Raw genomic sequence first — 1,017,256 nt, forward strand, 5'->3', positions numbered from 1 at the left:
TCTGCATCAGAACCACAATATGAGGGAGATAGATCTCCCACTAGAGTAAAGTGTAAGGGACTGGGTTGACCATGGTCTTGTCCCATGTTTCTTTCCCATTTCCTAACATCGAAATAGCCAAACTCCCCTCTATATTGAGAAGTCAGATGGTTTAAATACCAGTGTCTTATGGTAGAGCCCTAGTATGGGTTCCCAAGACCCCAAGTCCAGCTGAGCAAAATAATAGTGTCTCTTGGCACACAGCAACATGCTGCACACTCAGAGTGACCTGTATGGCACATGTGCAGCAAACCCAGTGCCACAGCAGGGAGGAAAGAAGTCTTTGGAGCTGGGAGGCCTACTTTACAGGCCCCACTGCCCCATGCTTTAAGACTGCCCTGGTTATTGCTAAGTACAGGTGCAAGTGAAAGAACATGTTCCTTGTTATTAGCTATTCACCATGTGTGCTCCAACATTCATTAGTCTCCTGTTCAACTAGAGTTATTCAAGTAAGGAGCAGAGACAATGCCATATGACTTACGTGAACACACACACCGTGAATAATGAATAGTGAATAACCAAAGTGAACCTCTCACTGGACTGAAAATGCTTTGTCCAAGCTGTTTAGCGAATACTTAAGAATAATATTTCCATTGATGGAAATTGGATCTTGTTGAGGAATAACTGATGCACACACAGAAGAAAAGGAAAAAAAAAAAACAACACCTTGCATTCCCATAATTTACTGAATTTACTCACAGTGAATAATCTCAGAGGACTCTACTTACTTGCAACTATGGGAATCCTCCCTTGGATCCACAAGAGGAGGAAATACAGCTTTATATATCTACACACAGTACATTTTTTTATTTTTTTTTTTTTATGTTATGGCTTTTTGTAGTTTTCTAGGCAGTAGCAGTCCTGAAATAATTTCCTCTGACAGCAGACTGTTAAGTGGAGGCGCAGCAGAAAAACAGGACTATGTTGCAGCCACACAGGGGCTCATTCACCTTTTTGTGTTTTGAGGGGGAGGATGTTTCTTCCAATAGCAAGTTGCTATTGGATGCAGGGGCCACACAAAATGAAAGGAGATGCACAGGCACAGACTTGGTCCATCATTCGGGTATGTCAGGGGATGACATTTGCTCTGTCTTTCTCATGTTGGGTTGTCATGTTGTGTTGACTTCAGTACTCAACCCAGAAATGAGAGGTGGCAGGATCAGAGTGGTAAGACAGGTAACAACCAAGATCACTTGAGCTGGAAATTCTCTTTTACAAAGAGAAAAATAAAACTAAATCTGGCTGCATCTCCTGGTTATTATAAAAATAACAGATAGGCTGGGCAGATATGCACAGGCTATGCATGAACACATTGGATAGCAGCTTGAAAACTGCTCCAATTGGCTGAAGGGAGCTGCTGAGGAGACAATAATGTGCAAGACTTTCAAAGCAATCAAAAGCCTAACAGAGTCTGAAATACATCTTTGCGTTGTGTTCTGCCACAAAGTGCCGTGAGCCTTGACTTAAATCACAGAGGCGCAGCCTGAAAGCGAGGAGCTGTAGCCACAGCTTGATCCTAATGTAAAGCTTACTTCACCTCGCCAGAAGAATCCAGGATAGTGTTATAAGCCAAATTTTCACATCATCTGCACTCTGGCATAACACATATCATCATCCTCGGAAAATATATATGACCTACCATAAATAGAAATATATAGACCCAAGATGCTGAAAAAAAATTGCCATTTGCAATTGGGATCAACTTTTGTTCTTAAACACATCTCTTTGGTCCATTTAATTTCATATCGCTCTGTTTTGGTTTTTTGCACAGGAGCCATGGGCAGTGCTGCAGATAGAGGGGAAAATCCCAGGGCTGTGTTAAAAGAATTCCAGATGTAAAGCAAAATGGATTAATACACTTTTCTACAAAGTGGTAAAATGAAAACACTCTGATGGACTTCCACACAGTTTGCCTCAGGCAAAGAGCATTCCATTAAAATAAAAATACATTGGGTTATAGCAAATTAAATGTTCCCAAGGAGGAATAGCTTGGGGTCAAAGGTCAAGTCACTTTACTTGCACACATGTTTTCAATCTGTTTGACCTCTGTGATCAGCAAAGCTCAGATGTGCAAAGGGGAAGAAGCTTGAAAGAGATTGGGAAGAATGAAAAATACAAAGAAATGCATAAATGAAGTGCATAACATAGCTATAAACTCCCTATACTGAGAAAGGAAAAGTTGTGAGGAGTTTTTCTGTGATCCTTCTCTGGGTAATAAAGAACTTCGAAGATCTTGACCATGTTGCAGAATAATGTTGTTTTCTCATCATCTGGGACAGAAAGAATCACTTTTAAGCTGCTGTGGCTGGGATTTGTGCGGCTCATGGTGAGTGCTCTTTAAAAGATTCAAGGGAAGTGGATCATAAAGAAAAAATGTGCAAGTGAAAGACTTTCTGCTGAGCCAGTGTCCTGTTTCATGTAAACTCCCTGCTGAATGTGCTCTGGAGGCTCTCTTGCAGGCAGGCTTTTGGGGCAGGTTACTGCCCAAGAAACCAGGGGGTTGGAGCAATCAGGCAGAGGACAGCACCTTGCCGGCATGCCAGGTGATGGCTTCCAATGCAACCTTCACTGTGGCTAAATCCACAAGTGATGAGCAGTGAGTGCCCTAACTCCTTTATGAGACTAACCTCACCCAAGGTTTTATTCCTGCACTCTGGAGAGTTCTGGTAGGCCGGGGAAAAAGGGTGAGCTAGGGCAGGCAAAAGGGAGTTGTGTGTTTTGCTTCTCAGCTAACTCCCTTCCTCTCCTCTCTAAATGATATTAAGAGTCAGGATCTTCATCAGCACATTAATGGTTGAAACACAATATGTCCAAAGAAAAGCAAAAATACCAAACAAACCTCAGGTGAAGGCTCTCCCTAAGCTTGCTAACTTCAGCATACATATAGCCCAGAGTGCTACAAACTACAGACCCTTTTATTGCCAGCAACAGGTTTATGATGCCTGCTAATGCTGCGCATTCATTGCCCTGGCAGACAGCGTTAGACTGGCTTTCCCCTGCGGCTGGTGCTTGAGAGAGGAGCCTCTCAGCAGTGGCTGTTCCTTGCAGCCGAGCCTTAATCAGGTCAACAAGAATGGATTTTGCTTCACACTCCCAATGAAAGGCTGTTGCATGAGCAGACTGGAAGTCCACAGATCCTTTGGTCAAACCAGACTTACCCAGGAGCCACATTTGGTCAGACTGCTGTTTTGAAGGCAGTCAGCCTAGCTGCTTGGTATTTCACAACTCATCTGTTTGCTATGGGTTAGCAAAGCCATTGGCCCCTCTCCATCTATGACAGCTGTGTTATTGCCTGTATCACTGCACAAAAAAAGAAAGGTGCTTTACATCTTTCCCAGGTTATTACTGTGGGTTGATCCATGCAAAGTGCTGCAGCTGCAGGTTGCCTCCCTGGGGGCTCACTACCCACCCATACACTACCAGGCACCAGTGTGACCAGTGCATCTGCTATGCAGAGCCCTGGCCTCAGCTGAGGGCTTAGGGCTCATCTGTGCACCCACCAGGGATCAGAAGGTTCAAGTGGCATTTCCACCAGGCCTCTCAGAGCTCTTTCATCTTCTCAGCTGCTCTAAAGCAGCAGATAACCACAAATGCATTTTTCAAAAGGGGAGTGTGGCTGCATCTCTAATAGTTCCTGATCAAGAAAAGCATCTCTGTTTGCCATGAATCCATGTTCTCAGTGGTCCTGAACTCCCAAAGCCAGGACCTCAGCCAGCATGAATGAGAGGACCTGAATCAATTTCAGCAATATGATATGAGTTAAAATCCACCGAAAATCTGGAAGGCAGTGTTCAGTAAGTACACAACAATCTAACATGTGCTTCAGCTGCAAAACAACCACAAACTTCTGACCAAAATTCACCCTGCGTTGAGTCAGTCCCAAAACTCACACCCCAGAGCTTTAAGGAAGAGGGGATCCTGAAGTCAGGCTTGAATAATTTGCAAGATCAATGCTATTTACACCTTACCCGATGGCAGCAACACATCCAGAAGGGGTTTTCTACACCTCTCTTGGAGTAGCTGGGATCTGTAAGGTCAGCTTTTTTATTAACAGGTAAGTCTGTGCCATGTGAGGAACAGCAGAATTTACACTTGCCATCTGCAAAATGAATTACATGTTCCAGACATCTGCAGCTTCATAAATTATAACACAGTGTCAACAGTGCACCTGTGAGGAGATTTTAGACAACAGGAGCAAAGAAACTGCCAGTGCGCCAAGGGGATGCACAGGCATAAATGCTGGAAAGGCATTTGGCTGCTACCTGCTTTGGCTTGTTGAGTTTTTCCCTCCTGCATGCCCATCCACAAGCAGATTTGCACCACCAACACCCAGAGTGCACCCTTTCATCAACTTTTTAAGGTTTAACTCTGCAATTAGGTGCGGTGATGAAGCTCTACTTGGCATTACTCTGCAGTCCCCCTTGATCATTGCTGGTGTGGGGCCACTAGGGAGAGGGGGCAGACAGTGAGGCCTGGGGTTTTGCATATGAGATTAAGGACTGAAGATCCTTCTCATTTCCCTTTTATCTGTCTGTGTGTTGTAGCACTGAAGTCTCTGCTTTTCCTGTGTTATATTCAGTGTGCAGAGTGACTCATCTGCAAGCGCGTTATTACCTTGCTAAAGTATTCTTAGGAGAAATAATTAGCCACCAGCACCTCCTCTCCAGCCTCCTGTATGTGCCTCCAGGGACTGGGGCGCTTGACATAAATCATTTAGTCCCGAGCCCTAGCACACACGTTTCCCAAAGGACTCCATAATTGGCAAAGTAGTTGCCAGCCGGGTTTAAAGTGATTTGAAATTGTTTTCCATACAGCCTTGCTGATAGCAAAAGGTTTCCCACTTTCCTCAAGCATGAGTTACAGTAACATGATTGGATGTAACCCGTTATTCAGTTCAAGCTGTGATTCTGATACGGTATAGACAATATAAATTCCCCAGAGCTCTGCGAGGCCACCTCAATGGTCCATTTAAGTCCAATTCAATTAGGCTCACTATAGTTCTTAGGATTTCTTAGGTATGTTTGCAGCAGCCTTGGGGTTTGAATGTGAGAACAGTATTCATCTAGGAGTTTTAAATTAGGTCTCAGGTGTCATCATTCTAAATGAATTATTACAGTGGTGTGTTCATGCCATTACAGGTAAGGTTATGTTAGTATCTGCACTCAGCCATATTAATGCACCGAGGGCTGGAGCCGGATATGTAAGGTCCTTGCCTTACAGCGACTTTTTTAACCCCCTTTTCGAAATAATCAGGATGCCAAGCACCAAGCTGTATTTAAAATGCATGTAAATATGTTGTTTACTTTCAGCTTCTGACTGACTGTCAGCACTGTGGTTTAGGATATGCTGTTGTGCCCATAGCACTGCCAGCGTGCTCTCCTTCACAGTGAGATGGGGAGAAAAGTGTCCCTGTCCTGCCTGTCTCACCATTGCTTTGCCTACAGCACATAGGTGGGCAGTAGGGAAGTGGAAAGTAATGGGGAAAGGAGTGGGAGCTGCTGTCCCAGTCACGTCTTCCTTTCAGACATTGGATTTCGGTGTCCTTCTGGTTTTGCTTTATTTCCCTAGCCACAGCTGGTGAGGAGGGAAACATAAAGATGTGCTTTATTTTGCTTTCCACAGCTTTTCTCCACTTGTGTCTGACTCTGATCTCTCTCTGGTATTTAACACTCCTCTCAGTGCTTTCAGAAATGACTATGGTGAGGGGAGGGAAGCACTTTAGCAGCCCAAATGGCCTCTCTGTATTTTGTATCTACAGATGGACACCATTTGGGTCTTCTAACAAGGCAAAGCAAATGCCAGGTATGCAGATGAAGCTTACTTCAAAGAGGGAAGAAAGAAGTGGAGAAGATGTTAAATTTGAAACAGGTAATTCCAGAAGCCTAACTGGCATTTGGATTGAATCCCAAGGCCAGTACTTAAAAGGGCAAAGGTAACACATCTTTACTGGCCTACATAGCAAAATTGTCTTCATTATTTTACTCTGGTCCCATCTAGTGGCTCCAGCATAAAGTGAGACCCCCTTGGTCCATCACTGTATTAACAGGGAAAAGCACAGTCCTGCTAGGGCTAAAAAGAGAAGGGGCAGAGCATATTTCACAGGTGAAGAGCTGAGGAATACAGCTAACAGGTGGCTTACATAGTTTTACAGAGACTGTCAGGTCTCCTGGACCCAAGCCTCCTGAGACCCATGTAGTACTTTCTAGAAGAGCATCCTATCCCTCACAGCCATAACCTTTTCCTATTGCTTTTGTCCTAGAAATTTCACCTAGTTTCTCTCCATTTAGATTTGGTATGTCCTGCCCCTATTCTCCTGGGAGAAACATGCCAATATTTTGCCTGTGTTATGTGGGGGTATAATCGGCAGAAAAGACTCAAAATCTCTTTCCTCTGCTGTCTGTCATATCTTTGCTAGGGCAGGCTGTAGCCCTAAGGTGCTTCCAAGATCAAATAAATGCCTCCAGGAAAAAAAGATCAAAGAAGAATAAAGCTTAAGAAGTCAGTAGTCTGGGTATTTCCTTCTCTTAGAGTGGCCCATCATGATTCAAGCAGTCTCTTGTGTTACAAAAATTAAGGGGTAAAGCATGCTTCTCCAGAGACGCAGGCCTCCAGGTGAGGAAAAGCATCCTTAGGGCACATCCAAACAGGCAGGACTCACTTCCCTTCTCCCAGCCATCTAGAAAAGGGTCAGACCTTACCCACAGACCAAGTAGCAACATTGGTACTGATTGTTTCCAAGATTCACAGCAAGGCTTGTGAGAAGCACGGCTCTAGCACGGGCTTGGAGAACCACATGCTTCTGGTCACCTTGCTGCCTCTTCTGCTTGGCACAGCCAAGGTCCCATTCTGGCTGAGCACAGAAACATGGGGCCTGGGTAGGCCATGGTTCCTTCAGAGGCATTCAGAGGACACGCTGAGGAATGGCCCAGTTGTTTCTAGACTTGAGCTGGGATATCCTGACTGTCTCATTATGCCATGTGAGTTTTTCCATGGGATTAACACTAAATGGGGATCTGTGCACTGCGCACAGATTAACAGTTTACCAAACATGTAAGGTGCTAGACATTTTCCAGCCTTTCTCTGGTATCTCTTTCTAGTAATGGAATTTCAGCATTTTATTTTCTTTTGGCCAGCTTCATTCTTTCAATCTTAACTTTTGTTTCCTCACTCTTTCATGGCCTCCTACTCTCTCCTTTTAATACTCTGCTATTAAAGTACAATCAAGGTTACTGAGGGGTGTCATTCATGGGACTGTTCCTTGTTTGCAGAAACCTAAGGAAATTAGATACAAATGACTTAAAGTTAGTCACATATGTAGATATCTAATTTGGGCAAGACTCCAAAGAAAGGAAAAATGTTAAAAAAAAAAATAAGTGTCTCCTAAGGATTAACATTGCTTTGCAATGTTTTACGTTGTTCATCAGAAGGGTTTTTTCTTCAGGTACAGCAAAAACCTGTGCCTTCCTGAAGATTTATGTAAGCAATTAATTTGTACAAATGTTTTTTCTTACCATTTAAGGCCTTGCTTGCCCCAGGAAGTGAGCACAGGCTAGGGCTGATGTACGCTTCCCAGCCCATTTCCTGGCACCCTGCAGCTAGCCCCCCACACTCGCTGGTCCGTGAGATGCAGCCTGAGCAGCCTGGCTGGAGTCCTGCTGCCCCTAGACCTCTGTGCGCAGGGAGAAGTGCATAAATGAGTGGCCACAGGAGATGGCAGAGGCATCCTAAGGCTGCTGCTGGGGGATCCTCCTGGCTCTCTTGCCTAGACTGTTATTGGAGAGGGACATTTTATAAGGGCATGTAGGGATAAGAAAAGGGGGAATGGATTTAAGCTGAAAGATGGGAGATTTAGATTAGATATTATTAAGAAGTTCTTTACTGTGACAGTGGTGAGACAGTGGCACAGGTTGTCCAGAGAAGCTGGGGCTGCCCTATCCCTAGCAGTGTTCAAGGCCAGGCTGGACAGGGCTTGGAGCAACCTGGTCTAGTGGAAGGTGTCCCTGCCCATGGCAGGGGAGTTGGAACTGGGTGACCTTTAAGGTCATTTCAACACAAACCGTTCTGTGATTCTAGATTCTAGGACTGGCTGGAAAGAAATTTGGACCAGAGATTTGTTCTTCCTTATTTCTTCACTCTTTGTGTCTATTGCATTTTTGCAGGCTGTGTGCCAGGCATTGAACAATCCTCTGAACTGGTCCTTGACCCAAACATGATGCTCCAGGAATATTCTTTCTGTCCTGTAACTCAGCTAATTTCATCATGTCTTAGTTTCTTTTTTCCCAGCACCAATGAGAAACAGACTATGTCGCAAAAAAACGGCACTGGCAGGGCACAGCCTGGGAGCTCTCAAAATGTGGTACCCAGATCATCCATACCCCATATCTACAGAACCCACACGGACCCTTTGCGTGAGACAAGACTGCTCGAAAACACCTAGAGCAGTAGTAGATAGCGCAGAGGGTGCCAAAAACTGTTCTGCCACCCAGCTTCCATCGTGTCCCCGCTGTGTCTGCCGTGGGGATTCGGCAGAACAACAGTGACATCCAGTGGCCACCCGGCACAGCCGTGTAATTCCTACTGGAGGCTTTACTCGGGAGCATGCAGGTGCTCTGCCTTCGTTACTTGAAAAAAAAATGATGTGCAGAAGTGCTGCCAGGCTATAAGGCAGCAGCCTTACGGGAAACGAGTGTCTCGCTTTCCAGCAGCAAACCTGCGCGCTACTAAAGGCAACTGAAAAGGAAGAGTCGTCCGTGGCTTCAGATCAGAAACTACACAAAGAATGCAAACTAAAACACTTCAGTGAGCAGGGAGAAGGTATTTCTGGAAGGGGAAGGTGACCTCCGTGCCTCTGGCCACACAAAAGCAGAGAAGTGATGGAATGTAGTCCCACATTAGTGAAATTGGCTTGGTGTTATTTTTTCTGTCTCCTCCTCTTTTCAAAAGTCATGACTGGCTATAAATCTTCTGGCTGCAGTCAAGGGACTTATAAAAACCCACAAATGCTGTGATTCTCCTGATATCTGCCCATCGCTGGAACCTTGGCTCCAAAATAGTGAGTACCGGGAAACAGGCAAAATCAAAGGGTCAGCGATGCTGCAACCTCTCTGACTTCTTTTCCCCAATAGTCCAGCTTTAGTATAAACGATGACAAGAGCTACCCTTACAAAACTGACCGGAGGCTAAGCCTGCACTGAAACCTCTATCTGTGGAACCACATTGGTTTAAACAGTGACATTTTTATTCCTGTTTTTTATTCCTGGTAAATCCCTAGAGCAGGATTAGCAGTACTAGCAAAAGCTCCTGTGAAGGAGTGATGGGAGGCAAGTTAACAGGCAGTAGTCTCCGTTCACTAGTGGTGCCTGGGGCAGCCCTAGCTCAGCCTCCATGTCCTTTCCTCCTCACCCTCCTCCTTCTGAACCACAGCCCATTGCCCATGAGCTGTGCCTGTGCTGGAGGGCTCTGCAGCTGCACCAGATCAGCTACAAAGCAGCCCTTCATTGTCACCCTTGCCTATAATGGTGTATAAGATCACTTATACAGCAACATCCCAGTATTTGCAAAAATATGAATTTACTGGCAATAGTACTGATTACAAGTGCTTCAAGGCAATTTACCAATTTACCACCTACACCAATCTTTCCCCTCATAAGATCTATAATAGTAAAAATATTCGTCAGGTGGAAAAATGCCATCATAAAGGAAGGAGAAGGGCTCCGTGCATCTGAGTCATTGCTTGTGCATTAAAGATCAAAGAGTGGAGTAACTACATGAGAATACACTTCCCAGTGTCATCATCCTTGGCTGCACTGTAGATACGATAGCTCTAACATTTAAATAAGTTACATGGATACTGAGAGAAGAATCCATGACCCATGAATGTTGAGAAGTAAATTCTTGGTTCCTGAGAGGAAAGAAAACCAGATAATTAATTAAGGCACCTAGTAGCTTTGTTTCTGTCTTTTCCAGCAGCTCCAGGGACATTCGGGGGTGTCAGTGAATTGGAAAAAAAAATCAATGATTAATTGAGAAGTAAACATTTGCTGTTACAAGTCATCCCCTGCAACCTCAAGCAACAGAAGAGGAACCCTGTTCTCAAGATCTCCCTCCCTGGGGCTGGTTGAAGACATTGGTAGGACATTGGTATGGCCATCTCCCCCTGCCACGTGGTAGATCTGAAGGACAAGTCCCCTTGGGGCCTCCTGCTAGAGCAGGAAGTTTCACTTCCACTCCGTGTCATTGCCTGCTTCTCCCATTTGTGTGCTGCTCACAACAGTGCCTGGGACATCCCCTTCCCCCCAGCCTTGCTCCAGCCCTGCTCCCACTGCCTAAGAATCGCTTTCTTTCTGGAAACCCTGGAGGGAGTTTCGTCACTAGCAGTGAACATTTTGGGGATGCACCTGAGCAGACCCGGACCTACCCTGGATGAGATGGCACCAGCAGGTGACTGATGGCACAGGAGAGCCTGCACAGGTGCCACTTACAGAGGCATGCCTGTGGGTGCACACCCAGGACGTGGAAAATTCCCTTTCCCAGGATACACCACACTTATCCTATGATGATAAAATGAGGTTTTAGCAATGTTGCTTTCGTAGCTGCCTTTGCTGGCTGCCCTGGCAGCAGGCAGGCAGAAGGATATGCGCCTTGTCCTCATCAGGGAGCTATTCACATTGCAGGGCACCCATGACTGCTGCATGTGTGGAGGGCGAAGAGAAGGAGAAGGATGGACTCTGCTTTTTCACTCCTCACTTAGCAGCTGCAGTGAAAGATGGACTCACCCAGCCTGTAAGAAAAACCTAAGTGTCACCCAAGTCTCTTGTTTAACAGTGTTGGAGACTGCTGCTGTCTTCCCCTCCCAGCCCATGGGAAATCAGCTGCTGCTAGGTGCACAGCAGCTCCAGCGAGGGTCCTGGGTCAGCAACAGCCGTAGGAACGTGCCAGGCCTCCTGGAGCCAGGGTACAGCTGTCAGCACAGGAGGCGGGTGCCAGAATTACACCAGCACCTCATTAACCTGGAGAAGCAGATCTGCACAGCGGACGAGGCAGGGATGGCCAAGGAGGGGGAGGCCAAGCTGCTGCTCCAGCTTCAAAGCACAGGCCATAATTGACAGCTCCATGCTGGCAGCAGCGAAGGAGAAATCTGTAGACTTGTCCTCCCAATGTGAGGAGAGAGGCTTGTGGCTCTCTAACAACCTCGCTTCAGCATCACCTTCCTTTTCATGTGCGTAATAGCTACCAGCAGCAGCATCTCCTGTCAATTGCTGACAAAGGATCCCACCTGGCACCATGCAGATGCTGCCTCACGAACAACAGGCCACCAAGAGAGAGGTGCTGAGTGTTGGAAGATTTATAGGAATCAAACTCTTCTTTGTAAGAGAGAAAGAATGTGGGTGGCAAGAACAAAAAGGATGGGAATAGAAAAAAGTCAGGGAGGAAAACCTGCTGTGAGGATGTATAAGGAAATAAACTACAGGAAAGAAAACAGTGGGCCAGCCAGGCTGGTGCAGTGAGTTGTAGGGCTGCGCTGTTTTTGGTCCCCGTCCTGGTGGTCCCACACTGATGCTGCATATTATCCCTGGGGACCAGAAGTGGGGCTGTGACGGGATTCTACTGCAATGGCAGTGAAGTTCATTGCTTGTTGCCTTTGCCATCATGATCCTACTGACTCCTGGTATATTTAACCCATCAGTCCTTCACAAATTCATGATACCCCGCTGAGGTTTGTGTGGGGAACTTGAACTATTTTGCTTATGTATGCTATAACTTGTGATTCTTAAATAAGTCCATATGCAAGTTGGTCTGACACCGAGATGATGTTACAGCAGTTCTGTCCACTCCCGAAGTCTCTGCAGCCAGCAAATCTACAAATCTGCTGACTTCTACCTTGTTTTGTCTTTTGCTTTTAAACAGTGTCAGGATCTTCAGCCACAGACACTGCCTTCTAGATGGAGGTCTGAGTTTCCACAGGTAGCTCCTACAACTCTAACACAAGTTCCTAGTAGTTGTCATACCCCTTCCTCCAGGAGGGGCCAGTAGGTGAGAGGAAGGACCCATGCCATGGCATTTTACCCAGATACTTCTCCACCTTTCTTCTCATCAATTTAAGTTTTGAAAAGTGCAGAGGGCTTTTCCTCCCCTCTGACTGTCAGGAAGTGTTGATGCCAAGTAGCACTGCATCTATGACCACAGACACAGCTCTGCAATATGTCTTCATTTTTCACCTTTTTGTTTTGCAGAGGCACAGCCCCTGTTGCTCACCTGGCAAACTGAGTCATCTGACATTACATTTGCACTTTCCTAGAGGCCAGCAGGCTTCAGCTACTAAGCCATCATCATCTAGCCTCCCCCTATGGGCATAATATGCTAATTTATACCCACAATCAAGCATCTGTGATACCATTTGTGCTGCAGATACTGTGGAGGGAATTGATGGTTATTCAGATCCTGTGTTAACTGAGGAAAAACTGATTTATTTCCCCGCTGAGTGGAGCAGTTACTAAAACCAGTGTGGATGAACTCTCCTTTTTCAATGTGCCTTGGCTGCATGCTAATAGTTTGGAGTCTAGGTGACTCATTCATTGGAGAAACTTTGCTCTCTGAATTATTCACTTATTCAGCCTACTAAGCCAGATAATAGGAGACGGCAGAAACTTTCCTCATCTCTCAGAGGGTATATTAATATCTTTTAAACATTCATATTCTGCCCAAATATATATATTTCAAGACTTATTTGTGCCTGTGTTCTTTTTCTTTAGTTGGTTTGATACTCTTTTGTTCTAACTTTGCTTGTATCACAAAGGTTTGGCTGGGAATAGAGTCACGCTTCCACACAAAGAAAGAAGACAGGTTTCCTTTTTTACACAGACACAGAATCATAGAATCATATTATCTGTGACAATACTCAACACTTATTCCCTAAGATGGAGAAAATCCTAACACAACTGCTCTCTTTCCTGTCCTCTAGACATTGTTTGCATCTAAAGATAACAGTCACTTCAAATCTAAAACACAAATATCTCTATATGATTGAATCCTTCATCCTCATTTACACAGATTACAGCAGCTTTTCTCTGAGATAAAATCCAGGATACACATTATTTCTTGTGTCTATTCAAAATAGATTCCATGACACCTTTGTAGCTCTCTTTTTCTTTACGCTGATCCCCATTTCAGCTCCTGCCTCACAGTCCTTTGCTGCACCAGCAGCAAGCCTCCCAAAGTGCAGATCTCTTCTCCCTGCCCTCCTTTTCCCAAGAGCCCTGCTTTTCTGTCTGCTTTGCTTCCCATTCGAGCTACAAGGAGCAAATGAACCTGCTTCTCTCTCCTTTTCATGCTACCTTCTGCAAAATCCCCCCTCCTGGAGCGGGCTCTCTCTAACACAATGCTGGTCACTCGCTGCTGGTCACAAAGTGTTCCCAGCTCCTCCAACAAAGATGAATCACCAAACCCCTGTATTAGGGACATGAGCTTTAAGCAACCTGATTTAAAGGAAGGTGACCCTGCCCATGGCAGGGGAGGTTGGAACTAGATGATCTTTGAGGTACCTTCCAACCCAAATCATTCTACGATTCTATGAAGACCCTGCACAATGGCAGGGATTTTAGCATCGCTGTTGCTTTTATATATGTATCACTGCACATTCATTTAGTACCGTATATTCTGTTAATGAGGAATAATACTGAATTCAATGACAGACAAGATAAGTCTGACCCACCACCTTATGTCCCTCTTCAGGACTCAATTCTCTCAGGATCTCTGAAGGCTGAGAAGGAGTCACAGGTGGCTGACATGCCCTTCATGTACTAATTTTACTTTATTCTATCGTTTATCAAGGCTGGTAGCACTTCTTCAGGCAAGGACCAGATCATTCTGTGATTATAAAGCACCTAGCTCAGGAAAATCTTGCTCTAGCTTATCTGTCAACCTCCAGTTACATGAATCATCATAATATCTGATTGCATTCCGCTGTCCCTCCGTTGGAGCATCCCAGGTGAGAAAGTCAATCAGGGACCAAATCACTTTGTTGCACTGTCTATTGCAACAGACTCTTGTCCCAAGTTCCTCTACAAAACAAATAGAACATAAAAATATATAGGAAGTCTTCACTCATAATGATTTTTTACCATTTACTCTAATTATAGTGCAATTGGAAAAGGTCGCATGTAATGACAGTAATAATGTGATTAGGCATAATTTCTAACATATACGAGGACAGTTTCTGATCACCATAAGGTGAAATGTATCTTTTTTTTTCCTGCTGAGGCTTATTTGTTCTGAGCCATTATTTACCTCTGGCTCTTCATAACCCTGCTGTGCTAATACTATTTCAACAGAGATTTTTAACATTTAATGAAGGCACTGTGTCAGATTTTAACCAACTGACTTTTATATTTTGCATTGCTCAACTTAATTTTTCCCCTTCGCTTTTTTCGGGCAAAGCATTACATTTCATTTCAACCAAGTCAGTTTCTGAATAAGCCAGTTTAAAATATGTGCAAATTTTCTTGTGCCTTCTCCACTTCAGGATAATAAAGGAGCACATGAAATGAGTGTTTCTGAAGTTTGGATCTGAATGACACATTGAGAAATAAATAACATGGACAGTAACAGCTGAGAGAAAGAAACAACATGGTGAGTGCTGTTTTAAGAATTTATACCTTCAGAGAGGAGACAAAGGGAGACTGTGGCTGGCCCATGAATATGACCATGAGAGAGTCCCAAAGGAATTCCTTCTTGCAAGCCATAGCAATACCCTTTGCATGTGGTTGATCTCGTAGGGTCAAGAAGGAGTGAAAAGCCAACATGTATATAGAGACACTGGCAGAAACAAAACCTAAGATCTTCCTCAGAGGTATCCAGAGTCCTATGGGTCCATGCTGCTGTACTATCTAACTCAGAGCAATATGCCATCCTTTTACAGCAGGTGAGTAAAGGAGAGACAGTGTTAAATTTTCTGGCATCTAGTTTAACACATCTTCCATTCTGGGACCTTAATTATATCCAGGTGGTGTCCAGGTGCAGTTGTCTGGACTATCTCCATTGGGCACATTTGCTTATAGAATAGTCTGGATGGTGGGTTTGGGGCTTTGTTGTTTTAGAAAAATGTATTCTCCTGGCCATTCATTACTGGCTTCCACTTTTCCCAAATTTTCCCTATGTCCCCAAACTGAGTAACAGCTAATCAAAGCCATAAATAAAAGAAGCCTGCTTTGACAACTGAGAACACTTCTAACATAGTTTATATGACATGCTTGGCCTCACTGATTTTTCTGAAATCCACAGCAAGGACACAATTTAAAGCATGCAATATTATTCCTGAGATGAATATAGCTGGATTTTGTTGTTGTTGTCATTGAGACCACTGAATTTCACCATGAAATTTAAAAAATAACCTGGACTTTCTAAGCAGTTTCATGAGAAAGAAGCCACAATAAGAAAGAAGGATGACACCAATATACAAGAGCTTGAGCACAGAAGAAAAAATCCTTGTTTGGGGACAAAGGCATTTTCCAATGATCAGCCACTGAATTCCACCAGCACATTTGGCTATCCCCAGCAATCTCACTATGGTCATTTAAGAGCTGTCTGAAATATTGTTATGGCAAACTATGACAGCCTAGATACAGGTTAGCAAACAAACGTTTCTAATGGTAGTATGGTCTGACAATACCATTAGCTGGGATGGCCAAGTATCTTCATCCCTAGCAACTTTCATTCAACAAACATAGCCTAGACTTGGTTTGGTTCCTATTAAAGGCACTATACAAGATAGATGATTATAGAAAGTATCTTTCACAAAGTTATTACAAACTGGTTCAGCTTAAATTAAATGGGAAATACAGCAAAAATGTTTTGTAAGTTAGATCATAGATTTGAAAGAACAAAAGCACAGATAAGTCAGTCGAACTGAATACTGAATACAAAGAAAATATACAGCTTCCCTACGACAAAGAACACCAGCAGGTTCAAATAAGAAGAATGAGAAAATATCTTGCCTTAAGTTAGGAAAGCTCAGCCACACGATTTTTCAAGTCTCCTAGCAAATCTCTTTGATAAACTGTTGCAGACAGTGCCACAGGACTCAGGAATGGTAAGGGTATGACCTGCAATTAAGAAGGTGAAAAAATTGACCCATATTTACAGGTCTATTAGAGCCACTTGAATAGCTTGCTAGGCTTTAAAATAGTGTTCAGTGGGGAGTCTAATTAATGATGCAGAGGTAAAAGCAATATGGGATAAAATGCAACATGGGTTTACTAAAGGTAGACCTGGCCAGACTCACTCAATTTCTTTTTTTGAAAAGGTAACTATGAGGGCAGCAGGGGAGGTATTTCCAGTAAAAATAGGGAAGCATTCATGTCTTTGTATGAGGCCCAGGTGATACCATATGGAAAACTGCATACAATTCTGGTCACCCACATTTCAGGGAGATACCTTCCAGCTGGAAGAGGCACATAGAGGTCAGTATGAAGGTTAGGAAAATGGATGTGAGACTTCTGGCTGTTCAGCCTAATGAGGGGGGATGCGTCTGCGAGAAGCAGCCTGGGAAAAAGAGACCTCTCTAAAACAAAAGACAGCACTGGCACAGAACCTATGCATACAAAGTGGTCGAGGGTAAATGCAGGTTGGAAAGAAAACAAGCTGCAAAAGCTTTGCAGCTCAGGCAAAGGTTTCCAAGAAGAGTTGTGAGACAGAAAGCTAATTACATCTCAGGGTGAGCAGTGGGTATGTGAAAATGATGGCTGCACAAAGTGACCTGAGAGTAAGGAACCGTCAGATGCTCAGGGATTGTCTTTGTTTCCTCAGTTCCTACTTTGTGCTTTTCAAAGACCATTGCTATGTTTTTATGTAAAACACATGCTCTGACCCAACTTTTGAAGCAAATTATTCAAATTAGATCATCTTAAGAGATACAGCATGAAACTAGCATTGCGGTTACTTCTGCAAAATGGGGATTAAATGCAAGGTTACTTGAGAACCAATATAAGTGGGCCATTATAGCACTTCACATAATTTGTATTTAAAAATTCCTGTACTTTAATGTCAGTGAATATTACCATAAAATAATTTGTCACATCTGTAAGTTAATAAAATCAGGAATAGAAATGAAGCCCGGCATCAATACACTTGGTATAAGTATAGGCTGGATGTTATTAGCCTTTAATACAGACTTCCTATGTGAGTAAGAGAAGATGCAAAGATTCTGTTTCCAGTTAAATCAGTTGGACAAGAGTCAAGCACTCCCCCATTCTTTGATTTCTGACCAGGTTGTGACAGAAATATGCTGGCTTACAGTGCTCTGCAGGTGCACAAAGTCTAGGAGACCCTGACATAGAAAAGGAGGCAAAGCCCTGGGAAAAAGCAAAGAAACAAGTTGGTTTCATCTTATGTCCACTACCACTTTCAGTATTTGCCACCCTTAATGTCCAGTTTTCACTAGACATGGACCACATTATCACATAACCAGTCAGCAAAACAGGACCTGTCAGAAGCAGCAGACAGGAGGTGGAGTAGTAGGAGGCACTGGTGGCTGCTGACAGTGCCCTGGACCTGTGAAAGCCTGTGTCTCGCTCTTGTAGGGCAAGGTGTGGTGAATGCCATGCATAACAATTCCCATTTCACTGCCTCAGAAACATTCCCTGCCATTTAAAATCTGTCTTTCTTTAGAACTCTGTTAAGAAGGAAAACAATTGAGAATTGTAGTGCTGTAGTTTCTGTGCTCTCACTCCCTCAGAGAATCAGAAGAGCTAATACAGAGAAAGAAATGGGGAAAAAGGTAAAACTTGTTTACACATTTGAAGTGTTCTCTCTTGAACTAAATGACCTTCACGGATCCCTTCCAACCAAAATTATCCTACAATTATATGAAGTGGTACTACTAGCCCCGTCAGCCTCTTCTCCCAGCCAACCATTCTTAAGGAAGCTGGAAATGATGTGGAGCAGGAAGGCTCCATTCAGTGTCAGGTACAGTCTACCTGTAAGGGTGACATGGCAAGATAAAACCATAAGAAAACTGCTTACAGCATCCCTAAACTTATGAATGCTTGAAGGAAAAAAATTGAACCTTGGGTAACAGTCATTTCAGTGGCACAGGTCACTTTGAGGGGAACATAACTGCGTCAGTTTTAAAACATGCTGGAGTTGGCACAAACTCTGCTGCATGAGAAAACATTAATTGTTTTTAAATATCTAAAGGATGGCCTGCAAAGCTGTAGCTAAGCTGTGTTCAAGATTTAAAGACAATTCATTATTTTCTACTGATCTAAATCCTTAAATCACCTTTAAATCTTAGCTCACCTAAGACCTTAAAATAAAAGAACTTAAACTCCCTGTGTCACTGTACCAAGTATTAAACTGATCAGTATTTACTAAACTTAAGTATGTAAATAAAAGTATAAACTTCATATTATTGAAAAGTTGTGAGGTTTTAGAAATGTCGTGACTGAATGTGGCTCTCAGCTACCTTCACAAAGTCAGTCTGCACTCACGTGGATGTTCAAACTTCAGAGATAGCTTACTCTGTATTGCAGACATCCTTTAAGTTTGGGGATCCCTCTGTCACTTATGAGGCTGGAGACCACTATGAAAAGGAATAATAAAATGATAACATAGAATTTTTCTTTTATGACTAAGGCTTGTATGAGTAGCTGCACTCATCATTTTCACAGAATCATAGAATCACAGAATGGTTTGAGTTGGAAGAGACCTTAACGATCATCCAGTCCCAACCACCCTCCCGTGGTCAGGGACACCTTCCACTAGACCAGGTTGCTCCAAGCCCCGTCCACCCTGGCCTTGAGCACTGCCAGGGATGGGGGAGCCACATCTTCTCTGGGCAACCTGTACCAGTGCCTCACCACCCTCACAGTGAAGAACTTCTTCATAATGTCTAATCTAAATCTTCCCTCTTTCAGCATGAAGCCATTCCCCATTGCCCTATGGCTACATGTCCTTGTGAATAGTCCCTCTCCAGCTTTCCTGTAGGCTGTTTCCTTTCAGTGGTGTTTTAGTCACACACTGTACAACAGTCATCAATGCTGTGAAACATAAATAGGCTTGCAGTTAGTCTTCTGCTTTCTTTTTCAAATTTTCCTTCATTTTCCAGAGAAACTTTACTTTCCCCACTCTGTGTGGAGTAGCCTTGTACTTCCTCCTATCACATCTTCTGTTGTAAGCAAGGAAGCTCTGCTTCCTCTTTCTGTTCCCTTAATAAAACCACACACATGGAGGGAGAATTTTGCTTTCCCTGATACTGAAAAGATGTTCAGAGCAGTTAAGGATAAGAGAAGGAAAAGAAGGAAAGAAAAGAGGCTTTAAAGGACCCTGAATGCTCCAGTTCAGGGGGGATTCATGTCTCAGCAGGGAAAAAGGACTTCAGCACCTTCATACACCACAACAGTGCAGGACACAACCCAAGTGTGTGCTCAACCGAAGGTCTTCCATACCGGCCCTCATCTCTCATCTCTTTGCTTCACCTTTCAAACAAACCCTCAACCACACTCCCTCCTGACTACTACATAACCAGATCATAGCCTAAGAAAGCATCTATAGCTTAATTTGAGGTATCAAAGAGGAGTAAGTAAACTTTGGAGCAGGAATTAAACTACAGTTTGGAGGTCAAGGGAAAGAATTTTTAAAGCCTGAAATTCATTGAAAACCAAAACAATCAGCCCAGCTTTGAATTCACAAGCCCAGGGAAAATCATAAATCAGGCAAACCTGCCCTTGATGTTCGTTGTTACACACCAAAATCATTTAAAGTTGGAGTCCCTGCAGGTTGGGCCATCCAGGTCCTTTTGCACATGGTATCCAGCTCTTGAAAGTTGCCTTCTGGGCATGGTGCCGTGTTGCCCACCTCACATCTCTGCCCTCCTCCCTTTGGGGCAGGGCATGGCTTTCGAATTCACCTCATAGCATAGAAGCCCTTTCTCCCTATCAGAAAAGCTAAATTGAATGCCAAGTGCCTTGACTGTCAGCAAAACACAGCTGATGGCAAGAGCCACCAGGACAGTCTGAAGCACAACATTTCTCTTTGTGGGCTGCTGCCCCACTGCAGGCTCAACCAGCAGCCCTTCAGGTGCCATGGTGGCAGCTTTCCTTTCAATTAAGAAATCTAAACCGGGAAGAGCCACAGAGAGGCAGGAATTATGCAGGGCAGCTAAAGAGGACGAGGCAAAGACTAATGGCCTGAAGCGAGAAAGAAAGACAATCCAAGATGCAAAGATCCTAACACTAAGTTCCACCAAAAAGCACCCATGGGAGCTCTTACACTGACGATTTTTGCTCTGGGAGGATCAGGGGGAGGAAGGAGAGGAGGTGATGGCCTATATGAACACTTCGTGCCTTCCAGTGCAAAAAATAAACAGACTAGCTCCAGGACTACAGATCACTACAGAGAGACTTTGAGTTGCTCCACTGAGGGCGACATAGTCCTCTCTACCTGACATGACCATAAAGTTGTGACACTGTGTCAGCAGTACAAAAGTCCAATTCGCACTGTTCCCTCTCTGGATATTTCTTAACACAGCCAATATGTCAAAAATGAGAAAAAAAAACATTTTTTTAATCCCAGCAATCTAATAATCTGCACCCATGTTATTAACGTAATTTTTAAAAGGCACTTAGCAAAAATATAGTAAATTTGGAAGACAGGAAAGGAAAAAAAGATGGACTTTATTTAACCTCCCAAATATTTTCCAGCCCAGAACTGGATGTAGGATAGAACTGTTGCTTTGCTGGCTCCCTTTCTTGTTAAAAATACATCCAAAGAATTCTGCTAGATCTCTGTGGTAATTGATTTAACTGATCTTCAGACAGTCTTTTCTAACATCTATGAAGCTATGTAAGAAGAGACATTCAGATATGGCTCAAGGTCTTTATCAAAACCTGAGGTTTTTTGCTACTTTGCAGTTTTAGAATCATGGAATAGTTAGGGTTGGAAAGGACCTTAAGATCATCAAGTTCCAACCCTCCTGCCATGGGCAGGGGCCCCTCACACTAAACCATGTCACCCAAGACTACGTCCAACCTGGCCTTGAACACCACCAAGGATGGAGCATTCACGGCTTCCCTGGACAACCCATTCCAGTGCCTCACCACCCTAACAGGAAAGAACTTCTTCCTTATATCTAATCTAAACTTCCCCTGTTTAAGTTTTAACCCATTACCCCTCGTCCTATCACTACAGTCCCTAATGAACAGTCCCTCCCCAGCATCCCTATAAGCCCCCTTCAGATACTGGAAGGCTGCTAGGAGGTCTCCATGCAGCCTTCTCTTCTCCAGGCTGAACAGCCCCAACTTTCTCAGCCTGTCTTCATATGGGAGGTGCTCCAGTCCCCTGATCATCCTCATGGCCCTCCTCTGAACTTGTTCCAACAGCTCCATGTCCTTTTTATGTTGAGGACACCAGAACTGCACACAGTACTCCAAGTGAGGTCTCACAAGAGCAACTTAGAAGTCAACTAGCAACTGCCCCTCACATTCCCTATTTGGTTCAGACTTTTCTTTTCTACCATTCATGATCTTTGTGATCCAAACAGAAGTATGGCAATTCAACACATTAAATTTGAATATGCCAGCAGTCTATGTATGGGTGCGTATGTAGTCTATGTGTCCTTTAGTCATCCATAAAAAAGACTCTGTATTTTTACCTATTGGAGCACCAATACGTGAAATGCAGTTTGTTGCTCAATATTCCAGCTGAAAAGTTTAAAAAGGTAGACAATATTTTTGCCAGATTAGAAGTAGCAAAACTCCCCTGAGCTGATGACTAGTACTGGCTCAGCACTCCAGTGCAACAGGAACAAAATGCACAATCACTCCTCAAACAGAGCTACAGTTTTAGTGTCATCCTCCTCTCACTTCCCAGTGTCACTGGAAGCCTGAATCCCTATCAGTATGAGTGACAGTAAACCTACTGATTTCAGCCTGTGATCCAAATCAAATTAGATTTTTTCCCTAATAAGACCTGCCCCTCAAAAATAATACAAATAATGCAAACAGTTAATTTTCAGAGGTGATACCTATTAACTTCCATGGCAATATTCCAGAAATTAATTTGGCTCAGGTCCTGTAACATAGGCATTTGCACTGACATACTGTCTTTGTACGTACTCGAGGACTGATTCTACTTGCAGTCAGTTGTCAAAAGCGGCAGAATCAGTTCAATGTAAATGTCTCAGCAGGTAACTCCACTAATTTTAACAGTTACAGACAGTTTCCCCCATACAAAGAGCTAAAGACAGAGCTAAAGTTGCTAAGACCCTTAGCATGCCAGGGAAAGCAACAGAAGTGAGATCTGTCCTGCTGGGGAAGTCATCCAATCCCAAAAGCCCAGCTGAGAGATCTCTTGAAGTTGTTCACTGTACAGATCAAGGCAAGATCCTACTCCACTCTAGCTTGGCACAACTTTGCTAAAGTTACTGCAGGTTTACCAAGACAGCCAAGCTAAAGCTCTGATCTCTAGAAAATGATAGAGAAACATATCCAAGTACTCACATACAAAGCTTAGCTGCAGCTTCAACATTGTAAGCTGACCCAAAAGTAAGCTGCTTACAAAGAGAGGTCTCAGCAATTCTGTTACACCAGGTGCTAGCAATTCCATGCTTGTGTGATAAGCTAGATAAGGTACTCACCCTAAACTAACCAACCAAACAGAAAACTAGTTACTTTTCATCTAGATCAGTTCCTAGACTGAATATCCTGCATAGATGCACAAGCCCTCACCTAGAATGGCAGTGGGGCAGGACCATGGGGCCAGGAGCAGCAGCAAGAAGGTAGGAGAGACAAATAGATATTTTAGCACCATTCCACTATTAAATAGCTTAAAGCAATCATGAGACAAAAGCCTTTTATATCAGAGGAGAGGGCACATTGTTGAGGTCCTGCTCTCAGCTCAGTATTACTTGCTCTCCTTTTCCACGAGTGATATAAGGCTCTGCTTTAAATGCAGAGCACAGGACACTTTCTATGCACGACAACTTAGGATGAAGTCCTGCACTAATTTATGATTATCTGCATTACTAAAATCTTCCTTTCTTTGCCAAGGCAATAATCCCCTCCCCTAATCTTTTCTGCAGCAGAGTAAACACTAGATGTAATATAACAGATTTGGTGGCATTTTAGCAGAAAGTGCTGGTGTCACATCATGCAGGATTGTGCGTATAAATGGCACCTTTTGAAAGGATTTGCGAGGTTTAAACATGCCATGTAGCACTAGTGACATCTTCAGGAACATGCAGGTTGAAACAGTGAGAGGAAAAAATCCCAAGAATGAGGCTTCTGTGAGAAGCTATCATAAGGAAAACTAGCAGATGCACTCACAGTGCCTGCATTCACAAGCTTACCTGTGGATGAGCATGCCCTCTCAACTGCTGTCTTAAGGGGTGAAGTCAGGGGTTTAGCACATCTAAATAATGCTCTGGGGAAGCTTCTCACTTTGTTGGTAATGCAGGTACGTGGGGAAAGCAGACCTGTTTTAGAAGGCACCTACACAGCAGTGTGACTCTCCTCCTTCCTAGGAGTAAGAAAAGCATTGTCTTTAGGGGGAGGTTGTGTTTCTTCCTTGGTCAGACATAGATAGGTGTTCAAGATATACCAGTGTGAAGAGGACAAACATAAATCATTATACATTATCCTATAGGCTGATTTTAAAAGCTCCACAGCTCAAGAGAGAACACATCAATGAAGAGTCACTATTGGTTATATTGAGTCTTCTTGCAACTGAGAACTTTAACAAATACTCTTCTTTAATGATAGAGTGATAAGGGAGAGTTAATCAGGGAGCACGTATGCACATGAGAGAAGATCAGAGCACTGTACAAACAACAGCAAGAAAGTCAGATCCAGCTTGAAGGATAGTAACCAGATCTTGAAGAAGGGGCTAGAGGGAAAAATTCTTGAGATGGCAATCCCTAGATTTGGTGATGTAAGGAAAGAGACAGTCTGCCTTTTTCATTCTCTTCTGTTCAAGAAAGCAATCCCTTCTGCACGGAAAGAAACTGGACTTCACCTTCATCTTCTCTCCTTATATGATGTTGTTCCAGATTTGCCGTACAAAAATCCAGCCACTCTACTTTATAACACTTTACCCTATTTACACTAGAAAAGCTATTTCTAACTCACTTCATTAACACTGCTGATAAAACATTGTTTTTAAACTAAATGCATGCAGTTAAAATCAAGACCAAAGAGGAACTGGATTTTTTTTTTTTTTTTGGTCTGACTACATCTGTTAAGTTTCTTTGCTTAAAATGTCTGACATTAATTTCTGATATTTTTAAAAACATTGCCTTAAATAATTTTTTTTCATTTTACATCATGTTTAGTTCAAGTTCTTAAAACCCTTCCAAAATATTGTGTGAGAACCTCCATACCAGCAAAGGGAGTCAGCTAGGGTTGTTTACATTTATTAGGAATGCAGGTCATTAGGGTTTGGCATTTGTGAGATGAGGCAGCACTGTCATTTTAGAAATACCAGGGATGAGACCTGCTTGACATGATGATATGCAAGAACCTTGGGTTCTACCCCAAAATTGCACTAGCCTAGCAGCAGGTAGGCTATGAATGGTAGAGTTTGTATAAGGTAAGGGAATGTATTTGTGGCTTTGTTAGGCTGCTAACACATTACAATAGGTTTTACTTAGAGAATATTAGATTTCTGTGTAGATCTCTTAAAAAAGAAAGACCTTTTCATAGTGCAAGAAATGAGAAGGAAAACAGTAATGTAATTGAGAGTATGTTTAGTAAAAAAGCTGTCCCAATATGCCTGGGGAACCGTTGAGCAAGGCACACAGAAATATGTGCCATAGCAAATCTATCGGCAGTATGACAGTATGGAGGAGCTACCTGATGCAAAATGGGAAACCAAGCACTATGGGTATACAAGAAATACGGTGAGGCTTCAAGGAAAAAAGAAAAAGCCAGCACTGAAGGATGCAATTGAAAGGAAATTGATATGACAATAAAGCATTAGGATAGCACTGATAAAAAAATAAAAGGAAAGGGTGGGGTCTAGAATCGTTTTGGGAGAAGAAGGACAGGAGACTCTTGGCAGGCAGAGCTGAGAACATACTAGGGAGCCCCTGATCAGACTGGATTTGCTCCACTTGCATGATTTCTTCCCCAGAAGTATTCAAAAACTGTGTAGTTGAGGCTGTCAGTGACATGGTTTAGTGGTGGTCTTGGCAGTCATGGGGTAATGGCTGGACCTGATGATCTTAAAGTCTTTTCAAACCTATTGGTTCTATGATTCTGTAACATCACAGATTATGCCACTGTGGACAACTGCAGTTCCCCTGGTATGGCTTGGGAAGAACATGACACAAACATAGGGTGACAAGCTGGAACAAGGCCAATCTCATAAGTCCAGTTAAAACCTCAACAAAATCCTAGGACAGAACGGAGACCAACCTGCAAGCACTCATGTACCCCAGGTCATGACAACCCCAGTGTAACGGTGCTACAGGGCCCAAGGTTTATGTCAGAGGTGGGGGCCCAAGTGAGGTTGGTCATGGCAGTTAAGGCCTTTTGGGTACCTACAAGGCCCTCACACAAATAGCAATAAAACCAAATTTTCCTTACCAAGATTTGCTCAGCAAGAGGTCCTTCATCAGTTCTTTCGCTTAAAGCCCAAGGATGCTTTATGCAGGACTATGCTGTTGTTCAGCAATTAAACTAAAGTGCCATGTCTCCAGTATCCAGATATTCCTCCTAGAAAGTGTAGCACTGTCTTTTATTCAGTTCTAGTTTTTGCGCTTAGATACACACATGAATTTTGTTTATAAAAGCTTTTTCTTCACACATTTTCATAGCAATTTTCAAGTTCTGTACTTCAAAGTAGAGTTTTACTGTGGTATTTTTAAATAGGTTCAGGTTATTTTGTTGTTATGGTTTTTTTCACGTGTAAGAAAGACAGGGAGTTGCCTGGTCAATCTCACTTACCAAACCATACATGTGTGAAAAGTCCCATACAGTTCTGCCTACCCAAAAGAGAAGAGAAATTTGCATCTGACGGTAGTATCACTTTTTCCTTTAACCAGGACCTTTTTTGATGCCTTTCATCAGCATGAACCCCATGCCGTATCTTGCAGGACCTGCACTAACCATGAGTTCAGAGCATGTGTAGGGAGAATTTCATGTCATCAGCACTTAGGTCAGTAATGCTGCTGACTTGCGCAACTTCCACAGGGACTCATGGTCCACAAGAACCTTCTTGGATTGAACCCTCCCTCTGATAGCTCCCAATATTTCTGCTGCCTTGCTCAAGGATAAGTGGTACAACGCACTCCTGTGCCTTTCTCTGCTGGAAATAACTTCTACATCAGAAGAATAAAAAGACCAATCAGGACCCTCACATAACCACGTAATTTTTCTTGCCTATCAGCTTCTGTCTGACTCTTCTATCTTACTAACAATAGCTCAAAGTAAGGGAGGGAGACAAGAGCAACTGGATTCCTAACTTATTTCCCAATACAGTACTGTGGAAAACAGTGACATGTTCTGTTCCTCAGGGGTCAGTATTTGGACTGGTGCTGTTCAACATCTCTGTCAGCAACATGGACAGTGGGATAGATTGTTTGTCAGCAAGCTTGCTGACTCCAAGCTCTGTGGTGTGGTCAACACACTGGAGAGAAGGAATGCCATCCAGAGGGACCTTGACACACTTGTGAGGTGGGCTGATGCTGACCTCACGAAGTTCAACCAAGCCAAGTACAAGGTCCTACACTTGGGTTGGGGCAATCACAAACAAAGCCTGGGCAGAGAATGGGTTGAGAGCAGCACTGAGGAGAAGGACTTGTGGGTGTTGGTCGATGAGAAAATGAACATGAGCTGGCTTCAGTGTGCGCTCACAGCCCAGAAATCCAACCGTATCCTGGGCTGCATCAAAAGGAGTGTGACCAGCAGGTCAAAAGAGGTGAGACCTCACCCTCTACTCTGCTCTCGTGAGATCCCACCTGCAGTACTACATCCAGCTCTGGGGCCCCCACATAAGGACATGGGTCTGTGGGTGTGAGTCCAGAGAAGGCCATGGAGATGTTCAGGTGGCTGGAGCACCTCTCCTATAGAGAGAGGCTGAGAGAGCTGGGCTTGTTCAGCCTGGAGAAGAGAAGGCTTCAGGGAGAGCTTGGAGCAGCTTCTGGTACCTAAAAAGGGGCTACAGAAAAGCTGGAGAGTGAGTTTTTACAAGGCCAGGTAGTAACAGGACAAGGCTTTAAACTGACAGAGGGGAGTTTTAGATTAGATATGAGAAAGAAGCTTTTTACTGTGCGGGTGGTGAGGCACTGGCACAGGTTGCCCAGAGAAGCTGTGGCTGCCCCATCCCTGGCAGTGTTCAAGGCCAGGTTGGATGGGGCTTTGAGCAACCTTGTCTAGTGGAAGGTGTCCCTGCCTGTGGCAGGGGGTTGGAATGAGATGATCTTTAAGGTCCTTTCCAATGCACACCACTCTATGATGTAAGGAGCTACACCTGTTTATTTCATAAGAAATCTAGTACCTGGTAATTCCAGCGTTGTGTAACTGAATCACATTCCTCATTCAGCTTCTCTTGAACCTTTCTTTTTTGTTTTCAATCTAAAAGTAACCTGATCTCAATGTTGCAAACTTTTTGGGACATAGTATTTTCATGAAAGCCATTCGAAATTTAATATGACAGAGAGGGTAGAGAAACGGATTCAGAGAGGAATTGAGCCACAAAAGCCAAAAGGTTATTTCATACAGGGACTTATGGATGCACTCTCTTTGGCAGGCCCCACGAATGATCATTAGTAAAGTGTATGGGGCCCAGCAAATGGCAAACACACACACAATTATAGCAAGCGACTTTGCTATTCTCTTGTCCTGCTGCAGTTTTGAGCCAGACCTTGAGCAAAAAGAAACAAAAAATAATTTTTTAGAGCTGTGGAGCTGTTTTGTGTTGGAGATGAACAGGTAGACTCCACTGCTGGTCTCTGTGGCCTTGTTAATGAAGAAATACTGTCCTCTGCTTCCAGTGGGGGAGAAGATGCTCCTGGACTTGGCACAAGGCAGGATCTCCAGGACAGGCTACTGGTCCTTGAGCGCTCGCAGCCCTGGGTGCTGCCGCCCCGCTGGCGCCTCTGGATGTTGTGGAAGATGTGCACGTTGAAGTAGGTCACCAAGAGCAGCGGCACAAAGAACTCCAGGGTGGACGCACACAGGAGGAAGAGCCAGTTGCTGAAGAACTCGGCATAGCACTGGTCCACTGGTACCACGCTGTGTCCAGCCACGTGCTCCCAGAAGAGGATTGCTGGGCAGTAGAGGAGAAACGCAGAGACCCAGATGGCCACCATCTTGATGACAGGGTTGGATGTTATTCCCTGCTGGGCTCTGTAAGATACCTGTGAATGCACCAAGAGGACTTTTTGCCTCATGTTCACAGGCAGTCGCTGCAGTTGGCCCCCATTCTCCATCCTGCTTGTTCTTGCTCCTAATCTTCTCCAGGATTATTTGGGACCATATCCCAGGTCTAGACATTCTCACCAGTGCTCTTCACTTCACTGTGCTAGCTCCACTGCCTTTTCCTCCCATGCCTGATTTTAGGTCCAAACCCACATCCAGTTTACTTTGAATTTCCTTTTTTATTTTCCCCTTTTTATCCCGCCTTACCCTTTTCATCCCTCAGCCTGCTCTCCCTCAAGTAGCAACACAACAGCAACCTGCAGCAAAAATTATGAGAAAAGTTCTGTTCTGGGCTGGAGCATGCTCAATGCAGAACTTTTACCCCATCAAGCTGCAAATACCCAATAATCTCCACATGCCAATGTATTTTTGAGGGCTATTATCTCAACTACATTTGAGCTTGTGCTAGCCAACATGGCAAAGTCTGGTAAATAAAATCCTCCAGTGGTCTTTTGACAAAATTGGAGAAGCTATAAACAAGGTACTTACAGCTTTAGTAACTGACAGAAAACGATCATAGCTGATAAGAACAATGCTAAATACTGAAGCTGTGCACAGAAGATAGTCCATAACTAGCCAGAGCTTGCAGATGCCTCTTCCCAAGTGCCATTTCCCTGTCAGGCTGTAAGGGATGTAGAGAGGCATGCAGAACACACCTATGGGAAGCAACCACAGAGACACCATTTGGTTGATACGTATTGCAAACAGTAGTCTTGGAAGCACAGAGAGACAATATCCTGGTATATGGTTAAATAAATAAATAAAGTCTATTACGGTGAATATGTCATTTATATACAGAAATTCTTATATTCCCATGAAATCTGACAGTGTCTTTCTATGTATTAGATCTTACTGCATTTATGTACGCCAATTGTTGGGAATAAGTTCAAGACAAATCAGCAAAGAAGGATCTGCTGAATAAGAAAACTGCAGTCTAACTAACTTAGAGTCTCTAAAGATACATAATCGGTGCTGCAGCATGTATGCACTGTGTTTGTGCTCTGACATGTAATCTCATTGCTTCTAGTCTTTTATCTGTGTTAGAGTTTTCCCCCAAACACATCTACAGGTGTTGCTGATGTTGGTTATTATTGTGAGATTGGTAAGCATTTGTAATCTAGAGAGCATATATGGGGCAGTCTGCACGGTGTCAGGAAACTTCTTCTAGAAGACATAGAGTAGACAAAGCAGTGGTATGAAACCTTCTCCCATTTTTAATGGGTGGTTTAATCTCATACGGGTTCTCCAGCTGAGATTAACTCCAGAAATCATTTTTTGTTTGTAACATTTGTTTTTTGTCCAAAAGGCCTTCTACTGAAGTGTTTTTATAAAAAGGTCATGTCTTAGTTTTACTTTTAAGCCAGCAACTTCTTCATTTTACCACTAATATTTTTTTTCAAAAGTATGGTGCGATATCTGATGCTACATTCCTGAAAATGCTGATCTACCAGAGACAAACAGGAAACTATATGCAGCTTCAAGATCATTTCAAGCTCCTCAGAGTCTTCTTTTCTTAATACGTACAGCAAGAGCTTAGAAGTTACTGAACATATCCAGGCTGATGTGGCCCACTGACAGCTGATAGACTGTCAGCAACAGGGAAATGCACACAGAGGTTTCACTACTGATGACTTGTTTTAACACACACCTTAAACACAAGCAGCATCCCTTTTGTACAAAATACTCATTTTTCATACTTGCTGATGACAGCTGCTGCTCTCATCAACTTCAATGGGATTGATGTTTGGCACCACGTCAAAAAGTAACAACTACTTTTAGTTATAGATATGAATACAGATGCAAGAACCAGGCTTTAAGCATTTATATTTGAAACTATTCTCACTTTTACTAATCGGTAGATGCAAAACATGTGAGTCACATGCCTAGAAAGATTTCAGACTTCTAAGGAATTAAGAAAATATCACAGCAGCTTCAGAAAGTAAAGCATTTTCTGACTGATCCCAGAGACAAAGTCTTACGTTTAAATGGTCTATAGGCCAACATAACACTGATACAGATAATTTCCTCTTGGTTAAGACTCCATTAGGTACCAACCACAAACAAGAGCCAATGTAGAAGTATTTAAACCGCTAATGATGTAGAGGTATTTAAATCTCTTGATTAAACTGTAAGACAGGAGGAGAAACAGACTTTTGCAGAAGACCTGCTCAATGAAATAGCAGTTCGAGCAAATTGTCTGGCTGAAGCAGGAAGCAAAAGCTCCAGCACACACATTATTTGGTTTCTGCTGCATGGGTTGAGCCCCAGAATTAGTCACCACCGATGATAAATGGCATAAATTACAGAATTTCTTAAAGGCTAAACTCATACTTCACTACAGAGCACCAACAAACTGCAGTTACAGGGGATGGTATTGCCAGAAGTGGAGTAGGCCGATGAGTGCCAGTTCCCTCCTCTTAATTTGGTGAATACTGGCCTCTGTGACTGTCTTAAGCACTTCAGCAAGAAACACCTCCTTGCTAGCCTCAAGTCCAGGTGTTTGATGGAACATCTGCCCCATGACCATGGTTTTGTCAGGCTTTTTCTGTCATATGGGCTGTCTCCCTGGCTTGAACGCTGAAGCCATTCATGCCCCCCCACCTCTTTGCCTACCATCATGCACCACAACTGGATCCATGGTACCTCCAGGGGCCAACTTTCTTGACTTTTGCAATGATGCTACGTAAAGAGTGGACTACTAAAAAAAACAGATGGGAGGTGCCAGCAGGCTATTGCTGCCATCAATCCATTTGATCTATAAATTGCATTTCACTGAGTTAAAGCCAGTATAAAACCATAGTCAAAGTGTTTTCTTGTAGTGTAACACACTCAAAAGCCATTAGTACTATGTAGAGAAGTAATTAATTTACGTGGATGTACCACCGGTAGCTGCATAAGAAAACAGTCACACTGTCAAAAATAATCATGTCCTGAAGTGTGTGATGAACAATCTTACAGGAGGAACAAAGTTAAATCTTAAACTGTAGCAAACAACCCCTTTCCTTCAAGTGGTATTCACATACAATAGTTGCTCTTTTTTGATGAAGCACCATTAAAAATATTTATATGAAAAAGGATGCATTTCTCATTCTAACATATTGTGACACATAATATGCTGTTAAAACACCTCATGCAGCTTCCACCATTCCTTACTCTCCCCCCAGACACACACCGGGGAAACAGATCTCTTAGAAGAAACCACCCACCCAGAAAATAAACCCCACCGCTTCTCCTAAGATTCCCAGGACAAAAGCAGTACGTGCCTCCGCTGCCGGGACTTACCTACTGCAAAGTCAGAAAGAGCAAGATTGAGAAAGTAATAGTTACTGCGATGCCTGAGGTTTCTGTCCATGATGAAAGCCAGGATCACCAGGGCATTTCCAAGGATGGTCACCAAAGCCAGCAACACCATGAGGAAAGCCAGCAGCACCAACACGCCCAGGGAAAACTCAGAGCCCGGTGACTGCGTGGACCGAGTCTCATTCCACGTTTCAGCCATCAGCGGAGTTTCAGCAGTGCTGTTGTGCATGCTGCCTGTCCAGCTCAGTTCAGTCCGGGAAGAAAGTCGCATCTGGCAGAGTTATCCAAAGGGCTGAGGCAAGTCTCTTAACAGGCTGGGATTAATACTGACACATCCAAAGAAAAAGATCAGAATATAAAGGTAACGGAACACAAGTCTTCAAGGCCTGGAGTCTCTAACGTTCCTTGATCTGCATGCACCAATCAGCCTGAAAACAAAATCTATTAAAAAAAACACCTTATAAGCAGCAGCAAGTTCACACTTTAAAATACACTATCTATCTCTTTCTCTCCTGAAGGTCGATCCTTATCTACTGAGGTCAGAAGAGTTAGTCTGAAAACAACTCTTTTCACAGTCAAGCAGCTGCGTATTAACATTGTGTAAGCATTTTTACACAGAATTCTGCTGAAGCTAAAAATAGATTTAATTTTCACTTCCCCAGTGGCCCAAGTTAAAGAAAGATTTGAATTATTACAGTTCTATTTCTCTTACATTAAAATGTAGGCACTGTTGCTGCTATGCCACTTGCTAAATTTTACATTTAAGAAAAAATGTGTATTTCTTAATGCTGCTGGTTAAAATCCAGTTATACTCAGCAAAAGTATCACCTTTTCAGCTCATCCTAATCAGATGCAAGTTTAGCTCTGGGCACAGCAAACCAAATACATGGACTTCGGAAGACTTTATCAGCATGGCCCATCTAATCCTCTGCCTCCTACTCCACACAGTGCCAAACCCTTAGTCTCTTTCAGGTGTGAGAAGGCATATTCCTTCCTCATCACGATTTTCACATATGAGTCTATGATTATCCCTTTAAAAAAAAAAAACAACAGTGTGTTATCCAAGCCATTACCTAATACATGCAGAAAAGAGAAGCCATCCATTTTTAAATAGACATTTAGAACCATGGAAGAAATAAAGCCTACAGGAAACATTGAAGTATTGTAACAATAAACTAATTCCATTTATTTTGCTTAAAGTACACAGAAGTTGGCAGTCTGCATGGATGTGACTCATGCCTGCAGCTCACCATCTCCATAACACCATGGCACATCCTGCGACCAGCTTTTTGGGTTGCAGGCATAAGGCTGTATGCTTGAGAAGATATACGGCAAGAAACAAGGGAAGAGGGGGTGGACAAAACGTGGAGAGGAGAGGTGAGGGACTCTAGTCTTGTCTTAGGGGGACAAAGGGAAATCACAGAATCATAGAATGGTTTGGGTTGGAAAGGACCTTAAGATCACTTAATTCCAACACCAATATATCATAAAAAGTAATTAAAGCAAAAGATGTAGGGTAACAGGAACAGGAGAGACCTCGGGAATAATAAAATGTGGCAGACAGACACCTGCCTCAGGTGCATGCACAAAGGCAGCCTGGGGAACACACAGGAGAGCCTAGAGCTCCCTGTGCAGTTATAAATCCAGTCAACAATATTCCTAGAGGGTGTCAGGAGAACTCTCTGATACAAGTACTGAAAAGGCCAACAGCAGTGACACACAGTTAGATCAGCTCTTCGCTGGTAAAGAGGAGCTGCTTAGGGATGTGAAATCAGTGGCAGCCTTGGCTGCAGTGACTCTGAGGCAGAGGAGTTCAAGATGCTAAAGGGGGTGAGGGAGGAGAGTAGCAGCACAGACAATGAATGGACCAAAGGAGCAGACTTTGGTTCATTCAGGAAAGTGGTAGGTGGGATCCAACTGGAGGCAGCTCTGAAGTGCAAAGGAGCTCAGGGAACATGCAGGCCTCTAAGAACAGCAGCCTCCATGCACAAGAAAAGCCCATCCCTATTTTCAGGAAAACAAGTAGATATATCAGGACACTGGCTAACCAGAGAAGCTACAATGCGAAAAAGCAGAATGCAAGTTTGAAGCAGGAACAGACTGCTAAGGGGGAATTTAGAAACGTTACCTGGCCATTTAAGCATGATGCTAGGAAAACCAAAGCTCACCTAGAGCTGATGCTTGTAGAAGGGCATCAAGGACAACACAAAGAACTTCAGCCACCGCATTAACAGTAAAATACTGAATAAGAAAAATGTAGATGCTTTTTTGAATGGGGCCAGAGATGCAGTGAAAGTGGATGCAGATAAAGCTGAGGTACTCAATGCTTTCTTTACTTCATTCTTCACTAACTAGGTCTCCCTCTCCTCCATGCTTAGTGAATGAGTTCAGGGAGGAGACCTGTCAGGAACAGGTGAAAATAAGGGAGGGATTACTTGACAGGACTTGACCCATAAGAAGAGCCCATGGGACTCAATGGGCTGCACCCCAGGCTGCTGAGAGAACCAGCTACCATCCTTGTAAGGCCACTTTCTAAGGTCATGGAGATGAAGGGAGGTTCCCAACAATTGAAGAAAGGCAAATGGTGCAACCATGTTTTAATGATGCCACAAGGGTAAAAGTTCAGCCTCTCTTTGATCCCTGGGAAAATAATGGAGTAAGTCCTCTTTAAAGGCATTTCTGAGAACTTGAAGGAGCAAAAGGTGATTGGGAACAGCCAGCATGGGTTTACCAAGGATACATCATGCCTGAGAAACTCAGTTGTCTTCTTTGATAAAATGTCTAGATTAGTGGAGAAGGGGGGAAGAATCATTTGCTTTTAAAAATTAGGGAATAAATCAATGCTGAAGTTTGAATCATAGCGACTGAGGAGGAAATTTATGTGGTCTATCCATCCTTCCTGTGGAGGAAAACCTTAGCCTGACATAAAGAAGAGAGTCAATTATGAAAATTGTTAGGGTTAAATGCTCATCCAAGAAATAAACAAACAAACAAATGATACCACAAGTTTTTCAACATGTATGCTTTATTTGCTGCTTTTTTTAAGACCTGAGAGAGTCAAGTTAGAAAAACACTGTTGTGGTTTGAGTTGAACCTCAGAGTCATATGCCTACTGTCACCATGTATTTACAAGACCTATTGGACAGCTGCAAAGACAGAAGAAAACTCAAAGGCATGAAATGGTGAAATGGATGAATGAGTGGATAGAGAGACTTGGCTTAGAAAGACTTGGCAAGTGAAGTCATTTGTGTCAGTGCATAAAAGGTATGCCCAAGAACAAAGGCTGAATAAGTATCCTACCATAACCCTGTAAAATGTCTGATAGGGAGAATTAAGATGCTGCCTTGACGAAGGCAGCTTTAATCCTGTGAGCACAGCAACTAAGTACTTGATTTACCCTAGGAGCACTAAGCAAAACTTTCAACAACTAGAAAAATACCACAAATTCTTGAAATACACAGGAGTGGAGTGACAAAACAGTCTGAACACTGCCTGTGTAATACATGACATCGAAAACATTGATTTCTAGTAGCTTCACTACTCTAGTAGCACAATGTGTGGTTTCAGATTTGCTTCACTTTGCGCTCCTTGACAAAGTCATTTTTCATTAGTGCAAAATGTGGATACATTTTGCTTGTCAATAATTTTGTAGGCCATTTTTCCAAAGTAAACAACACAAAACGCAAACTGAATTTTTACGCCAAAAAGCACAGGAACTGAAAAGCAGACAGTTCAAATACTTTCCCATTTTGGACCTGCCTTCAGTTTCTCTGTTTAACAGATGCTGACTTAGTACACCAGTTATTCTATAAATGTTATAAGTGTGTTGCCTCACAGAAAAACAAACACCACAAAATCTATGCCAGCACCTTATCTCATGACAGTGAAAACAGGTGTGCTGAATCAATGACTTCCTCCTGACATTGTATCTCTCTTAGCAATCAGGCTCACAACCCATAACACTATCCATGTGAGGTAAGGAAGTTTAATGAAAATGAGTGGTGAAAGATGATCCTCCACCAGTGTGAAAACTGTTAAGAGAAGTCTTCAGTTCCAGACCTCTGAACAGAATGTTATTTTAGCTCCTCAAAGCCATCACTATGATTAAGCTGCTTACATGTGTTTGAATTGTGCTTGCAAAAAAGTACTCTGCTTTTGTAACACTTCTGCAGCCAATTTCAAATTAGATAAAAAATACTGTTTAAATTGACTATTGCTCTTCATTTTTCTGTGCATCAGATTCCTCTTTCCATATTTTTTAGATTTTTATACATGTACAAAGAGGAAAGAAAATTACATAAAAGAGAGAAAAAAAGTTAATCAGTGACTTTCACTTACCCATCCATTAAAGCCTTCTGGGTGAGCTGCAACACCCAACACAAGGTAAAAAACTTTGCCACATGAAATGGCTTATAATCAAGCTCCATTGGCTTCTCCAACACATCTGTGCACTCCTTCCAGCACTGCATATTCAACTGTTTTCTTTATTAACAGCTGCTTAAGACACCTCTGTATCAGCTTTCAGACCTCTGTGAATCCCATTCTCAAGCAGCGATAGAAACCATCTATCAGTGATAGAAAAAATCCAGTTTTATACTGGTCCATCAGCAGAGAAAATCCATATAATGTTACAGTAACAGGACAGAAAGAACTGATCTAGTACAAAAATCACCCTTCCAGTTCAAATTTGTTCCAGATATTTTGATAGAGTATCTTTGCACTTGCAAATCTTTACACCTGAAAGGGTATCATCTATTTTCTCACAGCCAGCCAAAATCATCAATCCAGTAAGAACTTTCCATTGCTTGCTCTGTCAATCCAGCAGGGATGTGATCATGTGTCCAAACCAGGTCAATCTTTTAGGTAACCAAACAGTGCACAAATATGGTACTAAATATCATTTAAGCATGACCAAAGAGGCAGCCACTGTCAGGAAAAGAGACAATACTGCTGAAAAGAGTAACAACCATTTATGCCTGTGATGATTTTAGAATCACATGCTTTTAGAATCCTAAAATCAACTAGATTGGAAAAGACCTTTGAGATTATAACCAAGCTCAAAATCCCATTACCATGGAAACTTTCATTCTCTGAAAATCATCCAGAATTACTAACTTAGGTGTCCTGTGCCCTACAAGACCAGGTATGGACTATATTAGAATTAGAAAAGGACAGGTATGCCAGATTAGGCAGTTTACTCACTTGCATGTTGTTTGAATTGTAATGTTTGAATTACACTGTTTGAATTATAATGACTACAGGGCACAATCTTGTCTTTGTAATAGTTTTTAAACCAAAATTATACTGCTCCTGTGAGTATTTATACAACCTTCCAAAACTGTAGCAGAACTGTTTCTTCACTGAGAGCTTTGGGTTCACAAAAAGGACATAAATTTTAACTCAACACACAAACAGGTATCTCCTTCCAATGAACCTCTATGGAGTTATCAATAGATGATTCTTTCATAGTACCAGCTTTAGATTAAAAAAACTGAAAGCAACAAAAAGTAAAAACAAAAAGTACCTCAAACCCACAAACCACAAAGGATATCCAGCAAAAATTGTTATTCTTTTCAATGCACTGGATGGTGTTTAACCTGGCTTAATACCATCAAAAACAAAAATGATAACCTGAAAACTAGCAGAATCGGGGCAAATGCATACCTCTGCCTCAGTCTTCACCAATGCCATTAGTAAACAAAAGTTTATTCTCTACTTCTGTTTAAGATACATATGAGAAAATAGTACTATATAAGAGAGGAACCTTATCTGTAAGACATTTATTTTAACTTTCTAAAACGAAGATGTCTTAGGTGATCTCAATGTTGCAGAGTTTTGGGGACATAGTATTTTCATGAAAGCCATTCGAAATTTAATATGACAGAGAGGGTAGAGAAATGGATTCAGAGAGGAATTGAGCCACAAAAGCCAAAAGGTTATTTCATACAGGGACTTATGGATGCACTCTCTTTGGCAGGCCCCACGAATGATCATTAGTAAAGTGTATGGGGCCCAGCAAATGGCAAACACACACACAATTATAGCAAGCGACTTTGCTATTCTCTTGTCCTTCTGCAGTTTTGAGCCAGACCTTGAGCAAAAAGAAACAGAAACATCCTTTTTTAGAGCTGCGGAGCTGTTTTGTGTTGGAGATGAACAGGTAGACTCCACTGCTGATCTCTGTGGCCTTGTTAATGAAGAAATACTGTCCTCTGCTTCCAGTGGGGGAGAAGATGCTCCTGGACTTGGCACAAGGCAGGATCTCCAGGACAGGCTACTGGTCCTTGAACGCTCGCAGCCCTGGGTGCTGCCGCCCCGCTGGCGCCTCTGGATGTTGTGGAAGATGTGCACGTTGAAGTAGGTCACCAAGAGCAGCGGCACAAAGAACTCCAGGGTGGACGCACACAGGAGGAAGAGCCAGTTGCTGAAGAACTCGGCATAGCACTGGTCCACTGGTACCACGCTGTGTCCAGCTACGTGCTCCCAGAAGAGGATTGCTGGGCAGTAGAGGAGAAACGCAAAGACCCAGATGGCCACCATCTTGACGACAGGGTTGGATGTTATTCCCTGCTGGGCTCTGTAAGATACCTGTGAAGGAAATGGACATGCTCTATTTAGACAGCATTTTGGAACAACTATCTTAAAAAAACATAAGCAGTTAAGTCAAATACAATATTTGTTCTGTAGTTCTCCAGACACTTAAAACATCTTCACTTACATAAGGTCCTGAAACATTCTATTAGTCTTGTTCATCAAATACTGTAGCTCTGTGATTAATACTTAGGTTTGGAGGGGAGCAGAAATTATGATGGCTAAACTACCATTTGGCTTCCAGGTGTGAAAGGATATGCCTTGTTTTCATCATTACTACAGTAAGGTAGCAATAATGAATCAGTTTATGATTCATGAACTGCCCAGGCTCAGAGGAAAAGCAGCTGTGGGACTTCTTTCCTCCCTCAACAGACAAAAGTAGAAGCCAGGCTGCCAGAAGTAAACAGGATGCCATGTAAGGCTGCAAACACTAGACAGTGTAATTTTTGATAGTTTCCTCTTGCCATAGCAGAAAAATCTTCATGTAAGCTTTAACATCCCTTACTTTATTGAAACATTACCTTGTAAACAGCTCATGGAAATCTCAATGTTTTTGTGTCTACCCAGGCTGCATTAATTTATTTCACTCTCTTGGAGTAAATATCTATCTTTGAAAAAAATACTAAGAGATAAAAGCATCCATTGTTAGGAAACATGAGAGTTAAAACTGTCCTTGTAATAGCCCAGCGAGTATGTACAATACATACTTGTAGCTCTTGGTCTCCTGCATCTTTCAGAGCACAAGATTATGAAAATGAGAAGCTGGACAATTTTATTTTGTCCACACTGTTCAACATTTGTCATCCCAGGCTTTACTCCAACCCAGAAGCACTACCTTCCTCATCAACTTCCACTGCTGTTCATTAGGGAAGCACCTACATGCTATACAAGTATTAATGAATGGTGTCTTCACAGCCACATGTGGCATGAGGGGCATTGTCCCTATTTTACCAGTGAGTAACAGAGCACTACTGCAGTGTTTTACGCATTATTTTAGAGTCTCTCTTTTGAACACCTGTAGCCTGAAGTTTCAGGCTTCTCTACATCTTAAAGCATTATATCGGCTCAGAGCCCAGCTCCAGTTCTGCAACAACTAATTTGCATCCCTTTGCAAGAGCACAAGCATTTCAGTTTAGTAGGCACAAAACAGGAACCTCAGCACAGCTTCACGAACAGTTAAGTCTGAAATGACTGGCCCCTGGCCACAAGCTAGGTCTGTAGCAGAGGCAGAGGTGGATCCCAAGTCTGTGAGGAAGCATGATAACTTTTCTTTGGATAACAGCTCTATGTTACACTGTCCTGGACTCACTCCATCCTAATTACATAAACAGGAAAAGCGAAATATGATCATGTAAATAAAGACTAGCAACAGTGTGTAAGAACATGGAGCTCAGTTGTGTTGCATAGGTCTTTTCAATTTACATTTCTCACATTTTGAGTCCTGCAATGTGATGAACATTTTTCAATGTTACTGTTTCTTAAATACAGGGATTTTCATCCTTTATTGTTCAACTTAAAAAAAAAAAACAAAATCAACCCTAAAACCACAACAGTGGGGAAGAAGAGATTAGGCATTGCAACAGCATTTGCTAAACAAGAACCTCCCAGACTAACACAGCCCATGTCACTTGAGAAAGCAGACTCATCAAAAGCAAAGGATGTTGATCATCTTCCACCTGGACCAAACATCAGGTAGATCTTAGTAATGGTTAATGATAATATTTACCACTGGATTCCTCACATATATTCTTAAGCAGAAGAATGGAAATACTCAAGAAGCACCTCTTACTTCTCCAGATATTTTGGTTCATTCTTTTTGCTTAAAGGGATTAGTTTCCACCCAGCTGCTTGTTAGCAGCACATACCAATCACCCCCTGCAGTAATGAAGATCCTCATCTGATCTCCAGTCAGTCCATCCCACATCTCTCTCCATATTCTCTTCTTTTAAAATTTATCCCAAGGCTAAGCACATCCTTGACTCAACCTAGTTTTCATTACCACTATTCTAATGACCAAAGCCCAAGTTCTCTACACTGCTGCTGCCCCTTTCCTACCTTGACCTTCCCATCTCCTCTGTAGTGTAATTAAATCATTTCTAATCCAGGCAGCACGAGGAAAACATTGAAATCATAGGCAAGGCATTTTCTTATCTCAAAATCCCAATGCAACATTGAAACATCAACATTTCTCTAGAAAAAAATGGTACAATCATGAAGGAGTATTTAGCTTCTAGTGTTAATTGGGAACTCTCAGAGCTTAACAGAAATTGCAACATATAAAAATCAATAATTAGAAAAGCTCTTCTTACAGCTTTTGTAACTGACAGGAAACGGTCGTAGCTGATAAGAACGATGTTAAACACTGAAGCTGAGCACAGGAGATAGTCCATAACTAGCCAGGTCTTGCACAGGCCTCTTCCCAAGTGCCACGTCCCTGTCAGGGCATAAGGGATATACAAAGGAATACAGAACACACCTGTGTAAATAAAACAAACACACACGTCAGTAAACACTGCAGCAGTGCTCATAAAAACAGAGACATTTCTGCAGTATCCAATAAGAGCATGGTACTGACTGGAACTGCCATGTGGAAAGCTTTATATTCTCATGCAACCAATGAACAGTGTACTACAAACTAGGCACCAGCAACATAATTAATACCTTTCTGAAAGGCATATCGTGTTTATTGTGTATCATTATTACTTCCTCTGGTTATATCACCTGCTAAAGGAAAGAGCAGCTGACTTTTTAACCTGCTGAAGTAAACACTATTCTGTATTCACTACTGAAAGTAAAACAAACAAAAACATCTTTCTCCCCAATGTAATTTAATAACTGCTTTCCACAATAAATTATCCAATTTTCATTATTCTGTCCTCTTAGAAGCATGATACAGAGTCTGAAAATGCTCCAGAATAAACTTTTCTAGAAATACAATATGAATTTCAGACTAATCTTTAAAACTATAAGATCAAAAGGCTGACAAAACCAGAACAGTTAATTAAGTACACCCAGCCTAACATTTCTTCTCATCATAATTCTAGATCATAACCACTTTTCGGTGGTGGGCTGATAGGATATTATCTATGGGAACAAAACAAGCGGTGGGAAACATACATGAGTGACCCGCACCCATGGATATCTCAATATAGGCTGTTAAACCCAACTGTTGTGAAAGTGCCAATATGACCTTATTTTAATGAATTTCTAGCTCATCACACTACACACACAGTCCCAACGCAGACTTGTGAGGCTGAAGAGTTAACGGTATTGTTTGCAATGAAATAGAATCACTGCATCTACGGAGAAACTAACACTGGCTCTTTCAAGCAGAAGGTTATATTATAGATTTTAGCATTCAGGAGGACTATTCTTAGAAATTGTTGTTTTTGTTTACCTATACAAATACATATTTCTACAGTATGACTCTAGATAGAGCATGTACAGCAAACTGGTTAAAACTACTATTCATTGCTATTTCATTACAAACTTCAGGTAATTATTTTATGAGAGTAGAAATCTTGAAATAGAAGGTATCAACCATGTGTGCAAGATCTGACAGATAATGTATACTGTATTCAGTTTGACTCTCCAGACTTTAGACAAGACCCTTTACAAACAACTCCCACTCTTTAGTATTCTAAACGTATTCACAAACAGTAGTATTTTTTCCTGAAGTGATAACATTAAACATTACCTATGTACCTGACAAAGGACGCATTTCTTTCTGAAAAAATAATATGCTGTTAAAACACCTCATGCAGCTTCCGCCATTCCTTACTCTCCCCCCAGACACACACCGGGGAAACAGATCTCTTAGAAGAAACCACCCACCCAGAAAATAAACCCCACCGCTTCTCCTAAGATTCCCAGGACAAAAGCAGTACGTGCCTCCGCTGCCGGGACTTACCTACTGCAAAGTCAGAAAGAGCAAGATTGAGAAAGTAATAGTTACTCCGATGCCTGAGGTTTCTGTCCATGATGAAAGCCAGGATCACCAGGGCATTTCCAAGGGTGGTCACCAAAGCCAGCAACACCATGAGGAAAGCCAGCAGCACCAACACGCCCAGGGAAAACTCAGAGCCCGGTGACTGCGTGGACCGAGTCTCATTCCACGTTTCAGCCATCAGCGGAGTTTCAGCAGTGCTGTTGTGCATGCTGCCTGTCCAGCTCAGTTCAGTCCGGGAAGAAAGTCGCATCTGGCAGAGTTATCCAAAGGGCTGAGGCAAGTCTCTTAACAGGCTGGGATTAATACTGACACATCCAAAGAAAAAGATCAGAATATAAAGGTAATGGAACACAAGTCTTCAAGGCCTGGAGTCTCTAACGTTCCTTGATCTGCATGCACCAATCGGCCTGAAAACAAAATCTATTAAAAAAAACACCTTATAAGCAGCAGCAAGTTCACACTTTAAAATACACTATCTATCTCTTTCTCTCCTGAAGGTCGATCCTTATCTACTGAGGTCAGAAGAGTTAGTCTGAAAAGGTTCTGATGCTAGATAAATCCAGATTTCTTAAGATCTTTTTTAAGCATGCATATCTCTAGAAGAGCAACTAGTAAGAAATATGCAGTTTTCCCAAGCTCATACTTTAAAATGCAAGTTCTTCTTTACACAACCTGATCCTTATCTGTGGAGATCAAGAAGGCTGATTTGAGATCGTCTCTTGCTTTCCTCCCTTCCTCTCTTGTTCCCTCCCTCTCAGAAGTGTTTTGCTTGCTAGCCCTATGGACAACAACTTTTTCTGAGATATTTCTCCTTAATCTTGGGCACATATCCTTATGAGAATTTAAACTACTTTCCATTTCATTCTTGTTTATCTAGTCTCCTTGTATTTCAGCACGTTTGTGGTCCCTCTCTATTGTGTTATAATTGTTTGTTGACAAAAAAGCAGGGTCAACTTGGTTGTTGCTGTGTTGTTCCTCTTTCTGTGGACCCTAGGGCTGAAAACAGATATGCTGTGCATAAGCATATATACAGTTACTTACCAGAGCATTTAATTAGCAATGGCCCAATCCTCAGAGGTGAGTTACAAAACTCCCACTGAAATCAGTTTCAAAACTCCTAGCGGCAGCCCCAGTGACACAGCACTTCCCAGAACAAAGGAACTAAATTCCGACCCCCTGAACATGAATGAGAGCTTGGCAATAAGCTTTCATAGGACAAGGCTTTTCTTTCCACACTGGTGGGAGAAAACGGATGTCTTTCACAAGTGCTTATATTTTGTATGAGTAATGAAGCCACTTGCAGAGAGCTGAGTATTCCACAGTTGTAAAAATTCAACCATTTTTATTATGGGTTCTAAAAACACTTTGGTGTCTAATTTTAGATACTTAAATTTGAGAACTATTGGCTGTCATGTCTGTGCTTCTGTTGTGGGAACGAATTCATTAGCATTTGCCAAATGCTTTTACTAAATGTTTGAGCGGCAGCAGTACAATAAATGCAAAACTTTATTATCCATACAAATATCCTCACAGCATGTACGTCTATTACTGCTTTAAGCTTTATTTTGTTTCCAGGTAATGCTGGAAATGTAGAAAACACACTGTGGCAACAAGTAATACCACTAGCCTTTCTTCTGTTAGCAATATTGAAGCTGATCTACATATAATTTTGGAGTTCCAAGCAATTCTGTGGTTGAAAATAAAGTGGTGAACAAATATAAGGTCAAATTAAGGGTTTGTACAATCCTGTATTCCATCTGTCTTAACTGCCTGTAGTCTAAGGAATTATGTAAGAATATGGCAAAATACACGGTTGGTGTGCTCCCCATGCCTCCAGCAATTTGTGGGTCAAGGTGCTAATATGGCACTAGAAGTGACAGTCGATCATTTTATTTTCACTTAATCTTCTAAACAGTCACCTTCTTGCCCCAAGAATTTCTGCTTCTGCATTTTATTGATCATAAAAGACATCACAGGCCTCCTATAGGCCTCCAAGGATGGTAACAGTCCTTCTGCCATTGCTTCCCTGCATTCAAATCCAGAGAATGGCATGAAAATTTCCACGGATACTGCCAAATCATGGATCTTTATAAACAGTTACCATGTCCCAATTATACTTTTTCTTTCCTCATAGCTAACACAACTAATCCTTTGTGACAGGTCTCACCTTATCACAGAAGCAAGAGCTCACTCCTGTGCATTCAAAGTGGCAATCCCTTGGTAAGAAGCACTGAATCTAGGGCAGCTTGTGTACACACACAGAGGCAGACACAACATACCTGCTGCAAATCTTTGTCAGCGAGTGCTCAGAAACAGTGCTGAGTCACGTATCCGAAAGGAAAGTATGTAAAAGCTTTTCTTCTTTTAGACATAGGGCTGTTTGCCTTCAGTCAGGAAGGGGCCCTGGAACAGGTTTCCCTGCAGAAAAGGGGCGAAGACCCAAGTTCTTCAGTATCCTTTTCTACTGGAAACCTTTGGATATTGCTTTGATTTCTAACTTTGGCCAGAAATACCAGCTTGAGCTTGCGGGCCTTCTACAGACTGGCACCTATGATGAATCAATGCACAACCACCAGTCTCAGAAGAAGAGAATTTGTTACAATCTTCTGAAAGCCCCCTGAGGATCAAAAGACTGCAAATATCTTATAAAGTCAGAAAAATCATAGAACAAAACTGCGTTCCAAAAGAACGCCATTTTGTAAACAAACTCATGCTAATAGACAAGCCATGAGGCTGAAAGACATTTTTATAGCAATCACAGTTAAAACTGGATCCTCTTAATAGCAAAGCCCTTACTCAAATTCTGTGCACTTTTTTCTTGTGAGAATCCATGCTAAAATTATTAAAGCTACAGTGTCAGTTAAGATACTGATGTGATTTGCAACCACTACCTTAGAATGGTGCAATTACAGCTTTTTGCAAAAGAGAATATACTGCTTTTGACCCTTTTCTTCTTTCTCAAGCTGCTTTACAAAGTACAGATAGAACTGTTCTCATCCAATCTTAACACAAAATCTTCAGTGCAGAGGAGCTGAATTAGAACAGTATTATAATATTAAACAAATAATCTATAACTATGATTAAACCAGTCTAGAACACATGCCTAGCTAGAAAAATATCTGAAGTAGATAATAAACTACTGATTTTCTACTGGTGCAGTGTATGAGCTGTTCAATAATAACCCTATAAAAAGGTATGGAATTTTTATTCTAATAAATGTGCTAGACAATAAATGCATAGCACAGATTAATACACACACAAAAAAAATGGAAGCTTGTAAGAATGACAGGAGTTCTTTTCCATTGCTCAACTGTGTTGAATTCATTAAGGCTCTTCCATCTGAAGTCTCTGTTTTACAAACACCCAGCAGTGCTTCAGAAGGTACTTTGCTAACAAAATACTCCAGAGACCAGGTATAAACTCTGGCTCTTGGTCCAACCACTTCAATTTGAGCAACAAAGAAGAAATCATTCTGATACTAACTTGTAGGAGATTTCAGTCCTGTAATGGCCGATCTGGTTTCAGCCATACTTGTGATTTGTTTCTAGAAGAGCAAAGAAAAACGGTAGAAGAAAGACATAAGACAACTCTTCCACAAGTAGGGGACGTGTATACAGCTTATATTGTCTTAAATAAATTTACATTTGATCACAAAACCTGTTAAAACTGCTGCTCCACTTTAACATTATATATTCTACTAGGACATTCTTTTTATAGTTAGAGTTGTTGCAAATCATTTTTGTAATCTCTTTCCCTTGCTGGATCCCACTCGCTAGTTCACGTACACAGAATTTGTTTAATGCAATATGATTTCTTACCAGGTTGCACGATCAGGTTCTGGACTGAAGAACATTGATGCTTTATTCTGACTAAGTTGACTTTCAATACATTTCTCCGATTCTTATCTACAAAACTTCAACTTGCAGGAAAATATTAAACCATCATAGCTTACATTCATAAGTAACATTATTACATTGTTTATCAGTGTGAGTTTAGAATATCAGTATTTATAATAATGCATTTCACAGTAGTATAGAGATTTTGTCCCCAGTTTAAGCAAAAGCAAAGGCTGATCCCACCTTTGTTAACCTGGTAGGGGAGGAATCTAAATACAAAGATCTCTTGTCAACACACTTCAGGTAACAGAGTGCAAAAATTCCTTCCTTTCCTGCTATCAGGGGTCCTTTTGCTGATTCTGCTTAACTTCATTTTACCACGGAAACCTGCAAATATGGTGAGACATACCTAACAGGAAAAGGCAAATCTTTCTCTTTTCTTCATAGAAACATACCAAAGGCTACAATGTCTCTTAATATCAGTAAACTTTACACAAAAATAAAAAAGGATGACTTATGTCAGCAACAAACTAAATGGTTGTTAGTTATGAAAATAACAGGGTTATTGTGATTACAAGTAGTTGTCTCTCTTGTTGTCGTCACATTTTTCAATTAACAAAGGAATACTAAACTGAAATTACTATAGTTCAGAGACAAAAGATATCAGTACTTCCAGTCTGTTCAAGAGCAATACACTGTCTTCAGAATAACATACTTCACGAGGACATACTTCAGCACACCCAAACCTCCTCAGATAACAGTCTATCCAAGGTTAGACTACAGGAACCTGCAACTTCTACAAATATTATAAAGCGTAATTTTACTTTTTTTAAGTAACTATTGTAACTTACGGCCTCAGAGAAGTGACTTAGGAAGCACGCCAGCTGCTTTTAAGAGTACGCTGACTGGTTTTCTTTCTCAGATTCTTTTCTCCACTGAGAACCAAAATGTTTTATAGCTGAGTTTCTAAGAATTTAGGTCCGTGATTTCCTTGTTAACAAGCCAAATGCATTATAGGCAATGATGAAAATCTGAGGATCAAAATATATATTGTGCACCTGCTGCTGCTGTGCTCTACATGGGGAATAGGTTATTTGTGTCCTTTGGTTACCAGTCTCAAGGACTTCAACTGCTAAAGTTTTTGATCCTGACAGGTAATGACCACTGCCGCTCTAACATTTCTGAATTACAAACTAGAAATAATTGTTCCACTTAAGTGATGGGATACAGCCTCCTTGAAGCAGAGCTAATAATCAAAGAGCAAGAATCACAGGTTCTTTAAAGCATAGGTATGCCAAGACATCACACCCAAAGGACAAAATCCTGTTGCAAAACTGCTGTAAAGCCACATGAAAGCTTGTTTTTAGAAAAAAAAAAAGGAAGTTTAAACTTACAAAATGCTTACAAACAAAAATAGGAAGAGAACGCAATTTCTCTAACCAAAAGTGTTCACAAAACATCTAGCCAGCACTTCACTTTATCTCTGAAAGAAACAGCATGAAAATACAAACACGTATCCACTTTGACGGTCTGTTTCCAGCTGTTTTATGGGATAGGGGATTCATTTTGCTCACTGATTGAATGACCTATATGGTCTATTTCATTTATGCAGCAAGTGGGTATCAACATTCCATTTTGGGGGTTTAGATTTTGCTAACACACAACACTGAAACACAAGATTCTTAGGGACAAGGATGAGTACTTTTTGGAAAAAAGGTAATTAGAACAAAAATAACAATCAGACACCTAGCTTTCACGTACCCACAAGTTCAGACGTTTAGAATTACTTGTTGATTCTGAGTGGTCAAAGCTTCAAGTATAATGCTCTTCATAAAAAGAACATGCATCACTATGAATGGAATTGGGCAGCTGCAGCAGAACTTCTCACAATTCACCTGTTTCTCTAAGTACTTGCTACAAATTCAAACTCCCATAAAAATAAAAGAAAATTTGGTGAAAGTTTCACTTTAAAATAAAACAGACAAACCATAAGCAAGAAATACTTGTATGACACAAAATATGCCAGACTGCTACACAATGTAATATATGGATCTCCTTTCCTGGGAGGAAGAACATTTTATTATCACAAGTACAGATGCTAAGGCTGAATCCATAAGAGTTTTACTATGCAGACAAAGTAATGTAACTGCGTAAAATTGCTTCAGTAAATCAATGCCAGGAAACCAGTGTTAATTTTTAATTGTTTTGTTTTTTTTTTTATCACATATTTTAGTGGTACTTTTGGAGTTACTGATATCATTAAGGACTGTCTCTGTTGCCGTATCAAACTCTGGAGTAGCTACTTTGATTAGATAAAGTTTGCTTTGGGAAAAGTTTTCTGGTGTACTCATGCTGGAGAACTACAATGAGCAGTTCAGTGTAAGACCGTGTTGGAAAAATATTTATCATGAACTGGTGGTCAAATAAGCTAGTCTTAGAAATACACCTTTAAACTATGTAAGTGCCACTAGAGAAACGTCATTAGGAATAGTTACAACCCTAACATTACTATATAAGCAAAAGTACATAAGATGTACCTGACCTAAGAAACCCCCTCTGACTCAGCTAGTGATGGATCACAATGTTTAGACATTAACTTGAAGAAAAAAAACCCTACATATCATTAAAGTCCATCCTCCCCAAGTGGAAGATAACAAGGGAATGTTAAAAAAATATCTAAATGTCATCTAAAGAGCAGTATGACAATTAACTGACCAAAAGCCCTTTTAATTCTTTTTGTTCTGCATTAAAGTCTGGAATCTATTAATAAGAGTGGAAAACTGAAACACTTGTCTTTTTCCCACTCTACACCAATGGAAGTCACTTCAGAAAGTTTGCTTATGTTTACTACTAGCTGTATCAGTTTGATTTCAAAATCCTCATGTTCTTTGTTGAAATTATTGCTTCCTTTAATTATGCAACACTTAATCCTTAGCTTTTCAACAGGCTTCTAGATCCTGACAGTTACAGAATGATCCTCAAAAAAATTCTGAAGTGATTTCTTCACATTTTAGTCCATTGCCCATGCTTAGTCTTTCTTTTGTCACCAAGCAGGTTGTATCTAGCATGATCAAGAGCTGCACATGCAAGACCATGCTCTCCAAGGCTATATAGCACTGGGCCACATACTCCCTTTTAGGTAAAGTCTAAAACTTCCTGTGCCCTGGTCTAAGAATGAGTCCAGTCCCACCCTCAATACAACAAACTAGGGCATTTAATTACTAATACAAGACGTGTTTGAGTTTGAACCCAGGAATGGAGAAGATAAATAATACACATTTTAAATTAGTCAGCCATTGTTCAGGGGGAGGGGTTGGGAGGCAGTAATGGTTCTAGATGTTGCAACGCTCTCATAACAAAGAGCTGAAAATAATACACATTTTAAACTTCAGAACAGCAGAAGCCATTGTTCATTTTTCCCCTTCTTGGTAGCTGGTGAGTGGGTTGGGATGCGATGTTTTGGTTTGGCCAAGGACTTTGTGAGCCTCATGTCTGCAGGGAGGAGGGGAACGCTCTCATAACAAAGAGCTGAACTGAGTTAGAAGGGCTGGGGGACGGCGGGGTTGGAGAGGTAAACTTGTGCCTGGTGGTGAGATGATGTATTCTCTTCCCTTGTTATTTCCTTTATCATTATTATCACTGGTGGTAGCAGTAGTGATTTGTGTTAACAGCTAAACTGAAGAAATCACAGAAGAAGATGAAAATATATCTATAGCTTTATTATCTTCCGAATACAAAATGTCTGTTGTATTGTATAAGGCAGTAACTCCATAGTTTCTTTGTATAAATATGTGCAAAATAATCTTTTATAGTTTTAAAAAATAAATTAGTGTTCTGTTCTCTTCTTGTTGTCTTTCCTTGTCTTTTTGCTCTTTCCTGTTTGTTTAGATGACTCTTCCTGAAATGAAAAACAAGCATTTCAAAATTTACACAACATTCTTATATACAGTGAGTATTCTCTCAGGGTCACCCATGAGAACTATTTTTAATATGAACAGTGTTCACAGTTCACTGGGATTTATGAAAGTTTTGAGTTGTATAATACTAATCCACTCAGTTTTATTAATTTGTTTGCTTGTGTTGTTATTTAGAAAATTCAGCCTTCAGCAATGATAAAATATAGACACGGCTATGCCAACAGAAGCATATAATGTAAAAATAATCTAAGCCATTTCCACTCAAAGAAGAGGTTACCAATAAAGGAATACTTCTCCACACTATACTGCAGAACTTCTACTGTGGATATGGCCTTATCAAGAGATAAAACTGTACACCAGTGCATTAAAACTGCTTCCCTAAGTAAAACAAACCTATTGTGGGAGAAACAATAGTCGTGCTGGATCAACACTGTGATATACAGCATAGTCTTGACTGCCAGCTCTGAAAAACAAGACTTTTCTTCAGTAGGCATGCATTGCAAGCACTCCACAAAAGGGTAAAAGAATCGGCCACTACATCTGACAGAACGTGAGGTATTTTCATCGACTTCTTTTTACCTTTTGCACATGGGAGGGAAATGGACCCTACCTAATGGGATATTTGAACTCTACTGTTCTGAAGAGAGTTAGCTGAAAAAATACTCTTTTCAAGAGTCACATCTATGGTACTAGAATATTAATTACCACAAGTTCCATCTGCTATTTTTGTGATGGACATTGCTAACAAAACATGTTAATACACAATGAAGAAATACAGTCTGGTTTGTTAAAATGGGGGGGGGGGGGGGGGGAAGAGAAGTAATTTTTGGTACTAAACCTTCTCATGAGGGTAAATGCTTAAAAATCTGGTTAGTTTCCTTTTATTTTGTAAGCAATGCTTTCAAGTAAGAGAAGACTGATAAACTGCTGAGAAGGTAAATCAGTAAGTACATACAAGCACCTCTAAAATGCAAAAAGTACATACCTAAAAAGTGCAGGGAGGGGAATGGGGAAGAATGCTCAGCTTTCAGCCACAGCAATCTTAGATGCTTTTGTATGTAAAGGAAAACTGACAGTTGCATACTTTTTCAAGTATTCATCAGTAATTATTCCCTACTGTCTTAAACTTTATTGTTAGCAATTACCTATGATAGACATACCTAATATGCCGTTCTGAGGATGAAGAAATGTTGGAAAAAGCAAGAATATTAGATAATTAAATGACCTAAGTCCCTTAAGAAGCAAAATGCCATTTAAGGACATTTGGAACTTTGTCCCCTCCTTATTTAAGCTCCCTTGGATCATTTTCCCATAATCTTTTTTCTAACAGTTAATGTTACTTTGAATTCTTCTAGTTTAGATTTTTTTTAATGGTGTCTATCATCTACAATTCTGAAAACTTCTTTGGGTCCAACAAAGCTTTCGATTTTCAAAATGCCTACTAGTTAGAGGAATCCCCAAGCTCAGTCTGCCTACACACTAGAACTGGTGGCACAGCTAAGCATGAAGAGCAGCAGCTTCCAGTTTTCTGAATACAAAGAAAGAAGCACTTCTCTTTCCCATCCTCTTGCAACCCTCAAATTTGTCTTCTGGATCAATGTCCTCAAATGCTGCTACCCCTCTATTGCACATCTCACACTTATAAACCAGGTCGCTAACTTCTTGGAAGTTCTTTGTGAGTGTTTGCACTGATCCTATCAGTGCATCAAAACAATCAGGGGATGACGCAAGCAGAATTACTTTACTTCTTGCTTCGTCAAACAGTGACAATTTACTCAAGTTCATATACAAATGCCTTCATAAGTAGCAGAAACTTACCACTGAAGGTACATAGTTGTATTCTACAAGTACATTCCTTGCACAATTGTTTATATGTTTAAAACGATCTGGTCCCAAGAGAATACCTCCATACCAGCGGGACACCACAACTAACACATTGTGGACATTCAAAATCTGTTTGAAAATAGAAGAAAAAAGGAAGAAAAGATGTTGTTATTTTTTTTAATTGAATTAGTTTTACTGTTGACACCATGTGGAACATGGAAGTCTACTATCTTACATTTTTAACAACTTACTGTCAGGTCTGTGTCACACATGTTATCAGAAGGTAACAAATAAAGGCAAGTCAGCAGTTGTGTTAAGTTTCCCTCTAAAGCTCACACCCAAAGATAAATTCAAAGTAAAAAGAGTCAATATATCCCTCAGAAAGGGTGCAAAGCTATCTCCTGTGCACTAGTTGCTCATCCATGCGTTAAAAGCTTCAGGCATTACGTCAACGGAAAACTACTGTGGTACATTTATTATTCTCTGATAACGATGAACTATTATTTCCAGAGAACCTCTGTCACTAAGCAGACTGTCTATCCACATTTTTGGAATCGGTGGTGGATGAGGCCAATAACAGCAGGGGGAGAAGCGTTATGCATATGGATACCTAAAATGCCATAAGCTAGTACTGTTGCCATGTGCCATGTGCAGGACTTAGCAACTTAACAACCTAGCATGTGGATAATACATATAAAACTCTGCATTTTCCAGGTTTGATGCCTAATCACTTACAACCAAGCAGTTGCTTTCTGAATTCAAAAAGGCATATATAAAGTTCACACAAGTTAAAATAATTGTATTAGCAGTTAGGACTGAAAGGAACTCAATGACCTTTATATAGCTTTTTTAAGACTGTGAGTAACAAAATCAAGTAGAGTTAAGCAGGAGTGAAAATTCCTTTTACTGCAATTAAGGGCAAGAAAAATGGAAGGCCTTCAACAGCTTTATTTTTCACAACATCTAAATGTGATTTGACTAGACTTGAAAACCACCGTGCATTCCACCTTGCAGCAATTCCTTCTTCAAGATCTCCCCATCATCAGCAAGCACTAGTAACACTGGGAATGCCAACTGACTAGGTTTCTGAGAGAAACACACATCTTTGAGCAACCTGGTCTAGTGGTAGTTGTCCCCTACCGTGGCAGGGGGCTTGGAACTAGATAATCTTTAAGGTCCTTGTTCATAGTGAAAACAGGATGCCAAACATGGTTGCTAAAATTTCTAACTCTAAGTTTGAAAGAATTAATCTAAAATACAGTTTCTTGCAAACAGAAAGTGCTATCTTGACTGAAGTGTTAGGTTTATCTGGAGCAAGATAAGATTTCTATTGCAAGAGAATAATTCTAACTACAGCAACAATAACTGTATTAAACCAACTAATTTTCATGCCCATATTGTATGTCATAAGTGCTTATAACAGAAAAACTACAAGACCTATGACCATATGTAAATCAGTCATAAACTACTTTAACCTTTTCCACAGATGAAAACTTCTCTGATCCCTGTAGCAATACTCTTCCAAAACAAAATCATTCCCAGTAACTAGGACTACAGATTGAGAGAGATGATCCCTATGACCTAGACACATTCACATTTGATAGGGGAAACTTGATGTCACTTTCTAAACTGTATTTTTATGGAATGTTAAGTGCCTGGACACTTTAAGCCTGACAGCTCTCAAAAGTGTACATTAATATGCTCAGAACAAGCTGATAAGCTCAGAACAAAATGAAGTACAGTAACTGCAAAATTGTTTCTCCACATTATTTTCATTACAATAATGTTTTCACTTACCACATATACCTGCATATATTATATAACATAAGTTTTCCTTCCCAAGTTAGGTTTGAATTACTTAGGAAGTTTCAAAAAGTTGTAAATGAAAAATCTCAGAGTATTTCCATCAATTACTTTTTTTTTTTCAAATTTTTCCAGAAAAAAAACCTTTGAAATAAAAAAAAAAATTGTAATTTAAAAACACTTTAATACAGTCTCCAGGAATAAGAATACAACACATGAAGCAACAGAAAATGTAAGCAAGCAAAGGACAGGAAAAGAAAACTCCTGTTTGTGACAGCGACATCAATTTAAAAATCAAAATTAATAACAATACTTAGTGTGCTTCTATAACTGACCTGAGGCACTGCATAAGATGTATCCAGCTGTCCCCTGTAATTATATTTAATTTATGTTTTCACTACGGCTCACATCATGCCAGTGAATCAAAATTTATCAATCTCAATTCGCATTTAGCAGCAACTTTCTCAAATAAATATTATTTCAACATTAGAAAACTAAAGTATACGTAAGTATGAAGGCTAAGATCCAGAACCTGAACAAAGAAATAGACAAAATTGTTAAAACAACTTAAACCCTTCAATCCCACTACCTTTTGCATTTTAAGCTCCACTCTGCAAGTTCAAATATAAGTGTCTTTTTATTACAAATATTTGAGGAAACTAAATGAAAGGCTGTGCATAGCTCAACTCTCACATTCTGTCAGCTTCCTCCAGTCTTCATTTTCAATATACCTTACACCACACAGTAAGCACAGGAATCAAAACTTATTTATCTTTTAAAACATCCAAACTATTACTACCACCACCTGTTTCTGATCCAAGACTTGGAAAGGCTGTAGGCTGGGGTTTTTTTTCACTTTTAAGAAAGAAATCATCTATTTGTCTACAAGCACATCAGTAATTAAAATAATCATGTACAAGTTTATTCACATTATGGTGGTTTTAAAATCTGTTCAGGACTTCCAGAAGTGAAAGATTAATTTCTGTAACCTGCATAAGATGAAGAAGGCGTCCACCTGCTGCTGTCTCCCCATCATCTTCACAATCCTGTAAGAATGTCTGCTTATCTTCACAGTATATCCTTAAAAAAATAAAAGAAATAAAAAAAAAACATGAAATAGATTTTAAAAAAGTCAATCAACTAAATAATATTTTGGCATGATTAATGATGTATCAGAAATGATGAGGGTGGTGAGGCACTGGAACAGGTTGCCCAGAGAAGTTGTGGATACCCCATCCTTGACAGCGTTCAAGGTCAGGCTGGATGGGGCTTTGAGCAACCTGGTCTAGTGGAAGGTGTCCCTGACCATGGCAGGGGGGTTGGAACTGGATGATCTTTAAGGTCCCTTCCAACTCAAACCATTCTATGATTTATGAACTTTCATACACACGTGTATCAATTCTATTTCTCTGCTACGGACACTTACATGAAAACAGGATGAGGCTCAGGGTAAACCACAAATACTTATCTGTACAGCAGAACAAGTTTTGAGAAGTCTTTATTTAGACTTCAGCTACTTCACATTTACAATGGTAATGACTCTGGAGTTAAGTCAGAAAAATCCTCAGGTTTTTAGCCTAATAATTACACCTAGCTGAAACCAACTATGTCAGACACAGGTTCAAATTATGGTACACACAAACAAGTTGTAACAACTTGGACAAAAGCATTACAAGTAATTAGTTAGGTCTACATTTCAGCAGTAGTGTGAAACTAGTAGTGAAGTTCACCTTCAGATTCTCCATGCCATCTCCTTCATCAGGGGTCACTCCAGGAAATTTGGGGCGAGCAGGACAGCTGCTCAGCTCTAATTTTCCAGAAGTAATGCTCTGAGGTCAACTGTTTGTTACCAGTTGATTTCATAACTTTCAAACTTAGTTAATAAACACATGATACAATGACAAAGAAGCTTTCAATGAGGAAGATGTACTAAATGACAAATACGAAGCAAAGTTTCTGTTGCTTTTTTAAAGTTTATTTAGATAGTATGAGTGAAAGAAGCCAGATAATAATCAGCAACAACAGAAATCCCTTCTCTTCAAAAACATTCTGCTTAGGTAGATTTTTTGGTAAACTTTCACTTGCTCTCATTTGACGATTCATTAGGATCACACCAGGATGTGTATGAATGGATCAGTCTATAAATGCTTTTTTAAATGTCTAGTTCTCCAGCAATGAAAGGGGCTCCTTTTACTGTAATTTATATTCCTCAGAAAACTCACATCACTATCTGGACTGAGACCAATTCATTTCACATAAGCTGTGCTTGCAAAAGTTGCCAGAGACAGACCACTACCAAACTAATATTTACCTGTTTCTCATTTTCCCTGAAGTTTCTGGTATTTCAGCTGAATTTCGTATGCCAGATGTCTGCATCAGGCTTTATGTTTCAACTCTTATTTCAACTAAAAATTTTAAGCTATTTCTAAATATAAGGTTGGGGGGAAAAGAAGTTACTTCACCCACGGAAAAACACATTTAGTTAAAGATGTTCTAGCATTTCCATATTCACACATACTATGCAAAATATAAAAACACATGTTCAAACCCACTTTGTTTTTTTCACTAATGTTGCTTTACTATCTTAACATATTTCCTTCTATATGTTTAACTTTCTTGACTTCAAATTCAAAATAAAGCCTAAAACTTTTACCATACAAATAAGAAACTCACTCCCGTAAAGACTTAACAGCAAGGAATTATTTGATGAATTCATCTTTCCTCATGTTCTTTACTCCTTTATCAAAGAATGCTAAAAAAAAACAAAAAAAACAAACAACAAAAAAACACAGCCCCCGAAAAACCAAACCACTCTTCATCTCTCACCTGTATGCATGTATGTTGTGGGTTGCACTTGCAATTTTCTTATTCTCATATAATTTTTCAAGAACTCTCTTTACCTTTAAAAAAACAGAGATAAGATTCCTTTTAGAATGGGAATTTCATACACACCATCTCATCTCTACGATGCTATTAGTTATCTCTGCTAAACAAGTATCTCAATACCAAAAAGAAACAAATACCAAAAAGAAACATTTTATTTTTTTTTTTTACACTTCAGTGTAAAATTAATATTCAGTGTTGTAACTCAAGAAGTGGCTTCTCAGTACTCTATTGCTAGTTTCAAATCACTTTTTCTGTGATACTGAGAACAGCTGTTCCTTGAAGGAATGTACCTTCAAAGGTCACCTAGTCCAAGCCCTCTACAATGAGCAGGGACACCTTCAACTAGATCAGGTTGCCCAGAACCACATCCAGCCTGGCCTTGAATGTCTCCAGGGGTGGCGCATCCACCACCTCTCTGGGAAACCTGTGCCAGTGTTCCACCACCCTCAATACAAAGATTTTTTTCCTCATATACAGCCTGAATCTCCCCTCTTTTAGTTTAAAACTATTAGCCCTCATCCTATCACAAGAGGCCCTGCTAAAAAGTCTCTCCCCATTTTTCTTACAGGCCTCTTTTCCTGAAGATGCAGAAGTGTCAAATTGCTTTACTACACAAGAGACGGTAAGATCTAGAAAACTTTTTTAATCAGTATGAAGTATCAATTACACCTGATGACTTTTTCTCAACTATAACACTAAGCTGTAAGCTGGAATATAACACAACTGCTTTCACCTATTTCAGGAAAACGTGTGATGTTTCGAAAGCTCTATTACATTTTGAATTTCTCCCTCTCCTCAAATATAATTTTTTCCCCAGAGTTTCCATTTCACAGAAAGAATAATGATTACAAAAAAGTTCCATTATGGGTCTGAAAGAGTCAGTATTTCCCAGAATAGATATTTCCACCATGTTCATCCCTCTGATCTTAAGAAGTACCAAATTCAAAACATTTATCAGTATTAGTTCATCTTCTCTTTTTAATTAAACAAGCTAGCAATTGTTCAACCCTTTCCAATTTCGTCTAGCAAAAAAGAAAGCTTTGATCAAGACACTGTTCTAGCTCATAATAGAAAAATCAATATTACTTTGAACAAAACATTACTGAAGTTGAGAAAGCTTGGGAAAACATGCTTGGTGAACAAATTGCCTTCCGTTCCAGGGAAAAACGTCTCTGAGAAGCAATCAATATACATATTTAATTTCTGTCTTAGCTATACTGTGCTATTTGCAATTCTTCTGGCAAAAATCCACAAATTTGCAACTACAAAAATCACCTCAGATATGAGACCTCTATGAAAAAACTCCTATTAGTAACAGAGAATGTTGCTTCAGACACCTGTTTTTTCCTTTTCCTGCACTCCCTATTCCCCAAGGGGAATATGGACTTAGGGTACTACACATATTAAATGATCATCACCTTTGACATTACTTATTTGTCACCTACCAGGCTCCTAAAAATATACCTTAATGATTCGTTACGTGTATTAGCAATGAGCCTCCAAGACAGGCATCTTATAGCTAAGCAACAGTTTATCCTTTTTCCCATTGTAGCTCCTGAGCCTTTTTTTTTTTTTTCTTCTGTTCCAATCTCTATTATTCCTGCTTTAGGAAATTAAGGGATGCAATTCTTTACATGTCAGTGAGGCACCTGCTCATAAAAGATGTAAGATGCTTAAACAGACCAGCTCTTCTCACTTACTAAATCAATGTCAAATCCAAGAACCACATAACTGTCAAATTTCAGAATAAGCCAAACTGAGACAAGGAAAAGCAGTGGCACCAAATTATAGCCTACTACCTGAAATATGCCTATCACTTTCTGTTGAATGCTAGCTATCTAACATACCAGCTAGAACTCTTCTGCAACAGACAGTCACTGATGCAATGCCACCAGCTCAGAAGCTCTCCATGAAGGATGCAGGGAACTAAAGACCAACAAGTCTTATGTCCATACTAGGCAAGATAACAAAGGGGAAGCAAAACCAAAAAAAAACCCCACAGCTCAAAATATTACAGCTTTTGTATACAGAAATATACCTCAAAGCCCTGTCAATCTGTTAATACTCTTTCAGGGACACTGAACATGTAGTAGATCACCTGGAATTTTAAAATGCATTTGACAAAATCCTTTACCAAAAATTCTTAAAATAAAAGCTAGAATTGTATAAAAGGAAAGAGAAAGATTTTCTCAAGGTTTAACTCTCAGTTAATGACAAGAAAACATGAGTAGTTCAGTACCTTCTCCACTAAATAGGGATCATCAAATGAGACTGATGTTAATGAATGCAAAGTGATGTACAAAGTGACTTCACACTAGTTATTAGCTTTTGCAAAAAGAGATCCTGGAGTTATAAAAGATGTTTCTATGAAAGCACCAGCTCAGTGCTCAGTAGAGGTCAAAAAAGTAAACTAAAAGGTAATACTAGAAAAAGAACATGGAAAACAGAAAAACTCTTCAGGCCACTATAAATCCTTGGAGTGACTGCATCTTTAGTGCATAGTTCTGTTCTGCATCTCAAAGTTACAGCATGCATTATATGTACCAAAAGATACTGGGAGTCTTCAGCCCATAAAACCAGAAAACTAAGGTGTATTAAAACTGATAGATGTCTATGAAGTCCAACTGCACAATAGAGAGGGGCAATAAAGTTTTGAGTGACTGGATCACAGCAAACATGGGAAGTCATATTTTCATACAATGCTGTGGATTCTGAAAGTTAATTCTGGTGCTAGAAGCAATGGAACAAATTCCACCTAACAGTAAAGAACAGCAGGATGCACAGCAGAGCAGATATGTAGAGCTATTTATTTGGCAGTGACGGCGAGAAACTATGGCCACTCAGACAATATTAGCACAGGAAGACGCGAATACAGACAGACTGACATATCTGGCTAATCCCAAGTATCTCAGTAATATTTTGTCAAGCTCAAAATACAGACAGAAAGAGTAGTATTGATCTTACTAACTTGTCTGGGTGTCACCACAGGAGCCAGATGTGCCTGGAAAGTACTCCTTCGATCTGTAATTGGGTTTCCGTGATGTATGGGTGGCAGTTCTTCATCTACTGATCACAAATAAGGAAGTGTTTGTTTTCTTTTAAGAGTACTGAAAATATGTATATGGCTACATAAGTAAAGAATGTCTCAACTTTATAAAAGGGATTTGTTGAAGTAAAGTACACAAGATGATATACAGAACCACCAAAAATTATGTTGGTTTATTTTCTTCTTACAATTGTTTTTAATCCTTAATATAATTTTAATGTTACTAATTTTACTTGAAAGCTGCATAGACAACCAGAATCTTAAGGGCTCTCTCTTCTGAACTATTAATCAGAATTAACAAGGGCATATTTTTTTACCTTCTTGACTTTCAGATGTAATGTAATTTAACATTTTAATTGGATCTTCATGAATGGGCTGACAATCTAGGTCAAAATCATCTCCACCATCTTCATCAACTTCTTCACTGGTTTTCTTAATATTTGGTTCTGTTAAAATAGAAGTAGCAGAATTTATTACACATTTTTTTGTGAGACAAGTAAGACAAAATTTCAAATTCTTTTTCCCAAAACCTCTGGCTTTTCAGTTCAAAGTCTGTCATTAAAAAATTATGAAACACAGAATAGTAACTTGATTACAACAAATTCCAGAAATTCTGAATTTGGAGTCCAAAATAATCTGGTGTTTCACAAGAACTCCAGTCATGTACTGAACACCTGGAGAAAAATGTGCAGCTGTCTTTCAATAGCACTTCATGAGGTTATAAAATCATTATGTTTGAAATATCTCTTTCACACTGACAACTGCATTTATAGGGAATCTACCATACACACATGTTAATTTAGAGTGCCTATGATGTGGTGTTGATGCAGTTTTTGTAACAGAGGTATTTTCCATAAAAAAGCAGACAGGTGATATAGCATGTTCAAAAAGCCTAGAAAAATCATTAGATGTATTAAGTAAAAGCCACAAGGCTGCTGGCAAAATAAGCAACAAATTTCCAATATTGTCAGTAAAATTTTCACTTCTCAGTATCCACTCCTTCAAGTTATGTCAATGAAAAATGACTTTTTAAATATCTGTGATGTAGCAACAAAATGCACAGCTTATTGAAAACGAGACCTTATCATGAAGCAGCACTGATTTTTTCCACCCCCTGTTCAGTCTCTTATTCCTCACAGGACTGAGGTAACACCCATGACACAGAAAAGTACTTCTTTTGCCACAAGTGCATGGCACTCATGCATTTCACAGCAATTTAGCATTTTAACACACAAACCCCCAAACAAAAATAAACCCCACCACTTTCTGAAAGTAAAACTGTGAATTTACACAAATTCTACCACAATAAGAGTAACAGCAGAAGAGTCACTGCAACTCTAATGATGATATACTTCTCATCCCAACATAGTAAAATTCAATTAAGATGGAATACTTGGTCATTTGTCTGTATATTTCACTGAAGTTTATCTTCACTTGAGGCTAATCCAAATCCTCCAAGAGTACACTCAACAACAGAAATTAATTACTGTTATGAATAATTCCTTTACAGAACAGAGGACAATGCGTTATACCTGTATGCAGCACTCTGCTTTCATGCAAGTAATTTCATTTCCAAGAGAACTAAGGACCTTGCTCTAGTTCACAGAGGCCACCCCCTTTTGTCTCTGCTGCTTTTTAAAAAGGGAAGCTACCACTGTAAAACAAGAAGCCATATGACACTGGAGACTGTTGTTCTATGTTATTTAGCTCCAATACAAAACTGGGCATAAAGCTTTAACTTGTAATGAAATCTTACTTCGCAGTTTAACAAAAAGTAAATTGAGAAAAAACGTGTTTTCTGAAGTACCTGGATCTGATGACTGTGCCTTTTCAATCAGAACTTCTCGTATCTTCTCCACCCATAAATAAAGTATACTTTCACCAAGGTTCTGTCTGGAAGTTAAAACTCACAGTGAATGATAATTTTTGCAGATTTCACTTGGAAAGAACACCAAATAACATACATGTTTCAGACACGTAGAAATGTAACATTAAAATCTAGTGAGATATAGAGCTTAGGCTTGTGGAAAGTCCTGTCTCAGTAGTTCACTAAGCGAAACACACGATACCTGCATCACTATATACTCTTTGTGGCTTGCTTTATTTTTATTTTTCTTTAACATTAAAAGCACCAATGCTGAAGGAAAACAGGCAACTGACAGAAGCTTTATGGCCATTAAGGAAAGGAAAAGCAACTGTGTAATTAAAAAATGGATGGTCCTCAGTATTTTGAAAATAATACTAAGCTAGGATGCCCTAGATCTTGCTCTGGATCAATTTTCTCTACAAAAACTATCATATCCCAGTGGTGAGCTCCTTCAGCTGCTCTGTGGCTATATGGGACTTTTCCCCCTCATCTCTGGAGAGGGCTCTTCTTTGGAAGAGCCTCCTCACAAACATCTCTTCCCTTCTTCTCTTCTCTTCCCCCTCAAGCAGTAAGTGCACATGTAGCAGAGGTTGTTCTGTTAAGGCTGGACTGTGACAGCAAGTCAGTTGCAGTAGACACAGTGGAGCATTGGACTGATATGCTAGAGTATGGGTAACTAGCAGTCCTATAGGACAGAGAAGTAAAGAGTTATGTCTAGGAGTTTTTAGTCAGGGGGCAGAGGTATGTATTAAGGTCCTGGTGAAAGACAGGATGCACATATTTTTTATGTGCACATTCAAAGTTAAGAAATGCTGCCTTAGGGTGCAGCAGGACCCAAACATCTCAAAATACATTTAAAATGGTATCCTGAAAAGTTGTCTTCATATTTTAATATGTTTATGCATGATGCATGTTTGTCTCAAAAACAAAACTAAAGATTTAGGACTGTAGGTAACTCCTGGTTTCTCATTTTATTCCTACTGCCACCATCTGGGGTACCACGCAACTACATACTGGTGACAAAATTACCATAGAGCTTTTCACTTAAAATCCTCATGCATTTTTAACACTTTAAATTCAATTTTACTTGCTTATCCGTTGCTTAGTTAGAAAAGAAACCCAGTTAATCAATGTAACTGAGTAATTACATTAAAAAAAACAACAAAAAACACGCAAGGTAAGTGCTCTCTTTTTAATGTCATTAAAAAACATTTCTTATGTTCAGATTTCAGTATTTTGGGCAGTCATGAGAGTCATGTGCTTCCTTACGACATATTTTCATTTCATGTAGTTTATATTATCTTTGGGATCTGAAAGAATTAAATAAACCACATAAAATACCTAAATTTACTGTTCCAATTTCACTGCAATTCAAAACTATGTAATTTGAGTACTTCTAAATGTTCCATTTATTCTCATGCATTCATTATGCATTGTTGTTGGCTACACACTGTGACAATAAACAGTCCGTTATGTTACAGATCTAATTAATAGATTCTACATGAGTTTAATTTGCCTTAAAATCTACTTATCCCTTGGCTATCTTTAAAGAAAGACTCTTTTGCCACTTACACTCTAAGACAAAAATGTCCTACAGTTTAACTTCCAATTAAATAAATGCAGGAATCTCATACTTCACAGCACCAATTCATAAGCAATCTCACAGATTCTAAAGGGAATCTATTCTATTAGGAGTCAAAATGAAGACTTCTGTCCTTACAGAACACCAGGTCTAAAGAATATAAATTTGTCTGAGTTTAACACAATTTGTCCTTGCAAAATGCTTAGTAAGTACACAACATCTTTAAATGTTAGATTTATAAAATAAACTTGCTGGTTTATGGCTATTGCAGCAATCACTTCACAAATACTAGTTCAGACAGATACTTCAAAAGCATACATTGAGTAGGGCATAAAACTGAAAACACATTGTCTCCTGTCACTATATTCCAGAGTCTCTAACTTACATATATATTTCTTCCAAGCTATTTGCTAGTTCCATATAATCTTGTCCTCGAAGCCAAGGAGCACTAGAATGAAAACAAATACAATGAAAATTGTGCCTATACAGCGATTCCAACATCTCAACAAACATTCATTTTAAAGTAAACGTGATAAACACCTTGAAAAAAAACACTGTCAATCACTGACGCTTCCCAAGATTCCAGTTGCAAATGTCTTGGTAAAAGCATGATCACGCAGTTCTCCTTCAAGACTCCTTGACTGGGCTGCTTTTTCTTTCTTCAGATGAAAAAGCTAGACTCATTTTTCATGGTAGGCCATTGTGACTCCAGAGTCAGTTTACATATTATTTGCTTACATTTTCCAACTCCTTCAGCACCATTGAATCTATTACATTTAGAACGTCCATTCAGTTCTGTATCTGTATCTTCCTGGTCTCATGTTAAACTATAAACTTTGCCTCAAGTTTACCAGCAGTATTTTGTATTGCCCTGTCAATACTGATAACCAAAACTCAGCAGATATGCTGTGTGCCATGTCCTACAGGCCTATCTGTCATCCACATCAGGGACTTGACTTACACGTCTCCCATCCCATCTCATGTACATGGTCACGAGACACGGAGAGAGCAGGGAAGGTAAACAGGAAGATAGTACATGCCATGGCTGCATCCCAACAAGAGTCTGCACTCAGGTGAAAAGCACGTATTTCAATCTGAAACAAGTACCCAAACAAGAGGGGTATACACAAGGAAGAGACAAGACATCACTCCAACACAGCAGGCAGCAGCCACCATACCTCCATAGTCCAATTGCTACCTTGCCACAAAATAATGCTGCAAGAATTAGAGATGAGGGATGAGAGCAACCTGTCACAGGGAGCTCCATAATATGGCTAGCACAGGAGAAAGGATAGAATATTCTTGCTGGAAACATCCCTCATCCCCACTATACTTTAATTCAAGGAGTCATCTTAACTAAACTTCAATTTATACTGCAAGCAAGTAAAAGGGGTAATTCAGAAAACAAATACAAATGTTTGAAAGAAAACTTCACTTACTTTAGTTGGTAAATAGGTGGCTCTGCAGTTGGATATCCTGGCGGCAAAATCACCTGAAAAACATTCAAGATAAGTATTCACTTGACTACTCTTAGTTAGCTGAGCTCTACTGATGGACTCAGAGGTCGAGCAGTAGGACTACAACTAGTGTTACAAATCAAGAAAATAGTTGGCTATGTTGTTGCAGAATGACAAGAAAACCTGGATATCTGTATTTGGGATTCCAGTGACGGTAATGCATACAGACATTATATTTCATGGTGCAATTTTCGTGGAACAAGTGCCATGAAAAATAAAGTGCAGAACAAATTTTAAAGGAGCTGCACATGTGGTTACTGGACGTAAGTGACAATACACTTTGGCATTTCTTCCACTATGTAAAATTACTGGTTTCAGTTCTGTGATCATAAAGTAGCAAGTTACTCAATTAAGTTGATCCTTTTTTTTTTTTTTTGCCTCCAGGTTTTCCATAAAGTAAATCTAGAAGCAACTGCAGCACATTCACTCAGATGTCTGACACAAAGTCAATATAAAAAATATTCTAGAAATTAGTCTTGGGAAAAAAATACTGAAATTCATTTCTGTCAGGTGTGGAATTAGGATATATAACTACTAAAAAATATCACAAGCATATTAACGTGTTACAGGAACAACCACTGAAGTCTATCACAGATTCCAACCAAAAGCTCCTTAATACATCTGAATAGATAATGAATCCTATTTAAAGGGGTTTCCTGCATGCACAAGACTTTGCCTGCATTAGTCAAATTCTGCACCAGACTTAACACTGCTTTACCTGAAGACAGAGGGTCCATTTTGGTTGATCCAGGCAATCATTAATCTTAATGCAATAGATTTTTTCATCTTCATCAACAACACACCAATCTTCACCATATATGGATGAAAGGGCTTCAATTTCATCAATCTAGAAAAAAAGCATTATGCAAAAAATAAATAACCTCTCCCAGGGCCCACAGCCTTGTGTGCCAGTCTCAGTTTTAAGTCTCACTCTTCCACAGCTTATTTATAGACCTGACAAGATTTACTGTACCAGAAGGCCATAAATACTGTGGATCCAGTCCTGACTCACAGCACAAGTTACCTTTGCTCAGTTTTCTCATACACACAACAGCTTTTGTATTTCTATAGGTAATCCCGTAATTCTCAGCAATGACAAGGTGAGCAAAGCCAGGTGGATCAGCTACAACCCATCCCTGCGCCTCCCAGCCAGTGCTGCTCCTGGCTGGGCCATCCATCCCCCTGAAGAAAAACACCCCAAGGCCTTCGTACGAGCTCTTGCTAAGGAACAGTGATTAAAGTTATCCAGCAAATTCCCACAGAAACCGGAGAGCCACCTTCCACCTGGAAATTAAACACCTGGAATGGGTCTTCAGTGCGAAGGTGCGGTCACCCACCGGCGCTGAGTAAAGACAGTCCTGCTGCCGCTCGGAGAGCACCGCAGGCCCTGGGCAGGGAGCTCCTCCCCACACGGCCGGGGCTCACCAGAAGCCACCGGAATCCAGCGCTTTCAAGGCTGCGCTCACGCTGCCCGCCCGAGGATGCCGCAGCAGGTCAGGACCCGCGCTGCTCCCCGCAGCCCTGTCACCCTACCGCCGCTCACTTGCTGCTGAGCCACCTCCGCGTCCCCCGCCGCCATCGGTACCCGACGGGAGCCGGGAAAGGGCATGCGCCGTAGGAGGAGGTTGCGCAGTGGTGGCGGTGAAGCTGCCAGCCCTTCCTGCTGCCAGCCCTTCCTACCGCCAGCGCACCCCTCTCACCTCTCTGCGCCGGCTTCTGCCATGAGGCGCACCCAGAGGTCCCCCAGCCCTGCGCCTTGGCTTCGCTTCTCTCGGAACTGGCTGTGCTTATCCCGTTTGTCCCAGCGCCCCTACCTTCCCTGCCAGCGGCCCGTGTTCCTAATGCATCTCAGGGCAGGACTGTGCTATGATCTAAACCGTCTCCTTTGAACACCAAAGCATACCTACCTACATGCGAGCTTGACTCCCAAATAACTATTGAAGTATCATCTCCTATGCGGTCCACAGCGTACTGCCATGCGGTTCCCTAAACCATTCTTGAGTGTTGCTGAAAGAAGAGTGAACTTGAGTGATCTGTTTCCAGGTTAGGTTTAACTGCTGTCTCGGGTAAAGGAAACTTAATACATTTCCTGAAGTACAAAAATACCCCAGTCAAGATGTAGCATTAATAAACTGTTAACAAAATCTACTTCTGTTATGCATAGTCATAGAATCAATATTACACTTGTATTTTTTGCCTTATTCATTTCATTATTTTTAAAGGATATAAGCAGTTATATTTCAGTGACAATTTTACAGTCATTTTAATCTTGCATTCATGTCAGCCAAAACGAGCGATTTGCATTCTTATAATTGCATCATTTCTTTTAAAAAACGACTGACCAAAGTTACAGAAATGCAGTTAATTTATTTAACATTGACAAGCTTTATGTATCTTATCTCTTTTAGACAGCACTGATCAGGAGAGATCTCTTTTTGCTTGAGTGTAAAGTATGGATGTCATCTTTTTTGCAGTTTGTAGTTCACATGTTTTCTTCCAGTGTTTTTATAGGTGTGAGGAATACAAGGTAAAGTTTGTTTTCCCTTTTCTCAAAAGATGGAATATACTGTGCCTGCTCTGGAGAGCAGGATTAGAGTTCAGAATGATTGTGACAAATAAGTCACACCTTCTAAAACCAAGAAACAGCAATACAAAAAAAACCCAAACCCTAGGATGCAACAGAATAGAGACAAAATCAGCACTGTGTTGTCTACTGCATATATGCAGGATAGAGAAATACTGGTTTTACAGCAGTTCCACAGAAACTATTTGGGAGTTGCTTCCAAGCTAAACATTTACCAACAGTGCTGTGCTTTAGCTTAAAGGAGAACCATCATGGCCAGGATGTCCAAACACATCTAAGGCAATGTGAGATGTGAGGTAATCCTGCTTTGTATGGAACCACTAAAGCCTCAGCTGGAATTCTGTGTCCAGTTTTAGGACTGCACTTCAAGAATGATGTGCACTAACTGAAGTCCGGATTAAAGCAATGAAATCAGGCAAGCCTGAATTCTGACAGGACTGGAGAGGAGTTTGTTAGTTTAAAGAGAAGGTTGAGAAACACAGACATCCTTAATATGCTACTGATTGCAGCAGAGAAGAGATTACATTTTTCCTCCCTCTCAAATGCAGGAAAGATGTGATATACGAAGGTTTAATTTTGAAGGTTGTTGAGAGATTCAAATCACGCTATGGAGAATTTGCCAACAATGAAGTCAGTCATCCTGAGAGAAGAGGGGGGGTGGTGTGATAATCATCCTTATTTACACAGAAGCTGTTGCAAAGATGGGCACAATACTGTGTGCTGGTGAAGCAACATGTTACATTACAGGAAGGAAGATTTAGATAATTAAGAGGAAAAGCTAAGCACTGAGGGCTTATATTAAGCCATCATCTGTGCAAGGTCTAAAAGAGGTTAGGCCTGAAGAAACTTGATCTTGTCTTGGGGCAAGAACATGGGATAGTTTGCTGTGAATGCAGCAATTCCTAGAACATTAATGTGAATGTATTCTTGTGCTTATAGTTCTATTGGAAATTAGATTACTGTTATTAACTATGACCTTAACTTGAGAGCTAATTTGCCTTAAAGAGAGAACTATGATGCTACAAGATACTTCTAGCTTTCTGATAGCAACTTCTATATAGTGCTTGTGCTTTTATAAGTTGCTAGTTTTGACTTAGCTGAACAAGCAAGTTTACATGACTACATGCATTATTTGTTATTAAATAACTTAAAGTTGTTACTGACATTTCTTATGATTATTGTTGTCGATAATCCATATGAAAGCATTGATATGAAGTATTTCAGCAACCTCCCAGGAAAAAAAGTGTACTGGATAAAAAGACACAGAAAATAAATCACTAAAACTGTATGGACTGTAGGCATCTCTGACAGGTTTCTGAAGATTTATAATTTCCTTTCATTATCAGTCATATTTGTGATAAGTCTTACTAAATTGAAATGGAGATAAACGTAGTTAATGAATCTCCAACATGTTTATATATACTAAATTAATAACACAGTAGCTGAATTGATGTGATGCACAGGAGCATTTAACAGCTAATTAATTTGTCTGTATAAAATGAATATTCCCTTAAAGCCAGATATGAATTATCCAAGAGCTTTCAAACTAAGGATAACAGCATAAGAGTGTAATAAAATATTTGGAGTCTTCTTTCAATACAAAACTGAAACTTACTATTCTTTATGGTAAGGCATCACCCAAACCAATACTCTTCATAGCAATCCATGAACTTTGATATTTAAAATGGTTACCAAATCTAACCTTTGGTCCTTCAGTTCTGTCTTTGTGAACTACAGATAGCAAACGAAAACACTTAAAGCTCAAATCATTTAAGCAAAAGAAGACCCTGAAGGTCAGGAAGTGACCCAAATTAATACCAGGAATTCAGATTCTTTGTTCTGTCTTGCCAGGGCAAGATAATACACTGGGAAATTACTGATGCCTTTCTGGAACCAGAATCTAAGCCTAGAGCACAAAAAGCTTAAACCAGATAGAAATAATATTCACATTGTTAAGGAAGCAATATTTTCACAGATGACATAAATAAGGACGTTATTTAAATGCAATGCATGTAAAAGCTCTCAAGAATTTTAAAAGAAAAATTCCAAAATCAGAAATGCTTTTTGATTTAATGAAATACTGCTCACATTCTACTACCAAATTTGTCCAGAGGGGGGAGGTAAATAGCCATATTGTAATGTTACCATGTTACAATTCTACTTTATGTATAATATAAATCTCAGTCTGGATTATGCAATAAGGAGAATATATCCATTTAAACATAAACTAGTTCAGTTGATTTCATTTTCATAAGGATGTGTTTTGCTACAGTGTGGTCTACACTGACATAAATTAGCTATAAACTTCATAGTTACTAGCTCTCCACATGCAGTTGATTTATTGCTTTGGAGCTAAAGCCAACCCAAACTAATTCAACCACTAGAACAAAAAAGTGCATTCAACAAGCCTAAATCTTGGTGTAAGACTACATGTCTGGTAAGACTAAGGGGAAGTGTAAGTGACTTACACCTTGGTTAAGAATGTTTCTACTCTTTCAGCCACAACCCAGTTGTATTGCTGGCTGTAAAAGTATACAGTTGTATTCTTTAGAACTAGAGAAATCCAAAAAAATTTCCATAAAGTAGTAAATGTGTGCAGGTTTTAAGAGCCTCCTGGCAGAATACAATCAGTCTCACATTTTCTCCCGCCATACCAGTATTCAGATAAAAGGGGCATGTTAAAATGAAGTCTTCTCTATTGCAAAGGTTTTTACTTGTTTTTCTGCTAGAGGATACCTCCAGTAACTGCCTGAATTTACTCCTGCACTGCTTTGAGCAGCAAAAAGCAAGCATTCCTAATCTCAGCAGTTAATCTGGCTCATGCCATCTACAAATTAACCACATTACATGGTTATTTCCTGCAAAGTATGAAATAAATATCAGCAACAGACTCACATATGTAAAAATTCCTACAGAGTAGTTCAGAACAACAGGAAAATTCACTTTCATTGCTCACTGGAAGTTGCTCTTGGTAATCCAAGAAGATCCACAGGAATCATGTCTAAGAATGAGAAAGGAGAAGGAAAAAGAAGAAAGAGGAATAAAATCCAAGAAAGACAAGTTATACCTAATAACATTGCTCACCACCTGCCGACTGATGGCAGCCTGTCCCCGAGTACTGCCAGTTGGTACTCGGACAATTCCCCCTTGTTTATATACTGGGCATGACATGCTGTGCTATGGCCCCTTTGGCTAGTTTGGGTCAAGTGTCCTGTCTTTGCTTCATACTTGCTTTTTGCGCCTCTCCTCACTGGCAGAGCCCAGGAGACTGAAAAGTCCTTGATCAGGGTAAGCACTACTTAGCAACAAGTAAAACATCAGTGTGCTATCAGCATTATTCTCATACTAAATCAAATACACAGCACTGTACCAAGTACTAAGAGGAAAACTAACTCTATTCCAGCCAGAACCAGGACACCAGTATGCTCTAATCTGAAGAGGAAGAAAACAGTGTCAGTGCAATAAAGAGTTGTTATATCATAAATAAAATTGTGACATTTCATCAAGGGTAGGAACACAAATGCCAAGTAATTCTTAAATGTTTTCCAGAAGTTCTTCCTTAGTTCATCCCTGGATAAACCTCTAGCAATGCAGGTCAACTCTCTTAGTAGAAATGGGGGTAGGGAGGTGCTGCTTGTCTTCTCTCAGCTGCAAATGGTACGTTGCAAAATGAGACATGATCAGCATCTTGTTTTGTATAGTTGCTAATGATGACACCAACCACAATAGTGTGGTTGTTTTTTTTTTTTCATTTAATGACAAAGAAGAGTGGTATTATTTCAAAATTTTCAGCTGAAATACTCCTAGTCATAGGGCTTGGTTGCCTGTAGCAATGAATTCAACTAGTTGATTGCACATTACGCCCAGCAGAAGCTCCCTCCCTAGATAAGTTTCTCCTCAGGAAGTGCCATGGCCTTACAGCTTCAGATTCTGCAGTCAGGCTGCCCCATCACCCCATGCCCCATCACCTCATTTCTGAATAGAAAGGGGATGTAAAATATACTATACCATGAAAATCATTGACAGAGCAGTTCAGTGAGTTCTGTGCAAGGCCATTGCCTGTGCATTCAGCCCTGATGTGGGAAGCATTTCATGCTTTCTGCATCACTAACTTCAGCATGTTATCTGAAAGAGGAAAGACATGAAAGAAAAAAAAAGATAAACAAAATGATAAGCTCAAAAGGGAAAGAAGCCTTGTTATCAGCAACACTGTTTTTTCTCATTTCCACTTCAAAGTCCAAACCACACTGGGTTATTACTCTGGGAAGTGCAAGGACGCAAAACATCGGTGAAAAAAAAGATGCTCCTTGAAGATGCTGGAAGCAGTGGAAGTATAGTGATCCTGACCAGGCCAGCACTGTACATCCAGGGGTCATTGATCTGCAGCACAAGCAACCTGAGCAGACCCAGGTTTATGTTGGCCTGCCTTCAACCTGTGTGGTGGGGCTGAATTCTTTAGCTGCAGGATAAACTCCACTAGCTCCTTATCCCAGAAGAGCCTGCAGGCAACTCCAGCTCGGTGCAGGCAATTACACCACAGCCTGGCCTTGCCTTTAGCGCTGCAGCAAGAAGTCCTCATGTGAACACCTTTTATAAAGAGCTGGTTTTGTGCAAGAAAATTAAAAGAGCTCAAATGACCAAGGAGGAGCTTCCCTCCATGGATGGAATCTGTGCGGCATGCTGTGGGAGAAGTCCATCCAGGGCCAGGCCAATGCTGCAGCAACATGGGGTCCACAGCACCTGAGGGGACATTAAGATTTACTCGCAATGTGCATTACTCTTCTCTATTTTGTCTTTTTTAAACAGTAATTTTATTAAGCTATTTGTTGTCAGGCCTTTTTTACTGAGATTCAGAGAAAAACCCTTCATTGGCTGGCTGAAGGATAAAGCTCTGCACTGTAAACTGTGCTGTGTCGCAATGTTAGTGGAGTAGGGGGATGCCGATGCTTTCATTTTATTACAAAATTATAATAAATATGAGGAATATTATAGATATTTTAATATTTGTGTATGTAAAATATGATACAAAATAAGAAAAGGAAGCTTGGTTTTATTGTGAAGTTTTATTGTGAGCAGTTACGGCATTATGAAAGATGGCTCAAAGCCAGATACAAGAGGAAGAAATAAAGGGAAAATAACTCAGACAGACTGATAACAATGGCCGAGAGCATAAGAGAAGATATGAGCATGGGGATGAAACATCTAGTGCTCTGAAAGTAAGGACAGCAACTTGAAGACCTGCTCCTAAGGAATGTGTGGTCCTTCACTGAAACCTCTCAGATGTCTTATTGCTGAAGCATCCCTGGAAGCAGATCTCTTTAAGATAATTAAGTGCCTAAACACAGTAAATTTGTGTTCTCTCTGCAAGTGTGGAGGTGTTCCTTTTCTTCTTTTGGTACTTTAGTATTAAAACAGCTATAAACAACACAGAAACACATAGCGTGCCTCGTTATTTGTGTCTTAAGAGTTTCCCAAGAATTGCTCAGGTTTCAACTTGCCCACTTTTGGAGCAGGAGTTTCATCCTAATCTTTTGAGATAGTTTCTCATGGTACTTGTGGCTCCTGCCCTGCCTTTTCAAGCTCTCCTTCGGCATATGACACAGACTCAGTCATGCCCCAACACCACAAAGCTTCCTTAATAAATTCCTGCAGGATTTCAAAGGCACAGTGGGAGTTTGCAAAATGCAAACCCTTTCTCAGGTGCTAAAGGCAGAAAAACAAGGTGCGGGCTATTGACTTCAGGTGAAAGGTGCAATAGAGAATAAATAAGGGCAGCACAGGAAGGAGGGATGGATCAAAGGGTCTTGAACGAAAGGAGTGCTTTACTTTTTCTGCCCAGCAGTACAGAGTCTCTCACTCTTCCAGGTTGCTTTTGGCCATGCTGCTCTTAGGAGCAGTGTGTGCATTCACAATCTATTTTTACTTGCACCACTTTCGTATAGGAGACTGAAGCGATTCCCACACGACCCTTTTCCCCCCTGGTGATACATCTTTCTTGAACTCTCACAGTTCTCTTCCGAGACGTTTTGCCCAACCCCCCGCATCTCTCTGAACGCCCATCCGTGCCTTCGCTTTCCCCGGGCTGGCGGCTCCCCTCAGCAGGGCTGGGGCTCTCTCAGGGAGTCCAGAGGGGAGCCCAGGCCATGGGGCCCTACTTCATCCTTCCCAGCTCTTCGGCCAGACCGATTCCGCCTAGGACCAGCCTCCCGGCCCCGCGGGGAGCGGGAGGGAGGGGGCCGGGGAGGAGAGGGGAGGGGAGGGGCTGCGCTGAGGGGGCCGGGGAGGAGAGGGGAGGGGAGGGGCTGCGCTGAGGGGGCCGGGGAGGAGAGGGGAGGGGAGGGGCTGCGCTGAGGGGGCCGGGGGGGAGAGGGGAGGGGAGGGGCTGCGCTGAGGGGGCCGGGCGTCCGCCCCGCACTGCCCGCCCTTCGCGGCGGGTTGTCGGGGGAGCGGGCGGCGCCGCTGGGACACCGCCGGCGGTCACGTGCTGGGCCGGTGCGTATAACAACGAGGAGGGGCGGCGATGGCGGGAGCGGCATGGAGCGGTGGTGGGGGCGAGGTCGGCGGTGGGTCAGCACACCCGCCGCGGGGGATGCGGGGGCCGCGCCTTCTCGGTGCGGTGTTTGCGTTGTCGCTGCTGTTACTGCGCTTCTCGCTTTTCCTCTCTCTCGTGCTCGCGGGGAGGGGGATGCCAACTTCAGCCGGGGCCACCGGGCCGGGGGAGCTGAGGAGGAGAGGAAAAGGGTAGGGGGAGAAGTACGTCCCCCCCGCCCTGGAGGACTCCAGTTCGATGTCCTGCTCCCTTCTGCAGTCGCTGGGATCGTGTTTGGAGCTGGGGGTGTCGTTGCTTCCCCGCTCGTACCCTCCCGCAGCGGGACACGGCAGGCCGCCCGCCGTGCGGCCCGGAGTAAGGCTCGGCTGGAGGCAGAGGAGCCGAAGCAGAGGCAGCCGGGGGGAGGTTGTGGCCTTCGGGAAGCGGTGTGAGCGCTTTTTGTGGGGAGCGGGTGGCCTTTCCTCCTCCTGCTCTCCTCAGCCTTGGAGCCTGGGTGTGAACGCACCTTTCCCCCAGGCGAGAGCCTGCCGTGACGCGTGACCCTGCCGCCTTAGAAAAGCGTTTAATTACCGGTACTGGAGCGAACTGCTCGGTTCCAGCCGGTTGTAGGGAACTTGAAGGCTCTGCTGAAGTTGTTGCGTTCTCGGAACTGCCGTGCTTGCCTGCTGCTCCGGTGAGGGCTCGCACTAGCTGTGGTAAGCTTGTTGAGAGATTCTGGGCTGGAAAAAAGTCTTTGATGCTACAGGTCTAAGCAGCGCGTACAAAGCAGCCAGGAGGTTCCGAAGAACAGGGATTAGCTGAACTAGCTATTGCCTTGGCAGTGGTATCGAACAGATACTGTGTTACTGCATCTGTGTTCACTGTTACTTACTGCATTAATTGCTGTGGAGCAGACGGTAACTTTAGATAGGTGATGGTTTCACATGAGGCTCTGTCATAGAAGCATATAACTTCTAGATCTCTTTAGCTGAAGATTTAAAGAATTGCTATTAGATAACATCACTTGTGCTTCTAGTACAGCAGCTCTTTCCTCTTGGAGTAGCTCCTGTCAATGCAATGTGTTGTGTGGGTTTGTAGACAGGTTCTGTCTGTTTGTGCAGTTTGGTGCGTTTTGTCCTCCTCCTTTACTAGCGTTGCATTGTAACGTGTGCATGCTGGAACATGCCAGAAGACTTCCTGAGCAAGGATCATCTTTTCCTATAAGAATCTAATTTTAATTGCTAGAGGGAGATCTCCTGAAATACTGGCCAGGGCTGTGTTTTTTACCAACCTTACTGTTTGTCACAAATAGCTTCCTATGCAACCAGTGGCAGCTGACTTGGAGCATTAATGTTGAATTGGGCAGTACCAGTACTGCTTCTGTGCTTGACTCTGCTTGTCAAGCTGCAGCAGAGTGAAAACCAGCCGTGTTTTGCTTAGTATGTTGTTGCTGTTCCAGGCTGTGTACATGGCAGGAGGCCTCAGCAGAAGTAATTAAAGCAAAAGCATGTGAGTCTTATCAGTAGTGTTGCCCCGTGGTTAGGGGTGGTGCTTTAGGTCTTTGTAGACTACTTTGTGAGAAAAGCAACTGGCTTTGCTTGGGCTTTTCACTAGCAGTTGGATGAAGTTGGTATTTATATGCCAGCACTTAGGTAGACTTTTGTAGTTTAGTATTCTGCAGACCTCCCTTAAGCAGGCATACAGGCAGAATGGTAACCTGGGCTCTCTACTCTGTGTTGGAAGATGATCTCTGTGTGGAGATGGGTGCTGTAATAACATGAGAAGATCACTCTGGCATAGGTCTTGTAGAAGATAAAAGCAGAGCATCTCAATGCTATTTTTTTATACCTTCTTAAAGGATAAAAGTCAATTAGCAGTCAAGTACTGCTCCAATAGTCTTAATGAGTTCAGCGGAAGTGCTCTGCAATCACATCTCAGCTGTATAGGAGACATTAAATACTGTCCTTGTTTTTTGTCATGGCATACCAGTGACTGTAGAGGCTAGCATACAAGGCATAAAGCTGAGCTGTGAAAGGCAGTTTGTTTATCAGCTGCTTAATGGAATAAAGTAATGGTGGCAACACCACTGACTGAACAGATGCCTGCTCTCTAAGTGGCTAATAGCTTTGCATAATTTGTATAGGCTAACCTGCTAGTAGTATCATATGGCTAATAAATACAAACTAAACTTCTTCAGTGCTGATGGTCTGGTTTGGTACCTCAAAACTGATGGGTGGGGATTTTGGGGCTCTCTTGGTAGTCGGTTGTATGACCAGATAAACTCCTGTCTCCGTGGAAGTGCAGCTTATGAAGTAGTTGCATGTGCGTAGTGTTTGAGTGCCTGTGTATGGATTTCTTTCCATACTCTTAAACTTGTGTCTTGGACTTCCATTGGTGGTTGCTCATCTCCATTATGGAGTAAATTCTGTTGCTTAAAACACTAATTTCAGGATTATGCAAACTCTATTAAGAGCCCCTTTGCTGCCAGCTTTATTTAGGCACTTCATTTAGCTTGTTAGCTAAAACTTTGTTCTGTATTGCTTGTCTGATGAGTATCTGCATGCAGATTTGCTTTCCAGTCCAAATTGTAGAAACGTTTTCATGTGAATGATCCTTCTGACTATGATTAATAGTCATTCTGCATTGCTGCATGCTTCAAGCTTCCAAAGTCTGTTTGGAATCGGAGGGTTGGGCCAAACAGCAAAGTCTTTGGTGACTAAACCAGTGAAGCAGAGAGGTCTTTCTTAGCCATGCTGCAATGCATGCCACTCTGCTGCTAATATTTGCTTTAAAAGTAAAAATAAATCAGTGATTTTAACCTTATGGCTATTTGTGGGGGGAAATATCCTGCAAGTAATTTTGCAGTGATTCAGCTTTCCATATCTTGAGCTATTTAAGATTCTGCTCACACACATAACTGGCCTTGCCGCACACAAGAGTTGCGCATTTGTATCAGCTTCTTGGTTCCCTTCCCAAGCAACCTTTTCTTACTTCTCATCAATATTGGATGGAAACTGCAGCTTTTTAATGTGTTGAAGGTGCATTGCAAATCATACCTGCTGTGTATGTGGTATGTTGACAAATGATATGGGGTGATGATAGGAGGAGTTTGTTTCATCTGAGACATTTGAAAGGTCGCTAAAGAAATACTGTCTGGGAGGGGGTAAAAATGAAGGATTGAGCTTTGCTCCCCCCCCCCCATCCCTGATGGATAGGTCAGCAAAATGAGCTCTAACTATCCTTTTAGCTTTTGTCTGTTTTCTTAGTCCTGCGTTCTGTGCTCCTGAAACACTATCACTTAGTTTCAGAGAACATATTGCATACTGATATTAATACATGAACACATTTGAGTTTGATCTTTTAGACTCTGGTAGAACCGATTCGTGGAGGATAAATATACCTACCTCAGTAACAACAAACTGTGCTGTGTTACCTTGGACAAGTGGATAGACTCCTGTTTTAAAGAGTAGCTTCAGGGCTTGAAGGACTGCTACAAGAATTAGTACTGTTTTGCTCTTCTAGTAGTACTGAAAAGCAGGTGCAAACAAGAATATTGTCTGTCTACTGCTGGATAAGGCATTTGTATCCTGTATCTGTGGTAAATTGCAGCTGGTTCATCCAGTCTGTTCTGAAACATGCTAGAAAAGGGCTTGCTTGGTGTCTGTCAAATTCTTTGAAAACAGATTCCCTCTCTTTCCTGATTGAGCAAAAGGTAGGGGAAAACTCTTCTCTGTGTTGTTAGTGCTTTGGTAGTCTATCCTAGAAGTTCTAGGCTTCTCAGTCTTGAGTATTGCAAAATGTCACTTCTACAGGAGTTTTGTTGCTTAGTCAGTGATCTTGCTGGCTCATCTCTTGCTGAATGGCTTCTCATTTTACGTGGTTGAAGAACTCCCTGCTTCTGTTGTAGCTATGAGTGTGTGTGGTGCAGTCAAGCTGCCTGTTCAATGCAGCAGAGCATAAACAGTTTGTGGGAACAATCTAAACCTCTCCTACTATAGGGAAGCTATCTATGCAAGGCCAGTAATGTTCTCTGTAATCATTAACTGACTATAGAAATCCAGATTCTGCAGGATCTGGTAAACCCAGTGTTGGGCGAATATGGCAATCTGCAAACACTAAAGATGGACAACCTCTGCTTTTACTGTTTTTTTTAGCAGCAATAAACTGTGTGTTGCAGTACAGCCTTTCTGAAGCTGCTTTTAAAATTGCTTTTGTGCACCTCTTAAAAGCAGTGTATTTAAGTAGGACATTAAAATTGGTTTTTTGCCTGTGCTGAGCTGCATCTGGGTCCTAGTTGTTGTAATAACACTTTAGGGAGAAAAAAAAAGGGGGGGGGCAACACGAAGTCAGATTGTGGTTCTGTCAGTGTGGAAGAGGATTGGTGAGGACATCACATAGTAACTGTATTCTGCAGGAGTCCTGGTAAATAGCAGTGTCGCTTGCCCAGTTGTCTAAGGCTCACTATCTAGTAGGGTTATAAAAATAGCTGTGATAACAGGTTTTGTTTTCTCCCTTCTTTGAAAGATGTAAATACTTTTTTTTTTTGTAGTTCAAGAGTAATAGCGAGACGAGAATTGGCTAGTGATGTGTTACAGTTAACATGTAACTTCTTTATACTGTACTGCTGTTTCTTAAAGATAAGGTCAAATCTACAAAGTTGGTTTGAGTATCTGACTCCTCTTGAAGTCAAAGTTGGATGGGGTCCAGTACCTGAGTGCGAGATCTGATAGTACCAGTGACTGATAGTACCAGTGACTGATGGGTATCTGGGTCCTCCATGTGAACAGATTCTGTTCTGCAGGGGTGGAAGCCAAAATAAGCCTCAGATATTTCTGAAGAAATAGTTGGGCTAATAGATGTATTATTATCCTTTTTCTTTTTCCTCATTGCCTCTGGAAATCTTAAGAGGGAAAGGTGAAAATTTTACAAAGAAAAAGTAAATGCTTACTGGTTATGCTTGTAGCAAAGCTTGCCTTGTTTGTGGCATGCAGTTCCAACTCCCAAGCCACACTTAGAACCAAGAAAACATGTGTGTTTTGTTACAAATTCCTTTGTATGAGGAATTTTAATGCCTCTTAGTGGCATGACTGAGTCTGGACTGTTGAAAACAGCTTGCACATGGATTTGTGTTCCAGGGAGGAAATAATCATCTTTTTCATAACAGTGTTAGTATTAAATAAGGGAGAAAAGTGACCTAATAGTAAGCCATAACTTACAGCAGCATAAAAAAAATTGCAAAATCGGTTCTTTCATGTCTTTATTAGAGATGAGTACTGAAGCAGAACAGCAGCTTCTCCATGATGCTAGAAATGGAAATGCTGAAGAAGTTAAACAGCTGTTGGATACCATGGACAAAGGAGAAATAAGTTTTGATATCAACTGTAAAGGTTAGTAGCCTTCCTCAAATGTCTGTAATCTTACTGTTGAAGCCACATGTAGTGAAACTGTTACTGACAGCATTATCTTACTTTCTTTGGAGTGCTCAATAGAGTAATAAAACCCATTTAAGCAACTGCTTTTACCCCATGACTTAAGGCCATACTTGCATAGGGGAGAGATCATAAAAGCAGAGCACACACAATTGTAATGCACAGAAAACCTCAGAGTAATCTGCAGAAGTGTCAACACACCAAAGAATCAGTATCTCTTTTTGCCTGTGTTCATGCTTATGCCAACTTTGGAGCTTTATAATGCTGAACAGAACAGACTGTGGTGCCAGGGGATAGTTCAGGGAGGTAAAGAACCTCTAACAGGGCTACAGAGATAAGGTCATTTGTTTGTGCTCTACTAAGTATGGTTTTGTTTGTTGGTCTTTTTTTTATTTTCCTTAAAGACCTGTGTTTCATTATATAGTATCAGCAGCTACATCTTTTGCTACTTGCAGGAATGGTTGGGACAAATCGTAGACTCATAGAATGGTTTGGGTCGGAAGGGACCTTAAAGATCATCTAATTCCAGCTCCCCTGTCATGTGCAGGGATACCTTCCACTAGACAGGTTGCTTACAGCTGTGTCCAGCCTGGCCCTGAACACTTGCAGAGATGGGGCATTCAGTGTGTGCTTTTTGCTGTCAGCAGGTACACTAGGTTACTTGGAAAAGAAAGTAAAACTGCCACTTGTGTCTGGGTCTTTGGCCAACACTGCAGTTTTGGATGTGCATAGCTAATGTAGCTATGGCTTAAGCAACTTTCTTGCTTAAAACTTCAAACTGGGACTAGATTTGCAGGCTTGCTATCAGTTGCAGACTGCCTTATTTTTATATTCATTTAGTAGCATTGTATTTCTTTTTACTTACATGAATGTGTTTCTGGTTGCTTCACAAAAGTGGATGTGTATCCCACTCTTTCTGCCCAAACTGGTGTCTCTTGGTCATTCACAGAATCACAGAATCCTAAGGGTTGGAAGGGACCTCAAAAGCTCATCTAGTCCAACCCTCCTGCAAGAGCAAAGGTAACCTAGAGTACATCACACAGGAACTTGTCCAGGCGGGCCTTGAACATCTCCAACGTAGGAGACTCCACAACCCCCCCTGGGCAACCTGTTCCAGTGATCTGTCACTCTCACAGTAAAGAAATTTTTCCTGGTGTTCGCATGGAACCTCCTATGCTCCGGTTTACACCTATTGCCCTTTGTCCTATCACTGGACATCACTGAAAAAAACCTAGCTCCATCATCCTGGCACTCACCCTTTACATATTTGTAAACATTGATGAGGTCACCCCTCAGACTGTTACGCCCTACTGAGAAAAGGGTGCTGCAAAGGGAAAGGGGAGAGAGTAGCTATGCTTCCTCTCAGCCATGACAGAGGGAACACCTTGTCCTAAGGAGCAGGGAAGCCTGCTACCTGAACAATCTCTATCCCTTTCCCAAGTCTTCAATAGAGTAATAAATCAATTTACCCATCTTTTTGCTTGACTATTCAGCCATGTTTGTATTTTCCCAATAGTTAATGTGATCACCTCAGAAAAACAAGTTGTAAAATGCAAACCCTTGCTACTTCCATCTTCAGGGAACTAGTTCATAATTTAAAGGGGAACGAGACAGACGTTGATAGATCTGAAGTTCTCCACCCTTACAAGTATGTCCTTTGCAAATATTCAAGACACTGTGTGTAGTGCCTAAACAGTTGGAATAAAAGTACTTTAAGATTCATGCAACAGTACCCATAAAAAGTTTACTGAAGTCTCTTGTTAGAAGAGATTTCAGAGCTTCTCAGATGTGTTCCTATATGCAATCTGAAGTCAAGAAAGCATAATGAAATGGCATAACCTGCAGACCTGTATTATATCAAGTAAGCTGGTCTCTGATCACCATTCCTGCTCAAAGTCAAATGTTAGTCTTGTGCAAGTGTGCAGACTCACCTAATGAAGGAAAAAATAGAGTTCAGCTGTCATCCTTCTAGTTCAGCTCTACATGGCCAGCCAGTTAATAAGTGTTTGTCAATAGGAGGTCTAGGAAGCTAGAGCAAATGTGCTGGTGATAGTTCATGTTAAACAAAATAATTCTGGATGTGGAATCTCGACACAGTCAAATACCTGCTTTCTAAATTCTGATTTATTTTACTTCCCTATCCTTGCACCTTCCCCAGGGTAGTGCTGTCCTGTTTTAAAATAGTAATAATTAAAAAAAAAAGCAAACACTTGTGGTCACTTTAAGAGAGGTAACAAACTCCTCAAGAGCTTAAGAAGTAGCTGCTCAGCTAATATCAGAAATGCAAACATTTAGAGCGGATGCAGAACAAGGGCCTCTGGCGTTTTATTCAGAGAACTACAGATCTGGACAGGTTCCTGTTGTTTTTTTTTGGGTTTTTTTTTTTTGTCATGACTGAAATCCCTGACAGCAGCACTGCCTTGTCACTCCTATAACTCATGACTTCCTTGGGCTAATTGTATGTATTCAGTGCAACTTGGACCTTTTCTGTATTCTTTCAAAGAACCTTCTTCCCTACTAGACTGAGGGATGAATGCTGTCCATTTAATATGTTATCCAGAATAAAAAGCCTCAGAGTTAGTGATCCACACAGTATTTATCTTCTGTGGTACTTTATTTCCTCAGTCATCGTAGGGCAGGAACCCTGTTATAGGCCAGACTGGGATGAGGGAAGATACTAAATCTGGGGTTGAAACAAGAGAAAGAGTTAAGAAGAAAGAGAATCAAATAACAAAAGAAATAGCCAATAAAGGGCAGAAATGTTTAGCTGGAAACAGTTACAAGAAATGGGAAGATACTTCATCTGTGAACCACATTCTAGTGTTAATTTGTAATACAACAGAAAGAATTATGAACTTGCAAGACCAGCAGTTCTCTTTTTTTCTTTGTGCTAATGGCTTGTCTCCTCAGGGTAAACTTACATAGTGTTCCAAGCCTTAGTGCTTGAGGATACACAAAAGGGAAAAACTTAATGGTGGCAGTAATTCAAAATAATTTCTGATGCCTCACTTTCACTTTGCTTCCAAATACAAAACGACAGCTTTTAGGTGGCACTTGGAATGCTGTGAGTCTGTTGCTTAGTAAAAACAAAGCACAAATCGGCTTTGCTTATTACAGTTATGATTGGAAACTAACATCAGTTGTTAAAGTAGTAATCTCTAATGCTTTACTATCTTGCTTTTAAAGAAGTGATTGTAGGATAGTTTGTGAATTTCATTTATACAGCTGGTCCTCCACAGCATGCTTTAAATGCTCTTTAAAGCACAAAGGATAGTTTCCTTTGCATGGTCACTCCTGTGCCTACTTCCTGCCTGCACTTAAATCATTCCTGCAGAGGCTTAGAGCTGTAGGTGGTACATGAGTCCTACACTGCAGAGCTTTCAATTCATAATACTTAGTAAGGCTATCCTTATTAAAAATGAGTACAAGCACAAGGTAACAAAACCCTCCTAACACTAGGTCATCCCTCCTGTTTTCTTTTGAATCCTCTTTTTGGAAGAGGGGTTGTCCTACTTCTTATTTGTGTGCAGGAAATAAAATCAGGTAAACTTTTATAGATACACAAGATAAATGTGTACTTGCATGTGCTGTTTTCATAGTGAATGAAAGTAACTGAAGCTGCTGTTGAAGAACAAGATATTACATGGAAGAAATGCTTTATTCTCCATTATCCTACATGACTTTCTCCTTTCAGAAAGATTTTGTAGGTTTCAGTCTCATACTGTCAGACTGCATTACAGTTTACTAATTCAGATGATGAGAATAGATGCTTCCAGCCTCCTTGTTCGTCTGTTACTATGGAGAATGACCATCCATGCCAACCTCCAAGCACAAGACAAGATCTTTCTTGTATCGTGACCGAAACGTAATTTACCTGTTTTGTCTTTTAGGCAGAAGTAAATCCAATATGGGCTGGACACCACTTCACCTTGCTTGCTACTTTGGGCATGCTGTTGTAGTAGAGGATTTGCTGAAGGTATATTTCTACTTGCTTCTGTGTGAAGGCAGAAAATTCTTTGTTCTTGAAGTAGTTAATTTTTATACAGGTTTTTGTGATAGAAGAAATGCAGCTTTGTAGAGAGGCAGAGTCACTCCTACAGTTTATCTGCATGTAATGTAGAGATAAATGATTGTTAAAACTAAGGAATGAAATAATCGTAGTATGGGTCAGCACAGTTTACAAGGACCCAAAATAGTGACAGTGAAAGTCTATACAGTGGTATACAATTACACCAAACAGTTTTTATATTAATACTTAGTTAACTTTCTCATGAGTATGTGTGTTTGTATAACCATCTGATTGTAGGAATTAAAGATCTATAGTATGTAAGTATGCAGTCATGAAAGCTTCAGCCTTTTTCAAGCTTAGTGAATATCTGCATATAATAAGCCAGCACCTGACACTTGTAATGCAAATGTTTCAAAGGCCTGTTTAGCTTACTGTGATACATAAATTATATAGCTTAGGCAGTTACAGTCACTGAGTTGTGGGAAAGGCTAAAGTAAAAATAATAATCTGTTATCTAATTGTATGTTGTGCATTGAAGCGTGTCCAGAATTCTGTGCCAAGTAACCTGTTTCTTCCCAGTGCAGGCTCACATAGTATCATTGTTTTCTAACATCATTGAAATAATGAACACATGGTGAACTTGAAATGACGAACCTCTGTTATCAAAGCTGACTTATTTGTATCTTGGGAGCTATATCTGCACTGCATTTGCAATTGTTTCTGACTGAATTTATTTTTTTTACCCTCAGCTGTCAGGGTAGTTTCAACTAATCCTAATTGTATTTATATCCTATTCATGTTGGGAAAACTTTGCTGTCGATGGCAAGAACGTGCTAAGCAGCCTCAAATATTTGAAATTCACTCCAAATAAAGGCTATCAGCCATACTTATGACTCTAAAGGAGGAAACAAAATTGGGATTTCTTTGAAAAGTTCTTCTCTGGCCTGCACAATTACTTAGATAATGCTGTTCTCAATCCAAGTGGGCTACTTTCTTCTTTGCCCATAGGGCTCTTGAAAGAGTATTATTTAAAGAATAAGTTAGTTAAAGAAATAGTAAAGAAGGCTGTGCATCTCTGGAAGCTAGCATATATAGGTGTCTGTGTACTTGTGTCTAGATTTTGTGCTTAAAGAGCAAGTGAATGAGGAATTACCAGAAAAAGAACTCTGGAACTAGTCAGGTTCATCAGTGAACTTCAGGCGGGCAGCAGTGACCTGGGTAAATTGCATGACTTTAAACATATGTGACAAAGTAAAGTTAGTTCTGCCCTCATTCTGACCTTTTGAGGTTAGGTAAAGCAGTGTAGAAGAAATGCTTAAAGAAAGGATAGCATTTCTTGCTTTCCTGGAACAGTGCCTGTGCAGTGTGACAAGCAGTCTTCCTTTCAGATAAAAGGTATGAGATGGAGAAATTGTGTGATAAGAGGAAGGGACATTCAAGCCAAAGATTGTAGATGAGAAAAGTGAGAAAGTTTCACTTCAAGTGAAAAAACAGTAATAGGTTTCTGAAGGGAACGCCACTTGTTAAATCAGGAACATCAGGAGGCTGGTACTACTCTGTGCATCTGTAATAGTACATATATGTGTGTTATACAGTAGCACTGCAGTTCTTAAGTTGTTCGGGGTTTTTTCCAACACCTACACCCCCAGCCCTATAAATTCCCCCAAAACAAACCAACAGTGCCCCCATTCCCTGCGTTAAACTTACTTTCCATATACCTTCTTCAAAGTGAGATGCCTGAGAAACACACAGGAGGAATTTCCTTTTGAAGCAGTTTATAGAATGCTGGTTATAAATTTTATGTATGTAGTTTATCTTTGCTTTCTGGGATGGCTGTATTACAGTTCTCATCTAATTTGCCATGAGGCCTACATTAGTGTCCTGTCCTCCCCTTCCCCCCAAGTCAGAGGGGATAGCTATGTAGTTCTTGCTGGAAGGGCGTTCAGTTGTCTTTGGGTTCTGCTGTTTAGGCTGGTGCAGATGTGAATGTGCTGAATGACATGGGGGACACTCCACTGCATCGTGCAGCTTTCACTGGACGTAAGGTAAAGTATGTTGGCTTTTTTTAAGCTTCAGTTGTAGAACTGGGGAAATACTAGAAATGAGATCACTTTGTAAAGATGTTTTTACAGTGTCGAAGAATGACTTACCTGTTTTGGTACAGTGCATTCAAAAGGATTAGGCATATTGCCTAGATGCTGTAACTCTGTCCAAAACAAAATCATGGCACAAAAACCATTTTTTTTGAAAATGGGAGAACATTGGTCCATGGCTTCCCTTGGTATACTTTATGTCCTTTTTTAGCTTTGTGCTGTAAAGATTTTGCTGGCAGACAGAAAAAGAAATCATAGATGCCTTCACCTGTAGCACTGTGCATTAGTTGAGTTGTGCAACTAATTTACATTGCTTCTGTTCTCCTTATTCTGTGTGTCAGACAATGCTGAAGCATAGCACTGCTTCTAGTGGCAGGTTCTAATTCCTGTGTAGAAACCAGTATAAAGATCTCTCATCTACTATTGAAGTACAACAGGTTAATTCATGTTTGTCTGGTGTGTTTGATGCAGTAAAAGGATTAGGGATTGCTCCTCCCAGCTAATTGCGTACTTGCACAGAGAGTAACCACATTGTTTTAATCTTAGTGGCTTTTTGAGTGGAAAAAATAAAAATTAGGACACATTTGTCCATTTGGTGTCTGGAAGTGCTGTTTCTTCATAGAAAACTAGAACTAAAGAGTTTTTTTTATAGGCCTGTAATGTCAGACTAGTTTGATTGCTTCCCACAAGCTGCTATCATTCCCAAAGTAGTACTGCCCCTACGGATAACCTCTTGGCCCTTCAGAAGGAGTGACTATATAGTTGCTCATCAGAAGAGCTATTCTTTCTATTTTTATCTGTCAAATTCAACATTTACTTCAGGTACACCAGCTTTTAAATCTGAGCAGGTCTGTTCACCTAAAACAGATCTGTTAGTTCTTTCAGCCTGACTCATGTGAGAGGGGAGGTTGCAGTTAGTCCTACTCTCCAATCTCTCTAAAACATCCCTTCCTCTTTTTGTAAGTCAGCAGTGGTGAGAAGCCGTTACACAGCGCATCTCACAGGATGTTAGTAGCTGCAAAGCCCGATTGTGGCCTTGCCATAGCAGAGAGAGATAAGCAGTGTTTTTCAAATTGTTTTCCAGGAGGTGGTGATGTTACTCTTGCAGCATAATGCTGATACCTCTATCGTTAATGGGAGTGGAGAGACTGCAAAAGAAGTTACTCAAGATAAAGACATAAGAAATATGTTGGAAGGTAACTTTAATAGGCCAGAAGCCTGTTGTTTTTTCCCAACACTTGTACGTTCTAAAAGCTGACTCTTCTCCTGCAAGTTACACAAGCTCAATTGATTTTTTTTTTTTTTTTTTCTTCCTAATGACCAAATTTAAAGGGAAGTCACAGTTAATGTCTGCAGTCAACTTGGAGAATTAAGTGTTGTCAATGCCAACAGCATTATTAAAGTAACTATTTCAGCCCTGCTGGGGTCATCCTTGCTACAGCTCTGAATGTTACATGGCAGTCAAAGCCTTAATGGTGTCCAAATACTTATATAGGCTCACTGCTTACAGTTCCGGAGAGTTCAAGAGCTGTGTTGCTTCCTGGGGTTATGTGATATGTTGCTGAAGGTCTGTGTCTGGTACATGTATGTGTGAAAAGTTATCTCTCTTCTGACTCTGTATGTAAGTGCTGCTTATCTGCTGGATTGTTAAAAGACTGTAATTTCTGTATGATGATAGGAAGAGTAGAAGAGAAACTGAAAAGAACACAGGAAAGATCTTATAGGAGTGTCACATAGTTCCACTGTTTCCCTTTTACTAGGGAATGGGGTTGGGTTGTGTTTAAGAAAAAAACAAACACATGTACATATATATATTTTGTTACACTCATGCATCTTTTCAAATATGACATGGTTTTGTTCTGACACAGACTTCTGTGAATAAATGCTCCATTTCTACCTGTTCCAAATAAATAATACTGGAAACTTGTGCTTTTCTAGGCTTGTTTTGATATAGTTTCTTGAGCACTCTGTGTGTACTTGCTACTTTATTGAGACTGACCTTAAACTTGGGTGGCTTTCTGTTTTTTTAATAGCAGTGGAAAGAACACAAGAAAGGAAACTGGAAGAAGAACTCTTAGGAGCAGCAAGAGAGGGGGAAACAGGGAAACTGACTGCCTTGGTAAGAATTCAAGTTGCTGTAATAATTTTATGTTACATTATAGCTTGAACCACTTGACAACATATGACATTAGGCCTTGCATTTCTAAGTGCTGTGACTTCAGGTTATGAGTGCTGTGCACCTCATTACCTTGGTGAGGTGTTGAACCCTCAAGGGTTTTCCAGCCTCCTTGTTGTTAGCTGCAAAATAATGCTTTTTCAGCTTCTTTCATGTTTCTCAATACTGTTGTAACTAGCAGTGTAATGGTTCTAGATTTACTGGCTTAAGGGAATGTTTTGCGGATGCCTTAATTTAGTCATGGATGCCTAGGTTTTCACCACAACATGGTGTATTTTAAATCTTGAAAGTAAGGTTTTGTTATCATCTGTTGCAGCTGAAGTCTATTTTTTAATGGACAGTCATCTGCATAGCACAATTTTTGCTGGGTAGGAATTGAAAACTGTGTGTGTGCATGCAGTCATAGTAACTCAAGCTGAGCAATACCATGGCATGGTGAGTCTACTGGAGAAGCAAAACACAGAAGAATTGAGACTGGAAGGTGTCTCTTGAGACTATCTAGTCCAGCTCTTATTCCCAGAGCAGAATAAAATAGAGCAGGTTACCCAGGACCATACCCAGTTGGGTTTTATTTTTTACGTATCCAGAGTCTCAGTGCTTGAACTAAAGCTTTTGAGAGTCCTGAAGAGTTTACTGGAAGTAAGACATACAGTATTTAACACTTTCTACCTGGTTAGCACCTCTACTAATGACTTCTAAGTCATCAGAGCAGTCCGAATAAATCTATGTACTTCTAATGGAAAATTCACAAGCCCAAGACTTGTATATTGAGAAATTTGACATTCTCATCTGCCTATAAGCCACAGTGAATGCCCATTCAAAATCTGTTTCCATTCTCTAAATTCTTTCTTCTGGTCTGAAGAGGCCTTGTCCTAACTCCTCACATGAAAACTGTTTTAAAATCTTTGGTCATCCTTGTAATTTTTATTTGTACTTTTTGTACTATCCTCTTTGAAGTGGAGAGGGAACCAGAGCTGTACACAGTACTCAAAATGTGGAAATGGTACATTAGTACACTGTCATGATTGTATTATTTGTAATTAAAACACTGGCATAACTGATCTGTTCTTGATTCTGGTAATTTTTTTTTATACTTGCAGCATTTGATGCTGCATGCTTACTGACTAAGCTTTAAACTGATGTAGAAAAATATGGCTCCTCATAGAAATCAGTCATTTAATGAACTACCTTCTCTTATGTGCCATATAACCATGTAACTCTTGCATGCACATGTAACTCTTCCTGTAAACATTTTAATTTCTAAATGATTTTTCAAACTATTTGGTATCATTGAGCTCTGTATATGTGAGAACAACTATATGTTGACCTCTAAAACTCTTCAAAGTATTTACCATGCATTTGACCCCCATGCAGTTTTTTTAGGTCAAGTCATAACTGATGTTTCTTGGAATTGTTTGGTGAGTGCTTGGACCTCTGCCCATTGACTTACAATTTTAAAACTCATGATGACTCTTGAGGAAGTCCAAAGAACTTTCTCTACTTATAGTTCTATGGTGTAAACCTCCTTGACTTTCCTACCCTTAGGTTAGTACGTCTGTGGAGGATTTGTGTAGCTCTTCTGAACTGCTCTGTATCTTGAGAATTCCTCATACTTTGCCTACTGATTTTTCAGGCCTTTCTGCTCCTATTATGTTATTTAATCTTTTTTCTTAGCTATTATGCTCATGAATAGCTGCTTACATCTACTTTTACTGTGAGACCTAACACACCAGAACTTATTCTCTACTGCCCTGCTTTTACATCAGAGTGCACTTCCATGAAAGATGGTATTTTATTACTAGCTTTCATGTTTCTTGATTATTTTTACCAGAAAAGACCATACTGTGTCTTGTAACACAAATTTCTGGAAGAGGTAGTTTAATGGGGCAGTTTATCTAAACCTTCTAATTGGACTTCACTTATTTTTCTGCCTTTCCTGTACACGCTTCATAACCTCTCCTTCTGTAGAAGTCAAATGGTAGTGGTGGCTTTGTGCTGCTCTTTGTCCAGATTCTCACTACATCACAGTATGTTTTGCTACTAAAAGCTAGACCTTCAGTAGCTGAATCTTAACCCAGGCTTTTTAGTCTACTTGAGGAAAAACCAGTATGTTTTTCCTGTGAGTTCTCAAAATGTACCATACACTTACTGAAATTACTGGAGAGCTTTTTATTTCAATTAGTTGACTATTAATTAATTGCTGCTCTGGAATCCTGTTATTATGGAGCAATTTCTCTAAGACAGCATTTGGCCAGTGCAGAAGGCTTAAACTGAGTTTCTCTAAAACTGTTGCCAAGCATTTGTGACTCTACTCTCCTAAGACTGCTTAAACTATAATGGCTGATCATTGTGTAGAATGGTTTTGGTAGGAAAAGACCTTTAAAGATCATCTAGCCCAGCCCTGATGTTTGCATCCAATACTGATGTATTTCAAGAAATGCAGTGGTATTTTAGGATGGTTAGTATTGTTATGCTTAATGACCATTCTCTTAGATTGCATCAATTTCTTAAAATATGTTGTGTCCAAGGAAAACTCGGTGTTTTTCTTTTTTTTTTCCCCCTCTGTAACATTAGAGCAGCTATATAAAGTTCACACAGTAGTTAACACTTCAGAACACAGCTAAACTGTAATTGTGTAACAGACTGCCTATACTGAGAGGCTCTAAATGGCCTAGGATAGCTCAGTCACTGAGAGTGTCATGCCTGCCACCCTTCTATACAAAGTTTTTACTCTCTGAAACAGGGTGGCTGCGCAAACTTGTTCTGAGTTTAGCACTAGCCTGTGCTAATTTTGAGACTGCCTGGGAGTCTTCTACAGGGAACAGTAGATTTTGATAGTAGAATCTAACAGGGCTGTTCTAGCAATGTAAGTGGCTGAACTGCAGTGCTGTGCAACTATCTGGAGCTGTGCAATTGTGCAGGATAAATGTTTCCATGTTGGGCAGTAGAGGTGAAAGGGGTACAGCAAGCAAAAACCCTGAAGTTTGTTACTCTAGCTGAACATCTTGATTGTTGTAGCTTTTGCCCTTCTCACAACACTTGCTACATGCCCTCTTTGTTGACAGATCTACACTGAAGCATCCTAGTTAGGAGCAGCTGACTTTGAAAAGAATACACATGGCATTTGGCAAGGGATCAAAACTGATAACTAAGTACAACTTCGTTTTTTCCAGTTGAACAGGCCCAAACCACCTTACATCAACTGTACAGATCAGATGGGGAACACACCATTGCATTGTGCAGCGTACCGTGCCCATAAGCACTGTGCATTGAAACTTCTAAAAAATGGAGCAGATCCTAAAATAAGAAACAAAAATGGTGAGTAGCAAATGCAAGTACACAAGGTATTTAGAGGGCACAAAAATTCAACAGCTTCTATAAAGTTATGTTACTTACTGCTCAGTGTTCAGGGAAAATCTTGTGGTGCTTTACAAGCTTTGTATCACTAATAAAGGAAGCCCAGCACTGACTAAATTGCAGGAGACTGAAGAACTGTAGCAAAATACTTACGTATGCTTTTATTTTTCAAACTTACTCATTTCTGAAAAGTTTACTTGCTGTCTGTCTTAATTATGAAATGTGCCTGACTTTTGTTTTCTTGATATGCTAAATGGTGAATACAGGTAACAAAAAAGGCGTGGTAAGATTGGAGATGTAGCCCAGACAAAGTGACTCTTAAGAAGCCAGCTTCTAATAAAAGCAAATCCAGGAAAACTATGCAGATGTTGTGTGAACTGTGTACTTGTTACCTGATTAAAGATACCTCTATTTTGATCTGTTTTTATAGCTAAAGAGCTAAAACCAAGTAAGAGCAAAGGCCTCTCTGTGGCGAGTAGAACTCTGACGGATGGTTCAGTGCACTCAAGCTTAGAGCCTTTTTAGCCTTCTGCCCCTGAGGAGCTTATGTTCCCCAATTCCAAGTAAACAGAAGCTTGTGGGACTAAACTTTGATTGATAAACAGAGTGTCAGAATATTTTTAAGTACATCTAGGTTCGTTTGCATCAAATTCTCATGCTTCGTCTTGGTTACTAAACAGATCAGACGCCCCTTGATCTAGCCCAAGGTGCAGAAATGAAACTGATACTGGGAGGTAAAACTGGAAAGGTAGGAACTTTTGTATCCATTTAAAATGCTAAGGCTGTCTAGTTGAAACTATTCCTACATGAGCTTTAATTTCTATGCAGGTCATCAACAAACCCTTGAGACGATATGAAGGTCTCCTATGGAAGGTATATCTTGCTTGCTTTTCTAAAATAGCTTACAAGACCACAAAGTATGTCCTTTTCTGTACTTAGTGAGAATTACTGTATGAGGGAGCTTTTCAATAATACATTTGTTAAATTATTTTAGTATAGTGGATAAATTTTATAGATGGGTTGGCTGAGTGGAGCAGTTACTAGATTTGTCACACTTTAATCTTAACCTTAGTTCTTAAAAACTGTCTTTTTTTTTTTTTTCTTTCTTTCCTGAATGGATGGCTTTGACAATGTATGACTGATATTGCTACAAGTTCAACAATCTTCAAGAAACTGGATGTCAGTCAAATGGTTGTTTAAAGCTTGTTTTGCTCTGATACTTAAGTGAATATTTTTTCCCTTGTTAAAAAAAGTCTCGGTATTAGATGATTGCTTAGGTTTTATATTCCTTAATGAAATCTTTGAAGTTTGCTTCAGTGTAAATTTTGCTATTCACTCACAATTGTAATAAAAGGAACTGATTTAAAACCAGAACTATGTACTGAAGATTGTGAAAGCTAAAATATTGTAGTGGGTATCTCAGAGTGTTTTATAGAGTAGAATTGCCTGGTGATTGTCAATCCCTATATTAAAAAATGCAGTATTTTAATACTTCAGTTTGTACTGAATAGCAGCCTCAACAAAACTTTTGTCTTTAGGTGTTTCCAAAAAAGAAAGTATGTTCTCGGTGCTGTGATCACCAAGATGTGTGAAACACAAAATGTCTTCCTAATGACTGCCAGTTTTGTGTAATAGCCTTCAAGCTATCAAACTTAACTAGGAATAAAAACCCTTCCTCTGTTAGCCTTACCTTGTCTTTTTTTGTTATGTGAGGGTTTTTTTTGTTTATTTTCTTAATTATTTTTTTTAGAGCTCACGATTTTTTGGTTGGAAACTCTATTGGATTGTTCTAGAACATGGAGTCCTTTCCTGGTATCGGAGACAGTAAGTTCTGTGTTTCAATTTCTGAAAAGCAACTTAAGTAATTCCCATCTTCACTTTACTAATCTCTTTTTCTTTCAAAGAGCTGATGCAGTGAATAATGATCATCGCCAGGGATGCAAGCATCTAACACAAGCTGTCTGCACGGTAGGAAGTGAAATTACTTGTAACTACTGTTGGAGGGGAGGTGTTTATGTGATGGTGATCCAGACACATAGTGAAACTTGAGGCAGGTTGGTAAGCATGCTTTTTCAAGAAGCAGTGGTTCTTGTGAGGCAAATTATTCGTACGTGGAAATTGTCCATAAATCTTAAATATCCTATGTGTCTTTCCAAAGTCTTGAAGATTCAAACAGACATAAGGCTTCCTAACAGGGTGCTTCTTCAGTTGTGCAAAACAACTGTTTAGAGCATGTGATGAAGAATAGCAAAGCTTTAGTTCCTCCTGTAGCTGTCAATGATGACTTGTGACCAATTGTGTAACTTCAGCTGATCTCAGTTGGAGAACTGATCAGTTCTGAAGGTGACTTTTGGAAAACTTCCTTAAATTCTGTTATGCCTGTGTGAATCCCTTTTGGAAGGGGTGAACAGAGGGAAAACAGATCATGTGTCAGAAAGATGAAATGCTTAAGGAAAATGCATTTAAGATAATTTCAGTGCTTTTTCTTCTGTAACTAACTTGTTCTATCTCTACAGATTGGCACCACAGGTTCTGCTAAACTATAGTTATGCTCTTACTATATGGAAAGTGACTCCTGCTTTTCTGTATTTACAGATTCCTTAATATTGGTGATCTTATGTCATTGCTGAGATTTTTGTCTGCATCAAGTGATGTGAATATATACTATTTTGACATAAACCCCCTCTGTATTATCATTCATAATGGGAAGTACAAGACAGTGTATTTTGTAAAACTATTCTGTCCAAGGTTTTTTGTTATCTATAGTTGTTTTGCATCAAAACTGAGGCAAAACTAGTTCTGAGTCAAGAGGATTTTTCTACCTTGCTTAGTTTTAAGTTTTTTCTTTTCTTACTGATACATTATACTAATTTTGTTTTCTTCTCATTGCTTTAGGTAAAATCTACAGATAGTTACTTCTTTTCTGTTAGATGTTTTGATGACACTGTTCATCGTTTCAAGATTCCTAAAAATAGCCTTCCATCTCAAACCAGAGAGGTAAGAATGACTCTTTATCAAAGGCTAAAAATGTAATAACTTCTGTAATTAATAATTTGCATACTACTCACTGTAGATGGATTAGTAGCAGGTTCAGTTATCTTGATCATCAGGACTTGGTAACATAAGTGCAGATAACTGAATCTTGTAGCCTGACTATAGACTAAATAGCAAAAATGGACAGACTGTCATTCTCTTTAAAATTAGTGTCACCTTGTTGTCCAGCTCTGTGCCTGTATTATGCTCGTAGTCTAACTTCCTCTTTTTAACTTCTCCATGTGGTAAATTCCTATTGCAGCTTCTGTTGAACTTTCATGGTTCATTATCCCAAACGAAAGAATGCTTAATGGTACATTCTACTATTAGCCATTCTCCCAGATGGCCTAGTAACTTGTATTTTCCTCAAAGGTGGGTCTGAAACAAGAGAGTAACTTTTTCTTTTTTTTTAAGGGCTACTTGTACTGTAGTTACTTAATGTACTTCTGTAGGTGTATTAACTGGAGATGAAGTAAGGGTGCAGGCAGCTGGAGTATTGTGTCCACTTCTGGGCTCCCCACTGAGACAGACATGAACATACTGAAGAGAGCCCAACAAAAGGTTGCTAAGGTGATTAAAGGAGCCAGAGGATCTCCTATACTGAGAAAGGCTGAGAGAGATGGGACTGCCTAGAGAACAGAAGGGTTAGGGAATCTTGTCAATGTATGTAAATACTTGAAGGGAAGGTGCAAAGAGGGGTGGAGCCAGGCTGTCTTCAGTGTGTGCCCATTGCCCATGCAGAGGCAATGGGCACACACAAATACAGAAGGTTCCCTCTGAACGTAAGAAGAAACATAAGGGTGATTGAGCACTGGCAGAGGTTGATCAGAAAGCTTGTGGAACCTCAATCCTTGGAGAAATTCAGAAGCCACTGGGATATGGTCCTGCTTGAGCTGGGGCGTTAGACCAGATGACCTCCAGAGGTCCCTGCCAACCTTGGCCATTCTGTGATCTGATGAACAGGAAAAGAATCTACCTCACTTTTTATAGTGCTTGAGGCTTTCTGCACAGAGTTTTGTCATGCATAAGGCAGCAGACTTTGTCACAGGGACCTTGCTGTCTGAACAGAAACCCAAAGATGCAAAATACATTCCCTAAAGGCTTAATTGGTGTGACTTTTTTGTGACCGTGGATAGACTGAGGGGTGGATTACATTTGTGTTTGAACTTTAATCAAGTAAGTCTGTAGCACTCTTAACATACTAAAGATAGTCTGTAGTGAATTTTAAACAATCTATTTTCTGCTTATTAAGGTGTCTCAATTTACTAATGAATGTCACATCAACAGACAACTTTCATTTGTTCTTTTGTACCTATGCATGTATGGGCATTTGTATGAATTCTATGGTTTGTTTTTTTGTTTTTCTACTCAGAGTTGGCTGGAAGCAATAGAAGACCACTCTGCATATAGCACACACTACTGCACACAGGAACAGTTGAGTAGTGATGATGAAGATGATGCAGTACCTGTTACATACCTACAGGATACTCTGAAAGTATGTACTGAATTTGGCTCATGCATCTAGGTGGCTGCAGATTAGTCCTGTTTTGAAATTCTTTAGTGTACTTTTTATTCCCATGGATGCATAAATGTCACTTGTATTTGCACTGCTTACTTCAGACTGTATGTGGAAAATTACATGCTTATCATAGCTACAGGGATGTGATTTTCAGTTTTACAAGCCCTACTGCAAGGTAGAAAGTTGCTTGACTCTTCAGCCAGGAGAGGGAGCCTTGTGTACTGGGTGACACAGAGACTGGAGGATAACAAAGCTAACCTTTAATGAGCTCTACCTCTGTAAAACTGACAGTGAAATGGCTTAGAAATGACTCTTTTAACATCTCAGGTCACATTAGATGTGTTGTAACACTGACTGTTCAGACCTGCAATGAAAGTGAGTCTTCCTTGATAATTCTAGTATTCAGTCTGTGATTAGTGCTTTTTGCCATACATAAACTTCTGAAACCTTTAAGGGAAAGTTGACACTAATGCAAAAATCTTCATGTGGCTGAACTCCACATGGTTTGTGCCATACCTTGTGGTACAAGAACTCAAAGTAGCCTTTGGCAGAATACAGAAGATAACTGGTGGTAGCAGTTCTCAGCAGCCTACAGAAGAAGACAGTATTATCTTATAGATAACCATCTCCCAGTTCAAACACTGGCTTGGAATATGATCTTGGGCTGGATGCTTGCAAGTTGCTGTACTTACCATACATCAGTCAATCTATGCATTTGCTTATTTCGGCTTCAGGTTTGTCAAAGAATAAGCAAAGGCTCTTCCTGGGTTTTCAGACCTCTTAAGAAAGAGGTGGAAATGCAAAAGAGGTACATACAACATAGCTTTGGGGTTTGGTTTGCTATGCTAGTTTAAAGAGAAACCAGTCAGCAATATAATGTGCAGCAAACTTCTGTTTTGTACTTGAAGGTACTTAAAGTAATTTCTTTCAGCTTTAGTATAGCTGTCACTGGCAGTCTTTGTTAAGATCTAATGCTCTCCAAAGTTAAAAATTTCAGTATAGTTAAGAGTTCTTAGAACAAGGCACTTCTGAACTAGCTCTCCTTGCTGTCTTTCAGAAAGCACAAGCTTGCCAGCAAAGACTCAGTAAAGAGATTTCAGACTTTCTTGCAATGGTTAAATCTTTGGATGCTACAAAAGGTAAAACTTACTCTTGTAAAATTCATTTTGTTACCAGGCAACTAATTTTCTCTTTTTAAGCAGCACATGCTTTAATGTCACTGAAATTAAATTTTTGTGAGCTTGAAAATATACACTGTTTTCCTCATTAAAAAAGATTCTAATAAAGTAACATTATAGTAATTGCTAAGAACTAAGATTTCAGAGAAGCAGCTAAGAAGTAGTTTGAAAGAAATTTTATTAGTGGCTGTAAATGTAGTGAAAGTGCCTTTAGATACAGTGCTTACTGAGTAGTATCATAGGAATATAACACAGGGGTTCACTTCCAAGGTTTTAAAACATCTGTGGTTGGTAGCTTACTGCAGAGCAGAAGTCTCCTGGGAGAGATACAACTTGCTAGCTGTCTTAGTCTAGCTTTCCCCTCAAAAATCAACTTGTCTTGTAGCGAGTAGAAACACGATGGAATCTGAGATATGGTAAAGGGATGATACAGAGCAGCATGTTTCAGGGAACTGCAGGCATTGTGTGATGGGGTATATTCCACAGACTTCTGCCATGAGTTTCATGCCAGATTTGAACTTGTTTGGCTTCATTTTAAGTAACTCTTAAATTAACATGTACCTGGATTTCCGCACCAAAAATAAAAGTACAGGAATCAAACTCCTGAGATTAGAATATTTCATTTAATGCCTTAAACGTGTACAGAAGTTGCTTGCATACTAAACACACAAAGGTGTTCTGTAAGAACATCTAACAGCTGTTCCTTTCAGCCCGAGTCTTAGTTACATATTGTGACTTAAATTTATGAAGCTTAAACTACAGAATAAGTGTTTATTTGTACAAATAATCTGTAGTCTGTACTAGAATAACAGTTTTGGGAGGAGAAAGGTTCTTCCTTCTGCATCCCTGTGCTTTCTCAAAAGGAGTCTAAAATAGAGCTTTTTTTCTTTTCCCCATACGTTACTGGGATAAGTTACTGTGTGACATTGACCCATCTTGCACTAACTGAATCTTTATTTCACAAAGAAAAGATTTCGTAATAGATATTTTATTGGGAAGCCTTAATAATACAGTAAAACTGAGTTCTTCACAAAAAATCAGTTTGAAAATTAGCATGAGGGGGTAAGTTTCCTTTGGTAGATGTGAGGGCAGTTTCTCCAAGCCAGTACTGCTGACCTGAAGAACCAGTAAGGGCATTTGATCTTTTTTCTTTACTAGTAAAGAACTTGAATAACCAAAAACTATAGCAAAGCAAACACAGGTAATCTCTCTTTCCTAGAAACTGCTAGTCTTGGCTGATAGCAGTAGTAAGTTCCTATTTTCCTCCCAGTGAATGTTTGAGACAGTGAACTGTTTCCAGGCTCATGTGTAACCTCGAAGTCTCAACAGGAAAAACTGTTACAGTTCTCCCAGTTCTCCCACTGAGCTGACGTGGTATCTTTGAAGTATTCGAGTCCTCTGGCTCCAGAAGAATGCAAATTTGAGTTAAAAGTCTTTCTATGTGGAACTTCTAAAAGCTTTTGAGTAATATAAAAATAGTTATCATGGCATGTGATGCTTAAACTTCTCTCCCTAAATGTCTCAATGTGCTATTTTAATGTATCTTTGAGATACGTGCATCTTATATATTACAAATAAAGCTTTAGCCTGCTTCTGCACTCAGCGTGCCATCCCTTGCTAGATGTTTTTGATAGCTGCTCTAAATAGAGACTCCTAATTCCAGTGTAGTAGTGAACTTTAGTATCAAAGACAACAATTAATCTGTTGATATGTACTGTATCTTTTCATGCACAAGCAGTACAAGTTACAAAATTCAAGAACTATCACTGTCAGACCTCTTTTAATCTTTCTTGTTGTGACATGAGCTTGAAGCAGCTGAGTTACTAAATGGTGTCAACTGATCCTGGAGTCTGTAGCCACTAAATGAACACCAATTTTAATTGCAATAAGTATGCTTTCTGAGAGAATGGCTTGCTTGACTTCTGAGGAATTGGTGCACATCACAGAACTTCAAAGATGAACTCAAATTTTTACTAGCTGTTTGGGTTATCATGATTTCCTACTGGTTCTAGACATGTAGCCCCTTCTATTAAATGGTCATGGAAGTTGGGATGTAAGGTAGCATTGCCCTGTATTACTTATCCGGAAGATGAGTCCATGGAAAAAAAAAGATCACCTTCTCCTTCATTTATTGATCAGTGTCTTTGTAAATCCCCATCTATTTTTTTCAAACCTAAATCTCCATCTGCACTGTGGTAAGCTTTTTCTGTACATTTCTCACTTTAACTTATCTAAAACCAGTGCCATATCCTTCATATTTCAATTTTCACCTGGCAACTCAGCCTTTAAAATCTAGAAAGTGGTTAAAAGATTGCTGCTAGTCACTTTTTCGGTATCTTGCTGACATAGCTTACTCCCTGTGCTTTCTAAGTCATGCTGAAAGAGAAACTCAATCCATTGATATGCCATTTATGCCACTACTGGAGGAAGGATGCAAAAGAAAGAACATACGTTCCCTCAGTGCTACTTACAGTTGCCCTTTCCTCACACAGATCTTGCAGTGCACCAGCCTTCCTGTAGAATATGAATGCTATGTCTGTATTACTTAAAAAATAATTCAGAGTCCTGGTGTTTACAATGCCCCCCTAACACTACTGATCTTTGGTGTTTCAGGAATATCTTCTCCCATCCTGCAAAAAGTTGATGTAGTCTCTGAAGTATCCCAGAGAACATGTGAGGCCCTGGCTGACTGTCTCAACCTATTTACAAAGCAAGAAGGGGTATGTAGTGTGCTGTGTGGGTTTATAAAGGGTTGAATAACTTAGTGTATTTGCTAGTGCCCTACTTACCTCTTACAAAAATAAATTCACAGACCCGTAGAACTTCATATTGTTGGTAAGCTGTCCTTTCACGTACTAAATGTGATGAAAACTCATGCTTTTAGAGTAGCAAAGTTCCTCTAAAAAAGTATATCTTGGTATAGGTGTTTGGAAGAGGCACAGACTTTTCCTACAAACTACTTCTTGCAATGTTCAAACTGAATGCTTGAATTCAATAAAGTGGGTGCTTATCTGAAGGTTAAAATATTGAGAAAATCATCTTTTTTTTTTTTCCTTAACTGGGTAACTGAAGTGTTGAACAATATTCTGAATTTATTTTTCAGACCATGTGCTTAGTGGGTGTGCGAATGCTATGTATTGAACTTCTGGCTTTCCCAGTGACAAGTATCTTTCATGGTGTTAAACATAATGCAGATGCTTCAATTGGGGAATATATGTCAAACTCATTAATTCCTGGAGTAGGAGGTCTGGTATTTTTCTTCCTTCTCGAAGATACCATAGTACCATGGAACAAACTTCCCTTCCTGTGTTATGGTAACAGTAATCCCTCAGTTAGCTTCTTGCTGTCATCAGTAGGCTGTGTTTCAAAATGAGGTTTGTGTTGGTGCCCATTAGTCTTCCAGTTATTTAAGTGAGCTGCAAACACTGGCTTCATTGTCTAGGTTTGCTTTAAGATCCCCCCCCCCCCCCCATTCCTTTCCAAGCCTTTTTGTCTCCAGTCCCGAGTCTCCTAGACTCACTTGAGTCAAGCTCTAGGAGGGTGGAACAAGCACTGCTTTTTTACATTGAGTTTTTACTTTAAGAAAATCTAATATTAAAGTTTCCAGTGCCATTTGTGGATGTGGGGGAAATTGTTACACCAGTGGGTGTATAGTGCTAGTTAGTATTCCTTAATTGTGTTGGCATCTTGCTTCAAGCCAGACTAAAATAGCTTTCCAGAGTGGAGTATTACAAAACATATGGTGAAATTGTATTTCACCTTGCTTGAACTCGGATAATCTCAGTAGGTGTTACAGAGGCCTTATTTTAATGTGGAAGCACATAGATTTGGGCAGAGGGATAGGCTGATGTGTGAACTTGAATTTCCACCATAGCTACTGAAATCAGTTGGTTATGCCAGGAAGATGTGATCCTGGAGAGTTTTGTGCCTTGGTATTTTTAAACCTCCAACTGCTGCAATTCCAGAATATAATGCAGGCTTTTAAAGATGCCATAAGCTTATAAGGAAATTCGGCAATCTCTTCCTGAGACTCGAACCTTTACAAAAAGTTATGTTCCTTGAGTGTTGATGTCTTTAAACCCACCACACTTGGTTTACTTTTCTTCTGTAAGATGTTGCCCTCTTCTTTGCCATTCAGTGTTCATTTCTAGACTGTAATTTTGTTGGTGTTACAGAAGCATCATATTGAGTTCTGCATTAGCATGTGACAGGATCCTGATTAAATGCTTTAATATTCCTTCCAAGTATATTTAATGGTAAAGCATAACTCTAATATGTCAAGCTCTAACATAAAATACTTGTCTAAAATACTCTAAGAAAAAGGTCTTTTTTTTTCTTCAGTGTTTCTGTCCTGATCATGGTGGCAATAATGTAGGCTTATGTGATGTACATGTTTGGGAACAATTGCCATGAATGCCCAGCCCAGGGAAAAACTGGCTGCTGTGAACTTAAAACTGCATAACCACATTCATAGAATCATGGTATACCAGGTTGGAAGGGACCTCAGGACTCATCTGGTCTGAATTTTCTTAGCAAACCATGACCTAGACTAAATTGCCTAGCACCATGTCCAGCCAAATCTTGAGTGTGGCCACCACTGGAGAATCTACCTTCAGGCAGGATAACACGACAACCGCTGTTAAAAGCTGCTTTCCTGCATGTCTTCTTGTCCCTGAGCTTCTCTTGTTGTCAGCTGGACTGTTTGACTGCGGCTTGTTGTCAGCTGGACTGTTTGACTGCGGCTTGTCTTGTGGGGAGTCCCAGAGAGGCCTTCTGCTGCCTAGAAAGGAATTAATTGCTCCACAATACCTTTGAACTGTATTGTTGAAAATCAGTTTCTCTCTAGAACTGCATTCTCAAGCTTGGTACTTGTATACCTTGCCTCTTTAAGGAGATTTCTTATCTCAAACGGTCAGCATACCAGCAGCTACTGCTTGACTAATGTGGAAAGGCTGCAAACTTAAATAAGGAGAACTACAGCACATGCACTCTTTACCTTTTAGAGAAAAGTTCGGTTTTGGTATTACTCATCTCTGCGCTGTGTAAGCCGTACCGTAACTGTGCAGCAATCAGCACATGCAACCGCTAATCTAGCACTGAGGAAAAACAAACGATATAAAGGTTCAGCTGTCCTCCACTCGCGTTACAAATGTGCATGAGCGGCTCTCCGCCGCTTCTTTTCCCCGGTGTCGCCGTGCGGGGCGGGCCGTGCCCTGCGTCGGTGGTGGCGGAGCAGGGCCGGTTCCTCGCTGTCTCCGGCGGGGCCGGCTCGGCCCGCTGCGGTGCCGGCTCCGGGAGAAGGCGTGCCCTCACTGCTCCGCACGGCGTGAGCTGCCGTGCCGCCATAGAGGGGAGCGGGGGAGCGTCCAAAAATAACTTATTGCGGCTGTGGCGGGGCCCCGTGCGGGGCGGCCCCGGCGGGCTCAGGGACCGCGTACCGGCGGGGGGTGAGCACAGGGCGGGAGCCCCTGCCCCGGCGGCTGGGGCGGGGCGGGACGCGACGCGGCCTGTGAGGCCGTGTTTACCGGGGCTGGGAGCGGACTCGGTTCGCCGCCGGTTGCGGTTGTTCTTCCCGCCGCCCCTGACGGTGCGCGCCGCCGGGACGCGGGGCGCGCACGACTCCTCCGCCCTGCGCCGCGCCGCACCGGGGCGTCCGCCCGAGTCCGCGGCGTGGTGCAAGGTGAAGGGGCCGACCCGGCAGGTGCTGCTGCTGCTGCCGCCGGTGCTGCAACCCACGGCCGGGTCTGGGAGCGGCTGCTTGGCCGCCTGGCATCGGCGCCGCGGTACGTACTGTGCGCGGCGCGCTGGGGTTGGGTTTTTTTCTTTCCTGACATTGGGATGAACCCGTCGGTGTCCAGGGTTCTTGTCGGTACGGAAAATTCGTGTGGAACGATTGAAACATGCGAGGGGAAAACGAAGGTAATTTGATTGCTCTAATCCGAGTGCGTATTGAGGCGTTCGTGTTGGAAGTAGTGCAACTTGAACCGTTTTCTGCAGTGACTTTGATACAAGGTTAGTAAGTATTGTTTCGAAGCAGGACTTCTCTCGTACGGTTTCAGGCAGATACCAGGACCTGCATTCTGAAAACAGTTTGATTCTAGTGGTTTTGTATCTGAAGGTATTTTTATATAGTTGTAGAAGTTTAACTTACACTGGTGTGCAAAGAATCTTATCTGCTGCATTTTCTGGGTGAGTTTAAAATTTATCTCCAGTACTTGAGCTGCATGCACTGAAGCTGTGTGGAACTGGTAGGAAAGGTACTCTTCAGAGAGATTAGCTGTATTGTCAAGTTTGCATCTTCATTAGCCAGTGCTAGGTAAAGTGGGCTGATGGGTGCCTTGGCTCTCCTAAGTCTTGATTTTACCCTCAAAGGTTATATTGAACAGTAAATTAAGAGCTTGTATGAGTTGAAAACAAATAGTAGCTATAAGCTGACTTCATTTATAGGCTGTGGCTTTGATGTTTTTCCTTTGGTTGTAGGTGTTGTCATTCTTTCTAGGTTTCTAGGTGGGTGGGTGTTTTTTTTTTTTTGTGTTTTGTTTTGTTTTGTTTGTTTTGTTTGTTTTTCTTGGATTTTCTTTTTTCTTTTTGAAAGTGGATTTGTTTACAAGCTGATGAAAACCTTTACCTGATGAGATAAGGGAGTTAGAAATGTTTCTTCATGGCTTGGTTTAAAAAGTTGTATACTCAGCTAGGTCAAATTCATCATAACAAATTAAGCTTGCCATTTTTACAGAGACTTTCAGGTCAGAATGCTGGGGTCATTGTCCTTGAAGTCAGTTAGCTTTACCACGACATAACACACTCTCTTGTATTTGTATCTGATGTCCTGTAAATAAAAAAAATGCGCACATGGTTCAGCTAGCAATCTCTACAAGTTCAGTGTACTGCCTTAGTTTATCTCATATTTCTTGGAAACATAATGGAATGTCCGAGGGCTGGATGTGTCTGTGTGTGTTCTTGGCATGCATGCCTTTTGGGATCCACAAAGTTGTCTTTAATGCATGTCTGGTTTGTGGTCTGGAAGATATGTACGAGCATGGCTGTTACCACTTAAACCTACTACCCTACTGGATTGTGGATGGAGAAGGTCCCTATAAGATGTGTTCAGGTAGCTCCTTAATGTTTTTTTTTTTAATTATCTGTCTCCTTGTGGGGCTGGAGGTGAGGGGAGCAGTAATAGTCTGCAGTCAAGGAAGAGAACTACTGGTATGGGCATTCTGAGCAAATCTGTCTAGGAAAGTCCTGGAGTCCATCAGCAGTCTTCTTCTGCCACCTGGTAATATAGACAGCTGCATTGACCTTTATAAGGTCTTGGGAGCTGTTGGTGTGGGGAGGGAGAGGTGAAGAAGGAGTGAGTCAAAACCAGGGAAGGTAAGAAAGAGGTTAATTTTATGCTTTTTGAGTTAGGTTTTTGGGGAGGGGATTGTGCATTGGCTGGTTGTTGACTAGGTTGTTCCACCTAGAGCTGTGGAATCCTTAATCCCTTAAGTCATGAAACCAGTGCCTGTGTTTCTTTCCTCTTTCCTCCTTGGGTTTATGAAACAGGTGACAACCCTGTTTTTTGCTTCTTCCTTTCAAGCACTGGAGCAGAGCATTTCTGTTGTCCATTCTGTCCTGGGGTTCTCACTGAAACTCATGGAAATCAAGGCAAGACCTCAGTGTGTCAAGGCCTATAGTCAGTGCCCCCAAATAATTGAAATGCTGTTCAGCTTGTAAATCTTGGGAAGAAAGTAAAGTAGTTTTCAGACAGATGAGAGGCTTGAGGTGTGTCTGCATCAGGAAAACCTTATTGGCTATATTGAGTCTCTAACTGACTTGACCCTATTTCTATCTCTCTCCTCCAAATAAATAAGTAGAAATGTACTAGAAATGCTTAGTGCAGCTTGAATCCTGACTGCAAGAAGTTCATTGGAAGGTTCTCTGTGCTCAGGCAGGTGCCCAGGGTAAAGGCTGATGTGTTTTCCCTTACGCAGAAGAGCATGGGATATAATTGTCATGGAGTTACGTATAGGTATGGCATACAGGAGAACAAAGCTACTGACAGGAAAGTCTTTTGGCAAGTTGTTCCTCCTGTTAGAACATTGGCAGTTGTAATCATGCCTTGATGATTCTTGCTGTACTAATTTTTGGGTGCTGTGTATGCGTATGTCTTTCATCTGTGCCAAAGCTCTAAGGAGATCTTCAAATTGGAGGAACTTGGTAAGTCGAATATTTGCAGATAGCATAGTGTTCTACCTCTGGAAGCATTTTTTTTTCTGCCATTGTGCTGCAGCCTAGCAGATAGAAGGCTAACTACAGTACTGTGAAGACAGCATCCTTATCAGTACTATGTAAAGGAAGTAGTTTAGTGAGTCCAACTTATGTAGGAGATAGGGGAGTTAAAGAACATAACTTATTTTCAGAGACTTTCCTAGAGCAGCCAAGGTTGAATAGGTCACCACAGTGAGTAGAGAAGCTAAGCAGCAGCCCAGATGGAAGCCTGTTAAAATAACAAATACTGGGACTCTGTTCAGGGAAAAAATAAGTATTACTGCTTTTCTTCTTATAAAAGGGTACTATGTATGTTGACAGAATGTGTACATTTTCAAGTAGCTGATAAGATCCTTGGTCAAGTGCCGTTTGGGAAAGGCTTCTGGGTGGCAGACAGTCCTGGCTGACAGAAGGATGCCTGCCTATTCCCGTAGGGCTAAATGATGAATGTGACTGGTCTTTGTAGTACAGCACAGTCCCAACTTTTTGCTTGTTTTAGTTGTTTATTGCCTTTTTTTTTCTTAAGAGCATGCACTTCAAAAGTTAACCTTTTTCTTCATAGTTTGTGATATTTTTGAATAAAATATGGCAGTGACATACTAATTTCTGGTGACAGAGAAACTGTTCCTGACTTGTAGCTGTACGGGCCTATGTGAAAGCTGCTCACACAACTTGTCTGAGAGCATTCTCTTCTTGGTACTGTACCACCCAACTCAAAGCACGTTGCTAACATGTTCTTGCACTTTCCAGAGTGGATTAATGCTTTTACAAAGCTTGGCTTGTAGATTTTTTTTTTTTTCTTGGCAGTTTTTAAGCAGCCTTGTGTAAACATAACTTGAAATCCATTCATAGGCCTCTGGGGAAACACAGTGTAAAAATGTGTTAGTTTGAAATGAAACTTCTCCTCATGTTTCTGCAGCTCCCATTCTGAGGTTTACTTCTGAGATCTTGTCTATGACTTGTTTGGGGATTTTTTAATGCAAAAGCATGGAGAAAAGGGGCTTTGCTGAAGCTGCAGTGGGGAATGATCAAGCAGCAAGTTTAAAGGGATGGTATTTGATAGAGCAAACTTCTCAAAAATGAATTGGCAGTTCAGTTTTCTGTGAATGTATTTGAAAATGATGCTCTTGCCTCTAAGCTGATAGAGAAGAAAAAAGATATATTTAACATGAAAATTTTCTTTCTGTGTTTTTGCTGCTTACTGCTATGATATTGCTTGTTTTCCTCTCCATCGTGCTTGGAAAACAAGCTGGAGTGAGAAGTCCTGTTCTGTTGTCACTGATTTCATAATGGGGTATAAAGCTGATCAGGTTGTTATCAGAGTTCTGGCTTAAGGTGTATCCAATGTGTTTTGGAAGAATGGATGAACAGCATTGTTCTAAAACTTCCTTGCTCCTAATGTGTTGTCAGCTAAGGACTGGTAACATTTCAGGAAAAAAATGAAACCGCAAAAACCAGGATTTAAGGCTGAATAGCACCTTATGTGTTAACTTTGCTGGAATTTTGCGTGTGAGCGTGTGAGATACTTGACTGCAGCGGCAGTCTGGCTAGGCGGTCTGGTTTTATTTCTCAGCTGCTTAAAACATCAGAATGCTGAACTGGATAACTGCAGTCACACACGTTTGCTAATTCTCTGGAGGTGTATTTTCTCTCTTGACCTTTCTTTCTTTAAACATAGGGTTTTTATAATTTCTTTTTTTTTCCCTCTAAAGCTGGTAAAAGCTAGTTCCTTAGAAATAATAATTAAAAGATATTTCTACACATACAAATTTAAAACAAATTTTAATTTTAAACAAATTTAATGTAGCCTGTCCAGTACTGGATATTAACATGTTCTTTGAGGGAGATATGATATTTAACTTTGTATTACACATATGTTGTTCTAAAGGTATTGTCTCTCAGTAGCATAAGTAACTTAAGGCTTCATGTCATTAACTGTTGTCAAATCATCTTAAATTTGCCGTGTGGTGGCATTTTTTGCATGCTTAAATTGGCTTCCTTAAATGTCAGTGATTTCAAATGTCTTGCCTTACGGCCTGGTAGGCTGTCCATGCACAGTTGTGAGGTTGAGTGTAAAATTACTTTCCTGGTGTTCTTTGCAGTGTTTTTAGTTGGTTTATTTTAGTCACTTCTAGTTCCATGTGGGGTTCTTCTTTGTTTGATTGCTTTGTTGTTGTCTTTTTTAAACTTAAACTTTACCTGGCCACAGTCTTACCTTTCAACCCAAAGTGCATTTTTTTCCACTTTTTTATTCAATGATGCCTTAGAGCTGATAACCATTTTTCTAACAGGTAAGGCATAGTGGAATTTCACCTCTTGTCTGATTTTTTTTGAATCTCATGAACCAAACGTGTACTTGTTGGCCTCCGTCTTCACCCCCCCAGACAGCCAGTGACTTTAAAAGCTTTTTTGGTTTTATTATTAATATTCCGAAATGTATTACCTACGCTTGTTATGCTGTCCAGTGAAGGAATGTGTCAGTATAATGCTGACTGCTGAGTTACTGAGGTTTATCACTCGAATTAGTAAAAGGGCTGTGTTTAAAAAGTGTTTATGTATTGAAAATAAATCACTGTTCTTACGGTTTTCCTTGAAGGTACATGCCAATCCTGGTCATCAAGGAATGTCAGTAAGCTTCTTCTCCAGTTTTTGTATTGTTCTTGACATCACCCGCTTTTAAATGCATCAATAATATCCTTTAAAAATAAATGTGTTATGTACAAATGGGAAATGCAGGCCTATGCTATCCTATAAGGGTAGTTGATAGGCACACACAAAGGAAATGATGATTCATTTATAATAAAGAGCTGAGCTGAATGTTGCTGTGGAGTGGTAAGTTAGAGAGCTTCTTACGTATTTGTTGTTATGAATATCCTGAAGAGTCCAGTATATGAGAATGCCCAGCTTTGATGTCATCATAGCCCTCATCTGAATATCTCATCGTTGTAGAACGCAGTTAGGAGCGACACCCATGCTGCGCTTACTTTGCATACTTTTATGTTAAGCTACTAGCAAGGTAACTGTGGACTCAGTCAGTGATTTTGATTAGGGATGTTTTCCCTGTCTCATACTTGTCGCTGCTACATTATTAATGTTAAAACTTGGACATCAGTGCCGTAACTCTGGGATCCATAGGTACGCTAGGAGACTTTACAAAATAGCTTTAAAACATGCCAATTTGAAGGAAGCGTGCAGCATACATCATAACATGGGGGTATTCTTTAGCTTAGAACAGCTTAGTTACAGGAGCAAGCTATGAACTACATCTTCATTGGAGAATTTTGTGCTGCCAGATCTACACTGCTTCCACAATGTGAGCTTGTTCAGGTACGTTGTTTGACCCTTGAACAGAAATACAGCTTCCTGCTAATCTTGTTACTATTGCAGGTCCCTTTTTCGAGTTGAGAACTATGGTGAGAGAAAGGGTAGGGAGAACAAAACAATTCTTGCCTTGTCTGGAAGCATTTAGTTTAGATGGTCAGAGCATCAGCCTCTAAGCCTTGTACAGGTCTATTGTAACAGAAAAGCGTCTGCTGGAGATAGGAGAGTGAACTGAGAGGCGTGAACTGATGGGGCATAGTCATACATGCGAATTTTATCATCATGGTAGGGAATAATCTCAAATTGTCAAGATAATGGTATAGCTCCTCTAGATAATGTGATAATCCATGTATGTTAGTATCTTATACCTTTCTGGAAATGCCAAGAAGGTCATTAATTGTAAAAACATTCCATGCTATGAACGCAAATTGGATTGTCTACTGTTCCAGTGAAACATTTTGCTGCAAGGTCAGACAAATGAAATTGAGGTGAAAATGAGCTGGCTGAGCCTTTTAGACAGCTTGAAACCTTAGACAGTTGCATTTGTGCTTTATGGATAGCAGAAATCTAGTTTTGTCTGACCTGCATCTCTTCCAGCTCTAAAGCCACGTTTCAGGCTAAGGGCTAAACTCTAACCTCACACAAGGTTCCCAGTATGGAGCTTGTGGCATAGACGACTGGCTTCAGAAGTGTTAATATTTTAATGGGAAGCTGGTTTCGCTCTGAGTCAACAACGCATCCAGTTGTGTAGCAGCACTAGTAAGCCAGTAAGAGCCAACAAAAACATAGCGAAACCATGGCAGTTGCTTCAAAAGAGAAAAGATTAGTACATGTATTCACTGTGATCCAACTGAGTAGTTTGGGGAGGGGATACAAAGAGGTTGATCAAAGTAATCAGTGGTGTATACCGAAAAATACTTAAGGGAAGTAGTTAGATCAAAACTGCCTTAAGATCTATTTTCAAAACAGTCCTTAAGAATAAAAAGGAAATGTTTCCTGTGTGTGTTCTTAAGAACCCTTACATCTTTAAGTCTGGTCTCTCTGTTTGTGAGACTAAGCAAACTTCAAAGATGTCCAGAGTCTCTCAAAGGGAAAAGACGTCAGAAAAAAAGACCCTACCAGATCTGAAAACATGCAGTGCTCTACTGGTCTAGTCCTGTTAGCATCAGTGTAATGTGTCAGCTTAAATAAGACCCTTAGTTCATGTAAGGTTACTTGTGGCACACGCCTGTGAGGTAACAGAAGCTTAATCTCACTAGAGCAGCAAAACATCTTTGGGATATGGTGGTGGGTTGTTTTTGTTTTGTTTTGGTTTTTTTTGGTCTTTTCCTGGTAATCTTGTAGCTCTGCAACTTGAAATGAGCTTCTCCAACGTGTACAGCACTGCTGATGTCATTCAGTCCTGGCTTGTTTTGGCATAAGTGATTGGCAGACGTGAATAGCAGCCATATTTCATTTCAGCTTTACTCGGAATAGAAACAATACTTAACAGAAAAATGACAAAATCAGAAGGCTTTTGTTTGAACTCTTGAGACTTGACTAGTTGTTGTTATAATACTGGAACACAAGTAGGGACTGAATGCACTCTGAAAGCTGGGAACTTCTGCAGCTCTCAAACATAAGTAGATTTCATGAGATTCATTATTTTACAGGCAAGTCGTCTAATTAAAATGTAAGATACTTTTGAGAGGAAGACTTGGAATTGCCATTATTTCACTTTACAAGCAAACCAGAAAAAGCTCTGTTAATTCTTGACTAGTGCAGGATCACTTTGAAAAAGCAGTCTTTTCTGATTAAAAAGCTTAAACCCAATTAAGCTAAAACTATCTTTCTAATCTGCCATCAGAAATTAAGTATTTGCAGTTTGCTCTTGAAGTCCTAGGTGGGTTTTTTGGCTCAGAACTTCAACGTTCTCAGCTGGTTAAAACTGCTGTGCTTCATCAGTCTCCAAATAAACAAACTCTGACATAGCCAAATGTGGAAACAGGAGAGGGAAAGGAAGGCAGCAAGGTCCATGTTGAGGAGGACATGTCTGCCTTAGGGGGAAAGGTGGTAAGCAGTCTTTGTCCCTAACATGTGGACAGTTGAGAAACCATTAATCCAGGTGGTCTTGAATTATGAATTTCTATGACAGGCTTGTATGTTGGACAGAGGGTGATGACTGCTCTTGGCATCTCCAGCTCTTCTCTTGAATAACAGTTCTCTTACTGCCTTGATGTCTGTATGTGTTGGTTGACATGATCCTGCCAAAGTCTTGAGTTTCTTCTGTGTGGATAATAGCTTGGCTCCTGCTTCTGGCAGTGGTTCCATTGTCTTTTTCTAAGTTTTGTGATTATATCTAGTCCTTTCGTTCATTAGCAGAATTTTATTATTTTAATAAACATAGGGAAATAAAACTCTATACTCAGGAAAAATGAGGTGTAGTCTTTCCAAATCAGCCCTGCTAAAATCCTTCTCTTGAATTTTTGAGGTGACTGTTTGTAGTTGACTGACAATGATTCCTTGTGTTCATCTGGGGAAGAATTGAGGCAGAGTCTTATAACTTAATTTACAAAGTCTTTGTTTTCTTCTATAGGCTTTGAGTTGGGGTGTAAGTAGAGAGATTACCAGTCAAGTGGGTATGTATGGGGTTTGCTTGTGTGTATGGGGTCTTTCAGCCTTTGTACAAAAAGGAACTTTATTGGCAGTTCCCTACATATAGGCCTGAAAGAAAGCAAAATATTATGTTAGCCTTCTGGGTGTTTTTATCTTTTGAATTTAATGATCTTTGTCAGATATGGTACTCTGATGCTATAGCTGTAGAGTCAGTTGGCCAGGCTTCTGAGATGAAGACTGATGCTGTCTTGTGATACAGTAAGTAACCCTTTACCTATCATCAGTGAGCTCAGCTTACCTCCTTGATTAACTGATCACATCTTGTTTTGCATTTCAGTAGTGGCAGTAGCAGTAGTTCAGGTCACTGGCAAATGCTATCTAACTATTCTATTTTTAACTGGAGATCTGATAGATCTCTGGGTAAATGGTAAGCTTAGAGCACAGAGAGAGAAAACCTGAGCAAGAAACGATGGTTGAAGTAAAGCATGACTTTTTTGGGTCAGTCCTCCATACCCTGGGGTGAGACAAAGGCTGTAAGGAAGTTTACAAGAGCTAGTTTACTCCAGCAAATTAAGTTATGATACAAGGCCTTAACATATGTTAAGGTAGCAGATGTTTGTTGCAAGTTTCTTGTAGTTGATGGTGATAGTTGGTGGTGAATCGTAGGGGGACTGTGTGGAAAGGCCTATGTGTAAACAGATAAGAACTCTAAAAGTTTTATATAAAATATTTACACGTTTTAGGGCTTTAGGAGTTTAGCGATGTGTTCATGAAGCTGACTGCATCTGTTTGGGAACACTTTGTTTTTGCTTTAGCGTGAGCTGTCACACTTGCAGTTTTAGGATGTGTCATAGGAATATTCATAAAGCATTTGTTCCTTTCTCTAATAACTCAGATACCTGAGGTGTGCTTGCAAAGAAACATACTGAAACTGTTCCTGTTTTGGGGGGGGGGTGGAGGGAGGGTTGGGAGAAAAGCAGGATTATACATACTCATATTGTACACTAATGCCTGCTTAGTGGGAGTTAAGTCCCATGAGTAGAAGTAAAAATTAAGCCTGTTTTAAAATTTATTGTCTTTCTGGAAAACTTCCTCTGTTGAAGCACAAATGTGGTTAAGGCTAGGAGAACTGCGTGAGAGAAACTGGTTTCAGTTCTCACTTTGTTAGCAGCTTAAGCAGTAGCTTTTCCCTGCTCTAGGTAGCAAAAAAATCTAAAAGGTCTTTTTCATAGAAGCATATCCTGTAGAATTAGTGCTGCGGTAGCATGCTTCAGAGTTTGCTAGCAAAATATGTAGAAGTTCTCAATTTCTAAACAGATAGGCCTTTGGGAAGATACTCGGAATCTTTCACATTTCTTCCATGATGAAAAGGCAGATTTTCTTCAGGATGTGGAGGCAGACCTGACTCTTCTTGAAACTACATAGTTCTCATTCTACGTTAAATGTAAAAGAATAAAAGATTTACTCAGCACTAGTTTAAACTGGTCACTACAAAGAGCTGGCTTGTGCAGAGAGGCACTAGAAATAGGGACTGTATTGTACTAACAGTAAAATTGCAACTATGTGAGCTTGTCCATTAGAATAGGCAAACAGTGTACATATCAAACTGTGCATTGTGGTTGTGATTTGCACTGTTAGCCTCAGTTTTGTGGCAGGGGTTTTTGTAGGTATGAAGATCACAGAATAAGGGAAGTGATCTTTGCACTGGATTCCAGTGCTTGCTGTATCTCCCCTTAGTGTGATGTGTTACAACGCAGAGCATGTAGGTTCTTTCAGGGTCGTGTGTCCTGTTGAAGTAGCTGACCTGGGAAACTAGCAGTTTCATATAAGCAGATGCAGTGTGAAAGAAATGACAGTTTTATTGGCATTTACTTCATTACAGAAAGCAGGTTTACATTTCCTGATGTCAGGAGAAGTCCCCAGAAAACTGTCAGTTCTACTATAGCAGCATTTTTCTAATTCCCTTGGTTACATGTTAATTTTCAGCCAGGTGTGAGACTAGCCCTTAGCTTGCTACTGAAATTTGCACCTTGAGTCTGTGCTTGGTGGCAAATGTCCCATAAGCAGTGACGTTTCTGGGAGGATGGAATTTCTATGGCAGTTGGACAAAGCCATTCATTTTTGAAAACCAAAACCCCACTTCCGGGTAGTCGGCAGCACTGGTGAGGCAGTGTCACACGCTGCACTCTGCACTCAGTTTACTGCAGAGCAGAACTGGTACGTGGTGTACTGGCAATGCACCAGAATCTGGCTTCAGATCCCCTGGTGGTTGCTGTATGAAAGAGGTGGTTCTTCCTTCCTACGCAACTTGAAAGTCTGCATATTTGGGCATTCTTATTCCTAACACTGAAGTTGAGTGGAAAGTAAAATGCAAGTAAATCACACTGCAGTGTTGTGAAGTCTGTCTTCTCTTTCTCAGTTCAGGAGAGCCTAGAACTAAGGTATGTTGTCTTTTAATTTACTATTCTAATGTTAAAGGCAGGTAGCTGTACATATTGTTGAGGTGTCTCTATTTGTTGTATGCCTTGCTTGCTATGTGTTGTTTCTAGGATTTACTTGCAGTTGCAGTAGCATGTAGCTGAGATGATCATTTAGCTGGGCATGCAGTGGTGTGACCCTTTCCTACCCCACAAAAGTGCCTCTGTTGTTGAGCATTACATTAAAAACATCCAGCACCAAACAAAGCAAGTATTTTGTGTATTGTGCTGAGATGTCTTCAGGATGGACAGAGAAGCCTTGGTTACAGCCTGTGCCAGTAGAGTTCAAGACTTCAGGCTTTAAAAAAACAGGATGGGGGTGAGGGAAATAGTGGTCTGGTGCAATTACTGGTCTCTCACCTACCTTGTGGATGTTCAGGGTACAGAAAGGAATGGGTCTGGTGTTTGTTATACACAGATAAGCTTTTTGATATTTTGGAATAGGCATGTGAACTTTCTGCTAGTAATACACAGTGAAGGAGTTAACTTTTAAAACTTCCTCTTGTGCTTAGCAGAATTTCTAATGGCATGGAAAGACAATAAAAGTGCTGCAAATAACTTGTTGCTTTCCTTTAAAAAAACAGAGGTCTGGCTGCTAAAATAATTATACTACTTAAGCTCCCACTTCAGTGGTTACAGCCTGAGGGACTCAATTTATGGGTAGCTGTTGGAAAGAGATTCCCATTCAGTTAAACCAGAAGCGAAACCAGAACTTGGATGTCAAACCCCTTCAGCTGGAGAGTGGGTTTTTTATAAATTGTTGTGCTGACCTAGATCCTGAAGTCTTGGTGGTTTTGTGTCAGTGTATCAGGCTATAGCTGAGTCTGTAGCTGTAAGGTTAATGATTGAATGATTGTTTACTTCTGTGGGACAAAGTTAGATAGTTTCCATCAATAATTATGAATCTGAAGTTTCACTATAGTAATAACCTCTTTAGAGGTTAAGAAGACTGATCTTAACTGTTGTCTAACAATGCAAGCACAAGCCCAACTTTATTGATAACTGTAATTGTACTTGTGCAGAATAGCTCCTGACAAGGATAAGGTAGGAAGCCTGACCGGTTGAACATTGGGAACTTGGCTGAGCTCATGCCAGGCTTGCTAGGGTGCTGTGCACTGCTGTCCCTGTGAAGCTCAGTGGGAATTTTGTGATGCTGATGCTGGTACTGGCATTGTGGGGACCAATGACAGGGATCAAAAAGAAAAAAGCAATTCCATAGCTGGAGGATGAGGACTGAACCCAATATGATGTCAACTGCCATCTGTCTCAGCTCAGGCCCCACTGCTAAAGGTACAGAAACCGTGACTGTATCGCAAGCTGTGCCTCATTCAGGTTGCAGTAAAATGTCTCTTCTGATATTTTCCTGTATATGCTCAGGTTGGATTTCCAGAGCTGTGTATTCGGATACCTGCATCATTTTGGTGTGGTATTTACTACCTTGTTATAAATATTTGTGTTACTGTGTGCAGTAGTGTCATATTCAAGTAATGCAACTTCATGAAATCGTCCAGTATTCCACTGAAAAATGTTGGTCTGTGTCCAGTTCAATAGACCGTAGTGTGAAAGCAGGTGTTTTCTTCATTGTTTTGTGTTCATCTTTCTTCTTTATATATAGATCCTAAGGATTCTGTGTTAATAAACATCTTCAAAACTAGTTTTGAAGTTCCTTCTGTAATCTTGCTGTTGTTTTTCTATTGGAGCGCTGAAGAAAGATGGGATGGACAAAAAAAAACTTGAAGAAAAGGGGTAAAGCTGAAGTGTCATATCCAGAAATGGTGGTGAAGTAGCCAGGAAGATGGAATAGTTCATCTCAGAACTTAATCATAGACCATGTCTTGTGAATGCAAAATAAAGTATGGCAAAATTATGCATAATGGCAATCTACATGCATTTTGGAAAAACCTATCACTCAACTGTTCAAGCCTGTTGTTCAATAAACCTGTGCTTTGAAAATAGTAACACTCTGCCTGTATATTCTGTGCTAAGCTTTTATTGTTATTTATTTATTTATAGTTCTCACATTGACACTGTGGAACTGTTATGATGCTTAAGGACACAGTGTAGGTACACAAAGTATTTCCAGACCACTACCTTCAAAGAGCTGCTACTGTAAAACTCTTACCCTTCAGCAGGTACTGGGCTATAGAAGTTTGCAGAGCCCACCCCTTGGCTCTCTGAATGTGTGTGTCTGTCCCGCAAGCTCAGTAGTGTTGACAGAAGTTTTATATTGGACTTCAACCTCCAGCCCCCAAGTACTGAATTAAGGTTACTTTAAAACCAGTTCGTTCAGATAGGAATTAGTATCCCAGAGGTTACAAGCAACAAAGTTAAACACATTTCCTTTTTTAATTTAGCCTCTAGCCTCTGGCTAGCATCCTGCTCCTTATGTAACAGATGAAAAAGCTTTGTTTTGTTACCAACTAGTAGTGTGTAATTGCTGTACTAGTCAGTGTTTGGCAGCTAGGAAGCCTGGAAGTACACAGGAAGTCAACCGGACTGTAAAAGCTAGTTAGCTATTTTCCAAAAATTGACTTTATTTCTAGTATACCTGCAATTCTGCATAGCTCTACATTATAATAGGGCAGAGGAACCTTCAAGTCAGTAAAAGATTTTTGGGGGGGGAGGCGTGGTATCTTAAGCCTGTGTCTGTTGTTGCTACTTTAGTCACACTGCTGTGCTTTTAGAGGATGCAAGCAAAAGATCATCTGGGTTTTGTTAGATAGATTTTGATTTTTTTATTATTATTTTTTTTCAGTTAGCTGTTAAATAACATTGAAAATAGTTTTAGGTGGGGCTTTAAGTAACTTAATTTATGAAAACGAAATATTAGAGCATAAAGGCATCAAGTTCAGTGCTGCAAATAAATTTGCAAATCCCGTTTTCATAATTCACTTTGCTGTTTAATGAGCGAAAAGTATCATTTTATTTTGTCTTCCACTCTCCATCTTGGAAGAGTGAAATACTGGTGTTCTTTCTCTAAATGGGCAGTTTCTTGACTGTTTGTTAGCATACAAAAGGTAAGCCCTGCAGAAGGGCTTAGTAACAAATTCTTGCATGTCTGATTTGTATGAAACATTGCAGTAATTGACTTGGTTGGCACTGTCAGAGTGAACTTTAAATGAAAGTGACAGTAACTAGTCCAGACCATTTCTTTCATTTTGTTCCGGGTAAAACTATTAGGCAATAAGTGACTTACTGGTTTTATTGTTTTCAATGAGCAATCCAATTTTATACTCTTTTAATTAGAATTTAATTGCATTGCCCCTTATACTCAGAGCCTGGCAGCCAAACCAGCTGCTTTAGCATTTGACACAACTAAGGAGGTGAAAATTTCTTCCATAAATCTTTCTCCAGAGGGCATGTTGCTGCCAGCATAGAAACTCTTCTCTGTGGCAAATCTGAAGTGGCAAATCTGCTTTAATACCTCTTTTCAAGCCTCTGAATTTGTGCCCGACTGTGCATCTGCTATTTGAGTGGTTGTTATAACTGAGGGGGCTGAAGCCTCCAAAGTAAAGCTTTAATATAAAATGTAACCAGATAGGACATAAGAACAGATCTCAAATTAGATTCAAAAAAGTGATGTTGGTGTGTATGTAAGTTGTCCCTGTAACTGTTCCAAGAGATTAATTATCATGCCTTTGCATGCTTTTAGTGGAGGGGGATTTAGCATTGTAAACTGACCTTTGAGAGTAAACCAGAGGACAAGGCAGGGGTCGGGGATGCTTTTTAAAAAGTGACTGAAGGGGATGATGAAAGAGAAAGGAAAAGAGTCAGTGCTTTAGGGACTGAAATAGTAGCACATTGAAGTGTTGCTTGGCTGGGAGAAGAGGCCCTTCAGTTACAGCCCTCTTCCCTTCCCTGACAGAAAGAGGAGGCGGGGAAGCACCACAAAAAAAAATCCCAACAAAACAACAAAAACCCAAGGAGGAAATAGGAAGGACATGGTGCTCTCCCGTTACTAGTCCTGGACTCAAAATGTGGATAACATCATCCTTCCTGTAGCCAATTGCATGTGTGGGCTTAAAAAAAGTCATCCACCATCTGGTGGCTGGGCTGCTTTTTTTTGTCAGCTTCTGGCTCCTCTGTAAACTGTTTTGGGAGTGAGGAGAGAGGGCTGTTCATACTGATGTTAAATCAGTAGGGGAAACTCTTTTTTAACCTCCTGTAATCCTCAGGGTTAAATGTTTTCAGATCATTGTTCAGTTGCAGTTATTTGTAGCTGGCGTTCACATTTGCTCTGTAATTCAATTTAGATGATGCTGCTTGGCCCAAATTAGAGCAGACTAGTACAAGGAGCTTGGTGCGTGTGGAAAACGATTACTAACTCTGTAGTTAAGGTCATCCAAGTAGAGCAGGAAATATTTCTCCTCGGTTTTAAGGTATGGTTTTCTGGTTTGAATTCATTTGTGGAATTGTGATTTATACTGTCAGCTGAGAAATCAGACATAAGATCTACTGAAAATGCTGAGCAGTAACCTTATTGTCATCACAAAAATACTGTAACATTCTCGTTAATCTGTGTAGTTTCAGTTCCAGCTGTTTGCCGGTTATTTGTCTATTTTCTGAATAGCTTCCAGCTGCACATTCTTCAGAGAGATGAGATTTTATTCATACATGTATCTACTTATAGGTGAGGAATTTGAAACTGGAGCATGAGCAGGAGAAAAACAAGATCTTGTCAGAAGCATTAGAGACACTAGCTACTGAACACCATGAACTAGAGCAGTCGCTGGTTAAGGGATCTCCGCCTCTCAGCATCATCAGTGAGGAGCAGTTCTATGATGCTGTTTCAGGTAAGCAGGGATGTCCAGAATGCGAGTGCATAGCCAGAACATGTGTGGTGAATGCGTTGCGGGGAGGTGAGGGGTGGGAAGAGTCCCACTTTCAGTGAAGTCTCTGCCTTTCTAATGTGGAGCTAATTTTAGGAGAATGCTTCATGTGCTGCTTTTAGCAGCCCACTAAAAATTTGCTTGCGTTCACCTGTAGAATTGTGTTGTTTCACCTTAGCATGACCAAAAAAAATCCTATGAAAACCACAGGGCAGTCATGAAAGGTCTGATTGCTTGTGTGTCTACGCCCTTTTTTAAAATAGCAAAACTCAAGGCTCCTATTTTAGATGTAACTGTATCTGGTAGTCTTCTGACTTGCTTTCTCCATGATGGTGGGTGTTTTTTCTTTTGTTTTTTTAAGATCAGTCCATAAAAATCCCTGCTTTTGAGGGATAATGAGGTTAATAAAGGCTTGTACTATTTTTATTTTGTGTACCATAGCACAGATGGACTAAAAGGATGAATCAAAGTCCTTTGTTCATTTCTTAAATAGCTTTTCCTCCCCTATCTGCTCCTCAGTTCAGTATCTTTCATATTTGCTTGTGCAGACCAAGGAAATAGTGATTTTAGAAAACTCTGAACTGCGCAAGATAATTACAACACGCATTTGTATAGAGAGGCTGTACAGTGCAGGTCAGTAATAGCTGTACTGTTTACATCTCTGTAAGTGGGTGATCCTAGGGCATGCAGCTGTCTGCAACTATGAAGGACCTGGAAGATCTTGGGAGTGAACGTAATCTAACTGTAGTAGATAATTAGGCTGTGATGGCATGTATCACAAGCAAGTATGGAGTTACTTTTTGTGCTGAAAGGCCTCAGGCTCTTTTGCTTGTCTCAACAAAGCAGAGAATAGTTGTTTCTCTGGTGCTGCTAGAATGTAGTCTCTCCAGCCAGGCTTGCTTTGTGTATGTGAAAGAATATTCAGTTTTAAAGAGCTATTAGTCTGTGTATCTCATAACTGACCCAGTCTCTAAAGCTTTCTTAAATGAAGGTGTCCAAAACTGCCTCTCTAGCTGAGAGGTGGTATTTTTTTGACTTGAAGCTGCAAACAAATCACATTGAGTGGATTTGTATAACTGTGAAACTTGTTAAGCATATACATACACATAAAAAAATCCTCTCTCCTTTGGGAGAAATCACTTGACATAATTCATCTCGATTGCAAGTTAAATAATTTTTCAGGACAGGCTCACTTTCTTGACTGCCTGTCGACTTTATCAGGCTTCTGTTAGATTCTCTTCTCTAGGTTGTTCACATTCAGTGCTTTGCAGTGATTAAGGTCCTCTGTCTCTGAAGGCACATGTCTGGGGGAAGGGCACTCTGTTTTCTATATTTTTTGGGAGGTGGACATGGATGGGGGACTAGAGAAAGGGAAAAGTGACATCTTTTCCTGGCTTCTTGATACATGTTATGACTTCCACCATAAACACAAAAAGAATTAGTTTTTTGTGGGTGTGGTTTGGAGTGGATTTTTTTACTCATTACTGGAATAATGCTAATACTTTCTAACTTGCTTTTCTGCCATATCTGTGGAGTCTCAACTAGAAGGCTTCTTGTCTCTGTGTGACAAGAATACAGTGAGAGCAGAGGATATTTGGCACTGGCTCAGAGTTTGGGCATGTGGGTCTTTTTTCTTGGGCTAATGAGAGAAGGGATATGATGGTAAATATGGTCATAACAGAGAGCAGAGACTAGGCCTAATTGCCAGAAGATAAAAATTTCTATCTCCAAGAATTCTAACATATTAAGACTTTGTTTTTATATCTTTTGCTAAACCTTATTTTCTGTCTGATAGGATTTTAAGTTAAATGATTTTGAATAAATAGACATATTCATGACTTAGCTTTAGTAGGCTGTATAGGAGATTGAGCAAACACGGATGTATTTTAACAGGGATGTGGCAAGTCATAATGTCTATCAGTGGAAAAATGCCACTACTTTGAGAGTATTTTTTCTATTAGAATCTTTTTGCAATTCTAAATCTCCACCACAGAAGTGATTTTAGAAGTGAGAGTATTGCATAACTCTTTGGCTTGCATTTTGAGCTGAAGAGTTGTTAGCTTTGACTTGACAGGTTGAAAGAAAAAGCCACTGCTGCTTTTTGTTTTGTTTTTTAAAAGAATGTTATCCACATATTAGACACTTTTGCTTGTTTACTCTCAACAAAGTAGAACTACCTGTGACAATTCAGAGCAATGGAAGACTTTTAATCAGGTTTTTGAACAAGAAGTGTATTAGAAAGGCTATGTTCACAACAGCAGCTACTTGTCCCCATTTACCATGCTCTGATTCACATTGTAGAGGAATCTGATTGCACGAACCTGACTCCTGAACGAAGCTGAATTGGAAGACACAGGCTGGTTGCTATTGGACACTCAGTGCATGGAAGGAGAGTAGAGCTAATCTGAAGAGAACACCACCAGAAATGTTTTTAGTTCAAGTGTCAAGTCCTCAGCACCATCTGTTTGGCTTGCAAATCTGCTCCAACTGAGCCATGCTACCTGCTGATGTTGGCATACACCGCATTGGTCACTGATAAGTCTGTGTTGCGTAGTTTTGTTTGTGGAAATTGTGGGCACAATTGCAGAAACATCCTTCTTTTCCAAAACAGGGGTGAGGAAAACGTTTGAAATGTGGTAGGATTGCTTACTGAGGCAGTAGTTTATTTGCTGAAGTCTCTCTTCTTTTTAAGTGATACGCTGTTACCAGTGCTTCCTGGCTGTTGAGGTAAATCCTAAATCTCTGCAATTGGAGAACAGTAGACACTGAACATGAAAGGAAGAACCTACAGGAAGTGGGAGTTACTTGTGTAACTGCAGTATGGTGTCCAGTGTTAAGAACAGCCAAGTTAAGGATGTTATTAATCTGAACTCTGATGGCAATAGGTCAGTTAGCAGTGTTTCTTGGTGTGCTGATGGTGTGCTGATCTTCTCACCATGGGAGTGGCGGAAAGGTGTAATTAAACTTGATAGCACATGGAGTGCTGGAGCTCTCAGTTTCAGGATTGAATGCTATGTTTAAAGCACAGTGGGGTGGAGAGGAGGGAGTTTGGGGAAGGGAAGCAGCACTAAACAAATAGCAGAATTTAATAAGACAAGTGGCACCTCCTAGAGAGCTGGAGAAGTTATTAGCCTTGATTAAGTATATAGACCTCAGGAAGCTTGTGAAAACAATACAAATGCAGAGTCTATCCACAGTGCTGAAAAATGGCTAAGCAGGCCAAGAATTAAAAAGTACTTGGTTTTTGCCTTGCAGATACGATTCCCTGATTATATGCAAATTGCACACTTGATTTGGGAAAAGCTTAGAACTGTCCTGATTTTTTCTTTAACAGATTTTATCTGAGAAGTGGGGGTTTTCTGCAAACACAGCTTTGTGTGTGTTGAGTTGGGTATTGATGTTTTTACATAGATGGGATCTTACTATAGAAGCAGTTATTTAGCTGCAGGAATATTTAGATTATACTAAAGCTAGCCCTTAATAGTACAGCTTCAGCTGTTATGTACCACTAATGGGTGCTGTGTTTATGAATAATGCTTCTAAATGGTACAAGAAGTAGTAGGCCAGTTGTGTTGCTTCTGCTCGCTTCCTAGTTTGTCACCAGTTACCAGCTTACTTAAAAACCGTACAAAAAGCACAGAAACTTTTCTGCTCTTCCTTCCATTTTTAGGCTAGTTTGTCAAGTGGCTTTTTTGGATAGTATACCAAAAACACTGCCCAACCTCTGTGAGAACACTGCTGCCTGTGTTTTAACTATATTCTTGCCTTGAATATAATTAAAAGAATGAATTCAGGTGTTTCAGGGAGTGATGGGAAACACCTGATCAGTATTCAAACCCAACTTTGCCAGTGGTTAAACACTACCTTTCTTAGGTGTATTTATTAACCAAATACATTGGCCAATATTTTTTATCTGGAACTGAAGAGGTACCAGTTGTTGCAATAGATTAACTTGCCTTAAGTTTCTTCTGTCATTGCTTCTGCTGTTTCCCCTTGCTCACCCACTCTTGCAAAATGTAGCTGGTGTTTTTACTGTTACCTTGACACTTCAGGTTTCATGAGCTGGAGAGCTTCCTGCTCTTGTCTCAAAGATCCCTTAAAAACCTTGGCTTCTGAACAGGCCTTATTCCTTCTCCCCCCCACTTCAGCCCACACCCCCTTAAGTTCAATAGGAAAAAAAATTCATTTTTCTCCTAGTCATCTGTTTGACAGCTGCTCTATAGCAACTTGTGAATATAGATCTTTTTTTTGCAGTGACGGGGGAGTATGCAAATCTTAATTCAGAAAAGAGTTAGCTGCAAGTACACAGGGAAAAGCTCAGTCTGAGTTAGTTGCCTATTGATCTGTGCTCACGATACAATATTAGGCTTGCTCATTCCGATGCCTAAACAAACACTCAAGGCTTGTGAAGGTAATTGGTTCAAAAAAGGTTGCTGAAGTTAAGGGGTTGAAGATTGAGATCTTTGGCAGGAGCTGTTGTAGTCATACTTTCTCAATGAGAGCCATTTCCCAGGAAAATGGGAGAGATGTCTCTGGAGAGCAATTTCTCTTAATGGTGTCTGGTTTCTTTCTTCTGCTGTTCTTTATTGTATAGCATGCTCTTGCATTAAGCAAGGCACATGCCCTGGAGAGGGGTGGCTGGTCATTGTCTACAGCTCTGGAGAGGTTTGCAGGTGCTGAGCTCAGTCCTGCATAATTGTGTCTCTGCACAACATTAGGAGAACTGATCACGTGCAGTGTTAAAAAATATGAGAAGCATATCAGAGAATAGTCAGTGGTTCTGGTGAAGGTAACCTGTTCTTCCCTTTCCACCTCTGGAGTCCTAGGTCTGTTTCAGAAGCTCAAATTGAGGGCATTTGTCTTGTGACTCTTCCACCATCCAGGACTGGTTGTTTGCAGACAGAAGAAAGGAGCTGTACAGAGGGCAGGCTCTGCTTTATGTTATGGGTTTGCTTCATGGTTTGCTTGTGACAATAACAGTTGGCACAATTGAGCAGCTGTTTCAATAGAGGTAGAATGCTTACTTTGAAGGGGTTTGTAGCTTGTCATACAGTCAGGATACTGAAGCTCAAGTTGTGTTACACTGCTAGAGTGTCTCTTCCTCTTGATATTTGGATATGCAGAGTGTTTTTCTGGCTACCTGAGCTTATGATCTCTGGAAAAACCTGTATTTTATGTAACAGACTTGTCCACAAGTAAAAATGCTTCTCCTTATCCTACTTGTTATATATAGTACCCACCAAACTAATGCTTTGATATGTTATACCATAATTTGGAACAGAACCAGACAGACAAATTTGGGGAAACTTGTGAGAAGATTCTCTGGAGTGCCAGTCCACTTTTTTAGCATATCCTTAGCACCAGCTGGCAGTTCTTTTCATTCCCTAGCAACTGGCTTAATTTCAGTACTGTGTTGATGAGGAATAGGGATAGATGCTTTTAAGGAAATGGAAGATCTCCTTTATGCTTCTAGATCTCGCTCTGTGTAGAGAGGGTCGAGACACTGTGGTACAGCCCATCCATTCAGCAGGATTTTGTCATCTTCTTGACCCTTCTGTAATCTGGATGTAGTAGAAAGTGTTCTTGTCACTGGCCACCAAAGCAACTTGTAATTTACACATTCAGGAGAAGCTGCTGGCATAGTTTTCTTAAGAGAAAACAAGAAAGCACCTGGCAGTGGACATCTGTGACTGAGATGTTCTTTTGAATGGACTACTACTTCATCAGGTTTTCATTACTAGTTTTGAATTAGAATCAGTGTGTGAGAGATGACTAATCTTGCAATTATTTCTCTGGGTATTTGCAGCCAAGAGCAGTAGCATATGCTGAAAGAAGTACATGGCAGGAATGGTGTCTACTACAGTTTGGGTGTGCTTTTTTTCAGAAGCAGTGAGGCTTGATTTAAGCTCTGCCATTCAGTATTGTACCTGGTTTCTGCTAAAGGATTTCCCAAATGGGATAGAAATTAGTGTTATCATTACTTGTCTTGAGCTGTTCCCTTGCTTCCTGGAACTTGCAATTGGATAATCCTTTGACAGTGTTGTCAGGTTTGAAGGAAAAACATGGAACAAATATACAGCTTTTTACCAGGAAATTTTTATTTTCTGATTTGGGGCAAGCCTGTCCCTTCTCCAGAGGTAGTCAAAGCTCTGCTTAATCAAAACACTGGTTGGAAATAATGTGGTGTGTTGATATTTTTAATTTTAGATGTGATATGGATTGTACTATTAACCTACCTTCCAGAGTACAACATTTATCTTATTGATTGCTGAGCTTATCATTTAGACTTTACTGGGACTTACGTGGCTGATACAATCCACTGCATACAATATCTCCTTCTGTTCCTTGGTTCTTGTTCAGTAAGTTGGGAAGTGAAGGTTGTGGGCAGCCCAGACTGTCCAGGAATTCAGACCAAGCTTAAATCTTATCCAGAAGAAGGAGTCGATGCTTGAATGTTGAGGTAACATAGGTAAGGTGCTGGCATTTGTGTGACACTGGCACTTTTCCTGAGCAAGTTGTAGTAGCTTCAGTTTAATAACAGGGTCAAATTTTGTCTCTGACAGAGGATTTTTAATGTTCTTGCTTATCATGCAGTCTCTTTGTATCTGGATACTGATCTGACTGCTGCAGCAGTCAGTGGCAGTACTAGTTACTTACCAAATGGATGCTCTCATTAGGACACAGTAGCCTACTTAGGTTTCAGTTTTGTACAACGAGGGAAGATCTGCTAGTGACTGAAGTCTAGCACAGGTGGTAGATTCATTAACATGCACCTGCTCTTTTGCAGATTCAGAATCTGAAAAATCATTAAGTGTGTTTGAAACAACAGCCTACTCCCTGGAGGACATGGATTCAAAAGATACAATAACTTCAGACATGCCTGAAGAAAAGGTTTGTGGCAGTGGAGAGTCACTGTCCAACGGGATCAAGAAACACAGGTAAGATGTTGTCTTTTCTTAATGGTGAGTAAAAGACCATAGGAATCTCTGGAAAGCTAACTGTGAAAACATTTTAAACTTTGTTATGGATGATTGACAAATGGTTGGTAGTGCTATGGTTTTATAAAGAACATTTTTCTAAGGATAGTGTGCTCCTTTGCATTTGTTTTTTTTGATGATCGAATCTGAATAAGTAAAAATAAAATAGAATGTGCTATGTAAAAATGGACACACTTGGTTTTTAATAGATCTTAGTGAAATCTATGTGGATTTTAATTCCTTCATGTATCTTTAATGATCTATGCCTCCTATTGCCTCTTTACTTTCCAGACACTTGATCCTCCTGTTGGTATGGGGAATGACTGAAAAATATTGTTAGCCTGGCATCAGAAACTCAAATGTGAACAAAGGGAATCTTATTCCAAAAGCCTCATCCATGTTTTATGTGCTTATTTTGTGTTGTCAAATGATCCATTTTTGTTTGTTTCCCTGCCGATAACACAGGACAATAGGTCTGGAGTTAATGAGATGTAATAGACACCACTATGCTCGAGTTTCAGTGAAAGGGCAATATAATGTTTATGCTAGAAATCAAGCCAGACTTAAGCATGTTTTCAGAAAGAATACTTTGGAAATATTTTGGATGTGCAGAATGATCATGGGGATTCCAGATTTGTGTAAAACCAGGAAATTATTATTTAATTTTACGGAAGCAAGCAAAACTGCTTTAATTACTTGGTATCCCAAATAGTTAAATTGCACTGACTGTTGAAGTATGTGGTAATGTCAGAGACCTGATGTTTCAAGGTTCAACCTCTGCATGTGTATCCCTCCCACGCTAGGCAAAGACTAAGGCAAATAAGGGCTTGGGTGGAATAATGGGGTGGTTTGGGAAGGTAACATAAAGCAGATGACTAAGTGTGTTGCTCTGTGCTCTTGTGCTATTACCAAGGTGGTATTTATGGCCTTGGCTAAGTGCCTTTGCTAATTAGAGCAGGAAGTTCAGGGTTGGGGGGAAAGCGCTAGGTAAAGGTGGACATCTGAATTGCATTTATTGCCTTGGAAACTGAGGAGAAAGGAGGCAATTCACAATCGACATGAAAATGTTGACATGCATTGTCTTGAAGAGTTCTACCAGGAATCAGTCTCTTACTATATATCATTTACTATACAAAAGAAATAATTTGGCCAAGTTTCCATAACACTGTGTTATGCTGTAGAACTGTAGGGAGCAGATGACTGAAGAAGCATTTAAGATCTGGTGGTCTTATAAAGGGGAAAGAAAAGCAATAAGAACTCTGGAGAGGGACTTTTTACAAGGGCGTGTAGTGATAGGACAAAGGGTAATGGCTTTGAACTGAAACGGGAGATTTAGGTTAGGAACTAGGAAAAGGATTCTTCATTATGAGGATGGTGAGGCACTGGAACAGGTTGCCCAGAGAAGTTTTGGCTGCCCCATCCCTGGGGGGCCCGGTTGGATGGGCTTTGAGCAACCTTGTCTAGTGGAAGGTGTCCCTGAGCATGGCAGGGGGGTTAAACTAGATGGCCTTTAAGGTCCCTTCCAACCCAAACCATTCTGTGATCTCTGCTTATGTTGTTTCTGAGTTGTGTATCTTTTAGCAGCAAAGAGAGTAGAGGATGTTGGAGTAAAATGAGTCTCTGGCTAATAATTAATTGCTAAACAGAAGTGAAAACTATGATAAAAGTAGAAATTTTTGCATGTAGGTAAGAATGTATGGTCATATTTTAGCTTTTTTACCTGACATCTTGGTGACACGTGGGGACTTGTCCACAGAAATACTGATAAAAACTGTTTCTCCCCAGAGCTCAGCCAATTTAAACTTAACCTTTGAGATAACTGTTTCTGTGGGTGGGAGTTGTGTGGAATTTCTGGCCTTGTTTCTAAGGCTCTTGGTGGCAGTGGTGGTTGGCCTGGTACAGGATCTGTTTGACAGGACTTCAGGAACGTTTTCTACCTGGAGCTGCTGGCTTCAGTTTGTGCCTCTTGGTTTTGGGGCTAGTTAGAGGGCATGTGGTCTAATATGCATTGTCTGTGATGTTACTGGTGTCCTTTTTGGAGCAGAAACCTCAACTTCTTGATGCTGTGCAAAGTGAGAGGTCCAAATGTTTTGACAGCTGTTAATACCACCTTTACACCCTTGGGTTTGCTGTAACTTGTTTGCTTAACTTCCGCTTCTGGTAATCACATGGAAACAAGTCACTTGGAGAATAGACCTGATTAAGTTATTTTGCTTAAAATCTTGTTAACTTCCTGTAGTACCTCAGATGAACTGCAGCTGCGTTTGGGTTGGGTATGACAGTACCTACACTGTTTAGCAGTCATAGAATCATAGAATAGTTAGGGTTGGAAAGGACCTTAAGATCATCAAGTTCCAGCCCCCCTGCCATGGGCAGGGACACCTCATACCTAAACCATGTCACCCAAGACTCTGTCCAACCTGGCCTTGAACACCACCAGGGATGGAGCATTCACAACTTCCCTGGGCAACCCATTCCAGTGCCTCAACAACCTTACAGTAAAGAACTTCCTCCTTATATCCAATCTAAACTTCGCTGTTTAAGTTTGAACCCGTTACCCCTTGTCCTGTCACTACAGTCTCTAATGAAGAGTCCCTCCCCAGCATCCCTATAGGCCTCCTTTCAGATACTTTAAGGCTGCTATGAGGTCTCCACGCAGCCTTCTCCAGGCTGAACAGCCCCAACTTCCTCAGCCTGTCTTCATACAGGAGGTGCTCCAGTCCCCTGATCATCCTCGTGGCCCTTCTCTGGACTTGTTCCAACAGCTCCATGTCCTTTTTATGTTGAGGACACCAGAACTGCACACAATACTCCAGGTGAGGTCTCACAAGAGCAGAGTAGAGGGGCAGGATCACCTCCTTCGACCTGCTGGTCACGCTCCTTTTGATGCAGCCCAGGATACGGTTGGCTTTCTGGGCTGCGAGCGCACACTGAAGCCGGCTCATGTTCATTTTCTCAGCGACCAACACCCCCAAGTCCTTCTCCGCAGGGCTGCTCTGAATCTCTTCTCTGCCCAACCTGTAGCTGTGCCTGGGATTGCCTCAACCCAGGTGTAGGACCTTGCACTTGCCATGGTTAAACATGGCATCAGCCCACCTCACAAGCATGTCAGGGTCCCTCTGGATGGCATTCCTTCCCTCCAGCGTATCAACCAAACCACACAGCTTGGTGTCATCGGCAAACTTGCTGAGGGCGCACTCAATCCCACTGTCCACGTCAGCAACAAAGGTGTTAAACAAGACCGGTCCCAACACCAATCCCTGAGGAACACCACTCATTACTGGTCTCCAGCCGGACATTGAGCCATTGACCACAGCTGTTTGTGTGCGGCCATCCAGCCAGTTCTTTATCCACCGAGTGGTCTGTCCATCAAATTGATGTCTCTCCAATTTAGAGACAAGGATGTCGTGTGGGACAGTGTCAAATGCTTTACACAAGTCCAGGTAGATGACATCAACTTCTCTACTCCTGTCCATCAGTTCTGTAGCCCCATCATAGAAGGCCACCAAGTTGGTCAGGCAGGATTTGCCCTTAGCGAAGCCATGCTGGCTGTCACCAAGCACCTTGTTGATTTTCATGTGCCTTAGCATGCCTTCCAGGAGAATCTGCTCCAAGATTTTGCCAGGCACAGAGGTGAGACTGACTGGTCTGTAATTCCCTGGGTCATGCATTTTCCCCTTCTTGAAAATGGGAGTTATATTTCCCTTTTTCCAGTTGTCGGGAACTTTACCTGACTGCCATGATTTTTTCAAATATGAAATCAGCATAAGTATTTCCTACCTTCATCTAGAAAGCCTGAGTTCTAATCTGCCTCTCCCACTTGAGTGGTGAGGCTTTTGCATAGGGTGGTAGAGATCAGGTTTTGACTGCGGGGAGCATGGGTTTTAGTTTTAGAGATGTAGGAATAAATCTGTTGGCTCTGAGAAATTCAGTGTTGGGATGTACGTACAAATACAGGTGAAGACATCTTTGATTATAGTGCCACTTCTAATCTGATGTCTTATTCTGTTTTTTTAATGTAGTTTCTGTCCTACTGATTGCTCATAGTGTTTTGATAGAGGACTTAATTCTAAAAAATTTTTGGCAGATGGTTTGAGAGATAGGAGAATAATACATGAAATAATCTGCAAGTATTCGAATCACTTCTGTTTAAGAGGGAAACCTTTAATCTGAGCCAGACTTTAAAAACCAAAATCAAAGAAAAACCCTCCCCCAAAACCCCACAACAAACCCCCAATAATAAACATCCTTTTCCAAGCCCAACCAACCAAAACCTAAAAAAACCCTTGTGCAAAAATGAGGCATCAGTCTTGATAAAGGTGTTGCAGTAGCAGATAAGTATTGGAGGTAACACAGGAAGTAGAACTACTGAAACTAACATCTTAGCCTGAATAGACTACATTTAACATCCACTTGTCACTGCTGTTTCCCTGTTACTGCTGAGGTTTTGTTGTCAGGTTCCCTTTGGTCCCCTCACTGGGACCTTTCAGAATGCAGATGTGTTTGTGTGTAGCTTTGGGGAGCCAGGACTTTGCTCAGGTTTACATGAAGAGCAAGCTAAACATGCCTTTCTTCACAGCATGTGTCTCCTTCCCCACAAGATTCCTGTAGTAGCTGGTCTGCTGTAGGTGATGCTTTGGACAAATGTTTTTGTTTAAATGAATGATCTTAAATACATCTGATCTGTTCTACTGCACAGAGATTCCAGCAGATGTTTTTGTCACTTAAAGCTAAAGGTAACTTCCTGAGTTCGTTCTAAAATTGACCTCTGGAAGGAAATTTTTGCTTTCATAAACCTTTCCCTTAATCACAGGGAGTGTGTCAAGGTTAGTGGGCCTCAAGTCTTGGCTGCCTGTCATTTTTCCACATGTCCTTACTTGTCCCTGGGATCTTTCTTGGTGACTTAAAACTGGTTTGTGTTTTCTGACTCCCATATCAGGTTTGGCTGATGTAGGTAGGAAGTATGGGTAAATGGCTGAAATGGAATGCTGACTTTCAAGTAATTAAACAAATTGGACAGGATAACTTTAATGAAAACTTGAGTTTTTTATATGCAGGGGAAAAAAGCAGTCCCTGTATATAGTTTAGCAAACTAGAGGCATGTGAAGGGCTTACTCAAAACACAAATACTGGGTCAGCTAACTGCCTTCATTGAAGAATATGCAAAAAAAAAAATAAGTTATCACTACAAATGAAGGTAAGACTGACTACTTGGTGGACACTGTCCTCTCCTGGACATATGTATCAAAGCATCTACAGAAGCGTCTTATACCTGATATTATTTAAGGTAATCTGTTGCACAAAATATTTTTGTATTGGTGGAAAGTTAGAATATGGAATGAGTGATATCATGTTGGTCAATTAAAATAAATCCTCCTACCCACTCATCCCCTGCATGGGAGCCGAGTGGAACAAGTCAGTGTTAGGCTGTTAGCTACTTGTTAACAAAATGTAGTTTGCTACTGTGAGGAGTTCAGGCATATGACTTGGGGTTTTTATTAGATAGGGCTGCTTGTATTTTAAGGAGCGTTTGTTTTAGTTTTGTTCTTTCTGAAAACTGAAGCATCAGCCCTGGTAAAGGAGGTGTTTCAGTAGCAGGTAAGTATGGGAGGTAACACAGCAAATACGGCTACTGAAACTAACATCTTGGCCTGAATAGAATTTGTTTTAATTCTAATTTCTTCTTTTGGCACTCTGTTTACCAGAGAAGAGGCGTGGAGGAGGCAGCTACAGCCTGTTCACACTCTAAAAATGATACTGGCTTAGCTAATTTGAGGGGAAACAAAACCTTCTTGGTTAGAAGGGCAACACAATCATTTAAATAGAGTTAGCTAAACGTTGAAATTCAAATAGGTCATGCATTTTGAGTGTACAGGAGGCAATAAATACCTTTTGAGAATTTTTCTCATTGGTAGTAGCTTCATGATCCAAACACAAATTTTAGTAGTGATGTGGACAAAGAGCTTCAACCTACATTTATGCTTTCCTGTAGGTAGATTGGATTAATAATTGATCTGGTGAGTAGCAGTATGAAAACTGAACAAAATCTGCTCCTGATTTCTTGCAAAGCTGAGAAATACAGGCTGTGTTATACAGACTTAATGTTGGTTTTGAAAGTATGCTTAAGATTCACTTCAGGATATGTCAGCCCCCCGTAGAACAGGCTGCTGTGTGTTCTGTTCTTTAATGATGCTGATTCTTGTGTTGTACCTGAAGGCTGATCTTAATATAGGCAATAAATGTCATGGCCTTTCATTGTCAGTGTTCAGGTGACTAGCAAAAAAACAACTTCACTCCTTAACTCTCAAATCTGTTCAGACAGTGAACATACTCAGAAAGAACTTGCACTGTTGTAATAACTGATGTAGAAATTCTCTTCCACTACTCTTATGCACAATGAAAGGAATGGAATTGTTCTGGTTTTGGAGAAATTCAGGTTTCTGTGCAGGTAAAACAGTTTAAGTGCTCCAAAAACCCCTTGGGTTTTTTAATTTAAAAATTAGAAAACTGTTACTTTCAAAGAAGAGTATTTGGGTTTCTTAGTCATGGTTAGTAATGGAACACTTTTCTTACTTCTGCTTTCTTCCCTGTTCCTTTCTGCAGAACAAGCTTGCCATCTCCAATGTTTTCCAGAAATGACTTCAGTATCTGGAGTATCTTAAGAAAATGCATTGGAATGGTAGGTAATCAGAAAGCTGTGATAAAAGATGGGAAGTGATTGTTTCACTTGGGGCCCAAAAGGGACCTTATTAATTTGCTGCTTATGCTTTATTTGCTTTTGCAACTCTAAGACCTTGTCAGAGCAATATTACTTCAACAAAAGCATTTTCTCTTGATTTTTAAGATTTTTAACTACTTTAATTTTGCTCTTCTCCTTTTCTTTTATTATCTCAGTCTTTCCCCTGCCCCCCATGGTGTTTACTAGCCAGGCGGTTGCCAGATCAGAGGTTACCTGGTTGGCACCTAATCTGCTTCCAGCTAAGGGTGGATTGAGAAGAGTTCTTTCCATTAGATCCCTGCAGTAGGCTGAAAGTACTTACTGCTGATAAACCTCTGCCAGCCGGTAATGTGCGTTTAGTCACTGGTTTTCTCCTCGCCCCTTGGCTGTAGCTATAAACAGCACCAAGCAATGAGGTGTAGAAGTGCTGGGGAATACCTGTGTCAGTAGCTCCAAGTCTCCTGAGTGGTTGCGAAGCGTCTGAGCATTCTCACAGTGGAAAAGTGTTATAACTGTAAAATACAAAGAGCAGATTGAAAGCCTGTCTTGCATAAGGTGTGTGCAGAAAAAAAACACCACCACCACCATAAAGATCTTAATTCTGCTTTGCAGAAATGCTGCACAGAAGTTGGTGGAGGGAGTGGAACTTAGCGTGGATTGTATCAAAGCATCTGACAAAGCTGTTAGTGCCATATGCTGCTATTATGGTTAAGAACAGTGCTGTTTGCCATGCACAGTGCCAGTGGTCGTACTACATGCTTTTTTGCAGGCAGCTTAAAACACTGCTATGTTACGCCTTTAGGGGGCATGCTTTTTAAAAATGGGAAGGAGAATAAACTGCATCAGAACTGTAAGACCTCTGTTAATATTTTTATTCCTTTTACAAAAATTCCCCTTTTCTTCTGAATACAGAATCCTGGTTTTCACTCCTGTGCCACCATGTTTCTCTGTCCTTTCTCATCGTTCTTCTCCCCCTGCCTGCCTACCTGACTCTAAAGAAGATAATACGTTTAAGTAATTAGATGGCCTATAGCTATTTTTAAAGTAATAAATAATTCAGTCTTTAGAAAGGTCCTTAATACACCATTCTGTTGTTTCATCTCACCTTCTTACCTTCTTAATGCATTTTTTGATATTAAGTTTATTTGATTGATGTTTTGGTTTTTGTTTTAAAAGTAGCCTTAATGTCAACACAGGCTTATCAGGCTCATAAGGGATGTACAGGGTTTTTTCCTTTTGGCATTAGCAGAGCCAGGTCAAGCACATGGCATTAGCACTTAAGAGCATCATTTGTTTTTGTTTTATAAGCCAGTTACACTTCGGTCACTGCAGGTCAGTGTATTTAGTCATTTGGTTTTTAACACAAGTTTCATTTGTGCATCAGGAGCTGTCGAAGATCACAATGCCGGTTATCTTCAATGAGCCGCTGAGCTTTCTACAGCGACTTACAGAGTACATGGAGCATACATACCTCATCCACAAAGCCAGCTCAGTTTCCAGCACGACCGAGCGAATGCAGGTACTTTGGGTGTGGGAACTTCTGCAATTTAGCTCTTGATGAATGGGTTGGGATTTCTTTTCTTTGTAGATAGTCTCCTCATAGGAGGAAGTCCCATAATTTGCTGCGTGTTGGATTCTCTTATTCATTAACCAGTTTTGCTGATTGTCCTGGTTTCAGCTGGGATAGTGAATTTTCTTCCTAGCAGCTGGTATAGTGCTGTGTTTGGGACGAGATGTTGATAATACATTGATGTTTTCGTTGTTGCTAAGAAGTGCTTACACTAAATCAAGAACTTTTGAGCTTCTTTTACCACCCCACCAGCAAGTAGGCTATGGGGGGCACAAGAAACTGGGAGGAGGCACAGCTAGGACAGTGATCATCTCCAACAGTTTTTAATTTCACCCCTAAACAAATGCAGAATTTGGAAAAACTGGTAGAATACTTAGGAAAGTGTGCTATCACCCTGGAATTGCAGAGATACACAAATCACTGCAGCATGGGGCTGGGCCATGTCTTCTGAGCCTTCAACATTATTCAGTACCCTCGAGGGGAAGAGAAGGTGTCTGGATCTGAAGACAAAACGGGCAGCTGCTCTAAGCCCTGCAACTGGCACAGCAGCTGAACAAAAGAAACAACCCATGCAAATATCAGTTGCCTCTATACACAGTAAGAAATAGGGGAAGCTGAAGTCAGCTGGTTTATTAAAGGAATAAGGAGGTTCTTCTAAAAGGCGGAAGGCAAAAGTAGTGGACAAGGCAGACTGCTTTGAAGCAGGGCCATCATGAGAATGGGAGGAGGGAGAGAGGTGGCCACTGACCTGGGTGGAGGAAGAGGAAGAATTCACAAATGATCATTCATAAACGATCTCTATCCATGAGTGAGCCATGAGATACATGAAGAGATTTCAGCTTCATCCTGGTCAGTACATTATCGCCTGGCTGCTCAGATGCTGGGATACCAGGGCCAGTAGCCTGGAATTGGAGGCTAAGGAAGTCAGACAGCTGGAATCCGTTTCTGGAGAAGAGGGCAGCGATAAAGTGTTTTGAAAAGTGGCACAAATCCTCAGCCTCTGGAGGTGACTCCTGTCAGGCATGAAGGAAATGCGTCCCTTCAAGGACGATGTTTTATGTGTCACCCAGGCAAGCGGGCCACCATGCAGAAAGGTATCCAGTACCTGAAGGAATTAGCTGTGCTGGAGGTCATTTATGATGACCTGGTCAACAAGCAGGTTACCCAAAAGTCTAGGTGAAGTCAGGTGCATTCAAACCATGTGGCCAGGACTGTCATGGTTTAACCTGGCAGACAATTAAGGTAGCTAAACACCACACCTGCTTGCTTACTCCCACAAGATGGGAAGAGAATTGGGAAAAATAAGTAAAATTTGTGGGCTCAGATAAAGACAGTTTAATAGAAAAGGAAGTGAAAATGATGATAATAAAATAATTAGAATATACAAGTTATAATGCAGTTGCTCACCACCTGCCAACCAATGCCCAGCCACTTCCTGAGCAGCCAGGTTCCCAGCCAGCTTTCCCTGCAGTTTGTATACTGAGCATGACACCATATGGTCTGGAATATCCCTGTGGTCAGTGGGGATCAGCTGTCCTGGCTATGTCCCCTCCCAACTTCTTGTGCACCCCCGGCCTGCTTGCTGGTGGGATGGGGTGAGGAGCAGAAAAGGACAGCCTTGGGTGACATGGTTTAGTGGGAGGTGTCCCTGCCCATGGCAGGGGGTTTGGAACTAGATGATTTTAAGGTCCTTTCCAACCCTAACTATTCTACGATTCTATTCTGTGATTCTATGACTTGACTCAGTTCTAAGTGCTGCTCAGCAGTAACTGAACTTCGGTGTTACCAACTTTATTCTCATCCTAAATCCAAAACACAGCACTGTACCAGCTACTAGGACGAAAATTATTCTAGCCCAGCCAAAACCAGGATACTTATCTAGGAAAATGTTTTGCTTTTCCTAAAAATTGGGGTTTTTTAGCCTTTTGATGAATACCGTTTACTCCCCTGCCTTGCAAACAGAACTTTGCTAAGCTATTGTGGAAGATTCATTCTGTAATACCATGACTGTGGTAGGTAAAGACTAAGATACAGGAGATTAACTGTGTGCTCTCTTTTGAATAGTGTGTTGCTGCATTTGCTGTGTCTGCTGTGGCCTCGCAGTGGGAACGTACAGGGAAGCCGTTCAACCCATTGCTTGGAGAGACGTATGAATTGATCAGGTAAAAAAAAAGAAGATGCACTGAAGAGTCATATTATTCGGTGTACCTGATGTCTTATTAGACTTGTCAGGTGGCTTGCAGAATGCTCTTTAGCTTGCAGGATTCCCTCCATTCTCCTAGTAGCTGCTGGAGTTGCTTGCATTACATGTTGGTGGTCAGCAATACACCTTCCAATGGAGGGAGAACACTTAACTTTTCAACTCATATCTGGCAAGGGAAATTTGTCAGGCTTAAAAACAAGCTTTATTTACTAAGATGCCTTTTTTTCTCTGAAACCATCCGGGCAAAAAGATGCATGGTACCTAAGGAAGGTGTTACAATTGTAATATTCATTATATGAGTGCCCAGAATACAAATAGGCAATTTTAGTCTATTAATGTGCAGCCGCACTTAAGGTAAAGTTTTTCTCTCAGGTAAGGTTTTAGCCTATGTTTGTGTGAAAGTTTAAGAGGTCACTATCAAAAGTAAACATGGTGGCTGATAGGATTTGGTAATCCTTATTACCTTTTTACATTAGCTTAGAACCACAGAGTGGTTTGGGTTGGAAGGGACCTCAAGGATCATCCAGTTTCAGTACTCCTGCCATGAGCAGGGACACCTTCCTCTAGACCATGTTGCTCAAAGCCTCATCCAGTCTGTCTTCAGTTATTTAGAATGAGGGTGTTGTGTGTATTAGTTGATCTTTTTGTTTTATCCTAGGGTTGCAACTAACTCTTGCACTGAGTACAACAACTATGCATGGGCCCAACCATCTGTTTCACCCTGGGGAAAATAGCTGCAACTTCACTACACTGATTACATAGATCTGTGCTTTTGGTTATCTTTATTTTGCAGAGATGATCTTGGATTTAGACTTCTCTCAGAGCAAGTTAGCCATCATCCACCCATCAGTGCTTTCTATGCTGAAGGTTTAAATAATGATTTTGTGTTTCATGGATCAATTTATCCTAAACTCAAATTCTGGGGCAAGAGCGTGGAAGCAGAACCAAAAGGCACAATGACTTTGGAGCTTCTTGAGTAAGTTGATAAGTAATAATTGCAGAGGCACAGTGGCCACATTCATGATGATTAGTGTGCATTAGAGTCTCATGAACTTGTTTAACACCCACATACTGATGTTTGATGGCATATCACTTTGTGGGGAGGAGTGCATGAGAAGATGAAAAGAACTGCCATCGTGTCTCCTAACTGCGTAGTGATAGTATTAGTAGTTGGAGCTTGTGTCTGTATGTTCTGCAGATTCCTGGACATCAGTACTACTAAGACTAGCGTGCTTGGTCGTGTTTGTCATTCAGTGCTAACAGTGACTGCACTGAAGTGGCTGTGTTAAGGAATTGATAAAATCTGTAGCAATAGGATAATAAATTTCTTGGGTTTCCTGACTTACTACCACATCCATTTCAAGACTTGGTGCAAATTAGAGATGGTGGCTGGTTGCAAGAGCGACATCCCGTACAACGATGCAGTATTTCAGTTTTTATTTCCCTCCTTTAGACACAATGAAGCCTACACGTGGACAAATCCTACGTGCTGTGTGCATAACATTATTGTGGGCAAACTTTGGATTGAGCAGTATGGAAACGTAGAAATAACAAACCATAAGTAAGTTAAGAGCATGAGTGCTTTCACTTGCTATAAGTTGAAAAAGAAAAGTATTTGGAAGTAATCAATGCCTTCTTGTTCTGCCTTCAGAACTGGTGAAAAATGTATACTGAGCTTTAAGCCCTGCGGCCTCTTTGGGAAGGAGTTGCACAAAGTTGAAGGCTACATTCAGGACAAAAGGTAACAGCTTCATTTCTAATAGGGAACAAATGGCTGTCCTGTGTTTCTGATGGGAACTTTAGAACTGAATGCCTTTTAACGTAGCCTGTCAAAGGCATGAACCTGCAGTAGCAAGGGTATGAATTGTGCAATATCAATAATGGAGTTTTAAGAGTTGCTCTCAAAAGTTCTCCTTTCAGGTGTTTTTGCCTGAAACGATGAAATAAATCTCTTTAAGCTCTTTTGTAAACTTAGTATTTTTTTTTTTTTTTAACAGTAAAAAGAAGCTTTGTGCGCTGTATGGGAAGTGGACTGAGTGTTTGTACAGTGTTGACCCAGCTACATTTGATGCATACAAAAAACTTGACAAGAAAAATACAGAAGAGAAGAAAAGCAGTAAACAGGTATTAATCACATAAAGCATCTCAAAAGCATAAGGCAGCTAAAATAATTTTTAGTAGCATTTTAGAGCATTAAGATCTATTTCACTTACTCTTTCCTAGTAGGATACAAAATGTATTGGATGAGTACTATCATTAAGGGATGAAATACTTTCTTTTTCAAGGATTTGTATTCAAACTATCCAAACCTTGGAGTGATCTAAATAGTGGCTGGTTCATTACCAGCATCTTTCTCTCAAGTCGCATGGAGGAAATAGCATATCCATTAGTTGGACCATGGTTCTGATCATATGTGGTAGCACTGATATTCTAATAGGAGGATTTTGACCTCTAGAGGCAGAATAGTCTAGTTTCTCATCTTGATAGAAGATCATATTGTACAGCTTTCAGAATGAATGCAGAAAATCCTTGTAAAAGAAAAACCCAAACCTTCATTCTTAATTTCTCCAGATTTCTGGTCATCAGTATGCTTTTTGTTTAAGGTGAATGGTGATGTGATAACATACAGCTTGATGAAGAATCACACTCACATAATACCTTTAAGCAGGGATTGCTACCCTTTGACTGGAGACAGATTTTTTTGTTGGTTTGGGTTGTTGGTAGGTTCTTTTCTTAAGAAAAAAGAGAGAACTCTGAAAGCAGTTGTTTCTGTGCAGGTTCAGATTGTTGCTGTACCTGAGATTGCACCAGTGCTTGTCATCAGGAGAGCACTAAAGCACTGGGGATTACTGCTTCTCTTCGAGTCTGACCCTGTGAGCTCTAGGGAGAAGGAACAGAGAAAAACACACCCTGTGTCTTTGTTCAGCTACTGCTTTGCATTTCCCAACAATGCTTAAGACTATTACTTCAAAATGAAGCTCAGGCTGCAGTGTTGCTCTGACACCAGAAAAGCAGGCTTTTCCTACTCATTTAACAGAACTATTTCTGCGTAGAAAACTGAAAGCTTTGTAATGCACGCTACAAGTCCGGCAGTCTGCTGAATGTGTATTCCCACTGCCCCCTTGTGTTTGAGGAGTTGATACTGTTTATGGGTTTTGAGCACCTTTGAGCCAAGTTTTATGTATCATGTCTGGATGTGGTTTGTCCCTTCATAGTAGTGAAAGATTCATTCAAGCATGAACGTACCTGGTCTTTGAAACTTCTCTTAGAATTTTCAGATTTATTTAGTTATATTCCAACTATTGTTCCATGCTGCATTGCTACAAATGAGGAATTGCTCGTTTCCCTTTAGGGGACCTACTTCAATGTGAGTCCTTCTGCAATTGCACTGGATTTTCCCCCAAATCTCTCTGATTATTTTTTTTTTTTTAATAGGGATAAAATTTAAGGAAAAGTAATTTTGCAAGAAGCAAGGCAAAACCTCATGCACGTGGAGGTGACATTTTACCAAGATCAGAAGAGTTATAGAGCTGTGGTTAGACCAGGGTGATTCTGTTCTTAATGAACTAGAGCCTATTTTAAATCAAGATAAAGCACTTTGTGCAGAATTTCCAATGGAAGTATATGGAAGAGCATCATGTAAAGCAACAGCACCTCCTCTTGTTTACAGACACCAGAAGTCTTGCTTTGGCACAGTCTATCACTACCCTCCTAACAATATACCGAGAGCACATGAAAATCCACTTTTTAACAAATTCTTTGTAATTCTTACAACATTATGTATCCACCAGGGCACAAGTGGCAGTGTGCATTGTAGGCTTTCTATGGAAGTTGGTTTGGAGTTGGACAGTCTGGTATAGAAGTGTCTTTGTTTTGATATAAGGATACCTTACTCATCTGTTCTGCTTCAAATTCCTGACTTCTGCAAGATTGATTGGTGTCCTTCCAAGGACAGAATGTCAGATTGCAAGCACAGTTGAGATACAGTTGGCTAAACCCCTTGTTTATCTTCCTAATAGCTGAGGCACTGAACCTGGTCTGCATATTGTTCTGATTACTTTGCAAACTGTTCATTATTAAAAACACTGTATCCAAGTGCTCCACAATGAAACAGAATCCCTAATTTTCTCAGAGGCATGACACACGAATCATCTCAGAGGACAGTTGAATCTAGTTTGGGTACTGGATTTGTTTTGCACTAAAACACTGGTCTGTATTATCTGATGCAACCATCAGAAAGCAAAGCTTGTTAGCAGCAGGATTAAAGCTGTTGGCATGTAGCCAATGTATTTAAAGTATTAGTTGCCTTTAAATTCAGCTTTAATCTCCAGTGCTGGTTTTAATCCAGTTATGTTTTAATCTCTTAAAACATGCTGCTGGTTTTAGCTGTGATAGTGACACCAAGTTTTCTTGGTAGAGCCACGTTGAATGTCAAGCTGGCTTTAGTTCAGGATTGTCATGTAGCTTGTGTGGCAGAATTGGTGTCAGCAGCATTGGACCCCACCTGCTTTAAAGCTGTGCATAAAATGGGCGATGCTTTAGAACTTGTTCAGGTCACATCTACAGCAGTTGTTCTCTACTGTCCTAGTAACCCTAGGTGAAGTTTTTCCCTTTCTGGGAAAAGTATTTCACAGTGCTGTGGCTGCTGCTGCCTCAGGCTGTAGTGTCAGCCTTCATAGCATACCCTTCCCAGAAGAAGTAGCTCATCTAGGATACTCATTTAATGTTTGCAGTTTGCCACTGTAGTAGTGTAGTGGTGAATGGAAAGAAAGGTTCCTCTGAGCAAAGAGCACTAGTGTAGGGCTTTATTGTGTGCAAGCTGAAGGCAGCTTTTGCATCATGTGCTGGTGTTTCTTTGATGTGGAAGGATGAGGAATGTGACTTCTGTTCTTAAATGTTAATGAAATGATAGTGGAGCTAAGTGCCAGGCATGGGAATGCTTGTGTTTGAGGAAACGGGGCATCTCTGTGGTAGAAAAAATGACATTTCTTAACGCTTGGAACATCCAGGTTATATATAAGAGATGTTGATGCAAGAAACTGTTGATAGTCTTCCACTGGGAGGGAACTGGGAGTATGTATACTATGTTAATGCTGCTATCCTTCTTGACAAGCATTTAGAAAAGTCTTTTGTGGCTGAAATTACTTACTTTTGGTCAAGGATATAATTTTATGTAAGTTCCAGTGTTGGAATGAATGGGTCTAAATGGTTTATGATTCATATAACTCCTCCTCTTCTATCTGCTGCTTTCAGGTGGGCAATACTGAGGAATCAGATGAGATGCCTTTGCCAGATTCGGAGAGTGTGTATGTTATTCCTGGAAGTATTTTGCTGTGGAAGATAACTCCAAGACCTCCAAATTCAGCCCAGGTCAGCTATGCTTCTGCTCACTGAAAGTGTGTGCTGTCCTGTTATTCTCTGTCTTCAACACAAAGCAAACCCCTTTGTTATCTTTTCATGAACAAGTCTGGATTTGCCTGTTTATTGCAACAAACTTTCCCACTACAACTGTAACTCTGTAATGTGGGGTTGGATGGACAGACATTTCCTAGGAGATGCTTGCAAAGCCTGCATAGCTTGAGTTGGTGTGTGCAGGGCTGTGGAGCTGGAGAGCCAGTGAGCAGAATGGAAGGAAGGGTATGTGTGCAATTGGAGAGACCAAGAATTGGAACACAGAAAGGTGCCTTCAGTGAGTTTATCAAGGAGGAAATCTCTCTACAGAGATAGGGAAAATACCAGTAGGACTGGAAAAAGAAGATAAGAGAGAAATAGTGCACTGAGTAACTGGATGCCTGCCTGCTTAAACAGAACCACTGCAGATCACCTACACTCTGCCTGACAGTGCATTTTTGCTGGTATCTTGAGCGATTCAACAATAAAAAAAGCACTTAGGTGCTGTCCAAAAACATCATAAAAACTTAAACATAGTAAAATCTTTCTTGTGTATTAAGACTAGCTGCCAGAGACATTGTAAACTCACTTTTTATCTTTGTCTCTGAATTTTAGATGTATAATTTTACTAGCTTTGCTATGGCTTTGAATGAGCTGGACAAAGAAATGGAGAGTGTCATCCCCAAAACTGACTGCCGGCTACGACCAGATATCAGAGCCATGGAAAATGGAGAAATAGGTAACTTCAGTTATTGGCAAAGGTGGTTGGTTTTTTTTGTTAAAACTGAGTGATGATAAAAAAGTAAATTCCACATTAAAGTTTTTAGATAAATTGTGAATAAGTAGCTACCCATAAAGATATATTCCTCCATGCTGCAGACAGTAGCTGTTTAATACAATACAGCCTTCTGCAGGCTGTGGTATGCTTCTAGTGAAAGATGTGTCACCCACTTCTACTGGGGGTGCTTGGGATAATTTCCTTCATAGCAGCCCATATATGATGCTGTGTTTTAGACTGGTGACCAAAGTAGCGTTGATAACACATCAGTGTTTTGGTTATTGCTGAACAACATGTGCACAGTGTTAAGGCCACCTCTGTTTCTGGAGTTGGCAAGAGGCTGGCAGGGGACACAAGTCAGGACAGCTGACCCAAACATGACCATATTCCATGCCATGTAACATCATGCTCAGCAATAAATTGTGTATGTCAGGGGAAGTAGCTGTGGCTTGGATACTGGCTGCATATACAGTTCTGCTGGGGGAAGGTAGTAAGTGGTTGCCTTTGCATCACTTCCATCCTTTTTTTTTGTTTCCCTTCACTTATTAAAATGTTTGTGTCGACCTGTGAGGTTTTTTGGGTTTTTCTGCTTTTGCTCCTTGATTCTCTCCCTTAACCCATTGGGGTGGATGGGAGTAAATAAGTGGCTTATGGGCACTTAGTTGCAGGCCAGGAACCCAGCACATCATCTGCTTGTTTATGTTCTTCCATATAAGCAAGAATCTTAAACTTCATGATGCTACGCTTTTTATTTAGCTTTAGGCCCTCTGTTTCCAAACACTGTGTGTCTGTGCTCCATAGTAAGCCCTGTAATTAGAAACTAGTCTGAGGAGACTGAGCATCAAAAAACAGCATTTGTGAACTTTTCAGTTTTCTGTTTCCATAAGCCTGATGCAAAAGGAGTATTTTGATGTACCAGTTCTGAGAAATGCACTCAAACTGTTTTAAATGAATCTGTAAAACCAAAAAATACACTTGATGCAAAATTATTCTTCACTGAGAGTTGAACATTTCTATTGTTTTAGAACAGTGAATTTGAAATACATTATGAAGCTTTCAGTGAGTAGAAATAGTGTGCTTTTTAGAAATGTCATGGAGACTGTTACTGTAGATACCATAGAATGAAAAGTGTCTTTTAGTCTTCTGGCATTTGGTTCCTCTGGCCCTCTTTTTGCTTCTTTTTCTTTGGCATTTTGCATATTAAAGCAGGGTGCTCAGCTTTGTAGACTAAAAGCATTGGGGCTCTTGCTTTCTCTGGATTGCCAAGTGGTTGGGCGAAGTCACGAAACCTCTGATCCAGTTTCAGCTGTGTAGTAGGGCAATGACTGTGACAGTCTGAGATCTGGCTATGAAAAAAAACAGTGACACAGGGGTAATGCAGTACAGCTGAACTGTGCAGTTTTTTTCTCAGAAGCTGAAAACCACCTCTTTGAGGCTTTTAAAAGGCAGATCAGTGATTTCCCACAACCAGTCTCTCCTGCCTGTATGATTCTTTTGTGGCCATCACGATGGATGTACTTCGTTCAGACATCCCCAGTAATTTGTCTAAACTTGAAGTGCAGAAACTATGCAGTTGTCAACAGACCATATTCCTTAACTATACTAACAGCTTAAAGTTTGTCTAGCAGATAGGCTGGTAATATGTAGTATGTTAAGAGCTGGCACGGTAACTGGGAATGCCTTCCAAAAATGAACTTCCAAAAAGACTACTTATTTCTAAAATGTCAATGAAATGCTTTCTGAGGATTCAGAAAGGTAGGAAAGAGATCAGCCTTCACCTGATCTCCTTCTTAGTGTGACTCAAACTTTCTCACCACCCTTTCTGCCAAACAGAAGCAACTGTTCCGCTTGTTTAGGACCATAAGCTGTGCTACCTTAGTGTGTTAAAAACTGAAGGATGCTTCAGAGTGACAATTCTTTGTGGCTTGGAAATGAATATTCCAACTCCCTGTTGATCAGGAACTAGGCACTAGTAACAACTTATCCCAAACCTTAAAAGAAGCAGGCAGCCAGGCTTCTGAAATAAATCCAGCGTATCTTAGTTTCCCTACTGAAATAAATTGTAGGTATGCCACCTCACCTAGCTCACATTTGGTGTCACATAAACACGTTTTCAGGGCCCTCAGGTGATGGACAAACATGTATTTAGCAGTCTTAAAGACTGGAATTTCATTGACTGATGTTGTGCTGCAGCTGGCCTGGCTTTGCTCTTAGACAACCAGAAGCATTTCTGTGGTTTAAATGGACGATGTTTACTGCTTTCCTTATTTGCTGGGTCGGACGGTAATGTCCATCTTATATTATGCTTTAATGTCTTCTGTATTTTTACTTGTGTGTTCTTATTATTTCAAGACCTAGCTAGTGAAGAAAAGAAGAGGCTAGAAGAAAAACAAAGGACTGCCCGCAAAAATCGTTCAAAGTCAGAGGAAGACTGGAAAACGAGGTTAGTGTGTGCTTGCCTCTGTGTGTGTGTAAAGTTATGTAGAGGCTCTGAACATTCAGGTTAACTGCCAGTCCATGCTGGTGATGTGCAGTGCTGTGTCAGCATGAAGAGCTGACATCATCAGGTTTGGTAGTGCCACTGTTCTATTTGCAGACTTGGTCCCTGCAGGCTGTAGTGCTTCCAGAGAGAAGTGCCAGGTTTGGTCTCACTCCTTTCCCTCTCGCTGCTTGCACACACCCATACTCAAATTCAAATTGTGCTGTCTTTTCTGAGCACCTCTTTGTTCTGACACCAGGAAGAGGTGTTGCCACCGATAGCTGCTTGTAAGGACTGTTGTTGCTGATTAATTTATAATCGCCTCAAATTTGCATGCTTGGCCAAAGGGAGGAGGAAATGTTTCCTCCAGTGAACTTGATAGCTTTTTGCCCATGACTTCTCAGATCGGTTGCTTTGTGCTGGCAATACTGTATTCCCACTGCATATAGTTATTCTCAAAACTAGTGAAATGACTGTATCACCCAGCTATCAAAATTGTGGTCCTCTTTCTGAAAGGGTTACTAACTGCTAAAGTTAGAAGAGCTAAGGGAAATGTTAGCTTACAAGGATGTTTGTTTGCTTTTTAACTACAAGATGAGAGGGGTCATTTGTGAGCCCTTGCACACATGCTAAGTAGAAACTGCAAACGTGACCGAATTGAGTCTAGTTTGACCAGAAAAGGTTTATTTAAAAGAATAGTTATAAATTGGTGGTCTCTCCACAGGAAAAAGTGGTAGGGCTAAAGTCTCTGAAAGTAAGCAAGCTTCGTCTTTTCTCTATTAACTAGCTATTAATACGCCCAGACACTGTGGATTAAATCTTTAAAATGCCTGTTTATAACTATAAATCACTTTTTTCTTTTTTTCAAATGAAGTCACCCATCATCCCAGAGTCCCAGGTTTGGACATGTCTGCCTTGTCTTTTTCCTGTGCCTGCTCTCCTGAAGTGTTTGGGTTTGTTTGCCCTGAGACTGGTGGAAAATAACATCTTTGTAATGCTTCCAAGTAAACGTGTTAAGTGCTGGACAGTCTTGCACCTCCTGCTTCCTTTCCTGAATTCAGAGTGCTTGTAGCTCTTTCCAAGTGTTTTCCAAGCGAGGGAGAGTCATATTTTGTTCTTCCAGGTGCCTGACTTAGCTTAAGGTATAGCCCAAAGCACCTGAGGTTGGTATGGGAAATTGGGGAATTCCCAGGGGGCAACACAGAGCAGTGGTTTTCAAGGTATATAATTAGTGCAGAAACCATTCACAAGGTTCTTCAGTTGCTGTTGTGGAGGTACCATAGACCTGCTCAGCACTGGTCTTGTAATATTTTTTTCCAGGATCTTTCTTTCTAAAGCTTCAGCAGAAAATTCCTAGTCTCTGATCTCTTTAGTTGGAATGCCAGGTGTGACTCCTCCAAAGGATGAACATAAATCCTGTAAATGAAGCGTTGTGCTTAGGGGGTGGGAAAATGCATACTGTGAAGGAGAATTGTGTTCCCAGATCAACTGTAGGTCTTACCTGCAATGTAATACAAACTCTGGTGTGAACTAGTGCAGTTTCGTTGCCTCAGAAAAGCCAGCTTCTTAACTCTGGCTAGTAGAGTTCCTTCCTTGTAGGACAGTTCTTCAAAGCGCCGAGTGATTTTCAAGTTATTTCGAATCCACTTAGAAGGGTGGGTCTTGGTGTTTCTGAAGAAGTGATTCATATTGAACACTGAATGCTTTAGAGGCTGACCAGTAGTCTCAAGTCTTGAGTTGAAGACCTGTTCTGAAACTAGATTATCTGATTGGTCTGGGTCTCCTATGTCTCTCAGACTCAGTTCTTCCTATTGCTCTTCCCCATTCTATTGGAGTAGGTGATTGCTGGAGGAGGGGCACATTGACCTGACCTGTACAAGTGTTGAAGACACACTAGTGAGGTACTGGGTGGTAGAATGAATTCTTTAATCTGAGAGATGAGGTAATTTATATTCTTGCCTCCCAGCAAATGCTTGGGTTTGTGCTCCAGTGTGAGCTGCTACTACCTGTGAACTAGACATATGCACGCACTTTGGAATAGCTGACTCATCTTGTGTGGAGATGATGCAGCAGTTAACCATGGACAGTACTGGGGTGAATGACTTCTTTTGACTTCAGTTCACTTAACCAGGACAGCAGCAGAACTGCTCAAGTGTGCTGCAACTGTTCAGTTCACCACTGCGAAGATGGTACAAGGCATTTCTTGTGATACACATCTTGAGTCTTTTGAGCCAAGCAAGACTTGCCCGTTAGCTGCCCTGCTTTGTAACACAACCGCAGTATTGGTGGCCTTTATGATGTTGCAAAGAGATCAAGGCATATTTTGTCCAAATGTGCTTTAATTTCTGTTCTGAAACCTTATGGTACCCTGGAAGGGATGAGTTAAAATGGGCTGCCTTGCACATATATGATTTGAGTGTGTTTGCTGCAGTGAGGGGGATATGAAGGAAGTACTGGCTTTTGTGGCCAGAGAGGAGGTGAAAGGAAGCTGTGGAGCCTGTTAACCACAGAAGCAGCTTCTAGCAAGCTGACTTGTGCCATAAACGCAGCTTAACAAAATGTAGCAAGAAGTTAAAATGTTGGAGGTCTGGTACTGTGCAGTGTGTGCTGTTGAGGCAGAAGCTTGAGTAACTGGGCCCCAACAGAAAGTGGTGTTCAGTAACAGCTGCAGGAGTGCCAGAAACAGGATAGGAGAGAAGGAAGAAGAACAAACTTCTGGGCCAGGGTGATTTGACAGGGTCGTTACTTCCTACTGGGGGATACTTGCCCGTAGTGTGGCCTTGTAAGTGAACCTTATTTTACAGATAGTCCTCCACAGCAAAAGGCTTTACACACATGGAGGTGTAATCTGTGCACCTCCGTAAGAGGAGAGAGGGGAGGAAAAAAAGAACGAAGGTGCTAAACTTCAGCATTTCTACCCACAACCATCTTAGCAAGTGCTTGCAAGTAACTTCCTACAAATGGAATCAGCTTTCTGGGCATTCAGATCAGGCTCCCAGCAGTAATGGTGTAATGCAACGCAGTGATGTTACAATAAGCTGTTCCTGCAGCCTGTGGGTGATACTTCACCTACGCTAAGGATAACAGGCACACTTGTTCCGAGTGAGGTGCATTGCAAAACAAGGCTGTAAAAAACAAGGGGTGGTCTAGATCCCTGGGAAATAATGTTTTCCTGTTTTCAGGACTGCAGTGCTTGTGGTGTTTACATGTCTTGCAAAAACTGTTGATGCTTATGCATGCCAAAATGATTGTTCACAACTGCTTTGAAGTAAAACTGTACCTGCCTTTTATATGCAATAGTCTGGGCTGCTTGAAGTGACAAAATACTGGTGTCAGTAATTCTGTCTGGGAGGCATTTTAAGCTGTGTGGTGGTGAATGGGGGGATCCACCCACTGAAGATGACTTTAAATTCACTTACAAATTGCAATGCAAGAGAGCTCCTTCAATCACAACAATTACTTTGAACAATAAACTGCTGAAGAAGCAGCAAAGCAGTTCTGAACTTTTATAAAAGTGGGTGTTAATAACTTCACTTACATGCTCTGTGTTTCCTTGCAGGTGGTTCCACCAAGGTCCTAATCCCTACACTGGTGCACAGGACTGGCTCTATTCTGGCAACTACTGGGATAGAAACTACTTTAACTTGCCTGATATTTATTAAAATGCAATAAGGAGCCTGTGACTGATACAAATAAGTCTTAATCTGTTTTAATGTTTTCCCTTGTTTTACTTATCTCCTGAAAAAACCTGACAAGTTATCAAGAAGATTATTAAGCATCTCTCCACAATAAATCTGCTGGTACGTGATCTGCAGTCCCATAGGTAGGGGAATAATTTTTCTGGCTGATGGTGGGTCCTGTGTGGACAGAGTCACCACAGTTTCAAGATGCCCTGTTTGCTGAATACACCTATATTAGGTTGTGGTGTATGAGGAGTAGAACACCTTCGGCTGTTCTGTGAATACTTTCTTTTGTAGAGAACATTGGCACAAGTAAAACTGGTTTTATTTATTGTGACATGGGAATGCTTAAAAGAACGCAGAGGAACTGCAATATTCTGTTCTTAGGTGAAGAAGGAAGTGTCACTTTTGTAAAGATGTAATTTTTCATAAAATTGACTTTTCTTTTACTAAAGTAACTCCCTTAATCCTGAGCTCTGGTCAGAGATTCCAGAAGCATTCTGATCTCTGGAGCATTAATGCAGTTGTTTAAGCTGGTAGCATTACTCAGAGGTATTTATTCAATGTTTTGTGCAGTGTGTTCTGAATTTTGCTCTCCTGTTTTGCTACCAACCTTAAGGTTTAAGGAATTAAGAGCCATTCAAGTATCTACAGATTTGATTTGAACTGCACACTAGTGACAGGTTTGAAATGAATCTGTTTCATGCACTAAAAGTTCTGGTGCCCAGCACCGCTGTATAAAGACAAGAACCTCATCAGTCCAGACGGTGGAACATGGTGGGGAGGGACAGGACCTGTGTCTGTACTGTGCAAACTCCCTGCAAGGAAGTCTTGTGCATTTCAGAGGTAGTACAGCACCTCAGTGAGGCCTCCTGTGCACAGCTGCTTTACCCCTTTTCAGTGGGGTGCATTCAATCTTAGCATGTAAGTTTATATTGAACTGTGTACAGAGCTTCTAGAGGGCAAGCTGCTCTTTGTACAATATTTTAACTGCTGCCTGGAGGTTAGTGTTAATTGAATAATTTAATCGCTGGTAAATAAAGGCTTCAGAATTTCTTGCATCCAGTCTGAAGTGAGTGGTGTTTGACAGTGCTGCTGCTTTCTGAGCAAGCCTGCTCCAAAAGCTGCTGCGATGAAGTTGCAGAGTGTGAGTCCCTGCAGTTAGGTGGGGTGGGGATGGTTGGGGAACCAAGATTATCCTCCTTGAACATGCAGGCTGCAGCTCTTGCTTTGATGGTGTGCTGCTGAAACTGTTAATGAGGCAGAGAGCTGCTTCCTATTTTTAGGCTGTGCACTACTAGGATTACCCAGGTAGTGATGCTGAGACATATTTGCATAGATAAGGGAAAGCCTTTTCTTCGGCAGCCTTTCATGTGAGGGCCCAGTTCTCACAGTGACCCATATCTCTGAGGCTTATACATACAGTGAAGAGGCTGGGCCACTGCTGTGAAATTCACACAAAGTTAACATTCAGGATGTGCCATGCTAGGAAAGTATAAAATGAATGAGAATGCTATGCCAGTTGCTGGCTTTATTGGAGCATGTGCATGATGCATTACAGCGTAGACTCCATTCTTCCTGAAGTCCGAACAGCCTGTTTAAAAAAGTAACATGGATTTAGTGCCCACAGGAGGGCAGGAGACCTAGCCAGAACACTTGGAACAGATGTCAGCGAGATCTAACACATGCACTGGAGCCAAGCAAATCGTATTGGTACAGTAGCTTCTTAGAAGTCATCTCTGCCCTGCATTGTACTGACTTTGGTGCTTTCCATTTACTGACCACTGATGAAGCTGTAGAGCTGGAAGCTGAAACAGGAAGATGACACAAAGAGCCACACTTTCTTACCTGACAAGGCATAAGCTTGCTCAGATGATTCCACTTGTGCTGTAGATTCCATTCTCTTAGGATGGCACAATAAATCACCTGCCGATGGGCCTACGGTTGTAGCAATTGAGCCCTGCATATAATTGCTGCTCAGTCTTTAACAGAACACTCTACAAAGGGAATGGTTATTTTCTACGGAAACTGCTCTACATAAGGTGGAACCTCTGCATCCAGCATCAGCTCAACATCCCAACACAGTGATACAACCTCAGTGGCTGAGATAACCTCAGTTTTGCTGCAGGAAGGCACAGCCTAGAGTGGATTGTTAGGAGCAAGTGACCATGGTGGTTCTTCTCACATTAATTTACATCATTTGCTGCATCAGCAGCACCTTCTACTAGTGTTAATGCATTCTCTGAGGTCTGAGAGCTTTCACAAACAATCTGCAGACTGGTTGCCACATGCCTCACATAATAAAAAGAATCACTGCTATCTAGGACATGGGCAGCAAGCTGCATAGGCTCAGCAGGGACGTACACCAAAAGTTCAGGTTCCTCGGGGGATGAAGCCCCATCAGATCCAGGGTGGCATTTGCTTTCTGCAATGGAACTATCAATTGATGGGTGTCGAATTCGTTGGAGCTGTATTAAATACCATGTTCTTCAAGGAGCTGGTCTGCCTCTATGTCAGTCTATGTCAGTGCACTTGACCTTTTGCTTGGGCTCTGCAGAAAGCAAAATATCTATGTACTCTGATGTCTTCTCTTTCAGTTCCCTCTGCAGTGGGAGTGACAGCAAACTAGGGAACCACAACGTGAATTCAAACCCATGCCCTGAATTCACTTTTTTAAAGATAAATCCCACCAAAGCACCCTGTGGTACGTGTAATGTGCTCAGTCTTGGATTACTTGACGCGACCCAACACTGTAGTGTGCGGAAAGCAGAACGGCTGAGTGACTGACATAGCAGACTGAAAAATACACCTGAGAAGTGATGTTCCATGGTGACCTCTGCCAGAAGCTCAGAGCAAACAGCTAGGGACTGTAACCTCTTCAGCCACAGCAGTATGTGAAAAGAGCAACAAGATTATTCCTTAACTGTTCATACTGCAGAACTTTATGGTTGCAAGGGCAAAACCTGAAACAAACCTCAACAGCCCCAGGGACAACATTTGCTTTCCAGTTCACGTTTTCAGTGGATACACGCAAGATCATTTTCTGTTCCAATAAAGCAACACCCCAAAAAAGTAACTGTGTAGTGCTGTACCTTTCAAGGCTACCGGGCATTTATGACAATCACGAAGGCACGAAGATTGTAGGGGCAAGCTGTGATCACAGGAGTCTGCTGCAGGATAAAAGCTTATTCACCAACAGTGCTACAGTCTTCATCGAAGTTGTAAAACCATCATCTACCTACCTGATGTTGCACTGCTGCATGTCTGCGCCTCTAAAAATCCCCAGGTGAATTCCAGCAGCACCGAGGATTTAAGATTCAACTGTCTTGCTGCTGAAGTATTCAGACTATCTACAGGAACTTTCTTTAATAAGTAATATATCCACAAGAGGTCATTCAAAATTAGCAGAGTATTTATATCACTTTCAATCTGGTTCACTGGAAAGTATGTTAATGGTAAACTTACCACAAAATACTTCTTCCATAGAAGAATCCTTAGAAAGCAATTTCTCATTAAGAAAACTTCCCACATGACAGCTCATCAGTCCTGGGGAGTGACAAAATGCAGATCATAATAAAAAGTTAGATATGAATATGCTGTGGACTTACTAAATTAGTAAGAATAGCTTTCCTACCAAAAGAATAATATATACTTCAAGAATATATATGAGGACTAGAAAATATATCACTTCTGGAGTTGTGACAGTAATCTGAAGTATAGATTTCTGTATGGAAAATATATGGAAGCAACAGGACTTCATAAAGCCATTCAACATACCTGGGTACAGAGGCAGTTACTTTGAGACCATCCTCAATGAACACAGATGTAGAAGGTAACTTGTAAATTTGCTTCTGCTGAAGGCTTTCAGAATTCCAGGTCTGCAAAGCTTTGTATAGCAAAAGCCTCAAAGATGTTTAAGTATAGATGTCATAAACCACAGAAAAAAAAATGTTACTAGCACAGGTAACAGAAGTATGAACCTACTTAAATATTTAAACAGTCTTCAGCCACAAAACTGTGTCTGTCAAACTTAAGAGCTATCAGGAAAAACACATCTGGTCCCAAACTGAAGAGCCAGTCAGCCTAAGTACAGTTTGCCCAACTGCAGGCCTTGTCCTGCCATGCTTTGCCCCACCTGCAGAAGTAATGGCTCCCAGGCAGCATTAGAGTCTTAGAAACTTTGGACAGAAGTTCAGCAAATCAAAGTCCCAAATAAGCTGTATTTTTTTTGCCAAAACCAGGCTCAGATCATTCATTAACTCTTCGTTAGATAGTTCACAACAGGTTAATGAACCACACTGCTTAGTGACACATGGGGCATGCTCAGTTTTCAGTTTTTAACTTGGAATCTCTTTCAAAGCTTCAGATAAATAGGCAGGAGAAGAGGACTTGCACTGTTCACAAGCACCGCCTTTGTTTCTAGCTGCCAGAGACTGCAGTAGAATTCTAAATGGGAGTTTGTATTCATACACCAAAAAATCTCCATGAAAAACTTCCTGCTTTTCATATCAAAGGTACAAAATAATGTTTTTATTTAAAGTGTCTTTATGTGTTTCTCTCTTTGTCAGTACAAAGTCGAGGCCTTTGCTACAAGTGGGGAAGAGTGTATGTCCCAGTAGTACAATTACCTTTTCAATACAATAAACATAATTCTTTTAGTGAAAGACTGGGAGGCATTTGTTATGTAAATGGTTTTGCTCTGTGAAGCCTGACAATCTCTCTCTCCCTCTTCCCCTCTTACACATTCAACTCAAACAAAACGCTTTTTTCTCTTAGCCTCTTCACCTGGGAGCCCTTCTGGGCATCTCCTATAAGTAAGCACAACTTGCCAAAAAAATGACTGAAAACCGCCAAAGACCAGTCAGTCCTGCTGACCTTAACAGATTACCTGATGGGGAAAAGTCACACTAAAGATAAACAGCGTTCTGGAAAAAGCAGCAATGAAAAAGTTAGGGGTAACAGTAAGACAACAGTACATGAACTCTCTGTGGCTGAAACACACTGGTGGGTAGAACACAGAAGCCAAATAGGTCATGAAAATCTCTGGTGACTGAGCAAAGATTCTGAGCAGAAGCAAGGAAGCAAGATTCAGCTCCAATATGCACCTACCCTGGCACCCCACCCTGGGTCCAGTTTGGGGACCCAAACATACATTAAAAAAGTGGTCAAAACTGGAAATAATTCAGTGTTTAATGCTGGAAAGCCTGTCAAAAGCTGAATTTCCTACTGGCTCAAAAGAAACAGCAGTTTCAGTTGCTTTAATACTACTTGTTTGGGATTGCACAATTTTCCATGAAAGAGATTGCTGCCACTGTTACTATTTTGTAGTGAAGACCGGGAAGGGAATTCTGAGAGTTGTTTATGGGCTCCGCTGCTTTGATTCCACTGGGAGGTTCAACTGGACCTTCATAACACCATGGATAGCCCTGCACCAGCCTAACACTTGCTCCCATTCAAACAGTTACACAGCAATTTTTAAAACACTAGTAGGATCAGTTGTTGGAAAGACAGTCACATTACTGTAAACTGAAAAGCAAATCAATACAACATTTGGGGTGTTTTATTTAAGAACAAAGCGTAAGTATATTATGAAACAAGCATTCAAAGTCAGAAGAAATTAAAGTGCTTGCTTTAGAGTAAATCAGAAACATTTTTCAAAGGTGTAGGAATACAACAAATACAATTGTGTGTGGTTCTTTAATGAAGAACAAGTAAATTTGATGTCTTAAAAACACATCCTAAATCTTGTTCACTCTATGGCTGATCTCAACATGACACATGTAACTCACTTTCTAAACCAGGAGACTATACTGGAAGAACAAATGCTGAGGTAATTGCTGACTAGAAAACTTTGTTACAGAGTCACTTGACATCACAGTTTTCCCAATGCTTGCTATCATTTTGTTCAGGAGGCCACCGATTAAGAGACAAATTTGAGGAGCGAGGGAACAAAACTCATGTCCATGTTTCTTTTTGTTTTACCCAGAAATATAAAAGTGCAACTTCTGTAAATTAACAACATTTACAGTACATCACATTAAATATGCCACCTTGTGACATCTAAAAACGCTAGTTATTTGAAATGAGTCACTGAGATGAAAACTGCATCGACATCAACAAAAATACCTGACCCAGTAAAGATATTAGCTAGCAAGATGCATATTCCATTATTGCTATTAGACCATGCCTCCGAGTTCCAAAGTATAAAAACTTAGCAGTTTACACAAAATACTGTTGAAATTTCTCTCATCACAGGCACAATCTAACATATAAAATAAATTTTGACATTTACGACATAGGAGATTCTCCTACAAGGGGAGGGAAAAAAATAAGAAATACAGAACCAGTTCTATTTCAGTGATGATTCGCTAAACCCACAGAAAAGCTGCAATTTGCACAGAGTTAAACTGTTGTATGACTATACAGTGTCTTTACATACCCACTTCTGGCCTGGTGAGAACAGAAGGCCTTTCAGTACATCTACTACAATTTGCTAGCTACCTCTGAGTATGCAGACCTTAGATACCCCAACACAAATCACATGCAGGTGCTTTGTGTCCTGAACAGCCTAAACTCACATTATACTTAAGCAGTGCATTTAAAAGGAATTTTGTCTGTAGCTATATCCTTTCTAACTGTGTCTCTGCGAAACATTAAAAGTCAGATAGGACAAAATAAGATTTCAAGTACATTAAAGCCCATTTTTAAAATCGTTACTGAATTCTAAGTAGTCACTATATATACACAATATATTGTTTTCTAGTCAGTACTTATCTGGATTGACCAAATAAGGTTGAACACTCATTTATGACTCAGTATTACTGTCAAAGTTGAATAAAAAAACCCCAGTGCACCATCTGTAGCACATCTAGATAATAGAAAAATAAAACTGCTTTTGTAAGAGTTAAGAGACTCTCCTCTCCTTCCAGAACTGTAACAGAAGCATTTAACTGCTCTAGGAATGCCTTTCATAGCAGGAACTGTGTATTTCTAGAGAAAAATAGAAGTGTCTCAACCATTTCATCCGGCCCACCAAATAGGATATTACTTTTCTCCTCCATATCAGTCTTGCTTTAGATGCAACCTCAAAAGCAAATCAATGAAGGTTAGGTGTGGGCAAGGTCTAAAACTTTGGCAACATATTTTACAAAAAGGGAAAAAGAAAAAAGTTTAAGCTAAGGAATTGTTTAAGGCAACCTGACCAAAGTAAATATAAGGCTTTTGGATAACTACTTCCAAGAATATCCATATCTTTGCAAAAGAACATAATTCTACTCACTTTCTGGTCAAATTTCCATTCATAAGCTTCTTTAAAAAAATATCTACCTTCCTAGAACAGGATATTAACTGAATATAAAACATAAGGAGATACTATGTATTACAAAGGTAAAAAGAAAAAAGCTACAAATGAGCACACAGATGGCCAAGCATTAAGAATTAAATGGTCATGATAAAAGATCCAAGCTCTCTGAGGTATTTCAGTATCTTAACACCACAGGTTTGGAATACCACAGGTCTACCACATAGAGACCTCGTATTTTCTCATGAGACCCCAACTTGGAGTACTGTGTGCAGTTCTGGTGCCCTCAACATAAAAAGGACATGGAGCTGTTGGAGCAAGTCCAGAGGAGGCCACGAGGATGATCAGGGGACTGGAGCACCTCCCATATGTAGACAGGCTGAGAAAGATGGGTCTGTTCAGACTGGAGAAGAGAAAGCTGTGTGGAGACCTCATAGCAGCCGTCCAGTATCTGAAGGGGGCCTGTAAGGATGTTGGGAAGCGACTTTTCATCAGGGACTGTAGTGATAGGACAAGGGGGAATGGGTTTAAACTTAAACAGGGGAAGTTCAGGTTAGATATAAGGAAGAAGTTCTTTACTGTAAGGGTGGTGAGGCACTGGAATGGGTTGCTCAGGAAGCAGTAGATGCTCCACCCCTGGCGGTGTTTAAGGCCAGGTTAGACAGAGTCTTGGGTGACATGGTTTAGTGTGAGGTGTCCCTGCCATGGCAGGGGGGGCTGGACCTAGATGATCTTAAGGTCCTTTCCAATCCTAACTATTCTATGATTCTATGATATTGTAGTATTGGTGTAACTATCAAAGTAGATTTTGGGGTTTGTGTTTTGTTTGGGGGTTTTTGTACCTTTAAGAAGTCACTGCTATAAAGATTCAGTAGCTTGAATGAAAAACATGTAAAACTACTGTATCTGTCCCATATATTTTAATGCAATATTCAGAATATTAAAAGCAGAAATAAGAACTGCCCATACCATAACTGCATGTCAAACAAAGTAAGTATTTGGCTGGAATGTACCAGAAGCAGAGATCCTAAATATTGGCATCATTTATATCACAATTATGAGCTGGACTGGGAGGAAGGAATGAAGAATGGAAGGGGTTGTGAAGTTTAAAATTCACAGATTAGTCCCCATTAGTCCCCATGGGGCATTAGTGCCCCATGAATGGCATTTAGTGGCATAAGCCACTAAAATTTAGTAAGATCTGCTTTTTGTGGCTGAACAGTTTTTGTCCTTTTTTGTACTGACTAACACTTGAGGAAAAAAATAAAGTGTTCTGACCATTTCCAACTTCAACATTTATACCACTTATTTTTATTGCATTAATCTAATGAAATCAGAAGTGCTCCCCTTTCATTTTTGATCTAGATCTATTTTAAAAGGTAAAAATCACACCTGCCAATATTGTTGAAATAAATCATGTGTGCTTATTTAGGCTAACCCACAATGTCACAAGCAATTGCGTTCAGCTTGGTTTAAACAAAATAAAACCTGAAGAGTTAAAAACACAAGGTCACTTAACCTTCTTCCTGGTTGATTTACTTTTAGTTAAAATTGTCATGTTTTACCAAGCCATACCAACCCTGACCGTACTAGGAAGTGTCTCTGGCACAAGTGGTTTTCAGAAGAAAAGCTGGTCTTCCCAACAGCTTTTTCTTCTGCTTCATCTTAAAGTGCAGAAACTGTGGGAAAGGATAACAAGATTTCCTGTCCGTCACTGCGGAACTACTTCCCTTAGAGAGGCTAAAGCTGCGTGTATGCGGACGTGCAATCTGTTCTCAAAGTCATAGCCAGTAAATTCCTCCTGGGGGATGAAAAAAAAGCAAAGCATGTAACTATTCATCTCCTTCACTGTCAGACATGAAGATAATTTTACTACTAATGCTTAAGAAGTCATGTTATAAGAGACTGAAGAAAAGAAGTGAACTGGAGATGGCATGTTGCCATTACCAAAAGCAACAGAATTATTACAGAAATTCCAAGTTGGTGAAGAGACCAGAAAGCTTCCATTTCCAACATGCTGTTTGGATCCCATGTACTTGAACAGCACCTGAAAAGTTCTGCAAATCCAAAAGCTCTACAAAATCCCAAGATGCCCAAGGCAGGAATCAGTTGGAAGAGACAAGGAGTGGAGAGTTGTCATTTTCAAACTTTTTGCAGCCAAATCTGAGTTGAAATACTTGGCAAGGTTCTAACACGCCAGGAGAGGTCACTAATGAGGGCTCTCCTGGAGCACCCTCATGTGCTATGACTGACCTAGACATACGTACCTACACAACATACATAAATGTATATTTCATACATTAACGTATATCTACATGATAGTGTTGTGCTGTAGATGATAGGTAATGGACACCAACACTCAACATCCACACACCCTGCCCCAAACTCCCCAAAACACAATCTCCCAAATACACTCATCTCGGAAAGATACATTTGAAAGTGTCTTAGTTTTTACCTTGGCTTGGAGAAGTAAGGTTTTGCCTCTTGGCACAGTCTACAAAAAGACAAACATTCCATTAGAAATGCATTGCAAATGTTACAGAATAGCTTAAGCATAAGGCCTGGTCAGTCTGGAATATTATCTCTATCTTGAAAACAAGGTATTAAGCAAACAAAACCCTCTCAATCCTCTAATTCAGAAACTAGAAATACTAATGAAGCACCCAAGAAATGCAGTATTACATGGTTTTAGTCTTCTACAGAAAATAAGAAGATCAAAGCTTCAAATGCAAGTTACTACTGGCGATGGTGAGCCAGTAGTACAGATAAATGACTAACTACAGATAAATGACTAACTGATCAATAAGTAGTTTTTTTTTTTTGTTTCTTAACCAAATTTAAAGCCATTTCTTTAAAAAAGAAGGATTGTGAGCATTAAAGTGCTTTAGAAAACTCAACTTCAAGCTCTCATGGAAAAACAAATGTATTTTCAGATTAATATTTACTGCTGAAAAGCTCATGTTTTATTTCTTCTCATATAATAACTTTTTATTCTAAGCCTTACAAATAAATAATCAGCTGCCTAATATGGGTCAAAAAAATAGCTTCTTATTCAAATATATCCAAGTATAAACATTTATTTAGACACTGAATTTAACCAATATAACACATTTACAAGAAAAAAAAATAAAATCTGTAAACTCCTTGACATAACCATATTAAAATCTTAAAGAACTTGATTAGAATTAAGTTTAAAATAACAGAGATGTTTCATTTACCACATTATCTGAATCCTGTAACTACAGTAATTTTAACACGAAGTAAATTTAACAGAATACTTTTTATACTAAAATGCATGTTCGTATCAATACATGTTGTTCAGGTGTTTAATCTGCTCAGCCTCTCAGGTAAATGTGATTTATAAAATCCTATTCCCTTCTGTTTCTTAGCCATTGCAGACCTCTCACATTACACCTCAGCTAGTAAATGGAATTTTCTATAAACAGCATCCACTCACCACTGATTCCAGCTCTTCCTTTTCCCCACCCCATCCCACTTTATTCGTCAGGCATCATTTACTTCCTCATTAGCGCCACAAGAGGGAGTTTCCTGCATGCACTTCACACACTAAGCTCTACCATAGCTCCTAGGCACAGCTAAAGCAGAAGCTTCCTCAGTCCTCGACATCCAACATGAACCACATTACCACGTTCGCTTACTGTGTGCAGTACTGCATGTAAAGCAGGGTGGAAGGAAAGGTGGCTCCTACATTCTCAAAGTCTTCAGATAACCCACCACACAGTTTTGAGACACTTAATGAAATTTAAATATGAACATTGGAAAAGCAGGCAGCAGGAACATTACTGGACTGAGAGCTTCCCCACCCAGGCTTCAAGGCCCAGTTCTAAGTTGTAGGGCAGCAGGGTTTTCAAAAAGGAAAAATATTTTTAAAAGCGTTTTCTAGCTTTGTCCTCTGTCATGATAATGATTTCTGTTGAAAGACTTTCCTTTTCTTCAGCTCAGATGATTAAATCTCGCAAGATTAATAACAACTGAAACCACAATCTTAACACGAGACACTATGAGCTCAGCTACTTCATACACTACATAAAGTGATGGGTGGGTTCAGGTCATTACCCTGTAACTGCTTCCCCTAACTTAAAACCCGATTCAGTTTCTTTACGGTAGCTATAAAACAAATTCATAAAACTTAATATACATTATCATCTATAAACTCTAATAGTTTGTATAGTGGTATGTTGATTCCCCAACTTCATTTTAAGAGTTTAAAAATAGGTTATTACCTCTGGATTGTCTAACAGAAGACAACCAAGTTCATAGCAAGCATATGGCTGGACATATAAGTTGTTTTGACGGCACAGTTCATCTTTAGCAGCTCGCTGAAAGAACTATAAAAATTAAGGAAAAAAAAAACCAAAAGATTGCAGTAATACATTAAAATTGACTGTTCGATACTTAAAAAAAACCCAAAACATACAGAAGTACCATTCATTCAACTTTAAGTACTAGATATCAGCCCAAGGTTAAAATGAGAACACATTAAAAATTTCCAATGACAGAGATTCTTTAAGCAAGCACCCAGAGATTTTTACCAATGCTACTGTATCAAGGCAGTAAAATCCAAACAAACAATTCTAAGTAATATATTGACTGTTTCAAGACTATTTCAGCTTCATACTGAAAAATACTGGCTCTAACAAGGATCCTTAACAAGTACCTGGATTACTTGAAATAGACTTGAAAGAAGCAGGAAAAAAATGGGAGGGAGGTGGGGGAAGATATTTTGAGCCAGCATCAGCTCCCTTGTTGCTTCTGTGAATTGCATTTTATTATGGGGAGAGGAAAAAAAAAGTCTGAATTTTCTTTATTGAATAAACTAAATTCAGCAGAGCAAGGCTTTTTCCTTCTTTCCAGCTTCCCCTTAACTCTTGCTCCTAACAAGCCACTTTAGCTGCCAGGTTCAGTTGGAATTCACAAAACAGAATGATCAATAGCACTGCAAACTAATGGCTTGCCTAACACACTTACTCAATGATATTCAACAGAATAGCTCATAAAATAGGATTAATGGTGGAAATCAGCATTTAACAACTTACCTGAACAGCATCTTCAGAATTTCCTAAGCATTTATGTATGGCACCAAGAAGCAAATTCCTCAAACCAACAGCCGATGTATCATCAACATCCTGGCAAGCTTAATGAAAATATTCCAGTAAACAAACAAGATGGACTGAAATCCTTCCTTAGACAAGAATTGTGGTCTACAGTGACTTTTAGTCTGATGATTAAAATTAACCAGAAAAAGGAGATGCCAGTAAACTTAATATAAATCAAAGTCATTTGGTTCATTTTAAATAAAACCAATTTTCTATGAACCACATCAAGCAATCTGTCACTCGTGAGTATAATTCTTAAGTGGAATGAATGGGCTGATGTCAAATGCAGTTGGTGTTCTTCTCACAAGAAGAGAATCCATTTCTCTACCGGCCTTTGAAATACACACTAAAAGGAAAAGATAAAATACAACTACCTCTTTCTAGGGTTATGGGAAACAGGTTTGTCTCAGATATTGGAGGGAAAACACACAGTCCAAGTTACAAGGAGCACAGGGCAAGAAGTTCAGACAAAGCTGATTTGTTCTGAACTGAAGCCAAGTGACAGATGCATAAAAACCTGTACTGGACTTAAAACCCCAGACTAGGATAGTTTGGCATCACAATTCTCAATGCTGATGAAAGCATAAGGCTTATCCGTCACAATTTAGCTAGTCCACAATCTAGGGACAGATTGTGCCTCAGCTCAGGAGTAGTGCTCCATTTCCAGAAGAACAGAATCATGATGTACGTAACGGTCTCTAGATGAATTTGGCTCCATCTTGATCAAGCTTATTAGCACCAGCTTTGTTAAACCAAGGCTAGTCCCATGAGGAGGCATTTGCACTTATCTGCACTGTCACCTCCCAGAAAGTACTGGGACACCTGCAGGGCTCTTCATCCATCAGAAGTGGCTGAACTGCTGCGCCTGGAGCAGTGGAACTCCTTTAACTTCACATTTAGCTTTATCTCAAACCCTGCCAGATCTTAACTACCTGTGCATTCACAACACAGTTAATCCACAACCCAAATAAACTAGCTATAAACAACTAAGAGTTGGCTGCATGAGGTATTTGGACATGACACAATACATAACACTGTCAACTCTTGGCTTGTCTTGCAAGTCTCAAGTTACTTAGCATTTTATTTACAAAGATATATGTGGATACAAATTAATTCCTTTAAGTCAACTTTTAGCTCTGAGGAAAAGCCTGGAAACTACCCCCTGCACGTTACACTCCCATTGTTCAGGAGAAGAGGAAGCAAAATAAAATCCCCTATCATCTCATCATTCTTAAGATACACATGTGGCACAGCAATAATGCTCTCATTGCGCAGAAAATCTTCAGCCGAGGATCACTGATGCAGACACATTTGTCAGTGCCATACAAGAAGGGTATCTCTGAATTGTAGTCTGTACTGCTATTTCACATTGAAAGGTGAACCAGTAGCTAGAAGCTTATACAAGGAGGACCTGCACTGCTTCTGAGTGTGTGGGAGAGTACATCCTCTTTACAACGTCTAAAGCTGATTGTTCTGAAGGCAAATGACACACAGAAAAAATTAAATTCATTTTTACCTTACTAAATCTAATTTTAAAGCCTTCACCATTATCTTTGGGATTTTAAAACTAGGGATCTGAGCAGAACCCTTTCCCATCCAATTTAAATGGAGAAATTATCTTAAATTAAAACTGGACCAAAACCTCACTACTAGGCCTGACTCTCAACTTAAAGACTGGTAGTTTTGTAGCTTAACATGAAATCCCCAAAATTTCATTACAGAAAAAAAAAACACAAACCAACAAAGAAGAACCTTGGTGGGAGAGGTTTTTGTTTTATTTTCCCGGTGAGCAGATAACAACCTGAAACTCAGGTTTCGGAATGTTTACAGAATGTAAACATGAAATATAAATCAGACTGACTGCAGGATGGAGGGTAGAGTATGGAAAACTTCACGATCCATACAGCTATCATAAGCTTCATGTGACAGACATCCAAAGACATCTGGAGACTAAGAAAAAGCCAACCACAAAATGCTCCTTTCAGCACTAAGATGGTCCCAGCAGCCAAGATAAACAGAACCCTTATGTCACAGACGACCTCACAAGATACGTATTTCCTCTTAGAAGAAAACTGACATGCAGAAATGAATTGGCAGGAATTTTATTTTTCAGCTAGGTTTAAATAAGTTAAATTTTGCTTAATGACTTTGAACAATAACTATGATGCTACTGTTTCATTTTAAACAATGGGCAAATGCAACTGATTAAAAAACAACTACATGCAGCAGGCAGTAAAACTTCTCCCAAAACTTATAAAAATGGTAAAAATGAAGTATTAGCTCAATCTTAAAATGAGTTGTTATCTTTTGTTACTCAAACTGTTTTGCTATGACATATGCAGAGAAGTTCCAGTTTTCATGCTACAACAATCAGCTATTCCACACAACAGAAGAAAATGATACATCTCATCAAAAAATGTAAATAGAGAAATCAAGAATCCGTATTATACCTTGGCTCATGTGCTGTAGGTTCGAGAGGGAACAGTTTGGAAGGGCTTTCCACAAGTACAATACTTCAATAGATGCCAGGACACATAGTTCTTTGGTTGGCATTTGCTTTCTAAATCTATCTGCCTGTAAAGTAGGGAGAAAGAGGGAAGAGAGATCTGTCATCTGTCCTTTTATAGGGAACATAATACTCACAAACAATATACCATAAACAGTAATTCTGTTCCATCAAAGCATCCAACAATTTTATGAAAATAAAGTCAGCAGCAACTTAAAGACTTTAGGACTGAAAAGCAAAATCTTTCAATTAATTTAAGGGCTTACATACTGATCAAAATTAAAGCCTCCTTGTACGCAGCCTGATTTGTTTTACTGTATTTTACAGTCCCAAGTACACACACTGACTGGATGCTGGAAGAGTAAGATCTGCAAGATCATCAGTTGGGAGGTATTTGCTAGACAATTCCTAGCTTTCAAAAAGAACTGAGGCTTTCACAAGCAAGACAAGATAAAAATGACTAAGAAAGGAAAAGACAGAAGGAAATTTCCAAAGCAACTACAGCATTATGTATTTTTCTCTTTAATAATTACTTTAGTTCAAAGCAAATTGCTAATTCCCATTTCCTTTGCTAGGTCCTTAAAATACATGATAGTATTATTTTTGCACAGATGCAACAGAGCAAAAAAACAAATACATCCTTCAAAAATAAATACTGGTAAAGAATCCAATAAAATTATGAAGTGTAATTACTGTACTGAAATAAGTCAGCCTACGCTAAAAACCAAACCTTTTTCACTGAAAATTGTTCAATCTGGTTGTTTTTCCTTTTGAAGAGCTTCTGAACTTCCTTGAACACATTCTGAGCACCACTGACATCACCAGTAGCTCCTTGACATACTAAAGAACACAAACAAAAAAGGCGTTAACACTACTGGGATATGCAACAGGAAATAAAGATTAGATATTACACAGCCACAGGAAAACAGACACTCACTTCCAAAAAGGATCCAGACCTGAGATTTGACAAACATGCTAATCCAACTATCCCAAGTACCCCCTGTGATCGTTAACAAGTCAGCACTTTTTTGTATCCATTAAAAGAACTAACACTCCCCAATCTCTAAGGATTTATTTATTAAATCTTTGTAATACAGTTATATGACCTGTAACTACACTGACAATCATAGCTGCTATCAACACTGGGGGGAAATGTATGCACATGCATGTACATGCAAGTGTACATTTCTAAAACCCCAAAATTAAGTAAGTCTGGCATAAAGGTTCATAAGCAGCAGGCAGTGCAGAAGACACTATGTGCACTAGTAAATACCCCAAAACAAAAGTGCCAAAACCTTATCACATCACTGATTTATCATTTATCCAACACATTGATCATACTTACCTGCTGTTAAATAAGCATAGTAGCACTGGGACCACCTGGATTCATTTTTAAGCCTTTCAAAGGATTCAAATGCATCTTTGAAATTCATCTCTATCATGCTGCACCAACCTAAAAGCAAAATTAATTTAACTTCAGAGAAAACACAGTAATTGGAATTTGGTGTCAGTGTTACTGCAACATACCGCCTGCTCCAAGAGCTGGAGCTATTTCAACATTTATAACAGTAACCAGAAAAGTTAAACCCAAAACAAATCAATGAAACACTCAAAGCCTGGTTTAAATTTACTGGGAAATGCTGAATTATAAGACTGCATATAAAGCAATGAATCCACTTCAGAGCAACAACAAATCTATACAGACACCAAAAGCGTCTTTTTTTAAAAAATACCACATTTTGTACAATGCTGAAACTTACAAAGCTACCACCGCTTCCTTGCTCTTCCCCACTGTGACATGATCCCTTAACAAAACACATTTAAAGCTTGAAGCAACATTATCTTCATCACTTTAAAGACTTGTATGCAAATTGAGAACATATTGCTATTGATGAAGAAAGGTCCTGCAAGCTGTGAAGCTTCACTAGCCCGATTTGGTTTTGGCACAGATATTGTGATTCTACAGACAAATCAGGTTAATTAATTTCTCCTTCTAAATAATATTCTGGAGGTGAACAGTTTGCCCTTGATTCTACTTGTTGAATTCTACTTACCTAAACAAGACGGAATCATTACCACAGTCCATCCAAGACAAAAGACAGTATTGTAAAACCTTTTTTAAAATCCTAATAAAGTTAATCCAATTTTTTTATTGAAGTTGCTAGCCTAGACTTGAAAGTGAGTGTAAACATATCCAACCTACCTATTTCATATAAGCAGACATGTTGAATCTCCCTTTGGTCTGTTGCAAGTTCCAAAGCAGTATGAAATGAGGTCAAGGCACTATTGATTTGACACTGAAAGTGAAATAAATAAATTATTTAAAAAAAAAAAATCAGATGTCTGAAATTTGTTGGATACTTTGATGTTGATAAAACATACAGGTTACTATTTAAAATAACTATAGTTTAAAATACCAATATTGAAGTGTCTCAGACTACAGACTGATTTGATTAGGGAGTCACAACATCCCATTGAAAGGAAAACCTCCAAATTCATTTCAGACTCCTCATTATTTTAAATTAGCTAAAATCCACCACCGAGCTAACAGTTTGGAAAATAGCCAGTATTAATTCAATATACAAGCTCCACACTGCAATTCCTTTGGCAAAATTCCCTTCTCCCAGCTCTCTCGACCTGATCACTGCTGAATGGACATCTGGGCAAATTATGACAAAGTCTTTATTTACAATAATAAATGAGCATCTTAAAGCAGTCCCATAATGAACAGATTTTTCCATGTGTTTTGTATTCATGATAGGAAATATAATACAAAAGCCAACTTATAAGAGGCAAGTGAAGTAAGAATTACGAATACAAAGCAACTCAGTTTCATATTTAAATGAAACTTTAGATAAGAAAGCAATGGTTCTAAATGAGTTCCACCACGTACAGCAGCAAAAATTTAAGACATACAGTATGGTACCTGCACTCTGAAAGTCATATGAGAAGTACAGAACACTACAGAGTGTAAAAAGGCTGGGAGAGGGATAGTAGAAAAGTTTAATACTGTAATAATGATCACCAATAATTTACAGATCAAATTTACGATTTCAAGATCATCTCTCAACCTTAAAAATCAGAAATCAGTGGCTGTATTCCTTCTGTTTGCTATTATGTTTTAAATTGGTTTTGTGCAGTAAACTTTTGAGTAATTTCATTTCTACACTTATGAGTCATTCCACCTTCAAAAGTCGTATTTTTAGCATTTATTATTTTTCCCAGTCTAGGATGGGACTTCGCTATAATAATCATCATAAAGGGAGTTTTATTACTTTCATACACAGACACACTATTTATCCTACTTTAACAGTGTTCCCATACTTATTCTCACATACAATTATCATAATTTATGTAACAGAAAAATCCTTAAGCCACACTCTGCTGGCTAAGCATGTAAGTGAAAGAAACCCTGGAAAAAGTGAACCTGTCATCATATACAAGCATAACTGAATTCAATAATTCCTGCAAAAATCTGCAGCACCGTTCTCTTAAGACCACACACACACACAGAGCTCTAGAGTGATTTTATTAGATTTTGTTATTTGTTTCATCAGGGAAAACTGTTTTAGTTGCTAAGAAACAATTTAACCATAAATCATACAGATTGCATCAAGAGAGCAGAACTGCCAGCAAAGGGATCCACAGCTGCACCAATATAAACATTGTGAAAATGTGTGAATAGTGATTAGACTAAGATACTTGTTGGCATGACGGAAGAACAGACTATACAAAAAGGCAAGTTGTATTTGCCCCCAGAGTAAAGAAGGAGCCTGAGAAATGTACACCTTGTTTACTTTTGTATCAGCAAATTCTCTCCACTACATATTACCCCACTGATGCTACTACGCGCAACATGACTACCTTGAACCTGTTACAACCCCCGTCTTACAGATACAATAAAACAGTTCAGTAAACCTGATTTGAATGCTTCTGAGGGGGAAAAGAAAAAAACAAAAATCTAAATATTTAGTCCTCTGTGAAGATATTTTGCCTTCTAAAAAACTTAACAATTTGAAAATGTATTTCACTTATTTGTGGGCATGTTATTCCACACAATGACTAATGGCAATTACATCACTGCCTGCAATGCCATACACCAGCCTGGGGCAGCAGATGAAATACTGACCATCTAATATTATGCAAGTCTGGTTAGCAGAATGTCCAATCTTCTATAACTTATTTCTCTGACTAAATCTCTCAAGTGTTTTGACATCTGCTTAAGTTTTCCTTAAGCATCAAGCTCAGTAATTGTGTTGCTCAGTAAGTACATTTCAGAGATATTCCTTAATAATTAAAGTTTCAATCATCTCCAGGGACTGTGACAAGGTGGAGTATGAATTTCCACTGCTAGTGTTTACTCTTAAAATAGATTACCACCAGTTTACTGTTTCAGAGAATAAGCAGAATTATAAAGTCCCAAGAGTCCACATGTATAACATCATGGCTGACACTTGAAATTTATGTTCTTGAGATTTAAACACACACACAAACACACACGTGTAATTCCTTCAACAGGCATCACCTGTGCCTCTCTTGGACATAATACAAAGACAAAACCACAGTTAATCCATAAAACGTACAATATACAGAACTACATAACCATAAAGAGGATTATTAAAGCTAGTGTCGGAACTTTAATCTTACATTTCATGACTTTGAATTAAACTAAGCATCTACAGAGTTTACTGAGCCAATGTGGCTTCCTGAGCCAACACACATTTCCCCATGGAGTTCTGAAATCTCAGGGCAATTTCCCTCTCCTGGATCCTCTCTATTGTTTATCAGCACTAAGAACTCATAAGGCTTTTAAGAAGTCATGCTCAGTTTTGAGGGGAAACCAGCAAACTATACCTAAAATGGGACAATGTGTGTTGGGGGATACCACGGGAATTTCAGTCTGTATTTTCTATTCCCTAACACACATATGCCCCAGACACCCCCTCACCCTTTTTTCCTTAGACATACCAGGAAATCAAAATAGAGTAAAACTAGGATTCTGTTCTTTATAGCTGAGAACAAACAACTAGAGAGGCCCACACAACTGCTGAAAATAAACTCTGACATTCATTACACAAGCTCTGAAAATTTCTTAACACATCACTTGAGACTTTACAGCAGAAAACGCATCTTAGACTTACTCTTCAATGCTTATTATTACTCTTGCTCTCAGACTACTTTTCTGTGCCACATCTCCCACTCCTAAATAAGAATGATACCACTGATGCTGAGATGCCTACAAAAGGCAACTGAAATACAGGAGTACTTGTCAGCATTACATTTAAGCCTGCAACACCACTGCACATTTTCACCAGCCTGCAAATCAGCGTACGCCCAAATGTACCACTGGTGTTTTGCCCGTCAGCTGGAGTACTTGGTACTTTTCCCTCCAGACTCTTAGCATACACTTACACCAACTGACCTCTATAGACCAAGCCTCAGAACTCAGGGTTTTTGTCCCAGCCCTAAGAGATTTGTTGTTGTTTACACATACACATCTGGAGTCTGTTCCCAATCAAAGAAAAGTAATCTTGCCCAGTTCATGATTTTGCCAAACGCTATTTTTGCTTTATACCCTTATCACTCTCCACATGAAGCTATCAATCTATTTAACTATTTCTGAGCAGAGCAATTTGTATAGTTTAAAAAATTAGATAAAGATTTTTTTTTAATTATGCTGATTGGGGGGGGGGGGGGGGGGGTGAGAAGAAAGCAAAACTGCAAGCGGAAAAGCAGAAATGGGTAAGAATTCAGAACACCACCTTTTACTCCTGTCACCATATGCCCATCTTTCACTACTGGTCACAATACCACACTTGAATAGTCTAAGTCACAAGTAAATTGGTATTTATTAATATAATATTAGACAATGCAAATTTAGCAAATGGATGGCAATATTTTTATTTTCAGAGTAATACGAAAGGCCCAAGGGTACAGCCAGAAACTCTGAATTTCAGAACAGTGGGTTTCAGCAGCTATTATACTAATTACTTTTTAAGTACCCTTTAGGCACAAGTACAAAATATTATTCTCACTTGGTTTTAATAGCTTAAGCTTACATGAAACATCATTACTAGCTTCAGCGGAAAATATTTCAAAAACAGAAATACTTGAGGCTGGAATACATAGTATACTATCATGTCAAGCACATAAGTATGCCCATAAAAACAGCCCAAGTGTAAAAGTAATGAAAAATACTACTTATAATATGCAGTCTCTTAACTTACTCTTTGAATAAGAGAGAATTGTGATCAGCCTACCAGTGTAACCTTTAACTTTCCGGTGCACTTTCATTTCAGCTTTCCCACATCATCCTCCTCTCCTTACCCTTAACTCATTCATTTCAACAGTCTCCAAACACTTTCAGACTGCATTTCTCAAAAACATGAAGCTGGGAAAAAAGCTGAAAGATAACTTGGTCCAAGTTTATAGTACCTGTAAGGTTACTTCTTAGAAAACCAAAATCTGCTGAGGCTTTTATTGACTAATAATTACACATGCTTTTTGGTGGACAAAGCATTAGAGTCACATGTTTGTCATTTGTCTTTCACAGTACTGTCACTGCAAAATCTTCCTTTCTTCTCAACTTCCTCCCTTGGCGATTTTCTCCATTGTGAGATTTGTGTCTCACTGTCCAGTCTTGCATTACTGCTTTGGCTTTTTCACCATTTTCCCTGTCTAGAGGTGTCCATGACGGCATTAGGTTCCTTACTGGCTTTTTTTCCTCCACAGAAAGGGAAAAAATGCACACGTACAGATCTATGGGTGTATGCAGACTTGCTAGTGGAAGCTGAATATACATACCATCAGCTGAAATGCAGGATCGAAGGCTGTAAAACAAGACCAAATGGACTGAATGCTAACAGGCTGTAACAGAAAGCCTGTAATGACCGCTACTGATCTGCACTTACAGAACACACAAGCTTTTTCGTGTAACAACATTTAAGTGCCTTTCATCTGTGCACAATTAAATTTTATCACAGAGCTGTTAAAAGATGACAGATGTGATGTTGAAGACCATAAAACAAGCTTCATCTCAAGGTATACTTTTAAGTGCATGCAGGTTAAAGCACAGACTTCTCAATTTCACTAAGCCACCTGAAAACAGCATTTCTGTGCCAGCTGGCAAGTGTTTGAACCCACCTGTGTATAAACAGTTTCAAGGAAGGCCATAAAAGCACTTCCCAGGCTTTGCACAAGCTCTCCTCACCTGTCTTGGAAATTATGTGGACATTGCAACTCAGTGTTTCAGTTTGTAATCTAAGAATTTATGTGCACTTCTGGTTCCAAACGTATAAATGTGAGACAGATGTAACCACGAGTCCGTCATGCAGGAATCCAGTGCAGCTCCCTGTGCCATTCCCATCAGACACAAATCTACCTTCACTATTATGTCAACAACATTTGCGCAAATTAAGCTTGTAAATTCCTAGAGTCTACAGAAAAGCCAGAGACATTTAAGAAAACCATTTAGACACAGCAAAACCTGAGTGATACAGGATCACTTAGAACAAAGATATGTGGGGCGGGAAGAAGGGCAAGGGGAAAGAGGCTGCTGAATGGGAAAGTTCTCATGCAAACACACACATGAATAGCAAAGGGACATTTTCATTCCTGTTAGCAACCACTAAGCTTTCTGCTGACTAAGGGCATGGCTACATAGCACAATGCACAGCATTCTGCCTGCCTAAGCTAACTGATCTCATTAACATGGCCAGGCTGTCTCTGGCATAAACTATTTCACTTTGAGATAAACTTTGGTATCTACATCCTGCAACATTTAATTGCACAAACACTATAAGGTAACATGTAAAAAAAACCCTCTCATCTGAAACATAACTATGCTCCAGAAAGGGACTGACTATACAAAACTGACAATCATCCCAAACCTATCCTATTTAAACACAAAAACATATACACAGCTTGCTTACAACTTTATGTTTAAATGTTTGCCCTGCTTGCCCTGAAAGTCAGAAGAATCACCTGTATTTTATTCATTACACTAAACATGAAATTGAAGGGAGGGTGAGGAGTTGTAAATACCAAGTCATACTCTGATAATCAACATATTTATATTTGTAACTTCCCTTGCATTCATTGTGTAGCCAGTCCTAACATATTTGACTTTTACCTCTAGAACGTAATAATCATGTAATTGAACAAAGACCACTAATGTCTTTCCACTCAGAAAACAGCCATACTTCTAAAGACTGACAGCTTGCCCACAACAGTGTAATTCCCCCCCCACCCAAAATCAACATCCAAATCCCATGCAAGAATGAAGCCTGCCCCTCTGTTCTGTTATTACCTCTCTCAAAATAATAAGCTGTATTTGAGAGTTAACTGCAAACCCTAGCAAAGAATCATAGAATAGTTAGGGTTGGAAAGGACCTTAAGATCATCAAGTTCCAACCCCCTTGCCACGGGCAGGGACACCTCACGCTAAACCATGTCCAACCTGGCCTTGAACACCGCCAGGGACAGAGCATTCACAACCTCCTTGGGCAACACACTCCAGTGCCTCACCACCCTTACAGTAAAGAACTTCCTCCTTATATACAATCTAAACTTCCCCTGTTTAAGTTTTAACCCGTTGACCACTGACATTAAGAACTGGATTAGCTCTTGTAATTACGGCATTGAGATGAAGGGTCTGAATATTCTGGGTTTGTGCTCTTGTACTGGGCTTTTCTTGTTAGTCTGACTGCACTAGAAATACCCTAGTTTGATAAAAGCAGCAGCTGAGAGTTGCCTGCTTTAAAGTACTCACCACCATCTTCTATTATCACGGATTCTTAAAGAATAACTCAGCCAAAACCCATGATTGCAACTGCAGTGTTTGAATAACACTCTGCAACAGCATTCACAAACACATTTTCCTGCTTGGCTCAGAGCTAAACCTTCGCAACAGAAAACATCCTGGGTTGACCTCTTAAAAGCAAAACCAGTTATCTGAGGGCAATTACTGCAGAGAATTATCTGTATATGAACAACGCATAAGAATGAAAAGGGGAAGAGAAATGCTGTGTACTCAGCAGATACACACTCAGATTTTAGCTTGACAAGCAAAACTGAAAGAGCTATTTATACCACAAGAAACTCATGAGTGACCAAAAGCACTTCCTTTTACCCTCCTTTATGCTTTCCAAATGTATCAAGCCACTGAAAAAGAATGTGAAAGTGCCATTAATTCAGACAAAAGTAGAGGAAGAGCAGGTTTGGCATGTGAAATTGAAACTGGGAAAGAGTTACTCCTTTCTTCTTATCTTTCCATGCTGTTTCTTCGGTCACAATTTGCTGAAGCTTGCACAGGTCATTTACATAAGAAAAACACAAAATAATGAAGGGTGGGGAACAGAAATTGGTCAAAAGGAAGACAACATGCAATACCTCTAATCGCTGTATCCTTCCTTTGAAGAACATGAACAGAGAAGAATTTGGATAAGCAGATTCTTTTTTTGCAAGAATTTCTTTTGCCTCTTTCAATCCTGCCTTGTTATCGCTGCCATCAAGGGCAAAAAAGGGACGAACAACTGTATGGTACCACAACAGAGCTAATCTAAAAGAAACATAAGGGTAAAAAGGATTACAGTTCTTAAACAGAAATCTAAAGGTAACATTCTACACAGTAGAACATTATACAACTTAAATTTTCACATGATCCTGAAAGAAAGATAGATATGAATCTTTTCCTATACAACCTGGCTTTAGAACAAACACAATACTATTGCCATGTATCAATGTTCTTCTAAACTGCACCTGAACATACAAAGCAGTGCACATTATTCAGAGGTAAAGTAACAAGCTCATACCATCAAAGCAGTTGAGCCTTTAGAACTCTAGATTCCAAAAAAGAAAACCCCACAGGAAAACTTCAAAGATGAGTTGTTAATTACAGGGGAAAAAAAAAACAACCAAAACAACAAAACCCAAACTAGACAAAACCAACAAAGCTAAACATACACCAGCAGACACACTTGAAATCAACGTCAAAAAGAAATACATCCATTGTTCAGAAGAGCAGACATCTACATGACCTACATTGCTCCTGGAAACAAGGGCAGAGCACAAAGAATTCCAAGACCATCGGAAGGAGGAAACACCCTGAAAAATACGATTTTCCTTTCCCAAAAAGGAGAAAGAACAAATCAACAGGAGCATTTAATTCTAAGCTTTCTTAATCAGAAATCCAACCCTTCTCAAAGAGACACGAGTTCTGCTGTCAATGTTTCAAAAGTGACACCTGATGGTACCTGCAGTAGGTCCCGTAATAAAAGCGTTAATTTAGAGATAATGGAATAATAAACCTATTTATGAGGGTAGTTTAAATTAGGTCTGGCTAACCCTTCACGTTGGAAAAAGCTGAATGCAGTATGAATGCATAGGAAAAAGGAGAGTACACAAAAGAATACTCCTCTAAAAATACTGTAAGGGAACATCCCATTTTACCCAGATGCTAAAATTAAAAATAAACTGGAAAATATCTTTGGCTAATAGTAAGGATAAACAGCTAAGTGAGCTCACTGACTCATACAAAATAGTATACTCTCCACAGCGGAGAATATAACTTGGGTAAATTTACTCAGCCTTCAGGAAGTGCTTTCATTTACTCTGCTGGCATGTAAATTACTAGACATTAGGTCTGAAGGTACTGAAGAACACAGCAAAACACTGACAAACCCCAAATATACGTAAATAACTAACAGCAGAGAGCTCTTATACACTAGGAAGTGACAAATTTATTAAACCATGGCATGTTAAACAACAAACAAGTTTATTTTACCTGCTGTTGTTTCCTTTAAAGCAACATGACTTTTTGCTTTTGACTTTTTTTCCAGTTACTTACTTCTAGTACTAAGTTATCTACCAAAGCATTTCAATATAGCTACTCACGTAGCTAAAGGGGCCTTCATGTCCTTACTTTCACTTGCATACATCAGTGAAGAAAGCCCCTGTAGGCGGTCTCCAGGAAAACCCAGCAGGTTGATGATTTTGAGCAGGTTTGGGGGCACCATGGATATGCAAAGATGAAAAAGTCCATATCCAAAGCTAACAGCACCTTTCAGTCTGTTTAGCGAATCCTCCGTTACACCTTCTGCAGCAATATGATTATCATTTGCAGCATCAGAAGTCAAGGATTCCCGAGTTGTTTTCTTCTGATATATTTCCTGAAGTGTATTAATGTCCGTATAGCACTTATTGTAAATTTTCCAGGCTTTTCGGAGTATCCACCCACCTTTTATGTATGCTGAAAAAAAAAAATTAAAAAAAAATTAAATCAAGGAAAAACTACTTTAAGGACGTATTTAAAAAGTAGAACATGGTAGATAGCAAATGCTATTTCACAAATCCTAAGATGTTCTATTTGCATTGACTTATTGTGTAACAGATTCTACCACAGCCACCGGCCTCTCGAAGAGCTCTTTCATAGTGGGCACTACAAACTCAAGTGCTTTTCAACCAGAGACTTAAAACCAGCCTGCAATACAAACAGACTTCCCCTCAGCTATGAAGCAATACAACTGTCAGAAAGAAATAGAGAAATCAAAGAATTTCATGCTTGATTCTGCTTCACTATAGTGGTGATGAAATGGCTGCTTGGCAAACAGAGAAGCAAAACTCAGGGAAGAGATTACACCTCTTAAATCCAAAAGATGTTAACAAGACAGTTGATGGGAAAATACCAAGAAACCCCCTTCCTTCAGACTACATAGTAAGATTTTCAACACCGCTTTCGTACTCCTCATATGAACACAGTGCCTTGTAATTAAAAAAAAAAAATAATAGAAAAAAAATGCATAAATTTTACGGTTTAAAAAAATTTTTCAGTTACCTAATTTTCTCAGTTTCAAATGCAAGCTGGGTACCTAAATTTCAAAAGAATCTGGTCTTGAGCATTCCTCAGTTGAGAATGAGAAAATTTTCAGTCTCATTACCCTCTATACAGGAGGGTAAAGAAAGGCATGACACCAAAAGATGAAGATGTCCAGTTTGCCTATTTACACAGCATTCATCCTGGTTATAGCACATCCTTGGATAACGACAAGTGCTAAAGAGATAGCAAACAGAGAATATACTTGTACACATTAACTGTTTTTAAAAGCAAACACCAGCATTTTGTCTGTGATAGAGCACTGAGAGTTTGCAATTGTAGTGATAAAGGAGTTAACTAAAAATCAGAGAAAATGAAAGCATGGGTATAGCAGCAGCATTCTAAACAGATTACCAAATTTACAGGGATCAGTGTTATAAGTGATGCCAGAATTAGATCATAACAGGTGGGGTGTTTCAATGAAAAGGAGAACTCTATTAACACCAAACCACTCTTTTTAAGCCTTTGACAAAATCCTTCCAATTAAAAACCAAAACCATTTCTAGAGAAAGCACCATCACAGACCAGACTACCTAGTTTTTGATTCTTCTTATATGAAGAGGGAGTGAAGCTAGTTTGACATTCTTAGGAAACTGCACTGAGAAAAACTGCAAAATTTGCTTCTAAGTTGTGACAGGAGGGTTCTGTCAACATGAACCTAAAGTATTAAAAAAAAAAAAAAAAAATCCTCTGTCTTGAGTTCCATATTAAAGTGTTATAATAAAAAATGCAAACCCCTGTCACGAGTCAGCTGCATCAGAAGACTAACGTTACTTCAGTTTTAAGGAATTAGGTCACTTTCTGGCTGCACAGAATACTTTGAAAGTGATGTGGTTTACCACAAAATGAATGTTCATACAACTATGCGTAGCAATGCAGCAGACAAATGAGGGAAAACCCCACATTCTATTTATCCTACAGATAGTGTTTCTGCTAATAGCTAATTACTGTGCTTAGATGCATGCATCAAATGTAAAGGGTACGATGTGAAAAAAAAAAAAAAGTAGTTTTAAGCTTTGCTTCTGTAATTGTGCTGCCATTAGCAGTTCACTAACACAGCATAACCCCAATAGATTTGATATACTAAAATAAAACAATCTAACAAATTAAAGTAATGTATTTCTGACTTTTTAAATGTAAAAATTAAAACAAGCCCAACCAGTGAGCTGATTTCCCACCATGATGGGAACATGGAAAGGCCCATCACAGCAGTGGTAAGTATCAAGAAAAGGTAGTTCAATATTGCTGTGGGAAGCTAATGCAAGTTGCTGTGTTACTAATTTTATGATGAAAGTATCTGTAATACATCCATGAGAGTGGAAATGAAAATCTAAAATGTGTTAGGCACATGAGAAAGCAGCCTGCATGTCATCATATGCTTCTTGTCAAACTGTTCCAGGAAGAAAAACAAAAAACATTTCATCCATCCACTGATCGGAAATATTTGTCTGTCTCTGTATTTTGATTTTTTTGGGTTTTGGGGGTTTGTTTTTTTGGTTGGGGGGGGTGGGTTTTTTTGGTGGGTTTTTTGTTTAGTTAGTTTTTTTTTTGAAAACCACACTCATTTCACTAATATGGTTGCTATTTTGATATAGAAACATGACAAAAAATGATGTTTTATACATAATCAGAAAGATACTATAGTCAAAAAACTGAAATAATGGATTCAACAATTCAGTAATAGCAGTAACCAGCAGTTGCTGAGGTGGTGTTTAACTACAGATTTCAGGTATACTTTTTACTGAGCAGAATAACTCAAATATATCACAGGTCCTGCAGTACTCTGCTACCCATTTCAGTTCTCTGAGCAGCACAGGAGAAAGGGAACAGACACCACCCTCAGTTACAGCATCCAACCAGTTATGCAGCTGCAGAACACATACTGAAATAAGAAAACAACTTCAAGGGAGAGGACACCCCCCACCAAAAAAAAACAAACAAACAAACCAAAACCAAACCCCAACCAAAAGAACCAAACAAACCACCAACAAAAAAAAAAAACAAACAAAACACCAAAACCAAACCAAAACCCAAACACAAATAAAACCCCAGAACTGTATCAGAACAGTAAGAAAACCTTCCTGCAGCACTACACACAGCAGACGGATAAACACACTGAATTTCTGCTGGCTAGAACCAACCACTTTCTTGACAGCTTGGAGGAAACCAAGTCTGCACATCACAGAAAGTATTATGCCTTTAACTGAAGATCTTAGTGTTATTTTAAATAATCGGAATGTTATTTCCCTGATTCCTTTCAGCAGGGTTTTCACTGTCAATCTGGTCTGATTGATATAATTTATTTGTTAAGAATCTGGGAATGTGCTCACTTTGTATATGACACTGACCTCATTTTCTATAAACTAATGAATGAAGGCATGTTTTAAGATTGTGCAAGAAATCCAGGAATGCAAGAGAACATTAGAAACAGATTTGCAGCAGAGACAAGGAGGTTTGTATTCAACATGACAGGATTAGCCTCTTGGGCACGCAAGGACACACTCTGGTGACCAGAGAATAAGAATCAATTCAGCAGTTCCATGCTCCCCACACTCCATTTAAGATTGCTTTCACTGGCAGTTTGTCACCTCCCTGACTTGTCGCAAACAGAGTGCATATGGAACATTAGGATTTTCCCAGTGGCCTGGACTTACAGCCTCTTTTATCTTATAGGCCACACGAAGCATGCAGATGCTACCCATCTTCGTAGCAACTCCTCAAATGCTTCTATGGGAACATGCAAGGGACTCCAGCCTATCTAAGGAGAATAGGTTGTACATGATTACTGGTGTGAAAAAAAGCAGAAATCTGTGATCTGTAGTAATACAACTCACTTTATGATACTACTACTTACACTTAGGTAGGTAGTACATCTGCAAGTGTACCAATCTTGGAATGTTTCAGATGGAACTATGCTCTTTCTTACAAAAAAATCACCTTTACTGACAGTCATATTGCCACTTTATGATCAAACTTTATTAAAAAGACATCATATAAAAATAAGTATCTAAACTTAAAGCCCCAGCACACCTGATAACTCTTGTTTTACAAATGAGAGCACAGCCAAGTAGACTTGACAGTCTGCTACAATTATTTGTCTTTGTAGACGATCTATCATGGATAGAGTGGATTTTCGTCCATCAACCTGTTTGGAATATACAAACACAGAGCACAGAAAAATGTTAACAAAGATAATACGGAATACTAATCAATCTAAAAAATCAACAAAATCCAAAATTAACTTCAAGTGGTAATACTGCTACTAATTTAACTCAGCATTTTCAAGTGCAAAAGTTTCTTTGACAGGTCATCAAGCAAGATCCTACTTAACAAACAGGGAAATCTTACATATATACTACCAAATATTTTTCTTAAGATTCTACAAATACTCAGAACAGATCTAAATTTCATGTCATTATTATTAGCGACATCAGACATGCAACTAAAAGATGTCAGCAAGAGCACAGAAAGGGGTATATGATAAGTGACAGAGAAAATGCAGTGCCTCTAAAGAGCAGAGAATTAAGTATGTTGCATTCAGTACTTTTTACTAAGTAAACTAAATATTGAAGAGAAATGGCTGCTGCATCTGCTGTAGCTCTGCTATGTCACAGTAGGCAGGCCACTCCCTGGATATTTCTGTACGACTGCTTCAACTAGTTCTCAATCTGCATGCTTTATTCTTATTTAGAACGAAAAGTCTAAAGAAAAAGAAAGAAAATTCCCTAGGAATATGCCTGGCACACAGCACTATGCAGCCTCAACATCACAACTTTTGACTGTTACTACAGCATGTATGAATTAAAGTTAGCCTCAATTAGACGGGCTACAAGCTTCCTGAAATAATTCCAGCAGGACACCAATTTGATGTGTTAAAAAAAATTACTAACATCAACACAACCTGCTGCTTAGAAGACACATTACTGACTCTAAGTATTTTATGATAATTAGGAAATCCAAACAGAATATTTTACTGAGTTTCTGAATTTAAATTGATCTCAACTACTCTTCACATATCAAAAATCATCAATTCAAAATACAAAGAGAACAGAAAGGAAATTCCAGAAATTTTTATCCAATACACAGTTCCACGTCTTACAAATAATATTCTTACATTTTTTTTAATTTTATTCTTGATTGTTTCTATAACTCCGGCTTCTTCGCTTTCACAAAGTTTCTCTGTCGCCTTTAAGTCATCACAGGCCAGCTGCATTTTTTCTTCTTCAAATGTCATCATGGCATTCTACCAAAACACAAACACATTTGAATGATAAAAGTCATAAATATTTTCATTTATATAAAAGCTATAGGATAGTAAAAGTTTGTATGAAAACTTGACATTAAAACTTACTAGTAAGAAAAAAGTATTAATACACACAGATCAGTACACATACTTCTACACAGAAAAAACGAACTAGACATTTGAGAGTACTTCACCAAAATTTCAAGACGTCAGAACATATTAAGTCCTAACCCCTTCTCTTAAAGCTTCATATGCAGTCAAACTGAATGTGCTGTCATATTACATTTATCAGAAGAAAAATTCATATAAATTATTTTTTAATTCTGGTATCCTGAGGCATGATTTGCAGCATCTGTGCAGGTATTGCTTCTATACAATTCATCCATGTAACAGGCCTTCAAAGCCAGTAACAAGTAACAGCTATTTCAAAATAACAACCACAGTTCCTATACATGTATGAAGGAAAAACCCACATCCTATTCCAGCTACTGCTGAACCAATTTCAAAAGGATTTCAGGACAACTAACTTCTTTTCCTGATGCCTTATTAAATGAAATCTCTGAATGAAACCAGCACAAGTGCTGCTGCTATGTTTAGAACAGTAGCTAAGCAAGGTATTTCCAAGATCCACTGATGCTGCACTGTGATGTTACACTGGTTCAGCACATCAATTCAGATAAGCAAGCCTGAGATTCTCCCTCTTTCCTTTCTCTCTCCATGGACTTAGAAGCATATGCTTATGCCCCAGGTTTCCTAACCAATAAATTTTTTCCATATTGCATAGTCTACAAACATTAGAGAAAATTCAAATTAATTTCATTTACAACTTCCCTATTTGTGGCATATAATAATAAATGCTGTTCTTAAAAAAAGGTAATATTACCATAGATGATTTCTGGTGTTATTTAAAATTAAGCACCAAAGTCATAGTAAGGACAGTCTAAAAACAAAGCTGTAAACATTTTCTAACACCTGCTCATTTTTTACATAACATGTTCTCAGTACATTAAAAAAGAAAAGCATTTAACACACTCATTATGACTCTTTCTTCATGGCTTGGAAGAAACCAAGTCTGCACATCACAAAAGCATTAACAGGCCCATTATGACTTTTTAGTCAGTCAATATTCTCAGTTCTACTCTATTCTATGAAGCAATGCGAATGGACTGAACTAACAACTTTCACTAGGCAATATGGATGGAGAAAATTTCAATAGCAAAAGCTATGAAGAAAATGGCATTTATGAGTATTATTTTAATACAAACTCTAGTGCTCACTTGAGAGGGCTTTATTATGGCATTTTTAATGGAACACAAATATTTCATATATTTGAGAAGCTGAATCACAGAACCTTTATATTTAAAACACATGAATAAACAAGTTTTATAATAATGATTTGTTTTGTAGCTACATTTAATCTAAAAACTTGAAAACAGCCTCATAAAAATAAACAAAGTATCAACCATTATGAACACATGCATACACATAAACATTAACCAAAAAAGAAGAGATTTATACTGTCTGCTCTCAGCTACTCACCAAAAAACTGACAAAACTGGCTCCAAAACTCATTAATGGGCTATGGTTTCTGTAAAGAAAACAAAACGTAGTTACTATATTTGCACGTTTCCTATCATAAAGAAAGATACAGCATTTCTTGATTTTAACTTATAGATCTGTAAATAAATCTTGGGGGTTTGTATCAAGTTACAAACAAATATACCCTGCAAGATAAAATGGAAAGCCAAAAGCATCATCATTTTTATTAAACTGAATTTGTGTTAAAAAAAAATTAAAAATCAAGCATTAAGATGTGGATATTAAAAGAAACCACCACCATCAAAATACATGCAGTGCAGGTAAAAAAGGAGCTGCAGAAAATTTAAAATCTGCAAATTCTACTCTCCTTTTGTGACCCATCACTACAGTTTTGACCTAGCAGACATACATTATCTGGTTCCATTAAGTGATTCCCACTTCTCCCCGTTCCAATGAATTTAAGTTAATCTACGCAGAATAAAAAAAAAAAACAACAAATAAAAAAAATAGCATACGCCACCTAACATAAAGATGTTGGAAATGCAAAGTTCTCACAAGGTTTATGAGTTTATAGCTGTACTGCTTCAAGTCCAGAATACGTATCTTGCGTATCCACAAAAACTAAGTGGAATAGTTTTTAAGATGCTTCACCTATTCTGTCTGTGGGAGTATTCCAAAATGGTGCAATCAACTGCTAGATCAAAAAACGCAGGCAAGCAAAATCTTGGTAATATATGGGATAGGTTGTAAACTACAGGACTACCGTAGTCACACAGACCACAAGGCTCCAGTAATGTCACACAGAAGGCACTTAAAACAATAATTTCAGGATCTCAGCAGTACTACTGACCCATATTGTTCAGCAGTGGGCTGCCAGGTTATACAAAACACTGACATCCAAGATTTAAGAACAGGTAACATTTATGCTACAGGTACATATATTGCTATAGTACAGGATTTAACACTGCTTCCAACTTAATTCTGCCTTTCAAAACAGGACAGGCACTTGAAAAACATGGAGAAAGTTGCATATAATTTATTACAACACAGAATTACAGTAATAAACCCATATTACAATACAAGAGTTTGTTAAAAAAAGAAAAACAAAAAAAAACCATATTACTACAAAGTAATTACAATTATTATAACTCAATAATAAAGTCAATAATTCACCCCCCCACCTTTTCTCACTTTTTGATTTAGCATAAATACCTAAAAGCAAGTACATGAACCAAAGAAAAAGAAAGATAAACAGCGAACGCAAGCAATGCAAGTCAGAACAGAAAACCTTTCCTTTTTCATATGTACACCCAGAATTGAGCAATGTGTATAGATATAAGATCAACATAACTTGCCACACTTTTTCGTGATTTTTTCAAAAGAAAAACAAGTTTGGTATTTTCCCATGTTGGCAGGCTATCAAAGAACGACTACTACCAAATGCTTCAGCCATTAAGTACCTGGACTGTTCTCTACCAACATCTGTGTTATACAGAGCAGGAGAAATCAGCTATTCAAGATAGATTTCTGCAACTGGCATTTTGAGCATGAGCTCTTGCTGCAGAAGGCACATGGCTATCTTTTCATAGTTTTCAACTCATGAGGCATATGGGACCCATTCAACAGCCAGTCTTATCACCAAACTCCACAGCACATAACCATACCTACAAGGTCATACCTACTGCACTATCAACACCAATGAATCTAAAAATGCAGAACAGATCAGTACAAGCAATTTTATGCCCTGATGTAAAAACCTGCACTTACATAATACTTTCAAGGAAGCTCAAAATTAAACCAAATGTTTCATTAAATGTTTCAGTAGGCATCTCTAGGTACGACTTAAGAAATAGTTATTTAGGTTTGCATTTCCCAGTAAGATCCTTAGAACACACATCTTGAATATTAAGTGTGCATCCACACTGACAATGTTACTTCACTACCACACATGGATTCAAAGAAACTAAGTTAATGAAGTAACTAAACTTTCAGCATCTGAACACCTACAGAAAAATTTACTTGTAAATTTTGTGTTACACTTAAGACTTTGCACAACAGTACCAAGATTTTGACATACTTTTCTCCCCCTCTCTGAAACATGCATAAGCAAATCAAACAAGCTTAGTAACATATGCATTTGGCTCTCAAAAGTAGCATCCAGGCATCCCTTAGAACTTGGCAAGAAAGATGCGAGTTTTATTAACAAACTATAAATATTGTGGAATTACAGAATAAATAGTAAAAGTGCTGCATATGAAAACATCTTAAGTTCCAGACCACTTTTCATTTTCTATTAATTTCTAGAAAAAGATCCTCCTGTTGTTGAAACAGTTACTGAAGCTTAAAAAAATAAAAATAATAATTAAAAAAATAATCAGCTTTAGAGGCAAACTAATTCCCTGTCTATGTAACCAGTATTTTCATATAGGGCAACTTGAACAATGGCCATGTTTGAAAGTGAAACTACTAAAATGGAATAAACAGGAATACAGTTGAAAAGTCAAACAGCATACACATACTGCTGTTTCAACAGCTCAACATACACGCTAATTCAAGCATACTATTCAGACATTTTTTTAAAAGTAGATTTTCCTTTCAGGACTGCAAGAGCCTGTTTCTCACTGTGCCCAAAAAATTGGTAAATGCGCCATCTCTGGCAGTATTCAAGGCCAGGCTGCACAGAGCCTTGAGTGACATGATCTAGTGCAAAGCATCCCTGGCCCATTGCAGGGGGGTTGAAAACTCCGTATGATCTTAAGATCCTTTCCAAACCTAACCAACCCTAACCATTCTATAATTCTATGTGTGTGAAGGTATCAGCATTTAAATAAGCATTTTGAAAGGTTTTATATTTCTTTTGGGTAAATTTTAATATGATGTTAAGACAGGCAGCTAGTTACAGTTGAGAGCCAACTGCTCTTCCAAAATTACAAAAGATACTGAAGTACTTTACTGCGAGCAACGAGTATTTGTCCAAGTGAAGCAAAATTTCTTCACCAAATAAATACTTATCTTTTCAACTGATCTTTCAAAACTGCTTCACTTGCTTGCATTCTAACACTCAGGCTCACTTTGCTAACAGCTCATCCCCTACAACCAAAGATGACAAAAAACTGGGGAGCTACATTATTCTGATGTTATCATCAGCTGCAATACATGAGGTAAAACATTGCACATTACTTCTTTTTAATTTTCAGCCACTCTGTCTATAAAAAGCATTGTCATTACAACACGTATGGGCTGTAGCACATAAGGATCCTGAAGCAAGAAAACATGATGCATAATATTATACTTTGTCTGGGAGATGCTTTTGCTGAGACCATGGAGTCTGGCAAACAAAACACGAGAACTTTACCACAGGAGCTCCTCAGAAAGTTTTTGTGCCATCACTAAAGAAGAGACACTTCCAACATATTCCTGCATAGTCACTGGGTAGAGACTATAGCTGCAGCTTTACAGAAGTTCATTTTTTAAGGTAACTTCAGCATTTAAGATCTGCTTCAAACAACTACTGTGTTTGGTGCTCAATCTTCGCCAATATTCTGTTGGCTGACAAATTCTTCAACAGTTTAGGGTTATCTTTTCCTCGAGAGCTAGGAAAAAACACTTTGCAATAGCACAGAACTGTCCCAGTAAACAAGGCATGACTAATGATGACAGTAAGCTTCTGAGAAAAGCACAATTCCATGAAAACAACTCTCAGCTCAAACTCCTTCTAAGTGACCTTCAGCAGACATGATTTTACATCTTTTGACAGATTCCAAAAAGTTAAAATACAAAAAAAATGAGGGCGCACTTGAGAAAATACCAACAGCAACCCAAAGGCCATATTGATGTTGACAGGAGTTACAGAACCGAATACAAATGAACACTGGGGCACTGCACTACTCAGGTTGTCCACACTACTTTGAAGCAGTAACGTCCACTAAAAAAAAAAACTCAAGGCTTTTCATTAGCTCAAAGATGAAGAAAAACTGTCTCCAGACATATTTGTAAAATACTGTTTGCCCCTCATCTACGAAACAAGGACTCAGAAGATATTTTTATTAAAAGAAACTGCTATTAACACCATTTCCACAAGATATCACAGTAGAAGGTTGTATGTATCAATAAATTTGGCATGTACAACTATGCTTAAGTCAGAAGTCGTAAGCTTAAAGAGCACTGAAGCAGACCTTTCTCTCAGGTATATGAACTGGTGTGTTATACTGGTCCTCCCAATAAACCCTAATTCACCTCATTTCATAGCATATCTCCAAGACAGTAATTCACTGTCAGAAGAAAGGTTTTTGCTATGCCCCATTTTCATACTCACAGAATCACAGAATCAGCTAGGCTGGAAAAGACCACAATGGTAACATTCAGAAGTTTTAAGCCCTGGTATAGGGCTGAGATCATACAGCCCAATTTTACCATTACAAAAATCAGAACTGAAGCACACCAAAAGAAAAAAAATAATCAGTTACTCCTCAGTATTTTCTCTTTTCTACAGCCATTTCCACTATAGTATTCCACTTACAAATATACCACTTCTAAAGCTACTACAGCCTAGCTCAGGTTTAAATTTATGTAACGTAATTAACCTGCTAACATTTCCTCCTTGCTCTTCTAGGCACTGCTATATTAAACACAGTCCACTAAGAATTCCAATCATCATACTCATGGTAATACTAAATTTGAAACAAAACAAGTTATTTTCCTCCAAAGCATGAGAGTAAAGCATAATGAAAAAAGAATTCATGTAAGTTCACAGATGAATATAGAAGCAGCTACTGAATATTTCAGAACAAGCAGAAATACATATAACCTATATACCAAGGTTAAGGAATTTACTGCAACAACATACAAATATTTTGGTCCTTATTCCATCACAGATTATTCTAGAATATAGTCTAAAAAAATATTTGTGAGACTACAAACATAAGACAGTTGTTTACACAAATACACAACCAATACTGGTATATGAAATTAATAAGGCAATATATATATCATGAAAGCATTACAGTATTAAGTAAGATACATTGAGAACTGCAAATGTCAGATCTAGAGGTAGTTTCTATTTCATAATCAGACCACATTTGTTTTAACTGTTAGATGAGCCCTTAGCATACACTTCTATTTTCACTAGAAACACATAATCAAAAGAGAAATTCAGTAATATAAAGAGAATAACTGTGGTGCTATCCCATCCAGTTCTTACAGGATTTGTCTTCTCTTTCTGTAAATTAACAAGGAATTACTTGCTTTAACTTCAGGCTGTTAATTAGATGCACAAGAATATGAAAACACTGGGAATTATGAAAATGATTTTAAATTGTACCTTTACTTTGAAATGTAGTTACAAAGCTGACACACAATCTAGTTATATCAACTGACTTGTACTAATTGTCCAATTACACACTCTTTAATCCATAAGAATTATGTACTTCTCCAAAATATTTTTCCACTGTAGGTTCAACTGACCTGACTGAAATTACCTTCCAGGACAAACTACAGTAACTTAATTGACATCGTGTAACTTCTTAATATCTTCAAGCTCCTGAAGTGTATTAGAACAAAAACATACCCATCCCATCACGGTAACCTGAAATAACTTATTATGAGATCAAAGAATGGGTGACTAGGAAGTGTGAAGAGTCTTTACCATATCTGTATCATTCACAGAGTTAAAATAAGATCTGCTTGATATCACACCTCTTCTACCATCTCCACCAAATCTGACTTCTGAGTTACAAACTCAGATTTTGGGTTAGCTTTCTGTCATCTTCCCTTGGACTTCTAGCCACCAGATTTTGCTCTAAATGGGGATCCAAATGGATCTCTCAATCTCCCTTTACCCTTTGTATCACTTCTTTTGGCAACAACACCCATGTCTGCCATTAGAGCCACAAAACTAAGCTTCACATACAATGCAATCATCTCTACGTACCCTATGTCTGGAAGATTTAACCTGTAGAACACTTAAAATTTTTCTAATTTATCCACATAACTGGAAAACTGGCACTGGTTTTATGTGCCTCACTATTACTATAATGGGCTCTGTATAGCCTTGAGCAATGAAATCTTACCTCACTTAGGGTACCTATTTATTACACATTAAGAATATTGCTGCTAAAAATCACTACCCTCATATATAACTCTCCTTTCTATACATCCGTCTAGCAACTGCTCATCTGCCTATCACCGCAATAAAAAAAGCAGCACACAGGGATGCTACGAGGGCACACATGACTCAGTTCTCACACTGCTGATCAAGACACCATCATCCTTCTCTCAACTGACTTACGTCAGTTCCCACCCTGCAGTCCTTATCTTTTCATAAGCTACCAAACATCTACTAAACTACTACATTTTGTTCTTATGGCTCCTTTGCTAAACTACATAAATAAGAATTTCAACAGCAGTTAGACTGCCTGAACACTGGCCATAATCTACCTCCTTATCAATGCTGGCCTAATGTCACCTTGTCTCAACTTGCGTTTGGGGCAAAAGTATTTTGGCCACAGACATCATTTTAAATTGCTAGTATTAGGTTCAATCACCCCCAGTGGAATTTCTAATGTTTGTATGTCTGTTAATATGTATACCGTAACAGAGAATCATAGAATAGTTAGAGTTGGAAAGGACCTTAAGATCACCTAGTTCCAACTCCCCTGTCATAACTTTAAAAATGTCAGGTTTTTGAAGTAACCATACTAAGCTTTTTTTCCATTCCTTTCCCATTTCCTCCAATTTTCCATTCTTCTCTATGTCCTGCTTTACCTTAGCAGCTTGCACAGTGTTTTCCTACACTGACCTCATTCTTCAAATCTTCACACATTTTGTCTTAAAGTCTTATCTCCTCTACATCATCCTAATTTTCTTCTTTGAGGATGACCTTATTATATACATTATACTTCTCCACCTTGTACCATTTCTCTTTTCATTCAGATTCAAGCTGAAGACTTTGTCAAGCCTTCTCAGAAGTAAAAGTCATTCATGCAAAGAATCAAATGTTTCCCTGGTAAGAGACAGAATATTGTTGGACTTCTTGTAAGATGATATCCCTGATCTTATGCTTTATGTTGTGATTCAACATTCAGCTACAAAGCTCCTGTTTTATTTGACACTGTTTTCTCTCCTCTTAGCTGGAGGAAGTTTTTAAATCATTTCTGAATTGCAAATGCTCTTAAAAATACATTCTTTTGACAGTTTCTTCCTTTCTTAAGTGTTTAGGAATCCACTAAGCTAGAAGGGAAAAAACAACACTCCAATTCCAGCTTTCTTGCTAGTGCCAGGGTTGCTCACCAAAATTATATCCTCCCATAGGCTGACAGTGGGCTTCATCTCTAGTGGCGGCGGCCTTAGTTAACCTTCACACCTCTTACAGCTTTCACAGGTACCCAAAGTTTAAACTGATGAGAACTGGAATGGTGTCAGCATTGCTCAAGCTGAATAGAAAGATCGATACTCGACAGTTCCAGATACGAGTTAGCAGTGTGGGCACTCAAGACAGCTTCAAGCATTAAAGACAGTGGTGCTCTCACTGATTCAGGAAACCATTACACTCACTGGTATTTGGTTCACATTCAGAACATTGCCACCACTTGCAGGTGGAGGATCCAGACTTCTTAAAAAAAATACACCTAAAATAAAGCATGTTGATGCTACTTGCAGATAATTTTTCAAACCTGTGATGGCACATCTTCACTCACAGTATAATTTAAAACAAGTCACAGACTACACCTGGCAAATCATTAACTGCTTTACAGAGGTACAACACTTCATTGCAACTGCACAGAGTATCTGGCACATAACAGACACATTCATCTGACTTCTTCAGGTTCTAAATAAATATACATGAGCTCTAAATACCAACAGACAAAACACTGTTCTCCCATGACCAACACAGAAACAATGGCTCTTTAGCCAGCAACTTCAAAGTACCACCACTGTTCAAAGTACCACAACTCTTCATAGGCAACACTTTACTGGTGGTATTATACACATGAAACACAGCTGCAATTCCTACTCTGGTTTTCTCAAGGAGTGCATTATTACCAGCTTTCAAATATAACTGATTTTGGGCTCATCAGCCAGCCTTCTAGAAGAGGCAAAAATGCAGAGTAAGAAAGCAAGCATTCCTTTGAAATGGCAGCCGTCCTTCGGAATGGCAGCCGTCCTTTGGCTCATCAAGGCTGCCTACTGGCCCACAGAGATAGCAGCATCGATATTAATTAATTTTTCACAAAATCCTTCAGGTGGCATATGGAGAAAAAAAGAAAACAAAAAGCAGAAGCAAAACAAGTAGTTTCTAAGGAACAGTTTTAACTAGTTTAAATAATGTGGGTAATGAAACTGAAGTTCTGATGAATACTTGAGTTTCCAGAGACTTGTAGGTTCTTGAACAGTTCCCATAAGAAAAAATAAATACCATTCCTCCCTCTCCTGCTAGGATTCATCTGACAGCTGTTTAGGGTCTGAAACAGAGCTAAACTACCTGCTTAGACAGAAGCCTAGAATTAACACTTTCTATACGAAAGGTCATTCAAAATACAGCACTCACTCACACTGAGTTCAAAAAGCTGTATTTCATCAGACATCTCCGAGTTCTAGTGCTGCAAATTCCTAACATCCACATTAAACTACGGAGAGCTCCCAAAAGCTGCTCATTCGGCTTACCAGACCCACTTTGGATGGGTTCTGTTTCATATTGTCAAGCATGTATCAACAAAAATATACTAATTTAAGATTGTATGCAAAGAAACATTAACAACTTTACTCAAGTCCTTGAAGAAAGAACACATCCAAGGACATATAAGCATGGAACCAAAAACCATTAGGAAAAAGTTGACCTCACCGCGTATCTCCAAAAATTCTGATTTATAGGAGGTTGAGCATACTTGACAATATGTATCTTCTCTCATGTCTAAAGCAAAGTTTCAACATACAGCTAATCTGCCATTCAGTAAAAGTCTACTGGTTCACAGAAAGAACAACCTTGTTATGAATTTTAGGATAAGGTAGATGGGGTCAGAGATTTCCACAGTCATTTAAAAACTAAGACAGCAATTATCAATTTACGAATCATAAAAACTACTTAATCTAATGAAGGAACTCCTATTTACTCCTGGTAGGTAGCATCAAATCAAGACTCAAAGGCACTTCTTGATAAAAACTGAAGAAAGAAAAGCCCACACCTGCGAAAAAAAATAATAAAAAAAATAAAATACAAGTGTCTGCATTTAAAAAATCATCAGTAATAAATCTTCTAGATAACCAAGATCTTGCAGAAAGATCATTATTCACTCTTTCAAGGGAGGACTGCATTTTGAAAATAGGAATCTTAATAACTTTACTCCCTACCACTATTATACAATGTAAGAAGCATCACGTATTTAGAATTCCTAAACTACTTCCATATTCACACTACTGAGAGAAAGCAAAGGCACAACACAACCAGAAACTGGAGAAGAGTAAACCTCATCAAGTGCTCCTTAACTAGCACCTTAAAAAAATACACAAAAGCAAACAACCAAAACCAACAGGCTCCTTAGATACCTAGAACAATTGAGGATCCTAACAGACTCAAGAAATAAGTAAGGGTGCAACTCCATACGAACATGAGCTGCACGTTATGCATGTGAGGAATGCAGAACAGGGACCCAACTTGTCACCTGCAATGTTGCAGTGCGTATGTAACACAGCAATATATACTAAAAACAGAATGGCATGCTTAATATTAGATAGTGGCAGGTACACAGTGAAGTTATGATTCTATTATTTTTAAGGGGGGATTTGTTAATTTGGCTCACTGCCCTCACTCTACATCCAGACATCCTTTCCATAAGTAAGACTTAAGTACACAAGTACACCATCGCTATGATGTGCTATTTTAAGTCCAAGTCCTTTTTAATCACACAGACAACAACAGCATAGTGCATATTAATTATTCACAACGTATGCGCAATTACAGCAGCTCGAGCTTGGGTGGAACACGTTAGTCCTCAGACAAAACGCAAGGGCAGGTATGGGCAATCTCTTCTTTAAAACCGACTTACACAGTTGCGTTAACACCATTCCTACAGGGTAACTACTTAATGCACAAACCTTGACACGACGTACGTAGGGATCATGAACATAATCTTATAGCCTGAAGAGAATCACAGTAGCGTTTACGGATCAGATCACACATAAGCACCGGAGCGAAACTCCCTTCCCCCCCACCCCCACACCCCCCCCCCCCCCGGAGCCGTCTCCAGGCACACGTGTGTGTTTACTCACGGTCGCTAGCGAAACGCGGGCGCTGTCACTGAGGGACCCGTCGACCGACCCCTACCCGGCCCTTTCTTCCCCCGCCCTTCCACAGGGCGACACCGCAAACCCCGCAGCGCGGAGATGCAGCCTCTCACCCACCGTCACGACGGCGAATCACGCGTGCCCCTTCCCCACAGGGAACGCCGGCTGAGGCGGCAACCATGCATAACAACCCTCCCCGCTCCGAGGAGCCACTCAGGAGCAAGGCTGCCCCCACCAAGACCCCTGACCAGGGTAAAGGGAGGTGGGGGGAGCACCTGCGCGCCTCATGGCCCCGCCGAGGAGCGGAGGCCGTCTGAGGGTAGAGAGCAGGGCTGGCGCGGTCGCGCAGGTGGGTGGCTGGGACAGGTGCGCCGAGGCCGGGCCACCTGCGGCGGCGGGAGCGCCCGAGGCCGTGCTGGTGGACTGCTCCCGGGGAAGAGAGGAAGGGAGCGATCGGTCGGCGGAGGGGCGGTCGGGGTTACCTGTATTTCTTGAAGAGCTGGTCTGACTCGCGGAAGCCGTTGTTCAGCAGCATGTTGATGCCGGCCAGCGCCAGCTCCGCGTCCTCGATGGGTAGCGGCGCTTCCCCATCCTCCCGCCGCGGCGGCGGCTGCTCCGAGCCGGCCATAACGATGAGGACGCAGCGGGACCCAGCCGGCTCTCTACCTACCTACTACCTACCAACCTATCTATCTATCTATCTGCCCACCTGCCTCTTCCCGGTGCCGCCTCACCGTGCCTGAAGGGAGGAACTGGGGGCGCCCAACACCCGCCGCCGCCGGGCCGCCCTCCCTCACCCGACCGTGCTGCAGCGACCTGCCAGCCGCCTCGCGCCCGCAAGCCCTCCAAAAGCAGCAGCGCCCGCCTCGCTTCCCAGCACGCAGGCGCCGAGGAGCCGCGCAAGCGCAGGAGGGCGGCGCGGAACGCTGCGAGATGAGGAGACGGCGGTGGTGGCGGTTTGCGGTCTGGCGGAGGGCTCAGCTGCTCTTGGGCGAGCGCTGCCTGGGGGCGCCGTCCCTGAGGCACTGACCCGAGCCGGGCGCTGGTCGTGCGGCTTGGGGAGGGCTTGGTGTGGAGCTTTCTTGTTTTGTCCCGTCCCCTGTTTGGGTTTTTCCCGTCCAAACGCACGCCTCTCCTCACCGGCGCAGCACGGGCGAGTGGGTGGCTACCGGCTTTCCGCTCCCCTGAGGCTTCTTGCAAAACCAGCTAGGGTTTTTCACGGGTGGGAAGCGGGGGCTGGGGCTGCAGCAGGGCCTTGGGTGTGAATGGGCGGAGAATGGGTTAAGAGCAGCGCTAAGGAGAAGGACTTGGGGGTGCTGGTCGATGAGAAATTGAACGTGAGTCGGCGGTGTGTGGTCGCAGCCCAGAAACCACCTGTGTGCTGAGCTGCATCAAAAGGAGCATGGCCAGCAAGTCCAGGGTGGTGCTGAGGTGGTTCTCCCCCTCTGCTCTCGTGAGACCCCACCTGCAGTACTGCATCCTGCTCTGGGGCCACCAACACAAGAGGGATGGATGTGTTGGAGCAAGTCCAGAGGAGGTCATGCACCTCTCCTATGAAGACAGGCTGAGAGAATTGGTCTTGTTCAGAGAAGAGAAAGCTCTGGGGAGACCTTAGAGCAGCTTCCAGTGCCTAAAGGGGCTACAAGAAAGATAGAGGACTTTTTACAAGGGTGTATAGTGATAGGACAAGGGGGGGTGGCTTTAAACTGAAAGAGTAGACTTAGATTATATATTAGGAAGTTCTTCCCTGTGAAAGTGATGAGACACTGGCAGAGGTTGTCCAAAGAAGCTGTGGCTGCTCCATCCCTGGCAGTGTTCAAGGGCAGGTTGGATGGAGGTTGGAGCAACCTGCTCTAGTGGAAGGTGTCCCTGCCCATGACAGGGGGTTGGAACTGGATGACCTTTAAGGTCCCTTCAAAACCAAACTGTTCATCTTTCTATGAAGCAATGAAGGCCTCCTCCAATAATGGCAACTTTCCCCTTCCCAAGGCATATTTTTTTTTTTTTTGTTAAAGTGATTTCAGTCAGTGAAACTGACTTTCTAGCAGAGACTGGAGTTCCTCATTTGTATAACAGTGACTTTGTGACTTCTTAAATGCAAGCATGGGAAACAGGAGTTTGTAGGAATTTACTCCCTGGTTCTTGACACCTACCTCCATTAGTAGCAATGTAAGCTTGCCTGTGATGCTGACGGCAAAAATCAGGGTTTCCTAAGTTTAGGTCGCACACAGGTTAGTCTGGTACGTGTTTGTAAACACAGGATGGGTGAGGAAATGCGTAAATGTATTCATTCCAACCCAAAATGGCCAAGTACCTAGACACTGAAAATACACCCACATTGTTTTCACCCTCCTTTGCAGGAAGAGAGTTTGCTGTGCTTAAATTTCATTGAAGACAAAGGCTATTACCTACAACTTGGTCTTGCTTCCTGTGAGGACAGTGCTACAGCTGCTTTTGTGAGAATTTAAGGATCAGACTTCCCTTCCCTTAGTAGTATATGAAAGAATGGGACCACACTCTACTTTTTAGTAGCTACCCCTCTTCCCTGTCAAGAAAAAACATCTGTCTTCCTCTAAATCAAGTAGCATTATTTCTGTGCATGTCTTACAGGAACTGCTACCACTGCCTTGGGGAATACTCTACCAAAAAGCTCTTGAGACGATGCTTTCTGAAAGGTGAGGATTGTGTAATGCTGGGAAGGTTCTGAAATCTGTCAGGTGTGAATCAGGGCCTTTGGCTGATTCCCAGCCCTGCTGCCTTACTAAGCAGAGCTGGATACTCAGAGGGGTTTTGAAGAGAACATGCCTTCTGTTACTGTGCCTGTCTTCAAAACAGCATGATTTATGTAGCCTAGAAAACCTCAAGGGCTTCTAGGAAGTCAGCACAGTGTGAACAGTGAATGATGCGTTCTTCCATGTGTTTACAGGTTACTTGTGAAATTTGGACTCCAGAAAAGCAAACGCCCTCTGCTAAAAGGAAGTTGCAGGTTGCAGTTTCACCACCTTTGGTGTGTTTCAGGTGTGTGCAAGACACTGCATTCCAAATAAAAAAAAAAAATTGCTTCTGTAAGGTTATCTCCCACACAGGATTCAGTGGGCAGGGATTCATGGTGGAGCAGTTTATAATATCCATTCCCTTAGTCATGTGTAATAGATTTGATCAAGAAGCAATGAATCTTCATGTGGATTCCCCAAGACTATCAGAGAGAAGGCTAACTCCTACCTCCAAATACCATTTCTGAGAAGCAGAAATGAAACACCTACTCCTTTGTGAAACACCAACTCCATTTCTCCAAAGCCAGCCTCCTATTTCCTAGCCCCTGTGTTTGAGTAATAGTGTAGCTTGCTGCAGGTTTTTACCCCATGCCCAAGGAGCTAGAATTCTTTTGAGATCTTTCTAGCACCCAGTTGCCCCAGATGTAGCTCAGAGCGGGCACTGATAATCCATTTCCGGTAACAAATGCTTATTTAACTATCCAGTAGCTAGCTATTAAATTTGAAACTCAAGACATTAATAGCTAAATCAACTCTGCAGAAATATGGCTGTAAGTCTACAGAAAAAAAATGGCAGCATGAAGCTGCATCTCAGCTGCTCAAGCAGAGAAATAACGCATTTGAACACCAGTAATGAAGCAGTATGACATCTGCAGGTTGACTTCAACAGCTGAGTAGCAGCAGTTTTTTAGTGCCCATGTTGTGAACTGCACCAGAACCACGTTGTCCTGCAGAACTGGATTTAAAATCAGCACGGTTGTAAATCTCCCTGTCTGCCATGTAACGGTAGATGAGGTCTTGGGATGGGTTACAGTTAGTTTGATTCACAAGGAGGATGTGATACTGCTGATTCAGCCAGCTAAAAATGGCTAGGGGAATGAGGAAACCACAGTGAACAGAGGTACATGGGTGACTTGTACTTGCTGATCAAATCTCATCTTTACTTCCCAATCTACCAACGCTCTAAATGTCTTTTGTTGTTTTTAAACTGTTGGTAGCATACTGCCATCAGCCAGCAATTCCAGCAGAGGCGCTAGTCAGTGGCCAGCTTTCCTCTCGCCTTACAGGTCACTGCAGTGCCGTGTTGAATAACCTATGCTACTGTGGCCCATGTTACTTCGCATGAAAACAGGTTGTGGTGACTGGTTTGTAATTACTCAAGGACAATAAAGTTACTGATGGTGAGCTAGAATTGTTCTTTTAATAAATTAACTGGCCTAAAAATTCCAAGACCTTTACTTTGGTTTCTCAGAAGTTGTTAGGTTGGTAAAAGACAAAGTGGCTACAATATTCACATCCTGTAAGAGATAGATACAGAATTGGGGTGGTTTTATAGTCATTGATGGTTTTCCTCTGTAATTCTAATTGGAATTTAGACCCACTATAAGCTTCATGAGCTAGACAATGACAAAAATTGAAATAGCAGGGAATAAATTATTACAGAAACATATATTAGAATCATAGAATAGTTAGGGTTGGAAAGTACGTTAAGATCATCAAGTTCCAGCCCCCCTGCCATGGGCAGGGAAACCTCACACTAAACCATGTCACCTAAGGCTCTGTCCAACCTGGCCTTGAACACTGTCAGGGATGGAGCATTCACAACTTCCCTGGGCAACCCATTCCAGTGCCTCACCACCCTCACAGTAAAGAACTTCCTCCTTATATCCAACCTAAGCTTCCCCTGTTTAAGTTTAAACCCATTCCCCCTTGTCCTATCACTACAGTCCCTAATGAAGAGTCCCTCCCCAGGATCCTTATAAGCCCCCTTCAGATACTGGAAGGCTGCTCCGAGTTCTCCATGCAGCCTTCTCTTCTCCAGGTTGAACAGCCCCAACTTTCTCAGCCTGTCTTCATACGGGAGGTGCCTCAGCCCCCTGATCATCCTCATGGCCCTCCTCTGAACTTATTCCGACAGTTCCGTGTCCTTTTTATGTTGAGGACACCAGAACTGCACACAATACTCCAAGTGAGGTCTCACGGGAGCAAAGTAGAGGGGCAGGATCACCTCCTTTGACCAGCTGGTCACACTCCTTTTGATGCATATTGATTTATCTAAAGCATTAGAGAGAAAAGATTCAAAAAAAGAACAGGCCAATATTCATATTTTCTTTAATATCATTTTCATACTCTAAATTAGGTCCCACTTGTCCCAGGGCCCTTCTCCACTGTGTCTGGATGAAGCAATCTAACCCCTTGTTTCTGTCTCACAGTGTTCTAAATCTGATTTTACTGGGTTTCTTTTTACCTATCTTGTTCCAAAACTCTTCCTCTGTCCTGGAACACCTCAATTAGCCTGGTACAATTTAAACTTTAAGATGGAGATGAAATTTCAGCAGTGGATTTAGAATATTTGATCATCAGCAGTTAAGTTAGAATCACTGATCATGTAAGTAGAGAGAAGTAAAATCCTTCAAAATGGAATTACAGTTTTTCGTTTGTTGCAGAAAGTGTAACCAAATGTGTATATAAAGTGTTGAAAATGCTAGTTAGAATCATAAAGACATCTCCCACACTTTCTTAGTCTCAGACACAAACCTGCAAAATCCGCTCCTGTAATTTTGAATTTCTTTTGAGGATTCCCTATTCAAGTTAAATATCAGGTGCAGTCCCATTGTTGGTTATGAAGAGGTGTTAGAATCTGGGGTGTGGCTGTTTTTTCCACACTGTCTGTAAGAGGGGTCTTATCTGTGTCCCTGACTGCCAATAATAGCTAGTGAATACAGGAATGGGAGTTTTGGTAAGAAAAACATACCAAGTTCACAAGTACATTTGTAAGGAAATGCACTTTTTCAAGTAGCTAAAGCCACTTGTCCTTGGGGTTTGTGCCTTGCCCTGTGCCTCTGAGTTCTGCAACAGTGAAGGTGCCTGTCTGTTGTGTCTTGTCACCTGAATATTTATGAGTGGTGAGCTCTACATCAGTTATCATCATGTATTTTCCATACAGCACATCAACTGAGCAATACTACAAAGCCAAGCTGATCTTCAGGGATGGCTAAACCCTGCCTGACGACACACACATGAAATGAATATCGAAATGACTTGTCTGTTTTGTCAATAGATAAGGAGTATGCATACATATCCTGGTAAAACAAAACGGGCTCAATGACCCTCTTCATCCAGGATATCCCAAGGATACTGAAATTGAGTCTCTTGATCCTTTCCTCTGATGTAAGAGTGTTACAGTAATAACAATATAAGAATAACCACCATTTGTTGCAGTGGACTCCAGAATCAACTACCCCTTCGTCTCTCAAGCTGTTTTCCATGCCTGTTTTTCATGGGAGGCCTTTTATTTATGAAGAGCTATCAGGTGGAAGGGGACTGGTCTCTTGATCCTGGTCTCTTGAGCACTTTCATAAAAAGGGCTGCACTGTGGCATTTCTGCACAGAGAAATCACAGAGACAGCTGGGTAAGAGCATATAAAGTTTGTGGAAATCCAAAAAGGAAAGTGAAAGATGAAACAGAGGATCTAAGGGCAATTTTATATGTTTGTTTTTTCCTGTATAGATTGTGTTTGATAATGTTTATTTTTATCCACACTTATGGTTGCTCTGGACCCACTATATAATCAGGACAAATTCATGTGCAGTCACACAGAGTTATTTTTACTGAAGCATACAAAGGTGTGTAATTTTTGCTATATAAAGGATGCTAAATGACAGGGCTTTTTAGTGTTGGGGTGTTTTTTTCCCAGAATGTGCTAATGACCAAACATATGCACAATGTTCCGGAGAAAACAAAGGAATACACAAGTATTAAATACTAGCAGCTGCTCTGTTCAGGCAGCAGCCACATGCTGTCCTGTTTTATTAAAATTAATTGGAAAAACTTCCACACGAAATAATCATCCTACTTGAATTTTTAAGAGCCAATTTAAAATGTTTTACTTTCAGAGGAATGACTTCCTGCAGAGTTCAGATCTACATTGTTGTAGAAATACCTGCACTATATTGCCAGAGAGAATGAAATGTAAAGCTCAAAGTGATTGCCAGAAATCCATCAGTTCTAACCTAGTCCTTTCTGGAGAGTCAAAACAAATTAATCTAGATCATAAAGAATAAATCTTTGTCTAAATATCCCTAAAATTTGTTCAGTATGGAGAGCCTGGAAATTGATTTTCCTTTTTGCTCTTGCTCCAGTGTTCAAAGAAAAATATTGTATCTTTGTTACTGAAGCAGGGGGGTAATTGTAGACTAGAACAGATGAGCTGAATGGATTTGTGTAACGGAGAGTGAGGTAGGCTATCTTGCCCAAACTGGAAAATATAAACAGTATTTGTCCCATGCAATACCCTTGTTTCTACATTATGGGATCTTGATTATGTCCCTATTAGTCTTTCACCTTTTAGAACAAATAATAACCCATTCACATTGACCCTTCATAAGCAGACTGTAAATTTTAAACCACTAATCACTTTTGCTCATCTGCTTTAGAGGGTACCTTCAGTTTTCCTGCATTTTTCATTTGTGTATGAAGCCTTTTCCTAGATCAGATGCATTTGTGAAAGATTTTTTTTCTCTTGTGAAGGATTTTTCTCTGTATGTTTCTCTATATGCATGCACATATATCTAACCATATGTGTAACATTCACCAATAAATCATTTGCCCAGTGGCTGAGGATGTGCCTTTGTATTTTTAAGATTAAGATGAAAATGAGTAGTCAGCAAGGACATAGATTAACTGTGGCAAACATTATCAGCTTCAATAAGGACGCTTTGTGTTAGTGCTTCCCCAGCCCCAGTCCTTGTAATTCAAAATAATCAAAAATCCTTTTGGGATGCATTTTGAGATCTTTGGAACATAATAATACGTTGCTAAGGCTTATTTTTCTTTTACTAGTTTAGCAGTAAATATTTTCTCACAGGTGTCAAGCAGCTTGATGCATAATGTGATTTGAAATGAGATTATTTAAAGATTACTTGTCAGCAACATTTGTACTTTTCTACTTCCATTTGAGACTTTTGGCATTATATGTGTTTTATATTTAGCATCTTAACATTTTTCACTAGCTCATTCTTCAGTCCTTCACTACAAAAATGGAATGGCCTCTATTGAGCTAGAGGTTTTATTTTGGCCATGTTAGACGTCATGTTTACTTTTCAGTTTTGAAATCTGCACTTCTTACTCCCCTTCTTTTTCCTAGCCTGAAAGCAGGGAGTATTTTGTTTAGAATTCTAGTGGCAAAAAAAGTCAGCGAACCCCACTGACAACATTTTTTTTGTGACACAAAACACAAGTTTAATGTTGACAGATTGGCCAGGTAATCATGTAAAGAAGACTAGGTAAAGCTGTGTGACTTAGCTTTACACTCTTTGCTTTGAATAATAATCACAGCTGCAATGACCCATAGTTGAGGTTAACAGAAAGGAGCACATGAAAGAAAGACCTGGTGGGCTGACATTTGGGTACTGAAGGCAGCTGAGATCTCAGCTTGAGGGGCAAAGGGAAGCTATGGAGCAGCCATGGCAGAGCTGTGAATCTCTCTTCTGGCATTAGTAAAAGCTGCAGACAACGGATTCTTGTGCAGATATCCCTTTTGTGCTGTTCTCACATTTTCTTGTTGCTGTAGTCTTATAAATGGGAGTACCACTTCAAGGTCTAAGAAACCATTGCCATAGTCATGTCACTCACATATGAGGAGACCTTGCCTCATCTTTGCCTTTTCAGCAAGCCACTTAAATTGACCGTGTGTTAGTTCTCATATCTACTGATGGGATTGTAATATAGAGGAATTTTGTGTGTTAACTTTGGTGGCTGTGCAACATCAAGGCCTTCAGTAGTCTACAACTGCCTCAAACTGAAGAATCTTGACTTTCTGTAACTGGAATAGACCACACAAAGCATGTTTATTTGATCAGCTCTTTTGGAAGTATATATGCCTACAAAGTTGGTGAGATTCTTCCCTTGCATATACACTGTCTTAGCTATTGATATCTGTCCCTGATTATTTCAGTTCCTTATGTTTTGGGCATTTAATCATGTCTTCTGGAACATAGTGCTCTGTTCTTTACAAAACTCTTCTCTGAGGCTTGCATACATAGAAGTAGCAACTGGCTTTTAAAAGAAGCATTATGATTTGCCGCATATGTCATAAGGCAGAAAAAAACCCTAAAAAACATATTGAGAGACAGATGCTACCCCAGATATCAAAGTTTTTATTTCTGGATACTAGCTTTTTAATCTGTGAAACTTGTGCTTTGGTCTGAACACTTGCTGCTCACTCAAGAAAATAACTGTTTGTACCATTTAATTTAGGTAGCCATTCAATTTGGGAAAAAAGTCATTGTGTCTGTTCATACAAACTGAAAGTGAAAGGACTGTCTTCTGTTAAGGGTTTATTCAGGCAGTATGTATTTTTAGATACATCAGGTTACAGCATTATCTTACTTAACAGCTAAATAGAGCCATGTGCTTAAATAATCTTCGTTCTAGTTTTCTTTGTCTTAATTTATTGTTCTGTAGTCATGAACATTAGTTTATGTGAATGGACTGTCAGTATGTATGAATAGAAGATTCTTCACATTTTGATGTGTTGAACTAGAAAGCAGATGTTAGAAATATATGTTTGCCATTTGGGGAGAGTATTTTCTGTATCCAACATTTAATTCAAAGGAGAACTTACAGGACTGGAGACTGATACTTGACCAACCAGATTTTGAGTTGACAGTTTCATAATGGAATTAAGGAAACTCAGAAATGCATGTGTTATCTCCTGGTACTTAATGAAATAAGCAGCATGCAGCTGGCCGAGGTTTCTATTCTAAAATAAGAAGTGATTTCTCTTTTTGCGTACCATTAGGATTTCCCATTCTTCGACTTACTTCTGGAGACTTGGACCATTTCTTTGGAATACATACCCTGTCCAAATTGGTTTATAAAATACTCCTACCTGGTCACTTGTAAATCAGGGTGTGTGAACTGGGGAACACTGTTGAGAATTAAAGATTCCTCCAAGCAGTGACTACCAGCATCAGTTCCCACTATGGGAAGTGGCAGTTTTGCAAGTGAAAGGCTGCATTGCAGATAAAGGGAGATGGCAGAGTCAAGATTCTGTGTGTGTGAATGCTGACCACAGGAGTGACTTACAAATCTTTATACGCAACAAGATTTTTATTAAAGTAACAACAGAATAACACATTTAATAACCCTTCTCTTTTTAAAAGTGTATTTGGATTCTGAAAGCACTCCTGCCCTTAAACAGCACACTGCCTTTTAAACCCACATATTGAGTGACTTTGTACTGACTCACTATTTATTGTTCTACCAAGAGCGTTTTCTGAGGCTGAGAGCTACGTACCAGGCAAGCATCTTAAATTGAGTTGCATAATTTTAGCTATTATGGGTTACGCACAGCAATAACCAGGGCGATAAATACAGTGAGAAAAGCTATGCTTTTACTGCAGGCCATTTTATTCAGAGTTCTTTTTCCAGACATAGTGCAAGGAGAAATAATCTGTTATTTTCTCAGCACACTTTCCCATTTTTCATTCCATTAGCATTTTTCTCAACTGTTTTTTTTCTTCCACAATTCATCCAGCAAGCATTCCTCTCTCTTTCCTTCTATTCCTTTCATTTTAATCTCTCTTGCACTTACCTGTTTTTAGGGGGTTATAAGTACAGAAGCATATGTAAATACACATTCTAGCACACCTCTTTTTATTTTGTATGCCTTTCAGTGGGGGTTCAGCCTACATTTTCTTCTTAGGTTCTCAAGCTTCAAATCATGCAAAGCACAGAAAAAAATTGTTGATATGTGTTAGGTAGGAACTAGGAAGAAATATATGAGCCCATCATGTGTGCATCACATAAGCAGTGAGTTCAGTAGAGATTTATTCCAGTGGTAGTACCAAGACACTAAAAAATTAGAAGGTGAAGAAATGCTGGCAAAGTTAGTGTCGTAAATACAAGTACTGTCTTATCATCATGATGAATCACAGCATCGAAATATGGAGATGCCAGGAGCTAACCACACTATGTTTGCATAACTCTATACTGGAAAGGATGAGTGACAAAAGCATTTATAATGGCAATTTTCTCCTGTAATTGTAAGCAAGAGATAATTCCCTGTGGTTTGTTCCCTTCTTTACTGAGCCCTGCTGACAGCACTGCACAATGGCATTTCTCTGTCTAGGTTGTAACATGGTCTAATTATTCCTGAGGACTAAAGTGTAATCAAGTGCTGCATCAATCCTCAGGGAATTAGTTCAGAAGGTTTCTTGCTCAGAGCCCAGAGCTGTGTCAGTTGCTGCCACGTCCTGTTACTGCATATGTTTAAGATGGTGTGTGGGTGTATTTTTGCTTGTGGATAACTAACATCCCTCCATTGATTACAAAAGGAGAGCCTACAATAGATAACCGACTTTTATACCACTGAAGTATGTGAGATGAGTAACCATACTACTCCACAAATGCTATGGGTCTTAACTGAAGTCAGGTAGGTGTTATATAGCAAGTACCAGTGCTACTCTCCAGTTTCAGACAGAAGTATGTCTAGCAATTCTGTTTGCTTAAAAAATCAAGTAGGTCAAAGTATTTTTAACTTTCTGTGGGTCCCAAATGAAAAATAATGAGTTCACCTACCCTAATAGTAAAAGTGTTAACATTTTTATCTGGATTTGGTGGTGGAATGTGCTCCCATAAGCACAGTTATGCCTGAAATGCAGATGCATGTGACAGTGTTAAAATGCTTGTTGGTGCCAGCCAGGGTTGTTTTGTGCATGGCTATTACAGCACATTCATAAAAAAACCCTACACTGGCATTCCCCACTGAAACACAGTTTCAGGTTTTTGTTTTCAAATAGGTCTCTGTTCCTTAATAAATTTCTGAAATCTGCAGTTATATTTTCAAATGACTACTTGATACAAATGCTTTCCTTAGTTTGTGTGAATTTATTGTAACTGGGAATGTCTACATACTATTAACACAAACATGTAAATCCAGTGGAAACATTGCAATTTATACCCAAGAATGTTATTTCAGACATGCACAGGAATTCTTCAGCAGAGACCATGTAGGTATGAGACTCTTACCTCAACAAAAGACCCAGTCAGGCAGCTCGGTTATACAATGAGCAAATGCAATGGGCCACGTGGAATAATCACTGTTGTCCAGATTGTGAAGCCATTTCACTGAATTTAATCCCTGCTTGAGGCACGGCATTCCCTTTGATCATACTCCAGCCCTTTTTTCTCCAACTCTCACCTTCTCCAGCTGAAGCCCACTCTATTACTACACTCCATTTTAGCATACAGATAGATTAAAAGATAGGATGCCAGAGGCTGAAATTTAGGAATATGCCAGGCAGGCTTTGGTTTTCACCAAACTAGGAATTTGCTGTGCTTTGTAAATGACTCTAAACTGTACCTCTTGGTTGCAGCCCTGAGCAACTTCTGTTTTACCCATCCAGAAAATTTGACTCTATTACAGGCAAAATGAGGACTCCTATCCTAGATGACAAAATGCCACCTGTGCTCATTGCCAGGGAACTCTCTACAACTGAAAAGACAGGCATAGGATATATGTATTCACTTGACATGATAAGATTTTATAACATGCCCTTCACAGGCCTGGGGTGGAAACTGTAAGAATATTGTAAACTTCTTTATAGCTGCTGCAGAGAGTAGAGAAGACAGCATTTGCCTTGGGCAACTGCAGAGAGGCAAGGGTCAGCCACGTAAAATATCAGCAATCAGAAATGACTTTCCAGACCTCAGTTTCCTCAGATCCGAGAGGAGGAACTAGGAACAAAACCTACTTATAGCCCCAGCTAAGCTGCGATGCAGGCACAAGTGTTTGGCTTTGGGTCCCTTTGCATCATGTCTCATGCAGAAAGCAGTTTCCACTAGAAACTGGTGCATCAGAGGAAGTTCATCCTAGTCAAAGGTATATTGGAGGGTTTAAGCTCCTCAGCTGTACCACTGTCTTCACAAATAAAAAGGAGGCCAGGGCTCAGTGCCTGTCAGAGATGTACGCTTGAGAGTGCCCTCTGAGGGGAAGAGAAGAATGAGCAGGAAGGGGAGTGGAAAGCTATCTTATGACTAATTGCTGTTTGCAGCTGCACATAGGCACGTGCTTAATTATCTGCTATATGCATGCAAATTCGGCTTGCTGTCACCAGGGTCCAGATGTTCCCTTCCATTATACTAAGTACAACAAACAAAAGAGAAAGGGTCAGAGGGCAAAATAAAAGGGGCTGGGAGTGGCAGCTTCATGCTATTTTCCTTCCTGTTATACTCTCAGCCTGGACTACCATTTTTCTGAACCCCTAGTCACAGACAGAGATTTGTGAGTTCAGAGCATCTGGTCAGAGAGGAAGTGAAGCTTCAGAAGAGTTGTTCCTCCCAGCTTCCCTCCTGGGGCAACACTGGGGAAAGGGTGCAGGAGGGACACAGCCCCATAGCAGGCAGAGCCAGTCATGGAGGGGCTGGGGGACTCAGGATGCCATGCAGGCACACAGGAGCTGCCCAGGAGTGTGTTGGGTCTTGCGCTGGAAGGGAGCAGCGGCTGGGCTCCTTGCCACAACCACACTCCCCAAAATTGTCCAGTCAAGCTAACAGTTACCACAATTTCTGACTAGCTTTTCTGTTGTAGACATTTCCCTTGGCAGGGGTAAGTCCTCTCTGAGCAGTCTTAAGGCTTACTTTTTCTTAGGTACCTTTCCTTCTTCAATTGTAAAGTCTTTTTTCTTTCTATCCATCCTTTATGGTCAGGTCTGGTTTTTAGGCATTCTTTTGTACTGTTAAAAAAAAATGCAGTATTTTTTTTCACAGAAAGTGATGAAACATTCTTCATTTTAGCTCGTTGTAGCAAAGTCCTTTTTCATAAGATTATACAGCGTGTTCCTAACATTTAAGAATAATAAGCTACAAAACCACAACTAGATCCTTTTCTCCTATCAGTCCAAATCTATGAACAATAGAGCTATGTTGATTTATGCCAGTCATGCACCTGGCCTTTATTCTGTTTGATGGCATTCAGTGTCTCTTTGGAAGATTTAACCTATTCGTTCCATTTTAATTAAATAACAATGATCATTAGTGGGTTTGTGGTGTCTGTTTTGAATTAAATTTGTTCTGAGTATGTACGTCATGTTGATTCATTTTATCTTTTGTGATATATACAATACACATAGATCAGTGATCACATGTCCTCTTAAGTGGCTCAGCAGAGGGAACATTTCCTTCCTTTAACATGGCAATATCAAGCTACAAGAATCTGACTAAATACAATTTATCAGTTCTAAACTTGGTCCTACTCTTCTGCATGCAGGGATAATGAGATTCCCAAAAGGGTTTTCTTTTCCTTGAGCCTGCTAAAGGCGTAGTGGGGTGACTGTGTAGTTTCCTTGCTTCCACCCCTGTTGTTGATACAAATGCCCTCCCTGTTTGTGTAAAGCTTCCATGTATGTATATTTGCATTAAAAGGGTTATCTTAGGTTTTCTGGAGACTTGTGAGCTGCCCTTCATTACATAACAAACAGGTTTTATCTGCAATAACAATCTCTATAAACCTAGAAACTGTATGAGACTTGCTGCATGTTTTAATATGGCGTGTGAGGCAAAGTCCTCTGAAGTGGTTAGATTTTTACACTGAGCCACTGAACTTTGGATAACACCTATGTGTTTTCTTGGAGAACTGCCCAGAGTGCATTTAGGTTCATTACTACTTAGGTTACTGTCTCCGGGGGTATGTCACTGCCTTTGATTTCACTGCAAAGGTGAAGTTAGAACTTTATTATTGATTTGACTCGTTGTTCTGAGGTAAATTTTATCAGTTGCAACCTTTGCCTTAGGCAGAGGAATGGGTATTCAGGTGTATTACTGGCTCTCTAGGTTTGTAGCATAGACAGTATTCTGATCAGAAAGCAGTCAGAAGGAGCTAGAATTAAGATTTGTGGCAGGTGCTGTTAGCTAATAACAGAAATCCTCTATTAAGTAATATCTCAAGCTGAGGCTTTTGCTCATTATGTTATTAACACACTGTTAGTTAAAACTGTGCCTGCAAGGGCAGGACACAGCACCGTTTATTTCTGCATCTTTAAAAATTATTTTCTTCATTATGTCTTCAGGCTTCAGCAATCAGATCTGAGCAGTTCTTTTCGGATTGAAATTCTAACAATCTTCTTCCAGATCATTTATAAATTACTGACATACCTATGAATGTAATTATTCATTCTTACCAGTGCACAGTCATCCTGTGACAGGAATCTTAGACATAGGCTCCTGCACAATATAGAAATCTGTTGCTGTTCCCAGTTTAAATATAACTGAACAGAGACAGATCATGATGCTAACTATCTGTCTCTTTATTCCATATAATAATGCAGCAGTGCTTAATCTTTACCAATCAGCTGGTGATAACAAAGAAACTGCGTCTCATGAAACACATATGCTTCACATTCCGAACAACCCGTAGGAATCAGAGTAATTGGCTGAGGTGTAAAGTAATGACAGGAGTGTGTCTAAAAAAATCTTATATATTTTGAATGCTGTCAGCTGCAAACCAGGAGACACAGTATAATATGAACAACAGGTCATAGCTACAGTGGATCCCTGAAACTGACAAAGAGAACATAAAGATTCATTGGTTGTTTAGCTTGCAATTCTTTATACTCAGAGGATGCTTCATTCCAGCTCTGACAATGACCAGCCTCTTGCAGATTTGAGATGTCTGGGCCAGCTGCACAAAGGAGGTTTATACTTATCCCTTGCAGTCTTAATGCCTTCAGTGATGCTGTAACATTGTACTATGGCACTATCCCCTTTAATGCAAAGTAGTTATTTTTGCCTATGTATTTTTAGAAAATACAGGCAGATTTACAGATGACTGGACCATTGTGCCCTAAATTTTCTTACATCATTAAAAAAAGATGCAGGAGGTTTTTTTAAACAGGGAAACCACAAGGAGAATGTAAGGGGCAAAAAGCATGGCAAGACTTCATTACAAAGCCATAATGCACTTGAATCATTTTCAGTAAGACCACGTTTTCCATGCTATTTTATGAGGGGCAGAAAGGAAACAGAAGGGAGAAAAAAAAACAAATAATTCACAGAGGACTTTGGAAGAAGCAAAACTACTAGCAGGAGGGAGAGCTAGAATGAAATGGCTCACAAGTGACTCCAAAGAAGTGGTTACAAAACTGGAGGAAGTTAACTCACCCAAATCATTTTGCTGCTGACAGAGTGAAAGGTCAATGGCTCCATGTTTTACATGAAAGCTCCACAGTTATAAAAGCACAGACCTTCAAACTCAGATATGGGATGACTTTTAAGAAATTTTAATTGGAAGATTTTGTTATTAGAAACTAAAGTTGCAATATTATTTATAAGCAGTGAAAAGGAACAAAATGTATGCTTTTCTCTACAATGAATGTATTTCCTTCCACAGTGCCCTGTGATCTATTTCATTTATTTGCCTGTAGTTCTCAGTGTTAAGCTTCCAAACTGTCTTTCAGCTCCCATTAATCTGACTGTGTTTTGTAGTTATAATAAATGGAAACTCACAGACCTTGGTGTCATCCACCTCAGATAACATGATCCTATTAAATCTAATCCACATTACATTTAATCCACATTAACTAGAGGAGAACCTTTTGCCCTTAATACTTATATGGACAAGAGATTTGGCAGCAGCAATACCAATGTGGTTTAGTCTAGAGAGGAAATCTACTGTACTTACGTAATTGATTTGGGACTCAGATGAACCATTATGGCAATCTAAACACACTGTTCAAGAGTGTGGGCTTTTTAGCCATGAGTTTCTGTGTATTGAACACAGTATTTGATCCTTTTTCATTAAACTTTTCAAAACTTTCCTTAGGAGCCTGCATTTCAAGAGGTACAAACCTTATAGTAAAATCTTGCCAGCAGAGATTAACATATTCATTTCTGTGGTTATTACTTCTAATTTTAAGGTGAATGAAGCAAAATGCAAGCTGTAAAACTTTTGTACCCTTGAACACAAGCAATAATAACAATGCAAGCTCAGAAAGGATGACTGGGATTGAGAGGATTTTACCATTGAAAATATTAATATTGCTTGAAGACTTGAATAGCAAATAGTAATGATAACCAGACAATACAAAATTACAGGGAAAGTCTCTCTGTGGGAGGTACTTCAGTTCTAACATGGGAACTGATAGATTTGGGAGTCCACCTGAATTTCAAAGGAGGTTAATAATCCATGGAAGTTACTGTCAAATGGCAACACCCAGATGATGAAAGCCTTGGGACTGCTACTTATAACAAGTAAAAAAAACCCACAACCAAACATGACATGGGGTTTACCCAAAGCTAACATTACTATTTATTCTCATAACATTTTATCTTACTACAAGATTTAGTCACTTCCTGTCCGATATAAAATGTACTGGGGAAATTGTTTACTTTGATTTTAATGAAGATCTTTCCTGGTGAACCTGAAGAAAATAAAACTTTACAGTTGAAATTATGTCTGCTATTCATGGCTTGAAATACTTGAAAATTCAGGCTCTTGTTTTCCAGAAGTTGTTTCCCATGTGAGAAAATTCAGAATATTTTAAGCACAGAATGGACCATGTGTGAAATACAGTTCAGTGTCCACACTAATTTTTTCAGTAATAATTCTTCAATCAGACTAATCTAAACAGGACAACTTCTTTCCTTATGTAAAGATTATCCACTGGATCTTCAGGATCAAAAAGTTTTTTACTAGGTGCTTATCAGCATGGCATAGATTTATCTATGTTGAAGTACAAAACCAATTCTTGTTGGCTTTTTATTGATTGTCCCAACGTGTGACAGCCTGACCTTATTGAAGCAATACAACTGAAGAAATTGGGGGAGGGGAGGGAAACAACCTTAAAATCAGAGTGACTTTTCTACTTTTTTTTTTTATTTTGTTATGCATTAGGATTGCACTGGAATTATTATTTCCTAACCTTTATAACATACAGTTACTCAAATTTTTCATTTCTGCTTGTCAGCATTAAAACTACATCTGATAAAATAAAATCAGATGGAAGAGAACTGAAATCCAGGACTGGCTCCAAGTTGTGACACAGAAATCGTTGCCATGTTTGCTTTTTCTGAAGGGGGAAGGGAAGAAGCAAAAGGCTTTATTATGGTTAGGGAAAATCTGCTTCACAGAGCAGTCTGATGGGCATGAGATAAAAAATGTTGCTAGAGAACTGAATGATAAAGTTCAACTGCTCTTCCTTTCTCCTTGTGGAAATTTTCAGTGCCAACTAAGGGCAGTAAATCAATTGAGTATTTCCACAGTTTTCGTCACCTGAATATTTAACAATGTACTTCAAAGGCAGGTGGCCTTATGTATAGAAAGGATTCAGTTGTTGCCATCCAAAAAGATGATTTCTGAACCCCATGACCTCCAGGCCGATGGGTGTTTCTGTCCCATGGGACAGACTGTCATACAGAGGAAGCTGTTTCTCCAGAGCATCTCCAGAGATGGCTCTGCCATTACATGCCAGTCCTTTGCTCCCTCAGAGGCCTCAACCCTGGCATGCTTTCACTACATTCCATTTCCTTCAAAACTTGCTCTACAGCTGAGAAGCCTCTGCATGGACATAGATTTGCCTGTAATGGAGTTACCACGAAAGATAAAGGAACACAAGATTTCGTGTGATCGGCTTTCTGGCACTTTTGTCACCCTGCAAAGCTGCAAAGGATCTGCAAAGCTGCAAAAATTTGATAGAGATCAATGACCAAAGCCATAAGGACTATTGATCTGGCATCTTCTTCTACTGATCCAGCTAGCACCTTACTCCAAACACACTGAGGATATGCTGCTGCACTTTAAGCAAGAAGGCAGTTGAAAGTGGGAACAAGCCATGTCAAGTGTATTCAGTCCAGCCCTGTATTCAGAATAAGCAAACTGGACCCCTCTGTCCTCCACCATGTGTCAGTATCAGGTACAAAGTGAAGATTTGAATGTCAAAGGAAAGAGTTTTGTTGGTGTAGTCCTGTAATTCATGCTGCAAAACTGTAGCAGGTACAACTGCTGTTCCTAATGTAACTTGTCTTCATTTAATCAAGAAAAAAAGCTTATGGAGGAGACTTTCTGGCTCTGAAGATTACAAGAAAAATTATTCTCTGAGTTTCTTGTATAACCACATTCTAACAAGCAGAAATGATGGACTCTTGCTTACTCAGGCAGTTCAGCTTCTTAAAGCTACAGAAGTGCTTGCATAAAGCAAGCAGGATTTAGCAGCCTGTGAAAAACACATAAAAGAAATAGCAGGTTAAAATAACCAAACAAGAAAATGTATGGTTTTGAGAACATACAGCATTTATTTGGCCCCAGAATTCCTAGCATTGTAACAAACTCCCAGAGTTTCACTCCTTAAAGTGCTTCAAACTCCATTTATATTATTATTATTTGAACATTAATGTACATTTCTGTATAAACATCAATCCAAAGACATTTATATTTTTATAAAATTCTTTATATTAGTGGATCAAATTTGCTCTCAAGATGACCAGCATTAAGGCAAATTACCAAAATTAATACACTGGAGTTATTCAAGTTGATGCTGTTGTGGGTGAGAGCAGAATTTGGCCCAGTAGGGTATATACAATTATATTTTCTGCATATATTGCAAAAGGCATAATGGAAATTGATAACATTGAAAAGGGAGTTTATCGAAGCAAATTCTTTTAATTTGCTTTAGCACAGTCCACATCCAGAGGATGCATTTGCTAACCAACTGTTCTGAATAACTAGCCTGGTGGCAGTGACATGGTGATCAACAAAAGGGGAACCCATGGTGCATGAATTCTTGCAGTACTTCAGCAGACCTAGCCTGAGGTGTGTACAACTATTATAACAGCAAATTACTTTACTGGGCAGCCATGCAAACTCACTGCACCATGAACCTCTGAAATTCTCCTGATGGAGACATGTTTGTCATTGATGTTAATATTCCGAAGACAGCCAAAAAATGGGTCTTTAACTGGAAGCCACGGTGCGTCCAAATATGCTACAAAAAACAAGGTAGAAAGAGCAGTTTAATAAAATGAGAATGATTTTAAAGAACATAGATTATTGCAAGTCTTTCAAAAGAGGGGGAATGATATAGGACTACACACATGAACAGGAGCCTTGTTTTGGAAATGAAAAAAAAAACAGTAGATATATAAAAAATAAGAAGCAATAATATTACCTGGAATTTTGCCAAAGTAGAGTGGCTGATGCACACGTCTAGGAGGAGAGGGTGGAAGTCCAGTAGTATAGTTACTTTGTGTGCCCACCTCTAGCTGCACTGTGTTCTCCTCCTGAGAGACTGCAAAGAAGCAGGTAAATGAGTGCTCTTTCTCAACCCTAGTGAAGGATCAACTACATATGGCACTATTTTTAAATAACATCTGTGTTGAAATTTAACTCGCAGGGAAAATGTATTTTATTTTAATTCAAAGTCAGATTGACACATCTAGCTAGACTTGGGCTAAATATAGCCCAAAACCCCCGCCTTATGTAAAGCGTTGAATTAACACGAGACACTTACGTTGTTCTAAAGAGTATTCTCAGAATACACAGAAGTGAAATGATTAATAAAAATCTAGTGCTCTGTGCCCACTGTCCTTCCAAAGTTTCAGGTATGTACAATGTACCTGCAATAGTATGCCACTGTCCATCAAACAGATGTTGCTTAGGTGCGACTGATGTCTGGAATTCACCAGCACCATTATTTCCAGCAGCAATGACCTGTAAAAAAGTTATCGTTTAAGTTACTGTGGCAAAGAGCAACAGAAAAATACAGTACTTTAAGTAATTTACTGGACTTGTGATGGCTGAGTTTCACCTAGTTTTAAGTGTCACAGACATTGTATATATATTTCAGAAATTTTCCTCTCCAAGAGGGAAGTGAATTTACCTAATAGAATCCCAGGAGAGGATATTTGACTAATTTTACAAGCACAGATACATACCTTTGCCTCTCCCTCTCAATCTTAGAAAATTATGCTAATTCTTTTGACATAAACTCTCTGAGACAAGGTCTTTCCTACTAGGCCTTCCTTTCCTTTCCCAAAGCAGTGATCTACATGCTTGGCATCTCCTAAGAGAATCTCTGCAATGCATTTCTCTGGCCTTTCATACACTTTTGGACTACTTTTAATTTACTGTGGAGACAGTGTTCTCACGGGAGAATGGATAATTGGTACATAAACTCCGAATAATCCTGAAAGGCACAGCAAGGCCGTGAGAGGCCCAAGGAAGCTTAAGCAAGCAAGATAAGAAGAAGATGGAATTCACTGAGGTAATGAGAACTGTGGACTGTTGGCAAGCTTTCGAGGTCAAGTTCCCACACCTGTGCTTAACCAATTATGTGCTAGTTGCAAAGGGTCTTCAAGACATGTATCCAATCATAATACGCCAAATCACTGTAAGTGCATGTAAGAAATAGTACTTAAGGGGTTAAGGCTTTGTAATAAACGGCTTTTGTCTGATCATATTGATCTCTGACTGAGTCCATATATTTTCTGCGGCAATTTACTTATGAATTTTGCAGCCTGTTTATGACATTTTGAACAAGCACCTGCTTGTGCTTTCTCGCTTCTTGCTTCTCAGTCTGTGTGAGTGCATTATGTTCTTTCAACATCTTCCATTCAAACTCTCTTTTGGTGTGATGGTTCCAACAAGCTTGGTCAGGTAACTGATACACTTGAGTCCACTTTTTATCAGGCTGATTGATGATGTCCCTCTGTCCTTTTATTCCTTCCTGTGGCATCCTGTCCACACTGACAGCCATCATTAATCTAAGTTACTGCTGAGAAAAAGTGGTCAATCTTGCCTCTAGGGAGTCCCTAGCTGTCAATGCCCCTGCTCCTATGTGCTGGTTGTATCTTGAAACAGATCTGGGGAAACTGATAACAAAATGATAAATAATAAAACCAGATTCCCTAATCTGGGAAGAGAAGAGCAAAACTGAGCTTTCTGAAGTTAGGTAGACTCATGCTAGCTTAACCTGTGTCATGAGACAGCAGGTTCTGTGGAGCACTGACATCTATTTGGTGTCTCTCCAGCAGCAACCAGAATAGTGTTGTGGTCCAAGATTCATATTCTGAATCTGTTACATTATGAAAAAGTAGCAGTGACAATAATCACAACCATGACAAACCCATAAACTGAAGAAGATGCTAACACAAAGCAAGACGGCTCAAGTTCTATAACAGACATGGTTATGGAGCTACATCAGTACAGCCACATGATGACTGATGTAGGAGTGGGAATAAGCCACAGACTTCTGGGCAAAACCCCAAGGGGTTTTTATAAAGGTCCAGAAGCCTGAGAAAATTAAGACTGTGTCCTACTGCTGACCACTTGAAGAAAGCATGTGCAAACTGATGTGCACACAATGGAATCTGCTAACAGAGGCGCAGAGACAGGCTCAATTTCCCATGTGATAGTTTTAAATAACTAAGGAAGTTATTTAACATTATACCTATAGACAAATGTTGTAATACATAAGGCTAGAGTTCAAGGTCAGAATTTCCTCTGCTAAATAAGGACTCTGCAGCTGAAATGGAAATACAGCTTATATTTACCTTTCCTTCTTCCATGTAAATAGTCAAGTAGTTGTCTTGCTTGCTTCCAGCGTGGAAAAGTATACCTGTTGATCTCCTTGGTCGAATGGTAAATACAATCCTAAAATCCAAGCCCATCAACAAATTACCTGTGGATAATTAAACAGTGGGTAGAGGAATGATATTAGGAGAAGTTAATTGGAACTAGATGACCTTAAGGTCCTTTCCAACCCTAACGATTCTATGACTCTATGATTCTATGAAATCCTTACACATACACACGTAAGACATAATCTACACATCTTACCAGTGGTGATATATCCTCCTTCATTAGAGAAATTAATCCCTGTGTCCATGGGAACATCCAGACATGGAAGTACACCATTTTTTTGCTGAGGTGCATTCATGACTTCTCCATTCATCTTAAAATTCTTCAAGCAACCCTTGAAACTGTTCATTGGTATATTCTGAAAACATATTTCCAAACTAAAATAAATACTAAAGCATGATGGCAATTTTGTAGTAAGAATACCCCTAAGTTCTTTTGTACTGTTGGACTGTATAAAGCCGACTGGCACTAAAGGCATCTAAACCTCACCTCTGATGCAATGAAAAAGTATCCAAAATTTTTTTAAAAAAGCTTAAAAATGAAAGCAACAGTTGTTTCTCAGTTAACATAACTTCTGTTTGCAGAAATGATGCTTCCCAATGATATGTCAAAAAGACAAAGCAACAAGAGCTGTGAAATCTTAGACACACCCTTCCCTTTCTAATAGGCTGTTTATTTAAATCTGATTTTATAAAAGCCCTGCATCATTAATTGTCCAGTTTTTAAAGTGATATTTCAAATTAAAATCCAGTTCTCCATTCACAATTCTTTAATGCTTCCTTTAATTCTTTAATGCTTCTTAATGATTACTCTTCCACAGGTTATTGCCTAGTCCACTGAGGTGGATATTCTGCTGGAAGAGGGTATTCCTGGAATTACGAATGTGTCTTTGATCTTTTCTATTTTTTAAAGAAATGTAAACAGTACATGGCTGTTATCAGTGTCTCAGCAATAACCACTGACAACATGGATCCAGCTGAGAGCTGGGTAGACAGGCGAGGAAGATGATCTGTAGTGAGCGGCTGGAAACACCAGTCACAGATGGTGCTCACTGAATGCTTGGAAATATCTCACAAACTTTTACAACATGGAAATCCTGCACATTAACATTTTCACATTTAATTAGTGCAGAATGGAGTGTGTGTGGAGGTGGATGTGTCAATTACCTGTGTTTTTAGTGATGGCAGTCCTCCCATGTAGATTGGTGGCTTAATGCTGATGGCAGAATTTGCTGCTAATCTTCTGTGCTGGGCCCTTAGACCATCAACAACAAGGCGGATGCTCTCTGCATCTGTGCTGAAGGCAACCTTTGCAGGGTACAAGCATAGCACAGTGAGAAACCCTAAGGCAAATGAAAGCCACTGAAGATTTTTTTTTCTTTAACTTAAACACCCTATTGTTGAAATACTTAAACTGAAAATAACATGCTGGGACCATCAGTCTCTATAAGCTCTCTCATAACAGAGACCTGACAACACATGAACTTTCAGGCATAGGACTTACCTTCAGATGACTAGAATCCAATTTCTGATACCTTAAAAATTCAATAGGCTGTGCCTGCTGAATAGTTGTGGTTTCATCATGGTTCCTGTGCCATACTTACAGTGTGCCATTGCCCATCATTGTATTTAATACTGGTTTTGAGTTTGATTTGTGTTCCTCCAGAGCCAAGTGAAAAGACAAAACGTCCTTTTGAAATGTGGAGAGCCATATAAGAGTCCTCAGACCTTTCCTCTATGAAAACTATTAATCCTCTTGATGATCGAGTCCGTACATCTACAGAAAAATGTAACCTGTAGTGGAAAGTAAGCAGAGGTCTGTTTTGATAGTGGTATTCTTTCTGTGCTCCAGAAAAATGCCAGTGAAACTCCATTTGTGAAACACAAAAAAGCTTTTGAGTGGGATCATGGTGTTCTGCATTGCCTGCATTTCTGAATGCAAATGAAAGTTGACATATTCAGGCTTAGGAGTTGGCATCAATATGCACTGTAATTGTCTACCACATCCAAGTCAATCTACCTAGTCTGGGTAAATGTTAACATACTAAAAAAAAAAAAAATGCCTGAACCATTCTTTTGTTATGCCCCAAGACATACTCAAGAAGAAAATCCTAACTCCTAGCACCCAAATATTCAAGCAGCTTTGACAATTCAAGTATTAAGGGGAGAACAGAGAACATTTGTATTACCTGTCTGTAGATGACAGTGGAGAAAACATGTAGGATATAAAACTGTTGGGGATGTTTCCAAAGAGATATGCTTCACTGCTGACATTTAACTGATTTGGTAAAGTGTGGGTTTGCACATTAGCAGCTTTCAAATACCCAAGGTATTTCTCATTCTGTACCTGTTAAGACAGAATTGAAACCTTTACTATGCATACACATGAAGAAAACCCATCATTTCAAGCTACACATTTAAAAGTTTCCACCTGAGGCAATCAACAGCCTGCTCTAAATGGCAGAGAAGTTGTTGTCATTCTGAACAGGGATGGGTTTAGCATGGAACTTCCACAACAAACAACTTGCTTCAGATGTGAGATGAAAGTAAATAACAACTGAATCTCAGCTCTGCAAAACATGGCTGTGCAGACAAAGCCTTGGCTTCAATATAGAGCAAAGATTACAGTAAAAATAAGCATACCTTGAGCATCTTAAACTTAAGAGGATTTTTAAATTCCTTCAGCAGCATTGGTTCAAGGTTCTCATATTTGCGGCAAGCTCCAAGGGACACACCAGTCTTTGCAGTATAATTAACGAGATTCTGAACCTCAGGGAGCTGACCTGCCCTAGAGTGATGAAAGCAGTAAGTGCCATGACACATCATTCCTTTGCTTTAGTGTAATTAACGACATATTGTAAAACTGTGCTCTGTACAAAATAAATTTCCCAGTGGTCTGATGTTAGACTACCAGTTTTCATTTTCCAATGAAAAATGTAAGTTCAATGCTGTAAAAAGTATTCCTATTTTCCTGGGTTTGCCTGTTTCTTTTTGTCTATGGAAAAACTGATGTTTTGCTTTGATCTCTTCTAAACAAATTGATTTTTGCTAAAAACTATACGTTTATAACAAACATTGCCATTGAAAAAAGAGGGGAAAATGGCAGCAGCCTTGTTTGAATAAGGTATCTGGATCAGACTACAAAACTTTGCTGGTTAATTATGCATAACCAGCGGCAGATCAAGAGAAAATGGCAACAACAGATCCTGCTAACTCAATGATTCACTCTCTCCTTAAGACATTCTAATGAGATTTGTCAAGGGGCAAAGCCCATCCCAGCTTAATATATAGCTTTAATATTATAGCCAAATTATCAGAAAGGCTGTCAAAACCAAGTTCCTGTGTGTAAAAAAATAGTAACACTATCCACTATCATTTTGTAAGTTGGACAGAGTTTCTCTAATCAGTAAACTACAAAACACCTTACAACTAGGAAGAGCAACAAAGTTCCTTGCCCCTGGGTTTTTGTTAGAAGAGTGGTAGAATTGGGAGCAGAGTCTGAACTTCTTTGATTCTCATCCAGTTCACCATTCACTTGATCAGACTAGCTACAATATTAACTCTTAATCTATTTTTGTACTACAAGCAGTTTTCCAAATTTGTTTTCTGATGGGTAGGTTAATACACAGGTTACTTCATTGCCTTGCAGTGCTCTAAATGAAGATATAATTTAAGCAACCTGGTCTAGTAGAAGGTGTCTCTGCCCATGGCAGGGGGGCTGGACTAGATGATCATTAAAGGTCACTTCCAACAAACCATTCTGTGGTTCTATAATAATAAAATCAAAATACAATGTCATTTTGTAAAGTCTATACGTGTATAAATATTCATCAAAACTTAGCTAAAATAAAAAGTCCCACTGGGACACCACTTGTGACTCAAGGAATTCTTTTCTTTAAAGAACATATTTATGCATATTTTTCATCCTAAATTTTTCCTGTAAGATGCCCTAATAATCAGAGCAAAGTGAAAAAGAGACAACATAAATCACACACATGATTTCTATACACAAGCTCTCATCTTTTTGTGTAACTCTTCTGGTTCCATCAGTAAGCTTTGCTCATTTCATTACTTGGCTTCCAGTGTAGCTAAAATGATGCAGTCTAGCAGACCTTTTTATGTGCCTTGTTGGGACACTTGCAATTCACTAATTTGAGGTCAGTCTTTTATTAAAACACTACTAAACAAGTATGATTCAGACTAAGATTCATTACATCTGAACAGCAGAATTAATTACAACTTGATACCATGTATTATATACCTGAATGAAAGAATATTTGGGGGCAGTAAAGTTACACATCCATGAAGGCTTCATGTATTTAGAAAAAAAAGTTACTTTAACAAAAAGTTATTGTAATCTGATTAAAGAAGGAAAGCAGGCCAAAATGTAAGAAACATTTGAACATTAGAACAGGCTGCCCAGGAAAGTGGTGGAACCACTGTCCCTGGAAGTGTTCAAAAACTGTATAGAGGAGCCCCTCAGTGATATGGCCTAGTGGTGGTCTTGGCAGTCCTGGGATAATGGTTGGACTTGATGATCTTAAAGGTATTTTACAACCTAGTTGACTCTATGATTCTATGACTCCAAACAAAATTCTTTCTATGTCAAATACCTTTTTATAAAGATGTTTGAGATGCAACCTTCAAAATCATCTCCACCAAACTTTATAGGTTCAATTAATGCCCGTGCTCTGGGAGAGTCAACTGATGCCAATTCCGACTTATCATCAACCAATAGATGTACTCTGAAACCAAGTGAATAAAAATAAGCATGAATTCTAAAGAGATAGTTATGAACCTAAATGAAATATATGTATTAAAAAAGAACCATTTGACAAATGTATTTGCTTGTTACATTATAATTATGCTAGAGCTTCATTAGCTTCTTTCTGTGACTTTTTCAGTACATGCTCATTGACTGCTATGAATTTGCTCTGCTTTTTGGTAGTAGACACTGAGCAAGAGTTGAAACTAGTACTTTAGTCCTACAGTGAAATCCTGGTCCCATTAAAATTCATGAAAAACCTCTCCTTGACAGCTATGGGACAGGATTTCATCCTTTCTGTCAAAATGGTGCACTTTACATGTTATTAGCATCTAGTACTGATAATATTAAGCTATAATTACCTGAAGTTATAGCCATTTTCCACTTCAGCTAACAGTTATGTCCTTTTATGTGTTCTACAGAAATCACTATTATTTAGGAGCTTTTCAGTAAATTGTCTTTCCTTATATGTATCTGCATTAAAGATAATTATTGAAAAAACAGACACAATATTAGCTTCTTCCCTGGGCCTCTAACCACTTACGTTACAGTGATGTATGTAAAGGCTATGGGAACGGGAAGAGCTCCAAGGCTCCAGCTTGACAAGCATTCAAAACTCACACCATCTATAAAACACATGCATAGCAGTGTACAGCTGAAACATCATAGCTATCAGCATGCACATTCATAGATCAAAAATCTCCTTTTGCTTCATTATTTCAGCATCCTTTGCTAGCAGAGGCCCCTTTTAGCTGTGTACAAAAAGAACAATTCACACAAAATTTTAATCTTCTTTCTTTAACCACAACATAAAAGAATTAGGTAAAGAACTTAACTCACATGTTGTTTGTTTTTGTGACTGTCACGTAATGCATTGACCCATCTTTGTATTTCTTTTCCAGTTTGATTTCTTTCTCTCCCATTTTTGCAATTACAAAGCCAGGTGTCAGAAAGACGGTAAGAATATTAGGCTATAAAAAAATCCAATAAAATGATCAGGTAAATGCAAGAGCCTTTAGTTCTCCTTGATATTGCCATTTATACAGTTCTCAGTGGTCTCTTGTGGAAAAGAAATTTTCTTACACTAAATCTGCATTTCTCAGTCATTTAGTCCTAGACGCTACAGCAAATTCTGCATGATTAGCATAGTTCCTGCTTTAAAATACCTCTGCACTCTGAATACCAGTTATTTAAAATGTGTTTTTTTAAAGTATTTTTACAAAAGCAGAGGATTCAGTTCTCCACCTCTCAAATGCCTGGTGTGCACTCACTTCTTAATTCCTTCAGCCAGCAAGGATGGGATTCTGCTTGAACCTCCTTGCTTTCTGAGGGAACAGAGCAAAATCAACTGGATTCCGCTGCACATTTGATAATGGTAACATTCTGTAGGCAGAATGCCATTTTTTTTCAGCAAACTATCAGGCAACAGTTATCTTAGTGGGATGGTGGTGATACATTGTGTATGAGCTACCCTGCAGAAGGATCAGGGTCAAAGCCCAGTTACTCACCAAACTACTTGTTGGGTGTGTGAAAAAATTGCCAGGATGTGTTTTCCTGGCCTGATATGCAAGATGCCATGCTCAAAAAAGGCTTATAATAGCCATTTATCGCCTTAAAATACAGGAATCTACATGAGATTTATGACACAAACTGATGCCAAACTGGCAGAGTCACAGAGACGTGACTGATCCAGAAATAAAACCAATCACGTATTCTAAGTTGAACATGTTTCATACCCATAGATTGTAATTTAAGAGTGTTCCAGTTGATGCCATGGTCTGAAATCCAAAGCCAACTTGAAAATCCTTGGGAAATGGGAAACCTGCTGCACTGAGGCTCAGTGTTCCCTTCTTAGAGAAAGCTGCAGATCTGACGAGCTGAAAGAGAGACAATGCTTTCAGCTATTTGCCTTTTAATCAGAAGAAATGGCAACATGGGACAACAACTGCCCTACTCAACATAATTGTGACTGACTCCAGTCAAAACCAAGCACAAGACAAACTGCAAGTACCATTATTTCAGCACAGAAGAGACTGACTGAATTGGTTTCACCAGCATTAACTGTGATCTGAGAAACTCTACAGGGAGATGAGGCTTGCTGCGTATAATGAGCTTTTCATCTCTAGCTACTCTTTGCATTGACGTGATGGCTTTAAAAGTTTTCACATTTGGGGATGCAAAAGTAAGCATCTGAAGGAATAGCTCGTAAGTACAGAGCTTTGCAGATGAGCTACATAACTGAAATTGTGTGAGTCATAAGACAGAATATTCCTGGGACTTTTTGAACAAAACATGTTTTAATACATGAGAAGTTATACAGATACAGACAGAGAATGAAAGTCAGATCCTTTGCATAGGAAAACAGCCTGCAAAGAAGTTGCTCTGTGAAAGGTTTATATGCCACAAAGGGAAATCAAATGAGAAGAAACATTAAGGGCAATGCCATATTAAAAAGGGCAAACAGGATCATGCACAGTGTAAGCATCAGTAGGTAGAAGCAGAAGGGTAGTTTTCAACTCTCCATGCAGCACTGGTTAAGCCAACACTGAAATGTCACATTTTCCCATTTTAAAAAGAACATGGCAAAACTCAAGTGTGGACAGAAAATAATGATAAAACAAACAGATGGGTAGAGCAATATCCTTACAATGAGAGACCTTGGTGGAAATAGAGTCTGCTTAGCTCTTTCAAGAAAAAAGGTTGAGAGACCATTTAATTAATGCTAGTTGATTATATGATTCTAATTAGGAAGCATAAGCACCTTGGTGAGAGAAAAGATCCTGAGTAGTATTAAGTAACTAAGTATTCTGGCCTAATCAATAACAGGAACTGGAAGCCAAGTTTAAACCCTGTGCTAGCGTTTAAACCACGACAGGTAAATATAAATTCTTAATTGTACACAGTATTAAGTAAAAGGGTCAGCTACTCCCTGGAGCAAGGTACCACAGTAGGGTGGAGACTCCTTGCTTTCATATCTTCTACCAACCCCAGGTTCTTTTAATATTGCCACATGTTAACCAAGTAAAATTTTTGACCAGAGTAAAACTTAATGATCTGGGGTTTATAGACAAACCAGAATCTGTAAACTCCAACGGGAAGTTTTTAAGGAACTTTGTCAGTTACCTTCCAATCATCTGAACATTTCTTGCTGACACCAACAGTCTCATCAAATATAACAGATGCAGTGTTGGGGTTTTTCACGTTCTTCATGCAGCCCCGGAATGGAGGTGTGGATATATTAAAGCTGGTTTCAGGGAGAGAAAGGAAAAAGAATTCAGTAGCCTGGTATTTCAAAGCACACAGCAGTATAGTAACCTGTAAATGTTGACAATATAAGAAACAGAAAAACAGAATAAGAGCAATCTTTCTTGCGCACACATATTTCACGCTGATCAAACACAATCTTCAGGATACACTGCAACAAAGATCCCACCACTAGCCAAAAATTACAGATTATGATCATCTATTATTTTCATATTATATGAGATACCCAATACAGAGTGTGAAAGAAATAGCCTAAGGAAAGAATTTAGATGGATTTTCCATACAAAGCCTATGTATTATACTCTTTTTATAATTACTTACCGCTCCCGTAGAGAAGATGGAATTCCACCTAGGTAGTACTTAGTGAAAAGGAAGACATTTATGTTGGCTTTAATATCAGGGCTGACATGAACAGTATTCCTGCTTCGGGCAAGCACCAAATGAATCTGAAATAGGTGAATAAGGAGAATTACTTAGCAGAACAAAAATTATTTAGCAGATTAAAAGTATTCCCACAGAGAAGGACACAATGTGAGCTTTCCCCCCCCCCCTTCTCTTATTTACTAGCGACTTAAATCCAGAATAACTGCAGTAGTTTAAAGGTACTTTGCAAAATTTGGTCATTTAGCCAAAGAAAATGCCTATGACAAATGCTCTGCTATCTAAATCGAAGGTGAGGTTTTATCTTCTTTAGGAAGATTGCCCTAAAATACACCTGGCTTAAGATTCAGATACTGCCTTCTGTTTGCAGTTGAAGATCCAGGAGCTGCTGCCTGACACAAAGACTAGCTCAGTCAGCTGGCTGGAGGTAACTTGGCTGGATTTGGCACAAAGGTTCCTTCCAGCAGACCCTGTGACCTATACTGTTTTGTTGGAGAGGTAGTAAGGGGAAAGGGATAATGCATCAACACAGCAATCAAAGGTTTTAACAATGTCTTTACAATTTTACTCTGGCAGCACCAAAGCTAAGCAGACAAGCAACAACAAGAAGACCACAAAAGAGTAATCCTTGTAAAGATCAGCCTGGCCTGAAGAAATAAACACTTAGGTGGTAAAAACACTAATCTAGTTATTAAACTGATGTTAATAATAGCAGTGTACACAGGTCTATTTAAATAAAGCATTTCTCTGTCAAAATTTTCTTCTTTGGTGCTTTTCCTGTTAAAACTGAACTTATTCACCAGAAAACACAACGGTAGAAAGATTAATGAAAATTTTTACATGTCCAAAGTAATCCCCAGAAGCTTGATATCCTCAAGACAAAAGGAAAACATCACAATTAGACTTCACAACAGGATGTTTAGTTTCAGTTAAATGAGTAATTTTGCAAATAACGATCACTTGATTGTTTAAAATGACATACTTGCTTATTTGTTCCATCATTTACAGTTGCGTTGGTTTCTATTTCTTTTGGAGGCTCAGAGCCAACTTTGTATTTAAAAACTGTGTGACCATCTTTAATAAGTACACTGATGAACTGATCCTGCAATAAAAAAACAACAAAACACCAAAAAAACTCCACAATTAAACTGCCAACATATTTCTTATACTTCACTGTCATGTGAATAATTTTAATGAAGCTATCTAGTTGCTTCAATAATGTTTTTGGTGGAAAAGGTAACACAAAGCAGATTAAAACTTACAATAACCAACCATAATTACTTTAAACTGTTATAAACAGATCTGGTATCAGCTCCAGATGTATTCTTCAAGTCTCTAGAGGACTTTTTGTCATTTCAAGATGTCTACTGACTTTTTACAGCATTGAGAAATTATCCAGAAGATGTCACAGCGATTGCAAACACGTCTATAATATTATTAGATGAATAACATCAATACTGTTTTGAGCACCTTTACAGGTAGAAGTCAGCATGCCACACTCTAGATTTTCCTTCCTCTGTTACCATCCATATCTAGATTTGGGAAGAATGTACTTCCACTTTTGGAGGATTTCAGCATTTCAAAATTGGCTTGATTCAAATTACATCCTCCCTGCCTGCCCCCAGTTCTGAATTCTCTGAATGGCCTAATGGAGGAGCTACTTGGAGTGTTGTTTTTTTTTTTTTTTTCTCAGCCTTCACAAAGTGAGTATTCAGCAGCCATTGTAGAATCATAGAATATCTCAAGTTGGAAGGGACCCGTAAGGATCACTGAGTCCATCTCCCTGCTCCTTGCAGTACTACCTAAAACTAAACTGTGTGACACTAAACGTACAGCAGAATCTACTAATCTGCCACTTAGACAAAAATAACACTTTTAAGAAATTTCCTTACAGTAGTTACTAAATCTAACATGTTCTCAAGTGAAGTTTTTAAAAATGTTCTTGGACCTCAAAACAGACAGAAGCATTCCACAAATTTACCCCATCTGCTGCGAAAAAGACAATGCCTTCGTCTGCAGTAGTCTCAATTGTCTGCTCATAGCGTACTCGGCTGTGGGTATTTAGTTCTTTCAATGTGACACTTGCATAACCAGTGCCTTCAAAATAGCTTTGGTCAGTCTCTTCTTTATACCTGTGATAATTTGATAACACAGATGTGAGAGAACAAGCTATTACCACATGGACTTACTGCCATTATAATTTTAAAAAAGCTTAAGTTAAGGCATTTGGTTCAGGGCCACAAATAGAGCCAAATTCTGATCTAACCCAAGTAAAAAGAAAACCTTCCACTGGCTTCTATTGGATCCGCATATGGTCTTCAGAGAGGAAGTCATAGTGACCGACTTTTTTGTGCTTAATGTGATATTTACTTTAAAAGGAGGTGAATGCATTAGCCCATGAGTTCTGTCTGGGCATTGTAACATTTAAATTGTTGGCCAATGGACTGAGATTGCCATACATGTGAGCATGCCAACACTGAGGATTTTTTCTAAGAAATGCAGTAATGACAAAAAGTTAGAAAAAAGTCACCAGTTTAGCCACAGTAGTTACTCTTCTGGATGGGAAAAGACAAGAATTCATAATGATAAAATCACAGAACTGTGAAACACGTCTGTGTTTATACCGTACCTTCTGCAGGGTTGCACTTCAGTGGTATTGAGATTAAATGTCCTCTTGAAGTTGTAAAGGCTGATAATATGCTCATTTAGGTTGTCTAATTCGATGCAGCCTTCATAATGAGGATAGTCCAGCTTGCGTGGCGGCTGCAAAATAGTGCCACCAAAAACATTCCATCAACATCTAGCTGGCAATATTTTACATTGACATGTAACTGTTAAGACTATTAGTAATATTATGCAAATACTAGTAAGACACAGAAGATGACATTCTAAATATCATAAAATTATTATTTCTTTGTATATAATATGCAAATCATCTGATACCACCCCAGGAGTACTGCAGCACAATTTAAAGTGGAGTCATATGGATGTATTGGGAATTGTACTTAGCAGGGCTGGACAGTTTTCATGCTTTCCTCAGCAAATGAAATACCATCATGCTCCCCCTTCTTTGAATTTTAGCATACGACACATCAGTCACCTTCTGTAGCAACTAGCGTCTCCTTACATCCTGTCTATTCCTATTTATATAGATAGACTTTTACAGAGCCTTTGAGTGGCTGCTAGTTCCAATCTTTACTTGTAAGAACAACAGAATGATTAACATGGACATCTCTTTAAAAAATTAAGCAACAATTTGTACCCTAAAATCTGGTGGGTATCCTCCAACATAAAAGACAACAGTGCTGGGATCAAGATTTAGAAGCACGTCATCGCCTCCACTGCTTGCAGTCAAAGGGCTTTCATACTCTGGAGAAGCTGAAGTTGCTGCTTTGATGTAATTCAGCTTTACATACTGGTAAATCCTAAAACCAAAAGAGACAGGCAAAATACCACATCACACTATTAAAAGATGTTCTTAGCAGTTTTTGGAATCGATTGTTGTGCAATTGTGAGTTTTATACCTTTCAAACTTTACTTGATCCATAACAGCTTCCTCAGTTTCACTTTGAGTCACAAATGGCTGCACACCTACTTCTACATCACCATCTCCCAGGTTATAGACACAAGTAAGGTGACCATCTTTCAGAGCCATACCAATATAGTCCTTGGAAGCCTAAGAACAGCAAAGCAAATAATAATAATTAATGAATGATTAATGTTAATGAATGTAAAATACAGCAGCACTTCCTCAGAAACATCATCATACTGTGCATGAGTCATAAGACATCCACCTAGCTAATAATGAGAATTGTTATTAAGTTTAGCAGTTCTGTGAAGAAAAAATTGTAATCTTATATGTTGGAGTGATTCAGTGAGTAATGTGTTGCATCGGTTCAGCAAATACAGCTATAAATGAACTGAAAAGTAATCTGTGGCTTTTTATTTTTATAACAATAGGAGCTAAATAATTTTCACATTTGTAACATCTCCCAGCTAACGCCATGAAAACATGACACCTTTCCTAAAAATTAGGCTCAACGTCTGTGAAATAAAAAAGACATTTACAGTGAGACTCAGTCAGGACAATGGTTCCTACAGAGTTAACTGAAAGCAGTCATTTCCCCAAACAATTCACATTTTATTTCTTCAACATACCATATTTTACAAGTAACAATTAAAATGTGTCAACAGATATCCTGGGATAAAATGGCAGATATTAAGGGGATAAAAAGATGAAATCCAATGTAGAACAACTACCTTTAAGCTGCTTTCTGTGTATGCACAAGACTCACTATGGATATGGCTGCTATCAGATAACAAGACTTAAAATACATATTTAGGAATCACATGCAGGAAAGTTTTGAAGTGTTTGATGGTTCTTGAGGAAACCCGAATGCACAAGCAGGTCTGGTTTATTCTGCATATTCAGAAGAGAAAGAATTTTAAAACTGAAATGATCACTTTCTATTTACCAACAGAGAAACTCACAGAGGCTTATACTGTGAAAAGAGTCAAAACGTTGAGGCAGGATTTAGGCTGAGTTTGTGCTGACTGCTGCAGAAACTGTCAGTTCTGACAAGACAGTGCGATGGTATCCATGACAGAGAAGTAAATCCTAAAGCAGCAAAACAGCAAAGCATCAAAGGGCAAAGCAGTCAGTCATCCAACAAGTTACGTTGTCAGTGGAGGAATGAACAAAACACTGCTGCCCCCACATAATGGCAATCGCGAAGAAATGGGCCAACTGTAGCTATGAACTTCAGTCAAAATAAATAATCTCCCATCTGTTTCTCAAGTATGTTGTCTGTTCTAAAGACCAGATCGAGTATCAAAATATACCTACATTTTTATTACCCAGGTACAGTACAAACTTATTTGATGCCCTCTGGGGATTTTCTAATCTTGTCTGAGGTCTTTGGAGGAAGAAAGAAAGTGAAGTATAGCCTTTCAGATCTTCAAGGTTGCTTGGAGGTCGAACTTCCACACCAGAGCTGCCATTGAACCTCATAGGAATAGCAACCTGGTAAGAAAGAAAATACTCAGTATAATTATCTGTTGCTACTATAACAACTATAACTATCTGTTACTACTCGTACTTAGTTCAGTGTTACATTTAATTGCAAAGTAACCTATTACATATCCTAGTCATTTTACAGCCATCAATTACTACAGATTTGGACTCTAATCCTACCAAACAACATAATTGAAACAGGCTGGATAATACGGCATTCTGTATTGTCAATCCTTATAACTTAACACAGTAGTTTTTTACTACGGACATCAGTTAATCAACCCTTACCATGCCTCTGTCAAGTAATTGTTACCTTAAATACACGGATAGGGAAGAATGTGCCCTGCAGCTCTATAGAGTAAGCCTATGAATTATTTAGATGTCTACATACAGATCCTGATGCTTCACTTAGCTGGACTGGACTAGCTGTTGGAAATTATAATGCACTTCTGATGTTAACAAAGACACATCCTATTACAGCTATTTACACCACAGTCATAGATTTCTCTTATTCACTGTGACTGTAGGTTATTTGTGATGACTTTAGGGATGCTTCTCAGGGACCTGAGGCCATGCTATCCCTTCAGCAACTACAGCAGCTGCTTAAACGCTAATAGCCAACTCCTGACATCTTGAGGCAGCTGAAGACATGAGAGCACTGGGCTATACAACTTCTTTGGCAGTGTCAGCGTTCAGCTGGCCATGCACTGTGGACAGCCCTGCCATTAAGCTACAGAGCCGACTCTATCTCTGCTGCCAAAGCCACCACAACACCTTGGAAGACAAGAGACTATTGTACAAATAAGTATCAGAGGTGCCCTGGAAAAAACCCTAGGGGAGGAGGATGAAACAGAATGCTACTGATCCACTCATTTTTATGTACAAATTACTATGCTTCCCATCATCACAGTTACTTTAAGTGCCGGGTGGTGCTGTTGAATTAAATTTATGTCTGGTCTTTCACATACATTAAAAAAAAATGTTTTAGAAAGATAAAGAGGATCAAAGCACTGTGATGTGTCCAAACCACTGAGGTCAAGCACAATTGCAGTGTTCAGGACAGACCTTGTTTGCAGCGTCTCTTGCCTGCTGAATTAGCTCTCTTATGTGATTTACATTCTCAGAGATATTGCTTGTTGGCATTAGCTGTTGGTTGATACTCTCGATCTTGCTGAACAGATCTGGAAGTTTGTTTGTCAATTTTTTTACTGCAATGAAAGAAAAAAACATCATTGGTGATGGAAAGGAAAACAGATGCAAAAATATGATAGTACTACACAACTATCAGGAAAGCAGTGAGCACGGTGATGACAGAACTGCTTTCATTAATTCTACAATATTAAGAAGCCCTTACTGAAACTAGGAGTTTAAACAGAGGTTATGGTACTCTGGAAATTTGTGGCCAAAGGTATTTGCAGATGCAGACAGAATCAGCACTTCCAAAAACATATTAGATAAATTCGGGTTCAGAAAAAAATATTAAATAGAACAGACAGGATATTCTCTCTAACATTATTATCAAGTGACTGGGGATGCTAAGGCAGGATGAGGATAACGGACAACAGACAGGGGTCAGGCTTATGTGCATTCCCTGAGTAACATCATCTGCAGCTGTTGGAGAGTGAATACTGGGGTAGGCAGACTGTTGGCCTGAGTAGGGCACACCTTATATTCTTGTATCAGGGTTGCTAGTCATCACAATTCAGTAGTGAGCCTTACGACATCAGGGCAGGTTTATTTCAGGAGAAAAGGAGCTAATATGAAAACTTAAACTTTCATTAAAATGGGAAACAATTTTTCATCTCCTGTGATTGAGGAAAAAAAAAAAGAAAGCCTGTAAGTATTAGCAGACTGCAACCCTGTGACGCAGAAGGCAAATAAAAAGAAATCAAGACCTGTTATTTCTCTAAATACGACTCCTAAGCTGGTCTTGCACCTGCAGGGATGACTTATGACTGCAATAACATGCAGGCCTAGCTCTTGTATTTATCTTATTTAAAATGTTTACTCTCACTTGACTTTATCAGACAAAGTTGCTGAAAAGATGAAAAAAAGATGCTGTTTGTGATTGTCCCTTATTTTGTATTCCACACAGGCTGATGCAGTCCATTTCACTTAATTTCAGCCAACAGACATCCAGCCTAAGCTAGATCTACCTAGATCCCTTCTCTAGTCAGTGTAGTAGAAAAATCACAGAATCACAGAGCTGCTGAGGTTGGAAGGGACCCCTGCAGATTATCTTGTCCAACCCCTATGCTCAAGCAGGGCCAGTTGCCCAAAATCTTACCCAGATGGCTTTTGAATATTGCCAAGGATGGAGACTCTACAACCTCCCTAGACAACCTGTGCCAGCGCTAGGTCACCCTTACAGTAAAAGAGTATTTCCTGATGTTGAGAGGGAACTTCATGTGTTTCAGTCTTTTCAGCAAGGGCACATTGCTGGCTTATGTTCAACTTGGTGCCCACCAGCAGCCACAAGCCATTTTCTGCAAAACTGCTTTCCAGCTTAGCCACCCCCTAGCATATACTGGTGCACTGGGGGTTTTCTCCTCCAGCACAGGACTTCTCCTTGTTGAAGTCCATGAGGTTCCTGTCAGCCTATTTCTGCAAAGTGTCTGGATGGCAGCATGGCCCTCTAGTGTATCATTCATTCCTCACAGTTTTGTGTCACCAGCAAACTTGCTGAGAGCATACTCTGCCCCATCATCCAGATCATTAAGATGTTAAAAAGGATTCGATCTAATACTAAAATCTGGGACACCCTGCTAATCACTGGCTTCCAAATCTTTAGAGACCAGCCATCTTTTAACATGTTCCACAGGATGGCCTTAATCACTTTGTGCTCTACCTGTCCCTTTCTGCTGACAATAAAGCAAGCTCAGAATACTAGCTTATGCTAGGTGCTTAACTTTTGGATCACTAAAATTTCTGCTGCAAAACTGATCATCTTCACCTAACAGTGACTTGGCAGGTCTCAGGTAGCACCTGCAGTACCTGAATTGTTTGCCTCCATCAATGCTTTACTGAAGCCAGCGCTCTGTGTGCTTCCATAGGTACTCTTCATTTTTTCCACATCTTCTTGAATTGGGAGCAGTTCATCCAATACATTGGTTGTGACATCCTCAGCACTTTTTACCATGTTCTTTGCACCGGTGATGATGCTGTCGATGTCATCTGAAACGCACACACAAATGCATATGCAGATTCTTATAGTAATAGATGAAAGAGGCAAACAGAAGTGATCAGTAAATAACTAACCTCTATTTATCCCATTGAGATTATTTTGAAGAGTAACAAGATCAACTTGCAGTGTACTCTTCTTTCCATCAGTGACATCAAGTCTTTGCTTTATATCTTCAAGGGTTGGACCAATGGCTGAAAAACAGTGTATGTCCTGCATGAATTTTAAACCAAAATACCACCTTTCTGTTGGACAGGTGGTGCCACAGCACCAGCCTTCACTCTTCCATAGCTCGTGTTGCCATGGCGTATTGAATGCACTGCTAAACAAACATAAGGCGAAAGATTTGCTGGACAGGAGTACTGCAAAGGTGTGTAGCATAAGCAGATGTAGGAAATCTACTTTCTTGCCTCTTTACCATTGGAAATAACCACAATAAGATGTCTCATTATAACCAGACTCTTCTGGGTCAATATGTGCTGCAGAGCTTTTCTGAACTGTGAAAATTTTTAGTTCAGTGACAGCTTCTCATGTTGTGCCAATATTTTTACTGTCACCTTCTTTCCTGGTACCTTTCAATGTCTTTTCAGTCTCCTGTGCTTGATTCAAGAGTGTAGTGCTCTCAGTTTTTAACCTTGCAGCTTTTCCTGATAGGTCTTCTCTCTTCACAGTCTAATGATAAAGAGAAGCATGGTACTGTAAGATTGCTTAACTAAATATACTAACATTTAAAGAGTAAAAGAGATAGCCCAATCCATCTTAAAAAAGCAACTACGCAAGGGTAGAGTTTTCACATGAAGAACACCACCTTTAATGACAATTGTTAGGATTAATTTAAGCATAATACAACTTTGGTCTTTAGCAAACTTCTGATTTTGGAGTATTAGGAAGAAATTAATAGCACACGGCTGTTAAGAAGTGCTATACCCATGGCTGAAGAGCTTGTGGGTATTACTAGTGCAAAGTAAAAGTGAATACCTGAAATCACCTTCAGTGATTACAGGGCTTGCCTTATGCAGATCTCTATTTTGCACTGAAAGGAACAATTAGTATTTATATGGACAGCCTCGTCAGAAAGGCATTAACTAATGCTTTAGCATCTTTAGTGCTGAATCAAGAGAAAAAGAGTAATATCTAGTTGTAACAGGCTCACCAGCATTTGGCCACTTATGGATACTTACTGATAAAGCTGAGTCAGCTGCATTCCCAGCTTTTTTGGCTGCTTCCTCTGCCGCTTTGATGGCATTAATAATATTGTCATAGGCAGTAGAAGCTTCCACAGCGCAGCCTACCAACTCGTCTTTCCTGGCACTGTTCTTTATTCTATGGGAAACAGATTGAAAAATTCAGTCTTCTGCAAAGACTCTGGGCTTAAAAAAGTATTCCAAATAGATCTGAACTCGGTATTTTCAAAGTAATGCCAATACAGAAAATAATATACAGAAGCACTGCATACAAATCAGTTAGATCAGTAATTTCATTCTGAAAAAATATCAGTCCTGGAGGCAGACCAATACAATTCTTCAACATTCTTCAGGATAAGAAAAAGAGTATAAGCTCATGCATTTGGAAAAGCACTACTGTGGGCCTCCAAAGCACCCTTTAAATGATAGGGGGAATTCACCAAGGCACAAGGTCAATAAACCCCCTTGATCACAGCCATCCAAATACAATTCAGTTTAGAGAACTGCAGCTTCCAGATCATCTCTGGCAGTTCCAGCATCCTACAGGAGTGGCAGATGGAGCACAAGATGGAGCAACTGCAAGACCTCTTATGTTTTCCCCAAGAACCAATATGACGGCTCAGGAATTAGAAACAGCAGACAAAATCTCTTCTACCCACTCCCCATGAGCTACGCTATTGCGCTGTATTAGCTGCCTTGTATTTGTGAGAATAGCATCTTCTTAAGTGAAAAAAAATCACACTGGAAACTAATTTTTTTAAAGCAAGAATTTTCCAGCTGAGTTAGGTATCTTTGAGTTTTACTTTTTGAGAGTTTCTACTTGGATTAATGACAAAATGCAAACAACTTGCACAGGAAAATAATATAAAACGGGATACCACTTTTTCCATTTTGTTCTGCTGACCATAAAAGGTCTCCAAAACCTCAGTCCTAATTCCAAGGTAAAGTACAAATAATGGCAAGTAATGGAGAGGGAAATACTTGATTCACATTAAGTTAATAACTTTTTTGCCTTCCTAGAAGATTCCTTGAAGGATGGGAAAACCATAAGAAATCTTTTCCTCACTAAAGCTGAACAGGCATGTCTGAAGACTGACAAGATAGCATTTCTTCCAAATATTTGCCCCAATTCACTGATATAATAAAAGTATCCCTGAGTACAGGTACAGGAAATAACACTACAAAAAAAGATATTCTAAACATCTTCCCACTCTATACATGAGGATTTTCTCTTTAGTAAGAAGTTAATGAAGTGTTAGTGCAGTAATACAAAACTGTGCAATGGGAACCCCCCACTTCAGGGAAAAGGAAAACGTCATGAAAAATACAGAAAGACCTGATTTGTGGAGAAAAAAGGAAAGAAATCATCTGTACCTCATGAAGAAGCAGAAAAAGAAACCAAATTTCTAACTTTGCAAATAGTCATTAAAGCAAGTGAAGTTACAGACAGAGCATTGCAACCACGGATGTTATGTACAAAAATTACTCATTTACAGAAATGGCAACATACTCTTCCAGTTGTTTTGCCAAGTCTTGCAAAGATTTGGCATGTTCCTCAGCCCTCACCACCAAAGGTTCTTTGCTTGCTGATAAGGAGCTATTTGTCAGCTTTTCATTCATATCCTTCCTTGCCCCATCCAGCTGAGCAGCCAGGCTTTCATATTCCTACGGGTTTATATAGACAAAATTTTATTTTTATTTATACACGTTTGATTTTGTCTTTTGTCTCCTTCAGTGTTACACATACCTTGCACCTGACAAGACCAAGGGGAAAAACATTTCCTTATAAACTATTCTGCAGATTACTGGAAACAACTGCTAGTCATTACATTATGCTTCCAGGCCCATTAGGAAAAAATTGAGTCAGACCCTTCTAGCCCAGTACCCTGTGTTTGACAGTGGCTAAAAGCTATTGCCCAGAAAGAAATACAAGAATAACACAATTGCATAATGGCATTTCTCACAGATATTCTCCCACATTCCAATATCTGCAGCTCAGACACATCAACAAGCTTCTCTTACACTAGCTTCTCTAGCTGCTGAACTATGCTACCCATTATAGTGACAGCAAGACATTGGGGGGCGGTCTAACCATAAGAAGGTTAATTATACCTCTTTGCTCTTTTGCAGTAATCCAAGTACGCTGTTAGCTTGTGTCAGGGAAGATCGGGCAGAGCTTAGAATATCCAAGATACCATTCTGTTGTACGTTTGTCTCCTCAATCCGTTTCTGAGGAAAAATGTGACTGGGTTAAAAATGAGACACAGGGAAAACCATATCTACCTAATCTAGTTTGCAGTAGGATTTACCAAAGGTACTACCGCTCTGTTAATCAGGTGCCTATACTGTTTAAAGACTAATGATAACCTACTGATTAGAAGTGTGAGAAAACTCAGGAGTCTGCAGGAACATAGAATAGCACTGGGCACCAGGCTACAATAGTTCAGTTATGAGCAATCAAAGTAAAAGTACTAAGGGTCAGCTGAGATGAACTGTCAGGACAGGCCATCTAAATGTCTGACCTCTTAAACCTGGAAACTTCAAAACCAGCTCCCTGGTGACTATCCTAATCTTTTCCATTCTCTCAAAGTCAGAAATAAAATGATTGCAGTAACCCTTCATCTGGGGATCTTACCAGAAAGGGGTGAGAAACCTTCCCACCTTATCCTCTTGAAAGCTGTGAGAGGAATGAAGATCTTTGTTCTTGAGCAGCCCTGTGACAATCCACGGTGTAGCTCTATGCAATGGCATACCACAAATCCAGACAGACAAGTGGTGTTGCAGGTAAGGATGTGTTACCTTTCCTTGGCTGGGTTTCTTTCATTGCAACGTGTTCAATCTCTGCCAGGTAAGTGTATCAGTAGCAGATGCACTTGTACAGATGCATCCATCATTGAACGCAACTGTGCATACTTATTTGCCAATTGTATTGTACAGTCAATGCACATGGAGGTACAACTAAATGTCAAAAGGGACTGTTGAAATTCTTTTGTTCAAGCAGTGTTAGCAAACTGGATGGGCACATGTGTGCTAAACCAGTGACATATTCTAGCAAAACCACATTTAGTTTAAGAGAATGAGTCCTGCAGCATATCCTTTTTTCTTGTACTATTTCACCAGCTCTAAAAATCAAGCACTCTCAGGAGTGCAGCTGTTTCTTGTCACATTTCTGGTGAGACCTCAGAAAAAGTTCTGTAGAATACTAATCCCAAATAATTTAACAGTATTGAACACATTATTGGTCCCATCTTTCATGACTGGTAAGGCCAAATAATTTAAGCAACTTCCTATAAAAAAATACATCAGGATTTTGATCCAGAATAGAAAAAAAAAAAAGGCTAGTGGCAGCTGAAGAGAAGTGCTAGGCAGAGACTCTCCCAGGTATCACAGGTAGTCTTGGTCACACTGTCCCAGTCACATAAAGAGACCACAAGTGGAAGAAGACTATATTTATAGCTGTCGATACATACACCAAAAGATGGAAAAAGACCTTGAAGGAAGTCTAAAGAACTAGTGCTACTTGGCTTTGTAAGGTTAAAAGCACTTCTTATCTCCTGAGGTTTAACTTTCTTCTCCCAATCCCTGACATTACCTTAATGTCTTCCAGCAGAACTCCATTATCTCTGTTTAAGTTTTCAGCCTGCTTGATTTGTCCCGTCGCCTCATTCAGAGCTTCACGAAGGTCAGTGATTTTTGATTCATATTCATTCAATGATTCCCTCACAATTTTAATAAGCCCATGATTTTCTTGGTGGTACTTTTGTAGTTCATTCTTAATACGTGCCAGTACTGCAGTATCAGGACCAGAAAGAAAAGTTTTGTTCAGAGAGTGAACCAAAACAAACTTCCTCCAAAAGGGCTTGAGATTTAGGATTAGAAAGTTGTGGTTGTGTGAAATACTAAGCACTCTTCGCAGTGCTAATTTCAGTGTTACTGTAGCAGAGATGCTATTCAGCATCTCACTGGGTCAAACATGTTCGCTAGTGTGCTGTTGCAGACACAGAGCAGAAATAATTGCATTTATTTGGCAATTTCTAAATTAAGGATGAAAATCTGCAAAAACTGACTTTTTTTTTTTTAAATTTATTTATGTGCAATTAACAATTTCACCAACAATTTCACCTACAATGTAGATAGCTACATCCATGCCAGTCACCAAAGCTTCCTTTGTAACCACTGGAGAGATAAGGGTATGTTCAATCTCAAAGAAGTTAGAAACATAAAAGAGGTCAAATGAATCACACTCTTAAGAGTGCCTATTTCACTGCCGACAAGACAGGGTACAGAAGAGTTTCTCTGAGGTAGGTATCAAACTCCAAAGTTAGGGGAAATGACTACCACTTGTAAGGTCTTTCACATTCCTCAGCTATGCCCCTGCTTATGAGATAAGCCTGTGACTTTGATGTACTTGCTGTCTCTAATGTCTGGAATGAGGTTTCTGAATGTCCCAGTTAAATACATGCAGAGAACTTATAAGGGCGTACAACAAGTGCAGCCAGAACTTCTGAGCTTCCTTATCTTTGTATGATCTGGCCCTTGGACCACTCGAGCAGATTCTGAAACTCTGTTGTTAAATTACACCTGTAGTTCCTCTAAAATAGCTGCAGGTACCGTAGTCTATATATTGTAATACACAGAAGCACTCCATAAGTATATTATGATCAGCTATGTCTTAATTTTACTGAGATAAACCTAGTTATGAAGGAAGGATCTACTGGGTCTCTTCCCCAGCTCAATTCAGTTTCTTCCATAACAAACTAAAAATGCCTCCAGAATTACCACTTTCCTGTTGACTGATGATTGCTACTGATCCCAGGGATACACTGCAAAATGCACTTCCCTGCACTACCTCCCAAACAATCAGTAATGCTTCAGATTTCAGATAGATCTTTCTAGAGAGTAAGAAGTTAAGAGAACAAGCCCTTACACAGCTGAGCTGCTGTTCGCTCCTTCTCTGCCTCTGCTTGAAGTTGGCCAAAGTTGCGATTTCGCATCTCCATAATCATGCGTTGAGCTTCGGCCAGTTCTTTGGCAGCATCTCCCAAGGGTAGGTTGTTACCTTCTGCATTTGTACCAGCTACTTGTTCCAAGAGCACTGAAAAAAAATATTGTCAAAGAGGGAATGCACTTAAGACTATGCAAAATACAAAAATGACAAACTTCTGTGAAAAAGACATGCGTATTCTATAATTCCTTAATGAAGCAGATCCATTTTGCATTAACTGTATTAAGCTGAAAAGTATGCCATGTTACACAATGGGAGCTAGTAAAATGGCATTGGGATTGAAATTTGTCCTAACTCACCAACTTCACAGCAACAATTTTAAGGTCCTAACTTTAAAGAGCCTGTGAGAGTCCTGGCTAAAGTCAGAGATTGTGAGTGTCCTGATTAAAGTCAGACTAAAGTCAGGATAGTCATTTATAGCTCTAAATGTGTCCCTATTCACTACACAGAGAAGGTAGGCTCCTAAATTAACATTATATATTTCTAATAGGAAGAGCAAATTTCACAGCCATGTTTAAGTTCTGCTTTATGAAGCTGTTTTCAAAGAAAACATCTATGCTTAATTAAGAATATTGTAAGTAAACTTGAAAAGATTTCATTAAAAAAAATATGTTATGGAATTAAAAATTGGTTTTACCTTGTATATTATTGACAACTATTTGTATTTGTGAAACCAAATCCTTTCCTTTCTGATGAGTTTGGCCAAAATTATTAAATAATATCTCAGCTGCTTTGTAGTTCGCTTCAGCCTAGCAAGGGCAAAACATTAGTAGATTAAAAATATCTGGATACAGCATGCTAATATGTAGTAAAGAAATGTGTATTTTTAAATTGATTTGGTAAGTCACCTTTTCCTGCAGAGCATTTACATCATGATTTAGGTTAAAGAATTCTGTCTCCAATTCATCTACCTTTGAACCCTGATTGTGTACAACAGAACGGTAGTTGTTCAATAAGCCCTGAAAAGAAAGAAAAAAAAAAAAATCCATTGAATTACTCATACACAGGAGACACAAAAGCAAAAAGTCACTGGGTTAGATCTTTATCCAAGGTAAATAAAAGCAGCATTACTGACATGAAGGCTGACCAGTTGCTGCCTAAACCCCGGGCTTTCTTATCTGTGAGTATAGCAACTGCTATTCCAACCAAAGAAATTCTTTTTAGGATGAATTTTGGTATTGGCAATTGGAATGTTAAGGATTTTTGGTCATGCAGAGGTATAAGTGCTGGAAAAGGACAGAGCCATAGGGAAATCTTGGAGATACAGCTTTCAAGGTGAACAGGCCTCAGAAAAAGCAGAGATACTGATTATCTTTCAGGGAATGACATGGAAACAACAACTGTCCTCTAACAGGTGAAGCCCAGTGCTGTCAGCATCTGGTATTTGGAATCAAGTGTTAACGTATGTTTCCTTGCAAGGTGACAAAAAGACGAAGTTCCTAGGTTCAGCTCTTATCAGCTTAATGTGAAATCTGCTTTTCTGTATATGTGTACCTACCTTTAAGTCCTTGATGCGTGTTTCCAAACGTCTCATCTGCTCCAGTGTGTGGCTACTTGCATGGACATTTTGCAGCTGAGACTTAATCAGCTGAAGCTCATCACCTATTGTGCTCAAATCCTTCAGCAGTGTCATTACACAGGTATCGCAAGCTGGAGCAAATGAAAGCAATACTTGTTATTAGTATTTGGTGCAGAGAATATTTCACTACTTATATTAATAAATGAGATGCAATGGAAACACTTTGGTGCTTGTCATCTAGTACTGCCTGAACAGCAAATGCAACAACAAAGCCCAGAGTATTAAGGAGAGTGATCAGAGGCAGAAATAAGTAGGAGGCCCCGTTTACATCTGGCTAATTGACCACCTCTTTTATATTTTATTTCAAGTGTTTCATTGAATATTTGTTTTCAAAAGATTCATTAAGGACACCTCCAGTCCTTTTTAAACTGTGCCCCCCTTAACGAGTCATTGATATGTACCCAAAGCCAGCAGAAGGCAATCCAAGTCCAGTTCTACTTTATATACTTACGGTCACAATCTTCATTGGGATCCACATCTTTTGGTTCATTATTGAAACATTCTGAAATCACAAGAGTCTCATTAGTAATCAAAGTTTTCTTATAGAAATATTACTATTGCATCTTTGCCCTCACTTTTCATGGTTGGCAGCCATGCAAAACACAGTGCTGCCCTTTCATAAATCCACACCCACTGTGAACAAGGTGAAATTCCCAGAAGGCGTGAGCATGATGAAACATTCAGCTCCCACCTATGCCTTGCTGAGATCAACACCTTTTTCATCTCTCAAAGAAAACTGACTGTAACCCCAACCAATATACACTACTTAGGTAGCAGCAAGAGGCTCTCTCACATCAAGTGGGCAGAATGTACTGCTAGAATTTGCCTAGAATAACACCACCAGGACTGGAGCCAAGACTATATTACAATCATTAAGGCATTTTACCCAGGACATAGGTTCAAATAAATCCCTTCGCTTTAGCATCCATGTTCACACCACATATTCTGATTCCTCAAAGGATGCCTTACCCACAGGGAACTGGGAAATATTTATGGACTACCTGTCACAGTTTGTGAGATAAAGGGATTAATCAAGCTTGAGAGAAATACACAGTTATGCGTGGAAGGAGGCCCTGTATGTAACCCAAGGCATGGAGCTTGGACCAGAGATACAAGCGGTATGTAACAAACATTGCCATCAGACTTTCCAAGAAGCTAGCACAAGTGGCTGCCTGTCCAGTGTGCTTATTCAGTTAGTTTATTTGCTTTACAAGCTTTGTTATAAGAAACTTAAGACTCTCTAGGTGCATGTGGGATTGTGATATCCTGGGATCCCAGTTTCTTGGAGTCAGGATGGAAAGTGGCTCCTAAAAATGCCATCATATAGGACAGGAATCTTCCCCAACTTGATGCCCAAGTCCCTTTCACAGGCTTAGTCCTACTGCCAAACTCTCATCTCCTTTTGAAAATGAAATGTGCATATCTTTGACAGAAAAGGGTGCACTCAGGGTATAGGCTGCTGTTGTCAAGAGTCAACAACAGCTTGAGACTGTGAGAGGTTACAGTGATAAAATCAGACCAGAACTTTAGCAGCAGCAAGAAACAGCATGGAACCAACTGCATAGCTGTGCCATTTCCTCTGGCACTTGCACATTAAGTCATCAGGAAGCTAAATGGGATTGGAAGTGAGTGCTGCCGCCAAAAGGAGACAAGTCACAAAGAATGTATTTGTAAGAGAATGAAGGAAATTGTTCTGAAATCCAAATACCTGTCCAGTTTGGCTGTTGTGCAATTCAACTAACACCAGACACATTTCAGCTGTCACAGTGAAGTACCAATTAAAGAAAACTATTACTACAGCTTCTGCACAAACCACATCAGCCAAGAAACGGTGAAATGAGAAAGACTGGCCAAGTGCCGAACATCATGCACAAGAAACCTGCTAGAACATGCAGTGCTGATGATCACAGAGGGTTTTATTCCTCATGCAGAGAAAGAGAGGGCTAATCAGAATGTATAGTTGGAGACAAACTGAAAACAGACTTGTTGAATTTTGCCCTGCAGATTAGTTAGTCATAGCTAACTCATGCTTCAAGAAGAAAGGAATGAGAAAAGATCAAACACTGCTTGGATCTGTTCCACACAGCTATAAATACAATAAAGATGCATTACGTCAATGATGAAATATGAAATGAGAACTAGCTATTGAAAAATTGCACCAGCTACCAACAGCGGTTCACATATACTTGCTGGTTTTCTAATTTCTGTGACCAAGGAAAGGTAAGGTAATCCTTACAGTTACTTGAATGCAGTATGAACAGCAGTGCAGAGAAATTAAGAGCATGGAAATAGTAGGAGTTATTAGTTTGACATTTCACTGACATCTGAGGAGGAAAAGCCGTCTACAGGGAAAGAAAATCGTAATTTTATTGGGGAATGGAAATATGGGAGAATAAGGTCCTTTTCAGGAGCAGTGACTTATGTGCTTCTGAACAGAAATGTGTATCCCAAGGAACTGAGATGAATTGAGGTGAAGACAGTCTGAAGAATGTAGGATCAGCCCCTTTAGAATTGTAACAGATAAAGCAAACATATGCCGGTGGCATAATAATCTTATAAGAGCTTACTAGTGGGGAGCACATGTGTGACTGATTCTGGGAAAAACATGGATGTCTTAGACTGCAGCACGGTGCATAGCAGAATTTATAAAACAGCCTCCTAAGTCAGACCCTAACTTCCACTGTAAACACAGTTAACTTGGATATCTAAGAAGGCAGAGACTGATGCAGACTCTGAAGATGTCACTAATCTGTCCCAAATACATTTTAAAAAGGCATGTTGATACTGCTCAGTTTCCTAAGTCCATAATGCAGACCGGCAAGATATGACTTAACCATGTCAGCAGAAAAACCACAATGCATTTAAAAACATATCCATGAAACAGAAAAACAAAATAAAATTGGTAATATTAATGAAGGGAAATAGACAATAATATAGTTTACAAAGCTGAATTCAATGACTCAGAACAAGCCACAATGTTATGTTTTAGAAAATCTTGAATTTTGTTAAAATTGATCTACATTTCTTACAAGCCTAGATCTTTCCTTCAGTACAACTCGGATAAGTACCTTCCTTCTTTGCTTCCCAGAGAGAAAACAACACTCAATTCCATTTTCACAAGCTCTCACGTACCTCCAGTCAGGTGGTCACAGTTAGCCAGCTGCCCATTATTATTACAATTACATTTCTGACAGTAGCCTCCATATTTCTGTGGATTTCCAAAATATCCTGGAGCACAGCTACATAAAGAGATACAAGTAATTTTTACTAAGTAGTTGAGCTACTTTTGTGAAATATACTTTCCCTTGACACCCCCTCCCCCCCCCAGTTATTCTCCTGAAGAAACTTTCAAGAACTTTTGATTTCATGTCTTAGACAAAAAGGGTTTATTTTTGCTTTACAGTATCCCCTGCACTATGCTAAAAATATCTTTCCAAGTACTGCAGATTTTTTTTCTATAAATAGAAGAACTCCCACAATGCTCATATAGGAATAATCCACTTAGTCTGAAAAAAAACCACAATGCACACATATACATACATACACACAGAGAGAATTTGACAAGGCTTAACCCAGAAAATCACACCATTGTGGTCTGTGATCCCACCAGAAAACACATACTAAGGAGGATCATCCTGCAAGCACATGTTGAGATTTCAAACAGCAATGGCACTGAATGACATTATCACCCTTGTGATGAGTGATACCTCCTCTGCCACCTGCTAGCAAAGCAGCCTGTCTGACTGTGAGAAAATATTTTATAGGTAAAATATACTGCTCAGATAGCTAGATCATAATCTTAAAAGTCACTCTGTTGTAAGATTGATGGGGTGGCAATGTGGGATCAAAGGGCCATGATGAGCAGCTGAGGTACATCATGAAGCTAGATCCAGAAGAGAAGACTTGTCTATAACCTGAAGCTTAGATATCAAAGGTAACAGTCTTGAAGCATAAGACAATGTGCTACTGGAGGTACTATCTTCAGGAGAGACATCATGATGTTATTGGCCTCAAATTTCCAAACCAGACAACACTACTCTATTACAATTAAATACCCCTGGATTTGAAATTCAGTGATATTGCTTCATTTGCCTGCCTGAGACTGCCATGCTGTGTCACTTGTATTTTGTCAAACTGATGCAATATTCCAGCAAAATAGATAGTTCCAGCGTTGTGTTTGTACACTCCACATGTGGATCACATCAGAATCAGTTGGGATGAAGGGTGTCATAGAATCACAGAATCATGGGTTGGAAAGGACCTTAAAGATCATCTAGTTCCAACTCTTCTGACTTGGGCAGAGACACCTTCCACTAGAGCAGATTGCTCAAAGCCCCATCCAATCTGGGTTAGAACACTTTCAAGGTATGACATTGAATGTTATCTGGTTGCTGTTGGAATGTTGTATGTTTCTTTGGGGAAAGTTGGGTTTACATCTAGAATTACACTATAGCACTACACTACAGCAGCTGTTCATATAAACAGATAATCCTTAAGTATGTGCATCCTATGCACGTGTACGTCTATATATTACCCAATGCAAACATACCTGCTTTTATGGTGTTTCTCAGAAACCTCGGTCTTGAGAAAAAAGTTACTTACCGTTCACAACGAACTCCAGTATAGCCTTCTTTGCACAGACACTGGATTTCTTCACCGTTTGCCACACAGCCAGTTGCAAATCTTTGAGAAGAAGCAGGAATATTATTGTGAGCAAGTCATCAAATAGACTTTACTCTCTAGAGGCTAAATTCAGTTAAATGATTTTCAGATTAAAAAGTTTTTGTATCACTGAATTATTTCTCAGCTAATTTAATTGCCTCTAGATAGACTGTTGTGATTAATTCTTTGATGTTTCGTATTTTTCATTGAAATTCTTTCCTTAGACTAAAAAAAATAATTGTTTCCTGACCCTCTAGACTGAGCATAATAGCTCACTGCCCAAAGGAATGCCTAAAGGAAACCTTAATAGTGATGTTGTAAAATAAAACAAGTCTGGGTAGCTATTTTATCTTACTAGGGCAAGAATCAATAGCCTGTACGAGACAACATTTCCTCCTGTTTGGATAACTTCTTCTTTTTTTAAATTTATTTTTCATAGATGGAAACATTAGGGGGTATCTTATGTAGCTCATATTGCTTGGGGTTTCGTTTTGGTTGTTTCTTTTAACCAAGGCAAAATATAGCTGTGCATCATTCTGGGGAACTCTAGCATATATCTGACTAACACAATGAATATTTTTGTCTGCTCTTTCCAGCAGACTCATCTAGCTTTAAATTCCTCTGGGAGAAAAATTAGTTTTATGGCCACTGTTTGGGAAAGAGAGGCAGGAGGTGAAGCAGGGATGGCCATGTTTGCTGTTTCCGTTTGTTAATCTAGGAAAGTTGGATAAAGCAAGTCTGTGTATCAAAGACAGAGGTCTGCACAAATAATTACATCTAATTTGACTAGGTGGAAAATTGTTAACCCCAGTAATGGCAGGTGGGGTGCATTTCCTGTGTCAGGAATGGTATTTACCACCCTAGCGCGCAACTATGAAACTGCACAGGTTTACTGTCTCTGTAGGTATTTCAGCACTCTTAAAAGAAAAGATGACTAAAACTGTTCAGTCAGCCTCAGGCAAGCACCTGCAGAAGAGGCCAATGCTGTCAAAATCAGATCTATTAGAGTTCTCTGATAAATGAATAACCTGTCTATTGTCTGGTAGTGTAAATCTCTTAAGGCTACTTGGTGTTTGCTAATGCACCTGGCAAATATTATGTGATGCCTTTAGCAATTTATACGCTACTTTGTTGGTTTGGGTTTTTTTTAAATATATGTTTTTATTTAACACAGTTCACATTTCAGTAAGATTTAGCAATTTATTGCCCAATTTTAAATGCCTGGCAACCTTATCAGGTCCAAGGAAACTTTTTTATCTCAGTACATTTGCACTTCAAATGGAGCTTCCACCTGAAGAGCAACCATACTCTTTCAGGAATTAGATATGTGCCTAAGAGCTTTAATGTTTTTATACTATTTTTGCATCTTACTAAATTTTCCGAATTCATATAAAAGGCTCATTTTATTATTGTCATTTACCTCCTAGCCAGAGTAATGGTGTTAAACCTGAGACTAAAGATAACTTACACCTTGCATTTCAGCCAACAAGAAAAGTTCTGGATATGCCCAGTAAGCATCCTATATTTTTCACTATGAATGAATTACTAATGGTTTTGTACATAAGCCATTGTAACTGCCTGGGGCTCCCCCCAGGTGATGAGCAGCATGTCTTTATGGCTCAGGAACTGAATCGGAATACTTACCTTGTTAAAAAAGATAATGCCATGAGACAGACCACCAAGTTACTGCTGGTCTGATGTGCCTCAAACGGGTCTGATGCCCCACTAAGTTGGACAATACGAAAGTACAGAAAAGGGTCATTATCTTCGTGTGGTAGCAGCATTTGGGGCTTGGGTTGTTATTTGTTTATTTGTTTTTCTTTTTTTCCCTCCCCTGCATGATTTCTTATGACGTTCTACTGTACCTGTTTGTATAGGGGCAAGGACACACCCGGCAGGAACCTTGAGTGGCATCGCCAAAATAACCATCTTTGCAGCGCTCACATTTCTCCCCAGCAGTATTATATTGACAGTTCTTCAAAACAAGCCAGACAGTTAATAGTGCTTTATCACTCAATATGGCTTTACTATTATTAAAAAATATATAGCTTATCTATTCAGAGGATATGATCTTTCCCTTCCACATAATCAAGCATTTATTGCCAAATTGCCTTCCCAGCGAGAATAGATTGGTTCCAGTCATTCTCTAATTGTAGAAATCACAATTCACTCACTATTGTGGAAAAGCAATAGATAAATAAGCAGCATTAAACATATTTTAAAAGAAATTCAATCAGATGCATAGTTTGTTAAGGAACATTTCATTAATGCACTGTCTCTGTCTTGATATTTCAGTTAAAAATCACTATGTTTAAATGGAACTTTAAATTTTGCATATAAATTAGAAGGCAGATATCATTTAAAAGCGTGCAGTTAATTGAGCCCAAGTACATCCTTAAAACAATCCCATGAAATTAATATAAAAAGTATTTCTTTTAGTAGATTAAGATCAGAGGTTAATTTCATGAGCTTTCTCTAGTGTATGTTATTTGTATCTCCCTGGAGTAACTGGAATAAAGAATGAAAAATAAAGGCTGGGAAAACAATTGAAACTGATACAACTGAACCACTTTTTCCATGATAAAATTGTTGGGAATTATATCTTATTTTACAAACATTCCTGGTGCTGTCGAATTGTCATACACATTTATGCATTACAGGGAGAGAATAAGCAAGTTGCTTTTGCATTACCTAAAGTGATGCTAATTTAAAAGAAGTTCAAAAACATTTTCGGGCAACCATAAAAATTCTGCATTATCCACACTCAAGAGAAATTCACACTCCCAAGTTCTACAGCTGTTTTTTTCAGCAGACTGATCCAATGTCCCACAGAGCTGAGGGTGTACCAATAAAGTAGAAGGTGGAAAGAGAAGGTGGGAAATTGCCTAGAAGCAGTCACTAAGCAAATTATACTTCCATTTCAGGGACCTTGACGGCTTAGGGCTATGGTAAGACCCTAGTACCGTGACTTGCAGCAGAGGGGCATTTTTCCCTACACATGAGAAACAGCTCTATTTCTTCCATCTCTTCTTATACTCCATTCTCCTCCGCATTACTTCACACTCACATTCCCTCAACCACATCAACAGTGCTTCCCTCAGCCTCTTGCTCATCATAACCCTAATTTGTTTTTATTTTGGTTAAAGAACTAAATTTGTGGCTCACTTGGGAAAGAACAAGAAATGCTCCAGTTCCCATATAGGACATTTAACTAGGGAAGCTAAAGTTACATGAAGACACTATACTATGTAAAAGGAAACATTTTAAAATGCAGCCTCTCCAAAAGCTGGTGCATATTTTCCTGCAAAAATCTCATGGAAAATTCAGTCTTGTTTTGTATAATTACTGACAATATTTATAATCCTGAAGAAAAAATTAAACTGCAAAAACAGTAAAAGAGAAGTACTTAAAAATATTTGTGTTGGTTTCATCTTGGAGCAACCTCCCATCCCTAAGTCTATCTGCTGGTTTTTGTTTTGACCACTTTACCTAAAGAAACTGATCTAATTCCATAGCTGCAAAGAAAGTTTCAGATATTTGACATATAAGCCACTCTATATGTGCCATGCTGTTCTTCTAGCTACATGGCATATAAGGACTGGAACTCTCAAGGCACAGTGGAATTAAACCAGAGCAGCAGCTCTTGGGTCTTCCTTCAAGTTTCACAGGGCCAGAGACACCTCTGAAGTCATGGCATCTCCAAACCGTGAAGTACTGCCGACTCTGAAGGTAAAACTCTCAGCTGATTTCATATGCACACATATGGCACAAGAAAGCCAGAGTGTGTTAGGGCCTCAACAGAAACACCTATGAACACGGGGTTATGTGACATGAAACAACATGTCATGGGATAGACAAGCCTCAGCGCTGTTCTGCTGCTGAGGGAACCTGCATTTCAGGAGGAAGGTCAGGGAGCACAAGGACACAAAGCCTGATTATGGCAAAGGATCCGCTTTTCCCTACACATGAGAACCAGTTTTGTCTTCTCCACCTGCTCCTCCACTCTCAGCAGCGCAGTACTGCATTCCGTCAGCATACAACGGGATAGGTATTGCCAGAAATGGGGAGCATTGCACTGCTGCCACAAGGAAAGGGCCTCACAAGGAAAGCCTTCTCTGGAGGCTGCCCCTGGAGAGAAGCTGACATATGAAGGTGCTGTGCTGCTGGCAAGGAGCAGGAAGAAGGACGCCAGGTGAGGTGAGCAGGCGTTGCACTTTGGGTGTGAAACTCACAACTCCACCTTGGGAAGCAAGCCTCCTTGTTTTCTCTGCACCACTATAGGTCTTTGTCCTATGGCTCTTCTACAGAGAGACAAACTTCCTCATTATGAAGTGGAGGCTCATGTTGGAAATACAGGCCCTCTGGGCTGTCACTTTTTACCACATTATTCTGGATGACTTTGCTTGACCTAAATTTTGTCTGAGGGTCAAGTGTTGATATAGCTGTATCTATCTCAAAGTTAATCCAGCTGTGAGAAGGAGGGGATAAAGAGAAAGCTAAATCACGTACTTCATGAGGTAAAAGTGAAATTTGTATTTTTATTTTCTTTTCCCTTACAATTTTCCATCTGAAGTAAAACTTCCTCATCTTTAGAGCTCTGCTGCAGCACTTTCCTGTCATGGCCTGCCCTGCCTTTCCAAAGCAGCGGCCTGTAAGTCATCCCCCAGAATGTGCTGAATCGGGTTATAGTTTTTATTGGAGCAAGAGGGTTGGTTGAGACAAAGTCGGGGGAATGACATAACGCACAGGAATGCACCGCAGGCAGAACGGATGCAGCGTGAACAAGGAAGAAATAACAGAGAAGACAGACCATGAAAGATGTTGGCAAGGTTCTTGTTTACACAGTAAGTGAAATATTAGTGAAAAGTTTTTAAGTGGGATTTTTCAGAACAAGCTGTTCAAAGCAGCAGCATGGATATAAGCTGGAGAAGAGCAGTCGGCCAAGTGTCACACTTGCATTGCTACAAGGGATGATCTACTCCAATGAGGTTGCTTTGGGCTTAACGTGGTGTGCCAGGGAGCAAAAACTGTGCCACTGTATCTTCTACACCCACTGAAATTGTTCTAATTAATCTAACTTTTACCCCCTTCAGCTCATCTTATTTATTGCCGTATTTTTTAACCTAGCTCTAGATTAAGATTAGTGGAGATTTACTGATGCTGATTAAATGAGATTTTTTAAACGCTATGCTATGCATGAATGTGGTAGTTGTCAGCACTGGCAAACCCTGGTATATATGTATAAAACTAAAGATGGCGTATACCGGGATAAGGCACGTATTTACTATAAATAACTGAAAACACTTACATATGCACTAATTTGGTGACTTTTTATACCATGAGCTAACAAAAATGGCAGGGGAAAGAAGAAAACAAAAACAAGGATGTGAATTATTCTAATCACCCACAGTTGAATTAATGTACATGTAAATGTATGCAACTTATGCTCATTAACAGTACAAGATACAGAGACTTGTACTAGAGCTATATCTAGATATAGACATGCAAGGACTATTTATCCTTATTTGATTAGAATTTACCAATACTGTATAGTCCATACTGCAGTAAGTTTCCTTCTTTTCTTTTCTCAGTTAATTTCTTGAATGCTAGCAGTTACTTACAATGCATTTTCCAGTACCATCTTGACATCTGTTTGAATTCCCATTGCAGTTACAGGGGACACAGCGTCCAGTAAAATATCCTTTATTCTCACGATAAAATCCAAGGCTGCATTCCTAGACAGTAAGCAGAGAAAGAAAACAACAGTGAGTGTTGGCGGAAAGCATGTTTTACAGGTTATGGAAAGTGAATTTTGAAATTGTTTGTGATTTCTAAGGAGAAGTGGGGGTGTACATTTCCTTGAAAGCTCTTCTAAGCCCATATTGTTGTTTAAGTGCTTTAATGCAGTGAATAGAAATGAGTGGAGCTGAAGAAATTTCAACTGAACCCTGTGCTCTACACTTTGTGGTAGTGGGGATTTAATCATTTTGAATCTAACCTCTGAGAAGAACATATTTCCCGTGGCTGTGTACAAAGGTGTAGAATATAACTTTTAAACCACAGAAAAAGATCTGAATATAGATTCACACTATAGTGTTCTCAAAGAAGAACATATGGAAATCTCACATAGTAGCTAGTGCTTATATCAAATCTTAACTTAACTACAGTATGATCCTTGGAAATACTTCTATCTTTTACATGAATTCATCATGACTTCCACAACAAGTCTACCTAGAACTATACAAAGCCATGGTAAAACAGAGCTAGATGATATAACAAAACATACAGCGATCTCATTTCTGAGTACAGGCTTGCCCTGGAGACCCAGGAAGCATGAGAAGAATGTTCAGCTATTGAGGTCACAGGAGTGGGGGCACAGCCTGTCAGATCAAAGTTGGATTTAAATTGGGAGCTGAAACAGAGGAACATTATAAATGAATCAAGAGACTTGAAGTTTGTTAGCCTATACCAGGGAGGTAGTAATAATCTGTGAAAACCAGCTTCTTGCTTGGTATGGACAAGGAAAGCACAAGGGTAAGGAAAGTACAAGGAATTCCTCCCAGGCAGAAAGCCTTCCCATATACAGAACAATTAAAAAATTTGTGTCCACTCCTCTGCTCAGCATCCTGGCACACCAACCACAGCGAAAATAGATGGACATAGATTTATCCCTTCTATTCCTTAGCTCCTTTTCACTAGTCACTAAGCTGGTATGGTGCTGGTGCAAGGGAGATTACAGGCTGTGCAGAAGCAGGGAAGAAACTGTGCTCCCCACGAAGCCAACACCTCCCAGGTTCTTGCCTCTGGCAATGTATTTCTGCACTGTACTTATACCTCGCCTCTACCTCACAGTTAAGGGCTGGCTTCAATGATATTCAGAAAACAAGTGACACTTGAACTTTAAAGCCATAAATCTCTTCTCCTAGCAGTTGCACCACCGAGACTGATGGGACTAATATGAAGAGCAAAGGGTTTGTGGGATGATGTCTCAAATCATGTTCCAGTGGTTTGAGGTGTAAGTAGTGAATTTATCAATCATGTAACTACCGGGGGGGGGGAGGAAATTACCTATCCCAAAGCAGATCGCCAAAGGAAAATTGATTTATTGCTGTTTAAATAACAGTTGCTAGTGGCATATTTGCCTTCTTTACATGTGGGATGAAAATGAAAAGAAAAAAAGCATGCAGGATACTAATATCATGAGTCAGTTTAATACTGACTTCAGTGACAGCAAGGACTGAATTTAGAATAGGCACTTGAGATATTTTAACTGCATTTTTAAACGGATGCTTATATTCCCTGAACAGCAGGGAGACAGTATACACAGCTTCTGAAGAAACAGTGCCTGAAATACACTAAACACCATGACTAAGTAAAATATAGGTTCTAATGCATATAAATTCTATGTAGTGAAATTGGTTTTTTGGAGAGCAGAATGAATCACTCATTTTAAAAATACATCCAAATGCATTCAGAAAAAAATCTATGCATCTTTTTGTTTTTCTATTTATGCTGTCTTTAAAACAACATCTTTACAGTAGGTGGGCACTTAGCTTTTGAAACAGTGTTCGTGATACTGAGAAATTGATTCCACACAAAGATGTGCTTTTAAGTGCTCAGGAGTTCAGGCTGATTATTCTCAAGTAAACAGCAATTTATAAGAAACTTCTCTTTACACACTGTTGTTAGCAAAGTACTTTGAGACACAAGATTAGACTTCTTATTACTTTTATATTAAGTAATGTAGAATTTGTTATCAAATTAGCTCATTTAAAAGAGAAAGAAGGAAGCAAGCAAGGAAAGGAAAATGAACAAATTACCTGTCTCAGGTAGAAGTCCCTTTGAACTTGTTGCTGACTCCCCTGCTGAAGGTGAGGATAAAATAGCCTCTGCTGCATACCTTGTGCTAAGCAATGCCCCAGGACTACTAACGTGACAACCACCCATGGTACATTCCTTGGTCTCTGTGCTTGGGCCATCATCTTTCTTTAGCTCCAGTTTGAACAGATGCTTTATGAGCTTGCCCGTTCTCTTATACTCTCCCTTCTTCTCCAGCTTCTGACTCAGATTAATGAGGCTCTGTGCTGCAATGGGCCCCACCTCTAAACTTTATACGTGAGTCAAGTTGTACAGCACGTATTACTGTTCCTGAGGTTAACAAGTAACCTCGCAGTTCCTGTAGCTCAATATATACCTAAGTTAGGGTGTGGCAGGCATCACCTCCTCCCCACCTAAGGCAGCCAGACAGAGTGAAGTGATTAGAGCAGTAAATCACTGCCTGAGTAATACTGCATAAACATACGGGTCTTACGAACTACCCAACCGAGTGTCTTGATCACTTCCTTTGGCTATGTATTTCCACCAGGTTATATAAAAAGCCCCCAGCAGCTTAGTTTTTCAAGGCAGTCTGCCGAAAGCAATGGGATGGCAGTAAGAATTTCAATCAATGCTCACTGATTTGCATGTGACACAGAGCATAAAAAGTGTGAAAAAATCAGTTTCTAGAAATATTTGCAACATGGTTATTTAACAGATGATGAATAAATGCCCTGAGAAGTGGATGCACACATGAAACATAAGCCAGCCATAAATGTTTTCTTCAATCTCTCTGCTCTGGTCTAGATATTATTCTTTCATGCTCATTTCAAAAATGTTTGCAAGGTTATTACAGCAATTGTAACCCTTAATCATTTTCTGAGAGAATAATTCCTCCCATTTTGTGCACTTTGTACACCGCTTATCTCTCTAGTACTTTATTCTGCTGCACATATGAGCAGTCAATCTCTAAGCTAAGCAAAGTGACATCCAAAAGAATTGCAGCTACAGGAGCAGCATATACAACTGCAACTAGGATCTCACTATTTTTCAGGAAACAGTATTATTTTGCAATGTTTACATTATCTTTCATGAAAATATCTCCAATTTTTTTTTTTTTTTTGCAAATATGTAAACTTCAGCTTTCAAACATTTTGCTATAAAAATAGGGAAGTATCTAGAATTATCTAGATTCAGGCTACTTCCCTTGAGCCCTACGAAAGTAAGGAACACCAAGGATCTTCTCCACTCTGCAAGGCCTCACAGACTTTGATCAAATTGATTTTGACCTTCCCTCCATTAAAGCAGATGATTCAGCTTTTCATAGGCATCACAGAGGAACCCCTCCTTGTAGTGCCTCACACATGTAAAATGACATCCACAATACCACAAAAGCAATATGAGTTGAATAACCCTACAGTGCTTCTTAGACGGTGAAAGTATTTGAGCCATTGTACGAGCTCATGCTTACAAGAAGCACATGTAATTACTTTAATAACCAGCCCGTTACCTTTAAGTAAACCAGTATGCATAACTGTAGGCAAGACAGGAGATAGTGGTTACACGATGGTGGCAAACGCTTCCTACCTGACATGAGTCACCAGTGTACTCTGGAGGGCAGGAGCATGTCTCTACGCTGTATGCGATGCTGCCGCTTCCTGTGCTGGTGGCTTCTTCCAGCCCAACCTCACCAAGAGTTAATCGCTGGGTCTCCGTGAAGTAAAGGCCTCTGATGTGTAAACCATCTAGTCTAGACAGGATTATCATCAGCTCTTCTCTGGATACAAGGTTATTGCTGCTGGCATGCCTGAAGTTTCCCTGCACATGAAGGGTACAAAATGAGTACGACCTTGCAGTTCCTTAAAAAGAGTATCTGCAAAGAAGAAAGGATGACAGAAAAAGGGAGAAGACCACCATGGAACAGACCCCTATAGTGCCAGTTGATGTGGGGTGAAATAGAGGCCAGGAAAAGAAATACAAGGAATGTAAACACAGCATAGGTAGAAAATAGTATAATGAGCATCAAAAGGAATGTACCCTTTACTTTGTAAGGTACATATATATGGCTCTGAGGTACTGAAAAGTGAAGCATGTAGGTTCTTTAGTCATCCAGATTTCTTTGAGGTATCACCCACCAAATCATAAAAGGGTGGAGGAAACTGCTTTTATTTTTAAGAATAGGCAAAGTCCTAGAAATCCAGTCTTTGAGGGCTGCCTTCGCATAATTTCTTGCTGATACTAGATACAACATTACTGAAAATGAAATCTGGCTTGAAGAAACATTTTTTTTTTGCCTGGATATGAGATAGAAATAAATAGCCCAGTTTGACATTCCAAGCACAGGTTTAAGGTAGGAATAGTCCCTGCTAAGTTTGCCTGCCTGAGTGTTGGACAACCATTCTTAACTAAGAAGCTAGACATCAAAGGAAAACAGATAACAGTTCATTCCATCATTAAGTATGATCTGGAACTGCAGTGAATCATCTTCCATTGATGATTAGTTCAGTATTACTCCATTGGCCCTGGAGGGAGTGCTAACGGCTAAATAGGAAAAGGTGCCTAATTCAGAAGTGCTAAAATTAGACGTCATAAACCAGAACCTAGGTTCAATGTGTCAGTAAAGAGAAAGAAATAATGTCTATAATGAGAGTCTACAGTATTTCAGCTTATATTCATTAATATTATAAAGTATTTGGTATTTCTGCACATTTTAGCTGAGTATTTTTTATGTGCCATTGGGAAGAAAGGAAAGGCCATTCCATTCGCATTTCTTACCTCAATGAGCTGCACACGGCCATAATATTGACGGTCAGGCAGTGGATCATTGGGATCCATATAAACAACTTTCATTTGCTGGCCCTGTGTGAGAATGAGAATGTAACATTGCTGTTTCCCTACTTTTTATAGTAAAGTGTTCAGATGCAGCAAAGTTTCATGAAGCACATTAATCCTGTTCTTCAGGGGGTAAATACTAAGTAATACTAGGAAAACTGTAAGTCATTTTGTTGGCAAAGTGGTATAGCAAGCACTGTACTCTAGTGTCAGCAGGTTTTTCACTGCAATTGACTATTAAAAACCTTGCTTTCAAATAAAAGACCCAGAGTATTAAATTAATGCTGACCAATTTCCAAAGGAGCTAGTTATTAATTTTGAGTAAAAATGTTTTTGCATTATCATATACTCTCCTTTGTGTTCTGGTACACAAATGACTTTGGATACTACTGTAGTACTTTACGAGGCATGTTTCCCAATAAGAATCCTAGAATAATGAATTCGTATTTCTGACAGTCTGAAGAAACAAAACCACCCTCTTGGGAATGTGCAGTTCTGGTGTCCTCAACATAAAAAGGACATGGAACTGTTGGAACAAGTCCAGAGAAGGGCCATGAAGATGATCAGGGGACTGGAGCACCTCCCATATGAAGACAGGCTGAGAAAGTTGGGGCTGTTCAGCCTGGAGAAGAGAAGGCTGCATGGAGACCTCATAGCAGCCTTCCAGTATCTGAAGGGGGCCTATAGGGATGTTGGGGAGGAGCTCTTCATTAGGGACTGTAGTGATAGCACAAGGGGTAAGGGGTTAAAACTTAAACAGGGGAAGTTTAGATTGGATATAAGGAAGAAGTTCTTTACTGTAAGTGTGGTGAGGCACTGGAATGGGTTGCCCAGGGAAGCTGTGAATGCTCCATCCTTGGTGGCATTCAAGGCCAGGTTAGGCGGAGTCTTGGGTGGCATGGTTTAGTGTGAGGTGTCCCTGCCTATGGCAGGGGGGTTGGAACTCGATGATCTTAAGGTCCTTTCCAACCCTAACTATTCTATGAATTTCAACAAACAGTAGAAGATTTCAATTCTGGCCCAACAGTGGTTAAATTAAAAAACTGTTAACATAAAATGCATTTTTTACTTCAGTTCCCTGAAGCCTTAGAACTATGTTTAATTTTATGCTAAAGAAAACTCATACAGAAAATGAGATTAATTACACATGGAACCCAGGGCATATTTTGCAGAGTTGAGGCCATACTTGTTGACAAGTGTACAAGGCTTTAATTATTTTTATTCCACAGGTGTATTTTACAGAGAAAATCCTGTTTTACCTTTTTATTTGCTCTCAAGTCAGTTATGCTTAATAATATATTACTTTGGTGACAGAGATACCTGTGTTGATGGCTTTAAGCAAAATGCAATAAAAACACTTTTATAGAAATATAACAAGTTACTATAAAAGTAAAGCATGCTATGGGAGCAAAATTTGATATAGTTATCAGGTAACATAAAAATCATGGCACTGGTGTTGCTTGAAAGAAAACATAATATTTCAAAACTTACTGTTAGTTGTATATCAGGTCTCCTACCCAGAAGAACCATGCCCTCACTAGGTAAGCCAAAAGATTTCACTTGGTAACTTAGGAAGCCACCGTATGAAGAAAGCTGTAAGAAAATACACAAGACCAGAGATACTTTACTGCACAATTGCTTGATATTAGTATAACTTTATAGCCAAGTTTACCCCATCTTCTAGCGCTATACATGATAGTTTTACTCTTTATTCCTTAGGCAAAATATGTGTTGCTTGGAAGAAATTATTTTGTTTTGTTTACTTTTGTGTATCTGACATCACTTTTTGAGCAGCACTGTTCTCTGGAAGGTTACCAGCATCATTTTGGGTTTTTTTTCATGCCTGGGACCACACCACTTGTGTCATGGAGAAATCACATGTTCACACAAAAGTTGTTCTTTCCCTGACCCTACAAAAATTTGGCTCATCAAAGGAAGATGTCACACTGACAACAGGAGTGGTAGTGAAAGCCTTGAAAAGCCATGGATAAAAAAGGAGACGTCAGACTAACCATTTTAGACATGGCCACATTTTCTAGACTTACTACAAACATAAATCTAACGAGGAAACCTTTTCTTCACCTTCTGTGGAATGGGACTTCTATTCATATCAGCTGGTACCAGCTCTGTTGTTGTAAACAGACGTTACTGTAGGTTGAACTGAAACCACACTTCTGGCTCAACTACAGGTGACTACAGGCAGCCTCAAACCCAACCAAATATGTACACTGCTGCCCAGAACAAAGACTGAGTTAAGTATGTTTGAATCATCTGACAAACAGCTTCCCTGGGTTGTGTATGAGTGACTCAGTTTAAAACATATTGAAAGGAAAGGAAGCTCCAGGCACAGCTTAGAAGCCTAGAAAGAAGGTTTGTGGGCACTAGGGGAAATCAGGAGTTTTGCCACAGATTCACTACTTTGTTTTGCAACCCTTGCTGATTGCCCTTTATAGATTATGCTTGGTTTTGACATGGGAGGAAGAACTGCTTTGTCAGGTTTTGGTGTTCTACAGGTAAGCACCAGCCTTCAGCCTACCCCTTTCCATTTATATACTTCGATGAATTACAAACACAACACATGCATCTCAGTACTAAACTTGTTCTTTGGATCACAGGGCCATAATTAATCCTATTATCTTCAGCCAATTGCATTTTCAAAAGCATCATTTAGAATGTTGACTATATTTTGCCAACACAACTGTGAAAACAACTGTATATACATTTTTATTTTTTATGTTTTTTTCCAAAAATATAAGAAAACTCAGAGCTTTAATGTCCTGCTTAACGCACACTTTAGGACTGCACCATATGAAAGGCTGTTATGTTCCTGCTTTTTCATTTATTTTTTTTTAATGGGAAAATGTTTGCATTATAAATGACTTTCTATATGCACAGTATTTATTTGCTAACATTAAGAGTTCTCTATTAAATACGATGTTAAAATAGAAAAGAGCAGAACATGGGGATAATGTGATCTGAATTTCTCAGTGACTGTTAGATTCTGCACTGCTATAGATTATAAATTTGAACCCTCTTTAACCTGGTAAACAAAAGATAGAAAGAGGAAAGAAATTATACTCTGCTAAATATTAATGCTCAGTGGAACTAATTAAAAGGTTTAAGATAATGGAGAGCAGTATTTATACCCTCATCATAGGATGTGGACTGATCTTGTTCACATTTTCTGAAAGAGGTGCTATCACTAGAAGTAGACCAAAACCTGACATTTCAGAATACAATAATAGTGTGACTAATTGGTAAATTTATGAGCTTTTAAAACTAGCAGCAAGATAGCATTTAGGGTGAGGGGGGACACTTTCACTACTGCAGTGTTGCCTGTGCTATAATATGCACTTACACACAGTGTACAGTAAAAGCAGGAACAAAAACAGAACAATTTTATTTACAGTGTTGTCACTGTACATAAAAGCAGGTCATAGCATGCCTGCTTAGATACTGTGACATACAACATAAACCTCACAGCAATGTTCTTAATAGCTCTGTTAAAAAAGGGTTATTGCCTGCTTTGTACTGTATTATGGGAACGACAAAATCCTTTTGGTTTAACACTATAGTAGATAACATATGCTTTAACGTGAGATTTCTTTGAAAAGTGACTTGTAGACATTGAAATGAGAACACCTATTACATTAACAAAAAGCGCCCTAACTAAACATGCTGTGCACCTGAGAGATATGTACTTCTGAGTGCAGGAGAGCAGGATGAAAAATACTGCTCTAGTCTTTAAAATGATGACTAAGGGGAACTACAAAAATTGTACCATATTTAATGCTCTGGTGTCTATTCCCTTTGTGTTCAGCTGTGTGACAGTAGGGTTGCATCTGAAAAGCCTGTGTCCTACAACTGGCTAGCTACTATTGACACTGTCAGAGTTTCAAACAGGGAGAACCTGGGGCTCTGGGCCTGCAAGCCCCCACTAGCAAAGTCCCTCTGTCAGTGTGATCCCCAGGCTGAAATGCCAATAGGTATTAACTGTGAGCAAAAGACTGCTCCGATGCATGAGTAGAAAGAGAAGCAAGCAGTTCCAAGAACAAAAAGGTTAGAAAACCAGGTGTTGTTCTTCCCAAGTGACATGTCAAAAGCAAAAGGTTGTTTTTTTTGCATACACTGAGCACATAATCACGTTTTATTCTTTTAGAAATCTGCCCAGGAGGTACTTCAGGGAGTGTAAAGGATACTTGGGCACAGTGGGAAGCTCTACATGTTTGGGTTTCAGAAAAGCAGCTGTGAAGGTACCAGCTCTCTGAACCATAGCTCCTGAACATGCTGTTCACACAAAGACTTCCCTGGCACCAAGCAAGATGAGTAATTCTGTATTACTGGTTATAATTTTAACTTTGTATTCAGAAGTAAAACGTTGTGATTCCTGGCATGACAGGTAAGAGAGGTAAGAATCTCATGAGGGAAGAGTGAGAAACGTATCTAAGAAAAACAGTGAGACTCTATCAATGATGCTAGAAAAAAATGAATACGTGTTATAAAACCAGATAAGTTAGGTGCCATTTACCTTCTCTCCCAGGTAAGATGGTGGTGCTTTCCAGTACAAACTACGCACTGAAGCAGGTAGTTCTTGAACATCAGCCACTACGCTATTACTGACTGGATTGAAAGTGACTGGAATGTCAATATTTTCATCCACTGCCTCCAAGCTCCAGTTCCTCATGTCCACAAACTAACAAAAATACATAAAGGAAATAAAAGCTTGTTTCATCCTTTATTAAACTTTACCAGCATCACGTAACGAGATAAAATTTTTCAGTCTCTATATTTCCCTTAGCATGAAATTCAACCCCTTCAGAGCCAGCCTAAAGTCTTTGAGCAACAGATGTTGCAAAGAACTCAAAAGACAACAGAAGTGAGACAAATATCCCAAAGCTACTTGGGATGTTACCTCTAGAATCTACCAAACATTTCTTAGGTTTCAAAATGCATCTAAGATATAGACATTTAAATGAAATGTGCTTATCAAAGCATCCCTGAAGGAGACCATTGACTTCAATGAAGAATTAGTGCCTCAATATAAAGCAATAGAAGTTCAGCTCAGCTTCAGTTCAGCTAATGAACTGTAAGCAAAGAGGTGGAAAGGGCCATTTCTGCTGAAAGGCACTTTCAGACTACATTACGTCTTAACAAGGCTGCACTAAATCTGCGCTATTGATTGCAGAATATTTCTCATCCTTAGAAACTAATAAGACATATTTTCAATTTTGGAAGAAACCTGGCATTTCATTAATAGAATAAATGTAGGTTCATGGTAGCAAAGAAAAAAAACTATTGGATACACCTTGGTTCTACGATGATTTGTGCTGCGACAGTTGCTGGTTGCTCCAAAACAAAAGCAAGAGGTGCATCCCCTGGGATTAGAAGGGTCCAGATAAAAGGATCCTGGCCGGCAAGCATCACATTCTGCACCTTCAACATTCTCCTGTTAAGGCATAATTGGAAAAACACTCAGGACTTTCCTTTTGGTTTTGGTGAGGCCCCCAAAACCTTCTGCACACAAACCAAATCTTCTGAAAGAATACTTATTTAAATATAAAGAAACATGAATGAAAGTGTGCCGTTGTCTTAGATGCACCATGCTCCAACTGCAAATAAAACTGACTTCTTGAAGACTATCTTAGGAGCTTTCCAGTTTATAAAGTGAACCACTGGGTAATAAATATTAGTCAGAGACAGCTGGTAACTTCCCTGCCAAAAACCTCCTGCTGGCTTTTTGAAGCCTACAATATAAAAGGTCACTTGTGAAAGTTCACATTTATCACATTTAATTATGCAGATCAGAACAAAAGAGGATTTCCCGGACATAATGATGTGGTAAAATGTCAACTGACATACTATGGCTAAAAAAAGCATGGGACCTGGTTAACATCCAAAAGCCAAGATGCAGATGCATAAAGCAGATCTGTTCAGAGTACTGATTGCTTCAGTGAAGCAGTGGACATCTACTCTGCAGTTCTGTAACATCCCGCAAAGCCTAAGACCACCCATTCAACTGGCAGATACTAAACTCATTAAAAATGGCATTTAACTGCTACCATGATAATCTGCACATACTGCAAGGTGTGGTAATTTTGTACAGCTGCATTTAATTTTTACTGAAAACTTCATGATAAATTCACTTCATTCACCCCATTAAATATGAAATAGTCACTGATGTGCAAATGATGCTTGAGAATGCAGAAGTAATATGATTTATCTGACCTTGCAGAGACAAATTCCTGTCTGGGGATCACAAACATCTGGGTCTGTTCCATCCCTGTTACAGTTACATGGCATGCAGTTTGGGAAAGCATAAGTTCCAGGAGCACACTGATCACACTGCCGTCCTTTTATTCCTGGTTTACACCTTTATCAACAAACAAACACAGAGGAGGGAGTAAACAGGGGAAGCAGGAACAGAGCAAGGGTGGGAAGATTAAAACGAAAGGCTGGTGGATCTTTGAAGCGATTGCATGGCTATGACGCAACTTTATAATTTCCACAGAGAAACAGCAGCAGGTTAGTACTGTTCTCAGATTTTAATAGTGAGACAATTTATAACAACGTGGAACTGATTAGGAATGGATTTGATTTTGAAGGCTATAAATGCTCACAATAAAATTAGACTTCTGCAGCTATTCAATGCAGAACTACTCTCTGTACATCAAAGCGTGAAACATGAATGTTCAACATGGATAAGCAGAACTGGAAGATTTATAGGGAGGATGTGACTGAGCATTACTCAAGGGACTCACCTGCTAAGAAAAAGGTGAAAAATCCCAGGTATATGAATAATTATGTGGGCTTCAACCTGCCAAAAGGCTCAGTTTACTTTACAACAGTTCACAAAGGATAAAATCCACTTTGCTCACAATGATGGCCGAAGGCCTTGAATTTGTTAAGGTGAAGTACAGCAGATGCAAAAACCAATGCTAAACTATGAACAGGGCTTGAGATAAGAGAGGACATCTTTCTGTGGCAGCAGCTACTTCATCCTACTTTTACAACAAACTTGTACAGTCTGATAAAGCTAGTGAAAGGTAGATCTGATGATCCCTCTTCCTCCCGTTTATGCTGGTAAACTGTGTGTACCAGCCCCAAGAAACCAGGTTTCAAGAGAGTAAGGATCCATTATTAATGTATGCCATCACTACCCTCCACATCTTCACATTTTACTTGTGATTAAGATGAATTTTAGAAGTGTCAGCAAGTTGAAGGAGTCTCCTTTGACTCTCAGTATCAAATTTGTATGTGCACTAACACTGATTTTAATGGAAATAAACAGTTAAAAGTATGAGGCCAAGGTAGACTACACTTGAGTAATTGCTTCTATATATTACATGAATTCACAAAACAATGGATGAGGTTTCTCAAAGTCTCTCTGAATACATTACCCCTATACACAGATAACTGGTGCTGGATGGGGATTTCAAACTTCATGTAATCCACAGAAGTATTAATCAGAATGTAGTAGTTAGACATATCTTTCAGCAATCAGTCTTAAAGTACTTGCTAAATGTCAAATTTTGCTGTCATTTCTTCGATATTTCCAATTAGGCTGCATGTGAAAAGTATTACCATTACAATGAGCCGATATAGCTTTTCACTGAAATGGAAAAATGTGCCGATTTCTGCAAAAATTATCCTCAATTTTACTCAAGTAGAAATGTGCTGAGACCTTTCAATAAAGTTATTTGATTGAATGATTTATTTGATTTATTTTTGCATAGTATTTATTTTGATTTTTATTTTGTATTCTATGGGGAAAATCAAAGCAGAAACTAATCAGATTGAGAGTTTACCAGGAGACACAGAATATGCTACATTTTAATACTGAACCCTAATTTCTAAATATGAAAAGAGAATCCTGTTTTGTTCTTGGATATGACCATTATTCACTTCATATGAAAAGGACAGACTTAGGAAAAAAATTAAATTTGGGAAGGATTATGATCATTCTCTGAAAATTAATGTTCTCTATCTATATGTCTCTATAGAATACATTTTCTATGATATTACAGGCTTAATGGCAGAGTACGAAGGACAAGTTTCTCTTCATTAGGAGTGTAACATAGCAGAACCAATCCAACTGAAGCACTCCTGGCCTTACACAACCTACTTGCTATCAAGTATTTGTACTTCCTATTCAAGGGCTCAATCCCTCCAAGGAAATAAATGTTCAACTATACTAATATGGCAGCATTTGAACTTAAGGTCATTCCTTATAGTTGTGGCTGTATGCTATACCAATTTTAGAAGATGTAAATAAGAGAATAAAGAATTTATCCTCATCTCAGCATGCTGAGTTACAGAAAAACAATCATATGTCATACAGAAAGTGCAATTTTAAGGGGAATTACCACCTATGACTCCAGCTGAACCATATATTTCATACAAACTGCACCTATCATCAAAGTTTCTCAAAATTTGTTACAAATATTCAAGCTTTACAGTACTTAAAAGCATCATTGTACTTAAACCCAGGCCTCAGACTGTGGAAGGTCTACTGTGAAGTTTTAAGAAACTGGGAACTAATATATACCATTACAAATTACATGCACATCCAGAAGTTATGAGCTGTGACCTGAAGTCTGCTACTGACATTGGATAAGTTATATGAGCTGGACAGAGATTTGGTGACTTCCTGGGAGTGACATGGCACGTCACTGGCGAAAAGAATGCAAGCCCAGGAACCCCAAATCCCACCATTGGACACCTGCAAAACCAAGTTTCCACTAAAACATTGCAGGTCCTTGAAACAGGACTCCTCATTATTGCTAAGCACTGCTTAAGTCCCTACTGACCATCATCAAGGTTTCCCACATCCCCTCAAAATACCTGGAAAGGACAGTAAAACAAACCACTCAAGCACTGTTTATGACACACGTATCCTAAACTTACGTGCACTGCCCATTGTTCTTTTCACATTCTGGGCTTGACACATTAACAATTCCTCTTTCTGAACAGTTGCAGCTCTCGCAGCCAGCAAGAGGGTGGTAGCTGAAGTAATTCTTCTTGCACACTTCACATTTTGGTTTCACAGTTCGCGGAGGGCAAATGCATTTACCAGTCATGTCATCACAAAGATGTTGCCCGCAGTTGCATACTAGGTCAGAGAAAATGTTCTATGAATCAATCACATTTCAACGTACAACAATCAACTTTTACTGAACTTGGATATGAAACAAACACACACAACATTCATGTTTCTCTCTTTCACTAGTTTTACGCTCAGGGTCATGGAAATCAACTATGTGACTGCAACAGTAGTTTTAAAGCTTAACTTTAGTGCCTGGCTCTTTTCCACAGACTGTTTGCTTAACTTTGCTGCAGACATTATTAATGACTTCCCCAAACTGCCAAGGATTAAATGACAAACAGTTTCGGTGTTAAGGGCACAGCTTTTACAAGACAACATTTATAAACATCAAGTGTAATATCTGGGAAGGCAGTTGAGGACTGATCTATAAATCTGGTAATGTTTATAAAAATTACATCAGAATATGAGGAATTAGGAATGCTCTGTCACTGACTATCTATGGAAGACAGGTATGGTGTAAACTGGGATACAACGGGAATAACTTGGAAATGATTTAGCAGTCAGTGCAGAATAATCCATGTGACTGAGTGGCGATACGGATTTTAACCAGTTTACCTGTAGCCCTGTACATCTGACCAAACAATACATGTGAAGGCACAGTCCATCATGAACTAGGAGTGCTTTAAGGGTTACTTCTGCCTCAAACTGAAGATTATGCTATGCTAAATCTAAGATTGGCTCAACCAGCCTCTCTCAGAATCAAGTCCTATAAGGAAAAGTGACATACAATGCAATAAAATCAGAGAATTGAATAAACCAGAGAATTGGGTCAGGTGTTGAATAAGTCTAAGCTTGTACTTACACTTGCAGAATGGGAATCCATAGTAGCCAGTCTGGCACCGGCTGCACTGACGACCAATGACATTAGGTCTGCAAATACACTCTCCTCCCATGGGGCTGCAAGTAGGGCTCACAGCACCTGCGCTATGGCAATTGCATGGCAGAGCTCCATTGTTGTAGAAAGCCACTAGCGATCTCACAGAGTCCTTACAGAAGGCCGATGATCCTTCTGGGCTATTTAAAATTGAAACATAAATCATGTAAGGACTGCACTTGGGAATTGTTATGCGGGTGCTTTGCAGTGGTTCAGTAAATTAGGGTTCTGTCTTCAAAAAGTTCTTTAATGTAAGGATGGCATCAGTACACATGCAAGAATATACTTATTAAATTAGTGGTGAATGGCTTTGAATATGCAGGTAAGAGGTGTTTTTTCAAAGAAAGTGCATATTAGTCATATAATTAGTTCAGACACGCCAAGCAAAATACTGAATACCAAAGATGGAAATACCAAAGAGAGAAAGATGACATACATCTACATCTTTTGTACCGTGAGCAATAAAGCCCTACCTTTACATTTCATTTACAATAGAAAGTCATGGAAAAATGACTCATGGAAATTTAGTGAGCCAGCATAAGCCATGAAAAGCATTTTAATGTAGTGCAGTGATTGGGATTTTATACATGTCTTTAATACAGAGTAAAAGTAACATTAATTCCTAGCTGGTGTCAATGTTCAGGTTTTTAGAAAGCAGTGCTTACTCAATATAAAAACTGTTTCTTCCACATTGGTTGATAAAATCATATGACTTGTCCACTGTCTTTTTGTCAAGAAGTTTGTAACTGTAGGTGTCTGCTGGAACAACTAAGACTTTCTCCTTAAAACAACAAGAAAGCTAAGTTGTACATTTCTGAGAAAAGCAAAAGACAGAATCTAAGGTATTTATATATTTAAATGTTGCTTCATTATGCATTCTGGATTTTCTCAAAACCCATAACATTTTAACTTAAAAAAAAAATAGGAATATATGCTTATCTTCCCCCAGAGCTGTGATGCTATAAGCAGTGTAAAATAAAAACAATGTATAGTATCTTAAAGTTTTAAAGTAAAACAGAAACAGTGCACAAAATCCTAAAGATCTCGAACACAACATTAAAAAAAAAATCTTTCTTTTTGGCTTTCATCTTTGCATCTATCTCTAAATGAATGGTGAAACTGAGAACAACATCCCCAAGCACATTCATGTAATAAACATACCAGAACCAGCATTCTTCCGTCAGGTATCATCACTGTAACAGAGATCTCAGGTTCAGAAATGTCAAGCTCAATCTGGTTTTCTGCAATCACCTGATCCCGACAGCCAGAGGTGTGAGGGCAGAATGAAGCATTGAAGGAACCTAGAAATAAAAACATACTGGATTTGTCTAGCAAGGTTTCTGCAGTGGTGGGGCTACAGGGGTGGCTTCTGTGAGAAGCAGCTAGAAGCTTCCTCTATGTCTAATGGAGGATGGTGGTAACATCTTTCTGATAAAGTATTTAAGAAGGGGGAAAATGTTGCCTGTGCAATGGCAACTGCAGCTGAAGAGAGGAGTAAGAATCTGTGGGAGAAACAGTCCTGTAGACACCCAGGTCAGTGAGGAAGAAGGGCAGGAGGTGTTTCAGGCACTGAAGCAGAGATTCCTCTGCAGCCCGTGCTGCAGGTGGTGTCAAGTCTGTTTCACCCATGACAGTAACTGGTGAGTGGTCTCCTCCTGTCCTTATGTCCCACAGCCTTTTGCTGTATTTTCTCTCCCCTGTCCCACTGAAGAGGAAAGTGACAGAGCAGTTTTGGGCACCTGACATCCAACCAGGGTCAGCCCACCACAGCTCCATGTGCCAAAACACTGAGGAAGGAAAGGTGTTAGATCAAATTCAGATGCTTACCTAACCACACATGTCCCACATCCACACGCACTTGCACAGAGAACACTGGGTGTGCTGGCTGATAAAAATGTACCACAAATACATATCTGCCCATGCGGGGCACTCTGCCATTCAAGGTAATCTGGTTCTGCAGAAACAAGAACAGCTCTGATAGTGTATTTGTTTCATTAAATATTCCCAGGTTTAAGAGCTGTGCTCTGTGCCACCTACCTGCAATGAAAGAGGGGAGGCTTAGCATCTCTAAGCAAGTTAAACATCTTCAAAGAGTATGGCATTGCAGCTGCATGCTGCTATCTGTTTGCATGCCAAGCACACCTAACAGTTTAGAAAGAAGCTGGCGTTTTTGTTTCCCTTTCTGTGTATTGTCTTTGTGGCTTACTCAGTCTGCTACATTTTGATCATATCACATAATTCAGTTTTGATTCTCTTAAGTTGTTTCATCTGCTTAGCCTTGTGAAGAGCATACTTTGTGACTTAGGAAATGAAGTTTTCAAAATGAGATACCTGTAACGGTGTCAAGGTGACTCCATTAACTGAGCCAGAAGGTAAAGGGGCACTCAGTGGATTGTAGAGTATATATCTCTGCACTTCAGAAAAGTTCCCATCCTTCAGTGCATTCAAAACCAAAGCTTCTGGTGGAGTTTCATACACTGAGGGTATGCATGTTGCACTAAACACAGAATTATAGTCATTACTTTAGGACCCAGGAAAATTTCTTAAGCATCATAAAAGGAAAAGCAGTCGACATATTAGGCTGTATTACGATTAATAATGCAATTAGCAGCCCCTGTTACTCTTTAGATTCTATGTAAATGATCAGAGGGTAGATGAAGACAAGATGTATGGATTTAACTTTCAAAAATAAAAATATATATTAACTGATTTTATTCACTCAAAATTTTCATAAACTGAAGAATTTCAATGGAAAGAGTTTGCTAAGGAAGATGAAAACTGAGAGAACCAAGAGTGTTAAAAAAAAACAAAATAGATTTCTGTTAATCCAGTCAGTTACGTTCACCAGAATCTGTACTAATGCTGAATTCTCAGTTCTACAAGTATTTACACAGGTGTATCTTTTAGACATGCAAGTTTCCCCACTGAAGTCAATGGGACTACTTAAGTACTTAGAAGTTAAGTATACCCTCAAATATTTGTACAATTGGAGCCAAAATAAATAACAGTGATCCTTGAAAGCATCCTCATTCATTCACTACTGTGTTTGGCTATTTCTTCCTTGGTATATTTGATTCTGAAGAACTTGACTGAGAGAAGTATTTTCCAAGGCTGCAGGAGAAAACATTTTTTTCTGGGGGGAGACGGGGTGGTTTCCTGCTAGTATTTGTTCACTTCTCATAAGTACTCAACGGACAATGATTAGTCTTTGCTCAAGACAGGCCCAGAACTGGAATGGCAAGTATGTTTCAGGGCCAGGACTGAGATCTAGTTGCCAGGCCTGTGTGGGAAATCACACGCGGCATCTGCTTATAACACTGTTCAACTGAGCCAAGATTCTGCATCTTTCAACTTGGTGAATAAAAAACACTTTCAGGAAAGCAAAAATGTGACAACCAGCACAATGGTCCTAATAACAGAACATAAAAGACACAGTAAACTATGCAAGTATAATGAGATTACAAACACAACCCACATCACAAAACAAAAGTAAAATGTAAAAATTTCTACATTTGCTTTATTTTAAATGTCGGGTTTTGCCCAGCCCCATTCAACTCAGAATATAAATGCCCAGGAATGCAAAATACCTTTGGTGCAAGGACAAGTATCCAGTCTTATAAAGCTGCTCTCAGTTGTAACTCTTCAAGCAGGAGAATTAAAGCTGCAATTCAATGCTATGCATGCTTGGAAGCCAAGTACAGTCACATGCTTTTACCTAATTTACTACCCAATTTTTTCTGCTTTCTGTTGCAATTCAACCATTATAATAGAAGCTACTGCCTGGAAAACTATTAGACCTAGTCACCAACTCTTTCTGCCTCTGAAGTCCTGCAAATGACATTTACTTCCCACTGCCAGATCAGTAGGAAGAAATCTTTAGGAGCAGTATCACGAGGGACATCCTGTGGAGTGCAACAGGAAATTAAATGTGGGTCTCCCTAATTTGGAAGCTGCAGTGATAATTCCTTTCTGGCCCAAAGAACAAAACATGTGGGAAGGGGAAGAGCTTCAACAGGGCAAACCAAGTGCTCTGCAGAACCCAAACCTGAGTATTTGGGAAGTGAAAATTCAGGTTCAGATCCTGGCAGCAAGAGAAGATCCATCAGGTTGTGTCAACCAAGCTGTAGATGAACATTCTAATTATGGGTCCTATACAAGTATAATGGAGGAGAAGGATCACTTGGCACTGCTGTATGCGGTGAGCACTGAGGGGACACCTACCATATGGGTTTCACAATGAGATGGATACAGAAATGGCTTGTTTCTGAAGCAGGGTTTACATGTTGATTAGCTTGATGATGCCAAGTTGAGCTGGTGGATTGCTGCCTGAAAGGGCAGTCACAGCCCTTACCTAATGACAAATTAAAGCCATTTCAGAACAGCTGGAGCAGTAATGTGCAGAATTAAACTCCAGAAGGAGCAGTAAGCATTTCAGGCCACCAAAGTAGCAATATTTCTTCAGCTTGGACACCTATCAAAATGCACAGCGTATGAAAGTGTATGTGTCAGTATTTTCTAATGCGTCAGCACTCAGTAGTTCAGATGGGCCAGGGAGAAGCTATTCTTAACAAAATCCTGTGCAAAGCAGATTAATAGTAATGCTTCAGCATTTTTACAAATGCTGCATTGAAAAAGTGGCCTACATATAACTTGTGAGTCACTCAGCAAAGGATAATTCAAAAGAATTAAAATTCCATTCGGTCTGCCTTTCAAAGTCATCTTCAGAAAATACAGAGGATAAAACCAAGCACGTTACCTTGCATCATGGGTACTCCTGTAAGCAGCTATGCACTGTACTTTAGGAGCCACATATTCTGGAGAAAATTCTTCAGCTGATACAATACAAACCTTATGCTGAAAAATAAGGACAAGACACAATTAAATAATAATATAATAAATAAATAACAGGGCCAAGACTGAATGGGAATGATGAATTCTAATTTTAGCATGAGGAAACCTGAGCCCAAAGCCATGCTCTGTCATGGACTTACTTTAAGTAAATTAAAACCTAAGTATATATGTTTGGCAATGGGAATGACAGAAGACCAGCTTGCAGTGGAAGAAGCTAGGCAAGACGAAGAGATGTAGAAGAGAAAAGCCTTCATGTTGATGTGAGAGACTTTTGGACCCTGGTGCAATTCCTAGACCTTCTGAAATGCAGACATGAACACTTGCTCACGCAAAGTCCATAGAAGTGAGTTTCAGTGACACTAGGATTTAGAACTCATAAAATCATACAATAGTTAGGGCTGGAAAGGACCTTAAGATCATCTAGTTCCAACCCCCCTGCCTTAGGCAGGGACACCTCACACTAAACCATCTCACCCAAGACTCTGTCCAACCTGGCCTTGAACACTGCCAGGGATGGAGCATTCACAACTTCTTTGGGCAACCCATTCCAGTGCCTCACCACTCTCACAGTAAAGAACTTCCTCCTTATAGCCAATCTAAACTTCCCCTGGTTAAGTTTGAAGCTGTTACCCCTTGTCCTATCACTACAGTCCCTAATGAAGAAGAGTCCCTCCCCAGCACCCTTATAGGCCCCCTTCAGATACTGGAAGGCTGCTATGAGGTCTCCACGCAGCCTTCTCTTCTCCAGGCTCAACAGCCCCAACTTTCTCAGCCTGTCTTCATACTGGAGGTGCTCCAGTCCCCTGATCATCCTCGTGGCCCTTCTCTGGACTTGTTCCAACAGTTCCATGTCCTTTTTATGTTGAGGACACCAGAACTGCACACAATACTCCAGGTGAGGTCTCACAAGAGCAGAGTAGAGGGGCAGGATCACCTCCTTTGACCTGCTGGTCACGCTCCTTTTGATGCAGCCCAGGATACGGTTGGCTTTCTGGGCTGTGAGCAGACACTGAAGCCCCCTCATGTTCAGTTTCTCATCGACCAACACCCCCAAGTCCTTCTCTTCAGGGCTGCTCTGAATCTCTTCTCTGCCCAACCTGTAGCTGTGCCTGTCATTGCTCTGACCAAGGTGTAGGACCTTGCTATATACCTGAAGCTCTTCTTTTCCCCAGAAGACTTCCCACTAGAAACTTCCACATGTGGAGATACAAACTAATAATATTATCTTTTGGATATGGACCTTGTTAGCACAGCAATAGCAGCAGGCAGCTCATATACAATCTAAATGGTATTTGTTCACACTGAACACTGCCTCATGAAATGAAGAAAGCATGTATCAGTTCTTAATCCTAATAGTTCCATGAAACTACCCCATGTTTGCAGCTGTTTTGAAACTAATATTTTAACCAACTGTAACTCATCTTTTTAAAATGGAAACCAGAAACAACATAGAAGAAAATTCTGCGTCCAGAAAAACACATTCCTGGTGTGGCCAAAAGAGGTCAGTGAAGGCTTTTTATTCAAAGTATTTAAAAGTTATATGACTAATGAATGAATCTATTACCTGAAATGAATCCATTTATTACCTGAATTTTGTAAGAGACCCAGGAAACTCCTACATGGGTTTTGAGGATTTAAAAAAAGTGAAGGAAAAAAATTATGAAGTATAAAACTACCAGAAGATTTTTCATTTAAAGTGTACATGTAGAAGAGAGAGGGGAACTGAAATAAAGCACGAGAGAGCTGGAAAAACCCTTGCCAAGAAAGGCAAATTTCTGTTTATCCTTGGAACTGAGCAAGTTTACCTCAACACAAAGAAACATCTTCAAGCATCTAATATACATCATTTCACACATTACTGCACAGGATGTGAACATAGGAAAAGAAGCATCTCTCTCTGCCCTCAGGGAATACTTTACACTCAGGGAACAAGTACTACAAAAGGGATAAGAAAATAGAAACTTACCAGAAGAAAATTAATTGATGATGCCTTGAGATGTATCTTTGTATCTGCTAGTAGGTCATAGACTGCAATGCGATTGCTGTCGTCAACTACAACGCTGCGACAAAGGAAACTGAGACAGAAAGCAGGATTAAAAATTAGCCTGTGGTATTGCCATGTTGTTTAGGCTATTGCCTAGCTCAGCTGCTTAGTTTTTGGCTAGCCTCACCACTGGTGCCTAGCCGTTCTGCTGCATCACGAGTAACAGCTATCTGGCCAGTGGTAAACCTGCAGTATCCTCACTAGTGCGATGAAGGACGTACCACATACAAGATACTGCTTGTCCATTGTGGATTGACCTATTCAGAGCCAAAACATCCAGACCTCAGCTCAGATATCTATTTGAGCTACTGCTTTAAGTAGGATATGGACAGACACACATGCATGCTATCTGTGTAACATGGTGCGTAACTAATACTCTGTGACTGGGCCGTGCTCCTTGAGGTGCCAGCACACACCAGCTGCTGTTTTCCACTAAAGCCACGTGCCACTTATGATGTGGATCAGCAGCTCTCACCCACACAATGGCAACTGTCCAAGTCTTGATTTTAGGAAGCTATTCTGGACACTGGGATACTCACCAATACAAGTGGAAAAAAAGTAGGTTTCCCTTTTACTGACTACCTTCAACTGGCTGCACTTCTTTGTTAAAGACAAATACATACTAAGAGGAAGAGTCTTGCTAAAGCCTTTGAGCTCTGTCTTGTTCAGGGAGAATGACCCCTGCAACTTGCCAAAAGTAGCAATAGTTCCCTTTTGCTAAAGAGAAGGAACTAATTTCTTCCTTCTGCACTTCTGCTCAGCTAGTCCACAGGTGAGAAGCTGCAACCACAGTACAACCACTTCTCTATTTCTTCTCTATTAAGCAGAGAATGTGGAAATTTCACTCTCATTTGAAGCACAGCTCAAAAATATGGTCAGCTCAGGGATAGGGACATTGAAGGACAGAGAAATATAGGTCCCTTATTTGTGATTTGCTGGAAGCTTGCAGTGTTTTATTGTCTTTTGATGTTTTATTTGGATTACCCAGTAGAGCTGTCAGAAGGCCTTGAACAATATATTCCTAATTCTACAAATTAATTTTATCTGCATGTACCTCACTATGTCATTTCTTGATTTATTTTTGAACAGAAGGTACTTGTAGCTTCCTGCTCTAGAAAAGATGACACAACAACTCACTTGCAGTGTGACCATTAACTTCAAGCACAATGGCTGCAGAAAGGACTTACTGCATTGCTGCATTGAAGTAGCAAGGGCTTTACTTGTATTTTCATCAGCAAGTTGTTAGCATACCATATGAACCAACAAGAATGCTCAAAATTAGCCCATAAAATGTACTGGGGGGTGGGAGGGAAATACCAATAAAATGGAAGATTTACAGCACATCGTTTGTGGCTCAAAGTGTTACATAACAGGCTAAAAATAAGAGCCTTCCCCAGCAATAACCTCACAAGGTCATCGCTCCTCATAGTTCTGCTCTGCACCATAAACATGCTGATGAAAATGATTTTTCTTACTGGGGAATTTCACCCTGAATGCAAACCTAAGCTCAAGCCTTCAGTCTGTCAAACTCTTGTCTCATGGGAAAAACGGATGCATGACTGTAGTCTGCCAGCACTGGGTAGCGTCTCCCAAGGGCACAAACATCTGCAGGATCACAATCCTAAAGTGAGTCATACACTGAAATGCTCAGGTGTTAAAGACAATCTCGCTCATGACAGACAGAATCTCTTGTGCAGAAGCATCTGCAGTAACCTCAGTAGTCAAGAAGGATAAAGAAGCATTCAGCTGAAGACCTTGCCTACAGCCTAACAGCCAGATGACGGCTACACTTAGAATTTCAGAGACCTCTTGTAAAACTGGCTGCTACATTTTTTACAGCCAAAGGCCTTGGACACACTTTTAACTAAATAAAAGCAGTGCAGGCTTCTGCAGCTAACACTGATGCTTTTCTGCTGGACTCAGAGAATAATAGTTTATAAGGGTTTATGAATGTGCATTAAAAAAAAACCCTTTTTATAGGAAAACATTTCATTGAAGCAGTAGCAATATTTAATGACCTGATTAGACAGAGAGATTTATACCCACGGAATCAGGGACTTGCTTTTAAATCAACCTATAATATTCAAACAGTCTACATAGTAAAATAGATTATGATATATAGAAAGTATAATTATATCCCAAATGCTTATTTAATCATGTACTGATTACTTCAGAAATTCTTACCTGTATTTACAACTATATATTCTCACTCTGCCTTCAGTGACAGGTCCAGGACTATGTATTGTTACCTCGGCAGTGTATAACTGATCATCTTCATTGGCATATTCAAAAACCAGAACATAGCGACCAACTTGAGGAACATTTATGGTCATCTGTAAATTGACCTAGGTCATGATCATTGAAAAAGAAAAAAGCTGTTAGATTTTTCACTCCCTTTCTTGCAGGAAGCTCCCTTTTCCTGCCTTGTAAGCAAACCCGTCAGCATCAGTCCAGGGCCAACCCCGTAATGTCTCAGCAAAAGACAACCAACAGAATGGAAGCAATGCTTATGAATATCAGTTTGTCCACTAGTAAGAGTCAACCAAGTTCAAGATACAGCTGCCACTATAACAGTTCTAGGAAGGCTGTAAAATAAGCCCAGGAAATGATCATATTATTATTTCTCTTCTCCCCAGGAGAAAGTATCAGTGAGGAAACTTTAACAATCCTAAATAATTGTCACCATCATCTCTAAACTATCTTTAGTAACATAAAAATTGAGTCTACTTCTCCACTGAAAACAAAATTCCCAGGAACACAATTCCTACTGCATATTCCTTACAAAGAGTGAAAGCATTTTCTCCAGGCAACAGCCAATACCACTTTCTGAAGCATCAAGTTTTTCTTTCAGTTTACCTGCACAAATGGGTCAACACAATATTTGATTCAAAATAGTTCGAAGTAGCTGCATGGAAAGTGCTGTGGTTGCAGAAGTTTTTGCTACATTTGGCTATGTAACTATCTTCAAATTTAAACTCTTTTTTCTCAATATTTCCTTAAGCTACAAACACTTAAATGTGTAATTAATTCTGTCAACAGCCCTCTTGACTTCACTGCAATCATTCATACCAGTACAGCTTTGCACATGCGTCAGTCATGAAGCACCAGGCCCTGTGGCATATAAATATTCTTGTTGTACTTGGTATTTTTAAAGCATAGTAGTAGAGGGCATAATCACTGTACATGTAACTATCATGTAATTGATAAAACACTGTATTTTTACCAGACACACTTCCAGTATATCTTTTCATTTCACAAAACATGTTTCTCTTTCAGTAGAGCTACGATAGAGGCATAATTGCTTCTGCTTTTTGGTTTATTAAAGCAAATATTTTACATAAATATAGCTAATTAAGGGGGAAAATAAGATTCATTTATAGTGATGTATGCACGCCACTTCTGCTGACAAACCATTATCCCGCTTACGTTGCAATTAAACAGTATTCTGAACAAGCCAGTATGCCTAAAGCAGAAGGATCTTTATTTAACAAATTACTTGTGTCAGAGTGAAATGTCTACTCTGCTCACAGTTATAAATCTGTCTAGACTGATCCATTTACACAATTCAGTATAAAATGCAGAACCTGGCACAACATTTGCTTTAGGGATGTGTTACATATCTGCAAATCCTAAACTGTAACCTGCAAGTGTTTTAGTGCAGTAAGTTTATAGCCAACAGTGCAGATGGGACTGCAATTAGCAGCAGGAATCTGACCTCTCTTCCACTGATATGGGTCATCACTGGTTGATCAGGAGTTGGCTGCCGCACAGGTATTCTTCTGTATTCTCCCCCATGTCTGAAATACACTGCCTTTGAACCAAGGACACAGGAAAATCTGGCCAATGGCAAATGCTGATAGAGCAAGCAGCTTACATAAAAACAAACAAACACAGGATTGTTATTGTTTTCAAGTGCAGCAAGATAATAATAAATAATCCAAAGCACTGGTTTACTCTGAAGCACATATACTGACTGCTCTGTTGAAGCATGTCCTGAATAGGTGCAAGGCTCTGTAACTTGTATCTGCAAGATGGATGCTTCGTAGTAATCACTGGGTAACAGCACCATATAGTCCTAAGAACAAAGAACACAACAAATGCAAGACCACGCAGAAAATTAAAGGAACAAAAAGGAACATCTCTAGACTTTCTCAATGTAGTAATGAAAGAAACCAACCACATAAATAATTTTTATGGAGTGTATCTGCAAGACATGAAAGTTTTTTTGCTGTTACATGGGCCGGTAACATCAGAATGTGTCTCCCTAACTCTATGTCTGCCTTCATAGAGATGGGAAGATGGCAGCTGCCCTGTGAGCAAGGAAATTCTGAGGCCACTCCCATCACGTGTTGTACAAGATATTGCTCATGAAGCAGCTTCTCTACAGCAGGGTAATACACAACTGATGGCATGCAGTTTTCAGACATGAGTGAGATCAACACGCAAGAACTCCGACTCCACAAGGGAGATTCACGTAGCCCAGGTGACTTCATTAAAGTACTCCATGTAATCTATTAAGCTGGCTTCAGAAGTTGGTATATTTTTGTTCTGTTCTGACTACTTAAATTAACATATTAGAGTTTTTATAAAAACTGTTAAAGTGAGAACATGCTGGGCTAAAGCCATTAATAAATTCCTTTTCAAAGGTATTAGTTAAAAAAAAAACAGACACAATAAGTACTGTCACTTTCAGCAAGAAATATGTTTGCAAGCTCTTTTAGTAACATTTTACCTGGTACTCCATAAATTTAACAGAGCCCCAGGCTTAATGACTAAAGACACAGACTACTTGTTAACCCTATACATTATACATATGAATTCAATATGCTGCCTTTGTGATCATGCATGTTTAAGGTTTTTCTTAGATTATGACCTCAAACAATTTCTGTTTTTATAGCAATTTCTCAGAACTGATGTCAGAAAGTATTTTCAGTTTTTCAGTGAGAGAAAGAAGAGTCATGATGGAAGGACAAAAAACATTTAAAAAATAACCTACTAATCATGCAGCCCATTTTATTTTCGTCTTCTTAGGAATCTTTGTCAAGAAACTAAGGCCTTGGTCATCTGTGGTAAGCTTTAGATATGATATCTGATAGGTAAGAACTATTAATTTCTGTGAGCATTTCTTCTCAACCAATTGTGCTGTGTGTTAATATTACTCTAGCCTTTGAAGGTAAAAATTCCAGATAAAGTATGTAAGCACAAGAAAAATTAGAGCTGGTGAAAGTCAGGGAAGAAGAAAAAAATGAAATAAGCAGTGGGACTGTAAATTTTCATAATGATATTCTGCTGCTGTGCTCTTTTCACTAGTGCTGAATTTCAATTGCTTACAGGGTTCTTCCCGGTAAATAACTCCGGAGCAATACTATCATGACAGCCTTCAAGCACTTGTTTTCCTCAATTGTTTTCTTACCAAGAGGACTTCCTCTGCCATTATACTGACAGTCCACGTGCCTGGAACCAGTGAGAAAGGCTCTGCGGAGCTTTTTCCTGGGATTGTGACAAAAGTTGGCTCCTTGCTGGGTGGGAAGACAAACTCTTTGCTCTGAGCAGCCCCTGCCAGCAAAATAAAACCAAGTAAAAATATAAGGGATTGTGAAAAATGTCTCTGTTTGCTTTGTGTGCTGAACTAATGATTCAATCAATTTAAATGGGTCTAACAGGAGCTGATCAATGCTTTTCTTAAGGCATTTCATTAATTAATGTGCATTTGTCCACACAATGAGCTACAGAGCTACATAGTCATTGTTGTCTTTGTTTTTGTTAGTCTTGAGCAAATTGGTTCAGAAAAGCAGAGCTCTGCCCCTATGATGGCCGGTTTCACAATATTCTGAAGTGCTCACTACTTCACTTTTCCATTATTTTCTGTTCAGCCTGTATTTGCATTGACCCACAATATGTTCAGCTGACACAAGACCGGTTATCATGTGACTCTCAGCCAAATATTTCAGATACTGGAAGTTCTCAGCAGCATCTAAAATCTTTAGTTACAGATAGTAACTGAAGGTCTGGGCAGAGATGATGTACAACGTGCAGAGATGATGTACAACACAAATGTAGCTGTGGCGTGCTTCATCAAAAAGTTGTGAGGTGCAATTGTCATGAATATTACAGATTTCTTCTCTGAAGCCCAGACAAAACCTGGTTCCCTGTCTCCCATCTAATAAAAGCCAGAAATAAGTATGAACTGCTGCCACTCTGCTGAATGATATCTGTGAAGTCCTCAGTTTTGTCTCCTTAGAACTACTAAAAGGTCTATGACTAAACTCCATTAGCTGCCATAAGTATGCTGAAGTTAGGCATTACAAGATATAATTCTGCATATAGGCTTGGTATCCTCCTATTCAAAGGATATGGAGTACTTATCTTCTATCAGGGCCCAAAAGGCATCACATGCTGTTGAGGTCTGTAATCAGAGCTAACTTGGTAGGTTGGATTCACCATTAAATAAATGTTATTCATGGAATGAAGGCAGAAGCCACTTTTAAACTGAAATATTAAAGGCAACTAAAAGCTTCATTAAACACAGTTCAGAGCTTCCAAGTGCAGAACTGAAAGTACTGAGTTTGGCAAACATTTGAAAAAACAAATGCTGCTTACTACTGTAAGTAAGGATTTCATGCAAACACAGCCACATCAATTACACAGCAAAATACACTAGGAAAAGCACAAAAGTACTGCCACTGTTAAAAGTGATGCATTTTAAGCAACATTACAAATCTCACTTAGGTGCACCTTGAAAAGACTCCTCCAATCTAATAGTCTGATCTGTTGCACCACTGAGTTGCACCTACCTGTTGCAGGCTGAGATTGACAGGCAGATAAGTGACCAGACAGTGTTTCACCTCCAGGGTTAATGTACCTCAGGATAATGCGAAATAAGTTTGATTTTTCCACATTCAAAGTTATCTTCACTTCATTCTGAAAAATGGAAGTTAATAAACAAAACCAGCCATAAAGTGCTGAATAGAGGAAGTTAGAAGCCATGCAAGCACCATACTAAAGTCCTACAAGAAAAGTGCACATGCAGAGAAGTACATACTGGAATGGCAATGCTACTGTATGACAGAGGAAGACAGGCAAGCCTAGTGAGAAAATTAATTCACTTACAAGTGTAATTAGTGCCAAAATGTTTTCCCTCAGCAACTGAGATCTTCCCTTTAGAGCTTTTTGAGCCCAGGCTGACATAGCGGAGGACTAGATGGAAGAGCTTAGGGGAAGCCACAGTGATAGGCACAACCACCTCTGGCTGCGAAAAATAAAAAGAAAAGGAAAAAGGAGGAAAGGAAAGTATATTATTTGTTACTAGCACCCAGAGAAAGAAAAACCATTTGGCCAAGACAAACTCTGTAACAGAAAAGAAAGGCTCGGACAGCTTACAAAAGAACATAGAACAAAACTTCCTGTGAAATAAAACTCTTGTTAAATGCTAGCTTATCCAGAAAGACACAGAAGGGCTGAACTGACATGTGTGTTAATATTGCAGCTTGATATATGGGCAGTATTTTACAGTTATTCTCCCCTTCCGTGCCCTAAAGGAGGCTTATGGCATCAAGGGTTGTCCATACTACTAGCTTCTCAAAGAACAGGCCAGAATTAACAGTCCTACTCTGAGATCACACAACACACTCCACAGCATGCAGACATCTCAGATTGTCACTGAAACTTCTGCTTCTCCACCAGATCCTGTGGTTTCTTAGAGATGCGATACCATGCATAACTCTTTGCTCTGGGACTAAACTGACTCTTCTGGAGCCATGCAGTTCTCGAGCCCACAGGAGGTTGCTCTCTCACAGCCCCCCTTATTTAATTTGCAGAGCAACAGAATCAGCAGAGACATGTTCAAATGGTGGTGGTGGATTAGGAAAAGATAGGATTGGTACAACCTCAAGTGTTGGCTTCCTTCTTTCCATCCTAAAACTCCCCTTGTAATCCAGCTCCCAACAGTTCACCCATCACAATCCACTTGCTGTGCCTTTCCAAGACTCTTGTTGTATGGTGACCTCCCCACCGCTCTAGTTCATTCTGCTTCTGCAAATGTACGTAAATTTTCTCTGTTCCATACATTTGAGAACAGAGCACAAGGCCTCGTTTTCTCTTATTCCTAAAAGTTACAATGAATGCAAAATTGCCAGCTCTCATATGCTGTTCTGAATGTACATTCCTCAATTCTGTCATCACCAAACACTTTCACCTTCTTAATAGAAATTCGAGGCAGAAAGCAAAGATAGACATACCACAGATGGCAGGGCCAAGAGGTCTAGAGACTTGATAGATAAAATCTAGGTGATTGCAGAAGGGCAATGGGGAAAGGTTTTACAAGAGTTGTTTTAAGTGGAGAAGGATGACTTCTGAAAGATAATACATGGGTAAGACAGGCACTAAAGGAATACCTGAAAAACAGGTACGAACAAAAAAGAAAAGGCAAAGGAAATAAAAAAGCATGCTTCAGGAGATTTATCAAAACGGTTTCTGAGCTTTTATGGAAAATCTAGAAGACACAGTGAAGGAAGAGAAAGAAGACATGTGACGAATGAGGGAGGAAGAGATGCCAGTCCCTGGCCTCAAGCAAAGGCAGGGAGTGGGGAGAAATTATTCTTTGAGCTCTGTCACAAACTTAGGCAAATCTGGCCAGTGCTTTAAAATCTAAGCTCGACTGTCAGCTGCTCAGTCTATAATGAAACACCCATGTTGGCAGCTTGACAATAGTCTCCACTGATGTCACACACAGCTTATTTATTTCACCTCAAGAATTTTTCATTGTACTGAAATAGTTTCTTTTCACACAAAGCTGTTACAATTGCCTTTTGTGTGGCAACATTTGTCTTCTACAAAATAAATGTCAGGAGGATTATTTCAGGGTCCTGCAAGACACAGAAACACTACATTGAAATCAGGAAAGTTCCTTGAAATGAAGACCATAATTTCCTCCAGTTAAAACCTTGCATAACTGAGAATGCAGCTCAGTTATGCAAGTATCTAAATAAGAAGGGCCTGGAGCTGGCGATTACTTGCATGACTGAAAAGGTTTATCCAGGTAAGCAAAATAATGCACACTTGTAGCAAAATTAGAGACTAAGGCTTTTCTCTGCCTCTTCACAAAATGCCACTGGATATGAAATGCAAAAAGCAGCTGAGTTAGAAAGCAGAATTTAAGAAATCACAGCTACTGGACAGTTGCCTTCCTTTATGAAAGTGGCGTAATTCTGAAGATCCAACGAATATGAGCTCCGGGATAAAACAAACAAACAACAAAAAGAACAAAGGGGAAAGAGTGAAAAATGAAGAACAGAAAGGAAATCACTATGCTTGTGCAATGATTATGTACTTGCACCTCAATCTACAGTGATCCATTAATCCTTGGACACAACCACACCAGAGTACTACCTTTAAGAAGAGTGAGCAAATCCTATTTATTGCTCAAATCTACTGTTTTAGTCCTGGTTCACTTGGTCAGTAGTTCAGTCCAAAGTCAGGCAAGTCCCTTCTTGCACTTACTGGTGACTTTCTTTCTGTGATTTACTTATAAACTGCTGTTGCTTAGTTTATTTGTGGACTGTCATGAGACTAAAATGAATGTTGCCAATATGCTCCTCCTCACAGCTTCCTTTACTGCATCACACCTTTTCCTGTTTGCTGTAATGAGAAGTTATCATTGCTAACAAAAGTTGGCACCTTTCTCTTTTTCACCCAATATAATTTGCAGGTGTAAAAGACTTCAGCGACAGCCCTGTGATGGTACCTGAAAACCTTGTGGATACAGACTGCCATGGAATTGTGTAATTCAAATTACTTCGCCAAGCATCAACCTTCTGCCATTTCCACTGTCCTTGACATGACAAGAGCTTCTGCACTTAGTATTATAGACTTTAAAGCTGTTAGTTCTTTTTACTTTTTTACACCCATTTCAAAATGAGTATCTCTCACAAACAAACAAACAAACACCCCCCCCCCAAAACAACCTCAAAGAGCATTTCTGAAGAACAAATACTGGCAAAAGCAATGACCATACTAATAGTACCAACACTCACTAATCTAAACAGGGATACAGTGCCAAGGGTTCAGCTTAGTGATATCCTGTCCTTTTTTTCTAGTTTCTCTATGACCCTGCATACACATAACGGTACTATAGAAACATACATACCATGCACCTATGTTTTCACCTCAAAGCCTTGCGCAAAGCTTACTTGTATAGATGACATCTGAGCATATCCTCTCCAACTGAAGCCAGGGAATTCCTGAGGATCATAGCCAAAACGAATTTCCCTTCCTTTGACAGTAGTACCATCTTCAATCTCAAACTTCATGTGGTGCAGATCAGGGAAAAAATAGTTTTTTTCAGGCCTTTCAAGGAAAAAATTAAAACCCAAACAACAAAGTGTCACCAATTGTTGTATGGTCTATATCTAAGAGCACAAAGCAGTGGATCAGAAGTGACCTACTGATGACTGAGGAATCCTGATAGCAGCTAGTAAATTCAAGACAGCTGATAAAGTTGGGTGTAATGAGAGTTCTCCTCTCAGAAGTTTTTACAGCTTACATATGTTTTACTATATAACTCTTGATATGTGTATAGATGCATATGCAATACTACTGCACAACTGGCATTGGTTATTTAAGGAAACAAGTTTAAAACATCTTAATAAAACAACATAAGAAAACTGCCCAGCAAAATTAATATCAACAGCTAATACAAAAGCAAGTGACTTGCAGATCGTTTCAAAAGAACTATGCTTAAGCAGGAGCTCATAGGAGTTACAGCCAGACTCACTCCTGACAGGCTGTCCCCACGACATGGGCCCTGCACTGGCAGCCACCCGTGGACTCGGCACATGCTGGGCTGAGGGATCCTCCAACATCACACTGGCAGCCTGTTGGGGAAAGAGAAGAAACCAAATACCCCATCAGAAAAGAAGTGACAGAAGTTATCAGAAAACACACCTCGCTTCCGCTAATTAAACACTATTAATGATTCGTTTCCTCCTTCCAGAGACCTTCAGACTCCCCTCAGACTCTTTCAAACGTGTTAACACACATGCATGAGCTGCAACTATTTCTGGCTTCTGAAGTTTGTGGTTGTTTGCTTTATTTTCACCTTGGAATTTGACAAAAGCCACTTAAAAAAACCCAAATCACAAGCAACAAGCCATGCCACGTTACTAAGTGCACAACTACAGCTCTGCAGAGTAGTCATTCAAATGTTTTGCTAGTAAGTCAGAATTTCTACAACAACATGATGAGTAATTATTTAACCCCCCCAACATAAACAAACAACATCCCCCACACCAAAACAAACCCAAACCTCTAACTTAAAAAAATTGTAAGATGTTAATTTTTCAGAGCCTTTATCTTACAAAAATTGGACATGACAAGAACATATGTGTTCATATAATAGCGTATGCCTATTTTTAACCAATACTGGACGACAATACTGAATGATTTTCTACAGGAGACAGGAATTGTGGAACAAACTAAATTACACCTCTAGTAAGGAGGTATAATATATTGTACTAAGGAACAGCTATGTCTAGGCTAAAAATTTCAAGCTGAATTGAAAGGTTGAAAGTTCCTAAACATGTACTTATGTCATAGTGTAAAAGCCTCCTGTTCCTAAGACATCATAAGTACTTGTAATCCTTTGTGAAACTAGATCCCATTCATTATCGCCTTGGTTAGATATTAGGTATAAAAGCTTTGTTGGGTACAGTACCTGTTATTTTTAACTTTGCACATATTAAGAGATTGTTAAATGACGTCAATGCATTAAAAATACATCTTTTGCATTAACCCCAAATAGATGTAAAACACACTGAAGTCAGTAAAAGTGCTTTCAATAATTTTAACAAACCTACGTCTACAGGAGGGGGACAAGGAGGGAAGGGAACTGGTGCAGTAGCTCTACATCACTCAAAACTCATGGCAAAGCATGTATCCCTCAGAAGAAGAACCACTTTCTCCGCATCACAGCTACATCTGGCTCTGCTTCAAAACACATTGAGGCCTGGACTAAAGAAATCCATGAATATACCTGCAAAAACACCCATCAAGCTACTATCATCTGTTGTAACATTTTAAGTTCTTACTGTAGCAACAGACCTTAGAAAACTGCTAAGCAAAACAGACAGCTACTGCTCTTCCAAGTAACTCTTGGAGGAAAATCAACCATCCCTGGCTCCACAACTTGGGAGAAGGAACAAGAGGAGGAATGAATGTCAATTATCTTGCTTGATAAGATAACAGCTTCAGCTGTGCACAAGTGATTCAACAAATACATTCACACTTTAAAAATAAAACCTAGGGAATTGTAAAGACTTTTCTGCTGAGTGCAAATCTGCTACTTGAAATGTCCTTTATTCATTTTACCTCTGCAGCCAAAATAATTCTTGTTTTCAAGAGCGTAATAACCAGCTTCACAAGTGTCACAGGAATCTCCACAAACATTAGATTTGCAGTAACAATGCCCATTTTCCTGGGGGGTAAAAAAAAAAAAAAGCAAAACAAACAATTTAATTAAAAATGTTTCTGCACCTTTTTGGGAACTTTAACATTCAATATTCCAAATTCCCTCTAATTCTAAAAAGAAAAAACGTTTTCATCTCCACACAAAATACAATCTGGACATAACCTCTCTCACATATCATCTTCAAAGAACAGACTAGAAAACATATAAACTCAAGATGCTGAGAATTGTTCAGACCTTTCATACAGGCCTAGGATGTATAAAACTTCTGCATAAAACTGCTTCTCCATTGTATAAAACTGCTTCTCCATTATATAAAAAGCAATAATTGCTACCAAGACTTCTACCTTACCAAATGTCATAACAATTTATCTTTACAAAAATCAATTTCATTAATGTCTTTCTTTCAATTTCACTTTACCTGCTGACATTCTCCGACTCCACTTAGTGTTCCACTCACATCACACTGGCATGCTGCACAGATGAAAAAAAGGCAATCTGCATTTCATCTTTCCAAGATACTTTGCAGGAAAAAAAAAAACCCACCACCCTTAATCTGCCATTTTAATTCATAGTGCCACAAGGTGGATTTTGCTCTAGAAGGTTCAGAACAGCAGACAGATACTGGCACAAGGTGAGAGGAAAAAAAAAAGGGGAAAGAAAGAGGCCTTCAGTGTATGTGTGATTTACTGGGGTGTTTAAAATGTTTTAACTTGTATTTAACAAAAAACAGGCTTGAGTTTGGATTTAAAATTGTTTTCTTCTTTTTAGAAACATTCAGGCAATTGATGCAAATCCGTGTCCAGGCTGACTTGCACGTTTTATTTTGCGGTGCTACTTTGAGATCAGTTCAACTCTCCATATGAATGAATAACAATGACTTCCAAAAGAATTCAATACATTCCATAAGCCCAAAGAAATATGTCATGAAATTATACCTGTGCATCCCTCAGGGTTTTCTTTGGCCAGGTTCCAGTATAATGGTTTGCATTTACTACAGCTAGGACCTTCAACATGCTGAAGACATTGACAATAGCCCTAATGACAGAAAGGAGTTAATATGGCTTCATCTGTTTCATGTAAACATACTGGTCTTTAGTGCTAAGAAAATCCTAGTATTATTAACAGTTTACTGACTTCTACAGATGCATGGAATTGAGGCTGATTCAGACTTAGATTTTTCAGTCTCATGCGATCAGTACAGGACTTCCACACAGAGCATTTTTTCCATATCTAATTTATTCTAAATGATTCAATAGATGTACTTCCCAATTCTTTTATAGCCTTATTAGGACTGCTCTAAAGTATTAACTGTTTTGCAAAGAGTTTAAAAATCAAATTCACTTAAAAATAATAATTCATTTTCAAATTTAATTCTTCCTTTATTGGTGGAAAACACACTTAGCTGTGTTCATGAACCTACATAGATATCTCTTCCGTCAGTCAGACTTACCTTCTAGGTCTTCATTGCTACACATTTACCAATGACTGTGATTTCTGCTAAATATGCTATTATTAATAACCATCACTGTATTAATAACAATAGTAGTGGAATAGTAACAGTTACAAAGAGATAATAATTTTTCTCAAGAATAATTTGATGCTGAAATGGCCTGTTGCAACCCAAATCTACAAGGTCTGTGGGACATGCATAGGCTTAGATGCATGCAATGTATATATTAGAGTTTTAGCACACCAAGAAGACATAAACAGTATGCATATTCTATATATAAAAGATGAAAAAAATACCCTCATCAGCTGATTGCACTAGCATGACCAAAGAACAAAACATAAAGTTTATTTCACTCCTCAGGACGTGAGCAATGAAGTGAATGTGTTCAGCAAAGGCACATGAATTATTAACACATGCTATTAGCTGTGATGGGAGAATACTTACGGAATGAGAACCAATGCTACCCAAAGGATCACATTCACTGTTGGCACCTTTATGAAATTAAAAAACAAACATTGAAAGACCTTTTGAAAACAGAGCTGTGGAATGTAGCACTGCAGAAGCACAATGTAGCAGGCGTGAGGTTGAAAGGGTTTTTTAATCTGGTTACCTTGGAGGGACTGAAATGCTTTAAGCTTCAAAACCAACAGAAACCTTTAATAATGATTTTTCAGATGTGTATTTATCCTGGTTTAGACTATTTGGTTTGATATGCAAAGTAGTGGCTTGGAAAAATAGTGCACTAACCTATCGACCTGAGAAATGTTTTCTTAAAGTTCCTGTGCCATCATCTGAAAACACTTAAATCTTACAGTGTTTACTTTATGAAATAACATGCAGAATGACAGATAAGCTCATCTAATATGTGCTCCCTGTGCATCCTTCCCTCCGTCCCCATGCTTCAGGGAGTTTCTGTAAACTTTTCATGCAACAGACTGCCCTGGAGAACCCTGCAGTAAAGGTTCTCCCTCAGAAATGTTACCTTCGCAGTAGGGGAAACTGTCAGCTGCAGAAAGGCATCTGTCACACCGTTGCCCCGTGATGCCCATTTGACACTCACACTGCCCAGATGTGGGCTCACACGTGCCGTGCTGGGAACCGTCAGGAGAGCATTGACAAGCTACAGAACAACAAACATAGCCAGTGGTGGGAAAGTTCACCCTGTAGGCACCAAGTACCAACCTTCCAAAACTTTAGTACTGCAGACGTTTTGAATTCTATTTATGTATTTGTTCTTTTTTCTTTCCAATAAATAGCTCACAAGATTCTCCTTACAGGGTCCTCATTCTTGCTTGGAAGCTATGAGTTTGAGGTGACATGTAACACACTGACATTAACTCTTCCTCTGTTCTTGGCTGAAACAGGTAAGATTATCTGGAACGATAATAAAACTCTCCTCCTTAAATTCTTTGTCCCATCCTAAGAGCATGTTTAGTTTTGGATTTCTGCTTTCTTGATCTTCTTACAGTTATAGAAAGCACAGAGCAAATTCTGAAATTAGACCTGCTCTTAAAAATATGAATCTAGAATATAAAATTGTATGCCCTCACACCTTAGATCTGAGAGCAGAAGAGGCCAAAAAAAGCTTTGAAATACACCATGCAACAGTCTTATAATTTCAGGTCCCAATGTAAGGTCTCACCTATGCAATGATTTACACACATGGGTAAATAAGAATAATGCCACAAAAAAGAGCAATGCTGCTAAAGCCCAGGGGACTCACCTTTGGGCAGACAGCGTCTAGAGGAGAACTAGTTAATGACAATTATTTTAGCAAAGTAGTAACCAGTCTCCTAAAGAGAGAGAACAAATCTGCCAGATTATTTTTTGCTGTGGTTGTGGTGATTAGTTATATCAGAATTCTGGCTACATCCCTTCTTCAGCACTACCAATCTTTTGATTTCTAGGAAAGTGCACCCCTGCTCATTATGATCAAGTAGCTTGCTGATTTTAATGACAGAGCCTGCAGGTTCCCCTCTTCTTGATGTGAAAAACCTATAAACACAGTCTGTACCTGATCAACTGATCCACGTGGGCAGGATAAATTGTTGATATCATGGAAGTTAAGCCCTTCTAGACTAGGATTTACTGTGAAATGTTGGCACATGTCAAGAGCACATGTTAACACGCTTACTTAGTTTGCAGCACAGTGTATCTAATGTTAGAAGCCCAAACCAGGTGAAACACAGCTTATGTTCTGTAAGCCAAGTGATACAGGTAAATGCCCATTGCCCAGGCTAAACTTTAGATATAATATTTCAGGAGAGATCCAACTGCACCAAAGGCAAACACTGCCAGGCTCACATTAATCCAACTAGCACAGGAACAGCAATCATGTGCTAGAGAGGACTACCTACTCCTGCTTGGAGTATGTACCTGCCAGGAAGCCTGGCCACTGCCTGGATCTCCAGTGTTATTGCTGCCAGCTTTGGATGGAATAAAACTATCATGGTTACATACATAGTTTTAGATGGAAAAATACTTGAGAAAATTTGTTTTCTTCTCTCTTGCAGAATTAAGAAAGGAAAACACAGTAAAAGGAGAAAAGGCTTTTACTCACGCAAGCAGCTGGGATAGCTGTAATAACCCAGAGCGCACTGGTCACATCTAAGTCCAGCATAGTTACTGTGGCACAGACACTGACCTCTAGGACTACATGTATTCTCCACTGAGCCAACAGCATCACAGTTACATTCTACACAAAGAAAAGGAATAATTATTATCCTTACAGACACATGTCTATGTAGTTACTTAAACCAGAATTTGCCATAAAGTTACCTTTGAATGTAAAGCGATCATGAGGAAACAAAATGAACTGTAATTTTACCACCAAAAATAAATACCCTGAAATAGATGCTTGTACTGTAATTGCCTTCTCAATCATTGAGAATCAGGTTCTTACTGCAATTTTATATTGTACAGTTTAGAGATTTAGTTTGGTGCCTTGCAAAACATGTGACAGAAATCCATTTTACAGTGGAAAGAACAGCACAGGAGAGAAGTACTTAAAAAATAACCTCTCTAAAAAATAACTTCTGAAAATGACATCCACAAAGCTAGGCTATCTCATGGCTAACAAAAAGCTTGTTAGTAATGAGGCACAAGCACAAGTTCATGATGCGCAAATAAATGATGCACAAGGTAAAAAATGCTGACGTTTTAATTCTATAAGCTGGCAAGCACTGCATTGCAGGAATCTGCTTATAATACACATTGTCAGACTACAATAAAAGCTGTTCTCAGGCTATAATAAGAAATTTCTGTTGGAGTTACCACTATTTTAGGCTAACAGGTCTATCACAGATAAGCGCTGACATTTTCTGGAATGATACTGGGCTTTACACAGGGTTATCACAGAGTTTATGAGTGCATGAATGGGAGCCCAGCTGGGAATCCCAGCTGCCCCAGGTACAAGCAGTTAATCACTTGGATTTTATGACTGACAGAAATGGCTGACTGGCACAAATATACAACAAATGCTTTCTGTTCCATGTTCATGCTCCTGGTTCCCCCTTTCGGTTCCTCTTTTCTTCTGCAGTCAAGGACATCTGACTTTGTTGTGTTTACATGAAGGATGCCTGGAAAGTCAGGGCTTGCTAGGAAGCCAGAAAGTTATAGATCTTCCCCCCTTCTGAAAATGATAACTCCAAACAGGAGTAGCAGGCTGGGCTGCTCACTTTCTACCACAGTTTGCAGCATGCTGCATAGTTTAAATTTAAACCCATGGCAGCTTATTTTACAGAGCAAGCTGTGAATGGCAGCAGTTTTGAGTAATCCCACTGACTGTTTTCAACTATTTTTAGCAGTCTTTTACAATTTGCTTTTGAATGCTCTTTTAAGCTTTTATGTCTCTTTCAGCGTGTGGTGCGTATTCAATACAGGTTTGGTTTGCTTTATGATTGCTACCTGATCCAGTTCCAAGAAAAAAAAAATAAAGGATAGAATATTTTAAACCCACTGAACAGTGTGTACCAATACAGAATCCTGGTTTTATGTTTTTCATTAAAAACTGTTAATCTACTCCAGACCATAAAGACACAGTCATGTGGCTTCTCTTTATTCCGCCCACTGTGTTTGGTAACACGAAATAATATATCTATCTTTGCAAGGGCATAAAGAATTCTGCTGTCTATTCATAGGAGACAAGCAAGTATGCAAGCCCAAAAGGAAAAAGTTTGCTATGGTCAACAACCAAAAATAGTGAGACAGAAGAAAGTAAATCATAATGCTCTACATGAATCCTGTTAAGCTGTACAGAAAAGTACATACCAGAACTCAGCAATATCCTATATTCTTTCTCAGTGTAAAATTCACTAAGGATTAAGGGCCTCTCTTAATCACTGGAAAAGCAGACAAAATCTAGGGGCCAGATAGGACTTAATGGATTCCTCATACACACGCAAGACCATTATGATATTCAAGGCTATACTTCATTGATTTCCCTCTCTTGTAAAAAGCAGACTGCTCCTTGGTGGCAGGTACACAGGCCAAACCCCATAGAGATCTTTCATGTTTCATGGTTACATGGGCAGAAATTGGCTCAGTGTCTCTCAGATGATCTTAAAATGATCATCATGAGAAATCATGCTGAAGGGCAAAATGGGAGATTCTAATTTTCAGATTCACAGAACGCATATTTTACCAAACAAGACCCTCTGCAAAAGTAGATGTGTGCTTCACAGCTCTGCTATGCCAGTTCCTTAGCAGTCACTTGTGCTCTGTTGCTGTAGGCCTCCATGTGAGAACACCATCCAAATTCTTTGGTTACTAGTAAGACAGCTGTGCTGACTGAGGCTCTATCAAACAATCTGACCATGCAAAAGGAAAAAAAGCCTATGAGAAAACAGACTATATAAAACAGACTACATATAAACTCTCTAAATGGAGAATTAGAATATATGAGGGTTCTACTGTAGAGCACAAGACTGCCTTGCCCATTTACAACTGAACTTCAGCCACTGCAAAACAGTACCTGAAAAGCAGCGCTGTCTGCCTTTTGTGGGGCTTGTTTGATGCTGCACATGCAATCGGGAGCCTCACCTTGACAGGCAGGGAAGGAGTGGAGGCCAGGCTGGCAGCCATCACACTGAAGTCCAGCTACCCCTGAGCGACAAAGACACCTCCCAAGGAAATCACAGACTTCAGGCTGGGTTCCTGCTGGGTTACATTCGCATGCTGCAAATGAAAAAAGACATTTCAGAGGCAGCCTCTGCACAAGCTCTCTTCTTCTATCTTTCTTGAAATAAAAACTAAAAAGCAACTCCCTGATCCTCAACCAGGCCAAAATCTTCCCATCAGATTTATTGTGATTCATAACGGCTTTTATTGATTGCATCAATAATAATTCAGCATCAAGGGAGACATTAATGAAATAACAAAATAATCAAGTCTGTCTCACAATAACTGCTAAGTTCAGTATCAGCATTGGAGCACTACACTTGACATGTCCCCACTCAGTCTGATTTATTGATCCTATTATGCCAACTATTGAAACTAGTCCCATCCTTTTTAAAAATGAAATTAAAAGAATAAGGCTTGGATTCACAAGCTCAGGTGGGAGGAATTAATAAAATGCCTAGGTAGGCACAGAGATGGCTAATAAAGTTTAAAACCAATCAGTTTTCTAGTATCGGTTAGAAAGAGCAGCTTAGTGCATCAAAGTGAGGTTGCAAACTCAAACACAATATTCTTTTTTAAAAAAAGAAAAGATATGTAAAAGAAAAGTTCCCAAAGGTATTTTAAATTTCATCAATGTAACTAAACCCAACTCCAAATTGGAGTCTGACAGCTGCATCACACAATAGCCAGCAGTCAAGGAAATAGGGGCAATTTTAGATGGAATTCTCCCCTCATAACATTTTATTTCTTTGACTCCTGCGAATTTTGGGAGAGCCCCTTAAGAACACATCTCTGTAGCAAAAGAACTTCACCCCTCAGTATAAAACTTGCGTCTGTATTTTGGATATACACTTGACAAAAGGGAACGTTTGGCTTTCCCCAGCAGAAAGGTAATGAAAATACTCAGCTGCACAGGTGCCACAGGAAAAAAACAAGTCCAGTTTGATATCTGCAGTGTTGGGTATTACCATCACAGTCACCACCCAGCACTTCCGTGCCATGGCACTGGCACGATGAAGAGCACATTTGTAAAGAAAACATCTGCGTCTTTATGATCTTAAAGCTCCTATTTCACTTAGAAGCCAAAGGCTGGCATTTACACTAGAGCACGGGTTCCAAGCATCAAAGAAACTATGGCACTTACGCAGACACTGGGAGCCAAAATACCCTGGTTTGCAGCCACCTTCTAGTTACAACAGGAAAGGGAAAGGAAGAAAGGAACATAGTTAGTGCATAAAATCACGCAACTCTTCGTATTTTTGCAGAGAAAAACAAACCAGTGCTAGTAATTATTACTTTTGAACTGGCAAAACTATTTGCACAAACCTTACACGTAATAATCTGTAACCACATTTAGTCTGCCAGCACAAATTTACAACTTCCACAGTAACAGAAGCTTCCCCTTAGAGGCAGCTGCCTCTCTTATGCCTTCAGACCCAGATACTACTCACTGAAAATGTAAATAGATCAAGACCTGTTTTCTCCTCTTTATTCTTTTTTCCTTGAGAGTTTTCCTTCCTCCTGTCAGAAATACGTGACAGAAGGGGATATGTGACAGAGCACACCCAGAGGCTTACCATAGCAATTATTCTGGAGGCTGTATGAAGGAGATAAGTAGTGCAGGAGACTGAAGCTTTGTGGGCTTTTACAGCAACTGCAGATGCTTTCAACAGTCGGGATTTGTGAATATGTACATGGATTTGTACTGCCTGCTTATGTCAAAGTGTTTGCTACATTCACAGAAGAAAACACTTTCTCATTTGCCAGCATAAACTCCAGTTCTATTAAAGCTAACAGAAATAAAGGGGAAGAATGCTGATTTTAGCATAAGAAAAAGTTGCAAGGTTTTTAAAACTTATTAACCATGAAGTGCATTACCAGTGTGTATGTGATTAAACACTAGCTGGGATGATGTCTCTGGTCTGCAGTATTATAGCATGTATAAAAAAATATAATCCCACTGAGGGAATCATCATATGGATTTCAGACAGCTTTGCAGAGGGCTAAAATAAAATGCATAGCTCTCTTAAAAATCAAAGTCTTCACTGCCAAAGGCAATGTACAATTTTCCAGGTGTGAGAGGACAGACAGTCCAGAAGCAGAGGCTGGTTAGCCTAAACAGAGAGATTTACACTGCAAAGCAGCAGTTGTTGTGTCAGAAAGCCTTGATGGATCTATTCAGAAGAGTACCAACAAGATGGTCAGCCTCTTCTGCAGACGTTTGCCTGAGGCTGGTCAAATTTGTTTTGATCCGTAACTCTTCTTGGAGTTAGCCCACTAAACTGTTTAATTTGAAGATGACAACAGGATGGACTTCTGGAAAGAACAAAGGGTCTCTGACAAATAAATATCAACAGTGGCAAAATAACTACATAAATCTCCATGAAAGCAGGCACCACTGAAACAGTGAAAATAGCAACATCGGGGAAAACAGTGAAATGGGGGTGGAGAAAAACACCAAGAACTTGCCTATTATGTCACCAGCCATAGCATCTCTTGGATTTGGAGAAGTAAAAGGATATACAGGCGTATCTTTAAAACAAAAGAAACAATGACATGTATTTGAAACCAACACACTAATTTCATTAAGAATCATGACAAACAATGAAGTCATCTCCTGCCACTACGGAGAGCATGATACTCACATGATTCTAGTAAACAGCTTAGTTTTCTTTCGGTTAGGAACAGAATAAGAAACATTTTGCTTCTGATTTTCAATTCAAGTATAAACATTCCTTCTTGAAATAACAGTATGAAAGGATAGATACCATTTGGAAAGCTGCTAGCTTGCTTTCCTTCTTCCTTATGCTAGACACTGTTATGAGAGCTATCTAGAGAGATCCCTATTCATTTCACATTTTCTACTTGCAGCTGGAGGCCAATCTCCTGTTTATGTCGCACTATCACTCACTACCTGAACTGACAGAATTCATGACATGTATGGTACATGAATTTTTAGAATTTGTTCATGGAGCCACAAGATTTTATGCAGCAAGCACAATCCTGATGTTACATTTTCTTCTTAGTTACTGCATGTATCATTTGTTTATAGGGAAAGCATTTAATTTTCTGAATTCCCAACACTTTAATTTACTATACGCTACCTATTGTAAAGTAAAAATCTAATTTTCAATGCATTAGATAGCATTCAATACCATTTTCAGTAAATGGAAGCACTCAGCAGTTCTGTGTCAAATCTGTTTTCCTAATATATTTCTTTTCTTTGGATTTACAAACACCTTTCCTTCAACCACTTTTTATGAAATCTGAAACAAACTGGAACCCTTCATTCAACCGTATAACTGCAGATAACTGTAGTCCAGCAAAAACAAGAGGCCATGGTTGAGAGCCTTATGCTTTGCCAGGAGAGCCTTTCCAATATTACACAGCTGCCATTTTAGAATTATTTTCAGGTATTTTAAGTCCTCCAAAAACCCACATGCCTTTTTTATCAAGTATGTGAGTTTCAAAACCTAGGAGGTGTCAAGGAGAGCACAGAACCATTTTCTCCCCTCTCTCTCTCTACAGTCATGTTTCACATCCCAGTCCAAGTGGTCTTTATACTTGAAGACCCAAAGACATGTTTAAACAGTTTGTCCAGGGCTTTAGGACTGGAGTTCATGACTTATTGAGGGACAGGTTGTACCCTTGATAACAATGCCTTAAATGAACTCAGAATTGTGAGAATGCAGCACAATCTATTTGACTGTCAAGAAACCATCATTTTGTAAAATAAAACGGACGCTCTTCAGTATTATGACAGCTGATTTATCAGAACAGGTAAACATGCAAAGCTAAAGTGCCAGATGTTTTAACAAAGTCGAGTGGAATGAAAACTGTTAATTCTTTAATGCAGGTGTAAAATACAGAAAAAGAGGCATTTTTATTTGTACACTTACAGACACAAAATGGATAACCATAGAATCCATCAGCACAGCGTTCACAGTTTTCTCCCTGGAAGTTCTGCTTACAGAAGCAGCGGCCAGACCCTTCCTCACAGCCTTCTGCATGCTCTGAGTTACAACTGCAAGCTAAGTAAGTATCAGCAATTAGGCACTCTTTACAAAATAATCAATTTGCCTTCTACAGCAGTGCACAATGGTATTATAACAGTAAATTTGAAGTGATGAATGCTTCACTATTTAAAGAATTAACGTTTGCATGCCATTACATATTTTCCAAGTACTTTATACCACCCATCAATCTTTGTGATACACCTTAGAAGTTATTCTCTTAGAGTGATTAGGTTTTTTTAATTCAGAAAGCTGCATGTTATTACTCCACAGAACTGCAGCAACTATCTCTTCTGTGGGGTCTGCTTATCTCTCTCCATGGTCTAGGCAAAGCACTGTGCTCCATCTGCTTTCCCTTACACACCACGTGCAACATCATGGCAGCACACCACATCTCTGTTGACTTCCCATTCATTTCAGCACCCAAACACAATGAACAATAGCTTCCTCCTACCTGTCACAAGGCTCCTTCAGCCTGCTTGTAATTCAGCCCTCATCTCTTAACTATACTCAGTTCTTCTTTTTGAAATGTACTAGTAATTATCCTGTTGCATCATATATTAGTCATTAGGTTCAGCATTGCATAAAATAGGAGAAGTGATCCTTGTGACCTTTTGAGATATAGAATAAACTTCTCAAGTGACCAAGAGCCAAAGCATTCCTCACATGTACATCAGAGAGCTAAGAGAAGCAAGGTGGTGAGGGCAAGGGATGAGAGTGGCTTCCTAGTGGTTATGCCTTCTTGCTGTGGTGTATATAGCAGTACCTCAGCCTTACATGATCCTATCTCCTCAGAAGCCCTTTGTGGCTTACTTCCTTCTACTGTCCTGCTGCTGGTCTGAAATTTTAGGTTCATATGGCACGTAAGTTGTGAAGAATATCATTAAAAGGGTCTAAAGCAACACAGAAAGTCATTTGCAGTTGTTCTCCAACATCTTTTGGCCACTTTTTCATTTTTCCTCTCAAATGTATCCCATGCCTTGATTATAGCCAAAAAAACCCCAAGCCATAACCATGAGAAGATACTGAATAAAGAAGGACTCACGTATGCAGCCATCAGTAGCTGTCACTGGAACACCATAAGGACGATAGTAACCTTTTGCACACTTTTCACAGTTAATACCAGCTGTGTTATGCTATGTGAAATAAAACAAAAGGAGAGTATGAGATAAAAAAGGGAACTTGGAAGAATTAAGAAACAATAACATCCTTTTCACTTTTTCTATATACAGCAAAGAAAGCATCAGCACAGGAAAAATGAAAATTGAATACGGCTGCAAGAAAGAGAGCATTCATCATTTGGTGTTATTTAACCACCTGTTCTTTATAGATTTATGAAGCATGGTGTTCTTACACAAAACAGCTGAATTTTATCTTTGAAGCATTATAAAAAAGAGCTATTTAAAAAATATCTAGGGGAAAAAAAATCTCTTTTCCCTATCATGATACCACTTTTATGCTACTCTCTTATCATAACATATTTATCATTCAGGCAACTGTGGCATGACTTTTTCCTCATACTATATATTACTTTTTTTTAATATCTTATGTCTAAATAAGGAAAAAAAGTAAGCAATTTGAACTACAGCAAAAATACGTAACTCCGCAGTAGACATAGTACTGAGTGTATTTCAACTTGTGAAGCAAAGCTATCCCCTGCAGTGGGGCAGCAGGAGTGTGCAGCTGCAATGGCATGCACCAGTCGAGTAAATCACTGTCACAAGGCATCCTGGCAAGCCCTCATGAGCAGAGAACTGGAGGAAGAAGTTTTGCCCTGAGCAAACCAAAGTGGCTTCCCCCAGCTCCCACTTGCTGTTTAGCTCCTCCTTAAGGAGTGTTGCAATTGAGGGCTGAGCAGGGACCCAGCATTTGACGGAGGGACTGGTGGGCAGTTCATGAGCACCCAGGATGCTGCTGGGGCTGCCATTCATGGCTGGTGCTCTCAGTTCATGCAGCAGTTTTGGGTTCTGCTTCCAGTTTTGCTGGGAGCCTCCTCCAGCAGCTTCAGATCTGAGCTACTGCTGGGAAAGGCTGACACTAGATCAGTGCAATCTGATACAACTTTGCCTCAAGCCTTGGTTTGAGTGGACCACTAGTTCAGACGATTTCCAGAGGTCCCTTCCATGATTCTGGGCTTTTTCGATACCCATAAGCTTCCTTCTTTGTATAGCCTATGCCTTCCTTTAGTTCTGCTAATCAGGGATACCCTTCTGTTTTGCTGCAGTAAGGAACCATACGGCCTGAACTAGGATTTTATTTGTTAAGTTTTACTTCCTTGTGTTGCTCAGGGAAATGGCAGAGTTTGTAATCACAGTAAAGGGAATTTTTATAGTTGATTTAATTATTGCATTGTGTGACTTTGTTTCAGTCACACAGGACTGAGCATAAATGCAATTTATATGTCTTTTATACATCAACAAGCAATGTTGTATAATGTAAATTATTTTCAAACACTTTTTCCGTTTTGAATACAAGTAACACCACCAGAGAAATGGAGTTACCCAGACTGGGAGACTCCAAACAATTGGTGTGGACACAGTCCTTCTTCAGTAGCCCTTATTTAAATGCCATCTATTTAAAGTGACCAAAATGACCTTATTACCTGGCAGTTAATGCAGACTCCTCCTCCTTCATAATGCCCATGGATGTTTAAGCTTTCTCGATGCTGATCAACACTAGCATCGTAGTAACAATCAGTGGCATGTCCATGGCAATTGCACGCTGAAAAAGTATTATTCCGAGTCAGCTTTCTTTATAATGCTGGAATTCAGTTATGCAGCAGAGGTTAAAAAGCTTAGATTTTTTTTATGTATACATACACTCGGCTATGTTGGAGTATGTTCAAATGCACATATTTACCTATCAACAACTGGACTTTCATGCCAGAAACATGGTTAGATCATGAAGACGCAAAGAGAACATATGCTGCTAGGCTTATCAGAGGAGGCAACAGTTGTACCATCTCAGAACTATGTTTATGGATAAATGTGAACCAGGAAGCTCCAGAAGAATGATCTCAGCAGTTTTTAAAAATTATCAAAACCATATTCAAATGCTTATTCTACTTTTACATGCCTAAAAACTACTCCTGGCTGAAGCTGTGTACACTAAGTCATGATTTAAATAAACAATTATAGATAAGCTATAAACATTTGAATAATACAACACTAAAGAACTCTTACAAACAGATACACCAGCAACCTTGGCTATACATTAGCCCAACTGTTGTCTTCTGAATGAAGAAGTTTTAAGTACGTTTTACTTCCTGAGAATTGTGGATTCAAAAAGATGCATGGTTTAAAGAAGTATGGTATGAAAAACAATTATACCACCACCAATAATAATATATTATTATAATCTAGAAAAGGATAAAATTAGGTGACTGAGATAACTCATTTCCCCTGTGTACGGTTGTTCATAATCTCAGCTGTGGTAATTTTTACTTTGGGTGGTTTGTGGTTAGCTCTTTTCTTTTACTTTCCCCTTCCATTAAGCCAAATAAAGGTAACAGCTGAATTCACAGTGGCTCTGAATCCATCTCTACATCATACACATTCTGCTCTACTTACAACTCTTTCTAACAGAGGTTAATATTGCAGTGCTCAGAAGAGATTAAGAGATAACTGTGAGGCTTTGCTTGCAGACACATCAGTCTCACATATGCCTCAGCCTAGTAACTTCATCCATGGAAAATAACTGAAATAAATACTGTTATATCCACCAGTGGCCTCATACTCTGTTTTAGCTTTGGCAAACTGACATAGCAACATAAATGCCAGAGCCAGCCCAATGTTCATGCCTTGCTCACAGAAGAGAATTAACCTGAAATATAGCTCCACACTTCAACTGGTTCCTACAAATACAGTTATAGTAAAGGGTGACGGATTTACCCAGAAAAGAACTTATGTAATTTTCTATAGATCAGTTATGTGTATCTCACCTTATTTAAAACTAATCTCTTTCCATTGGTCATGTAAAAATCTGCCTGTCTTCACTGAAATCTGCCAGAGCTATAATATAATTCTGAGTAGGAATCAACCATAAGAGCAAGCAAACAGAATAAATCAAAGGGCAGGGCCATGGTTTTGCCACAAACTCATCCTACATCTTTTTTCTTTTTTTCAAATGATCTGATCTTATTTCCTTGCTGGAAAAGAACAAGAGGAATTTTTACTGCTTTTTTTGAAAGAATGCAGGAAGCAAGAAAGGCTTCCCCGGGCATCTGGGTGCTAAGTGAGCTTTCAGTTGTTCCATTGCTCCAGGGCAACCTTCTCAGGAAATTACTGAAGTTTTGACTTCATAAAGCTATATCTTCATGTTTAAGGAAATCCTCTCTTCATCTGGACCTGGGGAGAAGATACTCTGGAAGGTAATGAGCTCCTGAAAGCACCTCAAAAAAGAAGGGCCCTGGCCCTACTTTCTTCACAGCAGGGAAGTGTATGGGAGGTAATCCTTCCAAGTACCTGGCACAACGGGAGCATGACAACTGATTCTCCATGCCTTGCTACGTGATCAAACAGGCAAGAGAAGTGAAACTGGATCATTCTCTGTTACTCCTCTACATCTTTATACCTGAACAGCTTTGCACAAGGAAACCTTTTCCTAGAAACTACCAACAACACAGCTGAGGTGGTAGCCTGCCATCAGGTTCCCTTATCATCTGCTGAGAGGAGCAACACTGGTTGAGAGTGGGTTCCCTGGCCGGGTTGTGATAGCCCATGAAGAAGATCTTTGGGGTTTTTATTCATATATTTCTTCAAGAAAACAAAACATTGCACAAATAGATGAGAACATTAAAAAATATATTTATACTTACAACGTAAATAAAAAAAAAAAAAACTCCTTGTCTCTAGGGCCAAACCATGTGTGAGCTCACAAATATGTCTTCTAACAGTGACAGGAAATTATTTGCTCTGATTACAGTACTACCATTTACTTTCACAGGGGAATAAAAACTCCTCCTACCTCATCAAGCATCTTCTCATCGCTTTGGGCCACTTGCTGATCCATTCTGTACTGGGTAACTCATAGCAAAAGGTTGAGCTTATCCCTACAGGCTCCCACCAACCTTTTTCAATCAGTTTCTCTCAAGGGACCTCAGGCTTCTGGGAAGCTTAACAAGGTTGCTTTAATTCCTTCACTACTGGCTGCCAGGAAAAGAGATCTGCACCTGGCCAATGCTCTCAACAAATCACCTCAAACTGCTAGGAGCAATCCATACTAAAAAAGGTATTTTTTTCAGAGGTAGTTAGAAGCGAAGTCATTTTGGCTCAGAATCTTGTCAATGATCTTCTATAAACTCATTCTTTTAAAAACATGACATTATTTATGCTCTTTGTCTATCTCTTTCTTGGCAGAAATGTTTTCATTTCAAAGAGGAGAATTTAAATGAGGTTTCAAATCTTGTCCAAAAGATGTGTCCCAACGCGCCTATCTCCTATTGAACATTTTAATCACCGCCCCTGCCCCCGCCAACACCCAGTGTTTTAGTACTGCAGTTTTATTAAACAAGCCATCTCTTTACTCCTGAAACTAATTATATAGGTGCATCTCTTTGGCTTTCAGATAAGGTTCCTCTCTTAACGGTTTGTACCCACTGGCTACGCTACTCTCAGGAAAGGCAGACAAGGAAAATAAATTAGGCCAGACACAAAGGAAAGTGCAGGCTGCCAACATATTTGTTAAGAATAAGATGTGCACAGAGATGGCAACACTATCTATATCACACTCACTGGTTTCTGGCCAGAAGAATGCAAAACACCCACGTGTAACAGTAGGTACCCCTCCACCAAAAGAGGGTCCATGCACTATTTTCTTTAACAGAAGTATGAAACATGGGGGAAGTGGGAGAAGCATCAATAGGCTTCACCAGCTTGACTACTCAGTCTGTGGGTCTAAAACACTCCAAACTCCCAACTACAAGCATGGGAAACAGTGCAAGTGTGGAATTGCCAGAATTCCCCAGCAGGAACGCTTTGTGCCCCTTGGTCACCAAGGGGGAACCACCAGCAGGAGAAAGCAGGGCAGTTCAAGCGCCTGTATGCAGTGGCATCTTTGAGCATCTCTGTGATCTGAACACCAAGAGGCTGGGTGACGGGGAGGCAAATTTTGAAGCTGTGTAAGATGCCTATGGTCTCTGCTCTGCTGGGGGGATCCACAAAATCTGTCAGCAGACAGCTATGACTGGGGAGAGATGCTGACTCTATGTACTGCAGGAAGGATTCAAATTTTGTCATGCAATATTCTCACAGAAATTACTATTTTCACCATTTAATAAGATAGAAGAACGTAAGTAATATTCACTGCATCATCTATTCCTTATTGCTATATGGAAAGAATTTTCTCAGTAAAGAAAAAGGGTGTTAAAACAAGCAATGTGTTAATTATGTTCCATGAACACATGTGCTACAGCTAATTCATACCTTGTTGTCAATGTCCCTTTTAACCCAGCATCTTTTAGGCTACTCACATTCACATATGTTTGTGCTCCCAGCTGTTGCAGGTTGCCACTGTTTCTGGTTATATCCAGGGCAGCAGTGATCACAGGTTTCCCCACAAGTGTTATGCTGACATTCACACTGAAACCTACAGAAAGGAAAGGCTCTTATTCTACTGAAGCTGTATTTTTCCTTTTTTTCTTAATTTTATCACTGTCCAAGACTTACACAGGGTGTGAAAAGGACAGGGCATAAGCTCACATATAAAGAGGTCAAACAGTGATACCATTTTGGAATTTTCCTAAAATTCTTCATGATTTATTACTTTAACGGTGTGATTATGAGTTTATCAGCACAGATTACTTATGAAGAACATTTATAGAACATTCAATAGGCTGGATTATGAAACTTCATTCTAGCATATTAAATCAAGGTGATATATAGCAGTTTGGGACTGCTATATATCCTTTTTAAAATTCATTCTGAGGACCAAGCTTTGATCTAGAGTAAATCAAAATATTTATCACCTTTATATGCATGTTTTCATCATTTTTCATTATGCTTTCTTTACAATAATTTTATTAGTGCTTTTAATAAACCAAGATCATAACTTCACATTGTTGTTTTTAAAACAGAGCACACTAATCATCAACAAAATGTAGGAGTTTGTTTTGTTGGTTTTTTTTTTTTAATTTAGCTGAATAACCTACTTAAAGGGCAGGCTCTCATTATAGTCTAGGTCTTACTATCATGTATAGTGTTGGGGGTCGAGCATGGACAGTCGGACAGGTCTACAGCAAGCTGTGAGAATATGAACTTATAACCCCGAGTTAGGAATGCAGCAACAGGATAACAGTAACCGCAAAGCAAGATATAATGCCAAGCTAACACAAACACCTAGGCCCAATCATAAAAAGAATAGCGGCGCGTGGACACCTCATGGACGAAGCGGGGCAGCCAATCAAGTAGTGCGTGATCGCGTGTAAGGGAGCTCAAAGCAGTATATTAATAGCAGCCTTGTAAGCAATAAACGGAGTTTTTTGCAAATGTACATCGCATCGGTGTCTGCTCCCCTTCACCTGGCCGCTGCATTCTGGTGACCCCGACGTGATACCAGCAGAGGAGAAGCGGACGAGAGAAGGTGAAGATCCCGGCTGCTCGAGAGAAGCAGGCAAATAAGTTGAGTTACGTGGCCACGGCTGACCGGTGAGTCAGGCAGACTGCGGTCTGGTTCGGGATGGGTTCCGCTGTATCAGCGATAAAAAAGGCTACGATAGAGGGACTGTTAAGCGTAGCAAAGAAGACAGGGTATTCGATACCCCGGCAGGAGCTTGTGGACTTTCTTTTTTGGTGCAGGCGAAGGGGGTTGCTAGAGTCTACAGGACAGTTATTTTCGAAGGATCAATGGCGCAAAATAGGGGAAGAATTATGGGAGAGCGTTCAGACGGGGCACAAGGGGGCAAAGAAGCTAGCACGCACTTATTGCTCCGTTAAGCTCATGATTGACCAGGCGCATGCAGATGCAGAAATTGCGGCTGCACTGCAGGATGCGTTGAGTGGGAGCATGAAAAACTCAGACTTAAAGGGCTCGGATTTAATCGAGTGGGGTTCTTCAGGGCCCCGGTCGACGGGGACCCGGAACGGCGAGTGAGCGGCGCCGGCGGCAGCGGCCGGGAAGCGCGGGCAATGCTGCTGCGGTGGCGTGACGGACCCGGGTGCTTGGATTAACCGAAAAAGAAAAAATCCGCCGCTGGGGTGAACCAGACACTGCTGCGTCGGGAGGCCGATCCGGAGACCGAGGTTACAGGACGACCCAGAAGAAGACGATCCGGAAAAGGCTGGCCATGAAAATGGACCGAGAGGTAGCCCTGGACTTATTACAGTGCTTTTTATAAAAGCGGGGAACTGAGCCCTGAACTTTTTACAGTGCTTTTTGTAAAAGCGGGGAATTGAGCCTGAGACTCTAAAGCAGCTAGCAGGTCTACTGCCTGTAGGGAAGGCTAAGAGATTTTTTTTGCAGATCCTAATACAATATTTGAGAAGAGTGAGTGGTGAAAGTTTGGTGATGAACTATTTGACTCAGTGCTTAATGATTATAAAAAGGTAAAGAAACTCGGTAAACCACGGAGGGAAGTAATGAACTGTATAAAAAGATACAAGGCAGAAAAGAAAACTGCCGCGGTAGCAACGGAGAAACTAGGAACAGACGTCCCCGGTCGGTTGAAACCGGGGGAAGATTACAACCCGTTCCCCCCCCCACCAACTCGCGGGAGCACAGGGTTCCCCCCCCCCCTTCCTTTTCTCCCCCTCCATCAGAAGGTGCCGCGGAGGAGGTGTAACCCCCTGCTCCCCCACCACCCCAGTTCCGAAAGTAGGGACTTTGAAAAGGACAGAGAAAGTATATTAGAAGGTATACGCATGATAAATGTCGAGAAATCCGAAAGAAAGCGGGCGGTGCCTCGGCGCCGGATCGATTGCGGCGCCACTGTGAAGCACGCAGTAAAAAATAGGGATCATGCGCGAGCGGGAGATTTAAAGGAGCCGCGAGCCTCTCCAACCCACTACGCCCTAGAGTGAAAAAACTTTTAAGTCAGTCACGGAGGAGCCAGGTCTGCAGATGGCCACATACCGAACGAGATACATCTGATAAGAAAGACACAGCTGCGAGCAACGGAGACCCCGAGTTCGGCGCAGGATCAGCCCCCGAATCCCCTGAATCCGAGCCAGATTTATATCCTCTGCTTCCAGACCCTGACTTCGTCTCCCGGGTCGGTCTGCTCAGACTTACTGGCCCTGGAGACGCTCAGTTGTAACAATGGGTAACCAAAGATGTGATCATTACTGGGGAATTTTCTGCAATGGGCATTCCTGCATATCCTGTGTTTACTACACAGCAGGGGGCTAAAGAGTGGGAAGCTCTTGATCTCAAAATAGTTAAGGAGGCCTGGCAAACAGTGACCACGTATGTGTTAAAATCCTCTTATACTCAAGCTGTATATGTTATGATTTTTTCTTGCAATTGACAGGGGGAGCCCATACAGTTTCTCTGTGATACTCATGTACTAGAAGTTGGTAAATATAAGTATGTCCAGGTTTCTGTCAACCCTTGGAGACCTCTGTAGATACTGCTGGCCACTTCTTCCAGCACAGGCTGGCCACCTGTGTTGGAATGAGTGTGCATTTTGGTCAGTTTAAAAGCCCAAGCCTCATACAATGTGGGGGAGGCAGAGCCTCTGCGGGGACGCCTGCTAAGGTTGAGCCTGCCACCTCGCACTGCAATGATGCTTCTCGGAGCTGGTTTGCTGTTAGTCTCCACAGGGTCCTTGTGCTTTGTTCTGTACGTGGGACTGTAGTGGGAGTAATGATGGCTTTTGCAGGGACCCAAAAAAAAAAAAAAAAAAAAAAAAAAAAAAAAGAGGGGGGAGAGAGAGAGTAATGATGTTGCATTTAACTTTAACCTGTCTACTTGTGAAGAACTGATAACCTGGGGGAGGGGGTATATTTGTGCCCTCCTGCCTACAGGTCCGTGGCGACTGTCTGCAAAGTTTGTGAAGCCCTGCCATGAGCTGGACAGACGAATGGATAAACCTGATGCCTCAGCTACAGGAGCTGACTGTGATTACCCCAAGCAGAATGAGATAGAGGAAGAGAAAGAACAAATAACTGCAAAACATCACTTGGGGACAACTGAAAAGTAACATCCTGAATATGTGTGCTTGTAAAGTAGCTATTATTAGAGGTTGTGATTTTGTGTATAAAACCACCTGTATTTACTAGCTAGTTGCTAATAAGAAACTGCACCTTGTATTGTATAGATTTGTCACTTGTAAAAGAGATGTTAGAGTATGGAAATTTGCAGTAGCTGCTAGAAAATGCTAAGGCAAAAGCTAGAAAAATTTTAATACAATGGTAGTGTTATAAAGCAGGTGATGGAACAAATTAAGAGGGGGGAGAATTCCACTGGTAAGAAATTTCTTTGGCTAGTCCTTCACTGCCATCAGCATCTTCAACATGCTGCTGCACCCTGTAATAGTTACTCTGCTAATGTAAATTTGTGTGTGCCTTGCTGTAGTAGCGACTTGTTACTGGATAAAACAAAAGGGGGAAGATGTGGAGACAGTGTTCTCACAAGAGAATGCATAATTGGTACATAAACTTTGAACAGTCCTGAAAGATACAGCAAGGCCATGAGAGGCCTGAAGAAGCTTAAGCAAGCAAGATAAGAGGCTGGAATTCACCAAGTTAATGAGAACTGTGGACTGTTGGCAAGCTTTCAAGGTTGAGTTCTCACACCTGTGTGTAACCAATTATATGTTAGTCACTAAGGGTCTTCAAAACATGTATCCAATCATAATATGCCAAATCACTGTAAGTGCTTCAGCCTGGGCCTTGGCTCAACTAAGCAGACTGGGTTGCTGAGTTGCTAAGCAGACAATTCTACATCGAAGGCAATTCCTGATTTGTTTTAATGTTGACTCTGTAAGACATGCAACACTGCAGAACCTTTTGTTGTTGGAACAGGGACATGGATGTGAAGATTTTGATGGAATGTGTTGTATGAATCTGTCTAATCACTCAGAATCAATTCATAAAGGGATAAAAAGGTTAGATGACTTAACTATGAAATTAGCTGTTAATGATTGGGGTTTGGATACATGGCTGAGTGGCAGGGGAATTACGGGATGGATCAAAGATATTATCAAGGGTGTTTTAATGATATTTGTATTTACATTTTTATGCTTAATGATTATTCCCTGTATCTTGCAATGTATCATGCAGCGTGTACAACAAATAACTAATGTCTTATTTGAAAAAAGAGGGGGAGATGTTGGGGGTCGAGCATGGACAGTCGGACAGGTCTACAGCAAGCTGTGAGAATATGAACTTATAACCCCGAGTTAGGAATGCAGCAACAGGATAACAGTAACCGCAAAGCAAGATATAATGCCAAGCTAACACAAACACCTAGGCCCAATCATAAAAAGAATAGCGGCGCGTGGACACCTCATGGACGAAGCGGGGCAGCCAATCAAGTAGTGCGTGATCGCGTGTAAGGGAGCTCAAAGCAGTATATTAATAGCAGCCTTGTAAGCAATAAACGGAGTTTTTTGCAAATGTACATCGCATCGGTGTCTGCTCCCCTTCACCTGGCCGCTGCAGTATAGTAACTGAATCCCAGGAGGAACGAAGAAATTGAGACTGGAGAGGCTTTTTCCAGCATTCCTCTCTTATCTGTGTAGTCTAATGACCGTGGTGCAATAATATTTTTGGCTGTAAACATCCTATTCCCTTAGATTTCACACTTTTTGTACTTTATTTTCTCTAGCACAGACATCTAGAAAAGAGGCACCAATCTGCCCACTTACTCTTCATTAAAACACAACTGAAAATATGGCATTGCCCTGATAAAAGCTTGTTTCAATGCCCTCATGGATATTTAAAATATGTTTTAGACAGCCTGATTATTCATAGTCACTTCCCTGTAGAAGTTGAGACAAGAAGACTGATCTAACTCCTTGTGACAACAATATGGACATCATAAACTTCACAGAGAAAGGGAATAGTTCATTCAATTTGGTTTTATTTTTTGTACTAATGATCAAGAGCCATTCGATCTTGGCTGAGCTCAGTATTTCAATCATGCTGAGTATCTCAAGGAAGCTCACTAACTTCGTGCTTGAATTGAGCTTCTAATTCCTACTGCTGGAAGGTGCTACCAAGCCATGTTTTCCAAAAAGAATGAAAGGTTTCTAAGAAATTATTCAATCTGCCAAACTCTTATTTCAATTTAAAACACAAAAACTAAGACTTTTTATTATTATATTTCATATACAGTTGCTCTTGATGTATTTTCTTGTCAATCAATACCAGAGTCTAGATTTTTTTAAAATATAGTGAAAAATCCCTGTAAGACTATATAATTCTATGATAGAAAAGGTCATGTGAAAACATTCATGTATTGTTTTTCTCAAATTAATACTTTGCTCACTTTACTTACTGGTATTGGTTTTCAGCGCTCTTTGCATTGCACACTTCAGCATGGCCATGGCAAACACATCGCCCACCAATACTGATGTCCTTTATACTGTAGTAATACTATGGAACAAGCACAAGAAGTATATATAAGTCTTTTTGTTTACTCACATTATGTCAGAAATATCAACATCAGATTGTTAAATCTTGCTTATCAGAATTTTAAAGGCATGGGAAGATTCACTGGGGAACTTCTCAATGTGTATATAATGTGTGTATAATGAAAACACATTATTTTGATATATTTACAGTATGAAAATGATATGCGCAGTAAAAAGTAAAAGCTTTCAGTGTTTTCACCACAGGTAGAGATGATCACTGCGACTCTTGACAACCTATTTGACAGTGGATTTTTGTATAACAGTCTTCACAACTCAGTAACTCAGTTTATAGTTTCATACAGCTTTGCAGAGCTACACTTTACTACTAAAAGTAATTGTACTGTCACTGGTCAGTAGTAAGTCAAATTTGCAATAGGCCAAAGAGATTAATAATCCAAATTGCCACAGTGTAGACATAAAACATAATCCATGTAATTCAGTGTGTCATCAACTCAAGCCTGTAACAGAGGAAGACAGGCTTCCCCTTGGAAGCAGGGGATAGCAGAACAGAACTGGTTTTCACAAGTTTCTACAGTAAATTTAACACAAAGATTCTCCTTAAGAATATTTACTATTTCCTAGACTTGAAAGGTCTCTATAATGAAACCTTGCACCTTCTTTTAACAATTCAATAAAACACTTGACATTTTGTTCAGCTATCCTACATCTCATGACTATGATAACATCAGAAGTTCCTCACACTAAAGCTATGCTGCTTGCCAAGTAAACTAAATACTGCATTTACATCTGCCTGTGAGCAACATCTTAAAATTTACTTAAGGCAATAAAGGTACTTAATGGGAGTGCTAACAAGTAACTGGAATAGCTTTATGGTTTTTGATGCAGAAACCCTCACACACATTTGTGCAGTGCCTCACCCCAGGGTTTCCTCCAATTGTGACTGAATCTTCATTTTAAATGAAAAGATTAAAAATAACAATGCAATATAAAGTCTGCAATCTCTCCAAGTATATGAATTTCTATGCAGCATTCCCTTGAGAGAGCTGAGTTTCCTTGAATTTCTCCAGTGAATGGGAGTGGGACTTTGGCTTTTAAGCTCTTGGACAGCCCTAAATCCACTGAAAACACCTAGGCATCTTGGAAGATTTGTGGAAAGACAGCAACTTTTTAGCACACCCTTTGATTCCTGCTCCTTTGGAAACTCAGGTACTGCTTCTTGAAAGTTTTTCTTTGAATAAACAAAGGAAAATAGTGCCAAATAATGCTCAAGAGATTTAGTTTCTCAATTCTGTATGAGATAGTTTAAAAGATTTCCACTTTGGCTCCTTATAGCTCCCATACTGCACCCAACTTCCTTTCATATCCAAAAAGAGTAAAATTACAATATCACTAACCATTACTTCCCCCTCACAAATCTGTGCTGACCCACTTACCTTTGTGTCTCAAACAAACCTGGAGAATATATGGGGATTTAAAGGTGGGTCACTGTGAATTTCAATTGTTAGGGTGTTGCACATTTAAAACATTCAGGTCATTTTTTCATCTCTAATCTGTTGAATATGATTGTTGAGTGTATTTCAGCAAAAACGATACTTACTCTACGGGTTACAGTGGGGTCTCGTTGAGCTTTCGATATCAAGTGTCCAAGAAGCGTATTTGTTCTGAGGAAATGAAGGCGGATGTTTGTTGCTTTTGTGAATTCTCGAAGACTAGGGGAATAAGTGAAGTTTTTTGCTCCAGGGCGGCCATTTACCAAAGATACTACAATCTAACACAGAAGTAAGCAGATTTTTGTTAAAATGTATTGACTTCAAGTGTCAGCAGCAGCACAGAGCAAAATCAATAAAAGAATCCAAAAACTTACTACTGTTTCTAAACATATTTGCAGTAACAACTACACGTTTCATACTGAGCCCAGGACATTGGGAAAAATAGGGATGTTAGTCTTGGACCCTCCTGAGTTCTCATCACCCATATGGCACATCAGAAAAAAAACAAGTGCCTTTATCTGTTTTGAAAACAGGTATAATACACAAAAAGTACATGCTTTAATAGGAAAAAAAAAAACAATAGGAATAGTCACAAGCAGTTATATTAACAGTGGATAGTGTCAATGGGAGTTTTGCCTGAGTGAAAACATCAGGTTTTGGCTCTTTCCCAAAGCACATTTATTTTTGGGTTAAGGCACAAACGTTCCTGGAAAATATTATTGTTACCAGGTCCAGTGCCTGGGAGCGTATTAATGGTCTTTTGGAAGAAAGTACACAGTGTTGCTTTAGAAAATCCCCTCACATGGAAGGAGGTTTATCTGACTCTCAAAACAAGGGCAACAGTACTTTTTTATTTTTTAAAGAAACAGATGCAGGCAACCTAGCAATCATGAACCTCTAAGTAATTAACAATCCAGTACGCATGTACAGGACTGAGTTAGAGACTTTAATTGGCAACAGCAGTGTCCTTCTAAGGAAATTATTCTTTACAATATTTTATTAGGAAGATTTTACAGATATTTTAATTAAAAAATTCTATTTTAAAAGGCAACTACAGTCCCAGTCCTATATGCTCAAAACTCTGGATAACTCCTGAGGAGCTCAGATCTAGATTCTAACTACGTCAGCATAAAAGGAGAATGTCAGCAGGAGCCATAGCCAGGAGTTTAAAAGTCATTCAAATAATACAAGCCACAGTTCTGCATAGCAAGAAACAATGGCTAAAATCAGAACATTTTCCAAATATCCATTATATTATAAACATGTAGGATTTTATAATTATTTTTCTTAAATAGCTACTTATTCTCGAATGGGAATTATCTGTTTCTACAGTCTTTATTTCCATGAGCAATTGTGATGCAGTAAGTTCTGCTATGTACATGGGAAACATTCAGAAAATGCAGTCAGCGCCTTCAAACGCATATGGCTAAAGTGAGGTGTGTAAATCATGATAAAAATCAATACAGGTGACTCTGAGCAGCACCTACCGCCACAGGGAATGGTGTAAGTTAGAAAGAGCCAGCTCACCCTCCAAGTATCTCACCAGCTACTTCAGTGCTTGGTTATGGACTCATTACTGTAGATTCAAGCTGTCGTAGCTGAAATATTCTTTCTAGTTCAGGTTTTTATTAGAAAAGCAAACTGCTAAAGCTGGTGCTGTTTGCTTCCAGCATTGCACATTGCTTTCCTAAGAGCACTTACCTCTCCGTTTTCGAGAGGCAGAATGCGAGAGTACTCTGTGGTACAAAGGACGTCGCTGTCCCTCCTCACCGGAAGATTGGCTTCCTTTCCAAAGTGCTGCAAGCAATCTGCTTTGGAGTCTAGTCAAGTGAGAACAAAATTATTTTTACATGTGAAAATAAACACTATTGTTTGAATTTAAAATAATGAAGTATCCCCTGTGTATTGAGGCAAATTCTCCCCCATAACTGAATAATAACAGTGATTGTGTCGCTCAGCACAGAAAAATGGAAATTCCTAAAAAAAAAAGAATTTCTCATCCTAAGCAATTCAGTGGTGCCTGACAAGATATGGCACAATATTTCTCATATCATCACAAAAAAGAAGCTATAGCATGTATTCCAAGATTTTGCATTTGTAATTCACTTTCATTTTGGCAAGGAACTTGAGGGTCCCATGGGATGAAGGTACTGAGGTTCTGACATAGCCAAAATCCAAGACAAACAAAACAAAAGAATTCCTAACAGACTGAGTTACTTTCAAAATCTCATATTCAATTTTAGTTACACTCTTGTCACTAATACATTGTGAATAACTAAGACAACAGAAATGTATTTGACATTAATGTCTTCACTGCAGCTGAAAACTTTAGCAAACCCAAGGTTCGATTTTGCTGCTTCTGGGTAAATGATTAAATAAACCTGTCCACAAAAGAGCAGTGACACAAGGATTGATACTCACGAGCAAAATATTGCCAAGGAGTGAAAGTTCTTCCAAAGTCCACTGATCTTTCTAAGATCCAGAGATCTGGACGAGGAGAATTTGCAAACTTGATAAGGATATAGGCAACATGGAAGAGCTGGTGACAGAATATACACAGATCTTATCAGCAGCTTTTTGAACTCTATAGAAGTACCAGAATACTAAAACTAAGGCAAATAATTTTCTTTAGTGTACAGTGAGAAGGTTATCCTCTGCAGTTTCATTCCCATTAAAATAATAGCCCAGATTCTCAGCTGGCTACCTCATCTGCCAACATGTTCCAATACATTAGGAAAGCTGCAATAACACTGTGTTAAATGCCATCTCTTTCATTTCAGAACAGCTCTGGTTTGCACATGATCAATTGTTTGGGTGTGTTAAGGGTACCGTAGCTGGAATTTACCCTGCCAACTCAACACAGCCTGACAAGCACTGAGTTCACTTCTTGTGATACTAAATTAGCTACCCAAATGGCCAGACAGTATCTGCACATGGAAAAATAACTTACCACACAACAGTATCATGCAAAGTAAGTGGCAGACATCCTGTTGACAGAAGCCGGTCAGAGCCCAGAGCTATGCACAATGACTGCACAGGTGGAGTAATGCACTTGAATTACCAAAGGAAAGTCTACGCTGATTGTCAGAAATAAATGAATACTTTGAGGGCTGTGGCAAGATTTGTTTTTACTGACTTTCTGATACTTTTTGTCTAAGTAACTTTCTCGACTTGACTGGCAAGTTTCAGAGTAGGGATATTGGCCATAGAGACATTACATGTCATCCAGTGTGGCCATTCAGTGTGAAGACTGGTATCCTCCCAGGAAAGCATAGTAGTTCTGAAATCCTAAAGACAGTGCTTTATGTTCTTGCTCTTGGCCAACTGAATCTTTCAAGGAGTATTGCCCAGTTCAATCCTTGCACTGGGCAGGCAACTATCCATTAATAGTCTTGCTTCCCCTATGTTTTAAGGTCTTTGGGAATCCCATCCTTACGTATATGTTAACAAGTATGGATAACACTCTGTGTGTTGGCTGATATAGATTTAATCAAGACAAATGGTTTAGAAATACCAAAAGGAAACAAAGGAAGAATATAGAAGAGGCTTTTCCTTCTTCAGGGCCCCACTGTCTATAGTGATGTTGTGGAATCACTACAACAATGACCTTCTACCCACTCTCCAAAAAAGCAGATGACATCTGCTTCAGCTTGTCATGCAGTTATTGTATTCTTTTACACAGATGCTACTCAAAGTGCTGACACAGCCAGTTTTGTCCAGTCTCTCATAACAGGTGATACCTTCTCATAAGCATGAGCAAAATAGTAGCAGTGAATTCTATTTCCACAGTGCTTCCACACTGCTGAAGGAATATGAGACAAGCTTACTGACATCAGTGTTAGCATGAACTATATGCTTTAGATAAGAATCTAATGAAAAAAAGTGGCCAAAATGAAGACATAGAATCATGGGAGAGGAAGACCTTTAAGATCATCAAGTCCAACCATTACCTCAGGACTACCAAGACCACCAATAAAATATGTCACTAAGGGCCTCATCTACATGATTTTTGAACACTTACAGGAATGGTGATTCCACCACTTTCCTATGAAGCCTGCTCAATACCTCATTACTCTCTCTTTAAAGAAATACAGAATCATAGAATCATACAATAGTTAGGGTTGGAAAGGACGTTAAGATCATCAAGTTCCAACCCCCCTGCCATGGGCAGGGACACCTCACACTAAACCATGTCACCCAAGGCTCTGTCCAGCCTGGCCTTGAACACTGCCAGGGATGGAGCATTCACAACAAATACAGTTATGTTATATTTATGGTTGAGTTTCCCTCCTCCCCTCTCCAATAAAAGTACTCATTTGGACATTACATTCCATTGTAACCCTTTAATTTACAACAGTGACTATTAATACCACCACGTAAAAGCTATTCAACATATTAGTGCACAAGGCTTCACTGAGCCTGAATCTTTCAGCACTATATTATTGCCATAAAAGCACAATAAAAAAAACACAAACCAACACTTTTTGAAGTGTAACAGTTAGACATTTCTTTTTCATCATAGACCATCACGCTACCCTGAAACTTCATCTCCTTCTGAAGACAGAATTTGGAAAAATACCTGGGGGAGTATTACTGTAAAACCTGCAGAGCGTTAAGCAAGCCAAAGATGTGGGAATACCTGCTAAAATTAGGCAATGCAAAGAGTCAGGGGAAGGGCAATAAGCTTCAGTCAGACATTCTGCATTCAGAAGTTTAAAATATGTTAAAAAACTACATTGGGAAAATCAGGACCAATTAAAGGAATAAACGAGACTTCATTTGATACAAATATTTTAAACAAGTTGGGAATAGCCACCATATAAGCAGGTCTGTTAACAGGATAGGCACCGCCTCAGGGATCAACATTATAATTATTCAGGACTGTGATTGATTAGAAATGTAAATATAGTACAGAAAGTCACACAGGGAAGCAGAGCAGGCCTTTTGCTTTATGGGTTTTGCTTTTTCTCATATTAAAAAGTACAGCAAAATAAGCATTTTCTAGAAGAAATTTGACATCCCAAAGGGATTTTGACTTTCAAATTTACCCCTAGCTCTTGTGTAAGAGAAGCAGCAGCAGGTGGGTGCTCTGTTCCAACGCCATGGTAGTGAGCACTCAAACTTCCCTCATAGTGCAACTATTCTATTAAATATTGTCATCAGACTACGGCAAAGGCTCCACTGGGACTCTGCTCTTAGTCTTGAAGATGTAATGGTAGGAATGCAGCAAATTAAAAGGTATTGACACTGCACTAAGCTCTGCTTCCTCTAATTGTGAATATTTGATGATAAACTTACAATTCATTGTTTCCCTGCACACGTATATACCATACTTTTTGTCATGTTTTGCACATGCAAAATAATTCCATATTTTGTTTGCAGAAAGAAGGTGCATTATGTCAAAATAAAGAACAAGATGACTGCTCAAAGAGGAAAACTACATCCCTACTATATTTTCAGTATAACAGCCTGTGGCTCTGCAAGGCATACTTCTAACTCTAAGAACAGTTCTTCCTTAAAAGCCAAAACCTCCATTTCAGCTCACTTGAGGGGGAATTGCATTCTGAAAATGTCTGCCTCTGTCAACTACTGACAAAGTCTGCATGACTAACATACACTAAGCTCTTCATTTTTATGACCCTGAAATAAGGTAAGGTGAATTGAGGTCTCAGCGCTTATCACTTTCCTTGAATAGACTTACTCTGCCACAGCCCTTAACTTTCTTCTTCATTGTTATTTTTGTGCACTACTGTATGAATTTGGGCTATGAAAACACTAGGCAAAATGTCAAAAGTAAATCTCAAGTTCAAGCAAATCCTAAAATCAAGCTTTAACTGGCTGAACAGAAATACAAGATAATGTCTGTGAGGTGGAAAAAACTACCCAAACCAACAACATAGGAATCCTACCAAACCCTCATCCATCCACCAACTAAAATGATCCCTTCCTGATATCAGGACCTGAAGTAATTTTGTCCTTTTTCTTGGGTTTACCTCGTTTCCAAGTCAGGGAGGTCAGAGTCGCCTTTTCAAGTGGTACCAAAGTAAAGAGAAACACACAGCCTCATGCTAAGAAATCCTTTAATAACTACAAGAATTCTAGCACATAGCGGTTGGTCTCCAATGAGCCCCAGGAAAAGAGGGCCCCCAGTTCATATCCTTCCTCTGAAGGAAGGAGATCTTTCAGAAGTTTACTCAACATATAAAAGATAAGGTGTCTGTCAGTAGGTTCTCCAAAGTAGCTAACAAGTACACAGCGGGAATAGAAGTTTTGGATGGAGCAATGTGCTACACAAGTGGATGATGATGCACAAGTGTTGGTCACAAATATGCTGAACTACACTGCAAGATAAATTACAGCCTGCAACATAACCTGCATCTTGCAGAGACCATGACTGATGCAAGCAACTCAGAAAGTAAGGTCTGCTTTTCTGGGAGGTGTTTGACTTCCCATGTCTATTCATAACACCCTGTTCTGCATTCAGTCCCTACTCTGTATGTCCAGCCTGAAAAGCACACTTCCCTACAGTTTCCTGGGAAAGAATGACTGAGAAATTCACTTCACAGCAACACAAAGCACAAAGGGATGCAACACTACTCAACTGTACAGCATAACAGAAAGAGCAGCAGAACTCAGAGAAAGGTCCAAGAACTGTGTGCTAAGCTAATGTGGACACTGTGGCCTAAAAATTCCACAATTTCTACACAGCTCCCCCTTCTTTTGTGATACAGTGGAGAAAAGGAATCAAGAAAATAGGCATGTTATTAATTTAATTAATAGAAATGCAAAATCAAAAATCACAACAATTTAGTTTAACTACTGATACTGTCCATCTCAAGTTGTCTGGTCGTTCTGCTCTGCTCCTTTACTGGATCCAAAACCTCTGAATTAAGGTATCCTCAAACTGAGAATCATCCCAGTCATGTGAGGGACAGGAGCATTAAGATCCCATGAGATAGAAGAAGTAAAATAATTTGCACCTGTATTCCCAAAAATAATGTCAGCTGAATCTCACAAAGAAACATTTTCTTTAGTAATTCTTCCCCCTGCAGTCAACTCAATTGAATGCCTATTCAAAAAACCCTGTCCTACATAATCAGTCAACAGTTACTGCTGTCTAAAACATATATGCATATGTACACATGTATTTTTCAGCCCCCAGCATGTATTTATAGTCGTATGTTTTCAGCTGGTGTGAACTGAAGAGCGTAACTAATTTCACTGGATGAGAGCCCAATTATGACAGCTGAGAATCTGTCCCTATGACTTAAAATACAGATGCAGAGGCTTTACTGTTAGCTACTTGCCTATTGCCTGCACAGGAAATACGTGTGTTCGCCTTACTGTCACATTATTAATCCATGATACACTGGTTTTGCTGTCCCTTTCCTTCTAGACCATGTTATCAGTATTTTTCTGTGTATCTGGAAGATCTTACTGGATGATAGTAAAACCAGAAGGACCCCTAAGGCAAAAGCAGACTCCAAACATTATTCTCAAAATGTGTGCATGGTAAGAGATCCTGAAAGCTTTTTCTGTGCCCATGGAAGAGGAGAATATGAAATGGAATCTAGAGCCCCAGTATCATTTGAGCAGTCTTCTGTAACCTCAGGTTAAAGAGTTACAGTGCCTGTGCAAGAACACACACAGTCACTAAATCTGTGTGATACCAGTGGCAAGATCCCACATCATCAAAATTCCTGAAAGAAAGCTATCATTTTCTTAAAGTTAAATTAAAGAAGAAAAAAAATACAGAACATAAACCAGACAAAGAAGTTGTGGTGCTGGAATTTAAAATCGTGAGTTCAAACATCTCCCAATTGCATATAAATGCAAGATTTTATCAAACCTTACCCACCAGCTCATGCACTTACCTGTCCCAGATCTAAAGTGACATTGACTTCGTTGTACTTCAAGCCCATAGAAAGAGGAGGACTTTGCCACCAGCGCTCTGTGCCATCAATTGCATTGGTTACAGGGTGAGCTTTATTGGGATCAGCAGCATTGCAATAATCACAAAACTGTCCCTGTAAAACAATAAGTTAAAAAGATGGTCTCAGAGGAAAACTTATGCACTGCATGTGCATGCTGTTTTTAATTGAGATTCTGAACTAGAACATTGACTAAAAATTGAGCTATTTCAATTTTCTTATTCTATAGAGGAATTTTCAATATATAAACAATTCCCTTGATGATTAAATTACACACTTGTACCCTGAAACACACTGGTTTTTATGTTAAAAACTAGAATTTCAGAATTCTCTGCAAGTAAACTATACTAAATCTTTATTAATGAATTTATTGATATTTTGGTGAAATTACCTATATTACATCTGCAGGGGCGCCTGCAGGAAATTAATGAAACAAAGCTCCTTAAAACTGGATTAAGACCATCAAACAGATTTTCTTCATTTCTTCATTCTCCTAAAAGACTGTGAAACATCCACATATGTATGTAGGCTGGTATTAATAAAACCATCCAAAATACTCTGCTACTTGTCTATAAGTTTGGTGCTACAATTTTACAATGCTGCTTTCATTTTTTTCATGCCATTATAACACATTCTGAATCAGAGACTTCTGAGCAATATGTACTTATGGAAAATGCAATGGACCCTATAGACTGTTCGCTTAAAGTTTCCCTTCAAAGTACCCCACTGTATCTTCATTTGCAGAAGTTACCACCCAATTTCCAGTCCACAAACAAAGCCGTACTTTGGAGATGCCCTGACAGTCTCTCTTTGGTAGTCTGTAAAGCTTTTTGTACTCTTCTGTACAGTTATGATGACTAAACCTCAGGAAACTTAATTGTCTTTTAATTTGGTATCCTGGCTTGCCCCGCAATCAGTATTTTTATCTTCAAGAAACTGCATTTTACAATCTACCAACGTAAGTGCTGAAGCATTATGACTACTTATTAAGGGATCTTTCTAGTATCCCATTCACTTCTTAATCCAGTTACTGGGTGGAAATGATCAATAAAAATGCTAAATTGTGCCAGGCACAGATCTTCGTAGAACCTCAATAGGAAAAAAAGGCATTTTAGTTGAATGGCAGTACGGCTTTAATGATTACTGCAGCTGCTCTGTTCCTTAATCCATTCAGCCTGTGAGGTGCTGACACTGCGCTGGACTCCTGTTTTAAATAAGGCAACATTTGCACCATTCCCTTTATGAGCTAAGCATATTTTCATCAAAGAGATGTGACAAATCTTCTGTTGTTTCCACAACCCATGTGGCATGAAGTGTATTCCTACATTTCAGGTATTAATAGAATTCCATATAACTGCCATTATTTTGTTTGTCACTGCTGTCAGACTAACCAGTGTAAAGTAACTGGAGCAATCATGCTTGTCCACCTGTAATAGGGGAGTAACATTAGGGCTCTCACATTCTTGCTGGATATAGTCTTGCAAGCTTGGTGAATTTAAGAAGTTTATCTCTAGCAGAATTTGTTTAACATATGCCATAACTACTAATAGTTTGGAAACTACTTTGTCCTTCTCATGCGATACAAATACACCATCTTGTGTCTTCCAAATACAAAACGTAGATGTTCACCAAATATTTCTGCATCAGTAGTAATAATTTCAGCATCTGCATCAAGCAGTGATCCATCCTCATCCTGCTCTTTTGGAAAGAGGGGAATATGATGTGTCCAAGAAGACATGGCTACCCTTAGCTATACTGATTCAGCACTGCAGGTGTCAACCTGGCTGAGGGTTAACTCTTGAGAATTCAAACAGCTATATAGAGACTTACTAAATCCTCAAGTACATAGGTTGGTTAACTATGTCTGGGGTCATGTTACAATGCCATTCTCCTCCATCTCTGTTAGAGAACGTGGTTTGGCTGACTTTCATACAAACTACAATATGCCAGGACACGGCTGGATTCAGATACAGTTTGCTGCATCAGACACCACATCAGTCCATGCTAGCTACAGGCAGTGTTGCCAATTTTTGCAGTGATGATAAAGAACATTATGTCACTATCTACAAAATCCATACACTGAGAAATCAATCTGTGCACCAGTAACTGCAGTTACCACCACATCAAAGCATCTTTCCTGACAAATGTGTACTTGGAGTTCTGACATACATATGTTACAACAGTTCAAGCTTCCCCAGATAGCTTCATAATGTGCATGAAACATGGTCTTTATATTTACATTCACGTCCACAACGATCAGGATGGAAATACACAGGAAACAGTTGCTGCTACAGCAGTTTCAGCTCTGATCTGGAAGCAGCCTCAAAGAAAGGCTAAATAAGCAGCAAACAATGGTGAGTATTAAATACAAGGGTTACATCGACATGCACCTATGTGATTTCAGCACACCAGAGCACTTGATCTGAACTCAAGATACCATCTTTTTCTTTTGAGGCATGTAATTCAAAGAATTCCATTGCAACAGCTGGAGTTTCGGTTATTTAAAGTACATTCCAGCAGTGCTGCCAACAAGGCAGCAAAATGAAAAATGAAAGAAAAGAGATTACTGGACAGAGCAGCCTTCCCTGCTTCCCACTGGCAGTATCTCAGGCACAACACGTTCAGCGCATCTGCTACAGGACACGTCTCCATTCCAGGAGACTGGGCCTCTAGATTTTGTTTGATTTTGGCTGCAGTTCATCAGCAGGCAGGTGTGCATTTGCTGGTGACCTTGTTACCCTCCTTTCCCCTGGTTCTCCTGAGTGAAGGAGAAAACTGGAACTGCATGAAGGAGTTTGCTCAAATACGCCAGTGTAGACCAGAGACATCCAGGGATGAAAATATTTCACCTGTAAGTTATAGAATATGACAACAATGAAGGATTTGTTCACTATTTAATACCTAGTAGTTCTGTGCCCACTGGCAGGGCAGGACAGGAATGCAGTTAAACTTTAATTCACACCCGGACACTGCTGCACACAGATTGGCAGACAAAGCCAGGCATGCCATTTATCTATCTGCTGCTGAAATATTCTACAGTGCCATGCATCTCTTCACTCAACACTGTTCTTATTAAGTTATTGTCCCACCTGCCAATGTGTTAAACAAGGGAAACACACTGCTCCCCACAGCATATGTCCAGCACTGCCCCAAGAGCCTCATGGGTTGAGCTGCCCATGATGGAACTATCCACCCCATTGGTGGACCTTGCAGAAGAGCTTTAAATGAGCTCTAAGCTCTCTTTCTGGATTTGCTGAGTACTACAGGCTTCATGAAAAGATACATCACCAAATGACAACCTAGATGAGACAAGCCAATGGCAGAACAGTAGAAATAAAGCTGGGGCTTCTCTTCCTGTCTTTGCCTCATTTTCAGTGTTTGGGATAGCACTGCCAACAGGACTGTCTGTTCCCTTTATCAGAATGAGATCCCCCTTCACGCCTTCTTTCCAGTTTCCTTATTCATAGAGCAACAGCCACAGTCCAGCCTTGTAGAGACCTCAGAGATGAGTGACCCAGGTTTATGGCATTGTTTTTTAACTTGAACTGGCCTGACATAGTGGATATTACACCTATCACTTCATGTAAATGTCTGACCTTCCCTCAGGCTCGTAAGAAGCAACACGTGAATACTTACACTGATTTTAAATCCTTCTATGTAAGCTCAGCTTCTGTGCTTAATGCACTTCTCTCCCATTTCCCACGAAAGAAGAGATTATCTACTGTGTCTCTGGACTTGTGAGGTGGTGTAGCTTGAGAATACCTACATTGTGCTGTTATCATATGTTCTGTAGCTGGATTTCCCTGACCTTTCGAAAGCCTTTCCAATCATTCTTGAACCACAACTATTGGTAAACCACAGGAGTATTCATGTTATGTATCTCAATGGGGCTTTGTTAAAACTGGAAAGAGACGCTGCTGTATCCACGCTTACACAAATTCTGTAAGAGGCACAGCATGCTTCCTTGTGCCAAGGCTAAGCTATCAGTAGTCCTGGGAACTTGAATCAGGCATGAACCATAACTGCCTTCTAACCGAGGACCTAAGGCAAATATTTAACAAGAGGAACACACACACATCCCTATTACCCCCTTTCTACATATAATACGCCCTCATTTCCAGTGTTAGTATATAAAGGAAACAATTACAAAAACCATTGATGCAACGTGCATCACACAAGAGGCTTCTTTCTGCTTGCCTGACATATTATTTGGTGTTTGCTTTGGCTGATTTTTGTTATACTGTGATTTCTGATATTCCAAGGCATGTTTGTATGAGATTTCACTGCAGTAGTGGTCTATAGCATGTTGGTGAGAGATCATTAGGCTTGCTTGAATAAGCTGATGACATGGTTGTTTCAGGCAACTTTAAAAATTGGGATCGATGCCTAAACTTCAGAGATGTGTTAGAAACAGAGAAACAAGCAGTTTTCTGATTATCACAACCTTTGTTTGTAACTTTAGTTTAAGCCTGTAATACCTGTGACCCAGTCTTCCTATTAGTAAAACAGTGCATTACTCAGACTGTAAGCACCTCCAAAGCACTTCAAGCATTTTATGACTGAGGGCACTACACAGAAGTACAGTAAACTGAGATCCCATGGTGAGGCAGGAAGGCATGGCAGAGAGGAGTTCAGGGCAAAGCACACTGCTGACTGTGGCTAACAAACTGCAAAGCCAGGCTGTGCAGTAGCCATGCTCCCTTCTGGCACATGACAAGGAGTATGTATGTATGCTGCACCTTCTTAGTCCTCTCCCCCTCTCTTGAGCATCTCTCCCCATTAAAAAAGAGAAGAAAAACTTTGTTAGCCATAGCAACCTCTTCTTAAATCAGACATTAGGGGTTATTTCACTACTAAAACGTACAGACACTTCATCAGATTTCAAAAGATTAATCCTTCTTGCAAGATGCTAAAAATTTACTTGTATTCTTTCTGTACTGCCTTGAGTCATAAACTGGACCTTCAAGCTTTTGAATTCTCTTTCAGTCTGCAGTTTCATTCTGGCTCTCTTCTCCTCCCACCAAGACAGAATACAAATAAAATCATTTTGGAAGGTCTGAGGATTTAGGAAAGTCCCCCCTTTAGCAAAGTTCTGATCAAACTGATACTGAACATCCATCAAGTACATCACAGAGTATGGTGCATTTGTTGCTCCTTCCTTACCCTCTCACAGACATGTTCATACAAGTTTCTACCAAAGGAAAACGTATTTTCATTAACCCTTTGCCAGGAGTTTTACCGTTTATCGTTGTCTCTTGTGACCGGTACAAATCACGTGTAATGATCTTATGCCATGAGAGAACGTTGACATCCTCGCTGCCCTGTGCGCTTGCATACCCTGTCAAGCTTCCAAGGAATCTGTCTTCCTCCCACAAGCAGCGCAAGGCACAGGCAATGGGCCTCACACACAGTGCTTGTAAAATACCCCCAAGCCACCTGGCTAAAACTGCAGCTCTTCTCCCGCCGCTTCCCGGAAAGATGCCCGCTCTCCAGGGAGAGGCTGCCACTGCAGGACGTCCCCATCCATATCCCCGTAGGCTCGCTACTTTACTCCCAGGGGCATCACGCTGCTCACTGCGGTCAAGCGCTGGGGCCATAAACACCACTCGGCTTTAGCCTCTCCAGGCGGGACTAGCGGCTCACGCAGCCCAGGGAGCGGCCGGAGCAGCGGAGCCAGAGCAGGAGTAGCAGGGTTAGAGGGAGCAGGGAGAACAGGAGATGTAAGGGGCATAAGAGGGTGCCGGGACACCTGAGGGCAGATGCGCGGGCAGAAGGGTCGCTGCCAGACGCCATTCCTGCCCAGCGCTCCCCCGCGCGGGATCCCACTGGGCCATGCCCTCCTCCTCTCCCTTATGAGAAAACGAGACCACGCACCCCACGGTAACACCAGCACCCCTGGAGGACCCCCAGAAGGGGACACAGACCCGGACACACACACGTGCACCCTCCGCCACTCCGCAGCGCTGGGACGAGGAGCGGGGTGCGAGGGAACGGGTGTCCCGGCGCCGCGACCGCTGTCCATCCCGCCCGGTTACCTGGATGGCTTGCCCGAGGGGGGCGGCGGCCGGCCCCCCCACCAGCTTGCAGTACAGCTCCGAGCGGCCGCCTCCCGCCGCCTCCCCGCAGGTGGCCGTTGCCCAGATGCTGGCTGCGGCGGCCAGGTTGAAGTACGGCGGGTGGAGGCTGCGCCCCGTCCCGCGGGACCCGGGGGGCTCCGGCTGCGCGGGGCAGAGGGCGAGGAGCTGCGGGAGGAGCGCCCAGAGAAGCGGGGAGCCCGGCGGCGCGGCCATCCTGCGCCGGGCGCTGCCCCAGCGCCACGGGGCGGCCCGACAGCGGCGGTGGACGGGCGGGACGGGACGGGACGGGACGGGACGGGACGGGACGGGAGGCGGCAGGAGGAGGCAGGAGGAGGCAGGGGCTGACCGTGCTCTGCCAGCGCCTCCCCGCCGGCTGCTTTACTGCGGGGCGCGGGATGGGGCGGAGCGAGAGGCAGCCCCTGCGCCGCTCCCCCGGAGAGTGGGGGAAAGGAAGGGTCTCCGGGCCGGCGGTGTTGCCCCAGGGATGTGCCCTGACTCCCAGGTCCCCGGACATGCCTAGAGGTAACACCCCTCCCCGGTCACGGCACGGCTTAGCAGGAGCTTTCTGATCCTCCCCTTCCTCGGTAAGTGTGGGGGTTCATATTGATGACAGACCGTGAAGAAACCTCAGAGCACCCAACGCTCGTAAGCCTGTCATGTCATATACGAGCAGTGAACTTAAGGTTTCCCATCTTTCTCCTCATGCAGGGATATCTCTACACAAGGTACATATACCCTGCTTCTATCAGCAAGCCCTTGAAAAGGCACCCCGCGTAGCTGTGCTGCAGGAATCGCAACTCCTCTTACCTTGTTCAGCGCTGTGAGGCTGCTGGAAACTGTGCAGTCCAAGCCACCCCGCTGCAATGCTCAGCCACTGCCCTCAGCTCCTTGTGAAATGGGTGTTCCTGCTCATACAGGGTAGACAATGAACCTCCTGTCTTTGTGAAGGTATTTGGCATAGGCTTTGAATAACACAGAGGCTGGGGGGGGAACGCTGGGGAGGGAGAAGGAAGCCTAAAAACCATGTCATCCTTATCAGGAGTTGCACTGCTTAATGGTATTGCTGTCCGAAGTTTCATACTCATTCACGTTTCCAACCCACCACATGCTCACACGTCAGGTGTTCAGTTCTCTCAAATATGATTTGCAGGATTCAGGCACACAGGTACGGTTAGATAGCTATAATATTTTAGTAGTGATTCATGTGAGTAGCAAAGTATTTCATAACTTTATGAGGGCTTTGCTACCTGGCACACAGCACTAGCAAGGGAGATCCCTGGTGCACTGTTTCAGGAAGCACCAGCCGCAAACTATTGATTTTTGTCTGCAAGAACATATCACCACCCTTGGTTTTGTGCCACTATGGCTTTAGCACACCACAGAGACGTATCTGCAGGAGACAGTTTTTGTGTCCTCCATACTTGGCTTTCATAAATGTAGCATGCTGCCAATTCAAATATATCAGATTTGGCTTTTCTAACCATAAGTGCTTTCAATTTCTAGAGCAACTGAAAAATATTCTCCAATTGTGGAAAATAAATCAACTTACTGCCCGTGTCCGTGATATTGCTTCCTGCAGTACTTTGTACTTCATTTAACTATGAGAAGTCTGAATACAAAGAAGCAATGCCATCTTCAGATGTTCCATTAAACAAAATGCCACGCTATCAGGATGGCATTCACTGGTCTTTTCAACCTATTGCATGAAAATCAGAAGTATATCCTGGAGTATATATTTTTTTATATATGGAGATCTCAAAGTACCTGATGTAAGTAGCTTTTAAGTCCAGAGCAAGGAAGTTCTTAGAAAGGCCTGCCATCGGTTCACTTGCTGAGTGTAAAATCATAGAATCAAAGCATCAGAGAATGGTTTCTTTGTCCTCTTTTTTGTTAGAGGAATTAAATCAAATTGAATAAAAGCTGAGCAAAGCATGTTTCTGGTAGAAAAGAACTGCTTGGGTACTTTAAGGGAAATCCATTATAAAGTACAATATTAAGAGAAACTGATAAAGATTACAATTATGAAGATTAGAAAATCATCTCAATCTCTTTAAGAGTAATCAGATTATCTCCAAACTGGACATTCAGTCAGCAACCTCCTCCTGCTCCTGTTTATTTCCAACAAGCCATTAAAGATTTTCTCAACAAGAAACCTACTGTCTTGCACAGTATTTGGGGAAATTAATTTACTCCAGTTATCCTGTACATTCCTAGAAACTTGGCTCATTGTTGATTTTAATGACAAGGCATCTTGTGTTATGAATACTTCAAATGCAAAAGAAATAGCTTTAGTGTTTTGGGACACACTTCTTGCACAGAGCCTTGCCTCTGCGTATGTGGGGATTGTGAGCAGCACTACTGTGTTTTGAGACTTGAACTCTTCGGCACCTCTCTCCCTGGTTTCCACAATAGGAAGGGTTTTCTGAGATGCGTAAGCCTAGAATAAGGATAAGCAGAACATAAACCAGGTGATCCAAATACATCTAATGAAGCTTTAAAAAAAAAAACAACAAACCCAACAAAATTCACAGAATATATTATGAACGTGTAGAAAATAAGGCTCAGTAAACTAAGAATTTGAGACCTTGAATCTACTAGAATCTTAGAAATTTTCTTTGACTCTGCTTGTGCGAAGTAACACCTGACAAATTTTTTCTGGAGTAGTTCTGAAGGTAGTTCAAGTACGGAATCCAGCTTCATGAGATCCTTTGCAATCTCACTATAGAGAGAAGAGAGCTGTTTGGTAGGTTGCACAGCACACAAGGCAGCCCTTGCTCACAAGAGATAACCTTTCTCAAACAGGGACTGTCAGTGAATTTATTGGGATGTATCACATGAGAAAACACAGCTTATGTGAGCAAGAACCTAATACTTTAGTAAAATAATGACATGTTCTTGGATTTGGTTTCCTAAAAGTTAAAAATTTCACACATATTCAGAAAATCAGCCCATCAGATAGAAAAAAAAAAAAAGGAAAGAAATCTTCCTGTTCCCTCCTTCATGAAATTATGTACATTTTGCTTAATGTGTATCTAGATTGAAAAAGGTTTTGTTGACCTCCTGTGTGATTTTATTTTTTTGTCCTTTTATTAAACATTTATGCCAAAACAAGCTTTTTTTTTGTTCAGTGTGTTTTCTAGAAATGGAGGCTAAAATGCCACCTTAGAGATTTGGCTGAAAAATCCCTAGATACACCTGAAGATGTAGGCAGATTTTAGGGAAAATTTTTATGACAACTTTTGCCTTTCACTCAAAAATGTTGGAAAAAAATGTTTATAGTGGCATTCCCAACATGGGTACTCAGCACCTTGATTCGCATCAAAAATCTAAGTAACCAAGAATTTTATGTAGGGACCCTGGAGCTACGTAAGGCCAGAGTGGATTATGTATGTGAGGAAGCAGACAGGAGCAGGTGTGTAAGTGGGGATGATAGCAACAGCATGGCCTGTCACTAGCAGATGTAAAACTGAATGTTTTCAATGCTATACTGGTCTGACAGCACTGTGGAGGCTGTGGTGTGACCACACACAGGCATTAGTCTAGCCTGGCTTCTGCACGGTTTTAGGACCACAGGAAGGAAGAGCAGAGTGAGGAGAATGGAGGAGTGAGATTTTTTTCCTTGAATGCAACTCTCCACGTTTCTAAACTCCTTATCTCTTTGGTTTTCAATCTATTTTAAGACAAAGCCAAAGCCAGCAGAACACACAGCAAAGCACTTATGACTTCATTGAACTTTTGCCCACCCTATCTAATGTAGAACTTCATTCTGTAAAAAGTGTCAGTATCAATAATTCATGGAATGATACTTCATCTTCCCTTCATGTCATCTTGTGTTGTAACTACAGCTTCCAGAAACACAGATAAGATTTTAGTAGCTGGCAGCTCTCCGCAATCAGCATTTTTAAGACAGTGGCTCTCTGTGGAAAACACTCTTCTTCAGATACCTTCTCTTTTGTCCTCCCAGCAAATCCTCTCATTTTTCCTTCAGCCTTCATAAGGTGTGCTTTCCTTGCCTCTTCCTGTCTGCAAGGAGCAGACATTGTTGTTTGATGGATGCCAAGCAATTTATGAATAAATGTGGGCAATTGAAAATGTTTCTGAATCTGTATTTTGATGCAAGCTGATCACAATTACATTAGTAAGCATTTACACTGCTGTGATTACAGATCATTTTTTGTGTTTGTGCTTTCTATTTTAAAAGATGTTCATTTAACGATGGATTTAAAATTTCAAGTCAAGAATGCTTGCACAAGTAGTAACAAACTATAGTAGAGCCTTCTCCAAGTGCGTGACAGGTTAAGTGCAATTTTTTGTACTTTTTGGTCTCTCTTGAAATGTTCCAGCTACAAAAATCTTACTTGTGAGTGCCCCCGACTTGACAGGATTGCGGAAAAAACCTTAAAAATGTCTGCTTTGGCACTTCAGACCCTCTCGTTGCAAAGAAGTACTAAGCCAGAAAGTGGAGGGAAGGTGAATGCTTGGTGCTTTACAACATTTTCAGGAGAAGGCAAATTGCCATTTCAAGGCAAAAAAATGAGTCCTCATCAGTAGCCGGTGTGTAGAGGTCATACCAGTTTCTTCCAATCTTGATCTTTGTGTGTTTACCCACTGAGTATCCTAGGGACTAGGGCAATGTTGGAAGTGAGACAACTTCTTTGCCATCCAGTTCCAGTGAATAAATCAAGAGGAGCACTCAGGAATGCAGCTAAAGGTACCTTAAGACTCTCTAAGCAAATTACACTTGGCAGTGTAGTCATCCCCAGCTAGTAGGAATTCAGGTGTCAAGCCTCCCAGGGCACCCAGGTGACACTGCCATGGGCACCAGCAGATTACTTTCCCAGTGAAAACCTTTTTTAGGCTTCATGTAAAGTTTGGGGCATATCGAAGCCTGAGGCATCCTAGTCATTCTTGTTTCTGGGTCATCAGGTGCTGTTTACGTGCTATCAGTCCTGGACAAGTTAGTGGATAAATGACAGATATTACTTTGTCCCTTTAGTAAATCATTGCCAGACATGGATCAGCATTTTGAGATGTTAGGGGCGTGGTTTAGTGGTGGAGTTGGCAGTATTTGGTTTACAGTTGGACTTGATGACCTTAAAGATTTTTTTTCAACCTAAATGATTGATTCTATGATTCTCCACTATGTTGACTACTTGAAGAAACTTCCTAACGGACAATATTAAAATCCATCCACCTTATTCTTTTGAGTCTTAATGGTTTTCCTGTTTGTTCTTGGCTTTCTGTACTTTTTTATGGAGTTGCTTATGGACTTAAAGTTCAAAAAGAAGAAAACAAGTCTTGGTCGTATAATGGCTGATTCTTTGTGAAGAGCTCCCTTTGGTCAGTCCTGATGACTTGTCAGTCAAACATCAATTTCTGGTATCTGTGTCCAGCAAAGGTTTTGTATTTTTAGGTAATGTTACTGTTGCAAATTTAGAAACCACCTCAGGTTTACTTCAACATCAGCTCTAGCCTGCCTATAGTCTCATCAAGTTCTTAAGTTTTAAATAGAACCTTATGTTTAAACGTGTTAAGGAGCAAGACCTTCAGCAGTATAAATTGAGGAGACTCTGGTGTTAAATCTGTTTATTCCAGCTGAGGATCACGTGTCGAATGTAACTAAGAATTCAAACATACTAAGTTCAGGAAGATTAAGATTTACTTACTTTTAGTTTTGGAACTTGGAAAAGATAGTAAATTTAGAACAATTTCCTTGTGAAAGTGCAGAAAATTCAATGCAGAATACCTTTGCTGTTTTTTTTTTTAAAGTATAATTGTAGATTTCCATAACACAGATATAATACATTATCACAATTCTCTATGGAAGTGTTATTTATAATTGTAAGAGTTAAAACTCATAAATGTTGGGGGGGAAGGGTTGTTGTTTTATTTCTTAATAACAGTTTTAGCTATGTTGATTATCAGACACTTCATTAGGAGATGTGATAGTGCTAGCTTTTTAGCTCTGCTGTAATATTATTTTGTCATTTGGGTATTTTATCATACAGTCATAGCCCTATGTTCTTTAGCCAAGTTCTTTCTTTCCAATTAGAGGACTGATTTTCTGCCAGCAGGGCATAAGACAGAGAACTTGAACAGACTGCGCTCTAGCCAGTAACTCAAATTTTGCACCTGGCAAGGTAAGTAGTCTCCATCTCACACGTATAGAGACGACACCTATACAACTTGCTTATGCCCTGTCACCCTTACCCTCAGCCAAAGGTCCAAAGTCCCTTCCTTTGAGGACCTCGACTCTCTCCCAGTGAGGATGAAGTCAATCTCCCAGACCAGTTTTAATAAGTAGGGCAAGTTCCTAGGGAACCATCTGGACCCTGAAAGTTACGCTGTGCAATGGCTTCTGTTTTCCTTGAACAAGGCTTTTGGGACAAAGAAGAAATCATCCATGCAGTTCTGCTGACCAGAATGTCTCATGTGAATGCGACATCAAGAATCTTATGCTTCTGTGCTTAACACAGAGCAGTTTTGTGGTTCTTGTGCAGCTTTGTTCCCCTTCAACAAATCTGTTTACTTAGGCTTAAAGGATAGCTAAAATTTGCCCCAATTTCTTATACTTCTTTTTTCTATCATCTTTGTTAATGAACATATGCAAATCTTCTACTTACAAGAATAGGAGTCAATTATATTCTGTGGGCTAAAAATAGCAAACTTGGGTTAATCTGTTGGTTTTCCTACCCATGGTAGCATATGGGATACATCACGCATTGTTCCCACAGTCCTACGATATGTATGTTCTCAGACCCACATCACCTCCCACAGTAGAATTACATGCAATAATATATAAGCAGTGACCAGGAAAAAGAATGGACACAATATGATTTTGTTTGAATATGCCTTTATATCTCAAGAACTTCACTGCCTATCAAGTTCAGATTCTTCATGGACTCAGATGGTCATTTTCATTATCTGCATTAGTATCAGCCAGGAGTTAAGTGGAATTAGAAAGCCTGCAAACCCAAAGTACCTGAAGGCAGGCTCACCGGCTTCTCTCTGGCTGAGCAGATGGAAAATAGATAAACAATTAACTTCAGACTGAGTCATAAAATCAACATAATACAGAGGATAAGCAGGGAAAGGAAATGACAGATGAAGAAAATATACAGTTACAATCTGTACATGCTGTCTTAAAGCAATAAAACTTCAGGAGACCAAAATTCCAAGACTGGGAGGAGAAGGATAACAAATTTTAAAGCATGATGTACAGATACTGACATAGAGATGTTTAAGTTCAGGTTTTGAAGGCTGAAAGGTGTTTGGACTATAGTGACAATGGCATGCTGGTGCTTATATTGGACTGGAAATTGGTCTTAGATGGTAGTTGTAGTCCTTTCATTGACTTTCTTGACCTATCATTCTCTGTGGCTAAAAGAATTAATTTTCTGGGAAAAATGGAAAAGAGGAAATAAAAAAGCAAATTCATTGAAACACATAATGATTTGTGGGATTATTCTGCACTACTGATTGCAGTGCAATGCTAATTTCTCTCTGATGCCCAGGCATCAGTTTGAAGATCCACATGAAGGAAGTTAATAAATCTCGCATGGTCACTAACAGTTAGGTACCTTACATTGTCTTATACCACCATGTTTGATATGAAATTTGGTATCATTGGAGGGCTCAGCAAGAGAACCATAGAGTGAAAAGAAAGACTCGAGGTAGCAGCTCCCTAGAAGAATGAATGCATACAGTTAGGATCAAGTTGGGTAAGCTCTTCCTATTATTGGATAAAATTTTTCAGGTCCAGTTTTGTAAATTCTCCATTCTATTTTTAAAAGGTTTATGTAATACATAAATATTTGGTTCAGTCTTCCTCAGAAGTTCATAGGATTTGTTTCTAAACTAATTTTTGCTATTTTTCTTACTATCACTATTCATTTCTAAGAGCATCTTCCAAAATAAAGAGTAGCTCAAAGTACATTCTTTATACACTTGTTTCAGTAAAACAGGCCTGTATTTTATTAAATATAATAGAAGGAAGAAACAGCCCATATGGTTATGCTACAGTTTGGCAAGGGAAAGATTAATGCAAATGTTTTATAGGATGCTTTATCAAAGTTAATGCTGATGATTTAAATGCATTTACTCGAACAAGAAAAAATGAAATTAACAGTGCATAATCATAAGAATTCCTTTGCAGAATATTTATGATTTATATCTTTTTGGGGGGGAAATGAGAGGAACAGATTAGTTATGATCTTATGAGATAAGAAGCTAAACTTTAGTTACATTGTTTTAAAATTCTAATTTTTCACAAATCTCACCAGAACAATGATTATGCAAACTTCAGGACTTCTCAGTCTAGTAAATGTGGCAACTTTAGGTAATGCAAAAGATAGACTATATTTTAGAAAACTAATAATATGCTGGAACCATCCCAGTATTTCAGCATCAATTGGAAGAGTACTTGCTACAGCCTTCCTATTGTTTTCACCATTTAAGATCAGGCATATCTTAAATGACTGCTCTGCTTCTTTTATAATGAAATGAATGCATAAAGGTAAACATTGAAGATATACTGACTTGCTGTAACTCTGGAAAAGACAGACTGACCATTCATTTCATCCACTATTTAGAGCATATTTCTCTGCACAGGCACTCAACAGAGTCTGAACATATGGCTTTAAACGGCAAGAGAGTAGATTTAGATTAGCTATTAGCAAGAAATTCTTCACTATGAGGGTGGTGAGGCACTGGCGCAGGTTGCCCAGAGAAGCTGTGGCTGCCCCATCCCTGGCAGTGTTCAAGGCCAGGCTGAATGGGGCTTTGTGCAACCTGGTGTAGTGGAAAAAGTCCCTGCTCATGGCAGGAACTAGAAGACCCAAAGATCAAGGAAAGAGAAGTTTTAGAGTTACTGTCTTACTATTTGCTGATATTGAATCTTGCTGACAAAAAACAATGTACAAAAACGTTAGGCTGATGCTTTCAAAAGAGGACTTTGTCCTGTGTGTTTGCATTTTGAGTTACAAGGCAGGAAAATGGCTGTATGTCCATAGTGTTGATGCATTTGCTTCCAATATCACCTCTAGAAAGTGCTGACATTTCTAAATGTGTATCTGCTTGTCCATTGCTATTTTTAAAAGCAAATAGAAATGAATGTAGTATTTGCATAAGTACTTGTAGATGTTTGGATTGAGATCATAGAATCACAGAATGGTTTTGGTTGGAAGAGACCTGAAAGATCATCTATTTCCAGCCCCCTGCCATAGGCAGGGACACTTTTCACTATAGCAGGTTGCTCAAAGCCTTGAACACTGCCAGGGATGAGGCATCTCCAAATGAATGTTCTGGATAACTCAAAATTTGTGCCACTTCTTTTAATTCTCCATGTATAGCTGTGCCTGAACTGTTCTGGCTTAGGGGAGCTTTGTCTGTAACTTAAAGGCTTTTGTCTGTGGCTTTTAAAGGCAGTGGTTTCCTTTGTTCTAGTGATTCATTTTAGGTAACCTTCAGATTTGTGCAAAACAATGTGACTCAGGACATTCGAAATAATCACTGTGATGAAATATTAGGCGATAGGAATGCAGCCTGCTGCCCTGCAGATGAATTCTGCCAAAGAGGTAACAAATCCCAACCAGTTCAAGTATCTTGCAATCTTAAATATCCTGCCAAGAATCAAGAATAGGGGAGATGTGGGTAGTGTGACCACATAGCCCTAAAAAGCAGTACTGCTACTGTGCTGAGTTTGCAAGGCTTGTCAGAACTGAGGCTTGGCAAGCTTGCCCTCTTTAAACCTTTCTTGATCTCCCCTCAACTTTGTTTTACATGGTTTAGCTGTAACACCAGTTTTACTAAGTGACCGAGTGTCTACAAGTAACTGGTTTTGCTCGTCTTCCTTTGTGCAGTATCACCATGGCTTTATGCCACTAACATGATGGTGCAATTTTAGCTGTACTATTTTAATGTCGATTGGTTTTCTGCATAGCCTTATCTTTTTCTTTTTCTGCAATAATTATATGTGCTTTAGTAGTGATTCTTGGATTACTGCTAAGATTCAGTTATACTAATTATAAATTCTTGGATTTTTATATATATGAGATGTGTTTCCCCTTTGCCCATATCAAGATTTTGAGGGTAACAATAGACAGAGATATACACCATAAAAGGTAGTTTCTAAATGCTTTCTGGGGTAACTCTTCAAAGGGTCACCAAAAAGGAACATACCTTACATATGTGGCTTTTTATTCATAGAATCATAGAATAGTTAAGGTTGGAAAGAACCTTAAGATCATTTCATTGCAACCCCTCCCATGGGCAGGGACGCCTCACACTAGACCATGCTGCTCAAGGCTCTATCCAACCTGGCCTTTCTGTCAAATTATTGTAGGTGGATATGAAAGCAGCAAAATCACAACAGACCATGTACAATTGAAAATAGGTGCAGTTTCGGAGTTTGTGGGAAATTAAGAAAGGCATTTCAAAATTTATTTCTTGATATTTAAAATAAATACAGACCAACCCCACCCCCCCCTGTACTGCACTAGTCTGATTTTTGTTGTTCATCCAGAGGATTCATTACTTTTCTTTGTCAGAAAATTGAACATTCTGAGTGATGAATGTGAAAAGCTTGGCATGCTGTTCACAATAGATTGAATAAATACAGGGATTTTCCAGGGGTGAGGCAGGGAGTGTGTACAGATTAGCAATACTTTCCTCTATCAGCAGGCAAGCACCACTGTGTGACTAGGAGCAAAGATGACTCTAAACAATGCAATATCTGCTGAGTTTATTCTGTATTTTTAAGTTTAAGAAAAAATCAGAATGATCACTCATGTTTGTATGATCTTAGCAATTAAGGTGAGGTTCACACCAGGCCATACATTCTGAGATAAGCTTATGCTATTAGCAGCTCTCATCTGCTTGCCTGCAGTTTGCGTTACTGTATGCACAGATGAATATTGCCTCAGGAAAAAGAAGAAAATCCTCCACTTGCAGATTAGTGAAATAAACTAATTGGATCTCAGTGCAAATATATTCTCTCAATGCACATACATAATTTTCTCATCAGTGGCATTTGTGTGTGCACATCAAAAGAAGAAAATCCCTAAGGGCTCAGTTAAAACCAACCATAGCAAAGAAATTCAGGAATCTCCCACCAGAGCATGCCCCGCTTTGCCTACTTTATATCACGCAGACTTTGAATGAAAACTGCAGCAGTCAGGCAGAACAGGACATGCATTGGCTTTATGGCTGTTCATTTCTGAAGCCTTAAAATTAAGCTCTTAAGAACTTACTGTCTTCCTCATGAGAGCACATGGCCCATGGGAGGTAGTGTCACAAACATACATGCAAGGTGAAAGAACTCTCCTCCCTACATGCTTGTGCAGTTGGGTATACTCACAGTGATCCCTTTTAACAGGTTTTTCCTAGATATGAAGGGAAAAGGCTGTGAAATAACAAAAGAGGTGCCATGGAGGTGACATTAGGTCAGTGATGAGACTCAGGCTGGGGGTGCCTGGGTTTGGACCCAGTGCTATTTCTGGGTGATGGGTGCCTGACCTATAGGTCTGAACCAGAAGCGGCTGAGCAGTGTGTGCTCCCACTGGGGGCCCTACTGCTTGCTGTGGGATGCTGCTGCTGCAGCAGGGATACAGGAGAGTGGTGATGACAATAATAATAACAACAATAAGAATAACAATAACAATAATAATAACATCAACAATCATAGACTAATAATACAATAACAGCACAATAATAATAATAGCAATACAAATAATAATTATATAATCCCACACTCCCGAAGAAAACCTTTAAAGAAGAAACCCAACCAGAAACCCATAGGCATAAAGTGATGCGGGAGGGAGGCGCTGGCCCCGCGCCCCGCCCCGGCCCCGCGCAGCCCCGGGCCGCGGAGAGGCGCGGATGGGCGCGGAGGCGGAGCGCTGAGATGCGATGCGCAGGATGTCGTTCAAGGTGAGCCGGGAGCCGGGGAGAGGGGCGGGGGGATGCGTGTTTGCCTTCCCGCTTTGTGCCGGCAGCCCGTGAGATGCTCCGTCATGTTCTTGGATGTGGGGATTGATTTATCATGTTTTTCTTTAGGAAGTAAGGAGGTTGTTTGGCGCGCAAGGAAAGAAACCAGCAGCGTCCTTCCCGGGCTGTGGGGTGCTGCGGTGGCAGCTGAGGGAGCGGTGCTTTCCACCGCAGACATCCCCTCAGGAGAATGCCTGGTTAGCGTTACATAAACTGCGAGCCTCCATGGAGCTTCACGCCGGCTTTAGGGCGGCCAGGCTCAGCGCGGCGGGGTTTGGTGCAGTCGGGAGCCTCCTCTGCACTTTTCTGGTCATCTTTGCTAGTGCTGGTTGCGTAAGAGTTAGGAGGCAGCCTTTATTCGTTCTATTTGTTTTGAGTTACAGTGGCCACTGAAGCTGGGCTGGTTTGTTCCCTTTTCTGTCTGTGACTCCTGTCACTTTTTGTACTTTTTCCATCCAAAACGATGCAAGAGCAGTCATTTTAAAAGATCACCTGAAATAGATTTGGCTTTTTTTTAATCTGAGGACAGGATTAGTGAAATCAATTGGCCTTACATGAGATGTACATCTTCTCCTCGGTTATGCACTTTCTGGATGCTGTGCTTGCCCTCTCTTATTGATCACCAGCTGTGTGCCAGACCCTTGCCATATTGCCTGTGTTGCATCGCTTTATTTGTTGGATTATTCCCTGTGCCTGCCTCTCACTCCTGTCGAGGTGTCTCCCTGCTGGGATTACTGCTGCTGCAGTGACACCCTGTCAGTTCCATGGTAGTGCAGCAGGTGGTTTCCACCTGCACTTAAAGCCCTAATGGGGCAGGAAGCAGCTCAGCCTTAGCTTCACCCTGGATGGTGAGATCTCTGTGGTCACTCCCTTTTTGGTCCCACACTGGTCTCACACCTGCTTGCTTTTCTTAGTCTCTTCTGTTGCTCCAATCTGTGTCTGAGTTTTTTCCCACCTTTGTTCCCCACAGGAATCCACCCTAAAGGATGCTAGTCCCATGCTGTTGGTGGTGCTATCCACTTCTTTTTGCCTTGTTTTTCTAGCCTCCTTTTTTAGCTTTGTCCTTCAGGTTTTCTTTTCTGTTCTGTTCCCATCAGCTGTTTTTGTGTGCTGTATTTCTCACTTTCTATTCCCTCAAGTACTCCTGTTCAAGGCAACTCACTCACTGGCAGCTCTCTCTCCCTCTGGAGAACTTCAGCCCCCACCTCCCTCTGCTTTTTCTCTCTTTTATGTCTCTTTTTTTTGTTGGCATTTTCACTTTCTCTCAGAAGACCCTGTACTTGGATTCCTGACATCTCTGTTTGCCACTGTTTATTCATGTTTTCCATTTGATTATCCTACTTACTCATGAGGTATCATTTATCTTGCTTTCTCACTGTCTACACACATGAATATCCCCTCTTCTTCTACTAGCTTTTGCCTGTCTAAACTTACGTTTATATCTTGAACTACTTTTCTTTTTTATCAGTATCCTTCATATAAGTTATATGGTTATCTAATAAATTCCTCTCTCTTTCCTCCTCAGGTCCACTAACATTTTCCTCTCTATCATGCTTGATCCTGATTTCCAGTTCTTCTTCTTCAAACTTTTTACTCAGTTTCTCCTGTCCATTAGGAATTGTTTAGAAACTGAGAAAGAAAAGGGAATTTTCTTGTATTTTGACAGAACAAGGAACAGCCACCAGGCCAGTGTTCTCCTCATCTCCTTTCTCTTTGCCTATGCCTCTTTTCTTTCATCTTTAAGATCACTGTTTAAAAATGGTACTGTTCTTAACCAGTTGTTACCCCACTATAACCTGCCTCTTCTCTGCAAACAGCAAGTCAAAGGTAGGGCAGGGAGCAGGAGCTGCTGATCACAGCACTTAAATGATACTTTTCCCCTCAATATTCTTAAGATGACATATGCAGACACATTAGTGCATTTTATTTTTTCTGTATTGCTGCATAGAAATGGTCTTGTCAGATTTATAATGTATATTTTCCTCTAGGCCATTTTTGAATGGTCCAGAGGAGTCCACAAGTCCTGAGGAGGGCCAGAAGCTCTCCTATGAAGGCAATCTGAGAAAGCTGGCCTTGTTCTGCCTGGAGAAGAAAAGGCTTCAGGGAAACCATACAGCAGTCTTCCAGTAACTAAAGGGGGCATACAAGAAAGATGGAGAGGGACTTTTTATCAGGGCACATAGGAACAGGACAAAGGGGAATGGCTTTAAACTGAAAGAGGGGAGATTGAGATTATGTATTAGGAAGAAATTCTTCACTATGAGGGTGCTGAGGCACTGGCACAGGTTGCCCAGAGAAGTTGTGGATTCCCCATTCCTGGCAGTGTTCAAGGCCAGGCTGGACAGGGCTTTGAGCAACCTGGTCTAGTCGAAAGTGTCCTGACTGTGGCAGGTGATTGGAATCAAATGATCTTTAAGGTCCCTTCCAACCCAAGGCAATATGATTCTATGAGTTTATGGTTCTATGATTCTATGAATAAGTATTTTTGCTTGATGTAAGTACAGCATGAATATAATGCCAGTTTTTCATCTTTGGGCCCTCATGAAAGTATATAAAAAATAGAAATGAGTAGTACAGCCAGAGTCTGAAATAATGCTCTGGAGATCTTGATGAGGTAGAGGAAATTGTATCCTGAAAGTTGCTGATGCTGAAACAAATGACATTATGAAACATGTCATTTTCACCAAAGCCATTAGCTAATCGCTTTTTCAAACATTTATTACATTCTGTTCCCAGACTGTCAATGCTGAGAATCAATAATTTACTTTAAGGCGGCTTTAGGAGCAGACTAGCTTTGTAATAGAAATTGCATGGAAATTGTATACATTTAAGATCTTGAAATTCAACAGTACCTCTGCCTAAGTATCTGATGAGACAGGATCGAGTCCATAACTGAAAAACAGCAGTCAAGATTTATGTCACATACTGCTATTTAAAACCCATTTATTGCTCAAAAATTATTCAATTAATCAGATTAGTAATCCCGAAGTAGGGCCTTACATTTGGCCTACCAGTGATGTCAGCATTGCTGATATCACCTGAAAATGAAGAGCACCGAGGTATAAATCCTTGGTTTGAAAGCAGAAAAGAAATTGCCACATGGTACTCCCTGAGGCTGTCGTTGTAGTGTATGCAGATCACCTGAATGGTTTTGCAAATTCCATTCATCTTAGCAGACAAAATAGCTCAGATTTGTGTTTGCTTTTTTTATCTAATCACAGTATGGTTGATGGTCTGAGCATGTTGTTTACTCTATTTTTATACAAGGAAGTGGGAGCACAAGGGGAAATATGAGTACTGATAGCAGTTGTTCCAAATTGGGTCAAAAGCACCACTGGGAAAAACCTGATTTCATATCCTTGATGCGCTGGAGAATTCTTCCATTCCTTGGGTCTGATCCAAAGCATGAGGACAACTTTGCTGGAGAGCTACTTTAGTAATTACAAGGGGGAAAAAAATGAAGTAGGAATTTATGATTTTGGACTTCTACTTCCAGACTAAGGTAGCACTGGCAACTTAGTTCTCTCCTCATGTAAACTGATGAAAGCAGGTGAAGAGTTCCTGAATATTGATTCTGGCTCCTGCCTATCTGATAAATAAAGGTGATATTGTATGGTGGGCATAATAAAATGCAGTCACATTGCTACTGTGTCCTCTTCTAGAAAACCTGTCTGGATGAAATAAATCTTTCCTTGTATGGATATATTGCCATATCCTAAAGTTTTCACAATGTTTAAAGGATAGAGTGAGGTATAAAAAGAATAGATAGATAGAGTTAGATATAGATGTATTTGTAGATATAGATGTATAGATATAGATATAAATAGAGATAGAGATATATGAAGAAATTTGGTTTCCCATTCAGAAAGGTCTATATAGAATTCTTTGCAATAGCTTTCCACTTAATATCATAATAAAGTAAGACAATATTTCTAACTACCAGCTCTACAATTAAGTAGCTGCCTAATAGATCAGAGCAAAAAGGGCAACATGGGCCACTGTGTGTTTAGGGCAACTGTTTGTTTTTATGTAAAATTTTAGTGGTTAAAAATGTGAAGACAGGAAAACACTACTGCGTTGCCAGCAAGGGTATAAACTGCTAGCTTTACTTTGATTGACATTATCTACAGATTCACCTGGGAAAATGTATTAGCTGTATAAGGAAGATCAGAATTTGATCTTGCTATATATCGTTCTCACTGTATTTTTCAGACTCCTGACCCTGTGTGTGCTGGCACAAGAAATATTGCTATCAATTTATAGGAAGTGTCATATAATTTATTGAGTGGTTGAAACTTCTCTCATCTCAAACAACTGCCAGTTTTCTAATCTATGAATATTAAAAATGCAACTCATGGGAAGTGATCAGTGTGACAGATCTGTGATAGATTCATACAGGATTTGTCTTCTGTCTGCTGGTTTCTGTGAGGTTTATTACCCTTGCATCAGTGAAGGAAGCAATTCAAACTCTCCTCTATGTGTGCATTTTAAGCATCAAGCATAAAACCATTCAATCCTGATTCTCTACCTCATTACACATGTCTACTGACATTTAGACATGGAGAAGCGTGTATTACATTTTCTGAAGCTGAATGATTGACTTTTCTATCCACTGTGCACTCTGTTTGGATTATCCTGAAGGTAGGATTCACTGGAGAACCAAACCCCCGGCTATGTTTGACACTGTTTTTGTCTAAGATGACTGTCAGTGAAAAGGTGCTTTACTGAACTGTTGGTGGTTTTAGGCCTTATGAAAAAACAGCAGCATGAGCCTGCTTTAGGATACATACTATTGCCATCACAGTGATGTTTTGCCTCCATAATTCACCCGTCACAGTGCTTGCCTGTCAGGGCAGCATTTTGGCAGCTGCTTGCTTGGATATAACAAAGAGGCCAGGTGCAAAGTCTGTGTCTTTTTCTGCTGTCCTCCTCCTATGCTGGGGCAGTGATAATTTGCTTCTATCCAGAAGAAGTCACACTGTGGCATTGTTTCTAAGACTAAGAAAGCCTCAAAAGAGGATTATATTATTACCAATTTGTTTAACAGTGGACTGTGTTATCTAGAGTTTCCTAATTTTAACTTACATATTGCCCTGCATAACTAGTAAATGAATCTGTAAGTGTATAGACAGAAAGATTTTATCCCTTTTTTCCCTGGCATCACTCAGGAGATATTTCATGTGCCCACAGTTACAGGGTGTTAACTCCAGGGAGGAGGCAGACCAAACAGTATGAGAAATGCATGAGCAATACTTTTTGCTTTAGTGGGACTTGAAAAGACAAAAAAGAAGGAGACAGCAGAGAGCCAGCCTAAAACCTGGGAGCATGTCCTGCAGCAGGACATGTCAGCAGGATGATTCAGCCTTTCTAACTGCTCAGCCCCACCACAGAAGCAGACAGTACAGGTGCTAGTTAGCACATTGTTTTCTGTGATGTTTCCCTGTGTATCTGGACTAGCATCATCGACTCTCATTACAAGCTAAGTGACATAGGCTGCCATGGACACAGGGAAAACCTGAAACTACATGAGGTAGTATGGAGAGGCTGATCTCTTTAACTGCACAAAGAAATTAAATTAGTTTCTCTTTCATGCTCTGGTTTTGAAAGAGCAGCACACTGAGCTGAAACGTGCCTGGCTTGAATGCAGAATTCACATGTGTATGTTTGTCCAATGTATCTTCCAAAGTGGTTCCTTTCTTTCTTTTCTTTCTTTTTTTCATCAGAAAGAAACACCACTCGCCAATGCTGCATTTTGGGCTGCAAGAAAAGGAAACCTGGCTCTCCTCCAGCTGCTGATGAACAGTGGGCGAGTAGATGTGGACTGCAAAGACAGCGTATGCACATAATGCACCTACACCCTGGGCACTGATTTTGCATCACTTTCCATAGCCCGCTGTGCAGAGTGTGTGGCAGGGATCTAACAATAGGCATATAAGAGTCTTATGGCACTTAGGGATGATTTAAAACCTTATCTTGTCAGGAAGCAAGTTTGAAGCTGAAGATAAAATAGCATGATGATTTACATCAATGGCAAGGGGTTAGGAATTTGCCAGCACTCAAAAATGTGTCTTACACAGTTATTTGTGGTGCTGACATTAAAAGCACGTATCCTAACACCTCAGGCTTCTCTTTGCAAGGAAATGTCATTATAGTCATAGATCACAGTGAAGAGTCAACCCAGCTAAGCCCAGGTAGCAATGATTCTGTCAGCTTGCAAAGCTCCTCATAATTAGAAGAATTCCTGGCCCCCTAACTGCTGATCCTCCCCCACCCCAGTATCTCCTGGACTTGGCACCAAGGCCAAGCAAAGAGTAACCCAGTCACCTGGGAGATAGATTTCATGGGGATTTCCTTACTGTAATTGGCATGGGTTGAAATCAGTTTTGAGATTAGGGTGAAATGGGGTGAAAACACAGACATGTCTTGCTATTCTGCCTACAGTATATGGAGAGGTACTTGATTGTACCAAGCTGTGGCAAAGAGCAGGGGAAAGCTGAGGTTGAGAAATTCCCAGGTTTCTGTTGTTTGGAGCTGGGCCTGGCTTACTGGGAGTTGTGTCTGTGTTGCACAGGATTGTTGTTCACGTTTCCAGCCTGAAACATGAACCTGTCACAACCTCTCTTACTTTGAATAGCTTAAAAGTGCAAAAGATGTTCTAAGCCCATTGACTTCAACCTATCTTTTAATTTTAGTTTTACTTTTGCCCTGTAGGCAAGTATTTGTCCTGCACTACTTCTGGAGCTGATGCTGTAACTGTCTTTCTGACAGGGAGGGGAGGATGTTCAGATGGGTAATGAAGTAAGCAGGACAGATCAATGTAAAGAAATAAGGTCCATTACTCCTTGATCTTTCTCAAAAGAAGGCTAACTTTAGTAAAGAATTCTTACAATGCACTGTAAAATATCCTGCCTTATCCATTCTAACAGGTATGCACGTTTTCTAGACTATAATATTCTGGTATGATTAAGGCTGCATGCTTCTTTTTTGAAACATCATACATTCCTTCTTTAAATTGAACTGGTATGTGTGAATGGTTTAGAGGATAAGTTCCATCCCTAGGCATGTGGTTTCTGTGAGTTGTCTGCACACCACATACACATAACCTAAATCTTACCTGGTTCACTGAAGTAGTGACCTTATGGTGTACTGTGGGAACTTCAACACATAGTTCTGGTATGGAAAGTTGTCTCATATAAAGTGAAAAGATTACTCTCATAATTTGGATAGGGAATTAGTATTCAAATCACCCAGACCTTGTTCCTGACTGTGACTCAGAATTAAGTGACTCAGCTAAGTCACTCAGCTCCTGTGTCTAAGTTTATTCTCCTGGAAATGTTGCAAAGATCTTTGGGATTCTCTGATAAAAATGCTGTGCATAAACCAAAAACATTCTTGTTACCCTTGTTTCACTTATTTTGGGACAATAAGGCAAAGTCATTGCATACATATTTGTTGAATGGTCAGGCCTTAGCACTGCAGACAAGTCTGTAATGTTTTTGCTTTAACACCCCCTAATTGCTCATTTTCAAAGTATTCGTGATAGCAAGCTTTAAATGATAGCAAGTTTTTCAATTATCATAAGCTTCTTTCAGCTTTTCAGAAGAGGTGCTGCTGTCTCTTCCATTCAGCCTGATTCATTGCTGAAGGTGTCTGTAGAAGGTACTGACTTGTTTTTCCTTATTCCCAGCTTGGCACAACAGCTCTGATGGTAGCATCTTACTATGGCCACATAGACTGTGTACGGGAATTGGTGTTGCAAGGAGCAGATATCAATCTGCAGAGAGAGGTAGGAGAAGTTCTGCAGTCAAACAGGGATTAAGTGACCATTGGCTTATTACAAATAGTAAGAGTGTTGTAGTGTTGTCTGCTGCTTTTTTTGCTAATTGCTTCTGTGTTACTTGCATGTATGAACAGGGTCTGTTCTGAGGACATCAAGGAATCAGATGTCTGGATTTTATAATAGGAAATGAGATGCCAGAGGAGCATTTATAAATAATTCATCAAACATTTCCAGCACATTTGGTTGGTGAGGGGCAGTTACATCTGAGATGCAACTCCAGGGTTACACCATTAATGCATCTGCAGTTTTACTTATCAGCACAGTAACTTACAGCTCTCCAGATGAGACATCCTTTACCATTCGATTTGCAGAGTCCAGTCATTCAAATGGAATGGATGTCATTGCTAGCCTGAGGATTATTTTGGCTCACTACGTTTTGGAGTTTCTGCCTTTTGGTCTGAGCCAACTCATCTGTAACAATCCCACAGCTTAATCACCTGTACCCTTCCTTGCGACTTTGCTTTGCCTTCAAGGCATCTCTTGCACCATGCTTGCTTGTGGCTGGCTTCAGGAAGCTGCCTTCCCCTCGTACTCCACACAGATGTTTGTAAGGAGTACCTGCAGCTGCTCTGGTCTGTGTGCTGTATCTACAGAGAGCAGAATTGCTCTGAGACAGCAACAGTTGTACTGGTCCTAAGAGCAGAGCAGTTTAAGGAGGGCATGCAGTAACACAGGAAGGTGGCTGGCAATGCAGGACAGCAGTATGTTTGTTGCTTTAACAATACAAGCCAATGTTTCTCACTTTCCTTGGAAACCTGGAACCAGAGAATTAATCTCATGCTGACACCTGCAAGTTACTGAGTCAGTGAATGCCATGTTCAATGATAAAAGTTTCTTTGCACTTACTGGCCTAAACTTGCTCTAACCGTGAATGTGTCTTTCTGGGGGGTCCTGTTCCAGCAAATCTTGTATTTAAACATGTTCCTTCCCTTAGGGTAAACACTGCTTGAAAAGCAGGGACAAAAGGAAAAGTTGAGAACAGCTTTATGGGGCTGCTCTTGAGTATTGCTCAGGATGCAGTGATTCAGCAAGCCAACAAAAAGAAACCCTGAAATCCTCCAAAATTACTCTGTTGCAGAGAAGAAGCAACACAGATGAAGTTTAAGCCCTAAAGAAAAATGGCACTGTTTTGCAACTAAATTCAACCAGTAGCTTAACCAGTGCTCTTGTACTCTGAAGGTGTTGTGAAGCTTAGGGAAGTGAAAGCCCCATAAATGTATCTGGAAGAGGAGGCTCTGAAATGGTGTCAAGAGACCTATTGTAAAGGCATTAGACACTGGAGTGAATTTCATGTGGAATAGGTGTTGATTTCAAATTAGCTGTTCTTTTCTCACTCTGGGCTTTTTTTCCCTATCTGGTGACTGGGTAGAAGTTAGTAAATTCTAAGAGGTCTATTTGAGTAACTGTGCAGAAGCCCCTTATGAAACTTGCATTTTATTCAAACATACGATGCTGGACAGATTTCTCAGTGCAATAGGAATAAAACTGACCTAAGATACCTGGTGTCCTCAGAAGTCCTCAAAATCATCCTGTCTTTTCAGCTGATATAGAACAGATTGTGAATACTTTTAGATTTGAAAGTGTCTTATGTGTTTGAGTTTTTTTTAATCCATTTTATTCCTTACAGTCAGGTGCAACTCCTCTGTTCTTTGCTGCACAGCAAGGCCACAACGATGTAGTGAAGTTTCTCTTTGAATTTGGAGCCTCTACTGAATTTAGGAATAAAGTAAGATGATGGGTCTGGTTTTGCATGCTGATACATTCCAACAATCAAAGCTTTTTTTCCTGTTCACATCAAATATGACATGGCAGCAGGAGGATGACAAAAGGATTTCCTCACTTGAACATTTTCTGCTTAATATGTGTAAAACAACATATTGTGAAACTATTAACTTGGGACTAGCTTCTGTTACCTAGAATTAATGGCTTAAGTCAATCAAAGGTCAGTCCCTTGATAGTGATAGTTGATAGTCTTTATTCTCAAGCCATCCTACAGTACAAGGGGAAAGGGTCTTTTTATACATGTTAGGTAGGATCCCATTTTAGGTGTATATGTACTTCATTTGCACAGAATGGAATTTCATCTATTTTGGGATGTCTCTGAGTGCTACCATAGGATACGTAAAAGCACAATGGCTTCAGTCCTTCCTAAATTCCTATTTACCCATCTGTGCCAGGATGAAATGCACCTCAGAGCTTCTATTTATTTGCTCATCTCAATCCTTTTACAAAATCTTCTCAGAATAGCCAGAAGCACAGACAGTAGAGCCTGGGTTGGTTCATCCCCTGTCGTGGGGTGAACAGCTTCAATTCATCGCTGACATCAGTGTATCAATTCAGTTTCTTTGTCCAAAGCAGTACTAGAACCTCTGCTTTCAGCAAACAGAACCAAACCCAGCATATTTTCATTACATATGCTTGTCCTTGATATGCTGGCCAAATTTTGGAGAATCCCAATAATTTGCAAAGACGTTTGCCACTCACTTACCCTGGGATCCATAGCAATGTGTTTAAAGAAGGAATAGCTGTTTACCCCACAGCAACCAATCCTTAAAGCTGTTATAGTCTGTGATTTGAATGACTCCTTTGAAATTGTTTGATCTTTCATGACAATTTATGATCCTTATGAAGCATGCAAAATATACATGACATGAGTCAGTAGGGCAGATAAAAGGATAAAAGGGAGTAAAGATCTAAATTAAAACAAATATATTCCTGCATTCTAAACTTAAACAAGGGAAGTTTAGATTGGATATAAGGAGGAAATTCTTTCCTGTTAGGGTGGTGAGGCACTGGAATGGGTTGCCCAGGGAGGTTGTGAATGCTCCATCCTTGGCGGTGTTCAAGGCCAGGTTGGACAGAGCCTTAAGTGACATGGTTTAGTGTGAGGTGTCCCTGCCCACAGCAGGGCGGTTGGAACTTGATGATCTTAAGGTCCTTTCCAACCCTAACTATTCTATGATTCTACAAAACATGGGGGTCTCCAGACAGAGCTTGCTGGAGGAAAGTGTAAGGTAAAGTAAGATGGAAGTTTGATATGGGGGAGAAGGGGCTGAATTTTCCTCCTAAGAAACCATGGGCTTTCGCACCGTTTGACAGTTTTTTGATTTATCTGAGTGTTGTCTTACGACATGGCAAGTGGAAAAGATTCCTGGCTTTGACTTCCCTTTCTTGCAGAAAGACCTATCTCTGCTTATCATAGTGGTACCCTCACCCAGAGCGTGCAAATAAAATCACAGTCTTTTCTGTTGAAAGTATTCAACTTCATAGGAGACATGCAGTAGAACAGGTCTTAGATACCAAGGAGCTGTTCCTTAGTTCTTTCTGACCCAGTATATATATTTGATTCAGGGTGGACAGCTGGAACTGGGGGCCATGCAAAGCTTTTTTCTGATCTCCAAACTCTAAGCAGGGTGATGGAGAAAACTTGGTTGTTCTAGTCTGAAAGTTCTAAATGGTATATTTTGGAAATGTGTCATTCTTTAAAAAAATGTATCTATCTAAAACTGTTCAATGGATTTAACCAAACACTTGGTTAGGATTGCCATTTTGAGATGCCAAGTATATCCTGTGAGAAGTGTCTTCTTTCTTAAACTTCAGGCTGTATAATTTCTCAAAGTGAGATCACACAATTGGACTTCCAAGTGTTGGCCTTCAGCTCTGCTGTGCTAACTGTGGTTAGCTTTGCAGGCCTGCCTTTTGTTTGGGACCTGATATTTGGTTCCTTCCAGAACTTACATTAATAACCAAACAATCTTCTTAAAATAACAGGAGTTTGTTGAGAACACACTAATTTTTAGAAAGCAAAAACTAAACCATAAAGCAATTAACAAACTATTCCCACGTGCAGCTGAGTGTGTCTACCCTCCATACAGGGAACCTCAATATTTTTAAGCTTCCTAAAAAGCATCCTTTCCTGCTTCTCAGCAGAGGACCTCCAATCTAGATAGCACAGTTTCTCAACTCACTGACCTTTCTCTCTCCATTTCATTCAGGGAAAGTGTCCTTGAAAATGTCTCTTTATTTTGTTTGCAGCCCTTTGATCTGGTAATTCACCACTCAAGCAAAGTGTCTTTCAGCTGGTTGGAGACAGCAAATAGGTTTCACAAAGCTGTTAGTTTTTGCCATTGTCTTTAAGTGTGTATAAGGCATTTCTTTAATTCAGAATCCTCTGTGATTGCTTGTGTGTTTTGTTTCAGCAGTTCTTGTTAAATTAGGGTAGTTCAATTTGACAGGAAGGTCTAATGACACCTTGTAGCTACAGAGTAACTTAACTCCATCAACCTGATTACACATTATATTTACTCAAACAATTTAGAATTAATATGCAATTCTTAGATTGTTGTATAACAGCTTCATATCCGTGACTTTGTTGACATTCAAGCCTCGTTTGCTTTTCAGCGTCACAGGGAAGGAAGATGAATTTGAGAGCAGTTATATACAGTCCCTATGGGTTAGCTCAATCATGTCTCGAGCTTGAGTTTTCATGAGGTTATTGTAGGCATGAAATAGCACCACAGATTAATAAATTTGATTGGCACTTCCCATTATAAAAGATCCATTTGGCTGTTCAAGCTGTAACTTCTCTTGTGGATATCTGTCTGTGTGGAAAATTTCAGACAAAACTTTGGAGCTGTTTCAGAGAACAAAGCTGAGAGAAAACACAGTCTTCTGCCTACATTAATGACAGCTCTAGAAACCATTTATCTGAAATACTTCAGATAGCTTATCTTGTGGAGGAGGGGCTTGAGACTGGGAGAAGGCAGGGAAGGAGAGAGACCTCTGGTGAGGATGAATAGGGGTGTGCCTCATCTTTGCACGATGGTATGGTGTCATCCCAGGCAGAAGATAAGAACTTCCTCTCCATATTAGTGTCAGAAATACTGGTAATTTTTGAGTGGGGAACAGTGCACTTAAGATGGCAAGACCCATTGTTGTTTCAGCTGGCTTGGATTCAACTGCCAGGACACTGAGGTGTTTCCCTTCTCAGATGGCTCCCAAGGGAGCGTGTCTACAAGCAGGATTCAATGCATGTGCCTAGGTCTCCCTTTAGTGGTGATGTGCAGCAACAAAACTGCCTGGGATTGAGCCTACCTGCAGGGATCTCACTTCTTCAGCAGAAGTAATGTGGCTTTCACTGGTGGTCATGTGTTTGGTCTGACTTTGGTCTAGTCAGCTAGCATGCTTCAAAATGCACCCTCCCTACTCTTCCTTAGGCCAACAATCAATATGTTAGAGGCGGGAAATGACAGGGAGTGAAGTTCTGGCTAAAGAAGAGTAAATGACTGGTAGGCTTGGAGCAGGGGAAAGGTGTGCTGTCCTTTAGTAGGTGGAAGAGCTTGGCAGGAGGGCGGGATTTGGCTGTAAAGGGAAGAGACATGGAGGAGTTGTGAAGGAAACAAAACAAAAGTTTCTAGTGGGAAAGCAGAAGAGGAGGAACAAAAAGCAGAACAAAAAGCGCTATAAAAAACTCAGGAGAAAACAGTTTATAGTGACAGAGCCAAGTTTAAAGATTTGCATGGCAAGACTTGGTACTAGACTTATGAAACATTCAGCAGCTAGTTGCTACAGAACTGCTGAGAGCCAAATTCTGAAAAGCCATAAAATCTGCTTTTCTTTTTGTATGGCGATGTTTAGTCCAGTGCCTGACTCTTACCTGACTGTACCCATTCTTTGCTTTTTCACAGGATGGAGGTACTGCACTTCTAGCTGCTTGTCAGTACGGGCATGCAAAAGTAGTGGAAACGCTGTTGAAGCATGGTGCCAACATTCATGATCAACTTTATGTGAGTTATTTGACACAGCTAATATTGACAACACTGGTGATGGAACAAATGCGCTGTTGGTTGAACAACAGCAGATGGTCTGACTCCAGCACAGAGAAGCATTTGCCAGATGTGGTTTTATAGTACTGTTCTAAGATGTGAATTCTGTTAACTGTCTGCTTTTCATGACCCTGGGAGAAGTAGCATGAAATCAGAAAAGACGTTTTGGATGTCTTTTGATTTGCTATCTCTATGAAGGATCAAATCTGGATCAGATCTGCTTAATTCATTAGTCTTGAACAAAAGACCATGTCATGCCCTACCAATGATTTTCAGGGCAGACAAAAGAGTGAAGAGCAATACAGCCCCTGAGGTACTAGAGAATCAGATCATCAGTTTTCTGCCAGAAAGAGTAGTAAAAGTTAAAATATTTAAATCTTTAAATATCTGTAAATTATTTTTTAAAATATTAGTTAAAATTATATTATTTGGTATTGGTGTATTTCTAGCTTGACAGTGTTTGCCTCCAGGGCAAAGGATGGTTAAAATGGCTGATGTTGTTTAGTTGACTTTTCAGAAAGCTGGATTGAACAAATGAAGCACTGGATTTAATTTACTGCAACTGAGATACAAAAACATTGAGCTTTTCAGCATTCAACAGAAACAAATGGTAGATTTTCTTTCCACTTTCCACTGCTCATTCATACCCTGGGGCACTCAAAACTGACAAAGAAGAAGTTGTTCCACAGGGATATAAGTTTTTTCAGCTTTTTCCAGGGGCTTTGGATCTGCAGGATGCTGTTGAAGTCTTAGCTCCCACAAGTGTGCATGGGAGCTAAGGGCTGGTGACTGCAGAGGCTGTGTACTAGACGCATAGGGGATCTCCACCTCTGTGCTGCCACCACCCTGTATTTATGAAGAAAGGTGTTCCACCTTCACTGCTGTGCAAATAGCAGTTGCCTTTCTAATCTGAGGGCAGTGATTCATACCTCTGCATGGTAATCCTGGGGTTTACCACTTAGTTTAAAAATAGCCATGCTGCCACACCTGCAGACACTTACCTAGAAGTAAAGGCAGTAAATTAACTTCCTTGTTGTCTCTCTTGGAAATGAGCAATATGTGCAATTGCATTTAGGGATGTATTTTTATTGCTTACAGCCATTGGGCAAAACCAGACAGAAACGTCTGCTTAATAAAATAAGAACACAATCTCTTGAAAATGAGTGTTAGCTTGGCTGCTTTTGTGGGATGTTGCCAAGCTGCATTTGAGAAGCAGTAACTGGCTGGCAGGTTCACTGGCAGACAACAAAATGGGAGGGATTTTGAGCATGCATTTGGGTAGTCCTCCTAAAACCATCTAGATATTTTAATCTTAAGTTTACCCATGTGAGGGAGGGATAGAGGAGAAAATGAGAGAATACCATAACTCAATAGTATGTCTTGCAGAAATATGTTATAGCCTTTAAAACAGCTTTCTCATTACACCATCAATTCAAATCATGTAGGTGATAAGGAACCCAAGGTTCTCCATCTTTACTGATGCTACAATAAAAAGCTCTTCTAATATTACACGATCTTGTTTACTTTCTAAATGGAAGAGTTATTATTGCACTTGTCTCTGGTGGAAGCCTGCAAAGGACCTAATACCATCCTGTTATTTCATATACTCTCATAGCAACCAGAGAAAACAGCCCCTCAGAGAGCCCAGGGGTGTGTGTTTGTAGTGCCAGCAGACACCTCGTTTGTTTGCCAGGACATTTGTCTTGAAATCAAAGCCAATCATTCTAAATTCAGTCCCTGGGGCGCTATATTCAGCTCATGCTTCACCAAGTCTGTGCTGAGTTTTGCAGAAAGAAGAGTAGCTATGCAGTATCTCTTAGCAGACAATAGCGTTTGGTCCCAACATAGTGATATGCCAACAAGGGCAACAACAGACTTGTACTAAAATGCCCTGTAGTTTGCATATGCATGAGATGACATGAACTCTGTATTTGCATATCTGAGATGCCGTGAAGGGATGTCCCTAATTAAAGAGTCTCACCTTCTGAGAAAACTTGCCCTAGCATGCTCTGTGCTGAGTGCTGTGGTTATGGGATGTGTAAATACCTGTCCCACCCTCATTGCAGATTTCCACTTCTAGTTGGTTGGAAGGATGATAATGCCATTTGAAATATTTTCAGAAAAAAAACTTAATGAAATATGACGTCTAAATTCTTTTCCTAAGGAAGAAATTCCTGTGAAGTCAAATTCTGAGAATATCTGCACATGAAAGACACATTGAGGAAAAATTAAAACCCCATATTTGTTTACAATCTTTGTTCTTCAAAAGCTTTGTTCTTCCACAAGCTTTTGCACGAAAATGCTGGTTTCTTACAGGGCTATGACACAGTCTGTCTTACATGTTCTACTTTTACATCATTATATTAGAGGTGAAGTCTCCTTTACAAGGTGTGCCAGAGCAGCGGCATGGTAGTTGTTAGGGTGGCCCAGTAGTACGGCAGAGTACTTACTCATTTAGCATCAGGGGCAGGCTTCAGTGCTGGAGCCTCCAGTCTTGCAAAGTACTTGACCATGTTTTCACCATGCGTCTATGTAACAGAACACTTCTACAAGAACATATAAAAGCTAAATGAAACTACATTGCTATACAGGATGAATTTCTTGTTATGTAGAACAACGCTTCTATGAACTAGACTTTAGGATTCCAGAACCAGGATTTAATGTTTGGTTTGATACGTGATGGGAGCCAGCACTTGTGCATACAGAATGAAAATGTTACCGTGGTTTGTTATGAGCTAGACTGGATTTTGGCAATTATTTCCTGAGCATGGCTGTATACCTGCTGTTACATGGCATAATGGCTTAAGAACCAGAACTTGATTCAGTTTGGCTTGGTTTTGTGAGGAAAAGTGGCATCACTTCAACACAGCATAAGATGGATGTATTTGTTCTTAGGATGGAGCTTCTGCAATTTTCCTGGCAGCACAAGGAGGCTATCTGGATGTTATCCGATTGCTACTTTCTTCAGGAGCAAAGGTTAACCAGCCACGGCAGGTAAACTCAATACTTGAGGGCAGAACTGGGATCTGATTTTTTACAGTTATGAAAAATTAACACTGGAATTTTCTCCAGGCATCAGATTCCCATGGAAGTATTTCACTGGAAGGCAGATTGTGGGGTCTCAGAAGAATGGAGTAAAGGGGGAGAATCACCTCCTCTCGACCTGTTGATCACACTTCTTTTGATGCAGCCCTAATCCTGCAAAAACGTACAACCAGTGGTAACAATAAGCATGAAATCAGCTCCTCTGCAGGCAGTGGGGCTGCTGTTTGATCATTAAATTATCAAACATTGATCATTTGAGTTAGATTTGTGGCTGGTTCAGAGGTCCCTGCTAGGGAGCTAAAGGTTAGATCCACCCTCCATCACCGTATGTTGGTGTTAGGTGAGGGTGCAAGAGACTTCCTAGGTGTCAAACTATTTATGGGATACACAGAATATGTGGTGTACAGATAAAAATAAAAGCTCTCTTGGTTGCAAAAAAAGGGTTCCTTAATTGTTCAGCTGCTTCTTGATTCTAAAATTGGTGCTTAAGTGGCACATTTAATACGCTGCTTTGAGTCGCCAGATGTGGGAATTGCACAGCTAGCTTTACTCCCAACACGTAGAAATGTCTGGTTAGAGACAGGGCTTCCCAGGAATCTTTGCTTGCTTTAATAAAGTCTCCTGTGTGGTCTGCTGAAACCCTGCAGGCAAGGTTGCTGTCCTGGGTCTTCACTGCACATTTTAAATTGATGGGATAAGGTCTTGTCCTTGCAATCAGTCACATATGTCTGCCAGGTGGCTGTGATCACTAACTTGCAGCAACTAAAAAATCATCAGGCGAGAGCAAACAAATGTGAAAACTCTAATAACAGTGGACAGCATGGCATGTGACAAGCTTTGTCAGGCATTTTCAGCATTTCCTTTCACCTACACCAAAAGCCTAACAAATCATAGCCTGGCAGCAGAGACTGATCTATATGACTTATACTGAACCTGTAGGTCTGTGTAGACTACTTGCTGCTCTGTAGTGTAAGGAAACTAGATTAGCATTTTATGTGTTCAAACTAAAGTAATATTCCTGCTCCCCCCTCCTGCACCTCTCCAGCACTGGAACTGTGCTGGCAGCTACTCCCTGGACTGATGCTTTAGCTGCTCCTAGGCTTTCTCCACACTGTCTTCCAAGATCAAGATTAAAAAATGTTAAAACCTGTTAATTCACACAGTCTAAAAGATCAACGGAGTAGGATGGACCAAGTTGGCATTAATGCCTTTTGAGTTGGTCAAAATAAAGTTGGGGCACCTTAGATTTAGCTGAACCATGTTGCCATAAAATCTGCATCCTGCTAACCATAATTATAACGCACCAGCTAATTCTTCTGACAGTATTTTTTTAGTTCTCTAATCCAATTTCTACAACAGAATGTTTCATGAGGCATTTTTAAATCTTAGTTGAGGCAAAGACTTGACTCTGTGTGAATGTTCCTCCTGTCTGTTTCATCTCTGGCAGGATGGGCTTACTTTGCTCCAGGGTACCTCTGATCCCTGCTAAGATTATGCCTGGATAAGTCTGTGGCATTTGTATTTGGGCCCACTGTAATCTGAAACATTTCCTTAACAAATGGAACATTTTTACTGTTTAATTAGTAAAGTAATGGTTGGATGGACTTCGGTCTCTCACCAACAAACAAATTTGTACTTTGTTCGAAGGTGGCATGCTGGTCATGAGGAATGTAGCTCTAGATGGAGCAGTTTTGATGCCAGATGACTCTTGCTGTCAGTTACAAGCTACATTGCCCTCACTGCTGTAAGAAACTTTTCTAAGCAACATAACATTGAATACAGGGCTGCAGAGTGCCAGGTGTGAGTTTGTGCTTCCTCCTCATGGTGTCCAAGTTTTCCTCTCTACCTTCTGAATTTGGGGTCTTAATTCATGTGCCTGAATGCTTGCATCTGCCCTGTAAGTCTCCTCCTGCTGCTGTAGCGGGTACCAGTTCCTCTTCAGGCTCATGTCCCATCTGCTAGTCCCACAGGGGCATTCATGACACTATAGAGCACCTCGGATGGCACTGGCTATCTGTGTGCAGGCCCTTCAGCTCAGCTCTCACAAGACTTAGTAGTGAAGATTCCTGGCGAGTTTCTTTCCTGACAATGTATTTTCTCTTGGATTTTAGCTGCCTTCTGATCTTCCTAACATTGCAGAGCCGGGTAGGAATTCTTTTGTCATCTTTTTGTCTAGACAGAGCTTGGGGCAGTGTCTGAAGCCTGGTGCAAGAGGTGTTTCTTTACTTCTTCAACTCAAAGCGAGAAGATTATCTGCCAATGATTTTTACACTGTTTTGGCAGCCTGTGTCCCAGCAGCCTCTAGTCTGACTGGGTAAGCAGGCTCCAAATACTCTGAAAATCAGTGATTTTTTTTCTTAACAAATGATATGCAATTACACTTATATGTAAGCCAGTAAATGTATAGAGAGTATAGACCTCAGGCAAACAAGCAATTTGCTATTAGCAAGAATTGAAATGGTGTAGTGGTGTGAGTACACTGATGGGCAGAACAGTGGACAAGATGATGCTGAGTAGCCTGAGAGTAGGGGCTCTCTGTACCTGAAAGTCCTTACTGGGAATTTGAGGGCTATTTTACTTCCCACCCTAATCTGGCCCTTTCTAAAACTCCAAGCCACAAGCAAACATTGAAATTCAAAGCTGCAAGGCAAAAAGTCATTAGCTAATGGATAAGATAAAGAGCATGGGAAATTTTGGTTAGAGTATGTTTGGAACCGCTGGCTGCTGCATATAATGAGAGGTAGTCTGTATATTCTAGCTTGTAGTCAAATACAGAAATAAGCACAGCTTAAAAACATATGGGGTGTTTAACATTGTTCTAGGAATGTAGTGGTTTGCAGTCTGCTGGGTGGGCAGAGGGACAAGGAAAGGAAAACAGTTTTTGAACTGTGTCTTTCCCTATTCTCACTTTCTTTCTGACCTGTCTCTAAGCCCTAATGTCTGTTTACACAGGAATTCTCATGTGACCTTTTAGTACAATGTAATATCTGTTTTGCACCATATAGCAACATGAAAATGGACAGAAAATTCATTTACACCATATAAATTTTATATGCATTTGCGTAAATCTGTATATTAGATGCTATTTGCTTAAGAGCAAAAAGCTGACAATGGTCAGTATGAGCACACCATCAACATCATCATCATTCTTCTCTCCAGGCTAAATTCTCCAAAACAGTCACCCTTTCTCACAATGTCTTTTTGCCTATAGCTGAGATAGTGAGGTTGATGTTACCCAACACTTCTGCTCCTTTTCATTTATACCTGGAAATATGAGCTGTTCTTACAAACTTCACTGTGAGAAAAAGAAAGCTGCTATGTTCTGCATGCTGCGCTTGTGCTTGCATTTCTTGTATAAACAGAAGTGTGGATTTGCACAGCATCGGTTCTTTATGCAGATTCAATTGTGTAAGCAAATTCAACTGCTCTCTTTTCCAAGTTTTATAGGCTTTCTCAGTGCCCCTATTGCTATTTACTAGAGCCCTCTGGTGGGGGGAGATTAGAAAAATATGAAGTATGGCAGGGAAAAAGCTATAAACTGGAGAGGGACAGTTTTTGCCATCACACTATCACATACACTGTATATAAGAGAGCCTTTGTTATTTTTGAATCAGAAAGAACACTCATTGTATTAACAGGATACATACTAGAATGAGGTCAGTCGCTAATTTAAATTCATTAATCTATAGAGAAATGATACAAGAGTGGGCAAAGATCCTGTTCCTTACTATTTGTTAAGACTGAAGATCTCAGAATGTGCGTTTGCTCTTTCTCAGAATCAGAAATAGGGAAACTCAGAATATCATATCAAAGAAAGAAATAACTTTTCTGTTTCTTTGAAAAGATGAAGTCACTAGCCCACAGAAAGCAGAGAATTTGTGCAACAGTGGTTTTTTGGACTGCATGGGCAAGTCATATGAATCTTCAGCTGGCACTAAGGAGAGAGATTTCTTCTTTAATTAAGGTAGAAATACCTTATTTAAAGTAAAAAGTTGTTTTCTCCTGAAAATTCTCATTAAGGCTTTTTTGGAAGCCCCAGTATAATTTGTCTTCCTTTTTCCTGCCAAGTCTTCAGGCTGCTGTGGGTGGTGAGCAGAACTGGCAACTGCTGAAGGCAGAAGCAGGCACCCTGCTACACGAGGCTTCACTTTTATGTTAAAATCCGTACAGGAAAAGCCTTTTGTTAAGGGCCCACAAGAATCAGTTTGGCACCACATAGCTGCTGGAGTCCTGTAGTCTGAAGAATCAGGCCATTTAGAAGCAAAAGGAGGAAAAGACACAAAACTAAATTCTAATTGAAGTGAGAAACACTTCTAGAGCTTCAATTCACCTTTGCCTTTGGGATGAAAATCAATCACAAAGTCTAGCTTATTCTGAATGTGCATTTTATTTTCTGAAGTTTTCTGCTCAAGTAATGATTGCACAGGACAATTTTTCCAAAACAGATTATTTGAGGTTGGATTCCTTGATAATTTTCTTGTTTTCTAGTGGAGCTGTTGAACATAAAATCTGTGAAACACTCACCACCAGTGTAAGGCAGGGTGTTTTTAACATTCCCTGAGGATGGGTAACGTAACTTAATGTTGGAAGCTGGTGATCATCTTGCATTGCTCCTTAACTTCTATAAACAGCCTCTACTCCACATGTACAGAGACCCAGCTGCAGAATCTCCCCATGCATGCTGATATTTGCCTGTATCTTCTGTCACATCTACCCACCTAGAGTTCAAAGTACGCTTTGGCATTTACATTTCAGACTTCCACATTTATTTGAGGTACAGCTGTTAAGACAAAGTGGCTTTTAACTGTTCAGACAGTAATGCATGTTTCAGGCCAACTGTGTAAGAGAAAGCAGCTAAGGATGGCTCTACTCCACAAATAGAGCATTTTTGTTTTGATTTTTTATGCCAATCTCCCTTGTGCTTCTGGAAGCAAATCTGCGTATGTCTTTCTGTGATGAGGGATTTATTTGGGGTTGAAGTACATCCGGTCCAGCAGTCAGACTTGGGTGGTAAAATACCAGGGAGCACAGGATCTCAAAGTGAAACCATTAGCAGTCTTACTCTGTTTGCAGGATGGGACAGCTCCCTTGTGGATTGCATCGCAGATGGGTCACAGTGAAGTGGTACGAGTAATGCTGCTTCGTGGAGCTGAGCGAGATGCCGCCCGGGATGTGAGTAGACTTCTTCCTGTGCTCTGTCTGCAGCTTAACACCTCCTAGCTTTTTCTGAGGCTGCAAGTCTGCCTGGTGTCCCCAGAGTATGTCCTGTTTGCCATGATGTAAAGTCCCAACATGGGCTCCCTTTCTCCCATTGTGTCTAGGACATCTTCCTGGAGGGACCTTCTGGAATAAAGGAATGGAAATGTCTGTATAAAGATGTCTATGGTGTCACTGGTTCATTTTACCCCGAAGTTTTCACCTGCCAAAGCAACAATCCTCCTGATGCTCTAAAACCGCAGCATATGCTGTGGAGTTGTCTCCTCAAAAATTTTGAGCAGAGAAGACCCTCTTCTCAGAGGTGTGGGGGAAAGCTGGTGTTTCCCTCCAGCCAAGGGGAATGCAGATAAAGCATTGCTAACAACTGGACTGACCTTCCTGTCTCCTTCAAAGGATGGTACGACTGCTTTACTGAAGGCTGCCATCAAGGGGTACAACAATGTGATAGAAGAGTTGCTGAAATTCTCTCCCACTCTTGGCCTGCTGAAGGTTAGTAGTGAAACACATGGATTTTTAGACAGGAGCTCAAGAATGAGTTTCTGATGAAAGATCTGATGTTTATGACTATGACAGAGGAAGATTACAAGGAGCTTGAGCCCCCCAAAAGAAAAATCAAGAGAAAAATTATCTTATTTAGCCTTTAATGCCACACACAAATTAATCTTTTCAAACAAAACTGTGAGTTTGATTTGTAGAATAAGGAAGCTTAGAAGTCATAGAAGAATTTTCCTGCTTTTCATTCATTTTTATTCTTACTGTAAATGGATTGCTCTTAACAGTGTAGTTCTTAGCACTTCTATTGTTCTAGTTCTATTGCATTTTGTCAGTAAAATAGTATCCTAAGAGATCTGTTGTGAGCAGATTCTCTACTTGTTTTTGTTTTCATCTGAAGTCAGAAAGTGACTTGAAAAATAACATATTTGGAAGCTACTTTTTAATAGCTTATCTAATTATACGTATCTATAAATCACATACTTTGATAGCCTCTGTGCATGCAACATTGGCAATTTTGATGTGCTTGAAAATCCAGGTGGCATTAACTTAGTTGTTAATTACAAGTATGAAATATCTTCCACACTTATTTGAACTGTCAATTTGCAGCCACAGACAAAAGGCCAGCCATAAAAATAATCCCTATTCAGCTGTCTGACACTGAGACCATTAATCATCAGAGAAAGAAGATAAAATGCACAGATGGTTTCCATTACTGCTTGCACTTCTGTTTCACTTGCTAATGGCTGGTTTTGCCAGGCAGAAGCAAGTGCTGTGTCCATTTCACCTCTAATCAATTGACAAGGGTAATTTTTAAAAGGAAATACTGCTGTGGTGAAGTGAATTTGACTCTCTTTTTTATTAAAGCATTTAAAATCACCTCCTTCATAGCCCGCTAGCCTACCAGCACCCTGTCTGAATCAGACACTGTACTTTTAATGACCTAATTTCTTCCGTGTTACTTCTTTCTTGTTCATAGGTTTGTTCTTTGCAAACATTTGTGTTTCACTGCCTTTGGTTTTCTTCCCATGCACAGTACAAACATTTCCATTGGTATTTTCTAGAACGGGACCTCTGCTCTCCATGCGGCTGTCCTGAGTGGCAACGTGAGGACAGTGGCACTGCTCCTTGAAGCAGGAGCAGATCCGTGCCTGAGGAACAAGGTACATTCTGGCACACTCTCCTGGGCAAGGAGCAGGTGGGAAGCACTGAGCAGTGGAGCCATGTGTGCCATGGAGGCAGTGGCAGCCCATGTTTCTGTGTTAGTCCACAGTTCCCTCCTGTTCCTCTCCTGAAGCATCACCGTTTAGTCCATTCATTGCTGTATACAGGCATCTATAAGGGTGCTGGGCAGTGCCACTGGTGATGCTGGTTCTTGTGAAGTAACATCAATCTAAGAATATGCAAACCATGCACTCACTCACTCAAGCACCACGAATTGTTAATTACTCATGGGCTAGCTAGGTTGCATTTCAGGAAAAAAAAAAACCACCATAAGTTATGTTCTTGTAAGTCGTAAGTTACACCATACCTCCCTATGGTCGTGTAAGAATGATATTTCTGCAGCAAAAGAAATGTGTATCTGGGTACCTCTGATAAGAAAACTTGGTTAGAATTCAGGACATTGCTAATACAAAGAAATCCTGCATTACATGTATCTTTACCATATCTTACTGTAAATTTGCTAGTTTAGTGAAATAGTTTCATAATCTTTTTATAACAACAACTTTTCTGCAGAAAAAAATGGTCTTTGTTTTTTCCTGTTAAGTATTTTAACATTACATGTTTGCTAATTTCCATGAAAATGTCTTCCTCTGACTTGTGTTTATTAACTATTTGTCTCTAGCATTTGAGATCTAGCTGGGTTTGCTAAGCTGTGCATGGGTGGTCTGGTATTTACTTCTTGTTTATGACCGGGTGAATGACAGTTTGTAATACAAGAAACCCAGCACATACCTTCTGACTGTTTTGGTCATTTAATATAAAATCTGTGCCTGTTATTTCTGTATCATTCCACTTGATGGCAGCAAAGTTAACGACTCTCATACAGTAGTTCCTATTAACAGGCATTTTGATTTGCCGCTATCACCCGAACAACACACAAGATTTTTCTGCTACTGATGGTGATTTGCAGCAGAAGGGTGTGCAGTATGAGAAAGTCTGGCTGTAATCTCTCCTACTGATTTTTTTTTTTTAGTGACATGCGATTAGGCACAACAGAGTACATTTGCAGGACAGAATTCCTGATTTTCAGAAGTAGCTTCATTACAAAGACAGTTTGTTACCAAATTTGTATTCAATACACACTGAAGACCGAACTCTGATGTTCTATTACCAATCCTATAGAATAGCATGAATTATTTCATAGCAATTAAAGTATTCTCTCGGATCTTTATGGACTTTTTTTGGACTTTGGTACTTAAAGACCTGCCTCATCTCCCCAAAAAATCAGTACTTCTGTGGCAGAAGCATAGGGAGCCCAAGGGATGCCATTTAACCTGGACAGTCAGCACAAAATAAGATGACCATTTTGAACCCACACTGGGACTATTTTTAAGACTTAAGTGGGAATTGCATGCTGAAAGGTGATTTCTTAAGATATCTCCAACAGTGGTGGGACAACATTGGAATAAACCCATCATTATAATGCCCAGTAGCATCTTCTCTAAAGTTGAATGTTTTTAAACCATGTTTTAGAAATACTTGTTCATTTCTGCTAACCCAAGGTTTTGTTTCATTCCAGGCAAATGAACTTCCAGAAGAACTAACGAAAAATGAACGAATCCTTCGACTCCTCCGCATGAAGGAAAAGCAAGGGAAAAGCTAATGCAGCCGTGCAGCAAATATGGTTTGACAGAGATGCACCCTGACCACAGTAGCATGACTGTAAACCTAGGTTGCCTAAGAAGGGCTTGTTGGAACAGTTTGCAGAACTGATTAGCCTCTCCAGTACACGCTTCCTGAATGCATAAGGCCCTTGCCATGGTGTCACCATGGGCTAGGACCTCTTCCTGGCATTACTGAACACAGGACTGCAATGAGAGCAGGGGTTGGCCTGGGAGCTGCCTTTGCACTGCAGCCCCATGGTGCTGCTGCCCTCCCTTTGCTGACAGTGCTAGCTCAGACCATTCCTCTCTACTTCCAAGTGCCACATGGGGCTAGAGGTGAGATCCCACCTGTGACATCCCAACAGAAAAAGTCCTCCTGCCAGCCCAGTTCTTTGATAACATTTTGGCTACTACATGAAGCTCCGTGAAAGATGATTCAGAGAGTTACAAATGATGCCAAAAGCTACCAAGCAAACAATAAGCAAGGAGATGTCCTCCTCAGGTGTAGCATCTTGATCTGTCAATCTGTCCAGCAACAGGAACACAGCAGAGCAGCTGATAGCATTTTGCAATGTGTACACAGTGCTATGGGGATCCATCCCTAACCCTGCTGTCTACATACATGGATAGGGGAGGACCAGTTACTGGGCAAACCAGCCAGGACATATCATTCACTGGTGCAAGTCCATCAGAAATTCAACTGTTGGGCACAACAACACAGATGTTGTACAAGTGGTAGGTATATACGTATGTTCTGCACGTGCATATATGTGACACTATGGTTCACTACCCACAGCTACTATGCAATGCACTTGTTCCCCAGGTCTGTGAAAGGAGTTAAGGGAGAAGCGCACAGTGTACAGATCTTTCAGCAGTTAATAAGAGGGCTACACATAGCCGCATGCAAACAGGATCACTAATTGACGCAGGCATGGAAAATGAACTCTCAACAGCAATTTTAGCTTTTGTTGTGATTGGGACACTTAGACACGCTACCACTGCCTGTATGGGGAAGGCAGTGCAAATTGCAGATGGTTTGTGAAGAGCTATGTTTGAAACATGCTGATGAAAGATACCCCATTAAACCACAGTCATTTTTGTAGTATAAATAGTATATACTACATCTTGTTAGCCAAAAAAAAAAATTAAAAAAAAAATTAGAGTTTATTTTACAGTGAGTTGAGATATAAAGTTAGCTCAGTACATAAATCCAGGCACTTCAGCGGCCTTCAAAACTTGACAAACTACTGCAAAATCGCTTTAAAAGCTAAAGACAGGGAAGATTGTAAAGAAACCAAATATTCCCTGCTTAAGAGACATCTGCCTAGGATTCAGCTGAACTGTTGCACTTTTGCTTCAGTGAGCTAAAAAAAAAAATCCACATTATTTTAGTGAGCCAGCACAAATTAATGTAATGTACTCAGTGCAAATTAGCCATATGTCTTACCAATCCTAAAGTTATTCTTTTTGTAAGTTAGGTAAGAAGTCATGGTTCTGTTGAAGAGAACGGAAGTGGGCGTACCTTTGCTTGCAAGCTGAAATTGCTGTTCAATTTCTATTCAGCATTAGAAAGGAAAGCTTTAATTTTTCCAATAATATAAGAAGACACCAGAGAAATCTATTTGTTTAGGTAATTCATGCTGCTGTATTTTTAAATTAAAATAATGTTGTGCCTAACAGAAACTTGCAGACTAACTGGTACAGAACCAAAGAATTATGCAAGATGCTTTGAGCATGACTGTATCCAGGGGTAAGTTCTGCAAAAGACTAAAAAATACTGTATATGCAGCAATCTCGAGAGCCTTATTGGGAACTTAAATTCCACAAGCATTACATGGGACTGGACTCCAACTTCTTTAATAAGCAACACTGGAGAGGACAGTTTTATTCAGAGCCCCCACTGGGCTGAAGATGAACATACTGTTTTGGGGAATGCTAGAGGGACTCTAGGCAGCCCAGCCTCAATATTGACCTTTCTCCTTAAACTTTCCTCAGATCAACACCTGGGGACAACCACACTCTTACGGTGAAAAGCCCTTTCACAGTTGTAAAGGAGGAGGGTGATCATCAGGTGGTCTTCAGTAGTCATATTGGGTGAGCAATAAATACTCTAAATATCAGGCAGGCTGTAATGATCATGCAGTCTTGCTAAACAATGTGGAAGCATCTACTGTTGGTGAGGGCCTCCTACTTTTTCCTGATAGCAGAGCATAGAAGTGAGGACAGGGCAAGCCAACAGTGGTCCTGTGACAGCTGGAGTAAGCAAGCTGAGACAACAACATACAGGTGTTCAGTATATGCAGGTAGCCTCTCCTTTCTGCCAGATGTATTTCCTTGTGAGAGTGGTCTCACCCCAAAGGGGGCAGCTACTCAGCAAAGAGCTTCTTCTGGAATTATGCCTGTCCATGGAAAGACGCATGCCTGCTCCCCACCATTTAGAGTAGGACTTTCGAAGTTGTGTGTCCAGCTGCCTCTGTGAATGGCCACCACAGCCGGGGCTGTCATGCAACATGAGAAGAATGGGGTGCTATGCCCAGCACAGAGCATCTTCTGACCACCTTCTGAGAGGGTGCAGTTACCAGGTCCTCTTCTTGTAAGCAATATTGGGCTATAACTGACTTTTCTTATTTCTCAACAAAATTTGACATGTGGGGCTAGCACAGGTTGAAGGGATAGGCTTGTAGCTCCCTCCTTGCTCTCACTAATGTTGGCTGATACGCACACGAGCTCTGTGTAGTGAGCTCCACGGTGGAGAAATGGCAGCAAAGTCTTTCTCTGCCCCGTCCAGGCTGAAGTTGAATCTAACTTCAGCAAAGATACTATTCAGCCAACATGAGACTTTTAGGCATGGAAACCTTCCCACTGGGAGCATGTTTCATCTCTGACCTTTCAGATAGTAGGCTGCTAAAAGTTTTGGGTTCCCTGTAACAAAAAGGTGCTTATTCTGCCTGTAGATGGGCCTGAGAGATGCAGTACTGTTTCTCACCATGCAATTGACCTTTTCACAAAGAAACCTTAATAATTCTTAGTGTTCATGTAGCTGCTGTTATCTTTAAAGTGCTCAGTAAATATTGCTGTGGTTTGTTTGCTGTTCTAAAACTGAAACCTGCTTTCCCTTTGTGGATGAAGTGATTCACAAATATTGACAGTAGCTCTTTGCATAGTTGTTCTGCCTTTTGTGCAAGGCTTTCAAAGTGCTCTGCAGACACTATTAAAGTTCCAAAATGCACTGCCAGGGGAGGCAGCAAAACAGATTATTTCATTCACACACCAGTGAAATGCAGCAGCTGTTTATCAGTTCATGTCAATAGACAAGAGTAAATTTAGACTAGAAATTAAGGAGCATTAAACCCATTTCACAGATGGCAGGATGAAGCTTGGTACCACATAATGATATAAAATAGAAGTGGGACCAGCCCAAATTGTTTTTTTGGGGTTGGGTTTTGGGGTTTCGTTCCCCCCAAAAGTGCTGTATATATGTATATCCATCTTACACCCCCCAAAAAGTCAGCTCCACTAGCATACTGCTTTTAGGATTGCCTCTCTGCACATCAGGGTCCACAAGCCCAGTGTGCTGGGATTTATGCAGGTGCTACAGCCTGGTGACTTCCCATCAGCTGCAAGTGAGCACAAAGGATGTGCAATCAAGAACAGGCTACACAAATGAATCAAGGAAAGGTATAGGGCATCTTTCTTTAATTTCACTAGTATTAAACCATTGTAGAATGGGGATGAGCACAAGGAAAGTCTCATGTTGTATACAGAGAAGTAGCATCCCAACAGTGACACGGTCACGGCATAGACTCAGACATCCTAAATACAGGGACCTCTTCATTTAAGATGATCACTGCAGTGCACTGTGCAGAGACATCTATTTAGTAACGATACAAAAGGAGCGTTGTACCTCCTGACTTGCACATGCTGTTTTCTTGGAGCAAAACCATGTCACTATTGATCCACCCACCTTTGTTTAGTTTAGAAGAGCTAAGAGGATTAGAGCACCAGATCAAACATCTGCAGGTTATATTTAATGCGCTTGTAACAAGGAGGGTTATTTGCCTCGGAGTCAGAGCCTAATTGCAAGAATAATCCATGCTTCTTTATTCAGATAGTCATGGTGACTAGTGGGAAATCTGCAAGTAAACCAAATCTCATGTTGTCTCAGAAATTTCAGAATTGGTGTACAGAAAATGAGGTAGCACAAACCCCAGCCTATTTGTGCTTCACTTAAACTGAACACTGAACAGACAAAATTCTACCTTTGTCTGGACCCCTTGAGTCAGCAGTGTTAAAATGTTTATGCTTACTACGAGTCCAACCAAAGATTATACACAAGGCTCTGTTTTTCAGAACCAGAATATTGTGGTGCACACACAGGACTAAATGGAGTTGTGCCTTCTTACAGTGGCTCTGCACTTGGTCCTGGGAATATAACAGTAGTTTCACAGTTTTCTGAATTCCACAGTTTTGACATGCTATTTTATGCATTTGATGAAACGTATATAAATTTGTGTAACTCCATGTAAGACTAACAACAGAGATGTTGTTGCTTTGCTAAAACACTTTTTTCCATACCATCATTTCAATAAAACTTACTATACTACTCAGATTATCCTGCCTGCATACTTCAATATTTCTTTCCTTTCTTCTGTATTCTACTCTTTCTCTTTGTAGAATACCAGAATTAATTTCCTGTTTAAGTAAAGACCACTTTGTTCCATCCCACTTGATTGATTAGACTTCTATTATTTTCCAGGTCTTTACAGATGAGATAGCATTCACAGAACAAACAAAGCCAACGTCCTGGCTTGAGAAACAGGAAAACTTAATTTAGCATGATATAATGAGGTTTGTTTCAAAGATCCAGACATCACTGACGGACTCCCCTTGACATTAACATCCATTAGGTCAGATCTGAAGGGAAGATTATAAAAAGCAACTTAGGAACCAAGACTATATTTCCATTTATTTTGTCAAACATGTCTTGGTGGTTCTGTTACTATTCCTAAATCTAAAACTGGCCTTACACTGATCTGACCTATTTCAGTTAAAAAAAAGTCAATAGCCTCCTCATATCCTTATTATGGTATGCTGTGGATTATGTGTGCTATAAAAGGGGAAAAGAGTCTACACCAAAAGCCACATTTTTGATCTTATGTTTGACATCCCAGGCTTTTTCCCTTACTCCTACAATTTTATATTGTGATGAGCTACATTTTGAATCATTGTCAAAAATTCTTACAGTCATAACTCAGTAAAGCACCTCCATCTATTCAGAGAATGTAAAGAGAAAGTGCTGTAACTTGTTCATGGCCTAAATCACTATGAAGGATGATTTCTGGTAGCAGAAAACTCCTTAAATTTGCACATGAAAGCACAACAAAACAGTGTCAAGAAGCTGAAACTAGACAAATTCATGCTTCAAGTTCTGGATTTTCAGGAATGAGGATAATTATGTATGGGAACAAATTGCTGAGGTGACGTCTTCATCATTTGAAGGTTGTTTTTCTTAAATAATTACTTTTCATTCTGAAAGAGTCATTTCACCTGAAACATTTTGTGGTTGATGCAGGAACTAACATCATGCAATCATTATAATCTCCTTGTTCTGAAAATATATGAATCAATGCATTTTTTTCCTTAATCTCCTCAGTGATTTAAAGAGATGCTAACTCTCGTGAGATCAATAACAAGACCGTATGCCTACCAACTGTAGCTGAATGACATGGCAAAATGAAATCAGAGACACATACCTAAGTTGTCTCTAAATCCATCCATTTCGCTCTCACAATGTTAACAATGCATTTTAACTGGGCTAATGTTTTAATGTCCTGTTTTTAATGTTGAGTAAGTTCTCTCAGAGCTGGCACGAGGGCAACGTAGCACTGCACCTTGCCAGAAAGCAGGGATGAGCAGAGCAATCTGGGATGTGACAGTGGGGAACACAGCTAAACCCGGAAGGGAAAAGGGATGGAACTTTTTGCTACAGCAAATGTTTCACTGGCTTGGATGCACAGGTGGAGCACAACTTTAACCTACAACACAGACTTGAAGCAGACTGCAATTTCGAATGTACCGCACAGATGTGTTCTTACGTGGCATTTATGTTACATGCATGCATACATACTTTGTATCCAGCATATGGGTATAATTCCCTTGGAAAAGTGATACCAGAACCTTGTGGTCTGCCTATCCAGACTACATCACATAAAGAGGCAGAACTATTTCACTTTCTGAACACTCCCAGAACAGTCCCTGCAGGCACTCCCTTGGCTATAAAACTGCATCAGACCCTACTAACTGGGACAAACTGTTATAAAACTGACAAAAGGTCTTCAAGTCCAGCCATAAACAGGGTGTTCCTCAGGTCAGCTGTGGCTCATAAACCTGTCTCATCTCTCCTGGCAAGTCAGATTTTGGTAGTGCCCTCAGGGACTTCCCTGTGACAGTTCTGCCCGTATTCTCTACTTCAACAGCAATCCTGACTTACTCACCATGTGAAAAGTATGGTGCTCACAGGGGCTTAGTAAACTGACATTAATGAAACCCAGGAGCATTCATTATACACAGTCATTAATAGGTCAAACCTTGAATTTGTTATCATATCAGTGCTTATGCACAGTACCTGGCTCAAGTACACCCTGCACCTCTTTGCTCACAGTAACAAGTGCAGCATGTCTCCAGACTCTACTGCAATAATAAACTGCATTTCTAAAGTGTTTTCCTTCAACAGCTCACTGGCTGACACCTGGGTTTGGAGCTCTTGGGCTACATGTTGCCATGCAATTGGCATCACTTTACAAAAGAGAAAATTGCACTGGAGAGGCTGGGACTTGCTCAGATTGTCCAACAAACCTGTAGCAAAATTGGAACAAACGTTGAACAATTTGAATTCAAGTCCCAAGGTTTTGCTACTAGGCAATAAATAACTTTGCCTAATTGTAATAAAAATGAACAAGCTTCAATGACTTCAATGATAAATACAGAAAGGATGTGATCTTAAAGAGTAATTATATGATTTTCTAAGGTTAGGTAGGGACACACTGGCACAATTTGGTAGAGGAGCCATCAAAATACATTAGGGCAGATACAAAGATGAAAAGATAAAAAGACTTGATTCAGCATCATTTGACATACCACATGTATATTTAAATAAGTACTGGCAGCACCAAGCAGATTGCTGTCAGTCCCCTCAGCCTGGTTTGATCCCACATGGGAAGTCTGAAGCCAAGAGCATCTGACCGAAGTAATAGGTATTGTGGCGTATATAATTAAAAGGCAAGCAGGTCTCCACAGGTGAGGAAGGCTGACAAATGAGAGCTCCTTACAACACCAAATAGGAAATACCAGCTTTGCTTAGTACAAGTATTATTCTGGCTTAGCTGGAAAAATAGGCTTGGAACAAGCTAGAGTGGTTTGGACTGGCTCTACAAAAAAAATGGAGGTGTGAGAAGCTGGGCGAAACTTCTCACTCACCTGTTGCAGCTTGTCTTCACACACATTGCAAGACATGCAAGGAGAATATCCCACTTTCCCATGTGCTCGTACACGGTGTTGCTTAACATAGCTCCCACTTCTTGGAAGTGTCTCTGGGTGCTATCTCAACATAAATAATAAAGGCTAGCAATAAATTATGGAGAATAAACAGCGATGGACAGTTTAATTGATTTTGCAGCAAAGCAATTACATACTGCACTTCCATTTGCGTGCAGCAGTAATTCTTCAGATAGACTGCCATCTAGACATTGCAAGGTCATTACTACTAAGTGCTTGAGTTTCTAGTAGAAGCAGCAACACCGGTTTCATTTCTGCAATGGGTAAAACGATGGATGTACAGTAAGGCCTACACACCCCTAAAGCAATGCTGAGGGCTTTCCATCAAAGGTGTAGAACAGAACAAAGTAGGCTGCTATTTTACACAAGCTTCCTGGCAGGCACCTTTACACCATTCACAGTATCCAGTGAGGAAAAGAGCTGATTTAATCGTAACAGACAATTAAAGGGCTTGTTTGGTGTCATGGAGTCATCAAGCTACACCCTGAGTGATGAATGAATGATGAAAATATTGGTCTTTTCTTCAAGGCAGCAAAATTTAGTTTTGTATATGCTGCTGAGAACTAGAGTAAATATTTTCCATTAGTCTTCCACGTGGACAGTCCCTAACAGCTATGCATAATCCTGGGTTTAATCCCAGGGTTAAATCCTTTAACTAGAGCAGCTATGAATGGGGATGGTCTCTTTTGGGCCATGTTTACGACAGAAAAGGCAATGAGCTGCTGGCAGCATTGATCTGGGTTAACTATTCAGGGCTACTTTTTCCCTGCCCGGAAGGAAAGAGATATCTTTAAGATGACACAATCAACGATGCCAACTTCATCATTGATAACACTCATGTGACTACACTTACATGCCTGGGAGCTGCTAGACATAGCTCTGCATCCTCACTTGCTCTTACTGTTCCCTGCAGCTACCAAATAGGACGATGTGGAGGAAGGGAGCTACACTCCTCTCAGGCAAAGAGGCACAGATTAAAGACAGAACATGGAAACAGGTCTTTAGATACAAGAAAAAAATAAAAAACCCAACCAAACCAAAAATATTTTACTCTAACTGTGGTCAAAGAGTGGAATAGTATGTCCAAAGAGGTTGTGAAATCTCCGTCTCTGAAGCTATTCATAACACAACCAGACAATTCCCTGAGCCACCTGGTCTAACTGCATTCTGCTTTCAGCAGAATGTTGGACTACATGACCTTCCACAGGTCCCTGCCCAACAGATTTGCCTGTGAGATTATGACACCAAGACTAGTCTGCATTTTTGTCACCAGATGGCAATATCAGCTAAATTACATATTTTATTCCAGCAGTGCATTGTGCACTACCCTGCCATGAAAGCAATAAAGCGGCTGGGAAATCAGAGAGGCTGCATAGGAATGTGTACCATCCCACTTTTAGTGTGCCTCCTCCCAGCCAGATCCCAAACAAACTGATCCCAAACAAACAGATCCCAAGCACAGTAACAGCATGCCATCAGCACTCCCAAAACTGATTGCAACACTAGTCAGGCCACCCGACATCAGCCCACAGCTCTGCCAGCAGCCAAAACCCCAGCAAAGCGTTCCTCTACCAGGTAGCCTGATCTGCCTTGCATGGGAGTATTTATTTATATCATTTATATTTAATAGAATAACAGAGTCACAGAATGTTTTGGGTTGGAAGGGGCCTTAAAGATCATCTGATTCCAAATCCCCTGCCATGGGCAGAGACACCTTCCAGCGGACCAGGTTACTCAAAACCTGGTTCAACCTGGCCTTGAACACTGCCAGGGATGGGGCCGCCACAGCTTCTCTGGGCAACCTGTGCCAGTGCCTCACCACCCTCTCAGGGAAGAATTTCTTCCCATTACCTAATTTAAATCTCCCCTCTTTCAGCTTACAGCCACTCCCCACCATTTTACCACTACCTTCCCTTGTAAAATGCCCCTCTCTAGACTTCCTCTAGCCCCCTTTTGGTACTGGAAGCTACTCTAAGGTCTCCCTGGAGCCTTCTCTTCTCCAGGCTGAACAAGCCCAGCTCTCCCATCCTGTCTCCATAGCAGAGGTGCTCCAGTCCTCTGATCATCTCTGTGGCCTCCTCTGGACTCACTAGAGCAGGTCCACATCCCTGCTGTGTTGGTGGCTCTAGAGTTGGACGCACTACTGCAGGTGGGATCTCATGAGATCGGAGTAAAGGGGAGGAACCACCTCCCTTGACCGGCAGGTGGTACTTATTTATATGATTTATTGCAGCTGTACAGTAATGCTACGCGGGACTGCGAGACTAATGCTTGGAAATCGTGGATTAGTAACTTTGAAGAAAATTAAGTCGCTTTTGTTAAAACCAGGACTTCTACAGCGCCTTTGATATTTATCCCTGCCGCGCCCGCACGAAGCCGCTGACCGGCTGCCCATGGCGCCCGGGCGGAGAGGCTCAGCTCCTCCCGGCACCGGCCCGCGCTTCCCCCCGCCGCCGCTAAGGCACGGAGAGGCGCCACTCATGAGGCGGTGGCGTGAGCCGCGGCTCCGCCCCGCCGCCGGGGGAGGTGGTGCCCGGGGGTGGGGCGGCGGCGGCGGTTGGCTGCGGTGCCCCCGCCGCTCCTCGAAGGGGCTGGCGGCGGGGCTGATAGCACCGCCCGGCCTGGCGAGAGCGGCCTTTCCGGACCTGCGCGGCTCTCTAACCTTTTCCTCCTCCTCCTTCGCCTCCTGTCTCCACCTCACCGTCTCTCGGTGCTGCGGCGGCTGAGACCCCTGCCGGCTCCCCGCACCCCTGCCGCGTAGCCATGGGGAGCCCGCAAGGCAGCCCCGGGCGGGGCGGCCTCGGCCTGCTCGTTCTCTTCCTCCTCTTGCTTCTGTCGCCTCCGCGGGTGAGTCCTCCCCGGGGGGGACGCCGTGGAGCGGCCGTGCCTGCTGGGGTGGGGGGTCGAAGGCTGGGCCTCCTGGCACCGTAAGAAGGAGAAGGAGGAGGGGCGGTGCCCCCCCCCCGCCGCCGGCACCGCGGGTATTGCCTCAGGGCCGTGAGGGGCCGCCGTGGTTCCTAGCGCAGCCTGAAGCCGAGGGTCTCCCGGGCGGGGGGCAGGCTGTCCCGCATGGTGTGGGGTTAGGCCGCTGTACTCGGGCAGTGCGAAGTTGCAGTGTGGTACCGGACTGTCCCCTCCTTATCCCCGGCGAGGCTCTCCCTCCCCTTTTCTTCACTTCGGCTCGCTGCCGGCGGGATGGAGGCGAGGGAGAGCGGGACAGCCCGGTGACAACACGGCAGGGCCGCCTGGGATCACCGGCGGCGAGACAGCGGGCGTGCTTGGGCTTAGCCGAATTCAACCTGCGCCCGGTCCCCTGGTATTGCATCCAGCAGCAGAGCCCGGGGTGCCGCGGTCTTGTGGTGTGTCCTGGTTATGCAATGCCCCGTGCATGTGAGTAGCCACGCAGTCACATGCTCGTGTAGGGGCTTGCATATGTCCTCGGTGTCTGCTTTGGTTTTCCTAGAGTGTTTCTTATGCTACGGAACAGCTTCCTAGAAGTAATAGTCTGTGTGTAGTAAGATCTTGCTGTTTACCGATGTGTCAGTATCAAGACAGCATGTTTCCTTAAAGCTAAGGACTAGAAGAAGTTGGGCTTTATGATGCTTTAGGAAAAAATACTGTACCACCTTCACTTGTCTCTTCTGTTATGTTTTGTTTATGCTGTAGTCCAAGATAGGAGTAAGGTGCCCTGACTTACTCTGGGGAAACAAGGAGTGTTTTGCTTGTGTTTTTTTTTCTCTCTAACCAACTTGGGATCATACTTTCTATGTCGAGTTTTATGCTTAACTGTTTCCAAACTCACAAATTTGTCATGGTGTGTGTGGCCTGAGGTTCCCGTGTTCTCATATCGTCTTCAAAGAACCTCTGAAGCACTTGAACAGAAAACTAGGAATTCCTTCTTCTGTTACCACTGGAGAAGCTGATTGTTTAGTACTGAGTCATGATATCCAGGTGGGTAGGTAATGGACCTCATGCCTTACCAACACTTCTTTATGTAAGTTTTTGGGGAGGGAGATGCCAACTTGTAGCAGTGAGGTGTATTTTAACTTGGTAGGTTGCATTATGCTGTCATTTAGGTGACAGAAAAACACTGCTTGAAACAAGTTCCCTAAGATTTAAGGGATCCTTGTAGAGGATGTGGCTTTGTGGTCCATAAGAAGTAAGCATTGCAAAATTATTTTAACCATGCAGGTTTCGGTTTCCTAATGAATTTGAATCTTTTTACTATGAACTTATTTATAGCCCAACACTCAAGTCTTGAAGCTATGCTTGCTCTTTTCTGAACACCCTAATGTGTTGGATGGCATCTTGTGTGCTTTAAGTAACCTGTTTCAGTTGATCCTTGTATAATTATACTAAAACAGAAGTTGTCCGTTTGGTAGGTGGGGCAAGGTGGGACACAGGTTTCATATCAGCCACTGCAATCCCAAGCTGTAGGATATATTCTGTGTTTCTGAAATCCTGTGGGAAGATGTTAACGACAGGTGCTGCTCTGTCTCAAGCCTGCCAGGTGGCTTGCAGTGTGGTGTTACCTGACCTCTGAAATGTCTGTGTGGAGCAGCCTGCTTGGCAGGGATGGGGATGTAGCTTCAGGATTGAGACAGTAACCTCTTAAGTTAGTTCCTGGAAAATCAGGAGTGACTTATTCACAGTCTTTCTGGATGAAAAGTGAAGAAGTCCTCCTAAAAGAGAAGTGACTGAAGGGAGTGACTGGTAGAACTGCGTAGTACTTTGCTGGGCAGTAGACAAAACAACCTGGGTTGTGTAGTGTTATTACTATTCCCCTGTAGGGTATGGGAGGTATTTTGGTACAGGTGGCCTTAGTTGCAGGCAGCTGCTAGTTAGGGGCCCTGTACTTTCTGATCATGCATGTATTGTGTATTTTCTTAACAAATCATTGTTGGCCAGCATGAGCTTGCTCCCACAGCTACTGAACTACTCCCAGTATTAGAACTTTCTTTTCCTGCTTGACTTTGACTTTCTTGTGACGTCTGAAGTGTGCTTGGATAATTCCAGAACTGTGCCTTGCTTTGCCTACCAGAAGTAGCTAATGATTTTTTTCTGTTTGAAAGGGAACAGTTCCTTACTATGAGCAAAAGGACAAGAGGAGCTTGGCAGACAAAGCTTGTCCCTGAATTGGCTGCCTCTGAACAAGTTACTGAAAGAGACAAAATACAACTAAGAATTAAATATGTAGTTTCCCTTAGTCCATAGACCTCTCCTCCCTCTCATAGGGAGGGCTGTGAGGTAATGTGCAAATCCTGGGGCAGATATGCAAGCCTGACCTGGTCACCTGCTTCCATAAACCAGCCTTGCCATTTGTTAAAGGTACTATGATATTGTGTTTCCCTAGAACTCAATTTCACAAACTAGTGGGCAGTATCAGGTATTAATTGTGATGTGGACTAGATATTATGGAAGGGGAGGGGATGACACAGGGAGTGAGTATGCCTTTTCTTGGAATCTTTCTTTTTACCCTGCAAGATCGTAGATCTGTAATTACAGATGAAGGAAGGGGAAACAACTCTTATCTGAAACTGTTGCGTTTTCCATACATTAGTAATCTGGAGAGCCAAACAATGTTTACTTGTGATCTGGTATTTGCAAGGCTACAAATAGTTGCTGTTTCTGTATAAAACCTATCATTGTTCTTTGCTCAACAGCTACATATTCATTGTTGGTGATGGCTAATGTTGCTGGAAGCATTTAAGATTTTTTTTTTTTTCAACATGCAGTTGAAGAAACTTAGACTGAAGTAAGTGTTTTTATGGTCTGTTGGAACACCAGTGTTATTGCAGATGATAATGCCTGCAAACCAAAAAGCTGTAGCAGAACCTTTGTAGAATGTTAGTCATGAAATGCCCATACTTGCTTGTGTGCAAGTTCTTTATTAGGGCTCCTGGAACTCTGACCTGAGGTGAAACTTGTCTTCAAACAAGTTAAGTTGACCGGAAGTAGGGATACACTTTTCTGAACTCTGAGGATGTAGTGAAGTATAGTGTTAGTGTACTGCCAGATGGTTTCTAAAATGATCTGGGGGCAGCAGAGAACAGCCTTAATCGGAGGTTGTGTTATTGCTTTATAAAGTACTTACTCCCATTTTAAAATACGGAGCTCTCATTAGTGTGATTAAGAAACAACATCATAAGAACCCCCAACCAAACAAAAAAATCTGTTGGTGTTAGTCCTGTGGACCATTTTGTCTTATTTAGAAGGCAGTTGGCTTCAACACTGCATTTCTCTGTTACTCTGGGGGCTAGGAGGGCTTTCACCTGTTTAAGATGATTGTTCACCCAAATCTTAAATGACCTGAAAGTCTCATGCAAGCAGTAGCTTTGTTAAACTGTGGTTTGTTGACAACCACACTTGCTCATCTCCATCTCTTCCAAGTGGTGTAGGAGTGGTCTGAAAGAGTAGAAAGAGCAAAGTACTTGTATTCCATAACTTAATCTAGCTTTTACTGGAGAGTTTCTTGGGGGAAGAGCTTCCAGCTGTATCTTATCGGTGGTAACAGAGTAGTTACTTAGTGACTTGCAGTATCCCTGAATACTGTCTGAACCCTAGGAGACCAGCCCTCTCCCATATTTTGTGACTGACTCTGTGATGAGCATGCTCTTGAGTTGTTAATGTCTGAGAGCTGTACTGGTGACTTGCTGCTGATTTTGATTTAGTGGGTTTTAGGCTTTAGTTCAACCCCTGTAAACCAAGGATCACCAAAGCTTAGCTGTTCAGGGAATAAATTCGCATTTTGATTAGTGAGATCTTGCTAGGTCATGGCATAAATATCTAATCTCGGATTGTTTCTGAAATTGCATTCTTGGTGTTAATACAGCCATAGAGTATGAAAGGTCTATGTCTAAGTGCTCTAGTAGTTAAAAGTAACTGATCTGGTCAGCTTTTCAAAACAAGCTGAAATTGAGTGGTAGACTTCTTTTTTCTCATTGTAGGTGTTATCAGTATGGAACTTCATGAATGTGGTTCCGAATTCTTTATTCGAATTACAAGTGTAAACTAACACTTCATCTTGCTTTATTTTTTTGTGTTTAGCTGAATGCTTTTTGGTGTATGACCAAGCCGTCATGTGCGAGTAAACTCCTTTGTCTTGAAAATGATAGCAAAATGCCTGGTGGGTAAATTTAGACATAACACAGCTTGTATTTTATTTTGTATTTGTATATTTATAATCAAGGAAGTGTTACCTTGAAATGCAGATAACATTTTTAAAACCATAGAGTTACCAGTCAGCCTGATGTGGTAACTGAAGTTTACTTTACAACACAAGTTTTCCTGTGTAGGAAGTGCCCTGATAAGTTTTTTCTTGTAGCTGGTAACTGCATTACCGCTTTTCCCACACCTTCCACTCTGGAAGAAGCTAGTCTTTCTGAAAAGAGTAAGTTGATAATTTTGTAGGTTTTAAAATTAGAAAGTGTTACATGATGAGACCTAATGAAACATAGAAAGATTCATAAAAGTATGATTACAAACCATTCTAGGCTAAACATGGAAGCCAGACTGATACTGAAGAAATACTTAATTCTGTTTTCACAAGCAGTAGTAAGCAGTTAAAAATTATTCACCCTTTTACAAAAATAGCATTGAATCTGTACTGCTTCTTGAAGAGATTGTCACTTTGGACACTGGTACATACAGACACTAAACCATCTTTCCTCATTAGCAGATTGTTTGCTATTAAAACTGGAGTATACAAGTGTGAGGAAGCAGAGGTGAAGACAGTGACTTCTAATTTTGCATCAAAGAAACACTGACATCTTAATTTGATGTATGAACACATTTACAATATAGTTTCTGTAAATAAACTCCAATTTATGGAAATTTTTGGCTCATGCTGTTGTTAATATTTAGTGTTTACAAATGCAATCTCAATGGGCGGCTTCCGACTTGTGTATAAGAATATGGTGATACTTAGCAGCTGGTGACAGGTTTAGCTAAAAGAAATGCTGCAGTAGACAAACGAAATGGCAATCTGGATGGGTGGCACTTGAACTGATTCTTGGACCTGGCTTCTAGTGAGTAATTTGAATTGGGCCATGTTGCCTAGGTGAAGGTAAAAAAAAACAATTCTAACAGGGTTAGGTAAATTGGTGATAGCTATTGATTTAAAACCTAATAATTACATACTTTTTTGAGGAATTGTCAATGGTGTTGGCACAAAAATGGGTGTTTTAGAGGCATTGTAATTCTGGGTAGCTCTTGGGTATTATGAATACAGCCTTTCAGGGGCCTCTCTAGTCAGTAAACAATATTATTCATGGTCAAGCACAGAGCACAGCAGTCTGTCCTTGCAGTGTAAGCATATGCTGTTTCTGCAAATGCTAGTTCAAGGTTGTTCAGGAGATAAAAGTAGGTCAGTTATGTCTCAGACTGTGCCATTCAAACTTCTGATCAGAGCTGGCAGAAGTGCAGTGTTTGTGCAGACTTTTTTGTTTGCAGCCCAGGTGCATAAGGCAATCTTAGAGCTGTCTTCAAGAATTTTCTGTAAATAACTTGTTATTGCATTAAATATTTTTCAGAACATTTTGGTTTAGCATTTCTGATGTCTCTGTGTCAGTACCACTGAACAAAACATACAAGGTTTCCAGGGTGACATTATCCTTTTTCCATTTCCCTTATGCGCATAAAAAGGGACCAGTTTATCAGTTTTGCTAGTCCTTTAACTGGAAACATCTCTAAAAGGAAACGTGAAGTTTTCTACTTATCACTTAGATGTTGCATGCTTAGGCTTGAAAGTGGTGATGAGGAGCATACTTTGAGATTGTGACAATATATAGCATTCCATGGTGAGTGCAGAGCCATTAAGTTCTGTTTTGGAGTCTTCTTTATGCTTCTACTTCCTCAGTCACTGTAAGTGACTTGAGTTTGCAAGAAGGATTAAAAGGTGTCAGGAGGAACTGAAATACTGCATGTAAGCAGTATGCTTCTCTCCACGTACACTGACTCATGTGCTTTAAAGTGGTAGTTTAATCCACTTGCATGAACAAATTGTTTTCTACATGACCTTATATTTGGAGATGCTTTTGAAGTGTTGTAGGTTTTTCTGAGTTCTTGTACTTGGTCCTAACTATAGGCTGGAAGTCTACAGCACTTCCTGTTACTAGACTGGGTGAGGACAGGTGAGGAGCTGAGGTGGAGGTGGTGTGCACATGTCAAAAACACATGCTATTGTTAATGGGTGTTTTATTTGGTACAAGCTGATGTTTAAATTAGTAGAAAGTTAATCTGGATTATAAATGAGTTGGCACATAAACTCTACAATAAATGAGGAATTTGGCACTATTCCTTGCAGTTAATCAGTTATGTTGTATTGATTAGGTACTTCCACAGTCTTGTGTCTGGTACGGAGAATGTGGAGTTGCTTCTGGGGACAAGAGATACAACTGTGCTTATGATGGACCACCAATAGCACTACCAGAAGATGGCTATGACTTAATGCAGGTGAGATTCTTGTGGAGATCCGCTGCTAAAAAAATGATTCTCCTACACTTTGGAATTCTGTATTGCATTCTGTTGGACCTGCACTGTGGTGCTTTTTAACCTAACCTGGTAAGAAAATGAGCAGATTATTTGTAATTTCTCAGGAATAGCTCATAGCCCAAAGAGTTCCTGTTCAGAGATAGAAGTCTCAAAAACATGTAATTACAGGCTTTCACAAATATAACAGTAAATATGGGACTGCTTTGCTTGCCTGTGTATTTTCCTTAGTGGCATAAGCACTGTGTTTTTAGGACTCTTCCAAACTACACTACTCTGCAGTTACACCCTTCCAGTCTCTAAAGGACAAGACTAAACTATGTTTTCCATCAGATGATTGTTCCTGAACTTTTCTTTAAATAAGAATGCAGTAGCTGACACCCATTCAAATGAAGCAAACTTGGACAAAGTTCACTTTAGCTGAACTTAGCTGTACTAGTGTGAGACCATATTTCCTTATCTGGGCTTTACCTGTCAAAGTGAACAAAATCACAGTCAAAATAGAGCTTGTGTGTTTGAAACAGTGTAGGATGATATTGCCAGACTTGCCTTCTGACTGATGATAGTTCAAAGCTTTAAAGTGTGAAATAGCTCAGCTGCATATTTAAGTCACTCCTGCCATCAGCCAAACCACTGTTTATAGCTAACTTCTGTTTTGTGTTGTTTCTGAAGACCTAATGTACAGGTCTTGTATGTTATTGTAAGTTATACTTGTATTAAATGCATGTATCTCTTCTATAAACTGAACATGAAAACTCTGCCAGTTAATGAATGATTTTTACGGTTAGTGGCTTGCCTTCTGAGATTCTAGAATCTGATACTATCCAGAAGTTATCCTAGATGATAAGCTGCAGGAATACTTTGAACTCGGATAAACGTACTTTGTTGTATTACTAATAGATTTTCAAATACCATTATCATTCTATATATAGATCCTGGTGACTAAATATCATCTGAAGGAGCTTTCTAAAAGGAAGTGATGAATGAAACTGAATAAAAGAAGTGATTCTTCTCCCTATTTTCTAAAATTTCTTACTGGCTAGACTGATTTTTATTTTTTTTTTCCCCTATACATTTCCCACAGCAGCAGCTACTGTCTTCTAAAATATGCTGAAGTAGAACCCATAATTCTCATGAGTTCTGAAGTCTTCAGCATGCTTTTGCTTCTTTCCTCTGATCTCAATACTGTTTTTATTTAAGGAACTCTGTCCAGGTTTATTCTTCGGCAATGTAAGCACTTGCTGTGATGTTCATCAACTTCAGACTTTGAAAAACAACTTGCAGCTGCCTCTGCAGTTTCTCTCCAGGTATGCTAACAAATGGCAAAGCAACTAGAGCTTTTTAATATGAACAAATACTTAATGTGCTTTCTTAAGTAGAGTGTAGAAAAGGTGGTAACTTCATTCTGAGGCTTATTGGAGCAAGCTCTTGGAGTGACTTCTTAATCTGTATCAGGAGGTTTTAATTTCATTAAACTACTTGCAGTCTGGATAGAGTTAGTTGGTAGAATAAACATTACTTTAGTTTGCCTCAAGCTACTGTATTTATAATGAAACCTTCAGAAGAGGGTGACAAAGTACTTTTCAGTCTTCTTCTAACAGAAGCCATCCTGCTAGCAGCAGTTAAGTTTTTCCTTCAAATTCTGCTTGTATCTACTATTTGAGGTGGGAAACTGTTAGTGAATGGTGTTGATGGTACTGATAAGTATTGCGCAATTGTAAGCACCAGCTAATGTTGTATTGCTGATTAAGAACTTGCAGAATTTAAACATTTTATTCTGTCATTGGTAGCAGAATGTTTATGCTTGCTCTGTAGGTTAAATTGGATGTGTTGCATCTTTACCTTTTAATCTGATCGCTGTTCATTGACTTTCCTACCCAGATGTCCATCCTGTTTTTACAACTTGATAAACCTCTTCTGTGAACTGACTTGCAGTCCAAATCAGTCTGACTTTTTGAATGTTACAAGCACCATACCCTATTATGATCCAGTTTTAAAAGAGAACAAAAGTAGTGTTACAGAGCTGCAGTACTTTATTGGAGACAGCTTCGCAAATGGTGAGTAAACAGCATGTTAATTTGTCTTGGCTTTTGTTAAGGTAAAAAGACCAGTGCTTTTTTGAGAAGAACTGGGAGGGGCAAACCATCTCTTTGACTATCTTTTGAAGTTTGAGGTGTCAAATTGGTACTGGTAGTCCCTCTTAAAACACCTGGGATGCTAACTTCTGCCTGGGTAGGAGACATTGCAGTGACACTGTTAATACCACTGTTTATAAGACTCGGCTGAGACTGGACATCTATACAAATGGTTAAAAGTTGATAACTGACTTTAACTTCAGAAAAACAAAGTTGTTGACAAATATTGAATGTCCAAAGCCTGCCTGATAGTGAAACTATCTGGCAGGTATAATGGTCAGGTTGGTACACAGTGCACTGGAATGTTTCTGTAAGAGGTGCTCATTCCTCTTGAAATGGACTGTTCTAGTCCTTTAAGTCTTAAAATTTTTTTCTAACAACAAATTCAAAATACAACCCAAATTTATAGCAAGCTTGAAGCATTAATTCAGTCTTTGTACCCTTTGTGCAGTGACCTTTAATCAAGTTGAGATGCTTGAAAGTCATATGTGGCCTAGAGGTCAAAACTACCTTAAATGTTTATCATAACTTTCCCTGAAAGGAACTTAATATTAAGCCCTGTTGCATCTCAAGCAGTAAAGTAGGTTCTAGCATAAAGCAGATTCAGATGGCCTATTTGGAGGAAGATAGCTGTAACAAAGCACCACAACCTTGAATACTGTAAATAAAACTGAAAGCATTATATAACAGTCTTAATGTTTCTTCTTGGAATCAAGTCTGTACTTATGGGAAGTACTCACTCAAACAATAACATTGGTCTAATAAATCTTCTGTCTTCATGCATTCTTCCTAGCAATGTATAATGCCTGCAAAGATGTGGAGGCTCCATCAAGTAATGTTAAAGCACTGGGGCTGCTATGTGGGAAGGATGTCAAGGACTGCAATGCAACCAACTGGATTGAGTACATGTTTAGTAAAGACAATGGACAAACTCCTTTCAGCATTATTCCTATCTTTTCAGGTGAGAAACTGATTGGTCCTTGCCTTTGAAGCTTCTGTCAAAGGCTGAAAAATCAGTATACTATAGCTAGTCTATTGATTTCTTAAACAGCTGCCCAGCAATGTGTATCTGCAGCTGAAGGCTTTCAAAGCAGTGTAAGAAACTGATTATCTTTTCTGATACCTGCTTGGAAGTCACACTTTGCACTTGCTTTGTATGCAGCTTCTTGCTGTATAGATCTCAAACCCATTAAGCAATGGACTAAGCATAGACAACTGGATAGCTTGCATTCTTTGGGGAAATTAGGGTGGTACCCTAATCCTTCAGGATTTCTTTGCAAAGAAATTGTTATCCATTTTTCAGTCTGAACAGATGAAGGGGGAGACATTGCTGGGATGATAGCAGTATGTCCTTACTAGTTTTACAGAATTAAATGTTCTGAAGCATGACTAGACATTTAGTTAGCAGACAACTGTAAATAATTGGTACCTGCTGTGGAAACAGTGGCTTATTCAGCTGTAAGACCAAGAAAAGCTACCCTGCATAGAGGGTAGGGCCTTTTGTATAAAGGTTTAACTAATTTAACTGAGAAGCTTTTGTTATGAAGGTCTGAATTTTTGCATGGTGGTGAATTGTCTCTGCAACCTGTGATTTGGCAGATGTTCCTGTCCATGGAATGAATCCTATGAACAATGCAACCAAAGGCTGTAATGAGTCTGTGGATGATTTGACAGCACCATGCAGCTGTCAGGACTGTTCCATTGTTTGTGGTCCAAAACCTCAACCCCCTCCATTGCCTGCTCCTTGGCTTTTATTTGGTTTGGATGCTGTATATGTTATCATGTGGATCTCCTACATGGGATTTCTACTCATATTTTTTGCACTAGTTTTTGGAGTCTGGTGTTACAGGTAAGGCATTCAGAATGTTCGGCTCTGACAGTCACTTGCCTTTTCCCTGAAAGCTTCCTTTGCCCAGGACAGAATACTTATGCCTCTATTTCTTTACCCAACCAAAAGTCCTGTTCTGTGCCAGATACTTATGCTTACAGGTAGTGTTCTAACACCTAAAATTCACATGGTAGAAAGTGAGTTTGGAAGTTGGTTTAGTTGATGCACAACTCTCATAGAATCCCTAGCAATGGGATCAAATACACAGATCTGCAACTTTTATATGCAAGAGTGTGCAGAAGTCTAGGAAAATGCATATATCTGCTTCATTTAACTGACATTAAGCCTCTGTAGTAAACAGTAAAGTTTCAGTTGAACTTTGTTCTTGGATAATACGTATTAAGATACCAAAGCACTGCCTTCCAGGAGCAGTGAGCTGTCTTTGTACTCAATGTCAAACTTCAGAAGCTGTGGGGTTTTACAATGCTTAAGACAATGTCAGTACATGAATAATATCTTGGAGAACCGATATGACTAAAAATGCTGTCCTGTTCTCTTCCTCCACTCACTTGTTCCTTTAAGTTGGAACATTCCTGTAATTGAAATGAGCTGAAAAATTCCAGTGATGGAAAAACCTGTTTGCCACATGCAGTGTTTCTTTAAAACCTCCATTACTTTTGGTTGTTGTTACATGTGCAAGAAAGTGTTTAACCTGGTCATGAGATGTGGTTAAGGGGGAAAGAATCACTAGAAGTTTGATTTAAAGGTAATGAATGACATTATTGTAACTCAGTTCAGGATCATTGGCAGCCAAATGAAGTTGTAACATTGTTTTTTTGCAGACTAATACTTGTAACAAAACAATGGATGCCCTGCTGCAGATCAAGTCTTGAATACTTCTTAGTCTCCTGAAACAACTAGACAAAAGCTGACCTTCCAGTAATTATAGCATTTTGTAAAGTAAGGGGCAGCAAGCCAGCTTCTGTGCTATGTGATACTTGCTAGCAAAGGGCACAAGTAGTTGTAGCTATAAATGCTTTGTGGGTGTGCTAGCAATCCAGACCAGTGGAAACTTTTATTAATAATTCCTAACAGAATTTTCCAGAGGCTTCTACTATCTAATACCTTGGAGTATGGTGGTAATTTTCAGTTTAGCTTTAATATTGGTCAGCTATGACCAGGAACCTGAAATTGCTGTATAATACAAATTAAATCTGTGTGGAAAAGGATAGTGGGTAGAACAAGCTTATGACGTGCTCAGCAGCCTTACTTTAGTAGGCAACATGCAGAGTAAACTACATGAAATAAGGGTGATATGTCTGGTTTATAGACCAAAACATTCTGCCATAACTGGAGGTTTTATTAGCTTACTATGAGGAGGCTATTGAACTTGGCTTCTGGTCTGGGTGTTGGGAATGAGTATAAGCAATAGAGGTCTATTGTAAGTGTCCAGTGCTACAACTTGCCTATCTTCAGGACAGGAAGAAAGTGGTTTCCTTTCCTTTTTCCTTCCCCATTTCTTCAAGCTAAGTAGGTGTAAGTTAAGCAGTTTGACTAATAAAGTAATATATTTCTAACAGAGAGCTCTTGCAAATGTTCTCACTCTAAATTATAAAAAATTTAAAGATATTCTGTGTTGTTAATGCTGCTGGCCTTCTAAATATGCGTAAGGAATGTGTGCTTGATCCAAGCTGGAAAAGTTTAAGATGGCTGATGTGACTCTAGGTTGTTCTAAAGGAACATGAAGCTGGAGGTTGATGTTCTTGAATGGATGGGTGTAGAGGGAACATGAGTTGCCTGTAAATTCTGGAGGAGTCAAATATCAAATTTATTACTAGCACTAGACTATTTTTACTGTACAAACCCCAAAAGATACCTTTTTGGGGGAGTAGGGTAACATAGGCTTTTGTCTTGCAGGAGACGGCACTTTGTCTCGGAGTACACACCAATTGACAGCAACATAGCCTTTCCTGTGAACTCTCATCATGACAGTGGTATGTCCTGGATAAAAATAATAGATATATTAAAACTCACTGTAAATGCATCCCCTTCCTGTGGATGGATTCTGGAATTTTAGCTTTGTTAGGCCATATAATCCATTCTTACAGGGCTTTATTTTGGGTTTTCTGGACAGTATTTTCTTTTTAGGGTGGAACTTAACCCTGTTTTGCTGGATGCTGAAAGCCCGGGGTGCACAGTTTATGAATTTAGCTATGCTAATAGGAAGTTCTGGAGTGTTTTGTAGCTGGGGTTGGGGTGTGAGCAACATGATGCTAATACAGTTTGATCATGTTCTGATCCATCTGTGCATCCATTCAAAGCATATCATGAGAGAACTGTAGTTTGTGTAGCAGCTGAGGTAGCTCATTTTAATGCTTATGTATCTTTTAACTGCTTCCTACCATTACTTGCTGTGCCTTCTTCTGCCAAAGACAATCTTACATTAGAAGGGGCAGTGTTAGGTACAACCTGATTTCTGCCCCCCTTGACCTCAGTCAAGGATTGGTCCCTGGGTCTGGCCATCAATGTAGATGTGGCTTCTGGTGTCTACTACAAACAGCGCTAGAACAAAATTTCATCTATCCTAATGGACTTTAAGAAAATGCTGCTTAACTGACTTCTCAAACATTTACTCTTTAATTCTTGCTCTTACAGGGAAAATTACTTGTGGTGAAAGGCTTGGTGAAAGGTTTGAGAATGGCCTAAGGATGACATTCACATCATGGGGGGCATTTTGTGTCAGAAATCCACGTCCTGTTATCCTGTTCTCTGTGGTCTTCATTGCAATGTGCTGCTCGGGCTTTGTATATATTAAAGCAACTACAAACCCTGTGGATCTCTGGTCAGCCCCAAGCAGCCAAGCTCGCAGGGAGAAGGAGTACTTTGACACACACTTTGGGCCTTTCTTTCGTACTGAACAAATTATTATTCAAGCACCAAACAGCCATCCACACACGTATTCACCTTACCCATCGGGAGCAGATGTATCTTTTGGGCCTCCTCTTACCAAAGAGATTCTTCATCAGGTAACTAGAACTTTCCAAGAGGAAAGACCTAAATATACCTAATGGGTATAATCATATGGAGTTGACTTCCATCTGTAGTGCTATGTATCCATCAAAACAATTGGTAGATATTCATATTGAAAGTCCTAGTCTTGCTATAAACTTTTTGCTGAAAAACTTTTGTTAGAAGTAGGCTTGCAAGCTAAGTCCAACTAAGTATTCTTAGTGTGATCACGGGAATAAGAGGTTAAGTAATGTGCTGCTATCTCTGGAAACTTACAGGAATGCAGCATGCACTTCAGTCCTGTCTTGCAAGGGAAATGCTTTTTTGTGCTGCTGTTAAACTATGGTTTGGTTTTTTTCAAGGTACTGGATTTGCAGGATGCTATTGTCAACATAACTGCTTCTTTTGACAATGAGACTGTAATGCTGAAAGACATTTGCCTGGCTCCTCTTGCTCCCTACAACAACAACTGCACTATCCTAAGTGTACTCAACTACTTTCAGAACAGTCACTCTGTTCTAGATCACACTGTTGGGGATGAGTTCTTTGTGTATGCTGACTACCACACTCACTTCTTATACTGTGTTCGGTAAGCAGTACAGTTACATGGCTTTTTCAAACTGTAGGCCAGCTAGGTCTTAGTCTTGCTGGCAAACAAAACTAGCTAGTTTTCACTGCCCTCTTGAACCTTTTCTTACCCCTTTATAAACTCAATACTATGTGGAACTGCGGATTAGTATAGGTTGCTTGTGTTTCTGTATCTTAGTACTTAAGCAGGAGCTACATTTTAATCGGATTTCTAGTTAAGCTTGGTTTGTTTTACCAAGCGAAGGTGCTGGCTTTGGTTTACCTTAAACGTAATTCAATTACTTTGGAGAAATGAGGTTCTATAGAAACTGTCTTCAGCTTTCACTTCGGTTCAGTTGGGTAGAAGCTACTCCTCATCTTAACTACAAGGAAGACACCTTTAAAATTGTATTTAAATTCAAAGTAAATGTAGCACAAGGGCAGTGTATCACTAGCAGTCTTATTTCATTTCTCTCCTGATATCAGTTATAACACAACGGCTCTCAGCTCTCTGCCTTTTTTTATCCTGTGGTGCTGTGCCTCAGTTGTCAAGCAGAAGCTAACACTTGCTGCTGGTGATTTCTTTAGGGCTCCAGCATCACTGAATGACACAAGCTTACTGCACGATCCCTGCTTAGGAACATTTGGTGGACCTGTATTTCCATGGCTGGTGTTGGGAGGATATGATGGTAGGTTGGCAAAACAGTATTGCAGTTTAACTCTTGGCAGTACATATTTGTGTGCTGTCTTTAGCACTTAAGGTGCATTCTCATTTAACACAGATGTTTAAGAATACTCCAGAGAAACTGAAGTTTTGTTAAACTTTCAGTAAGTAAGGGTATTTAGTTTTCCAGTAGATCCATTCTGAGATTGTAGGCAGACTACTGTGGAAATACAAAATGTAAACAGGCTGTTGCTGGAACATACTTGTCTTGTTGACAAGTATACAAATATTCAGCCTGCTTTGGACCTGCTAAAGGATCTCTGGTTTCTGGAGACTAGATAAAGACATGAACTATCTCAGGTTGACATAGTGGGACGTGCATGTATTTTGTCTTTTAAGTTAAACTTTTGTCACTGCTCTGACAAAGCAATTAAGAATAAATTGAGGTGTTTGCAAAAGGAATCCTCCCATAATTATTCTGAAGCTAGAATTTTGTTCAAGCAGTTTATCCAATTAAACATAACTTGATAGATAAGCCAAACAAATATACTAAAACAGCCTCTGAAGGCATGCACTTCTTGATGAAACTGTAGGGGTTTTGTACTTGCTTTGAATAATATCTAAGTATACAAGAGGCACAGTATTTAGGAAACCACATCCTGTTTCCTAGATGGAAAGTCATAAACACTAGTTATATAGTAGCCCCTTGTCTAATCATGCAACAATTTAATGTTGGGGTGCCATGAATATTGTCAATAATGTATAGTTACTTTCAAATACAACCTGGAATGCTTCTCTGCTTCTGTTGTCATTTCAGTAGTGTGTTTGAGAACTTGGTGTTGTTTGTTTTAAATGGGAGTTGTAGGGATGGGATTGCTTTGAACAACAGTAATTTTAAACTTAACTGTACAGGATTGCTTTGAACAATACTAATTTTAAACTTAACTGTACCAGCCTATTCTGAAATGTGAGCTCCACTTTATAGTGCCTTTTTTTTTCCCTACTCTAGATGATAACTATAATAATGCTACCGCTCTTGTTATTACTTTTCCTGTCAATAACTACTACAATGACTCAAGAAAGCTAATGAAAGCCTTGGCATGGGAAAAAGAGTAAGTAGACACTCCTATATTCTGGAATGCAGACATTACTTAGAGCAGCTCCAACTGTAGAAATGTGAAAAACACCTGTACTGTACTGCTTCTCTGTGTAACTACACAAATGTTTTGAGAGGCAACAGAACCAGTTAAGGACAAACTGTGCTGGTTATAAAACTTTCATTTCATGTGACATACTTCACTTGGTTTGAGGAGGTAGGATCTGATCTTGTTAGCGGCCATCTAGTACAGTAGTACTCGTGGGTAAGTACCTTCAGAGAGGGTTTGATGTACTTTGGCTGGAGTCACACAGGTATTCTCTTCGGTCGGCTGGAGTGTTAACTGCCAGTGGAGAGGTCTGGATTATCCTGTAATTCTTGAACTCCAGTTTTTAAAAGAAACGTCTTCCAGATGAGTCTTTCCTCCCCTTCACTATCTTGAAGAGCTGATGTTAGCTTGCACAGGCCAACTGCTCTGTTAAACTACTGTACTAGGAAAACTAGATAAACTACTGTACTAGGAAGTCTAAGTACATGCTAGTACAACCAGCATCTACCTGTGTCACAAGCACCCCTCCCTTCGGTTAGGGGAACTGAAATAAAACTATTAGCCCTTAAGTACTGTAAGCAATCTGTGTATTTCCAGGTCTAACTCTGAGGAAGGTTGCACTTATACTTTGAAATAGCTTATGCAAGATGTGTGATTGTCCTCAAACTCTGGAGAGAGCATAGAAAATATTTCAACATAGTGTATTTCTGGTGCTTGGAGTAGAGTTCTAGAGATGCGTAGCCAGCACCCCTCTTAAAAATGAGGAAGGTCTCTCAAAGTACTCTCTGGCCACAGTGCAGTTTTGTACCACACAGATGATTTAAATTTGCCTTCAACCAACTTGTATTTCTAGTATAAGTGTTTTAGTCTTTGAAGTATGACTAACTTTTTTTCTTTAGGTTTATTAACTTTCTGAAGAACTATGATAACCCAAATTTAACCATATCATTTTCTGCTGAACGGAGTATTGAAGATGAAATCGATCGTGAAAGCAACAGTGATATTGGCATTGTGTTGATAAGCTATACTGTAATGTTTGTGTACATCTCTATGGCTTTGGGACGTATCCAGAGCTGCAGAAGACTGCTGGTATGTATGTAGTTCTCACTGCTGTAAACACTGAAGCTACACCTTGCTGACTAGCTTTACTTGGCTTTAAGTGACTTAAATATTTTTGCAGAATGCCCATACTCAAGATTGTCTTAAAGCAGAGACTGCCTTAGGCAGGAACTGGGGGTAGCATTACCCTTATCATACTTGATGATACTTGTATGCTTCTTAGCCTTAAGTATTTTCATTTGATGTGCAGTTAACTTCAGCTTCATGGCTTTTACCTTCAAGGTTCTTTGTGTTTTATTTTGGCTTTTGTTTTGTTTTTTTTAAATTTCTGGGTCTTCACAAGAACCAGAAAAGCAGCTTTCTAGTACGTACACTTAAAGTAAGAACATGGCATTTACAGTTGCTAGAATCTGTCCTGTGTAATGATGCTGATTTAGCTGATGGTCATTACAACTTTTTTAGGTGGATTCAAAGATATCCCTGGGCATTGCAGGCATCCTGATTGTACTGAGCTCAGTGGCATGTTCTATAGGCATTTTCAGCTACTTTGGAATCCCACTGACACTGATTGTGATAGAAGTAATTCCCTTCTTGGTGCTGGCTATTGGGGTGGACAACATTTTCATCATGGTACAGACACTTCAGGTATTTATTCTCATACACACTCTTATAAACATGCCTGTCTTCTTTTGAAGGCTGTTAACTTGGAGCAGTGTCTTATGCATTCCAGTGCTCAGTCCAGTCTGAACAGCTCTGTCTCCCAGGAGTGGTGTTGGAGAGCCATATGTATGTTTTGCCTCAGCAAACACACTTTCCCACCATAATCTCTGCTTTTTCTTACTGCTGGCTGATAACAAGTTTTACTCAACTTCTGGTCCACATATTAGTGATGTACAAAAGAATAATATCCTTAACATCCTTCTCTGGTAGATGTAGAACTTGACTTCTGTTTTGATCACTTGTAACTTTATGTGTATTGTGAGCAGTAATCGTGGACTAAACTACACACTTCAGACCAGAGACTTCTGACACCAAGTAATCGGCTTTCTAATTTGACAGGCTCAGTAACCTACTGCAACTGGCACTGCCTCTGGCAAGTGTGTTGTTTTGGCTGAATTACTGAACTTAAAATACAGTACTAAGTTAAGTTTTAAGCAAGGCAACAGAGGATGTTCATGCTGCTTTTATATTGGAGAATCTCTGCTTTTTTATTTTAACTTGTGTTAATGCAGCAGAAACAATAAAAGAACTTGGTGTGTTTGAAGGTTTTTTTTAAAGCCATATGAAATCACTTTCTAAATTGCATGATTCCTAATTATAATAAATTGTCTTGAAACAGAGAGATGAGCGCCTTCAGGGTGAAACCCTGGATAAACAGATTGGCAGAGTCTTGGGAGATGTGGCACCCAGTATGTTTCTCTCGTCTTTTTCGGAGACTGTGGCATTCTTTCTTGGTAAGACTTCTTTAAGCCTTGAAGATAAGGGCCTTATACCTGCATGTTGCAAAAATCAATAAAAAACTAAAATATGAAAACAAAGCAAGAATTTGTAGAGGAAGCTAAGCTTAGTTGTTCATTGCTATAATCAAGTTTGAGCTCTGCTGGGGATAAGCATTGTAGTACTTCAAGAGACTGGCACGGTTAAAAAGATCTAATTCTGAATGTTGAGCTCTTTGGGCTGTAGCTTTTTACTAATTTGTAGTGATTGACAAGTCTAAATTTGACCTTAGTACACCCTGACATCTGATATATTACTAATTCCTATATTGCATTCAGTCATCTTGCTGCTGCTTGGAAGAATTGCCCCTACAAGAGATCGCATTTGAGGTTCACTCTTGCAATATTTTTTAGAGGCATACTTACATTGTTACTCTCCAAGTATAAATTTGCCTTTTTCATAATGTATTTGTTTACCTGGAGTGTAATTTGCCATTGGCTCATCTTGCATTGAGTGGCTTAATATTGAAGTAAGACTTTGCATAACAGTGCTCTTTAACAACCCTCTTATGCAGTCTGCACAAGACTAATAACTTTGAAATTGAGAAATGTCTTGAAGCCACTCACTTCTTTGCACAGCCTTAAAGGTGTCAAACAGGTCAAAGACAGCAGTTGTAGCTAGGTTCACCTCAGCTGTTCCCCTTACTTAACAGAAAGGGTCTTTGTCCTGCTACGATGCTAGCTGTTAACTTAGATATCTGTCTAGAAAATGCTCATACATCCCTAAGAGAAGGGAACTTGCTTTAACAAACTGGGTCACTTTCAGGGACACTGTCTACGATGCCAGCAGTTCGCACATTCTCCCTGTTTGCTGGAATGGCTGTGCTCATAGACTTCATTCTTCAAGTTACTTGCTTTGTAAGTCTCCTGGGCTTGGATATTAGACGTCAAGAGGTGAGTATAAATGCACCTGTAACTGCAGTGTAATAGGGATGGCATCTTCTGCAGCACTGTACTAAATCTGGCATTTAATCCCTTTTTAGAGGAATAGACTGGATATTCTGTGCTGCATCAAGAGCAGTGAAGAAACGGGTGGAGTCCAGCATTCTGATAGCATCTTATTTCTCTTCTTCAAAAATCTGTATTCTCCATATCTGCTTAAGGATTGGATGAGACCAATAGTAGTATGTACATTCTGTTTAAAGTAAGCAGTCATCTAAACTTGAACAAAAGTGTAGTGAGCCTTAAGGTATAAATACTGAAGAAAAATCTTCACCATGACAAAACAAATGAACTTTTTAGTGTTTTTGCTTTCAGCATTAGTAATGGAATAAGCTTTTATAACTACAAGAGTATTTCTAGTAATTAGAGGCCTGACCAAAGCCCAGATTTAAGAGCTGTGTTACTGACAATGAAATCACTTTGGGTGTATGTTAAAAGTCAGCACATGGTTGGCTCCTGCACTGCATTAATCTCGAGTGTCATTGAATCTGTGCTTCAGATTGAGATAACTGTGCATGTTTATGAAGTGTTTGGCATACCTTTCACTGCTGCCTTCTAAATATAAATTTTCTTTTATGGCTCCAAAGGGAGCTCTGGGTGGCAGTAAAATGTAGCTACTGTTGTACTAAGCCTGGATAGCATACTTAAACTAAAGCCTCTTCCTATTAACTTGATAAATGACTTCTACTGCTTATTGTTTCTGTATAGTTCTTGCTTCCATGAATTTGCTTTTTTGCAGATAGCAGTGTTTGTGGGTGTTCTGTCATTCAGTACAGCAGTTATGCACAATGTAGAGATTGGACTGGATCAGTCTCTCTCAATGCCAGATGTAAGTTTTAAGATTATGTTGCTCTTCAGCAGTTTGTGACTCGTTTGAAGCTTTTTATCTTATGCTACCTCAATATCATGTAATAGTAACTCAAGCATTTCCCTTTTAGGACTCCTATGTAATAGATTACTTCAGCCACATTAGCAAGTACTTGCATGCAGGTCCTCCTGTCTACTTTGTCCTAGAAGAAGGGCACAACTACACCTCTTTGGAAGGGCAGAACATGGTGTGTGGTGGAATGGGATGTAATAATGATTCACTTGTCCAGCAAGTCTTCAATGCTGCAGAAATTGGTAGCTAGTAAGTCTCTTGCTTTTCTCTGCATAGTCACATTGAAGAGATGTAGTTGATCAGTGTGTTCTTTAATTTTGTTCAGGCCAGCTTGTACAGCTGTCACTGTTGTACTTGCTTTATACTGTGGTTTGGGAGGGAGGAAGGGAAGAAGCTGTGGTGATCTCCTAGCATGAGGATAAAACCTGTCTCAGTTGGTGGGATATACTGATGTGCTTGGGTTTAAAAAAAGAACCTGATCCTTTAAGGAATCTGGGAATAGTAGGAAGAACTCATGAAAACCTCTTGGTGTGGCTAAGCTCTCCTGGAAAATTACTTGCATGATTGGCTTCTAAACTTGGATGAACTGGTCTAGCCAAGCAAGGCTAAGCAGGAATTGTATCTGGAATTCAGTAGCTAATAAATGAAGGAAGTCTCTTCCTGATTGCTTCCAGTGCAGCTCAGTGGTTTCACTTCAGCCTAACTGAAGGAGGAGCGTCGCTTGAAAACTGAGGCAACAATATCTGGAATAGGATGGGGCACCGAGTGGGTAGGGGAATGGAAAGCTGGGCATTCAAGTGGAAATTGAATGTGGGGAAGAAGCTGCTCTTGCTTGTTAGCTGTGGTCTTATGAGCAAGACTGACTCTTGAATAGGGAACTGGAACAGGGCACTACATGAAGGGTTAAGTAGCTTAGACCAGAGTAAGATGATGTGGTGTAAGTCAGTGTTGGAAGAGGTCAAGGGATGTGTTCTGGAATGAAACACAGAATTACTGATGATGGATATGTTGCATTATTTTATTAGCACAAGGATAGGTTATGCCCCATCATCCTGGATTGATGACTACTTTGACTGGGTGAAGCCACAGTCATCCTGTTGCAGAGTCTACAATACCACTGGACAGTTTTGCAATGCTTCAGGTATTGGCATCCATCTTGTTGCTAGGGGATTAGTTTGATTTATAAATTTCACAGCCAAAACATTATGAGTCAGGTGAATAGCTTTTCTTGCTGTGAGCAGGCACTTCTTGAGCTGTCCTTTCATTGAACTGCTGTTTGAATGAATGTAAACTTTCTACTGGAATGCTGCAGGCTGAAGACAGCCTACCTGCACAGCCATTGTAATGACTGTTCAAAAAATAACTTGATCCTTCTGCTGGTTTCACTAGAGCACACAAGCCTAGTGCTCTGGTTTTGTTCAGATCCTTCAGTTTGGTAGAGTTCTCATTGGGTCCAATGTAGGTAGTGCAAAGTAACTGAGTTCCCTGGTAAGCCTTGCCTTAGTAGTAATAAATAAAAATAAAGGACTAGAAACTTTGTACAGAATTTCAGGGCTGATGAGTTATTTCATTAGTGAAAGTGCTTTTTAAGGAACTGTATCCTGGAGTATTGCAAGTCAGAAGTTACTAGTGTTAGGATCAATAATTGATCCTGTAGTTGAGCACCTTGTATTCTTTCAGTCACTGATCCATCCTGCACTCGCTGTCGACCACTGACTCAAGAAGGCAAGCAGAGACCAGAGGGCAAAGACTTCATGACATTTTTGCCAATGTTCTTATCAGACAACCCTAACCCTAAGTGTGGCAAAGGGTAAGAGCCATGTTTGATGTATCTTACTTAGCCCAGTGTGTTGAAGTTACTTGCTGTGGAAGTGTAACTTCAAGTGTAACTACTTGCTGTGGAAGTGTATGTCTGCAAGGCTGGGTATTTAATGACCTTCTGAAAGGCAGACAGACATTGACATCTTGGCATTGAAACAAAACTGGGAAAACAAATGCATCATCAATTAAAAGGAGAGCTACTTTTCCCTATACAAAGAAACTGTATAGTCAGTCTGTCCTAGTATATCCTGTGCAATCTTCAAATGTGTTGTGCTCTGAAGCTTGTCAGTTTTGGGAAACGTTAAAAACAGGATTTTAAATTATAAAAGCTAGTAAATTTGAATGGTGGTCACTGATACTGACATCTAAAATGTTACTGTGTTTATGTAGAGGACATGCTGCATACAGCTCTGCTGTCAACTTTATAAACAACAAATCTGATGTTGGAGCCACTTATTTTATGTCTTACCATACTGTACTGAAAACATCATCTGATTTTATTGATGCTATGAAGAAAGCTCGGGTTATAGCAGATAACATCACTGAAACCCTGGGCATCAAAGAGAAGAACTACCGGGTGTTTCCTTACAGGTATGCTTACGTCTTTCTTGCCTTAGCAATAAATACTCAACTTGAGCAACTAGGAAAAGATACTGGCTAGTAACATCTTAAAGACTTGAGTCTTGAGTTTTGTTTAACAGAAGGTAATAACAGAGATTCTGGAATTTGTAGTAAAACCACAAAAATGTAACTTATACCCATAGCACTAACTCTGTCAACTGTGGTTGATAACTAACTTAACTTGTCTGTCACTACAAAGGTAGCTCTGGCTTCAGCTCAAGCTCTTCCTAGCTTTTGTAGTAGGGTTGAATAGTTCCAGCTTGAGCAGATCTGTTGATCTGGGTAGTTGCAAGCTGTACTGTGCATGTATTGACTTCAAACTTCAGTTATTTAAACTTAAAGCAAAGGCAGCAGTGTTGCCAAGTATAGCTTATCTAACACTTGTATGATTAACATACTAAAGACTGTGGAAGAGTACCACAATGAAATTGAGTTGGAATGGGTATCTGTACAGCTGATCTCTTTGAACCAAAGAATCCTATCGATCCTTGTGGCCTCACTGTGCAATGAATCTGTTCAGACTCTCTGCAGTTGTTTCTCCAGACACTTCAGTTGATCTGAGGAGCTGCCTTTTGGCAGCTACTGGAGCTGGAGATCTGGACTGTGGGAATTACTCTGACTTCCAGATACAGCCTTTATTTGAAGTGTTAGTGAGGAGCTGTCATGTAACAGCCAGCATTTCCACAGGAGTTACTCTACTGATGCTAGAAAGCCAGTTTCTGTTGGTGACCCCTGTTAGGAGGGAAGTACTTTATCTGTAGTACAGAAGCTAATCTAATATTAGCATGTAACAAGGAAGGTGGCTAACTACACCTTCTCTTCTTTCTACAGTGTGTTTTATGTCTTCTATGAACAGTACTTGACAATTGTGCACGATGCTATCTTTAACCTCTGCATCTCCTTGGGATCGATATTTTTGGTGACAACTGTGCTGCTTGGTTTTGAAGTATGGGCTGCTGTTGTAGTTTCAATAACTATTGCTATGATCATCATCAACATGTTTGGGGTGATGTGGCTCTGGGGCATCAGCTTGAATGCAGTTTCATTAGTAAACCTTGTCATGGTAAGTTAGCAAGACATCTCTGTTTCTGTTGCCAAATCTTGATACTGAGCAGTAAGACACAGAATTATGAATATATATATTTTTCTACTAAATTTTGACAGGCATTTGAACAGTAGTGGAACTATCTTAATATATCTAGATGGCCTAGAAAACAGGCTCATTCTAACAACTAGTCTTAGAACTGAGCATATAAGGCCACTGAACTGTCAGCTGTACTGCAGCTGGTGGTGGTCTAGTCTGTTCTGTAGCAAGTTGTATTGCTACTATATAGGCATATAGTAGCATATATATCAAGAGAAGCTGTTCATGCCTATGGTAAGGATATATAGCTTAGTGTTAGGGCTTCTGCTGTGTTTATGTTCTCCAGAGTAGATCTATGATGTGCTAGCACCAATATTGTTCCTGTATAAATGGAAAAACCACTTGGGCAGAGACTGCTTTGGTGAAACATTCCAGAACTTAGTAACTAATAGCTGAGTGCTGGAGTTCTGCTTACCTTGTTTTCCAGAGATTTGTGGCAAATCTGAGGAAGTTATGGGAGTAAACGGTTGCCCCATGTTACAACTAGACATATGTTCACACAAGTCCACCTGCCAGATAAATCTAAGATTTACCAGCACTTCAGTATTGTTAAATGACTAATCAGTTGAACTTCTATAGCATCAAATCAGCATGAATACTCAGTGTTGTTCTAAAGCAATGTGTAAACTGAGTTCAGTGTTCACTGTGCACACCTTGTTGAAGCCAGCTTTCTACAGTATTAAGATACTTTTGTTCTCCAAAACTATCTCATGTTCTGATTCCTGTTTAATCAGATTGATTGTCCATTAGTAATACCTGGTGGTAAAATGCTGTACAATACTTGGAACAGCCCCCAGAAAGCAAGTAATGCTGAGCTTGTAATGTCCAAAGACATTAATCCTGGGAACTGGTCACAGCTGCCAGAACTTTTCTAGCCTGTCTATAGAGTTCTGAGTAGAGACATTACCATCAAAATGCTCATCTGAAATGATGTTTTCATATGTGTTTCTTTTCACTCCCTAGAGTTGTGGTATTGCTGTGGAATTCTGCAGCCACGTAACAAGAGCATTCACTGTTAGTACTAAGGGCAGTAGAGTAGAGCGTGCAGAAGAAGCTCTGTCTCACATGGGCAGCTCAGTAAGTATCTACTGTATGGGGGGGAAAGGGGTAACCAAGTCACAAACTATGCCAATATCAAGTCATAAGGATGGCCTTTGCCTTTTCTTTTTGGAATGCTTAAAACTCTTCTTAGGCTTCTACTGTTAACAGGGGTGATGAAGACTCACATTTTCAATCTGTTACTACTACCTCATAGTAGAACTACTACCTCAGCTAAAAGTTTTAGCTGAACTAGTAGGTTGGGTTAACCTTGAATTGCCCCATTAGGATTAAGTGCTTCCCTCTTCCAGATACTCGGAGGTGACTAGGAAAGATTGTTCTGAATATGGGATGCAACTGGAGCTTTCAGAATGCAAGCAGGGCTCATTATTTAGGCCATACTATCATATCAGTCTGAGTGACATGGTTGGGGCTGGAATACTGCTCTGGTAATGCATGCACTGGGCCTTCATGTGAATGTGAGTTATTTCAAGTGATAGTTTTCATCTGTATCTGCCCAAAGTAAAAAAATAAACTAGGTGGCTGTAGAGATACTGGGTTTTTAACCATACTGAGCCTGTCCTGTGGTGTCAGTTTCTAGTGGGACCAAGAACTGGACCTTTTCTCTTGAGTTAGGTTTTGGATTTGGTTCTGAGGACTAACAGGGAGGCAGGTATGCTGCATGTAGGAGCCTCAAATTACATAAAGTATTTTAGCAAATGTTAAATGCCTTAAGCAAATGGATTATAAAGAGCCCTACTTAGCACTTTAATACTTTTTTTTTTAATTAACAGGTTTTCAGTGGTATCACACTGACCAAATTTGGAGGAATTGTAGTACTGGCTTTTTCCAAGTCTCAGATCTTCAAGATATTCTACTTCAAGATGTATTTAGCTATGGTTCTGCTGGGAGCAACACATGGACTAATATTTCTTCCAGTTCTGCTTAGTTACATAGGTAAGATGTGACAGTTGGCTCCAAAACATGTTTCAAACAGAAACAGCTAGCTGCCTCTGTACGTTTTTCTTCCCCATGAAATGGAAAGGTTTGTGAAGATACAAAAGCAGAACTTGAATGTGCCTCACTTGTCCAAGTAGGCTTGCTTTGGAGAGCAGTGCAGGCTCACTGTTCAGGCATGCTTAGGTGAAGCAAATGCAGTCTTGTCCTGTGCTGATTTTCATGGAGATGGCTTCTAGGCCCATGTGGCCCAGCAGACAGTAGCACAATTTATTTGTGTCTCAGCCTGGGGACACGATGGTAGGGGGAAGCAGCAAACCTGCTGTGGGATGCTGGATGGTCCAAATACTTGTCCTCCTGAATTTGGGAATTCACGCATACAGTGCGGCTCTTAAAAGTAGACTAATTCAGCCTTACTAAGGGGGTTAAGACTGGAGATTCACCTACTGCACTTACTGCTGTTGCCAGCTATTAACAGCTGAGCAGAAGTATATTCCTCCTTGTTAAGCTAGACCTAGACAGCTCACCTCTGCTTCTTGATCAGCTGCAATGCTGAGACTTGGGAATTAACTCTGTTTTCTCTCTCTCTCAGGCCCATCAGTAAATAAAGCTAAAACTAGTGCTGCACAAGAGAGGAACAGAGGTACAGAACGGGAGCGACTCCTCTACTTCTAGTTTTTTAAACAGTGTTCAGTGGACTACATGAACTGTGGCTTAGGCCCAGCTCTTCTTAAGAACTGAAGCGCAGCAATGTTCTATGACTATCACACTGTAACCACCACTGACTTGACTCCTGCACAGATTCAACTAAAAGATCAGCTGCAGCTTTGGACATAGCTTTAAACTCAGGAAATGCTACGTGTGGCTCATGTAACAGTATTACTAAAACTAGATGTGTTAAGATTACTAAAACACTTCTGTTGTCAAGAGGTTGCGCCTTTTTCCTCTAGAAACCTGAACCACCTGTATTGAGATTTGAATAGCTTATTTTGTCAATGAAATGGAGGTGATGTGTAGGAGAATGGACTGCTAAACCACTGACACTGATTTTAAATGCAGGTCAATGCAATTTTTGTCTCTATTTTTAGGGGGAAGCCATCACAAGTTGTAATATTTTTAGTACTATTTGCCAAAATGTCTTGTATATACTTTATTATAAAATAGCAATTTTGTAGTTCAAAAATCTACTTAAACGCAATAAATTAAGTTTATACATTTCAGTGGAAGAGTCTTTCAGAATGTTGTGGGCTTCATGAGAGCTTGTTCTCCAAAAACTTGTTTGAAGAAGGTGACATGTTCTTCACAGTGCTCACCTAAGGAGAGGAGGGGAGACAGACACTAACTTTAAAACTTGGAAACAAGACTAGTTTTACCTTAGTTCATAAGGGCTAATTTTTATCTTTAATGCCTTTAAGTAAAGGAGTTTAATAATTTTAAAGCAGTAGAATACTGAGCTACCTCCTGTTCTGTGACAAGGATTCTTGTGCTAAAGCAGTTGTTTGATCTAATTACAGTATTTAACAAGCAGATTCATATCCACAAGTTCTTTACTGCCAAGATACAAGATCTCAGAGTGGGATTCTGCACCTACAGGCTCTCTGGTGATACTGTGTTGCTGGTGCAAGCCAGTGTAACTTGGTTTTTGAAGTAAGAAGAACTGTAGTACAAAACAAGCCTTGAATTTTTGTCATCTGTAGAAACAAACAACTGAACTCTAAGGTTTCTTGACCCAGTTTCTGGCTTCAGGAGAAAGCGATAATCAGCGATAATGACTCAGCTAAGCATAGAAGTGCAAGCAACTGCAGGCCAAACAGGTTAGCTTAATCTGCAAATTCCTGTTTGGCTCAGTCTCTTTACTCCTGGGTGCAGTATAGAATGGGATATGACAAGTTAACTTTGGAACTATGCTTGAAGGCAAGTCTAAAATACAGGCTAAAAAGCACCACAAATTTTATCTTGTAATTCATACTTGACTGGAAGTGAAACTAATCTTAATTCTACTTGCACAATTGAGTATCTGATTGCTTATTGCTTACCTGGTGTAAAACTAGGGTTTCCTCGTAACCGCTGATTTCTTTGCTCAAAGAATCGGAATATAGTGTAGAAAAGCATGTCATCTTCTGCTTGTTTTGCTGCATCAAGGAATTTGCGGGCTGAAATGCTGTCATGTCCTCCAATGCCCCTGATGAATCTCAAGGCAGCCAAAACTTGGTGTTTGGACAACAGAACTTCCACTATTTCGTCATTTGCTGTGGAAAGTCTCTGTGAAGTCAATCATAGCTGTAAGACTATGCTTCTAACATGTGACTGAGATGCTAGCTAGTCACTTCAAGCTTGGTCAGGTAAGTTGTTTGATAAGTTAACCCACATGTGACATGGAGTTACTATAGTCTGAAATGCTTACTTTTAACATGTCCAGAGAGAGCTGGTGTGCAGGAGGGTAAATGCTTTCCAGGGACAGTAACAGACAAGCCTAGGCCAAAAGCAGAAATAACCTTAAGATTCTGAAGACTGGCCATCTCTATCACTAGCTTATTGAGATAACTGGTCTTACATACCAAAGGCTTTGAGTCACTGAGCACATGGTATTGCAGAAACTGATGGAGCATGTAGAACAAGTTGTGTTGAACAAGGGTTTTGATGACCAGCTCGTACAAGTAGTGCTGTAAATGCAGGAAGACCACCATCAAAGGTATGTCTCAATACCAGTTTTTACTGTCTAGAAGGTAGCAGTCTGTAGGACTTGGACATATGACCAGGATTGGTTAGAAACCCCATGTCATTTCATGAAGTAAGGTGATACACATGGCATGTGTAAGTACTTTACCTGAACTGCAATCTGGAACTGGTTAAGAGAGCGAATGTATTCCATCAGGACTGCTATAGTGAACTTATGAGGTTCTTCCTGAACAAGAAAGTAAGTGTTAGGTGGAACTTGCATAGCTTCCCCCTTTAATGACGCCCCATAAGGATGGGCATCAAAATACCTAATCCTGACAATAAAGCCTTCTGCAGGCTAACACTTACCTTCTTCTCTGTAAATACAGATAAAACATGTGTGTACATGTCAGACTGGTCAATAACTGCTTGAGTGCGAACTGGACGTTTCAGGAGTGGATTACTTCTACTCAGACCTGCCTCTACCACCTGCAAGAAGAAAGCCCTTTTAAAAGAAGACTAGTGTTGCACAGTTTTAGTCAGTCTTATCTGTACAGAGATCATTCTCCACTGGGAATATAACTACAAACATGTTTTGTTACTGAGCAAGTTTACATCTGTGGTCACATTATACAGAATGCATTCTGTTCAGTATGGGCTTCTGTATTTAGTTTAAAGCTGCTTTTAAAAGTAATGTAAACTTAGCTGTTATAGTTTGCCTCAAAGCAAAGAGATGAATCAAACTTACTTTAACACATACCCTGGGCTTTTAAAAGGATTTTCAGTATGTGGCTGTACTATGTGAGTTAGTGCTTGAACTTGGTGTTTTAACATAAGCATCAGGGCTGCACCTGTTGAGCAATGTTAAAATGTGCCATGAAATCACTGGTTTGAAAACTACTTCAGAAGTTACATATTCCAAGCTGCTTTTTAAGCTTCTACCCTCTTCTGCTTTCAAACACTGGCGTGTGTTACTTGTCATGCTGGAGATCAGCGTGCATCACCTGCCACGAGGGACTGATCAGTGGGGGTAGTGCACCTTGCACGGTAGACCTTCTCTATTAAGCTTGGGGCAGCCAGGACCTTAGGGTAGACCTGAATTTCCTAAGTTGAAAAGAGCATGCCTTTACCATGATGCAATCTGAAATGCAAATAGCATTGTCCTATCTTTGTAAGCTGCTGTAGCTAACATGGTTTACCATAGTATAGCTTTGCTCAGCCTCCAAGTACTTCTTATATTCATGATTCAGTTTGTCAAAAACAGTTGCAATCACAGACAGTGATCCCCTTTCTGGCTCACTGAGCACTGGAAAGATAAAAAGAAAAAGAGAACTATAAGGAGAAATAACCAGGGGCTTTAATGTTGCCATTTTCAAAAGGTTATCTCTGCTCTAAGCTTGATTCTAAACTTAAAAAGCACTTTCAGACATGTTAGATTTTAACTAACTGGGGAGTGGGTTGAATTCTTCCATGCTGCTACTTTAACTAACCTACTAACTGCAGTCTAGGTAAATGCCATCTTCCAGGACCAGCTTCAGAGGTGATTTCATATTTAAGAACAGCCCAGCTAACTTGTGTCAGTATTTATGAACAAGCAGAACTGAATTTTCAAGATACAGACAAAGCACTTGAACTTACTTTGAGAGCACACAGACAGGATAACCATTTTGCATTCTTTCCTTTGGAGAAGGAAATCCATTAGTTTTCCTTTATCTAGCAAGAGGTTAACTATGGGTTCAAGTTTCACTTGAAGACTCCAGAGGTAACCTTGATTTGAAGGAATAAAACAAAAAGTTAATTGTCTTGTATAGTATAGCCCAGACATCCAACTTTTCAGTCTTTAAATGAGAACACATCTGGATTATAACTTATTTACCTTCCCAAGTTTGTTTTAGAGCAGCATTACCCCTGAGAAGTTGTAGAAATGTGGTTATCTCAGTTATTACTACTGAGAGCACTCACCTTACTAGGTACATGTGCTTAGCTGTTCTAAGCTGCTTTGTGCACTGAAGGTATAAACCAGCCACCCTTTGAGTACAGCAGAGTGAGACAGCTCACTGCTTACCTTCACTTGCACTGATGATAATATCAGGTTGAAAGACAATCCAAGAGGAAGAATCTGAATGTTAAAGTTCTAACATCAATAGTTAACATTTGATTCTACACTGTTGCTACTATTCACATTACTGTACTGACGCAGATCCCATTAATGTACTTCCATTTACTGTCATCTTATCTTGGAAGTCTTGAACCTTATTCTTGGAATTATATCTACAATTTCATGGTGTACCTATCAGTAATGTAATGCAAGTATCTCAAATGAGCAAGTATAGTAGTATACTAGATTTCCATAATTAATAGTTCCATGAAAACATTAGTCTCTTACAAAGCATACTTTGTCTTGAAGTATAATCAGCTAAAGCTGGACTTAATGGGTAATCGTACATAGAATAAGGCTTACAGTTGTAGAGTAGTTAAAGGATACAGAGTTTACATGGAACAGGAGACTGACTAGTCACAGAGGCTGGACCTGCAGTAAAAAAATAACATCAGGTGAAAAACCAGTAGTTCTGACAGCTCTCCTGTGCTAACAAAATACAAACTATAATCTTACACTGAAAAGCACACATAGATTATAACACCTCTAGCAGTCCTACAGCACACAGACAAAAAATGAAACTCCCATTCATGTTAGCCAGATCATCTACAAAGTTTGATGCTGAGAAGGGAAACAAATTCTTCAAAACAGACAAGTGACACCATGTATGCACAAGTATCTTATCTCTAGTACTGTAATTCCACATACATAGATGTCATCTGCTGTATTTATGTAAGAATTGTAAAACGGAAGACTGGTCTCATCCTAAACTTTGTTTAATACAAACCTCCACCTGCAGATTTGTCAGTCATACTTGCTATAAGTGACTTAAACTCAGATATTTAAAGTGCAGTTGATCCTCTAGAAGTAATTTAAAAACATCTTTCTATTATATAAAGAGAACGATCCTACTTTGCCCTGTGCTAGTGGAACTATGCTCAGATTATTTCTAGCTACTTCCAGCTTGATGGTAATTATCTGCTACACTTCTAGGACAGAAGAACAGAAAGGTAATCAAAGAAGAATCTAAGTGTTGAAGTCTTAACGTTGACTACTTTTCTGTAGTAGGCATAAGCTTGGAACACAGGTTTACACTCAATTCCTTCTTAACTTATTTCCTCTCTCACCCTGTCCTGGGTTCAGCAGTAGCAGTCATTTTTCCCCTTCTTGGTAGCTGGTGCAGTGCAGTGTTTTGACTTTCAGCTTGGGAACAGAGCTGATAGTGATGTTTAGGTTTGGCCAAGGACTTTGTGAGCCTCATGCTCTGCCAGGGAGGAGGGGAAGCCAGGAGGAAGTAGAGACAGGACACCTGACCCAAACTGACCAAAGAGGTATTCCATACCACAGCACGTCATGCCCAGGATGTAACTGGGAGTGAGCCGGAAGGGCTGGGAGAGACTGCAGGGTTGGAGGAGGTATCGGTCAGAGCTTGGTCGGGCTGGGGGGGCGAGTTATCGGTCGGCTGGTGGTGAGATGATGTATTCTCTTCCCTTGTTATTTCCTCTATCATTATTATCATTGGTGGTAGCAGTAGTGATTTGTGTTATACCTTAGTTACTAAACTGTTCTTATCTCAACCCGTGGGAGTTGCATTCTTTTCGATTCTCCTCTCCGTCCCTCCGAGAGCAGGGGGAGGGCAAGAAAAGGGGGGGAAGTGAGCGAACGAATTACCTGACTGGGTTTAAACCACGACAGTTCCTTTTGGCGCCCAACGTGGGGCACGAAGGGTTGAGATAACGACAGATCTGACTGGATTAATAGTCACTCGTCACAATGCTGATTTATTGGGTCTCAGAGTTGTTTTGCTTGATCTCACAGCTTCAGAATGTTGTAACTTACGTAGAGCCGGTATTTGCTGTGATAGTGTTTATCAAGTATGGGGCTTGGGCTAAGGTTCTTGTCTCACTGTGCTTTATGGCAATGGCTTGTAATACGGGCGGGCTCCAGCAGCAGGGCGGGACGGACGTGGCCGTGGACTTGTACCTGGCCGTCCGGCTGCTCTTCACCGTCCTGGCCCTCACCCTACTCTCCATCTTCGTGAGGCTGTGGGGAGCCGAGGGGGAGCGGCCCCGGGAGCCGGCGGCTGCTGAAGCGGCCCGGGAGAGCGGCCCCGGGGACCAAGCGGCGGAGGAGCCGAGCCCCGCGGCCGAGCCGAGCCCCGCGACAGCCGAGAGCATTCCCCGGCAGCCGCCCGCCGAGCCCCAGGAGGATGCAGGAGACCACGCAGCATTTCCCAGCAAGGCAGAGGAGGAAGAGCTGGACTCAGGAAAAGAGAAGCTGGCGGTGGGAGAGCCGACAAGTACAGCAGCTACACCAGCCCCAGTGACAAGTACAGCAGCTACACCAGCCCCAGTGACAAGTACAGCAGCATCAGTTGAGAGTTCTGAAGGTTTTGAATGGCCTTTGGGTATCCTTGGGACCTGCCTGCTGATTGTGATGGGGATCAGCATGTTGGCACACACACAGGCTGTGTTCTACCCACCACCATTTTGTCTGATCTCAAAAGTTAAGCAGAGTCAGGTTTGGGTCTTGTCTGGGGTTAGACAAGGATATAGGGGGACCAAGAGATTTTCTCCAAGGCTGGAGAGTCATGAGTGGCAGGGTGTGTGGGACAGTATGGGCAAGTATCTAGTCCACTGGGCCCCTCCAGTGCTTTGGAAGCATCGGAGATGGAAGGCAGCTGTATGGAGTCCCCAGCAACAAGCTGCAGAAACTGCTTAAGGGGACAGTGAATTATTTTGAGCCTGGTGGGCCCATGGCACTTCAGGCCATCAGAGCAGAGATGCAACACAGAGATGGACTCATGATTGAGGGGTGGACTTAGCAATGGACACTATTGCCCAGGTTATTCACGAGTGTGAACACTGCACACAGTCTCTCCTGCTCTGGAAGACTGTTACAAGAGATGGAGCCTGACATCATGGACCAGATGGACTCAGCAGCTTTATAGGGATATAGCTTTATAGTCCATGCACTTAGATAAGAGTGGAGTGATGGGTGTATTGAAAATGTGGGATCTGAGCATGACGTGAATGGTATGGAATAAGGGGTGGATAATGTCCTGGGTTCAGCAGTAGCAGTCATTTTTCCCCTTCTTGGTAGCTGGTGCAGTGCAGTGTTTTGACTTTCAGCTTGGGAACAGAGCTGATAGTGATGTTTAGGTTTGGCCAAGGACTTTGTGAGCCTCATGCTCTGCCAGGGAGGAGGGGAAGCCAGGAGGAAGTAGAGACAGGACACCTGACCCAAACTGACCAAAGAGGTATTCCATACCACAGCACGTCATGCCCAGGATGTAACTGGGAGTGAGCCGGAAGGGCTGGGAGAGACTGCAGGGTTGGAGGAGGTATCGGTCAGAGCTTGGTCGGGCTGGGGGGGCGAGTTATCGGTCGGCTGGTGGTGAGATGATGTATTCTCTTCCCTTGTTATTTCCTCTATCATTATTATCATTGGTGGTAGCAGTAGTGATTTGTGTTATACCTTAGTTACTAAACTGTTCTTATCTCAACCCGTGGGAGTTGCATTCTTTTCGATTCTCCTCTCCGTCCCTCCGAGAGCAGGGGGAGGGCAAGAAAAGGGGGGGAAGTGAGCGAACGAATTACCTGACTGGGTTTAAACCACGACACACCCTCTCCTAAATATGCATCATAGAAATATTAGTAACCAACATCCTAAAGCTGAAACACCAGTGTGCCAGCTGTTACATTTAGATAATCTTGATAATAGTGTTAGATACTTATTATACAGTAATATGAGTAATACCTGCTACAGGTATTTGATAGGGTTGTATTGATCGAGGCGGAAGTACAAATTGATGGATAGTAGTAGACCCATCAAATTCTCCTTTTAGCTTGATGTCAAATATAACTGAAGTCTGCAATTGAGAAGAAAAAATTAGTATTCACAAGTGTGAATTACTCCCCATTTAGGTGCATTCATAAGCCTACCCTGGTTCTGTTTTCTATGTTTATATAGTCATAGCTCAACCAAAATGCTGGAGAAAAAGCACTCTAAGTTAAATGTGTAGAATAAATGTGAATTATAGATGAAATATCAACTAAACATCCTAATGAGATAAGATATATTATCTTCTCTTGGCCAGCTTCAGGAACAGGGACAAGAAGCCAAAGCCCTTCCACAAGTTAAGAGCAAATTACTACTCTAGCTTCACCACCGATCAAGCCTTGCTCCTGAGACTACAGACAAACAAGTTCTATCCACACTACCACATGCATAAGGTCACTTGAGTCCATGTAAGTTTTTGCAGATCTGGGCCTTCAAACTCAAGGAGCATATGTTTGTGTCATACAACATTCAAATGTTTCCAATATGGGAAGTTCCCAGGTTTCATAATTTAGTATCCAATTTAACTCTACTTCTTCATATGCTGCCTTAAAAGCCTACACAGTACAGCATGAGAGTATCACAGGAAACTAACAGGAATTAAAAAGAAAGTATAAACTCCAGGAATTAACAACAGCCCTGATTAAATGTTAGCCCAGCAAGCTAAATGGATAACTTTGAATCTCTTCTACCCTTATGGGTTTGTTCCTGCAAATACTCTGGCTTTTCACAAAGCTAAGCACATGCAAAAGCATTTCTAGGGCTAACAGGCACTGTTATTAAAGTCTGCCCATGACTTTCAACAGTTAAGGCACAACATGGCAACCCCATGGCAGTGGGGTTGGAAGTTGATGATCTTAAGGTCTTTTCCAACTCGTAACTATTCTGTGATTCTATGACCATAATATAAATAAATCAGACCTCAGTATCTTGATGATGGACTACCACCAAATTATCCACAACATTAAGTGCAAACTTCCCAGTTCTGTTCAGCTTTAAAATGTGTGTCTTCTTACAGGAGCCCTCTCTATGGAAACAAACAGGTATGAGAGCTGGTCAGTAAGCCTGTTTAAACTGGAAAACAATATGTCTCTTGTATGTGAATCACCATGAGTGTTCTTCATTCTATTCTTACCTGGGTAAGTGATAGAGGACTACTTCTGCTCCTGTACTATTGGAAGTCCTTGAGTGATGCCTCAAATAGAGAACATAAAGCTGTCCGTATCTAACAAGACAATGGGATTACAGCATTATTTTCAAATAAGAGCTCTAACCAGTCTACTAGAGCCATACATTTTATCCTAAAAGATGTGAGATTACCCAACTCAGGTAATCTATTAATCAGGACTAAACCAGCACTTGGTAAGTCACATGGCACAGCCTAGTCTCATGCAAGTTGGGCATCTGTGACCAACTCTATCAACACACCAGTTAAAGAAATAAACATTTTCAAAGTTTCTGTACAAATCAAGAACGATTTAATGTAAACCAGCTCTAGGATACTGTTTAGAGGCTTTGTTCATGGCAGTAACTGAAGCCCTTTAACGCAGTAGTACTGCTAGAACAAGAAACAGATGCAACCAAGTTAATATTCTTATCTTCTCTCAGCATCCCCTGAACTGTCACGCTTTTCCAAGGAAGGCTTAATTAGTTAGATACATACATTGTAGCCATAGCAATATCTCTTTCAGAGAGGCTGAGCTTGGATGACTTGGGTGCTGCAGGTAACTCAATTTCAAATTTTGATAGCTTTGACACTGTTCCACTCTGTTAAGCAGGAAAAAATAAATAATTATTAAGACATAAACCAGAGGTCTCAAGCAACTGTTAATCAAATGCTGTGTCAACAGCACTCCCAGGAGGCCAAGAGTGGCAATTGCCGAAAAGAAGAAAGGCATTGACACGAAGTGCGTGACTCAACACGTGCTTCTACTGTTATAATTTTAGCAGCTTTATCATCTTGATTTTGTAACGTCAGCTTCAGCTAGAAAAACCTTTCAATTTTAAGAAGTCAAGACAAATGTCTACACAAATCCCATTTACAATTGACCTAGGCATCTCAAATACCAGTTCTCTTCCTTCCTTTCTCTCTTCCAGCAAAGTATATGCTCCAAGTCATGAATAACTGCTTACTGGAAAGGACAAATATCAGTACCTCCTACCAGTCAGTTTCCTTTAGTTCCTGCTAAATACACAATCTGCCTTGACAGTAGCATATCCCTGCTCCTGCATAATGTTTCCTCTCTCCTCTTCGCCTTTACTATGGAATTTATATTTAAACAAGTTTTTAGAGTTTTCAAAGCTTCAACTGAAATTGACTTCCCATTCTCATTCATTCATTCTTGAGTGTAAAGTGTGAATGCTACAGCAATATCGCTTTTGCTAGAGCTCTATTTTCAAAGATTATTTCAGCACAGTACCTTTCTCAGGAGACCTTTAAAGATTACTTTCTGAACGCATAATAAGAACTATTTAACTTCAAGCTGCAACTCAACACAAAATGTCAAGGAGGGGAAAGCATGACCTAAGCCCTTAAAAAGAAAACTCTGAGAGGCTAACAAGTTCTACCAGCCACCTAGGAGAATGTCATTTCAGGATGCAGTACACATGATCAACACAAACCAGGAAATCATTTGAATAAACTGCTTTTTAATCTCTTTCCTTAGACTACCACAGAAATCTTACTAATCCTTTGACAGAAGCAAGACAAATGCTGTAATTCTTCACCTTATAATTACTGTGTGATTAACTTAAAACAGATTCTAGTTTTCACTAAACACCTTTTCAAGACAATAAGAAAAATATTTTCCTAACAAGCCACAGGGAAGAACACCAAGAGAAATAAATACTGTAAACCAACCATCTCATGCTTGGGACAATAATTGTTTCTTATGCGCTACTTTCTGTCTTTTTCAAAATCATCTCCTCACATTTGGAAGGTTGTAATTATAGTCACAAGTGAAAGGCCCTTATTTGTCATTACCGTACTACAGAGCGCCAAAGCTCATATCAAAAGTAAATAATCTCTTTAAATACATTTAAGTTGTCAAATATTGTGTCACTATTTTTTTTCCTCCATTTTTAAGGTCCAACAGTAGCTGGACAGACCTCTTTCCGAAGGCAACATAACAGCGAGCAAATTGCTTAATTCTAAGCCATCGCCTTGGCACTACCTCATAGATTTTTGCTTTGTCCTTTGCTTGTAGTCCTACAAGAATGTGAACACATGCACCTCTTATAAGAAGCACGGGAAAAACAACAGAATATTTGAATGAAGAAGCAGTCTATAAAGCAGCACACAGAAGTTTGGAATACATCCCTTTACCTTGAAATAGAATGGCTGCAGGACATTGCCAAGGACAGTGGTTGAAAGAAGAATAACAGAGCTCTCTGGACAATACATGTACCAGTTGACATTAATACTCTGATTCTTCAGAAGTTTTAAACTTCGTTTCTCTGGTAATACCTGAAAAAAACAGGATATTAGCATTGTATTACTGTCAGTATTCTAACAACAGAATTGATAGGAATGTTAAGTGAGAAACTGTTAATTGTAAGGGCATTTACAGTGCTAGAATTAAACCTCAGAAACCTGACAATCACAGCTTAGGCCCCAATTTACTGTAGCTAAGGAAATGCACATCAAATCCTCCTCAGATCCTAACAAGTTGAAAGGTGCTGTGTTTTCCCCTTATCCAGGTCTGGATATAAGTTCTATCCATAATGGAGAACACACGTAGCTTGACACAACTAGTGAAGTTTTAATAAAAAGTTATTACAGTATCTTTGCTACCTGCACTCCTCAGCTTCCTTAATCTTTTATTTTAAGAACTTAAACAGTACATAAATTATTTTCATTTTAAGGGCTTAAATAACTTTTCCTTGATTCACTTACTTGATTCAGCCCTTTTATTTGCAGGGTTGACATTCATTATCTCTTAGCTGTCAAACGTATTTCCCCCCTCAATCAGCAGTAAATGCTGCTGCTTTTTCTGTTACTTTCTTTACTGTTAGTTATTAGTAATTATGTGAGACACCCTGTCTTAGCTCCAGGACTGGAACTATTGGAAGTGCACAACTTTGGAAAACATTCATAACATTCCTCATCATGAATGTCAGAAAGGGCTATTTATTCATTAGATTTCTTCAAAAACATATGCAAAGGTAGATACACGTAACACAGAGGAACTCAGACAGTGAGATCAACATAGGAGAAAACTGCTCCTTTGCACATGGGCATCATTATCTAGTCAATTATTTGTTCTTTGCTGCATTTTAATCATGCACACATCCTCCCTAATGCTGGCTTGTTTTGCATGAAGTGGTATTTCACATTAGATTTAAATATACGTATACATGAATACTACATGCAAGCCAAGAGCATCTACCATTAATCTAGAGTTCCCAAGGCTTAACTAAATACTCCTTTATACATGGTCTGTTAGCAGTGCTAAATAACCTGTTGATAATAAATTCCCCCTGCCTCAAAAATGTATTCCTTGTGAAGAAAAACAGTCTGCAAACAAAATGGCAGAATTTTTTTGTTTTAGTAGTCTGCTTTCTCAATGAGAGAGCTAGAAGAAAGGAATTCAAAGAAACCATCACAAATTTACATTTTCAGCTCTCTAGATATGTCCTGCAGGAGTTATTTGTATTACCTGGTAGAACTCAATTCCTTGATCTGTGATGAAGACAATTTCTGTTGAGCTTGTCCAGCAGAATCCTAGAATATTGGCGTTCTTTGTCTTTTAAAAAACAAGCAAACAGACACTCTTCTACTTGGAATAATTAACTATTCAGATAAGTTAATATTACTAAATGAAGAACACAAGACCAAAGGCAATTTATTTACCAAATCATTGGAGTTAATACTTTTGGTTAACTGGAGACCCTGCATCATGTATGTACTTATGTAATCATCATCATGTATTTGTGTAAAAACTTCCAAAACAATGATTGAACACAACTGCTCTATGACCTGAATTTTTGGCAGCATGTGAGATTTACAAGTTTATTACACAGTCAAATTTTATTTTTGCCCTAAATACAACCAAGTTCTGCTGGTTCAAATCATACTGCAAATTCAACCAATTCCTGCCATGAAAAGCAGGTTCCTTATGTTAACAGAAATTGAGAGCTAAGTGGAAGTATCTGCCATGAATTCACTCAGAACACTACCATAAATGCTTTGCTAGAATGATATACTCAAACACATAATTCTAAATAATGAATCAGACTGCTTCATCTTTGAAGTCTACAGGAATAAAGGGATCTGTGCAAATCAGATGTTTAAAAATTCACTTCAGAATACCCCAAAACGTAACTTATCTTAGTTAAAAACTGAAAAGTACCAAGCAATGTTTCTGACAAAATAATAATAAAAAAAATAAAAAGGGTTGTTTAAAAATACCAAACGGCACACAAACTGGTAATAGCTTACTAACACTGATCAGTGAAATTAGGGTAAACCAGCCACATTAACCTATCTGGCATTAGTATAATTACTGTCTGCTGTTTCTCTATCATCAGCACTTTGTCTCTTCTCTTTCCCAAACCCTGACATTTGTTGCCTCAGCATTTGTTGTCATAGCATTTCCAGTCCCTTCTAGGAAAGGATTTACAGTGACTGGACGAGGAAGGTTTTTCTGGTATTGTTAATACCTGCTTGTTTACTTTAATTCAGATAGGCAGTAGTGGCTACATATTTATTTAATGTTAGTGCTGGGGAGGTATCCCAATTAGTTCTCTTGTAGAGTAGAGGCCCCCAGTACAGTAGAGATTCATCTAGGCATGTAAGCCTGGCACCTTTAACTTACCTTACATTCCTGTGTATACTCTAGCTGAGGGCTATCTGGAATAAAATTCAAAAAGTCCTGCAAAAACACCCATAAAGTGTATTAGCAATTACAAACCACAGAGAAGATACATACAAAGGTACAAGAGAATAGTTATTCATTTTTCAAATTCTTTTGGATATATTGAAGATAAACATGACTTACTATATTCCACTTCACCCCTGATATGGAAGTCCTTATAGAAGTTGGATCCCCCCCCACATTTTCTTAAATGATAACACTAGCAAGACAACAATGTTGCCTGCTCAGCCTCTCAGGATGATACAGGAATTTTCACTGCAGCTCTTGTTAGCCATGAGACCTCTTGAACATTTGTCTGAGCTTCTACTCGGGTACTGCAAGTAGACTTTCAGCTCCAATTCCCTATCTGTACAGTGCAGGTTTCTTACCACACTCTTCAAAGTTCTCTGCACAGCCAGTATCTTGTTCCCCAAGGAAAACTTGATGCACTTCACTTCTCCTTTGTCTTCCATCCTACAGAGAAAGAAGTTATGGAAATACTGTCTAAAATAGCTTCTTACAGATCTCTGTAATATACCCTCAAAAAGAGAGAGGAAAAAAAGTGCAATGTAAATGCTTTTGAATACAACTTTGAGCATTGCCTGACAAGTACAGGATTCAAAATTCAGACTGAAAGATAACAGCAGTCCACTCTTCAGAAGTCCTGAATTAGCACCTGAAGTTACCACAAATGTTCAGCTCTGTTGTCCTATGATGCAGAGCTGGACAACTGTGGGACCATTCAAACCTGAGTTTTCAGTTCTGTCCCAGTAAGTCTGGAGTCCTGTGACACTCACCAACATCCTGCAGTCAGCTCCTTTACTTCCAGAGCTACCACTAATTGACACAAGCCTATATGCCTCCCCTTTAGGACACACCCTCTAGAAGAATTTCTGATGTTAGAGGGAGAGTGAAGCTGTTTTCATACCATTTAAAAAAAAAAAAAAGTATTTTTACCAAACAAGCATCAGTACAACTGGCATGAATAAAGTAGTTCTACTTCCAGTATGTGTTATTAAGTCCAGAGAGCTAGTGAAGCAGGAAAACTGTGGAACCTCCTGAAGTTCACTGAGTATTTTCAACTCTCAGGATTTGCCACCAGGGTAGTCAAATAACAAAGTCAAATAAAAATAGCAACTCTCAGGACAGTCCCCATGTAATTCCTGACAGATCGCAGTAAACACACCTTGACTACAAACTGCTTCATCCATATTTGGACTGAAGTAACTTGTAAGTAAAAGAATAATTCCTTACGTATGGACAGAGATCAAAGAGCTATCACTCTTAAAGGCATATATAAAACAGTCTTCTAAAGGCAAAAGTTTCACTGAAAGCACTGTTGGTCAGATTCTGCAAAATAAAACGCTTCCACAGGAAACAGAAGACATTAAAAAAATCCAATTTAGGTTAAACAAGAAAAAGGATGGAAGAAACCTACATGTTGGAAACACTGTGCTTGAATCACAGGCATGAAATTGAGAAATCACAGTTCTCTACACATTTAAGTTTGTTTCATTTTATTTAATTTGCATCCTTGGATAAGTCACTACTGTTGCAGGAATCCCCACACTCTCTCACATATATAGCATGTCTTATTAAAACACTGCTGTTTAAAAAAGGAAGCCACAGCCTAATAACCTCCAGTCTTCCACCCCACCCCATAACAAAGACTATAAATTCATGAGGGCAGAGCATGCCATCTTAACTGCAAGATTAGGTTAAAGAACAAAAATCAAAAGATGACCACAACAAGTTTTATGCCTGAATTACAGCAGATCAGGCCTAAGTACCACACAATGTTAACACTGCAGAATTCCATCCAAAGGCAGCAAAGATGAAGGTGTCTTACCTGAAAGAAATAGGGTTTCTATCCTCCAAACCTTTAACAACAACTCCTGTAGCACCACCGGATCGAACTGCAAAAACCTATGAAAAAGTTGTGAACATATTTGTAGCTTATTCTAATTCATAACCTTAACAAGTTGTCTTTTCTATAAGCCATACTTTGATTTTATTTTTTTTTACTAGACACCATTTCTGTTCTTACACAGATCTGTCGGTTCACACTGGGATTCAGTAAATAATAATTTCTTTCTCTGGAGCTCCGAGTTTACTTAGAGTTGATGGGTTTCTAATGGTACTGTAATAGTCTTGTAGGCATATTCTGAACCACTGGGCATGTTAAAACAGTACAAGTCTGTATAAGCTTTTCTCTTGCTTTTTTAATATATTAATATTTTCCTAAGTTGGGTACTAGCAAAAGTATCTGAGAAATGAGAACACTTTAAAACAAAAAGGAAATCAGCTTGGGGATTGGGAAGAGAGGCAACTCAATGACCCAGAAGCTTGATCTTGTCTGAACATGTTATCAGTTAGAGTTTAATGGTAATCTGTGGTTTGGCATGTACCTAAGAAATTTCAGCCGCTTTGCACTAACAACTTAAAGAATTCCTTTAGCACAACTGCACATACGCATGTATAAAACCTGTTATAGCTATACTGCTTATTGAGCCAGAATAAGATAACATTAAAAAAAAATAAAAAATCCATGTTGTTACAAAGTTTAACTATCTTAGAAAGTCAGGGAGTGCCTTATTTAGGCTTACTGTATGTGTAGAATCACCAAACACACCAATCAGGTCTCAGAATAACAGATATGCATATATATATATATATATATATGTACGTATAGACACACACACACACATACTATGATCGATTATTGGAACAGGCTTCCCAGGAAATGTGGTGGAATCACTGTCCCTGGAAGTGTTCAAAAACCATGCAGATGAGGCCCGTACTGACATGGCTCAGTAGTGGTCTTGGCAATCCTGACATAATGGTTGGACTTGATGGTCCTGAAGGTCTTTTCCAATCTAGCTGATTCTATGCTTCTATATTATTTTGTAATATTAGACACACTACTGGTGCAGTATGCTCATGTGACAAGACTAAACTGTAAACAAGTCTACAGCCTTACTAGAATTGTAAATACTTAGTGACTTTTAGTATCGATATAGATAGAAAATGAAGGCAACACTCCTAATCTTTGTGAGATGACAGCAAGGACAGATCTCTTCGAGGGTCATTCATGTGGGAAACTGGCATTGAAATACTGGTTACAAGTGATTAAAGATACACTGGAAATTAAGCAATTTTAGAGTAGCAAAAAAAAAAAACACGGAGAATTTAGATTACAGTTTCTTTCAAGTGCACTCTTAACAACCAGCTTCTGCATAGTTACATCACACCTGCACTGAGATGTAGTGTTTCCTGACAGACAGATGTAAGAAATCTTATTTCAACAGAACCTCAAAACATAAGCAAAGCACTATGGTTTATAAAGAGAAAGGATACCAATAATTCTGAACAGAGAGCAACAGCAAGAAACACATTCCAAAAATACTCTCCCATCTCCAAACATGCCACTGCCAGTGACCACGCCACACATGGCAAATCGTAACATTTATACAGGGAAGAAAACCTGAGCATGTCAATTCTGTGAATAGTGAGGTCACAAAATGGTTATGGGAATGAAGACTGTGGAATACATCCACATCTATATAAGCCTCATGACAGACTATGGATCTTTTAGCTATAATGAGCTTAATACTCAGAAGCCTGTAGTAATACTAAAGACAAATGCATTTAAAAGAACCAAAGCCAAGAAATTAAAAGCAAAGTGCCTATTCAGGCCTGAGCCACAAGTGAAGCTACAAGTATTAGTTTTTATAAGTATACAGAGAAATGAAGCCAACAGTGAAGCGACAAAGTTTGGCAGTAATGCTGGGACATTCGAAATCGAAACAAAAAGTGCTGACTGAAAAATCCCAGAAGACCTTACAGCAGCAAAAGTAAAAGCAGCTGAAATTCAACCTACCATACCTACGTTGAAGCACTTCAGAACAAGGCTGCTGTCTCTACTCAAGATGCCAGGTCCTGAACCAGGCCCCCAGCAGCAACACCTCACACCACAGCAGTCTCACAAAATCACAGATGGTTTGGTTTGGAAGGGACCTTAAAACTCATCTGTCAAGGGCACGGGCACCTTTCACCAGACCAGGGTGCTCAAAGCGCCATCCAGCCTAGGCTTGAACACTGCCAGGGATGTGGCAGCCACAGCTTCTCTGAGCAACCTGCGCCAGCGTCTCACCACCCCCGTTGTAAGGAACTTTTTCCTTATATCTAACCTAACCAGGCCCACGCTCAGCAGCCCAGGGAAGAGGTCAGAACCAAACCCACGCATGAGAACCTCCACACCGCTCTGTCAGAGGGGCAGCAGAGCAGCAGCGAGAAAGGCTGAGGCAACAGGCCTGAAGCCGCGGCGGCGGCGCCGCCTGCAGAGCCCCGCGAGGCATGGCGGGGGTGCCCGGTTTCCGCCCGCCGCTCTGCCAGCACGGGGGAGCGCGGCCTGCCGCCGCCGCCGTCCCCACCTGCTTGTTGGCCTCATCAAAGAAGACGCAGTTGACGGGGTTGGCCTTCTCGAAGTGCACGGGCCGCGCGCACAGCGCCAGGTAGCAACCGCCCTCCGCGGCCCTCGCCCTCCCGTCTGCTCCTTCCCCTCCTCCTCCTCCTCCCGCCGCCTCTTCCTCGGCCGGCGGCGGCGGCTCGCGGCTCATGGCGGCGGCGGCGGCACCAGTCACCCAGCACCGGCGGCCACCGGCGAGCCCTCCCGGATCGGCCGCTTCCTGTTTACACTCCCCTCGCCCGTGACGCGGGACCGCCCGCCTTAAAGGCGCCGCGCACTCAGGCGCTGGGCCGGGCGCTTCCCACGCGGGCCTCGTGATACGGCACCCGCCCCGCTGGTCTCCTCGCGGCGCCCGTTCGCCGGCACCGCGATGCTTCGCAGTTCCAGCACGGGAACGGGCGCTATCGGTACTGCTTTGGCACATGAAACCGCTATGGACTGGCTAGCTGGAAAGGGAAATTATATCCTGAAATAGCCCTTGTGGCAGGAACAGTATTAATAGAATAGTGGGAATGTTGGTAAAATGTTTGAGCTATTCAGCCTGGAGAAGGCTCAGGGGAGACCTTACAGCAGCCTTCCAGTACCTAAAGAGGGCCTACAAGAAATAAGGAGAGGGACTCTTCATCACAGACTGTAGCAACAGGTTTAAACTGAAAAAGGGAAGATTCAGATTAGATATTAGGAAAAAAATTCTTCCCTGGCTCAGAGACACTGGTACAGGTTGCCCAGAGAAGCTGTGGCTGCCCCCTCCCTGGCAGTAATCAAGGCCAGGTTGGATGGGGCTTGGACCAAGCTGGTGTAATAGAAGGCATCCCTGCCGTGGCCCGGGAGATTGGGACTGGATGATCTTTAAGGTCTCTTCCCACCCAAACCATTCTGTGATTCTATGAAAACCTTGTTTAAGTTAACGTCTGGGCTGGTTCTTAGCATTTGCATTTCTTGTATTTTAGCTGGACAATAAACCAGCTAACGGGGTTTACCGGTTGATGCTCTGGCTAATGCCTTAGTTCAGTAGTTGCAAAACCTACAGTATAATTTAGAAGTCATATTGTCAAGTTGTATTTGCTTATTAGTTTAGAAAGAGAAATAAAAACTAAAGGGGAAAATGAAAAAAGCCTGAGATCATCACACCAATTTAGAAGTTTTCAGATTAGACCAGAGTGACACCGCTTAGTACAGGAGAAACTGAAGTATCAGATACTAACATGGTATAATGTGAACAACCGCTTGCTAGTTGCAATCCAGTTAGTCCAACTGGGACATCAGACAAGAGAAACCAATGTCACGATAAGGACTTACCACAAGTTATTTGTTCTGCAGGGCCCTTCTGCATCATTGAACAAATCTATGCTAACTAGACAGGACAAGTATTTCTGCAGCATTTAAAGTACCTTAAAGTTTTTCAATCTTTACAAAATAATAATAATCATAATAAAAAAAAATATAATCTTTTGCATTTTAGCCAAAAGGTAGTTAATCCAAGGCCAAAATTTAAGGAATTCTACTGACCTTTAACCTTCTACTTCCCAACAGGACAGCAAGCACTTTCTGCAATTGCAATAGGAATATTAAGATTGAAATTGAGGTACACAGGGTGAAGGGGAGGGGGTGCCTCGGTTTGAACTGACACCCCAAAAAACACGTTCCTCTCACTTCTGTCCTCTCTCCTCACTTGATGCAAAAATCCTTAACAATGAGCATCTTTCCTAGACAAGCATGTTGTAAGGTACTAGCAACTGCTTTGTATTTTTTTCTCTAAGAAATTAAACTTGGAATAAGCCTAGGATAGGACTGTCCACTTCACTTAAAAGCCACCTCTGAAGGAGAAGAATTTATTATATTTGGCAGCAGCAGCTTTTAAGTCTCCCTGAAGGGCTTTGATAACTGTAGCATCTTCCTCTCAGTACTTACTCTGTTCTTTCCCTGATACTTTTACTTTGGGCAACTGTTTCACTGAGCAATCTGGAATGGACTTAAGTCTCCAAAAGACCCAAGTTCCTTTATTTCAAAAGCAAGGGGTAAGTGCAAGACAACTGTCTCATCTAGAAAGGGGAAGAGTATCCACGTACTGGGATGAAATTGGCATAAACATCAAGGCTGTTTACTGTTTATGTAGGTGTTAGGATGCATTAGTGCAGTCCTACCCTAACACACTGAGGAATCCTTGAAGGCCTGTACCATGCCAAGAACCATGCAAGAATACCACCACAAAATGTTTTTACTTCACCATCAGTTTTCCAACAAAAAAAGAAGAAAAAAGTATCATTTTCACAGCACACTGTGAGAATGCCACTGTAACCACACTATATTCTGCTCCTGATAAAGAGCAGCAGCAGAAACAGTCATCAGTTAAAAAGAAGCTGATCAGAATTTCTTAGCTGCAAACCATCCCACTACATCAGTTCATCTTTAAGTGCACTGGAGAGAAACATTGCTAGGTTTTTAGAACCTGCTAAAAAAAAAAAAAAAAAAAGACTGACATTAAGAATAAAAGCATGAAAAAGACAAAATTGAGTATTTCTTTTGTAAGCAAAAGCTTAATTTAAAAATAACAATGATCAACATTTAGTTTTCATAGTCTGTGATTATCTTTGTGGTAAGAATGGTTGATGATCTATCCAGAATTCCAGTTTAGAGATAGAAATATTATCAAGAATTGACTACTTGGAACCATCTGTATATCAAGAATGAAGCTAACTGATCCCACTGGGCTGTGCAACTTGGATGCAGCCCTCAGCATTTCATCACCAAGGAAGTCCTCTGCTGGTTGAATTCAGAACTGTCTCTCTTGTAACACCCAGTTGTATTCACAGATACAATCAGAGCCACATTCCATGTACTTCAAATTAAAAGGTCCAGACTTTTGCATTTATAAACAAAGTGGTTTGTTAAATAAATATTTTCATATAACTGCAGTGCATAGTTTTCATTTCGCCCTTGACGGAGAAGGATGAAAGATTCACCCACACTGTGTCCACACACAATTTTTAGTTTTACAAGTAGCGATAGGAAAAAAAGAGGGACTGTCCTAGTGTGCCTTCCCACTAAGTATTTTAGACTATCTAGATGATTTTTAAAGATGGGGTTGTTTTTTGTTTATTTGGTTTTGGTGGGTTTTTTTGTTTTTAAAAAACTAGAACATATAAGCTCTCAATCACGTAAAATATGACCGCCTTGGCTACATTCGTCTAATGAAACTGGGCAGTTGGTGAAGTTGTCAGACTGTCTGAAGAGGTAGTGAGGTCCATTCTCACAGTGCCAGCCTGACGTGTGGGCTAAGTTAAAACATAAAACCACTGAGGCATCACCATACGCTCGCTGTGTTTTCCACTTTGGCATTCGCAGTCAACCACACTCTCTTGACACGAGTAGTTGGCATTTACCACTGCACCAACATAGAAGCAGTAAACTTGTGTTTTGTTACAGTAGCAGCTATACAGTCAGTGCTATTCATCATATATAGGTGGATCTCCACTGCTCGAAAACCTCGACAGTTTCTTTCCATGATTTTGCACATGATCTTCATTCCTTTTCTCCAAGGCTTCAATCTAGAGAGACAAAAATAAATCTATGCTGAAATCATAAAACCATGCCTGCACCAGAATGGTTCTAAGTTGTGTTGAAAGGTAGCTTGAGGTGAGTGATCAGGTATAGACAGTACTGCCACTTCAAAAACTTGGTCACGTGTAGGGAGCAACATGCTTTGGAAGTACAGCTGGAAACATCTATTTTCAGCAAGTTCCTAAAACCAGTAGCACTCCTTTATAGTTTCTCATGCTATATAACTGAAATCAGAATCATAGAATGGTTTGGGTTGGAAGGGACCTTAAAGATCATGCAGCTCCAACCCTGCCATGGGCAACCACTAGACAGGTTGCTCAAAGCCACATCAAGCCTGGCCTTGAACACTGCCAGTTGCAGGGAGGACTGAATGATTCTTAAGACTTCAGCTGTATTCCCCAGACTTTTTCCAACTCTGAACACCTCTACTGTAACTCAGCCAATCCACCAGCACTGGAGAAATTTCAAATAATACCAATGTTACAAATCCACTGTAATAATTTTTAGTGGTGAAAGATGAAGGGAGTTATACTCCAATGTTTTGTACAGTCAAAGTAACACAGTACAGTAGCTTATTCTGATCTTGTTATGTTTGGATTACTTCCTCTTATACTCCAGGGGAGATAATTTTAGTTACAGCTAAAGTCAAAGTCTGAAGTTTAAGGCTGGGCTGCTCAAATTCACCTTTATGTAAATAGCAGTGTAAAGTCCTTCCCATAAAACTTACATGTACAAGAGATGACACAAAACAACAACAAAAAAAAAACCCACCTCACACCCCAGTGCTCATGACACAGTCAGTGAGGGAACTGGTTTTTGCAGATACATAAGGACTGTGGAACAGTGACACCTGTGTTCCCTTTATCTTTTCCTTACTTTGAGGACCTACCCCAGGAGTTAACTAGTTCCAGATTCCCACCTACTACATGCTGAAACTTACACTATCATTAGGAACTTGTTGCCCTTACTTTAATTAATAAATACAGAATGTTTGATCACGTATTTTTTAAATGTATGATACTGGGAAGCATGCCTTGATGAGTTACAACCAAAATCTGAAAGTTAAAAGCCAAAGGTGACCAAAGATTCCTAGTCCATATTTACGTTAGCATGATTCTAGGCTTGAAAATTGAAAACATTCGCAGTGTTTTCAGTGAAAACATTGAAAACCAGTTAACATTAAAGAAAACTTCTTATGGAAAAATTTGAATTCAAGTCAGTCAAAATCTAAATCATGAAAACTAAGGAGTAGAATTATTATTTTAACCCGGCTTTCCTTTCTCTGCACAGCCTTTAACATATGTAAGGGAAGACAGCAAAGCTAGCTTTTAAACTAAAACGGATCGCTAATTTTTTTTTTAACACTGAAAGCAATAGTCGTATGCAACATAAAGCCTTTTATACTTGGGAGCAGGGGAAACAGGAAAGGGGGTGGAGAGGTCTGTCAATTTGATCTTCTGAAAACATTTCAGCTTTGAAAAAGAGATGCAGAATGATTGCTGAAATTATACTCACATACACTAATCATACAAACTACATGTGGAAAGTTAAGGTATCAGAACAGCTGCTATGAGCTAACCAAACTGAAATGTTAAGACGCAGAAAGATATACCTCTTCTTGGAAGTCTACTTCATTGTCAGCTGTAATATTTAAACCTGAGACAGCGTTGAAGAGTTCACGCTCATTTAGTGCTTCTGCCACACCTCCTTTCTGGAAGAACTAGGCAATAGAAAAAGACACATTCACCACTGTACTACACTAAAGAAAACACTGATTTACTTCCTGACATCACAATTACACTATTTAGTCAAAATGACACTTCTGCTTTTGTTGAACTGAAGATAGAAATAAGTGAAAGTTTTAAGTTCTAGTGGTACCATTTCATTCTTGCACACTTTTTTCTCCTTTCAGAGAACAATACAAAAAAATACATGAGTAATCGTATATACATATGATTATACCCTATATATGTCATATTATCTCATATATATACATATATATGGTGACCATTTTTTAATGGAGTTGTATTAGTTGTTTATTAGTTAGCTCCAAACTGATTTTATATTGGAAAACATTCTGCGTAAGAGAAGACAGTCAGTTGAAGAGGTCCTACCTGTGAAACATTCCTACAGTCTCTGAACAGAAACTCAAGTCCATGAGGATGGGTTGGCTCCACAGATTGGCTGACATCAATTAGCCACACCTGTAGTCACAGAGAGATAGCAATTCACTTGGTATTAACGTTTCACATTAGATGAAACCTTTCCTTCCCACACTGAGGATAAGCTCACCTTCCCATCATGCCAAAGCATGTTGTATTCACTCAGATCGGCATGGACCAGGTTGCACTCCTTATACAGCTGCTGCATCATCTGCAAGGAATCAAATTAATGAATGAAGTATGCTATATGCCAAATAAATATCTTTTGCATGACTATTTCCCCAGTCACCACCCAATTTATATCTTGGATTTTTTTTCCTCTAAGTCTTCAGTAAAGTTCCATACAGGGAATCACAGATTTGGTAAAATGCCAGCAAACTAAGCTTTTATCACTTAGCTTAGCTTTGGCAAGTCAGAAGAATCAGTCTGGTAAATTCACGTCAGCTCTGCCAACCAGTCCACATGCATGAGACAGATAAACACATTTTCAAAATATACCTGTCCTTCTCACCCCTATCACACAGGAAAGAAGTATCACAGTTTTAGATACTGAATCCTAACTAGTATGCATATTCACTTAGAACATGGCCATGTTGCTCTATTGGTCCCAAGATTTGAGGCACAGACCATCTGTATTATCAAGCTGCTGGGATGGATGGTTGGTTTGTTCAGTCAGTTTGATTTGGTCTATAAAGTAATAGCAAGTGGACAGTTGCAAGTACATGTTTGAAACAATTACAGCAGGTAATAGGAAATTAAAGTATCTACCATACAATATTCTCTGATTCATTCTCTGATTTCTAGATTTGCTAAAAAGCAGGCTGGGGAGGGGCTATCCACTGGAGAGTGCTTAAGCACTGTAAATTACGTGTTTGGTATGCCCTGACAGACTTCAGAGAACCTTCTAAACCACGTATTGCTTCTATAAAAGGAGGACTATTTGCTCGTAATTCCTCTGCTGCTAAATATCTGTTTGTCATCAAGTTCCAGCACATCTTTCACTGGAATTAAATTTATTTGGTTTAAGGGCATAATTTTTTATTTATTTTGAGTCACACATTAAACAGCAGCAAAATAAGCCTTTGGACTCTGTATCTTGGAAGTGGTGCAAGCATCCTGAAAAATAAATAAATGCTGATTTGTCCTTTAAGTTATTCCCCTAAAAGAAAACACAACCCAGAACTGGAGGAGAAATCAGCATTGTCTTACATTAAGAATCTGATGGTAGGCCTTTTTCATGTCTTCACTACTAAGTGTTACATCCTTTAGTTTAGGAGCTGGGACTTGATCCTGGCCAATGAAAGACATAACCAAGACGTGTTTCTTAAGGAGAACCACTTTAGGACAAGGAATTCCTGCATTTTGCATTCTGTGGATCAGAAAATTGATACTGATTAAGAAAAACAATGCAAAACCCCCCAAACCCTACAGTTCTAGTTCCTGCTTCCACATTTTCAGTCTTAAGAGAGCCGAGTGAGAAACTTGATCTAGAGCCGAAAAGCCATTGAGATAGGCCAACTGAACCCTGAATAAATATATATATATTTCACAGTATTTCACATAGGAAAATTTGAATCTTAAAGTCCCAAGTAGGTCTAAAAAAATAAAAATCATTTTTACAGCTACAGCCTAACTTCATGGGCTTGTACATTCTGCTACTAAATCACTGGAAATGCTGCCAATTCATTAAACTATAAGAAACCAACAGCTTATACAATCTGTGCCGGGTCATGCATTATTTAGCCTAAAATCAAATCAAACCTTCTACAAAGATATATTTTCCTTAAAACACAAAATGAGAAACCAACAGGTATTTGGCAGCTACACCATTTTTTTCCTTACCTTGTTAAGTTATGCATTTCTTTCTCAGCCCACATACGAATAATCTTTCGTGGATTCAATCTACCAAAGCGGTCTTTAAATCTGTAGTCATCCTTAATGTACTTGTCACGGTTCTTGAATTCATTAAGAGTTGTTTTAAACACTTTGATGGCACATTCTGGAGGTATAACTTTATCTTCAGTTGCACTTCTTATGGAAAAAGTCCAATATATAACAAGGTTAACTATTTACATCTTCACAAGCTAATGCAAGGGTTTCTTATTTTTTTTTTTAAATATTTCAAGATAAAGCAATATTTAATATAAAATCTGTTTTCCTATCAAATTTGGAAGCCAATTCTAGTGAAGTTTCTAGGAGCTCTATAATTAAGCTTATATACACATTTGGGTTTTAGCATTTTGATTACATGTTGCTTATCAAATAGGTTCCATCTCCTAATCTGTTAATACTTTATTTAAATGTCATAGCTAAGAAGAGCTCTATTAATGGATGTACTTGCTTCAAGAAATAAAGTGAAAAAAAATCTTGCATTAAAAAATACAATGGAAGTATCAAAATGTTTGTTAAGCACCACAAAGACATGGTGCATCTTTTCTCTCCACCCCCAACTTACCCCTCTCTTGACATCCCTTGATTACCTGTATTTGGGGTTTATTAGTTCTTTCTGAAACACCACTATTTTGAAGTGACTTAAATGCACTGGCATCACTACCAACATACCACAGTCCTTCCAGCATGGTAGTCTTTAAAACAGGACTCTTGCATGACTTGCAAAGTGAAGAGCATCCCAACACTGTTCTCAAGGTAACCCAAAAGTAAAAACAGCACCTCCACTGAACTGCACAGATGGAGCTGATAATGCAGCAGTTTGCATGGAAAGACAATCTTCAGGCAGCCCAAGATGATCATGACAGCTCTGTACTCTGGGGCAGGTCAGTGGAAAGAGTTCCTCAGAATTTCAAGACTTCCTTCTTACAAAAGAAGTGCATATTTTTCCACAGAAAGTTACAGTGGATTTGTCCCTGTTCATTAAGTGGTCTCCACGGTCTCTTAAGTGGGATTTTTTTTACTTTACAGTTCGTACCATTTGGTTTTCAGATTCTTACATTATTATTTGCAAGTACATTAATACAAACTTTAAGTATTTTTGTGGTTTCTTCTTTTAAAACCATCTCTGGTACTTAAAGCTACTGTTAGTAACAAACAATATACTTACTCTCCTCCATATGCATGAAAAACAACAGATTCTTTTCCTGTGCTGATGCAGCCTGTGATGGTCTCCAGCATTCCAGAATTGATCATCTTGTACATAAGTAAACGCGTTTTAGGATCCACTGCTTTCTCCTACAAACAAGAAATGAATAGTCATTAACATAATTCTTTGCTTTACAGTGCGTTTAGAGTATTTATACACTGCAAGTGGAAAGAATAATGTATTAAGAGCATTCTTTCAATTGACAGAGAGGGGAAAAAACCCAAACAAACAAACCACAACAACAAAACCAAACCAAGCACATGAAACAAAGCCAAACTGCTCCAGCACTGTCATCTTAAGATTTAATACTCTCAGGTACCACCTTATCAGTTGTGTTGCATATACAGTATTTTAGCAATTCAACATAAAGTACAGACTGTAGCTCAAGAGCACTTACTTACAGTGTTTTCAAGAAGTCTTTAGAAATCAGAAATCAAAATATCCCAAATATTATATTCTTCGTCTATCAAAAACTATAAAGCAAAACACCCAGATTTCAAGTCCACAGCAGGCATTACCAGAGGCCCTGCTCTAAACTCACCCATAAAGCGTATCAACTGACTTCCTAAATTATTAAGTCAGAGTTTATTTGGACACCTCATCTTCCTGAAATTTGCTATGAAAACACATTTGGATCCACATGGTTCAGCTGCAGAGGATTAACCCTCTGGATGGTTTCTATAAGCAGCTTCTAGGCAGTTTATTCATTGTAGCTATTAAGAGACAAGTTTAGAAAAACAAAGACAAAATAATGGAAGCAGCTTGATCTTACTTTGAGCTGGTTCTCACAGTAACGCAGCTTAAATAAAGACAGCCTTTTACTAGTAGGAGCTGGCTAATACAATTCTTCCAGTAATGTTTAACTGTTTTACTAAAAATGGAATGTTTCAAGAAATCACTCAGACTGTGTTCAGCTATTACACCAGATAAGAAGTATAGAGAAAGACTTGATTAAAAACATACAGCAGTGGAATGCTCCTTCTTTTCATGGAGTCTTGCACTTCGACGCTCCTCAGAGTACGCATGTTGCTTTAAGGCATTGAAGACTTGATTTGACAGCTTTAAGTCCATCCCAATTCCATCCCCAACTTGGAATTCAGGTGCAAACTACAAGCAGAAATAATAGAAATTTAAGCACTGTTACTAGCAGACACCAAAAGTTGCCACAAGGAGAAATTTCTCATTCTAATTTGGAAAAAATATGGTAGATTAGGACCCTATGAAACCCACTTTGTGTAATGCTGTCACTCCATTAAAAACTGTACTGCTCCGAACTCAGAACTTGAAGTTCTGCCTAAATTGATATGAGATTACCTAACATCCTGTAAAAATAGCACTTGCAGTATTTCCTTATTTGCAGAAGTTGCACCAGTTACATTAAAGAAAACCAAATGTTTACACTATGAAAAGCTGCAAGTTGAACAGTTGACTGAAAATTAGTTCCTTGGCTCATCAGGCAAAATGAATTTTAAGAAGCATAAAACTTAGGTTACACAACAGTTACACTTTTCAAAAATAGCCTTGGTGTTTTATTTGCCAATACCAAACTTGCTGATAGTTGTTTTGCCAAAACAGTTCTGTGCAAGTTCTTGAATCATAGTCATTTACAAACTATTATTAAACAAATTTCCTGCACAACTCAAACTGCATATTTGAATAACTAATCCAAGCATTAATTCTTTCATTGAATTACAGCATTCCAGTTTCACATACAAAGTAAGTTTCCCCAGGTTTTTGCTTACATTTTCCATGCGAGCAGTGTTCTTTCTTCCACATACCACTTCATCATGTTTAGTAGTAATGTCTTTTCCTTTTCCTATGAAGCCCCTTCTAGGTGTAGTAGTAGGTTTATCTGGCAGCAAGAAGAAAAATACATCAAACTTTACATATAAAAAAAACATTAATCGATGCTCATAAAGGTTCCACAATGCCCACAAAAGTAACAGTTTTATTTATTAAATCGAATAAAAGACTTCAATTGTATGATCTTAATGCAGTCTTCTCTTACCCTAAGCGTGACAGCCGCTTTTGCTATGTAATGACTTACTTCTGTCTTCTCTGGGGTGTCAGACACACTTTGGGTGTCTTAAAGACAGCAATATTCAGTATGTGCGGATATCCCAGCCAAATGTACATGACAGATATGCATATCCCAGGAGTACTTGCCACATGCAATAGATGTTTTGCCAGATTCAGCCACCAAAGCCAGTATACTGGCAGACAGAAATGTGAAGTAACCCGCCTAACTTCCTGCATAACACCTCCCAGTTATGTGACCTGATTTTACATGAAACTGGAATGTCTCCTTACATTCAAAAAAAAAAAAATTTTTAATTATGTCATATTCTTATATCTATTAACTAAAGAAAGTGTGGTCTTAAAAACCACCACATACCTGCTCTATAAGGATCATGACGGGTATCCTGCCAATCGACCTCATCCTCTGAGCTGTCACTGTCATAAGGATGCACCTTCCGATAGTTTTCAAAGGATATGGAGACTTGAGAAACAAAAGAAATAAGCATGTCCATGATTATCAGGGGTTTGCTGCTTCCTCACAGCTCTGTCAACTTAAGCAGAATGCCAAGAATACCTCCAAAGCAAAAATATTTCTTCTAATGAGGGTACCTTTGCTATCTCCATTGATCTTCTTCTCTTCACGCCGAAGCTGTGCATCATATTCTCTGTCAAATTCCATCTGCAGCATCTGAGCTAACATTAGGTCACTAGAAGTGTCAGTATTTTCTCCTGCAATAAATGGTCCTTCAGCAACACTATGTAAAATTAAGCAGAAATTTCAAAAGTTAGACACAATAATCTAAACAGGCATACTGCTTTATACCCTTTCATCAAAGACCATTTATACCATTTTCATACCAAAGACGTCATGCAGAGCTGCACAGAAATTAATAGATCTCAACTGTCTGCTCCCCCTCCAAGCCAACACTAAATAGTAATATAGCATGACTTAATTTCACTTTGCTACACCCTTACAATGCAAATACAACTTAAGCTTCTGCTTGTTTACCATTCTATATGAAGCATTAGGCTCTATTTTTAAGATGCCCTTGATGAAATAGAGAGAAGGCATACAGATATATATATGTGTGTGTGCATATTTCATAAACAAACACATAAAAGCAAATTTAAAAATAAACAAACTGTTGCCTTGCTTTGTTTCACAGAAAAGACCATAAACAAAACATGTATGAGTTTAAAACTAGTAAGATCTTGGCCTGTATGTTTAGAACATCCAAGTATTAGGGGGATACAGGCGATGCACTTGACAGTTCTCAAAGTAGTTCTGTACACTGTTAACAAGTCTATGAAATGGAAGAAAAAAAACTTCAAGCAACAACATTCCTGACAACATTTCTCAAAATGAGTTTACAGAGACTGGCATAAAGCACCCAAAATAATACAAAGAAAACATCAGGAAAAAAGGAAGTGTGACAGAGAAGAGAATCTAAGGAAGAGTTTTAACTGGGGAAGCCAACTTCACTGAAAACGACCTGAAGAAACAGAGTTAACAGGTAAAGAATTTACTATATCACAACACATTAAACACGTGGTAGGAGAAAGCACAAGAGATAGCAGATGGCTTCATAACCACAGAAATCACTAATCCAGGACTTAAAACTTACGCAACCACTTCAGGAAAAGCAGCATTTTCTTCTTCCAGCTGCAGCTCTTTTGCCAGCTGTTCACTCATTACATCAGCAAAGGAACATGATATTGATGCTGTGTTAGGGGCTCCCCACGGACACTGTGAACGAACAAACATTTTCTTCAAGTAAGCAAGAAGTGCAGTGGCGACACAGTAATCAGGATAATTAGCTATCACTGGCTCTAAAATAAGCTCATGTAATCTTATAAGAGCTTGCCTGCTACAGGTACTTAGGGAAGTATGATTAACTAAACTATGTAAAATTCCTGAAAGAATAGTTTCATAAACTCAAGAAGGAGAACTGTGATTGAAAGCATGTTCATGGTCACTTACTAATGGGGGGAGGGAGTCGGTAAGCAAGAACCCTTTGAAGACAGTGGCAAAGTCTTTGCATAAAGTTTGCTTACAGAGTCTATATAGAACCTCTCCTGGAATACCACAACAGTAATGGCTCATGCACGGCGTCCTCCTCCGTTTCTGGAGCACTGAAAGGACAGCCATCATTAACATCACCTCAAAATCGCAGAGGCATGCACACAACTTTGCTTGGAGAGGCGGGGGTTGACGAATGAGGACTCCAAGTTCTGACTCACTGCCTACCGCCTTGATAACCAAATTCACCGGGATCCAATTCCCTGCTTTACCATCAGAGTTTGGCAAGAAGCACATTTATCGGGTTTTAACAGCAGCTCTCTCCGCCAAGGAGATAATCGCTAGCCGCAGCGAACTACGCCATATCTTGTCCAGCGCGGCTCATTACTCGCTTGGGCACTGGAGCCAAACCTTCAGTTTCCCAAATAACTGCAACTCTGGCTTTACTAACACCGCTGCGCGTACTCTCCGCGGCCTCAGCAGCTCCAAGGGAGGCGGGCGGGAGAAATGCGGCCGCGAACCGGAGCAACCTGCGTGCCGTCTGCCTGCGCGGGCCAGAGACGGCGCCCGGTGCCTCACCTTGCCTTTCTTCTCCCGATCCGCCTCCCAGGAATGGGACCAGAGGCGGAAAGTCGAGGTGCCGGACGCAGCCTCGCGGGCAGCCGCCGCCACCACCATTAAGGCCCGGTCGGGCCTGCGCCCTCTTCTCCCCTCCCTATACCCCTGCCAAGCCCGGCCCTCACCTTGTTCCGCCAGGCAGAGCCCGGCCCGCCGTCGGCGGCAACTCTGACCGAGTCCATCTGCACACGCAAGGGTGGGCGGGAGGGGACAAGAGGGGCTCTCTGTACGCAGCGACACTCGGAATACGAAACCTTCCGGGTTCTCCCCAGTTGCCTCTTCCCGTCACCTGCCGTCAGGCTGCCCATTGGCCGGCGGCTCGGCGCCTCACCCTCCTTTCCGGTGATGTCAGCGGGGCGGGGCGGGGCGGGGCGGCGCGGCGCTAACCGGTGGGCGCTGAAGCTGGTGTCTTTGGCTTCGGCGGGAGGAAAGGCGGGGAGACCTGGCACCTTGGAACGGGGACATGGAGCGGAGTGCTAGGGCAACGGCACCTGCCCGCGGGGCGGTGCTGACGGCACGGCACAGCACACAGCGCCAAGTTACAGCGTGACGTTCGCGTTTAGAATCAGAATCATAGAACAGTTAGGGCTGGAAAGGACCTTAAGATCATCAAGTTCCAACCCCCCTGCCATGGGCAGGGACACCTCACACTAAATCATATCACCCAAGGCTCTGTCCAGCCTGGCCTTGAACACTGCCAGGGATGGAGCTTTCACAACCTCCCTGGGCAACCCATTCCAGTGCCTCACCACCCTAACAGGAAAGAATTTCCTCCTTATATCCAACCTAAACTTCCCCTGTTTAAGTCTTAGCCCATTACCCCTTGTCCTGTCACTACAGTCCCTAATGAAGAGTCCCCCCCAGCATCCATACAGGCCTCCCTTCAGATACTGGAAGGCTGCTATGAGGTCTCCACGCAGCCTTCTCTTCTCCAGGCTGAACAGCCCCAGCTTTCTCAGCCTATCTTCATGCAGGAGGTGCTCCAGTCCCCTGATCATCTTCATGGCCCTCCTCTGGACTTGTTCCAACAGTTCCATGTCCTTTTTATGTTGAGGACACCAGAACTGCACACAGTACTCCAGGTGAGGTCTCACAAGAGCAGAGTAGAGGGGCAGGATCACCTCAAGGCCAGGTTGGACAGAGCCTTGGGTGACATGGTTTAGTGTGAGGTGTCCCTGCCCATGGCAGGGGGGTTGGAACTTGATGATCTTAAGGTCCTTTCCAACCCTAACTATTCTATGATACTATAATTCTATGAAGAAATATTTTGTAAAATGACAACTAAACAAAGTAATTTGCCACACATTCACCTAACAATTCATCTCCTAATAAAAATAGTTAAAAATCTAGATAGAGCAGAAACTTAAATTCATATTACTCAAAATAATTACAAAGCTGTATAGCAATTACTTAATATGTAATTCAAATTAGTCATGATAAACAATATTGGCAGAAATGTATATCTTCATTCATAATCTCTTACTGTAAGTGGCTTACAAGAATGCAAACCTGCCTCTGCAGCTTACTGTAGGAAGATCCATCATCTTTGCCCAAGTCTCACAATTTTAACAAAAAATGCTGGAAGAAGCACAAAGAGAGAAATCACTGTAATATTTTCAACTAAAATGACAAGTCACTAAAACAAAATGCCTAAAGTATTATGCTTACTTTGTAGATACTCTGTAGATACCTGTAAAATTTTCTTATTCTTTTTTAAAGCTTTACAGGCTGAATGTTTGGCACAATACAAAGTATTCCCTTGTTTGCAAAAACCACTCTTGACGTGCTTACATAAACATATGCTCTGTGAAGTGGAAATGCTGTATCACCCACCACACCATCTTTATCACATCCGTTACAGTGGCACATCAGTACCACTGATCTCTGTAGGCCTCAATGGACCAAACTTCTCAGCACTGGAAATCTGATGTCTGTTTTGGGCCACCTCCTTCCAGTCCATATGGGATTGTGTCTGTGCATGGGGTAGTTTAGATTGAATATTAGGAAAAAATTATTCTCAGAAAGGGTTGTCAAGCATTGGAACAGTGTGCCTGGGGAAATGGTGGAGTCACCACCCCTGGAGGTATTTAAGACATGTAAGTGGTTCTCAGGGCATGGTTAGTGGTGGACTTGGCAGTGCTAGGTTAACTGTTGGTTTTGGTTGTGTTAAGGGTCTTTTCCAACCTCAATTATTGTATGATTTTTTTTGATTCTGTGATGGACCAAAACACTTGGAATTTGTTTTGGTACAGCAGAGACCACTGAGCTGTCAGTGCACTACTGACTTTCTTTTGAGGCTAAATGTAGCAGGTTAGTCAGGCTCACTTTATAGGCTGGAGTTGGACTCTGGTCTACTAGTTAGGGCCCCTCTCACTCCCGTTTAGGCATTGTTCAGCTCCTTGTTCATGCTGCTTTGCTCCATCCTCTAAAAATAGGGTGTACCTGTACAGAAGAGAGCCCTGGGCTTTTCATTAACTGAGCAAAGCCAAGATGAGAAAAGCAGATAGGGACTGGCTAATACCAGATCTGGGAAGAACAAGGCTTACCTAGGCCATAATAAAAGAACACCCAGTAACCCTGCCTAGGTAGGGCAGGTCTTTCACTGCTTCTCAACTTCCCTGGGATATTTCTTGCTTACTCATCACTGATGAATCACAAAATGGTTTGGATTGGAAGGGACCTTGAAACTCATCCAGTTCCAACCCTTTCCATGGGCAGGGACACCTTCCACTAGACCGGTTGCTCCAAGCCCCATCCAACCTGGCTTTGAACACTGCCAGGGATGGGGAAGTCACAGCTTCTCTGGACAACCTGTGCCAGTGTCTCACCACCCTCACAGGGAAAAACTTCTTCCTTACATCTACTCTAAATCTCCCCCCTTTCAGTTTAAAGCCATTCTTCCTTGTCCTGTCCCTACATGACCTTTTAAGAAGTCCTTCTCCAGATTTCCTGTAGCCCCTGTTTAGATACTGGAAGCTGCTCTGAAGTGTCATTTGGAGCCTTCTCATCTCCAGGCCGAATAAACCCAATTCTCTCACCCAGTTTTCACAGCAAAGGTGCTCCAGCCCTCTGATCATCTTCTTGGCCCTGCCCTGGACTTGCTCCACACCCATCCTGTGCTGGGGATCCCAGAGCTGGAGGCAGTACTGCAGGTGGGGTCTCATGTGAGTGGAACAGATGGGGAGAATCATCTCCTTCGACCTGCTGGTCATGCTCCTTTTGACGCAGCCCAGCACACGGTTGGTTTCTGGGCTGCCACCGCACACTGTCAGGTCGTATCCAACTTTCCATGCCCAGTATCCCAAGCCCTTCCCCGCGGGGCCGCTGCGAGGCGGCAGCACCGGCCCTTTAAGGAGGCGGTGCCTGCCGCGGGGTCCCGGTTCCCGTTGGTGCTACGTGTCGCTGCGATGGCCGCCGCCAGCCGGACTTGCGTGCAGGGGCGTTCGCGGCGGGGCGAGCGGTGACAGATGTATCTGAAGAGGCCGGCGGGTGGCCTCGCTTTCTGCCTCTTCTACCTGGCGTCCTGTTTCACCAACAAGGTGAGGGACGGCGGGCAGCTGCCCCCTTCTTCCCCAGCATCGGAGGGACCAGGGCAGGGAGAGGCGGAGGGGATGCGGGGCGCTGGGAAGTCTCTCCGCTGTAGCGGTAGTAGGGGGATGCGTCTGAGGTCAGTGCTGGGACACAGGAGGAGGAGGAAAAGGAGGAGGGACTGTATCCTCTTCTTGCCCTGCCCTCCTCAGGGAGAGCCGGCGGAGGAGGTCTGCCGGCTAGTGAAGCCTTCCGCCTGGCACCTTAGACCAAATGCGCACCACAGTGTGCGCTCCAAGTTGAGAATGGCATGTTTAGGGGAGAAAAGGGGGTAATATATTATTCAAACGAATGAAATGTTAGCTATAGAGCCAGAAATTACTCTGCTTTGAAAGCGCTGATGAGGCTGGATAGTTACTGCAGCTACTGAAAGCACAGCCATTCCCCAAGAGATCTATTAACAATAATATCAAGTATACAAGGGAAAAATGTGAGATACTCAAATTGTTATAGCAGCAGTGAAACAAATGTTAAGTTCTACAGACTCTTTTACAGCTTAATTAACCTGCAAATTAAGGACAAGAAATTTTGTTTTCCACTGTGCAACTTAATTGCCCACTGGTATTGCTGAAATGTTTAAGTAGGAAAAGTAGGCTGAAGATGGCCACATTGTGGATAAAGTTGCATGGTTTAAACATAGCCATAGAGTGAGCAGTTTTTTCACTCTGGGAGGAGGAGATAAGGTAATAACCACTCCTTGCTGTCCTATTTATCAGAGAGTGTGTCTGTGTTTCTGGTGCAGATTTCTGAAAGAAAAGATGTTTTTGAAGCAATCGGGGTATGGATTTTCTGAGGGAGAGTTAGAAAACAGTAGTATTTTAGAAATGAAAAGAAAATCTTATATGAGCATTGGCCACTGGTTTCTGTACCAAGGTATGCTTGCCATTAAGGACACCCAGACGTAGGCTGAAGTCCAGACGTGAAGCAAAGTTTCTAGGGAGAGGTAGCCCACTTGATTTGACAGACTGCTAGGAGCAGTGATTAGTTGAACAGAGAGAGGCTAGAAAAGCTGCCAGATTGCATTGTACGTTGGAAAAGGTTTGACTGCACTTGAGAGGAAATTGGAGGGACTTTGACATAGGGCATCCATTTTCAAACCTGAATGGAGGTTTTACTGTATTAAAGTTAAAAATAGCCAGGATGTAGACCATTCAGTTGTTGCAGGTGGTTTGTAAACACAAGAACGAGTATGAATATGCACAGATATATTGTCCTGATTTAAAACCCAGGTGGCAGTTCTGCCAAATGTATGTATAATATGATCCGTTGTGAACCAGCAACCCCTATCTCTGTATATTGATGCCAGCTTTTTAGTGACACTCCCCACACCTAAAAGCTGGATCTTGCAAGCTGCTCAGCACAGTTTCTTCTCTGTTGAAAGCTTTCAGCTTCTTTCACTGTTGAGAGCTTGTGCTGGCTCCTGGAAGGGGTGGCAGGTACCTTTCCTTTCCTCTGAAGAAGCTTCAGCCTTCTTCTCCTTTGCACAAATAGTATTTATATACTTCATTACGAGAAGCTGTTAGATCCTGATACACATATTGAAAGGCATATATATTTCTGCCTCATATTTGCATATATACATATATAGTGGGAAAATACACTGGTACCCATATGCCCAGACCCTGACAAAGCATGCTAAAACAATGACAGAGAGGCTTTGCTTCTTTCCTCCCATATATTACATCTCCATAGAGCTTTTTGGGCTGCTTAATATTTTACACAAAATAGTGTGTGAACAGAGTGTCAGGTCTGTAAGATAAATTAATCAGAAGGAGACAAATATATTAAGATTGATTCTGCCAAAGTTTGCCCCTGTGGTACGATATGGTTTGAGTTGAAAACTGCTTGTGTCTTTTTGTTCCTGTTAATCGTTTTCTCATTCAATGTGATGCATGGAATGTGCTCAGAAAGAGCATTTTGGAAGGTAGCCTTCTCTCTGTTGTTCAGTGTGTCTACTCTGTACCCCATGATCTTTGGTGTCTGCTGCCTTCCACAGTGACTGGGACAGCATCCAGCATTGGAAGAGAAATAACTGATTTTTTGTTTTGTCTTTTTATTTTAGTAAAAACTGTTTGTTTTGTTGCTCTTGTGATTGTTGATGTTATAAGCTGGAGGTGCTTGATGTCCATTAATTTGGTATTTGTTTTCCAGTATGTCCTGTCTGTCCTGCAATTTACCTACCCTACCCTTTTTCAAGGGTAAGTATTGTTTTAAGAATACAGTTGTTTGGAAAATTACTTCAATCAGTAAATATCTTGCTGTTCCATGCTGAAGCTAACTTTCTTACCTCTTGTCATTACTGGCTTTTGCTGTCTAGAGAACATACTTTGCGAAGCCTTAGTAAAGCATTCATTCATGTGTCCTGGTTAGTTTTTAAACACCACAGTGGTGGTGTAATTAAGATAGACTTTCTCATTTCCCGTTTTTCTGAAAGTCTTGTGCTTCAGCGTAGAAAAGTTGCAGTTACAGTACTGCCTGTCTTCTTTGGAGATGGCACTCATGGATAATGTGCAGCTTGCTGTGTTAATGAAAACTGACCTTAAACCCATATTTAGGCATACACATATCATGTTGCTTATTTTCGCGCTTAGCCTTTGTAACTCTGCATTACAAGTTGCTGTCATATCTTAATGATCATGCTGAGAAATGTAACAGTTTGCTAAGTATACATCAGTGCTGTTAATAATTTGTGAGACATTTACTGAAAGTCTAGCCTCTTAATTTTAAGACTTTCCCCATTTGTTCTTTTGAGATAATGGTAAAAATCTGCAGACACTGGATATCTTTAATTCCTTTACTGATGCTTAACATGGCTTATATTTTTGTCTGACTCGCAGCATCAGGACTTCAGTCAGCTCTAGGAATGATTGCCTGAGGAATCTCCGTTTTCTTTGAGTGTATTCAGCTCTATTAAATGTAGAGCTGTGTGTCAATGAATGCTTTGACACACCTACACAGAGACTGTCTCTTGGACAAGGCTTTTATCATAGGGGGAGAGGGTTTTGAGTAATGTGTGTAAACTACACATGTTGTAAATCAACAGCAAAAAAAGCACACTTCAGTGGCAAGCAACTTCTTTATGGTATCTGTGTTGCCACAGTTGCTTCCTTTTTCTGTTATTTGGAAATGCTTCTCAGCATCTTAGTATTTTTCCATGAGTTCTGGCTTTTAAAAGTGATCTTTCCTTAATAATAGTCTCAGCTGCACTTTCATTTAGAGCTATGACAGATGAACAAAGGAGCAAAAGAATGTTTTTCTCGGTTCATGCTGTTACTGTTCATTGCCATTGTTTTTGTTCCCTGTGTGATCTGAGAGTATATTGCATAGTGCTAAGCATCTGGAACTTCAACTTCTGTCCTTAAAACCTGAGACAAGAGGAAATCCTTCACAGTAGAGTTGATGGGAATTCATCACTGGCTTTGTTTAGAGCATAGTCAAGCTTGCAGCAAACATCAAAGATACCTGGCTTCTAAGCTCTCGTATGCTCCTCATCTAAAAAGGTGAAGTGAGCTGTGATAGTAGCATTGAATATTCATCATACCCATGTGGACAGTGAGCTCGCTCTTCTCTGACACTGTCCAACTGTATGTAATACAACATAGAATGAATGTTTGTTTATTTGCATATGTGTGAGATTTTGAATACTTGCTTAAGTACGTTGCGATGAATGGGAATAATAAATAAACCCACTTCTACACCTATCACAAATATTGATGTGATTTAATACTGTAATACAGTATCTGTGTTTGAATGATGCTAGATGGTTAAGGATTTTTACCTGAGAAGCATGAAACACCTCTCTGAAAACCACTGGCTTAAGGGAAGCAAGCTAATAACTTATTTTAAAGATTTAAAAAAAAAAAAAATCAGTATGCATCATCAGTCATTTTAAGTTATCTGCAAGCATTTCTAAGGCCTCAAATATTTCCATAATAGACTAAGGAACACCCTTATGGTAGGATAAATCATTATATAGATAAGTCAATGCAGAATGTGTGTAATTGTTTTATACCTTCCCAGTGATAACACCTCAGTATTGTGGTTTACATTGCAAAGTTTTCTGGCTGTAAAGTTTCCTCTAGAGGTTCTGAATCAGAGGCTCAGGCAGCATAGTGATGTTGTTGTTGATGACACTTGACTTGGTGCTTGCTACACAAGATGTGTCTGTGGAGGGAAAGCAGGCTGAGTTGGAGAGATTTTGTAATCTAAGACCATGTGGAGTCATAGGGCTAATGCTTGAAACTACTAGGACTATACATGTCATCCTTGAGGCTTATTACTTCATCTGAAGCGTCTTTGAATCCTGAAATTGTGTTTCTTTGTTCTGACAATAAGAGTTTATGTCTAAAAGATAGTCATCTCTTGTCACACATCTTCAGATCAAGATCATGGCTCTAACATCGCTATTATTATTGTAAACCATGTGTGGGAAGAGATGGTAAATTCAGTAACATGATTAAGGTAACTGGGGTAAATTTACAAAACATTTGAAACAGGAAGTGGAAGCACCTGAGTATTATAAAATTTGGAGGAAATGAAGGCCCACAAAAACAGAAGATTCAAAGGGGAATTTTGACATCCCTGGCAGCCTAGAGAAACAGCAAATAACTGGAGTCATGTTGCGCTGTGGGAAATTCTGTGGATTCTAAACTCATGCTCTATGTGGACAAAAAAGCAAATAATTCAGAGGTGCTGTGTTGTTTTTATTTCAGGTGGCAGACATTAGTGGGTGGACTTCTGCTTCATGTCTCCTGGAAGCTGGGCTGGGTGGAGATAAACTTGTGTTCAAGGTACTGTGGGGTTTTCAGTATCTGCTAAATACTTATTTTCTGTATCTGGGTTATGACATAGTTAAGTTGGTTGTGGAAGTTACTAACTTGCTAAAATATAAGTCAGGAGGTGTGTATGTGTTCTGCTTCACAGGTGTAGGAGAGATCTTGTGTTTTAGTCTAGTGAATGTTCAATGACACGCACCTCAGCTGATTACTACTGTAAAGTGGATTCAATTTCACCTTGGTAAGACAGAGTCTTGGTCAAAAAATCACAGACATTAGTGAAAACTATAAAGGTAGCTTATCCAACTGTCTGTCCACATGTCTCCCCTGGATTATTTATAGTATTTTAAGAGAAACCTTGGTTGAGAGCATACCCTTTCCGAAAACTTCAGTGCAGTGAAGTCCATAAATGTGGTCTGCCTTTTTCTGTGAGAGCTGTGTCCCATAAATAGGTATCATTCACTCTTGCCTAACTCTAGCATTTATTACCGCACAGCAAGAGCAGTTGCTGCAGTACAGGATTGATATAATAATCAAACTCCAAATTAAAAGGTGTTTTATGGCAAAGATCATCTGCTTGAACTGTGACAACTCAGAAGAATCTTCCAGCATACTGTACTATCCATTCTGCAGTACGGAATGTGGTGTATCTTTTTACTTTTGCAGAAATAGTATAATTTAGAAGATGTATGCCCACAGCAGTTTTTCAATTGCCATCTCTGGAGATACTAAGGGCTTTACTAGACAATGACCTGAGTAATGTGACTTGATTCTGAAGCTGGGGTGGTGATTGGACTAGATGGCTGTCAGAGTTGCCTTCTAATTAACTTTTTTCAGTGATTCTGTGTTAGCAACTGGTGGACTCTCTGTTTGGGATTCAGATGGTTGGCTTGCAAAACTCAGTCTCCTGATTTGTGATGAAATCTACATGTATTTCAGAAGAGCCAGGCTATGTTCTGTTTTCATGTCCATGCAAGTGACTACATCACCACTGAAACTTATGTGAAGTTGTAAATAGAAACAGAATTTTGCTTCTTATCTCTTACCTGTAGTGCAGATAAAATGAGGATGTTGGTGTAAAAGCTGCCAGGGGTATTGGTAGAGTAAGGATTAGGGTCCAACCCTTGCTTTAGTGGCAGTTATTGCGATGCATATTGTTATCAAATGCATATTATTTATGCAGACTGTGGCTTCGTCAGAACAGTCTAAAAGAATACAGCCATCAGTAATGTCCTTTCTAGTTCAACTTCTCATCACTATTTTTGCTTTAAACTATGAAACTAAAAAAGTTAGAAATTAAAATCTTTTTTCAGATTCAGAAGTTTTTTTTTGGTTTTTTTTTTTCAAAACTTGGAGGACATTGAAGGAAACAGTAGACAAGAAAAACTTTTTTACCGTTGAGGAGGATGTTTTTATTTAAGAAAAGCTTTTGTGAAAAATTAGTTCGTGTTTTGACAGTGGAGATTTCAGGCCACTAGATGTCAGCACACTGTAGGAAAAGTGATTTAAATACATCTTGAGAAACCGCTTTATTAGTTTAGCCAGTACAGAATTCCTGTTCTAGAACAGAGTGAATGAAATCACCAGAATTAATTGACATGTTTTGGCTATAATTCAGCCAAATACTTATGCATGAGTTTAAACCCGTCTTTATTCAGAAGAATTAGGATCATGCATTAATGCTTTGCTGAACTGGGCTTGTAGCATGTATCTGTGGTTTAAAAAGAAAAAAACAACCACGAAAACCCAACAACCAAACCCCAACTAAACAATAAAATTCCCAACAAACAAGCAAACATAATGTCTCAAAGCTTCTGTTTATCACTCCCTCTCAACTCTTTCCCCTTCCAAAGGTGATTTTTCTTAGTACTACCACTGGGATAAGGACATTTCCAACCCCCCCGTAGTGAATATTGGTCTGTGAATCTATCTGTTCGTTTGGGGGGGGGGGGGGGTGTTGTGCAGGATACTTATGATATCTGGTCCCCAGTCTTGTCATGCTTCAAATAAGAAACTGTCACCCATTTGTTTATTTCCACAAAGTGTCAGCATTTTTGTCATGTGGACTGATCTCGTACGCTTCTTGAGCCAGTTCAGGTTATGTAAGGGCCTCAGCAGAATTATCACCTAGAGATCATCACCCTTTTGTCTAAAGTCTGGAATTAAATTAACAAATTAAAACATATTGCTTAGAGTAATTTCTCTTAGGTCTTGTGGATATCCTGGTTTTCATCTGTTTTCCCCTGGTCCTCCCAGCTGCAAGGGACTGTCACCATCGTTGTTGCTTCTAAGGGCTGAATGGTGACCATCTGCAAAACTTGTATCCAAAGCAAGGGCTCTGTGGATCTTCAAGGAGTGCGTGTAGCATCTGCATAATGCTTCCAGCACCACATTCTGCTGCACTAATCCTTGTAAGGCACGTTAGTCTTGTGTGTTCTGGTTGGCATTTCTTGTAGTGCTGAATTTTCCCCCTGTCTAAGCAGCAGCTCAGAGCCTTGCTTGAACCAAAGCTCCGAAGTGTGGTTTAGGGGAACCTATCCATTGACTTTAGTGGCTTTTGAATCTAACCCTACAACCACAGCTCGTCAGTTCTTTTATGTCAGTGAGCTTTTTTGTTTTTCATGTACATCGCTGTATTGCCAACATAAAAAGCTACTAATTGGTTTACATACAAAGACAGATTGTTGGTGCTGACACATTACATCAAACATCCATGCATTCTTTTTCAGTCCTTGAATTCCCATTTGGCAGCATAAAATTCTACCCTTACATCATGGAAAAAACATCTGAAATCTTTTTCCATGACACTTCACAGTATTGCATTGGAAACGAAGGCATGTTTGGGATTCCTAGACTTTAGTGGTTGGGAACATGAAAGAGTGATATTTTTATGTTCTGAATGAAAATTTGGTTTTCAGCGTGTGTTCCTTTCATCTTCCCAGCCCTTCTTTCTCTTTGTCTATTCTCCTTTCTTCCGTTTGTGGAAGTTCCAATAAGGTGTGAGTATTCTGTTGGTGTCTTATGTGAATTTGCTGGTAATGAGGTATGAGAGTTTTAGATCCTGGTTTTAGTGAAATTCCAGTTGAAGTCAATAACCCTAAAAGGAACAGTGTTTTTATACAAAATTACAGTGGCTACCCAAAAAAAAAACCCAGAACAAATATCTATGCTGGTAAAAGTATTTAAAGATTACTCTATTTTTGTGACCCTGGGTTTTTTATCAGGTATCTTAGAAAATTATTTATTAAAAAGAAAAAAAGAAATGTGGTATTTAGGTTTTTTCTTGTTTGTGTTTACATTAATTTTTGGGCATGTTTTATCTTCATCTGGACTGTTCTGATTTCATTGTTTAGTCATCTATTTTTCTTGTATTCATGAAGTGTGGTAGTGTAGCAGTACCTATATTTACATTTTAACTCTTACACTAGTTGGAAGTGTAATCCAAATTAAGGAATTACAAAGCAGTTTGGTTTCATTCTGAGAACCAGTATTATTCATTAATGTTTTCTTGACTTTAGTTTAATGCTTGGGAAGACTGAATAGAGGTAGCAGTGTCTTCAGTTCTGAGAAGCATTTGGATCAGGCCTTTAGATCATTGCTACTCCTTTCCTCCCTTGCTCAAAATCTTACATTATTCTGTCTGAAATTTACCACCTACCTGATCCCTTTTTCCCTTTAAGTAACAAGATCAAAAACCCAAAAGTGCGAATTCTGAAGCTCCTTCTCAGAACTGAAAGCTGGCCCTGCTGCAGTAACCATGGATTAAAAAAATAACAATAATAATCAGATCAATCTGGTGACTTCATCCCTCCATTAGTTGTCAGACTGCCTCTAGGAGTTTGGCTTAGTTGAGGGAGCATCATTAGGAAATCTCAAGAGATATGCTTCCACAGAGACAATCTGACCTTTAGGAAGAATCTCTTTTTAAATCTGGCTGAAAAATGAATGTGTGGGTGGGGAAATGTATTTCTACATAGTGAAAATGTGTGCTGTCTGTGCGAGTGTGCTATTTTGTCTTCATTTGCCAGTTTTTCTTCCTTTTACAGCGCATCAAGGAAATTAGTTGAAATTTCTGTCCCTTAAAACCAGTAGGAATAATTGCTGTGAAACAAACAATTTCACAGGGAGAGAAGCCAAGGAAAGAGTTAAAGAAAGAAAATATATCTGTAAATCGCTCTAATCCAGTGTTAGATGAAGTGATTCATTTCTGTCTCAGGATTCTTTAGTAAATGGGAGGAATACTGAACACTCAGACGATGAATTCAATATGCACATCTTTTAAATTCATGTACATATGTATGTATTATTATATTCCTTGCAAGCAACTGTTGCTGGCTGTATGTAAACAGAATGTGGTGAAGTAATGGGATTTTAATTATTTCCACAGGTCTGAAATCCTGTCGTGGCTTCCTGCTTCAGTACTTTTTGTGGGCATTATTTATGCTGGCTCTAGGGCACTGTCTAGATTGGTAAGAAACACACAAGTAGAAGTCAGTTCTTTATTACATCTAATTTATGAGCAAAGAACATTCCCTTCATACAAGGTGTTTAATGGTGTTCCTCTGTTGGGGGAAAGAAGGAAGGAGGGGTTTAAGTAATACATACACTGTTAATGGTGCTAGAGCAGTGATCCCATCCTACAAAGTGCAGAGCAGTATCAAAAAACACCTCTGTGATGGTCCATAGCACTCAGCATCTCTCCAGAGTGCTTGGTGTTTTGCAGAGTAGATCATCAGTTGCATGAATTGTGCAAGTGCGGAGGAAGCTGAAGAAGTTACTGGCTGTAAGTTTTCAAGAGGGGGACTGGGGCTGTGGGATCTGTAGGAAATCCTTCCAGAAGGATGAAGACCATTTCAGTGATTTTGATGCTTTACAGGATTTGAAAAAATAAATTGAAAGTTCAAAAGGTATTATGGAAAGGGTTAGATTAATCAGGTTTATGATCCATTTGAATCAACAGTAACCTACTAAGTGTTCAATGGATATGCTGAATTGAAGTTGAATGCTTTTTACTTAAATTATACAGTCTTTTGTGGGGAAAAAAATGGTGACATGAATTTTTGAAAACGAGCAATTTTTTACTGCTGCTATGCAGTCTGCAAGGCCAGATTCTGCCCTAGTTCCCTTCTGCATTCTGTCAATGCATCTTAATCTAATACCAGAGCCAGCTTGCTCTTGCCAGCTCCTAAACCGAATGGAGGATCAGAAGGGAATTTTTGCCAATATTTTGCTTGTAGTGATCCCTTGAACTTCCCAGTGGAGAGATAGGGCAGAAAAAGACAGGTCTTTGTCCTCACAAACAAGTCTGGGGGCCTCATCTTGGACCCAAGTGGACCAATCTTCAGAAATCACAGGCGTATGCTCAGTAGCCCCATGCTTTTTAAGATTAGCTTTGCTTCAGGGTGATTGCATTTGCTTCCTCTTGGTTCCTTGTCAAAACAAGTTCTATTGGGCTCCTCTGGTGTAAACTGAGCAAAGATCCCTAACGAAAGCCCTGCCTGGAAACAGCAGTAAAGCCTTGGAAGCGGCGTCTTTTCTGCCTGCTCACCTGGGAGGTGGAGGAGGGATGTATCACATCTTCTCTGCTATTTCTTCTTATTTCCTAGTGATCCCTTAAGCTACCTGTCTCCCTCCTGTCCCTGCTTAGGTCATTCAAGAGTGAGATGTACTGGAGTGGCAGAGGGGCTGTGAATGGTTTTGACTTATATCCCAAACCTTTCTTAAGGACGTTATATCCCAAACCTTTTTTAAGGAGCATCTCCCATTTCTGAATGGCTTCTTGTTGTACATGAATAGGGATTTAGAGGCCTAATTCTGTGGCCATTTTAGGAGAAAAGACAAAAGCACAAGTTGTCTTAGGCCGTTAGTTAAGTAATGCCTTGTGCTGGGGCTAAATTCAATCCTGCAGATAAGCTTTAATTACAGTAACTTTGTGTACAACAATTTTGTGACACAGTGAGAAGGAAAATGAACTCTCCATATTCTGCACCTGAATAGGTTCACCTTAGCAGCATATTTTTGAATTAAGTGGGTTTATTGCTAAAGCAGAAAGTATGTGTACTTTTTTGATCAAATCCAGGGAGGCTCACCTTCAGACATTCCTGTACACTGGCAGGGCTACAATCTTAAATCTCTGTTCGTGCCTCTCCCTAGAGGTGCTGGCAGTCTCCCCTGCCCAGGAGTTCAGGGCTGGAACTCGAGGAGGAGGGCTTAGCTCCGGATTGTGATGCACTAACAAAAGTATGCAGAGCTGTGATGGGAGGTTTGTACAGAGTCTGTTCTCCCTACCTGCCCAACCAGTAAACCTTTCTTTTTGTAAGCATTAAGCCCACTCACAAATTTAAGAAATACTCACATCAAAGGCAACAGACATATGGAGAAGGTTAACTGGGCTGCGCAAACCGGAGCCATTGTTGGCTCCAAAACACATTTGGATGAGCCAAAAGCAAGGGGGAGGAAAATAAAACCCAACAGATTGGCTTCGCAAAAGGAAGAATGTAAATTGTGCTGTCAACTTTCCTTGGGTATGGTTATTTCTTGTATTTCCTATTATTGTGTCATGCTCAGAATGCTTGTATTAGATACTTCTGGGTTTATGTTCTTAGTCATCCAGCAACGGGGTTGGGAATTGGTTTTCAGAACCAGTGAAGCTGGGGCTGACAACTTCATGCCAGCTGTGTTTGTGTGATTTCCTTGCTAATTTAGAGGTGTTAAAAGTTATCTTGGTGCAACTGTTGTGTTTATGGATCCATCCCAGTTGTCATTAAACTTCAAATGTTTAATTAGCGATGCTTATCTGTCTTTGTGGGAAAGAAAGGAAAAATCCAGAAAATACAGATTTCAGAATGCATAGCCAAATTTAAGAGGTATTTGCTGTTTGTTCCACCTGAAAAGGCATGGACATCACTGAGAAATTAACTCATTCTCTACTCACATAATTTAAATACTGTACACAAGCAGGGAAATAGTGCTTCCTAAAGCTGCCATAGTTTTTAGATTATCTTAATCGGAGCAGAGAATTGCTTGTTTCAACTGTTTGAGAGACCATGGATATGATTTGGAGGAAGTATTATGAACCAGTAATTCTGGTTGGGTTTGCCTAGGGCAATGGGTGGTTGATTCATTATTGTTATCACTGAGGTTTGTTTCTTAATGATTTCATGTTGGCATGGTGTCCAGATACCTCAGTGGGTAGAATTTTGCCATCACTTGTGTATGAACTATTATATCTCTACTCTAATTTTGGGCAGCTCTTCCTAGCAGTAACTGAAAGCAATCACCTAAAATCATCTTGCCTGTAATTCTGTTGCTAGGAGTCAGACTGTATTCTTAGGAGCAGTAGACAGAGATGGGAAAACTAATGAGAACCATTTACTGTGGAGGCTGCAGATATTTGAACAGAGAGGCAAAACTAGAGGCACAAACCTGGAGCAAATCTCACTGTGTGTTAGTTGCATACAAGCAAACTGGCTGAGCACTCAGAAGTGGGAGAAGCAGCAAGTAGAGTCTGTGTTGAAAGATGCCTGTGCCATGTAAGAGCAATTGGAATGGCTCTAAGTCACTTTTAGGAGATGTGGTGTGGGTTTACAGCTCAAAAAACGGAAACAAACCCCAAAACCGCAAGCATGTGGGACAGCTGTCCCTTAGAGGGGTGCCTCTTCCTGTGTGTGTGACTGTTGTGGTTTGATTTAGGCATTTTTCTTCTCTCCCAATGGCAGCCAATCCCAGTGTTCCTCACCGTGCACAGCGCGTCAGAAGTTATAACTTATGGGTTCCAGAAGTGTGTGCAGAAAGAGGTAACTGATCTATTAATTGACACATTCAAGGTATCCCCTGTGATATAACTGCCACATAGCAAACCACCTGATTTCTTTTAATCTGGGCATTAGTGCCATGTGCTTTCCTGATCTTGCAGTGATAGCTAGTCATTAATGAGACCGAGAGAGCTTTGCTATTTCTGTTGGTGTTTTGTTTTCCCCTTCCGTTGATGAAACTTTGCAAATATATATCACCAGTTTGATCTGCATTTTTAAGACTGGCTTGGTCCTGCTTGTTTTTCCCTTTTGAAAATTAATATCCACCCTCTCTCATGCCCCATGTCAGATTATTTTTGAGCTGAGAGGGAGGAGGCCTGGGTCTCTAGATCTAACCAGTATATCTAGTGTATTGTATGATTATAGATAGATCGCAGCTCTACATGAAATGCAGGAATAACAGTGCATTTCTGGATTTGTTTTGAATGCTTCAGAGTCTGTCCCAAGTCTTAAATCTGTCTTAAAGTTAGGAGAATAATTCCTGCACCCTGTAGTAAGAGATGGGTTTCTTTCTCACAGACTCATTGGGAATCCTTCTGTTTTTTTTAGGCTATGAAATGCTTTTCTAATTGACCAGAGAGCTGCTGTGTGAGGTAGCTCTGAGAAATCATTAATCACAAAGTCATTTCTACAGTGGCCTCTGGCTTGCTGTGGAAGGGATTTTCCAATCATTACATCTGTTGTGTATGTAGAAGACAAATAAATGGCCCATGTTTGCTACTCCTAACAAACTGAAGAGGTCACTAAGGTTATGCCTATGGGGCATAGCAGTGTGTACCATGGCATGTCCCTATGTCATTGTCCTCTGATTGTTGTCCCTGACAAAGTGTTTCATATTTTCCTGGTTATGACTCCTCTTTTTAAAAACAAAAGCACTATGGACAAGGATAATACAAACACAGATCTTGCTAGGAAGCTTCTGAGGAATAATTTTGGACTAAAGGATTGGGAAACTCTTAGGAATTTAGACCTCTGGTTGTACCTAATAAGAATACTCTGAGTACATCAAATACACGGTTTCAGTATAGTTCAAGTTAAGTTTAAGCACCAAGTGTAAAGTCATGTCTGGTTTTAGGTATATCTGCTGGTAAGAAATCTGAAAATACAAATCAAGTTGAAGTAGGCTAATCTGTAATCCTGGTACTTCTTTTCAAATTAAATTTGCTAAGCAGTGCTCAACATAATGCACTGTTGAGTGTTGCTTATAGGATTTTTAATGTGTTTGGTACAGTAAGAGCAGCTGTCATCATTTTCCTGGTTTTGGAAGGAGAAAGAACTATTTCACCCTTTTTAAATTTTAATTTTTTGTTCATACTTTCATTTTTACAGCAGACCTCTCATCTGAAAGTCTGTAGGTAAGCTCTTAAAAGTGCTCACATTCAGATTCAGACTTGTTTTGGCTCCAGCTTCTGTATTTGCTTCAGATAATGGCACACCAAAACAATGAAGAATGAAAGGCACATTCCCGTGGGCGGTGAGCGTAAATTGCAACACTGGAATAGTGAAATAGTTTTAAAATGTATTTTCCTTTTTCTTTTTTTTTTTTCAAACCACTGCTTAAATAGATACCTTTTTTCCTCCTTATAAAAATAAAAAAGGCCAGTCTTCCTGAGTAACAAAGCAGTGCTTGTAGGAATGTTTTCGGAAACGAGGTGGAAGCCAGGTTTGCTGTTCCATTAATCTTAAATGTAATCTTAAACAGTAAGAGAAAGACAATTAATGTGATATAAAATAGCTAAAAGTGCCTTTCCTAAGAAAGATAGGAAGATACCCTGTTCTGCTAGAATCACTCATATCAAGCTACACAACCTACCAGCCCTGGTTGGCCCTAGTTGTTTTGGCTCCAAAAAAGGAGATAGAAAGGAAAAAGAGAAGTCAGCCAGTCATATATTAAAAATTTTATTCTACCCTCTCCCCATCCCCTTGAAGAATGCATAGACAAAACCTTGGGTGACATTGTTTAGTGTGAGGTGTCCCTGGCCATGGCAAGGGGATTGGAACTAGATGACCTGAAGGTCCTTTCCGACCCTAACTATTGTATGATTCTATGATTCTATATTTGCTGTCCTGCACATTCTGTAATCTTTTAGTGGTACTTAGAGTAGATAGTTGGGTTATTATTTAGTGTGCTTAGAGGCACCGTCTTCCTAATTTCTTCCCGTTGTTTCCATTATTTGACTTACTGTGGCCTTGTTTTAGCCACTGGATTATTGTCAAGGATGCCATTTTTTTTATCATCTTTATTCTGTATTTTCCTATGCTCCTGGAGAGCAGGAAAATAAGCTGCAAAAGCAAATATTTGTTACTATTAGAAGTAGCATTCACAGAAAATCCACATCAGAATATTCAGTGTAGCTTGTAGAAATCCTTACCCAGCCACAGGTTAAGAATTTATTTAGTCCAAGTCAGAGGACTAGGGGAGGACTGGTGCTGTCCTTAATCCATTTCTGGTGTAATACCACTCACTCCCACTTTGCTCTGTGTTCTGGAGTTGAATCATAACTTTTAATGGAGTCACCTTTGCTGGAATTGTAATAGTCAATTCACCTTAATGAAAGAACTTTGGTAGCCATTCATGGCCAGAAATTTGTTGATTTTTGGCTTTCTGAAGCAACCTAGGGAAGCCAGATGGCAAGTGAAGAGTAATATTCCTTACCAAAAGGCTTGTTTTCATCACTGCTGAGGTGTTTTGTGCTGCTTTTTATACAAGTTTGCTGTGTATGAGTAAGAAGAGTACATGATGTAAAAACTTTGGTGGCAGAAATTACTTCTTAAATGTGGAATAAAAATTAAACAAATTAAATGTCAGTGTAAAATTGAGTGGAATTGCCTATACTTTGCTGAGAGTACAAATCCGGGTTACAAGGGTTTGGTCCTGTTTGTTTTTTCCTTCTCCACAGTGTGCTGTGCCTCCTGATAGCAGCAGTGTGCCTTCCTTTATGTGACCCACAGGTGAGCTCTGCTTTGTAAAGCAGCTCAAGTTAGATCTTGATGTTTGACATCTTGTTAGTATAAGAGGGATGTAGCTTTTACTTGTAAGCTAGGGTGGGATTCCTGTGAAGGAACTGAAAATGTCTATTGCTGTGTTGTAGTCTTGCTGGTGTTAATGTGTTTGCATCATGATAAAACCTCTGAGCAGACATACAGCTCATCAGTGAAGATGATCACTGGGGAAACCATGGTTTAACTTCATATAGGTCTTAGAGCTAATGACTCAGGCTTGGATTAATTGCACATACTTTCAGGAGGTACCTGAATTAGCTTTAATAGTACCTCTGTAGCTACTGGAGAAAGAAAGGAGGTACCTCCAGAGAGCACTTAGTCCAGCAGAGATCTGTTCCTTGGAGGTGCTTTTCTCTGCTGGAGTCTTAGGAAGCCTGCTTCCTTGGTTTAGATACTTTAGTTAATATGTGAAGCCAGGTAGGATGAATCTGGGAACTTGTCTGGATGCATCTGATCAAATGTAATCATAAGAATTGTTGCACCTGCACTAGCTCCCCTTGTAGTCTGTGGTGCAGAGCAGAAATTTCTGGTGTACCATTCATCTCCTCAGAAAGCAGACATCTAAAATATGTCAGGTGAATTCCTTTCGAAAATGTTTATTTTTCCCCATTGATGAAGAGAGCCTACCTTGCTCAGAGACAGATGTCTGTGTAAAGCGCTGTTTTGGATACTCTGTGGATAGTTGGAGCCTTGGGGAGAGGTCCTGTTAAGCTGCTGCAGGGGATGAGAGGGAAAAGGAGACAAGGGAAGAAAAACCTTAGTGATGTTCCTCTGATCTTGCCCCTCCCTGACTCCCAAGACAAGACTAAACAGACTGGGGTCTGTGTGCTCAGATTGTTTAAGATGGTGTACATATCTGAAAGAAATGGAGCTATTCTTGCAAGACTAGCTGAGAGCCTGGGTAATGGGCGTATGCCAAGTCTCTAAGTGGGACAGGAAAAGTAAGTCTTCCTAGTCTTCTTTCATCATCTTCTCTTTCTTTGTAGCATAGCTCCTACTCAGTGTACTTGCTTTTTGAAGCTAGAGGCGGGGAAATAGCAATGTTTACCTGGATGTGCTTTTACTTATGTAGATGTTCTTTATTGCAGTTTGATCCAAATGGTTATTTATGGGCTCTAATTCACTTGATCTGTGTTGGTAAGTAATTTCTTTTGGAAATGGAATTAGACTGAATGTGTTGAAGAAATCAGCTTTATTATGAAGTTACTGATATTTAAAGTTCTTGATGAAGAGCTTGGAAACACTTGGAAAGAAAAAGCTCAGTAAATATGAGAAATGCATTCCTTTTATATCTGTTACATTGAAAACAACAACAGAATAAGCTAGATATTGCAGCCAGTTAACAGTGAATGCGAAAATGCACATACAATTTTAATCAGCACTAAGCTTTTCTGGGAGTTTTTGATGGTTGCCTACTAAGAGATGCTTCTTTCTGAGGGGAAAAATAAACATGAAAAAAAAAAAACACCAAAAACCAAGCAGGAACTTGTAGCTGGAGCTTTATAGCACACACTGATTTTATTTAAAAACTGACAGAAATATTCTAAAATACCATGGAATGTGCTCCCAGAGGAAGGATGTTGAAATGTTGGGGTTTTTTATGCAATCATATGCATTTAAAGAAGAATTTTAACAATTAGTTGCATAACCTGTCAGGTTTTCTTTTGTCTGTTTCAGACTAAACATTGATTTGGGTAAATCAGAATTCTTCCCTGAAAAGCTAGAAACAGATCCAGATAATGGGAAGAAAGAGAGAGTAGTACTTTTTAACTAGGAGATTTGTGTCTTTTGGAGCTTTGGGCTGGATAATAAGGGACTTCTATTTGTTTCTTAGCTGTCCAATAGTCTTGGTGAGTGACTCATTCGTATGTTAAGTCTTGTCTGCAAATTAGGGAAGATTCTTTCTTTATTCTGTCTATCCATACTGTAAATTTTTCAGGGCAGAGGTAGTATGTTTATATGTATTTGTGTCGAGGGAGGTCTAGAGAATCTCATTCTAAAATGTTGTTAACATATGAATAAGAAACAGTTTTGTTTTTTTTTTCCCTTTAGGAAATGTTCTATAGTAAACAGTTGCTCTTAGAGAAAACAAAAAGCTAAGGATTTTTCCCTTCACATACTTGTTTGCTATAACGAGTGATGTTGCTGCTTTCTTAAAGCCAAGAGGTCTCATTTGTAAAACAGTGCTAGGCCATGGAGGTGGAAAACTGCTTAGAGAGTCTTCGGGAGGTCCCTTCTGTGTGTTTGAAACATGTAGGAAGTGCCAACATAATGTTTATGCTCAAAATATAACTTATTTCCATTTCTCTTCTTTTGGAGAGAAAGTTGTTTGTACACCCGTTGGGGGGTTTTGTGTAATTAGATTTCCTATCAACCGACACAGAATAAAGATGCTACAAGGAAGGACAAACAGATGAATTAACTTGTTGCACAGTTAATCAGGACAGAGCGTTAGAGAAAGGACATGTGTTCCATCCTTCGGCTTGTCTACTGGAGACAGAATCGCAGACATCTATTACATAGTGTTCTACTGAATTTGCTTTTCATTTTCTGTTTCTCTTTGTGTGTAAAAAAAAAAACAAAACAACCAAAGCCTTGAAGAAGGGATCTAAAAAGAAACAGAGCTTGAAGCCATATTGTTCCTTTCTTGAGTGCTTAAAGCTTTTCCCAGAATAGAAATGGGAGCCAAGAGGTGGGTAGGTCAAGTATGTAAAGAACCTGGAGACCCTAGAGCTGAGAGAACTCTGAACAGGAAAGATGGCTCAGAGCCAACAGCTGTAGGGTTCTACATAGGTGAACACATCATAGAAGGTACCCAAAAATGGGGTGGGCTGAAGAAACCATTCTGTGACACTTTTCTGTATGTATTCCCATACACGCACAGAGCTAAGAGTTTTCTTCAGAACCAGAAGAAGCACATAGCATGACAGTACTGTGAGATTATAATGCTTTGAAAACTGTTAATTTAAAGCAGTAGGTTCATTTTACTCATGGTTTCATGGTTTAGGTATCCTTTGTGCCATGTTGCTATACTGTAATTTAGAGGGGTTCCATATCTGCCAGTATCATGGCCAAACAAGCATGGTTTGTCAGAGTGATTGCATGTTACAGCTATTACACATGTCATTTCAATTACAGGGGCTTACAAAGTATTTCACAAGTTGTGGAAACCTAACTCTTTAAGGTAATGTGTTTTCATATTCTTTTAAAAAGAAAGAGATTGTTATCAAAGAAGGTTAGAGACACATCTGTGTAGCAGTCCAGTAAACTGCAGGTATTTCTGTGTTATCAGTGAGAACTGAGCCATTCCTGGTTAATCATTAATGACTTCTCTTGCAAGAGGAGCCTTATTTATTGTTGGTAACAATAGCATGTGGTTATTGATAGTCATATACCTAACTCAAACACTGAATTAGTTTTAAACAGTGTATTATCAAAGGGTGATGACTCAGTTCTGAAAGCAGATGCTCTAGTTACTGGCACAGACATTAAAAGGAAATGTTAGTTTGTGTTAGCCTTGAAAGCTGCATGGTTTGAATCTGTCAGTATCTCCCTTTGAGACACAGTCTCAAAAGCATTTAGCAGCTGGTGACTTCCCACAGGACTGGGGTGGCTGAGTACCTTAAAAACCTTACACTAATTCCATGTGCATGTTAGATAAACATGCCAGACAATAGTTGTATTGAAAGCAGGTGACATTACATGTTTACAGTGTCTATCATCTGCAGTTCTCTGTATCAAAGGAGATAGATATGTTACCACTGCATATTATGTATATGTACATAATACACACGTGTATAAAATATGACTAAGCTCATTTATTTCAAAACCATTTTCCAGCTCTTCTTAAAAGGTCTAGATTTTAGTCGGTCTCACTTTATCTTCACTTTAAATGAGACTCTCACTGACATAGTAAGGACAGAAACAATGTGCAAATGATGTGTTAATTAATACATAATTAATATGTGTAAATTAATATGATTCATATATTGATAATGTAAATAGTTTATTGTTAGACTGTATCTAATTGTAATATAATGTTAGTATTACTTAATTATAATGTGTCATATATAATATTATGTAATATTACAATGTTATAATACTATTTAATATACTGATCTCTTACACCAAGTGAACTTTGGTACTAAAAGAACACCTTTTTTTCTTTCCCTCCTCTCCCAGTGATCTGGACCAACAGTACATCAACTATGTATTCAGGTAAAATGAATAAGTCTTTGATACACCATAGCTGTCTTTATGTGGTATGTGTTTTTATTTTCGACCATGGCTTGTTTAGGAAACACATAGCTACCGCTACTTAAATGTATGTATTTAGCAGGACATTCACTGAAAGAAAGTGCTAAGCTGAACAGTTTAGCAGCTGAATTTTTTTGGCTCAGGTTGTAGGTGTACATGCCAATATACACCTGGGGAGGTAACAAGGTGTTAATTATGAATTTTTTAATCACCATGTGCACAAATAATCTATCATTTCCAGTAATAATATTTACAGAGCAGCTCCCTGGCAATACCCTGCTTCAAAAAATAAAACTTGAACAAAATTGCCAGAAGGAGAGGTAGTGATTACAAAAGTATGACGTGCAAAGAACATGAGCATAAGTGATTGTTCAGAGTGCTGTTAGTGGGATTGAGTAATTCAGACTTTCAGTTGTTTTTCTGATTTGGAGATATAAAAGTGGCTTGTTATTTTGTAGTTAGTGAAAGAGCCTGAGTCACTGACCAGACTTCCCTGTGGGTTTTTTATATATAAAAAAGAGTCAGTCTTTCCTCAAAGAGCCATATAAGCCAAAACATTTGGTGTGCATTGGCTTCTGCTAGATTTTTGTGAGGCTTTATTACAGTCTCTTCCATCCATAATCACATCTTGTATATATTGACTTATTTTCTTGGAATGGTAGCTAAAGTTGTGTGGGGGAATACTGTAGAGTACAGATACTAAGTTCTAAGAAAGGATAGTCAAAAAGAATGAAAGAGAGAACAGAGGTTAGGAATAAGCATAAAAAAGGTGAATTTGTGTTTGCCATTTGATTGGATGGATGTATGCTCTTGTTTATCACATTAAAGATCCTTGATAGGAACACCAATGTAGAACAGTTACTTCACTTCAGTTCCCATTTATCTTGTGAGCATCAGCATGATAATACCGTTTATCTCCTTTTGTCTTAGTTCAGTCAAATCTTGTATTTCCATAAGTAAGTCATGCAGGCCTCTGATTTTGCATTTGTATGATTCCAGTGTCTATTCAGCAGGGTCCCATGCACTGACAATATCTGAATACCAGTTTGCTTGAAATAGGCTCTTGTTTAAGTCAGTTGTTTTCCATCTACTATGAAGTGAGAGCAAATAAATATTACTCAAAGAAGGTAGTTGCATTTGTTGAAACTGTTTTGAAGAATTAGTCATGGAACTTGCAAAAATGTTGCTGTGTGCAAAAATAACTCATGAAATTTTGAGTGAGCTGTACCTATTTGTTTCATGTTGAATCATGAAACAAGCAGTAAAATCAATTGATTTTTCATTTGGCATCTGCTTGCCGATGGCTCTCAGTGGTCATTTTAGTTTAAAAGACGGCCTGAACCTTTAAATTCAGATTTTTCACTAAAGGTCTTAATTTTGCAGCTTTGATAGAAAAGTTAGGGTTGGGTTGCTCTGTTGGTTGATAATAGCCCTTGCCTGTGAAGTTGTGTCCAGTAGAGAGCAGGAGCTCCACATTATATGGCAAGTGTGGTTATTGATATCGAGGCTTTTGAAAGAGAGAAATTTCTTGTTAAGGAACTGTGAGGCTCAGGGATATGTATTTTAAAAACAAAAAAAAAACAAACAGTGGAATTGTGCAGATTGGAAGATGGCTATTTTTAGCATATGCTTAAACGCAAAAATGTGTAATCAAAGCTTGCAGAGATTTTCATCATTAAGGGACTTGAAGGTCAGTGTAGCTTCTAAGATGATGGTACAAAGCAGTAGCTGGAAAACAGATGGCTTAGGAGCTAGAAGGCAGGATATTTATTTGTTTGGCTTGGCTCAGTGTACCTCTGTATATGTGTGTATTTATGTATGTATTTACGTATGTATTTCTGTGTGTTAGAGGAGCTCATAGTCCATAGCATTTGGATCTCATCTTGTCTAGGGAAAACAAATGGTGCCATGGTCAATGGAATAAGTGACATCTGATTTCTCTCAGAGTTTTGTTTTGTCATAATAGCTGATGATGTTTGAGAGGATGTGAAATTTGGCAGTTGTCTCCTTGGTTGCAACCTCCACGATGTGCCACTGCTGTGAAGGTCCTCCAGTGTCTAATGGGCCTGAAATCTTTCTGCTGCAGAAAGCACTGGCAGGGTTTGTCCCTTTGTGAGACCTCGGGGCGTGTGGTTAGCTTGGAAATACTGCCACTTCCCAAATTTGGATGAGACTGGTCAGCGTGTTTGAGAGCTGTGCAGAGCTATGGATGTATGTGTACACACAGCTTTATTGCACAAGCTTAATTTATGTGGAAAGCAGTCAAAAGTATTTTTAAATCACACTGAATAGAGGGTATTTTACTCTGAACATTCTCTGAACGGGCGCTAACTCCTCACGGGCAGTTCTGGGTCAGAATTACTGTAAACATGTACTTATCTGTTGGAGCGTGCCCAGCAGTAGATTTTGTGACTTAGCAGGCAGGTATATATGCTGCTTCCTCTACTCTGGGATTTTCAAGGGATGTTTTGGCCATGAGAGGATCCCAGTTCCACCTCCAGAAGAGGACAGTCTAATGTGTACTGGTGGTCTTGTCCGTACAAGCATGATTCTGATTTATGAAGGAACTTGAAAGTGTGGTATCAGTGCAACTTTCTCCCCTTGATACTGTTACCAATAGCCTTTATAGCTCCTTATTTCTAACCTAGATCAGACAGCTGAAATGTACAGGAAAAAGAAAGAAGCCAGATAGTGTTTAGAATTGTAGAATTATAGAATCAGTTCGATTGGAAAAGACACTTAAGATCAAGTCTAACCATTAACCCAGCACTGCCAAGTCCACCACTAAACCATGTGCCTAAGCACCACATCTCCACGTCTTTTAAATACCTCCAGGGGTGTTGACTCAACCACTGCTCTGAGAAGCCTGTTCCCATGCTTGACAGCCCTTTTGGTGAACAAAATTTTTCCTAATAAAGAGGAGAATACAGGAAAATATATAAGTTTGTTGTAATAGCATCTGTTCAAAGCATTTCTGTTTGGTATGAAAGCACAGTTGTACTCTGTGTGTAGAGACTGCCTGGCTAGAGCAGATTAAAAGTTCTGCCCCAAGCTACTGGATGTTAGAATGTACCAATATGTTAGATTAAAAAAACATATATTCAGATTTAAAAGAAACATTAACTGTATTGGCTCTGTTGGAGCCAATGCAGCTGAAATTAGCGATGTCTCCTAACATATGCTGTCCCTACATGCCATTTACTGTTTCTTGTTTTCACATCTGGAACAATTTGGGAGGGTAGAGCGTCATAAGCAATGTACATGAACAGGAACTTTCCAGAGCTAAACAGATCTGAAGAAATATTTGCTTATGTTGAAAGTGTGGCGTTCTTCTCACTTCATCGCTTATAGCATGATTATTAAATGGCTTTTAAAAAGGAAGCCAGACCAGGAGCAAATATAGGAGGGAAAGCAGAGCTGTGCTATACAGGGAAAGGAGGGGTGATGGTGTTGCTTCTTAGTGCCCAACCCCATGCTGTTCATCTATTTAGACACATGGGACAGGGAGGGTGAAGAAGAGGTCAAACGTACTTCAAGAACCTCTCTATAATCCTCTGGACTTATTCCCACCACCATTTTTTACTGCGGTATTGCATTTCCCTGTACTCCAACTTCTGCATTAGTGTTCTGCTTCCTAGTGGGTTTTCAGTAATCTTGCATTTTCTTTTATTCTTTTCCAGATACCCACTTTTATCAAGGAGGAAACCATATTTCTTCCCTCTAGCTAGCTGGCAAGGTGTAGCATGAGGGGAAGGAGTAGTAATTTTACCTGGCATGTTGAGGGATACTTAATGTGTCTTAGAAGTGGGTCACAACTCATCTTGGGCTTTTTCCTGTGCTAAGGCAGGTAGAGATATGTTACTTCTTGTAGAAACCTGGAAGAAAATTTCAGGACAGGCTGAGAAAGTTGGGGCTCTTCAGCCTGGAGAAGAGAAGGCTGCATGGAGACCTCATAGCAGGCTTCCAGTATCTGAAGGGGGCCTACAGGGATGCTGGGGAGGGACTGTTCATTAGGGACTGTAGTGATAGGATGAGGGGTAACGGGTTAAAACTTAAACGGGAGAAGTTTAGATTGGATATAAGGAGGAAGTTCTTCACTGTAAGGGTGGTGAGGCACTGGAATGGGTTGCCCAAGGAAGTTGTGAAAGCTCCATCCCTGGCGGTGTTCAAGGCCAGGTTGGACAGAGTCTTGGGTGACATGGTTTAGTGTGAGGTGTCCCTGCCCATGGCAGGGGGGTTGGAACTAGATGATCTTAAGGTCCTTTCCAACCCTAACTATTCTATGATTCTGTGATTCTACATCCCCGTATCTGTCACTGTCTGATGCTTGTTCAGAAAGGCATGGTGAGGAGAAAAGAAAAATGTGTAGCAGGAGAGTTTCAAAGGGTGAATTAATGGCACTGATGAAGGTGTGAGTTGAAGGCTCTGTTCTGTGCAGCTAAGCTCCACGTGGCTTCTGGAAATGCTTCTAATCTGTCACTTTTGTAAATTAAAAAGCTGCAGATTTCCTGCAATAGGGTAGGGCAGCTTTGCAGGCATAAATTGCTGTTCTTGCTGACAAAACCTCTTTTTAGCCAGAAAGAAAACCACAGGTGATTCAGCCCTCAGTATTGAGTACAGGGGAAAAAACAGAGGAGCAGAGAAATCCAGCACAGGGATATTGGTTTTGCTGCAGCCTGATGTCCAGGCTGTCCTGCTGGAAACCTCTAAATCCCTAACATGGTTTTACAACATCATTGTGGCTTTTCTACTAATGTTCTGTTTGGAGCAGAGCTGGAGTACAACTTTAATGCCGTCTAACCTATTCGCTTTAACCTGCTCTATACTTCACAAAGAAGGTTTTGTCCTCATCCTGTGTTTGGATTGAAGCCTGGGATGTCTGGAAGGGTTATCAGTTCCTCTTGGCTAAAGAAGGAAGTTTCTCTCTGAGCATTTCCCAATCTCACTGTGTTGTTTGGTTTGTTTATTTTTGTTTAAAAACTAATAATGCAAAAAGCAAAAGTGGAGAAACATGTCTTAGTCGTAACTCTCATCATTGTTGATACAGTTCCACTTGCCCTGCCAGTCTCCTTTTTCCTCTCTTTTTTTTTTTTTATTCAGTCAAAAGTAATAGACCTTTGCTGCTGCTTCTCTCTTTACAAGGAGACTGAGGAATTGGAACTGTGTGTTGTGAATCCTTGCACTGAGAGGATTTTGGGCAGTTTTCTATAGATTCTGTCTTAGTGGTGTCACTGTCTGGCTTAACAGCAGGTCTGTTGAAAAGGACTTGGGGGTCAATACTGAGGTCTATATACGGCAGTAGTATATGATCATAGCAAATTAAGATGAACCATATATTTAGCTATGTTAGAAGGAGTTTGGCCATCATATCGAGAGAAGTTATTATGAGCACTGCTGAAGCTGTAGCTGGAATACTCTATTCAGTTTTGGGCCTCCCAGTTAGAGAAAGATGCTGAGAAACTGAAAATCTTGCAGAGGGCTAGTGACATTGTTAGGGAGCGAGAACACATGGTGTGCTCCAAAGAGAGTTTGAAGGAGCTGGTCTTGTGGAGACTGGCAAAGAGGAGGCCAAGGTACAACCTAAGCACTGCCTGCACCTTCTTGAAAGGGAGTTACAATGATGACAGAACCAAACTTTTCTAAGAAGTAGCAGATGGTATGGAACATAAATTGCATGAACCATAAATTGCAGCTTTGGTGGTTTAAAAATGGGACATCAGGAAAAACTTTGCTTGGAGAGCAGAGTGGCCCTGGGACAAGTTACCCAGAGAGGTGTGGAACCTCCATGCTAGAGGTTTCTGAGACCTGTATTTTTGAGACAGAGCCACAGAGGATTTGACTAAATATTGGTGGTAATCCTTCCTCAGGTGAGAGATTGTAGGGGGTGACTCCAGAGATTCCTTCCCAGTCAATTTTTTCTTTTATAATTGGTACTTATACCTCAGTCATTCTACTTAACCTGGAATAAGTTTCACCATGAACAAACACACACAAAACTTCTATTTATAATGTTCAGGCCATGTCATAAATTCTGTAGTAGCCAATTAATTTTTATTTTATTTTATTCTATTTTTTTAGTGTGGTGCTGTTGGCTTCTGCATCCCATCCAGCAGGTAAAGTGCATAGAGTTGTTCCTTTTTTAGGTTTCCATATTGCATTTCCTTTCCCTGCATGTTTTTAGAGGTCAGACTCTAGAGCCCTGCAATTCAACGGGAACATGACCAATAATATGATATGCTGTAGGAAGAGGAGAGGAGGGTATATAACACTGTAATTTGCATATTTACTAATACCTTAGGTGCCATTTGCAAAGAAGCAGCATGGGACTGACAACAAAGAATGGGTTTTGAGGTGGTGCATGGAACAAGGATTCCCTAGGTGAACATGTCCTTTTCAGAGCAGTGTCTCAGCAGTCCATAGAGTTTCCTTCTCTGCACTGCCCTCAGTACTATGCAGAGATTTAACTTTGTTGTTTTCATAAGTTGTAACATCCTGAATGACCAAGCAGCCTTTTTTCCAACCGGATTTGCCTATCCCACATTGCCGTTTTAGTCATCATGCTTGTCGTAAGCATGGGTAAGCCCTTCCCTAATCTTCATTTGTGAAGCCAAGCCATCAATCCCATCACTTGAGCCCATGGCAGGATTTGAAGTAGTAAAAGATCAAAAGGGTAGCAATGGAGAAACTGAATATTTGATGGTGGCTAATATTCCTATCATACTGGTGTTTTAAGAGTTAGAAGGTTAAAGATGATCATTTGTTGCTTTCACTGGACATTTGCTCAGTGAGAAAAACAAAGGAAGGAGCATTTAAGTAAAAGTTTGCCCTTTTGCTTGGTGATGCATATTGTGCATGCAGGCATTCCCCCAGCAGGGTAGACGGACACATTAAGCAAAAATCTCCTGCATTTCAAAAAAAGGAAAGATGAAGCTTCCTCCAAATCTGTAGAGCCTGAAGGCTGGAAAATTCCTGGGAATTGTTGCTACTAAGAGCAATCAGGGCCCAAGTTCCTGGAAATACAAGTACTTGAGAGTTCTACTTGGATCTGGGAGAACTTTTTTAAACCTCCCAACTAGCTCTGTGTGACAGAGTTCAAATGCCAGAGAGGGAAGCAGACAGCATATGTCTCTGTTTCCTGACTATCATGAGCTCTGTAATAAAAGAAGTGGTTATGATGCATGTCTATCCACTGGCAGCTGTTGCTTAAGCAGGATCTTCTATATATGAGCAAAGAATACTCTAATGTATCCCTTTCCCCTTTTTCAACCAAAGGCAGGACCTGGCTAGAATCAAGGTCAGAGAGAAATCATTAAACACACTAGAAATGTGGAAAGTATCCTAAATGAAAAGCCAGCCAGCTGTAAAGGCTTAAAGGAATGTTAAACTAGTAACGCTCATGTAATTGCTGTTCCCCTGCTTGTAACAGTGAGTAATTTTTTCCCCGTGTTCCACTGAGTATATTGCTTTGTCCCTCAGGTGATCTCTTCAGTGCCTTGGACTTCCCATTCCTGTACTTCTACAGGTTTCATAGCAGCTGCTGTGCCAGGTAAATTCTCTATAACAGGACATGTGAATGTTTCCAAAACAAGAGATCCTAGTGACTTCCAGCCTTGACTCTCAGTTAAAAATTTCAGAGCATGCAAAACCGTAGTTATACTACCTTTTGCTGGCATAAGCCAGTAAAACTGCAGAACATGTATCTGTGCGCATCTGTGGATATGCATTTGAGGGCCTGAGATCTGAATGTGCTGGAAGTATATATGTTTGAGGGAGTACATTCTGATCAAGGAAGTTTCCAGTCATCAATGAAATAATTTTAACCTAATGTAGCAAAGCTTTGATACATAGCGTCTCTTAAATGCTTCTCAAGTCGGATTAGCCCTTGTAAAACTTGCTGATTGCAGAGATTGCAAAGTATTAGTCTTTAGCAGTATATGGGTGTACATGGATTTATTTGCCTGTACATCTTGTTATTTGGCAGAATGCTTTTTTGGGGTAAAAGGGGAAAGCTTTAACAAGTGTTGCTTTATTTTGAGTAGCAAAAGTTGTTCACTGACCAATAATGTAATTCTCACAGGACAATGTAAATATGATTCCTGTAGGTCTTAATTATAAAAACAAAAAAAAATGATTCCAGTCTTTTGCCAAATGGAAGTATTTTCTTTTTAGAAGGGAAAAATATTTTCATGCAAACTCATGGCAAAAATATTTCCTGATTGTTAGGGATTTTCTTGCTTGTCTCTGGATCTTTCATTAGAAGTGGATATTAAAAATGATTGTTAAGTGATTTCCCCATGTACATATTTTTTTGTATGAAAGTGGCTTTTTTCAAGGGTGGACTATCCACACTACAAGTAACTTGCAGTTAGGTATTAATGAATAAATAGTTCCATGGTAGGTAGGTGAAATGTAATTTCCTCTTGAGGGTAAGGTCTAACTGCAGGCACTAATGGGCATCTGTTTAAGACCAGATGTTTTTCAGTTCATTAGAATTTTACAACTGTTGTAGCCTCCCACTTCTGATTCCATTGCCCTGGCTTCAGTACATGTATAGTAGATAGCACTGTACACTACAGCAAGTGGAAAGGAATAGTTAGATGGAGAAACAAACATCTTGGTTGCTCTCCTACATCTTGTAATGTCTTCATAGACATAAAGGATTTGGAGGAAAACTTATACAACGTAAAGTAAGTGTAACTGATGTAGCTAAATCTGCTACCTGTGCAGGATGTGTGAAGCAGTAGTAAGGTGCAAAGTGCTCCATTTATTTAATGAAATAAACTGATGTTACTTGTGACATCAGTATTTGAGGTATTACAATCAGCTGTTTCACTTTTTATTTTTGAATTACACGAAACAGCTTCACATCACTCTTGATTAAAAACGCTTCTCAGCAGGGCAGAAGATATGGAACAAACTTAAGCCAGCTACTGGACTTTCAAACGTTTGGGCAATGCTGCTTCATTAAATGCACAGATTTCTTAGTAGGATGCTCTATGGCTCAGTACTTCATCCTCTGCAACAAGGAGGGTTTGAGTTTGAGTCTCTCTTTTATCATCAAAGCAGCATTTGCTTCCTGGGCTTCAGGCGCAGTGGGTAGTCCTTTGGGGTTTCACATTATGGCTTGGTGTAAGAAACCCTAATAACTCTTACTCCAGGGCAGTTATCTTACCCTACTCTACTGATGTGGTTGAGATGCAAATCTGCCACAGGTACTGAGCAGGAAACAGCACTTGGCTGAGGTGCTGGAGACCAGCATGGAACTTCTGACATGAGGGTCTTCAACCCTTCCTGCTATTGCAGAGAGGGGACCAACTGCATTGAGTGAATCTCCAGAACAGCATAGCCTCTTCGAATACCAAGGCATTTTTACCCCACCACCTGTATGCTGGGTTGATCCTATCTCCTTTCTCATGCAGCTTCCCACAGTATTTTGTAATCCCATTCCTCTCAACCAGGCACACAGTAATTTGTGCCTTGCATATTTAAAGTCCTTTTTTTGTTCCCTGCTTGCTGGTTTACGCTTTTTCACTGGTTCACAACCAGTGGGTTGTATATCACAAGTGAAATGAAATCCAGAGCCAGATCCTATAATCTCTGTGAGGTCCAGTGAGATGTGGAACATTTTCCTTGAGAGTAGTCTTGGCTTCAGGAGCATTGAGGACTACTGTCCTGTATGTCTTGAGAATCAAAATTCCCTCAGTCATCAGCAGAGAGCTTTGGGGTATTCTTTTCCCAGCACTACTGAGTCATCTGTCTATTTGTTATACAGTAGAGATGTATTTGACTTCCTAATTGGAGTTAGGCTTCATGAAGTTTAAACAGCTTGAAAGCTTCAGGCAGAAACTTTCCAGTGGTTATGTTTTTTTCAGTTCAAGGCTCTGCGGAGGTTGAAGTGAGTTAGTTGCCAGACATGTGTGGCTCCTGTTGAAATTAGCGTTGCCTTTATTCAAAGCCGTTTCAATGCCTGAAGTTAATATTTCACCTCATGTTTCCAATAATCTCTACTTTTCTGATTATGCAAGTGCATTAGAGACCAGCCATAAGAACGTCAGACTTGCTTTACTCTGACTCTAGTCACTGACTGAACAAAACCTGGCGTGTACTGGACATCATGTAAGCTCTTTGTCCACCAGCTTGCTTTCTCCAAATGGATTTAACACTGCAGTTCTGCATTAGGAAAACCAAGATGCCTGTGAAAGGTTGCTTAGTTGAAATCAAGAGACATTATTAACAAGCTTTCCCCATCCCTTGCAGTGGTCTGTTGGGATTCTTTCTGATGTTGCACACAGTGAAGCTAAAAAGCAGCACAACCTCAGGGCAATATGCAGCATGGAGTTTCCTTGCAAAGGTAAGAGAAAGACTGTCACAGGAACACAGTGGATCTGTGCTTCTCCTAGGAGAGCTGAGGAATTTCTGCATCTCTGTTGCTATTCCTGTTTGACACTTCCAGTGTCTGTCTGTGCAACCTACAAGTAGACTTGAGGTAACAAACATAATAAGCCAAGATTGTTAGCCGAGTTGAACTACTGTGCATAGACTGAGGTTTAATGGAACTGGGCTGCTTACTGCAGCTAAGGTTCTGGCCTACTGAATTGCAATAATACAAATCTATACTTTCCTACTTTCCAAAGGTGTTTTGGAGAATACTCCTTCTGAGAGTGTGTGCACCAGCCATTGCTTCCAGCGTGTCTTCCCAGAGCCAAGAATTAAAACTACTTCCCAGAAGTTCAGTACCAGAACTCTCATTGTTACCATTGCAGAGGAGAGTGGTGGATGTCATTTGCCTTGACATTTACAAGGCTTTTGACAGCATCTCTCACAATGATCTTGTATCCAAATTAGACTGTTATAAACAATTAGATGGGTAAAAAATGTGGTTGGATGATCAGGCTCAGAAGGTGGAGGTTAATGATTCCTACTCTAATTGGAGGCTTGTGACAATTAGAGTAGCACAGGGATCTGTCCTTCAACCTGTCTTGTTTAACGTCTTCATTGAAGAATCAGAGGTGATAGTGTACTCACATTTGGAAGGGACACCAAACTGGGAGGACCAATCAATAGTGCTGAAGGAGAGGGCTGCCTTTTAGAGGGACCTGGACAGGCTGGGGGAATGGACCAACAGAAACCTTACCAAAATCAAAATGGACAGATGTGAAGCCCTGTACATGGGAAGGAAGAGCAATAATACAGGCCAAGAAGAGCGCCTGGCGATAATACAGGCTGGGGATTGGATGACTGAGAAACAGTTCTGCAGAAAAGATTGGGGATTTTGGTAGACAGCAAGCCAAACATGAGCCAGCAGTGTGCCCTGGCAGCTAAGAAGGCCAAAAGTATCCTGGGTTGTACTAAGTTTGCTTTAGTTGTACTGCATAGGCAGTACATAGGCAGTAAATTCATGGAAGTAATCATGCCCCTCTACTCAGCACTTGTTAGACCACATCTGGAGTAGGGAGCCTCGTTTTAGGCACCTCAGTACAGGGAAGAGATGAATAAACTGAAGCAAATTCATCAGAGGGCTGCCAAGAAAGGCAGAGGGCTGCCAAGAAAGTCAGGGGGCTGAAGCATTTGCCTTATGAGGAGTGGCTGCCAGACCAGGCTTGTTCGGTCTGGAAGAGAGACAGTTTTGGGAGCACCTAACAAAACAACAGCCACCCAGTAGCTATGGAGAAATTACCAAGAAGACAGATCCAGGCTATTCACAGTGCCGTGTGGGAGGGGGTGTGTAAGATAACAAGCATAAGCTGTAATGAGAGGTTCAAACTGGGCGTAAGGAAAAGCTTCTTCACCCTGTTGACAAGTCAGGGAGGGCAGAGGTTGCCCAGGGAGGCTTCTGTCTTCAAAGGTTTTCAAGACCCAACTGGAGAAAGCCCTCAGCCAACCAGGAATTATACTGTGATCTGTGGATTTGGGGTCTGGCTGTACTTAGGTTTCAGTTATTAACAGGTGATTTGTTAAATTACCAGTGGTAAAGGCAGTCTGAAGAGCTTGTCAGACTCCTTTTTCCTGGTTACAGTTACTCCTTTTCTCTGGTTAAATTTTACCTAGTTTCACCACTCTCAGCTAGGTCATCTGAAAGCCACAACCTTCCTATGTAGTTCGTGATCATAGCTTTTTTATTGCAGTGAAGCTCTTACCCTACCAGGAAAAAAAAGAAAGTAGGATTGCATAATAATATGCTTGTTTAGAAACTGGAATGAAATGAATGTTTGGTTTTCCTGGGGATAACAAGAAGAGAATGATGGGGCTTGTTTTGTACTTTGCAAGCTGTTCCACACTATACAAGTCCCATAGATTTTCTCACTAGTTTGAATTTCTTCCAAGCATTCTGACTGTGCAGATTTTAGTTCCATAGCTTTCTTCTTGGTAGCAAGTCAACTGATCTAGAGCTTGCTTTTGCATTTATTTTGTTTTTCCTTTTTAGCATTCTGGGTTGGAGATGGGAATAGCTGGCTCTGCTGGTAGATGTTGTGCATGAGGAGAAGTGGTTCTACATGTGGTATTCATGACCTGTCTGAAAAAAATGCCGGCAAAGATGTGTTGTGAAATATATTTTAAGCAGATTTGGTACTTCCCAGGTGAAGTGGATCAGAGCCACAAAGTCGGGACTGGATCAAAGCTTTCCCAAAGTTTCTAGATTTGAACGGTTTTGGCCAACTCTAGACATAAGTTAGACAAAGTTTGTTCTAGCCACTGCTGTCAATGAAATTATGTGCCTTTATAGCAACTAAAAATTTGTCCCTGTGCCACTGTGATAATTTAATCTGTTCTTCAGCCTTGAAAGCCTGTGTTTGTTAATGTGTGTGGTTAATTATCTTGCTTGAGAAGGTTTTTTTGAACAGGACAAATTAGGTCTTTTCCTGTTGTTGCTTCTAACCCAGTGTTCAAACTGTATGTCTTGTCTTGAGTTCGAAGAGGGGAATAAGTAATAAGGACATGGGATCCCTCTGGAGCACTTATAATTTTAGCAGAACAAGCAGTTTCCCTGATGTCTTTCACCAGTGTTTTAAAGCTTGCTATAAGAATGATTTTAGGGCTCAGTCACACCCATCTGAGGCAGCATGAGGAGCACAGAGGAACTGCTCCTCCGAGTGCTGAAATGCAGCTGATTTGGGGTTAGAAGTCAGCAAATTCTTGAAAAATTCTGAAACACTGTAGATCAGTTTTAGAAGAGGAATCAAAAGACTGCAGAGACAAATGCGGATAGGCAGAGAGCAGGAGCAGAACTGGAGCTTGCCTGCAAGGGTGTGGGGCTGATCTACCAGCTCCTGCAAAATTGTCACAAGCTATCTTGTAACTGTAGGGAGCTATAAATCTTTGTACAGACTAGTTAGAAGAGTCCTATCTATCTGATCAGTAATGCTGCTTTCTGCAGGTGTTCGGAAGTGTTAAAACTACATACTAATCCAGCTCAACGTTGCCAGGGTATGAGGGCTGTCTCAGTCACGTCTTAAATCAACATACGTGCAGAAAAGCAGTATTTAACTAGCACTTTAACAGTCTGTTTGAATCCAAGTCTGTGACTCCCTTTAAAAAAAAGGAAGGAAGTTAATGTGGATAAAGAATAAAGATAGAAAGTATTTGAATCCGGACTTGCAGAATGAGATCCAGTGGAAAAAAAAAACCTCTGGTCACAACAATGGCTTTGCGTTCCCACATGAGCATTTTTCTTGGATTGAGTAGTGCCCTAGATCATTCTCTTAATATCTCAGACTGACTGGAGTTTTCACCAGCAGTTGGAAAGGAGCAGCATTTGAGGCCAGAATATGTTTATCTTGCAAATGAGCCAAGAAGGCAGAATGCTGTAGTCCTCAGACAGCAGTGCAGGCCTCTGGGGAGGTGCAGAGAATTAGAAAATCTGTTTTCCATTTGCATGCTTTGTACCTATGTGACTGATGAGCTGGGGCTGAGATTGTTGCCACCACTTCATTCTTGTTAAGTGCCAATAGACCAATAAACTAAGCATGAGATCTGATCGGGCCTGCTTTGCAGATTGAAGAAGACATTCTTTCTGAAGCCCACATATTTGGCCTTCCTGCCCTCTAATTTTTCATTCACTTAAAAACTGGAGCTGGGTTGTAACTTGTTTTTATGGTACTTGGGCTGTGGCAACTTAATCAATGTATGAGGTATTTAATTCTTCCCTGTAATGATTTCTGACAGCTTTCATGTCAAAGCTTTGCTTTGTGCAGAGACAGACAAAACACAGGTTTCATCTGTGTATATAGTCCTGCATGATATTTATAGTGACAAATGCTCTCTGCACTTTTGCTGTGAAAGCAGATATTGTGTGTGGTAGTCATAACTGTATAGATTCATGAGAATTGCCAGAAAATCACTAAAGTGATCTCTAAAACAACAACAAAAAGTGCTTTTAAGAAGCCCAAGAAATATGGAATACTTTGTCATAGCACATATTTAATCCCCAGAAGAGCAAGAATTTGAAGCTGTGCTGAGATTTCTTGTTTTAATTTGAAAGCTATGCTAGTATCATGGGTCATGTACTAGAAAGAAAAACTGGAGATGCTCATATATACGGATAGAAGCATCTGGTGAGAATGCTAATGAGTTCTAACAGTGCTGTCAGGGAATTTGTTTAGATTAAGGCTGCCAATCTGTATCTGGTGATGAAACTTGTTAGGGTCTCTGGAAGTTAAACAGCAGAAATAATTTAAGTCATGAATAGAAGGGAAAAAAAGGGTATTTCATAATTTTTCTTCAGCAACATACTAGTTACTTATGGATTAATATTCCTGTATCATGTTTAGTTTATCCCAATAAACTTTGTAGTAGGGAATTCATCTTGTTTTCAATACGAACCTATTGAGGTAGCTTGTTATGAAAAGAAAGAATAACTAAGAAGGTCAGCGGATACTGTATTCTCTCCTTCGTCCTCTCTTATCTGAAGAAATGAAGTTGGATAATTGAAACCAAGTTTCATTGAGTTTTACACGGTTTTTCTTATGGCTGGGAGAAAATTCAGGTTAATGTGATCAGGAACATGCAACTCTTATATATGACCATCCCTTGTACTTTTATGTAACCTGCAGTGTATCCGAACAGTGTTGAAGGCTCCCTGATACATAAAAGCATCTCCTGACAGCTGCTTTGTTCCTTTGTTTGTTAACTTTAGAAGAGTTTGCCCCAGGTCACCCTATATTTAATAATGGCTGCCAGATACTGTGAAAGTAATTTTGCACAAGCATGTGAAAGAGTATCTTATCCACGGGTCCCATGTACCCAACTGTAGCCACCTGCACTTACACCCCAGCAGTTTTAGTCTTCTCCCAAAATATATAATGGCTATTCAGAATGCCTCCAGTAGTCTTTGATTTTATATTTTGTGTCTGTGTATCTGCTGCTTTGGTCCCCACGGTGTTTTGAAGAGTATGGGTAGACTAGATCCATCTTCATGTCAGCACAAAAAATGGATGATACCCCTCTTAAAGACTGGAAAAGTACTGATGGTTTTTATTAAAGCGGAAATTATCTTTTTCCTGCTTCTCATAAAAGGGAGAGGCCACAACTATGAGTCTTCTGGGGCGCTCCTAGCCTGGTTATACTCACTGCATCTCTCTTCACAGATAGCAGTTCACATGAGAATTTTATCTGCTTTAATTCCAGGGGCAAACCAAGCAAGAGAAATGTATGTTTTTACACATTTTTGCAGTCTTAAAGCTTCTGCTAAAGCATGTGCTGCCATTTGTATACCTCTTAATTCCTCTGTCACTGCTGCTTAGCATGTAAGTACTATAAAATGTCATTAGTTCTGCTGAGGGTTATTTACTTGCAGAAATAAGTGCTACTCTAAAATGAGTCCTGCCATTGGTATCTTCTGAAGCAAATGGCTCTCCTTGTTCACCTCTGCCCTGATAGGGAAAGGGTTCTGAATTTTAAAAAATCTGTTTAAAATTTGTATATCATAACCCGAATAAGAATGTGTTTGGTTATCTGGCACTTGCTCACTCGGTTATATTGTAGACTTGAAATAGCGTCATCTTCGCATGCTGCTGTGCTGTGCTCAGGCAAAAGTGACAGTGAGATTCTTGGCTGAAAATCACATTGCTTTCTTGGCTTGAACCTCATAAAGCTTTATGCAGAAATGTCATAAACTCCCACTGGAGTTCCATAAACACTGTGTTTTCATTCAGCAAAGATCCTGCACTGTGTGCAAGGCTGTCTCAAGACAGCTCACCCGACCTGGAAAAACTGCAGCTGCAAGCTCAACCCCTGGGGGAGAGGGTAAACTGTGTGCTAGACCTGGGTGGACTCTGCTGGTAGGTGCTCTCTGTGGCACTACTGTGGTTTGAAGTGCATCTCAGAGAGGGAGTTTCCATGACCCTGAAGCTTCCAATTATGCCAAGAAGGGGGAGTTCATAAGAGTAGAAGTGAGCTTCTTCCATCTACACACCTTGTGTACTCTTATGCATGTGAATGTGCACACACATGCGTAAAGATAATTAAAAATGGTTAAAAATCCTTATCAGTTTGTGGTTGGTCATCACTGTATGAAATATGTACATTTAGTCTTCATTCCTGTGAGTCACCATGGGGACAATATATTGATAACTTGGAAAACAAAATGTGTTTCTTAGCTCAGCTTGGCAAGCAGATAAGGCAATCAGTGTGCTCTTAACTGCATCTTAAGGGTCTAGAAAAAAGACCAGTTACTGAAACCCTAAAAGTATAGGTATTTGGGTAGTTTCCATGGAGACAGCTTGATAGTTACTTTGTAGCATCCAACACTAATTATACCATATAATTGTTGGGAAGACATCAGTCTCCATAACAACTCCACTGTGGGTGACATGACCACTGAGCTTTAAGTGGCACAGACTCCCAGAGGCACTAATGCAATTTAGGAAGCTGTCTTGTAAGAATAGCTGAGACTTGTTGGAGATTTTGAATCTCCAGGTAATGGAAAAAAATTAATACATGCCTTAAGAGGCATTGTATAGAGTTGAAGTTGTATATCCGTTGAAAATGGCAGCTACACAGCTTTTGAGCATGACATGGTCACACAAGTACATGAAGTTATGTATTGTGACTTGGGGGTAGTGTCACAGCACAGTTTTCATCTGTGCCTTACACAGTAAATCCAGTCTCAGCAATGTCTAACAGATACTGATAGATTGAACCCTAAGATGCTCTGAATTAGTTTGTTTCCTTTTTTCGATCATGATATCCATGTGAAGTATGTCATGTACATTTGATATTGTCATTCTCTTGAACATAAAGCTAACTTCACTAACCTGGAGTATTGTCTTTGGAATTTGGAAGGTACTTTTTCACCCTTACCCTTGACAAACAGTCTCTATATACTTGACAATAGAAAAATGAGTTTAAAAATCTAACAAGTCTGTCAAGTCCAACAGAATTTTGGATTGCAGAGGATGCAGGTTCATTGGTTCCTCTGCAGAATGGATTCCTAGTCTCCCATGTTTTTATTTGGTCTCATGGGGTTGCTTACAGAGGGGCTGGGAAGTGAATCTTAAGTGTGACAAAGAGAAGACAAAAGAATGAGAACTGTTTTGGAAAACATTTGCATTTCTGACATACAAGTGTAAATACCAAAATTATATGGAAGAACTGTGCACTATATAACACACTAATGTAGAAGGTTTCAAAGCTAGCTAATGCTAGGCTTCCAAAAATGAGCAAAAATAGCCACATTCTTCTCCCATAGGAGAGAATAGCCACATTCTTCTCCTCTCAGGTTTGGGATCACTAGCTGCCTTTTGATTCTTAGAAACCTCCATGGGTGAAATTTCTCCAGGCTGCCTCATGAATCTTGAGCTTCATCATTTACCTCTCCGATAGGCACTTGGTGTCACACTCCGGGTTGCTTTCTTTCTCATGTTAGTGAACTGCTGATGCCTGAAATGGGTCTCCCTGGCTTTCTTTTCCTTTCTCTCCCCAACTCAGATCCAATCCTTACAAAATCTCAAGAGCTCTCATTTCTTAACCCCACTCTGTACACCAGTTCAAGGACTAGATTTGACTTTCAATAGAAGTCGGCGAACAGCCATAGTGCTCTGGGGGACGCAGACTGCGCGGCTAATGTCCTGTCCCTGAAATATGTGGTGCTCGGGGAAATCACATAGGCTTCCAACAACCTCAGGAGAGGACTGTGAGCTGGTTTTGTCCTATCCATGGCCAGCATGGAGAGGAAGAGGGCAGAGTCCAGCTTTTCTCTCCATGCATGTTTCTATGGGTGATTGTCCTAAGGGCACAGAAGGGAATGAGTCTTCTTGCAGAGGCTTCCCCACCCTATCTGAGGGAACGGGATGCCAAAGACTGTAATCAACTATAATCACTCCGTCACTGTCTTCCAATGCAGGGGCCACTGAGGCCCACAGTGTGTAACCTCGTGACATTGCTCATAAAAGCCATCATTCAAAATGGATTAGTTCTGTTAATGCTTTAAAACACATTTTTTCAAGTATCATGTTTTGTAAGATTTCTGGTGGAATATTTTGACCTTTTGTAACAGTGAATGGTTAGACAGCTCTGGAAAGACTTTTGTTTTTGAATGGAAAAATAAAACCTTAAAGAATACCAATTCTTCCCTGCAGTCCTTAGCATAATAATAATAATAGCATGTCAATTTCTTTCCATGACATCATTGCTAAAACAGCATAAACACACAAGAGAATGGCAATGCAAGGACTGTGTCTCTGTTATTATTGCTGGGTTGTATGGAAAGGGGTCAGCAGGGAGATTTAGTTATCTGGGCTGGGAATTGTTTGTTTATGAATTAGGTTTTCCCAAAGGATTCGTGAGATGGGAAATACAATAGGAAATGAACTTTATACATGCACAGAAATACCAAAACTGTAAGTGTCACTGGGAAAAGAGGTTGATGGAAACTTGCTATTTTTGTTAACAGATTTTTAAAAAATACTTGATTATGCATCCTGAAGTTTCTTATGCTATTTTGATACTAGTGATATCCTCCATAGAGTTCTGAGTTAGTCATGACAGAAAACTTTTAATCTGATAATGCTGACAAGGAACATAAGCACTTCAGGTGTTTCTATAGATTTTAACAATGGGAAAATGCATTTTACTGCTTTTCACTAAAATATTCCCCTTAAGCTAGGCATGCTCATTGGTTCTCACAATGTCTTGAACCCTTTCAGCAGCATTTGGGCTTTTCATGTATAAGTAAAGCAGCATGTATATGTAGGATTTGTTCTCTTATAGTAGTTATACTGGGTGCAAAAAGAGGTTTGAAGACACGCTCAAAAAACCACACAGTTCTTGACTGACAATGGCCTCAATCTGCAGTATTCAACCTGAGACCGTTGGGTAATCTCGCATGGAAAGAGCAGTCACTGAGAATGTGTGCACTATCCTACTCAGCACCACACCTCTACAGCAAGGTACTCCAGATACAATCAGTCTTGGCACAATGGGCCAGTCCCCATCTGGGTCATTTGTGCAACTTGTAGAGATGGCCTCAGAGTACACAGGTATCTGGGTGTTCAGCTCCCTGATGTCTATGTGGAAAAGTTCACTGTTGGCTTCTCAGGTTGCTGAGGGGATATAGAGTCACAGAATGGTTTGGGTTGAAAAGGACCTTAAGCTCATCCAGTTCCAGTCCTCCTGCCATGGGTAGGGACACCTTGCACTAGACCAGATTGCTCAAGGTCCCATCCAACCTGGCCTTGAACACTGCCAGGGATGGGATAGCCACAGCTTCCTTGAGCAGCCTCTTCCAGTGCTCGACCACTCTCGCAGTAGAATCATAGAATAGTTAGGGTTGGAAAGAACCTTAAGATCATCTAGTTCCAACCCCCTGCCATGGGCAGGGACACCTCACACTAAACCATGTCACCGAAGGCTTCATCCAACCTGGCCTTGAAAGTAAGGAACTTCTTCCTTATATCCAACCTAAAACTCCTCTGTTTAAGCTTAAACCCTTTATCCCTTGTCCTATCACTATAGTCCCTATTTCTGCTGTCAATCTTCTGGTCTGCCTTGGGAAGGTATTACAGGGCAGCAGCTAAGCACTTAAGCACTGGCTTGGGACTGAGTGTCCAACTGACTTTCAAAAAGACATTCAGTTCTTGTAACACATGGAAACACATTGATGTAGCCTGTAACATATCTGCCTTTGGTTCCATTTTTTGCCTTAGTTGCCTCACTGTTGATGTTCTTTCAGAAGTCATGTTTCCATGAACTATGTTCTTTTGCCCTTTGAGAGAGAACAAACTGACAGGGGATGAAAGTACCAGTGTGGTTAATATGGACTTTGGTAATAATTATGAAATGGTGCACATAAAGTAGCTAGCTGCTGAAAGAAGTTATCAGAGCCACTAAGTGGTGTATTCTTAAAAACATTGTCTTCCACTGCAGTGCCATTGTATTCTGTGTCTAGGAAAGTCAAGTCCATTTTCCTTGTGTTCATGGGCCCCAGCTGCCAGGAATTTTACACTTTGCCTGCAGGAACCAACTTTTTTATTCTCGTGGATGCCAGTGGAGCCACCACTGAGACACTGCTGTGGGAGATCATGGTCCACCTGTGAGGAGTTTGGAATTGCATCCTCTTCTGCCCTTAGTCAGAGGTCCTGATACTGCAAGGCAGTTATAGTAACAGTTCCTTCCTGATCTGGCTACTGGCCCACCCAATGGCATCTAGCACTTGGGAGGAAGATAGACATAAGCAGATGGCTGAGCTCCGTCCTTCCCAAGGAGCCAGCTCCTTTTGTGCCAGATCCATGTAGCAAACTGTCAGTTTGGCCTGTTAAATTCCTCACTGAAGTGTGACAATAAAAAGCAGGGTCATCTTATCAGAGTTATCTGTCTTCTCTCTCTCTTTACAGCAGTCCTCTTATTTCATGATCCCATAAGGGTTAGATGAGCTGAAGAATAACTTGGAATGCCAGAAGGCTAGCTCTTGCTGATCTTAACAGAAGATGAAGTGTATTTTATTGTGGTATTTTACAGCGACAGAGTCTTAGAACAGCTGGCTGCTCCCTAGAAGTGAAAAACAGTACTTCTGAAATCAGATAGAAAAGATAATTCTTTAACACTGTATGCCCTATTACTGACCAATAAAATGCAGGGCATCAAACAGAAGGTAACACTGAGGCAATTGTCCAAGTGAAAGTAAAGAGAAGCGTGTATTTTTTACAGGGCCAGATCTGCTCAAAAGATTTTAGTCTGGGTCACTAGTAATTTCAGTAAAAGCAGATATTATCCTTCTAGCACAGATGTGCAAAGATTAATAAACTGCATGCCATGGGATGTAAGTTTTATATCAACTAAGGTCAAGATGATAATCCTTCCTTTTCTCTTATGTGTATATCAACTGCAGACATGCTGCATTAGAGGAGGATTGTATATTCATCTGAATTCTCTGCCACCAACCAATACGTGATTAAACAAACCCTCAGTCCACTCCAGTTGGTGTCTGTGATCTTAATAGGTAGAACACTGTTGTTGTTGCTGTTGCAATACTTACTCCATTATACAAATACTTAATAATTCATAAAAGAAGAACAAGATGATGAATCACGTTGCCCTCTCAGCTTCTGAGCTCAGAAGTTTCCGGGGAGAGACTAAATGGCAGGAGTAGTTTAAGGTCTTTGCAGTTATAGGGCAGTATATAAGGAAAGGAGGTTCCTTGACAGTCTGCAACAACAGAGGAAAAGTACAGTTAAGCATTGTAATGCATGAAGCATTTGCAGGAAGCAGGAGGCGCTGGGTTTTAAGTTTGGTATAACTTGGAATTACAAATATATTTCAGCTTTTGGTCAAATATACATCATGATATAAGCATCAACAGTCACTCTTGTAACAGCGAGAGTGGACAAAGCCCTGCTTGGCAAAGTCAAAAAAAAATCAAAGGTATTTGCCTTAAAGAAGCCTTCTCATATCCCTTGTTAAATGACTTTTGTTGTCCTTGCTTGACAAAGCTTCAGCTGCACGGATGGTGCCTCTCATTTGCAGAACTGACTTGAACAGATGCTATTAATCTGCTGTATGTATGTACACACACCTGTTTGAATCATGATTGATAGTATTTCCATATCAGCAAAGCATGCCTCAGGGAAAATGTACATGAATTGTGGAAGGTTTTCACTTTATCTCCTTAATACAGAACCAGAACACTGAGAATAATAACAGTATCTGGATTACATTTTCAGTGGTCACATTTAAGAGAAATATTTGAATATGAGCAGAGGTACTGTTAAAATTGAGCTCTGTACTATAACTACTCTACAGTTTATGGGCTGAAGACTGGTGGCACTTCACCAGCTACCTCATTAGTCATAGGAAGGGGAAGTGTATGTTTTGGCCATTATCTCCAGTAGCAGAGGGCAAATGCTTCTTGTTTTGGCTTTCTCTTTGTTATGACAGAAAGTCTGATGTTTGTGTTTGAGTGAAGGTAGGGTGGAGTGGCTACTTGATGTTCAAAAAAGAAATACCTACCATAATTTTCAACCCAGTCTAGTATTTTACAAGAGGCAAAGAGTTTCTGTTTTCTTGAAAAGTCTCAGGATATCTTTTACTTTTTGTAGGAAAGCAAAATAAGTTATAATGTGCTCATAATAGCTCGCTCCTATCTCATCAGTGATGTATGTTTATTTCTGTGCTATATATAGTATGTGTTTATATATGAATGCATATATAGATATATGTTTATACATTAATAGATGTAGGTGTTTTTGAAAAGAGTCTTGTCTTGTTCATGTCTGATCATTTTAAATACAACCATAATGCTCTGTTTCTCGTAAGAGCATTTTCTTACACTAATTCTGTTAATTGCACTCAGTAACCCACATATCCTTCTTCAGTTTCTGTACTTAACTATTATAAGGTGTCTCTGCAACATAAAATAATTGCTGTGTCTTCCTTAGTCGTGGCTCTTGTAAGGTTTAAATTAAGAAAGAGACAGTGCAGAACCAAGGAAATTAAGGTACTGCCAAGAATCAGGAAGGCTATTCATTAGCTATACATGAAACCTTTGTATGTCTGAGAGCTGTAAGACAGGTGCCACATACCTTAAAAAGGTGTAGGCAGAGGATTCTGTAGAAGTGATTCAGAGGCAAGAGGGAGATGGGCTTTTCTAAGCCCTTTCTGCATAGTAGGATGGGGCTGGGCACGCAGCTGGGTTCCAGAATGACCTAGCAGTCAGTTTATTCTCCCACAGCCAAACTGCTAACGAGATGCATACAGTGCAAGAACAATAGCTTGGCCACCTTTGTCTTACAAGGAATAAAAGAATTCAAAAATTCAGGTTGGACAACAATTCAGCAGATCTTTTGGCTGGGGTTAAAAAATGTTTAAAAAATGTTTGGGGTTAAAAAATAGTTACTGTAGCATATTAATCTGGAAGGATTATATGTTAGTCCTTGAAAGTGTATTAATCTGATAAAACAAGGTGCTCAGTGACTGATACAACAACATTCTGCGTCAGCCTTGCACTTGCAGGATCGGTGTCTTAGTTGTATCAGTCTTCAGATCCTGAAAACAAGAAGAACAGAAGAAAAACAGCCCTGAGAAAAGTCTTCCTAAATGCAATAGAAAGTAGAGGATAGATTTCTAATTCTGTAAATACCAGAGCTGCATACGAGTATCTAGACATAGAAATGCAGAGGATTATCTGCCCTCTAAATGCATACTTGGGATAACTAAGAAATCTATTTTCTTACAGCAATTGAAAAGATGAATATAGAAACACTCCTCTGTGATACAGAAATTACTGGTTTGGGTATTGATAAGATAAAAAACCTAAACAAAACACCACTTTAAAATACCTGATGATTTTGCTAGAGATAAGCATTCATACTGCTTCTGTCCTGAAAACTTTTTAGAGAGCAAGTTGCCCATTGTGTTTGTCATTTGATCTGCCCCCTCCCTTTTTGTTTAGTATGTTTTAAATGCAACATGCAGATGATTTTAAGGTGGGTCAGAAGTTAATTGTTATGAAAAACAAGTAGATTAATTTACACTATTTTTTATCATTATCATTAGGCATTTGACTACTCAGGCATGTTTAAACACTGGCTGCTTTTGAGTCAATACAGGGAGCTAATTGTGTTCTTAAAGAACCCCTGGAATTCACAATCATTGTTTGAATAATGCTCAGAAAAATAAAGAGGAATAAAATATAAAGAAAGGGCAGGAGAGTGACCAAAACTTCATCTGAGAAAAATGTGCCTTAAGGAAGCTGGAGATCTGTGCAGACATTTAGGCAAATACGTAATAAAGGATCTCAAAGAAATTTACAGCAGCTGGTAAAACTCCTGTGTGGCTGGATCTGAGCTGTGTGGATCATAAAGTTGCTGACTCTGGCACTGTTGCCATGGTGCCACCGTTGCCATGGTGCCAGCATCGCCAGGCTGTCCTTTAGGTAACAACGTGTGTATCTCTCAGAGGGTTAAAGGGTTTTTTTCCTTCAGGAGACCTGAGCAGAGTCCACCTATGAGCAGTGTGCATGTAAGTACACTCACATGAACAAACTCATTGCACTGTCTACTGATTTTGTAGACTGACAGTCTCCAGTAAGTCTGTCAGGGAACGAAAACCCTTAGGGCATGTCTGCACTTTGGTTAGGCTGTTAGTGCAATGCAGGAGACATGCTCAAGTTAGCTTTAAACTGATGAGCAGAATTGAGAGCGAAACCTGTTTTGCTTTCCCCTTCCTCCGATGTATTTCGCTTTGGATTGTTTCTCTTGTTTAGGCTCAGCTTTTCAGGCAGGATCATGGCATTGCTGTTTCCTTTGTGAAAAGCCATTATTTTGATGGTTCAAGGCTAAAGCTTAAATTTTTCCTTGTAAAAATCTGTGTCTCTGCTTGAAATCCTTCCTTGTCAGTAGATTTTTGGGTAGTGCTCCTTCAGGGGACTGCATTGTCACCTGAAGGCGTTAGGTTAAACAGCATATTTTGTCTTGCCTTTTGATTGGTAATAACAGATCCTCAGAACAAAGTTGAAAACTTCCACAGGTCATTTCAATGTGTTGATTGATGCAGCCAAATCAGTGTCTGAGGGAAGGAGGCTTTACAGAAGAGTCGGGTAGAGAAATTTTTCCTGCATTTCCTGGATTTCTTTTAACCAGAGATTGGCTTTGGCACTTTAAGCTTCTAGAAATGACACAGAAAACCTTCTCATTGCAATGGGCAGTATGTTGTAAAACTTCCAGAGAAGTTTTTCTTTCCATAGTAGATCATCCCCAAAGCTGACTTGAAGTTAAACAGTTAATGCTAGTTTGACTTTGGTCTGGTTCTGCCTGCAAGATTCATTCAGATACTGTGCAGGATGGAGGAGGCCTCCTGTGCACAGTATCTGCAGCTGTTAATGGTGCTTTATTTTGATTGATGGCCATGGGAGAAAAATAGTATATTCTTTTTTCTTTTTTTTTTTTTTTTACATTTTCTTTGTATTTCGTTTTCTCCTGCCCTATTTGTAAGCAATCTGGTTGTACTTAGTACTTTAGTTCTAGTCCCATCCCATCTTTTCTTGTGAGGGAGGATGTGTACCACACTTGTTATCTTTAAAACGGATTTTTGCTGCTGATTTGTGGCAGATTTCCAGTGACTGCACCAACCTTCCACAATCAGTGAGTTACTGGTGGTCATTGTTGCTTCTTGTTCATTGCTGACTTTCTGCAGTTTGTGAAACTTCACAGTCAGCACCTGCTCTACCATTCTAAGGATGTCTCATCATTAGAAGGAAGTCTCACCATTCTAAGGAAGTCTCATCAGTACATGCTGGACCACTTTAGTCAGGGTTTAGACATGGGAGATCCAAGCCCTTGGTGTGCTTCCATGTATTTGGCTGTTCCAGTCAATGCCTTGATCATCTATTTCTCTAGTTGCTGGATCTTTCTGAATCTTAGTATTCTTATTAAGGTGCAGAGAAGTTACCCTTCTGGCATCTTTGGTTGCCTTAAATTTGGATGTAGCAAAGCAGAGAACTAGATAGAAATAGCCTGTGGTCCAGCTGAGATGAAAAATGTATGTAAACAAGGAGGAATGGTGTTAATAGCTTAGAAAATTCACATGAATTTACAACTATGGAAGGTGGCATTGAAAGATTAACTTCCTTTTTGCCTGTTCTAAAGGGCTTTGTTTCATTTTTGCTAGATCTCTGTACCTAACATGACATTTGTGTGCATGTATGTACAAATACTTACTCTCAAGTAAAGGTAGGAGATACAACTCTGAAATCTCGGAAATCATTCCAGTGGCTCTCTTTCAAGAAATAAAAGAGTATGTGTTGTTACTGATGTTTGTCTGCTGTAATTTTTGCCTTTTTAGTACTACTGGATTATCTTGATGTGGCTGTTTTCAGTGGCACTAACAGTGATCCATTTCCCTGACAATTTTTGATGATTGTCTTAGCAGCTGGTTGAAACATGCAGAAGAGGGACAAAACAAATATTATGTCTATAAAAAGCTTGACATTGCTTTAATTCCACCAGTAGAATGAAAACAAAGGTTACGTACATCAGAAGCTTTTTCCTGATGTTTTGAGAAGATGACCCAGTGATAAATAGAATGATCTCTTTTGAACAGTGAGTGAACTTGATGAGCCATTTCAAAACACAGTCTTTGGAAAAAATATGCGTTTTTGTAAGGACAGAGGTTTTGGCAGTTTGGGGAAGTGAGGTTACAAGGATTGGCTCTGTGTACACAAACTAAGGAAAACTTCTGTAAAGTATTCTGTGTTCACTTACAGCAAGAGCTGACATTTAACTTTCTAGCAGTTTAACAGTGAATCACAGGAAGTATACTTTTTATACGGTATATACAAGTACAATTGTACATTAACAAATCATGGTCATGTCTGGACTAAATCCTCCGTATCTTTCCATTCCAGATAGGAAGATTAAATCAGAATCTAAATTTTGAAAATGTCCTCATCCACATTCTTGGCTGTATAAACAACATGTTCCTGAACACCTCAGAAATGTTAGATATTCAAAATCTACAGCCAGCGTCAGCAGCTTGAAAATCTTTCTCTAAATAATTGTAAAGTTAGGGATGGAAGGGAAAATCTTTCTCTAAGGTAATTATAAAGTCAGGGATGGAAGGGATCAATTATAGCTTGGTCAAGAATGACACATTTATCTAGGCAGTGCTGGAGGTTTGAATTGATCAAGAATTGACACCATATAAGCTATGGGATAACCACAATATGATCAGTGGAGAAAGCAAGGTAGCAAAGAATGCGGAGTCCTGCATATCTGTGTCTCCCAGGATCGAAGTTTCTGCTGTGTCAAGAACCAGGAGCCCTAAGGATCTCATCTCCTCTGTTCAAGCCAGATGTCAGATTTACCAGAATTTTCTCATGTTATGTGGCAAAGAAATGGATCTAACAGGGGAGCTGGCTCAGCAGTGATGTTGCCTGTTCTTAAAGTCATTCGCAAAGAATTCTCCAAACAGTCTTTATTTTTTTTTGTTTATCTATAAAACTAAATTATTTTCTATTTTTTTGTTCTATTTAGAAAACCCTACAACTTTTATGAAACAAATTTTGCTTTCTCTTCTGTATGTTTTTTTCTTGTCTGACCATAATGTGATTAGGAGAAAGGAGATCATTCATGTCAGGAGCTGTGTAGTGATCTGTCTGTCACAGTTCTTTGGGAGCTCTTTAAAGCTAGTGGTAATAGTGCCTTCCTCCACTCACAAGTCACTAAAGCAGATTTACAAATGCAGATGCATGAGAACACATTCTTTCCTATGCCTCCTATTTGCCTGTACAAGGGTGATTTTATATGCTGGATTTGTCCCTACTGTCCAACAAGTTCTTCCCCGCATTAGGATATTTCTACTTTATGAATCTCAGTCTGTTACCCAGCCCTTCAACAATGGCTTTTTTTTTTTTCTTGTTGCTGACAATTCAGCCTGTAGAGAAACAAACTCTGGACGTGTGGAATTGACACCGTCTTCTCTTTGTATACTAAAGTAGGGCACTGTGTTGTCCTTCAGAGCAGTTTGTTAAATGTAAATGACAATGTAAGTAGTGCTCAGGATGTTGTATGGCATCCAGGCCCATCTTTGGTTCCCAGATGATGGAAATGCCGGAAGTTTTCACCTCTGGTTAGTTATCTTTGGTGGTCATGAATTCTCTGATGCACAAACCCTAGGGCTTTCAAATGTCTGTGGTCATGAGGCACAGTGAGTTCAGCCTCATCTGTTTCAGTGTTTCAGCGTGTCTTTCCTATCACTGAATCTCCTTCAAATATGTTGGTTTGTAACTCCTATTTGGAAACTGGAGCAGGAATCTCACAATCTTTGTTTCCCTCTTAAGGACCAGGTTGTAAGGTGATGAATGAGTCTGTTTCTCTGCTGTCCCACCCTTTCTAGGTGGATCCAACCCCACTTCTGAAACAAACTTGTAAAAGGGCTGCTGTTTTAAGACTCTTCTCTGTGACACAATCCAGCCACAGGGCTGGTTTGCCCTCTGTTTTCTCTCCTGGCTCTTGTTCACTCCCTGAACTAGACTATTTATGTAAAGAAGTCCCATCTGTTCTATTTCATTATCTAACTATTCAGGCCCAATCTTTGTTCTGGCTGTTCTGCAGCGTTTTCCCTGTGGTTGAAGTGATGCTGCACTAATCTTTGTTCTCCTTCCTGGTGAAGCTCCAAGCTCAGGCAGGCTATCTGCATTACCATAGAGCCGTTTCATCTAGAGTAAGTTGTGCCAGACTGAAGAACTTCCACAAGTTGTGTCCTCTAGGGGTGGAGGAGATGAGCCCACTCTCCTCTTATGCACAGACTTTGTCCCAGATAAGTATCCATCACAAGGATGCACTTATTTCCTTTGATGCTGATACACATTGTAAAGAGCTAGAACTATTTGACTGAGATAATAAGCACAGTCTGAAATGCCACGATTTTTGTTTATAAAATTATTTGTAAATAACTCAGTGATCTGAACTATAGGAATAGTTGAGGCAAATAGGTGTTAATAAAGTGTTCCTTTAAATGGGTCTTGTTTGCACTGTCCAGTGGAGTGATGCATTATATTCAGAGTGATTTATTTTAGGAAACAATATTTCTGCCCTTTGTTTTTTTCATGCAATGAAGGGTTTGAAATGGTATCTCAGGAATCATTTGAGCTCGCATGAAGAAGTTTTGTTAAATGGTGCTACACTTGGATTTTTTTCCTGGTCACTGAAAGCTGCGTCAGTTTTGTAGAAATGCTCACAGTAGGGATGTCTTTAAAAATAGCTTTTGCAGTACTGCCTGGTCACAGTTCCTTTAAGCAAGTAGGTAGGCAGAGTCTATGGAGCTGTTCCTGTTTCTAAAAGTGTTGGGCTCCAAGCATCCAGTCTGTGTCTTTTGCTAGAATTAATGACTGTATTTCAAGATCTTGGGAACCTTTGTACAAAATATGCTGGTTATAGCTAGTTAAAATTTTCCTTTCCATGTCCTAGTTTTACAGATTCAGCACCAAAATATATTTGGAAATCATTAACTTCAGTTTGTCCTTTTACTTGCTTTCTTTTGTCTTGAAAGTTCATTCCTTTTCCTAAGGCATCTAAATGCCTAGGAGGACAACTGTGACCTTTGAAGTAAAGAAAGATTATGGCATTTAGCATGTTGTATTTTTGTTTTGTTTTTTTTTTTAAGAACATTCAGAACATCTGTGTAGGTGGTTTGTTTTAAAGTGAAACGTGCACTTAAAAAACACTTCAGAAAATGCTGAAATGTACTGTCAGGAAAGTAAGGAAAATTACCTTCTGACCTATGCCCCTAGACTTTAGATTCTTCCTCTGGAACAAATGATGTGGTCAGCTTCCTAGAAAACGTGCTGTCCATTTTAAAATGTATTCCTCATTTAGATAAACAATTAAAGGTGGGCATTTTAGCCATGTTCTTTTGTTTTGTTTTGTGGTGGGTTTTTTTCCTTACACACACTTACTCCGTGTGCTCCTCCAAGCCGCATTTTGTTTCTCTTTGGCACTGAGAGCCTCTTACATAATTTTTCAAAAACACAGCAGTGTTCTGCTGTAATAGCCCAAAAGGCTGCAGCCTGCATTTTTGCAGAGGTTTGGGATGATCGCAGTAGAATGGTGTATTGTTTTTGATAAGGCCTGGTTCTGGAGGGTTCTTAATGCCTGTTTCTCTGCCCTTGGCCTCTTCTCAAGTTTCTAATAAACAAGACTCTGCAAGGGAGTGGGTGACATAACTTCAACTTGTGTCACTTCTGAAATACTGCACATCAGTTTCTTTCAGAACAGTTTAAAGAAAAGAATGCTCCATAGATAGCACATGTGCCATCCTTTATTAGTTCCTGTTTATATGCTCGGTAATGACTATTGTATATTTTTATGTAATAAATTAACATTAGCCTAAGATAAGCTCAACGCAGTTACTTCTACAGTCATTAACATTGGTGTAAACACGAACTAGTTCCTTGTAGGTCAGTGCAGCTGCTGCAGGGTGTGTAAGGGGAGAATCCAGCCTGCAAGAACAAGATGTGTATGTACTTTAGAGCACTGCATTTGACCTAATTGATATCCAGCCTGGGAGCTGTATTTAGGTACAGTGCATGAAAGAGTCAGCTCCTGAATCATTAAATTCTACTGTTTGGAGTGGGTGTCAGCTCTCTCCGGCTGCAGTTGACTATGAGACGAGCCAAGGTGTGGCCTGAATGTGGACAGTTGCAGTATCATTTGCTTGAGTTTTGAAGAATAACTCTCAGTTTGTGACTTGCCTTTCTCCTCTCACAGTCTCTTTTGGGTGCATCTATTTATTCATATTCCTGTTTGTATATATACGTACAAGGCTGTAGTAGTAGAGCCAACATGTATCTTTGATTTTCCCCTGGAGTGGGAGCTCACTTTTTCTGTTAGCTTCAAGCTTTATAGCATTGCCAATGTAGTACACTGCTGTGGTAGGCAGTGTGCAAATACTTAAGTCAGATGAAGTTTGTATCAGATTATGTGTCTGTGGTTCTATTGATACCAGCAATTTGATTGCTGTGCAGGAATGGAGTGGATCTGCAATCTCATGGTATCTTTCCTGGATCAAGTCCATGTCTTGCATCATTCCCTCTGCAAGGTGCCTGTGCTGTAGGCAAATGGAGAACAGTCAGGGTGCGATTTATGGTAATGTCTATGAAGAGAAAAGAAATCTGCATGCCTTAATCTCCCAAAAGTAGAAAACATCCCCAAACAAGCCAAAGGAGGCACTCATCATATAGTCCCTGTCAAGCACCACAGCTCCTGTGTGGTGTTTACTGCCATTGCCTGGTCTCACTGCTAGCTTTAGGTTATTGTCCCCTTTCCAGCTAACTTTTAGAGTGGAGCATACAACCATCTCTTCTTCATCCACTGCTGCTCGTGACCCTGCACTGATAACACTCCAGGCAGGTTCAGAACCCTGCCTTTTAAAATGCAGCCATAACAAATTTAGTGGGTATTGACTAACAAACTGTTAGTGCAAGCTCTGGTGCAGACAACCTACTCTGAAATGGCATTTGCTTCCCTACTGCACATGTAGTAGTGTTTTAACAAGTAATAGAATACGGAATGAGGTTTCTGCTTCTCCCCTGGGAGTCAACTAGACAAACAACGATTAGGAAATCTTAGCTGATAATTGTTTAAATGTTTTGTTTCTTAATTTCATCTTCTTCCTTGGGCAATTTTGTATTATCCTAAATAGTTCCATTCATTCCTCAGTATTTGTAAATCACTACAGGGTCTTCCTTTCCCACAGGCATTGCTTATTCTAACTGTTGACTGAAAATCAGTCCCTCCTCTAATGACTCTTGTCACTGTTCTCTGAACTCTTTCCATTTTACATTGTCCATCTGGCAACGGGATGTCCAAAACTGCACGCAGGCTGCAGATGTGGTAGCTCCATAGCTGCTAAGGCAGGGATCTGTTACAAACCATTGTGTGTTGGGATCTAGTTGTTTCTGGGATCAGTACTAGAGAATAGAAAGTCATTTGCCCCTAGCTTCTCTACCGAAGACATCTTGGTGTAATGAGAGATTTGTAATATAGACCTATTGAAGTTGTGTTGTCTGTTGGGTCTTTTTCTGCAGTTTCTGGCCTGCCTCCCACTTGCCAGAGGAGAAAGGAGGTACCTACATGTAGTCTCTACTTACACAGGGAGGAAGGTTGAGCAGGACTGTTTAGTGTAGACTCATTGGGTTTCTCCTTGACTATCTATGTGTAATGCTTCTAACGCGTAAGAAAACAAAGGAAAAAAGAAAAGAAAATTTGAATGCACATCCAGAAATATAATTTCAGCAAAACTATTTCAGTTTTCATTTGTCATATCACAAGTTCACAAAGTGTTTTTTGTTTTTCCTTTCAATTTAACAGGTTATCACTGCTAGCTTATCACCGTTCTTCTTTGTCATGACTGCCAATGTGCTAACAGTTTCTTGGTAAGTGCCTGCATGAGCTTTTTTCTTCAGAGTAAAAATGTATTTCCACACAGTGTGTGGAAATACTTTTCATGTGGAAATGCTTTTTAAATGTCAAGTTCTGTTAGTGCCAGTAATATTTTGCATGTAAGGAGAACCAGGTGTGCAGTGGTGGTAATACAAATCGAAGGGAGTTTCTTGTGCCTCTGTGGGAGAACATGGACAATTTGGACATTAGGCCTCACCACAATTCACTCAGCATGTTTTACAGCTAGACAAATGAATGCAATAGGCAAATAAATGACCCATTCAGAGTCATGCTATACATTAGTGGTGGAGTTGGAAATAAAATACAGGAGTCATGAGTTGGTGACAGCATCTTTTTAACTAATAGCGTACATTCAGGTTTCCTTAACACAGCAGGTATTGTGAATGTGTGAAATGAAATCAGTACAAAAATAATGATAATCGACTTTTTCCAAAGGTGTATCTGGACTTGGTAATGCATGGCCACATGTTACGAATCACCTATCCTGAATTTTTTAGGTGGTAAGATTAGGGTGCAAACTTCTTTTGTCAAAGAAAATGGATTTGGTCTGTGTAGAATACCCAGTGAAAGGGAATCTCAGCCTATAGCTGATGCTCCTAAATGCTTCTGCCATGCAAATAACAACAAAATGCAGGGTTGTGCATAGATCTGTGAGGATGGATTTGTTATTGGAAATAAAAATCTGCTTATTTTTTAAAAGCTTTAAGCTTCCTTTTCCCCTCTTGCAGTTTGATTGCCATCCTAAAAGATTCAGCTCTGCACAGAATGGAATTAGCGTATTCTTTTTCCAGATGTGATAAAGAAGTTAAAGGAAAGTGAATCTCAGTTTAAACTAGCCCCTTATACATATGTGTGAATATGCATCCTCATACGTACGTTAGACACATGTGATCTCAAGTACTAGAATATGTAATGTATTTTTTTTAGCTCTAGGAATACATTTATGTGGCCTGTGTGTGTAAGAGATTAAACTAGTATCAGTACACTGATAACATTCCTAGTCTAGGCCATTAACTTGCCGCTTTCACCATGTTTTGCATGTGTTTGTGCAGGTCTATCATGTACATGCTAGAGGTAGGCTTTTATAATATATATATATATGTATTCACTGACACATATACTAAAGAAACACATGTATCTGTTAATGTGAGCACATGGACCCATATAGTTGCACACGTACTTCATGCTCTATATGCACTGTAATATAAATGATGAGCACATCTGTATCTTTAAAAGAAACTTTGCTTTAGCCCTTGGGCCCCTTTTGCACTTCGATTGTCATAATTCAAAAAGATAACCACTTCATTTATTTATTTATTTATTTGAGTTCTGTTTCGGCTTGTGCATCAGCAGTGCCTTGGCTTATCAGCAAAGCTCTGGAAATAGTTTGTTAGATGACAGCAGCTGCAAAGCACTCACAAGATCATTAATCACTGAGTTTTTTAGTATTGCTCCAGTGTTGTCATGGACAATATCATATGTTAATTTCTGAGTGATGGATAAATGCAGTTAGCTGTCATCCCGCAATAAACAGAAGCTGAAGGATTTGCCAGATGGTAAATTGAAGGTAAATCACGGGTTGGCATTTAGCCACGTGTTTTGCTCTGCTTCATCTTGAAGTTATAATGATGGCTTCTATTGGCCTAGTCATCTGGATTGCATGGGCATGTGATTTCAGATCTTTCTGAAAGGGATTCTTCCTCTCTGCTGGAAGACTGAAGATATTAAAGAACAGTGTAGATGCATACATTACAAAACAGGGCCATGTAGTTTACTATCTTTTGTATGGAACTGCCAGTCTGATCTTAGAATGGTACATCAGGGATAGGGTGGTTTTTTTTAAAGTCTCTGTTAAAAATGTTGTAGAAAACAACACATCTATAACACACACACACACAAAATGGAGACATTTCTGAGGCTCTGTTGAGTTTAGGTCTTCTATATGCAGTGGGTTATTTTCTTTAGGATAAACAATACATTATCCAACCTTAGCTTCCAAAAGAATTAATGCAGAGAGTATGTTTATAATTGGAGCTGGAGAGGGTTAACCCTCTCCAGAGAAAAGTGCTCTGAGGGTGTTAGTGATTACAGGCGAACAGATTCACATGGTTTAGATCTTTTCAAAAAGCTTGCAGCCCTTGAAGCCCTTTGCTCCTTGTTGGTAATTCCACACCCAAAGATATTCTGTCTCCACGGTGGACTGTCTACAGACTGTCTGCAGCACCTACTTTCCAGGGCTGTTGTACTGTTGTTATACAATGTTTGTTCCTCTTGGGAACAAGGGCACTAATGTGATTTTTAAAACAGCTCACCAAAGCTAAGATTTAAGCGAATGTAATGCTATTACAGAACAGAGAGCCTTCAGCTTTACATGCCTTCTTTTTTTCCAAGAAAAAAAGGGAGCCCTCTTACAATTGAAATAACAGAAGTTCGTTTTGTTTATAAAGTTCATTAAGGAGCTTTTCTGTTTCATAAGCTAACTAAACCATGGAGCTAAGACGAAAGGTCAGTACACTTAGCTTTTCGCTGTTACAAAAGGGGAGAAGAGTCAGTATCCTACCATATTCCTGTCAGCTGTGATAGATATCAGAGGAGATTTGGGGATTATTAACTATTACACAGATTGAGTGGGTTGATAGTTTATTTCAGTGAATGGTTTTGTTTGTAAAAACCTTCATCCTGATTTGGAGCCCTGCTTCTAGCCTGAGTCTTGGAGAGAAGTGTTAGTGCCACCACTGTGCTGTGAGCAGCACAGGAAGGAAGTGATTGGGCATATATGCCATTTCAGCAGGGGCCGGTTCTTTCACTGCATTCCTCACAAAGAAAAGCAAACATGGGAATTTATACCGGCTTCTCTGCACTAGTGGAATCCCCCCAGACCAAAATTTTTTCTCCCAATATCCTCAGTCTCCCAAAACCCATGCTTTCCTGGTTTTACAGCTCCTCCTGACTTTATCAGTGGCAAGTTCTCAGGACAGGATTGCAAGGGGAAATGATTAACTTCACGAAGTTCAAACTCTTTTGCCTTCCTTTCTGATTCTTGCTAGTGTATGGGTGTGCAGCTATTGTATCTAGGTGCAGCCTTCTCTATCTAGATTTCTGTCTGTGGATTTTCATGTGAAAATCCACCAGTTCTAAAATATAGGAAGGGTAGTTTATGATGAGATCAGTTAAATAAGACATTCCTGGTTTCAGCCTTTTCTTAGCTAAATCAATGAAAACAGTCACCTGAGTTACTGTCTCTAGGTTGAAATGTGTTTAGACAAAGTAATACCTTTCTCTTAATGTTATGCTGCTTGGTACTGTATCCAGTAGAAGGACTTGCATGATGCTAAATTTGTGGTATATTTTGTTTACAGCCTTGTGACCAGTGGAGTTGGAGAAGCTTTGCTTGTTTACACTGAAAGGACAGGCACATAAAGAGGAACCAGACCTAACCAGCTGGAAAAGAGCTGACTTGCAGCCTGGAGATCCTGTCATGAATAAAATGTGGCAGCAAGAATGAAGAAGTTCAACCAAACACGAGGAAAAAGACTTTTTCTTTATTATTAAGACAGAAAAGCTATGCTATTATTAGTGCTGGTAAGACAGCAGCATAGTTGGCAGGATGGTTAGGAGCCTTTGTCTCAAAGCACAAGACACACTATTTCTGATTGATGTGGTAAAGGAAAAACTGCTCTGTCTCATGCTGGTGGCTCTGTGTGAGAACCTCTCAGTAGCAGCTTCTTGCAGAGGGAACTGAATTCAGGAAAAGCAGCATCCCCACTGGATGCCTCCAGTTCTTTTGTTGGAAGCTGACAGCAGGTTGTACTGTCAGACTCCAGATCCTGCCATGAATTCGGGATCAGGAAGGATGGATTTTGTCTCCAACTGTTCTGTAAGCAGCAAGCTGCCACACACAGGTCTCTAGTCATGTCGTCTGAGCTGGCACAGTGACTGACATGGGGCTTCTAGAGATAATCACATCCTGGAACTGTGGCAGTTTGACAGCTTTGCAGAATGGGGAATCAGCAATAAACCTCAGTATCTGTAGTGATTGCTTTTTGTGCATTTTTTCCCCTCTCCCATTCTCCAAGTTTTCTTTTGAACACTACATATTTTTGTCAGCCGGAGGGGGTGGAGGGATACATATTTTTCCCAGCAGTGTTTTGTCTCTCAAATTATTGCAAGAGGCAACAAAGATTATGAACCTTGAATGAATGTCATGAAGAGCATAAGCAATTCATCTCAAGAGTTCTTACAATAATTTCATTTCTGGTTGCTTAATGAGTGTTAGAAATCAGTCTTAATATATTAGTGCCTGGGAAAGCAATCTGCATAATAGTAATACAAAATGCTAGTTGGTAATATTGTGAGGAAGGTCTACATGGTAAAAGGAGTTTGATAACAAATCTTCAGTGAGGAGAGGGACTTTTCTCACATGACATTAGATATCTGAAGTGTAGTCCCTAAGTCTAAGTTGACAGAATTTCCTTCTTAGTCAGTGGAAGGAGAGGGGTGCCTGCACAGAGATGATTCTTCTTGACTAGATTGCTGTGTTAATGTGACTGAAAGACCCTCTGGAAGTGCTTATCTCTATGTAGATGGAAGTAAGGTGTCTAGCTGAGACAAGACACATGGCTTTTAGAAGACTACAGTTAGCAGAGGTATATTGTCCATGTATGTTGGGTCACACTTTGGCTTGAGTCTGAAGTGAGCCATTTTTTTGCCAGGTGGCAAAACTCAGGTTTGGAAAGAAATGGGGAGAGAAGGATGTGCATGAAAGAAACGTGCTTGAGCACTAGTCCTGAAACCAGCATGAGCCACATGACACAGGGAGTTGGGCCCGTACTGGTGCCCACCAGTGATCCAACATACAGCCAACCATGGACCCTCATGGCCTTCCAGTCTGTAAATTCAGATAGTTCTGGGAGTGATGGCTGCAGCACAGTGGCTTTCCCCAGGCAACTAGCTCTGCCAGCCAGCGAGCTATGGCAATATGGTTGGATCCTTGCCATGCCACCTTCCTGCTGGTTTTGAAGTGACTAGTGACCCTGGGAGACCTTGTGAAGAGTGAGCTTTTGCAATCATAGCTGGAACACTTGCTGTGGGAAAAGCTCATTGTGTACCTCTCTTCTTGTGTAACTTTCAAGGGTAGGCTGCAGTCTGAATTACTCTCCTTCCTCTCTCTTATCTGTGCTGTACCAATAGCAATGTACCAAAACCCAGAACACCCATTTGCTTTCTTGCTGGTGGTCTCAGTGGAAAGCCAGTGGTCTAATCAGTAGCCATAGTTGCTTTAGTATGTATTTTAATTGCAGAGGGCATGCTTAGGAAGGTTAGTTGGATGCAACAGGAATTGTGTTGTCTGGTCTCTGGGGGAATTCAGTCTCTGCAGCTGCTCAATTAGCATCTCCCTGCATAGTAAGTCCACTACCTTTTTCTTTAGCTTCATGCATGTTAAACAACACTGAGCTGTTTGCTTCTGATTTCATTTTTGTGCCTTAGCACAATATGTTTGCCTTTCTAAGACTGCTTGATGTAAGCAAAATACTGCAGGTTTAAATTGAGTGCCACATAAGCAAATCAAGGAAGCGGAGTTAATGGTGAAGTTGAGCTCTTCTGTCAAATGTGGCTGGGAAGAAGTACCCTCTGAACTGACCTGACATGCTTCAAGTGAGGATGACTGCTGTGGACCAGCATGAGGCTTCTCAGTCTTGGTGAAAACTCAGAGTAGAGTAGAAGTGGAGCTTGAGGGCCTTTAAACCCCATCTTTGCATATTGTCTCAAGGTGCTAAAGGCATGGCTCTCTTCCTTCTTCCTCAAGCTATGGCAGAGGTGAGAGCAGAGATGGGGTCTAGTGTGGCAGCCACCCTTGTGGGAGTATCTGTGAGTAAAGGGTTGCTTAAGCATTGCTGGCAGTGAGCTGTTGGAGGTTTAGCCCTGCTATAGGGCAAGAGATTGTGGAGAAAGAGCCCTTTGGAGGGCTTCTGGCTGTTGGAACCAGTGTTGCCTTTGCCAGTGCATATGTGCTACAGTTGGTATGTCAGCCTGGACACGATGAGCTGCAGCAGTTGGAAAGCCCTGAGATGGCATCTCGGTTGAGAACAAGGCTGCCATACAAACGTAAAGGTGAGCTGTGGGAGGGCACCTGTAGGAAGACCCTGTCTCCCCACCCCTGCCTTTGGGAAGGGGTGCATTCCCACCAGCGGCACCCAGGGGGGAGGAGACAGGCACCCGTTGTGCTCCCTGTCTGCAGTAGTCCCAGGCAGAAAGGAGCTGACAGCATAAGGGAAACCTGGGGAACATGGGCATGAATGGACCATTTGTGAAGGCTGGCAACTGGAGGGGATGGGGCAGAGCGAACCTTGTAATTCCTGAGGAAGCAGTGGCCTGATCTTTAACTCGGCCTGGCCTCAGAAAGTAGGATACTGCATGGTAAAATAAACACTCCAGGGTTGTCATAATGGTCTTCAAAGCAGGAAACCTCAGAAATTCAAGCTTAAGGTGGCTCTTACAAGACTAATGAGCATCTATGGTCAGTATTTTAGAGAAGGCATTTGCAAGGGTGATTATTTATATCTAATTGACCTTTTTTCTAGTTGGTCAAAGGTAGAAATTGACAAGCACCCAGCTCTGAGCAAGGAGGAGTTCTTTGTCTTGCAGAGATGCAGTGACCCCATTTAATGCCTGAATGCAAAGAAATGGACCTGTAGCTCAGCTGGTAGAAGGACCTCTGGTTTTATCAGTATCTGTCCTTTAAGGAACCTAACATCTGCAGGCTCCCCAGTTCTTGGTCCATTGGCTCATGGGACTAGAGAGCGAAACCGGAGTGTGCTGGTCTTTCTGAGGGGCAGCAGGTCCCTGGAGGCTTTCCCATCACATACTGGTTTTAATCAAACCACTCGGACACAGATGGTTGTGAATCATGTTACATGTTCTTGACCTTCTCTTGCTTACACTTTTATTTTCCAAATTTTTATTTTCTTTGGGGTTTTTCTCCCAAAGTAATTGTTCTGGGGCAAGACTTGTGTTACCTGCTGCAGAGGCACAACTCATGCATGCGGCTGGCCTCCGTGGTAAAGTGTCTCTACTTAAAGCCATTTGCTATCAAAAGAAGACTGAAACAGTAAAGCTGCTGGATGTGGGTTACTGTGTGGGTTACTAAAAGGCAGGCAAAAGAGATGCTGTTTTGAAACAATCTTCTGGATCTGGCGTGTGTGACATGACATAGCTTCCAGCAGAAACTGCTATTAAATGAATTAAATGAACCTGATGCTTACCATTGAATTGGTTCTGCTTTTGCTTATTGCTGCGTGGCTGTTGTGCTTCATGTTGGAAGAGAATCTATGCCAGTCTTTCAGTACCAGTTTAATACTGAAGCTGAAAATCTGCAGAGCAAGTGATCATAGCAAAAAGCAATAGGAAAGGCTCTTTAAATTGTTTTTTAAAAAGCAGTGGACCTATTAAAATGCTTGGTAAGAGACAGATTCCAGTTTACTATTGCTCTTTTAAACAGTGGTGGTGGATGAGTGTGTGTATATGTATATTTATGTTCTTGTTTCCTATTTTCAAACAAAAAGATCTGAAGAATTCAAGAAATGTGATGTCAACATAGGACATGTTTTGAAAAGGATGCTTTTACTAAGTACTCTAGAAAACTTACTTGCTGGGAGCTATATAGAGTGCTGAGGAAAGTTTTCCTCCAGCTTTATTCTACCTGTAAGCTAAAGGAATCGGTGGGGTGAAGAAAACTCCATAGCAAATTTGTCTTGCCGAGAGCAGAAGCTGAATGAACAGCTTTCAAATGGATCATCTGCTGCTGTGAACCCCAGGCAACAGGCTCAGTGTGAAACTTTAATCCTGTTTCAGAGGATAGACGCAGGGACAGGCTCATTTTGTTTGGAAAAAAGGGGGCGTGGGTGAGGGGAAGGAGATGGAGGGCACTGAAGGAGGTGATTGGAAAAAAATGAGCCAAAATACTTTTGTACCAGGAGATAAAATGGGAAGAGATTTGCTTCTGAAAAATGTGTTGCTTATTCATAGGGGTTTTGTTTTTGTTAGGGTATGTTACAAATACGTCTGTTTAGCCCTAACAACAACTTAGAGGAGCCCATAAAGGTTGTGTAACCATTTCCGTATTAATTGCCTTGTTTGAGAAGCTTAACCCTTTTCTAACTAGGCTTTGGAAGTGACATTGTGTAAACCTTGATTCCTGCTAGAAAATTGACTTGGTCTTGGAAGAATGCTGCTGAAAAAGTTGTGCTATCTCTTCTTGATCACTAGGCTGGGGAGGGAGTGTACCTCCTCCTTACTATCTGGGATAGGAAGCAGTCACACAGTGTTCTTCTACATTTTAATAAATGTCTTGGCTTTCAGAACAGGTAGGGGTAGCCAGTTGACATGTTAAATTATTGATGGTATACAAAATCTCTTTGAGGAACACACTGAGATCATGCTTAGTATATTTTGTCTTATGCTCTGTCATCAAGATTTGAAAACATATAGCTCAGAACTTGTTCAGTTGCCAGCATGGTGCCTATGTAGAGAAGTCTGTATAGAGAAGAATATAGTAAAATGAATGTGAGCCACTCTGAACACATGGCAGTAGATGAAATCCCATAACTGCATTCACAGACATGACTGTAGATAATATAGGGAACTGAGTGTTCAAGCTTTTCTTTCTGCTGTTTGCCATCAGCAGTCTCAGACCTTTCACGAAGGTCACAAACATTATTTTGAGAGAGAGGCAAACTTGCAAATCATAGAATCATAGCATAGTTAAGGTTGGAAAGGACCTTAAGATCATCAAGTTCCAACCCCCCTGCCATGGGCAGGACACCTCACACTAAACCATGTCACCCAAGGCTCTGTCCAACCTGGCCTTGAACACCGCCAGGGATGGAGCATTCACAACCTCCCTGGGCAACCCATTCCAGTGCTTCACCACCCTCACAGTAAAGAACTTCTTCCTTACATCCAATCTAAACTTCTCCCATTTAAGTTTTAACCCGTTACCCCTTGTCCTGTCACTACAGTCCCTAATGAAGAGTCCCTCCCCAGCATTCCTATAGGCCCCCTTCAGATACTGGAAGGCTGCTCTGAGGTCTCCAAGCAGCCTTCTCTTCTCCAGGCTGAACAGCCCCAACTTCCTCAGCCTGTCTTCATATGGGAGGTGCTCCAGTCCCCTGATCATCCTTGTGGCCCTTCTCTGGACTTGTTCCAACAGTTCCATGTCCTTTTTATGTTGAGGACACCAGAACTGCACACAATACTCCAGGTGAGGTCTCACAAGAGCAGAGTAGAGGGGCAGGATCACCTCCTTCGACCTGCTGGTCACACTCCTTTTGATGCAGCCCAGGATACGGTTGGCTTTCTGGGCTGTGAGCGCACACTGCCAGCTCATGTTCCTTTTCTCATCGACCAACACCCCCAAGTCCTTCTCCACAGGGATGGTGGAGAAATGAGGCTGGTGAAAATGTGGTTGTTCTGCCCCAAGACTTATGTTTGTTCAAGTAGTTGAGGTCAGTACACCTTGGGAAGCAGATGTAAGGCCCATTTTCCTGTAGGATTCTGATCATAGAATCATAGAACCGCAGAATCACAGAATGGTTCGTGTTGGAAGGTTCCAACCTGCTGCCATGGCAGGGGCACCTTCCACTAGACCAGATTGCTCAAAGCCCTGTCCAGCCTGGCCTTGAACACTGCCAGGGATAGGGCAGCCACAGCTTCTCTGGGCAACCTGTGCCAGTGCCTCACCACCCTCACAGGAAATAATTTATTCTTTACACCTAAACTAAATCTCCCTTCTTTCATCTTAAAGCCATTTCCTCTTGTCCCATCCCTCCATGACCTTGTAAAAAGTCCCTCTCCAGCTTTCTTGTTGGCTCCTTTAGGTACTGGAAGGCTGCTATAAGTTCTCTCCTGATCATTCTTCAGGCTGATCCATGTTGTTTACATGTAATCTGCTGACTTCTGTTCCCCTTGCTGATGAGGAAAGCTGGTACACCAGCAAGTTTGGTTATGTCAGAGTTGCAGGCATCCAGTGCCTTACAATACTGTTTAAGAGCAACTCCTGCCTGAGGGAAGCTGCCTGAATAAAACAAGCCTCCAGCACAACCCGTTCAAAACTGGTAAGGAGAAAGGTTGATGTTATTTGGAGGAAATGGATATTCGGATTGAGAAGATGGTAGTTTGGTGTTATGCTCCTTAAGTCATTAGGCAACCAAGAGGGAAAGGAAAGGTGGAGAACTGGAAATGTCATTTGCCATGCCTAAGTGCAGAAGGAGTATCACTAAACCCAGACAGATAGATTAACAAGAGGGTTAAAATGTCTGCTAAGAGGACTATGATTCAAGCATGAAGTTGTTCTTAAGCAGCAATGTTTTGGAGATTTGTGAATGCCCACTCTAAGAATTATGCTGCTGTAATTAGCAGTCACATTGCAAAAGCAGGAAGCATTTGTTGACAGGGGTGAGAAACACCACAAGGCAAATATTTCTTAGAGCTTCTTTTGAAAGCTGTAGAGACTAAACCAGTCTGGCTAATTGCCCACTCTGGTCCTGGCTAGAGATGGGAACCAGAAGGGATTTTTGCTGTTCCTCTGTCACGCAGCTTCTGGGACACCAAGGGATGAGCTTTGGTTTCAAACAAGGCATGGAGAACTTCTCTCAAGTCACTTCTCCCTTACTGGTGTATAGGAATCAGTTTGTTCTTTGCCTTCTCAGGGAAGGGGTCGCTGTGCCTCCATGCCAGTTACCTCCACAAGTTAGCAAGTGAAGTTCATTCAGATTGGAGCAGTCAGAAGAAATCTGGATTGAGACCCTCAATCCCAAATGTCTGCAACCCTGTGGGCAGTCCAATGCCAGCAGAAAGATTATCAGCCTGTTGGCAGGGGTGCTCAGCCTGATCAGCCCTTGCACTTAATGTTATTCATTTAAGCTGAATGACAGAAGTGCCAACCCCATTCTGGTGTCACCGGAGATCAAGCTGGAGTTAAAGCTGTATGTGACTCTCTGCACTGCTCTGAACGACCCGATCTGCTTGTGTAACATACTTCAGCAGTTACAATAGCTGTAGTGTAAGAGACACAATACATTTTAGTAGGCAGAAGAAACCAGCACCCAAGTTCTTCTCTTTGCCATCCTGCTTCTGGCTGTCCCACTGCTAAAGACTGGGATCTGCAAATCAGTCCAGCGATAGCTGCTCAGAAAATGGAGTTCAACTTTCTTTCAATATTAATGCTTCTTCAGGGCAAAGTTAATTGTTCTCTCATTTAATGAGAGTCTCCAGTTATAGTGAAAGAATTAGGATGTAGGGTAGGCACAGAAGTTAAAAACTTCAGCCAGGCAGCTTTTATTTCTTTATTATCTTTGTCTGTTCGTACTGTCTTCAGCATGGGCACTCCTTGGGCTTATTACTGATGATGAATAAGAACAGGCTGTGTGGAGATTAACAGAGATGGCTGTAGCCCCAAGACTTGATGGGCTGTAACCAGAGGAAATAAATCTCTACTTTCAAGGAGAGCCTTACACAACAGAATTCCATGTGGCTCAGCTGTATTCAGAGTGGAATATTAAAGTTGCTGAGCAAAGAATTGAATGGCTCATGTTGTGAATAGCCGTGTTGTACGAGTAAGTTGCTTACCACAGCCTCTCAGATGGAAAAAACTCAACTACGTTGTTTTCTTTTGGGTTAAAACAAACAAACAAACCCATAGAACAAACCTGCTGTGATTCAGAAATCTGTGGGAAAAAAACTGTAGTTCACCACAGCAAATGGTGAACTGTAGAGGCAGCGCCTCTGGAAATTTTGGCAGAGAAACGCTTAAGCTCTTGCTACAGGAATTGGTGTAAAAGCTAGAAAGTAAATTCTCCTTTCTCTTCAAAGTTTCTTTCATGTTTTGTACTCTTCTTGCTTCTGAAAACGTGACACAAGGGCACTGAGTATGGTCCAAACTCCTCTGCGAAACCACGGAAAGTCAGTTTTAGAGCAGCAAACAGCAGCGGAAAACAGCTGAGATGATTGTGTAAGTTCTTGCTGCCAGCATCTGGGGCTTCAGCAGCTCATGGGAAAACAGGGACAGTTTTCTAGACTAGAGGAAACTTGGGTCTATTGCCACGTTCTGCACTGTGAGTTAATAAATCGCATCTTCTTTTAAACTGATGCAAATTAAATCTCCTTATAAATTAGTCATGATACTCTAGTCACTTTGTATGGGTTTCAGGCTAGATACAGCTCCCTTAAACAGATGGTTGAGCCGATGAGAATGTCTTAGGCTGTGACTTCCACTGCGAGGAAGAAAATAATGGAGTGTTATATTGCACAAGCTCCCAGTCCACTCAATCATATAATCCAAAGGTGAAGACTGGAAGGGTTTTTATGTTTTTTAGGGAAAGGAGGGAAGGGAACATACTCTTAAAGAGCCAGTATCTTTCATGTTGGTCTCTCTGAGGGACTCCATGACCTCACTTCATGACAAATTCTTTTCTGGGCTGGAGATTCAGCTATCTTGCCTTAATAGGAAGGTACAAAGTACGCTGAAATATTTTTGAGCACTCCAAAAATATATTCCTGCTATAGAATTCTATCATTGTTTTTCATGTAATGGTTTAAAAACAAACAACAAAGCAAGACCATGCCATGGGATTTCAACATTCTTGAAAGTTTTGGAGTTTCGGGGGCTTTTTTTGGTGTAGAAACCATTAAGTTTCCATGTCATCATACTGGTTTCTTCTCCTGCTATGTTCTATAGTAGTCTTCTATAAATAACCATAGTTACTAAAAATAAATATTACTTTTACTTTATTGCCCTATTGCAAAAAAGTCATGAGGACATGTTATTGAATCAACCAGTAGGTTTTAGAGCAGCAATTCTGCTTGTTTTTCTAGCTTTTTATATATCTATTTTCCCCCTTAAGAATTCCATTGCTAAGATGCTCAGTTGCTGTTTGAAAAGTCTGTTCACTGATTTACTGGCTTTTGCTCTGTGGACAGCAGCATTCCAGCTGTAGGTGTGTTTCCATGTGTCTTGATGGGCTTCTCCAATGTCTGATCAGGTCTTCAGTAAAGGCTACTTCTCTCTACTCAGCTTCTTATCTTAATGAAACCGCAGATGGATGTCCTTAAGACTCCTGCCACTTTCTCAAGCCTAGTGATGAGTGAGTACCAAAGTGAGGAGAAGAGGCCAGTGTGTGTCAGATCTTTAAGAAATTAAGGAGAGAATAGCCTGAATGGTTAGCAAATTTAACGTCACAGTGATAGATGTCCTATCATATACATTCAAAAGACCTCTTTTACAAAGTGTCTGAACTTCCTGCTGGTGAGGAATATTTCAATTTCTCAGCCCTGTGGCCTTGCAGGCTTTCATGCTACTCCTTTATCTTTCTAATCGAGGCTCTGCTTTGGGTCATAGACTGCCATTTCTTTAATATTTGTCTGTAATAATTGTGCTGCCACCATCAATTAAATTCACCAGATATTTTGCTTCCTGGCCTCCTGCAGCTTTAATCCGAAACTTTCCATTTTCCTGTCCATGGTCACCATCACAGCCTGAACAGAGTCCAATTTTCCATTAATGGACACAGCAGGCTTTTAAAATAAATCAGACAAAGGGTGGAGTCTGCAGCTCCGGATGCACCGTGTGAAAGAGTCAGCCAGACCCAACTGCCAGCAATGCACCAGTTTCTTGCTGCTTTTCTTTCCATTTACTGAAATAATAAAAGATGAACCCAAAAAGACATCTAAACAGCAGCAGCCAAGCGAAATGTGCCTAACAAGGAATGAAAGAGGAAATGGGATCTCATAGTTCTTAATTCATCTACATGTTCCATAATTTAAACTGCGTTATCTGAGATGCTCCTCGGAGAGTACCTGTAAATGCAATGCCTCGTATGCTCCACTGACTGATAGAGGTCTCACCTGGCATGATGTTGGAGGATAAGAAAGATTGGGTACTGGACAAAAAAAAAGGGTACTTTTTTCTTCTCTGTCTTAATTCAGCTCCATTCTGTACAGAAATGAGATGATGCACGGGTCACCCTGGAACACAGATGACAGCTTGCAGAGTCTTGGATTCAGAAAACAGTAATGAACCTCTCAGTCTGTTGTGGGAGATGAGCACTTTGCAGTTCCAGTGTTGGCTTTGTGTGCGTTATAATCACTGCCCGTCGAAATACTCTAGGTGCTGATTGGCTTCCAGTCTGCTGCTCATTAGAGAACATGTCCAGATAGCTTGGAAGATGTTGCTCTGGAAGAAGGGATTAAATACTGAGCTTTCAAAAAGCATAGTATGCTTTTGAAAGATGTGCATGAAAATGTTCTGTGATGGCTTATAAGCTTAAATTGGTCTAGTTTTGGCTAGAAAAAATGCTTACAACTAGAAGAGACTGAAATTGGAGCAACCTACTAATGTTTGGAAGTGTGTTTGTCCATCTAAAATATCTTTAAAATGATTTATAATGCTTACATGTTTCATTAAAATCCTCGTGCTCCATGAGGAGCTACAGTGCAGTTAGACTGTGGGCTGCATCACGGGAGGTCAGAGCAGAGACCTAGCCCTCTTTGAACAGCGGCTCACTTCTGGCCTTGAAGGCAGAAGGAATGTTGCTAATGGTTGCATTTCAACCATGCTGTTCAGCACCCTTCTAGTCCTTTCACAGCTAGTGGAAAAGAGGTCCTTTTCTTAAGAAGCTACGATGATGATGACCATGACAGTGATGATGTTGAATATGATGACCATGATGATGTTAACTATGAATGGGTAGTCATTGCTTCAATTCTCCTTTCTTTAGGTGGACATGTCTTTTAACATGCCTCAGTTCTCCTTTCCTCCTTCTCAGTTCACCCTTTTCCTCTAGGAATGCTCACATGGGCAGCCCCTTGCTCCCCTTCTTGCTGGTGCTGTGGGTTTCCTTTTAAAGGGAAGCTGAATGGGTGGGTGCACAGACAGGTCTTACCCCAACATACAACCAAGAGGCAGTCAATGTATACAGGTGGGAACTGGACCCACTGTGCGCTCCTGCCCTGCCCTGAAGGCAGAGCTAGTATCCTTCCCGATTAAAAAGGACTGCATATGGCAGTTTAATTGGCAGGAGCCAACTGCCTCTCAGGCTGTACTTTCACCCACAGATGCAGGACAGTGTGAAAAAGGTGTATGGGGGTTACGCCTCTGATTAGGGTGTTCACATGTGCATTGCGCTGCAGGGACATCTACCCACTGGCAAGTGGGGAAGGACTGAGCAAACAGCATGCTCTGGAGTGTTAAACCAACTCAAATGGTAACAATTCAGTCATTTTTGCTCTGAGTGGGATGAGAGCAGTTTAGAAATAAAAGCTTTTTATCCATCTATTTAGAATCTGCAGCTACTATGTTTCTACATTAGGTTTTCATCTTTTTAAAAACAAAACAATCAGGCTGCTTTGGTTGCCAGCAGAAAATACTGCTGGAAACCACAGACTCCCATTGTTTTCTGCACATTTATAATTTCAGGAACCCTTCCTCCTTCCCTCACACAGGCTGCTGAGCCCTGTAATTCTTCTGAATCTATTCCTGGTGTGTTATCTTCCCTGCCCATCACAGGGGCTGTTAAGTCAAGACCACGTTGAGGTATGGAGGGGTGGAAGAAGCTGTCACAAGTGTGCTGCTTTACCAACCAGGGACTGCCATTGCCATGCATCCTCCTCGCAAGGAAGGGAATAAACCAGCAGCACATAGCACATCTCTTGCGCTTACCATTTGGTAAGCTTCTTGTTTGACATTCTATAAACATGTTGAGATTTGCCATCTTAACTATTTATTTTACTTAGTGTGTACGTAATGATGAGCTAAGTGTGAGAGAAGCAGAAAGAGGTGATACCTGTGTGCTCTCAGCGACAAACAGGAGGACAGAAATTTAGGGACCAGAACAGAGAACCTTTTATTTTCTGGTGTGAGACACTAAAAGCTGATGATGTCCCCATTGTTCTCATGCTGCAACACATTGCCTTTATTCTTTCTAAAACTAAGCACAATGCAGCCACGCAGGCAACATAATAATTGGTGTGGCAACAGGAGAAGCAGGTGGCTTGAGGTAGTCTGGATGTCTCCAAACCTGTCTTAGCTGTAAGGCTCCAGCCTGAAGAAAAGCTTGTATAAGTATCAGTCTAAAAACTAAAGGAAAATCCCAATATACCCTGACAATACTGAGTTATAAATTAGTCACCAGTGAAATTTGACTGCAAACTAGGAGGCTGCTTCTGGCATGAGGGATTAAGTCCTGGAGCATGTCTGAACAGTGTAGCAGAGACAAGGGTCCTGGCTGGTTTGGGATGCTGCTCAGCAAAATTATGGAAAAGGGTGTATGCATGGAAAGGGAAAATTAATTTATGATAATAACCAATATTTCGTTATCACTAACAAAAGGAAGTGTTTGCTCAAGTCAACAGTACCTTCTTGGTCCCCTTCACCTTGCTTTGAAGGTACACAAGCCCTTTTCTGGGATCACAGCTCTTGCTCTTTCCTGGTAGCATGCTATAAGCATTGCTTCTCCTGTCACTGTTGGCCCTGGTACTTCCTGTTGGGATCTGGGCAAGGTTTCTAGTGACTGAAAAGCTCTTCTCTGAGCCCATCTGGACCAGCAGGCCCCAGGCTAAGGCAGGGAGTCTGCGGCTCCATGAGCTCACAGTGAATCATAGAATCAAAGAACAGTTAGGGTTGCAAAGGACCTCAAGATCATCTAGTTCCAACCCCCTGCCATGGGCAGGGACACCTCACACTAAACCATGTCACACAAGGCTCTGTCCAACCTGGCCTTGAACACCATGAGGGATGGAGCATTTACCACTTCTTTGGGCAACCCATTCCAGTGCCTCACTGCCCCAGCAGTAGAGAACTTCTTCCTTGTATCTGACCTGAACCATTTTGCTTGAGTGCAACTTTCTTTGAAGGGATAGCACCTGAAGTTTCTTTTCCCTCTTCTTTCCCCTCCTCTCCCTCTTCACTACAAAGTTTACAATGTAAGACGTACAATGTAGGTTCAAATCTGCCTCCCACACTTCTTCCTTCCCTTCCCAAAGGTGCAACCTGGGGCAGATTTCAGTCTCAGCTAGTGGCCTTGGCATTGTTGCTGTAATTGCTCAGTCTCTCACCTTGCTACTTTTACCCTTTTTAATTTGAATGTTTAATGTGGGGGCTGGTGCCAAAATCCTTTAGCACGGTGGGAAGGTGTTACCATCTCCTAACAAGTTACTCCTCACTGCTTCCAGGGAAGGCTTATGCTGTCATCTCTGCATTTCAGGAGGCTGGAACAACTAGCTGAAGTTGTACCATTTAAAGACATTACAGACCATCCCAAATAAGCCATTGCATGTCATTGAGTACTTCCGAAAAATAATTAGTAAAGCATTTTTTGTGTACTTGTATGTTCTGTGGTCTTTGTAAATCCAGCTGATGTTTGTATTGCCACAAACACGATTTACAGCTGAGGGTCTCTAGAGACCCCAGTGATGGGCAGAGATAGAGGGCCAAACCTTTGGCAGACCTTCACTAATGTGGGTGTTGTTTGGTGAGAGCACCTAGCTAGGTGTTGGGTTTCGGGGGTGTCATGGGTGGGAAGAAACAGCTTGAACGCCAATATGTGGTGGATAATTGGGGGTATGACCATGTACATTCAAAACTGAATTTTCAACCTCCCAAGCAGAAGTAGAACTGCAACTCCTAAGGGGGCAGCTGTAAATTTTACTACCACTTGGAGTAAATCCCACACTTCCCAGTGAACCAGGGGTTGCGAGACACAAGAAATGCTGGGGAGCCTGCTTGTGCCTTGTCCTTCTGCACACCAATGGTTTGGGCTGGGAGAACTGGGCCCTGGCAGCTGGAGGAGGAGCTGGTGCCAAAAAGGTCTTAAAAAACACCAACAAACCCAAAACAGTGGTCTGGGAAGAAGATTAAGATCTTAGCCGGAGGAAAGATCCTGGAACGGAGGGATCTTCAGGGAGATGAGTGCCAGGAGATGGGGAGGGCCCTTGGGCAATCCCACCACTGGCCTATTAATAAGTAGCTTTATGCCCCAGAGGCAGACAAAGCCAAAACCACTGAACACATACAGGTGAGAGAACAGAGTCACTTTACGTACTGTCACTGGTGGAAAAGAGTCTGGGATTTTCAACTTTTTTAAAACTTTTATTTTTTTAGAAAAGGAATAAACTCTGCATGGTAGAGTGTACGGTATCATTTCAGAACAGAACAAGTGATATGGAATGGATTATTTCCCCAAACTATGTAAAGTTGAACCTAAAATCATTCATAAATCAATACTCGTTACCATGTAAGACAAAGGAAAACAATCAACATGGGTTTTGTTTGGTGCAGATTTCCTCTACCACTTCAGCCTGAATTTTCCCAAGGTTGGGGAGGAAACGGGGGCAAATCCTGCCCGCTGTCTTAACCAGAATTGTACTGACCAAGCTTTGTGCTCTGAGATATAGCATCATATGGCTTTATATATGTTCCTAAGCGAACAGTGCAACATCATCACCACCTTAAGTGTTTATTCCACATTCAAACTGTAACTGAACACCACTCTGAAACCCTTTTCCATCCCCAAAACAACAACAATGAAAAGCAGAAAGTCTCCAGCAATCAGATTTCATCCCAGAAATCTGTGTAAACTGTAGATCAGGGTTGGGTAGCAGCAAAGAAGACAAAAGATGTGACAGCATGATTCAATAGTGTCTCTAAAGACTACTGTAAGACTGTCATTCTTTAGTCTGCATCTTGCAATCACGATTTGCTTTTTCCCTGCAAATACTATAAAGCAATGTAAGAAAAAAAAATCAGACTCAAAACAAAAGGTAGAAGCCTTTACTGAAAGGTAAAGCTTCTGCTTAGCCTTGAGTGGTTGCTATTAGAAACAGATCTCTGCTATCAGAAGCAAATCTTGAATGTATATACACTATTTTGGTGGAAAGGGATGCAGCCAAGGACGGGAGCCCTCCTAGCAGACCCACAGGCCTGTAGGTCAACACTGTGCTGCCTTTTTGAGCTGAATAAACAGTCAGGGCAGACAGAAGCATTAGGTGTGCTCCAAGCTCTTGGCAACTCTGTTCCTTGGCTGCATGAGGGCTGGGAGGAGAAGGAGGAGGAAGCAGGAGCACTGGCAAGGGCCCCCCTCCCCTTGCTCCACAGCTGGGTGAGTGGCACATGGGTTTCAGCAATGTGGGGCATTGCACCAGGGAGGTTAAGTGCATGCTTTCCTCTTTACCCCCTCTTAGAATCATAGAATAGTTAGGGCTGGAAAGGACCTTAAGATCATTTAGTTCCACAGTAAGTATTAATGGTAACTGTAAGCTAGCATAGTCACCTTCCCCCTTAAAATGGAGGAAGAGCAATAGCATCCAACAAATTCCCATTTGTCCTGACATGTGTAACCTTTCCAGATTCTATAGAGCAATATGCAGGCATTTTTCATACTAGAATTTAAAGGAGTCAAAGCTGGTAAAGAAACTGGATGTTTCCTGGCCTAACTGAAGGAAACAATGAAACTGATTAAAGCAAGAGCGAAAGAAAGTAAGCATTAGTGTGTTTACATCTTCTGGTATGTCCCACTTCTCTATGGTCTGCTCACAAGCCCTTTCCATACTCTGAGCAAGCACTCCCAAACTTGGAGAGGTAAGGCTTCAGCTAATACCTCATAGTTGAGATTATCATTTATTTTATAGAATTACCATAAATGTAAGTATTTGACTTTGCCAGATACACGTGGGGCATGTGAAGGGCAAGGTTAAGTGAACCAGCACAGGAGAAGATTGGACAGGGGTGTAATCCCACAGGATTAACAGCAATCAAATGATGTCCATCAGCACGGCGTTAGCTTAGTGTGTATGTAGCATCGGGGTGCTTGGGTGAAACCCTCCAGATTTCTGGGTGTCCAGTCAGAACCAGGGAAGCTGCAAGAAGTTTTACTGTAAAACTCCAGTACTGAAATGTCTAAAGGAGCTGGATCTCTTACTTCAATGGGCACTGATTTTAGGTTCCGCACAGTCAATTCTAGTTAAACCCCAAACCTTTAATAGCTGATGGCCCTGGTGCTGAAGCCTTAAGACACCTGTTATACTGCTGAGCCCTACTCTTTTTGCTTTTTTTGTTTAATAAAACACTGTTTTAAGATAGAGCACAATAAATGTGCTTATTACGCACTCTAACATAGAGCACAGAAATACAACACTACAGAGTGCAAGTCTAACCATCTCCACAGTGGGAAAAGTGCGAAGGTTAAAAATATGCATGTGGCTTAACACAAGATAGTTTTAAAAAACATGACATGGAAATCTCATACTAATGCTTTCGTCTTTATCACAAACATGACTGAAAACTTAAGGTCAGTTGCCGATCCTTCTCTCATAGTAGTAGTAGTGTAATCCTGTCAAAGGTACAATGTGTGAAAGATCACAGACTAAAAAAAACCAAGTGTCCAAAAAATGATCCCATTTACCACTTTTCCAGTAGTTATGTTTTTAAAGAAGTAAACATGTAAGGTCACCTTGATCTTCGCCATCGGTAACTGAGACACTTGGAAACAGCTAAGCCAACCACCTGGACTGAGATCAGCTCGGTGTCGCACACACACACACACACACGAGTACACACACAAACACCCCACAGGAAAAAGTGCACTTTCAATTGCTGATACAAAAATAGATTGGCACATTCTTTTTGACACAGTGAAGATATCCTCTTTAAAAGCTTTTTCACTTTAAGAAGTCCTCTGGGAAGTTGCAGTAGGTTGGTAGAAAAAGCGCTATGAGAATGCACTCACGTGGGCTTCCAGGGTTTGTGTGATAGAGAGAGGGGTGGTCATGGAGGCTGCCCTTCTAATTTTTGCCTACTTTTACAGCTGTAGTCCCCACAGATAGGGCCAGTCACCATGCAGTTTCAGCATGTTAACCATTTACCAACAGCTCAGTCTTCACCTGCCTTGAGAAAGTAATTATAACGTAAATCTGTCAAAGCTGAGAGTCTTGAGTCAATGCAGTATCTCCTATACGTTCTTGGAAAAACTGTTCTGGGGAGAGAGAGCGCGAAGTGTCAGGAGTCTGATTTTGCACTTCCAGCAGTAACTGCGGCTCAGGAGAGCCAAGCGGGAACAGTCGGGAGCCCCTTCCCCGCAGGGCAGCCAGCGCTAGGAGTTCTGCACCAAGCGTCTGTAGTGCGGCATCACTTCGTGCTCAGGAAGGTGGAGAGCAAACTCCAAGGCCACCAGCACTGGGAACTCAAAGGCAATCAGCTCTCGCCTGTTCAGCCGGAACTTCTCTTCCAGTTTCTGCAAGGACGGCCAAGGAAACAGAACAAAATCTTTGTGAGTGAGTATGTGACTTTCTTACAGATGCCATGATTCAAAAACATGCATGCTGCTGTCATTAAGCCTCTGTCCCACTGGACTTGCACGGCTCTAGGTTTAGAAAATGAGAGCAGGGTGAACTGGAGGTACTGATTCCTTAATGTAAAGGTGAACTCACAAAACTCAGCCAGCCATGCTATTTCTGACACGTTCACCATTTCGCTCATTCCACCTCCAGCAGCTACATCTTCTAATGATCACAGTGATTACCACTGCAGGAAGAGGAAACTCCTGCCTTCATGCACTGAAATCAGTTGTGTAATGGAAGACATGCGTCTGCCCACAAACTTCCTGCACTGCTTGAAATCACTAATTTTCCTTTCAGCATCACTGTGTTACAACACCCTATTGGGAAAATTATTTCTGCTACAATTAGATACATTTGATCTTAATACCTCAGTTGTCATCTGCAACAGCCATAAGAACAGCAAGTAATAAAAAACTGCTATTCTCAAGGGAGATGAGATGGGTTTCATAGTTGGCTTTCTGCTGTAAAGTACTAAACCTCCCATCTGCTCTACTGTTCTCACTGGATTTGGATGCTACAAGTAGGCAGCCAGATGTTTAGGGGTATTTCCCCACTCCCTTCTTATGATCTCCCTGGCTTGCTACTTCTCTGTGCCCACTGTATTTTGGAAAAACTCTATGTGTCTTAAGGATGGCTCAGTGTTTCAGGGCAGCAAGAGAGGCCAGATCTTCCAACTCCCACCCGGTTGATTCTTTTCCCTGGTTATTCAGAGGGGTTTAGGACAAACTGACTGTCAACCCAAGTCTGTGATTGTGGCAGAAGGGCATGAGTCCAGTCCTGCCCTCCAGCCAAGTTCCACATCTCTTCAACTGAGTTGGTTGTAGCCAAGTACCCAGTTACGCACCCAACTTCCTGTAGTATTAAATCAGATTGGTGTCTTGGTGCTTGCAAAAGATTATGGAATAACACTCCCCTCTGTTAACATTTTCATATGGAGTGGGTGGAAGAGGAAACACCTTACTCTACAAAAAACCAGCTCGGGTGAGACATTCTGATGGGAACACTTCTTCAGGTTTTCTTGCCCAAAAGTTTAACTTGATGAAAGAAATAAAAAATTGTTAGTCTATTAGACTCCCTCTGAAATCAGTATCTACATTTATCTCTCAAAGGAGAGTCCTGTTGACACTCTCGAAAACATAATAAAAGGCAAAATGAATTTCCTGAGGGTTAACTTTTCACTTGTATTGACAGAATGGGGGTCAGATACCTTTCAGACCTCACAGTACCTGACACCAGGGTTTTCAATCACATCAAATGAGCATCCCACACCTCTGCAGTGACATGGATCACCACTACTTCCACATAAATGTATAACAAAAAAAAGGTATGTAGCTGTGTGTACAGCTGGAAACCTAAAGGACAGCATGACCACTGACAAGCTGGCTTGAATAGACCACATACTGGCATTTCACGTAGAAGGAACACTGGAAACCTATGGATACGTACATCTATAAGATGCTTGACTTCATGTTTTCTGAGGTCACTGCCAATTTTGGCTGCTAAAAGAACACAGGCTCCAGCACAAAGCTTTCTATTCTGCTTGTTCAGCTTCCCCTTCAGAGCGAGCTTCTCAAAGTAGACAAAGGCCATGGCCACTGTGGGCTCTTCAAAACCACATTCTTCTTGAGCAAGCTTGCGCATTTCCCTCTTCAAGCTGAGTAAAGAGAGCAGACAAGTATGCTGTGAACTGTGTTTTAAAGCATTTCTCATTTTACACTAAGAATCATCCTTTCAGAGATTCCTGATTAGTCAAATGGAGGGGAAAAGGAAAAGGTAATTTACTGGGCAGCTGCCTTTATACTCTGTTCTGGGGACACATTTTCTGGCATGTTTTGAACTCATCCTTCCCCCTCACTGTCCCCAGAAAGTTGTGTCAAACTATAAAAGCAACTGAAAAGCTTTGACATTTTCAGCAACAGTATTTCATCAGAGGTCTTAAGCTGTGTACAATTTATTCAGCATTAGTAACAACAGGTTGATTGCTTGTGCTCTGTATGCAGCTTTGCTGCTGGTTAAGGTTGGTCAAATCCAAACCGACAGTCTTCCCATGTACTGCAGTATTGCCTGGCTACAGAGCCACATGGCTCAGTGTCCTTCTGGCCACTTCAGTCAAATGAAATTATCATTACTTCAGTGAAGCAGTATGTCTAGCTTGCTACACTGGAAACAGTGATGAAATACTACAACTTTGCTCTGAAACTGACCACCTGTTTTGCTTCTAACCATGCTCTTGGGCAAGGCACAAAAGTCATTTCTCTTTCCTCAGTGCCCTTTTAAGCTAACTGCCGTGAGCTTAAGAGACTCCGTGTTATTTTTCTGGGTATTTTAGTTTAGTGCATACCCAGCTCACATCCTCATCCCTTCAGATGTTGCATTTCCCTGATCTTCTTTACTCAGCCCACTAATCAAAGCAATCATCTGACTTGTTCTGCACCTCTGCTGGTCACTGCTCCTGGAAGATCAACCACTGCTGTGCTTCCACTCACGTACAGCAGCAATTGCACCGACATATGAGACAGCTGCATCACGTTGCAGCCTTACCAAGCTTTGCAACGTACCTTCTTATTTTACTGAGGGTTAACTTGATGTGAGGGAACTTCTCCTTAAAGGTTTCATTCATGTCCTTCTTGAGATCTGATGGCTTCACGTAGTCTATGACTGTGGTCTGTAACACATGGTCAAGAGAGAATTCTCTTTTAGTTTGTACCAAACAAGATCACTCAATTCCCAAAAGCAAGGAATACCAAACAAGGGCCAGTCAGTTCCAATGCTTTCAGCAGAGGGGCAAATTAATTCAATTTGTTTATGACTGCTCCATCAGAACAAGTGACCCGGAGTCTGAGATAACCATTCAGCACAAGCCTTGAACAATACATACCTTATAAGGATCCTCCAGGTATTGCTAAGAGTGAGTTTAACCTAAATATGGGTGGATAAAACCTGGCTGAGAAGTCTTGTTAAACCAGAAAAACCATCACAGTAACTGATTTGATGACCATATTGTGTGTGCATATGTCCATGCGGTTCTGAGACTTACTGTGAGTTTCTCTTGATTCTTCAGAGGAACTGCTGGTACAAACTGCTGACCACCATAGCACACGTTTGCTTGCAGGTATTTTCAATAATTAAAATAATATATGGGAGGGCTTGGGGAGGAGACAGAGTAATGGCTCTGGAGAGCAATCAGACAACTCTTTGTCACCTGACTATGTCCTTGTCTGGTTCTGAAATCAGCATGAAGGGGAGCAAAACACACCTAACTTTTCCTGCACCTTATTTAGGAGATACAGTACCAAAATAATGGATAATTAAAGCAGTTTCAAAGAAAGCATGTGTTTCCCCTGAACAACACACAGCAGGATCTGAGGTATACATATAGAGGAAAAAAACAGCTTCTTGCCATGGGGTGTTGTTAGGGTCATACATGTTTTAAAATGTGGGCCATTCTGCTATCTGATTTGCAGGATGAAAACCATCATCTGTCCAGATAAATTGATCCCCAGAACAACCTGGCAGGTAATTCTGCTGTGCATCTGTCGTCCCAAGAATTAATGCCAGTGAGCCCTCTCCGACACAGGTATGTGTTAAGCATTAGTCCGAATTTTACTCAGTAAAGAGGATAATTTCTTAAGGAAATTCACTCCTATTAAGGAAAGCTTTCAGTTGTAAGGAATTGTCAAAAAAGGAGAAAGTCACATCAACCCTCTTCAGTCACTCCTGCTGCTCTGCATGCATACAGATGAGCTCAAGCGCAGATCTGGGCAGACACTGCAGTGCCACTGAGGTTAAATATTCATATGCTGTCTTGATGCTGAGGCAGGCAATGCAGTACTATGCCTGAATAAAAAAGAGAGGAAAAGACAGGGAGAAGAAACCTTGCCCTACCCAGGGACACAGGGAAAGGCTTCAACTGAATATGTGGGACTGGTTTTAATCTTGATGAGGTTGGCAGGATATACTCATGCACTCATGCAGCCAGGCTCTCCGTTGCAGAAAGCTTCTCATGTGGCAGGGGTCAGCCCTCTGAAGCAGGAGAATTAAGATCTTACTGATTACTCCTTTCTTTCTCTGCGACATTGCTGCCGGCCTTCCTGCTCCTTGGTTTTGCTGTCAGAGGATCAACAGCAAGGTGGGTGCTTCTGACACACAGATACACTGGGAGTTTTATGTGGTTTTAAGAGGGTTCCTCTTAGTACTGCTATAAAAGGACTATTGAAACAAGCCACGTAACATAATTCAGACCAGTGCCATCTGCTACTCAATGTATAGAAACATCAGTTCATGCTGCTCTTACTTACAGAGTCAAGAGGCACTGAGCACATAAAGGTTACCTGCTACTAAATCCAAAGATGATTTTAGTTACTAAATTTAAAGTTGATTTCTGTTACTACCAGAGCAATTTTTGGTTGTCTTGGGCAATCCTAGAACGAGTGAGTTCTCTGTTACTGTGCAAAGCTACACAACACCTTATACCATGCTTTACTGCACAACTAACTGTCCGTTGTTTGCTTTCCATTACCACAGAGCTCCTTAGTTTTATCTTCATTATCTCCCTCAAAGTGATTACTTTTTTCTTCTGGCAGCCTTGCCTTTGGCTCTCTGCAGGTAATCATCCTCCCTTGAACAGAGGAAGATGCAATAAGGCACCAACCTCATGCGCACAACAGAAACCAGTTCACAGCAGACAGGGCTCAGCAATGGATGGAGGGCCTGCCCATCCTCTGGACACAGCTGAAGGGCTGCACACAAATCATGCTGGACAGCACGTTTCAGTTGCTTTCACCTCAAGCAAGCAGGTGCCAGTGTGACCCCAGCTCTGTGGGCAAGGGTGCAGAGGTGGAGTGAGCCCTGGGCTCTGCCATACAGCAGCAGCAGCCCCCTGGGGTGCACCTTTCCCTGCAGCCGCTCTGCAGGCACCATCTGCTTTACCTGGGGCTCCTCCAGCCCATGGGAGGTTTGACAGAATTCAGCTGAAATTATCTTTAGAAGGAGAAAACCCCTTTGTTAAAACTGTATTTAAAGCAAAGCACTCCGAGGCTTGAGAATAAGCAGAGGGCTTAAAACTGAAAATGGTAAGGAGGTATGGCTATTTTAAACAGGGAGATTTGTCAATTTTGTCCTGTTGATAACAATCTCCCCCATCCAGTACTCCAAATATTGCAGCTTCCTGCGAGACAACAGTCTCTATGACATAAATCACAATAATGAAATCCAGATGAAAGCTGGTGCGTGCTGGTTTTGATTCATGTAACAGGATAACGGCAGCATGTTTGAACACACTGGCTCTAAGGCAGCTGTCTCAGCTTGTCAGTGCCATGCTGGAGAGTGCAGCCAACTGCCCTCATTCTCAAGAAAAGGAATTGTGCAGAGTCTTTTTTATGTTTTTTTTTTTTCATTTCCCCTTGACTTTTTTTCATAGCTGCTGGAGAAGCTCAACTTGGTTTGAGCAGAGGGATGCTCTTTGCCTATAGAAGTGCATGCATGTGGGACTCTGCCCACCAGAGAGGCAGGCAGCACAGACCCCAGACATTTTATCTGTTGACAGGTAATATAAAATCAGTGCTGAATTACTGTCTGTTGAGTTATCGAAGCAGTTACTCCTTCTAACTGGGTACCAGAGCACCCCTCTCACTGTCACACCATGGCTGGGGCACAGCACTCACAAGGCTACGTGGAAATCCTTGTTCCAGACCCTGCTCCTGCCTTGGACATCTCCTGCAGCACTGCCAACCCTGCCCATGAGGAATGGACCGGAAGAAACCACTGGGGTGGCCCAGTGACCCACAAGGACAAGCTGGGATCTGACATGGGAAGCCTCTGACCTAACAGCACCCTTCACTGTCTATTCTCTGCTCAGCATTTATGCTTCTCTTCTCTTAGGCCATTTCATTGTGCTTGAGCTGCCTGCAAGTCCCAAATGCCATGCTGGGGAGAAGACATGACTGTTAACAATGTGGATTTTTGTCTGTCCAGAACAATGCTGGTATTGCCCATGTAGGAGCACCCTTCCAACACCGATGCCCCAAATTTTATGAAGGATTTGCAAATATTTCCCTAAAAGTAACACAGCCTTTTTCTATCCAAACATTCTTTCTTATACAAAATGTTATTCCCTGCCAGGCAGGCACTCTGCACTCCCAGAGCTGTCAGACGCAGAAGCAAGGCACTGGGAACTACCAAACTGTCTCTCTCATACGCCAGTCTTGAATGTTTGCAACTTCTGTCATCCAGAAACATCTGTCTTGTTTCTCACAGCTTATTTGCACAAAATGCATTTCACTGCAGTATTCAGCAATCCCCCTTCCTGAGCTCTGTTCATGTTCTCTGTATACAAATCTGTGTATTTTAGTTTGGAGATGGAAGTCCCACAAGACAAATGAAAGCCTTGATATATGGTAGCTGACAGATGCCTGGACAACTTGATGAATGCTTTGGCTGGAATCTGTACTCTGCACACTTTTTGCATGGCTGGCAGTTTTGAACTTGGAGGTTAGCTTGTGTGTTATCCACAAGCATTTTCAAACAGCTGCTTTCTCATAGGAAAGCTGTATATATAGCTTCATAAATATGGGAGAGGGGAGGATGCCTGAAATGGCTGGAGAGACTGGCAAGATGAAATATTGTTGAAAATAAATCCTACTTTGGCATGCTACCACTAAAAGATGATCTAGCCTTGGATGCCTCTATCTCCTGCTTAAGAAGGATAAAATGAGAATAAAATAGGTGAATAAAATGAAAGATACACGATAGGCTCTCTTCAGTTGTCATTACTGTGCACCCCTGATAAATCTGCTTCACAGAGAGAGCCGACAGAGGACTGATACCTTTAACAGACTTTCAGCAGATCAATGGTAAATTCTCAACCACATAACAAATGAAGTCAATGACTGTGCACTGCCTACACACTGCAAGTGACCACCTATGTACCTATAAACTGTCAGCAACCAACTCCATATACTTAGGCTGAAGATGCATATATATGGAAAATCCTGACAGAGCTTAAAACAGTGATGGAAAACTGGAGTGGTTCCTTATGCATAATTAAAGTAAAAAGAACCACAAGAGGAAAAAAAGGAAAGGAGAGACTAAAGATGTCTCTGTTGTTAGATGGTTATTAACATTCAACGCTCATGAACTGAAAGATTTTGAAGTTGACAATCTCAAAACTGCCTCTTTGAATTAAAGTACATGGAAGGGCACCAGTTTATGCAGTTAACACACTGGAATCATTCAATTAATGCAGTGTGTCATTGTTACAAAGAAGTTGTTTATTGGAGTCTCAGCCAAATCTAGCACCAAATTCATAGAGCACAGGGTTTAAATATGACTATGCACCACAACTGCAGTCCTCTGCTCCATGAGACTTTTGGGTACAAGGTCAGCAGCTGATAAAAATGCAATTTGGAGAAGCTTAATTTACAACTACGGAAGCAGCTCGAAGAACAGGGTGATGGCACTGAAGGACACTGTCAGTAGCCGATTACCCCTGACCTTGATGCTGCTTGTGAAAGACGGAACAGGGGAGCAAGAGCCTGAACGCGCTGTATCATCATGCAGGGTTTTTTGTTAGACTGCACAGCCAGGGCAGCAAGCAGTTCTAATTTTAAAATCACACTGAAGGACTAATCTGTAATAACAAAGCCTGGCTGTGCTTGACACTAGTGCAGTACCTGGCAAAGTCAGGCTGACAAGAGCTGCAAGAGCACTGCAGACCTTTGCTACAAGCTTTTTTGATTAGTGGGGTAGAGATGTCAGTTTGTTTTGACATATTTAAACCAATATACTGAAATTGTAGTGAGGTACCCAAACCAATTTCCATGTGTACCCCTTAGGCACGGGTAGATGGATATAGCAGGGATGTTATTACAGAAGGGGCACTCAAAGTCAAGATGCTACTGATCCAGGCTTTTCTTCTTTTGCTCGAAGTTTTGGCAGGGCACAGCAGCCAGCTAACACGCTCCTCTGTAGTTTCTTTGTTACCAACAAAAGCAGGAGTGCAGGGTCAGCCTCATGCCTGTTGCAGAGCAAGTTTCCTCCTGCACATAAGGAGTTTTCTTTCTGCTGGCAAGAACACAGGGAGGCAGGGAGGCACTCATGAGTCTGGATGTATGCTAGTCAATACGAGGCTCTAGCAAAGAAATTACTGCTGTCTGGTAGATAAAATTCCTGTTCTAGAGAAATTTAAGAATCTGCAAGAATTCCTGGTTCAGCGCTATCAGCCAGGAAGACATCTGTTAACCGTGACATGATGCTTCCCTCCTCCCCCTGCCCCCCACCATGAATTTTTCTACCTCTGACTGTTTATATTGTGGCAGAGATAGTAGACTCTCCTACAAAGACAACAGCAAGTGGAGTAATTTCCTGAGGACAGACCAGAAATTAAGTGTTAGTAATACAGTAAACAAAAGCCACAGTTTGTGCTGGTAAGGCATTGAAGCTGCTTTTTCAGAATCACCCAGACAGGCTGTTTGTGTTAGAAAAGCAACAGGGAAGTGGGCATCCTTTCAAGCCAGGAACTTCACTGCAGAAAACAGACCAAATCAAAAGCACTTCACCTTCCAGAGGACTTACAGTTAAAAATCCTCTGCAAGCTGGGACTAATTTAGCTCAGTAAAATTACACGACCATAAAGTCAATGTCACTGATGATAAACTTGGGCTCCACAAAAATGGATGGAACCGTATGTTGAGTGTTAACTGCATGTATTTCAGAGTAAAATTCAAGCCAGACCACACATCCTGCCCATCTTATGCCTTGGGATAAAGCCTGCAGTGTTTACTGATGCAGCATTCACACAGACCTCAGAGTTTTACCAGCAGAGAAATGCTGGCCTACAAAGCATGAGCCAGGCCCCCAGGAGTAATACCCCAGCAGCATGTAGCTCTATCCCACTGTCATAACATACAGCTATATAGCATAGCACCTAGCATAATATCCCAGGAATATAGCATATCCTGCATGCTGCAGCCCAGCATCCACACTTGCTCATCCACACCACCCTGTGCTGCTCCCCTTCCTCTCACACACCTTCCCCCATTGCTCTGATACCCATAAGAAGGAGGGTACATGGAATATCTACAAGCTTGCAGCTGCCAAGCATTAATACTAAATGCTGCCCAAGTAACGAAACTTTAATTACAAGCTGCAACTCTCTGCACACAACACAATGTTTGGTGCTGACATCAGAGCTGCTCTCAGCTGCTCCAGCACTTGCAAAAGGCAGCAATTACTACTATGAGCTAGATTCTGCTCAGGACCAGAGAATGGTTTCAATCTGTGTGCAGCAGCCCCACAGCTCCGTGTCATTTGGCAGCGCTCTGTCACTACCTCGATGACTGTGCTCAGTCAGGGAAAAACACAGGTTTCTCACTGGCCTCAGACTGCAATTTGCTTTAATTGCTGATTTTTATATTTGGGAAAGAAAATTACTTGAAATTACAGCCTATTATGCTCCTGTTCACATTGATTGGAACTGCAGGGAGGGGGATTACCAGCTGAGTCAGGAAAGTCTAAGATGGATGTGAGTAAAGTCTCCTACACAGCCAATATAGCCCTATATTCCCTAGCTCATTGCACAAGCCCTCCTTACCCACAGCCTGAGTTGCAAAATCCTATTTAACCTTCAAGCTCCCAGGACACACTGGCACTACCTTTTCTCCCTTCTCTCGGCTGAAGGAAGTACCAGTCCGTTGAGAAATCTCAGCAGAGCACTGAAGAACAATCACAGACTCTCTGGTTTCTTACAAAGGTGTGCAGCTCTTACACAGCACTGCAGCTATGCTGCTTCAACCAGGGGCAGGCAAAATCCTTCCGTAAGAGAGCTCCTGGCATGTGCCTGTGATTCCCCCCAACAAAAGAAACACAGCACTTAATATCCTTCAGACCCTTCTCAGATCAGTGCCTGCCTTCAGAGAGAAGGGAGTGCTGCAAAAACCTTAGGCAGTGATGAAGAAATGACATCTGAAAGGCAAATTCAGGCAAAAAGTACCAAAATGTCAAATAAGGCAAAAGTAGTAATTAACCCCTAGAGAAAATGAAAGAGCTGGGAGAACCCTGTCAATTCAGATATATTGTTGATAACAATGATGTTAACAACTGCCCTTGAAGCCCATTTTTCACCTTTGAGGTATCCAACTGTACCTCTGTTGCAGTGGAAATTCCCAGTTAGCTCCTTTTTCCAATAGAAGTACAAATATGGACCTCAAGATTCTGTGGTTAACCAGCATATGGAAAAGAGGGGCACTGAATACCTACTCCTGGGTGGAAACCTCCCCAGCAGGATGCTATCCTGGCTGCACTATTTTAACTCACCCAATCGTATCCACCTCAACACCAAGCTGAAAAGGGATCAAAGATCTCAGATGATGCTACAGGACTCATTGCCTCGTGCACATTCACTGCCTAGGGAAGGTTAGAAACACAACCATGACTGCTAAAGCTATGTTCATTCTGTATGCCGGTTAACAATGTCTTTCTCTTTGAGGGAAGACAGTTCCCTGTCCATGACAATAACCGTATCAAAACCTAACAAATATTTTCCCACCCAGATGTAGTTGCCATAAAAGGTTGAAAGTTTGTGAGTTGGCAGGCAAAAATTGACTTGCCAACTGGCTGAAAGTAAGCAGACAACGTACTGCACTCCCCATTTGAAAACTTAGCACAAACACAACCTCAGAGCTCAATTCAACTTCTCTGTGCAACAGGCAAAACACTCCTGCCAGCAAGGAGGTAACCTTCAAATCTATGTGAAACACTTAAAATCCATTTATTTTGAAGAAGTAGCACCCAAGAGCCCTATTATCGAATACAGATGAGGTTGGGTTGCAGAAGAGAACCTACAAAGACTGTATCTTTACATACATTAGTAGTTTCTTAAATAACATCTTCTGTTCCAAGTTAGGTGAGGACATGGATGACACTTTAGACCTCAGTGTTTCAAATCCTATCCTATTTGTACATAGGTAAGAGTACTAGGTGACCACTTTGGAAAAAAAAATGCTTTTCCCTGCTGTCTACTATTACTTTGGGTGTATAATTCAGACAGATACATGCTCACACACATACAACGGCACTGCATCTTGCCACAGTCCTGCCAAAATAGCACACTGAAGTCTACAGACTTGGTGCAATTAAAACAAGCCTACAGAAGTCTCTCACCACAGAAATCATCGTGCTAGAGGACAGAACAAAGAACAGTTATGTGCCTGTATTGTTACGGGTTTGGATATAATGAAAAACATACAGGCTCTGCTATAATTGCTGCAATTAGAGGAAGAACTATCCCATGGTGAAATAAATACCTGGGAAACAAAGGCCCTACCAGACACCAAAGTGCTGTTCCGACGAGTGAAGGATAAGCATCAAAACACAACGCAACTTCATGACTTCAGAAAAACCCTAATGGGCATCCTCCGATTTTGTCACAGATGCCAATTAGAGGAAGTATAAATTTTCCTCTGAACGCGAGAGAATGAACACATTGTTCTAACAAGCCTTTCATCTAAAGCATTTATGAAATACAGCGGTAATGCTAGCATTTACTTTTGTAATACCTCCACGAGTTTGTTTTTACATGTCTTGGTAAGTGTCATTTAGAACAAAGCATTCCAAACAGCTGTTATTAGTAGATTAAAAATAATAATAATAATCTTCTTAAAATACAGCCAAATGTAACCTCAGCCTTCAAAATACTGTTACCAAAATTTACCTGTGCTACCCCTAATTTTGCATATCACTCACCATATATGAAGGGAATATTAAAACCCGCTTATGTTTGCCACATGGCCACTGGGGATCATCTAAAAGATTTGGGTCGTATTCAACAAAGTCTCCCAGGTCACTACCTATAAAACAAAGGTAAATATAAGAAAGGAATTCATTATATCAAGAAATCTCTGGACTTAATAGATAATGACACAGAAGAGGCAAATGACTTAATAGATAATGCACAAGATGATCTTCATGGAAGACTTTTGAGAGTTAAAAAGTTACCCTATATCTTGAAAACCCCAAGTATTTCAACACTAATAGAATTTGCAGAGATATAGAGGACCTACAGCTTATGAATTACCTAGTAAATGTGAAATTAGGGTTCACAGAACTGCAAAACTACGCAAAGCATCACAATGACTTCCTGGCAACAAGTTTTCATCTGTTTATGCAGATGTTTTGATTTGTTTCATTTAACGTGCCAAAATATCTTAAGCATACAGTGCTTTGGCTTATGTTTTGTGCCCAGCTTTGTAAACACAGCCCTTCCCAGCCTAATAAAGGTCATAAGTATGGTTTACACTTTCAGCTACTGTGTTGTCACTGTAAATTTTCCATAGCAAAGGAAGGTAATGATGAGCCTGATGCAGGAGGAACAAACAATGCCCGTGACAGGAGGAGGCATGCTGAGTGTCATCAGGGCTGTCAATACAGCCAGCAGTTTTGTTTACTTAACCTTCCATCATCTGTAAGCCAGCTTTGCTAAACAAACGGGGTATGAGCTGCATTTCACCCAACACGCGAGACTACATTTTGCTTAATTTAAGCAAATAGAAGAGCTTAAAATATGTCCATGCTCCACAACAGCTGCTTATCACCAGGATACCCAAGGATATTAAAATAAGCTTGTTGAGAAGTTACCTGCATCAATGCTCCCCTGGGTGCTGTTAGCTCTTGCCAAAGAAAGGCTACGATGGCTTGCATTGCGAAATTGGGAGAAGGACGAGGTGGAGTCTATCGTGTTTCTCCGAGTTCCCAGAGCATTGGTGGGAAACAGGAACTGTGTATAAGAAACCGTCTAAAAGGAAAGTCAGAAGAGACAGTTACTCTTAACCCAGCTCAGTCACAGCAGGATGCCTTCTGGTGCATCGCAGTCAGAAGCAAGGGAAGCTAAATTAGCAGAGGATTTTCTGGGTTTAATAGTTAGGCATAAATGAATAAGCACCAGTCACCTACATTTGATTCAGTGCAGTCAGTTTCCCCATGAAAAAAAAAAAAGCATTTCAAAGGCATTAGTTCTTCAACGAAACCACACACACACAGGCACTAATACACTGGATTTACAAAATCCTACTCAAGGGTCAGATTTAAAAATAGGTCTGTTTGGCTGGGTTTTGGCTGGGTGTTTTCTGTGGGCCTTCCCTGTAGCAGATTTCAGCTGCTTCTTTACTGAAACAGCATCGTTTATATGGGTCCCTCAGCACAGATGTGCCAGAGGCAAATCAGCTGAATGTTACTGAAATTAAGCACTTTCTCTGGTATTTTTCTCCTTCAGTATTTTGCCTGGCAGAGTCTTACTGGTGTAGTAAGTGAGCTCCAGTTTGTAGCAATGGTTGCAGGAGATCATTTACTGCCTCTCAACATGGACTAAGTGTGAATGAAGAACTTGTGACAAAATTATTTTTAGACCACACTGCTTCTCTGCCTGTATCCCTGGCCAGGAATAGGCAAAGCCTTGCTTCTCGTTGGTTTGTTGTCCAAAAATAACATTATTTGAAGAAAAAAAAAGAGTCTCAGGCTCTGGACTGGTTTACGATGAAGTCAGAACAGGTATCAAATAAAACATGTGAGCTTTCATTCATTTATAAGCAAACAGATTGTCCTCAGGAATTTACAGCCTGTGGTCTGGCCTGACACCTGGTTAAGTGAGCACACCATGTGTAGCAGCGTTGACCGAGGGCCTCTAAATCCACCTATGACAGCAGACTGGGTAAACTGAACTATAAAAAGTAAATCAGGCTTTCAGCAAAAACTGTTTTCATGTATGAGTTGTTTAAAATGGATCATTTTCCTTAAAGATTTGTAACTGCTTATTCTATTCAAGCGAATAAACTCCTGGATTTTTAAATATCAGATTTGTGCTACTGTCTTCCTGCTCTGTGAGAAAACACACTGTTAAGCCAAAGTTATTTTATTAAATAAAATTGAGAGCAAACAAAATTACAGCTTACAACTCTCAACAGAAATTATTTTCAAGCCCCTGACAATATACTCTGCAGTGATACCTCCTGCTAGAGCCAGGGGAAGGCTGCACAATTCAGCAATGCTTTACAGACTGAGATGTTGCCAGAGGCAAATTTCAAGGAGACAGAGTTGTTCACATTGACAGCTTGGGCAGTCGTCCTGAATTTCTGCTAAGCTTATTTGCAGTTTGCACAGGCTGTGCTTTAACTACTGTGTTACACTGCATGTTATAACCTAGGTTTGTATTTGTGCCTGTTATTAGTTAAGCTATTTTCACCCTTATTACATAAACTCTAATGGAGTAGGAACAGAAGCATCCCCACCTTCCCGTCCGCTCCGAGCTCCACACCTTCAAGACCAATTATCTCTTTCAGACATACTCCAGTAGAATGGCACTGGCGTCCACCGTCCAGCTTCGTATCCCTGGGAAACAGAAACCAGAGCAGAAACAGCTCTTAATACCAATGCCTTGTTCACCTTCCACCACCCAATGCTGAAATGAGGTAGCGGCATTAATCCAAACATGCCCATGCAAAGCACAGACCAGACATCTTTTCCTACCAGAAGCATTTGTTACATTACATACGTTATAGAGAAAACCCTCACTTTGTTCCAGGCTGCACCCCTTACCCCACCTATGGTGCAGATCAATGTTCCCTACTGCTGGGTGCCTCTTGACAAACCCTGGTATTGGGAAGCAAGTGAAGTCATACACACTTCAGGTGAGATCCAGCAACTGAGACTGAACACTTGCCTGCCACATATCTAGCAGACGGATGCTCCCAGCGTGTATACCCACATCCCCCTGAGCTGCTGGACAGAGCTTTGTCCATTGTCCATGAAAGCCTCCGGGAGGGATTCCTGCTCCTCTGAGTGCAGGACAGTGTCCAAAGCCCTGTGACCTGCCAGCAAAAGAAACCCGGCACTCCATTGCCTGGGATGGAAACTTGGGGATCTACTTGAGGACTGACCCACTTGGCACCTTAGTCTTGGAAGAAAATGATATGACCAAGACAACAAAGTTGTATCCCATGCTTTAGCCTCAAGATCAGAATGTGAGTGAAGGCAAGAAAGACTTTGAGCAAACCTGTGCTCTGTGAGTGACAACCATATACAACTCCAAAGTATTTCTCTCGCAATATTTTCCTGGCTGATTTCCGTCGAGGTCCAAATATGTGTGGAAGACATGCTAACACTGAGGCAGGGAGAAGCCCTGCAGGCTCTTCACCCAACTGCAGGGAGACGGGCTGTCTCATAGTGTGTCTCTGCACATCCTGTTCCTTGCCTTTCTTTTCCAACCTGTCACTCACTTTATTTCTCTGAAACATAGCAACTGATGAGTCCCCAATAAATCATGTATCTCAGTGCTGGAAAAATCCAACCCATCTATCTGCTGGAAAACATACTCCTGTGACAAAGGAAAAGACTGTATCAAGTTTCTAATCCCAACAAAGTCATCTTAGTTCTTTGATTGGGGTTCACTTAGCACAGTGTCACATTATCATTCCTGTTTCCTGATACCATGTTACTGAGGAGCTGGACAAATAATTACACAAAAATAACCCTCTGTCAGAGGCACGGGATTAGCTTCTCTGCTCTTGTGTGGAACATGCTTAAAGGAACTATTTCTCATAGAGATAAATGTCACACAGTAGCCATTTCAGCAGGTTTTATCTACAAAAACACACAACCTGAGGACACCCCAAACTGAAAACAAATTATCGCAATTAACTGAAATAATAACACAACAATTTAGTTCCCTTCCACTCAAACCCTTACGGACACAGAGTAAGAAGTGATGCCGTGACGACTTTGGCAGCAAGTCACAGAGAAATTTCCCCATGCAATTAGCAGGCAAGGATAGACAACCCAGTAATTCATCAAATGGAAATCCGGCACCCTTTGAAGAGTCAGCACAGCAGAGCTTTAAAAAGCAAAAAGAGCATCTCCTGGGACTGCATGACTGCTCTGGGAGCAGGGTGAGCTGGCACATGTGAGCACACACGGGAATAATTCCTGGGCATTAGCTGAAGATCAATGGACATTAATGGCTCCTTTTTCCCATCTTTCTGATGTTTCAGGGCCCTGTGAAACAACACTGCAGTCATTCTCCCTCATCCCAGGTGTTTTGCAAGGGCTACTTAAGGTCTTCCCCTCCTCTACATATGCTCTGTATTTGAAGGCAGTATATGATTGTGTTGTAAAAAAGAGTAATAAAATATTACAGTTTGGAGAGAAACCTGTCCATAAACCTGAGAATTAAACTCCTTCTCCTGAGAAAAATCAGTACTAAACAATGTGCAGTTCCTTACCGGTGTATAAATGGAAAGGCTCATTTTAGCTTTTACACATCTTTCTCTCACTGGTAAATGATCTCAGTGAACGCCTAATAAGATTACTAGGTGACTTTACTGTATCCTTTCTGAGTTCCCTGCCACTAGATCAACACCAAGCTAGTCAAGTTTTCGCAGGACACACCTTGATCTTTTTTTCCCTCCCTTCTATTACAGTCAAAAGCTCATGAATGCCTCAGCAAAACTCTTGCTGGGAGACCAAGCTCAAGGGCTCCCACCCTGCAGTTAGGGGAGCCCCAGCACTGCTGCTTCCTTCCCACATCCCCAGAATCCCAAGAGCAACTAGGAAAGACCTGGGGGATGCCCCCACTTTGCTCTCTCCAAACGGGTAAGTTGTGCCTTGGGAACGGTCAGGACGGTTGTTTGGGTACCAGTGCTGCCAAGCACTGCCACCCAGTTGTTCTTCAGGACAAATGGCATGGCACCACAGTCAGTGGGCCCCACAAGCCAGAAGCATATGGAGGATAGGCAATTCATACAAAAAGATCAAGCTTTCACTGTGTTTATTAGGTTACTGATGGGACTGAGGAAGTGCGCAAACCAATATCCAGTAGTAAAAGGTGCTTTCAAAATGCAGAGTAGGAAAGATGGTCCTTACCAAAAGAGGCTTTTAAATGATGAAAAGTTTCCTCTTCCTCATTTTTGATTTTCCTATTTTCCAAAAGCTTTGCTTTTTAACAAAGTTTTCAAGGGATTCAAGCAGACACCAAAAAGCAAAACTAAATTGTGAGAACTTAATCCTACCACCTTAACTTCGAGCAGGGAAGGCTTGAGGAACTTAGAAAATCGGGGATGACGTTTCCTTAGAAAGCAAAAAAACAGATCCCAGTTTCTGACAAAGTTTGGGGAGTTACCTTGATTTACACCAAGCTCTAGATATCCTACCCGTACATACCATTTCCAGAAAGCTGAGCAGAGTTATAAATTACACTCAGAAATAAGCATATTGTTTCAGTTATCCAGGACTGCAGAAAAAAAAAAGGCTTCTCCCCTAAGAGTTCACAGATTTTATTGCAACAGTACCAGGTGACTTGGGATCCCAAATCTGTTGTGGGACAGTGAAAAGCTTTACTGAGCAGGGAAGGTAAGAATCAAAACAGGAAATCTCACCATGCCTTTTATTAGCCAGGCCAGGATTAACAGAACAGAAATTGGATGCTATTACCTTTGGAAGTATAGCATTTCTTTAATGAATCAAACGTTACACTTTGACATGATCTCCAAAGCCCTATGCAAGACTCCTGCTGGGTACTTGCTCTTTAAATGACAGCAACAGTTGAACACTTTAACCTGTGAATAATTTAGGAGTCCATTAGGTATTAAATAGATTTTAAGGTACATGAAAAAGCCTTCTGCTTATTGCAAGATGGCATCTGATAATTATTTAGAGATGTAAACCTTTTGTGCCTGTATTTTATGCTTAGCGATTGCTGACTGTTAAGGTTTATTCTAAAAGCAGAAGTAGTTCATGAGACAACAAGAAAAGATACTGTTCTTATCCATGACTGTAAACAATTTCTACTTATTGTCTCTGTAGGGACAAGGACAATGACAGCTTTGGAAAAGACATGCTGCCAGCCAGTCCAGCAGTGGATCTCCTGCTGCCTAAGACTGCCTGCTTTAATTGACCAAGGGCTATCAGATCCTAATGATACAAAAATTCCACTGGGGAAGAATAGCACGGAATTTGGTAACAAATCTAAGGACCTATCAGGGTATTCTGCTTTGCTGTGAGCTTATTGCTACAACCCCTACGGCCATTTAAATTTTTCCTGTAAATATGCCATTAGTACTGCTAGAACAACAACTCCAGTGGCAATTTACAGGGAGAGGAGGAGGAAAAAACCCTGGAACGATGTTTTTAATGGGCCAGTATCATTCTTCTCTCTCCAAACATATTCAGTTGTCAGCATGTCGGCGGCTCCTGACCTGATGTTTTGCCCAATGCAGAGTAAAAGTTCAAAATTTAAACCTATTAGGTTTTGGAGACTCATTGCTTCATTTCAATCTAAGAGAACAGGGCAACTCACAAAAATGAGCAATGGTGGCTCTATAAAATTCATACATGAGATGATTACCTTTGAAGTGTCTTGTTGAGGGAAAAAAAAGGAAAAAAAAGGATTTATATCCCCTTATGTAAAGCTAATATGCACTTGGTTTTTTGTTCAATTTAGGAGAAGCAGGGAAAATGGGCAATGGTAAAGAAAAGCAGGGATATTTCAGTTTCCCTATTATCGGCAAAACCCAGATAGTTATTCTTCCCCAGGCCTATGGAACGATAAAAGCTCAGGAAAAGCACTCGAGATTAATGACTTAATCAAAACTGCCTCACATACAAAAATTTCACTGGGGAAGAACAGCAAGGAACTTATAACAAATCTAAGGACCTAACAGAGTGTTCTGCTTTGCTGTGTGATTACTGCTACCACCCCTACGGCCATGTAGATTTCTCCTGTAAATATTCCTGTTTTCCACACTCACTAAAATGTTTGTTACCTGACTTGCCATATAACTGATGGCAGGGGTGCAGCATGCAAGACGACCTTACCTAAATGCTTCTTCTTGCCTTATTTTGCATATGACTTTCTTACCCAGTTCAAACACTGAAGATGAACAAAGATGTCAGAGTTTAGATAATAATGAAGCCCGCTGGGAATACCTGGTGTCAAACAACAATCAAACTCATTGACTGTTGTAGCTACATGTTATTGGGAGTGATGGTATTGAAAATTTCTTGCTCTCAGCATCACTGAACTCATCAGTGTCCTGGCCAGCACTTAGTTAAGTTCAAAGTTAAATTCAGCAGTGATTTATCTTTGGAAACTGGATGAAGCTGGTTTGTAGCATTTCTGAGAAGGACGCAAATTCTTTTTTATCTAACAACTTGCTGCTTTAATTCAGAAAAATGGTCCACTTCCTGGGCCTCAATCTATTTAATTACTCATATTGCATTATTTCCCTTAACTGGAGGAAAGTTTAGTCAGACGAATACCTACATTCTTGTCAAGACAGCAATATTCAAGCACTATTCCTGCTCCAGGTAAGCTTCTAACCACTTAATTAATTCAGTGACATGAAGAATAAAAGATGAGGTGAATTGGCCATTTTCATAAGAACATGCACTATCTGATGCTCTGGATTTTCCGTCCTGTTGCTCATCACCTCCAGCCTCAGTGGCAGTCAGTCACTGTGAGCCCAGCAGCATGACACCACCAGCTTTCCTCCTCCCCCAGGTCCTCTAGATTCATCTTCTGGGCAGGACTGGAAGCTCTTAAAAGATTCTTACAATACCACAAAATAAAATATCATCAGAATAGGTATAATTTGTGAATTAACAAAAACAAGCCTAAAAAGTCCCTTTCAAAAACATGGGTTTTAATTGTGAACATTATGCGTGCCAAATGAAAAACCCAACAACACAATGGAACTGTAAACCCATCTAACTACACCCTGTGTAGGGGCTAATGACTTTGGGCTGGAACACTGCAGGAAGCTGGTGGCTAAGGGAAGCCAGCAGGCAAGATGCTCCGTGCCTCTTTCAGCTCCTGACTTGCAGTATAGCCTTCCTTACATTGCTTTCATGTGGCTGTGAATGCTCTCACAGCTGCTCTGCTGCTCTAGATGGGGGAAGAAAAGCATGCTCTGGTCCTGTCCATTACCCTGCTCTTGGCCACGGAAACAGATGAAGCTGTGCCCGTCTTCACACCACCAGCAAAGATGCCAGCACTCTTAACGCAGTCAGACCTAGAGAGCATTTATAGCCCAGATCTACAAAAGTACCTGCCTCTCAGTGGCTCCAGCAGGAGATACGACATCTCAAAGCCTCTGTCAATTCAGTTTTAATTTTCCCCTTTTCCCTTACACAAAAGCGCTGTAAGCCAAAGCACTAAGTTTCCATCAGATACAAGGTACAGACAAAATTTCAAGGACAGAAAGTTTTAGTGATTACTTCTGTTCATGACCTTTTTCCTCCCCACCACATCACTCTCAGCTTTGTGCTTTCCATTTGTCTTCAGCATAACGAAGAAAACTAGAGAAAGTAATTCCCCTGGTACAGGGTGTCCTTCATTCTCAGCCCTAGCAAGTACCACCAAATTGGCCTTTTGAAATCACAACAGAAAAACCTGTCACTCTGGATGGAGTATGTTTCCCTTCAAAAGCACACTGCCAGCCACACTCTGGTGAGGCTGCCTGGGAGGGGCATTTGGGAAACATTTCTCAGGGGATAGCTCAAACCTCATCCTCTCACATACTCTCATGGCTCCCCTCCCCTCATCCCCCAGACCTCCATTTGTACTTGTAGAACCACTTAAAAACACAGCTTGGGGGTTTGGGGAGGGCTCTCACTATTGTAGCTTGACCTCAGCATGGAGGGTGGGCAAGCAAGGGCTGCAGCCTGGAGTACGCTGCTTGCACATGGTTAGTAGGGGGTGATGCTGCCTCATGCACCCCAGCCAAGTACATAGATTTCAGCTGTGATGGCAGGGACTGCCTTTCAGACAGGTTTTTAAAATGAAGCTGTTAGTGCAGCTTAGCTGCCGGCACCCATACAGTAGGGCTCTTCTGTGCTGCCTACAATGTAATGGGGACTGGCAGCCTCCTCAAAACACAGCTGTGCTTGTACATCTTCTTGCTGGCCTCAATGCCCATGAGTCAGAGCAGAGGTGGAGAAGCAGCGACAGCTCCACCATGTGCTCCTCTCACATGGAACAGTCCTCCCTGCATGCACATTCACCCTCCTCTCCTGCTCCTGCCAGGGCTCATCCCAGTCTCACTGCAGATGTGCCCATGGCTCCTTGCATCGATTTATGTTTGTAAACCATTCAGTAATGCTTGCAGAACATAAACCAGTTCCGACGTCTTGCCCAGGGACAGACATGAGCAATCCAGAGGTTCAGAGAAAGCAAAGGCCAAAGGATGCTGTCACTACAGAACTTCAAAAGCGTACCAGTGTCTCTCCCCATTCCTACTACACATCCAAAATGTGCAATGAAGTGAGCAAGCACTGTGCAGCCTTAACAGAGTGCCTACAGTTTATGCTATACTGCCTCATCTGTTCTTTGCACCAGCTGTTCCTAGAAGGAGGTGCCACTGAGTTGTTTCTCTCTTCCTCTGATGCTCTGGAAGAAAGACAGAGGGCATTTTTTTAATGTTGTGGGTTTTTTTAGCAAAGGGAACAGGCTGGGCTTCATTGTTTTGTACTGGCACTTGGTACCTTCTCGGCCCATGGTTTCTTGCTGAGCGAGCATGGTACAAGATAATTACATGCTGAAATAACGTTTAGGTTTGCAGCTGGCTTTGTAACTGCTGTAATTCAGAAGGTGTAACTAGTCATCAGCATTTCAAAATACATTCACTTTTCAATAGAGGCAATTTCCACCGGGCAATGACCATAAATGAATGACAATAAACCCCAAAAGAGCAAACAAACCCACAAGTCCGTCAAGAATTTGCCTGATGAGTCATCCCAGTTAAATTAAGAGAAAAAATTTACTTTAAGAGACAGAAGAGCAAGTCGACTCTCCTACAAAGGTGCCTCCTTTCAGTTCTGCATTAAAAATAATCTCCCTTTGTTTTGAATTAGTGATGCACAAGCAGCTTGTGGCAAACAATCCTCAGAATTAAGCAGAGCTGCTAATAAATATGAAGCCAAATTCATCCTTTATGCACTTGACGAATTTGAATCTAGATGATTTACGGGTCTTTCAAACCCACCTCAGTGTATTAACTGAGTATTTCCCCCAAATTCTGTGACCTGCGAGTGCTGAGCCAATCCAACTACAGGTAACTCAGCTGTCCCGAGTGGCTCTGGTGGCCAGGCTTTACTCCTCTGCCCCAGGGGCACAGAGCTGCCACAAACAAGCACTGCCCTTCCCAACCTTGCACTGTGTCTCTGAAGGCACCCAACAAGCTGCGCCCCAGAGCCTGGCAGGCAATGTCTCCCAGCTAAATCCAGTTTCTACCACAGGTCTAGTTGAGGGTTACAAGGCAGCTCCACGGGTGCTGCTTACACCAGCTAAGAATCTGCGTGGTAATATGGACAAAAGAACCTTTCTGGTACTATGGCCAAAACAAGCTGTTTTCAATGACTGAACGATCTGACCAATGGCCAAATGTACAATGAAAAGGTATTATGTTTAAATCTAAGTATTTCTCTATCGTTCTGGAAATCTAGATACCACAGCACCACATTTGCATAGGAGAATAAGAAATCTAAGACTGCTTATAAAAAATGTTCTGTCTAGAGTACTTGTTTTGTCACAGATGAGTGAAGTCAGAAGACACAATAAAAACAGTGCATTTTTCAAGAACATTTATTTCAGGGGAGTAGTTTCTTCCAGTTTCATAATCAAAGACACCACAACACATATATATAAACTGGGGACTGAGAGTTGTAGTTTTAACCTGGTCATGTTCCACAAGGCAAATATATCTAACTGCATTTATCTACTCAGAGCAGATACATAAAAGCAATACCCTCCATCATGCTGTTGTCCATTATCAGGTCTACATGCAGGCCCAGAAAGACTATGTAGTACATGTATAAATATACATACCCGACTTGGGTACAGTCTCGATATGGCAGCACTGAAAATATGCTACAGAAGGATCTTCTGCTGCTGATAAGGACTATTCTAAAATATAAAAGAAAATAAAAGAAATCAAAGACTAAAATTAAAAAAATTCCACCACAACAAGCAAAGCAACAGATGTTATCGCTGAGGAATTCATAATCATAAAGCTTTCATGACGGATAATTTCTCCCTCTTTTTTATCTTACAAGCACAAGGGTATTATGCTACTGAGTCTTTACAGAAGTGCTGAAGCCTGTGCCATCCCTTACACAGTGAATGAGCAGTGCAGTTCCATCCCCTATACAAGCTTTCTGGAAAGACTATTTTGAATACATTACTTAGAACCTAGGATAGATGTTTTTCTAGTGAAAGGAGACCTAGTAACAAGAGCTCACCCAGAGAAGCAAGGAGTCAATCTCACAACTCACCACTATAGCTGAAACTAAACAGACAAATACAGCAACTCAGGTGATGCACACCACCACTCTGTGGTGGACTTGGAGTTTGCTTTTATTGGAAGAGAACTTCCACAGGCTGGTTGTGACCTTTCTCTGCTAAACCGAAGGACTCCCTTGATTTTCAGCTTCCTGTTCCTGAAATAGCCTTATTCATGGCTGAAGTCAAAGGTTGCTATTATTATAAGCTTTCAGATCCTTTCACTGTTTTCTAGGCTCCTCCATGAATCTTCTCCAGCTTTTCCCCATCACCCTCCTTGGTCTCTAGGCAGCATCACTAGCCTCAGCAGTTGCACAGATGGCAGATATGAACATTGTACCTTTCAGTCTTAACCTTAAGATCAGTGTCTAGCCGTGATGACCCACAAGTGCCTGTGCTCAATAATCACATTAGCCCTCTTGGTTATGATGCTGCATGACTGATTCAACAGTTCCTTGCCCCTTCTCCTCCAGTGCCACGCCTATCTCAGCCACTAACTGCAAGTGCTGAATCCTTCCTCCTGTAAGCATGGCATGTCTTCATTCCTTATAGGCAAGTAGTTCAAGATGTGGCTACAGGAAATCATACATTATCTGCCTGCACAGAGATTATCTCAGAATACTGGCCACTGTTCCAACAAACACAGTGTATTTTTAATCAGTCTCCAAATCTCTGCATCAAAGTCATAGTATTTAATCAAGTACCTTAGAGCAACCTATCTGTCTTACAGCCATATCATTGCCTTTAGCTGTCAAGCTCTGATGTATCATTAAACAACATCAAAACCACCCTGAGTCAAGAACCACCTTCCACGAAACTGAATGGACTGCCAATAGCTATATTATACTTTGGGGAGATGCAGATTGGCAAGAAGCTAAAAGCAGCCTGATTAAGATGTAAGATAAAGAATGCCAATAAATAACTGATTGTTTATAAATACAGCCTCTTTCCTTATTACCTTCAGGACATCAACAACTCTACAATTGTACAACATACACTGAGAAAGCCCTTTTTCTTTCTAAAGTTGGCCAACAGGCTGCATCACCTCAAATTCCTCTGAGAGACAGTGATGGCTATTTGTGCCATCTTCTAATGTGACTGGTGTTACAATTTACTGATATTTTATGCTTCTAAAAATCTCCACTTGTGGTCCAAATGCTAGAATATACTCCTAGGTTGGTTGTCCAGGCTATTGCAGCTCCGTGCTCTGCTCTCCAGCATTGATTTCACGACATCGTGTGCCACAGATCTGTACGTAAGGGTTTCAGCTCAATTTTTCATCCTTTGTCCTACAATGGTCAGTCAGACAACAAACCCTAGCAAGCTATTTTGTTCTTTACTGACTGAAAACCACCATATGCACCCATAAATCTTGTACCAGTTATGCTGTAATTAAAACACTGCTTCCTTAAGGGACCAGCTTAGTCATCGTTCTTGGAAAAGATTTAGAACCCCAAGAGAGCTGCTGCATGTAATGCTTGGAAAAATGCAGAATGATCAATTTTCTTCCTCCTGGATCATTCCATTACAGCAATCCTATTTTCTCCCTTGAAAGCAAAGGGGTATTTACCCTTTAATAAATGAAGGGTTTCTAATAATAAACATGCATACCAGCATCAGAAGAAGTTCTCCTGCCACAGCAGAAGTATGATCTCATTGTTTGTCTGAATGCTGTAACACTCCTTACCTATGGTAAATATCTCATATCCTGTAAGATGGTCTCCTGGTGCAGCAGTAAGCTACAGAGTGGAGGGGGGGAAAAATTTCTAACATTTGAGAAAGGCAATCCACAAGCAAAAAAACCCGGCATGTGATTAATTTCGTGCTTGCCACTGTTTATTGCTGAATGGCTGGCTACTCACAACAGCTTGCTTGTTCCCTGGAAGCCTTGTTTGCTGATGTATGAAACTTGGCACAGACTTCGAGGCTGACATCAGAAAGTATCTTTGAATTTGGAAAACCACGGTACCCACTAAGAGCATTTCCCCCACTCCCTCTGGCTCCTTCTGGAAATACAGCTCTTCCGCCAATGCCCTACAACTACCTAAAAAACACCCAACTCTTAAAGGGAATACTCTGCTTCCATGTCGAGAAGCAGACACAACAGCGGGAAGTAACCATAGAAGGCTTGCTGTATCAGAAGAAATCAGACCAGAAAGGAAATAAGAAGCACCAGCCCAGCCTCTATTCTTTTTCAGACTTCTTTCCCTTGGGACCCAAGTATCGCTTTCTTTCCACAAACTGGGACTCTCTTTACATACAGATCTCCCAGGCAAAGCAGGAGAGAAGCCCATGGCCTCCACTGCCAAGATGACACAAAACTTCACCTGCATGGCTGATGGAGGGGGCTGGTGCAAAACAGCCTTAGGAGCTGGACCGGAGGAGAAGCAGGAAAGGCAGTGGTCAGAAGCTCATCACTGAGGGATAAAATGACATTTTATTTAGAGGTCTGATGATATACACAGAAAACAAAACCTGAGGGCCTGCAATGGTTTGCTGGGGCAGAAAGTCCAGAAACTTGTCAAATAGTCTGCTTTGGGGAAGGTGTGGTGGAAGCCCACTGCTGTTCAGGAAAATCTAATCATTTTTCATGGGAGAAAAGCATTTTCCTGGATTTCAGCTCTTCAACAAAGGGCATTTACAGTATTGCGTAGCTCTGAATAAGACATCAGAAGCAGCCTGAGCCAGAGAGGGTTTACGTGCCCTGACTGCCATTGTGCCACACAGACATGTTTAAAATTACTTCATGAAAAGGTTTTTATCCCCTAATTCTCACATTTCACCAAGAAGTTGTACTAATTACTATGGTTCAGAGCAACCATTAGTTTACAAGAGAGCTCTGACAATGTCCAACTTCTGAGACTGTAAAAGCTAATCTTCCAATTTCTTTAATGAGGTGTATGCTATGAAACTATAAAACCTTAGTGAGCACAAGGCTCTTGACAGAATCAGTAATCCACTGGACGTACAGAAGAAGAATGTCTGCTTTAGTATCTGTCTAGGTTTGATTGTGCTTCACCAAAAGGTTCAGGTCAGGCAATGGGATACACACGGTATGTACCATTCACCTGTGAAATACCACAGGCTCTTTACCTGATAGATGATGTCTGACTACAAGGGCTTTGCTACCCTGCATGCAACGGTGAACACACAAACCATGGATGCTGTCTGGTAGCAACTATCATTTTGGAGTCTCCCAGGTTCAAGATGGGGCTATTGGAAGGTGTCTGAAAGTAATTATGAACTGTGAGGATGCTGCAAATAGTCAGTTTCTTAGAGTGCATGTGTACGCATTTCCACAATTGAGGAGCATTAAAAGAGACCTTTCATAGCCTATGGATGCTGTTTGGCCTTGGCTTAGATCTGTATACTAACAAAAAAATTGAGAAAGCAATAATATGGGGGTGGGAAAAGGGCACTGTTTTACTGCTTTTTTTGTCTGCTATACAAGGTGACTCTAGAAATCTTATCTCGTTCTCACCAGGTATTGTTTGTTCAGCTGGCTCAGGTTGCTGTTTTGGTAGCCTGTTTCTGCTGGACAGGAAATCTGCTTCACAGCTTACAGAAGATGCCACCAACAAACCAGCTGAGTAGTATGGGTGAAACGACACACTGGTTGGTATCTGTGCTAATTTGTATGTTAGGGTTGACTATTTTGTCTTGTAATGTGAAAATTTATTCTGTGCTATTTGACAAGACTGCTTTTTGATAACACAGTCTGGGAAACAGAATTTTCCAGTTCCTTTACTTAGCCACATCCTACAAATCCGAAGAAACCGGTTTAACCAGTGCACAGAACAGTCAACAGGAAGCTTTACAAGGACTAACTGATAAGATGCGGTCTGCGTATAAGTGCTTTTTCTCTGTGCTAAATAGCTGAATTCTTATTTTAGAATCATAGAATCATAGGATAGTTAGGGTTGGAAAGGACCTTAAGATCATCTAGTTCCAATACCCCTGCCATGGGCAGGGACACCTCACACTAAACCATGTCACCCAAGGCTTTGTCCAACCTGGCCTTGAACACTGCCAGGGATGGAGCATTCACAACCTCTCTGGGCAACTCATTCCAGTGCCTCACCACTCTAACAGGAAAGAATTTCTTCCTTACATCCAACCTAAACTTCTCCTGTTTAAGTCTGAACCTGTTACCCCTTATCCTGTCACTACAGTCCCTAATGAAGAGTCCCTCCCCAGCATTCCTATAGCCCCCCTTCAGATACTGGAAGGCTGCTATTTTAACCACAGCCAGTCTGACCCTGCCACTGGAACACCGAAGGCTGGACCCAGAGCATCACTGCTGACCATGTATCATTCCCAGGGTTGAGAGAGGAAAAGCATTCAGTGTCATAGGACAAGGACACGTCACTTTGCAAGCTGAGAGCCACAGATAAGGGCAGTCAGCAGAGAAGGGAGCCCTGAGCTACCTAACACACTGCAGTTTGCTGTCACTCATAGTCACAAGCCAATGAAACAGTTACCGAATGCACTGGCCATTTTAATGCCCAGCTATCAAATTCACCACTCTCAAATATGTTCTGTATAGATGGTTTCAAAGCTGGTTCCTCAAGTTAAGTGAAAGTCTAATATGCTGTGACAGAAGGGTCAGAGGTTTCACAGAGAACCCAACTCCAGCCTGTTTGAGCAGTCGCATCCTGCGTGACCCTGCATTAGCCACCTGGGATGAAGTCCTGGGCATGGGAAGGAGCCCCAGGAGGGTTTTCTATCCATTGCAATAACTATGTTCCTCTTTGTCACAGGGAACTGGGGAGGATACCAACTTTAAAGGTCTTAACGTACTCAAAACCTGTTGATTTTACAATGAACACATGAAGTCGATCCAATGCCTATTATTTTCCCACTAACTTGAGTGACTGCAACAGAACCCAGACCCCTCAGAAACACTGGGTATGAGCTCAGGTTACTTACTGCTAGACTGAGCTGGCCACAGAAGCAACACAAAGTGTTGACTTTGCATTCTATTTTTAGCTAGTATCGCTGTGTATCCGTAGGACAAAAAGCATTTTCAAAACTGTCTAGCTTATTCTTACTGTGTCTGTGGTCCAGATAAAGAGATCTTTACTATGATTATGGAAATGTTCTGCAAAACTGTGCTGATGACGATAAGCCAGCAGAATAACAGAAGCTTACTCACTGTTTTCTTAGCAAACGATCTATGAATTAAGATAAAATGCTGCAAATATCCTACAAATATTTTTTTTCAAAATGTGGAGAAAACAGTTTACAAATCATGTATTTATTCATTTTTTTCACAGGTAATATTCCTATAAAATGTATGCATGTATTTTATCTACCCATCTCAGAAAGCACTCGTTATCTGTGGAATTTGCATAATACCTTACGAATACGTATTTTTTGCCATAAGAAATTCCCAGAGCACACATCTATTATGCACAAACCAGACTAAAATTAGAGGTCTGCTTTTCAGTGTTTGATTCCACATGTATTTATTGTAAAGACAATGATCAGCTGCCAGCTAGACAGCAGTCAAGTCAACAGTTCTTCATGTGTTTGTTTGCTACAAAAGCTGTTTCTAAAAAGCTGCCATCCCTTGAAGCCACAGTATTTCTGTTGATTACTACCTTTCACTGCATTTAATTGTCTGCATGAGAATAAACATGAGGAAAATTTTGCTTGAGCCAAGTAACACCTACCAGAATTCAACTCATAAAACCTGTGGTTCAATGTGATGTCAGAATTTCTATTGACCTGGTTACACATTTAATGGAAACCATAGGCACAAATCAGTCCACAGGAATGTACGCTGTTCTCACCCACTGCAGTTTTGTAAGAACAGGCATATGCAAGGGTCAACTCTCAGTGGGACTATATGTGGTCTCTAAGCAACCTCTTCAGATAGCCTATTTCAAACCTTTCATGTTTGGAAGGGCAAGAATAAAACCATGAGGCACACAGGGAAAAACACCAGAGAGGGCAGCTGTCTTCTTTATAAGCAGGGAGGAGCTAGTTTCACTTCTGAGCTGGATGATACTGCAATAAAGAACCTATTTTGCTGATGGGAACATCACAACAAGCGCCATGCCTCTGCTGTAAGGGAACTTCTGACCATAGACGTCAGGTCTGACTGTCAGGTCAGACGGTGCCCATGGCAGCAGTCTGGGCAGTGCACATCCCAGCTCAGGCTGCACCCCTCACACATCCAATGGGAGCCCCTCTGCCTGCCTTGAAGACATGGATCCCACTCCTCACCTTGCCACAACCACCCCCAGCTGTGTGCTTACCAGCCAGCACTTTGTATCCAACTGATAGATGTTGAAATACCATTCAGCCATTGCTAAACTTGACCCAGCAGGTTTGGCCATGTGTGCCTCTCACACTTCGCACTACCCTCGAAGAAGTGCAACAAGATTATGCCTAGTTTACTCAAACAGCAACACAGATTTTCCTTTTATACAGGTTGTTTGTACTAAGGAAACACAGGTCTCAAAAATGCACGGGCTAGCACTTCCACTGACTCGTGCTTCACTCAAGGAAGCATGCACTGCAGCCTGCACCTTCGCAGGCTATTTTAAAGGCCATTACTATGTATGGGGTAAGTGGCATTGGCACACTGTGCTCATGCATGGGGATGCTGACCCTCCCTTCCCTTCACGCCCCATGGATCGCCTTTGCAGAAGCAGGCTATGCATGCACAGTACCTGCCGTTTCTGGTATCGTGCTGCCGCATGTTCTTGATAAAATGAACCTTCTTAAAGTTCTTTGGTCTGGGTGATCCTGAGAGTGTCCGACATCTGAAAAATAAATCAGTTGGAGGGAGAGGGGAGGGAGGAAGAAGAAGTGCTCAGTTCCCTGCTGTATGGCCAAGAAGTCTACACAAAGGCAGGAAGGAAAGACGAGACAAATGATTCAAGTCACCCCGTGTTAGGAATGGGCAAGAACAATAAAGACAATAAGTCTGGAAACGTGACAGCTCAAATTAAAAAAAGATATTTGAAATAATAATAAGAAAAGGCAACATCCTCCCACCCCCCTTCATGCAAAAAACACATCATAAAAAAATGTGAGCAAAATAAAACTTCCTGTAATCTGCCGTGACAGCTCAGCCAACGCTTTCAGAGGAAAAAACAAATGAAGCCAAAATCTGGTAAATATGTGATTTTCCCACTCACACCAACCCTCAAACTTTCGTGTCCTATCCTCCTCAGCTATTGGTAAAGGAGCTACTGAGGAAAGTTCTTTCTTCTTTTAATTTTAGAAAGATTTAAAATCTCTAATTTGAAAGGATAATTCCTATTTGCTTTGAACTCTAAATATTAATTTTCACGTTCCTGACAGCATACAAACCAACAGAATATGAAAAATCACCTCAGGAAAAAAATACCATTCTTCTTAACATTAATCCTTAAATCTATTTTACATCTGAACATACTTTTTAAATCACAGTTACAGAAAGAAATAGCCGGAGGGAGAAGAGATGAGACAAACAGCAATATTCCCCACCCCCTTCCAGCCTTGCTCTTTTTAATCAGCTAAAACCACAGCACATGTGAAAGCTTTCTCTGTTTCATCTCCATGCTGTTTTGTTACAAGGCACGGCACGGCGCACAGACACTGGAGATAACTGCGCACTGCCTGGCCAGGGCTGCTGCATCCTCCATGGGAGCTAAGGGACAGGCACAGAACTATAGGATGGTTTGGGTTTGAAGGGACCTTAAAGGTCATCCAGCTCCAACCTCCCTGCCATGGGCAGGGACACCTTCCACTGGACCAGGTTACTCAAAGCCCCATCCAACCCAGCCTTGAACACTGCCAGGGATGGGGCAGCCACAGCTCCTCAGGGCAACCTGTGCCAGTGCCTCACCACCCTCATAGTGAAGAATTTCTTCTTTCTTTACTAAGTACAAGGAATCCTCAAAAAAGCATGTATCAAATGCACTACCAGCATATGGGACCAGCACAGTACTTCTGTATTGAGCCTCCCTAACCTACTTTTCCCATCCTCTCCTATGCACTGGAAGTGTTCATCAGCTTCCCAAGCCCAAGAGGCCCCTTTGTTTGACTGAAACAAAGAGACCACTGGTCTCAAGCCACCAGGGACTGTCAGTTCCTGTTGTACCAAATGCCATCACTGTGCACAGGTACACATCACTTGGCCATTTCTGCCTTCCTCCTGCTAGTAAAATCCTTGAGATTCCCTTACCCTCTGTTTGTAATTAATCAGCCTTGTTAGCTTCTTCAGGGGAAAATACTGTCAAGAGAGAGGATCCACCACCAATTCTGCAAATTAGCAAGTAAAAATACTGCCTCGCAAACCACACTTTGTTTGTATCTTTTGCCAATTATACGTGTTTGAATAATTTATGAGAATGCTTCATAACATGCTGGTAAGCATTCAATGGTAAGCTTTGTAAAAATAATCAAGCCTTGGTAATAGGCCAGTTGGTACAGCCTCTGCTATTAAGTCTTTGCTTTGAGGTGTGGAAGAGACAGCCGATCTGCATGTGGATAAACAATGTCATAGGCTAAGCACTTATATAAACCAGCTGAATTACAGGTTCCAAGATAAAGAGACATTGAAAATCCAGCTCCCCCCTTGCTGAACAGCTGACCTGGGAGCATACCACGCACTGGTCACATTACTGATCAGCCTGCTTCTGAACTGTTGAACAGTATTTTCATTTCCCATCACCCCAGAGCATTCCCTAGACTAATTACTGCAGTCCCCATAGAAGCTGTGGTCTCCTGGATGCAGAAATAAAACCACATTGAAGCTGCTGATATAACAAGGATAGGGGCAGTTTTGTAAGTGAGGTGGCAGTCACAAACATACCTGCCAACATGCAAAGACAGTAATGCTGGCTACCGAACCAAGACTGCATGTGCTGAGAGAACAAATCATAAAAAATCATTAAAAAATGAGAATACTAAAAATACTGGCCTTCAGAAGCTTACTTTATCAAACCAGCTGTACTCGCTCATTAAAGGTACTACTTACATTACGGGTCAGTTACGTTAGTGACAACTAACTTTTTTATTACTTGAATCTGACTTTTAATTTCCTGACATTCTTTTTAAATACTGACTTCTTATTTAATAGCCTAAAGCCAGGGAATGTGTAATTTATGTCACCTACCACCTTGCAGGTTGCGTGAAGTTTCAATACCTTTACCCCCTAAGAACATCTTAACGCAAACACCCAGCTGCTTTTCAACATGGGAACGGACAGCAGGTCTGTCCATGCATGTGCCTTACAGACAAAGTAACCAGAGAGAAAGTGAATAAAAAGACCTCCGCAGTGGGGCATTTTCCTCGATGTCCTCCAGAGTCTCCAGAGAAGATCGCTGGGAGATCAGCCGACGTCTGCAGAGAAAACAGAACACAAAACATCACCACTGGTTAGAGGGCACGATGAAGTCCTTATAAAGCTCACAAACCACCATTCACTAGCCAACCCGCACCTTTGGATATTAATAAATTTTGACCCATTCTGCTTATCTCACTGAATCTATCTGGTGCCAAACCAAACTTACTCCATACAAGCTTCTACAGCAAAACAAAGGTTGACACTTTCCAGCAGCTCCTCCTCAGTTTGTGTTTTCAGATTTTCCTTCCTTCAAGGGTTTAACACCAGCCTACCACCAGTCCCACATTTGCTGTGGTATAGTTTGCAAGGCTATGAGTACAGTTCTTTGATAAAATAATGAAGACTTAGAGCTACAGAGACTGCCTGTCATTTGCACAGCCACATGGGACAATTCTCTTTCCCCCTTGCCCTTTTTACCAAAAAAATGCCACTTGTTTCTCAGTGATATCCATCTCATCACTCCAGTGAGGAACGACTGAAGAGAGATGAAAGATGACAGAGCCGGCAGCACTGGGCACAGACCAGCAGTTTCAAAGGAAGCTGAGTAGCACAGATGAATTTAGTCCTGTTTTAATCAGTTTTCTATGGCTGAGCCAGATCCCTCCTCCAATTCAGTGAAATGAGGTAAAAAATTCTTAGTATTTCAAGTTTTTTGACTGTTCAGAAAAAGGGCAGGGAAGAAGCCCTGAAACAGGCTTGTGTTTAGCAGGAATTGCTGCTGCACATCCTCCAAACAACCCAAAGGCAGCACAAAATGAGGAGCTGCACCCAGCCCCCACAAAAGCCACTGTAAATACAGAAACCAGATGTGTGAGATACAGCCTACATAATAAAAAATTAAGCCAGCAATCATCAAAATGACCCTACCGGCAGATGGGAGAGCCAGCAGAGTGAAGGGACCATGCCACAGCACCCACCTAGCACAAGGACTGTCAGAACCCATCACTCTTAGGTGCCACTGCTGAGGTGTACATACCTGACCAGTGATTTTATGAGTATGAACTTAAATAAGCCTCCACAGACTACCACTATTTTTCCCCATTTACCTATTAATAATATATTATTTATATGCATATAATATATCCATTATTTTAATAATTATTACTCATTTATCTTTCCCACCAAGCTGCCTTACTGCCTTGATCTGCAAGCAAAGAGTTTCCAGAATCTCACTGTTATGAGCACCTCTATGCTTTCAAGGGTGCTCACTGATTTATTCCTAGGCTGTAGTTTCCCATTAAATTGTTTTCTCTGATGCCAGTATAAGCAGTTTCTAATCCCTTTTGCAATTTGCTAGCCACTCCAGTTGTGCTGCTACTACTGTTCCTGCAGCCGTGATGCAAATCTGATTACCAAAATGTTTTTCAGTTCAAAGTAACCCTGAGGCTCAGTACTTCAGTTTACTACTAGTTCAAACACCACATTTCCATTACTAACCCCCAGACATCACATTTCAGGACAGTTTGAATGTGTATGCAGCGTTTCACATACTTAGAAAATCATGAAAACCCCCCTCAATTCATAGAGCAACTAAGTGTGAAACATAATCCTCTTAGGAAAAATATGCAAACCTAAATCCCTTCAGGCTTTGTCTAAACTAGAATTATAGATATGGTGCAAGACAGGATACACCTTCAAAATGCTAAGAGAAAATAAACTCTGCATTTCAGGGTGTGCTGAATTTGCTGGGATGGACAAGGAAGAAGAGACCAAGTATCTGTCTCCTGTACCCATGGGTGCTCCTTCAGCTCCATTATCAGAAGACACAGAGATGCTCTTACAGGGAAAAACTCAGATCAGGAGGAGCTCCCCCTCCATTTTCAGTTACACTGGCCTATAAACAAAGTTGGAAGGGTCAACTACCAGCCCCACTGATGTAGCAGATGATCACTGTTGCTTTTTAGTACCTCTTTATATGTCATTAGTTTAATAACATGCTTAAATGATAATACCCTCCCATCTTGTGGTATTACACCACCAAAAGCATACTTGGCATGTTGTTAGTCTAAGGGATATAAACAACAGTACAACTGTGCCACCTTCTTTGTACTAAATTTATCAGATTAGTCACAAAGTATTGCTTGTAGATGCCTGTTAGATGTCACAGGTGCTTGTACACCACCAGATGCATATTCCGGCCACCACTGCAACCCTCCTCCAAGTCTCTCCTCACCCAAAGTTATGCATCATCCTCAATTTCATTGCCAATAGCTTGGCAGAGGTGGGTTTGAAGAGCCCACATTTGCATCTGTTACTAAGGCAGATGCATTGGTTGGCTGAAAAACACACAACTGCATTTAATCAGCTGGTCATTCAGTTGCCTGGTGACTGTTCAGATTCCTCTGGCTTTCCTCACTGGTCTCAACTTCTTAAACCCAGAATGAGGGATGCTGACTCCTGGCTTTTGCTTGCTAACACTGAATGCAACACAGGCTGTGTAATAATTGCTGCCACCCCTGTTGGCACTGAAGCTCACAATGATTTTCATCAGTAATGATTCTGCAGTATTCTGGCTGCTAACATGGCAAGTGAGTCTTCATGGAGAAGGGGAGAAGCTCTTTGCTCACACGAGCTTGTGAAAGGAACACTGATACCTCAGTTTCCTTCCAACTAGTGTGAACATATGTACGACTCTGGATAAATTCATCCTGGAAGGAAGAAAGCAGATGAGCTCCCCTCTGCCACCAAAATCACCAGTAATGAAGAAGCATGGGTCACACAGAAGAGTGCAGTGATATAAACAGGGGCTGGCTCAGCCCAATCCCCTCCCTGTGCTGGCATCGTGGGGGGGAAGATACCCAGTTCAGCATCCAACCCCCCTGAAAACTGCCACATCTTTCACCTCTTCTCAAAATCGTTAGTTTAACAGGTTCAGCTCCCTGCACAATCACTGGAGCACCAGTGAGGCAGATCTGCAGCAACTCTGCTGAAATCAGTTCATACTTCCTGTACCCTCTTTTCACTGAAGAAGCTCAGCCACAATGAATTATGTGCAATTATTCCACTTTATCTTCAATCTTTATTTTGAGGCCTAATTAAGATGACCTAAATACCAATACTTTATAAGCTTTCCACAGCTGGATATTACACCAGAAATGCTGGCTAATGAACCTACCTGCTGCGAACCAAGTCACATCCTGTGCCACACACACAGGAAAAACACAATTCTGGAAAAGCAAAGCTTTTGAAAGCATGTACCGGAGAATACAAGCAAAACCAGTTTCCCATTGTCTTCATTAAAAATTAATCGCCTCAACTGGTGTTTAATATTCAGATTAATTTATCATCTTTCCTCAGGCAAGCAGTCAGGGATTGTCTATGCAGCTTCTAAAAGCGTTATTGATTAATGTGCTCCAGCAGCTGGTGTATGTAGACACCTGCACTGAAATAAAGTGGTTTATATCACACACCACCATCATTCTTACATAAAGCTGTGTTGATACTTTATAATTAAAAATGTCCTATTTCAATAATAATTAGGGGAAAATCCTTCTATTATTAAGGAAGAGTATATGCAGACCAAAACAAAATAGCATTATGTGAATCACACAGTATTCAGGCTTTGGGATAAGTCTGTAGGCAGATACATTTTCAATATAAAATGCTTTAAAACTTGTGCAGAGTAAATGTCAGCCAGTTAACACATGGAACTGCCCTTAATAGCAAAATGAAAGATGTTTCAGTAAAAATGTTCATTTCTCCTAGTTCACAGAATCGTAGACTCAGAATAGTAAGCCTTAAAAAACTCCTCCTAGTTTAGCTACCACATACGAATTACGACAAATACACCCCTCTCCCCAAACCCCCATGCATGCAGAAGAAAGCTGTTCAGCTCTGGGAAGATAATGACCTCCCAGTTCTAATGACCATCGGCTCCCATAGGACACTGCCAGTCACAGCCTCATGCAACTTAAGGACTTTTTTTGTTTTAAAATCACAGAATATCACTTTCCCTTAAACATCTACCTAAATATTTGTTGTTTCCTCCTTGTTCCCTGTGTAATTGTTACACGAGCCCAGAAATAACCAATACCCAACAATCAAATTCAAAGCTCAGTTTAAAGACAGAGACTAAGGAGATATTTGATGCCTTGGTCTTTTAAACAGATGTTTTCTGAGATATTCATGACCCCTGTCTGCATACTGGATTTATCTTTGACCAGCTGTCTGAATCTCTTTGGTAGTTTCTTGAAACCTACATTTTCCCTCTCCAAAGTCAGATTAATACATGGCTTAATGGCAAGAAATAAAGTAAAACAGAAGGACAAATAAAATAAAGGAGGTCTGTAATCAGAGCAGCAAACTGTCAAAGTGAGTAGACTGCAAAAAGATTCACCATAACCAGCCCATCAATCGGTAGAAAATTAACTTCACTGTCTATTGCTGCAAAATATTCAGTTCAATTATGTTAAACATACAAAATCTTAAGCCCCTCAGACAGGAGGTGATCAAAAAATTAAGCTGTAATCAGAACACTGAATAAATTCATTCATTCAGGAAGGAAGCCGATGATAATCCAAGAGATAAGGAAAAATAAATCCATGTGTAATGACTTTCTAGGACAGCTACAAAGCCAGGAAGAAAAGCTGCATTTTAAATACACCTAATTTTTGTGAAAGCTGTGAGTGTAGATCTCCTCTGCTTCTGTTAAGATTACAAACCTAAGGTGGCTGAAGCCAGCAGCATAGGTGTCACTCCCAGAACAAAAGCGTCCATCAAGACAAGCTTTTCCACTTTGTCTGGGACAACTGCATCCCTTCAGAGATGCAGTGATCATGGGACATGAGTGCTAATCATCTGAACATCTGCAGATTGAGTTAACACTGATGAGAGAACTTGGGAGGGCAAAGATGTTTCAGCAGCTGAAGACTGCTGGTAGTTCACATGCCCACTGGACCACCTCCTCTCTTCAGGTGGCCAGGGAAAACGGATGTGCACTAACAAGAGCCATGGTGCAGAAACATGAGGGTTAGTACCTTCTGTGTGGTCACAACCACATTTCTAATACTGTGGCTTGGGAGCATCAGAGAAGCACAAGACTGCCTGGCACTTGGAAAATTCTGAATTCCTTATTTTCACAGTACCTTCATCACAAAAAAATGTATCCTACGCTCAGGAAGACTACCCTAGGTATGTACACAAAGGGAATGGAAAGAAAGCCATTATAAGACTTGCAGCAATGGGGAATGAGATCAGGATACCCCAAGGCTTGCCTAGAGGTGTAAGTGGAGGGTTTCCCTCTACCATCCATCCACCCTTCTGAAAGGTACAGGGTCCAGACTCAAAGAGGAGCACTTGCTCAAAAGCCAACCTACTGTTGCCCAAAAGCCAACACAGTCCTTTGCAAACATTTCCTGGGGACTTACCAAAACATCTCTTGACATGCAACTCCCACAGGTCTAACCAGGCAGAGCCTCACCGTGAACTCTAAAGGAACAGTGACCCTAGGACTGTTTTTTATATTGTGCCCTCCAGCACCAAAATAGTTTGAACAGTAAAAGAAGGACAGTATGCAATGAGAGTTCAGACCAGGCTTCTAGGTGCTAGAATGCAAAAAGTCTAAAGTCAATATATGTATTATATTTTACAAGTACATTTATATACAGGGTTTAGTGGTGGACTTGGCAGTCCTGGGGTAACGGTTGGACTTAATGATCTCAAAGGTCTTTTCCAACCTAGTTGATTCTACATATATATATATAAACATAATTCTGGTCTATAGCCCACAACAAACCCTGGCTGTTCAGTACTTCAGTTCTTTCAGCATGTGCGGGCCACAAACACATCTTCCATGCAAGTCTGAGTTTTGAGTAAGTTACATGTACCATTCTCCTCCCTAACTCCCTTGGAGTAAGGATTTGGGAACAAACAGAAACGCAGCTGCCGGCTGGCTCTCCTGGGCCAGGGGAGCACACAGGCAGCAGACACAGGCAAATGCCCTGTCCCCAGCAGCCCCAGCCACTTCTTCACCCTGGGGAAACAGCTGAATGCCTCTGCCTGAGCTCCCAGGCTAAGCTGCCGTCAATTAATACACTCATCTGAAATATTATACAAGACATCAGCTGTGTACAAATCCCCATTCACTTCCTGACCCCTGACTTTAAGACCCAGCATGAACCCAGATGAAAGACCCACTAATGAGTCACCTCTCACCCTCCCCCTGAAGCTTTTACTGGGATTCCTATGTCCCAGTTCATTTTCTTCCTATCTTTTGCCAATATCACAGGAAGACAAACACAGGAAAAACAAACCCTGAGACTATTAAAAATTATTACGGGAAACAGAGTTTCCAGGAGCTGCCCAAACTGATATAAAGCGGGTTTTAATTGTATGCTATCATAATTATGCAGCGGAGGCAGTCTCTGCAAAGAACATCAAACTCCATTTAGGACTTCCAAGCTGCACAGCGCATTGGCAAGGCTGCCCACAACAGGAGTTAAAAGCATCTGGCTCATGCTGAAAATGGGTTATCTTGTTAATTCAACAGCCCAACCCAAATACACAGGGAGCATACACCAGGAGACCTCCATTTAGCTGTCATCTATGTGTGGGCAGGATGCAAACGCAATTTAAGATCACAGCCTTCTGCAGTGGGCTCTGGAGGAAAGTCTCTGACACAGAAATCCTGAGCTAACAGGACCCCCGACAACCTGCTCTTCTTGGGATGCGTACTGTAAGGAGAAAGACCTTTAAACCTTAGGCTAGCAATAATTAGGAGAATGACATGCCTCCTTGGTCTCCATCAACCTTTCAGGGGTAAGCAGGAAGATGGGCAGAAAACAAAGGGAAAAGGAGAGAGCTATAACATGAACATGCTCCCATGCTAGACTCTTCCCAAACCAGATGTCTCTCCTGAACTTGGTATCCTATCTGCATTGCCATCCAACTCGTTCCTCACCCTCCCACAACACCCAAGGCAGAAACCTCAAAATACACAGCGCTCAAACTGCTGCCTGCTGACCCATCTGCACATAACATCTCAGCATAAAAAAAACCTACATTGCCACCCCAAAGATAGGATATTTATTTTTTGCAGTGTACAAATCATACTGATGTTAAGTACAGAGTACCAAACGAAAGAATTAAGAAAGAATGAAAGACATCAACATGACGATACTGAAGTATCCCACTGACCTTTCTTTCATAGTGTGACAATTCAACATAATGCTTTGTTCACAAATTATTATGTAGCTTTACACACATGATCCTTGAAAGTCCCCACAAAATTCTAGCATGGCTCTATCCCAACGTTCCAGAGGTCTGGTTGTATCAAATATAAAAACAAGAGTACCAGCAAAGCTAAGAGACAGAGGATTTACACTACAATTGTGGAGAAGCAAGCTGTTCAATGACAAAACATTCATATAGTGTGAATGTGTACATGCATGTGCACAGAAAAACAGAAGGTATGGTGGAATTAGTTTGGGGGGGGGGGGTTATAGCATCCTGCACAATTCATCTTGATATATTAATCACTAGTCTTGCTATAAGACATGATTCTGGAAGGAAGTGCATTCAAAATTGGGCATTGATATGAAATCTCTAGCAAAGGAAAAACATGTGGTTGAGTATAAGGAGACTGGAAGAGCGATCATCACATGTTGATGATTCTGGAGGCCCTTTCATTTTTCCCTCCCCAGCTGGATTCCCAATTCACCAACGATAGATCTTGTTTGAAACCCACTATCTTCCCTCTGCAGGCAGCTGCCCTTGCACCCAGTCCTCCTACTGCAGGCTCTATTCGAGCCATAATGAGGAGCTGCAGCTGAAGTTCAGTAAGATTAGTCTAAAGACAGCAGAACGTTCACAGATTCTGAAGGGCCTAAAATCTACATCCTCTATTATCAGTAACCAGTGATTTACAGATTCACTGCCTTCACTTTACTGACTCTGCAGCAATGTGATAGCTTTCAGAAGGCTTGTGCACAGTGATTTATTTTGAGTATGCCTGCACACTGCCACAGCTGCATTTTTGAGAACAGCCATTAGCTCATAACCTAACACATATTATCATGGGATAACATCAATGTGCATCAGCTTAATTAAAGACACTCAAATCTAGCAAAGGAGCAAACAAGATTAATCATCTGTCCCTATGAAAACAAGGCTGCTTGCCAAAGCAGATACAATAACACTGTAAAGAACATACAAATTCTCCATCTTTATGTCCTTTATCTACAGTAAATCCCACACCATAATAGCCTTTGCCTGATCAACATTAATCTAACAGATTCTTCATGTGTCATTTCTGCCTGACAAACTGTGTGTGTTATGAAATGATTAATATTTAGGTCTGTCCAAAAGTAACATTGCTCCTTACATGGCACATCCTAAGGATACCTATTCCCAAGAAAATAAAGGAAGAATCCAACTTGTAAACCAAGTACTTGAGTAAGACACACTGCAAGACCAGTCCTTAAAGTATCAAATCCCATGATGTTATACTTCAGAGTAGCTGAAGTTCCGGAATTAAGTAAGAAATTCACTTGCAAGTCAAGGCTATATGCCATAGAGACCATGACACACATGCACTGCTAAGCCTTCTGAAAAAAAGACTTCAATTCTAGCCTGCATACATGACTACGGAATTAAAACTGCTGTGTTTTCCTGTTTGTTTTCCTTATTCCATCTGTGGTATTTCTTAGATTACCTACAGCCCAACCTCGTATCCCCATCTTGCCTCCAGATGCACATATTCTATCTGGGAAAACATACTCCCCCATTTTAACACTAGTCTTAGAAGAAGAGATCTGAACAGTCACTTGATAAACCTCACTGCTTAAAAAAATACATCCTAGACACTGTGAATTGCCTGGATAAAGTTCTTTTGAAGGAAAACATGTGTCCTGCCCCCCTATGTGAACAGGACACAAATACCACATCAAACAAGCGAAAGCTAGCATGAGGCATTTCACGCATGATGTATGAATGCTGGCACAGGTGGTGGCAATCAGACTGTTCACTGATGCACACTTTGGATTTAGTTCTGGGCACCTGTGCTGCAAAGTTGCTCAGGATCAGGCACTTTTCCCACCATCCCCTTACAGACCCAAGAATCAATGACCTCCTATCCCTAGCCGTGCATTACTAAAGCCCAAGCCAATTCATATGGTTCAGAGAAATCAAATATTGGATAGCTTAGATATCTAATACCAAGTATACTTTTGGATATCTGGGATAATGCAAGACAGTTCAGTGCCATAATTTTAAATATTATTACACTCACAGGGATTAATGCCTTCTTGCCTCACACACAGATAGTTTAATGTGTTAGTCCACACACAGACAGTTTAATGCCAAAGATATTTGAGTAAATGTCCTGGGTTCAGCAGTAGCAGTCATTTTTCCCCTTCTTGGTAGCTGGTGCAGTGCAGTGTTTTGACTTTCAGCTTGGGAACAGAGCTGATAACAATGATGTTTTGGTTTGGCCAAGGACTTTGTGAGCCTCATGCTCTGCCAGGGAGGAGGGGAAGCCAGGAGGAAGCAGAGACAGGACACCTGACCCAAACTGACCAAAGAGGTATTCCATACCACAGCACGTCATGCCCAGGAGGTAACTGGGAGTTAGCCGGAAGGGCTGGGAGACTGCAGGGTTGGAGGAGGTATCGGGCAGTGCTCGGTCGGGCTGAGGGGGGGGGCAAGTTATCGGTCAGCTGGTGGTGAGGTGTTGTATTCTCTTCCCTTGTTATTTCCTTTATCATTGTTATCATTGGTGGTAGCAGTAGTGATTTGTGTTATACCTTAGTTACTAAACTGTTCTTATCTCAACCCGTGGGAGTTGCATTCTTTTCGATTCTCCTCTCCGTCCCTCCGGGAGCAGGGGGAGGGCAAGAAAGTTGGGGAAGTGAGCGAACGAATTACCTGACTGGGTTTAAACCACGACAGTAAAAAAAGACGTATTTACTTAAAATATTGCATTTGTTTATGCCTTACTTAAAAACATATTTGCAGTATATTATAACAAGATCCATAATAGGTTAACCATAGAATGGTTTGGGCTGGAATGGACCTTAAGATCATCTAGTTCCAGCCCCCCTGCCATGGGCAGGGACACCTCACACTACACCAGGTTGCCCAAGGCTCTGTCCCACCTGGCCTTGAGCACTGTCAGGGATGGAACATTCACCACTTCTTTGGGCAACCCATTCCAGTGCCTCACCACCCTTACAGTAAAGAATTTCTTCCTTACATTCAATCTAAACTTCCCCTGTTTAAGTTTAAACCCATTACCCATTGTCCTATAGCTACAGTCCCTTTCCAGCATCCTTTAGAAACCCTAATACTGGTAACATGTGGGTCGGCAGCTGTACCATTTGCTCGCTGTTGACATATGGTGATACAGTAGTGTCCAATATTTAGAGAAGCTTGCCAAGAAGCCTCCCCACCTGTTTTCACAACAGGGAGTACCCAGCAGACACCCAAATGAGCTTTTCACTGGCTTGGCAAATGCAACCTGTATCTGCAGGCTGGGGAACTGCCTCTCCCAGGATCAATACTTCCCCAGAAGCGTATACCACAACTGGCAGAGCCCAGAGGCCAAGAAAGCATCTCCCCTACTCTCTACTGTGCACAGCCTCTTCCAAGCACACTGTTCCCACTCACCCACAGGACAAACATTGCTCTACCACCCAGAAACAGCTGGATGTGAAGACCTGAAAGGGTCCCAGATTTATGGCCCTTTATATTCTTATATTCCCCACATACTGTCATAAGTGCTGCGTTATCAGATGTGCAGAAATATTGCTTATTCTGGTAATCTGAGCAGTCTCCTACTTAGTAAGTTACTTTTTTTTTAGAGAACTGAAGCAGTCAAGCAGTTGGACTACATGATCATTGCAGGTCGCTTGGATCTGAAATATTTACTCCGTTTTATCCTAAAAGCAGATTCAACAACACACCAGAAGTGAGGAAAGCTGCCAGAGCACTCTGCTAGACTGGGTCTACCAATATTTGAGCAATAAAAAGCATCTCATAGTGACAAGTCTGGCCAAAAAAAGTGAAATTTAGAGGGCTGGTTTAAGACCAGCATTATTAGAAGGCAGCACAAGACCCATATTTCATGTTTACATACTTGGCAAGCTTCCCTGCCTTGGGTCACCCATGTCAGTGCTGTGTGCACTATCTCCACATACAGCCATGCCGTGCCAGCAGAACCAGAGGCAGCAGCTCAGGCTGCCCTCTTAAAGCATGCTGATTGCTGCAACAAGTAACTCCAGTGATGATTCCTGACATGTTCAGTCTCTCCCCAGCACACCCAAAACATACATTACATTCATATTATGCAATGAAGAAGGGAAGAGGTTGGCTGACCTAATCCTAATGTCACAGTGACCCACTTCAAATGTTTCTTGAGCCCTTGACCTGATCTAATCTGCAATGCATATAAGAAAACAAATAGATACAGAAACCATTAATAATATATCTGCAACCTATCTTCTGGTAGAGATGATTAACTGAGAACAGGTTCACGCCTTCGCCTTACCGGAAGTCTGGGAGTTATCCAGCTATTCTCATCACAAACAAATTGTTAACACAAATGTTATGCTGCTTATGGTGAGCTTATATATTCAGTACATTACCTCGGATGGCGGCCTACATACACAGGAGCTGGGACAAAAAGTCTAAAAATAACAGTAAAGTTGCAATTGTTAGTGGATCTCCCACCTCCGCTTCCAAGGTTTAGCAGAGACAGGGACAGCTTCCAGAGTTCTGTGTTTGAGGATGGACCTCCCCTGTGTCAAGGAGGATTGCCATAAGCTTTACCAACAAAGGTTTCAGAAGGGTGTTAAGACACTACTCAACATTTCCAAATCTTCCCAGCAGTCAAAGCTGGCTGCCTGAGTTGTCCATCTCCAAGCACCTGGGATGCACAGGGGCAAACGACAGCACCAGACTGGAGAAACACCTGAGCTGATGCCACCGGTCCTCTCAAAGCTGAGCTGTCATACCCTGACTTAGTATGAATGATTTCCAGGGTCTGGCAGGAGAAGTGTTGTAGTTACAACTGTAGCTATGGTAAGTACAACCTTAAGCAGAGTAACAGACTTTTACATGGCAAATGCCACAACTATACATGGAAAAATTCTTTAGCTCTTCCTTAGGCGAGACCTGGAGGTTTTGGGGTACTTTTCCTGGTTGGTGTTTCATTTGTTTGTATCCATGCACTTTTTAGAGCCTTAGTCTGAGAAAGCAAAACTACTAAGACAATGCAAAAATTGATATATTTGATATTTTAGGCTTTGCCTATCTGCCTGTAATGAATTAATCATGTTACCACTTCCTCAGGGTGAGCAGGAACAGGGATAAAACCTATGCAAATGTAAGCTAACAAAGATTTCCTGGTTTACTCGTCCTCCCCTTCCTTTCCCTTCTCAAAATCACTGCACTTCCACCAGCACTCTTGAAAGACAGGGGCCCAAGACTTTCCCCAGAGCTGCACTATTGCCTAGTCCTCCATCAGCCAATAGCTTTTTCTTGATAACATAAGGCATTTTGTCATCTGACTCAGTAGAAATTTTAAAGCTCTGCAATGAATTGCAATGAACTCGCAGCTCATTAGCAATGAATTAAGTTGATGAAAGGTTACAAGGAACCAAGGACAATTTTTGCAGAGCATCTCCAGGCAGTTTTTCCAGGCCATCAGCTCTCTTTTGCTACCCAAGGAATAGGAGTACATCCTGCACTCTTTAGAAAGTCAACCTCCTCTTTCCCCATGAAAAACATCACAAAATATTGCCTCATGAAATACACAGAGTCCTTCTCATGCGATGGGAACATATTCATGATTCTGATCACATGTTGTACTTGTGGATGCTTTGATGTAATAGCATGGGAGAGAAATTTTGAAGGATTTACAGATTAATCAGTCAGAGCATCAATGTGGGCTAGGACTGCTAGAAACATGCTCCTCTGGGGTATTATCGGCAGCTCAATTTACAGCAGATGAAACAAACACGCTTTGGGAATGCAAATGAATTAGGATGTCACAAAAAAAGTAATTCAACTTCAACCAGCAGGGCTTTAGATTTGGTTAGTTACCTACAAGATCTTTATTTAACTGTAAACCTGGCACATTAGCTAGTATGATCACCAATTTGGACTTCATTTTGCTGCTACTTTAAAAATTAGGCTTCATAACTCATTCTAACAGGTTTTCAGGTCACATCTATAATATATATATCTACCTATGCACTTGCGCGCTTTTGCATGCTCTGTGACAGATCTGAAGAACAGCGGAATCCTTCCTACACATAAAAACAAGGGTAAGATATTAATTCATATCACCAGTGTGGAAGAGATAAGTGGAACAAGACTGCTAATCAGTCACGTTCCATTTCAATCCTCAGTAACCACAAAGAGAGCTTGTTTTTTTACTGCAGGCATTGTCTTACATCAAACAATTTGCAGATAAGAAAAATCAGTTCTCTTCCTGAGAGCACATAAGTATTTTGATAGAAAAGATGAAACAGCATTGGAAATTAACTGTAACACTTCTTCCCCTCCCTAGCCACCAGAGTATGTCCACTAGGATGCATTGCTAATATATAACTATATTATCCAGACTGACAAATTTGGTGCAGTCTGCTGTTTTGGTACTACAGAGCACAAGCCATTAATAGCTGACTGCCTCATTCAAATGAAACAAGACAATTACCAGCTGTAACTTACACAATTAATACTACTGCTGCCAGCATTTTCAGCAGAGATTTGGTTGTTTTATAGCTCATTTGAAGTCTTTAGAGAACGTGTTATTAGTACATCTGTCCTGCTGTAAACATAATTATCATGCAAAATCCCATTTATCATGCTGATCAGGAAGCACTTTCTATGAGCCTTTCAGGCCCAGAACACTGATTAACAGGCAAGGGAATTTGACTGTCCCAGCTAGCCAGAACCATTCTCATCACCAGGAGCATTTCTGTTGCTTTCCAGCCAAGCATGTGGCAATTTTCTGAATAGGCATGAGACTTACGCTAACCTGTTCCTGGAGTTTTCTCCGAATCACCTCTGAGCTTGGGATATGTCATATTTGAGCCTGGGGTATATCATATTTGACACTGCTTGCTTGTATCATTAGTTGATCTCACATTCTCCCATAATTCGCTGCTCCTCAGACCTCTCAAAGACTGAGCAAACGCCTTGTAGGTGTCCAGGCTAACAGAGCTGCTGCAGAGGAAGCAGGCAGCAACTGGATTCGCCATGATCATGACCTTTTACAGGTACCAAAAATCACATCCACGTCATAAACAACAGGCCAACACCTACCTCAATACAGCATTACTTTTAATATACAAAAATGGGCTTGGGCCAAATGTAAACAGACACCAGTTAAACAAACACCAACCCACACTCTATGAATTTTGTCTAAGACGGGTAAGAGGTTTTAAAAAGTGAACACCATTAGAACTTGTCAAACTCTGTCACCTTACGTGCAGAACAATCTGCAGCTGGAGGCTTGATGCGCACAGAAACTGTCCTTGTGGACAACTTAGCCTTCAAAGACCTACAGAACATCCTGACACCAAACCAAGATTAAATGAAGTAAAGGTCAACCCCCACACAGATGTCCTGCAAAGTACAGCTTCATAATTGGTTTAAAGCAGTCTCATTTACGCTAATAACCTTATGACAAAAAGGCACCCTGCTGCTTCAGCCACCTATCCACTCCCCACACCATGCCAGCGTATCTGCAGCCAACCGAGCATGGGAATCAATCCTACTAACCAGCACACAAGTGGGAAAAAAAAACAAACCAAACTGAAAACCAGAAACAATTAGTGATCAGCTTTGATTGGGTTTTGAGAGGGAAGAAAAGGCCTGCTGTCTTCAATGGGATCAGCCCCAAACAATCCTCAAATCACAGCAACAGACCTGCTGTTGTTGCATCCTTGGAGGCTCCCATAGCTCCTGTCTGTCCCCGAGCCTTCCTCCACTGTAGCTACAGGTCTCGCTTTCCACTCAGCCAGTTACTGGGCATCTAAAACAGTCACGAGTAGCAGGTTTAGGCTGGACTCCTTCAAGCTTGACAGATAGAGATGCCAAATAGGCCTATGGCCAATACTGATCAGATTCAGTCTTTCTGTACCCAACAGCACAGCTCCAGCAGCTTTTCTGCTTGATGCAAACAAAAGAAAGCACGCTACAGTAGCAAAATGAGAACCTGATTATTCTTCTTTATCAGTTCGAATATCATTTGTTCTTTTCCTGGTGCCTAAAAACTGCCTGGCATGACGCAAAGGACTCACAGGATGCCCTGAGGTTGATGGAATCACACTGCTGGGCAGAGAAGAAGGAGACCAATTCCCCATGATATCAGAAAGAAAATGTTGTTTCAAAGATAAGTTATTTTACTGCTGATAAATGTGTGATAAAGTGTATGAAGTATTTTTTTAAATGTGGGAGGAATTCATAAATTTAAACCAAGATAACTGCTTCTGCAGGCTGATATTGGTACACACACAACAAATGCATGTCCACAGAAACTACTAAATTCTCTATGTTAATATGCTGACCCATTATGGATCGTGTTTTAGGCAACTTATTCCCAGATCATTCTGATGTTTAATTTTGTTAGACACGGTGGCTGTGAGAAATGAGCTAGCACAGCGGTTCAATCAATTATGCTGTTTAAATTCAAGAACTGTACATATCCAGACTATTTAATTTCTATCATACATCTGCATTTGCACATCTTCCTTCTCTGAAGAGCTTTCAAAAGCTCAAGTTTTAATCAGAGTACTATTTTTGATCCTAATTTTTCCAAGCTGCAGTAAAGCTGCTTCATGACCTAATCTGACAGCAAATGTACCATTATTATACAGTGGTTTCAAACCAGTCGTACAATAACTAATTTCTTATTTTTAATCACTTATACACCAGGTGCCTTGTGCCCAATTAGAGCTACCAGGCTGCAGACATCATTTTAACTGAGGTCAGCAAATGACTTGTTGAAGCAAGTGCTGCTTGGTGTGAACAACATACATTGCAGAACAGCGTCTGCACGTCAACCCCCCGGCCATACCCCAGTGCACGAACACTGCGAGCAAAGGCAGACCTGCTTCCCCTCACATCAGAATTCTGCTAACAGAAATGAGGAGGCCAAAGGGACACATTTAGGTTTCTATCAGCAAACAAAAGAATGCACATGTCTCTAAGGGCAAAATTTTTAGGCTGAAAATGTCAAACAGCTCCAGCAATCAGAAACATGGACTCCAGCACTGGGGGGCAGGGGCACCGATAGCTGTTGGGCGCAGGGTTTTGACTCAATTACGAAAAAAGAAAACAAAAAACCTATTTTGATGTTAGGCACTATTCTCAACAAAATAAATACCCTCAGATTTTGGGGGGAACAGAGCATTTTGAGTTGCCTGAAGCCAATGTTTCACTTTGATATTATTTTTTCTTATGATATATACACACATCTATATTCATCTGCATGCGATATAAAAGACTTATACTCAGGGAAAAAAATACTCCTCACTGTGTGAATGTGTCACCTTTCTGAAGGATTCTGCTTCCTGAAAAAAGCTCAGAATTTCTTCTGGTTTGCCTTAACAGCATTAAAGGTTGTGTTTCCAGGCAGGCGGGAAATCTGGCTTACCCACAGCTTCCCCCCTCTTCTCCACATTTAACAGTTTGTTGTTGTGACCACAAGAAAGACAGCAACCACCGCTAGAACTTTAACACCCCCTCCCAAAGTCATAATCTTTATACAGCACATATAATGAGCTTTCTCAGTGACACACTGCAACAATGCTTAACAGGATTGCATAAGCAAAGTTATGTTTAAATCCACTGAAAATGCAACCCAATTCTCCCAGAGTCTGCTCATAATTAATGACAGATTTTATTAATATTCACTTATCCATTTGTTTTTCTTGCTTGTAGGTGTGAGCCCCACTAACACAAGGACAGAGAAGAAATCTCTTCTATTAGAGAAGCTCTATCAGGCATCACAGGTAACACACAAAGCATGGCCATGCTGTTCCCTATTACTCCTCAAGTTTATTCTCTGGCAGCTCCTTCAGCAGCTACTTCCAGGCTGCAACCACAGGAGGAGCAGGACGGATTCTGCCACTTATGTCAGGCAAGCCAGCCTGACAAGCAAGCCAGAGGATGGGAGAGTAAAAAGAACCCAATGACTTTCAAAGTACTTTTTAAAGTTGTCCATGAGTATCTGGGAGGAGATATGACCTTGTTTCAATCTACAGACTGTAGCAACAACTGGGGAGAAATTCTTAAAAATAAGGGTCACAAATACAAGGGGCAGCTCTCTTCCCAAATTATGCACTGGGACAATTTTACAGTGCCACTTCTTGGTTTTCAGGCTACTTTTACCATTGCAGTAATTCTGTTATTGTCAAAAATTGTTCAATCATCCAAACACAGGTATTTTAATCAGACACTTCATGGCTGGCTTCATATCCCAAAGACAGGACTATGGGCAGCAGTCAGCCCCACAGCCACCATAATCCAAGTGAGAGGCTGCTGTTGGGACTAGTTTCACCAAGAGCCAGTGATGAGCTACTCACATGCACCGCTGCCAGTGTGGCCATAAAACGCCATTACGAAACCCATATTCATGCAAAACAGGTTAATTCTGAAAAAGCTCCAAGCTGGATTTGAACAACTTAGTCTAGCAGGAGGTGACACCCTGTCTCATGACAGGTTAACAACTTGCTGGGGATTAAGCATGCCCCAGAGCAGAGGGCTGGTTCTGTTGAGACAGGCAACGCTGCCACCGGGTCACGTCCAAAGGTGAAAGGCATTTTGGGAACAGGAGGCAACTGCCTTGCAGGAAAAGAACCATCAGCAGTAATATCAAAGTTAAACCAAAAGTCCCTCCTGATTGAGTTCGGTATCACAGGTTTCTGGGAGGAGACAACAAAGGGGGTCCCCATACCCAGACCATTTCCACAGATGCCACTTGAGGGGTAAGGACACGAAAACAAAATTGAACAGTCAGAAGGATTCCTTGCATTTCTCTGCACCTCCTCCTGTAAACACAGGTACTGCACTGCTGATCACAAAATCACAGAAAGGTTTGGGTTGGAAGAGACCTTAAAGATCATCTGCTTCCAGCCCCCTTGCCACAGGCAGGGACACCTTCCACTAGATAAGGTTGCTCCAAGCCCTGTCCAACCTGGCCTTGATGGGGCAGGGATGGGGCAGTCACAGCCTCTCTCTAGGCAACCTGTGCCAGTGCCTCACCACCCTCACAGTAAAGAACTTCTTCCTAATATCTAATCTAAGTCTATTCTTTCAGTTTGAAGCCATTTCCCCAAGACCTGTCACTCCATGCCTTTGTAAAAAGTCCCTCTCCATTCTTTCTTGTAGGCCCCCTTATGCAAGGCTGCCATGAGGTCTCCCCACAGCCTTCTCTTCTGTCAGTGTGTGTTGGCTTGTTTTCCAGCTTGACATCTACTTTACCCTGGCTCCTGTTACAGGAGATGTTAGCCCAGAGGCAGTTCACCAGGCTGTCCTACTCCTGCGGGATCCTTCAGTACCAAGGTACCGGAGCTGCCCCAACCCATCTGTGCTGTATCCACATCTGCATCAGAACATGCATCTTCCCCTGACCAGCAGTGCCAAGGCCAAAGCTAAAAGCAAGATCGTGATGGGCACAGTCGTCACCACTTCCATGGTGTTATTCAGCATTTTTTGAAGAGCCTTATCTCCATGAAAAAATAGACGCAAGGACTCTACATGTGTATATGGTGTCTCCAGTATTCATGGCTGATTCTCCAAAAGCAGAAGGCACAAGAAACCTGTGATTCTGTACTACCTGTTTAAAGAACAAATACAAAGCTAAAACATATTAAAAAATCATGAATTTCTGTGAATCCTTAAAGAGTCTTATTTTTGCCTTTTGGCATGTACGTGTTTAAGGCTGTGCATCTTTTAAAAGCTTTTTTTGATCTTGGAAGTTAGGAACTTTGTCAAAAAGACAGAATACAAAGAGATTAGACTGAGCACCTCCACCTCATCCCAACAGTCCAGAAACTTTAAAAAGCCTCTACCATACAGAGCGAGACTTCAAAGCTGGCAATATCGGAGTCATTTGCTCTGCAACAAAGGCAGAGAGGAGACATGGGACCCATTACTGGATCATGTGATTTAGAAATGTCGCTAGCGCTTCCAACCACCATGAAAAAACATACCAAAAATCTTACAAACCACTAAGCTGCGGCTCAGAGTATCTGTTGTTTGCTCCTCCATTTCCCCAAGCCAGGAGCATGATGTGCATGCATATGCTACCTTTCAAACATGATTACTGACTTCTGCTGGAGGCACTTGCATATGCAGAAAGAAAAAGCCCCTGAAAAGAGACGCAGTGGATCTGGCTCTCCTACTCCATTCAGTCTAAAAAGCTACGTATTTCTGAAAGCTAAAAAACCTATATGTGGGCTTACACGACAGTAGTGTGCTAGCTTAAACCGGCAGCTATTTCAGTTTAGCTTCTGGTTTAAGTGATACTTCAGGTTGTGAAATAAAATGTTGGAATTGTGAGCATATCTATTTGCTTCAGCCTCTGCTTTGGGGCCAGTAATCTATTTAATTGCCCTAAATCACCTAGCAGCACCTCCAGGCAGAAAAGCCTTTGCTCTATAAGCAGCATCAGACAGACAACAGAAAACTTAAACCAGAAAACCAGCTGGAGGAAAAATCTGAGAGCAGTTCATCATGTCTCCTTAGCAGACTAAGCATATAAAGGAGACTATAAAGCGTGAAATGCCTTCAAAAAATTTCATTTTGCCATCACTTTGGATAAAAATCAGCTTTTGTCAGAGTTCACTGATTTAGCATCCAGTATTCTCCCAGGTTGCAATATATTACATTCAGCTTTTAATATTACAAGAGCTAATTCCACATATTCATTTACAGAAGCATCTTAAAGGCAACCACTGAAAACCCATTCTCTCCAAGATTTTAAAATATGCCAGGCTAATAACTGGAAAAAAAAAAGTCATTTATACCAATAACTTGATCTGAACCTGCAAAAACTCATACACTTCAATTCTCCTAACAAAGGTATTAACTGCATGACTAATGATGCACTTCTGCAGAAGCCTCAGCTGATGGGGCTCGTGCTCAAATGAAACTACAAAACTGCTCATTTTGATTGTGTTAGGCAATGACTTTATAAGCCAAAGGCAGCAAGTTACCTGGGAGAGTAGGACTGAATGTATCTGCAAGTGTTTGTAGGATCGGGCTCTATTTTCAAAGACCCCTTTATCAATAACAAAAGCTAATTTAGAAATACTTGTTTTAAACTAATCGCCTCTTGAAAGATGTGACTAAACATAATGCAAGGAAGTTTTGCTTTAGAACAGCCTTGGGGGGTGTGAAAACACACAAAAATATATCTTCTAAAAAGGATATTCAGATGGCATAGACGTTAAATGCAGACCTGACAACTCCAGAACAGATTTTAAATTACTGTCATGCGAAATGGCTAACCTTACAATATCGCACATCTTAGATCATCTGACTTGTGTGTCTGCCTGCACAGTCAGCATCACAGCCCAAGGCTGAAAAAACACAGACAGAGAAGAAAGAGATTCTTGTTTCCTGGTAAAGCTTCTTGCATTAAAGAAGTGAAAGCAGGGCAAAAGGCCCTATTCAAAAAAGTGTCCCAAAACACTTCACTGCAGACCTAGGAACTTTGTTGGGAGAGGGTAAAGGGTAAAAAAAAGGATTCTCAACAACAGTATTGCCTAATGGGATTACATATACACAACAGTTTCCCATTTACAATACCCTACCAGGGTTTTGAACACAAGCTCAAGTCTTACCTGCACCAGTACCGGTTACATCATTTATGATAGACATAAAGCTAGATCACAAAGCTGCTACCAAAAATACTTGATCTTCCAAGGAGGGTATCAGACAGGCAATTAAAGAAACAATATTCCTCCCCAAGACAATACATTTTATTAGCTGTAAATACACGTATCTTTCTTTTCAAGTAGGAGCTCAGGAAGCATATACTTTTACAGCGTATTTTTGGTAACATAAAGCTTTCAAATTATATATAAAGTAGTGTCTGGGTAAGTAAGCAATACACAGAAAATAGTATCCTGATGACAATACTACAATGTATGAAGAAAAACGGGTTAGCATTCTTTTGAACTTACTTGCATGCAAAAATTTCTCTGTTATTTATATTAGCCAGAGGGGTATAGAGAAAGAGGCCCCAGGACTGAGTATTTCCCCTTCCCAATTCCTTCCCTTGTTTTTTTTTACATCTGAACTAATTTTGCACCTAACCACAACAAGCATACTATGCTTTGAAGGTTTTTAAGAGAAAAAGAAAAAGAAACTTGAAAACCAAATTTGGGAACAGAACTGCTGCAATTCAAGACAGGGAAAAAAAAAAAGTGGTTTTGCAACCAGAAAAACCTACCCCCGCACCTCACGAAGAATAAATACAGCTATCAATACAGAATAAACACCTTTGCTTGTTCTAGTCAGAACAAATATGATGTGGACATACAGCTACTGTTAGAAGTAAAGCACATCTAAAGTCTTCACAGTAACAGTTCCAGCCACACCACCAGGCTCCAACAGGCACTGCACAGCCTCACAGGCTGCAAGAACAGTGTCAGTGGGGAAAGGGATGGTCATATAATCCATGTGCCTGTGGTGAAGCTTCCCCAGGGCAAGAATGGGTAAGAAGGATGCAGTAGTACAGAGGGGAGAGGTTCAGGGGTTTGCAGCTGATGCTCAGGTTCTCCCACAGGCGCTGTCATGGGGCAGCCAGTGGTGCTCCTGGTAGTGGTAATCAGGATACTCTCATTCCCAACAGTCAGAAACCATCTGCTCAAGTTCAACAAGTAAAATGGGGGATGCGAGTGCTAACAGAGCAGCATTCAGCTACCTGTGACAGAGCAAGAAGGAGAACTGTGAATATTTCCTCGCCTGGGCAGATCTGCTAACCACTTTTTGGAAAACAGCAATTCACGTCTTTAATTTTCTCTTAGAAGCAGCAGCACCTTACAAAGAATCCATCCAGTGAAAGAACCACAAATATACTTCTGTGGCCATCTCTCCAACTGCCCAAGCACCCACAGCATCTTCCTTCCTCCCCACAAGTCTCTGCAGAGGAAGAAGTTTTAACTAAGTGCTGCTATACCAGGGCCACGACCCACAGAGCAACAGAAAATAAATTATACAAAACTTGTATTGTTTTGCTTCTGTCATCTTTTGCATCCTCAAACCTGAACAACAATGAACTTGTTTAACATGAAGGGGAAAGTGGAATGGCTTTGTTCTTGGTTGGGTCAGAGCAGACAGATACAGACGTGCTTGCCAAATGCTGCCTGCATCTGGCTGTGAAAGGGAAGAAGCACAAACGTGCACGTGAGGAGCTGCAGGCAACACAGCTGGAGAAGTGTAACCCTCAACCTCTGTGCAAACCCCTGGTGTGGTTCCCCTTTGCTAACCTGGGTGGGACCCAACATGAAGGCTCATTTGGTACCTATTTACAAAGTCAAAGGCAAAATTTTGCCTTACTGCTTCCACTGAAAGCAAAATCAGTTATAAATTGTATAGAAGTGGGTTTATTTTCTTTCTTTTAATTAAACAAATGAACCCTCCTCCGCAGAACTCAAGAACAGAAACAACTACTTCCTCAACAGCTGCATGTTCGCATCTAAAAGCAGCACATGGCAAGGGTAAAGCCATAATGGGTATGACATTAGACCTCTGCGATGATCAAGCTCACAAACCACCACCACCATGTGATATAGAATTTTGAAATTTGGGGTTTCCTGTTTCACCTTTTCCACTAAACAAATGGGAAAGATGTCTGTTAATGGGAATAACTGTAGTAAAAACAAACAATCCATTTTCACAGAATCTACCATCTTAGGAAATGAAGATTTAGAAAGTCTACAACTGACCAGTAAAAAATCAAACCAGATGCACCAGTGCTCTGATTCAACAAACAAGAAAAAAATGTTTTCCCCAGAGGAAAGAGGGTAGTCAGTGATTTCCAATGGAAATTACTAGGGAAAGACATCTGAGTTCACAGCGTCAAAAAAAAGTGCATTAACCCAAGTGGCAGGAGGGGTGTGAGAAATTTAAATTAGTTTAATATAAATCCCTTTGCCCCAGAGGGACAACAGAGAACTGAGACTTTCTGGGCGTATCTCTATGGTTGATTCTGGCTCAGAAGCACACTTTGAAGCAGGTGTCCTGACCATGTCCGCTCATGACACAGAATACTTTGCATCATGGACTAGCCTTGGAGCATGAAGGCTTCTCCTTGGATGGCAGGAAGCACGGTGACACATTGCTGGAGCACAGCACTGCGCACAGTGAACAGGAGCACTATCCTCAAACTACTGCTGGGTGTTCAGCACACAGGTCCAGGCTAGAGCTGGTCAGCATCTCCTAAGTGTGGACATCTGGTCATCAGTACCAAGCTCCTGGCCCGACCAATTTGCTCCTGATGGGTCATGCCGCTTGCTGACACAGACACTGCTCTTCTATACAAAGAAAGTCTAATACTCTTGCAAACGCTCCAGGTATAAATAATTCATAGAGCCAGTGTTTCTTGCTTAGCTTTGTTTCAGCACACGGGATGTTTAAACAGCTTGTGCAAAACAAGAGTGCAGCCTGGTGGGACTGACCATCACTTCACAGCATGGCACAGGCACATCATGTGAGGAGCTGACCAAGCCTTTGAGATGTCTTTTTATCCCAATTTTGCTCTTGTTCTGACCTTGTGGAAACAACAGCTTGAAGGGCAATCAGAGAACTACAATCACATTGCTTTAGAAAAGTATCTCAATTTTATGCTTCTTATGGCCCACACATTACCCCCCCACAGGCTGAGATGCAAAGGATTGGTAGCGCTGTGGCCTCCAAAGTCACATTTCAAGTTTCATAAAGAGCATTTGTGTTCATTTCTACTAGTGTGTCAGCACAAAGCAAGCTCTCTGACCCGCTGATTAAACCAGAGGTGTGCTGTTAACTTCAGTAAGAGCAGAACCACAATTATAGTCTGCAACAATGCCATCCACTCCCCCCAAAAAATGGCAAGGAGGACAAGTGTACAAACGGGAGCAGGTCTAGACAATGTGGCAAGCAACTGGTGAAAATCCATACAGGAAAAAGCACATGCTGTCTTTTCAGAGTGAGATTTTCAAAGGAGCTCAGAGAGTTCCTCAAAATTCATAGTTCAGAGGCTCCCGCAAAAATCCCAGCTTGAACTGCTCAACTGCTCTGCTCTCTTTAGCTGGAATAACACAAGACAGACACCTAATTCAGAGCAAACACTGGAGCAGTGAAGACAAGTCTTTACTACCATAACTCCACATCTTAGGAAAGTGGATGTGAGGGTCAAGAGCCTCTCAAAAGCTGCATTTCTTCTAACATATGTAAATCACACACACACACAAAACCCCATACAAGACCATGTTGAAATATTCCTGGGGATCATACAAAACACAGAACTCAACAACTGCAAGACAACTGACAGTTACAGGAAAGACCATGCCACCCTCAACTGCTGATACTGCATTCATTTATCCTGTAAGATATCTGAGATACGCAATTGCTCAACAGGTTGGAAATATTACCTCTGCACCTAAAATAGAAAAGACAGGCCTAATCCTATTCTCATTTGTACTTGAGCAACCCTGCAATTAATTCAGAGTCAGTTCATTTTCAGATGCCTCGACCTTTGCAAACACACAGTGGTTCATGAGGGCTTTTTCACTTGAGCCTCTTTGCTCCCACACCATCCTTCCCAAGGGAGTGAATCCCAGTTAAAACCCACACAAAACAGTTCATGGGCTTGGGGCTTAGCTCCTAAGGGATATGGAGGAGTCATGGCATTTTGTACAGCACTAAGCACAGCAGCAGTACCACACCATAAAAAAATCCTTGCTCCTACTGCAAGGCTACATCTTTTCAGGAGAAGAAAGCCCACAAGCTCACAAATTCACTGCAAGAAAATACATGTTTCCATTCACATCATCCATAAAGCCTTCACACAGAGCATGAGGACAGCAACAGAAAATACCACCCTGAAAGTACCTAATTAAGGGTGCTGGCAAATTCATACCATTTGCACTTCTTGCTTTTAAATGCATTTGCTCAACCCTTGCTCCCTGTTACACCCTAGCACTGTCTTTGACTTGAATAGCCTTACATCAATAAGGAAGCTAATGAACAAACAAGAAACCAATATTTATAATAATCCCTTTAAAACAAACAGAAGCAAAAAAACCCAGACAATGAAGTCTGTTCCTTAAAACAAATGTTTGCAGGCACTTGCTACTGGTGAAGCTGCTCTCAAGTTCTGCAGTACTTGTAGTGCCTTCTAAAATAGAGAAGCATTTTATCTTGAGGTGAGTCCTGCACATGGCAAAATATGGATTTTACAAACGCATCTCAAAAGTCATGCTGGAACTACTTGACACTGGCATTTTCACAGAATTGTTAGGGCTGGAAGGGACCTCTGGAGATCATCCAGTCCAACCAAATAATTATGCCTTTTTAAGCAGCCTCCTCTTAACTGACACTTCTTCCGGATTAGGTAATGCTAAAAGATGGCATTCTACAAAACAGTAAACACCACCACTTAAAAATCAAACCCAGTTTTGCTTTAATTAAGAAAACAGCCTCATAAAATCAAGGAGATTCCCAAGACACACAATGGTTTGAAGACACGGGGCTATGTGAACTCCATTTTAGAAAACACAATTGCCACTTTCTCTTCTAAAGACCACTCTTCCAGATGGCGAGCTTTCCACACCTTTCTCTATCACCGGCTGCAGCACGACCCAAGCAATTAAACAGTACTTTTCTCTGTAGCATATAAAAGCTGGCTCTCCTCTCTTCCTATTACCCCCAAAACACCTCTGTGTTTTACAATCTGCAGTCATACCATCCACGTCAGTGCACTTGGAGAACTACAAAGCTGGCTTGAAACTACCAAGCCTGCTCAACCCTGCCCCTGTCCCAGGTAGCAAGATGGAGTCTTTGTTTTCAGATAGCTCTCTATCACTTAGAGGACTTCACTCCCTGCTGTGCAAGTCCACCACACCTCACAGACACGTGAGTGATCCTCCTGTCACTCTGCATTAGCCTGGGTGTAGTTGATTGCAAACTCAACTGAAAAAGGAGGAAATTAATCTCAGGAAAATAACACTTTTGTCTGTAGAGGACTTTAACAGACAAAATACAAGAAACAAAGTTAGTGAGTCAAAGAAAAAGCACAAGAAGTCCTCAAGATGTATTTCAGACCAGATAGCTGACGTCTAGCTCCTGCTTTCTGTTATGTCCTTCAGACAGGCTGGGTACAGGGGGGTGGGAAGTTCAGGCTCCTCACGCATACCAGTGTGAACAAGGAGCAGCAAGCGCTTCTTGAACTGTAGGTATGGACTGTATTTATGTACACCCAAATGTATGCATGTGATCCAAGCTGGCCTGAAGGCAAAGGGCCTTATGTGATATTTATCTCCTGGTTCCCTTTTCTCCATCCCTACATGTGCTGGGGGTAGTGGATGAAATGAGACATCCTCCAGGTGACACAATGGTCCTCCTTGAGTGGCAAAGGCATCTGAGTCCTCGGGGTTGTGAGGCTCTGCTCTCCCCTCCTCCAGCACCATGGACCCAGGAAATTAAAATTCAGCAGGTCTCCCTCTGAAGTATCCTGGTGAAGCTGTGCTGCTTGCACCCTTCAAAGGGCACATCACCTCACTGGGGTTATAACCCGCTTCCCTGCTAGCGGCCGCAGTGGGGAACGGGCTGCTCCAGCGCTGTCAGTTATCTCTGTAAAAAGCAATTACATCTGACCCTTTCACTGTGATGAAACTGTCAGATAAGGAGACAGCTCAGCTCGGGGTCTCTCATGTCCTTCTCTTCCCTTCTGGCATATTAACCTCTGTGTGATCCAACCTTCTTGGAGGGCTGGGACCTCTCACTGCACTTTCGCCCATGGCAGACCCACCAGAAAGAATGATGCTGGGAATGCTGCAGCCTCCCACATGTTTCCCCAATCACTTCCCTTACTGGGAGCTGCTGACCCCATACCTGCAGTGGCTCTTTCTCCATCCTGAAATGGAAAAGGAAATGATGCCCTACAGAGAGGAGAAAGCAGAGAGTGACCCATCACCAGCATTCCTGCACTGCAGCCTCTTGCGTCTACACAAAAAGCATGGGTGGTTATGTCCAGTACGGTCATGGGTGAGGCCACACACAGCAGATGGCACACGGATGGCTGAAAAGAATAGTTACCTGCAGGCAGGCTGCAAACCAAGTGGCTCTACTGACTTCTTGGTGCTCAACATCCTACTCAAGGCCCAGAGAATGGAAAGAGCTAGCTGAAGAGCTTCATCTCTGTTCATTCCATGCAGCTCTGTTCCAGCTGCATGATGTGGTGCAGAATGAAGTCAGCAGAATGTTGCCTTACAGATTTTTCTGTTACACAAAATCAGGGGATTTCTTTTTTCTTTGCAGGAAAATTTATGCTTCTTTTGAATGCCTTTACCCATAAACTGACGTGCCTATGTCTGATTTGCTGTGACAGCATTTAGATTTGAAAACCTAATCGTATTTACCTTGGTAATATGATTATATGTTGGAGCACCCAAATGCAATCCATTGTTGTCTGAAAAATACTACAAAGTTATCTAGATTCTATTTTTTAATCCCACCAATATTACGCAGTAAAATCCCTGATATTGCAAAAAACTGCTTACTAGCATAACTTTATACACTGGCACTTGATTGTACTGAGTAATCTCATACATATGCAAATGTACAGTTCAGGCTTCGCTGGATCCTGGGTCAGAAAGGACATACCTTCTTTCCTCTCCTATCCAAGACAAGCAGGGGAAAACACATTTCAGTTGTGGTGAGTGAAGCTTTTTCCTCCCAGACCTCAATTTCACAAAATTGCTGGCCTGATCTATACCAACATGAAGGAGAGGACAACTGCTTGCTAAGAACATGTGCTTGTCCTTTATATTCATGGGCTTTTTCAAAAGAAGTACTTCTAGAGAGGAAGGTAGACTTTGCTTCACTTCTCATTCACTTCTAAATTTTCCACAATAGAAAACCTTCCTTAGGCAAACACTGAAACCTAGCTGCTAAGAGCACTGTTGACTTTGATATACACCATGAGAACAGAAGATACATTTAGCATTCATGACAGGAAAGCAGTCGCTACAAATATAACAGTATATTCAATATACAGTAGCCCCTCTAAATGAACCTCACAGTTCCTTTAAATATGTACTCCTCTAAACCTGTGTATTTCACCCTGAAAAGCAAACCCTGAGAGTCCTAGAAGTTTTCCTACTGGCACGTTGTGTTTTATTCAACCACCAGTGAAGTTTTCTTCTCCAGCTGATCTGCTGAGCTCTCTACCCTGCCCTTACAGCAAACAAGACTTCTGTGAAGCCCTTCTTATGAAGTCAAATACCATTCCTTACATTTCTCAGTGTGTTATTTGCAAACTGTAGGCCGGCAGATAGATGCTCCCCATATGCCAAATGATGTCAATTCCATTTCCTAGGAGTAATACTTCTTATAGCAAACTGGCAACGGGTTTTCTAGTTCAGTTATGAAAGAGCCAGCTCTGTACCTTGCTGCATCTGCTGTGTTGCTTAGCCCACTGTCTGGTGGCACCCCCATAGCCATCAGTGGCAATTCTAGGTGTGGAAGAAAGAGTTTGTCAGAAAGGGCTGATTACATCCTCAGGGGTATGAAGGAGTGGATTTTGTGTACAGATTTCTGCAGACACCAGCTTGTCCTATCTGCAGATAGAATGTGATTTCCCATACTTATCATGGGACAAGCTGATGTCTACAGAAGTTTCAGGGTACAGAATTTCCAACACATAAACCCAAACTTACGTATTTTCAGGTTGAATTATGAAGATGAACCTTTATGTTCAGGTAGTGGAGAACTTTCCTGAGAGACTATGAATGGCTGAAATTGGGGACGAAATAAATAATAAAAAAAATAAATCAAGATTTGGTTCTGTTTCTCATCTTTACCTCCTAGCACATTGCTTGTCTACACAGCCTCTGGACAGCCCACCTGCTATTTATTACTTTGAAACGAGGAAGCCACAGAATTACTAGAGGACTGGGGTTCTTCGCTTTCAGAGAGCAGACTTGGGAACCTCATATTTGTGTCTTAGCTGTTCTGAACCGCTCCAAGCTATGTCCTCCACCGGAAGAGTTCTCAAAGTCATAATAATTACAGATTAAAGCACACTTTCTATCCAAAACCTGTCAACAAATTATGATCTGTCATTATTTATCTACCACTGAACTATTTTTGTGATGGTCTGGAGGGTTGCAACCGATCTTCATCATTTCAAGATGCCTGCAGCAGGAAGCTGTGTAGCAGTTCCTAAGGAAAAGGGCCGGTATGGCTGCCTGCACAGGAACTTTGGTGGTAAAGAAAAGGGTCAAAGAAAGGTCAAGCAATGGGAAAGCAATAACCACATAAACAAACCTGCTGAAATGTCTCACTCTTCTGCAATCCTGATGCATGATGAGGGTTCACAGCACAACAGCACCTGCGCAGTATAACCGTGGGACTTCCCAAAGCGGGGCTGGACCTAGAAAGCTGTGAACTGGTGGCCAGTGAAGGCACCAACACAAACATGACTTTTCACATGTTACAGCTCAATTTTTCTCGCAGGAGTTAATGAGCACCCATCCGGCTCTACAGCTATCTCACTACAAAACCTGCAGAGTCCTGAGGCTTTGGCAGACGCAGCTCCCTCTCAACCTCTTCCCTCTGTGAAGGGCTCTAATTAATTCCCTAGTACTCATGAACACTATGTTCTGTCCCAGCTCCTCTTCTGAACTGACAGCAAAGGGTTTTTTCCTTGTCTGATGAATACTACCTTTTTCATCTGCCACATATACTTGCTAAGTAATGTAATGGCCTAAAATATGCCAGAAGAAACTTCTGTGGAACTTGTTTTTAAAAGGTTTGTATATTAACAGAACAAGGCTGATGCATCTGTGCTGTCTGCCTGGGCATCTTCATACTGCAGTGGTTTCTGAACTACTGGTCAACTTCAGCTAACACCTGGAAGTGTGTGGAAGACCACACTTCCACAAATTTCAAAGGAAGCAACAGAGGGATGCACAAACCTTTGCCCTGGACAAGGGAAAAGGCCAGCAGAGACCAACAGTGATGGATGCTGGTCAGTGTGATGTGGGGCTGGCCGTGCTCAGCACATACACAGCTCAGAAAGCCCACCAGCAGTCCATGATCATTCCTGCACAGCTCAAAGTGACCATGAGGAACCAGCCTCCCAAGAGTGCTCATGCTAAAGGACATGGTTCACTCAGTTCTCACAGGAATTCTGGAAGAGCTTGCAGGCTGTGTGCATGGGGACTGCAAGCCCTCTTTTGGGTTGGGGGGGCAGCCCTCAGAAACAGCATCAAAGACTTACATAGAGCCTGTAGCACTTAAAACAGGCTGTGAGGGACCTGCACCAAAAGATACAGCAGGATGCTGGTACAACGACTAAAACAGCCCTTGCTACCTGCATCTTAACCCTGCTGTTGACCATCCCCTCGTCAGGGTGGCACAAAACGCCATGTAGCCTCCTGAAGTGACAGCTGAAGTCAGTAAGCATCCCCTTCTTCAGAGGCAGAAACCATCAGTGGTAGACAAGGTCACACACCTATGTAAAGACTTAGTTCAGCACATGTACTTCCCATTCACTTCTCAGACCATTAAATCGCTGTTTTCACGCTATTCTTTTATACACCATTCTGAAACTCGGGCTGCCTGAAGGGCTTTAGGTTCAGTGAATAGCAAAGCCTCCATCATACACAAAAGGTCCCATATGCTTCCAGCAGCTCACAAGCCAGCTCCTGATTCTGCGATGACCCTGCAGGGTGGACAGTGCCCCCAGTTCTTTGTTTTGCCCCTTTCAGGACCCTGCCTGTAAGACACTTGTTTCTGAGAGATTCTTCTTTTGTCTCCAGCGTGTTTAGTCTGGAGGCATCTTCTGTGATGGGCTGAGCCTGTATTACATGCACACCCAAGGCCATGGAGGATCAGGCTCTGACCTCTCAGCCTTTCACCATGAAAATGAACAGCAGGATTCAGCTCCTCTGCAACATCCTGGAGGCATTGTGAGACTTGTTAACTGTTCCAGCATCCCCCTTCACTGCATCTCTGCCCCATCCCTGGAACTGCTCAAGGCCAGGCTGGACAGGGCTTTGAGCAACCTGGTCTAGTGGAAGCTGTCCCTGCCCATGGCAGAGGGCTGGAACAGGATGATCTTTAAGGTCCCTTCCAACCCAAACCATTCTGTGATCTCTCTAGAAGATGAATATGGAGGCCATACGCAGCTCTGCATTTTATAATAGGCAGAAACAAATTGAATCTTCACAAGCTTTACTAATCAAAAATTAATTTCAGAATTACCCAGGAAATGAGATTTGTCTTGTAGGTGAATACATTCTGAAGAAACATCTATTTGGACCATGATAACTTCAATGTCCTTTTGAGTGAACCTCTCCCCACCAATTACTCAGCAGATACTCCTTTCTGCTTCCTTCCCAGCACCAGCTGCTTCCAGAAGGAATTCTCCTGCCCACCATCTGCCTTCAAGCCTGACACAGCAACACAGACAAATGCAACTGTAAGTGATGTTTAAACTCCAAATCCAATCCCTGATTTGCTTCCTTAGGAAAAAAAAAGGAAAAAAAAACAAAAACAAAAACAAAACAAAAAAAAAACAACTCCACAACACAAAAAATAACATGCTTGTATCTGACCACATGCCCACTGGAATAGGCCTTATGTAGAGAAGGAAACTTCACGTATGTAAACAGCAGTATTTTTCCCAAAGAAAATTATGGTAACAAGGATTCAAGGTATACACAAAAACAACTAACTGGGACCATCACCTGATCTACAGGATCTGAAATGATTTTAAACCAGTGCTGCTGGAATCTTGCTCCAGATAGCTCCTCGCTGGTTTAAGATGAAGCTGTTAAAAGGAATTATAATTTGACATGAAGGGAAACTTGGCAGAACCTGGCCCTACTTTCCAGCAGCCTCATGTCCTCAGCCACCCATTCACCACAAAACTGAAACAAACTTCTCCTGCATTAGACAAGAACCTTTGGCATCAACAGGCTGACTTCTGAACAAGAGTATTTTTTTCTCTTTACATATAATTATATGCTAGCCTCCGAGCAGCTAGAAGCTCCATGTTCTTTTTCTGTATCGTGTGCTTCTTGTGAATACACATAAGAGCGCAAACCCAAACCACATTAATGATAACCTTGTTAAATATAAACTAGTACGCAATTATATAAACTGCTAACACAAACAGAAAAGCCAGGAAACTCTGATTATATGCTCACAATGGTTTCTGAAAACTAAATAAAAACAACACCATAAGGCAGCCTGTCTTGCCTGATAACTGTAACAGAAAACGGCTTCATGTTGTAATTAACACGTCTCAGCACAGAGGACAAGTCTATCAAATGAGGCATCAAAAATTTGAAGCCCACAGCAAGGAGAGGGCAAGGGTGGGAGGAGAGACAACAGGTGCACACATGAACTACAAAAACCATCTGATTTTTCTCTCTGCTTCCCTGCATCCTCCTTCAGGTGAGATAATGCTTGCTGCCGGGCTGCTGCTGTGACTTCCACCCTATTTCGTTGAGAGGGCAGGCCACGCCTGGGCTGGCTTTTGGCTCCTTCCTCTCCATTAAGAGAGCAGCAGAAGGTCTGCTCAAACCCTTTGTTCTTGGGCTTGTGCCAGCGTTGTGCGTGCCTGTGATTTATCTTCTGTGCAGCCTACTGTGAACTCAGAAATCAGAGCCCCTACCACATCTTTTCACCGAGATGATGAGCCAATGCTCCATGCAACCTCTGTGGTCTTCAGCTGTCTGTTCCTCATGTTTAAATATATATACCTTTTCCAGAACAGAAACGAATCCACTGAAGGCAGGCCAAAGTTTGCCCCAGGCTGCACATATGCAGCATCACGGCAGCCAGCAAAGCTAGGGGCATAACCCGGAGCTGTCCTGCACCAGCTGTAATGGAGAGGTTCACATTTGTCAGTGGGGCAATGCAAGGTCTCCACCACAGATGAATGTAGCTCTCAAGAAGACAAAAGAGCATGAGAAAACCAGCATTTTCCTTACATCTTACACCACAAGAAAATACACAGTCCTAAGGAAGGACCAGAGGAGCACCTCGACAAGGTTTCCTTGGGTGACTTCCCCTTGCCATAGACTTGAGCTATCCCACAGCCTGCTTGCACATTAGCAGCACAGCTGGACTTGCATGACACTGGATTTCTAGGTTGTAAATAAGAACAGTAATTACCTTTCCCTCTGAAGTTCCAAACTGTTCTCATGTGACTAAAACCAAAAAGCACTGGTTGGGGAAGGAAGAATTCAGATATCAAGAAACAGGGGAAAAGGAAAACAATGACAGAACGACAAAGGGCTGAGGGAAGAAGTGATACATGTGAGATAAGAGCACCCTTCCCAGGACTGAGCGCAGGATCAAAGCCTGCAAGCAAGGAAAACCAAGGAGGATCCTCTGGAATCTAGAAAGGTAACATAGGAATCCTGCATCAATAATGAACTCCCTAACTGGAAGGTAAAGGAGAATCCAGTCTCTTGAACAGCAGGATAATACTGCCAAGCGCATTCCCACCAAGTAATAAGTTTAAGAGTAGAAAAGAAATTTCCAAATCATAGTCTGTTGGGTCACTTCTCACCCTCAAGCATTGCGCAGAACCATGTCACAAACTAGAGCACACAAGCGCGTGTGTGTCACACTTCTGTGCTGGTGATCCATGGAACAATGAGAGAGCTGTCACCGCAGGAATTGTTTTGAGACACATGACTGGGAGAAGATGGGTGATAACCCACCAGCAGGCATTTTACTTGGGAAGGTGGGGCTCCCCCACCCCAGCACCTGAAAAGAGGCTCAAAAAAGCCACCAATACAATCCAGATGGAATACAGAAAAGCCAGCAGTCATGGGGCACACAGCTAAGACAACTTTCTCCTGGGATACCTCCAATTTCTCCAAGCTGATTGGTTTTGAAGGGACTTTTCTACAGGTGGCTACGCTCAATTACCCTTACAAACCCTTGCAGTATCATGTGACTCAAAGTCTACCTATTTGTCCAAGGGAGAAAAGAGAAAGGAGCGTGGCAAATGGGGAATGTGGGAGGGGTGAGCACCGTGGGCTTGTGGAGCAGTCATTTCCTCCAGCTTCTACCCTGGCTCTCTTCCCCAACCCCAGCCTTTGATACCCGAGTGTGTCGTTGAAGAAGTGAAGGAAGACGGTTTTTTATCCGAGGAGCAACTACTCACATGCATTCGTACATTTTTACATATTTGCTACCTTCTTAGCCAAAAGTCTCTGATTTTCGAGCAGGTGAGATTATTCCTTTGGGAATTAAAAGGCAAAAGAGTAGCCAGCCGCAAGGAACATCCCAGAGGAACATTACGTGCTTGCAGATAGCGAGCTTATTTAGGGAGGTAGCAAGATGTTGGTTACACCATGCGCGTACACCGTAATCCGTGGACAGCGATGCAAAGGTCTCCTTCCCCTCTACGGGCTGCAGACCTGGCTGCAGCGCACTCGGTTCGGGGTTGGCTCCCTGCCTGTCAGACAGGCAGCACGGCGGACTCAGTCCGTCACCAGCCACGAGAAAGTGGGGACAACTGCCCCGGCTGCGGGGACGATCGGCTGCACAAGCCTGCCTTGCTTGGCAGGACCGAAACTCTGGGTCACTCACACCCAGGCGCGGAGAACCGCTGTGCCGGGGCGGCTCGGCTACCGCCGCGCACCGACCTGCCCTGCCCGCCCGTACATCCCTGCCGCTGCCCACACCCCGGGCGAGCCGGCCGCCCGCCCCTCCCGCGCATCACCCGCGCACCCGCCGTCCCCGCGGCGCGCCTTACCGGGACCGCTGCAGCTCGAAGGCGGACGCGGAACAGCTCTGCCCCAGCTCTCCGCTGCCGCCGCCGGGGCCCTGGGGGCTGGTGCGGCCGAAGGGCGCCGGCAGCACCCCTGCCGTGAAGGAGTTGAGGCGGCCCCGGCTGCCCGCCGCCGAGGCGCCCAGGAAGGCGGCGGCCGGCACCTGCACAGCGGCGAAGGCGTCCTCCTCCTCTTCCTCCTCTTCCTCCTCCTCCTGGGCCCGGGGGGTCTCGGCGGGCACCCGCGGGGGGCTGCCAAGCCGCGGTGGCGGCGGTGGCTGCGGGGCCTGGCGGGGCCTGGCAGCGGAGCCGTCGTTGCCCGGCGGCGGGGGCCGCCCGTCGAGGGAGATGCTGGTGAGGAAGGAGAGCGCGGCCTGCCTACGGCGGGGGTCGCTGCGCGCCGCCGGCGGCTGCAGCGGCCCCGGCGGCGGCGGCCCCTTCCTGGGGCAGGGCTCCGGCGGCGGCAGGGGCCCGGCGGCGGGACTGCCGGGGCTGGCGGCGGTGGCGGCCGCCGCCATTGTCGGCCGGCTCCCCCTCCCCTCTTCGCTGGCCGGGCTCTGGCTCTGGCTCTGGCTGCCTGCCCCTTAGGCGGGCGGGCGGCGGGACATGGGTGCCGTCGGCCCGCCGGGGTGCATGGGGTTGTCGCGGGGGTACCCTCCGCCCGGGCGCGCCGCGCTGTCCCGGGCCCCCGCCGCCCGCCCGCTCCGTATTTATAGGTGCAGCCGCGCCGCCGAGCGCCCTGTGCAATAACACGGCAATCACGTGTGGGAAACGGGGAGCTGGAGGAAAACAAAAGCCCGGCCAGCAGCCCGGAGGAGGAGGGAGAAGGGTGGGTCTCGGCGAGCTCCCTCCTTTCAACCTCTCTCTTTTTTTTTTCCCTTTCACCCCCTTCCCTCCTCCTCCTCCTCCTCCTCCTCCTCCTTTTCCCTTCCTGGATGCGTGGGGGCGGGCGGGAGCCGGGGAAGGTGGAGTCTGTGCCTATAGTACACGGCACATGGCCCTCGGAGGCTGCCCGCGGCGGCGCTGGTCGCGCGGGCTGCGGGTCGGCACGGCTGCTGGAGAGGTACCGGCTTACAGCCGTGCATTGGACAGCGGCCTGGGTGCTGCCCCGCTGGTTTCCCGGGCGGGGACCGTGGCTCCGGGGCTGCCGGCAGCTCATCCCCTCGGTACGGCAAGCCTGACCTGCCCCAGCTCGTATAGGCTGCCTGCTGCAGTGTAAGGCATGTGTGTGTAAGTCACATCTAAGGAGTTCCCCAGACCATTAAAGCAATCCCCTCCCTAACCTTTCCTTCTCTCCAGCACCGGCGAAAGTGCAGTTGGTTTGCCCTCTCCTATGTAGCGCAAGCCTCAAATGTCTGTATTCCCTGTCTTCTCTGAAGTGGTCTGTTGTGCAGCTAACTGCAGGTCTGCACCCTCCCTCCTCCTTGCAGCTGCGGCTCAGGAGGGCGAGCAGCCAGTCCAGCTCAGCAAAAAAACTTCTTCATTTCTTCGTTACTTTATTTTGATCAACTCAACCGTGCTACAAATGCTCTTGCCCTGTGAAGATAATTTCATCAATGGCTTATGTAAGGGTTGGATAACAGATATATACAAACAGCAGAACATATGGTTGTTGCAAGATAGCAACGTGTGCCTTCTTCATAAAGCATTACAATGACTTGTGTTATATTCCACTTATAGTTGGTAGATGATTTACAAGCCATCCCGAACTGTCACAAAGACTGTAATGTTCCCTACAATTTTATCAAAAGCTTGTTAATTTGGTTAAAAAAATTAGATTGACCAGGGAGGGGAGCCTAGTCATAAGAATCATAGAATCACAGAATAGCTTGTGTTGGAAGGGACCTAAAAGATCATCTAGTTCCATCCACCTGCCATAGGTAGGGACACCTTCCACTGGACCAGGTTGCTCCATGCCCCATTCAACCTGGCCTTGAACACTGCCAGGGATGGGGCAGGCACAGCTTCTCTGAACAACCTGTGCCAGTGCCTCACCACCATCATAGTGAAGAATTTTTTCCTAATACCTCATCTAAATGTCCTATTGCTGGAGGAATCTATGGACCCAGGTTTGCATTCATCTCAAAACCGACCTTTTGAGCATTCAGTGACTTTAGAATCAAGTTCTGTGACTTGGACTGATTTCTGAACGTTTGGCTTTTACTGACAATGAGCACCACAAAACCTGATCTTCAAGGGGTCAAGTCCCTGGGATGTGCTCCTCATGTAGTAATGATGCTATCCAGGAACAGGAAGCTGTGAGCAAGGGAAGGGGAAATGATGGAGGAAAGGGAAGTTTCCCGGATCCCACATTCTTAGAGAAGTGCTATTTTGAGACAGGCATTCTCATTTCAGACTGCTCTCTTGAGGTTTACCCAGATGCTATCTTTCTTAACCGAGGGCACTGTTGTGTCTGTCCCTGCAGCACATCAAGGATGGATCATTTGGATAGAAAGGCCTGAGTGCTAGACTTGCCTCCCCAGGGAAGAGCCCAGCTGGCATCTCCCACCTGGGAGGGTGGATGCTCTGTACTCCTGTACTTGCAAAGTGTCCTTCAAACTTTTGTTTCGGAGAGGAAGACTGAGGAATTGCAGGCCTGCTGCCTTCCTTTGATGGGGCAGGCAATGTCTGTGTCTGACCAGAGGCCCTATATCTGCAGTGGGAGCTAGCAAGTTATGTGGTGTTGGGGCACGGAAGCACTTGGCTCCCATGGAGGAGCTCCATGCTCCTTTTGAGACAGTACTGATTTCAGAAGAATTCAGGAGGTTTTGGAGGAGGGTCCTCAGCCACAGAGAAATGTCACAGCTTTGTAGCTTGGTAGTTAGAATGTTCATTGGATGCTGACCTCTGGTTCAGGAACTACTACTAGGTGGTAGATAGGTCATTAAACACAGGCCTCCCACATTACAGCTGAGTAAGGTATACATTGGGAGGTTTTTTTCTCCTCTTGCGTTTCTGAGGGGAAGCAGCCACAGCATGTATTTTTCTCTGGAGCTCAAAAGCTTGCTATGGCAACTGAGTCCTGTGGCGTATTTTCCAAATCCAGCTTGTCACAAGACACAGGTCTGGGAAAGAATCACCCCTAAAACACCAGGTGGGGTTCCAAAGGATGGTCTAGCCTGGGACAGTTTTTATGAGTGCAGAAGTGTGCATTCGTTTCCCAAAATTACTCTTGTGATGGGATAAATCGCTCTTGATTGCTGCATTATTTTAAATGGAGCAAAACCTCTGCTCTAGAGCTCCTCTAGAGCTGTCCCACAGGAAAGCATTCCCCCCTCCCTTGTCCGCATGTTCATCCAGATGCTTTCAAACACATTGAAACCAAGACAGTGGGTTAAAACATCCCTCAACTGCATGTGAGAATAAACCCGTTTGAGAAAGCCACGTACAAGAAGAAAAGCATGAATTTCTCAGTCTAAAGTGAAGCTATTTTTAATAATGAGTGGGGTACAACAGTAGAAGTATAATTGGCATGTCAGAAATATCAGGTTCTCTAGACCTATTTATACATTTAGTAGCAAGTTTAAATGAACGTGCACAACCTAAGGTAAATGTTTTCCAGTTACTTATGTCTTTTGATCTGTGCTTAGCAAAACTGTAGATGATTACATGTGCCATAGTAGTCCTGTCTGCTGGAGGATACGTGGAAATATTAAGCTGACTTTGCCGGTTGAAACTTTTTTCTTTGATGGGGAACCAGTGGTTGGCTAGAGGAAATAGCAAAGTTGAAAGGAAAACCAAAAAGACATTCTGGAAGCTTGCTTCTGTGACTGTTTTTTCAATCATCTCCCTCTCTTGAGTTCTCTTCCAAACAACCAGCTCTACCCAAGTGCAAGCAAACTCTTTTTATTTCAGAGGTCACAGGCTTATATAAGTGGCTGGATGGCAAGTGGTAATAAGAGTGGTAGAGCATGATGGCTTTTTCACCCAGTGCACCAAGAACTGGCATAAAGACTCGTCAGTTGTGGGTGTTCAGAGACAGCATGGAATTTGGGGGGCCCATTAACAGGCGAGTGGAGAGGCTGGCTTTAAAGAGGTTGAAGAGAGTGGAGAGAGTGTGGACAAAAATGAAAGCACAGCAATTTAATAGTCTAAGAAATGAGACTGGAGAAATGGCTTCTGAGTACCTGCGTTCAGAGGAAAGTTAACCCAGGTGTGGAAGCCTCACATTGTCTTGGGTGTCCTTTAGCTAACATGAGGGTAGTCCTGCTGCAATGGGAGGATGCAGGCAGCAGGATGTGAAGACACAGTCTGAAAGGCCCCAGACTTTGATGTAAAGCTGGGCTCCTGAGTGGCTTGCCAAAAGCTCTTTGCAGGTGAATTGAAAACTTCACCTGGAATTTGAGTTAGAGGCAAGATTTATATTCTTCTGAGAGTTACCTCTGCAGGTCCTGAGTCACAGCACGAGTCACCAGGCTGGTTCTTGAGTGACCTCAGGACAGTTTGCCTGCTTTAGTGACAAACCCAAGTTTCTTATTGTCAGTGATATTTGTGGGAGCTGCAGGAAGCTAGGGGAAGAAAAGCTAAATGCAGTTGTCTCCTGTAAATTCAACAAGTTTGTTTTCTGGCTGGCAGGACCAGTCAGGTGATGCTGCTATGAAAAGCTCAGCAAAGATGTAGTCTGGATATACCACTTCTGAGTTCCAGTAGTTGAGAACAGATGCCATTATTATTGGTGGTCATGGATATCACTATCAGATCCCAGCAGTCAGGCAGATTTCCCATGTTCTGTGAGGACTCTTGCCATGCAAGATTTTGTAGAAGTAAAAAAAAAAAAAATGCAATCTTTATAAATGCTTTCTTCTTTCCTTCCCAAAATCCCCTTTCAGAAGAAAACTTCACTTCAAAAGAGGAAAGCAGCTGTGACATTGGAGAAAGAAAAATATGAATTTAATAATCTTTCTGCTTAGAAGGAGTGCCTGGCAGAAAAAAAGTAGAGGCAGTTTGAACACATTGCATTGAGAGCCATAGTTAAGAATGGAAATTGGATAAAGGCAGTACAAATTCTTTACAAAAGACTAATACTGCATCTGGATAGCAAGGCCTGTTTTGGTGCCAGGCCCTAACCTTCAGTCTGTTGCAAATTTAGCCTGATTCTCAGAAATGCTAAGTACTTGTGCTTCCCATTAGTGATTTTTCAGGAGCCAGGGACTTTTACTTGTTGAGGGCCACCTTTGCTAACTGAAATGTAAAAGCTTAACAGTAGTACGAGTGTCACCCTGTTTGGAGAGCAGCATTCCTTGGGTAGTGTAGGTCCATACTTGCCTGTCTGCGAAGAACCTAACTTTGTTTGAGTTGTTCCAACGTGGGTGCCAACATTACCAAGTTAACATAAAACCAAATTCATATATGGCATTGTAGCCACCTAACATTGTGGTTGGAGTAGTGTGTGTGACTGTGGGGCAAGATGTGCAGAAGCCAATGTCCTCAGCAAAGATGAAACAGATTGCTGAGTTGTGGGTAGTCAGGACACCCAACCTGCCAGTTATTTTGGATGTCAGAGGTGTGGCATGTGTGTGCATTGTAATGTTCCTGAGATCTGCAGTAAGCCAGTAGTGTACATGTGGGTGGTAGAGCCAATTTGATAGTCATTTGTCTCTCAGAAATTAGGGCAGTCTAGATAAGTCATAAATGGCATCTGTATCATTACTCCAACTTAGAGTACCTTTAGGTGAGGCTCATGGCAACAGCCATTTATTAACAGTAATGAATGTTTTCCATTACTAGAGCCAATTCAGGCCAAACATTTCTTGGAAAACTTTGGTCAGAATGGTTATGCCAGCTCTAAAAGCAAGACCATGAGAAACACATTGCTTTACCCACATTAGAAGTTCTTGTGACCTTTCCTTTGATATTTCCCTTGTGACTTTTCCTTTTCCAACCCTAACTATTGTATGATTCTGTAGACTTGGGTGGCATGGTTTAGTGTGAGGTGTCCCTGCCCATGGCAGGGGGGTTGGAACTAGATGATCTTAAGGTCCTTTCCAACCCTAACTATTCCATGATTCTATGATTCTATACTCCAGCATCCCTGCACTGAGACAAGAATCCAAGAGGTGGGCTTCTGTCTCTGAGGTGGGGCTGACAAAGGAGAAGGGGGTGCCCTTCCTGTCAAAATCTACCCAACTCTGTTGAATTTGAAACCTCTGAATCATAGCTCACATATGCTAGCTAGGGACTCATGACCTACCAGCTAAAACTGCCAGTGAGGATACATTTTCATGGAGCAAACTTCAGCCTCCTGCATTTGCCGAACGGGCTGAGCACATGTAGCACCCAGACCTACAGAAGCCTTGGGAGGGATGTTCCCAGCTATTCTGGGGCATGGTGGAGGCAGCTGCTGGACCATGGGTGCAAAGCAGGCAAGCGGAGTAGAGGAGGGAGCAACCTGTGTGGATTTGGAGGTGGAAGGAGCTGCAGGAAAAAAGATACCATCCTTGGATTTGATGCATGCACATGGGATGGGGGGCTGAGGGTTTGCACATCCAGCATGAGTTCCTCCATGATTGAATTTTTAAAGTTCTTCATTCAACTTAAGCTGGCTTTGACGTTTTTTGTTGTTTCTGCTGTTGTTTGTTCACTCTATAGGCTAATGAATCCCTTAAAGACCCACACTAAACTGGGATCTCCATTTTACTGGGTGCTGCTGAGGGGCTCTCCCATGCCTCAGTGAGCTTGCAGGCTGACTAGACAAAACAAGGAAGGTGGCCATGTAGGAACTGCCACCGGAATCTGACTGTTGCTGGCTCCTACTGGAGTGATTAAATGGGAACAGGGCCACATAGCTCCTCCCTCCCTTGAAAAACAAAAACTGTGGGCACTTGTACAGAAAACAACCCCTGTCTCTGTTTGTCCTTGTCTTGCTGCAGTTCTGATCTGTGAAATCAGACTTTCTTTTTGCAGTATCACAATGTTAATGTAGACATAAAGTTCAAAATGGAGTAGTCTTTATTGAAACAAGGAATGGGCAAATGTCCTGTCTGCCTGGAAATGAACAAGCAGTGGTGTAAATAAAGGGCGACTCGTAACTGCAGGAGAACAGAACGACTGGTCGCTAAAAAGAGCTTTTTTTTAAGGTTTTCATTAAGTGACAGCTGTGATTTGTCCTGCTCTTTACTATTTTGAGACAGTTTGGAATCAAATTCAGAATCACTGAACATTAAGGTTTCAGAGGGAAGCTGGGAAGAACATCCATCCTCATCACGGTGACTGTTAATTTTTAATCACCTCGGCATAATTTTAAAACAGGCTGCAGGTTTCTGACACATTCATGTGAGCGTGTCCTTTGGTTTGCTGGGGGTAGGAAAATCCTCCAGTTCACAGGACAGCCAGACTGAGGAGCTGGGTGTGAGTGAAAACGCTTTTGACACCTTCTCAGACATGGTCTTCAATGAGTAAAAACATGAAATAAATGGAATCTGAAGTTCCCAGAGGGACGTGATGTTGGAGCATTTCACTTCAGAGACTCTCCTGCGAGTTCAGCTTGACTGGAAATGTTTAATATCCAAGAAAAAGGAGGAAAAAAAGGTTCAAAGGACTTTTTTTTCTCCTCTTGAAAATATTACATTCAGGGAGCGTGACTCCAAAGGGAATGAAGGAGGCAAATGGAAAACTTCTTGGCAGCAGGAGCTGAGGTTTTGCATTCAGCTCAATGGCATTTTTTGGTCTGTGTGCAATGTGATATCCTGTGAGCGCCACACTTGGTTCACTCGGAAATTTCAAGGAAGGTTTCAGATCCCTTTTAACTTCGCTAGATCCTCAGTGGCCAGTACTTATCGCAGGCTGTTGTGGAAAGCTGGCAGCCATGGAGAGAAATAAAACCTCTGCCTGCACCCTTGTGTCCTGTCACCGTGGGCCACCTCATGTATTATTTCCAAGTCCTATTTATAATGCTTTATGTGCATAAACTATGAGCAGCAGCTACCAGGAAGTGTGAAAATCCAATCCAAAACATATCCACCCATTATGCTGGCTGCCCAAGTGGCATGATTGGTTGTAAATGTTCCAAGACCCCTCTCTGGTTATAAGCATGCTTTATATAACCTAAATGATGCTCAGGTAATTTGCATTTGCTTCATTCAGGCTGTGTGCTCCCAGGTTGCTCAGGGGTCTGTGAGGTCTATAGCCACTTCTCCTTTCACCCAGGATAGGGCACAGCTCTGAAACCTCCAAGCAATACTTCCAGGTAAATATTTGCCACTGGCAAATTTGCAGTGTAATAACCCGTCAGTCCCAGGGTGGCCAAAACACTGGCACAAGCGACCAAACTGTTGAGAAGGAAGGCAAAATGATGGCAAGCTTTGTGGCAGGGCATATGGGGCCAGCCTCTGCTGCAGGCTGGGTGGGAGGAGGATGGCTTGCAGGTCCTATTCCCAAAAACCTCTGAGCTGCCAAAGGCTGCACACCTCCGATACTGATGTGAGCCCAGCCACAGTGCTGGGTCACGCTGTGGACTTCCTACCACTCCAGAGGTCCTTCATGGCTCCCTGCAGCCCTGGGTCACTGCCATAGTGCTGATGTGGGACTACTGTCTGTGCTTCCCAAGTCCTCCTGCTTGACTTTATGCCAGGAGGGGAGAGACTCCAGCCCCCTAATCAAAGAACAGCAAATTCACCTGCAGTGGAATGGCCATGAGTGCCCCAACTCTACACTGGGGTCTGCCAGGACAACTGCCTGCACATGGGGTGGGGAGCAGCTTCCTGCCACTGGGGGAAAACCAGCAGCTCGACACTATCCTGAATAAACATAACTTGTCACATGCATATTTATAGAACCCCGTAGACATTAAAGCTGCTAAGAATCGGTCTAAACAGGATACATTTCTCCTCTCAATGTTTTGGCAGGAAAGTCTTCTAAGCAGGAAATGGAAATGACATAAACCGAAAGGTAATTCCCTGGCAAGACAGATCCAAAGTCTTCTGCTGTCTGCTCAAATTGAATAGCACCTCGGTGCAATAATCTTCACATTGAGATCAATGAGGCTGTTTAAATAAATGAAGCATTCAAGTGTAGTCTTCTAAAGCAAGGCAAGAGAGATGGCATTGAAATCAAAAGGCTAAAATTCAAGCCTACTTGAGCCCCAAGGAAAGGATAAACCCTTTAAGCTAGCTGTGAAGAAATAAGAGCTGGAAAGAGTCTGACAGATTCATTCTAAAACTTCTTGCAAAATAAAACTTAGGGGCCAGAAAGCAAACTTACTAACAAGATTTTGGCTGTGTGTGTATGCTGTGTGTGTGTGTATGTATGTACATATATACATATATTTCACTTTGCCCTGTGGGGATGTAATGCAATTAGATATAATGAGACGTAATACATATGCTCAAACTAGAGCAATAAAAGGAATACATAGCAAAATTATTCTGCTGGTTTTGGAAATGATTTAGCCATCTCCATGGTGTCAGTGTGACTGTGTTCCTATGGGAACAAGCTGCCTCAAAGCAAGAGGCTTCTAGGCAAGAGTAGGTGAATCCTGGCTAAAAACTTGGGGTTTAGCACAAAACTAAATATTCTGTAGATATCAAATATTCTGCAATATTTGGACTAAATTCACTCATTTTCAAAACTCATTGAAAGGGTTCTATTTTACTCTTCCAATGAAGCAAGATGCAATCAGCTGTGTTCAAACCATCTTTAGGACTGACTAGTAGATACTTGGTAGCAAAAACCTGTTTGCACCCTCCTTGCAACCATGATGTTACTTCCCAGAGCTGCACTCTAATGATGATAACCCTTTTGAAAATCACCGTATCACAGGAGTAATCCCAAAGGCTTTAATAGGACTACTGCTGGATTAAAGTACTATTCTTTGTGATGGAGCATATCAGAATCTTGCTTTATATTAACATTTGCCTTAAATGCGTATCTCCCCTGAAAAAACAAAGTCTTGTTGTGTATATTGTAAGGGGTTTACGTTGCTTTAATGTTAACATGCAGCAGGAACAATGCTTACAGAACAAAACCCTGGAACTTCAAAGCTCTCTTGAGTATGCCTTGAAAAAAAAGAATGAGGAAGAAAAGCATTGAGCTGACCAGTCAGTCAGAAATCAGACTGCTGCAGCTAGCCAAAGATGTCTTTGAATCAATATTCTGAGTGTTCATTCCCCTAACTGAAGCTGATCAAATGTGCTTTATTTTTAACTCCAAGCTGTTAAAATCACCATCAAACTGGCTGTCATGCCCATAACATATGAAGGAGATGGACCATAACCTGAGGTTTTCTGCCAGCAGGTAATGAATGAATGGACTGGAAATTGCAGGAAGGCTCGGACTCAAATTCCAAGGCAGGATTGTAAATTGTGGGAAGTGGAGTCAGACGTGCTGTACAACAACAGTACAGATGTAAGTAAAACCTCAAGGGTAGTCCCATCTGGTACTACAAGTCCATAAATACCAGTTTTCTAGAGGAAAGAAATGAAACAAGGGTGCTGGAGCTGTATCTTCCAGTCCTGGTCTTATCTTTCCTGTAAACCCTGCTAAAATGTCTTCTGTAGCTCTGTTCTCAGTGCAGGTTCATTCCTATCTTGTCCCTGCTGTTATAGTGCTGTCTTCCCATTCTGATGCCCTAACATCTGTACAAGTCCCCTTGCTTCCTCGCTTGAGGTACAGAGGGTGGCTAGGGTGAGACATCCACATGCTAAAGGCATAGGGACCATTTGTGTGTGCCGTTTCCCCTGTCATCATTAGGGCAGATGGTGGTGAGTTGGCCCTAAGAAGAAATCCTAAAAATGCTTAAGACACCTTTAGATTTAAGGCACCAGTAAAAAACTCCAAGAAAAGGTCTTGGTGGTAATATGGTGGCATTGACACTTGGTGTTGAGAAAGCACATTTCAAAAGAGATCTGTTGCCTGCACTGCTTCATGCAGTACTAGTGTTATGGGCCATCTCAGCAGCTCGCAAGGGTCCCCAATGTCCCACATCCCCATACAGTTTTACTTGTGAATTATTAGGGGTAGAAAGCATGTTTGTGAGAAAAATAAGTGAAGAGGAACAGGTTGTAGAGAGCAGTTTAAAAATTGCAGAACTTCAATTAATGTTGAATTCCACTTTCTAATCTGAAGACAATTCCTGGTTTAAATTTTGTGCTGCTCCAAACAGCAATGGCACACTGTCGCTTCTCCCTATTTTTGTTCTTAAGGAGGTACAGGAATCTTAAACTGACAGCTAATCAGCATTTCAGTGGACTAGATGTAATATCTGATAATACATCATGAAGCATACTGTGCCCTTGGGAACAGCATTTTGCAGTTTCTGTCTGTAGAACCCTTAATAGCTCACAGGAGAACCACATGGTGAAAACATGGGTTTGTTAATCCTTTGTAGGCTTGAATTTGCTGCTCCTTTGTAGATGTGAATTTGTTTGAAAAGCCATCTGCTGGTCTTGAGCCTTTAGTATTTGCCTGCCAACCAGAATGAGATAGGTGGGGAGTATGTTGCTCTTACTGTTCTGTACAAGGCATACCTGAACTGCAGAGAAAAGCAGGAGGACGATAGCCCATAAAGGTAAGATGATAAATGCAGGTAAGGTCATTTGTCCCAGAACTTCAAATGCTCAATTCAGTATGCAATTGTTTCCAAAGTGGATATTTTTAAAGGGCATCACGCCAAGTAATTTTAGGCCAAATATGTGGCTATTTAAGGAAATACATTACAGAGCATTAAAGGCAACTCCCATGAAAAATCATTTTAATTGTGCCCAAATCTGTGCAGTTGTGCCTCAGTTCAGAGCCGAGGACCCGGTGAGGCAGGACACGGTAATGCTCAGTGCCAAACAGACTGAGGGCCAGAGCTCTGAAAGGGGCACATCATGTTCATGGGGGATATTTCTTTTCCCTCTCCACTTTGAATGTTCCCTTGCAAGTGTTGTGTTATTAAATGTAAATACAATAGCCTGGTGTGGATGAAACCTAGAGAGAGCATCTCCCTGTGTGAAATGTGCCAGCTCTGTTCACCATTTGCAGGATAAACCCTGTTTCCTGCCAGGGTGTCCCACTTTGAACAGGGAGTTTCCTCTCCCCAAACAATAGCGGCGTGGGTCAGCATTGCCCTGGGAGTGAGTGGTTTTACAGGGGAGGAGGTGCGCAGGTGGAAGAGAAATGGTTTGCAATAGAAGCAGGACTGATTTTTCCATGACTGCACCAGGATGGTGCTATGTCAGCCCCCGTTGGCGTGGGGTTTGCTGGTTTTCCACCCACCATGTGGACAAAGAGACTTTCCCCTAGACATGGATGTGGTCCCTGACGTGGGTAGTGCTCCGTGCTCAACCCTCTGCCCTCCTGCAGCATCTCCTCTGGAAGGAGAGCAGCATTGCCTGCGCAACTGATGATTTCTGCAGGCTGAAGTCCATCAAAGCTATCTAAAGATTCTTTAAAACACAGCGTGAACAACTTAGGGGCTGTTTTTTCCTTTCGCATTAGCTGCATGAGGAGGAAAGCACATGGGACATGGGACATGGCGATGCTTTGTCTTGTGCTGGAGCATGGGTGCTTCAGCAGGACAGGCTGCCAGAGGAACATAATCTCTGCCCCACTCTTCCTGACCAGGGCTGATGGAGCTGTTTTTTCCAGTGAATTTCCAGCTATGCTATTAAAACAAACTTCTCACTGAAAGCTTCTGCCTTGAAGCAGCCACCCTGCCTCTGTATCTGCCTCTGTTCTGTAACTCTCTGTGCTGTTGAATGGGGATCTCCTCTCCCAGGCTATCTATCTCCTATGCAGCTGAAATTAACCCCTATGCAATCCTATGGAGCATTAATACCCACTATTTAAGGGCTTAAAAGTATCCTGCCCTGTGATAAGTTATCCAAATGCTATACATCAGCTGTATCGCAACCTGAAGTGAACTGGATGTTGTGCTATGCCTTATTCCTGTTTTGTCATGAAGTCACTAGGCAAGAGGGTTGGGGTTTGTCTGCTTTTATTCTGTTTTGTTTGTGTTTTAATAATCATTATTTGCAGCCAAATTCTAAAGTCCATGGTTAGGGACCCTACGGTCAAATTTCCCTTAACTCTTGTTAGGGGAGGGAAAAATTGAGTCAGGACCTTATGATCTGAACATAAGCAAACAATCTGTTGTGGCAAACTCATGGGGGGATAAAAAAATATGATGATTCAAGGCAACAATATGCTCATCCTGAGATCATCATTTTCACAAAGGCAGGGGGTAACAGCTGTCTGTTCATCAGAGGATTATATCTTCCTGCTGTTATTTCTGTGACCCTAAATAAAACCTCTAATGCCAGCGCAGCAGCGTGGCCAGAGAAAACAGCAATGGCAGGAACAAATCCCTCCCTTCTGCTCTGGAGAGGTTTCTGTGGATGGAGTTGTTTTTATGGAGTCTTAACTAAATTATTTTTCCTGTTAGGTCCAGAAGGTAGAGATTCAAATAATCTCCCACCTTCTAAAATCCTTCTCTCTCCCTTCTAAAAATCATAGGTGAGGAGTCCCCATCCTGATGAAGATGTAATAGAAAGATGTATACAAATACAGTGTTTAATTCCAAGATTTTCCCATATTTTAGTTAAGAACTTGCTGGATTATGAAGCTTAGGTTGTGCTAGATTTAAAAACACATGTGTGTCCAAGAGCACATGAATGAATACGAGCATTAAATTCTGCTGACCATTCACTTCAAAATTTTTCCACCACATGTGATTCCAGGACAAATATTGATTGAATAACCTCTGTGTGTGTGAAGTGTGGTCTGACACCCACAGTGACCTTTCTCTTCCCTGTCTAATCACCAGAGATAGCTGTAAGCTTCCTTTTGTACCAGAAATCTTGTTTCATAACGCAGCTCCCCTGCTCTTTGGAACCTGAGTTTCTCTGTTTGTTTGTTCAGCCGATTGAGGTCTGCTGGGCTCTTGCTCTGTTTGATTTGCCTGTTAGCTTTGTCACTGGCTGAAATGGCCCCAGGGCTGGTTTGTTCAAGGCTTTTTTTCCTCTGGAAGAGGTGGTGGAGGGTTTTGTTCTCCACAAGTTGGATGGCATCACTGCATGTGAGGTTTGCCTCACTGCCAGCTGCTCATCCACTCAAGCAGGTGGCATGGTGTACGTGCTCACACGTGGTCACCGAGCATCTGCCTGGTCTCTAATGGGTTTTATTCAATGGGCCTCCCTTTTATCTATAAAAGCACCATGGTTTTAGATCTGACTTTTTAGGATGCAAGGTGACAACAACATTTCTTACAGAGATGATGAGCCCTTGGGGCAGGTGGAGAGGGAAGGACGTTGGGGCTGGTGCTTTTTGGACCGGCTCAGCCAAAGCTGGGGAAATACTGGGTGTAGCAGAGCAAAGAAGTCTGAATGAGATATCCTCTCTCTCTCACGATTGCTCTTTATTACAAGGAAAGAAGACAAATATTACAACTGACCTTACAATTGCTTTCACAAACACAGAGTGCAGTGTATAAGGCTCCTGTGGAGTCCATATCTCCCCTGAAGGTTTCCCTTGGGAAAGCTGGTGGAGTGCCTGGGTTCCCCCACACCCTATCCATACTCCACTGCCCTCCATGTCTTCAGGACATGTGCTAAGACCTATGGTGATGGGTCCTGGGACCTGTGGGGTTTTTATTCGTCTTTCACTGGTGCCATCACCAAAATTACTAATATCCAGGCCTCCAGCTCCCAGCAAAGACGTGCATATTTGTGGAGCACACATAGCCCTCTTCTAGCCTAAGCCTTCTTCTCATGTTAACTAAAAATACTCATAATGGCTTCCTGTGAGATTATGATTCTTGATTCTCTCTATAAATATACATATAGAAACACACCCACACTATATATCTCAGTAAATGCATATATACATGCATATATATATATCCCTGCTCTCCCCTTTCCTTCTCTTCTCACAGGCTGAGTAGTCCCAGTGAGAGGACAGTAACTTTCCATCACAAATGCTTTTCCTGTGACTGTTTTTTGTTTTCTAAGCCTGTGAAAATATTTTCATTTTGGTTGTCTATAAATAAATAGAAATTTGCCTTCCAGAATGTGTTACTAGAGCAAATCAAGTGCTAGGATTGATGCCTTTTAAACAAATACTCTCATGATTTACATGCAGATAGCGCCCTAGTGTAAAAAGTACCATGATGATGAGCTGAGATCTCTGTTACACAGTGGTTAATTATAGCAGTTTCAGTTTTGGTTGCTCTATTAGATAGTCAGATCTCAAACCAATATGCTCACACCTCTTTGTTACAGCATCTTAAAGACACAATTGAAACCAAATCTCAATCCTCATAGATCCAACCCTGCCTGTGAAGCCATGCACATGCTGAACCAAGGGGACAAACAGATGCAGGAAGCCTTCTTCCTCCCCAGCCTGGCTTAACCTAGCAAGTACAGACTCGTGCACAGACTTCAGCTGCCAGCAGAAGTGATTGCATTCTCCTCCTCATCCTCCTACTCTTCAGCGCAGTAGCAGAAGATTGCTTTCCCTGACGATTGCTCCTCCATGGAGGGTGTAAGCTGTACGTCCAGACAATTGCTCAGATATAACCTCTGATGCAGGAAATCTCCAAACTGGTGAAGCTGGGATGCTGTGTCACAATGGCTTGCTATGCTTTACCTGTGTCTTTTTCTATACTCTTTAAGTCACAGCTGTGGTTTAGTGGACCTCTGCTCTTACTAGAGGTGCTGCTCTTCCCATAGCTATATTTTAGAGGTATGGACCAAGCCTTGCAGCTGCTTTTCAGTTTTAAAGTTTCAGTATAAGGGAAAGGGGAGCTTTGTCAGGATGTGGCCCTTGGTGGGGAGGCCCATCCATGCAGCATGCACTGATGTGGAACAGATTGTGCCAGATCATTTTGCATTTGGGTCACTGTATCAGCTGCTCACTTTGACCTGCATGTTTCACTGTCCATTTCCCTGGTGCATGCTTTGGAAAGCCCTGCTCCAGAAATGTCCTCCTGCTGAGTGAGCAGGCTGAATAGTAGGTGGAGGCTAGAGAGATCCTTGCTTCTTAAGATATGCATGGTCAGCAGACGTGGTAGGTTGAGCCTAGTTGAACATCAGGTGCCCACCAAAGCTGCTCTATCACTCCCCCTTAGCTGAACAGGGGATAGGAAATGCAACAAAAAGCTCATGGATCGAGCTAAGGTCAGGGAGAGATAAACTCACCAATTACAGTCATGAGCAAAACAGACTCAACTTGGGGAAATCAGTTTAATTTGTTACCAATAAAATCAGAGTGGGGTAATGAGAAATAAAATACAAATCTTAAAACACCTTCCACCCACCCCTTCTTTCTTCCCAGACTCAACTTCCCTCCTGAATCTCCGTCTCCTCCCTGTTCAACTCTGGGACAAGGAATCCGTGTTTTAGGGCAGGGATGCCTGCTTTGTCAACTCTGATTTCCACAGTGATCTAATCCTTCTGGGCACCGCAACTTTACCTGATGGCAGAGGCTGCACCATAGAAGGGGTATCAGGAATCCCATGGTCTCTCTCCTGTGTTGGTCTCCTTGGAAGCTACATGTGCTGTGTACCTCTATACAGCACCTTCCTCCCTTCACTTCCCTGTGACTCACTGGCCTCATGTTCATGGTGGCTCTGCTGTCTCAAGGAACTTATCCAAGGAGAGCAGACTGCATGTCTGAGCATAGGAGAGAGCCAAGGGAGCACAGGTCTTTTCTCTTCCCCCAGTCCCCCAGGAATGCTCCAGCTTTAGAGAGCTGACTGGGGATACAGGTGCAAGCCAGGGGGATGGGTGCCTTGGAAAAAAGGGGGGCAAGGCCAAGGAAGACTCCCAAGGAAATTCACATGTGTCCTGGACAACCCAACATGGTCGTAGTGGCATCTGGCAGTATTGTTTCAGGCTGGGGATGCTGCTGTACTGTACTCCATGGAGCTGGTGCGTTACACAGTCTTCCTTGTTATGACTTTTAAATTAGTATATTCTTCCAAGTTTTAAGCTTCTTTTTATCACAAGGCTGTTGGGTAGAATTAAATCCTAACTTGCATCCATCTGGGATCTGAAAATGTCAGTGGAGGCTGAAAAGTGGTCTCTGCTGAGGGACCATCATGCTGAGATGTGCTCCACACTCCTGCTGGTACAGCTTGCTGAGGCGGAGGATGCTCCTGCTTTGTGGCAGCAATGGTCATAGCTGCATGTGGGTGGCAGATGTCAGTATGGTGTGATGCAGGCAGGGATGGATGTCTGTCCTTATCCCACAGGCAGTAGGACCCTGACCATGTGAGATTTCAGCCTCTTGAAGCACTTGCAGGAGCACAGCTTGGTAGAAAATGGGAGATAATACAGAGAAAAAGAAGGCCCAATGATGTCTGACCAGTTTGCAAGCATCCCCTGATAAACTCAAGCTTGTCCCCAAAGACACCTCCAAAGCAGCTGTCTGGAATTGTTTATTGCCTCTTATTATTTTTTCCCCTTTTTTTTTTTTTCTTTTGTTTTGTTTAATTCTTTTTGCCATTGCCTTGTTCATGGAAAGCATTAGAAATCAGGAAGGATTTCCAGCCTAGTGCTGCACCTGAAGCCTTCAGCACAGGACGGTGTCAGAGCCCCAGCTGTGCAGTCATCTCATGTGACAGGACTGCCTCATATCAATGCATGGCTTAAAAAAGATTACCTAAAAAAGCTCCTTTGCGGGGGAAAGTGAGAGCGTGGACCAGCTATTCACACTCAGCAATGCTTGCAAAGTGAAATCATCTCACTTGGGACCAAAGGGCAGACAAGTGAACAAGGCTGAGCTGCTTCCCCCGTGTCTTCTGTTTGCCTGGTGGGAGGACGCAAGGCATCACCTGTGAAGTTTGCCATTTCTGCTCATTTGGCTGGTGGGTCAGTTATGCCAGCAGTGCCACAGCCAGCACAGCCGGTCATCCGGGAGAGTGCCGAGGCAACTGTCCCGCTTGATACCACTGCTCAGGAATTTTAAAGGATCTTGGGAATTTTAAAGGGTTTGAAAGCTTTCCATCGCTCTGCTTTCGCAAGAAGGTTTTCCCTGTGCTTGTCTGAGGTTTTGGTGCTCAGAACAAACAGATGCTCTTTTAGAAATGGGTCAGAATTCCCAGACTCGTCAGAAATACTCTGCTTTATTTTGCACTGTTCAGTACTGGAAGCTAAGCTTGCAAACTGTCCCTGTGAATAACCTCAGCCATTCCCCCATTCCAGGCACTTGTTGCTCATGCTGCGAGCTCTTGCATAGCATAAGCGGTTGGAGACCGTCTGTGTACAAGCTGGGGAAACTTATGTAAATACTGGTGCTTTGGGGCTGTTATTTAGAAGGTGCTGGGCTAAATGATTTATTAGTGTGCTCAGGGCTGATGCTGAGAGGGTTCTTCTCAGGTTGGCTTTTATCACTGACACCTCCTTACAGGATCTCACTTACTGGAAAATTCCTGGTAACTGGATAGTGGGAGGGACCTGCAGCCCCACATCACATAGCTGATAATCTTGTGCTCGAGGCTGTGTAATACCTCACAGCATAAGAGAACAAAACCCACGGGCACGGAGGCATGGCCCTGTGACAGTGAAATCTGATGGGAGAGGCTGCAGCCTCTGCACTAGCTGTAGCTCATAGTTTCTCCCTCTGTAGTTTGTGTGTTTTGTTTTTGTGCAGGGGCTGAATTAGAGGTGCCAGGGCAGCAGTCAAAAGTTCCTTCTAACTGTACAATCCCTGAGCGGAGACCGGGCTGACACTGTGTGTCTGTCAGCCTTCCTCGATTAAGGGAAATCCTTCCTTTAGAAACCACAACAGTCTAAACCTCATTTAATATCAGATTTCGGGTCACTTATTCATCCCTGCTGCTAACAGCAGAGCAGACCCCTGGACATGGGGAGTCTGTTTTGATGTTCATGAAGCTTTATTTGTTGGGTGTTGCTGGATCCAGCAGCCCGAAAGGTGAGGATAGCCTGAGGCCAGGATGAGCATGAATTACCAGTAGGAACACACACAAAACCAGGACACGCCTGGACACAACAGCACAACACAGTGTCATAGTTTAACCCCAGCTGACAACTAAGCCCTGCATAGCTGCTCACTCACTCTGCCACTGACTGGGATGGGGGAGAGAATCAGAAGGGTGAAAGTGAAGAAATTCATGGGTTGAGATAAAGACAGTTTAACAGGTAGAGCAAAAGCCATGCATGCACAATAAGGAGTTCGTTTACCACTTCCCATGGTCAGGCAGGTGTTCAGCCATCTCCAGGACAGCAGCACTCCATCATATGTAATGGTTACTGGGAAGACAAGCAGCATCACTCCCAACATCCTCCCTTCCTTCTACCCCCAGTTCTGTATGCCGATCATGACACCATATGGTGTGGAATATCCCTGTGGTCAGTTGGGGTCAGCTGTCCTGGCTGTGTGTCCCACCCCCCCCCAACTTCTTGTGCACCCCCAGCTTGCTCAATGGTTTGGTGGTGTGTGGAGCAGAAAAGGCCTTGGCTCTGTGTAAGCACTGCTCAGCAGTAATGAAAACATCCTGTATTATCAGCACTGTTTTCATGACAAATCCAAAACACAGCTCCATACAAGCTACTATGGAAAAAAATTAACTACCCCAGTCAAAAGAAGCACTGGTAGAAAACAAAGCACTCACACAAGCAGCACAAACAGCTTCAGTCTTGTCCCCCTCAGTGTGTGATCGAGATGAAGGTCCATCAGTGGGAAACACCTATGGACACACCATGTGGGCAGCAGCTGCCCTCATACCTCCACACTACCCAGTAGCTGCTGGCACCTGGGGGCACACAAGCCCCTGAAGGCCCCAGCCCACTCCAGTTGCAGGCACAGACCCCCTTGAGCACATACACACACACAGAGGCTGTGGACCACTCCAGTAACCAGCCGTGGACACTTAGTCTCCCTTGCAGCTGGACCAGGGTGCTCACCTCTCCCTTTGCACAGACACATGTACATGCACAGATGGGTCATGCAGTGAACCCCAAACTCCATGTTCTCCCCCATGGTGGACCTGGCTCCTGTGGCCCTGCTAGCAGCCAACTCCCCCAGACGTCTCACAGGCAGGGGGACACACGCTCCTGGCCCTGGTGTATCTCTGCTTTGATACCTGGCTGCCCATGCACCTACCCCACTTGCCTGCCAGCAACAGTAGTGCCTGCATTCCTACCCAGGGAAGCAGAGGTGGTGTTTAATGAACAGACAGCACAGACAGCAGCAATGAGATTCAGGGCATGGCCAGGCAAGCACACTGACCAGCCACTGTTGATGAGCACCAACCCATCTTATCCCTTAATTTCCCCCCACTCATTATTCCCCAAACCACTATGATCCTTTCTTGTTGCTGCTTTTGGTTCTTCATAACATCCTATGAGTTTGTGCAATCCCAAGATGCTGTTCCCCTGTGACCCATAACGTGCTACCTGCCCTCAGTCTGATGTGCTTGGGAGAGCCTTTCTCATTGTCTCGCTGTGATGGATGTCATCCCCAGGCCATGGGGCTGCGGCTCCTCTGGGACAGCTCCACAAGGGACTTGTGTCCCCAGGGAGGTTATTGGTGTCTCTCCATGTGTTGTCATGCCTCTGCACTACTCTGCCAGGGGGTGAGCTTTTTGTCCTATACCTTAACAACACTAGGTCTGACATACAGAAAACGTTTTGATCTCCCAAGTTACTTTGAAATCTTTGCTTAAATAAAAGCTGATATTTATACAATCATTTGATTGTAAGGGCTGGAGCTTTAGCAATGCAACAACCATGGGCTAGGCGCTGAGATCATGACCCTCAGAAGCATTGCAGCAATGAAAATGGGGAAGTGGAAAGGTCTGAAAATGCAACTGAAATACCTAAATGCACACACGTAAGTAGCAGAAGAGAAAGAGCTCAGAAGGGCTGTCAGTAGGTCAGAAAAATCCTGGAATGTCACGCGCTGAAAATTCATCAGACCTCCTTAATATAAAGTTAGGTACAGGGCACTGCTGAGCAATAAACGAGTCTCTGTTACCTCAAAGCCTTAAAAAAATGAGTCGGCTACTGAGTCGGCAGTTCAGAAATCCTCCCTGGAAAATTCTCCCTTTTGGCATCAGCCATGGCCAAGGAACATCAGGTCTTTCATGCTGTAGCCTTTTTTTACCTTTCAAAAGAATGAGAGATGTGCAGAGCAGCAGATATTCTGCTTGAGGTCTGCAGGGGCAGCAGCCACTGACATAATCACATCATTTCATTTTTCTATGCTCTGTTCCCCATATTTTTCCACTTGCATGATTTATTCTTGGTTTGTATATAGCATAAATGTATTAAAAACATGCAGTTCTCTCTGCCTGAGGGATGTAGAAATACAGAAAAAGGTGGCTAAGATTTAAATATGGTAAGTCAATTTGATATATTTGGTTCAATAGGCACCAGTTGTATAAGTCTCAAGGCAAGCCACCAGAGCAGGTTACCCAGATTGATGAGTTTTGAAAGTGGATGTAGAATAGGCCAGGATCTGACAGAAGGGTCTTGGCCATCCTTATGTTAACAAGCTTCTCAAACTCTGGGGAAACAGAATACATCCACACAAAACCCCTCCATGTGGGCTTCCCTCTGCCAGTGCCCCAACCTGGAGCCAAGCTTCTGCAATGGGATGTGAATTACCGCTCCTTGCTTTCTAATTGCTGAACTCCATCATGTTTCATAGCATATTAAGGCTTTTTCCTTTCAAAACAACATCCCTTTTTGAAAACATTTCAAGTTAATCTGAGCCAAAAGCCTGAATGCAGAGTGGTGAGAGAGATGGGAAATTGCTGTGGAAAGTACCACGAGGAGTGCAGATGATGGTCCTTGGCAGGCAAGCATCAGTTTTCTTCTTGAAATGGTACATGCACCTAGGCCTTGGAGCAGTTGAGCAGATTAAAGCAGGGTGCTACCTCTAGGTAGCAAATTAGGGTGGCTAAAAGAAGAAGTGATTGTTTTTAGGGGACTCCCGAGAGTATTGTGACTCTATGTTGAAGGCAGTTCCTCTAGGAGAATGACTCAGTGTTTACTCCAGCTTGTGGGTGTCTTTGCCTGGTGTAAAAAGAGCTACCACAGGTTAAGGGACATCGGGGGGTGCTCCTAGAGTAGGTCATGTCAAGCTTACGCACCCGTTTGGAATAATGACTTGTAGTCTCTTGATACTAAATGCCTTAAGTCTTAGTGTTCATATTCTCATAGTCCTTTCCAGTTCAGTCCTAGGATAAACAGATTCTGCAGACATTTTCTTCTGAGAAAGCTTGCAAAATCCATTTTTATATATACTGAATTGGAAACAGTTTTCATCACAAAGAGAAATGTGGGTTTAAAAATATTGTTTCAGTGCTAGCTCACATTTGCTTTAATGTGAACATAATGCCTTTATAAATAAACCCCTTTCTGTGAGGAGATCATATGTACAGTAACTTTGAACAGCTGGCACAGCCTGGAGTCCACTAGTCTCCACAGCATGTCTTTCTCAAGAAGTGCTGATCACATGTAATGATTTATGAAATCTTAGTTTCCACAATGCTGTGTCAGAACTGTTTGGTCTTCTGATATCCTGACAAAATTAGCACAGAAGCCTCCTTTGCTTATTCTTAGTGTGGAGAAGAGCCTTAACAAAGTCTTGCTGAGTGCAGTTCCATCAGTAAGCACCACTAACCCAAGACTCCCCTGGCTTGATGGTCTCCATTAACTAAGGGGGAAGATGGCACAGACAGGGCATACATGCAATTCCTTTTTCAGGAATGCATACCTTTCAAGAGTCACGAAGAAAGTACACAGTGTTAATACTCAGAGGATGAGGAATAAAAAAGGCCTTTTGACAGCCCCCCCCCCCCCCCCCCCCCGTTAATTCTTTCAGCACAGGCTTGGGAAGAACAGAGTCATATTTCCAATGATTTCATGTGCTTATCTATTATACACCAAAGGAGAAGTGGAAGGAAGTGTGGCTAAACCCATCCCCTTTACAACTTTGTATATTTCCTTTTTTTCCCTTGCTTAAGTGTAAAATTATTAGGACTAAACTTCAAAAGTCTCATTGGTTTGTCTGAATGATTTGTCAAGCACTTAACAATTTATTAGCAATTAAGAGAGTGCATTTGGCAGGCTGGCAAACTCAAAAGTATCCAGTTGATACCCAGCAAGTAAAACACTTTCAAAATGCAAAGAAAGAGCACAGTGATTTCAGAGAGGGTTGTCAGGATGACTTCGAGTTTCTTGCCTCTTGCCTCTTGCTTCTATTAATTTGACAGCAATGGTATACAGTAAATTGCATTAGGATAGAGTGAAATACTTCAAGAAGCTGAATATTTCAAACCCAATTCTTTTAGATATAATTTTGTGGAAAACTTTGGCTTTTTATTCCAAAGTGGAATGCTACTGCAATTTGAGATACTGTATGTTTCCATGGGATAGAAATAGGAAATCACCTTTTTTGATTTGCAATTCTTAGTGTTTTGGTTCTAATTATGTTAATCCTTCTACTTGTGGGAAGGAGTACCTGTATTTTCTGCAAACTGGCTTAAATAAAAGAAAATTTGAATTCAAATATTTGCCTCTTCTAGGACATCTGCTCAACATTAAAAGACTATCAACTCATTAGCTGATACACATTACCCAAGATAATGTTAGCGAGGTTTTTTTAATTTTCATTTTATGCTTCTTTTCAATTGCAGCTTAAATTCCCAAACTCTTTGAAATGGTGAGTCATTAGGAATGTAATTTCAAAGACTGTATTTAATCTCTTTATCTTTTCCCACAACTGATTTACCCAAGAGCACAAGTAAAGAGCATGTAACAGACTCCCAAAGGCCCTCAAATCATTATTTCTTTCTTATCTAGCCTTATTTTATTCTCACTTTATTTAAAACTGTCCTAAAAAGACTCATCGAGTTGGTAATTTTGACTGTGAGGGAATTGAGTGCTTTTTTAGCACCGCATGGATTTGAGCTGATGACTGGATCTGAATTTTGCCTCCTCTGCTTCTTGTTTCACATGGGTCTGATCTGCAGCACAGACTCCTGTCTCTACTGATTTTGCAATACAGGCATATAAAGGTCTTTGCTATCACTATGTTTGGGGCTTTTTTTAAAGCCTTCTCCACATGAAATTGGTGGCTAAGTAGAAAAAACAACAGGGAAGTATTAAGGTAGTGAAAAAGTATTAATTCAAAGCCGTTATTAAAGTTGGTGAACATAAAAAAACAAAGACCAAACTGATCTGTACTTTGAAGTTTAAATTCCTAGGTAAGAACATCAAGGATGCTCTACATAAGCTACTCAGAAATAATAATAAGAAAAAAAGGGACATCTTCTCTCCCTTTCCAAATTGCAGTTAAGACTATATTTGTTCTGGTGCAGTAGTTGAAATGTATTAATATGTGACACCACCACACAGCCGTGGTATCTTCCGAGACAACACGGGTAGAATGGAGGTAGGCATGGGACTCTTCCAACAGTTATTTCTGGGGATATTTTCTTACTTTTCTTGTGTGACTATCACATGTCTGTCACCAAATTGTATTTAAAACTGTTCAGGCATTGGCTAATTCCAAGTATAGCCACTTATTAGTGTAGAAGGCATGTACTAAATGTTACTGATGTGATCTGGTAACATATTCTAGTTTGAGGATGCCTTCCCAAGAAATACATGCTTTTAGCTTAAATCAGCTTTTCTGCCTGCAATGAAAAGCTCTTCTGGCATATTGGCCTTAAGCTCCAGCTAATTTTCCAAACGATGTTAAAAAGGAGCCTTGGGTACAAATGAGACTCTGATTAGCCTTGCTCGTGGCTGCAGCTGGAATGCAGACAAAAACCACCCAAGGACAAGATCTCTTCAAGTGTCCTCCAAGTTCCTGCTGGGCAAGGTTGTCTCCCACCATTGACAAGTGTGGGAGACAGACGTTGATGTCTTTGATAGGAAACTTCCAGTGCCTCTCTTCGCAATGAATCATAGACTGGTTTGGGTTGGAAGGAACTTTAAAGGTCATCTAATTCCAACCCCCTCCCTGCCGTGGTCAGGGACACCTTCCACTAGACCAGGTTGCTCCAAGCTCTGTCCAAACTGGCCTTGAGCACTGCCAGGGATGGGGCAGCCACAGCTTCTCTGGGCAACCTGTGCCAGGGCCTCACCACCCTCACTGTAAAGAATTTCTTCATAATATCTAACCTAAATCTCCCCTCTTTCAGTTTAAAGCCATTCCCCCTTGTCCTGTCACTACCTGCCCATGTAAAATGTCCCTCTCCAGATTTTCTGTAGCCCCCCTTTATGCACTGGAAGCTGGTCTAAGGTTTCCCTGCAGCCTTTTCTCCAGCTCTCTCAGCCTGTCTCCATAGCAGAGGTGCTTCAGCTCTATGATCATCTTTATGGTTCTCCTCTGAACTCACTAAAACAGCTCCATGCCCCTCTTGTGTTGGGGCCCCAAAACAAGGGGTGGGGGGTCTCACCAGAGCAGAGTAGATAGGGAGAATCACCTCCCTTGACCTGCTGGCCATGCTCCTTTTGATGCAGCCCAGCACATGGCTGGTTTCTGGGCTGTGAGCACACACTGCCAGGTCATTTGAGCTTTTGTTAACCAACACCCCAACCAAGACCATCCTCTCGCAGACCAGTCTCTGCCCAGCCTGTATAATGCAGGAACATGCTGCAGAAACTCATCCCAGCCACCTGGAAGTCCATGTGGCTCTGCTGTGATGACACTTGTACCTCAAGTGCTGTGCCCAGGATGCCTAATGTCTAGCCACATGTGTCTCCTAAAAGTATTCTAAAGAGAAGCAGACTTAAAAGTGTGGGAAATAGAAGACAATTGTTTCCCAGGAAAAATATCATATTAATATGACCATCGAGGGGAGAAGAAATTTATCTACGTTTGCAGCATTCATAATTTCAAACTGCATTGTGTATCTTCGTATAAGACACAGCCACCCAACCTGTACTGAGCCATCACTTTGTAATCTGTAAAATAATTCACAGAAGACAACACTGTTTATGTCCTCTGCAGCACGTAATTTTAACATGTGCTGACATACAGGAACACAAATTATCCTCCCAGACTGCACCCAAAGCACAGATTAAGGAATTAAGAGGAATTCTGAGGAAAAACTTTATATTTCAGTTTTTATCCATGCTCTACGTGGACGTGAAGCAAGACTGGTCCATCTTCCATTGAGCCAAACTTTGGGCTTATTTTTGCACTGCCTTGCTCCCTCCCTTGGTAGTTAGTTGTTCATACTTGTACAGAGAATGCTCCTGGAAATTTTATGCTCACTCTGTGCAGGAACAAAGACTGAACCAGTTCAGAAAGGTTCAGAGCAGTCTTTCTGCACTAAGACACTTAAAAAGAAAGGTATCATCAGTTCATTGTTCAAAATGCTTTATGAGTGATTTATTTGAACACGGCAAAGCCCTTTTTTTTGAGGATCAGGGCGGACAAGGCCAGGCTGATTTTAATGTTGATTATTTCTAAGAAGAGTCCACTGATACCCTGTGACCTATCAACAATGAACACCTCACTGCCTCTTCCCCTCCCTCTTCTTCCTCTTCTCTCTTGCCCTCCCTCCTCTTCTTCCTCTGCTCTTTTGCCCCCTGTAATTTTGTTCTTTTGTATTGTTTATTTTTGACAGGAGTTTCCATTAATCAGCAGACAGACACTGTTTCCCTCCCTGTTTTCAGCAGGGACAAGCTATTCATCCTTTCTGCGTGAGAAAGGCAAAGTTCAAAAGCACAACTAATTAGAAGCAGCTAATGACCAAGTCGGCCTTGCAGGCGGTGCAGGAAACACAGCTTGCCTGTGGACATTTTATCAGCAATCTGTCTGACTTCTGGGCTCCAAGCAGCCCAAGAAACGGTTTATGATCAAAGGTTTCCTTCTCAAGCGGGGATCATTTTGCAGACTGGACAGATAGTGCTCTAGATGTGCTAAAGCCATCAACTTGCCATCTTTATGGTTTTGGGAATAACATTAAGCCGCCGACTTGAAGGCTTTTCAATCACTGGGCCCATGCCAGTGTCTGAACATCACAAACTTGAATACATGCTAAGAAGCACTAGGAACACAGGGGGCCACAAGAAGCTCTGCTGGAACCCCTGAGTGTTACCTTGGATACAAGTTAAGATATACTGGCTTTCAGAAACCACTTTAACTCATTCCAACAGGGGTAATTTCTGATGATGTAAAATAGATGAGGGTTTAGATATTACTGTCTCTTCATGGACTGCTACTACGCAAACATCAAGTCCTCAAGTTCTGCCATTCCATGGCTAATAGAATATCGCTAGATATCTACATATCTGTTAAAAAAGATGCACAAATCCCAGCAGCAATGATGCTAAGTTTTCCCTTATCTCATAAAATGAAAAGAGGCAGCATTAATCCAAAGACACCATCAGAGACAAGGAAGGGAAACCAGAAGACAGTTGTGGCTATCTTGTCAGGAGTGCCTGGTGGTTGTGTTGTGACCCAACAGGCACTGCTATTCACATGCAGAGACCCCTATGTGGACACTCATACCTGAATACACTTGAAAAGATTTCTACCCCCTCTCTCAATTTATGAATGTTGGCTTTATGTAAGAAAATATATGAACACCTGGATTATAAACACTGGTTTTAGTCAATTGTCCCAATAACCTCCAAAGACACCAGCCTACTCCAGCTTATAGCTTATATCCAAAATTCTTTCTCCTTCGCTGTTTACAGATGTGTAAAAAAAACAGTTCATCAAAGAAGACAGTCCACTCCTCCCACAGCACAGCTGACTGTGATCACAGCACACTGCCTGCCATGCCATAAAGCAAGCAAAGATGGCTAATGCTAATTATGAATGTAACAGTCTTTATTTATTTAGCAGACTTTCCTTGCTGGGTGTGACTGGCTCCCTTTTTCCTTCCATTTCCTTTGGATAAAAGTACACGATAATGCAAGATGGGGGCTTGGAACTAGATGGTCTTAAGGTCCTTTCCAACCATAACCAGTCTATGATTCTATGACTTTGCTAAAAAGTATAGGTAAGCTGTGTAGAAATCTTTAACTGAATTTCTAAAATGTACACATTTCACTCACCTTTTTTGGTACACAAAAATTGCTCAGACTTCTGGGATTGTTTTAGGGATTTCTCTTGCTTTTTGAAGGGAAATCAGTCGGGTTTTATTTTTGTTTCTAGATTTTAAAACACTGATTTCTTGTCAAGATGGAAGTCTGGTTCTCAATAGCGCAGCATTTTTTCTGGCATTAGAACAGGTAAGCAGGGCATCTAAAATTTTCACAGCAACTGAAGCCTTAAAAATTGGTGAAATAAAGAGGAAAGAGTAGTTCTTACATTGCTGTAAGCACAAAGCAGTTCCTTACTGTCCTCTAGTGGAGTAGTAATATCCTCACAGACACTAACTGGTTGTAACTAAACCTGTTTCCCTTTAGTGAGCAGCCCTTCCTCTTTACTGCTTCCACACTTGATAACCTATCTTACTTTCTGCTTTGTGAATTCTCCCCTTCTCTTCTATATCCCGGGTCTACTTTAACAGTGAATAATTTAACCATTCGCCTTTGCCCTCTATCCTTCCTCAAAACACAAATAGGCTGAATGTAAAGGGGTCCTATGAGAACTCCACTGTAATTTCCTTCCACTGTGGTGATTTATGTACTTTTAAATGGGTATAATACAGGAGAGAACTTCTTTCATACCATGAAAGGCTGGTTCTACTATGAGCTGTCAGGTGAACCATGGTTTGACATCTTCAAAGAGTCTAAAAGACTGTATCAGAGTGACTTGCCTTTAAAAAGCAATGATTTTTCACATATTTATCCACAGCCCTGAACACTGCGTTATACTCTTACCAATTATCCCACTGTTTCAAATACTCCATTAAAGCTCATCAGGATGCAGACCCACTGCACTGCACTCCACTCCTTGGAGTCTTTTTTTTCTGAAGTCTGCTGGCACAATTGCCAGTTTATACTCCTTGACCATGAAAGCTGCTCTAAGTGACAAGTTCCAACCTACAGTGAGGGGGGTAGTTAGCAGTTTCTTCTCTCACTTTCAATGCTGTGGGAGTGTGCTCCATTCCTGGCAGCTCACTGCCACCCATTTCATTGACCTTTCCTGCCATTTCAGTTTACAACAGCTCTGCCCACCAACCCACCCTGTAAAGAAAGGTTCTTGGGCATCACAATGAATGGAAGTGCAAAAATCCAAGCTTTTCTTGTCACTTTACCTTTAAATATGCCCATTACACTTTAATAGCTTATCTCTATCAACTTACTGTGAAGCTTGCTCTTTCTGACAGTTCTTAAAAGTAGGATTTCTAATCGATTTTTTAAAGAAACTTTTTCATGTACTTCATAACAAATTTTACATTTGATGGGTTACAATATGCCTCCACTTCCCTTTTTCTGGACTTAACTTCTTTGTAAATGTTCTCCCTAGCTAAAAGCAGCCTCCTACCTTACTTTCTTTAGCAAAAGCTTATTTTTGTTTTTTCTTTTTTGGATAAATATTTATTCAGAGCATGCAATGGTTGCCTTGAAACAAATTTCAAGATATCTGCAAGAATTCCACCTTTCTGGCAGCACCTATTAATTTTCTTTAAAGTTTTCTCATTTTCAGGAAACCAGACTTACCTTGGCATGGATTCTTTGACTACCTGCTCACTAAAGATCTTAATGTTATTTAGCTTTATGCCTTTGCCATTGCTTTGGATATATCTCTTTGAAAGGCTAAAGCCAATCAATCACGTAAGCAGGTAGGATGGGAGCAGTGCCTAGTGATACCCCACCTCCTGTTTTTCTGCAAGGCCTGTGATTCCAATCCAAGAGGATTTTGTGTTACTTGGTGTTAAATTAATCACTTTTTCTTTTTTTAAGCTTTCTTTTTAGGTATATGCCATAACCTCTCCTCCAGCAGGACCTACCGCAACTCTTGTACAACTATACCTGGAATTAAATGGTCCAATCCACCAAGTTTTTAAATATAAAGTTTTCTTATACATACACATATATATATGAAATAAAAGAACAGAAAGTACAGATACTTCTGGGGGAAAAAAATATATATATATAGAAGTATCTATACTTTCTGTTCTTTTAGTTTTAAGGCATTTAAATAGTTGCTTGGTTTATGACCTCGTTTTAGAGAGAACTCTCACAGTTTGAGCCTAACTCTGATTGTATGCTGCTTGAATATTTGATTCTATTCTATAATGCCACTTTATTCCTAAGTATCTTTCAGTAGCTTGCCTATGAGAAAACATTACCCTGCCTCTGTGATATGTATGCTCTTACTCTCCAAATTCAAGTATGAAATTATAGTGCCTGCTATAAAAGATTTATTTACAATATCCCTGGAGAATCCTTCGTGACCTAGAGGACAGCAATGCTCGTCACCTAGGAGAACTCAGTGTCATGCAAATTTATAAATAACAATGCTTATCTCTTCAACAATAAGTGAGACATAGAGAAGAAGATCCAAATTCAAGACAAAACCAAAAATATCCTGGATATTCTAATTTAAACTCCGAGGAAAATGTGGTGCTATATATTTAACACAAAATATAAGACAGACACTTAGACCATGGTTTTCATACCTCCAAAACATTAACAGTAGATACATTTCTTATTTAATAGAGCTTTATTACAAGTTGATATAACCATTATTGCCAAAAGAGAAAGGCTAAATTAAAAAATCCAGTGCAAAATAAAAGCACCCTACAAAAATACATTTCTGTTTCCACTGACAAACATTTAGACCTTGCAAAAACAACTGATTTCAGTGACTTCAAAGCAGTTACTCACTGACATAAAGTTTAGACAGGAACTTCTGGAATTTTAGCTGTTGACTTAAAAAAGGAAAATAAAAAAAGGGAGACTCATTGTCTGACAGGTGCAAAAATTGATACAAAATGTATTAGTACAATATGAAACAAACATACATTAAATAGTTTTGTTTCCTGGTACATCAGATTTTCAAATGAATTTTATAAAATTTACATATTTAATGAAACTATTTATCATTGTGGAAAATACAGTTCTTTATTTCAAGTTTATATTAACTATAAATATCTAAGGGCAGCAAGGATACTCTTCAAGTTGGTGTGCCTTACTTCCCCATCCTTTATGTCTTCTGCTCTTTGCCTTTTGGAGAAAACATCACAGCATAAGGCTGCCGTCTTTTTGGACGTTGACAGGGAGCAAGATCCTCTTTAATGTATCCTTAAAAGAGTAAGGATAAATGTGAGATAAGATATGTAACATAAGGAAACATGCATAACTTTAGTTTCATTTTTTGTTTACCCTGAAAAAATAAATTTTGATTTTTTTTTTCCTTTGTGGCAACTGATTCTCACTTGAAAAAAGATAGAGATCTCTTGAAAAAGGTAGAGATCCCAGGGTGCAATATCATTAATGACAACACTCAGCTGCTTTCTAGTAGATGACTGCATAGTAATGCAATACAGACAGATAATACTGAAGAGTGGACATTGTTCATCTATAAATGGAATTGTTCATCTATTGAAAACAAAATTGCATTCTTCATTGTTTTTTCTACAGAAGATCTTACATAAAAGTAAGAAAGTACTTAAGTACTGCAAATTCAGTTGACTAATAAAGTTACTTTTTAAAACGTATTTCCTAATCGTACATAGGAAACTGCAGGCACAGGTGCTTTGTGGGTCTAAATAGTACATCCCTCTGTTTTGAGGTAATTTATTAAAAACTTGTCCATCTGGAGAAATCCAAACATAAACCTACAGATCAAACACCCCTTGAAAGCTTTCTGATAAGAAAAGTGCATAGAAAATTCCTGTCATGTGCTCAATTCAGCTAATACTGATAGTAAGCAGACATTTTATGCAAATCAGTTACAGCACCTGGCTTTTGTCAGACCCTTACTGTTTATCAGCACTAATATCCGCTGAAGTGAGAGTAATAGATTCCTACTTCATGGTTAAAAAACACTGTCCATGCAACTCAGTTATTTAAAGAAAACACCAAACTACAGTTGGCTCAAGATACCAATAAGAAGTAGAACATACATCCTTTGTACCCCGCTACTCTGGAGTGACAGTTGCAACTGTTCATCATGGGAACTCTGGCATTTTGATGTTCTTGTTGCACTCCTGTATAATACAGCTTTTTTACTAAGCAAGGCTTGGGCTAAAGTCTATGTCTGATAGTCCATTGAGGACCATTAACAACTGAACAGCTCTTACTCTAGCAGACAAGGACATACTCAGGAAGCTCATCGTCATGAGGTTGCAAGCAGATTCCAAATGGGTAGTAACAAAGAATCTCCCTAACAGTCTATCTCAATCACATAAAGTTATAAATAGACATGTCTACTTTAGATCAGATTTCTCAACGACTGGAACAGGTAAGAGGCAACCAGGTTAGAAAAGGAAGCACCATGATTTGTTCATCTTTAAAGATAATGATCAAGAATCAAAGGTGATTCTGGAGTGGTGAGAACTCTCTTTATTTCTTAGGGTAAAGGAGGAAAGGATTAGCCTCAGCCAAGCCACATGTAACTGGATACACAAAAGAGGAAAGAGACTAGTCACAAAGGAACAATGATTCGGCATTCCTGAGGTGCTGTCTAGCTGGACTGAGGGATTTACTTTTCCTTATGTGATACCAAAGGCAAATTGCTGGAAAAGCAAGAACCATCCTCCTGAAGTCTAACCATGCCAAAGAAGCTTAATGGCTTGCAAATTCTGTGACTAGCTTAACCTTTTGCAGTGGATCGGAGAACTCGAAAGGAGCTTCAATAGCAAATGTGACATTTGTCCCCCACAATAAAGGGGGAAAGGGAGAGGCTTAAAGTTCTAAACGTACACATATTTCTTGGAAATACAGCTTCAAATTCAAATGAACTTGACTCAATATATCTTGATTACAGAGTATGATTTGCACTATAAAAGTTATGCAAGCCCCTAAAAATCAAGGCTCCCTCTTCTGAAAGATACTGCAGCACTATCACACAAGAACACATAAACATCTTTGACTACGTTATCCAGTGCCTGCCCTGAAACTGTTATGGGAACTGATAAAAATACATGAAGTGCTTCACAGCTAATAACACATGCAAAGATATAAGTTACTCAAAGAGAGTTCATGTAGGCTCCTTATCCTTACCTCAGAGATTCACTACTTCTGAAGAAATGCACATATAGTACACTACAAACTCACTACGTCTGAACATCATGAGTAAAAATTCATTTTATATCAAGCTCTAGGATTTAGAAGACTTATTTAGGAAAGAACCATCTTCTGTGTGAAGAGAAGTCAACAAACAAAACAAAACCCCAAACTCCACAGTTTTACAATGTTGCTAACAAGCAGGGTATATGTATTAAGACCTATTTAATCACACCTTATCTTCAACGTTTCCATTATCATATGGTATTATGGGGCTCCAAAGATACAAAGGACATCAACAGTGCTGCCTGTCCCTCCTCAGTGAGCACAACCTTTTAGCTTTTGCCTCTGAAATTGATGACCCAATTCTTCCTTTGGTTCAAAGACATGTAGGATTCTAATTAAATTCTATGAAAATCCCAATTAGTTCTGCCTTCTCTATCTAGGCTCTAAGAAAGTTTCCTTATATGCCCTTCTTAGTAGTACAGGAGCTACTAGAAAGACAAGACAGCAATTATTCAAAATAGAAAAGACTGAGAGGAGAGAGGAGAGAAAGGCTGCTTTATGAACTAGAGATAGTATCAGGAAGCTATTTAGGGAAAAAAGGAAAAATCAGCTTTTAAAAGTGCTTTGTACGCCTTTTCTGCACAAACCTCTTTCCACACAAGTTTGGGTGGAAGGAAATCCAACTTCCCAGAAATTTTCAGGAGTATTTGGAGGAATGTAGCGAAATCTGTGTCTTGAACAGGAAGCAAGTTTTTTTGCTCTCTCTTCTTCTGGAATGTCTGCATAATACTGAAGGTTAGGAAAAAAAAAAATCCAAGTTAACAAATTTACACATATAGGGCAACTACTTTACACAATGACATTGTCAATCACTGTTCATTAACACAGTTATCTAAAAATAATGGAGAGGCAAGCCAGAAGTAGAGATTTATTATCTGAATGACAAGCACCTGGCCATTATCCTAAAAGCTTACTGAATTTACAGATAAAATATAACCTTATGGTGGCAAATTTGTTAGTTTTATATCTTTTAACATACCATAGGTACAAGGCTTAGGCATGTGCACAATTACTTATGTCAACAGTTCTACTGACTGCTTTTACAAAGCTAAGTAGCACAGGTGTTGAAATAGAGAGAATTTTCTAATAAATTACATTTCAGTTCCCATTTGCAAATTACATAAAAAGGTGAGAAAACACACTACAAAAATCCATGCTGCAGAATTATTTCCTGTGTCTAAATTTACAGAAGTAGCAGCAAATTACATCAAAATGCTTCCAACTTAATTATCTTCAAACGAGGGGTAAATAAAGAGCTAGTGTGACTGGCTGACTGACACTGGGACTCCAGAAACTCTCTGCCAGCTGGGCATTCTCTAGAGCATATAGTAAATCAGCTACTTTTTCATCCTTGTCATCTGTACTGGAAACTGCAATGAGAAAAGTATATACACTCTCCAAACTTTTTTCTGTGTGTTCCCATGAGTAGAAACATAGAAAGATATGTTGTTTGTCTTCAGGCAGTTTTCTACTGTTTTAGTTTGTGATTCTAGCTACCATCTCCTAAAAATAGCAATCTGGCACTTTGATATCAAAGTGCCAAAATGCTTTCAAAGCAAACACGCTGTTTGATTGAAGTGGTAAGACAACAGTCACAGTCTGGATTGCACAAGAGACCTGACCCTCATAAAATTAATAAAATGATTCCACTGAAATGATAGTGTCACAATTCAAAAAGGTAAACTAAAGTTTAAAACTTCATTCAATCAGCTGGAAAGTGGTCGAGACAGGGGAAATCAGGAAAGGGGAAATCAGGAAAGGAACAGAATACCTCTGTCAATAGAGACTACTTCCTGTCACCATCTACTGGCAGGATTCTGGAAAACCTGCTACTTGGAAAACTACACTAATAAATCCCTTTTTTTCCTTATTAGATGACAAAGTATAAAATAGGCATAAAAATCCTCCTCCAGAAAATCATGAGGTAATTATATTGATGACTCTATAAAAAAGAGTAATCACAGCTCTGAAAATGAGTGACAAAACTGCACGTACTAGTAAAAGTAGACTTGTTCCACTTCATGATTCAGTAGTCTGTAAGAACTGCAACTCTACCTGAAACAGAGGTACATTTTCTCCCCAGTCTCAAATCAATTCAGATTTCTTGCCATTATACAAAGTGTGAGACCTGAACATATTCTTTTCTCAAAGACCTTATTAGTAAGGAATCTGACCTAGTAACATGTGGGTCTCCTGGTCAAGAACAGAGATTCATGTTGTTAGCAGGTTGCACCCAAAATTTCAGATAACTGGTCTGTCTGCTATAAGATCCTGGTATGCAGGATAAACTGCCAGTTCTTCAGTGCAAAAGAATTATTTACAGAACCCTGCAATTTGCAGCCTCAGAGAGCCCTTAAAAGGTCCCTCTCATTAGTTTAGCACAAAGTTACTTACAATTTTTGCAACTTAAGTGTATGTAAAACATCTGTCCAATTCTCCCACTTATCTAAAGCATAGCTAGACTTAATAACCACACTAACAAATGTTACTTTTACAAGCTACTAGTAATTTGTACATACAATCTTTCTCTGATTACATTGCAAAATCACAACAAACCAAAACAAGACCTCTTATCAAATGTTCTACACTGTAAAGTGAACGAGATGCTTCCACAAAGTTTTAAGATAAGGACTTAAAAAGGCCTTTGATAACAGTTTGTTATGGCACGTGCAGAAGTTAAATCTCTCACATCATCTCAGAATGACAGGTAACTCTTCCCACTCATACTGGTTGCAGCACATGGCCAGAAACAATTTACTGATTTCTATCCACTCTGTAAATATTTCTTCAGACTTGAGACTTTTCAAACCCTTATGGCTAATAAGTAAGCCAAGACTTTTTTAAAAAGCATCATTTATCCTCTAATACTCCCTTCTTCCACAGGCATTTCATTCAAAGCTAGTTTTATTATGGTGCAGTGACACAGCCAAACATTCCACACATTCCAAGACATTAATCTTGAATGGCATAGACTTGAAAAAATAACCAAACCAAAACCAACAACAAACCCAAAAGTTTAATGTAGAAACCTAATATTGTAAACTTGGAGCTGTAAATGTTTCTAAAACACCATAGTTACCACTCTAGCTTGCCAGACAGAAACAAGAATTGGATTTGCTGGGATGAGAAGATATCAGCAGCTTACAGAGACAGCAAGTTAAAACACATAGCGCATGGCTCTAGGCAAAGAAATAGACTGAAGGTTTGGTGTTTTTTTCTGGTTTTGTTTTGTTTTTTTTTTTTCATCCCCCAAAATCTTATTTTCTTTCAAAGTCTTTGAATCAAATATATTTTTGAAAATGGTATTTATAGTTGACTGTAAAACTTAATTATTTATATTTAAGAAGTTTTACTAAAGCTATTTTTCAGGAAGAAGTCTTTGTTAAAAATATACTCTAAAAAATTTCTTTAGCTAAGTAGACGCAACTTTTCTATAAAGTGAATAGCAGGAGAATCTATGAAACATGCTGCTTCTATATGGGTGTGGAAACTAAAGCGAAGGGATTCCAGAGAATCCATCATTCTGTCCTTTATCCACACTTCTGGCCAGTCATGATGTATTAGATCATTGCCTAATTAACTCCAGCCTGAAAGCCTATCACTGACCAAATGAAATATGTCCTTATTACACATGTAATTACTTCAATATTTTACCTGTGTATCAAGTATCTGAAAGCAGTTTAGTAATTTGAAAGGGAGGAAAAACTAACATTAAACCTAACACTTGGTAAATTTTAACCTGCTAATGTAAGTATTTTTGCATGCATTTGCACATATATTTGCACACATCGGCATCTATGCTGGTACAATAATCTGAAAATGTAGACACCCCAGAAACCAAGTTAAATAAGAAACCCCAACCAAACAACAAACAAATCAAGATATACCTATATATACATAAGTAGAACAGGACAGAAAACTTATTTATTCCAGTACCTGCAAATTTCAGTAGAGCTTCTTTTAGAAGCTTGTAATCATTCTTTAAAATTGCTTGAACTAGTGATGAAAAAGCATTACTGGAGTAGAAGGAGAACAGCAAAACAAGTAAAAGAAGGCAAGTAAAAGTAAAAAAGATAAGCAGAATAGCAAAGGAAAGGTTGCTTAAAATAAAAAAAAATGCTGTGAAATTATCAGTATAACCTAGGACAGGGAGAAGAAAGCAAGTAATCTGCAGCCAAAAATTGGTGTTTCCTCTAAGAGTCACTCTGCTTGTACAGCTCCTATGCCAACCTCCATTATACATCCCATATCTGTTTGATGGCTTACTGGAATCTTACTGTAACTATAATGTGAGATATTTCTATCATACAGATACATGTGCACACACACACAGAGAAAGACTAAGTTATATGCAGTTACTACAGGTAAAAAACAAACCAATTCACTCAAAACTTGGTAAAACAACTTTGGTAAACACTTCTCTGCTACTGTCAGTACTGATGATAACGCAACCAACTTCATAATTTCAACAGCACTTTAACACTTAGATATTAGCAGAGTTAGGATAATGGAAGAATGACCAGATTTTAAAATACTACTTACCATTTCACATTCCTTACAAGTATGGCCTGGCAATTTTCTTCTTTCTTCTTTTTTTCGAATAACCTCAATATGAGGAAAATCTAACACAGTATTCTTCCTGAAAAACAAAAATGTTTTCACATGATAGTACATTTATTTCTTCTACATGTCTGGAAATTTCCAGTCTTTAGAACACAATGAAGATACCAGATTCTCAGGAAAAAAAAAAAAAAAAAAAAAAAAAAATCAAGAAAAAGTCTGCAAAACCTAATCGTACTGCATTTCATAGCTGAATAGGACTATTTTTGTAACTAAAACAGTTACAGGATTGTGTAAATGTAACATGATCTTTTCATAAGCAGATAAGTACATCTCATTATTATGTATTTTTGTAGTATGAAAATAATTAGTAATTTTGATTTCAAAATTACTTAAATATACATCTTCTGTAGCATAATTACTTTGTTCAGACACAGTTGTGCTTGCACTGATTTCTGCAAGAGGAATTTATTTGGATTCAAAAGAACAAATTCTGAAAAGAGTCTTGTCTGCTCACAAAACACTAAAGTTTTCCTCAATGAAGAATACATATGCTGGGGTAAAAAAAAACCAAACATAACAAATATTTAACCAAAGGGCCTGGTATCATTATGAAATGAAGATTCAGACTACCAGACTACAGAAATGCAGTAGAGGAAACACTAAGAGGTACAGTTGTTAAACATTAGTCATTTATTGCCTAGAGGAAGAGGCAAAAATGCCAGAGAAGGAAAGGTTTTTATTTGTACAAGCAACCCATAAGCTCTTTGCTCATAAATTCATGCATGACAACATGCCTATAAGAAACGTTACAAAATATTGCATTGAATAAAATTATAAAAAGCAGAAGAGAAAATCCCTTCTCTTCAGCAGATGTAATAGGCATCTCAATGTGCTTATTTCTTCCCCTCGTGCAGCTTTTATGTAAGGCTTTTATCTAATTCAGTAAATCTTTTACCTGTGTACCTTCAGCTGCTAATATGTTATGCACAAACATCTTTATTTTATGGAAGAACAAGTTTGCTTTAGGGAGGATATAAGGAGCCTCAAAATGTCTATACAGAACAAACTAAATTACCTTTCATCACTTTTGAAATATGGCTCCACAAAAGCTTTCTGCTTGGCTTTATCTTGTTTATCCTCATGTTCTGTAAATATACATGCAAACCAGAAACTTACATGTCATATAGGTCAGCAGACTGCCTGGAAAAACATCTGTTCTATTAGCTAGCTATTAAGAAATACAAAAATGCCATGTACATTCAGTCAGATAAAACAGATTCAAACAGATAATAAAAATATAAAATTGATTGAACCAGTGATGAAAAAGCATTACTGAAGTAAAGGAAAACAGCAAGACAAGTAAAAGAAGGAAAGTAAAAGTAAAAAAGATAAGGAGAATGGAAAAGGAAAGGTTGCTTAAAATAAAAATTGCCATGAAATCATCAGTAGAACCTAGGATAGGGAGAAGAAAGGGAGCAAGTAATCTGCAGCCAAAAACTGGTGTTTCCTGTAAGTCACTCAGCTGTACAGCTTCCATGCCAACTTCCATTATACATCCCATATTTGTTTGATGGCTATATAAATAAACTACCAAAGTAATTTTCATATTGTTTGATGTTATGTCCTTACAATAACTAAATTTACCCATGAATTTATAAGGAAAAAAATGAAGCAATAGTTTATTTGGCGTATTTGTTCGTAGAGAACAGAGCATGATTTCAAATCAACTTTTCTAGTTTAAACAGGCAAATAAAGACAAATCAAATTATATCCCACTCTTTAGTTTCTTGCTTGCTGCTGTTCCTCCCTCATCCTGCTCTTCATCACAAAGAGTTTCTTTTTCATTACATGCAGAAGGACTGTCTTCTGGTAGGCAGGATTCATATTCTTCATGGGTTGTCCGATCAAACATCTCTGTTAAGGTATCACTAATTTTTTTTTCTTCTCCTATTATAAAAAGCATAATGAACACCCAAATCAATCTCTCAACAATTTAAACCAAGAAAGTACATTTTCATTGAAAGTGTATCAAAACCCCTAACATTTACTTCCTGCTCTAGTACTGATTAACTCAACATCAGCTTTACATTTATTCTTTCTGCAACTTTCAAATGTGGCCAATGCTCATTTTTTTTCATAAAGATACTTTGTTCCCGTTTCTAAAATTTGATTAATTGCTAAATCACTTCTATGTACCTTTAATCTTAACACTGGATACATAAAATTTTTGTTCTTGTAATTATGGAATTGTCCAAGCAGAAGGAAATACTTTCTGTGCATAGGAGATAAAACTATGGATAAGTGATCAAGTTGCAACAGCTTAAAAAACAAGCACACATCATTAAAAGTCACTGTTCTGCAACAATGATTCACCACATATATTAAATGTGATATAAACACATTTGGATTATTTTAAATATACCACTTCTACTTATATCTCATTTAAAAATGAAATTTAAAAAAGACTTTCCCGTAGAAAGTCTAGTATGTTTACACAGCAAACTTTCAAAGCTGTCTGTTGTAAGAGTTGATAGTTGCAGGCAAGATCAGATTAAATGGTTAAGTATTTAACTCTTCAGACACTGTAAAAGCACAGCTACTGGCTCTACGTCAGCACAAATCCTACCATTTTCTTAATCCAAGTTTAAAAAGCCACAACAGCCACCACTGATTCTACTAGAAAACAAGACTGCATTTGGAGGCTACAAAAATTCATCAGTGCTTTTGTACTGCAAATTATTTTCTATCTATTCATACAGAGGAAAGAGTGGCCTTTACTCTTTCCTCCTCCTGCATCAAAGAAAAAGGCAAATCAAAGGGCAGGCAGCTGTGGGGGGGGAGGGAGGGGACAAAAAAGGAAAAAAAAAAAGCCTTACTTGGACTGCTTTCTTGGTTTTGCTCTTGATTTTGAATTTTTAATAGCACACTTTCATTAACGTACGTATAATCCATATCAACAACTTCCCCTTCGACTCTTGACTGAGAACCACCCTAAGTAAAAAAAGCAAACACCACAATTGCACGCAGAAGCAACTGGTATAATCAGTGCCATTGATGTATATCTGAAACACTTTCACAATGGTTACTGGCATCTTTTTAGACACTTTGTCTTCTTTCTTTCTGCAGTACTGTCTGCACGATAAAGACGTAAAATCTAGGTAAGAGAATAATATCTTTTGAAAATCAAATGTGACACACTTATCTGGTGGATTATACTACTTGATGGGCAATAAATGCCTTAAAAGTTTTTATGTTAAATTCTACAAAAAGTAACAATGTAATATACAGAAATGAAAACCTGCTCAAATTAATAGATTTTATGATAGCCTTTAAGTGAGACAAAACAAATATTTCAGGAAAATACTCAGGAATCCTAATAACCAACCTGCACCCAACTCAAAGAAAGACAACAGTCATCATCTGCGTATTTTCTATTACTTAACATAAAGACAGCATTTTCAGAGGAAAAACTATGAGGTTGGTCTTTTTTTTTTTTTTGTCTTAAAAAAATAAACAACCCAAACCACCCTAAATACATCAGTTTCATACTAAACAGCCACCTGGATGACTTTATCAAATACAACTGGACAATGGAAATGCTTTAGGACACCTGTAGTGTACTATACATAAACAAACATTTTAGGACTGCAAACATATCAAAGAAGCTGAATTTAGATTTTTTGTTAGAAAGTGGTTTTGGTCTGCCCAGAATAAAGTTCATGATACTGCCTTTGTAGGCTTTTTTCAAAATCATAGAACATGCATCCATGTAATCCAAGTTTACCTCTGTGTCAATCACAGTGATGTCCATTTTGTATTGTGAAAGGTCAGCTCCTGGGTCTATGCTCCACTGGAGGTTTTCTAAAGGTTTTTCCTTCAGGTCTGGATGCAGAGAATATGAGAAAAAAAGACAAATAATTGGAAGTAAATTCTGCCAACAGCATCCTGTAGTGTGCAAATTATAAGGCAGCTTTCTGTATATCAAAAAAAGCATATTAATTCATCTTTGGATTTAGGGATTGATTTTTCTTAAAAATAAACATGCTTATTTGGTGTAAGTCAAACTTTGTCTAAAGAGTTAGATCTTTAAGTTTTTTGTTACATTCAGGAAGCATGCCACTCCTTTGTGTTTGCATGAGGTACGTAATCCAAAATACTCTGGCAGGTAAAATCTCTGTTTCTGTACATCAGGCAGTATTAATGCCAGGCAGAAGAAATTCATACAATAGTTTAGGTCAGAAAAGTCGTAGAGTCACATGGCCTCCCCTGAGCTTCCTTTTTTCCAGGCTAAACAACTGCATTTCCCTCTGTCGCTCCTCCCAAGATTTGTTCTCTAGATACTTCACCAGCTTTATCACCCTTCTTTAGATACAATACAGCATCTCAGTGTCTTTCTTGTAGCAAGGGGCCCAAAACTAAACACAGTATTCGAGATGTAGTCCCACCAGTGCCAAGTGCAGGAGGATGATCACTTCCCTAGCCCTGGTGGCCACACTATTACTGACACACACCAGGATGCTGTTGGCCTTCTTGGCATACCAGGGCATACTGTTGGCTCACATTCAGCTGACTGTTGACCAACACCCCAGGGCCTGATCCACCAGGCAGCTTTGCCCTTCAGGACTACCTCCCAGGGGACTCAACCAGACTTCTGAACAGGCCCAAGTCTTCCCTCTGGAAGTCCAAGGTAGCAGTTCTGCTGAACCCCCTCCTTACTCCTCTGAGAATTGAAAACTATCATTTCATGATTGCTATGCCCAAGGCAGCCTCCAACCGTCACATCACCCACAAGCCCTTTTCTACTGGCAAACAATAGGCCCAGCAGAGCACCTTCCCTAGTTGGCTCACTATAGACATTAGACTGGTAAGAATACAAAAGCCAGGTCTTCAAAGACAAATGAGTACAAAAGCGTCTGATCATTGTTCCAGAGATGGCTCTTATTTTATCTGTGAAGTAGAGGCTTAGATTCCAAGCTACCTGGCCACAGCAACTACTGACAGATATGTTTTTTACATTCATAATGCAAGTATTTCTAATTAAAGTAGGCAGTGTAACAGCTCAGCTAAAGAGTACAGAAACAGTGATTCTACAATCCGAGTTAAAAAAATGAGTTTTCAGATGGACCACTTAATAGGAAAGAAGACACAACTTCTAGAAAGAATATTTGGTAACAGCTGTTCATTATCATTAAAGGTACAGTTTTCTTTAACAGCTCATCAGGAATCATGAAAAATATTAACTAAATAGCTCACCCTTACGTTTAAGTACAGTTTTCAAGCGTTTGATATAGATAAACTTTCCAAGATTTTATTTTAGTACCTGTCATTCACATGCTACAGTACACAACAATGCTAAATAAATGAGAAAGAAATAAGATTCCCAGCCTGTTGAGTTTACATCTGAATGCCAATGATATTTTTATTTTGTATAATATGTATAAAAAAGAATATTTATTATGTATAATATGTATAAAAGACATTTATTATATAGTGGCAAAAGAAAGCCAGGAAGATGCAGACTGAAAATGTGGGGATGATCTTAAGAAGTCCTGAATAGAATGAGATTGAGTTATAAACACAGAGAAAGTGATTAAAGTAGAAGATATGAAAAATTGTGTTCAACCGCAGCATAGGCTGGAGGGTAGGGGGACAATAAAAGGAACATCAAGTTACCTTGCTCATTTTGCAGTGCTTTATTTTTTGATAGTCTGCAAGGGTTTGGTTGCAGTACAGATGCTGGTTCAGACTCTCCATGTCCTGTCCTTATTTTCTTCCTATTTGGTACATGGCCACTGGCAACCTAATAACATATTTCAAACTTATTATTTCCCAAAACTTAAATACTGTATTTCTAAGGAGAAGAAAAAAGTCAGAATAGCTTACCTTCACATCATCAAAAAGTTCCTCTGTCTCTGCAGAACTTGGCAGTGGCACAATTTTGAAGGGAGGAACTATTTCTTTCATTTGCATCTGGTTTTTCTTATCTGGGAATGTTTTTCCCAGCATTGGCTCTTGTACATGGGATCCCTCTTGTAAATTTCTGCCAAACAAACAGTTCTCACTGATGGCATTTGGAATTGATGAAGAACCTTCAGGCATGGGCTTCCCCAGGTGTGAAAAAATGTCATGCAGAGTCACCTGTTTCAGTCTATTTTTACAGGTGTCCTCAATTCCTTGTTTTTTCTCTTGACAACGAACTCCAGAGAAACGATCAGATAGATCCAAGGGCTTATCAACTGTATGCTCCCCATTGATACGATGAACATCTGATTGAAAGGGCACAGAGTTCTCTTTGTTGAAGGATGTTTTTTCACAGCTAACTGCATGCTCATCGTCAGTTTTCTTCCTCTTAGCACACCTGCTTTCTAGCTGCTTCTGGTGTACGATAAGGAAATCACTCCTGATCACCTCATTCTTAGCTGCACAGGTGTTTCCAACACAGGTTACAACCTCACTAGTATTCTTTTTCACAACCATTTGCCTATTCATAGAGGCCTGGCTGATAATAGAGTTGATTTCTGTTCCAAGATTCAGTGGTGCAACAAAAGCAACATCTTCAGATTTTGATCTACTTTTATGAGATCTGGAACTAGAAGGATTGTTGAAGAGGTTGCTTTTGAGATTAGGCTTCAATCCTGAATCTAAAATACAGGGGGCATGACTTGTACTTGAGTTGTTCTTCACATTACTAGAAGCTCCAAAAACAGGAGAAGCTACTCGAGAATCCCAGTCAACATGTGGTGGAGTGTTCTGAGATGGTTCTGAAAGACTGAATACAATGAAAGATAAAATTATTTTTTTCTGGTGTACACAGGGGGCTGGGAGGAGAAAACAGGAAACTTCTAACTTTTGTGTATCCTATCAGTGATCTGCTTTGAAGCTGTCAGTGTTGCTAGTATTAACTGAAAGAGAAGGAAAAATAAAAGGGAAATTTTTGGTCTAGAAGTAAGTATTGCTGCACTTAGAGCTGTAAAAGGCAAACAAATCACAGACCCTGTCCTTCATTTTAGTATGGTATGAAATGCTGTTCCACATTCAACTGGGAACCAAGGACAGTATTAAACCTGCCTAGGAATCCCTTCTACCAGAGGACCCCCTTTCAATGCAGTTACTTGGAAGGAAGTGAGAATGGTTGTGACAGCAGTCTATCTAGGTTCTTGTACGGATCTTATAACCATGATAGAAGATTCTCAAAGCTTCTGCAAGTAAAGGAAAAATATGCAAGCTTCTTTCAGGTATGCTGCTTTTTACGTGTCATCAATAAAACATACATTTAAGATGACAAATAGGGACTAAAAATGTTTTCAGTTTAGACCACAATATCCTGAGGAGAGTGGGAAAGGCAACTTGTAAACTAGTATGACATCTAGTCAGCAGAAAGGTTTTACGATAATTTTCCTACCTCCACCCCAGGCCTCTTACTCCCAGGCTTACAGGCCTCAGAAGACACCTCAGAATAACAAGAGGTGAGTGAGGGAATGTGTACATGGAAAGCCTGATTCATCAGTCTGAGAATGAAATAAAACTCTATAAAGTTTTGCATTCTATCAGTTCTTTGCTTCTAATGTTATTTACTTGAAAGAAGCCTCTAAAATATGAAAATACTTATTTCCATGTCTGTACCTTTAAAGGAAACTGCTGTAAGGTTTTAAATTCTACTAAAACCAGAACTTCATATAAGCCTGCTTAAAACAATATTATTAGAACCAAGTGGAAACACACCCTAAATTGTTGCCATCATTTCTTGATTCAGAAACTGGATGTTTTCTTGAGTCTTCACACTGCATGCTCTCTGGGGCCTGGCTCATAACAGTATTAGTGCGGGGAGGACTCGGTACACTTTGAGACTCCTTGCAAGTGGTGAAGGAAAACAAAGAAAGGAAGTGTGAGAAGCTATTAGAATTAAAAATTAGAAATATGTTAGGTGTGCACACAAACACCACGAAAACCCATCCAAATTGAACCATTCAAAACTCTGAAAAAAAAGTTAAATGATAACTGAAATTTTGATCAACTTTACAGAAATCTTAGAGAAATTTATATTTAAAAAAATCAGCATCAAATACACACAGACACAAAACCCCCTCAGTCTGCATACTATCATTCTCACTGTAGTTACCAATCAAGTAATCTCACTTGAGTCACCAAACAGTCTCATAACCAAATAATCTTTTTTAGTGTGTTAGACTCAATTATTGCACAAAGGGAGTTGGGCAGACCAAAGGATTTAGTCTGCTGTATTAATTAAACTTGAAAGTTGTATATGCAACAGGAACTGCACCCCTACCCTCCTCCCCATAATGCAAAAGAGAAAAATACTGGGTTTGAAAACAACTGGCATAAAAAGCTGATTATGTAAGACATTTAGGAATACTACTTACAGATTCCTCTTGAACAGCAAGTCCAATTGTTTCTGCAACGACTGCAGCCAAGTTAAAAGATGGCTTTGGAACAGGATAGCCTCCCATCCTTGGTTTATCTTTATGAGTAGAAATAAGTTTACAGTAAGTCACATATAGTATCTTACTCTACTCACACAGATGGTGCTAACACAGAACTAAAAAGATCACAAATCTAGTAATTATGTAAATAGTTTGACTTGTGTCATAAAAATTGAACCTGAAGTGAGAAGTTGAGAAGGGGGGCAGAAGAATTTCTAAAGAGAGCAGACTGCTATTTCATCAGAGAAATATGTTTCCAAGTTGTATACAGCTTCCCAAACTTAAAATACAAAGACAAGTCAATGTAAAAGTTGCTTTTCAAACTCCTAGGGCACAAATAGTCCGAGAAAAGCATGTAGAACAATGATAATGTATATTTGTAGTAAAATGCTTGTGTTGCGTATTTCCTAAGTGACAGTTATAATTATTATTCTTGTGTTTTTATTAGGAAAACAAATAGATGAGTTTCCTTTCTTTCAGGGGTTTAACATTACTTCAGTTTATTAAACCAGGGCAAGGTACTATGAGGGAAGGAATGTACAAGAACCATAACCCCAACTTTCACAAATTATTCTAAAATGCTGATTCTTGCAGTCATTTACAGTTAAGCACTTCACAGAAAAAGAAATCAGGGACGCAAAAAGTTCTTGTCAAAGAACTTGGTATGGACAAGGACATATGATTTGTATTAATTCACAAAAAAGGGAAAAATAAATAGTAGCATTTCTAAACATCACATATTCATGTCAGACAGTAAGTGCAATTCTTTAAATATTTTATCTCCTTTACAGTTGGAAAATCAAAAGTAAGACAATTGGGTAAGTTACCTAACATATCTGCAGTAAGAGCTGCACTGAGCTTCTTTATTTCTTGACTGAGCACTCATGCTATGCCACCTACCTAGTGGCATACACAGAGGCACTACAAGATAGGCATTTCAACAGCAATTTTGTGATTAACCCCAAAATCCTTATTCTAGCTCCTTGTTTAAAGAGATGAACCCTCAGTTATTGATGAACCCTCAGTTTTACAGCATTTTTGCCTTATTTTGAATGGAACTAAAACTAAATCTACTAATACACTTACTTGGTATAGGGGACAGTTCTGCATCGCAGGTGTCTGCCACAAGTATCTCTTCTCTGTGGGGACTGTTCACTTGTGTGGAATACAGTGGAATTTTTCCAGTCTCTAGAAGATGCAGAAACATTTTCACATGGTGAAATTGGGTATTCTTGCTGTGATAATTTCGTGTAGATACAGACCATGATCCTGACCTTAAAAGCACCTGAACACGAGGTTTTGATATGTCAGTAGATCCAGTAATTTAAGCACATCTGTTTGGTTTTATTCTGAGGTATCACTATGACAAATTAGTCATAAATATTACATATTAATCCTTTCTCTCACAAGCATGAGCCCAGTCAGCCATAAAACGATACTGACACATAATTACATCACTTTCTGTACTGACCACATAAAAAGTATGCATTCATTCTATATTTGTCTTGTGAATATGGCAACAAAACTATTACAGAGCAAACCATCCAAGGGAATAATTTTATGTATCAACTAAGGTAGTGAAAAGATGAAAAACCTGAGATTTGAATCATGACCAGCTCTGTGTCATGTTGTCTTTTCTATCTGGACACCAAGAGCTTTCCACAGCCATTATCTGTGATTGGTATTTACACCATTTCTTACATATTTATCTTCAGTTTCATTTAGTAGACGATTTTTTTAATTTTATTTTTTTCTAGAAAATGGAGAGAAGCAGGTATGCTTAGAAAGGAGAAACTACTCATAGCACTGAAGTTGCATATGCAAAACAAAAGGCATAAATAACAAACCCACTCCCTTCATCCCACAGTTGTGCTATTTTTATTTTTGGACAGAGGCTTTTAGTCAAGACTCATATTTAGATGTATTTATGTATTATTTAAAACACTTTTAAATTCCACATGATAACATATTAAGAGCACCTGAATTGTTTAGCATCTTTCCCGTCTATCTTTAAAACACAAGCACAAGCCCCTTTCTTTCACAAAAAAATATCTTTTATATTTGTGAGAGCTATTACAGGACAAATTTTGGAAATTAAGTGTGCACAATACTTCTGGACTTTGACACAAAACAAATGCAAGTGTATCAGTAATAACAAAAGAAAGATTATGTAGCTGCTAGAACTAGGTATCTAGTCTCAGCAGTATTCCTTTAATGGCAGAATAATTGCTGAATGCGGGAGAACATGTCACTCCCCACTAGGTGGTGACAGAGCTGTACACACAGTCAAACCCAAGTTTGCATTTACAGCAGAGATTAAGAGTTGGAAAAATGTTACCTTTGCAATCAAATTTATACATCATCTTTTTCCGTAGCCCTTAAAAGAAGTATTTCTAAAGTTAATTAAAAAATATAAAATACAATACTCATACCACTGTTGCTTTCTGCAAGTTCCAAGTCTGTGTGCGTATGTTCTGTGTATCGGATGTGCCTATTCTCTCTTTTTCTTCTCATACGACTAACCACAGAGAACGAAGAAGTCGGAACTGGAGAATCTGGAATGACTCCTTCTTCTAATTCCATTTCTTGCTGCTTTCGCTCCCTAGAGACAAAATTGGGTGGTCAAATAAAACCCCAAGTCAGCAAGATGAAGAGCTTTCATCTCAGGGAACAGGCTAATCATATGGCTGAAGTAAGAACCAGTTTAGAAAATACAGCCATCTCAGTAATATCAGAGATTAAAAAAGTACTAGAACCCAGGTTTTAGACACATTAAACAACAAATTCACAATTGCCCTATCACACCCAAGAACAGCATACAAAACCCTAGCTCTTCACATTTTAAGTTAACATTTAATTACTGCACTATGGAAGACTTTTTCCCAGGAAGAAACTAGGAACTGTAGAATTTCTAGCTTGTCCTCAGAAGCTTGTGCTACTTGAATGAAACAACACTGAAATGGGTGAGCTAGTGTTTTTCCCCCTGTATGGAAGTTCCTGCATACCCCAAGAATACTAACTGTCTCAAATACAAAAGCTTTTTGTCAATTTTACATAGTAACAAACATTCAAGAGCAATCCTCCTCCAAAACATTGGCTATTACCTCTTACCTCACAAAGGTCTTTAGAGAGGAGTGTAAAAAGCAATATAAACCACATAAAGTGAGTAACGTAAAACATGAGTTATGAAGTTTATTTTCTGTCATGCTGTGAGCTCTAACAGCATCTTGCAGAGTCAGTATATAAAAGTTAGCGTAACATGTAACTTTATCTTTGCTCTCCAAAAGATTTAGCTAGACACAGCAAAGAAGCAACAACAAAAAGGCATTAATTTCAGCTCTTAGAATTTAAATACAAGTATTTTTAGTACTTAATAAGGGCATTGCTACCTGCCTTATTGAGGTGGTAGTGAGAAATAGAAGTGACAATGAAAGGAAAACCACAAGGAAATCTAACTTGGCTTGCTTGGTCATCTTTCTGCAGTAACACTTTTCCATATGACTCTCAAGAGAAAACTTAGGCTGAAAGACCATTTCCTAACTACAAAGAGAAGGATGTAAGATTTTGATCTAAGGGAAGAGAAGGAAATACGGATATATTTCTGCTTGCACTGAAATGAACCACAAGATCTTACATAAAATAAGTTAATGGAAAACTGTAGAAAGCTGCCTGGCTTGAGAGAAAAGAGCATTTTTGCAGTCAGGCTTTTTACCATGACTAACTTTGAACACTTAATGACAAACACTGATGCACTACTGTTCTGAAGTCTTGATGAATTCTATTGTGTCCTTTCATAATTCCTCTCTCCTGGCATATTTACAAAAAAAGCACGGAAACTCAGCATCATCTATGAACAATACCTTAAGAAACAAATCAAAACAAACTGCAAACCAATATATTTATTCAGTTACTTTGCAAATTTATACATACACCATATAGATGCAATAAATAATTTCTGAATCATGGAAACATTTAACTGAAACCTAATGTTTCCACCCACAGATAATGAACTCCTCATCTGATAAAGACCCAGATAATTCAGTTCTAGAATTTCATAGAACTCCATTTTATAGAGGATTCTATAAAATTATACATTGGGAAGAACATAGGAATTTGTTACTACTTGGTATTAAAAAAAAGAGTACTCATAGGCTCATGAAATATGTTAAATCTGAGAAAATTAAATGCATAAAGAAAGGATTATTAAGGTGCAAACAAGAAATACAAAGCAATAGGACCGTGGTCATTTTGAACTAAACTCTAAGCCGTTTTACTCCTCTATCAAAACTTTCTGACAAAGACAATTAAAGAGGACATGCAGACAAAGCCTGACAGAGCAAGTCCACACATCCTGTCCCATTCCTCCCATGCATGTACACAACTTGTTCAGATTGTCAAAACTCAGGTAAAATGATGTCAAACCATAGGTATACAAGAAAGGAATGCTACCTCTGCCTTGCACAGTGCACCATATTAGCACATTAACCACACCACTATTTGGCATACTCTTGCTATCTGATATGATTACAACTTGACACTCAATTTGTAGCTCATTATTTTTTATGGTTCTCTTTTGAAATTTACTTTTTCTTTTGAAAAGAAGTTTATTTAAAAATTTTATTACGAGATCCTGATTTTTTTTTTTTTTTTGCCTAGCTGCAAAACTACTTTTCTAAAGCCTTAACCTAGGAGAAAGGAATTGGTAAAAAGTCAACAGAGAAATAGGAGAATGAGACATAAGTCTTTGCTATGCACTGTGACTAAAACCATCTCAAACAATCAAGTCAAACTGAATTTCTATGACAAATTTCTCTTGGTTTAAACAAAGATGCACAGTTAAAAGAAAGCAAAAAAATCTGCACAACACAAAGATGCTAGTTTTATGTTGTAGTGGCAGTAGACTACCTTTTCACAACCTATTAAAAAAGAAAAGAAAAAAAAAAAATTCAAGTTTTTTAGACATTTATATTCCCAGGCATTACTAGTGAGAAATGGAGGGAGGAAGGGGAATATCCAAAAAACCCTCAAAACTTACTCCAATTCCTTCTGTAACTGCTGGAATTGTTCAGTTATCTTTTTATTTTCATCCTGCAAGTTGTTTTTTTCATTCACTGCAATTTATATTGAAAAAAAAGAAAGGAGAAAAAAAAAAAAAAAAAAAAAATCAATGCACACATGTTAACATGGTATATATCACATCTAATTTTGTCAGGTCCTTTAAGGAAACAGAACCAATTCTGTAACATCATACTACACACCCTCTCTGTGGCTTACCAAAATTAATTTTCAAGCTAGTCATTAAAAAGGTTGTAAAATAATGTGTTGGAAAACATAAAAGTATCACAATTACCAGATCATAATACTAGTTCTGCACCATCATTAGTTACTTTTGTCTATGTACATATGAGCGAGACTGTGTTGTAAAGATGAATTAATTGCTCACTCAGCTCCATGGAAAAAACTGCTTCCTTAGGCTGAAGACAGCCTACATAGTATAAAGTATTCAGAATTTGGTTTTAGCCACTGCAGCAACCAGACAGTTGGAGAGAACAGGAAAAAAAAAACAATTTCTTAAAACTCAGTAAAATGTTTTGGAATTTAAGAGAGACTGGTCAGATTTTTTTCTACTTTACTTTTCTTAATTTCCAATTTATTCAGGCTGTACTTCACAGAAGCTTACTGCATCATCTTTAGCCTTTCTTCCACATTGTCTCAAACTAACATAATGATAGCTCCCAACTTCTCTGGTTCACTTTTATTTTCCTTCTCTTGTGGTTTTTTTGGTTGGTTGGGGTATTTTGTTTGTTGTTTTTTTTTTTTATATTTTACCTCTGGATTATTCCTGACTGACCTTTTTTGCTGGTTGCAGGAAACATGAATTGTCATATAGAACTTAAGGCAAACCCATGGAAGACTACTGCTCTATCAGAGAGTGATCAAGATTTGTACCTAACTGGCCTCACCTTGATTTTCAAGGCGCAGGGTTTCAATTAAAGATTGGCTGTACTCTCTTTGTTGTTAATCATTAAACTCAAGGATTCAGAATATTTTTATTTAAATATCCTACATTAAAAGCCCTTGAAAAAAAATTACTTTATATTAGTAAAGAATCTAATATTTTTACAATTAAATAAAGCACTGAAAAGCTACTTTGTGTGTCTGGCATTTCCCATATTTGAGATCTTGCTGAATGTCTGCTTGTTCTTGTTCAAGTAAGACAACTAAATGATACTAAATAATCAATGGTAAAAATACCATTAATAATTTAAAATTCTGCCCTATATTATTTAGCGCTTTATACAACCAATCCCAATCTTTCAAACCCTTTTATAAAGGGATTTCTTGTGCCCTGCCTTCATGTCACCTACAGCAAACAGGTGTTTTTTTTTCCTGTCCCATACATATTTCCTGATTTTAAACTGAGCTGGCTACAAGATACCTGGTGTAAAGCAACTCTTCTGTGGCTTCAGAAGGTTATGTGAAGGGTATGGGTTTACTGCAGTTAAACACCAAGACCAACTACATGATCCTAGCTGGACCCAGGTAACACTTGTTTGAACTTGCTACTTTCTGATCAACAGTTACTTCTGAAGTCAAAGTTTCCTTAGGAAAACTAGCAATCAATCACAGAATCATAGAACAGTTAGGGCTGGAAAGGACCTTAAGATCATAGAGTTCCAGCCCCCCTACCATGGGCAGGGGCACCTCATACTAAACCATGTCACCCAAGGCTCTGTCCAACCTGGCCTTGAACACCACCAGGGATGGAGCATTCACAACTTCCTTGGGCAACCCATTCCACTGCCTCACCACCCTTACAATAAAGAACTTCTTCTTTATATCCAATCTAAACTTCCCCTGTTTAAGTTTTAACCTGTTACCCCTTGTCCTGTCACTACAGTCCCTAATGAAGAGTCCCTCCCCAGCATCCTTATAGCCCCCCTTCAGATACTGGAAGGCTGCTATGAGGTCTCCAAGCAGCCTTCTCTTCTCCAGGCTGAACAGCCCCAACTTTCTCAGCCTATCTTCATATGGGAGGTGCTCCAGTCCCCTGATCATCCTCATGCCCCTCCTCTGGACTTGTTCCAACAGTTCCATGTCCTTTTTAAGTTGAGGACACCAGAACTGCACACAATACTCCGACCTGCTGGTCACGCTCCTTTTGATGCAGCCCAGGATACAGTTGGCTTTCTGGGCTGCGAGCACACACTGCTGGATCATATTAAGATTCTCATCGATCAACACCCCCAAGTCCTTCTCCGCAGGGCTGCTCTGAATCTCTTCTTTGCCCAACCTGTAGCTCTGCCTGGGATTGTCCCAACCCAGGTGTAGGACCTTGCACTTGCCATGGTTAAACTTCATGAGGTTGGCATCAGCCCACCTCGCAGGAGTGTCAAGGTCCCTCTGGATGGCATTCTTTCCCTCCAGCGTTTCAACCCAACCACACAGCTTGGTGTCATTGGCAAACTTGCTGAGGGCGCACTCAATCCCACTGTCCATATCAGCAACAAAGATGTTGAACAAGACCGGTCCCAACACTGATCCCTGAGGGACACCACTCATTACCGGTCTCCAGATGGACATTGAGCCATTGACTACAACTCTTGGCATGCGTGCGGCCATCCAGCCAGTTCTTTATCCACCAAGTGGTCCACCTATCAAATTGATGTCTCTCCAATTTAGAGACAAGGATTTTGTGTGGGACAGTGTTGAATGCTTTGCAGAAGTCCAGGTAGATGACATCAACTGCTCTACCCCTGTCCATCAGTTCTGCAGCCCCATCATAGAAGGCCACCAAATTCTCTTCTCTGCCTCTCATTCTCTGCCTTAGCCCTAGGAATAAACAGAAGCAGCCACATTTTACCTAAAGTAGCCACTTTACACTGTAAGATTTTCCACCTCAGTTTGCTTTCAGTATCAACACTTCAATCTAAGACAGTGGGTCAAAAGACTAATAATTGGTATGTTGAATATTTTCAGGCTGTAGAGTTAAGCATCCCCCCAAATGAACTTCTTGGGCTTACACCATACATAAATTATATCAAATTCACAAAGAACTAGTTTACAAAATAGTGTGTTTTGTCTTGGGACTTGTGGATAAAACTCACTGAGTTCAGTGATAAGTTTAAGATTCTGCTGCCGGATATTTTCAAACTCTTGCTGCTTCTTTCTCATATGTTCTTCAGTTACAGCACAACGATCACATAATCCCGCTCTTAACCTACAATAAAATTAAACAGAAAAGAGTCCCTCCATTAAGAAAATACTGCCATACATGAAGCACACCCACTTACCTGGCCTTTTGAACAATGAAAACCAGAAAATTTCTGACAACAATGTAGAACACTCCTAAGTACTGTGGTTTTGTATGTTGACATAGCAGTATTTTGAGATTTCAGAATGACCTAATACTACATGCTTCAATGTTTGCATAAATGGCTGTAGGTACTGAATACTTCTCACCCAACATGCATTACCTTATTTAATAAAGTGGAGCATGCTACACCTTGACAGTGAAAGCCCTTGTGATATGTCCTACTAAGAACACGGCAAGATATTAATCATCATTTGTTATTAATTCAAGCAAATAGACATAAGCAAATTATTCCAGTAAATATGATTTCTACTTCATCTAAGACAGATATATCTCTGTCATTAAACAAAGCAATCAAATAAAAAGGACAAATAGTAAGTTCACACTGTAACAAATACTAAGCAAATACAAAATCCTTTATCTTTATCTAGACACCAATGATCAGAAGTGGATCCAGAAGTCCAGGTGAGGCATTGCCTCTGCTGTTTATAATAGTTCAGATCAGCTGTTTAAAGCATATCTGCTATTAAAAAAGGGCTTGCTATGGATCACTCCATCATGATACATTCATTCATGCAATGAAATGAGTGTTCATTTTCCAGGTGATAACTGAAGTGTATTTCTGGTACAAATCAAAAAGCTAGCAGTATTACCGAAGTGAAAATCAGATTCTCTTTTGCCTGATAAATAAGAGATCAATTAGTGAAGAGTTCTGCATTGCTGCTGCTAGCACATGAAGTATAAAATAAATAAATAACAACATAAAATTAAAACAAACCAAAACTTACCAAAACTCACATTTCCAATTCCACAGTTAACACTGGAAGTTAAAGACATCCTGGTTTATGGGTATTTTAGCATTGTGGAATTATGGAAAAACACTGAAATGCCTCTTCATACTAGTTTATCTGACTGTGTAACAAACATGTTATTATCATCTCCTTGTATTAAACCACTTCAAATACTCTTTTTGTTTTCCACAATGCAAGTATTTCATCTGCTAAGGGATTTGAAAAGTCCACTCACTCTGCAAATGTCTCTCTGCCTCTGTGGTGTGAAAGTTTATTACCTGCAGGGTTACAAATTTATCCCTAATGCCTGTCACAGAAAAACAGAATTCAAAGCAAAATTTGAGTATCATGGCTCTAAAATTTAGAATAACACAGGCATATGGGAAAATAATTTACAATGTAATGGTCTCTTGGTCCCACAAAGCTTCTGAGACCCTGTTAGTAGCAAATGCAACATACACTTTCCAAAACAAGTATAATTTTTCAAGATGAAAAAAATGCACTGTAATTTCACATCTATTGGTTTTGCTTTGCTATACCAGATTAAACAGGAACATAAAAGAGAAAGGCAGACTGTCAAAAGGTGATCAGAATGTCTAAGTCCAAAAGAAGGGAAAAGACAAAACCTGCTATTAAATTACGTAGAACAGACAACTGGTAAAAAAGACCCCCTCATATCTGAAAGATTTCATAGTGATATTCCTAGTTATTTCATGAGTTTCAAACGGTATAATACAGTTTACAGAATTCTGTGCTTTATTCTACATCTCATGCCATTTGGATTGTACTGGAAAGGGTCTAGTTTACTAAAACCAAAACCAAAACAACAAAACCACCACCAAAACAGAAAGAGACAAACAAAACAACAAAATAAAAATAAACCATCCAACTTACAGAGTAGTTCTGGATACTTTGCAAGAGCAAACCACAACAAACCCAAAAGCTAAAAGGTACTACTTCACCTGTCTTCTAAAACCTTGATAGTGTCATGAAGTGCTTTTTGCTGTTCTCTGAGCTGTTGGTTCTTAGTATAAAACTCTTCAAGCCTCTCTGCATCCCTAAAATCAAATAGAGAAAAAAAAAAAAAAATCTCAAGGTTATTTTGTGTTAAATAAAATAATAAATAGTTAAAAATACAGATATAAAAAACCCAAATAGCTAAAGTACAGATATTAGTTTTTCAATACAGAATTCTATCTAGCATGTTTCTTTCTTATTCTTGGGAAATGTAATTATTGTAAACACAAATACTAAGTTGAAGATAAACTAAGAAAGTGTTTCTGACTAATGGTAGTTTAGAAATGTTCTGAGTTAAGAAAGCAGCAGCCAGTTTCTAACTCATCTGAGCTAAATTTGATTTTTCTCAGGACAAAAATTAGGTTGATGACACTCAAGACATAAAAGCTAACCGTATTCAAGCAACAATTCCAGGGAACATAAGGTCAAGCACTTTTCTTATTTTACTGTGCTGCAGAATTACTCAGAAGCTAACTGGGGGCTTTCACAATCTGGTTGTTTTGACCTTGACTTAACAGTGAGTGAATCTTGCAGTGTGGCAAACCACAGTAGGTTTGTAAACCTCACAAGCCATTAGAGATTTAGTTCCTCAAGAAGCAATTCTCAGAGCCCGCAGAACGTGGATTCCCATAATATGAACATAGAGAACTTTCTTTCAAGAACCTCAGAAACAGAAGATATTGGATAAAGTGCTTTCTCTAAATGTCATGACTATTCAGTTAACGAAGAACATTTCCTCCTCAAAAGAGCCAAGGAAAAAGCAGCAACATTAACTTCTCAATTTTAACTCCCCTTGATTTTAATAATCAGATCACCACTTAAAGTTAGAAAGAAGGTATGAGCAACAAGGACACAATTTTTTTCTGTGAGGAAATTAACTTTCAGTAAAAGTTAAACAGCTGAATCTCTGTAACATTACAATGACTAATATCAGAAAATCAATTCGCAGTTCTTCCTTTTACTATGGAAACCTTTGTATACTCTATGAAAGCAAGTATTTGTTTTCAGTGTGCCTGCGATGGATAATTTGAGGAAGCCACGAAATTGGCTCACAAAAAGCTAAGCACACACACAACAGGAAACAAAAACATATTTACTAATTTGTCAATAAAATTATTTTACACAGGCATATTTTTAAGCTGGCACTACCCTTTAAAACACATTAAGTAAAACACATTTTCATATTACTGGAATATACACTAAGACAAGAAATTAACAATCATGGGTCATAAAGTGAATGGGACAGCTGTGAGCCTCCAGTGTACAATCAGACATATTAATTCTGAAATTTAAGTAAAGATATTTTATTTTTCTATAGTACCACCCAGATGAATATTGTCCTTTTCAGCTGCATATGCAACATATAAAACAATTACATGCAAACAGCATCAGGGACCACTAAGGACTTGTGCTTTCACTTGAGGAGGACAGTGTTAAAGTTAAGCTACCTTAGTTCATTAACGAAGTACAGCCAAATTTGAAGTTTGACTAAAGCAGCCTGTATTTTTCTGATGCTTATGGCATTAAAAAACAAACAAAACCACTTTTTTTTTCAGTTTATGCAACTTACAGAAGGCAGAAAATAATCAAATTTAAAAATATTTTCTCAAGCTACCTTTAAGTCATTCTATGGCATTCAGTTATGTGTAAATAAATAAATTCACATATGCTAATACTCTGTGCCTTCCACCTACCTCCTACTCCCATCAGTGCACCTGCTAAACATGACAGACATTTTTGGCTATGAAGGCACTGTGTATAATGAACAGTCTCTGACCTAGCATTTACAAGTCATTAGCTCCACTGCTGAAGTGGGATACAAAATAAGGCGCTCATTGTCAGCTGATTACCAGATCTGAAATACTAAACCTCAGGTATTCAGATGCTCCAAGGAGAACAAGACCTCCTATGTAGCCCTACTGTATCAACAATGTGGTAATTGTAGAAAGATTCCAACAACAATTAAGCCATTTGGTATGTGTTCTGTCACATCAGGGATAATATTCATCACTTAGAACATTAACTGATCAATTTAAGATTTCAGGAATGGAAGCAATTCACAATACAACAGGTTAACACCAGCAGCAAAAGATAATTTCATCCTTTTTGTACATCTGAAGGAATAATCCATAAAACCTTAATTGATCTTACAAGAATTATGGCTTGGTTAATAAATTAGATCATTAGGGTGAGTACTTACAAGCATCTTTCCTTTTTCAACTTAGATATTTTCAGTTGTAAGCCTGAAAAGTAGAAAAAAAGAAAATACATGTTATAGAAATCTGATTTAAAAAAAAAAAAAAGAGTAACAATAATGAAACAATAAACCAACTCTCCTTTTGCCAATGACATCTGCAAAAGAGAAAGAAAATGATTCATTCTGGATTTCTTGAGCATGTTCTACAGGATCTTGAAAACACGTACAGCTATTATGATATCTAGGAAGTAGAGACTTCTTAAACAAACATGCAGATTCCCACTTAAATAGGCATAAAACCACCTTTGTAAAAAAACCACACCTGAATACTAGGCACTGTCAATATATTTTCATTGACTATGACTACGTAAGTAGCATAAAGTGTTCTGCATACACATGTGTAACACTACACTTGAAATGTAGCACCCAACCACTGAATTGAAAGATGTATTACAATGTATACACACAAAGGAAACATTACAAAATGCACGATTGGAGGCTTTAAAACACAAAGGCTAACATACTCTTGGAGGTGTGCTACCAGACCCTCTCAGTGAAAGCTATTTTGGAACATTTTAGGGTGAACTGAGGAATGATATTTCATCTGTGGCCTTTCTCCCACTACAGCCCACACACTCATAAACATCTGTTCCATGAGGAAGTAGAAAGGTTTGCAAATACAACTGATGCTCTTGGCAGGAGTGGCCAGCTGAGAGCCCAGGGGCTAGACAGCAGTCCAGCCAATCTGCTTGCATGGTTTTGAGCGCATGCATATGTGTGCAGGGACAGGAAGATAAAGGTGCTTTAAGTACAGCACAGCTTAACAAGTGGGATGAAGTGCTATGAAATTTATATGATACTATCCCTACACAAGCTGGCCATTCCTATTCTAAATAAATGATCAGAAATTATCAGACTCCAATGGTATAACATCTTCTTAAATACAAACATAACAGAAATTTTTGTATGACATAAGAAAGTACTGTAACTATTTTTCCACAAGGCCATATTTTCTTCAAACTATGGAAAAGTTGTAAGCATTACTCATTTAGGATAATAGGATAAACTTATGAAACAAAAGCACTTTTAAAGAAAACTTTTGACAATTTTGAGTTTAAACCAAAACACATACCCACACTATAGAAAATGTAGGTTAAGGCAGCTAAAAGAAATTTTTCTTTTCCAACCACTCTCAACTGGGAACAGTTCAAAGGGAAAAACTACTTGCTGGAGAAGGTTCACTCTTCAGGCTATGTAACGTATAACAGTCAGACCGGCCAGAGGCTCAGCGAACCCGTGCCACAGACAAGGTGCCAGTGAGACAATGAGATAAAAATGCACAGAGACTACTTAAAATAATCCAACAAAACAGTTCTGAAGAAATATAGCAAGATTTATCTCTTCAGTATTCAGCACCTGTGAGATATTGTATTCTATCATGCAGATCAGCATAGAAAGAGGGTTTATTTTTCTTAAGTAGCTGCTATTCATCAAGTCAATTAGGCATCTGCAATTATAACCCCTATAAAGCGTGCTTTAATACTGCTCCACGCCCATCTGAAGGAATGAAGCTGCACAACAATGCATCTCCTGTATGAACAGGTAGTCTGTTCAGCAAGTATTTAGGCTTGTAACATTGGCAACCTGAGCCACAAATTGAAGAGGCAGTGCTCAAAAGGCCCAGTACTGTGCTACAGGTAACACTATCTCCCCTCTCACCTGAATTCAGGAGGAACCAAAGTAGTTACTTAAAGGCTGCATTTTTTTCTTAATTCAAATGACTGCAATGAGAAGGCAGGAAACCAGCTCGCTACATTTAACCAAGAGCATTGAATTTCTACATCAGGTGTAATATCTGTTTTTTGCTTTTCCACAGCACTGAGAGATTTTAAGCATACTTAAAGAGCTTAGCTTTTTCAGGTTTCCTTATTTAACACATTAGTGAGCTTATAAACTTATGTGGAACTACACTATGTACATTCACAATTCAATTTTATATTTTACACAATATTTCTACAGAACAGATAAGCTGCAGACTATATAAATCTACTTCACATAAAGTTTTTAAGTGCTTTAGTAAATGACACACTGTCCCCATTAAATTAATGTAGACTTTCAAGCTATCATTAGGCAGAGTAATTACACGCACAACACTTTTATGAAACTTGCAACTTGATTAGACTATGTACCTGTAATATTTCAGTTAATGGCTATGACAATTTCCATTCTGATGGATTTTCAAATGCATTAAATGCACTTTCTTAAAACTGACAGTGCCTAGGAAGACTGCAGTGTCTTTACAGCTGAAGTTTTCTCAGAATGGGTTGGACAAGCTTTTGTCAGCAATGACACAGACATAATCCTACCCTAAGGGTATAGAGATGGACTAGATGACCTCCTAAGATCCCTTCCAGCCCTGTCTTCTATAATTATTTACTTTTGAGGAACTTCCAGCCATTTCCTTTCCTATAGCAATCTATCACCAAGATTGTGTTCCTCAATTTTCTCTGCTTCTATGACTAGAGGGTTTTCCCTATTGATAACTTCTGCTTTTCAGAGGAAAGAAATTACTGGAAAAAAATAAATAGGCCACTTCCTATACACAAAACTCTCCTCATATTTCTATGCTGAAATACGTTTATTTTTAGTATAGAACTTTAGGCTTCAATTCATAGTCAGGAACTATGTTGGTAAGACCCACATGCAACAAGTATCCATGTAATTATTTTGAGTAGAAACTTTATAAACACCATAATTAAATTCCTTGCTAATTTGTAAGCACTATGCAAGTATCCAACACAATCAACAGCTAGAAAATAAGAGTAAATACAGTTTTAATAACTACTTTGCTGAGTTGCTGAGTACTTCTGAATTCACAAAAAGCCAACTGGCATTAACCATGCCCAACATCTTTGGAAATTCTACCAATCATATTAAAAGAATAAGCAGCTGGGTTTGTTTAGTTAACATGGTGGAAAAATACACACTCTGCAATACAGTAATATAAAGATTCTATCAAACCCATTTCAAACTCTATGAGTTTGAAGTATTCTCTAGTCTATATTCTATAGATCTATAAATATTGTAACTTGCATAAAATGCTTCACCATTTCAAGCTCACCTGTTATAAATGCTACTTTTCATGGATTTGTAATACATAATTAGAATTCCACCATCACGTTGTTCAGTACACTGTGCATCGTACATGCAAAAAGCTTGTACTTCAACTAACTTCCCCTTAATCCACCTTCCACCATCTTTAAAACAAATTTTGCTGACATTTAGATTGGAAACTCATGAGTCAATTTTAATTCTTATTTATAGACTTCAGAAACAAGCAAAGTCCAGGCAAGCCTGTGTTTGATGTTTCTAAAATATCTCCCAGTACCATTTTCTATAAGAGGATCCCCACCTTTTGAAAAAATTAACTATCCTTCAGGCATGCCTTTGATGTTATCATGGAAGACCTAATTTTACCTAACATAGTGCGGGACATACTGACAAAGGGCTAGGCATGAAAAAGATTGCCTAGTGGCAAAATTATATGGCCACACCCAGAATGCATTCTAAAGAGTATCTTCACTTGCATAATGAAAACCAAAACTTGAAAAATCACATGCTGCACATCCCAAGAAATTAGAGAAGGGGTCACTTAACATTACCCTCTACATTAGAGCTTTTTGTCTGCTCAGTTTTTGTTGTTCAGACATGCCACAGATTGCCAGATCCCATTCTGTCTGTACTTCCACATTTATCTGCAGTTGACATCACACCCACTCTGAAAAGAACCACCAAGAATTAAATAAAAAGAAAAAAGAAAAAAGAAATAAAAATAAAGAAGATTCTTTTTTGTGTTTTGGGACACAATATAAAATTATATTTAAAGTCTTTACACATACTTTTTTTCTCCAAGTAACAAAATGCTACTATCTGGGACATTTTTCCTTTCAGTTGCCAAACTGAAAGATTTTTTGTTTGGCTGGTTTTTAAGTTACTAACACAAAGTGTCAAGGCTCAATGTTACAAATTGTTGAATCAAGACTTTTGATGGAAGGTATGGAGCTTCTATATATGATAAAAGGCCTCCCACCCACCCCCCCTTCCAGCTTTTGAAACTGGGACAGGATAATATAACTAGACCCAAATGGACAGACCTCGAATCTTTTTGAGGCTGGTAGGAAACAGAAAGCCACTGGAATGGTCTAGCTACAAAGGTCCACTTGCATGAATAAAGCTCTGAATTCACAAAACTAACCTGCCTTTATTCCAACCTAATATAAATTATTTCATGCATAAGGATATGCTCGTTGGAGTTTTCAGTCAAATACTGTTCTAACTCCATCCAAAAGAATGGATCATGTAACTTAACAGAACAAAATGTTAACTTCTTACAATGGATTTAGAGCAAAACATTTTATGAACACTACTTATAAAACAATAAGAATACACACATACAGTGTATAATTCATCTTTGATTGTTAATTTCTTGCACTGCTGAAGAATAAAGACATTAACAGTCAATTCATAGTAAAACTGAAATCACAGGTTATAAAATACAACAAAAGAATAAGCAACTATCACAAGTTTTGTTGAGAAAATTTAGAACACTAAAAACTGAAGAAGTAATTTTCACTTCAGTAATATTAACCTGCAGTGGTATTTTGTGTAAATTACGGGAAATCAACAATGCAAACCATTTTAATGTATCTGAAGTAACTAAACCTAAATGTAAAAGAAACAATAAATCCACTGAATAAATTGATTTGGAAACTTCGAATCATAATTCATTAAAGTAGCATTTAAATATTTCCCAAGCAAACACAGATCACATGTAACATTGTGTTACTTTTTCTTCCCTGACCTATGTCACGATTTAAGCCCAGCCAGTAACTCAGAACCAGGCAGCTGCTTGCTCATTCCTGAGCCCAGGACAACCTAGCAAATCATTTATAATCATTGACAGTTTAGTCCCACTAAGCCAGGTTTAGGCTGTAAATCTGTAAGAGTTGTTTGCAGTCATCCAGTCCAACTTTCCACGCAACGTAGGACATTAAAAATCTATTTAGTACTCTGGTTCAAAGTTTCCCTGGGGTAAGAAAGAGTTCTGTGAACCCGAACATTAACAATTTACCTTGTACTTCTTTATCATGACATTCTTTCAGTTTGGACCATAATTCCTTGAAGAAATCTCCTGTAGGTTCTGCAGAACTAGGGCTCCCACAGCTTCCTCCAGATGCATTCATCTTGCTCTTTTCTGCTCCCAACTTCGTTGACTTATCTGCAGAACTGGCTCACTCTCACACTTTAAGTCTTAAATTACATAGTTATAAAGCTGTTTCTGAAGACAGTTGTATGCCTGTAATGACAGATCGACAGCGCTTACTTTTGCATTTATCAGAGTATAACTTGCAGCCATTGATTAAACACAAAGTTTACTGCCTATCCTTGTCAAGTTGTACTTACACACTGACAGTCACCCTGAACATCTGGAAGATGCTAAGAATTCTGCTACAAGTAATTATAAACTAAAAGAATACTCCCCCTCAAACCAACTCTAAAAATTAAATGAAGGTGCCTGGGAGTCTTTATTCTTTTCCTATATAAAACTACATTTAAACAGAAACTCTGATTTTCAAAAGTAACCCATGCTTCCATGGCTGTGATCAAAAACATTTGTCAGAAGTTTAACCAGAGGTGCATTTGTGTATATATATCCTTTACACAAACGTGGATTAAAATGACATCCTTCTGCAAAGAAAAGCTCACACCCCCTTCAGGTCTTTGTGATTCTACACCAAAATGATTCCCACTCCCTGGTGAAAAGGATTTAAGGAGTAATCTCAAAATTCATAAATCTCCAAAACATTAGTATTTGAGAACTATCAAGGTCAGACAGCTGTTTTAAAAACCTGACTACCTCCACATTTCAGAACAATCTGATACACAATTCTTATTTGAAGTGTTTCTTAGCACAGACAATGCCCTCGGGCAAAGCACAAGGGAAGCATAGTACTTAGATCTGTGTCTGAGCCAACGGAAGATTCAACTGAATTGTCACTGGGTGTCCACTATTGAAATACTCAAGTAATCTCTCTGACCTTCAGTTCCCTGTGTGGGAAACTAAGTTTTTCTTAATGTTTTCCTAGTAATAGTAACAATTCCCATTTTTATGTGGTCAATTTTAAACAAACGCTTTTGAACTGGGACAGTGTTATTAATTACCAGTTGGATGTAGCTACCTCTGTAATTACCCTGTAATATAAATTATAATAAGAAAAAGAAATCTTAAGCTTTTTTGTGCTTTTCCTAAAGCAGCAGCCCAAGGAGGCAAACCACAATGTCTATATAAATAAAAGGACCAATTGCCTCTCAAATTTTTGAGGCACAAGTTATGGTTGCAGTTTAAATGACAGAAGGTCTACAATTAGTCAAGAAGCTGCATTCCCTATCTTGAGGGCCTTCAAGCAACTCAGAATATCTGAGTGCAGCTACTGGTTTAGCTGGTTCTCTATATTCACCATAATAAAATGTTTAGTTCAGTGGTCAGTGATGTGGTATAGAGCGTGGAGGCCTTAGTTCCAGTCTTCTTTCTCATATCTCTGTGCACAGCCTTAAGTGAGTCACTTTTCTTTCAGTATGGCTGTATTTAAAATGGAATAAAAATAACGGAATAAACAGAACAAAGGCATATTCTCAGCAACACAGGAACACTTGAACTGTGCATTTTCTACAGTATAAGGATACTTAAATGGAGCTGACAGTATTCCGTAATCATTCAGTAGCTTCATGTTTGCTTTAACACACTTTGTCCATAGAAAACTCAGCTCCTATTTCAGCACCTGGTTCCAAGTAAGTTAGTCTCTTACTTACACTAAGGTAAGTCCTTGGTAGAAAATAAAATTACCTTTCCAAATTAGCAATGGCTACAATTCTCAAGTGGAAGCCGAACAGTAATTTGCCTGCATCTTCGCAGCTGAAGTGCTCCACTTTGTGTGCACTCACATTAAGTCATGTTACAATGCTGCTTCTCCATGGAACCAGCTGCCTAGTGACATTAGGAATGCCTTTTAAACTCTTCTTTTTCTGCCTTCAACACAGATATCTGAGAGACCATGTTTTTCCTTTTAGGGCAGCGAAATCAACAGACTTGCTCTCACTGTCTTAGATTTCAGTATGTCAGAGGTATCATTGTCAAGAAAAGGGAGGCTGACTCTAGAATTAGTAATGGCTCTCCTAGTGGTTTTGGTTTGGTTCTTTTTTTATTCTCCAAAGATGATGAAGAAAAAAAAATAAAATGTAGAGAAGTTGTTCAGAGTTTCCGCAAAGAATTAGTACATCAGTTGAATAGAAAAGGGGGGGGGGGGGAAGAGCATTTTCCTAAGTTTCACCTACTTCAGCATCCCAAAATGCTTTCACACTGCTTTCAACAGGTGCTCAACCTCTTTCAAATAGAGGGCCCCCGCAAGAGTTCACATAGAGCCTTTGACAAGTTTGAGTAGTCACACAGGTGTAAAAGGCATTCAGTGGTGTCAGCCATTCAGTGGTGTCAGCTCCTCAACTCAGTCTCCAGTCCTAAGGATGATTTTCCAGTCCTTAGGTGAAACAGAACACCTGAGCTGACAGCTGCAGGCAGGAAGAGAGCTGGAAGGTCTCTGAGGAGGGAGGGAAGCACAATGCCAGCCCCTCTCCCGAACACCCCGCTGCTGTCGGCAGGCAGGAAGCAGGGCCGCTCTTAGACGGGGCTTTGCTCCTATCCTCCCGATAACCCTTTCACAGGACAACCCAAATATTTCAACTTCCCCTTTCTTCCAACCACCAACTCCCTCCGGCATAACACTTCGCACGGCTCCATAAACGACTGCCTTTCCACACACAGCTTCAGCAGCACTGGCGGCTACCACTGATAAAGCACTGACGCTATTTATACTTCGCTGACAGGAACACATTCTCTCTCTGCGATTCTGGAGAGCACAAAGCCTCCTGAACCCCTGACCTCCACCAAAAAGCGTGAGCATCAGCTGCTCCTACAAACTTAACTCTCCTGTACCTACTTTCCTTTTCTTTCCTTTTCCTTTGCACAAGCACTGCACAGAAAACTCACTCGTCTCAAGATACGTCGGGATGCTCTGAGAAATGCTGCCATAGACCAGCGCATGAGCGACAGCTCTCCAGCCGGGAACACGTACCCGCGCCTCAGCTTCCCGCCAGGCTTCTGTCACACCCAGGAGCTCGGACAGCGAAGGAGAGGTCGGGCATGTCCCACACACCCCTTCTCCCAGGCGGCACCAACGCCGGCGGGAGCCACCGAAACGGAGCGAACGGGCAAGCGCGGCGCACAACCCCACACCCCGGGGGCTGCCGGCAAGAGGAGCGACAGTGTCCGCAACGTGTCCCGCGGAACTCGGGGCCGGATGAAGGGGAGACTCCGCTCGTGGCCCCACAGCGGAACCGGTCCCGGGAGCGGCCGTTACCAGGCGGCGGCGGTACAGACCGCGCGCGCCGTTACCTGGCTGGCTCCCGATGGCTCCTCGCGCAACGGCGGGAAATGGGAAAATAGCTGGGGCCGAGCACTTCCCCTGAGGTAGGAGTGGGAGGGGTCTGCTCAGCTCTCGCGAGGCTTTTGAGCTGCTCTCGCGAGAGTGGGCTGTGAGGGTCTGCTCCCTGTGGTTCCCCTCGCCTTGTTGTGGGAGGTCTGGCGCGTCTGTGAGTGTTGTCACTGCGGTCTCCTCAGCCTGTCTCTGTCGTGGTCTCTGGAATTTCCACAGAGAGCAGCCAGAAAAAGCCAAAGGGGCGAGCGCCTTGTTAGGTGCCACGGTGAAGCATGGCAGCAGGCACAAAACCCTGGAAAAGCAAGTTTTCTTGAGTGAGAGCCTTCATTAAAACAAATGCTACCTGCACAAGGGAGAGCCTACCTGAAATAAGTGCTTGTAGGTTTTTGGGATATAATGGCCTTTGTAGTATTCAGGCTGTGCTGCCAAATCTACCCTTCTCCGCAGGATCTGTAGTCTACTGACTTGTGTGGTTTACACACAGTAGATGTATTTGTAGTGCTTTCTCCTCCTTGATCTTAATGGGATCCATGGGTTTGTCATTTTAGCATAGAACAGCCTAGGGCATATTTTAATGTTTTCTGTGAGTATGAAAACTGGTAGGCGCATATAATTGGTATGGTATGAGGCAGCTGAACTTCTGAGTCACTTTTGCCAACATTTTTTTTTTTTCCCAAATGGCGTATCAATGTTCTTTTGCTCATTGGGACCAAACCTGCTGTCTGCCATGAGGTAAACCCTTTGTTTTTTAGTTCATAGTTCTCATTAGTAGTGAAACAGAAACTAAACATAGCTTTTCACTATTACTATTCTGCCTCCACACGATTCCACTGAAGTTTTTTGATGTACCATATATACCTGTTTAGTATATAGGAACACTTGTGGAAACAGCTTAGGGGCATGATTAGAAGATGCAGTGGTGATCAGTTTGCAAGGGCCAGTGGTGCAAACACATACTTGTTAATAGCTGTATGAAAAAATGAGGTACTCAGGCATTTGTTAGTAGCTGTTCCGTCGTATTCTTGTTATGTTACTGAGCTCTCCAGAAAGTATAAATTTGGAGCTGCAGAGTAAATAAAACTGAATCTGAAATCCAGTTCAAGATTTCTGCAGGATTTTGACATACTGTCAGACAGGCGTCCAAGCCATGATTGAGCAGGCTTTAAATCTGTTGTTCTCCTGGGTTTGCCATCAATTATGTACCTTAAATTTTTAAGTATTTTGAAAAATCTTGGTAGTTATTTTTTCTGCTTATTCCTCAAGTTGTTTAACCACTTTTCAACTAAAAATAAATCCATTGTTCAGTAGCTCAGCAGCAGATCACTTATATCGTAAATTTGATCCATTGTTATATTGGTACACGTGGTAGAACTACAATTAGCTAGGTGTTACGGAAGAAGTGGCCATAACAGGTTGTGATAGACACTCCAGTCCTCTTAAACAGTGCTTGTTGGCATCTTTTTATTCTGCTTTTGCAACTTCTATAATCTAAAAGTTTGTGATGTAGGAAAACAACCATTTTGTCAGAGTTGAGAGAAACAGATACCTTAAATATATACAGATATCTGATAAGTAGCAGTAAAATATCCCTCTTGCTGATTGTGGAGTTATTTTACCATAAACTGGACCTTTTTTTTTTTCTATTTATAGGAAGATCTCTGGAAAATAATTATGTCTTCCATTTTATTTCCCAATAAACTGTGTGAGCAGTTTATTCTTATATGCTGTGATGTTGAATTTTACAGCAATATAAATCCATTGACTTCTACAGTGTTATTCTTATCTATTCAACAGTAGGTGATAATGAATTAAGACCAGCAGTTGAAATTTACCTTTATCTCCCTTCCAGATTTATTTGATTTTACATGTCCCATAATCACATACTTGGCCACCAATTACTGAATAGATCCCTCATTCATTAAAAGTGTTCCACACTCACTTATATTGGGTGTCTTAAGCTAACTAGTCTAACTGGAACTGCATCTCATTCATCTCAGAAGAGTAAACACACACACCTAGACAATAAAACTGTGGGAAAAATGCTTCACCATTGTTGCGCTTGAACAGATACGAAATTTTCTATGGTGGCATGGCTCATGTCCAGGTTTCAAAATAACCCTTAATATGGTACATTAAATGAGGTGACAGAATACTCATCCATGAGCAACTCTGCAAAAATGGAATCTGATTTAATCCTAGCCCATTTTAGACCTGGCTGGTCTGAAATGTTTAATCTTACTAATGGTATGCAAAGCTGTTGATTTTCAATTATGCTTTAGCAGTAATGCCTTTCTTTTTGATGACTGGACTATTTGCCAGCAAGTCAACTAATGACTGGATTTCTATTGTACTGCGATTTTGCAGCACAGATAAAACAAAAAATAGCCTTTAATTCACACACACACCCTTTTTAGGCAGTATTACAGAGGATGCATCAGTGTTTCTAACCATTCAGGTAGCAGAAGGTGACCTAGCTCACCGCATATGCACACAGAATAGAGTTAAAAGAGATCAGCAGATAGCTTACATTCTTTGTTTCTATTGCCTTAAATTTATACGTAAAGATTAAAACTTGAATTATACTGGGGAACTCCAATTTTAATCTTTTAATTGCTTTAAACACAATGGTATATATCTCACTCTTTTCCTGTGTATTTAAATGTACATATGCATATACATATATATATATATATAAAATAGCGAAGTCATTTATTTGCATGATATTTAGTGGATTGCAGATGTACATACATGGCCAGTGAGCTCACAGCTTCCTTTACTTGCAGATCTGCGCTGAGGAATAAATATATTGCTTAACTTTCTACTCATGTTCATTTAATGAACTTTATGTTGCAGTTGCCAATAAGGGCATCAAAGGAGCCCAACTTCAGATGAAGCAAATAAGAGCATGTGGCACTGTTCAGCTGCTACCTAAACAGAATTTGAACTGGGAGTGTAGGAACTGGCAGTCCCCTGAATGGTGTGGTTTCTTACAGCCGGTAGGGCACACAGAGCACACCATTGCTGTTTGGCACAGGTAGTTGCTTTCTCTGGAAAAACAGGGAGGATCCACTCCGTCACCCCCATTAGTTGAATTTGATCCTTCCCAAGCTGCTTGCGTAGCCACTTTTGAAATGGAGCCAAGATCAAACTCCCTGATGCCAGTAACATTGTTCACTTTGAGAAACCCTCTTTGATGTGCTTTTACTGCTCTTCATCTGTAGTCAGAAACAGCCAGGATTCATTGAACTGAAACTCTTAGGGCTTTTACAGAGCCTTGATGGAGTAAAAGAAAGAGCAGCTTGAGGGATGCTGTTGCGTGACCCAAGCGTTCCTGATCCTCAGACTCTAAGCAGCAGCATCTGTTTGTGTTAGCTGCATGCAGAAATGTTTTGCTCCTACTGATGTTTCTCAGGTTAACGTGAATAGTCTGAGTAGTTATGCATATTTATCTCAACCTTGGAAGGCTGAAGTAAAAGTTTACGGATGTAGAAAACCATGCCACCTACCTTTCACTGCAGTGAACGACAAGAATTCAGGACAGGAAAACAGGCAAAAAAGAAACAACTTATGGGAAATAATATTTTACTTACCTTTTGAGAAAAAAAAAAATAATCCCCAAACAATGGCTCCTGCCCTTCCTGGGCCCTAAAAGAAAAAAAAGGCAGCTGATGAAAACCCAGATAAAACAGAACACATAAACTGGAGAGAGAGAGGATGGCAAGCGCTGTTTTGAAAAACTGATTTATTTGGTTTGAATTTTCAAAAGGCATTGTGTTAAAATCCTGTGGCTTTAGAACTCAAAGCTCTCCTGCAGCATTTATAGGCTCTACAGAGTCCCTGTGCAAACCATACAGTTCAGCCAGCTATAGGTTTTTCCTTTGTTTAATGGTTTATTCCTTGACAACTTTTCCTTCTGTATTTGACTGCAAGGTCAGTGGAGATGATAAAAATTAAATGTGTTGTTTTTTTTTCCCCCCTGACAAATATCTTAGCCTCTGTGAGAGTATGAAACTTGGTTATTTTACACTTTCCCACAATTTGAAGAAAAATTTTTACATGCAGACACAACGCTGCTAATGAGAAGGTCATTTCAATCTGCTATTCACTGAGTTTGTAGGCTGCTCAGGAGGCCTTTATATTGGCACTCTACAGAAGAATAGTAATGTTAATTTTTGCATGAAATAGTTGGCAGTGAACACCTCTATAATTGAATCTTCCTGTTGTGTGACTACCATAAACTCTTACATAATCCTGTATAGATATTTTTGTATCTAGTGGTTTATGCCCACTGGGGACTCTGATTTATTTTTTTTACATCATGAAAGAGAATGGTAATTGATTCACTTAAAGGTAGGCAAAATTAAGATATCAGAGAGATGGAAGTAGCCATGTGATGGTTTTAAAAATGTAGTTACACAGATGGCAAGAAGATTCACATTTACTTAAATTAAAGAGTTATTTTGTCCTAACAGGCATGACAAAACCTGTCTTCATTCCTTTCTGTTCAGCTCAGCAAGTACTTCTGAGCTCCAGTAGTTAATCAGTTACCAGATCCTACAGCTTTTGTTTTCACACTGTTTAATTTTTCTTATTTGACACAGAACCTGTGAATGGATTCTGTTGCAGATACAGGTACAACTTTCAGGTTTGCCTGCTCTTTATGATTAGGACTGCTTTTTGTTACCATTGCAACCACTGTTACTCATTCTAAACAGGTACATTTCTAATAAATATCTAGAAAGAAAGCAGTAAGAATGACAAGTATGTTTTCTATCTTACCATGAAGCCGATTTGGAATATGTAAATCTAGGTTTAATTAACTCCATAAAATTGAACAATTAAGAAAGTATGGCAAGAATTAGTAACCACACACATTAATGGCACTGTGACAGTGCTGTTATGAGACCGTGATTATAAAAACACTGTACAAAAGAGAAGACCAATACTTAAGTGACCTCCTCAAAATACTAAAGTCACTGGCAGTGGAGCTTCCATCTCTCACTCTTGTGCTTAGTTCATTGAACTGTCTGTCAAGTAAATACTCTTGCAGTCAGAGCAGATGATGTTGAGATGCACACAGAAGGGTCAAAAAGCTGCGCTCACAAAAATCCTGTCAACAGGCACCATAGAGACTGACAGTACTCAGACACATTAAGGAGATAGCCATTATACCACTTCAAGCATAAGAGAAATTTTTGCTTAAGGTTATCTTAAATTAATTTTAAAGAAAGACTTTCAAAACTCACCCTTCTGTTTGAATTGTGAAAAGTTCTGTTCTTGATCGGGGTGATAAATATTTACTATTGACTTCCCCTCCAGCTATAAACCTCAAGTGTAAGATGAGGAAGCCACTGTGGACCACACTAGAGAATGCCGAGAGGAGATCTGCTGCACCTAAGATATATACAATGTGCAATGGATAACCTAATATGCCTTTCATTTAACTGGCTGGGCAGGTTTCTGCATTCTGGAGAGCATGGAATCATACCAGAATTTGTTGGCATAACAAGCCCGTCAGACCGGTTCCCAGGGCGCCCAGGAACCTGCCCAACCGGTCTGCATCAAAGGCCGGCCCAACATGCTGCAGCTCAGCTCAGCCGGGGAGGCTTCATACACAGTGAATTATTCACGCCTCTGTCAACTCCCAACATACTACTCAGAGAGAATGATGTAGCCTCCAGCAAAATAATTTACTGAGGGGTGGGGGAGTGATACATCCTTGTTAAGTGTAGCAAGATCTTATTGTTATAATTTTTCTTTCATTTTATATGCAGATACACTGGGCTAGAGGGCTTGCCCAGCAGAAGTACAAAGAGAAACAGGAAAGAAAATACTTTTTTTCTTGTAACACTAACTGTACAGACTTATTATAATCAAATAACACCAAATTTTTTAGTGTAACCAGCTAAAGAAAAAACCTAAATTATTCTTTAATTCAGTTTTATTTCCAGTACTGCTCTAAGTGTTTATATTTACTGTATGTGTAGTATTCAGCATAGATCTGTTACAGGTGGGAGACAGGGCACCAGGAGCTTGGAATATCACATGGAATATTCACCATGTGACTTTGGTGCAAGCTCACTCTTCATTACCGCGCAGGATATTTCAAGGTGAAACGGGTCAGAGAACATGGAGTGTGCGGGACATGCTTCCATAACTGCAAGCAACTGCTTGTGAGGCAACACCCTGCTTCTCCTCTGAAGGATACAGCAGCTGCCCTGTTAACAATAGTGTATGGGCTGCAGCAGCAGCTGCTCTGCTTCTTGTTCATGGCTGGGGGGCAAGAATACTTGCACATCAGTCCTGCATATAACATAGCTATTCAAGCTGTAGGCAGAGATCAGGATATGCCCTGACAGAAGCCTGCATTTGTGTAAACTTAGTACTTTTTTTTTTTGAATACAAATACGGACCATAATTTTCAGTTTCCCTGCTGTGATTGTCAGAGATGTTTACTAAAATCAGTAGGAGCTGCAGAAGTTTAACGCATCTGGAAAGGTGATCATGAGTATATGCAGTCAGTCTGCTAAACCTATGCTTAGCCAGGTTCCTTTATTTTTTGTTTAGACACATAAATTTAAACACTTAAGCTTGAAAAACTTGGTTCTATTGAACGTTATCAAAGACTCTGATTAACTGTAGAGGCCTGTGTTTCTTCATAAAATTATCCCACAGAGGTATTATTTCAGCCTGAAAAAGAGAAGGCTCCAGGAGACCGTATAGCAATCTTCCAATACCTAAAGGGGGCCAACAAGAAATCTGGAGATGGACTTTTTACAAGGGAATGTAGTGACAGGACAAAGGGGGAATGGCTTTAAACTGAAAGAGGGGAGATTGACATTAGATATTAGGAATAAATTTTCACAGTGAGCATAGAGAGACACTGGCACAGGTTGCTCAGAGAAGCTGTGGCTGCCTCATTCCTGGCAGTGTTCAAGGCCAGGTTGGATGGGGCTTTGAGCAACCTGGTCTAGTGGAAGGTGTCTGTGCCCATGTCAGGGGGTTGGAACGAGATGATCTTTAAGGATCCTTCCAACCCAAACCATTCTATGATTCTATAATGATTTATCAATCTTTAGATCTTTTCTTACTTACCCATTTTATTAATAGTTGCTAGGCAGCTAGTGATCAGAAGAGGAAGTTACCATAAAATTCAACCAGTGTTGTGCAACATGGGCAGTTTTTTTCATTATTGAGCAGAATAAATGAAAGAAGAAATACTGATATTTGAATATATTCTACTCAGATTATTTTACTACAGGAAAGTAACTCTTCCTATAAGACTACATTTTATGACAGCCTTGAAAGGAAGGCTTATTTCTGAAGAAGGCAACTGGATTACTAACTGAGCTGAAATGACATGTACGCTGTTTGTGCTTGCAGTCACACCACCTTAGGCTATGATTTCATACAGTTAAGCAAGGCTGGGCTTGGTCAGTACTTGGATAAGAGAGTTACAAAAAGTCCGCTGCAGGAAGTGGTTTTGGTGATTCAGTAGGCTATACTGAATAATTGGGCTTCAGTGCCAAATGTGATGGAGACACTGGTTTCTGTGTCTCTCATTTCTATGCCATGGTCTTGGTGCCCTACAAAATCGAAGTTTTTAAAGACTCCAAAGCTATTTCCATAAGCACGAATCTTGAACATTAAATCCTTGTCCAATGTGAATGTACTATGTCTGCCTACAGGTTTTTTTAATGAGTGTCGCATAATTGGATAAACTACGTAGCTGATTAGTACTGGTAAATTACCACCCAAAACAGCTGTTAGACTTTACAATGTGAAAAAGGTTCTGCTTGTATGATAGACTTAAGGAGGGCTGGTGTGCTTCAAAGCTGGTCTTCTTCCAGCTATGGCAGTTGGTCTCATAAAAGATAATGTCTGAAATTTTACATTCTGCATCCTGAGCTCATCATTAAAACTGGAGCCTTATAGTGAATCTGATAGTGGGCTTTTAAAAGACATTGGGTTTGCCATTTAACTGTTCACTGGAGTCTGAAAAGTATGAAGATAAAAGTGATCTTTATTACCTCTTCCTTTGACTTGATAGCTTGAATAAGAGTTTGAACACCTTTTCCCCTCTCCAGCCTCTTGCTCCCCCAAACCAAACACTGTGTACACACACACACCCACCCTTAGAGATTCAGTAGGGGTTTCTCATCAGTTAGGGCTTCTCATATAGGGTTGCTGGCAGGGTTGAGACCTTAAATTAGGCTTTTATATTCATTTCCATGAGTTACAGAAATTTAATTTTTCATAAGAGCAAAGGTATAGGGCAAAGAAGTCATTGTATGTATCAATACATTCTTGGATAAACATCACTTGGCTGCTATTCTCATCCTTGTAACTCATGACAGTTCTAAAAATCCATATACCACAGAAATAAATATTATACTTATCAGACTTGCTTGGAGTTCTCTGCAGGAGAGATTGCTTTTCCTCCTAAAGAAGGCAGTATAATAATCTGAAATACTGATTACTCTTATTTCAAATATAATTTGCAATAAATGGCTCTTACAGATGAATGTTTTTTTTCAAAGCAGAACTATTATTAAATGCTTTTCAAACTGAGAATAAATTACAAGTTTTTTGTCATCTCCAGCTTTACTCAAGAAAAGCTACATAATACTTATCTGTGAGCTCTACAAATTTATACAATTATCACATAAAATTGTCTTCAGGAGAAGAACTCAGAGAGTTGCAATTCTGAAAAGTAAGACAATCTAAATGGTGCAGGCTTTAACTTGTTCTTATAGTGAAGGTATGCACAAACATTCATGTCTACAAGTATTCATTACAGGGAGTTTACAACATACCTCCCCGTAGCTATCAAAAGCTGCTCAGTACTTTCACAAACAAATTCAGATAACACACATGTCCCCACACCCCTATCACAGTTAGGTAATATCTCTCTCCTCTTGACTGGTTGTGTAGCAGTGTAAGGGCAGGGAGACTGATGGTTCGTAAAGGGCACACTGAAAAGTAGGCCAAGTCTTACCTTGGATAGGGAAGAGGTAGCAACAGTTAATTTCTGACCTAGAGGCTAGCTAGAGAAGAATACCTCCAAGTGAGCCAAAGGATGCAACCTAAAGCATTCTTTGATACTTTCCTGAGCATGAACAGATTAGAATTTGTTGCAATTAATTTGATGATGACAAATTTTCCTTTACCTCTGCTGAGACAGCAGGGCTGGGCATTGGCAAGATACAAAAAAAACCAAAAGAACTGTCACTATTCTCACTACAAAAGTAAGCCTGCTATAAAAGCTTGGCTATTTTTGTCTGAGATGAAAAAGCCTTGAAATGTTAATGTTCTTGGTGCCAGTCTACCTTTCTTCACAATTCTTAAGACTGTCTTTAACAGTTGATCCAGTTCGGTAATTCAAGAAAGAAAAGAAGGTTTGTGAACTTTGGAGTGTAGAGAGGTCTCACTATGAGCTGTAATGCTCCAGGAATGTTGTGAGAAAATGTAAGAGAAAAATTAATTGCTAGGAAATTCAAGCAGTCTATTCCACTCTCAGAAAGGAAGAAGGAAGGAAAGGAAGTGCAAACAGGAAGTAGCTGAAGCACCTCAGACCATTACACTGGAGTGACTACTCTGGAATGGGATTGGACAAATACCTGGAACCTCCATTTTTGTATAATTCAAAGAAGTACTCCCTACAAATAGTCTTTTCAGTGCTCTCATATAGAGAGTGATTGGACTTATTTCAGAAAAGACTGCCACAGATTAAAATCTCAACATCCCTTGTCATTGGATTTCCTTGTCCATTGTCTGCATTTGACCAGATTTGAATTATTACTATGAATTATTGCAGCATATCTTTTTACAAACATTTAGGAATACTTTACCTTTGTTTTTGGTGGACATTAATCTTTACAGAAGAGTGAGTATTCGCTATAAAGAGGGTTATAAAGCAGGAACCAGAAGTGGCATTGGTGTCATTGTTTGGGGGTCTGAATAATAAACATTTTCTGTACTTGTTTTCTTTTTCAGATGATACTGTATTAAGCAACAGGCTTCCTATGTGGAAACATAGAAGCAAGGGGTATCAGAGGCCTCACAGTTGCCTTTTCCCATGTTGAAATTGGGTATTTTATTTCTCCATTTTGTCTTCTGCATCTTCACATTTTTTAAACAAGAGAACTGTTTTCCCACCTGTCCTGGGTTCAGCAGTAGCAGTCATTTTTCTCCTTCTTGGTAGCTGGTGCAGTGCAGTATTTTGACTTTCGGCTCGGGAACAGAGCTGATAACAGTGATGTTCTGGTTTGGCCAAGGACTTTGTGAGCCTCATGCTCTGCCAGGGAGGAGGGGAAGCCGGGAGGAAGCAGAGACAGGACACCTGACCCAAACTGACCAAAGAGGTATTCCATACCACAGCACGTCATGCCCACGAGGTAACTGGGAGTTAGCTGGAAGGGCTGGGAGTCTGCAGGGTTGGAGGAGGTATCAGTCAGTGCTTGGTCAGGCGGGGGGGGGGAGTTATCGGTTGGCTGGTGTTGAGGTGTCGTATTCTTTTCCCTTGTTATTTCTTTTATCATTGTTATTATTGGTGGTAGCAGTAGTGATTTGTGTTCCGGGTGGGACTCGTTTCTTGGCCAGTGGTATTGTATTCTTTCTCTGATGGCCTGAAGTGCCATGGGCCCACTCAAAATAATTCACCATCCCCTTCAGCAGTTTCTGCAGCTTGTTGCTGGGGACTCCATACAGCTGCCTTCCATCTCAGACGCTTCCAAAGCACTGGAGGGGCCCAGCGGACTAGATACTTGCCCATACTGTCCCACACACCCTGCCACTCATGGCTGTCCAGCCTCAGGGGAAATCTCTTGGTCCTCCTACATCGTCGTTTGACCCCAGACAAGACCCAAACCTGACTCTGCTTAACTCTTGAAATCAGTCGTGGGCAAAACACACTCTGTATGCGTGCTAGCATGGTGATTCCCATCACGATCAGCAAACAAGTCTCAACAGCATTAAAAGGCCATTCAAAAACTTCAAAACTCTCAAATGTAAATGGTCTGGGGGGAGGATTGGGAGGGTAAAAGGATGTCTCCTTCACAGGTTGAGCACCTGAGAAGGAGAAAAAAGATGTGTAATTGCTAAGTACTTCTATTATATACCTCCCAAAGTATAAAGGTGGTGACCACACTGGGAACATAAGCCAGATCAGTTTCATGATCAATGATTCTATTGTATTACAAGTCATTACCATAAAGTACAATGAGACAAAAACCTTAGCCCAAGCCCCAACCTTGAAAAACATTAATACAGCAAATACCGGATGGAAGTAAGATACGATATACTGAAACTGTGAGATCAAGAGGAACAACCTTGAGAGCCAATAAATCAGCATTGTGACGAGTGACTATTAATCCGGTCAGATCTGTTGTTATCTCAACCCCTCGTGTCCTATCTGGGTCGCCAAAAAGAACTGTTGTGGTTTAAACCAAACCAGACAACTTGTTCACTCACTTCCCCTCCCTTCCTGCCCTCCCCCTACTCCTGGAGGGACGGAGAGGAGAGTCAAAAAGAATGCAACTCCCACGGGCTGAGATAAGAACAGTTTAGTAACTAAGGTACAACACAAATCACTACTGCTACCACCAATAATAACAATGATAAAGGAAATAACAAGGGAAGAGAATACAACACCTCACCACCAGCCAATCGATAACTCGCCCCCCCCCAGCCCGACCAAGCACCGACCGATACCTCCTCCAACCCTGCAGACTCCCAGCCCTTCCGGCTAACTCCCAGTTACATCCTGGGCACGATGTGCTGTGGTATGGAATATCTCTTTGGTCAGTTTGGGTCAGGTGTCCTGTCTCTGCTTCCTCCCAGCTTCCCCTCCTCCCTGGCAGAGCATGAGGCTCCCAAAGTCCTTGGCCAAACCAAAACATCATTGTTATCAGCTCTGTTCCCGAGCCGAAAGTCAAAACACTGCATTGCACCAGCTACCAAGAAGGAGAAAAATGACTGCTACTGCTGAACCCAGGACACCACCTTAGGGTGATTTAACTTGTACCTAAAGCCTCTTCTGCTGTCCTTTGTCAAAGACCTTGGATATGGCTATATCCTTAATGTGTCTCCAGATAATTTTATTAAGCTACAGTTTTCTACTGCAGGAGGCTTGCTGAAATAGTCTTAACATACTAGGTTTCTCTTTATGTTTCGTATTGCAATAGTTTAAATCAAGCTGTTACTGAATAAAGACTCACCAAAATTCTCAAGACTATTCACTAGGTTTATTAAAAGATTAGAAAAAAAACTATTTGCGGCTTTCCAGTTTTTTTGAGTATTAGTGAAAAAATATAATTCTGGTTTGAAAGCTGTTGTTAGCGAGAAAGTATCGTTTGTTGGAAACTTAAAATGCCACTTTGTTATTAAGCATCTTCAGAATTCAAAACATCAAGAGAAACCCAACTATTCTTAAGTTACGTAACTTCATTCAGCAGTTTTTCTGTTATAGGATTTTCTCTTCTAATACCTAAAGCTTTGTCTCTCTTGTTTCTTGTATTTAGAAACAGCAAGAGCAGGAGAGTACTGGGAAAATACTAGATAGAAGTAAATGTAGGGTCCAGCTTTTCAAAAGAAAAGTGGACTTTAACAATTAATATTTCAGGTAAAATTCTGAACTTACTGAAGTTAGAAAGAGCTTTGCTAATGACTTTATTGAAGCCAGATTTTTAATCTTCTTATATTACCTTTCTTGTATGATAAAATAATCAAACAAACTTTTGAAAACATTACTGTTCTGGTATATGTTTCTGGCTTGAGCTGTTAAGGGAGCTATTTGCTTTTTGAAGCAAGGGGAAAAGAAACTTGAACAGCTGTTTCCCCTGTGGTGCTGGTCACTACACAGCATACAGGACCATGCTTATTGTAACCTGAGAATCCCTTCCAGGCCTTGCCTGAGAAAAGCAGCAAACCAAGACACAGACCCATCAAGCCTCCAGCTTTGACCTTCAGCCTGTGACTTGGCCCATAAATATCAGTTCAGCGTATCATCCAGCAGATCACAAACTGGCTCTAATCCAGTAAGCATCTACCTCTAGTGAATCTGATTTTGTGAAGGAGTTCTAGCAGCATCCCATTGCAGTAAGCAAGGAAGAATACTGCTTGGCACTGCCTTGTGCTCAGATAAAACCATTAAGTGACAGACTCCCAGTAGGTTTTTTCCATCATTTCTCTTGCCTGCCAAGTAACACCATGTGTCAGATGTGTCCTTTGTCTTGGTGGAGGACATCATTTAAATAATCTGGTTAAAAAAAAAAAACAGCAAAAGGAGCTTTTAAACCAGAATCATTAGTATAATAGCACAGCCCCACAAACCCTCCATTAGAGTATCTGAAGTACTGGCAAACCTTGGCAGGAAAGGCAAAAGTGATGGGCCCACAAAAGCCAAACCAAAAAAACCTTAAACCATGTTTCATTTTAAAACAAAGCCATCAGTGGTACCTATCTGACATTTTCAGTAGTGAAAGGGATCAAACTTTTGGGGAACTAGCACAAGCACAGTAACCAAAACCTTATTTAATATGATACAAATGCTGTTCAGGCCTCAGTTGCATGAGGAAACTGTATAATGAACTTATAGCTACAGGATAAGTGCATTCCTGGACTAATTCTAGAATTGACACAACACATTTTCCTCATTCAAAACTTGTTTATCACTGAAGAGATTGTTTATCAAACCTGTTTATCAACTAAAAAAAAAAGATAAAAAAACAAACACAGAAAAGGTAATTGTGATTTAACAGTGTCTTTTGTGTTAATTTTATTTTCCTCCCTCAGGAAAGCTGCATAGCGAAAACATAAACTCTTCACCTGCACAGGAAAGATTTAAACTTTGAAGTGATTCTTTGGTACATGATGCCTGTCAGGTTTCTTTTTGCACTGTGGTTACTGTGCTGTGCATAACACCACAGTATTTTCAATGCTCTAGTGATCAAAAAGAGAAGTACAATACAGACACAATGTAAGTATTGTTATTTCCGTTAAGTACTTACGAGCTTCTGAAAATTCCAAGGGAAGTGGGAATTCCCCTTAAGGGAAGTGTATTTTTTCTGGTACTTCCATAAGCTCCTCAGAAAAAGTGGTTGTGTCAGGACTAATGGCTCAGGTCATCTTTATCCAAGCCTACACCAGAGAAGAGTAGAATCCAGCTGACAGCTCATCAGGATTCTGAGTCAGGCTGCCTGAGAAAACAGATGCTGCCAGATTTCAGTGTAGAAGGCATTTTTAAATGCTTCAGTTAAGCTAGAGCAAATTCGCATGCAGCCACTTACATTGATTTCCATTCCTAATCAGCTAAACTAAGTCAGGAAGCATAGTTTGAATGTGAACAGACAACTTTTTGGATTTCCTCAGTGCAATCAATTTAAAGTCTCATCTTTCATCACTGTGTCTGACATAGGAAAATTAAAGAGAAACAAGCTAAGGCGCGAATTTATGTCAGACTGGCTACTTTACCTTTGTCCGTTTTCAGCAAACACTTGTAATAAGTGTAATGCATCCCACTTTCAAAGTGGACTAACTAGTGAATTCTGAAGGCATTCCCTAGTCCATTTGGCAGTGGTTACCTTTGTGTATCTAATCTGTTGAAACTTGCTCACATCCCATGTGCAAGATTCATTTGTATTCTTTCATGGTTAGTACAAAGTGGGCAGAAATGTCAGGAAGCTTGATGTGGAGTATCTCCTCTAAAAGCGGTGATTGTACAGATGGAGTGTGTAGGTTAATAGGGTGCTATGTGATTCAGGTATCTAAAAGAGACTGTCCTACTATCCCATGTGAAAGTTCTCTCAGTATTTTCTTCTTTAGGAAACAAATCAGATTTTAACAGATGCTTTCACAAAAGTAAAGTAATTGGAATTTGAGCTAGAGTTATACCGTGTGGAGGCCTTGGGTGTTTCTATTTGCAAATCAGCAATGTGGTTTTGTTCTTATGTAAGTATCTGGAAATGCAAAATCAGAACACACCAGTGAAGCCATTCTTTCTTTTCCCCAACACCAAGAAAAATAACTGTGTTGCACCCTCTGCAATTAATGATGTTTATGAAGGCTGCCCCCTCCTCCTTTCCCCCCAGTCTACTTCTAGCCAAAACTAACTGGATAACAACCATTACTCCTCTTAGCTGGCCCAAATGCAGACTCTCCACCTACAACTCGGCTGCCTCATACACAGTCAGGACCAGACAGTATGCTCTGTAAAACAGCAGCAAATAGGAACCTAAAAGACAACAAAGAATACTGTCTAACAAACCTATTTTGAACTCAGTAAATGAAAATGTGTGAGCAAATTGAAACACCTTCTGCCACCCCTTGCAATTTAAAGTATGTATGGAATAGTGAACAAACAGTGTATATGTCTGGTCATATATTTCTTCTGACACTCATGTCTGTAGTTTATTCCTGGCTCATATTCAAGCAAATACAGTAGTACAATTAGTTCTAAGAAAAAGTATCAGGGACTCGTATTTGAGTTATGCTTTAAAAGGCACCGAAACAAAAGCATAAAGTGTTAAACCACATCAGTATTGATCTAGGCTCTCCTACCATTTGGGCAGACATCCTCATTATATACTAAGGTACAAAATATTTCACTAATGAAGTACATGAGTTTGTTTTCCAGCCTGAAATGGGTGATCTGAGTGTAGGTGAGGGAAGAATTTGTCCTGTTGTGCTTTCTCCTTTCAGTGATTGTTTGCTCTTTAGGTTTTGTGTTTTAGGGCTCTTCCAGGGGTTGTTTCTACTTACTCTGTGGGGGCATACAGAACCAAGGGATAAAATAGGTTCTATAAAATAGGTTCTATAAAATGGGCTGGCAAGGATCCTGCTGCCTAAATGTCTGTGCTGGAAGGGACAGGGAGTGTTTGTTGTCCAAGAAGACAATTGCATCCCTGTGCAGCCAGATACCTAACTGCTCCTCAGTAAAAAGCCGACAAAACAGATGGCTGGTGGCTATTTTGGGGTGAGAGCAGAGGGGAGGGAGAAGTTATATCTTCTTGCAGGAGCAATCTACTACTTCCACTTTCTTCACTGCAGCAGCAGGGGTTAAACCCTCAGCTCCTGAGTTTTGTCTGCACATGTGAGTTACTTTATCCTCTTTTTTTGGGTGCCAAGATACAACCTACATGCTGAGAAGCCCTAGGACAGCCCAGTGTCAGCAATGCTGGTTTTCTAAGAAATCTGCACACTTATATATTTACTGCTCAGATGATATCTTTGTTGTTTTTCCAATCGCATCTGCCTCCTGTATTTTAAGCACAAAGCAGTACAAGGATTAATGCAAGTGGAATGTGCATACTGGAACATGGCCTGTTTGTTACAGGAAGCCATTGTCACGCGTTACTGACAATCTGACATAGGCTTGATTTCCTGAATTGCAGCATAAACAGGGAAACTTACCTTTGAGGAAATATAAACCATTTATCAATGGCTAATCTCCAGGTTCTTTTCTTAACGTCAGTGAAAAACAATAATTCAGTGACAGAAATAAGTTGTTTTTTTGTCATAGGTACTCTACCCATCAGCAATACCAGGTGGATTTTCTTCAGGAAATATTTTTGCAATGCCAAAGGAATAGCACATTAAAAAAAAAAAAAAGGCATTCTGGTATCAGTGAATTTCATGGGGTTGATTTCAACTGGTACTGGAATTGGTTTAAAAACTGAAAACAGTCACTTTGGTTTCTCCCTGTGTCTCTTATGGAAGTTTCTAGACCATGTTCAGTCCATTCTTAGGCTGTGAAAGAAAGAGAAAGCTCAAGCATGCCCTAGCTTCCTACTGCTTTGTTGGCTTAAAACCTAGTCAGTATCTGGCCCAGCCTCTGTCATTTAGATCAAAATACCATTTTTAACATAAGAAGAAGTTTATTGGTGGGACAAAAATTACTGCATTGAACTGCTTTGTGAAGTTTCTTTTAAGGGACACCAGGATTACTGAGAATTCAGCTAGTAGTTAGTTTCAGTAAAACCATGAGAGTTTCTCGCTGCCATACGCATGACACAGAAGTTAGACTGAGACCCTGGGAGTGAGGATGTTAGGAGTGATCAAGGGCAGGAAAGCTGGACAAGATGCTACATTTTATTTTGCTTGAGGCTTATGAAAGCTCTGTTGCACTGCTGCCTGGGGGCTTGGCACCCTCCCTTTTTCAGCTGGCCTAATGAAATAGTCCACCTCTTCTTCTGGATGCATATGTATGTGTTGTTAGAGCATAGACAGCACTGAAAATCCCACAGTGGACCACAGACCACACTCCAAAGCACTTGGCTGATGCACTGCAGCCTGTAGAGGAGCACCCTGTGCTGAGGTTGCTGACAAGAGTTGTTGAGGCCAGGGGTGGAGAAAGCAGCAGCTGACACCAGGGGTGGCATTCAGTCTGTGAAGAGGAAGAAGGGCATGGGAACAGCAGGGATGACAATTGATACAGCAACTGAAGTATGAACAGGGTACAGGAAGGGGGGAAGGATTTCAGACAAGAACACTGATGACTTGGATTTGAGTTTGAAAGTTTTTTCCTTTTGAAAGTAAATGCCTGCTCCTCCTTACTCTAAATATACTCACTTTCAGGAGGATTTGTACCCATACCCGACTATTTATGAAGCATTTCACCAGTACTGGTCAGAAGCAACCTCCATATTTTCTGAAGATAACTTAATCTTGTTTGCATAGAGGAAGTGACTTGCACCTTTGCTGAGCATATTGCAGTTTTCAGAGAAGCAACACAATTCTAACACCTGAAAAACAGGAACCTGAATGTTTCCAATCATCAGCATTTGCAGCAGTATCAGTCAAGCAGCATGCTTCAGAAATCAGGAAAACATCTTTATCCAAGCAACATTTTCCTGTTTCTGTTTCGATTCAGATTTTTCTCTGATTCAACTCCAGAATAATCACCTTATGGCAATTGTTAGAAAGGTTGGAAGAGTTAAACCAGGGAGAATGTGGCCCTTTAGTTGGTGTTATCTGTACTTTTAGTATTCTAAAGCCAGGGGTGACACTTGATATTGTACTTAGTCAAAGCCTTTCAAGCAGTGCTCTCTGCATCAGATTAATGATGCTCAGAGTAGGCAGCAAATCAACCAAATCAATACACATGCAATAGTTCAGGTGGCTTTTTTCAAAAGAATGAAGGACTTGCTGTTACAACACCACCGGAAAGAGAGAAATATGTGGGCAGATGGCAGCAGGGCCTCGTTTGGACAAGTGAGCAGCCTGAACTATTGTCATCTCACCTGGCATGTGACCTGAGAGAATTTGGCTCTCTGTTCTTTCCTTTCTTTTGCATGGCCCTTTGTTCATTGTCTTTCAGCAGTGACTGATGTTTGAAATACATATGCTATTGCTGCTTACAGAGCTCTAGCACCAGAGGAAAGCAACCTGAGCTTTAGAGACACTTCAAAAGCAAAAGGACATAATACCTATCTTGGGACAGCTATTTAGGCAGGTCTTTTTATGAGTTCTGTGTCTGGGAACATGCTAGTTGCCTAATTTTGAGCAGCCATTACCTTACCTTTAGTTTTGAGGGATGACTCAGCTCAGCTGGGACCTTTGCACTTCCATCAGGGAGGCTAACCGTCTCCATACCTAAGGGCAAATTGATGTGTGAAATACTTTTCAGAAAATCCTGATGCTAGGAGAAAAAACCTGCCCATTTTTTATGTAAATGGTTTGGTCAGAACAGGAGGAAAGTTTCTGTTGGTAGCCTGTGGAGTTTGCCTCTGGAAGGTCAGACTGTAAGCGTTCCAGAAAAATTCCAGTGAGATTATTGTTACAAATGCTAACTTGTCTTTTCTGTTCTTTTTCTTATTTTTTTTTCCTATTAATTTATCTAGTTTTATCATGCAGGAAGATGAAAAGACATTCAAGTACCATGAAAGAAAGCTTGGAAAACAGGCAAGTGCAGAGAACCTGGCAAAAGATTACCAGGTGTGTAAGCTCAGGGAGGCTCAGCTGGCTTTTGGCTGGGTCGGAGGTTCCAGGGTTAAACTGAATGAGATACTTGTGCTGGCCACTTAGGAAAGGCAGATGCACAAGTGGAATTTTATTTCTATGCTTCTTGTCCCTCTGTAACTGAAAGACATCTAATAGCAGGAATGCTGTTGCCTCTGATCCCTGGAGGAGGAGATGGTTCTGTAAGGCAGAGCATGCATGAGGAAAGATGTTAGCTTCCTATTCTGTAGTACTTTCCCTGATTTGTTGCACAGCATGACAAATAGATCATGGTTCTATGATCTATTTGTCACTTCCATGATGTTTATATGTTTTGTAATACACCCTAGAAGTAGAATCAAGGCCAAGTGCCAAGATAGTTAATTCCACTTTCCTGAGTTTCCCATAAGGTTTAAGTTATGTATGGCAATTACCTCCTTTAAACTGTTAAGTGTGCAGAAAGTAGTTATTGCCTGCTGCCTTTCTACCTGCATCATGGCAGGGGCAGTGAACCTTGCTATGCCTTTGCTCACAGGGTGACACAAAAGTGCTGCTCACCTTCCTGCTGCTGTAAGAGCCGTGACGAGCTGCACTGCCAGCCCAGTGGTGCTGGGCTGTGTGCATGCACGCAACTGCCAGCAACTCACTGCCTGAAGAGTTGAGGCAGAAAAGGGTAAGGCACTGGTGTATCGTCATTATGGCTGTTATACAGAGGAGGAAAAAAGACAGAAATGAAGTGGCTGGCCCGAGGTCACCCTGAGGAGCCGGAGTCACTGTAAGGAACTGGATCCCCCATTTAACTTACATCTCCATCCCACAATGCTCTGTGTTAAATAACACACATTTTGCAGATTTATTTTACAGTTTAATTTCCTCATGCTGCTAGAACAATGCCAGTCTCTGGCCATGCTTGCTCCATGTAACTTCAAGGGCTCTGGCAACTTGAGCAAACAAGGAAAACCACAATCGAAGGTCAAAATATGCTGCTCCTTGCTCGAACTTCTAGCTTTTTTCTTTCTGCTGAAGGTGGCTGGTTGCTTTTTAAGTATCATGATCTGATTAGCCTTCACTGGACCTGTTGTATAATAATGAACCTAAACTTAAGCTTAATAGTCTGAGGCTGCTGTGTGACTCCATAGGGTGATATAGTACCTCCTGATCTGCTTGCAGGACACATTAGAAGGCCTCTGTACTGAAGCTGGTGGGCTTAATTGGTTCTGGTGTTTTATGCCAGTGAATTATCAAATGTCCTGAAGTGAGTCCCATGTCCCCAACATAGCTCCTGAAGCCACATGTACAGACTTCACTGCATAGGGCCCGTGTACTTGGGTCTGCTTTAGGCTGCTTGGTTTGCCTCAGTGATTCCTTCCTGGGATTCCTGGCACACTTTGAGATACAGCTGTCAGTTTACAGGATAAAGCTGACGTATCTGACCCATATTTAATAGCTAGACCACCATCCATCCCAACAATCCATAGTGAGCAGACAAAACCAGAGGGCAGTGTACAAGCAGGTGATGAATTTCTACTCCTTCCCAAAGAGCTGGGCAGGGAGGAGGGGGCATTCTCCAGACCACATCTTTCACAGCTGGTCTGGGGAGCCACAGCAAAGCGAGGTGATAGGAATCGAGCTCAAAACTTATAAAATTGGTGCCCATGGCTAGAGATATTGCTATAAAAATGCCCACTCTTAGCCTTCTAGGAAAATAAAATAGTTAATGGTGAAAAACTAGGGTGTTTTTACAATTGCATTTAAAGCCCTAGGGGAGCCTGTAATGGGCTAAATGGACTATTTAGAGAAAAGCCCACATGTTTTCCTCTTTTTTTTGTGTGTGTGTTTTAATTTACTGTGTGTAGCTGCCATTATCCATAAACCAAAACTTATGACTCTGTTACAACAGGAGAACACTTTATTGTCTGCTGTTGGCAGATCACCCAAAGTCCCCTCCCAACTTAACAAGCATTAAGCTTCAATAAGACACAAGACACTTCAGAAAAAAACATCGCCACAAGGCTAATGATGACAACAGCTGCCAGCAAACTTTCCATTGCAAGCAAGTAAAGACTTGAAACAAATTTTAGCTCAAGTTTTGTTTTAGTAGCATCAGTGACATGTCTGTACCGGCAAAGGCTCAAATTGCATTCCTTAACACTAGGACTGTAGACCTATCTCCTGGAGTCATTACATTGCAACAGCCTGGTAGTCATGAGTAGAGTTGTGAAGTCTTTAATGAATCTGACCTTTTTCTTCTTTTAGGAGGTATTTATGCCCTAAAAGGCCAGAGAGGCAAGTCACTGGAGTCTCATACAAATGAGAATTTCTGCATGCCAAAGAAAGTTAAGGTGACTTTTATGTTTAGAGAAGGTCATGAGAAGGAGGTTGTGGGTCTCAGCAAAGCTGGAGAGTCAAGAACTTTGTAATTCTGTTTACTTTTCTGATACTAATTTTCTTCTCAGTAAGTAACTTAAAGTCCGGTCTTCATCAGCGACCTAACTTACATGAATAAGAGCTCTGTGCAGTATGAGTAGGTGAGGTCTGGCCTCCCTTCGTTTTTCCAATCTATAGATCTGTGCCAATTTACTCATATACATCTCCCAACTGGGTAATGAAGTTGCTCAATGTGAAGTTGCTCTATAAAGAAAACCTTGAAGAAAATTAGATTAAAACAATCCCAAACACTTGGTAACAGCAAAATGTCTGAACAACATAACTGCATCATGGTACAATACAGACAGTGAGCACTGCTTGGTAGGAAGAGGAGTTTGCCCTGTCTGTTGTTCATGCACTCTGCCTTCTCAGAGCAAGTGTTGCCATTTTGCTCAGCATCTTCAGGTGCTGCAAGGAAGTAATGAACAGGACCAGGCTGGAAAGCCCTTCTGACATCCTGACTAATGTTTCTGTCTTATGCAAAGAATGATCACAGAATGGAGACTGTCTTGCAGAAGTGGAATTAGCCATTGGGTAGGAATGAAATTTACTTAAATCTGCTCCCTGACTGTGCTACAGTCAGGAACATTTTCATGTCAATTGTCTGACTGAAGTACAGTTTTGCTATGTGTAACCTCAGCCAGAGACAGAGGTTGCATTTGCTGTAAGAAGACTCATGAAATTCTGGGACAGCCAGACTGCACCTCCTTTACTTGCTGGAGCACAGGCCAGAAAGCTGCCTGAAATGACATGTACTTTCTCACCTGTGTGACTGCAGTTCTGTCTCTAAAGTACAGTTCAGCAGCCTACATATCCTATACTGTCTTGCTGCAGGCAACAGCCTTTTTAGAAGGTTCCTAGGCTGACTTGTCTGCATTGTACTGACCATGTCTGCATTGTACTGACCATGTAATTTTGCTGCATGGAGATAAGAGCAGATAATTTGACCTGAGGTAACATAGCCTATGGGTTGGCACATACTTGAATCTGGGATAAGGAATAGTGTGGCTCCAAATTTCTGCTTGTTTGAAGCTCCTGCATTTTGAATATTAGTACTCAAATATTTAGGTGAAATGAATTTGAGCTTAAGCATGTGGTGAGACCCAAGCTTGAAATGCAGTCAGGAAGTAATCATGGTGGTGTCTATACCCATGCAAACTACAGTGCAAAGTCCCGTTACTGAAGCTGCATAGAGGCATCATGATGTGAAGCTTCGTCTTTTGCTTCCTTATGGTGTCACCAGTAAAACACTGGGCTAATATAGCTTGACCATTATATCCTATGTTGAATTTGTACTACATGAGGTTAGAAAAACAGCTTTAAGAAAACTTAACCCAAGAATATTTAAGTCACTAAGTGATCATAAATACCAAGCCCCATGTTACTGTTTTTACCATTTTTCAGACCATAACTGTACTATACCGTTTGCATCTGGCCAGTATACAGAACAATATTTAAGCAATTGCCAGGTCCACCAAGTTAAAGCTCTTTCTTACTCTACAAAAATAGAGACCTTCTAAGGGGTTGCTACAAAGATGTTTTATATATGTGGTTCTTTCATCAACATACAAACAATAGGACAGCAAAAGGAGTGTGTTGTTAAGGGGCTTACACTGACTAAAGTGAAAAAAAAGAGCTAACTAAAAGTAAAGAATACTGTACTTGAGAATTTCTGCTGAGTATTTTGTATAGGAAACCTGATACTAAAGCTGTGAAAAATCCTCATCTGTATTTTAGGGATGTAGTCATGGTTACTTATATACAAAACATTTGCCAGTCTTGATTATTTAGGATACATTTCTTATATTCATTTCTTTTAGAATAGAACAAGACCAAATTCCTCCCACATTTGGCCTAAATGAAACTGACTTGGCCTGATTTATCTTTTATTTATTTTCTATGGGACATGTTGTGGTATTAATTTAGGCAGGACACTCCTCATTGTTTTCCCTGGCTAGTCCTGCTTAAAACATGGATCCACATTACACTATCCTAATGATGAATTTGGAGTGAGTAATAAGATCTGAAAGAAGAGACAACCTGATTTTGGAAACCAGTTACTTTTTATGCATATTTGACTTTAAAAAAAGAACAAAGAGACAAAGTTCAGTTTGAATTGTGCCACACAAAAGCAGCACTTTCATATTCCCTGAGAAAGGAGATTAATTGGGGGGGGGAGGAAAAAAAGAAGGGGAAAAAACCCTTGAATTGTATCCTCCCACGAGGACATTTAATTTAATAAAGCATCCTCCTCAGGATTGCTCCACTGTTGCTTAGGTGCCTCAGGGGGAGGATTCTTCCTCATGAGGGGGAGGACCTTGGCCAGGCATAAGGGAGATGCTAAGGCTGGGTGTTAGGGAGTGGATTTGTCCCTGAGGGCAACCTTCTCCTTTCCAAACAGCTGTATGGATTTCTAATGCAAATTTTGTCTTCATTATGTGGATGAGAGGATTCATTTTAGGTAGGTCAACTGTTTCACACTCCTTTCTGAATTCCCCTGGCTAGTCTACTTGGTCTGGCAGTTTGCAGAATTGCCCACCTTATGACTTAGTGTATACCTGCCACCCCCCTTCATCCTTTCCCCCAGGCAGTGGGATGTAGGATGGTAACAGTGTAATTGAATTGTTGGCGAGTTGTACAAGGGTAGTCTGAGTTTTGGCTTTGGTGGTCCACTGTCGGTAATGCCAGCAAGAACAAGTTAGCTCTTCTGCCTTTCAGGGTGGACTCCTCCTTGTCACACCACTTTGGCAAATTCTTGTTTCAGCATCAGTTTACAAAGTAGAAGCAAAAGACAAACTCTACTATATGATCCTAAACAAGTGAAAGAGAACTTTCTCTGTCAACCTCAACATGAGCAAGACTGGAATGAAGCCCCCTTCCCCAGCTTTTACAGTAGTGCATAAGTCTTTCAAAATCTGAAATGGTGCTTGGTCAGTGTATACCTGTTGCACACTGCTTCCAGTCTGGCAATGGGCGCTGTCCAGGAAATGGCAAAGCAGAATCTAGAGTACACAAATAATGCACACTTCTATCTAGGAGGGACATTCTGTGGACATGAAATAAGATGTTACTTGTTACTAAAATATTTTAGGCCAAACAAACTAAGAAAAGCGTCAGGAATGATCAGGTTTTCAACAAACTTGCATGGGAGAAAACCCTTGCTAGGTCATTGTCATTCTTGTGCAGCATCTTGAAGGATGATTAGATACTTTCCTGGCTTTGGGGAAAGGACCAATCCTTTGCTGTTTCTATTTTTTCTTCTTTCTATTTTTTGGGTGGGTGGGGTAAGGTTGGAAGACTATATGGATAAGTGATTGTGTGCCTTTGATATTCTTTACGCTCTTGCCTCCCATGGCAGTCTTTCAGGTTTGCCCTGCCTATTTGATTGAGTTTTCAGGAGGAAATATGAAGGAGGAGAAGCCAAAGAGCTATGGGAAGAAGGGCACTGAAATGCTTTTACATCCAGCAGCAGGATTGCATTTGGCAACACAAGCATGCCTGTAAGCCAAGCTTCCTCTGATTAAACGTTTTTGGCCAAATATCAGAATTGGTAAGTATATTGCATATTGAACTCCTTTTCAAAAGCATAATGAGAAAGAAGGGGGAATACTGTTCAGTTTAGGAAAACCTCGATAGCACTGTATTTTGAAACCTAGTTACTGAAAAACGTGGGAAGTGGTGGCTGACGGTGACAGGGCCGCTTAACCAGACTTCGCAAGAAAAAGTCCGCAATACCACCAGGTGGCGCGTAAAGCCCAAAATAACCGTAAACCTGCCCAAACCGCAGGGCTTTCAGTGCCATCTAGTGCCGCCACCCGCCGTTGGCTTGGGGCGAGGAACATCCCATTCAAGGAAGGCCTCCAGGATGGATGCCTTCTGAAGGAGCAGGTTATGCTGTCTGTGTGCAGCATGTGGAACATATGTAGTGGTTTGAGATGAGGAGTGTGTCTGGAGAAGGTATTACCATCTTGTAGTACTCTGACTCCCTTCTTCTTGCATTTTTCCCTAAACATCTGACCCTTATGGACAGGGTACTTTAGCTGTTCTTGTGGTAATTTTAACAGTGTTGACATTTAATACAAAAAATCATCAGTTGCAAGTAATACCTACAAGTAGAAAGGGGTGGGCAGTGAGAAAATAAATACATCTTTTTCAGTATCCCTTTCAGAGTGATATTTTGCAGGCTTACAAGCCTCCAATAGAAGTTTACATTAATGAGTTATTATTATAGCTATTGCCATTGTACTTTGTTTGCTTGCCTTTTTCCTGTAACAGTAAAGCAAACAGAAGGGAATGACTGTAGGCAGTAATTTTCAAGGATTCATTTTGAACAACAAATAGTCTGTTCCTTCTGCTTTGCTGCTGAGCTTGCACATACTTACTGGCAATCTCTGTTGTTCATCACAGGGGAAAAATTTTAAAGCAAATGAACATCAAAGAAGTAGTGAGAGAAGGATTGGCAGTTTCCACATTAGACTATCCTATGAAAAAAAAGAAAGAAAGTTGTTTTATCTCTGAATGGATTGGACTTACTCATCTCTCCACAGCTGCCTGCTTTACACAGTCCTGCAGCTTGCCTGAGCATGCATGTTTTCTGAGTGGGAAATGTCCTGTCCTGTTATGTCAGCTCCTTTTCCCTTAAAAAGAAGAGCTAACAGCAACGTTCTCTTGTGGAGCAGTGATTTTCTACATTTATCTGCTTCGTTGCACACTGAGCACTTGCCATTTCCAACAGAATTAAAATCTTCCTAGTAGTTGAAACAGGTTAATTTCAATTAATTAATACAATGAATGGTTACAGGCACTGCCTATTAAGTCATCATTTTGCATAGCAGTCTGTTGGTCTTATGATGTTGTTCCCCCATCCATGCCAGTTCTCTATTCCTCCCATGGATCAGAATCGTTTACCTACAAGGAACAGGCAAATACAGGCATTGTCGTGTTTTCAGGCAGTTTTTTCCCCTCCATCAGAGAGGTTGAGGTGTGCTTTGGTCTGTAAAGGACACCTGAGCCACCTAGAGGGCTGAGGGTAAGGAGCCCTCCCCGGAGGAAGGTCAGTGAATGAGTGAGGAAGAAGGTTTTCTGTCCAACATGAGTGCCCCAGGAGCTCACTAATTTTCCCTGGTTCAAGGGACACACAGAGACCCAGCTGGAGTCTCATGAGCCAGCTGAGTAATGTCTTGCTCTGAGTTTTGAGTATATAACAAAAGGAGGAAGAATATTTCTAATTAGCTCACCTTGAAAAAAGGTGGGGAAAATAACAGTCTTTCTTGCCACTATATATTTATTTAATATTTGTTACATAATTGATATGCATTTTTTTGGCTCTTGGTGTCAAAAGTAAGTGCCATACGCAGGTCTCAGGCCCCAGTTTAGGAGAAGGCAGTGAGAAACAGAGCACTTTTGCTAGCTTGACTGTAACGACTTCTCAAAATTAAATGCATGCTAGAGATTTGGGAGTTCAAGCACTTCTGTAGAGTGAGGTCTCTGCTGAACTATTTTGCTGAGTCAAGGCCTGGGACACATGTAAGGCAAGGACATCCAGTAGAGTAGAAGCATGACTTAAGTATGTACTCCCTTGAAGACGCTTGGAATGGATACTTGTGCCTGCAGTAAAGACTGTCTGATTCTTCCCAGTGAGAAAATGGGGGCAGAGTAAGTGGGAACAGATGTGGGGATGAAGAGAGGAGCCAGGGAGAGCAAGAACAACAGAGTTTTCAAAAAAAAAAGAAAAAATACTATTTTCTTCTGTGATTGAACTGTGCTTTCCCAGCTTTCATCTGTCATTTGCTGTCTACCAAATAATAGCTTTGAAATGTACTTGGTAAAGATCTGTCTCATGTCCTTCCCATGGCTGGGTATAGACAATAGTCTTCTACTCTGTCACCAAGTGCTCAAGCAGATTAGGACAATTGTAGGCTGTGCTGTCGATCTAAGGTTTTGGGACCTGATGACTACTTATGAAGTTTTCCAGTACTCTCTCCCTCACTTTTTTCTTTAGTGGAATTGCATGTAAAAATTACATTATTTAGCTTGCAAGTGAAGCACTAGAAAAGAACAAAATATCAGAAATAAGTTGTCTGTGTTACATAAATTATCCTCTTCCTTCTGTGTCCATGACGTTTACGTGATTTTTCCCACAGGATCCTTAACTGTATGAGATGGGTTGTATTCTCAGAACAAATCAAGATTCTGTCAGTCTCATCTCTGGGAAGATGAAAGGATGAACCCAAAGCAACAGTGTGAGCCACTGAAAGGTTGCAGTTTGCTATAGTAGCTGTGTTAAAATCCAGCTACTGTAGAAATTAATAGATGCTAGAAGCAAAAGAAATCAGATGCTTACTGTTTTTCATCTTCCTTCTCTTTTTGAAACTTATAAAACAATGTGGTTTTGCTTACGCTTTTTGAACCAGGCAGGTGGTGAATTCCCAAGTGGATTGTGTGTTGCCTGAACTCTCTGCTGTTTGATTTGTCTGGTAATTAAAATCTCAGGTAAATTACATGGAAAACTTGTGCTGACTGAGTCCTCTCATGGCTTGGGTAGTCCAGGTAGATCAAGCAGAGAAGAAGAGGCAGGGGCTTCTAGTCAGATGAGAACCATCAAAGTGTATGCAGGTTGGCACTGGTGCTTGCTGGTTCTTTGCAGACAACACATGAAAAGCAGAGCCCTTCAGGTGCTCATTTCAACAAATGGTATTAAAACCTCAATAGGAACTATGTGAAAAGATTAAGTTTTATTCATGACCTTTCTGGGCCAGTGGGGCCACATAGGTTTAAGTAGGTGATATTTAAAAGATCCCATTTGGTCTTCCCTGTTGGAGATACTGGAAGACGTGGTTATCTCAGAAAGTATCAAGTGCTGTAACAGGCGCTCTTTAGAGGTTTCTGAATGGAGACCCAAGTGCCACCTGAGATTCCTTGGAGAGAGGATTTGCATGCCTAAATGCAAATGCTTCTCATACCCAGGAACAGAGACTGACTTTGCGACCTTGGCAGATTTTCCTTAACTCATTAGATTCCTGCTTCTTAGAGAAAGCTGGACAGAAAAGTGTCATCAACAGAGCTGAGCTGAAGACTAGAGCTTTATATTTCTGCTGGGCTACTTCTGCATCCCTGTGTAAACTAATTCTGACTTAAGGATTCATCTCAAGGACTTTCAAATATGCCTACTTCCCAGCTGGATGCCATGAGCCAACAGTCGAAGTAGAAATGGTCTCCCTAGAAAACAATGAAGAGAGGGATGTGAAGGATAATTGGTTTTACTGGGTGAGGTAAACCATAATTGCAATATGCGTGACCTGTAGTGCTTTTTCTGGGGAACATAGCCAAAATCTGTTAGACTCGGTTAATTGTGGAAACTCTTATAGCAAACATATTCTTTCAAGTTTGCTAATCTTTCCCCATTGTAGAAGTTTGTCTCAGCAAATGAAACACATCTTTAAATTCATCAGATGACTTTAATTTTTAAAGCATACACTAAATCAATGTTTGAGCAGGCAAATAGGACCCTGGTGTTGCTTTTGTCTTGTCATGGAAGGTCTTTGTGGCCTCATCCACACTCAGTAAATTTATAATCACCCTCAGGGTGATCTGGCAGAGACAACAGCATGGGGGCAGTGCCACTGCTGCCCTGCAATAGCAGAGGAACTGCTGGCAAGGTTTGGCTGTACAGCCTTTACCCTTGCTGTAGAGATGTTTTACTGAAGTACTTTTAGAAATGAATGCAGCCATTTGTTTTTGCATGCTCTTCTTCATAGTAAATACATTTCAGGCAAAAGCTGAGCAAGGAGAAATTTTTTTCCAAGACAAAAAATGCTGATGTGGTGACTGTCTCCTTCAATATAGACATAAGGAAAGGCTGAAGCAAAAGATCTGTCCCCCATTATCCCTTTTGTCATTGCCCTGAAGACCTTGTTCTCCACTGAAGGAGAGTTCACATAAAGCGCGAGAAAGCCCCTGAAGAGTGAGGAATTAAGATTTATTTATTTGAGACCTTATTTTTGCTGATGAAGGTTATCCCAGGATATTCAGCAGATAGGAGACTAGAAAGTTGGTACAGTGGTGGTTGACTCAAAGATAAGGCTTAGAGTTCATATAAGGAAAACAAAATCTCTTCATATTGTGAATAAACCATCAAGGCACTACTCCTGTACTCCTTTCAGAGCATCGGTTTCTTGCTGCCAGTAAAAGCACACCAGCATATCTTATAAAAACTGTCTGCTAACCTTGTTACCAGAATTACCTGCACTCAGTAGCAGATCTTTTACTCTCCTCTCTTGACCTGCCTGTGCTGGATTTCTTTCCCCCACTATTACTACAGGATTTCTTACTTATAAAAAGAACACCGTCTTGCATACAAATCTACATATGGGGGAAAACTTGGTCTGGGACAAAAACATCTGCACCCAAGATACTTGCACTTTCAACCTGCTCTCATACAGAAATGCATGTTATCATCATGCTGCCTATGTGCCTGTCTTTCAGTGCTCTGTAACTTTTGGATTTGATGACTGTTTGATGAAGGAAGCTTGCTTCTGTGTTTAGTGAAAATTAGTAGCCAAGCAGAGTTGAGTGGCCCTACTTATTTTTCTGATGAAAGAAAGTCTTCATTATGAGCAAAACATTCTTCCTGGACATCAGAAAATCCTCACAGGAGAGAAAAGGAGCTGATAGATGCCTCAACCACAGGAAAAGTTTCGATCAGAGCTTGCATCTTATTAGACACAGTATAATTTAACCACAAGACACAAAGCCACAGGAAACTGGACTTCATTTTCTGTAGCTTCTTGTTTTCTTAAATCAGAATGTTTGGGGTTTTACTCTCTCTTCACTTCCAGAGAATTATTACTGTTCTGTGATCCTGGGCTTTGAACTTGCAGCATCTTCATTTTTTAACTGTAGCTCCCTTTCTACTAGTTTGTAATACCCCATTAATGTAAAAGTTAATTGCGTAAAATGTGGATAGCAAGTATGAGTATTAAAAATGTATTTGTGAAGTCTGTCTGCTGATTAAATATAGAGCTTCATTATGCTTAAAAATAGTAAGTAAAAGTACTTGTCCAAGGACTGTTTTCATTTTCCAAACAATAATATCTGTGCAACTTATTTATAGTAGATGCTATGGTTATGATTACATCAAGATTTCACTATAGCTCTCAGCTTACAATTCCTTGAGAAAAAAAATGACACTTTTGAGTTAAATTGTCAATAACTGTTTAAAGCCCGAAGGCTTTATTTATGTTTGGAGCTTTGTTATTGTTTATTTTTTAGTATTATTTATTTAGTGAGAACTGTTTTCACTGTTAGCTTACATATGGGAGGGAAAATGTCATTCTCAAAGTAGAAACATGAGATTAAATATTATTTTTATATATATTTCTTCATTTCAGTGTCTGCATTATTTCCTAAAAGAGGCAAGAAGGAAAAGGGGAAGGCTTCTTTCCAGGCTATTATCTGTGAGGATTACGCAATTTACTCTATCTTCTTTTATTTATTTTTTTTTAATTCCTTGTAGCCAGCAGGTCAGTGCATGGCATGCTTCTTTGTATGATAAATCCAAGTCAGTCCAGTTTAAATCATTATCCAGTTCAGTACTGCCAATTAATACTAAAATAAAAAGTTCCTAGTCAACCCCAAAGGAAGCAATGTAGTTAAATTAAGCTGTCTCCAGCCTGAAGAGTTACTGTGAAATAATGAATATTCCATAATCAGGAAATGGCAGAGTGAAGCAGGCAAATTTTTGGATCCTCATGAAGTTTTGGAATTAGCATCTGTATCAAAATCTAATTAATGTTTCCTTTCTGAATTAATTTTCCATCTAATTGGCCAAGCTTTGATTGGGAACTGGAAATGTCATCCAAAAATATTTCCTCTTACAAGACTACTCTAAGCAGAATGTTTGTAGTCTGTCATTATATTCCCTGTTCTGTGTTTTCCTCCTTTAAGGATTTCAGCTATAGTCACTGTATTGAAATAGCTTCATCTGGGCGAATTTTCAGTCCAAACCAAATTGTAAATTGGACTTTATTTTGGGTCAACATAACTCCAATAAAACAAATGGCTCCCCGTGCTCAGTATCAGTGCTGCATGTCCTCGTGAAGGATTTAGACTGGTGTAGTTAAGCTCCCTGCCCACCACGCAGACAAAGCCGTGGTTCAAATCCTAGCTTTGGTGAACCATAAACCAGGGACAACCTTGTTTAACGTATCACTGAATCTGATTGATATGTTAATATCATCCAAGTTCAAAGCAACACGTCCTGGCAAGATAAATGCTATTTTTTTCTTGTAATTTACCATTTCCTTCTTCCGTAAATCCAGCAGACAAAATAACAATGGAGAGGGGGAAGGGGGCTGGGTCGGACCGATCATTTTAAAAACTAAGAATGCTTTGGCAAAGTCTCTCTAACCTGTTACTGTAAACATCAGCAGTCCTGTCACTGTCTTGGCCCATATAAATATGTTCATGGCGCCCCGCCTGAATCAGTGAAATATGTACATAGTTCAGACATACAAGTTAAATCCCAGGCAGCAACAATAAAGAGTAGGAACCCGAGGTCTTTTCCCAGGTTTTATCTTTCGCAGGCATCAGTGCTGAGAGTGTAGTAATGCCGTTACTAAATCCTTCTCAGCCCGAATCCTGCTTCCTCTGTTTGTGTGGCACTTCCTTCAAGTGTTGTGGCTGGGGCAGTGGAGCTGGGCCGAACACAATAGTCCTGGGCCAAGATTGTTGTCACCTGTCCTTTTTTGTCTCTTGGTTTTCAACCTACTACACCTAGGCTTCAATAGGAAAGCCCATGGGCAACTTCTCCTTTAAAAGGGAAAAAAGATAAATTGCATTTTCTTGGTGTTAAAAAGCAAAGACCTGCTCTGTGCAGTCAGGCCTGTGCTCATTCTCCCATTGAAATCAAAATTCTCCTCTGAGGTTTATGTTGTCTGAGACATGACCAGTTTATGCTGTGCTGCTTGAGAAATCCTGTGCTCAGTCAGTGCTTATTGTATCAGTGGCTATTTTAGAACTGTGGGAGAGAAGTGTTTGAAACAAGGTCCTCTGTGACTTCAAAGGCACTGCTGGGGTGATTAAGGGTTAGCACACATTTAAAGCCTCCTCATTGAACTGTGCTAGCAGTTGAGGGGTGAGGACTGGGATGAGAAACCAGGCTGAAGCCCAGTCAACTGGGGCTTCTTGAGGGGGCTGAAAAACAGCTCTTACTCAGACAGAAGATATTTTACACTGATAGATACTGAGCTGAGAAGGCAACAGGAAAAGTTTAGTCAGTGCTTTGTCAGAGCACCCGCTTATGTTTTATTGTAAGACGTTACGAATCATTTAGGGGATCCACACCACTGCTCAAGTCACTCGCTTTCCAGATTTCACCTGGATTTTTTGAATGTGAGGAGACAGCATCAGGTGATCAGGATGATGGATTGACAGGCCTGAATAAGTTGTAAAGCAGTGGGAGGTGCCAAAGTGGTACTTTGGGGAATATTAAGGATTGGACTTAATTACACAGCAGTACACTCCCAGGTCTCACCTATGGACATTTCTGCAGTGGTGTTGGCTGCTCCCAGTCAGGGATGCTCTCTTCTGCCCCAGCCAGGACCAGACCCATAATGATAAACTGTATTAATTAGTGTGGAAGATCATGGGGTGCAGGGTCACTCTGCCAAGATCTATGCTTGGGAAGGAACGCAGATGTCCCACAGTATCAACTGGCCAGGCTCCCCTGGGCACCAACAGCCCTACCATGCCACGTCTCTCACCCTGACTCAGGCCAAGCACCTATGTGGGGGATCTTCCTTTGGAAGGAGAGTGGTGGAGGAGCTCCTACAGTACTTCCAGCATCTCCTCTTGCCCTGGGCTGGCACCAGGGGAACTGAGGAAAGCTTTACTTTGTGCTTGGTACAGGGATGCTGCCAAAGCACTGCTGACAGCTGAGCTAGTGCCATCTTCTGAGCTTTTATGGGGTCTTTTTCCAGATGTGGAAATGGGAGGAGGATTTGGATTTACCAGTTGGGTCCTGGCCTGAACCCAGGGTAGGAGTAAGTACTGATGCCTAATCTGCTAGCTCAGGAGGAGGAAGTTCAGTGCAGTGGGAATGACTGGCAGCTCTGCCTTATTAAGGCTCAGATGATATTTTGTGTTCCTTACAGTGGAGGGCACAGTTCCTTCTTGGAGAGAAACACTGGTAATTTATCCTGCTTGGGAAAAATGTAAATAATAATTAAAAATTTCCATCCTACTGTCCAAAACCAGCATCATTTTATACATTTGTTTTGGTGCATTACAATTATAATTGCTATTCTGGAATGTTATTGGAAAAGTTATTGTTCTTTCTAAAATGTTAAGTTAGTTTAGTGACTAAAAAGTTAATAAGAGTCCTGTTGTTCTCATTATTCATTTATTATTCAATTACTTTACAAAATTGGATCTCAAAATGTAACATGTATTTTTATGGAATAACAAACACTACAATTAAGTTTTAAAGAGTAGATTGTTTTGAAATTCCTGTGGAGGATATTGAAACTGAATTAAAAATATTAAAAATGGCATCTGAAAATGAACAACAGCATTAGAATGAAAACAAAACAAAACAAAGCAAAGCACACCAAAAAAGGAATGAAAGTAAGTTAATAAAATTGTTGATAGTACATGGACAGGGAAACATTAACCTTTTCATCACCACAGCTAAAAATGTTCAGTCCACATGTTTCCAAGGAGCTGACCTGACTCCCTTAGCTGTCTAACTTGCTTCTTGCCCATGGTTATCCACTTCATGACTCTGCAGAATTCAACCAGCTCAGGTCTGGTTCTGATCTCACATGGCTGTAAAACTGAAGCAACTACTGTCATCACTGGAGCTGCTTTGGAGAAAAACTGGGTTTAGTGCATGTAATCGTTACTTCAAAATTTAATGCACTTTACAGTTACTTGCCTTTCTTTAATGTGTGCCATGAATTCCCATTTAAATGGATCCAATTCTATGTACAGATGGAATTTTGTTGTATTGCTATTCTGTAAGAAGTGAAATAAAATAAACATGCTGATATTTCTGTGGTGGAGTCAGTTCCTTTTCCCTGAAGTGACTGGGAACTGGGAAGTCAAAATCCTGCTGTAAGCAACTTGGTGTCTTTTGCATCTTGTACAAGACTGTGTCCTGCTGGGCTCCATCAGCCACTCTATATTTTGCGGTTGAAAACTGTCATTTTGGTAATCAAAGCAAAAAAAGGCAATAAGAAGCCTGGTATGGGGAGCGTATTACTCAGTTTAATAAGCTGAAATCTTGCCTATGTATCTGAGCAAATAATTTGAGAAAACTGATTTGTTAAGATTCACATCCCTCTCTTAGGAATTTTTTTGTGAAAAGGTGAAGTGATCTTTTTTCCATCATTTGAAATTATTTGTCAAGCTTCTTCATGAAACTGCCCGCTTAATAGGCAGTTTGCAAACAATGTTCCATATTTGATAGTGAAATGCTGCACGCAGTCACTGTCAGTTAATTATGTAAGTTAGGTTGATAGAAGGGATACAAAATCCACAAAAGAAAGAATGGTTTTTGAACCACGAATTGTAGCTGACAGTCCATGCCCCTTGTTTGCCAGCAGCATGTTCCAGTTTAATACTTGGTTTTCATGGTATTCAGGAAAGGCAAAAAAAGAAGGCAGTATTATTAGAAATGCAGTGCAGCACATAGCTGTGAAAATATTTGAAATTAAATTTGACTTTGGATTCGAATAGAACATTTTTTTGAGCCCATTCGCGTAACAGGAATTCTAAAACTTCACCAGGTAGTTTAAATTAATGGAGCTAAACTCACTAATGAGCTTGTTCATGGCCTTATATTCTTTAAGTGCTTGCACTGAAGGGCAAGATGATTTCTTTCTATTTGTGATTATGTTTATTAAATCTTTCAATATTAATGGAAATTCATAGTCACAAAGGGGACTACCCAGATTTGCATGCGTATAAGTTTGCAAGTCCTTTTTATTCCAAATGCATTGCTTTTACAACTACAATGACTTTTACTAACATTTTATTTTCTCTCAAAAATTACTGACATGTTAATGAATACAAAATTCCTTCTAAGCTAAATTTTAATGTGATTAAGTCCATGTCTGGCTAAAAGCTACTTTGTCATTCATAATATGATAATTCTTTATTGTTTCATGCTCTGGTGGCAGCTGAGTAATTATATGCTAAAAAAATATGATCCTGTCTTCTGTAGAAGCCACCAGCACTGTAACATTGTCCACATGAACAAAACCTTTCCATTGGCTCACTGGTATTTCATTCTGCCAGCATATGGGAGTATAAAGTTAGACATTTCCCAATAGGACAGGAGATAAGGAATCACAAGGAAAAGAGGACAAGGAACTCAAGAGAAAATCTTGGTTTGTATCTCATTATAACTTCTTTATTACAAGGATGCCTTGCACAGTGATTTATTAGAAAACATTGCCAGCTAATAAATTTGCAATAGCACACAATATTGTGACAGAACTAGCTATAAATAGGGTAGGTAGATTTTTTTTTGTTCAAAATTCTGAGCCTAATCCAAAGTTAAAACATAATTTATCCATTCTCTCTACAGCTGTTTTCACATACTTCTGGTAAACTACACGAAAAATGTGCCATTCTGTGACCTTTAGCTGCTTTTCCCTGGTATTTCCTCTTGTCTCTTGGTGAAAATGGAGGTTAATGTTTTGCAGTCTGTGTTCAGAAGGACAACTTACTTCTAGTTCCTCTTAGCCCACCCTCCTCTCTCCCCTACTAAAAAAGACTTGGTGAAATAATGATCCAAATGAGCCTGTGTGTAAGAGATCACTGAGAGATTATAAAAACACCACAGAAAGTATGGAGACAAGAGAGGAATTAGAGAAGGGTTTTAAAACCTTTTACTCCCTCTGGGTGAATCCAGAAATGTCACTGTACTACTCATCAAGGAATAACTTCCATTTCCAGTAGTGCTGAACACAAGTTGCTGTACTTTAATTATGGGACTTAATCTATGACCAGACCAAGGAGAGTAGGATACCCTCTCTTATCTTATTGAGTTCCCCTATGTCCTTTCTGATCAAATGCTCTGATGCCTAGATAATGAATTCTGTGGCTTTCTTACAAAGACAATGCCACAAAACATCCCGCAATCCCCTGCCGCCATAGGGGAAGAAATGTCTTCAAATTATTCAACTATGTTTTCATTAGTTCTCCATCAGCTGGTTGCTGCAGCTCTATGAAACAGTTGTCAAAATGCTAATAAATACCTGCACCTGTAAAGCCCTCTTTCCTCAGCTCTTTGTCCACCCAACTAGAAGAACAGGAATGTGCTAGCAATACAGGTTGTACTGCCTTGCACAATAACAACGGATGTGTATGGTATACAGCCCTCGCTGCCTAAAAACAGTCTGGCCTGGTGAACAAGAATAAATTTTCCATTGCTTTGAGATCCCCAAGTGCTATCTGAAGGACACAGAGCTGTTGCCTGGGTTTCCTCTAGCCCTTCCTAGTGCGGTTTTCCACCTGCTGATGGCATTTGCTCAGGATAGTGTTATCCAGCTTTGTACAAAGTCATTCAGTTATCATAGACTAAGTGTTTTCCTTAGAAACCTTCTTTTCCTTGGTGCTTTCAAAAAACACTGGATTTGGTCATGTTAAAACCTTTCTTTAGCAGGGATGTCTGCCTGATCCTCAGCCTGACATACCTGCAAACCATTTTCCAGGCCAAAACACTCAGTTCCACAGTGTCCATACTGCAGAATGCTTTCTGACACTGCAAGCTTAAGCTGCACTGAACTTCATGTCAACTTCAGCTCCCTTCATCCCAAATCCTTCCCCAAATTCTAGCATCACCACAAGCTCGGCTTCTTCTTTCAAGCTACCCTTTGGTCCATGGGTTCAAACCAAGAGCAAATTTGTTGCAGCAGTCAATAAAGCAGCTGAGTGCTGTCAGGAGTCCCTCCATCTTTTCAGAATAACTTTTGTATCACAGTTTAAATAAACTCCCTGGAGGAATTGGGTCTCTGCCAGTCTCACCCTCAGCTTGACAGGAAATAGAAGAGAGCATTTTCTCCCACTCACACTCTCTCATACACACATTGTAGTTTCTATCATATTACTCAGTCCCTGATGAGACCATTTTCCCATGTTGTACAGCAGGTCTGTTTTCATCCAACAAACAAGAGGAAAGGGTATAAGCAGTATAAACACACTCTATTAATCAAACGTCTGAAATTGAAGCAAAACATCACTTAGCTCCAAACAACACACTATGATTCAAGAAATCGCCAGCCAAGACTTGACCAAGAGCATGCTTTTAAAGCAAGCTGAAGGCAGCATAAACTCTCTTTTGCTATAAGACATACCCTGGTCAGGAAGTCATTGACTAAGCAAGATTAGCTCCGTCTTAGCATTGTCTCTCATTTACACATTGAAGACAGTTCTTGTTCAGACAAACCAGCGAACCTGGACAACAACCATTCCCTTTATCTGCAAACCAAATGATTTAACCTTTTGCCACTGAAAAATTTAAAAATCCAGAGCAGACCTCTTTTTGATCCAGGTAATGTCTCTGAGAACTCCCAGAAACAATAATGGAGGCAAAAACCTTCCAGTTCATTGTTTGAATATCTCTTGCACACATGAATGAGATTTGCTGCAGGGACCGATGTTTATTCTCCCCTAGATATGAATTCAGAGGAAGTTTGATGAGCAAAGAAATCACATGAGACAGTATATAAAGACTTACCAAGAGAGATTGATACACAGAAATGATACCCAAGATAAAAACCAAGTCCTTGTCTCTGTGGTGGTTTAACCTAGCTGGCAAGTAGACTTCACGCAGCCGCTCGCCCAGTCCTCACACACTGGGATGAGGGTGAGAACTGGAAGAGTAAAAGTGAGAAAACTCATAGGCTGAGATAAAACCAGTTTAATAGGTAAAGCAAAAACTGAACACACAAAGCAAAACAAGGGATTTGCTCACTACTTCCTGTTGCCAGGCAGGTTCAGCCATCTCCAGGACAGCAGGGCTCCGTCATGCATAACAGTTACCTGGGAAGACAAATGCCATCAGTCTGACACCCCTCTTTCCCCCTTTCTTCTCCCCCCCATCTCTATACTCTGAGTGTGACACCATATGATATGGGATACCCCTGTGATTAGTTGCGTCAGCTGCAGGCATGTGCTCTAACAACTTCCTGTGCATCCCCAACCTACTCACTGGCAGGGTGGTGTGAGGAGCAGAAAAGGCCTTGACTCTGTGTAATCACTACTCAGCAATAACAAAAACATTTCTGTATTATCAACATTGTTTTCAGCACAAATCAAAAACATGGCCTTCTACTAGCTGCTATAAGGAAATTAACTCCATCCCAGCCAAAACCAGCACAGCCTCTTTTTAGACTTCTAGAAATGAAAATATCATTTGGCTTTTGTCTGTAATATTTTACTAATTTTCAGAAACTGAGTCAAAGTGTTTAGTTTTAAGTAAATAAATATGAAGGAAGTTGTAGTCCTGGTTCTGTAGAATTTGAAGAAAAATAATTACTAATCCCCCTGCTTTCTTTGCAGAACAGTAGGTAGCTTTGAAACATGGTAGATTATTGGCCACATGGACTTAAAATGGCTCTAGAGGTGCAGTAATATAACCAATTTCACTTTGTCACCCCTGGAATACTGCTGTGTGTTACCAATCCTGCATACAATACACAGGTTGTCCTGTTCATACTTACAGGTTTTGTAAGCTATAGTGATGAATCTATGATGGTAAAATGATGACAAAATGAACATGGGCCAGCTTCAGTGTGCTCTCACAGCCCAGAAAGCCAACTGTATCCTGGGCTGCATCAAAAGGAGCATGACCAGCAGGTCCAAGGAGGTGATCCTGCCCCTCTACTCTGCTCTTGTGAGACCTCACTTGGAGTATTGTGTGCAGTTCTGGTGTCCTCAACATAAAAAGGACATGGAACTGTTGGAACAAGTCCAGAGGAGGGCCATGAGGATGATCAGGGGACTGGAGCACCTCCTGTATGAAGACAGGCTGAGAAAGCTGGGGCTGTTCAGCCTGGAGAAGAGAAGGCTGCGTGGAGACCTCATAGCAGTATCTGAAGGGGGCCTATAGGGATGCTGGGGAGGGACTCTTCATTAGGGACTGTAGTGACAGGACAAGGGGTAACAGGTTAAAACTTAAACAGGGGAAGTTTAGATTGGATATAAGGAAGAAGTTCTTTCCTGTGAGAGTGGTGAGGCACTGGAATGGGTTGTCCAGGGAAGTTCTGAATTCTGCATCCCTGGCAGTCTTCAAGGCCAGGTTAGACAAAGCCTTGGGTGATATGGTTTAATGTGAGGTGTCCCTGCCCATGGCAGGGAGACTGGAACTGGATGATCTTAAGGTCCTTTCCAACCCTAACTGTTCTATGAGTCTATAATGGCAAATGTTAAGAAGAGTTATGCACATTCACACTAGCTATTATACAGCTATACAGCAGGGATAATTGGAAAGAGCTGAGCTGACCATAAGACAATCCTTTTATTATTTCTGTGTTAAAGATAACACGAAATAAGCTGTTGATGAATGCTTTGATGGGAGGGGAATTTGGATCTCTGAGAGATGACTTAAGCATCCAGAAATATATTATGGGACCTGATTATTTTCCATTTTGAGTGACTAGTATTAATTTCTATGATTTTGATATAATGTTTTTTATTCTATTCTGAAGTAGAAGTGGGTTTGCCTCAACTGCTGTTTGCTGACAGTAACTGTAGCTGGAGGTGGCCCTGAATCAAAGTCTGGGTGAGGGTCTTAAAAAAGTACAGATTGAAAGGCAGAGAAACTCGACATGTGAAGAATATAAGGAACGCCAGTGAACCTTTCAAAACGCACAGATATCAGTCAATGTATTGCATTCTTTGTCCCTGAGGTTCTTGTTCTTCGTAGTTACCAGAGCAGACAGGTGTCCGTTCTCAACAGAGATACGACAAGCTACTTTTAAGCGCTATTATTTTTGGCTATATGGAACTCAGTTAATTAATTGGCAGGTTTTTATGGTAATTCAGCTAGCAGTCTCTATTTCAATCACACAACCATCTCTGATGATTAAAAACCAGCTGCTTTCTACTGAAGTAGAGAAGAGTTGGAATGAATCACCTTCTCCTTTCTTAACACAGTTAATGGATTTGAATGAATAATGATGCTTTTTTTCCTCTGGAATATGCTATTACCCAACTTACTAGGTTTTGCTTATTCAGCATTTCCGTAGTAAGAGAGGTTGGAGACATCGCTAGTGAATTTCATATAATAATCCTCCCAGGTGGGAGTCAGTTATATGATCTTTTAAATTACTGATGCTCCTCAACTGCATACATTTCTGTTTACACTAGCACTAAAATTGACCCTGTCTTCCTCAGCAGATAAGGGAAGGACAAGAATCATAGAATCACAGAATGGTTTAGGTTGGGAGCAACCTTAAAGATCAACTCGTTCCAACTCCTCTGTATGGGCAGGGACAACTTCCACTAGACCAGGTTGCTCAAAAGGAAGTTTTTTACCTGTGGGTCATTAGGTGAATGCCTGCTCTAAAGTGCACTGGTGTCACTGGAAAACTCCTGTTGGCCTGAACAGGTTTTGGGAACCTCTTGGATGACAGAAATACAGAGGCCACACATCACGTTGACTTGGGGTCTGATTGACTTAGAGACCATATCTTTTCTCTCTGCATATACATTTCCAAAATGGACCAATATACATTTGTTTTGAACTTTCTCTTTCAAAAGACAGCTTTAGAGTCTAAAGTCCTGATCCTGTGAGGGGATTTACTAATGATGTCTTCTCCATCTGCAGAAATTTCTGATTTGAAAATCATATAGAAAGATGGACCCAAAGCAACCTATTTTGTTGTTTGTGTCAATAGGATGAGACATCTCCAGAGCCTCTGAGGACAAGATTCCTCTCTCCAAGTGTTCTTTCGTGGGTGTGTTTCAGTTAAGGTGAGACTTATTTAAATATTAATGAAGAACAACACCTAGCTACAAATTCTAAGGTCAAGATTTTAAAATTCTTGCTAAAGCAAGAAGATATTTTAAACTCCTAAAATCAGTGGAGAGACATTTAGATGCAAGGAGCTACCTCACACCTGATATTGTAGGGATAAAAAGCACATTTTAAATACATTGGCACTTTTCAGTGTATCCAATGGAAAGAACACCTTCGTGCCTTCCCTTATATAGCTTGTTTTATATTATTAGACTGTGGACCCCCTCACACACTCCTCAGCAACCAGAACTTGTAGTACTCATGAATGACGCTTCAGGAAACATTACATTAAATAGAGCAAAGCAGCATGGTTTTGCAATTCACTTGATTGAGCGCACAAGGATAGGAAGCCACACCAGCCCCCCTGCCCCCATTGGTCTGAAACCCACAGAGCAGACAGAACTCCCCCTTCGTGCAGCGTCTCCAGATTCCCAGGCCTGGTTGAAAGCTGCCTTCTGATTTATGAATAATGAGCCTGCTGGTGATTTCTAAGGAGCAAGCTTCCAAACAGAAGTGCTGATGGGCACTGCACTGTATCATATAAGCTAGACAACACCTCGGCAGACTCTCACAGGATGCTTTCATTGGGATGAGAAACTATACGGTGATTGAGTGCTCTCCTGTCACTGTCTTCCCTCGCTTTGCACAGTATTTAACCTTCAGACACCGTTAAATTTAGAATTTTTTTTTTTTAAGTTTTTGTTTTTAAGGACTTATCTGCAGTCACAGCACAGAAATGTATGATGCCTAGTGGTGAAGGTGCCAGTGAGACTGATTGATGCAAAAGTCTGGTTCTGAGAAGGGGAGGAGGGGAGAGCAGATTCCTTCAGTTGTGCTTAAAAGAGACAAACTTAAAAACAAGACAAGAAAGTTGAGTGGAAGCTGAGAGGTTGAATGCAAGCTCTGCCAAGATTTGAAAAGTTACAAGCTAATGCTGGTACTGCATGTTTTCTTAGTGATTGAGGAGTCAATCATTTGTACGTGGAGCTCCCAACACAGAGACAGTGTAAGTTAAGGGTCTTATAAAGTCAGGGAAGTGACTAGAAGTATTTGCTAATCAGTATTTCAACTGAAGATGCAGAGGAAAGAAAGTCCTAAGGCATATCTTTACTGAAGCATTCTTTGTTGAAAGTGTTGCTTAACTGAACTCCAGAGAAGTCTGGCCAAGTTCTGCCTATTACAAGCTGATTTTAGTTTTCGAGTGCAAGACTGAGATTTAGGTTGCAGCTCTACTACCTAGCTGCATCCTGCATTTGTATGTACATGTGTGCACCTCTAACAAACCTGCCTGGACACACAGTCTTAGAGCTTGCTCCTGTAAAGTCTGTCTCAATGGGCTTTTGCGCTTGTACCTGCTTGGATGTTAAAGTAGCTCTCACAAAATCTTGTTCACCCAAAAGGAAACAAAAGACTTAAGGTTAAATAATCGTGACTCTGACTCTTAATGTGAAGTATGTTTTGGCCAAAACTACTTCTTGAAAGCAGTTGAAACTTTGTCCAGATCTTGAGTAAGACTTGAAGTATGGTTTAGCCCTATCTTTTAGAAGTAACAAGTATAAAATGTAACAGGAAACTACAAATGGGACTGCTGTTATTCTTATGAAAAAAGGGAAAAAAGGAAAAAAAAAAGAAAATAAATCCCCAGGATTTTGGAAAAGGGAACATCTGTGAAGTAGGACGATGAAAAGTTACTTTCAGAAAAGACATACAGAAACTTTCTTCTTGGAGGCCTTCAGGCCTGTGCCTAGCCTCCTGTGACCACTCCAGGAATCTTACTGTTACTTTAACCAACTCACTGTGGCCAGTTTGGAGGAAGAGATATTGCACTCATTTCCTCTCCTTCTTTATTCTGGTAGAGCTATAGCTCTGTTGTCTGCATGCTGTCTAAGTGTGAGACATTGCGTGCTGAAGCCATGATTCACATTTCCATGGGGTCACTAAAAGTGTCCTGCTAGCTTTGCTTAATGGTCATGGCTTTGTTTTTGGCCTTGGGAACAGAAGGGCAAACAAAAATAAGACAAAGAAAATTCTTTTCCTCTTCTCATGGCCCACAGGGTCAAATGGCTCTGGATGCACATGCACCTCACAGGGTATCACTGCTCAGAGACAACCAGGTGGCTCTGGCAAAGCTGAGATGTCTCAGTATGGAGATATACCCCATGGAGATGCTAGCTGATGGTCAGGATTGCTAGATTCCAACAGCAGAATGGTGCAGGCTGTCACCCTCTACCTGCACCATAGAGCTCAGAGCAGGTGCTGACCTGAGCAGCATTTGCAGCTATGTCAGATACCTGTGCAGGACACTATTTCTTGGGGCAGCGCAGCATGCTGTCCTGAGACATGCTTGTCCACTAGAGTGGTCAACTTGAGCTGTCAAAGCCGTTGACTTTTATGCCAGACTTGGGGGACAGTTCCAGCAGGTTATGCTGCTAATGGATTACCAGGATTGCCTTTTGGTATGCTTTATGTCTCTGCCCATGGCAGAGGGGTTGGAACTAGATGATCTTCCAACCCAAGCCATTCTGTGCTTCTGTGATTCTATGATTCATAAACTGGTCTGGAGGCAATGTTTTTCTTCAAAGTATTTCTTTTTTTAAATTAATTGTTTGTAGTTCAGATGAAGTTGTTCCTCCTCCAGGCTATATATCAGTGCCTTGCTATGCACCCGTTACTCCCTTAATTTACAAGCTGTGGTAGTCATTGTGTGTTACTATGTTTTTAATTTATTTATCTGGGGAAGATTCACTCAGTCAGTGTCTTTCCTCCCTCGCTTCTTACCAAGATTCTGCCTTTTGTACAGATAATGTCTGGAGTATAAAGCAGTTAAAGTGACGTGCCCACTTTTTTGAAGCACTTGCCTTCCATCAAAAGTTCACCTAGAAGAGGGCCCAAAGGAGTCATGTGAAATACCATGCTGCTGAACACACTTATGCAGTTAGTACTTTTGCAAAGGAGCGCTCAGTATTTAACTTCATGTTGGCTGATCTGAGTTAACCCTGTGGTTTCTACAGCGTTTGATAGCTTCCATCTAAGAGGGTTTTAATTTCTTACCTCCATTTATACTGATCAGATAGATAGAAGTATTTTAATGTCATATTTAACACTGCTTCTCACAGCTGTGTCATAAAATGGGTAACATTTCTAATGAAGACTTTCTACTGTCTGTTCTAAGGTCAAACCCAGGTTTCAAACAGCTCTGTGAAATCCGTGGTGCTAGCTGTTAATGCTAACCCAAACCCTGACTCCTTCTGAAGCTTCCACTGCCTGATTAATTCTGGCAGGTTTTTAAGTTGTTAGGGGTTTTATTTGTGCCCAAGAAAAGCAGCATTTCTGCTTGGAGGGGGTGACCCATGCCACGACTCCTTATTCTCATTCCAAGAACACAATATGCCCTTTGATGTGCACTCACTCGGCAGTGCACGAGGTAAAGCCAACTGACCTCTTGTTTTGTGCATAGGTAATTTATGCGCTGCCTCTGGGAGCACACAAATGACAGGACTTACATGTGTGAACCCTATTTGTGCACAAAATCAAGTGCAAATTTGGAGCAGATGGGGTTTTGACTCGTAAGTGATAGAATTTATGGCCAAGATTTAAACAAAAAGAAAAAAACAAGCCTGACGTTAGTTTTCCAAATATGTTCTTAGGTGCCCAAGGACCTGACTTGCAAAAGTGAGGAGCAACCTACAGCTCCACTGAAATTAAACAGGATATACACAGGGTGTATACATATCTATGTATATACTGGATATATACAGGATGTGTAGGTGGTGCTTAGTAGCTCTTGAAAAGCAGGCTGTTTATTTGGATGCAAGTTACATGCCCAACTCGATGGCTTTCTTTAAACGTAGATGACCAAGCTGCCTTCTAATACAAGCCATTTAGTCTGATATTAGGAAAAATGTTGTCACTGAAAGAGTTGTCAATCATTGGAACAGGATGCCCAGGGAAGTATCTGAATGACCATCCATGGAGGTATTCAAAAGACATATAGATGTGGTGCTTAGTGACATGGTTTAGTGGTGGATTTGACAGTGCTATGTTAACAGTTGGACTTGATGATCTTAAAGGCCTTTTCCAACTTGAATAATTCTATGATTCTATGATTATCTGATCGGTGAGCTGATGCTGCTTATGTGAGAGGAGGGATCAGCTGTGGAGTGAGGTGGGCACAGACACCCAAAGAGAAGAGTGGGGAGCCTGAGGGGCAAAGGTGGACGCAGCTGGAGGAAGGGACTATCACAAGCATTGCTCTCTGCCTGAAAAGGCTGTTGTATGTAACAAGTCAGGCTTCATGAAACAGGGCTGCACATTTCCACTGCAATTTTAACCTGTACAGAGACTTGTTTTTGCTGGACTCCCCTTGACTGAGTGCTCATTGGTGTGAGCACAGTCCTCTTCCCAGCCACAAAACAATGATGAACGAATTATGCATATATATGTATACATATATATACATATATAATCAAACCCTTTCTACTTTTAAAATCAGAAAAGCAAACTGGTCAGTCTTAAACTTTGTGGCTGCGCCAGTCTATGTCTGTTTTATGTTGTACCCCTTGTCAAGCGCTTGGCCAACCTTTTGTGCATGCCACTGCTGATGATGGGGTGCAATCACTAAGGCAGCATAGCAGTATTGGTAAGAAACATTAACCACCCTTAACTGGTGCAGCTCTGCAGCAAAGGCTCTTCAGGTAGAATGGTTCTTCAAAGAAGGTTGGTCCTTCTTTGGAATTCCCTTCAACGTAATGGATGACTGTCTCTATAAGCTTTGGAAATAAGATTGTTATACCGTAAGCAACACATGCACATAGGGTGTATTCCAAAGCCAGTATTTAGAAAGCATGAGGAGTTTTAACTTCTCCACTCTTACCCATTATCTTCTGATTCCTTCTTTCTCTACCCAGTCTGTCCACAACTGAGCAAGGTGCTCTGCTCTGCTGCTGGCTTTCATTGCTGGGCTCTTGCATCATTAGCTGTCCTCCAGGACCTGCTCACAAGCAGTGATGCAGCTGGCTGGGAGAGCTTTGTGACTCTCATTCCTCCTACTTAGTTTATGACTTCATTGAAGCCTGGGGAAATGCTTCTTGGGAGAGACAACTCCATGGCACGCTGGATGTCTGTCCACTGAGGGAGCCCTGTCATGGTTATTGATTATACTTTGCTTTTAAAAATCCATTGTAAGGGTGGAACAAGGCAGTCCTGTTTGTGTCGTTGACTCAAGAACGTCTGGCATGTATGTAGTTGAACTGGTACATAATGAAGACTTCATAACTGAATGCTGTGTGAACAATAACGCGTGGTATATCTAAAGGCTGTTTTTTTATTTAAGCTCCGATCTATCCGTCTTTTTTTTGACTATGGCTTCTCTCTATCAGCAACTGAGAAGATTTTATGCTATTTTGAAAATAAACCATACACCTAAAAACCAAGCAGGCTTGTTTTTGCAGGACACAACATGGTTCCCTGTTGCAGTAAGCACTCACAGATGTGAGTAAAGGGTTCAGAAGGTTATGAATATTGTACAAATTGCTAAGGGAAAACCAGGGTTTTGTAAGGCCAAAGACGTAAGGCTGTTTAAAAATCCCAGTCTGAAGGATTCACAGCCACAAAGTTCAAGTCATAACTATCCAAAGTGCAATCCTGTTATCTTTGCTGTTCCCTCCCTTTGTGTGTAACACCAATTTGTTGCATCTTGTATGAAATTACAGCAAGCGCTTTAGGCCACGGCTATGCCCTACTATGTACTGCTTTAGAAGAAATCTTTGGTTTAACAAAAGAACTACTGGCCCTCATATCGCTGCTATGAGCACTCGTGGTTTAATACCAGCTGGCAACTTAACACCACAGAGCCACTCCACTCAATCAAAGTGAGATGGGGGAAGAGAATCAGAAGGTTAGAAAACTCATGGGTTGAGATAAAGACAGTTTAACAGGTAAGGCAAAATACATGAATGCAAGCAAAACAAAACCAGGAATTCACTCATCATTTCCCATTGACAGGCAGGTTTAGCCATCTCCGTCATATGTAACAGTTACTTGAGAGGACAAATGTCATCACTCTGATTTACCCCTTTCCTTCTTCTCCCCCAAGGTCTGCATGCTGATCATGATGCCATATAGTCTGGAATATCCCTGGGGTCAGCTGGGGTCAGGTGTCCTGGCTCTGTCCCATCCCAACTTCTTGTGCACCCTCAGCCTGCTCAGTGTTGGAGTGGTGTGAGGAGCAGAAAAGGCCTTGACTCTGTGTAAGCACCATTCAGCAATAATGAAAATATCTCTGTATTATCAACATTGTTTTCAGCCCAAATCCAAAACATAGCCTTCTCCTAGCTACTATGAAGAAAATTAACTCTACCACAGCCAAACCCAGCACCTCCCCTTATTCCATACCATTTACATCCTATTCAGGTCCTACACTGTCCAACACATCCTCATTAACTACCATGCCCTTTTCCATCCTTTGCAATGATACACATATATCATTGTTAGTCTATGGAGCACCTCTGTGAAATGCCTGTAAAATGTCTATAAATGTCCACAAAATGTCCACTGAGTTCATTTAGTCCATGACTTTGTGCTGCATCTGTTCTGGTGGTCACTCAGAACAGGAGAGGTGATGTGTTGCATGGAGTTACTGGGCACCAAAGCCAGCTCAAGTTGGGTCACTTGCTGCACTTCCACTGCTTTCTGTAAGGGTTGTCCTCCTTTGGTTCATATGATTCCTGCTACAGTAATTCCTATAACATACAATCCAAATGATGGGTTCCAACAATTTAAAGGTATTTCCATTATAATATCCACCCCTGGTCCCTTTGGATCAGAACATAGAGTTTAACATTGCAATGAACTCCAGCCCTTGCCCCTGCTCTGGCTTGGACTTGTCCACAGACTCAGTTCCTTAGGTGTGTACGTGCTCCAAGTGGAGCCTTATCTAGGAGCCACAGTCTCTTCAGGGGTATACCTACTTTGACATAGACTGATCCACAGCAACGGTTGCTTTGTGGTGCACCCGCTCCAGCATCACCTTCTCAATGGATCACAATGCCTTCAGAGAGATACGTGTGTGACCTTACCCACAGCTACAATCCCCCCAAAAGTAAACCTGTTCCAAAATGTCCTTACCCATGGCTGCAGTCTTTCTAGGGGTGTACCTGCTCTGTTGTCATGGTTTAAGCCCAGCCAGTAACTCAGAACCATGCAGCTGCTCACTCACTCCCCCTGCTTCTGCACTTATCCACAGCCAGGAATACTTCTGTGTGTCCTGTTCCCACATGGACTCATCCACAGGTCACTGTCCCTTTGACTCGAGTCCCTACTGGAGTTCCAGCCTGTCCGGTACAGTGGCATGAAACACAGCGATGCCATGACCATCAGCCAGCCCAGGCACATGGCCATTGCTGTTATAAAAATGTTCCCAGGCACAGGAGAGTAAGAGGATCAGCAGTACGGCACTACAGCAAGCAGCGAAAGCAAAAAGCAGCCACTAATGACTGCTAGACTCTAATATACAGAGGCGCAGGCAAGCACAGGAGCAAGAACAGGTATAAATTCAATTTAGCACATTCCAATCAAACCACTTTATCAAAACACTTCTTTATGCCCTGCGGTGGGGACCAATAAGGACTGTAATAGCTAAAACATCAGTGTGTTATCAACATTATTCTCACCCCAAATCCAAACCACAGCATAATACTAGCTACTGTGAAGAAAATTTTGCACAGTATTTTGGAAAGAGAAGTCACCAGAAAGAATGCCCTTCCCAGAACCGATATGTTTTGCCCCTTGCTCCTGAGCCCTTGGTTGACTCAGTATTGTTAATGATGTAATTCCCAGTCGTGCTAAGGGTGCTTTGCTTTCTCCTTGTCTTGTTTCCTGCAGCATGGACACTGCTCACAGCTCCCTACATCTGCCTCTGGCATGACTGACACCCAGCAAAATGCTATGGGGGCAGAAACAGAGATAAAGGTGAAAGCCTACTGGTGGACTTCCAGGTACTCTCTGTGGCTTGGGTGCAGCCATCTGCATAAATCATTGAGGCTCTTCTTTAAAAAAATAATAAATTAATAAATATCTGCCTTAATGCCAACACTTTGTCACGTTGACTATGGCTGCTCTGGCAACCATCTGGGAAGAGGAGTCCTGTGTCACGCATTGCAGTGAGGGCACAGTAACTGGCTTTGCTGACCTCTGGCTCTGCAGGCTGGCAAGGATTGTGTCTGAAGGCAAAACATTAGGCCAAACCTGTTAACCACCTGGGTGTGCTGCTGGCTTGAGGCTATTGCAAACAGAGGAACAAATTGCTGTAGATGGCTTCTTGTCCCCCTCCTCTGTCTTCCAGGTAATTATCTCCAACAGCACTCAGAGATTCTGAAATCATAAACTGAAATCAGTGGTGTAAAAACATCCTGAAACTTAAACACAAGATGTAGCTTTTCTTTGCCATCTGGCATGTGAGCAGCTTCACAGTTAATGTTTTGTGGCTGGTCTTCACAGTTGCAATAGACAGAGTTATTTTTTGGTTTCTTCATAAAGTTGAGGCTTTCAGGTAGCCAAATCAAGTGACTCCAAGAGCCAAAGCTTACAGAAAGCACCAAATATTAGTGAAGGTTATGATGAAATTGCAGGACCAGGAAGTCTCACAAAGTCTCAGCCCAGGACAGAGTTTGACTTTAAAACTGGGTAAATGACAAAGGCTTACTTTACTTAGTGCATATGAAAAAGCTCAACAAAACTGTGAACCATTGCTGTGCTTTTCTTAGTGACAGAGTCCCATAGCAATTTCCGGGACTGTAAAAACATCCTGATAAATTTCCAGTGTTTCCTCAAGTTGAATGAATCACAGAAATGCTGCTAGCCTTGAATAGGTTTAGCATTCACATCAACTGCTCAACAGAAGAGTCAGCTGAATCATGGTGCGGCTAGAAGAGGGTTGTAAATCATGGTTACAGGCCACACATTATGGAGAACCAACTTCAGCAACACTAAGTTTCCTTCAAGATGGAAGCAAATACTTCATCCACAATGGAAAACGAAGGGGTAAAGCAAAGGAAAGACCTCACCCTCTCACTAAACTCTTAGTGCAAGTAAGAGAAGTTTAGGGAAGCCTTGGTGAGAAAGAAATAACCCTAAGGATTGGGCAGGTTGCCCCTACAATTTAGAAGCAAAACTGCAGTGTGTAATGCCATGCACAGGAAGCACAGCTCTGGTGAGCAACTCTCCTGCAGGACTGGCAATTCACCCCAACCACCCATCATCCAGTTCCCTGCTGGAAGCAGCTGAGCTTGAAAATACTTGCCTTAACTACTGTGATACAAGCCAGGGGGACTAGAGCAAGAGTATCAAACTGGAGCAGTAATTTATCTAATCATAACTAGTAAGACTATACTGGGGTGCCCAGGAGGTCTGATTTGGATTGCAGTATTTGAGACCAACTTTGACGGCTCCTCAGGATAGTTGTCCTTTCTGTATTGGTGGTAAGAAGAAGATAAATGCTTTTTGGCAAGAAAGTCATGTCTTTTCAGTGTTTCCTTTCAGATGCTGTAATGACACCGGGTGGACCTTGGGAGAAGTGGTAAGTTGAGCCTTTTGCTGTTTCAGCTAAAACAGGACAATTGTGCGACCTGAGATTCCTGAGGGTGATGGGAATTGGTGGAGGAAGTCCTTTGGTGGGTGAGAGCAGCCCTTTCCTCTGAGGCCAAAGCAGGAGCATGTGCTACAAGGCAGGAAGCAATGCCAGTGTTTGCCGACTTTCCGGAGAGACCTGTCAGGCCTAGGTCAAGGCAGGGAGACCTGGAGGAGGAAATGCAGATGGGTTACTAGGGGGAATTCTTGCAGGGAAACATAGGAGGGGATCACAGGTAGGGATCCCAGCTTGTACAGAGGAGGTTGCAGTCCCAGGGGATGGGTAGATGGACAGAGAGCAGAGAACTTGACGTGGCCAAGTCTTTCCTGCAGGAGTGATGTGAGCTTGAGCAAGAGCTCCTGCCTGACTGAGGGGGAAGGATGCAATAGCAGCACCAAGCACGAAGCCTGCTAAAAATGTGCTAATCCAGAAGGGCTTTCTCAGAGCCAGAGAAAAAAGAAAGCATCCCAGGTATTCCGTGGTGTGAGTGCTAGTGCAGCCTGCCCTCTTTATTTGCCCATCTCCCGTGCACTCCCCACTAGATGCCAGTATAGGAGCACATCACTGCACATATGCACGGAGGAGGGAGAAAACAGGCAGTGCAGGTACGACTTTTCAAATATACGTATTTATATATGTAGTGTTTTCAGTTTACACTTAATTCTGAATATACAATATGCACAGGGTCATCAGTAGTGACTAAAGGCATACCCACAGATAATAGTGGGCATTAAATTGTTTGATGCAGCAGGACACAGGGCACCAGGCTGCTGTAGCCTTCAGGAAGTCCCCATTGCCCCTAAACACAGAAAGCCCAAAACGGTCTGGCATGAACAGAGCCTGCCTGCTTCCAAACTGCAGGAAAGTTGCTGAAATCAGCTGCATCACATATTAATACTCTCTGCTAGAAGAATCTTTAATAGTCAGATCATGGGGTTTATAAGAAAACAACAAAGAGGCTTCGGATTTTTTATTTAAATTCACCTGGAAATAGGTACAGGTAAACTACTGAGCATAAACAGTTTTATCAATTGCTTCTGCACTTTGCTGTAGGTGCATTTGCAGTATAAAGCAGGATGACACTCGGGATGGAGGATGTCTGGTGGATACCTGACCGAGCCTCAGAACTGAGAGCAGGATCACAAGACACCCACAATTTAGGTACTTTGCAAGCCTTTCTTGAAGAAATCTATTGCTGCATATCCTGCATACCCCCTCTGCGTGTTCACTGCACTGAGTGAAGAAAGCAATAAGCAGGACAATACTCTGTTACAAACCACCATGGGAACAAACAATCTGACAAAGCTCTGATGCCTGTCAAACCTTAAATCTTTATGAAAAGAGGTTAAGTCTTTTGCCTTGGTTTCTCTGTTACCTGTGCCAAAATAAATAGAATGTGCTCAACTGAAGAAAACAAATACTTGAAAATAACGAAAAATCAGTAGTACCCTTTTTATTCGGTAGCAGGTATACAGATCTAATCTGACAGACTGTATTGAAAGTGTAAACTGAACGCTCGCACACATGTATTAGCAATGTCAAGATGAAATGTTAGCTTAAATCTTATCAATTCAGTTTATAGGACAGGGAGGAATTACTGAAGTATAGTTTACCTGCAAACCTCTCCCATTCTGGAAATACAGTGGGTATTTAAAAGCATTTGGATTTCAGGTACCCTTCTTCATTACCGTGAAGGGTTTAGCATTGCCTCAACCTGTCAGCCTCTCCAGTCAGGAAGAAATACTAACAGCAAGCCTATTTGCATGGAGAAATTTAAAGGAGTCTTTCATTCTTGGCCTGATATCATTATTCCCATGGGCAGAGGACAAAGAAATATACAGCTCAGGAACAATTTCACATAAAAAATACATCCCTTTGTCCAAAAGCCCTGCAATGTGTCATGCTGTTATGGAGTGCATACAGGAACTGCCTCTGCCCTTTTGTACAGAGCTGGCCTTTAGGCTCCATGCAGTCTGCAGCCACCGGCCCCACTCATCTGAGGGAGCTATGAATTTAAAGAGATTCCCAGCTTTAGTTTTCCAAATGTGTGTATTTCTAGCCCTTTTCCACAGCAAATGGAAAAACCTCAGGAAAGCAATTTTTTTTTTTCTTTTGCTAGAATTAAAACGGAAAGAAAAAGAATAAAATGCAGTCCTCTGTGGTGGCAACATGGGCAAGGAAGAGCATAGCGATGTAGGGATGGACAGAAGTCTTGCTCCAGTAGGTCTGATCTGCCCTCCAGCAGTCCAAGAGGCCTCCAGCAGTGGTCAGTAGAAGCTGCTTTGGGGGGAAGTGCAAGATGAATATATTTTTTCTGCTCCACTGTTTAAACTGAGAAAACATCTTGCAAGGCTGCAAATATTAGAGGAGGAATCAGTCCTATTATTTTCAGAGCAGCATCCTTTCTGAAGAGTGCAAGTCATCAGAACAGAATGAACCTGGCGATGGGTATTTTCAGCAACGAAAAGAATGACTCACCAGGAGGTTTGGGGGCAGTCACAAGAAGGGACAGGACCTTATTTTTGATGGTGTAGGCTGTGTCTTGCACTCTTCTGGTCATGGCAGAGTATGGGTTGTCACTTGGGAAGAGGTTGTGCAGCATGGTGCACCAATGGAAACAAAGCGGGAGAGACTTGACCATGTCACCTCCATTTCCAACATGCATCTCTGGGTTGTCCAAAATGACCCAGTGGAGCTCAAGTTTTCTCTGTGGGACACAGAGCTGATGAGGGTCTGGGCACAGCAGAAGGTGGTGTTGGCAAGGAGAAAAGCAAATGCAGGGTCTTTCTGCTAGGAATGTGTAGGAACGTGGAAATGGCTGTATTATCCCTCAGCATGGCACAGAACAGCTCTTCTGTGCCTCTTGTGGAAAGGTGGCCCAGGCACATCCGTGCTCTTATCATACCACAGTCAGCACTGGCAGACTTTCAGACAGCCCTGGCTAACTTCTGAAGGTGCAGATGACAAGTATGCACATTGCTTAATGGCAGGCACTTCATTTGGGTGGCTAATTTAGGAGGACTGTTGTCCTTGATTAAGGAGGGGTTTTCTCCTAAGGTTCTCTATCTCATCACATTGAGGACTTAAGTTGTGTGGGTGCTCCCTCTCTTGAGTACTCAGAGAGTGTAAGGAGTGTCACTATCACAGTTAACTCTTCTTACAGATCTCCACCAAACCAGGGGTTCACAGAGTATACTTCCACTTTATAAACAGTGCAGGAAAGTTTCTGAACTTTTTGCAATCTGGCTTGTCTGATTTGGAGCCCTTTGGCTTTGTTTCAGTGAAGCTTAGCAAACTGCTATTCTTACTTGTAGCAATTAGTTCCCAATGGAGAACTGTTTTGAGTGCCAGGGAGTCATTCTGTTTGCAAAGAGGATGACTAGGTTATTGGAGGCTATTGGGCTCTCCAGCCTCACTTAGTGGAAACAAAATGTTACCTAGCTCAAGGTACCTTTAACTAGCTGCTGATGCATGGAAACACCTCACAGAGGGATGTGAATACCAACGCGACCATATCCATTGCTTTTTGTACTGGACAGCACTGCCTTTGCCACTTTTGCCATCCCCTTTGGTGTTTCTTGTCCTCCTGGGGAATGCACTCTGCTCTTCATTGACGCAGTTCTGCACTGCTGTGGTGGGCTAGGCGCAGGCTCTCCCTGTAATCTGCTCGGGGGAAATGGCATTACCCTTTGTATGTGTGTGTGAACACCCTACCCTGGAATTTTCATATAATAGAAAATGGGTTAAATCAATTAGAGCAACACAAACTGCAATTGGTTTTGCATGAATCGATTGGCAAAATAAGAATTATCTTCACTCCTCCTCTTTGTGAAATATAACTGACAACATTACACCCCTTCTTAAAGGCTTTTTGATAGGTTAATGGGCCCATTTTGAGAGAATATAATGCAGCAGTTTTGGTTCAAGAGCTGATGTGATGGATTACGTCCCTCTTGATGCTTGGGGTTGGGACACAATGCAGAGAGACTGCCTGGACCCTCTGGTGCCAGAGGGCTTAACACGGTATTGACAGGGCTGTACATATTAAATCCAGATCAACCTTCTGAATGAACACAGGCACATCTGAACTTACAAGGCTGGAAATCTCCTTCCACAGTCTTAAAGGAGTTATTTTTAGTAAAGATTGTAGAAAAAAAGAAAGAAAAAAGCTCATACCCCTACTCACTGCTGAGATATGAGCTGAAGGAAACTCTCCTGTCAGATCTGTTTCATATATGTTACAAGAACAGCAAAACAGAAAAGTTCAGCGGGGCATTATTTTATTTTCCTTTTTCTTTTCTTTAAATTTCCTTTAAATTTATGGGATCTGACAAACCAGTCTGGAGGGTGCCAAGTCCAAAGGAGTCTAGAGGTATCCCTCAACACTGGGTGATAGCTGCTGGTTAGTTTGGCAGATATGGTTTCCTGATGCTCTGCAAATGAAAATTAACAAACTCCATAGCTGTCCTGAAAAAAACAAAGCAGCATCATTTCTCACTTTAAAGGTCCACGCTGGACTGCTTTCCCTGGCTCCACTTGGGGAGCTCTGCTGGGTAATGCTGCATGCACTGACTCTTCTCTTTGGAATGAGCCAGGATCTTCCCAGAGCCAGGTACGAAGCAATGCAGGGTGGGGTGGGTGATGCTTTCTCCTTCTTGCACAGCTGCCAGTTTCCAAAGAAATTAACTTTTTTTCCCTTTCCATGAGTTGCAAACTACTATTTTAAAATGAACTGTAAAGTTAAAAGCAATTGAAAGCACATAGCTGAGAGAGTGCCTAAGACAGCCTTTCATCTTGCAAGCCTGCATGGTGCTGAGCACGTTTGTCATTTAAGAGACCTGATACCACATCCTACTGCTCCTGGTACAGAGCTCCCCAAACCTGTCAGCAAATTTTTCATTACTGCCTGGCCCCTTCCTATGTGGCCCTTCATGAACACACTTGATGCAAGCCCAGCTTATGTTAAGGGAATTGTTTTGAAGGTTCCCCAGTGGGTGCTAAGTGATATTTTTCCATTTCACTAATTCTTCAGGCAATTTGGTTTGCTTGTCTGGACATTCCCACCGGAACAAAGTTAATTCCCTAATGACACCCTTCCCTTGATTCAGATAGCCTGAAGTATTTTGCAGATGTGTGTCCATTTCAGTGACTTTTTTGTCAAGAGTACAGCTCATGTCTTCCTTAGGGTCCTCTCATAGGAGCTGACAGAAACAGGTTCAAGACTTCAAGAAACTTGGTGCAGGTAAAGTTTTGGAATATGATTCTCTCTCATACCTCAGTTCAGTTCCCTCGACTCATGAGAGTTTTGGGGTAGGTGACTATCTCATGGCACATCTTCAAGGTCTTCCTTGTATTCCACTCTAAAAGCCCAAATTTCAGAACTTCAGAATTATTTGCAAGATTAAATTGGTGTTTTTCAGTTATGCCTAATGTGTGTAGTTAATAAGTTTTGAGACTAAAAATGTGCTGGGGTCTTGCAGTGTGCTAGCACAAACCATGATGCTATTCATGATTTTTTTTTTTTTTTATTAAATATGCAGAAGTATCTTAGGATAAAATAAAGGTCAGTTTCAGGAAGGGAAAACACTGATACCAGCTATTTCTGGGCTTCAAAAACAGAATTGTCAACAATTCCCTGTAAAATTCATTTTCAGAAGCTGTGAATCTGTTTTCCAGTTAAAACATACAAAATAGTACAAGACACCCACTCACCCCTCATTTCCTTTAATGTGGGTTGTTTGAGTCCCTGTTTGCCTGACTGGACTTTTCAGATTACAAAATCCTGGAGAGTCCATACCAGAGGGAGCCACGCCACTTCTTGCTCTTTAGTGTTTCTGTGAGTAGTCAAAAGCAAGGAATTCTGAAAATGGTTATGAAAAGTTTAGTTTCAGTTCTGTGCAGTCCTTTTCCATCCAGACCTTCTGACATTAGCACAAGTGTTTCACTTATCTCTAACCTATTCTGCTGCTGCTTGTCATCTCCAAAGTTTCATTTGAAGAAATTAATCACACCACAGATGCCAGCTGTGTGAAGTAGGATAGCTCAAAGGTTTGTTTGACTATCTCACTGACATTAAGGGATGCGAGTCTTCTTTGGAGGATACAGGAAATGGTCCTCTGCAATGGAGAGCCTGTGCTCTTGCTCAGATGCAAGAAGACAGTCTTAAATTGATGTCTGGTTCGAAGAAATATAATATTCCTTTTTATAGCTGGTAATAGGCAATAATGGCTCTCACTGTGGCTTAATGGTTCAGAGCTGCAAGATACACATAAACATGAGTTTGATGTTGTATTGAGTTGTTGCTCAAGGCGTATTAAATGTTGTTGCTTGAGTATTGTATTAAAACAACACTCTCCTTAACATGCCCCCAGATGACTCCTCACCTCATGGGGTGGGACATGAAGCTATTCTCATGGGTAAAGGCTGCCTTGCTTTCCGTGCTAAGATGGCATCACTTCTACTGAGTTTTACTTTGTTTCTCTCTGCCCACCCTGCTCTGAAGGATCTTGCCGTAGGTCTAGCGTGTGCTCTTTCAGTCTCATTGAAAAGGAAGGTTGTCACCTGAAAGCTTGGCTGACAGCACACTGTTTCTCTTTTGCAGAGTTGTGAAGTTTGCTGACAGATGTTGTCTAACTTGAGAGATATCTAGTGACTGAGACCTTACAGACTCTCCCAGCAATGTATTTGAGCATTGTTGCCCTTTTTTCTCTCCTCCCCAATCTTTTTTCCCCTTCAGTTCAAGCAGCTTTCCTTTGCTGATACATGTTTTCAGGATCTCTGACCATTCTTTTTACCTGCACTCTCTACAGTTGTTAAACATTTTTCTTTCAGTGTAATACACAAGACTCAACATACTACTTCCGGCAAGCAAGCACTTCCTATGTCATTTAGGCTACAGTTCTCTTCCTATATTGCAGAGTGGGACTTGGACTTTGTTGTGATGTGCCTGCTCCTTAGTCCCCAAAGTCTGCTAAATGGCTGAGGCAATTCTTTTAAACCATACAGCATTTATTTCCTAGCATGGATTGTACTAAATACCTAACATGCAGTTCCAGTTCTGGTAACCATAAGCTGACAGGACATGCTTGCTAGAGCTTTGATTTTGTATCTAAAGAAAGCAGGGGTGATAAAGGGCCATTGCTCTGGAGATTTTAGTATTTGTTGAGTTAAACATTGCTGAACAGTCTAGCATCCCCACCCTCATCATGAATGAATCTGAAAGGAATGAGTTTGAAGTCTTGCTGGGGTTGACTATAAACCTTTATTATACGTGGGATGTTCCTTGTGGAGAGGGGGAGGCACTCGCCTCCCAGAAGAAATGAGCAGAATACATCAGCTTACTCACTGCCCCACCGAGCAGGGCGTGATGGGAGTAATTCAGGGTGCCTGGCACCTGCTGGAGCAGGGAGGCTTGCTGGCAACCGTAAACCCACATCAACCTTGGTGACTGCCCTCAGTGCAGACTGTAAATAACAAAGGGATTTATTTTATTTTTCCTATGGGGATGGGAACAGTGGTGAGGGTAAACAGAAGGAATTAAAACCACCAGCTTGCTGCAAACAGTTGGTGGCATGCCCTGGGCTGCTACCTCTTTCTTGTACTCAAGGAAAGCTGGCTTATATCTTCTCCCCTTAACTTTGTCCTCACTGCAACAAGCAATGGGTATATGAGCAAATCTTTAAGGAAAACAAAGCAAACAGAAAATTGCAGAGACTGATGACGAGCACTTAAATAGTGTAGACTGCATAGGACCACCTCCTGCTCCCCTCCTTTTCCATTTTTAACCCCTTTCACAGCTATATCAAGGGACACAACCACGGATGTTGTCACAACTTCACTGAAATTTTGCTTTACCTTTAACATTGGTTTTATGACATGTTCCTGTAACTGGTACTTTGTTCCCAGTTCAACCCGTAAACCAGGATCTGTAGTGTCTTTTTCATCCACAAGGGGCGTGTACTTGGGTTATGGGCAAATAATCCTTGGTCAGGTTGTTACTGACTACAAAGGATATCATTAGATGATCACCAAAGAAGTCACGCATGCAGCGTCATCATCACAGTCTTAAATTTCTGGTCATTGCAGAAACTGCTGGAGTCACACAGCTTCAAGAGAGAGGGCAAGGGAGATGACGACTGTGTCACTGTGACGTAGTGCCTTGCCTTGTGAGAGATTGGGTCACGCAGTCATACTGGGCTGAATCCACTCATCTTTTGTGAACTTGGAAAGTACATGAGTGGTCCTTTTTCATCCTTACATAGACAGTGGTTTGAAATACCATCTGCTGTAGATGCAAGCTAAGGAGTCAACGTCACCAACTCTGGTAGTGCTGGACCAGGGAAACCCAGGGGCTGCAGGCTCAGACTCCATTGGCTGTATGGATGAGCACTGAAGATTTCAAACTGCTTGTGAGCTTTATTTTCCAGAGCTGATATACTGGAGTATTTCTGAAGGCTATTGGATGGACAAAGAGGAGAGCCTTCACCTCTGAGGCTCTTGATGCTATATTTTCATATACAGAGACTGTTTCTTTGTGGACAGTCACAGAACTGTAAATCATCACATACAACTGTCCAGAACCCAACAGCAATATGCCAGATAAATGACATGTGAGAACAGGATGGCAGTGCCGGAGGGCAGAGAATTAAGCTTCAATTAACTGAAGTTCCTTTCCCCTGATTAGATTTTGAAGAGCTGTGATTTGTAACCTGTACGTATTTGTATGACGCTTACTTGCCTGGGTGTGACCAGCAAACTCAGTTCTTCTGGTTAAATGCTTCAGCTCCTACAGTGTTTGGAGTTTGTACTGTAGAATGTGCAAAAGGCATATTCATATTACAACTGAAAAAGAAAACAAAAAGCCAACCCCAAACAAAACCAAACAACAAGAAAATGTATATAAAATGTGGCTGTTCATAAGGGTAGAATTCATGTTTAAAAATGCTTTTATGGCGAAGTGATGATCTTCCCATAAAAGAGAGGTGCTAGATGGGTGTACAATGAATTCTCACTTATCCACAAGCAGTTTACTCATGTTGTGAATTAACTGCGCTGCAGAGGCCCTGACACTTTGCTGGGGCTGTGAAGGGGGTCCATCTGTACTCCTGTGCTGAAGCACAGTGTTCCAGGATTGAGTCCAAAGCTTTAGTGAACTCTGTCTGGCAACACCTAAGTATGCCCTGGCTCCACCAAAATTTATCCTTGTTGCAGTGCTGCAAACATACCTTGGATTGCACATTAGCTAATACGCCTTCTTGGAGCAGAGTGCAGAAATACCTAAGAGATTGTGCAAACACCAGGTTGTATCTGGCAAAGCCATTGCTGAACTAGAGCTAAGAAGTCTGGCTAAACTTAAGTTGACTCTGTCTGGAGTCAATCACAAAGTTGACCAGTCTTCACTTTCAATATATGCAACGTGCTAAAAGATATACAGGCTGCGTCTAAGCTGTGTGCTTGGGAGTGACTCTATGCTTCCAGCCTCTGGATGCCTCCCAGAGCTTGTCCCAAGCACCTATTGAGTTGAAATCTGGAAAAGCAACAATCCCTTTCTCCCTCTTTTCTCCTTCTCTGTGCAGGAAAATGGCCCTGTTCCCCAGGTGAGGTCCAGTAACAACTCAAAAGTGTTAGTGCTGCTTTATCTGTGACACCACAGCAATTAAAACTAGACACACAGTGGATGACGTGGTGCATTTGAAGTGTGCTTGTCACGCATACATGGAAGTGACCATGTAGTGTATTTTCCATTTCTGCCACCACCAACCAGCACATTACTGCCACGAAGTCCATGGCATTGGGTAAGTCCATGAGTGCAGGAGGATTTGACACAGCAGTTTGCTAAACCTAAAAACATTTGTCTTTATCTAACTGCCTTAACTTAGCACTTTTTCACCTTTTCTGCTGAAACTCACCCTCTTTATATGGTAATGAAGGAAGTGACTATGTCATAAAAACCTCAGATAGAAAAAAAACCATAGATGAGTCACTGAAAATACTGGTAAGATCACTGATATGGAGCTGATCCACAGCTTCCAGCCTTCCTGTTTTCCTATGCCCACTCCTCTTGCAGCTTCTCAGGCCAAGCTATGCCCCTCCTCAGTGTTCAGAGGGGGACCAGAGGGATTTCTTCACCTCTCCGTAGTGAGGATATATGCCAGAGTTGCAGAGTCCCTTCCTTGCCATGCCAGGATGTCACAAAGTCTTTAGCACCTACAACAACCCCTGACAATCCTCAGAGGTACTTATAGCAGCAACCAAAATGTCTTATCACACCCCTGTCTTGGTGACAAATTAAAATTGCAATTTGATTATTAACATCTTTCCAAAACAAGGGCTGGATCTCACTTCCCCTGCCACTGACTGCAAAACTGGACTTCAGTGGAAGCAGATCTGGCCTCAGGGGATGTTTGGAGAAAGTAAGTAGCAGCTCTTTTCTGAGTGTTTATTTTACATTTCAGGTTGAGGCATTCGCAAGTGCGGTTTCTGCTGGACTTTGTATAGCTGGGGTTGTGACTAACAATAATAACAGGCGAAGCTGTGACTTTGCCCCAGCCCCGGAACAAGGGCCGCCCTGTCCCCAGAGTCATGCAGAAGGCACATGGTGACTCACGCCCTCGTAATCCTTCTCCTGGGCTTCCCTTCGCCCCGCAGGAAAGGAACGCTTTCTTGCCTCTCTACAGTTAGCACTGCACATGACCCCAGCCATGCTGGTCCCACAGTTGTGAAGTGCACTGTGACTGCAACTGCATCAAAACCTACAGGTTTAGCACCTGGAGGAAGGTAAGCACTAAACTTCCTAGTTTAGTGGGAAACTAGGCTCCATTTTATTGTGCCTGGAGCACAAACCAATCATCCTTCATGGTGGAAGGCAGCATATTGGGGTAAGGGCCCCATTCTGCGACATCCACTAGCAGATGCGCAGCCTAAGCAGTGCCTTCAAGGTGCACTGTGATTTCCATCCACTCCTTTAGTTTCCATGTGATGGTGCATGTTCCATATGTTGGTCAACTGACTACACAAGGTGTCACTGGGCCTTTCGTCTGTGGCATTCATTAGTCACACTCATTAGCTTTATTTGTTCATTAATTAAACTATCTCCTTCCTTGCAGAGCTGCCATCCTCAGGTGATGCTGTCCAACAGATCCTAGCACATACATGTGTTGTCTTCTTGTGAGATTTTAACTGAAGCATTCATGCAGGGGCAATCTGGAGAATATCTGTGTGACTAGTGATGGTTGGAGGCTTGGAAAACTCTGGAATAATTTGACAGCTTCTGTCAAGGCAGCCTTCTGTCAAGGCAGCATCATTCCCCTGTGTAATGTTCAGAGCACCCAAAATTAGTTATGCTTGTCAGGACAACAAATAAAATGGACTTTCTTGGGCACCACCTTCTTCCAAGCAAAGAGATGGTAATGGAGCTTCCCCTTCCTTCATACTGTCCACTGCTCATCAGAGCCACTTCTGTTTCTGTCTTTGCAGTTACATGAGATTCCTGTCAAAGCTCCAGGAAGTTAGTTGGGGGTTGGGACGGACGGACACACGACACGACACCTGTATTTTGCTTACATTAAAGTTCTATGTTTTCTAACCAAAATGTACCTGTTCTCATCAAGTGACACAAAGAGCCAGCAATGTGCAGGTCTTTCATTGTGGCAAACCAGTGCTTCAAGATGGCACAGCACTTCAAGGAGATCAGCTTCTCACAGCTGAAGACCAATCAAGATTTAAGCCAAATCTAATCAAAGAAGATATGGACTCTGGAAAATACTCAACTGAGAGAGGAATGTTGACTGTTTTGACCATTTTGGTTTAGAGTCTTAGAATTCTTACTTATGCTAATTTCTGAACATCACATCATTTGGAAATTATGCCTCTACTGTTGCTGCTTAGCTAGGAAATGTAATGTGTCAGACAGAGAATGTCTCTACCATTCAGGCACAGCAGTGGCTGCTGTAGCACATGTATACCCGAGACAGATAGCTACATAGCCCTGAAACTGAAGCCCATTTTGACACCTGCATACCGGAAGCAAAAGCAGCTTGGTAACTCCACTCTGAGAATGAGGGCATGTTTTAATCTGCTCTCTAGAAAAACAGTAACAATGCACGTATTTGGGAAAATACCTATCATTTAAATCCTTAGGACTAATTCAGTGTAGTGCATCATACAGACATGCTTTGAAAGTCCTTAAACATAGGTTATGTGGGAATTTACTGGGAGATCGGTCTAGTGCCAGCACACTGAGTAGGTGTAGGCTTTTTTTCCATACAGAAAATTTGACTGTGCAGCCTGTTAGAACTGGGATTAGATTACAAGTAAAAAAAATTCCCAAATTCTGTGATCAACTCTCACGGGAAGCAAATGGTGCTATGCATTTGAATCAAATTTTGGGGAAAAATTGGTCCCCAAAGTCCACAAATTCAACATGACCTTGTGTGAAACTGTTTCACTGTCCAGGCATTCTTGGCTGCCCATTTCATGTTTCGACCGCATCTTTCCCAATGAAAGAAGCACCCTGTGGTCCCCGCTGCCCGACAGGAGCAGGCGATGGAGGGGCTGCAGCTCTACAGCAGCGCCAGGGCTGTGAGAGCCAGCCCAGCTCTGCTGCTGAGGGCAGTGTTGGCTCACAGCGTATGTTATCTTCCTTTGGAGCTCCTTCTCCCAGTACATAAACAAACTTGTTTTTGTTTAAAGACTTTCCCACACGACTGTCTGCCAAGTTCAGAGGACTGCTCTTTGAGATTGATCTTGAGGGGTTTTGGAACGGGAGATGAGATTATATAATAAATTCAGTTAGTCTCAGTGAGGCGGTTGGGAGATGCTGTTTCAGACTGCGATGTAACAGCCAAAGGGATTGAGTGAAATAAATGAATCCACAGAGTGTCAGTGAGGGAGGAACTCGATTTTCAATTTAGTGACTCTAATTGGGAAACAGATTCGCAGAGGGATCATCTGCACACCAGAGGATGGAGGAAACATTCTCAAAGCCATAAGCCTGAATAGACTGATTCCTCTTAGAGTAACCAGCATGCCTGTTTTTAATGCACAGCTTGCTTAAAACACTGTCTACGATACAGTGGTTTTCACATAATGGTCAACTGGTGACTTAGAGAATTATCACTGGTCTTACTGCTGTGACAGTGTTGAAATTCCTATTGTTTTCCAAGTAGCTGAGCATCCTGGTGCTTCTTGTCCAGTTCAGGTCTTGCTCTTCTAAACAATTAAACACCCCAAATGCAATGGTTAGAAGCAGAAAGATTCCTTTGTCCTACTGAAAATTCTCTATTTCCACCTGGTACAGGACTCATTGGATTTTAGCTCAGTAATGCAAGATTTTCAGAGAAATAGAAGTTTAAAAAGCCCTGTGCAGGCAAGGAGCTGGCCTGGCACTGGGACCACACGGAGGCTGGCCGCCCATCATGGGCTCTTTCAGTGGTTTTGGTGGAATTGATGCAGTCAGATGAACTAGCACTTTCTCATGGAAGTGCTGCTGGCAGTGAGACTGAAACGGGAGGGAGAGCTGTCAGAGCAGCATCCCGAGAGAGAGGTATTTGCTCATGTACTCGCCATCTCTAACCCTCCCAAGTAATGTCTCTCATGGCCAGTGAGGGTAGGTATTCCTCTGCAGTGGGAGAAACTATGACAAAATGTACAGAAAATACCAAAACTGTACCCTTTATTGGGTATCCTTCTATCTCATTCATGCTATCTTAGTGTTCCTCCCATGACCAGTCTGTCCTGTCATCTGTAAAGCACGCAGAGAATTAGTACAGCAGCAGTAGTGGCAGGAAGGCATTTTTGTCTTAGGAAGTAGTCCTCTATAAATAAATCCAACAACAAAAAAATCATTATGATACATCTAAGAGGTTCACAGGAAAATAAATTCATCTTTTATTGTGAGGATTCAATAAACTGCACTTGTGCTCTGAACAGGGAACTACACCACTTTTACAGTTGCCTCCTAGTTATTTCTTAAAATAGCACTTGATTCTGACTACAAAAACTGTAGAGACTCTTGGGAGATAAAAGATCTTTCAAAAACAATTTATGGACCATATAACAAGTAGCCTTTTTTGAATGTCTAGCTCAAGTTTTTAGAGAGATAATATCAAGTTTTCTCCTCTTTCTTACACAACTGAGCTTGTTTTCATTTATGTAAGATCTTTAATTCTTACTGATGGTACAGGATAGAAAGGGTTTGAAAGAGCATGAAAGAAAGAGCATGTTTCTTTAAGTTCTTTTCATTAGATTATAAGTTTTCCATATAAACCTAAAAAAAAGCAGCTTTATTCTGAAAGATAAAAATCAAGACATGTTCACTATATGAATCTCCCATTTACTACAGTTTCATTTAGTGGGAGAAGTGGTTTGACATGAATGCGACAATGACACCTGCCCTTTTTATTTAAAACAAAAAAAGAAAAGACATTTATCGTGCAAGGTGGATGGGAAGGTGTTTGGTGTGTTCTGACCACCAGGTCTCCTGATAGGCATGAGATGACTGGAGAGGCAGGAAGCAGGGAGGAAGGATGAGGAGAGCAATCCACCTGAGAGGAAGATGCCAACATCCATGCCATCACTGTAGCAGATTTTCTCCTCAAATCTCTTTTCTCTCAGGGTCATGCTGGGTCTCACCTCTGCCATGGTTAAATATCCCAACTTCAGAGCATGACAGCTGTCTTCTGGACTTACTAAAACATAAAGAAACTTTACATTCTCCTTTGAGCATTTGCAGCCACAGGTGTTTTCAGCCATTCCATCTGCCTCTCCTGACCTGCTGCTGGGCTCCCATTGAGGCAGTGGGGTTTGCTGCCCAGGCTGTGCACACGGTAGAGCCTGTCATACCCTGAGGATGCTGCTGCAGCACTGGTCCAGGTCTTGTACTCCTGCTGACCTTCATTCCCTTGCCTGCAGGCCACCCACCGCTGGACTCAGAGACACCATTCCTCAGGTAGGGAAGAATTCTCCTCATATCTGAAAAGGGAGCAGAAAAGGCCCCTGGGAAACCTCAGAGGATTTATACACTCATATCCGTCAAGATGTGGGGTTGATTACTGAGGAGGCGTTTTTTACTCTCTTCTGAGTCAGTGCTGAATAAGTAACTGGTCCAGCACATTACTGGGAGGGACTGTGGGGCTCTGGTGCTGCCTTTTGCGTGAGCCTTTAAATCAGAGGTCCTGTCTGCATTTTCTCACGCAAAGCCAGTCTGATCCTGAGAAACTTGGTGAGCAGCAAATGCAGCCAGTCATGCTTGTCTTCCACAGCTTCGTTTAGCTCTGTTAGCCATACCTGCTTGTCTTCAGCTGCTCTGTGGTGTCACCAAGCATTTTAAACAGGGGGGACAAAGTTCATATGGCAGAAGGGCTGTTCTCCCTATATAGCTGTGCTATATAGTCCACATCTACCTCTTAAGGATGTTTTAAATCTGACTCAAATCAGTCAGCTTCTGCAAGACTCTTAGGTGAGGGCTCGTATCAAATGTAGGCAATGTGAAAACTAACATTAGTGTTAGGGCGAATGGGTGTGTGCATTTCTGTAAAACACTGGGGAACAACTTCTGCTCTGTCACTTCATAAAGGAGAGAAAATCCACTTTCTCCAGTTATTAGGTATGATTTAAATCTAATGGCCAAGGCAGGTAGCCCTGCAATTACTTCTTTTTCTAAGGAGTCACTTGTGCATCCCTTAGATGCATAAATTTATCTGAAGACTGCTAAAAAATACATAGAAAATACGAAAAGCAAGACAGGCAATGAACTCATTTCCACTTTTGCCCTTTTTGTGTGGTTAAAGTAAGTATTTTATAGCATCTGTTTCCCAAATTGCAAGCCAATCTGGTTCAGTTGTAAAAACTTACTGTGTTATGCATCATCCCCTGGAATCAGAGCTAATGAAACCTGACACAATAATATGATTAAATACAGCTCCAATGAATAAAACTATTGCTTTTCTCAGAATGGTTACTCCAAGAAAACAAAGCCTAAAAGTTCATGCCCTAGTTTTCTTCTGAACTCTGTACAACAGGAATGTTCCGAAGATGCTTTTAAAGATTGTTCCTGCTTCCTGAACCCTCCTACTGCAGACTCACAGGCAGGACCGGACGATATACTGCAGTGTCATGAAAAGGCACTTCGAGAGGAATTTATATCCTCATGCTTTTAACTGTCCCTGGAATTTATTAGTTAACAGATCATGACTTCCTGCCATCACTTCTGGAAGTCTCAGCCTTTTGATCATGCCACTGTGTTCCTGAAATGCATAAGAAAATGGAGGCTCTGCATGCCTGCTTGGTTTGATGAGTACAGCAGCTTTGAGGCAATCCAGTCCAAACCATCCATCGGTTTTGGCTTGCTCACCGTGAAACAGGCTTGCTGTTCAGGCAAATGTTATTGCACAAGGTGTCAGGACACCAGATCTAGCTCTGAGGTCCCAGCAATCTTATCTCAGAAGTGAAACAATGGAAGTCAATGGGACTGATCCTCCTGCTCCGCTGATGTCCTGGTCTGCAGGGTCCACTGAATTACATGGAGTCACTTGTGATCTGTATGAACAAAAAATGAGGGATGACTCTTTGCTTTGACTTGAGTCTGTTAGTTAAGCAAAACTGGAATGGCATTTATGCTAGCAATGGTGCCACAGCTGTATATCTCACAAAAGAATTTAGTTCTGAGAAACACAGATTTAGGCAGCAGCAAGTATTAATTAATGAAAAGATTGATTAATTCATTGATTAATTGATTGATTAAAAAATTTATTTGAAACCAGCCCTGTAGAAAGGGACATGGGGATACTGGAGGATGAAAACCTGGACATGAGCCAGCAGTGTGCGTTTGCAGCCCGGAAAGCCAGCCATATGCTGGGCTGCATCAAGTGTGACCAGGAGGTCGAGGGAGGTGATTCTGCCCTTCTGTTCCACCCTCATGAGACCACAACTGCAGTACTGTGTCCAGCTCTGAGTTTTACAGTGCAAGAAAAACATGGAGCCGTTAGAGTGGATCCAGAGGAGTGCCACAAAGATGATCAAGCAATGGAGCACCTCTCCTGTGAAGAAAAACTGAGAGAGCTGGGTTTGTCCAGCCTGGAGAAGAGAAGGCTCTAGGAAGACCTTAGAGCTGCCTTCCAGTGCCTAAAGGGGGCTTATAAGAAAGATGGGGACAGACTTTTTACCAGTGCCTGTGGTGACTGGCCAAGGGGCAATGGTTTTAAACTGAAAATGATAGGTTTAGATTGGATATAAGAAAAACATTTTTCACAGTGAGGGTGGTGAGACACTGGCACAGGTTGCCCAGAGAAGATGTAGATGCCTCATCCCTGGCAGTGTTCAAGGCCAGGTTGCATGGGGCTTTGAGCAACTTGTTCTAGTGAAAGATGTTCCTGTCTGTGGCAGGGAGATTGGACTACATTATCTCTGAATGTCCCTCCCAGCACAAACCATGATTCTAAGTATCCTGCTTCCTCAGATCTGGCTTGCTCACTTGTTGGAGATGCAGCCCCTGGCCCTATGTTAAAGGTACGATTGCTGAAGAGCTCCCAGATGACTCCCCATGTCCTTGAAATATTGAGAAGAATCAAGATTGAAAATAAAAAGTTGTTTCTTTTGAAGAGTTCTAAAGTGCTTGTGAATTGCCAAAAAAAAAAAGAGAAAATGCTTCCAATGCAATAAATATCTTTCTAATATCTTGTGACCTGGCCAGAGCTCTTGCATCACAGTCCCTGTCAGAGGATATAAATCTACAGTTCCTCCTAAAAACCTACCACTGCTACAGCATCGTCAAACAGATTTCTGCTCAGCACCAGACCATATAAACAATTGCTAGGGGAGCCTGAAATGGAGTGAAAGACAGGGAAGTTTTCTTCTTCTTCTTAAATCAGTGTTATTGCATTTTGATAGTTGGAGTCTATAAGCTTTTTGGATTAGGAATAGAAAATACAGTCTTGTATGTCAGATGTATTCCTGGTTTGTGCAGTGATACTCTGATAGTTTCAGTGTCATTTCCTAGGCTTTTCATATGGAGTGTAACTTTTTATTTGCTTTTCTATCCAATTCCCACTGAATGGAAGTTTTCACATGCTGTTGCACCTCCTCCATTCCATCCCTCCAGTTCACGAGCAAGTTTACTGAACTCCCCAGCAGCTCATGTTTATTTTCTTATCTTAAGTTAGAGTGTGAAATTAAAACACTTGATTTGTCCTTGGCAAGTTAAAATGCATATTATTTATACAGCACTGTAGGGGTCTGTAGCTCTTTGTGAACAAAAAGAAACTGAAATACCATGGCATGGGGCAATGCACTGCCAAGGCCTGGATCTTACAGACACTCAGACCAAGCACGGTGGAGCACATAGAGGCACAGCTTGCTTAGCTTTGCTCAGTGCTTTGTGGTTGTGTGCTCTGCTCCTCATATGTGGCCTGCCTAAACAGGAGGTTTCTCTGGAAACACATTGGTACCATTTTGCTATCTAGGAAGACTTTGCAGAACACCTTTGTGCTGGGCAAGTTTTATGACACCTCATTTGGATATTACTGGCAGTTAGCTTACAGAGTCATTGACCACCTCCAGGTGGGAAATCTGCCTATATTCACCTTTGCGGGTTGTTTTTACAATCCTCATGAAACCCCATGTAGCTCTACCGGTGTTTGTAGCTGAGGCAAATAGCACTAGGGTAGTTCACCACACCAACGATCCAACATGGTTATCATAAACCTGTAATATGTTATTTAAAAGGCTGTTACATGTTTTTAAACATTCCCATATAGCTTAGCTATTAGTTACTGAGACAATTTAAAAAAGCATTTATGTAGACAATGAGACGAAAAGCATTTATGTAGACAAAAAGCATTTATGTAGACAATTACCTTTAACCTTACTTAAGTTGAGGCTAAAAGCACACATTCAGCAGGCTTCTGCAGTCTCTCCTAGTCTGTTAACAGACAAAAAAAATTCTTGCCACTGCTGAATTTAAAGCAGGAATGGGCATAATAGATTGTATAAGTTTTAAGAAACTGAAAGAAGTAGTAAGTGAAAACAGAACATTGCACCACTTCTTTCTCCACAGTTCTTAGAGTATGTACAAACATACTCGTGAATGTCTCAATACAGAGTATTTCTCATAAAAATATGCAGTCCCCAGCCTCTTGTCAAGTGTTACTCCTTTATCAATGCCTGCGGTTTCCTGAAAAATCAGTGCAGTTTCCAAAGAATCAAGACTAAATCAAGATAGAGCAATTTCATGAAGGTGGAGTGTAAAGTCAGGCATTTTTGAGCTGAAGCACTACCATGAATGAAATTCTTTCCCATTTTTCCTCCTCTGCTATGAGGCGAGGTAAGAGTTATCTTTATACACAAGTAATTTGCCATCAGTTACTGTAACTTACCCTTTAGTTTTATGCCATCAACTTTAGCATATCCCAAATCAGATTGTTCCAGTTTTAAGCCTGTCATAAAAACATTAAGCCTGTTTTGTAGGAGACGTGGAAGAAGTATTCTGTCACTTAAATGTCTCTCCATTCTCTGACCCATTCCCCACAAAGAAAGCAGAAGTGAGAGATGCTCACCTAATATACAAAAGTAATATCTAATAACTGGGAAAGGTCTGAAGATCCTTTCAACCTGCAGGTTATGGAGATGGTTATCTCTGGGAGGACATTCCTCATCTTTTCCATATGTTCAAAATAAACTGTCTTCTGTGATTCTGAAGCTCCCTTGGCAGGAGAGGAAAAGTGTTGAAATATTGTGTTTCACAATTTTCCAGACCAAACGCTAACTTATCTGAAAGATACATTACTATATTATGCATTACGTAAGTTCACCAACCAGTCCTCTGGAAGTCGATGATCATTTTAATTTTGCATTACTTTATAGTCAAAGAAGTATCTCGCAGAGTTATCATAGGCATTATCAGCGCAAACTGTGATATGGAGCCAATGACCTGTGTGATTATAGCACACTTTTTTGCTTGTATGGAGTATTTTAATGCAGTCTCAGCGCCTCACTGAAAGCAGGCCAGCAGATGACAGATTATTCCCCTCTCATCTCTTTAGTGAGCAACAGCTATTCGAAACATTTGGGTAGTGCAATGGCGGAGGAGTCATTTGTCACAAAGTAAAATCTTTTTAGCAAAGCTTTAATTCTTAGATTATTTGAAAAAAGAGTGATACGATTGGCAGCATTTGGTGTTAGCAGACACAGAAGCTTCTGTCCTACCAAGATATGTGACTTTAGCTATGAGTACAATCTTGGGAAATCACATCATCTAATTTTCACCATTTCTTTGTGCACAAGTCTGACAGTATGTACACAAATATTCATGAACCACTCAGTACAAAATAGTCCTCAAAAAAAATAAGCTGTTCACAATAAATGCACCTCCCTAAGAGAGCACAGGTCACATTTTGGTACAAATTTATTGCTTCCTTAGCAGAAATCTTGTTGTTTTTATGTTATTTCACGTGTTTTAAAAATGAAGAACATTTCAAGAGCTTTGTTATTAGAAACTGTTTTAAATCTTTTTCATGATTCACACTTTTTCCATGTTGTTTTATCATGAGCAATTCAGTAACTTCTGCATAAGCGGCCATGAGATGTCTGACACTTACTGCCTTCTTTACTGCTCCAAACCAGATCATTTTTACACGTATTTGGGAAAGCTGGAAAACTCTTCTTTTTTCTATTCTTTTTTCTTTTCCTTTGAGGGAGGGGTTTTCTTGACATTTTAATGGAACAGTATCAGCTTCATTTTTGTCACAGTTCTGATCCATGGACGGGTGTAACTTGAGCAAATAAAAGTATGCAAGTAAAACTTAACTGAGCCTTTAAATCACAATTATTTTGTCAGCTTTGAAAACCTTGGGTACTAGGCTGACTGATCCCACAGTTTGCACACAGTACAGACAGTATTTCGTCCATGATACATATACAAGATAAAGTCACTATATGTACCAAATTTTTTCCCTATCTAGATTCACTTTAGCAGCAGCTCCTTTGTAATTAAATGACTTTGGAAATTATTTTCATGCACCTTCTTGCTTCTCATTCACAATGGAATTTGCTGTTGTGCAAATTTTGAAACAAAATTTAGGACCCTTTGTTGCTAAAATGTTGCATAAGTGCCATATATTATTAAGATCAGAAGTGCAAGGCTTTGTCTGAAAAAAGAGGTGTGGAAAAGCCTGCGGAGGTTCCTACAACAGCATCTTAATTCATGAAGGACTCATCAGAGGACCTGTCTCTAAATGAAGTGCTGGTGGAAGAGGTTATGGGCTCCTTACGCTCAATGAGCAATGCCAAGTCATCAGGACCAGATGATATTTACCCAATGGCTGTAGAGGAATCCAAGGATGAAATAACTGAACTGTGATGTTTAAACTCACACTTAAAACTTGCGCAGTAACTGAAGTCAAGTGGTTGACAGCTAACACCAAATTATTATTGTGTTAACCAAAAAAGACCTTTGTTCAAGGGGATGTTGGGGGAACTACAGGCCAGTGATCCTGACGTCTACGCTTAGGCAAATCAATAGAAACAATAATGAGGAACAGAATTAATAAACATGGATAAATATACTGTAATGTGAAAAGTCAACATGATGTTTGTATAGGGAGGTCTAGCATTAAAATTCTATTAAAACCTTACTTATTAAATCCTATTTTTCTGGAGGAGTCAGCCAATATGTAAGGATATTCCATTGATTCAGTCTACTGAACTCTTAAAAATCTTTCCACAAGACTGCAAAAGCCACTCTTATATAAGAGAATGAAAAACCATGGGATAGAAGGTCCTTGTATGCACAAATAATCGCTTAATAATTGCCGAGAGCAGAAAACATAGTCTACTTTCATGGTGGATTGTCATCAGTCAAGTTCCACATGTGTGCTAAAATGTTTGATCTGAATATTTATATGGGATATTGAAAGAGGCTTAATAGCGAGATAACATTGGGGATGCTATTATGTTATTCAGGATAGTAAGATGATCATAGAATCATAGAACTGTAGAATGGTTTGGGTTGGATCATCTAGTTACAACCTCCCTGCCATGGGCAGGGACACCTTCCACTAGACCAGGTTGCTTGAACGCCCATTCAGCCTGGCCTTGAACACTGCCAGGGATGGGGCAGCCGTAACTCCTTGGGGGAATCTGTGCCAGTGTATCACCATCCTAGTAGTGAAGAATTTCTTCCTAATATATAACATAAATCTCCCCTCTGGCAGTTTAAACCATTCCCCCTTGTCCTGTCACTACCTGCCCTGGTAAAAAGTCCCTCTCCAGGTTTCTTGTAGCCCCCCTTTAGGCACTGGAAGCTGCCCTAACATCTCCCCAGAGCCTTCTCTTCTCCAGGCAGAACAAGCCCAGCTGAAATTCCATGTAAATAAACATAAGGTGATGCACATGGAAGAAAATTATCTGGAAATGAAATGTTAAGGACCAGGTTGCTTTCAAGATCACTTTCAAACAAGATCTTGGGGCTACAATAGTTGCATGAAAAAGTCAGTTCTGTGCTCGGTAGAGATCAAAGGAGCAAATCAGTTGTTAGGGAGTATTAAAAAAAGCATACAGAACAAACCAGTGACTATCATGATGCCACCACCACATACACCCATGGTTTCCTTTAACCTGGAGTAGCATGAATCCTCCCTCCATCCAAGAACTGCGGAGAAGGCGGCTGAAGGGGTGGAAGAGACTTCCACATGTGCAGTGAGTGTACAAGCAAAGTTTTTCAGCTTGGAAAGTAAACCACCATGGGAGGGCAGAAGTCAGAGTCTACACAGTCCTGAGTAGCAAGGCGTCGGGGAACAGAGACAAACTGATCATTGCCTCTTCCAGCCTGAGACATAGCAACCAGCCAATCTACAAAGACCAGCTTCAAACAAAAGGTGTATTTTTAGTACACAATCTTCATATGATTTTGTTTCTTAGCCCCAGTCATTGATCTGAAACCTTGTTACTTTGAAGCCCAGCATAGCATCTTAAAGGATAGTAGTGGCATGGTATGGAGATGCCTTCCACATCTCAGCTCCTCCTCTAACAGGCTGTTGAGCCTGGATGAAAATTCCCAGTGTGATATTTCAACTTAAAAACTTCTAAGCTCTGCCAGAAAGATATGTCTTGATAAAATGCTTCAAAGCAGTATCACTCACAGTGTGCCTACTGAACCTTTTCCAAAAGCACATTATGGCTTATGGCCATATGTATATGTAGGAAGCCTTTGCTATTTACATGACAGCTAGTCAACATTTTCTGATCTCTTCGTATTTAATTACCAGGGTTAGAAATGCAAAAATAGAGGTAAAAATTTAAAATTTAATTTTTAACAGAAAAAGTCTCAAGCACAAAGGCATTGCCATGTGTTTTTTTTTTTTGTTTAAATTTCAGATGTATGAAAACTTTTCTTCCTGACATGGGATTCAGTATTTACTTAAAGATAAGGATGAAGCCTATGAGGAAAAAAAGGTGATTGCCTGATTAACATTCTTATTCACGTATTCATTGTGTCTCCCACTTCCTCATGTGACCAGTGAATGAAATAAGGTGCAGCTGGGTCAGCCCAAGCCGACAAGCAAAGAAAAGTTGCCTGAGGGTGCAGAAAGTACACAGAAGAGATAGTACTCCTGGGGAAAAAGGCAGGAGATAGCTCACTGGAAGAAGAACCCTCTAAGGGCACTAAAGCAGGTGAGCATGGCAGTGGTTGTATTTCTGTACAGTATGCTCATCTGGGTCTCAGATATGATTTATACGAACACACTGGACTCTGATGTTGTGCTAGTTCTAGTTTCCTTCCTATTTTATATTTCCATTTTTATTCCCCTCCCTAAACCACACATTGTGACCTCCCTGGGACAAAGACTTTACGCTATGTGGCTTAAACAGTGCCTAGCACAGAGTGTCCCTGACCTCATCACCAGGATGCGCTTTTGCAAATAAAAACCAGTAAGAGAGGGTGGTTGGAGATGAAACCCTGAAATCAGGCCTTGATGCTTAGGAAAGATGCTTCTTTGCATTTGTTTCTATTATTATGCTAATTCATTTAAGTAAACAAAAGCATTAGTTCACCTCATTAAAATCAAAGAGAAAAATCTGAGAAATGTAGTTCAGCTGCCAAAATCTAAAATCCACCTTGAAATCTTATTGGCTATCTTCTTGAGGGAGGTGTAAATCTTCCTTTCCTTGGCTTTTATTTCTGAATTTGGCGCTGCTCCTGGAAATCTTCCCTGAGAGGCCTCCACTTGCTATAAATGTTGCAAATGAAGCCTTGCTATTTCCAATGCTGTTATAATTTTTTTTTTGCTTTTCTTTTCTTTTTTTTAATGGGCCAAGAGTTGCCTTGTGGCCATGTTGAGAGAGCCGTGTTTTTGTATTTCTAATTCAACTTTTGGAGTCATTCTGGACATCAAGCTTTTGCTGCCAAGTGAAACAACTGACTATCTCAGGGTCGGGCCATTAGTCTGTTTGTGTCCCTGCAAACTGAACTGAAGATTTCCATGATGGTTGTGATGCAACGCAGCTGATTCCTTGCTAGGAAGGAAACAGGAAAAAGAGGCTCAAAGAAAAGAGAAATGGAGATGAAGGAAGGCTTGATCATAGGAGCCCAGGAAAATGGTTGTAACTGTTCTTTACCTTGTGCTCTTCTTTTGGGATCTCACTCTAAGTGGGGTCTGTAGCCTAATTTTAGAAGAAGACCCAGCTGTCCACTGCACTCATTTCCACAATAATGGAAGGATTCTGGAGGAAACACAGTGATTTTTTTAATGGGTATCTAGCTCTGCCTGAATAAGTAGATGGGCTAGGGGTGCTTTAGAGAAATGCTGACAGGAAAACACACCGAGGGCTCAGTGTCTCACAGTGAATCAGATCATTTTGCAGTAAAAAGGCAGGAAGTTCAAGCCAGACAACTAGAAGAAGTAATTCAGAAAAAGATAATAAAATTAAAACAAAAAATGCAGTGGAGCTCCGATACAATTGTTTGTTTTCCTCTGAAGTTTGCACTGAGCACAGTCCAGCTTGCAGGCACCACAGAGGCTGATAAATGAATGAATTTCATGGAGCAGGAAAGGCTGATGCCAACTTTAGTGGGTGCAGCTATAAGACTGCACTGTAACCTTTGAGCTCTGGCTGCAATGAAATATTGTGCAGCCCTGTGCGACACTATCACAAGGCTTACCAGTCAGGGCCAAAGAGGAGGGAAGGGAAGAGAAAAGGGGAAAATAACACCATGACTTACTTTGGTTTTAGTTCAACATTTATCTTTAAATATTTTTTTTTCCTCTGAATTAGTTTCAATAAAACGTGCATCGCTCGTGGAGCTCCTTCAATAAAAAAGTCACTGTTTGTTAGACGATAACACTGAACAGGCTCCAGGCACTCCATTTTCTTATCTTAGATATACAGTGGAGCATAAGTCAAGCAAAGGGGAGAAGTTAATGCATCTGTAACACTAGGTAACAGAAGCAGCAGTAGCATGTTAGTGTAGTAATAACTCTCACATGTGGAATATCTGAAGATGGGTTTTATTGAATTCAGTTTATTTAACCAGGATAAACCCTTGAGATATGGATCTCATTTACAAGATAATGTTGGCAAGAAGGCAGATTATTACAAGCACATGTGGAAGATAAGTATAAAAAAAAAGAGTGAAAGACCTGTTTATATTTTTAATTAAAATCCTTTTATCACTAAAAATGTTAAGTGAAAAGGAAAGCATTAGATATAACAATTACTTGTTGATATTGTAGCAATAGTCCTTCCTTCTTATATAGCACATATCTTTCCTGGGTATCTTAATGATGAACAAAATAAAGGCAAAATGTCCTCCACTGATACACATCAGGCCTGGCTAAGCCTGTTTTGTTCGGGGACTTTTCACAGGTTCCCATGAAATGGTCCACAAGGACGCAGTAATTGTGTCAGAAGAGGGAACAGGAGCAGTGCAGAGCCGTGTGGCATGGAGATGGCTGGGGTGAAGAGTCCTGCGACTGAGTGTGCTACTGAAATGTGGTCATTTGTGTCTAGGTAACACTGACACATTAGGGCAAAAGGCAAGCAGAACGCAATGTACAGTTGAAATTCAGGATAATTAAAGTAGGCAGAGTGTAAGTATTCAAAATGGAATTTGACCAGGATTAACCCCTTTAATCTAGCTAAAAATAATACATGTTTTTTCACGAGCACAGGCATTCAAGGCTTGACTTTTGCATTTCACACAAAAGGCATTAAAACTTATGTTTATATGAATGCATTTTTTGAAATAGTTACCTTTTAAGTGACCTGTAAACAGATACTGACCACATTAAAGTTATATGTGGTATGCTGGCACTCGAGGCTGCGAGGCGATGGAGTGCTTTTCTTTTCACAAGGCAATTTTGCTCGATAATCAAATGTCTCTGGTAGGTAAATAAAAAACTTCTCTCCCTATCAGAGAGTTATTATGTTGTGTTTACAATGTATTCTTTTGGTCTGTAGTTAACATACTTTAAATACTCTTAAAGGTAAGTGGCTGCCTTCCAGCCAATGACATTTTCGGGCTATCGAGTTGCATATTTTGCTCAGAAGTGTGGTGCTGAGTCTTTTTCTCTGCTTTCTCTCTGCACTTCAGGTTTCCCCCTCCCTGTGAAGAGAGCTCCAAGCAGCCAAGTCCAATGTCTTTTTCATCTCTGGAACAGAAAGAAGACCAGACTTGTCCGGCCATGCTGGGGTATGGCAACTGCTGGGATAGGTATAACAGGACATGACACCATTACAAAAGAATGTGGGCCAATGAGAAAAAAAAAAGCCTTCTCTGAGTGGGACCCTCCATGATTTGCTGGTGAATATTCACCTAAGCAGTAGGATGCTCAGCTGTGGCCTCCATTGCAAAACTGTGCCTTTTACTTTAGTAAGATATCCACAATGGAAACTACCTGTTGGGTTACAACTGCAAAAGCGTTTACAAGCTACAAGGGGTTCATGGGCCATTCTTTACTTTGCTAACCAATTCTACAAAGCAGCAGCAGTAGAAGCTCAGCCCCCCTACTTGTCTGTTGTAATTTTCCCCTGGTTTTATGTCAAGACCCAGCTATGTAAGCAAGGATGTCCAGGTGGACCCTACCTACCAACCATGTATCCATAAGCAAGACTGTCCCATTTGCAGGAGAGATTTAACTGTGGGTGGCAAATGCTGGTTGCCTCTGCAGGTGTCCCCCATAACCAAGTCTTATGTCTTGCTGGTGGCAAAGTGGCTGTGAAGGGCCCACTGGGGCTCCCAGCTCCTCAGATCTTAGACATTTGCTTGCCATGTAATTTGCACAGCCGGTTCCCTCTCAGTCACTGTCTGCAGCCATTTGATGGAAGAGCAAAATATCACCGGGGGTATCTGCTTGAATTAATTTGCTTTGGCTGTGTTTGCACCTTTGTGTATTTGTTTCCCATTTGAGCAGTGACATTTATTGACACAAAGGTTTTATGGAAAGCCAATTTGGGGAGAAATGTCAATATTTGCTCTGAAGAACAACCGGACCCCAATTCAAAAACATACTTACCAGCTTTAAGTACATGAATGTGTCTGATTGACTTTGTTGAATGAAACCTGATGCTGGGAACAGAAGCAATGCCATGAGCTTTCACTGACCAATTAAGACAAATTGGTCATTGCTCAGCCTGAGTTAAGATTGTTCAGGATCTATCCTCACTGTACTGAATTTGAAGAGATAAAACACATGCCAGGGGTTTAGACACATTAGGGGAAATCATAGCTCTATCATGGCTGCACAGAAAGAGGCAATGTTGTTGGCATGAGGAACTGTTGCAGTGCTAAGTCTCTGCAAAGGCTGCAGTGAAAAGAGAATCTGAAAAGAATATGACAGTTGAAAATATGCTAAAAATAAAGCTGAAAAGTCATGGTTTGGGAGTCATATCCCCCTACTAGGTCTTTACAGGTGTGTGGGTGAAACAGACCAGGACTGCTGGGACAGAACCATGTCTTTTACATAATCTGTAGTTTTCTAAACATATCCACTTCAGTGAATTTTGGCTGCAGAAGTGATTGGGTCCTTGCAGTCTTTGCTATAAGTAGATTGTGGGGTTTTCTGGTATTTATTATGTAAATTACAACATCTGTGGGGAAATGTGCTTGCTTGAGGCTCCTGTGCTATAAGAACAGCTCCAAGGAAGTAGTATCAGGGTCAAGGCTGAAGCCATTGTGTCAAATTAAGCCGCAATAACAAAGGCTTAATATAGGAGAACCAAAAATTCCTGCATTAATGTTTCCTACCCTTTCCCATTAAAAAAAAAAAAAATCCAATATTTTTTCTTGTGCAGATCTTTAACATAGCTTGCAGCAAGCAAATGATGAAATTTGGCAAGGGGGCAGATTTGTAGTCAGGAAGGAGCTGCTTGCTCTCTCTGAAGAAAATATTGTTCAGAGTGGTCTGGACCCTGCAACGTGAAAAAGCCAAACCCATCCTTTGTCTTTTATCATAATTTACAGGACTTGTCTGGAGTTTCTAAGCGTGCGATGCCAGCTGAGCACACCCCAGCCCCTTCAAGGACTTTGCCCAAGGGAATGGGCTACCTGGGTCTCTTTACTAAGGACAAATCCTGGAGAAGTGGGGTAAGGACACTGATGTCTGCCCCCAGAAACCCCTGTGAAATTTCCTAACAGTGATGAAGCAGTGCTGAGATGCTTAAGTTATTTGTGGAGACTAAGAAATTCCTGATCCAACCCATGGACATCCCTTGCTGAATTCAGCTTCAACTGCAGATTACCCCTAACTCTGTGTCTGGCAGGCTTTTACTGCCACATTGCTGGCATTAGGTGGCTGCAGTGACTTCACAGCCTGGTTTGGTTGCATGGTTTGCCTCTTGTTTTGGACATGGCTGAATCATATCTTCCACCTTGATTTTCAGCTGAAATGTGACTTCCTCGCTTGTTTCTTAAAATACAACATCCCCCTTCCCCTCCTTCTCCCCCTACTCCCGAGCACATAGAATCGAATATCATGTAGTTCAGATTTACACCTACGGCCAAGTTCAACAAATTAGCAGCCAGAAATTTTAATCAGATATTTAATCTTTCAACCATGTAAGTGAGATTTTGTGTTTACAGTGGCAGCTGGCCAGTTTAACCTCAGAGAAGAAAGATTGTTAGTAGTGTCCTTGAAGCTGAGGAGCCATAGAGCAATGACTCCACTGAGCAGGTCCGTCTGACCTGCGGCTCAGAGGCAGCTGTAATCAGATCAGTATCTACAGCTCTTGTATGCTTTTTAAGCACTGGAAAGCCAAGGAAGTTTTTATCGTCTTAGGAATATTGCTAGCAACTGCTCTGTGCATCCAAAGTTGTTTAGAACAGTGAAGAAATGAACAAAGCTTTGGTGGCAGAAGGCCATGGCAGATGAACTTGTAACACACCCACCTCCTGAATTTTTCAAATCCTGGAGGAACAGGCAACATCTTCCCAGATCAGACAAATGCCAATAGCAAAGTTAAGGAATCTTCCTGTTTCAGTGGTGGCTTACACAGATGCATGCCTAAGTAGGCATATGTATGTGATTCATTCCCCATGCCCTGTCTGTAAGGCTCTCACCTGTTGCTCAAAGCAACCAATGAACAAAATTGGTTTTCATAGAGTAATTCCCTGGAAACCATGTTATGAAGTAGAATACGTGAAGTGCTTTTCAGTCATACTTGGTGATCACCTTTATGCCTGGAAACTAGACATCCAGTATTTTGATGATTTTGCTGTGCATGGTCACTGAGGGGTTATACTAAAAATGTTCGTATGTTAGAGCTAAGGGCTGAATGCTTTAGAAGTCTGGGAGCATTTGGTTGTCATCAGGGTCTAATTGTGATGGCATAGTATCATTTTCTGGTTTGCCCTAAGTAAAACCTGAGCTCTCTGGAGCTGCTAGGCAACCTCAGATTAGGATAGGAAACTTGACTTCACCGCTCAGACTTCTCACATAGAAATACAAAACCCTTTGAGGGACAAAAGTCTGTTTCCTCAGTGCAGATGTGTTTACAATCAGGGATCCATGTCAGCCCATCAGTATTCCCAGTGGTGAAATAGACGTTTGGGAAGCATTATAGTTCTGTACAGTGAGTCTAAAAATTATTTAACTTGGCTATTTAGTGAGCATTTTACTGGTAGCCATATGAGAAGTTGATGCTCAGAGATACATTTGGACTGTTTATACTTCCTTAGGGTCTGGAGAGAGTATACCACTGTGTACCAGGGTCAAGTTTTTAGTATCTTGTGAATCTCATTGGAGATGCAGACAACTTCTGCCTGAGATAGGGCTACTTTTTAGGAAGGGCGTGTATATAGTTCCTGTTGTACAGACTGACACAACCTTTGTGATTTCTAAGTAAAACATACTACTTTATGGCCTTCCAAAATGTAAATGCTTCCTATGTCTTTGACTGCTACAGTTTAATTGTGGTTGTTGTTCACATGCCTTGTTTAATATGATTAATGTCATAACAAGTCTGCGGACATTCCTCAGTTCTTTACCTTGACAGTGGAATAACACTGGTGACAAAGTGCAGGTTAGGGCATAATGGATCTCTCTTTTTTTAAGGAATTACCTAAGAGTGCTTACAAAGATTTCAGCCTTGGCGTTGTCTTATTGGATAATTTTATTCATCTTTATTTCCAAGAGGGTATTTCAGTTTTACTCTAAAACTATGACAAATGTTGCTTCTGAATGAAGCTGCGCTCATACATATGCTGTATAAAAAATAGCCATCCAATGGGAAAAAAAAGTATAGACTATATAGTGACTGTAGGCATCCTGTAGATCAGAATAGATGTCCTATTGCTCAGGCCAGTATCTGATGGGAAAATGAAATACAGCCAGTACACTTATACGTAGCAGAGATATTAATTAGCATGAAACATGATGCAATTTGGATTGAGATCAAGACACTGAACTGAAGCCACTTTAGTGGCATTGATGGATGATCTTGTCTTGTCAATAGATAGATAGAAAACAGCCATCCATTTTCATCCTCCTGGGTCTTTCTTCAACACTTTACACTCTTGACCTGAAAATACTCCTATTTCACTTGAGGGTGTTAATGGGGGCCAGGTTAGTATACTAAATGGCCAGGTCTGTCTTAGAGGGATGCCAGTGACTACTAAAAAGCTGTATTTCTGTTGCTGTACCTTGTATTTATCTTTCTATTCAATATCTTCCTTCCAGTCTGTTGACATACGCTCTTGGCAATAGTTCTGATCCACCTTGCTGCTGTATGGTCCTACTGCTTGGCAGATGTGACCAAGATAACTTTATCTGGGTGAGAGCAATACAATGATTAAGGCTATTTGCTAAAAAGTAAAGCCAGTGATAACCCAGGAGATACTGACAGAAGAAAGGATTTTTGAAGAGTTGGTATCAGGTGCACCCCCCTTGGTGGGAGGCATGCATCAGAGTTGGTCACTCACTCCCATGGATTAAGAGTGCTCTGGTGTTCCTCACTGTATGGAGAACTGTTAGGGATCACTGAACTGAAAGGTATCAACTTTGTGATTTGCCTGCAAGAGAGGAACACTTGAATTATTCTTGATCATCAATAGTCCACAGAAGTTTTAGCAGCCTGTGCCAGCATTAAACTCCCCTTGTCAACAAAAAAATTCAGCTCTCATTTTCTATCTGCAATGGACAAAAAGAACTTTCTTTTACACTCTTTTCTTTGCAGCTGCATTTCATATACTTGAAAAGTCCCCTCTGGACTAAGCATCCCATTTTTTTCATTCTTTCTCTTTAAGTCATGTTGTCTGAACCTCTGATTACTCTTGACTTTCCTCAGTTAGTCCAAGTCTTTTATGAAATGTCTGTTCAGTATGGACATGGTCCTTTGGCAGATGCTTTCTAGGTGCTGAGCAGAGTGGAAGGATTTCTTTGAGTTAAATAAAATGTTCCCTTTTAAAAATCCCCATAATTCAGAGGAATTCTTTTGCATTAGTATCATAGAATTGACTCACCCTCAATGCGTGGTCCCCCACATTCTCTAGCTCATATTTGGAAGAGCTGTTTCCTTATTCATTTCTTCCCCTCCACTTTCATGTTGACAGCTGAGAATGTCTTTCTAGCTGTAGTACTTTCCTGCAGTACTTACTGATGATATTATTTTTAATACCGTTTCTTCAATGTGTAAAGATCTTTTGAATCATATTCCAGCCTCTTCTAAGAAGAAGAATTCTTCTGACATTCTCCAAGGTTTTAATAAAAATGTTGACCCAAGATGGACCCCTGTGGAAGGGCAGCCAAAGAAACTTTCCAGTCTGACAATGACCAATTTCCAGCTATGTTCTGAGTAGAGTTTTCCAAGTGGCTGAACACCTGCCTTTATAACAGTTTTGACTAGCTCATGCTTTCTTACAATATCCTTAGGAAACTGTCATACAAGGCAGTGTCAAAGCCTTTGTGATACCAACACACAAAGACCCATGTCCTGTTAGAGAGGAAAATTAGACTGGACTTAACAAAACTGGTGTTTGTTTGACAAAGTCATGTTTCTCCACAGTTCTTACTTCCCAAGTAGTTTGATTGTCATCTGATGGTCTGGCTATAATATTTGGCTCTATTTTCTTTTCCTGGAAATAAAAATCAAGAAGACAAGTTATGGTTCATGGGCTTGTCCGTATTAAAAAAAAAAAGTATTATATTTGCTCTTTTCTAGTACTCTGAAACTTTTTCTGTTTATCAGGAATTTTCGGATGACTGAGATTGACTCTAAATTTGTTGAAGTGCATTTCATCAGGTGAAACCCATTTAAGAGTATCTAACTGCATAGGGGTAACAATCTGCCATTTTCTATTTTACCCTTGACTAACGGGGTACTAAAGACTTTTGACCAATGAGTTTTTCGCCAGGAGTGTTAACTGCATTCAACATTTGATCACACTTTATTCTTTCAGTGAAGACTGAAATAAAAACAAAATATGGATCAAAATATTTGCAGAAGAATGTGTCATTATTTTACATCGCTTAGAAGGTGTGCTGTACCTTCACATTTCTGATTTTCTCTCTGTGGCACATGATGCTCCTTATAGTTATCCTCAGTTATGTGTTATGTTTTTCACTTTCTTCTGTATTTTGGAAATTAGGGTTATTAAAGAAGTTTAGCAAGAGTAATGCCCACTTCTATCTGGAGCTGGTTAAGGTATTTTTTCACACTCTGACAATCGGTGGCCTGGCTCCAGTTATTCATGCCTGTGCCATTTCCTGACCAGGCTACAGCAATGCAATATATAGAAAGCCTTTGGAGAATCAACACGTATAGAAACTGGTCCTGTGTTTTCTCAGTGCCTGAGGCTAATCCAGATTTGTCATATTTGTACACTACTCCTTTGAATAGCCTCCCATCAGGATTTGAGTCAAGTTTAGGATCTTGTTAACTATCTCCATGTTCTACTGGCCTGGGAGGAGAATCTAAAAGGTTGCATAGAAGCTCTGGGGTGAAAGCTGTGGTCAAAGGTCCTCTACTCTAGCAGGACTCTTCATAGGAAAGGGAAAACTGTCTGCAAAGAATGTGTGGACTTTTCAGGCCTTGACCTGACAGGGAATGAAATAATCTTTCCAAGAGCTGACCTTACTGCTCTCCATAGTTGGCACTGGTGACACCTTACATATTGTGTCCATGTTTGTGTCTAATAGTAGATTACTTTCCCCCGTGCACTTTCTGCTGCTGGAAGAGGGAGACATTTCTTGGTGCATCATTGCAAAAAGCTCAGATACTCCCATGCCAAATGTCATTTTGGAGCTTTTACAGAATCAAATAGGATAAATAAACCATAATCCAAGCATTTTAGCATGCATGTAACTTTCTGTTATTATACACAGCAGTTGTCATATTGTGAATAATTTGGGGAAAGTGGAAAAGTTCTCAGATTATTAGTTTGATCTTGGTACTTTGCCACAAGCCAGCTGGGAATTTAGGGTTTTTGTTCTGGGAACTGGAATGGTGGGTGAGTGTAGGAGGGTATTATGAAGAATCAAGGACTTATTGGGTGAAAAGAAAGAGATTAAGATTAGATGGTGATTCTCAGACACATTTCAATTTCTCTTTGATTTTTCTTTTTGTCATTATCTAAATGGCAAGAACACCAAGAGCTTAATTATGTGACTGTCAAAATCCTCAGACTCCTGCAACAGAGCTTCTGCATAGGGCTACCGTGGATCCTTCCTGGATTCTGTGCCTGTATGGATCCAGCAACCTGAGATGCTGGGAGAAAGCATTAGCATCACTGCCATTCGCAAAGGTGCGTTAGCTGCTGCAAAGCCCAGCCAGAAACCTGGCCAGCCAGCTCCATGTGGGTGACAGCCCTGAGGACCACCAACACCTTGGGGAGTACACTGAACACACAGTGTCAGACCAAAACAAACTGCACACTACATTGTCAGGATCTTGCATAGTGTCCACCAAGCTGTCACTTCTATCTGAAGACTTCCCCAGAAAAAAGAGAGAACAAATTGTACTAAGGACAGGAAAATACCATAGGGAACTTTCCGCTAGCACAATGCCTGTACTCTGATTCAGTTGCTCTGTGACCAGTAACATCTCCCTTGTTTTCATTGCTGAACAGACAAAAGAGCAGCAGCTCTAAAGATTTTAAAGGCTTTCTTTTTTTCTTTGAGAATAAGCTGGACACAGGACCCAAATAATCATCCTTAGAGGTTTACGTCATTCTCTGGTGTTTTGCCCATCAAAATACAGCCTGCTTCAAAGAAATGACATAGCCCCCTCGATGGCAAAGAGCACGCACTGGGAGAGAGCTCTTGGATTTCTGACTCCTTCACAGCACAAGTCCTTGCCTCAGAGAAATTTAAGTTTACCAGAAGCCCTTCAATTATTTTTTGTTTCGTTTCCCCAGTGCCCTCCAGATTAGAACACAGCTTGGCAATGTCACTAAAAGAAAGAGAATGAGAAAAGAAAACAACAAAACCCCAGCTGCCAGTGTTTCAGCTACAAACGTGATTGGAAGAGTTTGTGAAACTTGCCATAAAAGTACTTCAGACAGAAATGTTCTTTTCTTTGTATGGTTTTTGGCAAGTTTCAGATTTCAGCTGGTACTGTGTGCAAAACCAACAGGTCTATTCAAATACATCTGGGTTAAGATAGGCAGGTGGGGAATGCTGTCAAGCCCCTGTCAGAGCCAAGGCGATCTACACTGTGTGTATACCAATGGAAGAACTGCTCTTGCTTGACAAAGATAAGGATCTTTTATAATAAAATGAAAACAAGGAATCAGAGAGTGAGAATCACTCTTCTAGTATCTCATCCTGTGTGTGACTTGATCAAGGAATATTCATGACTCCCAGTGTCATAGACAGGATGGGATGGGAATGTGTGGGTTGCTTGTTTTATCCCCTTGCAACCGCCTGCAAGCGTAAGGAGATGAACTTCATGGATGTTCATGATTTAACAGAAAATGGTGCCAGCTACCACGGTGTTGTTAACTTCAAACTGTGACATTCTCTTCAACACCAAGAGATTCTTAAGTACTGTTAGAATGGGCCTATTTCCCTTCATCCTTACGTAGTGACCCACAGGCACATATTTTCAAGATTCCCATTGCAACCATCAGGATGGAAAAGTTGAGATTGTCATATAATCACGTGATTCCAGGAGGCACAGCTGTAAAGAACTAAAAACAGTGTCTAACTGGAGTTTTGATTTAACTGGGAGAATGGGCAGCGTTGGCACTGCACGTTTTCAGTAATGTATATACTTGGTCTATCTTGAACGTACAAATATCTATATACATTTCCATATTTTAATTATATCACTGACCCTAGTTGCTATTTGTCCAAAGCTTATTGTAAAACTCAAATACATGGAAACAGCTATGTAAAACAGGCAGGTTGTTAGCTCTATTTTGCTGCTCTTTCTTAACAATAATTATTCGCATCAAGTGGTTGTAAAGTTATGTATGCATAACATTGTGCCTATGACTTGGCAGTGATTTTTGGCTTAAGAAAGACTGGCAGAAGGACTGCATGATGTTCAGTGAGAAAACAAAGAGCTATTTTGAAATCTTTTCTGGGTTTTCAGGAGAGGAGCACCCAAGTGACGCTAGTTCAAGCTCAGTTGTATGTGATTAAATCTGTTATTTGACGCATTCTAGTGGTTTTCAGAGAGAAACATGTCTGCTTGGTCTCCCAGCTGATAATTTTCTTCTATTTCTGTTCTGGCTCTGGGTATCCATCGCCCTCCACCCCTGTTCCTGCCCATCTGTAAAACTCATAAGGCTGGATTTAAACACAGTAACGTACACAGGCAAATGATGACTTGGAAGTGCTTGAAGGAAGGGATGTGTTTCAGGACTCAAGTGTTTGTGTTGTCCTCAGGAGAAAACACTGACAATGAGATTCCTTCACATGGAAAAAAGTCATCAGCTTTTCCACAGAAAATCACAATATCTTGTGTTATCACCTCTAGAACAAAATGCAGAAAAACCTGGGGAGGTTTCATCTTGATGTGATGACTGAGACATACTTAAAAAATTGAGTTGACAAGAAAAGCATGTATTTGTAAGAGATCGGTGAGTTTTCAGTCAAAATGGGGCAAACAGCACAGTCTGCAGTGCAGTGAACTACACAGATACCACATCAAGCCTTAGGATCTTCACTAAACCTGGAGCAGTTCTGGAGAACTGAAGTCTTCCCACTACAGTCCGACTTTCAGATTTCTTCCTGCTCATACCTAGGAAGATCAGAGGTGGATGAGCTCCATCCTGATTAATTCATCTGTACTTAGATTATTTATTACCAATGTGAAAGCTGGGGGGTAATGCACTGTTTCTGGGAATATCCAAAGGAATTTTTCCCTGTCTATGCAAAAGACTGAAATACTTGTTCACTCCAGCAAGACTGAGACCAAATCATCATAGGAGGTGGAAGACAAATATTGCCAGTAGAGAAAAGTCAGTAGCTGGAGAACTGGAAACATGAGAAACATTCATTTGATATTTAATGAAACATCTGTTGGTCAATGTTTTGATAATTTTTTATTTGTATAACCAGTGAGGGACATAAAGCGGGAAGCAAAGTCAGCTACTGTCACAGTATAAAGGTGAAGAGAGAAAGGGGGTGCCTGCCCAGTGGCTGTGGAACTGGCCTGAAGTAGCAAAACCAGGGTCCAGTGCTTGATACAAGAAATCCTCTGCATAAAAATGCCTAGATATCCAGAGTGAAGACTCAAAAAATGGTTCTGCTGCTTTCACTGCCAGCATGCTTTCTAAAATTGGACTGTCTTCAGATAACGGCTTTCATCTTTCAGATGAATATAGAAGCTTCCCTTCAGCCACGGCTTAAAGTCTCCAGGTGCTTAAGATGTACGGCTTAAGTCAATGTCCTTTCCTGAGCATTTTTTCCAAGCCCTCTGAGGTAGCTCTACAACTGAGGTACTTATCTCCCTGCACGCCTCATACAGATGCTGTTAGGCACCTAACTTTGAGCAGTCGGACGCCTAGGAAGTCAGTGGATCTTAGAAATGAAATTGATGTTTCCAGACAGAGCATGCAAACAAGCTTCAAAATATGTCCCTGAAATTCCTCAGTGCATAAAGACTGCCTTCACCTGCAGACAGCCATAGACATTAGCTCTGAAATAAAATCTCCACGTTCCTCTTGCATGTGAAATCTACTGCCATCCTGTTAGCTGGAAACCACTGTAGGGGTCCAGGTGTGGCTGTAAGGATGCAGTGAGATATCCTGAGATCAACAGATTGGTTCTGAACACCAGGGAAAGATGTGTGAATATGCTTTCTACATTTTTTTACTAACAACCACAGATACTGCAATATCCCTTGCCACACAGCCCATATGCTTCATTGGCAGGCAGTTTACACATCTTCCTTTCCCACATGCAAATAGGCAGAGTCACCCATCTTATCTGCAAGGTAACCATGCAACGTGACAGTGCTGAAATGCTCAGTCTGCTCTATAGAAAGAGCCTGAGCAGGCTCTTTGTGGAGAAGAGCACTTGAGGTGTCACAGAATTGCTGCTGCATGCAGCAGGCTGTGGTTAGAGGGCTCTGATGCTGCCAAAGAACTTTCCCATATACCCTGCTCTTATCTCCATCTTCTGTCAAGCCCAGTGGAAGGCATGGAGTCTCGAATTAAAGACCCATTAATGTGGCAAGGGTGGAAACACAGTGCTCAGTGTTAACTTCTTAACCATGTTTGGAGTGGGTTTGTGCTGGCCTCTTTCTTTGCACCATGGCATTTGACTGTTCAGCAGTAAATACATGTCTTGTATTTCACAGGTACTGCTCTGCGTTGTGTCCCTTGATTTGGGATTGTTCATTTTGTCACAGCTTCACATTGCTAAAGGGTGACCAGCAGCCTCTGGGGATAACAAGAGCCAGAATATACATCCTGTAACCACAACCCTGATCCTCATTTTATTATTATTATTTTGAGTAGCTTAAATCTCACTAAAAGCATTGGGGGCATAACAAAATTGCCCATCGTTCTGCTCACAGTCAGTATCATACATGCTAACTACACCAGTGTTACTAGCCTGAGATGTATGTATAAAACATACAGGGGGATGCGGGAGGTGTGGGGTGTGGATCAAGCCAATAACTACTAAGAAGACACAGCTTTTCCACCGTTGTGAAGAAGAAAGGTAATTTATAGTTACTAGCATTCCTGTGACAGTTGAAGAGGTTGTAATTGGCTTTCTGATACAAGCCGTTACAACAGCAGCTCTCTGCAGGTACCAAAGCAAACTATCTGATCAGGGTTATTCAGGAAATCTTTCCTTCCTGTGTGAGGGGCACATTTTCTGATATTGTTGCAAATATTTCTTTTTTCTCCTATTTCCTAACAGCAGTTAGGTTGGCAGCTCAACTCTTTCTGGATGAACTGGTGTAGGTTCAGGCTGCTGGACCACATGGTCTTTGCCACTGCTGCTGTCTGCTTTCAATGTTTTTATGGGCTTCGTAATGGTAATGGGCAACTTTGCCTGACCTAGTCAAAGGCAAGTAGGACGGGTGCAGTAGCAAATTTGAAAAGGGGTATAGTGTGCAGTGTTTGCTTCATCATTTCTGATTTCCAACAAGGATTCAGTGATTCACAAGGGGATAATCAAATAAAAAGTGAGTCTGAATGTAATGGCCCCCCAAAATTTCAAAATCAGAATAATCTCCTTAGTGTTAGTGGATGATTAAATGTGTTCAGTTGTGCATTTGGGGATGATAGAGCAATTCATCGTGTGGACGTCAGGGAAATACTCTCCTTTATAGGGAAAAGTGTTGCCCAGAGGAAGACTCAGATGGTGATGCCTGCTTGTCACCACCCATGGATACTTGTCTCCTCAGGCTAAGAGTGAATTTGCCATGATAACATCACACCTGCATGTTATCACCCCTCCAAGCCAACACCTAGGGATTGACACCTCTGCCAGGCCACAGAAATCTGCAGCCCAGTGGGAAGTATCTGCCTCCTGCACGAGAAGGCTGCTTCCTTGCACGCGGCAGGGAAGAAGGGATGGGAAAAGACCCCTGTGAGAGCTGCAAATAACAAATAACCATTTGAGCTGTTGCAGCAACAGCAGAATAAAACCAACGAGGAGAGTCCGTGCGGGGAGCTTACAACCAAGTGCCTGTCTCCCCTCTCCCCAGGGCACATGGGGCCACAGGGGACATGGGGTCCCACAGGGGTACGTATGGGTGATGCCGGCGGGGCTGGGCGAGCGGCCGCCGGCTCCGCGGCGCTGCTTGTTGTTGTTGGTCCGGCGCAGGAACTTGGCAGGGGCGCGCAGTCGGTCCCCGCTCCGGGTCCCACAGGCAGGAAAAGTCTCCCAGCCTGCGGAGGAGACAGCCTGGCTGAAAAAGCCCCGCCAACTCTGCTGCAGATAAGTTAATGTACACAGAAGGGACGTAAATTACCACGACCCTCAGCAGCAGGACATTGGCCAGGGCCTGTCAGGAGGAGGACAAGCGTCGGCAGGCTCCGCGCCTCGCTGACATTTACCTCCAGATAGAGCCGCCGCTGCCTGGTGAGGAAGGACCTGGTGGAGCCAGGGCTTCCTTGAAAACAGCTGCCTGTCCCCGACACCTACGAACTAATGCGGTTTTAATCAGGGGAATTAACGGAAGGCAGCGCTCTGTTTTTCCAAACGATTTGCATGGGGACGGCAGCCTTGTTCTCCCTCTTCCCCCGCCGCCTCCTCTGTGGCTCCACTGCCATTTCCCTTATGTTTCTTTATCTGCGCTGATTTTTTTCCTGCTTCCCCCTCCGGGGAGCCAGACGTGCCTTTATCTCCACCCCCTGAGCCCTGACGACATTCACCTCCCTGTTTACACACTGACATCACGCTGCAGCCTCCCTCCAGCCCAGAAATAACCCCCGGGAATAAAGCAAACAGGAAAAGGCCACCGCCGTTGTTGCCTCCTTCGCAGCTACAGCTACATCCCCCCTTCAGGGGCTGCACCCGCACAGGCGGTGGGATCCTGGGGGATCCTCTCCAGCCCTGTGTCCCTGGAGCTACACATGTTGTGACATGCAGTCACACATGACGCCCGACTCCCAGTCTCCATTTGGCAGATGGATGGAGCCGACCAGGGACAACTGCATCTAGATAATAGGAGGAGTCTGTGGAAGGGCCAACGCTGGAGACCAAGTCTTCCAGACTTATACTTTAGCCACTACACCATGCTTCCCCCGTATAAATACATTCTCCTCTCTCTTTCTCCACCACTGTGTTTTATTTTCCTTCATGGAGAGGCACACTTAAGCTTAAAGCCAGGTGTACTGAATACAGTGGGAACAACAATGGGAAAATGTCTACGAGGTCACCCTCAGTTATTCCAAATACCGTGTTGTAGTCCACTCACAGCCCATTAATTTCATCAGGACTCCTTGTGTGGTAAGTTCCCACCCGAGATGTGTGTGGGAGGCGCATTTGGGCCCATGGAGATTTCATTATTGTTGTGAGCTCCAGTGTTAGAAGGCTCCGGGGGACAGCACTTTGCTCTCCCTCTTAGGGAAAAGCCAGACTTAGTCAGGCTAACTTCTGTGTCTTAACATATTGCTTGCCCTTACTTTCATGAGCTCTGCTGTTTCGCATTTGCTATATGCTGTGTCTGCATACCTGGCAGAAGACCACTACCATGGCTGTGCTCACTAGAACTGTACTGGATCATTTAGGTTGCATATGTCCCTACATGCCTAAGCTATTTTCTCTGGCTTTGGAAAGGCAATTGCAGTTCAGCAAGGAATGGGCAATTTTATGGAGGCCAGAGAACAGGTGCTGTGTCCAGGAGAGGCTTTTTGCTTGCCAGATTTTCCCTGGAGATGATGGGTACAGCATGATGTCCTGGGACCAGACCTGTTTGAGTCCATGGCTATTTCATGCATTCACAGGCATGTCTGCATATGGAGTAGGAGAGAGCAAGCACAGAGAACTCTTGCCCAAAGCCTTTGTAACCTATGTTAGAGGCAAGAAGTATGTACAAAAGTCACACAAAAAGATAGTTATTCTGATAATTAGATTTTTTTTTTTTAAGTAAATAAATAGGCTTACTGCATTCAGGATTTCCAGGGGCTTTCCATAAGTGCCAGCATTCCCATCCACTTTTTGAAAGGCAGAAACTGTGTATGATCATGACTTCCCTGTCTGTAAGGCTGCATCCTAGAGGGTGACCTGGGAACATTGATTATGGAGTTATGGAGTGGATAATCTTGAGTACCATCCTGCAGCATGTCTCATGTTCAGAGGACACATTATTGCTCTCTACAACTACCTGAAAGGAGGTTGTAGCAAGATAGGTGTCAGTCTGTTTTCCCAAGTAACAAGAGATAGGACAAAAGGAAATGACCTCAGGTTGTAGATGTGGCACTTAGTTAACATGGTTTAGTGGTGGACTTGGCTGTCTGGGGGTAACTGTTGGACTTGATGATCTTAAAGGTTTTTCTTCTGACCTAAACGGTTCTATGATTCTATGATTGTTGGGACATCAATTTCTTCAGAGCAATAGGAGGTGCTGTCTTTCCCACATCACTTTCTAAGTAGGGAACTGGTCAGAGTACTGATTCTCTTTCCTATACATACAATGTCCTGGGACCAAAAAGAAAAAAATCTCCTAGAGAAGAAAAGTGCTCCAGTAACAAAGTACTTCAATTATTATTTTTGTTGTTGTTGTTGTTCTGCATTGTGAGTAAAAGGAAAAGTAGCAATAAGACAAAGAAGTAGGCTGATAACCAGGTATACATTTAACAGACAGCAATGACCTCGCTTCTCACCCTGGGAAAGGGATAGAAATATCCTTGTCTTTGGTGGGATTATTCAATCATCACATGTTATAATAGCTTTTCTAGAGACACACAGTCAGATCACTGAATTGATTGATAGATGCTTTTTTCCTTGAGGGCTTTCATGTTGTAGGGTCAAAGCGTGACCAACATGTAAGGGTTTGGTTGTGGCAACACCCATTCTTCTAAGGAAAACATTAGGGTAGGTCCCCATGGGAGTCCAAGAGTGCACATGGCTGGATGGCCAAATCCTCTTTATCCCCAGAAACTGTTCAACATCCATATCTTCAAAAGAAATGGAGGTGGGTTCTGTCTTCCAGTGTGTTCCTTCAGCTCCTAGAGGACAGAGGATTACACACTGCTCTGCTGCAAGACAAAGAAACAAATGATAACAGCAGCCATTCACTCTGTGCATGTGCCAAGGACAGGACTCTCCAGTGGCTCCCTCCCTCCGTCTGAAGATGTGGCTTCCCCAGACAGCCAGTGCATGTGTGCTGCGGCACTGGCAGGCTCCACAGGCTGACACATGTTTTCATCTGTTCTCACACAAAATGCCCCCCGTGTTTTCTTCCAAAATATATTCACGTTCCTGGCACTGGAAATCTTTATCTTTGTTTTAAGCGCACCCACTGCTTCCTGACTTAAAGCAGTTAGAGCACAGACAGAGATTTACTGACATCAGACAGTGGTTTTCTTAAGGCTGCTTTAAGACAGATTGTTCTTTTGGTGGACAGGACACAACTGGGCTTCATGTGGATGGAAAATAAAGATCAGCTTTTCCAAAGCGAACATGTTTGGAGCAGGAAACCAAACGATGAATGAACATATCTTGAATGCTGAAGGGCTAATGGGAAGGGCTGGAGTAATTGTAGTTCAAACAAATGCTGGGTTTGGTTCCAGAGGGGCTGAAATGTGCTTCTAATTCAGGTGCAGCCTAAATGTGAAAATGCCTGGTTTCATGGGGCAGGTGCCAGGGACTTCAAACCAGGACCAGAACCACTCAAAACGTGTGCAGAAATAGCTCCAAAAGGCACTTTCCCAGTACATCCATAATGTCAGAAGTGAGGAGGAGGACAGATGCTCCAGAAGTTTCCTGCTGTGCCCAGCTCCTACAGCTGCTTCGTTCTTAACCCTGTGCTCCCAGAGCCAGTTGCAGCAGAGGAACCCCCCACAGGGGCTGCTGCTCAGCCGGACTCCTGCGGGCTGGAGAATCCAGCCTCACATTTTTATGTGATCTGTTGCTGTGGTCACACCTCTTCCTTGCATTTCATTTCAAAACTATGATCATGCTTGGTTTCAAATGGGACTTCCGTAGTGAGTCACCCCTAAAGTACCCGGTGGTATGTAAACATACCCAAGCCCTCCTGAAAGGAGGAATCTCAGTTTTTAACTCTGGCACAGACACTCTGACGAGATCCTGACCCATCTGTATGTCTAAATGTCCAGGCATGTTGCTCCAGGCTGCACGGGCTGGGGTCTGACTTCTTACTAACACAAATGCAGGCTTTGACACACAGGTGCTGAGGGATTTGGGGAGGTACCTCTGATTCAGAAAAAAAAAGGGTTGTTTGACTGCACATAGATGGCCTCTGGCTTCCTTCAGGGATGTTCCCTGTTTTCCCCAGCCTCATGCTTTGAATAAGCATCCAGAGGCTTGGGAGCTTATCCAGACTTATCCAAATCTCTTTGAAGGAATGGATTAAGGCAGGAACCCTGGGACCCAGGCCAAGAAACCTCAACAGCACAATAAGTCAGTGAGAAACCAAGAGTCTGTCCAGGGGAGCTGGCTAAGGAAAAATGAAGAAGTCCATCCCAGGGAGGTGATAGGAAGGGATCATCTGTCTGGGGAAGAAGGACTCCAAGGGGAGCTGAGAGAGGGGTATGAGAGAGGGAGGAGGGTGCAAGCTGGACTGGGAGGGCTTTGAGAAGGCCCCACTGTGGTAGGCTCAGGCCCCAGTTGCCTTAAGCGAAGCCTGCCTTATGGGTCTGTGACCCTGGCTGCAAACTGTCTGCAAAGAAGTTATGATGGGAAGCTTCTCTCTGGCACCAGCTGCATCAGCAACACCAGTGGAGCAGGCTGTTCTCCCAGCACAGATTACCTTGTGAAAGACATAAATAATGGAAGCATGAGGAAATCATATGAAATAATATATGGTCCCAAGGAAGAAGACCAGGAGGTTTCTATTCACCTTGTTCCACTCAAAGGACAAGAGCACATTTAATAAAATACTGAAATATGGCAAAATAAGAACTGATGAAAGGAAATCCCTATTCAGACAGCATAGTCTAACCTGGTGTCATTGTCTGATACAAGACATCACTTAGTCTACAAGTCCTGAGAGACTGAATAGAGAGCAAGATACATGGACAAGTAGCAGGGTTTTATCGGTCTGTGATATTAAGGATCAGTAAAGGTGCTGGGATTGTCTGCTGGTTTGTTACAGCTTTTGCTGCTTGGTTTGAGGTTGTGTGTGCGTTTTTGTTGTTGTTGTTGTTTGTTTGTTTGTCTGTTTTCCTAGGAAGATCAAAGTACTGCCAGTAGAGGAATGTTTGTGCTGTGAAGGGCAGATTAAACAACCCCAAAACATGGTGGGGGACATCAGTGGTGCAGGAAGAGCAGAGGGGAGGAAGCAGGAAAGGGGGATGATGGTCGCCTTCACTGTCCTGCAGCCCTGAGCCACGGGACCCCATCCTGCTGTGGGCTGAGACAGGGCCTCGACCACCCAGAATGACTCCTGGAGCAGGAGTTGCCCTTTTCCAGCCACCTAGTTTGTTGTTGTCGATGTTTGTTTGTCTTTGGTTTTATCTTAGTTTGTTTCATTCATCTTTACTTTTGGAGGTTTATTTTTGCTACTCAAATTAACCAAACAACAAGCAATTAGGCGGTTTCACTGAATAAAATATATGCATGTCCCATGTTCTGGGCTTCCAAAAGTGGGTGGGAGCAGAAGGAACACTGCTGATTTACAGATTTTTTTCAATGATTGATAGTGGTGTGACTGAGGTTGGAGACCGTCTTGAAGCAGAAAAGCTGAAGTAATCTCAGAGCAGAGCTGGAGCTCAACAACATGTCTCCACGTAAAAAAAGGTATATCGATATACAGGTAAAATAGGCGTTCAGCTTTTAAGGTAGAGACTTTCATTTTTGAGTCCTTTCCTAACTGGTATGAAAACCCTTTAACCACCAAAGCTGCACAACACCTTCCCATCTGCCCCAGTTGACTCATACTGTAGAATAAATCTCAAATTCTCAGAGACAGTGGTTTTGCCTGAGTGAAGCTTGTGGGTCATGCAGGAAAAAGACATCTGCTAAAATCTGTGCATCAAACTCACACAGTGTTTTTAAAGCTCAGGTAATCCTTCACCACATTCTCCAGTTCATATATATAGCTTTTTTCCTCTCTTCACTCCCCACATGAAGAAGGAAGAGGGAGCACATAGCTGAACCCCTGTCTCAGCTATGAAACAGGGGTGCATAGCTGAACCCCTGTGCATGTTGATGGGGGCTCCTCTCTCAGCTGAGCTTCTTGGTATGTGAGAAAGCCCAGAAACTGTTAACATAAAGCTAATCAAGCAAGAGCTTGCACCCAGCTCAAAGACCTGTCTGGTTCCTAGTGGGAGGTGAGTAGTCTATCATGTGGTGGTACAAGTGCTTGTTGCATCCACCAAGTGTTAGGAACTGCAGCACAATAGTAATATGGGGGGAGGAAGGCTGGTAAGGGGTGAAGTGACAAGTTACTGCCAAATCTAAAGGGAAAAAACATCCAAAATGTTTGTCTTGAACTATTTTTCTGGTTAATGTTTAACCTTCCACTTTTCCAAAGTAACCTTCTTGTTATCAGCTCCATTGCTGAAGGTCACATATAGAATAAAAGTCATATCTTAAACGTGAATAAATAACACAAGCAGAAATTAATTGAGTGCAAATGACTCGTGACATTTAAGGTTTTCTTTACCTACCAATGTAAGCAAATGGTGTAAGCATGTCCCTTTTTGTCCCATGAGCTGAAAAGAAAGCAAGTGAGCCAGAAATGACCTATTGTGCCACAAATGCACTCGAGCTCCATTAGGAAGGCTCTCGTCCTCAAATCTAGCTATACTAGGAAGCAAACAACTATAGGACGAGGGGATATCTGTGCCCTGGCAGGGGACATGCTCAGGTGGTAGGGGAAGGCTTGCTGCTAATGGGGAGCACTGGGAAAGCATGTGAGCTGCACTGTGCTGTAGTGAGTGACAGCTGTGATTTTGACTGATGTTAGGAGCTCTCTGATAAGAACCCAAGGGATAAAACCAAATGCTTTTGAGGAATTTGTGACCAATAAATCAATCATTTCATTAAAGCAAACAAATTCAATGCATATGGTTTACCTCCTGTGTTTGGGGGCCTCAGTAGCTTTAGATGCATAGGGGTTCATCTACTAAGAGGTTTTGTTCTTATGGAGGGGAAATTAACTGGAATCAGCAGCGTCATTCAGATTTTCTTTCTGGTAAATCCCTAACTGTGTTTATTTATGGTTTAAAATAGCCATGCTGTTTCATAAGGGAGCAACAGGGATAGAAAAGAAGCAAATGCTGATACATAAGGATTTACAACAAAGACACCTGGCTCATTGATGTGGTTCATAAATACATGTTTGCATTGCACAGTCCAAAAAATATTCAGATATTGAGAAACTTTCGTTTCATGCAAAGATACAAATTTTTCATCCAAGATCCAGACACTAGAAAGAAGAGGCTCTGCTTTATAATGCCTAAGGAATCATTCTCCTGTTTGTTTCAATTATTTGTACATTCCAGGGGGAAAAATGGAGCAAGACCTCTGATACTGAGCAGGCAGCTGTTTTCTGTAGAAGGCATAGAAGCAGTGACTGCTTGCTTTGCAAATTTAAGTGGATCTGAACCATTTCTAAGATTACTGCCGAGACAATTCTTAATGTAATTGTCAGTATTATATTGGATTTATTTATCCAGATTCTTTAGTACTCTCTATTGTGCTCTCCTCAGCTGATAAAAACAGGCATTTTTAAGGAAAAAAGAAAGAAGAAAGCAGTATCATCCAGGCAATCTGCTTTCTAGATAATTTATGAACCATGATCAAGTTTTGATGGTCTTACTCTCTGCTTTTTACTTATGGTGGTTTTCAGGGGATCTGTGGCTGATACAGCTTTTGCCTGAATTGAATGAAAAACCTTGTGTATTGGAGTTCCCGGCTTATGAACAGCAGCAGGGGGAAATGTCGGTGGTAGAAGGTAGCTCATTCTGGGCAGTGATCTCATTTTAAGGCCCACTGTTGTAAAAGCTGGGAAATAGGGACGTAACTCCAGCTTTGCTTGCTGGGGTGAAGGCTGCTCTCACCTGCACACTGCAGTTATGGCCTGGTCTGCACGTCTCTCAAAGGGTACAAGTGGCTGAGCATTAAGAGTTCCTAAAGGCCTTTTGAAGGGGCTTGGGAATAAAGTGTCAGAGCATTCAAATAGCCCATATGCTTCTTAATAGTGATTATCATTTTTCTAAAGGAGTCTCATTTTACTTGACCTTTTGCTCTGTGCACTGCGAAGTTAAGTCAATAAATTAAAACCCAGCTTTGATGTCGAAGAGTCACGGTATACTCCTGGAAATGAAAGCAGCTGTCACAAACGTCATGTTCTTTCTTTCTTTCTGTCTTTCCTTCTTTATTTATTTATATTTTTTTAGGAAATAAACACTGGCAAATAGACAGATGAGTTGTTTTATTTCTCCTAATCTGAGTCAAGTTTAATTTTTAAGCTAATAATAGCAATACTGATGCAAAGTCTCAGAAACATTAACTCCAACGAAACAAGAGCCCTTTCTTTAGTGATAACTCTCACCATGTCACAGCCAAGCTTGCAAGTTGGAGGTCTGGAAGGATGGGCTCCTTTGCATTTCTGAGACCACTACCAAGCCTATGCTAAGGCACACCGCAGAGAACCACCCTTACCAGCACACCAGTGTTTTTCTTTCTGAATAGGAGATTCAGTATTGGTTTTGCCTACCTCAGCTCTTAGACAAGTTTTATTTCCTCCCTCTCTCAAGAAGTTTTACTCTGTTTTCTAGGCCATGATCTAGAAATACAACTTCTTCTGGCATAGCCTCTGATTTCTGAAGAAAAAAGGGGCTGTTCAGAGTTGATGCTGTGGTCCAAGTCACTGTCTATCACACCTCCCTGCTCTATTTTCTCTTTTCTCATGTAACATCACATCATCTCACTTAATACATTTGTTTCTGATTACAGGCTGTGTATAGTGGCCCAGCACAATGCCTTACAGTATGCTATGGCTTCATGCCATGGGAAAACATATTCATAATTCTTATGACCCCAGAACAGCAATGATGCATTTTTTAAAAACCAGAAGAGCATACAAAGGAATTATTTTGTAGCAGGATTAAGCATCATTACTCACAGCAGACATACACATTGGAACTCATTAAGCCTTTGCTTTGTTATTCTTGGTATTTCAGGACATGGCTGTAAGTGTCTCTTGCTTCTTTCCAATTCTGCTGTATAAAATCTCCTAAACTTAGGCAGGACTAGGCCATAAAGCTCTTGATCTCAGATGCTGGGGCCAGATTTTTCCCTCCCTGTCAATCTGGAGTGAATCTGCAGGCAAGGAATTCTTTCTTTTTCAGCTTTAGATGGTCTAAAAAAATGTTGAAGGAATGATAAGAAAGGTGGCAAGGTGCAGCAGCATGTGTGGATTACAGCAAATAAGTACACACAGCAAACAGTTCCTTTTTGCCTTTTCATACTATTAAAAAAAAAAGCAAAAAATTAAAACTGAGAAGAGTCTGGGTGGACAGATGGATGGGGTGGGGAAGAAAATGTCAGAGCAAGCCCCTGGCTATTTCTCATTTTATTTCACTCGGTGGCAATATGTCAAAAACAGGGAGAAGAAAAAGAGAACATTGAAATTTGAGGGAGAGGGAGGATGTGTGTGAAAAAATCCATAAAATGTGGTTCCATTTTAAACCCTTCTGCGCAGAAACAACTGCAACATTTTCATGAGTTTTTCCCCTTATTTTTTAATCCTTTCTGCAAGGCAGCGGTCTCAGAGGAAATAGGCCAAAATACTGCATACTGCTCTCAGAGTTGTGGTACCCACAGTTTAACTCCAGAAAACCCGTTGGCAATGAGAAATGGGGATCAAACTCAGCCTTGGTGTAATTCCACTGACATCACTGGGGCCACGCTATGGCAGAAGTTATTCCCCTGAGAGGAAGTTCTCTATTTTAGGATTAAAAGGATACAGAAGCAAAACGGGAAGCAGAATCCAGTGAATGTCTCCATTCATGAGGATGGAAAGTTTTGGTACTGAACCCTGAACTGTCACTGCTCCTTTTCTCCTTGGCCTCTGTCTTGGAGAGGTTTTGGAAGAAGAGGTCATTCCACACACACAACTAATTCCCCACTCAACATACCAGTGGCATTACCCGCCTCTGGCCTCCCACAGGCTGTCATACCCTTATCAGGACACTCACATACATACTAGCACCAGGACCCTTTGGTAGCTTCATAAAAAAGCAAAGCCAGCCTTATGAGTCAGGATCTGGTAACGTTAAGTGCTGGAGAAAATGTGCACAGATAGATAAGCGCGAGGCTAAGGATAGTGACTGCCTCATGGGACTGCCTCTGCTTTAATGTCATCCAGAAGACAAGTTGAGAACATGAAGATCTCTGTGGGCTACTTTTACTTGTCTGTAAGTCCCTAGGGCTTCATAAGATGACTGGGATGGAAGCTTTGAACTGAATCTGTCCAGCTGATCTCCCACACGTTTCTGAAAACACCTCCATAACTATGAGTTCTAAAGCTCTTTGTATATGAGTTGACTTTTGGTTGCTTAAAAGCCATTCAGTGAAATCCTTGATTCCCGTGTGGTGAGGAGAAATCAGATTTCTGCTCCACCAGTCTTTCTCTTTAGGTTCACCGTACCATTTTCACCACTTCATCCATGCGGCTCACACTGTTTGAGCGCTCAGCTTTTTCACATATGCCAGATAAAATCTGCTCTGTGTATAGCAGTTTTCAGGTAAAAACTACATGCAAATTTGAAAGTTGGCTCTGGAAATTTAGCCTAGGAAAAGAGATTCTGTCCTAACAGGGCTGGCTTAACCAGGATGAAGGGTGTTTCTTCTGCACTCTGACAGAACAATTTTTCCCAGGAATGGAAGTCCTCTGCAGAGGTTCACACAGTGAATGTGATTTGGGCAGACAAATAATATTCTGATACAATCATTGCCTCCTGTGGGCTAAAAAATGAAAATACTGGAAGAGATCCCACCTCCTGGCTTTGCGCTTGTCAAGAGTAGGATCTATTAGTCTTTAAAAGAAATAACAATAGTACATAGTAGCCAAGGAGCACTATGTGAACTGGCATCTAGTCAATGCTTCATGGAGGGGTTTTTTCTTACTTCATTATTTTAAAATTCTCAGAACTGTCATTAGCAAACCAGACTTTACTGTTTCAAGCTTTCCTCACCTTCTCATGCAGGAACCCCTGAGTCCTCTGGATGGATTTGCTTTCTTCCTTTTAGGATAGTGGTCTCTACCAAAATGGACTCCCAGAACAACAGTGTGCAAGAACTGGGAAGCTTTCTTCCCTACCCTACAAGGTTGGCAGAGTCAGAGCCCCTCTGATTTTTTGTCTTTAGAATTATCTCCCAGCATCCTCCAACCACTCTTACAAAGCACCTTCAAGCAGCACCAGCAGATACTATTCCCCAATTACCTCACAGCTTGTGCAGTCATTTTACAACACTCATTTACAACAGTCATTTTTAAACACCAGTTGTTTTACATCAGTCTTCCTCTGTTTGCAGCAGTGTAAACTGCTACATGAGGTGATGAGCAAGCTCTGACTTCTTTGGTTTTCAGTGATGGCATGAACAGTTTTAGACTGTTCCTGAACTTTACAACTCGAGCCTCAGAAAATCATGTCCCCAGGTTAATTTGGTTTTAGCCCAAATTTTGGGTATGAGGCACTTCTGCATGGTACACCTGGAACAGTGCATTAAAAATATGCCTTTTTCATTTAACTAGTGTGTCATGACAGCAAAGAGGCTGCTGGAGTGTCCCAGGGAAGCACCAGCCATATACACAACATTGCTGTTACAGGCTGGTCCTAATAGCCTAGTCGACTACATCATACTGTGGAAGCAAGGTATGGCTGGTACCTCACCTGCTCTCTGGCATTTCCCATGTAGGAACAGGAGGTTTGCTACGCGTGCAGCCCCTTGCACCAGAGCTGGCCCAGTATCCTTCCAACCCAACATACCTGAGCTGAACCCTGAAGACCTGTGGCAGTTTGGAAAGCCACTTACTTAGGGATGGAGTTGTTTTATCATGTGTGAACTGACAATGTCACTGTCTGTGCCTAACTCCTTAAAGAAGCAGGAGTCAATTGTTGCCTGGGTTAAAGCCAGGTCTCTGACTGTTTTCATTTGCATGTGCCTAATTTCCTTGCTATTGCTGATGGTCATTTTTAGAGTTTTGGTAGGTAATACTTCACCTGGGCTCAAAGAAAAAGTTATGTTCCTTTAAGAGCCTGGAATGGCACCTATTTCTATGGCACAGTATATATTCCAAAGAAAACACTACATTACAGCCACAAAAGACTATTTTGTCTGTGCAGAAGCAGCTCATGTAGCTATTTCGCCTCCATATGATCTAGGGGCATCTGCTGGATTACTGGAAATGAAAGCACATAAGATGATAGAAGAGAAGCTAACTGCCCCCTCAAGTCTTCACACATATTGGCACTAGTAAAGAGTATGAGGATTCACTTGTGTGCCTATATGTATAATATATGTGTATGTATATATTAGTGTTCTATAAATATGCGTGTTTTACCTATATTTCTATATATAAGACACATACAGGCATGTTAGTATGTGCATGTGAGAGAGGGAAGAGGAAAGAAAAGAAGAGCTCCAGTGTTTGTCCTCTATTAACCAGGTCATCTTTCAGACAAGAAAAAATGCTGTGACCAAGCCAAGGCTCCTGCTCAATGAGTTAATGCAAAGCCAGAAAATTATGGCAGTAACTGCTGTCTGAGCTTGACCAGAATTTGAACTGCTTAGTATGTGTGCATTGCTGTACACTCTATTTCCAAATAAGCTGCATTTATAGTTTTGGATATTGCTGTGGGGAAGGGGGTTGCTTGAGGTCCTGAGCCATGAAGTTATGTTTTTTCCCCTAAAAGAGTTATAAATACCTGAAAAATACAAACAGCCACCCAAAAATGCCTTCACTTTTTTTTATTTTGGTGCTGAAAAATATCACATGACGGCAGAATGTAGTTCATATCGTAGTGAAGGGTAATAAGAGAGAAAGAAACCAGTAAGGAGATGGTAAAATATTACATTTCAGCAACGATTTTAAAAGGTTAAACCACAGATGGGTAGATCCTAAGCACATAGTCTTTTCATTAGTTACTTGGAGGCAGCAATTACTTCTGGAGACAGCGGGCTGAGATGATTGCAAATCCTTGCATGTCCAGTGGCTGAACTGGATCTGGTCTCAGTGTGAGAAGATCCCTTTGCTAACAATAAGGAGGTCCTCCACAGCAGGTAACTGAAGTCTTGCACATGTGGCTCTCCCACCACACTCCCCAAAAGCCTGTATCTCCTTCAGCAGCAGGAGATCTGGCATGGCCTTTTTCCTGCTGAGGATCCCTGAGCTAGGTCTTTTGTTGAGGTTGTGCCTGATGTGTCCTCCTCAAAGTGCCATCAAAAGGGTCTTTCCCCATGCTCAAAGAAGGATGGCTACATGGCTCAGACCTGGGCAGTGTGCTCATATGGTCTAGCTGTGTCCTTCCCCTCTGGCACAATTTGCTTCATGGGGTCTTTCACCTTAGGAAACTGGGGAATTGAAGCAATTCATGGTGTGGGAGGAAAGACACCTTTTTTCCAATGGTGTGCCTCTATTCCTCTCTCCTGATCTGTTTGCCAACTTCTCTGTCAACCATTAATCTTTCACCTTCAACACATTCGTTTGGTGCATCACATCTAGCACCTACACAGCTCATTGGATTTGATCTTCAGTAATCTTCAATCTTCAATACATGTACCAAAAAAATAATTTGTAGTTATTTTGATATCTTCCTCCAAGTCCTTCACCTCTTTGCCTGGATGTTTATCTTCTCTGTCAGCTGGTTAGTACTGGTAGTACTGTTTGCTAGTTAGCTGTCCAAGTTAAGCACTGTAACCTTTATATATTTAAGGGCTTTAAAAATTTGCAAGTAGGCTGGCCAGAAAATAACTACTCTCTCCATTATTAAATGCTTAAATATATTATATGCTTATATATATTAAATGCTTAAATATATTATATGATGATTATTAAATGCTTAGATATATTGTCCCAGACAAGGAAGACTGAAATGGAAACTCCGTCAGAGAACTTCTGAAGGAGTTTGGCATTTGGCATGCCATGTCAAACTCCTTGCTCAGATCCTGTGATAGTGAAGGGACAGACCATGCCTTTGGGTGAAGATTGCTGGGTTATAGCATTGAAGATATTACTCAAGCATTGAACAGACCCCTGGAAGAAAAAAGTAACATTGGGCATGAGAGTGACAACTGCAGGGACTGAAATCTCAAAACACAGCTCTCAAGCATTTGCCAATGGAAACCAGAAACATGCTTTATGAAGAACATCTTTTCTTATTAGCTAAAAAACAACTTTACTTCAGAGCAGCTTCACTGAAAAAATCTTTACCAGCCCTACAAAAAAGGTGATGCTTCTCTCCAAAATGTTTTTAAGAAGACAGATATGTGTAAACTCAAGTATGAAGTATAATAGAAAACAATAAATGGTGTGTAAGAGGTCCAGGACTTTGGTTGATTTTGCAGACATGAAATGTATGCAGTAGGGTCTGGAAAGGACGAAGAAAATGCAGAAAAGAGATGCATAGATTTAGAAATAGGTTTTTTAAAACACTGGATCAAACTGAGAGTGTGGAGATCTCAAAGCCAAATTCTCAATCTATATAAAAGCAGTTGTAAGCCACATGTCAGGCTCAAGTAGATCAGAGAGTTGGCCTGCCTCTGCTTTCCTTGCACTGACATGAAGCAGGAGTAACTACACTGAAGCAAGTAAATAGGTTTTAGAAGAGTGTCAGAGCAGTGTGTGCAGATTTAAGATTTTTTAAAGATAATGGTTCTTGGAGCAGTTTCGGCTCTGGTAGCTGCAGAGTGTGATGGTAGCCTACGTGTCAAAAGGACAAAAGCAAGGGTGTATCAAGAAAGCAGTTAACAGCAGGGAATTAAATAAAGTAAGGGGAGGACCAGCTTCATTCTGTACTCTCCTTTTGTCCATGCTCTGGACAAATTACACTTGCTTTTCCTTTCCAGTGACTGCTGTGTTAATGTACGTAACATCAGCAGTGGTACGTGAACTTGTAACATCAGTAGTGGCGTAAGCACTGTTTGGTTTGGCCCAAATTACAGGACATTGAAAAGCAAAGTGAAAAGGAAGGACTGCTTTTTTTTTTTTTAATGCAGTATTAATTGCTTTCCCCCCAGTATGTTCTGGAGAGTCCCTCTTACAAAGCCCAGGATTAAATTTCCTGTTCACAGTTGTCCTAAACCAAGATACTACCCTTCGACTTCTATGCTTTTTATTCTTGCTGGACATATCAAAGCATTTTGATCAGGCCAAGTCACTGAGCAGCGGAATGCCAAAGTAAATAGAAAAGTTTAAATTACTACAGCAAAGGGACCAAAATTTCAGCCAGGACCCGACTTATGGGGATTTTCAAGCTGTTCTATAGGGCTCCAGTATATAAATTTTCTAGATTTGACTTACCCATCAATTTTGATTATCCTGCTGATTTATTTCTGATTTCCAAGGTCATCTCCACATTTAAAAGGCAATATATCTTGTCAGAAATGTTACTGATGGAGTTTTTCAGAGGCTCAGGCCAGCCTCCAGCTCTCGCTGCTTCAGAGTTGCTGGCAGGAAGCCCGCCAGCCCCTGCAGCACCAGGCAAATCCCCAGGGATCTGCTGAGACCCACAGATGCACACATAAACCCTGCTCTCTGGACATGCTTCACAGGCTGGTGCCTGCTAGAAATCGGTGGCAAGCACCACCAGCTTGTACCCCAGAACTCCCTCAAATGAGCCTGGGAGTGACAGCTAAGCTGAATCCCATGACAGCAAGGCTTTTCCCATCCCAATCGAATGGCACATGTGGAGTTGTGTGACACTGGCTTGCACATTATTCCCTCCCGGCTGGTCAAGAGGTTTTCCTTTTGCACCAAAACATTCATTACTTGGTGTGAAATAGACAAGGTTTAGTTTATTTGTTCCCTCAAACTTCAGGCAACAAGCTCTTTATCTGAATGTGTTCATTACCCAATCTAATAAATATTTCTCACATAAAGCATTACCTCCTTTGGATTTTGAAAACAAAGCAGACACCCCAGCCCCCCCCCCCACCCCCACCCCCCAAAAAAAAAGACCCACAAAAAATAAACACATCAATTTACTATTGTTGGTTTGGGGATATTTTAGGGCCCCATCTTTATTTTTAGCAGTGAATTTTTCCCTTTATCCAGCAGTGGAAAAAAAAAGTAAGAGTCAACAAAGCACAGGCAACAGCAGGGAAACCTCTATTTTTGGAAATGCATATCTAGTTTTTCTCTAGGTTGAAAACTGTAAACAAACAAACAAACACCCTAGGCCAAAGCTGGGGAAAAAAAGGAACAATCCTGAAACAAGAAAGAAAAAGGTCATATGGAAATTTCAAAACCAAAGTGTTTTCTAAAAAATGACACTAAGAAAGATCAGAAACCTTGCGGGAAGAAAGGTTTATGAAAAAAGATTCCCCTAGAATCAGGGGTGGAAAGAAATAAAGTCTGGTTCTGCAAGCATGGGCAAACCAGGCTTTTACCAGCGCATGGAGGTCATGGAGACATTTAATCGGCCAGATGAACTAGCACAGCATCTCCAGGTCATACCTGTACCTGCATGTACAAGTGTAGAGGTGGAGCTGTGCTCTCCACAGAACCCAGTCACTTGCTGACAAGTTGAGATCATTCCCATGGGACAAAAGAGGCACATCTGACATGAGCAAACCAGAACATTGTCACCTGTGCTGACAAGGAAAAATCCCGTAAGAAATGTCAGCCCAATTCTTACAAGACATGTTAGCAACAGGCTGAGCTGCAGGTGGACATGGACAGGAGCTGAGTAGTGGTTACCAGCCACACACTAATGACTGCCCTCATAGAAGGAAAGAATCAAACATGATCTATAGTCACTTACTCATGAGATGGCCAATAAGGTGTGGCAGAGCCAGCAAATCCTGATCCTAATACTACCCTCCATGGGTGAACAATGGGGGACTTTGCATCACTTTCTCCTTCTTGGGAGCAACATCCAGAGAAAAGCTAAATCCCTGCTTGGCTGCAGAGGTGGCTCACAACATGCTTGAAAATGCCCTTAGGAAATTCATGGTAAGGAATGGACAGAATAAGGGTTATTTGTTCTGGTAATTGGTTGTGTCCCCATTTGCCCAGTTGCAGCCTGGTTTGTGGGTTTGCAAGATTGTTGTAGTGCTGGCTGTTTACTCTGCCTGACTAAAAGGGATTTTCCATGCTTTTAGGAAGAAGATTGGACTTTAAAACTATTTGAATAGATAATCTTTTAAAACAGATATTGTTTTCTTAATGCGGTGTGTGTTTCCTCCTTCACTGTTCTCTGTTCTTCGACTGCCTGTGGAATAAGCAAGAGGAGGTTACCAACAGGCATGCCTAGTAAAGGGTTAAGAGAGCAGTTTGCACGATTTCCCACTTTGTCTATAGAGAGGAGGGACTGATCTCTGAGTACAGCTTCCTCCCCAGGATTTCCAATAGTGTCTCAGGCCCTTCACCCCCAAAAGTGCGAAGGGTTTCAAGACCTTTTACCTTTGCACAAACGCTATTTTCCTTCCCTGAAGGAAAGTGCCATTCTCTAGTCCCTGGGCTTTTGGCCCTTGCGTGATATTATGAACCACAAGGTACAAAGAACATGTAGGCTGATAGGGAACAGAGACGATAAATACAACTTCAATTCAAGAAATTAGGATGCAATGTCCATAATCAATACAAGGCAATACTTCTTCAAAGTTCTTTTTGCGTCAAAGAGCAAGAGAGATCAAGTGAGTAAGCAAGTAAGAGGGAGATTAACGAAAACAATATACAGGAGCCTAAATTGAAACATCATTTTTCACAGGAAGAAGGCTTTGGCAGGGCTCATGCTGTTTCTGATGTAGTGTCTCCAGTCGGCCCCAGGAAAAGTTGGCTGCAGTTTCTCAGAACCTGCCTTTTGAGACTCAGTGACTGGTTTTCTTCCCACAGATCTGATTAAGCTAATTGCACATTTTCTTTAATTAGAAGAACGGAGGTCATTTATCTGCAAATGACCTAAAAAAAAGGATGTTGTTTTAATGTGGCTTTTTTTTTTCTTAATCCTTGCTTTTACTAAGGTGTTTGGCTTCTTTTCACTCTGCTGCTTTCAGCTACCCCATTTTGTGAGGGCTAGGCATGCCGGACCTGGCATCCCGACAAATTCTTAGGGAGCTTATGAGACTGTTTTATGGGATCCAGTCACAGGGATTTATACTGTGAGGAAAACCTAGAGCTGAAGAGATCCTCCTCCAGCCATGGCCTGAACCGAATCGTAAGTGAACTGAGACTCTGGGTGTTTGTGCTTTGTTCAGCCTGGCCTGCTGGACAAACCACATGGATGCCACGTCAAAGAGGACCTGTAGGATAAACAATAGGGAGATGGGGACCCAGATCCTGGGGGCCTCCAGGCTGCAGGGACTCTGAAGTCAAATGTGAACCAGTGGGGTATCTTACTACCACTATTTGACATGGAAAAGCCTCCCTGAAAGTAGGTAGATGGCAGCACCTTCAAACTCTTGCAAAAGCCTCATGCCAAAGGTAAACTTGTGTATGGTCTCAAATCTGCCTTGAAGACAAGCTGTTAGACCCAAATGTTTTACAGAGTTGGTGGATGTGGCAGCCACAGAGCTATGTGTGAGCCAGAACCAGGGGTATGGAAAAAGAAAGTGCATTTCAGTGATTCCTCAACTTCTGCACGGTCAAAGTATCAGTCTCACGAAGGCTGTCAAGAGCAGATCTTCCATCACATTATCCTATTTGTTCTGTAAACCAAATAAAAAGGGCATGCTGAACATTCAGGGCAAAAAGTCCTTCTCATCACTCAAGTCAGTGAAAAATGCTCAAAAAAGGCAAGGAATTAATGTGGGGGGGTGAGATGGGGGAGGAGAAGGGAAGCTGCTAGAACTGTGGTTTAAGGGATTTCCTTGAGCAGTGGACAACTCATCCAGATCTCTGCAGTGTCTGGTATGTACTCCATCTACTGCAAACTGCAGAGACTTTGAAGACCTGGACACAACCAGGGGAGCAATCAGCACCAACATGTGCAACACTATACCTGCTGCTAATGAACACCACAGAGTACTTATTTAGTGTTAAATCACAGTGTTATCCTGCCTTCATTGGCTCTCCATCCCACTGAGGTGTCAATGTGGCAAGAAACAAGCACAATGAAGACTTTTCTTTTAGGCTTGGAAGGCAACAATGAGCATTTTGTTAGTTGTTCTTCCCTCTGTGCCAGGAGATGGGCTCTTTGGTGTAATTACTGGCTAAGCTGTCCAGCAGGTGACCAAGCTGAAGACCGCATGAGGCTTGGAGACATTAAAAAAGGAGGGATGGGGAAGCTGATCTGGATTGTCACAGCAGCAGCAGCACACCCAGCTGCCCTCACCTCCCTGCTCTTTGCCAGGGACCCCTGGCCCTCTGCACAGCTATTCCCCCTTTTCCTCTTGGGCTTGCTCTTAACACTGTGCTCCTGCCTCTGATGACTTCAGCAAGCACCAAAGAAGATGTCGTGGTTATAATACTTCAAAGTGGTGTCAAACAGCTAAAGAAACGGTGTCTATCATACAGGGTTTGCCACAGACTAAAAGAGTGACATCTGTTAGCAGTGCCTGACCACTGCTGCATCTGGTTGCCTCCCAGTGTGACAAGAGCAGCCTTCCCAGAGGAAACAGCCAAGCTCAGCTGGACCTGGGAAGTCCTAGCTACTGGGATTAACCCACAGGGGTTCATTCACCCTGTGGTGAGTCCTTGTTTGGCTCTGTGTATGTGTAAGCTATGAGGGGTTAAGGGATGGACATGGACATGCCTGTCTGTGTCTACACAGTGCATTTTCAGACAATGTTCCCACATTGGTAGAGCAATTATTAATTATTAATTATTATACCCTCTTTGTGCCATCCACAGCCTGTCCAAAGTCTCTGTGCCCTTGGTGCTTCATGTCAGCTGTTAGGCTGGCTGAGATACACTGTAAGCTTGTCTCTATAACCACATTTTCTCACATATCTGGCCTGGGCACTGGTGGCAGGTTAAGCACATGCATATGCACCCATCTGTGTTCATAACATCCACTCTCTCCTTTTTCCCTCTCCGTGCCCTCCTGCAAAGACATGCCATGTGCTTTTCTGACTGACCTTTGGAAAGGTGCTCAACAAAAATAAATTAAAACCCCTCTCCCCAGCGGAAAGACAGAGCCAGCATCCTGCAGCAGCTGAGTTTTTCAAGCCTGTTTTTGCAACCAGGCAGGGAGGTGAAGCTGTACTGGCATTTGCCCTTCACACCCACAGTGTGTGATGGGCACTGAGCCCCTTCTGGGTGCATCCCCTGGGGAAGGCAGACATGGCAGCAGGGCTGGCAGGGAAGAGGTTAATCACAGAATCATGCAGAAGAGGCCACTGGGCAAAAGATGTTGCTGTCTCATGTCTGGATGTTTTAGCGTAGAGCTGTCGTGAAGCCTCGCAGAGCTGAGGGGTCCCTCAATGGTTCCTATGGCTTTAAAGTGCACGGGATGATTTAGTGGAGGGGAGGGATTCCTGATCAGAGAAGTGCCTTTTACTTTTTTTTCCTTTTCTTTTCTTTCTTTTTCTTTTTTTTTTTTTTCTAAACATGTCGCTGATCAAAGCGGTGCCAGGGAGGCTAGGAAGAGCAGGATCCTAATGGATCAGCTGTGTAAAACATGTCAGCAGACAAGCCCCAGTTCTCAATGTGTCTCTTAGGGAGCAGCTCGCAGATTAGAAAGAAAACACACACACGCACACACACACACGCACGAACCCTGCTGCTGACCTTGTGTCAAGGAGTTAAGTGTTATTTGGAAGTGATCGCAATCGGCTTTTTTCTTTCCTCCCTTATAAAGCCCCCAAAAATATTTTTTCCAAATATCCAACAATAATTCAAGAAGTCATAGAAAGATTTATACAAGTTAGACAATGACTTATTGAGGCAAACTAAAAACATTTGGTAGAAAAGAGCAGTAGAGTCTATTGTTATCCAAAAGAATCATACCCCCCACTTACAGACAGGCTTCTCTCCCCACTACCCTTACAGCCATGACATATCTGGGTGTACATGACCCTGCCACTGTTTCATTTTGGACAACTTTTGGCAAGGTGTGGAAAAAATATTTTATATTTTTTTTTAGCAGGCAACCCATTAAAAAGGCTACCTCTTGTTCTAGAGGAGAAAAAGCAATGTGAAAATGATGTTAACTGGAGACAGAAAGAAGTACTTCTTAAGGAGTGGGGCAGTAAAAAGAGTAGCAATTAGATATATACATACATGAAAGGTGGTTTTATATAAGCATTGATAAAAATGGTGTAAGAGTCCCCTGATAGTGCTTACTAATCCCTTGTTTAAAATAGGCTTCAGAGTTGTGCAGGAATTGTACTTGTTTCATGGAAGAAGTAAGTTCCAATTCTGTAAGACTTCCCCTTGTAACCTGCCTGGAAAGGACATGTCTGTTAGCTAGGAGGGCAGCATGAATCATAAATGCCCACTGTACTCAGAGCATCTCTTACATTGGTTTGGCCCATTGCACCCACCCTGTTGTTAATTATGGGCCCCTACTGGGCTGAATCCAGTAGGGTTGTGAACAGAGGACAACCTGCATAGGGAGTAAGCTCAGGAGAATGGGCAGTTTCAGATCCCGTTCAGCAATGCAGATGTTTTACTCATACACAGGCCTCCTTGCTAGTGCATAAGTGACATGGTGGCAAAGCAAAGCAAAATCTCCTCCTCAGCCACTGCAAAGGTATGAAAGGAACAGGTCTTCTCCTGCTTCAGGAGGTCACATAAGACTGTGAGTAGGGTAGGGTAGGCTAGGCTAGGGTAGCATAGCATTGAACAGAATAGTTCCATTTGAAGGGACCTACAACCATTATCTAGTCTAACTGCCAGACCACTTCACGGCTGACCAAAACTAAAGCATATTATTAAGGGTGTTGTCTTTTCAGAAAGAAAGCATTCTACAAATGAGAGTCTTTAACTTAACCACCCCCTTCCCCCTCCCTCCTTTGCAGGAGATTTATCCCACAGACCAACACCGCAAAATTTGCCACCTTTAGAGATAGGAACCCTCCCAGGGCATTTTAGCTGCTTTAATATCCCCTTAACAACATGCCTGTTGTATCATCCTGACTGTAACTAGAGCTGTGGAGCAAAGCTAAGGTTTTCTGCCAACCAGCAAATATGAAGAGGTAGTTATTTGATAAAGTAGCTGAAAACCCTGGGTTACATAAACAAAGAAAGAGTTCACTTCACACAAACATCAGCATTTCCACTAGAATAAATCTGTAATGATAGCTTTCATCTCAGGCTGAGAGAGAAAAAAACCCAAACCAAAACAGCCTGTAGAAATATACACTGATATGTAATTATTTGCTTCATATTTTGTACACATTAAGTTATAGCAAGATTTCTTATGAGGTGTATATTGATTTATGGTTACATCTTTCAGTGTATCTTATATCTCCATACAGTTTATAGGTTTCTTTTTTTACAGCTTTCCTGTAATTTAGTATATTTTGATGAGTTATGAACCCAGTTTTATCTGAGGAATGTTCTCCAAGGAGTGTAAGAGGCAAATATCTTCCTCTGCCTGGCCTGGCTGGGTGCAGGGGCAGGGATGGCCACATCAGCCTGCCATGCAGCAACACACCAGCTCTTGGGGATGGAGAGGATGACTGTGGGCAATGCTCAGGTCCTGGGCTGTTCTGGGATGAGCTTTCTCTCAGGTCATGGTATTTTATGGTGGATGCAGGTTCGGAGCCAGGGTTCCATGCAGTGGAACGTCCTGTCCATCCTGCTCTCTGGGGTTTGGGGACAGCAAGGACGAGTCACTACTCCTAGCAAGTGTGCTTCAGTCTCCCACCATAAAGATGAAGTGATGTTAGAAGTTTTTCCACCGCAGTAGGGCTGTGGTGCCTGGAGAAGAGGAGAGTTGGGAAAGAAGAGTTCTGCCCAGGAGAAATGTTTTCTCTGGAGCTTCAGTTTTCAGCAGGGAGGCCTTGATTGTAATATGACAGTCTGCATCCCTGGGCAGATGCCAGAGACAGGGATGGCCAATACATCTCTGTGTGCTGGTGCCTCTTTGGGGGACAACTTTGGCCTCACCACAGGGAGGGGTGACAGGGTGGTGATGGGGCCAAAAGTGTAAGGTACCAGGGACTCACTCCAAGAGGGATTTGGGAGGACAGGTTGGCAAAATCCTGGGAAGCCTGAGCAGCAGCATGGGGAAGAAGAGGTAGATCAGCCAACAGACTGTTGCTTTGGTCTTTTGGATCTTTGAGAAGATCATTTTTGAAGAAAGGGTGTGGTTTCCCCAACAGAAGAGATTTTCCTATCATTTGGATAATCTACTTTTTGTGCGACAACTGGCAGTGTCTGCTACATGTGAACATTGTACTCTAACTGGAAACTAATTCACCAACCACAAATCTCTATTTAAAATGCAGCTTTATCACCATAGCAAAAATATTGACTGTAAGTAATCACCATGAACAAATAAAAAGACAGATGCTCCCTGTTTCATCTCTCTAGTCCTGTTTACACTTCAACCAGTTTGCCACTTGATCTTCAACCTCTGAATAACAATGCTAACCTCAGTATTTCCTACTTAGCTAAAAATAAAGCTACACTCCTTTCTAGTCCCTATGACATTAATGATCACTTTCTTCATTCAGATAAAGCATTTGCCTGCTCAAAGCATGTTTGCCAAAATCCTCCTTCATTTATCAAAGGGCTGCCTGGATCTATTGCTCAAAAAAAGTTGACATGGTGGCCCTTCTACCAAGTAGGATCTAGAATGGGCAAGTTCCTGAAGGTCTGCGGGTTCGGTTTGGTGAAGATCATGGTAGGACAGTTCAGATGAGCTGGGCTTGGTTTTGGCCTCTGGAGATGGCACAATTAGCTTGAGAGGCTCAGGCCATGGTGATGAGGACACTGCATCTGGGAGGGGTTGGCAGCAGTCCCCCTGCCTCTGGGAACTGGCCTTTCCTTTCTGAGGCAACTGCATTGATTGCAGCAGAGGCAGCAGTGATTTACAGCAGCCTGTGTGAGAAGAGAACAAGGATACGCATCTGCAAATAAACGCTAATGAGATGTTAAGATTAAGAAAAGCCAGGAAATTCCAGAAGTTGGGGCTGCTACAGCATCATTAGTTCTCCTGCAACTTTGTGCATATCTGGCAGGGAGGGGGACTAGGGGGGCTCCCAGCTGGCCTAGTGCCACTGTGCTAGATTCAGACTGCATATGTGATCGATTGCTTCCCTGCAACTGAAGGAACTACCCCTGTGCTGGGCAAAAAAACACTCCTCATGGGACAGAGCTGTGACGGGGAAGCGGAGGTTGTGCATCACCCCAGAGGCAGCACCAGGAAGTCGTATGACTGGTGGTGACAGGGAGATGCAGTAAGCAGCAGCCTTTGCCTCATCTTCAAAAGGCCATAATGAACGTCTTGCTGGTTGTGATCCCTATCATTGCAGAACTGCATCAGCAACCAAATTTTCATCTCTTTCAGCATGTGATCCCTTGGGGTGGAGGGCAAGAGGAAGGAGGAAGGCCTATCAGCCATCACAGTGATTGTAGCAAAAAAATTTCTGGCTGTGTTGCCACAACGGGCAGGGGCAGACTGGGTACATGCCACACTCAGTGCCACAGGTTTGGTGCAGGATGATGGTGGAACTGCTTGGGGCTGCAGCAATTGGCCTGCGGGGATGAGAGATGGAGATGTGGTGACTGACTGGGGCAAGAGCTGCCTTAATTCCAGACCCCATATAATGCTAAGAGCAGGGTCATCCTAGATTTACCTGGGTGTTGGGGTTTGCAACCTGTCACTTTCTGTGACCTGTGCAAACCTGGCAAGCAAGCCTTTGGTTTCAGAATCCACCCAAATTCTGGTTGACAACAGTCTCGGTGAGAAGGCTGATGTTCAGCCACAGCCAATGATCGTTCCAGTGGAGGGGACACAGCCTCAGGCCATAACTTCCTTCTCCTTTGGTTCCACATAGTCTCCTAGAGAAGAAATATTGCATCCTACAAGACCTTCCCCTGACATTCTCTTAACCTGTTACCCACACTTGGTTGAAGACCAACTAAGTGTCCAAGAAGAGAAATAGCTCAGCAGCCAGAGGGGTGTCTGTTCTCTGCAAAACACTGCATGGAAATATTTGACTTAACCTGACCCACAAATTGAAAGAGCATCCTGAAAACAAAAGCTGGAACTAAAAATACGCAATCCCATTGATGCACTATTTTTCTGTCTGTACAGGAGAAATTGCTTGCATCCTGAGCTTTCGCTTTTTGGGTTGGGATAATTCGTTCACATAGGTAGGGGTAGGAGAATGTGCATGCAAGAGAATTGTCTTCCCCTCCTTTCTTTTTTTTTGTGGATAAACATAAATGGCAGCTGAAGAACCGAAGGAAGGACATGTGTGTCACTATTTCTGTTGGCAGACATTACTGGCACATTGCAGAGCTGGATATTTTACAATGTTTGTTCAAACCAGTTCAGCCCCTGGTATGAACTGACTTCACCAACTGGGACAGGACTGCACCCCAACTGTGGAAGTGTTACCTCCACTAAGGTTCAGATCACTAGGGACAACTCTTAAAAAGACCACGGAAATACCTGCTCTAAACCACCAAACACAATTCTCTGGTGTACATAGGCACCATTCCTTCCTAAGTAAGTGCTTGATCAGAAGCACACCAGAGAGTAAACTGCCGACTAAAATATCACGGGCATTGGATGCAAGGGGAAGGGGCATTTCAAAGGGGTTTTGTTAATAGCTGACCAACTCCTGTATATCTAAAATGATACTGGTGCCTTTTTATTGATGTGGAAATAAGAACAGGATGTGATTTTAGGATGATCTGGCCTCCCAGTCCTGGTAAATGTTGCAGCAGCACAGGAGAAGGCATAAAGGCAGTTAGAGGCTGAAAGCATGTTAAAATATCATTCAGACAGAAGTAACTGGATAATAAAAGCTAGCAAAGTCGCATAAAGAAACAAGATCCAAACAGAGACTAATTCAATATTGTATGAAAACAGTATTGAAACCTGACAAGATGTTTCTCTTAAGATATTAATAACTGGATATTAATAAAGAAGAAACATCTTAATAGGATGGTCCAAGGAAATTTAAGCCAGTACAAAATATTTAAGCATTCATGATGAAACGTTGTTAGGAACAGGAAAGTTAAATTAGCAGATGCTGCAGTGAGGAGCTGTAGGGGAGATAAGGCTTGCAGACCATTTTTCCTGGGGTATGGGTTTGGGCAAGGGCCCCCACTCTGTATATGAGTGACCAGGGAGCAGTGAGTGCTTTCTGAATTACATATTCAGCTAAGCCTCTGCAAGGTGGAGGGCTTAAGTACCTCAGCAGGTCAAGCAGGACCAGCCACAGTAGAGGATGGAACTTTGTGTGCCTAGAAATGCTGAGGAACAAGCCTTCAGGCAAACCTTCACCCATCCATCCCCCACGCCACGCTCCCCATCTGTCCCCGAGTTATTCACATCCAACAATGCAAAAAGGCTGTTTGGCTGTGGCTCAGCAGATTACCACTACATTTAATAGCTGTCTTTGGTATGACGCTGCTTGCCTTATCTCCTCTCTCCTTTGATTTGGCCTTTGAACACTAATCCACCTTCTAGCTCAGCCTGCACCCCGCTTCTTGATCTTTGTTTGCCATGAATGCATACGGCTCCAAGGATTTTAGGAGCAGTGTCTTTGCTGCTTGGGTCCATGCTACTGCAGCACTGAAGACCTGTGGATCTGCTAGCTCCCATAGCTTACTCCTGGGTTCACCCATTAAATGAGTCAAAGCTTTCCTTCCAAGAGCCAGGTTCTGGCTTTAAGCTTTGATTTAGACCCTTTTTCTTTTTTTTTTTTTCCAATTTTTATGTGTTTTTATGTATGTGTATTTATTTGCAATAGGCAAATTTCGGGCAGTGCAGTACCTGAAAACACTAAACAGTGTGAAAGTCTTTCCATGTATACCCCCAGCACATACTGTATTTGCTCTCCCTTCCCTTGCACATGCACACACACACACTGGAGCAGAGTTCAATAGCCCAGTCCTACCGGCCTTTAAAGTGACTTGGCCTCTTTTAAGCCTTTAAATAAAATTTGTGTGTGCATGTGTGTGGTTGTTGGTTTTTTTTCGTCTTTACCCCACTTCTTAGGAAGGAAAGCAAACGTTTCTGGCACTCCACTGCTGGATTGCTTGCATAGTTGCTTGAGGAAAAAGAATTATAAAAGATGTTTGGCATAGTTTTCATTCAAAAAGGAATCCCATGCCAGATCCAAGCATTGAAAACAAATGTGTAGCTTAACTGTCATTTACTCCCGGATCATGGGAACTGCTGCCTGCTTTTCCCAATGAGCTAACATGCTCTCCCGCAGTATATGAAGCACCCTGATTTGACCAGCTTGGTGCAGCTTGAACATCACAGCTGTGCCTCTGGTGACAGCCTGGGTGCTGATTAAGTGAAGCCACATTTTCACTGCCATCCCTGCCACTGAGCTGTCACACATATCTCATGCTGGTGAGAAATTCTCCCGTTGCCTTTTGCTGCACTGTGATCCGACAATGTGTATTTGTCCTAATAATGTGAAAAGCGCTCCTGGTTGATGGCACTGGTGGAGCGTCATCTTGGTGTGCAGGCATTTGGCTGACATAATTTTCGAGGTGACGTAAGTGATGGGAAACCCCTGATGTCACCCAAATCCGCACCTCCTTGTAGTGCACAGGTGCTCTCACAGCTGGTCTGGGCTTTGCTGCCGTCAACACTGGTCCCAAGCAGCTCCCTGGTTAGAGAGGGGGCACCCCAATATCCTGTGTGGTATCTTCCTTCCTGATGTCTTCCCCAGCCCCTCAGCTTAACACATTTCATAGTAGAGGGGGGAGCTCACCCCAGCCTGCCCTGGAGGGGCAATGAAAGACAATCTGAAACTGTCATGAAGTGGCGCTTTCTCTGTCTTTACCTACAAGCCATGGCCAGGATCAGCTCAAAGCTCAGTTCCTCAGGGTTACCTGCATGCATCATGCCATGCTGCCATGGTCCCACAGCAGCATCACTCCCTGGGGTACAGAGGCATCTGGCCAGGTGCACCCTGAAGTTCAGCATCTGTCCACTGCACTCAAATCAAAGAGATTTGCTCTGGATTTCACCAGCGTTAAGTCCGTGAACACACATCTACTCCTCTGGCAGCTGCCAGCTCTGCTGTAATGCCCAGCTTTTATTGACTATGTGCGGCACACAGCAAGGACCTGAGCTCTTATCCAAGGGCAGTAAAGCAGGAGCTAGCTTCAGAGACATGGTGATAAAATACAAAATTATGTACAAAGTAAAAGGGTCAGACCCCTAATCTGAAGTGCTCTAGTCAGCTTGCCATGCTGGGTGTTCCTCCTGGATGGGAGATGACCCCCTTTCCAAACAGTTTGGGAGAAGAAGTTCAGCAGAAAGGAAAAAAGAAACCTAACAAAAAAAATCAAAACCCTAAAAAAAAAATCCCAGCCCACAAAAACAGATCAGAGTCAGCCATTCCAGAAAGCAGCTCTTAGTCTGTCTGTTCCAGTCTGAAATAAAGTCATCCCTCTTAATTCCCAGCGCATATTGTTCCTACCAAAGAGCAAAACCTTAGGAGGAAATCACATCAGTGAAGAGAACGCCAGCTCCTTTGTACTATTTTTCAACCCTGCCTTGGGAGCCAATAATCTGTCATCCCTTGAATAAACAAGCACCTTATCGTATCACAAACATTTATTTAACCCTTTTCTCCTGAGCTTTTACCAGCCAAGTAAAGTGGCTGGGGGGGGGGGGGGGGGGGTAGCCCTATCCCTAGACCGCTCTGGCAGAAAGGACAAATTTCCTGTGTATTACACCCAATCTGTAAAGTGTCAGGCCGCCCTTCTTCAGACTCCATGAAAAGCAGCAGCTTGAATCCCTGCATTCCACATAGCACAATCAAATTTTCCTGTCCCCCTCATCCCTCCTCTGGTACATTAACACCTCCCTCCCTGGAGACGTACCCTCAGTTCCATCCGAAGGTCCATCCGAATGGAGCCAGATTTAATTTCTGGAGAGTGGGGGTGGGGAGGTGGCAAGGGAGAGTGTTTACATTTCTTTTTTAACAAGAGACTGTGATGAACAGAGATTTTGATTCCAAGTTGCCACGGTTGGGTTGTTGTTTTTTTTTTTTGTTGAGATATTCTTTGACTCTGACATCATCAGAAAATGGAATCAGCAAAGTATGTGCATTTCCTCAGCTCCCACAATATCCATTTTCTCTCAGTGGATGTTTCTTGTTTTTCTTTTCCAGTGTTGCTCCCACACAATGGGGCCAATTTTTGTTAAGGACAAAGAAAATATAAACAGAGCATGGATTTGGAATATGAGCAAGGTCTCCAAGATTACAGAAATCTTCAGCCATGGGGGAGGGCTACGTTATGTTAACCGTCTGCCAATAAAGCCCAGCTATCCAAGCACTGGCCAGTATCTCCAGTTGCTCTGCTGGTGCCTCCAGAAGGCTGCAAATACTGATGGCTAAGACTGGTGCTACAAATTAAGTCCTTGATTTAGACTCAGTGGAGCCTCTGAACATTTGAAGGGCATGCCTTGCAGGTGAGTCCAGCTGACCTGACCATGTGGGCCGGTGAAGCTTTTTCTCCTCACCACAGTAGGGTATCATAAATACTGAGCTCACCAGACAAAGTCCAGCCATCAGAGGAGAATGGCCCCACACAGAACAGTCAATCACTGGAGAGTCAAACTGACCTTCCCATGGGACTTGGCATGTTAGCCTCCTAGAAGCTTGTGAATTAATATGTGACATTAAAAAACAAAATTACTCCCCTCACCGAATCATCTTCTGGCTTAAAACAAAGATTAATATCTAGTGTTCAGTTATGGAATTGAAGCTGCTCTTCTAAACAGCTTGGGAAGCCCATGCTTTGAAAGGCAGCTATTATTCTAGCCAAATTAGCTATGTCTGCTGCTTGCGGGTAAACCACAGCATGTGAAAGTGTCCCCTCATAAAGCTCCACAAGTGACTTGCTCATGCTGGTCTGGACATCAGCCAGTCCCTAGAAGAGAAAGGCAGCTCACTGCGGGCTACCAGAGATCAGTTCTGCTGCATTCACCCTGGGACAGGGGCTGGAGCAGGTCCCCAGAAGCATCTGCACTTTCATGGGAGAATCTTCATGACACCAAGTCACCCAGGTCTGCACACATGATGGCACAGTGCTGTGACAAGCTGATTTACACTACAAGATTTGATTTATGATGGGTGATATAAACCAACTGCAATAAGGGCCTCATATCTTCGGTCTCACTGGCTGCAGCTCAGAAGCTGCTGGGAAATGCCCTGTGAAACGTTTATCTAGATAAAATAATGTTCAGCTGTCAGCAGATAAACTTCATTGACATCCTCTGAATCCACAGCTTGACAGACCTTGTACTGAGCAGCAGAAACACAGGCTGGTTTGTTAAAAGTCTGAAGTCTACAGACAAATCCTGCCCCCACTGAAATAACTAGGACTGTGGTTAACTTGGTCTATTATGGGTGTTCTCTGGTCTTACAACCTTGTCTTCTGAGGCCAACAGCTTGGGATAAGAACTGACCCAGGGGAAAAAGAATAAATATAACAACAGGGAAAAAGAAATAAATGTATCAACAACTCAACTTCCAAAGGCTGCTTTTATTAACAATATTAAAATGGTGTCTTTTAGCTTTTCCTGTCGCGTAATGAAGAGCATGAGAATGAATTATTTGCAAGTTCTCATTTTGCTTGACATGTGTTGATCCAGATGCTTCCACTTGTTAGCAAAATCAGTACCCCTGCAGACGACCAAGACCCAGAGGTGCCCACAGCAAAGAACAGAGCAAGTAAAAGGCTCATTTGAATGAAGCTGGCTGACTGCCCACGGGATGCATGAGCATCCCATGGATGCCCAGCAACTCAAAGACTGGGCTCCATGGCATCATGGCAGCATTTGCATCCATCACCATTTTTGAGTCAGCTGGCCTGAATATCTGGTTGGCAAATGCAAACATGGAGAGGAATTCTGAAAAAGAAATATCCTGTGAGGTCATCAGATGACACCAAAAGGCAGTCTTAAAGAAAAGAAAGCAAGCAGGCCTAGGATAAAGTGAGGCTTTGGACCAGGAGCATCGATTGCAGACAGAAGTTGCAGAAAGGCTGGGTGGGTTCTGCTCATGAAATGCTGGCAATTTAAAGGAGAAACATACTTTTTTTCATAGGAAGCTGCTCAGCTCTCAAAACTCCAGGGTGGCTCATGATCAGTAAACCCTGCAACAGAAGCAGTCTCGGAGCCAAATCCATCCTTAGCAAAACACAAATTAACCTTATACTCTAAGAAATAAATTCAGCACTTATCAGAGGCTGAAGAGAGGCATTGGCTTCTCAAAGTCCTTCCCCCACCTGCAGCAGGGAGAAGGTTTTGATGTTAAAAGGAAGGCAGAGACAAGCGCCTGGCTGGCGGGCTGCGGTTTTGCTTCCATTCTCACAGCCGTGCCTGCAGAGCCCCAGGTTACACAGCATGGAGCTGGCTCCTTGTAACCATGGGGAGAAAGGATAAATGGATTATTTTGGAGTGATATGCACACAGAACTCATGCCACTGGAGAATGCAGCCAGGCTATTTTTAATATACTGCTTCATTTTGCACCTGCTACCATTACAGAGTTGTTTTTGTTTCCATTAGAGCCACTTGTCTTGAGGAGTTTATAACTCCTATGAAGTGTGTAGTTCTGGCCTGGATCTTCATCCTTGGTCAGGAACAAAGATTTTTATCATTTAAAAACAGAAGAAGGTTAGCATGGCAGCATTAAGAATATGTGAAGGGGTGTTTTGAATAATTTCACAGGGTTTTCATAATTTCAATTCCTGAAGGACAGTTTAAAATAGCCTCTTTTATTCATTCCTAAATGGAGCAACACAGGCTACAAGAACCTGTCCCTAAGGAGCTTGCAAAACCAAAATTGCATGCAGAATCATTCTCAAGTACTTAATCAGCCACAATATTGCAATAAAATTATGAAATAAGAGATAAGAAACCTCGGCCCTTTTTCCCACTCCCACTACGCAGAGAGCCAAGTGGAGCTCAGCAGCTCTTTGAGAGGCTGGAGGCTGGTGCCTGGTGCGGAGCTGCGTTGCCTTAGATCACACACTCCCAAATACCATCCCCAGGGAGGAAGCTCTCACTTCAGCAGCCTGACAGAGCCCACAAAGGAAGCCAGTGTAGAAACACCACATTGTCTGCTGCTTGCCCTCTGCCACCTTCTGTGACAAACACCTAAAGTGTTTTGTTTAAACTGTGCTCATGTTGCAGCATGCTCCCACTGAGAACAATTGTGGGCGCACCAAAGTCCCTAACACAGCCTATTGTGGTATCTCCCTGCGTAATGCCAAGGCAAGGGCTCTGCAAATGCTGCCTTTGGCCCAGTCCTGTGCCGTAGGTGATCCCCATTTGGACAACAACCATCTGAGCATAGCCATGCTCTCTCCACAAAGCAGAGACAGCAGTAAGAGGATTATTTGCAGGAGTTCTCTTCCTGCCATAGGAAGCTGATGCCCTGGCAGTCTGCTAAATGGCTTTGATGCATGGTGTGCTTTGCTAAGTCAGCAATGAAAAGTGTGTGGGCAATGGCCAGCACCCACAAGGCACCAGCAGTGCTGTAGAGCACCACCAAGCCTGTTGGATATCTGTGCTTTTCAGGGTAGGCTCCCCACAGGCCCTCTCAGCCTCACCTCTCACAACCCTGTCCCACTCAAGACCATCTGCCTGTTCTCCTTACCATGTCCAAGCTGTTGACCGGGTTATTTTGCAGTCAGGATAATAATGGGGAAGGTCTCATATATCACTTCCGTTATTAATAGTCCCTATGCAGTCTCCCTGTCCCACACATTCTTGTGTAAAACCAGGAACCAGGGCAGGCAAGAAGTGGGGTAGAAGTTTGCTCAGCCCTGCACCGGTACCAGCAGCCTTCAGGAGAGAATTTCATCCCAGGTTCCCATGAAAATAAGATCTGGGGGTGATTTTTGCCCTGTGTGGCCTAGAAGAAGAAAGAAACAACAGTGCAAAACCTCAGTTCCAAAAATATTCAAGACAACTGGCCTCATGTCTTCATAAATCAAGCCAAATCCCTAAATCCAAAGCATTCTGAATTAAAGTTATGGTTTGGGTCTTTTATATATATTCATTTGGACAATAAAAATGCATAATTCCCTCCCAAAATATTACTCCCATTAATTCAGACTCCTAGACCAAATTTATTTCAACAGTCCTTACACGTTTTCTCCTTGGCTTTCTGCAAATTCCTGACCAGTGACTTTGCCAGCAGTCAACTTGCCTGGAACAGAAGCGTGAGTGCTTAGCCATCTAATTGCAACAATTTCTGTCAGGAAATCACAATTAGTTATGTGGGCAATTGCAAGTTTGCACACATTCGGAGTTTGCAAATGTTTCATCCAAAGCACGTTAAACCTAATGAGACGCCACGGGCGCCAGCCAAGGGGGGCTGCAGGCTCCACTCCTGCTGTATCCTAGTAAGGGAATCCTCACACTGCAGCAGTCCCACTGGGAGGATCAGACTCGGGCCACTGAGTCCTTCTTATCACGGCTGCCTGCCAAATTCTTCTTAGGAATAAGTGTCACTTTGTGGTACCTCTATTTTCCTTACCAATAAAATAATAATTTGGCAGTGCCTGAGATGATGATAGTAAATCAGTGTAAGACAGCAAAGGTTACCAATAAATTCAACCTATTTATCAAACCACGTCACTCAGCTATGTTAGCTGCAAGCAGACATAGGCTACTGTGCTCTTAAAGAAGTTTGCCTCAGAAAACAAAGTAGGTAATATTCTCAGGAAAATGGGGAAACATGACATCTCTTCATCCCAGGAGAGAACTACTGGAGGCTGACCTGCCTCTGATGTATTAGCATTGCATGTCGGGGCTGAGCCACAGCCACCAGGCCTTGTGTACCAGTGTGACCATCTCCTGGACCAGCTACAGCCCATGTAAGGGAAAACAGGCATCCTCCCCACTCTTCCTAGTAGAAGTTTTTCACCCCCCCTGACACCATCTGTTGCCCAGTGCCCTGAGTTATTCGGAGCCTTTCAGAGTTTCAGGGACAAGTCAGTATGGAGGTCAGAGAGTCCTGCCCATGGGCTGACCAAAAGCACCTTGCAAGTTGGCAGTAGCAGCCAGTTTCACTGCTGTGCTACTGAACGACTGCTAGGATGAGCATCCTTTATCTCCATCTCCTATGATGGTCTTTATTTCCATCGCCTTTTGGTCCTGCAGCAACATCCACCTGATGAACCCCTATCCCCACTGTGAAATCACGGCACCATGATGAAGATCCTATTAGAAGTAACACCTACAGTCTAAATTATATGTGCAAATAATCCCCTCTGTATGAGTTTTACAATGTAGGAAAGCAATATTTTCCTTGAACTTGGGATTACAATTTTAACACACATCCCCCTCTTCCGCTTATATCCTTTCTTCACTTCTTGCATTTTCCCACTGTATTACAGTGCTTTTCAAAAAGGGAACTAATAGGTTATCTCAAGAACAGACCACAGACTTGAAACCTGCCCTCTGTTTTCATAGAAAAGAAAAGTTTTTCAGGAGGATAATCATATTCGGAAATGATGTGACTGAATGTTATCAGGTTGTCATGGTGATTGCAGTCTTTTAAAAAATGTCTGTATTGTGGCTCACTAATGAGCAATATATTAACTAAACCAAACAGTATTTGTCTTTTCAAGTATTATTCATATGCCCTACTGAATGAAATCTCTCTTTTTTTCTTTTTCTTTTTTTTTTCACTTCTGCTAGTGGAATACTGTTCTTTGTCTTATAAACACTGGAACTGAATTCAGGCAATAAACAAGAGCAGAGATAACTTTGTCACCTTTGCTATATTTCATACCACTGTGTCAAGCTGAGCCTCACATTAACCAGCCTGCAGCAGTAGATACTGAGCATCACATTGCCAGCAAAATTACTTGCATAAGGTAGAACTTCAGACCTGTAGTTTCTGGCACTGGAAATGTTGTCAGTCTCAATGCCAGTGTAAAACTCATCATATATCTCACCAGTGTCAAAGTTTAAGTTTGTATGACATGCAGAAGACAAGCCAGACTGCTGAAGCAATGCACAAGCTGAAGCAATGCACAAGTCCTGCTGGTTCTGAGTCTGACCAACCACTACTAACTCAATCCTTTAAAATTCACCTTCCAAGTCACCTAGACTCCTGTGGTTCCTGAGGGAGCTTTCCTTGTCCTAAAAGGGCATGGAAATGGTAGAGATTAAAGTGCCTGTTAGCACTCATGTACTTGTCAAGGCATGGTCTGCATTTCAGAAACTCTTTGGACTTTAGAGTTCTCCCAACCAGTATACTAAAACCTCTCCCAGGATGAATATCCCACAACTCCAGAGGACACAGTTTGACGGGGGAGAAAACATATGAAGATACCCTAAAAGAAGCAGTGAAAACTTTTGAGAATGTGGAGGTCTTTCAACACCGAAACTGTGCCATCACAGGCTCAGACTTGATAGAGAACTTCACTGCCCTCTGAGCACCCTAAAAACGCTGCAGTGACACTGGAAGTAGCTCCAATTGATGCAGAGGATAAGACAGAGCTGAGCCCTGTCCAGGTGGACATCAATCATAAATTGATATCCACCTTGCAAGACAATTTCAGATGGTACCCTGTTATTTTTCTAAAATAAAAACAGTGTTTATGTTCCTGATTCTTTTGACACAAGCTAAGATGAAAATCCCAACTCCTTCTGTCTTCCCTGGAGTCTTGTTTCTGCCCCAGATTTGCAGGAAATCCATGATTTTGGCCACATCTCCTTCCAAAGCACATTTGTCAGTAGGGGATGAGGAAGCTGAAAGCATCTTATTCAAATGTTTCAGGTTGTGTGGGGAAGAGATGACATTATCACACACACTTAGTCCTTGTATTACGTGCTCTTCCTCTGCAGTTCACACTGAAGTCCCATTGGCATCCCATTATTTTTTCAAGCCTGCTAGAGGAAGACCACATTAACTGGAATATAATTGAATTAGTTAAGCCTTCCCAGGCATTTTGCAACTTTTGTTTATAGAGTTGTTTAATATCATGACTCACTCAGTTTATTTTTGTTCAGTGAGTAATATTTGGTACTTTCACGTGTTCACTTTTTCTAACATGCACAGCCTTGTAACATGTCTTTTGAACACAGAATCTCTCTTGTTTCAACTTTGCTCTACTTTTAGAATTTAAACGCACAAACACTGCTGTTGAAAACTCATAATTAATTATGCCTAACTACTCTCCACATAGGTTTTGTGTGTCAAAAGAGTAGTCCTGGCTCTCCCCCACCCCACCATATTTCCCCTTCTTCCCTCCACCACTGCAAGGCTATATTTAGTTGGAGATTCAGGTTGATCTGGAACTCCCACTGCAAATTCCTTTCCATCAGCAACTGCAGCCAGAAGGCCTGAATAAGGGAAAGGTTTGAACTTCAAGAGGCTTCCTGTTTCCCTGGATTTTCAGGTTTGCTACTGTTTGTGGATTGAGGCTGGTACTAGGCTTTGCAGACTAAGTGGCTGCTAACTCATCCCTGTTCTGGCACTGGCATCAGACTCGGGTGCAAAACATCGTCTGGTTGATGGCCCTTCCAGAAATATAGGCAGTGAAAGCAAGGAAAGCATGTCTGATCCTGAAATATTTCCAGAGCAAGGTGTCAGCGAGGGTAATGCTGACAGGACTGGCAATCTCTCCAAGAAGGAGAATGAAGTAGAGGAGAGCAGTCTGTAAATCACTGTGGAGGAAAGTGCAGCATGGGGAGAGCTCTGTGTGTAGAGGACTGAAACACTCAGCCCTGCTTCAAATGCAGATGGGGAAAACATAAAGAAAAATATTATATATTTACATGAGGTTTTCTCTCAGCTTTCCAACAGTTCTTCTTCCATAATGCCTGGCCTTGGTCATGCTCTACTCTGCAAACTCCTTCTCCCTGAGCTTTAACCTAAAGTGAAAAGAAGCAGTAAGATGCAGCCTTTGCTTCTTCCAGGACTCTCAGTGCAGAGCCTGTGTGCTTCTCTTCCCAAAGAACAGCCCAGCCTGGGATGAGACCTTGTCTGGAGGCTTTGGAGAGCAGGGTTCAACCATCTCTTAACCACAAATGTCATGGGCAGAGCCTGAGACCTGGAAAATGCACTCCTATTCACCTACCTCCTAGGCATGTTGAGAGGATAAATAGTTTAAAGCTCAAATGTTATAGCCCTGGGAAGCAAGTATTACTAGGGATTAGTAGGGTTTGCTACCTTATTCCTCTTCAGACTCTAAGATTTCCATTTTGCTAACTATTATTTCACACAGTTCATGCTCATGTTTTTACCCACTGTTGAGCTCTCAAGAAATAACCAGTCTGGATACTTTCAGTTTCAGCTGCATTTTAACACTTTAACATATCTTAAAATGAAGCCAAACACTTGCCTACCTAGTTTAGATGATGTCAGTGTATGTGTAAAATGAACACGATTAAGAGTGTAGTCTAGAGTGTATCCAATAGCTGATTTTTTTGTCAACCAAGAGAAACAAGTGACTGTATAACAAAGTTATCCCTAGAAGAAGAATCAAGGCTGAAACACAGCAAAAAGATCAGATGTACTTTTTTGCCTACAAAACTTTGCTTTGTGGTATTAAATTCTCATCAACAATTATAATAATTACAATTATCTCTAAGCCTGAACAAAAGATGGATGATGTCGATAAAGTCTTTGATGGAATTCAGTAGGCTCAAGAACACTCTTTACATTTATAACTTTTTTGCCCTTGCTTAACATTTGTAGGCTTCAGGCCAAACTTTTCAAGTGTTTATCACAAGAAGCCAAATTTTCTATTAATGTCTCCAAAGAACATCCACACTGCTGGCCCAAAGAGCTCACTTGCCATAGGCCCAAGCATGAAGGGCCGTTTGAAATGATGACTCCAAGGGTCAGACCTACCTCTGATTTCCACAGGGCTGCCTCTGGCTTCCATCTCTCAATATTTTCTGCTTTCTCTCTCAGTACTTCTGTTGTCTCTTATCATTTTCCTATTTTGGGTCACCTGAAGTTGTATAATCTATAGTTTATACCTCAACAATGTGGAGTGGTGTTGCCACAGATACACACACTCATAAATCAATATATACAGAACGTGCTTTTTGCTGTCATGTTCATTATACTAAACAAACAGTTTTGATAGAGTTCTTCTGTTTATAATTATATACTTCCAAATATCAAACAGTATTTTGTCAAATGTCTCATAATTGCAACAAGTATAGCTAATTGAAATTGCTCTTGTTCTTGCCTCAAACTTCCTGTGTTAGCAGAATATATTTATAGCAGCTATGTAATAAGTGCACTGTGCTGACTGAAATGTTGGATGTGTTTCAGTTATTGTTTATGTTTTACTATTTCTTCTTTCTTCACAAATTAGAGACTCTGGAAAGTGTTGGGGGTTCAGCCTGATGCGGTTAAGGTGACTTGCTAATGTTAATTTCTCTTTTTATTATGTCAATATCCACTCTTAAGGTTAATAGACCTAGTAGCAGTGACAGTTCCTTCCCAAAATGATGGAGCCAAACACTTTCAAACCATGGAGGAATTTGGTCCTGATTCAAACTTCACAGCTTGGACTTATCTTCATAATGAACTGAACCAACACCCAAGACACAAACAGCCTTGAACTCAGATCCCAGATAAGGATGTTGTGTGCAAATTCTTCCCTCCAAGCTCAGACTCATGATCTTTTCAGAAAGGGGCTTTCCTAATTTTAGATGTTACTGCCTATCTCTTCTTTGGGTGTGAGGTTACCATGTCCTCAGCTGAGGGAAGCTAACGGACTTGATGAGCTAATCAGCCTCAGTGCAAAGTCAGCAAAGTCACTGAGGTGCTGCAGAAGGTGAATTGAACCACACTGGTGGCTCTGCTGGGATGTGATTTCCATTGGCACAATCAGACCCTGCTGTGATAACGGTAACCCCCAGTGCAGGGACAGCGGATAATGGCTTGTTTCTTTAGCTGCTTCAGCTAGTCCTGCAAGAACACCTCTGCCTCCAGCCCTCCATGGTACTCAAAACTAAGCCATCGACTTACACCAAAGCAGAATGTTGTCCCGTCTGCAACTGACAGGGGGCTGATTGACAAAGCCCAGTCTATTTGTATCCCAGTATATTTGCATGATTCCTTCGTGGATACTTTTTACATGAGTCAGCTTCTGCAAAAGGAAAAACACTGGTTTCACCAAAAAAATACAAAGGTTTGTTTTCAATACCATAAAATGTCTCTCAACTTAATTATTTCTGAAAAGTTCAGACATATGAATAAAGGGCCTAATAAGGAGCTGCTGTAGCTGGCATGTCCCTGGGACCACTCTTTATTTACAATAAGGCAAGTAGGATCAGGATTTGACCTGATGGCATAACTGCTAGCATTCCTGTAAATTCCAGTTGCAATTCCTCTTTCACATGTAACTTTGCTTTTCCCAAAGAAGCCTGTCTGGTGTTTTATTTTTATGTTTGGGCAGACTGGCGTGTTGTCTCTGGCTTCGTGAGGAATGCCGAGGTGGAACAGACAGAACATCAGCTCTAGGGGAAAAAGAAATGGCTATTGCTTTGGCATAAGCCTCCTGCCTTTCGTCAGCTAATGTCCTACCTCTGGTAGAGAGGCATTTTTTCCCACCCACTCTGGTCTTGATGGAAACTAAAGGAAAACAAAATAGATTGGTATATACCTGGTCTGCATATCATCGTGTCCTTCCCTGACTTAGTAAATGTTTCTTTAATTGGCTTAGTTAGCCCCTCTCACCTTTCAGCACTTCAGGAATGACTCTTTGAAGAGAGCCATGTACAAAGATTTAGTTGACATTTAGTGACACTAGGCTCTGCAGTCTCCAAAATATGACTGATGTCACTTGTTATGTTCCCTTGGGTCTCTGGGGACAAAGTCACTCTTACCCTGAAGCATGCATTGACAATCTCAAGATAACACTCCTTTGACAGAGTCAGGGGCCCTGTTCCAGGGTTTAATGTAATCTCTAGAAAGTTTCCAATCTGGGCATTGTTTGTTATTTATATTTCATATCTGGGGTTTGTGTTTGTCTTGCTGTGATTTTACTATGAAAGCTGCTAATAAGAACAAAAATGCATACCTTTTTCTGCCAACGGGTGTGCCGTCAAGTCTACGTCTAGATGGAAGAAATCTCATTCAAGGTGAACAAATTCAAATGAACTGCGGTAAATAATCACAACCTGTGTTCTTATTCTGCAAACAAAGCCACTGGCACTGAGACTGGAGCTGAGGTGTGAATGAAACTGAACCTTACTGTAACTAAATTCATCGATTAAGCCCATCTTCTTGGGGAGATACCCTTCACAGCTCCAGAAGAGGAGTTTGTAAGCAGAGCAAGATACCTTTTGGTTCATTCCTTAGCAGTGAAGAATGGGATGTCTTTATTAGCGCTTTATTTCGATTATCCATGACTTAATTATGTTTTCTTTGCCCAGACACAAATAAAGGGAGGCAGGGGCGAGCTGCTGATGTCCCCTCTCACACTGATGCTTTGATGCCAACTCCTCCTGTTGGATGGCTTGTTAAGATGTTCCCGTCTCAGACTCCCCTCTTCGCGGGGACCCAAAGGAGCGGAGGCCCTGGGGGTACAGGGGGACCCGTGTCACGGTGCCCACCCGCGGCGGGCGCGGCAGGCACACGAGGGCGCTCGCCGCAGGGCTGAGCCTGAGCCCCGACCGGCATTGCCCGGCACTGCTTCTCTCTCCCTGGGCTTCTGTCTTCCCTGGACTTCTCCCTCTCTGGGCTTTTCTTTTCCCTGGACATATCCCTTCCCTGGGTTTCTCCTTTCCCTGGACTTCTCCCTGGACCTGGCATGCATGATCTTTTTTCTATCGCCGACTTGAGTATTATTTCTCAAGAGGAGTGAAATAATAACGTGTCTCTTGCAGAGCAAAGGCTAAGCCAACCGATAAAATTCAGCTGCTGCTATCTGGGATACACGCAGCTGAAAGTGCCAAAACAATCCTGACCTCCCTTCCTGCATGCGCGCACCAAAGGGTTCCACGAGGAGCCCAGCACTCAGTGAAGCAGGGCTGGCACTGGGGGAAAGGAGGAAAAGCACAATGAGGAAACAGTGCTTCAACCACTAGCCCATGTTTACTGCTTTAGTGCTCTCTTTGAAATATCAATTTAATCATCAAGGTTAATAATTTATGGGTGGCAGCGAGAATTTGAAGAAGGAAGGTTTTTATTCTTTTTTATTCTGCTCTGCCTTTGGTGAAACTGCAGGTCTGTAACTACCCTCCCCTGTCTCACTGTCCTCTGGGTAGCATCACAGCCTGAGTGCTCCCCTGTGGAAGCACAGTGTTGGGCTTTGGTTCATAGAATCATATCATCATAGAATGGTTTGGGTTAGAAGAGACCTTGAAGATCGGGTAGTTCCATGGTCATGGTTCTCTGCCATGGTCAGGGACTCTTTCCACTAGACAAGGCTGCTTTCAGACACAGCACTTACTGGCCTATAACTACTGACTTCTCACCAAAACACCAGAGAGCAGTTGAAGATCATTGAGAGTCCACCGAGCAGAAATATGAAATCCTCTTGCTTTGTATGATTTTTTTCAGATGAAGAAAGTAATGGAGCAGCTTGGGATAGAGGGAGGGGGACACATGGAAAAGCAAGACATTGAACAAAGTGTATCCCTGCTGCTACCTTAAGACACTGCTAGGCTAAAATCAGTTCTGTGTTGTAATATTTTAAATTACACTATTTTCCATCTGTTGTACATAAGCCTACGGTCTGCCTAAGTCAGGCTCTCCAAGTAATATGAAGTAGCACTGACAGACTGGGGGCAAAGGCAGTATTAGAAACAGTTTTTGGGTGTGCTGCCTGAGGTGCTCAGGTGGGCTACTGCAAGACCGGTTATTTGAAGCATTGCTGTGGGGGGAACCACATCATATTATCAGGCATCCCCCAAGATAAGTATCAGTCATACCTGGGCATGGTAATAAAGGCTTCCTATCTGAACATGAACTTCTCCTCAACCCCCATGAGATTTTGAGGAAAGATAGGAGCAACTTGTTCCTGTCACCTTTATTTCCTTGGGTACTCGTCAGATCCAGGCAGTAACTAGGGCTGCAGGCAAGGGGAGGCCTCTGCCCTACCATTTGCTCAGGATCAGGTCAATGTTTCCATATGTTGGGTCTACAGCATGTGGGCATACATGTTGTACTGGGATGCAGGTCTGGGCAGGTATCCACGGAGAATCTTAGCCCTCCCTGCCGCTGGACCTGGAAAAGTTGATCACTGCACATTTAAAGTGTCACATCAGGTGTGAAAAGTAAGGTGTGTGTATTGGATGGCATGAAAACAAATGCAAGTGGTGCAGATTCACGGGCACTACACTGTCTCTCCTGCTTACCCTTGAGTCTGGAATCAGTGCCTGGTGCCCCTGTGTAATGAAAGGGAGCACACACATATGCAATAAAGAGTTTCCAGAACAGACTTGAGTGTGTACCTAAACAAAGAGTGAAGTGAAGCAAGAAGCAGGTCTTGACTGTGTGGTATGAGTTACTTGGTCAGAGATGGCACCTTCCCCATCTTTAATTCCTGAGGCTGAAATCCTCCTGAAGACTAAGCCTGGTTTACTGCTTGTGTAGGACACCCCTATTTTCACCCTGTGAACTGGAACTGGAGGAGAGAGGATGGCTAGTATGAATGGATGCACTGGCTGAAAATATAGAAAACATCAGAAATTTCCTAGAGGTTTTTACATGATGGCTTTTGCATGAAGGTGCCTTTGTGTCACCTGAAATGAAGCAAGACGTCACTGACATCATCTGCTCAGGCTTGTGCAAAGTATTTGACACCGTCCTGCATGACATCTTTGTCTCTAAACTGGAGAGGCATGCATTTGACAGATGGACCACTTGGTGGATCAGGAATTGGCTGAATGGTTGCATTCAAAGAGTTGCAGTCAACAGCTGAATGACCAAGTGGAGACCAGTGACAAGTGGTGCTCCTCAGGGGTCAGTATTGGGATTGGTGCTGTTTAATGTCTTTGTCAGCAACGTGGACAGCAAAAAGAAAAGCTCCAGGGAGACCTTATAGCAGCCTTTTCAGTACCTAAAGGAAACCTACAAGAAATCTGGAGAGGGACTTTTTGTAGGAGCAAGTAGTGATAGGACGAAAGGAAATTACTTTAAACTGAAAGAGGGGAGGTTCAGATTAGATATTAAGAAAAATATCTTTACTAGGAGGATGTTGAGACATTGGAATATGTAGCCCAGAGAAGTTGTGATTCCCCATCCCTGGCAGTGTTCAAGGCCAGGTTGGACGGGGCTTTGAGCAACCTGCTCTAGCGGAAGGTGACCCTGCCTATTGCAGGGGGGCTGGAACTGGGTGACCCTTAAGGTAGCTTCCAACCCAAACCATTCTATGAAGACAAGTGACATAAGGGGCATGAAAGTATCTAAGGGATCTGGACATCTGCAGGGTTTGACAGCAGCTGGGATGCAGCGGTCTCTCAAGTCACCAAGGTATTGTCCATAGGTACTGAAGAGGCAGGTACCTTCACAAGTAAAGACTCCATTGATAACTCTGTCATGGGAGCAGCTCATATCCACTTACAGCAAGCCTGTGTGCCTAGCACAACTTGATTTTTGTGATTGTCATGGCTATCCATTCTCTGTCATTTCACAAGCACTAGTTTTGTATCTCCTCTCTTTCCAAAGCACCCAGGCTCAGCATCTGGAGCTGATACTGCAATGCATATAGCTGGCCATTAGTAGATGAAAGTCCCTCTGTTTTCTATACGTGTTAGACCTTTGGGTGTATAGGATGGGCAGAAAATCTGGGGAAAGGAAATTTAATAATAGTTTGAAGAAAAATGATTTCCCACTGCAAAAATAGTTGTTTTTTTTTTTTCACAAGGAATTCAGGGCTGCCTCTCCCAGAGATGAATGCATAAACTGTGAACATTCTTTCACTTGCCTATTGCCACATCAAAGAGGCAGTGGGAATGAATTCCCAGTCTAGTTCAAGTTAAATTAAAGTACATTCCAGTAAGGTGTCTCTGAGTGTATTTTTTATTTCTAAGTTACAGTGTTCCCACTGTTACTGGAAAGACACCTCACTTGTAAATAAAAAGATTCCCAGTCTTGCTCCATTGCTTTCTACTGACACATCTGCCAGGGGTTGCATTTCTATCAGGAACACTCCTCTTATTACACTCCGTGGTTGTTTCATAAGAAATCTATTACTCATAGCATGTTGATCTTAGAAGGATTCTTCACATTTTCTGGTAAACACAGCACATCATTCTTGTATGATCCTGAAATTAATGTTTGTAAATTGTTTGGGAGATAAACCAAGCTGTCATTTTTAGGTGCTGTCATGATAATAATCCATAATGTCAAAACACTGTCAATCTCTCATCATGTACAAAAGGAAACTATGCAATAGTATTGATATAATACTCTTTGTTGAGTAGACCACCACCTACCTTGAGAGTTCCCAAAGGTATGCCTTTGAAAAATGCCTTTTAACATTGGATTTTAATGATGCTTTATGTGCCAGGAGGATTTATACCTAGGGCTGAACCAATAGAGTGATCGCTCTGTCCTCAGTGCCACATCTAGAACAAGACACCAATCTGTGTTCATTAATCTGAAAGCCATACATTTATTCAGGATATGAGGTCATGATCAGTCACCATCACTCATGCTGAAGGGAAGAAATAGGATGCTGAAGGGCTTGAAGTCAGTAACAGAGAGCTGCTGGTTGCTGGTTTCTGTGTGTGAAGTCTACCGTATGCCAAGAGGAATGTGCACTCTGTGAAGTGAGGAGATGCAGGACTCACTTCATCCTTGGAGATTCACCCTAGACTCAAGAAGTCAGCACATCTGGACTTCACAGTGGCTCTGTAGTTGACCCTATCATGTTGGACTAGTCTGAGCTACTCAAGGTCTGGTCCTACTGGAGGGAATGCCATCAGGAGTGGCATTACCCCTTATCTAAAAAGATTTTCTCCTTTCATGGTGTTTACCTCATGCATTTATATGCAAATGTCTCCCCTCTCAGACTTTCTCCTGCTGGGCTAAGTAAGCTCATTAAGTCTTCCCTCTAAATAAGTATTTTCTATTTCCTGATTGCCCTCCTTGCCTTCCTTTGCCTTCCTTACTTTGAGTTCATCTTTCTGGCCCAGGAGACAAAATATTTTCTCTGAAGTCCTAAAAATGCCCTGTTCAATAGCAATAATATTTTACTATCTCGACTTGAAATATGCCCCCAGCTGCAATTTAGATGGACAGTTGATATTTTCACTTCTCCATTGCAATCTCAATGCACAGTCAGCCCAGAAAATCTACCAATACGGACACTACAGCTGCTCACATACCCTTTGTCTTGATGCACAGGCTTTATAAAGATCTGAGACTTTTCAAAATTTCAGCTTAATCCTGGATGCAGCTTGGCATGATTCAGAAGTTAGTACAGGATAGGTGAATAGGGGTAATTTTCCATCTTGAGATGAAAATAAATTGTTATGCCTGGGAACAATGCGGATACAAATTCTAGAGGCCTCTGAAAAGCTGTCTTTGTCAGTAAATCTGCAGGTAGCATTTCTTCCCCTCACACAAGTACATGGTAGGGCCACTAGATCCTTCAAAAGGCAGATATTAACAACCAGAATCAAAGCAGGCTCAAACCTGGCAAGGTGGATTCTCTGTCAGGAGCACCCATTCAGTGTGAGTTCTTCAGTGGCAAATGGTGGAGATACCAGGTACAGACTTGCTGAGAATTGCTCATGGCTTCAGCACACACCAGTGCTGAAAGGTGAGGACAGATGTGAAAGAATATCTTAAACTGATCTAGGCTCTGTTAAGCAAAGCCTGCTTCGAAGGGTTGACTACCTACTGTAAAACGGTTTACTCAAATTGTTAGCAGCTGAAACCACACTGAGGGTCTTCATAATCTGATGTCCAAAAGACTCAGTGGCACTAGAAGTATCATGCTACTGAACTTCTGGATATGCAAAGAAGGCTCTCTCATAGACTGGAGAATCAGAGATGATGCAGTGAGACTGGTGGAAGATAGAACCTGGTAATTTCTGATCTTTGTATGGCTAAGTCCCAGGAATTGATTTCTAGGGCATACACATACTTTGTTTTCTCATATCCATTCATTTTTAATCCATCATTTTCAGTCTTGAAAACTCAGAAGTAAAATTGCCTTATGAAACGTCACTAAAACAGTCCCCTAGGTACCGCATTTGAAAGGCAGCCCTTATACGCACTTTGGGGGTAATCATAAATTCAGTGGACAGCTGGTGCTGAAGACACAGAAGTCCTGCTTCCCTTTCTGCTCTCTCAGAGGAGAAGCATGAGAGCGTTGGAGGAAGGGAGGTGAGCAGAATACCAGGAAGGCTTCAGTAAGCTTCTGAAACTCTCATCTTACTGCAGGAAAGTCATTGCTTGTGGGCACAATGAAAACAACTAAAATGTTGGTATCTCACCTCTTTACTTTGTCTTCCACATTGTGGAATTACGTATGAAATTGCAGCCATGGGCCCAGATAGCCAGTGTATGGCAAGAGGAAAAGGTAGTGAGTACTTCGGTGTACTGTCCCCTGCAGCAAGCAAATCCTTCCAGGTGTTAACTCTATAGTGAATGGAGGACTGACCTGAATTTGTCCCACAGTCACTTTCTAAATATACAGTGTTGACAAGATTTTATTTTCAGTGTCTTATCTATGAGTAATTCATTTTCTGTGTCTTGGAAAAAGCATATTATTAATAGGCAACAATAGCACAGGAGTGAATCATAGGACACCAGACTAGAGCCAAGTTTGGTCTATCAGCAGACTAGTCTCTGCTTGTAGTTTCTGCTCTACCCCAACATAGTCATGTAGGCAGGGGTATTACCGAAAGAGCAATGCTGACAGCTAGCTAAGGGACACGGAAAGGTGTCAGCTATAGAAGTGGTGAGGGCAGACTTCAGCAGGAGCCAAAGCTTGAGATACCCACTCGCTTTTCATTCTTGCTGTCTGTAGCCTGGGTGCACTCCATGTCACTGCATTTTGCTGGGCTTAGCGGCAGCTGAGATCAGGACATGAGGTGAAGGACTAGGCTATAAAGCCTGGCTGTTTTAGAAAACAGTAAGTCCAGCCCCAACATATCAAGCAGACTTGGGCTCTCTTTTTTAAATACTCTGGAACTTATTGGTTTGTCAGCATAATCTTGGAGACTCAGAATGCCAAGTGTGATTGAATCTGATGTTGGGGATGAGCTTAGAAATACACCAAGCTAACACAACAGACATGCTCTGGCAGTTTATTTTGTCAGGGAACAAATTATAGCTGGCTTAAATCCATAAAAGTATGTATCCTCCAAATAGGGATGACTTTCACAATAATACGAGGATATTTCATTCTAATGCATTTTTAATCATTAGACATTGAGGTCTTGGCAAATGGAAGATGGTTTGCCTGACAAAACTACCAGGTCTGTGACATCAGCAGGACCAAAGATACTGAATGAACTGGTCTATCAAAACGCATTTATGGAGTCATGAATAACATGCTATATATTACTTGGCAGACTGAGAAGTAGAGTACAGAACCAAGGGGGAGTGTCAGCTTTTGGGGAAAAGAAACCAATGAGCAGGAGCCAGTAGAGTCCTCCATATGTAAGATAAGATAAATTCAGTCTCAGGAGCAAGAAGTGTAGCCAGTTGGGAACCCAAGCAAGAGTTTAGGGCTCAGCAGGGAATAACTACATTAGGAGCTATGCAGAAGGAATTTTAGATCCAGAAAACTTTGGAAGACCCCCATCAAAGCAAAGGGGAGTCATCATATTTCAGATTCAAGATGGGAGCCTGAATAATGATGTAGCTTTAAGCCTGAAGGGCAAGCAGCTGAACCAAGGAGGAATTTCAGATTTCCTATTAACTGAATAGCTAACCAAATGCTGAGCTTCAGGAGTCCTGAGGATTTTTCAGAATCTTTGATTTCTTTGGTTTACGGTTCATTTGGTATTTAAGGTCCTGGAACCATAACTTCAGCTCATTGTAAGGTGCTAAACACAGGTTTCTTCAAGTAGTATTCTTTATGTTTTTCAAGTAAGCATCATCACTACAGAATGGGACAGAGCCATGAGACAGGAGTTGCAGGTGAATGAAAAATACCAGTTTTCTAAATGCATGCTAAAAAAATGCTGGGTCCATTTGAGTCATCAGGGAGCTGAACTTCCAGGTCAAGAAACACAAGAGCCCTTTGGGAATTCCAGATTTGGGGTCAGAACTGCATGAACCATGGTGTGTTGTTGGGAATTTCTAGCTCAGCAAACTGTCTGGAGCCTGGAGGGAGTATCAGGGCCAGCAGCAGAGAGGGAGTGAGGAGAGCATGAGTCATCTGGGACTGCAGACAGGAGAGGGCAGCTGCCAAGTGAGTGGGTGCCCTTTGGGAGGTCTGCATTTTGCAGGTCTCCCACAGCTGAAGTCAGCGGTGCTTGGTACAAGCAAGAGCACTTTCCTGTGCCTGAACGTTAATATTTCCCAGAAACACAATGGAAACCGCACAGAAAAGCTGCCCACCTTGCCACCTATTAAGGCCTCATCCTGCAAACGTTCATAGGGAAGACGGTATTTACTGAGGCCACAGGGATTAATAAAGCTACTCCCTTGTCCATTGGAGGTGAGGTGTCCTAGCAAACCACATCCATTCCTTATGGACTCTGCTGGCTTTATGGTTGTTTGTGTTGAGAGATAAATGTTCCCCATCTCTTCTGTGCTCAAAGATGCTTGTGATCATCTGGAACAGCTCCATCCATTAAAGATGGCATAAGAAGCCTCAGCTTTGAATATTCTTCCCTTGTTTTCTGTTTTAATACTTGATTATCTTTGCCTGGCCATCAGCATGATAACAGTATACCAATGTATTCAGTAAATATTTTTTCATCTTCCCAAAGAGCACTCATTATTTATGACTAGCAAGAAAACCTTTGCCTCCAACGGCAGAAGGAGAATGTCTCTTTGTTTAATTACCATGTATAGTTAGCCGCATGGTGATTGGAATAAAATAATTCACTTTCTATTCCCAGAAGAGTCTTCCTAAGTGCCTTGGGAGGCGAGGGGGAGGCTGGCAGATGAGCGTAATCTCAAGAAGCACACTGTAGTGGAATCCAGCACTAGGAGCCAGATGGCAAGTTTGCACTGAATAGCACATTTTTTTTAATAGCTGTGAAAGTTCTCTGTCTGCACATGGCTTTGCTGAATGACAGCAGAGAGCACTTCTAATTTATCTGGTGTTACAGTTAGGTTATTCCTTCAGAAGGTTTCGCCTGTTTTTCATGTAAGATCAGGGCCCAGTTTCAGTACCAAAGCCAACGTTTAAGTATCTGTGAGAGTTCAGAAAGCGAAGAGGGCAAAGGTGTGGGAGGAGAAAGACTGAAAACAAAAATTAAAAGAGAGAAGATTAATTCAGAACAGTGCTAACAGCAAGCAGCACCCTGACCTTGTTCTGCACAGCCCTCTGAAAAGTGGCTCCATTGTACAGTTCACATGCAATGTCCATTGAGTGTGCTGGGATTTGCACACATAGTTCCAAGGGTGGGGATGGGAACCTGAGGCAGATAATAATTTCCCCTCTTGCTTTAAAATATAGTTGCAGTCATAAATTCTGTGTAAAGAATGCAGCCATGGCAGAATATACATATCAGCTTTGTGTTAGCTTGATTCCAAGAGCTTCTTTACAGTATTGAGATATAAAATGTATTTTCTATCTATGGAATGATGATTGGGCCCAGATTTTGAGTATTCGGACTCCATTCAGACTTACAAAGTCTCAAAAAAACCACAAATTAACATGGGCTTTGCAAGTCTAGTTCACCCACAAATGCCCCTTTGAGAATGTAAAATCACTTGAGGCAATACATGGAATATGAGACAAACCCTGCCCCTGTTTTCAGGCACCCACCTAACTGATAATGCTCTTCTGGGCAAAGATGATGGCAGAATTTGCAAAGACCATGGAGTAAATACAATTTGAGAAGCATGGGGCAATCCTGCAGGCTTTCACAACGTGCTATAAAGCAGTTAAAAAGGACTAGACTAGGAACTTCTAAGAATCAACAGATATATTAAATCCCCCATGGAGTGAACATACATGCCATACATCCCTGTAAATCTGGCCTGCTATGATAGTTGTGTATTGCTGTGAATGTTTCTGGTGCATACGGTGAATTCATCTGCTTGAAGTCAGAGAGTCCTTGCAGGTCCTGTGTTTTTGGCCACAAAAGCGTGGCCCACTTCTTTCTGTGGGGTAGAGCCCTGGGTTCTCTCCTGCTTGTGTAACCTGGCTGAACATGGGAAATGAAGAAATGAGTCTGCCTTTGATAGTTGATGTACTTAGAGACATGTAACTCTAAATCACAACCCTTACCATTTGCCAAGCACATCTGTCAGCACGAACCACTAAGTCTGGGAGAATTCAGCAACTTCTGAAATACAGTTTTGGACTTACAGCAACTAAAACAAAAACCATGTGTCTAAGTCTGCAGCTTTTCACTCTGTCACTGAATATGGACTGCCCTGCTCTTACAGAAAACAACACAAAAGACATATGCCATTTTTCCATATTGTCCATATATTCAGAACTTTCCCACTTTATAAACATAAAGGCTATTAAAAACCTGCAAGCAAAGCTTTGCTTCATTGATATGGTTTGCACCATAACTAGCAGACTGGGCCCCAAATCAAATCCATGATAAGCACTGCAAAATAGGAAAGAGCATCTTCAGCCATAACATAGAATCATAGAATAGTTAGGGTTGGAAAGGACCTTAAGATCATCTAGTTCCAACCCCCCTGCCGTGGGCAGGGACACCTTACGCTAAATCATATCACCCAAGGCCTCGTCCAACCTGGTCTTGAGCACTGCCAGGGATGGAGCATTCACAACCTCACTGGGCAACCTATTCCAGTGCCTCATCACCCTAACAGGAAAGAATTTCCTCCTTATATCCAATCTAAACCTCCCCTGTTTAAGTTTTAACCCCTTACCCCTTGTCCTATCACTACAGTCCCTAATGAAGAGTGCCTCTCTAGCATCCCTATAGGCCCCCTTCAGATACTTTAAGGCTGCTATGAGGTCTCCACGCAGCCTTCTCTTCTCCAGGCTGAACAGCCCCAACTTTCTCAGCCTGGACAGCACTACAATGTCTGCCGCATCCTGGATAGTGCTGTTTATTTAAACAATGGAAGTAATCCTTTGCCTTTAAAACAAGATTTGCTGTGTCTTGAGTCACAGACGTAGCTTTGGCTTTCTGCAGGAGGATCAAGCCTGAAAGTTATCGCTAGAACAGGCTGAAATGTTTTTGTATTTTTTTTGCAGAGTAGTGCCTGTTAGTAAAATATGCAAAGTAAAATATTTGTTTCTTCCAGCATTTCAGGTATTTTCCAATTACACACATCACTTCTGTTTTCTCTTTTCACCTTTTTTCAGTTTCTGTATTTTCTGCATTTTTGCTTCTCTTTTGTGCATTTCCCCATGGAAACATGGAGGAAAGAGTTAAATAAAAGGCAGATTTATTTTCTGTGATGTTTCCAGCAGTCCTTTTCCTTATCTGAGTCAACGTTTTGTTTTCAGGATGATATTTAATTCTTCTAAGATGGGAGTAATTTTCCTTAAAAAACCCAAACCTTTAACAACAACAACAGAAGGGATAATTGGATTAGCTCAGTACAGCTACACATGGTGATAGCCAGACCAACAATGATGTAAAATCATCTTTTTCCTCCTCTAACTGTTTGAAGACTGCATATTCAAGTTATACTTCATTGACAATCAATAAACAAGTATTTTACTGCTGTCAGCACTATGGAGTCGATGCAGCACCGAGAGAGGGAGTTGATAGCTGTACTGACTCAGCCATTCGTCACACAACACTCAATGTATTTCTGAGCTCAGAATCGTTCTATTACACTGAGAGGTGAAATAAGGAACCCCACTAACCTGCTTTCACAGATTTTCATCACGTTTTCAGGTTCCTTGTCAGCCATTCCCAATTTAGATGTACAAATAATCACAAGCTGAGCTCAATAACTTCTCATGTCTGACACACAACCTTTCTGAAAGATGTCCAGCCTTGATCTGATGACATCAAGCTTTGGAGCATTCACCATTTCCCAGAGTAAAGCATTCCAGTGACTAATCATGCATGCTCTTGATAATTTGTTTCACTAACTCAGGGTGATTTTAAAGAACATTTTTTTCTGATTCCCCAGATAGCATAAAACCAAGCCAAGTCATACAAAATAGCCCAGCCATAACTGAAGGTGAATTTCTGAGGATCCTGACTTGAAAGGATCTTCTCTTGCACATCTGACATTTTTCATTAGGGGCAGAATTTATCATTTATAAATTGTCAGTTTCTTAGCTAGCAGATTGCACCTACAGCTCAGGTCTAATTGCTTCTATTCTTGCTCAGAGGCACAGAAAAATCACATCAAGATAAGTACCCTAAGAAATGTTTAAATGATCCTAAAGCATATGGTCAAAACTGCCCCACTTGCAGACAGAGATAATCTAGCTGTCATAGACTAATGAACTGTAACCTGGAATTCTGGTTGATCCCGTCACCCTCGGCCAAAATAATCCAAGGAGGGACGTGACGCATGTTGAAATCTTGTTTTGAGAACTGGGCATTCAGATGTCTTCCAGGACGGCTCTCAAGGTTGCTTTGTACTCACAATAAAATTGTTTGTGCAATTCAGAAAAACCTAATGATGAGGGATTATTGCCTAGGCTCCACTGTGAACAAAAAAACATCCTAACTGCAGAGGCATTTAATATCCATTGAGAAGAATCCATTTAGATCTGGGCTTCACTGCTGCAGTGTGAGATATCCTGTTGTTTTCAGCCCTTCCACGGGCCTACTTTTTTGCTTAATTTTAAGCATATGCTCTTGTTTCATTTCCTTTTCCATTGTCTGTGTAATCAAATGTGGCAGATTTTAGCGTTTATTTGCCTGAAAGTGTTGTTTGTTTTTTTAAAGAGGCGTTTTCCATTTACTTTTAGTATTCCTTCCCCTAGGAAGCAACATTTGGAACCATCCAGGAAATATTTTAACAGGCATTACACTGCCATCTTTGAGAGTACAGAAAGAAGCTGGTGCGGGAGGGAGAAAAAAATGGTTGTGATTCACCATCCTCCAGTGCTGTTTGTAACTACACTTATCCTGTCCCCCCCGAAAGAGTATTCTCATATTTCTCTAGATAAAACCCCCAGGAACGATAAGTTCAAATCAAACAAACTGTCATTAAAAGCACCAGAAGTCAGTGAAAATTGAGTTTAAATCTAAATTCCCACCTGTCATTCCTGGCACATCACACAGTGAAGCAGCGGTGTGCCACACTTCGATCAGATACCACTTTTTGCCAGCTTGCCCTATGCACAAGGGAGTTCGTGACTGAAAAGCTATGGTGTATAGCAGCGAGAAGAGCTTTCAGTGTGGTAGGAAACAGCCCCAGAGCCAATTCTGGGGCATTTTACTGCTTCCCAGGGCTGTATGTTTGTTCTGCTGCCCATCAGGGAAGTTCAGTAGGAGGAGACATCACCTCTGAGCAGGGCTGGTATATGACATTTACCTGTTTTGCACGAAGGAGTGAAAACGTTTTAGCTAGTTAAAATGCTAAAACAGATTTAGATTCAAGCAAAATAATTTTACAGGGAAAAAATTATGAGCTTGTGAGAGGAAGGGTGACCACCAAGAGGGGTCCATGCGCTAGCATTTGCAGCCAGTAGCCCAAGTAACACCTCAGAGAGAAATCTGGATAGGAGCAGTTTCAGTGAGTAACTTACCACCCCTGGCACGGCAGCTGAATCAGAATTCACACCTCCCCAAGCAGGGCTGTCTTTCATACTGGAGCAGTGCCGGGTGCTGTGCTGCCTGGGGCTGTCACAGGCATCTGCATTGAGGGAATCAGCCAGCAGCTGTTTTTCTAGGTGCTTGGGAGCTGCCTGTCCTGAAAAGTACTGATTATCACCGTATAATGGGGAAATGTGAGGCATCTAACAACCCTTACACCACTGATTAGGTCTTGCCAGACCTTTCAGTAGAAAACCCAGACCTGGGCCCAAAGATCTGACTTAAGACAATGGTGTCACAATCCCAAATGATTGCCCTGCCAGGTGATGCTAATGAAAATAAAAGGAACCTATTGCCACCTCCAAAGTGCACAGGAATTTTGCCAGGATCAGCCACACCATCACCTTATATTTCCATTCTGAGCCTGATGAGTCTGAGAACAGAGCAGAGAGTCATTTAGAGGCAGAACAAAACATAAACGTAGGAAGAAAGCTGTATTTAGCAATTGCACCAAAGTGGTGAATTCAGCAATTCACCAAAAAGTAAAACTGAAGTTAATGCCTGTGTCTTTTGGCATGTTTTGAAAGCCAAAACAGGAGCAACTGAGCAGGTCTGTCTTTGAGGAAAACACTCCATCAGTGAGATATGCTCTCTGCAGAGAGCTCCTGAGCATGGCCGTCATTTCAGGGCATCTGCTTGTAACAGACAGCTTTCCCGCTTACAGCTGAGCACTGTAACTGGCTGTGCATCTGCAGGTAAACATGAAAAAAGCCTGTCATCCAGATCTGCAAAGCACACACACCGGTATTATCGGTGCTGCACTACTTCCTCCTGTCTTAAAGCAGAAGAGACTTTATCTCAAATGCTGCTCTGAGATGCTAATAAGCAGATATGGAAAAGTAGAATTTTTTTCTCCCTATTACCTGTAGGTTTTTAATTTACACGAGATATGCTGCACCATATCCTCAAGGTTTGCATTTGATACTTGCTGAGTAAACACAATGCAATGATGTTATTTCAGCAATATAAACAGCCATTATCACAGGGTCTGACTGCAGCTGATGATATATATTATATAGGCTAGCAATGCCTTACTACATGGTTTCTTCTGGCCTTAAATTCTATGCATAGTTTGAATTGTTTTGTCCCTTTCCCTGTTAGGAAAGAATTGCATCTCAGAGTCTTCAAAGCACACACTTCCTGACCACTTTTGACTGCACCTCAGCAGTTGTAGGGTCAGTCCTTTTGTTCTTAGTGGAGCCCACACCTCACATGGCACCTGTAGGTCTGTGGTGCTGCTGCAGGACTGTTGAGGGAGAGCTTGGCGCTGTCCTGGGCTCCCTCTGCCAGCTCAACAGCTGCAGGATACACAGCACTGGGGACCCCAGCCCAGAGGCACCCCACATCTGGATGCCAGGCGGTGCAGATGCAAGGGACCACAAAGACATGGGCGTCCTCAGGGAGTGTGATGTTTGAGCATCCAGAGCCATGGGAAAGGCAGAGGCTTTCAGTCCATAAATGAATGCTCTCACTGATCTTGCCATGACAAGCAAACTGTTAAACAGCGGATGATTTGGCTTTTCAGGCTATAGCACACATGGTTGTAGGGCTGGAGCTGCGAATGGACAGCCCCACTGGAAGCAACACAAAGGATGAAGAGGGAGGTGGGACCACAGTGTAGGCACGTCTAGTAATTGTGGTGATGCTCAACAGTTCAATTTACCAAAGCTAATTGAAGCCATTGAACTGTTTACGTGGGTAGAATTAAGGTTTTTGTTGGATCACTATGAAACACTCAAAACAATGTGAACAGCAGTTCAAAAAACAGTAGTTACATTGAATAATTTAGTGCCAGGAAGAAACATCCTGAAAATAAACAGTTTATATAATTGTAATCAGAAAATGTGAAAATAAAATGTACATGCAGCAAACCTCAAATAGCTGGTGATTTTGCAATTACCAAAGGCTTACAAAGAATACAAAAGGAAAATTGTACTACAGCCCCTCTGCAGCTGACACTGGTGTGGAGGAATTTGTCACTGGAAGGCAACTCTCTGAATAAGAGTTTGTAGGTTTTCATATATCCATAGAAAAAAATATATTTCATAATTGATATTTATTCATATAAATTTTAAATGTTCCATTTTAGTTCTTGAATGTTCGATCATTTTTATGTTCCTTAAGCTATGTGCTGGTAGCTAGCCTTGGGAAAATCCTTCTCAGTTCTTTACAATTTGCTTTGTGGCCAGCACAATAAGTCTGCCCACAAGACTTTCCATCTCTAGAGCTGAAAATCCAAGTAATCCATGACCGTTCACTTCAAAAATACTGCTTGAGGAGGAGGAGGAGAACCACGTCCGAGCAAAGAATTTGCAACAAATAATTTATCTAGAGGGACTGCCTTATTCTATTTGCAAGCAGTTGGCAAACAAGTTATGAGATTTTTAAGAGCCTTTGTTCAAAACTATTTTCTGTATGATTTTAAGAAAATTTGGTCTGTACAAATGTTAACAAACTGTTGCTTATATGTGGTCCTGCTGCAGATCCGAGATTAGATCTCATTAGCTCTTGCTAGAGATTTACAGTTTATTACACTGCACCCAGATTAGGAAAAAGTAAATATTGTTGCCTTAGTTTTATGTGATTGTCAGCATGTGTGAATTAGAAATTGTCTTTCTATCAGTACTATCTTAAAAAATTTACTGTTTCAGTATAGACTTCTACTAATTAACTCTTGGTTAATTACAAAATTAACTATTTGTTAAGCTATTAACATTGAATAAATACAGAATCACAAAAAAAAAGGTGAGCAGGGGGTAACCCCCCTTTTTATTTACTCAAGATAATTTTTTAGCTCCAGTGATAAAATGAGGGCACATTATTTCTGTATGATATCATTCATAGATGCCTGGCACTGAAAAACTGGCATCTTATCATTGCTGTGAAAGCGTTCAGCTTGTGGGATTCCTCAGTGGGCTGAATGATCTGATACCAACAGTGGGATGTACAATAGCCAGGTTAATAAAGTCACTCTGCATGCCCTAGCAGGGAAGGAAACCATCTGGTCTTACAAAACACATGTTTTCAAATCATATAATCTAGTAATTTCAGCATTATCTACATAATTAATGTATGCTGGAATTACTGTATTTATCCTTTAGGAATATCTTACACCAAATAAATCACAAGTTTGGGTCCATGACAACAGATCCTCCAAACCTGGAAATGGGCATTTCCTCCTCTGCAGTTAGACAACTACATTTTGAGATCTTCATTTTTACTTATTTGGAAAATGGGAATAATATGAATTCAACAAATACCTTTGGATTCATTAAACTGGTTTTTAGGCCTAATCGATTTTTTTAGGGGGTTGTTTTTTGTTTGGCTTTTTTTTTTCTCTCTGCTTATTGAAAGGCTCCAGTTTTTCATCTCTAGCTGAGAAATGTGGATTCCTAACTCCTTCAATACTTGTTCAGGATTTGGGCTCCAGGTCTATTGGTCCCTCAACTGCAATCACATGGCATATCATGTATTCAAAGAATGATGGCTAGATTCTCAGGCGCTGGAAAAATTACAGCTTGGTTCAATCTCTGACTTTTAACTCCTATTAAGCAAAACGCTCTCCTTAGTTACCCAGCTGCCTCTCTAAAACACAGGGCTTGAAGGCCATGAAATAACTCCAGATACATAGGGAGAGTCAAAAGCAAAACTCCTTCAGAGCAGTAGCCCACCATTTCGCAGCCGTGGTTTTTCAATTTCACACAACCATATATGCATGAAGACCTGTTAAAAACCTCTCATGACTTACCCCTGATACAAATGACTCCAGTTTGCTTGGGGAAATACAGCATGGTAGATGAACAAAGCTTCCTGATTATAAGACAGAGTGGGAAGAAGGAGCCAAATGCTCTGACTCAACCATACCAGGCTACTGAGCTGATGAATTGGGGGAATTGGCTGGGGAGTGAGCGGGTTTCTGCCCACACCCTCATCCTGGAGTTTTATGGAAAGCAGGTCTGAGGTACAAAAAGAGAACACCGAAGGAGAAAGAGGAAAGATTACCCAGTGCGGACTGAGTAATGGGTGTGTGCTGTAGCACACACCATGCGTGCTCTTGTGGAGGGGAAGAAGCTGATGCCAATCAGCTGTCTGACAGCTTTGTGTTAGCAGCAGAATCGGCACCTCTCAACACAGCAGCCCCACAGCAGAGCTGCCTGCTCAAGCAATGGAGGACAGCTGGGGACAAAAGGGATCAACATCTGTGAACATCCTTAACTACAGAGTCTCCGGCTGTTCCTATGACTCTGTATACAGACATCACTGGAAAAAAAGGCAAAAGCAAATGTAACCAGAAGCAAAAAGAGAAAGCCTGGGAACTGTGAGATCTGAGCAGGTCTTTTGATCAAAACTGCCTTTGGGATGTGGGGCTTATCAAAATTAGCTGACATCTCACCACAAAAGTTTGCGAGGACTGTTGCATGGTGTGCAGAGATTGCTGCCTTCTCCTGGTGAGCTGGGCAAAGCACAAGCTGGAGAAAGCACAAGAGCCCAGCACAGCTGAGAGCCTTGCTCTGAAAGGGAATCTCACAGACTCCCTTGCCCTTAACATTATCCCATTTTTATGTTTTCTGAAAAAAACTACTACCTCCAAATCTGAAATATTAAAATCAGATGCAGGGACCTCACTGGTTTTATTGCTGCTATACAGAGAAGACCGCACTAAGCTTCCTCCTCCCCAGAAAGTGACTATGGTGTGGGAAGCAACTAATACCCACCACGGCATCAAGGCAAGCAAAATGAAGAGGGCTTTGGAAGAAGACGAGTGTGGATGTCTGTTGGTTACTGAAGTGCTGTCTTGCTGCCAGGGCAAACAGACAGAAGGGGGAAGTGGATGAGGGAAGTTTCTCTGCCGGAGCTCCCTGCTTGCCATGACTGCTCCTGGAGATAAGGAGCGGATCAAGAGAGATAGCACGCTTGGCTCGGCTGTGCTGGCCTCTGCTCTGCAGAGCCTGGCCAAGATGAGCGTGTGCACAGCTCCCTGCATGGAGTAACCACACTAGCAGCCAGGCACCCCAGAGACCGCAGAATTTAGGGAAAGAAGAAATTATAACATTGTACATGTACACTGTACAGGTACACTGGAGATGAGCGACTTTTCACCAACAGCCTTGCCTCACTTGGAGCATCTGGGCTCCTCTAGAGAGCCCTACTGAAGGCCAGGGCCTCCCGACTGGCCTGACAGGAGTATGGGATGATGCCTCAAGGCACCTCCAGCTCATCGCATCCTGCCCATGGTGAGACCACGGGACCTGCCCTCACACCACAGCCCACAGGCGTGCCCAGGCGCCCTCGGGGAGACCCTCACCCACGCCCGTCTCCAGTGGGATTCTGCTGCCAAGACCGGTTTTTGCTTTGCAACAGATCAAAGGAGAATAAACATCTCCATCTTCCCTACGAACATATCCAGCCTAATATGCGTGGTATTTTTATTGTGGAAAGGAGCGATTTGTAAGAAGAAATGAAAATCTCCAGCATGTCAGCTCATAGGAGCTAATGATGTTTACACAGACATACCACACTGATGGAATAGTCCCAACATCCCCTTCTCTGCGGGGGGGGGGGGGGGGGGGCGAGGGAAAAAAAAAGGGGGGGGGTGGGCTAAAAAAAAAAGGGGGGAAAAAGAAAGGGAGAGACAGCGGAGAGAGGAGTGACCCAGGCTCCCCTCCCCCGGCTCTTTCCTGCGCAGCAACCTGTACTTGACCCTCCCGAGCCTGGCTCTGCTCAGCCCTCATCCCGCCCCGCCGGAGCCGCAGCGCTGATACCAGGCAGCTGATGCGCTGCCTCATCCAAAACACACACTTGGGGGGGGCGGAGCGCTCACGCCGAGCTCCGGGGGAACACGGGGGGGGGGGACACGGAGAGGGGACAGGCACCCACCTTCCCCCCCCTCCCTCCCTGCCGCCCCGGCCGGGACGGGACGGGATGTGCCGGGCCGCCGCGGCCGCCGCTGTTTGCCAAGCACTACAAGTGACGGGAGAAACTGGTCCACTTCAGGGTGGAAATATTTCAAATGCTTCGCGGGATGAGAGGGAAGGAGGGGAGGGAGCCCCCTCGGCCAAAATTTGCGGGAGGAGAGACCGGCTGCCCCTGCCCGGCTCCCCCCGCCGTGCTTCCCGCTCCCTTCTGAAAGCCAAATTCACAGTTTTGGGTGGGGGACGCAGCTGGTGCACCCTGGGCACTGGGAGCAATGGGTGCCAGTGGCCCCTTCACCTTCTGGGTGTCCTGCTAGAGGACAGTTGTCTTCCCGGGGTGAGGGGCGCTGGAAGGGTGTCCCAGAAGCCCATACACGGTTGTAAAAGGCAAAGGAAACAGAAGGTGAAAGGTCTCGGAGCTCAGACAAAAAACCCAAAACTGTCCTTTATGAGTCAAGTTTTCATGTTGTCAGAGGCTTTCAGCCTTGCTCGTTCCAAATTGTTGCAGTGTTGTCTGATCCCTGCTGTCCATGTTGCTGCTGCTGCTCCAGCGTGTTAGGAGCTGGAGTGGCCGCCCTCTACCTGCCCCGGCTGCGTGTTTTTCTCCGTCTTTGTGCCGGGGAACAACTATTAAAACGCATTTCCATGAGTCACAAATTCCACTGTTAGCGATTTCTTTTTAAATGCCTACAATGTACACAGTTTCCCTGAGTTTTGCCACAGATTTCACAGGGAAGCCTAGAGCGAAGATGTGTTAAAAATCTTTCTTTCCTTCTTCCCTTTTTTTTTTTCCCAGCCTGGTTGTTTCCTGAAGTACAGGCTTGCTTTTAGCAACAGACCAGGTTGCTCTGGACTGACCTGTTTCCTACGGAGCTGATTCAAAGTCCCGGGCTGGGTCAGGGCACCGATGGAAGTTTCAGACTGTGCACAAAACAGAAAGGCTACAGGGAAGCCAAAGTGACAATGAGTTTATTCTTAAAATAACACTATGGGTAAAACTGCGGGTAGTAGCTCCTCGGCTGCAGAACTTCACATGTAAGTGTAAGGTAGCTAGTGAATCCTTATACGTAAGTGAAGATAGCATTGCTGCTCCAAGCAGCTCAGTTTGGAAGCTGTTCACAGGCCCACCTATTGAATGGCACTGCTAGTAGAGGAATTGATCGGAAGAGATGTGTTTACATACAAACCTGTGATGATTTCATCCAGAAAGCCCCTTTTATCTGAGCCAGCTCACAGGATGCAGTGTAAGAGCATCAGCTGTGTGAGTGGGAGATAGCTGCTTTTCCATGCTGAGAGCTGGGATGGTTGCCAGTCTCATGAGCTTTGGAGCTGGGCATTATTTAACTTCTTTCTCTCTCTTGGCTTCTATAGAAAATACAGATTTAAAACCCACTCTCTGTCTTGAGTTACCATTGTCTCAGTGCATCCCTGGAGACAGCACAAGTGAAATGAGATGGAACAAATAGCTGCAGAGACTCTTGCTGTGGTGTAGTCAGTCCATCCTCCTGTGTGGCCATGAGCAAGTGGCCATGAAAATAGCTGTTAAGGGAATTGCTCAATGTACCTAGTTTTTAGGATAAGGCTGCATGATTTGATTTTCTCTGAAATCAAGAAACTGCTCTCAGAATGTAAGCATGTCCTATGTGTTTAATACAGTGCTGCTGAAGACTGGTAACCACATAGGGACTCTCAGTTGTGAAACACCACAGAGGCACAGAGTGCTGAGTTTCAGTTTCAGTGGAGGGGATGCAACCGTGGTAGCTTTACCCTGTAGGCTGTCCATTACTTTTTCTAACTTACCTGAGCCAGTGCCCCTGCACGCATTGCTGGAGAAAAGCTCTAGAGCCTCGCTCAGGACAAAAGAGCAAACTAATCTGCCACAGCAAAAGAATGGAGCTAATACTTTTCTGCTCAGGAAATGTAAGCAAATATGTGTCAAATGCCCAGTTCTGTGGTTGTAACCATTATGCTCATGAATGCTCTTACAGAACTAACTGGTTACTGGTATCCAGACCTCTGTCTGTGATTTAGTGTCCTGTAGCTGGGCCTTGCACCTCTCTACAGTTCTCCTTAGCCACAAACCTTCCAGTTTTTCAGATTTCTAAGCAAATACACTCCAGAGTAAAAAAATGTCAAGTAGCCTTATTTTGAAGGCAGACCCTCCTCAGTAAAGCCCACTCAACAGAAGATAAATTGAAGTGCTCTGATTTAGATCAGTTCCCAAGGCTCCCAATTTTCCCATCCTTAGGGACGCTGTATGGCGTCTACTCATGTGTGGTGTCCTGGTGTTGTTCTCCTCATCAGTGAATAGCCTTGATTTTGTGCTCCACCTGGAAACCGGTAAAATCACTACACCTTTTCTCATGTAAGATGACATCATCCTTAACAAGGAATATGGAAACAGACAAAAAGCTCCTTATTAGAGAAAAATACCCACATATCTGATTTCTCTCCTGATGAAGACCTTGTTTTCAGTGAGTAACCTGATGCTGATTGCTGAGTGGATTATTGTAATAGCTGCATGCAAAGGTTGAGGAGTACCTTGTTCTTGCCTTCCCTCTTCCCCAGTTTTTCCCCAGTTTAACTTTTGTCTTCTATTCCTTTTGCTGCAAGTTCAGAAGCTCAGTTGTAGCTTACACTGTTGACATTACATGTTTGCCAAGTTTTGGTATTCCAGCTTTCATGCAGCTTCAGTTTCATTCAGTTTCCCCTCATGCTTTATCCCTTTTATCTTTGGCATTGATGTAATTGCTCTGTGACAACAGGTGCTGGACGATGTACAAGAGGGCTGGAGCAACCCATGTTTCCCAGAATCTGCTGAATGCTGCCTTCATAGCAATACCATACCCAAGGAGGATAGAGCACAAGAGCCCGTGCTGCTGCCCTGCCCATTCCCCATGCAGCTATGCTCCTGGCAAGGAGATGGGTGTCTTCCCATGGGAACTCAGCCAGCCCTGCTAAGGATACCCCAAAGCAGCCCAGCAAAGAAGACTGTTCATTAAATAGCAAGGGGGCAGGTTTGTCTTCTATTTATTTCTCCTTTATCCTGCTAGCAAGGGATCATCAATATGCAGACAGTATCTAACACTCCCAGATAAACTGCATCTGTACAGGCTCATTCAGACATAGGCTATAAATACCCGCTGCCTATGCACAGACTGCCGCCACGCTCCCCGGGTGCCTCTTCCAGGGCACACTTTCCAAAGGGCTTTTGGAAAGATCCTTGTGCAGTGCCCAGACCACTCTGGGACAAGATCTGAGACCTGTGATTAGCAGCCTGTGAACGCTGCTATGGCAGAGGCACCAACCATTTACCTTCTCCATTTTATGCCTGTATGGTTTCAGTGCTGTGATTTAAGTAGGTTCCACATCAACCGGGACATAAATTACAGCCAGCACTCTGGCATGGCACTCTGGAGCCATTCAGGGCATTTCCCTTTCTAGACATTTATTTCCTCTGGTGTAACTTGCTAACGTAATGCCTTCCTCCTTCCCACTGCTCTCGACTTTGTGTTAAAGACACTGTTAACCTGGTGCTGCCCTTTTCTTAATCCTGACATAGAAAAACAGAGCACCACGTGAAGGAAGAGTTAAATAATTAATTTAGAGGGATCTAATTTTCAAAATCTTGCCTAATCTGGCTTTCCAGTTTAGCATTCATTTTCCCCACCCTTTGTATATACCAGTTTCAGCCCTTTATCTCTCCCACTTCTAAATATTTTAGTGGGGTTTTGTTTTATACAGCTGAGAGGAATGCTGTTCTGATAAAACAGGGCTATAATCTCCTCAGCCTGCATTTCCTTAGTTCCCACTCTTCATCTGCAGCTTTTAAACAAAAAATCTTTACTAGATGAAAATAAAGACGGTGAATTTCAGTGGTACATTTAATAATTCATAAATCAAATGAAGTTCAAACAGGTTCAAAGTTTAAAAGTTTAAAAGTTTTGTTGAAGCTTTAAAGTTTAAACTGTCAGAGACTTTGACAAAAAACTTTTCCTGTCTGGAATATTTAAGATTGTTAAACTATATTGCATGCATGGCTATTGCCACATCTTTTCAACCAAAAAGTTGTCTTCTAAAAGAATATTGATTTTATGTTTTCTTTAAACAACTATTCCACATGCAGCATAAAGAAGCATATTATAAGGGTAAAGAAGATCACAGCTATATAACCTGCATATTATACATACTTTTTTTCAGGCCAGCTTACTATGGCCCACAAGAAACCACTTGATTTATTAATGCTGCTACATGCTAGAGGGGTAGAAAAGGTCTCCTTTTAATGGCTTGGCCATTATGAAAGAAGAATTCAGACGACTGTACACAGCTACAAAGTCTGAAAAGTATTAAGTTTTATGCATTTGTGCTTCCAAACTTTGGAAAACACCGAGGACTTGATTCTGTTCTTGCTTATACCAGTGTCAATATCAAAGTCAGAAATAATGCCACCAAAACCAGTGAATTTGTATGTGATGCTGTTTATGCTGACTTGATTTCATTAATGTGTTCAGGGATCTCTTTATTCATTTTTTTTATCATTCCCAAAGAATTCAAAGCATTTTCAGAAATATATTAATTTCATTCATTGCATTTCTGAATACAATTCTAGTGCTAAACAAGATTCTGTGAAATAAATATGTTATAAATAGCACATTAGGCAGATACTTGTACCTAAAAAGAGGAAAAAATTTCCCTTGGGGAAAATCTGGCATGACATGAGAGGAACGTTGCCCGCATCCAGTGGTTGTACCCCAGTCACAGCTATAAGCACCACCAGTATGCCTAGAATTAGACTTTTTTCCTTCAGTGTGAACAATGCACACTCTGTCATTATTAGCCTCTGAAATTAATTTAGTTTTCATGAATGAGCTCAAAAAGTAAGCTGTTTGTTATAGTAAAAGCAGAAACATTAACAGCTTTAAATGGCTTGAACTGATAATACTCTGATAGATGGGGTAAATGGAAATAGGCATTCTATGTCCTTTAGTTTCTCAGGGAAATCAGTATTGGAGAGATCAAAGTGAGGGAGAGCGGCAATCTGTGGTTCCTGATGTAGCACAGGGTGACAGTAAGAAATGTATTTCTCAGGCCACTTCTGAAACAGAATTATTTTTGACTCCCAAACACAGACCAGTTGCAATGCAGAGTTCAGCAGAGAGCAGAGTCATGTTCTTCCATCAGTCAGGAATCCCTTACTCCGTCTAATAAGCACAGATTTTTTTTCCATGGAGAAGCAGGGAATGTTATGCACATGTCACAAGACTTTCCTCCAGCGTCTTGGACTACCCCACCCGCGTTGAAGTTAACAGTGAATAAAGGACAGTTTCCCAGCATCCTACTCCAGTGGATTTTTTTTTCCCCTAGGGCCCATTGGAATAGCGTGTGAATTGTGGTGTGAATAATCTGCAATATATGCTTACAATGTGTCGTTTGGCCTGCCAGGAGATCATTTGCAAAAAGTCAATAAAGGAGAGATGCAAAACTGGCCAAATAAAGTTATTTTAAAATATGTAGCTGTGGGATAGTGTTCACTCAATGCAATTAAGAAACCTTAGGACACATCCAGCAAAGGACTAGGCGCCCACAAGTTAAGTATGTATAATGGGTAGTAGGGGCAGAACTCCAAATGCAGCGCTAAGGGTTAAGACTGAACCTTTGTATCATGTGGGAAGAGGGCTAGGTACTTCCTAAGGACAGTCCAAAAAATATCCATGCTGAGCTGGAATCCCTCTCTGAGCGGGAAGCTCTCACACAAGGTGGATTCAAACCCTAATTCAACATGTTTCTTATCTCCCCCAGTTTTGGCCTTAAAAGCTTGAGGTCCCTGTATGTTCATTTTGGAGCTGTCACTTAAGCATAATGACTTGGCAGTGTCTTGGCCATACTGCATTTTTTTATCTGATTTCTGTGATAGTTGAGCATCATCAACTTAGAACTGATTTACTTTGCTATCCTAAATGCCATCAGATTGCTGAATGACTCTTTAATAACTTGCTGCCTGGGAAGAGGCAGTGGTCATCTTATGACAAGAGTATAAATAAATCATAATTCATTATTTCTGTCAGCTGAAGCAGTCAACATAAATAGGTTGTATGGAGCTTTTTATTTCAGGGACTGCTAACTGGTATGGCCACTACCCCAGCTGCTACTTGCTAGTTGTGTTAAACGAAAAGCCTCCACAAACCCTGCAGCGAAGGGAAATCCAGAAGAAACAATGCTGCAAGATATCTTCTGCCTTCTTTCCAGACCACAGCTCTTTAGGGACTGCTGTGCATTCTTCTGGTGGCTTTCCCCTTTGGTACCCTCCCTGCTCTCCTTGTCTGGCAAGAAAAAGGGCTCATCCTACACAAAAAAAAAGTGGGTAGGGCCATCCCAGAAGGGACATTTCTACCAAGGAGCCCTACAGACATCTTTCCTTGTTGGGAAAGGGAACCCTTATATTCCTTACAGCTTATTTGATTCCTGTATGTAGAAATTGTAGGCAACTTGTGGCCAAGGCTGAACAAGAAAAGGGGCCACGTAGCCCCATGAAAGGTCCCGCACCAGAGAGCATAGAAAACATGAAAATGGCTCTAATCATGAAGAAGTTCTGGCAGCATCATTTGCCATGTCTGGGCCTCTTCCTTGTTTATATTCGTTGCCAGCCGAGACAGGGCTCTCAGGCAGCTCAGGATACAGATCCAGTAAGGTCTGGGTTAGCAGTTTAGAGGTGAGTAAAAGGCTCACCCAAGAACTGTTGCACAAATTACTTTCTTTCAGCATGTTGAATGAGAAGACTACTCTGGTCAAGCCTGGAAGAATAAACAAGAATAGCTTCCTGTGTACTAACCAGCACCCTGGTACGAGGCTGCAGAAAAGAGAAAGCAAACACCTGTCTTCTAGCCCTCAGAAGCACTTAGTTCCCTCAGGGAGGTGCTCTCCAAGAAGCCTGAAAACTCCTTAATTACACACTCCCTGATTTTAATGCTGGTAGCATCCATCTAATGGAGCATGAGGAGAGCATGACCTAGCCATCCTTCTAGGCTACTCCTCCCCCACTACCTGAAAGCAACCTCCAGACCTGACAGCTTCCAGCAGATCCCTTGCCTACATGTGGCAATGGTTTTGCAATGTTTTTTCCCCAGTCACTACTGCAGCAGGAGTGCAGGAGCACTGGGAGACTGAGCAAGGAGCCAAAGTGGTCCTTGAGTGGGTGTTTTTGAGGAATTCTCCTCAATGCTACTCTACTCACAGTCACTGCTGCTGGAGTGAGTCTGGGAATGTTCCCTGTGGCCAGGCAAGGAGCAAGAGGAGCTCAGCTTTGCACTTGCTAACTTCACAACACCCAACTTTTAGCTGACTCCTGGCATATAAAAGAGTCCAGGGATGGCACTGTTCCAAACTAATAGGGCTATTTGAATGTCCCATGAATGGGTTCCCTTACCCTAATGTCCTAGCAGATGTTGGCAGACTAGCAAGTGTATCTCATGTAGGCTTTGGAGTACTATTGTCTTTTCTGCACCATGTGTTGAGCTAGAGCTGTGCCTTCTGACTACTTTTAAAGAAGTAAATGTCTGAGGTCCTGTTTTGCAAATGCTTAGCCCATCTTAATATATCCCAGTAACATGGTTGGAGCCTCTGAGTTTTTAAGACAAAAAGATAGGTTTCCTGGAGAGAGTTTTGATTTTACTGGCCTTCTCAAAGGAAATGAATTCTGCATTTTGTAACAGTCATCACCACTATACTTAGGTGACAAAACCAAACAAAAACAACCCCCCCAAACATTTGGAAAAATCCATCAGCTCTGAGAGGCAAAGAAGAATACAATGACAGAGAGTTTTCTGGATCTGTCCCTCAATGCCAATAAATCATGAAGTGCCTTATTATACAAGCTTACACCATTGTATTTTAGCAAGGAAAATGGCATTAGTTAATGAGTTAGTTTTCAGGGATTTTCATACTGTATGACTACTACAGTGAAACCCTACACATACCCAAAGACCCCTATCTCATGAGACATAGGGTGAAGCTGCATTAAGGAGAAAAACTGCATTCTTCTGATACGGTGAATTTCTATGCATGCTTTACTAGACTGAGCCATCTGAGTGAAAAAGGAGATAGAGATGATGAGCACAGCAGTGTCTGAGCTCTCCCTCCAGCAGCCCCCCAGCCTGCCACCATAGTGGCTGGGAGGTGATGCACAGGGTACAGCAGACCTCTTGTGAAGCCATCCTTTCCCAGCACAACTTCTCAGCTTTCAGAAGTTGAATGCTGGATGGGTCCCCCCTGCATCTCTCTAACCCCTCCCCAGACCTGTAGACTACATCCCTCTGTTACATGCTGAGGAGAACAAGTGCCACCATTTCATTCTGCATTTCTGCACGAGAAAAGGATCTCCTTTTGTTTGTTTGATGCTTGACTTCAAACCAGGTGTGTTTGACAAGGGGTTTGCGCTGCCAGCTGCCCGGGGGTTTTACTGCCTCCTGCAGAAGGGTGGGCAGGTCCCACCAGCCCCAAGAGAGGAGGGGATGGGGCACCAGGGCTGTGCCCTGCCTTTCTGTTGGCCCCATCCTCAGGCACATGCAAGCTCAGGAGGTGCTCATCCAGATCCACGCTCAGCTGCTTCATGAAGCTAGACCAGTAGGAGACAATTCACATGATTTTATTTCCAGCCTAGTGTGAGAAGACAGGATGGCCAAGGCCTGCCTTAGGGCAGTTTGCTGCTGTGGAAATGTAACTTTCACTATAGAAATGTGATAGTTATCCCCTATTCACTTTTTTTCACACCAGTCTCTTTTCTGTAGTCTAATATAATCTCTCTCTCACTTGCCTGTGTTCCCACTGGATGCAAATAGATTTCCAAACAAAATTCTTCTGAAGGAACATTGCTGGTTTAACCTCAGTGCAGTACTGCCAATTTTAATGACCTTTGGTCCCACATGCTGAAAATAGCCTCCTGAAATCAATGGGATTCCCTGCAGAGTCGTGCTTTCTCCAGCCTTAATCAAGATCTTGCTCGCAAGTGCTACAAGCAACCCCAGACATCCGACTGCGTGACCTTGCTGAAGCCAGTGACACAGAAATAGGGGTGAGCCCTGGAGCATGCTGCAGCCTTTTCCGTCATCATTGGTGCTGTGAGGCCACATCACTGCTGCTCCAGGGAGAGTTTGAAGATGGGGTGTCACACGTGTGTGTAGGAAGCCTTTGAGCAGCAGGCTCTATCTATTTCCAGGTGTAGGAGATAGAAAGAGCCCAGATGGTTCTCGGTCTCATTTTGGAGCCTGCAGCAACTTTGCTATCCTCCCCTCCACCTTTTAAATTATGAAAAGAAAAAATCTGCTGTGGAGGAAACCCCTTTTCAAAATCACAACGCGACTTCCCAGGTTTCCCAATCTTTCTCTGCAGTAACTGTGCCCCATTGCTCAGGGCAGATGGATGGAGAGGAACTTCATGAACTCCACACTGAAGCCTGTGTGTCCCCATAGTCTATCCCTGTTTTTTTTTCAGAAGAGTTTTGCCAGATCTTCTAGGTCAGGGCCTGTGGTTTTGGAAGAGGAAACATTATTTGTCTCATAATACAGACATCAAATACAAACAAGGGAGCTGCAGTTCCTGGCATGAAAGCTTTTTGAAGCAATTTACTATCCAACATCCTTATAATTAATGAGGGCAATAACCACTATTTTTAGTACAGCTAAAATGAACTATAAGCTATTAGAGAAAGCCATGTTGTGTAATATGTGACTAATGTATCATTTTACCAAGAATTTGTATTAGATTGCTGAAAATTGCAGGGAAATGATTTCCAGAGTCTTCCAACTGCTCTCAATGCTCTTTGAACATACAGTAGAAGGCAATCTACAGCTTAGCTGGCCTGACTGGCTAATTATGTCAAAGCCTTCAGAAAACTAAATTATTATAATATAAATCCAGCCTACATATTGCAAGAAAGTTGTGGCCAAATGTATTTTAGGTGAGACAAGATTGAAGTCACTGAAATGAACCGAGGCAAGAGGTGGAAAATGGAAATGGAGGAAGATTGCCAATGGCAGAATTGGTTAAATAGGATGTTTCCTTTAATGAGGGGATTAGCCTGGCTGTTAAAGCCTGTCTAGGGCAGGGCAGGGTGGTGCGGGCAGGAGCCCTGCACTCCCCCCTGCAGCCTTTCCCTGGGGATCTATGAGCCTGGGAGGCATGGGCAGCAGGGTGAGAGGCTGTGAGGCGCTGGTATTTGTACCAGGAGAAAGCCACTGTTGCTCAGCGTAGGGTTTCCTCTCCCATCCACTGCTGAAGTAGCCAAATATCTTACAGGGTTTGCCTCTTATCTGCCTTTGCTGAACTGCACTGTCACACATTATTCAGCATCAAGTGCTGGTCTTGGTAGATGGAGAGCCAGAATCCAGCTCTCTGGGTGTCTGACCCATCATTGCAGCACCAGCTTCCCAGATACACATCAAAGAGCCCCATCAAAATCCCACACATCACTCCCTCTTCCCCCAATTAACACCCTTCTTTTAAAACAAGTAGCGTAAGATCTTTTTGCTCTTCTCTTGAGATGGGGCACATTCTTTCCTACATAATGATGTTGTTTTCTTGTCTGGCAATGTTGTACACACTGTCACAGCTATTTGCTATGCAATTCAATTCATAAAAGTCATCAACCTGTTGAAGTGATTAGCCATATTTGCTTAAGAGACGCCCAGTACTGGAATTGCTGGGAGAGTGCATTACAGGTCAGAGTTACAATATTGACCAGGATCTGGGGGGAAGCTTATACAATCACATTAGCCATTCCTATTTATGACTCCTAAACTAGTTAACCTGAATACAACCACTCCTAGGAGATACAGGTGGGAAGTAACTGTGTATAAACTGTATGGTGTATAAAGTTTATGTGCAGTCAAGTTGAAGATGGAAAGATGGGGGAGTGGGTCCTCGAGATGCAGATTACTTCAGCTGCTAGGCAAAAGTGCTGGCACTGGCTGGAGCATCAAGTGTCCCAGCCCAGACATCAAGATGTTCTTGAGGGATTGCTCCAGGAAGCAGTATAAGGTCACCAGTGCTGGCTTGGTGCCTCGCTGCTCGAAGGATTTCCATCTGTGCCTGGAGAATTTTCATCTGCATCTTCTAGGTGCTTCCCAGCCAGGTGACACAATATGAGGCCAGAGCACAAGTGTAAGAAGCAAAACATGCAGGGAATCTATGTGGCTCTACCTTCAGCAGAAAGTAAGGCAAAGGTAGAAAGACCAGGTATTCATTACGGGTGAAAGAAAAAGTCCCTGTGGTGGAGCACAGCTCTCAAACACAAACTGGACAATGGAAACGGCAGTGGGGTTTTTCAAAGCGTGAAAGTAGCTTAGCAACATGTATTTATTTCCTGGTTTAGAAAAGGTGCTATGAAGGCACGGATTCCTAGCAGGTGAATCATATATAAAACGCATTGTTTGGCTTTGAAATTGCATGCAGAATACCAGTGAGATAATTCAGCATATGCTCTCCTCCATTCATAAAGACCTGGCATGTTGGTCACCTAGCACGTGTGCATCCAAACACAGTATAAAGCTGGGAAGTCCTGAGAAAGAGCATTTAATGCCTTTGCCCTTACATTTCTGTTAGTGGCATGGTAAGTAGCAGATATAGATGCATCTTACAGAAAAGTAAATCCTGCCCAAGATATTATATTGGACATGAGAAAATTAGAGTTAGAAGTTTCCTCTGGGTTCCTAGTTTAGTAAGTACGCATGTAGTAAGTTACTTCCAGGAGTCCCAAATCTAAAGAAACTGCTTGTTACAGTGTTGTTTCTGTCTGGGGAAATATAAAGCTCAAAGATTCAGGAGTTAAGTTCCAGTGAAATAAAAAAAAAAAATCAAACTTTACTAAAAATATTGCCAGCTTTTTCTTTACATTAAAATGTTTCTGCTTTCACAGTGACCTTCAATTTTCAAAACCAGCAAAAAATCAGGTCTGAATGAGCATAGTTTTACAGGTTGCATTGGTGACATTTATTGTTCAGCTATAAGCATGAGATCTTTAATAGCCTTGAGTAAGCTAAACTCGATAGCTCTGTCCATAACCATACAAATATTGTTCCACCCGTGTTGAAAGATATTTATTGACACTTAGCAATTTATATGAGGTCATCGACCTTTCAAACAGGTCTCTTGTTGAAAATTTTATTGCCGTGTTACATTGCTTGACTAAAAATAATTAACTTTCTACAATATTATTTAATGACAGAGCCAAACTACCAGCAATAGGGTGAAACAGAAATGTGAGAGCTTAGAAAATTCTGCTCCTGCTCATTGAGCTTTTCCTTGAAAAAGAAAAGCAATTTTTTTAAAATCCATGAAGGTATAAAAATGTCCTAGTTGTATTCCTGAAGGATTTGCATGGTCCAGTAACTGCAGTGTCCACACCACCTCCTAATCCTTAATATATTTGTCCTCCCAACACTTTTGTGAGAGAGTGAAAGGACTTCTTTCAACAGATAGCTATCTGAGACATGGAGTAAATAGGACTGGACATGGCATGGAGTGAACTGGGAGATGCTGCAGGCATTAGTATAGGTAAGCAAGAAAATCTTCTAGAAAACAATTTTTGCAGCAAAATGCCCAGTCATGTAAGTAGTTTTCCACCCCACAGGCAATACCGAAGGCAACTCTTGATAATTACTCATTGCTAAGTGACTTGTTTTTCTCTTTACAGTCTTTACAGTGATTTAAAAAAATCATCTGTCTACCCTTGCTTGGGTACCCTATACTTGTGTGTATCCAGGGACACCTTTTGTCCTCTCACACCGTTCTGTCTATGGCATCATGAAGGGAAAATTCCTGTAGCAAGCACTTGCTGGAGCTTTGCTGAAAGAACCAAACACTGCAGCCTAACAGGTAAATTAGGAAGGAAGGAGCAGAGCCAGCAATAAGCTATACTCATGAATTTGAGCAATTGATAAATAATAAATATGGTAGATGACACCTGAGTGAAGGTGTGGAATAATGCTCTTTTCAAGATCTCCCAAATGGTTAGCTGTCTTGAAATGCATGAGAAAATGAGATCTTTTCACCTTCTCCCAGTCCTCATAATTGTCTTTGACAAACCTGTACTTAAAATGAAAATAGGAACGTGGTGGCTCTGTATCTAGCAAAAGCTCCACAGCTATTTAGAAAATCAGTTCCCAGGGTTTCTGGTTTGCTCAGTTCTCTGCAAGTTAATGTGCACACAATTTCACAGCTAATTTCAACCCAAGCCACTAATGATGGTCTTCCAGTTATATTAAGTCAAAGACAGTGATATTAAGTCAAAAGTCAGTGATATATATTCAAAGAAACAAGAGGAATGGGACAGACCAGATCTATGGAAGTATGAGATTAAATTTCTCTTTCACTCATAGCAGCCCTATTTGACTATCAGAAGAGGTGTCTGTGTACTGCTGATTGATGCATATCCATATATATCAGTAAATTGAATATCTACGCATGTATATAATAGACCTCATTATTTTTAAAAGCAGAGTTTGCTTGTTCTCAAAGGAAATGGGAATACATTACTCTGTTCACACACGTGCCAGAGGCAGCAGCAAGCACTTTGCTTCAGAGGTGTGCTTCACTCTGCCTGTGCCCATCACCAAAAGGACACTTGCAAAGTGAAAGCTGCTATTTTTGGCTGAGTTTAAGGGGAGATAAAATCCAAACAAAGGCTTTACACATGTAAACAAGAGATAGACATCACTGCTGTGCCTGTAAATGAGGCTCTGAACGAAAGAAAAGGCAAAGTGCATGTGTTGGATCAGGTATTAAAACTGATTAAAACTGACTTCTTGGTGTTCTGGAGACACTCTGTGCCTCCTTGCCCTGCCTGCCTATGCCAGGAGCCGCTTCCCAGTGATTAGACACTACCTTCTGAATATGAACCACAGAGACCCCAAAGCCTGTGCATCTCCCAAGGAATAAAGCATTACTGACACAAGAAATGGAAACAAGAACAAATGCATGCTAACTTCAGGCCTGACAGTATTTTACCTGAAAGTTACAAAGACAACAGTCACTGAAGTAAAGCATGAACCATTGATAAGATGTTAATGGAAGCATTTGTTCCCATGAGCCAAGTCAGGTGATGGTATTGCATTTTGAAAGGAATGGCTAATATGACAGACTTCAAAAATACTGATCACTGTGCAAAGGACATTTTCTGTGACAAAAGCTAATCCCACCAGGTGTCAGGAAAGTCCTGCATAGTGCCTAATGCCTATGTTCATTTCAGACAGTAATATTTCAGACTCACAAAATCATCCAGACTCGAAGGGAGCCATGGAGTGTGCATGGCCCAACCTCATGCCCAAAACAGGGCCACTGAAGCATGGATCTCTATGTAGGAATCAAGACTTGACAGACCAATAGCTTGTTCCACTGAGGGTCCTAGAAGAATTAATAGAAATGGCAAATACAGTATGATAGTAAATTCTATTATTTATTAGAATAATTTAAATTATTCTAAATGAGTGAAAGTTGGCAATTACTGAGCATTACTAGGCTGAAAAGTAAATGAATTAGTAAGGCTGGTTGTTGCTTGACCAAGGATGCTGTACCTCAGGCACGCAGATATCATATGCTCTTCCACACCAGCATCCTGCCCAGGTCTGAGAGTCCACTGCCTGTAAAAAAAACACATGAAAGATGAAAATGCCTAAACAAATGTCCAGTGTGACTGCTCTAGCAGTCTGCATGACAGTAAGTCAGAGCAATTGCTTTCAGACGAACTGGCTGTCTCATCTAAAGGTAAGTCATGTCATCATCAAGCCGCTTTAATGCTAAAGACTATGAATTATTTGAAAGACTGTCACAGAAGAAAGTGAAGTTTCAACAATGGAGTCTAGACCATCCCCTGTTGAATCCATTTTAACATCACAAGTGGGAAGGACTTACCATCACTTAGGTTTTCTTTCAAACAAGGATACTGTCTGAGGACTCCAGGTAGAGCTCAGCAAAAAAACTGAATGCCTCTAAAGGAAACTTATCCCAGGGGAGTCTTTTAGCAGGTCAATGTCATATACTGAATGTCTGCTCAGCACCTCATAAGTTTTTATTATTTCAAATGTGTTGAAATTATAGGAAGAAAAGCTAGAAATTGTACAGCTATAAGGTTGGGGTTTCATTTTAACACTGATTTTGTATGGCATACACATATATCTCTATTACTGAAGTCCAAGGGCACATAGATTGATTTGTGTCTGGGACACAAATCCTGCAAAGTCCTATGCTGAATGCAGACTGGGTAAAATTTTTGCAGTGCAAGAAAAAAACCAACTGTAAGGCTCATTGCTTAAAAGACTGAATGTTTTGTTCCTCTTCCTTCAGCATGAGCTGCTCTAGCCAAGAATATTAACCTGAGTAACAAAAGGGACAGCTGAAGGGGAAGTGCAAGATGAGGCTTAACATCCTCCAGGCCTGAACCTAAAGTACTTTCTGTCACCGAAGCTGCTATTGTTGCTGAAGAGCTTGTCAGTTCAGGGACACAGGAGCAAGCCTGCCTATATTACTTGAAATTCAAGGAGAGTAAACTACTGGAGTTACAGTGTGAAGTGTGTGTTGTCATCTGGGAATACCTAGAAGATAGTCTCATGCATCTTTACAAAGGCCCATATTGTCCAAGATGTTACGGATTCATTCCTTAACAGTGAGTGTCCTTTAAAAGCTCTGAAAATGTCTGATGTTCACCCAGTGAGACCATCAGACAGCTGTGCTGTCCAGTCCAGAGGAATGGGAAGGAGCAGGAGTATCCAGCCTCACTGGCTAGCAGTGCTTTGGTCAGCTGAGCCTCAGGACACTGCAGAGCAGAGAAAGTGTCTCAGCTTGCACACACCTCCATCCCCATGGGACAAGTGCATTTTTCCATTTCCCATGGGTAGACTCAGAGCCTTTGCTCACGCACAATTACAGCTCCATCTGTGTTACCCGAAGTACCAAACCAGAGACTGGCAGAAGACCTGCCAGTGTAATTGCCCTGTGTTGGACTGTACAAGCGTCTGTCCCAGAGTGCACCCGTGACTGGCAGGCAGTGACCCACTGATGCCCTGGCTGCAATGCTGAACTCTTCTGGGGCTGCTCATGGACCTGCTGATATGGGAAAAGTGGTGATTCACACAAAAAATAGCTAGCCTTCTGGTCAGAAGAGCCAGTGGTTACCAGGTGTGTATAGGCAACCTAATGCATGCATTTTTCCCATGCACCAAAGAAGTGATTTAAGGCTCAGAGAGTGTTTCCTACAGAGGCAGAGACCGGTGTGTTAGTGGCTTCCTTCCTTGCTGGGCTGCAGGCTGTGGGGCTCCCTTGGCCATGCAGTGGCAGGGGGCAATGAAGGAAGGAAGCGGATAACACTCACCCGTCCTGCACACACCGGGGGGCATGGAGGAAGAGCTAGAGTTTGTGAGCTGTGAATATCCGGGTTGGAGAATGAAAGCCAGGTGATACCAATCTCCAGATGGGGCCGGAGATCCCCCCCAGTGCCACTGCTGGGTGTGTGAGAACTGCTCAGGAGCTGAGACCATCCTGCACTTCCCAGGCAGCACCTGGCATCCTGCCGTCCTGCTTTCCTGCTGTCCTTCTGTTCTTGCTGTCCTGCTGCCCTGCTGCCCTGCTATCCTACCATGGGGCAGAACATTTGAGCCTGGGAAAACTATGTGGTGTGTCCAGCCCAGGTTCAAGCAGACCCATGGAGGCAGTGGGGTGGCTCATTTGGTGTTGTGATGGGAATAACCCAATTAGAAAAAAGATGATCTCTTCCTCCCTCCCACCCCAAAAAAATAAAAAACAAAATAACCCTCAAGACAATAGTTGTATCCAACCTGGCCTTGAACATAGAATCATAGAACGGTCAGGATTGGAAAGTACCTTAAGATCATCAGGTTCCAACCCCCCTGCCATGGGCAGGGACACTTCCCACTAAACCATGCCACCCAACGCTTTGTCCAACCTGGCCTTGAACACTGCCAGGGATGGAGCATTCACAACTTCCTTGGGAAACCCATTCCAGTGCCTCACCACCCTCACAGTAAACAACTTCTTCCTTATATCTAATCTAAACTTCCCCTGTTTAAGTTTTAACCCATTACCCCTTGTCCTGTCACTACAGTCCCTAATGACGAGCACCTCTCCAGCATCCCTATAGGCCCCCTTCAGATACTGGAAGGCTGCTATGAGGTCTCCACGCAGCCTTCTCTTCTCCAGACTGAACAGCCCCAACTTTCTCAGCCTGTCTTCATATGGGAGGTGCTCCAGTCCCCTGATCATTCTCGTGGCCCTCCTCTGGACTTGCTCCCAGTATCCACATTGGTTTTCACTCTATCTATGATTATATACCTATTACCTGTCTTGAAACCAAGTAGCGTTGCCAGAACAATGTACCTGGCAATTTATTTTGTTCTATACATAACCTTGCTTCTATTTTCAGCCTTACTATTAAATGAGTAGGAAAGCAGCAGCCACTGGTTTTGGTGGGAAGCATGTGCTACCAATAGTACAATTTGTTTTATGTCTTAAATAATACAGAGAATAGGAAAAACACAATGCCCACAGAAAATGCAGTGAAATTCACAACCTAAGTATTATTCCAGTATCTAATTACACTGAAATCTGAAGGAAGTGAGATAACATCTAGGTCAGGTGAATTCATCAACAAAACTCTCATTCATTCTTGTGGCAGGTCTTTCCCAAAAAACATACCAGATCAACTAAAGGATTAAAAGCAAGGATGAGGAAGAAAAGTGGGTAAAAGTGGCTGTAAATGAACAAAGTACAGATAGTAAGGTCTTGTGTTTAAACAGAGCCTTCCACCAGGCCACAGTCTGGTGTGAAAAAGACTGAGAATCCTTTTTTTTTTTGGTGTGTTATTCATGTGGCTCATGGTTCAAAGATGAAACACTGGAAACATCTGTGCTCTACTCTGCCCTATTTAAATCACTTCAGGACAAATGCAGCTCTCTTGTCAGTGGGTGTAACTCCGTTCAAGTCAGTGGAGTTGCACCTGCTTACGCTAAGGCAAAATTTGGCTCTGCTTGGATCCAAATTAACTCAACATTTGGAAATCAAAATGAGAAGCTTGGCATATTCTAGCATTTCATCTGGAATCTCATAAAGCCCGAGATTAGGTTATCTAATAGATTTACAGCTTGAAAAATATTTTATTCTGCTATCAACTCATTCCAAAAATCTCCCTCTCCTTGCTCCCTTCATCATTCCTTCCTCCTCTCCCTAGGCAGAAGTATCAGTCTTGCCTCAGCCCATGTTGGCGTGATGCAGCTTGTGGGGAGCACAGCTAATAACAGCACATCCTTTTTGATCTCCAAATTGCTCCACAGGAGCAGATAGATTGTTCCTGTTGGTAAGGCTGGCCCTGCTGCACTCATCTGCCAGCTTCTCTTCAGACCATGGGGATGTGAGTATTTGAAGATGAGGGATGCTTCCTGCACCGGCACTGCCAAGGACTGGGCCAGCAATGTCTGGCATCACTGGGAAGGAGGAAGTCTGACTTCCTCCCTTAATTACTAAAGAACTGGTACACAGGCCTGGGGGGGGGAGAGCAAATTCTTGGAAGGCTTCTTTAATTAGTTTTGCAGCTTTGTACATCTGCCACATTTCTTTAGGAGTTTCAAAGGGACCAGTAGTTAAGCCTGGAAACCGGTCAGCATTTGAGGGGTATCTGTCAATTAAATGAAAGCACAAGGAAACATCGAAGATCTTCCACAGCAAGCCCACCTGCTCAGAAAAAGCCTGAGTAAATAGATAGCCTGTGCAGTGTGTTGGGAAAGTCAACAAACTCAGGCTCTCTCACACAAAGGGGGAAGTGAATTCCTGAATGGAGGATTCTCTCCTGAGAGACCCTGCCCACAACCCAGGGAAGTACAGAGTTACGGCCTGTTAATGTGATTTCTTGCTTTAGCCCTCCAGAAAGAGTAGTGCAAGAAATCACCCTGGAGCCTAAGGCAATCTGGCTCTACAGAGCAGTCACTTGCGTTACGCTTGGAAATGCACTGCAAGACAGATTAGTCTTTGCATTACACATTCGTTATGTTTGAGCACTGTTATATGTGCATAGATAATCACATGTCCCCTGCCTTTCAGGGACAACCAAGTGAGCACACTGTCACGATCCAAGAAGGGGTCTAAAACCACCAGTAAGTAATGTTTGCATTGCACCAGTAAGTAATGTTTCTCCTCCTTGGAGAGGAGAAATACACATGGCTCAGCTGGGAGGGTAGTGGTCTCTTGGATTAAGTACCTGCAGACTCACATAGTCACTGAGGTTGGAAGGGACCTGTGCTGGTTTATCGGGGTAGAGTTAATTTTCTCCATAGTAGCTAGTGTGAGGCTTGGCTTTTCTGAGGGAAACTGTCAAAAGTTGCTGTGAAAGCTGTTTGCAAGAAATCACTATTTGCTTGTAACAATTTAATCAGTGATGAAGAACCTCCTTTCGAACCAAAAATAGCAATCACCTCACCTTTCAGTTCCTTCTTAAGTTTTCCTATTTAAAGCATAATGGATTATTTTCTAGCAAAAGCAGAGCTTGGATCAACAAGCTAGAGAGAAGCACAAGGAAACAGAGGACTACACCACGCAGACAAGGGCAGCAAGAACCAAGAAAGCTTTTGTTAAAGTAGACATAAATTCCTGTTCGGTGAAAATCGGTGGGGATTTTGCCGTTCAGTTCAAATGGCTACAGTCTGACCCATAAGAGTTTGATTCTAAATGCAAATATATAGCACTGACTCTTTGAACACTGAGGAGAACAAGATAAGTTAGTTGGTTGGCAGAAACAAGATATTACCTCTTTTCTGTCTCTGGGATATTTGGGTGGTAAGAACTTTTGTAACTCTATTTATATTTTACTTCATGCAGGAAATGAGAGTTTTATGTTTCTCCTTCAAATGTTCAGAAGTGATTTTTATACTCAGTAAGTTTGCATAGAGAAGGGATGAAGACTCAAATCTGTTGCCGTGTGCCTTGGACAGAAGATTAGCAAGGATCAGCAAAAAAGCTTTTAAAGAACATAATCAGGTTGTTAGGTTTATGATAATTAATAACTGGGAGCTAACTCCTGCCATCAAGAAATCAAGAAGTACCTCTTATTATCAAGACTGTAGTTATCTCTGTTTTTATTCCCTATCACATGGACTGGTGGCAAGATCCAGCCAGTATAACTAGTAACAGTGACAACCTGTGTCACACTTCTTTACTGATATTTAAAACCTGTAACAGAATTTGTCCACCTTGGCTTCCGATAACACTTGTGTAAGTCTTGTGATCTAACTGGAATTTAGGATTTTTTTAATATCTCACCAACATGGGAAATAGAGCCACCAGGTTTCTCCTGCCACTGGGGTCCAGGGTCCATTAAAACCATGTATCTCCAAGTCTGGAATTTACAGAGAAAACACAAGTATTTTTGGTTTTCCTGCAGATGCCTGTGGGACAATCCTAGCAATCTGTACAGCTGCTTGTGATCGTACGTGCTTGTAAAAATGAGCAATTCTCACAGTTGCCGACAACAGTTACTTGCTTTGTTTTGGCTTGCTCTATTACTTATTTTCTTTTGTCTCACAGTCGAAGAAAAACAAAATTGCTGATAAACAGTACTACTGTGTGGTATAAAGTATTTGGAGCTGTGAATGAAAGAAGCTGAGAGAGAGGGGGAAATAACAGAGGGTAGTTTTATCATATCTCTTTGACCTGAAGCAATAATAAATGTGAAGTCTGTATGCTTATGGGTGATGTTTTTATATATGTATCATATTTTAGATTGGTTTGGGAGAGAAGCACATAAAATTGATTGACTGATGATGTGGCAGTAATTATGCAAATAGAGCAATGTGACCATAAAACACTTTAAAGGGGAGAAGGTAGCTCAGTAACAAGTAAGCATAAAAAAATGTGGTTATTTTATCTGTCCTGAAGTCCTGACATCTCTCCTGCCGAAGCATGAGAGGAATGGATGTTGTGTAACAAAATTAAAGCTTTATAAAATGTCAGATGAAGGTTATAAATAACTTGTCTTTATAAAAATCATGTCTTTAATTGTCGACTGTGTCTTTCTTACAACTTTGTTCGGTCTTGGGCAAAGTTCAGTTTTATGAGACCAACCTTGTGCAGCAAACACACCTTTGCTCTGCTACTTTACTGCAGCATTAATGGTTCATTTGCCTTTGGGGGTAAGGGAAGGTGAGCACTGCTGTTCTAGCCTTTAGCTTGTGCTGCTGAAATGAGAACCTTGAGGTAATACTAGTTCATTGAATCATTCCACGAGTTATTCTCAGTGGCTGTGATAACAAGTAACAGCAGTGTCCCCCCAGTACCCACTCCACAGTCTTTGTATTTTTGCAGCTGCATGAGTCAAAAGTGATGCAAAATCTTTGATGCTTGAGAAGGGGAGCAGAAAAAGAATGATGCACATTTTCATCCTGATCCCAAATGAAGCCTGAATAAAAGTGCTGTCCTTTTTCTTTTCTTTCTTGACACTCACTTTCTTGCATCCAAGATGCTTTGACTCTACGTCAAGCCACACGTGTCTCTATACGTCACCCTGACCCCAGACAAACTCAACACCAGTCTGCACCAAATGCCTGCAGCCCTTCCAGCTTTCCTCAGCATCCACCATGTGCTACTGACTTTCCCCTTGGGGAGGAAGGTCTAACCAGCAGCCACCTTTCTGACTGATCCATACTGATACGTGCAGTCAAACAGTTACTCTATTTCTGTGGGCTTACTATACTTGTATTTGCCCCAGTCCTACAGGTCAGGCAGCTGGTCAGAACCTGAGGCATCTCTACCTTTCAGCGAAGAGCTTGGACTCTCTTCGAATTGAAAGCAGGGGACAGGGGTGGAAGAATGCTCATCTGAGCACAGATTTTACCTTAATCTGGCCTGGATTTGGGATGTGGGTGAAGAACTCTCCGATACCTGGGAAATCAGAGATGTTTGTCTGATGGCAGCCATGGCATCAAATACAGCAAAGCAGAAACTGTCTGCAACGTCAGACTGGTGAGCAGTAAGCTGGGGGGTCCAACAAGCATACAATACAACAGAGAAGGTGGAGACTATCTCCCAACACATACTTGTACCTAAGCAGAGCTATCAGCAGATATCTGGGTATCCTGGAGAGATCCTCTATTTTCAGCTGGTACTTTGTCCAGGCAGAGCTTGAGCTTCTCCCACACCAGCTATGGCATGCCCTTGGCCAGCTGCTCTCCTCAGCAGCAAGTCCAGTGCCTTTGGGCAGGTTCAGTGAGAGGGACAGTCACAGTGTGCCTGTGCTCTTGGCCTGATGCTTTTGGGTGTCCCTGAGAGATCCACTGTGCATAAACAGGCAAGTTCTGCAGCACAAGCTGCCTTCCGGACAAAACCGCTTCTCTCCATTTTCTATCAACTAACTCTCCCAAGCTGAGTGTGGACTTTGTGTGTCCCCCTCTGGAGGATGATGTAACACTGCAGAAAGGCAGAAGGCAGCCATACCCCTCACAAATACCAGTAAGCATTTTCAATATGATGTGGAGAGCGTGCTGTTAGAGGATCCAAGTTTTGAGATATTAGAAAAAGTCTTTTATCACAAGCTGCTTGACAGGGATTAGCTGTCCAAGTATCTTCAAAAGATTAACGAGGGACCATCAAATTAAGATATTAAGAACTGGGCTCATGACAAGGTAAAGGGGCCTGTCATGCAGCAGGTGCTAGTTGTCTATAGTTTCTTGTCAAAGGACCCTGTGGATGCATACAGTTTACATGGCTCAGGGAGGAACAGCACAAGCCCTGGACAAGAGTTTCATTGCAAGCCACTGCATAAACAAACTGCAGTGGCTAGGAAAGTCCAAAATGTTCTGAGCTGAAAATGGACAGTGTTAAAGAGAATTAAAGGAAAACATACACATTTGCCCTGTTCTCACACTCCCCAAGTGTGTGGCCAGTTTTTTGCAATCAGTTTTAGAGACAGAGTATTGGTCTAGAAGGATCCATGGTCTGAACCACTACGTTGTCTGAAGCAGTACATTTGCATGGAGGTTTTCCCTACAATTAGGCTGCTCAATGCTTTCCTGACGTCTAGGTAGGGTGTAATAATTTTTATTATTTTTTTTTAAAGGGATTAAATCTTGAACCTTTTACTCCCTTGAGCATAAAGTCACTCCCACACCCAGTATTTCACAGCTAGTTATGAAGGCTAGCTGAAACCAAGACTGAAAAGGTGAAGATGAGGAATCTCAGCTGCTCTCAGCAGTGTTACAAAGGAAGACCATAACCGTGCTAGAAATAGACGTGATTCTATAGTCCATTACTCAACATGAAATCAACAGATGCTAATTTCCCCCATGTGTAGGAACAGTGATTTTCATACTGTATGAGAAGATCAGTAGGTTATCAAGCAACAGACACCATGTCACAACATGTGAAGGTCTGTCTGCTCTGGGAAACCAGGACCTCCTGCCCTGTACAGCTTTCATGGTGACTGTGCACATGGGGGGATTTTTTGTTTGTTTTTTCTTCCTATTTGGTATTGTGCAGGTTTCTTAAGCCCTTATCAGCATTAAATCTTACAGACAGACAGCCACAATGGTAACAACTTCCATGGCTCCAGTAAAGATGGTAGCTTAGTGTTACCAGGTGAGATGAATAGGACTTGGTAAAATCATGCTTTATAGGCCTAGTGTTTTCATCTGCATTTAGTCCAGTCTCCAGCTGGACTAACACAGAATTAGCTAGAGATAGGAAAGATATATTGATTCTTTAACACCAACAGCTGGTATACCCAGGAGATAGTCCTTCAACACAGGATACATTGGACACCAAAGAAAAGGAAACATTTCAGCCCATGTTCTGCAGTGAGTCCAAACACAGAAGCATAAATCCTGTTGAGGTCATTTAGCACTTAAAGGTAACTAGTAGGCAAGTGAGGAAAAAAAAAGTCCATCTCTGATTTAAAAGCAATGTTTGAACCTGGTACAGCAGAAACAATAGGCTGTTTTCCAAGTGGAGATCGGGTATGTTTATTTTACTGAAATATATGGGTTTGTGACAATCAAAAGCAGATGTTCATTAACAGGCAGAGACATAGGTAGGTTTCCAAGGCATAAAGCACGAGGAGGGCAAAGAGGCAAAACATTCAATCTCCTGCCTTGCACCTGAATCAGACCAGCCCCTTAAATCAGTTTTCAGCAGTGGTTTTTAATTTTCATGTTTTTAAGTAACAGCTATGGAGATGCTGCCCCTGATAGCAGAACAGGTACTTTATAGATCATTTTGATTCCTATTTCAGGATATTTTTCCTTTATTTGCCTTTAACTTGATCCAGGATCTGGAGCAAGATTTGAAATCCGATGTCTGAAGATGTGCAGAGCAAAGGCTTCTTCTATAAACCCACTGCAACTTTCAGTCTGGAGCTGAGTTCCTTTAAAGCTTGCATGTGCTCAGGTCCCATGTTCAGCACAGAAGGATCCCTGTGAATATATTACTCTTTATATACCACTTACATGTCTCCTAGCAGTTTGAAACTCCCTTGCTGGAGGTGAGTGGTGTTGCACCAGACCAGGGCAACCTTATTTCAAGCAGGAACTGTCAGCAGAATCAGTGCAAGGTCAGTCACTGTGGTTGTTCCTTTCAGGAAACTACTCCTGCAGACACCTTTACACTAAACAACCCCCCTTAAATACATGTGCTGCAGCATTCCTCCATTCATTGGCGTCATGAAGACTGGCAAAAAATGCCATGGCAGCAAATGTTAGCAGGCTGCCAGACCAAATCAAGCCAAATTTACCCTTGTACAAGGACAACTCCAAGATAACTTAGCAGTTGGCTGAGTTTCTCTTTCCAAACAGTGCGGCAGAGTGTCAGCAAAAGAAAGTCTCGGGAGTGTTTCTGCCAGGGAAATTGAGCGATGGGACCTGAAACTGGACTCAACACACCAGCAAAAGATTATTTTTATCAGCCAACCCTGAGTATGCCTATATGATGCTGGGTTTTAATTTTTGCCTATGGGCACGTCTGACCTGCAGTTCCAAACCAAACTGAGGTCTGCAGATCAGTCACTTGAGTGCTTTAAAAACAGACAAAAGAAACAGGGTGGGTTTTGACTCATGAAAATTCCCCAAATGGCACTCTGCATTCACTTTCCTTCATCAAAGGTCCTGAGACACATCTACCCACCCATCCATGTGGTTCACACTCCCAGAACACGATGCACTTTCAGACCAGAGTTAGTTGCTCACTACACTATGTGGACTACAAGTTATCCTCAGTGGAAATTCTCATGAACCCACCTTGCAAAAAAGCTCTGAAGTGGTTGGGGCCCAGCTTCTCAACAACTGCATTTCAGAAATAGTGGTCACAGTAACAAAATCCTAATACTAACTCCTGAAAAAAAACTTCCAGGTATGCAGTTATACAGCATATGATACCCCTGATGTAGAAGACAATTGATCATCCACATCCACAAGAGATGCAGGAGCTGGAGTCTGAGCCACAGAGAGGTCTCTGCATCCTTGGCTCTGCTCTGCTTCCACTGCCTTAATCCTTGTGCTGCAGACCATGGGATGGGGATAACAAAGTTAAAACAGGTATTTGACACCACAGACCTTATTTCACCGTGTTATGAAAAGTCACATAGGGCAGTCTTTATTTCCCAGGCTCAGCATTCGGAGCAAACATGCTGCTGTAATCTTTAGCAAATACATTTTTGCTTGCACAATAAATCTGTTCAGAAATCACACATTTCCATTCAAACTAGTCACTAAAGGGTCACATGTTGGGGCCTATCTCTGCTTTGTGCTGAGACTGCATAGGCAGAGAATCACGTGCCTTCATGAAAAAATATTCCCAGTCTTAAGGTAGGACTTGGCTCAGCATCACGTAAGACTCATCCACATTTCATATCATGTCTCCTTTTCTCACTAACCAGTCCTGAAATATGTCACTTCTGTGCAAGCAGACTGACACACACCGCAAATACACACCAAGTAGCCGTACCTATGCTGGGAAATAAAATGGGCCAAGGAACAGTCAGAGGACAAGTACTGAAAAGCACAGCCTATGTCCCTCCAGTGAAGTTCTCTTGCCCTCCAAAGCAGCACAGTAGCAATCCAAACTGGGAGCAGCTGCTATTCCCTAACCATGGGCAGCAACTGGGAAAGTGCTAGGTGATCCTGACCAAAACCACACCAAGAAATCATTAGTATGAGCTGTCACACAACATTGTCCAGGTCCTGATGAGGTACTGCCAGAGTTCACAGGCTGGGACATTGCCTGGGACATGCAATGATGCTCGGTAGATGTCTTCTGTATGAATGACTCCTGTGACATTTTGGGAAAACTGTAGAGGCTTTCTCATCCCTGTTAATCCATAAAATGGGGATAATAAATCTCACTGTATATCGTCAGCAGTGGAAGGAGGATAGCAGCTTGGATAGTAATGGGAAAGCATGTGAGTACCCTGGCTGTACAACTGTGTTTAACCTATTGCGTTTGATAATTTTCATTTAAGCAGAGAGTAAATACTGACTTAAGTCAGTCTAATTCATTATCAGAACAGAATTTTGGCCACTGCTTTAGATTACAAATGAAGTTAGTCATCTGTATTAGAAACAGGCCTGTGTGAGATAAACAGGAATATATATCTTTAAAATATGTAGTAAAAATATTTTGCCATATTATGAAATGAAGTGGTTTGCATTTTATTTCCTATTGGTGCATATCTTTTTTTTTCTTTCATTTGTGTGAGTGGAAGATGATTATCCCTTCTATTTTTAATACCTACTTATTGCTATTACCTGGAATGACAACTGAACTTCTGTAAAGAGGGGCTACCACTTCCCTATACTGAGGAACCTAGTAAGTGGAGTGGAAAAAAATCAGGAAGTGGTTTTATTCAGTGCTGTGGATTTAAGGATTTTTCCAGTCCCACAGTGGTCCAGAAATATATGTGAGAAAGCCCTGTAGCTGGGAAGAAACAAAACTAAATGCACAGAATGAAACAGAGGGAGAGAGGGAGAAAAAGAGAAAAAATAAGGAAGGAGAAGAAGAAGGGAGGGAAAGCAAACAAGAAGAAGGAATCACCTGGGATGATGTTCCCTTGCTCAGCCATGCACCCACATGCCATCACAGCATTTGCAAGCCTGAATCTCTGCAGGATGCAAAGCACCCCCAATTTTCAGACTTCGGTGCTGAAGCTCCTCCAAATGTTGTCCCCCATAATTAGAGCTAAATAGAGATAAAATGCTTGAAATGTACAGTTCTTCTGACCTACCTGGCCTTCCCCTTATACACACAATAAGTAGATCTCCACTGAAAACCTGCAAGGTATGTACACCACCTATGTTGCCCAGCCAGAGGCTGTATTTCCACTTTCAGGGAAGTATAAGTGCAAAGGAAGCATGTTGGAAAGCTGTTATTTTCTGAAGAGGTTACCACCCCCAGCAGGGCTTTACCTGTGGGTAATGTAGGTTACATAGGTGTAGGCTCTCTTCTGAAACTCATGCACGAGACCATTCTAAGAAAAAGCTTCTGCGCAGCAATGAGGCTTTTGCAAAGGCTGATGTATGAAAGACTTCCAACTGCATGTACTTCATGGGTGTGGGAAGCCAGAAATGCACAACTACATCCTCTCCTCCTGTGGATTCACAAAATTGCAGTGAGGCTGGGTAGATGAAGAACCAGGTGAGGGTCAGCTGTAAAATATCTGGTTTTCCATGTGGAAGAGTTAACTGGAAAGACGGTTAAAGAATAATATTCCATGACGTCAGTGGTGTTTATGACATGCCCTTTAATTACCCTGACCAGTAAATCAGCGTGTGCACTTTAGTACCACAGAATAGGGCATACTTCAACAGAAATAATAGCTTTGTTGATTAGGTAATGAATATGCTACCAGAGAAATCAAGGAGCTTTTTCACTATTGCTCTCTCTAAATAATAAAGCTAATTAAAAACATACTGCATGCCTCGGGTCCACTACTAAAATTTTGAAAAAAAGAAACTCTCACACTCATTCTTTCAATTATCTGTTATGTATTTATTAATAGAAGGATGCTGTCCTATTCCCTGCCTACATATTTAGTTCATAGAAGCACAATAGTACACACAGAACGGACGACTGAATCTGTGGTTGGAAAATAAGCCCCACTTCTCTATACAGCTGGGGAAGCCCTCTCTGCAAGCACTCTGTCCAAGCCTGCTGACTGAGACACAGCCTTGGCATTCACATATCAGGTACCATCCCAACACTGCAGAAATACAGTGCTGGCTGCTTCTTCTTTCCCCAGTTCAATCATAGAATGATTATAGAATGGTTTGGGTCAGAAGAGACACTAAAGATCATCTAGGTTCAACCCCCTGCCATGGGAGGGACACCTTCCACTGGACCAGGTTCCTCAAAGCCCCATCCAATCTGGCCTTTAACACTGCCAGGGATGGAGCATTTATCACTTCTCTGGGCAACCTGTGCCAGTGCCTCATCACGTTCACAGTGAAGAAGTTCTTCCCAATATCTAATTTAAAGCTACCCTCTTTTAGTTTAAAAAAGCCATTTCACCTGGTCCTGTCACTACATGCCCTTATAAAAAGTTCCTCTCCATCTTTCTTGTAGCCGCCTTTTAGGCACTGGAAGCTGCCTGGTCTCCCTGGAGCCTTCTCTTCCAGGCTGAACAAGTTCAGCTCTCTCAGCCTGTCTTCATAGCAGAGATTTTCCAGCCCTCTGATTGTCCTCATGTCCCTCCTCTGGACTTGCTCCAACAGCTCCATGTCCTTCTTACGTTGAGGACACCAGAACTGTACACAGTACTCCAGGTAGGGTCTCACAAGAGCAGAGGGACAGGATCACCTCCTTTGACCTGCTGGTCACACTCCTTTTGATGCAGCCCAGCACACAGCTGGTTTTCTGGACTGTGAGCGCTTATTGCCAAGTCATTTCAACATTCACCTGCTGATGAGGCTGAAGACAACATGGCTGATGAAGTTAAGGAGTCAGTGCTTTCTCTTCCTAATGCTTTTGCCTTGCCTGCTTCCACAGAGAAGTCACCTGTCTGGTTTTACTTAAAAGATCCATTTAGTCTGGGCTATTTCTATCTACATATCTCTAAACTAATATAACTAATAAATTTGGCAAATTATAAATTTTCCTTAGCCACACTAAGAAGTTTGCTGCTGGAAAACGTACAATGCAGGAATATAACAAAAAATTCTAGAGCCTTTCTCAACCAAGGAGGTTCTGCAAAGTGTTTGTATTCCTATCAAAGAAGCCCGATTGTACTGAAAATATTAAGAAAAAACCCAAATAGTTTTAACTCATGAATTAAGAAAAATAAACAGAACTTCTTCAAAAACCTTTGCTGGAAAGAGTTCATCTTCTGATCACACTACAGCTTCTGGCTCACCCTGCTTTTCTCTTGTGCTGCAGCTATCCTTAATCTTAAATCTTCTCCCTGAAAAGGTATATTCTCACTGCCTTCTGTTGCAATGCTTTTTATTAGCAGCGCCCCATCTGACTGTTACTACCTGGATTCTCTTCTACCATGCTGAGTAGGTAGCACACACTCATTCTTTTAACCACAGGGAGTATTCATTCTCCTTTAAACAGGTAATTTTTGCTCAAGACAAAATTTCTAGGTCCAAAGTATAAGTTCTCTCAGCAGCATCCCAAATGAGCACTGCTCTCCTGCACCACCACTTAGACCTCGGAGACTGGACCATGATGCATGATTGATGCCTCAGCAGCATAGAGTTAACATACCCTCCCCCATGTACAAGTGGAAGCCTGAGCTTTTTTGGGCCAAGATTGCCTGATAGCTCCAGCACCTGGAAAGCCCCTGACCCACAGGCTGCGCCACTCAAGCTGTCTGGGAAAGCTAGATGCAGCCTGCCCTGAATTCCTTTGCCTTTTACTAGGCTCCTCCCAACGGCTGGGGCTTGATCTAGGTGGCTGTCTCATTAATTACAAAGGTGTCAAACGCAAACTCCTTGACTTTGTAGCTAACACAGCTTTCAGATCGAGCCAGACAGCTTGCTGCTTCCCATGTGTTTGTCTGCTTTAGCTGGTCATAATTTAGGGCTGGGCTCATCTCTTTAGAAGGTCCTTATAAATCAGAGCTCACCTCTGCCATTGAGCTGTGAGGAGTTTCACTCTTTGACTGCAAGCGGAGCAAGTGCAGGACTGGAAGAGATACGGAAGATCTTAGTGTAAGTGTGCAGGGATAGCAAGGCAAGGTTAAGATTTCTCAGAACCACATATGGCTGAACCCTCAAAGTTAATGTTTCACTTCCATAGGTTTCCCCATCAGTGGAGTACAGTGAATTATGAGTGAAGCATCCTGACCACCTTTTAGGTTGCCTGGAACAGGGAAAGCAGAATGTACATCACTATCTTAGTGCTTCGGTATGTAATGGATGTGAAATACGAGTTTCTTTCAGCTTTTACCTCAGTTTTTGGTCTGCGGCTTATTTCAGAAGTGCTAATCCTTTGCTTTAGATAAAAAAGGGGTTTGCTGTGAGACAGATTTCACCCTGTTGCACAATCCTCAAGCAAGTGGTCCAGCTGACACCCCTGTCTACCTGCACAGGGGAAAAGTGCATGCACCGTCAAAGGCAGCAGGATCAGGACTGCTTTACACTGAAGATGGGGTATGGCACACAGCTGTCAGTACCTATCCATGTCTTCCCTGATGAACTCAGCCACAGAGAAATGGTAAGATCTGTATATTTTTTACAAAGCCCAAGTCTGCTGGGATCTGTGCTTGAAGTTTCTTACTTTTGTTGTAAACTGATCATGGAGACTCAGAAAGACAAGCTGTTTTTCCTGAATTTCCTGCTGATACAAAGCTTCCATTTAGTCCCAAGAATTTTATCACTACTGTGAGCAAAGCATAAGACTGGGTAATAAAGTGGGAGCTCTAAATTTAAAGACACCATTGGCCTTCCTCTTAGTGCAGAGTTAATCCTAATAGTACTCTGGGAGAAGTTGCCTTTTTTAACTTTCTGAGAGTTACTTAAGTATAATTTCGCCATGCCTATTCTAAGAGTAGCCACAAGTCTTTTAAAAGCCCTGAAGGAATCACTTGGTGCTTGTAATGAAGAGTAAACATTTTGTTGGTCAAACTTTAAAACAACACCTTTTTTTCCACTGGGTAAAATAACAACGTTATTTCCAGCCTCCATCTGGAAAAAAAAAAAAAAACAAAAAAACAAAAAAGAAAAAACACCAAAACCGAAGAAACCAAGGCAAATCAATTTGGGAGCCTGCTCCAGACTGAAATGCTCCTAGTAGTTTAAAACAAAATAAAATTAAATGAATCTTGTGACGTACTTCACTCGTCACTGGTCTGAAGGTGGCCCATCATGCCAACACTTTTTTCTTTAATAAACTTGGATTCAGGCAAAATGGAACAACTGTGGGTGAGTGTCAGTTATGGCAGAAGAAGGACAGAAGAGTAAAATATCAATTTGAAGAAAAGGAAGGTATGTGCACACACACACACATGTAGAAGGCAGGTGTCCCCACTCTGACAGGTGTCCTTGCAAGCTTGCTAAAGGCCAGTTTCAGCTTCTCTATCCTCAGGCACCTTGAGTCACATTGAGCAGGGACTGCCCACAAGCAGCTCCTCACGATGCTGCTACAACCCCATCACTGAAGCTGAGGCACAGCAGCTCTCCCCTCCACCAGACCTCCTTTTCTCTCCCCTCCCCAGGCCAAATACACACCCCCTCAGGACAGTGAGGCCACTTCTGCTTCTGGTGCAGGAGTCAGGGGAGGCACATCTGCCAAGCCTATGCAAAACCCCTTCAGAGTGTGAACACTCACAAGGATCTGCCTGGATGGTTTGGGGCTCCTCTGTACTGCAAAGAGGTCAGATAAAATAGACAAGGTTCATCCTCTCCCTCGCAGGCCACAAGTCTGGGTTCTGCACAAGCAAGGCACAAAAAGCAGCTTTTTGGTTTGTTTTTTTACTATTATTTATTCAGATGAGAAGAACAAGTAGGATTTGGATCACAGTTGGGGTTCTTTGCACCACAGAAACCTACCGTTGTACTGCCTTTTTTCTGAATCACACCACTTGTAAGATGGTCCACACGCCTCTGTTCATTCTTCAGGCTGTGGTCTTCACAGCATCAGAAGGTCACAGACAGAAGACCTGCAGACTGCAGTCTTCAGAGGAGGCTTCCTTCCTGCTCCTCCAAGAGCAACAGGCTGCTTAGCAGCCTCTGCCTGTGTGCCATGCCGTAAGAGGTGACAGATTTTTCAGTTCTTGTTTGTTCAACTTTGAAACATGGCCTTTTCTTCTGTGGAACTCAGGATGTATTTCACAGGAAACAATAAAGATACAGAACTGTTCTGGAGAGGAAGTAGGACATTTTAGGTTGGCAAAAAATAATTACTTATGCTGAAACTGGGTCAAAACACCGCAGTGTCTACCACGGCTCTCAGGAAGAGTGCCATGGGGTTTTTAATAATGAGAAAAATTCAAGATCTCAGCATTGGGTCTCATCCCAAAAAGTAATACGGTTTCAGACCAAATGGAAACTAATCTAGCCTGTAAATTACGATGCAGTGGTTGTAACCCGCTCAGTCCTGAACCCAGTCACTTTTAGTCTACTAAAGGTGATCTTCCAGCCAGCTTTGTTGTGAAGGCATCAAGAAGTTGAGCATTCTTCGTCCCTTGTTGTTGCTCCCACTGTTATTTATGTTCACTGTTTCAGCTGAATTTCTCTTTTGAATTAATCCAGCTTCACTTTCTGGCTGATAGAGTTTTTATGTCTTTCTTTGCAAGGTCAGAGACCTGTTGGCACCTACCATTTTTTCCCTGTCAAGAGGCTTACTACACCAGTCACCCTTTAGTCTCCTTTTGGATGGAATGTGGTGGAATGTGATCTTCAAATTTGTCAAAGCCAGATGTTTTCGTCAGTCCTTTAATCATTTCTGTAGTTCTTTTTCCTATTCTTGCCAATTTTTCAACATCCTTTTCAAATGTGGATGCCAGCTCTGGATGCAGCGTCCCAAAGTAAAATTACCTCCTCGTTCCTACTCAGTATTCTCCTAATTATTCATTCAAAGAGTACATTAGCACTTTTGGTTACTACATTGCTCTAACAACTCTTGTTTGACTGCATGTCCACCCGAGCACTTAAATCCCCCATTCTCCTGTATATTATGCCAACTTTCATCTGATATTTTAAAGGAAAGAATAAGAAATTATTCCAAAACACATTACAAACATGTAATGAAGACCTCAAGCCTTTTGCAACATGTGGAGCAGAAGACACTTGAAACTTCTGCTCAAGCCCAGAGTTTCCTTCTCGCCATCCCATTGTAATAACTCTTGGTCTATATTTTAATACTGGATTCAGTGTGTTTGACACAACCCTGGAATGTCCAGTGTATACAGCTTTAGGAACTGTGAGGAATGAAGTTTAAGACAGTTAGATAAGGAAGATCTGGAGCTGTGAGCACCTGGGAAGAGTTTAAGTCCATTTTGGGTTTCTGCAGTCTGTGCTTAACTAAGGCTCATGATTGCAACAACATGGTGTTGCTCCTAAACCCCTTCTTCTCTTGGGAAGGAGCTGAAGCAATACTATTTTTATGCAGGAACAGACACTAAATTACCCACATTCTATGTGACAAAGTTACAGGGCTGGTGCATGGCTCTGTCTAGCTTTGAAGCAAGAAAATCAAATCAGCCACTTGGGTTCCTCACTTAACACCCAGGTCCTTGCCTTCACATCATCCACATGTAACAAAATCTACCTGTGGTTCAGGAAACAGCCAGGCACCTCTTACTCCCTTGGGGCAACCTGTACAAGGCTGGTTCTCTCCCCTTTACCCAGATTACCAACAAAGCCTAGCAGTGGTTTGCACCTTCACATACCTCCACAGCCCTCGTACCACATCAGTAGACACCCTCAAAGCCATGCTGAAAAATACCACTCTGGACCATGGCATGGATCTCAATTTATGTCAAGCACTTTGAACAGAAAATAATATAATTATGGGTGAGGGCGGCAGGAGCATTACTAAATCAGAACCTGGGACCTAGGGAAGCCTGGAGCCCAGGATAACACAAGTGGCCAGGAGCAGTCTGCTCTTGAGGGGCCACCCAAGAAAATACAAGCCTTCTGGTATTGTTTAGTGGAAAAGCCTGAAGCAGATGCTTTGAGTCATTGGCGAATTAATTTTGGCTGTTTCCAGAGAAAAGGTGCCAAGGTGGCAAGTAAAAATATGCACTCCCCCCCCCCCCCCCCCCCCCCCCGAAATATCAGCTCTGAAGCTTCATTCTGGTACTACAGAGGCATTCCAGGATAACTGTGACTTGTTCAGCCTCATTTGCAACTGAAACCCATGGTCAAACGCTCTTTGTTCTTTCTCAGCCCATCCCAGGGGCTGTCACTGTAGAGAACCAGGGGTAAGTGAGGAAAGGATCTGGCCAGCCTGTCCATCGGTATCAGTGCCATTGATGGTGAGTCAGAGCAAAGTCCAGCTCACACACTCAAAGAGCTATGCTGGCTCAGCAGAACTAAAAGGCAAAATTTTTTTTTTTTTTTTTTTTTTTTAAACCAAACAGCTTTATTTTGTTGAGCAGTAGCAGCTCCAACAATCAGTACACTCAGAGAGCAGTTTTGGTCAGTAGGGAGGTTCTGTTCTTAGTCTTCTTCTATGTAAAATCATAACACAGAACTTGGCTTTGAGATCCTCAGCATCTATACAGCAAGGCAACATGGTACTGCACACCCTCCCCCCCGCCCCCCGCCTCCCCAATCCTTCACCTCTTACAGGGGGATGAAAACCTGATTTAGCCCTGCTTCTGGTCCAAGAAGGCAAAGTATTTCATTCTTGATGTTTTTGCTGATAAGAAATAATGGGAAACACCTTCCCTATGAAATACTGGTTTTTCTATTTTCTTTTTTTTTTTTCTTTTCCTGTTATAGCCTAAAAAAGCATTTTCAGCCTCAGATACAAGAGGAGTCTTTTCACACAAGGCTTCTCTTTATGCCCCCTGAAATAGTTACTATCTGCAGAAACAGCCACAAACCAGACCCTGGGCTAAGGTGTTGCTGAGAAGGGAACAGGGCCTCCCAGAAGCCTTCTTCAATTGTGCTGCAGTGTTTCAAAGCAACACAGCCTTCCACAGGCTGCTGGCAAGAGTGTCAGCAACTAGCTGATTTTTAGTGCTGGGTCAGCAGCCCAGAACCAGGACACACTGGTCTAAACCTCCTGGTTTATGGTAACTCCAAGCAACAGAGCTCTGACATACCCAACAGTGAGTTTTGCACTGGGCTTTTCAGAAGCGGCACACCAAACTTCACCCCTGGCAAGGCAGAAAGTAACAGAAAGGATGCCGACCCCAGCTAAGGCTGAACACACTTCAACACATTAGCAACAGCTTTTTTTGTCCATTTAAGTGTTAGCACTGGAAAATCACAGAAAAGGTTCTTTAAGCCAACAAGTGTTTCAAAAGGAAAGATATTCACCCTCTTCTCCACACTTTTTTCTTCTTTAACCCAGTGTTTCTCTGCATGGCTCACTTTGCACATAGATAATGATCTCTTTTAGTCTGTTGCAAGATCCAAGCCCACATGGCCCCAAGGCTAGCAGGGCTGGAGTACCCAACCGTGTCAACCCCCAGGGAGCGAGGATATGCGGTGGCCCAGCACCAAGCCTGGCGTGATGGCCTCACCAGGAATGGAAAAGGGTCCCTACTCCTGGCTGGCCAGAATAGCCCAAACCCCAGCTGAAGTTTAGCCTGATCTCCTTTTGCCAGAAGATATTCCCCTCCAAGCTCTGTGCTGCACCACTATTCCGCAGTCCTCACAACACCCCCAGGATAGGGAAGTGGCCTTGACTGATGGCAGTTAGAAAACCAAGGGGCAGATTCTCAGCTGGTGCAAATCCACGTAGCTTCACAGAAGGCCAAGCAGCTAATCCAGTTCAGCCCAAATGAAGGTCTGGCTCAGAGAGGTGAAGAGACGTGTTGCAGCCACTCCACGGGTCACTGAGTACAGAGGTTGGGCATCCCGGCTTCCCGGTCTGACAATACTGCCAATGTGGCTGGAAATCACACCCGGCGGTAAGACTTGCTCTAATCAGCTGAGCAATGCAGAGGACCAGTCCTCAGAGCCAGAAAAAGGTTGTCCACTCCCCTCAATTCACTGTGTTCTCTTTTCAGCAGCAGCACCTTCAGTTTTTGCTGCCCTACACCTCTAGCCACCAGAGGATGCCAGCAGGCATGCAACAGCTCTGCCATCCAGCTGGCCTTAAGCAGTTACATCTGCAGTGGGTGGCAGGCAGGCATTTGCACACACATGGGACCTGAGTGAAACCCTTTAGCTATGGTGTGAAGGCTGAGCAAATCCATGACAGTCCTCACAAGGCGCTGGATCAGTTCCCTGGGCTTTCATCAGAAAAACCTCCTGTTTACCCATGAGGGGCTTGTGTTGGTAGGTAGAGGCCCTAGTTTTACATATCATCAGAAGGCGCAGTGAAGGGAGCTACAGAAATGCCACATGCAATGCCAACTTAGCTAGACAGAAGCTAGACTTCAGCTGGAGACCTTCCTTGCAGCCATCAGACACGCCGCCTATATCAAGTACATTTCCATAGCTTTTAATACAGCTTAACAATTGCATTGGAGACAAAAGAGAAGGCACAGTTTACAGGAAAAAAAGAAATATCCCAAAATGATACCCTTTTATTTGTAAAGCTCTGATGAAATAACATTCCAAATGACATCCCGCTTGAAGACCAATGGAAACCAACCTAACTATGCGTCAGTCATACTATACAGATTGCATCTTACATTTTCAAGATGCCAAAATATCTTATGGAGTATTTACATATGTATCAGTTAGGTAGTAAATTTTCATTGTGATTTGTTTCTTTCCAGCACACACTTATTCGATGGCAAAAAAAATACCTGGGATGCATTTGCCTTTTTGTACAACACTTTGGAGCAAATAGAGATTTTCCTGAGAGAAGACTTGTTCTTTGAAACTCTTGCTTCAACATCTGGAAATACAGAAAGTGGATGGGGTTTTGTTGCACTAAAAAGCCTAAAGATGCCTACTTAAGTTTTTCTTTTAAATTATTTACGTACCATTAAGTTAAAATGTTTACATTCATTCATTCGTATAAAAACCGCTGTTAAATCTTATGCAAATGATTTAACACTGATTGCTGCAACGCAAATTGCACTTCTTTAAAAAAATTATTGTATATATGGAAGAAAAATATCTGATTGCTACCCTGTTTACAAATCGACTGACTTGATACAGTTCAGCCAGAAAATACGAACTTTCATAAACCTCAGTCACAGTGTACTTTAAAAGTTATGTCGCAGTCTTGCAAAGTGAGTAAATATTTTAAACCAAAAAAAATCCACCAACCCCAAAAATCTCCTTAGCCAGCTGGACCTAGAGAGACTTGTACCAAACATTATGATTTCTTCCAGGGGCATAGCTGGGCTCTGAGGAGCAGAGCAAGGCACGCTGAAGATGGAGAGCGCAGGGGAGAGGACCGACAAGGAAAAGACATCAAATGTTCGATGTGAGACGTCTGCGCCGACTTGAGCAGTACCCACTTCTGACACTCGTTACAAGGGATCTTGCTATCTCTGGTAATTAAAGCCTTTGCTACTCCCTCTCTGACACTGGAAGCTTCTGCCAGGTTCTTGGGGGAGAAGGCAATGAGAGAGTGAAAACAACTACACAATCAGAAAGGCAGCACTGCTGGGTAGGTTGAGGACATACTTCTGGAATCTATCAATAGGTCTAGATTTCTCTCTTTTTTTTTTTCTTTTTTCTTTCCTTTTTTTTTTTTTTTTCCCTTCTTGAGAGTGTAAGGGTGCATTAGCTACATTAACTGTCCCCCGGTGGGCATTTGCTTTCCATATATTTTGCTTGCATAGATGAGGAACTGGATGCTTTGGCAGAGTCTCTTTCGGAGGCTGAAAAACACCTCTGCCACCAAGGCACAAAAACAGTTTCAGAGGAATAGTCTTTGCCAGCATTCTTGCTGCAACTGCCACTGCGACTGCTCCACAGAAGAAACCATGCGCCGACGTCTGGGGGCTGCTGCACAGTGCCAGGATCTAGCTTCCTTCATGCCAGAGCCAGGGCACACCAGGGATCTTGTCTCACGGATGCTGTCACTTCAGCTGTGGAGGTCAGGCTGACTCCTGTGTACAGCCCATCTTGACCTGAATACTTAAGGTTGCTGCTTTCGGGACTGGTGCTCTCTCCTGGGGCAGACATCACCGACGAGCTCGCCTGGAGTGGGAGAAGAGTAAAGAGAGATTTTATTGAGCAGGTAAGCTTTGCCCACACTAAGGTGTTGGGTTAAGGAGTTGGAGTGCGGTGGGCTCAGGGCACAGCCACTATCCCAGCATTTGTGTGGAAAATCAGGGTTTGTCCTCTGCTTGCCTCTGTGCCTCAAAAACTGAAAACATGCCTCAGGGTCAGCCCACTAGTTTGTTAAACCCTGCTGTTGGAAGCAGTGTCTGTATTTGGAGATGGGGACATGGCTGTATTCACAGCAAGGTGGAAAAGAAATTCTGGGATGTGCAGAAAAACCTGGAAATCAAACCATGATGAGGAAGGTAATGTGCATGTGTCCTGCTGCCCCCCCTGCTGAAGGGACGCAGATGCCAACACCAAAAGGGTGATCCAGGAGTGGTAGCACCTATAGTTTTGCTTCCCCAGTATATCCCAATTCTCTAGCAGAAGATGGGGAGCACCTCCTGGAAATCAGCCTTCTTTGGGACCCTCAGACCTTGAAGTGCCTAAAAACCATTCCTTGCCCTTCAAAATGCTAGCCACAGCCTTCATCCGTGTAAGACTGGCCACTAAAGGAGATGACTTTTTCCTCTCGAGAAATGGTATGCCTTTGAACCAGGAGCCTTTTTGTTCACCCACCTACACGTACAAGACAACACACAGGGGAGCCCTGATAAGCACAAAGATGAATCTCTGAACCGTGCTGGAACCAGTCCATTTATTTTAAGAGAGAAATAGAGAGTTACAAAGAGAAAGAAACCATCATTTTTTCCATGAGATCCATTAAAGAGGAAAAATTTGCAGGGCCAGACAGTGAAGGGGCAATGTTTTCACCTGATAAAGGAAATGTTTAAGAGCTGACTTCATGCAAAATTAACTCTTGGATATGTCAACTTTAAAACCTTAATTTACTTGTTAATGGACAGACTTCAGATGAGATTCCTTAAAAAGGAAAACAGAAGGAAAAAACTATCCTAAACTGTGATTGCAGGAGCTTCCCGCCTGCTGTTTAAGTGAAAAGTATACGTATTTAATCATTTTATAAGAGTAGAGGTCTTGGCTCTCCTGGAGCCTTGCCAACCTAGCAGTCCTGACAGGAAAAGCTAGGCTTCATTTAGTCAAAGGTAATATCCAAATGGTGCTGTGCAGGGTTCTTGTTGCCATGTTTAACCCAGGGAAAACCTCCCCTTCTGAAATAGCTATTCATTGCCAGTAGTCATTCACATCTGAAACAACCTGGACTCCAGTATTTTCTTTAGCTTTTATTAAAATGGTTGATGGCCACTATTCTTCCACTTAGTCTGCTTGTCCCCCCAAACCAGCCAAAATAGCTCTAGTCCTAAGAAATACGGTTTACCACTCTCAAATACACACTTATAAGTCAGTGACAATGAAGCTCCATACCCTCTTTCCCTGTGACTACAGATGGCAAATTCAACGAGGCAGGTTTCATGCTAACCTTTGCGTCCAGTTTTGGTCTTGCATCAGCCTGTTTTTTCAAAAAGGCATTTTTAATAACTAATACATCAAATAAACTCCTCATAGCATAAAAGACATAATTTTTAAGAGCCTGAGGCTCCCCACAGTGGAAGAAGGGTTTAAATTAGAGCTCAGCAGTGTTTGCTCAACCTGAGCTAAAAATACTGCAAACTGCTTTGAAAGGCTCCCATTTACCCATACGTGCCACTGTTGTTCCGGTAGGCAAATATCTTATCACTACCTGTTTTTTCTGGGCCTGGAAAGTGTAATTCACCCTTTTCCTGATTGAGCCCTGCAAAGGTGGGGCACAGGGACTCGTAGTTTCCATGTGGTGTTATCAGCTACCCCTCCCTCGGGCACCCCAGAAGGGAGGACATGGAGGCACGTCCTGTTTGAAGACTGCCCATCCCTGCCCGACCAAGGCCGGATCCTAGCTCCATTGAACCACGGCGGGCAGGTCCTGGGCTGGACTGCTGGGCTTGGAAACCCCACCCCAGTAATGTCATGACAAATTCAGGCAGCTCCCAAAGTGAGACATGGAAAACAAACTTCAGCTCATGAAAAGGATGCGGCTGAATCACAGCTCTGCTCCGAGCCTGCCTATCTCTGCTCATACTTCTCCAGCATGAAAGATGACAGAAGTTACAGTCAGTTATTAGAGGACATCTGTCAGCTGGAATAAATAGTCTGAATAATGCTGCTCAAGTCACTGAGCCCTTCTAATTCACAACAGCTGGCTCTATCAATAAAAAGGTAATGGATTTATTTTTATTGCTAAATCTGATAATAGGATAGATAATCAACTGAAGGTCAACTTCCTGAGGAAAAAATGAATGAAGCCTGTAGAGAAGAGTTTGCCTCCCAAACGAGCAGTGGAAATTTGTGTTTGTATCTCCAAATATATCTGCCCGTATCTTTTTACCTAAACCAGCAGAAGCTGGTCATGGGACAGCCCCCAGGAAGGTTTTCTGAATAGGAGATGGTCTTTGATGCTCGCAGGGAGACCTCAGTCAAAGCACAGAGAGATTTAGACATCTACATCTTACTCAAACCTGATGTCAGCACCCTGGAGCCAAATCCACCCCCCCTAAAACTGGTCCAGATCAAACCAGCACTTGAGGAGCAGCATCAGCATCTCTGGCTGAAGAACTCCTGCTTTCTGCCACCCAATCCCTCCTGCACCGTCTTCCCATCACAAAGATCAGGGAGAGGGGAGGGACACCCCCCTTTAGCTTTTCCTCACGCCTCTACAGGGAGTAGGCAAAAGCTCTGAGTGAGGAACGGTGCTAACAGCTGGAAGGGGTGGTGAAGGGCCTTGATCTAGACCTTTGCTCTATCAGATAGACCTTTGCACTACCCACTGCACAGGTTCAAAATACTCCATGAATTTTGGACATTACACCGAGTCTGTAGTAAGCTGAGTCTCAGCTAACACTCTCTTCCTCTTCAGTTAGCCTAGTTTAGTTTTGCTGTACTTAAATGATAGCCATAGTCAGCTGAAACACACTTGCAAAAATTTCTTTCACATATAACCGTGTTGTGGTAAACTGTGGTGGAGTCCTTAATTTTCCAGCCTCGGCCTCCCTGATAACTGGCATCCCCACTGAAAGTACTTCCTCGCCACTGTCACTCCCTGATTTCTGAAGGGCAAGTCTCAACACTGCAAAACCACGGCTTTGTTTTTTATTTCATGACCCCCTTAGTAAGCAAAATTGTCATTTCTTGTGAGTTCAATTGATCCTCTTGTTTATATTGCAGACGTGTAAGCTTACATATCTTCTAATCTCTCCTTTGTATAATAGCAACATAAATCTGTGGTTAATACTGCATTAATTTCCTAAGGGAGGCAACTTCCAGCGTGGCTTGGGAAAGCAGATGACCCCACTGCTGTCAAGGGTTGTATGAGTAATTGGCTTTATTGCTTTGGCAATAAAACAAAACAAAACAAAATGTATGTGTCCGTATGCATACAGGACTCCAGGGTAGAACCAAAACTGCTCTTTTTTATCTTAGACTTCCCCACTGAAACAAAAAAGCTGGATTGGTTCATCCTGCTTGATACAAAATGAAATTATCTCTTTCAGATACGTGTACAAGGAACAAAGAAAATGAATGACTGAATGCATGAAACTGACTGGGGAAAAGAAACTAGCATCCTATTTTGTCCAGGAGTGAGGACTACTGCAGAAGAGGTAGGAGACCAAGAGAAGATTTAAACTGGAGTATCAGATCTCTCAGCATAATGCACTGACTCCCAGACTATTTGGTATTTTAAGTTGCCATGTTCCTCAAGCCTCCTGTTGATTTTATTCCACCTGGTTTAGATAAATATTTACTCATACCAGGACTGAGGCACTGTGTTCCCATTTTCCAGGTGAAAGTCCTACCAACCATGCTGGTGAACCTTTCTCATGGAAACTCTGTCCCAACAGCTATGAAATTATTCTATACCAACTGAAATATTATCATCAAATAGTCTGAAGAACCCTCAGACATTCAACTTTCTGATACCCAGGTGAATAGAAGATCTTTTTAAAGAGGTCCAGTCTCTGGTTCATCCAGACTCTGAGAGATTCTGTATGGAGTCTGATTCCCCTGTAGCCTGCATGAATGTCCTACCTATCTGCTACCTAAACAGGAGCAAACACCATCACCTCTGACCATCTCTTAAACCCTCTTCTGAAAACAAAATAAAGCAAACACAGAAGACACTCTTCAGAAAATTCAGTCCAGGTTTTCAGGCATTTTGGGGATGGTTAGAACTGCATTTTCTTGCTGTCTCAGCACCTGCCAAGGCCATTTCAGTCAGCTCTCTCACTTTCCACCCTACAACACTGAAGATCCAGTTCTGAACCACTTCTCAAAGTAAATCTCAATGGGAACTAAGCACTGGGTTTACCTGCAAGACAACTATCCCAAGTTGTTCTATGGTGTGTGGTTACAGTACTTCTGAGAAAGCTCCAAATTGAAGGCAAAGGGCACAGAAGAGGAGTCATCTGAAAGAGGAGCTCCCCTGGTGCTGTTGAGCCTTTACTGACATCAGTCCTGGCTCAAGGAGCCTCTATGTCCTGCCATAAAAAGCAGATTTTACAGCAGTTTTCATACTGCATTTTATCCTAATAAGGGAATAAAGTCCCTCTAGTAATCACAGTAGTTGGAGCCCCTGTATGGAAATGGATGGGTGTGCACTACAGACCATGCCCTTTGTTTAGCAACGTATTCTGCATTGCTTTTTCCCTGTACAGTTTCAGCAGCATCAAAGAGAAAGCAGGTATAGCTGCAGATGCAGGCTGTCTGAAACCTTCAAATCTTCTTTTTATGGGGATGTAAGGCAACTTCATATATCATGCAGCTGGACCTTTTCCATGTTAGTAACACAGGACGCCCAGTACTTATAGTGCTTAAAAAAAACAGAAATAGGCCTAAATCCTAGATCCAGATGTGAATTTGGCAAATAGCCCCATTACAATGGGACAACGAAATATCTCTGATCCAAACACTTCTACATTTTGGGATGTTTGAAATCAACTTTGCACCCACAGCAATTCATTAATCATATCTTTTAAATGTTTAAACTTCAGCTAGAACATAAAATCAACATTTAAGGTTCTTGCTAATTTGTCTCAAAATTGGCATCATGGAAGATTCTCTTCATGAAACAGATAGTCTCAAAGACATTTCCAAGAGTAATTGCCACCCTTCTCTTTTTCTGCCCTCCCTTCTTTATTTTACTTTAGAAGAGATAAAGAAAAGCAGGGCAAAAAGTGAATATTACTGACACAAATGAATTCTGCTGAATTTCATTTCCATTAGATTTTTACATAACTGGGAACTCTTTTGGCAGCCTCCCATAAAAAGCATAATAAATTGCTTTTGTACCAGTAGAGGAATTCATTTTCTCTGTTTCATTTAGCAACAACATTGCTGTGAATTTCACACAACAGTTTCTAAAACGTCATCAAATTTCTCTGCCTAATGTCAGTTTGGCATTTTTCCCCTTTTCATGGAATAAAGGCTGCAGAAGTAGAAACAGAACAAAACACAAGCAAGTTGCCATGCCAGTTGTGTAACGCATGGGGAATGAGCCAGGTCACTCTTCCAGCAGGTGTCCATGTTTTGGCAACGTCACCAGCACCGCTTGCAGGAATCGATGCCATTCCCCTTAAAGCGACCAAAGATTACAGAGCCTGGATTCATCCATCTCAGGGGCTTTTCCCTCCTGACATGGCCCAGAGAAGTTTATTCTCCTTGTGCAAAGCCATGGCCTGCTCTAAGAATAAATACAAACCTTCAGGCTATCAGTGGGTCAACTCAAATGGGAAAAGAAAAAATAATCAAGGAAAACAGAACTCTAGCAAAGTATCTTTGCTTCAGCATGTGATCAGATTACAGGCTGCCTTGCTCCAGAATGCTGACATCCTTCTACTCTTGACAACTTCAATGGGCTTTATGAGCGCTTAGACCCTCCCACGGGACTTAGGCCCGTAAGAAAGTATTTCTCTTCCTTTGTAGCTAGTGATCATGTTCCCAAATGATGTCTGGGGCAACACGAGCCAGTCTTAACAGCCACTACTTTCTACTTTCAACCTCCAGTCTCCCCAGCATTCATCCCATAGAATTGCTGATGCCTGGGCAAAGCCAGGAAGGATGTGGCCATGCCCACGTCATGTTCTGACAACTGCTCCTTGCAAATCCATCCCTCATATATACACATATGGGGCTGGGGTGCACTAACCCTTCCTGGGGAGGGAGGGTCAGGGGATATGCGAATGTCTGGTCTCTGCTGCTTCAGCATGTTTCACAGCCCCTCTCCATCACTTCCTTTCATTGAAATTTTTCACAAGAGGTAATTTGCAAGTGCTTTGCATATGCAGGGCACATCTGATCAAATCATGGTGGTGAAAAGGCTGTGCATATGTTACTGTGCTGACTGCTGGATACAAGGAGACACACTTCCCAAGCCTGTGTGCAGGTGCCCCCTCCCAGCCTGATCTGCTACAGAAAAATCAGGGAGAACTGAAGTCCTAGTGCTGGAGGATGCTGTTGGGTAATTTAAGAGCACTCTCAGGGTCTCTGGGAGTTGCTCTTAGTCACAAGCAGCTCTCAACCACCCTTTTGGCTCACAAACTGTGTCCCTACCTCGCTCTTCTCTGGTACCCACATAACTCCACCTGGCAAAATCATATTACAGATGATACGATTAATAATTTAACACAAAGATTATTAATAACAGGTCTGTATGGCCTCTCCTTCCCTGACCAGCATAAGCGTGTCCTGCCTACAGCCTACACCACTGCCTCCACCTCAGCTGGGACTGTGCTTCTAATTCTGTCCATTATATAAATCTCACAACATTCCTCAGAATCAGTAATCCTGCTTAAGGCAATGTAGCAACATATTAAGGGCAAACTGGCTTCATTTTTCCCCTTGCAAATATTAGGTGAGAGCCTAAAAGAGTACATAGTAGTTCACTGGGGGGAGTTTGAAACCCAGTAGCAGTTCGCTTTTTGCTTAACGTTTCTCTTTTTTTGATGTGATCTGTTTATTTTATTGGAGTGACAGGATTTTCTCATGTCAAAGACAAGCCATTTTAGTAATATCCTTCTCTGGCAGCATCCAAACCCAAAATCTGATGCCTCTGAAACTGGGTGGCCCCGTCAGTTCATGAACAGTCGCATTTGCTAAACGTGTTTTTTTTTTTCCCCTTGTACAATGAAACTTTGTGCATCAAGAATTAAACTGTTGAAAGGAATCTGTATATTGGGAATGCTGAGCTATTGAAAAATAGTTATTATAAACAATGTCTCCCTATCATTAATAAAGGAGTAGAGAAAGCCACATTAGGAAAGCTTTTCAAAGAAATGATATGGCAGGGCAAAGGATACAGAAGGCCCGAAGGGTGAGTGTGGATACGGATATGTATAGTCAAGGGGTTAGAAATTAATCTACATTAAGCTTCACAACTTTAGCAGTAGTATTTGTTATCACAGACACTGAGTGAAGAAAGGAAGTTCGAGATGGTTTTGACTACATGATGTAAAATAAGGATCAAAACTAAAGGGATTGATCAGCATTCCTCTGGTGCTCCTCTGGAGATCAGTGCTGCCAGATGCTGAGCATCTGGTCCCAGAGGAACCCTCTGTGAGGAGAAGGCCAATCTCCTATGCACTGCAATCAGCAGGGCACCCCACCCTGGTTTCATCTGGTTCTGTGTCATGGTTTAAGTGCATATCTTAGTTTAAAACAAAAGGCTTTATGTTTCCTTTCATACAGTAGCATAACATTTTGCTGGGGTTTATCAGCAATTTGGGATAATGCATAAAAATGCATATATATATATTAAACAGCTTTTGGGAAACATAGCAGCAGTGCCTTGAATTATAAATTCTTATCAGATCACTTCAGAAGAAGAGGGGCACATGCACAATTGTTTCTTGAAAGGATCAGTCCGGCATGATTTATTGTCTTTGCTCCAAAAGAAAACCTTTGAAATGGAACAACCTGAACGTTTCAAAACAAAGTATCTGGGGTTAAGCTGTGGTTAACTTAATCATAAAAGTTATATAGATCTTAATTAAGAGGTTTGTAAAGTACTTCAGCTTGTCGTTCTGTTTACAGCTATATGTAATATCCTCCGAAAATCTTGTTCCAGTATCAGCTAACAAAACTGAAAAGTTTGTTTAGATTATTGTTCTGCCAGATAAGATAAAAGCTGTGATAACGCTGCACGGTGATCAGCCTGCTTACAGATACAGACACCCGCTTATGGCTTACCCCAGAAGCTGCAGTCTGTGTGCCGGGAGAAGTGGTTTTGCTACAGTCATCTGAGTTATTAGAAGACGTGGATGTGGGAGTCATAGGAACCGCAGTAGTACTGTTACCTGAAAGACGGGGAATTGGTATTTAAAACAAATATTTTCCACCAGGGGAAAAAAAACCTCTTGCAGCTCAACTGTCTTATCTTTTTATATTTACCAGAGCATGCCTTTGACTTATTTATGTTCTTAGGTTTTCGCTTCCTGGTCTGAATTCCTTCTTTTTTCATAGCAAGAGGTCGGGGAACCTGAAAAAATTAGATTTGCACACTAATCACAGAGTTGTATACGTCCTCTAATACCAAAAACCAAAACACACTACAAGGTCAACTGGTGATATTCAAAATGCCTGTACAGCACATCAATTTTTTCTGTTATAATACCAATTCAAAAAACCTTTGCTTTTTATTTGGGCAAAGCAGTGGGTTGTTTCAGGAGGTATTTTAGCTAAATAACAAAAGCAGGGAAACTTTTTTCTTTGTGTGAACTGAACAGTCAGTCAATCCACAGATTAAAAGCACACTTTTAGAGGAAAACAGCATTACTGCATTACTTGGCCAACAGGTGTTATGAAAATAAGTTGGACAGGGTATATCTGAATCGTGATTCCTTATTCCAATCATTTAGGAATTATCTTTAGTGACTGATTCTGGAAACCAGGAATGCATATGAGAGGAAAAAATATCCCTCTCCCAGTGGGCCAGCTACCAGTTCATAAACCAGTTCATCGCCCATGTCTTAGGAAAGAAGCTTTAGGCCATATTTGTTTTCATAAGCAGTTCAGCCTGTAATACAGCTTATAGCATCCAAATTTATATTTATAGGGAAAATGTGCTTCAAAATCAGATTTGTATTCTGTGTCTCCACAAATACAGTCATTATAACAAAACATTGATTAAAAATTGTTTTAACTTAGTGATGACATGAGTTTGGGAAAAAGCAATTCAGGCATATGTTTACTATCATTATAATATTTAAACCTGCAATATAATTTACTTTTTTCTTGAGGGCTAGAACAAGTCCCAAACACTCTTAATGCCCATGCTCTTCAAACACTTGTGCTTGACTGTAACTTAATCCACCGAGGCATAACAGGATCTGAATTTCACACAAAACATACTCCATCAGATTCAGGATACAGCTATTTTCTTCCTCTAGTATTGCCTAGCAAAGGCTGAAATCACATTTAAATTTTTGCTGGCATAACTATGACTTGAATTACATTTAAAGTTTTGCTGGCATAGCTATGTCTGCCCATGAAAAATGGTCTTATTAAAGGTTAGGGTTTTTTTTCCCCCTCCAACTGACAAGCTGTTTTAAATCCCATTGGCAAAAAGACCTCTGCCGCTCATCTGTTTCTTTGTACAGATCTGTCAGGAAAGCCACAACGGCAAACACATAACTTGTCACAGGCATAACTTGCTAAAATGGTTTAACCATTTTCTAATGTCACACATTTTTTGGTCATTTTATCCATTTTGTTCACTGGTTTTTAACTCCACAGCCCAAACTATGAGCCAAGATCATTAGCATTAGCAGAAACATTGCCCTAGCTTGAGGAAGCCCAACACCACTCCTCAAAGCCACCAGGTACCCGCTAGCGGGAAGACCACCCCTTCCGCAAAGCTGATTCAGAGCCTGTGGGGAATGTCCCTAGGTGAAGAAGCAGCCACTTACCCCGTGGAGCTTCATGTAGAGGCCGCAGGCGTTACAGACGGGCTCACCCTCCGCGTTCCTCCGCCACAGGGTGGTGGTCGTGGTGTGGCAGTTAGCACAGGACAAGCCCAGCCGCCGTGAAGAGGGCTAGAGGCAAGAACAGGCAAACACGGGCATCAGCAGGCAGGCAGGAGCAAATGACTGATGCCTTTAGAGTTTATGAAAAGTAATTTAACACACAGTGGGGACAGTAGAAGCTTTTTTAATACCATCTATCAGTGGCACCCCAGAAGTAAAATGAGGTTAACATCATTTCAGAGATGGGAAAGCTGATATGAAGAGGTACTGTGAGACTGCAGCTCTGGGCAGTCACAGCAGAGGCTGCTGACACATGGACGTCTGTTCAGACCACTGGGCACTGACTTTTCCTCCAGCAGGACAGCTAGGATGTCCTCCATTCAGCTGAGGAGAAGGCACATCACTCCTGTGCCGCCTCTCCAGATGGTTCAATGCCCTCTCCCCTCTGTGACTGGCAATGAGGTCCTTTCCAACCCTAACTGTTGAGGCAGCTCTGAACCTGCCAGCAATACTGCCTACTCATCAGAAAAATAAACCCCTTTAACCACCTGCCCTCAGCAGCACCACAACTAGAGAAAACTTTCCTGGGCATCATACAGCAGCAGCATCTTTGTAAAATATCCTTTTATCAGCACCCATTCTATCCTTGCATTAAAAAAACAATATGTCCTGGGAGCATGTTTTACAGAGCAGACCTCCCCCTTGGCCAGCAGAAAAGGTGGTGGGTGACAACAAGGTCCCCACTGCAAACAAGCCATTTATGACGCTCTTCCGTGGAGTTTGGAGCCAAGATGAAGCAACCTTGTATCAGAAATAACTGTATAACCTGGAGCTTTATGGCTGCAGGCTGTATATCATAAGTGAAGGCAGTCCTCATAAACATGTGAAACGAAGGTGAATGGGTTATAAAAGTCCCTGTAACAAGTGATCTCTTTTACATTCATCATAAGCAAAGAATTCCAGCTACATCATAAATCTAGTCTTTTTCAAAGTATTGCATTGTCAAAAAAGATAGAAAAAAAATCTGTGCCTAGCTCTGTGTCTGGCAGCAGAACAAGTTTACACGGAGAAGTCAGTTTTAGAGGATTGCATTAATCTTATTCTGACTATAAAGCACCCATAACCGAAATTACTAACTTAAGGGTACAATGCCCTTCCTCTTGAATCATTTACTGCTGGGTTGTTAGAAGTAACTCGGTCACCTTTGATACCGCAAAGCTGCCTGCCACTAGGGAAAGCGATAAAAATGTTGTGAGAATGAAGAATATTCCAGAGTAATAACCCAGTTTTGTGAATTTTACTCATCTGAGTTTCTTTAGCAGTAAGCCTTTATCTTACGCCACAGCTCAGAAAGAAATCTAGATTAAATATGAATTCTGTAACTTTGAATCAGTAACCCATTATTAATTGCACAGCGAAAGACAAACAACACAGCCAAGAGTAATATAGGCTGACGTACACTCATATGCTTTTTAATCTTAACAATACAGATCTCGCAAAAACAGATTTTTTTTACCTCATTATTAAATATGTATGCGTATAGCATCTAATTAAATTAAGATTTGATTAAATGCAAGTTTGACATATATTGGGTAAAAAAGCTGGTCTTAAACATATATGCTTCGTTTTCTTTCTTTGCATACGAAATGCCATCAGACATTTCATTCTATTAAATCTTTCTTTTATGCAGTCTGGTATAAACCTTCATACATTCTATTTCGATAGCTTTTGCTCATTCCTGTATCTAAACAGACACTGGGTTTTTGCACGTTTTGAAGCTAAAACGACTTTCTGTTGCAGGAATTTTATCAGAAACTTCAAGGCAATCTAAACATATTTAGCATTTTCAAGACATTTTCCTTTCTCACCTACATATTTCCAACTGTATGAATACACAGTCATGCTTGATTTATAGTTATGGCCAGTGTACTCAGTAGGGATTGTTATGCAGAGCTATCTCAGAGTTATTTGACCGAGGTGTCAAGCTGAAATCAGGCTGTGGTTTGACTCTGGTTTAGCCTCCTCATCCCCAATCCCCTTCCAAAAAAACAGGAGGAACACAGAAACGCCAAAGCTGGGTATCAGCTACTTGAAATCTGCATTGGGCCAGGGTGCCATGGTCAGGCGAGCTCTGACACTTCAGACAAGTGGCAGATCTGGCCCGTCTGCTGCATTTGCCCCCAGTAATGAGAACACCTTGTGTCGAGAAATGTAGTGAACCACCAGCTAGAAAAAATGGGCAACTAAGAGTAATTAACATCTGGCTTACAGTTAAATTAACTCTTTGGCTTAAAGAAAGGTGGTGTGTGTTCTTGAGCGCTTACTGTCTGCTCTGATCATTGCGTATTTTGGTTTTGCTCCCCTCACTGTTCCCGTAAGGGCATTAAATTCAAGCGGTTGTGAAATAAAGACTGGGATGTATTTTAATGCTAAGAAATCAGGCATGGAGCAAAGCAGCTGTCGATTGAAAGGGGCTTGAAAGGCCAGTGGGTTTGATACACTGTCTCCATACACAGGGGTCCGAACATCAGCTTGGATTATACCACCGTGATTTATTGTGGCTCACTCCGTAACAGCCATTACTGAAGAGCATATTCTTTCTCTCTGCTGACCTCCACCCAGATTTGCTAAACATAATGTGCAGTTCCCGCTTGTTAAATTTTCTCCTTGCCTATTCAGTGCCAGCCGGAGTTATAAACAGGGGTTCTGGTTTGTACTATTTATTTCCCCCCTAGTTTTAGGAGTATATTTTTAGAAAAATTGCCGCTCATTTCTTAGGAGTGCAACAAAACAAAGGCTATTATCATTGTTTAAACAATTGGTTTTCTTTGAATTATATACAAAACTTGCTTACATTCCCAAGGATCGAGCTCTCAGCAAACAAAGCAGGTCTGGAGAAATTCCGAGCCCTCTGAACAAACACTTTCCAACCTTGAATTACTTTTTTTTTTTTTTTCCTTTTTTGCTTTTGGAAACATCCAACATCAGCAGCACAAATTTATTCCAAGCCACCGATGCCCCCTCACCAACAGGGTCCATCAGCTCAAACAGCCAGGCTTGCCCGTGTCCGGTGTGGGGCTCACAGGGAGCAGAGGGCGATTTCACTAGCATAAGGCTCAGAGGTGGGCCCAGAGCTACCAGCGCTGTCGCCCCTCACCGTGATCTCTTTGACCTGACAACCTGGTCAGGAGCCTGGGGGATGACAGGGCTAACACACTCAGATTGCCCCTGCTTTCCGCCTAGCAAGCTTTGACTGGGGATCCCGCGGACAGCAGTTCTTCCCCCCTTCTATCCCCACTCACCACTCTCTTCTGGGGCTTGATGAGGGGCCGGCTGAGGCCGTTCATTTTCGTGTACAGCCCGCAGGCGTTGCACAGGTAGTTGCCGGTGCCGTCTCTCCGCCACAGCGGGGTCTGGATGGAGCCGCAGTTGACGCACTCCCGGCTCTCGGAGAGGTCTTCCAGCAGCTCTGGAGGGCAGAAGCAGAGATAGGAGGTGGGGCTCGGCCGCCGGCGGGCGCGGAGCCCTGCGGATCGCCGCGGAGCGCTTCCCCGACCCTGCCACACTGTGAGAGGGGCCCCGGGGAGCAAGAAACCGGCGCTGTTCAGCTTCGGAAAAGCAATTCCCCGGGAGTGACCGCTACCACGCGACCCTTTTTTTTTTTTTTTAACAAAATCCTTTTTTTCTTTTTCCTTTTTTATTTTTTTTTTTATTTTTAGTTTCTTTCAATGTACCAGGCTCGCCGCCAGACCCGGCGCAACTTTTGCTTCACGAACCGGAGCCGGTGATCCCCAGGAGAAGCTGAGGAAGGCGGGGGGATGGAGAGGAGTGTTACCAGCCATATGGAGCAGAGATCCCCGGCACCCCGCACTCCCGTCGGGATGCGACCCCGGAGCGACCCGAGGTGTGTTCGAGGGGTGCAACCCCCGTCGCGGTGCCCACAGTACGGGGGGTACCTGCCTTTGAGGGGGCAGAGAGAGTTAGGTGACAGCCAGAATAGCCTTTTCCCGGGTGTAAGGGACGGGGTGTAAGGATGTGAGGACATAAATATATAAAGATATAGACGGTTGTATATATATATAAAAATATAAGGGTATATATATGTATAAATATAAGGATATAATGGATATATATAAATATAAGGACATAAATACATAAGGGCATAGGGAGCTGTGGTCTTGCCCAATATTCATTCCCCCAGGCTACGGCTGGGCAAGGAGTTTTTACCTCCACTCTCATTTTAAATGCCTTGCAACTAGTATAACTCAAAGTTTAGAGAGAGCGTTTGGGACTCTGGTATGTCAAGGGTGGCGATGGGGAGCAAGCACTTCGCCTCAGCTATTTGGTCAAATTCGAGATGGTTGGTAGGAAACAGAGGAAATGGGAAAATATGTGGTATTCTGCCTCTTGCTCTTGTAGCTACTGAACACTGAGAGAAAAGGGTCTAAAAGCACTGCAAAAAAAATAAAGAGAATCGAGCTATAAAAGCAAACAGCTTCACCCCTGCGAATCTTTATGTTCTTGTTCTGACTTGTTATCTCCATATTTCGGGGCAGCGGGAATAAATACGGATTTTACAAATAGAAATAATAAAAGTAGGTGTCTGTATGTATTTCTGCAGCAGCTTTCGAGTCGAGGCTGGGAAGGTCTGTTTCACTCACAGCTTCGCCTCTGATATTTCTGCTCCCTCCACTCCCCCCCCCTCCCGCTACCTGTTTTAATTCATCCCTGGCTTAGTTTTCCTTTCCCTCACTAGCTGTGAAGGGATAGAGCTCGCTAACCTCAGGCAGCTCTGGGACAGTGCTGCGGTGACACGAAGCGTACCCAGCTGAGACAGAACGGGCCCAAAGGCCCGAACCCACAGAAATCCTTTTCTCACCTCCCTTCGTTTGGAAATTATTAGGCGCTAAACCGGAATGGGCACACGGCAGAGTCCAGACAGCACAGTTCAGCTTACGTTGTCAGCCTCTAGCTCATCGCTAAGATTTATTAATCTTTGCACTAAAAGCGCCACTGAGGGCTGTAATCAGGAAAATGCTTAAGGCTTCAAGGACACTGGAAGTTAAACAGTTATTTGTCTCAGCTATTTGCTTTATAACGTTATCTCCACGCCTGCAGAAAGAAATCCTGCCGTGACAATAATTCTCAAGCATTTAAAAGTATTTTTTGTTTCCTCTAAGTGCGCGAGAAATACATCTCCAAGGAAAGCAAATTAAAGTTTTAATTCTACACACGGTTTTAGTAATGGTGAGAAATCTGCATCAAACTGCCTAATATTTAGCCGTAATATATATATATTTTATATATACGTGATATATATATATATGTAATGACTATCCTTTTCCTGACTGCTGACAGGATTATTGGAAAGGAGGAAGCAAGGAAGTGGCCCCAGCGCCGCGACTGCTCGCGCTGCCTATACTGCCTGCTCCTTCCCAGCTGGGCCGGGGTTCAGCAGCTCCAGAGGCACAAGGGAGGACGTGAGACTCCCTCCGAAGCAAGTGGAAGTTCCATGCCCTTCATCTCAGAAGGCTTGGCATTCCTGCCCCAGCCTCCTCCTGCACTCTGTTCGTTCCCTCCTGTGCCGCTTCTGCCCCATCCCTCTCCTCCCCCTTCCTTCAGATTCCACAACTTCACCTCTATCCCGAAAAAAAAAAAATAAAATTAAACAATATCCACAACAAGGTTATTATTTTTTTTCCATTCATCACCTATTTTTGCACTGTAACTCTCGGAAATTGAGACTTCCATATCGCCCCGAGATGTGGTTTCTCGGGTTTGCTCTGCGCTTCTTCTACCTTCACTACAACTGAGTCGTCTTTCCTGTCTTATGTTAGTAAACACCAAGTGGGAGGCTTAAAATGCCTAAATCTACCGGGGTATTATCGAGATACAGGAGGAGGGAGCATCGTGTACACCCCTCTAGGGAGGTGAAAAGCCATCGAGTAATTTTCTGCAACACTACTGAAAGAGAAAATCACAGTGTATAGAAAATACACCTACCTCGTGGGTAGTTTATGATTAGAGCAAATGCTGATCAAATGTGTTTGTGCGCATGTATATACGTACACATATATACATAAATATACAGACGTATATATAAATATGCATAAATACATGTAAATATATACCTATAAATATACCTAGATAAATACACAAACACACACCTCTATATGCATCTATATTTATATATATATATACATATATTCTAAAGCTGAAGATACTTTAAAGCTGAAGATCGTTAATCTTTCTACTTCTGATTAAATCTTTGCAGCTCAGCCTCCACTTCTACGGCTGATTTAATGACACCGAGAATTTCCTGAACTAAAAAAAGAAGGGACGGGACACCTCGGAAGCGAAAGTAAAATACCATCAGGAGGTGCCATGTTTTAACAGCAGTTTATAAACGGGGGTTCTCGTTCATATCCGAGGTTTTGCTTTGCTCCTTTTCGTTTATAACGGAACACTGAAGCGGTTTGAGTTTGAAATAATGCAAAATGGCTAAGCGAGCCCCTGTGCTTTCCCTCTAGGCTACAGGAAAGGTGAATTCGCTATTAGATTGATAGATTGCCGCATTTAGGGAAAGGGAGAATGTAGAGTTACGAAAATTAAAAGCCCGGCTTACACTGGGCCATTCGTTTTGTGAACGCAGTTTGCAACCGAAACTGCCAGAGTCCAAACAACGGAGCTTGCATTTTGTTTTTTTTTTTCGGGGGGGGGGCTATTCCCTCCCAAACCACCGCTAACGACGAAAGCTACCTCCATTCCACGAAAGACACGGTCCCGGGGTCGCCGTCCCGCCACCGCATCACGCAGCCCTCGAAACCCGAGCCGGAACGGCCCCGCTGCCCCCTCTCCGCTCCCCCCTGGGGCCCGGCAATGGGCAGCCCCGACGTGCGGCTGCCGCCCTTCCTGCCCACGCTGTCCTGCCCGCCCCACCGCTCCCGGCGACGGGTCTTACCTGCGCTGGGAGCCCGGACGGGGATGGGGGCAGCTCGGCCCTGGAGGCAGTGCAGCATGGAGTTCTCGAAGGGCGCCGTGGGCCAGGCCGGCGTGAGCTGCGGCCCCACGTAGGACGTGTAGGGCCCCGGGTAGGAGCCGTTCAGCGGCCGGGCCAGGGGGCTGTACTGGTCCCTAGCACCCAGGCTGTTGCTGTAGGCGCCGGGATCCCGGGAGGCCCCGTTAGCCACAGGCGAGCTGGGGGAGTATGGGAAGCGGCCAGAGGGGTGGGAGCCGCCGCCGGTGCTGTACGAGGGGCTCTCTGCGGCTGGCTGAGACCAGACGGCATGGCCGCCGCCCGGGTGGCTGGGCTGGGCCGCCCCGCTGCCCTGCAGGTACGGCAGAGTGGGCAGCATGGAGCCCACGCGGGTCGTGGGCACGTAGACCGGTGAGCTGGGCGTGGAGTGCATGAAGCCGCTCGGAGATCCGTCGTAAGGCGTGGGGCCCTGGGCGGCCGAGATTGCCAGCGTCTGGTACATCTCCTCGGGCTGCTCGGCGCCGAGGGCGCTCAGCTTGGGGCCGCGGCTGGACCAGATCAGCTTGTTGGTTTGGTCTAAATCCGCGAAGAGCAGGATGTCCTCCCAGCTGGGCAGGCCGGAGTGGTGGGCGGCCCCAAAGGGCACGTAGGGAGCGAGCAGCGACCTGCCCTCGGTGGCAGGGGGCGGCGGAGGGGCCGGCCGGTGGTTGCCGTCGGGCTCCGGCAGAGGAGTCTTAGAGGAGCCGCCTGAGGAGGAGGACGACGAGGAAGAAGGGGGCGAAGGAGGAGACGGACGCTGTTCCCTGGTAGCGAAGGGGCAGGAGGAACCGCCGGCGTCCGCAGCGCACCGCTTCACCGTGCACCAGCCGACTTCAGCCACGGCCATCCAGGTCCCCTTCAACCGCTGGGTGTGGATGGGGAAGGGGAGGAGGGGAGGCGGAGGAAGAGTGAGAGGGGGGTCCGCAGGGCAGGGCGGGGTAGGAGGACACAAAAGGGAGGGGGGGTGGGGGGTGAGAGAAAGAATAATAAAGTTTGCAAACAGGACAGCCCGTCTCCCTCCCTTAATGAGATTCATCAGGGCTTATCTGGACCTTCTGAACGCTTAATCAGTCATGTCGCCTCTGCGCTAGTGTCCCCTGCCCCGGCGGAATGGGATCAGGGAGCCCAGGTCTACACGTGCTCTGCCAGCCACGGATCACGGTCCCGCGGGACCAGGGCTGCGGGATCCGAGCTGCTCCCTCTCCTCCCCCATCCCGCCTTCCCTGCTACGGATTTGAACGTGAAGCGCGCTGGGGGAAAGGAAGGTGGGCGAGAAGACGTGGAGAGAGAGGGGACCGAGAGGGAAGAGGGGCATTTTCCCTTGTCTGTGCCTAAGCCCCTTCCTTGGCTGCTGTGGTGGTTATTATTATGGTTATTTCAATGAATGAGTCATTTGACTCGGTTCCACCGAGAAAACAATCAGGAAGGCGATCCCTTTAAGGTTACTTCTCTAGAGAGCGATGTTAGCCTTTCCGCGCATCGTCTCGCTTGTTTGCTAATTTTCAGCCCAAGGTCAAGAAAAGGAGGAGGAAGAGGAGGAAAAGGCACTCATGAGCAGGGAGATGCGCACGGGCAGGGCCCAGACGTGTGAGCGGGGGCGAAGGAGCAAGGGCCGGGTGGGCTGTGCCCGGAGCAGGACAAACTGGCAGCCCGGACTGTGGGCCTGCCCCGAGCCCCAGCGGCGCACATTTTGGGGCGGCATCCGTCTCTCAGCCAGCCGCGGCATCGGGGCCCCCGCCGAGACCGGTCCCGGTCCGGAGCCGGCGGCATGAGAGAGGCCGGACAGACACAGAGTGTCCGGTGCCCAGCCACTGAGAGAAGGGGCAGAAAGCGGAAGGAGATGCAGAGAAATGACAGCAAGAGAAGCGGGCAGTGAGGCTCTCTGCTCTCAGCCCACTTCGGGGCTCTCCAGATAACCATAGGCACATGAAGACAGAACGCATGCACACACACAGAGCCCCCTCACAGGCACCAAATACGTCTCTCCCTCCTGCGAGATAACTGGGAGATAAGGCTCCGGCAGATAACGGCTCCAGGCACCGGGATCGGATGTTTGCCCACTAAGTCCCCCTTGGGCTTCCCCAGCCAGGCACAGCGGCGGCCGCACCGCTCCCTCCCGGGGAGGCCGATAGGCAGGAGAGAGGGGAAGAAAACGAGAAATCGCGGCGGAAGAGGAGTAAGAAGAGAAGCGAGAAGCCAAACCTGTTGCCGGTGTCCCACATGGGGCCGAGGAGCGGGGCCGCTGCGGGCGGTAAATCCAGTACGGCGGGAGCAAGAGGCGACGGCGAGTCCAGCGGCTGCTATCGGAGGCTCATGTATAAAAAGGAGAGAGGAGGCGCCTCTCGCAGCCCTGCCGGAAAACTGCAGGCAGCCGGCCCTGATTGGGCTCAGCGAGCCCTAAACAAACACGCCGCTCCGCAGGGGTGCCAGTCCCGCACCCAGCCGGCCCGCAGCTGGGGGCCGGGAGAGTGCGCAGTCGGGGCGGGGGAGGTCAAGAGAACGGAGGGGGGGACGGGAAGATGGCATTTCGGGGTGCCTGCAGCGGGGGGGGGGGGGGGGGGCGGACCTCCTGCTCGGGCAAGAGCCGAAGGGGACTCCCCCTCCTAGATGCCCAGTCTTTTTCTTCTTCTTTTTAATAACATATATAATACACACATATTTTTTTAAGGTGGCTATTCCCCTTCTGTAAGTGTTTTTCCTCGTGCCTCCTGGCCTCGCAGCAGACAGCCCCTGGCAGCGGTCCGGAAGGATGTATGCCTATTTCTCGCCCTAAGCAACCAGGTGAATGTCTCATAAAAGAAACCCCTCTCCTTAGTTTTACTCATTAAAGTCAGAGCTAACCGAGGGGAAAAAATGTGGCTCCTCCTAGAGCTGCCCGAACCGTCAGGTGAAGCCAAAGAGAGCTGTGGGATGTGTCCACCCCAGAAGCAGGCAGTAGGCATTTTTCCTGTTTCTTTCTTATTCTCTTTCCCCCACCCCTCCCCAACCCTCTTATCTCAGCTGTGTACAAACTGATATGGTACTTAGCAGGAAAGTGACTGGAAATTAAAATAACTTCGTTCACCAGAGGTTATCAGCTGGATATCTGTCATCATCAGTTTGTACAGAAAGAGTCATCTGCGGAGAAGGGCTGGATTAGAACAGAGCCCGGCTCTCGGCAGCCGGCAAGACATGAGCCATCCCGGCAGAACCCGAGCCCAAAGCTGCTGGTGCGCGGTGCTGTCGCTCCTGGGGTAGGCATGGCTTTTCTTTCCGTCTTTCCAGGCAAGGTGAATGGGAGGTGAAGAATCCGCAGTGCCGGGGATACGGTAGAACCCCGGCTGCAGCCATCCTCTCTGATGGCGGGGAGGAACCGGTTGCGACCTCCAAGTTTTATTGTGCTTGTGAATTTTTGTGCTGTAGTGCGGCGGGGTTTGTTCGGGAAAGAATCACTTGCCCAGAAACTGTTTCTCCATGAAATTGTACGATTAAAGGCGCTGCTTCTTTCTTGTCAGTTCTTTTTAAATAATATCGTTCTTTTGATCACCCTGCCAGGTTGAAACGGTTTTTTTTTTTTTTTTACTATTTTTAGATGGATTTTAGTGGGTGCAATATTAAATAGAAAATCAACTTTTGCAAGCGAGGGCAGCCACTCGTCGGTAAACGTCCGGCGTGCCTTCCGACCCGAACTTACAGTACGAAACATTTTCCCATGTTTTTTTTTTTTACCTGGAAAAACGCGACAAAAGCAGGGGAAGTCGAGGATGTCGATGCCCAAAATACTTCTCCCCTGCTTGGGGACCTACTTGCCACTAAATTTCTGTGCTGAAAAATGCCGACCGAGCGGCTTTAAGCTCCTCGTTTCCTCTAAGTCTTTCAGATGCCCCTTCTCGAGTTAAACCCTGGGGTATTTCAAACACGTGATAGGGTGGATATAACGCCAGAAATGTCGATGTTTGGTTTTGTTTTGAGGCGACCGGATTTACTGGCTGGGAGGGGGTTGTCAGTGCCCCTGCCCAGGAGATGAGGATGGCGGAGAGGAAGAGCGGCCGCACTGGCCTGGCAGGCGCCTCTTTCTCTGGCTCCAAAGAGACCAGTGTTTTACACTTCAGGCGCCTCATTTTTTTTTTTCTTTCACCGCTGATTAGCCTGTTTACGTTACAGCCAGGCTACAAGTTTCATTTTATTTCCTCCGATATACCCGGTAAGAAAACCCAGCTTGAATTGGAACCACCGTGGGAAACCATTCCCAATCACCCCTTTCCTCTCCTCTCCTTTTCGGTTCAGGTTTGCTCTCGAATCACTCAAATCACATAGTCTTCTGTCCCTAACTCTTCATGACGTCACTGCCCAAATCCCTCTTTTCTGACGTAACTCTCACCCCGGGGCTCCTTCCTTCTGCCCCGGGGCCGGGATAGGCACCCAAGGAGCATCTGCAGCGGGGAGTGCGAAGGTGGTTTTGCAGGAAAAAGCCGGGCAGGGAATGTTCAGTGGCGAAAGGCACCGCTGGGGACGTGGTGCCGGTGAAGTAACTATCACTCCTGTTCCCTGTGGCCAAAGGGGGAAGGAGGCAGATGGGGGGGAAAGAAGTGAATTTCTATCTGGTTAAGGCATATTCCCTCACTGGGCACTTGGACACTTCAGCCTCCAAGGAAAGGGCTGGGAGAAAGCCGTGTGCAGGGGCGGTGTGGTTTCTCCGTCATTCAGTCTTGGGTCTCTGCATTAGGCAGGGGTGCATTAGGCAGGAGGCGAAGGGTCCGGTCCGACCGCATCACCGCCGCTCCCCCGACCCAGGCAGCCCCGGGAGCAGCGGGATTCACCTGGGGCCGGGCACCGGTGCCCCCGGGGCTCTGCGGCCGTGGGGGCTTGGCGGGCTCCGGTGCGAGGCGGAATGAGGGGTCACTTTGGAGTCTATCGCAGGATGGAGTGTATTCTTTTCCGAGACATGTTTATGTAACAATGTACTTTAGAAACTGCTGGGGAGTTTAGGCCGGGCTGATAAGCGTAGCGGTTATTAGAGGCGACGTGCCGGCAGCTCTCCCCTTCTCTTCTCCCGTTCGCTTATCCGCGCTACTTAAAATATACTTTTATCAAGGCCAGCCCACGATACGGAGTGTTTCCATTCCCCAGCGGCTGTGACATTGAAGCGGACTTACCTATCGGGATATCGGCAGCGTTCAGCGGAGCTGCCCCCCTGGCAGCTGCCCGCCCAAATGGCTCAAGCCCCCGCCGCAAGCACGGCGGCAAAAGCCGGCGGGCGGTCCGCGTTAGCCAGGAAAAAGGGGCTTTCAACAGCAGCCGAGAGAGAGGGGCCTTTGCCACCGGCCGCCACCTCCCGCTCGGGCCGGCCGGGCCAGCCTCGGGAGCTAGAGCAGCGGTTAGCGAAACTCGCGCCCCAAAGCAGCCCGCTCCTGTATACTCCAGACCAAGGGAGGGAGGGGGCATGCTGGAGATGCCTTTTGTCAGAGGAGAGATGTGTCCCGTAGGAAGGAGGGCGCCGCCACAACTCAAGGATGAGGGGAGAATGTTTTTTCTTTGCCCAGAACTCCTATTGAAGCTCTGCCGGGTGCCCAGAGGCCGGGCTTGAGCTCCAGCCTTTGTTGCTAGTTGCAGACGGCAGGCTCCGGGCCCCCACGTTGCCCCCGTCCCGGGCAGGACACCCTGCCCCGGCTCCGGAAAAACTTCCCCGCTCCCCCTTTGCCTGAGGCCGTGCCCGGCGGCGGGCAGCACGGCAGGAGGTTATTCCCCCCTGCAGTAAGCGGCCTCCTCGTCACTGGTGACCTGCTGCTGCCGTGATTTGGGGTGATTTCCACCTTGTCTTTCAAGCCAGCAGAGAGCCTGCGCAGATTTTTAATGATCCCCCTTTTCCTTTTATTTGCCCTCCCTCCCCCCTCCAAGGCTCCCCTGGTTAATGATTTCTGCCAAAAATAAAATAAAATAAAATAAAATGGGATTAAAATCAAAAAATGCTCGGAGGAGAGGCTCCTGTTGCCGTGTAACCTGACTCCCGGAGCCGGCTCTTCACGGTACCGGCAGACTGAGCCCCGGAGGGGCGGGCAGGGCCACGGAGATGCCCCCCAGCTCTCGCGGTGGCCGGGGGGCAGACGGGACCCACGCAGCACCCTAAGAAACATGGTTACCATTTAGTTGCTTCTGTCCAACAGTCGCATAGGCGCTTTGTCTCTTTCCAGCACATACACAGAAGCTTTGAAAATGAGGAGCTAAGGTTTGGGTTTATTGCTGCTATGCGCTTTTAAAGGTTTGTAACGGCCGGTAACTAAAATGGCCTAATTTTGATGCTTTATCAACGGATCCCTCAATAACTAGGAAGGGGTGGGACAGTGTTTCATGTACTCCTTGAGGTGACGAATAAAGCATTATATGTGATGTTTAACTGCAGGGCGAGGCCAGAAGAAAAGTCTCCTTCCCCCCAGGGTCCCTCAGCCTTGCTGCAGGGGACACGGCCGCGGGTTGGAGCCGCTGCCGCTCGGGGAGACCCGTGGGGACCACCCGATATCCTTGCCCGCTCCTGTCCGGATGCCGGGGAAGGCTTTTAGGGGTCCTTTCTGCTGGATCGGACACGGAAAACCGGGGGGGGGGAGTTTCTCGGGCTCCTTCATGCGAGAGCTCGTTGTGGGAGAGAGAGAGCTGGATGCGGAGGAACGCACTTCTCCCCACCGCATCAGAGCAGGGCTTCTTCTTATCCCTCACGGTCCTTAGCACGGATGTTAGGCAATCTCAAAACCGATTCACAATTAGGTATCCTACCTCCGCCCTCACAGCCACAGAAGAGGTTGCGGAGGTTTAGCTCTTTTTAACTTACACCTCCCCACACAGGCATATAACCAAGTATCTCCCGGGCCGGTTGTCTCCGGTACCGCACACCGGGAAGGAAATACCATTTTCTGCATCGAAAACTGCCCGTCAACCCCCTTCCTGCGCATCGTTGTTTTCTTATTTCTGTGCCCATGGAATAAAAACTATCAGAACCGGTCAAAACCTCCCACCGAAATGTCTTCAACAGGATAGTCCTCCTGAGGGTATTTGGCGGGGGTAGCTCCGTTTCACCCTTGTCCACTCAGAGCCTTGGAGGAGCCGCTCCGTTTCTCTTGGCACCTTGGCAACCCTTCGCCTTACCTTTGGAGACCTTTTTCCTTGCCATTTAACCAGCCTTACCGACATGTCGGAGACCAAGCGCCACATAAACCAATGTGAAATTCTCAATCTTAGTTAAGCAAAATGCTTCTCTTGATCCGAACTAAAAATAGGTGCTGCTCTCGTGAGAAATGCCAAAAATTGGGGATTTTGTTCTGCTTGGAATGAAAGTTGATTTTAAAACGTTAAAATAGTATCTCAGAGCGAGTCTGACCAGTTCTGTAAACGCAAGTCCTACTAGATTGTAAAATAAACCCCAACAAATCAAAACAACCACATCACAGATATAGAGACTTCAGAGTTAACAGCTTGGAAGTAACCGCGAAGGCAGGTCCCGGTCGGGTGGGTCCCATCCCCACCGGCCCCTGGATAAGATGCTGCTAATTCACCTCCGGGGAGGAGACGCCTTCCTTCTCTATATGCTTTTGTTATCCTTTTTCGTCGTTTTAGTCTATTTATCCCCCCCCCGGTGTTAATGGCTTCGGGGACACAGCCCTCTGCTTGCAGTGAAAAGTATAAATATATACTTTCGCAGTGTGAATACCGCATTTTATTCGTGCAATCACTGGCAGTGTTTATCCATTTCGCTTAACCCCCCAGGACCAAAGGGGCTGTGCAAATAGTTCGCACATTTCGATTGGTTTAGGAAAAGGTGTTTTTGTGAAGCCATTATTGCTGCTCCAGCTGAATTTATGATTCATTATTAAAGGAGTTAGCACTGAGTTAGTGCTGATTGGGTTTGTTTGGGACCAACAGTATTTTCAAGTAATAAAAAGAACGATTGAAAAGCCGATTGTCCCAAAAGATGCTTATAACTAGGTGGCTATCACCTATTGTTCCACTACCGTTATTGTCTTTTTTTTAAAAGGTCATAGATGACTGAATTTTAAGGAGTCACTTTAACTGAATTTTAAGAACTTCATTTTAATTCCGAGTAGTTGTATACGAACAAGAAGCAGTGTAATTTGATACAAGTAAGGATTCTTTTTTTTTTTTAAGTTGCAATAATTTTTCCCATTTTAAACATACATTTTCTATACAGAATTTCTTAATTTAACGTCATGATGGGCACAATAGTTTTAGTATTTAAAGGTGTAACACAGTAGTGGTGAAGTAGATGGTAGTAACCTCAATATTTCTGGTTTTTTTTTTTCCTTTTCGGTATTCATAATATGGATAAAGTTAGCATCCTTCTTTCTGAAATAACCTATCCTCAGAGTAAATCAATGCTGTGTAGTAACTGTACAGTTACTACTTCAAAGAAAAACAAAAAGGGACCTAGGTATTTTCAATAAACTCTGACCATAATACCGTGAAACAAAATTACAGGGTAACTCTGGGGATTTGCTGAAAGAACCCATCAGTAACCAGGACGGTATCTGGATCATGCACTTAGCATTTACTGATGACAATTAAATATAAGTTTAGCCACACACAGCTGTAATATTCACCTGTAATAATATTAATAATAAAAGAAAAAGTTTTACTGTAAGTTTATGTACATTACTTGCTTTGCAGGAGTACGTTTTCCTTGTGATATTGCCGTAGGTTGTTTTTTTCTAGTACGGATTTGAGTGCCTGTGAACCAGCACTTATGAAAAAGCCTGCTTCTATGTCACTGCTTATTTATCCAGTTCCTAAAGTGGTCTGAGGTTACTCATTCAGCTGGAGTTTGTCCTCATTCACGATGACCAAAGCATGAAGAACCAGTTCAACAGACTTCCATGGAAAAAAATGGTGAAGCAATAAATGGATCAATTCTTAGGTTAGCAACAAGAATTGCTACTTAGCCCTTCAAGCCATGGTTGCAGCTTAACTAAACCGTCTCTATGCAGATCCTGTCCCAAAACCTAGATGCATATTTGGACAGCTAATGCAGAGTTTTCTGCTGTTACAGCCTGGGAGCTGTTGGTCCCAAACAAACCCAATCAGCACTAACTCAGCACCTCCTGTAATTCCTCTAATGAACTTAATAATAATGAAGATAATGCAGATGCGCTCTGTGTCCCAAATGCCCTAATGTGACACCCTATACAGCACCACTCCCCGCAGACCACCGCCCCCTCTATGTTACCACTGCTTTAGGTAACATTACATAGACCAAAGTGTTTCAGCTTCTGAAATAAGCCAGACTCCCTCCAAAATGCTCATATCAGCCAACACATTTCCTTTAATCCAAAATAAAGCTTTTTGTACTCTTTTTTAATTATTTAACCCTTTAAAGAAAAAGATCAACTTAGACACAACTTAGCAACAAAGTTCATCTTGAGATAGCAGACAAAGTGTTTTGCATTTTCCTCTCTTTCAGTTAGGTAATGGTCTCACACCTTAGGTATCAGGAAAGGTCTCTCACGCCTGGCTCAGAAGCCAAAATCCCAGCACCTCGACCCTGCCCAGCCACCAGAAACTGGTCAGCAGAGTACAGAGAAAACAGCAGCCCCTGAACTGACTTAGACTGCTGTCTGTGCTTTGTGTTTAATGTTTTAAACATTTTTTTTATGGAAAAAGTAGGGGCTGACATGAATATACTCCAAGATATTTCATTCACAGAAGTGGAGGGGGGAGTAATTCAGCCTAAACCCAGAATTTAAGCCATACTTTTATTCTAGTTCTTACTGCCTACAAGTATAATTAGTACTCATTTACAAAACGTGTCTGTGACCTGTGCTAAGTTTTCAAATCTGTTTGGTTTTGCTTTTGATAGCTTCAACAGAATTGTTCAATGACATTTCCTTTAGCAGAACTTTTCCAAACAAACTAACTTAATTTCTGTTTGCAATAAATAGAAAGAACATATTTTGCTTGTGCCTGCTTGGAACTATATGTGTTTCTGAGGTCCAGAAGTTGACATATCTTCCACAAGTATTTCCTCCAGTAAGTACAGAGAGAAGAAACTAATGGTTGTGAGCTGTAGCCACTAAAGGTCGAAAATATTCTGTACAGAAATATGCTAACCATAGCTCAACGTTTGGACTTGTGGAGCATAGAGCTGACTAGGGTGAATCTATGGACAGAATGGGAAAGCAAACAATTAAACGTCAACTGGAAAGGGAAGCCCTTTGAATTTAATGGGGTTGGACCAAATGAGCAGGACAGGCCCTAGAAGAGCTTGGCTGAATGCTAGATGTATTTTGGTTGAATTCTTCATGTTGTCTGGGCATTTTGAATACAGACAGCGTTACTACAGCAAAAACAGAATATGTTGCTTATTTCATTATGAATGAGAGTAGAATTGGAGAGGAATGCTAAGTGGTCAGGAAGTAGGGGACTGATGGGGACAATTTCATTCAGGACCCCATGACTGTTTTTAAGCAAACAGAAGAAATACAAGTTTGGAGTCAGGAAGTCATTGCACCCAGCCAGAGCTGCAGTAACAGGGGGGTGCCATTGCCTGGGTGTGATGCAGGGGAAGAAGGACCTAGCCACCAACTTGCTGCCTGGAAGAGAGCATGTGCCCCTATGTGTCAGTATGGCAGCAGGGCCTAGGAGGCATCAAGATGTGCTCTTCATCAGCAAAAGGAAGAAGTGCCACCCTGGGTCCACACCCCAAAAGAAGGCACAGAGCTATGGCCAGTAACCCCATGGAGTTTCAGAGCTGCCTTGAACCTACCCAACTCTTTGCATAAAAGCAGAATCTGACACTCTTGGAGCTACACTTTACTAAAAGGAATAACAGTGTGTATCCTTTATAGTATTCAACATTATCAAAGAACCATAGAAAGGTTTGGGTTGGAAGTGACCTCAAAGATCATCTAGTTCTAACCCTCATTATGATGATTCCCACTATCTATCATTCTGAATGTCAATAATACACCATTTAATGGATTAAATTATTTTATCAGCCCTCTGGAAAGCAGAAACCTGCTGTGAGAAGCTCAAGGAGTAAATAAAGTCTAACAATGAAGGACCAGACTCCAGTGGGAGTTTTGCTAGAGAAAGACCTACACAAGCTGACATTTAATTGAAATGCAATTTCCTTTACATCATTACACCCAAGTGTCAACCTTAGAATCACAAATCTGTTAAAAGCTGAGCAAACTGGTTACCTTTTGGTAAAAAAAAAAAAAAGAAAGGCAAAAAGACTATTTCAAAGAAATGTGTTAATAATTAAAAATAAATATAACAGTCTAAATAAAGAGGACTGACAGCACTAACAACAATAACGACTTAATTATTTTTGTTGATGTCAGTTATTAATTTGTGGGCCATGGAGCTATAAACCAGGGTAATTTATTGACTGCAATATAAACTGGATATGAGCCATATTATTCAAGAAAAACAATACACTGCAAAAACAATACAGAGAAGAGGTAATTTGTACAGAGTTCATGAGACAATTATATCACCTAATTACGAAACTGACTCACTATGCCCTTGGCTCTATTTATTAAAAGAGAATTGAAGGACATACTAAACATACTCAGAGCCTAGTAATTTAAACTTACACCCTGCCTGTACACCCAAGCATCCAGGAACTGGTGTGATCCAGCACACGGATCAGAAGTCCTAAAGGAGGTGTGGAACTCAGGATACTACTTCATTTTCCCATGCACTGGAAATTGCCCCATTTTGCCAAAAAGTGCTTTGAAACTCAGTCAGTACCACAGCAAACATAATGGAGTTAATCTCACACGCACCATTCTAATTATTTTTTTCAAAATGTGACAGCAGTTTGAAAGGTGTCTGTATTTTTGGTACTTCACTGATGCAGCGCCTCTTTGCACTAATGCAGCAGAAGCATTTGGATGCAAGTGAACATGTTTCATGTTCAAACAGAAGCAAACCACTGAGGTGCCTAAACCGTAAGACATAATAATCAAGCATATGCACGTATAACTCACTCACTCACGGTGAAGCTCATCAAAGCACAGAAATGACCAAGACCAAAACTAAAGCAAGTAGCTGAGTTATTCTGTGAATTTCCAAATTGTAGCTGCACTGCAACCTTTTAAATTATTTTCAAATGTTTTTCCTTGAATGTTTAATGCTGTTTAAAGAGCATAAAAATACTTTCTTTTTTGATCATGTAACAAACTTCATTAAATAAAATAGTTTCTTTTGCATCTCTCCTGCTGTTTTTTATTCACTGTTAACTGTGCAGTTTGTATCTGAATAGATTTTAATGGGTGATGTCTAGCCATACTATAGCAAAGTGTGGAGGAGGCTAATATTCAGGATGATTATAAGGAGTATTTGTTTATAAAACAGGAAAAAACCTCAGTCTCTCTTTATTTGTTTTTATTAATAATAATGTTGGCTTGCATACAATAACTTTTAAAATGAATGCTATGAGGATCTAGAGGACAGAATAGCAAATGGAGAACTTGAGAGACCTGGTTCTGACTTCGACACAGGGAGGGAAGTCATAGTTCTGCACATCAGAAGGTACAGTTTTACAGCGTGTTTGTCTTGGTGCAATCCCGGTTTAAGAAATCCTCTCCTTTTCCAGGAGGACTCTTCTGCCTAGAGGATTAACCCCAGTGCCAGCACAGTAATCCAGTGCTCTCTCCCACTTGTTAATGAAATTCCTTGTGGGACCACACTAGAAGAAAGACCATTGAAATGATTACAATTAAAAATAGCTCTCCCTCTCCCACAAACGGTTTATTTTTAACTTCCACCATTTCAATGCTCTGACTAAAGCACTGCTCTGCATGCAGTTGTTTTGGCACAGCTGAGGAGGTGACAACCTGCAGGCCAGAGGTGGGAGCAAGCATCTGGGGCAGGAGATGGTTGCAGAAGCTTAGCTGCCAAAGGCAGCGTATCATGGAACTATGGTGTGATAGTTCATTGTATGAACTTAAACTTTGCCTTTCCTGACTGCTTTCCTAGCCATGCAGCATCTATGCTGCAAATCCCTAGTACAGAAATGCTGGACCATGGTTGCTTTCTTACACCAGCTTGGTTCACTTACATTAGAGGCTGGCAGTCCCTTGAGTTATATCACATGGAGAAACGTAGTGTAGGCAAAGCCTCAGCTGAACCACGAGGCCTATATACTTAAAGACATTTATTTACATGTCTAACTTTCAGTCAGTGGAAGGCTTAATGTACAGGGTTAGGAGCAGGCATATAACCAGGGACAGTGCCCTAACAGCCACCTAACATGCTTCAGCTGTGTTCACTTGTAGGCCTCTGATCACAGACTTACAAGCTTTGCTTACATGCTAAGGATCAAGCAGTATATCTGATTCAGGACTGAGTAAGAACTGCTGGGTCATTTGGCCAGGATTTGGGGATCTTCCATCTTTTCTTAAAGCACAGGCCATGAGTCACTTGCTGAAATCTCCTTTCTTATCTCTCCAACTTCCTGCCACTCCATAGATCTCAGGCAATGGTGGCCCTTTGATTTATTCTGTCCTCTGCTTGTGAATTTTGTCTCTTGAGGAGTAAAAAGCTTTAACCTAATTTGAATTTTTGCATACAGCTATGTAAGTACTTGGGCAAACTTGCATAGCCTTTAGCATGCAGGAAGTTAGATAATATCTGGTCTTCTCACCATTAGGGTAAAAGTGTCCCTAGCACATTATTAACAATGCATTCTAGAGTAGAGCATCACAGAACATCTTATAACCCGTCCTACAGTTCCTGTATTAAAAGCAATCATCTGACTTTTTCACATGTCAGCATCACAGCATGGCATCACCCAGAACCCACTGAAGTCAATGAAAGAAATACCAATTCAGGTGGGTTTGGACCTCTCCTTTAATGTGTCAGGTAACTCACACATCACAATCTGCGTTTTGAGCCTCCACTGTGTTCATTAGCCATTATTTTTCCTTCCAATCTTGTCCTAGGCTAAGGACCTAGAAGATTTTGCTACTCATGATTCATACTTTTGGCAGATTAAAGACTTCAGCATCAAACTTTTCAATAAGACCTTGTTTACCTGCACAAGCATATTGCTTCTCTTCTGCTCCACACACACTGTTCCAGTCCTTCCTGAGGTTACTAGGATTCTTGCAATGCAAATAAATTTTAAATTTACAATAAAATAACCTCACAGTGGCTCTAAAGGAGCACTTCCATGGCACTCTACTGTATCTTGATGGCATAAACAAAATACCTAATGAAAAGTCACCCTTGAATATCATCTAACTCACCAAAATGTAACTTTGTGATGTGATGGGGTGTCCCGAGCTTGACTGGACCAGGTTGGACCACATGGACCTGCAACCCTTCAAGAGCTCTGTGGAGCCTTAGTCCTTCACTGTCTGCAGAATTAGCCCTGGAACCATTTCTTCAAATCATGGTGAAATATAAACTTCCTATGTGTTCAGCTACTTCATGTTTATCCACCATTTCTTAATTCCTTCCTGTCACACAGGCACAATAGGATCTCACTGATTTCAGTGACTTTACCTGCAATGGAGTATTTTTCTGTTTGTCTGTGAACCTCATTCATGCCTTTTGTGTCCTCACTTCTCAGAGGTGAAGCATCAGACAACACATATGGAGTGCACAGAATCTACACACTTATCTGGAGACTGCAGATTATGGCATGTAAACATTTAATTTTTCAGAATTATGTGTTTTCCTAGTAATCATCATGTATCCATCAAGCTGGCTGTTACTGCAGAGAAGACTTACGCTACTCAACAAAAGCCATTACCAAAATTTGCCAAAATTTCAAGTAAAAACCAGAAAGGCAGGCAGGTAACTAACCCATTTTTGAGCTGTCAGGTTGTGACGTGAGGCATGCTTTCAGAGGAAGTGCAAAAATCATATTCTTTACCAAATGAGGTACAACACAATAATTTAAATATGGAAGGCTAAATGATGAGCATACAGTTGCTGCCTGCACAGAGAGCATTCACAGGAAGAGGACTGATCTGACACAGTCATTACAAGCTGTCAGACAAGCAGTATTGACTCAGCGCTCCCTTTCCTGTGCTCCCTTTCCTGGCTGTAGCTTATGTAAAAGACAAGAAAGAAGGAAAACCCATAGAATAATGAAGATGAATGCAATAAGTATACCTGAGCCTGTCTACTTGTTTTAGTGGTTAATGCCACTAGAGAAACCCTGCAGGGCTTTAAGCAGTTCTTAGTGATGAAGATTTATGAAGCCCTTTTAAAAACTTCATTAAGGGGTCAGAGAGATTTAAGTGGCCTCACAAACTCTGCAGTGAGCCAAGAGATTCACTTTGCAGAAAGTCAGCCAGAGGCAGTGAGGGGAGAGCTGGCTTGCAAAGACTGCTCATGCACTTGGGCCTGGGAGGAATGATGCCAGGTACCCTATGGATCTGGGCGATACAGCATGTGCCAAAGTCCCAGGCAGGGTTGTGGCATGTAAGATGGTTAAAGAAAGATGTTCAGCAAAAGGAATCGTGATGTATAGTGTTAAGACCAGCATACCAAGCTTGTAAGCAAGCCAAGCCTGCATACACTGCTCACGCAGGTCTCTTCTTCCAGCTTGCCTCAGTTTGTAAAAAATATGGCAAAGAAATTTTTTAGTTCGGATCTTTTTTTTTTATCTTCTGATGACAAGCACTGCCTGAATCCCTTAAAATCATAGTGCAGAATCTCACCTTCCAGCAGTTGTTTAGGACTGTGATTATTTAGATACAAAAGGCAGTGCTCACTAATCTAGCAATCACCTACTCCTAGCTATGAAAATGCAAATTGGGTTGGTTTGTTTGTGTTTTCCAGAGAGAGAGAAGCTAGTTGAAGTAGGTGGGAAGGGGAATATTCCCAGGTGCTGCTGTTACCACCTTTTTGTCTCTCCATGCGCCAGGGAGCATTTCATCTGTGCCCTGAAGAGCTTTGCTGGGCTCTGTTCCACCACCACTGAGGTGGGTGTGCATCATGTGTATCTTGTAAAGGTGGTTCATGGACAACCCCATATAAAAACAGCTCCTTGGCTGTCTTGTTTGTTTGATTGTTTGTTTTTTAAATAGGTGTGCAGCATGATAAGCTCTGGTAGCTGGCAAAACCAGCAAGCCTTGACAGAGCTAGAGATGAAGGCTGCTCTGATAGCATCACAGGCAAAACTACCATTCCCTCTGGCTCACTGAAGCTGTCTGGCCATCAGGGAGCAGCCATGACGGAGCAGATAGCATGAGCTGTTATAAAATTCAGTATAAACCAGATCTCCTCCAGAAGCTGTGTTTCAGATTGACTGCCTGCCTGAAGTAAACACCCTTTGCTAGATGGCTTATAACCCAATACAAAGTGCTTCCCGTGAAGTGAGGGAGGCATTACACAGCTTCAGTGCCTGGTGAGGAGGCAAGGACCTCCCCTGAAGCTAAAAGGAAGGAATGTAAAAAGGGAGACAGCAGAGGATGGAAAAGGGGAGAGACCTGAGAAATCTGCAGTAAGAAGAGAAATCCTGGACCTCTCTGGGTGACAGAACTACCTGGCACTACTTTAGCATCTGTTAGAAACACAAGATTGGCGAGAGAGTCTTCAAATCAAGCCATAGCAATACTTCCAGTTACTCAATATTCATGAATAGCATAAGGAAGTTTATCTACCATTACCTCCATCCTGCAGAGGTTCCTGAAGGAGAAAGGGGCCTTACCTTGCTACTTTTATTTGAACACAATAATTTCTGATGCATTCCTGAAGCTAGCAACAAAGACAGGAGGTGTCCTCCCGTCCCCAGGAGCAAGCAGAGACTGTAATGAGCCGATTATGGCTGGCTGGCAGGAAGGAGAAGCCTTCCTCATGACACTGAGTCACGAGATCTCTGTGTTGACAAGGAGAGCTACTACAGAAGAGCCAATTGCGTACTATCCCAAAGAAGAGCAATTAAGTGGCTTCATTGATACAAGTTTTGCATGAGCTACACACTACAAATAGCAACTTCATTCAAGCCATTTCAATGACACATGCTAGAGATAGGAAGAGCCAAGATAATAATGTTTTGCCACAGCATTTTGGGAAACTGGGGAACAGGAATTTTTCCAGGGTGGGAAGCTCACTCTTCTCACTGAAGACTGTTCTGATTTCAAGCACTGCTGACTGTGCACTGTTGCCACATTTTTTAGATAGCTTTTTTTATTGCTCCCCCAACTGTAGGGCACAGGGAAATTTCTGCAGTAGACAAAAGTCTTCTCTGAGGCATATGCTGTAACAGTGGAAGGAATCTGTTCTAGACCTTCCATAAATACAGTGTAAGCTCACTGTATCTAAGTGTCTCTACATCAGGAGCATTGTTCTTGCATACCCTACAGAGACTAGGGATATAGGGTGACAAAGAGAAGCGGCGGATGGCTTAGGCATCCTGTGTCTGAGTTCCTGGGTGCTGGTGTCAGCGCTGGGTGCTGACAGTTGCCTCCACAGCCCGAGGTGCAGTACATTGGAGCTTGGGTGCTACAGGCTGGCTGCCACCGCTTATAAGATGTTGCAACACTCAGCTAGGAGAGCAAAGTTTTCCTAGGGACAGCTATGCTTAAGCCTATGTCACATCAGTAGGCAAAATGATGGCCTGTATTAGGGTAACAGCAACTGTAGAGAGTAAAAGCACTTGGAGGGCTTAATAACAGCTCCACAAAACAAATTCACAGTGAAGTGGACCCTGATCCTTCATATGGAGAATTATTCATAGGCTGCTAAAGTAGGAAATGTCTGAGGTGACGGGAATTTATGAATCAGGGGCCCATTTGCCATTGGTGAGAGGGGTGTGTTTGGGTTGTTCTTTTCTATTTTTTTCCTTTCCATTTTCAGATGGAAACAATGGAAACAATACAGATCATCATGAAATTATTCAGGGGCTTGTGCTGGTCCCCAGTTAGCACTCCTAAACCTTCTGCTCATTTCAGGGTTGTGAGTGAAACAAAAGATAAACCAAAGCAGAATGCAGCCCTGCTTTCCTGAGAGCCAGTGGGAACTTTGCCAGAGCTTGATTTTTTAAATCTGGTTTCCTCAGCTAATTTAGCCATACAAAATTAGCAACCTCAAAAAGGAAAGTGTAAGTGTGTGTGTTTCTCCTGTTATACCCAAAAGTGGGTTATGTTTCCCATCGGTTCCCTCAAGCAAAACCTGTACACCTGCAAAACTCTGTAATTTTTGTGTGTTTTCCCTCTGTGGTGAGACTTTAGCAACAAGCGAGTAGCAATGTTTGTTGCAAACCTTCTATTTTGGGCTTTGGGTGAGTGCTGCCCTGGCTCTTACCTGGGAGCTGTCAGCCCAGCTGCCACATCCTCTTTCTGCAGAGGGGAAAGAGTGCATTACTCTTTCCTTTCCCCTCCACGTGGTAAAAAGCCACAGGGAACCACAGAGCTGCATCACCCTGAATTGCCATGACCAGATTTGCCAGGGAGCCTTTCCTACTGGAAAGCAGAACTGCTGCGACTGCTCATTTGCTCATGCATGTTCCCTGGCCTGTGTGTAGGAAATGGGGTGGGCAGAATGGCTCCTGCCCGTTGCAATGCTGTGCATGGTCCCAAAGCATGGAGCAAGAGCAGGAGTGAGAGCATCTGGCAGTGGCAGCCACCTCAAAACTGCTGTGAGATCTCACCTGCTGCATCATTCAATGAAGGTAAAAGTCAGTGGGTCTACAGATAACGGGCTTCAAATATACAAATTAGGCTGTTGTAAGAAGAAAAGGAATACATTTTTATCTCCATTGGCAGATGGAAGGTAAAGGCAACATTAAATGTCCACCAGAGAAGACTGGAGAATCCCTATCATCTGCTCTTATGAGGAGGTTAAACACCTTAGTGGAAGGCATGGCACAGGAAAAAAAGGGCTGGGCTGCCCTCGGATATCACCCCCAACAGAATACTTCTGTGGCTCTGCAAATGAGTGATTATCCACCTCTGCCAATGGGCAGTGCAGTCGCAGGGGAGAAAAACTGCTTTCCTCAACTAAATGATTCATTGGAAATCAGAAACCAGCTCCAGGAACAGCCCACTATCAGTGTTTTGCCTCAAACTTAGTCATGAAACCAAGAGGAGTTAAAAAGGAATGGCTGTGGCACAGCAGTGAGGCAACAATTAAACCCCATCAATAAATACTGGTGAGTGCTGGAATGAACCTTTATTTCTCGAAATGATTTTAGCTTAGTGGAAAATATAAACCGTGTCTTCCCTGCAGACACAGCCAAAACTAATCAAAATACTCCTCGTAACACAAAGGAAATACCTCTGGGCTGCGATAAGGGATATGAATGTAGTTCTTTTACGTCTCCACTAGCTAATAACAATAAGATGGGCCAGTGGCACCGTTTTCAACACAGAGATTAATAGTCCAGGAGAAACTGAAAAGGAGAAAGTGCACTTTCAGTTTTCTTTCCGATGGCTAATTAAAAAGCCCATATCTGAGAGGAAATGCTGTGGAAATGAGAGCTATTTGGATGTGCCTTCCCCATATACTATCATTCTGCTTTGTGAGGAATGCTTTATTAACGCTAATCTCATCCTTGTGCTTTGACAGAAGTTACAGTTTCCTTCCTTTGCAGCCGCTAAGGCTCAGTTCTATTACAGGGTTTGCTTAATGGGTGCTTTATTATTTTACTAAATTACCTCATCTTCTGGGAACAAACTTAACCTTGAACTACGAAGCTAAATGGCTTTTTAATGATGCAAGCCCATTTGGAAACTGTGCTTTGATGGCTCGAAATTTTCTTCATTCTGCATGTTTAATATGTGCAATATATACAAAAAAAAGTGACTAATTTCTGCAGAATTTCCTGATTCACTCTTTAAAAATCAATTTGCTGCAATTATTAGGGTTAAGACAAATGGGAGTAAACATTCTTAATGCTCTTCAGGCACCAGTGAGGAACGGCTTGCATTAAAAGGGGACCTGTCTTCAGTATGTTGGGAAAGCATACAACACTGATGCTTAAATATTCAACATTGAAATGTTTAGATTCTAAGATGATTTAAATACCATTCCTAGGTGCCTTCTGGGATGGAGCCTTCTTGTGCTGCCATGACACTCAATGGGAAACTGAGAAGCAACAAGAAACCCAAATGATACAGTGATTAGATCCAGAGTTTGTAGTCAGGACAAATGAACGTGATTTTCTAGGATGAGCTATGTGATGGTAGATCTTTCTGACGCCAGGGCAACTAGGCTTCTGCTTGCAGGGTAGCTGTCTAAGCATAGAGGGTGAAGCTCGGTACAGGGCTGCTTGTTAAGATCTGATATACACTAGAGGAATTACTGTGTTGGTTCCTGGTTGATTCCCTCCCAAATGCCTGTACATCACTGCAAACCCACACAAAAGACTTCTTGACTCCAGAAAAATGTGTGTCTATGTTTAGGGTGTGTGCAATTTGGGTACTTCTGAGACTATTGCCCAGAGGTCACCTTTGGGCTAAGCGGGGGGCAGTGTGTTTTGTTTGTGTCAGACTTGAGTGGGAAGAAATACATAAAAATCAAACAGAAGTATGCTGTTTACTAATGGAGTAGCTACACTGTGGTGACCTATCTATTAAGGAATATTGTTAAAGCTTGTGAACTTCTTTCCATGTTTCCATTCAGAAAAGTCCTGGACTTTCTTGCAGTAAGAGCAGAGGGCTCCTCCCTGCCTTCCCTTCCTCATCAAGCTGCCAGTCCTCACCCTGGGTACAGACCGTCCTGTGCTTTCCTGAGACACTGAGGTACTCCAGACCTCACACATGTCCCTTGCCTGTTGCCTGGAAAAATGGTGCAGCCATCTGCATCATTGATAGTTAGAGAGCAAACATTGGAAAGGTTGATCCTTTGGGGAAGCAGCAACTTCTTCCTACCCACTATGTCTCTGAGGAAAAGAGGCCCTGAAAAGAACTGCAACTGTGGGCAGGTTACAACACTAGAATAGCTCATCTGGGGTGCCAAGAAGTTCCCATGGGAAAAAGCTACCAGTGCCAGGGGACAGGCTGGATAAATTGTTCCAAGGGCTCCAGGCAGCCCTTGCCCATGTTAGACTTCTAATTTTGCCTCACAGTGCTGAGGAATTAAAAGCAGGGTTGTCATCAGCTGGTCATGTTTTCATTCTGTCTTTCTCACCCTACAAAACAGTCCTGGCACATCATGTGAAAACAGGTATTTTTAATGACAGCATCAGAATTGGCAGTAGTTATTTCATCTGTTGTTAGACACCCAAAATCAGCTAAAGATCATTCAGAAGAGAAACCGACAGTTTCGATACCTAGTTTCTTGGTCCTCAGAAGTTACAAAGCTGCTGTCTGAGCTTTGCACTCAAATTAAGAACAGAGCTTCTTTCCCTGGATGCTCTCATGAAGTGACCAAATCCTCTATCATAATGCATCCAAATCATTCCAGATCAAGCTCTCATCTGGTTTTGGTGCCATCCCAGTAAAATCACCTCTCATTCTCTTACTCTAGCTTCTCGTTCAAGAGCCTCTGCACTTTCCCTGAGGTGGTTGGTTGACCTAAAGAGAACTCAAACAACCAAGTGCCTCCCACTCACAAACTTTCTATTCCCTCCAGCACCCCCATTCCTGTAACAGTCCTGGGTTCCTGCATTGTTACAAGTCTCAAACCTCTTGCCAAACCTCTTGCACAAAGCAAGGTGGCCAACTTTCCCCCAGGCAAACTTTCATAGCTACATGTCACAATCTTTTCCAGGTGGGAGCTGCGGGACAGCACAATGCCACCAACATCAGAAAGCTGAGGGAGGAGTTCTGGTAGAAGTCATTATCTGGGCACAGGAGCAATTCCCCACTACTTGCCTATGAGGTAGGGATGATCTGGATGTGGACTGGGTTATGAGATCGTTTAGCCATGTTAGCTCCAGTATACGGTCCCACCACCACCTAGGATTGACTAGGAGCACAATGCCAGCACAGCCGCAATGTATCCCTGGGCTGAGCATGGGAAAAGCACCTGCCCTGCACAAGGGCTCCTTGTGCCTTAAAAACTGCAGCTTGACCACCTCTGCTTTATTGCATCTATATTGCCTGTAGCTTGAAGACAAAATGCCCTGCAAGAAGACACTGAAAGTAAAAATCTGTATTTCCTGCAGATTCTTTATATGCTAAAAAACATATTTTCATATTCTCCCCCACATTGGTTAAGTGCAAGTTCTACCACCATAAATTCATAGCCTTGCTTGGAAATTCAGTTGACAGACAAGGTCCTGCTGTGCTACTAAACATAAACATTTCACCTTCTTGTTGTGTTAAGCCTTGGCAGGGTATTTTTTCTCACCAATGGTGGTTTTTTTTCAAATGGGAATGCGAGCAGCTGAAGTCCAGTGAGAAGACGTGAAAATAGATTTCTAGGAAAGCAACCAAAAGGGCTTTACCAGCAGGACAACTTGCTTATCAAGAACTATTTTAGGAACGTGAGGAAATAAAACTTGGACAACAGCGTTCCAAGAGGGAAGATTTACTGAGGAGCTGAGGATTCAAAGAGGGATGACAGCACTGCTATCAGGAAACCTTCTCTGCACCTGTTTCTGCACCAGCTGCCTGACTCCACCAGCTGCCTGTACTCCCCTCCTATCTGCCGGCAGCTGAGCGGCCCAGAGCTGCATCCCCCTTTGTACTAATCCGCTCCACCGTCTGTCTGGAAATGTTTGCCAGTCACTTCATACCCTCCTCCTTCTGACCACAGACAGGAGACGCGGTTTTTGATTTTAATGCCCAGCTGTGCTCCAGAGACCTTGTATAAATCCAAGTCACACTCTCAGAAAACAAGGTTGCAGCACGCCTCAGTTTCCCATCTATTCAAGGGAAATACATTACAGCTTTCCTTCCTTCTTGTGTGTATTACCTAGTGAGCTTTGGGCTCCTCAGGCTGGGAGCTGCTTCTTTCAGAGGCTATGTCCAGCATTTAACTCCAAGGAAGACACATCAGTTTCAGCTTACATAGAATCATAGAGTGATTTAGGTTAGAAAGGACCTTAAGATCATCTAGTTCCAAACCCCTGCCATGGACAGGGACACCTCACACTAAACCATGTCACCCAAGGCTTCAACCAACCTGGCCTTGAACACTGCCAGGGATGGAGCATTTACCACTTCTTTGGGCTGTTCCACCCATTCCAGTGCCTCACCACCCTCACAGTAAAGAACTTCTCCCTTATATCTAACCTGAACTTCCCGTGTTTAAGTTTAAACCCATTACCCCTTGTCCTATCGCATGATGCAGTTGTGATTAAACGGTGCCTGAAGCATTTCTATTATGGCCCATTGGTGCAAATTTACTGTAGATCAAAGGCGTTTTATGCATGGAGATAAAGTTTAGTCCTCCTCTGTGCCACTGCTTCACGCATGGACACTTTGTGCAGGTCTCCTTCAAGCTGTGTGTCTGAGCTGTTGGTTTCACAAATACGAGTCTCTCCTTCCTCATGCACACTCCTCCCCTGGAGAAGTGCCCCAAAACTCTCTCTTGCTGCACCACATCCTGGGATCCCAGAACATTGCACTTCTGCCCCTGTACTGTGATGAGACAGCAGGAACTTGCTGAAGTCAGCAGCGCATTGTGCAATGTCTTGGTTTCACACATGATTCTGGACTCAGTTTAGGATTATGAAGTTAGACATTTCAGGACACGGATCAAAACAGACTCACACCCTTTTTGTGTCAACAAGTGATGCTACATCTAGGTGAAAGAAACTGGGAGTGTTTCCCACCTCAACCAAGCTCCAGCTCTACCCCAGCTCTACCCCAAACTGAATTAGGCTTGCACTGGCTGCAGCACTGTCCAGCTGTGTCCATTTCTAAGCTTTCCAGGAAGGGGAAGTTTGGCCCAACATAGCCCAACAGGCTTCTTGCCTGCAAGCTGGCAAGTAACACAGTCTGGTGATCCCTGATAGGCAGGTCCAGGAGCATCCTCAGATGCGTTCCCATAGCTGTGTGGTAGTGGACCAAACTGCAGCACGAGACACAGTGGTCAGCAAAGCCTCAGTCAGTAAAGCTTGCCAAGTAAACACGGCTGCAGATACCACCAGCATCCCTTGCGGGGAGGCTGCTCTCTGATCTCTTGATGCCTACACACATAAGGGCACGGGCCAGGCCAGTGACAGATGCAAGGCAACGTAAATAACCTGCCACAGCCCAGCCCCTGGCTGCTGTCTTGTCACAACTGGCGAAGCACAGGGGATATGAATAGGTCCTCGGGCACCTGCTCCCTCAAAGACCTGGCCAGCTGTTTGAGTGCTCTTATTTGGGTGTCACTCTTGCTCACTCCTGGTGCGTGCATGCATTTTCAAGAAGGCTGCTGGCTCCCAGGCAGCACCAGAGAGGCTGAGCTCAATACATGGCACATGGGAAGACACAGACTGCCCAAAGTCATGGTGAGGAAGAGTCAAGGCAACTTGCAGAGGAAGGAAGACTGCCCCAGAGGCCTTGATGGGGCATTCACTCCTCAGCCACAGTGTAGGGACACCAGGACACCTCCACTTTGAGTGACAAGAACCTTTCAGAGACCTTTCTTTGAAGCATGAGCCCATTGTTTTGATGCCGTATATCACAGCACGTGAAGAGGGCATATTCGGCTCCAGATGAGCATGGCGCAGAGAGTCAAGGAAAAGACAGGAGATTGCTCTCAGAAAAGTGTTATCCTCTCTGAACTGTAACTATATCCTATAATGATAGATTTCAAATAAAGGACAGTCCATTTAACATGTAGCTGAGGAGCCTGTACCAAATTCCCAAGCTTCTCTTCCTCCCTGACAATGAGAAAATTAGTTCTAATACATCTTATTTATCAAGTTCATGACCTCATTAAAGAAAATTATTCTAGTTTTAGCATCCGTGGCTGGAAAGTCTTAGCAGTGTCTGAGCAGTATTGAGGACAGAGCTGCCTCCATCACATTAAGCTCCACTTTATATCTGGGTTTTTTTGCTCTTTTCCACCCGTGTCTCCCTTTGCTTGCCTGCTTTGCACTGGTTGTTGGCTGCTGTAGCAGATGATTGCAGAAGAAAGGAAAGTCATGGGCTGTGCACATGGAAACTTCAGTCATATGTGTTTTTTTGGTGTACAAATGCTACTGTGATTTGCAGTAAACTGATGGGACTGTTGTTCCACTGATTGCTATTGTTGTTATCTCAGGCTCACGTGGAGGATTCATCCCAAGTCCCAGGCCTTTTGAATTAAGGAGAGAGGTACAGGAGCTACAAGAGCTCCTAGTATGAGTTATATGCATAGTGCACAGAAATGTTTGCCAGTCAGATGTGTATATAGATATATATGCACACACATTTTTTTATGCATGTGTATTTTACATGAGCGTGTGTATATATACACATATATATATACACACACATATGGATATCTTCTACCACTATATAGCCCTCTAGGAAGCGGCACTGTATTCTCAGTGCCTACCCACAGAGAACAATTTTTCAGTGTCCCTATTGTATTTGCAGCCAGAAGCAGACACCCTGTGGACTCCCTAAACTAGTCTCACAACTAGTCTTCCCATATAGATTGCATATCCAAGGGCTGGTTGATCTCTTTGTAGGCTTCGGGCCTCTTTTCTGCCTGGGCAGGGAGCTCAACCTGGACTACAGCCTGTCCCAGGCACCACAGTGCATGCCTTTGAGGCATCTTGCAAGCAGCATGGCTGTGTTTCAAGCTGAAGGGGCAGACAGCACAGAGTAGATGTGAATCACATCCTCCATAGAGAACTCATGGGAGAGTGAGACCAAGCCTTGAAGCTTTCACCCAACAAGCTTTTACCCCTTTGGGAAAGGTTGCCTTTTCCCTCTTTCCTTCCACTTCTTTCAGCAAAATCGCTGAGCTTATGCCAGTCCTGTGGCATCAGGGGACTGTGCCACTTCACCACAGCCACTCCGTGACAGGCTGGCGGGGTCGTTGGGCATCGGGGCCGAGAGGAAACCCAGCACCTTTGCACATTGGAGCCGTTCACAATGACTTTTGTTGCTGATGGCGCATGTTTGGTTGTACTTGTTAAATCTTGTTAAACAGGAAACAGGTTTCGAGGCGAGAGGGTCCCTTAGAGTTCAAGCTCCCGCTTTCAAATGTTCTTACAAGATGCACAATTGGCACTGACTTACAGGAAACATTTAATTGGAGTCGGAAGGTGCTGGCTCCACCGACCTTGTATTACATTCCTCTGCGTGCTCCTTTCACAATGATTTTCACCTATAGCTTAAATCAGTGATTTATTTATACCAGCCAATGGTGATTTCAGCAGCATTGAGGGGACAAGCAGACCACAAGGATGCAGTGAGCAAAGGGGAGGAGCAAGCAGCAAGGAACAGTCTTACAAAGCAGAAGGGGCTGTCACAAACCCGAGAGTGACATATTTATGAGTCCTGTATCGGTTGCCTGCACTGATAAGCCACAGTTATTAAAGGAAGGAAAAGTCACCTTTGTGTATATAAAATATACAAGATTCATAGTCTAAAAAGACTCGACAGGAAAGCATTAGGTAAATAAAGGATATCCCATAAAGCATAATGTGAAAATTAGATTACCTCATAAGGGAGGAAGGCTGTCTGTCCCAGCAGTGAAAGTGAGGAAAAATGAAATTCCTCTATTCCATCCCAAAGCTGATCTGGCTTTGGGGTTTTGGGTGGATCTAGACACATTGTTACTGCTGCCTATAAAAAAAGCTTTAAAATCCATTACGTTAGACTGGAAACTCTGCAGCCTCCCGTAAATTTTCACAGTATGTTCACAAGGTAGTGCAAAGCATCCTATGCCCTGCTGCTCGTGGTGTCCAAAGAACAGAAGTGCCTGTTCAGGGGCAAGCTGGACTTTTGACATTTGCAGTTTGCAGGTCTCAGCAAATTTCCTTTACAACTGATTTTGGAAGCTGTACTTGTGATATACTTGGAAAAGTTTTCTTTCCTCTTCTCTGGACTTCTTTTCTGGTGCGTGAAACATATCCAGGATCCGCCTATTTTTCTTTAACTGGTCGGTGTGCTTCCAAAACTAAGGAAACGTTGAATCATCAGGGAGAGGCAAAAGGAGGGAAATTGAAAGAGTTCACTTGATGGACTGTCCAGCAAAAGAGGTAATGGGGGGGGAAGAAAAGAGAAAGAGGAAAAGCAATAGATAATCCAGTATTTCAAACTTTAGAGAAAGCAGTTTTTAAAATCCTTTCCTTTTTTCTTTACTTTCTTTTCTTTTTTTTTTTTTTTTTCATAATGAACAATCCCACCAGTGAGGGGTCTTTTAGCTGTTGCCCCTCTGGAAGGCATGCACAGCTCCAGCCTTGCATACGAGTACAGCCATTAAACACCGTAAACAGCTCTTCCCCCATTTTTGAAATTTCTACTTTATAGACCCATGGTGTTAAACTTAGAAGTTTCTTTGTCAAGTCAAAACAACCACAGAACCTGGCTTTCTGTTCTTGGCAATCAACGCTGCTCCAGTGGCCTCCGTTGACCCAGCTTTTACCAGACAGGGCCCTCACTCTTCTGGAGCTGCCTTCTCCTTTCAAGTGCATAGGAGGAGATCCCTTACTTTTATCACATATCTTCAAATTGAAAGGCGCCTCCGAGTGAGGCAATCAATATCACAGTCAGGTTTGTGCCTAGGAAACTGTGACCAAAGAAACAATAAAACACTGATTTGCCACCTCTGAAAACACAGTTTAATCCAGCTCTGTCATTTTTATCCTCTGCCCTTGGGGACGTTTCTTTGTTTGTAAGGGGTTTACTTTCAAACCTCTGCATGTGAACCCCCACTGGATAAATAAGGTGTGATCCGGAAATGAGAAATGGGAGCTCAGCTTTGTGAGAAGCTTGCTAGATGAAGCAGCTTCATTTCATTTGATTTGGGACTTTTCTTTTATTCACTTTTTCACCCTTTGCTGGTGTCTCAGCTCCCTCTCTAATAAATAACTAGTCCACATCACTAAACCTCTGCACATAACTCAGAGCAATTTGTTACTGTTGGCAATGTCTGTGCAGCGGGGGCCCAGGAACAGGCCAGCATGGAAGCAGTAATACCTCCCACTCTTCAGGAGCATGATTTCTGCCTGATCACAGAAGGGGTCATTGGTAGGACAATGCAGAGAAGGTCATATACAACTGCCTCCATGCAAACTGTATGTGCTGCATGATCCTCGCATGAGCTACTTTACCCAAGAGTATCTGTCAGAAGAGATCGATCCTGTGATATCTACACCACAGATGGGTCAGAATTTTAAAAAAATTAATACATATTCATAATCACCAGAATATAGTGAAAGTGTCTGAGCATTTTATATAGCTCTGGGCCCAGAGGGTAGTTTAAAATACAGAAATTCCTCTAAAAGCAATGATACAATAAATCCACTAGGCCTAGGGTCCTTCCAAAGGTAAGACTATAAACACAGTCTCCAAATTCTTGGTGAGGCTGTAACATTAAAAGCTGTGTACAGTTTTAAAAAGAAATGAGGAAGGGCTACACATTTTTTTTCCCCTTGACTCCCATCTGCCTGTTCTTCATGAAATCAGTGCAAAGAAGGTGCCTTCTCACAGCATGGTCACTTTGATGGTGCCCTCCACAAAATAATTAGCTTGGAGTCAAGCTACAGGGAAAGAGGGAGTTTCAGGGTCTTGCCTGGAACAAGACAGCTCAGTTGTCCTCTGCCTACACAAAGGTTTCAGAGTCAGCTAAGGGCACGTGGCACTATGCAGATGGGGCACCTTCTTCTTCCCAGAAAGCTCATGAGGGCTGATGGAGGAGAACAGCAGATCCTGGTCTTTGAGGAAAAAAAACCCAAACTCACTCTAGTAGATGCTGGTTGCTCTGGCTCAGTGGGGTCTTTCTCAGCTTCCCTTTGTCTACACACTTCAGAGCATATGTAGTCTGTAATACACCTTTCTTATTAGTGTCATCTTCCTTAAGAGCCGTTTTAGAAACCAAGATACGGAGGGAGGAAGCAGAGGGAATGCAATTTCTATACACACGCTGATCTCTCATTGCCAATTAGCTAGTTTCTGGATGTTAGTACTTGAGCCTGGAAACCTTAGGGCTCAATGGAAGAGCATCAAATGGAAGGTGAAAAATAAGTCAGCAGAGCAACTGGAGGACAACTGCGGTTTACCTGGGCTGTAACATCTGGGCTCAGCCGCACTGTATGCTTTCTCATTTCAAAGTCTTTTTATTTGTTTCTGTGGGAATTTGGGGGAAGTTTGTTATTCAGTGTTGGTTTTGTGTTTCTGTTTTGCTTTTTAACAAAGCACCTCTAGAAAGAGTGTGCTTTTCAAAAAGGCATTAATAAGGTAATAATAGAAGAGGGAAAATGGGGGATGAGGGGGAAGGCAGGGGAGAAGCAGAGCAGAAAGAAAATCTCCTCAGTTGCTCTCAGTAGAAATCACTGGGTCAGTAGGATGTGATGAGTTAAAAAAGAGAAGGCCTCCTGGAATTTTTTAGAAACATTTATTCTGGGGAAAAAAAGAAAAAAAAAAGCCCAATTTTCCTCTTGAAATATTATTTTGTCATCTAAGACCATGGGAGACCCAAGCAAGGCAGAATACCAGACTCCCAGGGCTCTCATACTCAAAGCAGAGAGAGTGTGGCAAATTGAGTTTTGGCTATTGCTGCACTAAAGACCAAAATAAGGGCCATGATGACCATTTTCTAGAGGGAGTTACAGGAGTCTTGAATAAAAGCTTCAGATTGCCCAGGATCCTCACTTACCACCTCCACTACTTGCTCTTTAGCTGGACTGGGTTGCCCATTTCTGAAGAGGTAAAGACAACTGGAAGAGAAAAGTGATATAACTCCAATTAGGTAAACAAAGGTGGTTTGAACTGCTCAGCTCCAAATACAAGAGGAGGTAGCAAAGGGAAGGTGAGGAATCCTGAAGGAAGGCCAGGCCACAGAGGAACCCAGCATCCTATGGCCCCGGTCCATGGGCACAAGGGCAGATTTTCTGTCCTAAATGCCACCCCTTTGGCAGATTTTAGGAAAAGCAAGATCATAAAAGGTGGCCCTGCAGGTGATGGGCACTGCCTACATCATTCATGTGGGGGGGGGAGATACTATTTCTAGCATCAAACAGAAAGAGAAACTTAGTAGAAGGGACAGGCAGAAGATTATCTCTTTCACCATCCCTTTTAAGATTTGCCTTGGTCAGTTGATGATTAATGCTAATGTGCAGGTACCTCAAATAATGCACAAGGTTCAGATAGGCCTGCTGGTTACCAATTAATTGTTTAAAAGCAGTAGCAAACTATTCATGAGAGAATGGCATTAAACTAAATTCGCTAGTTTTACTTGCATAACTCACATCAGTGGTATCATATTGGGCTAAAGGGTGAATTTAGGCAGCTCGCAGTGATAATAGATTTCACAAGATGGTGGAATTCACCTCATTCCAGATGCTTCACACACACGTGGGTGTCTAATAAGATTACACAAAGGAAGGTTTTCATGGGGTATCTCTCTGTCTCTGTAACACTTGGTGTAACACTGGGCCTCTGCATTAGTCCCACGAAAATCCAAGAGCCACTCACACGCTTTAAAATCAGACACAGCTACTTGTCTTGCTGGATCAAGACCAACAGTTTTGTGTCTCCAAAATAGAACTCTAAATCCACTGCAAGTTCTCATATGATTTCCAGTGTTTTCCGTTTCAAGGCAGGCTACAAATCTTGCCTGAACACTTCACAATGCTACACACCTTGCAAGCCAATTCTGGTCAGACCCAGCAATGACACCTCCCCCCCTTCCTTACAATGGAAAATAGTTAATGTAAAATACCTATCCACGTTCAAACTTCCAGTTTCGATGTCAGGTTCGTTCAAGTCTTGGCCTTTAGATTTAACTCTGCTTACTTACTTATTTTTAAGCTGCATTGATTTACCTTTGCCTAACACACTTTCTGTCATGCTTATGCTTCCTTGCTCTAGCCCAGCACTTGCAGACCTGCTAAATCTGCACCTTTTACCTGACTTATTTCTCTGAAAAGAACAAGCCCCTCCTCCTGCCTCCCCCTTATCCCTGTGTAAGTAACATCCATCACTGTATCAGCACCTGTCTGAGCAGCACTAGGGAAGGGTCAAGGTATTATTTCCTACCCTTAGCAGGTGTTAAAACAACGGTGAGCCACCCCAGCTTATGAAAGTTTCCATTCTGCAAACTGCTGCACACACTTTTTTTCCTGCTATTCCATCCTCCCTGGAGGCTTCTTGGTTCTGCTAGTGCCAAGGTAAAAAGCCACTCAAGCTTCCGTGACTGCAAAAGCAAAGAGACAGGTTTTCCCTGTATTGAATGGTGTTGAGAAGAGTCAAGGCACATGGGAGCAGCCTCAGGGGTCTTCTGTGGTGGCCTTGGTTGGCATTGCTCCTCCCGGGTCAGGCATGGTGCTGGGAAACCTCCCACCAAGGCCATGCTTGGGCTGAAATAGGAGACCCAGAGGAGCAAAATAACCACACAGAGGCACAGAAATGCATCTCAGTCACCAAATAGTTAGTTCTTGTCCATGGAGGGGGTCAACCCATGCATGTACTTGCATAGCTTACCTACACAAGCAACGTTATAACCAGACCTAGGAAAACAGGACAAAGATTGGGCCTGACTGTAATAGACACTGGGCAGGTAACACAGAAGTTAAACCCTTGGGATGCCAATTTGGTTTCAGAAGGCAAAAAAGATAGAAGACTTATTAAAACACCAGTTCTGAGCAGAAGTGCGGGCACACACAGCATAATCACTCTGGAATGCTCTTCGGAGAGGTGAAGGTTCCTCTTTTTATTCTGCATTCCTCACTCTCCTTTTCTGCCTCCTCTGGCAGAGCGCAATATATGCACCATCATACCCACTGTACGCAAATAAGCTTTCTGCACTCCCCCTCTTGTAACATCGAGAAAGTGAGAACTGTTTAAGGAACAAATGATCAATTAAAGCCATGCAATGTGTGAGAAACCTGAAATATTTGTAGGATGGATTCTTAGCCATGCAGACATTACACAGCTAGGCAAAGTTGCTGTCTTTTATGTCGGGAAATAGGCATCTGTTTCATCCCAGCATAAGTGCCCAGACTAAAGTAGGTTAAATCATTCCTTGCCATGAAATCTTTCTGGCCATCAGTTAATCTGGACAATTAGCTGAAATTAAACATCTAACTTTTAGCTAAGTGGGATGAATCCCCTCCCTTGTGTCCCAGCTGCTTAGGTGCCATTCAGAATTTCTTGTCTTCTACAAGATGCATTTACCATTAGCCTGAAGTTCAGAGAAAAAACAGAAAATGGTTTTTCATCCAAGGAAAAGAGGAGCTTCTTGAAGCAGCTGCTTTTCAGGACACCGTGTTCTCCACCTCATGTACACCCTTCCCTTTTAGCAATGACATCTTCCATCTTCACGCAAAAAAAGCTATTACCCCCATGCGCACTGGTGTCCAGGCATGAAGATTATGCCTGGTCATTTCTTCAGGAAATGAAAGGAAATTTGTATAGCCCAATAACAGTGGGGGGAAAGGCCATAAAAGAAGGCTAGAAGGAAGGGGATAAGCTTTATTATTGTTAAAACAATTAATATTATTATGTAATAGTCTACATCCTCTGTTTTGCATGGGTGGTTGTTCTGCTGGGTTCCCCCCCCAAAAAAACGAAGCACTGTACTTAAGGAGTAACTAACTACATCTTCTTTCATTCAGTTCCTGATAACTGTTGTGGAAAAGCTGCAGACTTCCAGCCTCAGGAACACCCAAATAGTTCAAGATTGACTAGACCTGTTCAGAGAGGGATAGACAGTATTTCTGGCATCCTGATCCGCAACACAGCAGCAAGCATTAGTTATTTCTACTTTCCACTTGGACTCCTATAGACAGAGAGGTGGAATAAGAAACATTACAGCAGCCTTTGCCCATCAAAGGCATCTGCGAAGCAGAGTAATCCTTGCAAAGACTGCCTTCTTTTATTTTGTTGTTGTTTTAAATCTAATTCATTCCTTAATTATGATTAATTGTTTAACTTAGTTTGGAAATAAATCATAAAGCAAGTTCAGGGATTTATCCAGCAGAGACATGCACAGCTTCTTTGACACACCAGTGGCTCTGAATCTCCTGATCCACTGGAAAAGTGCTTTCAGTAAGACCCAGAAAAAGAAACTGCAAAAACAAACAAGAGCAATAAAATAATACCCTGTGCAGAGGATAAAGAAAAGGCTCAAGTCAGCACTTTATCTGATAGTCTGTCTTCAGGAAATGCCTGTGAAAACAGTTTTGGAAAGTAATAGCTGATCTAGCTGCAGATAGCCCATGAAATAAGAAAGGTGCAAAATCCTGCTGCCATTTCTTTTTCTAAGAAAACAAAGTATTTCTCACCAGGAGAAAAGCATTCTGCCACCCCACAAAAGGCAGAGTGCCTAATTAAGGGTGAAGTATTAGAAGATACAAAGCTGCCAGAAGAAGGATTCTTATACTTGTAAGAGCAAAAGGAAATAGCTCTGCATGAAAAATGAGTGAATGGCAAGGGATAGTCAAACACAGAGGAGGCAGCTATGGTGATGAAGTGTTTACCTAGCTAGGCTCTTTCTGAATCTCTGAGTGCCATCATCATGGTTTTCCTCATTCTTAGAATTTTTTATGTGGGTTTTTTTTGGTTTTTTTTAATTGTCAGGCAATTGTACCCATGAAAATCTGAACCCTAGTCTGCTTTGCTACGTAACTTCTCTTCTTCGCTCACAGGATGGCATGTATTCTGCAAGAGAGGGAAACAGAAGGAGTACTGGCAGGTATCATACTCCCATTAAAGACAAGAAATACAGCCACAAAGCTTTTTTTACTGTTATAACATTCTGCCTAGCCACTCCAGTTAAGCAAGGCACTGTAGTGTTGCTCTTAAAAGTGAGCCCCCCTTCTTTCCTCACATTCACACGCATTCAAAACAGGCATGCCTCTTGCAATGGCAGTAGAATTAATCTCACTGTGTCAGTTCCTTTTTCCAGGCACAGAAGTTGAGTGCAATGCAGAGAAGCCACACATCTGCAATGCAAATGATATCCTAAACATTTCACCAGAAAACAGACACATAGCACATGGGAGCTCTGGCAGATGTACTGTCCTGAAACCTGGTAGCAGCATGAGTAGCATCAACCTCACTGTTATCACCCATTGTCCTGGGGCAACACTATTGTGTGGGCACACATGTTTGGGGGGATGCTTTACACATAAGCTGGCATCACTGTCTTCATTTTATGGTTTATTCTCCATTCCTTTGAAGACAGCAGGAAGCTCCAAGGATGAGACATGGGAGGTGCCCCTGTGCCTGGAGCTGGAGGAGTGGCTTGTAAGGTAAGTGGTTTGTGGAGGATGCTGCACCGCCTGGACTACTTGACTGAAACGGCAGCTCACACTTCTGTGCTTCCCTCAGTTGTGGTTTATGGTTTTTTTGGGAGGAGGAGATCTCTAAGGGAAATGGGGGAGCTGATGCTACAAAACAGCAAGGCTGTAAGTCAAATGTTGGCTTTTATGGCCAGCGTGAGTATTCACAGAAGTAGATTCCAGGTTGTCCGAGCTGTTGGGCAGTGGGACAGCTCTTACTGAGCCGGGCAATACTGGGGTTGTGCAAGCAGTGTAGGGAAAGTAGGACATGAGACATATGACAGACAATACTAATTGTTGGGATCAGAGGGAACAGAGCAAGGTGGGTGTTTGGGGCTGTAGAAGTATGTGCATTTTAGTCAGCTGTGACCAGCTGCCATTTCCAGTTACAACTACTGGTTCCAGGTGAGGGAATGCAGAGCAGTGCTCAATAGCTTTGGGAAAACCAGAGATAATCGATAGGATCATTATACCTGGGGGAGTCCTTCCCAGTACCCCTGTGTCTGGCATATTAAATAATAGTAAGCTCAGGTACTGGATGCAGCATGCCTGGAAACAGGGCGATGATAGAAATGAAGTGGCAGCCTGCCACCCAAGCCAGCCACACGAGCATCCACCTCTTCCTCACATCTAGTGCTGGAAGCAATCGGCCGATCCAGATCCTCATCTGATATAGCTGCTACTAACATGGACATGAGAAGGGAACCATCCCAAACAGTATCAGCAACATGAATATCTCTTTAGAAATTGCTAAAGCAAACAGATACAATAACCTAATCCAACCAAAAATAAAAAATGATGCCTCTGAACAGCAGCAAGTGGAAGATAAGAACTAGTCTTTTATTGAGTCCAGAGGCCTCCTGGACAGAAGGAAAAACAAGTGGAAGATCAAATGGATTGTGGGTCAAGTAAAGCACTAAGCAAAGAGGTTTGAAGCCAAACCACAGGACACATTTGTCAAGCTCTTAAAAAAATAGAAATGCAGGATCAAAGCAGAAGCACTTTGCAAATATTAACATTTGTCACCTACTTTTACTTTTGATGTACTTCATTTTGAAGACATTTCTCCCTTTTCTCTCTCTTTTTTTTTTAACAGGATAATCTAATCTTTCAGTACACACACTTGCCTTCTTCAAAAGAAACACAGTGACAATATTACAGAAACATGGAAGACTTTAATAAGAACAGATTAAAAGGACCAACATGTGGAAAACAAATAATAAAAGTATATTAAGCAGCAGTCCAGGGAAATGTTGTTGACACTGTCGTCAAATATTATAATGTAAAGGTTTTGGTAGTTTTCCCAACAAAATATAAATGAAACAATAACTCTTTGTATTGCCTCACATTTGAGTGGAGGAAGAGCATTCCTGTAGCACTTGAGTCAGCAACGAGTAATCAAAGAAAATCACATTAGCACCAAATGGATCACACTTATTACTGATGTGTATGTATTGTTTTAGAGATGCTACCCCATTGAGGAACAGGATCAAAATATGTATTAAAAAAGAGAAATAATAATTAAAAAAAAAAAAGCTTAAAACCTTTTTCTGGGGCATTTTCAGCTGTGTGTTTGTCTCTGCTACACCAGCTCTGCAGCTCATGTCCTTCAGACAAGGACAGTAGACAAAGCCCTAACTCAATGGAGGGCTGATGTTCTTCCAAGGCCGGGTGACTCCCTTCAGTCAGAAGGTTTTCATGTCTCTGCTGTCATCCTGAGCTGTAGGACTGCAGAGGGAAGCAGCATTGGAGGACCTTCAGTGTGCACCAAGAACGACCTTCTGCATGCTGCGGCCAAGGTACTGCTTTGCACGGCACAAAATACATAACAAGAACAATACCTCAGGCTGAATTTAGGAAATTCGGTAATCGTCAAGTGTGGTAAATCATCTTTAAAGCAAACACTCTTAAAAGCGGAGAGATAAAGTTCTTTCCCTTGTGACGAGGTGGTAGCGAGGAATATTGCGTGGTTGTGGGCAGGGTTTCAAAGCAGCCCGGTCACATTGGACGAGATACTGCCTCCTGCTCCTGATGGGATCTCTGAGACTGCTGGCACCAGGGTGACAGGCCAGTAATCGTTAACAGGGGAAGTCTGTCTGGTGCCTGCTCTTTGTTCCAGCCCTACTTTCATATTTGAGAACCCTTGTGGTATACTTTCTATTCACAGCAATGTTTTAGCCTGCCGCAAGTGTGGCCCCAGTGATTACAGTTAGGCAAATACACCAAGAACCCACACATGCTTGAGCCCTTCAAAGTATCTTTTTTTTCCCCTCAGTTTCCATGTGTTAATATTTGACTGAGTCTGCAGTTTGAACAAGTACTTCCCAAATATATTTCAGCTTTCAAAAAAAAAAAAAAGTATATATATAGAAGGCACCAAACATTTATGGTGCTCACAGCATTTACGGCTGAAACTCGTTCTGCAGGTTCAGCCATCTGTCCTGCCCATCCTTGCACAACCATACTCTTGTAAAACACAACCGGTTGTCTTATTAGGGAACTCACAATGCCCCTGGCACCGCATTTGGTTCCTGGATATCTCACCAGCATGACTTCTTGGAAACAGAAAGATGCTAGGAAGATGTCGCTTAAAATGCTTACAGATGCAAGATGAAAGTAGGCATTGAAATGCAGATAATAATCTCTCTAGGGATCCAGCTGAGGAGGGACATACCCAAAATGAGGGATTATGATCATGTCCAGAGAAAAACGATGATGGGACACATGCTTCTGACTGCATTGAAGTGAATTGCAGTATCAATAGGAACAGCAGAGCTGAGCCAACGTGATTGTTATTCAGATTGCCAAGGGGAGTGATTACCATTACTAATTACTACTCACATAAAAGAGCTCTTCGTTCTTGATCTATTCTTGCTGTTCGTGGTTGGAGAAATGTACCTGGAATTTCACAGAAGTTGGAATAAACTGGGTCCCATCAATTCCGACATCTGCTCTTTCAAGCACTTGTGCAGGTCTATGCAATTTTAACACAGGTGACTCATTTTACACAAAGGCTTCTTCATTCTGCTTCTGGCAACATAAACGTTTTTAAAGAGGGTATCAATAATACCATTCTGATGGAAGTTATAACAATTGTTCTTATGTGAACCTGTTCATCTATTTCAAATCTCCTTAATCCTATGCCAGGACAAATGTGAAATTGGAGAATTTTACATACCCAGCTCTTTTTTTCAGCCATGTACATCTATCAGTCCTGGATTTCGTATTTCTGTACACAAGACTATTCTGTGCATAGTGATATTGTTCGTATGCCAAGACAGGGAAACAAGGACACTGCAATAGTAGTAACAACAAGGAAGCCATTTTCCCTTTGAAGAAAAGCTCTTTGTTGGTTTGGTTTTTTAAAGCTTTATGATAGAGGTAAACAACTGTGTGTTCTTAGAAATTATATGTAATTTTTAACATGTCAATATAGCATTACTGTAATAACCTTTAGCAAACCTGAAAGGGCTTTCACATGAGCAAAGGAGGAGGCTGTGGGGATCACGTTAAGGTTTGTCTAATTACACAGACTTACATGAATAGCAAAAACAAGGTGGAAAATGCACTGCATGACAGCCATTCCACTTCCATATTGCTTTTCTTGTAACTGGAACAAAGTTACTTTAGGTAACTACCATAGGAAACCCCCAACCCAAGAACAAAACCTAAAAACCATTACTGCCCACCCTGATGCTGTTTCAGTGCTGGTGAAACCACAACCATCTCACACTGCCCCTTGCAGAAATCCTGGGTGACAGCCCAGTTCTGTTGAGCTGGGTTTTACATGGACTTAAACAACTATCAAATTTTCCATTGGTTTCTTCCCATTCTTGTCCCAGGCCATGGATGCTGCCTCTCTTTTTCCGTCTCCCAGACTGTAGATGTTAATGCCACAACTCCATCTGCTTTCCTCTGTTACCCCCTTTTTCAGGTATTGCTTTACCTTTGTAGATGCTTGTTCTACTGTACCTTCAAATTTTCTAATTTACCACTGGTAAATCACAGCTAGAATTGTCTCATCATTTCCTCCCTAGAAGACACCACTTTTGCTGTAGCACATGGAAAGATCATGGCTTTCCTTTCAGTAATACTGTCTTACCAGTTCAAGCAGGTAAGCAGAGGCAACCTGCAAGCTCTTGTGTGTAGGGTCCATGGTTGCTGTGGGACAACCCCTCTCTGTAGCACTTTTTCCTAGAAATGAAGCCGTAGAGCAGTTCACATTTTCAAAGTGTATATTAGGCTCATATCTTGGGTGCAACTGATACATTTAGAGCATGGGCTGCTCGAATCAGGTCAGAAAGTGAAAACCAAATAATGAATGGGCACATAAAATTAGCTTGGCAAAACTCCACCACGATGATTTGTTTTCCAAAGTGCAGCTGATTTACAGATTTGAGGCCTCCATTGGTGCTCTCTGGCTTTAAAGCAAGATATTTCAACAAAAATTATAGCTGAAGAGCAGTTCTGCTGATGCAGGAAATGTTGTGAGGGTGACAGTAAACACTCGAGGTATGTGCGAGAAGGGTATAGGGTATATCCCAGCCAGTACTGTTAAACATCTGCACAAAGCAGCCAAGCAAGCCAAGTTCCTGAATTTATTGGCTTTCCAGACCCCTGTCCTTCCCCACTACCCCGACAGGCCAGGAGCAGGTTGAGCCAGATTCCTGTGCATTCCCACCAAAAAAGGCACCTTTGGCTGAAACAGGCATCCAGAGGCTTGGCTGCCTCTGCATAGCTCCCAGCTCTCCACCACCAAAACCATCACTTCCAATGGGGCAAGGTGATTCCCCAGACAGTTTGGGTACTGGGGCTGCACTCACTGCCCAGCCTGGCCATAGACCAGAGGGTCAGAGCATCCAATTTTAAAGTGGCTCTTTTTCCCCTGCAGCTTTGCTTGTTACTGCTCACAATGACCTGGGGCACTGGTTGATAGTGGTGCAGACCTTGCAATGGGTCCCTCACCTCTGCCAAGATGCAGAGGGCAGAGGAAAGCCTTCAAGAGATAAACCATGCGTAATAACAGCCTTTTGAGGAGACAAATACTAAACAAGCTGCTTCCATGGGCCCGCTGAGGTTTTTGTTACATTGATAATAAAGGGAGAACAAGATATCCACGTGCTTACTCCTATCTGCTTTCCACCCTCAGAGTTTAACAGACATCAAATTCTTGAGCAAGGAACTAGCAGTCCTTGGAGAGATTGACGTACATACTTTGTCTTAGCAATGGAGTTTATATCTCTTTAATAAACTGGAAAGTGACTCTTTTTTGATGACAGAGGCTCTGGTAGCTGACATCAAGTGGAGTACATGGCTGCATGCCTGCCAGCCTTGGGAAGACGACTGCAGGCATTTAGGAGCTCTCCAGGATGGATCTTTTAATTTTTTCACTGCAGCATGCAATTAGACAATGGAAATTGAAACTAGCTTAAGACAAAACAAAGTGATCATCAGAGATTATATAAGCAGTACAACCCTATTAATATCAGTGTCCTGAGCATAAGAATTTCTACCCATCATAGAATCATAGAATCACAGAATGGTTTGGGTTGGAAGGGACCTTAAATATCATCTTTAAGGGACACCTTCCACTAGACCAGGTTGCTCAAAGCCCTGTCCAACCTGGCCTTGAACACTGCCAGGGATGGGGCAGCCACAGCTTCTCTGGGTAACCTGTGCCAGTGTCTCACCACCCTCATAGTGAAGAATTTTTTCCTAATATCTAAATAAAAAAAAAAAAAAAAAGAAAGTCATGTCAAAAAGCCTCATGTCAATGAAACTGTGTCAGTTTAAAAAGCAAAACCAAAGCATGATGCAAACTCAATAGGATGGATTGTGCCCTCACTTCCACTGCTATACTGCAATGAAGTCAGCTGACTTACGGATGTGATTAAGAGGGATAATTTGTCTTTTAGATGATGTGACATATTAGCTTGGAAAGAAATGTGAAAGTTGACTAACAGCTTCCTTACAAATAAAAATAGGAATAAGGGTTCATTAAACATTTAATCTTTTAAAGAAGACAAATGCAAGCAGCTATTCCACAAAATGACATAAAGAGTGAAAAGAGAGAGCCCTTCTGACATGGGGAGAAAGATCACTTTGGAAAGAGAAACTAAAAAGTTCTACCACAATATATATCCTCATGACCAGGAAAAAAAGTTACTAAACCATCCTCAGGGAGCTGTGAGAGGCTCTAAGAAGTAAACCTTTCAAAGGACAGGACAGAAATTGGAAGGAAACACACTCAAATTATGCAGAAATAACTTGGCTGCAAGAAGGGCTAGTCAGAAATCTAAATTCAGAGCTACAGGCATAAGATTTTCAAAGTGGCTTCATGATGCCTTACACAACACCACATGGACCTCTGTGGCTTGTAGACTTGAATGGTGTAAAAACAGCAGTGCATGGGGCATCCTCTTCAATGAAGCAATACAGAGAGGTGGGTGCTGCAGGAAGCCCTGTCCTGATGACAGGACATCCCTGCTGAATGGACGGGACAATAATGCGTAGGGGAATCCAGGAAACGTGGCCCTCACCAGTCCAGTTGGGCAAACAGGGTTTGACCCACACCCTTCCCACCACCTGCCCAGCAAAGCGTTTCAGGGTTAGGAGTGGGGTTTTCAGCTTTTTCTTAAGAAAAAAATAAAATTTTGCACATTTTCAAGTTCGCTGTTTGTTTCCGGTATTTATTTTATTTTTACCTTCTCCTTGCTTCACTTTTTATCCCTGGTTTCTTTCCTGCTGCAAGTTCTTCCCCTTTGTGTCCTTTCCATGACTTCCTTTTTCACACAAAGAGAAGTGGAAAAGATAAAAGGAAAAAAAAAATAATAAAAGGGAGCAGGGAAAGGTAATAAACCAAGAGGGAAAAAAAACCCTCTAGTTTCCCATGTCATATTTATTAACACAGAAAAATGCTGGGGGAATAACAGAAATTTCTCCAAAAAGCTTCTTTTATTCTGAAGATAAATTCTGAAATGTCTTTTTCTCCTAAATAAAATTTTCATTTACAAATTTCCAACCTTGTTGTTTCCTGTATCTGTAAAGTAGGCTTGGAGAGACTTAATAGCTTCTAAGGGCATGTGAAACTAGACTCACTCACCATCCTGAGACTTCAGTCCTCAAGGCAGTATTCAGCAATGCAAAGCATGAGACTATTACTCCTTGTATTTGCACATCATCATTACCTAACTGAAACTGTAGCTGAAGGAAAGAGAGGAAAAACCACAAAGCTGAATACAGGTGGCTACCAGAGAAACTTTCAAATTGCCTTTATGTAGGTAGTATTATTTTTTCATCAGTGCTTCCAGGGTATAGCAAAGGGACAGCTTGGCGTGGCCATCTGCACAGAGTGGCACGTTGGTGATATAAGTGTGGGTGGTTTTTTTTTTCCTTTTGCAAACTCTTTTCTTTTTCTTTTTCTTTTTCTTTTTTTTTCAATAGATTTGGACAAGTTTTGTGTAATTTTCCAGTGACCTTGATTATGCAATTGTGTATGCCTGCTGCCCCGGGCAACATCAAAGATGCCACTCTTGTTATCAGGTGGCCAGCAGCCCCAGCTAAGTGAGGGACAACTTGAGGGCACCTGGCAGTGCCAGGGGAGATGGCCCTTCCTGCCTGCCTTAACAAGCTTCTCCTGGGGAATCTCTTATTGCTTCTGCTCTTTTTTTTTTTTGGGGGGGGGGGAGTTTACAGAGCTGACAGTCATAAAACACACTGAGGCATCTTCAGGGAGATGATGATATATAGTGAATAAACTGAATCTATTTATTTCCCCTTCCAAACAGAGAAAGGATGGTCCCAACCCAGCAACAGCACATGCTTAACTCCAACGAGGGGCTCAAACCCAACTGAAGTCAAAGGGTTAACTTCATCCCCCTTTGAAGTCAACAAGGGCAACCCTTCACCTCAATAGGGCCAGAACCTCCTCCCAGCGCTGAGTGCTTTGATGAATCTGCACTGTAACACCCAAACGAGGTGCAAAGCAGCATCACCTCTTCCAGGGTCCCTCCCCATCACAGGTATAACCCCTCTGAGTGAGGCTGGAGCCAGGGCTGGGGCATGGTCCTTTCACCCTTTCTCTGATATATATGGAACACCAGTCGGAAACACTGCCCCCATTATGTCCCTTCTCCTCTCCACAGCCTGGCCATGGGCAGAGAGGGAAGGGTGATGATCCTGCAGAGGCAATGGGGAGAAGGAGGTAGAAATATCACTCCCCAACTTTCTCTTTGTCATGGGTGTCTCTGATCTTGCTCAGTAAACCTCCTTGACAACCTCACAGGTACAGAGAAAACCAACTACAGACTCAAACTGCAAAAATGTGGCTAATGTTACCCCAAAACACTCCCATCACTCTTTCAGCGTTACCATAATTTAACCCTCCACCAAAATCAGATGAAAGCCACCTACACCCAATGTTTCAGGTGGTTGGATGTTAGTGATTTTTGTGGTAGGACCTGGAAAACTAACCTATGAGAAGTTTCTACTTGCTCCTCTTTGAATACTACTCTGCTTTTGGTCCCTTTCCCACAATTTCTTTTCCCTGCAAGCCTGGGAGGGAGGTTTTAGCAACAGGTAATCTGTCTCCCAAGTGCTCTTGACATAGAGAGGCAAAGAGGAATGAAAATTGCCCTTTAATCCCTGGGTTTTCAGAAGGTTTTGCCTTACGTTTCCTGCTATACCGGGTAAGAATTTTCTGATCAAAGCAAGTCCTTTCCAAAGCAGAGAAGAAAATGGAGTGAAAAATAAGAAGGAAGAAAAAAGAAAAGATAAGCTCTGGTCAGTCAAGCCCTAGGTCTCCTGTCTCCAGTTTGTGATATGTTTTATGATCTCAGACACAACAGATTGTGAGCCTGCAATGTTTGGAAATAGTAGATGATTAAACCTTCTGGCCAGGTGTAAATGCAACCTTTGTCTTCTGATGACTGTGTGAGAATTACCTTCCTTCTCAAAGTCCCCGGCTGGCCCTCCTCTCTTCACTGTTGCAAACGTCCCCTGCTTGGAGCTGCAACAACAATGTGCTTCCACTTCTCATCTATCCAGGCACCAATGCAATCCATATCACTCCAACTGTCCCAAGGTATAAGAAAAAACAAAACCACCCCAAAATGCTGAGCACGCTACTGACAATTCTAAAGAATGTGGCCTGTGACTTTTCCTACTTCTTCTGCAGGGGGTATTTTGTACCAGGCAAATAATAAAAAATGTGTAATGATTGACTAGGCTTTTAAACCTGAGCTGAAGGTAAGTTTGCCTTGCTGTTCCAGTTAAATATTCTCACTAGCCCCCTTCTCTTTCTCCAGTTGATCATGACACAAAATTCCCTTCAGCCTGATTCATTCTTTATTCTTCAGAAATTTGGACAACAGTCAAATCTGACCTTTAGAGTCATAAACAAATTAAATTGTTTCACAACCAAATAATATGAAACAATATTGAATAGGTAGACTTCCGCTGAGTTTCCTCTTAAAGAGAAAGAAGCCCTGAAACAGTACAGACATGGGAGATGATAGAGGGAGAGGGGTGGAGGATAAGGAGTGCTGATATTCTGCACAGCAATGAGACAGCAAAGCACTGGGGTCTGGCTCCAGACTGACAGATATCAGCACTTTGAAGATGCTGAGAGGTCTTTATTTACTTTTTTGGGAGCAGAGTGCTCCCCCAGAGGCATACCCCACTGCAAGCCTGTTGCTGCAGAGGCGCTGCGGCTGACAGAACCCCACACTCTGGCTATGTACAATTCAAGGTGAAGCCCAGAGGTGGCCAAAGTGGCCTTTGTGCCACTGGGCTGGAGGCCATTCCTCCTCCCCCCATGTTTACCTGAACTTTGGCTGCGTGTGGTCCAGCCTACCTGCATGCACAGCACCCCCTGCCACACGCGGTCCCGCTGACATGGATGCAGGGCAGGGCTGTGTCACCTGCTGCTGCCTCTGCGGGGACATCCTTGAGAGTGGGGCTGTTCACCTGGGCTTGGGTGCCTGCCCAGAGGCTGTCAGCTCCAGAGGTGGCAAGAGATGGGGAGATGAGATGCTGTATGGTTCAGCACATTTGCAGAGCATCGCTGGAATGTGAAACATCTGGGGCAGATGGGGAGGTGTGATAAGGCTCCTTGCTGTCCTTAAAAACACTATGAAGTGGCCAGGTAGGCATTCCCCTGCAAAGGGGGATTCCCTGCCTGGCACCAAGCTGATCCCAGTTGCCTTCAAGGCTCTGGGACCACCACAGGCAGCCCAGCCTCAGGCCTTAATGGAGATCCCCTGTGGCTCCCCTGCTGTGGTTGGCAGCGTGACACCTGTTCACCTCATCCCTTTTTCCCAACTGGGCACAGGCCACCCTTCCTCCTCCCTTGCTGTGCAGTAAGTCATGTATAAAAGCACAAGATGAAGATAGAAACAGCAATAAACAGTGCCTTGGGCACTGCAGCGATGCAGCACAACAGCTATACTGGGAAGGTGGTGACCGCTGAACCCTTGCTCCTACACCATGGCTGGTGGAGGCATCCCTGGCCTCTGGACACTCGTTGGCATGACACTGGCTTTGGAGTACTACTCCACATCTGCACTGGCACCAGGACGACATGCTGCTGTACCATGCCAACACTGAGGCTAAGGAAATTCATTGTCCTCATCCCTGCTGCAAGGGACAGCTCCAGACTGGAGAAGCAGTCGTGGTCTGGGCATCAGGGACACACACTGTGTTGGTGTGACCTGCACCTACACAGCAACACTCTGAGAATGGTGCACTTGTATTTAATATAAGGAGATCCAAAACACAGTAATTATTCCCATACGTGATGTATGGGATGTGGTGATGCACACACAACACAAGCAAGGATCTGTTTATAGGAGGTATACGAACAACACTCATAGCTGCTGCTTTTCTCCCAGGCTGGACACTCAGCTACAGATGTGTTGTGGATGGTCATCTACAGCCTAAACTGCTATTATTGTCACTGATATGGAAAGCCTTTTATTACCTACAGGTTTGTGCCATTTATGAAGTGGAAGCCAACAGACGTGAAGCACATTCAGATGCCTTAATTAACTTGAAGAATTATGAAGCCATGCCTGTAACTGAAATACAGTTTTGCCTCTTGTAAACCATTTGATACAAGAATGATGAGGCTGAGGATTAAATGTAGAAATACATCTAAATATTTATACTATGTTCATTACACCAGTATCCCAGCATATGTTTATGTTGTAACCTCCATTTCTATATCCGTTAAGTTTGCTCTGCTGTATAACCAGTGCTACCTATTGCATGGTGCCAGGGGTGCCTTCCTGCAGAGACTGTCTGCGTCTGGGACGATACAGGTTAAACCCCTTTCTCTGGGCAACATATTTCTCATGCTCTCAGTGCAAGACTTCCTGAGGCTTCGAAACCAGGACACTGAATTGAACAGACTCCTCATCTAAATCAGGCTGGTAACCCTATGTATAGCCCCAACACACTAAACCCTTCACGTCATAATTCAAAGTCCTCTGACACAGAGCTCCAGCCACCACATTTCATTACAGCGAGGAAATGCTGTGGCAGGGATAAAGTAGCTGCTGTCATCAAAATGCTGACAGAAACTGAGGTTAAAGGTACTAAATGTTTTGCTGTTAATGAAGCCAATGCAATGATGTTTTGCTGTTAATAAAGCCAATGTAATGTGTTTTTGTGAGGAGGAAAGGAGGACTTTGTGAGCAGTGATCATGAGATACATGCAGAGCTGTGAAAATAACTTCGAATGAGATTTTAGAAATCTTATAAGTAAAATATATGTGCATTTCAATCGTTTTGCTCTCCCTTGAATGATTTTTCCCCTTTGAAATAATAGCCAATAAAGTGAAGAAAACTAATTTTGAAACAAAAAAGTCAACATGCTTTATTTTGAAAAGTTCAATGCAGAACTTGTTATCCCTTGGCATTTTGCTCCCCAAAATATGTTTTCTAGTAAATAAATCATTCAGAATAATCCATCTAATTCTACATTTATTACAGTGAAAAGCAATGTTAGCAATTCAACACGCACACACACTCACACAGGAGTTCGCCTTTTTTTTTTGCCCATGGAACAGAACTGCAAGCGCTGCAGGGAGGACTTTTGACCAAAAGGTATTTTGGAGCTTTTGTGTCAGAAAGCTAAATACTTAGGGTATTTCTAATTTTTCCTACTAGACCTTAAGACACTTGCTCGTTGTCCCATTCTAGAAGATCTCTTTTACAGTCAGAATCTTCAAGGAGGTGGTTTCCCTCAGCATCCTCCATTCTGCCTTACCAGCCCTCTTCTCTTGTCACCCCAGTTACCAGACGTGAGCATTCAAGGTGTGATCATGGTCTCAAAGCATGACAATTCTCAGACTGGACCAGTCAGTTAACACCATCACTTTGCTTCTACTAAGCTATTTAAAAAAGGGCATTTCATTTTCATGAACACACGGAAATGTGTTCTTTACACATGCACACTCACTAATGTCACAAGTCAGTGAAGCTAGTGCCCTCAGTGTGGCACTGGGCCCTCAGTGCCCGCAGCATGGCACTGGGCAGTAGCAGTTCCCTTACCATCCTCCTTGAAGAATGAGTGTTGCCTTGTGAGAGACAGTTTTTGCCTGCACAATGGAGAGGAGGAGCGCCAGCGCCATGCTGTTCTGAGCAGCCGCATCCCCTGGGGAACAGGTGGAGGATGCCGGCCACCACTGGGGAACAGAGCATGGGAGATCCAGCTTAGTTAAAGGGGTTTGCCCCCTCGACATGCTGCTGAGGGCAGCAGTCTCACGTTTGCATTGCAGGGACATCTCTCACCTCCATTCCCATATCTAATAGCAATTCTGGTTTCTGGGACTCAGCCCCATACTGTTTCATGCTATTTCTGTTTCATCCACCTGCTATTATCTTCTACTGTTTTTCAGAAATTACTGCCAAATTATGCTGCTCTTATTCACACACACACCCCCCCCCCCTTTCCATCAGTAATTTCTTTTCTAGGGTGGAGAGCTTCCCAGATCACCCTCCACCCACTTACACACATGCATGCACACACACTTTATAGAAAGTGTTTACTTATGCGGGGGCAATAGTTTAAAAGGTAAATGAAATAGAGGACGCAGCCTGGATTGGCTTAGCAACACAAACAGTGCCAGCAGGTAAAGGGCCCAGGCCTGTTCTTTCCCACCTCAGAATTGTTTTAAAATGACACCCCTTCATAATTAATTGTACAGCACCTGATTAGTCACTATTGACAGACCTGGAGCCAATTGACTCTTTTTTTTTTTCCTTCTACTTTATTTTTTTTATCTGGCTGGGGGAAATATGAAGTGCCTGTAGCCACACATACAATATACCTCCTGGTGATTACATCAGGCAGCTGAGCAATTAGCGCCAGTCCTATCAGCCCGGGAGCTGGAGGCTACAGTAGCAGGATCACAGCCCAGCCTTAGTCTTTAATATGAAAATGAAGAAGGGAAGCATCAAAATCCCATAAACCCTAGAAGTCAAACAGAGCCAACTGGGAGTTCGTTTGTTGATAAGGTGAAGGAAGAAATGCAGCTGATAAAACAGAGTGCTGCTTCTGCTCTTCTGGTCTCTATCGTGGGTGAGGAGGATTAAAATACTCAGGAGTCAGCCTGAATCCACCCAAGCAGGAAAACAACCCCAGTGGCAGAAAACGTGTGTGTGCTTCATTAGCAATGGAGTTGGGTCAGAAGGGGTGGGTCTGTAGCCCTTTCCACTTCCAGGCATCTGTGAGTGCTTTGCAAAGCAAATGAATTTGCTCCAGGAGAGGGCAAGGACACATCACACCAGGGGAAGGTACCAGCAGCTTTTACTCACCTTGATCTAAAATAGCTATCATTATATTGCTGGAAGCTTTGAAAGAACAAAGTCAGTCTCCATTACCAAGAATGCAGTTGAGGTCCTCCAGATCTCCAGCAGCCTGCTTCCAGACACGCTGCTTTTATGCACCTCAGCACTGTATCAGTTTAACTCAGCCACTGTACAACCCAGTAAAGCTGAGTCCTGCCACTGTGCAAACACTTTACTCTCAAAGAAGAGGATCCGTACAAGACCTTAGCCAACTTCAGAGTACTTCTGAGTAAGGTATTAAGCCAGTATCAGTGCCTACATTAGGTGCTTGCTCCAGTGTGAGTTAATCAGTTTAAACCCATACCTTTAAGTAAATACTCGTGTGCAGGCAGACAATGACTTGGGATTTGACTAAAGCTCAGTGAATACAATGTGAATGAATGTGTGCTCTGAATAAATAAATAATTAAAGAGCCACCTAATTAAGGCTTCTCTGTGTCCATTCTTCTGGCAGAAGAGCCACTCTACGCAGAAAACCTAAGGATCAGCTCTAAGGCAGATTACATGAATTTGGCAAAGGATCTGGTGTTCTGGAAGCTGCGGAGCTCATCAGGAATATGTTGCTCTGGAAAAACTCTCCTTTGTGGAAAGGTCTCCACATAACCCAAGTTTAAATGTGACACATGTGATTTTACATCCCCGTTGCAGCAGCTTCCAAACTTAGGTCCAGAAGCCCAGGAGACTGCAGAACAGAGATCCCACAGTTGACTGATATGAACCACCTTGGCTCCAAACCACAGTGGGTTCAAGGTGACATGGACCTTATAAACATGCCTAACCTAACCCTGGACTTGGTTAATATGCATGGTCCAAATATGCTTGGAGTTACTTTCTCAGTTTAAATCAATACAAAATGCAGCATATGGTTAGTAGAAATTGCATCAGTTAAACTAGAACCAAATCACAGCTATTTATAATTACAGTTTAGGGTCCAGTTCGCCTTGGAAGTATGTAAATACTGCACCATTTGATGTCCTCACAGCCCATAGATGAACCCTGGGATCAGGACCATATGTGTCCTTCTGCGCTGTTCACAGCTATTCCATAGAGAATCAACATTTATGGCTCAAAAGAATGCTGCAAGGACTTTAGAAAAAAGAAACCGAGCCCCACCTTTGCTTTTAACTGTAATCAAACCAGTTTTATTTCTGTAAAACCATTCTGAGCCTTAACTGTTTACAGGAACCAAGACAGAGGCTCTGTCTGAAAATGCAGTTTTCTCAAGAAACACCCTAGAAATGCAACTGCTCACACTCCTAAACCTGCAGAACCACTAAATGTGCTGAACAAGGGCCTATGCAGAGGCAAGGAGTCACAAGAAAGGATTAGAGAATAGCAAGCCTAAAGTGTGAAGCAGCATATTGGCATCGCAGTGGCAAGACAACATAGCTTCAGAGAAGCATACATGAATCTCACTTTGGTGCAGATTTTTTCTTCTGGTTCATTTTTGGGCCATAAATCATGCTTCAGTCTTGCTTGGCCTCTTATTTTTCAGGGAAGGATCTTTCACCAGTTCTTAATTCCTGTTTTCTCACTCCTCACCAGTTTCTGCAAGAAGCAGGTTTTCCACATTTTCCACTCCAGAAATCTCTCACAGAATTTGGCCCTACAGTTGATGTAACCAGCAGTCACATCTCATGTTTTATCCTATGCCTGCTGAAACAAACCACAGAGCTCCTGCTCCAGCCAAGGGGACGTGTAATTGGGTGACAGCTCAAAAGATGGGCACCCAAAGCTACATATGGAAAGAATACCTGAACTAATTTTCCATAGAGCAGAGGTTCAGAATCCATGATGCTCTTTTTGGTAACACAGACAGGTAATCACACTGAAATTCAGGCTCTTGGAGTCAATTTGCAACCCATTTAACATGACACTGTTGAAATAATGAGTCAGAAGCTTACAACCAGTTTCCTCTGACCCACCACTAAGCTATGCAGCCAATGCCTAACTTGCAGCCTTTACTTCCAAAAGGAACACTTGTACTCTTTCACCCAAATGAGTCTTGCTCCCTAGGTCCCTGCTTAACTTCTGCAGATACTTTTCAAAAGTGGCTTTTATCTTTAGCAACAAAGCATCCTCACTGAACCCAGTAACTACCTGGATTGCCTGGCCTTAGTGACTTCTGACAACAAAATGGAGTCTGTTCCAGTTGAAGAAGAGTAGGATAATCTTTGAGGGATTTCAGTCCCCATGTTTTGTTAAGAAAGCAATGCTCTTCCCTATACATCTCTATACAATACCTCTCTTAAATGTCTTCTGAGATATGTAACTTTACACACAAGCTTTGTCCTCCTGGTTTGAAATTGTTTCCCTGACCTGTTACTCAGCTGCAGCCAGTCTTCTTCCCCTCCTCATCCACATAGAAACTTTCCTCTCTGATTCCCACAGCTGCTTCTCTTTTGCAAGACCTGTCTCCACACAGCTGTGCTAACAGGTCCCTGTGGGATTCTACCTGGTCCCCAGGGTCCCACACTGCTTCTCCAGCTGCCTGCTGTCAGGAGGTTAATCCTAGCACACGCAGGCAGGCAGGTCCCACACAACCTGTTTAGGCATTCCTCGTCACCTCTCCATCCATCCCACTCCATTTTGCTCTGCTATGGTCTCACTCAACACAAGGGTGACTTAGCAGGTATTCAGTTTCCTGCCCAACATCCTCCTGACCTTCCTGCTGGAGTACCCACTGCTGAGCCTGCTCCATCAGGACCCCCAGTGTTCTCTGTTTCCAATCAGGATGTCTCCCTTCTCGCCTCTTCCATCTTCCTTGTGAAAATGAAAACCATACCTCATAGCTATTACATCAGAAAGAGTGCTCTGGACTTCCCTATCTGAAAGGCACTGGCATAGGCAGAGAGGAAGGACAGGCACAAGGAGCTACAAACATAGGACACAGCGTCATCAGATAGCAGAAATCCCTACTAACTATGATGGTATCCCTGCCCTCAGTAATGCCTGAAGAAAATAAAGAAGTCATTAATTTCTGGAAGCAACCAAAAGACAAGGTATTCTAGACCATACAGATACACATTGAAGATGGGATTTGGGAAGGCACTAAGGATGGGAAAGCTGGGGCCAATGATGCAGGCACTGGCATGGGAGTGTGGGAACTCTGGCCCTGTTGCTCATCTCTACATCTGACCTGCCTTGAGGACTTCACTGCCTCACTTGCCTCTCTCCTATGGCATCTACTTAGATAACAAAGATCCAAGAGGTGGTGGTGTTGCCTTTGTGTGTGTGTATATGTGACAGTGACGCCAACAGATGCCCAGCTCTCAAGGTGTGGCAGTGACATGAATGATCCTCACAAGAGGAGGAGTGAGAGGCTGTGAAGTCCTGCTCAGGTCCCAGGCAGCTGAAATCCATTGCAGATGACATTGTAATAAATGCTATCATTATTTGTTAGTGAGGGAGAAGTGTTTGGGGGTGGGAGGGCAACGTTTTCATGCTGAGCTCTTCAAGCCAGATGCTGAGGAAATGCTGACAAACCTGGATGGTCTGAGCACAGGGGACACCTTTCAAATCTTGTGAGTCCCACCTTGCTCATCAGGAAAGACCTACCAGTGAGTTTGTGCTCATAGGGTTATTTATCCCTGACACTCTCATGCTTGCTCTGGCTGTATTTTTCAGCTTTTGAATTTGGAAGAATGTGAAGAGGAGAGAAGAGAGGGAGACTAAGGGTCCTGAGGATCAGGGTGGCTTTGGCTCCATGGGTTTGAAGCTATACATATATAAAAGAGATGTGTCTGTATCCATATCAGCAGATATGCGTTTGACAGATGTTAATTATTGTTCTTTCTCATTAGTAGCAGTTAGAAATGATAATTTGTCTTCACCAGATTATTTTGCCATTGCAAAATTTCACACCATTCTGACACAGAAGTAAAAACCTGAATTGCTTTCTTATTTTAAATTACAGAATGGATATCCTGGAGGGCTTTGTTGGGATAATTCCAGGAAACTTCACCAAAGATGATTCAGTAGTTGAATGGAATCTGCAGCTACTTAGAGAAAAATGCTGAAGTAACAGATTTCAATTTCATCATCCACACAAAATGCAGAAGGTTTAGTGATTTGTTTCAATATATTCAGTGACAGCAGAACTGGATTTATTTTGCATTAAATGTTTAGAAATTTCAAAAGGAATAATTGTTCCACCCGGGCTTTATTCTATCCTACAGTTATAGCAAGTAGCACTGTTGCTAGTTTGTGTATTTCCTATTCTTCTCTTTTCCCTTTGCCCAGGGCATTAATACACAGGTACTAATATTCGAGAAGCAAGGCCCAGAGTAAGGTAATTTAAAAGACTTAGTAATCCATGAATAAACCATGTATGTCTAGGAGGAGCTGGAATTTTTGCCACAGTGGTCCAGCTCTGACTGACAGGATGCTCCACTGTACTCCCACTCGTTATTCCACTCATTATTCCAGAGGACCATTTGGTTATGCCAACTTTTCCTTGTTTTTCAGTACACATTTGATCAGGAGTTTGTTCCAACTGTGGAATAATACCCAGACAATACCTGCACATTGGTAACATTTGCTGTTTGACTTTTGCAGTGTCGTCTTCTGTTGTCTTCAAGCAATTGAGTAAAGGTACAGGAACTGCACCACTGGGACTGGGGCAATGTGCCTCAGGTTGTCTCTGATAAATGTTTTATCAGAGAAGCACCATGTTGATCTGGACCTGTCAGAAAGAGATCATTTGCTAGATGGCTTATTTCCAAAGAAAATCTGATCAAATTGAAACTTTGTCAACCTCCTTCCAGCAGCAGTCAGGACCCAGTGTTTGAAATAAAAAGGTTGATAAAATAAAACCACAATGCACCTGGCGAACAGTGCATTCTTGTTCTAGAGGACAAAGCTCTACGTCTGTCCCTACCACTTCTAGTAGGTTGCTAAGGGTGTAATGGGTTTCCACCAAGTAGAGACATGGAAGTGGAGAGAACACTAGTGGGTAACTGGCTCCTGGTTATGGTGTCTACACTTTCAAACCCACCAAAAAACGTAGGGAATATTCAGAAAAATGCAGATGAAGGGCAGCATCTGCCAGTGTTCAGCTTTTTAAAAGAAAGCTGAGTTGACTTGCTGATGGTACCATTTCATTCATAAGGAAATGGTGTCACGTGGCAAAACCCACCTCTCTTTGGTGGAAAAAGACACAACATAAACAGCTGGAAGTTGAAGCCAGGTATTAAAAAGAAAAAGAGCTATGTAAGTAGTAAGAGCTGTGAGAACTAAGAGCTCATCCTTACTGGTGAGGATGAACAGTATGCCAGCAAAGGGTGGGAGCCTTGCTGGGAGATGTGCTTCAGCCAAAGGCAAGCTGCTGGGCTCACTGTGGGGATGAAACACAGGGAGAAGCTGTGAGGCCAAGCTTTCACAAATAACATAGGAAGGACTGAAACTACTAACACTTGTGTTTAGCTGCTGCTGTCAGTAGCCACCTGTTACACAATTTTTCCTGATTTCCATCTTTCACAATCATTTCTATTCCTGAAGGAAAAGCTTTGGAACCTCAAGAACATCTTTATCCACTTACTTCAGCGCACGTATAATTTTTCACAGCGCAGACCACCCCCGTCCACTTGCTAACCACTTAGCTTTCCCAGATTGTTGCATTCCTAGATGCTAAACACTAATCGCCAAGCAGGGAGGTGTGTAAAACCACCAGAAATAGATCTTTTACATCCTACATTGTGTCATGACAAATGATTTGCCGTTAATGAATTTCACCAGGACTAGCAGGGTGGTGGACACAGGTGTGGTTTTGAGATCCCAGCAGCAGCTATTTGAGGCACAGCAGCCACAGACACTCCAGCAGGGGTGTGTGCAATGATCTGACCTGAGAAGCATCCAAAAGACAGGCGTGAAGACATGCAAGAGGCAGTGTGTTCTGAATTCAGCTTAGGCTGCCACTGCTTGAGAAAATCCAAGCTGCTTGAGACATTTGTTGATTAAGAGTACTTTTTTCCTCCTTTTCTACTTTCTTTTTTTGATGTGTTTTCACCTATAACACACCTTATTATTTGTTTTTCCACAGTTCTCCCAGTCCTCTTCCCAGTATTTCCTCTTCTCACCTCTGGCCTATGATTTCTCCACTGCTAATTAAGTGCACCTCAAGCAGAGGCTGCACTGATGGGGTCATTACAAATCAGTGCTCCACAAAGTCAGTTCAGAGCTGGCCCTGCACTTCCTGAGGGTGGGATGTGGCCACATCCCAGTGCTTTCAGTAGCACCATCAATGGCACCACGCTCCCTGGCTGGATGTGCTGCAGCTTCTCATCCCAAGGGATGGTGGCAGAGGCAAAGCTTCCTGATGTGTTTGCGCAGAGCTGCTTATCTCCTCAGCCCCTTCACCCAGCTTTGCCAAGAGACATCTTCATGGCCAGACATCACATATTATGACTACGACAAAAGGTCACAGTTTTAGACAGTTTGTGCATGGTTTGAAATTATACAGCTGTTTTAATGAGAAAAAAGACCTTGAGGCCTGTGATGTCAGAGATAACAAAGTGTGGAAAGTAGCAGATGTGTGACCTTGCCGCTCTCCTGTTGCTTTCTCCTTTGTCCTGTGTGCTGCAGCTCTTCAAGGTTTTAATACTGGGAAAGGGCGAGAGGAAGGCAAAATGCAGGTTTCACAGTAACTCAAAATCCCATCTTGTGAAGCAACTCACCGGCTCTTAATGCAAGCCACTAATGGTAACCAAAATCCAGCAGCTGCTCAAGAATCATGACCTTACAGGCTGCAGACATTTCTGGTACCTGGTTATTGGTTCTTATGGTGAATTAAGATAAAAGTTGTCAGTATTTAGTTATTTTCCTGGACAGAGAAGTTTTCCAAAATAAAAATATAAGTTCGTGGACACTGAAAGCCTTTCTCACACAGAAGAGCATCTCCAAAAACGTGAGCATTATTGGCTGAAATACTACAATGTACTTTTGTGCCTAATAGTGTCTTTGGCCTATCAGGGAGATCTGCACTGTGAGAGCTGGAGCCAGCAAACAGGCATGGGCACCTAAACCAAATCTTAACAGTTCCAGAGGCACCTAAATACATAGGCTGGGTGCTCCACTTCTCTGCCCAAGTGCACTACACCCTTCAGACACCTGGGATGTACCTGGCTTCTTCAGGCATAGCCAAGCTGAGTTTTAAAACACCTAAGCCCTGCATGTGTCTGTCACAAGATTTACTTCTTGTTGGCTTGCCAGCAGCATCTTCTTTGCCCAGCACAGTCTTGAGGTAGTGTTGGTGCTGTCTCACGTGCTTTCAAATCTGAATCACGTATCTTCAAGCACAACGGAGAAATGCAGTTTCAATGCAAAAGTGGTTGGACCACCCAGTCCAAGGAGCAGCTGTTCATGGTTCATGGTTGGCAAGTGTAGAGACACAGAAAGGGGCACAGGCTTGGTGCCTGGCATCATTTGTCAAAGCATGAAGGAACGTGGATTGCAACCCCCAACCTGGCAGGTATTCAGGATAGAGGACCAGAATTTAAAATTTTTAAAAAGGCAAAAAAGGGAAAAAAGACATATTGTTTTGGCAATTCAGAGAGATGGTGTGACACGACTCAGTGGGGAAGAGTTCAAGGATCTACAGTTAGGTGGGAATAATCAGCTGAACAAATACCAGGTGGAAATGGCTAGTTAAGCAGCAGTTCTGCAGAAAAGATTCTAAATCACACTTTTACCAAACCCAAAACTAATAAAGCAAATATCATGTTGGGAGGAATAATAAGAAGCATTGCTCTTTTGAAGAAATTACCCTTTTGTTCAACGCAGTCCTGGTATTCTGCTGCTGTTAGAGTGCAGCCAGTTTTAGGCAATGCACCTCAGGAAAGAAGTGGACCTTTTGGAGAGAGTCCAAGGACAGCAGAGGTCTGAGAAATGTGACCTGCATGGGAGGGCTGAAAGAACTGGGCGGCTTAGGTGTAAAAACATACTGGTGGGGATGTAGTAACAAAACTCATGAAACAGCTCATAGAGGACGAGGTGAACAAGTCTGCTCCCCTCTTCCTATTGGATGGGTGAAAAACCTTTCTAGTGGAGTCAAAGTTCCTTAAGAATAATGTAAGAACATCTTTCACAACACAGCATGTGTGCGGTTGGTCACTTCTTGAGCAGAGAGATGCTTTTGGAGACTTCTTCCACTCCCTCTGTCCATCAGTGTGCTCCAGGTAGAGGATCCCCCATTGCATACACACAGGCAGGCAGCCACCCTCATGTACCCAGCGCCAAACAAACATCCTCAACACCCACCTTCAGGAATGGCTCCTTTTGACATTATTCCACTTGGCACAAAAGGTGCCATTTGTCAGGAAACAGAGATGATGCTTGCCTGGCCCAGTCCTTGCAGGTCTGGTAGGAGCAGTGTGGATTGGAAAAGGTTGTCACAGCTGCCGGTCCCTGAGGTGGCCAGCCAGATACTCACCCGGGGCATTGATGGGAAAGATAGGCCTATTTGAAGAGTATTTAGAGCATCTGTGTTACCCCTGAAAATACTTCCAGAGGGAGTTTCTCTCCCTCCCTTAACTATACAGGTAGCTAAGGTGATCAAGGGGCTACATAAATAAAATAAGTGCATTGCCTTATAATCTCCCCCTCCCCCAAAATGCCCTGCTTGGAAAAAGCATCATTTTTGCATACATTCCTTGGGACATTTAATTGCTCTAGTAAATAATTCCATTTCTCTAGTAAGATGTTGACCCTTGAACTTGAGATTAGATATTTAAAGCATTAGCAGGATGTCATATTTACCTTTCAAATTACAATCCCAGCAGCGCCCTATTGATTGCAGCTGGAAATCACCATGGCAGTCCATCCTCACTTGCAAATGTTCTGCCTGACATGTCAGTGGACAACAGCCCCAAGCAAGTTGTGCCAGCCACAACACTGGGGCAAATGGTGCTGGCTCCCAGAACTCACCCTGTGCCTGTGAGGAGACCACCACCTCCCCCAGCCCTGGCGCTGCCAAAGGGATGAAGCAGAGGGAAAGGTGCAGCCTTAGGCTGTGATACTGGGAGCAGTGCTTTACCTGAGCCTTTACCTGGCTCCTATACATACCAAGGTAACTTTTGGGGACTAGGTGGTACACACATGCTGCCTGCAGCAATGCTGTGCCCAGCAGATACCCCTGCTCCAGCCCAGTGACAGCTTTCTTCCACTGAACTCCCATAGCTTCCCCAAGAACCCCTCCTGCTATACATTTAAACAATACAAGAAGCTAAGGCGGGTGCATTGAGCCATCCTGCATGGCAGGGTGTGGGATAGTGGTGAGTGTAGATGCAGAGGCAGCTCCATGGCCACCCTCCCTTGCCCTATAGAGCAGGTAGGCAGCAAGAAGGGTGCTCCCCACTGGCGGCCCCCAAGCACCCCATTGTAACTCTTATCTGGTTGATGCACATTTTTTGTTCAAGGTGGCAAAATGCCCGGGGCTGCCAGGTTGCCAAGCCTCCTGCTAAAAATACCCTGCAGACACATTTCACCCTGGGTTTATTAAAGAAAAGAAAGAGCATATTCTGGTTGCAATGGAAATGATGTGGATAAGGCAAGGGAAGAAAGGGAGAGGGAGGCAGAGGGAACGAGATGAGATGAAGGCTGGAGAGCTGCCCATAGCAAGTGAAAGTGAGGCTGAGCCTGAGGGAGGTGCTGGCCCAGCTGTATGAATGGATGTAAATCCCTTCTCATGCTGTAGAACACGCTTGTTCTTGCCATGCTTGCTGCATGTGGTGCTACTGACATGACAGTGGAAAAGGAAGCAGCCAATGGGCTGTCCCCCATCAGTGCTGCGGGGAGGCAGGGAGCTGGCCTGAAGGAGAGGGGGACTAAGATGAAGGCAGGAGAAAGCCCAAGAGACCAAAGGGAGTCAGGAAAGAGTCACAACAAAGGTGATCTGATATGGAAATGGAGGAGGCTCAAAGAAAAATGTTGGGAGAACACACAAGACAGTGGGGACAGAGCATGGGAGAGGACTGAAAGCAAAGGGAGGGTGATGATGAGCAGGCAGTAAGAGAAAGGGAGAAGGAAAAGGTAAAAGAAGAGGAAAAAAAGCAAAGGATGGTAAAACACTCTAAACATGAAAATCTTCTGGCCTCATTCTCTGTCAGATGTCATGCCATTAGCTTGAAGATCCCCAGGGAGATCCCTGTTTAGATGGAGGTATGTTTTGGGAGCCCTGCATGGTGGCAGGGTATTCACTGGTTTTCACAGCCTTCATCAAAACTAACCTCCATTAAACTGATTATGTTTTAGCAATACTGCAAATGAAGGAGCAATTTCGGTGGGTGTGTGTTTGAGAAAGTGTTTAGGTTTGTGAGAGTCAGAACCAACTAACGCATTCTGCTTTTCTTCTTATTTTGAATATATGCCTTTGTGTTTAAACTGCAGGAGAACTGATGATCCCACCCACTGGTTCAGCACACGCACAGGCTGTACTTCTCTCTGACCTTGCAGATAACCATGAACCAAAACATGCAGCACTTTAATTGCTGTTCCTGCTCCTTATGGTGCTTCACAAGCTTGTGCTAAATTTAACAAGGAGGATCAGGCTGAAAACATTTCCAAACGCTTCTTTCCTGCAGCAAGGGGGAAGAACTGGATGTGCAGGGGGAGTCCCTGTGTGCCTCCTGTGGAGGGCAACAAAAGTGCAAGAGATACAAAAATAGCCAGAGGGCCCAACCTTATTGTATAGAGCTACTCCAGCCTGCATTTGTACACCATGGAGAATCATAGAATCATAGATCAGTTTGGGTTGGAAGGGACCTTCAAGGGTCATTTAGTCTGTACCCCTGCAATGAGCAGGGATATCTTCAACTAGATCAGGCTGCCCAGAGCCACATCCAGCCTGGCATTGAATGTCTCCAGGGATGGTGCCTCCACCACCTCTCTGGGCAGCCTGTTACAGTATTTTACCACCCTCATTGTAAAGAATTTTTTCCTCACATCCAGCCTGAACCTCTCCTCTTTTCCCCTCATACTATCACAGCAGGCCCTGCTATGTCCTTAAAAAATATAATCCCAGGTTTCTGTGTCTCCAAAACCAGTCCCTGTGCTCCAGGTCCTTACACATGTACCCATGAGGTAGATAGAACAAGGACCTGAGGCACAAGGAGCTGCTCCTTCGCCAGGGTCCTCCTGCCCTTCCAGCATGAGGGAAAGGACACGAGGCAGCAGATGGGCCCACAAGGATGATGTGTGGCTCCCGGGAGGCTGAGTGCCAACCAGCATGACATTCATGGTGTGTAGGCATATACACACTCATGCTGGGCCAGCCTGGGTGCCAGGACATACCACTGACACGCTGTCTCTGCGAAGGGTATTTTCTTTATAATTCTAGAATTATGATTTTTTTCCCGGCTCTGTCCCTTCTGGCATGCTATGTTCCATGCTCATCATATTTCAGGGAAAGCAGATGTTGCTCTGACCACAGCAACTGCCACAGTGTTTAGTTTTATTAGGCTCCTATGCAAAAGCCTCTCGGCACCTTTCACAAGCTGTGTGTGCCAGCCTGAGAGGTGATACCAGAGAAATGCCACTGCTCAGGTGGATCACGGCGTGTCCATAGAAAGACCTGACAACCAGGACACATCAGATCAGCTTGAAATCCTCTGCTTGTTGAGGTAGTGCTGCAGCAAAGGAAAAAAATACAAACCCAGACTTCCTAGAAATACACATAAAATACAATAAAATAAAAGCCAGTGTCAAAACATGGTTTCAAATGTCCACTGATCAAGTAAAAGGGGCTACAAAAATCTCTTTAGAGTTGGTGTCTGGTTCAGTGGGCAACTGCAGAGCCCTTCATGAGCAGGAACCTGGATTTAATTACTCCTCACTCTGGCCCCCCATGCCTCCTCTCCCTGCCTCTGTCTTGTCAAACAGGGCTGCAAGTTCCTCAGGCCAGGGACTGTTTCTCACTGGAGTTTTACATATTCCCAGTGCAGTGAAGCTGCAGCCAAGTTTCCTCAACTGAGCAGTGGCAGCACGAGCAGCAGCAGCAGCAAACCAAACCTTTGGGCACAATCAATGTTGACAAGTACCGCTGGTGACTGTGTTGACGGAGAGGAGACTTTGTAGTGCATCAGAACCCAGGCTGTTGTGTCTTTTCCAATTGTATTGTATTGTTTGGCTTGGGAAAAGAGGAGAAACACATGACTTACAAGGACAAGGGAGATTCTCCCATGTTCCTACTGCATATTTCAGTCAAGCAAAACTAACCTCTTCACAGGAGGCAAAGATTTAGTGTGGGCAGAACTATGGTGAGCGTGGTGGATGTGGCGAGGAGGAACAGAGTGGAAACAAATTTCTTCACAGACAGAGGAAGCATAAAAAGCTGCTGCAGATAATACAGTACAAAAAAATATGGACCAGCTGCAGAGAGCTACCTCAGCTGGAAAAAAGACTCAACAGCCTGTGCAGTACATGACAGATGGGAATCCCAACCAGTTGGAAGGATTAGGAAGTCGCATCCTCCTCGTAGGAACGTACAGCCAGATGTGACCATGCTAGTGACAGAAGTCACTTCAGCCTCTCAGGAAATATTTAAAGGAGTTTGGTGTTTTCCAGAGAGTGAGGGGCAAGGGCATGAAGGACATACTGAGGGAAAGGCCTATGGTTGAGCTACACATGGGAGAAGAGCATTTAATAATACTTGCTTGTGTTGCAAAGATCTTGTTTCCCATTTATTTATCCTGAAAGAGCATTCAGCCTTAAAATAGAGTAGGAAGCACCAATTAAGGCAAACACCCGCACTCCTGCAAAGCAAGGAAACAGGCTGTCAGTGGTTAGAGTACCTGTGCTATGCTTTCTCCCAGAGGCTGTTGTGTTAAACCATCCAGCTAAAAACTCAGACTCCTGCCCCAATGTGCCAGGCATTTTCCCACCTTCCTTTCTTGCCTGAGCGTGCCCGGGTGCGTGGCTGCCATCCGGATGCCACAGCATGCGGAGAGGATATGAGCAGGCAGCCAAGGATGATGATCCCAGGGTGCTGATGTAATGCACCAAGAATTTGGCAAAATATCTGACCTCATCATCAACACTTTAAGGAATGAGCAACACAAGGATTCAGGTCTAAAAAGTCCCATAGGTCTTTCCTGTCTCTAGCCATACTGGATGTGCCAGGATGTAGTACCCGACAGAGCCTATGTGAATGTCTGGTTTAATTTCTGCTAGAATCCAGGCTGCAGCAACCACTCCTGTCATCTTGGGTGGTGGACAGGGAAACAGCAATATCGGCACAGCTTGACCAAAACGATGACATTTAGAACCAAAAGTACTCTTTTAAAAGGTCTTTGCATCTGCTTACATTCCCTCCTTTCCTTGCCGGCCCTGGGTCTAAAGCTGGCTGCTGTGGAAACCTGAAGGAACTCCAACTCTTGTGCAAGCAGTGGTGGGAATTCACACCCAGAATTAACCAGTTAATAATAATCTTTACAGTTTTCCAAACTGCCGTGTTCCAGGCACTTGAATTAACAATTCACCGAGCATATTCCTTTTGAATGACTGCATTGAAATCAGCACAAACTCAAACAGAAGCCCTATAAAAAGCCAAAGCTTTATCGTGTACTTGGTGGTGGCAGCAAGAAAGCCTGTGGGAAGGAAACAATACCCGTCTGAGTGGAGCTAGGGTTTATCTGCTTGCCATCAGAACAGGCCAGTCATGTTGCTTTTCCGTCCGTTCACCATGTGAGCAGGCTCTGGTGTACAGTACCAGGCTGAGCAAAAGCCCGTGGCTGGGTCCTTCTGTTTGTAGGGCTTGCTGACATAAGGTGGAGTTGAGGTTATTGTGGTGTGGGACATTTCCTGCCCTGGCCGCTGATAACAGCAAATCCCAGCAACCTCACAGGCTCCCTTTGTCCGCCGGTCCAGGACCTGAGCTATGTATAGCCCATGCCCGCCCAGCCCAAGGCGGGTGCACTCTCATCCCTGTGACTGAGGATGCTTCACCACACACTGACCATTACCCCAGCGAGTTGAGGATGCTGAAAACCCTTCAGCAAGCAGAGTCACAGTGAACTTTTTACCTCCAGCAGCAAAGTGAAGGCTAAGAAGGGTCTGTCTGAGGCAGCCCCAGCCGTCGAGCACACATTCCTTCACACCAGAAGTAAAAGGATTAAATTGACTGCTAAAACCTGGCGTAATTTTTACCAACTGACGTGTAAATGAAGGCCTTGCCATGAAAACTGCATTAAGCTGACTTTGCATTGTCTGTCTCACTGTCAGTGTGGATGGTGGGCAGCAGGGTGACACCTCTGTGTTAGCGTGTGTTCCCTGCCCGTCCCCCTGCCTGAGTGGTCAGTGCGATCGTGCCAGCCAATGCGTGTGATGACGTGGCTCTGTGTGTGGCTCTCGTGAGCAGAAAAGCAGTGGAGGGGATGTGTTTTCATAAAGAGGTGATACAAGAGTAGGTGTGGACAGTCGGTCAGGAGAAGGATGAAGTGTGGGGATGAGGGAGAGGGTAGCACAGGCATGGGAAGGTTTAAGAACCAGCTCCTGGGACATAGGCAGCACAAAGTTGCTGCAGGAAGCAGTGTGGATGGAAAAGGACTGCTCTGGGAAGACTATGAAACAGCAAAGGGTAATACCCAGCTCAGTGTAAAACTGAAGGGAGTGAAGCCCTGAAAGAGTTTCCCTGAAGCCAGGGCTCTCTTCCAAGCCACACTGCCTGAGATTACCCCAGGGACTGGGCTCTGCCTAGAGCTGAGTGCGCACCGCAGCAGAGAAATAAAGGATGGTTGCATCTCTGTCAGTAAACAAAATGCTCCAGGGCTGTCCCCTAGCTCTGAAGCCTACTAGACCAGTAGGCTAGCCAGCCCTCGGACCTCTCAAAACAGACTTGCCACAGCCCATGCATTCAGTGGGCACAGCTATTGCAAACACATGAAACCTCTCATCTCAGAGAGGGTGGTAACTGGCATGTGCCAAAACCATGCAGGTACAGTGCTAGCAATTCCATGATACAGAACACCTACATCCTGGCCTCATTTAATTTATTGGTCTAGATATTGCTGATGACATGGAAGCTTTACCTGACAGCATGGAAAAAAATCCTCTTTTTTTGATCATTCATGCGTGGGTGACAGCCCAGACTGGATGCTCTCCAAGCTGCCCTGATTCTTTCTATGTGCAGACCCACCAATCAAAGTACAAAGTCTATCACTCCCACTATCACACTGCCCTGACCACTCCTGCCAGTTTCATGAAAGCCAAGGCTGATGCTAAAGAGATCAGTTGGGTCTGGTTAATTGCTTTGGTTCAAGGCAGGGGGCACAGTCCCTCCCACCAGCAGGGCACTGGGACCATGCTGCGGGGAGCACCAGTCTCGAGGCAAGCAAAGGCACACACCTTGAAAACTGACAACCCCCTGCTTGCAGCATGGGTGCTGATACTTGGCAGGGAGGTGTTAAGAAGAAGCTGTATTTCACCTGAACTCACATGAAGCCCTATGGCTACACCGTACTGTTGAAGCAAATGGCAGTCTCCCCAAGCACCCTGGGGGGCTTACAAGGTGTCCCTGGTGCTGTCCCTTCTCCCAGCATGGAGAGCTCCTCCTCCACAGCCTACCCAGTAAACAGATCGACTTCGCAAGGAGGATGAGGCTGCCCAGTGGTACCTGCAGAGAGGAAGGCAGTGATACTGCTGGCTCCCTGTCCTTTGCCCCACCACTCTGGCAGCTCACTAAAGTCTGGCCATGTGATGGCTTCAGTGTGGGCCTGAGCATGACAGGGCTGAAAGTGTGGTAGGGGCAATTCATTCAAACAAGATCTTGAGGGTTTGGTGGCTAGACCTTACTATGCGTGAGATATGAAACACTTACTGTTATTGGCACCTCCTGTTCCTTCCAGTATGGAGCTACAAGCTGTAGGATGCTACATTCATCCCTCAGCAAGCCAAGCTGGTGTGGCCTCCAGATAAAGCACTGAAGACTTTCACTTTTATGCAGTATTTGCTTTACTGCATTCGCACCAGCTTGGGAAAACAGCCCTAATGCTATCAGCTACTGGTGTCTGTCTCCCATAATCAAATATCCTGCTCCCTATGAAACTCAGACACTGAGCACCAATGCTGCTACTGCCATGGGACTGCAAAGCAGGAAGATCCCCCATCTTCTGAGCAAATTCAAATAAGAAAATAACCTGAGTAAAGCGTCCTGATTGCCTCTATCTGCAGCCTCAGTGCCTCACACTCACAAGATTACCTAGCCGTGGGAATCAGACCAGATCCCCTTTAACATGAAGTTAATTTATCAGGTGTTTCATCTCTCTTAAATGTTCATTTCACTGCTGTTTGATCAGGAAACATTCATGTATTCCATTTGCTTCAGTCTCTCCCCACCCCCTTAAGTGCTCAGGGCTCTCATTCTTCTCCTTCCACTTCGTCGGCCAGAAAGTTCATCCTATCCAGGCACTGCCATCCTCTCCAAAATGCCTCTTTACCCCTCATGGGGACAGACCCATCTGCCCCAGGGTGCTGCTTTATACATGGTGGAGAGCCTGGTGGTAGAGGATGGAAAAGGCCTTAGGAAAAGGATGTGGCAAACACAGCTAAGGCAAAGCTGCTCTTGTGTGAAGTCTGTAACACTAATGGTATTCTAAGTCAGGTCCTGGAGACTCCTCTCACTCGTGCAGCCATTCCCCATAGCATGGCAGTGGCCAAGCCATTGCCTGGGCAGAGGTTTCTCTTCCCCATTCCTTCCCATCATGGACCTTCTCCATCAGCCATGGGAGCTGATGTGAGCATTTTGCATGGATCAAAGAGCCTTCAATCCCCACTTGAAGGCAGTTTTGTCAGTGTTATCACACCAGTGAGGGGACACCCTCCAGCCACATTTGAGCTAGAGTTTTTGCCCCAGGTTTGTTGAAGCCCAGTGAGCTCCTCTGACCAGCTGGCCAGCAGACGAACCACTAAAGGTATAAAACAACCCATAGAAATGAGAGGCAGAACACGGAGAGCTGGAAATGTATGGGCTGAGACTGGAGCAGATCCATCGGCTGTGTGTGGTTAGGTTGGCTGTGCTGGTAAGAGGGGGCACAGGTTCAATGCTGTAGAGCAAGGAAAGACTGGGAGGGAGAAGTCTTGGATTAAATCACGTTGGAAGGGAGGGAGCCTGGGTACAATAGGCAATACTCAGGGTGACATCTCAATCAAGGCCAAAGACTCCATCCAACTCGCTGTGTTAGTCACTGCAGGCAAATTTTGCTCTCTGTGAATATTCCTCCCGGCTCCCCCAGGTCACCCTGGATAATGCCATTTCTATTCAAGTTGCTTAAACTAACAGCAGCACAATTCACAGCCAGCGGCTTCGGCTGCTTTGTGTTCATTTGCTCAATCCACATTCACCCCCTGGTAACTGACTTTCAGAGAAAGCTGTCACTGCAGACAATGGGCTGGCAGTTAACAGCAGCAGTCTTGTGTCTGAATGCTTGCAGACGCTGGGGTGAAATGTCTCAACCCACATTTAAAAGGACAGTCACCTCCCCTCGGTGCACCGGGCTGCAGAGGCAGCAGCGAGATGAGGGTGACTTTCCTTCATCCCCGTCCCTGTGCTGCTCCTGGTGAAGCGTGGCCTTCCTTCTTCCCCTGCACTGCCGATGGGGAGCTCTCTCAGAAGCACCCAGCTGTGCTTTGAAACAGTGCTGCAAACACCTGCGCTGCCCAGGCTTCTGCTGCTGGCTGCTCCCTGGCATCGCCCCCAGACCTCATAACTCCATGAGAATAACTTGCCTCCCTCTCTGCGGCTCACTTAAAGCATTTATTTTGACAATGAAAGAGATCTTAATTCCACCCATTGATTTATTTTCCCTAAAAGCCCATTGTTAGCATATGATAACTTGCCTTTTGAGATACCAGCAAGTGGTTTATAGACTTCTGGACAGAAAAAGCCGTGTCAGTTTATAAATGGGCTGGCTAACGTAGCTCCCTTGTGTCACTGTCCTTATTTTGCTTTGACAGTAAAGCTCCGTGTTGTTTAAACTTTAGACAATTCATTACTTACTCAAATTGATAATGATTTTCTTGTGGAGCTGAGACCTAACACCTCCTTGTTTTGACCATGTCGTGCAAGTACTATATATCAGCAGATTATTCAGAAGCTACTGTTGAACGACTGGCTCCTTCTCATCTTTCTAACAAGGATAAGGTCTTGAAGTACTGTCAGGCATTCTATGACCATGACAGAGAACAGATCAAATATTATGTAGCAATAAATGCTTTCAGTATGACTGCTTCAGACATTTATGTGTGTGTGCCTGTAGAAATTCCCCAACCCTTTCCCTCCGGGCTGTGACTCTAACCAAGCTGTAACGAACAGTCATTCTTACCCCCAACACAGTTTTTTGTGTCCCTCAGTTCCCTCCCTACTCTCATCTGAGCACCCGTAGTAAAGCTATGAGGACTACTTATTTTGTCTAGATGGATGTATGGGTCATTTCTTTTTCATCTCCCTTTGTCAGCCTTACTCTCAGTCTGACCAGGAAGCCCCATGGAGTAGAGAAGAGCTGTCCCCAGTAAGTGTGTGAGGCAAAAGAACAAAGTGGCATTCATGGGATATTCACCACGTATGTCATGGGGCATCCACCACATACATCTTTGCTGTACTGTCCACCAAAATCATGGTAATAACTGGAAGAGGTACTGGCTTCCTTGTAGCCACCATGCCCCAAACAGTCCCAACAACTGTCCCTGGAGTATTTGGGTGCAGCTGCAGTGTTGCCAGCTGTCAGCTCTTCGTGGACACCAAGATTCCTTAAGGATTTTATTGGAGCCTTTTCATCAAATATCTCTACTTTTGTGTCTTGGAGAAAGAGGCATTTCTGGCCTTCCTGGATGCACAGCAAAGCTTGGCAGACAGATCTTCCAAAGACTAAAATCTCAGACAAACGCTCAGAGGAGCATCTTGGACTTTCCTCTGTTTCTTCAAATTTGCAAGAGTCTCCAGCTCTTTAAGCCAGACCTGATTGCTTCATCTGTGAGGCTCTGGCAGCACAATGTGGCAGCCTGGGCTCCTGTCAGGTGATGAAGCTCCAGGTTTTACATAGCTTGAGAAAACCATGTCTGTGTTTTACCACCAGCATTTCCCACACAGCATACATTAAAATGAAAGCTAGTAGGCTGTGTCAGCACAAATCACCCTGTGCACCTTCTGCCTGCTCACAGATGCACAGAGACCATGCCTACTCCAATAACTATCATCCTTCAGGGGCCCTCTCCCTCCTTCTCCCCAGTCACACCACCGAGACCCTGCTCTGCCTGGGGTCTTTCCCTAGGGATGTCACCCCCCTGGACTGGCTGGCAGATTGATCCCAGCTCCACGACCTGGAGCAGGGAGCCCTCCAACGCACCGTGCATTTTGGGAAGGTAAATACACAACCCAAATATCCAAGCTCAGGGCGGCTTGACCTTCGAGCGACCCTTAGCCTGACCTAACGCTGGTCACTCTCACCAGCAGATTTGTTTATCTTGGGACCGAGAGCCTCCCAGCCCGAAAGCACCGGCTTGTCTCCCAGCTCCAAGGCCTCCTGGTGCTGGCTGCCAGCCCCTGTTAGGGAGAAGCAGGCTTTGTTTTTAGCCCAGTCCCCAGGACCTCACACTAGGCACACAGCCGCCATCCTGCCACAAAAGCTTCAGTGAGCTAAATCAGAGCCTGAGCCCCTTTCCCAGCCTGTGGAGCAGCTGTGGGCATCCATTTGGGAAATGGCTCTGAGGAGGGCTTTTCCTTTCTTCAAAGCACACAGGAAATTTTCCCCCAGGGTTTCCCCTCTTTTGGCTGGAGATCTGCAGCAGGGACACAGGGACAGGGAAGCACTTAGGGCAGCAGATGCAGAAATGGTGGAAAACTTTCTCTTACCTAAGAGAGCAGGATGCAGGGAGTGGGGGCGGCAGCAGGACGCATCATTTCGGGAATGTCTGCTATCCCAGAAGTGAGTGGAAACAACCCATCTGAAATATGCAGAGCCATTATCAGGCCGGGGCTTAAATAAACTTTACTGTCCATTCAGTGATCAACCTCCCTGGGAGCCACTGGCTCCATTCATCACTGTCACCTTTTCAAAGTGGCTGTGATGACAGTTCATGATCATTAACTAGTAATGGTGTGCTTTGCATTAACAGGAGGGCACATCAAACGGGCAGGCTCGCAGCTCCAAAGTTAACTAAATTATATAATAAACATCCTCCAGCTAACCATGTACAGATGGTGACAAAAGGTGGGACAAAGTGGCAGGCAGGAGAAAGCAGGGGAAGGGGGTGTCAAGAGAAGCAGAGCTCCGGTACAGTACCAATTGTGCCACTGGCCCGTCCATTCAGTTGCTATTAATTAGGAATAACGAAACATGGCTCTCCAGCCAGAGGGACCAGAACCGCTTGCTGAAGCTGCAGAAGTCTTGCTGTCAGCAAAGCTGCCTTAAAATTTCACAGATCTGCCATGTCCGTGGGCTTTTTTCTGCATTTTGTCTTCTTTTGCTCAAGTGGCATTCACTGTGGGCAGAGCTCCGGGCACAGCTTGGATGGGAAAGATTGGAAGTTGAAAAGAAGAGGACATGAGGAGGGAGATTTCAAACATGTCCTTCCTTCATCTTGGAGGGCTGGGACAGCTCATCACCACTTCCTACTGGCACAGAGCATCAGCAATGGGCTCCTGCGCATACTTGGTGTGTGCTGGGAGCCAGAAGTGCCCACGCTTGAGTGAGCCCAGCTCAGGGAAAACAGCTTTGTTTGAAGAATAGCTTGGGAGGCAAGAGTTCCTAGCATGATTCCCAGAGCAATCCCTACTGACTGAGAAACATAAAAAAAAATTAAAAAATCAAATTTTTTCCATCTATTCACTGGCAAAAAAAGGCAAAAAAAGCCATAAATCTTTTTTGGGACAATTTATTATATTATACTTGTAACAAGATGTTTTGCACAGACAAAAACGGTGTCTAGAGTTGGGTTCTTAAATGTATAATTCAGTACTTGAGGGAAGTGGAAAAACATTTTAACTGGGTCTTTGGTGGGAGCTGCTGGATGCTCAGGGCAGAGAAAAAGTCCAGCAAACCCACTGCAGCAAAGGGGTCTCCTGCCACAGACTTTAGCAGCCTCACTACTGAAATGCTTAATTATAGATTTAAGGGGGTTAAATTTAGGCACCCATTTCTTAGCTGCTCATCTTAATGTTTTAGATTAGTGCGCAGTCACAATCAGGCAGACCTTTGTGTTTCCCATGACTTGGAAATTAAGAAGAAATCATCAGTCACTGACAATATGTCTTCCTTCACTTCCGCACACCTCAGCCCCTTCAGCAATCTCTCAGATTACATACTTTTCAATCATTTACCCGCCTTTTGTATCAAAGTCTTCACAGTAAAAAGTCCCAGGAAAGGTAACTTTGACTCAGCTTTTATCCTGACTGAATGGCTGTTTGAGGGGAGGAGAGGCAAAGAAGCCAGCCTGATTTCTACAGTATCTCTCCCAACAGCGCTTCAATCTGTGTTTGAAGAGCTGACACCCCTCCGTGATGCAGGCAATATTTTTGGGCTTGTATTTTCAAACCCCATCAATTGTTCAATGCTAAAATTACCTGTGGGGGGCATTGATTTTTCTCTGTGCATGTAACTGCCTGCCCCTGAGCATTACGGAGCACCGTGACTTTCCCACCAGTTCACTGTAGCTCTGGGGAATGTTGTTAGAACTCAGATTTTCAAAAGAGTCTTTGAAATTTGGGTCATTCCCTGCTTGAGTGCATAATTTTAAAAGCCTGTGGCTGGACTTCTTGAGGAACCCAGGGCTCCCAATCATGTTAGGCAGGGACAAAACCTACGAGGTTGGTGGGAATGCCGCAGGGACTAGGTCACTTGTGCTCACAGGGAGCCGAAAGACCCACAGGCATAAAGCCCAGCTGAAGAGTTTGAGCAGACAGAATGGCAATTCAAAGCACGATCATCTGCTGCTGCCACCTTTCCAGTTGCTGGGCTCCTGCACTGGGGCAGCAGAAGGAGGACATGAACTGTGCCATCAAGGGGCACAGAAGAGCAAATTAAACAGTTGTCAGACACTAAGGTGAAACAACATGTGAAGTCAACAATTTAAATAAGGAGGCACAGGTATGGCAACACTCCCATTTCAAGGATAAGGAAATGAGAGACACTTAACTTCCTATAGAGCTGCCCTGTCCCCTCTAAGCTTCAGGAAAAGAAGTGACAGTGTTCAAACACCAGCAAGCCAGCTAGGACACCCACTGTCTTTCATCCCTCCTCTTGTGCCCTGCCAGGATCCCAGTTGGGCTCCACCATCTGCCCAGCACAGCATTTCTGCTCAGGAACAGGTAGGATGGATACACCATCCTATAGGAGATGAAAGCCTTTCAGAAACCAGATAGGATGAAGAAGCTTCATTATTTTCTCAAGAGATTTAAACTGCTCGTGGGATATTGCTTAACAAGTCTTTCTGTCCCTCTTTCTTGGTCCTAAAACAATGTTCCTGACAGAACAGAAAGGCAGAAAACTTCAATTTGTTTATGATTTGTTCTTTTATACATGCAGATGTTTCACAAACATTTAAAATAACAATCCACCCTGCAAACATAATGAGTAAGAGAAGCAACATGGACAAGGACTTCTGGGTCCTAGTCCTGGCCCCATCAGTTGTGTCATCTCACCCAAGTCACTGCAGGATTACTTTGTGCCTCTGCCTCCTGCCCATTTTTCTGCTGCATTTCATTAGATGGTGAGCACGTCTCAGGACAGGAGCTGTTCCTTTTATAATGCTAGCACAGTGCCCAAAATAATGAGAACCCTCTGTGCAACTGTCTTGCAAATGAGAAGCTTTGTATTTTAGTGGTGGCACAGTGGTGGCAGCCCTACAGATGATATTGAATGGGAGCTGATGGACTCAGAAGTACTTAGAGCAAAAATGAACAAACAAACAAAAAAGAGCTATGACACAGTGTAATATTAACTATGTGCCCCATATGGGATTGACAGAGATTTTGCACTTATTCCTGAAGGCCTGTGCTGGGCTGAAAGTTACCATATGCTGTAGGAATGCTCTGCAAACACCAGCCAGCAGCCATGAGAGTTGAAAACTTGAAGTTACTATACAGTCAAAGGTGGTTAATAGCACCTTCTACAACCTGTTTGCCCAGGTATATAGAGCATTCAACTGCTTGGTTACAAGGGATGTTAGCTTTTCTCCTCACACATGACTGACTAATTTTCTACGTACCATTTAAAAGAAAATGTGAATACAAGTGGGCTTTGAACAGAACAGGATTTCTTCTCCAATGTGGTCTCTGCAAACCTTTATGAGTTCTATAGTGGCTGGTCAGGAAGAGAAGATCAAGAGCCATAGCCGACTGACTTAGAAAGGAAAAGCAAACTCTAATATTGCCAGGAACTGTTTTCTGCTTGTGCTGTAAGGTCTCCATCTATTTTGCAAGCAGTTAACTCCTTCCACACATCTCATTCATTAGGCAACTTCCCTTGGCCTCTGATGTGGGCAAAGGCATGTGTTAAAGACTGTATTTTCCAGAAGTGTTCAACTTTTTGCAGTGCTATGAACATTCCATCCTAAATAAAAAGCAAGCATACAAATGGACATCAAGGAACATAGATCCACGAAGGCTGCATTTATACTGACAAATGGTGACTGTCATTTTTCTAGGACTGTGAAAGCAGGAACAAGGAAAGTGGGGCAGGCAAGCACATCAGAAACACGAGCAAGATCAGGTTTATATCACTGTATTGTGGGACCCAACTATGATCAACAGAAATGGAATGAAAATAGTTATGTTGGTCTTTCAGTATCACCCAGATGGAGCGGTGTTCAAACTGAGTGACTGGCACAGCTCAAGCTGCAGGGGAAGATGCTCCTCTGCAGGAAAGCATTTCCTTATTCACAGAAACTATATGAATGAACATGCTGGGATGAGAAATATCAGACTAAAAAGCAATAAGAAAGTGCCCCAAAGGCACATATGAGACTTCCTCTGCCACTTCAAAGTGTAAACTCAAGAACACAAATTATGGAATATTTGGAGGTGTAAAACCCACTGGAAATCAGTCTGATATGGAGGTAGAAGGCGGAGAGGGAATTAGGACTTCCAACCTCATAATCCAGTCATTTTCCCATGGTGTTGGTTCAAATGTTCAAATTCAGGTGGTGATTTAGGCTCTTAACTGCACCAGTGTCCATTGGAGCACCTCTGTCCTCACTGCCTAAAGAGCTGCATAATCTGTAGCAAAATGCTGCCTGGTATGTCAGCAAAGAGCTACTCCACACCACTGCTTTCTTTGGGAACATTTGTCTCCACCCACAATTTATTCCTACTTCACAAACAAAACAGCCAAAACCCCAGGGAAACAAAAACTGGCAAAGCCATTCCCACCTGGTAGAAGATGGAGAGACATTGCTGGTGAAGTGACTTGAGGAGGAAGGCATGTCAAAACTGATTTTATTAATCCAGCCAGATAGGAGAAGACAGGGTGCAGAATTCTGATACTATGCTTTCCCCTAAAGATATGGGAAGTATATGCTGCAACTGAGCAAAAAAGAAAACAGAAGAAACCCTCAATATTGAAGGCTGAAAGAGTTTCCCACCATGCTCAGTTGCAGACTGGAGCCCTGCAGCTGGATTCCTACTTCCTACTTTCAGGAAAAACCACTCCAGAAAGACAAAATGGCAAGCTCAGCACTGGCTAGGAAGAAGGTCTGGTTAACATTATGAAAGGAGTTAAATTTCCCTTCCCCCAGCCTCTTCCAGGGCCAGAGATTTGTGTGCAAAATAGCTTGAGTTTTTCCCTGTGGTCAAAGACCGGTGTTTTATTTATTTGCGGTCAGTAACATTAGACTTCTGTCATATATTGTTGTGGTACTCTATTATTTAATGAAGTCCTGGGGACACTGGCCAATGCCTTTGCTTGACAGGGACTACTTTCTACCATTGCACCTGGCCAACAGGATCATTTTTTTATTGAGAGAGGAGGGGAATTAAAGGTACAACAAGAAATTGGTTTATAGCCCAAAGGAAAGGGAGTTGTCAGCTCTCATACTATTGTTGGGTTTTTTTCTTAACGTTTTAGATGAATGCAGCTGCTTATGCCACAGAGCACTTGTGTGTATATATCAAGCTGCTTTTAAATCCTTCTAAACAGCGCACGCCTCAGTGATTTCCCCTTGTGACCAAAGCAATGATGTGCCCAGACACTGCTTAAGAAAACATTGGGGTTATCTTTTCTAAAAGTCAGGAGCAAGACCCCTCAAACAGCCCCTTACTCCCCTGTCCCAGGAAGGCAATGCAGCTCTGCAGTGCCCTGTGCTGACAGCCATCCATTGTAGTCAGATTTTAGAGCCTTTCCTCAAGGCAAGGACTCTGGCTGCTGCTCACCGCTGTTCTAGAGCCTTTGCTCCCATCCTGTAGACCTGAATCTTGACCAGTATTAGACTTTTAGGATGGATGCATAATGCAGTGACACCGTAACACCAGTCCTGCTACTGTGGGGATGAACACAGTGAGAAAACAGGGACCTCTCTGCCTTCTTAGTGAGAATGTTTCAAGACAGCAGCTACTAGGCCTGGGAAAATAAACCGGGGGAATTAGACAAGAGAAAATTATAAACTGTTGAAGTTCTGGAGTACTTCCAGGTATTCAAACAGGTAATGGATTTGTTTAAATAACTGGAAATAGTTTCAAAACGTCAACTTTGCCACATTGTCTAGCTTCTCTTTTCTGGTCCAGCTCCAGTCTGGGAGGTTTCTTCATGCATGAGCTCAGAGAAAAGCATCTACTGCAGAAAGAACAAAACCCAACAGCATTTCAGCAGGGGATTTTCAGCTGGCACATATCTAATGCTTTTGTGGGCAGATAGTTTTGGGGAAACGCTTGTATGACCTACTGCCCAAATAGCATCAAGGAACTAACTACAAGACTAAAGCAGCAAGCTAAATCAATGTAACACTTCTTATGCTCCTCATTGCCAGACTCCTCAAGGCTGTTGGGTTCTTGATAACCCAAACACAAGCTTCAGCCAAAACTTTACAGCTAGTTTCAATTTAGGTGTCACAAAAGAGCAGTGGCCCATTAAACTCCACGCAGTTTATTTCAAGATCTTTTTACCTTCTCGCTATCCAACATTAATTTGGGATAAAGACTGCTATTTGAATCCTTTAAAAACTGTTCTTCTTCTCTGCCACTCTAGCTAGGATAATAATAATATATTCAAGATGTACAACTATCTACCCGTAAATATCTTATAAATATGTATGGACAATAACTTCAGCACCTCTGGGGTTCTGTAGATATTGTCCTTGATACAAAGGTGTGGGAAAACAAGGCAGATAGTAATTACTGGTTACCCACGAGAACTTTTGCTGGTTAGGAGATAACACAGATCTCCCAAATCTCGTTAGTGGTCAAAGACTTCAAGAAAATCCCCCTTATTTATGTTAAAGACCACAAATCAGCTGTCAGATTTACACCATTTTGTATTTAGCTCAGCATGCCATGGAACTGAAACTTGGGCAAACCAAATGTAACAAACTCAAAGTTACCAGGTTCAACAAAGCCTGAGAAAAATATAGAGCTCCAAAAAAGGGAAGAACAAGGGAGTGAATGGGAGACCAGCATGGTTCACTGATGGAGCAGCCGAAGCACAGGGAATCCACTCTGGTGAAAGCTGATGAAAATCTGACTCATTTCACTCCATTGCTCAGAGAGCAACTTGTTCCTCCATATGCTCCATAACAAAGCACTCTTGATGTCAGTAACATGTGGAGAAAGCAAATATTTCTCAATCGCAAATGATTCATTGACTCAATAAGCATCTGGCCTACACATCTGATATATATTTAAAATTCCATTCATTTCCTAAAAAAAAAATATTAAAAATAGTCCTTACTTTTTGAGTGATCAAAACCAAACCACAACAGTAAAAAAGGTAACAGGATAGTCTTTTTCGATGCCATTTGTGATCAGAGGCAAAAGCTGTTTACCATTGGTGTGGACCAGATTGGGAGCAATTCTTTGCTAAAGCTCTTCAGCTGCTCCTTTCTCAAGCAGGAGAAACTGAACACGGGTGTAGTTACTGACCAGAGATGCTGCTGGGGTCTGCTTCAGCAGGGGAGGGTGTGTTGATAACATTCCTGTGCTGATGGCTATTCCCAAAGGCAATTAGTGACTCACGCTGCCACTGGTATACCCACCCCAGGAGGACATGGCTCCGGCTCCAAGTCACACCCTTCACCGCTGGTCCCTATCAGATGACTTTTGCCTCTCATAGAAACCAGCATAAGTTACAGATCAATTTATCACTTTCGGAGCTGGATCAAACACCAACCCTCCAGGTCACAGCGGCTCCAGCCATACGTGAATCAACATTTAATATGGCATTAAAATTCTCTTGTGATTGCTTTCAACTTCAGTGCAGTGTGTGCTTAGGGGGTTCTGTGCAGCCAAATGACTGCATTTTGTAGGCCAGCTACAGCTGTGTGTCCAGCGTTACATTCCTCCTCTCCTGGATGGTCCAGAGCAAGACACTTCAGCTCCATGTACACATTTTCCCTCTCCTCTCTACCTAGAAACAAAGCCTGGTCACAGGGATTGCTGCACTCATCATCCCTTTGTGGCACGCAGCACGGTTGGGATGCGAAGGATATGAAACAAGGGCAAATTGTTATCATTCTCTCCTCCAGCATTTTAACTTCTTTTCTTTCCCCCCCCCCCCCCCAGTTTTGCTGAATTAAGCTTTTCTAACACAACAGGGCCAACTCTGGGTGTCTGGGCTAGATTTAAGTTCAATGAGGTTCTTTATGGTCCAGGAAAACACTCTTCCTTCCTCTCCTTCCATGATTGTTCCCACACATTTGAGAGTTTCATGTCAGGACTTTTTTCCTCCCTTTCTGAGTCTGACCTTTGTGCAGTTGCTCTTTTAGCAAGAGTCTTGTGGGTCTCACAGGAGGTTTCAACATGCTTGTGCTCCCAGTCCAAACAGGGACTTAGCTGGACAGATTGCAAGTCTCAGAGCTTCCATCATGGCTTCAACCAGTGCTTGGTTCTCACCTTACTCCACACGTAGGTTTACACCTCCCAGCAGACTGCACAAGAGTTGTTGCTCTCAGCAACTCAAGAGTTCATTCTTGCCCCTGCCTATCACAAGTAAGGATTGCTACATGAAAGGCAATCTGTTCTTCCTTTATTTTGCAAATTTTCAGACAGGATTTCAGGGAACTGAAGTCTCATATTGAGGCAGGAATACCTTCCTTGCCCAGACATATCAAGGCTTTTCATGAAACCTATATATATTTGTGTGTATGCATGTGTAAAATAATATAGAAATAAAATCTGCTGTCTTTCTCCATCTCTTCCCACAAGTCTCTCTTCTCCACCACCAGGTAAGTAGTTACCATCTAGCAAACTTGACCACATTTATTCTGAACTGTGTAATACCAGTCTCCTGGCAGGGAAGGTAAAACCTCAGACAAGTATTATCTGACCTAAAGTCTCCACACCTTTTCCATCCTTCCAGCACAATTTGTTTGGCTCATGACTGCTTCTGTCCTAAGGACCCTCGAACATAAGCCACCATTACAATGAATATTGCCCTTCCTGCTGCCAGCTTAATTGCCTGCTGTCTTTGCCAATCTGATAAGGCATGTATTAAACACTTTAAATATTCTTCTGGTTGTCTAAGCTACTCATCTGGGAAGGCTTATCCAGAACCTCACTGCTCAAACGGTAGGAATTTCCTCTTAAATCTACAGCCTATATTCCTTAAATCTACAGCTCATCGCTCTCTATACTAATTTATACTCGTGTATGCTTTTTATACTCACCCATACTAAGTTTTTCTTCTACTCTCTGTCCTTTAGCTCCAGTTACTCCTTTTTGCACTCTTCTGTAGTTACAACGTGTCAGTGAAGTCGGTTTAGCCTTCCACCAGACAGGTTTTCCAGCCTCCTGGTTATTCCCAGCCCTACACTGCCCTTACTTTCAGCCCAGACTGGGTTTTTTATGTCATTATTCTTATGAAGGCAGCTGCCCAGAGCCATACCCAACATATCACATTAAGTATTTCTCAAGCACCTGTCTGGGCAGTATGGCTCCAATGCTCCCCTCTTCCCTGGAAAGGGTTGCACTGATAGCACTTCGAACTCAAACTTCCTGTGACTCACTACAGCACCCCAGCTTTCACCTCCTCTGAACACTTTGTCTTCAGTTCATTGCCAACATGTTTATTATTTCTCCCTAAATGCTGCAAGATCTTATCTTCTGCAGTATCATATTTCATGTCATTTCTGCTACTGTGATTATTTCATTCTCCTTGTGGAGACCCAAATCCCACTCTTTATATGTGATGTTTCCCAACTCCAGGTCATCAACATACTCCTGCATTGATACTTGGTGAAAAATAAATGCAACTTGGTTGTCAGATTTGTTTTTATGAAACTCTGCCAAGAAAACTGCCTCAAATATACTATTTCTTTTTCCCACATAACTTGCTGCTGTTGCCTTATTAGCTAGCTCATTTCCCATGTTAAACTGTAATACAATTAAAATATGATTAAAAATAAAAAATATAAATGCCCAATAAAGTTGGGAAATATTAAAAACCCGTGTACTTTCTATCTATAAATACAGTTATATGACAAAAAGGAACAATGCTGCTTGTCTGTCACAAGTCGTTGTTGCTGGTTTGGGTTGAGTTTTTTTCTGCTGGTCTTGGCCTGCGTCTATTTAATAATTCTTTCCCTCAAAATCTGTACTGAATATTTTTTAGTATTTGAGGCTGGATTGACAAGGGGGTAGGTATTAAAATCCCCAAACACTGCCTTCTTAGATACAGGTGCTTACATTTGCTTTTCATTAACCACACATTGAACTCCCAAATTCAATAGCTTGAATCAAAGTTCTAATAAAAATCATGACCAAGAATTTAATGTGTGGGTTTTTCTTAGTTTTGTGAGACAGAAACAGAGATGAAACAGCTTCCTTCTATAACTCTTCTATTGGTGTTACATGTGACAGCTCTGACTTCATTAACCAAAGCAAAAGGAACAGCTGAGGTAAAAACCTGTGTTTAAAGAAATAATCAATCTTAGAAAGATATTCATGAGAACGGGTTTTAAGTTCTAATAACTCGTTTCCAACAGTCCTTAATTAAATCTGCTAAGATACACAAACCCAGTATCCTTTACTTGGCTAGACTTTACTTTGAGCTGATGCTGCATGCTCCTGTAGCGAGGAGATGACCTCAGACCAGCAATGTCTAACTGAGACCCTTCAAGTCTTTTGCACAGTCTGTCTGGCACATTTGGGCCATGACTGCTCCTACCCCCCTCTCCAAATAATCCCTTAAATACAAGTTTCATGAATTGCTTTGCCAGATGCTAGTTGCAGTTTCTCCTGGGAAACACACAAGGTGATATTAATCTCCCACGACATGGGCAGATTACAAACCTAATCCTTCTGGGGATGAAAAAATTAACCAACAGAAAACATCCTGATTTTCCTCTTCAATCCTCATATAAAGCTGGCTACATGGAAGAGAGCACACCATAGGTCTGTTGCCTTCTGACATGTATGTTTGTTCAATCTTCCTTCTGCATCAAGCTGCCCCGCGTTTGTGACTCTACAGCTATGGATTGTGCATGTTTCCTCCATTCCCAAACAGGCTCATGGGTTTGGAGACATCTTACTGACTAAATACAGTAACAAAAATCTTATTTCCATCTCTTTGGATCAGATCTAATGCTGGGAACTAAAAAAGCAGGTAGGAAAGAAAGAGAAGCTGCAGCATCTGAGGACAAACCTCCAAGCCAGGATTATCCAATATCACCACAAGCAATTCTGTTAAACTAATAAAATCTGCATGAATGCTAGGCAAGGCAAAGGACTCGCACAACTCATCAGTCAACTCGTTGGCACCAATCCACCTCTCTGGTAACCCAGCATACAACTTTCTTCAAGCTCCCAGTCCGCTGTCAGAGCAGTGTGGTGGACAAGGGCACTTGGACCCTTCTCCATTCCCGCTGGTCTGCCACAATGGTCTCGTCAGCCAGGAGCAGGATGTTAAAGGCGGGCACACACACATGCTCGGCTGTCAATATTCATTAGCAAGGACTCAGCACACTTGCAAAGCAAGGAAAAGCAGGCTCACTGAGCTCAGCATCCTTTCTTGGGGGTGCTCAGTGCCTCTGAAGATCAGACTCTCGGGTACTTGCCGCATGAAGACATGAATAGAGCTTTCTGTCTGTCCTTATGGGAGACACTGGCACATTGTTAAAGCACAAGCACAACCAAGTCTAACGTGGCTGGAAATTTGGCAGCTCCACGCTGGCCTTTTTGCTTCAGCGTGATCAAACGGCAGCATTGCTTACTGAGTGTGCAGGGCATGAAAGGATTAGCCGCCTTCCCCCATCAAGCAGGTGAGCCCAAACCCTTTCCAGTTTGCTACATGTCAGTTTACAAGTAAAACATAAGGTATAAATGCAGCTATTGTTAAGGTGAGGCAGCCATCCTGACTGGGGAGTTAGATTAGCAATTTACCCTTTGTAAAAGGATTAGCAGAGCCCTATTGTTTCAGTGTTTATTTATCAATTTGCATTTTTAAAAGGGGGCATGTATCTGACAAAGGCCCACGTTCTCCATGTACCCTGGGCCATGCGGTTTTCTTCCAATTTGCCCTTGCCAAAACCTATCAGGGCATTTTACAGACCAGAAACCAAGGAGAAACCAACTTCTTGGCACTGCTACTGCTCACACAACCACAGTTTGCAGGGCTGGCCAGCAGCTGTGAGTCTTCTGCCGAAAGCAACTGCTGGGCATATAGTTCAAACACCAGGGCTGGTTCCCCACTTTTCCTCAGGTAGCTGAGCTGAATACACAGCTACTTACACAGCATTTACTGCAGGTTATAAGCACATGGGGTGCAGCATCCACTCTGTCGCAGGTTGCTCCCTTACATGGATCACGGGCACCGAAACAACAGAGCCTTAGGATGAAGCACCTTCGTAACTAGCACTGATTCCATACTTCCAGTTTTCAAAGCCCTTCAGATAATTCACACAGCTTTCACTCGGCTCACAAAAGCCTGTTTTTTCACTGACAAGCATGATGGTGAAGAAATTACTCGGCCCATTAAGCACAGAGGTTAGCACCAGTGCAGCAGATCTCGGAATCCCAGTATCTCCAGCGGGTCCTCAGCTTGGGTTGTATTGGGCACTTACCAGGTCTTTGGGCACCTTGTAAATGAGCATATACTGCTGCTAGGACCAGTTCAGAGTCTGCACGCCGCAGGGACTCTCGCTGGAGTTCAAGTTGAGGGAAGAGGTTTCACACAGAGCTGTTCGCAGCATGGGAGCAAGGGAAGCGCTGCTTGCCCTAGCGCGCTCCTCCGCCAGGAGCACGGGCTGGCCATTTGGCAGACAGCAGCTGCTCGCCTGGATTAGGTAAAAATTCCTTCGGTGGAGGGAACGGGGATGTTGTGGAAGGTGAGTGAGAGCAGAGCTTTAATTAAAATGATGCCAGCACAGCCCTGCATCCCGTGCTTTCATACAACAGAGCTCTAAGAAGCTGCTCTTTTAAACTGTAGAAAGCAGTTTAGAGGCGAACAAGCATCCAGCTGTGCTAAATTACTTTCGTACTCCCCCAGGACCCAGCAGCAAACTATAGCATGCATTTTACAGGCATATGATTTATTTACATGGAGTAGCGTACAGGTATTGGGTTTGACCCATAAAATCCCTTTACGGCTGGGGGCCTACATGTCCAAAAGCCTTCTCCCAGCCCAGGCTCTACCACCACAGCTGTGTTGGAGCAGAACCTCCATTCAGGAGAGGGGGAGAAACAACTGCAGGGTGTTCTCTGGCTTTTTGTAAGTCCCTCCACCCACCCATTTCTTTTTCTCTTTCCCAAACAATTCTAGCTTGTTGATCATCAGGCATCTCACACAGGCAATTCATTTTTCCTGGTCATGGGGGAAATGAGGGGGCTCTGGTGGGACATGCTGTAAAGAGCTTAAAATATGTTCTGTGCTGCTGGCTTATTGCAGATACTCTGATTCATGGTTGAAAAGGGAGGACACGAGTGGTCTCGATTAAGGACGTGAATTTAGGAATCACCAAGGAGCACATAAGGCAAGCGATAGGTGCTTAGCTCTGGGGATCGTGTGCAAACATTTAATAAAATAAAATTACCCCCCCCCCCCCTTCCCCACACATACATAAAAGGAAGGGAGAGTGCTGTTTCAAATGCAAGGGGCAGATCCTGTCCCACAGAGCTCACAATTTACATTTAGATTAGCACAAGTAGCAGTAACATTGCAGGGAAGGCGGATAAGGGTTACAACAACAAAACCTTGTGGCTGGCCTGCGTCGTAACTTCACTAATTAGGAAAAATGAAATGTTTCTAGTTAATAAATCAGTGCTATTGACATTTCCATAAATTTGAGGGAGGTACACAAATACCTGTGGGATAAACTCTTTGATTGGATTTAGCTGTTCTGCTCTCTAGAGTAATGGCTTTCAATCAACAGCCTTCGAGATCTGCTTTAAAGATATGTGAAAGGTATCTTAAGACGAAACAAGCCTATTCCCTAAACTTACATTCACTGTATATCCCTGAATATTTCTGGTGGGCAGGAAAGAATAAATCATGCACTATTGCAAGCAATTGCTCTAAAATGACAGATGGGGAAAAGATTTCTTCCTCTTCTTTCTCAACTGAGAAAATTGATTACCACAGCCTCATGGACTAGGGCTGGCAATCTCCCAGAGCATGGGGCTACTAACCTCTCTATAGGAGCTGCACTAACCAGGCTGGCCATTGGTGAGCCCTCGAGTGCCTCTAAACACCAGCCAACATATGGATGCCGCAAACTTGCAAGCAAGTCTTACGTACCAGATCTCCAGAGGCCTCAGCCGTCTTTTAGACTGGACTTGCACGGCTGTTACCAGCAAATATCTAATCATACCTCAACATAGCAACAGCCCACACACATTCACCTATCACCAGGTGCCATGGCTACAACGCAACACACCACAGCAAAGCAATGGTACCATGACTGTGCTTTTATCATGTTGTACGCACCTCCCTTCACAAGGCAGCAGCATGCTCTGGGAAGGCAGTGGTGTTGGTGCACACAATTAGTCACAGCTCTTCCCCTAACGTAGTGCCTCTTTCTTTTGATTTGCCAAGGTTTCCCTCTCAATATGGAACAGAAGAAGTGATTGCAACCCTCTGATACCTCTTGACACTCCTCCAAAGGATGGTGGTAGCAGCCCAAGTTCCCTCTGTGAAGACAACTGCCTATGCTAAGAACTGTAGTGAAGTCTAGTTTCTATTAAGCTTGACATACATGGTTTAACACTGTATGTGGAATGACTACAAGGCATGGCTGAAATGAGAGCTGTGTAAACATGACTGAATAAGCTGCCTGATCCAAAGAAGAATAGAAGGAAAAAGTCAATTACTTAGCACTGAGAATGTCTTCCCATTCAGCCAGCTAGAAACAAGAGGTTGAGAACCACCTTTTTTTTTAACTTTTGAAGCAAGCAGAGGGAAGAGATATTGCTAGAACAAAACCAAAAACAAAAAAACCCACCACAGAAAAGGATGATATAAAATCTTAAATAGGAATAAATGTTTCTTAGAGATACCCAAATCAGAAGATGGAGTTGCCCAAATAAGTTTCCTTCAGAAAAGAGGGTAGGTAGATGACATTGCTGTGTACAGTCTTCAGCAAAACCTATTTTCTTGTGATATGTCTGCACAGTATGTTAGTAAAGTGGACACTCAATCTCCTTCTGGAGCCCACAGATGTTCTGCAGTGATAATAAGGAACATAGAAAGCAGAGTGTTGTCTTCATGAAGCACTAAGGTGCAAGACATAAAGGCCACACTGGACTCCAATCTGCCTTATTCCAGGGATCTTATCAGCACAAAATATCAGTTCTACTTCCAAAAATACTGTACTACTGAATGACCAGAGAGTATTTCATGGTCAAGGCTAAATGGACACCAGTGCACCAGGCAAAATAACTTCATCTCAGGCAAATATTCTAGAGAGCATTGTGACTACTGTTTAAAGGCAAACAGATGATAGAGTGAATTGATAAGGCAGGGCTCAACAATTGGTTCTGATATAAAACATTTCACAAAAGGCAGACCAGATCATGCTACAGTAACTTTTATTGCAGGGAATCAGTAGGCCAGCACAGCTATTTGTAGGTATTACATATACACAAGTGCCTCATGCTTAGGCCAGCCAGCATAGCACTACAATGGAAGCATATAGCAAATTAGTGTTAATAAGCAAACAATCATTCAAAGTGTTAACAAGTGATGGTGGAGAGGCTCTGGTTTTCATTTTATTACTGATCTCTAGTAAGTGTTATTACCCTCATAGAATAACATTTTATTATGAAATGCACATGCACACCATTAAAGCCTTTGATAGCGCAATGCTTGCCAGCAGCAGCAAATTTGTAAATGAAGTGAAAGAATCATATCCGAAATGCCGACAGCTGTTAGTATTCACAATGTCTATAGGATGGAGAGAGAGCTAATATGCTGCAGCGTAAATAACAGGTATTTACTATGACCTGGGGATCTAAGGAATCAATAGGATGTTCAGTTTCTTGCCGTTTTTTCAAAAGATCCTAAACATACATGCTTAATCTCAATTGATTTGTGCCTGAACTAGGGTCTTGAGTCTGCTAAATATTTTCAATTCTTCTTAGCCAGTAGATTCCTTCAACATTTCCCTTTTTCATAATACAGCAAACAGCTGCAACTAATCATTTTTCATTACGGTTTTGTATGGCTTTTTTTTTCCACAATAAATTTTACTTAAATGACAAAAATGCATTTGAGCAAATTCTGTTCACTGAAGAACTGAGATTTTTCTGAAGACTGGAAGAATTGGACATGGTGTCAGATACAATCAGGACAATGTATTTATTTTAAATATAGCTAAGAAAAGGACATAGGTTGAGAGAAAAAAAAACACTCTGGAATGAAGGAGCTTAGAGGACAAGACAAAAAAGAAGACTTAATCCTTGCCTATTTTCTATTACTGTTCATCACAACCAGATAACCTGAAAATTATTGATGCGTTTTATAAGCTACCAATTTATTTATCGCAATTTCTTCATGGCTGACACACAAACAAAACAAGTCAATGAGGCTTACATTTCTGTGTTGTAAATATGCAGGCTCCATCCATCAGGAAAATCGAAAACATGAGCTCTATCTGTAACATCCTGTATAATAGCCAAATGCCACCAAGCCCCTCCTGAGCTACCTTCAGCAGCAACACGACACAGCAGGTAGAGTGCACGTAAGTCCCTTTACTGCCACGCGTAAGCTAAACTTAGGAAAGTTTACTGAATTATTAAATAAGCAATTCTGATAGCGTAAGATATTAAATACAGATAGGGTTGTGCCAACCATGCTATTAACTGGGTTTGGGTTAAATTCTTCCCTGAAGGAACACTAGACATACTTAAGTAAGCATGATGCCTTCCATTTCAATATGTACTTCCCTCTTCAGAAGATAGCTAAAAATCAGTGAAGAAAGAAAGACAGAAAAAGAACATAATACAGCAAAGTCCTACTGGGGAATAGGGTTTTAATGAACACACAAAGCAACTAGGTGACATCTTTATCAGCCCTCATAAACCTTGATTGAATACACAGCGATAAGGCCTGTTTAAACTGTCATCCTCATGATAACACAGGCAGAGACAACGCGGGCCTTAGCAACGACCTGTGTTAAGAGAGGGCCTTCCAAAAGTGCAGGCACCGTTAGGTAATGTATATCATGTAAACAGTTCAAAGCTTGCACGGCTGGTTTGTTTGTGCAATGGTGGGAGGTGGAGGGCTGGCCCAGAGGGTATATGCACATCTTCTCCCAGCACCAGCTTGAAAGGGCATTTGCTTCAGAGCTAGTCTGGTTTTGGGGATGGTGAGCAGTCTGGGGAAGGTAGGCGCTCTGAGTCAGTGACCTTTAGCACTTAGATCTGTGAACAGTAAGAATTCCATATAAGTAGTTTTAAAGGATTTAAGGAAAGCCTGCTCTGATTTCTTTTTTTTCTTTTGCCTTTTTTTTTTTTTTTTTTTTTTTTTGTGGATAACCATCATCATCCATGAGGTGAATAACATTCAGCTGTAGGCAGCAAGTGGGCATTTGGGGACAGCACGACTATGGAAGTTGGCAGTGACATGACTTCTATCAGACAATCTAGCCTTGCCCATTTGGGATACTTCTTAAAATAATTCAAAACCTTTGTAAGCATCTCCAAGAAACATCTTTGCAACTGCACACTCAGTAAGCAAGGATTTAGTTTATCTATTTTTCCATATTTATTTCTAGCTTAAAGAAAAAAAAAATACAATTTACACTTGAACTTTTATTCTTTCTCCCCCAAACTGTTCTTCCCTCACTTCAATGCTTGCAGTGACACCCACTGGCTGTGGCAAGTCTCGTTTCAGTCATCACTAAAACGCTTCAATTTAGTGACAAGATCACTGAGAAACTCCGAAAAACATTGCCAGCAAAAAGCTGCTGTTTTGCCAGCTCGCTTAATATTGTAACCCAATACCTATATCCCATACAGCTTTCTTCCATTAAAGCTTTAATAAGTAACCATGGGTCATTATGTACTTAAGTATAATAAAATACACATTTATATAGAATTAATGATTCCCACTGCTTGGGAACGGAACATAGTAGTTCGTTTTATGCTTATTTGTTCTTCAAGACCATGAAGTAGCACTAGTATTAAGTTTTAGTTTTTCATAAGGAAACACTGAAGGGAGCTGGTACACCACTGCATGCCTAGCTGCTAGGAGAGACATTTTAACTTTCTAACTACTCAGGAATTAATTTATGTTTTTGTAGGCTTCTGTATATACACCAGCAGATTTCTTTTAGTACCCTCAAGCAGGTTTTTTCTCATTTTACGCATAGGAAAGAGGGGAAACAGAACTAAGCGACTTGAGTAAATGCATCAGAAACTAAATCTAACAAACCCCAGTCTAACAGCCTCAATTGGAAGATGACTTGTTTCTTTATTAGAGCAATTTCTCTATAACACTGTATGTTTTATTGTTTAAACAAAATTATCCAAGTTTAAGCTGGAACACAAATAGCTCCTGTTACAGTGTTCACCAGAAGAAAAGGCTACGTTTTAATTCAACTACAACCCAGTGGCTTGGAAAGGATAAAGGGGAAAGTTAGAAATATTGGAATTAAAAGAAAAAAAAAAAAAGAAAGAAAAGAGAACTACTTTTTGCCTGCCCTGTGGCACGAGCCAAGACCAAGTAGCTCCTGGCTGTGAGCATGCAAGGTATGTTTGCTGACCTAGTCCAATTAAAAGCGTTTTAGTCAACTTTACTTCCCGCATCTACAGCCACTGACGTTCTCTCCAGAGGAGGGTCAGAAGCAGGACTATTACATTAATGGAAAAGGCATTTATACAGGACTTCCCCCAGAGCTGAAAAAAAGTTATCCAACACTCCCAGCTAAACTTCCTCCCGAAGTGAAAAAACCTTCCTTTGATAAGAAAGCTGTGTCAGACCACAGTTGTCCTGACAAACTGCTCTCCCTCAGCTTGCTCCAGTTTTGGCAGCCGTGCCCAGCAAGAGTCCTGCTCAGCAGAACCGTGCTGCTCTTCCCAGCTAGTCACCACACTTAACAGAGCCACCAGCTTATCTTTGACCTGAACAATGAAATGAAAATGAACCGTGCATAAGCAAGCAGTTGCTGTGGTTAACACTACCCACCTCAGCTCCAAGGCAGGCATTCTTCTCTGGGTTAGAAATTCCATCAATAACCTGTCATTAAAGACTTCTCTCACCTCCCACCCCCCTTATTTTTCTTTGCCTGCCCAGACTCACAGCTACCTTCAGTGCTGCATATACACAGTTCATAGCAAAATAAGGCAGGCTTGTTAGCTTCCTTTCTTACCTCAGATGTTCTTTCCATATCAAAATTATTGAAGGGTGGTGGGGAGGGTCACTTTCACTCAAACACTGAAAGTTGGTGCCTTTTAGATACTCTTTGTTTCTAATCCACTGATGACCAGTGCAAGGAAACACACAGCTGCTTAGCAACCTCTCTCTAGTTTGGGTTACTTGCACCATGCAGTGGTCCACATCCAGGTTCCCATGTGGAAAGTCATGCAAGCGGTACTACTGACCTCTTCTCAGGCTACCCTTCATGAAAGCCCAGATGTACTAATGAATATTGTGTTATCATGGATGACTGCACCTCTGCTTTCAGCGCCCGATAGTACTTGCATGGCATTGTGCCATGAAGACCTCTTAAGCCATACCTACCCTTCAAGCAAAGGTGTAACACTGCAGCTCACACAGCACTGCCCAACTTAGCATTTGGCCATGACACAGAAGAGCGTAACCTAGGATATGCCAAGACTTTATCTATCTTCCCTAGAAAAACCTGCCAGACCCCAGCCATCTCTATTAATACTCCTGTGAGCATGCAAGCTGGCTAGCTTAATGGTTAAACATCTGGACCTGATAAATCAGGCTTAATTTTGTAGGAAAGGACAAGCCAAATCCAAAAATTCCAGTGATGCTCCCTTTGATTTCATCTCAAAATGACATGCCATCTGAAAAGGGTAAGTCAGTCCTGCATTTGATAATTGAAGACGGACAGAAAGAAAAAGGCCAGACCAAATCAACATTAGAGAATAAAGGCCTTTCCTTGTCCGGCAAAGCTAAGAGGATAACACTTACAGGCCCACAAGTGCACCCTCATGCCCTGTGAAAGGACATTCTGGGGAGAAGTAGGGTGGCGGTGGCAAACAGATGGGACAGACACACATGGGATATGTTTGCTTCCAGCTAATCCAGCCAGCAAGTAGTAATTATGGCAGCATTTTTTTGCCAAATGGAAACTGGCACAGGAAGTGAAAGCTAGACACAGCTCCCATCCAGAACAGGGTGATAGGGGGAAAAAAGAAATAAAAACACTTCTCCCGTTAAATCCTCCTGTCCAGACTTTTTTCTTCTCTGAATACTATTTGACTACCTCCTCAAAGTTGAGAAACACCTGCAAAAGCAAAACTATGAAGTCAGCCAATGACTTACTCTTCCTGGAGTGCTCAACAAGGGCTTGCCAAATCTTGGTGTCACCATTTGATTCATCATAGCAAATAAAGCCTAAAATTAAATGTCTGGTATCCCAGCCTTGTTAATGAAGATATGCTTTTCATATTGGATTCATTTCCATGTTACTTACCAACAGAGCAATGTCAGCTCAGGACAAGTTGATTCCCAGAAGGCTTGGCCCACTCAACCCTAATTGGCTGCAACACTTTAGAAGTGTAAGTGGCCTCCAACTACTGCCTGCTGCAAGGCAAGCGCCTCACACTGCTCAGTACTGAGCAGTTGATCTGCAGTAGCTTTTTTACACCACTGTCTGTTTGCAGTCAGATACAGTTCACAGTAAATCCAAGTCACAATCACTTAGCCGTTCAGATCCTCCGTGTGCATCATGGGAAGAGAACTGTATTAGGTAGAACCACAGATCTGTAACTTCTGCATCAGGGACTGGCTTGTAACTCACCCACCTTCCCTCTCCACCCATGGAGTAGTTACAGGACATGTTACAGGACCTGTTACTCCAAGGACATTTGGTGTGGAGTGACCATGACAGGGAGAAAAACAGCCAACCAACCAACCAAAAATACCCACAAAACCAAAACCAACCAACCATGAAATATTTTGTTCCTGATTTTGCCCATATGATTGAGAACACTTGCCCAAAGACCAAAAAGAAGCACCCTTCCTCCTTCCCCAGGTGGTAGCCAAAGCTTCTTTCTTACGCTGCCAATGCACAGAAATAAGAGAGGTCTATAACTTCATACGAAATTTTCCTATGACTGAATTCAGGAATCCCTCACATCAGTAAATGCTATTAAGAGTGGAGGCAAACACAAGGACACGGTCCGACTGTGCTTATGCCAAAGCTCTGTGACAATGACTCAGTGTAATGGAGAAACTACATTGCGAAGGGGCAGATCAAGAAGGAAGGGACACAGTTCTGATACCAAAGAAGAGACACAAAGAACTGAAATGAAGGCCTTGAGTACTGGGGGATAAAAGCACTGAAGACATGAAACACAGAAACATAACAGATGCGAAACAGAGAATAACAAGAGTTGCAAACATCAAGGTAAGGAAGGTCCCTTGTTAATTCAGAAGTTTTAAGGAAGAACCTGTGCCAACCTGAATGACAGTAACATCTTAGATTCCCATTTGTAAAACATGGTTTTGGTACAAGGGCTGGAAATTTCTTTCTAGGGAATAGCTGTCTGGTCTGTTCAGCCTCTTGGTAGAAAGATAATGAGTTACTTCAAACTTCTGTCTCCAAGAAACTTGCATACTCCAGGAAGCCTTGAGAAGCTGGACATTCCTTCCACTGAGCAGGCTGATAGGCTTCAAAGTATATTTAACTAGAAGCTGTGTTACTATAGGGTGAAAAATATTAATCAGCTCTAGCCATCTAGGGAGACTGTGGTTATCATTAAGAATATGTGGGACACTTACAAGAATTCTTTCCCCCTGCCTGCTGGACAAGCTGTCTCATACAGTTTATCTGCTCCAACTGCATGCTTTTGAAAAAGAGCTAGACTAAATGAATACTTTCAACTAGAGCCTAAAGGTAAACACTCCACTGGAACTTTGCCCTAATCAATAGTAGCAATGTTCATGTCACATGAGAGTCAGAGGATAGAATATGGTACTTACTGAAGTCAGCAAATAAGCTAATTATACTTAGCCTGCTTGAAGAAGGGGACAAGTGAGGTCTGGTCCACCCACATATTAATGCAATCATCATTATTCTTATCCCTTGTTTGCTTTGTGCTTATAGTACAAAAACCCTTGTCACAAACGGAGGGTGCTACTGACCCCGTGTGGAAGAAATACTCATGCATCACAGGACGCACATGGGTCACTGGGGAAATGGGCTCAGACTTAAGTTTGCCTACGTACCTCCTGCAGATTTATTTTTAAGGAAAACTCAGTGAAATGCTGTTATATAATGTTGCAAGGGGTCAGTATAGTCTCACAAGTATATTTTCCTAATTTTAGTAAATTTTGCAGAAATTGAGGTTTTTACTATCTTCTTTAGGGCAGTTAAGCATCAACGAATCCTAACTGTAAGAAATAGATTTTGTACTAAGTTTCCTGTAAGTTGAAAATGTGCATTGTTGCAGAATAACGTTTATATATTACCAACTAGCAATTCATCATAGCATCACTCTGTAAAGACTGCTTTTAAAAACACAACCTTATTAACCACTAGAGAGCCTGGACATCCTACTCTCATTACTGCAAAGGGAACAAAATATTTAAATTCCTAAAATATTTTTCAGCCAAAACCTTCTCAGGTATTAAGAACAGTTGCTAGGCTTCATTCTTTCAAGTCAAAGCTTTCCAATTCATGCTACTTTGTTGACTTTAATAGGGCTGCACAAAGCCCAAGAACAAGATCTTCAATGATACTGTTTCTAACTGAACCCCCCTTTCCATATTAGAAAAAGGAAGGCTATAGCTTTTTATTGAAATACTACTACTAATTTTTCTTCCCTAAAATACAAGAGTATACCCATGAAGAACCACCCTCTGCCCTTAATTAAATGTCACACCCAAAATAAATCTTCAGGGAATTTCATCATCATTGTCCAAATGGAGGGCTGCATAGTGGATACAGCTGGGATTAGCTAGAACAGGAAAGTGCATTCTACAGAAATTAATTACAAAATAAAATATTATATTAATTTCATTGTACAGTATGAAGCAGCTTTCTCAAAATCTGAAAACTTCAATATCAAATACTAGCAAAACCAGCAGTTTTCACTGTAACCACCAGTAGGGGCTGAAACCCCATAGCTCACAGAGACCAAGTCTTAAACTTACGCCAATGCTGCTCCCCATCACTTTCAATGAACAGGTATGGAGAGGTGTGTAACAGCTTGTAAGTCTCAAAGCAAAGATCATGCGGCTACTTATAATGTATTTGCCAATTTGCATCAATTGTTTTTAAATAGAACATAAAAGGGTATCTGAAAATATGTTTTCATATCGAAGTATCATATAAACAAAAGCTGAAGAAATCTTGAAAAATGAAAAGAAACAGAGGAGAGCAACAAACTTTTTATTCTGTCAATTCATTTTTCACCTGTACACTATGATAAATTAAAACACTAAGCCATTAAAGTCTGGTTTGTTTTGTTTCCTTTCATTACATAGATACATATTTTTAATGCATCCATTAAAATTAATTCTAAAAGCATAAATAATGATGCAGCAACTGTTGTCTCAGAATATAGAAGTTACTGCATCCGGCAGGAGATTTTCAGATGATCACATTCTCATAGCCAGATCTGTAAAGGCTATTCAATTATAAGTAAACCAGGAGTCTAATAAAAACAGCAGCTCCAATCACTATTATGAACTGCATAATTGCATAAAAAATGCAATCTACACTACAGATGAAAATTTTAAATCAATCTTTTTGTTGTTACAACATAATCCACTTCCCATACTTCTACACGGCTGCTTAGACAATACCTGAGTACCTGGGAGATTCAAAGGCACGTAGAATTTCTGATGTTGCTACAAACTCACTTTTCAGGGACACATTATAAAGAACCAGAGGTTTTTTTGAAGTTTGGAATGCAAACTTTCTCAATAAACAAATTCTGGTGTGCTTTTGAACACTGTATGTCAGGAACTAACACGCTTACCAAACATTTGCTTCAGGTACATGATCTTCTAATTCTGTGGTGACATCAGACATCATTACAGCTAAGGAGGAGGAAGTCAAACAAGCCACAGCTCCCTTCCCAATGATGCGTACACAAAAACCAGTATCAATTCAGTCCAATTACACTTTTAAATCAAAGCTTTTGAAAAAGTCAGTATACATCACATATAATGTTTTATTAACCATACAGTACATTAGCATTTTCTTTGAAAAGCTTAGACCTTGCTAAGCAGTTTTCATGAAAGCAATTATATAATGCTATCTGCATACAGAAATCCACTACATTCACACAGACAACCTTAATTTTTTCCAATAAACAGTAAAGTCAAAATCTACAATTTACTGAAAATACAAAGTTGTTTTTAACAAAAGCAAAAATGTTCCTGTGGTTCAATCAAACCTCTTCCCTAATATGAACAGTCTGCATTCGTAAGGACACTAAAGCTTGGGACAAAAAGTACTTCTTAGAAGCTCAGAGATGAGACTTAAAACTTTTGTAACTATGAAATGGCATGCAAATATACAGATTTGTTGCAATTATTTCTCTCCCCCTTACAAAGACTTACTGGGCCAGAGCAAAGCAGGTGTTTTTACATGTTTGCTTATACAATGACCTCCCCCCTCACACTAAAAATGTCATATACAGAATATTTTATCAGCTGTCTGCCACAAATACTGCTTCTGTAAAACTGACTATGCCCTTCAGGCTCCCATGACTGGTGCAACAAACAACTTTCAGAAAGCTTAACAATACCCAAGCTTGCCAGTTTTCCTTTAGAGAAAGTATATACAAGTTTATAAATCCATGGCAGAGTTATTACAATTATATTATCAACTAACTGCATTCGAAAGATACTTGCATTCTGTAAGGACTCTATGGCTGCTGCCCATTCAATAGTTCTATTCAAGGCACTGTACAGTCATTAAATCTCTGACGTTCTCCAAGATGGGCTGAAGGATATTCTGAACTTTTAAGCTGTTAAAAAGCCCTGAGTCAGAACTTTCATATTTACCACAGGTTTAGCTATAAAAATGGCACACACTAACACTTCTGCAGTTAACAGTTTTTCTTTGTCAACACAAATTACAGAATATGTAAAAATACAATAATACAAATTCCAGAAACTTACACAAGAATGAAATACAATGTACATTGTGGCAAATCACACACTTCCATCGTGCGAAGTTTATAGTCACTAAAAAAAAAACAAAACAACAAACCTTCACTGTATTCAGACATTGAAACTGATGAAGCAAACCAAAACTGATGTGTTTTGCCATCCCTTCCCAAAGACACAGACCGATTAGAGAAGAATTCAGTACTTCGACAGAAAGGAGGTAGCACTGCTAAAAGTTAGGCTGTAGTGTTGTTGGTTTTTTTTTTAAGTGAAAACTTGACCCATGCAGCACAAAGAACAGGACAGGCTCTTCACCAGCTGCTACCAAAAGAGTAAAATGAAGTTTCTGACATTTAATTTGCAGAGGAAGCTTAGATCACTAGCTCAAAGCAGCTTCTTCAAACAATTTAGTGTTTACACAAACTGCAATTAATACTGCTAAAAATAATTAGGCATACAGAAAACTCCCATCTCTAGAAAATATCTATACAATAAGTACTTAGATTATTTTTAAAAGACCATTTCATGTCTTTGTAAGAGGCTAAAATACCAATTGTAAGACTACGCTAACAAGGCACAAGTACTTGTGCAAATCTGCCATATCCTCACTCAGTCCAAGTTAAGAACAACACCTCCTCAAACTTTGATATTTACAAATAAACTTGTTTATTCTCTTGACAGAGTAATTTTCAGTATCTACTCCAGCAAAATGGGATTTGTCCAAACTCCAAAATGCAAGTGCACAGTATTTCAACAAATGGGAAGTAGGTAATAATAGCCCAAATTTTGAGAAGTGCCATATGAGCTTGGGGTATAGTAAGTGATAGCCAGTTGGTTTTGGGAAAAAATGTCAAATATAGTTATACAGAAGTGAACAAGCTACAGCTATTTACCATATCCTGATAGCCTCTAAGGTAGCCTTCATACTTTAAATCACTGTGTAGTGATGTGACTGTTTACGTACTTCACTAAATGAAAAAAATCCCAAACCAAACATCTGAGCATACCTCACACCTGAAAAATATGTATTATTATATACCTTCTTGATGGTTTCAAGAAACAAACTGCTAGTAAGTACTGGGAGATAATAGTAATAAACAAAGCTTGCAGGCTTTACATAATAATGAGATTTACACTTTCAGCTTTTGCTGAATACAGTGGCTCAATGACATAGCTTAACTCCCCTACTTGTTATTACCCCTCTGGCTTGCAGCTGAGCTGCTTCTGTTTTTCATCCTTTGACTGCTTGTTATACAACTAAACTGCACTCTGTGCAAGTTGCACAGACGATGCCAGGCTAAATTGAATGAGCTTAATAGTTTCCTCAACACACTAGTTCACCTTCTACGTCAGAATCCAAACACAGTGTGTGAATCTAAATATCTACTTCCATAAACTATATAGATTTACAAATATTTTTCCTCAGTAAGTGTTCTGAAAGGCAAGCACTGTATAACCTTCCCAATATAAGACACAGCTCTTCCACCTACTAATAAGATGGCTGTATTAGTAATTCAAGCATCTTGGTTAGCTCACCTAGTTTTTCTAATTCAGCTGTTTCTCTTGGTACCATTAAGTTGACATACTTGAATTTCAACTGGCACACAACATTGTTGAATGAGTCCAATCACAAACTTGCATGCAGTCACATACATCTAGTGTCACCACAGTATAGAAGACTAAAGCTCCTCCTATAGCAATACCCTTGGTCATTGTCTCTACTCCCACAGGACTGTAATGGTACCCACGTATTAGGAGTGTTATAAGTAACTTGCAGCTTCTCTGTTGAAAAATACAAGCCAAACAGAGCACTTACCTATCTATGCTACAATATATGCCTCCTGCAGACAAGGAGTATTTAACATTCAACTCCAGTTTCCCATCCAGGATGCTGGACATCATCAATTCTTACTCAGCTGAATTATTCAATTGATGCTAAGCTGGAATACTTTCAAGTAGTTTTGGCTTGTTCCAGTGAAAAAGAATTAGGAAGATCGCAACTGCTATATTGAGGTTTCAGTTTTGAGCTGTGTTATCAAGAAGAAATCCACCCTGTCTTTGGGCTGACAACAGTTTATAGAGGTCCCCTTGAAGAATAAACAGGACACAATACTCCAAACATGTCTACCAGAACCAGAGGAAACCCAGATAAAGATCTCATGCTTACAAACTAAAACTCGGAATGGACTGTCAAATGGCACAGCCTATTAAAGAATTATTTTTAGGAGAAGACTGACAGGAAACCAAAGCCTACTACAGAAAGCTCAGCTGCCAAACATGCCACAAAAAAGGTCAGACTTTGTGACATGCATATTGGCCAAATGAAAATGGCAGTGAAGACTCAGGTGCACTCAGAACTTAAGTGGAGACAGTGAAATGCTGAACTAAAAACCAGCCTTATATCAAAAAACTTTCCAAAGCTCCTCAAAATTTTGGTATTTTAGAATAGGGAACCAAAAAGCAAGAAAAGGGAGGGCTATTTCATTTGGCCAAGATGACAGACAGATTATCTGAGAACAGATGACTACTAGTATACAGAATAAAGCAGACTACTATATTGAATCCAGGTTCAGATTGTGTCCAGTGAATGATGAACATTTGCAATTCCAGATCGGGTTTAAAGAAGGCTATAGAAAGGCTACATATTCCATCACTTTGCTATGTTAAAAGTCACTCTACATACATTGGAAAAATGTATCACTGTAGCTGTTTCCTGGAAAACTCTATTCAGTATTTAAACCTTACTGGTTAAGAGTTCACCTGTCTCTACAGTTTACTAGCAGCATTCTTCTGAGACTTTTGCCAATGTTTGCACAATTCAGGCATATCAACATAAGCTTCAAAAGACTGAGGTTGATTTATCTGTAGAGATCACAGTTTTATGCCTTCATCCTTACTTGGACCTTTTCCCAAACGATTCCTTTTTCACATTTTTGACATATACAATTAGAATTAAATAAGAAATTAATCTTAGTTGCAAGTAAGGCACCTAAGTGACTCCAGTATGGATTTCCTTCTTGTTCTGCAAGAGCACATCTAAACGCACAATAGCAAAGGGCTACATAAACCATGTACTCAAAAATCTGCCAAATCACTTAGGAGTAAGAACACATTCCTTTTAGCTACACGATCATTAAATCGGCATACATTCTTCCATTCAAAAAAGACAGAAGGATGTACTTGTTATCAAATTGTTAACAGTTTGCAGCTTGTGACAGTATCATTTTTGGGGTCGAGAACATCTATTTCTCACATCAGTGACAGCTAACTCCTTAAGCCAACTTCAACTCACCTAAGCATGGCTCACAAAATCCACTGCTCTGTCAACAACATCTTCATTTGCAGTATGACCCAGTAATGTTCACAGGTACGTTCTGGTATTAACACCCTGCTCAGATGAATAAGCAAAGTTAAATCTTCTCTTTTGCTGTTGACACTGTCTGCCTGGAGATAATAAAACTAATTTAAGCAAGGAAATCTTGCAAAAATCTCTAACTTTTCCTAATTCTTAAACCCACAGTTTTTAAATGGCCCTGCATACGTATACGTGTTCCTTTACAACTGATCAAATTCACTCATCTGAAACGGATAACTAACCAGTTGCGCAAATATTTTCCTTTTCAGTTAAGTAAAAAGTAATTCCATACAAAATTATGTGGCTAGCAGAATTAAGAAGTTGACTATTTAAATTAGCTTGAACCTGACAGACTAAAGTGCACTTTTGGGAACATAATGTTTCTAAACTAGTTTTTTTTCTTTTTACTGTTTCCTTCCCAACCCATCCTCAGCAATGAAGGGCACGATAAAGTAAGAATTACCTTAGCATTGTATTTTGAGACCTGATCTTATGGGACTATTATATTTATTACTCTTGTGTATACACTTAGTATTGATTTTGCAATATTGTATATTTCAAGACAGAAATTATTGTGAATCATAAATGTCACAAAAAATGTCAAAGTTCTCCAGAAAAGCATTAAACAAAAAAACCCTAAATATTTATATTTGATATTAACTGACAATAAAAACAAACAAAAAAAAACAATAAAAAAAGCACCAACCCCCAAAACCTTTACATCACTTGCACCTGATGCATACATAAAAAAAAAAACCAAACCCTGAACGAAACCAAAATAAGATTGTTCCTTTAAGATTTAAGAAGGAAGCAACAGAAAGAAAGAAACAAAACAAAACCCCCAAAAGATTGCTTTAAATTAGTTTCAGGCTTAGATGGTTTTTAAGAGTAAAGTTCAAATACTGTTCTCTTGTTTGGTGTGTTCACAGTCTTTAAACAATTACCATGTAATGAATCTGTGCTACAGTATTAGAAATGTTTTCATTAAAACCCTTTACTACCTTTCAAACTTACAGATTTAAACCATCAAAATGTCCTTACAATTTCATAAGCCAATAAAATACACTGGTTCCGCTACTTAATACAAAAGGATTCTTCGTTCAATTGCCTTGCGGCATATGGGGCATTCACTCATTCGGTCTCCACAAAGCTGACATGTTCCATGGCCACAGAGAAAGATCATATTCTTCAGACGGTCCAGACAAACAGGACACATAGTCTGTGAAAGATTTCGACAGGTTACACAGTCAATGGCAGTAGCGATGCAATACGAAATATGCAACATATATATTAGGAAATTTAACAATAAATAAATCTTAAGCATAGCAGATCACTGCTATAGCATAACCCAGAGACTAACCTGAAAGCTTAATATTTTTTAAATAATATTTTTACTTCATATGGATTTAAAGTGTGTAGACCTTCCTACCCCACCATGACACAAAAAACAAGTAGCTTTTTTTCCAAATGTGATTTAAGTAAGACAATCCAGTACTAAGCTGACATCACATTTTCAGTATCACTACCCAAGATTGCAACATTAAGATGTGCTTCAGAAACATTTCCCTTTATGTCACATAATCTTCCAGGGAACAAATAATACAAACAGCTTTATGTGTGCAATGTACTAGCACACAGAATAAAGCGGACTACTACACTGAATCCAGATAGAGACTGATACTGAAAACCTTCTGCTTTCATTACTGTTCATGTCACCTAAACAGGCAAGGCATCCTTCTTTAGTCACACCAACACAAATGCTCTAATAGATGGATTATCAAACATGGCCTCTCGATTATTTTTTTTTTAACCTGTATATAGAAGACATACAAGCCACATCACACACAAAAGTTATTGGTTATTTAGTTAAAACTGAAGCACTTCAACACGTTATTCTGGTTTAAATAACAGAAAATGCATTGGCCTTTTCAGTTATTTCAGGGGTCAATAAAATTTGTATCCAGGACCTTTACCTGTTCCTTGATGTCCTGTAACTGTTGTTGCAGCTTCTGTACATCTGCATTGACATTGGTGTTGTCTTTGTCTTTCTGCAAAACTGGAATGTTTCCACTTGCTGTAATTTAGACAAAATAAAGATATGTGATTATGCATCAATCCAGTGAAACAGGAATAACAATTTCCAGTGTACTGACTACAGTTTGTCCATTATCTGAAGTAATGTTACTCAAACATATTTGATAATCTAATTAAATTCCCTGTGACATCACTGCAGCTCAATTCATAGAGAACTTCTTTGCATTTAACAGCCACAATTTTTTGACAAGTATTGCCTCAATAATGATGCTCAACATGCCTGTAGCCCCTTAATGTTCTCAGAGTTCTTATCTCTCAGGGAAGTTCTTGGAATAAATTTCTTTGCATGTCAAAAATAAAGCCAAACCTTTCACACTGAAAAGACTTCTTATCTACATAGCTAATTCTCTTTGGGGAATTGCACAAGTGTCTCAGAAGTAGTTTGTTCAAAATTCAAACAAGCTCAAGTCAATATCCCTATATTTGACTGATCCGGAAAGCAATGCTACTCTAAGACAAGAGAAATAAGTATTTCAAATTATAAATTTTAAATTTCTGTGTATTAAAAACCTGATTTAAAAGATTATTCTTATCTTTATCTAGGAACAGTATGACAAGAATGATCTAATATTCCAATTCACATAAACTCAATTCAAACACTGCATACCACACATACAGAATAAATAGAAATTGAGAGATGTCACAGGAAATTTAAAAACCTAGTCAAAGCAGGAGATGTAAAACTGAACAATCTGTCATGAAAGTTGCTTGTACCTAGATGCAAAATATTTACTATTCCTTTATCAATTAAGAGAGTTCCAGAAGTAAAAAAGATACATTTATTTGCTCACTTGGAAAACTACTGACTATTTTCAGTTTTTCCTTCATTAATAAGCATCCAAGAGTTATACGTTTCAGCTGCAAGGAATCGTTTTAATGTAGTGACTAGTGTTACCATTGCATCTGCTGCTACCAATGTAGAAAGCAGCGCAAACAGCACACTGGCTTAATACTGTTTTTATTAAACTTTTCTTTAAAAAGGAGAGAAAAAATTTAGGTCATTTAAAAGAGTACGAAGCTGGTGGGGGAATGTGAAAGAGAATGGGTTTTGGAGTCACTCACAAATATCATCAGTGGTATCTTCTGTACCTTTCCCTCCGCAGCACATTATGAAAGGCACTCTTCGCTCAACCACTGCCCGACACTGTACGCATTTCTTCATCAAGCTTGCACAGTCTGAGAGGACAGAGAAATAAATCAACTCTGAATCCCACTATTTTATTTTTATTCCTTCCTATCATGAGCTTATTTATTCATAATAACTATACAGCAATGCCATAATAAATGCTTATAATACAAATAACTACTTCTGTTCATCTTCACATAATCTTACGTAAAAATCACACCTATAAACAATGTCTTGTTTGGGAATCAAAGTAAATCTATTCTGTTTATCTTATTCTATTTTAAGCAAGCAGGTTCCTGTTGCTCCAAATGGATATCTATTCCACAAGAATTACAGAAATTAAGTAAAATCACACACATTTGAAACCAGAATTTCCAAGCATGTCATCACTACCTGCTTCTTGCTTTAGAACAAAGGATCTCATTTACTGTCCTAATGCTCCAGGGGCAAAGAGGTATGGCTTCTTAAAGAGCAAACCTGTATCTTCTGATATAAACCTAGAAAGGAGGCTGTAATTCTTCTACAAATGGCAAATGATCATCTGATGATGACAATGATCAACATGATGACGGTTACTGTGAATCAGTAGAGTGGGTCCTATAAACTACACAAATTCAGAGACTCTCTCCCATCCTACTTGAAGATGTCCAGAAAATAATCTGACCTGAAATCAGATTACTAATGAACTTTTAGCAATGGAATTAAAAAAGTTGTTTCAAGATTACTTCAAAAAGAACTTCCATCAAGTTTACTTACTCTCACAGGCACACATATGACCACAAGGCTGGAAAAGCACCGCTGCCTTTTTGTCTGAACACACTACACATTCTTCAATCTGTAAAGAACAACGAACATACATATGAGAGAAGTTTATCTCCTGCTCCCTACAGTAATTTGCGTTTACATTCTTTTTGGCAAGGCATGTGGACTGTAAGAAGCTCCATCCAGTGTTATTTTAACTAATTCAGCACCTCAAAATGCAATTCTGAGTACCTGTGCAGGGAGGACATGAGTACGGGCAAACAGAAGAGAGTAACCTATAATGTTGGAACATGACAGGATTATAATGCAAAATTAACTCCAACCAGTGAGATACCTGTTAAGGTAAAATACCGTTTAAAACATACTAAACTTTTCCTTGACCTTTGTTTTACTTTTCCATTAAAAACAGGAAGAGAACCAATAGACTTAGGAATTTTTTTACCTTTGTCCTAGACTGAACTTGTTCTTTACAGATGAGGCATTTTTTCACCCGTGGTGAGCACAGAGAGCATGTGGCAATGTGTCCACATGGGCCAAACAGAGTATCTCTCTTCATGTCTGAACACACCATACATTCTTCTAAGGTTTCAGAATCATTGTTGATCATAGATGGACTTCGGGAACCAACCTGGCCACTACAAAGAAACCTGCAGTCAAACTCATTTTAAGAAATATCAATTGGCTGTATCTATATATTCCTTTGCATTCAGGCATCACAGTAGCACCATAAACCAACGTGAACTGCATTTTCCCAAATGTATAGTTGGCACCAGAGTGCAAGGTCACACACTCAGATAAAGATATTGAACAGAAAACAGGCCACACAAGTTAGAATAACATCTCGTGAATGTAGAGAACCCTTCCCTCCCATCCTAAGGATTTACTCTATTGAGATACGTACCCTGTAGATTCAGAACTGCACGGTGTAACACCTTAATCTTGAATACACGTCCAAAACTTAGCAAAGGACAGGCTTGTAGAACCTGCAAACTCACACGGTGTACTCACCTCGGATCTTTGTCCTATGCCACTGCTCATCCAGCAGAGGGAGCGCCTGTTGAACCTAACCAGCTCATTCCTACAGCCCTCATAAGCCCATAAAAGGTGGCAAGAAATAACAGCCACACAGGGACGAGGCAAAGACAGACAGACAGAAAGACCCTGAAGAAAATAAGCACCTTAAACACCAGGGCAGCATCAGCAAAAATGGTATGCGTGTCAGTCTTGATTTCCACAGAGGAATTAAGGAGGAGAATCACATAAGCCACACAAGATTCACAACCAGGAACACAACTAGGACTATCAGCAAGCTGAAACTTCTCATGCTATATGCACTTGGTAACATAACATCTCTAGGAATTATGATTTCAATGAAAAGTGCTTCCAAGACATCAGACTTATCCCCCTCCTCTTTTTACAGAATTGCAGTTGTGCAGATTGACAGGTACTCAGGTCACCAGCTCAAAGCAGAGTCAACAGTTAATTCACACAAAGTTATACTGGGCTTTGCCTGTTTGAGTCTCCAAAACCTGCATGGACAGAGGTTTCACAACCTACCTGGGCAACCCTGTTGCAGTGCTTATTCTTTCAGTGATTTCCACCACCAACCCCACCCCCTGCCCTTTTCTGGGATAGCCTGAAGTTCTACCAGCCTCCACCTGCACATTGCCCCCATTTTCTTCCCTCCCATCTTAACATGTATGAAAGTCCTGAAAGACTTGTGTAAGTTTCTATTAATGTACTTGCAAACAGCATTCAACGTACCACAGGAAAGAAAGAATTCACTGAAAGGCAAGAGAAAGCTTGTATGCTTTAACACTATTGCTAAAAAAACACAACATTTTAAATACATCACGGTTAATCTGTGGAAAGCAGAGAATTGGAAACTGCATATTTTACATATACAAATATACAAACCTGACTTTTTCTTTGTGACATTTAGCCAATGCTTTGCAGAGACTAGGATCAGGGCAGAGATCAAGAGGAGACTGACCCTTCTTGTTACGAATGCTGAGGTCAGCTCCGTTGGCTGCCAGGAAGCAGGCAATAGATGCTGCACTCTTCTTCTCTGCTCCCTGAGTGCCAAGTCCCATTATTAACTGCAAGAAACCAAATATGCAAGCAATTTGAGAGACACTCTTAACAGTTAGGAATAGCCTGGCTAAAGGAAAACTACTTAACATGCACATATACACATACATGCATAAATCTGTAAGCCCAAGGAGGAGTCTCTAGCACTAAAATCAAAGCAATCATGTGGTTGCTTAGTACTGAGTCCGCTATACTAAAGTTGCCTTTAAGGAACTAAAATTCAGCAAGGAATAGTTCAGCTACTGAAGCATTCAATCTCCTGCACACCTATACTCACTTGTGAAGTTGTTGTTCTTCTACATGAGCACTGTAAAGTCCCACTGGGTATATCAAGAATACGCTTTTAAGTACACTGAAACTGCCGAGTTCAGCTACAATCACCACACTTGGACTGAAAACATAGTTGGGCAGAGAAACAAATGTGCACTTAATTTTAATCTAGTGAGTAAAGCACCTGCCCAGAAAAGACTTGGTTTGAGTTGCATTCTCAGCCTGGAGGGGTTTAAATTCATGTACCTGTCCTCCCATCCTAATAATGTAATGCTCCTTTGCCCTTTTATAAGTACTACTGCATTTCTTTATCAGTGTATCTATTACACACCATTCACAGGGACAGGCAGAGAAATGAAAAGGCTCACTAGCATAGCCAAGCAAGGCGAGGATTCACCTACTCTGGAGCATAACAGGCCTGCTCATAACGTCTTTTATGTTACAGCTTAAGCAGATAAAAAGCGTAAGTGTAATGGAGACTATATAGAATGTGAAACTTCTGGCAACCACTACAAATCTCTCAGCAAACTGCATGAAACTATATTCAAAGGAACAGCTTTGGCACAGCTGGGACAGCTCCAATTCAGAGGGTTTTAAGTGCTGAATTCCAGAATTGTAAAGGCTTCAACACTAGGACAGAGGCAGGATTTTGCATGCACCTCTTTCCCATTAATTGGCAACAGTGCTCAACTTGACTGATGTACATCTTTCTATGCCACTTTCAGTTTGTACAATTTATCTCTGCAGCTGGTCTTCTAAAAGCTGGGTATCAAATATTAATCCTAAAAATGCAGTAATATGGGCTTGATTAACAACCATTTAGTATTTAAATAACTACATACGTTAGGCAGAGCAACATAAAGGAATAAATTTAAATACCAGGTAGTACCTGTCACTGCAGCCTGAAAGGCTGCATATTTTGAAGTCTGAACTATGAAGAAAACAGTTTCCAAAACCTCTCTAGTTATTTCCCCCATCCCTCAGAGGTGACTTGTGAAGAAAAAGGCTTGGTTTGGGTCCATGTCTTGCAACACTGAAGAATGTATTAAAAGTCTTTACCCTGCCTTGATAACTGCAAGATTATTCTTCTCAACATACGGCCACACAGTTTCCCAGTGAAGCAACTTTTTTTTAAAACCTCAGTCTACATGCTTTTTTTCAGTTAAAAGTTATTATATTAATAAGTATTATTACTGAGGTGCTCTGAGACTCCTGAAGATCACTTCATGAATTCATATACTTATAGTCCTTTTGATGTACTCTTATGATCAGGTAAGAACAGTAAAGCTTGTAAGACTTCCTATGAGGAAAACCACTAAGTTATGGAGAGAAATAGTTGTTTTTTTGTTTTGTTATTTATTTTTTTTGTCTGCAGATCACAGAACATTTTTGTTTATAAATTCAGACCATTTTTCTGCACCTCAGTTTACAGCACTGGCTGAAATGAAGCAGAAATTTTATCCAGCTTCAGTTCAGGTACCTTGAACCATGTCAGTAACCCTGGTCAGAGCAAGGCTCGGAGAAAGCCTATTTGCCCTAAGGCTGGCAGAGTGGCCATTTTTTTTTTAAGGCATGGGTACACCAAACAATTTGCTATAGTCCCTTCTCATTTGCTGGGACAAGAGTTCTCTTGCCCTCCATACTTGCACCTTATGGGCTCCAAGCTGTCCCTGAATGAAACCATTACTGTGTCTTCAAGAGGAAAATTGAACTCAAATCATTTCCTTCATTTGGAGTGGATATACATGATGCCAAGAATGGCTCCTCCACCTCTAACAGTCATCAACATTATTCAAGAAAATCTTGAGTCCTAAAATGCCTCTGAATGCTGAACGCTTTAGGAACACAAGGGCAACATTGCATCCCATGACATTTCCCTGGTAGTCTACAATATTTCAGGTGCACAGAATGAAAACACCCAACAAGCAATGCACAAAACAAACCATTATGTCTTAGTGCCTAGTATGGCTGCAACCCTCCCCCTGGAGGGTGCTAGCCTTCACAGGCACCAATGCAAGTCAGCAGGTTTTACTAATAAGATGGGCAACAGAAAAACCTATTTATGAAATGTAGAATCAGAAAAAAATAAATTCTCTGTTCACTCATTTCACAATTAAATACATGCACGTAAAGTGTTTTGACCACCTCCCAGAGTCCATTTCAGATCATGAAAATAACTGAGTTGTAATCACTTTACTCCTCTCACTTAAAAAGACACAAGTGTGTTCTTATGTATGCCAGCTATATTTTAAACCTCTTTTCAAAGCTTATTCCAGTGTATTTCAGTGAGATGAAGTAACCTGTCTGAAAACATTTATTGTACAGTGGAATTATTGTTTTGAACAAAGGCTTTTTAATAGGTGTTGGGTTTATTTTTTTTTAAATAAAATGCAAAAAATCACCCACAGTTAAAATTAGAAAAAATATCACAATGCTGATAATTAATGATTCAGCAAATCTGATCCTCTAATATTTAAAGAAAAAGAAACAAAAGACACGGATGTTGCTTGGTTTTCTCAATCCAAATCACTTCAGAATTTTATTTCTCCTTTGCCTTTCAGCGAAACTATAAATTTCATCTTTCCATATGGGGTTTACACATATGAACGTGAGCATTTCTTTCAAGACAACATTTTGACCTTTATTACTTGGAGTTTGACTGTTTCCTTATTACGGCACAATTTCTGAAATGAACTGTCAGAAAGATATGTAACAATGAACATATAAAGATTAGAAGGTTACAGAAGTAGCTGAATAATTAAAGCTACAAAGACATCATGCAAGACATCAAATACCAGAAAATAATTTTAGTTTTATTCTGTACTGTAATACTGTTTATTTCTCTTTCCCAAAAAGCTGCTTTTAATTTTTTGGCAGGCTGTTCACTATGGAAGAGAGATTTGTAGATACATTTTGAATTAAATAACCTTATTTTTCTTTAACAAAGATAATGACTACATGTGAAAAGCCACGTATAACAATATGATTTCTGCCTACAATGCAGTTTAATTCAGAATGTCAACGTAAACTTATGCTGCCAAAAAACAGTTCAACAGTACAGAACTAGACTAACTAGACAAACAAAAGAGACAAATTTACAGAAAAAAAGAAGGAATAAATAAATGCATTTTATTTACTGTGTTCTTTGATGGCTCCCAAGCAGTATCTACCTTGCCCACATCTTGCATGTCTTGGAGTTGGCGGAGCTGTGACAGGGTGTGGTGTCTCAGGGCTTCATGCAGGGGAGTATCCCCATCTTTATCCTGAATATCCAGCTTAGCACCTGCACGGACTAAGAGCTGAAAAGAGAGAGAAAACAGTTTAAAATTCAAAAAAAGGCTATTTATTCCTTTTAAAACTGTTTTCAGGAAACTAGGGTTTAGGATGCTCCAGAAGGTCCTAAAGGGTTATTCTTTCATCTTGCTACAATTCACAGTTGAGGTTTTTTAAATTCATTTTCCATACTTTGAACTTAGCCTCAAATGATGCATTCATCTCTTTCAAATATCAAGCTTATTTCAGCAGAAAATGCTCACCTATGCTCTGAATGCTACAAGAGTTGCTATTTTAGAGGAGTCTTCCTATAGTCCAAAACCTCCAATTCTCACAAGATAGCCTACAAACAATGTAATATATTACAGCAATATATCAGAAACGGAACAGCAATATATCAGAAACAGAACAAGAGGACAACACTTTAGGTATGTTTATACCACTCTTAAACATAATTTACAGTATCCTCCCATTAGCAAAGCAGTTAAGCATGTACTTAGGTTTACCCTTATTCAGCACAAGACATAAAACCTAACATCATTATTAAATACTATCTCAGAACACTTTGGAAGGTAATGAACTGCAAGACTCATATTTAAGTCTAATTTTAGACACGTGTTCCAGGTCACACGACATGAAAGCAAGTGTAAGGCTGCACAGGCCCTCCTTTTCATATTCTCTCTGCATCCAGCCCTCCCATTAATTCAATGTGCCAGAACTTTCTTAAACACACTGTTAAACACAACAAATCACACATGCTGACAAGTAACAATTGCCCCTAAAACTCTAACTCCCTCACTGTTGCTATTCAGAAACATGTAGATAGCAGCTGAGGTTTTAACTTTAGTTTTGAGCTTTTGCTACTATGCAAAATTCAGTTCAGCAGTAGAGACAAAAGGCATAGCCTAGAAACAGGAATACACGGAGGAGAATCTCCCTCTTCAGAACCCATGTGCTCGCAAGGATTTCAGCCCCTCCGAACCAAAGAATCTTGGACTTTACAAAAGGCTAAAAGGAAAAAAAGCTTAAAAGGAATTCAGAACTTATTTTTCAAGGAAATACTTGCCTGCAGCTAACTGCAGTTTACCATTTTTCCTAACCTTTTCTTCTACAAGTGAAACCAAGGAAGCCAGCTAATAGTTGCAACAGTCTTCCCCCAACTTCTTACACTTTCTAGATGGACTTACCCTGGCTCAAATTTTCTTTCCTATATTCCTATTTTGTGTCTGCAATCAGCTATTTACTGCTTAAAAGTTTCTCCTGGAAGAAAATCTGTGACAGAACTCCTTTCAGAGGAACCTGGAAATCCTTGGCTACTTGGAAATTCAATGCCTCTGTAGATGTAAAAAAAAGTAAAATAAAATAAACTAAAAAATAAATGAAAAAAAGCCAACCACCAGCCCTTGTCATGGCAGCAGGGCTTTTAAAAGAACCCTGCTACCTTTGACCACTATTCCACAGATGCCTGAGGGTACAACCCAGCCCTGGAAGGTATCCAATAGGAATTAATTTTGAAATACAGAGCCAACATGATCTTTGCATGGCTGCATGAGTTATTTTAGGACTTCTCAAAGTTAATCCAACACTGAAATATGGATACTCTACAGGGTCATTCACTTAAACATTCTCTGATATAGGCATGTTGGTCTAATACATATACTAGTCTTTCTACATGCCTACCTTCCTGTTCATTTGCTACCTTAGTACTATATTCCTAGGTACCATGTTGGTTTCAGAATGGCACAAGAGCTCACCAAATACAGCTGCCAAATAGCTTGCAGGATGCAAGCGACACTAACTCTAGGAAACCTTTCTTTTGGTAGCAAGCAGTTCCAGGTAGAGGGCCATATCACATATTTCACTGTAATGGAATCATACCCATCAGCTCTTAGAGATGGAGAAACCTTATGGCAAAATATCACTAAACAGACCTGCAGATATAGGTTTGCATAGGGAAGACAGTTCTCTGCAGGCCTGCATAAGAGACAGCTTTTAATACGACTATCACTCCACAATGACAAATTCAAAACAATTATACAGAGGGCCAAGGCCAGATTGATGGATTCACTCAATAGGAAACATCATCTACAGCAGTGAGCACTCTCTCTGAGCCTTAACAGCCCACTGAGCTGTTAGCAACCCAAACACTGAGTCACATAGGTCCCTTATGGACAGAGCACACAAGCCAGAACAGGTAAGCTGTGCCAGACTCCAGCCTCCTGTGCCAGTAACACAGTTTTGCTGAGCTGGGAGTATTAACTTTTGCAACTGCGCAAGCGAAAAAATAAATAGCATTACTTTCACTTGTAAGGTACTTCTGTTACTGCTTATTGCTCTACCAAGCTAAGAACAGGGAGTTATACTCTCAGAAGACTGAAAAGTAGTTAAACTTGTGAAAAGATGTTTCACTTACCTGCAATTTGAAAAAGCTGTAAGTAAGAATAATTACTCAGACAGCAAGAGGCATCAAAAATGCTATCTGAAGGTCTCATTACAGGACCACAAGACTCAGATAAGTAACAGAGGATTCTCCCTTACTCAACAAAGGGGGATGCTGGAATTGGCAACCGTGTAAAGGAAACCATAATGAACATGTACAAAAATTCAGAATTCCCGAAATGTCCTTCACATTGCTGGCTGACCTTCTGTGCAAGCTGGCAGGTTTCTGAACTGATGAAAATTAATCATACAAGCATTCAATGGCTACATGTTGTTAAATCATTTTTTAAATGTTCATGAGCTACCCATGTCTTAACAGCTACTATGAGTTCAAGTCAAGTACCATTAACATATGGCTTATTGCAAGTAAGATACTTACCCTAACAATTTGTGTATGCTGTCGTTCAACAGCAAGGTGCAGAGCAGTTTGCTGGTTAACATTCTGGATATCCAGGTTAGCATTGCCCTGAAAGATATTCAAAGCATTAGAGCATTATCATCCCAGCAATTCATCTACAGGCAAGGCAGTCCATTAGAGCACTTAATACAACCCTGAATATGATTCCTAATCTGGAGATTTTGAGAGCAGAAGTGATTAAATGCTTTTAATTATGCAATGTACAGATGTTGATCTGTTGAATCAAACTATTGATCTGGTATCAAATTGTTCAGGTCCTCTGCACCATTAGGCCACTGTAATGGTCTCAAAGGCAAGCTTGACCTTTAGAGCTGACCATGTGTCCTTCCCTGCCCCATTGCTTCTGCATTGCGACTGCAGCAAACTATTTTCACATCAGATAGTTAACTGAAGTGTGATCCTGAGAAAAAGAGTCCTACCTGATGCACCAAAAGTTCAGCCACTTCTACATGATTATTGAGAGCTGCCAGATGCAATGCAGTGTAACCATCATCTTTTTTCTCATCAACAATCCATGGTCGTGGTAACTTGGACAACAATACACGCATTGCACTGAAATAAAACATGCAGAGATGGACTAATGCATCCATAATTTATTTGCTGAATGAGAACAGGATAACAATAAATCCATATTAATTCTCAGAACTACAAAGTAGTAGTAGCTAAAACATTAGTATTTTTTCAAAAAGGGAACATGGGTGAAAAGCTATACTGACAGTTCCAAAGCATAGTAATTTCATGTTCAGTTCCTTCTACTTACAGCATACAAACAAACCATACAACACACAGAGTGTATGAATCAGATTTTTTTTTCCCCAGAAGAATGTTGTCTAACAGTAAAGATTACCTTAAAAAAAAAATTCACAAAAATTCTGCAACATAGATGATAGAATTGCTCTCCCTCAAAATCCTCATAGCATCCTCTATTTAATGGACAAGTTCCACTACATTAGATTTCTTTAAAATCACTCTATAAACTGCTGCCATAGGCTTTAACAGTTAAGATTTTCAATTTCTGAGATAAAAGTGGACTAAGACCTCTTAGACACAAACAAAATAAATGCTGAATCTGTAAAGCAAGTATTAGTGGAATATTTTCATAAGATAGTGGCTAACTGTAATATACCATGGCAGTGTTTAGTGCTTCAACACACTTCTGTACGTACTTACCAAGATGAATACCAAAGGAAGGGGATTTATTATCTTAAACCTCAAATTCAAGGTTGGAAAAAGAAACTTATTTACTAGAGAATAAAAACATACTAAAATCCATGAAGTCGCAGTGTTAAGGGTATTAACAACACAGTATGAGATAAACAAATGGCTCAATCTTGTGTTCTCTTAGAAACACACTTTTCTTAAGTACATATGTATTTTGGAATAGGTAAGTAACCAAACTTAATTCCCTTATTGTCTTATCTTTATAAACAGCACATGCAGCCCTCTTATGACAGTTCCTCAAAGACAAACAGAAAACCAGAAACTGCTACAGTCTTGTGCCGGGAAGCCTCTTCTGCCATTTATCTTTCGCTATTGTTGAAACAACATGTTATTTAGAGGAGAAACAGAGCTTCTTCACAAAATTCAAAAATCCATCTAATCCTAGCTAATGCAAGTGGAACCACTCAGTCATAGAATGCACTGCAAGGCAGATACTATTACTGAATTAAGCAGTTCTTCATTAGGGACCCGATATTGAAAACATGGGATCTCAATAAGCCTCACAAATGCCATCCTTAAATAAGCCTCTCAGCTCTTTCTTAAAACTATTCTCAAAAGATTGCAGTAAGATGACTGCACTATCAAGTAATAACAGAGCTCCTAATTCATTCCAATAATTTGTTACCTTGAACATCCACACTGCGTAAGTGCTATTCACTTCTAAATGATCTTTTAGAGTAAGACAACAAGTTTCCTATAAAAGAAAAAAAACCTGTGGTTTTGGGGATAACTCACTCCAGTCAGCCTTCCTGAAAAAGAGAAGCTAGAGTCCATGAGGGAGATCAGCCCATGAAGCACCAGTAAGAAAATGCACTCCTTCCCACACACTGCTTGGATGCTATCCTAACAGACCCTGACCTCTTTGTTCTCCTGCTACTGCACTCAGAATGCAGTGTAAACCCTCAGTTTTACACTCAATACACCATCCTGACAACTGCGGTATAACTGTTGCTTTTCTTCCCAGATTCAGAGTGTCTGAAGGAACCACAACTAAGCAACTGCATCTTCAGGCCACAGGATCACATAGACCCACAGGAGACCCATGACCAACTGTTACATGGAGCATTCACAGCCAGGCTGCTCTGAAGGTTTATCTCTCACAGAGTGGACATAAGCACTTGGCCAGGAACTGAATGCATTTTGCTCTCTGTGGCTTCTCTCAGTCCTTCGGACTCCATCTAATCAGTTTTCCCAAGGTAAGCAAATAAGAAACAATTCTCAGCCTCTTAGGATTTTGTGTTTTCCTGGCAGGACTAAGCTTCTCACTTCTCACAGTCCAAATCACTTGTAACACAGCAAAATAAAACAACACTTAACAGATTGTACATTGCTCATTGTGTGACATTGCTCAGCTTCTATTCATAACACCTTCTACAGCTCTGTCACATGCTAGGAAAAAAGATTAAAATACTTGGTGGGGGGGAGCTGGGGATGACCACAACATTAATTTTTTGAAAGATTCATTTATGCAGGCGTTTCCAAAATTAAGGATATAATTTAGTAAAACCCAAAGTTACCAAAGCTTTATGAAATGTAGCAAAATAAATAGTTCCACTGTTAAATATAATATTTTGTAATCAAATGATGTATTCTCAAACTCTGGATATAGGTACATATCAGGTTTACATCAGACCTGATTCTAGCTGTCTTAGAGAGGGAGCAAGTCTGGAACACTGGTTCACAACGTATCTGGACTGTACCTGGGCAAACCACCATCAGCTCTTCAGAAAACTGGCTGATAAAGAGGAGCATACACTACCAGCAGCACAAACCAGTCTACTTCCTACAGTGGCTTCCCACAGGGTATCATGTAATGAAAGCTCTTCACCTGCAAGCTCAGTGCTTCTAAAGACTCCATGAAGCTCTACAATATCTCCTGTTGATCATCTAAAAAAGCACAACAAAAATCACCTGAAAATTCATGACTGGCACAAGCAATACGACCACTGTGAGCATCCAGTAAAATGTGGAACTACAATAACCTACAAAAAAAAGCCAGGCACAAGAAATACTTTTTACAACTTCAAGTATAACTTGAGGAACACTATGGGAAGGTACCAACACTCAAATCTCTAATTATAGCCAGCTTGTTTCCAAAGTAGTTCTAGTCACTAAACAAGGAACAGTCCTAACCAACTCAGATGATATTTTATGTTCTTTTCTTCAGTAAGGAAATAAGGAAACCGCCAACATCACAGATAAATAAAGTAAAATTTAAAGTACATTCACACACTTTAACAGATGCATCGAGAAGCGAATATACTTCAGAAACATAATTGCTGCCATTTCTTCAACACCTCTCATCTTTGAAAGAGTAGGAAATCAACTGACTTAGTATTTTGTATGCTATGAAAAAAAAATCGCTAATCCTAATATTTGCAAGAGTTCTAGCCTTACTAGATCCTCTTTCAAATATTTTCCTACTTAGTTTGCTGTTAAATACCAGGAAAGTTTTCATCTGAAGTTCAACTGTCAAATATTTGGGTACATCTTGCTTTCACATAAAAGAGACGCCTGCTACATTTTTGGATGCTTTTAGAACGCATTGGCCATATTGAAAAAAACAAAACAACGGAAGGACAAACAAAAGAAACAAACAGCTGCTATGTGTAATAGATTTTTACCTTGTCACAGTGAAGCACCAGACGGCCAGTAGCTACCCCTCAGTTCCTTCTGCCTATCCAAGTAGAGACTACATATCTCTCTCTTCCACACTGCACTAATTTACTGGAGAGCAGGATGAAGGATGGTTCCACAGACATAACACCTTAAAATTCTGCAAGATATTAATATGCTACAAACAACAAATACTTCTATGATGCTCCGTGCTGCATCTTCCTCCTCATCAGCTGAGAAGTAGTTTCTTTCAATGCACAAAATCCTGATCCCTCACACTGCAGCCTTCCTTCGTACAGCTATTCTATTTTGAAGGATTTTCTAGAGCTGCTGCCAAAATTTTGACAGCTAAGTGGCTACCATTCAGAACAGTGCTCACTGGAACAGGAATACACTGTATCGTAAGAAGTGATATTAGTGAATTAATGTTACATGCCAATTACACGGTAATTCCTGATTCACTTTTCCACACAACGTATTAAAGAAGCCGCCATGTTGTACCACTCCATTTTCAGGACCGCAACACAGATGTGGTCATGAAAACTTGGTTTCATCTTGTATACATTAAACCAGACCACAGACTTTCATTGTAAACTGTACTGAAAAAGATCAAGAAATCAGGAGGTCTGACAGTAGCCCTGACCATGCAATCAGCTGAAGAACACTCTTCAGACTATCATCTCTGATGTATCAAGTGTTACAGATTACATGGCTGAGAGGATGCAAAGATTATTGATAAATTAACATCACCATTATGCTAATTTAAAGGTTATTACTAAAGCACTACTAATGAAAAAAAAAAAATTGCAACCAGCAAGCTTTGGCGTTTGTTGGCCTGCAGTATTTTCAAGTTAGCAGGAAGCTGGTAAGACTTTGGGCCTTTTTGAGTTGGATGATCTTTTGCAAGTTCTGACATTTTCTAGATGTTACAACAAGAAAAACTCCAGTGCAATTTTCTGAGGAAATTGCCTGTAAGGTTTTGAAGCAGGTGAGGAAGCTAGTTCTTCTTTCACCGGAGCTAAATACTTGCTTAGTGAAAGCCCTGTGGGTACAGGGTGCTGAGATCAAGATACCCATTGCATTCCCAGACCCAGCTGCTGGTGGTACCACTGACCTATGAAGTCCACCAGAACTTACATAATTCATCCCCATAAAATGACAGTCCAGGCTCTAGTAGTTATAAATGATTTGGTAGAAGGAATACCCACTTATACTATGTTACATTTAATTTGAGATGTAGAATGACAACAAATGCTGCTGCTGCATGCACCTTTAATTTGACCTTGCCACATAAATATTTTTCTTTAAAAAAGAATAAAAAAACACGTTTTCAGAGAGTCTGGAACCACACCTTAACACATATAAATAATATATTTAAAATATAAATCGTAGCAGAATGAGAATTCAACAGCATGAATTTTATGTTTGCAACATGAAATAAAACGCATCACAGATCTGAACAATGACTAATCCATTTTTAGCCACACAGAGCAGTTGTTTCAACACCAGTTAACATTAGACATACCAAATGTTATGACCAAAAGTTTTAATATGGCATATTATTCATTATCAACCTACATACAGTCTCTTTACTCATGCTGTATTTTACTCACAGGATTTTCACAGACTCTCATCAGCATTATCTGAGAATGCCACATACAATAATGTAGTTACTAGAAAAATCTTAAAGATAAAAGTACTTGCAAGCAAGATGAAACTAGCACCTTGTTGTATAAAAAAGATTCAACACTGAGCATTACCTGCTCCATCCTTCTCTGCTACTAACTGCAATTTGACTACAGAGTTACTTAAACATGGAAGGCTGACGGTTTGTGGGATGATGGTGGGGTGGTTTTGTTTCTATGGACTTTTGGTTGGTTTTGGGGGTTTTGTTGATTTTTGTTTGGACTTTTGTGTGGTTGGTTTGTTTTTTTTTCGGGGGGGAGGTGGTGTTTACTTGGTTTTGTGGTGTTTGTTTTTTTTTTTGTTTGTTTTTAAGAACAGCTACTTAAGCATAAAAAAAAAAATAAAATAGAGGATCTACTTCATGATCAGCATGAGCACATTTAACTTCAATTGCTCCCAAAAGACACAATCCCACTTTTCCCTGCACTCAATTCCTGCATTACATTGTCCCTGCACTCCAGTTCCTGCATTATGTTGCCTCTACAGACACATCACTGTCTACTGAGTGAAGCAACCTGCCAGATTCTTGATTTGGCAAGTTTGCTTTCAGCCAGATCACTGAGATAATCCAATTTACCCTGAGACTTTATGATCACTAGAAGTGATAGTTACACAGAAATGACGGAGCTAGAGTTGCAGGGAGGGCAGACTGCCCTTTGCAGACACAAAGTCTTAGATCAGCACAAACGTACCAGGAATCATATCTCCAGGGATTGTAATGATTCAGTACACTTCCTACTACAAGTTTCTCTACTTCCCTGACTCCCTACTCCTTCTCCTCCCTCAGGTCAGCTTTCCACTGTCTCAGTGGGACATGGTTTCTAAATATAAGGTATTTAACAGCAGTCCTGGCTTGAAGTATTCCCCATTCTGCAATAACCCCACCACCACATGCTTATTCCCACCCCTGGCTCAGCTAAATCTGTTCACCTGTTTCCTGTTACATCCTCAAGCAGTTGAAGGAACAGATCAGATTTAGCAACAGCTTCCATTGCAAAGTTTTCTGTTAAGGCTACATAGCCTGATATGTATTTTACAGCACCACAGAATCAAGACTACTATCACCAATGCTCAACCAATCACTCTCCTATCCTCTCCCCTCTTCCCCAAAAGAAAAGTGATCCCGACACAGCATCTAAAGTGTCACCCCTTAGTGTTGGATTATTTTCACAGCAGCCTCAGAGAACAGTACTCTGAGCCTGCTCACTGTGAAGCCAGAGAAATATTTGTACCAACATAGTGCAAGAAGTAACACAGGAGCAGGACAGTGCTATTTTTGGCAACGATATGATCTGAAGTGCACGTCAGCACACAACTTCAAGCCAAATCAGTTCCCTGATCTGGATCACTCCACACTTGCTGTGCAGTACAGGGAGTTAACACTCTAAGAATGAAGAAGGAAGTATATCCCTCAAGAACAAGTAACAAAGAATAGATTAATACTGTAGGCTAGCGTTGCAGAGCACACTGTATCTTGAAATTAGACTTTAATATTTTATATGTGACGGATGGCTCAGAACAAGTTTAAGTAGGCAGGCCATTTATTTCTTTTTGACTCTCAGATTTTCAAGTATCTCTTGGCATTTGAAAAGTCAATTTCAATATACATGAAGCTAAAGAAATAATGAGGTATATACATTTACATGGAATCCACAGAAATATATTCTGTATTAGCCTAGATCTTACACAACAATTTTGCCTTCTATGCATGATTATGAAGAAAGTAAAAAAAACATGACTTCTACCAGAAAGCTATACTGCAACAGAAGTTGGGGTAATCAACTACACACAGGACAAAGTCAACACAAAAAGAGGAAGGAAGGAAAGTATAAATCCAAGACAGTGGTACACCCTCTCTACCCTACAATACTGAAGCAGTAGTAACTACTAACTACATCAATATTTATTGGGATGACATGATTAGACTGAGATACTTTAATCTTTTTCACTCCTCTTGCTCCTGACCAATATGAAGAATTTTGTCTGGAAAAATACAAGGAAAGTCTTGAAGTATGTGGGTTCCTGGCTATTGTATTTCTGTGGCTCAATTTCAGTATTCTTTTCTGAAGGAAACACTGAATATGAACATCCTTCTTTTCATATTTCAAACGTGTTATAGGCCAATTCTGTACACATGAAAGATGAATGGACCGAGCTGTTGATTTGATTTTTACTCTTTTCTTCTAAAACATCTGACTTCTTTCAAGGAACAGTAGCACCTATTTAACAGGTGTATTCCATTTTTAACAAGTAACTTCATGGCTAAGCATTATAAACAAAACACTGCAAGTATTAAACATAATATTATGCAAATACATGGATTTACTAATTAAAGGTTTTCCAAATGATTTCTAACTTAATTTGAATATGTAAATGTGGGGCCACAGATCAGCACCAATTTCTTCTTTATAAAATGACAAATCAGCACTGTCTTCTTATTTATAAAATAAGAGTATTTTTAAGTTGAAAACTTAAAACTAGATGTAGAACAAGGTCACTTAGACCTCAGGCTGATCGGTACGTTGTTTCTCATGGCATTCTTCACTGATCAAGAAACCAGGTTACACAACCTGCCGTGGCAGAGCAGGATATTTATTGTTCTCTATCTGCATGAAGTCCTCGCCTTGCTACTAGCAGGGCTGCCTTCCTTTTTTTTTTTCTCCTCCTCTCTCTTTCTCTCTCTCCCTCTCCTCTCCCCCCCTCAACATTTCTAAGTATAGTGACAACCTCACCAGGGTTTACTAGTAGCAGCGCAAGCTCAGTGAAAACCTGGGAAATCTAACTGGAAACACGAGAGAGTGCTTTATTTGGCAGTGCTAAAAAAACCTGGGGACAAATGGCTAAGCGGCGGTGGAAGTGCAGGCTGCACAATCAATAGGCAGAGAGCTGGATAGAGGCTCCCTTTGCTGCTGGATCGACAATCGACAGCTGAGAGACTATTTTTTGCAATGGTTGACTAAATATGGTCAGGGAAGAGAGAGGCACAAGAGAGCCTGTTTGCCTGGGAGTGCATGTTTCAAATGCTTAGCTGCCTATAAAGCCGTAACAGTTTTGCTCGTGCCCTCTAAGTGGGAAATACGGTTAGTGCCTTCTGTAGTGTGCATGCAGGAGCCCTGACCTCGCTAGCAGACTTGACCTCTGAAGATGGAAAGTAGCTTCAACACAGACCTGCCTACAGTTAAGCCTGGAAACATAACCTCAAGCAAGGAACGATGCAGTGCAATATCTAAGGAACTAGAAGAAACCAATATTTGCCGGGGGAGGGGGGAGACGATCGCTTTTTTTCCGTGTGCCTTTTTTTTTTTGGAAGCAACTCCAACTTTTGGGGGCTTGGTTTTGTTGGTTTTTTTTTTGTTGTTGTTGTTGGGTTTTCATTTTTCTTTTTGCCTGTGATTATTTTCATCTGGCAGTGGGCTAAGTTCACCTTCCTTTGGAGTCTTAACTCTCAGTCCAGCAGACATAAGGTATAATTTCTATACAACACCATCCATATTTCAGCATTCCAAGAAAGGCAGCAGGTGCCAATTAGGCACCCGCCTTCATGCCTCTGTTGTTTTTTTCTTTTAAGTTTTATCTGTTCAAGGTGGTGAGGTATTGTATGCACCGACATTCACCCCCCCCTTGCTTCCCCCTCCCATGTAATGAAGAGCTGATTCAGCGAATAGAATGAGAGAGCACTCAGGATGAGATGGCTGCTGCTGATGTGTCTCTAGGTCATTACCTCTCTTCCAACTGCAAATGCTGCATGATACTAAGCTTACAGGTAATAGAACATCAGGAGACCTGAATTATTCTGCACGTTTAAGGGATGCCTATGACTTTCTGCATGTATATCTTATTTACTAGAATGTATTTTTTATTGTTATATTAATCCCTCTACTCTGGGAACAGCTTAATTTTGAGTGTGTTAAAGTATCAAGCATTTGTAGTGTAAAGAGCAGGTTGAAAGAAAACAACATTAGTCCAAATCTCATAGCAAAAAACCCAACTTGCTTGGTAGGCAGAATTCTTTTAAAGGAAGATAAACTCAAAAATTGCATTGCCATGAAGTGGTTGCTCATTTCAGGGAAATATAGCCTTATCTTCCTAAACAAAACTAAAAAAAAAAAAAAAAAAAAAAAAAGACCAACTTTAAAAAGAAAATCTAATACACAGTGTGGTACTGCAGTGCTGAGTTCTCAAGTAGGTCTAAGCAAAATTTTCAAGGTGCTTTATCTCAGATGTACATGAAAACAGCCTACTTAAAAACTAGAATGTGACTGCTGTGATTCTAATGCTGCATTGCTGTTTCTCCTTGTAGTACTGTGCTAGCTACTGCTACACTCTGATTTGCTCTTTATCAGCTGCACTAGGGTTTTGTCATGAGCTGCAGAAATTCTTACTTCCTCTGCTCTCAGCTTGCCTTACGACAATTACATATACTAATTGTTAAGCTTATTTCAAATTTACCTTCTAACGCCATAAACACAAAGCTTACTTTTTAGTGTAACCCAAATCAACTTCTGAAATACAAATTAAGGAACCACAAGCTGCATCTAACAGCCCTTAGAAGTCAAACCCATACTGCACATCAAATAATTTAACTACCATTCCAAACTAAGACACACAGAATCTTATGAAACAGGGTTAAGCTAGGGGTTTGTTTCTTTGAGGGTTTGTGGTGGTTTTTTGTGGTTTTTTGTTTTAGTTATCGTAACTATTTCAAGTGTGGACAAAATTTTGACTGAAGCAGGTGAGTGGCAATTTTAAAAAGTGAGAAAAGCTGTTTGCAGAAGTATTGAATAATTATTAGCTTTCTATGTAACCTTCAGCCTAAAAACCAAAATCCTGTCACAGCAGTTAGAGGTTGTTTTCTTAATTCAATGTCATCATCTTTATGATAAGCAGGATCACTGGTGGCATGTGCTGCTTTCTATTTTAAATCACTCTGAGCTACAGCAGAAATAAGTATAAACCTGAGAAGAGTTTGCAGAATACTGGATAGGATGCAAAAAGCTTGGAAATGGGACTGGAGAGGGTAGGAAAATAAAGTTTATAACTGACAGATTAGACAAGTCTGTACTTCCCTTCAGGACACTAGAAGCAAACCATACACCAGCATGGAAATCTGCTAGAAGACCTGGGAGGAAGCTCAAGTTTTCACAGTGGAATACAACTATGAATCCCAAGAAAACATGTTGCAGAGCTACCAGCAATTCAACTCTCCACTCAGACTTGGTCACTCAGAATGAACAGCAAGAGGCTGCAAAAATCTGGAAAAGCACTTCTCATGTCCATGCCATCCCTGAACAATGAACTCAAACTGGCTTTAAGCCACTGTGCAGGTAAATTGCATTGTAAAGTTCAGTCAGAATACTAAGTTTATTTTCTAACAAAAGCTAGTCATAATATTGTTCTACCAAAGAATTGCCAGGCTGGGTTTTACCTAATGACAGCCAACAGAAAGCAGCAAAATACTTCTCAGGTTCATCTGACAGGTAGTCGAGCAACTCTGTGTGTACCTGCTCAGAGTACATACTTCTTTATGTACCCATATGAACATACAATGCTATGGAATGTAAAGAAGTATGTATTTTTGGCAGGCACGGAACGACCAGTAAGAGGAAACTAAACAGCTGTTGGAAGAAACAGGTTTCCCTCTTGTTTGAATGACATTCATGTGACAAATTAGCTTGCTAAGGGTCAGCTGCTATTGCCAAAATAACTCATACTTGTTAGTAACAAATCACAAAACATCAAATTAAGTGACTACAAAAGTGGGTAGGAAGAATTGTTAACAGCTGATAAGCAGAACATTACTTGTAAATAAAGAATTCAAAAACAAGGCTGGAAATGAACCCTTGAAAGGCACTGATTAAGACTGCAGCATAGCTGCAAAATTTATCATTACTAGTACTCCTCATTTAATAGACCCTAAACTAATCTTAAAAGCCTGATTATCAATATATATCTCATTAAAACACAAGCCATTGTTCTATTAATCATAGCCAGTTTTGCATACTTAAGATGGTAGTAGTTAAATTTACATATACTATAGAATATTTAATTTACAGGTGGCAACTAACGCAAGTAGAAACAGCTAAGAAATTAAGACTGCGATTTAAAGAAAAGGATAGCCAAAATAATTGAGTAGGGTAACTTCTGCAATTTAATATGAGACTTAACTTAGAATTTTCTCCAAATCAGCACTTACTATGCTCACTGAGCTCTTCACTACAAAGTGCAGCGTCAGGTTTATGCACAGAAAGTGACAATACAGAGATTTCTAGGCCCCAGTTGCTAGTCAGCAGATTAAAGCTATTGACAGATTCCTAAATGAAAACACAAATGACAACTACTACCTAAAAGGTAAGTTATGTTAAAAACTATTTTCAAATAAGCTGAATTTATTTTCAATCCAAATTTAAAAAACTTGGCCATGAAAATATGACTTTGTAGCATCCAGAATATTGTAAGAACTAAATGAGAAATAGTCTTGCAACAGTTTCAAGTTCTAGAAGTGGTAGTAATTAAAATATACCAGCATGTATCATCCCTAAATAAAGACACTCAATATCAAATTCAGGAACAAGGAAAAATAAGAGGAAAGACCCCCTGGCTCATCAATCCAACTATTCCTATTCATGACAGCAGCCTTCTAAAAGCAGTTATTAAATAGGATATGTCCAGGATAAGTGGGCACATTTGGCCCAGATTAAAAGATTCTAACTGTACCCCTGTGCTTACTAAAATATGTGAGAGAAAAAAAAAAACACACAACAGGAAAAATAAGAAAAGGCAAGGCATGACTTTCAGATGGAGAGTCTTATTTTTAAATACTCTCAGAAAACTGATACTATACATAGCCTGCTATTTTTATTACCTGAAACTACAGAATAACATATATACAAGAATAAACATTATCTTATCAGAACCATTTTAAGTAAAATAGTATTTGTTTTAAGGCTATTTCTCTTATGAGCAGATATTTTGGCATGAGGAGTACAGTGTCTTAACATGTAAATTAAAACCTGGTTGACAGTGGAAAACAAATCAAATTGTAGGTAGTAGCTTTTCTAAATGGAACAATGCTACTGAACTTGATCACGCTCACAGAAGCAATTTTGCATTAGCAACAGCTTTACAGAGGGGTTGATTGCTACGTGCTTATTCCTTTTCCTGAAGGGCTGCTGCCCTCATGACTAACTGATCTGGCTTCCCCTATATAGTAAGACCAACTTTTAACAGTTTAAAATTATTTTGAAAGGGTTTTGGTAACAATTCATTATGTTGTGTTCTTTCTTGTCTTCTTTGTATAACATTGCAATGCTATTCCGAAACAAAATGACAGTTCAGTGTGATACAAAAGTTAAAATTATATGTTGACATTGCTTCCTGCTAGTTCACGTTAGCATATCTCTAAGAATACATATCCAGTCACTCTAAAATGTCACATCCATCACTTAGATCAGCTGTTCAATTTTAACCGAGCACACGTTGAACTTTGGGCATCTGCTGACACAGTTGTAACTCAAACATTTCAACTGTGTGACTGACAGGGATAACAGATGCTGACATTATCAAATGCTACACGGCTTTTTTTTCCATGGCTGTTTTTTGTCCCGATATGGCCAGTACATGAAACTGTATTGCCATCCAAAAGCGCACTTGAGCAGCTGTATCTGTAAAACAGTTCCTGTATAACTGGTAAAAATAGAAACCAATTTTAAAGCCATCTTAATGCTTAAGTCCAAGTGACACACCTGCTATGTTTCTATTAGGATACATGGTGTTGGGAATATATTTACATAAATCTCACCAGCATCAGACTATGCAACAAACAGATGCAGACTATACTTGACATACTAGTGAATGGCTTGAACTAAGGTTGCCCCCTACTTCCCACTGCAGTTAAAGCTCAAAAAGAATTCAGCATACAACAAAAAAAGCTATGTGAGCATGCACAAATGTATTAAGGACCTTAACTTAGAAGAAATCAGATGCAACCCCAGATAATTCATTAAAAGACTTATTTTTCTGGCATTAAACATGTTTACATATAAAATCAGGGTTAAAAAAAAAGATCTATCCTGCTATTTTATACAATCATTCCTACAGTGTTAATACTAAGCAGAGGTATAGAATTGAAAACACTTAACGTTTATACTTGTGCTAACCAACTACAACATGAAAGCAGCTGCAAAAGGGAACCTGGCAGCAAATGAATGTGGAGGGAGGACGGGGGGGGATCCAAAACCTTCTTCCCCAGTAAAGTTTAACATAAAGAGGGAAGGGAGCTCTATGTGAGTAGAAATTCTAATACTACTGTGTCTGGTCGCTACTCTAGAATTTCATTTTTGCAGACAAAAAACCAAACAGTTATAACTATAATTTGATTTGAGATTCATCCACAGATCCTCAAGGAAATAATTGAGGAAGGAACAAACCTGGATACTGTACAGGCCATTCTAGTATACAGCTTTCCATTCTGTTGCCTCCAAATTAGTGACGGAATTTGTGTTGACTAGAAACAAGGTGTGTAACACAGAAGCAAGCCACACATTCATTGTGAATTGTTCATGTACTTAAAAATGTGTTACTGCATTATAACCTTCCTGCACTCCAATGCTTTGCTAAAGCTGGTAAAATGGAACCAAATCACCTCTTCAATGGATTTGGTCCCCTTCAACCAGCTGTAGCTATGCATTGATCACTACAAGATTTCTCGTATTTTAAAATCAGACACTAAGTCTGCACAGTGATTATGCAGTCCTCTCTGCAGCCGAGTTCAGTTATTCTAGGCAGCTTGAAGATGGGAGGTAACAGGGAGTGCAGCACATTCTGTATTTCAAAATTTCAAGGTTGTGTTTGTAAATAAACAGCTACTGGTGGTTTAATATTCTGTCCATATTCAGTGAAAACTGATTCTTACAACATCTATAAAGAAGATAGGTCAACAGTGAAATAAACACATTTTCCAATGAGTTATTGTCTCTTGCATTTTTCCTCACATCTGTTGCCTTTTGTAGCAAACCTAACAAAAACCACTGACCAAAAGAACAGTACTGATAATGTAAGGCAGGTCTATCCCTCTTCCCCACCTCCTCCTCCCTCTTTTAATTGTACAAGGAAGGAAACTCCACAGGGAAGGAACTGTATTTGCCATCTTGTACACGGTGGGCATATGATTTACCATTTAAAGATAATATGTGTCACTGACCTCAACAGCTACAGGCTAATCTGAGATCTAGTTATAGGTCTGCTCATGGAGATTATAGTCTTTCTCTAAACCAATCTGAACAAAAGTATTCTTTTAAAGCATTTTCTGACTTAATACTTTAATAAGAGGTTTTAGGAACATGCTTTTTTTGCACTTAGCTTGAACTAAACTTCAACCTACACTTACTGTCAGAACTGCAAATATGAAAGCAAAAATCACTTTTACTGGTTTACAAAATTGTACAACTCTTCAATTACCTCACAACTTGTCTCTTTGTGGACCTCCATGACAACACAGCACATAAACCCCTGAGACACTCATTAACACTTAGAGGTGAGAAACCCCACCTCTCAAATCCTTAGTTAAAAATTCCACTGCCAACCACTTCAAACCATCTGCTAATTCAAAAGCAAGGAGACATCTACTAAATAAGACAACCATGAGGAAAAATTACAATTCTATTTTAAACCACAATCTCCTACTTCCTAGTTTATGAACGTAAAGATGACGCATTTCTTGGTATTGGACAGCAATACATGAAAACTGCACCTTATCCTGAGATTTTAATTTTTTGATTTAAAGTACAGCAGAACTTACTGCTCTGAAGAATTAATCGCACACATGTGCGAAGTCAGGTCAGCTCTAAAAGCAGCCTCTATTTAAGATGCTAGCTGCAGTGTGAATAAAGCTCTCTTCACGAGATACAATGCAAATCTAAAACTAACTGGGGCAACGGATATAAAATACGCCTACACTTCACAGTCATGTCTTCAGCTCAAAACTCTGAAGTCACAGGTATGCAAAGAAATCAAACATAACCAAGTGTTGATGCCATGGCAAAAATAACCAATCTGTACAGTACTTTCAAATTTTACTCTTTTTTCTGTCTGAAAAATCTCATTAATACTGAAGAGGCAAAGTCTGCCAAGCTTCGAGGTTCACAGTACTTTGAAAGAAGTCCAAAATAAATGCACTGTTAGTATGGCTGAGTCAAAAAATCATGAACAAAAAGCCATGTATTAAATAAAATTTTAACTTCCCCACACTTCATTCAAAATTTATTTTTTGTTCTACTTTCCATGCACAAGTTTAAACCTACCTATAGCATAAACTGAAAAACATCCATCCTACATTTCAACATCATACCTTAACATGAAAAACAGAAGTTCTGTTTCTGTGCCAACTGACAAGGCATGAAGAAAAGCAAATTATTAAAAGGAGAAATATTCCACTAACTATAGGATGCTTTCCAAAACACACTATACCTTGACTTCTGGAAAACACTGCTAAAATGTCATGGAAGATTAAGTGCAGAGAAAAATCTAAGCTATTTGACATAAATTGCTAACTTTCTTATAATACTTATCTAGTATTCACATGTTTAAAATAGAATATTTATTTTAATATGAAAAATGAAAAACTTTCAAATGTTTTTCTCAGCACAGTTTGTGAGAGCTTTTTTCTTGGAGATCTACCTTGCTACTGTAGTAAAGGTCAGAACTCAAGCAAGCAGCAGAATAGGTTTTGCACCAAAAATGAAGTGAGTTCCAAATACCTATTTGGTATTAACTGAAAATCGATAGAAATCTAGTGCACTTTGCGGTATCTAAACATTTAACACATACATTTATTTTATTATCATTAACAAGGAAGATGGATGCAGACTTCATCAATACTTGCATGAATAGTAAATATTATAATTTTGTAAGTAGTTATAAAGACATGCATATACACTTATATATGTTAACATAAGTTTTTAACTTTTATAAAATGCATTATAAAATAACATCTATGAAATAATATATTTATACATTTGACCTTAAGGGGAATTCAGTGCACTGTATTCCACACAAGGCATCACAACCTGAAGCCACAAAAACTCCAGCTTAGGTGGAAGAGGAAGTCTTAGATTAGGATTAAGTAAGGTTTCAAGCAGAACATATTATGTACTGCTCGTGACCCATACCAGCTACAAGCTAAAGTTCGGGGGTTATTTTTAACAGTGTTTTAAATAGCTTGTGCTTAGTGCATTTAACAGATTAAGTAATATCCATTGTTCTATACAAGATTAGAAGAAGCAAAGTGGCAAACATTGTACCTTTGGTTTCATTCAGAAATATGGCAGTAGTAGAACTACAGAATTAACAATGAAATAAATTATAGTAATGATCTGGGTGGGGAGGGAATAAAAGTTTTTCAAAATAGATTTATTTTGGTTTCATTTTCATTACTTTCCTCCCAGGCAAGTGTGAAAAATATCTGATGTTGTAAACAAATGAAACTACTACTATTTCTGTAATGGAGACAACATTCTCTCTTTTTACATGCTTCAGAAGTGCTCTGATATAACTGCATCCAAAAAAGTATATATCTAAACTTTAGATATCTAACTGCTTTAGAGAAAAGTGAAACCCCATATATGGAGGGAACCTACACAGGGTTCCAATTACCAATATTGGAAATATTTTCCTTTGCTTCCAATAAAAACTTTTGTAAAGGAGAGAGGATTCTGGGAAAAACTCCACTATGCTTCACATTCTACCAACCAGTTGACTGGTTTACAAAATTGTACAGTCAAACTGATCCAGTCTGAATTACAATTTGGATCTCTCCAAAAAAAAAGAAGTCTGCCGCTCCTAAAACACCAGCCCACAGAAATGCATAGGAAAATGGTACTCATGGGTAATGCTGATATACAAATACGGAGAGTTCATATCAAGTTATAAAGTCACACGTGAAAGAATCGTATTCTGAATGCCAAAAATAAGTTCCCTTCACTAGGTCCTTGACATGTTCTCCTACAGACCTTTTATGAACACTGTAGAAAATGGTAAACACATTTATTGCTTCTATCAACACTTTCAACTACTACTTTGACTTTGTGAAGTATGATTCCATTCCATATCCATATATACTTAAGTTTACTGTTTAACTATCAGTCTTGACAGCTATGTTCTAACAGACTAGCCCAGATTTTATTCCCATGTATTAGTGTATAGCCTTCTGTGCCCAACTTCACCCAACTGAAAAGTAGAATTTTGTAAAGTAATGCAAGTAAACACATACATTTCTTATTTTGTGTAAGCTATACTGAATTCTCCACCACCGTATGATAAACCATTATTGAACTCTCGATAGAATGACAGCTCTGAAGAACACCATTTATCCACAATAAGCAACTAGCAATACATTAAATTGTCCATTAAGTTCTATCCATGCCACATAGCTTAAAAAGCTATCCTAACTGCAGATTCAATGCAGGTATATTAGTGTGCAGCTAGCATAAACCGAATTATGCCTTAAAACTAACTTTTTTCATATGAGCTGCTGTATAAAAGCTGAAATAAGAAATGCCTTCTATTCACACTTCTAAGAAAACAAAATTAAATGTTTCTTATACTAAAAAATATAACTTAACAATCCCAAGATCACTTTATAACTACATGTTACCTTGAATAATTATTCAAAGTAAGTATTCCTTAAAAACTCAACCCCCTTTTCCAATTCTAATATTCAAGAAGGGAAACATTTTTTACAAATCCTGTGTTAAGATCTCATCTTCAGATCTTAATAACCTACTTATCAGAATGTTAACATTTACAGCTACCACAAGAAATTCCCAATTTGGAGTTACCTAAATACAGAATTAAACTGAACTAGTCACTTAATTCTAATAATGGCTTCCCAAGTATCAGAAAAAATACATATCTAAACAGCTTCAAAATTTAACAAATATAATTACATGCAAGTTTAAGGATCTTTTGAAAGAATACCCCAATACTACCCTCCCATGCACTTGTTTTCCCTTACAAATGATAAAATGATCTTTAAAAACATATCTTTACCTAGGGTTTCCTCTTAGTGCAGCGTGGTGAAGAGCATTAAACCCATTGTTGTTGGTGATAGTAACATCTGCTCCAGCTTCCAACAATACTGCAAGGATGTCATCACGCTTCTTACTTATAGCGTCGTGAAGTGGAGTGTCACCTTCAGAATCCTAAAACCAGAAACAGTTTACATCAGTTTTTGCATGCATCCACACTGAAGAAAAAAGATACTTAAATATCACTAGGAAAACTGTCTACACAAACACAAAACAGCTCTTCAGACCTAAAAGTGTAGCTACTGCAGGGTTCAGAGCAAACAGTCTAATTTTGCTAGTGTTTCAGTGTGTAATCCTACTCAAGGTTCCAGCATTCTATGATTATACTACTACCAGAACTCACTCAGAGCTCAAGTATGCCTTGCATCTCATAGTACTGAAGACACTGGTGCAAACATCAACTTCTCTGTGCTTCATATCTAGATGGAGTTGATGCCCACAGTACCATTTATGAGTTACAGGACAGCAACAAAAGCTAACACACCAGAGAAGAAACTAGTCTGGTAGAAAGAGGCTGGGAATTTTGAGTAATGAACACCGAGCCAGCAATTTACTGTATAAAAGACAACACCAAAAAATACAGTGCGAAATAAAAGCATAAGCAAATCAAAATAAAAACGCAGTCCAAGTAATAAACTTAGGCACATCTGTTGTTTTATCTGAAGCAAATAATTTTCTATGAAGCAAAGGCTAGTGTCATAAGCAATCTTACTTGTTATGGCTAATACCATATTACACAAGGTACATGAAAATATTTCAGTGAATAACTGAATAGGCAATGAATTTGTATTTTTAGCTTGACATTTTATTTTTCAAATAAAGGAAAAATGCTTCTTACTCCTAAAAGGATTTTGTACATTACTTATTCAAGGACCCAAATGGTTGGACTGAAAAGGAATGCTCTAGACTAACAGTGAGAAAACACATCCATTTAAGCTTATTTGCTGCTATATAGGCAAACTCTCTAGATTTATGCTTCCAGTAAAATTTTAACACCATATAAGTCAGGAAGTCTTTTGTCACTGACTCAACTGCAAACTGAATAGCACAGAAACTGAACATTTTAGCAATATGCTAATATGAAAACAGCTTTTACAGGGAGAATGAAAAACTGCCAGAATATGGAAGCACTCAAACCTGTGTGAACCAGTTTGCCAGAACTAAATTACATAACTTTTATTTGGTTTAACTGATCCTATTTCCTGAATTTACTGTTTACAGGCTAACGTATGTTCCTGTTTACACAGTGAATTGGCTTGAGTAGTAGACTGCTGGCCAGCAAAATTCCAGTCATGCCTCAGTCTAACTCCCTTGTACTCTCATCCACCAAATCAATCACCTACTCACATCTGCACATCAAAGTTCCTCAGTACACACACTGGATCTGGAACTTAATTTTCAATGACAATTGTATTTTCCAGATGGAATTCCACAGTATCAGTCTACTGAATTTTTCAATTAAAAATGACTTCTGTAATTTCAAGTCAGGCACATCCACTTTGGCTACTCATACATCATCACATGATACATAGTCACCCTTCATTGGGCCCAACACATGAGACTCGTTTTATCTACTGTCCAACAAATACTAAATAGGGTTTGAATGGACACTAGCTGACTAACAACTCAACCTCAGCAAGACCAAGACAGTACCCACAAAGCCAGGTGGAAGCAGATAAAAAATCCAACTGCTATATTTACTAATGTCAAGTAAATTTGCTCATGTTTTTTATTTGGATATACAGCTTAAAAAAAAATAAATAAAAATCACTGATTATTGACATGGCAAAGCAAGGAGGTAAATATGTTATTACTGTGTATCTTGATTTACCCAGATGATACAGATTTTTCCTTCTGTTGCAAACCTCTTCAAACTTGATCATTCTGATTCTAGTAATGCACTGCATGTGGCTGCACTCTGCTCATGCAGAATGTGGATGCCTGCTTATGTGATGGCAGGCTTCTACTCCACCTTCTCAATAGGACATTGCACTCAGATGTTACAGCTTCTGCCACATTCATTACAGATGAAATTCCCTGTGAATTATTGTGCTTGAGGCCCTATGCATGAGGGCTTTTTAGATAAAAGGCTGAACATGTAAAAGAGAATCTAGCTAAATAGTTAATATTAATGATAGGTCAATTGTGGGAGAAAAAAAAAAGAAAAAAAAGATTTCTTTTATTCATATCAAGTATGAACAGCCAAAAAATTTAAAGCTGTAGCTTGCAGAAGGAGCAAATAGCTGTGAATTCAATAGAGGAAGAATTAATCTGGAGAGAAAGTTAACAGTTATAGCTAACTACAGTCTGTAAAAATACCAATTACCATCAACCGGCTAGAATATATCAGGTGCCTATGTAGCTGTCAAGAAAAAAAAAAACAGATTTAACAGCATTTTTATTACAGCTGATCACATGTTGAGATGGAGTTTTGGACAGATTAACTTCACAAGGTCCATTCCTTTCAATCCCATTTTCCAGAATTCTCCCTGTCACCTATGCACAGCAAATCATAAAATTCCACAGCTAAAAAGTTAATCTACATTAATATTTGCTTTACCTGGAGACTAGGATGGCAGCCAAAGTCCAGTAAAGTCTTCACAACTTGCAGATGACCTTTGTTGACTGCAATATGAAGCGGGGTCTGCCTGCGTTTGTTGCGAGCATTCAAATCTGCACTGCCTCGGTGCAAAACCTCTATCACAGCACCCTCATCACCAAAGGCTGCATGATGGACAGCCCTGTCTCCATCTTTGTCCTAAAGCAGAAACATTAATTTTACTCAGTATATTCCACATCTCCTTTGCATTTAAACAAGAAGACTAATTATGTGTCTTAAGACTTACATTTAGATATAAATCTAAATATTAAAAGCACTGTATTTCTATACATGCCAATAAAATAATATTGGCAGTACTGTCAACATAATAACTGATACCCATTAACGTCTGCAGACTAGAAGGCTTGATATTTTTACTATGCAGTATCTACACCAGGCTTTTTGAGCTCTGTCAGTAACACTCTTTCCTGACTAAACAGAGGCCACTTGTACACTACATTAAACTGTCAGACACATAAGCACAGAGAAGAATATACAGGCATCTCCAGGAAATGGCATCATGAATGTATATACTCTGCAGCACTGACTGTAAGTGTAAATATATGGAACTTAGCTATAAAGCAGGAAAAGTAAGGATTTTTATCCACTGCTTCCACACCACAGACCACAACAGTGAAGTAAACTAAAGTTTTGCTCTCTGCTAATGGAATGACTCTGCTGGGTCTTAGTATCACTGATTTATAAACAGCTGACATTTTTTAAAGTATGAAACACATAATCATTAATCTAATATTATATATGATTAATAGGATAGCGATTAACACAGTTACATAATTAAGTAGGAATACCACCTTCTCTTAACTCAAAGTTACACGAAAAGGCTTGAAAACTCAAATAAGATCCCTGAAATTTTTTTTAATACTAATGTTACACTTCTGAAGCCTGAGCATACATGAACAAACATGAAAAATCGTTAAGAATTCTACTGCTAGCAGATTATTAGATGTTTTATATTGAAGCTATTTAAGCAGCGCTTCTAATTCCTTCTCTTAATGCTTCTAACCCTTCTTTATGCCAGAGGAGAAAGCATCAGTCCACCACTTTATTAACATGGCATCTTTGATCCCATAGTACAGACAAAAAGCATCTTAGTCTTGTTTATAACAGTATATGCTATGTACTGCAGCAAAATCATTACTTCTAAAACGAAGCTACATTACAGATATAAGACCACAGCAAACACACACTGCAAAGATGGCTTATGTTTGATGCAATTTTGCAGAAAACCTTTACAAAGTAATGGCACATCTGTCAATATGAAAATAATTTTATTTCCAAGAATTTGAAACTGAATTGTTTCATTAATGTTTAAACATACTATAACTTAAGTATATCAAATACAATAGAACACTAAATGCCCAAGTATGTAGTTATTTTTCTATTCTGCAAACAATGACTGGGTTCACTGTTAACTTCTAAGCATCCTGTTAGGCTTTAACTTACATTCTTAATACAAGAAATTTGACAGATCTTTCTTGTGCTTCACAGAACAAGCACAGGCTGCAATATCAGTGCATTCTGTGTAAGTGAAGACAAAATCAAAAATGCAAATAGCACAGTATATTGATTGTCTCACAAACAATAGCTCTAAAACACCTCAACAAAAAAAACCACCTTTCATTTTCAGAAAAGTTAAAAAAAAACAACCCAAAACAAAACACAACCTGAAAAAATGGAAGCAGACTTGGCAATTCCTACCCAAAGATACTGTTGTTACTTTTTACTCAAACTTGCTTTAGTTAAGAATGGAAAACTTTCTCTTAATTGAAAAGTGTACAAACCAAGAATGGCAAGTAACTGAAGTTGGAGATACAGCATCTGACATCTTTTTCTCTGAATGCACAGGCAGTGTGCTAGCCTATTGCATTTCACTGTTGAAAAAAAGGCAAGAAGGGTGCTCACCTACTACAGTCACATACTAGCTTACATAGCTCTTTTATATTAGCATTATATATATTTCACTTAGAGGTGCTAAAGAATTAAATATTGACCCTGTGTAATACTGTTAACAGAAGGCTCATTTGAGAACATAACCACAGTACGAAAAGTAGTTTTTCACTCACTCTGACTTAAGAGAACTGCAATAGAATTGTTATTTCTGTATGTAGCAAAGTTTAAAACTTAACACCACACAAACTGTATTTTGAAAAATTTAGGTTACCTCTGCTTCTACATCCACATTCTGTTTCAGAAGCAACTTCAAAATGTCAACATGGCCATTCTGACTAGCAGCTTGCATAGCTGTGTGTCCAGCACATTGGCCATTCACCTGGAAGCATATCAATATCTTGAGGTAAGTTGCAAGATACACACACCTATGAGACACTTTGGAAGTATACATGCAAGTGTATTAGAAAACTTAAAGGGCAACTGCATACATATGAAAGTATCAAATAAACAATTTTTAGACAGCTGCCTTTCTAGCACATATACATGATCTCCTACATCTTCTCTATTTCTATAGCATTAGCTACATTGAAGGAACGGACCAAGAAATTGATTTATTTCAAACATTAAGACCTTAACAATAGTTGGATTAGAAACTTTGTCTTTGGGCTACTGTAAAGGCAAGATTTTGAGAACAAGTCTCAGGATGATACCAGTCCTCTGGTCAACAGTAGTCACTTTAATTTTCTAATTTATGGCAACAACAGGAGTCAGTCTGAGTTTTGTATAATCTTGAGCTACAAATCAATCCTCAGAACTGAAGGGAGTTTAGTCTCTTATCTGCAAGAATTACTGCTGCTCTAGTGAGAAAACATCTGATTGTGATTTTCCCTGAACCTGTAATTCTTAAGCATTTTCTTTTTGACTTGTCAGTACTAGGTGACTAGACAATTTGGTAAAAGAAATCTGACAGATTAGTTGATATACCTTGTGAGTTAAAAACAAAACAAATCCCACCACAACAGCCAAAAAATCCCCCCAAAGCTACCCTTTTCCCCTTCCAAACCCCTGGAAACAAAAGAAGTTGAAGACCCTTCACTAATTGCAAGTGTTTGGTCGCCTGCTCCAACTCTGGCAGGCAGAGGTTGGAAGGTATTTTAATTAATAGCAGACAATAGAACACAAAATCTGTCGAAAAAGGGTGTAAAACACTACTTTCACGCACTCCCAAGACACTTCACAGGCCAACAAATGGGAGAAGAGGCACTGGAAACAGCTGTAGTACTTCTATACAGATACACTACTGGCTGACAGCTTCACTTCCTGTAGTATTACAGGTCCCCAGAATAGGTCCCCCCAAAACACAACACTCACATCTACATCTGGTCTCTTCAGCAAGTCTTCCACTTTAGCAACATCTCCATTGGCAGCAGCTTTAACCAATTCTTCATTGAGATCACCAGATTCTTGGGTTTCAAATAATTTCTTCAATAACTGGGACAATCTCTCTGTAATTATTAAACAAAAAATAACAATTCTAATCACAAAGTAACAGAAAAATAATGGCTAAACCTGTCATGTGTCTAAAGGCATGTACATACTAATACATAAACCACCACAAAATGGCAGCTGTAAGTTATTATTCAGCTCTAAGTGCTGCATTCCAATACCCTTTAGACAGCAAAAACTGTCACACCAGACACTTTGAAGTTGACTGAAGCACAAATAGCTTGTCTACCACAAAATAGATAAGGGTGGGGACCAGGTAAAAAAACTTGGATTTACATATTGATATGAGGCTTTTTAGTCTTCTACGGTATATCCTGCCCTCTAATTTGAAGCACTACGTCATATTACTCTTCTGTCTAGTTTTATGGTCACTGTGACTTTGTCTTTATTGCAGAAAACTCCATATATATGCCTCCCTAAGAAAAAGTCTAGAAAACTATGTAGAAAGGTTTCTTGGCATTAAAGCAAATATGTGAAAAGGAAAAAAACAACTAGGTATGTTGAGGAAAAGCATTCTAAAATTTAAAAGAGGAAAAGCATTCTAATTTAACTGACCTGTGAAACAGCCAACAAAATATAAAGCACATTACATAGTCTTTCTGCCTTGCTATTAGATGAATGAGAACAGGTTAAACAGAATTAAAGTGTGATTACATAAACACAAACAAAAAAGTCCCACTGCAATTAGTCAAAGGATGTCTGACTAAATTTTAAGACAAAAATTTAAAGGAAATATTATTATCCGGAGTAACTGCTTGCAACAGATCCCTTGCTTATGCTTGCTATCCCACACTACCTATTAAACAAAGGGTCTGCTTGCTACAGCCAGCAACACTCTCCTCATGCCTTAGTCTCTATTCTGGTCTCATGAAGCCAATCACTTCAATGTTAAAGTTCTTGGAGACCTCCAAAGACATATCTGCACTGTGGCTAAACAGAAACCCAACTTCAGTTTGGAATGTTTGCATCTTAGCACAGTAACAACCACCATCTCCATAGCAACTGCAAGCTTTTTCTTTTATCTTTCTCAAAGCCATAACATCAATTAGCCGAGCTCCAAGTTCAAGTATTATTAACCTTGCATACAAACTTATGCTGACACTTAACTATTTTTTAACAAAAATACTTGATTATTCTTCAAACTTACCACCAGATGCATTACTTATAGCAGATCCTGCTGATGCCACCTTTGAGACAGCTGCTGGATTGTAAGTCCAAGATGTCCCACAGACCTCTACCTTTAAGTCACTGTCTGAATAAATCTGCTGAACACGACCAACTTTACCTAAAGTCTGCATGACAGAAAACATCAAATGCAAATAATATTAAAAATATTTAGAAATCTGAATGTTTCATAATAAGTGACAAGTTTTATGAAGTCACTAATACCTTTAGCTAAGTTTCATCAAGCAAAGCAGATTACTGCATCTGACCAAGCACGTAGTAACCACCATGTTTGATAAAATATACCTTCTCTAACTTAAGAGAAAAATCAACTTGACTTTTATAACTTTCAGGTATTATTAAAAATCATAATTAGAAATATTATACAAGTTCTATCATTTCATGAGTCAAAACATACAACTACTTACCGGAAGCATTGCTTCAGCCCACTCTCCATGACCTCTTTGAAGAAGCTTGATTCGCTCTAAATCATAGCATACTTGAACAAGATCACCCACTTGAAACTGAGAGGTGCCTCCTTCTGCGCCCTGAGCAGCATCTCCACTTCGGACAACATTGGCTTTGGTGAGAACAGCTGGATTAAACGTCCACCTAGACGATGAATCATTTAAAATACATTTGAAACAAACAAAGTTAAATATGTGTTTAAAAACCATCTGTTGGACAAGATTCTGCTTTTATGCTTTCAAACTTTCTAGAACTGGATACTATGGCACAGTTGTCATTAACTATTTTTGTCCAGAAAATTGTTTGTGGCTTATTAGTTGAATATTTCCAGGGTAATCTTCAGAGATCTACATTTGTAAAAGCAACACAGAAACATCCTGCCGAAGGGGAAGCAAACAAACAGCAATGTAATAGTCCTGAAAGCAGCTACACAATTTGTTTATTTTTCCAGGGAGAGAAGGAGATAACTCTGATTGAAAAGGCAAAGATCCAAGCTGCCTCATAAAGAATTGGACTGTCAGGAAACAACACGGCATTTTGCCTTCTCCCACCTAGGTCAGAAGCTGCAACATTTAGTTATAAAAATACTCTTTAATTAAATGGTCTAGATACACTTCAATTTTTAACCAAGCTACCCTAATTTGTACTATAAATTTTACTGGTTTAGAGGAATTTAGCTGGTTTTATGCCAAGTCATATTCTAATATATAGCATACAGTGATGTCTCCTTTATGTGCCATTTGGTCTGGGGTTGACTTTCATTCAGTTATCTGATCTAGTTGAGAAGCACCAGATAACCTCCATGAAGGACAAAGTCAGGGAGGAAGCCACAAGGCAGAGCAGCTCCTCTCACTGGCTCTGCAGTTATGACATTCAGAAGCAAAGCCACTTTCAGCTTGTGTTAGCTGGGAAAACGGCTTTAGTTTGCATTACTTTGCAAAATTTTCACCACGTGAGAGAGGCAACAAGCTTCTTTTTCCTACTAAAGGTAAGTCCTCCTTACACAGGAATATAAAAATTCTCAAGGAAGTCTTAACAGACACAAAAGGAGAACAGAATGTTTCTGGCCTCAAGTGATCACTCATAAGTGCTGGAGGCAAAGAAAGTTTGTGAGAATCAATGATGAAGGCTATATAACAAACCTGTTGCCACTTGGATATTGTACTACAATGTCATGATCCTCATCAATGCCACAAACTGTTCCAGTTGTCGTTAAAGTTTCAAACATGCCATCAGTCCATCCTCCATGGCCATGCTGCAAGGACTGTACAATTTCCAAGTCCAGGTCAATGTTTACAAGGTCACCTATTTGCAACCCACCAGGGTTTCTGTTACCATTTTGCTCACCTGAAACAGAGTAAGTAGAAAACATTTACAAGACCACATGAACTTTTCATGCAATTAAAAGAACAGAAGTTAATTTCTGAGACTCAATGTCTGCAACTGTAGCAGCCAACAGGTAAAAGGAAGCGAACAGGTAAAAAAATAACTCTGAACTTCTGGCTGTGGAAATACGCATTTCTTGTCAAATTTTCAAGGCAAACAGCAGTGACACTGGCAGATGCTAAATGCTCGTGACAGGCTCCGCTTTGGGCTCTTACTTGTATGGTAGTAATCACATAGCATTAGACATCTAGATACACAAAAGCTCTGATAACTTTGAGAGCATCACATACAAAGTGCCATCTATCGGCCACTCAGAGGCTGAAAGATAAGCAGAAGGTCCACAGAAAGTGGTTTTGAATTGTTTTTCCTATTCCAAGCAAAAGTTAATAATGAAAAAGAGCCCTTGCAACGTAATAATGAGGAAGTACAAATAGCCTGACACAGAGGAAAAAAAACCCAACAACATTATTCGGAAGGCAACTAATTCCAGAGCCTGAAAGTTATACCAGATGTTGGCAGCACTAGTTGCAGTGCTAAAAATCTCCAGGTTGCAGAATGGCAAAAAAAGAGAATCTGATACTACTGAAAAAAGAAACTGCTGAGAAATAAAACATGGCCATGAATACATAAATCCTCATGTTCATTAGACTTTGACTTCTATGACCACCCAATGACTTCTTCCTGTTCTGGTCTTTGTTTAGAGGACCTGTAGACGGAACGGTGTTTTCAGTCTACACCCTTGACCTTCACAGTAACACAGACAGAACACGCAAACAGCCACTTCTGCAGAGGACAATGTCAGAGATTAATTATTCAGAAAAGCTGCTGATATGGAACTAACTAGATATAAAACTTAGACAGCAAACATCCCAGACACAGCTTTGATGAGACATGGAAGTCTAAGAAAGTAAGAGATATAAACCGGCAGAGAACTACAGAAGATCCCACTACATCCTACTCTGTATTAGTAAGGCTCCTGCTGGACTATTATTTGCACTCTACTTCAAATATCACAAAGCTTCAAAAATAACCTTCTAGGTTATTAATGCAAGCATACATTTAAATTCACAGCATGAACATATCTCTGAACTACGTTCAGAAGGCTAATAAAAGGGACAGATGTTCAAACAAAGAGTAAGACTGAGATGATGGAGAGTAACGTGGCAAGAATGATGAACTGAGCTCATCATCATCCATTAAGAGCAACTTAATTAGTGGAAGGGGAAGAATTTAACAAAGAATAGTCTCCTGCTACCTTTACTGATTAATATTCATGCATTCAAATATGGTACCACCCTAAAAGTAAGCTACGTGCAGAAAACACAGACCTGTATTTTTAAAGCAAGAACCAAAACGAATAAAGTACCTCTGAATACCTGAGAGTCTTCTAAGAATGCACAGCTGTGCCTCTCCAGAAATATGGTGAAAACGTGACAAAATATATTACTCCCTTGCCATCCACTTGGCACTGATACCAAATACTTTTAGAAAAGCATTACTATTTATCATTAATGCAGAGAAATGCTACCATTTACGTTTCACTAGTAAGTGACATTCACACATCACTTTCAGGTGACATTTAAAAAAGAAAGAAATCCAGACTAAATATAATTAACACACAGCAAGATAAGTTGGCTTTATCTTCCACTCACCTAACACAGGACAATGGTCCCTGTAGAAAGAGCCTCCTTTTGCATCTTGAACACATTTCAGGTCAGACTACAGAGAGAGATTGAGACAACTTTAGTCCTCACTGAATCAGTCTCCAGATTAACATAAATCAATGAAATTAGAATTTAAACGTACTCAATTAAGAAAAGCTTAAAATTATGTGTACAAAAAACTATGTCCCATGAATTCATTAGTGATGCATATAATCTCAAATACTTTCCAGTCTATCAGCTTTAATATTCTCAAGATTTTAATAACCTTTACCAATATAAAAGGCTAGAAAGGATGAGACATTTTTAACTCAAAGGCAGGTATTAAAACAACACAATGCTCCTTCGTATTGTGCTATGAAGTTCTAAAATGTCTGAGAACTCAAGCAAGGAATCAAAAAAGCAATAACAAAAAAATCCCCACAAACAACTATCTGCAGTCAGCACCCGAGGCCACAGCCTTTCCTGTACTTATTTAATGCCTGCCAGTGCTGCCCCTTCTTCCCAACCCTTTTTGACAGATACATATTTAACTTGGAGAAGAAAACCTGGCACCCAGATTCTACAAAAGGAAGAATTTCCAAATAAGAACACACAAACCATAAGGATATTACATTTAAAAAAAGCTCAAACAATATGCTGAGCTAAACATGATCTCTTTAAAGACAAGGGTTCTAAAGCTCACCCTTCCACTTTATCAGAGAAACAGACATTTCAAGTGTGATAACCAACTACTCAAAAAGTCAGCAGAGTTACTATAATTCTCTTTTCCTCTATTTTTTTTTTCCTGTGTAATCCTTAAAGCCAAATGGCTGCCATCTGCTATTGCTCCTTATGGAACAATTCTCACTAAACTAAGGGCATTTCATGTGTACAATGACTTGGGAAGGAGATGGGAAACCGTTTGCAAAATGTGTCAGAGTAGTCTATGGGATGGGGGAGGAAACAGAGGACAGGTGGTGGTTATGATATGATCAACCAGAACCAAACAAATACTTTAACAATCATTTTTCCCCACACCCAAGACTTATCATCAGACTGTGTTCCTGCAAAAGGATTAAAATTAAAACTCTCGAGTGCTACAAATCATCAAGACACTGCTGAACACAATTATGACCTCAGTGACCTCTAACTGCTAAGCAGCCAGAAACAATACAAAACTCGGTGTTCATCCTGATCTACACCCTCATCTACACAGAATGTACCCCCACCGTCTGAAAAGGTGATGAAAACAGTCAGACGACAATAACGAGATTTAGCTGCCCTTCAAACCCTGAGCCATGAGAGAAAGTCTGCTCAGTTCAGCAGCAGCAGCAGGCCTGCAACAAAATGCTGCCACCCGGTGGGCAGGTGCCGGCTTTAACTCGGCCAACACAAAGGGGCTGCGCTGATCGTCCCAGATGGCAACCTCATTCATTCCTCCAAACCAACAGAGATTTAATGTGGCCGGGAGCACTTGGTCTTACCCGCTGAATACAAACTCTTCGTGTCATGCAACAACCAGCTGTCTGTGCAGGAGTCAAAAACGGGTATACAGGCAAGAACCATTTTCACATTCTTCAAAGCTTTAAGCTAGAGCATGGGAGGCTCCTAAATGATTCTCCCAGCCCAGCAAAACGTGGGGAAAAAAAAACAAACACCTGCACTACAGCAAGTGCTAATGTACAAAGCAGGCTGTTGGCTAAAAGCTAGCAGAAGAAATAAAATACTAACTAAAAAGGCTAATTACTATCTTGCAACAGAAATTATTAGGAAACATGTTAAAATGCCTTAAATTGTATGGGGGGGGGGGCACACCCCACAAACAATACCAAAAAGAACCCCCCCAAAAAAACACAAAACCAAAACACCAAAAAACAACCAAGGAAACCCCAAACAACCAACAAACAGAAACCAACAAACCTGCACTCCCTTCTTACCCTGCCTGTACTGTGCCCTGCAGAGTTTATTTCTGGAGCATGATGATATACGTCATTGTAGAACTAAGTGGTAGCTTGATGTTCAACCTCAGGTTCACATCTGTCTTTCCTTCACTTACATAATGCAGTGAATGTTAGATTGCTAAGGAGTAAAACAAGAGTCTGACCTAGAGTGCCACAGAAAAGCAGAGCAACGTGCTTACTGAGGACAGAAAACACACAGAAGGACGAAGCACTGACACAGATAAAGCAGTATAAACCTGTATATACAGCAGAGTTCTTTCAGCAACCCTGCAAACAGCGCTACTAAGTAACATCAACATGACAAAGGCCTGCAGATGTCTTAAAGAAACATAACCAAACACTGGGGGTTTAAGATAGGAAACTGTATTTAGCTGTTCTTCAGTACCAGGAAAGCTGGGTAAGCAACTGTAATTCTACTTCTAGCACTCTGCTACTCTGTTTAATCAGAAAACAAGTCTTCTTTTTGCCCAAGCAGTTTAAGCTAAATATTGGGTGGTGGTAAGCTACTGGTCATCCTCCCCTGAGGACTGTGCGGCAGGAGTGAGATGCAACACAAACACACCTGTTGCTGCCAGCTTTCTGCTCACTCGGCAGCCTCTGCTGTACCACACTTTAGAGAAACCCACCAGGATTTTTACAAGTTATATTTGTTGCCATGAGTCTTCTAAACGGATTGAAACAGCAGACTGTTTGGAGATGAGACATACAAGTGCAAAAGGGAATGTAAAGAAGCACAAAAGATGTTAAAAGTGCAAGTTTTAAACTCAAGGTGACACTGTGTGGAAAAAGAACTGTTAGGCTGGGTGTAAATACACGGTGGAAACAAACGTGCAAAGTGAAAGCAAAACAAGCTTTTATACAGTAAGTTGATGGAAAAATCATTCAATGAATCCTGAACAGGATTCTTTCAAGAAACAGAAAAACAAGTTGTGGATTTTGAGGAATTTGTGCATAGTTAGAGAAGAGATTGAAGCCCCCAGTTAAGGAGGGAATCATTATAATGAAAACTCAAGGAACAGCATAGGCATAAAACATCACACAGCAGGACCTTCAGACCAGTACTAACAGCTGATGCACATGAGCAGTGGGTAATAATGCGTTCTGCCCACGTGGAGAACTTTGTTCTTCTAGCATCTACCTTCTGACTTGCTTGGAAAACTCTTTGCATTCCAGCTGTATGTGACTGGATTACACAAAGATCATAATCTGCTCAGTCAAATGAGAAATGTAACAGTTTGCTCTGACTTGCCATCCAACTACACCATTAGAAATCAGCAAAAATTTCATTGCAATAAAAACTTCAGAGAAGAAAACAAAGTATATTACAGCAATGTCAGCAGTGTTGGCAGATGATGTAAAAGTGCTATCATCCCTGACCTCGAAGAGGAAAACAGTGCTGAAGGAGCAGCTGCCTACTATGTTATTCAAATCAATATGGAATGCCATTCACTAAAACCAGGGAGCCTACATGCTTGGTAAGAAAACTAGGTGTGCTGCTGAGAAAAGAAGAATGTTCGATCCAGACACACTGAAACAGCATCTGACACTAGCAGCAAATACCAGGACAGAAATTAATACAGATCTTAGATATACCGGCAGGAACTGTGCCACAGCTGCAGGTGTTTGAGGTAGCAACAAATACACACTTTAAAGGTCATTTTAAGTCTTTCAAACTCTCAACAGCTTTTGGCAAGGAAATAAGCCTAGTGCATGCTGCTTTCTCACCTGGCTAAGACAACAAGAACTGGATAAATTTGTAAGCTTAGCTAAAAAGTTTATAAGAAATGCTGTATTTCAAATTTAGTGAACTCAAACCACTTTCAATTTCAAGAAATTGAGAAAAGTGAAAGCAATAAAAGGAGAAAGTAGAAGATGGTGTAGAAAGTGACTGAAATGACAGAGAGGTGTGAGGTATAAAAACTAAGCAACAGCCTCCCACGGAAGAAATCAGACCTCAGGCAAATCCTGAGTGAACTACTTATAATCTTACGGTCTACTGATGATAGTTACTTATAAAGCTTTTCCATGTGTAACTTTTTTTTAAGGAGGACCATTGTGAAGTCTTCCTTGTGGGTTAATACTGTAAATAACAACATTGGAAAGGATCACTAAGTATGTTTCTGGTTAACAGAAATATGCTTCTAAGCAACTCAGTTACAGAGAGATGAAAAACTTGGCTTGGTTGCAACTATAGGAGAAACGTAAAGAAATAAGACTATGCAAACAAGACAAAAAAAGCAAGGTCTGCTGACAAGTGCAAATAAATGCATATAGTATACGTAAATAACTAATTCTGCACTGGATTTCCAAACAACTAACCACCTAAATCTGGCCACACTGCAAGTAATGTAATAAAAAACACCCGCTGCATGTCTAAAAAGCAGCCAAAATTCACATCTGTGTTTTAAACCAGTTTTGATTAGCTCCTAGAAGCAACAGGACACTAAACTAAAAAGATAATGAAAATTCCTGTTGCTCTTTCCTAAACCCCTCATTTTGAGTATACAGGGGACAAACTAAAAGTGCTGAAGGTTTAACTTACATTTCAGATCTGACAGTTGTAACTGCAGCAGAAAGCATCTTTCTATATGTTTCATAACACCTGCAACGCCTGGTATGCCAAGACATTTACCTTGGTTTTATTTAAAAAAGAGTTTTAGTAAATCATTCTTAAAATCCTCTTGAGCAATTTCAAGGATTATCTGTTAGGGTAACCCAAATAAATACTGATGAACAGACATTAGTTGTCAAACAGGAAAAGACAGTTTAAAGTAACATCAAAAACACAAGGGGAAGGAATCTTCTTGATTTCCCTTATGCACTCAACCATTCAAAATTCGTGGAAAAGAAGTACACAAACACAGATGGCTTACAGATTACTGAGACAATGATGGATTATAAGTACAGCTACTTCTTTCAGAGACTTCACAGAGAAAGCAAGGTCCTTCATAATGAAAAACAAGATGAGGAGGTTAATCACAGAAAAAAAAAAGCAAGTAGTACAGGGCAAAAAAAAAAATTGGTAGCAAAAAAAAACAATTCCTAAATAATTAAATTGATTTAGAGCACATCTGCTGATGGAACTGTTACTTGAAGTTTTCATAGCAAAATCATCCTAAGTAGCAGACTATAACATTTATTGAAAACCAACAGAAGTTACCAGCTGTACATCCTCTATTGTGCGATACAAAAAAATAAAAACTAGAAACAAGTCCAAAAAGCTAAATCATAGCCTTCTCATGGACCCCCCAATTCCAACATAGTGTTATCTTTTCATTGCAAAAGGCCATGTTCACATGCTTCTAAAGCAGCCAAGGTGGCTAACAGCTCAGTCTGGCTCTAGAATCTGAATACATATAGAGATGAAAGGCAAACAGCATCAGTAACCATATTAGTCAACAATTTATTCCCACTACAGATGTAGCAAACATGCTATTCAACCTATGAGCATCATAAACACAGATTTTAATTTGGGAAATTGTGGCCTTGTGGCAGAAGAAAGTCACAGATTTAAATGCCAGGCTTCACAAAGAAAGACAAGATGCACCTCTGTCAACCACTTTATATGTAAACACAGCAAGAACAAACTCAGATAAAAACTCTAAACATCAGACCACAAATAGATGCAAGTTTTCAGCCAGCACCTGCTGCCCACCAGCCAATTCTCATCACTCCAAAAGAAAAGCTGGCAGGCCAGATAGATTAATTTTGAGGACCAGATGCAGCCTGTCAGCTATCAAACAAGCAACCCCAACTTACAATAATGAGTTGTGTTTCTTTAATCAACTCTATTTGCATGAGTCAAGTGTTAGTCATTTGCAAGTAAGGGGTCTCTTCCCAGCTGTATTTACATGGGTACACACTCTCAGTATTGTTGATTCCACATTCTCCTGACATTCTTAACCAATTTGTAAGTCTCAAAACAAGTTTGCCCCAACTTTATGTGAATTTTGTGACTGTCTATTACTCAGTTTTACATAACAGCACATAAATAGTAGTAAATAACCATAATGAGTTGTACACATAGCCAGCAATTAATCAGTTACAAAATTCAGTATTACATTTAAATGATTGTCACAGATATCCAACAACCCATTTTGTCTGGAGTGAAAACTTCGTTTGATAGAAGTCTCTGACAAAGATAAAATTATTGTAGGAATGGATTACAATTAGGTAAACACTACATATAAAGCATCAAGTTACTCTTTTATATATATGTATGCATATTATTTATATATTACCATATATATAACATGTATGTAGTTTCACATACATTTTAGAGATTTTTTGTTGTTAACTAAATGATTGACCTAATATTTCTGTTTGTCCGAGTCTTGTGGGAAGAACCACACTTATCTATTGAAATTTACAGCTTCAGAAATAAATCAAGCAGTCTAGAAATGTTTAACACTTCCTTGTGTGGCAAGTTTGGCAACAGAATATTGTTGGATTTACAAATAATAAATATATTTTTTCTTATTATGGGAATATATATTCAGAACAGAATTTAACTTATCTTAAACATATTTTTTCCTGAGGCCAGAAGGAATCTTTAATGATTCCACGGCACTCCTACTTATGCAGCCCACACATTTTAACACAGTAACTGAAATTACAGTAACAAAAAGACAATCTGTATCTTATTCTATCTACATTTTGTAATCGTGTTCCTTTTCCATGCCTCACAGCCAAATACAAGGCAGAAGATACCAACAACTGGTTTAATCATATTACACTACAAAATACTATATGTAACTTTCTTTCCCTTTTGCCAGTATTTAGAGAATTTTCTTCAGAACTCAGAGGGGAGAAGGAGGCCATGAAGCACGTAATTCAATATTGACTTATATCTTATCATTAGCATCTTCACTCATCAGAAAAGCTGACCTGCACTAAAGATGTCTGGTTTTTTTAAACCTGATGCTAAAATATGTATTTACTGCAAAAGTGATATTTAGTATTTATTTTTACTATAAAAATAAACTCTATTTCAAGTAAGGCTACAAGGCACAGTAAGCTGACTAGCCATTGTTTAACATTTTTTTACTATACACATCAGACAAGATGACACTTCAATGTTAACATGATTTTCCTCTGCAAAATCAAACAAAAATCATGCAAAGAAATGCTAATTAAGATGTTGTAAAGCAGTTGATAATCAAAGTAACCCTTCCCTGACCCACATTAGGATAAGAAAACCCAGCAACAGAAGGCACTTAAGCTGCAGTCTCACCCATTTTCTCTCTAAAGCTGCAGAAGAAGCTGTAGAAGCTAGGAAGTGAAAAATATAGTGCTAAAACAAATCAAGATTGTAACTTAATTCAACACCTTTCCACTGACGAAACAAAAATGCTCTCAAGGGGGTTCTGAGTGTTGCAAGTAATTTAAAATACTGCAGTAATCACACCAAATTTTGACCTGAAATGAAGAGTTCAGGAGTTAAACAAATAGGGTCTTTAAAGACTTCATAACTAACCTTCTTTTCTGAGTTTTAAGCGCAACAGTAGCACAGTAAGATAATCATGCATGCAACATAAACATTTACCACACTGGCAAAAAGCAGCCCTTAACTTGAAGTTACTCACAGGTCTTATAAATTCCCAGATCAGACTTTCTTACTAATACATATGCATGATCCATACAGCTGTATTCACAATGACCTGACTAATAGCATGCAAACTGACAAAGGATATTACAAAAGCAGGATAATAAAGCACAATGAGTTATCCTTACTTCCCTTCCCCCACCATGCATTTTACCCTTTGTGTTCTTTTATACTTACCATGCCCTCAAAGCCAACTCTGTAAAGGTTTTTAGCTCCATTGTCCCAAAGAACATATGCTGCGCTATGCGGGCTTGACGCACTCCAATCTTGGATTTCAGTTACCTATTCAGTTTTAAAAATAAGAAAATTGCTTGTAGAACAAAGACTTAGAAACTCAATTTGGACTTAAAACCTCATTCATCTCTCCAGAATACTTCAGGATACAGCAGTTCCAGTGAGTTTAATACAATTTATTCTGAAGCTGGTTTCTGTTTGATACGAGCGTTCCCATCTTAAGAAGATGGCAGCCTGTATAGGTACTTTATAGGCCTATTTCTCTCTTGTATATTTGGTAGGCCATCTAACTCCATAAATAGAAAACAAAATATGAACTGTAAAAATTTATTTTATGATGCTTCTTATTAGAAGCAGCATTTAACTACAAAAACCAGGACAAAAACTATTTTAATTGCTTCAATTTACCTAGTTTAACCTGCATTAGCCTGATGGTGGTGCGCTACATTAGAAGACAATGTTTTATTTCCAGAGCCAACCTGTTCAACAGTACAAAAGCAGAGTGAAAAGGACTTTCCCTGACATTTCTGTTATCATAAAGCCATGCACCAAATCACGAAAAAATTTCATTATTAAAAAGAAAATGCATTTCCAGAATTTGCCTTCATTCTTATCTGTATTTATTTTAAATCTTTTCCAGTTATTTACTATCTGCTTCTCCTCTTTGCAAACATTTATATGCCTTATATATAATTTTCAGCTTGCAAACAATCCCACTAATTCAAGTTCAGTACAAAAATCAGACAATGAAGTATAAGACTCATTCTGCAAAGTTTCACAGATCTCAAAATATCTTGCCCAATTCAAGGGCACAAGCAAGGGGTAAATAATCAAGATGGAACAAAAGCTGCCTGTAAAGGGCCTTTGCTCTAAGAAATCTAAATTTAGTATTTCCTCTTAATAAAATCCAAAATGAAATCCCCAAAAGTCCTAAAGCTTCTGTAAATATCTAGGCTATAAAATAGGCTAAGTATCTTATCCAGGAACTTCTGACCTTTTAAATGCTGCTTAAGTGTTCTAAAACAAAATGCAACAAAACCCACTAGTTCACCAAGATACAAGTGCATCCAATTCACCTAGAACATCTCATATTTGGTAATAAAAGTCATAGTATATTTTACACTTCCTGCTGTATGTTCATACTTGTAATAAACCTTCATTAGTTCTCAGTGTAAGTTGTAAATGGAAAATTTGCAAAGATCATGATTAGCAACCTATCATTCCATGCAATATTCAATAAATCCAAACACTTTGTTATACAACTACATTAAAACCAGTCATATAATGTCATAAGCCAGTAATCTAATACCCATATCCAACACGCGCAGAACTTTTGATTTAAACTAGAAAAGTCCATATGATTATTATATTAAAAAAAACCCTCCAAAATCTATGGTGCAAACATTGAAAACCAAGAGCAAGAGTTATACAAATGTCCTGACCCACGAGCAACAAGACTACAGAATGCGGTGATGACCAGAAAGGGATATTCTTGACAGTTATATTTCTATACTAGCTCTCTATTAATGCTGAAATATGCCAAAGATCTTAATGTTATTACAAACCACCCTTAGCAAAACCACCAAGATGAAAATTTAGTAGTCTGAAAAATTTTGTGCTGGCATTGTAAAAAAGGTACATTGAAATTTAAAAGACCCAGTCACAGTATACTTCCCCTCTTCTTTCTAAAGACTTGAGCATTACAGAAGATGATTAAAAAATGCCCAGCAAATTAAAATATTAACTTTAATGCTTATATTTTTACTCTACAATTAGAAAGGCCACTGAGACCATTACATGAGCATGCAGAAATGCATCTTCTTATTTAAACCAGTTTTAATTTTACCTTTCCTCTACGCCCATTGCCACCATCTTGATCTTCCCATTGCCAGTCAACTCCTCGCACCACTCTGGCACCTGCAAAGATTCCTCTTGCTGTAATTTTCTTTGATTTACGGCGAGACTCCAACAATACCCTGAAGTTATTAAAAGAAGAACCCACAAGTGTCAAGATAACAAAAAAAAAAAAGTCCAAAACGAATCTTTGGGGACAGGAAGAAAGAAGAGCATCTTGAAACAAAAAAAAAAAACCAAACAAACCCACAGACTTCAATCAGTGAATCACATTCATTTGATTCTCAACTTGAACAGCAGCCCACAAGATAAAGTCACAATCTTCCTAAATCTCATTTACTGTATGTTTATAATTAGTTTTTAATTCTAATGATTTTTTTTTCTCCAAACTTCCTACTACCAGTAATAGTCTTGTAACCACTTACATATAGATCTATACTCATTATTAAAATCATTAAAGAAACCTAGAGAGTCATATAAACAACACACTTCTGTTTCTCTTACATGCACCCTAGGCCAGTATTACCCTCCTGCAATTGCACTGACACTTTTACACCTGTTTCCCCTCCATGCCTCAATCTATTTTCTATATACTCATAGCATATCTTGGCAAATTTTATTCAGTATCTTGGAGCCTCTTTTTTCAGTCATAATATGTCATTTTTCTAAAGCAAACCTCTTTCCCCCTGATTTCCACAGAATTTAAGCAGATAATCCCAAACGAAATAATTCATGAGTGTTTAACTTACAAATAGCAACAAAGAGACATTTTCCTGCCTTTTCAGCCATCTCAAAAGCTACCAGTTTGCATGCAACTAGATTTCCTACTTCATGCCAGGAAAATGCTGCCTGACAAAAGTATTTTTCCATCTGAAATTCTGAAAGATTCCCGACCTCTTCCAGAAGTGTATCGCCCTCCTGCTAAGCTTTTAGCATCCAGCAGATGGCAGACAAGGAAAAAAAATTTACTACAATCAATGCAAAGAGCACATGAAAATATTTGCCGTTTTTATCCAAGTAATATGAAAGCGTGATAGGAAACAGAAAGATCCTCTGTTTATATAAGTATTTTAGAAAGTCCTCAACACCTACAAAACTGAGAGAAAAAACAGCATGCATTACTTTCACATGCTACCTGTATGATATCCCAGGCTCAAGAATAGAGTACACAGAGCTTCTACTTTCCTTCATCGAAATGTCCTTAGATGCCTCTTGCCATTTTTCCTATTTTGAAATATTCCTCAACTTCGATAGCATTGCTTTGCCCTTTTCTCCTACCTCAGTTAACTTCAACCATCTTCTCTCAGCTAAGCTTGCTCCAGTAGAAACAGTTACTTGGCAGATGAAGCTGCCATCCCGACAAAGAGTTGCAAAACGGAGCTCATGGGAGAAAGTGACAAGACACAAAAGATTTCCTGCAATTCTATACCTTCCGTACAGTCTACCTCCAAAAATAAAGCTTATCTTTCTATACCGTAACAGACAACTTAATTACACTAAGCCAGCACTTTCTACTCTTGGATCCAACTTCTAAGTCTTGTCCTGCACTAAACTTTATAATTGAGACTCTAAGCTTATTATATCTATTTGGTACCTAGATCTGCTGGTATCAATCTCAAAAAAAACAGAAGCTAATTTTTGATAAAGCCACTGACCTGGGCATTTGAGCCATAGTTAAACTTCAAGATAAACATTTGAGAAAATAAACACAGTCCCTACAAAACACCATATGAGAACAGTTTGTGTGTTCCAACCACTTCCCTTTACTGTAAAAGCACTGATAAAGCACATCACTGAATTACAACATATTTGTAAACCTTACTTCTCCAAGAAGAGGAAATAAATGTCCTACACACATTTAACTGACTATCATATCTAATAAAAAAGCTTCCAATAATTTTATGAAAGAACTTTCTGGAGAGTCATCACAGAGGTGACAGCACAGCATATACCTTTACACAATGTTTTATCGCAGTTCTCCAAGCATTTAGCAACAGGCAAGTATTACTGTTCTCACTTAATTGGTTGATAAACCTTGACAGAAAAGGGCTACGGATTTAGACAAGTTATTTAAAGCCAAGAACACAAGAACAGCTACGCAAGGGCAAACTAAAAGACCGTTCTGTTCAGTTCTTTGCTGGGAGACAAGCATAGATGCTTACAAAGAACATGAAAACCCAGGCAAGGGTAGAACAACCTGCATAGCATCTTTTCTCTGCTTTCTGCAGTGTGCAGTTTAAGCAATTCAAGTCAAAGGTTTTGCCTCCAGATCATTCTGTTTTTCATAGCCCACAGGTTATTTTCCCTCAATCTGTCTACATCATTTTTTGAGCCTAATTAAGCTTTCATATTCAGGAATTCATTGACATATCATTTTGTGATTATACATTGTGTAAAGATAACTGCCTTTGTTTTAAAGCTGCTATGTGATAACACAAGAACTAGGATGACTACAATGAGATCAAAGAAACTGAATAATCATATCCTTTTTTCTTTACTCCATTCTTCTAATAATTTCTGTGTTTTCCAAGCTACGAAGATCTGTCCTAGCTACCCTCCCTCACAAAGAGGCAGAGCCAGTAACAGAATCTACACTTCAAGCCACTATCTTACCTAAACCAAATTTCAGTAACAAAATCTGCAGTTTAATACTAACCACAATTAAGTGTTCTTATTTAATTTCATGGGGGGGAAAAATTATCTTTTACCTTTCACTTCCTGGTGTGGTAATTCTGTAAAAACGATGCCTCAAGTGATGTTTGTCCCCGTGATAGCAAACCGTACACAAATCATAATTTGTGCATTCAGCACATTTCCATCGGATGCCAATGATGGGTTGTTGTCGACAAGTATCACACATAGTCCCATCATGCTTGATTCCTGTGGGGAGGAAAAGAGAAACAAGAGATTAACAACTCTGCTATAGCAATACACAGATTTCTCTTGTGCACCTTTGTAATTTGTAATCATATGCTAAAAAGTTAAGAGAGAAAGGCTGCTAGCGATACCCCATCAGCCTACACAACAGAGGGGAAATGACAATGAACTCTGCATCCTATCTCCAGTTCAGTCTGTTCCTGAAATGTTCTCTTTTCTCAGCAACAAAAGCCAAGGAGACTGTGTTTGTTTTCTTCCATCTATACAAATCAGAGAAAGAAAACGAGAAATCTTTTAACAACAAGCTAAAGAGTCAGAAACACATACCAAAATACACAGGCGATCTGGAATTTTCACTCTGGATTAAGACTGTCAACACACCTTTTACCACAAAGTCTGTTGTGCTTAACTGTGTGCAGCAGTTTGAAAATCACTGGTTTGACTTACACACTTTGTACAATGCAAAAGATAAGCACTTATCTCTATTCTTTTTTATATAGGAAAGAATTTAGCTCTCCAGGATAGATGCCATCAGCTTCCTGAAAATGTTACCATTTTTTATTATTATACTGCTTCATATATTGACTTTTCCAAAAAGAACGTGCCACAGACAGATGTAACCCACCACAATGTGCTCTACACAGTCTTCCACAAAAACCGAGTTCTCAATACTTACTCCTACAGCTTTGCCAAGCTACAGCAGTGAAAGTGATCAGTCGCTGTTTCCAACCACGCATTCTGAACATAGTGAATAGCCACAAGTTTATTAAAAAATAAAATAAAATATCAAAATCTGCTGCTGTTTGGGGAAAAAGATTAAAAAAGAGCAATAGAAGAGAGAAGCACTGGCAACGAGTCTGCAGCACAAGACAAAAATGAGCACTAGAAGGTTAGAATAACAACAGATTTTTCCCAGTCACTCACCCTTACAAAAAAGAAAACACAACAAAACCCACACCAGAAATACAGCCAAAAAAACCCAGATCACACTGAAATTACTGAGGAAAAAGAACAGGTTTTGCCCTCTCCAGAAGGGATGCTTTTGGAAATGACTGCTAAATTCACTATAAACCTATTAGTCACTTGTGTCCAACAGCTGAGTCACCTGCAGTGAAGAATAATCAACAGCTGGAGAGGTAAAACTGAAGGAAATGCCTTCTTGTCTGATCATTTCACAGAATCATATGATAGCTGAGGTTGGAAGTAACCTCTGGAAATTATCTACTCCAACCACCACTGCTCAGAGCTGGGTAAACTGAGTCAGCAGAGTCAGCTGCTCAGGACCATAACCAGACAGGTTCTGAGCACCTCCAAGAACACAGATTCCACAACACAGTTCCAGTGTTCAATCATCCCTATAGCAAAAAATCTTTCTTCTTATGCTTAAGTGGAAGTTACTGTATTTTTCTATTTGCACCTATTGCCTCTTGTCCTATCACCTGACACCACTGAAAAGCACCTGGCTCTGTCCTCTTTATCACCTCCATCTGGTATTCATATGCACCCTTAAGATTCCCTTGCCCCAAGCCTTCTTTTCTCCAGGCTAAACATCACCAGATCCCTCAGCCTCTCTTCATACCAGATGCCTTAAGATCTATTAAAATACATTTGCAGCCCTTCACTTGACATACTTAGTATGTCCATGTCTCTCTCTCACTGAAGAGTGCAGAACTGGATCCAGTACTCTAGGTGTGGTCTCACCAGTGCTAAATAGAAGGATTATTTCCCTCAACCAACTGCCAACACTTCCAGCGCAGCCCAAGATACCACTGGCCTTCACTGCCACAAGGGCACATTGCTGGCTCATGGTTACTTGGCTGTCCATTGGAACCCCCAGGTCCTTTCTGGCAAAGCTGCTTTCCAGGCAGCTGTCCCCAGCTTGCACTTGTGCAGGACTCTGCCTTTCTCTCTGTTGAATTACAGGAGATTACTGTTGGCCCGTTTCTCCAGCTTGTCAAGGTCTCTCTGAATGCCAACAAAATAACTTTGTGTTCATCTCTCCTAACCAAGAAGGCTTCCCATTACACACCCTCTTCCAGCCTTGATTACAAATGTATTTAGGAAGATTTCTGGCCACATGATTAAAAAAAAAAATCCTGATGCATGAGCACTGAAATAAATACTTAGGTATGGCTGGAAAAAGCAACATGTTTGGAGCAAAGACTGCACATAGTACTGCAGAGACCTGAGCAGCCCTTCAAGGCATCAAATATAGCCTTTAGTGGCAACAAAAAGCCTGAAACTGCTGACATTGTACTAGATGACACTCTAATTCCTGGAGCAGTTCATGAATAAGGTGGCATCCATACCTTGACCACAAAGTCTGTGCTGAAATTCTGAAGGTCTGGCACAAGCAAGTCCTATAACTTGTACTGTTATTTGCAACTTCGAGTGCCAGGCAACACACCTCTTGCAGCATAATTGTTCTTTCTAACTGATCTCCTACATTTAAAGAGTATTTGTTGCCTGGTAACAACTAAAAATGTTTTGTTTTTTTTTTTTTTTTCTCTACAAAACAAGAACTTGGAAATCAGCCATACATCTTCTCCCACACACAACTCCATCAATGACCACCTTCTCAACGTGGAGGGTTAATATCAAGGAGAAAGCTATCTTTCCTGTTATGTAAATTTAAATAAAAACTAAACATTTCTATTCAGGGAAGCAAAAGTTGCTGTAGAAAAACTCAGAAAAAAAATCATTAGGAAAGATCAAGGGGGGGGGGGGAAGTATTTGACTCAAAAGTCATTTCACAGCCCATAGCATCTGGAATTTAAAAAGAGAACAAGTATATGTCTCTATTTGGAGTCTCTGATTGAAGAGTCACATCTCTACCTCACAGACCTCTAAACACCATCTAAACATAGAGCCTTTCTTCATCCATTCCCTGACACAATTCCAGCAGCAACACCCACTTCAGTCCATACCTCACCTGCCCATGCTGCTCCATCCTTTCCATTATGCCAGCAAAAGGTTTTTGCAGAGTTGAGATGTAAACTGGATCAAGAAAGATACTCAGCTGGAAAACAACCAGGAGGAAGAATACTCATCTGGATCAGTTTCCCAGTCCTGCTCTTCATGGTACTGCTCAACACTGCTGGCGTGACAAAGCATTGCAAGGCACTAGCAGGCAAATAATCCTGTTACAGAACACTCAGCCACCACACTAGAGATCTGAAGGGAGAAGTAGATTTGTATGCCTCTAGTGAGAGTGGACTAAAAGCGTTTTAATTTCATCTGCTAAACAAGGCGCTACTACTGGCTCACAAAATGCGATAGCTAAATTCTTACCCATGTTCCTAATATAAAAAAAAAATTAACTACTTGATGTTAAAAAAAATAATAAAAATTCTTTCAACCTTCTTTAAGTTGAAATACGTATTTTAGGCACACAGTATGGTGCGCTGGCCTTGGCTGGCTAGCTGCCAGACACCCACCCACCTAGCCACTCTCTCATTCTCATTTTTCAATAGGGTGGAGAGTGAAAGTAAAATGAAAGAGCTTGTAGGTCAAGACGAAGCGAGATGACCAACTGCCATTACAAGTAAAACAGACTTGAGCTGGGGAAATTAAACTTACAGCCAATTTAAAGGAAAACATAAAAAAAAGAAGAAAAAAAGGTGAGAAAGACAAGAACCAAACCACCTTCTCCCTATGCTCCCCTTTCTTCCCACACACAACTTCACTCCTTTATTCCGAACTCCTCCACCTCCCTGCTTCTCCCCAAGGGGAGACAGCATCATAGAATAATTTGGTGTGGAAAGGTACATTAAGATCATTGAGTCTAACCATTAACCTGACACTTCCAAGCCCACCCCTAAACCATCTCCCTAAGCACCATGTGTCTACATGTCTTTGAAACAGCTGCAGGGATGATGACTCAGCTACTTTTCAGAGCAGCCTGTTCCAGTGCCTGGCAACTCTGCTGGTGATAAACTTCTGGTGAAGATGGGGAATGGCAGGTTATGGTCAGTCCATAATAGCATCTCACACTTCTTCCTTGCCCCACCATAGGTCCTCTTCATGGGCTACGATCCTTTAGGTAAACACTGCCCAAGCACAGGCACTCCATGGGCTGCAGCTTCCTTCAGGACATGTCCACCTGCTACAGCCCCCCACAGGCTGCAGTGCGGATACCTGCTCCGCTGTGGCCCTCCATGGGCTGCAAGGGGACAACCTGTTTCAGCATAATCTCCATCTACTCACCAAAATTCAGTACTGAGGACCTGATGTTGGCACTACTTACTTTTAGGGAGGGAAGAAGACATTATTTCTAATGTTTCAGAGTCGCTCTGCTCTAGTCCAGTGAACTGAATGCTCAGTAACACTGAGATTGTATCTTTCAATTTACCAGAAAAGGAAACGAGTTTGTGTGCTCCAAACCCATTCCATGCTGTACATTGAACAGGAACAACTAGGACACTCAATGGCTCAATATCCGGCTGGAGACCAGTAATGAGCGGTGTCCCTCAGGGATCTGTGCTGGGACCGGTCTTGTTCAACATCTTCATCGCTGACATGGACAGTGGGATTGAGCGCGCCCTCAGCAAGTTTGCCGATGACACCAAGCTATGTGGTTCGGTTGATACGCTGGAGGGAACGAATGCCATCCAGAGGGACCTCAACACACTTGTGAGGTGGGATAATGCCAACCTCATGAAGTTTAACCATGACAAGTGCAAGGTCCTACACCTGGGTCAGAGCAATCCCAGGCACAGCTACAGGTTGGGCAAAGAAGAGATTCAGAGCAGCCCTGCGGAGGAGGACTTGGGGGTGCTGGTCAATGAGAAAATGAACATGAGCCAGCTTCAGCTGGGCTGCTGCGCTCACAGCCCAGAGCGCCAACGGTGTACTGGGCTGCATCAAAAGGAGCGTGACCAGCAGGTCAAAGGACATGATCTTGCCCCTCTACTCTGCTCTCAGGAGACCTCACCTGGAGTATTGTGTGCAGTTCTGGTGTCCTCAGCATAAAAAGGACATGGAACTGTTGGAACAAGTCCAGAGAAGAGCCACGAGGATGATCAGGGGACTGGAGCACCTCCCATATGAAGATAGGCTGAGAAAGTTGGGGCTGTTCAACCTGGAGAAGAGAAGGCAGCATGGAGACCTTATAGCAGCCTTTCAGTACCTGAAGGGGGCCTATAGGGATGCTGGGGAGGGACTCTTCATTAGGGACTGTAGTGACAGGACAAGGGGTAATGGGTTCAAACTTAAACAGGGGAAGTTTAGATTGGATATAAGGAAGAAATTCTTTCCTGTTAGGGTGGTGAGGCACTGGAATGGGTTGCCCAGGGAGGCTGTGAATGCTCCATCCCTGGCAGCGTTCAAGGCCAGGCTGGACGAAGCCTTGGGTGACATGGTTTAGTGTGAGGTGTCCCTGCCCATGGCAGGGGGGTTGGAACTAGATGATCTTAAGGTCCTTTCCAACCCTAACTATTCTATGATTCTATGACACTGGCCCAAGTGTAGGCTCTGAAGATAAACTGAAATCCTCACCAAAATACAACGTGTATCTGTCACAAACCACTTTCGGTCTTCAAAAGGAAGGCTGTTTAAGAAAGGTCAAGAAACACAACCTGTACAAAATTTATATTAGGAAAGAACAACTTAATTAAACTACTGGAATATACTAAAGTGCCATAAAAACTTCAAAAGTCAAACATCAGCCCTGCAGCTGGCCAGCTGTGAATCAGAAGAGCACTTTAGCTCCAAAATGAGATAATGCAAGAACTAAACCTCTATATAGCCTTGAAAATTTCCTGTGAGCAGACTATTTCAAAATGAGCTGGGTTTTGTGTCATACTCCATACTGCACTGAAAAAAAAAACCACAAAAGAAACCAGGTAACAAGAAGGGTACTTTCAACATGCCTAATTAATTTTAAATAGCTGGCATTTCCTAATGTCCCTCCAACCTTAATACATCATAAAATCCAGTATTCCTAATCTCTACTTGTCATTAATGTTTTTACTAGTTGCATTTCCTATTAGTTTTCTACCATTATGTCCCTGCCACAGTTATTTTCAGTTTTGTCATATATTCTCAAATCTTTCCTAGATTACCTGGGCCACCATTCCTCCATCAACATTAATTTATACATCAATTTTACAGCCTTTGCCTACAAATTTTTAAAAGCCATGCTCAATCTTAAAGCTGTGGAAGGAAACAGAAGCAGTGTTGCTCAAATTGCTATTTGAATTTGTAACAAATATTTTTTGTACTAATTAGGTGGCAAGATACAGCTGTCCAATACAGCAAAATAAAATGTACAAGGGGGATCCATATCACTCACTGTTAAGCACAGCAGAAGCCAATAGTGATTTCAGTTATGCCTCAGAACCAACAAAATCTGGTTTCCAATGGACTCATTATTCTCTAACAGAACTCTAATATGCCCAAATCCTTTCATATCATAATTACATAATACCACCAAGCAAGGGATACCGCAAAGTACTTAGAAAACCAGTATGTTTACACCCTAATTTAAAGAGCAACAACAATGCTTTGGTCTTCCCATTCTCCCTCTCCAGGTAATTTTTACACTATGGTCAGACTCCAGGCAAATTGAAATTAAAAAATTCTTAGAGATAACCAGATTCTGACAAATTGTGTAAAAACTCAAATCAGTGTCCCCACAAACATAACTTATCTACCAAATACACTTCCTGGCAGCAACCAGCTGACAGATTATTGTATACAAGAGATGCCAGACTTGCCAAAGCATGTGTCCGGTCTGGAAAGAGTATCACGAGATACATGAGGAGGGAGAGGATTATTGTGTAGGAGACATGGGGGAAGGGCAGGAAGAACAAAGGACACGTTTATTAAAAAAGCAGGCTTCCCAATACTACTACTCATGAAGCTATTGGACTTCTTTCACTTACGAGGGGTTCTGTAAGTATGTAGAAATAGCCACTAAAAAAAAAAAAACATGACTAAGACAATTTGCCTTGAATTACACTAAAAAGCAAGAACAAAAGCAAAAGCAAGAACAAAAATACGTAGGATAAATCACCTGATGTGGTCTACCTTTTAAAATGTTCTGACATGTGGGACTTCATGGTGATTTATGCAACTCCTCAGGTTACAAAAAACTATTAATACAAGTACAGAAAGCCTGTGCTTTATCTCCAACAGAGAACACCTATATTTACAATATTAACAGAACACAGTACATACAACTTTCTATGCTGCTCAGACGCTTACTCTAGCTGCAGGATAATTCCATGTCAAGATTCTGTTTCCTGAGCCCAGCCCCTCTGTCACCTACCCTTATTCAAACACCACTGGGTAAATATTTTAAGAAGGAAAATAACATTGTTACTTCGAACCAACCATATAGAAGAGGAAATGGATGACAAATGCATTATTGCCTGAGCTTTGTAGAAAGCAAATCTTCTTTTGCTTTCTACAAAGAGAATAAAAACAGCAAGTTTCTGTAATGATCACAAGTATTATGTAAATATAGTCAAAAGTGCTCTCTGCAAACACACTACTGTACAGCCTTTTCCTCTGGCAAAAGACTGCCTTCCTTTCTAAATATAAAGCTTGGGTTTATAAACTTTTAGCTTCTATTCAGCAACTCAGAAAACTACCCCTTTCTGCCTTTTTTCCACAACACTACCAGAAAAAGAAGACTGTCAAAGACTCTATATCCTGGCAAAAGGCTACTTTACAGAAAGAGCAGGATTTATTTGCAAGTAAATGGGCCACCACACCGCACTGCTAATTATCACGTCCCACTACTTATTCCATTTAGGAGCCCATTACACAGGACTTAACCTAGGTTTACTAATCTCTCTAGATCACTCTGTCTTGCTAAAGAAATGCTGGCCATATAAACATGATCACCAAGGGGCTGTCTACCACAGTTAGCTTGGTAGACATCACCTAAAAACAAAACAAAGCTTCTTACACAAGTCCTTCATTACCCAGATGACATCATATGGCTTACAAGAGATACCAACAATCACCAACAAATTTTTACTTTAAAGAAGACCATCCTAATTTTATAAAAGTTAACAGTCTTCCTATGCTGCTAATAGCACACAACCATTAAATACAAGGCCAGTAAGTACCTCATTAAGTCTATGAAGCTTTGTTCTGGCATCAAAGGAAAGGCGTATACATATATATGCACATATATGTATCAAACTCAGGTTTGTGTTTGTTTTGGGTTGGTTGGTTATTTTTACTAGAACAAGCTTCAAACATTACTCTGAAACACAACAGGTTCCTGATGCATCACTGCCATTTCTGGCTGCACAGGCCTTGAACTCATCAAAGCAGCAACTCTGGCTGCAATCACCACTTTTTAAGAACTTCTAACCAAGTCCGGTTTTGAATACCTAATGAGAAGAACTCCCATCAACAAATAATTTAATTCTGCTTTCTACTGTTGTGTTTTTATATTTATTCTCACTACAGACTTCCAATAATGTTGTGCCGGTAAATTTATGAACCAGAGAAATACGTTCTCATTTTAAACTATAAAAGCCATGATTTAACACCGTATTATGTATCATCAAACCAAATCTCACCCCATATTTTATAACACTTCTTTGCTCAACAGCATAATCTACTTCCATTAGAAATTCCTGTCACCTAATCCCACTTTTCCCATAATTATTTATTGCAAAGTTTTCTAAATGCTCCTAGAGAAAGTGTCAAAGTATCACCCAAAGACAAAAACGCCTTATTCTAAGCAATGGATAGTAATTACCATGGAGAAAAAGAAGCAATTACAAAAAGGTGGAAAACTGAAGAAGGGAAGTGCTTTGCCAAAGACTATAAAGTGAATCATTAGTAAAACCAGGATTTCAGTCCAAAATCACAGCATCCTAATTCCAATTCCATTAACTTTGCCCTTTTGCTGCTACTACTTTACAGATTTTATTTTTTTCCTCTTTCTCTCCCTGTCTCCAGGGAATCATGACCTAAAAAGTAACTCTGTCTAGCAAAGGGCAACACTGGGTAGTTCCATGCAACAGTTCCATGAGGATGATGCACACACTGGCCAAAAACCTCAGGATGATAAAAACCATCTTGCAAAGCCTGAAACAGGCAGTATTTATGAGTTTTTCCCACAGCAATATATATAATACTACTTGAAGCAGAAATTATCATACAAAAAATATAAACCTAACCGAAAATCAGAAGGAATAAAGCAGCAAAGCAAACAAAAGCACAGACTGAGCATTAAGTCTAGGTTTCCAGATGCAGTTAAGAGGATACTGTCAGCTTGCAAACGTGTCAAGCAGAACTAGAATAATGAGCATTCAAGGCTCGTATTCAACATATATGCACACACTTCAGTTTTAAGCAGAAGCAGTCCCACTGGTTTCTTCATGATATCAAATGCAGGTAAAGTTTTAAAGCATTAACATCTGCAAGACAAGGACTGACGAATCAAAAGACTACACTTCAATACTTTTTCGAAAGTCCATTTCAAAAAGATTTTCAGCTCATTTTAACAGCAGCTACCTTCCAAACAGCAATCAAAAAAAACACCCCAACCATGAAGCCATGAAAGAGGAAGGTACCCAGATTCAGAAAAATTAAATCCATCTCAAAGGCTCACCATGCAATGTGTTGGGCTTTAACCATCAGCGATATGTTTACAATTAATTACAATGAATTCCATGATTCTGTCTCTTCAAAAGTGTTTTCACTTCCTTTCTGTAACACTACACCTAACTAGCTCAAAAATGGTCTCTCCATCATACTCTAAATGAAAGATATGCTACAAAAGCAGCATCCATGCACCCCAACAAACTGGCCCAATCGCTTCATTACTGAGGCAATCCTGCCCGGCCTCACTGTATTTCTGATGAAACTTGAACAATATAATTTTCTTTATAAGTTTTCACTGTGAAAACAGATGCTAAAATGAACATTTCCCTGCAGTGTCTGCAACACTAACACTGCCGCATAATGTCAGTGCGGATCTAAATCCATTGTCCAAACTGACTGAATTTAAAACATTAAGTATCAAGTGGCCAAATAATTAAAAGAATAAATAAATGCATTTTTGTGTCGTCGTCCCCCCCCCCCCCCCCCCCCCCCAGTGCCTTCACTATTTTACAACTGGTCTGGCAACACAGATAAGAGACAACACGCAGATTACAAGACAAAACAGCATTTCAGCCACTTAATGTAATCTTCAGCAAAAGGTGTTACGTGCTTTTCCTGCAACCCTCCCTATACTCGCCACAGAATGACTGTCACAATTTTACAAAACAGTTATGAAATATAAATTTGTATACATGAAGGGGTGAGGGGGGATAAAAACAAAACCAAACCTTGAGGTATGACTCTCTCGGTCCCCACCCTTCACTCCCCACAGCATACCGGCAAACTGCTCTCCATGGAAGATCACTTTTTGCTTTGCTTTCGCCAGCTAAAACCGAGGGCAACTTCCCCTCTCCCTACTGCCACACACCATGTATTTATTCAAAGTTCGCGTATACATACACACATGCACCCACACCTATAGACACCCACGAGCAGGGCATGCGAAGGGAGAAGGATAGCTGACTCCCCCACAGACAGGCGCATCCCTACAAAGGCAAGAAGCGAGGCAACCCAGCCCTCGGGTGCTGCCCACCACACCTCACCCCTTCCTGGCCCTGGCCCCGGCCGCGGCTCACCGGTGGGCGCGCTGTCGAGGATGCGGAGGTCGTAGGCCCCGGAGCAGCGGTAGTTGGCGGCGGTGCCGTTGTCCCACACTACGACCACCTCTTCGGGGCTCTCGAAGCTGCGGACGGTGCCCACATGGCCCTCGCCGCCATCCTGCTTCCCCCACTTCCAGTCCGGGCCCCGGACCACCCGGGCCCCAACTCCCTCCACCATCACCCGGTTGTTCCGCGAGCTGCTCATCCCGGCGACGCCCCACGGGGCCGGGCCCCGGGGCGGCTGGAGGGGGCGCGCAGCCCGCAGGCGGCGGAGAGGGACCCCGATGGGGACGGCTGCTTCGGGCGCGGCGAGGGCTGGCACAGGCCGCGGATGCCGGTGCGGAGAGGGAGGTGGAGGGGCGGCGGGGAAGGAGGCAATCCTGACGCGACGGTGAGCAGCGGGAGGAGGGAAAGGGGCCCAAGGGGCCGTGGGACGCGACCGGGACGGTGGGAGGCTCCGGCTGGCTCTTCTTCTCGCTTCTTTCCTCCCTGTCTACCTACCTATCCCCAGCGCCGCAACACCGTCCCCACGGGGCCGGCCCGCCCGCACCCCACAGCGACAAACCCCCGCCAGCCCCGCTCGCCCGCCGCTACATCCGGGAACTGCGGCCGCGACGGCGGCAGCACCAGGGAGACCGGCAGCCGCCACCAGCGTCCGCCTCCCCGCACCGCGCATGCGTATGTGCCTGACCCGCCGCCTCTGCGCAGCCGCGGGGCCTGGGCGAGGCGGTGCAGCGGTCGGGGGCCCCCTGCAGAGCCGCGGTATGCACTGCCCGGCTGTCCATGCTCATCTGCCGCCGTCGCCGCTGCCCCCTTCCCCGGGCGGATCGCAGGCCTGTGCCGGTGGGAATGGGAGGAAGCAGAGGAGGGAACAGGGGTTTATTTACTCCAGCCCCGAGCTGAGCTGCCCAGAGCTCCTCCGAGTCACCAGTCTGACGGTCCTTCCTAGCCACGTTGAGTGCCCTCGGCGGGGTGCGGCCTCGCCCCGCCCAGCGCTGAGGTGATTTGGGCGGTGGGGGCTAGGCTTCCGAATCGCCCTCTCCATCGAGGAGAAGCTGCTAGTATCGCCTTTATGTTAGTGACAGGGGGATTAGATATAAGGAAGAAGTTCTTAGCTGTGAGGATGTTGAGGCACTAGCACAGGTTGTCCAAAGAAGCTGTGTCTGCCCCATCCCTGTGAGTGTTCAAGGCCAGGCTGGACGGGGCCTTGAGCAACTTGGTCTACTGGAAGGTTTCCGTGAGCATGGCAGGGGGTTGAAACTAGATGAGCTTTAAGGTCCCTTCGAACCCAGACCATTCTATGATTATAAATTCTATCAAATAATTCTTGCACGATCTAGCTTAGGTAAATCTGTATTGCATTTCCCTTGTTTCTAAGTTCCTTCTGTGTCCTGAAATCCTATTTTCTTTTCAAACTGTGGACGTGACTCTTGCATGCTGTTGAGGTGAGCCTAGTGGGGCTGTACTTCTGTAGCCCAGGAGCTTTTTTAGCTGGTATTCAGGTGCTCCAGTCAGCAAAAGGGGGAATTTGTTCCCCCTTCCCACCTTGGGGCATCCCTCAAGGTGGATGTACCTACTCAGACTTTGAGCACATAACCTACCATGGGATTCTTCATAAACTCTGCACTCTTTGTTAGCACTTTTATGACACTAAAGGATTTCCTTTAACTCCACACATCCTGGCTAATCTGATATACAATGTGATTTTTCATTTTTAAAATGGTCCTCCGATTGGTTTTGTCTCTCTCTAATCATGCTCTGTGCCAACTTTTTAAAAGCATCTATCATAAAAGACAAGTCTGAACTAGACAAAAGAATACTGTTTCTTAGTCAACAGAGAAACAGGTGATAAAAGCCCAGTTACCCTTGTGTCCAGGGTATTTTTACAGTCTCTGTGCTTCCTTCCACCTTTGTAGTTATTAATATGGCTAGAAGAGTCTATGATATCACTTCCTGGCTTCTTTTGTGCAGTTTTCTCACAGTATGTATAGCAGATCAAAATAATATGAACATGTAACCACCAGACTACCACCACATTCCTCACATAATTCATTCCTTCCTAACCCATTGTAAGGCTAAAGAATGTTGCCTTAACCATGAAATTGTGTCCTGACAATAGGCACTCCCAAGCAGCATCTGGTTTCTACTTCTGGAGTGGAAACCTCAAAACACTAACAGATACCACCCCAGGAAAGCATGCTATTGTCAGGCAGTTTGGGTTTTCTTACAGATGCTTGTCCCTATACAAAAGCTACCCACAGCTCGTACTAGCTTATTACATTTGGTATATGGCAGAATATCCCAGAAATTCTGGAGAGTCCTTGATCTATTGAAGGATCTAGCTAGGCTCTGTTTATGGTCAAAATGTTCCCTTCTGCCTGGATCTACTTCTTTTGCTTTGACAGTTATAGGCAAGTATAAGGTCCATGCATGTCTAAGGACAAGCTGGAGCACATTTTTCTGTTACTCTTTGATAGGGTTGTGTAAAAAAAGGCTTTTTGCAACCAGGAAATCTGGACCAGGAAAACCAACGAAGTCTGAGATGAGAAATAGTTTTCCTAGAAGATCTTATCCCTTACATTTGTTTTTCCAAGAAGGCCATCTCCTACATTGTAGATCTTAAGGGAGTGTGCTGCTGCAGTTCAGCAGCAATATGTGTGGACAGATATTATCCTGGAGTTTCTTCTCTCTTGATAATCCTTCTCCTGACCACTCCTGCTCTGTCCCTCCCAATAGCCCCCGCTTCTCCTTTGACTGACCTGCTTTTTCTATCAGGTGATTTACTTGCCATAAACAGCCACTCCTCTCCCAGTCCATATAGGTGCAAAATCTAGCATTTGGACTTGTTAAATGTCATCCCATTAATCATTGCCCAATGCTCCAATTGATCTGTATCTCTCTGCAAGGCATCTTATCCCTCAAGAGGGTCAACAGCATCTCCCAGTTTTGGTATCATCAGTTAACTTGCTAATGCATTCAGCAACCCCTGCGTCTAGATCACTCATAAAAGTAGTGAACAGAACTGGCCCCAGGATTGAGCCCTGAGGAACACCACTGCTGCCCCCTCACCAGTCAGGTGTAGTCCCATTCACCACAACCCTTTCAGCTCTGCTTTCCAGCCAGTGCTTCACCCAATGCACTGTGAATCCCACAGTGCTCATCTCATAGCTGGACAACTTGTCCAGAAGGATTTTGTGAGGGACAGTATAAAAAGCCTTACCGAAATCCAGAAAGACTACATCCACCGCCTTCCCTTCCTCTACTGGGCAGAAGACCTTATCATAAAAGAATATCAAATTTGTTAAACAGGACTTTCTTTCCCTTGTGAACCGATGTGCTCATGCTCCAGGTAATTTAATCTGTCAGTCCTCAAACTGGGGGAGAAAATGCCATCTAAAACCTCACTACTGGACTTAGCAGAAGAGGTTTGTTTCTTTGCTTTTTGTGTTTACCATCTAGAAATTGTACTCACTTGTAACCCTCCTCAAACTCAGCACCAGCAGAGGAATGGGACTATGTTTTTTTTCTTCCATCCCCGTTATGGGAGAAGACCATCAGGGCAGGCTGGCAGAGCCGTAATGCCTTAAACTGTTGCAGCAGAAGCAACTAAATCTCATCTGCCAAAGGCCTTATTTACCTGGACAGTGCTGCTGTAATTGAGCACTGCTGCCTGCTTTGCGAGGCAGTGCTCACTTTGAATACCTCAGGTAGTCATGACAGAGCAGTTAAATCACGGGTTGGAGCAAGGGAATCCACACTGCTTTAGGCACACTTGTCTACAATTGCAAAGACTTATTAATATGCATTCAGTGCAGGAATCTGGATACACAAAAAGAACTACAGAACGAGTTCCCTTCTGGCTACCCAAAATAACGTGTATTGCTGAGTCACACCCTCCTCCAGCTGCTGATTGTGGTCTTCCTCACTACTTCCTGCCATATTAGAGCAATCCCGCAAGGGGCCATGAGAGAAGACCTGTACATAACCTAATGACATCCCTTTAAACTCCTTGTTGTTGGAGAGCATACTGGCCTTTTGTAAGAGCAGCTGCTGCCCTCTTAGAAGGTAGAACAACTTTCAGGACAACGTTCACAGAGTTGCAGGAAATAGGACTTTGGGGGTCATCCAGCCTATGCTCCTGTTCATCTAAACCATCCCAGAGAGCTGCTCACTGAAACTCTGCCTGGTTGCCTTTTGGTTCTGCAAAATGTCATGCTCTGGCAGGGAATCCTAATAGAAGTATTTGCATGGATTGTAGAGAGGCTTTGATAGAAGTTTTTCTGGACTGTCTGGTTGAATCAAACCAGCTGAACTTGCACTGTAGGATCTGGAACATGCAATGCAGAAAGGAGACTGTGCCTATTTCAGGAGAGAATCCCGTGTGAAAACTGTTTCATATAGCTTTTATATAGTTTAGAAGAAAAAAAAATCCCAAATTCTTGGAAAGACAGTCATTAACTCATGGGGTTTTGAGGTTTTGTTTACTATTTTGCATGAATCCTCAGTTCTCAGAATTTGTTATATAAAGGATATGTATAGATAGCTTCATAGAAGTTTGGAAAGAGCATCCAGTTTACAGACATGTAGTTTTCCTTTTAAAAAGAAAGGTAGAGTTTAATTTTTACCAATCTGAGATAGAAAAATTTGTTTTCTCAGTTCAAGACTCTGTATTAGAATTAGCAGTTTTCTCACACCTCCTCTTAAAAAAATTTAATTTTCTGTTTTTCTGCAAAGCGGGGGGGGGGGGGAGGGTGTGTTATAATGCATTTTTTTTCTGTGGACATAAGTATTCGGAAAAAGTAAGCAACTGCCTTGGTTTCATCAAAATGCACCTACTCTTCTGGGTGGAACTAACGCAGCTAACTGAGGTAGAAATATGGAAGTATTGGCAAATGAGATGAAAGCTACCATTTTAATGAAAAAAGTTTTTCCCAAATGTAGCTCTGTTTTTTCTTTTAATGAAAAATACGTAATCACTCTCAGCAGAAACTTCTGGTCTGATGAACATACCACACCTTTTTAAGTGAAAATATACATAATGTATATTTTCGAGAACCTGAAGAACCAGTTAGGAACTTCAGGGCCTATCCTGTTTATCCGTAGTTTAATGTAGAAAAAAAACCCTAATTCCTCAGCCTCTGCTGCCATCAGGTGGCCATGTACCATGTCTTACCAGTGCTAAAACACCTATCCTGTTAACCTGTTGACGCTGTATTTCTGCTGCTTTCTTTATGAGATTCATTATCCATAACATAATCCAATTTCTTCCTCAAATTTCAGAAATGTCATGAATAGTTGACATTGAAATGTCATGAATAACTGGCACTAATTTTCCCTTAGTTTCTGCAGATTACAGTATTTTTAAATGCCAGATAGTGAGCAAACTGTCATGCAGCACAGCAAACTGCTGTGGTGGGTTTGGTTTTCACTGTGCAACTGATATCCTCTATGACAAAAACTGTTAATATTAACCCACAGTGTCCATGCTGCTGTTTCTTTCCCTAAGATGTTCTATCTGTTACTTCTTTTCTAGGAAGGACAAATAGCTGAGCAGAGAATAGATTACGAATACGTCACTTTATTTTCCTGCTGTGAAACAAAACTAATCCCATGGAGATCTGCTAAAAAGAAGGAATCCCAACCAAAACTAGGACACTGTGTCTGACTAAAACCTTCAGCAAGTGTTTTAGGGTTAGGAAGATTATCTTTCCCTAACAGAAGCATCCTAGAATCTTTCTCCCTTGGTAAAGGTTTTAAGTTTTACTAGGCTGAACTATTTTGAGTGGAGAGAAAAAAAAACAACCAACAACCAAACATAAACTGTGAAGTTAAGCTTGAAGTTTTAAATATCCAAATACAAAATAAGTAAACATTCTGTAGCAATCTGGGGCATACACATGACAATACCACGTACTCGTATTTGCATGCCTATACAAATTCTTCCACTTCAGCATATCTCAAAGGATTAAAAAATGTAGACCTGCCTGATATTTCCAAATGTTTAGCCACATATTGGTGTTTTATTCATAGGCAATTTTTAGAGTAGTCGATGCAATGGAAGGATGGATTAATTTTTTTCCTGGATTTAATTTTCTGATTGTAAAGAAAGCACTTTGAAATTCTGAGGTGTTGTCAGAACCAGATAGGTCATATTTTTAGACTGTCAAGAAAATAAACTGTCTCCATGGGTCATGAAGATATTTTAAGAATGTTCCTAATTCATACCTGAAAGGAGGTTGTAGTGAGGTGGGGGTGTTTCTTCTCCCAGGTAATAAGCAACAGGACAAGAAGTAACAGCCTCAAGCTGTGCCAAGGGAGGTTTAGATTGGATATTAGGACAAATTTCTTCACAGAGAGGGCAGTCAGGTCTTAGAACAGGCTGCCCAGGAAAGTGGTGGAATCACTGTCCCCGGAAGTGTTCAAAAACCGTGTAGATGAGGCCCTCAGTGATATGATTTAGTGGTGGTCTTGGTAGTCCTGGGGTAATGGTTAGACTTGATGATCTTAAAGGTCTTTTCCAACCAATTGATTCTATAATTCTATGTGCATGGTCATTTTTCTTGCAATCAGTTGGTCTAATCATGTGCTTACAGTCAAGTACAGGTCTTTCTTCTATTACAATGGCACTTAATATGCAAAGTAATGCCTGAAACATGACATAAGCACTGAGTAATATCTATGTTAAATTTTAGTAATCCATTAAAATAGTAACAAACATTGAATAACTTAGGCAAAATCCAAGCATTGCATGTTTTGTCATAAGAAAACAGTCCCAGTCACAACATTATATGATCCTAAATTCTATGAAGATTTCCAGTACACTCTGATAGACTTTTTGAAATCTGTATTTATTAAAAAACCAACTAGAAATGCTCAAAAATAAAACAAAAAATGTTGCTAAACAGGGCTTTGCATAAAGTAAATATTTTTAACACACATCTCATTTAAGACTGTGCCTAATGCTTATAAATAAATTTCATAGTTAACATGCTAAAGAAAAATCCAAGAAATTGCCTAAAGGAAAAAGATTCATTGGACATATTTGTGACTCTGCTGAGTTCAGCTGGAGCCATACTCTTGATGTGGGTAGGGCAAGAGCTTACCAAATGTACATGGAAGTTGTTTGGTGGTTTGGGGTTTTGTCTGGGGTTTTTTTACATTATTATTATAAAGCAGCCTAAAATGCTTTGGGTTTGCGTTTGAAATTCAAAATGCAATTTTTATCAACTTTGAAGTGTTTATAAAGGGATGAAAATAGGTAAATAAAAATGAAAATGTTTCACTTTAAGCTATAATAAAGATTCCATGGATCCAGGAGGACATTTAACCTAGATTCAACACCCACCTCTGCTGTAGTCTTGTGAAAGTTCTCCAAGTTCTGTAGCAGCTTCTGTTAACATTTTTGATGAAAGAATTAATTTGACCAAGAGAAATATCCTTAATATATTTGCTCACTTTCAACTTATCTTAGACTGTACTGTCTCGTATTCGCAGTTTTCAGCATGCTGTGGATTGTCATCTTTGGTTTCTGAACCAAACAATCAATTTTAAGTTGACTTACATTTCTGTGAACTATATTCAGCTATATATATCACAGAATTTTAACCTCTATTTTAACTCTTCTGTGAACATTTTGGATGTCACAAAGATTCATCAGCATGATTTAACATTATGATGAGTCAAATTGGTCTGATTCTCTACTAAACGCAACTTTGTATTTGTCAGTTTGACTGCTGTAACCAAAAGCAGGGGACAGGTTTCAGGTAGACTAGATACCGATGTTGCAGCAGCAGTTGAAGGTATCTTCAACCACCCAGAGAGAGAGTGAAATAGTACTAGATGATGTACTTGCATTTGTTATCAGGATACCTGCTACACCTGCTGAACTGAAATGGAAGGAACTGGAAGTAAAGAAAGGTAAATCAAATAATACAAAATAGTCCTTTTGAATCCTATGTATGTTCTTTCCAATTTTACCACTGGAAAGGGCTAATATATACTTCATGAGGGACTGAAGATATGCATAGAAGAAAAAGATATGGATACATGAATGTATGGTAATGTGGAAATAAGAGCAGCAAAGCTCCAGAAGGGGAAAAAAAGTAGCAGCTATTCCTAGTGCCACAATCATTGATTTTTTCATGAGCACCATGAGTACAAACATAAACACAGACTGGCTGTTTCCTCTGGCATTTGAAGAGCCTCCAACAAGGAGCATTTACATTGACTTCATTAATTCTCTACTTCATTCACACTTTAAGGGAAGAAAAATCTATAATACACATGAGGAAGGCTTAAGAAATGCTGACTTGAATTTTTCAAATGCACTTTTTTCCTCCTATTCCCCTAACAGTTACTAGCAGGAACAGTAAATGCCCTCTTTCCTGCACTGATGGAAAACTTTTCAGATATTTGATACATAGACTTGAAGCTTTTTAAGTATTCCCACGATAGGTCAGGCTGACACAAAGACACTTTTCCCATTTTGTTAGATAATTGCTAAATTTAAACAAATGCTAAAATAATATAAACAAACAGAGCCTCGAATTTAAAACTCTGAGTTTAAAAGTCACTTTGTCCCTCCTCACAGGGCAAACCGTTTGAAATCAGTTCCGTGAGTGGGGCTGCAGAGAACTGTGCTGAGACCAGCTTGCAATTGTCCACTACAACATCAACAAGAACATAGTAACTCCTCTCCAAACCCTGAATAACCACAGAACCACCTCCCCTAACAACAAATAAAGACAACATAGCACGAGTGTAGCCTCTCAGTTAAAAACATAAATCAATCTGTGACCAACAAATTCCTTCTGTAAATAATTATCTATTGCTTAAATGAAATAAATTAGAAGACAGTACAAAAGCACAGTCCTGTGCCTTTTCCTTTCTGCCTATTCTATGTAATAGAATGTAATCCATTAGAACAACCCTGTGCCCTTTCTGCCTAATCTATAATCCATTGGAGGTGGGTTGATGCAATCATTTTATGAAGCACTTAGAGAGCAGAAACCATAGTGCAAAGCACAAAGTCTTTCTGGGAATGTAAGACTGTCTTCCTCTGAAAAAAAATGCGGTAAGAGTTCAGAGCACCATAGTGACCACCTTTTTTGCTTCCCACACACACAATCTGCAATCGCTAAATGGCTTGGAAGCGGTTGTAATATGAGCAGAATGCAGCCTTTTCTTCTTCAGCTCTGCAAATGGGTTGTAGGCCAAAGGAAAGCCTTTTAAAGGCTTGAAAAAAAGCCAGCACTGGAACTGTGGTTCTGATGGGGAAGGCTTAAAACAGAAGGAAGTTATTAACAGTGACAGTGTAGCAACATGCTTACTCAGCAACAAAAAACCCTCAGCCCTTCTCAGCAGGTGTAATTTGTTTTGGTTTGCCTGTGGCACGTCATGTTTGCCTGACACTGTAAATATTTCCATGAGTAATCAACACAGGATAATGATCAAAGACCAGATAAAGCTTATCAGCCTTTGTCTGATATCTTTTGCGCATTCAATCTCTCTAGATTTTCAAATCATTAAGCTGCTGCCTTGTATGCCTCAGAAGGGTTTCTCTAACCATCAGCAGCCATGCCTTCCGCTTTTCAGTTGAATGTGTATATGTGTGTTTATAAACCTAGCCACATGGACACACTTCTTTCTCAGCCATTTGGGATTTTTCTTTCCTTCAGTTTTTGGGTAGCTCAAGGATTCTTCAGCTTCATGGGGACAGGACTTGAATGCAGGACAACAATCTGCTGCAAGCAACAACCAGTTTCCTTTATCGGAAGTAGCATGTTCTGCTGCATTCTGAAGTCTAGTCCTCATTTCAGCCATGTTAGCATCTCTGAAGATTCCTAAGTTCATATTATTGAGGAAGCCTGCATGTTCTCAGAATTAAGCTATCTACTCCAGCTGCTCACACTGGAGTGTTCCTTCATGATAAATCCTTTTATCTGGGGTGTACAACACACATTCCCACCAAGTCAGGACCAAGACTTGGGTATGGCTGCTCTCTGTAAGCAGAAGCAGAGGAAGCGCAGTGCTGATGACAATGGGTTTTCCAACCACCCAGTTCTTTTTCTGCAACAACTGCTGGGAAAAGGAACAACCCCTAGATCCTTCCTGGCCTCTGCTTACCCATTCCCACACTGTTTTCAGTGGCTGCAGTTACTGTGCCACCATGTCCTGGGAAACTCTGGGCAGCTGACTGCATAGGAAGAACAGCCATTTTTACATTTCTTCAGAACTTTGCAATACACTCTTATTAGTTTACCTTTCTTAATACACTATTAGTTAATTACTTTGCATACTTTTATCACTCTGATTCTTTAATGAAAAATTCTTAAAACTGTGCAAACTGCTTTAACTTGAGAAGAAAAAAGATGGTGACAAGCAGAGGATTTTTTTTGTCAGCCTGAATGGTAAAATCTGCTTGATGTTTCCAAATTCCATATTCAACGTAGCAATACGATCAGAAACAACCATCTGATTGCAAAGTCTGTAGATGTTACAATGGGGTTTCATGATAGTTCTTAAAGCAGGAACTGGAATCCACCCTTGCTGCACCAGAGCAGAGTGTTTGATCACACAGCATGAACATGGAGCACTTTACAGGACGGAAAACCAAAGTCTCTTTCAGTATTACTCTAAGTTAAACTGGCCCAATAGCCAACAGCTTGCCACCACTATTTCATGGTGAACAAATTGGGCCCAGATGCAGAATCTCTCTGGTAATACCTGTCCGAGTAAGGAGAAGCAATTGAAATAGGCAACATTTCATTTTATGCTCTTACATTCTGCTGGTTATGGTCCCCAATTCAATTAGATTTTAAAATCTGGATATAGCAAGAAAACAGGTATGAAGTGAAGAGTCTCACCAAGCTAAGTCTGTCTTCTCACAACAGGTCATGGAGCTGAGGCACAAAATAAAGAATGTACTTCTGTGTCCTGTGGTGTACATACCCATCTGAAATAGCAGATGCTCAGCTCCAGGATCTTTGTGTTATCAGCTGCACTCCCAGGACTTTGCCAAGGAAAACACAGATACTACGCATCTTTTTCTGAAGCTGGAGGGGGAAGCATCTTACTTAGCAAATACATGAGGGCCACCATGCAACAATCCACACAGCCAAAAAGGGAGCATGTAGAATTTCTCATGGGAGTTAGAGAATACATCTGCTCCAATCTGATCCTCACTAACATCTTGCAACAGCAGCGAGAGTGGAAAAGCAGTTCAGCTCACTTAGAATATTTAGACAGATACTGCTGATTAACCAGTGCTGTTCTGGAAGCCCTGGTGTCCCCTCTTCCTCCTGCACACCGGACTTGTATCCTGTACAAGTAACATTGGAAAGAGGACACACTGCTTGTCCAGGAGCGACTCGGTTTCCCCACACCGCATCACCTGCCCTGCACGGTCCCTCTCCTACCTGAGCCCACACGCCCT

The 1,017,256-nt window shown here is 41.3% G+C and overlaps 15 protein-coding genes and 7 long non-coding RNA genes across 52 annotated transcripts; 10 read left to right on the forward strand and 12 right to left on the reverse strand.

Moving 5' to 3' along the window:
- Positions 1 to 27,299: 27,299 nt before the first annotated feature.
- LOC134170977 (histamine H3 receptor-like) lies at positions 27,300 to 32,357 on the reverse strand. The gene is given in 4 exon segments (XM_062632815.1): positions 27,300 to 27,932; positions 27,935 to 28,390; positions 28,941 to 29,107; positions 31,734 to 32,357. Coding segments are annotated over 4 exon segments (1,239 nt in total). The 5' UTR covers positions 32,023 to 32,357; the 3' UTR covers positions 27,300 to 27,605.
- Positions 32,358 to 35,585: 3,228 nt separating this feature from the next.
- LOC134170976 (histamine H3 receptor-like) lies at positions 35,586 to 42,726 on the reverse strand. Of its 2 annotated transcripts, none has more exons than XM_062632813.1 (3): positions 42,298 to 42,726; positions 40,652 to 40,818; positions 35,586 to 38,339 (listed from the first exon to the last, which is right to left on the reverse strand). In XM_062632813.1, the coding sequence occupies exons 1-3, from the start codon at positions 42,539 to 42,541 to the stop codon at positions 37,545 to 37,547; spliced, it is 1,206 nt and encodes a 401-aa protein (XP_062488797.1). In that variant the 5' UTR covers positions 42,542 to 42,726; the 3' UTR covers positions 35,586 to 37,544. The 2 variants fall into 2 exon arrangements, with proteins under 2 accessions (XP_062488797.1, XP_062488796.1); XM_062632812.1 differs by having other exon boundaries at positions 42,253 to 42,724.
- Positions 42,727 to 49,825: 7,099 nt separating this feature from the next.
- IMPACT (impact RWD domain protein) lies at positions 49,826 to 66,234 on the reverse strand. 4 transcript variants are annotated; one of them, XM_062632817.1, is made up of 11 exons: positions 66,113 to 66,234; positions 65,288 to 65,416; positions 64,492 to 64,544; positions 63,438 to 63,500; positions 61,411 to 61,496; positions 59,921 to 60,049; positions 59,526 to 59,620; positions 56,498 to 56,571; positions 54,661 to 54,751; positions 51,863 to 51,997; positions 49,826 to 50,025 (listed from the first exon to the last, which is right to left on the reverse strand). In XM_062632817.1, exons 1-11 carry the CDS (start codon positions 66,176 to 66,178, stop codon positions 49,954 to 49,956), a joined length of 993 nt encoding a protein of 330 aa, XP_062488801.1. In that variant the 5' UTR covers positions 66,179 to 66,234; the 3' UTR covers positions 49,826 to 49,953. The 4 variants fall into 4 exon arrangements, with proteins under 4 accessions (XP_062488801.1, XP_062488800.1, XP_062488802.1 ...); XM_062632816.1 differs by having other exon boundaries at positions 59,526 to 59,623; XM_062632818.1 differs by having other exon boundaries at positions 59,526 to 59,623; positions 65,524 to 66,179.
- A 7,333-nt stretch (positions 66,235 to 73,567) lies between these two features.
- On the forward strand, positions 73,568 to 148,808 carry OSBPL1A (oxysterol binding protein like 1A). Of its 3 annotated transcripts, XM_062632822.1 has the most exons (29): positions 73,568 to 73,645; positions 78,947 to 79,069; positions 83,002 to 83,087; positions 85,091 to 85,165; positions 86,298 to 86,409; positions 87,247 to 87,332; positions 90,563 to 90,707; positions 91,427 to 91,494; positions 91,575 to 91,619; positions 92,497 to 92,570; positions 92,651 to 92,714; positions 93,642 to 93,743; positions 95,152 to 95,274; positions 96,356 to 96,437; positions 99,090 to 99,196; positions 117,753 to 117,915; positions 124,739 to 124,889; positions 131,532 to 131,607; positions 133,031 to 133,165; positions 135,281 to 135,378; positions 136,213 to 136,395; positions 136,873 to 136,980; positions 137,071 to 137,160; positions 137,417 to 137,543; positions 140,673 to 140,789; positions 141,426 to 141,549; positions 143,941 to 144,031; positions 144,942 to 144,965; positions 147,627 to 148,808. In XM_062632822.1, the coding sequence occupies exons 2-29, from the start codon at positions 78,949 to 78,951 to the stop codon at positions 147,727 to 147,729; spliced, it is 2,880 nt and encodes a 959-aa protein (XP_062488806.1). In that variant the 5' UTR covers positions 73,568 to 73,645; positions 78,947 to 78,948; the 3' UTR covers positions 147,730 to 148,808. The 3 variants fall into 3 exon arrangements, with proteins under 3 accessions (XP_062488806.1, XP_062488805.1, XP_062488804.1); XM_062632821.1 differs by lacking the exon at positions 73,568 to 73,645 and having other exon boundaries at positions 78,934 to 79,069; XM_062632820.1 differs by lacking the exons at positions 73,568 to 73,645; positions 144,942 to 144,965.
- A 7,527-nt stretch (positions 148,809 to 156,335) lies between these two features.
- Positions 156,336 to 191,374, reverse strand: TTC39C (tetratricopeptide repeat domain 39C). The gene is made up of 14 exons (XM_062632823.1): positions 191,085 to 191,374; positions 180,325 to 180,373; positions 178,657 to 178,785; positions 177,573 to 177,687; positions 173,564 to 173,918; positions 172,061 to 172,229; positions 164,874 to 164,967; positions 164,016 to 164,123; positions 163,401 to 163,510; positions 162,615 to 162,738; positions 160,105 to 160,202; positions 159,292 to 159,396; positions 157,503 to 157,541; positions 156,336 to 156,848 (listed from the first exon to the last, which is right to left on the reverse strand). Exons 1-14 carry the CDS (start codon positions 191,228 to 191,230, stop codon positions 156,759 to 156,761), a joined length of 1,731 nt encoding a protein of 576 aa, XP_062488807.1. The 5' UTR covers positions 191,231 to 191,374; the 3' UTR covers positions 156,336 to 156,758.
- An 18,489-nt stretch (positions 191,375 to 209,863) lies between these two features.
- LAMA3 (laminin subunit alpha 3) lies at positions 209,864 to 321,138 on the reverse strand. Its single transcript, XM_062632824.1, has 76 exons — positions 320,815 to 321,138; positions 314,723 to 314,875; positions 309,270 to 309,387; positions 308,550 to 308,668; positions 306,956 to 307,126; positions 305,262 to 305,359; positions 299,296 to 299,411; positions 295,429 to 295,547; positions 293,872 to 293,962; positions 292,713 to 292,844; positions 291,283 to 291,345; positions 288,736 to 288,870; positions 286,256 to 286,390; positions 284,678 to 284,815; positions 284,140 to 284,186; positions 283,181 to 283,280; positions 282,664 to 282,716; positions 282,146 to 282,251; positions 280,554 to 280,653; positions 279,970 to 280,126; positions 276,577 to 276,703; positions 275,196 to 275,338; positions 273,757 to 273,857; positions 273,498 to 273,651; positions 271,967 to 272,127; positions 269,705 to 269,813; positions 267,644 to 267,741; positions 265,219 to 265,384; positions 264,715 to 264,841; positions 264,049 to 264,188; positions 263,553 to 263,668; positions 262,816 to 263,027; positions 261,815 to 262,019; positions 259,136 to 259,280; positions 258,216 to 258,356; positions 257,439 to 257,603; positions 254,402 to 254,503; positions 252,854 to 252,937; positions 251,666 to 251,896; positions 247,885 to 247,998; positions 244,129 to 244,238; positions 242,204 to 242,284; positions 240,734 to 240,840; positions 238,053 to 238,103; positions 237,521 to 237,672; positions 236,871 to 236,981; positions 236,660 to 236,771; positions 235,945 to 236,112; positions 234,610 to 234,806; positions 233,130 to 233,246; positions 232,528 to 232,682; positions 231,015 to 231,156; positions 230,406 to 230,505; positions 229,911 to 230,027; positions 229,647 to 229,826; positions 227,718 to 227,860; positions 226,485 to 226,661; positions 225,163 to 225,314; positions 224,901 to 225,063; positions 224,268 to 224,401; positions 223,620 to 223,770; positions 222,621 to 222,740; positions 221,579 to 221,703; positions 221,117 to 221,237; positions 219,730 to 219,870; positions 218,834 to 218,964; positions 217,842 to 217,973; positions 215,872 to 216,016; positions 215,418 to 215,575; positions 214,833 to 215,022; positions 214,396 to 214,536; positions 213,428 to 213,587; positions 213,142 to 213,269; positions 211,207 to 211,300; positions 210,759 to 210,878; positions 209,864 to 210,575 (listed from the first exon to the last, which is right to left on the reverse strand). The coding sequence occupies exons 1-76, from the start codon at positions 321,067 to 321,069 to the stop codon at positions 210,430 to 210,432; spliced, it is 10,119 nt and encodes a 3,372-aa protein (XP_062488808.1). The 5' UTR covers positions 321,070 to 321,138; the 3' UTR covers positions 209,864 to 210,429.
- On the forward strand, positions 234,598 to 237,505 carry LOC134170983 (uncharacterized). The gene is made up of 3 exons (XR_009967429.1): positions 234,598 to 234,699; positions 235,151 to 235,318; positions 237,342 to 237,505. It is a non-coding gene; the product is annotated as an uncharacterized LOC134170983 (long non-coding RNA).
- LOC134170984 (uncharacterized) lies at positions 255,133 to 259,677 on the forward strand. The gene is made up of 3 exons (XR_009967430.1): positions 255,133 to 255,280; positions 255,364 to 255,423; positions 259,549 to 259,677. It is a non-coding gene; the product is annotated as an uncharacterized LOC134170984 (long non-coding RNA).
- A 4,956-nt stretch (positions 321,139 to 326,094) lies between the features above and the next one.
- On the forward strand, positions 326,095 to 362,697 carry ANKRD29 (ankyrin repeat domain 29). 3 transcript variants are annotated; one of them, XM_062632845.1, is made up of 10 exons: positions 326,095 to 326,235; positions 338,565 to 338,675; positions 340,529 to 340,627; positions 342,309 to 342,407; positions 346,369 to 346,467; positions 349,402 to 349,500; positions 354,625 to 354,723; positions 355,162 to 355,257; positions 356,325 to 356,423; positions 358,004 to 362,697. In XM_062632845.1, exons 2-10 carry the CDS (start codon positions 338,637 to 338,639, stop codon positions 358,085 to 358,087), a joined length of 813 nt encoding a protein of 270 aa, XP_062488829.1. In that variant the 5' UTR covers positions 326,095 to 326,235; positions 338,565 to 338,636; the 3' UTR covers positions 358,088 to 362,697. The 3 variants fall into 3 exon arrangements, with proteins under 3 accessions (XP_062488829.1, XP_062488828.1, XP_062488830.1); XM_062632844.1 differs by lacking the exon at positions 326,095 to 326,235 and adding an exon at positions 332,665 to 332,784; XM_062632846.1 differs by lacking the exons at positions 326,095 to 326,235; positions 342,309 to 342,407 and adding an exon at positions 332,665 to 332,784.
- Positions 362,698 to 368,304: 5,607 nt separating this feature from the next.
- On the forward strand, positions 368,305 to 395,657 carry NPC1 (NPC intracellular cholesterol transporter 1). The gene is made up of 25 exons (XM_062632828.1): positions 368,305 to 368,489; positions 374,973 to 375,095; positions 376,332 to 376,438; positions 377,013 to 377,188; positions 378,060 to 378,227; positions 378,866 to 379,115; positions 381,012 to 381,088; positions 381,750 to 382,120; positions 382,466 to 382,692; positions 383,259 to 383,359; positions 384,344 to 384,446; positions 385,379 to 385,568; positions 386,001 to 386,183; positions 386,878 to 386,992; positions 387,801 to 387,928; positions 388,018 to 388,158; positions 388,716 to 388,805; positions 388,915 to 389,105; positions 389,882 to 389,997; positions 390,537 to 390,666; positions 391,068 to 391,268; positions 392,130 to 392,361; positions 393,406 to 393,519; positions 394,275 to 394,437; positions 395,030 to 395,657. The coding sequence occupies exons 1-25, from the start codon at positions 368,406 to 368,408 to the stop codon at positions 395,110 to 395,112; spliced, it is 3,864 nt and encodes a 1,287-aa protein (XP_062488812.1). The 5' UTR covers positions 368,305 to 368,405; the 3' UTR covers positions 395,113 to 395,657.
- RMC1 (regulator of MON1-CCZ1) lies at positions 395,573 to 413,639 on the reverse strand. Of its 3 annotated transcripts, XM_062632832.1 has the most exons (20): positions 413,322 to 413,613; positions 410,738 to 410,814; positions 409,278 to 409,362; positions 408,850 to 408,906; positions 407,692 to 407,778; positions 406,359 to 406,499; positions 404,697 to 404,800; positions 404,169 to 404,258; positions 403,955 to 404,060; positions 402,953 to 403,064; positions 399,581 to 399,625; positions 399,161 to 399,214; positions 398,734 to 398,862; positions 398,295 to 398,401; positions 397,465 to 397,584; positions 397,265 to 397,342; positions 396,996 to 397,100; positions 396,842 to 396,910; positions 396,474 to 396,699; positions 395,573 to 395,750 (listed from the first exon to the last, which is right to left on the reverse strand). In XM_062632832.1, the coding sequence occupies exons 1-20, from the start codon at positions 413,505 to 413,507 to the stop codon at positions 395,671 to 395,673; spliced, it is 2,058 nt and encodes a 685-aa protein (XP_062488816.1). In that variant the 5' UTR covers positions 413,508 to 413,613; the 3' UTR covers positions 395,573 to 395,670. The 3 variants fall into 3 exon arrangements, with proteins under 3 accessions (XP_062488816.1, XP_062488817.1, XP_062488818.1); XM_062632833.1 differs by lacking the exons at positions 410,738 to 410,814; positions 413,322 to 413,613 and adding an exon at positions 409,846 to 410,728; XM_062632834.1 differs by lacking the exons at positions 396,842 to 396,910; positions 396,996 to 397,100; positions 397,265 to 397,342 and having other exon boundaries at positions 413,322 to 413,639.
- A 2,847-nt stretch (positions 413,640 to 416,486) lies between these two features.
- RIOK3 (RIO kinase 3) lies at positions 416,487 to 427,156 on the reverse strand. Of its 3 annotated transcripts, none has more exons than XM_062632838.1 (13): positions 426,959 to 427,156; positions 425,821 to 425,942; positions 424,805 to 424,950; positions 424,572 to 424,676; positions 423,919 to 424,028; positions 423,140 to 423,283; positions 422,138 to 422,265; positions 420,922 to 421,110; positions 420,289 to 420,448; positions 419,210 to 419,290; positions 419,032 to 419,121; positions 418,530 to 418,637; positions 416,487 to 416,904 (listed from the first exon to the last, which is right to left on the reverse strand). In XM_062632838.1, the coding sequence occupies exons 1-13, from the start codon at positions 427,139 to 427,141 to the stop codon at positions 416,803 to 416,805; spliced, it is 1,668 nt and encodes a 555-aa protein (XP_062488822.1). In that variant the 5' UTR covers positions 427,142 to 427,156; the 3' UTR covers positions 416,487 to 416,802. The 3 variants fall into 3 exon arrangements, with proteins under 3 accessions (XP_062488822.1, XP_062488824.1, XP_062488823.1); XM_062632840.1 differs by lacking the exon at positions 426,959 to 427,156 and adding an exon at positions 426,488 to 426,762; XM_062632839.1 differs by lacking the exon at positions 418,530 to 418,637.
- Positions 427,157 to 430,208: 3,052 nt separating this feature from the next.
- On the forward strand, positions 430,209 to 486,692 carry TMEM241 (transmembrane protein 241). 6 transcript variants are annotated; one of them, XR_009967434.1, is made up of 17 exons: positions 430,209 to 430,372; positions 432,573 to 432,619; positions 435,134 to 435,211; positions 439,584 to 439,665; positions 442,915 to 442,992; positions 444,340 to 444,365; positions 445,911 to 445,962; positions 447,102 to 447,150; positions 449,152 to 449,197; positions 450,196 to 450,231; positions 456,349 to 456,383; positions 457,747 to 457,816; positions 460,528 to 460,621; positions 462,695 to 462,731; positions 482,568 to 482,632; positions 483,988 to 484,227; positions 486,020 to 486,692. XR_009967434.1 is itself a non-coding variant. In XM_062632826.1 (15 exons), exons 1-15 carry the CDS (start codon positions 430,301 to 430,303, stop codon positions 486,078 to 486,080), a joined length of 891 nt encoding a protein of 296 aa, XP_062488810.1. In that variant the 5' UTR covers positions 430,215 to 430,300; the 3' UTR covers positions 486,081 to 486,692. The 6 variants fall into 6 exon arrangements, 2 of the variants coding, with proteins under 2 accessions (XP_062488811.1, XP_062488810.1); XR_009967432.1 differs by lacking the exon at positions 462,695 to 462,731 and adding an exon at positions 485,052 to 485,165 and having other exon boundaries at positions 430,210 to 430,372; XR_009967433.1 differs by lacking the exon at positions 483,988 to 484,227.
- Positions 486,693 to 500,778: 14,086 nt separating this feature from the next.
- Positions 500,779 to 572,485, reverse strand: CABLES1 (Cdk5 and Abl enzyme substrate 1). 3 transcript variants are annotated; one of them, XM_062632841.1, is made up of 10 exons: positions 571,650 to 572,483; positions 536,632 to 536,703; positions 534,042 to 534,134; positions 526,909 to 526,986; positions 518,321 to 518,420; positions 516,675 to 516,831; positions 515,784 to 515,887; positions 506,603 to 506,709; positions 505,491 to 505,698; positions 500,779 to 503,938 (listed from the first exon to the last, which is right to left on the reverse strand). In XM_062632841.1, the coding sequence occupies exons 1-10, from the start codon at positions 572,180 to 572,182 to the stop codon at positions 503,798 to 503,800; spliced, it is 1,593 nt and encodes a 530-aa protein (XP_062488825.1). In that variant the 5' UTR covers positions 572,183 to 572,483; the 3' UTR covers positions 500,779 to 503,797. The 3 variants fall into 3 exon arrangements, with proteins under 3 accessions (XP_062488825.1, XP_062488826.1, XP_062488827.1); XM_062632842.1 differs by lacking the exon at positions 526,909 to 526,986; XM_062632843.1 differs by lacking the exons at positions 500,779 to 503,938; positions 505,491 to 505,698; positions 506,603 to 506,709 and adding an exon at positions 509,787 to 512,102 and having other exon boundaries at positions 571,650 to 572,485.
- On the forward strand, positions 571,910 to 585,066 carry LOC134170998 (uncharacterized). Of its 2 annotated transcripts, none has more exons than XR_009967443.1 (4): positions 571,910 to 572,018; positions 578,568 to 578,714; positions 581,895 to 582,005; positions 582,988 to 585,066. It is a non-coding gene; the product is annotated as an uncharacterized LOC134170998 (long non-coding RNA). The 2 variants fall into 2 exon arrangements; XR_009967442.1 differs by lacking the exon at positions 571,910 to 572,018 and adding an exon at positions 572,371 to 572,493.
- Positions 585,067 to 602,173: 17,107 nt separating this feature from the next.
- RBBP8 (RB binding protein 8, endonuclease) lies at positions 602,174 to 638,613 on the reverse strand. 3 transcript variants are annotated; one of them, XM_062632831.1, is made up of 19 exons: positions 638,595 to 638,613; positions 635,220 to 635,444; positions 630,092 to 630,134; positions 627,837 to 627,932; positions 625,878 to 625,990; positions 622,805 to 622,880; positions 620,202 to 620,371; positions 618,856 to 618,957; positions 617,710 to 617,807; positions 617,051 to 617,178; positions 615,212 to 616,097; positions 615,002 to 615,128; positions 613,113 to 613,210; positions 612,205 to 612,319; positions 611,105 to 611,275; positions 610,404 to 610,473; positions 609,308 to 609,404; positions 605,353 to 605,494; positions 602,174 to 602,773 (listed from the first exon to the last, which is right to left on the reverse strand). In XM_062632831.1, the coding sequence occupies exons 2-19, from the start codon at positions 635,329 to 635,331 to the stop codon at positions 602,676 to 602,678; spliced, it is 2,742 nt and encodes a 913-aa protein (XP_062488815.1). In that variant the 5' UTR covers positions 635,332 to 635,444; positions 638,595 to 638,613; the 3' UTR covers positions 602,174 to 602,675. The 3 variants fall into 3 exon arrangements, with proteins under 3 accessions (XP_062488815.1, XP_062488814.1, XP_062488813.1); XM_062632830.1 differs by lacking the exon at positions 638,595 to 638,613 and adding an exon at positions 638,190 to 638,483; XM_062632829.1 differs by lacking the exon at positions 638,595 to 638,613 and adding an exon at positions 637,481 to 637,606.
- A 12,255-nt stretch (positions 638,614 to 650,868) lies between these two features.
- On the reverse strand, positions 650,869 to 654,132 carry LOC134170987 (uncharacterized). The gene is made up of 2 exons (XR_009967437.1): positions 652,647 to 654,132; positions 650,869 to 651,895 (listed from the first exon to the last, which is right to left on the reverse strand). It is a non-coding gene; the product is annotated as an uncharacterized LOC134170987 (long non-coding RNA).
- Positions 652,140 to 663,849, forward strand: LOC134170986 (uncharacterized). 2 transcript variants are annotated; one of them, XR_009967435.1, is made up of 3 exons: positions 652,140 to 652,624; positions 657,477 to 657,570; positions 663,359 to 663,849. It is a non-coding gene; the product is annotated as an uncharacterized LOC134170986 (long non-coding RNA). The 2 variants fall into 2 exon arrangements; XR_009967436.1 differs by having other exon boundaries at positions 663,398 to 663,849.
- Positions 663,850 to 825,781: 161,932 nt separating this feature from the next.
- Positions 825,782 to 846,969, reverse strand: GATA6 (GATA binding protein 6). Of its 2 annotated transcripts, none has more exons than XM_062632836.1 (7): positions 846,606 to 846,969; positions 844,459 to 845,368; positions 840,800 to 840,966; positions 837,441 to 837,566; positions 835,924 to 836,011; positions 835,723 to 835,829; positions 825,782 to 827,463 (listed from the first exon to the last, which is right to left on the reverse strand). In XM_062632836.1, the coding sequence occupies exons 1-7, from the start codon at positions 846,732 to 846,734 to the stop codon at positions 827,296 to 827,298; spliced, it is 1,695 nt and encodes a 564-aa protein (XP_062488820.1). In that variant the 5' UTR covers positions 846,735 to 846,969; the 3' UTR covers positions 825,782 to 827,295. The 2 variants fall into 2 exon arrangements, with proteins under 2 accessions (XP_062488820.1, XP_062488821.1); XM_062632837.1 differs by having other exon boundaries at positions 844,459 to 845,377; positions 846,715 to 846,968.
- On the forward strand, positions 845,237 to 848,005 carry LOC134170997 (uncharacterized). 3 transcript variants are annotated; one of them, XR_009967438.1, is made up of 4 exons: positions 845,290 to 845,381; positions 847,181 to 847,293; positions 847,382 to 847,446; positions 847,543 to 848,005. It is a non-coding gene; the product is annotated as an uncharacterized LOC134170997 (long non-coding RNA). The 3 variants fall into 3 exon arrangements; XR_009967440.1 differs by having other exon boundaries at positions 845,237 to 845,363; positions 847,382 to 848,005; XR_009967439.1 differs by having other exon boundaries at positions 847,382 to 848,005.
- Positions 848,006 to 935,762: 87,757 nt separating this feature from the next.
- MIB1 (MIB E3 ubiquitin protein ligase 1) lies at positions 935,763 to 1,006,320 on the reverse strand. 4 transcript variants are annotated; one of them, XM_062632849.1, is made up of 21 exons: positions 1,005,799 to 1,006,320; positions 994,981 to 995,152; positions 992,265 to 992,394; positions 990,362 to 990,466; positions 982,628 to 982,694; positions 980,732 to 980,936; positions 979,550 to 979,733; positions 979,105 to 979,249; positions 977,823 to 977,956; positions 976,723 to 976,830; positions 974,502 to 974,699; positions 971,904 to 972,055; positions 953,756 to 953,888; positions 953,298 to 953,384; positions 950,377 to 950,505; positions 946,763 to 946,944; positions 945,288 to 945,480; positions 944,840 to 944,918; positions 944,020 to 944,133; positions 942,837 to 942,937; positions 935,763 to 942,082 (listed from the first exon to the last, which is right to left on the reverse strand). In XM_062632849.1, exons 1-21 carry the CDS (start codon positions 1,006,025 to 1,006,027, stop codon positions 941,942 to 941,944), a joined length of 2,988 nt encoding a protein of 995 aa, XP_062488833.1. In that variant the 5' UTR covers positions 1,006,028 to 1,006,320; the 3' UTR covers positions 935,763 to 941,941. The 4 variants fall into 4 exon arrangements, with proteins under 4 accessions (XP_062488833.1, XP_062488832.1, XP_062488831.1 ...); XM_062632848.1 differs by having other exon boundaries at positions 944,047 to 944,133; positions 950,344 to 950,505; XM_062632847.1 differs by having other exon boundaries at positions 950,344 to 950,505.
- On the forward strand, positions 962,281 to 971,037 carry LOC134171000 (uncharacterized). 2 transcript variants are annotated; one of them, XR_009967445.1, is made up of 5 exons: positions 962,281 to 962,323; positions 962,428 to 962,622; positions 963,932 to 964,183; positions 969,708 to 969,745; positions 970,301 to 971,037. It is a non-coding gene; the product is annotated as an uncharacterized LOC134171000 (long non-coding RNA). The 2 variants fall into 2 exon arrangements; XR_009967444.1 differs by lacking the exon at positions 962,281 to 962,323 and having other exon boundaries at positions 962,344 to 962,622.
- Positions 1,006,321 to 1,017,256: the final 10,936 nt, after the last annotated feature.

This window comes from Pezoporus occidentalis, unplaced genomic scaffold, assembly GCF_034315485.1.
Source record: "Pezoporus occidentalis ecotype Australia unplaced genomic scaffold, CSIRO_AGI_Poc_V1 ctg4, whole genome shotgun sequence".
Classification (NCBI taxonomy): domain Eukaryota; kingdom Metazoa; phylum Chordata; class Aves; order Psittaciformes; family Psittacidae; genus Pezoporus; species Pezoporus occidentalis.

Excerpts from the sequence above, each read along its gene's own strand:
- RMC1 (XM_062632832.1), bottom strand. The coding sequence starts at position 413,507 with ATGAGCCGCGAGCCGCCGCCGCCGGCCGAGGAAGAGGCGGCGGGAGGA. Across the intron at positions 407,779-408,849 it reads AGTATACACAGGAATGTAAG|ACAAAGAACGCCAATATTCT; the intron begins GTAAGTTAAAGG and ends GTTTTTTAAAAG. Across the intron at positions 397,585-398,294 it reads CTGAGCAAAGCTATACTATG|GTGGTAGAGGCAGGTCTGAG; the intron begins GTAAACCATGTT and ends TTCTTCTTGCAG.
- IMPACT (XM_062632816.1), bottom strand. The coding sequence starts at position 66,178 with ATGCCCTTTCCCGGCTCCCGTCGGGTACCGATGGCGGCGGGGGACGCG. Across the intron at positions 60,050-61,410 it reads GGCACAGTCATCAGATCCAG|AACCAAATATTAAGAAAACC; the intron begins GTACTTCAGAAA and ends CTATTTTAACAG. Across the intron at positions 59,624-59,920 it reads TACATCTGAAAGTCAAGAAG|TAGATGAAGAACTGCCACCC; the intron begins GTAAAAAAATAT and ends ATTTGTGATCAG.
- NPC1 (XM_062632828.1), top strand. The coding sequence starts at position 368,406 with ATGGGGAGCCCGCAAGGCAGCCCCGGGCGGGGCGGCCTCGGCCTGCTC. Across the intron at positions 381,089-381,749 it reads GAACTCTCATCATGACAGTG|GGAAAATTACTTGTGGTGAA; the intron begins GTATGTCCTGGA and ends TTGCTCTTACAG. Across the intron at positions 382,121-382,465 it reads CCAAAGAGATTCTTCATCAG|GTACTGGATTTGCAGGATGC; the intron begins GTAACTAGAACT and ends GTTTTTTTCAAG.
- MIB1 (XM_062632847.1), bottom strand. The coding sequence starts at position 1,006,027 with ATGAGCAGCTCGCGGAACAACCGGGTGATGGTGGAGGGAGTTGGGGCC. Across the intron at positions 992,395-994,980 it reads ACCACACCAGGAAGTGAAAG|GGTATTGTTGGAGTCTCGCC; the intron begins GTAAAAGATAAT and ends TAATAACTTCAG. Across the intron at positions 982,695-990,361 it reads GAGTTGGCTTTGAGGGCATG|TCTGACCTGAAATGTGTTCA; the intron begins GTAAGTATAAAA and ends CTCTCTCTGTAG.
- GATA6 (XM_062632836.1), bottom strand. The coding sequence starts at position 846,734 with ATGTGGGACACCGGCAACAGGTTTGGCTTCTCGCTTCTCTTCTTACTC. Across the intron at positions 840,967-844,458 it reads CGTCCGGGCTCCCAGCGCAG|AGCTGCTGGAAGACCTCTCC; the intron begins GTAAGACCCGTC and ends TCTGCCCTCCAG. Across the intron at positions 837,567-840,799 it reads TCAAGCCCCAGAAGAGAGTG|CCCTCTTCACGGCGGCTGGG; the intron begins GTGAGTGGGGAT and ends TCTTGCCTCTAG.
- LOC134170976 (XM_062632812.1), bottom strand. The coding sequence starts at position 42,541 with ATGCGACTTTCTTCCCGGACTGAACTGAGCTGGACAGGCAGCATGCAC. Across the intron at positions 40,819-42,252 it reads TCTTTCTGACTTTGCAGTAG|GTGTGTTCTGTATTCCTTTG; the intron begins GTAAGTCCCGGC and ends TTATTTACACAG. Across the intron at positions 38,340-40,651 it reads TCCTGTCAGTTACAAAAGCT|GTATCTTACAGAGCCCAGCA; the intron begins GTAAGAAGAGCT and ends TTTCCTTCACAG.
- RBBP8 (XM_062632831.1), bottom strand. The coding sequence starts at position 635,331 with ATGAATGCATCTGGAGGAAGCTGTGGGAGCCCTAGTTCTGCAGAACCT. Across the intron at positions 622,881-625,877 it reads TAAACTTATCACTGAACTCA|TGAATGAAAAAAACAACTTG; the intron begins GTGAGTTTTATC and ends TATAAATTGCAG. Across the intron at positions 613,211-615,001 it reads AGCACTGCAAAATGAGCAAG|ACCTGAAGGAAAAACCTTTA; the intron begins GTAACTTGATGT and ends CTCTGCATCCAG.
- CABLES1 (XM_062632841.1), bottom strand. The coding sequence starts at position 572,182 with ATGGCGGCGGCCGCCACCGCCGCCAGCCCCGGCAGTCCCGCCGCCGGG. Across the intron at positions 516,832-518,320 it reads AGCTCGGAGCGGACGGGAAG|ACGGTTTCTTATACACAGTT; the intron begins GTGGGGATGCTT and ends CTTTCCTTTTAG. Across the intron at positions 506,710-515,783 it reads TAATATTCCCTTCATATATG|ACCACAGTCATAGACTACGT; the intron begins GTGAGTGATATG and ends CATGTGTTACAG.
- LAMA3 (XM_062632824.1), bottom strand. The coding sequence starts at position 321,069 with ATGGCCGCGCCGCCGGGCTCCCCGCTTCTCTGGGCGCTCCTCCCGCAG. Across the intron at positions 273,652-273,756 it reads GGACATGCTTCAACAGAGCA|CTGCTTGCTCTATCAGCATT; the intron begins GTCAGTATATGT and ends TTTTTATGTAAG. Across the intron at positions 225,315-226,484 it reads TGTACCTGGGTAATAAAAAT|GCTTCCAAGGACTATATTGG; the intron begins GTAGGTATATTT and ends TGCTGTTCTTAG.
- RIOK3 (XM_062632838.1), bottom strand. The coding sequence starts at position 427,141 with ATGGGCAGCCTGACGGCAGGTGACGGGAAGAGGCAACTGGGGAGAACC. Across the intron at positions 425,943-426,958 it reads GCTCTGCCTGGCGGAACAAG|TGTCCGTGGGGAGCCCCTAA; the intron begins GTGAGGGCCGGG and ends GTTCGTTCACAG. Across the intron at positions 424,029-424,571 it reads TCATGATCCTTATAGAGCAG|ATAAACCTACTACTACACCT; the intron begins GTATGTGGTGGT and ends TCTTGCTGCCAG.
- OSBPL1A (XM_062632821.1), top strand. The coding sequence starts at position 78,934 with ATGTCTTTATTAGAGATGAGTACTGAAGCAGAACAGCAGCTTCTCCAT. Across the intron at positions 96,438-99,089 it reads ATCTTTGGATGCTACAAAAG|GAATATCTTCTCCCATCCTG; the intron begins GTAAAACTTACT and ends TTGGTGTTTCAG. Across the intron at positions 136,396-136,872 it reads ATGACTTTGGAGCTTCTTGA|ACACAATGAAGCCTACACGT; the intron begins GTAAGTTGATAA and ends TCCCTCCTTTAG.
- ANKRD29 (XM_062632844.1), top strand. The coding sequence starts at position 332,764 with ATGCGCAGGATGTCGTTCAAG. Across the intron at positions 332,785-338,564 it reads TGCGCAGGATGTCGTTCAAG|AAAGAAACACCACTCGCCAA; the intron begins GTGAGCCGGGAG and ends TTTTTTCATCAG. Across the intron at positions 338,676-340,528 it reads ATGTGGACTGCAAAGACAGC|CTTGGCACAACAGCTCTGAT; the intron begins GTATGCACATAA and ends CCTTATTCCCAG.
- TMEM241 (XM_062632826.1), top strand. The coding sequence starts at position 430,301 with ATGTATCTGAAGAGGCCGGCGGGTGGCCTCGCTTTCTGCCTCTTCTAC. Across the intron at positions 450,232-456,348 it reads TACATCAACTATGTATTCAG|TGTGGTGCTGTTGGCTTCTG; the intron begins GTAAAATGAATA and ends CTATTTTTTTAG. Across the intron at positions 457,817-460,527 it reads CATAGCAGCTGCTGTGCCAG|TGGTCTGTTGGGATTCTTTC; the intron begins GTAAATTCTCTA and ends CATCCCTTGCAG.
- TTC39C (XM_062632823.1), bottom strand. The coding sequence starts at position 191,230 with ATGGCCGGCTCGGAGCAGCCGCCGCCGCGGCGGGAGGATGGGGAAGCG. Across the intron at positions 164,124-164,873 it reads TGTCTGCTTATATGAAATAG|GTTGGTGCAGCATGATAGAG; the intron begins GTAGGTTGGATA and ends TTTTGCTTTTAG. Across the intron at positions 162,739-163,400 it reads AACAATTTTCAGTGAAAAAG|GCAGATAGATTTAGAAAGCA; the intron begins GTTTGGTTTTTA and ends CCTACTTTACAG.